This window comes from Molossus molossus, unplaced genomic scaffold, assembly GCF_014108415.1.
Source record: "Molossus molossus isolate mMolMol1 unplaced genomic scaffold, mMolMol1.p scaffold_m16_p_9, whole genome shotgun sequence".
Classification (NCBI taxonomy): Eukaryota; Metazoa; Chordata; class Mammalia; order Chiroptera; family Molossidae; genus Molossus; species Molossus molossus.
Window position 1 is genome coordinate 56,178,100 of NW_023425403.1, and position 1,153,433 is coordinate 57,331,532.

General features: G+C 37.3%; 4 protein-coding genes across 5 annotated transcripts; 2 read left to right on the forward strand and 2 right to left on the reverse strand.

The window, feature by feature from the left end:
- Positions 1-268,898: 268,898 nt before the first annotated feature.
- On the reverse strand, positions 268,899-832,699 carry FAM155A (family with sequence similarity 155 member A). The gene is made up of 3 exons (XM_036250237.1): positions 831,571-832,699; positions 305,126-305,297; positions 268,899-270,439 (listed from the first exon to the last, which is right to left on the reverse strand). The coding sequence occupies exons 1-3, from the start codon at positions 832,492-832,494 to the stop codon at positions 270,150-270,152; spliced, it is 1,386 nt and encodes a 461-aa protein (XP_036106130.1). The 5' UTR covers positions 832,495-832,699; the 3' UTR covers positions 268,899-270,149.
- A 223,353-nt stretch (positions 832,700-1,056,052) lies between these two features.
- On the reverse strand, positions 1,056,053-1,063,666 carry LIG4 (DNA ligase 4). The gene is made up of 4 exons (XM_036250095.1): positions 1,063,561-1,063,666; positions 1,062,748-1,062,923; positions 1,061,251-1,061,403; positions 1,056,053-1,059,879 (listed from the first exon to the last, which is right to left on the reverse strand). The coding sequence occupies exon 4, from the start codon at positions 1,059,848-1,059,850 to the stop codon at positions 1,057,148-1,057,150; it is 2,703 nt and encodes a 900-aa protein (XP_036105988.1). The 5' UTR covers positions 1,059,851-1,059,879; positions 1,061,251-1,061,403; positions 1,062,748-1,062,923; positions 1,063,561-1,063,666; the 3' UTR covers positions 1,056,053-1,057,147.
- Positions 1,063,667-1,065,916: 2,250 nt separating this feature from the next.
- ABHD13 (abhydrolase domain containing 13) lies at positions 1,065,917-1,081,074 on the forward strand. Its single transcript, XM_036250369.1, has 2 exons — positions 1,065,917-1,066,171; positions 1,079,379-1,081,074. Exons 1-2 carry the CDS (start codon positions 1,066,156-1,066,158, stop codon positions 1,080,410-1,080,412), a joined length of 1,050 nt encoding a protein of 349 aa, XP_036106262.1. The 5' UTR covers positions 1,065,917-1,066,155; the 3' UTR covers positions 1,080,413-1,081,074.
- A 27,346-nt stretch (positions 1,081,075-1,108,420) lies between these two features.
- On the forward strand, positions 1,108,421-1,143,111 carry TNFSF13B (TNF superfamily member 13b). 2 transcript variants are annotated; one of them, XM_036250278.1, is made up of 7 exons: positions 1,108,421-1,108,433; positions 1,110,500-1,110,849; positions 1,110,952-1,111,039; positions 1,125,416-1,125,472; positions 1,139,004-1,139,116; positions 1,139,203-1,139,353; positions 1,142,564-1,142,758. In XM_036250278.1, exons 2-7 carry the CDS (start codon positions 1,110,508-1,110,510, stop codon positions 1,142,674-1,142,676), a joined length of 864 nt encoding a protein of 287 aa, XP_036106171.1. In that variant the 5' UTR covers positions 1,108,421-1,108,433; positions 1,110,500-1,110,507; the 3' UTR covers positions 1,142,677-1,142,758. The 2 variants fall into 2 exon arrangements, with proteins under 2 accessions (XP_036106171.1, XP_036106172.1); XM_036250279.1 differs by lacking the exons at positions 1,108,421-1,108,433; positions 1,125,416-1,125,472 and having other exon boundaries at positions 1,110,338-1,110,849; positions 1,142,564-1,143,111.
- Positions 1,143,112-1,153,433: the final 10,322 nt, after the last annotated feature.

Below are 1,153,433 nucleotides of genomic sequence, written 5' to 3' on the forward strand. Positions count from 1 at the left end.
TATTGAAAACAGCAGGGATCTGCAAACTCAGAGGGGGGGGGGGGGGAGAAGAGTCAGTAAAATGTAACGTTAGAAACACAAAACAATATGCAATTAATACCTGTCTCAGAGGCCGATTTGGAATAGGTGGAAACGATAAAAGAAAAAAAGGATAAAAAAAGATGCTGAAATCCTCAAACTCATTAGTCACCCGCAAACAGCGATTATGTTACAGTGAAATGCTCTATCTTCTGATATATTTTGGCTCTTTGGGGAAAACGGTTTCCCAGTGGGTGTGAATTTACTTGAACTTTGTGTGTCCGAGTTTATGGGCCAAACACAGCTTTTTAGATACGACTTGAATAAATCACTGTCTTACATCATGCAGCTTTCCAGTCCAGGAAGGCGTGGTTACTGGGTCAAGACCAAGACCTGGACGAGGAGTCAGGAAGCAGAGGTTCTGGGCTGTCTGGACAATTTGAAACAGGTCGATTTAATGCTACACGTCCTAGTGCCCTCACTGACAAAAATCCAACTCTCAGTTCTTCACCTGTTTCACATTATTGAGAAGGTATCAAATGTAATTATAAATATGCACACTCTCACATGTACTCAGCAGTGCATGTGCACACACAAAAGCACTTCAGAATCCTTTTCCTTTTACTACTCCAATCAACAAAGGAAAACTTTATGGGGGTCCCAAGGCCATGGGGCTTGGGCAGGTGACCACCCTTCAGAGGAAGGAGTAGGTAAGGGGACAGCACATTGTAGTTGATCAAAATAAAAGGAAACATAATAAATTCTAAAACTTAATAAACTTAATACGTCAAGTACTATTATTGTCTTATTATTCAAATGACTTCACTGATGTCATCATGTTCAATGATGTAACTTTCCTTCAGGCAAGCAGAAAGAAAGGAGTGGATCCTAGATGTTGGGATTCCAAATCACAGGTGAAATTCCAAAACATGGGCAAAGGAGTGGAGATGGTGTCCACAGTGTAAGGTGTGATGATCTCTTTAACTCCTGAGCATGTATATAACATAATTTTTCTTAGAATGTAATTCCTGGGAGACACTTGGTAATGAGCAATGCCAAGATTGGTCTACTGTGCACACTGATTGTTCTGATTATTTAAAATCATAATCAATATGCATGCTGTGTACTTGAGTTCTTGTCTTGAATAAAAACTAGTCATGGTGAAAATGAAGCTTAAGTTTTAGGTGCAGTAATTTGGGGACAATTTATATATATATATATATATATTTTTTAAATTATTTATTTATTTTTTTGTTACAGATATTTTACCTTTTTTACCCCATTGGTACCCCCCTCCCCACCCCACCCCCACCCCTTCCCCGGCTTAGTTGTCCATGTCCATTGGTCATGCATACATGCATATAAGTTCTGTGGCTTATCTCTTCCCACCCCCCAACCCCCCCTTCTGAGGGATGTCAGTCTGTGCCCTATTTCCATGTTTCTGGGTCTACTGTATTCCTCAGACTGTTATGTTCATTATATTCCGTATATAAGTGAGATCACGTGGTATTTGTCTTTTTCTGCTTGGCTTATTTCACTTAGGATAATACTTTCCAGGTCCCTCCATGTAGTCTCAAAGGATAAGAGATCTTTCTTTCTTACCGCTGCATAGTACTCCATTGTGTATATGTACCACTGCTTTTTTATCCATTCGTCTACTGATGGACACTTGGGCTGTTTCCAGATCTTAGCTATTGTAAATAGTGCTGCTATGAACATGGGGGTACATATATTCTTCCTGATTGGTGTTTCAGGCTTCTTAGGGTATATTCCCAGCAGTGGGATCACTGGGTCAAATGGAAGTTCAATTTTTAATTTTTTGAGGTAACACCATAGTGTTTTCCATAGTGGCTGCACCAGTCTGCATTCCCACCAGCAGTGTATTAGAGTCCCCTTTTCTCCACACCCTCGCCAACACTTGTTGTTTGATGATTTGTTGATGGCGGCCATTCTGACAGGTGTGAGGTGATACCTCATTGTTGTTTTAATTTGCATCTCTCTGATGATTGATTAGTGATGTTGATTCATAGCCGTAGATCTGAAAAATAGGTATCACTGGTTATAAAAGGAATGTAAGGAAAGTTGGAACAGCACACCTTTTTCCGTACAGATCTAAAAAAGGGTTTCGCAGTCCTGGAACTATTAACATTTGGGGCAAGATGGTTCTTTGTGATGGGCTGTCCATTGCATTGTAGGGTGCTTAGCATATCCCTGGTCTCTTCCTACTAATGCTGTAATAAACAGCTTTCTCCCCTGAGTTGTGACAAGCAAGAAATGTCTTCAGACACTGCTGCATGTCCCCTGGGGTACAAAATTTCTCTCATTTGAAAACCATTGCTCTAGAAACTGCTCACAAAATTAATCATGGATTTCTAATAACTTAGGGTATATTTTGGCAGAACCCATATCTCATGTGCAGATTCGATATTCATAGACGGTTACTAGCATATGAAACTCTTTTTAAAGCAGTTTTCAAATTTGTATATGCTTCAAATAATAGTGTTTTTGCAATTGATAAGACTGTTGCTTCTTTTTAATAGACTATTTTGTTTTAGTCAATAAGCAGGGACATTCACTAATTCTGTTACTCTCTTTTGAATTCTACCTGCTTTATTCCAAATAAGGTTTTGAAAATAGTGTAATCAAAAAATAAAATAATACTATATAACATCAAACACATTAAAATGTAATAGCTGAAGTTTTTTTCTTCAAACTTCATGTGTTTAAGATTTTTTTAAATTACCATGCTAGCAAGATTTAAAAAATATATTTTTTTGGTCTCCACACACCTTTCACACCAAGAATATATCTAATGCATGTATAAGTGTGATGGTGAATTTATATGTCAACTTGACTAGGCCAAGGGAGGTCCAGAGAGCTGGTTAAACATTTCTGGGTGTATCTGTGGGGGTGTTTCCAGAAAAGATTAGCATTTGAATAGGCAGACTAAGTCAAGCAGAATGCCTTCTCCAGTGTGGGTAGCTACCATCCAACCCCTGAGGGACACAATAGAACAAAAAAGTGGGAGAAGATTGGATTCATTCTCCACCAACTGGTTAGTCAGGCCATTTCCGTCCTCCCCATTCCTGGTTCTCAGACCTTCAGACCCAGCCTGGAATCATACCATCTCCGGGCTTAGAATGACGACATTGGCTTTCCTCGGTCTCCAGCTTGCAGACAGCAGATGGTGGGACTTCTCAACAACCTTAATTGCACAAGCCAATATCATGTAAGACACCTCTTCATATGTCAAGTTTATGAATATACATATGATATATATGAATATATGTCATCTCTCTCTTTTCCATATCTATGTCTGTTTCTATCTTATTGGTTCTGTTTCTGGGAGAATACAATATGACTAATACAGTTGAATGTTACCTTCTAAAAATTTATGTCCACTTTGGACTTCAGAATATGACCCTCTTTGAAAATAAGATCTTTATAGATGTAAATATATTAAGAATCTGAAAATGAGATCATCCTGGATTGAGGGTGGATCCTAAATCTACTGACTGGTGTCCTTAAAAGAAAAAGAGGACACAGACATGGGGAGACAGTCATGCGAAGATGGAGACAAAGACTGGAGTGATGTCTCTGTGAGCCAAGGATTGCCGGCAACCACTAGAAGCTGGAGAGACACTGGGCTAAGTTCTCTCTCAGAGCCTCCCAAAGGAACCAGCCCTGTGAACACCCTGATTTCGGACTTCCGGCTTTCTGAACTGTGAAGGAATACATTTCTGTTCTTTTCAGCCACCCACTTTGTGATAATTTGTTACAGCAGCTCTAGGAAACTAATCTAGCAGGTACACAATGGTGCGGGTCATGGCCTAAGGGCTGCAGCAACAGGACAGACGAGGTGGCTTATAAACAGCACAGATTTATTTCCCATGTTCGGGAGTCTTGTGTATTTGAAGACATGCATTTGAAGCCCTATCATTGTGGGACAGATGGGAGACTGGCCAAACGAAAGTAGCCAGTGTCTAATAAAGGACACCTGGAAATAAAGAAGGAAGGACTGTAAACAGGACTCGGGGCACTTGGACTTAGTAAAGAGACAGCAGGGTCTAGCACAAAGCTCAGGGTATGTGGGGTCAGCAGAGCTTCATTCAGATCCTCCTTCTGCATCTTCTTGGCTCTGGGCAGGTGAAGTGAGATTATTAAGCCCCGGGTTTTACATCTGTTAGTGAGCATACTTGCCCTGGCCGGTTTGCTCAGTGGTTAGAGCATTGGCCTGCGGTCCGGAGAGACCCGGGTTCGGTTCCCGCTAAGGGCACGTACCTCAGTTGCAGTTTGTCCCCGGCCCTGGTTGGGTCGTGAGGGTGGCAGACACTCGATGTTTGCCTTTCACGTCAATGTTTCTCTCTCTCTCTCTCCCTGTTTTTCCCTCCCACTCTATCTGAACAAAAAATGGAAAAATGTCCTTGGGTGAAGATAAAAAAAAAAAAAAAGCATACCCTGTGGGTTTCTGGTTGGATGTGGCACATGATGGGCACTCCCATTGGGAGGGGCAAGGTGGTTTGGGAGGGCTCCTGCTGGATTATCTCTCTATTTTGTAAGTGAGAAAAATAAATCAGGAAAAACAATTGTCATGAAATTTGGTGGCAATCTGTTCAACCACCAGCTTTAAATCGATTGTTTAAAAGGCCCAGATGTGCGAGGTGCGATAAATTTCCCTCAAGTAATGCCAAGCTGATTTTGCATCAGAAAGAATGTTTATGAAAAACCCAGCTTGCTGCCTCTCTTATGAGGGAATCAGTTTTGGTTAAGATAATTAAAGGGAAAAGTCACAAATTTTTAATTATAAAGTGGTGGTTTCCTTTTTAAAGTATTTGTGATCTTTAGAAAATTTAATGTTTATGTGTTTATTCTTTTGACAACTGGCAGTAAACACTAGTTAAAAAGTAAACTTTGAAATTATAATGTATGGCTGTACTCTGATGTCCAGAAATTGAAAGAAAATTCCAAAAAAATAAATAAAAAGTAAAAAAAAAGAAAAGTAAAATAAATAAAAGGTCTTTTATTGCTCTGTTCTCTACTGATATTGAAGAGACCTCAGCTGCAAAGCAGAATCAACTTAACTTTTTGAGGTGTGTATGTATGTATTTATTTATTTTTAAAATCCTCACCCGAGGATATTTTTTCATTTATCTTCAGATAGAGTGGTAGGGGAAGAGAGAGAGAGAGAGAGAGAGAGAGAGAGAGAGAGAGAAACATCGATGTGAGAGAGACACATCGATTGGTTTCCTCCCGGAAGACCCTAACCAGGGCCAGGAATTGAACTGCAACCTAGGTGCGTGCCCTTGACTGGAATTGAACCAGAGACTTTTTGGTCTGTGGGCCGATGCTCTAACCACCGTGCCAAACCAGCCAGGGCTGTATTTATTTTTAAAGTCCAAACTTCAGTGGATCTACAGAAAACCCAATAACATTTAATAACATGACAAGTATAGTGCAGATATCAAAATAGATTGGGTTAAATTAGATAAATTGTATTGCCTAACTCTTTTGTCAATGAAAATAAATTCCAAAATCGGTGTTATCTAGTATAAAATAAAATCAAGCAATTTTAATGTTGTAGAGATGAAAATATTTTCAAGTAAGAGGCTTTGTGTATCTTTGAAAAAAGATACAAAAAACCCAAATTGCTTGGTTTTGATGCAGAAAGTTGTCTTGAATACCAAAGGAAAGTCTGTCACCGAAGCAGAAATGTTACTGAACTTCACAAGGGGAACAAGCTCTAAGCTCGGTTTTTTCCTTTCTCCCTATTTAAAAAAAAAATAACATGTTCTTAATTAGTTTATTTTTGGCACACAAAGAACACTCTTTCTTTTCTCTTTCTTTTCATCCTGTTAGCTAGTTGACAGGACCTCCAGGTAAAAGAAATGATTTTAATAAAATATATTCCCTCACACAGCGCGGAGTGGAAGGTAGCTGAGCAGGAATAAAGATGTTAGTGCTGGCTCCTCTGAGACGTATAAGATGTTCACGTTCATCTATTTGATCGTCCTGAATTGCTGAATGCGGCTCTTTTCTCTCCAAGGCACAAAGGGGAAGCTTAATATATTTATATATACATACATATACATACGCAGAATATACAGCCTGTATTCGCTCTTTTTTTTTACCCCTCTCTGTTTCTGTCTTTCTTCTCACTGTGAGCTGAAAAATGGAGGCAATTTGCTGGAGACATTCCTAAAGTTCGCCTACCCAGCATCCTGAGTTTTATAATTGCTGTGATATTTCACGCATGCCAACTGAGATGAGTGAAAACTGTTAGTGGGCTAGAGTAGGGGTTGCCAATATGCTGATATGTCATGGGTAGCAGCCTATAAATCCCTGGGTCTCATTTCTCCTCTCACACAGAGGAGCTTCTCCTGCGGCCATGCAGGGGTTCCTGGGTTGGGTTACGTGATTCCCTGTTTCCTCTGAGACGTGAGACATTAGTGTCATTGTTGCAATTGCTCTTGAGACAAAGTGAGCATCTTGGGTAATAACACTTTATACCATCTACTGCTCTGCACAGAAATCTGCGCCCTATGTAAACATACTGGCCCTTGTTATAAAAATTAAGAGTCCAAATAAACCATCATTTTTAGAACAACAGGTTGATCTGTGGTTTTTAAAAATGTTGTAGTAAAAGCCCCATCTTTCTTTGAGCAATATCTGAATCAGTGGTTAGATCCAAATTTTGTAGTTTTTCTTATGCTTGTCTAGACCCATGGCCATTCAACAGCCTCCCCCTACATACTTTTGCCCAAGACAGATTTACCTTCTAACTTCCAGATGAAAGATTCCCTCCACTGTTTAGTTACTGTACTGACAATTTCCCCCAACTGCATTTTACTTTATAGATCAATCATTGTCCCATGGCTACTCCATTACATATAAATATATTTAACACAAAATGACTGACTTATCTCTCCATCATTTATAGTGTCGATCACATAAATGCTGGAGTCAAAGGCAACAGAGCAAGGTGACGTGCGTTTATCAGCCCTCAACCTCAATCATTCCCCATATCTCCCTTTTCTGGCTCCTGGCATTTGTTACACGTTGTGTCCCTACGCCTCAGACACCTTTGGGATGTGTTCATCCATGATTGTGTGTTGCATAGTCTTTGTTCAGATAATGATGAACTGACAGTGACTATAAAACATGAAACCCCTGGTTCACCTGCACTTTCAAGTAATTTGCACTAGTTCCATGTCAGTTTCATTCACTGGTCTTGTCTATGACAGGCACCTTCATGAGATAAAAAAAATAAGGCAGAGATGAATAAGATATGGCTCCTGCTTCAGGGAGCTCAGAATCTGAGAGAAGACAAGTAACTACAGCCTCTGTGCTTTTTGTTTGTGGGATAGCAAGTTCCTCCACTCTGCTAGTTGCTCCTCAGGTGCTGCTGGCTGGAGGGAACACGGTGTGTTCCCATTCTGTGTGTGTTCTCCCAGCCTTGTCCCTCCCTGGTCTCTGATCTGCAGGCTGCATACTCAGGGCTCAGGTGTACGTGGAAGTCCTAACAGAACAGACCTTCATGAAATGAGGATATTTCTTTCTGCTTCTATATGGGGGCCTCCATCTGGGGCATGAGGTATGGTCATCCATACAACAACCCAAAAGGCCAAGAGGACAGCTTACACAGGCAAGTGCCCCGCAGGAAAAACCTATGCATTATTGCACTTCAAATTCTGCTCAAATGTGTAAAAATTTATAATAATACAAGATTTAACTGTCAGTTCTTTGATGTTTTAATAATCTGATTGGGATTAAAGTATATTATTTTAAAGAAATGTTTTATTGTTTTATGTGTTTCTTTTATAATTTATGTAATATAGATATTAAAGAAGTATAATGTGTATCATACATTATTTCATTTGCTAAAGTTTTCTCTAAATGGATTTAAACTAGGTTTTATTCACATCGAGTTTTTACAATAATATTTGCTATGTATTTGTTTTTCATTTAGTTTTATAGGCGAAATCTAGCTTTAGGATGAACTTTTATACGTACTCTTTTATTTCTCAGTTTCCAGTTAATAAAGGAGAGAGCATTTCTAAAATGAAGCTCAGTGATTCCATGGCTTATGTAATAAAGTGGGACACATTTATAAATGTAGATCATGTTGATAGATTTCAGTATATAATCAAATGTGCCTGGGCCTTAAAATAAAGTGAATCTGATTCCAAGATTGCTTTGTATACTTTCTGGTTGTGTGGTCTGAGTTTCTTTACTAACCCTCTGATTTTCATTTTTGTTATTCCTGTGAAAGTATAAAAGTACTTCATAGATTTATTGGAAGGATTAAATTAGATATATGCAAAACACGTGCAGAAGGACATGGCATGTGTAGTAAATGGCATGTGTTCTTTGAAGATCAAATCAGTAGAGAGACAGAGCAAACATGATTGATTTTAATCCTCACCTGATGATATTCTTCCATTTATTTCAGATAGAGTGGGAGGGAAATAGGGATGGAGAGAGAGAGAGAGAGAGAGAGAGAGAGAGAGAGAGACAGACATCGATTCTAGAGAGACACATCGATTGGCTGCCTCCTACAGGACCCTGGCCAGGGCCGGAGATCAAACCACAACTGAGGTACGTGCCCTTGACCAGAATGAAACCAGCAACTCTTTGGTCCGAGGACTGATGCCCTAACTGCTGAGCCAAAACAGTCAGGGTGCAAACAAGATTTTGAAAGCTTTTGGCAGGAGCTATCTGAAACATTAGATTTTTCTAGGACTACATCCTAGCAGAGTACTGAGAACACATTGCACAGGTAGCAACATTTCTTCTGATCAGAAAGTTCCCAACTTATTTACAATTGCTGTAATACTCCTTTATTTAGGGGAAAGGGTCTACTTAGGAAATAAGGGAGAAGAAAGAAACAAAGAAGGGACATGGGAAGATAAAGACAATGATTGATACCATAAGATAAATAACAAAAATATGAAGGTAAAAATCAGAAGTTTAAAGAAGAGAAAGAAAATACGTTAATTCTATGGATTCATTGAGTGCAATTTTTGACTGGAAGCCTACTATAGCCACAGAAACAAGAACAATGAAGTGTTGCACAGCTTGCCATATCAGAAGAAAAGAAACCTTACAGAATGATATTATAAGACCAGGACTATACACACACCACCTGAGGGAGCTCAGCTTCTGTGCTGGCTCATGCTGTCCTCCAGGGGAGTATAAACACTAATCATTCTCAAGATTCAGCTCAAAACCCATATTAGGTCAGGTCTTCTGTTCACTCAATTTCTCCTCCCTGACGTCCTATCATGTTCTTCTAAACCACATTTGCTCACACTTGCATGTACCCTGGCCTGTCCACCATCACTTGATTTGTGGTAAATTCTCCTTTCTTCACCTGCATTGAACTAGGAGCTCCATGAGACCTTGATGATTTCAGGTCATGAGTCTGAAACTGATTGATCTGATGTTGAATATTGGCTCTGCCAAAAAACTATCTGTGAGATTTGGGGAACTTTTATTCACTCATTTATAAATTGGTGCTTGGGATGTCTACGTAGCAGTGCTGTCGTGAGGAATAGAAATAATATGTAGGTGAAGACTAATCCATCTGCCACATAGTAGAAGTTAATTATTGAAAGATGGAATGAAGTAATAAATGTATGAATTAAAACAAAAATAGCAGCAGATAAAATCAAGGACTTAATAAATGGCAACTATTATTATTGTTGATTTCCTGAGACTTTCTACTCTTTGACCCAGGATGAAGAACAGATGATACAGGAAGGATCATCACTCCCAGAAAGTGGACCACACTTCTGAATTTTTCTTAGATCTAACTATCGAACATATTTGACCTGGACACACACATTTCTATGATGAGTAACATGTTTATTCATCATATGGCATTCTTTGCAAATGTACAGCTAATTCTATACCACAACATATAGGAAGATAGTTTCACTATGATGACTGACCCTTCAGGATCAGCATGGCAGAGTTCTAAGAAAGGAAGAAAGACAATGGAGAAGAGATGAATCTGATTCAAATGGAATCTATACTGGGTGATAAGCTGAAAGAGGAATTAGAAATGGACAGTGTTATAATGACGAGGTTCTTTGGCAAATACCACACTAATGTAGTTTTAATTTTTAGTTCAATGTTTTCCTTTTAGCAACATCTATATTAAGAGGAAACTACCACCAACTTCTTTGCTTTGACTCAAAGTTAGAATAAAAAAAGTCTATAAATAAAATATTTCGAGAGGGAATGGTGATTCATTCAAAAGAGAAACATATTCAATGGCACTACTTTGATACAGATCTACTGACTAATATTTCTTTAGATAATGCTGTATTTTTTTTTAAAGGTATATATTTTCTTTCAGAATTGAAGTATTTAATTGTTCTTGTTGAGTTTGTAAGTAATATATTCTCATTAAATAACTATAGACAATACAGAAGACTATGTAACAGTAAGGAAAAAGATCATCTCCTAGTTATATGCGTTGCTAAACTTTGAGTTGTATTTTTCCTGCCTTTTCCAGGAAATAAAAGGCAGGGATAAAACTGTATCATATATATCACTACAGACACAAACAGGTAGTTTCACTTACTGCACGGCATTCACGTAGGGATGCCTTATTCTTTCTACTGGTTTCACAGTGTTTATAGATTTATTTAATTATCCAACCAGTCCTCATTGGTGGATATTTAGGTAGTTTATTTTAGTACTGTGATAGTTTCCCAGGGATGTCATAACAAGATACCACACTGAGGGACTTAAAACAACAAAAACTTATTCCATATAGTTCTGGAGGTCAGAAGTCCAAAATCACGATGCTGACCGGGCTGTGCTCTCTCTGAAGGCTCCAAGGAAGGCTCTGTTCTTGCCTCCTCCTACCTTCTGGTGGCCGCTGCAATTCTTGGTGTCCCTTGGCTTGTAGACACACCACTTCAGTCTCTGTCTCCATCTTCCCATGACCTTTTCTCCTTGTGTGTCTTCTCTGTATATCTCCTTTTCTTAGAACGACCCTGACCTTATAGGACTCAGGCCCACTCTACCGTAGTGTGACTTCATCTTCACTAATTGCATCTGCAATGATGTCCTGTTTCCAAATAAGGTCGCATTCTGAGATACTGGAAAAGACATACATTTTTGGGGGCTGTGGGAGTGGGGGAACACTATTTAATTCAGTACAAGTATTACAGATAAAGCACCAAAGACTAGATAGTACACAAACTTATCTGATTAATTAAAAATATAACTGATAATTTGAACTGTATAACATTTTCAAGGCTATAATTCCTATTTCCATATTTTTCTTCTGGAAGAGTAATGTGCCTGGTTTCTCTATGTGTGTCGACACCGGGTTGTGTTATGCTAACTAAACTACTATGTTTTTAAAAAAAATATATTTTATTGTTTTATTTTGAATTCTCTTGATTATTAGTAAGTTGAGCATTAACACAAAACAGATTTACTGGTCATTTGAATTCTTCTATAATTTATCATTTTGGTTCTTCAACATGATTTAATTGTGGTATTATTTGTTTCTTAATATTTTTTAAAACACTTTTTATATATTAAAAGTAGTAAGCCTTTATCTGTTTTCTATGTTGAAAATATGTCTTATTTGTTATTTTTGTTGTTTGTATTGATCGTTTTTAACAATTTTATTTTTGTCTCACAAAAGTTTTCATTTTTTGTAAAATCAAGTATGTCAATCTTTTCTTCCTGGCTCCCGTTCTTTAAAATTATAAAACCTCCCACACCAAAAAGATTTTTTAGGAGATTTTCTGGGTTGGCAAAAATATCCAGCCTTTTGGGCCCTGCTTTTTCTGCCTTGATTTAACTCCTGAGATGTTCCATACTGATTGAAGCTCTTTCTTTTTATTTTATTTTATTTTATTTTATTTTATTTTTTCTTTATTGAGTTTAAAGAGAGAGGGAGGGAGAGGAAGAGAGAGATAGAAACATTGATGAGAGAGAGCATCGATTGGCCACCTCCTGCATGCCCCCATACAGGAAATTTAACCCACAACCTGGGCATGCGCCCTGACTAGGAATCGAACTGGTGACCTCTTGGTGCAAGGGTCAACGCACAACCACTGAGCCACACTGGCCGAGTGAGCTTCTTTCTTTTTAATCGCAGATGCCTGTATCTCTCAGAAATTCTTCAAAACCTCTGGCCTGTTGATGGATCTATACTCTGCTTTCAGGGTATTGCAGTTTTTGTTTTGTTTTGTTTTGTTTTTCTTTCTTTTTTTTCTCTGTCTTCATCATTGTCATGGAATTTAGGGAAAGATTTGAACCTTATCATAGGTTCATTTTGCCATTTGATTAACAAAGGCCAGTCCTCTTTGAATAATAGATCTTAAGATAATGCTTACTGACAAGAAAAACAGACACATATAAGACTTTATATTTTATGTGTTCCAAAATAATTAAATAAATTCATTTCTTTCCATTTGTAGTTTCAGAATGGCTTAATGAGTCCTTCAAAGCTAGACTCCTCTTTAAAAATAAATTACGGTCTCGCCCTGGCCGGTTTGGCTCAGCGGTTAGAGCGTCGGCCTGTGGTCGGCCAGAGAGACCCGGGTTCGGTTCCCGCTAAGGGCGCGTACCTCGGTTGCAGTTTGTCCCTGGCTCTGGTTGGGTTGTGTGGGTGGCAACCACTCGATGTTTCCCTTTCACAACAATGTTTCTCTCTCTCTCTCTCCCTCCCACTCTATCTGAACAAAAAATGGAGAAAATGTCCTTGGTGAGGATAAAAAAAATAAATAAATACATAAAAATAAAACACAATCTCAATAAACAAACAGAAGATGAGGACAATAATATAGGTTTTCAGCTCTCATTTCGTACTTAAAATAATAGTTGGTTTTTCATAAAAAATGCTAGTTCCCAGTCCTGTTTTAGCCTCTAATAAAAGTAGGTAACTACCTACCAAAATGCTACTGTCATGTGCTTTCACCATTAACTGGCTTAACCACTCTGCAGCTCAACGTCAGAGGGTTTATAGACTAAGCTAAACAATTTTTGCTTCCACTTTCATTGCAAATATGATTATGTCATACCCTGTTTCACCCTTCAGTGGCCTCCTATTGCTCTTACACTAAAGTACAAATACCCAGATTTGGCCTCCGAGAGCCCTTATGAGGTGGTTCCAACTCACTTCTTCCAGGTTTCAAAGCCCCCAACCCACTGGACTTCTTTCAGTTCCCCTGACTCCTTCTGCCTCAGAATCTTTAAGCTCATGGTTCCCTACGCTTGGGTTGTTTTTCTCCTCTGTGTTCTACTTCATCCAGACAACTCCTATGCTTCCTTACTTCTTAAGGACTTTTGTCAAGGAGCTTCTTTAGGGAAGCCTTGCCCAATGCTCCCAGGCTATATTAGATAGTTCATCACTCATCATCATGCACTTTGCATTTTTTCTCCACAGCATTTATGAAAGACGTGAAGAAAGAATAACTTGAATACCAACATACAAGATCTATGACAGCAGAAAACATTTAATGCAGTAGTCTCCCCCTTATCTGCCATTTGGCTTTCTGTGAAAACTAACCAAAATCCAAAAATAATAAGTGAAAAATTACAGAAATGAACCATTCATATGTTTTAAATCACATGCTGTTCTGAGTAACACAAAATCTCTCGGGGTCCGGCCCATCCTGCCCAGGATGTGAATTATCCCTCAGTTCAGCATATCTACCCTGTAGATGAGCCCCTCTCATTAGTCATTTAGCAGCAGTCTAGGTTATCAAATCAACTGTTGTGTTCAAGTAACCCTTATTTTACCTAATAATGCCCCCCAAACTGGCAATTTAGATATGTCAAAGAGAAGCCAAAAGTGTTTCCTTTAAGTAAAAAGGTATGTATGTATAGGAAAAACATTGTATACATAGTTTCAGACCCTTACTGAAGGTCTTGGAACATATCATATCCCCTATAAGTAAGGAGCTACTGCTGTACAGTATTTTCAGTCGCTCAAAAAATGCCTAGCATCACATGGAAAGTTATTAAATATCATTGAATGAATAAGAGTAATCTAAGTAGTTGAGAGGATATCTGTAAGTCCCTTGTTGTATGTATTGAATTTAAAGTCGAGAAAATGAGTATGGTGATAGTCAAATGTGTCCTTTGCCCACAAAATCTTACCTGGTCAACCAGGCTTCTGTCTGGTTTAGTAGTCACCAAGAAATCCTCTTTTCTCCATACTTAAAGCACTCTCCTCTCCAGGAAGACTTGCATTGGAATAGTCCATGTGTCTCAACACTTAATGATAAAATGGAACAATAAGAAGTTGGTATTTCCCCCTATATCTATACTGCTGTTGTCTCCATGGAGACATCTTCACTTCAACCCTGGCGTATCAGGACGACGTTCTAATCAACTGAACTACCAGACCAGGGTCTATAATTTATAACTTCTTTAGAAAACCTTCAAACCAACAGATGGCATGTCTGGGTCCTCCTGCTTGGATTCCTTCACTTCGTGTCTGATGGCATTTCTTTTTGTCTAAATATGAACAGTTCATGAAGTAAGCAAGAAAATGATAAAGTTTCAAATCATTTTGAGTGACTTAGTCCTCTAATAAGAATGGACTGGTAAATGTGGATCAACCCCACAAAAATGAGCTCTCTTTACGTATTATATTGTTTATGTTTTAAAAAGTATTAAATGCATCAATATAAGGGATGTTATAAAATTTCCCCACCTAGTTTTTATTCTCTTCCTCCTTTTAAAATAGGATGCCATGGCTATTGTAATGATAATTCAGTGGTATGTTAGAGTCTGCTCAGACCTGCTCAAGAGTTAATCATTACAGTTTTAGAAATTTTGAGAGGTTGTTGACATCATGTTGGTGGCTCAGCATCCACCTTGGTGGGAACAGTTCGCCATGACAAAAGACAGATGCTGCAAATCAAGGCTTTGTGGAACTCTCTGGAGAGCTAGATACTAAATTTTATCAGCTCAACATTGAATGATATAAGAAAAATCTCCCCTCTTCAGAGGTTTATATGCTCTTCATGCTATGTTCTAAAAGGACCACATCAGTACATGCATAGTTTGTTTGCCCCAAATTGCGCTATTCTAGGTAAGTTTGCATTTCAACTCTGTCTTCCAATTTCTGGTGACCTGGGTACCTAAATTATTTCTTGAAAATGTATCTTTAATACCCCAAAATGATTATAAGTAACCTGATTCTTCTTAAAAGTGAGTAAAGAAATCTGGGGGAAGCTTCAGAAGATCCTTGGAGCTACAGGATCAGGAGTCTAATCCTGGTCCTGACATTACCCAGGTGTGTGGAGTAAGTTACCTAAGCACTTTGTGCCTCAGTTTCCCTTTCAGTAAAATGACGATAACGTTCTGTGTCTTCTTGGACTTTGTAAGGATGAAATGCAATTAAAGCAGTCAACTAGCTCTGGCAGATTTCACCAAGAGGGAGTATGGGGTTAAATACAAAGTGAAGGAGGGCAGAGGACCTCTCCTGTGTGTGGAGAAGTGGTTTTTCTTTGGCCTGAGCACATTCATTCCTAAAGGTCTAGGTATCAGCATGTCAAGTGGTTGATTGGAAATGGGGTCAGATGTCGGTGCCTAGAAATCCTAGTTGAGCTGCACTGTACTTAGGAAGAGCCAAGGGAAGATTGCTTTGCTGTTCACAGGTGTCAGTGAGAGATGCTCCAGTTGAATCAGATGTCAGCATCTGGGGTGGAAGGAGAGTAGTGATAACTTTCTTCTTGGGGAGTGTGTTTGGTATATTGCCTTCACATGAGTTGACGAGTTGGCTTTTCTTGGATGTATAAACCTACTTGTTAAGTAAACTCTTTAATTCCTTGGTCAAAAATAACCGAAATATAGTCACACCATAAAATCTTTGGTGTGCATTTCATACAATCTATGTGTGATTACTTACATAAGACAGTGATGTGAACATTTGAGGCAATAGAGTGTGTAACATATTTTTGAGGAGAAAAAATATTATCTGTGTGTCCATTTTTGTTTATAATTTCTTTTCAACATAATCCAAATCCATTAGGCTCCACTTGAACTTTCTAGTTCCCTTGAAATAAAACCAAGATGTTGTCAACTCAGTTGGTGGTCCCCAAATTTCCTATTCCAAAGGTTTGATGATTTTCATTCCCTCCCCTTGTAATTAGATAAGTAAAACCACTCTTATTTAAAGGTGGTGGACAGATTTATACATATTAGCGTCTGGACACCACTGTAACTAAGGCACCATTTGCATGTCTGTGCAATTCGTACACAGAAAACCTGAAAATATCAGTTTTTCTTTTAACAAAAAGAATGGGTTAGACACATTAACACCCAAAACGAAACATCAATGTATAGCCCGAGCCATCAATAAATAAAAATAAAAAATAGAAAACCGCCTCACTCTGGCTGGAGTGGCCTGGTGCTAAAGGGTAGTCCTGTGTACTGAAGGGCCACAGGTTTGGTTCCCGGTTGGGCACGCAGCCAGGTTATGGTTTCTCAGGTTGCATGCATGAGGCAACTGATAGATGTTTCTCTCACACATCAATGTTTCTCTCTCTCTCTTTCTCTCTCCCTCTCTCTCTCTCCCTCTCTTTTCCTCTCTCTCTAGAATCAGTGATAAACATATCCTCAGGTGAGGATTAAAAGAACAACAACATCTATATACAAAACAAACAAAATGTTTTGGTTAAATGTGAGCCATGCTAGCTTCATTCAATTTGAACTCATTGTACTTTTCCAAGGGACAGAAAGGGGCCTATAAATGTTGGAATAATTTCAACTTCAAGATTTGTAAGAAGTGTTTAGCAGAAACACAGAAATACCAGGAGAAAAGCGTCCACATCTTATCAGTCTTCTAGTCCAGGATCTCAAGCCAATACTAAAATGGAAGGTTGGCTATATTTTATAGCAGCAAAGCTTTCAGTACAGAAGGAACTGAAGAAATAATCTTCATTCTCTTTATTACAGATACACACAGACACGCACGTACACACATGTATAAATTGCACGTGAATTTTGGCACAGAGAAGACCAGAGTGGGACTTGAACAGGTAAAACAAGAATTCCCTAGCCTCAGCTACATTCTTATGTACAAGATTTCCTGCCAAATTCTTCAGCTTTGGAAGGGTTAGAATGCCTGGAGAAGAATCCCAGAAACATGCAAACTTGACATCTTTTATTTGTTCTCTACCTCCAAACTTCCCATCCCTTACTGGTCCCCCTCCATCGCTAATCAGAACAAGGCCTCCTTGTGGTCCCACAATCTTTCTATTATGAGCTCACCAATTAAAAGTAGAAAATTGTGCTTCAACTGTGAAAAGGTTCCAGCTTCTAAAGAAGATAAACTGCAGTGAAAGGCTTCCTGTGTTCATTTTTCTTTTCTGTAAGAAAGCTACCTTTAAGGTCACAAGAATACAGTATGCAGTCATTCGGAAAGGCTATGGTTTGGTATTTTTAATTCATTTAAATCTTCCTTGTATTATGAAAGCTAAACTGCTTTTTAAGGCTTTCAGACAACCAGCTTAATTTTTATATTGATTCATTCCGGGACAAAACAAAACTTTGTGTAAACTGAATGGAAAAATGACTCTTTTTGTGGTGAAGAATCTGTGCTTGCATTTAATTATAATACATGGAATGTTCCTTCCTAGTTAAACATTTAAATGAGGAGAAAGTATAAATAGAAAATTTTAAAAAGCAAGTGAGCGAGACATGGTCTATCCATCTCAAGATGATGGTCCTCATCAGTTCTTATTTGTCAGCGTGTCCAAGGCTGATGTGACTGTTCGTGGTTTCCAAAATGTGTGTGAACATTTCAGGGGAAAATTTCTCAGTGCATATGATGATTACTAAATTAGTAATATTCTTCATTTACACACACTTATCAAGGAGGTGCCTCAAAGTGCTTTATTATCTAATTAAGCCTCACAACATGCTGCAATTTTATTAATACATAAAGTGAGATCCAGTGCAGTTGAGTCTCTGCCTGTATTGTATAAAGCAGAAGAAGGGATGAGGGTAGAATTCTAAGTTTGGAAAGAGAGCACATTTCAGCCCCTGGATCATCCAGACAGCTACAAGTTCGGGGAACACACATTTCTGTTTATCAGAAAATATTGGCAAAACGTTGACGTCAGTTTACATAGAGATACTCGGTCTCCACATTTATAAAATAAAAAACTAACTTCCTTATCTCATGGAGTCATTTTGTAGGTTATGTACTATGAGACATGTTTCCCTGTCTTTTTCTTCTCCTTTTATTTTTATCTCGAACCATATCTTTATGAGCCGGAGATGGTGCTCCTCTGCTTCTGGTTACCAGAGTGATTTTTGTGTTGCTTTAGAAGAGAATGTAAGAGCTAAAAAATGCTCTTTAGTACAAAGGTCTTCAGTGCGTGCAGCACTATGAGAAGTTAGCCATCCCAGGATCCAATTTCACACGCATCCTCTGACCTGCTGTAGAACTTAATACAGAGCCATCCATGCCATAAGTGTTGCATAGGTATTTACTGAAAGAAACAAAAGCCCTCCCCCAAAGTATTTAGGTGATGTGGAAGAATATGTGACATACCAGACATAACTTCTATTCACCTCACCTCACACCGGACAGGGCTGAGAATTTGGCAGAAAATCCCCAGTCAAATGGTAATATGGAAATGCACGCCAAGAACCTATAGAACGCAGTCAGGACCAGAAACAATTGTATGCATGTAGGTATGAACATTTAGTGTATGTATCAGTTATCCACTGTTGTTTAACAAAAATCTCAGTAGTTGAAAATAACAATCATTTGTAATTATTCATGGATCCACAAGCCAGCTAGGCAGTTCTTTCGGGCCGAGCCAGGCTCTCTTGCTGGCTGTAGACTGATTCACAATGACCTGGGCTGGGGAATGTGGGCTCTTCTGCACCTGCCTTTCAGCCTCTAACAGGTTCATCCAGGAGCGTTGAGACAGAGCAGAAGCATGCATGGCCTCTCAAGACTGGAGCATCACTTCGCCAAAGCAGCAAGGCAGGCCCAGATGAGAGATGGAGAAGGAATTCAGCTCTTGATGGGAGGTGAAGGACCTGGATTCAGAGGGACCATTAGTTAGTTAATCAATGCCACCACTCTGCCACAGCAAATGACTGTCCAATTGGCATTTCAACTTAGTGCAGAGAGAGCTGTATATCCAATAAGGAACATGACTAAACATCAGACCTAAATAAACAAAAACATAAGGCTAACTGAAAAAAGAGAATATTCTCTGTCTTGATATATACTTATATATACATATATATGTGTGTGTGTATACACACTCACACACACACACACACATATATTGTTAATCCTCACCTGAGGATATTTTTTTCATTTTTTTTCCTTAGAGAGAGTGGAAGGGAAGTGGGAGAGAGAGAGAGATACGTTGATGTGAGAGAGACACATGAGACACATAGATTGGTTGCCTCCCAAACATGCCCCAACTGGGACTGGGGATCAAACCTGCAACCCAACTATGTGCCCCTAACTGAGAATCAAACCCGAGACCCTTTGGTCTGTGGGCCAGTGATGTGATCACTGAGCCACACCAGCCACAAAGGCAAGAATATTGTCTTTATAAACTCAAGATGAAGAAGATTTTAAGAAAGATACAATTCTTAGAATTTGTGCTGAAAGATAAATAGAGTTGTTACATGGAAAGTTAAAGCTTCTATAAAAAATGTATGACAGCATAAAAAAAGTTATATAATAAATTTTAAACTTTGTAAAAGCATGCACATTGTATTCACAAATTAATATATTTTATATTTAAAGAATTCCTACAAATCAATTTCTTTGAAAGCCTACAATACTACAGAAAAAAAATTTAAAGGATATGCAGAGGCCAACATGTTGAGGAATAAACAAATTACCAATATACACATGAAAAGAAAAATGATCATTAAAACAACAAAGAGACTCAAAATTTATAACCATTGCATTTATTAAAACTTTAATATTGCCAAAGTTTGCAGCATAGTTATTCATGCACTACTGGTGGAAGTGTATACTGAAACAGATTTTTCATCTATAAATCACATAGGTACAGAAATATTACTTTATTAATTACTGAAATATTAGTTTATTAAATCGTATTCTTGCATTAACCTTTTGCTACTTTGCTTAACCACTACATTTGTTCTAAGTGCTACTTTGCAGATACTAAAGTAAAAGTAGATGCAGCTTTTTCCAAAATGGTGACTGTAAGTTATGCATTTAAGTTATATGCCAGTTCTAGGAGACTTCTATTGACTTGTAAAAGGTACTTGAACTTTTTAGCCTCACTATTTTTATCTGTAAATTTAAAATTAAAAATCTTACCATTGTTCCCTTTTAAAGTTGAAGGTGAGCTAATTTGCCCAAACTGATGAATTTTGATTATCTTCTGGGCCAGATTGTTGTTTATTAATGGTGGATGGCCAGGTAGTGATCTAAAAGTAAATGGGAAAAAAATCAATACATCCTTCTAATAATGGCATTTTTTTTAAAGAAATATATTTCAGACAGTATCTGATAATTAGCAAATACTCAAAAACTTTCAATTGATTGATTTCCTCATTTAATTTTCACTAGAGTTAGGTTTCATAAACCCAGCATTTTATAGGAGAGAACTAAAACTCAAGCTAAACACCTTGCCCACTATTACAAGAAAATCAGCACCAGGACCCTCCTTCCCGACTGTTGGTGCTTGTGGCCATGTTCAAACTGAATTCAAACACTGAGTTCCTGCCTAGCTTTCACCTGAAGCTTGTGATATACACAAGAACTCAGAACTATCTTTTGAAATAAAAACCTTATTTTTTTTTATCCTTACCCAAAGACATTTTTGCATTTATCTTCAGATAGAGCAGAAGGGAGAGAGGAAGAGAGAGAGAGAGAGAGAGAGAGAGAGAGAGAGAGAGAGAAACATCGATGGAAGAAGGACATAAACATCGATGGAAGAAGGACATATCGACTGGTTGCCATCCACACGATCCACAGTTTGCCGGGGACAAACTGCAACCGAGGTACGTGCCCTTAGCGGAACCTGAACCCAGGACTCTCTGGTCTGCGGGCCGACGCTCTAACCGCTGAGCCAAATCTTATTTTTAATAAAATTAAATGCAATAAAATGTATACACTATCCTTTAAAAATCCAATGATGATGCTGAATTTAGAAAACCACAAAAAAGTCTTGGGGACATTTTCAAATTGTAAAATGAAAGAAATCGTAGTATGAGAGTCAAGTAACTCTTTGCTTAGGCTTGCTTAGAGCAATCTATTAAAACAAAGAAGCAGAAGCAAAATTACTTTTCCCAACATTCAAATATATTTAAATGATTATTTGAAAAGGCATTAAACAACTTGATCCTTAAATGATAATACATCTACTTTTGACACGTTATCAAATTAGAAACCATATTTCTTGCATGGTGGAGAGTAAGTCCAAAGTCATTACAGTTGTTGCTTCTTTGCTGGTTTTCTAGTTCATCTAAGGATGGTTCTCCATAGGTCTGCTTTCTCTCTATGTTCCATCATGGTCCCTACCAATCCGAGGTCAGAAAACTTTAACAATAAGAGGTATCTCAACCCTTTCTCTAAGCAGATATTATTATAGGACTTGCTTCCGAATGACAGAGAGGACAGAAAGTTGCATGAACCATTTTTTTTTTCTTTTCTTTGTTTTTGAGATGTTCTTGCTTCCTCTACTGTGGAGCTATATTTGGAAGAAACACTGGGGACTTTTAAGTTTTAAATCCACTGAGGAGTATTAGGTTCACTTAATGATTTTTAAAATACCGGATTACACTTTGCTTCTTTGTTTAAGTGGAAATGTGATTACCCTGAAGGCTCAGTTCTGCTACAGTCACAAATAACATAGCTATTTATTTTCCAAAGCTCAGTGTAGTAGGATATCAAAGTAGTTTTATAATTATCCAAACAAATATTCTTTTGGAGACTTCCAGGCTAGGAGGGCTGACATGTTTTCATTAGGAGGAAGAGATTCATTCATTCCTAAATCTGTTTCTAGGTAGAAAAAAAATATGATCATTTGCATAAGTAACCAATAAAAAATATGAATGACAAAGGAGGATTTCATTATCATAAACCTCTTCCACTACCTGAAGGGCTTGGCGTGAAGGCAGATCTGGTTTCAAGTATCTTCTTACACTTACAAGACAATTATCTGAGGCATTTCTGGAGAGAGAAAGAATCCTACCCCGTTTCTTGGCAACAGTCCTCATATATTAACTACCTGGATCCTCAAAATAAAATGCAATTGAAAGGCTCCTCTTGACTACTTGTATATTAAATCTCTATCTGCAAAATCCTCCTGTGTTTCATCGTGCGTATGGGAATTAGGTTGTGCTGAGAACATTTCCTGAATTACTCCTGCACAACCAATGATTACAACAGGACCAGACTCATCAGAAAGCTCTCTCTGCAGCATAGTACATTTTGCAAATCACTAGCACACTGATTTTAATTTGCTCACATCATGAAAAAGGAAACTGTGTGTATTTAAAAGGGAGAATGTCAGATCCATGTTGGCAGCTCTGACTGATGCAGAACTTCCCCCAGAAGGTTGAAAAGGAGAATGCATTCCCTTTCAGCTCTGTGTATACAAGCTCAAGGTGTTTAGCAAACACAGAATTTGCAAAGGGTAAGATTGTGCAGCTGATTAGCATTCTAGGATTTCATCCTTGGGCTCTGCCACAAGGCCTGCTCAGGTTTCAAGGTTTGGGGGTCTGGGCTTCAGTGGACCTGCTCCAGGAGATTAGTTCACATTAGTTCATTTTAGACAGGACCCTGGAAATTCTCAACCCAATAGCATGTGTGTGTGTGCACATGAGGATGTGAGGACTGTACATATGTTCTTGTATTTACCTCCAGAATCAAACTTCTCTCTCCTATAAATTTCCAAGAATTCTGTGTCCCTCCTCATCCCCCCCACACACCACCCGGATCCTTCTGCTTCTTTATGGTTTTCCTCGGTTTGCTCAATTCCTGCAATAGTTTCCTGAAGCTAGGTTGCCGATTTGACTGCCTTTTCATTCCATCTACTTCCCTGTCTCCTCCCTTCACTTCAATCTAAACAACAGCACCCATAACATCTAGGAAAAAATAAATAAAGAAGACATGTCCATTCTGGCTACAGAAGAGTGTATTATCCACTGTTAGAAAATAAGTGAAAAAATAAATTGAAATGCTCAAAAGGGCAGGTGTCTTTAAACCAGTGTGGGAAACGAAGAAACTTTCCTCTTCCTTCTTAGGTTCTTTTTTATTTATTTATTTTCTTTTTTCTTTTGTTTTAGAGAGAGAGGATGGGAGAAGGAGAGAGAGAGATAGAAACATTGATGAGAGAGAACATCCACTTGCCGCCTCCTGCATGCCCCACACTGGGGATTTGGCCCACAACCCGAGCATGTGCCCTGACCGGAAATCGAACCAGCGACCTCCTAGTGCATGGGTCGATGCTCAACCACTGAGCCACACTGGCCGGGCCCTTCTTAGGTTCTTTCAGCTGGTCTGGTAATTAAATCAACATAAGGAAGATTGACAAGAACAAATAAGCAAATTTAATGCATACGTATGCGTGGGAACCCCATATACATGAGAGAGTCAGAGATCTCACACACACAAGAGATTCAGAGACAGAAGGGGAAGTGAAGTGTGTATGACATACTTAACTAAGGGTGAGGTAAGGCGCTTTGGAGCTTCAGAGGGAAGCAAGGCCATTGCAGGATGATAAGAGCAGATGTTCAGTAATTAGTAGTTTGCCCTGCTATATGGATAGGTTAAAAAGTTATATCTGGTGATAACTCTTATTATAGGCAAGGCCCCTAATTTAAATTCTTTAAAGGAGAGGTAAATATGTCTCCAGAGCTTGCAAGATCTTGATTGCTTTAGCTCAGAATAATTCACATAACAAAGTGATACATTTTGGGGAGGCCAGTTCTAAACCCCTATACCATAAAACTGCTCAGCTCTGTTTTTTTGGCAAAATTCTAATTTAATCACATTGCTTCTTGTATTTCAAAAATGTTGATCTTGTTTTTCCACTGTGTGAGATGACTAATGTCAGTCTTACAGTTTTAAATAGAACATTTGGTACATTAATATGAGAAAAGATGTTAAGGTAGATGGTATTTAATGTTCTATTCCCCAAATCTCTCCAAAATAAGTAGTGATATTTAATACAGTTATTGAGAATTATAAAATTCTGACAACACTTATTATTTATTTCACTCATAATAATAACAAAATAATAGATGACATTTCTTGGGTCTAAATACATGACATTGTGCTAAGCTTTTTACATGTATTATCTCAATTAATTCCTCAATCAACTCTATGATGTAAGTTTGGTTATTGTCCATATTTTACTAAGAAAAAGAAAAAAAGAAAAGGCCTAAAGAGTTTTAACAATTTCCCCAAAGTCTCATAGCTAGTAAGAGGTGGAGATGATTTGGTCTGTTTGATGCCTATCCATCATTTGATGATAACGTATTGCCTAGTAGTGGCGAAAGTAAAATAATAGTAGAAGCAAAAACTGTATACCTAGCGTGTGGTCTGGGTATCTCTAACTCTTAAAAAATGGTGTGGGGTAACTTGGAAGGAGGTAGTTTGATGCTACACAGAGGTATAAAAATGGTTAGAGGAGATCATGTTATTAGCAAACGTTTCTAAAAAGCAATGCACCAGGCAGCATATATAAGTCAGTGTATTTCCTCTCTGATTCTCCCCTGTAGTAATCTGAGGTCTTACTGGGGAGAGAGACACTAATGATGAGCATGCTGCTATGTTGTTAGTGCTCTGATGCAGCTGAAGACAATGTGCTTTGGCATTGATTCAGCGACATACTTGGACACAAGTGAAGGCTGGGTTAAGCCCTTCTAATTTCTTCCTTCAGCATCCAGGCCACCATCTTTTACTCTCTTGAGACAAAGTGGCCTAAGTCAACCTGAGCAGGTCAGGTTTCTAGGGTGTCTCCTTAATTAGTTATAAAATTTATCTGCACCCTAAGTTCACCTGCATCTACTGCCCTTACTTTTCTTTCAAGACATATGGACTGAGCAATTTGGTCTAGTAAAATAAGCAAGACTCGAGTTATGCATATGTGAGGCTGAACCCTGATTCAAGCCCTTGATGGTTGTGTGGTCATGAACAAATCATTCTCATCTCTTGGAACCATCAACTAGTAAGTGTGGTTAAACTATTAAGAGACCTCATTTGATAATGTATGCAAATTATGAAGACTCAAATTATTTCATCCCTTTGAGCCTTCATTTCCTCGACTAACATGTGGGGTTAAGCTACTGTAAGTGAGAACTCGAAGAGATAAGACGTGTAAATGGTCTTATACGATGCCTGGCACATAGATGGTGCTCGATAAACACTATCCATTACCCCGTCACATACCCTGCTCCATATCATTAGGAAATAGGATTACTGGGTACCCTTTTAGTTGAGTACTGGTTGTGTAGTGCAGTGGAACTGTTCAGTAGAACTGTGTATGATCATGAAAACGCTTCTCATCTTCCCTGCCCCATATGGTAGCCACATGTGGCTAGCGGCTAAGGTATTGAACAGTGTAGGCTAGCCAACTCTCTGGGAACAGATTTTATAGGAGTTTGTGCCTTTTTAATAATTATTTAGGGGAGGTTTAAGTTGTAGAAAACTAATATTGAGCAAATAATTATTGTTTATAGCAAAGCAAATAAATTTTGTCCAGTACATATTACTAGTTTCTACATTACATTAAAGATAACCCCTGCCCTGGCTGGTTTGGCTCAGTGGTTTCAGGGTTGACCTGCGGTCCAGAGAGACCCGGGTTCAGTTCCCGCTAAGGGCATGTACCTCGGTTGCAGTTTGTCCCTGGCCCTGGTTGGGTCATGCAGGTGGCAACCACTCAATGTGTCACTTTCACATTGATGTTTCTCTCTCTTTCTCTCTTCCTCTCTCTCCCTCACACTCTATCTGAACAAGAAATAGAAAAATGTCCTCAGATAAGGATTAAAAAAAAAAAAAGATAACCCCAAACACTGTATTTTATTGAATATTAATCACTTTGGCATCAATTTGTGAATTCATTTTAGAATTGCCTATATCTATGTCTAATCTTTAAATTCTTTTTGAACTCATTCTAACCACTTACTAGTTCCCTCTTTTATTAATGAGTTAAATAAAATCTTTATATAAGTTCACTTTATTTTTACATGAAAGCGATAACTTTACCTTGAAAAATTAAGCATCGTCACTCACTTATTTCCTCATAATGCTTGTACTTTAGAGCAGTTAAGTGGGAAAATGAGAATTTTTTTCAATGTAACTTGTGTTTGTGGTTGCTTATAACACTGTATTTTTGACTTGGGGATTACTTAATGTGGATAATGAAAGGTTGAGGGACAGTACTGGGGGAAAATAACAAAAATAATAAATTCTGAGCTTGGTGTATGATTTAGCCATTTCTACCTCCCTCTAGAAACCTGCCTTCATGGATTAGAGAGTGTAGGGCTTTAACTACAATGTCACTGCTCATTTTGTTGGTTTATATTTCCTTGCTGTAAGAATGGAACAAGTTGTTCGTGATATCAGCAGAAACTCGAGAACATTGTTGGGTAGCATGGCACGGCACCTGGAGGCACAGGAAATAGCAGTCCCCGATGAGAGGAGGAGATAAAATGCTTATCACAGGGCTCCGTGTATTCTTCTTTGCCTTCTGTTTCTAGGCAACTTGTACAAATAAATATAAGTACAGTTGCACTTAAGTAAAAAAATTACTTGAGAATTAGAAACAGAAACATTTCTATAGATCAAGAGAAAACAAGAGTTGAATTACGCCATGAGAGTTCGGAAAGCAAAGAGAAAGTCTGAGGAATGGTAAAGACTTTAAAAAATAACTGACATAACATACACAGCCCGAGTTTTATATGTCAGACAAGGACTACGGAACTGTAACCCTTATCAGCCTCGGCCTGGAGTAGTTTTGTGGGTGAAAACTAGTAACTTCCAGGCTCTCAAATAATGATTAAGATGGAGAAAGTCTGTCTTTATGTTTACCACATACCACTGATACTCCTTAACAGGTCACAAAAAGCTTGTTCATAGAAATAGGAGAATTTCATTCAATGTTAGTTAAAATCAGATGTAACACAACTACATGAAAGTTACTCTAGAATTTTCTACCACCTGTTTCTATAACAATGTGATACTCGGCTGTAGTGGAGTTAATTAAAACAGAGATTCTTGAGTACGCAAAAAACAAAGGAGGCAAGACAAAATAAGAGGCATACTGACACAACAGAATGCCACCTAATTATTAAAACAATCACTGCAATAACATGAAGGGAAAGGGGAACATTTTTCACAGAATGTCGAGTGAAAAAATAGAACTCGGCTTTATTGATATTTAACAGATACTGGGGCCACTAAAGGTATAAAACTGATATATTTCTACGGATTAAAAATCAGAAGGAAACATAAAAGGGTTATTTCTTTCAACTTACATTTTTTCCCCCTTGATTATCCTTTAAACTTGATTGAACAATGCATTATTTATGTTTGAAAACAAAGTGAAAAATGTGAACAAAGGAGGGGAGGAAAGATGAAAAGAAGATACTTGAAGAATAACGGAGCCCAAGTGAAAAGATGAAAGCTTAAATTAGAAACAAAAGTCTGAGAATCAAGCAGAAAGGAGGCAGAGCAACCGCCCTTTGAAGGCTGCAGCACTCAGGCACTTTGTTGTGACCAGGGATGTCCCCTCCTGCTTCCCTGCACCGCACTTACACCGCCTGCTCGCTTGACCAAGATCTGATGCGGTCTGCTAGACTTTCTGTTGTTTGTTTTCCTGTTTTTCCCCTCCTGGCTGCAGCAGCGACACGGAACCCTTTGCTTCATGAAGGGAAAGGAGTTAGCGTTCCTTAGTAACCTTTGTCTTAGTAAATTAAATTGTCTAAGCAGACACGTGAAGCAGTGTGCCCTGCTGGCCTGGTCATCAAAGGCACTGGAAAAAGTGGAGGGAGCTGCCAAGGCAAGGACTTACATTCTTTTCCAGTGAAGAAGTTTCGGGAACATGGCAAAGCTCTCTCTGCAGTTGGATGGCAAAAATCTGCCTTATGAAGTTTTCAAACACAATCAGGAGAAAGAGTGTTAGATAAATTTAAGTCAAAAGGGAGACGCTTATTGCATTTTTACTTTAGGAGGCAGCAGCCAGAGATAAACACACCCTGAAGAGTTTAGATGACAGGAGAATGCTAGTGATCTACTCCAAGCAGAGAGAACCATGTATGTGGAGGCAACAGTATTTAAGCTCCTTCCAACACACTTGGAAAGAATGACAAATGACTTATACAACAGTTGATAATGTAGTATTTATGGTTCTTAAATACAACTCTCATACTACCAATGCAGATTCATCTTGGCAGAGCTAATTCTTAACTTTCTTATGCTTCTTTTTTAAAAATTGATCTTTATTGTTGAAAGTATTACAGATGCCCACCCCCATCCCCCCATTGACCCCCTGCTCCCTGCTATGCACCCCCATCACCTTCACCACACTATTGTCTGTGTCTACTGGTTATGCATATATGAATATAAGTTCTTTGGTTTATCTCTTCCCATCCTCCTCCCCCCTACCCTCTGAGATTCCTCAGTCTGTTCTCTGCTTCCATGTTTCTGGATCTATTTTGTTCATCAGTTTATTTTGTTCATTAGATTCCACAAGTGAGTTCATGTGATACTTGACTTTCTCTGACTGGCTTATTTTGCTTAGCTAAATACTCTCCAGGTCTCTTCATGCTGTCTCAAAAGGTAAGAGAACTTTCTTTTTTACAGCAGCATAGTATTCCATTATGTAAACGCACCATAGCTTGTTTTTGTCTACTCATCTACTAACGGACACCTGGGCTGTTTCCAGATCTTAGATATTGTAAACAGACCTGCTATAAACATAAGGATGGATATGTTCTTTCAGGATTTTTAGGATATATTCCTAGCAGTGGGACACTGGGTCAAATGGCAGTTCCATTCTTAATTGTTTGAGAAAACTCCATGCTGTTTTCCATAGTGGCAGCACCTACCAGCTGTGTACTAGGGTTCTCTTTTTCTCCACATCCTCGCCAGCACCTGTTGTTTGTTGATTTGTTGATGGTAGCCATTCTGGCAAGTGTGAGGTGATACCTCACTGTCATTTTAATTTGCATCTCTCTAATGATTAGTGACATTGAGTATTTCATATGTCTCTTGGTCATTTGTATGTCCTATTTGAAAAAGTGTCTATACAGGTCCTCTGCATATATACATATATGTGTGTGTGTGTGTGTGTATATATATATATACACACACACATATTTAATCCTCACCTAAGGTTATTTTTCCATTGAATTTTAGATAGAGTGGGAGAGAGGGAAGAAGTGGGGGAGAGAGAGAGAGAGAGAGAGAGAGAGAGAAAGATATGAAAGAGACACATCAATTAGTTGCCTCCCACATGACCCCAACCAGGGTCAGGATTTGAATCTGCAACTGAGGTATGTACCCTTGACTGGGAATCGAATCTGGAACTTTTTTGTCTATGGGCCAAAGCTCTAACCACTGAACCAAACTGACCAGGGCCTCTTCCCATCTTTTAATTGGATTGTTTGTCTTCCTTTTTTTGAATTGTAAGAGTACTTTATATATTTTGGACATTAACCCCTTATCCAATGTATCATGGGCAAATATGCTCTCCCATTCAGTGGGTTCCCTTTTCTTTTGATTCTGGTTTCTTTTGTTGTGCAGAAGCTTTTTAGTTTGATATAGTCCCACTTGTTGTGCTTCTTTAGGGCAGTAGTTAAAACTCTAATCTCTCTAACCCTTGCAGTTTGCGTGAAAGTGTTTTGCAAGTTGCAGATGCTCAATTGGGAAACCATGTAACAAAAAATGTCTTTAAAGTCAGAAAAATTTTAGCTTCAAGCTCAGCTTCTCACCAGTTCATGACCTTGAGTGAGTAACCCTTTCTAACACTCAATTTCTTCACTTGTAAACAGGACATTTAGTGAGGATTCAGTGAGATGATGCACAAACAGGATGTCCTGCAAATAGCAGACATGTAATAAGTTGGGAGTTATCTTGTGGGGACATTTTAACAGTGGTGTGTTCGAGTGGGAATCTCCTTTCACATTTTGTAGACCAGATTTTAATGGTTATGTATCAGACACAGGTATCTATAATCTGGTATCAATGAGTAGAATGGAATAGAATATAATTAGACTCTATTAGAAGAAACATAAATTCTCAAAAAAATATAGAAAAAAGAAAATGTTTAACAAGGATATTGAGAGCCCAGACTTAAAGAATCTAGGGCTAAGAAATTAACATGAGTTGTCTCATTTATTCCTCAAATCAGCTCCAGGAGAAAAAGTGCTACTATTTTCTCAGTTTGCCAAAAAGGAAACGGAGTTAATGAGATAAATTGCCAAAAGTGAGACACCACTAAGAAAATGGAGAGATGCTGGAATTAGGACTTCAAATGTCTGAGTGTAGATTCCAAGATTTCACAAATAATAGACTTTCTGGAATTGTGCTGGGAAGAGAGATCACATATGTACATTAATCATACACAGCTCAACGCTTGGGCATAAAAAAATAATGTTCTGTGAGAATTAAGTCATGCAGTATGCTAAGGCTGGATTAGGGTGTGTAAGAATAGCACTCTTCAAGAAGAACAAAAGGGCTTGGCAAGCAGTGGGAGAGAGGATTAGTTAATGTTAGAAGAAGAAAGGGGAGTGACCAGGAGACTAACTTCGACAGAGTCTAGCAATGCACCAGGATAGCAGGTTGCACAGTTTAATAAAGGGGCTATATGCAAAGTTGTAGGAAGAGCACAGGAAAACCATAGAGGTGGTACAGACCCTCAAGAAGGAGAGAAGTGCTCCTGCCCCTAGGCCTGAAGGGCCACCAGATTGTGGAGACAGCGCTCTGTGGAGAGGGCACCCTGACAAGAGTAGTGGTCTTTGTTGAGGAAGGTGAGGTGTGAATGCAGGGAGGGAGCCAAGGCAGGTGATCTGACACCACTCTCTTCCCTTTCTTTAATCTGCCTGTACTCCATATAGGCAGAACCCAGCTAGAAACAAGGAGTCCACTGAAATAATGCGCACAGATAGTTTCCAGATGGGACAAAGGGAAGATATCCAGGGACAGGTCATGGAAAATTTCATACAAGATGACAAGGAGTTGGGATCTTATTCTATTGGTGATTGGTTCATTACCACTGTATCTTTATGGTCAAATCCAGCCAGTATCTTTTGTGACCATCCAACTAGCTTCTCTTGCTCTGAATCAACGCACTGTGATTTTGAAGAAGATGGAATTAAGGGGGACAAAGTTGGAAGTGGATGGGCAGTGAGGATGCTAATGCAGTGTTTAGCAGGCTGAGAGTCTGAACTAGAGTAGTGTTGATAGGGATATAGAAGATGACCCTGAAAAATATTTGGGAGGTAAGATATGGAGATTGAAGGAGAGACATCAAGGATCAGTCTAGGTTTAATGCTTGAGAGTATGAGTAGTTGTAACACAAAATGAGATAGAGATTATAGGCTTGCAAAGAAATTTAGTGATGAATATAATCAATTTAATAAATATAAATTTGTTAAATATGATTGTAAGCGTCTTATACAAATTTAAAGTCAAGTTCATTTATAATCTGGTTTTCATCTTTCTCACTAGTATGGCATCTAAAAATACAGACTTTGAGGCATATTGAAACTATCATAAATATTTTTGGTCTCATGTGTTTTTTTGTTTTATTTTGTTTTTCCTAATCAACTCATATTTCATTTTGTTTTAATGGTTGAGGAATAGCTCACATTTGATTACAAAGGCTTGGCTGTAGGTAATCTTAATTAAATCACAAAATAATATACATTTAAAAATTGATTATAAATATTATCCAAATAAATTTAAAAAATTAATAGTCTAGTACTCCTGGATTTTTCTTCTATCTGGAACTGTTATTATGAGTGGCCTGAGGCAAGCTACTTCTTACTCAGTTTCAATAATACACAACCACTTGCAGTGTTATAAACGAGTGTTCACAAAACACTCCCTTCCTATAGGCAAAATAGAAATAATAATACTTTGCAAAATTGAGGTCATAGGTATTAATTATTTTATGTTCTAAGCAGGGATGCAGTAGACATTTTGTTTCTGGACAGGATGTTAGTTTGTTGCGATGCTTTGTTCTCCTGTGTAATTATAGATCACTTAAAAAGTATATTTAAAATATGACTTTATGTTTAAATCTTCCAAATAACATGTTCAAAGGATAACAATTTAATTATGGAAACATAATTTTTCTTATTATATTCTCTAGTATAAATACTGGATTGTAAGTGCCTTAAATTAGTGCATGAGTGTGACTATTCACATTTATTCCTGCTTTGCTCTACTTACTACTTGTGACTTTGTCAGTTATTATAATGAGATTTTATTTGCAAGGCATACCCTCTAGAAAGTGTTTATTTATTTTGGGGCACGACGTTGATAATTTCAGTAGTCGCCACATTGGTTGTATCTATTAAAATAACCCAGTACTTTCAGTTAAACTAACTTACTGACCATAAATAGTTTAGAACATTTATTAGCTGATTCATCTAATGTTACTTTAAAAAAAATAATTAAAAACTTCACTAACTAGTACCATTTTTATATAATCGGTTTCTTAACAGATGAATGATTTACTACGTAAAAGTAAATGCTTAAAATAAAAATATACCTTGATAAGTGTACGCGGCAGCTTGCTCGAAACTCAGCCATATTTGTCAGGCTTTGGGGCCTGGCGCGTGCTTTGCCTTCCGAGGGGCACTGCCCGCCTTCCCCCGGGACTGCCTTCATACAGGTCCTGCTTTGGCACTTCGGAAAATGTTCTGAAATGTGTTGACTCCTTCACTTCTAGCAAAAAATCCTTTAATTGGATGTTTACCTCAATTACCCCAAATAGAACTTATCATATTCTTGCTAGTTTTAGGGGTTTTAAGCCCTTTTACGGCCTGGCAAAATCCTTCTAAAAGCTCTTCCTTCCTGTCCTGTCTTATCTTGTCACTCAGTAACACAGTAGGGGGAGACAACATGGAGTCACAGCATACCATGAACTTACAAAACAGAAGTTTCCCCTCAATCAGCAGGATTTCACATAGTTACTCTGCTAATATCCCATCCTTTCATTTTTCTGCAGGTAGTTAAGGAGTAAGATTTTACCAAATTGCTTTCGAGTATGGTCCTCAGAAAGGAAAGGCAATAACATCTTGAATGGTTCACATGCAATCCAGATATGTTTCTGGCAAACAGTGTTGTACATAAGTAAAGAAGATAATAATTTCCTTATCACCATGATTCAGAGGGTGCAGCCTAGTCATCAGAGGCCTATTCCTGGCCAGTCTATTTGTCTGACAGTTTATAGCGATTTCCTCTGGCTAGGCTACAGTTTGTGATTACAAATGAGGTGGAACTTGAGGAGTTCTAACTTCTAGACAATTCTGCCTCTCGTGTGGGGGAGTGATCTGCAAAGATATAGTTAAAACTACGTTTAAAGAACTAGATTAAGAAAAGAAACCAAAAGCCAAAAAATGATGGAAAGACGCACAGCTTTAAACGCATTGTCTACAGGGTTTAGCAGGAAACAGGGGTGTGAGGCTCATTTACTAAAAGAGCCCTCATGCGGTCTTGGCTTCATGGAAATGAATCAACTTAACCACGTATTTCTACTAATAGCTAATTTGAAAGGGATTTCAGTAGAGTGATTATGATTTCTGAGATGAACAGAATGTCTGTGCCACCACCATCACCCCCCCCACCCCAGATTCATATGCTGAGGCCCTAACACCAAATATGATGTTATTTATAAGCAAGTTTTGAGAAGTAATAAGATTTAGATGAGGTCATGAGGTTGGAGCTTCCATGATGGGATTTGTACTCTTATAAGAGGAGGAGAGACACCAGAGCGTGAGAGCGCTCGGGCTCTCTCTCTCTCCCTCCCCACTTCCCCCCATACCATATGAGCACACTGCCATGTGCCAACCAGGAGGAGCATCCTCACCAAGAACCGCATTTACTGCACCTCACTCTGGGCCTCCAGCTCCAGAACTGTGGGAGAGATTTGTCTGTTGTTTATGTTGCCCAGTCTATCATTTGTTACAGCAGCCTGAGCTGACTAAAACAAGGTCTTCTGTTTATTTACTCAAAAAAAGATGTAAGAAATCCAAAACTCCATGGTTATTAAGCTAGACCTGATGAATACAGTTGAGATCGGGCCTCCATTTTCTTCTTCTGTTGTGATTTAGTGTATTCAACCCTGGATATGCACAAGCAGCTACAGTAACTGAAAATCAAGCAGCCGTCCATTTATGAAAATTTCAGGCAGTTGAGCAGCAATGGGAAACTGTTTGGGATGGGAGTTCCGCTGATGGCTTTGGCCATGACTTTGTCGCTGTTTGGTTCGGAAAACAGTGACAAAGTAGAGAAAAGGTGAAATTTGATATGCACAGCTTTCCGATTACTCAGGTCAATTGAGTTTTGCAGAAGTACTCTGTATTTCCTTGCATTTTTATTTTATTGTCAAGTAATTAATCTGAGAAGGAAATGAAAGATCAAAAGCAGCAAAGACAAGAGGCTTTGAATTAAGGGAACAGTGATGAACCATGCAGACACTCGAATAGATTCTCCTTGCCCAAGGGAAAGAAACCCTGAACTGCTGCCTCGGAACCCTTTCCTCCCCAGTCACCGTACTGCGAGCCCCAGAAAGACAGAGCTAAGTGGCTGAACCTTCCACATCCGCCCAGGGACTCCCTTACCTCCCTCTGGGCTCCCTCTCGTCACCCCGCCAGCTCCAAATAAGAACAAGCCAGTCTGAAGTCTTTCCATTCAAGAGATGCCAAAATTCCTTATCAAAGCTTAGTCTGCACTTTTTTTTTTTTTTTAAGTCCTGCAATATTAAGCCTAATTTGTTGGTGACTCTCTTGAAAGGACCAAGAACTGTGAAAGAACAGAATGGACTTGGAAAAACAGTTCTTGAACCTAGTGGTTTAAGGGCTTCTTGGGACCAGGAGACTCCTCTTGGTGGAGGAATCGGGTGAGGAAGGACGGTTGCTCGGCCCTATTTACAGGATCATCTCTTTACTGTCTTTAAAAGCCAATTTAAAACAACCAGGGGAGGCTTCCAATCACCCTACTTTAATTTCAGGCTGTTTTTAATTTCAGGAGAATGGAAATTCTTTATTTGGCAATTTCCTTTCTTGCTCAAGGTTTGTACTTTGACAAGGTTTTCCCTCTTATCAGCTTGGCCACTGTTGCTGCTATTGTAACTCAAATGTTGACAAAGGGTAAAAAAAAAAAAAAAATCCCAAACCCCTCCAAAACAAAACCACAAAAACAAATATAAAAAGATTTTTTTTTGGCATGATGCCTTCAGAAGGGTGCAGTTCTGGTAACAAAGAGTGCACGAAGTCTCAGGATTATAAATGGAGACTCAAATGGAAGGAGCTGACTTTTATCTTTTTGGACACTAAATAATTTGAAGATAACCCAACATGTTTTCAAAGGAACTACTAGACCTTAGAGTTCTTATATCCTGGAAGACTGAGTTATTTTCTCACAACTCTTTAAACCCTTCGCTTCAAGTATTTTAAAATGTATTTCTTAGCCATCTACCATAATTGCATGAAGTGACATTAGCAAGTGTGTCTGTGGACTTACATTTCAGCATAGGTACAATGTCTATAATCATATCTTATAACCTCCGTTATAGATCACGGTGTAGTGTATAGAATCTGAAATAAGTTCAAGAAAAAGCTTAGTCAGATATCCAGATTTCTTTTTCTAGGAAACACGATTGATTTTGGAGACTCATTACCCTTGCCTAATGACCATTTAGTATTTTACCATGGGTCAGAAATTATGCCGGGCTTTGACGATATAAAAATGAATAGGACAAAGCTTCTGCCTTTAGACTCTATAGAGGAGAGACAGGTAAAGAAGATGACCCTGGACACCTAGGCTGAAAGATAGGGACCACAGGTGAATAGTGTATCTGAACATAGAGGAATCACACACTCTGCTGACACATGGAAGAGTAGCCTTGGTCCTGTCTGTCAAGTTGCTCAAAGAAGAGAATATAAAACATATGGAGGGAAAGGGTGTTTTCCCTGAAATAACTAATGGCAGTGAGGAGCAAATGCACACTCCCAAGCTTTTCAATCACCACCCACAGCAACCTTTTGCAAGCTCGAAAGAGTATGTGAATTCTCATACTTCAACTTGCAAATTAATGGAAAATTTGTTTTGTAGTTTTTTTCATAATATTCGATTGGGCCATGCAAAGTTGCTAGTTTTGTAGGTCAAAGGCATTTAAATAATGGTAACTTCATAGAGTGCAGCCATCTGGAAAGCGTGCCCTGCATGATCGGCCCTCCGTACTTGTCCCTCTGTCCCCTCAGAAAAATTCTGAGATATTAAGAGTCATTGTTTATCTTTACTGAGTGCTCGTTGTACGCCAGGTGCTCACGTACACATCCTCCTTGGGTTGTTTCACTAAATGCACATGAGACGTTTCTGTAATGCTCATTTCCCAAATGAGGACACTGAGGTGCTGCAGTCCTGGGGAATGGGGTGTGTGACAGCACTGAAGGGCCCACCAGTAGTCAGGAGATGGAATTGGTTGGAATGGCTGAAGTGAGTTTCCTAGTTGGGGAGCTGGACCACCCATCTGGTGGGCAGGTAAGCATGGGGCAGAGTGCCCAGGGTGGATCTCTCCTGAGCTGTTATTCTAACAGTGAGTGTGAAGAGACACTGGAGGCCTGGGAGCAGGGCTAGAACCCGTTTATGTCCCATAAGCTCATCTAGTGGACAGCTGAGCAGTAGCTGGGAAATAAAAGGTGATAGAAGGTAAGAGACAGTATAAAGAGGGGAGATATTTGAGAGGTGTTTTTTTTTAAAGGTAAAAAACAACAAAACTTGGTAAATAATTAGAAATGGGAACCAAGTTGGAGAAAAATTTTGAGATATTAAGAGTCATTGTTTATCTTTACTAAGTGCTCGTTGTATGCCAGGTGCTCACCTACACCTCCTCCTTGGGTTGTTTCACTAAATGCACATGAGACGTTTCTGTAATGCTCATTTCCCAAATGAGGACACTGAGGCTTTCAAAGAGATAATGTTGCCTGTCCAAGGTCACTGAATTTATAAGTTGTTGGTCCAAGAGTTGGATCTAAGTTTATGCTAAAATCTCTGGGCAAATCCTGGTGCCATAAATTGAAACAGAGGAGAATAATCATCACAATAAGAGAATATGATATTTATTGAGAGCTCGTTTTGTGTCAGGCAGTATTCAGAAATTGACTGGCTTAATCCACAAATAACTCCCTGACAGTTGTTATTTCTCCCATTTTACAGATGGAAAAACTAAGGCACAGAGAGGCTAGGTAATTTGACCAAGGTTATACAGGTTGCAAAGTAGAAGTGTCAGGATTTTGAACCGGGCAATCTGACTCTAGAACCCATGCTTTTAAAAACGTCATTATGCTGGAAGTTTGCAAATGTGATTAAAGCAACTGCCCATATTCAAAGAAAAATGTCCTCAAGAGATTTAGATTTATTGGTTGGAACTCAGAATAGCAATCTAGTCTGGGGATATTGATTTGGGACTCACTGCCTTATACCTGAAATTTGAAATCTTAGAAGTATATGAGATCACCTACACACCACCATAAACTGCACATATTATAGTGATAGAATGATCATATCCATGATTATAGGGCTCCTTAATCTCCTCTGGCTGGTAGAGCACTCTCTAAATACTTGTTTCTCAGCATGAAGCACTGCCAACCACTCCTTGCTCTTAGAGAAGCTGTCATTGTATTTATTTTTCTATTTTCTCTGCGTTCCAGTTTTCCGGTGGATGGAAAAGTCATAGTAGTTAGCTCTCTGAAGCTGTGGTGTTTCTCTGTGTTTCAATCAGAGTGAAAGGAAGAACAGAGGCAATTGACTGCATAATTAAGAGAAAACTATCATTTGAGATAGAGCCACAGTGGAGGAAAGAGGAATTGTTGCTAGTATTGAATTATTTACCAAGTTGTCTCAATTCTCCAGGCTGAGTGACTGTGGCTGCAGGAGCAATGGAAGGATCGTGAACACAATTGAACCACTTGCTGACATGTGCAAGCTACGGTGGAAATGGCATCCATGTACATTCTTTCCAAAAGTCAGGTTTTTTTTTTTCCTCAGAAGGGGGAAATTCAAGAATATGTTGAAAATAACAAAAATACTGTCAGAGGATGTTTCTGAAGTTTAAAGGTAAACATTTGCTATTCTTTCGTTCCTCCATGAGTGTGTCTAGACAATGTCAAAATAATTAGTTAGGAAGTTATGCATCCAGTGAACTAGTTATTTAGTTTGTGGGAAATTGCATCTGGTAAGTCAACTGAATCCCATTCTTTTTTCTTCTTTTTTCTCGTGTGGAATCATTTAAATTGTGTTTAGTATATAGAAACATTCTAAATGATAGTGAGAATCTCCAAATTTGATGTAGGTTCCCATGATATACTAAAAGGGCCCCTTGGATCTGCATTGTACTTGTTTTAGCTCATGTAATGTTTGTAGCCACTGGGCGGGATAGATACTCTCCTCACAATGAAGAAGAGACACCAGGTTTCTGAATGGTGAGGTGATTTTCTTAAGGTCAGGCTGCCCTCAGGGGCACAGACAAGTTTTTAAGCAAAATCTTCCACGAGAAATCCAACTTTCTTTACTGTATTGGATACTTCTTGGTTTGGGGTTTTTATTTACAAGTTTGATGATATTTTTGTGACCAGAAATAGGCCAAGCTTAAATCTTGTTGATACAATTATCTTATGATAAAATTTGTTTCCATATGCATTGTTTCGCTTAAAAGTATGGTTTCCAAGAACCTATTGACAATGCTCAGTGAGGGCTTAACTGTACTCAGGTTTTGGTGGGAAGTCTGTAACAGAAAAGAAGAGATCGTTTTTATTTTATTTTTTGGTCTGTCCTTTAATCAGAAAACTCAGCAGCCCCCTTCTGAAGAAGACTACTGCTACCTAAAGAGAAGATGTAGATTCCAGATACAGATTCTTAGGATGGTAACACCTCAAGAGACATGCCGCATCTGTGACAGAGCAAGAACCAGCCTTCAGGATTTCTGAGGTCTGAGTTCATGGTGATGTTGTATTCAGAGGACCTAGTTCTTCCTCTTTGTCGTCGTCTTCGTCTTCTTCTTCTTCTTCTTCTTCTTCTTCTTCTTCTTCTTCTTCTTCTTCTTCTTCTTCGCTTTTATTGATTTTTAGAGAGAGGGAGAAAGGGAGAGGGAGAGAAAACATCAATCAGCTGCATCCTGCATGCCCCGTCCCCTAGATTAATCCTGAAACCCTGGGAATCTGTTTCTACCCGGAAACAAACCAGCAACCATTGCATATAGGATGACGCCCAACTAGTGAGCCACAGCAGCCAGGGGGAGGACCTAGTTCTTTCAAGTCTGTTTAAGTATCCTCTGCAACAGGGTCCGCAGGTTTAAACCTCTGTTGATACATCCTCTTGCTTTTGTTTTATTCCTCCCACTGAAAGAGTATTAAAGATATTGCATTGAAACAAATTCTGCTGCTTAGATTCAGCAAGTCACAACAGTTAAAAATAAAGATATCAGAAAGTTTTCGGATGGTATTTATGTTTCTGAAAAAGGAACAGTCAATAGACTGGCAAATAAGATCTAAGTTGTCCAGTTACAGAAACAGCAAGATACCAGATGATTCTTCAGACTTATTTGCAATATTTTAAAAATGCAATAAAAAGTGTGTAATGATAAATAAAAAGAAAGCCTATTAAAGAAACAAAAAAAGATGTATCTCAATATCCTGAAATGTCTTCACCAAGAATAGCAGGGTTGGTAACATACACAGAAACCTTTCTATCAATGAGTTCATGGTTAAGTATGCAGAAATAAACTTAGGGCATAGTATGATGATTACTGTATACCATTTCCTCTGCACTCTGTCACGTGTTGAAAAATCAAGGAAGGAAAAACATAAACATGTCTGGCAATAATAGCCATGTTATTGTTGAAAACTTTGTTCTGATTGAGAAAAACAGACTGTCTTCCAAATTCAATTACCTATTTGAAAATTGTTATATTTTCTGCTTAACAAAGTCCTCAGTGCCTGAACTGTGATTCCTTTTTATTCTTATTTTTGAGTTCTTTTCATCATGGGTTCATGTCTCTAGGATAGCTTAGTCGGCTATCCTCTCACAGATTTGTGCACATACGGTCACAATTGTACAGGGACAGACATTTGTTAATGTCTAATCTTTAGTGGGAAAATGTATAATGAGTCAGCATTCAAGACATTTTTTTAAAAGCCTGATCTTCCTGATTTTGTGATAATGACTTTTATGCATAGCAGATTTGGAATAGACAATGCAGATTTTAGTGCAGACTGGATCAGGGAAACAAAGGCAAACAGAAGCCAAGTCTTCTCCTAGACTCTGTAAACCAAAATTAATTTTAGACTGTAATAGAGAATAAGAAAACATCTATCGGAGCAAAAGGATTTGCAGCCTGGGAGACAGAGGTTCAGGTGATGACTTAAATTGCGTTCCACTGAGACAAAGGTTGAGGGGGGTGCTTTTTATAGTGAGACAAAGGGGAGGAGCTTTTTATAGTGAAAGTTCTCGATTTTATGCAAGTGAGGTTTCCAAATTGTGCAGTTCTGATTGGTTGGTATAGATGCAAGGGAGGACATAATTTGTGTAGTTCTGCTTGAACAGGACAGGTCTCAACCCTTGGTAGAAAAATACAACCAGGGTTTTTCTGCGGTGGTTGACTCAGATGATGTAGGGCACACAAGCAGAGCTCAGTCTGAGGTTGTTCCCCATATACAGAATACACGAGGAGCCCCTGCCAACAAATGGCCACTGGACTTATTATTTGTAAAATGTGGGTCCTCGGTTAGTCATAGGGATTCCATCTCAGCAGATAAATTCCTTCTCCGGTTCACATCAAGCAAATCTTCCTTCTTGGGATCCACAACTCTCATGCCCTGACTTGTCTGAAGTGCCAGGAGCTCTAGGTTTTCATAATATAAAATAAAATGTGGATGGAAATAAAACCAAAGTTTCACTAAACCTGGGCCACTGAATCCACATTTGCTTGAATGTGTGCAGACCGATCATTTCACACATCCTCTGTTGTTTTTCCTGCTTAAACTGTGTTATAAAATATGCCAGAAACAATCTCATTGTTATGTTGGTACTCAAATCAAAACTATTTAGGCTTTGCCATATCTCAAGTTTGTTGAGAGTATTTTAAGGTCATATAAATAATCCCAAGGTTTCCAAGAATAAGTACTGGAAACTCCTCAGCAAACCCAGCTATTTCAGTTCTCATCCATCCACACCTTTTCTATTTCTATTTCCAAAATGATGTTCTTTTCCCTCCTTTCTTACTAAAGATGGCTAGCATTACTCTCTAGTGTGTTCACAGATAAAATGCTATGCCTTTTGTTTTTAAAAGTTTATTACTTTGGAAATGAAGAAAATAGTGTGATGGTTGCTAGCATATACCTATTTTGGCTATATTGAAGTTGAAGCTAAAACCTTGGCCCAAATCCTGAAGACCATTAGCAAACACAAACAAGTGGTGGCTTATGTGTATTTGTATTCAATCCAATGCTAGCTGACTGTTTACAAAATATACTTGGTTCCTTAAGACACTTCCTAGAGCCTTTGCGTTGGTGTTGGGTTTCTTAGCCAGCACATACAATGCCCTGGAATTTAAAAGTCCTGGATTATCCAGTCAGCCAAGCAAAAGGCTAGGAATTAAAACAAAGTAGATAGAAAAAAGGATCCTTTTCAACAAAGGTCCTTTGGTTGTCCGTGCCTAGAACTTCCCTGAAGGACTGCTAGATGGACCTCATTATTTGGAGAGGCCAAAGGTCACATTCTTAGTTTTTAAGGCAATACAAATAACAGTTGGTTATTGAAGACATGTCCTTCCCTCTGGTTTCAAAGCTGAATTCTTTTTTTCTTTTTTCCAACTGGTTTGCAGTAAACTGGGCTGTGCCCACAGGACAGGGCTGAGCTAAGATCTTACCTGATGTCTTCAATGGCTTCACTCAGATTTTCTCACCAGCTCAAAATTCATTGATAAAGCTGAAATTTGATGATCCAAGACAGCAATGGGGTCATATTATTTAGTGATAGGAAGACGACCAGGAGAAAAATTAAGGACACAAAATGTGTAACAGTGGTTGTCTCTGGGAAGCAGAGACATATCATCTATATCTATATCATCTATATCTATATCTATATATCTACCTACATCTATATATCTATATATCTATACACACACATTTTAATAAACCTTTAAGTACCTACTTTTTGTTTGTTTTTATTATTATAGACATTCTATATATATTGTTTTAATTTAAAAAACCCATTTTAAGTTAAACAATTTGGTTGGTTTCTAAAAAATTTTTCATGTGACTCATTCCATTTTAAAATGTAATATAATTTTACCCATAATTTAAATGTTCAGATCACAGTATTTTCCCCATTAATAAATGTTGAGCATCTGGGCCCCAGAGCGGGGAAAGGAAAGGTCAAAAGTACTTTGTGATAATAGCAAAACAATAGTTGGATGAAGGAGAAAAGAGAGTCTGTGATAAGAAACAAGGAAAAACACTGATCTTTTCAAGTTTGATTTTTTAAAAATTTACTACGATACAAAGAATTCAGAACACAGCTTAATAGAGTTATTAGAATATGTTCCCCCCTTATTTTTATTGTCTCTTTTGAGCACTGTAACATTCTTTGGCTGCACCCACGTTACATCATAAGCCTGGTTAAGAGGACGCACTTGGAAGACGGACAGATGTGGGCTCGCACACTGTCTCCCACTTGACTGTCTGAGCTCACCCCCCTGCTGCATAAGGTGCACCCCGCAGCAGCACCTACCTTAACTACCTTACAGTGTTGTTATAAGAATTAAATCGATGATATTTAAAGGGCTTAGCACACAGTAAACATGCAATATACATTTTATTACTGAAAAAAAGCAAATAATTCAATAATGCTGTTGCACAAGACAAGAAAAAGTATAGAAAGTACATGTGCATTATTATAACGTGAATCAGATCCATTTTTATATATTGCCCAGTGTCAAGGAGCATAACATTTCATCACTGCTGAATGGACACAGCACTCACAAATTCCAAGCCCATATCAATAACTGAAACCTACTAAAGCAAAATGGTTTAGTGATGGATGTTAGTTTCTATCCAAGTAACATCATCAAAGAGTTTTCTCCTGCTTTCTAGCTTCCAGGGATGATTTTATTTTCTCAGAAAACTGGGCATTCATTCTTGGTTCTAGTCCAAATAAGTGCCTAGTAAATCGTTTAGAAATTATGTCCCTAAGGACAAGAAAGTCCAAAAATTAGCACTCAAGGGAAGATCATTTTCTCTCTCACTTACTTTTCTTTAATCCAGTTTCACAGGAAATAGCCCCACGTTCCCCGTGGCCACAGAGAAAGCAGGGGGAAGGAGAACCATTTCTCTTGGCTCCTCTCTTTGAACTGGTTCAAGACTTAGCTCTTTCCGCCTCAGGCACGGCAACGTGCACTTTCAACTGTGCTCTCTGACAGGCTGCGGAGAAGGAGGCTCGGGACGGGGAGGGTTGACAACTGCAGAAACTCTCTCTGTGTCACACACACATACACACACACCACGGACACACAAACTTCTAACAATAAAGTAATTGGTACTCAACATTGAAATGAGAAGTCTAATTCTGGCATTTTCTGACTTTGCCTTTAGGCTTTTTCATAGTAGACATTTTATGTATTTATTTATTAGAGGAAAAACAAAAGCAAATAGAAAAATCAGAGGAAAAAAACAGTGGGTTGTCGTTGGAGGACATAGAGACCAGCCACACATTTCTTATCATCTTCAAGTATGGAAACATTTATTCCTAATAAGCCTGGGGTGGAAATTCAATTTGCATCTTTACCTTACTTATTCATGGTGCTTTAAGAATCTGAGTACCAGTAATGAAGAAAATAGCTCTCACACCTGCCAACAGAAATATTATCATTGTTTCCCCAAACCTAATCTTCCACCAGGACAGGTTCAGGCAGATTCCTGCAGCCCTGGCTCCCTGGGTCCTCTTCCTGCTGCCTTTCCTGTCAGCATCCTTTGCATGGTGCCCGCTCCCCAGACGGTAGCTCTCCTAGCTCCACTGCCCAGACCTCACACCCGGGTCACCGTCATTATTCACACCTTATGTGGGGTGGGGAGGGAGCACAGAGGGAATACATCAAGCTTTAATTTCACTCTTCACAGTTCCAGCTGCATCACTCGTGGGGGCCCGATGTAAAATGAAAATCTGGGGTCCCGGCGGCAGTGGAGAAGTCAATCTCCCGTCCCTCCAGAATTCTGAGGGTCCCGGAGAATGACTTAGTACTCCTCGGATGTCTTTCCCCAGCTGCTCTTCTCGAAGTCTCTGCAGCTTCCCTCTGCCAGCCACAATTGCTTCTCCACATTTAAAAAAATCCTCACCCAAGGACAGGCTTATTAATTTTAAAGACAAGGGTGGAGAGAGAGAGAGAGAGAGAGAGAGAGAGAGAGAAGAATACTGATGTGAGTGAGTAACATGGATCAGTTGCCTTCCACAGGTGCCCCAACCCGGGATGGAGCCCACCACTTACATATGTGCCCTGGGGGGGAATCAAACCCACAGCCTTTTGGTATATGGGGCAATGTTCCAATCAACTGAGCCACACCGGCCAGGGTGCTTCTCCACACGTTGTGTAAACCTCTTAGAACAGTTTGTCCCACTTAAGTGTGCAAAGAGCAGAGACCCTGTTCTTTCTTCCAACGCTAACACAAGCAATCGTGCGTGATAGACTTAAATGAAAATTTTGAAATAATAGCAGAGAATCAAAACATAAAACAGTTAACTCCTCAAGTCCACTCTCACTGTCCTTGACATATGTAGGTCACATGCAAGTGCAGGGACTCTCATATATGCCAAATTTTCCTGGTCATAGACTATTAATTTATTTCTCAAGACACATTTTCTTCTGACGGTGTCCTTTATTTCTAAATCCCTTAATTAAGATCCCATATAATTTATCAAGTGTTAGACTTGAATCACATGGTGCCTTGTTATGTAAAGAAGATTCCTCTTTAGTCCTGGGGAGACAAGTTTTGATGACATTAGGTTTGGCTGTGGGAGGGAAGTCACAGACAGAGGAAGGCAGGACACCTGCCCCTTCTGGGATCAGGAATTTGTGGGAAAAAGAAGAATCAAAGAGAGGAGTGAAGCCATCAAAACTGTGTCTCAAAGCTTTTCTCTTTCAAGATGTCAGCTCAGAGAGAGGGACCTGGGTTAGCTGGGTAAGGGGAGCTCAGAAGAAAAGAGCCTTCTGCTCCCCTCCTGTCTGGGACTCAGAAATCACTTGTACATTCATCTTCTTGGCACCGATGTGGAGGGCATCCACATCAAAATAAACTGACATTGCAGAAGGAGACTGCAGAGATTCCCAGGGCTGCTGTACGAGCACCACAGACTGGGTGGTCTGAAACAATAGGCATTTTTTGTCTCACAGTTCTGGAGTCTAGAAGTCTGAAAGCAAGGTCTTTGCGGTGCCATGTGTTATCTGAAACTTGTAGGAGTTCATCTCTCCTTGCTCCTCTAAACTCTGGTGCTTGCCAACAATCTTCAGCACTCCTTGGCCCATAGATATGTCACTCCAGTCTCAGCCTCCACAGTCCCTTGGCCTTCTGTGTGCCTTCAACCTTTTTGTTTTATCGAGACACCAGTCACATTTGATTAAGGGCCCATTGTATGACCTCTTTTTAGTTGAACAACCCTGTTTCCAAATAAGGTCCCATTCTGAGGTACTGGGGATTAGAATTTTAACATATCTTTTTTGAAAGTGGGGAGACAATTCCACCCATGGCAGAGATCTTGAAATTTAGATTTTCTGTGTGGTGTAAAAGAAGTCCCCACATTCCCTCATCGGGAACTTAGAAGGTAACTGAACTCTGCCAAGGGCCACCTGTGCTCAGAGACGAGGTCACTCTCCAGCAAAAACGGCATGAGAACTTCTGGACACGACATGGTCCAGAAAAAGGCGTTGGCAACAACAGGGAGAACCGTGGTAAGATTCTGTAATTCAGGGAAGACACAGACCCTGGGGGTGAGAAAGACCAGATCTCATGCTAACCCACTGCAGCCTTGGATGTCAGATAGACGAGACATCACTCTGGAGACCAGAGGAGGCCAGTCCCAAGGACCCTACTATCAATTCTTTGCCAAAATGTCATAAATTCTACAGCCTTCTCTTTTTTTAAAAGAAAAAAAAATGTCTTCATTGATTTTAGAAAGAGGAAGGGAGTGGGAGAGAGAGAGAGAAACATTGATGAGAGAGAACACTGTTTGGTAGCCTCCAGCATGCCCCCCACAACCTGGGCATGTGCCCTGACCAGGAATCAAACCGGTGACCTCTTGGTGCATGGGTCGGTGAGCCACACCAGCCGGGATACAGCCTTCTCTTTTGATTTACCCTTAGCTACTAAGAGAATGAGGGGCTTTGAAGTTTGTAAGGGACTGTTTCAATGATTGCTTGACACTGGAGTCAAGATGACCTCAGATAGGTGTTCAAGTTGCCTACTGTAAAATGACACATGTACATAGGTACCCATCACATGGCCAACCTGTACTTGGCTGCAAGAGAGTGAAGGCCACGTGTGTCTGGTTGCAGCATCTTCCACACCTCCTGGGAGTGTGCTCATGCTCTTTTCCTTCAGAAATGCTTGAGCTGAAAGGCTGAGAGCAGTCATGGTGCCTCCCCAGTGTCCTTCTCTCGAAACCAAGACTGGTGAGAAAGGCATCTAGAGCCCTGGCACAGCCAGGATTTGTGTTATCAGAAGAATTTCTTCTGGATATTCAGACTTAAGGGGACAGAACTGGAACAGAACCAAGAGGCAAGGGAAAGGATGGAGCCAGAGAAGACTGATCAGTATGGAACTGAAGGAGTGAGAGAGACTGTGGTGAAATGCTAACCAGGCAGCAGGCATGGTGCTCAGTGATGTTGAGAAAGGGACCAGCAAACGTATCCTTCACACATATTTATATGTGGTTAGATGTTTTTATTACATAGACTCTCTGCTTGGGGAGGGTTGGTTCCTTAGAGGAACTGGACTGGACCACACTTCATAATAATACATCTCTGTGTACTGAGAACCAAGAAATTAAAATCTCCCATGGGAGTTATGATTGATGAGCTAATGACTGCTGTTGGCTATCAATGAGAAAATCTAATCCAGTTGATTGAATTACAATTCATTAATGTTCTTTAAATTTATTATATTTATTTTATTAGAATTATTTTCAAACTTATTATGAATGTACTGAGACTTACTTATAGTCTGTATTTAAAAGTTTTATTATTTTATTGATTTTAGAGAGAGAGGAAGGGCAAGGGAAAGAGAGATAGAAACATCAATGAGAGAGAACATCAAATGGCTACCTCTTGTATGCCCCACACTGGGAATTTGGTCCACAACCTGGGCATGTGCCCTGACCGGGAATTGAACCGGTGACCTCTTGGTGCATGGGTCGACCCTCAACCACTGAGCCACACCAGTCAAGCTGCATTTAAAAGTTTTAAATCTCCCCACATTCTTAGGCATAATCTCAGAAATTTTATTCTAGATAAAAAACAAAGTGAAAATCTACATGCACCTTTAAATTGAGAATTGAAACAGATAGCATTTTGTACCCTTAAATATAGTATTTTCTGCCATGTGTACCTCCTGGGTAGGGTTAGTCTCTACACACATAGTTATGAAAATATTTCTCTTCCCTCACATCTTATTCTTAGTTATGTTCTTTTAGTTCAAACATTTAAATTTGAGCTAGATTGGGGAAGAAGAGGATTATTTCTAACAAATATTATCTGGAAATAATAATTTATTTTTTTCTCAAGTGTATGTAGGAAGAAAATTTATTTTTTTAAAAGGGGACAAAAGTACACCTAGGCTTAGTGGTATGAATATTTGAATATTTCTAACATCCATTTATAGTTTATTATTTAAATTTACTTATTCCTCTAAATATCCTAGAGAGATTAGGAATATTTCTTTGCACAGAAGAAAATATCCACAGGAATATATATGTATATATATTCACATCTTGATTTTAAAATATTTCTCACAGAATAATCCTAGGGCCCAGGATATTTATTAAAAATTTAGATTCCTGGTCTCCTACACAGATTTACACAATCAGAAACTTCTGGAATAAAACCAGAGAATATACTTAAAAAAAACAAAAACAAAACCGCTCCCCTGTCCCTGCTCCCATGCACGTTCTAAGGCGGGGGTTGGCGATTATTTCCTGAACAGGACTAGATAGTAATTATTTTAGGCTGTGTGGACCACACTTTCTCTGCTGCAAATACTCAATCCTATCATAGTAGATCAAAAACAGTTTATAGACACTGTATAAATCACTGTACATGGCTGCATTCCTATAAAACTTTATTCATGTACATTGAAACTTGAATTCCATAAATATGTCACATCACAAATTATTATTCCTCTTTTGCCTCAAAAAAATTTAAAAATGTAAAAACCATTCTTAGCTCTGGTAGTGGTCCAGGTTTGTTCTCTAAACTGTAATTCGCTAACCCTTAAAGTTAGAAGACATAATAATGGAAAATGATATTATAATGATAGGCATTTTTAAGTATGTGTCCAGAGCACAAGATAGTTATGGTTTCTATTACTTCAAAGAGAAAAGCACACTGTTTCTTTCTATGTAGTCATGCTACATTTTTACCAAAGGTTAATACCTTCTACTAATAATCTTTATATGTTTAATTCTTACAGCTGTTATGAATGAATACAAATATTTCCTCAACCTCTTCATCAAGCAGATTAAAATAAGTGGCTACATTAAACCTTTTTTAAACCAAGAATTAACAGAACGATGCACCATATGATGATAAATTATTTCTGGACTGATGATCTGGACCAATCCATCCTCTGGACAGTCGGAGAAGCAGTAGTGAGGAAGCGTCATTCCATACTATCATTTGTTTTCAAACCCTTTCTGCTACTACAACTTCAGAAGGCTATAGCAAACTATCCTTTTTTAATGGACTCATGTGTAACAGGATGACAATGAAATGTTTATTTGTACTGTTTCCCTGTGTTTTTCCCACCTCCAGTAAAAAACAAAAAACAAACAAAAAAAACACAACCTTCTTGTTGTTTCTATTGTAGAGACTGAGGTAGAAGTCACCTGTGTGCACCCCAATCCTGCTCTAATATTCTAAAACCCCTGTTTTCTGAGAGGATGGTGTTGGTCTGTTCCAGAAGGGGGGGGAAGGAGATCCTGTCCTTTCATGCAGACGAAACTAAAGCAAAGGGAGATGAGAGATTTGCAGGACTGGAAGGGTAAGTTCTCCTGGACCGTCATCTTTTCTTCCTTGTAGGATGCAGGGAAAGGGAAAGACCTGAAAGAGGGTGGATATAGTGGCATCTCAAGAGGATGACTCTACCACCAAGCCTTGACCCAAATCTCAGAAGCCAGACTTGGTCCCCAAACAGCAGTGAAGGAATCCTGTTGCGTTGGCCAAGGAGCTCATCAGTGGTGACCGTATTGGACAGATGACCAGAGAGCTCTCTTAGAATGTTTGAACTCTACAAGGCCTGTATCTTCACACTAATCTGGGAGCAGAGAGGTGATGATAAAGCATCACACCTTGGTGAATGGGATTGGGGTTAGATTGAATAAGATTAAAATAAAATTATGTCTGGCTGGTGTGGTTTGTGGTTGAGCATCGACCCATGCACCAAGAGGTTGCTGGTTCGATTTCTGGTCAGGACACATGCCCAGGTTGTAGGTCAAATCCCCAGTTGGGGGTATGCAGGAGGTGGCCAATTGATGTTCTCTCTCATTGATGTTTCTCTCTCTCTTTCCCTCTCCCTTCTTCTCTCTCTAAAACCGATAAAGAAAAATAATTTTTTTTTAAAAATTGAAATACAATTTGTTTTTACTCAACAAGTATTTCTTTACCAGTTGAGTACAATTTAGATTTTGTTTACCTACTTCCTTTTAACAGTTATTTTGACATAAATTATATTTATACTATTAATTTTACATTAGCAATCACAGAAAGTTAGCAATTAACAATAAATTGCAATTAGAGTGATTTACTTTAATTATTGAAGAGAAATAGCATTTAGGCAATAAGGTTTAGTAATATGAAAAACTCAGAATAAGAAACAGATTCTTATCAGATTATTATATTTCTTTCTTTTTTAAAAAATATGTTTTTGCCCTGGCCAGTTTGGCTCAGCGGTTAGAGCGTCGGCCTGCGGTCCGGAGAGACCTGGGTTTGGTTCCCGCTAAGGGCACGTACCTTGGTTGCAGTTTGTCCTCAGCCCTGGTTGGGTCGTGTGGGTGGCAACCACTCGATGTGTCGCTTTCACGTCGATGTTTCTCTCTCTCTCTCTTTCTCTCTCTCTCTCTCTCTCTCTCTCTCTCTCTCCCACTCACTCTATCTGAACAAAATATCGAAAAATGTCCTCGGGTGAGGATAAAATATATATATATGTTTTCATTGATCTTTTTAGAGAGGAAGGGAGAGAAAGATTAAAAATATCAGTGAGAGAGAAACATCTATAGGCTGCCTCCTGCACGCCCCCTACTGGGGATGGTGTCCGCAACCCAGGCATGTGCCCTGACCAGGAATAGAACCGGACCTTCCAGTCCATGAGACAATGCTCAATCCACGGAGCCACCCTGGCTGGGCAGATTTTTATATTTCAATGACTGTGTGTAGTACTATGAGTCACAACTGATAAATTAACAATAAGTAGTTGACAATTTAGTACAGATGATAATCTCTCTGCATGAAGCTAGTATATATGATTCCTGTACAGTTTAAGCACCGTCGAAGTTGAATGAATGGTAAATTATTTAAAAAGTGATTAGGCCACAGGAATTTTCTTTTATTTTGTTTTATTAAATTGGCAATTGCCTTACCACATTTGCTAATGTTTGACTTTGGGGAAATTAAACTTGACTCATAGGGGTTGGTAAAGGCAGGGTTGAGTTTGTTGATATAATAGATACTGGTGCTGATTGAATTATTCCTGAGTTTTCTCTAAAGAGCATACCTTGGAAATCTTTACAACTCCTGAATTGAAGGGTATAAAAAATTCAGTAATGTTTTCACATGAATTGATATTTTCTTTTTTGCTTTCTTTACTGGTTCTAGAGAGAGAGGAAGGGAGAGGGAGGGAGAGAAAGATAGAGACATCGATTAGAGAGAACATCGATCAACTACCTCCTGCATGCCCCCCACTGGAGGTGGGGCTCACAACCTGGGCATATACCCTGACCAGGAATCGAACCAGTGATCTCTTGGTGCATGGGTTGATGCTCAACCAGTGAGCCACACCGGCCAGATGAATTTATATTTTCTTATTGTAACAACACGTGAATAGGTTTATGGATATATGGGCAAGGCAGGTGATTGTTCTGTCATTAGACAATGGATGAGAGCTGTGGCTGAGAGTCCCTTCAGTAATCCAGGAAAGCCCCCAAAGTCCAGATGTGGCTCCTATCTTACTGTCCACATGATCATTACCACATAAACAAGTCCTTTAATTTCTTGGGTCTTCAAGTTTTTCATCTGTAAATAAAGGCTAAATGTTTTAGCTGAATGAATTGTTTCGAAGTCTGGCTTATTAGGATGGCCCAGGAAGCTTTTTAAAAAACATGAATTCTCTGTCTGACTCCCCCACATTCTTCTTCAGTGTGTATTGAAGAATCCATCTTACCTGAAGAGAGCTCTGGTTATTGTCCTCAGCTGCTGGTAGATGCTCTCTAAGCCACTGAAATGTACTGCCTGACTGGAGTGCATTTATTTCCCTAGGACTCTGGCCACTGGACAGTCTAACATTGTGACGTATGTTACAATGGGGGATATGGTGGGTACACCTTTGGAAAAGCTGGAGATAAAACATATTAGCCCAAACCTCCAAAAAGGGCTGAAGATTAAAGTTTATCCATGTGGGCAGTATGTAATAGGGCCCTATGCAAAAACCTTAGACACCGAATGTCTTAGTGAGCCTCCTTGGTGGGTAGTAATACTCTGTGTACATCATCACACATAGATACAGGCCAGTTAAGCACCCCAATTCCACCTTACTTGTCTCTTCCTCTGGCTGGTTCTAATGTGCATCTTTTACCTATAATAAATGTGACCAGGAGTAAAAGAGCCTTCCATGAATTCTGTGAGTCTTTCTAGTGAATTATTAAACCTAAGAGTGGACATGGAGACCCTCAAATATGTAGTCCCCTGACCTGAATTGAAGGTGGTCCCCGAAATTGTGACTGATATCTGAAATGAGAGCAGTCTTGTGGGGACTGTTTTCTTTGACTTTTCAGTTTGCCTAATTGATTGCATTCAGTATATTTGGAAGGATCTAGGAACTGTTAAAAACAAAATTTGATGGGTACTGCTGGGCTATATTATATCTAAAAGTCCTTTCCAGATCTAAACTTTATTGCATTATATATTTTGTCTATTTGGCTTATGCTTTTGTTTTTTATTTGGACCTCAATTGCAGACAGTTGTGTGATTCATGTTCTTTAATTCATGGAACATTATCATTCTTGGTTTTGGTATAATTCTCTATTCCGTTGATTTATTCTCATGTCTATATTATTTCTTTCTATCTTGCTCCTTTGAGTTTATTCTCTTGCTCTTTTTTCAACTGCTTAAGTGGAATGCCTAGCTCATTTATTTTCCAACTTTATTGTACACCAAATAATTCATCTTAAGCTACATGCTATTTTAGCTACACTGCACATTTCTTGACATGTAGTATTTTATTGTTCAGTTTTAAAATACCATATTTTGTATTTTACTCTTTTGTATCTTAGAATTTACTCTTTAACCTAAAAGTCATTTAGTAATAATCTATTTAGTTTCCAGTTATATGGAATTTTTTGTTCTTCTTTTGTTATTGATCTCAACTTTTGCTAAACGTAAAATTAGAAATCTTGGGTCATTGTTGCCTAAATTGATTATTTCATTAGAAATGGCAAAATGGTGATTTTATAAATCAGTCATTTCTTCTGCATTTATTAGCTGAAATTCTTTCATAAAGAAGAACTATCTCTCAGCAACCATTTTCTTACCCTGATATACAGTTCGTAAAAGAAATTCATAATGAACGTTTGATTTACTTGCTTCTAACAATTTTCAGAATCATAGACTGGTGTCTGAGTTAGCAACCTCCTACAGTGACCAACGTGTGTATTTTAGTGTCAACATCAGTTAGCTAGTTTATACTTCAAGTGTTTCCATTTATTGTGGTCATTATTATTGTTTTATTATGCTCAGGCTTCCCTCTCTAAGGCCAATAAAAGTACCTTTAGGTGATTTCCTGTGTCTTTTTAATAAGATTCTATTAATCTTCGATAAGTTCCGTACTTTCTGGCATAACAAGAATTTTATGCCAGAAAGATTTAATTTATAAACTTTCTACCCCGGACCTGGTATCAGCTATATTGCTATGTGTCCAGGTTCCTTTCAGTGGGAACTATTTTTGGAGACCACAGGTTAGGAGCTACCAGTGTTAATAAGTTCATTGATTCTAGTCTGTAAAATATGTATAGCTTTTAAAGCAAAACACATTCTAAAATTGTCCTGGTATTTCCAATTCAAATTTAATACTAAAAAATATTAATTTATCAATTTTATTTGCTCAAAAAATTTACTTCTCTTCTTCTCCCATAGGCAACGTTATCATTTATCTTTATGGTTTCTTTAATAAAAAATATCATATCGCCCTCCCTATACTTACTGAAGAGTTTAAGTAAATTAACCACTATCTCCAGTATGCTTTTTTCAACAATGTAACCTAGAGATCCACATCATTATATAGAGTTTCTTTTTAGTGTTTTTTATAGCTACCTCTTTGTAGTCCGTCTTATGGATGTATCAAAATTTTTCAACCGGTCCCCTGTTGATGGCCATTTGGATTGTTTCTAATCTTTGTTAGATCTGTTTTTTTTTTTTTTTTTAAGATCAATATTTTATTCTTTGGATTTAAAAAGTTCACATTTGATTTGTATGTTTATGGGGAGTACCCTTAATTTTTTAAAAGACCCGTAATTATTTACATGTTCTTCATTGATTTTTAAGTTTATCAATATCTATATCTTCATCTTTAAATAAAACAAAACAGAACCAATCACAATTAAAAAACAATCAACGACCAAACCCTAACCTGATTTTTCTTCAACTTTACCTACAAACTTTTGTTATTATAAATATGTGCTTAAAAATACCCTGTGCAAATTTAATTTTGTATTTTTGTCAGTGTATCTTTGAGATAGGTTTAAGAAGTAGGGCTGCTGGATCAAAGAATTAATTCATATGGAACTTTTCTGTATATAGCCAAATTCCTCTCCACGAGTGTTGAATGATTTTGTATTCCCACCAGCAATGTATGAGCATACATATTTCCCCATGGTCTCACCAATAGAATATCTTGTCAAATATTTGGATTTTTACAGGGCTTATAAATAATGAACAGTATCTCAATGAAGTTTAATGTACTTTCATTTCCCTATGAGCAACACTAACTTTTCTGAATTATCTCTTTCTTCATGTAATTTTGTTAGTTGTTTCCTTATGTATCATGAGGCAATATTGTTGTCAATAAATGTTTATAATAATAAAATCCTAAGATCTATTGTTATTTTATTTTATAATGTTAGCTATGACATTTTTACCTTTAAAACCATTATCTTGGCTTTCTTTTGGCTTTACAATTGTCTGGTATATCTTTCTTGATCTCTTGACTTAAAACTACATGGATCCCTTGATTTTAATTGTCTCTTATGGACAACATATTGCTCAATCTGTTTCATTTGAAGATACAAGTCTGAGAATGTCTGATCTCTGAGTGTAAACTATTTACATATTTCCATGAGTCTTATAGTCAGTTTTATTATGCCATTATTTTATTTGTTTTTTAAACCATATTTTTAAGTGTTTCTCTTTTTCTATTTTCAAAAACAATAAATTAATATTTTATATTTTTGGTTTACAAATTATGTTTTAAAAGAGGTCTGAAGATGGTGGCGGGCAGGACCAGAGGGAGGATGAGTGTGTGAGAGAGTGAGTGGATGTGAAGGTGGATGACCAAACCTGAGCAGTGCAGAGACACAGAGCAGAAGGTCCCTGTGCTGTGGACTGAGCAGCCGGCTACCGCGGTAAGTGGCCTTTCAGGGCTCTTCTCCCTGAACTGCGGGGAGGTCCCACCATTTTGGAATATTCCGGGTCTTCCCTGGGAGGAGGCAGTGGGACCAGTGGCACCAATGGACCAGTGGACACTCTGTGTCCACACAGACCGGTGCACACTAGTGGAGCTCCCAAGGTGCCAGTCCTGGAAGCAGCGGACAGCCCGGAGCCCAGCACCATCCACCAAAGTAGCAGCCAGATCAGAGTCGAGATATACCCCCAGCAAAAGAGGCTGGGGAGCAGACATCCATCCCCAGGCAACATAAGCACAGACCAGCAGCAGAGACCCATACCCAAAAACTACAGCAAAAGCTGAGCAGGAGTTGAGCCCCATGGGGCAGTAGCACTCCCCAGATGCCAGCGGTGGGATCTGGGGCTCCACAGAGGCCTGTGCACTCAGCAGCCCACAAAAGCTGTGGGAAGTCAGGGCCCGAGAGGGATGGTGCAATCCAGCTGCCTGCCCATGGGACCTGCATGGTGCGGGGGCACCAGAGAGGACTGTGCAACCCAGCAGGGGCTGTGCAACCCAGTTACCTGCGGGACCTGCGGGGTGCTGAAGCACCAGAGAGGCCTCTGTGGCCCAGCAGGTACTGTGCAATCTAGTTACCTGTAGGACCTGCGAGGTGCTGAAGCACCAGAGAGGCCTGTGTGACCCAGCAGGGACTCTGTGATCTAGTTACCTGAGGGAACTGTGGGGTGCACAAGCACCAGAGAGGTCTGTGCAATCCAGCAACCCATAAGATAGGCAAAGAGCCTGGTCCCCAAAGGGACTGTGTAATCCAGTTACCCGTGGGACCTGCAGGGTGCAGGGGCACCAGAGAGGCCTGTGCAACCCAGCTTTGCATGAAATAAGCATAGAGAATGTGAAAATGGAGGTGGAGTGAATGGAAGCTACACAGATGATCTCCCAGGACCAAATGGGAATTACAACTAAAATAAAGGCAAATCCTCAGAATAAAGCAACAGAAAAGCAGTAGGACAGGACCATATAACCAGGGACACTGGTAGGATCTGTGGAGGCGTGAGAGGGTGGTGGGCTGGGAGCCCATGGACAGCAGCAGTCTTAGCTTGAGCAGCACCCTGGGGAATAAAGACCAACCCCGATTTACTGCACAGAGAGTCAGAACAGAGTGCTAAAATAGCCACAACCACTCACCTGGCAGAAGGAGGGCAGACTGGGCTGGAACTCTGTGGGGACACCCAGGATTTGGAGGGCACTCAGAGTTTTTGCTGAGTTGTGGCCACAAAGGACAGTGGTCAGTGTGCTCCTTCCCCCTCAGAGATTCAGCCTTTCCCAGGTGAGGCAAAGAAATTCAAACTGAGGCTCATTAACAACCAGCATCTATCCCACCCTCTGGAAATCCTCTTATGCAGAACACAAGGGCTACATTCCAAGGTACTGAGTAACTAAGACTACTAACCACCAGGAAAAAGCTAGAGGATAACTGAACCTTTCCTGGGCTTGCAAATTTACCCAGGAAAGTAAGACATGACAGTGGTGTTTAACATGGGCCCACCCAGGCTCATCCAAATCTAGTACAGGGAGCCACAAACAGCAGAACACCAACACCCACAGGAAAAATTTGGCAGGCTTCAAAACCCACTGAGATAGCCAAAATGGTGAAACAAAGAAACAAATCCCAAATGAGAAAACAAGAGAACTCTATCAAAGATGAGATGAATGAAATGCAGTTAAGCAAATTATCAGAGGTAGAGTTCAGAGCCATGATCTTGAGGAAGCTCAACAGCATGAGTAAGGATATCAGCATCATGAACAAAGATATAGAAACATTGAAAACCAACCAAGTGGAAATGAAGAATGACATAGCAGAAATAAAGAACACATTGGAAGGACTAACCAGCAGAGTAGCGGAAGCTGAGGACCGGATCAGTAAATTAGAAGACAGGGTAGAAAAATCAACCAATCAGAAAACCAAAAGGAAAAACAATTAAAAAACAGGAAGATAGATTAAAAGAACTGTGGGACAACTGGAAACGTAATAACCTTCACATCATAGGAGTCCCAAAGAGGAAGAAAGTGAGCAAGGGTTAGAGAATGTATTTGAAGAAATAGTGACAGAAAACTTTCCTAACTTGGTGAAGGAAGAAGGTATTCCAGTTCAAGAAGCACAGAGAGCTCCAAGTAAGAAGAACCCAAACAGACCCACACCAAGACACACAGTAATTAAAATGCCAAAAATTAAAAACAAAGAGACAATCCTAAAGGCAGCAAGAGATAAACAACAGGTTACCTACAAAGGAAACCCCATAAGGCTCTCAGGTGACTTCTCAACAGAAAAAGTACAGGCCAGAAGGGAGTGGCATGAAGTAATCAAGGTCATGAAAAACCTTGAATCTGAATCCAAGACTATCCAGCAAATCTATCATTCAAAATAGAAGGTCAAATAAAGAGCTTTCCAGACCAAAAAAAAAAAAAAAAAAAAAAAGGCTAAAGGAATATATTAACACCAAACCAACACTGCAAGATATGCTAAAAGGACTACGGTAATTAGTAGAAGAAGTAGGAAGAAAAATAAAACCACACTAAACAAAAATGGCAATGAGTAAGTACATGTCAATAATCACCTTAAATGTGAATGGTTTGAATGCTCTGATAAAAAGACACAGAGTAGCTGACTGGATAAGAAAGCATGACTCACATATATGTTGTTTACAAGGGACCCACCTCACAACAAAAAACTCACATAGGTTGAAAATGAAAGGATGGAAAATAATTTTTCAAGCAAATGGGAAGAAAAAAAAAGCTGTGGTAGCAATACTCATATCTGATAAAGTAGATGTCAAAAGGAAGGCCATAACTAGAGACAAAGAAGGACACTACATAATATTGAAAGAATCTATCCAACAGAAAGAAATAACCTTGGTAAACATATATGCACCCAATATAGGGGCACCAACATATATGAAAAATCTTCTGGAGGACTTCAAAAGAGAAATTGATAGCAATACAATTGCAGCAGGGGACTTCAACACCTCGCTGACATCACTGGATACATCTTTTAGACAAAAAATTAACAAGAAAACACAGACTCTAAATAAAGTGCTAAATCAAATGGATTTAATAGATATCTACAGAGAATTACACCCCAAAACTGCAGAATTCACATTCCTCTCAAGCGCCATGGGACATTCTCAAAGATAGACAACATGTTAGGGCAAAAACTAAGTCTCTACAAGTTCAAGAAGATTGAAATCATATCAAGCATCTTCTCAGATCATAATAGCATGCAGCTAGAAATCAATTGCAATAACATGCAAAGACATTTGAAAACATGGAGGCTAAATAGCATGTTATTGAACAATGAATGGGTTACCATGGAGATCAAAGAAGAAATGGAAAACTTCCTGGAAACCAATGAAAATGAACACACAACAACACAAAATCTATGGGATGCAGCAAAAGCAGTTCTGAGAGGGAAGTTCATAGCACTACAGGCCTACCTCAAGAAGCAAGAAAAATTCCTAATAGACTATCTAATCTCACAACTTAAATAACTAGAAAGCAAACAAAAAGAAAACCCCAGAGCAAGGAGAAGGAAGGAAATAGTAAAGATCAGAGCAGAAATAAATGACATGGAGATCAAAAAAACAATTCAAAGGATCAATGAAACAAAGAGCTGGTTCTTTGAAAAATAAACAAGATTGATGGACCCTTAACTAGACTCACCAAGAAACAAAGAGAGAGAACCCAAATACACAAAATCAGAAATAAAAGAGAAGAAATAATAACTGACACCACAGAAATACAAAGGATTGTTAACAGATATTATGAACAATTATACGGCAACAATTTGACGGTCTAAGTGAAATGGATAAATTTCTAGAAACACATAGTCTCCCCAAACTGAACTGGAAAGAGATAGAAGACTTGAACAGACCAATAACAACAAAAGAAATGGAAGGTGTCATCAAGACTCTCCCAGCAAACAAAAGCACAGGCCCGGATGGCTTCATGGGGGGAATTTTACCAAACATTCAAAGAAGAACTAATACCCATCCTCCTCAAACTATTTCAAAAAATTCAAGAAGAAGGAAGACTTCCAAACTTGTTCTATGAGGCCAGCATAATTCTAATTCCTAAACCAGAAAAAGACACTATAAAGAAAGAAAACTTCAGACCAATATCCCTGATGAACTTAGATGCCAAAATCCTGAACAAAATACTAGCAAATCGAACCCAGCAATGCATCAAAAAATATTATTCACCATGACCAAGTGGGATTCATCCCAAAGATGCAAGGCTGGTGCACTATTTGCAAATCAATAAATGTGATACACCACATTGACAAAATTAAAGATAAAAATCATATAATCATATCATTAGATGCTGAAAAATCATTCGACAAAATCCAGCACCAATTTCTGATAAAAACACTCAGCAATGTGGGAATAGAGGGATCATATCTTGATATAATAAAGGCCATATATGAAAGACTTACAGCCCACATCATACTCAATGGGCAAAAATTAAAAACATTTTCCTTAAGAACAGGAACGAGACAAGGATGCCCACTTTTGCCACTCTTATTTAACATAGTACTGGAAGTCTTAACCACAACAATCAGACAGGAAGAAAAAATAAAAGGGATCCAAATTGGAAAGGAGGAAGTGAAACTGTCATTATTCACAGATGACATGATAGTATACTTAGAAAACCCTAAAGACTCCATCAAAAATTTACTAGACTTAATAAATGAATTTGGAAAAGTAGCAGGATACAAAATTAACGTCAAGAAATCGATGACATTCTTATATACCAATGATGAACTCACAGAAAGAGAAACTAAGAAAACAATCCCATTTACCATCGCAGCAAAAATATTAAGATACCTATGAATAAACTTAACCAAAGAAATAAAGGACCTATTTTCAGAAAACTACAGGTCATTGAAAAAAAAAATAGAGGACGATATAAAAAAGTAGAGGAACATACCTTGTTCATGGATTGGAAGAATTAACATCATTAAAATGTCCATACTATCCAAAGCAATCTATAGATTCAATGCAATCCCCATCAAAATACCAACAACATACTTCACAGAACTAGAACAAATACTTCAAAAGTTCATATGGAACCAAAAAAGACCTCAAATAGCCACAGCAATCTTGATAAAGAAGAACAAAGTTGGAGGGGTCACATTACCAGATTTCAGGTTATACTACAAAGCCACTGTAATCAAAACAGCCTGCTACTGGCACAAGAACAGGCACATAGATCAATGGAACAGAATAGAGAACCCAGAAATGGACCCAAGACAATACGCTCAATTAATATTTGACAAAGGTGGCAAGAGCATACAGTGGAGAAAAGACAGCCTGTTTAATAAATGGTGTTGGGAAAATTGGACAGCTACATGCAAAAAAATGAAACTAGACCATCAACTTATACCACACACAAGAATAAACTCAAAATGGATAAAAGACTTAAATGTGACCCGTGAATCCATAAAAATCCTAGAAGAAAATGTAGGCAACAAAATGTTGGACATCATACACAGCAGAATTTTCACTGATACATCACCTAAGGCAACAGAAACAAAGGGGAAAATGTACACATGGGACTACATCAAACTCAAAAGCTTCTGCACAGCAAAAGAAACAACCACCAAAATGAAAAGGCAACCCACTATATGCAAGAGCATAATTGTCAATGATATATCAGATAAGGGGTTAATTTCCAACATATATAGAGTGCTCATACAAGTCAACAAAAGGAAGACAAAGAACCCAATTAAGAAATGGGCAGAGGAACTAAATAGACACCTCTCCAAACAGGACATACAAAAGGCTAAGAGACATATGAAGAAATGTTCAACATCACTAATCATCAGAGAGATGCAAATTCAAACAACAATGAGGTATCACCTCACACCTGTCAGAATGGCCGCCTTCAACAAATCATCAAACAACAAGTGTTGACGAGGGTGTGGAGAAAAGGGGACTCTAGTACACTGCTGGTGGGAATGCAGACTGGTGCAGCCACTATGGAAAACAATATTGTCTTACCACAAAAAATTAAAAATTGAACTGCCATTTGACCCAGTGATCCCAGTATATTCTAGGAATATACCCTAAGAAGCCTGAAACACCAATCAGAAAGAATATATGTACCCTCATGTTCATAGCAGCACTATTTACAATAGCTAAGATCTGGAAACAGCCCAAATATCCATCAGTAGACAAATGCATAAAAAATCTGTGGTACATATACACAATGGAGTACTATGCAGCTGTAAGAAAGAAAGATCTCTTATCCTTTGAGACGACATGGAGGGACCTGAAAAGTATTATCCTAAGTGAAACAAGCCAAACTGAGAAAGACAAATATCATATGATCTCACTTATTTGTGGAATATAATGAACATAACAGTCTGAATAATGGGGTAGTCCCAGAAATGTGGAAGTGGGGTACAGACTGACAATCCCCAGAAGAGGGAGTGTGGGGGGAATAAACCACATTACTTATATGCATGTGTGCATGAACAATGAACATGGTAAAAAAAGCTGGGGACAGGGCAGGGAGGAAGGGAGAGGTGAATCAGGGGGGGAAAATGGAGAAACATCTGTAACAAAAATAAATTAATTAATTTAAAATTTTAATTAAAAAATAAATAAAAATTATGTTTTATATTTATGCATATGGTGAGTATCCCTAATTTTTGGCTTAGGGGTTAGAGCTTCAGCTGAGGACCGAAGAGTTGCTGATTTGATTCCAGTCAAGGGCACATACCTTGGTTGCAGTTCAGTCCACAGCCCTGGTTGGAGTCATGTGGGAGGCAATCAATCTAGGTGTCTCTCTCACATCAATGTTTCTCTGTCTCTCCCTTTACTCTGTCTGAAAAATAAATGAAAAAATATCAAGTGAGGATTTATAAATAAAGGCAAACATCTAACCTTTTTCCAACTTTACCCCCAGCAAATTTACCTTTTCCATGAAGTTGGTTTTTGCTTTTTCCTAAAATAGCAAATAATATTAAATTAATCACTCATCTGTAATTACATGAAATATACTTCATAGAACTTAAATTTATTTTTCTCATTTCTAAGCTGTTTCTTTTAAGAGAGCTTACCTACTAAAACTTTTGTGGATGTATATGATTGAGAATATAATTAAGTGAAAAAATTCTAGTTTCAATTTTATTATCAACACTGAAAATACTGACTCCACTGTCTTCTAGCATCTTGCATGGCTGATGAGCAGTCTGATGTCTAACAGATTCTTATTCCATGAGACATGATCTGTTTTTGTTTTTGTTTTCCTTCTGGAAGCTTTTAACTTGATGGGCAGCAAAAATCTGCCTTGAGTTATGACTAAGAAAGAAAATATCCCAAAGAAAAATTTCTCCCTCATCCTATCCCCATTCATGCTCTTGGCTCACTGCAGTTTTGGGCCACCATTTTCCCACATACCCCAAGAGATAATCACATTCTCTCTGCTCAGGACTGTCAAATGGCTCTAATGTCAGTTTCTCATATCCATCAACTTATTCTCACCTTATGGATCTCCAGTGTTGGGTACTGAGGAGAGAGCTGACAGCCCCCATTAGTTTGTCATTGTGACAGGGACTGGAACAGCCCCAGTTTTATTCAAACCTTAGGCAAATAGTCCATTTTTGTGTACATGGCTTTATATAATTACCAAGTTATATGTTGTTGTTTTTAATGCTATTATTTGAGTTATTAAATATTCCAAAACACTCTATTTATTTCTTGGATACATGATAATTATGTATTTTATAACCTAGATGATCAGGTCTTTGTTACTATCAAAATATTTTTCATCATTTTGGCTATTTTCTTTATCATTATGCTAGATAACATGCCACGTTCAATCTATTAAATTTGATTTTGAAAAAATTGTACCTTTGGTCATTTGATCTGGAGATATATTTTTGATGTGTCACCATTAAGCAATGGAAAACCTTTTAGTGGTTTTGGTGAAAGGAGAATTTATTTCCTTTTCATCCAGATCATAATGATTCTCCATGGAGCTATGCATGTACTCCCAAGTATTTCCTCCAGGCAAGCCTATGGCTGGAACATTATGCTTTATAATTTTTTTAAGTGATGACAGAGCTAGATGTTTCATAAACTAAAGGCCTAAAGAGAGAATCTGCTCTGAAATCCAGCATGAAGTAGAGAATGTTTGAAGCCACTGATCTACTGCTCTCTTCTCCATTTGTAGGGACCATACATGTGAGAGAAAAGCAGCAAGTCTATTCATATTCATAAAGTATTGGGGGTAATTGCTAGCTTTTGAAATTTTGATTTAAACACCCCTTATTTTGAACTCTCTTATACTTTCTATCCATCTGGTCAGCTCTAATTGGAAAGATAATTTTGACTAAAGAGAACCTAAGATGAGAGGGAGAAGTGTTGTGACAGATGGGACCATGGAACCTGAGGGAGAAAAGTAGTAAATCTAGTGAGAATACCAAAATCAAACATCAGTTTAAGAACATATGGATAATTTAATCGTAAAGAACAGGGTGTATATGAAGCCGTCAGGCTGAAACGGTGTATTTAAACTTGGTCTCTACAAAAATAAAGCAAAAAAATTTGATCTATTAAATCTTCATACCCTTGTATTTATTTATGTGTGTGTGTGGGTGCATGCACCTAACCAAGACTTTAATATAGTCTTGTTTTTTATTACTAAATCAGGTTGTGTTGATATACCTACTCATAGGAAGACTGAGGGCCTAGGAAACCAATCCAGAAGTATCCCTCACGTCTGCACACACAGTCTTGAGTTAAACACCTGCTGGGACTAATCCACAATGGGAAAATTTTTTTTTTTTTTTTTTTTTTTTTTTTTAATCCTCACCTTAGGACATTTTTCCAGAGAGAGAAACATCGACGTGAAAGGGACACATCGAGTGGCTGCCACCCACACGACCAACCAGGGCTGGGGACAAACTGCAACCGAAGAACGTGCCCTTAGCGGGAAGCGAACCCCGGTCTCTCCGGACCGCAGGCCGACGCTCTAACCGCTGAGCCAAACTGGCCAGGGCTACAATGGGAACAATTTGTATGTGGAACACTAGGAGCCCAGTACAGAATGAATGCTGTTCCCATCTTAAGTGTATGCCCCGAGAAGGAGTGTTCCACTACTTTAATATAAAAATATTACCTGTATTTAACTGACAATCAATAGTCAAAGAAATTTATTTTATTTATAATTTCTGTAGAAATTTAGGGGAAAAAAAATCTCTCTACCCAGAGAAACAGTTTGGATTTGTGGAATTTTTTCCCAATATATTTTCTATATATTTTATAAATCAGATTTGATATATATGAAATTCTCCATCTCGTTTTTATTGGTTATTTATCATTTTCCAAGTTGCACTAATTGCTTTATAACATAATTTTCAATAATTGGATAATATTCTATTTTATGAATGTGTATTATAATTTACTTTTCCTGATGCTTTTTAATTTTGAAACAATATTGTTTGGGGAATTTCAGTTAGGAATGAAATTAGAAGGCGTTATTAATTTAGCCAGTTGTTGATATATCATTTAAAATATTTTGGTTTTTCACATCTTAAAAGGGAGTTAACATATGGCTGAGCTAACTTGGGAGTTACCAAAATATCCAAAGCTATTCAGGAGAAATGGGGAAGATAATTATTAAAACCAGGTGAAATTACTTTAATTATTTTATTCAACTTTAAACTTAATTATAGTTTCATTTATTTACAAATGTTTCAGTATTCTTAAGGCCTTTCAGGAGATAGCCTTAATCTTACATTTTGCTTTGCTCTAGTAGGGTGTGTGTTTATGTGTGTATGTGTTTATGAGTGCTTTTTATGTAATGGATGGAGGAAATAAGACTTTAAGAATGGAAAGTGTTGGTAGCCCTGTTTTATCCACACCCAATGCTCTAGGCTGTTCCCAAAACTTTGCTTTAAGCCAATATATTGAAGCCTTTATTTTTAGGACCCAATGATTTATTTTGTAAAGAATTTTATGTGAAATCCAATTAAAAAGCATTTGAAAACTCAATTATCTTGAGTAGTGATATCTTTCAAAATCAATGACAGATTATGTTACCTACAATGGTAGCAAAATTAAGCAATTGTTTTCCTTAATGTGTTATGGGTGCAAAATAAATATATACATTTTTGAATACATTCTTCTACCCATGAAAGTCCAACAACCTGTATATGTGTTTCCTGAAAAATACAATTTATCAGACAGAGTTCAGCCAGAGAAGCAGAACTGATAGGATGAAGGGAGAGAGAGAGAGTGGGAAAGAGGACAGGCAGGGAGAAATAGAGATAAAGAATAGGTAGGTGTTCCCTTTATTGCAAGAATTGGCTTACACCATTGTGGGAGCTGTCTAAGGAAGCCTGAAGTCCATAGGGTGTAAGTCAGGAGGTGAAGATGATGAGCAGACTGTTATCCCGTGAGTCTGACCTAAATCATGGAGTCTTCAGGCTCAGTGAAGCCCTATGCCCGTTTTTAAAGGGCTCACTCTGTAAGGTAAGGCCTGTCTAGGATAATCTCCCTTTTGATGAACTTAAAACCAACTGATTAGGAATTCTAATCACATCCACAAATTCCCTAAATTTGTGTTTAATTGAATGACTGAGGACTATATTTTAGCCTAACTAAATAGCCACATCAAAAAGTCATCACTTACATTGAGTTTAGTCTAATTTTCAATGCTGATTGAATAAAAGTTTAATAACCTTGGTTTTAAATTTCTAGATAAGTATTTTAGCTGAAGGAGTTAATAAAGATGGGCAGCATGACTACTATCAATTCATTACTAGTCCTAAGTTTGTTGTTGTTGTTTTTGTGGTAAGCATAGTTAGAAAAATGTGATTTTTTTTGTTTTGCTCCATTTGTTATTGACCTCTACAGTTCTTTAAGTTCTTAGCTACCATTTGCATTAATATTAATATTTAATACAATTATGGCTAATATTATCCTCTGAATGCTTTTATATAATAATAGCTCTGCATTTACACAATCCCGCTCTTCCAAAGAGCTCTGAGTGCTTTGTCGACAGTGAGCCAGATTCCTTCCCCTGCATAAGCTGTTCCCTACCTACCCCCTAGAGAAATATTAACACTTTACAACAGGACCTCAATTTGTGCTTGTAGCAGAAATAGAGTGATCAGTGTTCTTATAGCATAAGATACTTCTCCAATAGGTCTTAGGAGGATTATTGTGTTCTAAGCACTTCACAAAAATCTCATATGAAATAAGTTACTTGTTACAGTTATGAAACTGAACACAGAACATTGGACATTGGGAAAGTATTTTTGAATGATGGATAAACTGTAGCTAGAACAATACAGTTTTCAGGCCAATGGGGTTTTCTAATGCTTTTAAGAAAGAAGCAAATGGAGTTTGATTAGGGTAGCAGTCTTTTTATGTACAAGGAGGGAATTTTCATAACCAGGAAAAGAAGTACTCTCAGCTGGAAAGCTGGGAATAACTGAAGTGTTTTCTCTTTGGCTAGAAAAATAAGAACTATCTATTGTGTTCATACTAAGACACTATCAGTGCTATGTCCCAAGGAACAATATCATCCTATTAAGCAATGAGGCAAGCTGGTGATACTGCAGAGAAAACACTCAACTGGGGTGGGGGACGGGGGTCATGAAATCTCTTGCTGGTTTTGTTCTTAAATACCTATGTAGTTTGAGTGAATCACTTAACTTCTCTGTTTCTTCATTTATGTAGTTAGAGAATTGGTCTAATGACATTTCTGTGTCTAAAACTCTAGAAAAGAGCAAACTTGTTGACTCTAGCAAAAATTACCTTGAGAAAGGGAATGAGTATTCCCATTTGATGTTACAAATGCTTCACATTTTTTAAACTTGAAATGCCAAATATTTTCTATACCTTAAAGGGTCAAAGACATAGAACATAAAACAGTTCAAATGGACAAACTTAATATTTATTCTAGAAAGCCTGGGGACTTAAATAGGTCTTACACATTTTAATATTATTTTAAGATTTAGTAAAATTATATTTTTAATTTGCATCTTAAAATTCCAAGTCTAAATCAGTTACTCAATTACATTTTAAAAGTTGTAATCCCAAGCTAATCTTTTGATTTCTCTAGGATGTTAAATTTTTTTTAAACATTATAGGTACTTCAAATATCAAATATACTGATTGTTATTCCCAAACTTAACACAAAAGTCTTCATACTATATAAATTTGATTTATATCATCAATAAACTCAATTCTAAACCTTTCTGGGTTATTTATAGCCACCTATTTACTCTTTATGGAAACAATTTCTATTCCAACTAAATTGGGTTACATCATTAAAAGACCGAGTTTGTGTCTTCAGAGATTTGGGTTGGAGTATGAGAGGAGTGGTCGATATCCAGGATGATTTTTTCTCAAAATGGTGAAAGGCAAACTGAACTTTCTTCTCTAGTCTCTTGGGCTCCAGGTCCAAAACCTACAAGTGGGACGGATGTCACTTTGATTTGAATTTGCAGCTGCCCTGCTTCTCGGCTCTGACTGAAGCCTGAAACCCCGACCCCGGTGATTTTATCCACCGTTTGGAATCAAGTAATGATGAATACTGAACAGCATTTACTATTGAGTAGTCTGAATTTCCCTCACATTTATTTTATAGCTATGTAAACGTTATTTAATGTCTTTCTGCCCAACTCATTCATATCTGGTTATAGCATAGCCACCACCTCTTAATTCTGATGACAGTAGAGATTTTGACTTTCAAATATGTTATCTCACTTGAGCCTTAGTCCTCCATATTATTACCATTTCAGTATTATTATTCCTAACCTATTATGTTGAGTTTAAAGGCTGCCCTAGAAACTACTATAGCAGCTGTTAGGCACATGCTGGGTCTTTTTACACTTTGGTTAAATGAATAACTATTAGCTCTGAACTTTAATACAATACCAACATTGCATAATAAATAGTTAAATTTCTTTGTTTCTATAATTCAAATAATTGTCTCCAGGATCCCTTCACCCTGGTAGACATGTGAATTCCAATTACAATGAAGTGAGCATGGACCTTGAAATGGTGAGTTCTACAGCTCCAGTGACCTACTGGGCAAGCGCCCAAGGCTATCATTCTGCGGGGGTCACATTCCTCAGCTTCTATCCTACAGGTTGGGCCTCTACTTTGCAGCACTGAGGTTTGGGGCCATGAACATTGCTCCGAGACCATTCTAGACAGGCTTGGGAGGTATTGCTTCACTACCTCTCCTTCCAAAGTCTGGGCACTTGGCTTCACAGCCTCCCTCTTCCCATGTGTGCTCCCCAACCTCCAGCTTTCCCAGGAATCTAGGATCTTCCAAATAGCCAGGACTGGAGAGGTATCTGAATTTCTTGAAACTTCTGTTTTGTCCATAAAAAATTACACACACACGCACACACACACTTACACATATACATACAAGGCAAAGAGACACAAAGAGCAGGAGTTAATAAGTCAACAAACTACCTGGAATTATTATTATAAAAATATTTTGAATTCAGTGATATATATTTTACAAAGTGCTTTCAAATAGTATATATCATGTTTAATCTTCCTATACTTTGTAAAGTTAAGTAAGAAATGACTACCCCTATTTTGCAAATGAAAAACCTGAGACTCAAAGAAGTGCTTGTCTTCAAGTCTCACAGATGTGTGTGGGTGTGTGTGTGCCTGGGCATGTTCTCAATGGTGTTGCACATGCCCATGGCCAGGACTCACCTTAGATGAATTAAATCAAAGTCTCTGAAGGTGGCCTAGCATTGTGTTTTTTAGCATTTCCAAGATTATTTTAATATGCAAACAGGGATATCAGACTGAATTTAAAATACATATTTTTCTGATTTCAAATACCATGTTTTCACTGTTACATCACAGTAATTATTTGAATATGGCTGTTGAGAATGTTAATTCTTGGTTTCTCTGTAGGATAGAGGGAACATGGTTTCATCAGGCATTTCTCAGAGCTCTCAGTCATCCAGGGAGAGAATCTGTAAGAAAAAGCCTGGGAGCTGGGGAGTAGGCAGGGGCAGGAAGAATGCCTGGTGCTCCTGGAAGTCCTGCAGGTTGGTTGCATAAAGTACTGTAAGTGTTCCTGTAGTGAGACGTTATTGAATATAGGGAATTTAGAGTCCCTAGGGCATAAACGTTGCTCCTTAAATTTCAGTGTTTGGAATGGGTGCGAGTAAGGGTAGAAAACCTAAGAAGATGACAATTAGAAGCAGTAGCATTTTTTGTGGATGGGATTGGCAAGAATGACCTACAAGAGTGATGAATAATGTTCTTCTGATGACAGTAGGATTTTGACTCTCTCCTTGCTATTAGGCTTCTTTGTCATTATCAGACATTTTGTTCCACTTGCATCTATTTTGTATCTGGAGAGGGACAAGAAGGGGAAACAAAAGCTGTGATTTATTGCTGTGCTCTTGCTGCTTTATTTATGATGCAAATTCTTAGGGAAGACTGAGATCCATTGTTCCCATGATGAACAAGTAACATTAGTAAGAACAGCCTCCTATTTTAGGATTCTCAGCTTTTCATTAGGGTGATACTGATTTCCTTCTATCAGTCGGTTGGAAAAATACATTTAGAAATGTAGTTGATGGGTGAACTGTTTTTATTATTGTTGTTTTGATTTAAATAAATTAAATTAAAAAATAGAAATGCAGTTGAACTCATTTGAAAGGTATCTGCTTTATTGAGTAAAAGATGGGAATCTTTTTTATCCAAAAGATAAGGTCAGATGATTGGGAGAAAACCCATGTAAAATATATGCTTTAAATCCTTTTTAGGTTTGGTTTTAAAAACTTCTGTGTAATATGATATAGTCCTTTTCACTGAGTAAGTAAAAACTTACAGATGATAAGGGAGTTAACAAGAAAAGGTATTGCTTGTAAAACAAAGATTTGATCAGGAAAGAGAAACCAGGGAAAGAGGTGTCTCAAAAAAGAAAAAAAGAAAAACAAACAAACAAACAAAAAAGAGGCAGCAACTACAGAAAATCCCTTGAGGCAGTCAGGTGTGGAGTGGTCTTCTGGACGGAGATAAAAAGCAGAATGGTTTCCTGTTACCTTAATTGCTTCCTGCTTACTTGGGCCCCCAGTAGAGAGAGGAGCCAAAAGATCAGAGAAAAGAGAAACACATTCTGGAATGATAGGACAAGTCCACTGAGAGGCCTACCATTTAATTAGCACGGGTTGCCTCCACTGCTGAATGGGTCTAGGGTAGGTGACATGGAAACCTTGACAGACATAAGAAGCTGTGGTGGCCTGAGATAACAAGTTGGTCTAATGTCCCATGGCTCTGGTTCCTAAAATGCATGTGAGTACTGGCAGGGATATGACTCTAAAGCCAACTTCATACCTAGTTAGGAAAGACGCTTTCCAAGGAGGGATAGGAAAATCCATGATGATTACACGAAGCTGTATGTTAGAGTAAGCAGAGCAAGAAAACCTTTACTTAAATATGTAAAAGAATCTTGGTCTTTAAATGCATTTGATGTAGTGTTCTTTGATTTTGAATCTATTTAATGATTATATTAGGTATAAAAGATTAATGAGCAAATATCTGTACTAGTTTATTTCTTTATCACTCACTAGTTAAATAAAAGCTTGGTGGTCAGGCCCCTCCAATGAAGGCAGCATCTACTATTATCCTCTAGGCAAAGCCTGTTCTTTGATGAGGGGACATTAACTCTTGAGAGGTAAAACCACTACCTTAGCTATCAGTGTGGTCATTACAAATGTCCTTTTACAGGGTTAAAGAGCCATTTAGAGAAGATTCCTTTACTCATTCAACCAGTACTTGAGTGTGCTGTGTGCCACGCACTTGCTGAGAACTGATGGTCAAGAGATACAGGACACCCTGCACTTTGCAACCCCCAGCCTAGAGGTACAATAAGCCATTACCACTGTGGTAGAAAGGGTCACCTCAAGACATCATTTCAGCAAGAAACAGTTTGTGGTCCAGCCTGAGACACAAGATGGAAGTTATGGGGAGAGGCAGGGGCTGCTTTCCTCACCAAAGTACACTTATTTGCAGACTTTCAAATAAATTTTTAGTTTTACAGATTTTCAGGAGAAACATTATCTCAAATACATGTGGTTTAAAGAGGATGGGTTTTCAAGCCACGCTGGGGCTAAGACTGATAGGGGTTTGGCAAGTTGTATAATTCTTCCGAGCCTTAGAGAGAATTCTAGGTGTGTAAGACAGAGATGCCGGGTTTTTATAAAGGGTGAATGTGAGGTTGCAGGTAGAGCAGTCAGCATACAGGAAGTAATGAGTAGTGTGCAGCTCTTCTTATAACATCAGAAGAGAAACCCCAGGCGCATTTCTTACTCCCAGTCTTCCCCAGCCCCACTGGTGAGGCAGTTCACCTTAGTCTTGCTTCTGTTCAGTCTGCCAGCTACACTGCCACCAGAGCGATCCTTCAAAACCCAGAAATCCCTGTGTCACGTCCCTTCGCTGATTCTATCATCTGAAGACAGAGTCCCTCTTCCCTGCCTGACACCACCCAAAGTGGCCCATGACCAACTGGGACCTGCTTTTCCCATCTTATCTCCTACTTCACTCCTGCCTCTGAACTTTCTCCTCCACCAAGACACCAAGACACCAAGACAAAATACCATTCAGGGCCCTGATCACTCCATGACCCTCTTCCTTGTATCTGCCTTTTCTTTTTTTAATTTTTTTAATTGATATTTAGAGAGAGAGGAAGGGAGGGGGAGAGAGAGGTAGAAATATTGATAAGAGAGAACATGGACTAGCCTCCTCCTGCATGCCTCCCACTGGGGATCGGGCCCACAACCTGGGCATGTGCCCTGACCAGGAATTGAACTGGCAACCTCTTGGTGCATGGGTCAATGCTCAACCACTGAGCCACACCAGCTGGGCTGTACCTGCCTTTTCTTCTGTTAAAATGCCTCATCTTTCTGTAAATCTCATTTCAAATACCAAGCATTCATGGCCATAACCCTGACATGATAACATGTGAATACGCTGCATTGAACACACACAATTGTTCATATATTTTAAAATAGTTTGATGTTTTCATGGTCTCTTTCTCTGTTTATACTGCAGACTTGGTGTCTCACATTTGCTTTGTATTCCCAATTCCTAGCCCAGTGCCTGGCATGCATTTGGCCTTCAGTTATGTTTACTGAAAGGAACGTAATGGTAGGCGCTTTCTCTCTCTCTCTCCATATATGTATCATTTATTTTTGCTTATTTGGTTTAATGTATATTTACAAATTCTTGTTTCCCTCAAGGTAAAAAGATAAAGCTCTAACAATCACTACAATTTGTTGTTAGCATTGCTGATAATTATAAATCTTGTTTCAGGCAGTTTATCTCCATTACCGCAGAACTCAGAATTGATTTGCTATGCATCATAATTTGCGTCTCGCTCTTCTCCGTGTCCTTGCATTGTCTGCAGTGACCTATGCGCATCTCGAAAGCAGTGTTGTCATTATTCTCTTTCCCTGGTCCTGTTGAACCCCTCTGTGCCCTTTGACACCTTTGACCATTAGCTTTAATTGCATTCCATCTTCCTTATGATTTGCTCTATATTGCTTTGAGTTCCCCCGTCTCCAATGTCATCTGGTGTCCCTTGATGATATATTCTGGAACCAATTCAGCGTGTCTGGAATATGCATCTATGCGTCACAATAACCTGTGCTCATCCCCTACCCTGTCACACTAATGGCACTTGGGGATATTTATGGGTCTTTGCAAACACCCCGATGGCTCTGCTTCTGATGATTATTTTTCTGGTACCAATGTTTGGATGTTTGCTAATTTTCTTCAGCATTATGCTGATAAAATAGAGCTATTACAGAAAAGTCCTCTCCACAGAAATACCTTTTAGCTTCTTCATCCTGCATGATTTCTAGAGGTTTTTTTTTCTTCTTCAGACTTTCTAATCTTTGCATCACCTTTGACTTTGAGTTTCCTTCTAAGAGGTATTTGTAACAAATCATTGTTTCCCTGATTATCTTTGTATCACTGTCTTACATTTAAATCAGTGATACTATTTGATGAGATTTCAAATGAAAGAAAAACACCACGAATATATGTTATTACCTTTCATACCCACAAATAAAAGGTGGATTGTATACTGACCATTACCTTCGACTTTCCCATTAGTTTTCTGTCATCATTAAAGTAATAATGTACTTTCAGCTTTCAGTTTAATAGGCAGTTCCACATTGCTCCTAAAACCTTGTATTTTGATGTCATCCCTTTCACTTTACTTGGATAATTTGAATCACTGATTTCTTCATTTGACTTTCTATGTTTCTAGCCAAGCCTTTTCTTATGTCCCCTTTCTCCATGATTATTATACTTCATCTTGCATTATCACAAAATCTCATAAATTAACACTTCATACATGTGGAGGTTGTGCCAATTCTTGGCATTGTAGGCGAAAGCATGTTTTTTTTTGTTTTTTTTTCTGTGACTTAAAGACATACCAAGCCCAGAAACCACCCAAATCAATCTGTTGTGACCAAAACCCACTGCACCTCTCTTCCTTGTCTCCAATGGCCATCACTGCAGTGCAGCCCTAGGCTTCTTCTTCTTCCCTTAGTAGTTGCCACTTCCTTTGTACCCAGTTTCCAACTTCTATCTGCCTCTCAAAGCCTTCTTGGTGGTTGTTGTTTCTTAATCCTCACCTGAGGATATTTTTCCATTGATTTTTAGAGAGAGTGGAAGGGAAGGAGGGAGGGAGGGAGAGAGGGAGGGAGAGGGAGGGAGAGAGAGAGAGAGAGAGAGAGAGAGAGGGAGAGGGAGAAAGAGAGAGGGAGAGAGAGACATGGATGTGAGAGAGACACATCAATTGGTTGCCTCCTGCACAACCCTGATCATGGCCGAGAATGGAACTTACAACCCTTCTGTCCATGGGCAGATGCTCTAACTGGCGAGTCTAACCGGCCAGGGCCCAAAGCCTTCTTCAATGCAAATACCTCGTGTCCTCAAATTTCTTCTCCTGTTTTCTTCAGCTTTAGGTATTATTACCTGGTTCTCACCTGAGACCATAATCTCTCCTGCAGTTCACAAGTAGTTGCTGTGTATTTTCCCACTCTTCGAGAACTTCACACACAGAGCCAGGCATTGCTTTCTCCTGGCTCCCATTGCTGCCATCAATCACAGCTTCTCCACTTCTCCATCTGTAAAAACAAAATCGAGCAATGACAACAAACCCTGTTTTGTTTTTGTTTTTGCTTTTTTTTAAGCACAAAACATTGAACCCAAATCACCATCTCTTTTTCCCTATTGCTATTATTTACTTTCTAACTTCAAAAACATCATAGATTTTAAACATGACTTGGAGTCTTTTCTTTTCCCCAAGGCCTAATCAGTGTGGGTAACTTCTGTATGTGTGGGCACTTATCCATCCTTGACGCTCTCAACTCTGTCAACTTTTGCCCTATGTGTCACTCCCAAGGCTCACTGGCAAGCTTGCTATGAAACATAACTGTAAACACCTCCAAAGTCATTATTCAAGCAGTGATCTGGGACCACAGATTTTCTTTATCTTCTGCTAACTTGTTAAATAATTTCCACCATAACATTTTTGTATCTTGCTGAGACTTCTACCCATCAACCTTTCTATTTTTTTCTCCATTAGCCTTCTCCTTCCACTTCTCTGATCACCCAGCTTACATTTAATGATACGTCTTCTTAACAGTTCTCATCAACACCCAAAGCCCTCTTGCTGCTGCTGCTGCTGCTGCTTCTTCTTCTTCTTCTTCTTCTTCTTCTTCTTCTTCTTCTTCTTCTTCTTCTTCTTCTTCTTCTCCTTCTCCTTCTCCTTCTCCTTCTCCTTCTCCTTCTCCTTCTCCTAATTCCAACTGGTCTGACAAAAACAATTCACCTTTGAAAGATCCAATTATTTCTTTCTTCTCCATTTGCACATAAGCTGTTGAGTGCTTCTGGAGAAAGCCACATATCAGGGGAAAGTGGATCCATTTTAAATTAATGATTGGAAACCCGCAATGCTGCTTGGTAATCCTACTAGATTCCTTTAGTCAACCATTATTCCACTCTGCATGAGAATGCTTTCAAAGTCTTTCCAGTTTCCACAAATCTCTAAGCACATTTCTGGTCCTACACTCCTGACCAATGACCTCATTTACTGCTTCACAAAGGAACAGCTAGCAATCAGATGGAGAGGCTATCATCTTCTGGAAAACATACAAACAAATCTACCTTCTATTCTGTTTACCCTATCTCCCTTTCCTCCTGACATAATAAGGCAACCTGTCCATTTACCCTCTGAACTCTACCCTCTGCCATCTTATTATTTTTCTCTGAAGAGTCTCTTTTTTCTCTAGGATCATTTTCACCGACTTTTAAGTATATTCCCATTGTACAGAAATAATCACTCAGTTAAAAATCAATGTAGACATCACCCACTTTAAATAGGCAATAGAACACTGGTTAAGGTCATTAAAATCTAGAGTCATATTGCTGGAACTGATGAGGCCCAGCCTGGCCACACATTAACTTCAGGACTTCGTCAAGTTACTTAAAGTGTTTATGCTTCAGTTCATCTCTAAAATACGAATGATACTCATTTATTTGTAAGGAATAATTAACCCGTGTACACAAAATGGTTAAATACTGCTTGACATATAGTCAGCTTTATCCAAGTATTTGTTATTATTATTAATTTGTGTTCTAATTGGACTACTATTCATTTCCAGAGTTTTTTTTTTTTTTTGGTCCCTTGTCCTGAAGTTTATAATTATATACCTTTCCTTTAATGGTCCAATCTGGACCATTTTCATTCTAGATCTGCTCTACACTTGCCCTGCTGTCATCCTGGGACTTGACTTTACCTTCTTTTGGTTTGGATCCACTGTTTCCTGAATCCCATGATTTATTTAACTTTTTGTGTGTGTTGTTGTCGTTGTTTTACCACATTGGCTTTTGCTGCAAGAATTTTCAGAGAAGGGTCTATGAGAGGTAAAATATATGGATCCCTGAATGTCTGAAAAGGTGTTTTCACATTTGGTTTATAATTTGAGTCCCAAACAACTGCCCATTAGGTTCTAAAGGCATTTCTCCACCGTCTTCTTTCTCACCAGTGTTGCTGGTAAAATACCTGATAGCAGTTCCACTCTTGTTTTTGTGCGCCTTGCAGACATATTTGAGACTTTTCACCTTGTTATTGTGAAAAAGCATGAGTTTATACATCAGAGGGATTTTTTTCCCCATCTATTTTTCTTTATACTCATTGGATTCTTTTGCTCCAAAGGCAGATAACTTTTTGAAAATTGGATAATTATTTTTCTGTTATATCTTTTAATCCCTTCTCTATTGTTTTCTTCTTTCCATTGATGAGATGTATTCTTTAACATTGTGGCACCTGGGTTTGCCCTCTGTGGAAGATATATTCCTTTTTATTTCTGTTATTTTTCCCACATTCTAGAGATTTCCTAGGTTTTCTTTTCTGTCTCTTTCATTGGTGTATATATTTTTTCCAATCTCATCAATGATAAAATCTCTCCTGTCCTCATTGTAATTTTTTTTTCATAGAATTCTGTCTCTACTTTAGAAACGCAATGCTTTCTCACATCTCTCTAATTTTATCAATGAGAGGTTTTTTTTTAAGATCTCTTTATTCTCTGAATTGTGTCTTTCTTTCTGAGTTCAGTTTTTTGTTTGTTTTGTTTTGTTTCTCTGTCTTGCTTTGACGAGGTTCTTCCTTGACAGTTGGCTCCTTTTTAGGACTGAAAGGCTGGGGAGCAGGGTGTGGTCATCTCTGCTGCAATACAAGAAAGTCCATCACCACGTACACACTTGCAGGCTGTCCCTTGCGTGAGGGGGACTAACAGGGATCTCCTTACGTAGGGGACTAGCCTGCTTCCTCTTCAGCATAAATGGGCAGAGAGCCTGCTGCAAGCTTCTGCCACCCAGAAGAAAATGTCAGGACAAGCAGAGCTTTCCTTTGGACTGCCAGCATCCACACTGGTTTTCCTATTGTTGTTTTACTGATAATCAATCCCTGGTGACCCAGGCGTGGAAGATCTTCAGTGAAAGGAAATATTCGCATGGTTCGCCTGTTGTGAGCCATACTGTTTTGCTCATTCTTTTCTGTTCCTGCCAATTTTCTATGGTTTCACAGCCTCTAGGTGCAGATGCACAGAATCCTCCACCTCCCCCAGGGCCCCTTCACAGAGGAGTGTTCTGGGCTGCGTTCCCTTATTTCTGTTTCATTGGCCCAGAGGCTTGGCTTTCTGTTTGCTAGTAACTCATCAATAACATATATCTCATGATGACTTCCTCTCTCTCTCTCTCTCTCTCTCTCTCTCTCTTTCTCTTTTATTTTTTTTCATTTGCCCAGTTTTTTAAAATGATGATTATGTCTAATTTTTTAAAAAATTATTTTCAATTAATAAATTGAATTGATAGTTGATACACAATATTACATTAGTACGCATCTGACACCATATGTCTCTTTTTTCCTTCATAGCTATGGTTTATTTCTTATTATACTTCTGATGACCTCATGAGACATGGGAAGTGATCTATGTGCTTATTTCTGCCCATTTGAACTTGAAACTCTCATAACTAGTTAAAAATTGATGAGTGACAATTTAATTTTTTTATGAATTATTAAGCACAGATTTGAGAGTTTTGTTCTGCATCATCTCATTAACTTACCATAGACACTAAGAATCTCCATTTTACAAATGAGGAGACTGAGACGCAGAGAAGCTTATTAATGGTCTGAGTTTGGACAGCTCATAAATGGAAGAGTCAGTATTTGAACTCAGGCCTATAGTGATTTTAAACTGTGTGTGCTTTTATTTAGTCTCTAGCTGAAAACAAACTAGCCATCCTGGACACTGGGGAAGGTTGGAGACAGTGAAGAAAGATGGAAACTTTGTACATAATCACTCTTACCAGATGCAGTGCCTGGATCTTTTTTTATTTTTAATTAATTAATTTTTTTTTTTTACAAGTGGTGAGCAAACATCAACTCTGAGCCTGTCCCTGGGAATTTGCATAAACAGGGAGTGTAACTTGATAGTAAGAAACAGGAACAGTATTTGTGAGGGCCAAAAATATTTGAAGATAATTAGGATCCTAAATGGTTACAGAAGGCAACACTAGAAAAATCAAATCTAACCACGGTCAAGTTTGATAAGATTAGGATTATCAGATTTTATAAATACAAATATAGAACACCAAGTTTAATCTGAATTTCAGATAAAATATAATTAACGTTTAGTATAAGTATGTCCCTAAGAAATTATTTGTTGTTGATCTGAAATTCAAGTGTAACTGTGCTTCCTGTGTTTTATTTGGCAGCGCTACATAGGGATCAACACATTTGCATGAATGTCAGCCTTAAACCTTAGTTATACAATAGCAGGATGGGGGACTCTGATAGGGGTTTGTGTGAGAAAACTTATTGTTTTGGTTCATTGTAACATTAATATGAGTCTATCCTGTGGTTAAAAAAAAAAAAAAAAAAAAGATCTGAGACCAGATTGAAAAAGAAAATTAATTCCCTAAAGCAATATTTTTCCATATATAGGCTGAGGAATATCTCTTCATAAAACCTGGGCTTTTTTAAAGCTTATTTTTATTTATTTATTTTTTAATGCAGCTTTCTGGACCCCTAGAAACTTGAATATGTCAGAAAGGTTTAGAGGGTTACGAGTGCCCATTTTTAATAAGTTTCCTAGATATGCCTCATACACAGAAAAGTTAAAAAATTACAGATAAAGGAAGATGAGACATCCCATCAGGTGCTGGCCGGGTCATACTCAACAGGTAGTGTTTGTCTAGTGCTACATTTCACAAACTGCATCCTGAGAATGAGGCTGGGTGCTGACGGGCTTTGCTATGATGCTCTGTGCAAAAGGGCAGAGGAGCCAGCATTGCTGGGCCTACAGAATTGTCAAGAAGACAAGACAACTATATACAAATACAAATGCAGAACAATGTTTTGATTTTTTCCACAATGTGTGCTCAGAAGTTAGAATTAGGATCAATGAATAGAATCTATGAGCAAAGGTATGTTGAATTGTCTTACCATTAAACTCTCTAAAAATGAAATGAACCAGCCTGGCCGGTGTGGCTCAGTGGTTGAGCGTCGACCCATGCATCAAGAGGTCGCCAGTTCATTTCCTGGTCAGGGCACATGCCCAGGTTGTGGGCCAAATCCCTAGTGCAGGGCATGCAGGAGGTGGCCAATCGATGTTCTCTCTCTTCGATGTTTCTATTTCTCTCTCCCTCTGAACCTCCCTCCAGATAGTGAGTGTTTCATCACTGGAGTGTTGGGAAAATGAAGAATGAAGGCTTGTCAGGGATCCTGCTGATGGGATTCCTTCAGAGGCTGGCGTTAGGGTCAATTCTCTGAGTCAGGGTCAGACACATCCAAAGGTCCCTGCCCGTAAATAGCAGACCCGACATTGAGAAACAGCATATTTTCACTGAGATGGATGAAAATAATCAAAGTGTTAAAATTTTTTACAAACTGAAATAACTATACCTCTGAATCAGAGAGAAAACGTTGGTAGTAATGTAGTTATTTGCAAAGTCACCTTGGATAGAGTTGAACATAAATTTAGGCTCTTCATTTGGAGAGAGAGAAGAAATATCATTCTCAGTAGAGGATTTTTGTGTGTTTTTTTTTTCATAAGGTAGGGTTTATTTATGAAGTAAACCATAGAATCTCATTTTTCAAAGTAAAATTTTTCTGCTAAGACTGAGTCAAGTTCAACTGAGGTGTGAAGTGTACAGTGGGATGTAGGAACTAACTGTTAAGATTCTGTATTATCCTTGGAAATCATATGATCCTTAATTAGCTTTTTTAAAAATCTTCGCCTAAGGATATTTTTCTATTTACTTTCAGACAGAGTGGGAGGAAGGGGGAGAGAGAGAGAGAGAGAGAGAGAGAGAGAGAGAGAGAGAGAGAGAAACATCTTTGCAAAAGAGACACATTGACTGGTTGCTTCCACAGGACCCCAGCCAGGGCTGGGGACAAACCACAATGGAGGTGTGTGTCCTTGACTCTAACTGCCGAGCCAAATTGGCCAGGGTCTTAATTAGCTTTTTAAAATATTCTTTCCTTTATAATTCAACATCAATAACTCAGATGACAATATGTATTTCTTTAAAAATATGAATTCTTACATTTATTGTTTTCTAATTTAACATATTTGAAAGTACTGGGTATATTCCGTCTTTCACTAGAATTCAATGTGCCATCCAGCAAATTCATGTCCTGAATGTGAAGAGAAAAGTTCTAAATTCTCTTGAGAGAGGAAGGAAGCACCTTTGAGTTAAGCACTTACAGTTCTTGTCGATTTCAAGGAGAGATGCAGCTGCTTAGGAACTAATTTCTTTTTTTTCCCCACAATACAATGAATTTTAAAAAGTGAACCCACTCATTACTCAAATAACCAAGGTCTTACGCATGCAGTTCTGGGAGATATGAACAGCTGGACCGACTTTTAGTTCAGATCCTGTGGAGCATGTGCAGAGTATTCTTTTCTTTTTTTTTTAAATACGACACTTATTTTTTTAATTTCATTTTTTTTGGTACATGCCCCCAGTGGGAACCGAACCCAGGACTCTGGTCCACAGGCCGACGCTCCAACCTCTGAGCCAAACCGGCCAGGGCTGTGCAGAGTATTTCAATAGTTCACCTTTGGCTTTGTTTGCTTTCCTAAGGAAAAAACAAAAAAAAATTAAAAAAAGGTAAACCGTAAGAAATGAGATACATGAATAAGGAAGTGAGCAGCTAGGGGAGTGCTGGGGACAGATCACAGAAGAACCAATGAAAAGTCAGTGCCCAACAGGCCACCGTGATTATTAATCCAACTCCACGGTTTAAGACTGTGAAGGGGGAAAAGGAAGTGGTGGTGGTGGGGATTGTGTGGGGGTGGAGAGAAGTCGAAGGAAGGGTGGGGCTGGTGTGGGAGGGGGACCCAGGAAAATGTGGCCTTGGACACACTGAGGAGGAGAGACAGGAGGGCCAACGCCTGAGCTCCAAATGAAAGCATTCTATTTTTAATTTCAATGACTCTATTAAAAGATGTACAAGACCCAGAGGACCAAACTGGAGATACCACTGGAGGACTGGGGTTTTCCTTGGAATCCTTTCCGACCACTCTGAACAGTCTAGTGATTTCGGGTACGTGGATGGAGCTGTGAAACCTAAGACATGGATAAGGAGGCGGGGGGGGGGGGTAGGTGAGGAAAAATGCACTGGGGGAGGGGGAACAGGTTACACCTTCCTGCAGGGACAGAGATGCGAAGTCAGGCCAACAGCCGTGTGGGGAATGAAGCCGCATCCCTCACGCTGGCCAGCCAGGCCTCTGGCAGCAGGCCCCCTAATGCTTGTTAACATTTATTGAAAGCAGTCTGGGTTCTCTTCAGAACATAGTCGTGGACATTTCTGCTGCTCAGTGGGATCGAATCTAAATTAAACAAAAAGCCGAGATGAAGAAGTCAATTACTCTTTTTGGCCCGCTTAGAGAAGAAGTGGACGTGCCTGAAGGGTAGGCTTCCCGAGGAGGACTGGTACCAAACCCCAGCGGACTGGCCGCGACGCCGAGGACGCCTCTGACTGCATTTTAACAGATATTTTTAGGCTGGAATTTTGTTTCTTTGGTCAGCAGTTGCTTTATGTAAAACTATAATTTTTATTTTTTTTCCTTTTGGTCTGGTAAAACTAATAGGATTGATCTTTCACATAAACAGACTATTTCCACTGTTATATATTGCCCTCTGCTGGCTACTTCAACTGAGGTTTACCAGCCAATGAACTGAACTTTTAAGAATGAGTTTGGATTCGCTTAAACAAATAAATACATTTGACTTTATTTCCCATCCTTCTGGGAAAACCTAAAAGAAAACAAAACAAAAAAAGTGGGTTGTTTACTACATTTAAAATAATAGATTGAGGAATGTAACTTCTTAACCTTTGTATAGCAACCTACAAATCCAGTGGACATTTTATCTTAGAGTAAAAGGAGTTTAACTCTCTGGTATTATATTTCTGTTTTAATGTGCTTAAGACTGTTCTTAAAGAGACTAGAACTTCTTGGATTAATTCTGCTTATTGGAGACTAAATCATACAACTTTCCAAAAATATTAGACCCCATCAGCAACCTTTGATACATTAAAAAACTAACATCTAAGTCCAAAATCAAATTGATGTATCTTTGCAGCCCAAACAAGACTTGCAAGGCACACCAGATATAGTTTCTAAATATTGTGGAATTGCTCACTAACAATGCTCACCAGATCATTTCATGCTTTGCAATAATTTAAAACAAATGTTCATAAACTATGGAGTAGATTCATGCTTAATTGTTAAAGGAACTGCGATGGAGTGAAAGTTAGTTGCAAAGCTTGGGTAAGAATTGTCTCCAAATCCTCAGCTATTGCTTTGTCTACTGAACAACGCTCTAACTTTAAGAGTAATTAGGAGAAGAATTTGGTGTGTCAAACACTTTATTGCAAAACCAAGGTTCAGTGGTGAATTCTAATTAAAGTCATTTTATTATATATATTAAAAAAACAACAACTCCACATTTTAAAACTTTAAGGGAAGCTACTATGGCATGGAAATGGATCACTCACTGTTTATTTATTGGAAGTCTGTTTTAGAGTTAGTTATGTTCTATTTTTTATAATTATTTGGGGGTTTGGAGGAGTCTCACTCTTCCTCCGGTTTTTGAAATGAAATAGCTGAGTAGCACACATCTCCACTGGGTTCTGGTTGAGTAAGCTTCCTCAGTGTATTGGGGTGTCACATCACTTCCTGGATGAACAGTTGGTTGCTGAGAGCAGGTTTATTTAAAGCAAGAAACTCGTTTAAATAAGTCTTTGGTCACGCTGTCGAGGGGGTTATTAATGCACCATGAGCAATGACTATACATGCATGGCGACGTGTATAAAAGAATCTCTGGTTTTCTGATGATGTAGGTCTTAACGAAGCCTTTTTTGTACATCTAAGACTTAATGTTCATTTTATTACACACACTCTTAATTTGAGTCTAAAATAAAGAGCTCCAGGGCAGACATAAAATTAACTTCTCCTTCAGTGTCTTAACCTTTTGGTTTTAATTTATTCACTTGTCAATCTTATGAATGCCTCATGAACTCCAGCCATTGATTTCCGTGGCCAGCGCTATTTTTCCTGTTTATTATAATATATTGTCCCATTGTTGCCGGCCGTTTGCACTCAGTTAAATTTCCCACACAGCGGACAGGAAACTGCTCCATGGCATCAGACTTCCTTGGATTGATTTTCACAGAGGCAGGGAGGGACCAGCCTGCTTCTGGGCTCTTTGTGCGGAGCGGGCTCCAGGCCCTAGTAAACCTCCCTTGTGGACACTTCCTTCCAGGCACCCAACACAGACAGCAGCCGAGGTGACCCTCCCACGGCAGTCCCATGCAGCCCCTGGGAAAAGCTCCCCTTATCAGTGCTGAATCTGAATATTATGTCATTTCTTTTTACTTACCATGTTTATTGTCTTTCCAGCCAGCATTGTGGGAATGTTCGTTTCAAGGGCAACAATGGGGAACCACAGAACAAACCTGGGGAAATCACTTAGCTCCGGAGCTGCAGACCTTCCAGTGGCTTCATAATTAGAAAACAAAACACTCAGCTCCAGCACAAATGATGTTTTTGCACTCTCTGGCTACTGAATTATTTATTTATAAAAAGTCTTATCACCAGTGCATTATCCACCACTCTAAATGTAGGTTATAAAAAGTACTGAGAACTCATTTGGGATGAATCAGAGGACCTGAAGGACTCTTAAAAAAAAAAAAAAAAGTCTACTTTTACGTTACTATTTTAAGTTTCACTAAACACTCTCTTAAGCTCTTCTAAGCGAACGTCAGCATATACCCCAGTGAGTTAGGGTTTAAGAGACACCCTGCCCTACATACACTCAGTTCTCAGTTTGAAATACGTTTAAACTCAACAACTTGTCTTAGAAAACACATCTGGATGTTTTGTGTTTTAGAAAAGTAGGTCGCCGCAATTGCTGATTTGCTTCCATGTGTACCATCAAACTCCAGAAAAGTTTCCTTTTTTTTTTTTTTTTGGTAAATTTACCTTTTCAGTATTGCTTTATTGACAAATATAGCACGCAAGGTGGTGGATAACATTAAAAATCAGGTGCTATCCTTGGAAATGATTATTAATTTACGCTCTGAAATCATGTTCCCCCCAGGGGCTCATTATCAATGGGAAAACGTCCTGCAGTATAAATAGCTGACGGATGAAGCCAGCTCTAAAACCACCCCGTGGAGGCATCTGTGTGCACAAGAAAGACGCTTTCGGGTTTTGGGATATTTTCCTTTTCTTCAGCTTAGAGGATTTCAGAGGTCACAGAGAGAAAGATGTAAATTTATGGAAACTTTACCAAGGGAACTCGTCAGAGTTGTCAAAAGAGATGAATCTATAGGGACGAAACTCAATTTCTATTTCAGAGTTATAATTGTACAGTGTGAATCATTTCCCCCTGGGAAAATTGATGGTCAATTTATAGATCTAATAAGTGAATTAATGATTTTGATCAGTTGAAAACTGAATTCTGTTCATTTGCATCAATAATGGGCAGTACTAATAGGGTTTGAATTTCATTAAATCATTGTTTAAACTTAGTGGAATTAGCCAAATCTCAAATAGGTACTCAGATTGGATAAATTACATACACATTTCTATTTTACTGATTTGGAAACTGAAACTCACAGATATCACGTATGCAATTAAACCCTATTCATATCTCTGGGACAAGTCATCTGGATGTGAGGCAAACCCTTCTTTCTACTATCCTAAATGTTTGTTCAATTATACTGTTCTCTCTCTCTTTGTTTTTCTGGTGGGAGGTGAGGTGGGGGAGAATTTTTTTTTGTAGTGAATATGAAGAATCAAAATTGAGATACCCTCAGGAAGATGAGAGAAAGGAGACCATTGGGCCGAAAAAAATATACCTCAAGGAACACCAATTTTAATGGTGTGGAGAGGAGAGATGGGAAAAAATGATGTATAATCATAAGAGAAGAGTGTCATAGAAATTGTGCCAGTGAATCTTTGTATAATTTTGACTCGGGGAGACATTTTTCATAGAACAATGTGTCCTTACCTGGAAACTTCATCAGTAATTAATAAACTGGCTAGAAGAATATGGGGTTATGAGGCTTGATCCATTATATTCTGCATAGACAATTTATATCTATTGTACAGTAAGAAGGAGCTACGAACAGAGGAGTGTTCTTCACTCTGTATCTATTGGCCTAGCCTTTAGAATTTTTTGCACTCTTGATTCTATATTCTATTATTTAAGATGTAGAGGAAACCCCCTCATGGGGCTTCAGAAGACACAAAAAGATTGTAATATCACTACATCATTGAGAATCACCTCAAAAATGAAAGAGGGAGGCTGGTAGCCTCATGAGGGGAGAGCACTTACTAGGCTATGTTTTGGAGATTGACTATGGATGAATTTCTTTTCTTAGGTAGTTTTTTTCCACCTAAACTATGAATTAGTTCAAGGTCAGCCACATCACCAGCAAAGGGCAAAGAAAACTGTACGCATGTAAATATTTCCATGAACCAAATGGAATTGGCTAAAAAACAAATGAACAAAACTTTTCTGATTGAGATCTCTCCTTGCAACTTTAGAATCCATCCATGACTGCCTTAATTAAAAAACAAAACAAAACAAACTAATGCATGTGGACTTTGGAAAGGAGAAGGGAGTCCCCCTTGATATTTGGCCAAGGAAACTTCTAAAATACTGAGTGATCAGAGAGATCCAGGAAGATAAAGCCTGAGGAGTGTCTAGAAGTTCTAGTGATAAAGACATCTTTGCTACCCTTTGCCAGAGTCATTTCTGTGGAATCCTGGAGGCAGACAGCAGATGGCAGTTGGTGGAAAAATGAATGGGAGGTGAGGATGGGAAGGAAGGGAATGTGTATGTCACTTTTATGATTTTCAAGCAGCTTGGCTGAGAAGAGAAAGAAAGCTAAAAGGGTGGGATCTAGAAAACGATATGGAATCAAAGAGATTTTTGGTTTTTATTTTGGGAAATAAAGGGGGATTAGAGATTGAGGAGAGAGAAAGAGAAAGAGAGAGAGAGAGAGAAATAGATGAGTATTTTTCGCTTCTTACTTCTTGATTTTTTAATCAACACAATCACCAACCCTCGATGACTGTCCTATTTCCAGCCCAGATATCTCATCTGAGTTCTAAATGGCACAACCACAGGGTGTCCCCTCCTGAAGTTATGGATTCTTAGTCCTCATTCACTGTACAAAAGAGATAATTGGGCTTGATGAATTTTAGGGGATTTTTTTTGGATTTGTGTCCTCTTGACTTTTCCATTGCAATTGCTCTCTAATTTCTCACCCTCCTTTCATCCAGTCTACATAAGTCACCAGAGCAATTTTTTTTTTAAACACATTTAATCCTCTTGGTTTAAAATTTTTTAATGGTTCTTCATCAACTACATTTGGATCAACTCCAAAATCCTTAGCTTGGAAGATGAGACAAGGCTTTTCATACAAGTGTCTTTATGAAGCTGGTCATGCCCTTTCTTTATATGTATCTAATTTTTGGTCATGCCAACTTCTGGCTCATTAAATCATTGTATGGACCCTAGAGAGTGTCAACATAGGTCAAATTTCTCACTCAGTGCTTATAAGTCTTGTAGACTTGGACGAGTTACTTTATATTTCTTCAAGTTTTCTTATCTGTAAAGTGAGGTAAATAGGGCTTACCTTTTGGGGTTGTTGGGAGGATTAATTAAGGAAATATTTAAAGTCCTTAGAATAGGTTCTAATTCAGAACAAATGTTCAAGTTTTAGCTATAATCATTATTACACATGCACTCCTTTTTTCTTTTCTTTTCCTGTGTGTGTCTGTTTCCCCACACTTCTCCCAGGGAAACATTCCTCTTTTCCAAGATTCAGTCTAAATACTAACTCTTCTATCAGCTTTCCCAAATGTCTTCAAGCAGTGAGCCTGGTCCACACTTGTTTTCTTTGTTCTACTTTTCTACCTTGTTCTCCTATGAACATATACAGAGCTCCATGACAGCCCTCTGCATCAAGAGAATTATTTTTTTTCATGTCTGTCTTCTCTAGCATATTATAAAATCTTCACAGGGGCAAAGGTCAGGTTGTACTCACCATTGTACTGTATAAAAATGTTATGTTCTCATTATTTTTAATATAATACAAATACTATCCTTCTATGGTTAATGTATCCTTGTTCCAAATAGTATTATACAGACAAATTAGATATTAGACTAAACTAGGAAGCCTTAATTTGGGGGCCTAAAAATGCTGTTAGCAGAATTTTTAGACCATTTGGTAGAACCAAAACAAAACTTAAAACATGGTCAGTCCTAAAGACCAAAAGCTTTGCTGTTAAGAGAAAAAATAATTTGGAATCAGAGAGGTCCAGGTTTGAGTCTTTATCTAATTTATATGCTAAAGTTTCTCATCTGGAAAATGGCACTGTTGTCTGGCATGTGTCAAAAATTTAATAATTAAGGTTATAATTAGGAGTTTCTAACTCTAGATGTTTGACATAGAGAGGTTCAGGTAGGTAGTCACCCCTCATACTAACTTATAATAACTTATAAGACAGTGATTTCATAAATCTGCCATTTTTTTTTAATCCTCATGTAAGGATATGTTTTCATTGATTTTTTTTTTTTTTTTTTTTTAGAGAGAGGAAGAGAGAGAGAAACATCAGTGTGAAAGAGAAACATTGATTGGTTGCCTCCTCTACATGCCCCCACCAGGGACCAAACCCACAACATTTTGGTGTACAGGATGATGCTACAACCAGCTGAGCAAGCTGGCCAGGGCCTGCCATCTTTCTAACAGGCTGATTTGACCCTGTCATTTCTACCCAAATATTTAGACATTGCCACCCCTTTCCCTTCACCCCCAGAATTAAGATCTCACAGTCACTATTTGGCGTTTAAGAGAGATATTGAGAGAATAGTTAATAATACACAGCCAACTCAATGGACACCTGGGCAAGTATGTTAGACACAATCAAGCTATTTGCAGCATAAGGGTGTTCTTCATACTAACTAGACTTTGTGAGGTGACCAATAATCAGCATTGTGCTTTAAACTAATACATGGAAGTATGATTGCTCTTATTTGAGAATAATACAATGCTAACAGTAGACCAAATCAAAATTTCAAATAAATGAAAACTTTAAATAAATTTAACTAAAACTTTCAATATAAATTTATCTTTTGTTTGCTGTTAGGGTATTATGCCAAAGAGTTATCTCAGGGTAATAAGATCCCCTTGCAAGAGTGATGTGGACTTCTCCCATTCTTTGCTAAATTTCCTTTCAGTTTTATCAGGACCTGGAGCCTTTCTGTCTCTTTTCATACCATGAGACATGGCTAACCTCTGCTGTAGTCACCAGGGCCACTGTCATCATCTCCTGGCTAGACAGCTCACCGGGATTGGCCAAGTAGATTTGGAGACATTTCTCTTTCTGTGTCCAACTCTGGTCCCTTGAAAATTGTGCAACATCTTAAATCAATGGGTCCTCGTGGGTTTTCTTTAGTGGTTTTTATCACTAGTGGTGTTCTCCTTAATCAATCATTATTATTATTATTACTATCATTATTATTTTATCTAAGGAATATGTTTTGAAAAATGACAGAATTCTAAAGGGACACCCAAAACTTGGGCTTGCTAACCAAATTGTTTTTGTGGTTAACTGGGTTATCTGTCGCACTGTTATCAGCAATATATTAGTAATATTTCCTCTCTTAATTATAATATATTCTTTCTCAAATATAATCCTTTCAAGTACAAGTAGTAGGTAAAACTTGGACATTGAAACAAACAATGCACTAGCTTGAAAAATGTGTCCATAGTGCATGATGTTGGGACCCAGTTCTACCCAAGGGCTGAGGGAAATAGTCACAGTATCATGGTGCACTCATAGCACAAACATGAGGAGGTTGTTGTTAACACTAAAATCCTAAGACAGTGGCTGTTCCACACTGACATGTCACCCGATCTTCCTTTTACCTTAGTTAGATCCAGTTTGTCACTGCTCAAAACTCTTCCTCTGCCATGTCTTCTGTTAGTTGTGTGTAAAGGCCAAATTTCTTTTTTGAGAAGCTATGTAAATATATATTTAGCCTCCAGTTACCATCAAAACTAGTTCCTTCATTCACAGCATATGTTCTATAAATTTGAATTAGAAATTGGACAAGTCACAAATGTAATTGCTTGTTTATTAGTGTTTATGTACCTGTAAATAAGTTAAAATATATGGGTTTCTATAAGTGCATATTTTGCCTAGCAAGATTATATATGTACCCATATTTCCCTCTCTCTATCTCTATTTGTAACCCTTGTTTTGCCAGGCCATAGTCAAAGTAATAAGAAAAAATGTGAGGCTTACAATGACAGGCTCTGGAACCCACCAAGAAAATATTTTGGCCCTTTTCCTTACTTGGGATTTTACTTTCTTATTTTTCTTACAATTGATTTTACTGTGGAGATCATACTTTATTCTGCCACCTGGCATCTCAATGTGATTTGCTTTACTTCAGATATTTCAGACCCAGAAAGGAATCTCTCCACCACATTTTTCCCCTATCTTTTTTTCTCTTTCCTCCTCCCTCTTTTTTAGAACACAGTGATTCAATATCCCAGGAGAGTGTCTAGCCATCTCAAATATCTTCTGGCTAGTGGTCCATGTGGGGGCAGTCCATATGTCCATGTGTCCACCCTTGTCTTGTCTCCTGTAGAGTTTTATGACAATATTTCTTATTCTTCATTTATTAGACTAGAGTTTTAAACTTCCTTGCTTCCAGGATGTGTCAGCTTCAACATGTCTTCTCTGCTTCTCTCAGGAAGCCATACAGATAGGACTCTGGCAACTTTTTCATGGGTAATATTTACCAGGAGCCTTTTCCATTCCAACCCTTTTGCTGGTAACTGAATGACTATATATCTATGTTATGGAGGATTGTAGGATATATTCATATAATTATATATTCCAAGATTCCCTTCAGGGTTAAATGGTAGTTCTTTAAAATAATAGATTGAATCAGTTTCTGCTTACTTTTAATCTTTTTGCATCATTTAGAATCTGATGAAAAATGTTTGTAGCAAATGTATGTGAATAGCGGATTTACTTTCTATTTTAGGGGCTTCGGAGATTCTGAAGTCATCTCTGGGTCCAGGTCCCTTCTGCTTTAGAGATGTTGTTTATGTAAACACTTTGTCTCCTATTAATGAAAAGTTGAAAATTTTTTTTCTTCTTTCTCTCTTCTGAATTTTCAGAATTCTTCACAGTGAGCTTTAGCTTTGTGAGCAAGGAAATTAGTTGCATTCATATATTGCCTCTCATCTGTGATAAGGAGAGAGATATTTATCTGAAATGAACAAATATTAAATCATTTCTTTTTTTTCCTTTTATAAGAATATTGGTAAGGTGAAATAATGAAAATAAATCATTATAATCAGAAAAAAGAATAAGAAAAGATAGCATTAGTATGACATAATTCAGGTAGAAAGCAAAGGAATAATTTAGTAGCACTATAAAAAAAAAAGTAAACTTATACTTTAGAAGGGGGATAACAGGTTTGAGGAACAGAGTAGCATGAAGTAAAGTGTTTTTTCTCCATGGTCATGGCTGCTCCAAATTTCTAACATATAGTCATATAGTTACCTCTTCAAAATGGGCCATCATATTAGAAAAGGAATCATGGAAGGGTGTCATATTAGAAAACCGAGAGGAATACACTGTAAGAAAGCATGCCCTGTATGGTTACAACTATAATTAAAACTATGAAAACATCGAGGAAGAAAAACAATGGAATAGAAAAGGTCAATGAGGTAGTAGGGACTCATTTCTAGCAAAATAAGGAAGCTCAGTCAATTTTACATTTATGATGAAGCTAATTTGCCTCGTGAGACGGTACTTTGTTCTGTTTTAATTCAGAAAAATACTACCCAGCTTTAGTCTAGAAGCTTCATTTTCCCCCAGAAGGGTTAGTCTTCTCATTTAGAAAAATAAGTTTCTTCTTCACAGTTCATAAAAGCCTCTCCTGTGTGCTAGGAGGTGAAGGTGAAAGCGGGACTATCTCGTGGACACTCCGTCATGCTGCACAGCCAGGAAAGGTTGGAAAGGGAAGCCCTCTCAAGATGCTACTCTTCACTTCCATCACAAGATCATTTATTGTCCATCACACACAGTGAGACACAGCCCTGCACTTAACTATTTAACCAGCCAAGGCTAAAGTGATTAGGCTCATCTTTTTTTGATGTCCTAGAAGAGATGGTTGGATGAATGTCAGCTGCCCTGTGGTGATGGAAATGGAGTTCCAGCTGACTGCAGATGTTTTCACAGTTGTCCCTTCTTAGTCTGAAACTCTCCAAACAAATAGAGATCAGCCTTGCAGCTTTTATTTTTAATTTATCCTCAAACTAGAAAACATGTTAGTTGGTTCTGTTTAATGCACTCCACTGATTAGTCCATTTCCTTAATTGATTTAAGCACTTTAAAACAACATTACAATGCAATACCTATTTCTAAAGATTTCTTCTTTTTCATTACTTTCTAAGTCTTTAAATTTGCTTTTAAATCTCCTTACTATTTAACTGATTAGTTTCCTTAAAGAATACTCTCCTTTTTACCATAATTTCCTTTTTTTTTCTCCCTGGAAGTGACTGAAGGAGTAAAGAGTACTTGAGATAATATGAAAATATTAGCTACATAAAATAAGAAAATGGGAGCTGAGCTATGAATTTAGAAAAGAATTTGTGATACATGGACATATGCTAAAAAGAGACCATCAGAGGAAGTCAGGTAATTAAAATGCTAAATTACATTTCCCCCTTTGCTATTGGTTTAAGAGAACTTTCCCTCTCATAAAGGGAAATTGCTACCAATAGCTATGTATTAGCTGAAAAGTGATTTCTTTCCTGTGTAAGGTCAAAGACTGAGTCAACTATTTACTAAAAAATATGAGTAAGTGGGGTCAGGAAAAGAAAGAGAGAGAGACTATTGCATTGATTTGATCACTAGCAGCACGGATCTATTGAAGTTTACAAAAATTATTTCTGTACGATTTTATATTATTTTTTGCCAGTAAAAATACTGGCATTCACCTTTTGGTGCAGTGAAGAGAAACTCTTTTTCCTCCAGTTGAACACTTCAGAGATAAATGAAGATAAAGACAATGTAGCTATTAATCCCAGACCCTCGATGAAAGAAGCCACAGAATAAATGCAAAGGTAATTATGACTAACCTTGACTGGACAAATCAAATGATGGAGGGAAACCTTGCAAACATTTTTCTGTAACTATGTGCTGCTCTACTTAGCAGTATTGGGGCCAAATCTATCAGAAGGCACATTATCATTTATGGTCATTTGTTTCTTCAATTTTTTACTCAGGGATCATTTGATATTGGTTCCACAATTATCATGGGGTATGGGGTCAGATGTCATGAGTTTTGAGGATTTATTTGATTTTTGTGAATTTAGCAAAAAAATATTCTGAATCTCAATAATTTACATGTAATGCCATGTAAAGGAGGCAAGCTGAAACAGAAGACATCAAAGGCAGGACAATCAAGACAGTTTATAGACCCTAATTCTTTTTTGAATTAAAATTTTGAGATTTTGATAGCAAATTCTTGTCATTTTTCCCAATACATAGATATATTCATTCACATTCACATTTTTAGCACCACTTTCCAGAACAAACAAGGAGGAGAGACCAAGAACAATTCAGCTATAAACTCATGTTTTATATATTTTTAAAAGGTCTCTATTTTTATTTTAATTTTTCAGAAACTTTTCCTCCTCATCAAGGAATCTTGAAAATGATTATGTTGAATAAGAAAGATCATTTCCCCTTAGATTCTCAAGTAAAAACTGGCAGAATGCCCTTTCTCATCAGTTCGAAGAGATGTTATTTAAGTAATTGAGTCCATGTCATTCTTCATCGGTCTAAGAGTTATCTATATCCACACGGGCTCTTTCTTCTTAGGCCATTGTGAAGTGGCCTTCACTTTCATCGTTCCTGCTAATTGGCTATCCCATAGCCTTGAATCAAGGAAAAGTAAAATCTTTCCCCGAGTTTAAAAAGAAAATAAATAACGCAAGTTAAGAACATTGGACTATTGATTTTTTCGAAGGTTGAATATTGTCCTAATCACGTTGATAAGCACCTCATGACTGGGGCCACAGGAAGCACCCTCATTTAACTTCTTATTTTAAGTAACATCCTGTTTTCAAAAGACTCTTTCACCTCCCACATGTGCTACTTGAAGACATTTCATCCTAATAAAGTCTCTAAATTGGGTGTAGGAAACTTCCCCACATAAACAATTACTTTCCCAATTTTTTTTTTTTTTTTTTGAAATATTTCCAGATTGTTCCCTTGGTTCTGTGAAATGTAGGCATTTGGTTCACCTTTCAGTCACCTTGATTCCAGGACGTCCTTAGGGTATAGAAGTTACACACCTAAGACCTGAACATTCCTCCTCTTTGTCAGAACTTGAGTTCGTATGGGTCAGTCAACCTGAAGTAGAGAAAGGAGAATGGTTCAAGGTTAGTGTTAATGGGAGAGTCTAACTGCCTCCAAGGGCAGGGTCGGAAAGCTTTAGTTATACAGACATCTGACAGGAGGTATTTGTTGATGTGGAAAGTGAGAGGGGATAAAGTTGAAAATTAAACGTAAAAATAAAGGAATGTATGATCAAATTTTTATATTCTGCGAAGCTCTAAATATAGCCTAAAGAGTGTTTGAAAGCCACACGGGCCATGCCACTAGATGACCAGGTACTGGAACAAGGCCTAGCTGGTTATCACAGTTGAACCCTTCCCATGGAAATTTTCATGACCTGTTAAGATAACAAAAATATTTTATTTTGCACAGACATAAGATCGAGACTATGTGTGTTCTGAAAAACTCAACAAAAGTATATTCTCTACATGCTGTGGAAAGTTAATCTAGCGATAGTACATTTCTACAGCATCTACAGAGATTCAGGTAGGGAGAAAGTTTACTTTTATCTCAGTGTTTAAGCTAACTTAAACCTTAAAATAATATTATGCTTTATTGATTTGGTTTAGCATATTTATCATGCTTCATGTATCCATGGACTTCTAGCCTAGCCCACAGGACACAACTTCTACATAGACACATTCCACCCTCTTCTCTAATGGCTAATTTTATGTGTCAACTTGGCTGACCACTATGCCCAGCTGTGTGGTCGAACATCATTCTGAATGTTTCTGTGAGGGAGCTTTGAATGAGATCAGTGTTTAAACCAATGGAGATTACTCTCCATAATGTGGGTAGACCGCATCCAATTAGTTGAAGGACTAAAAAGATTGACCGCTCTCAAACCAGAGGCAAATGACTCAGCCTAGTGGATTTCGGACTTGGACTGTAACGTAAGGTTTTCTTTAAGTCTCCAGCCTGCTGGCACATCCTATAGATTTTGAACATGCCAGTCTTCCTAATCACATGAGCCAGTTCCTTAAAATAGGTCATTTTTTTTTATGCTTATATATATATATCTGATTAGTTCTGTATTTTTCTGGAGAAAGCTAACACACTCCTTTTTCTCCTTCTCCCAATTCATATTGCACCTATAAAATACTTTATAACTGACCATGGGTTATGATGAAATGAGAATCTGTCAGGTCAAACATTACCTGGCCCTAAAATGAAGAATGAAAACCTAGAACCAAACACAAAAATGGGAGGTGTCCCTCACTGACACTGAAATAAATTATTCCTGTTGAGATAGTTATGACACTTATATGCCAATTGTTATCAATTTCCAAAATAGATTTAAATAGAATAGACTATGTGCTTCATTTTGTTTTATCTTGTTTTAATAAAAGGTCATTCTCTGAAAAATATGTCACCAAGGAGATAATAGAATAAAAAAAAAAAAAATCAAGGTCAACTTTCAGGGCTATATGACCAGGGGAAAGTATAGCAAAGCCTTGCTATACCTCTGGTACGTTAGGAATGGGAATGGTGTTACCACCTGACAGCTCCCTTCTCTAACAGTATCCCATCTAATGTGACTCTCATAATACTTTCTTATCTAAAAGTCCTTCGTGGCAGACTTCTAGTCAAAATGGTGGCGTAGGTAAATGTGGTATCGCCTCCTCCCATAACCACATGAAAATTACAACTAAACTACAGAAAAAACATAATTCAGAACCACCTGAAATTCAGTTGAGTGGAAGTCCTACAACTATGAAATTAAAGAAGAAGCCACATCGAAACTGGTAGGAGGGGCAGAGGTGCGATGGGCTGGTCCCACACCCATGTGTGGTGGATAAAAATCAGGAGGACACCTCGGCTGGGAAGGTCCTCCCTGAGGAGTGAGGGGTCCCTGTCCCACACCAGGCCACCAGCTCAGGGTTCCAGTGCCAGGAAGAGAAGTCTCCATCTCTTCTGGATGTAAAAACCAGTGGTGATTGAAGCTGAGGGAGGCTGAGGCTGCTGGAGCCCCAGGCAGCTCCTCTTAAAGGCCCACACATGGACTTACTCTGACCTGCTCCTTCTGAGCTCCAGCACAGAGGGGAGGCAGCTTGAAGAGCACTAGAGACATATGGGGAAGAACTGAACTGTTTGGCATCCGGGCAAGGACTGTAGAGGCGGCTTTCTCCTGGATAAACCTGCTGGTGGAGGCCTTTGGGCCTTTGGTGAGCCCTTTCCTCACAGGGCGGCAGACAGCCGCCATATCTGGGACTCCAGCAACCTGGCTCACACTGTTTGCCCCGCCCTGGTGATTTCCTGAGCCCCTGCCCCACCCAGCTTTCAGGCCCACCCAAGCTGTTTTCAGCGGCTTTACCATAGGATTGGCCTGTTTTGGCTCTTGTTTCAGATTTTCCTAAATTCTCTCAAACAAGCAGCATCTGGTCTCAGCAGGCCCCATATCTCTCACTAAGTGGTACCAGACCAGGCACCAGAAGCACGCAGCCTTGGTTCACAGCTTGGCTTTACCTGGGCACCTCCAAGTCCAGCACAAGAAGCAGCCATCAGCAGATCGCTTTGTAGCTTATGCCTGGTGGCCCTGGGTAGAACACAGTTAGTGGCTGACCTTGCCCCAGAGCCAGTACACCCAGTGGACAGCTTCAGACCACACCGAAACACCACCACCCAATTACCTCCACAAGTAACATACTCAAGGAATGGACTCAGTCAGTACTAGAGCACTGCTGAAGTCTTGCTCTGTGTGGTGGGTCCCCTGCACAGCTGATCATTTAAGGTAGTCAGAGGTCAGTGGTCAGTGGGCACAGCCAGTCCTTGCAGCTGATCAGCCTGAGTAAAACCCTCCCATTGATGTGCCAGCAATCAAGACTCAATTACAATAGAAGGGTGTAAAGTCCATATGAGGGGTACACCCCAAGGGCCCAGCTGGGGGTCAGGGAGGCTCTGCCACTGGATCCTATAATTATAGGCCACCCTAGGAAGCCTAGGAGACATAGCAACTCTACTAATACATAGAAACAAACACAAGGAGGCAACCAAAATGAGGAGACAAAGTAACATGTCTCAAATGAAAGAACAGAACAAAACTCTAGGAAAAGAATTAAATGAAATGGAGATGGGCAATCTAACAGGTGCAGAGTTCAAAATAGTGCTTATAAGGATGCTCAATGAACTTAGGGTCTCAAGAGCACAATAAAGGACCAGTCAGAAATGAAGGATGCACTAACTGAAATAGAGAATAATTTACAGGGAATCAACAGTAGAGTAGGTGAAGCCAAGAAGCAAACCACTGAATTGGAAAATAAGGAAACAAAAAACACCCAATCAGAACAGCAAAATAAAAAATAATCCAAAAGAATGAGGATAGTTCTCATAGATACAGAGAACTTCTTGTTGGTTGCCAGATAGGAGGAGAGTTAGGTGAAAAAGACGAAGGGATTAGGAAGTACAAATTGGTTGTTAGACTGATGAACCTCAAAGGGAAGGTGGGAGGTGGGCTGGGAAAAGAAATACCAAAGAACTAATAAGCATATATACATAACCAATAGACACAGACAATAGAGTGGGAAATGCAGGAGAGGGCTGGGAATGGGGGGGGAGGAGGTCAAGGGGGGAAAAAAGAAGAACATCTGTAATACATTCAACAATAAAGGTAAGTTTAAAAAAAATGAAAATAAAATAAAATAATAGTCTTTCATAGGCTCCCTTTTGTCCAGGGTACTTAACTGACCCTCCAAAGCTTCTCATCATCCGAATAAGAGGCCAGTTTCTGTCTACCTCTTCCTCTCCAATCCCGCCCTAGTTCAGTCACCACCAGGTCACTGAAACTCTCTGAGAGGTCATGTTAGTTCATACCGCTGCCTGTGCATTTACTTTTTCATCTGCCTGGATGCCCTTTTCATGCTCACTTACCTGAAAAATCTTAGCACAGACATTCCATCTGACTGTAGATTTTGCCTAAAACTATATTCAAATTTTCTCAAATTCCATATTTTTATCAAAATATTTTTGTCAAGGGTGCATTTATTTACATACATGTCTATCTCTCTACTAGATTCTGAACGCTTTCAAGGAAGTGACCATTCCTCATAGATCGGTGCACACAGCAAGGCCTGACAATAAATAAGTGCTCTATAAAAAGAAACTCATGCACAGCTCTGGCAAGATTAGCCTGAAAACAGTATTAAGAAGTAGTCTTTTAGGGGAATGGGGGTTAGTGAAGGGTAGAGGGTCAAGTGTATGGTGATGGAAGAACATTTGACTTTGGATGGTGGACAATGCAATATACAGATGATGTATCAGAGAATTGTGCACTTGAAACCGATACAATTTTATTAACCAATGCCACCCCAATAGATTTAATAAACAATAAAAAAGTCACCCCTTTAGTGCCTTCAAATATTTTCTGCTCACATGAGAATAGTTGAAGTCTTTTCAGCAAACATACTCTCCCACTCCTCCTCCCCAAACAAGTACAGAGAAATAACAGAGTTCCTTATTAATGTGCAGAACATTTTAAAGCCTTTATACTCATTATCTTTTTATTTATTATTTATTTTATTGTTACAGATGTTTCTCCTTTTTTACCCCATTGGCACCCCCCGCCCCACCCCACACCCGCCCCGTCCCCGGCTTAGTTGTCCATGTCTATTGGTTATGCATACTTGCATATAAGTTCTGTGGTTTATCTCTCCCCCTCCCCACCCCCTCTTCTGATGGATGTCAGTCTGTGCTCTACTTCCATGTTTCTGGGTCTACCGTATTCCTCAGACTGTTATGTTCATTATATTCCGTATATAAGTGAGATCATGTGGTATTTGTCTTTTTCTGCTTGGCTTATTTCACTTAGGATAATACTTTCCAGGTCTCTCCATGTCGTCTCAAAGGATGAGAGATCTTTCTTTCTTACCGCTGCATAGTACTCCATTGTGTATATGTACCACAGCTTTTTTATCCATTCCTCTACTGATGGACACTTGGGCTGTTTCCAGATCTTAGCTATTGTAAATAGTGCTGCTATGAACATGGGGGTACATATATTCTTCCTGATTGGTGTTTCAGGTTTCTTAGGGTGTATTCCTAGAAGCGGGATCACTGGGTCAAATGGAAGTTCAAAAGTAGCTTTAGAAGAGAGATAAAGACATTAGAGCCAAAAGTATCACTAGGAACAGAGAGGCACAGAGCTCTACTCTTATATTTTACTTCAAAAAAAAGGAAAGCAGGAAGGAACAAGAGGCCGTGAGGTCCCAGAAAGGACCTCATCGTGACCAAAGAAGGCGAAGAGAATTTCAAGGAGGCTGAAAATCTTTAGTGAAACTCTTAAAATCTCTCTTACCGACAAGGTTTGGCATAATAAGTTCAAGTTCACGTCAGCGTTTGAACTTGTAGTTCTCTCACTTGCAGGTAGTTCTCTTACTTCCAGGTAGTATCCATGGGCATCCTCAGCTTCACCCACGTTGAGGCCCCATTCGTATTAGCTTTACATGATTATATTGAATAAAGTAATTTGGTTGTGTTCTGAAAAATGTTTTTAGTCATGGTTGTTAACATAAAGACTACTTGATGTAGAATAAAATTTAAAATTAGTTAAGGTGGAAAGCGGCCTTTTTAATTAGTGTAACAGTAAACACTTTCTGCATTCTGAGGTGCAAGTAGGAACTTCTTTGGGCTACTCACCCTTTATTCTGTGAGGAGACACTTAGTGAGCTTTGCAGTGTGGCAGATATGAAACATGGACCTACTCAGAGGTACTGAGGAAACTTGCTTTAGAGCAACACTCTAAGTGTTCTCTTTCTTCAAATAAAAATTGTCTGCCAGTCCAGTATTTAGAGGAATGTTATTTTTCTTGCAAATGGAGATGGGACTGTCTTTGAAAAATTGTTGTTTGTCCCAGGGATGTGTGTGTGTGTGTGTGTGCACTCGTGCAGTTGTACATGTCATTTCTGTCTAGCACACAATTACAGGAGATGAGGAGAGTCACTGAACAACAGCAGAAAAGAATGAAGAGGTAATTCTTTACCTCTGGCCACAAAGGAGACAAATACTAAAGGCTCTCTTGCCTTCCTGCTGAAGACCTACATGGCCTCTCTGCTGTTCCACCAAACCTTCAGGAAGCCTCAGACCTCAGGGCCTTTGCATGTGCTATACTTTCTTCTTGAAACACTCATCTCCTGATTAGCTTTATGTAAACTCCCTTACATCTCAGAGATCTTTGCTCAATTATATGTTCTTGTGTTCTTCCATTTAAAACTGTAAAAATTCTTGTTTTTTCTTGCTTTATGTTAGTTATTTGCTCAATATTTTACTTATATATTGTTAATACACTATGCTCCAAAAAGTATAAATTCTATAAGGGCACAAAATTTTAATCTTTATATATTTTTTTACTATGTCCTAATGTCTAGCTTTTTGCCTAGCATTATTACTTATCGTGTAAATAATTTTGGGCCAAAATAATGTTTCCACATTTTTGTTGTTAAGAGTTGTATATAGGTAGAGAAAACTTTAAGTCAGAATAATAAAAGAAATAAAATTTCTCTCCATTACAGCATGTGTGTTGTAAAAGAGATTTATAGGGATGTTCTGTACATTCTTGACAAAGAACAGACTATCATAAGGCAATTGAAACTCTGTAGACTGGAATGTTCCACCCTAGATAAGGTCTGGAGAATTTCTCTTGGTGAATATGGATATTTGGGGAGGCTAAAGCTTACTGGTCTGCATATGCCAATGGTTCAATTCCCTGCATTCTTAGACTCAGGGCTAAGCATACCTTGTTTTGGTGATGGTATAGAAACACTTAGGAAAGTTTGGGTTCACCATTTAATGGCAAAAAACCCCCAGAAAATAGATCAACCAAGACTCCTAAGCAAGCAAAACAATCCATAGAAATGTCATTTCATACTATGTATAGTTTATATCAAAGTAAAAAAATTTTGATTCACTTTTTATAAAAACGTGATAAAGACCCTTGTACTCTCATGCAATAACCAATATTAGAAATATATAACATATTCAGTAATGTGAGGGAGGAAAGGATGTGGACAAAGAAGAAAACAAATGGGGAGAAAGAATGAAACCAAGCAAAAGAATCTCTAGGGGAGCCCATCCACCCCTGCCCATTACTATTTCTGAATGTGTCTCTTAACTACTTCCTCTAGCTTACTATTGGAGATAGCATATTTATGACCCACCAGCAACCTAAATTCCAGGTCCTTATGGTGACATTTAATCGCATTAGAAGAGCATTTTGTGCTTTTAAATAAGTCACAAAAAATCCAGCAGGTTCAAAGCAGGTCTCACCATCTTCTCCACTTAAAAGAGCTATGTTTCTCCTTTCTTAATGTCACCTCCATTGAGACATACAATCTCAGGGTGATGTTTTACACTTCCCTCTACATTAATTTAATTGTCAGATCTTGTTGAATTTGCTATTAAACAGTATTTTTTTTTTAACTTTCAATTTTATACTCTCTCTGCTACTAGGACTTGATAATTTCATTAGGTCTACTGCAACTGATCTCTTGCTTCCAGTCTCTTTTCTACCCTGGGTTCTGCTATTAGAGTTATTTTTTATGTCCAAAGTTCTAAATCTTTCATGTGCTGTGACTGTTACATACACAACACACACATGCACATTGCTAGATATTCACCCTCCCTCCTCACAATTGTATGCAGAAATAAAAATGCAGTACTGCTGCTTTTGGGAGTATGATAATCATTAAAATATTTTAAATCCATGAAAGTAATGAAATCAGCCATTTCAAGATTTGAAAAATATCACTTAACTGGAAAAATAAATAAATTAGCAATTTTGATTTTAAACATTTTTTATTTTTATATGAAATAATTCAAACATACCAAAAATCAATGAAAATAACATAACAGAAATCCATGCATGGACCACCCGGATTTAACAGCTGTTAACATTTTGCTACGCTAGCTTCAGAATTCTCTTCTTTGTTTTAAAGCAAAAAAAAAAATACAACGAAAACTGGGCGTCCATCCATACCCTTTCTCTGCCTTTCTAGACGCTGAAGTTTTGTGTATCATTGTGCATATGTTTGTATCCTATGTATGTTTATACTGATAAGCAATTTATTTTGTTGTTGTTTAAAATGTTATTTAAATTGTATCACACTATATTTACCCTTTTGCACCTGATTTTTTATTGTCAACATATGTGCTGATACATGTTGACATAGTTCATTTAATAAATCTTCTTTTGGAATTCCAGTATCTGAATAAACTCATTTATTTATATATTCCCCTACAGAGGGACACTGATTTTGTCCCAGTTTGATCATTTTTTCACTGTTATAAACACTACTGTAACAAAAATCCTTGTGAATATCCTTGTGTACATATGGCAGACTTTATAGTCTCGAGCACAGAGACACTGCTTCGTAGAAGTGGAGCCCCTACATTTCAGTAATACGCATCTTTTGTTTGTTTGTTTGTTTTTGTTTTATCCTCACCCGAGGATATTTTTCCATTTTTTGTACAGATAGAGTGGGAGGGAGAGAGAGGAAGGGAGAGAGAGAGAGAGAGAAACATCGATGTGAAGAGACACATCGAGTGGCTGCCACCCGCACGACCAACCAGGGCCGGGGACAAACTGCAACCGAAGTACGTGCCCTTAGCGGGAACCGAACCCGTGTCTCTCCGGACCGCAGGCCAACGCTCTAACCGCTGAGCCAAACCGGCCAGGGCAGTAATACGCATCTTTAGCTTTGCTAGGACTTCCTGAGTTGCTCACCCAGTGGCATTATATGACAGCTCTCTCCCTCCTCATTGTCACACACAGACTAGGTTTTTCCAATCTTGAAATTGAAATGGAGTTTTATCATTGGTTAATTTGCAGTTCCCTGCTTCTTAGTGATGTTGCAGGAACACATTCATATTTATTGGCTATTCTCATTTTCTTTTCTATAAATGGCAAAATATACACAACTTTTCCCATGCTTTCATTGACTAGTTTTTTATTTTCTTCATTAACTTGTAACACAATTCTATATCCCAATCTTGTATAGGTATATGGAATATATAGATTACAAATATTTTCTTCCAGTTTATAGTTTTCCCTCTATGTTGTTTGTTGACAGTATTTTGTTTCAATTTTTAATTTTAATTACACCAAATTTATCAATCTTCAGTATTTCATTTTTTGTGTGTGTATAAGCTTTACTTAAGAAACACTGCTCAACAATAAAATATATTTTATTCTAAATGTTTAAAGTTTATTTTGTATTAAAAATTATAATACAAATGAAAGTATATGTGTATGTGTGTGTACATATGGTTGAGATAAAGATTTAATTTCATCATTAATATTTGCATGATCTATGATCTTAGTATATATTTTGAGTAATCCATCATATTTCTTCACATTTATCATGCCAAATGTATCACCCTTTCCAAGTACTATGTGTGTGGACCTGTGTTTTATATTTTAACAAATTAATTTTATGTAAAAATAATTCTAAAATATTTAGTTATGCTTTATGTGCTTATAGTATATTTTATAATAAAATATTTAAAACATAATCTTGAGCTTTTTTCAAATCTTATTAACATGTACTATATAAAATTTTTAAATGCAAGTATATACTGTTAAACAATAATTACACAAATATTTATGTTAAAAAGATACATACTTGAATTTATATAATTTTACTATATTATTTTTAATATAGACACAGTATTGCCAATTTTACATACATGACTTTACCTTTGATTTTGTTGGAGTGATTAATATATTTATAGAATTAGTCTAACCCAAGTACAATGTGGAAGGGAATGCCCTTTATTGGACAATTGAAACTTCTATTTGTCTTCCTAAATTATCTACAATTTAAAATTGGAAGATACTATTAGATAAGATAATATAACAGGTTCCAGGAAATAGAACATGATATCCTTGAGGGAATGGTCACATTTTTTAGCCTACCATAGTAACTTTATAATGAAAATGATTGGTGAACACTGGAGATTCATTGGAAGTTTCTTTTCTGTTTTTTCTTTTTCTGACTTCACATAAAGTTTGAGAAACTTGATTATTATGGGAATAATATTGATTGCACTTTAATTTATACGGCAACTAAATCATTTACAAAAGTTGGTACTTGCGACATTCTGCCATAAAAATGGTGGCATACATCAGAGTTGTTGTCAGTGTCTTGGATATAAGCAACTGTTTTAAAAGAAAGAACTAATCATGTTATTCCTTCTTAGCTGTCCCTTAATGCTTCTTACCACTTCTCTCTTATCTACCTTTCTAGTTTCAAGTTTTTAGTCCACTTCTGTATTTTCTTCTCCTTCCCTTACCTCCCCACCCATGCTGACACTAGGGAGCGATATGCAGGTAAAAAGAGTGAGGACTAGTTGTCTAAAATCTAGTCCATCAAGGCTCACCAAACCCATCCAGTCATGAGGGGAGGGGTGGGGATCAAGAGAAGGTGATCAAAGTAAGTAAAGGTTTTACATGTGGAGATGGGGTCAGGGGTGATATAGTTAATCAACATGAGTGTGATTGGCACCTTCATCCTGTCAAGCAAGGTTGAAGCACACCAGTTATTAAGTGTGAATGATGTACAACTGATAGCTAACCAGGTAATGGTTCTAGAGGAGGAGTTGAATTCATGTATGAACAGCTCATTGGCATCTCAAGGATGGTTCTATGGCTAGGATAAGAGCTGACATATAATTCGGATTTATCTGTGTAATTGGTATACTTTGGTAAAATAAGGGATTATATTTATATTTCTTTTGTATTTTAAGTCATAAAGATAAAAATGTTTTGTATACAGTCGGAGATCATTAAATACATTGATTGTGAATACTTTTGTTTGGGTCAGAGATTGTTTCACACTTCAAAGGCTTTTCACCAGAAGTTTGAAATTTTCCTAGAAAGAGAAACTTCTAACACAAAAGATTAAATCTGCAAACCGACTAATTATAGGATCCAGAGAACAAGCTGAGATTTTTTTTTTTAGACAGGAAATTATGAGTTTTTCTTTGGCTAAGTTTAAAGACAGCTATTGTAACAACTTTAGAGATGTTTCTAGGTCAGTCGTGTGGGTGTCATACTGCACATGAAATTATCCTTAAAATTCTCCCATATGAAGTGTTATTTTATTCTCAGTGATGAATTGGAATAAAATATAGTCTAATACTAGAAATATGTTTTAGTGGGAAAAAATGTTGCCCAGGAATTGACTTCAAATTATTTGATTCTCGAGTTTAACTCTTCCTTTTGATTTGAATCTAAGGATCATTGAAAGCAAAAGATCACTCACTATGTCTTCTTTATAAGGTTTATGATAACTGTCCAGCATGTGGTTAAAGTGGGCAACCAAGTGGGAAATAGTAAAGATATGGAGTTATACTATTGATAGAGTAGGCTTGTGCATTGGCTTCCTAGAGTTGCAGTAACAAAGTACCGCACACTGGATGGGTTAAAACAACAGAAATCTATTTATTTTCTAAGAGTTCTAGAGCCTACTTCCAAATCAAAATCTTAGCAGCTTTGGTTCCTTCTATGGGTTCTGAAGAGAATCTTTCCTTGCCTCTTCTCTGCTTCTGTTGGTGGCCATCAGTCCTCGGTATTCCTTGGCTTATAGATGCATCATCTAATCTCTGCTCTGTCCCACATGGTGTTCTCCCTGGATCTTTGTGTCCTGATGTGGCCAGTTTATTTTCTGTGTCCTCCTCTTGTTATAAGAACACCAGTCATATTGTATTAGGGACCCACCCTACTGCAATAGGACCTCGTCTTAAGCTAACAATAACTGCAATGACCTTAATTCCAAATCAGGTCATTTTCTGAGGTACTGGGGCATAGAACTTCAACATGTCTTTCAGGGAGAAACAGTTGAACCCTAACAGGTTCTAATGGAGAATTCCTTTCTGGAAACAACTAACTCTGTTGACATTAGAGCAGCCCTTTGCACAAGTAATTTTTGATATGTGCAGCTCCCGAAAAGGGAGGGAGATTGACTCATGGATTACAGGAAGCAAAATCACAGACCCTTAGAGAGAAAGGTATTTTAGAGTATTTAAGTCTGGTGATTTCCTTTTATTTAAAATGATGAAAATAACACATGTGTACAGTAAAAAGATAAATTTAATTTTGTTGAATAATAAACTTTCTTTCTCATACACTATTCTGGGTCTTCAGAGGAAATCAATTTTAAATTTTATATGTGTTCTTCCTGAAATATTCTATACATTTATTTAAGAATATGTATGTGTACATGTGCATATATATGTACACATCCATATGTGTTTGTATATATATTTATATATATATACATATAAATGAAGCTATACTAAATATACTCCTGTAAAATTTCCCTTTTTATTTTATAGTAAAGCTGTAGCCCAAATGTATAGCACACCAGTTTTCAAAATGAGCTCTGTACAACCCTGGGGTACACACAAGTCTTTCTGTGATAATGAAAATGAAACATTTATTTTTGCCAAACAATTAAAATGTTTACTACATAAAGGTTCCATTTTATCACTTACATCTATTTTTTTTTTATACTCGAGGGTTACTTAGTAAGATTTCATTTAAAAATAAGAACTATTGGAAAAATGGGATGTACAGAAAGATAGAAAGACTATATTTAAAAGGACTCATGTATTTTTAATTCCCACATAATCTTTATGAGAAAAAAAGGCTCAGAAAAGGACATGGAGCCCTGGCCGGTTTGGCTCAGCAGTTAAAGCATTGGCCTGCGGACCGGAGAGACCCGGGTTCGGTTCCCTCTAAGGGCATGTACCTCGGTTGCAGTTTGTCCCCAACCCTGGAAGGTCGTGCCGGTGGCAGCCACTCGATGTTTCCCTTTCACGTTGATGTTTCTCTCTCTCTCTACCTCTCTCTCCCTCCCACTCTACCTGAAGAAAAAATGGAAAAATGTCCTCGGATGAGGATAAAAAAAAAAGAAAAGAACATGGAAGAGCTGTTGAGAAGCAGTGTATGTGTCCTGCTTTGCCCAGCATTCTATATACAACAGAAGTCTAGTACATCCTTGGTGTGCATCTGATATCATACTGGTGGGACTTTCTTAAAATTCTTACTTTTGTTTCTCAAAGCATGGATTACTTGGGTCTATGTTCTTAGCTTTAGGATTCTGGACGAACTAAAATTTGGATTTTGTTGGAGAGGTGTGTGTGTAGAAGTGGAGGATTAAGAAAACTAAGGTTTCTGGCTCTGGCCGGTTTGGCTCAGCAGTTGGAGTGTCGGCCTGTGGTTCGGAGAGACCTGGGTTCAGTTTCCGCTAAGGGCATGTACATCCGTTTGAGTTTGTCCCTGGCTCTGGTTTGGGTTGTGCAGGTGGCAGCCACTTGATGTGTCCCTTTCATTTCGATGTTTCTCTCTCTCTCTCTCTCTCTCTCTCTCTCTCTCTCTCTCTCTCTCTCTCCCTCTCTTTCCCCCTCTTACTCTATCGGAACAAAAACAAAAAACAAAAAAACTAAGGCTTCTGGTGAGAAGGTAGTTCAAGTGATCATACACAGAGACTAAACCAGGTGGAGAAGAAGATGAAGGTGAGAGGATCCAATAAATGACAAGAAGATGGTGGAATGCAGAGCATGAAGGCTCAGGAGAAGGTAAAGTAGGTACAAGGGAGTGAAAACTGATAGACCAGGAGGCTGTTGGTCAGAGACTGAAACACCAGAGTTGAGAATATTATGGAAAGAAGTTCTGGGTGATTAGATGCTGCCAACTCTGGTTGTGAGTGATGATAAAGGAATCTGAAAAGAAATGAAAGTCATAGTAAGTGACCACGTTGGAAACTCCATGTGGCTATCAAAGAACTTCATGATGCTGGTGGAGGATGAGGTAGAGAGTAACACTGTCACCCTTACAACAAAACCTTCAGTGACTGAATAGGCAACCAGGAGCTTTGGAGATGGCTTTAACGTGGAGAGGTGTCATGATATTTGAGTGAACAGAAATATTACTTGAGAAATGAAGGAGGAAGAGTATGGAGGCAATATTAGGAAAACTACCTTATTTCTTGACTCCTTCATGGGCTATGAGGGACTTCTTTTCTGGAGATGACCAGGAAGAAGGTGATGCAGGGAAATGTTCCAGAGGAGGAAATAAAAACTCTGGGGAAGGAGGACATCTGTGAGAGGATAGCAGCAAAGAGAAAGCACAGAGAACTGATGAATAGCAGTTTGAGTGACTGTCCTCAGGAGAGAACTAGTGAGTAGTGACAGTTATATTTTGGTAAGTAGGAAAGGATGATTAGGGCATGGGACATGGAGTAGTTAGTTGTCCTTCAAGTTCTGATGAAATTCCTTTATAGAGGTTGACCACACACAGGCAACTTCATCTGATGTGTCCAGGCCCAGAAACTAAGGATGCTGTGCTCAAAGAGAGAGAAGGCACATGCTCTCATCAGAATCTGTGAGTGTTAGTTACTGTGAGGACGAAGATAAGGGACATTGCTCTAGCCCAGCGATTTTCGACCTCTTTCATCCCATAGCACACATAAGCTAATTACTAAAATTCTGTCTTACACCAAACAATATACTATATATTTTGCTAATCTGACAAAAAATAATCTGACAATTTTGATTGGTTTACAATCATCACCATCATCATCATCATAATAGTAATAGTAATTACCTATCCTTTTTGATTCAAAATGATTTTTAAAAAAATCAGATGCCTGTACTTGTATATAAGAATTTCTGGTAGCAAGAATTAACCAATCAGATTCAACCTTGCTATGCAATGTGACCAATAAAATGCAACTTTATTATATGACATATTTATGGTTCTATCAAGACAGGGCATTCACAGAAGACAGCTATTATTGTTGTCTTGGTTATGTCTTTTTGTTTTGATTGTCTAAGGGAAAAAACGTTAGTACTCCTGACTAAATAATCAGGTATGGCCCTGGCCAGTTTGGCTCAGCGGTAGAGCTTCAGCCGTGGACCAAATGAGTCAAGGGTTCGATAGCAGCCAAGGGCACGTACCTCAGTTGTGGTTTGTCCCCAGCCCTAGTCTGGGTCATGCGGGAGGCAACCAGGCAACCAGGCGATGTGTCCCTCTCGCGTCAATGTTTCTCTCTTCCTTTCTCTCCCTCTCTCTCCCTCCCACTCTATCTGAAGATAAATAGAAAAATATTCTTGGGTGAGGATTAAAAAACAAAATCAGGTATTGCATGTTTTAAAAATTCTTGAGTACATGGGTTGAAAATTGCTGCTCTAGCCTGTGAAGGAGGTGAGTTTGTTGTGGGGTCATGGAGGTAAACAAGAAGTAAATAACTTTGTAGAACGTTGTAAGCACAATATTATAGGAGTGTGTAGAAGGGATTTTGACTCGACCCAGCCCTGACCAGAAGACATGAGGCTGGTGAGCCTTGATGGATGGGTAGGATGCCATTGGTGAAGGTGGATAATGGTGCTAGAGCCAAAAGCTTTCCAGGAGGTTGGGCGCAGCAGTTTTTAGGAATCTGGGTGAACTGGAGGGAGACACCTGAATGCTATGACAACACAAGGCAAGGTCCTTGAATACTGCGCTGTAGGTTTTGAGTAAGTCTTCTGATCTTGAGTCTGTGAGAGGGAACCAAGTGGTACCCTCTGAAGCAGTTAGACATGAGTCAGGTATGGATGCAGTCCTGGCTCCCCCATTAGTATAGTGTTCTGTTCTTCAGATAGCTGGGCATACATGATTGTTCTGTGGACAGTCACTGAAAAACTCAAGACTGATCCTAACGGAGGAAAGGGACCCACCTCAACATAATCTGTAAAACGGTGTTAAAAACGAGATCTTACTGACAAATGCCTGGCCATCCATGTGGTTCATTTAAATTGGCGTGTGTATATTTCGATTAGCAACACCAATATAATTTTCATGTTAACTCACTATTGTTAATGTGTCCTCTTTTCATCCTCTGATAGTGTCAAAGGACGGAGTGTTATGAAAATGGTAGAAGGAAAAGATGAGGTGAACTTTTGTCCATCCGGCTATTAACCTTTGGGTGTTTTTTTAAATATAGTTCTTTCATTATCTCTAGCATGTGGAAAACCTTTCATTATGTATTATTGTAAAGAGACGTGTAGAAGATGTGGATTTTGATGAAAGGTGCCCCCTTGATAGATAAAAGAGGGTGTCAATCAGGCCTAAACCTAGAGAAATAAGGTGTGAAGAATCACTCCGGTTTCTCTGTCAGACCATTTTAACTGTGTTCTGTGATGGAGTGATAGGAATATAGATAAGGGGAAATAAATAGGCAATCTGTGTGGATTTAAGGCTTTTGATCACAGATAGCACCTAGCAACTGATTCCGCACTGACCTGAGAAGTAAACAATGCCAGGACCAGAACTGCTTGATAGTTTAATAAATAATCTATTAAATTGAGGAATTTGAAAAGCATTATTAGTATGACCATTAACACTGAAACAGATGTGCTTGTTTTAAGTATTCTGGGAGAGAAGAGGACACTTTTAAAAGGACCCTGAAGATTTAGAAAGGTTGTATCACAAAACAAAGATGTTTAAAGAGATCATTTTATGTCCATAGATTTATTAATCTTATATTTCTTACATTTGAACCATATTCAGAGCTTTGAATCTTTCTATGAGTCCTATATCAATTTTTCTCAAACTATTTGTGGTGAGAAGCCAGGTTTTTAAATTTCCAACTCATGGCTAAATCATATATTTGTAAAATACAAAAGAAGTGAAGTACTGGAAATGTAGAGAGGGGGGAAAAAAAGGTATATAAGATACAAGCCTTACTTTTTTATTGCTGGATTCAATAGCGTAAAATCATTTTATCAAAGAGTGGTTACTCTCGATTTCAGTGCCTGTCTAGTCAGACGGGGAGCAGTTTTGGACAAACACTTTAGCATGGAGAAGCACGGCTTATATATATAAACTCTGTGAGAGGGGAGGTCTTTGGTCCAACCCTGTCATGTTCCCTGAGCATCTGCCAGGAAGGAACAACACACTGTCACCTGGTGAGGCCATGAAAGACACACTTCTCACCCATAAGGGCTCCCAGTCTGATGCTGAACATCTGCTGAATCAGGTGCTAGCTAACTTCAACCCCCAGTAATTTTGTTGGAAGCCTTTTTTGTTAAATAATTATTTTTTAATGTAAATAACAAATCTGGTCACTTAAAATGCTTTTAACCATATCTGTTTCTATACTGATTATTTTGTTGAATAAAATTATCCATACGTATTCCAGTTCAAATCCTAGATTTAAAAATAAAATTTTGTTTATACTTGGAAATTCCACCATAGTCCTTTCTTTGTAGATTTTTTGATGTTCAACAAGCAAAAAATATCCCTGTATATTTTCCTCTGCTGTTAAACTTGACTGTGTTTATTATTTCAGTGTTATTTTGAATTCTAATGCTATTGCTAAAAGTGATAATTATATCTCTATTGTTGGTTTATTTAATAAGTATTTTATCTATGTGGTAAAGTTGAAAATATTAAATCATACCAGATTCTAAGTGAACCGCTTACAAAATCACACTTTATTAAGTTATAAAATTGAAATGTAATTATTCATTGATTAATATTTCATTGAAACACCACTATTATGTCTGTGCCCATGTACCTTTATTATGACCTCCGGTCCTAGTTCATATTGACTCAGATGATATGGAAATATTATAGAGACAATAAACTTTATTAAGGAAGAAATATGATGCCATTTCTGCCCTCTAATTTACCAGGCCATCATCGTAGAAAGGAATTATAAAACTTTGACAACATTTCGCTTCACGACGGTCTGTGAATTATTATCTAGCACTATGTGCTCTCCTCGGTGCTTGCAAATTGATTTTTGGATGATTTGTTCTGGTTTTTCCAGGTAAGAAAAATAAGCTGATGCCTGTAGTTCCAGAATCATTGTTCATTCCATTTTTAAATATAGACACTATGTTTGTCCTTTTGAAGTCCTCTAGCTTCACCTATGTTTTCCATGAGTTCTTAAAATAACAACTGGTCATCTGATGAATATTTCAGGCAAGTCTCTGACATGCCAATCTCCTAGTTCCATGCATTTTAACAAATCTATTCTTCTAAAATCTTTTTTAAGGACAAGGAAGCAAGAAGATAACTAACAGGACAAAGATAGAAAAACATTTAATTACAGGGGCCTATTTGGTTCTCATAAAATATAAGAGAACACCAGTCAAGTTTTCACAGGGATGTTCCAAATGCAATTTCTATATTTTTTTTATATAAACACTACTTCTACAAACGCAGTTGGATTCAAATAGTGGCATCTCAATTTTGTGCCTACTCCCGTGATGAAGGCAAAAAATGAACAGTACTTGTCACTCCTACCAAAATTTCAACCAGAATTTCAAATACCCATGGCCCATAGAGAAGACCAGGCCCTTGTCAAGAATTGGCCCAACCCATTCGAACTAGAACTGACATGCAGCTACAGAGCGCTGGAGGTCAGCTGTGCTGGGGTTGGGCCAGGTGATACTGTGGCCTTGTCTTGCCCTCTGGGAGGTGTAGCGTCTTTACAACTTTTATGAAGATGCTCTCAGATGTTCCACCTTGAAGTCAACTCTGTGGTCGTACTCACTGTGGGGATGAAATTTAGTGCAGAACCTCTTCGAATCAACCTAATGCAGGGCTTGGACCTTCAGTAAGACCTGTGTATTTCCATGGAATCTCAAGGTGGTTTGCAACCACTTCATAGATAAGAACCAGAAGTGCAGGGCCTTCAGATTCAGATTTATATATCTGTGTTTCCTGGCACTATTCCTGAAAAATAGATGCTGAACTAGTCATCTGGCAAGCTCAGTTTATAGGTTAATTTGCTTATAAAATATTTAAGAAAAAATGTCTGTTTCCTGAAGCCTATAGACATTTACATACATAAATCTGGCTACTTGGAGCAGATCACGCTGTGAGATTCCTCCTAATTCTATATTTCTTGGAGAAATAGAATGCACGTTTTCTAGGCATTCCAAACCATCTGGAGATGAGGGGGTGAGGAAACATTAACTGAGTGCAGTTCCAAGTCCTTCTGCTGAAGCCTTTTCCCACCCCATTTTCACAGCAAAAGTGATCGGTAGACTAGAACTAACACTAAGTCTCCAAGTTTAAATACCAAACACCCCTTCTCTTATGCTTCTGCTGCCCAAGTGAACACATTATTGATCATCTATTTCTACACTATGAAAGAGGGGCATTTATCACATGAGGTCGCATCAATTATACCCAAGTTCCTAATGATCAATGAGAAGACAGTCATATACTTAGCACTTGACCACGGGTCTGTATGACTTCGTAGTTTGAGACAGTTAAGGTAACTATGGTTAATATGCTTTTGTCATCATATGTCCACAGGCATAAAACTCCTAGCAGAGGAAATGAGAAAGTACATTTGGAGACATCAAGTATTTTAAATTTCCGTATTGGCCTTACATGAAAAACAAATGATTGATTGATTGATTGATTTATTTATTTATTTATTTATTTATTTATTTATTTATTTATTTATTTATTTATGTCAGTATTGATGGCCATTCCTGTGTTTAATTTGGGGGCAATACTGATTAAAATATTATATAGGCATTTTTGGTTAAACCTATTAGGTATAGAAAGCTTGCAATTACAACTCTGCAGCATTTTTATTAAGAGTTTAGCTGTAGGTTTTGGGGAGTCTACAGGCACTAGTTTTGTGTCATCAAGGGAATTTAAATCTTCAACTAAAGAAAAAAAAGAAACGGAAGGGTAGAGATAAAGGTAAAAACAGAGAGAGAGAGAGAGAGAGAGAGAGAGAGAGAGAGAGAGAGAGAGATGCTTCTTTGGTCTTTTACCTAATTGCATTGAAAAGAAATGGGCCATTGGCACGCCTTGAACTGAAGGTGACCTGGCAGAGCCATTAGTAAGCAGCATTCTGTTATATAATTGAATGACCCTCACATACTCCTATCAAGGTGTCTGAGGCAGTTTTCCTCTTTCATACAAATCGCATGGTGACCTTTGCTCCCCAGTGGTTTAAATCACATTCTTAAGGGATTAAACTGTTATGACAAAAGAGGAATGTTTAGATACTATGCTTTGCAGCTCAAACTTTGTCAGATTAGAAACTGTGTATTTTATAATCTTCAGATCAAAGCAGCTCTCCATCAAAGCTTCATGTCTACTACAATATTTTCCCAACCTTTGTTGAACTTGAATTGTTTTGGATTATCTCACATCAGGTTCACTGAGTATGCCTAGACTAATGTGGAGGGAAAAGCTTTCTTCCAAATATTTTAAAGATTTCACGTGCGCAGGGCTTGAGCGCTAAGCACCAGGCTTTCGTTTACAGAGGGGTGCAGCCTGCCTTGACAGTCGTTTTAACTCTAGTTTTATATGAGATGCTTTTTGAGATTAGTATGACAGATAAAACCCTATAGGGCAACCGTTTATCTTCCATTAAGAACCCTGCTCACTTTCTTTAACCGGCTGACCAGAGTGCTCTGTAAAGAGGCCTTTTTATAGAGTTTTTACATCTCGATGGATTAGGTATCATTACCCCGTTGGAAAAAGAACAGTTCAATTTTCTCAGAAGAATGGTTTGTCAGAGCAGAGCAGTTTGTCTTTATCCATCTCTAAATCCAGCAATCATGTTTCCCAAACAGGCACAAAGCAATGATCATTCAAAGTTCAAATTGCCAATTAATTTCGAATCTGTTCCCTGAATTCCTTTATTGTACTACCATAAATCTAGTACAATAAGAATTAGCTCAACATGATGGTATCTATTACACATATTTTTGTATGTTAAAGGAGAAAAATCAATGGAAAATATTTTAAAAATCATATGTATTGATGGATAAAATGTTTTCAAAGAAAATCCAAACTAAGATTCAGTGCTTTAAAAATCACTTTTTTGATATAGTGAAAAGGAAAGTGCAAGGATGTAGCATGTGACAATATAATTTAATTGCATTAATTTCTGCACATAAGACGTCTTTCGTTCATATATCATAAACTGTCCTGTACATTGTCAAAGAGACGAATGACATCACTATATACCAGAAAAGCAGAAGACTATTTAGGTACATGGATGCAGTTCTTCCTTTAGATCATTGCGTTTATTGTAACACAATAAAGGTATATTTCTCAAATGAATTAATGAGGTCCAGTTTTAAAATAATGTCATCCTTTAATTCATTATGTTTAGACTCATAGAATTACCTTCACCACATGAAAGCCACAGCAGAAATTTCTCTCTGGTTTTAGTATTTGGAAGACTTGGGAGTTTTTTTTAGCACCTCCTTTGTTTATAACTTGAGAACACTGTAGCTTCTATGTCTGACCATTTCTTCCTTTCTTTCTGACACTTCAATCTAGGTTTGTGATCTAGCTCCAGCAAGGTTCAGAGGAACTTGGGGTCTCATTTTGAAATCAACTTCACTCTAGATTCTATATTACTTTTTAACCTACATGTTACCTTTAGATTATTTTTATTATCTATATTAACTTTCTTTTGCTATATTGCATGCATTAATCTGCTCTTGGGAACAAGGAAAGGGTAAATATAAAAATAGAGCTTATTGTGTGTGTGTGTGTGTGTGTGTGTGTGTGTGTGTGTGTGTGTGAATAATTATGTGAAGGAAAAGGCAAAAATTGGAAATGTCTAGACACATTGACATGAGTTGAGTGTGCAGTTGTATTGGTCTAGAGTGGAGTCCAAGAGTCCCTTATTTTAGTGGGAGCTGTATATTAATGTTTGTCTGGCCAAACTCTCCCAACAGGTTTGGGGGCTTTGTCTTGACTCCAAATCAGTCAGTTGGGCAGTAATAAATCTTCTCATACATAAATTTGTACTATGACTATAAGAAGTTTCATGGTGTCAGAAAATATACTCACTGCTTTTGAGGATCTAGTACTTTGATGGGAGAAAGGCTAATATATAATAAAACATTTCTATCAATACAACTATCATTTATGGCAATATATACATAGCTATTTGTACTTTTACAGAGGTATCTTTATACCTACATGAAAATGAGCTATTGGGGTGGTGGAGAAAAAAGGAACTGGGGAATTTTAGATGAAACTCTTGGAATCTTAATTGAGGGGTCAAGGGGAATGTGGGAAGCACTCAGTAGAATACTTGCCATGCCTGGAGGACATAGCTAGATTTAGTATGCTGGCTTTTCTCCAAGTTAGGATCATTACAAGTTTAAACTGATTCCGTTTGAGAAATTAAAAAAAAAAAAATGGAAGAGATGTTTAAAATTACAGAATGCAGGAAATAACTACTTACTAATTTGATACTTAATGTCTCTAATAACTACTATTCACTGAGTAGTATTTTGTCTTTGCTTTCCATTTTATAGTCACTATTACATATAATTTTATGACTATCCTGAGATGTAACTATCCACATTTTCAACATACAGATGAAACATACACATAGACACACTTGTGTATGGTCATTTAGCAAACAATGACAAAACAAGACTTGAACCCAGGTCTATCTGATTGCAAAGACCGTCTTCTTAACCACTCAGTAATATATTCATGGGCTGTTTTACGTTGACTCCTATAAATAAATACCACTTTCATGCTTTGTTAAAAGCTTTATTGAAATTTGCCTATTCTGGATATTTCACATAAATTAATCATATAATGTGTTGTTTTTTGTGACGGGCTTCTTTCGTTTAACATAGGGGTTATACTGTAACATAAAAAATAAATGTAAGGTATTATTATCATTACTATTTTTAATGATACCTTTATGCATATTGCATCTACTTCTGCCCCATTTCCAACCACTCCTGTGATACAGAATACAAAAAGAAAGCATTTTGGTATTTCAGCACTCAAGGTGTGTTCTGTGAACCAGCAGCATTGCCAATAACTGCTGGGAACTTGAAAAATGCAGAATCTCAATCCAGACCCCAGGTTGAACACATTGTGACAGGATCTCCAGGTGATTCTCATGCTTGAGAAGCAAGGTTTTGATAGTACAGTTACTAATAATACCTAATATTCCTCTGAATGGCTTGTCATCATCTACGCTAGGACCCAGATGCCTTTCTCTGGTTTATTCCTCCCCTTTTCCTACACACATCCAATGAGAAAGGTCAGTGCTCAGACTCTTTCTATCCTTGCTTTAATCTAAATTTTCATCCCCAAATTCTTACTGTAGAGCTCATCTTACTGGCTACCTTCTCCTCCACTGCACACTGTGCCTTTCTTACTTGGTACCCTGGGCACGAAGTTTCTTGTGGCACTTACCGCCTGTATTCTAGGTATATGTTTATGATCCTTAATAGGCTGCAAGATCCAAAACAGTTTTCTTTTTCTGTGCAATTCTTACCATACCTGGGACATTTGCCTTCCCAGAGTGGCAGCTTGAAAGCAGGTTTAGTGAATTGAAAGGAACCAGAGTTTTCAGGAATGTAAATCCGGTGTAGGAATGCTTAGGCACCATCTTCTGGGCTCAGATGTCCTCCTCAACCAAACATTGCTTTTCCTTTTGGACATACGTCTCTTTCTTGATACACCGGAATACACTTTAAGAAAGGAGCCGGGTCCAACTGAACATTTTTCCTTCCAGTTTCTTAGAAAAGCTGGGATAGGATGATTTTACATCTTAATTTCATAGCATTTCATGCTACATTTTACAACTTGAGATTCAATTTTCTGCTCAGTCTTCAGAGTCAAACTATTTTCTCTTCAACAAAAATAAAATGACTGACCATCCAAATGTACTTAGCTACGTAACATAGAAGAATTTAGTTGTGAGCATTTTTAATCAAACTATCACTGTAGTCTGTGAACACTAACTGCAAAAACAGGGCTACAAGAACACCTATAGGAAACCTATATCATCAAAGAAATGCATTTTGTGCTTTTCAGTTCAATTTAGCAAGAAATAGCAATTTACACCATCTGAACATTTCAACTGTAGAACTTCTTAAACACAAATCAAACATTAGAATTAATATGAAATATTTTATTTTTTATGACTTGCTGTTTTTATATTAGTTTTATGTGTGCAGTAGAAGCATTTTTAGGTCTAACAAATTTTTGCAAATACTGAAGCACTTATTTAATAAAATAAATCAAGTTCTGTTGCTTTAATGTCACCTACAAAAGCATATCATGACTTTTTGGGCCATAAAAACTACGAATGAATTGATCTGTCATATAGATGAAATCTTTTGGACACAAAAAACTAGTTGTAAGAAAAAATTTGTGACTCAAATCTTCTAGAATACTTTCTCCTCCTTTGCTTTAGAATATATTCAGAATCAAGAGAATTTGGGGAACTTTCCTTAAGGTTAGCTGAAATAATATTTCAAAACAATGTTGGGCTCTTCATGCTTGATTAGCACAATGATAATTATTTGTCACAACTGTTTCTGCCTTGGGGAATGATAGAATTAGGGAGCTGTATTTTCAAACAGATATAGTTTATTACTTTCCATGTTATTTTATGCTAAAGTCAGTGTATAACTAAAGAAAAGTGTCTTATTTCCTTCCTTCCTTCCTTCCTTCCTTCCTTCCTTCCTTCCTTCCTTCCTTCCTTCCTTCCTTCCTTCCTTCCTTCCTTCCTTCCTTCCTTCCTTCCTGTCTTCCTTCCTGTCTTCCTTTCTGTCTTTCTTTTGTCTTTCTTTTTCCTTTCTTTCAGAGTGAAGTTAACAGGTTTATGTACAGTAGCCACGATTCTATGTTTAAAATTTAAAAAAAAATTTTTTTTTTCAAATTTCACAATAAGATTAAGCCAAACTTCTTTTAATGCAAATGCATTAGCACCTGGTTAGCTTATTTGAGTCCTTGGTAACTGACTGTCATCTTCTCAGTCATCTGTCCTACTAACCGTATTTTATTATGTATTTACATTCTTAAAAGCACCGGGCCAGAGAAGATGTGCACAATTTTCTTTTTTATCCTCACCCGAGGATAATTTTCTATATTTTGTTCAGATAGAGTGGGAGAGAGAGAGAGAGAGAGAGAGAGAGAGAGAGAGAGAGAGAAACATCGATCTGAAAGGGACACATCGAGTGGTTGCCACCCATACGACTCTACCAGGGCTGGGCACAAACTGCAAAAAAAGTACATGCCCTTAGCGGGAACCGAACCCAGGTCTCTCTGGACCGCAGGCTGACGCTCTAACCGCTGAGCCAAACCAGCCAGGGCTGCACAATTTTTATTAGGTTTGGCCTGGAGAAATTTACAAATTGTGGGAGAACTGATCATTTTCTAAATCATGTACGTACCCACTTGTCAAGATTAAATAGCATACCCTTCGGGTTTTAGTTCAAGAATTTGTATTAGCTATTGAGTCAATTGTAATGGGTAACATTTGTCATATTAAGTTTTAGGAGAAGTTTTCATTGTGTGTGAATTTCTCATCCTTCAGTGTGTTTGTCATTAGGATCTTGTAAGTAAGCTTCTCTGACATCATAGTACTCATCCATTTTCTTAAGGCTTTCTGTGTTGGCAGCCAATGTGTTTACTGAATAGCTCTATACGGTCACTGTGTATACTTAGGGTAGGGAACTACAACTTCATCTAGATGATTATAATCTTATTTAAATGTTGACAGATGTGGTACTTATATACATATAGTTATACATATATGTTATATATATAGTTATACACATTTGCATTTGTCTTTATAACACCTCTTTAAAATTATAAATATTTAATTATACAGTTAATCAAATCTTTTTTAATAGGATATGTTATATTGGAAAGGGTGACAGTTATATTGTATATCAACTACTTATTTTATCCATTTAGAATCTAAGAGAGAAAACTCAAAAAGAAATAAATGACCAAGATTAACAGCATCAAAGCTAATTTACATTCATTAGTTTATTTATAAAAACAAATAAAACATGTGCTTATTTGATCAAAAGCCTTAAACCAAGATAAATCTGTACTAAATAAGATATTTTAAAAAAAACCATTGATCAGCCCTAGCCAGTTTTGCTCAGTGGTTAGAACTTCAACCCACAGACCAAAGAGTCTCAGGTTTGATTCCTGGTTAAGAGCATGTACCTCTGTTGGGGTCATGTGGGAGGCAACCAGTTGAAGTGTCTCTCTCACATTGATGTTTCTCTCTCTCTCTCCCTCCCTTCCTCCCACTCTATCTAAAATCAATTGAAAAATATCCTGGAGTGAGGATTAAAAAGAAAAAATTATTGATGACAGCTAGATGATCGTTTTTTGTTATCAGGTAATATAATCCTAATTTAATTTCATTAGAATTCATGAAATATATATGTTGAGTCCATGAATATCTATTTCCTGTTAATGTAATTAAGATAATATTGTATCCAACTAAACTCTCCCAAAGTAAAATGTTCTTAAACATTGGACCATAGCTCATAGATCATTCAACACTTTAGAAATACTCTGTTATAACATCTTTTGGTTTATATTTTGGATCCAGACTTCTGTGTGAAAAGCAAAACATTATATCTAGCATTTCACCAGCAGCTTCAAATTGTTTATTACCTGATATTCCTTAGGAACCATTACCAAGCATTGTTTAGATATGCTGGCTCTACTATCTGCAAAACCAACCTTACAATGGAGCTGCTTTGATTACATAGCTTTAGGTTGTAGTCAATAAATATCTTGGTACTAAGGAAACTATCTCAGCCAGCCCTTCAGTGAAGGGCTATATACAATAAGATGTCAAATCCTTACTTTCTCTTTGCTTCTCCTCCTCCCCATATACATATCCTCATTATTTAATTAAGAGAGGACTCAAGTTCTCTAAATCTATAATAAACAAAAACAAACAAAACAAACCAAAACCACCACAGTCAAAACCCATGTTCTTGAGTTTATAAGTATTCTCTGGTTGATTTTAGATGTTAATGCAAGTAATAACAGTCCCCTACACAGTGGATTTCAAACTTGAACCTGCATCAGAATTGGAGGATGGGGCAGGCATTACTGAAACACAGATTGCTGGCCCCACCCCCAGGATTTCTGATGCAGGGTGTCTGGTAACCTGAGAGAAAGCATTTCTAATAGCGTGTGGGCAACACTGAAGCTGCCGACCCCAGACCACAGTGAGACCACTGCTCTAGAAAACCACTGCTTCTAAGCACAGTTTAGAAACAGTTTTACATTATGTTTTAAAAACAGTAGTGTTGTCTGAAAGAAAGGTTTTTCCTTCCTTTTTAACCGTGGCAACTGCTATTCTGGAAAGGAATCACACAAATGCTGTTCGTGTACTTTGTTTGTTTTTGTGATGCTGTTCTGGGTTGCCAAAACACCCTGTTAAATTTGAGTTTAAGACAAACAGTGAATAGCTTTTCAGTATAAATGTATCACTTGGGTAAATTTGCCAAATTTGGAAACCCTACATTGAGTCATGAAAAGTTAGTTCACAGATTATTTGTTGTGCTTCACATTGTAATCTTTCCCATGAAGCAAATTACTAGTTTAATGGGAAAAAATATGTAGTGTCTATGACTACATTACAGTTTCTAAGATTTCTGAAGGTGTAAATAAAATGTGAGGTAATTTTGTATTTTAAATAATAATGCTCCAAATTTGCGATGATCACTTTAAGTTACTTTTGTGGTCAATTTTATCCATCAAATACCTTTTAAAAGTGCCCCCCCCCCTCCAATTAAGGTGAGTGCTACCATGTTAAATGAAAAAACTGATTAAGCTTCCCTTAAAGGGGTTTAGAATTTGATGCTGCTTTTTAGAACAAGAAAAACAGTGGCAACTTGCAGAGACTGGGAGATGCGTTCAGTTGCAATCCCTAGTCACTGCAGGACTTTGAGCACGCCAACGGTCTCCACTTTCTAACTTGTAAAGAGGATTGCAAGGGATCAAGGCTGCACATTTGGTAAATATTAGACTTCAGAAACTCAATGTTGACTTGAGGCTCCTTGATCACAGTCGAGCTGATGGATGACAATCCAAGTTACAAAAGTGTTGCCCATGTGGATTTCAAATGATGATTGAATAGAGGACCCTGTTTCATATATTGATGCATAACTTCTAATAACATTGGTTGGCGTGTCAGGAGTTAACCAGCATCAGAGCTATGATTTCTTAAATGTATCAAAATTCTACTGCAAAGCTCATGTTTTCATCTTCCTTCTCATGCAAAAGAACCTTTCTAGCAGTCAGAAATTGATTGCAGTGCACGTTGGCATTCTCCCATGTGCTTCTTATTCAATGAAAAGGGAATGAGTTATTATCAGAAACCCAGTCGTGACCATCACTAGTGAGATTTTATTAATATATTGAATGCAGTGTGATCCCTTTAATTGTACAACAGAGCAATGATGAGTCCTCTCGTACGCTCACCTTTCCAGGCACAGAGCCCAGAGTACCTTATATTCCTTTTAGCACGAAAGCTAGTAATTGTGCCTAATATCTACTACTTTAAAAATATGTTTTCTAACTTTTCCGTCTGTAGTGCTTGAGGTTTATGTAGCTTTTATTTTTCCAGAGTGCCACTATGAGTTGCTCCAAGGTTGAGAAATATTTTCCATGAAGGGCCATGGAAACTAATAAAATAAATAAATAATGTTGACATTGGTATTTTGGTACTTATATGCAAAAAAAAAAGCTTTTAGGGGGTTATTGCTTAAAAAAAAAAAAAAAAAAAAAGAGAGAGAGAGAAAGAAAAGCCCGCTTCCCAGTATTTCTTAGTAATCACACTCTAGACTACAATTTTCAAGAAGAAAGAAAAAGGCCTCCAGCGTTTGGATTGAAAGCTAATGCAAGGGTCGTTCTGGAACAGCCTCATTGAAGGAACTTTGCCACTACTTTTGCTGTAAATGAGACAGTGTTTGCCAAGCTGCTCAAGTAACACCTCAGCAAAATAAGTGTCCCTGTGTCTTTCAAAATTTTTTGCAAAAAAATAACCCATTTATTTCTAAGGTTAAAAAGAAGAAAAAAAGGAGTTCTTGTTGCCAACCCACTCAATAAAAAAAGGTTTGGAGGAAAACACCTGGTACTTAAGAAGCCAATGTACTTCTTCCCTTTCCCTCTGAGTTCACTGCAGTTTGGGTTCCTATCACCACCATCCACCTCAAAGGCATCGTTGACTTCCATGTTGCAAATCCAGTGACCATTTCAGACTCATTGTGTTACTTTTCCGTCCATAGCATTTGATAGAAATGATGCTCTGCCTCAAAACATTTTATTTTCTTGGTTTTCAAGATGCCATATTATCTGGGTTTCTTACAAACTTCCTAGGAGGTGCTCCCCAGGCTCCTCTGAAGATTTCTTCTTCTCTCTGACCAGTACAAGGCTCAGACCTCATACTCTCCTTCTTGTCCATGCCCTGGGTGATCTTACCCAGACTCATGACTTGAACTATCACTGGAGATTGCTTCCCAGACTTACAGCTCTGATCCAGGCTTCTCCCTCCAGACTTGAGTGTCCAACTAGCTTCTTGACATTCCTACTTGATTTTCATACTAAAAATAGGTAATAAGTTCAAAACCTCCTGATGTTCTGTGACATTTGATCCTACAGCCAACACAACTTCTTTTAAGTAATGGACTCTCCTCTTTCAGTTGCTCAGGCCAAATGCCATAGTGTCATCTTTGACTACCCTTTTTCTCTTTTACTCTTTAGGCCATCCTATCTGAAATGTCCTCTCAATTCTCATCTTGGTATTTCATATTCATTTTTACTTCTTAGCATTTAGGAATGTCTAAATATTATTCAATTACTTTTCATCTTACTGGCTGTCTCTCTCCAGTCAAATAAAGTTCTATCAGAGCAGAGATTGTCTATTTTGTTCACTACTATCTCCCTAAACCAGGGTCAGTGCCTGATACAGAGTGGTTGCCAAATAAATATTTGTTTAAAAAAAAATAAGTGAATGAACATAAATTATATTAAAGATAGCCTTTATTAAATTTAGGTGGAATCCACATAGTTAAATACATAAACAAATTCCGATAAAGTAGCAAAATTCTCTCTTTTAACTCCAGATACTTCAGTGAAAGAAAGGGGTTGTTAAAGTTGGAGGGATGCAGAAACAATCATAACAATCATAGTATGAAAGATTTCAATTAGGGAATCTTTCCAGTTAAAACTACACCCAGGAATTATTCTATCTTTGCTCAAACCAAAAAATTCTATAAAATTTCTCACCCAAGGCTGTACTTTTTATTGTTTTTAGAGAGGGAAGAAGGGAGAGAGAGAGAGAAACAGTGATGTAAGAGAGAAACATCCATCAGCCACCTCCTATACATGCCCTGACCAGGGATCAAACTTGCAATCTGGGTATGTGCCCCAATGGGGAATTAAACCCACAACGTTTCAGGTGCACAGGACAACACTCTAAACAGCTGAGCCACATGGGCCAGGGCTCTGTCACATATATTTCATCATCTTTTTACAACAGATATATTTTTTTTTTCCAGAGGGCATTCATATTAGAGAAGCTTGGTTTTTCTGGCACTTAAAGGATATGTGGAATAGCAATTAGGAGGAGAAAGTGCTGAAATAACAAAAATTCAGTAGATGAAAATAATTTGGAGACAATTTTGAGCTGGAAAACAGACAGAGTTGTCTACAATTAACATATCCACCCTTGCTAAGGAATTTGGCCAAGTCACAGACTACTGAGAACTAATAATGGAACCAAAACAATAAGAAAGACTTTCTTAAACCTGAGGATTTCATTAGTGGCTGCTCATTTCTTACAGCTTGCTTCACATATATTTATCCTTCAGTAATACTGCTTAATATACTTCATCATAGCATTCCAGTAATCTCAGCTTTCTTGTCATATATGATACTCAGTTCAAAGAGCACTCAAGGTATTATTAAAAAGAGGCTCTTGAACTGAGAGATGCTTGCAATGAGTTTGGCAAATAGTGATTAGTTTTAGTAAGCCTTAGAATTTATTTTTCAAAGTAAGCAAATTAAGTTCAGAAGGAGGGCATGTGCAACATGGTAAAAAGCATTGTTGGCAACTCATATTTCCCTTCTGCTCTGGAGATTATTTGGATGTCTCTTTTACTTATATTTTTAAGTTTTTCTACATTATAAAGTTTATTTCCATGACCACTATTCTTGAGTAAGAACATGGTAAGTTGATTCTGGGTTGGCAGTAGAGAAAGGTAAGTTACCAAAACATATCTTAAGGGAGGGAGCATTGTGGCTGTAAAGGCAGGAGATTAACTGATGATCTATAATAACTTCAAATTCTTCAATGTCATCAGAATAATACAGTCGGGTCCAATGACCTGTATACATTTGACCATTGTATGAGAAACAGTATCTTAAACCAAGTAACTCAGTTTGTGAAAATCTTTCTTTTGGAATATCCATGACTCTTTTCCTGTCACCAAAGGAACAAGACAGGCCTATTTCTTCCAATGTTTTCATAAATTTACTGGCCATGAGGCATAACAGGTATAACTCATTCCTACCCATCATTCTACCTTCTTTCCTCCTCTTCATCTAACCCTATCTAATCTGAAAGACTTAATGGAAGTTCCTCTCTGCTCTCATGTCCCTCTCCCAAAAGTTTTACTTCAGTCAACAGGTTCTTTGAGCATTGAAAGCATTTAACTCTCTGAAATTATCAGTAGTAGACTGTTCCTTAAAATAGATTTTTCTGTTCCTTCTGTCTTCTGCCTCCCACCACCATCCCTAATGTTCATATTGTCTTCTACAGAACTCTGCACACATATGTAGTTAACATATGTGCTCTGTTGAGTATTTGTGAGATATGTTGTTGCTACCATTGCTGCCAATAGAGGGGGGGGGGGAATAAAGGGTGTTTTGTAGCAATGTGGTGGCATCACAAATTTTACAGATAAATTTTCCTGTTGAAATATTTTTAAATTAATGTGTGACACTTCACTGGGTATCATTTTGAACACAGCTATAACTTCTGAAGAAAATAAATCACGGAATCAGACAGTGTTTATTAGCCAATGTGCTGTTATTTCCTAACGCACTTCTGATAAAATTGGCAGCCAGAGAAGAGAAAGAGAACATTTGACCATGTTTTATCCATGTCTCCTAGATGAATTGCAAAAATATAGTGTGTATTACATGAGAAACTCTGCTCCTTAATTTCACCTCGATATTTTAGAAAAATTCTATTTAAAAATAGGAATTACCTTTCCTATTACATTTCACAGTTGTGATATAAACAGAGAAATCAGCATTCATTCATTTACTCTCCTTTTTCCTTTCAACAACTAGCTCCTGATGTTGGCAAATTATATATTTGTTTCTTATCTGTTTTTCATTTTAGGTTCTGTAATGATTATGTCACTGGTAACACTGCCTTTTCCCCGGCCAGGGGCAGCATATCTAAGTTTAGTTTTAGCTTCTTGTTGCACCGAGGGAAAGATAAAAGGTCCTGTCAAATCTCAAGAAACCGGGAGCTAATGAATTACAATATACTACTGGAATCCCATATGATTCTCTAGTAATGGCAGATCTCCCCACTGCGTCTTCTGTTCTTTCAGGTAAACATGCTCAAGACTCAAGGATTCCTGGTTTTTGCCATGTTGGTTGAGTTTGGGAGATTAAATGGTATATATCTCAGAAAGCAATTATAGGGAGGGAGCAAAAGAGGGATTTCCTTGGTGGCTAGGCACAGGTGCTATGTCCATGAATTCCCCTGTGTTTACTCCTTCACCCTTGCTCAGAAACCAAGGTGTCAATCCATCTACCAGCCTCGGCAGCACCTCAGACCGGTCCCTGAGAGTCTTGAAGACATTCCATTTTCCAGCCAATTTTACCCCCACCCCGACTCCGTCCCGCTCCGCTCATAGAACTGCCGGGATCTGCAGGGCAGAAGGACAAGTGCTCCGTGAGGAATGATTTGGGGCAGGAGAAGGTAAAGGTCTCTGGTAAGTTTCTGGGTAGAGCGGGGAGGGGTCCTACAGCAGACCATTTTCTCTTCCCGTGCACGAAGTTAGCTAACAAATCACCCTTCAAAAGAAAAATGTGAATTTAAAACATTAAAAACAAAAAAAACAAAACTACAGATAAAATGTATTCATCTTCATCGAAAAAAAATAAAATGTTACCTCACATTATTAAAAGGCGATGTGACCGCTGCACTGTGTCGGAGAACAGGCTGAGGACTTCCCACAGCCTGGGTCCCGTCTCCTTTCCCCTGCACCCCGGCCTTCCAGCTAGGGTACACTCCCCTAACACCAGGGTACACTCCCCAACACCCACAGTCTTCCCAAATGGGCAGAGCCTTTTCTGGATTTCTTTACATTCTGAGTTGTTTTCTTTTTTTTTTTTTTTACTATTACTGTAAATGTTACGTGGTGCATTTTTTCTCTTTTTGCCAGAAATAACCTACTGAGTAAAGTGATCTCTTCGTGTTGGGTCTTCTGAACGTCTACGAATGAGATGAATTTCCTGGCCGCCTGTCCACGTGGGCCGAGGGCTGAGCCGGGGCTGGGGGTGCGGGGCCAGCGCTGTGAATGTCCCACGCGTCCCCCGGCACCGGACTCGGGTTTCTCCTTTCGTGTGTTCCTCACGGTTGCTGCAGTGAGTGCTTCCGCCGCCTCTTAACCTTATTCAAACGGCAGGCACCTGATGGACACGATGACTTAATGGGGACCCTGGGTGAAGCCCGCTGCTGCTGTTGTTTACCTTGAGCTGAAAGGGCTTAGAAGGGAAATTGGTAAACAACAACATTTCTCTACTTTCTCTCATAACAGCTGGGAGGCATCAGCTCATTCCACAAGCCCGGGCTGCTGCTGGCCAGCTGGCAGCAGACGCGGGGAGCACAGCGCCAGATACGCAGCAGCTGTATTCCTGCGCATCCATCTGTGCCACACACCAGACGCCAAACGCCCAAGTCGGTGGGAGGGAATCTCTTTAAACAGAGACTTTCAAAGCCATAGAGAAAAGGCATTTTCTCCTTTAGTGTACCTGCTTTGATCTCCTAGTCTCATGCTTCTTTACCCCGTCCTCACCCACTCTGGATGCACCACCTCCTTCAGAGGTAACGCGAAGTCGAGGGAGCAGTGTGCTTGGTCAGCTCCAGGAAGTCATTTTTCTGGTAACTCGGAAAGAAACCTAATACCTGTGTGCCTTTTGCAAAAGAATCATGTAATCACGTAATTTGGAAACGTCTCTCATTGATGTTTAAAAATCATTATTTATGTCTTAACATTTCATCATAGTGCCACATATTGAACTTTGAAAAGGACAGAATAAGTACCTTTAGGAAAGATTCCAAGATTTTCTTTACCTTAGTAAGTTTAGCAGTTCATAATCAACAGTGACGGAACACCTTATCCCAATAAGACATTCTAATCCTGTTCTTTTTTTTTCCCCAAGGTCAGGGAAGATCATGAGAATTGAACTTGTGTGACAGTCTCTAACCAGCTAATCCATTTTATAAAAGGAGATGCCTGGTTAAGTAAATGTGAGTTCCTGAATGAGGACGCTTTAGAGTAGTCACTTACAGAAATTATTTCCTGCTGGAAATGAGAAAAAAAAAAGTTTCCCACTCTTTTGTGAACATCTCAAAATACAGATGGCAAGCAGCCAGGGGACATGAGAATGTGAACGGGTTCCCAGTGGTCACTCGGGGATGGCAGAGCCACCCTGATTCCTGACTCAGCTGCGCCGGGAGCTGCTGGTGAGCCTTTTGTGAACACACTGCCTCTCTGTTCACTCTTCTCAGGGCAGCTCTCGTTGCTGTCCTGGCGGAGGCAGTAGGAGGAACAAAATCTTCATATTTGTTCCCCTGTCATCTATTTTTTTTCTGAGTTTTTTTCCCCCATTACTAAGAGCAACACTTCATATTTATATACTGTTTTACTGTTTAAAAAGTGCCTATTCATAAAGTATTTTGTTTAAAGAGAAGTTGAGTGAGGAAGCTGTGATGTCCTTTGAAAAATGACACATGCTAGATGGGACTGACCAGCCCTGCTTGCTGACATCTTTTATATTTTCCTAAATGGAAGGCGGCGCCACACAGCCTGGTCTTTGCACCCAGTGGCGTTCAAAGCAGGAGTTTGGCTGCCAAGCAGCAAATAAAAAGTAATTCTAATTTTTACCTTCATTTCCAAATAACACTGAAGGGAATCCGTTTTCTAACTTTCAGTGACACTTTTCAAAAACTCTCCCTTTCTTCACTTTCCAATTGTTTACTCTTTCTCCAGATTCTGAATCATAAAGAATCTAGTTTGGCAGTATTGTTTGTTGGTATCTTAGGATTACAGATACAATGTGTTTGCATGTGTGTGTATCTATCTATCTATCTATCTATATATCTATCTATCTATCTATCTATCTATCATCTATCTATCTATCATCTATCTATCTAGATATACACATGCATATATAAGGTCACTTGGAGTGTATACATACATATACATTCACTAGATATACTAATATATAATAGCGGTGAATATATATTCATAATACATGCAAGTACACACACATATAAACATTAGAATATACGTACTTCAGTTTAAGCAGAGGTACAGATATAAAAAAAGACTAGAAGTAATTTTATTTATTTATTTATTTTTGTTACAAATGTTTCTCCCTTTTCCCCCATTGACACCCCCATGCCCAGCTTTACTGTCCATGTCCACTGGTCATGTATACATGCATAGAAGTTCTGTGATTTATCTCTCCTCCCCCCTCTTCTGGGGATTGTCAGTCTGTACCCCACTTCCGTGTCTCTGGGACTACCCTGTTCTTCAGACTGTTATGTTCATTATATTCTACAAATAAATGAGATCATATGATACTTGTCTTTCTCTGTTTGGCTTGTTTTGCTTAGGGTAATACTTTCCAGGTCCCTCCATGTCGTCTCAAAGGAAAAGAGATCTTTCTTCTTACAGCTGCATAGTACTCCATTGTGTATATGTACCACAGCTTTTTTATCTATTTGTCTACTGATGGACATTTGGGCTGTTTCCAGATCTTAGCTATTGTAAATAGTGCTGCTATGAACATGGGGGTACATATATTCTTTCTAATTGGTGTTTCAGGCTTCTTAGGGTATATTCATAGAAATGAGATCACTAGGTCAAATGGCAATTCAATTTTTAATTTTTGAGGTAACACCATATTGTTTTCCATAGTGGCTGCACCAGTCTACATTCCCACCAGCACTGTGCTAGAGCCCCCGTTTCTCCACACCCTCCACACTTGTTGTTTGATGTAGAAGTAATTTTAGCAACACATATTTGTTATTTACCGTAGAATGGTGGACTTATAATTTAATTTCTATTACCATTTATCCTCCAAAAAGTCTACAATGGAGTTGCTAAAAATATGCCCCAAATAGCATTATTGCATATGGCAGAGGCAGTTTTTGCCCTAGTCATGAGCTGCTAGGGAATCCAGAGGAATCTATCAATATGGTTCCAGATACAAGAGGTGTCCACAACTGCATCTCTAGAAGAGGTTTATGGCATGTACACTGTGTAGCTTAGAAAACTGAAATTGGTTTTCTCAAATTCTGGGAGACTGAAAGTATGAGATCTGAGGTGTACCAGCACAGGCAGGGTGCTGTGAGCGCTCCTCTTGACTTGTAGACAGCTGCCTTACTGCCATGTCCTCAAAATGGGAGTGAAAGAGTAGGGGAGAGGGAGAGAGAGAGAGAGGGAGAGAGAGAGAGAGAGAGAGAGAGAGAGAGAGAGAGAGAGAGAGAAAGGAAGCGCTCTTGTGTCTCTTCTCATAAAGGCACTAGTCCCATCATGAGGGCTCTACCCTCTGACCTCACCCAACCTTAATTTTCTCCCTAGGATCCCATCTCCAAATTCATTGCAGGTTAGGGCCTCATCATATAAATTTTGGGGGCACACAGTCCATAACAGAGGCCATCTATAGTTCAATTTCAGTAAGTATTCAGACTTACAAAATAGTTTGGTGGGAGATTTTTAGGGACACCCAGCTTTGTATCCATCTGTCCTCTGCAGGAAGGTGGCTGCATTGCCACGGCCAGTGACCTATGCCCAGGTAGCACAAATGCCCTTTTGGAGTTTCCTGAGGAGAAGGATAATATTATTCTAGAAACAGCAAAAAACCCTTCAGCCCAACAAGCTATTTTCAATTCAGTGCAGATGATAGGAAAAAGAGGCATACATAGAAATTAAAAGAAAAACAAATTCAAAACAGATGTCAGGAAATACTTTGCTCCCCAGAGGAGGAAAAAAATAGATGAGAAGAATATTTAAACAAGGCAGTTTACTGAGCTAAGAAACTGGGATCATCATTTAAAAATAGAGACTGGGTGCTGGGCTGTGAGTGAGGTAGGTAGATGCTAAATTTAGACAGAGAAACGTGACCTTCCAGGCTTGAAAATGAGCCCAGTGTGAGTTAGTCCTGCCGGTTGCCACACCGCCCCATTGCCTTTGTCTCTCCTTGGGTGTTGGGAAAGGTGTACTCGAGTTGTGTTTATGGGACAGGAAATACATGTTTTAGCAGGAAATAAATCTGTCCCTACAGACACAGATGGCTGTGTATTTCATTACGTTGGGAGCCCCTTTTGCATCTTTGTTCCCACTTTTGATTCCATCACAGTGACAGTTTTCCAGACGAAGGTCTCGTAGCTGGTTTTCTAAATGACTCCAGGTCAGGTTTACAGACCAAAATTTCCTGAGTGATTATTGGTGGGTAAATTCCTCATTCAGCCTAGTGTGTAACACGCTCTCTTGTTTCAAGGCTGAGAACAGTAAGGGCTGAGAAGTGGAGGGGAAGTTTTGGACCCCGAGATTTTCAGTTTATTTTAGAAATGTGAACCCAAGAAGACCAAAACATGTGAAGCTCCTCAGACACATCACTGTGAGTTCCTTCATCTCTGCAACAAGTCACTCCTCAAAATGGCTAAGAACTTAGGCTGCTTAAAAAATAATGTGTACATAGAGTAAAACTTTAGATATGGAAGGTTTTCATAAACTCTGCGTGAGACTTAAGGCAAAAACACAACCAAATGCAGTGCCTGTTGTCAGAATGTGCACAGTGTAGTGGAAAGTCAATGACACTTGTACTGGAGAATGTCCCGACAACATGTCCCGCAAAATGCTGTTTTCTTCAGTGCCATGCTCCAAGTGCCTAGCAGGAGACATGGCACCTAGTAAGTGCTCCGTGCCTCACGCTGAAGGAATGAATATTTCACACTTTTATTTTATTTATTTATTTAAATCCTCGGCATTGATCAGCTGCCTCCCATATGCATCCGACTGGGTTTCAAACCCCAAACCTAGATATATGACCTGACCAGGAATCTAACCTGCGGCCTTTTGGTGTATGGGACGACGCTCCAATCCACTGAGCATACCGGCTAGTCTTTTTCACACTTTTAGTCTTTGTTCAGGTGGCTTCTGCTTCTCTTTGTTTTTCATGTAGCACACTATTATTTGATACATCGAACACCAGAACAAACACCTCTTCTGGAAGTTGTTCAGAACAGGATTCTTTTCCACTGCCCCCACCCCACAAAGAATTTGTTATTCCCTTCTCTGAGCTCCCATAAATCTGGGTATGTTATTTTTAGAGTAACTATAACATTCTATTGTAATAATATGTTATTTGTCTCTCTTGCTCAAAACATTTTTAAAAAGCTATTACTCTGCTGGGCTGGTGTTTCTCAGTGGTTGAGCGTCGACCCATGCACCAAGAGGCTGCCAGTTTGATTCCTGGTCAGGGCACATGCCCAGGTTGTGGGCTCAATCCCCAGTGGGGAGCATGCAGAATGCGACCAATTGATGTTCTCTCTCATTAATGTTTTTATCTTTCTTTCTTTTTTTTTTTTTAGTTTTTTTATCTTCACCTGAGGACATTTTTCCATTTTTTGTTCAGGTAGAGTGGGAGGGAGAGAGAGGAACAGAGAGAGAGAGAAACATCGACGCGAAAGGAACACATCAAGTGGCTGCCACCCGCACAACCGACCAGGGCCGGGGACAAACTGCAACCAAGGTATGCGCCCTTAGCGGGAACCGAACGCGGGTCTCTCAGGACCGCAGGCCGACGCTCTAACCGCCGAGCCAAACCAGCCAGGGCTGTTTTTATCTTTCTCCCTCTCCCTTCCTCTCTCTCTAAAATCAATTAAAAAAAAAATAAAGTTATTACTCCTTGAGGTTAGGAGAATGTGTAATTGTGTAGCTTACCTTTAAACGCTAGCACATTTCTTAGCATGTAATTATTAATCAATAACTTAAAAATGGTCTTAGTTTGGGTTCACCTAAAAAGAGAATCTGAAAAAAGTCCTTGGATACAGGAGGTCTATTTGGAAAATGATTCCAGGACTAGGGGCTTGAGGGAGTGAGACAGGGAAGGAAAACCACCAAGAAAAGTGCATGATTGAACTCATTCATGAGCAACTGGGTTCAAATCCCCTGGAGACCCTTTGAGAAGCTAGACTGCATGTAGCTCAGAACTCTCCTGTGAAGGAAGAAAGGCTGTGGCATTTATCTACCCATCTCTCTACCCACTGGTAAGGCTTATCCTGGTAATAGTGCTGCACCAGCTGGGCAAGCTTCCAGGCTTTTGAGAAAGCCCAGAGACAAATAAGCTGAGTCACACAGGGTCGACTGGGGTGGGAAACTGTCAGCAAGCAGTGATCTGTTCCTCTAGACGCAGTTGAAGCCAGAGTTGAGCAGAGATGGTATAGCGTGCGGTATGATGGTGTCTGATTAATCCTCAGCAAGTACTTGTTGAATGGACTGAAGACTCACTGAGGAATGAATGACAGCTTTGGACAACGTTGTGAGTGGATGGATGAATCATGTTTAGTTAACATCCTGTGCTGTACGTAGAGGGATACATTTCCTGAATCTCTTCCTCCCACCTAGGCAGATAGTAACCTTTTTAGAGTGTCATAGCTTAAAAAATGCAGACCTAAGCAGATTTACAAGTGCTTATGCATGCATTCTAGAGATAGGTGAGAACAATAAGAATTTAAAAAAAGGCATGCTTGCATGTTATTTTATATTTCCACAGGCTTTTATTAGCTTCTGCATTCATAACCATTAGATTTCTACAGCTTCATGGTAAGCTGTGAAAGCAATATAATTGTGTCACTATTTGTCTAGCATCTTTGAAAACTCTTAAATATGTACTTACTGATCCTAATCATGTACTCTCTTGGGCCAGAGAGCTCACTTTACAGGTAGGAAACCTCTGAGACAGAATTGAAAGGATTCACAGTTAATGATGAAGACAGAAACAAATATCCTGATGTTCAACTTCAACACTATCTACCAAATTCAGCAAAAGTACAGAGTCAAGTAAGAAATCGTTTCGTATTGGTCTTTCTCAGGAACCTCCTGAGAAAGACCAATAAAAATTATCACAATAATGGGACCATCTAGAAAACGCATGACCCCTTTGTGGCAGACTTATCTCAGATAATTTTATTTGTAGAATGTTTTTGCCACCATATTGTCTGTGACTCTGGAGTAAGAGGAACCTTGATATTTTATGTAGTAGAGAATTAACCTGTTTTAGAATTTAAAGGCTAGAATTATACAAAAAAACATGGGTGATATTTAAGCAAAAGGGAATTCCAAAAATTTGGGAGGTTGTGTGTTTTCTGAGAGAAATATTGAGTTATGCGTGTTATCTGTCTCCAGATAGAATCAGAAACACATAAAAGGTTACATTTTTAACATCATATCCTGAAATAATATCATACAGCAGGGACCCACTAACTCTATGGCATTGAGCCACTTTGAGATCACAAGTGAATTAAACCTAATACTTGACATATAAATGAATAAGAAGACCTTGTTTATGTATAACTTGACTCTAGAAAAAAGGAATGCAAATGCTAAGAGATAATTCTGGAATTTCTCACTAAGGGCGTTTTCACAAGTCACCTGAATTAGAACAACTTTATTGATGGGAAACTTCAATTCTGTCCAATCACACCTATCCATGATGACCTTCTCATGGACAAACCCCAGTTGTACAAATAATGATGTACTAGTAACAGAGATTAAAGCTATTTAGAAAAGGTAAATTCCATGATATTAAAGCAGAATAGTTAATAATTTATTTGGTTAGAAACACATTCTTCATGTCTGTAGAAACCAAGTTGTGCAAACCAAGGGGTTTGATAGTCATCCTGTTTTTAAGAGAATGAATCATGAGCAGAAGTTTGTAAAGGAATAGTGAGTTATTTACATGCATATGAACCCTAAATACAAAGTGTATTTATGGTTTATTCTCTACTGGAGGCTACGAAGACCCATCCCCCTCATCTTTTACATCCTGGTCTTAAAAGGGCAAGAGAGAGAGAGAGAGAGAGAAAAATGTGTATTATTAGTTCAAGGAATCACAGCCCTCACAGTTAGAAGGAGTATCAATATTCAAGTTTAATTGCTCATATGAAATTTAAGTTTTTTCTATAATATCCTTAATCAATGGTCTTTAGGGTGTATGATTGAGTGTCAGCATTACTGAAACATCTCAAACCTCTGGAGGCAGTTTATTCTATATAGAGATAAATGATTTCTCTGATAGTTTACAAGTCCTTGAGCATTTTCCAGTACATACCTAGATATTCTTAAAATGTAGTCTCAGGATATTCCAGACATGATCTTAAAGTACTGACAATTAAATCTATCATTTAATAAATTATGCAACTCTTAATGCAGCTGAAGACCAAATTGGCTTTGGTTTGGCAGTCAGTCACGTAACACTGTTGATTTATAAAAGGCTTAATCTACCTATGACCTCACAAGGCTCTTTTGTGTTTAGTAGCATTGGGACATGTATTCTCAATTGCTTCCTTGTAGAAGTTTTGAAAATAGGAGGCTGTCAAGTAATTTTGAATCTGGTGAGTAATTTTTCAGATCCTGGGTAGAATCTATGGCTTGCGCATACTGCTTCCTGACCTCACTGTCCTGGCACACTGAGGTTATATAAAATGTGATGTGGGCCTGCATTCTTTCTTTGCTATGGCTGCCTTTATGACAAGCTACTGTGCCTGGTTCTCAACTGGGGGTGATTTTGACCCCCAGGCGACACTGGGCAATGTTCTAAGATCTTTTAGTTGCTAAAACTGGGGGAGGGTGTAACTGTTAGCTACAGGATAGAGGTCAAGGATGCTGTCAACATTCTACAGTGCATAGGAAAGCCCCCCACAACAAAGAACTATCCAGCCCAAAATGTCAATAGTGTCAAGTTTAAAACCCCTGATGTTAACTACTATTATTATCAACAATATCAATTAAGTGCACTCCTGTGTACGTTGCTGTACATAAGGGTTGGATTCAGTTCTTGTCCTCTAGTACTGATGGTCTGAAACAAACTGTCCTGATCAGTGGAGTTTAGAATGTGTGGAGGAAAAAAAAATAGTAAATACAAACATATTTATCCCTGTATTTCACAATGACACATTTACAAAGAGCTGAGAGACTGTCAGAAGTTCTTTAAGTTAGATTCAAAGTTAAACCCACACAAGTAAAAAATGGGAAGCCAGATGTGAATCTCAAGTGCTGGTTTCTACAATGTGAACTACAGGTACTATATAACTCATATTATTCAAGTTGATACAAGCTGTAAGCTTTCAGTTAGGTAACATTGATTGCACTTTCAGAGAGAGAAAGCTTTGTGCAAAGCTCTACTGCATCTTTTAAAAAAAATAAATAAATTTACCAATGCATTCTCAAATTTCAGATTGTATGATTTTTATTTTGGCCTCATTGTGACTTATGCTTTAGGTAGTCCCTATAATAAGGTATGCTTTCTATGGAAATATTAATTTTTCAACACAATAATTGATTTGGAAAGTAACATGATGTACTTCATCTTTTCCAGGTAAAACCCATTTTTATTGCAATGTTTTTCTCTCAAATTTAAAATTTTGATACATTTACCAATATCTGACCTGAACTTTTCTTGAAGCTCTCCCTCCCACAGATGTCCATAACAATCCACATCACTCTTTTTACCCTTAGCATTCCCTTTTCACATTAGAGTGAGGAGGTGTAATATGTCAAGGTCTTGGACACTGTGCTGCTCATCCTCCACCCTTCAACTTGTCTTGTTTCCCACTTTTCATAGAACAGTCTACATGATTCAGTATTAGTTCAGTTAAAAATACAAATACTCAATATTTATAGTTTTTGCCCATATGGGGAATATTGAGTAAAATTGAGTTCCAGAGCAAGAAGTTCCTTTAGTCAGAACAATTACTTGCTTATTCATTAAATTGCAATCACTAAGATTTATTAAGCATGTACTACGTGCTAGGTGCTATGCCAAGGAAGTAGGTACCATCATTACCCCCATTTTAGAGTTCAGGGTCATAATAAATGACTTGCCCATCTAATAGGGGATAGGCACTGAAGTCAGCACTAAGACTGCAAATTAAACAGTGCAATCTTTGGTCTTGTCCTTAAGGCGTTTACAGCCTACAAATAACCAAATAGGTAATATAGCACACTATGGTAATAAGCATCAATAGAGGTTGTAAAAGATGCTATAAAGAGGCACAACCAACTTAGAGTTCTTAGAACTTAGAGTTCTAAGAGCATTGAAAAGTCATTGTAAGGGTTTGTTTGTTTGTTTGTCTTTTCTTCTTAAGCAGAAGAATGACATGATCAGATTTGCAGTGCAAAAGGATGACATTGCAATATGGAGAATGCATTAGAAGGAAGAAATACTAGGACTAGGGAGAACAATTAGAAACAGTTGCAGGAATACTGGTAGTAGGCAATAATGAATATTAGGGCAGTAATGGTGGACACAAGGAGCAAAGACAAGTTCAAAAAAAATATTTAGGGGGTATAATTGATGGTGTTTTGATTAGACAGGAATCTCACTTGAACATCTTGGTAGATGGTGGTGCCTGTCACCAAAAATTTGGGATCAAGAGAAAGCAGTTTTGATGGAAAGGAGATGTGCTTATTTAGAGACATTGGAGTTAGACTTACTTGCAGATATTAAAATGACAAGCTCTATTAGTTAGAAGAAATTTAAAACTGAAATCATAAGGAGATTCAGTGAGGGGAGAATGGTTTTAATGGTGTAAAAGGCAATTATGGTGAACCATTGACGGGAAAGAGTTGGTAGAGTTGGAGATTCTGAACAATCAATAAAGGTGCCAGAAAAGAAAGGGAGGAATGGAATCCAGATCACAGATGGAGTCCTGGTTCAGAGGCTGTCTTAACTTCTAGTGTAACACAATGAAAACTGAAAAATAGGTTAAGGGTAATAAGTTTATGGCTTTGTCCTTGGATGTTGAAAGTGTCCATTTCTTCCTTAACAGCATAATTTTCTGTCTGGGAGATTGTAAAGGTATCTGTTGAGAGTTCAAAACTAATTATAGTGAGAAAGATATTTGAGCAATGGAGAAGAATGTAAGGATAGCATCTGGCCTTGAAAAACCTTCCATTTCTATTCAAATTTAAGAAAAAGCCAAAAGAACATTTGGTAAAGTAATACAAAGACAATATTTTAAAGAATCAGTCAACATGATAATCAAAACCTAGACTAGTGTAAGGTGATGAGGATTCAGAGATGTGATTGAATTCAAGAGAATCCATAGTACGCACTTGATGATTAGAAAGGGCAGAGTGGAGGCAGGATTTTTGCTGGGTCTGGTTTGAACAAATGCATCAATGGAGGTGCCATTCACTAGGGTTTGAGGAGGGGATTAGGAATTCAGATTTGGCACATCAAGCTTGAGAAACATGTGTAACATTGTTGTAATTATATAGTTGGGTCTAGAGCTCAGAAGAGAGGTCTGGGTGGGAAGTAGGTCAATGAGTTTGTGTAAGAAGTCATGGGAGCCCTGGCTGGTTTGGTTTAGCAGTCAGGGCATCAGTCCATGGACCAGAGAGTCTAGGTTAGGTTTCTGGTAAGGGCACGTACCTCAGTTGCAGTTTGTCCCTGGCCCTGATTGGGGTCGTGTGGGTAGCAACCACTTGATGTGTCTCTCTCACATCAATGTTTCTCTCTCTCTCTTCCTCCCTCTCTCCCTCTTGCTCTATCTGAAGATCAATGCAAAAATGTCCTCAGGTAAGGATTAAAAAATAAAAAAAGAAGTCATGGAATTAAACCAGAAGATGCCCTTAAAATGCACAAATTGAAGAAATTATGCCAGCAAAAGAGAAGACAGAAATAGGTGGAAGGCCAGGAGGGTGGAGAAACATAGCAATAAAGAAAACAGGCAGCCTCCAGAGGAAAGTCATCAACCACGTTGTATGTGATGGAGTCATCAACCAGACAGTATACTGCCACTTGTCCACGGGGAAGGCTTGCATGCATATATGCAATGGCAGTTAGGAATAGAAAAACAAATTCAACAGTAGTTACTGAGCTTGGAGCACTGCAAAGAGAAACTAAGCTATGTGCAGTGAGTATATAGCATCAAAGCCAGCAGTTAACCAGTCTTCTCTGTCGTTGTGAGATGTGTGAGTGGACAATGGATCAGATTGCTGAGACTGAAGGAAAACAGATCCCAGCCATGCCAGCTACATTTTCTTGCCATGATCTATGTCAGAGGTGTGCAAGTCACTGTGTAGCTAATGGTCACGTTTCAGGTTGTGTAGCTTGCATGAGACCCCATTGGAGGCCCTGCAAGGGCCCAGCAATGTGATAATCATCATTTTGTATTTTTTTGATTAAAGAAGGTATACAAAATTGGTAAGCTTCAGGCTCTACAAAACTTGATTCAGCCCCTGATCTTACCATTACTTGTGTGAAAATAAATTGATGGATATATTTGTTTATATTTAAAGAGACTGTTGAGTATACTTTTGTTATATGTAATATAGTGTAAATTTAGTTTTATTCAACAGGCTATTTTAAAATGTTCAAAAAAATCAAAATAAAAAAAGCAACATATGTTTTAGATATAAAGAGCTACCAGATAAATACAAGTATTATGTAACATTACTCTCATGGTGTCAAGATTGTGTAAGTAAGGTAATAACTTTCATCCAGTTTTTCGGAATAAGGATACATCTATTTTCTGCTATTACTCTTATTTAGCCTAACATAAGCAATGTTTTTGGATTGCAACTACTGGAGTTTAAAACACAAATTTCTAAAACGAAACCTGCCCAGCTTGGCAGCAAAACATTGGAGGAGAAAGATGTGGAATACTTTATTAAGAATGCACTTGGAAGTTAATACTGAGTTACACACTCACAGATTAGAATTTATGGAGAAAATAAAGACTGAATGTCAAGTTTCGTTTGGTAGAAACGATTAATACACATTCCAAGCAGCAATGCAGATGTAAAGAATGCTCATTTTATGGTTTATTTCAGGAGACCACTCTAAAGATTGGTAAACTAACCACCTCTTGTTTGACATTTGCAGGAAGAATGTTGGATAAAATAGCTTTCTTTGGCCTTTTTGCTTTGCTTATGAGGCTTTATTTGGGCATACTTTTCTGTGCTGTATGAGCAGATGCACCAGCGAGAGTAAACAAAACTCACTCCTCCAGTGCTGGTAGGGATACTCTGATGTCAGAATGCAGCCGTTGTAAACTCCACACATAGCACAGCAAGCACTGGGCACAGCGGAGTGGGCTTTCAGATAGATGTGTAGGGGTAGGCCAAGAAGAGTATCCTAGTCAATTCAGGCTGTTGTAACAAAATAACATAGCCTGGGAGGGGCTTAAACAGCAGACAACTTTTTCTCATAACCGTGGAAGCCAGAAGTCTGAGATCATGACACCAGCATGGGTGGGTTCTGCTTAGGGTCCTCTTTCAGGTTTGTAAATAGCTACCTCTTCACTGTGTGTTTACATGGTAGAGAGAAAGATTTGTTTCTATTCCTCTTCTTATAAGGGCACTACTTCCATTACAGAGGCCCCACCTTCATAGCCTCCACTAAACCTAATCACCTCTCACAGGCCCCGCCTCCTAATAGCATCACTTTGGGGGTTAGGTCCTCAGTAAATGGATTGTGGTGGGGAAAGTAAGATGAAAAGCAAGAAAGAAAGCACCTCTTAACTTGGAACTATCTGTTCACCCATGGCATCACTCCATTTCGATTTAGAAACAATTCTATTGGTTTGATTTCCATTTTTTTCTCTCTAGTTTTATTTCTTTGTTTCCTCCTCCTGTCCTCTCTCCCTATCTCCCTCCCTCTTCCTTTATTCCCTCCCTTTTCTTTCTTTCTTTCCTTCCTTCCTTCCTTTCTTCCTTCCTTCCTTCCTTCCTTCCTTCCTTCCTTCCTTCCTTCCTTCCTTCCTTCTTTCCTTCTTTCTGAAACACCTTTTTAAACTTAAGCTGCTGCTAGCACCAACAATTTGCAATTAATGGACTAAAAGCTGTTTTGTTTTTGTTTTTCCTGAGGTCAAACCCATTAATGACAAATGGACTTTATAGGTAGCCCTTTATCCAACCAAACCTTAATTTGTAATTTTCTATTTTTTATTTAGAAAAGCCCTATATGCAGGATGGTGAATATGAATTAAACAATAATTTCCTATTAAAATATTAAAGTTTAAGAAATAAAAAAATTCAGCATGTTAAATTAAAAGAGAAGGTATATTATAATTTAAATAAATGTTGTTTCAGATGTTTAATAGAACAAACCTGAGGGCACATGAGACATAGGTGATAATAGTTACTGCAACACTAATAATTCAACTCCAAAATGAACGTTTTAGTTGCATTCTTAAAAAATTTGACCATCAAATGTTGTAAAGCTTTCTTCTAGAACCACACATGCACATTTCTTTACAAAAGTTCAACATTGGTTAAAAGTTAGGCCATTAATTAAATGTTTGACCACTTATGAAACTGAAAAAAAAAAAAGGCATTTAAAATCATTTAGTGTAGATCAGCACAGGAAGTATGATATGATGTCTAACCATTTAGATTCCTATGTACTTGGCAAATTTCTTCACTTATTCTCAGTTGTTGGTGTTAATGAGACAACTCTTTATTATAATATGGTATACTATGAAATCTTCTGGCCACCCATCCTAAAGTATGCTGCCATAGTTTGAAATATTGGAATCAGAATTGATGCGTAAGAAACTCTTGGGTGTGAATGGAGAAGAATGGATAGTTTATTTTCTCATCTGAAGTCCTTTTCTCCTTCTTCAGTTTCAGATAACTTTGGATACATAGGAGTTTAAAGAAGCATTTTGTCTATTTCAACATCTTACTAGACCCTCTGGGAACTCCTCTTATTGCTTTGGCATCATGGAATTCCCTTAGACTGCTTTGCCTAAATAGATTATCTTTATGTATATATAACCCATCTCTGTTGCCCAACTATTTTAATCATTTCTATGCCATGTTAAAAGGAAAACAGCCAATGTAAAACACAGTAGTTAACACTAACAACTTTGAGATCTTTAAAGAAGTAAAGTTCTTAACTATCAGTATACAAACCAGTCTTATTTTGTAGGTTTGTATGACTTTATCCCAGTATAAAAGCATAATTATTAAGCAGAATTAATAAGTAATTCTGAAATAAGGAATGACTAAATTAAATCAACTAGGCACTAAAACAGCTCTATTTCTGACCACGCCCTCACCCCATTTACGATCGGCTCCTTCCACAGCCCTGCCATTACAATGAATGACAATTCCTTCTTTACAATTGCTTCGGTCAAACACCCCGGAGTCACCTTTATGTCTCTATTTGTCTCACAACTCATCAGCAGATCCTGCCAACTTTACCTTCAGAGCGTCCAGGACCAGCCACTCTCCATCCCCTCCATTCATACCACACTGGTCCCAGCCACCAGGATCACTTGCTGGACCTTCTGATAGCCTCCTGGTTCTTGTCTTGGCTTTCACCCTTGCCCCCTAGAATGCACACTCAGTAGATGAGGCAGATGATTATTATTATTTTTATTATCCAGACAGATCGCATCTCCTCTGCTGAATCCTCTAAGACTTCCCATATCAATTCTAGTGAAAGCCAGAGCCCAGAGCGGTCTGCCTCTGCCAGCTCTGCCTCCACTGCCTCCACACTTCTGAGCGCTTCCCTCTCGCTGGCTCTCGCTCACTCTTCTCCAGCTGTGCGGGCCCCTTACTGTTCTCCCAATACTCCAGGCATGTTCCCAGCCCAGGGTCTTCGCACTTGCTGTTCCTTTCACCTAGAATATTCTTTTCTCATCTATCCTTAGGACTTGCCACCTCACTTCTTGCTGATCGGTTGTTATTCAAATATCACTCCAGGGAGGCCATCCCTGGCATTCTATTTAAAATGTTCAACCCTCATGTAACATACTATATATGTATATATAGAAATATTTTGTATTTATTTTGTTGCCTATCTCCTCCCCACCCCCCGCCCGACCACCACCGCAGAATGTAAATCCAAAGGCAAGGATGTGTGTGTGTTTTATGTAGGGCTGTACTGTCAGTTCAGAGAACAATGCCTGGCAGGTATTTTGAACCCCCGAATATTAGCAAAATGAATGATTTATAAAAAATAGTTCTAAATTCTATTCTCAAAAACTTTTGTAATTTTATTTTTTATTCACCACAGTATGGCTCCCTTTATATGACTTAAGGTCTCCGGCACCTCGAATCCCCTGTCACCCATCTTTGACTGTCCCACCCAGGGGAGCTGCTTGCTTGCTTCCTTCCCATCAAGCTTCCTAGATGACACCTGCAGGGGCTCCTTTCCCTCTTCCTGAGACTCACCGATACCATGCTGTACCTTGTTTCTTGCCTATTTATGTGTGAACTTACACACATATTAAAATCCCCACAAGCAAGGATATATCTTTCCCAGCCCTTGGTGCATATTGTTATTACTACTTGCTCAATAAATATTTGTTGACTGACTAAACAAACACATAAATAAAGGACAAACTAAAAGAATGAAAAAATGCTGTGCTCTTTAGCAAATAGGAAGAACGTAGAAAATCTGGAAAGAATTTACATATGGGTGTATTAGAAATATCCCGAATACACATTGATGGATTAGGCTGCTGATACTTTTTAATCATACACATCTTGGATTCTTTTTCATCTGATTGAACTTCTTTTGGGAAAGATTATTTATTGAAAACTTATAATATCAAAGCTAAGAGTCACATTTTAAAGATGAAACTTCCTCTTTCCCCTGCCATGACAATGATTCTTTTTGCCTATTGGAAGTTAACATTTTTATTACTTTTTATTTTATTGTCTTTAATTTAAGTACATTAAACTTGAAGAAGCTTTCTAAACAAAGCTAAAACCATTGTCACATAGTTTTCTGAAAGAAAATAGTTTTTTATATACTAATGCAGGTGCTTGTTACAAATTTTAGTTTTGACATAATTTGATAAAAGAAACTTATATAACCCATAATTAGACTACAAAAAATGGAATAATATGTAAGCTATTACAACAGCAAAGTTTGTGTTAGTAAAGATTACTATGTAAATTATATCTGGGCAAACTCTCGTAGATTTTTTTTAAGTTATACATATTTGAGTTTGTGTAAATTTATTATGCATTTATTATGTGAGTGTGTGTATCTTTGTGTGTTTACAGATAAAATATTTGTTTAAATGATATAGCTATATGGAATCAGTCCATGTTAAAAGAAGAAGAAGAAGAAGAAGAAGAAGAAGAAGAAGAAGAAGAAGAAGAAGCAGCAGCAGCAGCAGCAGCAGCAGCAGCAGCAGCTTGGTGTACTAGAATAAGTTCTCACCTAGAAATCAAGACATTAGTTCTTACATAACATTTATGTAATTGCAACTATTTATTGAATGTCTACTTTATACTAAGTGCTTTACATATATACCTCATTAATCCTCCCAACACATGTGTAAAACAAATACTACTATCCCATTTTGAAGATTAGAAAGCCAAGGCACAAAGAAAATAAACGATGATAATACTAATAAACATCAGCACCAAGGCCACTCACCTGGTAAAAATGCCCATGTTCTGAAACTTTGCCAAAAAGATCCAGCTGTCATTCACCATCTCTGTCTGAAGAAGGTCATATGACGACTACAATAGGAATGGTGCCCTCTGGAACTACGCAATACAGCTGCCATGCTTCTGTGGTTCCTCAGAACCTTTACCTGTAAACTGGGGACAGTGACAGCTGCTCCGTCATCTCACAGGTGGTTTTTAGAACTGTAGAATTTTCACACAATTCAATGAATGACACCAGTGCAAAAGACAGCCAATATGGTTGTATTTGAAAGACACGAGTAGAGTATTAAAGACATATGCCAGTATTCCAATTTGAATTATTACTATTATTTAATATAATTATTCATTACTAGTAGCACAGATATTATCCTCAACTCCTCAAACAACACTATTCTGAATATTAGTTCCTATTTGTTATATTACTTACGTACACTAATTTCTTCCAACCCAGATTGTTTGCTTTTATGAGGGAATGAACTATCTACTTTTTACCATTCCAAGTCTTCCTGGGATGCAACCGTGACATTTATTTCCAGGCATGGAATAGGTTGTGCTCAAATTTTTCACTGATTTATCTTTTCAGAACGTAATTCTTTTCATTTTCATGTTGACCAACAATAAAGAAATGTTACGAGTGACCTTATTTCTGATCTGCATTGTGGCCCAGGTACTTCAGATTCTTTCAGATTTCTTGGCTAAGTGCATACAGGTTAATGAATAAATCATTAAGCCATATACTGTTACTGTACCTGCTTTTACAAAACATAATTTAAAATTGTTATTTAAAATATAAGATTTAATTCTACATTTCAACCGACAGAGATAGTAAGATTTCACTTTCATAAATCAATACTTTTTAACTATTTAAAATGTATTCCCAATATATGGAAGTTTTTTTTTATTTTTAACTTTTGGAAGCAGCGCTACATACCACTGCTTTGAAGAATTCCTGTTGAAAAATAGATACCTTAGATCTACGTAGGATGGTATCTGTTATGCAGCCACCTGGTTGGAAGGAAGAGTTCAACTTCTGAAATTTGTTTCCAGCTTTCCTCTCCATCTCACCCACTAGGTAGGGTAGGAGGCTCCAGAGTGCTGTGTGGGCTCAGCTCGAGGTGGTGGGAAGCCAGGTGCTTTCCCAGCTGTGACACAGCTGCACGTGTTCTGAGCCCCAGCTAATGAGGGAGCTTAAGCCATCTTGAAGTAATCATAATTTTACCTTCTTGGAAGAACCTCTGCAGATGAATTTACACTTGACCTTGGACCAAGTCCTTCTTAAAGGCTCTCATGCATGGACAGAGATGGGGTATGCTAAAATAAAATTGCGGTGATGATGCTAATCCTCCTCTGTTACACACGATGTGAGAGGATGTGCCTTGTCAAGGTCTATATAAAACCAAGAATGGAAAACAGAAACCAGTCTGACATTTTATTCTCTCTTTCTTCATATTTTGTTTAGAATTGCCGACTGACCCTTAGATATTTCAACTCACGAATTGTATAACTATTTACTGGATTTTTTTTTTAAATTTTGAGAAACCATAGCATCTTTGTTTTGGGTAGCATCCACCCCTCAGTACCATTCAGCAAGTCCCCATCATGTACCTAACACGAGTGTGACAATTCTGGGTCTTGTGCAGGATAAAAGTGATGTAACACCTGTTTCCTACTTCACAGCCTGTTTGGTCTATATTAGCTTAATTGGAGAGTAGTTAATAAGTTATGAGAAGGAATTTACAAATGTATAGTTTTAATGGTCTTTTTATCATATTCTCACAAACTACAAAGCAATAAAACATAATAAAGTCATTCTAATCTTTAAAAAATAATTTTAGATATGATGGAATTCTCTGGTCAAGTATATCTGAAAACTTTTGGCCAAGAACAAAATGAAGTGTCTTTATCTTGACTTCTTTCAATTCATTTTTTTAAAGCTCACCTCTTTCGTGAAAGTATATTGAAATGTAACTTGCTTAAGGAATTCCTTTACCATTAGAACACTGACTTCAGGGGATGTCCCTATAAATCAACTGCAGCGAAGACATACTTTGCATTCTGAATCATGGAATGCTATGTACAGAAGTAACTCTATCAGAACACTAATTCCTGTGGCCAACATAAATTTATGTCCTTTCCACAGAAGACCAAAAAGTAGATATTAACAAGGTCAAACAAATATAGCCATCCCGGGTAGTTAGCTTAAGGCCAGAATGTAAAGTCAGTTCTATGTGCTTGATGCATGTACATTGGCAAAAATATGTGCTGCATCATAGCAAAAAGCTAGGAAAATAGATTTCTCAATTCAAACGATAGTACCAAGTAGAATTCTATAATTAGCAACACATGAAGTCAGAGAGAGAAAGAATCAAACCAGGCATAACAATTCAAAAGAAGTATTTTGGCTTTAGATTTGAAGAAAGATACTAAATAGAATATACATATTTTTAAAAGTATATGCTTTTACCAAATGACACACATACACACAAATATATACACATGTGCACACATACACACGTGCACACTCATAAACACACAGTATACATTTATATACCAATATATGTATTAAGTTAACTCTTGGTCAATAATAAATTGCAAACTATATTTGTTTCTCCTGAATAGCTGGTATTTTTTTGTTTCATGGGACCAAGCATATGCTCAATGCATATTAGGGACTCTCAATCAATGTTTGTTAACTTAGTTAAATTGGATGAATTCAAGACTATGTAGAGCCTCCTTGATTTATGGAAAGCCATTTTAATTGGCAGTAGTGGATTGAACTCAGTCAAAAAGGTTCAGAGTCAAATTATTTCACTGTCTCCCATGGTATGGTCCACACTTACACAGACACCGGTACAGTGCGCAGAATATTCGAAAGTTGTAAAATTGTGCCAACTGCTGGCTCCTAAAGTCACATCTTAAAAAAAAAAAAAAAAAAAGCAAATGACTATTTTTGAATTCCTGTGTTTGTTCATATTTTCAGCTTTTCTGACACAGTAGCAGTTTTTCGAATAAGTTTCCAATTCACAAAGGAAACGATGCCGAGACTTCTGGAAGGGGGCAGAATACTTAACCATCCTCACAACTAAAGGGAGTGCATCACTTTGCCCAACCTGGGGAAACGTTAGGAAAAAAGGACAAGCTCAAATGATTCTTAGGATTTTGTTGTATGAATTTCCAAATTTGGCCTACATTTTCACATAAGCCGCTTTGTGGACCCTATGTTTCTCTTTCAAAGCGTTCTTTTTATTGTTCTCATTAAGGAAAAAACCACCTATTAAGAGAGCTTCTACTTTTTGCTCTTGGGGTTGAACTTGCAGGAGCCAAGGGCCTCTCCTTCCTGAAGAGCAGCACTGCGCTCCGGGAGACCAGCACGGTGGGCCCGGGGCATCGGAAGTGATCTTGTCCAGGCAGCAAGTGGACGCAGGATGTCCCCTTAAGCAAGACCTTCCAAAGTGCCTAATCTAAGGTAAATAATGTTTCAATATCCTCAGATAGAAAACCCACATTCCTGAGAGCTTTCTTGAGCAAGGTAAAGGTCAGCAAAAAATAAGCAAAATAAAACAGCAAACCAGATAAGATTATCACACAACAGACATCAGAACTACTTGGTGGTGACGATCGATCTCTGTGAAAATGTTTGGTCAACATGTGAGCCATAAAAGGAATCAGGGGACACATAGTTTGTTGGTATCATGGCAACGAAATATTGATCAGACAGGTAATTCCACTTGATAATCTTGAAACACTGGTCAAATCACTGCTGACTGATTTAAAGAATACAACAGGTAATTTTTAAATAATTGCTGCGCTGTGAAATACCTATCACTATTTCAGAATATAGAGTCCTGAAGTATATGAAGAATTAGGAATTGGTAATTCAAAATTATTTTGTGGTAGATAGATAATTCTCTTTTAAGCTAGAAATCTTTATCAGAAATATATTCAGTGGTAGGTCTTTTTTTTTGCCTTATGAAACTGTAAAAAATAAAAAAAACAACAACAACAGAAACAAATGGACGAGAAGAGCAAATGTTCAGCTGGTTACACATGTGCAAGGGCCACAAACAGATATATCACTGCAGATTCACAGGCTCTTTCCTGAATTTTGTATATACCATAAAAGGATAAGGAATCTTACATTTTAACCAGAGAGTAGATTGAACTCTATCTAGATTTCAGGTAATGTGTATTTTCTTCCAAATGAGACACTTTCTGAAAAGGGCGTCTTTTTGAAGTCTAGGGGAAAAGAAGAGACCGGGTGAATGTCTTTTCTCCAGGGACTGATCTCACAGTCTGGCACAGTGGATAATAGGGACAAGGAAATGCATTTTCATAAAAACTAATATCATTATGATTTTCACTTTGCTCTTTGGAATAAAGAAAATGAAGTGTTACTTTCCGTCAGACAAAGACTGTCACTTTTCCCACCATTATATTATTTGTCTGATTTCAGAGCCTCTTCGGTATGTACCAGACACCAAATACCTTAAGAAAGTCTCCTTCACTCTGTGTGTCTCTATGCCACTGGCAGTTTATTTTACATTCATAATTTCTGCAGAGCTGCCAATTCGATGATTAAAAAAAAAAAAAAGGAAAAAGTGAAAAGAGTTTGTTTTGCTCCTTTGGTTTAAATTAACATCTGCCATCTTCCTGACCTGAATTCTGACAACACAATTGCTATGAAATATTGGTTTAAACTTAAAACCAGAAATCCTGAGTGTAGCTTTCTGCCAAATAGGTGCTAGTTAGAACCAGCTGCCTGAAGCGGAAGTGCTGAATGCTTCAAGGTTGCCTATGATCTGAGCTGGTCCCAGGCAGAGCCTTTTCAAAGGAGAAACTGCCAGTTCAGATATTTCTCCAGGATGGATTAAGATTTATCTATACCCCAATCAATGTGTTATTTCTCTTCTTGTTTAATGTAGCACTGTGTAAATCCAAAACTTAAGAAAAATAATAAATAATAGCTATATTTAGTAACTTAAAGCAATTATCTTCGGAGTTAGGGGTGGTGGGAAGGTGTGTGTGTATGAAGGGTGTGAAAGGAAAGAGATGGAATATCAATAAGTCTGCAAAGTATAGTCACAGAACACATGGTTTGGAAAGAGGCCTTAATTGTGGGGGTATAATGGAAATTACAAGTGAAAACAGGCCCAGATCACACCTCTACATACCTTTTTTTTTGTGTGCAACAGGTGACCCTGGATTATCAAAAACAATCAAAGTTTTACAAATAGAAAATATTCTCTGTGGGTAGAATTGGCCATGGTCATCTCATTAAGCACACAGTTCTGTTTTCAACATAATTAGTCATCTAATTACTCATCCAAAATTAGTTAGTGCATTCATATGCCTAATTAATTATAACTTCATTCAAAGTACCCTGTCGGTAATGCTTTTGTTCTCTGTTCTGACAAATCAAATTACTAAGGGGCAGCTTTGATTTGGAAATTGGTTTAGGTTGAGTCTCATCATAAACATATTAAAATATTAATGAATAAAACAGTGAGAGTATGAATTTCCATAATAAAGACAACCCTGCAAATGTTAAGTATTTCCAAGGAATACTAGTTTTAAACATTAAAGCCATAAATCCCCTAGAGTTTCAGAGTGAGTACTGAGATTAAAAGGGCAAGATCTGAGTTTAAATACCTCCATTATTAGTGATGAAGTCCTATGCACATAAGACTAAAAATTAGCATGTTGTACATTGGGTGTGTGGAAGACTGTCTGGTTTCTTATGATCAATACAAACTGCTCACTATTGTTTGCCCATTGTGCATGGCTAACCAGGTAAAATTATTCTAAGACTGGATGACAGCCAATCTACACTTTTAGTATTATCCCAGGGGAAAAATAATAAACAGCTGTTTCGGGGGACTGAGTATGCACTAGTCACCACTCTAAGGGTTTGGGATTTTGACTCATTTAATCCTGACAACCAGCCTTTGGAGAAGGCAATCTTGTTAGCCTCATTTTACAGAAGAGAAAACTGAGGCACAGGAAAGTAGATCCCTTGCCTGAAGCCACCAGAGGAAAGTAATAAACATTTTCCTTAGAAAGTCAACCTTAAAGCAATGTGTCATGAGTTTTGTCTGGGAAGTGTCATAGAAATAAAACACCTCTGAATATAAAGATTGCTTATAAAAACTATTATTAATGCCCTGGCTGGTTTTGCTCAGTGGTTAGAGCGTTGGCCTGTGGCCTAGAGAGACCTGGGTTCGGTTCCCACTAAGGGCACGTACCTCGGTTGCAGTTTGTCCCCGGCCCTGGTTGGGTCATGGGGTGGCAACCACTAAATGTGTCCCTTTCACATCGATGTTTCTCTCTCTCTCCCTCCCACTCTATCTGAACAAAAAATGGAAAAATGTCCTCGGGTGAGGATAAAAAACAAAAACAAAACTATTGCTAAAGATTTATTCTTTTTATTTTTTTGGTCATATTTGTATTTTCATTCACATTCAGGTATGGCAATAAAAAAGGAGTTAGACAAATGCCCACTGCCCTCTTCAAAGTCTAGTGTACTCCTGGGACACTGTATGAGAACATAATCTTATCTTTTCAAAAATATAAAGAGTAAGTCTTGAGCCCTCCTGTATTAATAAATCTGAATTCTAATAGAGAATAAGATGATTAAATGAAGAAGCAAGTACCAGTTGTATTTAGCAATTGCTTGGAGAGAGACCGGTGTGCTGGGACCTACTTGGAGATTTCTTACTTAGTGTCTGTTACTAATTGCTGCCCTGACAATTTTCATAATTCCTGAAATATTAGGGGTGCTTTAGTATGGCCTACAGTTGATCTTGAATTACCATCTCTACCTTACCTTTATAGTCTTATGATATCTCTGGTATTAGCCAAGGCTATCCAAAAGAGTTTGTATACAAGAATTCTCTGCTTCCTGACCTAGTTGAAAAGAAGGCAAATGTAAAATATTCCTATTTCCATGCTGGTGGATCGTTGTGGAGCTAAAACAAGGTAACCTGACCTAGTAGTCAGAGAATTCTAGGAGGCCTGAGTTCTACTTTCAAGTTTGCTAATAATGAGCAATGTAACTCAAGTGAGGTAGTTCATTTCTCTGCACCCCCATTTCTCTTCTGCAAGCTGAAGGAATTGATCTTTTCAGGTCTAAAAAATGTATAACATGAATGACTCAGCAAAAAAGATTTAACTTGAATTGCTTTACACACTTAATAATAAATAATAATAGAAATATTAAATAGCATAATACTAATAACAAATAATAATAATGAAGAGCATGAATTGCTGTAGGACAATAAGTGAAGTGACTGTGTGGATAATATAAAATGACCTGATGAGTATTATGTTGCTGTGTAATGTGTTAGAGCACAGTTAGGTTTTTCTCCCCATCTTTGAAAAGCAGCAGTTAAATGCGTTCCCTGGATGCTACCGCACAAGAGAAGAGTCTGGCACGAACTGGAGCCATTTCATTTCTAACTATACTGTAAACTATGTTTTTAAACCTCTACTTCTTCAAAAACTAGGCCACTGACTCATCTTTGTATTATAGTTATAAAAGGAAAAATTTAAACTCCTCAAGGGAAAGAGACAAAGCAAGAGAACCCAATTACCCAGCTGAAACTGTACAAATATCAGTTCACACACCCAGCCTCGGAACAATAGGTATTGTAATGAATTACTTTTTTTTCCCTCATGAAAGCCCTCTGTTTCTATCCCCTGGTTTGCTATTTTCTCCTCAAGTTGTCGTCCCATCTGAGCTATAAAGACATGATGCATGGGTTTCCTTTCCTCACTTCCACCTCTTGAATTCGGCAGAAAAATTAAACCATTCATTTTCATCTTTCTCAAGAGTTTCCTGGCCTTACTGAATGTTTTTATGAGGAGAAAAGAATGAAGTTGAAATATACAAGAGATTAGAGAAAATGTTAAAAGGGGATGAAAATGTGGAAGAATAAAGGTGAGGGGAGAGAGGAACAGCAAAGAGAAGGAGAAAATGAAAAGCGAGAGAAAGGGGCCAAGCAAGATGCTGGGTGGTATGCTCATCTTTCTTCGTTTGGTAGTTTCCACATCCGTCTTTTCTCCCCTTTCATCTCCCATTCCTCCTGTATCTGATTGTGCCCTTCAACTCAACTGTGCTAGAAAGGATTGTCTTTCTTTCCAGATCCTCTTTGAATGATGAAATAATATGAGGTTTATGCATAATTTCTCTGTGCTGTTCAAAAAGCATTCTCTTGAAGAGAGCTCTATACTTTATTCATTTTGCTTATTAATGTGTATATTAAATGCTTTCACTCTTAATTATTTTGTCACCATTTTGTTAAGTGTCGGGGATCTACATTTGAACTAAGACACTTTAATTATCAAATTAACACAATTTCATGGTTGATATGTTCAATGTCTCACCACTGGACTATTATTTATTTTTTTTATTAACTGTCTCATTTCTGCTCCTTTCCCCTAATCACTCAAAGAAGCGAACAATGCCCTTGCTGCACACTCATGAATACTTTCCATAAATACCCAGAAATTAAGGGCCGCTAAAGAGCGCCTATTCTCACAACAAAGCCTTTCCTTGTGGTTTTTCTCTATTGATTTCTAACCTATCAATGACATGTATTTATTCACAGGTTAAGAGCTTCAGTTCAGTTGGAAATATAAATTTTTTCATAGCTTTTTCTACAATTAATTGCTTGAACTTGGTAGTTTCATGACAAAAAAGAAAGGAACTTTGAGTTAATGAAAAGGGGCATCTACAATTCTGGCTGACATTAAACCATAAAAAGAAGAAAGATAAGGGGTTATTTTTTTCAAAGTTGTCAAACAGAAATGATAGAAGTGAGGGGGTAATGGCTGGATAAAAGAAAGTAATTATAAGATTCAGAATAATTGATTTCTTAAAATCCCTGCAGAGCTTATTCATTGTAAAGTACTTTGCACAGTTTCTATCATGTATTAGGGGCCCGAACACATTTGTTCCTATACACTAGAATTGCAATTTGCCTCCTGTGAAATTCAGTACTGCCTCTGATCAGAATCCGAAGCAAAGTAACTATAATTCCCAAGCTCAGAAATTCATCTTAACAATGCCAAACTGACTGCATTGAACTCTCTGCACAGTTTTGTTGACAAGCATCATTTTTAAAAGAGCTTTATTGAGATATAATTTACATATAATACAATTCACCCTTTTAATTGTAGAATTCGATGAATTCTGGTTGATTTACAGAGTTCTGCAAACATAACCATAACCCAGATTTAGAACATTTCATCATTCCAAGAAAATCCTCTGCACCTTTTTTTTTACAGTCAAGCTCTTTTTCACCCCCTGGACCCTGGCATCACTGATCTGTTTTTATATTTTTCTTTCTTCATATGTATACCTGCATTTAGAGACACTTTATGTAAATGGAATTATACAATATGTAGTCTTTTGTATCTGACATCCCTCAATTAACATACTGTTTCTGAGGCTCATCTACACTGTAGGAAGCATCATTTTATTAGCCTCAGTTTTATTGTGGCGACAGTTCTTCCAACAGATTTTGGCACAAATTTTGGTTCCTCCTATAATCCCTTTTGCTGAAGTCTGTTATATTGTGATGTATTTTCCCTGGTTAGAAAGATAAACAAATTCCAAATTATGTTAAGATGGAAAGACTATTTTCTAAGTGATCCAAAGAATGTTCCCAAGAGTGAGATGTGAGAACCAGACAGGAATGGGTTGCATGCACACATAAAATATTTAGAAAGAAGAAACAACAGCATTTAGTGACAAAATACTGGCTAAATAAAGCAACTCTGTAAAGGGGCATAAAAGCAATGCCTGTGAAAAATACTTAGGTTGAAACACTTGCATATTTCAATGTGAAAAAATTAGAAATGAGAACATGGCATTTGGAGAGTGAAGAGGTAAAATTCAGGCAAGATTATTTACAAGGAAACAAAGTGAATGCAAAGCATTTATTGAATATCCATCATATCAGATATTAGGTAAATGTACAAAGTTATTTTTTCCCAGAAGTATTCACAAAATATACAAGTTTCTATATGAAGAAAATGTGGGAAAAAGTGCCCTCTCACTAAGTATGATTCTTTAGAATCGAGAGTAAATTCAATAAAAGTAGTTTGCAGGAGGGAGAAGGAAACCTACAAAGATAAGTAACACTGTGTCATTGATATTTTTTTTAAAGCAGTTTGCTTTCAATAAAGTATAGTTATTTTTAAGTTTTAAAATAAAATTTCCAGTCTGGCCAGTGTGGCTCAGTGATTGAATGTCGACCCATGCACCAAGAGGTCGCCAGTTCAATTCCGGGTCAGGGCACATGCCCAGGTTGTGGGCCTGGTCTCCAGTGGAGGACATGATGGAGGCGGACAATTGATGTTCTCTCTCATTGATGTTTCTATCTCTCTCTTCCTCTCTCTCTAAAACCAATAAAGGAAAAAAATTATTTTTAATTATTAAGGACCTCAAAAACATTAAAAAATAAAAAATAAAATAAAATTTCCAGCAGTGTTTTTTTTTTAAGTATCATTTTATGGTTACTAAATTTGAAATTGTTTCTTCTTCATAAATGATGATGATGATTTTTAAAAATAAAATATCCATTTATTGAGGTTGTTTGGCCACTCAAAATAATAGAATGCTGTCATATTTTTACAGATTTAGGATTCTTTCTGGGGAAAAGCCTAACACAAATTTAGTAGAACGACATCTACAATCATGAACTGAATATACAGACCATGGGGACCTTCCCAAAGAGTTGGGGATTGAACCAGTCACAGCTGAGTCATGTTGGAGATGAAGGCAAAGGGGAAAATATGTGCCTTTGTATATACACTGTATACTATACAGGTTCTTATTTTATATTTTTAAATCAACTTTATTTTTTAAAACAGTTTTAGAATAATATAAATATAAAAGAAAGTTCCTATGTATCTCCTCACCCAGTTTCCCCTGTTATAAATATATTCATTAATATGGTATATTTGTTCCAATTAATGAATGAATATTGATATGTTATTATTAACTGAAGTCCATAGCTTATTTACATTGCCTTAGTTTTGCCTACTATTCTTTTATTCCAGGTTTCTGTCCAGGAGGCCACATTACACTTAACCTTCATGTGTCTTGTGGCTAGTTTCTTGGACCTGTTTTTTTAAGCCATTGGCAGTTTTGAGAAGAAAAGATCAGATATTTTGTAGGAAGCCCTATAGGACATTAATCAATTTTATATTTAACTGACCAGTATCTCAGTCTAATATTCCGCTTTTTAAAATGCATTTCCTGAGGCTATATCTCTCCTCTAATATTCTTGGATCCAGTTTTACCATCCTCCTGGTTCCCTCACTAATTAAAGACTTCAGTAAAATCCTTGAACACCTCATTCTATATGAGGACACAGACCATATTTTTAACTTTCTGAAAGCGATACCTTGACCCTTGGAAATGTTGAGACCTCTGGCACAGAGGGCTGTGTGGAAGCTCCTACACCTCATCAGGGAGACCGCCAAGCAAGGACAGGATGAAACCTGAGCTTGTTCAGGAAGGATGCTGGCTGTTCCTCAGAAGCCAGTGGAAGGACACGCTGGCTCTGTAGAAGTAACTCCTGGGCGCTCTGACATCTTAGTCCACGTGTTCCCGTCATGCCACACACGCAGCTGCAAGGGCTGGCAGACCCTCGGGAGGGAAGTTTTCAGGAATGAATCCAATATCGAACCCTTCTTTTCATATCCAGAGCACATCTACACGCAGAAGCACATACGTCTTGGAAAACATCTGAAGATCCTTTGTTTTGATATTTTCTAAATAGTAACTTTTAACCAGACTTTATAATGTCTGGTGGTCAGGCAGCGCTGTAAGGAAGTACTTTTAGGGTATTTTAATCTGAAAGAAAGAGAAACCTTCCCCTTTACCTTTCCCCGCTTTCATGAACTTCAGGCTTCAGTTGGAAACATCGACATGAACTTGACCTTCATGGTTTGGCAATAGGATCCGCACACCTAAAATAAACTATGTGATGATGGAAACAGATATTAATTAAGTCATAAATTATTTTCATGAGAAATAAGCCAGCAATTGAGGTCATAACACATTCAGTTAGGAAGAGACTTGAGGCAGGCAGGAATGATGGTCAGGACATTTCACGGCTGAAGAGAAGGGAAGGGTGCAATCTGGGATTTTTAGAATTTAAATTTTAATAACTTTTCAAAAGCAACTTTATACATTTTAATACTTTAAAAATTCAAACATTTTTGTTTTTATGCAACAGAAACAAGTGACTGTTAAAAAACAGGAAAAAACCCTTTACTTTAAAATATCTCTCCCCACCAAAACAACCCTCTAGCCTTGCAGTAGGGCATCTTAAAGTATATTTAAATTTAAAAATACTTTCAATGCAGTTTTGCAGAAACATGTCTACATCAAATAAATGTATAAGTCTTAAATATCAGAGAGTAACTTATCTCATGTAAAATTATAAATTTGTATCTTTCAATGTGTTAGTTTTATGACATCATTTTTTTTCCAGGTTATATTTAGTGTAGTTCTCTATTTTTTTTAATTTTAGGTTTTAAAAAAAAACTGTAATTTTTTTTTTTTTTTTTTTTTTTTTTTACCAGTTAGAAGGATTAACTGCAATAGATTGCTCTGAATACTCTTTAGTTGTTAGGACATAACTGAGCCTTTTCTCAGTGCAATGCCCCCCAGGCCTGTTAATTACAACATTTGTTCTATTCTACACAAGAAGGAGAAATTACCTCCTTACCAATGCTGCCTCCACCTGCCCAGCAGGGGTTGTAAGTAAAGTGAACTGGAGGAGAAGGCATTTCAAGTTTCCCTTAATTAATTCCCTAATCTACTGCTATTTGTGTTGAGAAAAATCACTCATGAACTAGCTACCGAAAAGAAAAATAGTTCAGTGTGAAACTGCAGTGAGTTTAAGGGCTGAGCTAATTATTGCTGCAAGGACCCAAGACCATCTCTATTCAAGAATAGTTCAGTGTGAAACTGCAGTGAGTTTAAGGGCTGAGCTAATTATTGCTGCAAGGACCCAAGACCATCTCTATTCAAGAATTATAGACTTCTTTAGAGTCTTGTAATCTGCCTATCTCAGCTATCTTGCTGGTATATAGTTGAAAGTTATAGAGGCAAATCATTTTTACTTAAATTTTACAGGTAATTATTTACATGCAAACATAATGCACAATACAAATTTCCAAAGTATATTGTGTTTTTATATAAGCAGGATAATGCTCTGAATTCTATCCGTTGATAAATCAGTCAATATATATATATACATATGAATTTATATATGTAAAAATATATTTCAAGAGAGATGAACAGTGGGGAACATTGTACAGTCTACTCCAGCATTTCCAATAAAGCTAAGAAAAAAATGGTCTTTGACCTTTAAAAAGTTCTAATTGATAAGGAAGAAAATCTCAAGATATTATTTTTTCCCATGATTTAAAGCATAGGTCAGAATGAGTGAGAACTAAGACACTATTTCTCCTCACCTTTAGGGAAGAAATGATAATGGAGCTTGTCTTATAGATAGGTAAAGTATTCAAGAGAGGAGAAAAGAAAATTCTTTTCTGTTTAGGGGTCAAGGGAAGAGATTTAAGTCCAAGCAAATGAATAAAAAGCCCCAGTATAGAGGGTTAAGGAGTTCATGCTCACTGCCGGAGGTGAGAGGAAAAAATAAAAAATCTCATGTGAGGATGTGGCTTAGGTGAACCTGTCTGGCAGGCGTGTACAGATGCACTGACGTATGGAAATGCTTGTTTTAACTACTACTGCTCTGGAGGGCTTGAACTATGTGATGGCAGTGAGAAGTAATGGAGGAAAACAATGAGAGAGATGTGGCTTGAGGAGTCTGAAAGTCTGGGTTGTTGGCCACTGTGTATCTCAACGCTGGTGCAGGGCTTGACACACTGTAGAAAGTAAGTAGGTGTGGGGTGAATGAATGGAGGATGAAACTGAAAGTTAACACGAATGTTTTGACCTTAGGCAACTCGAAAGGATCATTCTGTCATCCAGAGGAAAAGAGACTAGGGGACATAAAGCTGGTTTGGGGGTAATCGAAGAATTTAAACATGCTGAGTTGAAAGTGAGGGCATTCTATCCAAGAGAAAGTATTCAGCAAGCAATGCAAGTGAGGGGAGAATTTAGGGCTATTGAGAAGGGATTTGCTCATCAATAGATGAAGAGAGAATAGAAAGAACAAATTCAGATTTGAATCTAATGCAAGTAGCATTTAAGTTCATACTGCATCCCAGATTTTACATGTTCTCATGTAATCATCATTATACTCTTGTAAGAAAGGCTTTAAAACCTCACACCCAGAGGAGGAGGAGCCTGGAGATGAGAAAGTAGTGTGGCCTGTTGAAGATCACAGGGTTTGGGAACAGTACAACCAAGCACAGCTTTCTGTCCCTCTGGGCACAGCAGTCTCAGAGTGGAGGCCCCGGTGGTAGACATCAGAAATGGAAACTGAACACAAAGTGGATGATTCTCATTGAGAATCTCAATGTCGTTTGGCAGGTTTTGACTACAAAAGCAAGTAAAAATCAGACCGTGCTTTATACCTGTTCTTATTCCCCGTTCTTTTCTTTGCTAAATGTTCCTGTTCTGGTAGAAACTTTCTGTGTATTTTTAGTCACCATTTTAGATAGTTCACATTTCAGTTCAAACATGAGTCATTAAAATGACTTACAAGATAAATCTTTCCTCAACAAGAGGTCTATTTATATATATTTTTGTGAAAATAATTAAGGGCTATTCATGCTTTGGAATTTCTTTCTTCCAATGTGCATTTTTATATCACTGTTAGCAAATCGTATCAGATACAAAAACATATGCGTACTGAATTATACTTAAAATTACCTACACATTGACTTTCTTAAATCTTTTACTGATTACTATTATCTAACAATAAAGAAGTGAGATAAGTCCTAGTCCAAGTATATACTGTACGTGCACTAAGATTAGTGGAATGGATTGAACAAGAGATGGCATTCTCACATGCATAGAGCATCACTGACAAGAATCTCCAGTGGTCCCTCTAAAGAGATGCACGCCCAAAACCAGGATGGAGAGAATGGTTTGGAGGCAGCCTTGACCAGTTCAGGAAGGGGAATAATTTAAGTTCAAATCCACTTTCTGCCCAATAGTGCAACTACTGGGCCTAGAGATTTATTTTTCTATCAAATAGAATTTAAGTATTACTACAACATTTTTTATAATAGTTTATTGAACTGAGATATCAGTTCAACTCAGATGGGGAATCTGAGACCTAGCGAATAGGTTGATTTTTTAAAAAAATAATTACTTCGTAATTGTTCTCACATCTCTCTCCTTCCCTGATTATGCACATATTTGTGGCAGAAACCTGTATTTCATCTTTGAATCTCCAGTTGCCTAGCATAGAACCTGACAGATAATAAAGTGTTACAAAATATTTGTTGAATGGATGCATGAATAAGTCAAAATCATGAAGTTCAAAGAATGTTAAGCTAGGTGATACTAAAGTCTCATTTACCTTTTATACTTCTTCATTTGTACCTTTTATTTACTTATTTTATCTTCATTAATTTTAGAGAAGAAAGGAGAGGGAGAGAGAGAGATAGAAATATTGATGAGAGAGAACATTGATTAGCTTCCTCCCGCATGCCCCCCCACCCACTGGGGATTTGGCCCACAACCTGAGCATGATCCCTGACTGGGAATCAAACCAGTGACCTCTTGGTGCACGGGTCAACACTCAACCACTGAGCCACATGGGCCGGGCCGTACCTTTTCTCCTAAAACAAAGCTCACATGGTCTGTGGTTCTTCTATTCTCTCCATTACTCTTCCTAACACACACACAAAACAAAACAAAAAAAGAAGTTGACAAAATCAAACTTAATCGTAGATAAAACAGGTCTCAAATTTGACTGACTTAATCAGCTAGGTTAAATAAATTAGGGGAAATAAAAACATATAATGGTGTAAAAACAAAGTTTACTCTGCAGACTATAATTTTACTTCTACCATGTTGTAGCAGTGGGTGGTTATCAAAACAGTGTTTTTCAAACTATGATTGCGACCCATGAATGCTTAAAAAAATTAATTTATGGGTTGAAGTGGACTTTTAAAAAATTAATAGACAAGAAGAACAGGGAAGTAAAGAAGTGAAGGGAGAAAATTAATGAAACTTTGGATACACTTATATATGCATTGTGACTATGTCATGATCACCTGGGTACTTGTTTAAAAGATTTAAAACACTGATGTAGAAAAATGCTAAAATAAATTATACTTTTAGAGTTAGGAGATTCAAATTTTTTTTTCTAGAGCTTAGAGAAAAGGCACAAGAGTTTCCTGCCTAATCATCTTTGGCAAATCACATCTAAGCTCTGACAAGTTATTAGCAACTAATTTCATCAAATCATTGATGTACTGTGACTACAGGCATAACCTCTCTATAGCAAAAGCCCTGAGTTTTATGTGGTGTCTTTAAAAAAAAACCACACAAGTGTAAAACATCACTAGTTGCAGGGAAGGTCAGACTAATTCAGTTCTGTAACAGAAAAGCCTGTTCAAGAACACATTAAAAGAAAAGCATTTTCATTACTTTCTCACCCTTTGGCTCTCAGCTGACAGGAAAGGCTTAAGGCATCTGTTAAGTGCTTCACAGAATAATTTAGAAGCAAGTGTGAGGAGTACACGTATTGTTTGAATGCAAATCATGGCTAGAATGTCTTAACAAGAATTTAATGACCTTCAATGCAAAAAAATTACCCTTCATTTTCTTAGAAGACTCAGTTTTACATAGTTTGTTATTAAATATGCTGTGCCTATGTTTCATTTATGATTTTGTGATTTGTGCTAATAATATTTAGTTAGCTCCTTTATGTATTCCTTCCTTCCTTCCTTCCTTCCTTCCTTCCTTCCTTCCTTCCTTCCTTCCTTCCTTCCTTCCTTCCTTCCTTCACTGTCATTGAATTTTGACAATGTTCCAGGTTATGCAATAAATGCCAGGGAATATAAGAAGACATGATTTTGACCTTTAGAAAGACTGCAGTTTGGTAGGGGAGAAAGGCAAGTAGATGAACCTGTGTGATGAATTTCTTGATAGGATGCTCTGGAAATATTGAGGGGGAACATTTAAATCAGACCAGGTGTAAGGAGAGCTACCCTGAAAAGGTAATACTTCAGTTGAAAATTGGAGGATAAAGAGTTTCTAGCCATGTGAAGAGAGGATAATTGCTGGGGTCTAAGGTAGTGGAATGGCCGAGGAAAGACCAAAGGGTCAGATCATTTGAAACATACTTCCCCCAATAAGGACCCCCATACTACACTAGGGCAATAGGCTGCCAGATGGTTTCCATGACTCCAATCTCTCCCTTATGGTTTATCCTGGACTCTACAATCAATTTAAGATTTTGAAGCTTTCATTCTAATCTTGTCAGTGTCCTCAATGAGGAAAAATAAATGGTATTCTAACAGCTAAGATGCTTTCTGATTGGCCCCATGTCTCTTTCTAACCTTGTCTTCTATTTTCACATGAACTATATTTTTCACATTGTCTGTCCCTACTTCTATTCTTTCTTTATATCCAATTATTTATATTAAAACCTGCACAAAGAAAGTAGAGATTATTTGATTATTTAACATATATCTATACCCAATCCATGGTTCCATCCCTCTTATTTCAGGGGAAACAATATTTTCTTCTTTCTCTTCCTGACCTTTACTATATGTGTTCCTTGTGAATTTTTCACCTCTCTCCCTCCCTCCCTCTCTGCATTTTACCAGGTGATTTCATCCATGTAAGGAATCGGAGGCGCCACCGAATAAAACAGAGAAGAGACTGGAGAGCCAATCTGCTGAATAAACAGGGATCAGGCTTTATTGGGTACACTGCGGGCGGGTTCACAGACTCCGGGGGAGTCCTAGAAGCCGCACTCAATGTAGGGGCTTGTGTCTTTTATATCTGCCTGTTGCAGCTGGAATTTGTCCCTTAGGGTTTGGCCCTGCGGGGGCTATGCATGGAGCCTCTGGAATGTGAATCGATAAGAGCAAGATGGGAGTTAATCTACAAGCTCGAGGCAGGCCGTTCAGGGTGGGAGACAAGGCTGAGCAAGCGAGACAATGGTCGAGCACTTTGCCTGGTGCCAGTCCCAGGCCATCGGACAATCCATATGTGTAGCTCCAATTACTACAAAATGGCTGATGACTCTAAAAGCAATGTCTAAGTTTCATCCCCAAAGATCGCACACTGCATTTCCAGCTGCCCACCAGATACACCACCGAATTCTAGGAAACATGATTGAGACTGGAATTCGTCCTTCTTTCAGCTTGATGAAAAAAGTTTTAATTAATAAAAATAGATTCATCAACTGTTATTCATGCAATAATCAGTGGTCATCAATGTCAGCTGAGTCCTGAGATCCAGGATCTGTGCCGAACACCTTCTTTTATTTCATATATTCCTCATGACAACTCCATGTGATAGGTATGTTTGTTATCCTAATTTTATAGGTCAATAATTAGTTTTGAAGAGGCTAAGTTATGGTTTCCTCAAGTCTACATTCTTCATATTTAGCAGAATCCAGTCACAAACACAGTTCTAATTACCTTCCAAAATTTTTATTTTGAAACATCTCACTATACTGCTCTCAAATATAAATACCTTTTAAATGATCTGTGTTCATCTCATTAAAACTCCTACAGGTAAACATGTTTATCCTTCCATTTTGCCAGCTAGAAACTAGAACACAAGGAACATGGGGAGAGGCTGTCAAACCAAGTGTTCACAGAGTGAATGGGGACCGGGAACTAAATACAGATTGAGTAACACACCTTATAGAGCACGATGTCATAGCACGGGCTACGAAAGTGAAAATTTAAAAATTGGAGTCCCACTTCTAATATAGTTTGAATTTTAATAAAATTTGAAGACTGTCTAGAATATTGATATAAAATATTTATGTGACAATATAATTTTTCTAAACTCATACAGATGCAAGAAGTAGTAATCAATTATTAAGAGAGTTGGCCATTCTCTTTTCAGTATTATTTTTAAATAAGCATCCTTAAGAATTATTCTCTTTGAGTACATTATGAAGGTACAACTGTTTTATGATCTGTTATCTGTGATGACAAAATAAAATATTACTGCACAATTTCTTTCTTTTTCCTTAAAATGAGAGTGAACTGCTAAATCAGCTCCTACAAATAGGCAGATAACATGGGCTGCCAATGACAGAGCAAAGCCAAGACGTCAAATGCCTGACAAATTTAAGCAAAAAAAGATAATTTTGTTCCTGAATAATCATAAGGTCATGGAAAGAAATAATATTAAATTGGTTGCTTACAGTCAATCTAGAGAATGAGGTTTGCATTCTTGTGGCTACATATATATATCTTGAGCCTATGAACTTTCTCACGGGGTCACAGAGAAAAAAAAGCCTTATCCCATGTTGTTGACAATAACAACAATAAAGTCCCTAAAGAAGTAATGTTAAATGACAAAATAAACAGGAAGGAGAGAAAATGATAAATGTTAAAGTTGAGTAAGGTCTTCTAGTGATGGATGTAAAAGTCAGTTATGGAAAAGTTTGTAGTTATTTTCAAAGACCAAAGAAAAGTGATATAGTTTATCACAATTTTTCCCCCTGAAGTGACAGAATTAAGACATATATGTAGTAGTTAAATATAAGCTTTTATCAGTATTTTATTTTTGTTCCTAAAGGAAATACTATTAATATTCCCTAGATTGTACCCTCACTGATGCATTGTTTCTAGAGCACTTCAGACAAATCCTGGCTGATCCTCTTATGCTTGTTTTTGTTTTTCTAATCCTCACCTGAGGATTTTTTTAAAAACTGATTTGAGAGAGAGAGAGAGAAACATCAATGTGACAGAGAAACATCAATTGGTTGCCTGCCATATGTGCCCTGACCAGGGATGGAACCTGCAACCCAGGTATGTGCTCTGACCAGAATTGAACCCACAACCTTCTGGGTGCAGGGACAACACTTCAACAAATTGAGCCACCCAACTGGGGCTCCTATGCTTGTTTCTTGATTTCAGCAAACATCTTGTCACTGGTGCTGCAGTCAACATTTGGGTTTGGACTGAGAATCTCTCGTGACTTCTCCTCTTGTTTGATTATTCAGACTGCCACAGGCTGTGTGCCAAGAGCTCGTGACAAACAGCTTCTGCTGCTTTAGCTCTGACACCTGGCACAGAGCTAGACATCCACTAGGCTCTCACTAATAATTTTCAATACAGCTTAGAAGGTAACTCTCTGGCTACGCCCACACTGTGTAACCAGATTCTCCTTAGATAAGAGGTTTTGTGCTTTCTGGCTCTCTTTCTCATTTTAGAGTCATGTCTGCCTATCTTGATTCTGTGTTTTGAAATTGGTTTAAATTTTGTAAATTACAGTTTACAGTCAGTATCATTTTGTATTAGTTTCAGGTGTGCTGTATAGTGGTTAGACCATCTAAAATGCATTCAAATGGATAACATGGTATCATATACAGCACAAAATGAAATGTGTTTTAAGAAGTGACAAATTATTCCTTGAAAGCTGTTCTTGAGTCCATCCTTGAAAATAATGAATTTAGATACTGATTAATAAAAGAAAAAGTTCAATTGTCCTGTCTGACGTAGTTTGGGACCTAGAACTGAAAAAAACGTAAAAGTTGTTACCGCATGAACTTAGTGAGATTACACTGCATTTCTAAAGCCATCAGAACATCAAGTTAAATATAAAATGTAAGCACTCAAATTCTTTATTTTATATTTTACCCTCACCCAAGAACATTTTCCCATTTTTTGTTCAGATAGAGTGGGAGGGAGAGGGAGAAAGAGAAACATTGACAAGAAAGGGCCACATCGAGTGGTCGTCACCCGCATGACCCAACTAGGGACGGGGACAAACTGCAACTGAGGTATGTGCCCTTAGTGGGAACCGAACCCGGGTCTCTCTGGATCGCAGGCTGACGCTTTAACCACTGAGCAAACTGACCAAGGCTTAAAATGTAAGCACTCAAATTCTTTAAAAAAAGGTTCAATTTTTCTTTAAAAAATACCATTAGCCCTGGCCAGTGTGGTTAAATTGGTTGGAGCATTTTACAATACACCCAAAAGGGGGGGGCCCTATTCTGATCTTACACCTGGGTTGTAGGTTCAATCCCCCAAGTGGGGAAGACAACTGATGGGTGTTTCTCCCTCTAATTGATATTTCTCTCTCTGTCTCTCTCTCTACCTCTATCTCCCCTTCTCTCTTCCTTTCTCTCTCTTTAAAATCAATGGAAACATATTTTTGGGTGAGGATTAAAATAAATGAATGAATAAAAATATTTTTAATAACTTATTATGACTTCATATCCAAAATGTCAATCATAATGTTGATATGCTATTGCAACCCCTAATGTTTATGTTTAGAAAACAAATACCTACTCAGTAGGTCTGTGGAAAAAATGTGAGCCCTCACATATAAAACATTATCTTCAATGCACATTAAGGTTAGCAATTATTACTTTAAAAAAATCTGATCCATTTGGGAATCAGCTTAATGGTGATGAACCTATCCTTAGAAAGATTCTCCTTTGCGTTCTTACACTGTTAGTTTTTAAGTCAAGTTCCATGGGCAAATCAGCAGTTCAACCCATTCTCTTTCAATTTCCTGGTCAAGCAGTTGTGGTTCTGCTAACCAGCCATTGTCCTTACTAGCTGTGGGGAGCTAGCTGTCTGCTGAGCAGTCTCCTTTCACTGCCTCAGAGAAAGGAAACTGACTCAATTCTAGAGGTATCTCTTGAAACCTGCATGACAACATTGTAGGAAAAGGTCATCCTAATGTATGGAGTATATAGTCAATTTCTAGCCACGAAAGATGAATTAATTTGGGGAGTTCAAACTAGTTATGCCATTAGCTACTGGCACTGTTGATAGCTGGGTTTATTTATATTTAGTTCACCAAAGAAAAATGACAACTACTAGTTATCAAGAACTACCTATGTTATAGGTGCTTTTTACATATTATCTAGAATTTCCAACACATTCAATCTAAGCAGTTGGTATTATACCTATTTCATGGGTGAGGAGACAGACCCTGAAATATTTAAGTAACTTGCTCAAAGTCACAGTCACTGTACTATTATAGAGGCCAAATTCATAAACACTCTTGATCACCTGAAAATATTTGAGAAGTGGCTAGATAGTTATATTAGGTAGGGTTTTCCAGAGAAGCAGAACCAAAAGATAGAGAGTGTATATATCAGGGTGGGCAAAAGTATATTTACCATTGATCATATGGATAAAAACATGCAGGTTATGATTATTACAATCACTTTATTAACTCAAAAAAAGTCACAATGCAACTAGAAACCTATTTTTGCTCACCCCTGTATATATGCTCTATCTATACAGTCTCTCTATATATAACTATACATATACATACAGATCTATAGAGATAGAGATGTAGATATAGATATACAGATATAGATCTATGTAGAAGCATATATGTATACATGTATATATGTATATATATGGAGAGAGGAGAGAGAGATTTTAAGGAATTGACTTAGGAAATTAAGGGGCTGGCAAAACCAAAATCTATGGAGTAGGCAGGCAGGCTGGAGACCCAGGAAAGAGCTGATGTTGCAGTTCAAGTCTGAAGACAATCTGGAGGTAGAATTCCTTCTTCCTCAGGGAATCTCAGTCTTTTCTCCTAAGACCTTCAACTGATTACATTATAGAAAGTAATCTGCTTTACTCAAAGTCCACTGATTTAAATGTTAATCTTGTCTAAAAATATACCTTCATGGGAACCAAAAACTTAGTACCATAGCCTAGCCAACTGACATGTAAATTAACCAGCACAATGTTCATTAGACAGGAATACAGTTACATTTCAAGAATATGATGAGTGATTGACAGTTTTGGGTCTTCATGTGGTTCCTTGATTTTACTATTCTACATATGAGGCAAAAATGCTGCTTTTATGGATGATTACAACAGAGCTGGGAGATATGTCCTCAAGGAGTTCACTGTCAGATAGGAGAATCACCAAGAAAACAAAGCAGTCTCATAAAGATGAAGTTCATTAAGTGGCTTTCTTGATTTCTTATAAATAGATTATGAATGCTTGCCAATTATTTTTGATCTTGACCTCTTTCCTGAACCATAGTGACTGGCCAGTTTTCAAGATAAGGAAGCAGAGATCAGAAAGGTCAATACCATAAGTCAACATGACTGAGGCTAAACTGAGATGTATTATCTAACTCCCAGTTTCTTTCCTGCTGTCTTGGTTTCTGCTTCTGCTTTATCAGTCCAATGCAGTTGGGTTAACTGAGTGATTCTGGGCATGGAATCAAAATTTGTGTATAACTCTTCCTTGGATTTAGTCTAGTGGAGTTGCAGAGCTACTTAAATATTCTTGACTAAATTGTTCTGGTCTGTGTGTGTTCATTGCAAGCTCAGTTCCAGGAGAGCACAGGCAGGGGGTAGTGAGGCAGGAAGACCTTGTGCTGCAAGAGGCAACTGCACTGACTCTGGTGTGACGGATGTTGCACTCCGATAATCGTTAAGTCCATGATCTAAACTTGACCTGTGATGATCCTACTGGAGAGGTTTTTTTTTTGCTTGTTTTCTGGGACTCATTGATAAAACCTAAATCTGGAGTAACACTGCACACAGTTCAAGTGCAGAGTCAGTTTATAGGAAATTTTATCCCTGTCTGCTCCAGAATTATTCTTCCACGAACTTATAATGGCTGGAAAATAAACAATCCTCCTTTATTTCTAATAAAATTTATTGTGCCACCTGGTTTACAGTCTCTTCATCTTGCTAAAGGTCCCAAATCATGATCTGAAGAACAGCAACCAATTTTTATTAGCAAGGCTTTCTATAAACAATTTTAATTTACTTTTAAAATAAATGAGCCATTAAAAATCAAGCCTGTCTTCTGAATAATAAATTAGCTCCTGGCACAATAGAGTCTCTAATGTAAAGATAAGATTCTGAAAACAAGTTACTGCCCAGCCGGTGTGGCTCAGTGGTTGAGCGTCTTAGTGTGCACCAAGAGGTCTCTGGTTTGATTCCCGGTCAGGGCACATGCCCAGGTTGTGGGCCCAATCCCCAGTTGGGGGCATGTAGGAGGCAGCCAATTGATATTCTCTCATTGATTTTTCTATCTCTCTCTTCCTCTCCCTTTCTCCCCCTCTAAAAACAACAAAAACCAACTTACTTAAAAATCTGAACAGAAACTTCACACCTGAAGATCATCTTAGAAATGTGCAAAATGCAGACACATTTTTAACAAATATAGAAATAACATCGTCCACACATTGGAAATAGAAACTGAGAAGCATGAAATCTTACAAACTTGCAATAAACTTTTGAGATGGAAAAATTAAATGGCCCCCCAAAAAAACAGAATGGTGACTTTTAATCATTTTAATGCTAAAATGGCAAGACATTTACTACTTTTTTCTGACACATTAACTTTTATACGAAGACATTTCAAAAATCACTTGACTGAAAATATTAAATTTAAAACATTAAAGATGTTTCTTAGAAGGAGGCCTTGCTTTTGTAAAACTTCAATGATGAGATTTAATTACATTAAATTCATCTCAATACCTCAGCTCACATTTACTCACCTTCAACTTTTGAAGAGGAGTTTTCCCTCATGGCAGTTATAAGTGTCAGGTACTTTATAGTAGTAAGAAAGAAATAATTAGAAAGCAATATACGGTCAAATATTAAGTTGGTCAACACGTTAATATGTTGAAGTGTTTGAATGTAGCAGATGTCTAGGTGAAGAAAGGACAGTATGCACAGCCGGGGGATATCACAGTAGATTAAAATTTTTCATAAAAAGAATGAAGTGTGCACTGGATTCAATTGGCATATATAGACAGAGCAACAAACTTCATTTTTCTTAGGTAAATAACAAGTGAAAAAAATGCTTTTTCAATTTTTCAAAATTATTATCTGTATTCTATGGTTTGCTAACGTTAACCTAAGAATGGACACTATATCGCCCGGCTGGTGTGGCTCTGTGGTTGAGCATCAACCCATGCACCAAGAGATCACTGGTTCAATTCCTGGTCAGGGCACATACCCAGGTTGTGGGCCAAATCCCCAGTGGGGAGTGTGCAGGAGGCAGCCAGTCAATGTTCTCTCTCATCGCTGTTTCTCTCTCTCTCTTCCTTTTTCTTCCTCTCTCTCTAAAACCAATAAATAAAAACAATTCTAAGAATGGATGCTATAATCACTCATAAAATTTAAGGAAAAACTATAAGTAATTTTCAGTACTTCTCTCATTAGCCACAACTTGAAAAATCCATGCAGTCAGCAAGTCCAATTCTTTTTTATTACCCAAATCTCTTTTATCGTGTTTCCACTTTTCAGTCCCATTTTTTGTTCATTCAAAGGTAGGTCAACTGCACAACACTAGGGGTCAGTGTTCGTATGTGCTCCAGGGAATGATTGGCCCCCTTGAAGTCCCTTGAGGGGAGCCCTGGGAGCATTGTAGGGGCACTAATTCTCATCCTTATTATTCCTTCCTGGGGCTCTTGTTACTTTTTATCTGGTCACCTCCTTTCTGGATTTTTCCATCTAAATCTACTTTCTAAACTGACACAATAATTATCTTTCCAAAATGCAAATCTGACTCTGCTAAGTCCTTCTATTACTCATTGCTTCCTTCATGTATTTATTTATCAAAAAACTCCCAAACTTCCATGTACTCATAATAAAATCAAAACTTCATGTCATAGCCTTTTTACTTAATTTCTACAAATCTTGATCATTATATGTAGAAACTTTGGCAGATTCAGGAATACCCCACAGACTTCTTGACAGGACCCATCGCCATCTTTGCAGACTCCCAACTGCCCCCCACCTTGTACATTATGTCCAGAATTTTAGAAGAATCAGCAGCTATTTTCTGTAACCTACGAGGCCGTTCTCTGACTCAGCTTTAGCATGTGCCATTGCTTCTGCCTGAAGTTTCTTCCTGTCTTTTCATCCTTCAAGACTCCCAGGAATGTCTACAATGTCAAACTGCAAGAGGCCAGGGGTTTCTGTCGTCTGCTCCCTGAGGTATTTCAAGCTCCTAGAATGATGCCCTGCACATAGGAAGCGCTCAATAAATGTGTGTTGAATAAATGAATGAACAAGCGAATGAAGGCCCAGTTCATATCGCTTCTTCTGTGAAACACTGAAAGCTTCTTAAACGCTCTACCAGCTAAAAGATGATGTTGGGGAAATATATGAGGGGAAAAGAAGAAGGCAGGGGTAAGCACCAGGAGATGGGGTTCTGGAGAGTTGTGTGTGTTGGTCTTCAGGATGTGCCAATCGAGTAACAATTCGCTTCTATTGTGCTCACTTGATTTACTCATCAGACTGAAGGTCTGATGCGTCACACGAACACGCCCCTCCTCTGGAAGTGGGGTGTGCACATGCACAGTGGAATGGAAACGAGAGCAGCAAACGGTCTGCGAGAACAATGTCAGGAAGGCTCAACCCTCTGACAAATGAAGTGCATGAAAAATGCTAGACCAAAAAATAGAGCTTTTTTTGTTTGAAGCTCCATGAACAAAAAAGGCATAGGCTTTGGGGAAATATGATGTAATGCTGACCAAAGGCAAAACTGCAATTTTCATTTGATTTTAGTGCCTTCAAACTGAGAATGGTCCCAAACTGTAAAGGGTAGGAATATTTAAAACAAAACCTACTAGTTCAAATAAAATAAAATCTGTGTGTATGTTAAGTAAATTGTGTAATCTCAGAGAAACTTTCTAATTTTTAAAAATATGTCGATGATATAAAGAGGTTTCTATTTGACCAGTGAATGACACACATTACAGATCTTCTGGAATTTTCAGAAACTATAGACTATTGGCCAAAATATACAATTCATTCTTTTTAGTGGATGGTCTGTGAGTATTTAGAAAAGAATCTGGTGATCATGGGTTTACAAAAAACATGTCATGCCAGACAGGAGCAACTGAAACTTTTTTGTTAGATACATGTTACATCTATGCCCGATGTACGTGATGGTTCTCGCATCCATTTGCCTGTGGTATTGAAATCCTGAAGGAACAGAAGGTAATGGGACTATCATAGAGTCACAAGGTTGGTGTTCCCTCTACTGTCTAAGTATCTGAGGGCACTATGGAGTTCCAAAGTTCAACATGCTCTTGTCCTTAGATCTGTGTTTCTCACATGCTTATTGATAAATAAGTGAAGGCATAAACAGGCAAATCTATTTTATGTTGACAAATATATTTGAAGAATATTTAATATACTGTACTGTACACACTGTGATGGTTATAACTCATTTGAATCATCTGGGACACTGAATAAAGGCATGTTTGGGTGATAATGTCCAATGAACCCTGCTAGGTGACATGTAATATTTAAAACTGCTGAACATTTAGAATTCTTCCATTATTATATAGCTACTTAGGTGTTTATAAGATGTTTTCTTATATTATGACACTTCATGGACTAGATTAAGATTTGCAGGTGAGAGACCATCTCTGTGCCTTTTCAGCCATGACTAGCGTCACAACCTTGTGAACACCTCTCCTTCTGGGGGAAGCTCTTCTGGATGCTGTGTACACGAGTCCGCCCTGTCCTGGTGTCCAGGTCTGTATCATGTGCCACACCGAAGCTTTGGTAGGAATATCATGCAGAGGAAGCTGACGACTTAGAAACACTATTGAAATATAAGAATTAGAAAATCTTTTTTTTTTTGGGGGGGGGTTTACTGTCTATTAGTGGAAACCATGCTGTAGGACTCAGAAAGGAGACATGACAGGGGTTGTAGGTTTAGGAGAAATGAACCAGAGAATAGTCATCAAGAATAAAAGGAAAAATAATTGACTCTACCTCTCAGAAAGACAAGAATGTGATTTTGAAGTAAACTACCAGCAGAATGGAAAGCACGTGTCCTGGGATGGACCTGATTCTGGAATCACCTCCCAGGTGATGGTTAACCGAGAGCATTATGCAATTTCATCATAATAAAAATAGTAACAGAATTGATAAAGCGTTTTGTGGTTTAGAAAGTGCCTCTGACATACATTACCGACTTAATCCTCACAATAACCATCTGAAGGATTATTATAAATCCATTTGACAGATGAAATAGTGAATGCAGGGGAGTTTGAGGACCTTGTCGTGAACTATGACCAAGCCACTCCATGTAGTGGCTGAGGCCTCAGAGTGGCAAGTGGATCAGCCACACCCTCCAGTCCCTACTTGATCACCAGCAAACCGGGTTCTTGGCAAAGCATGTGACCTCTAAAAGCACCAAGCTTCTTCTTTCTGCAAAGACAGGCTGTAGGAGCTTAAGTAGTGACTCAATAATTTTGTATCAAAAATTATGTTTGTTTATCAAATTAGTTCTGTTTATTTCTTTATTCCTGTAAATACTGAGTCCAGACAGATAATGTATCAGCTAAACCTGTTTTTAAAAATTATGTTTATTTAAAAGGTTTAACATATTCATCTTGATACTAAATGTTAGTAATTCTGAAATATCATAGTATCATAGAAGATATAAAATATCTACTGACTTATGTGTCCATTTTTCCTATTCAAACCCAATTTAAGGACTCTTTTCTAAGAAGGTTTTAAGAAGAATCCCTGGCAGCTGGTTGACTTTTCTGCTCATTTCTACATGACCTTCCACTTCAAAATTCTGACTCACATCTTAATTTCCAACTCAAAAATGTGGTTGCTTCAATAGATGTCCATTCAAAAATGTCCTCTACGTTCTTTTTCTCTTTAAAAATCTTCTAGTATGGTTGTAGGATAAAAACGTGTAGGCTGTTCACTATTATCACAAGCAGCAAATCCATTCCCCAGGAAGTTCAAATAGAGGCTAGTATCTACAGATACATCTCCAAAATAAACTTCAGAACAAACTATTTCATCTTCCCATTCTCAGTATATCATACTTTTATTTTAGCAAAGAGAAGGGCTACGGAACTTTTGAAGGCGATCAGAAGTTACATTCCATACTCTAGCTTGATTTGCCCCCACTGGAGGGCATTTTCAGCACAGTGCGAACAGTTGTCAGCACACACATTCTTAGAGATGTTTCAGCTCTCTGGTTTCAATGTATGGTGAGTAGACACATATGTTAATGAAGTATGTTTACTCAAGCTATGCTGAAATGAAACTACTGGCTACCCTCTCATGTTCATTTCTACATGGTACAGCCAAATTAATTTTCCTTTTTAGCTTTTATACAAACAGTCTTTTTCTCTCACCCTCTCTTATTCTACCCTAAGGAGACAATTCACTCTGACCTTGCATTGCATGCTCAGCCCTACTCTATGGTCTGGAATGTACCCCATGCTCCCAATCACACCTAATGCTGTAGAAAAATTTCCTTTTTATGACCCATTCCCTCAGTTCCTAATTTCCAAATTTCCAATTTTGTTAGCTGATACTCTAAGAACAATTGAAAATATTATTTTGCATATAATGATTTAGTCAGGGCTCTGAAAGAGACAGGTGGCTCACTCCAAGGGTTTCATTGAGGTGAGTTTAATAAAGGAACTCTGTGTGGAGCTGGAGGCAGAGTTGTGACCCCGTGAAGGAGGGCAGAACCACAAGGAGCTGACTATCGTGGGAAGGAGTTACCACTCTGGTAAAGGTATGGGACCTCATTTCTGTAGACTCGATAGAAACAGTGACAAATAATTCAGCCACTATGAGGACTAAAACTATGGAGGAGACTTCAGTTAGATCCAACCCACAAGAAGCCAGCGGACCAGTGAGCTTACGGGGTTTAGAGGTCAGTTTTCTGAGACACAGAGTAGGGCAGGAAGAAGTCAAGAATGATTTGGGGATAGTGGAACAGTAGAGAATAAACAGCACCTACCAAAAAGAAGGAATACCGGAGACTGAATTCTTTAACTCAAAGAATCTCCCCCCCTCCCCCCGAAAATGGAGTTTCAGTCATGGAAAGGACTCCTCATGCTACAACAATACTCCTAGGATCAGGCTGAACTGTTCCCGAAGTTTGCACAATGCCCTATAACATGTAAAAATCTAAACGTAGTAGATGGTTTCTTGAATTGTTCAAAACGTACAGTCATCTTAATTCCCACTGGAAATCCTAAAAAGATAAAGTGATTCAAGCTGATACTGAGATTTGACTATAGTGAATTTTAAGAAGTATCAACTTATTCCTGATAACAGATAAGGGGGATCACAAGACATACCTTTCAGGAGCAATACACTCTTTAAAAATCACGAAATTGTGCCCTGGCCTGTTTGGCTCAGCGGTTGGAGCATCGGCCTGTGGACCAGAGAGTCCCTGGTTCGGTTCCCACTAGGGGCACGTACAATAAATAAATAAATAAAAATAAAATAAAAACCACAAAATTGCAAGCTATGAAGTGTTTGGGTTTCCTCGCCCTATTCCCAAATCCAGATTGTCAGGTTTTGAGTTAAGCTGAAAGAGAAAACACCATACAATGAAGTTTCTCTTCTATGATTTTTCTCTAATTTTTATATTTGAAACAATCTTTTCTTTGAGAAAGTTGCAAATACAGTGCACAGAAACATTTTCTCCCCTAAACTGTTTGAGACTATATTGCCAATAATATGCCCTATCGCTCCCTATCACTTTAGCGAGTGTTTCCTATAAACAAAGATACTTTTCTATATATTCACAATGCGGACATAAAAATGAGGAAAACAGTATTCATGCTGCACTACTATCCAATCCTCAGACCTCATTCAAGGTCCTTCCAATTGTTCCAAAAATGTTCTTGTGGACCAAAATGTTTCACTTCAGAATCACACATGCATTTAGTTGTTATGAACCTTCAGCTCATTGACTCTGGAAGTGTTCCCCAGTCCTTCTCTGACTTTCAAGATCTTGAAAGTTTTGAAGGTTACAGATCATTTGGTTTGTAGAACATTCCTCAGTTTGGATTTGTCTGAAGTTTCCTCATGACCGAATTCAGGGTGTATATATTTGGCAAGAATAGGTCAGAAGCCATGTTTTGTTCTATGAAACTTCTCTAGTCTAAAAAATCATTTTCCCTTGATAATTGATAGTTATTGTGGATGGGAGGGTGGTGGTGGTGAGATTTTATGAAAATCTTATTCCTTCTCAAACTGTCAATGTATTCATACAAAATATTAGTATGAATGCATAGATTTCTTTTATCTAATGGGTAACTTACAATTGGTTATTATCATTATAATTTTAATGCTCATATTGTCCCAAATATGGCCAGTGGGAGTCTCTTTAAAGATGACTTCTATGTCATTCTGACACGTTGTCATCATTTTCTAGAGCATTTCTCTACTTTCTGGACAAGATGTGTGAGGCTCTCATTGTGCACTCTCCTTGCCCTGGTTTGGAATCCGCCGTTTCTGCCGGAAGCCCTGGATTCTTGGACACAGGGATAGCTATGGAAGCCAAGACCTAGGTACAAGCACTGGCCGTTTCTGTGGTTGTCACTCACCGTAGGTTCCTCTTCATGGACAGAAGTAAGTAAGCAAACTAAAGAAGATACAAGATAATGTTCTCACTACTGGGAAAAGAGCAATATAAATGTGTATATTCATCTGCATCTAAATTCTTTTATATCATGTTCTTTACATTGAACATGGTGCTCTCCCTGATATCTCATTTCTAATGCAAGTGCGCAAGATTCTTTCCAATTTTCCTTTTTTCATGTTTGTAACTCTTCTCTCCCAGCAGTGAGGAGCCTACCTCATGAAATGTTTACATTATCTATGTATATAATAAACTCCTCTTTTTGTCCAATCTTCTATTGCTGTCACTGTGCCTTCCCGACTGGGGCTGTGCCATCTCCGCTGGGCCAAGCAACTCAAGGAAGCCCTGGGCGCATTGCCTGCGCTTCAGCATGCACCGCGGACTTCACGATCTCTGTCCCGACTCCACGTGGCCTCAGGCTCTCTGCACCAGGCTGCTCTCCTATCAGGTACACGCTCGCCTTGTTTGAATCCCAGCTTCCTGTGCGGGGCTGGCACCTCCACCTCACTATGTAGGTTATTCCTCCTCACGATCAAATATCAGAGCGGCAAAGGGGTGACACTCTGGACCATTGCATGCAAACTGTTCTAGAGTTGTTGCTTTATTCCAGGTGATAATCATAGTAAAAATAATTTCAGCCCTGGCCGGTCTGGTTCAGGGGTTGGAGCACAGACCAATGAGGCACGGGTTCGGTTCTGGCCAAGGGCACGAACCTCAGTTACAGTTTGCCCCTGGCCCCGGTTGGGGGCCTTGGGGGAGGCAACCAGTTCCTGTCTCTCTCTCATGTCAATGTTTCTCTTTCCCTTTCTCGCCCTGTCTCTCCCTCCCACTCTATCTTAAGATAAATAGAAAAATATCCTCGAGTGAGGATTTTAAAAAAAATAATAATTTCATATTACTTTGAACCAAAAAGATCAATCACAAAAATCTCCAATTTAGTAATGGTGTTAGAAGCTGTTTTTTATATCTTGCAGAATTTCATTGTAAAGTAAAATTTTATCTTCTGGTTTCTACATGTTTATGATAGGAACATTGTTACATAGCAGAGGTACTATCTCACAGTCATGGGGCTATTTCCACTATCTTACACACAAAAATCAACCGTTGTGAAATTCAAATATTTTAAAGGGAATGTTACACCCAAAGAAAAATTTTTGAGGTATAATTTTAATTTCATTTTTTTTTTCCTGTTTTTAAATACTTTCCACCCATCATCAGATTTCATGCATCCCTTTCCACCCACTTTGGTAATTTGTATTGAATGCTGCATCTAATAACTCATCCTCAAACCTCTGGATTTTGGAAATGCCTTCACCCAAAATTTCCACTTGCTGCCTCAGCACTCTTTGCTTCTGGTCTCAGTCAAATGCCACTAAAATAATATTGCCAGAAATTTCAAAAAGTATTATTTTTTAATTTGTTTCTCCACTCATTATTCTAAATTTTCTTGCTTCTAAGAATGATATTGTAGGGAAAATCCTTTGGCCCCAGAGGACACATTTTTCAGCATTACCTATTTTGAAGGAAGGGGAGAAGCTCCCAGCCCACTCGTCATTTTGATTTCCACCTGTACCTCTGAGGTCAGTTCGGTAGGAAGACTGACTAGATCACATTTAGCAATATTTCCATTGTGATCGTAACCTTTGCAGGGTAATGGTTTGTTTTTTTAAACAGAAAATTAAACTAGATTGATTACAAGCATGGTTATAGTGTTCTTAAAATATGGAACACATTTTATTGTTCATTCTTATATTTTATGGCCAATACATCTGTCTAAAAATCCACCCCCAGCCAGTATTTTCCATCAGATGGAAATGGAGAGAGAGGATTCTTTAGAACCTTAGAAGCACACCTGAACTTTCAGCTTCATTGTTCAGGCAGGAAATCACCTAATTTCCCTGCATTTTATATTTTCTCTCTTTGAAACTATATATTTTAAGTGTACTTTTATAAATGGGTACCACACAAACTGACAAAGGCCTAGGGGGAAGTTAATGTTTTGCTATTATTAACTTATCAAGCAACCCAAATCCCAAGGCATTCTTTCAGGCAATAAACCATATTCCTTTTGTTGTTGGCTCACCCTTTATTTTTATGGCCCATTAACCAGTGCTGAATTAAAATCAAATTTGTATAAATGATATAATGCTCATATAAATAGTCTTGCAATCTAGTTAGTCATCTGAATATTCAGTACATTGCAATGCCGAGATAGGTTTATGAATCAAATACAAGCAGAGATTTTAAATCACTGATGGTCAAGATATTCTTATTTTAAAACTGTTAGCCAAAAATGGGAGTAAAAACATGTTGAAAAGTGCCAAAAAAGATAAATTTGGCACAAACGTTAGATAATGTTTCATTAACATAGCAGAGGAGGGATTTGTGGCAGAATGAAACTTATGCTCTATGTTGGCAAAGGTCCAGTTTACGACTTTGTGCTTTGTTTTCATATAATCGTGTCACTTCATACTGACATTTGGAGGATTGAAGGTTTCTGGATGAATTTTTCTCCACACTAATACCATCAAAATGAAAATATACTAAAGCTTTTTTGTGTGGATCCACTCACTGTCCTAAAAAAAAAGGACTAAACAGATTTTTTAAATGGAAAAATTTCTGCGATTCTAATGAGATGTTTGGAGTTCACTGAAACACTAATTATAATAATTTGATTCTCATTCTCTTCCTCAAATAATAAGCAGTTCTTATTTTTGAGAAAAGAATTTAACTCCTTTATTTCCTCCTAAATAAAGAAGGTGAGCCTCCTATATGACTTTCCACAGAGATCCCCCTCTGGCCTGGCCCAGCTACGGCCACATGACTAAACGAGGGGTGGGAAAATGTCACTTGAGGTTCATGTAGCCAATGAACAAAGTCATCCCTAAGTGGAGGGGTTTCAGAGTCAATTGCTATAGGACTGCGATGCATCTGCTCCCAGATACTCCTCTCACAGTGCGTGAAGCATGTCCCTTCCCCGTATGCTGCTGCAGTGGCTTCACCAAGCAGACACTCATTTGCATTGAGACGCTCTGCCATGACAAGAGAGGGTTGTGTGATAGAAAGACAGGGGCTCTGAGTCTGAGGAATCTGGCCCCAATCCTGACTTCGCTACACAATATATAGCCTCACTGAACTCCTTTGTAAAAGGGAGGAGATGTTACCTACTACTGGGTTCATGGTAGGGATTAAATGAGATAATACATGAGATGCAGTTTGATGCCTGGACACCACAGAGGTTCAAGACTGAGATTACTATTAATAAAATAAAAGCAAATGTGAACAACCTCAAGTATTTGCCTGGAATCAATCTTCATTGGAATTGATGTAATCTTTTGCTCTTCTTTGAGCCTCTAGCATAATTAACCCAGCTGGGGACATAGAAATGTGAGGAGCAGTGGCTGTCAGTGCTTTCAGACCAACTGCTGCCAGTTAGAACCATAAATAGGCCCTGGCCAGTGTGCTCAGTGGTTAGAACACCGCCCTTTCACGAAAAGGTAGCAGGTTTGATTCTTGGTCAAGGGCATGAACCTAGATTGCAGGTTAGATCTCCACCCTAATCGGGGACCTGTTGTACAGGAGGTAATCAATCAATATGATATTTCTCTGTCTCCCATTCTTTCTCTCCCTTTCTATCTCTCCTTCCCACCCTCCTTCCCGTCCACTCTCTAAAAATCAATGGAAAAAATATCCTCGGGTGAAGATTAACAGAACAAAAACAAACAACAAAAAACAACCATAACTAGTTTTGCAATGACCCATTTATTATCTTGAAATGAAATCATAGATCACATAACCTAAAATTAGATACTTAAATGTTTGCAATGCCCTTATTGTAATATGAACAGAGACAGAAGTAATTTAAAATAAAGTAATACACATTTCAGAGAGTAAAGGCTGACTGAGGAACACGAGTCTAAAAAATAAAATGCTCAGACCTTCTCCCATGTGAGTAGACTCTCCACGAATACAGTAGCTACAAATGCAGACTAACTGAGATGTGTCATGATGGCAATGTCAATACTATGAACAACATCATGGGATTTTCTAAAATTGTGACTCGTTTTTGGAAACTACAGGGGGAAAATAAGATCTTTCCCTCAATTTATATGCAATTGTATTGTTGGAAAAGACTATATTAAAATTGTACAAAAAATAATCTTCATTCACAGTTAAACAATGTGTTTTTGGAAACAATTATCAACTAGGCTTTCTTCTCCACATGAGGGATCTGGGAAGACATGAGGGAGTTGGGATTATTTTTCCTTGTGCAGGACTTTGCAAGAGGTAGCCTTCCAGGTTCCTATTTGCTAAATTCTAGTAGAGAAGTCAATTACTTGTGACCAAAATGACAGGTGCACTAATTTTGAAAATCTCTCCTTATGTCAGTTCTCTTGAGAGGAAGACATTAGAATAGCAGTCCCTGTAGGCAAGAGCAGCCTAGGGGAAGCTATTAGGGGGAGGCCAGCAGGTAGTCCCCAGACACCTGTGGGCAGGGAAAAGCACTGAGGGAATGTTCTGACAAGATGAAAGACGTAACAGGAAGCTATCTGCGCATGAAGAAATGAAGAACTGGCCCAGGAGCAGAGGCTGCTCCAGAAGGGGGCGTGACAACTAGACATAGATGCCTAAACATGCATGGGCTAAAGAACACGGAGTTGTCTCAAATACTTAAGGGACTACTCTTTTGTGGCGAAGTTGTTGTTTCTACATTGAGTAAAGTTAAGACTAAGAGAGTAAACTTAAAGTAACTGAGAAGGAGATTATTTGATGGTTAAATATTGACAAAGATGGAAGAGGTGATGAGTTACTTGTCCCTGGCATGGTCAAAGATGCCCTTGGTTTACACTTGGTAGGGTGTGTGGAGGAAGCTCATACATCACGGCAGATTGGTATTTTAAATACTTGGCCTTTAGTGTCCCTCCAAAACCTGGGAACTTTCTGCCTGGCTGGTGTGGTTTAGTGGACTGAGCATCCTCCCATGGAGTGTGAGGTCCTGGTTTGATTCCCTGTTAGGGCACATGCCCGGGTTAGGGGTTCGATCCCCGATAGGGGATGTGTAGGAGGCAGCCAATCGATGTGTCTCTCTTGCATAGATGTTTCTATCTCTCTTCCCTTCTTCTCTCTCTAAAATATCAATAAAATTATTACAGAAAAAAAAACTGGTAACTTCTGATTTTGTAGGACAAAGTACCAAGAATGATTAAGCTATAAAGCTAATTGTGGTACTGGCTCTAAGAAGCAAATTTAAATAAAGGTTAGAGGGCTTTTAAGGTAACTCTGGGCTGAATAAGGGAGAGGAATATTTGTGGAGGACTTGGGAGGATATTCAGAGTTGGGAGAATGTTCTGAGAAAATCTGCAGAGGAGGAAAAGAACTCGTCAAACACTCGGAGATCAATCTGACTAAAGCTAAGCTTCATGTAGAATTGTAATAAAAACTGGGTTCAGTGAATTACAGTGTGATACAATTGATGGGAGAAGAGATTTTTGTCAACTGAGAAATACTATACAAGTATCAAGTATTATTTTATTTTCACCAAGAGACTTAAATCAGCAAGTGAAATATAAGGAAGTCTTGCAGGATATAATGCCCAAGTCCAAGGTCAGCTAAGCGTGTCCCAGGAGAAGCAGAGAGCTAGGAAACCTATTTAAGCTTCTGGGAAATAGACAGCTATGCATGTAGTTGGCATCAAGGAAAGGATTCTGGCCACCCAGAGAGACTACTAAGAGCAAGGGAACATCTAAGTCCCAAAGAAATGATATATCTTCAGCAGGTAACCTAGATATAAACTCAGATCTGGCACCACAAACAATGGATCCCAAGAAACAAGTCAAAAGCAAAGTGCACGGAACTAAAACGTAAGGTCAGAGTGGCACCAATAAAGATACAATAAAGAGGCTCACTTGTTTTTGAACCTCTGAAGTACTAGCCCCAGGTTCCTTAAACTTTTATCTTTACTGGAAAGGGTGGCCTCAGAGCTTGGATTAGAGGAGAACTAGAGTGGAAGTTAAATGTTTCTATCCATGACACTGGAAGGTTATGGTCAACAAAGGTGCGCTCCTGATAGTGACTTAGGTTAAGTGAACAGGTTTGCAGAGAAGATAGGTTCATCAGGATAACTACTATTGTTTAACATCTGTGTTTGTGGTTCTCAGTTTTCTCTCTGGTGTGAGAAATGGGATTCTGTGCCCTCATGTTAAATTTTCTGTGCAATGAATTGTAAAAGCAATTGCCAATAAGAATTATTTCATGTACACATAATCCCCGGTGCAGCATGCTGCAAATTTATTCATGATCTTCTCCAGCTAATATGAAGAAACTCAGCTGCAGTGCTAAAAATGACAGGATGATTTATATATAAAACTGAAATTCACATTAAAATTCTTGTACTTGATCTCCTGCTTTGGAATTTGAAGAAATATTTTAAGAATAACCCTTCCAAAGGTAAGATGTGCAGGTAGGAGATTAGCGTCTTTGCTCATATATGGTAGAATGCATATGCTGCATGTAAATATATGGCATAAAGAAACTGAAGAAATTACACAGAAATCAATGTGTAAACTAAGTAAAAATTACATAAATTTAATCTCAAAATTTAAAAATATATATCCTACTGCAAACCCATCTTACAGATGGAGAAAATGAGACCTGGAGAACTGTAGAAACTCACCAGTGTCCTTAACAATTAGAGGCAGAAACATGATGATTCAGATCTGCCACGTGCAAAGCCTTTGTGCTTTCCTCCCTATCATGATGGATTTTGAGTTTTTTCTTAAAGTAGCATAATTATCTCCAGTTTATGAGGTTAAAAATCTTTATTTTTAAAAACCATACTCATTCCCTGTGTCCCCCTCCTTGCCACCTTACTGTTTGGTGTCAATATCTGCCGTCCTTCTGCTAACCTAACTTTTGCATTTGCCTCTTCCTTTCGTTTTTATTTACTCTTGGATTTCTCACATGGAGCGCTGTAAGAGCATCTTCATTAGCTCGGTGGTTTTTATGTTTTCCCTTCTTTGTCATATCCCATAAACAACCATCTGCTTTAGGTTTATACAACATGTTTTATATCATCTTTCCCAGGATCAGAGGCTTCTATGACGTTCATTTCCTACTAATTCAGGACAACATCTCTATAGCTTCATATGAAAGGATGAGATTCTACAACTTAGCCCCAATTCCTGACCCACTTCCAGAGAAAAATCACTCCTTTTAGGCCCTGTATCATATGTTATGTATAGATAAATATAAATATATATGCCTAAGTGATATCTTATATAAAGTTCATACATTTTGCATATGTATACATACAAATACATGTCATCTTATAAACTTGTACATATATATTAAATTTCAATTCACTGAAGTCCCCGGAGGATTGGAGCTCACAGAACTTCTCACCTGCTTCTTCTGCGCTTGCTCATTGACTGCTTCATCAGAGTGCCCAGGCACTTCGTGAGTAACTGAGAACCCCCTCCCAATGTATATGTCATGCCAATTCCCGATACAAGCATTTCCATTCCACTGAATTAGTCTAGTTTCTGCACCAAGAATATGTGCTGGGGTGGCCCCGTCTGCTTACTCCTTCCCACCAGTCTCCTTTTCCTCCCTTACAGCCATCCAGACTGGATTCTTTTCTGCCATTGCAACTCTTATCTATTCTACTTGAATGCTATTTTTTTTTTTATTTATGAGCTTTTCTTGATTATCCCATTGAAAGGTTTTTTTTTTTCTCTTCTGACATCCTATCACTTAAGAATTGCAATCCAAGGCACTTAATAAGTGCCCCAAATGTCTTGTATTGTAATTACTTGTTTGCATGTTTTATATCTTTGTGGATAACAGGGGTTGTCTTACTACTTGCGTTTCCTAGAGCAGTCAGTGCCAAAGAAGAGAGCAAGAATGAAATGCTACTTCAGGATGGAGCACCGACACATTCCTTATCATTAATAATAACAAAAATGAAACTGACGGTGAAAGGAAAGGGATTGTTAGCAAACCAAAACCTTGAGAGATTTCCGAAAAGTAGAACCACTCACATACAGACATAGACTTGTGGGCGTTCCAGAACTCCACAGAGAGAGAGATTCCAATCTGTCTTTCCTAGAAAGCAACCCATGTTAAACAAACACTAGACCTCACATTAGCAAAATCTAATGTTTGATGTCCCTGGAGCAACAGTGACATGAGGGAAATCACATTAGCAGTTAAAAAAAAATAATAAATCTAATAAAAAATTCAAAAGGAAGTCTGAGGAAGAAGAGGATGTGCGTTTCTAGAAAGGCGGAGCTAGCTGGTGACTGGGAAGAAGAGGGCAACCTCAGCGCGACTCCTTTCTGCTCGCAAGGAATAGTCTTTCCCAGTCAAAACATGAAGTCCGAGGGCTACATGAAATGGTCTTTATGAAGAAAATAGACAGTGTCATACAAAGTGAGGGGTTCTTTTCTCTGCCAAGAGAAAAAAAAAAAGAAAAAAAAGGCCATTACAAAGTGTGGTTAAAAAAACAAGATGAAAATAAACCATTGGTCCCCAAATGAAATATTGACATGTTTTTAGCAACAGATGAAGTTTGAAGAGCAGTACCTTTTCAAATAACAAAGTCGAGCAAACGTTATTGGAGTAGTTCATAGGAAAAGGGGAGGCTGACTGATACACTCAATTCAGAGATAATCACTATGGATTTATGATAGCCACAAGCCATAATTACTTTACCATGCTTTTCTTTTCTAGGGAGTGATTTATCACTTTTTATATAAAAACCAACTTTCTAAAGTTTTGGAAAAAATTAAACTCCATAGAAATCTAATAATTATACATATCATTGAGAGAAAATGTTAAGTTTGACAAGTTCTTTAGTTTCTTTCCTGATAAATTGGAGTAAAACTAAATATAATATTCTTTTAAGTGGATTAAGTTCCTTTTTTTATTATTTTTCTTTTTATTTAAAAATCTTTTTCAATTACAGCCGACATTCAATACTGTTTTCTATTAGTTTCAGGTGTACAGCATAGTGGTTAAACAGTTATATCATTTACAAAGTGATCCCCTTGCCCGGCTGGTGTGGCTCAGTGGATTGAGTATCATCCCATGGACTGAGAGGTCCTGGTTTGATTTCTGGTCAGGACACATGCCCGGGTTGTGGGCTCCATCCCCAGTAGGAGGGACGCAAAAGGCAGCCAATCAACGTATCTTTCTCACATTGATGTTTCCATCTCTCTCTTTAAAAAAAATCAATAAAAACATGACCAATGAACATAGACAACAAAACTGGGGATAGGGCAAGGGGGGAAGGGGAGGAGGGTGTCAATAGGGGAAAAAGGACAAACATCTATAATAAAAACAAACAAACAAACAAATAAATAAAAGAAAATTAAAAAACAACAGAAAAAAATTCAAAGTGATCCCCCTGATGCGTCTAGTACCCACCTGGTACCATATACAGTTATTACAATGTTATTGACTAAATTCCCTACGCTGTACTTCACATACCCATGATTGTTTTGTCACTGCCAATTTGTACTTCTTACTTCTTTCACCTTTTTCACCCATTTTCCCCAACCTCCTCCCATCTGGCAACCATTGACTTGTACTCTGCATCTATAAATCTGTTTCTGTTTTGTATTTTTTTAAATTTATTTTGTTGTTTAGATTCCACATGTAAGTGAAATCGTATGGCATTTGTCTCTCTTTGTCCGAATTATTTCATTTAATACTGTCTACATCCAGCCATGTTGTTGCAAATGGTAAGATTTTATTCTTTTATACGGTCAAGTAATAGTCCATTGTATATATGTACCACATCATCTTTACCCAATTGTCTATGGATGGGCACTTGGCTTGCTTTAATATCTTGGCTATTCTAAATGATGTTGCATTTAACATAGGAGAGCATGTATCTTTTTTAATTAGTGTTTTGGATTTCTTCAAGTAAATACCCAGAAATGGAATTGCTAGTCATAAGGTACTAAATAGAATAATTAAAATATTAACAGTTATTTTCTCATAATTATTCTTTTCTCAAATTTTCCAAATGTTATAGTATAAGCATGTACTCTTTTTAAAATAAAAATGTAGTGTATCATTTAAAGCAAATACATGTCTTAAAAGTACCAAATAAATATCTTGAGTGCTTTCATTTAGAGTATTGTAACCTGATTCTAGAAAGTGCTCAAACTTAAAGAGGTAGGAAGTGGTATTTCAGTCTATTGTGCATTTTATTCTTTCACTTTTTTAATTAAAAAACCAAATACTATATTTACTTTGAATTTAGGGTTTTATTACTTCTGAGTAAATTTAATTAATATTAATGTTTAATCCAAAATTATTTTTATTTGAATAAAAATAAACCTCAAAGTTTTTAATAAAACTTATCAAGATTCACTAAGAAAAAGAAGTATTGCACCAAAGGTAAGGGAACAGTCAATGCATTTATTAGGCTCATTTTATTTTATTGATCAAACATAAAGCATTTATCATAGACCAACCTACAGGAAAACAATCTTACAATCATGAAAAAGAAAATCCAAGATGTAGACAGGGCAAAAGAGCCTGGATTGGTCAGTGATGAGTGGGAAGAGAAGATGGTATACGGAAGTGGTCCTCTTATAACTCACCTGGTGATGGGATGGGATCCCGCAGTGCAGTCCAGTGGGAAAGAGGGGACCGATGAAACTGGCTGGAGGTGGGCGGAGAGAGGGCTGCAGAACTGGCCTCTCTACAGCAAAGTTAGATCCAAATTTGAGGGAAGCGAGCTTTAGGCCAATGTTAGTGGCCAAACTGAACAAATGCAGGCTTTGGAGTCAGGGAGTCCTGCGATAAAACCTAGCCCTGCAATTACACAACCAAATTATTTGACCTCTTCAAGTGTTACTTTTCTTGCTTCAAAATGGTGATAATAATTCTTTCTTTAATTCTTACCTCATATTTACTATGAGGCTGGTCAAATCTGAGCAGGTGACATTACTGTGATCCCAGAGCATCCCTATGTACAACAAAGGAATTTGAAGACAGGTGGGATGCAGAAATGAGCTTTGGTCCTGGACAGAACTGGGTGCTGACAGAATATTCATGTAGAAACAACGTGTACGAGATGAATGTGTGCAGGAAGTGCTGCAAAAAGGCTGAACCTGTTGAGTGCCAGGGTTCCTGGTTCACTCCAGGCACTCGGCTACTGAAGGCCTGACAAAGCCCACCTGTTTCAGCCCTCAGTCAGCTTGGGGTGGGTCTGGGTCCCTTAGTACCCCCAGGCTGTTAGGTTAGGCTCAAAATTCATTTGAACTGAATTTACAAATAACTGCCCCTCAACTTTACCTTTGAATAATAGATTACATTTTAAATATGTATTTATATCAGAGTGCTACTGGCTACAATATTTATTTAATTAGCCTAATCTGTAACCAGGATTAAGAACCACTGATTGAAATTCATTATGCCCACAAATTAATGAAGTTGAAATTGAGGATTGCAAATTGACTCCTCAGATATAAAAACAATCTACCACCTACTTGCTCTATACTCTGGTTCTAGAAATGATTATTGTCTTGGGTTCCTTATCAAGTTCTAATTTAATTTAGGTACTATGAATGCATTCAACAGTTTACAGGTTCTTTAAGATAGCTCTTTAAGTTAGGTAACTTGCTATATAATAAGCCCACTTGAGTAAACCTTGGAGTAACACAGAACTCCTGTACAAGGCTGCTGAGAAAGTCTAATGATATATGAACATAGCATTAATTTAAGATCAGTCTTACTTAACAAGTAAAGTGCACTTTATATATATTTAGACCAAAATGTTCTCCCTTAATGATTTTCTTGTCTACGTGAAGTTTCCAAAAAACAGAGTGAGGCAGTGTTGGAGCCTTGTTCAGAGACATTTTTACCTTAATTTTTAAACTAACCAACAAACGTTTTCCTACTGATGTTACTCCTGGGGCTAATATCTGTGACATGAGCAAATCTCTCTGTGTAGATTTACTATTGCTCTATCTTCATAAATATGTATTGAGGAATTAATTACTCGACTGGTTAATGGGCTTATTTACTTATTTATTTCATTCAGGTTTCCAGTAAAGATTTAAGACAAAAATGACTTCCAATACATGCCTTGCCCCCCTTCCCTCACCTTCCTGAGCAGAACATATTCCAAGGCTGCAGTGGCTAGTACGTGGCCTGCTGGGTTGCCTGTTTAAACACCCAGAATCTGGGTGATACGGCTGCAGTCTGTTTGTTTCCTCACCAGTCCATATGGCCCATGGACAGCAGATAGCAGCTTTGCTCATCATTACAATTGGGGGGTTGACAGAAGACAGATGTCAGTAAGTGATGGCTCTCTCACCCACGGCCAACCAATCAACAGTCTCTCCCCAAAGGTGGGGACAAGATTCCAGCCAATAGATGGCTGGCCTGTCTTGATTATGTGGTAATTCATCAAGGTTTCCCTTAAGAGGTTATCGCTCTCCATCCCATATGCCCTGACTTTGTCCATTACCCAACATTGTTTCATGCTGTCACTCACGCACTTGACAGAGTTCACACAAGTACATTTCCAGAGATTCTGGGCAAACAAAATCCAGAAAATTGGAAGATGACATCAAAAATGTTCAATCCACCACAAAGAAACAAATTATGGATCACTGCTTTGCGAATGTTTTAGGAAAAGACTCATTGCTTCCCTTAAAAAAAGGATGTTCTAAAAGGCACACATGCTTTCTTATAGCTTCTCCCTCTTCTTGCTACTGCGTATGTTTCAAGAAGATTGTTCTCTCCTCAACTGGGATTCTCCATCGGGTTATTTGTGTAAGAAAGTCCCATTTTGGCTACAGTCGTGCTATGTCAGACGGGGTTCTATAGTCTCACTGCAGAATGGCCTGTAATTGGAAAGAACAACTCCATTGATTGGGAAGGAAGCAGCTGTATCCAGAGAGGTACTCCTCATCTGATCCCTTCATCCAGACTCTGGATTCTCTGCTCCGTGTGTTTCTTCATTCTTACACTAAATTCTTATTCTGAGAGATTCCTCTGTTGCACAAATATAAAAAGTACTTTAAAATCCAATATATGTACCTAATGGAGAAATACAATACATAATTAAAAAGGCTATAAAATATTTTGACATAAAAATGTGACAAATACTACTAAAGGGTAAAGTCCTATTTATTTTGTTCTTGTCTACTACTAAGGAAATAACTTCCCCCAAGATAAATGGTATTTTTTGAAAATCATGTTGAACAGAGGTTTTCCAAAGAGAAAGAAAAATATCTTTTCAAAATCTGAACATCTTTGTCTCAGTGAGTGCTCTAGAGAAAAAAGAATATTTAAAATAAACTCATATTCATGATTTATTGAAGGAAATACCTACTACATATTAAATTATGATTACCAACATGCTTGCTTTCATCTAACCCTGTGTCTTACAGAACTTTAATTCAATTTCAGTACTTTTTTCTTGAAAATAAATTAAATGCACAAGACCATGGTACGTGGGAACACACCTCTGGAATTGGACTGTATATCTGCTGCTTCTTCACGTGACTACCACCAGCTGGTCATGCTCCTCACATCTGCAGTGACCCAACAGTTCACTGATCACTGACATGATGGCACATCATAGCTGCCACAAGTCTTTACCATGTGTGGCAAAGTGTGTATATGGAGGTCACCATCCATGGATCAGGGACAGGATGACGAGACATGCACCTTCCCAAATCTGCATCGTATGAACCCAGCTCTCAGGGTCTGTTAGTTGTGCATCATTGGTACAGCTGCCTATCACATTTCCTTCAGAGTTGCCCTCATTCATAATATTGAGGTTTACTCAAGAGTTCTCACCTTTAGGCTGGTGTTAGAAGCCTTCGGGGCTGTATGCAGCTTGCTTTAGTAGTGGTCTAACTAATCTATGTATTTGTAATCCACACACATAGAAATTACTGAAAATAATGTGTAATAACTTATGCTCTTAATTTTATCTTCAACTGTTTTTTTTTTTTTTTTAACAAAATCCTCACTTGTAAGAGTCCATAGAATTAGTTTGCCAAACTAAAGTTACATGTAAATAATTAATTTTAGAAGCTGATTTTTTTTAATGGAAATTATTATAATTCCAATCTGTAGCTGTTGGCTATTGTGAAGTAATGAAGCCAGAACAAGTAGGTCAAATCTAGGCTTGGTGATCTTTTAGTTTTAGTCTTATTGAGGAGATGACCTTCTAAGTTTGGGTTTTCTCAGGAGCAGTGCCTGAGACAAGCATCTGAATGTAAACAATTCATTAGAAAGTTCTCCAAGGAGCTTATAAAGTAGTGCAGAGATGGAGGCAAAGCCAGGACGAGTGCTGGGATTTTCTACTTCCACAGTCATTGGTCTTGAGATGCTGCTATTGGTGGTGGTGGTGGTGGTCAAGGGGATTTCTGGTTCTCTTTACCCATTGGGCAGTGAACCAGGTGGCCAAACCAATCTCTGAAGGTGGCTGATGTGAGCCATTAGCCAGCACTTCACAGAAGCTTGGAGAAGAACACACAGAACTGGTGAAGGACAGATGCTCTGTTACCTGTGGAGGGTTTGGGTGAGCACAAACTCTGCCTACAGGTGAAATAACACCCCCGGAAGACCAGATTCCTTATCTGTAAGAAAACAATGTGTATGTGTAGGTGAGGTTTCATAAAAAGGTAATGCTATTGCCAGAATTAAATGACACAATACTCTGTGAAAGTGCCTGCCACAGTATCTCAAATACACTACCCAGTTAACAAGCCTTGCTTTCCCTTCATGCTTCTTAAACTACTTTTCTACATCATTCCCAGCTTAGAAATATTCAGTGTTCCTTGTTTCCCTCAGCAAGCATCTTTTTTTTATTTTTATTTGAGGTTATTTACAAAAGTGAATTCAACATTTTTACCAGCTACTCCATAGACCAAAACTGTTTAGCCTGAAATTGTTGGACCCAGAAAGTCCATGAATCCCCCCCTGAAATTGTGTGGAAAATATAGAATGCGTATTTTTCTAGAAAAAGGGCACATTACTTGGAGAGAGAGGATGGTGTTGAGCCCAAGTTCTAGGTCACCCATTCTTACTGAGTGACCTTTAAATCATCTGCACATCAGTTTTGTCATCAGGTAAAGGGAGATTCTGACCATGAGACCTCATGGGGTTGTGAGGATTAAGTTAGTTAGTAAAAAGCAGATACAAAAAACAATGCACAGCACATTGACATTATGTGTGTGTTACTGTTTATATTACTACTGATATTGTTGTCAGGGTTACTATTATCACCATGATATCATTGTAGGTTCCTTAGTGCCTGTGGTCAAAAAAGTGAGAAGCACTGCTTCTGAGTAGCAACAATGTTGGGTTGCCATGCCGTTCTCCGAAAGCCACTGTACCTATTCCTTCATCTGCGCCTTTGCTCTTGCGGTAACTTCCACTGAAGCCCATTCAAGGGCCAAATCCTCCACCAACCTGCTCTGTCTTTGGCCCCAGCAATCTAGCTCTCCCGCCTTTGAATTCCCATCTCCCTGACCATTTGCTTGGCCAACTGTAATCTAACACTCCTGAAGCTACATTGAAGTTCCCAATGGTGTATGTCTTGTCTCTCGTAAAAAATGTAAGCACTGTAGAAGGCCAGTCCTTGCTTATATGACTCGATATTTTACTCATCAGCCATCTTATAGAACCAGTAAACCCTAAGCAGACAGAGTAGACACTCAAATACTATGTGTTCATTACATCATTTTAATGTAGCTCATTCCTGTTGCCAAAGTAAATGACAAATAAAAAGTGAGTGAGTCCCTTAACAAGGGACATGGATGTTACAGGTGCCTCACAGTATACCTAACACATAGCAGCTGCTCAATAATTACTGAGTGGATAAAATAATCAGTAGTTAGGTTTTGCTTAAGTTACTGTGTTTTGAGTGTGTATCAACACTGATTAATTTTGTGGTAGCTTTACTTATTAAAATTTATTATGTAAGGAAGGAAAAATACTATTTCCATCACAGTCATGAAGAATTCAAAGTGTTAAAACAGAGCCAGAAGTAAGAGGAAGAATTTTCGACACATGGCCATTTTTGAAGGAGCAAAGTATCACCAACTACAGCAAGCTACTGCATGGCACTAAAATTACTGTTGCTGTGGGGCTGCTTAATGATACCTCCTTAGTGAAAGGAGATAATGAAATGATAAGGGCAAGATTCATTGACCTTTCAAAGGCTTTTGATTTACTAAATGACACTGTTGGATAAGCTAATTAAATTTGGCTTTTCTCCTGCAGTGAAGGCTAGGTTCTGATCTCATTTGATTAGTAAGAAAAATCAGGCACTGTTTTAAGGCTACCAGTCTGATTTATTACTATTCCTATCTGATGGTGCCTTAGGGCTCAATAAGTAATTGACTTTATTTATTTTAAAATTATCTTTCGGATGCTAGAGATAAGCCAAGAATTCGCTCATAGAGCAATGATAATACCACTTCAAATAATGTTTCCTTAGTGTCCCAGAACTTAATATGTTTTTCCATCTGAGTCACTACATTTCCAACAAGGAAGATTCTGAACAATAAACTTACTGGTGGTGAAAACATTGCTTGGTGACAAACTCCCCTGATACAGATGAAAGCAAACAAATCTGAACCTAAGAAAAGCAGAAGGCGAAGAGTTTGGTACAATTTAGTCAGCATGTCTACCTAATTGTCAGTTTCCAGGTAATTTGCTGCATGTCCATGCAACTCTATTTCAATGATAAGAGCTTGGTGTTTTTCTCAGTAAATACAGGCTTGCCCTGCGAAACCAAGGCCTGAACTGAACTACAGACGATTCTATAATGGGGAAAAATAACTGTATTTATTTTTTAGACTCAGGCATATATTTAAAATTTTTGACACCTACAAAAAGCTTAGAATTCTATTCTTTATTGAATTTGCATCCTATTCTTCATTGACTATAGTTAAATGTAAATACTGTAAAACAATTCTGTTTTCAACTAAAATGAGTTTATTTTTTAGAACTTGAAAGTTCAGATTTATTTCTCTTAGACTTTCAAAGACACATCTGTAAACAGTCATTCAAAAGTTGAGCTGAGCTCTAAGGATGAAATAAATCACATTTCATAGCTAGAATTTAATGGACAATGATAAATTGGTCTTCTGACCTCTCTATTGTATAATTGAGAACAGCACAGCGTTACAAGCCTATTAGCAACATACACTTACCAAATGACCTCATAGCCATTCTTCTCCTAGGCATTTAAAAAAGAAAAAGAAAAGCATATTTCCATATGCAAATATCCATAGGAAATTTATTTGTAATAGCCCAAAACTGGAAGCTACTCCAATGTCCATGAATGGATAAAAAACATTACATCATATATATACATACTATGCTATGTAACTCAGCAATAAAAGATCAATTATGTATACATATTGATCAATTATGTATACATATTGATCAATCTCAAATGAATTATAATAATGTAAGAAGTCAAACAATAAAAAAGTACATAGTAATGTATCATTTGTATAAAGTTCCTAAATCTGAACTAATGCATAGTGACAGAAAGCAGATCAGTGTTTACCTGGGGTTTGGGCTGGGCCGGTGGGGGTTGGGATGTATAGTAGCCATAGTTTTCTAGAGAAACTGAACCAACAGGATGTGTAGAGATAGAGAGATAGATTTCTTTTAAGAAATTGTTTCACACGACTGTAGAGGTGCAAGTCTAAAATCCAGAGGGAAGAGCCATCTGCTAGCAGAATTTTTCTCGCTTGGAGGATCTTAGACTTTTCTCTTAAGGCCTCAACCGACCGCACGAGGCCCATCCACATTATAGTGGGCAATCTGCTCTACTCAAGGTCTGCCAATTTAAATATCATTTTCACAGAAATATTCAGAATAATGTTTGACCAAATATCTGGGCACCAGGGCCCAGACAAGTTGATACATAAAATTAGCCATCACAAGAAGTGGCGGGACTAAGGATTATAAAAGGGAAGTTTGGAAGTTATGAATATGCTGATACCTTAATTGTAGTGATGCTTTTATGACTAAACACGTAAGATAAAGTTTATTAATCTTTACACTTCACATATGCACAGTTGATAGTATGTCAATTATATTTCAATAAAGTTGTGTTTTAAAAACAAAACCAGACCCAGTCTTAAAAGATAACAGCTGAGATGGCTGGTGAGAGCTAGGGCAGGAGAGACCTCCAAGGCCTCACCCATGTACCTTAAATGACTTTTAAAAATCAGCAGAGAGCCCTGGCTGGTTTGTCTCAGCGGTTAGAGCATCGACCTGTGGACCAGAGAGTCCCGGGTTTGGTTCCCGCTAAGAGCACGTACCTCAGTGGCAGCCAGTCAATGCGTCTCTCTCACATCGATGTTTCTCTTTCTCTCTTCCTCCCTCTTTCCCTCCTGCTCTCTCTGAAGACAAATGCAAAAATGTCCCTGGGTGAGGATAAAACAAATTTTAAAAAATCAGCAGAGAAATAAAATTTTTCATATAAAAATAAACTATGCACAATAATCGTTGTCTATAGGTGCTCCTTTTACAAATATTACATACAAAAAAAATTGGGTATGAGGTAAACAGTACTTTTGACACTCATCTGGGAAAATTGAAGACTTCAGACACCTAATATAACTATTTTCTTTAGATAAAGTAGTTTTTAAAAAGAGCCCATTCTTTGGCATATGGTTTTCTGGTGCTGGGAAATGGAGGAGGGCATGTCATTCTCTGGTATACAAATTTATGTTGACAGGGGCATTGCATGCCACTGGATGGCAACTTCTGGCAAGGTAATTAACTCCTAAATGAAATGTATCATTTGTCTCTTCCTTTCTCCAACCAGCCCCCTCCCCACGCCCCCAGTAATTGGTGGATAATTATTTTAGTAGCAAAACAAACCTTTAAATTATATACTCTTTCTTGTGGAAAAAAAAATGAATTAAATTTATTTCATGGTTGTAAATGCTAATGAGGATCTAAGAGATGTGTTAAATGGAAGTCCAATGGTCAGTTAATCCTATTTAAGCCCAGTAGGCTCAAGGCCTTCAACAAGAGTGATGAGTCATTCTTGATAGTAAAAGGAAGTTTTCAAATAATAACTAAGTTGAACTTTTAACAAACTTTAAGAGTTTTCTAGTCTTATACTTCAGCATTTAAAGTTAATATAACTCCCTATCTATAGGATCGATGAAATGCTTCTTATGGTTGGTTCTTTCATTGATCTTCAGCTTTTATAATTGATTCACTGCATTGACTCAGGTGAAAGTATCCCTCCAAATTTGCCTGGCTGAGCAGAATAAAATGGGGAACCTTTCAAAAGTCATGCAGACTCAGAATCCTCCTCAACACAGTGTCCCAAGAAGCACTGACAATGAATTATAAGGTTACAAGGGAATTGAAACAAATCTGTTATCATCAGTGCAAATGGCTACTACAAATGTAGAAAGATCAACTCTGAAGACAAAGTATAATCATAGATATAAAATATAGTCATATCCAAATGCTTCTTCATTATGCATCTCTCAATCACACTCCTTTTTTTGCTTACATGAATAGATAGAATTAACTCTACCCATGTCTAGAAAGTTGAGGTTGTGGGTGAGAGGACTTCCATTCAAGATGTTCAATTCCAGGAGACACTGCACTAGGCTATGATTCCTCATTAGTATTTTCCCTAGGATGGTAGAGTCACTCTCATTAATAACCCAAAGGGGATAGTCACTTGTGAATCTTAAATACCTTTGTAGTTGCTGAATAATTTATATTTTTTTCATAACACTCCTGTAAAAGATCAAGGAGTGGTCAACATTATTACTCCCATTTTATGTGCAAGGGAGCAGAGCCAGAAGAAAGTTAAATGACTTGGTGACGTTCAAACTAGTTTAGGCAGAGGGAGAGCAATGCATTTTCTTTTATTGTTGCAAATGAGTTTATTTCTCCTAGGAAGTCTAATTCCCTTTTACTCACTCATCCACCACATTCTAGTTTCTTGTTGAGTAAGAAAACCAATTCTTTTCCCATAAAAAGTTGTCTTCTCTCCTATAATATTGTAACTAAGACTGAGAGAAATGAAATCCAGGCACTTACTTTTTTTCTTGAGCAAACCATTTATTGGCCACTATTTCTCCAGCAACACTAATAACCCCAGTAGGGCTTGGACTGTCTTTTAAATACAGGCATAAATATTCTATGAATTCCGAGGGAGGATAAAATAATTGGGTGGGGGGCATTTGCTTTATGTTCACTTATCTTTGTGTCACTATTGGGGCAAAGGGATATTTTCTAAAATGCTTGTCTGATTTTCCCAAATTAAAACCTGTGTTTTTGAGCAAGCTTTTCCACTTTCACCCTGTATGTGTCTCTTGTGATCACTTCATATTCAGACAGGAGAAAACAACTTCAGTAATTGCCGACTTAATTGGCAAGCATGGATCTCCAGGTTGCACTTACGTGTCATGTCATGTCAGGTTGCTAGACAATTCTCGGCGGCTCCAGAATCACGTTATTCCCAAGATAGGCACTTGTGCATGCCTTTCATTTTCCAATCACTGTGTTAAACTCTAGACTTCACTCCTGCTGGTTTTAACCACCTAGCCTGGGAGGCAGGGGTAGACACACACCTGCAGCCACTTAGCCACGACACAAGGAGGCTGCTTTGTATGTGTGTGTTTGTTTGCAAACCCTATTCATGAAATTTACCCACTGGTGGGTCTGAGCTAGCAAAGGGTGAGGTGTCCCTCAGGGGGCTGTCCTCACAGTATCCAGGCCCCATGGTGTTATGGCAGGGGAACGAAGGCTTAGAATTTTTCAGCAGGCTAAGGATGAAATTGCTTATTGAAACTGGAAATGAAAATAATGAAACCACAAGATCACAGAAATCCAAGGATTTCAGAGTTGAAAGGGACCGTAGAGAACATTTAACTTAATCCTCTCTTCTGGGATAAAATGTGAGTCTGAGTCCCAGTGAGGTTAAAAGATTTTAAGGAGGATAATTTTGTGTTTCTCTTTGCTTTCTTCCTCAAGGGCTTTCAATATTTTTTGTTTGTTTTTGTCTGTATGATGTCTTCTTTGAGAATCAACTCTTAATTGCACTTGATATTGGGGTGAGAAAGGTTGCTAAAAGGAAGATAATTTACATTTTTACTTTTGAATTTGACACATAAATGTATGATGTCTGAGAAATTCACAGTGTTATAGAATGAAGTTACAGCCCTAAGACCTTCCAGAATGTAAACTGATTGGAGGTGGTCCAAATGTTGTATTTGATCACTGTCCACATTTAAGTCCAACCTTCTTTCTTTCTATTCCCCTGTACCTCAACATAACATAAACAATGAAGGATCAAAGCTGATTGTCTCATGATTGGCCAAACCCTCTGAAATAACCATGTATGTGCTCACTTAAAAATTAGAAAATTGTATATTATCACCTAATGCAGGCTTAATCTATCAATATAGAAGGTGAAAATATCAATAGAAATTTCTAAAATCTTAGTGTTCCTTTGCTTCTGTTCTTGGTTCAGCATCTATTTCTGGAATACTCACCCTATTTTTTGGAGTCATAGATCCTTTTGGGAATCTGATAAAGCTATGATCCCTCAACTAGAAAAATAACATATCCACTTGTACAGAAGTCTGTTTACAACTTCTAGGAAATATAAAGAGTTAGAATCAAGAACCACTATTAGAAATGTAGTCCATATTTTAGAGTTAGTTGATGAAGCTGAACCAACGGTAAGTCAACTGATGTTAGGAAGAGACATGGTAGGATTTTTCATGAGGAACCAGGACTGAACCCAGTGGAAAAGCCATTAACCAGACCAATGATATTTGTAATAACTGAAACTTCTTGCAAATGGGCATAGTGGAGACTTATCAATGAATAATTTTGATAAATTTAAGGATAATTACTTTAATGGTAAATATATATAAAAATACAAATGAGATGAAAAGCTAATGAAATGTTTTAATAAACGTTATTATTTCCATGGAACCAAAAGTATGGGGCGCAGATGTGGTTAACATAAAAAGAGTTTTCTAAAACAACTTTTCATCAAAGGTGAGCCAAAGGTCAAAATAATGTAATTCATGTAGAATGTATATATTTCAAGAAGAGCAGAATTATGTGATGAAGTTGCAATGCACACAGAGTTAAAGAAAATAAACGTAGGGCACTGGACCTTGAACATTCTTAAGTTTACTCTTCATTGAAATTCCAGAAGCAGTTTAGAGGTAAGATCTTGAAGAGGAGAATCTATCAGAAAGATGGATTGTAGAAATTCCATTTAGGAATTGTAGAAAATGGAGAGAAGTCACATTTTATTGAAAGACACAAATCCTTTAGTGATTGTACAACACAAGGACAAACCAAAAGTGATCAATTTAGAGAGCCACGATTTAATGAAATTATTTATTAAATATTTACTATTTTCTGGGGTTGCATGGGGTAAGACAAGATAGGCAGGGAGTGCAGTGACCCCAGTTAAATCTAAATGATGAGTTCTACAATCAAGAATAGTATTAAGAAAAATAGAATACATAAAACTGTTAACCCAAGGCAGCATTTGAATACTGGCACAAGAAGCTATGTTTAAAATAGAACAAGAAATATGAAGGAAGAAAGAGATCGCTAAAGATGTATTTGGGAGAAATTGTTCTGGAGGAGCTGGGAATTAGGTGGACTTGGAGTTTGGAGAGAATTTGGAAAGGGCAGTGAGTCAGGAAGAAGGGCCTGTTTTCTAGTTTGACCTCGTGTTGTAGGGAAATCATTTCCTGGGCTTTAACTTGAAGATGGGAGAAGATATTCTAATCAGTTAACAGTCACTGAGCAGCAGCACTAAAGAACTGAGGGACATCACAGACCTTCTAAGGTAATAACTTTAATTTTTTTTTATTTTATTTTATCCTCACTCGAGGACATTTTTCTATTTTTTGTTCAGATAGAGTGGGAGGGAGAGAGAGGAAGAGAGTGAGAGAGAGAAACATCGACATGAAAGGGACACATCGAGTGGCTGCCAACCACATGACCAACCAGGGCCGGGGACAAACTGCAACCGAGGTACGTGCCCTTAGTGGAAACCGAACCCGGGTCTCTCTGGACCGCAGGCCGATGCTCTAACCGCTGAGCCAAACCCGTCAGGGCTAAGGTAGTAACTTTAAATGGAGACCCATTCGCCACCCCCACATCCCTCTTCAAGGCCTCAAGAGGTGGTGCCTTGCAAAACCAGGGCACGCCTGACATTTTGTAACAGGTGTGACCAATTAAGTCAGAGAAAATATTAGCCAACAGGACTGTTGGGTGTCATGTAGACAAAACAACAGAGTGGAGTGGCCAAATCTGTCCTTTTTATCAAGCTATTATTTTGAAGACATGTAATTACAGTTCTCACTTCTTACTGCAGGCTTTGAGGATATCTATTTTAATGAGAGTAGGGAGTGAGGTGTTCTGGGGTGGGAGGGAGAGATAATGTTTTCCTCAAGGGGAAAAGATTGCCTTCTCCAGCGGAAATTCTTACACGGTAATTTCCAAGGAAGGAGACGTGAAGAAAGGAAAGGTTTATTACTTATTTCTAGAGGAAAGATTTATAAAGTGAGTGGTTTGTAAGATGTATCCCAGAGTACACTCTGGATCTATCCAAATAATGTCAAACAGATAAATGCCCTTGGTTAGTGAGTTGACTTACCTCAAGTCTTTCAAGTGTGAAAGGCTTTGTTATTTATATGATTTGGACTGTGTACCATTGGTTCGGATTCTCCAGGGGCATTAGGTCCCTGCCACCAGAGATGCCAGGGCAGAGTTGTATGCTTGCTTCTTTTTGTTTTTCACTTTTTAAAAACCTACCGTTTAGTAACTGTAGTAAATTCTTCTTTAATGCCATTTAAAATTCATATGTTTATAAATGCAACCAAGGAAACCAATTATAATATTGAGTATACCTTTCTCACCACTCATCACTGGAGATTTCACAATGCCCTATTGGTCAACTGGCCCCTCCATAGCCTAATTTGCCAGTATCTGAAAAGTTGGGGAGATTTTAATGGCTACAGCCTTGGGGATATATTTTTATTCTCTATTTTTTGTGCCACCTCTTTTAGCAACACACTTTCAGGTATGTCTTCTTAAGTTACAAATACCACTTAGATATGGTATCCAAACAAATAAAAAGAAAGTAACATAGACACTTATATACTCAAAAAATAAATAGCTAACTGAAACCATATCTATTTTTGCTTTTTTCCCCTCTCAAGAATTGGTTATAGAAGTCTTTGCATGGGAGTCTAAGCTCTGTCACTAATGTGAATTCAGACACATCTATGTAAGCATAAAGGGCCAGAATCTATCCATGAGCTTAGTTGCCTTAGGGGAAGCTACTTGCTGAAGTGGGGAGGGGATTGATGAGAAGGGCCTAAGGGCTATGAGTTAAGGTTAGAATGAAGGAAAGATGGAGAGAGGTGATTTTGAGGAACTATATGTCATCAAGTTGATTTCCCACCTTGGACCTTTGGACCCACGCCAGGGTCCTAGTGTGAGAAAGGCATTTTTGAGAGAGAGTAAAGAGAAAAGATGTGCACATGTAAAATCTCCGAAAGATACCACTACACAGAGAAGCACTGTCCTGTGCCCTATGGACAAAATGAACCAAAATGGAAAGGCGGCATCTCCACCGCCACAGTCCCACCACTTGCAGAGTCTGCTGCACACAGGAGCACAGGATGGAGCATGGAGTCAGGGTAGTCAGCACCAGTGGCAGAAGGATGAACCCCCAGCCTATTTCTGGAGCTCAGTTCAGAAAGGAGGCAACCACCAAAGACCCATGTGACTTTCATGGGAAGGAGAACCCCCCCCCCATGGTGGCTGGGGGTCACCTCATGTGACAACACAGTAACTCCAAATCTCTGTCCAGTTCAGGAGAGTCTTAGGGAATCTGACAATCTCTCAATTCTATGCTGGGGATTTGAGCCAGAGATCCTATCATTGTTACCACAGGAAAACCTGGGACACTCACATTCTCAATGCGGGTCCGGATTCTTGGGGGGGGGAAATATTTTTCATGTCTCTAATTTCCACTGAATAATAACCCATTTGGGGTTTGTTCAGATCTGCTTGGCATAAGACCCCCTGCCCCCCAAGGTTTGCATTCCCTGGCCATCTGGTTTTGGTCAGGTTATTTAAGCTTTCTGAATCTCAGAATTTTTCATCCGTAGAGCATGGATAAGGTCACAATCTCATCAGATGGCTTGTGGATTATGAGATGTGTGTAAGGTGCTTTAGTAAGGAAGTGGGCAGAGTTGGAGGCTCCTTTTCTACATGTTGTACTGATTGTCAAATTGGACCCCTTAATTTGAACAGCATGTCTGTATTAATGACTCCCTTGTTGACATCTCCAGGCTCAAATTCAATCCTGGGTTCTAGGCTTATATACCCAGCTGGCTACAGTCATCCAAGAAGGGGCAGCATCAGAGAAGGGTTAGAATTGCCTGAGTTCTTCCCTAGCCAATGCCATTTGCTACTGCAGAAGCTACTCTCTGTGCCTCAGCTCCCTACTTGTTGATTGAGATTATAATAATACCTATCTCTGATGTGTTAAGAAGATTAAATGAGTTAATATATGTAAAATGCTGAAAACATGCTTGGTCCATAGTAAGCACAGTAATTCCTCACATAACATTGTCGATAGGTACTGTGAGTTTAAGTGAAATGAGATATTATAGCAAAACCAATGTTACCATAGGTTAATTGATATAAACAAGAGTTAGATTCCTAGGGCATCTCATCCACTTTACGGTGAAATGATATTGAATAAAACGATGCTATCCAAGGACCTGTTTTACTCAGTACACTTTATTATCGTACCATCTCCATTGAATTTCTAATAGGCATCTCATCTTTAAAACATTGAAACGGAACTCTGGAAACACTGCCATGTCCATCGTCATTCGTTAGATCAGTCATTCAAGGAATGTTTATAGAGCACTGCCCTATGCCAGCCTGGGAATGTGGTTTTCTGACCTCACAAAGCTGGTATTCTGGAGCAGAGGCACACAGCAAACAAGGGAATAGGTAATGAAATCTCAATCTTCCTCATTTGCATCCACAGCCCCACCAGCTGGATGTGCAACGTGGCTGATTCTGCCACCTCGTTCCACACAGCCCCTTCCCCTCACAGTGCAGCCACACTGTTCTTTGTAAAGAGCATGCAGAGAATAACAGAATCATAACGTGGTGGAGAAGTACAAGGAAAATCCAGGGACATGTACAAACTTCTGATTTTAATTTTTAGGGTCATTGAGAATGGTCTCTTTATGGTCCTTGTCTTTTTTGTTCTCGAATGGTTTTGTTTTCTCTGGGCTTCCTTTCCTGGGTATCTTTATAACACTCTCACCCTCTCCCTAGTACTTAATAAACTGAATAGTTTCCTTTCAATTAAGAGAAAATAGTCTTTAAACTGCTTGTGAGGGAATAAATGGCTAAAAAATATTTTTTTTTTGCTTGAATATTTTGCCATGAGTTATGATAACTAAAACTGCTTGTACATATGAATCTAGAACTTCCAAAGGAGATAAGCCAAGATGTGAAGGGAATTTACACATAACGATAGATATTTATCAGTGTTGTTTCATTAGCAGAAATCTGAAAAGCAACTAACTATATAACAATAAGATTAAATAATTTAATGTGCATGTACAATGTGTGAAGGAAGTTTACATAATGACATAAAAGATATGGTATTAGGCAAAAGAAAAGGTTTTTAGACTGAGTGTGTTGTATGAGTCCATTAAAAATATTTATCTACCCCTAGATGCAGGCTGGCAAGATACACATCACAATGTAAAACATATGGGTTAGCCTGTGAAGTTAGGATATTTTTCTTATTTACATATTCTAAAATAATAACAGTGCATCAAATTTTTAATGAGAGAACAATGAAGTAAAATCATAAAATGAAATGAATAAAAGGAGAAAATGGAGATGATGGAGTGGCTTAGAGGACACAATAGAGAGGAGCTAGGTCACTTGACTAAAATTCTATTTTAGGTGTAGGAAAGAATGCTTCCATTGCATTCTGTATTTAAACTCATCACAGGACTTTTATCTGTCCATTGCATCTTTCTCAGTTTGTTTTTTCCAGGGTGCTCTCAGTTCCCTCAGTGCGGAGGTATTTTCTTGTTTATAGTGCCTAGGACAAAGAACAAAATAAACAGATGTTTGTTGGAAAAACGAGTAAAGAGAGGTTACTCTAGGAGAAGAGAAGCGGTACTTTCTTTCTAGACCAGAGGAAAAGACAAAAAGTTTCATTCTGAGTAACTTTTTTATTCTAATAGGAGGAATGGAAACTGAGGGCAGATTCCAGATGGGACTCAACACTCCTGTGAGTGCAAGGAAAGGCCACCTGCTGAGACTGAAGAGACCCTGTGGGCTGGAGAACACAATGATGGTCACACACATGTCAGGCAATCGCTGTGGGTTGGGGTCTAAGATGTCAGTGATTAACATATAGTAGACATCAAATATTTGCAGAGTAGATTTAAACCTGAGCTTCTGCTGATTAACATTTAGGTTAAATGCTGGTATCCATTCGCCTGTTACCCAACCAACACCTAGTATGTATTGAACATTGGGCTAATAATGTAGGTCTTCAAGCATTAGGCAGGTTAATGATTGCCTCATGTACTTTCTGTGAACTGCTTTTTAGTATTTGTGTGTAATCTTCACGTGGATAACCTCTGAGATGTCCAGGGGCCTAATTATCTGCCTACTGCTGCATAAAAAGTGACCACAAGTTTCGCACTGAAAACAACACACGTATTTTCTATAGTATGGAGAAGGTTATTTTGGTCTCCATCTCTAGTTCTCATCAGAACCATGAGAATCAGAAGCTCCAAGCTCTAAGGCTCCAAGTCCTTGTCCATGTTCACAGTTGGCAGAAGTTGGTTCTCTGTGGTTGTAGGACTGTGGTCCTCAGCTCCTAGAGGCCACCTGCCATTCTCTGCCACATGGCCCTCAGCACACCATGGCAGTTTCCTTCTTCAAGGCCAGTAGGAGACTGCTGGCCACTGCTTTGAGTCTCTGACTTCTTCAGACCTCTAAATTCCCTTTTGATGTGCTTACGCAATTAGGTCAGATACATTCACAATAACCTCTCCTTTGATTATTTATAGTCAATATTTAGGGACCTTGATGACATCTGCAAATCTCTTCTCTTTTACAATAAAGTGTAAGCTAATAACATTAGAGTTGTATTTTACTATATTCATAGGTCTAGCCCATGCTCAAAGGAATCAGAATACGTATGTTGTGTACATGAGGGGCCAGGAATCTCGGAGTCATCTTAGAAGACAGATGACATCCTATGTGCCATTTAAGAAGTAAAACTATTGTACTCAACTATGAAATGAACATTATAATACCTTAACTCATGTGAGTGTTTTGAGGATTAGGTGAATTAAAGCAAGCACTTATTAAAGCACCTAGCAACGTGGTCATGTTCAGTATGACAGTTAAAAAAAACAACTGTCCTTGGCAGGTGTGCTCAGTGGTTAGAGCATCGGCCCATGCACCAAAGGGTCTCGGGTTTGATTTCCAGTCAAGGGTACATACCTGAGTTGCAGGTTCAATCTCCAGCCCCGCTTGGCGCCTGTGCAGGAAGCAACCAACCGATGTGTCTCACATCAATACTTCTCTCTCTGCCCCTCCTTCCCCCCCTTCCCTCCACTGTCTCTAAACATCAGTGGAAAAAATATCCTCCAGTGAGGATTAACACAAACAAACAAACAAAACACTGAACCTGCTGAGGGACTTAGTATTGCTTCATATACCTGCTGCACCGAAACCTATTATAGTTCTAGGCCACAATGGTACCCTTGCCTTTAATTCTCCCTCTCAGGACTGCCAGGTAGATGGATTCCTACATAGGGATGAGAAGGTGCCAGGGCATCTCTGCAGCTCACAGATAGCATTCCAGTCTGTATTGTTGTGGGTTAAATTTAAGCGTTTAAGTTCTGGGCTTGGAGTAGGGCACCCAGAAGTCACACATCAAATATTTACAACCAGTAAGGCACAAGACACTTCTAGTAAAAGCACAGGCCAGTTTGATATCTAGAGCTAGACCCAAAGATTCTTTGTGGGGCCAGACATTACCTCTTCAGTTACTGGATAGTGATGAGTTTCCATGATCTATGGGTAGTGCCAAGGGCTTAGGAGCAGTTGCTATTTACCAACAAGTATGGAGATGTTGGGATGTTTTATCAATTGGTATGTAACAAGCACATCCTAGCTGTAGACTGGTCCAGTTTGTGGTTTAAGAATATGTTACCTCTCAAGAGAATTCCCAGGAGAGAGAGTCTGTTAAGTCATTGTCAGTGAATGCTACAGATTCAACTCTCACATCTTGGCGAAAGGGTTTTTTTGTGCAAATGAATTGATATGGTCCAGGTCTTTATGATGGGGAAAGGAGAAGAAACTTTCAGAGAATAAAAGGTTTGTTCCGGAGTCCAGTCAGCTCTCCTCCCGAGTCTTGCTCCTTTTCTAGGAATACCTGTAACATCTGCTTCGTGCGTCAGTTACATTGCGCTGGTACTGCTGTTGCAGACAAGAAACCATGGGAAACTGGCTTTATTAATTAGAGTGCTTGCCTAGTGGAACCATTTGCTTCCATTCATAATTCATCGACATCTTTGCTAAATAAATATTGGGGCATTCACTCATTCCTAGCAATTATCTAAAAGAAGTTACATCCATCACAAGAGTTCATAAACTGGGAGACTCGAGTATAAAAATTTCTAATTAAAGGAAGCCTACTTTTAACAGCATATGTGCCCATTCTCATTCATATGCAATAAATACTTACCAGTACTGGAAATGAGATGCCAGCTGAGATGATGCATTAGCATATAGCCACTCTCTTGGAGTACGGGTATTGTAGCAAAACATTCATAAAGCCTTCTCCACCCGTTTGGCAGTGAACACTGCAAGTTCTGAGTGTCCACACTGAGGCATCTTCAGGATCCCGGTACAACCAGCCCCGCATCGTGGGAGCAGTGCCTGTGTTTGTTACTCAGCCCTCTTGTTTCCATATTACAGATGAATTCAAGGAGGCTGTGACCTGCTCACACCACGTGGACACACAGCAGCCGCACTGGCCTGAGTTCAACATTCAGGGAAAGCCAGGCAGTGTTGAAAATCAGGACCCACACGTGTTCCAGGATATCGGAGATCAGAGGGTCTCCACAGGAGATTGCCTCATTCCAGCTTTCAAAGCCTTGAAGGAAGCCTTAGCACCAGCACGTCCCTCTTCCAGTTCTCTGTTTCTGAATGGAAAATGTTTAGGGCTTCCTCAGGTCCGTGTCAGCCCGTGAGTTACATAAATTATGCATGGAAACAAGCAGTTTCTCGCTGCCCTTACCCTCTCACGTAATTACAGCAGCCAGCTCCTGTGAAGTTGGTGCGTTTTCCGGTGTTGTAACAAAATCCTCCTGTTGACTTTGATGTAGAGACTTGGGCAACTATTCAAATGAGTTCTTTCTTTGGCCCAATCTCTTTCCCAGCTTTTACCCCCATAGGAAATGGCCTTCTTCTGCTCAAAAATATTATTGATACCGGTCCTGAGTTATACATAACTATTTATGCCACAGTCAGTGCTGGACATTGTTTTTAAAAACATAGCTTCTCACATAAATGGTTCACCACTCGTTTGCTGATTGAGACAACATGTAATGAAGGCCCGATGTCCTAGAGGGCCCCTTGTGACTACCTGGTGCCTCACATTCTACCCAACATGAACAGAAATGGGAAGAAGAAGAAATTAAATATTCCATTTTCTTAAAAGTAGAATGAAATATCAGTGTGGAATTTTATTTTTAAGATTTCACAGGATCATAAAACAATAAGTAAGTCAGCTTCTGTTTCTTTTTCTGAGTCCAAAGTCTTTTTGAGCATTTGAGGGCCAAATCTTTGGGTGGCATGATGATGAGTACTTCAGAAGTTTGTAAAAATAAATATTGATAATAATGATTTTAAAAGGCAGACGTGTTCTAATTAAATTGTGTAAAGGGTTTTCAAAATAGCAGTTGATATGTAAGCAGCAGGCGACATCATTACTTATCTATTATTGGCTCCATATTTGAAGGTCTTTGTCTTTTTGTTTTTCCATCTTGAACAGTGAAACAAGATTATCTGTCTGCCACCTGGTTATAACGATTAGTGAAAGAACATTTGCTTGGCATTTGGAATTTTTTACAAAAGGTTCATTCTAACTATTGAGCAGTCTTGTGTATTTTATTTATTTAAAAGAATGTAGAATTGAAAGTATCACTTCTTGGAACTTTTTCAATAATCACACCCTACAGTCTACTGTCAGTCACAATGAATATTATTTAAGAAATGATTAGTAAATCTTTTCTGATGCATTGCACTGTGTAGGACAGCAACATTGCACGTCTAAATGATACAACAGCAATTCTCTGTTGTAAACATGAAGTATTAGATAATTATTCCTTATTCTGAGAGCAGTTATACCCTCAGAAGATTTTTTTCTATAAAAAATAGCAAATTAAGCCTGTGTGAGGTCTCCGTTAGTTATCAAAACTTCAAAGGGCAGTCTCCAAAGAAATGTAATATTCATATTATGATTTTTTTCCCCAGAGATGTATATTTTTGAGAAAACATGTTTAGATTTCAAAAGGTGGCTATTGCATTGTGATGAGTCATTACCAAGTGTCAGTTGCCTACATAGCATGATTCAAAGTAATGTAAGTGGAATAAAATCATTATAATGAGAACATCTTGAACTTCTGTAATATTTATTCTGCAGAATACATATTGAGCCATATAACCTCATTTAGTTGTAAAACCTCTGAAGGTTAGTGGGATATTGTGTTCTAAAAGGCAACAAGACAAAGAAATACTACGTAATTCGTAAGTTGACAACAAGTTGAAGGTAGTAGATTCACACTTACTATCTCCTATAAAATTATTTTCCATCAATAATTCTTTACAACATATTGGGTTGGAAAAATTTGATAGGGTACTATGAAACTGCCTTCTTTCTCCTCCTTCTTCCCTTCATTTGTCTCCTGCCTTCCACGAACATTCACAGCAGCCATTTATTCGTTTACTCATGAAGCTTCCATTACATGTTGTATATTACACTAGGTGCTGAGGATATGACTGTAAATCAAAGAGAACACATTTCTACATCATCGAGCTGGTATTATAGTGGATAAAGATAGAGAATGAGCTTTCTCCTCTTTTTGTATACATATATGTATATTTTGAGTATATTAGATGCTATTAACTATTGAAAAAACATTAAGAAGAAGGGTAGGAAGGGCCAAAAGTTGTATTAGTAATGTGATCATTTTAAAATAGAGGCCAGACAATAACACGACGACAACTGCTGGGATAGACAGTATCACGACAGGCAGCTGCTATCCCAGAAGCAGCCTCCCAGCTGGGCACTATCCCGCGAGGCAGCCGGAATCGTGAGAGGTGGACACTGCAGCAAGAGGCAGCCACTATCACGAGAGAGAGGCATTATTACAAGAGGCAGCCACTGTCTCGACAGGCAGCTACTGGGGCCAGACCGTCACCTCAGGCATCTACATGGCCATTTCCGTGATATGTAATAATAATAAGGGGGAAATACAATATGGACTCGATCAAAAAAAAATAAAATAAAATGGGGTATTGGTGGAGGGACTCCCTGAGACAATGTAGCCAGGCACTGAGCGGGCACAGGGACAGAGATGAAAGGTTACACAGCTCTTTGTTGCAGAGAGAGGCTGGGGCCAATGTGGAAGAATTGTAAGAGAGACTGGTTTGTGTACTAGAAGATGCATGTATCAGACTGACTTTGCTTTCCAAAAACCATTTCAATTCTTTTCCTTTTTCTCTCCTCTCCTTAAATGTCTGGGAAGGTAACATCCTTACTATTTAAGTCTTCCTTGCAGCCTGGGGTAGTCCTGTGGCCCAGTTCTGGCCAGCACGAGGCAAACAGAAGTCCCTGGAGAAGGCATCCCTCTCCAAAGAAGAGGGCAAATCTTGTAGAACAGCGTCCACTACCTTCTCCCTCCTGCTTCCTGGGATGTTTATGTGACATCTGGAAGTTCCGGGGCCTTCTTGTGAAATCTGAGGCACTGGAAGAAGGAGGAGAAAAGATGCTATGTCCCAACCACATCTGTACAGCTGCCCGCCCTGGACCACAGATCCTGTACCTCTTTTATGGAACAAGAGCAAAGTTTTTATTAGTAAAGAAGAATTTTAATTTCAAGTCCAGCAAGTTTTATTAACAATGGCCTAAACCAATAGAGGTTTGTTCTATTGGAGCAGAAGCCTCGAGAAGGATCTGAATACTTAGGTTGGGGAAATCAGGAGAAGGGAGTCTTTCCAGAGTGGATGACCGGGTGGCTGGGCCTTGAAAACGGCGAGAGAGGTTTTCTAGGTGGCAAACTAGGGCGTGTGACGAGACTGGTGTCATCAATGGTATTGCTCTGGCAGGGGCGCACTTCTAGGAAGAAGGTGACATTTACCGGGGAGCCCAAAGAACTTTTGGTTATGTGGATTATAACTACGGCTATTTGTAAGATTAGACTTTAGAAGGAGAAAATTGGTAGTATATTCACTTGCTAATTTTTTAAAAAGTAACAATAATGAAATCATTATATCTCAAGATAAACAACATATATGGATGAAAACAACCATAAAGAAATTTTGAAATCTCTTTAATGTCTGGCTTAATGAAAGACAGCGGGTTCTCATATCTGCTTTTTACTCACACTAGTGTGATCTAGTAAGTGGGGGGCGGAGATCTGGCCTCACACATATAGGAGGTTTAAGAAGAGAAGAGTTTTATAATTGCCTTTCCAGATAATTCTCGATGTTCTTCTTTAGCACTGCAGCAAAATTCAACAAACGTTGTTTCCGAAAGTTCAGGTGAAACATGGTACCTGAGGTCACACTGTGGAACTCTCCATGTGCTATTACCTTAAAAGTCATTGGTCTACGGTGCACTTTGCTTGGATCTTTTACTGGTGCATAGTTTGATAAATTATGCAGCTAACACATATTCATATGTAATATTTTAAAGTCACGTTTGTTACGAGCAGCACTGATCTAATCAGAAACCACTTTAATTACTGGGAAACTGCTAAGCTCATGGTGGCAAATACCAAGTGTCCAAAGTTCTATTTTTTGCTCTACTCAACATTTGGTAACAAATCCTCTCAATTGTGTGTGTGTGTGTGTGTGTGTGTGTGTGACGAACTCACTTTATTCATTTTGAAGAAAATATCTGCCAGATTCCTAAGTCTAAATAGCTGTAGTTTGTCTGGCAGCGGTTCTTTCGAGTAAAAATAATGTTTCATGAAAAAGAAGCTATTAGTTCAGATTGCAACTCAGTATCATTAGTACTTTTCCTTCAGACAATCATCCTATTTTGATTTGCAGCAAAAGTATTTCGTGCATAGTTCTCATTTCATCGCCCAGAATAATGAAAAGTACCTACTTAAGGGTCAAGTTTTAATAAAAAAGTTTTAATGTATAATCAAGAACATATTTAAGTTAGCATTTAAAAAAAAATAGCATTCTTGTGCTGGCAAAAAATGTATTTGTGGTAGGCAGTTAGACATGGGTGGAGCAAGTAGGATGGACCAGGTATAGAAGTGCACCAGGGCAGAAAGCCCTGAGTGCCCAGCAAATAACCGTGGAAGGGTGGAACCTTGCCCCTAGGGTGACCTTTTCTCCCCTAGCACATCTGGGGTCCTGTGGTTTGGACCATCCTCCCTAGAGATTACATCTAGGCCTCAGTTGTATTTCAGCTCCATGCCTAGAAAAGCAGCAAAACCAGGCAGGTGACATCAAGGCAGACCCCAGGACCAGCTGCATTGAATAAGGACCGCCCGCCCAGGCACTGACCAATCAATCAGTGGAGACCCCAACCCTGAAAGGACAAGCCTGGAAAGCTGCTGAATATTCTATTCAGATCTTCCCCTGGGACCTCCCCAAGATCTCCTCCCTTAACACCCTTCGGGCGGAGGACCCTGCGTCCTCTTCCTTCCAGAACAGGCCCTCGTCTTTCCCCCCCTCCTTCCCCTTCCCTCCCCTCAAGTGTGTCACCGTCACCTTTTTCACCTTTAAGCTCCAAGGGCTTTTCCTTTGCTTTTATAACGTGTTTCCTAAGCCTATTTCTTCTACAAATTACTTGTTCCACCTCTGTGAGTTTATAAATAAATGTTCTCTTATAGTTTGAGTCTTGGCGCTGAATTCTCTCCCAGCTAGAACTCAAGTACCCAGGTTGCTGAACTCAGCTCAGGTCTGATCCCACCGGTCTAACACCTGGATGCTGTCCCTGCTGCTGTCGAAATATTGACGACTAATATGGCCTGATGCCACTGCCTTGATCAGCAGCATCATTCATCCTTACTTTTCTATCAAGAGGGCAGATGTTAATGCAACATAAAAGGCAAGTAACGCCTTAGTATTATTTTAAGAGTAGTTGACCTTGTAGCCTAAAAAGGTCTCAAGGATCCCCAGGGGCCTACAGCCATCCTTGGTGAAAGGCTGCCGCAGAACTGTGGTCCTCAAAGATTAGTTTGCCTCAGAATCACCTGCAGGGCTTATTAAAATGCAGATTGTTGGGCCCCCACAAGAGTGTCTAACAAATTCCCAGGAGCTGCTGCTGCTGCTGCTGATCTGGAGACCACAATTGGAGAACCACTGCCTTGAAGAAAGTAAATTCAGTACTTTAACACAGAAGCTATCTTTTATTTGGAAGGTAAGATCCATATATATGCAGTTACATACATGTTCTACATCCTTGTACCATCTAGCACTGTATTTTGCACAGAACCGACATTATGTCAATAATCTGGCAATCAAAATAATTTGAGTAGTGTTATTGCTATTGGAATATCTTTTCAGAATAGAAACTCGGATGAAGACAGGATATTACAGATACACCGTGGACATGTCACCAGGGTACCCAATCAAAGTTCTCATGAGGTAGGATCATATATATTATTTCAAGAACAACGTAGCTTTTGTGGCCTGTTTTCTGACATGTTTCTGGAACCAGCAATTAGGCAACTGCTCGGTTCTATCTATATGACCCATAAAAGAACTTTGCCTTTGAGGACAAGCTGCTTTTGTGCAAAGCTCAGATCTCTCTCAATGTCCTCAGTTTCCAGTGAAAATGAATGAGCCTGAGATCTTATTTCACCTGTCAAGGAAATCTCACTGAAATAAAGAAGGGCTGCTTATCAGAGTTTCAGAACTGGCCTTCAAGGTTACTCTGTCTAAGTAACTTTAAGGTCACTTCAAGTTAAAAAAATAAGTTTGATGGATGAGGAATGGTATGGTAGACAAGCTCTCATTTCAAATATCAAAATAACTCAGAATGTCCACATTTTAATTACTTTTGTCAAACTCTATATTTTAGATTCATTGACTTCAGGAAAGCATGGTTAAATGACATGAAAAATTGAACATGAAAAATTGAACACGTATTTTTCTTTCTGCAATGATGAAGTAATATTGCATTTCTCAGTACTCTGCTGTTAGCTGGTTTTTAAAAATTTATTGGCACGATATCGCAGTCAGCCTCAACATCACTCAAATTTCTTAAATTTTTGTTTTCTGCTAAGGAAAAACAGCGAGAACGTGAGATACAGTAATAATCAAGTTCATGAGTGAATATCAAAAGAAGCAATTTTTAAGTGTCTAGTATCAAATGTGTCACTTTTATTTCACTTATAAACAATATTTCTGTATATTTAACATACTTTTTGTAGGTATAATTTATATTAGAATAGCATAAATACATTTTTTTTACGCATTTTGGTTAGGCTTTAAGACATTCATTACACACTTTAGAATTACAGTAAGATTTAAGTGTAAAATTTGTATGCCATCACGGAAAAGGGAGATGAAATCCTGGTAAGAAAAGATGTTAAATCACACAATTTGCTGTAAGGGTCAATAATTCTTAGGAAAGAATAAAGTCCAAATTCTTAGAATCAATGAGGGTTTTATTTATCTAAAAGTATAACCACCAGCATTGACTTTCAGAAAGTCACAGAACTGGAATAGGTCATTGTAGCTACTCTAACCTGTTTTCAAACCAAAGGACTAAGACACTTTAAGTAAGTGTATCATTTATTCCACTGTCACATTCAATGCAACATGCACTAGTTGGTGACATTGACACAATTCATTCACCTTCAATAGATTTATTGTTGGTGTGTCTTTCAAATAAAGGTTTGTACTAAATATCAGCACTCCTTCAATTTTTCTCAATAGCATAACTGAGGTTTTGCAAGTAGGTAAAATTCTGGTTTTCCTCAACATGGGCCATGTCTGTGGGGAGGGTAATCAGAGTGTGTTGGACCTCTCTCAGCAGCATTTTGCTATAGCTTCACCATACAGACCCAGCCCGCTGCATTGAGGATGCCTACTCAGTGTGTGTTCACCTGACAGGCAGCTCATTTAGGGATGCATGGGAAATTTTTAACAAAGTTGAAAAAAACGTTGAAGTAGCCCTCCAAACAGCTGCTTAATGACAGCAGCTGTGAAGCAGAAAGAATGGAAGTAGGGGCACCTCTTTGCCAATCCCCCCGCCCACCCCGCCTCATCCCACCACATCTCTAACTGCTGTTTCTCTCTCTGAGATGACTTTTGGCAGGATGCTGAATGCTGAGGGCCCTGGGTAATTGCTTGGTGGTGGTTTTTCTGGATTGGCTTTGCACTTTCGATCTTTTAGAATAGTGATTTTCAACCGCCACTAGAAATTTTAAAACACGCAATACCTGACAATCTAGTCAGGGGCACTGACCTCTTTTCCCTTAGATTTTCACATTTTAAAAATGACAAAAAGTATTATCCTAAGTGAAACAAGCCAAACAGAAAAAGACAAGTATTATATGATCTCCCTTATTTGTGGAATATAATGAACATAACAATCTGAGGAATGGGGTAGTCCCAGAGATGTGGAAGTGGGGTACAGACTGACAATCCCCTGAAGAGGGGGTGGTGGAGAGATAAACCACAGAACTTATATGCATGTATGCATGAACAGTGGACATGGACAACAAAGCTGGGGACAGGGCAGGGAGGGGGGGAATCAGTGGGGGGGAAAGGAGAAACATCTATAACAAAATAAATAAATTGATTAATAAAATTTTTTTTTTTTTTTAATCCTCACCCGAGGACATTTTTTTGTTTTTTGTTCAGGTAGAGTGGGAGGGAGAGAGAGGAACAGAGAGAGAGAGAAACATCGATGTGAAAGGGACACATCGAGTGGCTGCCACCCGCACGACCGACCAGGGCCGGGGACAAACTGCAACCGAGGTACATGTCCTTAGCGGGAACCGAACCCGGGTCTCTCAGGACCGCAGGCCGACGCTCTAACCGCTGAGCCAAACCGGCCAGGGCAATAAAAAAAATTTTTTAAAGTAATAAAACTAAACAAAGTGACAATTTAACTTAAATAGAAAGAAAAAATAAATCAAAGGGAAGCAGAAAGGTGGGGTTACAATTAAAGCAAAAAAAAAAAATGATAGCTTAGAAAAAGCAATACTCAAGGAATAAATGAAAGAGTGTCTTTGAAAAGAATAATAAAAAATGGTAACAATAGTTGTGAAGAATGAAAATTGCACACGTACAACATTGGGAATGAAAAGTGGGACAGAACATGTGAAAAGGATTTTTTTTATAATAAATTAGTATGCATCACCAAAAATAATAAATAAATAAAGAGTAAAAATGACAAAAAGCCCTGGCCAGTTTGAATCAGCGGTTAAAGCATCGGCCTGCAGACCAGAGTGCGGGTTTAATTCCCACTAAGGGCACATACCTTGGTTGCAGTTTGTTCCTGGCCCCGGTTGGGGTTGTGTGGGTGGCAACCACTCGATGTGTCTCTCTCATGTCGATGTTTCTCTCTCTTCCTCCCTCTCTCCCTCCTGCTCTATCTGAAGATAAATGCAAAAATGTCCTTGGGTGAGAATAAAAAAAAAAAAAAGAAAAGATACTCTACAACTATCAATGGCTGATCCCCAACTTCTCAGAAGTTTACACTCCATGCTGATCACTAAGCCTAAGGGGAAGCATGCTCAATAATTCAACAGATCAATTTCATAAAGAAAATTTTTAAATAGTTATTTAATGTGCAAGCAACAGAGATTAAATCTTGATCAATAGTGTATGTCTATGTGATTTAGAAAATTTAGTCAAGCTAGTTAATTTTATGAGAAAAAATGATAAGACTCAACATTTAGTATTTGGTTTACCAAAAATAGGTTGCCTTCAGCGTTCACTTTGTATTTGAATGTGTTGGCAATGGTCTATGAAGTTGCCTAGAGCTTAGTACTGAGTGAGGTGTCACACAGAGCACAAATCAGCAGAAATAACGGTCTTATCTGATTTGAATTCAATGAATATTGATTTATAGCAATAAGACACTAGAAATTACAAATAAATTAAATCCTTATTAAATAATTTGGTAAAAAATAACTTACAGTGAGCAATAGCAGACAACATGTTTCAGTGAAAATCAGAAAAGCAGAGGATAAAAATCTAATGCTATAATGATTTTGGTTGTTGTTGTGTGTGTGTATGTGCTATAATCAGGGTATTGACCATATGAAAAGGTGTCAGTATCAACCAAAGAGGCTAAACTTGTAGAGATTCACAAACACAGAAGTCAGAAAACAGAATTGCAGCATGCATTCCAGGAGAGAAATCCAGTCACTAGAGCAGTGTACTCGGTTTCAAAACCTGGAGAGCTTACTAGGTTTTTATATTATCTGGGGAAATTATTTATTAACATTATTGAACTCTTGCTCTGGTTCCTACCTATCCTTGGGTTTCCTGAAAACTGCATAGTAAAACTGTAAATTCTGCATAATACATACCAGTATTTTGATACCTGTAAAACATGCTTCTCCCCTTTAACTTGGAACTTGAAATGTTGGTTTATACATTGATCTAGTGTAAATTGTCAGTGTAAATTAATCCTCCAAACCTCTACACTTCTACGTATATGACCAAAATCAAGCTCTTAGATATGTAATCTGAGAGTCTAACCCTTTCACTTGGCAATTCCACTAAATCATTTACAACCAGTGAAGTCTTAACTTAATAGACAGCCAATACCTGTCCCTTTTGTCCTATATGTCAGTCCTTATAGTTTTGTTCTGAAGCCATTATTATCAACACCTAATTACATATCTGCACCATGTAATTCTGGAACCTAGGATTTGCAATAAAGCTGCATGTGCACAGCTACCTGGGATTTGAATGTCATCTGTGCACCCATGCTCCCTGGAGTAGGACTGGTGGTTTTGCCACATTTGCTAGAAACCTATGTCATTACAAAAATAGGTACGTCTTTTCTGTAGTCCCATTCCAGGGACAGCTGAAGAAATCGTGTTCCTGGGAAGCTAATCTCAGGAAGTGTGAGACATGGCTGGTTCTCCAATCTTTGCACAAGTCTCCCAAAGTTGTCTTTGGTATCACAGCCACCGTAAGGCGCTCTGCTGGTATCTGTCTTGTGCAGGTCATATAACCCCTATAGACGTTGTTGCCGCTACAGTGGCAGGAATAATGGTTTTGTTCTATTCCAGGAAGTCACTGTTTATAACCTATAAACTGGGTGCTCCTTTAAATGGATAGTTTAAAAGGAATTTAGTGAAGGAAGAAAGGTGTTTTAGGAAAGCATTTTATTTCCTTTTTCGTTCATTCAAAAAATATTTATTGACCAACCAACATGCGCCAGACACTGGGAACAGGAGAGCAGAGGTGTGGTGTTCCTGCACGTGCAGAGCCTACAGACTGAGGGGCAGGCCACTGAACAAGCAATTGCAATGGAGCAGTGGTTCTTAAGAGCTAGCAGGATCCAATTTACCCGGAGGGCTTGACTGTCCAAGTAGCTGGGTCCCATTCCCAAAGCTGTTGATTCAGTACACCTGGAGTGGAGCCAGAGAATTTGCATTCTGATAATTCTGAGGTGGCTTTAGTGCCCAAGGAACCACACGTTGAGAATGATGGCAACAGAGTGTGCTAGGACGAGGCCAGGACCAGTTTCAATGGGGACTCACCTGTAAGCCACCATTCAGGACATGTGCCGTTAAGCCAGATGAGTGAGGGCAGGGGGATCTTGAGGCCAAGGGAGGATGGTTTCAGGCACAGGTCTAAAAGTGAGAACCAACAAAGCACATAAAAAGTTAAATTTTTGAACAGAAAGCTATTACTAAAGCCTGTGACATTGTGTCAGTGTTTCAGCTCAGCATAGGTAGAGTTGTATTTGGTAGCTATGTAAACAAATAGAGGCATATTAGGAGGAAACCTTTGTTATAATACTGATCACACTGAATTTATTTGCATGTCTTTCCAAGTGGACTGAGCATGGAGGCTACGTCAGGCTTGTTATTCTGTGCCAGCCTCCAGGCCAATGCCTGGCACAATTATCCTCTTACCTGGACAACACTAGAGACGTATTGATCACATTTTTTTTTTAAATGTACAGGTTGTTTTCTAGTCTTTATATTCAATCTTTTTATTTTCAGGTTGCAACTATGAAAATACTAGTCATGATTGCCACAAAATCTGTTAATACATATTCTCATTATTTCCACTTTCCATTGTTGTGGGAATCTTGTCCATGGGGTTTTTATAAACCAAAAAGAATGCCAAAAAAGAAAAAATGATGTATTGATCTAAATCTTAGGTATATTTACTTTTAAACATGGAGTCCTCAGAATAGACTTCAGTGGTCATCTTGTCCAATATCTTCCATATGATAGCTGACCAACAGCCTAATAATGTTTGATGATTTAACTCAGAGCACACAACCAGATATGAGAAGACTTGGAGTATAAATCCAGGCCATCTTAAGCCCAATGAAGAGTTCTTATCTCTCTTTGTCAATTAGGTCATATTAGGCAATAAAATTGTGTATTAGTTGATAAGACATGTTCACTGTTCCTGGCAACTAACCCCTGAAAAAATTCTGTAGTTTCTGAACAGGGTTGGATCTGTTCTAAAAGGAGTTATCCTCAGTCCACCTCTGTTAAGGCTCCTGGCATATGCACTAAGATATGCCCATGTAGGCAAGAAAAAAGTCTCACTGCCCTTGGAGAAGACAAATCACAGGCTCCATTCTCTGAAAGGTTTGCTTCCTGGGGAACAGAAAGGATGTTCTAAGGATGGTAGAATTTACTGTTTTGTTCCCACCTTAGACACACAATCTTCATCAACCTTGTTCTGGTGCAAGTACAGAGCATCTGAAAGCCCCTTGAGTTGTTCTTCATTCCAAGTGCTGTATAACTGCTTTGCAATTCTCCAAAAGGTTAATTTTGTAATATTTTGGTTGTGAAAGCGTTCTTTTAAATGAGTGCAGTTAAGAGCATCTCAAACTGTCAAGATAATACTAGCACTTTGCATTTATCAAGAGTTTTTCTTCACCAGGGATCCTGGTGTTTTCTAACTCACCTACCAGAACCCGCAGAACCACCTAACTAATCTAGAATTTCAGCTTATGTGCCTGAAAGGGACTCCTTTACCCAGGATCAGACCACATTTTGCTTCTTTACCTTCTTAGTTTAAAAGTGAAGCATTTCTGTTAAATCTATCATGGTATTTTTTTCACGTGAATACTGAACTCTGGTATTTTGAAAATTGGGCAGGGTGCTTTGTAACATCCAATCACGTGATCTGCTTTTGAAATTCAATCACTGAAACTTCTCCTTGTATCCCTGATTATCTTATCCTCCCAAGCATTATGTGAACTTCTTAAAATGCACTTACTCTAGATGAATCCTATAAAAAAATGTTCCATCCATGTATTGTAAAACAATGTGGTTTCCAACAGTGCAAAAGGCATTGGGAGAACAAAGTCCTTTTCCAGCTCTTCGCTTCATTAAACAGTCTGAAGGGGCTATCTAAGGGGCAAAGCCTTGAATGGTTAGGTTATCACAACGAAACCTCAGCCCTGAGGGACCTGCTGCAGCAAAGAGACCCCTTGGTGCCTGTGTGTAGATGATAAAAAAAAAAAAAAAAAAAAGAACAAAAGCTCCAGCCCATTTGTGAAAGCAGAGTTTAGAATACGCTTAGAGCACAACAGAACTGAGGATAAATTGTACTCCCGTGTTAGTGCAGACTTAGGGAAAAACATCTCTTCCAATTGAAGAGACTGATTTTGAGGGTAGAAGCATCAAGGCAATCAGCCTGCGCATATCACGATCATGAAGGAGCTCTTGAAGACAGGTACGAATACAGATGTAGATAAGGGATAACGGTGAGGTCTTTGAGTAAGCAGCTCGCGTTTCCTTCTTTAGTTATACCTACGTTATTAATAAAATAAATTATAAGGTGACCCAAGACGGAATAATATTCACTAATAATAAATCCTGCACAGAAAATACATTGTGATAAGTGTTACAACTTTTAGAATTCTACTGTTCCAAGCATGTGGTCGGCGAGATAAGAAATCTTTATTACCCACCCTTGCAGGGGGACATTTGACTAGTTCTTTGATAAGTTAACATAAATCATAAAACTGTTTGATCTTCTCTGAGTAAGATAGAAAGAAAATGGATTACAAATATTTATGTAGAGTCTAATGTCCCAGGCAGAATGCTTGTAAAATATGGAGACCCTCACAATAAATAGCAAACTGCTGGGAATGTTTTAAATACAAAGGCTTGATACACGTCTCAGCATTGTCCAGTTCCTGTAAGAAACAAAACTGATGCTGGAAAAGTGGTTTAAATACATAAATATAATTCTGTTTTTTTACTTGTAGGGAAGTTACCCTGTCCTTTATATTTAATATCAATTTAATTAATACTTAAAAGTTTTAAATAATTCTTTAAGAACTTTCTTTTTGTTTCATTAATGATCAGAGTTGCATTATGAACAGATCCTTCCAATTAGTGTTTATTATGGGAGGGTAGGCAGGAACCAGCCCATTGCTAGACTCTAAGTCTTTTCTCAATGATAGTTGTCTGAATACAAAATAATTAACTGCATTTGAGGAAAAATCATGTTTTTAAGTCTGGCTCCCACATATAAATCTTCAAAAAAAATAAAAATAAAAACTAAAAACTTTGTATTTTACTTTTGTGGTGGGGAAAAATGTTGAGAAAATAAATGATACACAGATTAAAACAGAAAAAAAAAATAAGCAAGTGATGATACTGGTTTTATTTTGCTATTAAAAAAAAAAAAAACATTTACACAGCAAAGCATTCTACTCAGTGCTAAATACTTCAGTGCACCCACCTGAACACACCCAATTCTCCTTTTATTCTTCAAGTTCTCCCGATGTCTTTATGTTGTTCTCACTTCAGATTCTCTATATAGCTGAGAGTAAATTGAACTGAAATGGAATTCTTAGTAGGCATAATTTTCTCCACCTTTATAAAGAAGCATTCTGGGCCGGAATCTGATGAGCTGATCTCATTGCTTCTGCAACAGTTAGATAAGCTGGGAACCGATTCACTCGATGCTAGAAGAAACTCAGAGCTGGAGAAAATCGAGCCTTAGCCTCCGTCAGATGTACTTATCCTATTTACATATATTTCTGTTTTCTGTAAGTCAAAATCTGATTTATAGAAAACGTCATTTTCAACCTCATATTGTACTAACCTTTAGGAAGTTCTGGCTGTAATCCTCATTTAAAGTCCTGTTATTGACCCAAAGGTCTGTCACGTTGTCTTTGTCTGTTTGTTTGCTTTCGTTTTGGCTCACATTCCTGGAACTTCACCTAATCTTTATTGATAAATGTAAAATACTTGTCAGATAAAATACTTATCGAATCCTCTGTAAACTCAGAAATCTGGCTGGGTTGGGGTTCTTCCAGGTCATATCTGCTTCTCCTAAGGACTACCATATTGGTCACCTCCCTAATGTCAGTAATTCTGTATAGAATGGGTTGGGGCAAAGGAAGAGATGATGTTGAAAGCCTGAACAAATATAGAATGAGGCCATTTACCAGCACAATGCCTGGAACAGAGTTGCTTGTTGATCAAAACTGGCTGGGTGCACTGCCATTCTGGAGCATCACTTGGCTCACAACTGTATACATCTCATAAGGCAGGGCTCTATTATTTGACCCCTTTTCTTCTACTGTGTGCTGTCATGAAACCAGTCAACCAAAATACTAGCTTTGTTTCACCATACTCAGTAACATTAAAAAAATCTACCTATCTATCATCTATATCTATCTATCTATCTATCTATCTATCTATCTATCTATCTATCTATCATCTATCTATCTATCATCTATCTATCTATCTATCTATCTATCATCATCTATCATCTTGTCTCTAAGAATTTCCCATAGACTTATCTCAACATAGAGTCATAGGAAAACTAAATTTGATGTGAAAAAAGGTATAAAACATCCATTAGATTATTTTTATAGCCCCCCCCCCCTTTGGGCTCAGCACCTGATTACTATTAATTCCATCCAGTTTTCTTTAAGGCCAAAGGCATGTGGAATACTACTTATTTCACAGCTTCATTGCAATACATTCAATTCATTCACAAAATGGCAGTAAAATTGACACCAAATTTATGGAGCCAGGCTGAGACTGTGTCTGAGATGTTTATAGTTTTGTGTAAGCCAAATGAAATATGATGTTTGACAAAATCTCTTTGTGATGTATGACACTTAGATTTGCTACCACACACTTCATCCTCACTAAAATAAGATTTATACTGTATTCTTCATCATTGAGATGAAACCCTGAAACAACCCCCTTCACTATAGATATAGATCCTTCACCTTATTAATGATCTTTTATAGCTGAGAAGAGTAACTGCTAATAACCACTCTATACAGATTATAGTACAGTAATAAATAATTATCTCCTAAAGTTATGTACAGGGTTATTTCCTCCACATTTAAAATTATATGAGAATAAATATAAGAAAACACAGAGATAGGATTTCCAGTACTTACAAGTAGATAATGGAATAATTCTATCAGATGAAACATGCTATTTAAATGACACAAAAGCACCTTGGCAGGTTTGGGTCAGCAATTAGAGCATTGGCCTATGGACCAACGTGTCTCGGATTCCATTCCCAGTCAAGGGCACATACCTTGGTTTCAGCTTTGATCAATAGCTCCGGTCAGGATCATGCAGGAGGCAACCAGGTGATGTGTCTCTCACATCAATGTTTCTCTCTCTCTCTCTCTCTTCCCTTCTTTCTTCCCCTCTCTCCCTTCCACTCTGTCTAAAAATTAATGGAAAGATATCCTCGAGTGAGGATTAACAACAACAAAATAATAACTAAATAACACAAAGTCTGACAAAACTGCAGAGCCTTTTACTACCGACTTGACTGTCTTGGAGTGTCATACAACTGATAGTCATGGGGCCATACTCAGGCTGTTGTCAAAATGTCTTTACTCAGCCATATTACTTGCTATTTCCAAAACAGTCATGCCTTTATCCTTGCTGCCCCAGTACCTGAGAGAGGGTCCTTAAGTTCTTCATTGCTTGATGAACTCCAATGAAAATTTTCCTCTTCTTAGAAGCCTGCAAACAAAACTGAGCACTCCTTGTAAACTTCTTTAATAATGTATGTATTTTAGCACATTCAGTCATGTTTGTTTACATGTTCTATTCCTCAAAGGCAGACATTTCTCAAGGGAATCTTTGTGATCATAGCACCTAGCAGATTGTCTCACATTAGGCACTCAACAGGCAGTTTGATGAATGAATAAATGAATGAATGAAGTAGAATGTACTTATTGCAAAATACTTTAAAGGAAGAAGCTGGTAGTATTTGCATTAATTTCTAAGATGTTGCTGGGTTTTAACTTCTTTAAATGTGCCAGCTATTTGGTTGCCGTTGGCCACCTAATACAGCTATAATTGTCAATCATGGATAGTGCTCATATTTGATTCTTTGCTCCTTTCCTCTCTTCCCCATATAAGGGAACTTCTTGAAGTTAGAGTCTTTGAGTTGGGTTTCTTTGTATTTCCAGCCTACACTGTACCTGGCAAGGAATATTTGTTGAATAAATGAACACCCAGTCTTGATTCACTGCTGATTCAATGTGTACTTTAAAAACACCCTATACCCATCTAAGTTTTCCAAACATTTCAGTAATGATGGCAGAACAGGTATTTTCCTGATTATGGCAACCTGTTGGCTTAGTCTTTTAGGGTAGCCTATGGTCATCCTGGTGGTCCTTCTCTGGCAGGGCACAACACAAGGCCAATATATTCAATAGATAAACATATCAAGTTAGCACATACATAAAATGTGAATGAATTAACTTTTTTAGCAACTGCTAACACTTCCATTAGAGTTGCAGGTACTTAGGGTACAAGAGAACCAAAACCATAATCTTTGCTGGCAACACTTTCAGGTAATGACCTTTATATAGTCTCTTAAAAATATGGATTGCTTTAGTAAATTATAGTATCAAAGTCATGAAATTTAGAAAACAAATTGGAACTACTCAGAAAATGGTATTACTCTGATGCTCAATCTAAAAATTTTAATTTGTGAACTATTTTGTCACACATAAACAAATAGAAAGATTTCACTTTAAATCTCCAGAATATTTGCCCAGTTGGTGTGGCTCAGTGGTTGAGCATCGACCTGTGTACCAAGAGGTCACCAGTTTGATTCCTGGTCACGGCCGGCCAATCAATGTTCTCTCTCATTAATGTTTCCATCTCTCTCCCCCTCTCCCTTCTTCTCTCTCTAAAATCAATAAAGAAAAAAAATCTCCAGGATATTTGATACACTTGATTATATATTTGAGTATCATATAGACATGGCCAAATTCTAATTTTAAGTTTACAAACTTCAGATAAAGTTTAATCCCCCCCCCTTTTTTTTTTACATCCGAGATGTTAATACTGAGGATGTTTATTCAGTAAAGTGAATATACTAAAAATAAAATAATTATTTTTACTTTGTTGGCAGATATAATCAACTTCTTTTGTAACATTCATGGTAATTTAATTTTGGGGTGGAGAAAATGTGAAAGTTTCAGAAATGAAGCTAATTTTTAAAAAAATACATGCTAAATTGACTGTTTGAGAAACACCATATGATGTTTGTCCTTTAAAAGGCTGTCAGTTCATCTAGTCAAGTGCCCCCAGCTACAGATGCTCCTCAGTCTGCAGGTCCATTCCTCAGTGGTGGGGTCTAAAGTGAGCCTCTGCTCGGGACTGCCCTTCCTGGAGCCTGTGCAGAGCCCCTGAACACTCCCTGCTCATCACGTTGTAATCTCACTGTCTTCTCCAGTGTGTTTGTTTAGTCTGGGGCTGAGTGTTTGTCTTGGTTTCCTGTCTTGTACCATTATTCCCTTCTGAGAATTAAATTCAGCCCTAGATTCCAGCTGACTTGGGTTTAGCTGGACAACCCCTTCTCCTCAGGGACTGGATTGCTGCCCATCTCCTCAGCCATTCACTGCTTCAAACCACATCGTTGTGTCTGGAGAAAAGATCTTGGAGAAGAGTGATTGTGTCTTTTTCATTGTTGTCTTCCCCATGCCTAGCATTTCGTCTAATACAGCATATATGACAATTATCAGATCAATAAGTGAAAGAATGCATTAAGTCTCTCCAACCCCCCAAATAAGGACCCTACTTCCATTGAATACTTCTCTTTACAGTCAACTCTCTAGAAGAGTCATCCTCAGTAACTTTCCTGTTTCCCATTGCAAAGGTACTAAGTCTTCTAGAAGTCTATGGTTAAGATCCCCCTATGGTGCCCATCTGCCAGATCAGTCTTCTCATCTGTAGGAAGAAACACAGACTAAACTTTATTTTGTGCCATAACTTGAGAAATAGTTATTTAGATTGCTGGTCATCCACCTTGGGCTTCAGTTCTATTGACCCCCGACCTTGTTTGGTTTATTCATACTTTCTAACCATCACAGCCTTTCACTTTAGGGCCCACACACAAGTCTATAAAATGCATTTATTTCATTACAAGTTATGTTAAATATGAGATCCAAAAAATAAAAATAAAAATACCTTAAATTTTTGTGTGTTGGGTGAAATGATATTAGAGCAATTGAAGTACTTTTTACCGTTAATTTTCCAAGACTAAAATTTTAATTTAAGTGATACACAGGAAAAAAATTCACAACTGTCTTCTGTTCCTATTGAATTGATGATATGGAGAATCCATTTCTTTATCTATTATTAATTTTGAAATAAAAGTAATTTTTCTTCATACACTAGTAATACAATTACTTAACATTTTAAAATGTTCCTGCTTTCTTCCTCTTTAGCATAGAAACACCTAAAATGAGAAGAAGAAAAAAAACAACATTGCATTGAATCACAACTGGTTGAGCAGACATATAAGTAAACTCTAGTTCTTGCTGGTATATTCCCTTACATGAGGAAATGGACCATTTCATGGTTTCAACTTGACCTTTTAATTTGTCACGTGGACAAGAACTTGTGGTTGACTTAGGCCAGGATATAACAAAGTGTTTACCATCATAATTCATGAAACTAAAATCTGCATACCAAGAGGCATGGGAGGGGAGGGGAGAGGAAGATGAATGTTCGCGAGCTAATGTGTGCCAGGTACTGCACCACAAGTGCATAAAACAGTCTCATGTCTGTGTTTATCCCAATCCTGAAGATGGATATTAATTTCCTCACTTTACAAATGACAAAATTGAATTTCAAAGAGATTAAATAGCTATAACAAGATTACCTAAGTAGCCAGGAAGTATCAGATTAGAGCTTGAACTCAGGTCTGTCTGTTGTAACATCCAACCTTATGTCTGTCTACAGTATGTGCTGCTACCATTTTTTCTCCATCTACTCATTTCTTAATCGCACAATAGGATCCTGAAATTTCTGCTCACACTTTTTCACTGAAGTGGCCTTCTCCAAGGACAACAATGCCCCTCAAACTCTGAACCAACTGGTCTATCAGTTTTTGTTTCTGTGATAGCTGAGCAACATGGATCCTATTGATGTGACTGCTTCTTCTTCCAACTTCTCTGCTTTTAGCAACTAAGAAAACATTTTTCTCCTTTATTATCTTCTTGTTCCTTGGGTCACTCTTATTGTTACTTTTACATTCTTCTGTTTCTTAACATGGACTCTTCCAGGACTTAGCACACTGAAATTTTTTCTTTTTCCCTTTAGTTTCTCTCCTGACTATTCAACCTCATAGAATCAGTTATAAAATGTGCATAGATAACTCCACATCATCAACTTGTAATATAGTCACTTCAGAATATCTCCACTTAGATGCCCTCTTCTCGAGTCTACTGTTTGTTCTAATTTGCTTATTGAAAAATTTTTTAATGTTTTGAATTTGTCTCATTACACATAACATACACTCTTCCTTTTGCTGTGGATTCCACCACTCTATTATTTATATTAACTCACTTGTGTTAACTGGTAGACACGGAATGCAGTTAAGTTTGTGATCTCTCAAAAATCAGCTTTGCAAATGTCAACTCATCTTGAAGTCAGCAAAATCCTGTCCATGGGCCTAATCTGGCATGCTGCTTGCTTTTATAAATAAAGTTTTAATGGAACTCAGCCATCACTATCGGTTTCCATATTGTTTATAGCTACTTTTGTGCTATAACAGCTGAATTAAGTAGTTCCAACAGAGACAATATGGCCATAAAAATATTTATTATCTGACCTTTTACCGAAAAAGTTTGCCAACCCCAGATCTTACTCTCATTCCAAATTTCTTTATTTTATGTGAGGACACCAATGTTCTTGCTCTAACTCAGTTAAAAACTTTATGTCATCATGATTCCTTTACCTCTTCTATTTCTAATCATAAGAACATTCTGTAAAGTTCTTTTTAAAGTCTCTAACATTCTATTCTTCTGTTTTTTTTCATACTCATTTCACTAGTCCACATTATAATTATAAAGCTCCTTCAACTAATTTTTCTACTTCTACATGTTTGCCCTCTTGCTCATCATATGATGTACTTATTATTAATTTTCCTAACTCCACAGTTCCTTCAGAATGTTTAAAGTCACAAATTCACCTTATTACATAATGTTTCATTACAAAAAGCTTCACTGATCACCAGTCCACACATGGCTTGACAACTAACACATCTATTAAATAAGGTCATTGAAGGATAAATAACATGTCTAAATTATATACCCTGGTCACAGTAGAGTTGAAATTATAATCGAAGTCTCTTGGCTGTTAATACAAACTTTTTCTTTTTTTTAAATCCTCACCTGAGAAAAATTTTGCATTTATCTTCAAATGGAGTGGGGGAGAGAGAGAGAGAGCAGAGAAGAGAGAGAGAGAAACATCGATGTGAGAGAGACACATTGAGTAGCTGCCACCCACACAACCCCAACCAGGGCTGGAGACAAACTGCAACCAAGGTACATGCCCTTAAGAGGAACTGAACCTGGGACTGTCTGGTTCACAGGCCAACACTAACTGCTGAGCCAAATCAACTAGGGCACAAAGCTTTCCTTTATTTTATTTTATTTTAATTTTTACCATTTACCCTCTCATACACAGCTGTCTGACCTCTGTGAAGTCTCTAAAGACCTCCTATTATTGTCTTAAATGAACCTATACTTCTGGAAAAGATTTCTACTCCCCATCTTTGCATTTTAATTTTAGTCTTTGTTCCTGAATACTATCTCCTCTCTCTACTTTGTATTCTTTAATAGGCTACCTCAAAACCTTTTCCTCTATGAATCTGTTATAAATTTTTGTAGTGTCTCATATTCTCTACTCCCTTCTTGTGAGATTTATTGTTTGTAGCAATATTATAAATATAACTGACTCACTGTTATTTATATTTAAGAATTTTTTTTTTTCTTTATTGATTTTTAGAGAGAGAGGAAGGGAGCGGGAGAGAGATAGAAACATCAATGAAAGAGAAATCCATTGGTCACCTCCTGCATGCCCCACACTGGGGATCGGGACCATAACCTGGGCATGTGTCCTGACCAGGAATCGAATCGGGGACTTCTTGGTGCATGGGTTGACGCTCAATCACTGAGCCACACTGGCCGGGTGATATTTATATGTTGCCAAATATATTATATATCTTTCTAACTATGTTATAACCCTAACATCCTCTCTGGGTAAGACCTCCATTGTTAGGATTGAGGTGAAATGGTTTGTGGGGCATGCCAGAACCTAGAAACACAAAGCCGTGATGGAACAGAGAGAAAGAAGAAAGCCCTAAAGGGACTGAGGATGGAGAAGAGCAAACCTAACCACGAGAGCATGCCCTTGAGGAGGGTGACCAGAAGTCCACTCCCGTTTCCTTCTGATAAGTGTTTATACACACATAGTTTCCATTTTGTTTGAGAGCACACCCACGCATACTGTGTGTACAGAATATCCAAATTCAGGTGGGACATAGGAGGGCTCAGTACCTTGCTTCAGAATGCAGTTCAAGTTCAAGAATAGAAAGTGGAGCTGATGAGATATAGGTATGATGGCAGGTCACGAGCTCTTGGGGTCATGTAAGACTTTTTCCCAACAAGGAAAAAAAAAAATACTGGACTGAAAACAAAGCCAGAAATCTATTACAAAAACAAGTCCAATGTGGCAGGGATGTGGAGAGTCCAGTGATTTTGTGAGCACACAGGTTTCTGATCCTCATGGAAATGCAAGGCCCACATGGGCTGGTGGGCCTGAGAAGATTGACACACAAGTTGCCTTGGTTAGTTTTGGCCTGTGGGGCTAAACCTTTTTGTTGAAGCTGAGAAAGCTTACTGATAAGAGGGTGTAGGGAAGATAGGGACTAATGTTCTTCTATTATGCCTCTTTTGATCCTGAGCACTTATCACTGTATTTGACTTATATCAGCCTCTCAACACATGTGTTGCTGCTACCGAAGGGAATCACAAGTCATCTTGTGTTTACTCAACTCACTTACAAGAGAGCAATGGCATGGAGGGCAGGGAGGTAGAGGGGAAAGGGAGACGAAGGGACCGATAAAGATGGGCGTGACATGTCAGGGCCTCATAACCGCTTACATTAGGGTGAGTGGTGTATGGCAGAGATGCAGCTCTTCATTACTCTTCACTACAAGGCAGGTTCTCAACCGTGGGAGTGAAAGCAAAGAAGAGAGTAAGGGGCATGGGAAGAAGACAGTAAAAGATCATCCAAGGTCAGGAACTACCTCCAGAACAGACCTGGCCCATCCATGGTGGATCCCTGGGAATATGATCATTGACTGATGGAAAGGGAAAACAGGTTTTTGTTTGTTTGTTTGTTGTAAGGGGGAGAAGGTATGTTCAGAGGGAAGTGGTGGCATGGAGAGTGACCGCTGTTTGAGGAAATATGCTGAAGAAATATTTGCTCAACGTGTAGGAAAATGTACTGGTCTTCAAGGCAAGTGACATCACTGGGAAAGGCTGGATGACCTGACTATGGCCACCCACCAGGTCCTAGGTGGATCCAAGAACACGTTCATCTTATTTGGAATCCTGGTCACCTATGACTTATCAGCCTTTCTTACAAGAGAAGTAAATAAGACATATGATCAGACAAAAATTTAGTATCTTTCAGTTAAAGAAAAAGGCAACTTTTATGGTGGCTTCTGCTTCTCTAAGTAATAGGTTAACACTTGAGGTGACAAAGAAATAGTCCAGCGGGGCTTAGAATCCTATTCTAAGATCATTTTAAGGTCTGTTAATGTTGAAATTCCACTGGCACTTTTTGAACAAAATGGAGCCTGTCTTCTGTCCCATGGACTCTCCTGCTAGCCCTCTTACTCTGAAAGCCTATACCAAATAAAATTCACGGAGTGTTTATTTAAATGATATTCTTTTATAACAAACTGGGATTTATTCTTAGAGCCTCTGATTGAACACTTTAATTTACAAACGGGTTTCCCAAAGCTTTGTAAAGCCACCAGATGCAAAGAAGAGTGGGCACATCCCCGGGCTCAGCCTGTTTAATGCAGACAGTATTGTAAACAGCACTCTGGGGGAAGGTTTCAGAAGTGCGTTTAATTGCATTTTCCACTTCTCGTAACAGCAAGGGATTAAGCCGAGATGGAATGTAATGGAACCTGCTCCATCCCGTCACCTTAAAGGGGAGAGGAAGAGGCATGCACAATGGTGAGCTTGTCCGGAAGAAATGCCATCATCTCTATTTAAATAAGTCCACGAAGGATCAAGAGCAAATATGTAGATTTATATTTTAAGTTTTCTGGTGGTCAGTTTGCAGAGACAACCAGCCCAATGTAACTCCTACTTATTAAAAATGACTTTTGTCTCTCACAATGCAATCTTGATTTCAGAAATAAATCCTAGTACGTATTTTATGTGCGGCACCATTTAAGTTCTGTATATCCTATTGATCCATGTAGTAGATCATGAAGGATATATGGACTGGAGAAGCAGCTGAGTCCTATGTGCTGAGCTTTGTTTATCTGGGCAGCTGAAATGCCAGAGGCATACAGAGGAATGCTGCTAGGTAAACAAAGGTGAGTTAGGCATTAGTTTGCAGCATTCCTCTGAGGTCAAATTCTTGTAGCACTGTACTTACTACATCATTTTTACAGATTCTGCTTGGTCCGTTATTGGGCATGTTGAATGGAGTTACTTCATATTCGCATATTTAGTCTCATAAAGTCTGCAATAGATTAGAGATGAGTTAGCTTTTCTCAAAATGGGGTTCACCTTCAACCATCTGGGTCAGAAGCAATTGGATGATTGTTAGAAGGAGAAAATATCAATCTTCAAACCTTGTGAATTAAAATCTGAAATTTTCCCAGGTGATTATTCTACACACTAAATTTGAAGCTGGGGTTCTAGAGAACACTCAAGGTCCTAGGTGGTCTATTCACAGGTTTTTATTGGGCCAGTTAGAAATTGTTTCAACAAGAATTGGCAAGTAGTCCCAGAATGGCATAAACGAACATTTGCCACTTAAATCGGAAGAATATCAGAACTTTCATGATTTCGCCCCATAGTTTGTCACCAGTGTCCGTTCATGCCAAACAGCGAACACCTCGGTCATGTTTGAAACACATACTGCCCAAAACCAAAACCACAGCCAGTGTGCTTAGGGTAGCTTGTTGCAACAACAGTCTCCGGCCATCAGTGGTTTAGCACAGTGCATGATGATTTGTTCCTGCTGCCATTGGTCAGAGACCGGGGGCTTCTTCCATATGATGGCTCCACTGTGCCCTGTGGCTTAGAGTTGACCATGGAGGTGCTCTGCTTCCAACTGGCAGACGAGGGAGGAGAGAAAGAGCAGACAAAAAGTATAAGGGTCAGGCCCTGAAGGGCTAAGTATCAGTTAAACTCATATTTCACTGACCAAAAATCCGTTCCCACTCTGACCACTGCTCCTGAGGCTGATTGTTTCCCTATACTTCTGGATGGAATGAGAATAGCTGCCTGGAAATTTTAATTTAATCATTAAATGAGCTAATTAATATATGCAAAGTACCCAGAATGATGGATGACAAACAACAGGTATTTAATGTAAGTGAAACCCTTCCTCTTTGCCTCTTATAACACTTAGTAAGTAATAGTATTTTGAAACTAATTTCATTGATTTTTTTTTTTTTTGGTTTATATGTAATCTTCTAACTTTCTCTACAGCAGGAAATTAATTTTTACATTACTAGTGCACAAGCAAAATGCTTAGTAAAACTTCAGAGGTGAAGGCACTGGGCTGAAAATCTCACATCTGCTATTTACCAGCTGTTTTATATCTTTGTCTGCATCTTCACACCACTCCGCTGGGGGTAATAACAGTCTTTATTCACAGGCTCTATGAAAATTAGCAAACACAAATACTTAACCGAGTGGCTGGCCAATAATAGACAATACGTGTTAGTTACCATAACTTTTAACTCTACTACACAGTGGGTGGGAGTTTGACAAAGGTGGGAATGGTGGGGGAGTTTCCAAAATGTACGTAATGAGTTAGTTTTAGACAAAAAAACACCCTATATGTTCGCTGGGAAACTGTAGTTTCTTCAGTTGAAGCTAAAGTCTAAATGCTGGTTAATAATTGCATTTGAAAGATCAGAAAAAATATATAGCATGGTTGTCAAAAAATTAATGCACCTTAATATTAGTAATTATTAAGACTTCAAAGTATATATGAATTTGCTTAAGCCTGGTTAATGAGAAAACCTTCTTTCTTTTTGCTCTTTACAAAATTAAGCATTAACCAGGCAATTCTAGTAACAATATGTTGTTGTGACCATGCTATGGATTTCATTCCAGCACAGACATTCTTTCAAACCTATACACTCACAACCCCAGATACCAGAAAAATCAATTCACTCTATGATACGGTGAAATACTTTGGGGGGTTGGGCTTAAGTAACAATTACCTACTTACTTCGCCACTGCCAACTTTGACCTCTAATTCTCAAGGAGAAAAAAAACCTCACGCTAATAGTTAAACAATTACTTAACTAATTGTAGATTTTAAAAAGATCTTAGATAGCCGGTCTTTGAAAATGTCAGGTTGACCATCCTTCCCCTAAGAGAATCAACATGCTCCTTCATCCCTGCTGTGAAATAGATAAGGAGTCCCCAGAGACACACAGTACAATGAAATGAAAAAAGACATGCCAAGGATCTCTTGTTATACCTGTTAAGAATATAAAAATTGGTCAAATCTTAAATTCCCTGTCAGGTCAGAAGACAGGGCTTCTAGTCAGTCTACCCAAATTGCATTAGGAAGGATTTGAGAGAGAGAGCTAATAAAGTTTCCTCTAGGCCCAGGAGAATATAATGGGGTAACTACTGTAATAAAGAGAAGGTCTGGTCTAAAACATAGAACTACATGAGCAGTCATAGAGCTACAAGGACAAAATGACCATCTTGCCTTTGCCTGATCAGACAATGCCTTATGAAGCTACTGAATTTCCACACTGCTTCATTTGGAGCCCTAGACGTCCATCTCTCTCTCTCTCTCTCCCTTTCTCTGAATTTCAAACTTGTTACTTCTCCTTGAAGTATTCCTCGTGTTCAACACTAACACAATGAAGTTCTAGCTTGGTTTTGTCTACTTCCTACACTGCCTACTGTATGCACTTCCAGCAAGATCTTGATGTTTGCTCAGATACATTGCTGATCGAACTATGCCTCAGACCAGCTGGTTGGTTGCTTGGTCTGAATGTTGACAAGGTGCTGGATGGTTGCCTTCATGTTAAAATGTTAGTATAAATACATGCACATTGCATATTTTCAGAATAATTCATGCCACCTATCATTTAAATCATAAACCAATTGTGTAAGGGAATTGTATTTATTTTAAAACAGCCTGCATAGGATCAAATATAATGTGACTAAATTCTGAAGAATGTGGTCATTAGTATCAGACACACCTTGTTTTGAAAGTTAGTGTTGTTACTTAACAGAGCTTATAAGTTTACCTTGGAAAACTGACATAGCTCCTTGAGACCTGATTTTCTCATTTGTAATAGTTGCTACAGTGAGTGATAACAAGGTAGACCTGAATGCATTGGTAGAAATATTGTATGCCAAATGTTTATTTTTTTTTACATTACAGAGATGATATAATAATGGTAATTAATAATTATTTGCCACTTACTGTATTCCAAGGGCTTTTTGAAGCATTTTATAAGCACTTTCCCACTTAATCTTCATAATAATTCTATCAGATTAGTATTATAATTTTCTTCATTTTCATAAGAGGCAACAAAGGTAAAGGGAAGTTGTGTACTTACTTCAGGTCTATTTGAACCATTTGATGTTATAGCCCACACTCTCTATCATTATACCACTTCCTGCTCAAGACCTATTTCTGGAGTACAGTGGAACCTCAGTTCTCAGACTTAATCCATTTCAGAAGGCTGTTCAAGAAGCAATTTGTTCAGAAACCGAATCATTTTTTTCCCATTAGAAATCATGTAAATTGAATTAATTTGTTCCAGACCCCCAAATGATTTTGTTTTAACCTTTCTTAAATACAGTGCATGTCTAATGTACTGTTTACTGCATAAACAAACATGTCTTTTCTTAAACTTATCAAACCACCCCTACTAGCCTTAGATGGGTCACTTCCAGCCCTCGTTCCAGGGATGTCTTTCAGGTCAACATGTAGCATCATCGCTTTTTCACATATCACTGCCTCCAAAATGCTGTCACTGGCTAACTGTTTTTCATTCATCCAAATCAACAACAGTTTTTCTACCTGTTCAGTTACTTGTGATTACTGTTTTTTTCACACCTTTAGTAATATTAGCACACTCGATGGCCTCTTTGTGTTTTAAAATTGAGCTGATTGTCCATTTCACCAGCAACAGAGGCAAAAATCAGGCAAAAATATTCCTGCGATGTTGACAACTTGAGATTTAGCAGTAAATTGCCACATACTCCCACACTTTCTCCTTTATCACCTGAGAGACACTGTTTGTCATTTCTGAGGTATCAGCATCAAAGAGTTGTCAGGTCAAGAATCAAAGTTTTGCTCCACAACCCAGACATTATTTCAATAAATAACTTGGTGAGAATGAAACTTTTCGAGACGGGAGATATTCAAGAACTGAGGTTTGACTATCTATATGCTGTTCTCGGCACTGTTTTAACATCCAAAGACACAAGCATGAACAAGAGAGACACAGATGCCTGTCCTTAGGAATGACATTTTGGTGATAACGTAAATCATAAAAATAACTAACATCGCGTAGGTCAGTGTTTCTCAGTGGTTAGAGCATCAGCCCATCCACCAAAGAGTCTCAATTCCCAGTCAAGGGTACATACCTGGGTTGCAGGATCCCTAGCCTGGTCAAGGCATGTGTGGGAGGCAATCAACTGATGTGTCACTCTCACATTGATGTTTCTCTCTCTTCTCCCTCCCTCCCTTCCACTCTCTGTAAAAAATCAATGAAAAAATATCCTCCGGTGAGGATTAACAAAAAAACTTACATTTATTTGCTATTAGAACATTTGCTATGTGCTAATGCTATGATAATCTTATGTAATTTAGAAACTATTCCTATAATGTAAGTAATATTTTTATTTCATTTCATAAATAAGGAAAGGGTTATTTCTCAGCTGCAAGCATTTTATACAGCTATACAGAACAACAATAGTAAGAGTAGTAATAGAAAAACATTGGTCTTTGCAATGTGGGTATGGATCAAGTTTGGGTTCTGATGACTTTTCAGGTTTTCTTCACCAGTTTTAGTAAATTAAGCCAATTTACTAGCTGATTTACTAGCCACTAAACATTTTGACTGATAAACAGAATATTTGCTTTCTATTTGTTCAACCCAATTGGTGTGGGATGCGGAAGGCTTTGTTCCAGGCCAAGTTTATTGGTTAGACGTCCTCATGTTTATCACTAATGAATTCTCATACTTAATTTCAGAGGGTTGTTGTGACTGTTAGATAAAATAATTTACTTAAAGCTTTGTTTACCGGGAGACCAGGTACATTTCAAGAGCTGAGTATGTGGTGGCTGCCAAATATCCACCAGGAGGATGTCTAAATGGCCATTTGACAGTGCTTTAGGGGATCTGGCCTGCACCCCAAAGTGATAGACACGGGGACTGAAATAAAACTGCTGAAGACCCTCAAAGACAGTGGGATCTCAATACAGGAAACCCAATAGGGCCTCATGAACAAAGAGAAGTAACTTTAGGAAACAAACCTTGAGTGGGGGATCAATTGGGGCAGAGAGACGAGATGCCCCAAACAAGAGGCAGTTGAAATAGACAAAAGTCTGGCATTTCTTGCTCACATTGAGGAGCTTGTATGTCAAGAGAATATAGATGTGCACATTTTGGGGAAAGAGGAACTACAGAGGAGAACTCTAGGATATTTGCAAATGTGCTTGACATTTAGATGGGATGCAGCACAGGAAGGCTTTAATTTGCTGTTTAGGCCTCTTTATTCAACTTCTGAGGACACTGACTTACCTGAAGTCACCTGAGGAAATGAGACAGAGTAACGTTTCCTTTAGTATAGCTTGAACTTATCTGTGAAACTGAGAAACTACCAGTGTTCAGAACTACGGGCTCATTAAAGTTCGAAAAGAATGGGGAAAGCCCACTGGTTATGTCTTCAAACATTGGCTCTAGAATGGCACTGAAGAGAATCTTCACTAGGCACTAGGGGTCCACAGAGACAGCAACCTATACGTGATGTTGCTCAAAAGTGTCAACTCTATATCTTTCTTGTTTTGCAAATTCATTTTGATGACCACTCGATCCAACTTCATTATTACTTCAGCCTTTAATCACAAATTGTCTATGCCTTGTTTGAAGCTTCTGAGAATATCATTTCTCATGGAAATAATTTATTTCATTCAGTGGTTCTAATTGTTATAAAGCCCATATCTGAGGTAACTTGAAATCTACTTGAATTTGCCTTGAATTAAGGGGTGTTGGTGGCCAAATGAATCAGAGTGCCCCGAACTCATTGTCTACAAGAGAATTTTGCTCTGGGCTCTATTGCTCCTGGGGTCAGAAAGACTGTTATTCTGTCCACCTCAAGGCTCCTCCTCTTTGTACATCTGGTGTTGAAATCAACTGCCCTTGTTTCCATGACGCTGAGAGGCACGATTCAGACGCACACACACTCACATTCACCGACACAGCTGGTAAAAACCTATACCAGATCCACTATTTTTAGTTTTCTTAGATACATAAAACTATAAAAAAGTATCTGGTTTACGAAAGAAAAGCAAAATCCACCAAAATGTGTTGTTTTGTTGAGTTTTATTTCATTTAAGTAAATGTAAGTGTCTTTGGTGAGAAATTCAGAAGGTATAAAACACAAGTAATTTAATTTGAAGTGGTTTAAATTGTGGGGATACAAAATCAGATATTTGAATTAAACTAAAATGCATAGAATTTAATCCCTGGAGGGTATTGGTAGCTACTCTGTCTCTCCTATGATATCTCATTAATTTAAAGATGAAGAGTAAAATGAAGAAGAAACAAGCACCTTCAGAGCATACAATACTAATTTTACATGTAATTAGAACTAACAATTTCTTTTCATTTATAGAACATACTCCAATGACCTTTGAGGCTGGTGGCGCGATAGGACATTAGCTTATAATTATGCTTTGATTTGCAATGAAAAATTGAAATGACTATTTCTGTCAAACCTAATAGCAGAATATTAAAATATGAAGCATTACTGCCCTCCTCTGGTACATTTTGATATAGCATTTCAACATGATACCAAGTTTAAAAATCGTTTTACACACTAGAAATGAGCATTTTTCTTTATGAATTTATATTTAATCTATTTTAAAATAATTATTTCAAGTGATTTCTAAAAAGTTAAAAGTGGCTTATAAATCTTTTGAAATCCAGATATAAATTAATGAGCCAGAAAATGTAGGAAAAATAATGATGGCTGTTAATATCATGCATTCACAAAACATTTTCAAAGACTACTTACTACATGCTTTTGCATTTAGTCTCACATTATCCCTAGGAGGAAGCAAATCATTATATTTTATTTGTTCAACTTCTTATGTCTGTTATTGTAGCTTATAATTGATTTTTCAAATGTAAGTTGTAGACATCCAATTTGCATGCTTTCGTGATTCAGTTATGTTTTTTAATCCTACAATATCAGCAAAAGACAGTGCCTAAATATGTGTAAATAAATGATAAAGTCTCTAGGAATGATACTGATCCCCATCCAGAACTGAAGGGACAACTACACATTTTCCACTGAAACCTAATCCAGTGAGGGATTTCCACCATTTCAACTTGTCTTTAAAATGAAAAACTTAGATCAAAAGGTTAGATAATGCAACGTTTATATTTAATTATAATTTATGATCCATTTAAGCATTGACTAGGCTCCCCCTCACCCCCACCCACCAGAATTTACTTCTTATTTTTGTATCCAGAAGAGAAAAAAGCATTTATCCTTTGCCTAAGGACTTGAGGGATTACAGAAGGATGGCTATGCTCTGGTTTCTATCTGTGGTTGCACAAAGAAAAATACAGATGGGGACTATTTGCTTTATATTTGTGTAAGAGATTTCCAGGGACTTGTTTATGGTTTGTTGGTGGTTGTTGTTTTTTTTTTTTTTTTTTTTTTTTTAAACTTTATATTTTTAGGGTCTGCAACTATGTTTGCAGAAGGATATTCCTGCCTATACATTTGGGCCATTTCATTAATAGGGTTCAGCTGGGTAGTGCAGCGACCAGATCTTAAAGCCTCATCCTAATTGTATCGCTAAATAAAAACCAATTGCTTTTTATGTGTCTTAGTTTATAAAGCCCCAGAGTGTTCTCATGTTAAAGTGTTTCATGGCAAGTTTATTTTAGTACTTAATAACCGAAGTCTAGGGTGAAAATCAAAGAGGACTGTCCTTTACCTCATTGTAGCCTACAACAACTAACATTCTGTTGCTCACATACGGTGAGCTCCCAGAGGAGGTTTCCATCCACTGATTCAGTAAACCCAGAAACACGTAGTAAAATCCTATGGTGAACCAGTCACTCTGTTGGCAGAGTATATACTGGAGTGAGCCCAATAGACGTGGCTTTACCTTCAAAGACCCCAGTCATGGAAATAGTTATATAGCAGATGAAGAGACAAATTTATGGCTGGAATAAGCACCTGGAGGAGCAAAGAGGATTCTTGTTGAGAGAGAAAAACAGGGGATTATTGAGAGATCAGTGAAGTCCTCTGTGAGTCTGCGGTACCGGATTTTATCACATCTCAGATGCACTGATTATAAGATACGTTGATATTCTATGTTCCACTAAAAAATATGTGGCTAATTAAACTTTAACCCAAAGCTCTTCTTTAATTAGAATCTCTGTTTATACTTATCCGAAGATATTATTCTAGACACACTTCAACACAGGTTTTTAAAAAATCATATGTCACCTTTGGGTGAACATAGAAAGGAAAATATGAGCAAAAGAAGTTGATTAAGGTAATTCTAAAACATTCACATGTTCAGAGTTCAGTTGAGTAAAAAGTTCAACGTTTTGGAGTAAGTGGAACAAAAAGCAGCAGGAAGACCTGGCACAGAAAATGTGAAGATGCCTGGTCGTGAGAAGAGCAGAGAAATAAGGCCATAGTTGTACGCAGACATGTAGCTAAGAGATGTGTCGGGACAAATATCAGGAATGTTGATGAGGATAATAATCCACAGAGTGCAGAGTGGAAAGAGGCAGGAGGGACGAATCCTTAAGAAGGTACAAGGGCATGTGACCCTGGACTGGTGTGTGTACTGCTCTCGGATAAGAGAAGGCTCGCTCCTTTCTTTGAAAAGGCAGGAAGTGGTGGGTGCTGATTCAGGTAGGGTTTTGGACTTGGGATAAGAAGATCACAAAGTTTCAGTCTGGAGTTTCCTAGTCTCTCGATTGAAAACAAAGCAAAGTCATCAGAGGACATAGGTAGGAGGTTACTAGAGATTTGAGGATTGAAAAGAGTTATCAAATAATTTTTGCAAAAGGGCAAAAATGTATCTGACAAGAAAACTTGTTTTATTGGACAGTGTTATAGGACCACTGGAGACTACTTGCCTCCTGGAGAGATCTAGCAACTGTTTCCTCTATGGGACAGGCCTGAGATGAGTATTTTTGCATTTTTTTCTGTGTTAGGGTTTGTCCAACAAAGATCTTAGGAGAAACATCAAGGAAATCAGATTAATTGCAAGGAAATAATTGAAATCATTGGCACTTTCAAATCACCTACTATGGGATAAGCTTTGTTTTAAACACTTTCCATGAATTCACCCACTCAGCACTTACAATGATAGTGTGAGGTAGGATTATTATTACTGGCATCTCCATTTTATAGATGAGGAAACTAAGACACAAGGAAGTTAAATCATGTGTCTAAGGTCACAACCAGTGAGTGGGACAGCTTGGGATAAAATGTGGCAGGCAGAGTCCGGAGGTTGTGTTGGAAACCCCTGTGTGACAGTTCTACATGTAATGCTTAAACCAGTGGTTTCAATGAAATACAATCATGCATAGGAAGAAGAGGAGACTGATGGATGGGAAAACACGGTCCAGTCAATGAATGAAAGGATTTGATAAGATCCTTGGCAGCCATGTTGGGTTTAGAGTTTCACCAAGGGTGACCAAAAAATATAAAAATGATATTATACAAAAAGGAAAGATAATCAGATTACTGGCTTTTTAAAATGTCACGAGGGCACTGTGGATAAGGACTGAGGATAAACAAGACTGGAGCACAGAGCTCCTTTAGAAGGCTGTTCCAACAGTTTACTGGAAAAGTTGGTGTCATACGAAGAGATTACAGGAATGAAAAACAATGAGCACATAGGACACCCACTTAAGAGGTAGAATCAGTGGGATTTTAGGTTTGACTGAAGGCACAAAGGAGTCAGTAAAGTCTCATCTTTTTGAATAATTTAACTGGAGGTAGGAACCATCTATCATCATAGAAACAGAAGCCTGAGGACGATACGTGAGAATATGTTTTCCATTTTGGACATTTTAAGTTGGAGATGCCAAAAGGACATCTGGATGAAGAGCTTGAACTGGGATTTTGGTTACACGAATATGAGACACAACGGAGTAATTCAGGTCGGATTTAAATAAGACTAAAAGTGACCAGCTTGTTGTTGGTAATTGAAGTCATGGAGAGGATATGCTCCCCAAGGGGCACAGTGACCGAGGGGAGAAGTTAGGACAGAAATCTGAGAAGAGCTGAGGAGATGGAGGGAGCAGGGAAGGAGGAGGAGGGCTGGTTGAGAAAGGCAGGAACAGTTAGAAGGGTTTGAAGTCAGGGAAGCAATGAGAGGAAGCAGTTCAAGAAACAGGAGTGACCAAGAGGTCAAGAAAGATAAAGCTAAAAGTGTCCACTGAATTTATTGACAAGGAAATCATTGCTGACCTCAGTGAGAGGCCTTACACTGAAGCAAACGGGTAGATGGTAAATTTTAGGGGCTAAAGAGGGGCAGGAAGGTGAAGAGTCAGAGATAGCAAGTATAAACAAGTCTTTGACAAAGTTAAAGTGGAGGAAAGAGAGCTAGCAATAGCTCGTGGGGTCAAGTGTTTATTTTAAGATGGGGGATAAAGAATGTTTAAGTAGTGCTTAAAAGAATCCAACAGAGACCAAAAAAGAAAGTTAAGGATACAAGGAACAATTTATTAGAAGAGAAAAGTCCCTGAAGATGTCAAGAGGAGACAGTAACCTCAGTGCAGACAGAGAGATCACTCTTGGCAAGGACAGATTCACCTTCCATGGCAAGCAGGAGAGAGTTCAATGTGTCCAACAGATGTGTTAGGGTACAAGTGAATAGTCATAATAAGTGACAGAAAATGACAATGGCCTTCTGTGATGCTTGTCTTTTCTCCGAGGAGTGGAAGGTGAGGTCATTTGCTGAAATTCAGTGGATAATAAGAAAGTCAATGATCTGAGAAGGGAAAAGACTATTTGAGATAATCACTGCACAGAACAGGAGACAGAAGGTGTATTTAGCACCCTAGGAGTGTTTGTTGTCAGGGTTAGACATTCTGTAGTTGTAAGGCACCAAACAGCATTGTTGTGTATATTTTCTTCTGGTGCTCTCAGCATCCTGGGTAAAAATGTAGGGAAGCGTTGATCAAGGATGGGATTTTGACTGGGAAGTGTAATGGAGAGAATGTGCAGGAAGAGTGTAGACAACACGTCGTCGTAGAATTCAAACTGGGTGAGGAAGGAGATACAACCAAACCTGGGTTCTCTAACGTCTCCCATCTTGAACAATTCGGTTCTCCACCAAGTTGTTCATGGAAATGATTTCCCAGTTGTTGAACAAAAACTTAGGTTCTTGACCGGACAACCCTTTCATGCTGATACATCAGCACGACAAAAAGCAACTCTCAGGCCACAGGCAAAGGAGAGTGAGTGGGAGTCAATTTACTGCTAAACCTGGCTTGTTAACATCTCAGGAAATTGTGCTGTGCATATTTTTGTCTGTTTTTTTCTTTTGTTGCTGTCAAAGTGGATGATTAGCACAATTTTAAAGCTTAAAGTAGAGTGCTAGTGCTAGGGTGTGAAAAAAAAATGATCACAGGCAATTAAAGAGGTAGAAAAATTCTGGTTGATTTGGATGAATGAAAAGCAGTTCGCCAGTAACAGCATTTCAGAGGCAGTGATATGTGAAAAAGCAAAGATGCTGAACTCCTGAAAGACACCCCTGGAATGAGTGCTGGAAGTGACCCATTTAAGGCCAGTAGGGTGGTTCGATAAATTTAAGAAAAGACGTGTTTGTTTATGGGTTAAACGGTACATTAGACATGTACTTATGTAAGAAGGGTTAGCCTGGCTGATGTGGCTCAGAGGCTGAGCATCAACCCATGCACCAAGAGGTCACCAGTTCGATTCCTGGTCAGGGCACATGCCCAGGTTGTGAGCCCAATCCCCAGTGGGGGGCATGCAGGAGGTGGGCAATCAATGTTCTCTCTCATCAGTGTTTCTATCTCTCTTTCCCTTCCCCTCTCTCTAAAATCAATAAAGAAAAAAATTTTTTAAAGAAAGCTTAAAACAGGAAATCATTTGGGGAGCTGGAGTTAATTAATTACATTTGCATTATTTCTCACAAGAAAAAAATGGCTGTTTTGAAGAAATTGCTTCTCATACAGCCTCCAGAACAAATTAAGTCCAAGAACCGAGGTTCCACTATAAGTTCAAGGTTCATCTGACAGGGATGTGCCTGGAGTGGGGGCCCCGCCCTGATGGCAGGTCCCACTGAAGTAAAAAACATGTGTGTAACTGGTCTAAAAAAAAAAAAAAAATACTTGTTCTGGTTGGTTTGGCTCAAAGGTTGTAGCGTCGGCTGCGGACCATAGAGTCCCGATTTCAATTCCCTTTAGGGGCACGTACCAAAAAAAAAAAAAGAGAGGGGAAAAAAGTACTTAACTTGAACATTTTGATCACAAATTTACCTTCCTTTCTGCTTCCCCCACCTCTGTAAATGTTATAACGTAGAGTGTAATATTTTCCTGCCCCTGGGTGAAAACCCTGGCATGCCCCTGCTTTTTAGGCTCACTTGTAGGTGATAGAGACTCCAATAGCCACCTCATATTCTAAACGCAGTACTGAAGTGTGTTTAAAACATGCATTCTCTGTTAGTAATCACTGTTCTAAATTCAAAGGGTGTCCTCCACCAGCTCCAGCCTGCTCCTGGGTGAAAGGCTCCAGAGGACTGAAGGGTCTTCTCTCCTTTCCTCCAGCTCATCTCCCCCCACATCTCAGAGCGTGTCTTCCTCACTCCATGAGCAGCCATCACTCGTACTCACCATTGATTTTATCTACTGAACTCAAATGCATATCATTTTGCTGATTGTACACTTGTCTACGTATCCGCATTTTTTCTCTATTAATGTCTATGTAGATTTAGAAGGTGTGGCAGAATAATCGGTTTAAGTGGTGGAAGAGTTCATCTCTTATACTTTCCCTTTTCTTCCATTTCAGGCTGATGACCCCAGCTTTGAGATATACTTCCCGAGAAAAACGAATCTCTCGAATTCAACAGATGTTCTGTCTTCTGTAGGAAACCTTAGCCCTTTGTAGGGGTTCGCCTACTGTACCTGGAGGGGAAGGCAGAGGAAGAATGATTTTGAACATGAAGACAGAGTGAAGGCAGAAGAGAGGACACTGGACCAAGCTCACGGCCGCAGGCTCAGAGGCACTGGGGAACCAGGATCCAGATGCCTGTGTTCCCAGCCTGCATCAGCCTCCTGCCCGCTCTAACAAAAGGCTGAGGAGGAAGATTTATAATATGTGACATTTATCGTGGCTCTGCTAGAGGACATTTCACTATCCAAGATCAACTTGGAGTGATGACATGCATTCCCCTTGCAGGGATTCGTATCAGGTTTTGAGAGATTTGGGAGTTAAATAAGTTAATTAATACTTTAGTACACTGCTCATTTATTTAATTCCTAGGCTTGGTATGACCCATTAACAGACCTCTCCTGATGGCTTCGGAGCAAAGCACAGTGATCAACGCTACACTCCTGCTTCCCATTTCCATAATTTCACCCCTTGTCTCTAGCATTTAAGCACTTCCATATGGCCTCTGTCTCTCAGAGCTCATCATTTTTACTAAAATCAGGATGCCCATTTCAAAGCATGCAACTTCCCCTTCTTCCAGCAATGGATCAGCGGCACCAATGTTACCCAAGAGTTTTCCAAGGATGCTAATGTTTCTCTCACCTGTGCAAACCTAACATCTTAGCAGATGAGTGTCTTCTGACAGAGTGAAGGAGTAGGTGAACTTATTTGTATGTAATAATCATATATACAAATTATTATTTGCATATAATAATCTACCCCAACCTTACCATTCCCCTACGCCTCTCAATTCCCGTCTCTATATCATGTCAGTTCTGGAATTTCAGCCACATTAACTTTAGTCCGTCATTCAGTCCTTGGTTCAGTCACCAAGCAGTCGTCCATGTTCAGCTGCTTGAACTAACAGTAGGTTTAATTCTCAGGAAAGTGTACCCCAAACAGAAAATTTGGTCTGATCCAACATTATATTGGCTTGGCCTAACAATCTTACATTCCATTCCCATACATATATGCTACTTTTCTGCCAATATAAAACTTGGCATGATCTAGCAATGATTTGTGTGTACAAGCTGTGTCTTCCAAAATAAAAGGTTACAATAACTCCATTCAAAATATACTGGAAGACGACTGTATTTATGAGTCCAGGGGAAGAAGTATTAGTGGAAACCCCATGTATTAGAACTGTCTCATGAAATTTCACATGGGCTCTGAGTAAGGAGACCCTTGGCTCAGATGGGGCACATCGGCTGGCAAGAGGGGACTCAGTAGGATTTGGCATTCAAGATTCTCATTTTCTTCTTAGTCCGAATCCCTGGGTCCTACTCCTTTCTAATCCTTTCCCTAGCCTCACTTAAGAAACTGGGCGATGGTGAGAATCCTGCTTGCTTCATAAACATACAACCTGGATAATTTTATATTTGTTTGGAGTGTTTAGCTGACCTACACTGTGGCTATCAGAAATCAGACATTTTTAAAGCAACTAGTTCTTGGACTATACATTGAGTTGTGAGTTTAAAGCCCTGTCCTACCCTTTTCTTTCTTTAAGATCTTTGCAGTCAGAAATAGAAATTCCAGCCCACAGTACTTGTGCTCATCATATACTCATACATACTGTGATATGCAGATGCAACACGGACTTCTATATACACATACCTTTCTTTACACCAATACATTATCCCGAACAACCATAGGTGACAATGTGTCTTGGCATGTTAATACATGCAAAATTACCTTTAATAAATACATTTTAGACCTTCTAACTTTCAAAGTTAAGCAGATTTCTTTACTACAAAAGATCTCAAAAATTTCGTATGTTGAAGTATGATGTATACAAAGAATCTTTTCCCCCCGACAATCTCACTGAAGTAGTGTTCCTCAGGGCAAACTCAGAAAATGCTACGCTCAGTCGTGGTGTCTTATCTAGCCCCTTTCAATGTACCTGGATTACCTGGATTAAATTCTTGCGATTTCTTCCTGTATTATTTTCTGTTGCTGTGTGACAGTGTGTCATAAACTTAGCTTCTTTAAAAAACTCACATAGATTTTCTGTTTCTGTGGGTCAGGAATCCAGAATGGTTTGGCTAGGTTTGCTCTTAGGTTCTCATAAGATCTCATTTGAATGCCTCTCAGGCCCACCGCATTATCTGTGGCTCAACCAGAGAAAGATTGACTTTGCAGAACTTAGTCCCTTAGGATTGTAAGACTGAGGGTCTTCTGTTGTTGTTGATGTTTTTGCTTTTTTTTGCTAACTGCTAGTCAAAGGCTGTCTCAGCTCCTAGAGACCATCTGCAGGTCCTCACCATGTGGGCTGCACAGCATAGGCAACCCTCAGTGTGGAGCTTGTGTCTTCAAAACCAGCTTGGGAGAAAGAACTCAGATGGTCACTGCTGTCTCACATAACACAATTATGTAATTACATATGCATAAACACATATATTCATCACCTTTTCTCTATTCTGTAGTTAGAGGCGAGTTACAAACCGCACCCTGTCCCCACACACAGTCAAGGGAGATTATCCAAAACCGTAAAGCAAGAGACAGGGGTCATTTGTGGCTACCTTAAGAGTATTTCCGCTACACTTTCCTTTTTTTGAATGGTCTTTTGTTTCTCACTAAGAGAAAAATGTTTAGGTTGATTTCTTTGTTCCATAGGCCAGATTTCCAGGTTTCCATTTTCTGTTATGTGGTCCCTTTAAAGAAGACTACTTCTAAATATTACCCCCTCACCTCATAGTCAACTCAACAGGCTAGGTTTTCTTAGCTTTCTTTTTTCCTATGTTTATTATATCTCTCTACTTTCAAGAAAGTTCTTGCTTCAGCTCTAGATGCATAAAGATCTTAGGGAAGGGTGAAAATCGGGACATGAATTAAGAATTAGGACATGGAGATGTTATGGGAAAATTTAGGCCACGTGAAATTTTGTGGCACTTGGCAAGAGGAATTCTCCAATGGAATTGAGAAGACTTTCCTTGATGGCCAAGCTGGTGTCCTTTTCATGTGATAAATATTGGCAGTTATTACTATTTTACTTTTTAAAATATATTTCCTAGGATTATCTGCTTTGATGTAATATTGCAGAACATTTTAAAAACTCCGGGAATAGCTTCTCTCAGGCTCTTTTTATGTGACTTCTTCCTGCCACCATTTATAAGCTCCCAGGAAACACCATTTTTAATAATAAGCAAATGAAACTCTAAAGATGAATCATGTGCCAACACTCCATGGGGTGCATACCAAAGCCAACCAAAACCACTTGGGGTTATCCATGCTTTTGTAACATCTCTACTTCTTTTTTCCTCATTAACATGGATGATTAACAGTTGATTGTAATTTCAAAGCAGCATTGCTATAAAAAAAAATAGCTGCCCAACTCATAATATTCAACAGTGATTATGGTGTTCTCTATTTTGAAAATATCCTCTTAACTAATTTGCTTTATTATCTTTCCAAGACGTGTCCCTTCCAATTTGAGAAACCTGGAACGAAGTGGTCCATTTGGCTCAATCTAGTGTTTCTTTTGGCTCATAGTCTCATTACATAGCCGTACAATTGACTTTACATTTAGAGTAGAAAAATGGCTGTGCCAACATTTGCTAATAACACTATCTCTCAACGCCACTGAGCAGCTAATTATTCTCTAGGTAGAACAAGAAACATAAAGAGATGCACATTATCTTTTGGAAACTTGTTTTTTAACTAGAACATTTTTTAAATAAAGAAAACCTTAAATTATCGGAAAGAGAATTGGTTATGATCCAAAAGTTGATATTAAAGTTGTTTAATATGTAATGCATTTTCCCACAGTTGAAACGATACAAATTATAGTTCTAACATAATAATAACAACCATCATTTATTGACAGCTTACTATTTGTTAAATACCTCTTATATGTTGTCCCCTGCCCACCTCATCTGTTTTTCATTGTTCCACTTTCCCCCTGAACCTCTGTGTTTTATCTATTCTGGAGGTCAGCAAATGTTTTCCATAGAAGTGCAGAGAGTACATATTTTAGGCTTTGCAGACCACCAGTCTCTGCTGCAAACACTCAAAGCTGCCATTGTTATGTGGAAGCAGTCACAGACAATATATAAACAAGTGTGGCTGTGTGAAAAAAAACTTTATTTGTGGAAACTGATTTGAATTTTACATAGAAAAATGTTTTTTTAATAATATGTTTTTATTGATTTCAGAGAGAGGAAGGAAGAGGGAGAGAGAGAGAAACATCAATGCGAGAAGCATTGATCGGCTGCCTCCTGCACTCTCCCTACTGGGGATCCAGTCCGCAAGCGAGGCATGTGTCCTGACCTGGAGTCGAACTGGCAACCTTCTGGTCATGGGATGACACCTAACCAACTGAGCCACACCAGCTGGACAAAAAATGTTTGTTTTTATGAAGAATCAAAAATTGAGTTTCTAGCATTTGTCATCCTGCAGGCAAATACTATTATTTTAGGTTAGGTGAAATATTTTTCATATCATAGAGACAATTCTCTTAGTAGCTTGAGTGAATTGATCACTTTTCAGTTCATAATTTGCTGGCCTGGATCAGACTCACAATAAGTCTTGATGATTTCATAATATTTTTATAATTTTTAAATTTTATTTTGTTTCCCTGAAATTATTTAACTTGTAAATTGCTGTGGTAATGCTTTGATTTTGGTATTATTTCTGTTTGTTATTTGGGACTACTAGTAACAGTGCCAATTTGTATTTATTAAAACTACAATGTCATTTATAAAAAATAATGCTTTGTTACTAACTTAACTAGTTGTATAGCTCAAAAAACATGCGTTTCAAATGTAGACAAATATTTATAACAAATATTGGTGGACATAAGTATGAGATTTAGGGTACAGTACTTAATAATGGACCATAATATTATATAAGATTCTCTTAAGTTTTGGCTGATAAGATAATCATATTTATTTAAAAATCACTGTATAAAGCAGTCACCTCAGGACTCAGATGGTATTAATTTATTTTGCTAATAAATATGGGCACCAGTTCTGTTGCATGGCCCACTTATAGTGTTTGATATTGAATATTTGAATAATTAACTGATAAAGTCAGTATTAAATTACATTGCTAATGAGAGCTACTGTGTAGCTATTGTTCCTATATATAAAAAAGTGATCTTTGTTAAATTCAACAAAGCTATACTTTTGGTTTATAGATTCTCAGAGACCAATGAGACAATGTACACATTTATATAGGAGAATGAGAGAGGAAATAGTACAAATCCAAAATCTTTTACTAGAAAATTATACAAAGTGTTTGACTCACTTATTAATAGTAATCAGTATTGATCCTGCAGGCAAATACTATTATTTCTTATGGGTTGAACTATGTCTCCCAAAAACATATGTTGAAATTCTAGCCCCCAGAACCTACAAATATGACTTTGTTTGGCAACTGGGGCTTTGTAGATATACTCAAGTTCAGAAGAGATTATTAGGATGGGTCCTAATCCAAAATGACTAGTGCCTTATAAGTAGAGGAGAGACACGGGGAGGAGGACACCATGTGAAGACACAAAGACCCAAGGGAGGCAGATGAGCATGTGAAGACAGAGGAAGCCATGGGAGTTATGCTGCCTCAGGCCAAGGAACCCCTGAGCTACCAGAAGTGGAAGAGGTAAGGAAGAATCCTCCCCTAGAGGTTTCAGAGGGATCATGGCCCTGCCACACCTTGATTTTGGACTTCAAACCTCTCGAGCTATGAAAGAATACATTTCTGTTGTTTTAAACCATCCCATGTGTGCTACTATGTTAGGGCAGCCCTAGGAAACTAATACAGATTTGTTTATTCATGTGAGAAATTTCCCCTCTTGAAAAATAATAATCAAAATTGTGGAATTAAATAGTTCAGTTATTTTCTCCTGTTTGAAGTTTGAGCTAAGCACAATATTTGGGGATCACACAGCACCATCTTCTGGGCATCTGTCTTAATTGCTCAATTTCCTGAACAGACATTTTCCTTGCTTGCAATTAAAAAAGAAAAAACATATTGAGCACTTATTATTATTGAAGTATTGTGTTAGCTTTCCTGGGAAGATGTCTATACATCCAAATAACTATAATACAAAACAAAAAACTTACAAGCACCACAATCTAGGGTAAAAATGGGAGGAGCAATTAGAATGCTTTTAAAAAAATTAAAAGTTAATCTAATGCATATTATTTTACTTTGAAAGTATTGAAACAAATTAAAATGTCAAGCTTCTTGTTCAAGTCAACAAAGTACTTACTTTAGTCATCAAAAAATGGCGGCGGAGTGAACGGAGCTACACAGACCATCTCCCAGAACCAAACTGGAATTACAACTATAACACAGACAAATCGACGGGAAAAACCAACAGAAAAGCAGCTTGCAAGGACCATATAACCAGAGACACCGACTCGATCCCGGTAGGCTTGCGAAGGCGCGAGACGGGGGCCGGGAGCCGACAGTTGGTCGGCAGCTCGGCAGCGGCCTTAGCTGGGAGCAGCGCCCTCGGGTCACACTCCCAGGCGGCTCCACAGCGCAGCCGGGACAGAGGCTGAAACAGCCACAGCCACTCACCTTGGGCTCCGGCAGAGGGAGGGCAGACTGGACTGGAGCTGTGTCTGGACACTCGGGATTTGTAGGGCACCCAGAGCGTTTGCAGAGTGCCAGCCACCCAGGACAGTGGCCACATTGCTCCTTCCCAGGGCTCTGAGGAGAGGCAGCAGCCCCTCCCTCGGAGATCCAACCCCACCCTGTGGGCCATTGAAGTGCTAATTGAGGCTCATTAACAACCAGCATCTGCCCCACCCTCGTGAAAGCCCCTTGTGCTGAGCACCTGAGGGAGTTTTTCAATCAACTGACAACCCAAAACTCTTCAAGTAACCTGGACTGCTAGCCTCAGGCAAAAAGCTAGAGGATAACAGTACCTTTCCTGGGCTGGCAACTTTAACCAGGAAAGTAAGACTTCACAGTGGTGTTCAACGTGGGTCCTTCCTCGCTCATCTAAACATAGGAGAGGGAGCCACAAACAGCAGAACACCAACACCCACAGGGAAAACTTGACAGGCTCCAAAGCCCACAGTGATAGCCAAAATGGTGAAACACAGAAACAGAAGTCAAATGAAAGAGCAAGAGACCTCCACTGAAGATGAGATCAATGTGGAGCAATTAGGCATGTTAACAGAGCTAGAATTCAGAGCCATGATCTTGAGAAAGCTGAACAGCATGAGTAAGGACATAGAGACGTTGAAAATAAGCCAACTGGAAATTAAAAACCATCAAGAAGAGATAAAAAATGACATATCAGAAATGAAAAACACATTGGAAGGTTTAAAAAGCAGAGTAGAGGAAGCTGAGGACCGGATCAGTGAATTAGAAGACAGGGTAGAAAAAATCAACCAATCAGAAAAACAAAAGGAAAAAACTATTAAAAAACAGGAAGACAGCTTAAGAGAACTGTGGGACAACTGGAAACGTAATAATATTCGCATCATAGGAGTCCCCAAAGAAGAAGAAAATGAGCAAGAGATAGAGAATATATTCAAAAAAATAGTGACAGAAAACTTCCCTAATTTGGTGAAGGAAGAAGGCATTCAAGTTCAAGAAGCACAGAGAGTCCCAAGTAAGACGAACCCAAACAGGCCCACACCAAGACACATAGTAATTAAAATGCCACAAATTAAAGACAGAGAGAATCCTAAAAGCAGCAAGAGATAAGCAACAGGTTACCTACAAAGAAAACCCCATAAGGCTCTCAGCTGACTTCTCACAAGAAACACTACAGGCCAGAAGGGAATGGCATGAAGTAATCAAAGTCATGAAAAACAAAAATCTGAATCCAAGACTACTCTACCCAGCTAGGCTATCATTCAAAATAGAAGGTCAAATAAAGAGCTTCCCAGACAAAAAAAGGCTAAGGGACTACATTAGCACCAAACCAGCACTGCAAGAAATGTTAAAAGGACTGCTGTAATTAGCAGGAGAAATGGGAAGAAAAGTGGAACTACACTAAACAAAAATGGCAATAAATAAGTACATATCAATAATCACCTTAAATGTAAATGGATTGAATGCTCCCATAAAAAGACACAGAGTAGCTGATTGGATAAGAAAGCATGACTCATCTATATGTTGTTTACAAGAGACCCACCTCACAACAAAAGACTCACATAGGTTGAAAGTGAAGGAATGGAAGAAAATTTTCCAAGCAAATGAAAAGGAAAAAAAAGCTGGGGTAGCAATTCTCATATCTGATAAAATAGATTTCAAAACGAAGATCATAACTAGAGACAAAGAAGGCCACTACATAATATTGAAAGGATCTATCCAACAGGAAGATATAACCTTGATAAACATATATGCACCCAATATAGGAGCACCAAAATATATTAAAAATCTTCTGGAGGACTTCCAAGGAGAAATCGACAACAATACAATCATAGCAGGAGACTTCAACACCCCGTTGACAGCACTGGATAGATCCTCTAGGCAAAAAATTAGCAAGGAAACAGAGACTCTAAATGAAGCATTAGACCAAATGGATTTAATAGATATCTACAAAGAGTTACACCCCAAAACTACAGAATGCACATTCTTCTCAAGTGTACATGGGACATTCTCAAAGATAGACCACATGATAGGACACAAAATAAATCTCTACAAGTTCAAGAAGATTGAAATCATATCAAGCATCTTCTCAGATCACAATGGCATGGAACTAGAAATCAATTGCAACAAGAACATGCAAAGACATTACAACACATGGAGGCTAAATAGCATGTTATTAAACAATGAATGGGTCACCGAGGAGATCAAGGGAGAAATTAAAAACTTCCTGGAAACCAATGAAAATGAACACACAACTATACAAAATTTATGGGATGCAGCGAAAGCAGTTCTGAGAGGGAAGTTCATAGCACTACAGGTCTACCTCAAAAAACAAGAAAAATTTCTAATTGACTGTCTAACCTCACAACTTAAGGAATTAGAAAGCAAACAAAAAGAAAACCCCAGAGCAAGTAGAAGGAAGGAAATAGTAAAGATCAGAGCAGAAATAAATGACATAGAGACCAAAAAAACAATTCAAAGGATCAATGAAACAAAGAGCTGGTTTTTTGAAAAAATAAACAAGATTGATGGACCCTTAGCTAGACTCACCAAGAAACAAAGAGAGAGAACCCAAATACACAAAATCAGAAATGAAAGAGGAGAAGTAACAACCAACACCACGGAAATACAAAAGATCGTTAACAACTACTACGAACAACTATATGGCAACAAATTCGACAATCTAAGCGAAATGGAAAAATTTCTAGAAACACACAGACTCCCAAAACTGGACCTGGAAGAGATAGAAAACTTGAACAGACCAATAACAACTAAGGAAATTGAAGAGGTAATCAAGACTCTCCCAGCAAATAAAAGCCCAGGCCCAGATGGCTTCACGGGGGAATTTTACCGAACATTCAAAAAAGAACTAACACCCATTCTCCTCAAACTATTTTAAAAAATTCAAGAAGAAGGAAGACTTCCAAACACGTTCTATGAGGCCAGCATAATTCTAATTCCTAAACCAGTAAAAGACACTACAAAGAAAGAAAACTACAGGCCAATATCCCTGATGAACATAGACGCCAAAATCCTGAACAAAATATTAGCAAATCGGATCCAGAAATACATCAAAAAAATATTCACCATGACCAAGTGGGATTCATTCCAGGGATGCAAGGCTGGTACAATATTCGCAAATCAATAAACGTGATACACCACATAAACAAAATGAAGAATAAAAACCACATGATCATATCAATAGATGCTGAAAAAGCATTCGACAAAATCCAGCATCCATTTCTGATAAAAACGCTCAACAATGTGGGAATAGAGGGATCATATCTCGACATAATAAAGGCCATATATGAAAGACCTACAGCCAACATCATACTCAATGGACAGAAACTAAAAAAATTTCCATTAAGAACAGGAACAAGACAGGGATGTCCACTTTCGCCACTCTTATTTAACATTGTACTGGAAGTCTTAGCCACAGCAATCAGACATGAAGAAAAAATAAAAGGGATCCAAATTGGAAAGGAGAAAGTGAAACTGTCATTATTTGCAGATGACATGATATTGTACATAGAAAATCCTAAAGACTCCATCAAAAATCTACTAGACTTAATAAACGAATTTGGCAATGTAGCAGGATACAAAATTAATGTCAAGAAATCGACGGCATTCTTGTACACCAATGATGAACTCACAGAAAGAGAAACTGAAAAAACAATCCCATTTACCATCGCACCAAAAAAATTAAGATACCTAGGAATAAACTTAACCGAAGAAGTAAAGGACCTATTTGCAGAAAACTACAGGTCATTGAAAAAAGAAATAGAGGAAGATATAAAAAAGTGGAAGCACATACCCTGTTCATGGATTGGAAGAATTAACATCATTAAAATGTCCATACTACCCAAAGCAATCTATAGATTCAATGCAATCTCCATCAAAATACGAACGACATATTTCATAGAACTAGAACAAATACTTCAAAAGATCATATGGAACCAAAAAAGACCCCGAATAGCCACAGCAATCTTGAAAAAGAAGAACAAAGTAGGTGGGATCACAATACCAGATATCAGGTTATACTACAAAGCGACTGTAACCAAAACAGCCTGGTGCTGGCACAAGAACAGGTATATAGACCAGTGAGACAGAACTGAAAACCCAGAAATGGATCCAAGGCAATACGCTCAATTAATATTTGACAAAGGTGGCAGGAGCATACAGTGGAGTAAAGACAGCCTCTTTAATAAATGGTGTTGGGAAAATTGGACAGCTACATGCAAAAAAATGAAACCAGACCATCAACTTACACCATACACAAAAATAAACTCAAAATGGATAAAAGACTTAAATGTGACCCGTGAACCCATAAAAATTCTAGAAGAAAATGTAGGCAACAAAATTTCGGACATCATATGGAGCAGAATTTTTAGTGATACATCACCTAAGGCAACAGAAACAAAGGAAAAAATGAACACATGGGACTACATCAAACTAAAAAGCTTCTGCACAGCAAAAGAAACGATCATCAAAATGGAAAGGCAACCCACTGTATGGGAGAACATCATTGCCAATGATGTATCAGATAAAGGGATAATTTCCAATATATATAGAGTGCTCATACAACTCCACAAAAGGAAGACAAAGAACCCAATTAAAAAATGGGCAGAGGAGCTGAATAGACACCTCTCCAAACAGGACATACAAATGGCCAAGAGACATATGAAGAAATGCTCAACATCACTAATCATCAGAGAGATGCCAATTAAAACAACAATGAGGTATCACCTCACACCTGTCAGAATGGCTGCAATCAACAAATCATCAAACATGTGTTGGCGAGGGTGTGGAGAAAAGGGGACTCTAATACACTGCTGGTGGGAATGCAGACTGGTGCAGCCGCTGTGGAAAACAATATGGTGTTACCTCAAAAAATTAAAAATTGAACTTCCATTTGACCCAGTGATCCCACTTCTAGGAATATACCCTAAGAAGCCTGAAGCACCAATAAGGAAGAATATATGTACCCCCATGTTCATAGCAGCACTATTTACAATAGCTAAAATCTGGAAACATCCCAAGTGTCCATCAGTAGATGAATGGATAAAAAAGCAGTGGTACATATACACAATGGAGTACTATGCAGCGGTAAGAAAGAAAGATCTCTTATCCTTTGAGACGACATGGAGGGACCTGGAAAGTATTATCCTAAGTGAAATAAGCCAAGCAGAAAAAGACAAATACCACATGATCTCACTTATATACGGAATATAATGAACATAACAGTCTGAGGAATACAGTAGACCCAGAAACATGGAAGTAGGGCACAGACTGACATCCCTCAGAAGAGGGGTTAGGGCAGTGGGAAGAGATAAACCACAGAACTTATATGCATGTATGCATGATCAATGGACTTGGACAACTAAGCCGGGGACGGGTCGGGGTGGGGGTGGGGTGCCAATGGGGTAAAAAAGGTAAAATATCTGTAACAAAAAATAAATAAAAAATTAAAAATTAAAAAAAAAAGTATTTACTTTAAATAATTTCAGATTAATTACCATTTCTAAGGAATTCTGTTTAAAAATGTATAGATAGATACATTTCTGTATACATATTTATGATATATATGATATGCAATTATAATATATACAACGTCCAGATATTTGCCAGAAAAAACCATGAATCAGTGTTTACAGCTAAAATTCTACCTTATAACTTATGAAATTGTATAGAAATGAAAAGCAGTATACATAAATATTTAAATGCTCTTTATACAGTTTGAATGTAATCAGGCTACTTTATTCATTCAACTTAAATTATACATGTATATTCACATGTATATACACATAAATTAATGGTTATTCTTTTTATTGGGTATTTTTTTGAGAGATCTGTATAAGGAAATATTATTAATCAATATTGACCTATCCAGCCATTATTCATCTAGTTTGAAAAAAGAATTTTGGTATAATTGCCCTTTATTTTTTATGTCTTTGGAGCCTTTTGTGTTTTGTTTGTTTTTATTGTTGACTCTATTACAGATATTTCCCAATTTCCCTTCTTTGCCTCCCTCTACTCTACTCCCTGCCCCCAAAGGCCTTCACATAAGTGAATACGGCATTTATTAATACGTTGAAAATTCCTTATAATTTTTATTTTTTTTCTGCTATCTCAACACACACACACAAAAAATCCCATGGGAATGTAAATAAATATATAAATTATACCTTGTATTGACTATGTCAACAGAACTTCAGATGTTGAGGAAAAATTTCAAAAAATAAAAGAGATTAAACTCCCTGGAATTTGTCAGCATCTACTTGTTAGACTTGATGGAGGAAAGGAGCTGGAAATTGTATGTTGAGCTACTACAACATGTTTAATATTTTGGCTGTCAGGGCCCAAAGATTTTTAGCCATGTTCATGAAGGATATAATTTTTGTAGCTTTATTTTTTCTTATAAAATAAAATGGTTTTATAGGAGGGTAATACTGGCCTCATAGAATGAGTTGGACAATATTTCCTCCTATTACGTTTTCTGAAAGAGTTTGTATAGGATTTTTTTTTTTTTTCTTAAACCTTTGAAAGACTCACTAATGAAACCATCTTGTAGTGGAGCTTCCTTTTTGGGGGGAAAGTTTGACTATGAATTCAATTTCACTAACAGATACAGAGATATTTGAGTGACCTATTTCTTCTTGAATAATCTTGTGTAGTTTGTGAGATCTTTCAGGGAATTTAAAAATTTCATCTAACGGCCTGGCCAGTTTGGCTCAGTGGTTGGAGCGTCGGCCTGCAGACGGGTGAGTTGAGTCATGGGTTTGAGTTGGTCAAGAGCACATACCTTGGTTTATAGTTCAACCCTGGCCCTGGTCGGGTCATGTGGGAGGCAACCAGTCAGTGTGTCTCTCTCACATCGATGTTTCTCTTTGTCCCTCTCTCTCACCCTCCCTTCCACTCTATCTGATGATAAATAGAAAAATATCCTAGGGTGAGGATTTAAAATTTTTTTCATCTACCTTGTTGAAATTATTGACAAAAAGTTGTTTGCTATATTACCATAGTATCCTTTTAATGTCTGTAGCATCTGTAGTAATAATCTGTTATTTCTTATATTAATGATATGTATCCTCTCTCCAGATGAGTCTAACAGAGTGTTGTTAATGTTGTTGATTATTTCAAAAAGCAAGTTTTCGGCCTTGCTATTTTTCTCTATTTTTATTTTATAATGTTGATTTCTGTCTGTGTCGGTTTGGGTCGCTGTAACAAACTATTATAGAATGAGCGGCTTCAACAACAAACATTTATTTCTCACAGTTCTCGAGGCTGGGAAGTCCAAGGCTAAGGTGCCCACAGATTCAGAGTCTATTCAGGGCCCTCCCTCTGGTTAGCAGGTGGCTACCCTCATGGCAGGGAGAGAGAGGGCCTCTGTCTCCTCGTAAAAGGGCACTAACTCCATCGTGAAGGTTCGACTTTCATGACCTAATTACCTTTAAAAGGCTCCATCTCCAAACACCATCACATTGGGAATTAGTGTTTCAACATATGAATTTTGGGGGGAGTACAAACATTCAGTCTATAGCCACATCTGCTCTTATTTCTTTTATCTAACTAAAATCGAGCACAATGCGTATTGCTTCTCTCATCAATCGGAAAAACCCAAAGCTGCTTACTATATATTATTTTGAAATGTAGAGGCAATCTTTTAAGATTTCATAGCCTAAAAAGACCAAATTTAAAGCAATAAAATTCAAAATACTTGTTTAAAAAATTACATATTTTGCTATATTTGGTTGCAAAAACCTATTAAAGAACAGAGTAAAGGGTCACAGGAAATTTAAATTTTTTTGAAAGTAGATTTTTTATGAAATGGTAGAAATTTTTCTGAGCATCCCAACCACACAATAATTGAGCACAAAGATAATTTCATTACTTGATAACAACAGACCAAGATTATAAAGCCTCCAGAAATGATGATTGTTGATTCTGAACTGTATGTAATGTTGGGTTTATAATGAGACATTTCTTAAGCTTATATGTCCTTTGTAATATTATTTATGTTCTCTCTTTTAATATATTTCCCTGAAAAACAGTAATTTTTCTATCAGTTTTGAGAGAGTGAATCCCAACTACACAATAATTGGGCAGAAAGATAATTTTATTACTTGATAGCAACAGATATCTTCATTACTATAAGATAATTCTCTTTAAGGCAAATGACTATAGCTTCCTCTGAGTATAAACTTCTTAAAATAGAAGATATCTATTTTTTGTCTTGACCATCACCCTGAACACCATGGTAGTGTATTTCAATTCATGTCAACTGATTTTCTTGGGAATTCCATAGTCGTGTGATATGATCATACATATTCAGTACTGAACCTCAACTTTTATTATAAGAGGCTTGGTAACTATAAATCTGTGGATAGAACACTTTATAACATGACTAACCTTGAGGATCAAAAACACAAGAATGGAAAAATGGGAATGCTTTCACCAAACAATTTTACTCCATTTCTCCTATGCTTTTGACAATTAAAAATACATGTTCTGCCCTGGCCAGCTTGGCTCAGCAGTTAGTGTCCGCCGCAAACCAAAGTGTCTCAGGTTCCATTCCTGCCAAGGGCACGTACCTCGGTTGCAGTTCAGTCTCCGGCCCTGATCAGGGTCATGCAGGAGGCAACCAGTCTGCTGAGGTCCTATTGATTATTAAGATGTCACTTTATCTGTGGAACTTTAACACTTACCAATCAGAGTTGGTCACACTGTCTCTGAGACCTGAACCTCCTCCAGAAATGTAGGATTACAATGTCTTTTATGCAGGGTGTTGTAAGAACCAGAAATGAATTATGAAAAGTGTCTGACCCTGACAGATGCTCAAAGTAAAGGGATGTTCTTCTTTAACCCTCTTTGTTCTAACCAACACAGACCTGGCTTCACTCATTTCTCACCAGAGGTCTTATTTTCCAAAGCTTTAATCATTGTCATGTTTAGAACGTTGATGTACCTTCCCCATACTCTTCCCTTCCTCTGCACAGACACAGATGAGCCCTAGGGTGTGGCAGAAGGACAAGACAAAAAGCCCGGGCTTTTGAATTCAACATAGGAGAGGCATCCGCAGGACGATGGAGCAACAAGGAAACATCTGTTGTGCCAAGCTGTTGACATCTTGCTGTCTACTTTTTAGAGCACCCGGTGTTGTCCTGAGTAAAAGAATAGATCATGCTGCCTGGAGGTAGTTCCCTGGGAGCCTGCTCATATTTCAAAATGTGCACAGGTCATCCACGGCCCCAACTCCGTTCTTCCTGGATTCTTGATTTGATGAATGGCCACACTGGAAAACTGATTCCCTTTTTTTTTTCTTTTCTTTTCTTTCCTCATCTTTCTCCCTTGTATTCAGAAAAATTCAAGCCCCATTAATTTTACATCATAACATTACCCAAATTTACCCCATTTCTCTGTCTCATTTGCTGCTGCGTTTGTTCAGATTCTCATTATGTCTCACCAATACTGCAGCCGTTTTACTACCTTGCTTCCTTCAGTCTGTGTTCTATATACTGCTGCCAAGGGAAACATTTAAATACATAAACTTTATTATGCAGCATTATTTTAAAACATGTCTCTAATGGCTTTCTCTAACTTTGAGGGTCAAATCCAAACTTCTAGGCTGAGTTAGGGAACCAGCCTCTTCTGTCTCCAACCAGGAGGCAGGCTCTGCCATTCTCTGTGCAGGGCGTCAAGATGCCGTCAACCTCTGTGTTGCATGTGGCCACCATGACTGTCTTTTGCGTATTGAACTCCTATGTGATTATTAAGATGTCACTTTATCTGTGAAACTTGAACTTCTGCTAATTAGAGCTCAATGACTCTAGGTTTGCCATGCTCCCGACTGATCCCTCTGCACTGTAGCAGCAGGCCCACGTGGTCTGACAAGTCCCCAAAGACCAACAACACTTGCCTATGTTTCTCCATCGCCTCGCTTCTTTCCATTGACATGGAGGCTTCTCGGTAAATGTTTTCCAAAAATGAATAAAACTCATAAATGTAGGCACTTAATGCATCCATTTTGTGTAAACCAGTAACGGAAATGTGAGACATACACACCCCTCTCAAATGAAAAGCATTAGGTATTGATTTTAATCTCCAGGGGTTTTTTTTTTGTTTTTTTGTTTTGTTTTGTTTTTTTCTCTCTGGAAACTTCAATGAAATAATGCAGGAGAAAAGAAATCTATATAATGATACACTTAAGTGTCATAAGACATATTTTTATTACCCAGAAATGGTATTGGTGTTCATCACGTGATTTAAAAGAGAAATGCGCTCTGTGCCCCACCTCTTGCTCTGGGAGGAGGAGCTTGATTGCAACTTCGGGGGCCTCTGCAGGAGAAGATCTTCTGTAATCAGGGTGCCCGCGCCCAGGAGCTGAAGGGCCGGGGATCGAGGGCTGCCTTCCCACATGATGAGGGCTGGGGATCGAGGGCTGCCTTCCCACATGATGAATGCTGAGCGGACCAGGACGGTGTGACAGGGATACAAATAATACCGTGCCCAAGCTTCATCGTTTTTCCTCTACTGTCATAGGAAAACAAACTTTCACTTTATACTCACCTCTAAGAAAGGCCTAGGGATAAATCGATTAATCGATTGGCCAACTTCACAGGACGAGAAGGAAGAAAACCGATGTTTGTTTGTTCCTGTGAGTGAAATCCCATGCTGATTTGACACAGTACATAAATATTTTGCAGGATTTAGCTCATCGTAATTGCACTGGTATATAAAATTCGAGATAGATTATTCTTAAAAGAGCGTATTTTCTTTAGCCTTACATCTTTCAAAGTATGTCTGCACATTTAAAACAGCAGTGTTATAATTGTATAGTTTTTGAAGTACTCAGATAAACACAAAATCAGTGGTGTATGGTGTCGTAGGTATTGATAAAGAGAGGTAAGGTCTTATTGAGATACTATTTCTCCATTAAAATATAAAAATAAAAACAAGAATTCTTTGTAAACATATGTGCAATAAAACTGGATTTCTGTGGAGTTAAATTTTCATTTCAGTGGAAATGTATGACTTTTTTTAATATAAAATTTTGAAGGTAAACTTTCTATAATTTATTACAATTTGTGAAAATCCAAACTTCTAACTCTAGAAAAGCCAGTCATAATTTGTGTCTTTAAACTTATTCTTAAGAAAGTACTATATTAGTACTTTTCACAATCTGACAATTTTCCTACATCGTTTAGAAAAGAATATTTCTTTGTGACTCATTGTAATAGATTAGTCAGGTGTGTTGTAAGAACCAGAAATGAATTTTGAAAAGTGTCTGACCCTGACAGATGCTAAAATAAAGGGTCTGAAACATTAAAGGGTCTTGGCTGCCCAACTAAACTTATTCTAATAATGCGGCATTTAATATATTTTACCACTGTTGATATTATTTTTTCTGATATAATCATTTAATTCTCTTTCATTTCTGGGTATCATGGAAAAATCTACATGGTTAGACAACAACGTTGACCCTAGTATAGCTCATGTCAAATGATCGTGAAGTTGAGATTTAGAAGCTATGAAAAGACAGCTTTTATAAAACCACATGAATGAAGTAAGAAGTTATGTTGTGATAAGAGGAAAGAAAAGCTGCCATAACAAGAAAACCACCAAATTTTACACTCTAATTTTGATTAAAATACTTGGAAACATTTTACATATATTTTATGTATTTATTCATCATGCCGGGTGTTTTGCATATTCAAAAACTTATTTCACTGTATCATATGTCAGAAAAAGAAAATTGCATTAAATCAAAAATGCTTCGGCTCAACATGATATTTGTGTAGAGCTGTGGCAAATGTCTCAGCAAGATTTTCATCAAAACTCAATCACTATTTAAAGGCGTAGAAATTTATGTTATTTCTATTAGATTTCACTTACTGATAATTTTTGCATGCCCTTTAGATTAAGAAGAAGAAAAAAATAGATAGAAATATGATTTCTGGTGTGTGTGTGTGTGTGTGTGTGTGTGTGTGTGTTTCATGCATGGCTAGTGAGGGAGTAAATTGGTACATCATTTTGGATCTCATCTAGGCTCATGATTTTAAGTATGATATATATGCCCATGGTAGATGAATTATTGTCTCTTGGTATCCACAGCCTTTGCTGTGGAGCTTTGCCCTTTCTCCCACAGAAGGTATGATGACACTTCTCACTTTCTGACTCTGAGGATGGCCTTGTCTTTTGGTTTAGCCCATGGAATGATATTAGACATGTGCTTAAATAGTGGACTTACTTTCTTTTGCCTCTGCTATCATCATAATCAGGTAGCTGCTGCCCTTTGGTGTTTCTAAATAGTGAAATTTTTGGTGAATGCCTAAGCAATAGCCATGATTATATCCCCAACTCATCACATGGTTTATCGAGACTACGTGAAGGTAGTCTTCATGAAGCATCATGAAGGTAAATGTTGGGCTTGTGAGTCAAGATGTCAGTAGGACCAATCAAAGGGATTAAACCTGCCTTAAATTCAGCCTTGGCCGGTTTGGATCAGCGGTTAGAGCATTGGCCTGTGGTCCAGAGAGACCCCCATTTGGTTTCCGCTAAGGACATGTACCTCGGTTACAGTTTGTCCCCAGCCCTGGTTGGGTTGTGAGGGAGGCAGCCACTCGATTTGTCCCTTTCACATTGATGTTTCTCTCTCTGTGTCTCACTCCCACTCTATCTGAACAAAAAATGGAAAAATGTCCTTGGATAAGGATTAAAAAAATTTTTTAAATTCATAGCAGTGGTTCACTGGTCTTCTTGACAGATTAATATAGTCAGCAGAAATTATCATCTCAACTGTGCTGCTCCATTTTTTAATAATCATATATACATATAACAAATATATATATTTGCATAAAGAAGTTTGTCAGTTGGGTCAGAAACATCATGATAGTGAGAAAAAAACAAATTAACCTAAAATGAGTAATCTAGCCATCCGAAGAAACAAGGCATAAATAAACCTTAGCAGTGGCTTCTATAGCTTTTTAATGTTTTAGGTATTTAATATTTTAATAATTTTAGAATTTATAATTTAGGAAAGAAAGCATTTCTCTAGCTATCAGCATACTACATAATGGTTAATGAAACTTGCTTGTTCTCACATCATTCTTAGTCTCATAATTGCATGATATCAGTACTTCTGTTCCATGGTTCTATTCCATTAAAATTTAGATTTGAATGAACCCAGAAAACAAATATAAAAATGACATGTTGCTCTGCCAGTGTGGCTTAGTGGTTGAGCATTGAACCATGCACCAAGAGGTTATCAGTTTGATTCCTGGTCAGGGCACATGTCCAGGTTTTGGACCAAATCCCCAGTGGGGGGCATGCAGGAGGCAGCCAATCGATGTTCTCTCTCTTCGATGTTTCTATCCCTCTCCCTTTCTTTCTCCCTAAAACCAATAAAGAAAAAAAAATTTTTAATTAAAATTAAAATGATATGTTTATATACTTGTTCCTATTTTTAATATATCACAACACATTCTCTACAAAGCTAAAAAAAACAAACAAACATAGAAATATGGTTTATTAAGTTCCAGTGCAAACTTTAAGATACTTACCATGATATGGAAATAAGTCATGGAGTAAAAGGAAGAAAAAGAAAGAAAGTAAAAGGGGAATAATCTTTAATTCAGACTTTTTCTAATGTGTACATAGAACTTGAACTTTTGTCTTACTTTTTACCTCCTATTATGTTATCTATAATGCAGTGAAACAGTCTATGAGAAATTAACATAAGTTGATGTTTTCTTTTTGTAACACATAACCGCCCTGGCCGGTTTGGCTCAGCGGTTAGAGCCTGGGCCTGCGGTCCGGAGAGACCCGGGTTCGGTTCCCGCTAAGGGCACGTACTTCGGTTACAGTTTGTCCCCGGCCCTGGTTGGTCGTGCGGGTGGCAGCCACTCGATGTGTCCCTTTCACATCGATGTTTCTCTCTCTCTCCTTCCTCTCTCTCCCTCCCACTCTATCTGTACAAAAAATGGAAAAATATCCTCGAGTGAGGATAAAAAAAACAAAAAACAAAAACAAAACACATGACCTTCTGGTTAGCTATCACTCAGACAACTGGAATCTGGAAGCAGCCAGGGTTGCACTGACCTGGAAGTTTTAGGAGATCAGTGTAGGCTATATATAGATCAACAGCCTATATAGATCAATAGCCTATATTCATGGATCAATGTCTGCCAGCTGACTTTCAATGAAAGTTGTAAAGATGACAGCATCTAAAGATATTAGTTATAGTAAGAAATATAGAGTGGGCAAAATATATGCAAATACATTAAAATTTCTGTTAGGTGAGTGAGAGGTAGATGGAACAGGGAGATAAGAATGAGTGAAATGAGGAAGGTTAATCAAGATCTTTGCTTAATCCATTTATTTATACCTTATCAAAACTTCCAGGTTTCTCCTAATTGTTTTCACTGTGATTTTATTCCATGAAATTATAGTATTTATTTAAGACAAAAGAGAAGTCAGTTCATTTTAGACATATATTCTGCTGAATAAGGTCCAATTTAATGTAGGTAATTGTTGTTGTTGTTGTTTTGTTTTTGCTTACGGAATCCAGAGACATCAAAGATTTACATTTTTTTTTTTCCTTCTAAAATCCATAAGTACTTAAAAAACCCTTGGAGGTTGCATCCTTATTTTTATTACTACTTCAGATCAGTTTATATTTGTGTGTGATACTACCTCTCAATTGTTATAGACCTCTTTGACTTTTGCTTTTTGTCAACAGGTTTTTTATTTTTTTAGGGGGTATGGAAAGATATGAAGAAACAAATCTTGTTAATATGAAGCATCATCAGAGCTCATTAAATTCTGTTATGCAAACTGTTTCAAATTGCATTGAAAATTCATTGATGATCAGTTTGCTAAACTAAAAATAGGAAGTGTTTCTTTTTAAAAAAATATGTTTTAATCAATTTTTTTAGAGAAAGAGAGAAACACACTTCAACGTGAGAAACATCAGTTAGTGGCCTCCTTCAGGCCCCCCACTTCCCCCCTCCCACCCCCCAGTGATTGAGTCCGCAGCCCGGGAATGTGCCCTGACCAGGAATCAGACCAGGACCTCTCAGTCCATGGAACTGATGCCCAGTCCACTGAGCCACACCTGCTGGGTGAAAAATGGAAAGTGTTTCTAAAGGAAGTAATTAAGAGATAAATCAGTGTAATTCAGCAACTCCGAAAGACTTCCAGGGGTAGTCCCTATAAACAAGCAGATACAGGATACAGTCACTTCATAAATAAGTATCATTATAATAATCTATTGCTGAGGACCCATTACATTTAGACACAATTATATTATTTATTCCACTTAAACCTCAAATCATCCCATGAGTTATTTTTACTTTATGAGGTGAAATGTATCATCTACTTCCCTGGGTCACATAGTAAGAGGTGCCAACGCCAGTACTCAAATCATGGCTTTTCCCCTAAGATCCCATGCTTCTTATCTATGGTAAACAAACAAACAAACAAACAAACAAACAAACAAACAAACCCTAATACCAACCACTTCTTAGTTAGCTGCTTCATCAAGGTGTTCCCATCGACCCCCTTCTCCTTCACTTCCAAAATATTCAATAGTGGAACAAAATAAAATGTGTGCAAAGGTGTCTGTCCTAAGATGTTAGATGGCTTCTTTTATCATTTTACATTAAAACTTAGTGATGTTACAAGTGTCTGAGAGTTTGGAGAAAATAAATTCTACTCCCAAAGTATGTTTGAGAGCTAAAGATTTCACTGTGATTCAGAGCCAGATTCTGATATTTGCAATTGGATGTGTTTTGAGTTCCACCTTTGCATTACTTACCTGTGTGGCCTTTGAAAAAAAGAGTGAGGAGATCTGTTATTTTTAACTTTAATCTGAATGTTTTGTGTCATGTGAACACGGCTCTGAAGTGTCTTAAGACCAAACAGCATATTTCATATTTTGATTCATGCCTTTATTTTGAGGTAGAGAATATTTTGAGTATTTCCAGAATTTGAAGCCATGTGGTCATTCCTGTAAATGTCATGGAGATACCACTGTAAGTGTCTCTCAGTTTTTTTCCTTCCTCTCACTCAAAACCTTGTGATTCACCACCACCCACTGTCTCAGGCCATATTTCATTTTTTCCTGTGCATCATCAATTCTTGGAAGATGGACAAGATTCTGGTTATTTCAAAATTATGAATTCTTCTTAATAGAGACAGTTTGAGAGTCTGTTTACCAAACTAAAGATAGAGTTTTTAATTGAACATGCTGTTCAAACTTTAACAAGAAATAGAATTCATCGTGATGTTATGTGTATATTGTGATGGACTGAATAATGTTGTGGTTAAAGTTTTATAACCAATGTATCCACACCTACATCTCTATCTAGCCATATGAATCTGAGATGTGAAATCCACAGATAGTAAGGACCTATGTTAACTGACATTTGGTTTTGGAGTATCATTATATTCCACATCCTGGAATTTCTCTTTATTGTAGAGAAAAAGGCAATAATAAACTGGGAAAATCTGTTCCATACATTTGTGGAAAAATTATTTTCTTAGTTTTCAACTTGCTTTAAAAATAATTGTTTTAATACCATAACTCATTACCCAGTATGCGATGATTATCCACTACCAGAAAAATGGAACACGATGGTGGTTACAGAGATGCAGGGTCTGAATTTTTCTGTCAGGATTAGTACATGCACAACATCAAGCACGTTGTCAAGTAGAAAAATGCCTACAAGGATCAATGGGTGTAGTGAGATTTGCATCTTCAATGACTGCTTCTTGACTTTGTAAAGGAGTCCTTGCCTATTTAGGTCCTTTCTCTGACCCCAGGAAAAGCTGCTTTGGTTCAGTGTGTCGGTGGAAACATCGGGGAGTGGTTATACACTCTTGATAATAGTACTAGGCACTGAGATCATTCTCACCTAAGAAGAATAAATGTGTATAGCAAGAAAAAAACTCCTACAAATTACAGACTATTCCAACGCTGTCTGACTTGCTAGAAAAAACTCAGTTCCTTCTCTCCCTACGTGTCCCTTCCTCACCTAAATTATAGTTTATTTACAACTAATGTTCCATTGTTTCTCCCAGCTCTTGAAATTGTCTTTTGGAGAGCTCACCTCTTGTGGAAAGTAGTGGTGGTTTTTGTTTACCCTTTTTCGACTGCCATCCTCCCCAAACTAAAGCTAACATGTGCTCAGTGAAACCTTCCAATCCTCTTATCTTGGAAAAAAAACTATAACCAGTTGCAAAAAGTATTGCAAGAAAACAAAACAATATTTGTTAAGAAATAGTTTTTCATTGTTTTGCCCAGTGTCTTCTCATGAGTGGGTGGGACTTGTATCTGTGTTGATGTGTCATTTTTCTGAAAGATTGGACATGCCTCTGGCACAAGCAGAAGCATAAGGGGCATGGGAAAATAAACTGTGGCCTGGCCGGTGTGGCTCAGTGGATTGAGCGTCGTCCGATGGACTGAGAGGTCCCAGTTTGACTCAGTCAGGGCACATGCCCAGGTTGCTGGCTCCATCCCCAGTAGGGGGCGTGTAGGAGTCAGCCGATCCATGTTTCTGTCTCTGTTTCCCTTCCTCTCTCTAAAAAAGTCAATGAAAACATATTAATAAAAACAACTCTGGTGTGGCCTTTGTATGGCACAGGTAGAAAAAGGTCATAACAATTTTTTTTCTGGATCATAAGACTTAAAGCCCTCAAGAGGTCAGTTGAATAAGAGCTTACCTACTAAATCCTTCCTCATGAGTCCTCACCCACCTCCTCCCGCTCCGTTCATTGCCCTCCTAATTTTCCTCATCCCTCAACTGCACTGAGATCTACATTCCACCAATAGTTATACTTTTACAAATTCTCCTTTCTGCAAGTGTTGAAAATTTGCAGCCCTTCAAAGCCCACCCCCAGCCCCTTCCCACCCATTTGTGTCCCCAGAAATAGCACCGGATTTCTGTAAATCAAAACTACTGTGTATAAGAAATCATTTTTAAGAAAGGAACAAAAACTAGAGAATTTTGCATTTTTGGTGTTTTTTTTTTTTTTTTTTTTTGTATTTGCGCAGACCATTTTAGGATTTTCAGTCTCAACAAAACACTATTAAAACAAAGAATCTAGTAAAATATTTGTGCATGTACTGCTAAACAATTCTAGCAATTTTATTAAGCAATACCTTTATTATTTTTGAATATTCTTAACAGACTGGAACAAAACATTTTTTATTCAAAACAAAATATGCATACTGTACGCATGTCGCAGGGATAAGTATGATGCAGAGATTAAAGTTTGTTTGAACAAAAACAAATGCCTGGGGGAATTTCTTAGCTATAAAGTTAATAACTAAATTTTGTTCGCTAAGAGGACCTTTTCTATGGTTTTCCTTCGTCTCCCAGCTACACAGCAAACATATCTGAAGTGCACTTCCCAAGTGTAGTTAGAGAATAGGAAGGAATGTAAAGTATATTTTTTTAATTATTTGTTTTGTTTTGTTTGTTTTTTTAAAAACAGCCCTTATTAACTCTTCCTTCCACTGATTCTACTGTAAACTCATAAAAGCCTTTTTTTTTTTATAAAGCAAATTCATAGACACTCAGCAGGTGAAATGTTCCCACAAAAAGAAAAAAATACAAACAGAGCAATCAGATTTCTCCTTTTCTTCAACTATCTAGAGCATGTTAGAGTGATACAGTTTTTGCACTTGAATGAAAATGGCTAACCTATTTTTTTTTAAAAAAGTTCTTTTTTTGTGATTATTCAGAATTGCATACTCTTTATACCTGGAATATTTTCAAACCATATATTGGGGAAATACTGGAGTAAAAGTGTGTATATTCCGTGTACTGCGGGGATTTGAGCATCTCTACTGCCTCCTCCATGGCAATACGGAGGAAAAAGAGGTTTGTTTTCTCAGCCTCTTTGTTCCCACTGCAAAGGCCAGAATGGGCTCCTGGAGTCACAGGGAAATCCGCCTTCCAGGGGGGACTTTCTGCCTGTTCTCACCTGATTCTCCATGACGGCCACTTGGGGAGCCACCTGACCACTGAGAAAGGACTGGGGGCCTTGGGGAATGGGAGCTGGAGCAACTTAGTTCATGGTAATTTGTTTTGCTTTGATTTTGTTTTCAACATAACAATGTGTGAAACTGTCTGATTCCACCTATTATGGGGAACACTTGCTTGTTCACCCAGAAAGGAACCCCCTGGTCTGCTCCGGTGCGGTTTGTGCCACAGCAGCTCGGAGACCACCAGAGCCGGTCACTGTGGCCACACAGACAAAAGCAAGCGATGTCGTCTGCTTAGGGGAGGGTTCAGGGCCCGGGGAGGGGAGGCCGGAGGGAAGCCGGTTCCCAAGGCAGGAGGGAGAGTTAGGGAATTTTTTTTTTTTTTAATTTTTTGTTGTTTTCTTTTTTTTGTCTTTTTTCTTTTTTATATATTTTTTTGTTTGTTTTTTGCTATACCACGAGGTCATAGCAATCATTCCTCTAATAGAACTGACAGGACATAGAGACAGAACTATCTGATGAACACACACAATGACTAGAGAGAGAGAGAGAGAGACAGTGAAAAGACTTAGTTTACCTCTGAGAAAGCATCCCCCAAAATAAATCCTGTATTAACAAGTGCAAAAAATAAACAAACAAATCAACCCCAACCCAAACCAAAGCAAAGAAAGCCTCCAAACATTAAAACACAGTGTATAAAATGGTGTGAGAAACTGAAGTCACTTGACAGCCTTTCCGTCAATAAAAAGCTGTGTTTGTGTCCTTGTTAGGATCCGGGCCCATCTTTTCCAATGTTATCCTAAAGGCCTTGCCGGGAGTGACTGGAGGGTCAAAGCACCCCGGCTCTGTTCCATGGGACAGCAGTTCGCTTTGAGGGGGGCCCGGCTGCTGCGGCGACGCTGGGGCTGCTGCGGTCACTCCTCGGTCACTCCTCGTTGGTGGAGCCCTCCTCCAGCGCCGGGAGGCCGCCGAGGCCCAGCGCCGTGCCGTTCTGCGCGGCCGAGGCCGTGAGGACTGTGTGCAGGAGAATCAGTACCAGCACACACAGTTTGAGTCTGCTGCTGCACAGCCTCGGCGCCGAGGACACTGTGAGCGACGTCCGGTGACAGGAGCCACAGTTCTCCAGCGCCCCTTTGGATGGGTTGTTTGATTGCTCCTCTCTCCTGATGTCACAGCATTCTGGTTCATCGTGGGTTAGGAAGGTCTCGTAGAGCCCTGCGGGGGAAGACAGTGGACGGTTAGGAGGAGAGGAAGGCGTGGGAGGGGCTCCCGGTAGACAGCAGCCGTTTCGGAATCTCACTCGCAAGGCCACATTTCGTAAAAGAAAGGAAAGTCAAGGCAGTCTGGATACACGGTCAATCATTCTCTCAAACCAGGACTTTCAAGTTCCTCGCTGTGTTCTTTGATATTTCTGGTGGTCATACCATGAAAGGTCTCGGTTGTGATGAATACAGAGTAGAAGATGTCATTAGGTCAAAATCAGAACCTGAGGTTCTGGATCAACTTGGTGACCAAGGACATGCAACCATCCTTTTTCTTTAACGGGCACATGATTAATTAATGTAACTCATAAAGGAACATCAACTAGTTACGCTAAGTGAAATAACCAACCAATTAAAATATCATAGCTATAGGAACCATGTTTCCTGATCACTTCCTTTCCTGATCCTCACTGTGTCTTGTACACCCCGGTATTGGGGGCATATAGAATGGGCACAACCATTTATACATCCAAGAGGTGACCATGTCCTTTTGGTTTATTTTCTGAGTATTTCTTTTTTTTTTCTGTCCACTTGCTATTCTATTGATGACTGCCTAATGGGACAATTTAAGACTTAAATGAGATAAATAATGTAAACGTGCCTAGTATTGTTTGCCTTGACCACTACAGAAGTCTCTGTTCTTGCTTTTCTTCCCTTCCAACCTGTTCCCCCCCCCCCCCAGCACTGCCCTTCAGTGAATACCTGTCTACCCCCCACCACTCTCTCACTCTTACTGTCTCTCTCTCTTATTCTCTCCTGGAGAACCTCTTTTCTTTCCCCCTTCTTTTTCTTCCTTCCTCTAAAATTACACATTGTTCTTATTTTAAAATTGATAGATGGATGGTTCCGAAACTTTCAAAGTGGTGAAAAGAATAAGACAACTGGTGCCCTGGCCGGGTGGCTCGGTTGGTTGGAGTGTCATCCTGTATCCCGGAAAAGGGTTGTGGGTTCAATTCTTGGTCAGGGCACACCTAGGTTAGGGGTTCCATCTGTGGTCTTTCTCTCTTTCTTCTTCGCTCTCTAAAGTCAGTAAAATATATCCTCAAGTGAGGATTAAAAACATAAAAGAAAGAACAAAACAACCAGTTATCCATTATCTTTCAACCTTGCTTCCTGTTATAGTATACATATATCGTGTTTTTATGTAGTTGCCTAAGCCACTTTGTATCCCCCCTTTTTTTTATTTGACTGAAACATTTTCTCACAAGTGTTAGAATGAAGTTTCTACACAAATTTTATTATACTACACTCAAGCTTGAAAAACTGAAAAATAAGGATAGAGTAAATGGAAGGATTAAATAAGATTTTGTATGTCAAGTGCTTGGCTCAGTGCCTAGCATAGAAATATAACTTAAAATTTTGGCTACTGTTAATAATAATAGCTATTAATAGTGTCTCATGACTCCACATAAATAACAAAATCTAAAATGCCCTTTCCGCTCTCTCCAGACTCATTGCTCACTGCGCCAGCTATCCTGAACTCCTGACTCTTCCCAGAACAAGTGGTACTTTCACCCACGTCCATATCACTGTCTAAGCTGCGTTTGCTTCCTGGAATATTCTCCATCAACCTGCTTTCATTTATCCTTCAAGTTCAGCTCACAGGAAATCCCCGGTGCGAACGCTGCACTCACATGCCTGGGCTGTGCGTGCATTCTGTGTAACTTCAATAGGGCAATTATTGTTATTTCTTTTACTCACAATTGCTCATTTTTATGTCAATTTCCTTATTCATCTGACAACTTACAAGCAAGAACTAGGTATTTTCAGCTTTGTGTTCCCAATGTGTTGCAGAATACCTGAACAAGACAGATACTTAACGAGCATTTATTACATGAATAAACTCAATATATATTTACTTAATAAAAAAGAATCTATTAAATGATATATTATACACTGCAATCTTCAGTTTCTTTGAAAGAAATGAACAAGATATCCTTATAATGATGCTTACAATATTCATTTCTTCTTAGGCATTCAAAGGTAAACTTCACCTTCGCCTAGGTAGAATATGAAAAAAAAAAAAAAAAAACTGAATTAATGAGGTCTGTCTGCAGCTGTGACATTTTTATTGTATGATATTTTCTTTCATTATATAAAATAAGTCATAGGTACACTAATCATCTACTGAAGTGTAAGTTTTCCAAAATCACGTTCCAGAAATAAGAGCGTTTACAGTTGCTATGATAAGAATAGAAAACTAAAGGTCAGTTAGATCAATATTTTAGAATGTTAATAGTCAGAAAATGTTTAACAATGTCACCAAAATAAGAAGCTCTTCCAAGTTTACTCAATAGCCAGATTGCTGATTTATAACTAAACTCATTTTGGAAAGAATAAGGTAGTTCATTCAGAGCAATTTATATATTCTTCTTTTTCACTGACAAAATGAATAATCTTTCTATTTCCTCTGTCCCTCTTTTCAATAACAGTTTTTGTTCAGAGTTGTACATGCATGTATTTTAACCAGCAAATAATTCTTCAAGATATTTTACAAAGTAATTTTTAAAAATTCCTTCACCTCCCCCATTCTGAATTCTTTCTTCTCAAAGGCAAAAGTTTGTAATACTTTTAGCTGTTTTTATTTTTAGCTCCATTATTGTAAATAACCTGCTTTGTGCTTTTCTTGAGTTTTCATTTTGTGTGTGAGGATAAAACATTTATTCTCCTGCTTCTTCCAGCTTATATGATCCCCTCCATCCTCCCCGCCCCACATTTCGCCCTGGTAGTCAGTTCAATATATTCAGTGTTTGCTTTATCAGGATGTTGTAAAAACAATTCTTAACTCAGTCAAGTAGTAAACTTAAGTCTCCCATTCCTAAACCACTTGGTTTTTCCTAGAGCTAATAGGCTACAGTTCTCTGTTACTCACTAATTCAATCTCAAATACTTTACCAGCTTTTTCAATTGAGTCAGGTGCTCTATCAGTTTAATCTTCCTGAAGAAATAACTCCTGGAGCCCTTTGCCATCTGGACTGGTTGCTTTTATGCCTGGTGAACAGCCACCAGCCTGAAAACCCTCATGAACCATCCTCTTGGGAATGCTTGCTGCCTCTGTGCTGTGGGCCTCCCATCCCCCGTGTCTCATGCCTCCTTCTTATTTTGGTGGACCACGACTTCTATATTTACATTAGGGAAAGCTCATGGGAATACATTTCCAAGATGCTGTATTCTTAAATGCGTATTTATTTTGCTGCATATTTAATTAATTATTTGGCTGAGTATGAAATCCTAGTTTAGAAAATTGTATCCTTCAAATGTATTTGAGCATGACTCTCCTATTTAGTTGTTGGACCTCTGGGTCCTGTCCTTTAATTATCTCATCTCTCCTATTTTGTATCATTTCATCCCTCATTCTGCTTTCTAGAGGATTTTGTGAGTTTTATTGTGCAACCATTTTATTGAATTTTTCTTTTTTTTTTTCTACCACATTTTAATTTTCAAGAGAACTTTTCATGTACTCTCAATGTTAGGGTTCTTTTTTTTTTGAGCGTTCTCATTTCATAGTTGCAATATACTCTTTTATTGCTCTCAGGTATTTACAGCTCTTTTATTTGTTGTATTTTATTTCCTCTCTGCATGGGCTCTGTTTTCTCCAAATCACTTTTTCCTGCATTGGTGTCTCATTTATATACATGGGAAGTCTGCATGTTCTTGATTATGTCCCTACATTAAGAAGTATTGAAATCTTGGCTTCTAAGAAGTGTTATGAATTGGGAGTTATACTGTAGTGTGACCTACCTCCCCTGTTTTGATAGAGAATTTTTAAAAAATTATTTCTTTAGGTTGTTTGGATCAACAAATATCCAATATCTGTTCAGGAGTGTGAAAGCCCAGCAGCCAGGCTCCTGAGAAGATGGGAGAACATGAGGATGCAGGGAGGCTGGCTGCATTCACTTGATCCCCATTCTGGTCTCCCTACCTTAACTCCTCTCCCTCACCTAGGACAACAGCTTTCTGCCATTGTTTTTAAAAATATAGTTCCCATCCCACAAACAAATATTCCAAGTCTTTTCTCTAGGATGAGGAAGGGGAAATTGCTAGGTTGGAGAAGGAAGCATAGGCTATGGAGATCTAACAGCTTCTTAAACAGATTTCCACCAAGACGCCTTTATTTGGTCGCCTCCTCCAAACATCATACACTGTCTATTCCTGTGCCTGGAAAGAGTCTTGGAATTTTCAGATCTATAGTCTATAAATCTGGTTGACTCTTGATTCCCCTCTGCTGCTTCAAGCCTTCAACAAATCATTTAGCATACATCAATTTCTAGTTTCTGAGAGGTATTTGGTTGCTGTCTCCCTATCCACTCTTCTATTCTTTTGGAATTATGCCTCAAAACAATTTCTTTTCTGTTGGGTCTGCCTAGAAAATGTTGCTGCTCTTTTCTCTGCATCATTCTGCACTGTCTTGAACTCTGACAGATGTGTTTCTCTGTTAGATATACTCATGTACAAACAAGGACATACAGTCTGCTAAGTTCAGTGTTTCTTGCGTTAGGTGATAGACAGTGGGGTGCATCACCCAGAGGTCTCCCAGGACATGGCCACTTGCCCTTCCATATGAGAATGCTGCCGGCAGGTAGATCCTGCCTCAGCGTCTCTCCGGAAACCACGCTTGGATGAGGAGGCAGCCTTACCTACAGTTTCTCAGCCCCGGGGCAGCTGCCTCCAAGAATCAAGGCATCTGTGAAGGGCCATCCCAACTTCAGACCTTTTTCCGCTTCCGCATCCTCCTTCCCTGACTCCCTCACAAGTGTATTTCCCAATGTCCTCCCCTGGGCCAGCCTCGCTGCAGTGGCTAGCTCTTCCTCCTCACTCAAAGGAACCAGAAGAACACATTTCCAAATGAGAATAAATAATGTCTTAAACATTAACCTCATTGCACAAATACATAAGTGATTAGGGTTAAAAAAGAAAAGGAGCACATTTTCAGTTAATGACATGTTGTTCTGATATATTTTACTTACAAAATGTTTCATGTGCAATATATAATGAATCATTACCTGCTGTTTGACAGTGAATAATAACAATTATAGCAATTATCACTCAATCTTATAATACCACCCTCATGGAGTTTTGTTTTTAGGATTAAATAATACACGTAAACTATTTAGAATAGCTTTGGCAGATAGTAAAGTTTCACATAATAGTAATTATTCTTATTATAAATTAAAAAGGGATTTGAAAAACACCTAATTAAAATTTTTTTTTCCTGTTTTCAATTAGTCTAAGCCACTCACAGAAACATCTTATTTTTCACCGCTCAAGACAATTATTCTATTCTAGTACGGTCATTATAAATGTTAGTTAAGTACAGGAAAGTCAAATATTCTCAGGAAATCCCTGGAATAAACACATGATATTATTTAAACATAATCTTTTATTATCTCAGTAAATTACCTTTTACCTTCTTTAAGTTCAAGGATATACGAGACTAAATGTTCAAATATCTGAATTAGTAAAATACTTTAATATATTTTTCAATGCAAATTTTAGAAAACAGTGAAGTAAAAAAAGAAGAGCATCACCGCAAATCTGAATTTGTTAGTATGAAGAAAAACAGTTAGAATTTGTTTTCCCCACGTTTCTATTAGTACAGACATACATATACACATGCTATGTGCACATAATACATAGATTTAAAATATAAAATTATATTTAGATGAGGTTGTACTTTACAGTGTTATTCTTTGTTTGATTTGATATATATATTAACAGCATTTCAGAAATGCTAGAACAGTTTATATGGCTAGGAATTTATAAAACTTCCTGGATATAATTTCTTTAATTTTTATAATTTTACAGTTTTTCTCAGGGCTATTCATCTGTCAAATGTTTGTCAATTTCAAGAATTTATATTTCTCTAAAAAAACGTTTTATTGAGAGTTTTTCTTTTATTAATGTAGAGTTACACATCACATTGTCTCATTTTTAAAATTAAATTTTATATATCTCCTTCCTCATTGTTAATATTTTAATTTTTTATTAATTTTATTGGGATGACATTGGTTAATAGGGTCATTTAGGTTTCAAGTGTACATTTCTATAATACATGATCTGTGTAATGCATTGTGTGCCCACCACCCAAAGTCCAACTATCTTCCATCACCATATATTTGGCCCTCTTAAACTCCCACCACCAACTGACCCCCTTCCCTTTGGTAACTACCCTACGATTGTTTGTGTCTATGAGTTTCAGATTTATATCCCACATATGAGTAAAATCATACTATTCTTAGCTTTTTCTGATTGACTTATTTTGTTTAGCACAATATTCTCAAGGTCCATCCATGTTGTCACAAATGCAGTATTTTATCCTTTTTATGGCTGAGTAGTATTCCACTATATATATGGACCACTTCTTCTTTATCCAATCACCTAGTGAAAGACTTTTAAGTTATCTCCATGTCTTGGCCACCTTGAATAATGATGTAATAAACATAAGGGTGCATATATCTTAGTGAATATGTGTTTGAGAGTTTTTCAGGTAGATACCTAGAAAGGGGATTGCTGGGTCATATGATAACTCAATTCTTAATTTTTTTTTTTTTGAGGAACCACCATGCTGTTTTCCATAGTGACTGTACCTGTTTACATTCCCCCCAGCAGGGAATGATGGTTCCGTTTTCTCCCCAACCTCTTCAACACTTGTAATATATTGCCTGTCTTGTTGATAATAACCATTCTAACAGATGTGAGGTGGTGTCTCATTGGAGTTTTGATAATAGTATGTTGTTTAATCTCCACATATTTGTGGGTTTCTTTATTTCTTTTTTGCAGTTGATTTCTAATTTCAAAGCATTGTGTTCAGAGAATATACTTGGTATAATTTTAATCTTCTTGAATTTGTTGAAGCTAGTTTTGTGACCCAACATATGGTCTATCCTTGAGAATGTTCCATGTGCACTGGAGAAGAATGTAAAATCTGATGCTCTGGGATGAAAAGCTCTGTAAATGTCATTTATATCCACTTGGTCTAATGTGTCATTAAGGCTCCTATTTCTTTATTGATTTTCTGTTAGGATGATTTATCCAGAGGTGTCAATGAATTATTAAGGTCCCCAACTATGATTGTGTGTTTTTCAGTTTCTTCCTTTAATTCATTAAGTAGTTGCTTTATACATTTTGGTGATCTCTGATCATGTGCATATATATAAAGAAGTGTTATGTCTTCTTGATGTAGTCTGCCCTTTATCATTATAAAATGACCATCGTTGTCTTTTGTTACCTTTATTATCTTGAATCTATTTTATCAGCTGTAAGTATGGCTACATCTGCTTTTCTGTGGATCTTATTTGCTTGGAGAATCATTTTTCACCTTTTCACTTTGAAGCTAACTTTGTCTTTGCAGCTTAGATGTGCCTCCTTAAAGCAGCATATGGTTGTGTTTTGTTTTTGATCCAACCTGCTACCCTGTGCCTCTTTATTGGCGAATTCATTCCATTTACATGTAGGGTAATTATTGATGTTTAAGGATATCCTACAGCCATTTTATCTTTGGTTTTCTAGTAGCTCTGTGCCTCCATTGGTTCTTTTCTTTGGGATTTTTTGCTTGTTATTTTTGTTTTTCCTCTTTTTAAAGCTATGTGTCTCAGTTTTATGTGTGTGTGAGAGAGAGTATGTGTTGTTACCATTATGTTTATGAAAAAATATCATATATACAGTAGTAGTTTTCTTTTGAATGCATCTGATATCCATCTTCCTTTGCAAATTCAGACCTTTAACCACCCTCCCTTTTATGTTTTTGTTGTCACAAATTATCCCTGTTTATGCTGTCAGTATGTTGGTAATCTTACTGGTAGTTTTGTGATCTTTTTTTGTTTGTTTGTTTGTTTGTTTGTTTCAAGTAGAATAGCACCATTCAGTATTTCCGGCAATGGAGGTCTTCTGGTAATAAATTCTCTCACCCTCTGCATGTCTGGAAAAGTCTTTATTTCTTCTTCATATTTAAAGAATAAGTTTGTTGGATATATTATTCTGGTAATTTCTCTCTTTCAGATGTTTGAATATTTGGTTCCACTCTCTTCTGTTTTGTAGAGTTTCTGCTGAGAAGTCTGATGATAATCTAATGGGCTTTCCTTTAGCTCTTTCCATAGTTTGGGAAGTTCTCATCAACTATTTGTTTGAATAGACTCTCCCTTCCTGTCTGATGGAATCAGATAGCTTTTATATAGTTGTTTCATTTTTTAAAACATTTCCAACTTTATGCCAAATTAGATAATAGTTACATATATATTATAAAATTAATAAATCAAGCATATTTATGAATAAAGTCATGTATAATTCTGCATAATTTATTGATTCTTTGTACTAAGAAAGGGCATTTCCACTGTCCCTCTCATTCTTAAGACTAACAACAGATTTTTTGTAACCCTCAACTTCTTTAGTACCAGAAAACTTCTCTTGATTTACTTCCAGGTTTTTCTCTGCAGTTTTAATTTGGAGAAGTGTTTCTTTCTTTCTTTTTTTTTCTTTTAAATGCTCAAATCTCTCTCTTCTTCCCTCTGCACCATTTCTAGATTTCTATTTTTGATATCACTAATTCATTCCACTCAAATTCTTATGCTAGCTAGTTTATTCTTGATCTCTTTACTGAATTCTTCATCTCCAGAATTTCTGTTTGGCTCTTTTTATTTAAATTTTTTTTTTTTTAAATCCTCACTTGAGGACATTTTTTCATTTATCTTCAGATAGAGTGGAAGGGAGGGGGGTGAGAGAGAGAGAGAGAAACATCAATGTGAGGGAGACAGACACATCTACTGGTTGCCTCCCACATGACCCCAACCAGGGTCGAGGATGAACCACAACTGAGGTATGTGCCCTTGACTGGAATCAAACCTGCTACTCTTTGGTCCACCGGCCGACGCTCTAACCACTGAGCTCTAACCAAAATTTCTGTTTGGTTCTTTTTTAGAGTTTCAATCTTATTGATAAAGTATTCTTTTGTTTGTTAATTTGCTTTCTGAGTGCAATAAATTGCCTGTCTAAATTTTCTCACATCTCATTGAATATTTTCAGAACTGCAATCTTGAATTCTCTGTCGTTTATATTACATGTTTCCACGTGCGTAAGTTTGCTTTCTCAACATTTAAATTTTCTTTTTGAGCTGCCTCACTACCTTGGTTATTTATGGCATTTGATGGAGTCCACCTCTGTCTAGGCATCTATGAATGAGTGACACTTTTTTCTCTAGCACACTAATACAAAGAGGTCTTTCTATTATTTACCAGTAGGTGGTGCTAAATCACAAGTTTCTTACTTCTGTGAAATCCCAGTACTGACCCCTGCAGCATCTCCGGCTGCCATCAATGTAGCTGAGATGTACGGGACTAGGATGGGCTGGGGAAACTCTGCTACCTTCTTTGTTTTGCTTTTCTGGTAATGGTGAACTTGAACATCCATGGGGTCCCCACTTTGACCCATCCTGGGACTTGCCACAGAGTACACTATGGGAGTACACTATTTTGCTATGGGGGAACAGTGATTCCATAGTGCTGTCTCTCAAGTTTGCAGGTAATGTGCCCTGCAACTTAACACCAAGGGCAAAGGGCGGTGAGGTCTGGGAGGCTAGAGGCTAAGGCGTAGCAGGGCTTTATGGCTTTGTTTCTGAGTCTAGAATCCCAACTGCCCAAGAGCTGCAGAAGCACTATTGTGCTGATCCTTGCCCGGTCTCTGGGCTTAGCTGCAGCTCATGCTGCTCACTCTTGCAGGATTTACCACCTGAATTTTTCTGCTCCTCCTAGTTAAAGCTGGTGCCAGCCACAACAGGATTCCTCCCTCTGCACGCTGAGCTCCGCTGTGAGCTCCCAGATGCGGGGCTGTGTAACTCATCTCAGTCCTCTTGCCTTCTTGCCTCTCCCATGAGCTCCCGCTTGCTTACCTTCCCATGCTTCAGTGCACGGATCTCTCAAGCATATCTGTATATGGAGCAGAGAATCCTTTGTTGAGTTACAGCTGTTCAGATTGTTGAAACCTCAAGAGGAGAAACCAATGGGAACTCTCACACTGTCTCTATTCAATCTTTTTTTTTTTAGGATAAGACTTGCAAGATTTTTTTTCACTTTTATTTGCATTACTAAAGATATGGCTCTTGAATATATCAATACTTATACTGTTTGCTAATGCATTGATTTTTTAAATTTATGTTAATTTTTTCATCTTTTGTTTAATTTTCTCTTATTCGCTTTCCAACTATATTGAATGAATGGTACTTTACTCTTCATCCTTTGCTCTCTTGGTCAGGATTGCTGGGTGCCAAAGACACACTCTGGGGAAGCAAATCTACTTGGCTTGTTTTTCTTGTCCAACCAGCTACAGGAGAGAGAGATTCCCATGTAACAAAAAAAGCTGCAACTGTTTCTTTTTTAAAGGAAAATGTGACCTCAGTGTTTTTCTTCCTCAAATGTGATTATTTTCCCCTTTGGAGCTTGTAGGATATTTCTCCATTTTGAAAAATCAATAATGTTCTCAATTAGATATAATTTCCTTAATTTTGCCAGAATGAGGAGAATCACTTTGTTGTTTTTCTTTATCCTCACCCAAGGACATTTATCTTCAGATAGAACAGGAGGGAAAGAGGAAGGAAGAAAGAGAGAGAGAAACATCAATGCCAGAGAGACACATTGAGTGTCGCCACCCACAGGACCCCAACCGGGGCCAAGGACAAACCACACCGAGGTACGTGCCCTTATCGGGAACCTAACCTGAGACTCTCTGGTCCGCAGGCCGATGCTCTAACCACTGAGCAAAACCGGCCAAGGCAGGAGAGCCACTTTTATTTGCCAATAAGAGTGTCCTTAAACTCAGTAAAGATAGTTCCTATAATAACTGTGATTGTTCTTTTCTTCAGTTTCACGTTTTGTATGTTTTCAGCGTTATCACATCCCCTGTCATTTTTATATTCTTAGTCTCCACCTTGAACTTTGCCTTCAAGATCCTCCACTTTGCTATTTCCAACTTCTCTATGTTTGATGCTGTACTGTATACAGATTTGCAATTTTCTGTTGCCCTGAAATATTTTACTTTTCAAATCCAAATCCATTGTTTTGTTTTCCTACTTCCCTGCCAAATTCCCATTCACTCTTCTCTCCTTGTTTCAAAAGGTCTATATGTCTTGAGTTTTACCAAGAGTAGATGCTGATAAAGTTATCCTTATAGTAGTAACTTTTTCAAATATATGCTATCTTACCTCTTAAACTCTGTCTTCCTTCTTATATGTATAGTATATTTTATTAGGTTTTATATTTAATTTTATGTGTGTTAAAGGTTGAATCAAGTCCCCCAAAATGTTTGTTAAGGACCTAAATACCTCAGAAGGTGACTCTATTTGGAAATAGAGTCTTAAGAGACTTAAGTGGAAGTCATTATGGAGGCCATAATCCAATATGACCTTTTAATGTTTTTTGTTTTGTTTGTTTTTATATTGGGAGTAATTACCTTCATAATCCTAAACAATATATTTATTAATCTATTTCTTATTATAGTAAGATTTTAGATCACACCTAATTCTTCTCAACTGAGAAAGCTGAACAAATTCATATTACGATAATTCTCTCTTATGCTATTAATCCCCAAATTTGGCCAGTCATTATTTTTCTTCTAAAACTACAGTTATATTTTCCTATTTTTCTTTGTTGTTGTTGTTGTTTTTCTATATGTTAGTTTTAAAAACTGAAAATAAAGAAAAATCCTTAGAATTAATTTAATCCCATTTAATTACAATAATATTATTCAAAGTATTTTAAATACGGTATTAGGCAAAACACATTATCACTTTCTATACTTTATTAATTCATAAAATTTATGAAACTTTTAGATAGCTTTATATTTGAATGGTGATTCTCTTGCATATATTTGGAGGTTCTAGTTATATTTTATTATTCATGTAATCAGAAAAAATATTATAACCTTCATCCTTATATCACCAACTCATTCAGTTTCATAACCATGCCAATTTCAATGTTGTACTATGAACAGATTACTTTTTTTACTAGTTAATATTTTATTTAAAACTTTAAAAATTTTTTATTGTTGAAAGTATTACAGATGTCCTCCCCCTTTTCCCTCCATGAATAGATTACTTTTGTTGTACAGATATTATCTTATGATTTATTATTACTGTATCATCAACATTGAGATTCTATATTATCCTCTTTCTTTAATTGCATTTTTGTTCTACTACAGTAAAACTTTAATTTTTTACATAGGATATATGGAACGTAAACTTTCAAGTGTATATATATTTAATTTTAACAAACTTTATTCTGTTTGAAAGATATTTTTGCCTGGGTATAGCATCCTACATTCATAACATTTTCTTCTTCTAATTTTGGCAACAGTATTTCATTGTGTCTTAGTGTCCAGTATTGTGTGTGAAATTCTGATTATATTTGTTTCTTATTGATGTTGTAACAAATTACTACAAAATTTGCCGTTTAAAACAACACTGAAGTATTTTACTCACAGTTCTGTAGGTCAGAAGTTAGAAGGGTTGACCGGTTTCTCTGTTCTGTGCTCATAAATCCAAAATGAAGATGTTGGCAGGGTTGAGTTCCCTTTAGAGCTTATACAGAAGGATTCACTTCAAAGCTCATTCAGTCTGTCAGCAAAGTTCAGTTGTCTGTGCAGCAGGACTGAGGTCCCACTCTCCCTGCATGCTGTTGGCCAGGGTTGTCCTCAGCTTCTAGAGCTCGTCTGTCCCCACTCCTTGGATATCTGCCCCTTTCTCCATCTTCAAAGCCAGAAGTGGCACATGGAATCTTTCTCATTCCTCCCGTGTCTCCAATCTCACCTTCCATCATATCTTTCCTGTCTTTTATAAGGTGTCTCACTGACTGACTCTTCTGCCTTCTGTGTGTTTCAGGGCCTGTGCATTTACACTGGGCCAACTGAGATAATCCAGAATAATCTCCCCATCCCAAGGTCTATAATCTTAGTCATATCTACAAAGTCCCTTTTGCTATGTAACATATTCACCAGTTCTGGGGATTAAGTCATGGCCATCTTTTGAAGGGGGCATTATGTAGTAGACCATACTATCATACTCCAATCTCGGGCTCTCAAAGATTCACATCCATGCTGCATGCAAAACACGTTCACCCTCTCCAGTGTCCCCGAAGTCTCCACCCATGCAACATCAACTCAAAGTGCAGAAATCTCCCCCAAATCTCATCACTTTTAAATCTCCAAATCTCACTATCTAAATCATCTAAATTAAGCATGGATGTAACTCTGGGCATAATCTATCCAGGGATAAAATTTCTTTCCATCTGTAACACTAGAAAGCAAGTTATCTGTTCCCAGCATACAATGGCGAGACAGGTGTAGTCTAAGTGTTACAGACATTCTGCTGCAGAAAGGAAGAAATGAAAGAAAAGAGACTCCATATCAATTTTGAAATCTAGCTGCCCCAACTCCATTAGGTTTCCAAGCCTGGGAAAGATCCTCTGTGGTTCTCAGCTCCACCCTCTGAGCTCCAAGCTTTTCCCTCTGATTTATCCTTCCTTTTTTTAATGGACGGTAATATATGTGTGCAGTCAAGTAGTTTTATTTGCATGTTTCTTGCCAGAGAATTTGGGGGGACTGGGGATGAGGTGGGGGGTCCAACAGCCTTCCTTCATTCCATCCTGTCTCTGTCCCTTTCAGTCCAGACTGGCAGTATTTTTGCTGGTATAAAATTCTCAATAACTTTGTGAGATTCTTGTCTCTGTCACGGGGATTCACTCCATTAGATAAGAAGCTCCTTCACAGATCTTTCCTAGATCATCGCTTCTCTATTTTTGGCTACTGCTCAGAGGCTGAGGGGATCTTTAATCTCCTCGGAAGCCTTGTGTGGAATTGAACACTCTGCTCTTTCAAACTTTCTGAGGTATTAGAATAGTCATACAACCACACCTTCAGGTGTTCAGTTTTGCTTTCTGTGGACCATGCCTTCCTGAAAACAATCTTTCAAATCTCTCGCCATTTTGATAGACTGAAATTTTCCCAAATCATCAAATCATGGATACTTTGTTTCACAGTTCTCTCAATTTATCTTTCTCTTTTTGAATTTTACTATAAATAGCAAGAAAACACCAGGTCACACCGTAACCATTTTTCTGAGAAATCTCTTCTCAGCTTACAGAGTCAACGTCATTACTCACCATCTCTGTTTTCCACATAACTGCAGGACACAGTTCTGCTAAGCTCTCTCATACTATATATCATGTGTCCCATTTTCATGAACACAGTTCTCATGTCTTTCTGAGCCCTCGCCCACAGCTTTCACTGTCCCTATTTCTACTAGCTTCCTGTTCAAGGCAATCTGGGCTTTTTCTATCACGCTTCTCAAAATTCTCGTCTTCAGCTCCTGTCTGGTTCCACAGCATGTCCACATTTCTAGGTATTTGTTACAGCAGCACTAAACTTCCAGTACACACATTTGTATCCCTTTTCCATAGCTGCTGTAAAAAATGGTCACAGACACAGTGGCTTAAAATGGCCCCTGCTCTGTAGGTCCGAAGCCTGGGTTCGTTAGACTGGTTTCTCTCCTCTGGGTTTCCTGAGGCTGAAACGAAGGTGTTGGCCATGATTATCAAGGCTGATAATGAATAGCAGAATTCAGTTTCATGTGGTTGTGGAAGTGAGATCCTGTTTTCCTGCTGGCTGTTGATGGGAGATTCTCAGCTTCTAGAAGCTACCTTCATTCCCTGGCTGATGGCCCCTTTCTCCACCTCAAAGTCTAGCAACAGTGAGTTGAGTTCTTCTCATGCCTTCTTCTCTGATTTCCTTTCTGCTTTATCTTTCTGGCTAATCCTTCTGTGTTCTGTGATTATATTGGGTCCAACTGGATAATCTAAGATAATCTCCCTACTTTAAGGTCAGTTGATTAGCAAAGTCCCTTTTGCCGTGCAATGTAGCATAGTCATAGGCATAATATCAAGAGAGAGCGTGGGGGCCAGAATCCTGCCTACCACACTAATGTTCATGTGGTTTCTTTATCGTTTCTTTTGCTGGACCCTTTCAATCTGAAACCATATTTTTCTTTCATGCTGGACAAATTCCTTCAAGCATTGCCTTGATAATAATTTCCTCCACCTTCACCTTTGTTTTCTGTTTTTGTCTTAGTTAGTTGTTCCATAAGGCTTATATTAGGTGGATCCTGGTCCGTCCACATAACATTTTAATCTCTTGTCACCTTTAATTTCAAGTTTGTCCAAAAGGCAGAATCCTTTTTTAGGGTGAATGAATGGAGATCAAGTAGGCAAATCGCGGTCCTTTCCTATGACTACCGAAAGTCATCAGTAAGAAGGCTTCCTAACATCTGTCTCATTAGCTCATTCAATGTCTTCAGAAAGCAGATCATGGTTTTTGTGGGCAAACACCACCATTGCATATGGAGGAATGGGGATGACCAGTTGGCTCAGATATCTGTGGATAATCTTTAATCCATCAGGGAATTTCCAGTGTTTTTGTTCTTCTGCCCTCTGTATTTCCCCATAAACAAAACAAGACCATCAAAGGATCCTTGGGAAGAACAGTTCCCACCTCTGCTCTGGTCTTTTTCAAAGCCTGCTTTGAGGGCACTCCCGATTCAGCCGTCTTCTAAATGGTGTATCTTCTAAACATTTTTTAACTCTCCATTTCAATCATGTCCTATTTTCTAGGTTTCATTACCTCTATGAATGTACCTCATTTTGTAGTTTTTACTTCAATTTCAATAAGGTTAGAGACAGATGGGAAGTAAAATTTTGGTTTCAGCTTGCCAATTTGAACCAGAAGTCACACTCATACTCAAATGCAATAGTTCACTCATTATCAAGATACACTCTTTTTTTTTTTTTTTTTGCCATCATGTAAATTATGTGTTACAGAAAATAGCTTTTGAAATTAGTGTTCCAACTTTAATATCTCTTCAATTTATATTTGCTACAATAATGATTTCACATGACTATAACTAGGATTTACTTAGAAATAACTTGCAGAAATACAAAGTCAGCACTGGCATCTAAATTGTGTGCCCCTAGTGGGAACTGAACCTGGGACTCTCTGGTCCACAGGCCGACACTCCAACTGCTAAGCCAAACTGGCCAGGGCCTGTCCACCTTTTTCTTAAAGGTAAAGGTAATAAAATGAGTGACCTCTAGAAAATGTGCTAATTTTCTAGGGTTATTTTATAATTGGGCCGGTAAAACAATATAGAATTAAAGGTTAAGTAAAAAATATCTAGAAAAAAAATTAAATCACAGTGACCATCTTCAAAAATAGACTTATGAATGTTTAATATTTATAGAATATTTTTATAAGCAAGGGCACAATTTAAGTAACTAAGGTATACATTTAAAAAGGATTAGTTTTTTTAGGGGTGTAGAGGCAGGTATATCAGAGATGTATGAAGAATAAAGTCAAGCATTACTTTTACAAATAACTAATATGAATAGCATTATATTACTTTTCTTCTAGTTGATATTGTTGAGAGTATGGATCACTCATTCACTCCATCCTGATACTCTAGATGCCTAACCAAAGAACATAAGTAGTCATTTAATGAAAGGAAGGAAGCAAGGAATAATGAATGCATGCACTAGTACCTTGAGTTATAGGAGACTGCTTCAGTTGCATATATTAGATAACAAAGCAAATCAATGTAACCTAAAAATATAAGTAACACGTTTCAGAAAGAAAGGTGGCGTCGACTCCCAAGAACAGGCCATACAAATACTTGGCTGCATAAAGGCCAGTCAGAACTGAAAGCTAACTATACATTAGATAAGATATAGATTACTCTAAAAATGGAAAATGATACTAATTGAAATAAAAGTTAAAGACCCACATTAAAATGGCAGAGACATTCTACAGAGAATTCACTCATTCTTTAAACCCATAAGCTAAGTTGATTAATACATCAGGCATTTAAAGTACCTTGAAACTAAGCAGAGAATTTCTTCAACAATGGGTCCTAAAGTTTTCCAGGATTTTACTAGAACAAAGACTGTCTGCAGTCAGAGAAAATACAGTTTAAACAGAAACTTAACAAGTACTGTTAAATATCATATTTCACATTGTTATTTTTTCCCCAAATGCTTACAGAGATTTTTTTTAATTATGAAAAATTTATTGTAAGAAACTAGAAAAGAAAACAATGAATGGACAAAGAAAATACACACTCACCAAATATATCATTTAATTTTCCACCCTGTCCCTAATGAATCCTGTGATGGCTGCCTTCATGAAGATTTTATAAGGTGATATGATCAGAGCTCTCAAGTACAGCTACATGCATCAAAACAGTGCAGGTTCAAGGCACTGGGTACTGGTAGACAGAAAGACTCATCCTTCTCTCTATTTTGATAAGGTACCAAGTACCAGGGACTCCAGCTGGACCTGGTAAGAGTCAAATGCCAAAGGAATAACAAATCTCAGCTCCTTCTTTTCCATCACTATGAGCAAAGCATTGTTGCAAGATGCTTTCACTGTTCTGGTGGGATTGCTCTCACAAGAAGGAAGAGCGTTTAAAGGAATTTCACCAAGTCCATTCAAGAATTCCTAGATATTCCCTGAAGTGTGTCATATAGATCTACATTACAGGAATATGTGAAAAAGTGGGACTTCTCTCCTGGGGTGTTCCTCTGACTGCCTGTTGGCGACAGCTAGTTCAGCATGGCTGCTCAAGAAGCCACGTGGAGAAAATTGTATGTTCCTTGTTAAGAACAGTACCTATTATGTTCTATTTCTCCTTATTTTTGTTATTTTTCTCTGGAAATGGCTCAGTGGGGCTCACATATTGTAAATCAGTGTCATTGTTTGGTATATATCCCAGTCTTTTTGTCAGTTTGGAAATCCTTAGTAACTATGAGTCTGTAAAGGAAATATCCTTGGAAACAGGAAACTATGTAAATCACTCCGTGGCTGCAGTATCTCAAACCATGAGTTGTGATTGAAGAGACAGATTTGCTAATGCTTTGATCCATCAATGTATTTAGAGTACGAATAACATTTCCTGCTTTTCTTTCTAAAGAGAAAACCAGACTTTCTGTGTAATCACAGAATACATACAACATTAGCCCAACGCCTGTGCATACTCATACATACATAGACACACATTAATGGCTTCAAGGCATGTAAACACCTCATAAATAGACCCTGACTTTAGAAATATGCTCTCTTTTCAATGAGTTAAGAAAAAATCATTTTCTTAATTTGATGCACCAGTTTTTGAAACATTAAATGGGAACAAAAACAGTTGTGATTTTAATCAAAATGTTTTTACCCAAAACAAATGCCAGAACTTAACTTGGCAATACACTGACTCTAATGAAAAGCAAATATTCTAGAACAGTTTGTGTGTGGACCAGATAAGCAAATCAGTCTCAATATTTTAAAGTTGATATTAAATCTAACAAAGAGAATATTAACTAGAATAATTGGCCACTTTTATTTATCAGATTTGAACTGACTTGACTTCCAGTAGTTTCAACATTTGCAGAAGGACATTCAAATGAAAATAAAATAAAATAACAGAAAGAAATTAGAAAACCATTGGAAGCAGTGACATGAGGGGCAGGCAGTTAGGGATCTGGGGACTGCAATGCAGGGCCATTGGAAGAACATATCACTCATTCGAATGCATACTTCCATTAAAAATAAAGTTGTATCTTACAATCACACATATTTTCCACTGATTGAGAATCTGGCACATCAGTTAAAAAAAGGGAATGTCTCAGGCAGCAACAAATTAATTGTTTATTCCCCTAGTTACAAGCCCAGGTAGAGCGGCATAATTAGGGTTCATTTTATCCAATGGCACCTTGTTATTTCTCTGTTTTTCTTCCTGACTGGTGCCCCTGGTGTAATTGGTTTACATCTGCCTTGGAAAAAATAAGACTCAAGTTTTAACACAGTGCCAAGGAGTGTGACAATGGTTGCTAATTTGTCAAAGAATGACTTTAAAGTGATAGAGATACAATACAAAGACATTATTCTCTTTCTTTATGAGGGGGGACAAATACCAGAATTTAACACTCAGTTACAACTCTTATTTGAGAGACCTGGAATATCTGTTCTTTATAATGACAAAAATAGTCATTCTTTCAATAATTTACATATCTGCTGTCTTCAACAGATTACATTTATCTATGTGTGTCCAGCAAGACCTATGAAATGAGAAAATAAGTACGAAGAAGGAGAATGATTTTGAAGTTTATGTTTTCTGGAAGTAATACGATCCATATAAAGAAGTGTGCTGAGTAAGAAGTTGGGCTCCTTGCATCCCCTTCAGTTGACATTTACAGTGTTTGATACGCTAGCCTTTCTACTCCATGTGAATAACACAACACTGTAAAGTTCGGTTTTATACGATGAACAACGGGACAGGAAAAGGAGAGCGTGCATGGGTGACGACAGAGGGAGAAAGAAAGGAAGAAGGAGAGGGTCATGTATTAAATTAAGCATTAGACCATAAGGGGCAATATACAAGAGAAATAAAAAGGACTAATATAAAGAAGTTCAAATACTAGTATTTAAAGAATTAAAAAAAATAATCATGTGTAATATTTTACTTAAAGCATTGAGAACTACTCATTAAAATACCCTGTGTCCACAAAGAAACAAGAAATGAGTGGTGTAATAAACTGTTATGGAGAATCTACGTTGTTATACATTTTCTAGATTTTTGGCATTAAATATCAAAGGCCTAAAGCTTTTATGTGTCCCTTTTGCCTTTCAAGTCCAATTCAATGAGATTCAGGAGGTGAATCAGAAGTGCATAGAAATAAGTATGTAGATAAGATCATAGCAGCATTTTTATATAGAAAAAATATATAAATGAAACAAAGTCCTACAGTTAGTAAGACATATAATTTATATTATATTCATACCACATTATTATGAAAATATTAAATTGTGCTATAGAAGCATATTTAATAATTTATACTCATGGTATAAAATGTTTTCCCCTTGGGAGTAGATTTTGGTTTTTCTTTGTTTATGTGCACATACTAAATGTCTTAAAATGATTAAACATGCCCTGGCTGATTTGGCTCAGCGGTTAGAGCGTCAGCCTGCGGTCCAGAGAGACCTGGGTTCGGTTCCCACTAAGGGCACGTACCTCGGTTGCAGTTTGTCCCCGGCCCTGGTTGGGTTGTGCACGTGGCAACCACTTGATGTGTCTCTTTTACGTCGATGTTTCTCTCTCTCTCTTCCTCTCTCTCCCTCCCACGCTACTTGAACAAAAAACAAAAAAAATGTCCTCGGGTAAGGATAAAAAAAATAATTAAACACATATTTACTAATATAAATATAATAATAAATACTACTGTGCAGAAAGGATGCTGTGGGTTTTTATTATATTTGACCAAAATTGTTAGATTGTCAAAGTGGTGCATCTTTTCCTTAGTGTATCTGGTGGCACAGGAGCAGTAAGCCTGATGTTTGAGATGAGGCTGCAGGGGCCTCTCCCTGGGCATCTGCCTACTGAGCCTGCTGGAACGTCACCTGGTCCTCCTGGGCCTCCTTGGTGACAGGGCATGTAGTTAAGTGGGCAGCTGCTGTTTAGTTTAGGGAACATCTAGTTCCTTCTGGGAACAACACTCAGCTTTTATTTGGGGGAATAATCCCCCCTCCACCTGCCAGATGCAGTATAGTTGAGGCTGATTGAACCCCTCCAAATGCAGAGGGCCCCTGACTAACCTGTCTGACCAGGGCCTGTGATTTAAGTCAAGACTGTGTGGTTTGAGGCAGGACTTCTAGGAAAATTATTAGGAATGAGGAGATCTCCTCCTGTTGCATTTTCTAAACTGAGAGGTTATCCATTTTTAGCTGCTGGTGAAATCAACTAACAAAGAGGGGGAAAAAAGCTCAGGGGTGGGGAGAAAAAGAGCTAAAACTAAAGTTGGAGTTGTAGCTAAAAATAGAAAGATGTATCCATACCTATATCTAATCTCCCCATGTATTTCTATGTCTCAATGTATCTACATGTTAACATTTCTTTATCTATCTCTCTATCTCTGGCTAATGAATAATATACCCTGTTTTTGATCTCTGGACATTTCAATTATATGAACCAATGGATTATCTTTTTGCTTAAGTCAGTTTTAGTTAGGATTCTACCACTTGTAAGAGTCATCACCAACATATATATTCTCCTCACAGAGACACTGTGAAGACTTAATGAGATGGTGTATCTTAAGTGCTTGGCTGAATGTCTTGTGCACACTAAGCATTCACAATTAATAGCCAGCAATAATGCTGGGAGTAGTTATAGTAATAGTGGTCATGACATAAATACACAGTAAGGCAGCTGGGAAGCTCTGAATTAAATCTTCCTCATGGATTTTATCTTTGTTTGAAGATAATCTTCAAGTTTGGAGATGAGACTAATATAATCACATGAGCTATTGCAAAGGGAAGAGGGAGGCGGAGTCCCAGGTAAGACAGCTGTGATGAGTGAACAACGTGTTCCATCATTGCTGACTTTGAACATGGAAGAAGAGAACCCCAAGCCAAGGAATGTGAGTGGCTTCCAGAAGCGGGGGCCTCCTCAGTGGACAGCCAGCAAGGAAATAGGGTCCTACAAAAGCAAGAAACTGGATTCTGCCAACATCTGGATGATCAGGAACCAGATCTTCTCCTAGAGCCTCCAGAAGAAACAGCCTGTGGACACCTTGATTTCAGCCTGGTGAGATCTATGTCCAACCTGTCCTACAGAACTGAGAGATAATGCCTTTGTGTGGTGATTTGTTAAGGCAGCAGTAGAAAACTAATGCAGGGGGCTTCAGCAAATGTTTGTTGCATGAGAGAAAATGCAAGAGAAAGTACTGAGGGGAAAGAACACAGAACATATAATTTTATATATATATCCACCATCTATATTCTTAGACATTTCTCTCTAGTATAGCAGACATTTTATAATAAAAGCAGGAATAACTTACAGCCCTATGGAGCCAAGCTTCAGCGATGAGAAAGTCACAATTAAGAGAAGGTAGGCTACTCAGTTACAAAATACAGTTCTGGCGAAGAGTACCAAAAAGCAATGAACTATGCTGGACAGGAACTCACATGTGTTGGCTTCTACTGCTGGCCTCCATGTGAACTTGGGGAAGCTACTTAATTCTCTAATCATTAATTTTCTCATCTACTACATGTAATTGTTGAGCCATCAGGTTGGACAAGTATGAGTCAAGAAATCCCCTGCCTGCTTCTTCATTCCTACCAGCATTTTTAAGTGGTCACCTGTTTATCCTCAGTGAACAGTCCCAGACACCTCAGTTCCCCTCAGCAGTGCAGGCCCAACAGTCCATGGAGCCGACATGAAGCCCACCCAAGAGAGCAAGATGAAACTTGGGTTCTTTTGGCTCTAAAACTCCATGACTTGACATACGGAGTTTCCCCTCATTATAGGTCACATTTGCTTCTTTTTGTGCAAATTTATGGAACTCATGACATTTCATAAATTTGATAATTTGATGTCTTCACTGATTAAATTTTCTCTATGCTTTTAAAAGTTACCTCTTTGGGGAACAAATAATAGAAATGAACAGAGAAATAAATGATTAATCATTTTCATAATGATTAAAATTTGAAATTTTTAGCTATCCACCAATTTGATAAATCTGTTGTATAAAACTAGTAGGCTGTATTTCCTTCTAATACCACAGGAGTAGGCTAGAAATGATTAGAACAAACATTCTCAAATAAAAGACAATTTATCTGGAGACAGACAGTTTCTTTGGCTTGATTTTTTAAAAACCTCCTCTTTCCCTCCAATAAACTTGATTTTTAGAGCAGTTTTATGTTCACAGCAATATTGAACAGAAAGTACAAGGAGTGGCTAGATTTTCTCAAATAAAAATTCACTAAGTGCAGTTTCCTGGGATGAAGGGTTTTCTGACTCAGGTTTAAAATCTTCTAATTATTGAACCATGAAAATTTGGACACAGCATGCCCAACAGCACTGCAAATCAATTGTGGTTCTAAATGCCTTCAAAAAGAGAGTCATAAAATTTACACAAATAATTTTATTTTACAATTAAAACAGATCTGTATGGGTCGATACTCTTTTTCCTTCCTTATTACTCTCTCTGCATGATCATTATCCTCTGCATCTTCTTGGCTGCTCTCCTGTTGCCCTTATCATTCCTTTTTATTGCTTCCTCTCCTCTCATCCTCTAAACCTGCTGATGTATGGAAAATTTGTCTTCATGGAAGAGTTAAACATTATTCTATTCTTAAACAAACCAATGGAATATATCTGTTTTATTCTAGATTTGCTAGGCATTGCTCAGAGCTGCTGTAACAAAGTACAGACTGGAAGGCTTAAGCAACAGAAATGTATATTGTCATGGCTTTGGAGACTGCGAGTCCAAGGTCAGGGTGTTGGTAAGGTTGGTGTACGGACGGCTATTTTTTTTCACTGTGTCTGTGTTGTCTTCCCTCTGTGTGTGTCTTTGTGCCCAAATGTCCCCTTTTTATAAGCACATTGTTGTGGGCTGAATTGTATTCTCTAAAATAGATATATTTAAGCACTAAATTCTTCAAAGTACCGTAAAACGTGACCATATTTGGAGTTGGGGTCTTTAAAGAAGTAATTCAGTTAAAATGAGGTCTTTAGGGTGAACCCTCATCCAACGTGATTGGTGTCCATACAGAAAGGAAATTTGGACAAACATGTTGATACAAGGGACACACACACATAGGAAAGACCATGTGAAGACACAGCATGGAGGAGGAACAGGAGAGAAGCCTCCAGAGAAACAAACTCTGCCAACACTTTGATCTTGGCCTCTGGCCTAGAACTGTGAGACCATAATTTATGTTGTCTCACCACCCAGTCCGTGGGATCTTGTTATGGCAGCTTAGCAAATCAATACATAGATTGATCAGTACTGAATTAGGGCCCACCCTCATGACCTCATTTCAACTTATTGCCTTCATAAAGACTGAATTTTCAAATAGGTCACAATCTGAGGTACTGGAGGTTAGAACTTCAACATGTGAACTTGGGGGACAGTAGCCACAATTTGACTCATAACACTCAGTTTGGGACACCCATTTAAAATGTAAATTCCACAAAGTGCGAAGTCACATCATTTCTTGGGCTTTGTTAGTAAGTCCTCCTGTTCCCAGTGAGGATACAAAGTGCAGCATGATGGTCTGAACTCGATTTAACACGAGTCAGTGTAATTCCCAGGACAGGAGGATGGGATGTGAGGAAGAAACGGCTTTAACATGAAACACTGATACTCTGATCGACTCCAAAGGGGAGACACGTTGTTCACGTGCATCTCACTGTCCGCCTCCTTCTGGGCGGATCCTCACCATGTCTCTGGCAGGTGGATACAGGCAGGGGGCCCCCAGTGACACACCCCTGTCTTCCCGAGGCTTCTCCTCCACCTTGTAAGGCTTCTTCCAAATTATAACAAGGGCCACCACAGATTCCTTGGGTTGTCGCCCATGAATTAATTCATATTTGTCTATTGAGCACTCACGACGTGTCAGACACTATGGTGGGCACGGGGGATAGAACCATAACCAACCTGAGATCTCACCCTAGCCCAGGTCCCCAGGAGACGGGAGGAGGCAGGCCGGCTCTCACTCAGTACTGTGAGCTGCCAGCACCCGACGCCCTGGGCTGCGCTCCCAACCAGACCTGGGGAGTCCGGGAAGGCACCTAACGTAATGCCAGCTGCTGAGGATGAGCCTGGTGGAGACTTGAGGACAGGGTGTGCCAGGCAGAGGGAACTAACACACTGACTGGCATTTGAAGTGCTGGGTTTGAAAAGGGAGATGGCCAGGCTCCGGGGAATGGCAGGGCAACAAGGGTCAACGCCAGCCCCTGAGGGAGCTTAGGGGCCTTCCTAAGGACAGTAGGACTCGAAGGAGGGACATAATCCCTGCCCAGAATGGGCTGCAGGGCAAATATCTTCCACACACTAAATGCACGGACGCTTTGATCCAGCTGGTCCACTTCCACCTCTGGGTACCGTATTTCTCCTCCAGACAACATCACAAGTGTGGGGAATGATCCTTGCCGAACTGGATTGAATAACTGAAGATTAGAAATCACCGCAATAGCCATCAATTAGGAACTGATTAAACTGTGATAAATCCCCTGCTGATAACTGCCCGCTGGAGAGGGGAAAGAGTTGGCGTAATTTTCACTCTTGTGTTTTTCCAATTTTGTGGCCTGCACATGATTGCCAATTCAAAAATGAGCAAATCCAATTTATTTATGTCAAGTGTATATAATAGCAGTTACTTTAGTTCCAGTGACGTTGGTGTGTCATATGACTTAGCTTCTATTTATGTATAGAGTAGGTAGAAACTCTATTTTCAAACGAAGAGGTAGAACCGCAGTGACGGTGGGGGTGGTTGGGGCACAGGGAACATGAAGACTCAGCAGGGAAAAGGTCAAAGGTCTATCAAACACATTGCAGGCATCACATGCAAAAGAAAAGATGGCTGTTAAGAACTATTTTGGCCTTGTATCCAGTTCCCAAAAACTGGCCTTGAAAATACAATATTGTTGGCAGAGATGTTGATTTATCGACTTCCATGCACATACAACAGACCTCAGAAGAGATCAGAGATAACAGATCAGAAAGTGACTGTATGTTTTTACATGACCTCTATAAGAAAAATCCATCATGCAGTAAGAAACAGATACTATCTCAAAACAATTATTTCCCTTGTGGTTGGAGTTACTTTAATTTCCCTGCAATGTTTGTTCCCAAAGTTGGAAGGAGGAAGTTGGGCTTCCTGGGGTTTTCCAAGCCCGTATACACAAAGAAAGACTGGCTCATGGCAACCCCAACAAATCCGCCCATAAAGACATGTTCGGTGAGGGGGAGAACAACATGAGGGTTACCAGGAACCCCCACTCCCTGGTTGGAACCAGTGCCTATGGCGAAGTCAGTGTTTTCAGATTCTCTTCCTGACTTAGTCATCCTTCTGACAGCATGAATTGGTCACTAAAGGGATAATGTATCCCATTTGAAAGGCAATACCACCCAGGTATTAAAGATAATAAAGACAATACAAGTGTTGTCTGAAAAGAGCATTCTAGAAGTTTCATGTCAACTGGGCTTTGTATTTTCAAGCTTTCATTTGGGGAGGTTACTTATTCGTTCCACCTATGATGCTAACCCTAAATTGGATTCACGCCCCCTTTTTTTTTGAACTGCCTTTAAAGTTAATTTTAAAGCCATGTTTAAAAACTGATCTTTAAATTTTAAACCTAAAATATTTCCTCTTATGACTACCTACATGTGAAATTTAACTCTATTAATTATATATACATAAATTATTATGTGTGAGTTTACAATGAATTAACTATATATAATAAAATATACACGGCTGTATGTCTGTGTGTGCATAAACAGATACGTCAGGATAAAACTCCCAAAGCACAAAGAATGCTGCATAAAAGTGATTCCAAAAAAAGTTTCAAAAATTATTTTGAACAATGACTGCATCACAGGTATAAACATTGTTTCTAAAGTTTTCTAATTTGAGAAAACTGCACACTAAAGGCATGCTAATTTCTTCTTGTAGACATTATGATTATCTGATAAATGAGAAGTTATGACTAATGATAACCATTTCATCTGGTAATTTCAAACCAAACCATCAAAAAAACAGAATTTCAAATTTGTGAGCAATTGGTTCATTTTCCATTTTAAATTTTATCAAAAGTATTATTTCCCCACGAGACACAAGCATACATTTATGGCTGAATGCAAATTAGAAGGGCATTTAAACTCACAATATCATTATTATTATTTTAGTTTTTATTCTTTATTCCTCACCAGAGGACATTTTTCTATTTATCATTAGATAGAGTGGGAGGGAGGGAGAGAGAGAGACAGAGAGAAACATCGATTACCTCCCGCATGACCTGACCAGAGCCAGAGACGAACTGCCACCGATGTACGTGCGCTTGGCCGGAATCGAACCCGCGACTCATTGGTCTGTGGGCCGACGCTCTAACTGCTGAGCCAAACTAGCCAGGGCTAAATTCACAGTATTATTTACACAAACATTTAGAAACTTTGGTGTTTTGTCTTCACCTTTCACACTAATGTGTTTGTAGGGGTGCGATCTAAAGGCCTTACTAACTGATCTGACCGAAAACTTGGTCCATCCAAGCACATTTTCCAGAGAATAGTGAAGCCAGATAACTCTTTCTTTGACCAGAAAGAAAAAAAAAGGTCTAGAATGGGGTAGAAAATACTTGGCATTTTCATTTTTCATGTGACGTCCTGCCCCCAGGACCTGGTGTGGAACTGCTGAAAATGACATTGCACAGGCCATAGGCTGCGGGTCCCTCTGCTCGTTCACTGATGAACTTTCTCCTGCTGGTCTGCAGCCTGGAAACATGTGCTTACAGGCTCATTTCAGGATGGACTGACTGGTCATTTCCTGCTCCACTGGTGATTCAAACGCTGGACTAATAGCCAGGAAATGGAAGTCTATTCTTGTTTCTGCAATAACAGGTTGGGGCTGGGGAGGAGGCTGTTGAATCCCATGTAAAAGCCACATCTGACTAGATGACTCCTGTACTTTGGGCTTGTTCTGAAATTGACTGTATCTGTCACCATGTGAGGTCACTGCCATGTCCAAAGCAGTTCAAAACAACTACATGGTGGGGATGAATGCTTCACAGAGAAGTTTAATTGAAGAAAAAGTAGGTAAATATATTAATTAAGATTTCACCTGTTCTGGGAAATCCCTCTTTGCCTAAGTTATCCTTCTTAAATAGGAATTCAGACTTAGAGCTCTTCCTTTGGCTTGTTATTTTAACTGCTGCTATGTCCCTTATAAATACTTCTGAGTCTTATCAGTCAGGTAGAGTTCTGGGGAACCTACCTAAGGACATAATGTGTTTCATCCCTGTCCTTTCTCTAGAGATCTCTAAATGTCTCAATTCAATTTCCACCTAAGCATAGACTAACTCATGGTCCAGAGCCCTACACGCTCTTCTGTTAGGGTGCATTCACGAATTCTGGCTTGAAAAGGTGGCTGTCCATCCTACATAGTTCACTGTACATACGCGTCACACAGAGTGTCGTTTTGATCACAGTGAGCCCTGAGCTTGCTATGAGTGTCACTTCTGCTGCAGGTTAACAGGCAATTGTGGGTCCATGTTACCAGGATCCTCCCTCGATGGCATCAAAGAAGATGCTTCCTTCTCAATATACTCTCCATGCTCACGTTCCTGGTAATAGGCCAGGAGACGGCCCCAGGCTTAGCCCTTCATGACCCCACAGCAAGCTCAGGGCTCACTGCAATCAAAACTGGACATGTTCTGAAGCTGACCCCACTCCAGGCCACGCGAGTGTCCCCAGGCAGGTTTTCCCACTCTCCCTGGTCTAATCCCTGTCATCTCCCCTCTCCAATGGGTATAGAGATGAAAGGAAGAAGGACAACTTGAAATAGGTTAGGATTTCCCCAACGTTTGTCTAGGTGAACAGGCTTGGGAGGGTATGGTCCACATTATCAGCAATTCTGTAGGTCGATAGGTTTATCCACAGATTCTTCCTGGCTCTGCAGCACAGATCGTTCAGAATGAATGACTTAAAGCCAGATGGCTTCTTACCACCATGTCGGCAGGTACGGCATCTGCATTCTCTGGAGCTGTGGCACTCTGTCCTTCCACACGTACCATCATGCTGGACCAGAGAAGGTCACAGCTCACTGAGCATTCTGCTGTCAACCACGGAGTGGACTGAATTGCAGAAGCTCAGCACTGTTAGCCACTAGTAGAGGCAAGAAGATGAAAACCTTCTACTGGGTGTAACTTTTCTAAAATTCATAGCTCCTGGTAGAATCTAGACAACCTAATTTCTACCCTAGAGCTCTTTCCCTACATTCTGTTCCCTTGTCCAAGGCAAACTTGAGCTGTTGGGAATGCATCTGGAGATGGAATCAGGGAAGACAATCCTGAGTATGAATGGGCTGAAATCAGGTCTAAATATATGAAATTGAATAAACCTCAAAAAGTACAGTGTTTTAGTGGGTGAAGATGTCCTACACACTTGAAGTTACTACATTCTGCTTGGTTTTTTTAATAACCTATTTTCATATTTATCTTATTCTGATCATCTTCCTTCACATTTCTCTTTTTGCCTAAATTTTTAATTTACTTATTAAAAGATTTTGTATAACATCAGATTGTGCTATAACTGAAGTGTCATTTCATTCTTTTTCAGAATCACCCTCACTTGAGAAAGTGATTCAACATATTCACACACTGGGACAATATAGAAATTAAAAATAGCATAGATGTACAAATTTAAATCTATAGGTAGTTCCCGGCCAGTGTGGCTCAGTAGTTGAGTGTTGACTCATGCACCAAGAGGTCACCAGTTTAATTCCTGGTCAGGGCACATGCCCAGGTTGTGGGTCCGATCCCCAGTCGAGGGCATGAGGAGGCGGCCAATCGATGTTCTCTCTCATCGATGTTTCTATCTCTCTCTCTCCCTTCGTCTCTCTCTAAAACCAATAAAGGAAGAACAATATTTTAAAAAATAAAAATAAATAAAGTTTACATTTCTTTAAAAAAATCTATGGGTAGCAATTTTTTTTCTACTAAAATACTCTTTTAATGAGAAAAATATTTTATGTTATCTTTTAAAATTTTTATCAACTCCCTAGTCATATCTGGAAATGATCTTTCATAGTTGTGAACCCTCTCATGCAAATTATGAGACAGCAAGCATTAAAAAATTCCTTTCTAATTGATCAATATGCATGTCAAAGTATGTCTTCCTTTTTCCCTCACAGGATTACTTCTCTTGCCCATAGGCAATACTCCCCTTAAGGTCCCCTGCACTAGTACACGTTTAGCCACCAGGGGGCGAGCGTCCTCCATCACATCATTATCAGACCTGTCAGGGTAACCAACAACAGCTCACAGTATTTTCCCAAGAGACAGAAACATAACCTTGTTCTTGTCACAGCTAAAAATGAAATGCAGAATTTACATAGAATTATCAAAATGTGTTTTATTTCGATTGTCAGTAAACCCCAGCAGACCAACTTCTGGCTCTTTTTCATTCAATACTTTTTCTATGAAAAATACAGTGGCAAATCATGTTGAATCTATTTTATCTATCAATCAAATGGTAATTTTCATAATGCTTGTTACCATAGCAGCCTCAGCCTGTGATACTCTGCTCCTCCTGTTTTCTTCATGTTGGTGCCCTATTGCAGGTAAGCAATCAAGAATTTCTCTAGGGGATTCTGGAACAAGGAAAAGAGTGTGCAGAAGGGAAACCGTGTAATTACCACCGTGACGGGTTGACAACATGGAATCCGCCGACGACTCCACCCCCTCACTTTAAAGATAAGGAAACCAAGTTTCTAAACTAGCAGTGCATTATGTGAACGGAGTTTGAGAACACAACCCACCCTGAAAAAATTTAGCTCAAGAATGACTGACGTTAAATGACAGGTTTCCCCCCGACAATGCCTCAGAATACCTCCCTAATTAATTCCTAAAACACTCCAGAAATGTGTCAGTTTTATTCTTTAACAAAGAAACCAAGAGAGAACTCAGGCAAAGTGTCTCCTTTTTTCTCTTAAAACAAAAGCAGAGTTAAACATACAAAGAAGGGCTCTTCTTGTCATCTAGGTTTGTGGTTGGAACATTTGGTCATGACCTTCTGTAATAATCTGTCAGAGACATTGTACAGCAAGAGGCATACACTCTCAGATGGTTCAGGTTTTCCCATGAGTTATGGACCGACCAAGGATCATAGACAAACGAAGCAGCAGATGATTAAAACATAAACACTTAAAACATTCGAATTTGGGACGTGGGTAAGTAATGTGAGCATTATAAAAAATGAGGTACTAAATCTTAAATCCAATAACTGTTATCAAAATTATAAATGGAGAAGTTTCGCTTGTTCTGAATCTTTAATTGGTTCACTGATTCCAAGAGCTGATAGGCACTTTGTGTGTGGATGATAAGATTCCTAAGCATCCCTGTATACCTAGCAAAAGCCTTTAAGAGAAGAAGACCCGGGAGTCCTATAATTTCGCATCTCTAAGAGGCTGGAGGCAGAGACCGTTAAGGAAAAGTCGTCACCATGGAGAAGCACCTTGAACAAATTTGATCCTCACACGGACAATCTCTGGCAACAAGCCACAAGTAGTTATGTGCTAACTGAATACTTTTTTTGAGGTTGACCCTTAGAAGGAATCTCTACCCTTCTAGACGCTGTGAATTGGATGTATTTCCAATACAGGGATTGACAAAAGTAGGCTTACAGTTGTGAGCACACAAAACACAGAGTCTATTCTTGGATTATTTATTAATTTTACTGTATTATTTTCCATAGAAACAACTGTAAACCTACTTCAGCCCCACCTTGTGCTGGGGAAGTCGCTGAAATTAAATATGTTGAATTTGAAGAAAACGCTATCTATTCTTTCATCTCCTGATGATCAATAATTATATTTTTCAGCATATAGAATGGAAATAAAACATTTACTAAGTTTTTAAAAAGAGGAATTACTGCAGACACGATTAAGACCAACCTAGGGGGGTGAATTCCTTTTCACTGAATCATGGTTAGTGACTGTCGTCATGCCTTTTTGCAATGGGAAGGAAGTCTGACAGATGTGCTGTTACTTGTGAACATGAAAAGTTGCCATGAGCCAGCCATCTCAGGTGGTTTTTTGAATGTCTGCAGTCAAATGGGAAGCCAGAAAAAATACTCTTATTTCTCTCTCGTATTTGGTCCAATTGTTCCTGAGCACAGAAGACACTTCATTCAAAATGCAGATTCATCTATGACGACTCACGTTCATTCCAAACTTGTCTAAAAGGCGAGTTATCTGGATCTTCATGTCCACCTGTAACAGGTGAACCTCCAAAAATTGTGAGATAATGTTTGGGAACAATATAAAAGCCCTACTAATTTCCCTAAAAATGTGACAAGTCACCTGGCTCCAGAGAGTTTGCTGATAGTTCCTGGGATAATTTCTTCCTGGATAGAGACTATTCTAGGGCCTGTTTGGGGGCCTTCACCAGGAGTGACAAGGCAGCAAGTAATTAGCATCAGTAGAAACCTCTCTCCTAACAGGTCCAGCAGCAACACTCCAGGGACCTCTGAGACTTAAGGTGGGAAGTGATGGCTGCTAGTTATCGAGACAGACAATTCTTCAAGGAGGCCTCGGTCACACTTTAGAAAAGAGGATCAATCTGAAGATTAGTACATTTACTGCTGAAAAATTTCACAGTCCTTCAGGATGAAATACCTTCAGAACATTTTCTGTACATTTTTTAAAAGTTTCGGAATAAAAAGAACATGAGCCCCACTGACTGAATAGGTCCCCACATGTTCAGTGATGGGATTATTCCGGAGAGACTCTCAGGTCAGTGGCATTTTTCTCTGGACTCAATGACAAATCTCTTTTCCTGTTTTTGAAAAGAGGTAGGATGTAGCGATGGCTAAGAAAGGTAATTTTACTCACACTCAAAGACAATTAAAAACATAGATGGACTTCCTGCTCATGTGTAGAAAGAGATGAAATGTCATCTGTAGCTTTCTGACGGCTTTGAAAGCAGACAAGGAAAGGTGTGGACATTCAAAAATATATTTCGGATTCACACAGGCAGATAAAGAATCAGGAAATGGAAAACAGAGAACACCAATGACCTCGCCCTTCCTTTGAGCTCCTAGTCTACTTTGAGAACCTGGTAAAAGCGGCTGACCTTCTCTAGGAGAAAATCTATTTGCATGTGAATAAGCAAACATACAACTTTTACATAAATTTCATGAGTTTCTCCAAAGTCCTAAAATGCCATTGAGTTGAAGACCTTAACATGATGACCCTTTATTGAACATTTTATGTAAAAGTCAAATAGCCTATGTCTGGTGAATTTTGGTTTAAATTCAAAGAAAGAAGATATTAATACCTATCCTCCCTCCCTCCTTTCCTCCCTCCCTCCCTCCCTCCCTTCCTTCCTTTCTTCCTTCAATTTTTGTCCTTTATTTTATTCTTTTATTCTCTCTCGCCCCGTCTCTCTTGCTTTCCCTCTGTCTTCCAGCAGAGACGAGCTACATGAAAAATGACCTCAGCATCAAATCAGTGGAACAACAAAATTTATTGGTAAATCATTTTACATTTCACAAACCACTTTCTTATGTAAAATAGCTATGGACTACTGTTTCTCCCTTACTTGTGATCTTTATAGCAGACATGCGTCAAGGGCGTTACTATGACTGATTTTCTAGTGCGGAGATGGTGGCTCAGAGGGAATGCATAGTAGAAAGAGGACAAAAGTGCATGTCTCCTGCCCTTCAGTCACATGCTTTATCCACAACATTGAGTCAGAAGAAATACTCATCCAGTTTTTAGGCAGGTTCTTACTGGCGAACTTTAGGGAACTATTTCTTGATAGCTTATCACTGAGAACAGTATGGTCAGTAGACAGGTATGTAAGTAGTGATCTAGAAATAATTTGATAAGTTCTCATGTTGAGCATCTCAATATGTCACCATCTTAGAGGGGTTACGTAAAGTCTGATGTGAGAAGTGGGGTTTCATGGTTCTTGATACTTACGATGGTGTTTTATCCCTAAACCTTGAAAACTAAACATGCTACAGCGGAACCATCTGGTTACAAGAACACTGCGCAGCACTTTCTGACCAAGAGAATCGGCAGCAGTTCTGCAGGTCTCACATCGAGCAGTGTCTTCCTCCCACCTGTCCACTCACCACTGACTTCAAAAAATAGCTACTACTCTTTTTTTTTAATTTTTATCCTCACCCAAGGATATTTTTGCATTTATCTTCAGATAGAGTGGGAGGGAGAGAGGGGGGAAGAGACAGAGAGAGAAACATTGATGTGAGAGAAACACATCAACAGGCTGCCACCCACATGACCCCAACCAGGGCCGGGGACAAACTGCAACTGAGGTACGTGCCCTTAGCGGGAACCGAACCCACGACTCTCTGGTCTGCGGGCCAATGCTCTAACCACTGAGCCAAACCAGCCAGGGCACAGCTACTACTCTTATCCTTTACATCTTATTCTTTTTCTAAGTTATGCAATGCTTATAAAATAACCAGAAATCGAATGCCCAGTGCTTTTCCCAGTCTGAAGCATTTGCTGAAAGAAGCAAACTCTGTTCATGGAAAATCAAGATATGATGATACCGGGCCTTCATTGTGCAGCTCTAACATGTACACACGCACGTGAATAACTTAGGTGGACACTTCTCCAGGCTCTTAATACTTATTTAAGGTAACACTTTTCCGAAAAGGGACTTGGGATAATAACTTGTTACCAATTTGAAGATACATGATTTTACTGGCCTTATCACATCATCTGTTCTTAGATAATATAAAAGCAATGTAGGCAGAACCCAACCTACTATAAGTCAAATTGAAGCATATCTAATGATTGCTGGCATTTTTCCTTCAGAATTATCCTTCTACAAAGTTAATGACGAGGTCATTGGTAGAAGCTAAAGCGGCTTTTCCAAAGCAGGTCCCTTCAGGCCTTCTATGAAGGAAAGCATGGAAAACTACCAGCCATGTCTTCAAGGTTACATCAGCGGGAAGAAGCAACAAAGAAAACAAACATCACATAAGAACGAATGCAAAGCCACCACGAGGGGCTGGTGACAAAACCTGGCCGTGCGCTGTACCTGTACAGATGAAACTGGAGAGCCCCCCGTAGATGACTTCATCATTGTCGGGCAATATAAACGGACACCTCGTCTGAACCTCCAAACAGTATTGCTTGCAAGGAATTGTCTTTCTGCAGTTAAACTGTGCGACTTCAAAGTACTGGGAACACAGCCAGGCTTTGTAGACAATCTGAAAAAAAAAGAGAGAGAGAGAGAGAGAGAGAGAAGAATCAAAAATAGGGGGAAATGACAACAGTTCTGACTCAAATACAGAACATGCTGTACTGTGAGAAACACGCTGTGGTTTCAGGTGGATCCTGAGAAAACCCGCCATTCGAACAAACATATCTACACAATGTCAGCTGCAAGTGATAAAAACGTAGCAACACAAGTCTGCACTAGAGCAAAACATTATTTGATTAACCCCTTAAGGGAATACAGGTAACATGGCGTTTGATTTGATGTAGCTCATTCGAAAAACAGCGGAGTTAAGCAGGACCTGAAGTTTTCAAAATCCAATGATTTAGAAACTAAAAGAAATAATGGACCAATACACCGTGGTTATTTACTGCAGGGCGCGTGGTGTCTCTGAGCACGCGTTCCCTCCAGCGATGCTTCCAATGGACACTAGATGGCGCTGAGTCCTCTACAACGATGGCCCAGCAGATCCAGAAGCACAGACGGAACAAGAAGCAGAGGATATTTACGTTTATGATTCACATCAAATGCACTAAATAGCTCATCCTCCGAAAGCCCGGAAACACCCCACCTAGGTCAGCCACAATATGCTGTGATGTGGTTATCACTACAGGAAGGAAACCTCATCAGAACCTCATCACAAATTGGACCTTTGAGGTACTGTGTGATCCACATGAATGAATATTGGTTAAGTATTTATTTAACTTAATAAAATGTGAAACGATTATGACTTCACTTACCCTTTTGTTTTTGAGAGTTATTTAGGAAAATAAATATTGAAGAAAAACACCTTTTTCTGATATAAGGAATTAAACTGAACATAAACTCAAACAAAACAATGGCAAAACTAACCCATCTACAGTATAGATCACGGTGGTTCAGGGATTTCCCATATCTTTGCCACGGGTGGTTTTTGTTTATCTGTTTCTAGGGTTAATACTATTCAGGTAAGAATTCTGTCAGCTATGTCCTCCCAGACAAGTGAATGGTTTACAGACAAATGTCCTCTAAGAGATCATACATATTTGACAATAATAACAAGAATAATAGCTGATATTTATCAACTCCATACTCTGCTCTAAGCAAGTCACATATGTTTTTCTATATGTAATTCTCAGTACACACATGGAAAGTGACTATTAGTCATATTTTGCATACAAATGATTATTACTGGAAATAAGTGAAAGATCTAGAATTCAAACCCACATTCTGTAGGATTCCAAATGCTGCACTCTTCATAACTGTTATGTTTAATTAGAAACTTTTTTTTAAAGAAGAACTTAAGAAATGGAAAGAGAGTTTTCAGATTGGTCTAAAATCAGCACTGAATTGCATGGGCCTTGTCAATGTTCATTTGGTATGAAAATGATATTGAATTTTTTATTTATAACTTTTTATTGATTTGATCAAAATGAAACTTTATTATTTGATCAAAGGCATCTCAGTGGGGATAAAATGGGATACATGTGAAATTCAGATACAATTTTAGATAGCTAAAAGTAATTTTATTTTCTGTCTTCTATGGTTCATAATCACCATGTACTCTGATAGAAAAATATACAAATGATTAGTATTCTTACAGGCCTTTTGAACAGATCTTAACCTAAAAGTGTACATTGGAAATTGCACCCCTAAGATTTCTTCAATTTCAACGGGGAAGTGGCGTGGAGTGTGCAGGTGAGGGACACGTGGGGTCGGTGCTGCCCCTGTGCCTTGACCTCAGAGACAGGCTGAAGGCATCCGTCTCAGAACAGAGGAAAGAAAAAGGCCAGGGTTTTCTAACCATACTTCAGGGAAGCTAATGCTTGTTTGTTTGTTTGTTTGTTTGTTTGTTTGTTTTTAAAATACCACTAGTATTTGTGCAATATGACATATATGTAATATGACATTTATAACACAAACTGAGCTGTAATCCAAGAATAGTGTCTATTTTGTGATTCCTGGTTTAGATTTTCTTCTCAGGTACTAGCAGAAGTTGAGCATGTTTATGCATACAGTTCTAACAATAATAAATTCCATTACAAAGAAAGCTTGTAGTCTGTGCATTTCTGGGATCCTAAAGATTAGTCATCACTTTTCTCTTAGGGAATGTCCCTGTGTAATTGCAGAAAATTACATATACGTGTGTTTTATGGGTCAGACTGCTCTCCATTTCTCTTCCTAGTTTGTTTTTGCACAATTATTCTAATTAAAATTATTCCTAACTATGAAGTCTCCTGTAAACTCTGTCTTAAGAAACACTCTCTTCTCTATCACAGACGATGGGGTATCACATATTGAAGTCTCTTGGGATATATACGCAGCCCCTTTCGATCAGTCTCCGCAGCGTTGCCCAGTTGGAACAGCTCCATTTTTATTCTAGATCTTCAAATGCTATGTCAGCTACATTTTCTTTGCAGATTTCTACTTAAAAGAAACAAGTCATCCAAGCAGTTTTTATACTTGTCAGGTAGTAATTACGAAGAAAGTGCTTATGATTTGCAGAATTCTGGACCCTCCATGGGACCCGAGCAACCTCTCTAGCCAGGTTTCACTGCATCATCGATTATTTTGATCCAAGTCTCAGCCTTATGAAATGCAATAGAATATTCCTCATTGGAGTCTTAAATAGTTTCCAGGGATGCAAGATGTGTGAAAGCAATCAGGGAAAACTTCGTGGGCAGAGAAAGAAAAGCGAGGTGCTTATTATTGGCTGATACCTGAGGGAGTTGTTGCTAAGTGTTGATAGCTTTTCAGATGTGAAATTAGAAGATAAAGATAAGAGACAAAAGGGACAGGTAAATACTGGCATGAAGAAGAGCTTTTTTGGCAGAAGCAAACCACAGGAATAAGATGGGCTGCCGCATGAGGTCTGGAGTTCTCTATACCTGGAAAAATTCCAATAGACTTTAGGGAACTCTTGCCTGTGTGCTGTGAGGAGGATTCTTGTGTCAGAAGGCTGAGAACCAAATGGTTCTGATATAATTTTCAATGCCCTTTGAAAGTTTTTGAGGGAGGGAGGTTGAGAAAGTTAGTTGTTTTGCATTGGCACAAAGCTAAACAAACAAGATAAGTACTTTTTAAAAGTGGTAAAGGATTCTCAAATTAAAATAAAACACATGATGAGAAATGAATATATACTAGTCTTCTTTCATAAGAACTCCATAATAATAAAGAAGGTCAGAAATCCATTTTGTAATGGCTTGGCCTTAACCTGTAGAGAGAAAGCTTAGGTGATTGCTTTTCTAGGTGTCACTGAATGGTGTGAAGGATTATACGGTGCTAAACAATTATTTTGGGAAGGAACAAATATGTGTGTCAGGTCTCGGGTAACAAATTAATGGCTAAGCGACATCCACCCACACCGTCATTAAGGGCTTGTACCATTTTCTACCTGTAGAAGTAGTGATGTTTGCCAGGTAATTATGCTCAGGAAGGATACTTCAAATACACCATTCATCCACACTCTCACCTCTGCGCCGTACCCCTTGGAAATGACCACTGACTCTGCAAACCCGCTCGGGCAGCTGTCCATCACACAGGAATACAGAACATGCTCAAGTTACAGCCTAGAAGAGGGACACATTACTAAAATGGCCTAAATGAGAACCTTATTTTTACTTAAGACTTGGGTAACAATTTTCTCTCGAAACATTTCTCATTTGTTATTTTTCCTCATGAAATCCTTGAGAGAGGTGTGGGAAAAATTTTACAAGTGAAGGAACAGTTACAGAACGATTACAGTAGTAAACACATGGGATTTTCGACAGCTGATGAACACGGGTGATGGAAACTCCAGTAACTGAAACATGTCTGAGAGGATGTAGAAAGTGATGACTGTGCAGCTTTGGCCAGGTAGCTCAGTGGTTTGAACCAACTCTTGTACACCAAAAGGTAGCGGGTTCAATTTCCAGTAAGGGCACATGCCCAGGTTGCAGGTTTGATGCCCAGTAGTGGTGCCTTTGGGAGGCAACCAATGGATATTTCTCTCTCACATCGATGTTTCTCTCTCTCTTTAAAGTCAGTTTTAAAACTTAAAACAAAAGTGGTGACTGTACAAAAGCGTCTGGTTCTCTAGGGTCCCCGAGGCATGACGCTTCGGGGTGGAAAGGTCCCAGAGACGGCCTAGCTGAGTCTCCAGTGTTGATGTGGGAACTGAGAGCTAGAAAGATTGCAGTTGATGGAGCCCAAAGTCGCTGATGTCCAGGCCATTGCTTTAATAATGCACCCCGTTATTTGGAAGGCACCATCTGAGTACTATCCATTCCTAACACATCCCCTTCTTTTGCAGGTCACTTCACTTCAAACTGCACTTCTGAAACTTTCCCTCGCAATTCTGCACAGTGGGCGTAATGCGCCACCACCCAACTTGGCCCTTGAGCCGACTTCTGGGTCTTCTCTGTACTCACACTCCCTCGGGGACCCAGGCCCCCTGAAAGATGTGGGTGAGGACAGCAAAGGGTGAAGAGAGGAGGGAAACCCAAGGGACCTGTGATCTACTGACTTCATTTTCAGAATCTTGATGAAGACCATTTTTTTTGTTTTTGTTTTTCTTTTTCTTTTTAAGATAATTTTCAGTGTTCAGCAACGTTTGGGTTGTAATGGCGCAAACATGGTTGAGTTGAAAATTTGGGAGATAGGCAGAGGGAGGCTTCTTTGTCTGCTCCTGATTATGGGAAGTGATGTTAGGGAATGCTTTCGGTGGATATACATAGGATGAATCTGAAATAATCACCATTTTGTTCATCAGAAGTTATCCCAGTGCCCTGAATGATCATGGCCATTAGAATTACCACTATAAATGACCTTCACTGTGTCCTTGTCAGGTTAGCAGTACCTCTCTAGGTTCTGGACATTCCAAATGACTACGGTTAATTTTGTGGCTATGCCCAAGATCGATATTTTTCTAACAGAGACTTGAATTCTCATTTTTTAAAAATATATTTGCCTCCCTCTTCAGAATCTATATCTATGTTTTAGAGCTAGGTAGAAGATTTATGTTACAAATATACATTAGCCTGCTGAAAAAAATTATGTCAGTTACAATTTTTTATTACTAAGAAAAATGTCAGGTGTGGGAAATGGTTGTCATCATCGTATTAGAAGGTTGATTTCCTTTTTCCCCCAAGTATTGGCAAAGGCTGACTCCTTTTACATTTATAATATGTTGATGCATTTTATGAGATCCTTTTCTGTCAGCTCTAATGTACCAGTGGTCTGAGTTTTGAGTGTGTGGGGGTGAAATAATTGGTTATGTAAGCAACAGTCTGCTATCACAACTGCCTCAGGCAAAGGCTTTTTGATGCTTAACACATGTTACAATTATAAGTGGAGGTGAAAGTCAAAATAAATTTTTGCATTCATATACCTGAATGTCTTCTTTCTTCTATATGTGTCAGTGTCTGGTTAAAGCACACTGCACCGAAAAATTCGAAATATGGATGTATTCTAAGACAAAAATAAGACAATAAAACTCCTGCCAAAGAATGGGTGGAGTCATCTGTGAAGGATATTAAGGGATGAACTGTATACTAAGAACCAGGCTCCTTGATCCTCCAAAGACTTATAATGCCAGCACAAATTCTCCTCCAGGGCTATGTCTTGGCTCCATGTCCTAAATAAAATGCAAGTGTCTTTCCATGTTCTGTTGGTGACCCACTTTTTGGGTCCTGTTATAACACGGGTCTATTCCCTGGACTTCAGACCTTCCCTAGCTTCTTGGAACCACCCTACATTTTCATGTAAGCACAAACCATTCTCAATACCATGGTATAGCCTAGGCTCAATCCATGTAGGAGAAGGGATTGGTCGGTAAAGAGTCAAGGCCAGATCGGGCCCCCCTGCCAGTCAGATGTGGTACCCTGGAGTTCCACACGCACATGATAGCAAAGGTGACAAAAAATAAATCAACTCTACCGAGCTCTCTTGAATAGAGAATGTTCCCATTTGAAGATGATCTGTGCGAGGCTCAGAAAAAGGGGAACTAGAGAAATACGTCAGTGTGTCTCTAGTACGATCCGAGTAATAAAAAGCCAACGTAGTTTCTTCTTCCCTCTTTTCCTCATTACCGTAGGCCTTGTATTGTAGGTGCTGAAAACCTCCCCATCTCATTGTGAGTTGGAGTCAGCCTGGACTGCTTGTTTCACTGAAACTGTTCTTTCTCTGCAACCTGGCCTCTCTAATGATAAACCCAGCTGCTACGATTGGTTGTTTTCTTATCCGGCCTCTTGGGAGCCTTGAGCACTGTTGATGACACCCCTTGAAATGCCAGCACCTCTGATGACGGGATGCCGTTTACCCTGGTTTCCCTTTCATCTCCGCCTTCATCTGTTGTCTTGTTATTGTCATCTGCTTCCTCCGCTAGTACCGACAATCCCTTAGACGTGTGTCCTAAACTTTCTTCTGCACATTCTTTCAGGGCAGCCATCTACCCTCCTGATTCAATGATCGTCTTTGCTATAGTGAAGCTTAAGTCTTTATTTCCGAAGCCTATCTCCATTCTCCTCTCTCTCTCTCTCTCTCTCTCTCTCCTGTTAGCTCTGTAAATTACCTCCCAGAGGTCTCTCTTTAACATCTTTAACATCTCAATTTCTATATAGCCAGAGTGGGATTCAGCATCTTTTCTTCATGAAGAAGCAAGATGTGAGATATCCAGGAATCATCCTTGATACCGCCTTCTGCTCTCTCCCACACTATTTAATCACCAAGTCCTATGAGCCCACTCTGCAGTATCTCTAATATCTGTTCAAATAGCTCTTTTTAAAAAAGAACTTTTTTTTCTTTATTAATTTTAAAGAGAGAGGAAGGGAGAGGGAGAAAGAGATAGAAACACCGATGAGAGAGAACATCAATTGGTCACCTCCTGCATGTTTCTCATTGGGGATCGGGCCCACAACATGGGCATGTGTCCTGATCGGGAATCAAACCAGTGACCACTTGGTGCCTGGGTCGACGCTCAACCACTGAGCCACACCAGCCACCAAATCTCTTGATTTCTGTCAACACAATCATCATTCCAGTCATTGCCATCGGTCATCTAGATGACAGCATGGATGTATCCATGGACCTATCTTGGTGCTCTAGTCATGAACGTCTCCTTCACGCTGTTCTCTACACTGCCAGAGTAATATTTGTAAAATCAACTTGATGTGCTACTACTTCACTTAAATCAGTCAGGGAGGGCCTTTGCACATACTCATGAAAAATTCAAACTCCTTAACCAACTCAGAGCTTTGCAACCTTGCCCTTCTTAGCCCTCCTGCCTCATTCCTCTCCACTCCCATCCTCATACTATGCTCGCTGGCCATGAAGGATGACGTGCAGGGGCACTGGATATGCTGTATCATCCATGACCCTGCACTCATGCTCTTTTTCCCACCTCCTTTACAAATCCCTTAGCCTGGTTGACTGCTACCCATCCAGTGTGACCTCATCTGTAAGCCCTCCATGACATGCACCACCCTCAAGACTCTGCAATGTACTCTTCTTATGGACTTACACTAAGTCAATACTCTTTCTTCGTCTGCCTCCCCTTCTAGGCTTCTATAAGGGGTCTTGTGCACTTTTGTGTTCCTAGGACCCTAGGTGTACCTGGGAGAAATTTACCTTCCATGGAATTGTCATTGCAAATGTGTACCATGGCCTTCTGGTTTCACAGCACCGTCTTATAATTTGGTTACTGCGAGCCAGTCCACCCGGCTCAGAGGTCCTGTACAGAGTAGAGACTCAAACCATGAACCCTGATGAGCTTCCAAGATCTTAAATCCTATGAATTATTTTTGAAATGATCAGCTAACTCTTTTATTGGAGGTCAAATCAATCCTTTGATTTATCTATCAGCTCTTTTATTGGAGACTAAATAAACAGATACTGTGGTTTAGGTCCTGAGACATAATGTAGGGTTTGGCTGCAATCAGGGACCAATTTCTACAGAGAGAAGACAGGTGTGTTTTAAGGCATAGAGCTTATGGAAGGTCCACAGAGCTCCAGGGGACAGACTTTATTCTGAACTTGTTATTTGAAATAGACAAACTTCTTGGGCTAAGATTATGGCAAAAAGTGTCTGGTAGACAGACCACATGAACTCATACCTTTCCAAAGAGTTCTGTACGCCCAGAAATGAATATTAAAAATAACAGTAATAGGTGACTTAAGATCACGGTTAGTCAATAGCCATTTCTTTTGGTGCCAGGAAAGATGGAAAGATGTTTTTTAATGAGCTGCCTTCACTGTATTATCATGTTAAGGACACAGATGGCAGATGCTCTGCTGGAGGACACAGGAAGGAAAGGGAAGTCTTCAGTGGAGACCACTTCTGAGTGTTGGCCATGGCTGGACATTAACTGCTGTTTCTCAATAGCTTTTCCAAAGGAGGAAAAGGACAGGAATAAATGAAAGCTTCTTTTGTAGACTATCGGCCAATCAACACTCTCAAATGCAGCAGTGTTATAAGTCATATGGTCCTCTAAATACACTATGTATTCAATGTGGTCTGTGTTAATTACCATAAAAGTGCCGGGAATCCTATTAGCATTTATATCTTTTTAAAAGGCAGCATGTTCACACTTCAATGTAAAATCAGTTTTGAGCAAGTTGAAAATGTTGAAAGGGATTTAAAAAGTGGGAAATTTGTGAAGAAAGAGAAGTGAGAGTCAGTAGAAAAGAAATCTGAAACTAGTGCTAAGCATATAAAGGGAAAGTATATTCACCAAGGAAAGGCGAAGAGTGAATAAATGAGACTTTCCTTATTTTGTAGTAGACATATAGGAGTCCATGGAGCACTTGATAATTAATAAATGAATGAGTGTTATAATCTAGAATCTAGAATATGTTTAGAAAATTACCAATGCATTTAGAAGAACTATAATAAGTAATCAGTAAATTCACTAAAGACTGAAGATGTATTCTTTTTTTGTAAAACTAAATAGAATGGGACTTACTTCGTAAAGACAAAAAAAGGTTTAAAGAAAGATCATTCATAGCTCTGTCATAGGATCCAAAATCTGAAATAATAAAGTAATATTAGTTACCTAACAATCTGATAATTCTACATAGCCATATACCTTATAGAACTAGAATATAAAATGCTTTAGATATATATCTAAATTGTCTACTTCTTTGCAACATTGTCAGGACATTTCTATACTAATAATGCATAGCTGCAGCCCTCTTTTACCAATATCAGATTCACAAGAGTTTCCAATTAGAACACTAATAACCTATCTTTGCTCAAAGAAGGTATTGCTGCCCCTTGGCTGAGTAGGCTCTTTGCATTCTTTATTTTTCCTATGGAGGAAAGCATTTCTGATTTTGTCATTATGGAGTCATTGCTAAACAACTAGTGGCTGATATCATGCTATCATTACAGTTTTCTGCTTTATTCTAATGTGTCCCGCTTGCAAGGAGCAGGGACAAGATGAGGTGAGCTCCTTTTGTAGACGATGAGCAAACCAGCGCCTTGGAAGGCAGCAGTATTACATGTCACCTGGCTCCAGAAACATGCTATTTATTTAAACTTGGTCTGTACTGACTGTCAGGAAAGTGCCAGTGGTTCTACTAGAAAGTATAGCTTTAAAAAGTCACAGAGGGAACACTTCAAAATTCTAATTAGATTACAGAGTTGCAGCCTGTTATCATAAAACAGGAGAAGCTAATTGATTTCTATGAACATTGGCTTCAAAGGATCATTCAATCTATCTGTTAATACAAAATTATTTATTAAAAGCCAGCCCTGGGCCTGACAGTAGATAAGTACTCTTGGGTGCAGGAATGGAGGGCAGATTAAAAATTTCATTATAAGATATTTTCCCTGGCATCAAACATAGTATCCTCAAATTAAAGGAGACAAGGAGAGAGGTGCTCAGAGGTGTGTTACTATCAGGGCACTTCAGTTTGGAGAAAGCAGAAAGTAGTGGTGACTGAGGGTGTAGGGGGTTTCTGGAGATGAGAAGGGGACAGTCCAAGAAAAAAAGTGACATGGCATATTGAAGAGAGGAATGAAGGAGAGATTAGTGCACCTGTGATACAAGGAAGAAAAGAGGGAGGTCTAAGGGTGGGAGGAAGACAGGAAAGAAGGAAGCAAACAATTCAATTCCTTTACTCAGTTATTCTATTAGGTGTCTTTCATGAGTTATCTATGTGAGGTGAGTGTGATTATTCCAATTTTACAAAGGGAAACACTAAGACTTAGAGAATTTCAACAAGGTCACACACCAGAACATAGCAGAACTATGTTAACCAGGTTATTTAGATTCACCAGGTTAATTCAGGTCATTTTACCCTGCATCCCCACCCCACATCAAAATGTGTTTTATTGTACAGCATAGACAGTCTAGTGTAAACAAATACTAACCCCTGATAGTTTATGTAGAGTTGTTCCTGGGTTACAAGAAACATCTTTTTTTAGGGGTATGCTTTAGGGATTCAAATATTTTTAACACTTCAGTTTGTTTCATATTTCAATACGATATTTCAGTAGCTGCTATGTGTTTTACTCTATAGCAAAATATTTTAAATTCAGCAAAAGATAACAGTGTTTGAGGTCTTATTAACACATGCTTAAAACTCCAAGCATTGGTGACATGAGTGAAACTATTGTTATTGAGAAAAGAGCCAGAATTATTAAGTGAAAAAAAATTACACTAGAACTAACAGCCACTGCCAATTAGAAAGCTCCTGTTTCTAGTCTGGGTCTTCAATCCTCCGCCTTCTCTCTCTCTTTCTCTCTCCTCCTCACCCCTCCCCACCTCCTCTCTTTCTTTCTCTTTCTCCCTCAGTCTGGCTGATTATTTCTCACATAAACATTTATCAACTATTAAATTACACAGAACTGACACTCGGTTGTATATCTTGTAAGCAATACTTATTAAATAATTTTTACTCCATCCATTTAAAATTCTAGCATATTTCCCTGACATAAATACTTATTTATAAAACATGCAGAGGGATTATTGTATCATGTGCACATTATAAAACATAAGTAATTGCAAAGAGCAAGATAAATGATAACTTTTAGCCAGACTTTCAATATTTTCTTGTCATACTCCAATGGATCATTTCACATATGCCCTGGGTGTGCATATGCGGAAGCATATGAGAAGTCTGAAAAGTCAGAAATTGTAAACTTTTTAAGTACTGAAAAAAAAAATGTGTAAATTGTGAATTTAATAAATTTTATCTGACCAACTAGACAAAAAAACAATAATCTTAATGGGGGCAAAAAATCAATTAATAGTCCACCAGTGGGCAGATCTGGCCTTGTAAGGACTCAGTTATTATTTCTTGCATAAATGAATGAGTGCATATATACACAAACTGAAGGTGAATCTAAATGGCCGTAGCCATATTCAAAAAAAAAAAAAAAAAAAAAAAAAAGTTCAAAAATAAATAAATAGATAAATGGTGTAGCCAGTGAAGCAGACCTCTGCAAATCCCTCCTATTCTGTTCATTTGGATTATTTTATTGACCTACCAACTTATAATTTTTTTTTTTTTTAAATCTAGAAACTAAGGGCATCCATTTCTTTTAATGATTTTTTTTAAAAAAGCAAGCAATAGTAGTTGGGCTAATTAAGTATAATTTTGGATAAGCCATAATGGTGCCAACTTTTACTGGCAATGACAGTCTTAAAGGTACTATTTTTTGTTCTGATTGGGATGACTTAGCAGGTAAGACTTAAATACATAATTGCTAATGCTAAATTTATTGGCATCTTGAGAAACTAAAAAAAATTAAATTGTTTGTTGAATTCAATCAAGATATATTGACTTTCTGGTTAAGATGGCAGTGGAGGTAATCAAAGTATTCTAATCCTCTGACAACCACATAAAAATACAACAAAACTACAGATCAACCATAACTCAGAACTGCCTGAAATCTAGCTGACTGGAAGCCCTACAACTAAGGATATAAAGATGGAGCTACACTGAGGTTGGTAGGATGGGCAGAGACACAGAATTGGCTGGTCCCACACCCAGGTGTGGCCGATAAAAATCAGGAAGGATATGTTGGCTGCAGAGGATCCCCCTGAGGAGCAAGGGGTCCCAGCCCCACACCAGACCTCTTAGCCCAGGGTTCCAGTGCCAGGAAGACAAGTCCCCATAACTTCTGGCTGTAAAATACAGCAGGGATTTCCGCTGAGTGAGATGGAAGGATCTGGAGTCACAGGCGGTTCCTCTTAAAAGGCCTGTGCACGGACTTACTCAGACTCGCTCCTCTGAGCTCCAGTCCCGAGACAGCAGGTTGAAAGATACCAGGGACCTATGAGGAGGAACTAAATTGTCTGACATCTGGACAGAAGTTGGGTGCGGCAGCTTTCTGCCAGACAAAAGTGCTGGCAGAGGCCACTGTTCCTTTTCTGAGACCTCCCCTCAGAGCTGACAAGAGGGCACAATGTCTGAGTCTCCATCAGCCTTGCTCACACTCTTTGCCCCACTCTGGTGATTCCTTGAGACCCCATCTCTCCCAGCTTGTAGTCCCATCCAAGCTATTTCCAGTGACTTTTCCATACAACTTGACTCTCTTGCCTCGTGCTTCAGACTGTCCTAAAATTTTTCAAACAAGCAGCATCTGGCCTCTGCATACCCCATCCTCTTGCTAAATGGCCCCAGGTCTGGCACTGGTGGCAGCACATTTTGGTTCACAGCTTGGCCTCTTCTGGGCACCTCCAAGTCCAACAGATCATTCTGTAGCTCGTGTTGGGTGGCCCTAGCAGGGCATGCGGGAGGTGGCTAACTTTACACCTCTTGGGAGGCCCTAGGGCCAGTGCATCCAGTGAATAGCTGCAGACCATGCCAGATTACAACCTCACCACCTTCATGAGTGACAATTCAAGGGGCAAACTCAGTGAGCACCAAAGCCCCACTCAAGCAAGTCCTGCTCTATGGGGTCAACTCCTGCACAACAGTTTCTCCACTGTACTTGTAGCTAGTCCTCACAGCTGATTGGCCTGGGGGTTAATCCTCCCAGTGACACCAACAGCGATCAAGGCTCAACTACAACAGGACTGTGCACACAGCCCACATAAGGGTGCACCTGGAGTACTAGCTCAGGTGACTGGGGAGACTGTGCCACTGGACCCTACAGGAGACCTACTACACAAGGCCACTCTACCATGTCTAGCAGCTTTACCTAATACTTAGAAACAAACATAGGTAAGCAGCCATAATGTGGAGACAAGGAAACAGGTCTCAAATGAGAAAACAGCAGAAATCTCCAGGAACAGAACTAAATGAAATGGAGGCAAGCAAAGTACCAGACACAGAGTTTAAAACAGTGGTTATAAGGATGTTCAAGGAACTTAGTGAGAACTTCAACATCATGAAAAAGGACATAAAAACCATAAAAAGAACCAGTCAGAAGAGAAGGATACATTAACCGAAATGAAGAAAAATTTGCAGGAATCAACAGTAGAGTGGATGACACTGAAAATCAAATCAGTGATTTGGAATATAAGAAAGCAAAAAACATCCAATCAGAATGACAAAAAGAAAAAAAATACTTAAAATATGACCATAGTGTAAGGAGCCTTCGGGAGGACTTCAAGCATACCAACATTCACATCATGGGGGTCTTGGAAGGAGGAGAGAGAGCGCAAAAAATTGAAAACCTATTTGGAAAAAGTAATGACAGAAAACTTCCCAACCTGGTGAAGGAAACAGACATACAAGTCCAAGAAGAGCAAGGAGTCCCAAACAAGATGAACCCAAAGAGACCCAACACCAAGACACATCATCATTAAAATGTAAAAGGTTAAAGACAAAGAAAGAATCTTAAAAGCAGCAAGAGAAAAGCAGTTAGTTATGTATGAATGAGCTCCCATAAGACACATAAAAAATGTGTTTTTAATACACACAAACCAAATTAAGTTTTAGTTTAAAAACCAAACAAGACATTAGTTATTAAAAATTTATCCCTATGCCAATAGAAAAAAACCCATAACTAATAAATTGATATTTTATATGATTTCTCAGTGGAAAACTGCAACAACATAAGGAGTAAATGGGAATAAAATAAAACAAGCAGCAATTTCATATGAAAACGGGAAGATTTAGGTAACATTTAAACTTAAATGTTGACCAACCTATGAGGGGTGGGACAATTAAGTGTTTAAATAGAATAGACTTAACAATATCTTTTTTTTTTTTCTTTATTGATTTTAGAGAGAGAGGAAAGGAGAGAGAGAAATAGAAACATCGATGATAGAGAACATCAATTGGCCGCCTCCTGCATGCCCCCCACTGGGGATCGGGCCCACAACTTGGGCATGTGCCCTGACCAGGAATCAAACTGGTGACCTCTTGGTGCATGGGTTGATGCTCAACCACTGAGCCACACCAGTTGAGCAACAATACATATTCTGAAACCCAAATAACAAAATGAATTTACCATAGAGAGACTCAGACACAAATCAAAGAATGATCATTTTCTCCATAACTCTCACGACACACACACATCACACATTTTCTTTACAGTTGGTCAAATTTCATGATCATATCAAGGAAAAAACACCTTCTGCCTGTTCAGCTTACACTGGAACTGGAACTGAGCTATGCCATATGAGTTAAAAATAAAAACACCTTACTACTTTGTACATTTATGAACATTTCTTACAGTTTTGTTTTTAATGGGTAGAACTGTAACTCTAATAGTCTTTACAGAATTTAGTCCCCTCAATAAAGGTTGTTTTCTTGAAGGTCAGTGAGCTGAAAGAATGTTCGACCATAGCAAGTGCCTGAGTTTAAACACACACCACTGCTGACATAACAGACCACCCAGCGTACAGACTGGAGGAAAGACTGAGTGAGAGAGGTCAGAAAGGGGTACTATTTGTATAATATCAAGTAAGGAAATCAGAAAATCCTGGCAAAAAAATACAGTTTGATTTTATTCTGTAGAATTTAAGATGCTCTCCATTATTGAAAATCCATTTCAGCCACAAATTGCCTTTTGAATTCCCATTACATGGGTAAAATAATTTTAGTTGCATATCACTGGAATGTGTAAACATGCAGATGGAAGTTATTTCTTTTACAAAGAAATAATTATTCAGTAACCAATTTCTTGCGCATAAAACACATGTAAGAGGTTGTTCAAAAAGGTGAACAACAAAAGAAGATCCTGGTGCTTGAATTTCCTAAACCTATGATCTAAGAGATTTTAACATCAGTTTCCTGACTGTTCTTAATCACTATTAATCTGAAGCAATATAATGATGATTATAGCAAATAGGGGATTTCAGACCTTACAAAGGCAGCATGTCGAGTGGAAGCAAAGATGATAACCACTAGCACTTACATAGCACTTACTATGTGCCAGATAGTGTGGGTAAAAGTGTTACCTGTAGCAGCTTATTTTATTCTCCCAACACTCCTCTAAGGTAGATAGTAGCATTTCTTCTTTTCTATGGATGTGAAAAATGAGGCCCAGAAAGTTTAAATCACCAACCGAGTTGACCAAGCTAAGCTGAGGAACCAGACTTTAACACTCAGGCTGTCGGCTTCCAGTCCCACAGACTCAGCCATGTGGCTCTATGGCATCTATGAGGACTGCTTGATATTTTACATTCACAAAAATATGTGGTCCATTTTTTTACTATCTTTGTGGTGTGTAGACACTCTTGAGTTATATCATTCCAGGAGATTTCTTTGGGGCCAAATAGAGTAAAAGTGTTGAGCAACTCAACACACCATCAGAGCAGCATAGAAATTGCGTTGGGGTTGTGCACAATTCATTTCCAACAGCTCTCTTCGTGTTTAACTCAAAGCCCCAATCCTCTCTATGCATCTCCCATTTCAGAAAACATAGCTATTGTATACATCTACACAGACTTCAGCTGTGTGTAAAATTTTCCCAATATTTTTTGTAGAAAAAGAATATGACCATCTTCAGTCAACCTCAGGCAAGCATTACAAATGCCTCTAAATCCTGCAGTTAAGACTAGTTGTGAATCATGTGATATCTGCTTGTTGATTGCCTTAATTTCTCCTTTGAAAGTGGGAGTGTTAAGGAAGTTTATCACCCACTGTATTCTTCATTAGGATAATACTTTGATAGGTCTAGAGAGCCTTCCATGTCTAGCACCGTGCCTTGATGTATGAAGGGTTGTTGAATGGGTTTGATTATCGCAAGCTGCTGTAGATGTTTGAGACTCAAGGTGTGTAAAACTCCTTCTAAGGAAAATGCTTGGTAAACACCATGTGTGTAGAAGGCTTTTAAACATCAAAACAGTGATTAAGAATGAATTCAAACCTTCTGATCAAATATCCTTGGTAAGTACTTTAAGTTAACATTCTAGCAAACTGCTTTCCTGAAACATCTTCTCCATTAAGTAATTCAAGATTGCATAGTACCGGTGATTTTCATGTCTTGATGGATAAGAAAGTAAGTATGGCTAAAGCAGTCACACCCCCCTGGTACATGCTGGTTGTCCATGACGACATTGACAGGAAAGAGGAACAGAGTGGGTAATGGTGAGATAAGAGGCCTTCAAATGAGAAAGATCCCTGAGGGGCCGTTTATTGGTGCTGCTGCGGTATTGGTGCTGCTGCGTCCAAGAAGTGCATTTATTTGCACTTAGCTTTGTATTTGCCTTTCAGTAGAAACGGAAGCTAAAATGACCATTTATATGTAAGAAAAAATAAAATATAATTAAATCTAATAAGACTTTGCTATAGTATGTGTTGACAAAGACCCATATTTCAAAACGTGAGCCCTGTGTGTGCAACACACACTGGTAGAACTAACAAATTACCTTTGTTAACTTATCCATTCCAGCAACATTTACTCAATATCCATTATGTGAAGACCATCCGCCAGATACATTAGTCAAAGAAGTGGTACCATTTGTTGATCCACATGAATTTTTTTGGTTAATTTCAATAAACAGTGATGTCCATGAAGGTTAATCTCCAAGAAGGTTAATAGCAACTACAATATATTGTAGCAGTCACCTTTATCTGCAGTTTCATTTTCTACAGTTTCAGTTAGCTGTGGTCAACCAAGGCCTGGAAATATTATATAGAAAATTTCAGAAATAAACAATGCATAAGTTTTAAATCTCATGCCATCTTGCTCCATCCTGCCCCAGATGTGAACTGTCCCTCTGTCCAGTGTATCCACACTGTCCACACTGTGTACACTTCCTGTCCACTGGCCACTTGGCAGCCGCCTTGGTTTTCAGATAGACTGTCATGACATTGAAGTGCTTGTGTTCAAGTAACTCTTATTTTACTTAATAATGCCACATTCACATAACTTTTATTACTATACAGTATTAATTATTCTATTTTATTATTAATTATTGCTGTTAATTTCTTACTGTGCCTAATTTATAAATTAAACTGTCTCATAGAGATAAATGTACAGAAAAAATCATAGTATATGTAGGGTTTGTTATAATCTGTGGCTTCAAGCCTCCAGGGGGTGTCTGGGAACACACCTCGCAGATAAGTGGGGGACTACTCCATAGCCAGTTTGAGAACTATAGAATTAAAGGTAATGTGCAGTACAGAATTACAAACATGCCTCCTATCATTTTACTGAAATGGTCTCCTTATTGCCCAGATGACCATCTAATTCAGTAAAATCAGGTAATCAAACATGTGTTTTATGATTGTAGAAGATCCTACATCTCAAAGAGGTGGAAGGGTGAAAAATGCAGTGTTAGGAAAGCAGGGACAATAGAGAAAGCAGACAAGAAAGGGCAATCCCGTCACCACAGGGGAAAGAGGCCTAGAAGGTGAATGTATACCTCTCGTCGGGGAGGGTGGTGAAGCTGTGACATAAATCACACACGCTTTGTTCTCACATGTATCTCAAATACATGTCAGAAATACTTCAGTCCTTTTGAGATGTCTATATTGTTTCTTGGAGCAACATAAAACACAGAGCGTAATATACAATCTGAAGGCTTTTGGAAATTCTTGGTTGGTGATGCTCCTGCTTGTCTGCATGAAAAACCCTCCATTTCAATTATTAAGGTCCTCTCCAGAAAGTCATCTGGCAGCTTCATGGATGCTATGTCGTGTGAATGTTTTACAGTCTTTTCTAATATTGTTTTGCCTCTAGCTCCCAGCATAATACTATTTGGAGCAGCGATCACTCAGATAAAATATGAACTGTATTTTAGGCACACGTACTCAGCTATTTTGAAGTAATAGTAAACGTAGGTGAGCAGATTTCATTTAAAAATTTTAATAAGGAAATATATCATAGGAAATACATGCTAATCTAAAAATCAATACCAATCATGATGATGGGGACCACGAGCTGCTGGAGAAAGGCATTCTCTCTTCGGAGACAGGGTGTTTTCATCATGTCAGCCCTGGGATAATAGAGAGAGTGTCAGGATCATTTCTCCTGCTGGGGGGCACGCAGCACCAGCAGCATAATTAGGCACTCAAATCCGTTTGCATCTCCAAAGTGCTTTATATAACTGCTATTATGCAGCGAGGGATGCCTTTGGCTCAGCCACTAACCTTTTCAACGGCACAGTTCAAGAGAGCAGGGCAAGCCGTCCACAGGAGATTCAGAGCGTGCGAGAAATCTGGAGAAGGCTTGTTTACCAAGAGAAAGCAACGCTTCCGCAGGAAAAGCAGGGCACTGGACCCAGGAACATTTATAATTTCATTCTTGGTGTTAAATCAATTCCCTTCTCTACACCCTGACTCTGGGAGCAGAGATCATTAAGAACACATTTAAGTGCTTAATTGGGTTTTGAAGGAGGTTTCTCCATTAACATTAATTAAAGTCTCCCTGGGCTCAAAAAAGCTCATTTGCCAGGTAGGGGTTTTCCAGGTTTACTTATCTTCTTGTTGCTGCCTCAGCAAAACTATTTTTTCTTTTTTTTTGCTTCAGATTTCAGACTATGCTTCAAGGGTAGGCAAGAAGAAAGAGAAGGGATAAAACAAACAGAACCCGATTTCGTTCTGCGACCGGAGATTCGGCACAGAGCAGAGAAGTCCTTCACAGGATTTTGCCCTTGAGAAGGAAGATAATTAGAATTATGGTGAAATAATATGTTAGTTGCTGCTGTCTGCAGTTAACTTGTCGTGGGGACATAGCCTTCATGGATAGAAACACTTTTGAATTAAAATGATTATTTCATGAGTATATTAATTGTATTAGGTTGAGCCATGAGACATTTCTGATCTTCAACTATTTTGATCTACAAAAATGGTTGTGTATGGTTCAAGCTAATAAACTACAAACTCTAGAATTTATATAAGAAAAAAATATACTCACAAAATTGAGGAAGATTTTATTTTTTTCTCTATCTCTCTACGCCCTTGAATTTCCAAAGCACATCTATATCTACGCATGCGGACTAGGAAGAATGTTGGCCACTTTATCTTTGGTTCTCTTTGGGGTGAAAAAGACAACTTAAAGGCCTTTAAGTTTAAGTTTCTTTTAGTTTGAGTTTCTTTTGTGTGAATATATTGCATTATTGCATTTCCTTCCATATGTTCATGCATCTAATATTTGGTAGTTTTTTTCTTTGTCCTTCAATATATAAGAAACAGTGGAATCAAACAGGAAAATTACAAACTTCAAGATAATAAATATTTACTGCTTGCCTAGTAGGTACTGTGAGAAATACAAAGACGACATGATGAGGAAAAGTGGAGGTGAACCACAGAAAGAGCAAGATAAGAAGGAATAAAAGAGAAAAGCAGTCAGCCAGGCTATGCAGTAGAGAAAACAAACCATTGTGGGTACCTTAGATATTGAAAGCCCAGTGATAACAGTGGGTGGTTCTATATTCAAGGATTTGCAGTTCTCCAAATGAAAGCTAAGTAGCGTGTATTTTGAAATGGAAAATTGGCCAATAAAGTTTATATAAAAATATTTGCCCAGGGTAAGGTAAAGAAGAATATGAGAGCTAAGACTGCCCACATGACACAAAAATCTTTATATAAAAACCTTCACATTTTCTCAGTCCTTTGCATATTGTTGTGTCAAATGTCTTCTACAGTATTAACGATTTCGAATATTATGAAGGTAAAATTTATTGGAGAGGAAAGTCTCCCAGATTGTGGCTCTCAAATGATCGGTGTTTTTGTTCTTTTCCCTGCGCTGTGAATAACTGTGCATATTTGAAGTTACGTTAATTTTAGACTAGAAAGATTGCCTTTCCACGGAGAAGATCCATGTAAGAAACCGGTGCCCCGTATTTTTTATCTCTCGCCTCTCAGCATTGCTATCAACCAGCTACATTTTGGTGTTACAGGTAGCTCTTTTTTATGGTCTTATGGTTATAAAATATTAAAAGAGCAGTTTCTGAACTGTGCAAAATGTTATTTTTCCTCAAGAGAGAGTTGTTAACTTTTGGGGATTTTGAGAACCAATCCTGATTTGTGCATTTAAAAGCCTAACCCAGAACCATACGAGATGGCATTGAGGTAAGGGGGAGGGAGAACTGAAAATATTAGATACCTTTCAAAAATCTTTTAAATTTCCTTAACTGAGGACTGCAGACAGCATTCCTTGCAGCAAAAAAATTTTGATGTTTCATTTTCTGTGAAAGTAGTCTAACATTTTAAAGTAATTTTCATCGATTTCTTTTTATTTCCTAATAATAGAGATCAAAATGGGTGGGTGTAAAGAAGTATGTCAAGACAACTCTGAAAGTTAAGGCACTTACATTAAGTAAGCTTGATCAAGCACTTTGATCTAAATTTAAGCATTTGCACATAATGTCTGGGAAGAATGGAGAGAGATGTACGTCAGGCTTACAAGTCATGGCCATTTCCTCCTCTGCAGTCACCACTTACGTAAGCACTTGGAAATAAAGCCAAAGTAATTAGGTGGGTAAGGGCATGCCCTATTATTCCTACCATGGTGCCTGGCTTTGACTTTGGAGGATGAACAAACGGAGAGCTCAAAACAAGGGAAACAATGGAGCTAATCAGTGAGGCTCTCTGATAATGGGAAAAAAGACTGTCTCAGATTGTAATCATCTTGATAGCTAGATATCACCTTCCATGTTATAGAGAGAACCAGGGATCTCAAATAAGGAAGAACAGGGACACCATGACATACTCTTATAAACTCCTTTTATTTCTGAGATTTTGTGCTATTTCACCTAGCACAAGCAACAGACCTAGAAGCCAGGTGAATGCATCATTCTGTTCACGGATAGTCTTACCCAATGCTTGGGAAAGAGTCACAGAGGGACTCTTCCTCACCCACCTATCAATTTGATAAGCTCACATTGCTAGATGTGTACTTACACTTTAGGAAATTGCATTATTTTAATAATGTTTCTCACTTCATCAGAGATTTATGCTGAGATGATAAAAGCCCTTGCTTGGGCTGGATGCAGAGGACTGAGAGAGACAGAGAGCGGAAGCCCCAAGCAAGAAGAATGTGTGCACAGCTCCTAGAACACTAATAACATAGGCAATACAAAGAGCCAACATTTTTTGAGTACTTACTCTTTTTCTAGATATTGTTCTACTTTATATGCTGTGCCTCGCATTATCCTCCAAATAATTCCATGCAGTAGGTGCTATTGTATCCCTATCTTTACAGATAAAGGAACTGAAACTCAGAGAAGTTAAGTAACTTGCCTAGGATCACACAGGTAGTTGGTGTCAGAGGAAGACTTTGAACTGAAACAGACGAGCTTCAGAACCCATGTTCTTCTCTGCTCTGATCTGCTGCTTCTATTTCAGAGAGTGTTTTAAGTTAAAACGGAAGGTTTTTGGTTCTGCGCCATTAAGAATCGACATAAAATAACTAAAATAGTTAAGTTGAAAAGGGATCTGCTTTAATTCTGAATTTTAAACAAGAGCACATGTAAAGACAGATTCCTCTCCATGTTGTACTTTGGAACCTCACATCAGGAAGATTGCATAGACCAGGAAGAAACCGGAATAGGGGCACAGGGGACGGTTAGACACAATTACAAAGGCAGGACAGCGAAAAGACCGCAAGAGGGTTTCACAGTCACCTATCGGTAGTGGCATCATCTTTTTCTAGTGAGAAATGATTACAACTTAAAACAGAAGCATTTGTAGTTTGCCACATCTGAAAACAACTAACCATTTAGAAAAGGTATAAAGGTACAGCATTCACGTTCCACAGTGCAAGCCCACCAATCCTCAATCCATTTCACCTTGATAAAATCTTAAATTAAAGGACCTTTGTGGGTATTGAAATAGATATCCAAGTGGAAAACATCTCCAACAGACAATTGCAGCCAAAAATTTGGGGGCATAAAAAAAGACAAAAATACCCATGAGTGGTTTATTTGCAGAGTTTCGCAGGCGTATTCCTGTCTGGCTCTGCTACGTGTTACATAAGCATATCCTAGGCAGGAAGAGCTGAGCAACAATCAATACCAGTTAAATTGAATTTAGTGCTCGAACAACTACATTTACCACACAAGGCCACATGAAAAGAGACAGAGAAAAGGGGGGAGGAGGGGAGCTTAAAGTAGCACATACACAAAGTACTGTTTTTATCCCAGATATAAATTGTCAAATAATGAGGTGAACAATAATTTTATCCACTTATATTTTTAAAATATTTTATTATTGAAATCTAATTATAGAACCATAGTGTTCATTTCACAATCTATTTTGCGTACAACCATCAACCCAAATGAAAGAATTTCTTCTGCGTCTTTTTCTCTTGAGTCTTTGTCCAAAAATTATTTGTCATTTTAAAATGCATGCTTTCCTAACAACAAGGGAAAATTGACTATATAGGTATTTCAAAATGCAACAATGAGTAAAATCATGATTGGGAAGAGTATAATTCATAAAATATGCATACGACAACTAATAAGCTACTTTGCAAAGTTCTTATTCATTCTCAAATTAAATGAAAAAAAGATACCATGACTAAGAATCTACAGTTTCTTTGTAAAATGACAAAGACTAGGAGTTCTAGATGATATAATACTATTATCTTGTTGTACCACATGAGGTTATTCTATTACTGCATTTCTTTTATTACATTACTTGAATTATTACATTACTATACAAATTACATGACAAATAGAACAGTAATAGAAATAAAGAAGTATATTGCTGAAAAATCTTTAATTTTCCAGTGGTGTAGATGAAGTATAGACTTTAGAATTCAGGGTCTCAAATGAAAAATTGGACACTAGGGCCAATGTTCTATTTTAAATGGATCCAGTACAATTAAGTGGGGATATTTGTATGTTCCATTTTTAAAGAGTGATAAATGGACTTGCTCTTCCAAATGCTCTCTATCTTTCCTCTTTATATTTTAAATTAAGCACATTTGCACCTGGTTGAAATCAAACAGCGAAGGAGACTTTCCCTGGAGCTCTTTCTGGCAGTCCCTGCACCAAGGAAACCTGGTGACAGTGCCTCTATCTTCAGGCACAAGACAGTGCCACCTGCCCAGCAGAGTCTGTCCCGGGGGTGACCTGACGGCCCATTCACACGGGTGATGTCCTTGAGGTGGCAGCATTTTGTGTCCTCTGCTTCAATGAGGATACCAATGTTATAAACATCAAAGACAGGCTGGACGGCCAGCCCTGTGCTCAGAGCACAATGGGTCCTGTGGAAAGGCAGCGGCGCAGGCTCCTGAGAGATCGCCTGTCCCTTCACCAGGGCTGTTTGGCCTTGCTCAGAGCAACTGCACGTGACTTTCCCCATCCTTACTACTGTGTCTAGGCATAAACTCAACAAAAACAACAACAACAAAAAGAAGACATGAAGTTCTACTCCTTTGCTTTAAATTTTAAAATGCCTTCCAACATGGTTATTCTTAAGAACTGGTCTATGACATCTCTATTTTGGGTAATTGCAGTTTGACTGATTGACACCCAGAATCCCTTCCTTAGACTTCAGACAGACTTGACATGATAATCCCAATGCTCTGCTCTCTCGAATGCTAATGAGCCAAAGAGCAGCTCCCACGCCCCTCCTCTACAGGCCTTTCATCCTAATGCCTCCACATCAGATGGATCCCCACTTCGCCTTCCTCGGAATGTGAAATCCTGAAAACCTCCATAACATCCACATGTTATTTTTCACATTCTTTGTCTGTATAATTCTGTCTTCAACAACTTGAATTGACTAATGCACCATGATACCATTAATCATTTTACAGCCTATTAGAAATCTTACTAGAAATCAATTAAACCAGTGATATTATCAAATTGCAATGCCTTCCTATTATTCAAATAACCCCTGAAAGTAGTTAGTTATTATATATTTACTAATAATTCCACCCTTTAACATTTTGTGCTACTTAAACAGTAACATGAAAATGATCCAAGTTTGTGAACACAGAATTAAAATATATATATATATAAAAATATATATATATTGCATCCAATGAAAATAATTTGTATTTGATTCAAAGAAACGCCATTTTTAAGAACATGTTAAATCGAATGTTTTTCAAAGAATTATGACAGAATTATATAAAATAAATGGTAGAGACTGATGTTGTTCTATTCAGTTCAGTTAATACTTATTGTAGGTTTACTCCATGAGAAGCCTTAGTTAATATTATTACCTTCCATGTTTAGAAGACATGTGAAGTTTTCCTTGCTTGTAAATGCTGTCATGACGACTGAGGTCGTTTTACAGAGAAAACACTCCAAAAGAAAAGAACATGCCTCATAAATGAATCCGATTGCTTGTTAATCGCCTGATAGTGCTGGCGAGCAATTTGCAGCAGGTATCGGTGTCTGCTGCCTCCTCTCCTCCTCTGACCTCTGCCCCTGTGCCATCTGCTCGAGATGGCGGGAAAGTGGGAAAGACTGACATCTCCACGGCCTGCTGTTGCTGGGTGCTCTCTGCTTTGTGCTGGAGTTTGCACCAGGTCACAGCATTCCGTCTGCTCTCAGACATGCTGTCTGCAAACAGACACGGAGAAAGGGTATGGTATGGAAACACAGGTTCAGCAGAGTATTGGAATTTCTCAGGCTTACAAAGCAGGCAGCCTCCGTAGAACGTTTAAAATGTTCCAGGGTAGCTGTATTGAGCCAGAGGTCAGTCTCTTCTGATAATGTGCAAGGCTCTTGTCAAGATAAAGGAGAAGAAAAGCATAGTTATTTTCCCTGGAACAGCCCAGAGATAGCAGAGCTATAAACTCCCAGATTAGGAGAGCTCCCAGAACTCATATCTTCATTTAAACTGTGGAACACAGATACAAAGTGCTGTGTTCTTAATGCTCCACATCAAATCAGAGGAACATAAACTGTACATCTCATCTCTCCATTTAGCAGTTAAATTGTATTTGACCAATATAATTATATTCTTGGCACATAGTGTATGTTGTACATAATAATATATTTCCACCTCTTTAATTTTTCTGTCCTTAATTATTTTATGAGACATTATGATAAACACACATATGTATTCAAATTTATCCATTACAAATAATTTAGATTACTAGTTAATTAATTTAAATTTACAGAAATAGAAATACTTATTTACTAGGAAAGGCTGAAGACAGGTATGAAAAATATTAAACACCGTGAATAGTTCTAAAACACATTTAGAATATGAGAATTAGGGCTCTAAGTGTGAAGAAAAATATAAAAATATTTAGAAAGACTCAGTGCCCTAACTTTGTTATTATAATCTCAATTATATCTTCTAAATTATATATATTTACACACACACACACGATTCTAGTGTTGCCGGCAGCACATGGTCTTCTTCCTGTATTTCTGAGTCTGCCATGGTGCTTGCTTGTTCCTGTTACAGACACTGGTCATATTAGATTAAAACCCCACCCTAATTACTTCATCTTATCTTGATTTTATCTATAAAGACCCTATTTCCAAATAAGGTCACATTCACAAGTACTTAAGATATATACATTTATATATTTAGAAATACTTAAAATATTTAGAAACACAGTTGTTCACATGGAAAATAATATAATACTTATTAAATAATAACACAAGAATAAACTCTGTTTCATGTACTCACAACTATGAACCTACTTTTGCCCCACCCTGTGTGTGTGTGTATGTGTATTAAACTAGGTGAAAAGAACTAATAGATAGTTGGATACACTAGTTTAGAGCTCAGAAACAAGACTGGAATTTAAAATGTAAATCTAGGAGCCTTCAACACACACAATGTGTGTGTGTGTGTGTGTATAAATATATGTCTGTGTAAAATCTCCCATAAGAAACACATGAACACAATAAACAAGTTTATTATTTCTAACCCGGAAGATTATAAAAAGTATAAGTAACAGTATAAATTAAGGCTCCTTTTCTAGGTTGGAGCTAAACATGTACAAGAGGGGCCCTCCCTGTTCAATAGTTATAATTTGATGAAAGGGTCATAATCAAAGAACGTAGACCCAGCAAGGTGCAGTGTGATATGTCTAGGATTCGAAATCATGGCCTATCAACCATATGGACTTAAAAAGGGTAATTTAACTCTTAAAAACTCATCTCTCTCTCAGAATTGAATGAAGGGCTCTCAGAACACTAGCCAGTCAGTAAATTCTGTTCGAAAGATGAGAAGGACATGGGTGCTGAGCCTTTTTTCTAAAACGGGCTATTGCCGTGCTGGCCAGTAAGGAAGCTGGTCTGATCGGGGAGCACAGTGTCATGAGCACCGCTGTTCAGAAGGCACCCTGCTGGTTGAGGGTGGCCCCCACCAAAGAGCTCTCGGTCCGCTGGGGAGTAAAACCAGAATAATAGCGATTTCAATATAAAGAGCTGTGGGAGTACACGTGGCTAGGTGTAGGCAAATTCTTCTGAGCTAAGTCTGGGACAGGGAATCAGGAAGAAACGGGATTCCCAGACCATTGGTACAACAGCAACACTGAGTAGTGAAACAATGTTTTTGTGTAGGCAGAATATCAAGCAATTTTTTTGTCCTGGTAAATTTCAGGGCAGGCAGTGGGTTCCATTAACACCAACAATCAGTCAAAAACACTTGGACGTTATCATGTATTTGAAGATAGGCCACAGAATAGCACGGGGTTTTAAGAAAGGCAGAGCCTTATGCAGAATTGTTTTAGTTCACTTTAACAGTTGTGCGAAGGACGGCTTGAAATAGAGCAAGATTGTAGAAAGAGAAAAATAACATAATATTCAGAGAGAAAAATAACGAAGGCCTGAACTAGGGTAATGGCATAAGAGTGGAAAGTAGGAGATGGTTTAGGGAATTTGCAGAACAACGCACAAGACAAACGTGGACAAAAGTGATCGACTGAATGTGGAAAACACAAGAAGAAAGGGATTTTAGATTAGTATTGTATTCATTTCTTTTCTTTTTTTTTTTTATCCTCACCCAAGGACATTTTTCCATTTTTTGTTCAGGTAGAGTGGGGGGGGAGAGAGAGGAACAGAGAGAGAGAAACGTCGATGTGAAAGGAACACACCAAGTGGCTGCCACTCGTACGACCGACCAGGACCGGGGCAAACTGCAACCAAGGTACGTGCCCTTAGCGGGAAGCGAACCCGGGTCTCTCAGTACCGCAGGCCGATGCTCTAACCGCTGAGCCAAACAGGCCAGGGCTGTATTCATTTTTTAAGGCTGTTGTAACAAAGATCCACAAACTGGGCTTTTTAAAAACAATAGGAGTTTATTCTTTCACACTCTGAAGACTAAAGTCCAAAATCAAGGTGTTGGAGAGGCCAGCTATCTTGAAGGCTCTAGGGCCCTATAAGGTCCTCGAAATCAGTACCAGCTCACATCACACGCCTCCCCAAAGAGGAGCAGTTCCAGCCATCACATTAGGGGTGAGTTAATTAAATGGTTTTTTTTTATTACTATTATTATTATTTTCTTTATTGATTTGAGAGAGAGAGGAAAGGAGAAGGAGAGAGAGAGAGAAACATCGATGAGAGAGAACATCAATTGGTTGCCTCCTGCATGCCCCTCACTGGGGATTTGGCCCACAACCTGGGCATGTGCCCTGACCAGGAACTGAACCGATGGCCTGGGTCTATGTTCAGCCACTGAGCCACACCGCCTGGACTAATTAAATATTTGACCAAATATAGCAGGTCAGTTTTTAAGTTAAGAATTTTGTGTGGCCTGCAAATGATGTTATAAACATCCAATGGCCCTTGGCAGAAAAAAGGTCCCCCCCCCCCCCGCTCTAGGGGACACTGTCCCATGCCTCTCTCCTAGCTTCTAGTGTCTCCTAGCTTCTAGCACTTCGCTCATGGCCTTCTCCCTGTACCTCTGTCCTCACGTAGCACTTGCTGTTCTTAAAAGGATGTGGGGCATACTGAATTAGGGTACACTCTACTGACTTCATCTTAATTTGATTTTATCTACAAAGACCCTATTTCCAAATACGGTCATATTCATAAGTACTTAGGACTTCAACATATGTTTTTGGAGAACACACATCAACCCATAACAAGTATCAAATTTCTAGCTTAGATAAGTTAGTGCCATTTATTGTAAGACAGTATTGAAACAATTTTGGAAGGAAGCAGATGAGTTTATTAGGTCATATTGGGTGAAGAAAGCTAATGGACAGCTGCACACACTGGTGTAGAGCTCAGGAGAGAGACTGGGATCTAAATATGAATCGGGGAGCCGTCAACACACACAATTACATGCGTGTCCCCAGTGGCCCTAGAGGGAAAGAACAGCAGTACAGGCCTTTGGGAAACAAGGGCTTAGGAAGCAAGAAGAAAAGCACCTGCTGGAGAATGGTCCTGAGAAGACACCACGTGGAAGACTTCGGGGAAGCCAAAGCAGTCAGATTTCTAAGGTTCTGAATTTGAGAGCTCTACTGAGACAAATCTGATACGAAAGTTAGTTTCTGCTTCTAGAGAATATAACTTAGAAGTCACTCTAGGTCAAAATGAAGGGTTACTGTAACAATGCTTTAGGGATTGAATTGTATCACCCCTAAATATATATTTGGGCTAAAACCCTAACCCCTAGCACCTCAGAATGGGACTGTATTTGGAAATACAGCCTTTAAAGCTGTGATTAAGTTAAAAGGAGGTCAATAGGGTGGGCCCTAATCTATCATGACTGGTTTCCTTATAAGACTAGAAAATTAGTACACAGACAGGGACAGACGGAAGACCGTGTGAGGACATAGGCTAAAGATGGCCAACTATAAACGAAGAAGAGAGGCCTCAGAAGAAACTAAGCCTGCCAACACCTTAACCTTGGACTTCCATTCTCTAGAATTGTGAGAAAATAAGTTTCTGTTGTGTAAGCCACCCAGTCTGTGGTCCTTTGTTATGGCAGCTCTGCTGAACCAATAAAATGGTTTCTACAAAAATAAAAATAAAGACAATGCCTGTGGTTGGTGGAAATTAAATAATAAATTCAAATAACAATTTCAAGCTCTGGCCAATTTGGCTCAGCGGTTAGAGCGTCAGCTCGTGGACTACGGAGAGTCTCGGGTTCGGTTCCCGCTAAGGGCATGTACCTCGGTTGCAGTTGTCCCTGGCAGTGGTTGGGGTCGTGTGGGTGGCAACCAGTCAATGTGTCTGTCTCACGTCGATGTTTATCTCTCTCACTTTCCCCCTCTCTCCCTCCCGCTCTATCTGAAGATAAATGCAAAAAAAAAAAATGTTCTTAGGTGAGGATAACGAAACACAAACAATTTCAAGATAATAAAACTTCCATTCATTCATGCAATAATTGCTTCTTGAGTTCCCACCATGTGCTACATACTAGGGGGTATACATTCATGAAGTTAACAGTATAACAGGAAAATAGGCATCGAGCAAGTGTCATAATTATTTCCACCATTGGGATAAACAATTATAGAACCCTGGTAATGTGTCCAGGCACGTTTCTGGGTGTTTTCCATGCATTGTTTTATTCCATCCTCCAAAAACAAAGAGGCTGTGTGGTATATCATGCTTAAGAGGGCCAGACCTGAGTTCCAGACCAGCTGTTCTGCCCACTGTGTCTGTGACCAATAGGTTACTTTCTTTCTTTCTTTCTTTTTTGTTTTTTATCCTCACCAGAGGACATTTTTCCATTTTTTGTTCAGAAAGAGTGGGAGGGAGAGAGAGGAAGAGAGAGAGAGAGAAACATCGACATGAAAGGGACACATCGAGTGGCTGCCTCTCACAAGACCCAACCAGGGCCGAGAGAAACTGCAAGCAAGGTACGTGCCCTTAGCGGGAACTGAACCCAGGTGTCTCTGGACCACAGGCCGATGCTCAAACCACTGAGCCAAACAGGCCAGGGCAATAGGTTACTTTCTTTATCTGAAACCCAATGTCCTAAGCTATAAAACAAGGATAACAGTATAATTGTGGGATTGTTACATTTACAGGAGTTCGTGCCTTTAGAGAATGTATTTAGTAAGTGCCTATCTATTACCATCTGATTACAAAGAAGAAATATATAAAAAGATATGGGCACTTCATTCAGACTACACAGCATCTCTTCCTTCTCTGACTCCAGCTTAAATATTGGGCATTTCTTGCTCCAAATAAGGTCAAAGCCTTCGTTGCGTCACCTTGAGCATCACTTTACTTGTGTGGGAAACAAAAGAATGTTCTTAATATTGCTCTCCCTGGCATCTCCTTTCTTAAAAATTGGGATGTGCAGGGGTGGGCAAAAGTAGGTTTCAGTTGTTTGTATAGAAAATAATACAATAATTAATAATACAAGAAGAAACTGTGTTCCAAGTATGCACAACTGTAAACCTACTTGTCCTTCCCCCTCCTCCCCTGGATATTGAACACTTCCAGTACATTTTGTTTTCCATATTTGTTGACATATTCTTGTTAGAATTTTGACAGACAGATTCCATCTCTGTGGTGTGAAATAATTTTATTGATATCCCATCTAACCCTGGTGATTTAATTTTTCCTAATACTTTCAGGGTAGCTCACTTCACTTACTAGAATTACAGGTTCCTCCACACAGGGATCTTGTTCACAGGGCTCTGCCAACCCTTTGTCTCATTCGTATAGATGTTCCGTGTAACTGTTTCCAGCCTCCCTTTATTTTTCCCCAGTGAAATCATGTACGTTTTGTTTGTTCAGGATTGCTAGTCCAGGTTGAATTTCCCTTTTACATTTTGAATCTTCTGGGTGTCGTGTTGGTCCTGTCGTTGCTCTCCTTACACTGACTATGTATTATCTCCATGTGACAGTCGTGAAGAACTGCACTCAGGGTTCTAACCCTGCTCTTTTACCTCTTACTTTTGCCTCTTGCCCACCTTTAACAATTTTTAACGTTTCTTCTGTCATTCATCTGATTTTTCTTTCCTTTGCTTACTTCCGGCATTGTCTTTTCCCTTTCTTCCCTAAAAATATGTCTAGTTTTAACCTACAGTTCTTTTGGTTTGTGGTTAATTAAGTTTAACGACGCAAATCTGTTTTTTATGTGGACCTTAAATTCACCAGCAGTGTTATTTACATTATATTTTGGCACTCCGATCCTTTGGTCTCTTCTTCAGCTTTACTGTCATGTTTGATATGAATAGTTTGTGGTCAACATCACAATGTGCTCCTGGTCTTGTTTTGGCAGAGAGAACACAGCTTCTCCATCTCCTGGTCCCAATCACATAGTCGATTTGATTTCTGTATTGGCTCTCGGCTGACATCCATGTGTACAGTTGTCCATTGGTTGTTTGAAGCATGTGTTTGTGATGGACAAGCTGTTGTTTTCACAAACATCCATGAGCCAATCTGCTTCACCCCTGACCCAGAGTCCACATTTTCCCAGGACATTTGGCTCTGCTTTGTTTCCCACTTTTGCATTCCAATCACCTATAATTGTCAGCGTGTCTTGTTTTGTTGTGTGATCAATTTCTTCTTGAATACTTGTGTAAAAGCTTTAAACTTCTTCTTTTTCAGCCTCTGAGCATAGATCTGCTACATCTTGCCTCAGTATTATTGAAACCACTCTCTTTTTTTTAAAATAATTTCTTTTTTCTTTATTGATTTTAGAGAGAAAGGAAAGGAGAGGGGGAGGAATAGAAACATCGATGAGAGAGAGCATCGAATGGCTGCCTCCTGCATGCCCCGGACTGGGGATTTGGCCCACAACCTGGGCATGTGCCCTGACTGGGAAAAGAACCAGCAACCTCTTGGTGCACGGGTCGACCCTCAACCACTGAGCCACACTGGCCGGGCAAAGCCACTCTTGTTTTCTGAGTTTGTCATTTCCAGAGTAGAACACTTTGTAGCTGCCTGACTGGAAATGTCCCACTTCAGTCCATTTCAGATCACTAACACCAAGCACTGCAATGTTTAGATGTCTCGTTTCTTGCTTGACAATTTCCAGTTCACCTCGATCCCTGCTTCCTGTGCTCTGTGTTCCGACTGCATGTGTGGTGCAGCGTCATCCTTCCCTTCCACCTGTATGTCCTTCTGGCTTTGGTCTAGTTGCATCACAGGCAACCATGCTGTTCAGACTTGTCGCTGCTCTTCTAGAGTAAGTCTTTGAGTGCTTTCTGACCTGGGAGTCTCATCTTGCAGCACTCTCTCCTAGTTCATTTTGGATGTTTCATCAGAGGGTTTTCAAAGTAAAATAAAAAGGGAAAAAAAAATAAAAGAATGAGAAGAAAAATGCAGCAGTGGCCACCATTGTTTTCTGCTGCAGTATGTAGGTTCCAACCACCTGCTCTTGGGTCTGTGGAGTCACACACACCAAAACCTTACACCACAGAAGAGCCCCAGAGAGATATTCTCTAGTTGATTGAAACATGCCGTCAGCAGAGCTAAAATATAGTTATTGTAAACTACAAGAATTCTCAGTGTTTTTCATATCAAAAGTGAAGAGGACCAGCTGCACTGGAAAGTGCCATTGGTGTCCTGGCTGATCACCACCCAGTTACAATAGCTTCAACAGCTTGCGATAAAATCATAAAGGGATCTGGAATACTTGATATTGGTTCAAAACACATGCCTGCAATTTTAATAAATGTAGTGAAGCCTCCTTGATAGGTACACGAATCCTCTTCAGCTACTCATTAACTCTAATCGTGAGCACATGAGCTCCTCTGTGCCTCAGTTCATTCCTATGTGTAAAAATAGGCTGTTAATGATACTCAGCTCCGTGGTTGTTGTGAGGATGTAATGATTAACAGAAAAAATGTCTTTAAAAGTTCCTGGCATGCAATAGGCATCTATCTATTTTAATGTTGTTTGAAAAGCTTGAACACATCCATGCTCTGTTACTGTACGTGTGATCCTATAAGTCATTCAGTTATTCTAACACTTAGTTTTTCTGCGGAATGGGAATATATTTCATGGGTTTTATCGTAAATGGTAATATGAAAATGATAAATGTAAAAGTGCAATCGAATAGTGATTAGCAGAGAGTTGACAAAAAGCAGTTCCCTTCTTTTTCCCAGAAGACCCATCACATGCCACTATCCCCAAGGCCTTGACAGAAGCGGTAAAACACATCCAGAAAGTACTTTGGCGGGTACATGTGGGAGGGCCTGCTGACTCGGCGAGATCTTGGAAAATCTTATTTTCCAATTAGCACTGCTCTTGCGGTTGAAAAACCTCCAACTTCTTAAACTCTTGGATGAACAGAACACTTAGTCACTCACCCCTACTTTTTAAATTGGTTTAAATTATCCTTTAGAGGCCATTTCTTAGCTTATATTCCCAGCTCAGAAAAGTATATTAACATATCTTCAAAGAGGGTCTGGTATGACCAGGGAATGATCCTTGCTTGATCGAAGGCTTTCTGGCTCTGAGCATGGAATTGGCCTTTCTGCCTCTCCCTTCTCCACACGTTCCTGCAGGCAGCCTGATGTCCTTACAGTGATGGTGATGGCAGCTGTGTAGGGCAAATAGGACCCCTGCTGGGAAGGTCCTCTGCCTTCCTCTTTCCTGCCCTGCTCCCAGCGAGCGCCCGCAGGAACTGCCAGTCTGCCACAACAAGAAGGAAAGAAAGGGAAATACGGAAGAACAGCTTGACACATTTGCTGCAAGGGGTTTTCTTTCAGTTATTTTACAGAATAAAGTAATGTTATTTTTTTTTTTTTTGCCAGCGGGAATTACTTTTCTTTCCTAATTCTGAGCTTGTTGTGGATAATATGTTTTTAATTAATTAACATTTATTTTAATTAATTAACCAACATTAATGAACACAGAATTCATAAATAACTAGTTATTTATGTCTCTCTGTTTATGTAAAGATTGGTTTTGCAGTATGGTGTTATGGAAACAATACGACAGAAAGAAGAAATGGTTTATAGATCTGTTACTTTTTAGATGCGAGACTGATGTAGGTTATATAAACTCCCTGGGTCTTTTCCTAAATAAATTAAATTTGGCCTTGGCCAGTGTGGCTTGGTTGGTTGAGCATCACCCTATGCACTGAAAGGTTGCCAGTTTGATTCCAGTCAGGGCACATACCCCAGGTTGAGGGTTCGATCCCCAGTCAAGGTGCCTATGAGAGGCAATCAATCAGTCTCTCTCTCTCCCCCCACTTCTTCTCTAAAATCAATAAAAACATATTAAAAAATAAAATAAATTAAATGTGTTGGACAGATTATCTCTCAAATATCTTTCAATTTCTGTTCTATTAGCAAAAGGCTAATATTCGTACCTGTCATCATCATACCTCCAAAGAATACCTCTAAATTGTTCCTGCTCTCCAAGCCACCCTCCGTCTTAGCCACCCAGTTACATTCTGTCTCCAGCACAATCCATCTTCACACAACAGGCAGAGTGTGGCCCGGTTCATCACTCTTTGATTCCAAACCTTTGCTGCCCTCTAACTGCAGTGGGAAGTAAGTACACCTGTTGTCCCATGTCTAAGACCTCACATGATCTGACCACTGCCTAGCTCTCTGCCATTTTCTTGGGTCTCTGTTTTTTAAGCCTGCCACTTTTTAGCTATTTTGTATCTTCAAACAGATTAAGCTCTCTCTGCATCTTATACATTTTATACTGGAATGCCACCTGCCATGTCCCTCACCTCTTTCTCCTCGTCCTCTTCCTCCTCCTCCTCCTTCTTTTTTTCTGATTTCAGTAAATGCCAACTCCTTAGAGAGAACGCCCACCATTCAGTTGATTTTAACTTGGCCTCAGCCCTCAATCCCATTGTTTTCTGTCCTGGTGGTTTCCTCTATGGAAATTAACACATGTGTGTAGGTTAGGTCTTCATATTCTTGATTACCATGTGTCCCCATCTAATCCTGAGCCTTCTAGGATCATGTCCATCTTCATTTGTTGCCCAGCATTGAACAGAATACTTGGAATGTGGTAGAAACTCACTAAGTACTTTTATTTATTTATTTATTTATTTATTGTTTATCCTCATCCGAGGACACTTTTGTATTTAATTTCAGATAGAGTGGGAGGCAGAGAGAGAGAGAAACATTGATGTAAGAGAGACACATCAACTGGTTGCCACCCACATGACCCCAACGGGGGCCAGGGACAAACTGCAACCAAGGTACGTGCCCTTAGTGGGAATTGAACCCGGGTCTCTCTGGTCGGCGGGCCCTCGCTCTAACCGCTGAGCCAAACCGGCCAGGGCTCACTAAGTACTTTTAAAGAAATGAATGGATAAATAAATGATCTGTGCATCTGTGCATAGAAAGAGCTAGAGAAGTGCCGTCAGATATTTAATGCTAACCTCCCCTTCCAGTCTCTGTATTTGTTTTAGAGCTTTGTTTTTATTTCTTTTACCTACAGTATTTGATGAACAGTGTGCATGTAAACAGGGCTGACAGTCAAGCATCAGTAAACTGAAGGACACTTTCTGTGTGGCTCCAGGAGACAGCCGGAAATGAGAGAAAAAGATGTGATATCCCCATTTGATTCCCTTGCTGTGAGTTCTGTGAAGCATTCACTCTTGTAAAAGAAATGCTGTGTAGTTGAGAGGTATTCCCCATTTGACCCCTTTCTTCCTTTCTTACCCAACCACGGAGGGAAAATACTGGATAAAGCTATACCAAAGCTTCTGAAGCCATAAATATCAGGTTAGCCTTGTGGACTATAAGAAAGTTGACTTTTGTACTGAACTCATCAATTAAAAGGCAAATCAAGGACTTTGAAACAATCTGTGCCTTCGTTATGTGTCAAAATTTCCTACAATTTTCCCTCAACAGGAGTCATTTTAAATCCTGCAATAAATTATTTCACTGTTCATACTGACTCTGCAATGACACTGCAAAAAAGAAAAAAACAAAAAACCCTAAGCCATAACAATGTTAGGATGTTGATAAAATAACTATTAATTGCTATGGCGACTTTGCTTGGGAAAAGACAGTTCTTGTAATTTCTGATCATCAAAGAAGTACACCATCAATATAGTACGTACTGTCACTATAGTTGTGTATTCAGACCACTATTTATTTATTATTTAAATGCTATCTGCACTTTATCATAGTTACCTAGCATCTTTCAAGCTTAAATTCCTTTTCCCTCTGAAAAAAAAAAAGAAAAGAAAAAGTGAATATGAATGTTAGTTTTAAGAAGACTGATTTATTTTCCTTCATGGGTAGATGTATTTATTCCTCTGACATGGATTCTTCAGATCAATCGTCAAATACTTGCAGTGTTTTGGGACCTTCCATGACCTGGTTCTTATAAATTTTTTTTAGCTTAATCTCTCATTTCTCCCTTCCTTTGTTCTGAGCAGTCATATTTCCATGTGACCCAAACAATGTTCTTATGGAGAAAAATAATATCTTTCTTCCTACCTCATAGTGTTGTGATGAAAATACTGGAAGTATATGGGTAATATACGAGAGACCAATTAATAAATTGTAAAACTATTTCCAAATGTTAGCTATTGTTAAAAAGTCAAAGGAAAGATTTGTTCAATTTTTGCTTACCATTTTTGTTTAGTTTCAGTAACAGCTAAGAGTTATCATCTGATACTAATTGAAAACCAGCACATAGCAAAGAAATAAATATATCTTTCCTATTACTTATTTAACTAGGAGCCTCACCAAGGGCCATCTGCACCTTATAGTGTGTTAGCTGAACAAAAATATAATTATTTTGCAATTTAACACTAACTTTAATTTATAAAGCAGCTATTATAATAACTAGACTTAGCTATTTAATTTTTAGATACTAGAGTCAAAGAGATATGTTGAAGATGGCAGCATGAGATAATTTTGTTCTTTGTACAGCATTGTGACATTAAAAGTCTATTTCTAACATTGGAAACATATAAACAAGCATCTGTTAAATGAAAAATAGCTATTTTTTTTCATCCAAGTTTCTTATATAAAGAAAACATGGTTTTCATGTTGATTAGTAGCAAGTCATAAATTTGTTAAAATTTTAAAATTTCCTTTTCATTATGTTTCTAGTATAGGGTGAAATCAGTTAAGTCTTATTTTATTAAGTTTTTTAAAGGTTATACACAAGAAATTCTTGTGCCCTAAATCATAACTGTCATCTGCATTTACAACCCTGTAACTAGTATAACTTGTTCAGAGACACATCTTACCAAAAATAACTGATTTCTAAGTCAATGCATTTTATCATAGTTTTGTCTTATCTTTACTGTGAAATAAATCATAAGAAAATAATTTAACCATTATATGTCTTGATGACTTGTGTCTTTTTCCCCCCAATTTTCGCCTTTGTATATTTTTACCTAGAAACGTTTGCCGTAAGAGAGAAGCTGAAATCACATCAAGTGGGGAAAAAAAGAAGTAAGATTTTCAATATTTCTTCCAAACTAATTGTCTCTCAAAAAATTTAAAATAAAGGAATTCTTTCTGGACATTCAGCCCAAAATAAGTTTCTGCCCCCCTTTAGAGATTTGTTTCAGTGTGGATGACCCCAAATCCGTACATCTATGCGGAATAGGACCATTCTTGTGAGGTCTAGCCCCACCTTTTGAATGGGGCACAGACATTTTCTTAGGGAGGAGGAAGTATCACCTCAAACTTGAATACAGCACATATAAAGCAGAATTCACCACCTTCCTCAAGCTAGCATTTCCTTCTCCAATGCTGCCGATGTTGCTGGTACCTGGAGTGTCCTTCTCTCGCTCCGGTCACGTGCCGCTGTGTCATTCTGCACAAACAGCAATATCCTGCTTCTCCGAAACCCAGCTCATTCTGCACGATCTTCATCTGTGCATTTTTTAAAAAGTCATTTGAAGACATGCTTCAAGCGGCATGTTTCACTTGTAGGTATAAGTATTCATTACAATAGCAAAGATAAACATCGTTTCCTTCACCTTTCAAGGCCCAGCTCCCTCCCAGCTTATCTCCAGTCCATAGCTTAGAACTATTTTTTTTTTTACCTTATATATTAAGTTGTGATTTTGTTATATTTAACAATCTTGTTGTTGTTTTTTTAAGAGAACAAAGCAGGCAGAGTTAGAGTCCTGGTTGAATATCAAATACTGAAGATTGAAATCATGTTAGAAAATGTGGGATATTTTTTATTCTTTCATCTTTGTTTTCTCTTTCAAAGATCAAATTGTTGTTTGCTTTTTTAGATACTTGTTTTATTTTTCAGAGCATGGTGAGAAGTCACAGAGAATTCTCATGGGGTAAAATGTATGACTTTCAGGAAAGGTTGTTCGGTTGTATTTATTTCGATCCCTCATGAGTATCTGCTGAATCTGATTTAAAAAAAAAAAAAAAAAAAAAAAAAAATTCCCTGTTTAGGATGGTTTTGCCAGAGTCTTTTGCCACAGAAAATATGAAGACCAAACAAGGCTATTTAAAAATCAGAAAAGTGGTTTATATTTGCTCTGGAAAACAAAAATGCTACTTTGGAGATTATCCTTCATGATAAGTTACCAAACATCCTACATCATACGTGTGCTTGGATGTAGGAAAGAAGAAAGAAGAAAGTTTTGCCTTCCAGTGGTATTTCCCAAAATTACATAAACAATGAATTAAATGGTAACTTTCTAGATTATAAAAAAAGACATTTCTATGTCAGTTGCTGCACACATTTATGAGTGTTTCCACAAGAGTACTTTCATTTAAGAATTTTAGTGTTTCCATTACAAAACTTATTTGCAAGGATTTATTTTTGATCTGTAAAAATTTAGTCAGTTGCAAATGAATGTTTTCTCGCCAGGGAATAAGTTCTTCTTACCCAATTTAATTTTTAATTTGTTTGGCTTTTTAATCTCATTGGATTAACATGAAGGAGGAAATGGAAACAGTTGGAAATGTTTCAATGAGTCTAGATTAATGCTACCAATAATCCATTGGTTGAAACGCATAATAAAATATTATATGGCACTCCTAGATTTCTTTTTCTTTAATATTGACAGGGGCAAATGTTAAGAATCAAGAATGATTATTTTATTTATTTTCAAATTTTATCTAGTGTCCTCCACTGAAATAAAATTCCTGGCAAGATGGTAACAAACAAAATCTATTTTCTAGCATCATCTTGATGGACAAAGATAACCAATGCTCTTCATGATATTCCTCCAAATGAATTTGGTTTGAATAAGTAGTCAAAGAAAATGAGAAAAAAGAGAACACAATTTGCTTACTTTTAAATAAATTCTGATAAAAAGCAACTTTTAAGAATCCTTTGTGGAAAGATGTTTACTGGGAAATAGATGAAAGAGCTACCTCAAAGTTTAGGAATGAAAGCATATTATGCACTAAGATGGCATGTGAAATGTATGGTAGAATTACATATACATGAAAAAACTCTCTACTGCTCAAGGGAGACCTGGGAATATCTGCATTTTGATTGAAATGAAATATATTTGTTGAATTAAACAAAAACTAACAACGATGGAATCAGATTAGAATCGATGGAAGGAAAGCATGAATCTTAAAAAGTGACTGGGATTTTGAATTCACAGACGCGGCAACAAATAACAACAAAATCTCTCCATTGGTTCAATCTGCCTGCTTCTTTAATAGGAACATGCTTAATATGAATCAGTATGTCATTATACAATGGCTTGAACAGGTCACACCTGGGCATTTTGCTCCAGTCTAGCACATCACAATAGCTGAGGGAAGAGGTGTCCAGGAATAGAAAAAATCACTGACAATTATCACGCATCTTGGGGAAGATTCACATCGACAGGAGAGTTTTAAGCATCTCAAATGAAAAGATGCCCTCCCAAATATATTAATATTATTAATATGATCACAATTTTGCTGTAACAACCATGAGTGGGTGAGGAAAATTATTTGGAGGTAAAGATAAAAAGAGGGCATGAACACAGAAGAACGTGGGCTCTTCACAAGGGAATAGGAGAGTGGACTGTCACAAAACAAAAGAACATGGGTTAAAGGGAAGAAAGACTTAAGTATTCAGCAAAATCTGGAAAGACATTTTATGCAATAAGTACCCAGGTGCTCTCTGCAGCAAGAATACCACACTCAGCGTTCAGGCTACAACCTATCATTTCCTGCTGAGGTCTTGCTACTTTACTTATCCAGCTGATTATGGCTTACTCTTAGGTATTGTAGACAACCATTGAAAGTAATTTCTTTATGAACTTAAATTCTTACAAAAATTTAGCAAGTCAAGACTTTCGAAATCTCCTCGAATCAAAGGAAAACTTAACAGTATACCTGAAGTTAACAAAATCTGTCTAACCTTTCTCATTTTCCTTTTCTGGAGTGTACTTTTCACTGGCCATATGTGGCTTTTAAAATTTACATTAATTAAAATTAAATAAAATTTAAAATCCAGTTTTTCAGTTGCACTAGCCATAAGTGCTTGATAACTTATGGGTCAGCATGCATACAGAACATTTCCATCCTTGATAACTGCATGTGTCCATAGGGGACAGCATGCATACAGAACATTTCCATTCTTAAAAACTGCATGTGTCCATAGGGGACAGCATGCATACAGAACATTTCCATTCTTAAAAACTGCATGTGTCCATAGGGGACAGCATGCATACAGAACATGTTCATCCTGGCAGAAAGTTCTAATGGGCAAGTATTGTTCCAGAGTTTATTAGAACATTTTAATGATATGGAAACTTTGAGTGTACTGAGTAATGAAATAGTATTTTATCCTCACAGTATATAGATGGCAGGAATAGGCAGTTTCTAAGTGAATAATATTTACATTGATGGATATGAATAAAGATATCTCAATAAATACAAAAGCTTTTAAAACTCCTACTGGATGGCTGATTTAAGAAGACAAATACATAACACAGAAATGTGACTTCTTTATATGAACATGCAAACATACATTTTCAAAGAAAACATGTATTTTTAAAACAAAAAAGACATGTTTGAAATTGAAACATGTTGAAAAACAGAATTTGCATCCTTCCACTTAGTCTTCAATCTATTCAGAGTATGAGTTCTACTATATTTAATACAAAAATATTTAATATTTGTACAAAATGCCAGAAAACTACTCAGATACTAGCAAAGCAAATTCATCTTTTGAGAATTTAATGCCAAAGATATAATAGGAAGATAGCTTTATATTCAGTCACAGATTTACAGTGAGGTATTGTGATGATTTACAGCAAGGAAATCTGTATTAAATGAAGGTAATTGAGAATCTTGGTTTCTCATTGCGGAATTAATCAGAAGGCACACACACACAAACATCATTTTAAAAACATCACATCCCAAATGGACTGCAAAATCCATACAAATAAAATCGCAGAAGAGAATGCTAGGAAGTTGAGCCAATTCCAATTAATGCTCTTATTTTAAAGAAAATACCAACTTTAGGGAGCCATTAGATATTGTAGATTAGGTAGTTTTGTATAAAATGTAGTCAGATACTTAAGATACAACCTAAAGTGTAGTAAAATTCCTTCTTAAATAGCTATTCATATATAAATGCCCTGTTTTTACTTTTAGATTTAAAAGAGGGAAACTATATTAGTTTTTAATATAGATGTAGAGACATAGCCAAAACCATAATTTTAATATGCCTTAGATAAATGAGACTTTTATTTTGTATTTTAATCACTTTTCTTCTTTCCCTTTCTTTTCTTTTTTAATTTTTTTTTTCTTCCTCACCGGAGGACATTTTTCTATTTTTTGTTCAGGTAGAGTGGGAGGGTGAGAGAGGAAGAGAGAGGAGAAACATCGATGTGAAGGGGACATATCGAGTGGCAGCCACCCGCACGACCAACCAGGGCCGGGGACAGACTGCAACCGAGGTACATGCCCTTAGCGGGAACCGAACCCGGGTCTCTCTGGACCGCAGGCCGACACTAACCACTGAGTGAAACCGGCCAGGGCTATTTCCCTTCCTTTTCTTATTTTCCTCCTTCCCTCTCTACTCTCCCTTTTCCTTCCTTTCTTCCTTCCTTCTTTCCTTCCAGCATTTACCTTTAAAAAATATATTAACAAATCATGTTGTTTTCCTTTATTTTTGTCTAAAAGTTTTTGTTTTATTAAAGTTTTGCTTTTGGAGTTACTTTTAACTTAACCATAACATTTGACTAACTAAATGCAGATCAATTATTTATTTCATAAACATGCACCTGGTTTTCAGGGCCATTCGTTCAGTTAAAAATCACTGGTTCTCAACCTTGGGTGCTCATTAGCATCCTTTGGGGGAGTTTTAACATAGAATATGCTTTTTCTTCTCATCAGAACAGTTACATCAGATCTAATGAGGATTAGCTAGGGCACTGATTTTTTTTTTTTTTTTTCAAGCTTCCTAGTTAACATGACTGTGCAACCAGGGTTGAAGACTATAGATGTGATACATTCTTCACTGTTACTGGGTCCCTAAATTAGAATTAGATATAATTCTGGTTATACATCAGAAAAAAGTAAGCTATTTATTTAAGAGACATTATCATATAGAGAAAAATTACATTTACATAATTGAAATTAGCTAAACTCTATCTTCTGTTATTAACCAAAAAAGGTATTTAGTGCATTCACATCAGAAAAAAAAAAAATTTAAAATTTGAGCCTCAGCAATAGCAACAAGAATTTTAAACTACTTAAAAAAATCCTATAGGGCTATACAAGAGAATGTGAAAGAAAAAGGATGACTATATCTTACCTCACATGTTATTTTAATGGCATTTTGGACAGTCGTAACACTAGACTTGATAGGTGTGATAGAAATATTACCTATTTTTATATTCACTAACATCTTGTGGTATAATTTTCAGAGAGGATAGGAAAATGCAAAATATCATTTTTCATTAGTTTGGGCACATTGTGTAGCTGAATTTGTTTTCCAACGAATGCCTGAATTTCAACCTCATGTTACTGTCATAACAAGCTAGTTAATATTAATATCAGGAAGAGAGCAAAGGGGAGGCCAGACATTACAAGCATGGTCATCTGGGCAGCTTCCGTAGACAGCTGCAACTTTACTCTCACCAGGAAACCACTGCCCCGTTCCCTGCAGATCAGTGGGGAAATGGGTCCAACAAAGGTGAAGATGGGCACATATGTGGAGACAGGGAGGTGCTTGCCTGTCAGTCTAGCCTGGGGAACAAAGATAATTGGCTAGGGGAGTGGAGCCACTGCAAGGGCATGAGATCTTGAAGGATTCATTGGTTAAGCTCCTAGTTATAAGCCTGAGACAAAGGAGTTCTTGCTCTCTTGCTTACTTGCTCTCACACTCCTGTTTCTTGCTTGCTCCCCTGTGTGCCTTCCATAACCATGTGGCCTTAAGGAGCTGCATGGCCCAGGGCCATGTGGCCCCCACATGCAATGAACTGCAGCTGGGAACAAAAGCTAAGCTAGCCTCCTGCTGGACTGGACTGTGCTTTAACATGGAGCGGAAAGTCTGGGCAATAGTTTTAATCCTAGTCCTATTGAAGACACGGCTGGACTTTTTCCATGGGGAGAGGGCGGGAGATGGGACGTTGGAGGGGAACTCCCTTAATGGTACATCATCAATAAAGTTTTCCAGGATACTTCACCCCCTCCCCCCCCCCCCCGTGGGTGCCTCAGGAAATTCTTGTTTCCACGGCAGCCCCAGAGCTCCACTTCCACAAGTCACAGGTGGGGATGCAGAGGGCACCCTGCTGATGCCAATTAGAGTACATTCAGAAAGCAGCAAATCCAGAAAGTCCAAGAAAGTTGTATCTCTGGGTGATCAGAGAAAGTCTTGGAATTAGAAAGAGAAAACAAGATACTGTTCTCCATTTTGTCTCAGTTTAAAAAGACATTTTGTAAAAGAGGAACAGAAAATGTTGCTTCTGCCGACTTGCAGGACTTGCAGCCTTCCCCAAATCTGCTAAGGACTCCCATTAGAGATAAGCTCAGGCAGCCGACCAGAAGGGGCCTCAGGACCCACTCTGGAATAAGAGATGATTACACATTTTGATGTGATTTGCAAAAAAACAAAAACAAAACTGCAGATAGGAAAGCAATGGGATTTAATTATGAAAAAGCCGAAGATGGGGTAATGGATGCAATATAAGATAAAACATGTTGTGAGGATAAATCAATTTATTTGTATTCTGCTACTAAGAGGGACTTTTTCTACTCACATATGTTTGGGAGCTACAGTTGGATTTTGAGAGAACAAAGATTGAGTATGTCTATTAAAGAATGGTGTCTAGAATGTGTTGGTTTTGGTTTCCTATACATCTTAATTGCATTATTGTATGATTTTCTAAAACCAGTACATATAATTTTGAAAGGCTGATTTGAATGACTTCGTATCTGCTAAGACCTTTGATATAGTGAGTCTTTTATTCTCTTTTTGTATCAAACCTTTTCCCCCTTGTTTGATTTTTTAAAAAATTTTCTTATGTACTTTCAGAATTCTTTATTTCCATTTGTCAAGTAATAACTTTGTTTTGGGAGCCCTAAAGCATGTGTTTAGCAACAAGTTAGACACCCAGCTGGTTGTTTCTAAATCCATTTGCTTATAAATCAAAAGAGACACTAAGTGACTGATGGCTGGTGCTCCTCCATGGCAGGCAAAACTGGGACTGTTTTCAGATGCTCGCATCTCCTCAGGATGCCATGCACACCAGCTGAGAGCCACCTCACATCCTTCAGTATGTTCCTGAATGCCACATGAAACTGGCAGGAAGTCCCTTCATCCTCCCCCTTTCCAACTGAGTTTGTGTTCTCAGCATCTCTGATGCATGTTTATATTACATGATCAGATCAGATCATTCTAAAATACTAATTCAACATCATGGCTTATAAACTGACCTAGGAAACACTAACTCCTCAGCACAGCTTCCGCCTATTCCTGTAACCTAATCTCCTGTCGCTATGTTAATCATTTCTCTTCGGTCACACAGGTCCTCTGGCATCTCTCTGAACATACTATGCAAAGTGCTGACTCAGCACCGTTGTGCATCAACTCCCTTCACCTCATCATTCCCTCGCCACGATCTTCACGTCATGTCATTGTCTGCTTAAATGACACCTCCTCAGTGGATCCTTCCCTCCCAGTGCTCCACGCTGTCTCCATATTCTTCATGGCTTATATACCTGCCATCGTATTATATATTCTTGTGTTTACTTGTTTATTGTGTGTCTCTCCCACTAAAATATAGGCTTTGTGATGGTAAAGATGTTGTTCTGTTCACCACTGTAATCCCAGTGACCCAAATAGTATCTGCGTATCATTGATATTTAATCAGTAAGTATTAAATGTGTTTATTTAAACTGTAAGCACATAGGAGCTTGATAAGAATAAGAAGACTTAATAATCACTGAATGCCATATGTGCACAGGTGAAGTTTGGGACACTTTATGTGTTCCAACTATTTAATCCCCACAGTGGTTTTCTGAGGCAGAGGTTGCTCTCGTCCTCATTTTACGGGGCAGAGATGGAAATGCATTAGCCTGTCAGGGGAACACAGCTAGAGATGAACGGAGTCAGAATTTGAACTCAGGTCATTCCACTGAAAGCTCACACTTTTTGTCTTACACTATACTTAAGAGCGTTACATGAGAAATAAGATTTATGCTGAATGTTGAATGTTAAGTAGAAATTAGACCGTGGAGCTGGAGGAGAGTTGTGCCTATTACAAGGCAGGGTTGGGATAAATGGAAGGCAGAAAAGACAGAGAAAAGACTTACCCAGAGTTTTCAATGCCATAGTCTATAAATTATGATCACACTGGGGAACTGATTTATCTGTAGCAACTATTACATTTGTAAAAGACTAGTCCTAAAGTAAACAAGCCACCTAAGGTGATATGACATGACCTGTATAATGAGACATTTTCTTTCAGATCATAGTCATTAGTAGCAAAACATTTTTTTTTGTCATTACTGATTTTAACCTCCCTAATGTATCTAGAATTTTGAGAAAATTATATTTGTCTTGTATAATTTAATCAAGTAAACACTATAATTCTAGTTATTGTTATTAGCATATCGGTTTATAACCTTCAAATATCCGGTTTAATTATATTAACTCAAGGAAAACACACACACTAGTAGTTAATAAATATAATTGGCCTATGGAAGTCCATATTTATTTAATCTTTTCTTTTCAAAATTGGTTTGTTTCTTAAAAAATGTAAGATTGCTAAACTCAGGACATAATCTTGTTTATCTTAATTTTCTCATCACAAACACCCTCTACAGCTGTCTACTCCCCATGAGAGAACAGGTAATGCTTGGGAAATACCTGCCTATTTCATTTGCAGACTGGCAATTCCTATTTTGAAGCAGGAAAAATAGACAAACATTTCCAGGGTCCCTGTGTGACATGCTGGCAAAAAACAGTGAACTCGTGCATCCTTTTCTACACCTTGGCTATTTTATTGGTAAAATGTTTTTGCTGTTCTTCATTCTCACCAAAAAAAAGACCTTTCATTTTTCTGTTCTTCCCTTTATGTTTTAGTATTTTCTAGTAGTGAAATAACTTTTAAGTAAGAGTGTGTGTGGGGGTTAGTATTCAACTTCTCTGCCACCGTAACTACACAAAACAAGACTCAAATCCATGGATGGGCTCCTCACTCTCTGAGTAACAGAGTAATCCTTATGGCCTTATTGAATCACTGGTTGACATCCTGGGGAAGGCAGGAATTATTAACTCTATTTTATATATACACAAATTCAACTGCTATTTAAAGATATCAGACGACTAATCCAAAATTTACAGTAACATTTAAGTTCTTAATATATGCCAAGCATAATTATTATATACAGTGTCTAATGCTTATTACCATACCTTGTAATGCTATTGCTATTATCATCATTTTATAACTTGAAGTAACATGGGTCATTTCTTTCTTTCTGCACTCTTAGTAAGAAACAGACCCAAGATTTAAAGTCAAGTCTGTCTGCCTCTGAAGCCATCCCTTTAATCACTCTTTTTAATTGTTCAGATAAAGAAGTAGAATCTTATCAGTTGGTCAATACCTTTATTGGCCACCTAATATAGGAAGGTTTTATCAGTATCTTCAGAAATTTGAGAAATCAGATATTGGCACAGATAATAATGATCAACATTATTTGACATTGCATGCATACTGCCAAAACATGCCTATTGGACAGGAAGTATATTCAGTGGTCTATAGACCTAGTTTGTGCTGGCCTGGGAAAGCCCAATGTTAAACTTTTAGGAATTTTGTAAACTAGTTGTCAAAACAGACACTATTAGAAATTAAATTATATAAATTTACAATTACATAAACTTTATTAGTAACAAAGAAAATAAACACTAAAATGCATCACTACTTAATTATTCCACTCCATTTTACTATGATCTGTGTCCTTGAGGCTATTTCCATTGAGTGTATTTGGATGTTAAAAACGTGCTAATGGAGCTAGTGCTACTGTGCATCTCTGCTCAAGTCCACTTTCAGTGATGTCACATCGGGGGCTTGAGATAGGCCACAGCGTGTTTACACCACAGAAATCGGTAAACAATGTAAATTACTGCTGGCTTGGTTTACTGTTTAGGTGACTGCTTAGTCTTAAGAAAGTGATGAAGAAAATGTCAATAAATAAAAAAAAAAAAAAACTTAAAAGTGCTTCATGCACAATTGTCACGTTGTGAGTGGCACAAAAGTCCAGAAATATTCTTCCAGGTTTCAAAAGCTACCATTCAGTCTAGAAAATAAGTTGCTCTCACATCACTGCATTGACAAATGAGTGAAGTTTTAATTTGTGTCATCACTGTATCATTTTCTTACTAGTTAGTGTAACTGAACATATCAACCGACATTCATGTTGGATTATAATCCTTTGTCAGTTGCAATCATAGTTTGGCTACACATACAAGAGTTGGCAAATATCAGCAAAAGTATTAGGTAAGCATCATGTGACTGAATAGAATCAATAACAAGGAGTAGTATGTACTTTAATTTTTGTAAATTGTGTGCTACAAGTCCACTATGTCAGTAAAATATACAATAAACCTAGGCACATATTCTTATCATGCGCCTTTGAGTCTGCTGTTGAACATTTACCAGTATGGCAGTAAATAAGTCAGTCAAGATCTCGACTCTCACCGAACACAGAATTATTCAATTTGTGATAGAAAATTTAAAATACTTGATGCATCTGACATAAAAAATCAGTGTGTAAAAAAGCTATCATGAATACTTATGAGACTTGAAAATCATTCTTTCCACATTTTTTTCTTGATTTAGATTTATTTTCATATAGGCTCTAGCAGATATCGCTGGGATAGTTATAAAGAACCCAGAGTATCACTGAAATGGGTTTTTCTCTTTGATCTTGAGAAATTGCCACAGGGAACTCTCCATCTGTGAAGAGGTCAGTGACCTATTTCCCACCACTTGATGCCCTGAGGTGGCCAGAGCCAGGGGCAGACATCTGGGCAGGTGGAGACACATGACCTGCAGAAAGACTGGCTTTGGAGGGTTGCAGGGCTGGGAAGGATGGGGGAGGGGTAATATTATACTGTGAGGAGCTTCTGAGCCTTCCCTATGGCCTCTGCAAGTCTTTCTCCTAACAGGACTGAAATAAATAGAAGGGAGAACTTGGTTCCAAATAACCCACGCTTTGCTGGAAGCATTTAGCAAGTTACAGAGCTCCTTTTCAAAGGTAAATATACTTCTGTTGCAATCAATAAATAGTGAAGAAGCATGGTATATATATGTGTGTATATATATATGTATGTGTATATATATATTTATAGTAAATATGTAAATGAGTCTAGTGTAGTTCACACTGAGCTGGAGTAGTTTTTGAGTAAGATGATTTTTCCATAAGGATATACTGTTGTGAAAGAACCTGGCATATCATTTGGCAATAGCAAAAACTGCAAAGAAAGTTTGGTTCTTATCTTAAGTAAAATGCATAGAAATTAAATTATAATTTAATGACTTCTAATAAATTAAATTTGAGCATTATTTTTTACTTTAGGCTTTTATTTTTATTATTTTCATTTTAGGTTGCTTACTCAGTACTTAAGCATGATGAACATGATTTCTGCTTGATTTAGTTTTCACAGTCCAGACTCCCATCCCCATTGCCTCTCCAAACATTTTTAATCTAAATAAAACAAAATGTTTTTTATTGCTATGTTTCATTCCTTTAGTAATAGAGAGAGCCAACGTATAGCCTAGAGTCAAAAAATCATAATTAGCTTAATAGATTGATCAAATCTACAGTGGTGAAATTTAATTAGGAGAAATACAAAAAGTCCTTACCCAAGTCTAAAACCTAACTATATAAATGCTTGAGGTGTGATTTATCCACAGTGAATTCTGTAAGCTTGATATGACCCGTCAGGATGATATGGACAGCAGTATGCCAGTATGATCTTGCAGTTCTTGGAGAAAGATACATTACCAGGACAATATAACAGCATAGATTTATTTTGCAGACAGTGTGTTATGTTCAATTTTTATCCTATATTGACAAAGTAAAAACTTCCAAAAGCAAGGGGACCAGAATCACAAATGGTCTATAAAAAGAGATGCACATATTTATGAATAGCTTAAAGAATGAAGAATGTTTTGATGGCACAGACACATAAAGAAATCTGAGCTGCTTTTCAATGTTTGAAGGATATTCATTGTGAATCAGGATGTGTGGCTCCAGAATACAAATTTAAAATGACCAGGTGCTACTTTCACAAAGTTATGTTTCAGCTTGAAGGTGAAAGGGCAACTCTTGGGAAGGCTCTCTGAAGCAAAAAGCCTCACTATGCTTGGCTCTGAGCTCTCTGCCTTTGAAAGGATTTAGGTAGAAACTAGACAATCATTTTGTAGAGGGAACTTAGAACCTCAAGACTTGAAGTGGAAAACATTTAGTACCTTTTCAAATATCAAGTCTGGAATTTTATGAAATCTTCCTCACATGTTAAGACCCAGAGAGTATCAGAGCAAGGAAACTGGGTTCTAACTTAAGTTGTGCAAAAGTTGAGGCAAGGAAACCACACAAAGGAGTTTGCAAAACAATTAACAACAAAAACAAAAAGTGGAAGAAGAAATCAAAAGCAATGTAACATACCTGGTCAGATATTATAAATCACTGTTGAGAACCAGAGCTAAGAGGCCCAGGGGAATAGGAAGAGGGAATCCAGAATTAAGGGAAAGCAACAAGATGTCCCTGAGCCAACAGGTATGGAGGTAGCAGCTCAGGAAATGATAGAGAATCCAGAGACCAGTGCATGAGCTCAGAGACTGAACAACCTCTGGAGTCCTAGTCGCTAGAGCAAAGATAGCGCTTCTTATTTAACAACAAGGTAGTAAATACATCAGAGGAAAATATCTTGACTATTGCAGTTTTAAATTGGAAATTTCAAGGCATCAGGGATTTCCTTTTTTTTTTTTTTTTTTAATTTTCATTTCAACAAAATATCAAGGCATGGAAGTCTATCTGGGCCACATGCATCTTTCCAAACCAGTTCTGGGACCATATGTTTACAGCTAGATCGTTAACTTCTGAAACCTGATTAATGTTCCTGAGAGTTCACGGTTATATCTCACTTAACTCATTTTACACTCACTGTGTCAGATCTGACTTTGCTTTTTTTTTTTATCCTCACCCGAGAACTTTTATCCATTTCTTGTTCAGATAGAGTGGGAGGGAGAGAGAGAGAGAGAAACATCATCGTGAAAGGGACACATCGAGTGGTTGCCACCCTCACGACCCATCCAGGGCCGGGGACAAACTGCAACCCAGGTACGTACGTGCCTTCAGCGGGAACAGAACCCGGGTCTCTCTGGACCACAGGCCGACACTAACTGCTGAGCCAACCCGGCCAGGGCTGACCTTGCATTTTATAAATGAGTATTCAAATAAAAAAGCAATATTTGATTATTTCAGTGCATTAGTAATGTGACTAAACAAATCACATATATAATTTGTTATTTCCTTATTAGGACGCACATTAAGAAATACATAAATAAAAGTGAGCAAGCTTCTATCTATTATTATAACAATAAAGCTATTATGAGAAACATATGAAAGACACATTCTTTCTTTTAGATAAGGCTTGTACTATACATCAAACTAAACCAGCAGTCCCTTCCATGGGATGTCCCCCACCCCAAAGGATGCAAATACTTCCAAAAGGTATTTGATATAGGCACAGAAAACAATTGTCTTCCTCAGCAAACCAGATTTTTTTCACTTGCTGAAATTTTACTTTACAATATATTATTTCACTTAGACTACCTGACTGGATGAGTGCTCCTGACCCTCAAATATTTATAATATTATCAGGGGAAAAGTAGACCAAGGGACTCTACTCATTTGCATAACCCTGGGCTCAGCCTCTCACGCAGATCACATCCTTATACATGGGTGACCTCAATGTATTGTGAAAATCAAAATGGCAAGTTACTTGACAATATCTGCCATAATTGTACTGTCTGCAGGTGGTGCCCAATGTATGAGTATTTGGACAAAATAAACAGAATTAAAGACTTGACGCTCATATGGGGAAGATGCAGACGCTTCCATCACATGTTTAATAGCAGGAGCAATGACCTTCAATGGGTAGCAAAGGCCAGGAAAGACCAGGGAGGGCTAGGCTGACTAACTAGCCTAGTCTGCCAGGGACTTTAGGAGAATCCCACACCTCAGAAACTGTCTGGGAAGACCAGGATGGCTGGTTTCCCTTGGAGAACTCTTCTTAATCTAGAAGCTAAACTCTATATTCTATGTATAGATGTAGGCACTCAACAACATATACACACATATACATATATATCCATATATGCAAGTGTGTGTGTGTGCCTGCGCGCACTCACATATACAGTTGACACTTGAACAATGAAGGGTTTAAGGGCAATAACCTCTGTGCAGTCAAAAATCCATGTATAATTTTGATTCTCCCAAACTTAACTCCTCTTGGGGGATTGGTTTCAGCACTCCCCGCAGATACCAAAGTCCACAGTTACTGAAGTCCCTTCTAGAAAATGGTACAGAACAATGCATACGGTCAGCCCTCAGATTCCCATCATAGATCAAATCTGATCTGTGGTCTGTTGAATCTGTAGATGGGAAACACTTGGTTATGGAGGGCTGACTTTATTTATTGAAAAAAAAAATCTGGGAATAAGCGAACCCAAGTAGTTAAAATCTGTGTTATTCAAGGGTCAACTGTATACTTATAAATACATACATTCTCATATACATCAATGGACTCACAGCAAATGTGTCTATGACTCTTCGCTTGATTATTACAAAACTATCTTGATTTCATTGTCGTTTCTGAGCGTGCAGACTACCAAATCTTTTTATGGCTGCTATATTACATTTATTTGTGAATGGTCCATAAAATCTATCTTATTGTAGCTCTCTACTTTGAAGATTATTCTAGGCCTTTTTTTGGATTGGAACCAAGTAGTCAGGGCTGAGAACTTTTTACACCAACTAGTAGTCGAGCCACCTCACAGAGATAGCTGGTGCAAATCCTTTGGTTGAGTTAGGGATATGGCTGACCATTCCTCAAAAAATGGTGTCCAGATTGTCATTTGATTAATGCAAAGAGTACTTTTGACATATTCAGATACAAAATTGATTTAAGAATCAATAAAATGTGCATTTAATTTTTTCTTCATGATATTCAAATCCCGAAATGTGAGAAACATGCTATTGATTCTATATTATAATCTTTATTTTCTATAATGCACAATGGACATCTTTTCAGTTGTGGTAAATTAAGATCAATTTTTTAATCAACTGTTGCCAAAAATTGATTTATTATCACTAGTTTATATTCACAAGTGATTTGTATCTCATCTCATTTTAAAGATTGAATTCATTTAACTGGTTTCTATTAGAATCCCATTGGGAAAAGCATATGGTTCTTTGACTAAATTAAAATAATTCTCAACATTTGTTTATAAACGAGTTAGACAATTTAGATACATTTTAGGGGCTTATCTTGCACAAGGGAGGCAATTTATTAGGTTCAGATATGGAAATACTTGGTTGTTTTGCTCTTGATCATCACTACTGCTATTGGAAACTTTATACCCTTAATCACCCATTGGACCAAAGCAGCTTTATTTGTTAATTACAAAAAAAATAGTACAGGATGCCACCTTCATTAAAAAAAAAATATATATATATATATATATATACATATATATGAAAGTACATATGATTTTTAAAAAGAACAAAAATGTCCTTTGCAGCGACCTCTACCCCAATCTAATATCAATTCCCATGTCCTGCCATAAAAGAAACAACTGTGGCTAGTTTGATGGTTTATTTTTCCCAATGTTTTTCTACACACTTATATTTGTATGCATCTGTGTTGGCTATGAAAATATTTTGCAATTATCATTTTAAATATATAAATAAAATAACATTGTATGTTAGTATTCTATGGTTCAATTTGATTTTTTGATTAATGCTGCCTTAGATATTAATGCGATTATATGATGTTAATTTTGATGGCTGTATGTATGCTTGGCAATTTAGTTAACCATATCCCGATCTCTGAGTGTTTGGGTACTGACTAATCTTACACTCTTTCAAACACTATTACACTAAATAGGCTTGCACATACATTTTATGCAATTCAAGAGGCATTTCTTCAGGAACAATTTCTTAAAGATTACCTGGCAGGTGAGAAGGCATTTTAGCTTTTGAGAAATGCTGTCAAACACACCTTGAAGGAAGAGCTAGATGGCATCCATTTTTTTATTTTGCCAATTTCTTGATTTTTTTTAAAGTGTTTGGTTCTGGCTATATTTTTAAGATCTTATATTTTTGACCAATCATTTTTTCCCATGAACTGCCTATACTTTTCCCAACTTTCTATTGAGTTGCTTGTTTTATTCTCATTGATTTGTTGAATTTTTTTCTATATTATTCCCAATCTAACCACAGTACTTAATTTAGTTATTGTTAATATTAACATATGACTTGATTCTCTTTAGTTCACTGTGTTTTTGAGAACATTAATTAAACTGCTTAAATGTCAAAAACTTTTTGAACATTAATTTTAAGGAACGTCACAGAAGTTACATTTTCTAAAATGAAACGTTAGAGAAATTGTCACAGTTACTTTGGTTTATGACTATGTGATTATTTTTTTCATGTAATTAATATCATGGAAATCTTGTTATTTTTTTCATAAGAAAATAATACTCGCATAGACTAATGTAACCATTTCTGAAGTATATCTTAATAAAGAAATCAGCAGTGTAGCTTCAGTGTAGGAAACTATAACAATATAGAACGAATAGTGTTTGGGTTTTCTCTAAGGTGCTGAAGATCATTATTTCAGGTTCTTTCCCATTTATCTTCTCCCTGGACATGATGTCAAGTGTTATAATCTATTTCCCAACACCAGCAAGTAAGACAAAGAAAGGTTAAATGTTCTTGCAAAACAATCCAGCAAAAATAAAGTTTCAGCGACTTAGGCAAGGTAACTGGCAAATTCTATAAGCAAGCTGAATTGCAGTATAAATTTTCTTGTTTCCACTCAGAGTACTCTTTCCTATCACACTGATAGATTTTTAGCCACCTGGTTAGCCCCAGGGTGACTTTGTATAGGTATAAAATACTCAGGCATGTTCTGTGTGTGTGTTTTTAATTTAAGTGAAAAACTGCCCCTATTACTTTATTCTCTTAAAATTGAATAAATTATCCTTTTATTGCACAAAAGGATACAAGATTGTTCATCACAACTTAACAGTGCCCTGCGTACACCGACTCTGGCAAATAGATGGCTACTTCCATTGCTGACTAACAAGATTTCCCACTGTGGTACAAACATCTTGTTGTTTGTTGGCATTGATTTCTTCTGACTCAGCTTATTACTCCCATTGCTCTAAGTTTCCCGCCCTCTTGTGTTTGCCCTTCATCTGTGGAAAAATTCGATACCTGTGACTTTATATACTATTTTTAAACTATGAATACAGAAGTATAGTGTCATGGGGAAAACACACAACAGAATTTGACCAAAGTCACAGCATATCAGAGCGCAATTTCTGACTGTTCTTTAAAAAAATAAAAAGACCACGATGATTATGCTCCAAATTAGCTATGTGAGTTATTAACAAAATTCCCTTCTTTCTCGCAATGGCAGCACTTTGTTTTTTCTCTATCAGGTTAGATTCTAGCTCCACAGTGAAACCGCGCGTCGTGAACTTGAGACATGCATGAGGGCAGCACTGGGCTCTGTTCCTGACGTGGTGCGTGTGGTGCCACCAGCTGGTAGTGACCCAGAACCTAACCAGTTCAAGTTTCTGAGCCACGACGTTTACCTAACAGTGCCGCTTCAAGGCCTGTGCTACCGCTCTCTACCCAAGGCTTCGCCGAGGTCCATGAGTCAAGTATCTCACTGTGGGGCCAGTCCTAGAATCAAGATGTCCCCCAAATCACTTGTTTTCGGGCCAAGGCTCCCTCCACCAGGTTTTATTTTGTTTTCCCTTAGAATCCATCAGTCAGTCTATAAATGTGATAGAAGCTGAAAATATAGAGGTCAACATAGAGCTTACAGTCTAGCTGGGACTGTAGATTAAATATCAAATAAAAGTGAACAATGAGGGTACAGCCATGCAAAGTGATGGCAGGAGCACAAACTGATAAAGGAGGGGAGAAAACGGAAAACTGCCGGACAGGTGAGTGGTTTGCTAGGGAGGAAAGAGGGAAGAGGAGGGAGGAGCAGGGAGGTGGGAAAGGCTGTAAAAAAGGTCATATGAGGGATTCTTGCAATGACCAAATTGTATTTTGTTTATAGTGGTGTACACACAGACTCACAAATATCAAAGTATATACAAGTAAACACAGACATGCTCACACAAATGAGTACAAGTAAACCTGGAGAAACATAAATACGATTGATGGATTGATTGTGACATCATTAATGCCCTGGTTGTGTTATCAGACTACGGTGTTATAAGATAATATCATTATGGGACACTGGGTGAAAGGGACATGGGATCTCTCTTCATTACTTTTACAGCTGCATGTGAATCTACATTTATCTCAATAAAAAGTTCAATGAAAATGAGGAGAGGGGTTTACTAATATAGACTGGTGAATCAGATAATCTTCTTAAAGAACTCATAGTTAAACTAAGACCCAAAAGATGAGTTAGGTGGATGAGGAGAGGTGGGGGTCAAGAGGATGGTATTCCAGAAAAAGTAGTACATTCAAAGGCCGTGAGGTAGGAAGCCTGTCCGGTCGATGACGCTAGGACAAGGCCCGTCTGGCGAAAGCAGAGCGTAAGAAGCGATGTTTCAACCTAAGTCTCAAGAGTAAGCAAGAAGCCAGATTTTGGGGAACATTGAAGTCATAATAAGTTTTCCTTTTGTTTTGTTTTATGCTTTTTTTCCCGAGGGTAATCTGTTTTAAGAAGAGTGATATGGTTAGATGAGTGTTTTTCTATTGTCACTCTGGCTGTAGAGTGCAGATGGGGTTAGAAATGGGGGAAGTGGTATGGGAAAGAGTACTTGACAAGCAACGATGAAGACTGCAAGTGCCAACACATTGGTGGCATGGAGAACATAGATGGACTCAGGATGCATTTAGGAAGTAAAGAAATGGACTTGGGAATTGATTGGATAAATCTAGGTCTCACTGAATGGATAGTAATGTTATTTTACTAAAGCCAGAAACACCTGAATAAAGACCTGGGACAGGCTCAGATAATAAGATCGATTTTTGGAAAGGCTTTGAAATGAGGATGCCTATGGTATTTTCAAATAGGTCAGTGTGTAAAAGTTTGAGTTTAGTTTTATTTCTGTAAGTCAACTTCTGTGTAGCAAATCATTTCATAATTCTTAGTCATGTTCTGACATATAACTGAGTGTCCTTTTCTCTTTTTTATATGAAGTTCTCTAAGGAGGTAATAACACATCACTCAAAGATGCAATACAAATATGTGAACATAATAATTCAATATTTGTACACACATATATATACAACACACATGTACCAAAAGGTACACACATAAAATTAACATGTTTGCTGACCAATAAACATACCCAGGAATTCCCAAGAAAAATAAATTCATTGTCAATATTTTGGGTGGATATCTGTTCAGTCACATTTAAAGATTCCCTATACAATACTGCATACATTTTTACAACTGTAAGGAAGTTAGTTTAATAATTCTTGTCTTGTATAAGATAGCTCATGAAATGATGTTGAAGGCTCATCAGGAAGCTATAAATTAATATCAAAGTAAAATTTTAGTCCTTCAAGAGTTTTATCCACTTAATAGACTATTAAAAACCTTTAAAAGCCTTTGAGAAAACTTTCAAGCAAAAAAAAAAAAAAAGCTATAAATCATAGGTTGCTTTGAAATGTCAACATATTTGTAGTACTGTTAAAACTAAGAAAAGCTGATGTTTACACTAAGGACATTCTGTTATCGCCACTAAAGAAAAATTATTATCATTTCAGAGATGAAAATTTATACTGACATAAAATAACTAAGTAATACACACTGACTGTATTAGCTACAATATAGAAATAAGAACAAGGGAGGCATATATATATGTGTGTGTGTGTGTGTGTGTGTATATGCTTGTATCAGTGAGAAAGTGTATAGCACGAGCATGCTTTTACACTGCATGCTAAGTTCATGACAACCTGTCATGTCTTCTCAAAAGCTTTGAATTATTTCCACATATCACTGGCTGTTATAGCCATTTTATTAATATTATTCTCAAAATTAACTGCCTTTAAATGATGGCCAAGGATTATCAGAAACCACGCCAAGAATCCAACCATCACAAGAACCTACCCCAGAAGAGGTTCTTAGAATGTGTTTTTCTTGTTGCTCTGCATGACTGAGTGACCATTTTTAATAGAATCATTTATATCTGTGGTAGATGGATGAGAGAAACACTGTATACTAGACACTAAACAGAACATAGAAGGAGCTGCCTTTATATCCTGAGAAGAAATGTTGTGTGTGCAGAAAAAGTGGGCTGAAAATATATAAGTACAATGAGAGACAGTTAGAGAAATACTGCATCTCTGCATTTTAAAGAACAAATTGGCATGCAGTAATCAGAAATGGAATACTGTTTGGAGAAGGACACTGAACATCCCACAAGACAAATGTGGCAAAATGAAAGTAGTAGCAATCTCTGCCAACAGTACTTACATCCACAATCAGAAAACAGTAATAAGCTTTTACAACACAACACAGCACAACAACACAATAACACAGTTATTCTGGGCTATTACAATTCCCACAGAGGGCAGTGTGCCTTCAGAGAGCTAATTTTGCAAACACACAAAAGTGCCACTTGAAACAACTACCCAGATGGTCTGAACTATTTGAAAATAATTGAGCTAAAAAGACAGGCTTGACTTAGTAAGGTTGTGACTTTTTAGAGGCATTTTTCATTTCTTCTTTTCACTGCATACTTGATTTGGTAGATTACAAAATGAGATATAGGCAGGAAAACTAAAATGTCCTCATGGGAATAGGGTATGCCTTCTCTGCCTTTACCTTTTCCAACCACTTTGCAGGTGGATATAACAGTTGGACCTACTAGAGCCTTCTTGGAACATGTGAATCATGGAAAGTACACGTGGGGTCACCATCATGTAGGGGGAGCTGGATCTCCGGTACCATAAAGTCCTAATTGTTATGCACACTTTATCTAACTGAGAGTAATGGATTCCTCTTTTGCTCAAGGCACTGTGGTATAGGTCTTTATAACTTACAGCCAAACAACATTTTAATTAATGAACATCAGGACCAGCTAACATGGATGAACTGAAAACATGAACTGAGTGGAAATAACTTTGTAAATAAATGTAATATTCTTATTTTCAATAGATTTAAAATGTCTTTTTATCTATGTGGCTCTAGTTATTAGATTTACTGTGAAATTTCCACCACTAGATCAATAAATCATTCTTACAGCACCACACAAAATTAGAATTAGATTGAGCACTGTTCTTTGTCTTCATATTTTTACTCACCAGACAAGACAAAAGATGCCACTGACACATTTATCTGCCCATCTAAGGCAGAAAAATCCAGGCAAATAAATCTAGGAAAATTTTATTTCCACATTTCACAAATATAAAGTTTTGAAAACAACATATAAAAATTTAACTGAAGTTAACATGAAATCTCATTAGGATAGATATTTCATTTAGTTACAGAGAAGAGCTGCAATATTGAGTTGGGACACCATATTTTCTGTCTTTTGGGTGGAGATTGACAGAAGAAAGAAAAGTATTATAAAGAACCAAGAATTATAGAAGAGAATGGCCAACAGATTTCCCAGGGGAAATAACTTCATTTTAGCTAGGATACACAGTACAGTACGGGGTTGGCCTCCCTGCGGGAGAACAGGACACTTCCCAAAGCTGAAATGCTGAGCAGGCATCCTGTTACCTCCCAGGACCAGAGAGGTGGACTGAAGAATTAAGAATACCCTTACCTGCAAATATGTATGGGTATGGACGCCTGAATTTGCTGGGGAAAGGAATTATCAAGCTAATAGTTTCTCAAGTAGTCTATGATAGCAAAAAAGTTATAAAGAACCTGAATCTTCAGAGGACCAGTGTCCTGGTTTTTTTTCCCCTACTTTCATGCAAAACTTTGTACTGAAGAATTTGCGTTTTTAAATAGATGCCCACAAAGCCTGCATCTGCCCTTGTTTCTGCACATGGTGATTATCCAAATGAGTAATGATATGCTACATTTCACACACTTAGGTAACAACAGAACCATGTTCTTCCTTGGAGCACCTAGCAACCAGGCTATTGGGAATGATTTGGTAATACTGATACAGTGTGGCAAAACAGAACTAATAAAGAGACTTAAGAGACATTTTCAGGGCACTGCTTCTAGTTCAAAACATGTTCCACCCATTCTCTTGGTTACAGAAAGCAAATCAAGCTTTCAGAGTGTGGAAGTAGCATGATAATTGGAATATTTCTGAGAAATGGATGCTTGGCGTGTGGAATTGCTCTGGGCATGAAAGAGAACTTTGGCAGAGAGGTCAATGGGAAGACTTGGTAGTGGGACAGGTAGCATTGATCGAGGCCTTATCTGGTTGGAAGAAAAAAAAATGAGAGCAGAGGAAAAGGGTTTGAGAAATGTTGCAAATAATGACATAACAGTACTCCGTGATGATTACAAAGGGAGAGAAAGGAGGCGATTCAAAAATGTTGCTTCCCTGATGCCCCTGCGTTTTGATGGATCAGCGTGAAGTGTCTTACATATAGTCCGAAATCTTCAACTTCAAGGAATCATAAGTATGAACTATGCACAATTTCAAAAGCTGTATGAAACTTTGTTGCCTTTGGGATGGCTAGTGCCAACCAGTCCTCTCCAGGCATTACTCTACTAATCTCTGATTACCCCTGAGATGGATTTTTTTTAAATTAAAATTTCAAAGGTATGTAATAGGGTTATGAAAGTGGTATCTCAGAAGCTGTGTTTCAGTCAAGTGTTTAAATGTAAATTATATATCTCTCTCATCTCCAAAGTAATAAATCATGGTCTATCTTAAAGAGATAGGCAAATTAAAAGCTACGTAGTGTATTGCTACATCACAACTTACCCCGTTGGAGGTCCAGTTAGCAATCGCCATACAAATTTAAGAATTAGATAATCGGTATTCTTCTTTTTTTGTGTTTTTTATCCTCACCCAAGAACATTTTTGAATTTATCTTCAGATAGAGTGGGAGGGAGAGAGGGAGAGAGAGAGAGAGAGAGAGAGAGAGAGAGAGAGAGAGAGAGAGAGACATTGATGTGAGAGAGACACATCGACTGGCTGCCACCCACATGACCCCAACCGGGGCAGGGGACAAACTGCAACCAAGGAATGTGCCCTTAGCGGGAACCAATCCCGGGTCTCTCTGGTCTGAGGTCTGATGCTCCAACTGCTGAGCCAGACTGGCCAGGGCAATAGGTATTATTCTTAACTTTGCTTAATTTATTTTTATTTCAGGAAAGGAATAATAACATATTCATTTCTACTTTAGGTAATTTCCTCTAAAAACGCAACTACCCAGAAGAAAAACTGTCTATTCCTCCTCTCTGCCAAAATGTAGCTGTTGTAAAGTTATCTACAGGCCAAGAAGAGCCATTATCAAGTATCTAAATTTGGGTCTTGGCTGTCAGGTTCTCATTAGCATTGCAACTGGAAAAGGGCGACTTAAAGTCACTCATTCTACTAATAAAGTTGACTTTTAAAGCCAGTCACTGCAAGATGTAAATGTGTTTCCTATTTCTAACTTTCTCCTTCCTCCATGTCCTCAGCTTCTACCTTGCCCACCCCCTCCCAATCAATCAATTCCTAGCATTTCTTCTACTCACCTGTTATTTCACAAAGCATCAGGAAAAGTTTATGAAATTGATTCATATCTGTAACATTGAACCAAAATAGCTTTAAACAAGGTAGTGAGAATTTATCAAATGAAATTGGGGAGATGGGCACTGTGAGTGTTTTCCATATTCTGCCCCAAGTGGTCTTCATGGAACCCTCCCACGAATCCTTCCTTAGATGTTGTTTGTCCCAGGTACAGTCTGTAAAACTTTTACTATATATTATTATTCTCTCTACGCCTTTGACATTGATGGTTTAATCACCGAAGGGAAAAGTGGCCAAAAACATCCAATGTGTTTCCATTTTACACCATGATTTATGGATAAGAACATAGTTTCTCCAAGATATTTAATAATCATAGGTCACATTAATGATCAGCTCCTCATTCAAGCACATTTGATGTTTTGAGGATATTTAGTAGAGGAAAGAGTTGGTTACTAGCTAGATGGTTGCATGTATTTAAATGCCAATCATTTTCAAAATCAATCTAGACTCAATTTTGATCTTTGTCTGCCAAAGCAGGTTTTTTTCTCTTCATTGATTTTAGAGAGAGAGGAAGGGAGAGGGAGAGAGAGATAGAAACATCAATGAGAGAGAATATCCATCGGCCTCCTCCTGCATGCCCCCACCAGGGATCAGGCCCACAACCTGGGCATGTGCCCTGATCGGGAATTGAACCGGCGACCTCCGTGTGCATGGTTCAATGCTCAACCATTGAGCCACACCAGCTGGGCCAAAGCAGATTTTTTAAAAATTTAAGAATCACTGCTAATAATTCCATATTATTTAATATTTATTCATGCAGAATAGATGATAGATGGATATAGGTAGGTAGGTAGGTAGGTAGGTAGGTAGGTAGATAGATGATAGATAGATAGATAGACAGATAGATAGATAGTTGGATAGATAGATAGATAAAAGAAGACATCAGACAATGAACTTCCTGGTCCTGGCCAGTTTGGCTCAGTGGTTGGAGTGTCAGTCCTGCAAGAGGCAGCCAGTCCGTATGTCTCTCTTATAGATGTTTCTCCCCTCCAATCCCTCATCTGAAGATAAATGGACAAATATCCTCTAGTGAGGATTATAAATAAATTAATAAACTTCCTGGAATTAGGGATTATGGGTTTTTTTTCCTCCTCTTTCTTTCTGACACATCTATAATATTTAACACTTAATACCACCAGTATGATGAATAAGTGAATGAATGAAAAATGAATGAGTGAATGAGTGAGTGGATGAGTCTATCATGTTTCCCATAATCTTAGATGCTAGAGCAAAAAAGAATGCCATATAAGCCTGGCTGGAGTGGCTCAGTGGATTGAGCATTGTCTCCTGGACTGAGAGGTCCCAGTTCAATTCCCAGTCAGGGTGCATGCCCGGGTTGTGGGCTTGATCCTCAGTAGGGGCCATGCAGGAGGCAGCTGATCAATGTTTCTCTCTCATATTGATGTTTCTATCTCTCTCTCTAATAATAATAATAATAATGATGATGATGATAAAAATAATAATGCTAAATGTGGATGCCAATAATTATTTACATAAAATGAAACCACATACCAGCTAATTAGTTGGTCTTGAGTTGTTGGTTTTCTTATTTTTGTTTTTTTGAATCTTGGTAATAATAGTATTTTTACCTAATCCTATTTAGCTAAATAACCGACTGTGAAGCAGAATTACTAAAAAAAATAAATAAAAAGACCATTAGTCTTTGAACATTTTGAATAATATTTTCAGAGTACACTGAAATTTGTTATGTGCTTTAAATATTCTGCTAAACTTCCCGTGTTATACAGACTTCCCTTTCCACATTGCAGCAAGGTTACTAGAGAAAGTCAGGTAATAACACTGATTAAATTCAAGGTAAATGAATGTCATTTGTTCTCAACTGCCCATCTGCCTCTTTGTTATTTTCAAGACTTTTTTCTTTTTTTTAACAAATCATCTGCCCTCTCTCAACTCCCACAATTTCTATAATGGCCTCTAACTGGAGTGAGATGAAGGCCATCATATTTTGAACTCTCTCAATTTTCCTCCTCTTTTTACTCAAAACACTCATCTACTCTTTACTTCCCTCAGACACTGAGGAAGAAATAGCTGCCCTATTCTTCAGTCTTTTTTAATGTAACATCATCCAGAGATGCTCTTGAAATCTCTTCTTCCCAGACCTTGCACCATCAATTATCCCATTATCACTTTGTCTTTAATCTCTCCATCTCTACCCACTCAACTCTGCCTACAAAATGCTTTCTTGTTCTAAAAATCCTACCTTCAACCTTGCATCTTTGCAACATGCAGTCTTATCTCTTTCTCCCTTTTTATCATCAGTCCCTACAATCTCCACTTGCTACCTTCATTTCCTCTCTACCTGCTCAAAAATGACTTGCAATCTATTCCCATAACTTAATGGAAAGTACTGCTTTCCAAGGCCAGCAGTTACTTTCTAAATGCCAATTAAGATGGCATTTTCTCAATTCGTACATTTCTGTCTTCTGCGGTACCTAGTCTAGTTTGTCCACCTATAAATTTTGCATTCTCCAGAAGGACTGCACTATTATGTGATCAATGCTGTACTTTTTGCCTCCAAACCTTGGTATTCTCCCACTGACAATCTCCCAATTGTTCAATTTCTCTTTTTTCCATGTAAAACTCAAATGCTTTCATTTGTTGAAAATGATTTCTCACTACTCTGACATGTCAAGTCTCTCAGTTTTACTCTTCAAAAGAACTTCAATTATGTTATTAGTTACTTGTATAAATGCTACATCTCACTTACTTATATAGTGAACTGCATGAGGGCTAGTAAGCTTTATATATCTTTTTTATCTTTGCATCAACATTGTGATAATTGAGGACCCATCAAACACCCAGGAGTGCCCCATATTTAACCACAAAGAAGTTTCTGATTGACTGAATGATAAATTTAAACATTTGTTAACTTCCAAAATCTAATCACATGATGTACAACTAGAAGGTAACCTACAGTTTAAATGCCTTTATTGCTTGATGGCAAACTACTCTTAAGATAAAATTTGTTCAAACTAACTTGTATCTTTATATTGATGCAAACTGAAGAATCCTAAGAGATTGTATTCCCTAAATTGTCACCTTTAGGCATATTTTGGCTACTCAGCTCAAGCTAAAGGACATATATTCATTTTTTAAAAAGTAGTTTGTAGTCTGTCTTTTGTATCACTTGTCTATGGAAACTATGAGGATATGGATTTGTGTCCCAAACTGGAATGTCTCACAACTAGAAACCATGTCTCTAGTTTTTCTAATCCAGAATGCACATGACCAAATGGAGCCCTGTACATTAACAGTTGACTATAACAGAGCTTTACATTTGCTTAATTAATTTAATATTTTCTACAAAATGGTCTATGATGCATGCTCATCCTTTTCTTTCCCTATAGAGTATAAATATAAAGAGCTTGTCCTCTTACAAATATTCATTGGTTAATATTTTAGTTTATTCCAAAAGTATCTATTGAGTACCTGTTGCATGCAAAATTATGCAAGTGCTTTGAAAATATAAAAATAAATTGGACAAAAATCCTGCTGTTAAGGGACTCCCAATATAATAGAGAACATAAGAAATATGCACAAATAACTCTGATACAAGTTTTAGAATGTATGTCCCACGAGAGCCTTACGGATGAAATGCCATGAGATTTCTTGAAATAATGAGGTTCTTCTCACAGCAGAAAGGAACAAGAAAGGCATCACAGAAATGTAGAACTTGAGTTGATCCTTTAACAATTGGTACAATTTGGACCTGCAGGGAAAATATTTCAATTAAAGGAAGCAAAACGAGAAGAGGCAAAGAGGTCATTTCAAAGTGTCTGTTCCTGCTTATGATAGAAACAGAACAGAGAGACAGAGCGGATCGCCAAAAGTGATGGCAATTAAACACTTTTGTGAGTGGTAATGAGGAATCTCTCCTGGCTCATGAAGGCCATGTGCCCGCAGTCCTGGCTTCCTTGAACCTGACCCTGGAGACTTTCACTCTGCACTGACTGTGGGGTTCACTGAGCTGGTGCACTTCCATGAAAGAAGAGGGAAGAATCAGGAAATGCAGACCCTCTCGAGGCTGTAACTTTGATTGGTGTAATATAAACCTGATACTGCTTATTTGAGCAACCCTGTCTCAATTCCAGTATGCCATCATTAAAACTAATATTTCATCGCAGACAAGCCTTTGAGCTCAGGCTTAAATCATATGGCAAACAACGAAGTGAATAATCACCAATGCCAACAGCTTCTGTGCCCGGTACTTTAAGTAAAAAACATAATGCTTTCACTAAACTGAGGCCTGGATTAGGCTTATCCCAGAGAGAATGGACGGAGAGGATAAGGGAGAGGTGGAACTGGTGAACTTGTTCACTCTTCAAATTGGTCGTGTGGAAGCCAGCGCCAAGTTTGCCCCTAGTGATTCTGGCCTCTTGGTGGGATCAGTGCCCTTATAAGAAGAGAAATGAAAGAGGATTATCTCTTTTTCTCTCCATGGATATATTATATCTTTTTCTCTCCATGGAAAAAAAAAAAGAACAGGTCATGCTAGCCCTCAGAGAGAGAGAGTGCCACCTACAAGCCAAGAGAATTTTTTTGGCACCTTGATTTTAGATTTGCAGCCTCAAAAACTGCCAACCAGAAATAAATGTCTATTGTTTAAGCTGCTCAGTAGTAGTATTTTGTTATCACACCTCAGTTAACTAATATAGTAATACAATAGATATTTTGGAGCTTAAGAACATAATATCTGAAATAAAGAAAATATTGGGTAGATTCAACTGTAGATTAGCACAGAGAGAAGAAATAGTCAGCAAATTTGAAGATTAAACAATTTCAAGTATCCAACATGAAGAATGGAAAGAAAAAAGTGAAGAAAAGTGAACAAATTCTTTAAAATGTATGAAAAATGATCAAATTAATTAATGTATAAATTATGGGAGTCTCAGAAGGGGAGAAGAGAGAAAAAAAAAGGAAGAAAAACTTCCTGAATTTGTTGACGATCAATAAATGCATCCAAGAAGCTCTAGGAATTCCAAGTAGGACAAACACAACGAGATCCACATTGAGACACTTCATAATCAAGGTGGTGAAAGCCAAATTATAAATAGAAATTCTTATACAATACTGACAGGAATATAAAATGGTTCTGTTGCTATGGAAAACAGTTTGGACAATTTGGCAGTTCCTCTGAAAATTAAACATAGAATTACCAAATGACACCACAATAAAAGAATGAAAAACAGGTACTCAAATACATGATACATGTACTACATTCATAGCAGTATTGTTGACATAGCCAAAAAGTGAAGAGCGCAAATGTCAATGAATTGATGAATGCATAAATAATTGTGATATATATATATATATCTCACAATTTTTGAATTTTGTTTACAGTGGAATATTACTCAGTCATAAAAGAATGAAGTACTATTACATGTTACAACATGAATGGACTTTGAAAATATTATGTTAAGGGAAAGAAGTCAGAGACAGAAGATCACATATTGTATGATCCCATTTATACAAAATATCCACAATAGATAACTCTATAGAGACAGAACTTAGATTGATGGTTGCCAAGGGATAAGGGAGAGGGAATAAGGAAAAATTGATTAATGTAAGGGGGGTTACTTTGGAGTGATGAAAATATTTTAGAAATACATAAAGGTGGTGGTTGTACAACATTGTAAATATACTAAATGCCAATAAAGTAATTGTTGACTTTAAATTGGTTAATTTTATGTTATGTGAATTCACTTCAATGAATTATTTTAAAAATAGACATAGACTCATGAGCCATATTCCAAGGAAGGAATGCAATGATTACTTTGCTACAGAATTAATAAGAGCTGTTAGTGACTGAAAATATATGGTAAGTACAGTCGTCACTCCATCTCTACCACCCTCAACATACACTGTTTGGAAAACTGTTCTGATACCAATAGATTCAATCTTTGTCATTAAACCTTTACAGCAAATACAACACCACATAGTAATCAGTCTGGCCCCTCTATTTATGAGTATGTTTTAGAAAGTTCAGACTTTTCTCATTCTGCAGTGATACCTAATGTAAGCTAGTGTGTTACTCTAATTCTTGATTGCAGTCTTAGAGTTTGAAGTTTGGATTTTTCTTTTTCTTTTCTTTATTGATTTGAGAGAGAGAGGAAAGAGAGGGAGAGAGGGATAGAAATGTCGATGAGAGAGAACATTGATTGGCTGCCTTCTACGTGCCCCCCATGTCTCAAGGCACATTGTACTTTTTACTCCCTTTGCTTCAAATATTTTCTTCATTCTGTCTTTTTACTGAGGCTCAAATGTTCCTGACAACCCTAGCTGAAGTAATACCCCCTCAGTTCCCATCACTCTCTAAACAACAAATCCTGCTTTTTCCTTGAAATTCTTATCACTGACACTATATTCTATACTTATGTGATTATTGCTTACGTATCCACTAAAATGCATGCACCACGTAATATCAAAGTTAGTCCTGTTCCCTGCTGAATCTTCACTTAGAATAGTACCTGGCACAAAATAAATGCTCAATAAATATTCCTTGAAAGAGTTGATAAATGACTTCTCTTAAATATTCTATTTTTTGTTCTTTTTGTTTTATAATGTAGCTAATACATTATAGAGGCATACTATGTATACTATGGTATACCTTTATTATATATATTTATATGTTATGATATGGCATATTATATGTCTGTATGCACACACTAACACACAAGTGCACACACATACACACCTATTGGGGAGATATCTTCAAAACTGTTTACTGATGGTTTAGAGACCACTGATCTAGTAGGTAATCTGATCTAAATGTGCTGATCCTTCCAGGGAGTGGAGACATCTGAGTGTACACATGCAAATCCATCAGTCTCCATCTGCAGTCATCCAGCTGAGAGCCATTTGTGGCTAAAACAAGCTATTTCCTGTATGAATTCATCACCAACACCCTACCAGAATAGCTTGGAATGTAGATGTTTCAATGACTAAAAGAACATTAAACAATATGGTCATTTCTATGAGTCAAAAAATGAAAATGAATAGGTATTGAAGAATAAATTGGACCAGCAGTCACAGTAATAAGCTTGTCGAAATGTGGGCAAGTGTTGAATATGAGCTTGTCCAGGAATGTTCAGGAAAACAAGGGTAGTAGTTAACAGGACATTGACATTTCCATCTTCTGATAGGATAATGGCAGAATTGCCCTATATTCAGAGTACACTTTGACTTCACTGGTAGGATTCCTTTGTCAAGCTTGTGAAATTCTAAGTATCCCCTATCTCAAAAACTCCTGCACCATCCTTAGCAAGAGGAAACTAAAATAATTTTTGCTACAAATTATGGTGAATGATTTTATACCAGGAAACTTTGATGTAAATAACCAGTGTAATTCCCTCCTCCCTTAAAAAATAAGAGTAAAAGAAAAAAATGTATTTCTTGTATCAGTATTTTATTTCAAAATGAAATTACTTCAACTTATGGCAATTGATTGATATTGAGGTATGCCTTTATGTGATATATAGATATATAAATGTATATTACACACACACACATATACATATACATGTATACATATATATCATATGTAGTACATATTATCTATAATTTTTATAGGCTGAACTAAATTTCTGAATTTATTGTCTAATTTGCAAGTCATTGAATAACAGGAAATATAGTGCCACTCTTAACAGACACATTTGGACACTGTTATCAATCGAAGGTGTAGTGTGTCCTATCGTCCTCGCTTGTGATTGTGAAGAAAATTCTAGGAAACCAAGGCTTTTCCTTGCTTCTAGTTAAAGCTTATTCTTCATTAACTACATTGCACTTTTATCACTGTCTGTCCTTAGGCACTCTAATGTGGCATATTTTATAGTTTGATTATCCTTAATAATTCATTCAAATATACAATCGAACATGTAAACCTTCTTCCCTAATGATTATCTTTATTCTGGAAGCTGTTTCATTACCTGTTAGCTATGTTGATGTGAACAACAATGACAAAGTATGCCCTGAGTTAGTTACTTCATGATCTTAATTTCTAAGTGATATTAAGAAATAAAACTCCTCTCTTATTTGGTTATATTGATAAAGGGTAACCTGAAATTACCTCTGGATGAGTACTCAGAAATCATTTTTAATGAAAGGTAACAAAATATTTTTCAAAGAAATGTTTTATCTCAAACTATATATATATATATATATATATATATATATATATTTCTACTTTAACTATTAATACATAAATTGATTTCATTTCCAAACATACACAATCATGAAACTTTTAACTTTTTACATAATTCAATAAGTAAGACTAGAAATATATAAATGAAACCTAACATCTCACCATAGCTATTCTGCATTTATTGGAGTAAGATTCTTTGAAAAGTGTGCATTGGTTTTATTATTTTTTAAGAATTCTCCTCTAAAATAGAAAACGCTATCTATGCTTTAGTCTACCAAAAGCCCCAGGAAACTTTTCTGGGAATTTACAGCTCTCATTTCCTGCTTTTCACTCACTGGAATTTTATTTCCAACCCACAGCTAGCAAAAGGCTTCTGGAAAAAAAACAAAAAACTCAACTTTATGCATACAGTGGTAATTAATACTGAGTCATTCTCATAGAAGGCCCATTTGGTATTCCCTTGGAGCCTTGTGAAAAATGCAAATTCCTTGGCCTGGCCCTCAGAATTACTGGAGAAGAGCCAGCAATATGCATTTGTAAGAAGCACCCAAGTTTATTTAGAGAAACAGATTTCAGCGGAAACAAACCAAAACAAACCCAGAAAATATAAAGCATCTGGATGGAAAGGCAATTTTATTTAAAGACTTGGACAACAAAGCCTTATTACTTTATATTAAAATAGACACAGATACTTTCTGCCTAGGAAGCAAGTTTAGCACACAAACAGAAAACAAGACTTTAAGCTCCTCTGCTACACTTTAGTTACATGACATGCTGCAAGGACTTGCTTAGCTTGCTTTCATGTGAGGTCAACTCTGCAGGGATGTTTGAAAAGCACTCTAGCAGTGTCTGCAGAAGGCTACTCAGATGTGTGGCTGTCTCCCTAACCTGAGAAATGTCTACTGCCAATTTCACCCTGTTTGGGACCGCCCAGTCATGGAACACAGGGAAGAAAAAAGCCCAGGAGAAAAGTCATTCGACCAAGAAAACTAGTTGAATCCCAGGCACTGTTTCTTCCTGTTGACATTTATTATTTTATTTAATCCTTAAAATCTTTGAAGGGTAGTGATGTTTTTCCAATTCATTCTAGTGAAACTGAACCTTACTCTAGATAACTTGTTCACGGTCACATAATTACAAAATTTTCGATCCCACATTCAAACTCACATCTCTACCACATACTAGCTATGGAACTTTGGAGAAGCTACTTAACAATAACAGCAGCGAGAAAGATAATAGCTGACATTTATTGAAAAAATTCATTCACTTCACAAATATTTATTTGGTACCTAATAGGTGCGGGGTACTACTCTTCTGAGCACTTTCCAAGTTCTAACTCATATATTCCTCAACAATGCCAGCAAGGTGGTGCTATTATTCATGTCCCTCTTAAAGATGTGGAAACGGTGGTAACAAGAGAAATCTGTCTAAGGTCAGAAATCTGGGAAGAGACAAAGCTGAGAATTCCATCTGCCATGCTCAAGCTCCTAAGCATCTCTTTCTTTCTTTCTTTCTTTTTTCTTTTGGTATGTGCCCTTAGCGGGAACCGAACCCAGAACTCTCTGGTCCACAGGCAGACGCTCCAACCGCTGAGCCAAACCGGCCAGGGCCTAAGCATTTCTTTATACAGTGTCTCAGTGTACCTAACTTCTTTTAAGTTAAGGGTTTGAGTATAATACCCAACACACACACTACTTGTGAGGATTAAAATGAGACAATGTACCATTTACCGAGAAGAGTACACCAAGACTTTTCCTTGGCTTCTGGTGTGTGAGACCTTGATTGTTGCCATCCCCTGCACTGCATTCTTCCAGTGACATCTCCTTGGGTTCTGCCACCTCTTGGAGGTCAGTGTCTCAGATACCATCCCTGCTCGGTGTTCTTCCTCACAATACAACCCATCATCACTTTCACCCTTAGTAAGAGACAACTAGAGCTTCTCAATGCTGCCATGGCTCTAGGGGTCTCTATTCTTTAAAGCCACTCCCAAATATAATAACAAGGGAGAGGGCAGGGGAAGGGGGAGGGCGAGGGAGAGCAGGGGGAGAAGTAGGAGGAGGAGGACGACGGAGGGGAGGGAGGCAAGAGGAGAGAGGGAGGAGGGAAAGAAGAGGACAGAGAGCAGCAAGAGGACAAGGAGCAGAAAGACTCTTGCTTGGCTTCAAAATAGAATTATTGAGTGACTTTGATTTTGAACTAAACTATTAATTTTTTAAAATAAAATTTTTTTATTTTATTTTAGAACTAAACCCTGTGGGTATAAAATTCACTCTCATCTACCAAAATCTGATTATTTAAAGAAACCCTGTTTTAAAAAGTTTTCAAAAGTACTCACAGAAACTACTGGTTACCTCAGTTCCCTTGCAAGTTGGTGTTTTGAACTGTCCATGTAAATTCTGAAAGAAATTCTGACTGAATTTCTTTAACATGCAAGAGTTTAAAGAACTTTAAAAAATGCTTGGCAAAATCCATTCTGAAAAGTGTTAAGCAAAATACATAGAATATTCAAAACATTAAAAAAATCGCCAATTTGCCTCTACCTCGTTTTATGTACATTTCCTTATCTAATTTAATAAGGCAAATTAATGAAAAATGAGAATTTGCACTGTAACATCAAATTAATTGCAGTGCCCCAAACTGATTTCCTCTGCCAAAAATAATTACTTCCAAATGAATAATTGTATTGCATCCAACTACGTATTTCATTGTAACCCATTATAGTGTTTATTTTTTCATTTCCTTTAAATGTATCAGAAGAATAACTAGAAAATATGCTAACCTAGTGCTATTAAAAATCTGTTAAATTTATTCATAGCTTATTTTTGTGAGCCTGGTTACCTTTTAAAAGAAGATCTAGTGAATATCATCAATGAAACCAGATGCCTGTGAAAGTGTATATACTGCCTGCAGGATGACAAGGAGGGAACAGAATTAAAGATGGAGGTGGCTTGCTTGGCTGATGTGGCTCAGTGGTTGAGCATCAACCCATGCACCAAGAGGTCACCGGTTTGATTCCTGGTCCGGACACATGCCCAGGTTGTGGGCCCAATCCCCAGTGAGGGGCATGCAGGAGGTGGCCAATCGATGTTCTCTCTCATTGATGTTTCTATCTCTCTCTTCCTCTCCCTTCCTCTCTCTTTAAAATCAATAAAGAAAAAAATATGGAGGAGCTATAGCTGCTAACTTGGGAGCTGGCATTGCCACAGAAAAAGTAATTTCATTAAAGCTCTTACTTCACATTGTTAGTTTCAGCTACTGTGAAGAACTTTAAAAATTTTTTTTTCAATTGATTTTAACTTTTATTTTTATTGTATTTTTTGGGGTGACTTTGGTTAATAGAATTATGTTTCAGGTATATAATTTGTACATTGCATTGTGTGTTCCCAACCCCAAGTCAGGTTTCTTTCTATCACCATTTACCCCCCTTGTGCCCTCTTCTACCTGCCCCCAACCCCCCTTCCTTCTTGTAATCACCACACTGTTATCTGTGTCTATGACTTTGCTGGTTTTCACCTTTTCCACCCAGCCCCCCAACCTCCCTCCCCTCTAACAGCTGTCAGTCCCTTCTACACTGAGGACATTTTTAAAAGAAAGCATTTTTGCTTTAAATTGACAAGCAAAGACTATCAGCTGATTCCTAGATTTCATTCTTTTAACAAATATTTTTTAAGGCAATTTTCTAGGTCACAGCAGTTTACCAATGTCGAAATCCTTATGGTATGAAGAAAATCTCCAGGTATGAAGTGAATAAAAATATAGCCTCAGAGAGCCGCAAGAGCTGATCAAAACAAAGCAATGTGATTGAAAGTGTTTGCATAATAGGTTCCAAGGAAAGATGGGGTCCTGAAAGTCACAGCTCTGCTTCACTCAATGTCAAGGTGGAAACACCCACACAAATGGCTGGGGGCAGATGTCATCTTAAATTAACGTTCAGGCAAAAATGTCTGGAAAAGTCACAAAATTAATGCCATATTATTAGTCATTATTCAGACCCACATAGACCACAGTATTTTTTTTTTTTTTTCATTGATTGATAGAAAATACACCTGAACCCTGGCCGATTTGGCTCAGCGGTTGGCGCGTCAGCCTGCGGACGAGTCCCGGTTTGGTTCCCGCTAGGAGCACGTACAAAAAAAAAAAAAGGAAAGAAAATACACCTGAAATTCATATTGAGTATCCCTAACCCTCTTAGTCTGCATAATGGGCTTCTCCCCCAGGATTTTTTTTTTTTTTTTTTTTTATCATCCTCACCGAGGACATTTTTCCATTTTTTTGTTCAGGTAGAGTGGGAGGGAGAGAGAGGAACAGAGAGAGAGAGGGAAACATCGATGTGAAAGGGACACATCGAGTGGTTGCCACCTGCACAACCAACCAGGGCCGGGGACAAACTGCAACCGAGGTACATGCCCTTAGGGGGAACCGAACCTGGGTCTCTCTGGACCGCAGGCCGACGCTCTAACCGCTGAGCCAAACCGGCCAGGGCTCCCCCAGGATTTTATTGTGAATCTCCTTCTGGGCTCTATTTTAACTGTTGATTTTTTACCCTTTCTCTCTAAATGAAACGCTCTGTGGGAAACAACATGTCTTTGCATTGATTTTACCTGCAGAGAACGTAGTAACACAAAAGGAATGTTTGCTAAATGTTTGAATGACTACTTTGATAAGGAAATATGTGTGTGTGTATATATGTATATATACACACACATATATACATATATAATTTTATATATATATATACATATATATATACTTTTATATATATATTTCTCAAATTACCAGTAAAATCATTGAGATCTTATACAATTCATCTACCTGTCTGAGTCTCGCTGTCCTCTCTCTCTAAAATGAGGCGTGTCCATAACATAACTTCTATGTCTAAAACTTATAGATAGGGTACCTGACTTCTGTATATTAAAAGGAACGGACAACTTTATCTTTGCATTTTACTCAAGAAGGCGGTCAGTTATTTCCAAAAGGCTAGATTTTGGAAAATATAACTCAAGAAGAAAGGAAGAAAAGTCAAAGGATCTCAGAACTTCTGGAGAAAGGTAATGACTATCAGAGTAACTGATGAAAAACTTGAAAGCAGGTCTAACCTGGTAGATATAATTCAAACTTGAATTAAACCCATTTATTACATAATTTCCTACTTTAATAATCTGGTGTATTTTTATATTATAATAATGACTTTTGAAGTTATTTAACACATGGCAATGGAACAGACAATGAATTATTGCTGAATAGGTCATAGCCACATGGATGTGAACTGTGCATACATTAGGAGCAAAATAAGAAACAGAACACATTTATAAATATTTCCATGATTCAAACCAAGTCAAAAAATGTTATCCAATTCTCTGAGAAATTCTTGGACTATTAAAGGGAGAACTTATCACTGCAAAAGTCACTGGTTACCACTCAAAATGTGTCTCAAACTGTAGCCAAATATTTTTTTAATTATACTCTGAAGCCTGGGCAAATTTGAAAGATTAGATTAGGTTTTGGTTATAATGAGTTACTAAACACACACACACACACACACACACACACACACACACTCATATTCCTTTTAACAAACTTGTAGAAAAATTACAAAAATAGTACAGAGATTTCCCATACACTATCCATTCAGCTTTTCCTAATGATAACAACTTACATAACTATAGTACACTTCTCAAAACCCAGAGATTAATTCATTTTGGTATAATACTCTTAAATAAATATTAGAGTTTATTAAAATGCTACCAGTTTTTTTTCCATTGTTCTTTCTCTCTGCTCTAGGATCCAATCCAGTATCCGACAATACATTTAATTATTGTCTCTTCTTATTGCCCTTTAATCTGTGACTGTTTTCATTCTTTCCTATCTTCCATGATCTTTCCACTTCTTATGAATATTGATGAGTTATTTTGTAGAATGGATTTGAGTTTGCCTGATATTTTCTCATGCTTAAACTGATGTCTGGAAATGCTACCACAAAAGAACAAATATGCCCAAAGTTTCAGCCTCATCGGGTATTTTGCCTGTCCTATCCCTAAAACCAACCATTTCTCCAATAAAAAATAGAAAAATATTACAGCTTCATCTTGAATTTCAACTGTAAGCTAAACTTTCATGCTATTTGAGTGTTTTAACAGCTGCCATGTCCCTTACTGATGGGCCCTGTAATAAAATTTCAAAGTATTGTATCTAAATCACAAGGAAACACAATATAGTTGATTTAATAAATAGCTTGTTAAAATGCCTAATACGCATGATGGTTTATCTCCCACTGGAAGTTTCAAATTTTTTAGCTAAAATATGGTCTTAACAGAAGGAACAGATTAACTGTTTGGGACCTCATTTATTTTAATAAATGCCCGAAAGCTAGAAGAATACATGTCTGGAGCAGTCAAAATTCAGATGCATCTTAAATATCTTAAGTTCATACTCTGTAACAAATCTTTCCTTCATATTCGTAAATCTATCAGGTTAAACTATTATAAATGGGATGCCGGCATTCAAAGTTTTGGACTTCCCTGTTTTCGTCTCCTTTTTTATATATGTTGTTGCATACATGTGTTGAAAATTATTTTTTCCTTATAAACCTACAGACTACCTATAAATTTAACTGAGGCTGCTAGGTTTAGTTCCCAATCCTAATTCCTAAACTTAATCTTGTGGACATTCTGCTGCTCCACTGTTGTTCCAGCCTGTTCAATACCCACCCAGGCATTTATTCACTAATTCATCATGCAAAACAGAGGACCACTATCATGTGAAGAATTAAAAGGTGAAAAATTAAATTAAAAAAAAGACAATGATTCCAATCTAGTAGGATATATAAAAACACAAGTAAAAATTACTGAACTATAGCATAATCAGTAGCATCAATAATCTCTTCCAAACGCAACCCCAAATAAGCACTATAAAACGCTTCTGCCGTGAAGTTACTGCTGATATTACTTATTACGTGAACATGAAAGGGTCACTTATTTCTCACCTGCATTTTCCTCATCTGAAAATGAGACTACTATATGGGATTATATTTATATGAAATTATTATTTTACACTTATCCTATAGAACTACTTCTTAGAAAGAAGTTATTTCCTACAAGCTATTTTACAGCATTTGTGTTCTCTAGCTCATTCTTACAATAACTTTTTTGGTGACTACTCTTATAGTCTATATTTGACATGAGTTATTCTACTATATTTTGCACAGTAAAAATAAGGAACATATATAATAAAAGGAAAATGTGGGACTTCACATCTTATCAGCCATGGACTAGCTGGTAAGAGATCAACCCTATGAAGAAGAACAACTGAAAAGTTAGGATAAAAATTGATTTGCATTATTAAAGAGTTACCAAGAATGTGAGAAGATGAGAGCCCACAATCTTAGAAAGATGGGTGACGCAGAGATAAACACTTATTTTAAAACAGTTTCTGTCTTATCCATTTTTGCTTTAAAGTATTTGCTGACTTATAAACTATGTTGTATCATGGATAAAGGTTTGCTTGGGGCCAGATTTGGGTGCAGGCTCTTTGGATCTAGAGCCTCAAATAGTTTTCTTTTCCTTTTGTAATGAATTAAATGTACATAACATTCTCCACATCCCTTGCAAGCACTTTTAGGTTGTTGTTATTGTTCATTTTATTATGGCCATCAAGTGATATGAAGTGGGACTTCACTGTAGTTTGGATTCTTGCATTTCCCTAATGACTGCTGATGTTAAGCAATTTTTCCCACTGGCCATTTGTATATTTTCTTTGGAGAAATGTCTAATGAAGTCCTTTGTCCATTTTTGTTTCTCCTTTTGTTGTTGCATATTAGGAGTTCTTTATATATTATAGATATTAAATTCCTATAATAAAATTCAGAAAGATAGCTTTACAAGATTTTAAAAAAACAAAAGAGAAAACATCAAACTACACATCTATGCTTTATGTTCTTTTCTGCAGGTATATTATAATTCAACTAAAAATAAGTAGGTTAATAAATAAAAGCATTCACATATTTATGCCATAAGTGTGGAATTTTCTTGATTTCCCATTTTCTTCATATTTGAGGTTCTTGCTATTATAGATGCAGGATAAAAAATGTCAGAATTGTTTAAATCAATTTTTCAAGTTCCTAAAAGCCTCACTCTTGGACTTGGCATCATTTTCTTTCTTAGTTATTACAAACCTGAAGTAATGTAGTTTCTTTGTCCAAATTTTCCATTTCTGTTGCACAATTACATAACCCATTACTACACTAATAATTTCTTGATGTTCAAAATTCCTGAAGGATTAGCTGTTCTCTTCAATAATTACTTTTCCTCCCAAACAATTGAATTTGGATAAAGGTAACTCCAAAATAGAGCAGATACTATCTTTTAGCACATTGATATTTTTTCCTAGGAGATATTCATTGTCAGAGTCCTTTGAAAAATAAATCAAATCACAACCTCCTCCTCTGGGTTTAGTTTCATTCAAGATTTACAAATAACTAGAGATATATTCACAATTTCTTATGACCACTTTTTGACCATATAATTTTATTCCACATGATTCAAGAGAGATAGAAATGGGTAATTATAAATTTAACATCATGCTTGACAGTGCAGATACATACATAGGGGAGCATCACCCTTTTCAAGTTAGATATGGCATGTTTATATTTAGCCACATTCATTTTCTATAGTACAACCAACTCCTCAACATTGAATTAGAGGTACTGATTAACATTAAAATGTGACATTTAGAAACAAAGAATTAAAATTTAAGTCAAAACCAAAAAAATAGTCTTGAATTTGGGACTCTTCAATAAATACATGAGAGATAGAGTTGTGGAAAGAGATGAATTTGCTGAGACTGTACAGAGAGCACAGTAATGGCAGTGCCTTAGATTTGCATTGTATTTTATTTTATTTATTTATTTTTTATCCTCACCCAAGGACATTTTTGCATTTATCTTCAGACAGAGAGGGATGAAGAAAGAGACAGAAACGTTGATGTGAGAGAGATACATCGACTGGTTGCCATCCACACGACCCCAACCAGGGCTGGGGACAAACTGCAACGGAGGTACGTGCCCTTAGCGGGAACCGAACCCAGGTCTCTCTGGTCCGCGGGCTCATGCCCTAACCGCTGACCAAACCGCTCTGACTGCTGCACTGTATTTTCAAGAATAAGTATTTAGTCTGGCTGGTGTGGCTCAGTGGTTGAGCATCGACTCATGCACCAAGAGGTCACTGGTTTAATTCCCGGTCAGAGCACATGCCCAGGGTGTGGGCTAAATCCCCAATGGGGGGCATGCAGGAGGCAGCCAGTCGATGTTCTCTCTCATCGATGTTTCTCTCTCTCTGTCCCTCTCCCTTCCTCTCTCTCTAAAATCAATAAAGAGAAAGGAAAAAAATAAGTATTTAGAGGGCTGAATCCATTACCTCTATTGATAGTGACCACAGTCCTCAGAATTAACAATGAAAATATAAAAATGCCCATTTTGTAGCTGAAGTCTCTGCAGCTTGAGAGATTTAATGACATCCACTATAAATATTTAAAATGTGGGTCCAAGACTAGAATTCTTAATTTCTCATTCTTTGTCTGCTGCTCCTTAAGAATCTTGAATAATTGCACTTCTGACTAGGAGGAAAATCCAATTTAGGAAGACAGAGTGGAGTAAGGCAGGAGATCCACACCGTGCTGGTGAGCCAGGGAACCCGTGCCAGGGAGATGGTAGTGATAGGAATGTCAATTGCTGCAGAGAGCTTGGGTCTTTCTCAACTTGTGACCCTATACAAATGTTATCTCATATTTATCACTCTTGTTATTATTCCGTGAATGCATGAAAGACCATTAGGTAATTATGAGCACAGGCTAACTCCTGGAAAAAAAATGCAGAAGTCTTCCAAGGTCTTACTGGACCCCTTTTCTGAATACAAAACAGAAAGAAATCAAATGAGCTTCTTCATACACAATGATGATAAGCTATTAAAAGAAATGCAACCAAAATCAACACTCCCATTCAACTCTATGCCCACTCCGAGTCACAGCCTTATGCTTATCAATTAGCTGGTTGTAAGTCAGCAAATCATACTATCTCTCACTGCCAAGTTAAAAACACTTATTGTAGCTCTATACTATGTTCAGGACTTTGCTCTAGAGACCAAAAGAAGCATAAGAATGTTTTTCTTTGATGTCTTTAGGTTACTTGTATTAAAAAATAAAACATAATAAAGCATAGAATTTTATATTTAGCTGTTCCTTATCTGGAAAGTACTTGAGAGTATCAAATATTTTGGTATAAAAATAAAATATTAGCCCCACCAATATGGCTCATGCACCAAGAAGTTGCTGGTTCAATTCTTGGTCAGGGCACATGCCTAGGTTGTGGGCTGGATCCCCAGTGGGGGGCATGCAGGAGTCAGCCAATTAATGTTCTCTCTCATTAATGTCTCTCTCTCCCTCTCCTTTCCTCTCTCTCTCTAAAAATCAATAAAGAAAAATAAAAAAAATTTTAAAGCTGATAAATGGGATTTCTAAAACAAATGGCATAATTATGTCTACATCCTTCATTTACTTATCCAAATATAAACTTTATTTATTTGGGTTAAGTTTAAAATTTTCAAAGGCTTTCAAATTTATCCCTTCACATGCTTTAGATGTGTCACGAGGTGACTAGTTTGTGTTCATGAAAAATTACAACTCTGACATAGTGAGGTTGGCAGAAAGGAACCTTGATCCTTAATCACCAAGTTGCCAAACCAACCATATGTCCCATTGAATACCACACAGCATGAAAAAGAATGGAAAATTGATACTTGGAGAAATATTGAAGAATCTTATAGACTTAATGTTGAGCAAAAGAAGCCAGACACAAATGGATATATACTGTATATTTCCTTATATCTTCAATTCTAGTAAAAGCCAAAATAATCAAATAACCAGAACAGTGGTTGCCTTCAAAGGCTGGGGACTGACTGGGAGGTAATAACGGGAAAGCATTTAGAAAAGAAAATGTTCTATGCTGTGAAAAGGTGTAGATTACACAGGTATATCCATTTGTCAGAATTGTACTGCTAAGATGCATATATTTCAGTGTCTGTAATTTGTACCTGAAAAACTACAAAACGAGTAACAAATCAAGTGTGGGGGTTAAAGAATGGGTGGAGGTATTGATGAAATAAGAATGGCAGAACTATAGAAGTTGGATGATGTGTGTGTGGCAATTCATTAGCTCCTTTCCCTTGTACACGCTTAAAATTTTCCAAAATTATTAATTTAAAAAATTACAAAATAACATTTAAAAAATTAAAATTATTTATACAAATAAAAATTAAATACCATTTAAAAATCATCCCAAAGTAAGTATTCATTCTATCTAAAGAAAGCTTTTCTCTGATTACCGGACCATGGGTGTAGATTGGTACTGGACAGAATCACTCAGGTGTTCTCCACTTCCTGTCTGTAGCAGACATCCACACTTGCAGATCATATAGCAACAGTGGAATCAAAGTCAGAGCCCACTACCCTGTTGCACACTTAGTTTTATGAATGATTTTGGCCAATAATTTTGTTATCATTCAGTGTCAGTGGGGATTAGTGTCAATGATGACATATGGAAGTTCAATGATTTGCAAATACTCAACATTGAGTGGATTATCCTATACACTTTGGGGGCATAAAGGAAGAGGTTCTGATTCTGATCTGTCAACAAAAGTGACCACTACCATCTCTACCACAAGAATGAACATTTTCAATTAAAAAGTGATTGGAAAAATCATCTTACCTAATATTTTTACCATATGAATTAGGAGCAACTTCGATTTAAAAAATATTGCATCTTCACAATGTTAAACATCACCTGAAAGTCCAGACTTGATATTTTTGCCTTAATAAAATAGAAGCTTTTTCATAGTTATGTCTATTTCTTCTTAAACACATGTGACCACTCCCTCATGAAAGCCCTGCTAGTTTTCGGGTCTCAGTCTTTAATTGCACAACTGTGAGGAGGTGGGTGCCTCAGACCAATTGTTCTCGGCCTTTTTCCTCCCTTTAGCATCACCAGGACAGCTCAGGAATCCCAGTGGCCAGCTGAACCTATTAAATCAGAATCTCTGGGGTTTGATAAGCTCCTCAGATTATCAAAATAGGCAGCCTAGTTGGAGAACCAGCAGCTTAGAGCTTCTGCTGTGCACGGAGCCCTCTTCGCCCCTTGCCAATGGCAGCGAATGGCTATGAAAACGTTCTCCTCAAATGCTTTCATTTAGTTTTATTTTTTTTTCAGTGCCTTCTCTTTAAACAATCAACAATAGTAAATTTCATTAATATAGTTTTGTTTTAATATCCCAGAAACAAATATTACTATGACTGTTATATTTATTTGTCTCTAAATCACTTTTGGTGACGTTTTATTGATACTCATACCTAAGTGATGCACGTAGCACACCATCTATGCTCACCCATGGACCACCTCAAGGTGGTCGTTATCATCTCCGCATGATAGATGAGAAGACCCAGAGTCCAAGACTTTGTGCGATTTCCCCAAACTCTAGGAACTGTAAATAGAAGGAACTGAACATGGGTCTGTGGGATTGGTAGGCCTAAAAAACATGTTATGTCTTACTCATTATTGCTGCTCCAGCAGCCTTCTTTGTTCCATTTATCAGAAATCTGTGCAGTGGTTTTTAATAGTCTGTCTCCAACTCTTCTCTCTCTCCTTTTCTTTTTGAAAAATAAAACAAAAGTTAATATTTTTTATTGCCTCCCTTAAATTACAAAGGCAAATGCTGACCTACAACATATAACTTTTCAATATGTAACCAGAGTACTTGCAAATAAATATGCAGCCTGAAACAATATAAAAAACCTCCTCAATTGCTTTTAAATCAAATCTATGTTATCTTTTTCCCTACAAAAAAGTCACAAAAATAAATACATAAGCCCTCACATGGTATTGGTGAAACCAGTACTCTCAGACATTGTGTTGTACATACTCTTTTGGAAAGCAGTTTGCAATACATATTAGGGAATTTTGGGTGCTCGTACCTTTGACCTACTAATTCTACTTTGGAAGTCTCTCCTAAGAAATCCACCTAAAATATGAAAAAAAAAAGTTATTTACTAACAGACTTATAGCAAAATTACTTATATCAGCCAAAAAAGTGGCATGCTGGAACAGGGATGACCCCATAGGTTTGTTTGTTTTTTTCCCCAAGCTAATATCCATTGATGGATATCCATACACTATTTCTTCTCCCAGTACTAACCACCAGCCTCTTCAGATTTAAATTCTGCCTTGTTCATTTTTAATGCCTGTACATTTTTTGAAGTGCTTAATTTATTGGACTTCTAATTCAATTAAAGGCTTGTAGGCTTTAGACCGAATATGTCTTGTCTGCCTGTGTGTCTATCTTTCACAATATCGCCATTCCGATAGCAACGTGTCTATTCATTTAAATCTCCTCTTAACTAACCAGGGAGTCCATTAATGGTGAGGAACTTTTTCACATTTGCTGTAACTTGGTGGTTTCATCAAAATGCTGATGTGTGAATAAACAATACAACGGCAGGAAAATAGCACTTGTTTTTGTTTGATGTAATGCCTTCTCTGTGTGTACAGAAGGTTAGAAACAACAGATGTGAACATAGTGGTTTCCAGAATGATGTCATCCAGCTCTTTTAATTTTCTTCTCATATTCACTGGCATTCAGAGTTCTTGAACACTTGAATTACTCCCAGAAATATTCCTGCTTCTAAATGCCAAAGAGCGTGATCACTATCATTTTATGTTTCTCAAAATTCTAAGAGAAATATCAAAAGTCAAGTAAGACTCAGACATTGACAAGAGAAGGCAGAGTTTATTTGAGTTGGGGAAGCATGAGCTGCCATTTAATAAACTGCCACTGCCCTCATGGTAAGTCAACACACCAGTCCATGGCAAGGTGCAAAAAGGTCAACCTGGAGAACAGAATTCAACGCTGCCTAAACTTAATGTGGCGGTTGGTGCTTGGTAGAAAGAATCAGCCTATTTTTGAGTGATCATTCCCAATTCTGCATCTCAGTTAATACTTTGCTCACAAGGCACTGACTGTAATATAGTTAGAACATATAGCCAATTCCTCCTAAAAGCACATTGCTTATTTAGTGGATTGGGTTATCATATGGTGCAAATTTCAGCCTCGTATTTATTGTGGTAGAGAAATCTTCTTTTACATTTTCATTCTCTGAGTTTTACAGTAGAGAAGACTCCTCTTAAGTAAAGGCTTACAGCCTTTGTATTTCTTCATTTTAAGAGCAGAGTAACCTGACAGGTTATTTTAAATATTCCAGAGGTCAGCTCCACATGGTGTTTTGATTCATGAGCTACCAGCAAGTTGGGATGCAAAAGCAGGGCTAAGATTTTTGTGGGGTTTTTATTTTGGTATGTGTTTGTGTTTATTTGCCTTTAATGTCTTGATACTTCAGTTATCAAAATGTGATTTCCACTAAAATATTAAAAAAAGAAATTTTTTCTTTGATTCTCACCAGTGATGTTTCTCTATATGAAAGTCTCACCATGAATTTTATTTCATCAAATATAAAAGAGAAAGGTAGCTCTCCTGACATGAAAAGAAAATTGAAATAAGGACAACATAATCCCTGATTTTCTTTTTATATTGAGTTATGTAAATATATCAACCAGCTCATCAGAAAACACAATGTAATCATCTGTGATTATTAAAGATTATATATGGGTGAAAAGACTAGTGTGAAATTAGAAAACATGGCCCAAAGGGATATAAAAATAAGGTATCAATTTGATAAGAAACAACTCAGAGCCAGCCAAATGTCCTGAATGACATTATAACACATTTTTCCTGCTACAGACTAACACAGTTCTTCAGCTGGTTCCATCTCTGCTATCAGTACTGATTATATTATTTTTTTCTTGAAAATACTTCATCTATAGTCTCAGTGAAACAAGGAGCTGCAGAAAAGGTCTAGTTAAGAAAGATAGTTTCTGTTACCTCTCAGCAAGCTTCTTTTAAAGATAAACATGTTTACCATCCCAGTTTAAACTGTAATTAAAAGTGTATGTCAATTTCAAAAGAATCATCATTAAAGTAAAACAGTTGATGTTACTTCTTTAATCTGAAAACCATCAGATTCTATAACATCTATCTAATAATGTACAAACGTTTAAATTAATAAACCATTCATTTGGTATTTATTAGGTTTCTTGGCTTATAAGTGAACTTTGGAGCACATCAGTAAAAAAAATCTTAAGAATGAATTATATTTAATTGCTCTTTAAATTATATAATAATCTCAAAGTAAATTCACCCAAATTCAGTTTCCCAAAAGGAGTTCAATAAAAACCTAAACAGAATTAAATGGCAGACTTCTGGTTTTAAAATGACAAAATTCAGACATTTCTAAGGCTATTTTCTGCGTTAAAAGTCATAAAAATAAAATTAAGAAGAATCAGAGCAGAAAGAATCTTTTATGAGACTCAGAGACATCTAAAACTCAGAATTGCAATCTATTTTTTAAAAAATGAAAGCAAATGGAGAAGTGGTTATCACAGAGAACTTTGCAGTAATTTCAAAATTCCTACCACCAAGAAGAGATTAACCACTCAGCTTTAAGTGTCTCACTTAATCTTACATACATAAAAATTAACAAACTATTTGTGAAATTTCTTATTTAAAAAATTTAAACAAAAACAAGCCTAAAAGGAAAACTTGGAAAAACTGTCATAACACACAGAGCAGAAAAAAATGTCAATATTACGAAATTGTTCTTTTCATAGAAATAAAAGAAGAAAAGCTGCATTCATGACATATGGACTAAGTACTATGAAAAGAAACTGAAGAAGAAAAAAGACATCTTGGAAATTGAAAATATTATAGCTGGAATTAAATTTATGTAAAGTTCAAAAGATGAAATAAGAATGTATCTACAAAGTAACAAAGAAAACACAAAAGAAGAGAACTAGAAAAATGACCAAAGGTAGAATCAAGAATAGGCATAAATAAGTAACTAATGAAAACCCCCAAAAATATAGAACATAGATAATTAGGGACAGTAATTAAAAAAAAAAAAAAAAAGCAACATTAGTGTATTTTCCAGGACGTAAGGCAAGCATTTCCAGATTGAAAAGACTACTCATACCCTGGCAGGTTAGCTCTGTTGGTTAGAGTGTTGTTCTGAGATGCCAAGTTTGTGGGTTCAATCCCTGGTCAGGTACATACAAGAATCAAACAATAAATGCATAAATAAATGGATCAACAAATCTACATTTTTCTCTCCCTTTCTTTCTCTAAAATTGATAAAATTTTTAAAAATTAAAAAAGAAAGAAAAAGGCTAATACTAACCACAAACTCAATAAACTTAAACAAAACTTGGACAACAGCAACAACAAAATATACAACCGCAAATTAATTTACTAAGTTTGACCATCTTCTAAATAACTCAAATTCACTCAGTTTCTCTTGAACCCCACCACCATTATCCAATAAGGGCCATAGTCATTCCTGTCCTAGAACACTTTGATTGCCTTCTAATTAGTCTTCTGGCCTCCAGCTGGCTTCCTAGAATTCACTTTCCACCAGATAGTCTAAATAATCCTCTACAAATGCAAAACTTTTCATCTCCTCATTGCCTCAGGATAGTGTACTAATTCCTTAATGAGACTCTGCATGATGTGCCCCGATTTAGCACTGTTTGGCTTTATTTTGCACCACTCTGTAAATTCCTTTTCTCTCCTCCTAGTTGTAGTAGCCAGTTAGGCATGAACAAGGTAGGAACCATAGGCCAGGGGATGTCACCAGGGTGGAAGGCCCTGACAATTTTAAGATGGGACATCAATTCCCAGGGTGACCTTTCCTCCCCTAGCATATCACTGGTCATGCAGTTTAGACCCCCTAACCTCTCATATTTCTGGTCATGTGGTTCAGACCCTTTCCTGACATTTCCTCCCCTGGCATGTAGCTTGTCTTGCTGTAAACCGCCTTAGAGGAGAAAAAGGGGCTGGATAACAGCCTCATATGACTCCCATATATGCCCTCATATGACCACTCCCTTAAGTATTAAGCCTTCAAGACAATAAGGTTCTGACCCACATCAAATAATCTTAGGAACGAAGCCATGGGTCTGTTCAACATAGATACGTTGTTTTGCTCAAACTAGAGATAATATCTAGGCCTCAGTTGTGTTTCAGCTCCAGGCCCAGAAAAGCAGCAGGGCCAGGATGGGTGATACCATGGCTGATATCAGGACCAGCTTTGACAATTAACACCTGCCCTAGTCCCATCAGTCAGTGGAAACCAGGACCCTAAAAGGACATACCTAGAAAGCTGATAAATATTCTGAGATTCTCCCCTAGAACCTCCCTTAAAACCTCACTCTTAAAAGCCCTTAGAATGGAGAACCCAGCAAACTCTTTCTCTCTCCTGAGCATGACTCTGCCTTCCCCCATCTCCTTCCTTAAGCACGTTTTCTTTGTCTTTCTTTCTCCTAAGTTCCAAGGACTATTCTTCTGCCTCTGTAACTTGTTTTCTGAGCCCACGCAGCCCAGCTGGCTCACTTCTTCTACAGTTCACTTCTATCTATGTGACTTTTTAAATAAACTTTTGCTGGTATTTGAGTCTTAACTTTGAATTCTTTCTTAGCCAGAACTCAAGTACCAAGGTTACTGAACCGAAGTTCAATCACTCATAACATTCTGGTGCTATTTTGCTGCCAACACTAGTTATATCCTCATCTTAATTCTCCAGAAAGACTGAATTTTCATTAGGTCATACATTGAGTAATTTTTTTTAGTTTTCCACTTCTATCCTTTCATACATTATCTTCCTTTGACTAGAAAATATTTTTCACTCTTCCTCTGCATCTGGTGTTTTCCCAATTATCTCAGCTTTAATACCATTTTCTCTTGAAGACCTCCTATCTGCCTAGTCTTGGTTAGGTATACACTTTATTGACCCTGAACTTACTCCTTGGATTTTTATTGTCTTTTACCTGTTTATATTTTCCAATATACTATCCACCCAGAAGAAATCTTATTTACTATTCTGTTAAATCTCCGGTGAATAGCACAATGCAAACTCTTAGTAAACATTTAAAAATATTAGCTGAAATAAGAAACAAACAGTGAAAAAAAGTTCATGAAATTCAAATAATGGAATCAAAGCAAAATAATTGCCAACTGATTGAGTAAGATAACTAGTCTGAAAACACTGTGTTCATTCATTTTTCCATAAATAATGTCAACGCAAATATTTTTGTATTTATCCTGTGGATTGTCACACATTCTTTAACAACTGGACACTTCTTGCCCTCACCTTAAGTCTAACTTGAATAAAACTAAAAATTTAACCTTTTCCTTCGAATTCACTCTTTTCTCAATACACTTTTTGTGTATCAAAAATATGAAAGAAGCCTGGCTGGTGTGGCTCAGTGGTTGAGTATTAACCCATGCACCTAGAGGAGGTTGCTGTTTCGATTCCTGGTCAGGGCACATGTCCAGGTTGTGGGCCAAATCTCCAGTGGGGGGCATGCAAGAGGCAGCTAATCGGTGTTCTCTCTCATGGATATTTCTATCTCTCTCTCTCTCTCCCTCCCCCTCTCTCTAAAAATCAATAAAGAAAAAAAATGTTTTTTAATGTGAAAGAATTCAGAAATTATTTTTATTTGTTTGTATAGACATTCAGTAATACGTTCTTCATGTTTTCTTAAAGATATCTCTCGAAAACACACAGCTTCATGAACATCCCTCCAAGCCAGACTCTGCAGTGTTCATTAGCTTCGTGACTCCTTCACATAACCATGGTGAATGATGCTGACAAATTCACACTGAGAATTTTTTGTACTTGTGAGTTAATGTATTCCTGTTACATGGAAGCTTCCTCTGTCTGACTTGAAAAGCCTTTTGTAATCTGACCTTGACCTCCTTCTCTTGGTTACCTACTTTGTCATATAATGTAAAATAAAGCATTACAGGAAATTTCATACTGGCATTGAGCAAATGCAATTTTCAATGTACTTTGTTTCTTTTCTTTTCAGATTTACTTTTGAGTAAGTGTTTTCTATCTTCAAAATTCAATTCTAGAAGGTCTTCCAAATGTATAAAAAGATAACTATTAAAACTGGAGCTTTTTTTCATATATAGCTTGAGTCTCTGTTTTTGTTTATTGGTCTTTTATTTATTTATTAATTTTTATTTCTTCTTTACTGATTTTAGAGAGAGAGGAAGGAAGAAAGAGAGAGATAAAGACTTGGATGTGAGAAAACATCCACTGGCTGCCTCCTGCATGCCCCCCACTGGGGATCGGGCCCACAACCCAGGCATGTGCCCTGACTGGGAATCAAACTGGCGACCTATTGGTCATTGGTCATTGCTCAATCACTGAGCCACACCAGCTGGGCTTTTAAAAAGTCAACAGCATATTCCTTTGCTTAAAATTTTTGCTATAGGCTTCCTCTTCCCAAAGCAGTAAAAATGAGCCTACTCTTTTCTCAATAAAAACGATAAATGAAGTTGAAGCTTAAAAATCTTAACACTTAAATCTTTCATCAAGTCATCGTTGTAACTATGACAACACAGGATAAGTGGAAAGTGCTGAAACATTTACAAAAGTAAACATCTTAGTTTTAATTTACTTTCAGTAGTGTAAAAGAAAAGTTATTTTCTAGAAAGAAAAACAGGTTGCTCCTTTGTAGATATGAAACTTCTCTGACCTTATAAGAGAAACATTAGTAGCCAAGCCTGTAACTCTGATGTTGCAATCAGAATAATACTGTTTTACATTTAAAATTTTTTTTATCAACTATGACAAAACTTATTCAGTAAAATAAAAGATTATTTGAAAGTACAGTGTGATTATTTGCAGGTAAACTAATAGGATAATAACTATTTTCTTGATTTATCCAGTCCATGAATACTATTCTTCATTGAGACAAGAACACTTGCCTATTTAAATATAGCAGGTCCTCAAATAAAGTCATTTCATTCAACATCATTTATTATAAGAGGGGTACTGCTTGTGTGGCGTTCTCACATTCTCCACAGTCTGCGTGGGTTTCCTCTACATATTTCAGTTTCCTTCCACATCCCACAGATGTGCAGGTTAGGTGAACTGATGTGTCTAAGTTGCTCCAGTCTGAGTCAGTGTGGGGATGGGTGAGTGTGCTCTGGAGGAGAAGAGCATCCTGCCCAGAGGGGTTCCCACCGTGCACCCTAAGCTGCCTGGATAGGCTCTGGCCACCCTGGACTTTGAAAACTGGAATAAGTGAATTAGAAAATAATCCTCCATTTTTATTGATCTGTCTAAATTTATTTCAATATTTAACATTCTAAATGTTTTAGGTCTTTATTTAGAAGTTTGGTGATGTTTTTGTGACCAGAAATATGTTACAGTAATATAATTCTGGTTTATATCAATTAGCCTGTGGTAAGACACACATATATATGCATTTATTCCTACATAGATTTACATCTATCTAGGAGAAAGAGATTAAGCAACACAGTAAAGGAAACTCAGCTTGCTAAACCATCCTTATCCTAGGAGCTTAACAAGATGCTAGAGGACAGACACAAGGTTTTGATGAATATTGATTGAAGGAAGCAGGTGCCACAAGATAAAGCTGGACACACTGGCAGGCACACTATAAATGGGCTCATCCGGGAAAAAAAAAAAAAGTGGGATTTAGATGTTAAAACGATGAGTTACAGAGGAATACTGAAGTGACAAATATTGAACAGAATGCTATGATTAGATGTATATATTGGAAGATCTCTGCCAGAAACACACAGAATGGTTTCAAGGTAAGAACAAAGGGGGAAGATTTTAGGGAGAGATGTCAAGGGCATGACTGCATCAGCAGCCAGGACAGACACGATGGGACCGGCGAAGAGGAAATTCAAGGAGCATACTTGTTAACAAGTGTGATTAGTTAGATTTGAGGAAAAAGTTCTTATGATAAGTCATGCCTTGTTCTTAGAGGTGTATAAATATAAAATAACAAATATTAATTCATTACTCATAACATCTATAAAAGGTAGCTTCTAACAATACCACCTTTATCATATAGATGAGTAAACAGCAGTAGCATTAGACTTATATGACTAGTCCAACATCAGGTTATGCAAATCAGCAAATGATGGTCCCAGAATTACCAACCAAGATAGTTGAACACCCTCATGTATAAAATTAACCACCACACTCTTCCCCTCACGCTACTCTGAGGACTCTGAACTAAGAGATTACAACATGCTACATGGGTGGAAAGAGCTACTACTAATCTGATATTGGAAATGCAGGAGATGCTTGATTGAAAGGTGAGACCCAGACACAAACTTAGAGTTTAAATCTGAAATATACATGATACATCCTGTTGAGACATTTAGCAGGAGGGTAGAGAAAAGGACTCCAGACACCAATTTCAACCCTTATTGGCAAGGCTACAGTATATGAAGATACAAGCATTGAAGTGGTTTCCTAAAAAAGGGGGATCCCATGACTTTTGGTTTGTCCGGTGTAATCTTATGCATTTACTTCTCTAGGATGTCTTTTAAATATGTGTATATAAAACAAACTGCCCTGGCCAGTTTGGCTTAGCAGTTAGAGCATCAGCCTGCAGACCAGAGAGTCCCAGGTTTGGTTCCTGCTAAGGGCACGTACCTCGGTTGCAGTTTGTCGCCGGCCCCGGTTTGGGTCGTGTGGGTGGCAACCAGTCCATGTGTCTCTCACATCGATGTTTCTGTCTCTCTCTTCCTCCCTCTCTCTCTCTCGTTCTGTCTGAAGATAAATGCAAAAATATTTTCAGGTGAGGATTAAAAAATAATAATAAGATAAAATAAAATAAACAGACATGGACTGACAGTAGAAAAACATGGCCATGTTTGTCCTTTAAAAGACATCTGAAAACTATATAGTGGAGGAGGAAAACACCCCATTTATAGCCTTCTTTTGGTATTTTTTTCCCTGAGGTCTTCTCACCCCACAAAGACAAAACCAAGGAAACAAACACAGTCACTTTTTCCTGATCTACCCTGCTGGTCAATAAAACCTATCTTCCAAACCTGGAAGGCATTTTCCTACTTCCCAGGATCAATTCCTTAGTTACAGAGAATGAAGTCAAAGGACCTAAACAGAGTTCAGTTGATAACCATGCAGGGTCTGGAAAGGATAATAACATATTAGAACTGGGGAAAGGAATCTCGAGACAATCAAGAATTATATCTATAAGCTTTCCATTGTTAATACACAACTGTTTAGTATTGCAAGAATCAAAGTTTCTTTGAGTGAGGACCCGAGGCTTGATGAACATTTACTCAGTTCTATATCCTGGGCAAATGATAGGTGACATGACAAGCCTACTCATGTCGCATCTGTTGAAGGCAAGTCTTCACCTTATACTGAAAGGAAATGTTGTATGATCTCTGATGTTCCTTCTGGGTTCATAGTGAATCATTAATGATGACATTGTCTTAACAAGAGCTATTGTATCTTTAAAAATTGTATGTCCTATCAATATCCATAAAAACATTTTATGTGACTTTGTAGGTTAAGGATGTTTAAAACATGGAGAAATTTACAATATTATTGCATGCTGTATTTTAAGATAAACAGCAAAACTTACAATAGATGAAGCAAATCTAGAAGACACTTATTCAAATGGATGACAAGTATTTTTATTTTTGTTGGTAATATATTCATTTTACTTTTCCCATCAATATTAAACATTCTAATTATGGGCCTTGAAATTTGAAAAGTATAGTTTCAGAGATAAATTAATGAGTGGAAGGGAACAGACTGGCTAAAAGAACAGAACAAGCAATTTTATTTTTCTGAATATTGAGACTAAAATATGAGAACATTGCAAGTGATTGATAATGAGTATTAATCATTTTCCCTGTACTTGGTGCAATTTTCACTGCTAGAAGAACATCTAGAACCCCACTGGAAATATTAAATTTGCTTTGTGAACTGAAGAAAAAGCTATACTTAGCAAGTTTGTTCCAAGTGTTTAAATCCTGATTTGAGAAATAATCCATGAGATGACTTTCTGGGGATGGGACGTTTGCCAATTTTTCTGTCCGGAAAAGCAGCCCATTTCATTTTTAGGCAAGTCTGAGTGGTAAAAAGTTGTACTCATCTGGAAATAAACCCTGGTTTTCAGTCATTTCTGTGGGTTGTTCCTGGTCCTGTATCTAGAAGTACATGGACTTTGTGATTTCTTTAACACACACCTTTTCAAGTGTTTCTATAGACGTTCTAAGTGTTAACACTTTCTGGTTATACTTTTGACAATATCCCTGTTTAAAATGAGACTTCTAAAGCCTAAACATATATATATTTCTTTTTTTTTTTTTTATCCTCACCCGAGGACATTTTTCTTTTTTTTTTTTTTTTTTGTTCAGGTAGAGTGGGAGGGAGAGAGAGGAACAGAGAGAGAGCGAGAAACATCGATGTGAAAGGAACACATTGAGTGGCTGCCACCCACACAACCGACCAGGGCCGGGGACAAACTGCAACCGAGGTACATGCCCTTAGCGGGAACCGAACCCGGGTCTCTCAGGACTGCAGGCCGACGCTCTAACCGCTGAACCAAACCGGCAAGGCCTATATATTTCTGACATAATCAATTCAGGTGAAGTGAGATTTGTATCTCCTTTTATGTATTAATGAAACCTAATGCCTTATCATTATCAGTATTATTATTATTATTATTATTATTATTTAGTAGCTATATCATCCACCCTATCGGCTTATACTGAATAGAGAGTTTTTGTTAAGTCACACATACTTACTTGTATTTGTGAATATTCTGTTCTATTTGAATATTCTATTTGTGAATATTCTATTTGATCTCCATATTTACCTGTAAGATGATCGTTATTTCAATGGGATGGTCATGCTGATCCAACCCTCCCTTGTTTAAGCCCAGTAGTAATTTTCTCCTTTCAGATTGGTATTTTTCTCTTAACATGCTCCAGAAACAACTCCAAAGAGCTATCACTCACCTACCCACACTATGAATAAACCTATTTATCTGTATTTTATCTAAAGGGCTGTCATAAAATATTTTGTTAAATGCCTCGTTGCAAACAATAAAGAACCCCTAGAAAATAAATAATTTTTGACATCGGATTAGATTTAACTGATTTTTGGATTCTTCTGATGACTTGTTTTTTTTTTTTTTTTTATCCTCACCCAAGGACACTTTTCCATTTTTTTGTTCAGGTAGAGTGGGAGGGAGGGAGAGAGAGAAACATCAACGTGAAAGGGACACATTGAGTGGTTGCCACCTGCACTACCCAACCAGGGCTGAGGACGAACTGCAACCAAGGTACGTGCCCTTAGAGGGAACCAAACCTGGGTCTCTCTGGACCGCAGGCCGATGCTCTAACCGCTAAACCAAACCATCCAGGGCAATGATGATGACTTGTTTTTTAAGCAAACACAAACCAAGGAGAGGAGAAAGCAACTATGAATCTACTATGCTACCTGTTACCTAATCTCTTTCTGTCTTCCTTTGAAGTTTAGAAAAAATATTCTCTGTAATTTTCTGGTGCCTCCAACCTAATCCCTGTCTTCTGCATGAATGTCAAGACTTTATCACCATTGATTTCACTTGCTCTTTTCACCTAAAATTGAAATGAGCTGTTTCCCTGTTTTTTCAGGGCACCGTGTTTTCATGAAGAAAGTTTTGTTAATGCAACAGACAAATACTGACAAGCAAAGACATAACGTCCCTGCTCTTCGATCCCTCCCTGTCCACACCTTTCAGAAGCAGAATTCAAGTCTATCTCTGACAAAATTGCAAATGCCTTCATGCTACACAACTTCTGATGAGTTTTAAAAGGGTTCAATTAAAGAAGAGTATACTTATAAATTCCCAGGATCTACTGAGCAGCTTTATTTTATTGATTGATGACTGATTTTACAGAGAGAGAGAGAGAGAGAGAGAGAGAGAGGAAGATAGAGGGAGAGAGAGATGGAAACATCGGTGAGTGAGAACTATTGGTCACCTCCTGCATGTCCCCCACTGGGGATTTGGCCCTCAAGCTGGGCATGTGTCCTCACCAGGAATGGAATGGCAACATCTTGGTGCATGGGTCGACGCTCAACCACTGAGCCACACTGGCCAGGCATACTGAGCAGCTTTAAAAGCTTCCTTCTGATTTTAGGACACATAACAATCTTGTTTCCTTTGAGGTTTTAATCTTCAGATCACCACTTTAAAATTGTTGAGAAAACCCATTCCTATTGTTGCCCTATTCCAGCACTATGTCCCCATTACTCTTCCGGGGGGCACGGGGGAGGCGGAGCAGCAAAGGGCTGTTTTATTAGCCTCTGAGTTAGTTTCTGAGTTTGCCCCTTCCAATTATTTCTCCAGTTTGTCTCTGAAGAAATCATTTAAAAATGCAAATTTAATCATTGCTCCTCTATTTAAAATGCCGGTGGCTCCTAAATACCATTTTCAACCACAGCAGATTATAAGCGATGACGATCTGATTGTTTCCTAGCCCCAGAGCTTACTACAGTGCTTGCACCATTCTGCAATCAACATTTGTGGGATAAAGTAAATGCACAATAACTGAATTATGAAAATATACCATTACATCTTCCCTTGGCCAATAATTTATCCTGACATTTCCTCTAATTTTTCTTTTCTGAAACATCAAGTTTATTACAAGTTGAAAGAACCAAACACTTTAATAAGAACACCTACACACATGGGGCCCTGGCAAAAACTGTCCCGTCTAAATAAAGCCACACCCTTCCCATGGCCCACAGCTCTGCCCTTCCTCTGTGGCCACATCTCTGGCTGTTCTCACTCCAGCTCACCACCCTTTGGTCATCTTGAGAAATGCCAAGCTCTTCTCTACTTGAGCTCAGTCCTTACCTCTGCGGTCCCCTCTGCTGGAGCACTCTCCCACCAGTACTTTAAAAGTCTGACTTATACAGAGGGAAAGCCCACCTGAAAATGACAGGTGGTCATGACCGGGTTCCTGCTGACATCATAAGGCAGACTGTCAGCTGCAGGCGAATGGAGCCCTCTCCCTGCCTCACCCACTGCTGTGCCCTGGTGTCTGCAACCATCCTTCTCCCTGCAGAAAGGCGTTCGTTCCTGTTGAGAGATCTTGTCATATAGACCACGTACTGCATCACTACACACTTCTCACACTGGAGAATGCACAGCCCCAGCTCTGTGCAGGGAGGATGAGAAACAGAGGATCTAATATATCTTTCTGGAGCATTGCGTTTATTACCAAACTTGGAAGAATCAAATACTTTAATAAGAACCTCACGAATGTGGGAGAAATAAAAGCAGAAGAGGGGAGAAGGGCCCCTGAAGTTTTATTAAGATGGGGGACGAGGGGTGGACCCACAGCTAGGGCTGCCTCTCTTCTTGATCCACAGGGGCCTTGAGGTCTTCCTCCATGCTCAGCAGGTATTTCAGATAAGATGCTTCTTATAAGATGCTTCTGAAGGCTGTGGAGATGCCGGATACCCTCCTGGTGTGAATCCTGTGCATTTGCACACCTCCATGGTCCACTGGACCAAGTCCTCTCACCTAGGGGTCCTTGCACACACTGTCTTAGCTGTAGCTATTTCGGTCCAGCCTCCGGCTGATCTCCTGCACCATGTGGGCAGCCTCCCTGGCTGCACCTTCAAGTTGGTCATTTAAAATGCATGGAGTGCAGCTTGACCTCTCCAGAGTCTCTGACTGTGGCCCTGCCTTGGTCATCACATAATAATTTAAAAATTATATTGGCTTGACTCTTGTCCTTTTGAGATGCTGCTTGTTAGTGGGTGGCCTGTAGCACTTGGGTCTCAATGGGAAACTGAAGACCCTCTTAGCCATCTCCTGCTGGCCATGGAGGGTGTTTTTGTTGTTGGTTCTCTCTGGGGCTCCACCATGGCTGACGCTGCTGCTGCTGCTGCTGCTGCTGCTGTTGTGGATGAAGGAAGACCTTAGGGCCATGCTGGAGAGCCAGGCTGGGTGGGAGAATGGTCACCCAGACTCCAGGCTAGGTGGAGAACTGGCAGGCCCTTTGGTCTTCTGCCATGATGGCTTGAACCTCAGGGGTTGGGGAAGGACAATTATGGGGATCAGGGCTGGGACAGGGCCTTACCCTGATGGTGCAACCCTTCACCTTTATTTTCCTGGCAGTGAAGATCAGGTACATGCCCAACACTTCGTGGTATTTTCTTGCAGTTACTGACTGCTGGATCTCATCCTTCTCAAATCTCAGAGTTTTCATTATTTCTGTTTCCTGGGGTCTATATCACCACAGGGCAGCTTGCTGTACAGCCTGAGTTTCTCCTCCTGGCCCATGTTGAGCCACTAGTCCTTCATTATAGGTTCTCTTTTTCTTCTTTTGCTGGGGTCGAGTGTCATTAATTTTTTAAGGTTTTGACTGTCTATAGACATAAAGTATGGTACATGGAAATGCTCACTGAGTGTCTGGTGTTTAGATTCCAAAAGTCCTCATCCACAAACAGCAAGATCCCTGTCACCATCTGGTAAAGAACTTCCCCTGGGCCACATACATCAACCACAGTGCTGCCAGGTTGGGTGCAGGAAGAGCCCCAGGTGGCATTACGGAGGGTGCCACAGAATGTGCTCCGCTTATGGCCAACAGATTAGTTACTGAGGCCAAAGTCTGCAAGTTTTACATTCAGCTCAAAATCCACATGTCCTCTGGCATCGGGTCCTGTGGACGGTGCCCCTCTGGGGGCAGTGCTGGACTGCAGATACCAGATGCCGGACCTGGCTCGAGCCTCCTTCCCTGTCATGTGGCCTTTGTCCCCCAGCTAATCAAACCAGTCCCCCTCTGCTCACATGCTCCATAAAGAAGAATACTATTTCCAGGGTGTCACCTCAAATAACTTTATGATATTTGGTGAGTCAAGCCCTTCAAACAATGGACTTCTCAAAAAAGTCTAGAAGACCCCTGCCAGTTTATGATTTTGACAGCCACCGCTGTCCCGGTCAGAACCTTTGCCGGGACACTTCACCTTGGCCAAGGTTCCATGGCCAGTGGGGTTCAGGAGCACCTGATGGCCAGTACGAGGCTCCTCTTCAGCAGAGATGGCCGCAAGGTTGTCATTAGACATGGTGAATTGCTAACTACGTTAATTGACAGTATCAACCATCAATACTTACTATGCTAACAAACCATAGTAAATGTACTATGATAACTAATACTAAATGCTAATTATGCCAACTGTATCCATACTACCTATACTAACAATGCTAACTAGACCAATGCTAGCAATACTAACTAAAAAATTCTAAAGGTGAAGGGATTAAGCAAGAAAGAAAAAAGAAAAATGAAAAATTCAAAGATGCAGACAACAGTACGTTGATTACCAGAGGGAAAGGGGTGGGTGGGTGGACGAAGGTAGAGAGAGAATAAATGGTGACAGAAGGAGACTTGGGATAGTGAACACACAATGCACTATACAGATGATAAATTACAGACCTGTATACCTGAAACCTATATAATTTTATTAACCAATAAAGTCAATAAATTTTAAAATTCTAAAACAATGAGACAGAAAAACAAATACAAAAATTAAAAGAGAACAAATAAAAGAATAATTGAGAAAAATAAAATTAAAACGTGAGAAAATGCCTGGCCAGTGTGGCGCATTTGGTTGGTCATCATCTCATGAACTGAAAGGTTACCTGTTTGATTCCTGATCAGGGCACATGCCGGGCTGTGGGCTTGATCCTTGGTAGGGGCAGTGCAGGAGGCAGCTGATGGATGTTCCACGCTCACATTGATGTTTTTCTCTCTCTCTCCATCTCCCTTCCTCTCTCTCTGAAAATCAACTTCAAAAATCTTTTTAAAAAGTAAGAAAAAATATGAGAAAGGTAACAATAAGAAAAAGGAAAAAAAGGGTAAAGAAATTTTTTTAAATGGAAAAAAAAAAAAAGAGAGAGAGAGAGAGAAAACAAACTAACTAGTCCAAGTGCAACAGGTCACCACAAATCATCTTTCTGGACTAAAAGCCTTAGCCCCGCCGGGGCCTTAGATAGGAGCTGTTGGTAATTCCATCACAATGGCACCTTATGGGGTCAGAGCAAGACATGGACCAATCATGGCTGGGGATAGACCACAGTAGTTTTCTCCCCTTTTGATCTCAGGACTCTTTTACTCTGAAACAAACAAATATGTTGGATATTTACTTTATCAGCAACACAAATCTGTAAAATATAATAAATAAATAAAAGTGAAGCAAAGCCTGACTTATTCTCATGCTCCAGGTCTCAGCTCAAACATCGCCTGCTTAGAGAGGGCTTCCCCGATTCACCCATCCCTACCCAGCTCACCGGCTCATCACGTTTCTCATCTTCATAGCGCTGACCACAGTGTACCTGATTCTTGTTCACTGTCTGTCTTTCCCATAAAGGAAGGAACATGGCTGTCGTGTTCCTTGTGTCCAGCACAGTGAATGGCAACAAAATAAACATTTAATAAATATTTGTGACTGGATTAAAATAAGAGTTTTGAGAACAAAAGAAGATATGGCCAACTACTTATTTAATAAAAATGAGTCATAAAAAATCTTTTAAAAACAGTCATGTTCTAACAAGGATGGACCTTGAGAATATTATGCTCAGCAAAATCAGTCAAATCAGAAAAAGCTAAGAACTATATGATTTCACTCATGTGGGATATAAAACCGAAGCTCATAGTCACAGACAACAGTATGGTGATTACCAGAGGGAGGGGTGTGGGAGCACAGTACAAGGTAAAGGGGGCAAATATTATGGTGACAGAAGATGACTTGACTTTGGGTGGTAGGCACATAATGCAATACACAGATCATGTATCATAGAAATGTACATTTGAAACAATGTCACCCCAATAAATTTAATTTTTTTAAAAAGTCATGTTCTGTCCTCATTCAGCTTTTGCATATAAGATAGGAGAGAGGAAGCTGAAGTCTCGGTTTCCAGGTAGGTAAGCACTTGGTGAGGCTGGGGAAATGCCAACTGTTGGGAGCCTTGCTGTAAAGATCAAAGAAGGCTGTTCGTTCCTCCAGTGGTTCTTGCCAAAGGATGCAATGAGTTGGGATCTGCAATGAGGCTGCAAGGTATTTGTACACTTTGAATATCCATTTCCATCTTACAAAATAAACAGGTGAAGTTGAGCAGGCCACTTAGGTAGATTTCTGTGTTACTTAAATGGAACGTCTCTAATAGGGAGAAGTAATGATGAGGGTTATTAATTTACATTTGTAAAAATACTTTGAAATCTCTGGATGAAAGAATTTCTATAGAGGTACAAAGGGTGAGGTAATGAGTTGGGTCAAATTCTGCTCTTTTATGGAGGCAGAGAGGGAGCAGGCAGACTCAAGGGCCCTTGGGGGGAGTCTCTGGCACATTACATCTAATTTTTTGTTTTAAATTTAACTTATACAGAAAGACCATTAGGGTGTATATGTCCTTTATATATTGTATAGGTGTTTTCATCAGTAAGAGAGAGAAAACCAGCTTTAGAGAAGGTTCATTTTAATTCTTGTCCCAACATTTTGACAAACATTTCCCAAGACTGCCTATTATTTTTCTAATTCATAGTATCTTATATATTAATCAAAGGTTTATCTCAAAATCACCACATTTTAAAACATTCTTCTTTTTATCTATGAAGTGTCTTAAAACTCATTTTAAGCTTTTTTTCTCCTTTAGGTTTAATGTATTTACCTAAATTCACTGGAGACAATTTCATATTTGCATTCCTGGGTCTCTTATTTTTAAAATACAAAGAGGCAGCCCTGGCCAGTTTTTCTCAGTGGTTAGAGCATACAGAGAGACCTGGGTTTGGTTCCCGCTAAGGGTACGTACCTTTGTTGCAGTTTGTCCCTGGCCCCAGTGGGGTCGTGTGGGTGGCAACCAGTCGATGTGTCTCTCTCACATGCTTCCCTCTCTCTCTTCCTCCCTCTCTCCCTCTAACTCTATGAATGCAAAAAGTGTCCTCAGGTGAGGATAAATAAATAAAGAAATGAAATAAAATAAAATAAAATACAAAGAGGCAAATAAACAAAATGTTTTAAACAGTATTCAGGGCATCTGTGCATATTTAGAAGCAAATTTCTATAATTCCTCAATTCCAAGAAAGTATCTTATGTAGATGATAAGATTTCATAATGGTGTAACTGTCAGTTAATCAAAGTATTCTACTTCTTCACCATATTTATACATTAACACATGGTATATTGTATATGAGTTTGGGGTATGTGTGTGTTTGTGTGTGTGTGAGTATATAATAGCTGTACATGTGATCTCATGAAACAGAGGTGAAGTTAAGTGTTTTGATACAGAACAACTGTGCAAAAATATCTACTGTCAAATAACATATATTATTAAATACCACATAGACCGTTTTTCAGCTATGATGTTAACTAAACCTGGAAGAACCAATTTGCTCACTCTAACATCTTAAATCATTTACATTTATTGCCGCAAAATGGATTTGCTGAAGCAATTGAATCAATTCTAAAGATGACTATTGCAATCACTCCATCCTGCCGAAGATAGCCCCTTCAATCAACCACTATCTTTAAATTGTCAATGACTTCTTTACAGATATAGAAATACTCTGTTAACAATATGATTTATTTTCCACATCCTAATATTTTTCATGGTACTTAACAAGCACTATATAATTTGAAAAGCATATGTGTATATTATTAAATAAAATGGTACAATATAGTACACTATAAATAAAAGTAAACTGAGTCAAATGAAGTAATACAATGGCCTAAAAGTAGAATGCATAATATAAGATACCTTTTCAAGTCTGTGTTTGTAATAATTTCCTTTACTTTTATTTCTTAATCCTCTGGACAATACTGTGAGACATATTTTATAGTGCTGATTTGATCGATGAAAAAAATCCATGGAAAATAATAACTTGTTCAAACTCGGTCAATTTCAACGCGAAGAGCACAAAACAACTTTGAGGTAAATTTCTATCCTTTGACTTCTAACATTTTATTTGATAGTAACTGCAAGTTATTAAGAAAATAATCAATTTTGTCATCAATAATTTCACTAGCATAAAGTTATCAGAAAATAAAAATATGCACATTTCAAACAATATTTTTTAATTTGTGGGAATAGAAATGATTTTGAAGGCTGAAAGGCCTGGGCTGCTGATTTGCAAGAGGGGAGGTGTTGGATCCAGCCTTCTGTTCAACTCAAAGCTCTGCTGAACTGCACTCATTTCAAGCGAAATCATTTTATGAAACAAATGCAATATGAATGAGATCACTGTGTCCGAACTATTCTATAATGGGTAATATTCTAATAGGTTGTCATTCATACACCTTAATACGTTATTTCCTATTATCAGGCTTTGGTATAATTACCACTTAATCAAATGTCACCAAGTGTCCTAGGTATGGTAATATATCAAGTTTGTGAATAATTTCAGGTTGTTGAAACATGATGAGAGCAATATATTTTTTTAAACTTTCACTGACTTGAACCACCAGACTTCAAATGTACCTCACTGTGGGTGACCATTTCACTTTCTCTAATCTTTAGGGATTGGGGATTTCAATACCAGCATGCAAATGGCTAATAATTCCTTCTTGGTAATTAGCTTCAATAACTATGAAATATTAACAGCGTGAGGTTAATTTTATGTGACTGGTGACGGTACAGGTCGTTAGGTACACACCTTTGCCCCATCATTCCCTCGTCACAGTGTGGCATCCTTCCACCCAATTCCCGGCTATCTTAGCCTAATGGAATTTTATTTCTTAATAACCTTTCCCCTTTCAACTCCCCATCCCCTCCAACACACACACACACACACACACACACTTTTTACTGTTAGTCTCTCAAAGCAAGTTGTAATTTCCCTCCCTAGACTTGTCACACTCTGCTCCCAGGGCTTGGCATGTTGTAAGAGTTTAAAACAAAATTTCTTGAAGTTTATACAAACTGGTATTTTATAAATTATCTCATTTATCTCAACTTAAACTCAGGAATCCAGCCCGATAAGAAGCCCTCACGCAGAGCATTCTCCTTTGTCAATCAGGTATTATAGGGCACTTTAAAGGAATAGCTTTTACACAGCCTTCAGTTTCTCTGTGTTCCTCTTCGACTCCCATGAATACACAAGTGTTTGGAGGCACAAAATGGATTTCTAAATGAACAGCATAATGCCTCCTAAATCATTTTATCCATGTTCTGCAAAAACAATTTTCTCATTTCATTTTTTTAAAGGAAGGAGTAGAAGGATAAACTTGCAATGCACAGCCTAAGCCTCTACATTCACAGTAAGAAATAAATGAGCAGCACTGGTGCTGACCGGGCTCATCCCACAGTGGTTGTCTTAACCATCAGAATTTATCTCTTTTGCAGAATCTCAAGCAAATGCAATTCCAGTGCAAATCAGAAAGCATGTCAGGGGTAAACAGTTTAAGCCAATATATCTACAATATATCTAGGTTTTAAATCAGAGATGCAACATTATAAAATTTTCACTAGTATGACATTTAAAGTATTAACTTTCATAAATAAGGTGGAGTTTCCTAATAAGGTTTGATTATCAGGATCATGACATATGTAATATCCAAGACCAAAAGTGTACCATAAATACTAAGTATCCCTAAAATATTGTCTTAACCATCATGTTTTCTTAGGAACTGTAGACTTTAGAAAAGCACAATTTAAGAACAAAATCTTAGTAGACATTAAAATTGGCTTTTACAAAAGAGACTGAATTTTCAATGCAAGGAAGTTTGGAACATTTTTCTGGAAATCCATTTAGCGATTTAATAACCAAATGATGTGGAATGGAGCATTTCACCTTAGTAAATGCAATCTGTTGTCAAGTAGCCAGGAAACATTATGTCCTGACCTAGGTGCATGTTTTCCAACAAATGTAATTTTCAAGTATCTAATAGCTACTTTCCTAAGAAAATCTGGCTTGGCTCTTTAATTTACTTTTCGAGAAAAAGAAATTGTCCTTATAGATTTTATTGCTTAACTTCACCTTTTAAAATTTTAGATGATTTCTTTCCTCCTCTCCCTTTTATTTCAGGTCTATTATGTTTGTATTCCCTCCTCCAGCATTAGTATGTTGAAGCCCTGGCCTGTAAAATGAAAGTATTAGGAGGTGGGGCCTTGGGAAGTGATTAGAGAAGGTCATCTGGGGTGGGGTCCTCATGATGGGATTAGTGCCCTTTTACCAAGAGACACCAGAGAGCTTTCTCTGCCTCTCCCCCTGCCATGAGAGGATAAAGCAAGTAGGCGTTTGTAACCAGGAAAAGAGCCCTCACCATTAACTCAACCATGTAGGTAGGCACCCTGATCTCAGACTTCCAACCTCCAGAACTGTAAAAATAAGTGTCTGTTGTTTAAGCCACCCAGTCTGTTGTATTTTATTATGGCAGTCTGAACTGATTAAGACAAGGTCCTACGACTTGGAAAAGTGAAGTTTTGAAATGGGACATTTGCTTTTGCTTGAGAGGCATCTTCTTGTCTGAAGATCTCAAAGACAGGAGGGGTGTCCAGGTGCTTTTGCCCAGCACGGGCTCTAGCCTCAGGTTTCCTGAGGGAGGGGAGAGAGGAGCTTGAGGTTGGTGACATTGATTAGCTACATTGACCACAATCCTAGGCAGGCATTTCAAGGCAGTAGTCCTTGTCAAAGCTGTAGTATATTTGACTGAAATATGCATCATGGTACAAACCCAGTAGATTTCCAGCCTCAGAATTAAGAGGAGAAGGATCTGGTTATTTTTGCTCTCATGATGAAGAATGTGAGACTTTGTCTATTTGATGGCAAAAGGAAAAAATGTTGACAAATTCATATGGCATGTTGTCTCCGTGCTGCCTGATATTCAGTGTCTATTAATACAAACATAATATTCCAATTTTTATCTATATCTTTGTTGTTATGATGAAATAGATGAAATTTAAGGGAGTAACACCCTGAATCAAAGTAATTCTCCTTTGATTCCTGTTGGGTTGAAAAATGCATGCAGGTTACTATGATAGAAGTAGTTTATATTTACAATGACATCAAAAAGAGTGCTGTGTATTCTAGGGTTTAAGTATATTGTGCCTTCACCCTCTTCTCTCAACTGATCTCTGAAATTCATAATTACAGCATGAGGCCTTTTCATAGATGCAGGTTCTGTGCAATTTTTCAAGCCGTGGGGCTGTGTCACCATGGTTACACAGGGATACTGGATAAATGTGCTTCCAGCAATAATTGTTTCATATTTGTGTACAAACAGCTGAACTGTATCCTTCAATTTCAAATGTGATCAATCTAATTTCAAACTCTGTCATGAAGAACACCATAGAGTGCTCCAAAGAAGAATAAAATTGAAGACTTACGCTAACAAAATTCTTTCAAATACATAAAAATAATTCTATCAGTTTATCCCCTTGTGCTATGTCCTTTTCTACGTCTACATCTGTCCATTTTCTACTTACATAATGAATATTTTTAATGCCTGACAGTGACCTGTATCATGAAATAGAGAAATAAATGTAAGGTGGCCCTGAACTTACATAAAATATATAATAATTACAATGATATAGAATAAGATGGTTAGAGAGCTATAGAAGAAAATAAGATAGTAACAGTTTTAAATGTTCACTTTTTCTAAAGTGTTTCAAATTAAGTTTGCATAAAAATGGTATTGCTAATCTGGAAACTTAGTTTTGTAATATTGAACAAAAATGTCTGTATATTAAATATATTTTTGTTAGCATTTAGAGGAATTTCAAGCCTAACTTTTTTCTTGAACCCTTTCTCAGTAAAGTAATATTCTGAATATACAGAACAATTGTTCAATTTTTAGTGAAAATTGAAAAACAAGTTCATAACTAATAAAAATGACAAAAGATATAAAGACAAAATTCTTGTAGCATTATGAATGTTTACCATGTGCATATGATCATACTTTTCCCCAGATGACGTGAACCAGAGAGGGAACCCAGTCTTAAACCCCATTTCACTACAGGGAACTGAGGCCCAGAAAAATCAAGTAATTTAAAGAAGTTTATATAGTGAATTAGCAGCAGAGTCAGTACCTGCATCTTGTTCTCCTGATGGATATTCTAGGTTCTTCCTCTACTTTGTTATAATATTACAATAATTTTTAGATAACTATTCATTAGAACATGGTGCAAATTTTACATAATAGGTACAATTTTCTTTAGACTAATAGAGGCAATTATTGTGCATACTTTAAATACTCAGAAAGGGTCAGGCATTTAGATAAGAAAATCAAAACGTGTATAAAGTTTTTCATAAGAGATTCAATATTTTATATCCTTGAATATTGACTCTCAAGGATTAAAACACATGTTTCAAAGAATATCAAAATAGCCAATGATAGAACAAGGCCAAAATTCATTAAGCATTCTATTTCTATTTTTCATTTCAAAAAATGATTTTAAAATATTTCTTTTCCAAAGAAGATTGCCAGTAAATTTAAATTGCAGTAAAAGAGTAATTTCTAGATATGGATATTAATCCTTAATTCCTGGAATTGGTCCTTTGCAAATAACCACATTCTGTATAAAAAACAATTTGCTTTTGACCACATAGATAATGTTAAAGTAATAACAAACAGCCTATTTTGAAAAAATATTTATTTATTAGTTCCATAAAGCCTTTGGAATGACCCTTTCCACCTTATACGAATTACGCACTTTGCAGAAAGAACAAAAACATTTAACCACAGTGCCACCTGGCATGCAGATAGAGAATTTAGACATGGAAGGGAATGAAATCAAAACTGTTTCAACAGTGTAGAAAAGATTCTGCAGAGGAGCAGCTGGAGTAGAAGCACACAATCAGAGGGCATGCTGGCATTTCTCAGAGCGACACAGAGGAGCAAGCCCCTTTCAGCGCCGAAGGAGCGAGGCCAGCTTACCAGAATACAAACACTCATTTTTCCACTCGTGTTCAAACTGAAGAACCACTAAATGAGCCTATTTCTATGAAAACCCACTGCTGCAACTGAATTCCTATCAGTATTCAAAAGTGATTTTAAAATAATAAAAGATTAATGCACGTCTACACATGATAACATTTTAAAATAAATTGTGAAATATTACAGATTTGTCACTGATGGCAGTTGTGTTCTATTAAGATGCCACAGACACTGAATTAGTGAATATTGAGCCAGCGCTCCTAGAGGGAACACAGGGTTGGGTTCCTGTGAGCTTCTGGGCAGAACATTTTCATCAAAAAGTTAATACATAAATTTGTATTAGGTGTGTTTCTCTGTTGCCATTTTTCCTTCTAATTCCTTCTCTATTACCACTTCTCCAAAGACTACTCAATCCACTGGCATCAACAATCCACTCCACTCCTTCCACGATATAATGTCATGGTCAGTTCTTACAATCACCAGCTAAACACAACTTGTCCCTTCTAGTATCACAGTTTCATTTAACATATATTTTTGATTCAATAACATTGAACTCATTGAACTCATGACCAATAGCACTGTCATTTGTGGCTGAACAAAGCTTCTCTAAGGGATAAATTTGTCCAATGAGGCACAGCACAGTCTTCTGATGCACCGAGGGACACTGGACAGCACTTTAGCACCATGCTCAGGAGCCATTTTAGACAGCAACATGACCAACAAAAAGCATTAAGGATGCAAACAACATAATACTAAATAGACGACAAAGAGAACTGAAACAAGAAGGCGGAGCATTGCCTTCTGTGATCTCAGCTGGGAATGTGCTCCCTGGGCAACTCAGATTTTTTACTGCTTCAAGTATGCCCCTGAACGACCATGAATGTACCCCAAATATTGATTGGGGGGATTACAAACACATTTAAAAGAGTGAGTTTGCCAATATAGTATCAATGAAGAATTAAGATTGGCAGAACTTGAAAAAGGAGGTCGAATATTAAAAATACTTGAGATCTTCTAAAGAGGTTGCTCCACAAACAGTGTGCTAACACGCAGAGCAAGTGGACTTCAACAAGGTGTAATCAGCTGCCCCTCCCTTCTTTTCTCAGGACAGTGAGTGTTTCCAATCTGTAGAAGGGATTGCTTCTGTTGGTGGATTTGGGTTGCATTCTCCTTGCTATTTAAAAACTTATTGTGATTTGCAAGTTTCAGAATTCCTCATTGATGAATAATTGAGAGAAAAGGGTGTATCTTTATTTCTGTATATTTGTTTCCTTCTGAGTTTTCCTTAAAGCAGCGGTTCTCAACCTGTGCGTCGCGACCCCTTTGGGGGTTGAATGACCCTTTCACAGGGGATGCCTAAGACATAACAGTAGCAAAATTACAGTTATGAAGTAGCAACAAAAATAATATTATGGTTGGGGATCACCACAACACGAGGAACTGTATTAAAGGGTCGCAACATTAGGAAGGTTGAGAACTACTTTAAGGCTTAAACAAAGGGAATGAATTCTGTTTATTCATGTCAGTGTTTCATTCATGAAGTTATTTTAGAAGTTAAGAAATGCCTTAGCAAATTCATTTTTTTTTTCTTTGTTGATTTTAGAGAGAGAGGGAGGGAGAGTGAGAGAGAGCTAGAAATATTGATGAGAGAGAACATCGATTGGCCACCTCCTGCATGCCCCCCACTGGGGATTGGGCTCACAACATGGGCATGTGCTGTGACTGGGAACCGAACCGGTGACCTCTTGAGCATCAACCACTGAGCCACACCAACTGGGCTGCCTCAGCAAATTTAAAAATCCACCTTGTAAAGGAAACTGAACATTAATTAAATATTCTTTTTATATTTTAATCCATATGATGGCAGATCAAATTCAAGGAAATCAATATTCAACAAATCTTTGTTTAACATAGTACTGATATTTTAAGATTTGCATAGATAGCTATCATTATTACCTGGGGAGATTTTCCCCAAATAGAAACCCTAGAATATGTACATTTTGAAAAACATTTCATTGATTAATCTGATCATCTGACTTGATCTTTCAGTTGAGAACATGTGGCCCATCAGCCCAACAACCCAGCTTCAACTCCTCAGCTGGAGCCCCACTTTTGTATTGGAGACTTTCCCAATGTCTCCTTCACAGGTACCTTGCCTGATTCTGCAGAATGTTTCTATACATCTCCCTTGACTTACACATTCTTCCAGAAGTCTCTGTTACCTCCTTAGAAAAAGACTTCAGGAATTCACCAGAGGCAAGATGTTTTTTAACTTGAAAAAGTGAAAGCAGAGAAAAAAACTGTATTTAAAATTTGCAATTCATACTAGAAATAGAACTTTTCTTTATATTTAGGGCTGTGTGTTTTGTTTTGTTTTTAACTTCTTAAATAGCTCTTTACACAAATTGAAAGCAATTACCATCCTATTTTGGGAAAATAATGAAGTATCTAAATACAGGGATGAGGAACAATATGCCAGGTTTGTTTTCCAAGGTGTTGTTGAGCCTATCGGATTTGTGATGTTGTTTTGCTGGGTGAAACAAAAGCAATATTTCTAGGCTCAGGCAGAATTTATGATGGAAACTTATATTACTGCTTATTATCGGTGGTGGTGTTTTTGTTGTTTTGGTTTTGAGATTTTGCGAGTTGCTGTCAAAGAAAGGGGAAAGATGGGAACATTGAAAGAGCTCACTTTTCCTGAGTCTTTGCAAATCTCCTCAGTGGCTCAGTCATGCTGAGGTTTAGAGGCATGGATTTGGAGAGAACATTGTTCCCACCCCGTCTGCCTCAAAGCCAGCACAAATGTGCTTTTTAAAAAAAGCCAGAAAGACTATCTTCTGCTAAAGAGAAAAAAAAAAGATGGAACTAAGTAATTTCCATCTTAAATCTCCTGGAAATTAAAGTTAGTTCCTTTGACTATATGAGAACATTAGGTTCCTCAGGACTTGGTATTAAATGACACCTGACAACTTCCATTGGGCACTGTTGCCAAAACAACAGCTCGTGAATACCCCATGTTATCGGTACCACAAATAACAGCATCCAGCATTTTGAAGCTATAAGCAGTCTTCACGGGTCTTCAGAAAGTACGAGAGGAAGCACGTTTAAAACCTCCCATTAAATCTCACAGAGCGATGACCTTTTCCTTTCTTTCATCTACAATTAAACATCTCCTTTTAATTTTCTGCCACTTTAAAAGTCATTTTAAAATTGCAACCACAAGGCATGTTTGCGACTTCATGGCTATCTTAAAATCGCTAGCTACTGAGAAATAGAATTGATGGTGTTTCTTTTAACCTCAAGCAAGTCATACTTATTTTTTTATCCCTCCAACCAACTACAATATATTTTTTTACTTAATTAATAAACATATAAATTCCAAATTTCAACTAGTTCTTTTTTTTTCAGTTTTATTAGTTGCATATTTTAGTTTTAAAAATCAATTTTTAATTAAACCAGTAAGTTAGTGTGCCAGAGAACGGCAGAATAGTTTGGGGAGTAGTGATGGATTTTGTTTTATTAGCCTTCCTTTTTTCATGTGTGCAAAATTAGTGTCTTATTAGTGTTTAAAATCTACTAATAAACTAACGAGTGAGAAAATTATATTCTAGAAAAAATATATTTAATTTGTCAGTTGCTACTAATGCAATTGCCACTGAGGTTGTAAATTCATTCGCTGAAGTCATATAGAAGAAAACACAGTCTCTGTTTTCTAACGTACTGTCAGGAAGACAAATCGCAACAACTCATCACACACTATCAACCTACAAGGCCTCATTTTTTTTCTTCTATATTAATGTCCATGAACAGCAAATTCCATGTAGCCGGAACTGTGAGTGAAGCCCATTATCTGTAGCAACAGTAGTTTTTTCTTTTCTTATTATGAAACAACCCTGAAAATAATCTATTGCTGAACAGGTTATTTCTTCCCCATAGTCTAATTCAAGCGAGACTCTTCTGAATGGAAAACAATAAATTTAGGTTTATAGTTGAGCTTGATTTGAAGTGTCTCCAAGTCATTTTGTTTCCGCTTATTCTATTTTACAGGGACAACAGGATCCAGACAGAAAATTAAGAACACCTTTGGAATGGCTGGTTCAAATCAATATTAATACATTCATGCATAATGATCAATTAAAGGAAAAAAGGCCACTGTTATTCTTCTTTTATCTCAGACAGTAGGTTGTCCTGAGAAGGAAACCATTTCCTTTTGTTAGGTATAAAAATATGTTAGAAGGAAAGGGCCTATTCTGGCATAACACCTATCATGGGCTGGGCTGTACCTCAGAAAATGCAAGTATCTGGGTGGTCAGACAGAAAGCCTAAGACTCATCCTTTAAAATGCCAGGTATTTTTGTGCCTATCTTGGACATTGGGGAAATATGAAAATCATAGTTCTTTTATTTCTTTAAATTTAATGATAAGGTGATTACAGCAGAGAAAATTTTACTGGGTAAATATTTACAGACAAAAACCCAGTGCTATATCTGCATGACTTTCAAATACAACCTCTTTCTTCTTAAGTTATTGTGCATTTGAATTCTTAAGAGTTGAGACATATTTTGGGACAACTCACTTAAATGCGACAGCTCGTTGATGTGTAATGTCTTTTCAGAGTGAAATTAATACTGGGAAAGAAGAGGAGAGAAACGCTTTGTCTTTGCATCACGCCCGCTATACTACTCCATCCCTCAATGTTACATCCTTTCTCTCCTTTGATTCTGATTGGTTTCCTCACAAACTCAATTTCTACAGAGTATGTTATTTTAAACAAACAAGCTCAGCCTCATCGCAGACTGCAATGGGGCAGCTCCTGAACCTTCACACCTGTGTGGCTTGGACAAGTCACTGGTCACAGTCCTAACGCCCAGAGAAAGAACCTTGGTGGCAGGTTTTGCTCTGCAGGACTCCAGTAGATTTATAGAATAAAAGTTAGTTAGAAAGATCGAGAAAAAGTTTGATAACTGCCCAGTTCTCCTCTCTCCTAACGTTTCCTTTCCTGGAACACCCACACATACCCTTGCTGCCAACATGCTGGGAAATGGCAGTGGTTTCTGACCCTTGATAAGGCTAAGGACACCAAGGCCTAAACTGTATCAATGATGAAAACAGAAAATGTCTTTGGACCTGATAAGACACTTCCCAAGAGCCTACCTTTGTATAAACACTAAGATATTTGGAGCAGGGATCTTATATAAAAGAGTGCTTTTCTTTTTTGGAGTACTTGAAAACCTATGATACAATGGAGTGGTATGAGAAACAGTTAGCTTCTGCAAACTGACCTAAATACACAGATATACAATATGTGTCTGTGTGTATATGTATATGCATGTGTATGTCTGTGTGCGTGTGTGTGTGTGTGTGTATATAGAGAGAGAGACAGAGAGAAACAAGAAACGAGTCACCACTTTAAGTGTATATAATATATGTTAGCTCTATAATTCTCAGTATAATCCATGGTTACTATCATTTCACACATTTTTCAAATATATTTTGGCTTCTGCCCTGTTGAAAGGATACATTTCTGTTGTTTTAAGCCCCCGTTGCAGTCCTTTGTGTAGCAGCCCTAGGAAACTGACACCTGTGAGGCAGGTGTTATTATGTCCCTTCTACAGAGGACACTGGGGCACTGAGAGGTAGACAACCTGCCCAAGGTCCCATGGGTGGGGAGTGGAGCCGGAATGCAGATGCTTCTGAGTCCATGCTTTTTTTTGACAACTCTGCTTTGCTGTCTACATGACTAATACATAGCGAAGTATTTTTCACTTACGATTGGGAATTTAGTCATTTTTCAAGTAAAGTTTTGTTTTCTTAAGATCTGGCTGAGGGCCATCTTCAGACATTGCTACAGACAGATACTTGTAAGTCCCTTTCTTCACAGTTCAACATTTTTGCTGAGAATGCACCATCCAGAAGAATAGTCCCCCTTGGAGCAGGCCGGGCTGACAAGGCATGACTCTAAGCAAGAAGAGTATGTTCACAGAAGGTCATTGCTCACTTTGAAAGATGGCCTTCCCTGGCTACTGCTCTTGATGTCTCACTTTTATGGAAGATATAATATCCCAATTTCTATGAAGCCTTTCTTTGGGATATACCATTTTATTCTTTTCAAATTCTTGTTCATTGTTTAACTATAAAGTATTAACTTAGATTTTTCTCATGTGGCTAGGTAATAGATCTATCTCTTTGCCTGTTAGTTACCACATATATGAGGGCTGTATTTTGTTGTGGTTAAAAAAACACGTAATAATTTCTTCTTTTTTATCCTCACCCGAAGACATTTTTTTTTCCGATATTTTGTTCAGATAGAGTGGGAGGGAGAGAGAGAGAGCGAAACATCGACGTGAAAGGGACACATAGAGTGGTTGCCACCCACACGACCCAACCAGGACCAGGGACAAACTGCAACCGAGGTACGTGCCCTTAGCAGGAACCAAACCCTGGTCTCTCAGAAAGGCAGACCGATGCTCTAACCATGGAGCCAAACCTGCCAGGGTGACAATTTCTTTTTTATAAGGGCAGCAGCCATGTTGGACTTAGGGCCCACACTCCTGCATGATTAATCCTAACTTGATTATATCTGCAAACACGTCATTTCCAAATAAGGTCACTTTCACAAATTCCAGGGGTTAAGACTTCAAAATATCTTTTCAGGGAGATGCAATTCAGCCCATGGTGAATAGTTGTAAAGACATTTATAAACGGCTTAGGCAAAGATGTTACCATATAAGCATACTGTGTACTGCTAAGTAGAATAAAGTGTAAATGAATGGTATGCCATAGACATGTACTTATGCTTGTACAACTGAAATGGAAATGCAAAGTGCGATTCTTATTTTTGCAATAATCTTTAAATGCTTGGGAAAAAACAAACCATGCTGAGAGGAAGTTGTCAAAATTTTGATATATTAGGGCATAGTTACATGTCTGATGTTTTTGGTTTTTCTCTGAAATTGTTAGTCTTGAGAAATATTTTCCAATGTTTGCATTGTCACAGATTTAGAGCTGTTATAAAATTTGAGAAGCAATACATCTAACTCCATTTTCAGGACCATGTGCTTTGGGAGAACTGTTTATTTTACTTCTTAGAATTTGGGGAAGGAAAATCACAATTTTACCAGTGGGGTCCTTCAAACTATACTTATGTTCAGGAGTTCAGGATTAGGTTCATTGTTTTTCTTAAATCCTTTTCAATTAGGGGCACACAATTTAAAAAACACACACAGGAAAAAAAAAAAAAAAAAAAGGTGAATTTAATCCAGCCTGGATTGCTTTAATCTTTACACTAATGCTGTGATAATGTATGGATTTTCATATTTGTTTATGAAGAAAGAAGCCCACAAAAGCCATAATGTAGACCAGGAGATGGACACCTTTCTTTAGTTGTATCACACTTGTCTCCAAGGAGCCTCCCCTGCTGGGCTGTGGCCCTGCTCTAGGACTGCTTGGCTTCTGAGAAAGCCTGTCCCACCTGCTGTGGACTCACCCCCATCACTTTACGCGGGACTTCAGGGCTTCCTGCTCGCCTAGGGGACCACCAACCAACTGATGTCCTTTCCTTTCTATACCTCGTTCTACCTGATACACCAAGAATCCTTTGGCACCTGAAATGTCAAGGGGACACAAAGTTTAAACTTTGGCTCCCCAGAAGAGCAAACACACATTTTGAGTTATGAAATAAAGTAAACCAAATAGTCTATGTAATTATTACGAGCCCGTGACAAGCCCTACTTATGCAGCTACAACACAGTCTACTTTAAAATTCCATCATCTTCTCTTTCACGGGCAGACTACTGAAGCCAAGTCAAATAATGATGAGCAGAAAATGCCTGACACTGAATCGAGGAGCCTGTTCTTATTTCTGGGCTGTTGGTTAATAATGCAGAGTGCAAATAGGAAGTTTGTGTGTGAGTCAAATGAAAAGAAGACAACTTTCTAATTATTAGTCATATCTCGATAAATGACTGCAAATATTATACTTACGCTAATAACAATGTATAAAACTTACATTTTAATGACTGCTGAGCATGTTACAATGATGGGAGTGAATTGTTGGTTGTCCATGAAGCGTTCTAAGCTTTTAAGATGCTTGGTTGTTATGACGCAAATGCTACAGAGAACACACTCCCCACCCCAGCAGTGACTCTACATGGGGCAGGATTTGGTCTTGTTTGTTTATACCTCACAGCAGGAGGAGGAAAAGCTTCACCTTCAGATTCTGAAAAGTGTCAACACCACTGAAATTCTTCCTGTGATCCCCATTTTATTACAGTTATTCTATTGGTTAAACTTAATTATCTAGAACATTTCTCAATTGTTTTTACTGTCTAGAACTAGCTTTAAATGTTGTTTATTTTGTTTCACTTCAGTAGAAAACATAAAAGAGCTTCTCAATATTTGATTGGATGATTGATTTGTCAAGGGCATTTTCAGGAGAAAATTAATAACTTGCAATTTATAGGTCAAATAAGTTAATTTAATATATATAAATTATGAATTAGACTTTTTAAAGAAGCATTTCATTCACATTAAAACACTAAATTTACTCTGGAGCAACTCTAACTCTTCAATAGATATCAAGAAATGTGTCAAATCCAGTGGGGAAATTTTAAATGCTTATAATGAACATTCTTCTCTTTATCATTAATGAGGAGTGTTCACTTATTTCATTTGGTGACGAGTCATATATATTTTAGAGGAAGCAGACATTTATTATTTTAATGATGGCTTTTAAAAAATACATGTGGGATGATTTTTTTTAGGTCATTTAAACATAGATGAATAAAAACCAATGAAATCTGCTACAATACACCTTTCATGGATTTCATTTTCATGAAGATGTGCAAAACAATGTTGTCTACAAATTTACAAAAACAATTTAAGAAATTAAGTATTTTAATATTGTAGGACATCTGTTTCTTAAGCAAGGTATATTAGTACATTTAATCATTAAGGTTTCTGACACTTAAGAAATTCAGTGAAAATCTAGCATTCGTGGCTACATACCCTCTATCTAACTAAAGGCCCTTTTACTGTGACAAATTATTTTCTGTCTGATAACCTGTGATGTGGGGTCCTAGGTACCCTCTCCTTTCAACAACACACAAGCAGCTGCAGTGCTCCGAACACAGGTGCAGTTAGAACAGTTTATTTTATTTACTGCTTAATTTTTTTACTTTGCACTGTGCAAATTTTTTTAATAGGAAAAGCTCTATATACATAACTATATTTTAGTACTAGTTCATGTTTGTAATTTAGTTCTCAAAGATAATCTGCATTAGATATTTTAGGCAGGGAGAGATTTAATGAAAACATAAACTCTACTATACCACGGGGATGCTCAGTTAATTAAGTTTTCAAAATGTCAAGGGTCTACAACAAAATAGGAATTTAGGTCTCTAGTGAGCTTAGTTCCAAAGTGATTTCCTAACTTAGATTCTTATAAATTATTATATTTCTACCAGGGAACCTTACAGTGCTTGGAAAGCAAATTACAATTTGGGTTGTCCTTATTACTTCAAAATTAACACAATTTATCCTATTTTTCTAGTGTGCATTGTTCTGTAGTCTGCCAACAACTTGTCTCATTCCCTAGCCTCTTTATTGCTTAGAACTCAGGATCAGAAAAGATGATATAAATAATGAGATTATGTGATTCATTCCAGTGGGACAAAGCTTTAGAAATTAAATGTTTTCCAGTAATAATTGGCATCTGTATTTTCTAAAAGTTCATGACCAAACAAACAAAAGTAAATAAAACTCTCGTTAAAAAAATTTATCGTTGGCAATGCTGGATAGAAACATATTCTGTGGTCAAATCAATAAGGGCCAACAAATTTCATTGTCAAGCTTACCATGAGAAATTTTAGTTTAATCTTTAAAAAACAGTTTGAACAGCAAATGCTAGTCCTGGCTGGGTAGATCCGTTGGTTAGAGTGTTGACCAGATATACCAAAGTTGCTGGTTTCATCTCTGGTCAGGGCACATACAAGAAGCAACCGATGGATGCATAAATAAGTGGAACAACAAACCGATGTCTCTCTCTCTCTCTCTCTCTCTCTCTCTCTCTCTCTCAAATCAATATATGAAAATTAAAAAGTGATCAAAAAATACCAACCAAGCAGAATTCACTGATTCTGCTTTACTTGAATCTTTTCTATGTTACAATTCCATTGTTTAAACAAATATTTGGTGAATCATAGTGCCCTACTCATCAATATACAGTGAGAGACAGGAAGATGAATCAAACATAAAGTGGATTTATCTAATAGAGAAAATAAGAGATGTACAAGAGTAACTGTAATACAATGTAGAAAGTAGAGAGATATTTTTTTAAATGTCATGGCATGCCTCTGGAGTGGGAGAGAGTTTCTGCTTGAAAGATCAAGGAAAACATCACAAAATAAGTAGGTCTAAAGAATTTGCACAGATGAATGAAGAAGAAGGGCATTTCAAGGGGAGGATCCCTATTATTTCCCCCACGGTACTTCATCCACTCCACAAAACATAAATGTTACCACCAAGATGCTGAGACATAATCTGAAAATAACAATGGCAAATAATTCCATATTTTTCTTGCAGAGCAATGTAGTAACATATGAGCATAAATTAGAGAACTCAGTTTAATGAATTATTTCTTAAGGAGCTTTCAAATGAACAATACAGCACAGCTCACTGATATATTAGAGGTTGCTGTCAGGCTCTCTGTTATTTGCATGGACAGTATCCTTTGGTTTAATTAGATATAGTTTTCAGCAGACCATTTGGGCTGTACACAAAAACATGCATTTGTAACAAGAAAGAAAGAAAAATAAGTTTAACTTTAAATATAATAAAAATAAACCCACAGTGAAAATAGACAAATGAATTATATATATATATACAATGTATGAGTACACATACAAATATGTTTCTGTATACATGTATACATATACACATGTGTGTTTTTAGCTACCTATTTTATATACTGAATGTTATAGTATCAAATTCATTAATAATGCAAATTAATTAAGTATATATGCATGTGCATATATGCTATAGTTATTGCATCATTATAATTATATATTATATATAAAATAGAATATTGTAGTTATATTATATAATATATATAAAATAAAATATATATATATATATATATATATATATATATATATATATGCCATAGTTGTTATGAGTGCAGGCTCTGGAATAGATAACTAGGATTTAATTCCTGGCTTCATCATTTGCTTGTTAGTTTACCTTTAGAAAATTATCTAACTTTTGTGAGTCTTAAGTTTCTCCAACTGCCAAAAAAGAGAATAATGGTAATGGTCACACAAACTATTTGAGCTTCAGTAAGAAAGATGAGAAGCATTTTGCAGTGCAGGACATTTAGTATAGGCTAGGAAACAGGAACCCCTCCCCCCAAATATTAACCCCAGTTATTGCCTATGTAATCAACTCAACATTGTATAAGAGGTATACAAAGCTCTTCAAACTTGAACACTAGGCCTCCTTGTTCAAGGATTCCTAAAGAAGAAACTCTCGGAATGTCTTTTTAAATTATCCAAAGAACCACAGTGTCAGAAATTAAGAATACAATATCTTCTGCCATCACCAGGAAAATAAACCATGTGTGTAGCCCTTGCATCGCTAAACACAATATATTATGCAAGAAATTTTAGTCAACATCCCCCAAGTGAGATCTATGCTGATGTAAAAGCTGGAAAAGCATAACATACATAATTGAAATGTTGATTTTGAGGAATAACATGTATTTTTTCTATTTACACGCAGTATTTTGGGGGGAACCTCGTGCAAAACAAAGTAGCACGTTGCAGCTACATTTTTTCAGCATTTCAACCACACGAGCATACAGTTCTTAAAACTAATTTTGTGTTGATTCCTAATTTTAAAAGCTGCCTAAAGTCCTTTTGGAGATCCTGAGCAATTTTGCAAAATCTCACTCTAATTTTACCTTCTCTGTTTTAGTCAAGCTAATAATTTCTTGAAATGTGCTCTGAACATTCCCTTCCCTGAAATTATGTTCACAGTTTTCTCACTGTTAAAATTCATCTCTCTTCTCCCAGATCAAATGATTCCCATTTTTCCTGCTCAGTCCCCTCTCTCTTGCAGTGATATTTCTCCCTGGATACTCTAACCCACAGTGAATATTCTCATTTTAATATAATTATACTGTTCCATGGATTTGCTGTGTGTTGCTAATTGATGTTTTCTGTGATTGTCCTATCTTTTCTACTTGACTCCAAGGATCTGAATTAGTGTAGACTTTGCCTTCCCACACTTCAATGTTTAAAATGGAAGAATGTGTGATCTAGTTAGACTTATAACTAACTAGATATGCTACAAGTAACAAAAAAAGAGATGTCAAATAACCGCTGTGATGTCACTTTATAAAAGACAGAAACAAAATATCCCTTTATAAGTGGCCAATTTAATTAATATTAAAGAAGCATTGAATGCCATGTTGATAAAAATTACAAACTTCTACTTCTCTAAAAGCTCCTTCCTTCTTCCTTCCTTCTTTCCTTCCTTCCTTCCTTCCTTCCTTCCTTCCTTCCTTCCTTCCTTCCTTCCTTCCTTCCTTCCTTCCTTCCCTCCTTCCCTCCCTCCCTCCTCCTATTTTTCCTCAATGGCAATATCTCTCCACTTTAAGACCCAAATAAAAAATGTTGCTGCCTCTAGAGTGTGGCATTTAAAACACACTTTAGTGAAGTCGAAATCAAAGTGCTCTTAAGGGATCCAGTTGTTAGTCTCCTGTCTGAATGGAGCATGTATTCCCAGACAACACTGGCAGAAGGAAACTATGCAACCACCTTTGATTATAATTTGTTCATTTGCACTTTAATGAATAAATTAGTATGCCACATCAGTTCTGCTCCACTGTCATGACAAAACTTGCATTTGTATAACCTGTAATCATTTTCACTATGGGCACAAGGGAGAAATTGGTTTTTAAAGTTGACAACCACACATGTGGTTATGCTATTGCATAGATGTGAGAATTTGCAAGTGACTTGTAGCAACATGCAAGAGACGAGTTAAAATTAAACGTACGGCAATAAAAATAATTACTCTGATGATGGCTGGCTGCTATGCCACTAATAGACAGTAAAAGTAGGCACTTGTATGCATTCACAAGTCAACAAATTGCACTGGAAATAAAATTAATCAGAGCTGAAAGAAACTTATGTAAAGTTACTAGTTAGTTTTGACTTGATAGTGTATTAGAACCCAAACTTGATTTGAATTGTAACACAATCAATTGTAACAAAGCAAAGTAAGTATTAAGTTCCCCATTTGTAAGTGAGAAAATGAAGCTAAGCAATTAGCAAATGTGGGAGACCAGACTGGTGTTTAACTCTCTCTGCTTTTGGACACTCTTTCTCATCTCCTAGATATTAGACCAGGCCTAATGACTTGCTTCGGGGCAATGAAATGTGAGTGAGTTGTGATGTCACTCTGGCTGGAAGCATTTAAAACCCAGTGCAAGATTTTCCGCACCCTCTTCTCTTATCTAACATCCTAAGTCCTTGTTTTGCGATGTCACTGTCATAAATTGGGTTCCCGAGAAACAGTGACGCACAGAAGTCCCAGTACTGCTTTGCATTCCACTGATAGAGGAGACAATTAAACCCTTATTTTCTTAAGCCACTGAAAATTCGAAGTCGCTTGTTACTAGATCATAACTTATCCTTTATTGAGTGACACAACAATGACAAGACTACTTGCTGGTAGGGAAAACTGGGTCAGAATATGGCCTTGATTATGACATTCATGTAGGAGGAAAGAATAATAGTGAGTTTCTAACACTGTCCTAAGAAAGCACCACCATCCGGGTGGCTTTACACAACAGAAATGCCTTGTCTTACAGTTCTGGAGACTAAGAGTCTGAGATCAAGATGCTGTCAGGGCTGTGGGCCCTCGGGACCCTGGCCAGCAATCTTTCAGGTCCCCAGCTTGCAGCTGAATCAATGCGCTCCCTGTCTCTGCCCTCACACGGGGGTGCCCTGTGTGTGCCTGTCTTCACACGGCGTTTTCTTCTTGTAAGGACGCTAGTGCATTCGATTAGGATCCAGTCTAATGACTTCCTCTTCATTTGATTACATCTGCAAAGACTCTATTTCCAAAAAAATGTAACTTCCACAGGTTCTGCGGGTTAGGACTTCAAAATATCTTGTTTGGGGAACATAATTCAACCCCAAATAACAGCTTATGGAGACATAGGGAGCTCCTATGCCCCTGCAAAGCTCCATGTGTTCTGGTAGGAATTCCTCATGAATATTCCCATGCGTGTCCACATCAACACACACAGAGTAACCACTTGGAATGTGAGTCTTTGGAATATCCACAGTAGGTGGAGTGTTTTTGTTATCTGTACATGTTTTATGCTCAGGATACAGGCAGAAAATCGACCTTACATCCTCTTTCATACAATCATGGTGTTCCAAAAATTCAAAGGCTTATCATATATCAATTGATATCATAAAATGATCATATAAATCTTATACAGAAAACAATAAAACACATGTACAACACCTAAACCTCTGCTAGAATAGTTAAATCTTTTAATACTGTGCATGTTCAAAAGCCTTAAGTCAAGTATTTTTTTGTAAATATGTTTTTATTGATTTTTAAATAGAGAGGAAGGAAGAGAGAGAAATGGGCTGTCTCCTGCATGCCCCTTACTGCGGACTGAGCCCCAAACCTGGGCATGTGCCCTGACTGGGAACCAAACCAGTGACCTCTTGGTATAGGGGATGATGCTCAACCCAGTGAGCCACAATGACTGGGAAAATCTAATATTTTTATTTAGTTTGTCCATTCCTATTGAAACTATCAGATAGTCATATATTTCTCCAAAAATTGTAGTATTCCCGTCAAGTGCTAATCTTAGCAGTTTACAAATCATCAAAAAGGATTGCCTACAATCTTATTCAGAACACTGTTTATCCTGGGTGAAGTTAATAAATATGGTTTTTTTCAATTTGTTCAGAATAATATATAATTTTATGTTTGGCTTACTTATGTTTAAGATCTGCAATAAATGAGAGAAATTTTGGTTTGTTCTAGAATTGGTTTCAGTATTATAAATAAATTGGGTCTAAATATTTCTTGGATTAGAAGTTCCTCAATGGTGTTATAAATAAACTTGTAAACTTTTTTATTTTATTTCAAAGAGAGGATGCAGTGAAACTTATTCAGGTTGTGTTTTTAGCTTTCTCAAGGTTGACAGTAGGTAACTTGGGGATCCAACTGACAGGACGTTTTTACACTGACAATGTGTACTTGAGTAAGTGTAGAAATAGCCATAAATGAACACTAGGTAGGCTACTTTTCATCGATTGTACTTTCTAAACATTCTGACGAGTCTCTAAGTAATAACTTGTGTTTTGAATATCACCCCTAACATCATATTTGAAATATTTCTCTTTTCACTGAGAAATAAAAGCTACTTGGTACTATTTAAAAGTATCTTGGTTTATTTAACAATTTAAATAGCTTACAGTGCTTAAAAGCTTGTATGGTGTGTTTTGGAACATTCAATGTAATCTTGACAAAGAGAGGTCAAATTGCCTTTGATAAAAGCTTCTGTTGCTAATCTCGGATAGGAAGTGCCAACTACTTTATTTTTCAGAATCTTCTAAAAGCACAGAGGATGGACAGCCATAGTTTTGTGGATGTGAAATTTAAGGTATGATGATATACATTGAATAGAAACCTTGCTATATGCTTAACACATATACAAACGGCGAGGACGGTAATAACATAATTAACATTGTTAAAACACCAATGGCAAACATGTGGACAGGAGACTCTCATCTGTCCACCTTCACTTTGATGGGAAGGTTGGGTTCTGCTATTTCCTTGAGGGCAGAAATGTCAGGGTACTCTGTTCTCTGTACCCAAGACAGTGACTCCCATATAGATCTATTATATATATAGTTGAACAAAAGAACAAGTGATCAGGCAGTAAAATGAGGTTTCAAAAACAGTCAGCATCATCTATCTTTTTCCTCTTAAAGACAGTCAGGATCTTAACACGAATATAGAAACATGGATGGACACAGCTGCAGTCACAAGTTCATTAACCCCCTTGCCCAATAGCCTGACAGCCTGGCCGGGACCATGTGGTATTGACGCTGAGACAAAAAGATGGTATTATTCATCCTTCAGGTCTGGGTACTTTCTGTGTGTGAAAGTTTACTTTTTTCATCCTATTTTTGCCTCAAAAAGGGACTAGTAGAATGTCTACTTGAAAACGCTCACCATAGGTTATGATGGACATGATTTTAGCGTGGAAGTGATCAGGCCCAAATTTAAAGGCACAGAAAAATCATAACTGCAGAAACAAAACAACAAAACAAAACAAAACAAACAAACAAACAAAAACCCTTCACTGCAAGCTACGAGTACTTTACCAGGTGCCAGGGCAAACGTAAAGTGACAGTTTGCTGCTTTCCTCTTGCCAAGGAATCATAATTATTTTCCAAAGTTCAAAATAATTCTCGCAAAGCTCTCGTTGCTCTAGCATTTTCCTCCGCACGTGTGCAAAGGCACCTCCCACCACAGAGGCACCGCCCTCAGTTCAGTCTCCTTCCTCCACCTCACAGCTCTCTCTCCCCAGTTTTGACAGGAGGAAATGCGGCAAAAAGTGGAGAAGCAGAAAAGAACAGTAGATGGGTGGATGCCATATTTATGGCCCTTTCTAGTTCTGATGGTGCTCCTGCCTGCCGGGCCTGCAAGGGTCGCTGCAAAGGTGGCCGCCCTCCTGCAGAGGCCTTCCAATTAACAAGGAGAATGAAATCTCCTAGCCTCATTGGTGGCCTGAGTCAGACAGTAAATGGGCTGTTTAAATCCAAACAAAGAGATCCTCCTCTGCAAACATCACTAATTTAATAGCTCTCCTGAGCTACAGCCTTTTTGGATTACCAAATTACCCCTCAAACTATGCACTTACATATTTTTCTCTACTCTAGTTTCATTATTCAGCATTACCAGTCCCCACCCCCTCCCGACGATGTCTGAGCTCCCTTCATATCAAGCGCCTTGCGATTTGGCAACAATATGATAAAATTGGACGTTCAATTAGCAAGCAACAATGGGATTATAAAGCCTACTATATTTCTGCTCTACATTTCCCTGTCTGCTGAATGCAATAAAATAAGTTACATAACACATCTAGATATCATTCAAATGCACATGGAGACACATGGAATGATAATCATTCACAATGTACTTTGATAGAATAACAAAGTCATTCTTATGTGCAGAGGCTCAATCTAAAGAGAGAGTTGGTGTAACAGCTTCATTCATAAAGAACTTCTCTGGGACTGATGGCTTCTATAAAATCTAGATTCTCATATACAGAAGTGTAAGCAGAAATTGTGTGATGATTTAATATCCCCCCCCCAAAAGGTAGGTAATGCACAGAGATTGATCTTTCCTTAAGATGAAAAATGATTCAACTATCTAAACTTGAAAAAGAAATTATAATTATTTGACTTTCTGATCTATTCTTCTTTTCCCTGTTAGTCTCTGTCCATTACCGAGTTCCCTAATGCAAACAAAGCCTGCTCAAAGAAAGGTCTGCACATGTGGAATGAGTAAGTTTACAGCGAATATACAAAGGTCTCAGGCCAACTTATTTTTGAGGCAAGAGATTCTTACGAAAGCCTTTATTTTCACTTTATTTTATTTATCCAATGACACATGGTCAATACAGATAATGTGGACCACACTTTTAACTTTGTCAAATGACTTCTGTTTTGGAAGAGAGGTTAAGCTGTGGTTTATAAAATCCAAAATAACAGTGGCTTAAGCAATGCAGAAGTTTATACCTCTGTCAATGAATCACACAGTACTTTCTCTCTCCCCTGTTGATCTGTTGCCCTCAATATACAGTTTCCACATCAAAGTATCTCATCCATACTGAAGCTTCCAGAAGGGAAGAAATGACAGAAATTTGGGCCTCCCTTTAAGATACTTCCTGGATGTTCTATAAATCTTTTTTATTTATAGCTCACTGGCTAGATCTTTGTTCCACAAGAAACGAGGTCTTTATTCCGAGTGTCTGAGGACATGGTTAATCTCTGGGGGAAGAGAGGAAGGAATGTTGGAGACAACTAGTCTCATACTCAAGAATAAAAGTAAAAAGGCAAGAGAGAGAAACTAAAAGTTAAGAGGGACAAGGTAAAGGGGACCAAATATATGGGTGGTGAGCACACAATGCAAGAACTGTACACTTGAAATTTGTATATAATGTATTAACCAATGTCATCCCAATACATTTAATTTAATAATAATAATAAAAAGAAAGCTTACACAAGGAAAGAAACACTACAACTAAGCTGTATACTTTTACATTTAGAAATTAATTCAAACGAATACTTTGAGAATCATTCTTCTTACCACACATTCCAACTTCATCATAAAAATGTAATTTGGGAATGAAGGATGATAGTAAAAGGCTGGGTTGTGAAGTCAACCTCTTCCGAGCGCCACAGATCACTCTCTGCCACACCCCAGGCTTGGGCCCCATCGCCTGATGCTTATTAAGTGTACACAGGTTGCTCAGTCCTGAATTAGACTGACCTGAATGTTGTTCCAGAATTCACACTGTCCTGAAGTCTTATTTCAGGCTGAGAAGCTGGAGGACAATATCTTGTCCTCATTTCTGATTTGTATATATTATCATGAGTTTCCTATCTGATTAGCATCGCTCCTGGCTGGTGGAAGAAACCCGAACTTGGAGAGGAATTCATTAGGATGGTAGTCTGAATCTCGCTCCCCCTAAAGGAGGACACACACACAGCTAGTGGCTTCATTGGGAGCCTCATCAGCCCCCAGGACAGCCACCTAGCACATTTCCCTAACATCACATCGTTGTCATGGTCCAGAGTACACCTAGAGCGACACACATCTCACAAGCAGACTCACATCTCCTTGTGCAAAACACGGAAATACTATAGAATTTTGTTTTTTTATTCAAAACTATCATGAGAGGCAAAGAGGGAAAATAGCATTATCCAGTGACAAACTACCCAGCGAACATTAGAATAGGCTATGAAAATTACTCAGTTCAGGACTGGGCTTAAGGAACTCAAGTAGACTACTTCATTGTTCAAAAAATATGCATTTATATAAATAATCTTTGTTTTAAGAGGGATGTCTTTTAAAGATACTGTCTGGGATTTCATGAGCACTGTTGTTCCCTATGCAAGTGCTAAATTATTGAGCCTTTAATCCCATGTATATAAAATATGGGGTTCTGTGTACTTGAGGCATATTCAGAAACAGACATAAATTGGCTTTTTATGCTTCATTGTAGTTCTTAGAAAGACTCATGAGTCCTTGCCTCCCATCCCTAAGGGACATTTTCCTGTACTCGGAGTTGTGACACATACAGTGGCCTTACTCCCAGAGTCCACATAAAGCTCTTCCTTATGTGACATATAGCGCCCTTTGTGTTAGTTTCCTGCAGCTGCTGTGACAAATTACCACAGAATTGTACACTCGCTCTGTCCTGGAGGCAAGAAGTCTGAAACCGGGGTGTCCGTAGGGCCATGCTCCCCGCAGAGGTTCTGGGAGGGATTCTATTATTTGCCTCTTCTCTTTGTGGATGAAGGTCATCTTCACCCCATTTTCTCATGGCCTTTTCCGCTGTGTCTTCTCTGGAATGATCTCAAGTTCCTTGGTTATATTTACAAAGGTCTTTTTAACAAATAAGGTCACATTAACAGGTTCCGGAGATCAGGGTGTGAATATATCTTTGTGGGGGGCACTGTTCGTCCCACAACACTCTTCACGGTGTTTCTCCCTGGGGAAATTTTCACTTCATTTCCTGCATGGCCCTCTATTGGCTCGTCCCTACCAAATAGTGTCAATTGTTCACACAACTTTGTGCATTTGCACTTCCTATTTCTTCTGCACGAAATGTAGTTCTTTCTTGTCCAGCTTGTGATCTACTAGTTATCTGCCCCAAATTCCCAATTGCTGCCCCCACGTGCTTTCTTCAAAGGGCCTTCAATGCCTGTCCTCCCAACTTCCCTGGCACCTAATGCACAACCATATTCACGGTTTGTTCTGGTCGTTTTCACAAATTCCCTCGTCTGACTGTGGCTCCTCCACCACAGAATGCCAAGATGCACCTTTGTATGTATGTTTCCACATCTGAAATAGGGTAGTTTCCTAGGTGCCCCTAATATTTTTCAAAAACTTTGTTTTATTATAAAAACATTTAGAATATTTAAATGCACATGAAAGAAAAAAAAATAGAACTGCCTGTAACTCTACCCTTAATAGATAAAAACAAGAAACATTAAATTGGTGTCTATCTTTCCAATATTTACATATTTTTTATTTCAAATCATTTTGCACAAGTTTTGTCTAGATGAAACATAGCATATACTTGATGACTGTTTGTTAAATGAATTAGTGAACTGATGAATTAATTAAAAACTATCACCTAAAGAGAACTAACATAGTCACAGAATAAAACGTTTGGAGAAGTCATTAATTTGGCCTGAACATGGGCCTCTGCTTGAGTTCCTCAAGAGTTATTTTTAAGATTTTATCAAAAGGAATTTAATTACTATCTAAGTTGTACACGGTGTTGAGAAATTGAAGTAGAAGAAATTCTTCTGTGTAGTAAATATTATTCATGAAAGTATCTCTTTTTTATGATGTTCTAAACTGTAATGAAAGATAGTTGGTATATTTTCTCTACATTCATAATTGTGGTGCCCTTCCAAAGATGGTTTGGGGATAAACGTAAGAAGATAATTCAGGTCTTATTAGAAATGACTATTCCATTTATTTACTAAACCAAAGGCAGAAGAGCAAATAAGCTATCACAAATTTTTATTTTTTATTCATTCAAATGAACATGAATTGCCCTGCAGGACAAAAAGTGATCATGGAAAGCTTCTAGATAGAATGCCATTCTTCTGAAACATAAAAATTTAGCTGGGGGCACAGAAAGTGAAAGTCTGTGAACTTGACAAAGAATAAAAATAAAACTCCAGTTTTATGTTTTGCCTTCCAAAACGTAGTTTGGGAGAAGTTTAGCTTTCCTGCAGATATTTGTCTCAGCAATCACTGAAGAATCCATCCCCTCTCCCCCCCGTATAGCACATGCAAGGAGGTGAATCAGGACTGGAAGACATATACCCTCCTCCCCAAAATAATCTGCTCCTGGCTTCACTCTGGAAGAAACTTGAGATTCTTGAGTTCCTAAGGAGAATTCTAACACATTCTCGCAAAGGTCTCTCTATTACCTTCTGTTCTCAAAATGAGTCATCTTTAAGACTTACAAAGGCCAAATTAGTAGATGGTGAAACACTGGTGAGCAAAAGTCCATCCTGGGTAGTCTTAATGAAGTCAGATCAACACAGACTTCAATCCAATAGACTCAAGTAGATCTAAAGGTGATTTTATGTAAAGAAAAAAAAAAAGGAAGTTTCATAGTTTTCACTTGTTGTCTATTAAACGACCTCCTCCTCGGCCATGCAGAGTGTATTGGGAAACAAAACCACAGACTTGGAGTTGAGAGACTCATCCGGATTTTAGTAAGTCCTTATTCTCTGTGGCTGAGTTTCCTCCACGACAAACCAAGGGGAAAGGTAGGAAACAAGACTTCGGGGACACCATCACAGAAAAAACCCCACAATGTAAGGCACAGAGAGGAGGGTACTTTATTAGAATAAGCATACGCCGTGAGACTGAGTGTCCCCAAATCACGAATTATGAGAAAGCCGATTCAGCCAGAGCAAAGACGTCTGTTTGAAATTAGCAGTCATGATTGAGGGTTGTGATTTTATATGGGTCTTACTGTTCAGTGTATGTTCTTGCGATTGTAATGACCCTGCAAAATGGTGATTAAAAACAAAACAAAACAGTAATTAACCTTTCAATCCAGGATATTTTTAGTCAGGTAGAAGCAGCAGAAGTTAAAACTCGCAGTACTAGTCAAAAGATAAGTGGCATTTGGTGTGTTAAATTTTTTATTAAGTTTTAGAAATAGTTACACATATCTGGTGAAACAGAAATGTAACCAAACTTTCCCTGTCCGTTTCCTACAGAGTTTGAAAATAACCTGTCAAGGCAACCTCTAAGAGCTCTTCCAGCCCCAAAACTCGGTGAGTGTGCACTTGTCCTCTGCTCAGAAGGGGGCTGTTTCCTTACTCCTGCTTTGACTGCAAAGCTCAGGGAAGTCGCAGCTGTGTAGGTGAGATGTTGGAAAAATAAATGACTACAGAAGAACTCCAGTCTCTCTTTTTTTCATCTTTCAGACTCATATAATCCCTTCTAATGCTGAGGTTTTAACAATGTGCATGTGATTTCAAGGCCTCGAAATCTCCTTTCCATCACATCCTTCTCTGACAGTACCACGATGCCCGCAACTTCTATTTTTGACACCTTTCGGGGTAAGATATGTGATGCCTCTGTTGAAACAATAATAACTTGACAGGGACAGATGACATGCCAGCCATGAACACCTCAGGCAAACTTAAATGTAACTCGTAATTTGCATAACCACATCATTTTATTCTCCTATGCCACAAGTATTTACTGAGTGCCTATTCATTGAAAGTTATATTACTTATCTCTAGGTTAATTTCTGCCATCTAAGAATCCGAAATGTAGCAGAGAAGAGATACTTAATGAAATGACAACACTAAGATAAATCATATGATATGTGTTATTAAAGGCAACCATAGAAAGAAACATGGACTAAAACAGAAGTTCTGACAGACGCGGTAATTAATCAGGGAAGATCTTCAGTGAGATGAGATACTGGAAAACAACCTGTGGGCATACATCACTGCCTTCAATGTGCCCTTCAGAGCACTAATCTGTGATCAGATATGCTGGGGAAGTGTGACAATGCATCACTGTGGCGTTTAGATAGCCAAGGCCACAAGGAACTGAAGAAAATCTGCTTAACTTTGCTACCCTCAGCATTTCTCAAACTGAAATCACTTGCTAATATAACTCGCTCACTCTCTATCATATCTATTACTTAAGTATCAGATACATCTGGAATGGATCCTAATTCCTCCACTGCTAGCCTCTGCTAACTCAATGAAGTCATTTCATTTCTCTGAGCCTCAGCTTATTTACCTGTAAACTGGGGATAATAACACATGCTCTGATTTCTTAGGGATTCATTCCTATAGTTTCTGAGTTACATACTCATCACATGAATAATAACACTGTGTTCACACCAAGCATACAGGGCATCTAGTGGAGGACAAGGAGCTTGCTCAGAGCTCAATACATATGAGTTCCCCTTTCTTCTGCCTCTCATTCTTTATTAAAGAGGAATAAGACCTGCCAGGAAGGTAGTGTTTTAAGGACCCCACATGGAAAGCAGACCTGAGACAGCGCCCAGCATTGCTGACAGCTGGATCTGGGTTCATGGGGAAAAGAACAGAGCTGATTTACTTTGGATAACGGATGATGGGACCTTGGCAGGGAAGCAGATCTGAGGAGAAGGAAGTCCCAAAATGGAATAGAGCTATGTCAATGCATTGAAATCCCAATTTTTAAGCATCACTATTTAAGAGACTGTTGAGTGACTCAATCAAGATTACAGTGTGACCTGGGACTTTTTTTTTTTTTTTTTGGTACATACCCCTAGCGGGAACTGAATCCTGAATTCTCTGGTCCGCAGGCCGACATTCCAACTGCTGAGCCAAACCGGCCAGGGCGTGACCTAGGATCTTAATCCCAATCCTTCACTCTGGATTACACTGCAGCCCCCATAGCCACTGGAACATGGGTCCTCAAACTCATCCTACTCACTGGTCCAGTAGCTTTCCTAAACCAGACGAAATTAAAAGGGTGTCCAAACTTCCAGAGATAACTCATCTGACCGTAAAAGACACTCCTCATACCAGGCCTTTGAAAGCATCAGGCCTTTTAAATCTGATCTTTGAAACAGCCACAAGAGGGCAACACTATCATCTTAAAATTTTTTCGAACACAAGATCCAGTCTGATCGCACTATACAGAACTCATACTTTCAATTTGCTATCAGTCAAAGCAATCTATTTTATTGATATACATCTTTCATTCATTTAAAAATATTTATGAAAAAGAGATTGTAGATGATGATCAATAGTTTTAACATCATACTTATTATTTCTTTTTTTGTTAAAAATTTTTTTTTTCTTTATTGATTTTAGACAAAGAGGAAGGGAGAGGGAGAGAGAGATAGAAACATTGATGAGGGAGAACATCAACTGGCTGCCTCCTGCAACTCCCACTGGGAAGTTGGCCCAAAACCTGGGCATGTGCCCTGATCGGGAATCAAACCAGCAACCTCTTGGTGAATGTGTTGATGCTCAACCACTACGCCACACCAGGTGGGCCATACTTAATATTTCTTAAAATAAAACATCGTTCTTCGTCTCACCACCTTAAAAAGACGTGTAGGATGTTTCCTTCTCAGTGAAAATTATCAAGTAATAGTAATAATATTAAAATATTGACCTTTCCTATGTTTCTTTGATTAACATGTTTTTATGTTATTTTATAATTATAACAAATATAAATTACAAAATCTGTCAATATCCTATTTCCTTCTGCTTTCCTATGCAGATTCTTCTGCATTAGTCAAACTAAAACTGTTACCTTCTCATGATCACATCATGCTTCCCCAACATACCTCTATTCAAATTGTCCCTGCATGGCAATGTGCATTCTCTGTAGAAGAATTCGCTGTCAAGAACATAGAACTATTTCAGGGAAGAATTCGTCCACTCTGATTCAGCACATGACTATGTCAGACCATCTTCATTAGGCTAGTTTTCAATCCAATGGAAGACCAAAAAGTATATTGCCTATCAAATTCTGGAATATAATTATTTCTTAATATTTCCAGTTCCATATTACAGGCTAGGCAGTATTTAAAAATGACGACTTAAAATATCAGTAAGCAGTCATCACGGAATTGCTTGAGGAAATACTGAGTAAGACACTAAAACTTACTTGCTCTTCTGGACAGAGAAGCTGGGGCGCTGACCTAATCTCCGAAGGTCAGTGGCAAACAGAGAAAGAGAATTTATTGTTTTAAGTTTTTGGTAATTTTTTCTCCGAGGTCACTTGACTAACAACTCATTTTGATGAGATGAGAAATATTATCTGCTTGTTTTTACGTAGGTCTGTCAAAGACATACACTGTTGTAAGTTCAAATGATGCTCCACTGAAAGGCAGAATTTAAAGAATTCACCCTCATATAACTTCTAATTATATAAATCACTCAATTACTTTTTCTCTGGCTCTAAAGTCTGTGCATAAATGCAATTACATTAATTTTGATAGAATATATGTAGCACATTTAAAATTTCAACTATTATGATACAAGGAATAAAAGTGAGTAAACTATATAAATGGGGTGAGTTGTGATAGCACGTGTGTATACATGTGTGTGTTTAGCTTTCCAGTAGGTGGTTTCGAAAATACATTTTTCCTACCTAATCATAACGATTAAACACGTGACAGTTACACTTGATATTTTTGTTCTACCAAGCCAATGAAGACAAATTGGAAATTTTTTTATCATTTCTTATGTTCTCAGACTAACTCTGGAAAGACTTGGTCACATTCTACAAAAATATCATTACTTATGAAAGTATATTAAAGAAAACACATTCCAGAAAATATCTATCATGTAGATAATTAGAAAATAACTCATCTTTGCATTTTGTCCAACCCCAGTGATTAATAGCTTTATGTTGCAAATTTTCCATCATCAATTGAGGAAAAAAATAAAGAACAATAGTAATATGCAAATTCATTTAAGCTTTAATTTAGAATTTTTAATAATTTAATGTTTTAAGTAATATAAAAACTCTATAAAGAAAAGAAAGAGTAGAACAAAGAATTAGCTCCAAGTTTTAGAAAAGGATCAACACAGATCATTACTCCCTTATCCTGATAAACATTTACAATGAAAACAAAACAAAAAAATTTCTGGAGAAAGTTTTGAAAGGACATACCAACCCAACTAGGTTAGGGAGTGAAACTGGAAAAGTGGGAAATGGGTGTGATAGCTGGATGTCAAGATGACCCCAATGACCCTCATGGGCACCCCACCCCCCAAAAAAGAAAACATACACACAGAGAATAACTTTCATTTTCTTCTCTTAATATTCTCTTTCTTTATGTTAGACTATTAACGTAATCATGCAAGCATCACAAAAGCAGCTACTTTGCCAATTTTGTTTACCTCTGTTCCCGCATGCCTGGAAAAGTACCTGGCACATAATAAGCTTTTATAAATGTTTGTTGAATAAACTCAATGAGTAATCGTTTTCAATTAAAAGTATATGCTGGTCCTGCCCTGGCCGGTTTGGCTCAGCGGTTAGAGCGTCGGCCTGCAGTCCAGAGAGACCCGGGTTCGGTTCCCGCTAAGGGCATGTACCTCGGTTGCAGTTTGTCCCCACAGGGTCGTGTGGGTGGCAGCCACTCGATGTGTCCCTTTCACATAGATGTCTCTCTCTCTCTCTCTCTCTCCCTCCAACTCTATCTGAACAAAATATGGAAAAATGTCCTCAGGTGAGGATAAAAAAAAAAAAGAGAGAATAAGATGGATGGTGAGTTCACGGTCAAGGGGGAGGCAGAGTCACAAACATATGTGTGACACATTCCCTCCCATCCCCTGCCCCTTTCCCTCCCCTCTTCTCCCCTTCTCTCCTGTTCCCTACCTTATCCTCCCCTCCCCTCTGCTTCCCTATCTTAACCCACCCCAAGCCCCTCCCCTCCCCTACCTTACTTCACCCTCACCATAGCCCTAACCCCACTCTATTTAATACTAAAAAAAAAAAAAAAAAAAGTATATGCTGGTCCTACATGAAAATGACCGGAAGACCCTGCAAATGTCATCGACCATGTTCTCTCTTCAGGGAGCTGCTGGATGGACACTGTAATGTACCAGAGTCTGCAAATTATGTCCAGTATTTCAAAAATACCTTAGCTCTGATATCTATAATATGGTAAGCTATGTAAATACATCAAATGTTTCAAAACCCTGAAAGAGAAAGTTCATTACCAAGGATAAAGCTGTAGCACCTACCTACCAGTGGAAAAGGAAGATGAAGATTTACCTGTTTTATCACATACGGTCTAGATGAAGGTGAAGAGAATTGCAGAACCAAGAAGATTGATTGCACTGTAAACTCCTGGTCACTGACCTCAGCCAGGCCCTCCAAATGCCCAGCAATTACTCCGTGTTTCTCATGTCAACTCCCTCCTGTACAGCACAGCGATGGTTATAAAGCTCCTTACTCTCCCAGCCACTGACACCAGCTGATCTCTCCGTCCTCTCTCCCAGTCTAGCAGTTCCTTTCACCTCTTATTCAGCAAAGACCAAAACCAGGAAAGGTGACTCATTCACCCTGTAGTAAGCCCATTTGTTGTCTTACCCTGTTCTGAGAAGAAAGCAGCCCTGCTTGGCAGGGTTCTCCATCCTCTTCCCACTTCCTTAGGAGCCGGGCTGGACCTGTCACCTGTCCTCAGGTGTGTCTTCCGCCTAATGGAAGGCTTAGCCAGGGCTGGGTGGAGACATCATGGATTCAACTATGACCAGGAAATAGCTCTGTGTCTGACACTTGGGATAGACTCAGTCACCAAGCTTTTCCCTGAGTCACAATGTCGCGCAGCCCTGTGTCTGCACCCCAAGAGGGAAGTGGTGGAGAAATTGAAGGAATGCATTTCACTTCCTCCCTTCAGGGGGGTGTCATCAGTGGGTCACAGAAATAAAAGGAATTCCAGAAGCTCACAAAGAAGAGAATAGAGACAGAAGGAGACTGGGAAAAAGCCCAGGTCTTCTCCCTGACTCAAGGCCCTGGACCCCGCCCTTATTCTACTTTTTCTTAACATTGGACTACACAGCATAAAATGATGTGACAGATAGGCAACAATTTATTTTCAAAATAACCTAGTAGATAAGACAAAACTCTTAATAATACATCACTTCTGACCCTAAACTTAAGTGAGAACTGAATGCATCTACTGGACACAATTCTTATAGCTTACTATCCCTTTCTCCAAAGAGCCTTTTCTTCTCTCTGTCTTCTGTCTGTTCCAGCTTTAATCAGATCTGATTTCCTTGCTAGGAAGCCATCTCTCACTCTTTCTGCTTCTCTTACCTTAGATTTTAAACAGAGTTGCCATTTAAAATGTAACAGACAGTAACTTCTGGGTGCCCAGGAGTTGTCTGAAAGTTCAAAGTTATAACAGTTTCTATTTTATATTCTCTATAACGCTTGGGGGGCGGGGGGTGGGGAGGTGGGACAAAAAACAATAAAAACATTTTTTCTCCCTAAATAAGAGGTTCTTACAAATTTGAATAATGCCAAGAAGTACCGGATTTGTATACTTGACATATATATGAGCAGTGAATAGTGATTATTACTTGCAACGGTTTCTTCCCAGGTTAATAATTCAGAGCTCTATAAATACATATAGATATATATTTTAATATGGTGAATTTTTATTGGTAGCTACATGGTCAGATTAAATACACAAAGACAGACTTCACCAAGTGCTTTTGAACCTTGTGAAATAAAAATCTATTTCTAAACTTAGTCAGAGAATAAATTTTCTCTGAAAATTGTTTCACCTTTTGTCTAGCTATAAACACTGTGAGAAATTAGCACAGGTTCTGGTTCAAACCTGGAATTTCATTTGACTTATTGACAGTGCTCACATTGAAAAATACAGGTGCCTGACCGGTGTGGCTCAGTGGATTAAGCACAATCCCATAGACTGAGAGCTCCCAGTTCCATTCCCTGTTGGGGCACGTTGCCTGGGTTTCGGGCTGGGTCCCCAGTGGCGGGCATGCAGGAAGCAGCTGATCTATGTATCTCTATCAAATAGATGTTTCTGTCTCTCTCTCCCTTCTTTTTTCTCTAAAAAAAAAAAAAAAATTAGAAACACATTTCAAAAAAATATATGTATAGCTAAGAAAACAATAGAAAATATACAATTAACCCTGCAAGAAATCTTAGATAATACAACAGATTTAAAAAAAAAATTAGTATTATTGTTGAAACACAAGATAGATTATACAGGCATTTACTCTCTTTTTAAAATACCTGTTGTTTGACAGAAAGTCAAATGGTATGTAGATTATCTTGAAACACGGGAAAATCAGGGTTTGTTATTTTTATGAAAAATAAAATTAAGGTTTTATTAATTTAGGATGTTTTTATTTTTTGTAGCATTTTGACCAAAGTAATGGATCACCACGTGGGTTGATAAGTCACTGCTAACACAAGTCCTATTGTATCAAAAAAGAATAATTATTGTGGCAGGTAATTTATAGGGCCTCTTCTGAAAAAAGATTTTATCTTTATAAACTACTTTGCATGTTACAAATTATTTTAAATAGGGTTGGGAGGATCCATTTCTTGTGTATCTCAAAAATCACTTTATGTTCTGTTCAGTGATAACCCAGAAATAACCATAGTAGTAGGCTGTTAATTAATTATAGCTTCTCTTATTACCAAGGAAAAGGGGCAAAAACAAATTTCAGTGACTTTACACGTCCTGGTCCCAGCCCAGTCCTGATTTGGTTATTGCTATAGTAACTCTCTGTTAGTTTCTCCAAATGGTCTAAAATTTCTGTGTTTCTGTAAAGCCAAGTATGATGCTTCCCACTCTGAATGTATTTCAGAGTTCAGGGAGGAAGTTCAAGTCTGAGAAGCACTTTGGGGGAAAGCAAAGGGATATAAAGCAGAGGAAGCGGAGCTTCGGCCCCAGCTGGCATCGTCAGGGAACTGTTCCTTCCTAGGGAGTGTGCCCGCCACCAGTGCAGCCGCCATGCGTCATCCTCACCCAGGACTCGCTGTAATCCCACCTAGAAAATTCTCTTCCTCTTCACCACCTTGCATTTAAGAACCTTGTCTAACTGCACCTCAGCCCGAGTCCTTTATTCAACTAATTAAGCTTCAAACAAATGACACACCTTCAGACAACCTGTCACAGAATACACTTCTGTTTAGAGACAAATGATCAACTGAATAAATCACATGAGGTTTCTACTCAAGGCTGAAATGAAAGTCTCTTAAATAATAGGATATGGAGATACCAAAATTCCCAGACAGAGGTGAATAAATGCTCTGTTCTAATGACCCACACTCACCTATAAATTCATTATGAACTCCTTTTAAGTTTCAAGAAAACAAAGTTATACACATGTCACCATGTTTTTTAAATGGCAGATTGGTCTTTTTTCTCTCTCTATGACACTGAGAAAGTAACAGAATCTTTGATATTTATAATATCAGTACATTCATGTATGTCATCATTTGTAGTACGTATTTGTGAGTCATTATTTGAACATACCTACTAAAATAAGAATTTTTAAAAATAATTGGTATTTTTAATGTTTCCAGTTTTGCAATTTAAATCAACATAGCCTAAAACACTCCAAATTTCCAAGCCATTGCCAGATTTTTGCATACTTGTAAGCTATGTAATCTTTATGGTTATATTTTTCTTAAAAAAGCAAATAAAAAAACAAAACAAAACCCTGTTTATTTATTTATGTGACATTTACAAAAACAAAACATAAAGCTAAATAAAGAAATCATCTTAAGTGAAAAATCATATAAGACGGTCTTAACCAAAGAAATGCAGGACTCGGGGGCTTGTTTGTGTGGCAAGGAGACATACAAGTATTAATTTAAGGCAGTTCTGAGACTTCAAATAGAACATGTCATTCTGATCTCCTCCCCTGAAATTTTCCACATGCCTCTTCCAGTACAAGAGACCTAGGTTATTTTGTTGAGGGAGTATTTTCCAAAAACACACAAAGAAAACACAGAATATTCCATTTCTGAGTAAAAAAGAAAGAATTTTGTCAAAAGATAGAGATTAAAAAGTGGATATATATTAGTAGTACTGGTTTGCGTCCTTCCTTTCCTATATATTATTATTTTTTAAAGTTTTATTATAGAAATAACAAAATCTGAAAAGAAAAAAAGACGAAGGAAGAAAAAAGGGAATCTTAGCCCTTTCTGCCTTTCCAAGACCCAGTTCTACGTGGAAGGGCTGGGCGTGATGGATATTGGGAGCCCTGGATAGTTATGGGATATCTAAGAGTAAAAGACTTTCATAGGCTGTTTCCCAACTTTCTGCTGATGATACCTGATGCAGCAGGAACAGGAGAAAGGTCACTATTCTCTTCCAAGGCCTTAGTTCTTTTCGGTGCCTATGCTCCACACTGCATCAATACCCATTAGCCATGCCTGGTAGACAAGCACCCTTAGGGCCCATCCTTGAACTCTTCCCCAGTCTCCAGTGTTACTATTGGAATTGCACTCTCGACTTCTCCTCCACTCCCCACTGCTGGCTATTGTTCCTCCCCTAATATTTTTCCTCTCAGAAAACAGCAACCACCATTCACCCTATTGCACAGGCAAAAACAAAACAAAACAAAACAAAACAAAACAAAAAAACAGGAGTCATCTGTGCTTTCTCTTTTCTTCTCTCTCTCACTTAATCTATTAAATGATTTTGGCTTCTCACAATGGTCCTGCTATCAACCTAATTGTAGCCATAATCATCTCATATTGAGCTTCTATAATAGTCTCCTCACCGAATTCCCTGTGTCTACTCTGATCCATTTAAGAGCATTTTCTTCTCAAAGCAGCCTCAGTTACTTACTCAAAACCCACATTAATCAAATCATGTTACACTTCATCCCAATACCCTCCAGTGTCTTCTATTGCATTCAGACTTAAATGCAACCTCCTCGGTAATAGTTACAAGTCCCTAATCCTCCAGACCAGCAGTTCTCATCGTGTGGATCGCGACCCCTTTGGGGGTCAAACGACCCTTTCACAGGTATTGCCTAAGACATAACAGTAGCAAAATTACAGTTATGAAGTAGCAACGAAAATAATTTTATAGTTGGTGGTCACCGCACCATGAAGAACTGTATTAAAGGGTCGCAGCATTAGGAAGGTTGAGAACCACTATTCTAGACCCTTCCTGATTCTTCAAGGTCATCTCCAATGTAACTCTGCCATCTTCATCCCCCTGTGGCCACATTGGTCTTCTTGTTGGTTCTCAAAAACACCAACTCATTTCTTTCTTCCTCAAGACTGTTGCACTGTCCTTTCTTGCCACCTAAAATTATTTTTATATTTTGTTCTGTATGCAAAGGTCATTTCTTTAAAGAAGATTTCCTGGACAAATGCACTTAAAATGACCTGCCCCTCCTAACGATTAACTTCTCATCCTACTTTACTTGTTTCATAGCCCTTATTACTCCTAAAATTGCATTAGATATTTATTTACTCATTAATTTCTAGCTCTCCTATTGGAATATAAGATCTACAAAGGCAGGGACATTATCTTTTTTCCAAGTGTGTTCTCAGAGCCTAGAAGGGCGCCCAGAACCAAGCAGGAATGTCACAAATAGTTGTTGGGCAAATGAATAAAAATGAAATAATGGTGCCTCTAGGCATGTGAAGAGACCTCTGATTCTGCCCCCACCGGCCCCATGAGAAACATTTTCTACCTGGCCAACTGCTGTTTGTGACAGAAAAATGAATTGAATGACCATACAAATAGCTAATCTTAATTCAGAGTCTAGCTGAATAATTACATAAATTATTCACATGAATTACATAATTGGAATTTTCCAATAATTAAAAAAAATAATTTAATGAATAAAACTGTATCTTAACAATTGTATCTATAATTGCATTTTCTTGGCTAAAAGATTACTGAATTCATAAAAGTTATGAAATAATAATACCCAATACTCCTTCATGCTACTAAAAAAATTCACTTAACAATATTAATATTGTCACTTCCTATAATTTGTAATTAATGATTTATACTCTTGGGTTCTTAAAATCATTAGCTAATGACATAAGTATGAGGTATTCATTAGGTATGCTAGATAAACTCACAATTATCGTTTAACTTGATTGACTCTGTCAGTTCTGTAGGCTCCGTGTTCCCAGGAAAAGGAAGAAGATTATGGACTTGAAATATGGTATTTACTAAAAATGATTTTCAAATTTATAGCATTTAATGTGCACAAGTGTGAAGCCATTGTAAAATGATAAGCCGGTTGGTATCACATGATGGTATATATGAGATATGTTTATGCAATAGGTACATAGTATATGCGTGATACATGTACATAATAATATATGGTGATGTATAAATAATGGCTTAAAGGTAAAAATTATATTTAAATAGTTGTATTAACAACCCAGCACTAAAAGGGATTTGGCCAAATATTCTTCTTGTCCTAGTCCATTTGGGTTGCTTTAACAGATTACCATAAACTAGAAAACTGAAAACAACAAAAATTTATTTCTCAAAGTTCTGGAGGCTGGGAAGTCCAAGATCAAGGCAGGGGCAGATTCGGGGTCGGTTCCTGTGTGCTCACAGGGCAGAGTGGTGAGAAGCTTGCTGCAGTCTCTTTTAGGTAAGTTTTAGTCCCGTTCATCAAAGGTCCACCCTCGTGACCTGTGTACTGTCCAAAGGCTCTACTTCCTTGGGGGTTAAATTTTAACGTATGAATTTCAAGGTGACACATTAAGTCTATAGCACTTATTAATATTCTGGAATCATACAACCCTATCTTCTTTAATGTGTTTTATTTCTTAATTTTTATACTTTTTATTTTGAAATAATTTGAGATTTACAGAAGAGTTGAAAATAAATAGTACAAAGAGTTCCTGTATATGGTTCACCTAGCTTCTCTCTCTCTTTTTTTTATCCTCACCCAAGGATATTTTTTCATTTTTTGTTCAGATAGAGTGGGAGGGAGGGAGAGAGGGAGAGAGAGAGAGAAACATCAACGTGAAAGGGACACATCCAGTGGCTGCCACCCACACATTCCAAGCAGAGCTGGGGACAAACTGCAACCGAGGTACGCATCCTTAGTGGGAACCAAACCCGGGTCTCTCTGGACCGCAGGCCAATGCTCTAACCGCTGAGCCAAACCGGCCAGGGTCACCTAGCTTCTCTTAATGTTAACATCTTATGTAATCACGGTGTAATGATCAGAACTAAGAAATTAACTTTAATACAATGTTATTAACTAAACAACAATCCTCGTTTTCCCCTCAAAAGTCTTTGTTATGTCAGGAATAAATTCAAGATTTCACATGGCTTTAGTTGTCCTGCCTCCTTAGAGTCCTCCAATCTGTGACCATTCCTCTGTCTTTCCTTGTCTTCATGACCTTGACCCTTTTGGACAGTAATGATCAGTTGTTTTGTAGAATGTTCCTCAATTTGACAGTGGGCACTAAGAAGAGTGTCATCTAATATTGAGTTCAATTTTCTTTCCCCCCCTGAACTCTGCTGCTCTTACAGGATTCATCAGCTTTTGGCTAAATGGCTACTGTTAGTTCTGCTTTGGAGAATAAACACGAGTGTGAAACAGGCAGCAGAAAGCTGGGACAGTGTGAAGTGATTACACGATACCCAGAGATCACAGCCCCAGAGTGCTGAGCTGTAGCCACCAGGGAGAAGCAAAACATAACACTAGGACAGATATATAGAAATCTAAGTTCTTCACAGATTTCCTAAAGGTTTAAGTACTACAACTTAGCTGGGTACACTTGGAAAATTTCATGACCTCATTACACTGCAAGCATTTTTTAAAGCACGTCTGCAAGGTGTCTGCAGCTTCAAAGATGAACCTACCTCAGAAATAAGCAACTCTTGCTGGGGGTATTATATGGTTCCTGTTACTTAACACACAAGGTTATTATTAAAATGGCAAAATAATTCTGTGACCTCTCTTCTGAAATAGTCATTGCTTTTATTAACCTGCAATTGTGCTGATCATATTAAACCTATTAATAGTAACTGTTACACGATTTCACCTCATTTGCAAGCAAAAAACTCCATCTGCTAGTGTTCTACTAACCTGGTTAGAATTTGACATGCTCATTAATTTACATAAACATCAGTCTTTGTGTACATATTCACTCTGTGTATTTAACACACAAAGTAATTGATTTTTTATCTTTTTTAAAAAAAATTCTCCTAAAACAATCAAACTTTGAAGCTCTACATATTTAAAAAATTATCTTTTTTTGTGGATAATAATCGATATTTATCCCTTTGTTATGCTTAAAAATATTTTGGGGGCTAATAACCAAAATCTGGGGATAAAATTTCCATCGTCTTGCACTTAAAGGTGCAATTCACTTAACAATATTTGTTGTTTTTTTTTACCTGAGATAGCAACACATCCATGGTATTTAAATGGAATCAAATTTAAGAAATGGACCAAAAAAGCCTTTGGCCAGGCTTGTGTGGCTCCGTGGTTGAGCATAGACCCATGAACCAAGAGTTCACCAGTTTGATTCCCGGTCAGGGCACATGCCCAGGTTGTGGGCCCCATCCCCAGTGAGGGACATGCAGGAGGCAGCCAATCGATGTTCTCTCTCATTGATGTTTCTATCTCTCTCTTTCTCTCCCTTATTCTCTCTCTAAAATCAATAAAGAAAAAAAAAAGTTTTCAAAGCCTTTAAAAAATAAATAACTTGGAAAATTAAAATCAATTCTAAAAAGTGCAAATTATTTACTATTTAAAATATACATTGTTGGTTCATTTTTAAAAAATATATCTTTATTGATTTTTTTAGAGAGAGAGGAAGGGAGAGGGGGACAGAGATAGAAACTTTGATGAGAACATTGACTGGCTACCTCCTACACCCCACCCCCCACTGGGGATCAAGCCTGCAAATCAGTCATGTGCCCTGACCAGGAATCGAACTTGGACCTCTCATTTCATGGGACAATGGTCAATCCACTTAGCCACACCAGCCAGCTGAGTTTTAATGCACTCTCTTAGTATAAGTAGATATTATTTGCTTTATAAATTCAAGTTATATGCAACTTTAAAATTAAAAACAGTATTAAACCAGCACATTTATACTTCAAGTGTCCATGTACCTTTGTAGACAACTAGATTTGGTGTTTCATTTTCCTTTTTAGCAAGTCTGTGAATTTAGTACTAAAGCTATTAATAATTATTACAGTTTTGAGAAAGCAAGTTTTTCTTGCGAATTTTTATTTGAAGTGGGGACAATTTGTTATTTATTTTTTTCTATAATTTATATTTTTATAGTGATTAAAATGAAATAATATTTCTCCCAAATTTTAAGTGACTCGATTATAATTTAGATAAGTGAAACTAAGCAAGGTATTTATTTTTTAAATTGCACAGATAACATATGAATCTTTGTTTGTGAGTATCCTATATTGATTATTTTCAACTGATTTCCTTCTCCCTGAAGATAATTATATTAAAAATAAAACAAGCTGAATCAGGTGGTGAAAGAAAAGGTTAAGCAAGACCTGACTTCATCAATATGATTAAAAATAAATAAGTAAATTGATAAAAATTTCAAATGGAAAATATGTTCATTTGCTTTCTAAGGCCTGATGTAACAAATAGTTTACTTCCCAATGATTGTGCCTTCAGAATTGGGAGTCAGACTGCCTGGGTTTGAATCTCAGCTCTACGTTTTGAGACTTCAGGCAAGTTAATTATTTCTTGTAAATCTTTCTCTATCTGTACAAAGCAGATGAAAATATCCATACCTACCTTACATACTTATAAATATTAAATTATATAATTGAAGCAAAATGGTTTGCATTGTTTTGGCACATATTAAGGGATAATTAAATGTTAACTTTAATTCCTATGTTTATTATTTCAAAAATCTCTAAAGTCAACAAAAAGTTTTATTTTTTTCAAGTTGAGTTGAAAAAATCTCCCCCTCCTCTGTTTTATTTTTCTTTGCTAAATAAGACATTCCTTTATTTAACTCAAAAGCATGTCTATGACGAGGAGAGGTAAAGCCAATGTTCAGTTCTTAGAACTTAATTGCACCTAGAGTATCTTAAAATAACAAGTTTGCATGCCACTTGGAGGACAAGATTTTGTTTTGTTTAATAGTTTGCAATCTGTCTATGCCAATTCTTAGAAAACAGTGTTAAAGGGCAAATCCCTTGTTTTTACATTCTAGTTCCATTTACAGAAAGTGCCATTTCATAGAATGTTTTAAAATTGTGTTCACACAGGTTAATGATATTTAAGTCGAACAGAAAGGACCTTTCTCAGTTCAATCCATGTACAGAATTAGAAAGAAATAATACCTCTTAGAATATGAATCTCCCATTAGCTCGCAACTGCAGAATTAAAACAGTACATTCCAACACAGAGCCCGGAGTTGGGTGAGGATGCCAGAAACTGCAAAATCAACACTTACCGATTTATAGTATTGAAACAGAGAACAACTTTCACCTTTAAATGATATAAAAATCACACGTTTTATAAACACTATTGAACATGAGATTATTTTTTATATGTTCAGTCTTCTCGTTGAGAACTGGCTTGTTAACTGTGGCATTGAGGCCAGCGGATAGATTACAATCAAAGGTAGAGATATTCGTTCAAAATACCTTTGCTTCAAAATTATGTTAATGTCATTCTAGATCACTTACAAAATAAAGTGTCCAAAGACAATGTTTATAGACAGAAGACTCTTGGGTTGGTGCTCTCTAAGTCAAATTGCTATATCTTGATTAATGTTCAGCCACTTCTGTTCCAAGAGTGAAAAAAAGTGTGTGAATAATACTTCATCTTAAGTTTGAGAGCAATTTGCTGTCTCTCCTAACTAGGCTTTTATACAACTGTGTACACTACTTGAAAGTCTCTCCACATTTCCTCTTTGTCTTAGTCCATCTGGGTTTCTGTGAAAATGTTCTATACCCTGGGTGGCTTCTCAACCACAGAAACTTACTTGTCACAGTTCTGGAGGTGCAAGTTTGAGATCAGGGTGGCAGCAGGGTCTGATGCTGGTGAGGGCAGGGCCTTAGCTGCAGACTACTGACTTCTCACTGTAACCTCACATGGCGGCAAGGGCCAGAGAGCTCTCTGAGTTCCCTGTTATAAGGTCACTAGTCCAGCATGAGGGATCCACTCTCCCCATACCCTCACATTGGGTATTTCAACATATGAATTTCGGGGGAGACATAAACTTTCAACATATGAATTTCGGGAGAGACATAAACTTTCAACCCATAACACTCTGCTAACTCTTCATCCCCTATAATGCCACGGAATTTCACCTGATCTGGGAAGATGTTCCTGAATCCCTAAGTCTAAATAGCTCTTAATTTTGAGGTAAGTGCTTTAGTCCTTATGTTATAGTATTTCATGTGTGGTCCTTTAGAATCCCCCTAGTTCTGTGAAATGAGGCAAATGACTTGATGACCTCAAGTTCTGATGACTCTATTGTAAATATGGGCACACATGTTTCATTGGCCACTCCCTCCTGAAGTCATCTGAGATATTCCCTTCAAATGTTCTCACCTGTACCTCAGCGATCACTAAGGTTCTCATGCAGAGCGCTTAGAGGTCAAAGGAAAATAACGTAAGATGATGGATATTCCAGGGAAGGGGTAAAGACAAAGTTCTCTTTTAAGTAAAAGCAACATGTTAATAAGAAACCTGCAAACTGATTTTTCATGTAGTAGTTGGCAACACAGATTAAAAGACTGACACATTTTCTCAATCTAGAAAGACTTCACTTTATGTATTAGATTCTATCCCCCCCAAAAGACATCTTTAGTGACAGCATCGTAGCTGCTTCAGATAAGTTGGGATAATGATAGCCAGGCACATCCCTGGGAGAGAGAAGAAGAACAGTTGATAAAGGGCATTTCAGGCATTTAAACTGTCTTAGAGATCTGGACACATGTGACAGAAATTAAGTTGTTTTCTGTAAGTGATCTTAATGTGTACTTTTAAAACTCAGAGACATCTCAGAAATCTGTATGACTCCTTGTATAAATTGATTTATCGTTTTGTGACCACAGGCGGGATGAGATTTGACAGAGAGTTTCTGTCCCAGGTGAGCAGCAGGTCCCTTCATTACTTCACGAAGCTGAAGTCTGCAGAACAAGACATGACTTATCTTCACACCTTTAATGGGTTGGTGTCAGCCCCGACTGATTGGGGTTCTCTGCTTGCCTGTCTGCTGCTGTCTTTTTCCATTGAAAGCACACTGCTAGATTAAAAGGAAGATTTCTGGATCGCACGCAGGATCTGCTCAGTGTCAGGATAACTGAACTCCCTGAATGGATTACAATTTCAAAGATAAATTCTGACCTGAGAGTTATATAACTCATGTCATAAGAGATTAAGTTTCCTCAAAACTATCAGCTGAAGTGTAGATTAAGAATGTGTGCAGGACAAAAGATGCCAGATTTGCAAGTCTCTAAAGTAGGAAGTATGATTAACACAGAAGTCTTAGCAGCCCTAACTCATGGTAGAGGTGTTGTCCTGGGTCTTCTCATCAAAGTGTGTCTCTCTTTTGTCTTTTTCTTTTGTTCTCTTCATCGGCATTCATCGAGAAAGCACGTGTCACGCATCTATGGTCACCTCTCACCACATATATCCTCTGTCACCTCCCTTCTGATAATGCCTGGAGCCTGTCAGCAGTACCAGCCTCTGTCCTCACCTCGCCCTGCCCCTCTACCCACTGACTCTGAGAAATAAACAGGTGCTATCTTTGGTCTGGTAGTTAAAGAATCAGAGGTATAATATAATGCTCCTGAATTCTCTTGTAGTGCTTAATCATTTACAATATTCATCATTTTAAATCTACAGAAATATACATTTTTTCAACTCTGATCTCATGCTACAGAAAAAAAAGTCACATTAGTTTTATTACCCAGACTACTTTATGTCTATTGGCCAGGCTATTGTACCAAGATACAGAAGCCTATAAGATCCCTGCTTTTCAAAAGCTCTCTGCTAAAGGCCCTGTTCTCAAATACTTGGGAATCAGTGAATCTACAGGGGACTGAACTACTACACTCATGCATACATCTGCGTTACATTCTTATACAGATGTTTGTCTTAACACCGCCTCTGTTCAAATAGTCAAGAAAAGAATGAGAATGTAGTCACCTAAGACCTCGGTGTCACACAAACAAATCAGGTGTAGTCTGCAACCTTGGTGAAGAACTCTTGCCCTGGGTAGAGAAGGTGCGGGTTTTACAGTGAAGTCCCTTTAAATGCAGTGCTCTTCATCGAGTAAAGTGTATAAAGAGGGAATGGGACCTGCTTCTCGCAGCGCACACAGCATCAGAGCCTGTAAACTGCTAGAATCAGGGAAACCACAGAGCAAGGGCAGCAAGATCATTCCCATCCACAAGAGAAGACATCTCGAGAAATGTGCAGCAAGAAATGCAGGTTCCCCTCGCCCACCAACCCTGGCTGGGCTTCTGGCAGCACCTTTAGCTTCTTTGCACTACACCTTCTGTCTCTTCTGCTGCTCTAGTTTGACAGGATTAAAAGCAATCACTGATTTGCTGTCTCCTGTATAAGCCCCATGCTAAACACACATGCATCCCATTTTTTTTTGGGGGGGGGGTCATATTCTGATATTTGACAGAATGGGTATCAGATAGAGACAGTCCCATCGTGTAGCAATTTTTTTTCATTGTTTCTAGAAGTGGCTGGAGGGGCTCTCACTGGTCATATTTTCCAGGGGTAATGGAGACATGTGTTTCTCTGTCTGTGGGTGGTCTACAGTCTCAGTTGAAAAGGTAGGATCTATTGTCTTGGGTCTGGAAAGAATCTGGAATGAAACAGTTCCATTCTAACATCCTGTTATACCAAGATTACATGAAAGATTTCGTCAGAGAGGGCAGATAAACAGTCCACCGAGGAGTCATGGTTCTGGGGATGGGAGTGAGGTAGAAGGCAGTACTGTATGAACAAATAATGGCTCATTTTAGAAACTGAAAGAATGTCATAGTGTGGCTGAGTATAGCAGAGTCTAGAAGAAGAAAAGAACGGAATGAAGAATGGAGAGATGAGGGAAAGGAAGCACATCACAAAATTATGTTCTTTATGTTAACTTAATAATTCATTCCGGAGATTTCAGTTACTCTACTATTTTAGTTGCCATAAAAAGTTAAATGGCAATGAAGAAGATCCCTTAACTTTAATTTATATCTTATCCAGCTTTCAAAAATTCTAGAATTACTTTTCAATGTGAGTCGTTTTGTTAAGAAGAAAGAAGAGGAAGAGACAGAGAAGGAAGGAGAGAAGGAGACACGGGAGGTTAACTTCTCACTATCCCAATCACTGAGTCAGCCATTTAGCTTCATGGCAATTTACCCAGGTTTTAGAACCTTTTTCAAACTCATCAGTACTTGACAGAAGCAGTGCGGCTGCAAAGGTCTTTGCCATGTGGCTGGAACCATTAATTGCTGGGTGACCTAAAGTAAATGTCTACCCCCTGTAGGTGTCCCTTTCCTTCTGGGGAAGGAGATGCTATTTAATTTTCAATAACTTTCGGGCTTAATGGGCCCATGGCTTCCTCTGCCGCTGAGAGAGGAGAACAGAGATAATTAAACAAAATAGCTCAAAAAAACGGGAATGTATTTGTATTGGCCAGAAAAAGTTGGTGATGATTAAATTAAATACAAGAATGTAATCCTCTGGCAGGCATCTTGAAAAGTTCAACATTGGAATTCAGCCCAAATGACTTGGGAGGTTTTCAGTTTTTGTTTTTCTCAGTGTAAAACCTTACCTATACATAACTATGTGAATTCTGTTTTTTTAATTTGATTTAGGCAAATTTATTTGGTAAAATTATTCAGAAATTATTTTCAGAATCATAGGTTTCACTGTTAAAAGAAAACTTTTTTTTAAAATTAAATTGATTAGAGTGACATTGGTTAATAGGATGGTAAGTTTCGGATATGGATTTCTGTTACAAGATCTGTATATTACACTGTGCGCACACCACCCAAAGTCAAATCATCTTCTGTCACCATATATTAGGCCGCCTTCACCTCCACACCCTCTTCCTTCTGACAACCACCACACTGTTGTTTGTGTCCACAAATTTCAGTTTTATATCCCACATATAAGTGAGATCATACAGTCCTTAGCTTTTCTGTCTGACTTATTTCACTTAGCATAATATTCTAAGGTCCATCCATATTGTTGCAAATGGCAGTATTTCATCTTTTCTTATGGCTGAGTAGTATGCCACTGTGTACCACATCTTTATCCAATCCTCTATTGAAGGACACCTTAGTTGTCTGCAGGTCTTGGCCTCTGTGAATAATGCTGCAATGAACACAGGGATGCATATATCTTTGCAAATAAATGTTTCCGAGTCTTTTGGTTATAAACCCAGGAGAGGTATATTAGCAGTCAATTTAATAAGTTACTACTTTAATGAATGTTCACATGAAGGTATTAATTAAAAATAGTAGTTCCCATTTTTACTAGAAGTCACTTGTTCAATAAGTTATTAAAATTTTACTGGGAAATATTTCTACAGATGTCAGACTAACTCTGGCAGTGATCAACAAATCTACTAGAGAAAATTTCAGCAACATAAAATGAATGAGAACTTACACTAATGTTTTTGCTTTATTGGTGCAAAACTGCCCTTGTAAATGTGTAGATTCTCTGTGATGTGACCTATACCACACCATTCAGAATGGGACACTTTTATTTTCTCACAGTTCTGGAGAAAGGAAGTCCAAGATCACAGTGCCAGCTCGTTTGGTGCCCAGTAAGAACTCTTTCCTTAGGTTGTAAACACCGTCTTCCTGTGTCCTCACATGGTACATATAGGGAGTATCTCTTCCTTTTCTTGTACGTTGTCCAGCCCTATCAGTTAGGGCTCTAATTCTTTTGATCTCATATAACGTTCCTCACCTCCTCAGAGGCCTATCTCCACATGTAGTCATATTGAGACTTTAGGACTTCAATACACGAATTCTAGGGCACGCAATTCACTCCATAGCATACTTCACCATGCAAATTTGGGGGCAGGCACGGATTAACATAGTGGTAGTACTCTGTTATCAAAAGAACCCCTCTTCGAATTTGGAGGAGTGCAAGAAGAAACATTCAAACGCTCAGGGAAGCTCCCCAATCTGGGTGCTGCAGTAGGAGCAGCTATGCTACCAAGAATGTGTACAAGGACTTTTTTTCAATCAGGAAACATCTCAATATCCCATTCCAATGCTAAAAGCATTGAAGGGGACCAAGCTGCTAGGACTGACCATCAGGAAAGAGTGACAGAAAATGAACATTATGTCAATAAATAGATTGAAGGTGTCATGCAGACAAGCCTCACAGGTAAGGCCAGGTAAGGCTTGGTAATAATAACAGGGTGCTCATGGAAAATATTCTAACAAATCCCATCACTAGCACTTAATGAGAAAATTGGAATAAAATGTCTAGTACCATCCTTGTTTTAAGTTACGTGGTATCAGAAGAGTTAGTACAGTTCTCTTACACTGTAGTGGAGATGGGTTTCTCAGCAGAGTTATCCTGCTTATACCTTCACTTCAAAAGTTGTGTGAAATGGTTGTGTCTGAGATGGGGGGCGGGGGGGAGACAGAGAGAGAGAGAAATGACTTCTGGGTGAAGGTTATAAAGTAGAATATTATAAATGTTAATTGATTGATTGATATTAAACAGACTTCTTGTGCATTTGAGTGTGTGTCCACATAAATATATAAATAATTATTTAAGATAATGGCAGAGACTAAAGGAAGCAATATGACCCCAGAGGCATATTTCAAGGCTAGAACACTACCCTTCGTGGAAGTTCTAACACCCGGGACTACAGGTCGGGGTTCTGGTTTGCATTGTCACCTACACCACACACATCTGTTGGCTGGCTCTAAACGCTGGCCAGCCATCCCAGTAGGGAAACGACTTTAGAACTGCATGGAGACTGTTCCTGAAGTCCGCTGCTCCAGAGTCCGTCCAGTTTTTTATTTCTATGGCTAACTCCATACAGTGCCCATGGCTGACTACCTTCTTTCTGAGCCTATGTTCCTCCTCTTTTCTCTATCCTGAGAGATGATGAGTAGAGGAAAAATTAACTAGAGATGCTCCAAGACTCTCGCTTTGTTCTGTGTTCCTGATATTAAGGTATGAGGAATGACAAAGAACTTTGATGAGGATTTTGAAACATTTTTCAAATGCATCACACCAACCCTATATATCTAACTTCGACTGATATACCTATTGATTGCATGCCCATGTCAACCAACAAAAATAATTCCCAGGCATTCCTATGTCATTAGAGTCTATTACCCAGGATCCTACTCTCACTGTGTGTAAGCTATCCCCCAGTCTGTGTGAGTTTTAGTCTGCATTTAAATAATACTTGGTATTAACAATTGACTTCCTGCACTTTGACTTCTAGAGCTTCCCAAAAACATAGCCCTGGATTCATCACCTTGCTCCATATTTGTCAAGTAGAATAATCTATTACAGTTTCCAACTTTAGGCCCTAGGAAGCTAATCCCTGGCTCAAGTCTTTTTAATTAGTGGACATGAAAAGGAGGAGAATCAAAAAAGTGACTTTGATGTTTAATATTAATATGTCTTCCTATACATAGAAAATTTCAACGTCCTAAAAATAACCCAGAGATTGGCATGTAAGACTTCTGATATAAATGATGGCCATCTTGAAAAGTGGTTAAAGTTGGAGTGGCTAATACACTGTTACATAATTGATCCTGTTATAGATGAACTTGACTGATATTTATTCATTCTACTTCACCAGCTTGACAAGGTTCTGCAAGTAGAGAAATGATGGGCAATTCACATTTCACCTTGCTTGTCCTCTTCAAAAAAAGAATTTGGTATGTTTTCTCTAAACTCCACAGTAAAGGTTACAATTCTCATCTTTAAAACTCCATTTTGAAGGAAGAAGAATGGAGTGAACATCCTTGTACATGATTGTTTTTTACATATTTTTTTATTATTTCATCTATCCAAAACAATGACCACAAAAGCTTAAAATTGGTAAGATTAAGATTTCTTCTGGTTAGCCAGTGGATTCACAGAAGGGAGATTTGAACCTCAATCCAGAAAAAAAGACATGAATTTTTTTTTTCTTTATTGGTTTTAGAGAGAGAGAGATAGAAACATAGATGAGATAGAACATCAATTGGCCACCTCTTGCATGCCCCCCCACTGGGCATTGGGCCCACAACCAGGGCATGTGCTCTCACCAGGAATTAAACCGGCAACCTCTTGGTGCATGGGTGGATGCTCAACCACTGAGCCACACCAGCCAGGAAAAAGACATGGAATTTTTAATGTTGGCAGTTGTGACTAATTCCTCCCAAAAAAACAGACTAAATGAACATGTGAACCATAATGTTTACAACATGTATGTCATCTCATGGATACTTCTTGAAACTAAGCAGAAACATTTAAAAATGGTGGTTCTTACTGTTATTGTTCTTGTGTGAAATAAATATATATTATAACTGGTTTTGCTTCATTAGAAATTGATCTATTTTTTTCTCTGTTTATTACCATTTATTGTACAAATTATGTCCACATGTTATTGATGATGCACAAATTTGACATGTTAACATAGAGTAAATAACTTGATATCCACAAGTGTCTTGATCACTGATATACCCTTCAGCACATAGTTGAGAACATATAAATGTGTGTGTGCATGCATGTGTATTCAAATGTGCATGTGTGTGTTTGCTTATATTTTTGTGTGTGCATGAATGTGTGTGTCCATATAAATGTGCACTTATTTTGGCATACACAACAGAACACCCATAATATAGTAAAATGTTCAACATTCATAATTATTCAACCTGCACTGTACTTCCCTAAAGCAAATAACTCAAAACAAAACACACACACAGCCCTAGCCAGTTAGGCTCAGTGGTTGAGCATCAGCCTGCGGACAAGAGAGTCCAGGGTTCGGTTCCCACTAGGGGCACATACCACAAAAAACAAACAAACAAACAAACAAAAAAACACAGTCACACATGCTTAAGAGAGAAGAAATCAGTCCAGTTGATGAAATAGAAAGAGTCCCCTACCTGTCTGCTCAGTCCCAATGCTCCTCCAAAAGTCCGTGGTTCTAGCCATGTCACCATCACAGGACATCTTCACTGTGTCTTTCACCTGCAGACCCTGCTTAATCCACAGTCCCTGGCCTCTCACTTCCTGGAAGAACTCAGATCTCCTTCCCACTGCACTCTCAGACTTTAAAGTAATAAGAAAACCTCGAGATGCACTACCAAGAGGAAAAACATAGCAGAATGCCCTAAACCCAACCTGTCATTTTTGTTAAAAGGTTTATGTAACTGCTTTGATTCTTTCTTTGTTAACATATCATTAAAATGACCAAACCAAAACAAATTTGAAAGAAGAAAAATAAGTTATACAATAATTATATCATTTTGTATAGCTATTGTTGCAGAGGTGAATTGTTTATATAAAATGATGTTAACTAAAGTCACTGCACGATGATGCTTCTTTTAAAAATAATATTTCATTTAAAATAATTTTACAGGACCATCATGTATAATAAAAATGACACTAGACTTAAAATTTTGTTAATTGTGCATGATGACATTCACTTGATACCTCCTTTATTTTTTATCTCTACCTCCGTATTGCATACTATGTCTCATGCATGTAATTGTTTAATAAATGATTCACAAATCATCTCATTTTTCAGCTCTTCAAACATAATTAGGCATATTGACATATAAGAGCTTAACGTATTATCAATTATTTATGCAAACTGAGGTATGGATTATTCAATAAAGTATTTTTTAAAAATAGTAAACAATTTACTTAGAGGCTATTTTTTCTATATAATTATACTTATCTTAGGTAAGCTTTAAGAAAAATTCGCATTTATCAACAAGGAGAAGATGGTCTTTACGCTTTTTGGCAGAGGCTCTCAAAATTTATCATGCATCAGACACATCTGGAAGGCTTGTAATAACACTGATTGGTTGACTCCTGACTTAGGAGGTTTGGGTTGGAGCCTGAGAACTATTTTCATAACAAGTTTCTAGTTGGTACTAATGCTGCTGGCCTGGGTCTCTCACTATGAGTACTGCCTTAGGACAAGGTTAAGCTCAGGGTAATTGCTAATGTTAAAATTTCAAGGAATAGATCACCAGCAGTTAACATTGCTAAATGTAGAGAACAACCCCAATATCATCAAATATTTCAAATTAAAAATCAGTTAATTCCAGTAATAGTTTAATTTATGTCAACAGATTCATAAAATCAAAGTAAATCTTTAGAAATTAATTCTGGTAGTAGTGAAACACCTTGTTTTTTTAAATTAAGTTCATCCAGCCCTGGCCGGTTTGGCTCAGCGGTTAGAGCGTCAGCCTGCGGTCCTGAGGGACCCGGGTTCGGTTCCCGCTAAGGGCACGTACCTCGGTTGCAGTTTGTCCCCGGCCCTGGTTGGGTCGTGTGGGTGGCAGCCACTCGATTTGTCCCTTTCACGTCGATGTTTCTCTCTCTCTCTCTCTCCCTCCCACACTCTATCTGAACAAAAAAATAGAAAAATGTCCTCGGGTGAGGATAAAAAAAAAAAAAAAAAAAAAATTAAGTTCATCCATTTTCAAGTTACTTTATGGAAAGCTACCTATAGATCAAATTTTTAACTTTTGAAGGACTACTTTGTAAATTATTCCAAGTATAGTACTGCTATTGAACTGTTTTAAAAATAAAGTCTATAAATTTTGGCTGTTTGTTCAAGATAAGGTGGAAAATTTGAATCAACATATTCAAGAAATAAAGCAGCTCTTTATTTTTTTTCTTGGTACTTTTTAGTATTTTTAGAATTTAAAAACAAAGTGGGTAAAAAATAAATAAATAGAACTATCTCTTTATAAAAGCAAGGAAGGAACAGAACAAATTAACCTGAACAGAATAATGTGATAAGAGTTAATTTTGATATTCTAGTATAGAGCAGGGGGATATCTTCACTCACTGGAATATGATTTTGAAGGACTCCCATTTTAATTGGATAAATGTATACTCTATATCAGAATTGCATGAAATCTGGAAAGCTCAGAGTTTTGCAGAATCGAAAATTGTTAAAATCTTTAAAATAATAATAAATAACAACAAATTGTTAGGTTTTGTCAAAAATAGTTTTCAAACAATGGTAATATGGCTTAAACCAAAAAAATAAAGAGATCCCGGCTGGTGTGGCTCAGTGGTTGAGCGTCAACCCATGCACCAAGAGGTTGCCAGTTCGATTCCTGGTCAGGGCACATGCCCAGGTTGTGGGCCCAAATCCCAATGGGGGCATGCAGGAGGCGGCCAATCGATGTTCTCTCTCATCAATGTTTCTATCTCTCTCTCCCTCTCCCTTCCTCTCTCTCTAAAATCAATAAAGAAAAAAAATTTTTTGTTTAAAAGTGATAATGTTTGTACTCAAATGTTTATCTATTTAAATATAAACAAAGTTAAATTGAGCATAAGCTTCAATGAACCAAATTTGCTCTGAATTTTTCTGATTACTCAGTACCTGTAAAAGATTTTTTCCTCAATTAGAAATGGCATTGAATTGCCCTGCAGGTATGGCTCAGTGACCGAGCGTTTACCCATGCACCAAGAGGTCTTCAGTTCAATTCTCGGTCAGGGCACATGCCCAGGTTGTGGGCCAAATGCCCAGTGGGAGACATGCAAGAAGTGACCGGTTGATGTTCTCTTTCATCAATTTTTCTATCTCTCTTCCTCTCCCTTCCTCTCTCTTTAAAATCAATAAAGAAAAAAAAAATTTTTTTTTAAAGAATATTTTTACAAAATGGTATAGCATTGTCAGTTAACTTAAATGTTGATTTTTTCAAATTTTGTGAACATAAAATAAGAAAATGTAAAATGCATCTTTGATGAAGATCACAGCCAATTTATATATTTATTTATTTATTTATTTATTTATTTATTTATTGTTAATTAAGACCATATTTTATTTTTTATCCTTACCTGAGGACATTTTTTTTTCTTTTTCTTTTTTCTTTTTTGTTCAGATAGAGTGGGAAGGAAAGAGAGGAAGAGAGAGAGAGAAAAACATTGACGTGAAAAGGACACATCAAGTGGTTGCCACTCATCCAACCCAACCGGAGCTGGGTACAAACTGCAACTGAGGTACATGCCCTTAGTGGGAACTGAACTTGGGTCTCTCTGGACCGCAGGCCAATGCTCTAACCGCTGAGACAAACTGTCCAGGGCAAGACCATATTTTAAAAAGCACTCTTCAGGAAAATACCAGGGGCATAGTATTTGGGAGAAATGTATCCAATACGGCAATTAAAAGTACACGAGCCCTGGCCTGTGTGGCTCAGGTGGTTGGGCATCGTCTGTGCACCGAAGGGTTGCCAGCTCATTTCAGGTGGGGGCGAGCAGGAGGCAGCTGACCGGGGTTTCACTCTCACCTCGATGTTTCTCTTTCTCCCTCTCCCTTCTTCTTTCTCTAAAAATCAGTAAAAAATCTTAATAAAAGTATATGAAAATATATCAAGAATGATTATTTTTTGTTTGTGTTAGATGTTAATATTCAAATAATTAATATACTATTTTTGAGGGATTGTTTTGTTTTAATAAACATTGATTATTGTTGTTTTTTATATTTGAAAGAAAGTTCATTAAAAAATTATTTTTGTATTTATTCTTTCATAAGCCACCAAAATAATAAAACAATATGTTAGTTCGTACATACATTTTTAAAAAATTATATATGTTTAACATCCTTTTTTATTCTCAAAATTATCTATAATTGGGCAATAAATTATATGGCAGATCAAATTTCACTCTACCTCTTTATAATTTTTCTAAAATGTGTTTTGCCTTCTTTCTGAATTGTCCTATCTTATAACTCCAGTAAAAAATAATATAAATTCAAATTGTCTCATATGAACTGACCTTAACACAATCTATTTCACTTTTTATCTTAGAAATGTCGTATGGTCTTTTGTAGTGACATTGTTTATAAAACAAACCTTGATGTATCACTGCACTCAAAAGTAAATGACTGGGCCACATTCGACGAGACCCCACATAGACACTCCTTCCCCAGTGAACTTTAGATACCTGATTAACTCAGTCCCACTGAGATGGGCTAGAACTCTGCAGAGTAAATAAACTCTTCATTATATGCATATTCTGATTTGGCCAACATGTAAATTCTTGTTGAACACAAAAAACCTAAGAGAATTTAATTTTCTTGTCCAGTAGTTCACCACAGACTATGCTATGTCCTCTAAAATAATATCTGAAATATCTCTATCACAACAAAAACTGCAGATAAATTAAAGCAAATTATTATTTTGTCAACTGCTTTTTGTGTGACAGGCTTTTCTCTCGAGTTGCTCATTTCCATGTCAAAGGAAAAAAAAATATTGTGCATCTCTGAAATAAACAGAGCATTTTAAAATGATCATCACCCAACTGAAAGAATTGTCACTTTCAAGCAATGCTGAGCTTCTTTTCCTGTTGTAATAATTACCAATCAGCTCCCCTGGCATGTGACTGGAGATGAATGATTGAGCAACATGTTTAGGATAAGGTCAAGTCAGACTCACACTGAACCGCTTCGAGTTAACAGGGGCTTTTTACACAAACAATTTGACTTCTTAATTATTTTTTAATTAATTCATTACTTTAATGACTTGTTTATTTATTTGAGCATTTCTTATAAAAATCATTTTTCTCCCCATACCTGCTGAAGACAGACTCTCAGATGACCCCCAGTGATCCCACCTGGTGTCCATGTCCATGTGTCATCCTCTCCTGAATGTGGGCTGGCCTAGCAAAGCTGAGGGGATGTCCCTTCCAGGCCAAGGTTTCATAAGGCCGTAATTTCACCCTCACTAACATACTGTCTCCTTTGCTGGCTATGATGAAGCGAGCAGCCAGGCTGGAGAGGCCCCTGTCGTCAGGAACTGAACAGGACCTGTGGCCAGTAAGGAACTGAAGTGCTTAGTTCAACAGCCCTCAGAACCTGAATCCTGCCAACAACCACATGAGCTTGGAAATAGATCATTCTTCAAAGTTTCAGATGAGGCCTCCAACCTGCCCAGCACTTTGAAAGCAGTCTTGGAGGTACCCAGAACATGGAAGCCAGCTAAGCAGTGCCGGGGCATCTGATCCATCAAAACTCTGAGAAAATAGGTGAGTGTTGTTTTAAGGCACTAAATTGTCCTGATTGGTTGAACAGCAGTAGATAACGTAGGCTATACTTGACAATATGCTCTAGTTATATTTGGGTTATATAAGTCCTTAATGGCTTGCTCATAAATATTTCAACTAGGTATATCATGTTTCAACTACATTTTCACAGAGAGACACAGAAGAGTACAGACTTTGAGGTCAAACAGAGCTTAATGGGAAATCTGTGTGATAATGCGAAGAATTTAAATTCTCTAGGCCTCAGTTGTATCACCTCTAAAAAGGGTTATATTATTCTTACTTCGGAGGGTTGTAGGAAGTATATGAAGTGACTGTGTGTTCACTTAAGAGGTTATCTGAACTTATCACTTAGAATTCTAAAATAAGTACAATCCAAGAATTTTAAGACATTTTCCTTATTTCTGGACACTGTGCCATTCTGCCATACGGACTCATTACCTTTCAGCACAGTCTGTTTCCCCAAGTGGGAAGCTTCAGCAGCTTCTGTTTATTTGGTCTTTAAAATGCACAATGCAACATTCTAAATGCGCCGTGAAGAAGAAAAAGAATGCCTTTTTCATAATGTACATGGCATGCCAAATGTAATACTTACACAAGTTCCAAAATCGATCCTGCAAAGCAGTAAAAAGGAGTGCTCAATAGTTTTAATAAATGCTAAGCACTGAAGGCAAGTTCTTCCATTAGGAAATTCAATATATTTCTTCCTCCAAAGATCAAAGACAAGCAATGTCTCACCTCCTTTAGTACAATATACAAGGTAGGGTAAAAATGGGTTTATAGTTATGAATACACAAAACACAGAGTGTATTCTTGTATTCTTTTTTTTTTGTTCAGGTAGAGTGGGAGTGAAAGAGAGGAACAGAGAGAGAGAGAGAAACATCGATGTGAAAGGGACACACCGAGTGGTTGCCACCCGCACAACCGACCAGGGCCGGGGACAAACTGCAACCGAGGTACATGCCCTTAGCGGGAACCGAACCCGGGTCTCTCGGGACCGCAGGCCAACGCTCTAACCGCTGAGCCAAACCGGCCAGAGCAGTTCTTCTATTCTTATTTACTAATCAATGTATTATTTTCCATATGAATAACTGTAAACCTATTTTTGCCATATCCAGTATTTATGATTGAAATTATATGCCTTCTAAGTTATGTTTATACCCCTTTTAAATCTGAACTAACAGAATCTTACATTTACTTTATGTTACATGGCCGGTTTGGCTCAGCGGTTAGAGCGTCGGCCTGCGGTCACAGAGACCCGGGATCTGTTCCCGCTAAGGGCACGTACCTCGGTTGCAGTTTGTCCCCGGCCCTGGTTGGTTGTTCGGGTGGCAACCACTCGATGTGTCCCTTTCACGTCAATGTTTCTCTCTCTCTCTCTTCCTCTCTCTCCCTCCCACTCTATCTGAACAAAAAAATGGAAAAATGTCCTCCGGTGAGGATTAAAAAAAAAAAGATATATATAAAAAAATATATAAATAAAAGTATATAATATAACCATACATTATATTATTATAAAAGTGGTCATAAGATGGTTTTGGTCTATAAAAAACTAATAAAATAATTACTATTACACTTTTGAAATGGATAACATAAAAGTAAGGCTACAGATTCGTCAGTGTGAATAGTTGTTTTTATCTGGATTTTATCAGGGTACAAGACATGAAAAAGTTAAAACTATAAAAGTTTATTTACAGATATTTCTATAAGACACAGACATGAAAGTATACCATTGTCATAATAAAAGTAACCTTAAATTCCACCCTAAATTCCACCTTAAATCCACTCTAAGCCCCACCATTTTGAAAGAGATATTGAGTCAAAATAGTCTCCTCATCCTTTACCCTGCCCCAAGGTAGAACGTTTCTCTCCTAACTAAAAGTTCGTTCTTACCTATTATTTCACTGTAATCCTGGTAGTGCACAATGTGCAGCTTGGAGGTAAGAAGAACTCCTGAAACCTGCACTGATTCCAGAACAGGAGCAATTTCAAAGTAAACGCCCTTCCAGTGCCCTCTGCAGCACCTTGATAACATACCTGAATTGATGATGGCTTCCAAGAACTTGCTCACTGAGAGAATATGAAATATTTTTTTTAAGAAAAATAAATATTTCACCAATTACTGTAATGGTCAAGTGGAATACTGAAAATTTTTAAGGTTAAATTAACCCACGAAAGCAAATTCTGAAGACTAAACAATTTGGTTCCTAAGAAGGCTGTTATCGAAAGACCATGCTTCCCTGTCCAGTTTGGCTTAGCAGTTGGAGCATTGGCCTGAGGACCAGAGAATCCTGGGTTTTGTTCCCACTAGGGGCACGTACCTCCCCCCCCCCAAAAAAAAAGAAAGAACATGCAATGCCTGGTTGGTGTAGCTCAGTTGGTGGAGGGTCATGCCCTGTACCGAAGGGTCACAGGATCTATTCTGGATCAAGGCACATACCCACGATGCAGGTTTCATCCCCAGTTGTGGTGCATATGGGAGGTAACTGATCAGTATTTCTCTCTCACATCGATGATTCTCTCTCTCTCTCTCTCTCTCTCTCACACACACACACACACACACACACACACACACACACACTTTCTACTTCTTCCTCTAAGGAAAAAAAAAAAAGGCATAAAACAGAAAAAATAATGAGCATGCAATATGCGCTTGTGAAAACTTTAGGGAACACATTTCAGTACTAAATGATAAATAGGGATGATAGAGATGATATCAGAAAGTCAACAATTATTCCATTACTGTCTGTGTATACTTCAGTAGGAATTATATGTTTACTACAAAATAAATCTGTGGGTCCTATACAGAATGGCAAAACGAAAGAGAGCAGGTTCATCATGAGGAGTTTAAAAAGATGAATCAACAGACAAAACCCAACAAGAATAGACTGTCAGCTTTATGTTAACAGGAATTCTCAGCAACAGAAGGGGTGACTACTGGCTGTGTCCCCAGTGTTAGATGTCAGATTTCATCTCAGTTTAATAGGTTCTTAAAAGGAACATACCACTTAACTACTGCTGCAGTCAAATAATGATAATATTCATTCCACATTCATTCAACAAATATCGATGGAATGTTAGGCTCTGGGCTAGATGTTGGAGACACAGTGATACACAAAACACACTATCCCTAATTGAGCTTATGGTCTTGGAAATAAATTAATCTAATCACCACATAAATAATGTAAAATTGCAAACCATGAAAGTAAAGGGAAGGTAGAGGGAAATAATAAGTGGAGGTTCTGACCTATCTGAGGCAATCAGGGAATATTTTCCTGGATAATTACTGTTTGGGCTCCACTATGAGAGATAAATGGATATTGATTAGTGAGGGACACTGAGGCTCAAAGGAACAGCCCATACCCAGGTCTCAGAGTGAAAGATTGCTTGGGTACATTTAAGAATAAAAAAGGCATCAACAGTGATAAACTGTCTTAGGGAAGTGGACCCCTACTATGAGCTTTGCACATTTTCTCACTGAACAATCATAACAACCAACAAGATTGGTTTTAGTATAGTTCTCATTATATAGATGTGGAAACTGAGGATTATAGAAAGTTTAAGAATTTTCAGTTACCAAGAAAATACATTACAGATCTTGATCTGATAACATCAGTTAGTGGAAATTACATAAAGATTGGGAAATTTCTACCTACATCCTAATCTGTGGAGTACCACTGCCTCTTTTAATGCCTGACTCCTCCGCCCCTACACATGGTTTTGTTCAGAAAAAACCCAATCATAGCAAAAAACCACAATCTTTTCCTATGTATTGATTATGCTAAAGTGTAGTAGAGTTTTAATTTGCATCATCAAATGTTGGGAATGAAACACACTACAACAGGAAATGAGTGGAAGGGATAGAATAGAAGTATGTAAGATAATGAAAGGTATACATTACTTTCTATAAATTTCAAAATACAGGAACTAGAAAGTTTACTATGAGCTTTCAAGAATGCCATTCTATGACAAATACTCTATTGCTATATATTTGTTAAGTAATAATGTTGGATGCATCCCAAGAAGAGGTTAATATTTAAAATATAAATGAGTTCAAAAACATTTTTTAAAATTGGAATGCTGGAGTCATGAACATCGATTGTTGCTCAACTCACTTAAATTCTCTGTGCAGTTGATTCCTATCCATTGACTACCTTTTCACTTGGATTCTAATATGCCATGTTCTGCTGGTTTTCTCTTATTTCCTCTGGATCCTGTGAGTCTTCTTATCTTCCTGTTGGTATGTCCAATATTTCTGGACATGTTGGATTTTTCATCTTTTTTATCCTCACTTGCTCACATTGTGATTTCATGCAGACAATGACTATTGACTGATGATCCTTCAAAATATCTATCTCATCCTCCCTTCCTGAACTCTAGACCTGTATTTCTAGAGGTCCATTGGCTATTTCTATTTGAAGTCTATTGGGAACTTCAAACTGAATGTGTACAAAACTGAACTACTGACTTTCTTCCCCAAACACTTTCTTCCTTTAATCCTCTGTGTCTTCTTGAAGAAGCCTAAACTTCTGATTGCTCAGGGGAAAAATAAAAATAAAAACTCACTTACAACTCCCTTGTTTCTCTCACCAAACATCAAATCCATCAGAAAACCCAAATACCTCCACTGCATCCCCTTTCTTAGAGACATGCATCGTCAATCACCTGAAATTCTACTCCACAGCAGTGCATTTCAGAACGGGGTGGAAAATGTACTTAGTGTGTTGCGGTCACTTCACTAAACAAGAGAAAAGAAAACACTGAAGTAGAATTGGTATATAAAGTGTGTTGTGCTTTATAGAAGATTATTTTATGAAACTATTATTCCTGATATAAACATACGCAATACACACACACACACACACACACACACATATTTATACTGGGCCACAATGTAAAATGGATTTATTACAGTGGTTATTGTTAAAAACATTTGAGTCTGGCTGGTGTGGTTAAGTGGTTGAGCGTTGACCTATGCACCAAGAGGTCACTAGTTGGATTCCTGGTCAGGACACATGCCAGGTTGTGGGCCTGATCCTCGGTGGGAGGCACATAGGAGGCAGCCAATCGATGTTCTCTCTCATCGATGTTTCCATCTCTCGTTCCCTCTTACTTCCTCTCTCTCTAAAATCAATAAAGAATAAAACATTTTTTTTAAACAAAAACATTTGAAAGATGCTACCCTACAATCTATTATCCGCAGAGAGGCCAGGGAAATCCTTCTACAATGCAAGTGTGAGCTTGTCACTCTCTTTTTCAACTTTCCCCGGGCTTCCACCACTATAATCCACACTCCTTTTCCTGGTGCACAAGACACCATGACCAGAGCCCCTGGCCCGCTCTCCAAACTCACCGCTTACATGGCTATTTTACTAAACTCCAGGAACACTGACTGCTTGATGTTCTTGTAACATATCAAGCACTCTCCTGCCTTCAGGTTTTCACAGTTGCTCTTTCCTCCTCCTGGAATGTTCTCTCCATCTGCCCTCATGATTACTCCTCTATTATCAGAGAAGTCTTTCCTGTCCACGCTAATTAAAGTAGCAGCACCTTCCCAACGTTTATCTCTTTGGTCTTTCTTTTTTGATTCATATCCACATTGATGCGTAATATTATGTTTTTTTATTTGCTCAAATGTTTACATTGTACCTCCGCCCATTAGAAGGTCAGCGTGTTGAGAACAGGAGTTTTGTGTGCTTCCTTCACTGCTGTGCCCGTGTCTGGGACAGAGTATATGCCTGGCACATAATGAGTGCTCAGTAAATATTTACTGCTGAATGGTTACATTTCATTTCAGCCCATCTGAATGCAAAACCTGAACACTTAGCTTGTATAGCTTTTCCATGCATTAGGAAAATTAAACACAAATTGAAATTGGTAAAAAAAAAAAAAAAAATGATGAGAAGCAATTTATGATTAAATGTGGAAAGCCGAGTTAGAATTTGAGAGAGAAAGAGATAACATGAAGCTGAAATATTTGATGTTTTCATAGAGAGAAAGGAATTGAAGTAAACCCTAAATGATAGGCCAGCCAGGACAGGCAAAGATTGCACCATTCAGGCAGAGAAGAATGATACAAATTTGATGATTACCATTTCTAACTTACCAGCCAATACAATATTTGAGTCTCATATTTTACTTACTTTCAATATTAACATTGCAAAATATGCAGATGTTCTTGTCGTTTTCTGATTTCTAGCATCATCACTTGCACTTTCTTTCCCCAAAGTGTAAAAGTGAAAATGGAGAAGTAAATCTGAATAAAATCTACTAAAAGAAGCAACTGGCAAATATGACCCAGTGTGAGACTGAAACATAGACAGAGGTCTGTCAAGCCAAGACTACATATGTTCCATTGGGAAGATATTGGCAATGTCCAATAGCTCTGGATGACCATTTATGAGCTTCTGGCCCTTATTAATTGAAATAGTTACTTTTGGAAATGATTGAGAAATAAACACACACACACACACTCATAACAATTAAAGCTGTTAAAACACTGGAAATATTTTCTGGGTACAGACTAGGGAGAAAGACTCTAAATGTCCCAGAAGGAACAGAACAGTAAACCAGACTTTACATGGCACTTAGGTGCAGATGATCTGGACTTTGTGTCATACATTTTCAGAATATTTACTTCAGCTGTGCCTCATATTTTTTATTCAAAATTATGAAAAGGGGGAGGCATAAAAGACAGGAAGCGAGTCGTGGCCATTCTGCATTTTGAAAAATATCTATACAGAGCTACAACTTTCACCTGCACCGAAGACATTTGTTCTGGAAGAGACTTCAAGACACCCCGTTCCGAGGAGCTCCACATCCTTCTGATTTTCAATAACAGTAAGATTTGGAGGTGGCACAGTAAATTGAGAATCAAAAATTAGCAACAGAAATGCTTGGAACTGGGCACGCAATTAGTTTAGGCTGGGTTTTTAGAATGTGCAAGGAATACATTTCTTTTCAAAAGTTACATTTAAACTTTTAGGACCCTGGGGATGGTTTGAGCTAAGTCTCATGAACAGAGATGGCTGGAAAGGAAGGTGAGACTCAAAGACACGTAAAGACCTTTAAGGAAGGTTGTGGATGCTTCTTTGTTGCAGGGCTCATGGCATATTTCTTCTGGGAATGTTTGGTTGCAGTCTTCCCCACAGGCTGAATGTAAAATATAGAATCTGAAATTGACTTGACATTATAAATGTATTCCTCATTTAGACATTCAGGTGTTTGGCTCTTACTGTAAGCCAAGTGCTGTGCTAAGCACTGCAGACGGAGCAATAGAAAGCAGCCATTGACCCATCCTTCACGGTGTTTCTCTGCAGCCAGGAACTGACAACAAGGATGATGAGCATCACTAAGAATAGCAGGAAATATTAGAGGGTCAAATGAAAGAAAGAACAGCTACACTTCCGGAGCACTTACAATGAACTATGTGCACACACCCTTACCTGCCCCCACACATATGACTACCTTAAACACCACACTGCTGCTTTGACATGGGGAGGGCATCAGGGATAACTTAGTAGACGTCATTTTCAAAGGACGAGAACAGCTAGGCAAGTAAATGGGACTGGAATAGAGGGGTAATTTCAGGAAGAGAGGACAGCCTGAAAGAAGGTCCAGGCCAAACATAACAGAAGTTCATTTAGAACACCTCTGCAGACTCACAGGAAGAAGGATTTGGAGAGGGAAGTATGGAGTGCATGTGTGTTGGGGAGGGTAGTCGTGTGGAAAAGGGCATAGCTGAAGTTGAGGTCAGGAGGATTGTCAAAGCTCTACCTCTGTTTTCTGTTTTATCCTAAGAACAATGAGAAGCCACTGACATGACCTGATGTGTACTTTTATAAACCTGACAATCCACAAATTGTTAGGATCTGTTCAACTCACCATTCCCCAGCTAAATGAGCTGTGACTCCAAGTGACAAGGACAGAAACAACATAAGGTCCAGATTTCCACACAATTAAATGACAGTTTCCCAGATGAAACTCAGTTTTCTCTGAAATAACAGCAATAATAACAGTGGCTGACACTTACTAAAGATTTATTTATACCAAACACTTTGCTAAACACGGTCCCAAAATCATCCATTTAATCTTCAGCATAATGCTATGGAACAGCTACTATTATTATTTTAATTTAATGGATAAAAACTTGACTATTAGTGATATTTTAAAAAACTTGCTCAGACTACAAAAAACTAGTAAGTGCTCATCCTGTTTTGGTATGCATTATATCCGATGCCTCTAGGGCAGCCATTTCTTTGATCATTCCATATTATAATATTGACTTGTTGCTACTATTGTAGCATTATTATTGAATTCATAGACTGCCAGATATATGATTTTCACCAGCGCCATGCATTTTCATAAAGGAGAGTAGCAACATATTGCTTGCTAGGTTTGTGTCCCCTGCAGCAAGTCACAATTTCCCAATTGCTGAGTTCATATTGCATTTAATGTGTTTTGCACATCACTGTCACATAATGTTATGTCTGCAACATAGCATAAGACAATTATTTGGTCAGATGCTGTTTTGAGAATACTTGCAAAACTATAATATCAAGAGAATGCATTCACCCATTAACACATTAACCACTGCAGCACAATGTTATGACTCTAGTAATGGCTTTACCACAGAGAGCATCTGGCATAATGAAATCATCTTAAAAAGGAAAGAAATAGATGTTATACTATATGAACTAGCAGAATCTTCATTTTTAATAGGGAAAGAAATATGCTGGTATAAAGGTGTTTTCTAATAAAAACACCCATTTTTGCTCTGTCCGGGTGGCTCAGATAGTGATAGCATTGTCCTGCACACAAAAAAAGTTGCAGGTTTAATTCCCGGTCAAGTCACATGCTTAGGTTGTGGGTTTGATTCCCAGTGGGTGCACAGAAAGGAGGCAACTGTTCAATATTTCTCTCACCTCTCTTTCTCTCTCTTTCTCTCTCTCTCTCTCTCTCTCTCTCTCTCTCTCTCTCTCTCTCTCTCTCTCTTTCTCTCTCTGTCTGTCTCCCTCTCTCTCTCTGTCTTTCTCCCTTCTTCAGTCTCTAAAAATCAATAAACATATCCTCAGGTGAGTATTAAAAACAAGCAAGCAAACAAACAAAAATACCCATTTGTTCTCATTAGGGAGATATTTTGAGAAGAATTTCTCATTGTGTGATTTATGAAAGTCATGTAAATTTTTATAAACTTAACCTGGATTTTTTCAATGTATTAACAGTAGTCTTCTTGGCAAAAGGAGGGACCAGTTAGAAAGAAATGCAATGTAAATAAAGAATAACCCCTTTTCTATCTGCCAAATTGAAAAAAAGAAAAAAAGGCTTGGCTGTTATGGAAAATATATAACACTTATTATTGTACAATTTATATTTATGTATCAATATAATATTTTAGTAATTGGTTCTCAATAAATAAACTTGAAATGAATAATTAACTACCACATAATTCTAAGACCATGTTATTTGCAATGATAAAAAGGTTAACTGCTAACAGTCATAAATTATACTTTGACTACAAGAAACAGAATTTTTGCATTTAAATCTCATCAATTAACAGGGTCTTTGTGCTTATTACAGCCAAATAATAAGTAAAGAGGAAAATGGCAAAAGCAAAGTTATTAATCTTCTTAAATCGTCTCTGTACAATCTTTTTAGATTATATGTTTAAAAATAGGGGAATATAACTAGATTTGGATACTAGTTAATTGAAGTAAAATTATACAATAACTGAAAAATATATTTCATCTGTTTATTTTTCTTTGGTGAATTGACTCTGTGCATTTTATTATTTTTCTACTTTGAGGCTATTTTTTTTTTTACTTTACATTGATCATATATTAAGAACATATATAAAGAATATAAAGACTTTGTCATATGTATTATAAAACCTTATTTCTCAGGTTGTCATTCAATCTTCATTCATTTAAATAGATATTTTGTCATACAGAAATATCTTTAATATTTTGTCTTATTATTTATTTATTTATTTTAAATCCTCACCCAAGGATTTTTTTTGTTTATTTTCAGACAGAGTGGGAGCGACAGAGAGAGAGAGAGAGAAACATCGATGTGAGAGACATACATCAATTGGTTGCCTCCCACACCACCCTGACCAGGGCCAGAGACCAAACTGCAACTGAGGTATGTGCCCTTCACTGGAATCAAACCTATGACTCTTTGGTCCATAGACGGACGATCTAACTACTAAACCATCCTAACCAGGGCTAATATTTTGTTTTAAGTAGTTTATGTAATCATCATTACATATTCAAATAATTTTCTGCAATAATAATATGATTTAAAAGGCCTTTCCTTACTGAATATTATTTTTAAAAGCCTTATATGTGTATTTATTGTACAATTATGCTGTCTCTTGTTAATATTTAAATATTAACATTAATTTCATAAGTATGAAGTATAATCCAGTTTTCTTCCTTCAATCCTTTTTCATTCCTCTTTTCTCCCATTTTCTTTGCATTTTTATTTCAAACGGCTATCCCATCTTACCAACCGTATTTATTAAGTGATCTATATTTCTACCTTTATTTGTAATTCCATTAATAATCTGGTTGTTTTTACAAGCTCTTTAATCTGTTCCTGACCTGCTTGCCTGTTCCTTGTGCCCAAATCGTCCTCACTCTAGACAGCTTGCTACAGACAACACCGCCGAAAGCCAGCTCACTGAAGGGTACTCTACTAACAGTCTAATTCCCTTAACTGACCAATTCACTAAAACTATTTCTAAGAAGGTTCTGTGGACCCAGACCCAGGCACTGGGTCTGTAGAAGGTAGGTCCCCCTCAGCTTCAGCTTTCTTTTCTCAAACTCCTTCCCTCTCCGGTGTTCAACCCTCCCACTTCCTGCTTTAATGTTTCCTTGCTAATTAAGTGTATTCTTTCTCTGCTACCTTTTGGAAAGGTTTTTCTGATTTTGGAGTTTTTGTTTTTAATTATGTTTTTCCAATAAATACCAATTTCCTCCTTCAACCTTTATTCTTCTGATCTTTTTCTAATATGTATCCTTCCATATGCAATTCAGAATTATATTCTGGAGTTGAAAATTAAAAGGGTTTGTAGATTCAGTCAGTTTAAATTTAATATAAGTATTTGATTTAAGATTAATGTTTTTGTAGCACTGAACTTCACATCAAGAAGGTAATGCTATTTGGATTTTTTTTCTTTTGATTACGCCAATAATCTATAGCTTTCCTTTTACAGATTCTGGATATTCCTTGTTAAATTTATACCTATACACTTTATGAGTAATTATTTTTGTTTTTAAATTAAAATTTTAGGCTATTTTTTTCTCAGTAACTAAGATGTGTCAAATTATATATTTCTTTCAATTTAATTTTATAAATTTATTTATTTATTTATTTTTATTTTTTATCCTCACCCGAGGATATTTTTTCATTTTTTGTACAGATAGAGTGGGAAGGAGAGAGAGGAAGGGAGAGAGAGAGAGAAACATCGACGTGAAGGGACACATCGAGTGGCTGCCACCCGCACGACCAACCAGGGCCGGGCACAAACTGCAACCGAAGTACGTGCCCTTAGCGGGAACCGAACCCGGGTCTCTCCGGACCGCAGGCCGACGCTCTAACCGCTGAGCCAAACTGGCCAGGGCTATAAATTTATTTTTATAACATATTGGTAAACTGAGACACATAAAGTGAACTGATTTTACTCCATATTTGGATATAGTATCTATGAAATATATCTATGAAATTCTCTCTACTTAGTACATATCTTATCTTCATAAGTAACTCTTAATTTTTCTTATTACGAGGGTGAAGCACCAGTGAATTAAAAGAGTTAAAGGGTTAATCAAAGAATATATTAAGTCTGAGATAGTAACATTTTATTGGATTTTACATCTATTTCCAAATGCCCAACATCCTAAGAAAAGAAATGAAGAAAGTGATTTTTTTTTTCCTGTGCAAAACAAAGTCTCCTCTGCTTGGAAACAACAGGACACACTGTACTACCTAGATTGAAACAGATTTAGGATTAGTGGTGGGCGAAAGCTGGCAAGTTTTCCTTCATATGAATCTTGCTGACAACATAGCAGATTTCATTATCTTAAAGAAAAAAAAGCCTCGAAACTTTCTAAAGCAATAGAAAAATAATATTTATGACATTTCACCCAAATTAATTATTGTTGCCATAATAGGCAGTTCACTCTGAATATGTGGAAAATTAAATTGCCCCCTGATGTTTTCTTCAGCTACTCTGCACTTGAACTCTTCCATTCAGCCTCCCAAATGTGCCTCTCATGCCAGTGTATGCATATTTACTTACACTGTTTCTTATGCTTGCATTGTCCTGGCTCAACTTGACTTCATTCAAGACATACTTAGAGGAAGCAATCATTCCTCCCTGCCTCTGAGGACCTGCTGTTGAACTGACTCCACCTCTCCAGGACTCTTGGATTCTGGTCACCCTGGAGTACATGGATGCAGGTTGCCCCAACATTCACCTGGCCAACGTGGAAAACTTTCCTCTTACCCCTTATGTCTTCCATAACAGCTACCTTAGTCACTCAGTTTGTTACAATGGTCTGTGATTCAATGCTCTTCCTATTTAACTCCTTTTTTAAGCACCTTCCTTTCTCTCAGCCACCCTCCTTAGTAATGTAGAATTTACCTCCTGGCACTGGCTGGAAGGTATTCTAAGTAAACTGCCCCATGTTAGACTCAAAATCATCCTTCTGCTGGACCCCTAAGTATTGTCTGTGCCTTTGAATATTAATTCTAATTTCTCAGAGTGAGTTATATTCCTTTCTATCAGGTATTAGTCTTGTTTGAGCCCCACATATCAACCTGATCAAACCTCCCAAGAGGTGTCTCAGACCTTCATACAGTAAATATCTATCATCTTCATCTAAGAATCCCAAATTTGTCTAGATGGTATAAGTTGTAGCTTACCATTCTGTTGTACCTGAATGCCTACAATATATATTTTGTGAAATACATTTTAATATGTAATTGAATACTTTTCTATACTAATTTAACTCTTTGTGTTTGTGTCTTCTTGACCTGACTGTAAGATCTCTGAGGGAGTGTGTTGCATTTATTTCTGTCTAATGCAGTAGTAAGGGTGTGGCTATCACAACTCTACCCCAGTTGTGTTGTACTTCCTATCTCCTCTGCAGTCTGTTACCAGGTTATTAAAAAGGCAACACAGTGTTAAAGAATTAAAACGTGGCTCTCTGGCTCCACCTTTTCTCTATTATTTTCAAGAATTCATGGGCTTAAATAAATGAAAAACATTTTTCACTCATAATGGTACCAAGATCTCTCCTAGCTTGGCCCAGTAAAGATAAGCTTTGGTCTTTAGTCATCTGTCTCCTCTATGTTCTTTAAAGAAGATTCCTGAGGATGGTTCTGGCTGATTCTTATCTCTTGACCCTCATGCCCTTATGTAATCTCCTCCCTTCGGTATGGGCAGAGCTTCTTGTCTCATTTTGAATGAAGAAAATGTGGCAGAAGTAATGGGATGTTACTTCCAAAATTAGGGTTGTGGCTTGGTTTTTCTCTCTCATTCCCTTAGAGCAATTGCTTCTGGGGATGCTAGGAGGAAGCCAAATGGAAGGCCCATGTGAGAGCCTGCAGCACCTGTTTCCAATGGAGCCTTGAGATGACTGCAGACCCGGCCACTCAAGTTCATAACTGTAGCCACCAGGGAAACCCTCAGTCAGAACCACCCAACTAGGCTGTTTCCAAATTCCTGACCCATAGAAACCATAACATAATAAAAGTTTTTCTCGGTTATTCAGTTTTGGAATAATTTATACACAGCAAGAGATATCTAGTAGACTCTAGTTCTAATACATATACATGTAATACCACTGAAATAAAAGATACTCTAAAAATGAAAAATAAGTGAGCTAGTATCAAAATTCTTAACTTTTCCCCAAAGAACTGTTTGACAGACACTAAATTTTATCTTCTGTTGCCTAACATGAAGAAGAAAAGTAGATAGCGAAAGTGGCATTTAAATGAAGCTGAGTATATAAAATTGTAATGTTACTCAAGTCCAATAAACAAGTAATATGAAAGCATCAGTAGAATTTTTTGTCTTTCTATGGTAAGGTTAATTGGCCCCATAAGCAAAGCACAGATTAGACTTTTTTTCTTCACAGGAATTTATGGTTGTTCATGGTTCTTTATAATTTTGGTTTGTGTATATATATATATATATATATATATATGGTTTATTTAAAGTAATTCTCAATTAAAATTTGATCAAATAGAAACAGAGTTATATTATTTCCTTAAAAATCTAAAATTCTGATGCTACATTTGAGATTGAAAATATTCTAACATAAATGAGTTATTGGGTATTCACACAAGCCCCTATCTAAAATGAGGCAGTTTTCTGCTTATAGGCCATGAGTACTATTGCTATCAAGCTAATCCTCAAGTGTACAGAAAAAAAAAAGGATATATGTTTTGAATTAGAAACAATGGAGTTAAACACAAATGAAATTGGCTCTTCTAGGAGGTAGTAGGCTTTGTATCCTAGAAGAACTTCAATCATAGATTGGACAACTACTGGGTGAAAACCCTAATTAGGTGCTGGAACTTTGACATCCTTTTAACTTCAAAAACTACAATTCTAATGAAATAATTAAATGATGCAATACTTTACATTTCTTTGTTTAGGCCATCTAAATCAGTGCCTTTAAAAATATTTAATGAACCCTATATATAAAATATTTCCTTAAGACAAAAGACGCAAAATTACAAAATATTATGGCAATGCAATCACATTGCCAAGTGGAATAAGCTATTAAAGAATTCCTCTGATTTTTAGTGTTAGTAAAAATTTATAGCTTTTGTTGTTATCTGCAAATACAAATACATGGCTTTTTAATTAATTCTAAAAGTAATTTAAAAAAAATTGAAGACAGTTTGCTATGGAGTGTTGGAATAACAATTTATTTGTGTTACATGTCTGCTTCTGAGAGGGTCAGCCTCAGTATATTTGCAAAACTGCAAAAAGAAAAAGAAAAGAAAAAAAAAAAAAAAAAAAAAGGAAGTGGGTTTGAGTTTGTACTCTAGAAAGGCACATGGCCTCTTACTTTCTATATCAATTTTCAATTGCTACTAGGACACTATAGTTATAGAATTCAACTTCATTGTTCCCCAGAGAAAAGTAAAAGATAAATACTGTTTTAAGTTGATAGTTTTGAATTATTTGAGTGTTTTTATAATCAGCAAAGGTAATAAAGATTTTTTTCAATTTTGAAAAAAACAACAAGTAAATGCAATTGATGAACTGTTTTAAAGCCATACTTATATTTTTTTATCTTCACCCGAGGATATGTTTTTTTAATTGATTTTAGAAACAGAGGAAGAGAGAGAGAGAAAAAAAAACATTGATGTGAGAGAGAAACATTGATTGGCTGCCTCCCACATATGCCCTGACCAACTGGAGATCAAACCCACAACCTAGGTATGTGCCCTGACCAGGAATTAAACCTTCAGCTTTCTGGTGTACAGACATTGCTCCAACCAACTGAACCACCTGGCTAAGGCTAACGCTATTCTTATTTTATTTAGATGGTTTTTCTAATATAACTTTTTTATACATTGATAACTTGACATTATAAAAAAGTATTCATTCTTTACTTGAGGGAAATTAATTAATAAAATAATAATTATATATAGAAAAAACAAAAAATTAAATGTTTTTTTAAGGCAGCCATTATGTATCCCTAGCTGAGAAAAATTAATTCTGTGGAAGCTCAGGTGTCTTTGATGAGAGTCATAGAGAAACCACAGCTGACAAATAAGAGCACAGTAGCGATCATCTGAAGGTGATAATAGCTAAGTATGTGGCTTTCATTTCAGAGATGATGGTGTCTCCTTGGGGTTTCTAATGGAATCCATGCAATACATTAATCTAGGAAAAGTCAGCCACACATACAGGCATATATGCATATATTTGCATTTCATGAGCCTTATTTATCATTAGCTAGGAAACATTTTATAACTTACTACTTTGTGTGGTTCTGTGAGTGTGTGTGTTCATTTCTGTATATTTCTAGGCATTCTATCAAGTATACCCTGATTGTTGTTTCCTTATTATTTTCATTTTAGGGGCTGCCTTAATTACTTTTCTAAACAACACAAACAAAAGGTCATAAAGGGAGGCTGTAACAGGTTTTTATTTTATCAACATTCAATGCTAAAGTGGCATTAAACATGGAAGGAACCCTGGGCTGGGTAGCTTAGCTGGTTGGAGCATTGTCTCAATACACCAAGGTAGTAGGTTGGATTCCTAGTCAGGGCACATACAAGAGGCAACCAATGAGTGTGTGGATGAGTAGAACAACAAATCGACGTTTCTCTCTCTCTTTCTCTCTCAAGTCAATAAATAAAATAATTTAAAAACATGGAAGGAAATACCACTCTTATCCTGAAATACCCACTTTTCAGTAATGCATACTTAATTCAAGCATGGAAAAAGGAAACAACTATTTCACCTAGCCCCATGACTGGTGGTGTGATCTTACACAGGCCTCTTGGAGCTCCGATGACCTTTAATCTTCCTAATTACAGATCCGTGCTGCATTTTCTTTGGTACTTCCTCTTCATTTACATCCCAAAAGTCATTGAAAAGAAGAATTTTAATTGCCAGTGTATATTACTTTCCCAATAGTCATAGTTTTATATCTTTTTTACTGGGGATATGCTGTGCTATATAGGGACATAAAATAGCTACTTAGTAAAACAGGGCATTGTAATTCTGATTCAGAAAACAGTAAATTATGAATGAGAGAGAAAATAAAGTGTGCCAAGTACATCTTATTTAATTCTATAAACGTAAAAGCCAGAAAGATAGACATGAAGGTATACTCGGTTTTTATAACAATGCTCCCTTGAGCTCCATTAGCCTGGTAGACATCACAAATGCAGCAGGGTGGACTCCATGCTGCACCTCAGCAGACGTGGAGAGAGGCTGAGAAGCTGCGTCAGGAAACATCACGGCAAGCTTGCCATGTTCGTTCAGCAGCATTCTCCCTGTTCTGTAAACATCGAAAGAATGGTGCTGGGTGGTATAAAAGGTCACTGTGTTGCTGGTCTTCAGCCCAATTTTCACCAAAGCCCTGACTAATATACTTTGGAAAAGGCAAACTGACAATATCGAGGATTTAGAAGCAGAGCAACATGAACTGTGTTTTCTAAAGGGGACAGTCGGTAGGCCTGAGATTCTCCTCAGGCATTCTGTTCCTTGGGAGGTAACGGTCCCTTCCATGTCACTTTAGAATCTTATCCTTGGAATGTATTCCAGGTACTTTATAGATCACTTCTTATGGGAAGTAGTACTGTTCTCATGCAACATCATGGTTACAGTTGTTCCTATGAAAACATTCATCAGAGTCCTCTCTATACATTCCTATGCTAGGCATCATACCAAATATGAACCTCATTAAACTCATTACCCTCCCCATTAGGAGTTTACAATTCAATACTGATAAGATTGATGTATATTCTGTATTGTTTTTAAGACTTGGGATCTCAAATGTTGTCATGCGTTTTACCTTAGTACACAAATATGATGAAGAAGAGTTTAATATCAATAAGCCATTCACTGACCATACTTTATTTTAAACAAGCCAGAGAGCTATTTCATGACACCTTGATGTCTCATTAAATAAAGCTTAAAGTCTACTGCATGAATAATAATAATCACATTCAGCACCTTGATGGGCCTTTTTAGGGTAAATTGTTCACATTTTCAAATTCCTGCTTTATACTGTCCTTACTGTATAGTAATGGCAAGTTGAGTGTAATAGGCAGAGAAGCTCCCCCTCCCAAATGTCCACTTCCTAAGCTGTAGAACCTGTGAAAATATATATATATATATATATATATATATATATATATATATGGCAAAGGAGACTTTGTAGATGTTGTAAGCCAGGGATCTTGAGATGGAGAAGTTGTTCTGGACTATCTGGTGAACCCAATGTAATCACAAGAGTCCTTATAAGCCAGAGAGGCAGTTGTGCTAGAGGAAGATGTGACTATAGAAGGTCAGGGTACTATGATTTCTGCCTGAGGACCAGGAGCCGAGGAATGCAGGCAATGTCCAGAAGCTGGAGAGGGAAGGAAAGGAATATTTCCCTAGAACCTCCAGAAAAAGGAATGCAGTCCTGTTGATGTCTAGATTTTAGCCTAGTGAAGGCAATTTTGGTCTTTGGACCTCCAGAACTGCAAGTTGTGTTGTTTTAAGCCACTAAATTGGTGATGATTTGTTACAGTGGTGATAGGAAATGAATATGGTGATAACGTACTGACTCTGAAACACATCAGTAGTGTTCACGTCTGGATATGAACATGTTCACTTCTGCCTTGGGAAAAAGCAAAATACCGATACATTTCTTTTCACTATTAACTTGAAAAGGGAAACCCAATTTGGACCTAGTCATGTAGGTATTTGAGAGTGGATTCTGAATAGAAAGTTCAGGAAAATTAGGACAGTAAAAAGGGACAGATAGTTTGGAGCAAAGTTCCTATGTCTGGGAAGTCCACGAGGCAGTGAGTGGAACAAGGAGTCAGAGCAGGGAAGGGAGCTCTGTGGAGAAGAGCTTGTCAGCTCCTGCTCTGCAATCCCAGCCACTGCACCTGCCGTTCTTTGCAGAATAGTCTATGTTTACTGGTGGGGAAACCAGTGCTCTGAAAGAGAAGCCTTTTTGACAAAGAGCAAATATTATTTCAAAAAGAGGAAAAATAACTTGAAGAAAATGCATTTTCCTTATTTTCTTCTTAAGTGACAGAAAGGAAAAAACATAAGAGAGGGGAAATATGCGAATTAAGCCTGCATTAAGCTTTCCTGGTATACCCCATTGCTGTTACTTTTGACTAACAATTCTGTAATAGTCTCGTATTAAATATTTTCAGCTCACGTGAAAAACAAAATAAATCATGGAGACCTAATAACATTTCTAGCTTTGAAATTGCTTTGGGGAGGCCAGAAGTTATTATTATGAATGTAGTTAAGACATAGGGAAAATCCCCTATAACTACCAAAGCTCTAGAATAATCTCATATGCTGAATATAAATCTTCAAATTATTTATTTGCAGGATGGTTTTACTACAATGTAAGATTCCATTATACGCTCTGGAAAATTTGTTTAACCAGTCCCCCAAACAATTATTTTTACTTTTAGAATGACTCTCAATTTGAGTTTGTCTAATGTTTCATCATGATTAAATTCAGAGTATACCTTTTTTGGGCAACAATACCACAGAATTGGTGCTGTTCCCTGCTCTTCACATCATACCAGGAGACGCAGGATGTTGACATGTCTCATTACTGGTGATGTTCACTTTGATTACTTGGTTAATGTGATGTGTGTCAGGTTTCTCCATTGTACAGTTATCATTTTCTCTTTTGCAATTAATAAATATCTTATGAAACTATGCAAAATTCTGTTTTCTCATTATACTGTAAACTACTTAATTTAGCATCCATTGATGCTAATTGTCTTACTGTGGTGTTTGCTAAATGGTGATTTTCTATTTCAATCATTCCTTCGGTATGTATTAACTATAATTTAACTGTAATGAAGAAGACACCACTATTAGCACCCCTTAAAATCCTTGTATGATGTCATGGGGCAGGGCTGGGGATACTGGCATTTCCAAACGCAGCCGAATATGTACCTCCTTCTGCTGTTACAAATCATGAGAACAGTACATATAAGATGATAGAAAATGACACAGGTGAAGGACAAGAAAGTGAAAGAGAAGAAGAGGGGTAAGAAAGAGCAGAAGCAATGCTTAGAAAATGAACACATTCCAATTTTCTAGTTGAAAATCCTGGCTAACTTCAAACAAACACCGGAGAGATATTCGGGATTTATCACCTGGTACTCAGATACACGCAGCATCACTGGTCCTATTTATCTGCCTTCTCCCAATCTATCCATCTCCTTTCTTTCAGCCTCTTATGAACCTTTCCTAATACTTCAGATACATAATACCAACACAGGTTAAATTCTTTGTCTTTCACTATACACAAACAAACAAACAAAAATCCTTCTTTAAAGGGAAAAACAACTGAAATCACTGTCTTTCCACAGGATTGAGACACCCCCACCCCCAAAAGGCTTATATTGCTGGGTTAATCGTGTCCACCTATTTCCAGTCACACCCAATAAGCAGTAGGCTGCTGGCCTTCTCTCTTGTGTCTAACATGCTTTTCCTTGTAGGTAATAAAAGCTAACATGTACTCGTTGCTCACTATATGCCATGTATTCTTTCTTGGTTCTACGAACAGTATTTCATTTAAATTTCCAAACCAAGTCAGAGGCAGGCACACATCATTCCTACTATAAGGACAAGAATGTCAAAGCAAAAATGATTTCAGAAACCCACGTAAATGTCTCCTTGGTCATGAGAGTCAAAGCAACCTGACTCCATAAAACTCACCTCCATACTCTGTCCATACCACTTCCCCGACAAAAATGCCAACCAGGGGGCAGTAATCCCTGTAGATTTCAAAGTACTGTAATCAATTATTTAAACACTGTTTTTTATATGTATACAGAATGTTAAAAATATCACAAAAAGGCTAAAAAAAAGCCGTCTCACATCTTCTTATCTGCTCCTGAAACTAGTACCTATTTACTGAGCAGTATTCAATAATAGACTCTGTGTGAGCATTGAATACGCACATTTGGCCATTGAAGAGTTACTAAGATTATCTCCACTTTGCAGATAGGCTGTGGCATGAAGCTCTAAGATAGTTTTCCTAAGTGACAGATGTGTTTCAGCCATTAAGCTGGGATTTGATCCCAGACTTACTTATTCTAAAATCTGTTTATACCATTTTGCTATACTGAGTAATAAGCATTTTCTTTAAAGATTTATCAGGATTAATAAAAACAGCATATTAATAAGTTAGAGAGAGAAACACTTGATCTCCACTTTTTCCAGAACCAGAATTGGACTACCTCAGTAACGATTAAGCAAACAAGAAAAATCTTCCAAATTTATCTATGTTTCCAGAAACTCGGTGCAAACTTCTTTTGTTTGACAATTTCCTGAGGCTACCAATCTTAGATGAATAAATATATGTCACGTAATTTAGCAAGTTAGATTTTTCTATCTTTACTGTTGAAAGTATTACAGATGTCCCCCACTTTTCTCCCCGTTGAACTCCCCCAGGTTTTCACCAAACTATTGCCTGTGTCCAAAAGAACACCAAATTATTAACTGAACAGAATCATTTATATCTGTCAGCATTCATCTAGATGTTGAGAAATAGTGTTTCTAATTCTAATAGAATTCTTTAACTGCTTCACAATTCAATTTTTTTGAATGTTTGCTTTTATTATCAGATCTCATCCAGTACTAGTTATGCATCAAATGAACTGGTATAGCTGACTCTTGGAAAAGTCTTGGAAGTGATCGGAGATTCTTTCCTCCATCTGAAAATAAGCTGTCTTCTCATGTACATAATGGGCAGTTCTGACGTACCATGTGTGAGAAGACTGCTTCTGCCTATTGTTAACAGAATAATATGTTAAGTGATTGTTGATGACCCTACAAAAGCCAATTTACCTATCGCATCCCACTTGAACAAAATAATTAGTTTGTGCAAAATAATTAATGTCATTGTCGGGGAGAAACTTGAAAACATTCCAGGTTTTACTTAGAAATGTAACACTGACAATACACCATCTCTCTGTTTAATTTTTATTGATCTCAACTTGTGTAATTTTTGTTAAAAGTCATTTGATTTTCAAAACTTCTTCAAGGAATTATTAAGATTTCCCAAGTAATGAGTTATTGGCAGGTCACTAAAATGTTCATTTATAAGTGTTTTGGTATTCTATGTAAAAAAAAAAGAGAGAGAGAGACTGCTAGGTATACATCTCTCTGTTCTTTAGTATTTCCCTGTAAATAGGACACAAAATTACACATCCTTTCACTTGTCAGTTACCAAGCTGCTCATTCTTTCTGTTCGGTGAGAAAGGGCTACCTGCTCTCAAAAGCTTGCTCTGTTAAACAAACCAAACCTTCTCTAGAAAATAAAAGTTGCTTTTTGCTCCTAATTTCCCCTACTGGCAACAGTAAAAAAGAAAGTGGATTGGAACAAGGTCTAAATTGCCAGCCAAGAGTAAACTTAGAGAAAAGAATGCTTTTTACCAAAGGCAGGGAACTGAAGAAACACTAGTTGAAGCAATATGCCCAGATCAAATGCGGGTGAAGGTTCAGATACATTCTACCTGTTGGTCAGTAAGTTGCCATAAACAAGATCTACTTTAAAAGAGGGAAACCTCATCAGTGAATCAAAAGCATTTGCAAAGCAGTATAGTGAGTACATGAACTTAATATAAGTAGTATGAAGGAAGAAGAAAAGACAATGGCCAAGTTAGGAATAAGTTATTAGGAAAAGTTTGACTTCTGACTAACTCAGATTCTTATTTATTTATTATTTTTTAAAAGAACATATTGATTAGCTCTGTACCAGAAAACATTAGATATTTTCCCACTCAGTCGCTTGCTTAATCCTGTCAACCACTCAGCCTTCTCTTCTTGGAAGAGTCATGCTCTAAGTAAGCTCCAAGAGAACAGGGATTGTTGAATAAATGAATAAATGTGGTGCAATATTTTAGAAACCTACAGACAGACACTTGATCTTATCCTGACCAACATTAGGGTTGATGGGATTTTCACCACTTATGAATGGCCAAGCTCCTCCACCACCTTGGAAATGCCTAAATGTGTTTGGGATGATTTTTCCCCTCACATTTTCACAATGAATCATTGAAAATATATATAAATAAACACACACACACACACACACACACACACACACACACGAGGAACTTGTAAAATGTCCAATCACATGTGCTCTTGAGAGAAATTAAACCTTGGCCATCATCACTGCCTCTGTACAGCAGGTTCTATCTTTAAAGTGGTAATGCAGCTTCAGAATTTCCATTTTTTTCCAACCAAAGAAGCACTATCTTCAAACACACAGATCCATGGTTTTCATCAGATTGTTTCTAGAAACACAGTTTTTCTTTACTCTGCAGAAGCTTGCTTCTTGGACAAGCTTACTCAACATCATGCTACTTTGAGTCATAAAATAATTCAGATTTTAGGATCTTGATATAATTGAATAAAATATATTACGGTTAAGACTAATCATTGTAAAGACTATAAAATTAAGATATCTCTCATGTATGAGAAATAATCACCTAATATATAATCTAAATGGATTACTTTAATTATTATTATATGTTCTAAATTTACATGATATAGAAATTGATAAGCAATTAATAGGTAATTTTTTATAATTAAAAAATAAGGATGTTGACATTTAAAATATATAAATGTACACAAGTGAGGTAGTTGAAATTTTTTATTAAATATTTTATTCCATTTCATATACATAATTACAATATATTCCATTGTTTTACAGAACAACTTTATATATTAAAATACTCATGGTTTTTGTTCACTTTTTAAATATTCTAACTGCATTTCCTCCAAATATTTTTAGCTTGAGAGTGTTACAAGAATAACATTTCATTTTAAATTTTAAACAACAGTCTGACATAATTTTGTAAGGAATTATCATAGTCATTTTTGACTACTTGGGGAATTTTATTTTGCCTAGAGACATACTACCTGAAGTATAAAAATACACATTTTTTTGAATTTCACTTCTTAGAAGATAAACTTCTTAAGAAACAGGATGAATATTCAGGAAGCTAGAGCTGAGTTGTCAGCTTAAGATAATAAGTTTTTAAATAATACTTCAAGTGAGTCAACTTTGAATAGAAAGAAAGAAAAAAAGATGATGGTAGCAAAAAGAGTTAGGAAAAAGGGAGATCTGAAGAAAGTTTTGCGACATCCTTGTTTTCTTCAATTAAAAAAAAAAAAAGCAAAATGCTTGCCCTGTACTTTCTCTTGGGCATGCTCAAAGTAGGAGCAATTAGATGCAGGGACCAGAGTTTCCTTCTCCGATCCAATTATGAGCTTCCTCTTTGGAGTGGCCTCAGAAGAGTTGCTCGTAATCTGGCTGAGAGCTCTGTTCCAGGAATACCATTTCTCCATCTAAATACTATTAAAGATGGTAAAGAAGATAAACCTCTCTCTAAAATTCAGCATCCGGAAGGAAGATATACTTCAAGTCAACAAGCATGTATTTAATTGAAAATATTTGAAATATTCTATTAATCTTATAGGACAAAGAACCTTGCCTAGGAAGAAAGACACCCAGTTATCTGAAGCAGAAAAGTAATTGACAAAACAGAATTACTGGGGAAGAAACAGGTCAACTGAGTTGGAAATATTCCTTAGAAGAGGGGTACATGCGCTGATCTCTGGAGTAGGGCAGAGTAAAGCTGACTCTAGCTAATATATAGTACTTCCTGTGAGATGGGCCCTCTTCTAGGCCTTTCGTATCTATTAACTGAGGCTAATCCCTGTAACAGCCTGATGAGGTCGGTGATAGTATTATCTTATTTTCAGAGATGAGAAAACTGAGGTTCAGATGTTATATCTAATTTGACAGAGATCACACAGCTTCCGTAAATGACCTACCTAACCATAAACTCTGGCAATATGGACGCAGAATCTGGGCTCTTTACCATTATCTCTGCTGCCTGCTGTCCTAGGAATCAGGAAATGTGGGTTACTGACAGCTTCATGTCAAAAGTCATGCCAAAAGTCAGAAGTACTTGCGATTGGATTATTTTTATGCTCTTTTCAGCTCTAAAACTCTGAGAACAAAGCCTTCTAGAGCGGGAAACAGCCCAAGAAAAGGTGCTGAGCAGCAAAACAATAAGAAATGTGAGAACAGAGAGTGACATAGTGGTATGTTGTTAAATTCTGGGTTCTCAAACTTCTAAGCAAATATTTTTTAAAAACATCTTTACTTCTATCTACTCAAAACTTGAATACTTTTGATGAAGTTTTAAGCTATTTCATTGTTAATTGTTCATGGTGCTCTCTTGGTCTCTTATTTTAACAAACTATGTTTCGTTGCAATTTAACATCAATTCTGCTAATAACAATCCTACAACCTTCTCACTATTTAAAGAACCCTCCTTACAAGGGTGTAAGTAAATCATTAGACATTTCAAAATAAATACTTCAGCATGGTTATTGAGTGCTTAATATGGACCAGATGCTCTATTGGGTTTTAATCATATAACTGTGTCTCTGAAATGTTTACAGTCTAGATTATTCAGATCTATAAAACAAAACGATTATAAAGTAGTCAACATGTTTTTCATGTGTGTGTTATGCTTACCTGTTAAATATAAATTGATATAATTTCTAAGTAGAGCACCAATTGCTAAAATAATTGAAGGAGAATGCAGAGGCCACCTAATGCTCCCCAAACACTCTGTTTAGTTAATGCAGTAAAATCAGTGTGGGGTGATAGCACTGTTGGATGGCTGCCAGCTGGAGAACCACACTCACCAACATTCCTAAATTAACTAAGGTCAAAGGAGAAAACAGTCTAGAGTGAAGGGTATTGCATTCTTCCCATCTCCTCTTCTTATGCAATATTGTTATCAAAGACATAAGGCTCCTTACTGATAAGAACCAGGCTCCAAGCTGATAAAAACAATAGATAATAAAGATAGAATCACAATTTAGAGCAACCAAATGTTGGGGAAACATAGAACAAAAATACCTGAGTTAAATTTAACAAGGATAAGTGCAAAAATCCTAAATTCAATCTCTCAAATATACATGTACAGTTTGGAAGGCGTTATTAAAGCAACTTGATATACAAAGACCTGAGGGATTTTATATTATCCCAGATTAATAAGATAAACACATAATAAAGCGGTTAAACAAACACACAGTATTAGACTGCTTACCTTCCCTATATAAGAGTTGAGTGATCACATTTGGATTTAGGTGTTCAGTTCTGAGCCTTAATATTGATACATAAATTTCTGCAGAATGCAGTCACAGCAGGGCAAATTAAACGAAGAGAGATTTTGGAACGTATGTATTCATTCACTTGTCTACACATTCAAATATACTTATTGAAAAGCTACTACCATATGACCCAGCAACCTTTCTTTTGGGTATCTACCCCCCAAAATGAAAACATTTATTTGCCAAGATATATGCACACCTATGTTTATTGCAGCATTATTCACAGAGGCGAAGACATGGAAACAACTGAAGTGTCCTGGGATAGAGGATTGGATAAAGATACTGTGCATACCTACAATGAAATACTACTCAACCATAAGAAAAGTTGAAATACTGTCATTTGCGACAATATGGATGGGTCTTGAGAATATTATGCTAAGCAAAATAAATCAAACAGCAAAAGCGAAGAACCACACGATTTCACTCATACGTGAAATATAAAACTGAAAGCAACAAATGAACAAACAAGAAAAACAAAGACTCATAGACACAGACGACAGTATGGTGAATACTAGAGGCAATGGGATGGAAGTAGTAAAAGAGCTGAGAGGTACAGTGACAGAAGACTTGACTTTGGGTGGTAGGCATACAGTGAAATATACACATGATGTATCATAGAATCGTAGACTTGAAACTTATATAATTTTATTAGCCAATTTCTCCCCAATAAATTTAATTTAAAAATGTTGACCATGTAACAACAACAAAAGATTAAAAAAAAGAAAAGTTATTACATAATATAATATTGGAATATAATATTGATTAAGACAGATTGTTCAAATAAGCAGAATTGGATGCAAAAAGTCCATGGAGCTAATACATGCTGCAGTTCCTAATCAAATACAGTTCTGTTTGACTCCAAAGCACATTCTTTAGTTATTACTTTGCTCTGCATGATGTGGTCCTTTTCGTGTTGGCCATGTGACTATCCCTCGCAGTAATGCTCATTGTCCAACAGTAGGATCAGCTGGCTTCCTGGTGCGCTTGAGGAGGTCCCAGCGGATACCTGAAGTGTCAGTTTAACCATCAGTTGTGCCTCCCAATTACACACATGTGCACAACTGTCCCAGTATTGTCCCTACCACCTGTTCTGTGTAACCGATTTTTTAAACTTAGGTTCAGTTAGAGAATTGAGCCCTAAGGCCTAAAGACAGCCATGTGCATTTAGGATAGCAGTAGTTATATGAATCCTGAAGGAACTAAAAATAAGTAGTTACTAAAATAATTTTGGATGTTCTATAGTTCAGATGAGGAACCTCATTCCAAATTCCTTGGTTGCATGACATTTTCAGCATTCTATTCTCTGTTGTCACAAAGTTCAGTGCTTCTCTATCTTGGCTGTATGCTAGACGTCTCTGAGGGAGCTTAAAAATAATAATGTTCAAGTTATACCCTAAAAAAATCAGGCTTTCTGGAGTGGGGGTGAGGCATTAGCTGGTGTTAAAAGCTGTCCAAGCATATTTCAATACTTAGTCAAGGTTGAGAACTACTTCTGTGAATAAACAAATGTGTGGAGAAGTCAGTTGTCAGAAGTACCCTAACCTTGTACTGCTTGACAGATGGGCATGAATCCAAAATTCCTTGCCTATGCAAATTCAAACCCTCAACAAGGTTCTTCAACTTTCTTGGGGTCTTATGTGCTCATGGTCACCTCTGCCCCCGGGTACTGTCATCTATTTATGCTGTTTTCAGTTCTTCTCTGGGATTAAAATAATTTGCCCATTCAAAGAAGTTCAGGTTATGATTGATTTTAATTATTACTTTTCCCAATGAAGGAGGAATTTATATTTATGGAGGCAAATACCTAACGATCACAAATTAGACATTCATCTCGTAAAATATTCTAAAGTCACCTCATCACAAAGGTACTGCACCTCGTCCCATGGAGTCTTCAAATTTACACCTTCTTACATTCTCCTCACCCCTTCACACACCTCTTAATCTTCTCATTCATTTCCATCTCAAGAAAAATTTATGTTCAATCGTACAGAGAAATCTATTATCTTGCTGTTTTGCAACAAGTAAACAACCATTTCCTAATGTCTGCCTTTACCTTTAAGCAAATTTTGGAGGTATTTTCTCAAAACAACCTGACCCTATAAAGAATTCTGGTACAAGCAACTAATATGATAAAATGCTCGTTTTCCATAATTACTAAATAAATGAATACATTAATTTTATTATCATACAATATAATAACTTGAGGCTGGAAAAACGACCACTTGCTGCTTAATAATATCTAATAATATTCTAAGCTTAGATTAACTACTTCTTCTGCAAATACAATTATCTTAAATTGTCTGATCCACATCTTCTTAACTGGTCACAGACTTGGTTTTGAGGCTAATTTGCCCGTTCTATCCCAAATTAGTCTTCCGCTAGTGTTACAGATTATGGAAAGGAGATTTAAAGAGATAATTAGTTCTCTTTTTTCCTGGAAGAACACTTTTCCCATTTCTTCAGTTTAAAATGGTTCATTTTGTGTCATGATGGAAGCACTATGATCACTGATTATAAACTATCAAAAATTCTTAGATAAGTGAAAGGAAAAGATCTCCCTAGAGATCATTTTCCATTTAATGCATGAGGTTAAATAGACTCCCAGATGCTCTGCTAAAATAGACGCGTCTCAAGAAACACACAAGCAGCCAATTTGCAAGCTGATGTGAGATAAACAGTTGGAAGCTGGCAGGTCTCTATGCATGTGAGGAGGACATGTGCTCTCATAGCCTACAAGCCTTGTCCACTTAAGACTAGAAAATGGAAGCAAATTATTTAGTTATCCACTGAATGAGGTGAGTGTGCTGGAACATCAAGAAAATGTCGAGTACCAGGAGCCTGATATCACTGCCCTACTAAAATACTAAAATCTGATAAAGTAAACTGATCTACTGCGTATCCAGTGTTAGAATTCCAGAACTATGTACGTCATTCTTCTGAAGAAGAGGTCTGGTTTTAATGTCAGATTGAGTTTGAAGATTACTTTGTTAACATTCAAAGATATCTTAGTCAATGAACACCATGGTTTTGATTTGTATATGAAATTAGGAGCTTGATACCAATTTACTGTAGGCCAATTTTCATTACCACTTAAAGTTAATGCTCAGTTCACTCCTTTCGCAGTAGGTAAAGAGAAATGTAAACTTCTCTCCACCTGTTTGTAAAGATCTATCATCATAATGATGATCAAATTCACACTAATCAGATTTGTAAAGAAGTCCATACAATTCATATGAGGCTATTTGGTTTTTCTTTCCGTTCATTATGCCAGCCCAGGCCTCCTGCAACTTTCTGTGAGCTGGTTCTAGAATCCTGAAATTGTTTATACTTTCCCCAAAATAAACAATAATAAAACTCACAGGTATAATGCAAAAATTGTATAACTAACCCTAACTCATGGGAGTAGAGCTACTCAAGGAAGGCAGCATTTAGTGTTTGAGAAAAGGAGCTGGGAGTCAGACAAATCTTACTTTATATTCTAGCTCTGCCACTTCTAGCAATGACCTTGAGGGACTAGAATATCCTCTCTAAGACACCCTTTTCCTGTTTTGCAAGTGCAAAGAATATTACATCTCAAAGAATTCTTATAGGGATTTAACACAATAGCAGAGGGCCCAAAATGTAGAGTGCTCAATAAATGTAGATACTCTCATCAATCTTCATGGTAGATGGGGCTACACAGACACAGAGACAGAAGCAAAACCACACTACACCCCCAGACCCTTTTTCCTCTGACATCAAACTTATCTCTGAGGTGGCCCCAAAATGGTGACAGTCACCAAATAACCAGAGATTTCTGGAGACATTGGGTGTGTGTAAAATATGTTTTCCTTCATAAGATCCTTGCTTCAGTTCCACGGTGGGATTAGCGAGACTTGTGGGGGTAACTTTGGCAACTCATCATTTATAATTCGGCCTCTATAAGAAATATATGGATAAAAACCCAAAGTGTCAAGGTTTCCAGCTGCTTGGGAAAAACAAAATAGGCACATTCCTCTAATCCTGGCCCTGAAACAGATCATCGAGCTGCTTTGTGGGTGTCTAAAAATCTTTCTCAGCTACAGCAGAGCTAAGAAATATTAAAAATATAAGCACCTTAGAGATTGATTAGAAAAAAAAAATCAAGTTAGCTCAAAATGATGTTAGTGGACCCATTTCACATGTTTTCTTTTATTAAATTAATAAAAGCATGCCACAGTTTTACCCACTTTTGTAAGTGACAAATGGCATGATTATATAGGGATACAAAGGTTTATTTCCCGTTCATGAAATGATTACATTTTGTGTTAACTTGCTGACAAATCTAGCAGTTTCAACACACCTATTGACCAGCCATTGTCTACCCAAAGGAAACTGTAAAAGTACTTGAGCTTTTACTCTATTCAAACAAGCTGTTAATAATAGTGTTATTGAAGATGAAAAAGAATGAAGTGAAATGGTTAACCAGCTAATGTCTGCACTACGCGAGAGTCTGTGATAAATATTCACATCTTCACAATGTAACTGAAGGGAATGAGAAGGAAAGAGAACAAAAGCAGGGGAGTGGTGAAGAGAGGAGAGAGAGAATGAAATAAAAAACAGAGAAAGAGAGAGACAGAGATTGAGGTTATGTAACTAGAACAACAATCTGATGAGAGAATGGCCCCTTCCTTTCTGAGAGCTTTGATTATGGAGAGTACAGGGCACAGTGGTTCCCACGAAGACCTACAGCAGCCTCACTAACTGACCTAAAGCAGTTTACTCACTGAGATCCCTACAGGCAGTTAGGGCTCTAGAACTGGACCCAACACCTCAGAACCACTGGACTTTTTGTCACATACCAACAAAACTGGTTCAGGGGTTCACCTCTTTAGAGGACCATCTTCCTAAAATCAAACTAGATCAAAACTATCTTAAAGGGAAAAAAATCAATAATAACAGTAAACAAAACAACTTTAGTCAATGAACATTATGTACTTATTAATATATTTGTCCTTCAATTTAAAGTCTTCCTAATATGTTTATAAATAACTGCTTAAGCATGTTCTCAGAAATAACTTTTGCAGTTACAATTATCTGTACTAATTACAATGAGCTCAGAACATTATCCAAATAGAAAATTTGTTTCGTCGAAAGAAAGTGAGCAAAGAATTAAAGGAGACATGTTGACTTCCGGTCAAGATGGCAATGAAGGTAAACATGGTATCGCCTCCTCCCATAACCACATCAAAATTACAACACAATCATCTTCAGAACCACCTGAAATTGAGCTGAATGGAAGTCCTACAACTACAAAATTAAAGCAACAACCACATCCAGACTGGTAGGAGGGGCAGAGGTGCAGACGGGCTGGTCCCATACCCACGTGTGGTGAATAAAAATCAGGGGGACACCTCGGCTGAGAAGGTTCTCCCTGAGGACTGAGGGGTCCCTGTCCCACACCAGGTGCCCAGCTCAGGGTCCAAGTGCTAGGAAGAAAGTCCCCATAACTTCTGGCTGGAAAACCCAGTGGGAACTGAGGCTGAGGGAGGCTGCAGCTGCGGGAGCCCCAGGCAGTTCCTCTTAAAGGAACTGAGCACAGACTTACTCAGACTTGCTCCTGCTAAGCTTGGAGGGGAGGCAGCTTGAGGGGTGCCAGAGACATGCAGGGAAGAACTGAGCTGTTTAGCCTTGGAACCAGGGCTGGAGGGGCAGCTTTCTTCTGCCCCTCTTCTGGTGGAGGCCATTGTTCCTTTGGTGAGCCCTTCACATGGCAGGCAGCAGATGGCCACCATATCTGGGACTCCAGCAACCTGGCTCACACTGTTGGCCCTGCCCAGGTGATTCCCTGAGGCCCTGCCCCACCCAACTTTCAGGCCCAGCCAAGCTGTTTCCAAAGGCTTTACAATAGGATTGTCCTGTCTTGGATCCTGCTTCAGAGTTTCCTCAAATCTCTCAAACAAGCAACATCTGGTCTCAGCAAGCCCCATACCTCTCATTAAGTGGCCCCAGGCCTGGCACTAGAAGCAACCAGCCTTGGTTCACAACTTAGCTTTGCCTGGGAACCTCCAAGCCCAGCACAAGAATCAGCCATCTGCAGATCACTTTGTAGCTTATGCCTGGTAGCCCCGGATAGAGCACAGGCAGTGGCTGACCTCACCCCAGAGCCAGCACACCCAGTGGACATCTTTGAACACGTTGAAGCAGCACCACCCAACCACTTCCACAAGTGACACACTCAATGAGAGGACTCAGTGTGTACCAGAACCCTGATGAAGTAAGTCTTGCTCTGTGTATAATGGGCTCCTGCACAGCCGATCCTCCAAGGTAGACAAAGGTCAGTGGTCAGTGGGCACAGCCAGTTCTTACAGCTGATCAGCCTGAGTAAATTCCTCCCACTGATGTGCCAACAGCAATCAAGACTCAGTTACAACAGAACAGTGTACTGTCCACACTAGGGGTGCACCTTGAGGGCACAGCTGGGGTGATCAAGGAGGCTGTGCCACTGGACCCTACAGGACAGCTTCAAGAGTAGGCCACCCTACAAAGCCTAGGAGATATAGCAACTCTACCTAATACATAGAAACGAATACAGGGAAGCAGCCAAAATGAGGAGACAAAGAAACATGTCCCAAATGAAAGAAAAAAACAACATTCCAGGAAAATAATAAAAAAAAATGGAGATAAGCAATCAATCAGATGCAGAGTTCAAAACACAGGTTATAAAGTTGCTTAAAGAACTTGGTGAGACATTCAAGGAACTTAGTGAGCCCTTCAAGGAACTTAAGGAGACGTCCAAAGAACTTAGTGAGAACATCAACAACATAAAAAAAAAGACCAGTCATAAACGAAGGATGCACTAACTGAAATAAAGAATAATTTACAGGGAATCAATAGTGGAGTAGGTAAAACCAGAAAGCAAACCATCAATTTGGAATATAAGGAAGCAAAAAATACCCAATCAGAAGAGCAAAAGAAAAAAGTATCCAAAAAAATGAGGATAGTGTAAAGAGCCTCTGGGACAACTTCAAGCATGCCAACATTCACATCATATGGGTGCTAGAAGGAGAAGAGAGAGAATAAGAAATTGAAAACTTATTTGAAACAATAATGGCAGAAAATTTTCCTAACTCGGTGAAGGAAACAGACATACAAGTCTAGGAATCACAGAGTCCTAAACAAGATGAACCCAAAGAGGACCACACCAAGACACATCATCATCAAAAGCGAAAGGTTAAATACAAAGAGATAATCTTAAAAGCAGCAAGAGAAAATCAGTTTGTTACCTAAAAAATAGCTCCCATTAGATTGTCAGCTGATTTCTCAAAAGAAACTTTGTAGGCCAGAAAAGAGTGGCAAGAGATAGTCAAGGTGATGAAAAGCAATGACCTACAACCAAGATGACTCTATCCTGCTAAGCTATCATTTAGAATCGATGGACATATCAAGAGTTTCCCAGACAAGAAAAAGCTAAAGGAGTTCATCACCACCAAACCAGTATTATATGAAATGTTGAAGGGTCTTCTTGAAGGAGAACAAAAATATGAACAATAAAATAGCAATTAATACATATCTATCAACAATTGAATCTACGAACAAAATGAGCAAGCAGAACAGAACCAGACTCATAGATACAGAGAACTTTTTGTTGCTTGCCAGATGGATGGGAGCTGAGGGGATGGGTGATAAAGATGAAGGAATTAAGAAGTATACATTGGTTGTTAGACTGATGAACCTCAAAAGTAAGGGGGGAGAGAGGGCGGGATGAGATAAACCAAAGGACTTCTATGCATATATGCATAACCAATGACACTGACAATAGTGTGGGGAAGGCAGGAGAGGGGTGGGATTGGGGTCAAGAGGGGGTCAATGGGGAAAAAAGAGGGGCAAGCAACATCTGTAATACATTTAACAATAAAGATGAGTTTAAAAAAATAAAAAATAAACAACACATCTCCTCAAATCTACAAATCTTTTTTAAAAGGTAAAATTCACTAATTTATGAGAAGGATAATACATCATGACCAAATGGGAATTATCTCAACATGACTGATATAATATTTGAAAATCAACCCCTGACACTTACTGCATTAGCAAAATAACAGGAAAAATATTTTTGGTCACTTGAATCAATGCAGAAAAAGCATTTAACAAAATTCAATACCCATGCATGATAAAAACTGTCAGCAAACAAAGAATAAAAGGGAACTTCCTCTTTCTCTGATAATGAGCATCTCTGAAAAACTAACATCATAATTAATGGTGAAATGTTGAACATTTTCCCCCTTCAGATTGAGAACAAGGCAAGATTTCACATTCTCAGTACTTTTATTTAACATTGTGCCTATGTTTGTTTTTTTAAGAAAGACTCTTGATAATATTTACCAACCACATAATCTTATACATGCCATGTTCTTTCGTTTTAAATCACATTGTTATGTTCTTAGTATTTATATTTACATTCAAAGATGTCATCTACTATTAATGAGTTGAGGGAAAGAAAATTCATGTAACCCACACAGTGCAAATATATTTTTTAAAAGTTCACAAATATTTGAACTCATATTAGGCATATTTAATGCTTAGCAACCACAGTGCAGGGTGATTGGTGCCCTTATTCTACCATAGGTTTACATGTTAGTGTAGTGTTAAGAGACCGAAGACATAGACCATATTTTCGTCATATTCTGTGATTCTAACTCTGAGCACCTAGCATAGTATCAAGGCCATGTTTCTGACAGGAGAGTTACAGCATCTAAAGAAAAATACCAACTTCTTAGAAGAAAAATAACAAGAGCACTCAGTATCGATAGGGTTAGCACTAACAAACCAACCTCCTTCAGTCTTCCTCTTTACAGCTGGTTTCACAAGACCCAGTTCTTGGCCTTGTTCTCATTCTCCTGCTGCTGGTGTTGACCTGTTGGCCTGGTCTTCACAGTAGAGAATGACACTATTTCCCAAATATCTAAAGAAAATGTCACCAGTCTTTGGGTTGTAGTTTTATAAGGAAAGACAACTTACATGACTGGATAAGTTCTCCCCTCTCAAATGTAATGTTACCCCTTCTTTTCACATTCTTTCCCTCCTGCACTGTCTTCCTCTAATGACCCTATTCTCTATATGCATTCATCTATCAAACTCTCCATCTTGTTAGGGAACGCTGCCTTCAGCTAGATGGAGTTAAATCACAGTTACTCCACTTCCACAGAGTAAGTCATGGTATGGATATTTCTTTGTCCTCTGAATCAACGCTCAATAAGCTACCTTCATAGTGAGACCAAATTTTTGCTGCCAAACTAAATGAGTTTCCCTGAAAATAGCCTCAGATGATTCTGGGCAGGGGAGAGGGGAGGGAGGAAGAAAAAGAGAAAGAAAAACATCGTACTCTTGACTGTATTATCCTTCAACTGTGATTGAAATTGCAAAGCAAATTACAATTTAAGAGAAAAAATATGTGCTTTAACTATATGTATGTTTTAATATGTAAACTTTAAAAGCAAATGCATCCATTTAATATTTCAGAATGTCTGACTTTATCCATCGTCACTGTAGTTTATGCAGAATCAGAGAATCATGGAAGAGACATATACAAGAGGTGTTCTAGCTCAACATCCTTTGAGGCTTTAGAAATATATTTTAGCCCTGGCTGGTTTGCCTCAGCAGTTGGAGCGGCAGCCTGCAGACCAGAGAGTCTGGGGTTCAGTTCCCGCTAAGGGCATGTACCGAAAATAAATAAAAATTACATATATATATTTATATTTTAAAACTCTGAGAGATGTTAACTAATTTCTCTCTATATTATTTTGCATTAGAAATCTACTTTCAGTCAACAAAAGTAAATTATCCTAGCCACCCGAGTTGAGGAAAGGGTTTTATGAAACATAAACATGTGAGGGTGGTGGGGGATGAGAGGAAGATAATAATATATCAAAATAGCAACTCTTTATAGTTGCTTTAATTGGAGTGTATAGACGTGTGATATAGGTGGTACAAAGAGTGTGTCACATTACTCCTTTATGTCAACTAGTGTTTATTTAGCACCTACTAGGTACACTCTTCCAAGTGCTGGAGAAGTAACAGAAAATGTTTTTTGTTTGTTTGTTTGTTTTTTAAGTCAGAAATAGTGTTTGGAATGAGTACAGAGAGAGAGAGAAGGGGATGGTGAGTTCTGTGAACTATGAGTAGTTCTACAGCTGAAGCATAACGTGTGAAGGAGAGAACCACTCGGACACCACACAGGAAATCAAGCGTTTGTTTAGTCTGCAAGTTTCTTGCAATTTATTCTTACTTGTGAGGAAGAAAACATAGACTCTTGCTTGAAATAGAATTTTAGTGAATTAATTAAATCCAATAAATATAAAATTTAAGTATTTAAGCCAGTTATTGTCATCATACTAAACTTGTTTTATAATTTGTGCTGTGTTGTTCAGAAAACTCCTGACATTACCTTATCCCAATCTCAGACAAGCTTTTCAGTCATAATTTTCTTTTGGCTGCTTTTTAATAAAACTAAACAAAGAACTGCTGCTGTTTTCAACCAATGCAACCAAGTGACCAAACTGTAATGTGCCATCTGACCTCAAGTGGATGTTACCTCAAAGGTCCCTGTCCAACTCTCAAATCAATGTTTTTACAAATTATGTAGGAGAGTCTGTTAGGACTCCCTTCAGGTACCTAGTTCTGTATAATTTGCCATTTTTGCCAAATCCCAGGAAACTTGGGCTATTAATAAATATGAGACCCTTGCTCCTTGGGATATTCCTGTCAGGGACAGAACTTTTGATATCTGACAATATTGATGTACTTCACCATTAATCCAATCATCTGGCAGCGAGAGTCAGAGCAGACATAATGTACCTGAAGTAAGTCAGTCAGTAGTTATAAAATGGTTCTTCTCTATAATTAGGTTAGATCTAGAAAGAAATTGAACCTGAGGTAACTTAAGGAAATATATGGATCACTGCCTTCTGTGTTCTAGGTTTGATCTATATTTCTCTGGCTAGAGGAAGCTACAACTGCATCAGGCAATACTAAAAGCTAAAGGATGCAAAACATTGGTAACCAAGTTTTAATATACCCTTCCTTGTCTCTTATGTAAACTGCTTAACAAAAACAATGTCATACAAGAATGAGAAAAGTGCATCTTGACTCAGCAAATGGGGGAAGAGTGTAGGGTTGGGGCTCAATCCTCAGGAAAGATACAAAAGTCCCTCTGAGTCACATTTTCTCACTCTAACAGCCCTGGTTGCAACCTTGTACAAAAACCACAATTCAGCTGCTACAGCACATGGCACATTTAATTTGAAAAGCAGGAAGCAGAAATGAAGAGAGCAGAAATATAGATGTTAAGTAATTTTTCCGCTTCTCTCAGCAGTAAAGAGTCCTCATCCATGATATCCATTCCATCTCCCACTTTTTTGGAGGACTAGAAGAAATCAATTGTCAAATCCTGTTGATACTTTCACCATAGAAACCTTCCCATCCACCCCTCATCTCCTTTCCTCCTCCTGCTGCCCCAACCACTTCTAAACTGATCCTCAACAGCTCTCAAGCAAAAGATCCCTGGGGCTACCTAGTAAGTTTCACTCCAATTTTTTATTTTGAAATTAAGGCATTAAGACATGGTCACCTAAGCAGCAATCTTTCCCAAATCCACCTTAGTTCATGATTCTCAACTGTGGATCAATGCAGAATAATCTTAGACCCACTCAAGCATTGCTTCTCCTCAGTGCAGCTTACTAGCTGTGTGGCAACTCTAAATCTCAGTTTTCTAACTTGTAAAGGAGGGATCAAACCTGGTTCTCAGGTAGTTAAGAGGACTAGATGTTTTTTTTTTGTTTTTTTTTATCCTCACCCGAGGACATTTTTCCATTTTTTGTACAGATAGAGTGGGAGGGAGAAAGAGGAAGGGAGAGAGAGAGAGAAACATCGACGTGAAGGGACACATCGAGTGGCTGCCACCCGCACGACCAACCAGGGCCGGGGACAAACTGCAACCGAGGTACGTGCCCTTAGCGGGAACCGAACCCGGGTCGCTCCGGACCGCAGGCCGACGCTCTAACCGCTGAGCCAAACTGGCCAGGGCGAGGACTAAATGTTTTAATAAATGTTTACAATGCGAGTATTTTACTAAATACCCAATCAACTTTATTTATTATTGTTATCTATATTCTAGGAAAATAGCAAGTAAAAACAAACCGTTTGGTAAGTAGGATGCCAAACAACGTATTTTATTTCACCTTATATGAAAATGTTTTAATGGCTGTCAACTGACAGGTTATATTGCTAAATAGGCCATTTCTTATTCTGTCACTCTTCCATCTAGGGAATAAATGGAGTCCAGAGAAAATCATCCATCCAGTGTCAGAGCCCACAGCTACTAAGTTCTTCTAGCCAAAGAGCCTGCAGCATTGGACCTAACAAGTGCAGCCATTGTTAAGTGCAACAGGCTCCCGGTACTTGACCTTGCCGGGGCTGCACTAAGGAGATATTTGTAAGCTCCTGTTGCAGCCAGGAGCATTTAAAAGGCTTCTTATCTGTCTTTTGGTTCTGGGGAACTGGTAACTGCTGTTTCAAATACAGAACAATGCCCTGGACGGTTTGGCTCAGTGGTAGAGCGTCAACCCGTGGACCAATGAGTCCTGGGTTGATTCCAGCCAAGGGCACGTACCTAGGTTGCGGTTCGTCCCCAGCCCTGATCTGGGTTGTGCAGGAGGCAACCAGTTGATGTGTCCCTCTCACATCGATGTTTCTCTCTTCCATTGTCTCCCTCTCTCCCTGCCTGAAGATAAAAATGAAAAAATATCCTTGGATGAGGAAAAGAAACAAACAAACAAACAATCAAATACAGAGCGATTTTGACCCTCTACCTTCTGCTTACCTCCTGCTAGTCCCCATGGGCTTGAATTTGCTCCCTACCTTTCTCATACAGCATGCATTAGCACAGCTCCTGACCCCCAGTCAGCTTTCCTGCTCTTCCCTAAATTCTACAGTTATTTTGTGTCTTGGCCCTGCCTTACACATAACAAGCTCCAACTTGTCATCGGCCCATGTCTGCTCTGTCAATCAATGTTCATTCATTGTATGACAACAATAGGAACTAAATTGATCAAAATACTCGAAAAAAATCATGCAGATATATTAAAGAGAAACATGAATTTTTAAAAGTGTTCTTCTCTTTCCAGTACTTTAACATAAGGAGAAATCCCAGTAGCAGTAATTTTAGTCACATGACTGGAAAGTAGATGAGTTAATTTTTGACAATTGGCACCTTAGATCATTTTTCTCTACCCCAGTGTAAATTAGGCATTGTCCATGGAAGTGGAGGAATAGAATATGCATATAATATTTACATGGAAGAATAGGAGGGGTAGTGTCCAAGAGGGATCATGGCATAGACTGGTGGTCATATGCATGTGCACAGATTTGTGTTTTCTTTATGTATTTTTGTATGCATAACAGATTCATTCAATCACTCGAGAACCAAACAATGAGCTGTTTTAAGTGACCAGGCATTTAAGACTCTATAATGGACCCAGACTGGTGTATATAAGTAGCCCTGGAATTGTTTTTGAAAATTATGTGCCTGAAAGTGACACAGTAAGCTTCCATGTTGGAGTCCTAAGGAAATGATATCAGCATGTTCTACTTGTGGTCCATGTAGGCATTGTGATAGCTGGTGCAAGCCTCTTCCTGGCTGTCCTCTGAATTTCACCTAACTATCCGCAGAGCAGGACTGTGCCATCAGAACATCACAGGGGCAGGACCCAGAGGATGGGTTGGGTAGCAAGTGAAACTGGAACAAGAATTGGTTGGGAGATCTCCTTATTGTCCAAATTAGGGAAGAAAGCCTGACCTAGATTATTGACAATGAAGTATAAAGAATAAAATGGATGAGAAAAGAAGAGGTAACATTGCCAAGGGTGTATTAAAGGGCAAAAGAGATCAAGGAATCAAAAGTGACTGAGGAGTTTCAAGCAAGAAGACTGGTAGGGTATAATAATGATTTATATTTTTTAAGTCTAGGAAGGTGATGCTCCAGCAGGTTTGCAGAAGTAGAAAAAGACAAATTTGATTTTCAACCTATTGTCAGGTGCTTGGGGACCATGAGGTCAAGACATCAATCAGATCCTGCAGCTTAGAAGAGAGATGAATGCTAGAAATGTAGGTTAACAAGCAAAGCTGTGTTTAGTAATAATAATAATAATAATGGCCAACATTCAAACAGCTCTTACTATGGGTGAGATGCTATTCTTAGTCCTTCAAATATAGTAACTGATTTTATCATCACAACTTATACTATAGATCTCATTATATTCCAAATTTTACATATATGTAAACGGATGCACATAGCGGTGGGATGGCTTGCCCAGAATTCCATCTAGCAAGAAGCAGAGCTGACCACCTCCTTTGGCCACTTTCTCATACTGTATGGTACTTTGGCCATTTTGGCACCAACAGTTTCCTTTCAAGTTCTTCCTGAAGGAGGTCGGGGTTGAGAGATAGTGATGGCAGGGTGACATAAAAAAGCTAAAAGAGCTTAAAAGATGACATAAACATGACATGTTTCTCCCATTTGTCCCCCCTGGACTCCAAGCCCAATTGCTACATCCTAGTTAGCAACATTCCAACAGACCCACGTCTCAGCGTTAATTCTCAGATGGAACGTGATAGAGGGCATCATTAAGAAGAGGTTGTAGCCAGAAAATGAATCTTAAAGAACAACTGCATTTGAAGGGCTGGTGAGAGCAAAGCGAATGAGAAAGACAGGGAAGCAATAGTCAGAAAGGATGTGGAGAAATAAGACAGGGCCAATCACAGAGCCCAGGGACTGAGAGTACCCAGGGGGAAAAGGTGGCTCTGGCCACTGTCTGAGAGAGAAGAAGGGGGTGAGGGGTAGGGGTGCAGACCAGGAAGAAAACTGAATATAGGCACCTGAAAGATTTGATTTGAAGACAGATTTTAATAGAGCCCTTCCTGCAGTGTGATTCGGGGAACTCAACAGCAAGGGGAAGAAGTACAGGAGTAAGATATGATGGAAGCACGGAGTTTACACTGTGCGATCAGGGGTGTGCAATTAACAGGACACACAGTATTTTTAATTCAGGGAGAAGGGAATAGAAATCAAAAAAGCCACCCCGTGTAAGGCGTCTCAGGAATGCCATGGGTAAACAACTCAGACTCTGTGGCCTGGGCTTGTTTCACACAGCAATGAAGTGGGGCTAGGCACTGCAGAGGAACCCCAGTTGTTGCCAATCCCATTAGGCATCACTAATAGTTATAAACAGATAATTTGCAAGAAGACGAAAGAATCCAAATTCATGTTGCCAATACTAAATATTTAACTAATGGAAAATATAGGCTTTGAATTGGCTGTGGAAACCTCAAGCGATGAGCTAAATTTTAAATACTTGGTGCCCTGGAGACGATGTTTCAATTCCTGGCTGTGCCAGATGGGGTGTGAGTCACAGCACAGGAAATAACACTGGATTTCATATTATGTTGCTTACACAAAGGATGTGGACCTTCTGAAACCGGTTGCCCTGTAGATGAAACGAAAACCCGAAGGGAGGCAATTAGGACAACTGTGCTCCACTGAGCAGGCTGCGCACAAGGGCTGCAGGCGGGGCCAGAGCTCGGTGGCAGGACACCAGGGACGGCAGGAGCCTGCCGGCGCCGACAGGTGGGAATGTCTATCTTCTTCTTGTGCCACAGTGCAGAAGCCAGATATAAAGACCCCTGAGTGAGAGTTATATAACCCTGTAGACTCATCAGTCTGGGAGCAGGTCTGGTGCGGCTGTGAGTTAATTAGGTTCTCCTGATTTCCCCTCCTATAGATTGTATTGCGGGTGTCTAAAAGATCTCCTTTTGAAGCACATACACGATATTAGCTGAATTTAAATGTTTATAATAACATACTGTGTCCTGACCACGTAGGGGTTATAATCCTCAGAACCAACAGCATTTATTAAGCCCTGAGTGAAATAGAGAGCGAGCTAATGTGGGCTTAACAGAATGACAGGGCATAGTGTCATTTAAAAAATAGGTATAACAAGGAGCATATTTGAATAAAAGCTCAAGATATTTTAGCCAATTTTCTCTTTTCCTCAGAATTTTTATTCACTGTCCTCCTCGCTGGTTTTGTCATCTTCGCTTTACACTTGAACTGACCTCTCTTACCCAGAAAAATTATTTCTCTTTAGCAACTTAACTTCATCTGTCTGTTTTCCAATCAGTTTCTTTCTTAAACAAGTTGTGCACAACTCCTTCCAGTTTTCCTCTGTCTTTGTATTCAGTCCCCAGCCCCACAGACCCTTTCTCGTGACCGCGGTTGTTTGCCAGGATTTAAATCTTCGTTGTCAGTAGGCAAATGAAAAACACCTATGCATTATTAGTAATATATTAGTTCTGGCTAGTGAAAAACTTTATTAAATCAAATTAAAGTGAAATGGGAGTGTTTTCAGTCACCCGTTTTTTGTTTACTTAGCAATATAACATACTGTCTCCTAGTTATATTAAGTACTTAAATGTTAATGATGATTAAGAATCAGAAATGAGACAGACATCTCAAAAATTCTACAGTTGAACATAACTACCGCCTTATTTTTAAAAAATAGACTTATTTTTAGAAAGAGTTTTAGAGTGGAAAGTAGAGGTTTCCCATGTATCCTCCTCACCCACACATGCATAGCCTCCCCCATTACCAACGTCCCCACCAGAGTGATACGTTCCTTACAGCTGAAGAACCTGCACAGACACACCATAATCATCCACAGTCCTCCTTTGCATCAGGGTTCGCTCTTGGCAGTGTACATTCTTTGGGTTTCTAGATATGTATAGTGGCATCTATCCACCATTACAGCATCACCTAGCAGCCACCGATCCTTTTACTATCTTCACAGTTTTGTCTTTTCCAGAATGTCACAGAGCTGGAATGACACAGTCTTTTCAGACTGACTTCTTTCACCTAGCACTGTCTATTGAAGAGTTCTCCACGTCTTTTCATAGCTTCACAGCTGATTTCTTTTTAGCTCTGAATAACATTCAATTGTCCGGATGTTTATTTATCCACTCACCTACTGAAGGACATCTTGGTTGCTTCTAAGTTTTGGCAATTATGAATAAAGTGTCTATAAACAGTCGTGTGTCGCTTTTTGAGTAGACATAAGTTTTCAGCTCATCTGGGTAAATACCTAAGAGCTGACCACTGGCTTGGATCACCTTGCTTCTTCAGTGTTCTCTTTTTATTTATGTATTTTATAGTATTTTAATCCTCACCTAAGGACATTTTTTTTATATTTTGTTCAGATAGAGTGGGAGGGAAAGAGAGAGAGAGAAACATCGACATGAAAGGGACACACCAAGTGGCTGCCACCCACACAACCCAACCAGGGCCGGGGACAAACTGCAACCGAGGTATGCGCCCTTAGCAGGAACCGAACCCGGGTCTCTCTGGACCACAGGTCAGTGCTCTAACCGCTGAGCCACACCGGCCAGGTCTTCAGTGTTCTCTTTTTGACACAGAGTTGTCAAAAGGCAAGACAGTGGGTTAGGGAACCTGTGGGGCCTTCTTCATTGCAACAGACAGTAAAAAGCAATCCCTGTTAGAGGGTGGAAGGACAGCTTAGAATTGGAATTTGTCAAGAGTTAGGGTTTTCTCTCACCTAACATCACAGTCCCTATTTACTGTATAAACAAACACAAAAGCAATAATTTCCCACTAAAGTGCAACTGATAAAAGTGAAAGCCATGGTGAACATTTAGAACACATTGTTACCCAGATTTATGTCGCCTATGACACTTACCATTACTTTTGCAGAATTTATTTCTTATGTGAATAATCTTCTGTCTAAAAACGTAAGAAGTCATTGCTTGGGACCAGTAGGAATCATCTAAATAAATCATACCACATCTAAATGAAACTCTCTTCCTGGACCAGTCAGTTTTATAAAATATGTAGGCATTCTAAGCAACATTTCCTGGCTCTTCATTGGCCTCCCTCACTTAATGTACAAATAGGAAAATCCTTTCTACCACTTGTGATTTCACAGTAGGAGTTTTTTGTTGTTGTTTTTGTTGTCCACTGATTACAAATAACGTCTTCTGAGATTTGATCTTCTATCACAGTCACAGATTTCTTATTTGTTTTCTTCCAGAAAAAAATGAAACAAAACTTCTCCATGTTCAGGAGTTGTTACCTCTTATATAGATGGCATATGAGAAGTCTCTTCTCATGTTAATATTTTTTTTAAAAAAGATATTTAAAATCACCATAAGTTCTAGTATCATCTCATTAAAGATAGAAGATCTGATAGATGTGAATCTTCTTCCAAAAATGTCATAAAAATGGGATTAGATATGTTGCGTACCCCACTGAGAAGCTGTATAAATTACTGTCTTTATTTAGTTCTGTAGTTTAAATGCTAACATTTACATAGCATCATATGAGAATATAAGGCCACTATCAGTAGGAAGCTGTGTAGAAAAATCAATGATCAATCCTAGAATGAGTGTTTTCATAGGTAATTTTTCTATTAAAGTTGAATAAATCCTGCTTTAATGCTCAAAAAGTTTACATTCCAACAGTTTGATGGTATGATTTAAATGTAAACCTCTCCATGAGGCAATGACACATTTAAGACATCCAAAGATTAGTATTGAAAGGGACATTTTTTCTAAATGCCTCATTTTACTGGTGAAAAGCTAAAATGGTTTAGCCATAGTCCCCCAATAACCAGTGATGGTCCTCTCCAAAACTGGTGTTCTTTCCTGGGCCTGTGAGAAACACCACATGCAGAATTCGAAGACAGTGAGAGAATACCTAGACTTCAGACACTCAGAACTAACATTGTCATTGATCGAAGTCACGAGATAATTTATTAAGTTAATTTGCAAACACTGTGCTGAGCCGAAGAATGGGTGGCAGGCAGGAGAGCAGCAGGAAGGGATTCTATTCTTTAACTTGAAAAATTACTGGAATAAAACTTTATGGTTTAGACTCAGAGAATGCTTTATATTTCACTTGATATCCTGGCAGCAACATCTTTATAGGATAAGATAAAATAAAAGCATATACATGTTTTTGAACACTCTGCAATTTATTTATTGCACAAAGCTAAATGGTCAATTGAAGATAATAAAAAGAGATGTGAACAGAAATCTAAGATAGTCTTGTAAAACAAATTTGTTTGGTTAAGAAAGCCCAACAAATAAACACTTTCAAAGCGTGTTTCTATGGCTTTATTTTTTTATTTATTTTTAGCAACCATGTTCACATTTATTTTCCACTCATGCAACTGCAAATTATGGTACTTTTAAGAGACATGCCCAAAAGCAAACACATATATTGTTGGGACCTTTTCTATTTATTTTTTGTTGTTAATTATTTTTTATGTTGTTCAGATCACATTGTTTAATTGAAAATATTCTGCTAACCTCTCATGTTTTATACCCTTACCTTTTTACCGCTCTCAAAACCCAAAGCAGCAGGAAAAAAATAAGTCAGGGGGAAACATTTAGCATTTAGGCATTTGCTCATTTGTTTTTTGGTTCCAAACACATCTATTTCATCTAGGATTTCATGCTAGACAATATTAGGAAAGCAAAGAAAAAGTATATCCTATGTCAGACAATAAATAAGTGACCAGTCCTCACACATGACATAATGAACATTATAGAGTCACTAGAGTAGAAGAGATAAAGAACACTTTATTGGATAAAGAGAACAGAGAAAATTTTTAGCAGAAGTAATACTTGACTTGGATCTTTGCCTAGCAAGAGTGAACAGAAAGAAGCAATATCTTATTGTGGATCTGATTCGCATTTTCCTAATTTTAGTGATATTGAGCACAACTTCACATATCTGTTGCCATTTACACCTGTTAAGACGACTTTTATTATCAAAAACAAAAAATAATAAATGTTGGTGAGGATGCAGAGAAAAGGTAACCCTTGTTGTTTGTTGCTGGGAATGTAAAATGGTAAAACCATTACGGAAAACAATATGTTGGCTCCTCAAAAAACACCACCACCACCACAACAAAAAAAAATAAAAATAGAATTATTATAAGATCCACCAATCCTCCTTCTGGGTATTGATCCAAAGGGATTGAAATCAGGAACTCAAAGAACTATCTACACTCCCTTGTTCACTGTAGCTTTATTCACAATATCCAAAACATAAAAGCCACCTAAATGTCCACTGACAGGTGAATAAAAAAAAAAAAAAAAAAAGTGGTATACGCATACAATGAAATATTATACAGATGTTAAAAAGAAATAAATCTTTTTTTTAATTGTTGACACTATTACAGATGTCCCCATACCCCTTTCCCCTTTGCTCACCTCCAGCCCGCCCCAGGCCCCGCTCTACCTGGCCTTCACCACACCATTGTCTGTGTTATGAATCATACCTCAATAAAGCGGGGAAAAACTTCCAAAGAAAGAAGGCGAGGGAGGGAGGGAGGAAGAAAGGGAGGGAGGGAGGGAGGGAGGGAGGGAGGGAGGGAGGGAGGGAGGGAGGAAGGAAGAAAAAAGAAGCAATAGGGAAAGGTACTCCAGGCAAAAGGAACAGTGTGTGCAAATGCCGAGACTCATGGGCTGTCTCAAACTTTGGGGTCAGGAGTGTGGAAAGTACACAAAGAATGACATAACATGATGCTAGATAGGAGGCAGGATGCTGCTCCCATGCAGGAAATGCTTTCTGTGGGGGTAAAATTAATTGCAGCTCGTTCTATGTGTTATGTTAGAAAGGACAGAAAGGGAAGGAGGCAAGTGAAGTTAAACACAAAGACATTTAAAGTTTTAAAAACTTCCTTGGGTTGCAACATATTTAGGGGACTAATGAAGGAAATCTGCTTTCATTTACCTATTCTTAAAAGGTTTACATTTACAATTTTGAGATAGTGTAGCAATGGGGCAAAACAATCCTCTGGAGATAGATAACAGAAAGCCCAGGGCTAAGTTTTCATTTTGGCCTATGACAAAAGTGGTATTTCAATGTAAAGAGAGGGGATTCTATAATATTTGTTGCTAGCTCATTTAAAAAAATTAATAACTATTTTAAAAACAATTTAGAGACAACAAGGCATGATCCAGGAAGGGAAAAATTGGTAAGTTTGATTTTATTAATATTAAAAACTCTGTTCTGTGCAGACACTGTTAAGAGGATAAACAGACAAGCCATAGAGTGGGAGGAAATAGTTCCAAAACACATATCTGAAAAAGGTATCCAAAATATGCAAAGAACTCATAAAACTCAACAAAGGAAGCAAGGAACCCAATTTAAAAAATGGGCAAAGATCTGAATAGACACTTCACCAAAGAAGATCTATGATGAAAAATAAGCATACATTATTTTTAAAAAAGACCATTTTACTTCACACCATAGAGCTAATAATTATAAATGGACAAAAAGCTTTTAAAGTGAAAAAAAATCACATAAAAGTAAATATATCAAGAGATATTTTGTTAACATACAATGAGAAAAGCTGTTCTCAGCCTAAATATCAAAGAAAACATAAAGCAACAGATTGATAAACTGTAGTACATAAATGTAAAAACAAAAAACACTTTTCATCAGAGACCTTCTGATATTGTATATTTTATGGTACTTTGCACTTATTTTCCTGACAGAGTGCAAGGAGTAGTCTCACTCACTGCCACCTACGAAAGCCTGCTGACGTGAAAGTAAAAGTCCCTTGTGTGTAAGAATATCCTTTCAAGACTTCACTTTTTTTTTTTTTTTTTTTTACCATTTTTTATGACATCTTTTCTGGGCCTGTGAACTGAAGTCTTGTATTTTGGAACCGCACCAAATATTTAATTAAAAAGTGAAATAAATATTCCTTTCTATCTCACTTCTTTCATCTCAACCCCAAAGAGGCAAGAGTGGGAGGTGACAAGATGATAAATTAAAAAGCCCGGACATCCCCAGGGATTCACAACCTCCACATCTATCCCCAAGAAGCACAGCAGTGCCTCCTCCCCCCTCCCCACTTCCCCCGTCAGATTCTGCACCCCAGAGGGATGTAGATGGGAGAGCAGCAACCAGGGTAATCGCCTCTTTACATAACATCCAATTATTTTTCTAATTTAAACACATCTCGAAATTCGGAAACTTGGCACCTACCCCTACTATTATGAACTAACAACTGACATTCAGATTATTATTCTGTGTGAGGAATAGGTGCGCTCTGTTCCAATGTGCTTAATTTTTTTCTAGGCTTTTTGTTCTGTAAAATATGATCCCGGGCAACAAATTCAATTTATGCAAAAGGTACACAGAAACTTGTGGTTAAGCAAAGAACAGGTCTGTTTTGCATCTCACAAATCTCATGATAGATTTTGATATGATGCTGTTTTGCAAGGTGGAACATACCATAGGTCTAAAACTTTAAAGATATTATAGTTATATTTGGTATTCTATATAACGGACTGTGCATAATAATATAAAATTACTACAGGTTTTCTTAATATGATTTTCTTTTTGTCCCAAATCATAGTTCTCTAAGGCAAAATTATTCTACGGATTATTTTTCTTCTAAAAGTTCTTTACAGACTAGATCAAATTTAGCCTTTAAATATAAGAACAACTTTGACTAATGGCAGCATAATCTAATCATGGGTATTAGAAGGTTGCCTTCAACATAATCCTTTTTTTTTTTTTTTTTTTAATCCTCACCTGAGGACATTTTTTGTTCAGGTAGAGTGGTGGGAGGGAGAGAGAGGAAGAGCGAGCGAGAGAGAAACATCGATGTGAAAGGGACACGTCGAGTGGCTGCCACCCACACGAACGACCAGGGCCGGGGACAAACTGCAACCAAGGTACATGCCCTTAGCGGGAACCGAACCCCGGTCTCTCGGACCGCAGGCTGATGCTCTAACCGCTGAGCCAAACCGGCCAGGGCAATAATCCTATTTTTTAAAGAGGAATCAGTTGGTACATGAGAATACCCCTTTTAATACTTAATATGGGACTTAAAACCACCTAATAAAACTATGGAGTATAAAATCAGAGCATACTGCCTTGATTTGAACTGACTACCTAAAATATTACAATTTAGAAGACCGCTTTTGTCTGGCTGGTGTGGCTCAGTGGTTGAGTGTCAACCCAGGCAGCAGGAGGTCTCTGGTTCGATTCCCGGTCAGGACACATGCCCAGGTTGTGGGTCCAATCCCCAGTCTGGGGAATGCAGGAGACGGCCAATGGATGTTCTCTCTCCTCGATGTTTCTATCTCGCTCTCCTTCTCACTTTCCCTCTCTCTCTCTGAAATCAATAAAGAAAAAAAAATTTAAAAAAAAAGGAAGACCGTTTTTGTTGAAAGGGCCCATGGCACAAAAACAGGAAGGCTAAAAACAAAGTCCAAAGCTATGGATTGGGTCCCAAAGTCTAAGATTTACCAACATTTTAAAAAGTAAGAATAATTTATATTCTATTTTTAAAAATTAGATCTAATAAAATTGTTTTTTTGAGAAAGTCTCATTGAATACAAAAAAAGTAAGCAGTAATTGCAAATACACTTGTATTAATGAAAATTATCATTAACATGAAATAATTAAAATTGGGTGAAATCATGCTATGATTTGTTTAAAGATTTTCATGTAATGTAATTTATGAACTAAATAAATGTAAAGAATATTAGATTCATTGTCCAGTTGAAAATAAGATGTACGAAATGCTTTAGAAACACTTCTTTATCTCTATATTAAACTTCCTGTGTTCTACATAAAAACACTAGACATCTCCATTCCACCGTGAGGTAGAAAGAATAAAAAATGATTCTTATTTTTGCATGTGTATTTTGTCTCTAGCTAAGTCAGAGACATTTTTAAAATATATGTCTGCTTTTTTTTTTTTTCTATTTATTTACCCATTTCAGCATTCACTACGTATATCCTACAAGTTTTCAAAACACGGCTTTTGAATGATGCTTTCAAGATCCAATAAAATACCAAATTGAACTGAGTGAAGCAGCATGGACTTTTTTCCTTCTTCCTTTAGCTCTTTCCAATCCTCTCAAAGACTGAGTTAAAAATTTAAAAAAGGTTATCCCTGACCGGTGTGGATCAGTTGTCTGGAGTGTCACCCAGTACACCAAAAGGTTGGAAGCTCAAACCCTGGTCAGGGTACATGTCCGGGTTGCAGTTTCAATCCTGATGTGGGAAATTACTGTGTAAAAAAAATCATTCTAGTCATTGGTCATTATAAGAAAAGAGCTATGAACCATTTGCTACCAACTCTGTAGAAAGGGACTAATAATTAAGCTTAGAAAAATAAGGCAGTCTTTCTAGGTTTCAACCCATGTTCACATTCAGAAGTGTGGCTTAGATTTCCAGCTCTACAATTTACTAAGTATGTTATCTTGAACAAGTTACCAAAGTCCTATAAGTATCTACTATCTATAAAATATACTCTAATTTACCAATTTACATTAAAAAAAAATGGACATGTTAAAGTAACTGAGACACAACAATAAATAAATGACATTTGGCTATTACTATTATTACACATAAAAATGAATGAAATTTAAGTGAAAATTTTGACAATGGCATACATTGTTGGAAGGAAGGAGTCAAAGTGACATTGAAGTGACAAAACTAGGAGACTATAAACACATCGTGCTGTGATTTCCGAATTCTTATGAAACTCACTTTGAATTTTTATGTCTTGAGAAATCAGGCCATGGTTTACTTAAATCAATGCAATATGAAATTTTCAAATGAGTAAAACAATACAAGAATTATCTGATCTTCTCTCTTATGTAGTTATTATAAGGAGGATTTTAATTTTATTGTTTACAGAGGGTTACCTTATAGGTCACACTTTGACTTTTTATTTTAAAATATTTCTTCTTTATTGATTTTAGAGACAGAGAAAGGGAGAGGGAGAGAGAGATGGAAACATCAATGAGAAAGAACATCGATTGGCCACCTCTTGCCTGGCCCCCACTGGGGATCGAGCCCACAACCTGGGCATGTGCCCTGACCAGGAACAGAACCGGTGCCCTCTTGCTGCATTGGGTTGATGCTCAACCACTGAGCCACACTGGCTGGGCACACTTTGACTTTTTAAATGAAACTTACATATTGATGTACTACCTTTACCTTGAATTTTTACACTTTTCTTTATAGCATAAAATCACAAGCCAAATTTATTATTTTTTAAAAAATGCATAGCTTCTATCATTAAAATAATCTGGGACCTTGGTAAGATCACAGAAGTCTCCAATTTAGATATTGTTTAATATAAAAGAAAATGACATATGGCATCTTGGTTTTTTAAATATTTCTTGATTTCCTTGTTTTATTAATATTTCCATGTTCATATGTATCAATAATCAAATGGTATAGTTATTGAAATGTATTTCCATTTACTATCTTTTAACACTATTTGTGAACTTCAAGGTTTTCCAACTTTTCCTTTGAATCTTCCTGAACCCCTCCAATTCAAGCTCTTGTTACACAAATCTGACACAGGTCCCGTCCTCCTTGGCATCTGTCTGCGGGGACCTTGAGCACAGGACTGTGGTGAACAGACTGGGAGAAGAGCCGTCAGTTCACCACTTGCCCTGGCACATTGACTGCACTCCTGTTCCCTCTGTAACCAGCTTCACCAACCAAAACCCACAGTGTGATATTATCCACACCTAGAGTAGTGCCATGGCTGTTGACTGGATGGAGCATGAGAAGTGTAATGAGCAACAAAATAAGTACAAGAATGGCCGAGGAGAGGAGCAGGGTGGAAGGAGATGGAGGATTCTGGGGGGACCACTGCCAAGAGTCTCAGAATTGGGGTCTAGAGTAAATGAGGCAAAAGATGTCTTGCTTCCAGGTAGCCCAACAATTGCCTCCACCCTGTGGCCTAGAGCATCTGGATAGCTTTTAAAGCTTTCAGATTTTGATTCCTCCCAAACTCTCTGAGGTCTTATTTTTATAAGTATACCCAGGTTGCTTTATTAATGCGATTTTAAAAATCTATTCTATTTTTAAAAATCACAGAGATGAAAAATGTCTTCTAAGTTCCTCCTCTTCCACAAGATATTTTGCGTTATAGTGCATTTATTATTTTCCAATCTGAGCTAAACATAAAGACTTTGAATATATCATTTGAGCTAAGCCACACTTAACTATGCTGATAAAGCCAACCATTCTGCTTGGAGATGCTCAAAGAGAAATCCATGGGCATCTAGGCACACTATTTGAAATTGGTATCATCCAGAAAAGTGGAGCAAAAGATCTCATCAGAGAATCAGATGAGGTACTAGATTTTGAGAGAGGGAACTAGAAGACCTGAAACTGAAAGGCAAACAAGGTAAGAGGTTATAATTCATTGAAACTTACATTCAAATTCAGCTAGCACTCATTGAATACATGGCGAAGCTACTCCTCTGTAGGGTTTCACATATAGCATTTGTTTTCATATAGAAGGTCTTAATCACCATAAAATTATCAAATGCTTGATGTTCTTGACAATGAGTTTATTGGAGATTTTAGGATCATAATTTAATCTTCAGTGTTTTAAAGATGCCCTAAAGAGACAAGTAATAAACTAATGAAAATAAGTATAATTATAACCTAATTTTATTTTAGAAGCTGCTAAAGAAATTCTCAGAGAAATTATTGTCTCTTTTAGTTCGTGAAATGGACACAATTAAATCAGTAAGTAATGGAGCTTGAGGGAGAAATTATTCTCTCACAGAGCTCTTTATTGAGAGTTGTTCAATCAGCAATATGTAGGAACTCACATGCAGAGAAATATATACCCACAGCCTCCTCCCAGCAAAAAATACAGTATTTCCCATAAATCGCTGGAACAGGATGCCTCTAGAGACATGCTTATTGAGAAGAGAAGATTCTAGGTCTACAGACAACCACATTCTTTTGGGAAATGAATCAATATTCAGTCCTCACATTGAGGTTGTGAAAGAAATAGGTATTTCAAAAATAAAAGCTTCTAGGATTAATATAATTACTTTTGGGAGTGGCACTGAGTTACGAAGGAAGTTCTGTCTTTACAGGCCACTTTTTGTCTAATTTGACATATTATGGGTACAGATTAACTGTCTTGAGAGCTGAACTTTGAAATATAAGCCACTTATCAAAGAGAATGATTATAAAATGAAATATTCTGAACTTGCATGCTATATGGTATAGAGTAAAGAGCTATGATACACGGGTTTAGAAATTCTGATTTCCCTCACCAACTATCTGACCATTTCAGAATATTTTTTCTCATGTATAACATGTGAGTTAAGTTAAATTACATTTAAAAAAATGTGTTTTTTTTTATTGATTTTTAGAGAGAGAGGAAGGGAGAGGGAGAGAGAGATAGAAACATCGATGAGAGAGAACATCGACTGGCTGCCTCCTGCATGCCTCCCACTGGGGATCAGACCCACAACCTGGGCATGTGCCCTGACCAGGAATTGAACTGGTGACCTCTTGGTGCATGGGTCGACGCTCAATCACTGAGCCACACTGGCCGGACAATTAAATTTTGATTGCAAAAGTAAATAATCCTGCCTTTGAAATTTATTAAATTAATCTAATTTTAACATATTGTAAGCAAATGTGATGATCATTCTAAGAGTTAGAACTCTAAAGTATTCCTCTGGTATTTAGAAAGTATCAAGCCATCCAAAACATTTAATTTTTCATATAGCAGTGAATAAAGTATAGCTAACTTTTGGTCATTTTATTAATTCTGTTTATAAGTATACCTCCATTTAGACAAGTAGAGTTGGGAGTTTTGTATTTAATCTCATCAGGTTATGATGATAGGTTTATGTTGGAATTCTTAAATGGATTCACCTGGTAGAAATTCTGTGGTAGCGGAAACAACCACAGAGACCCTCTGCTGGGTCAATTAATACAAGTGTTTCTGTAATGAGCCAAGAGATATTTAGAAATTCGAATATCAATTAATTTATAAGTCAACAAACAATTTAGGAGAGTAAATCTTTTAAATGGACAGTAGCAAGTCTTTTAAAAATATAAATCATGTTAATGTTAACTTAAAAGGATTTTCACTAATGACATTTGTAGTCAAGGAAACTGAGTCAAGAAACAAATCCAAGTGAAATGAAAGCCATATTTGTCTTCTCTCTCTCTCTCTATATATATATATATATATATATATATATATATATATGCAGTTGAATATTCAGTTAACTACTGATAACTGACCTAAGGCATCAGATAATTTAATTATCAGGACCAAGATTAAGGGCTTTATTATTTGGCTCCAGGAAAATTTTGTTTAAGAAAGGCCATAAACAAGTAAATGACTTAATTGTTTGCTTCAGGAACTTTCTCCCAACCAACAGACTGATGAAGCAATCTAATCAAACAATTGTTTATTTATAAATGTCTGCTTCAAGACCCTCATGCCTTTCTGGGTCCACCAATCTTAAACCACAGTATCATGAATTTGGCCCAATTCCAATCAGATCCCTACAGTGAAAGACTCAACTTACTTGAGTCAAGACCTCAAAAGCCCATAAATATCCATTGGTGGACCCCCCTTTTGAAATACTTTGTCATGTGCTCTTCTTTAGTGGAGGTCATGAACTGAGCTTTGCTTGGTTAGGAGTTACTCTGGTGCTTGACCAAGACAGCTTCAATGTTCTTTCCATGAGACAAAACTTCAGACAGGCTTCTTCTTGATTCTAGACCTCTAAAGCCTCCCTTCTCTCATATCGTTTTGCTTTAGAACACTTGTAATTGTAAGTAACTTTATCTGCCCCTTTGGGGTGTAAATCTTTGTAAATGCCTCTTGCCACTTCTAAACCCAGGAATATCTTCCTCAAGGATCTGGGACCCATCCTTTTTAAATGTAATCAGCAAAGGAGATAACACCCCCACTCCAGAGTCCATGGGAGGGGAGAGGCCTAACTCTGCCACAATCATTTCTTTATGGTCATGCACAAGGGTTCCCATTCAACTCTCTGTCTCTTCCTTTCTTGCTCTCTAAATTTCAACTTTATGAAAAACATTGCAACATTAAGTATGAGACTGAAGTTTAGGAACATGAGCCATTTAAAGAATTTCTGGCTTGATGTAGAAAAAGGAAAAAATATGTTTCAAAGGGTTTGATTTTCACAAAGAACCAAATATATAACCAGTGGAGAGGAATTATTTTACTCATAATATGTAGACAAAACTTCAAAGCTAAATTGAGTTCTTGAAAGGTAGCTTCTTTTAGCAGGATTTCTGCTCACATTTTCCCACTTTACCGTGGAGGACAGTGAGGCTCAGTGAGGCCAAGTAGATGGGCCCGGAACACATCCTGGTAGGGGAGCTGAAGTTGAAAGCAGGCATGCTGATTTCACAACCCTCTTTTAATAACAACACTAATTTTGCCTCTGTGGAGGTTAAACTTACTTACTCATTAGCTAAATCATTCACTTGCTAAGTCATTCATTTGCTAAATCATTGATTAGATAAGTCATTGTAGCATATCTGCCTTAGGTATTTTGATTCAAATGTAAAATTCCAAACTGCTACATCATGTTTTTTGGGGTCCTTATAGACTAGCTAAATCTCTTTATACCAAAGGCCTACTGTGTTTTATAGTCTGGTCCAAAATGAAGTATTTCAGAACTTGAATAGAGATTATACAAGATAAAGTACATTCTTGAGCTCTAAGTATCCACCAAAAATAAGATTGTTATTAAATCTCTAATTTTAAACCAAATATACTGATGAAGGCATTCTCATATCCTTTGGTTAATATATCTACTAATTCTACTATGTTATTTAAAAACATTCCAAAGTAAAACAAAAAAGGAGGAATAAAGCTTTGATCATTGAATACTGAAGAACCCTTAATGTTACTGAAGATCAATATCTGAATATGTTAGTTCTTTTGACCATCAAAAGAAGTTCCTAGGCAGCATCTGGTTCTTTGAGGCTGAAGTTTCTTTTACTAATTAATTTTAAACTGATCTGACAAACATACAGCCACTGGATTGATTGTTAAGAGTTTGATTAACATGTCAAAGAGTAATTGCATTATAATGTCATTGAGACTAAGAGAAAGCTATTGAAGGAAAGTTCATGAAATGAATATTCCATACATAGTGAATGGATTTCATATCATGAAATTTCTCTCCAAGAATGAAATTTGGCCATATCTAAAATTCCTAACAAATGAAATACTAACCTGAAATGGTTTGCTACAAATACATCTTTGTCACAGTGATATGTGGCACTCTCCAAAATGATTTAATAGTCTAAAAGCCTTTCCTACTGTCCTTTCAAATTCTAACAGATTTTTTTAAACCTAGTGTTATTTTCTTCTCTATTAAAAATAGGTTATGCCCTGGCCGGTTTGGCTCAGCGGCTGGAGCATCAGCCTGTGGACCAGAGAGTCCTGGGTTCGGTTCCCGCTAGGCGCATGTACCAAGATAAAATAAAATAAAATCTTAAAAATAAAATAAAATAAAAATAAAAACAAAAATAGGTTATTATCATTTAAAAGCAATCGTACTGAATTAACCATTGTTTATGTTATTCTTCTCTAAATCATGTAAACAGATATACTAAATTTAACTTTTTAGTTGATTTTGATTTTAGTTGATTTTAATTCAATTAAAAATTATCTATTAAGCATCTGTTAGGCGAAAGGCAGCACTCTAGGAGGACAAGGGATGAAAAACACACTGCCTTCAGTCTAAGTTTCTGGCGAAGCAGGATGAGTGAAAATCCAAGGGGAAGAATGTGTCAAGTGCTATGGAGCAGTTAAAGGAAAAACTGGATGGGTCTAATTAACAGCATCAGCAACACTTCTTGAAAAAGGTGATATTTGATAGGGGCATTGGAGGATCAGGAGATTGAAAGAAGCCTTGTACTCCGTAACACTGTGATTTTAAGTGGTCCTACCTGACCGAGTCATTGAAATGCCATGAGCTTTAGTGGAAGTAGAGAAAGTTGACTTAAGCCATGCTGAAAGTGTTCAATTATCCTTATTTCTGCCATCTGCATGAAATTGATGATCTCTTTGAATTCTATGTGTCAGCTTGGGCAGGCTATAGTGCCCAGATATTTTGTCAAACACCATTCTAGATGCTGCTCTGAAGGTATTTGTTACATGATACATGACAGTAACCCTTGAATCAGTAGCCTTGGGCAAAGAAAACGATGCTCCGTAATGTTAGCGGGCTTAATCAAGTGAGTTGAATGACTTAAAAGAAAAAGGCAGAGGTACCCCAGGGAAAAGGGAATTCTGCTGGCTGACTGCCCTTGGACTCAAGGTTGCAGCATCAACACTTTTAGGGTTTCCAGTCTGCCAGGCTGTCCAGCAGATTTTGGACTTGCCAGCCCCCCACAACCTCATGAGCCAATTTCTTAAATAAATCTCTCCCTCTGTCCGTTTATCTGTCTATCTATCTATCTATCTATCTATCTATCTATCTATCTATCTATCTATCTATCTACACATACACACACACACTCTATTAATTTCTTTCTCTAGAGAACCTGCCTACTACACTTAGAGACCCTAATAAAAAATATATTTTTCAACAAAAAAAGTTTTATGATGTCCTTCTGTGATTGTAGTGGGGAAGTTAAATATAGGACAGAGAGCACTGGAGTAAGAAAAAGAGAATGGATAAGGATAGAGAAACTGCATTGAGTTTTTTAAGTGAAGTGGGCACCACATTTTGCAGAGCATATGAGAAATAAACAAGTCTTCTAAGCAAGATAATTAATAAAAAATATATGTTAAATGAATTTTCAGCAAGACCTTAGGAAGTGATCTAGAATAATTGTACTGGGAAAACGGAGACAATTGGTCAAGATCAACATGGGGAATGAATAGTAATCCTATATAGAAGATTAACTCTGGGACTTCAATAAGCAAGGAGAAGAATATGAGCAAAATCAGTCCCAAAGCACTTGCCTAGCCACAGTGCCAAAGTTCATTATGGATAGTAATTTGCAAATGTAAATTATCTACTTCTTCCTCTTCCCAATTAATATTTTGTCATCTTCCTGGCCTCGGTGCCACATAAGTTTCTTAGAGAGGTTTTCCTGGTTCATGCTGAGGGTAACTCTTACAAGATGCCCTCCCATACTAAATAGGCCTGCAGTGTCAGGGATTGACACTTATTGGTGGAATTATCGATTAGTGCCTACCTACTAATGAGCTCCCCTGTAGAACATAGCACTCACTGTGTGTGTTTTCATTCACCTGGCCTCATGACTGTGCATAGCAAGCATACTCAATACCTATCAAGTAATGAATGAATGAATATTGTGTAATCAATATAATGAATGCTTTAGCTAACTTAGATAAAAATGCATATAAATCTCATTTGACGTCCCAAATTGCTTTGATTCTAAGACAGCTTTAGCCATCGTGTGATAACGTTTATGAAATCTAGTCATGTAATGAAATCAGTGACCTGTCATATTTAAATTATCTTTGCTTTTTTCTCTTACTCATATAATTGATAACATATTAGATTTGAAGAAATGAAAAGTACATTTGGTCTTCATTTAATCAGATTTTCACCTGTAACATATAGAAATCTTACTCAGAGTATTTCATACCTTTTAATATTCTCTACAAACATAAATATAAGACTTCAAAGGACCCACTAAAAAAAAAATAGATCAGATTATTTTAGAACGGTAACAATTTTTTAAACCATGCCATTTTTCTTGAAAGAACTTTGAACAAAGTATTATTATATTATATCAGAATAAAATTACACAGAAAAGAATTGGAGCTTCAACTTGGAAACTAGGTTTTTAACTCTCACACTTGTAACATTACACACTATAATCATACATACAGGACAGCAATAGTATCAATATGAATATTTTACATAAATATAATACCTAGAAAACTTTAGAGCTGAAAAAGTTTTTAGAAGAATATAAATATATACATATTCATACTCATATGTATATATGAAATCTTGTGAGGTTCTCACAAAAAATTCTAAGGAATAGGTACTACTTCTGTATTATTATTATTATTAAGTATTATTCCATCTTTTTTCAAGTTTGGAGGTTAAATGTTTTATACCCAGTCTCATAGCAAGTAAGAGGAAGAAACATTAAATGCAAATTTCCAAACACTTGAAGCTCATTCTTCTCCCCCAAACCTCTACAGCACAATGTAGAGGACCAAAAAGAAATGAAAAATTTAGCCCTGGCCTGTTTGGCTAAGTTGTTTGAGCGTTGGCCCACAGACCAGGGAGTCTCGGGTTTGATTCCAGTCAAGGGTATATACCTTGATTTTAATTTAGTCCCCGGCCCAGGTCAAGGTCGTGCAGGAGGCAACCAATCGATGTGTCTCTCTCACATCAGTGTTTCTCTCTCTCTCTCTCATACTCTGTCTGAAAAAAATAAAAATTATCCTCAGGTGAGGATAAAAAAATAAAAAATAAAAAAATGTCTTTCTTTAAAAAAAAGAAATGAGAAATTTATTATTCATTATAGCTCACAGAGAGTAGACAAATAATTGAAAAACTGTATGTACAATATGCTTATATATTACAGTATTTCTAGAAAAAATAAATTATCTACTTTTTCTTACATATTTTATATTCAATAATGAATTGAACTCGTTTTGTGTCCATTTGTGACTCTTGCTTTATAAACATTTTCTGGAAAATTACTTTAGGGAATAGTCATATTTTCAATCATGAGAACATATTAGATGTCTGAAACTTAAATTATTCTTTAGTATTTCGAAATCCCCATAAGACCTCAGCAAGGAGAAATTGGGTTGGCAGGAGGAGAGCATATGCTTTGGACTAAGAAGAACTTTCTTCTTCTTTCTTTTCCTTCATCAAGGTTAAGTGAAGAACAAACCAAGCTCTGCAAGGGCTTCATGCTACCCATTAAGGATTTCCCATGCCAGACAATAAATATTTGTGGAATGAATGCCCCTTTGAATAAATATTTCTAATCCACTCCTAGCTCTCATTAACATTCTGCATGCAATATGTCATCACGCGTTAGTAGCAGGCAGGAAACAATGAGGGGAGCAATAGACAAGAATGTCTTCTGACATTCATCTGAAGGTGTTTGTACAAAGTTCTTAAAGGTAGAAAAAGACCGAGATGAAACCTAAGAGCAGCTTTCTTGAGAACAGCAGAAGACAATAATTATATTTTGATTAAGAACTCCATGGACATATAAGCTGACAAAGTCTTCAGAGAAACTGGAGTTCACAACCATAATAATCCATCTTTAGTTCAACAGCGTCTCAGAAGCAGAGTATTTGTCTTTAGGGTGTTTCCAATGATCAAAGCACTTGACCAGTGGAACATGATGGAATATCAAATTCTGCTTCTGTTTACACCCTCACAGGACTTGCCAGCTTTATAAACACTCACATAGGCCTTTAAAAAATGTATTTTTCAGTAAATCTCCTAAATGTGCAGCTATGGTGTAAGTTATCAAGTAGGGTTTCATGGGTAATTGCCACCCTCCCCGTAATGAAGGCTTTGCCAGTTATACTGCGTGTCTGTGTTTCTTTTGGAGATGAAAACAGTGCATTTCACTGCTGCCTCGCTCAGTGATTGCCAATTAGTAAAAATTAGTGAGACACTTGACTCGCCCTTCTGCGGGAGCTTCAGCAAGCTCACTACTTTGATCCCATTTTACATTTCCCAACATTCTAAAGCTCCAATCCTCTTGTTTTGTAAATCCTGACCCACCAGTGCAAAGAAACTTATTGCAGAACAAACAACTAAATAGCTATAACTGCCTTTTAAACAGGGATCTACTTTTCTCCATCTTACCCACAGTATATTTTTTGCATCTCATCTACAGTTGGATATTGAAAGATGAAATTGGTAAAAAAGGGGACAGGATTAAGAAGTACAGATTGGTAGTGAAAAAATAGTTATGGGGATGTAGTACAGCAAAGGAAATATAGTCAATAATATTGCAACAACTATGTATGGTGACAAGTGACAAGTGGTGCTTGACATATTGGGGTATCATTGTGTAACATATATAATTGTCTAACCACTATGCATACACCTGACACTAATACAAAATAATATTAAATGTAAACATTGATTGAAAAAAATTTAAAATAAGACACAATTGGAAGTACTTTGGAACTTAAATACCTGAGATAGAAAAGAGGATCAGTCTCAAACACTTCTATATTCCTAGTTCCCAGTAGACAAGTTTGCAGAGGATGTTCAGTAACTATTCACTGAATGCCCGAATGAACAGTTGCTCTAATAGAAATACAGATCCACCTGTGCATGACTGCTGTAAACCACTCCATATGATGTTTACCTAAAACTTAACTGAAGTAAAAATTTTAACATACATTCAGGGTCTTTAGGTATGGGGCCTTTTTTAGTTCCCAGAATACCATGCTCTCTTGCAAAGTATAGAGGGAGGTTTGCATAGCAAATCATCTCACCCTGTCTCCCCATTACCTCTTAGAGTTAACTACAAGATAATTACATACTTAAGGGAATATGCCCAAATCTGTAGACCATGACAGAATTCCCTGTTATCTGCTCTCATAGCATTTAAAACAGTTATAATGTCCCATAAATTTATGAAGTCATTGCCTGTCCTACGTATGTCTCTTCCTCTCCATCCCACCCTGCCAAATCCTGCAGCTCCTATGTTTTTAATCCCAGTTTATCTATACCCCAACATGTTTGTGGTAGCTCAAGAAAATGGCTTAATTTTAAATGCACAGACTTTCAAATCTGCATGAACAATACTGATAACAAAAAATTTATCTGGGGAAAACTAAGAGTGGACAAACCACTGGTAATTTTCACAGACAGTAACATAGACTTGGAAAGTAAGTTTCCAGGTATCTGGGTCTGTCTGGACAGTGAACATATTGCAAATAAATAAGAGGCCCTGTGAAAAATAAGGGATTTATGACCAACAATATGAAAACTTTGCCTACGCAAAGAACAATTTCATTTGCTCAGCACACATTTATGCTATGTGGTGGAAGCATGGTGTTAGAAATGTATATCCACTTGATGATAAACTCTGTGTAACATTTTTTACAATTTATCTTTATTGTTGAAAGTATTATACATGTCCTCTCTTTTTTCTCCATTGACTCCCTGCAGCCTGCACCCACTCACTCCCCCACAAGGCCTTCACTGCACTATTTCCCCCCAAAAAAATCTCATTTAAAAAAAGATATCATTATCTGTACAAGCATCATCCACTTGGGGTTTTCTCTTCAAGTTTATTAGTAGAAACACATTGCAGCATTACAAAATTATAAATAATAATATAATGTACTTGAGAAACTAGTAAAAATAATTAATTCAACTAAATTTCTAATTATTCTGCAAACAAACCTTATAGTGTTGTCAGGACAATGCAGTGTCCAGAAACAAAGACACCCACATCCCCACAAACTTACTCCCTATCTCGGCAAAATTAAACCAACTATCTTACACACTCAACTTAAAAAGGCAACACAGCTTTCTGCCTCAAAGTCATATAGAATGACAAATGCCTGAGTCTAAAGAGCCAGTGGATTACAGCTGAAGACGTTTGGTTTAAGAAGAAAGAAAGACCGAAACTGGGGCAGAGAAAATGTCCTGAGAGGATTCATAGCACAGTGGAGCACACCACTGAGAAGGAGCCAACGGGAAGAACACTTTGCAGAGTGGAGGCGGCAACCGGGGAGTTGTGGTTCAGAACATTTATACAGGCTTGGAGAGGTTCTGGCTTCCCCTGGAGGGCCACATACAAATGACTTTGTCAGATATAAGTGACAGACATTGCAAGAAATCCCTCTAGGTGATTGACTTGAGGTCTGAGAACCAAAAGGGAAAAAGCAAATGATGTCTGTAGAGAAGGCCCGATTTCCAGAAGAGGACAGAACGCTGTATTTATAGTTACTCTTACAGTTTCAGAGGGTCCAGGTCCCTGTCAAGACAGCAGGAGGGAAATGAGAGCCAGCCACCTGGGCTGAGTCCACTGAAAAAAGGTCCTCGATCCAGGTACCAAACGGTGCCACGTGAATGAGGTTGGCCCTGTCCCCGACCCCTGCAAAGGGGAAGGATGGGACTGTAGAAGACAAAAATAATAACTGGAACTCGAAAGACACCAAAGTAACACCAGAAACCATTGCTAATACATCTTACATGTCTCCACTTTACCCCATATTTAACATTCCCACTTACCCCCACCCCCTAGACACATGTACTGTTTCTTTTTAGAGCACTCAGTAAGTTTTTAGTAAACACGAAACAGCATAAAAATTGTAGTGCACATTTCATTCATTCTTATAAAGATTACTGTAGAAAGAAAAAAAGAGTAAAAGCTGAAGATGAAGGTAAAATGTGCTAAAGAAATGATAGGATCAATGATTTTAACTGGTAACAACAATTATAGTAATTATTATTGCCATTCTTTTTTATCAATGAATGATGTCTGAGAACCTGGACTCTTAAAGGCACTCTGGCAGGCTGCACATGTATTTTTGCCTTATTTTCACAGGCCTGTATTAAACTTACTCTGACAACAATGATTGATGGCACCAGAAACTACCAGATTGATGGTTTAAAAAGTCAATTACCTAGTCCTCCCTCCACACGTTTTCTTGTGCTTCTCTCACATCGCCTCCTTAAATTTTTCCTTCTATAAAACTTCACTTTATGGGTCACCTCCTCAAAGAAGCCTTCACTGCCTTCCCCAGTGGCTTGTTATATCTTCTCTACAATTCTAGAACTGCAGTTCCACAGTATTTTTATAACTGGCTGTTTATTCCTCTCTCTTCTACTTTTCTATCAGTTCCTTACTGTCTCCAAGTAGGGTCTCTTAGATACCAAAATAATAAAGTAGGTTGAAAAGATGAACTTGTAAGATTCGGCGAATGCATGCACTTCACAAATAAGCAACAACAGCTATTTCTGCAGTTGTTTAGATCCAAAATTGGTTCAATCAAAACTCCAGGTGGAAAAGGTACACAATTTTATTTTCTTGGAGGGTAAAACATCTGTAACCCAAAAGAGAAAGCTGTTGGAATGACTTCACAATGATATTAATGTGTGGAATAATTATGAAAAATGGAGCAATCTGCTATCCAAAACTGATGAATTAACATTTATCACTGGGCCCGGCTGGTGTGGCTCAGTGGCTTGAGCATCGCCCCATGGACTGAGAGGTCCCAGGTTTGAGTCCTGATCCAGGCATATGCTCAGGTTGCTGGTCGACTCCCAGCGTGGGGCGAGCAGGAGGCAGCTGATTGATGTTTTACATCAATGTATCTATCTCTCTCTCTCCCTTTCTTTCTTTCTAAATTCAATAAAGAAAAATGTTGTTGATTTTTTAAATAAAATTTGTCACTGGAATTTTATGTACTAGAGGATCATCCACCATTTCATAATCTTTAAAATTGTCCAACATGTTTTCATAACCAGTATTTTACCTTTATGATTTCTATCTTCTCATGACATGCAAGAGAAACATTATCATTTGTATTTTCTGTATGAGGAAAATTAAAATCAGTGCTAAAGAGGTTTTCCTGAGCCAAGGCTCAGTGCTATTAGATAAACAAACAAACAAAAAAACAGTGTAAATGGCCAGAGAATGTACTCCCTGGGAAAATCTGCACATAGAAAATAACCTTGGAAAGAAATGTTGCAAAATAAAATTTATTTTGAATCTTTTACTAACATCATTTAGATTCTTAGAAACAGACAAACCAGGCTCTCTCAGTTGTGTTGCTATGTTAGAGTATTCGGTTTGGATGGAGTCTTAATGGGTGAAAGTGCATCACTTCGTTTTTACAGAAGGAACTGGTACAAATATTGACTGCTGCAAATTCTCAGTAAGGAATGTCTGGAAATATAAGTGTTTTGAGGGTTTGGGGACAAGAGCACATAAAAATAAAACAGAAATATTAGAGGAAACTGTGAATGATGCAGACAATTTATTGGTCATTTCCATCAGTATTTAACTACTTTGCTTATCTACAAATAGGTCTCATGGCTGTGGTTCTAAAAAGTGCTATGATTTGAGATTTAATTTTTAGAAAGACTGACAAAAAGAGGTGAATGTGATGCATAATCAAAAAGGTATTGAAACAGAAGCAGCATCTCATCCTTGCCATGGTTGAACTAATGGGAGAAAGTGACCCAAGAACCTGGGTAGGAAAAATAATCTGTTTTTGACAGTAGATTCCATGACTAGGGTTGCTAGCATCCACAGGTAGGTAGAGAGAGAGTCAGTGGTGCTATTACTCTCTTCATATAAAGAGAAGCCTGGTGGCTTTCTTTATAAAGGGGAATAAAAACAGAATGAAAGGACACACCCAAATTTTAGCTACGCACAGAGACCTAACCTATGCCTAGCCACCAGCCTCTATTTGCACCGTGCTCACTTTCTCTTTATCTATTAGCTTTTTGTTCCTTTTTTTCAATTCCTCTAAAACAGTATACTGTTTTTCACTTCAGGGCCTTTATACTTGTGGTTCCTGTGGCCTAAATCTGGTCTAAATAACGCCTTTCTGCAGATATCAGCTCAGTGGTCTTCTTCTCAAAAATAAGCCTTCCTTTTATCACATTCTCACAAAACCATGTCCATCTCCCCTGCAATCCTCATTTGCACTGGAATGCTTAATGTTCTATGTGTTGTCTTGGAAAAATATTTGCTTCCCCTTAGTAGACTGTAAGCTTTATGAGGAGAAGAACCGAATCTTAACCTTGGACTTTATTTTCACTAGCCATCGCTGACTAGTACAGAAGCTGAAATTTGCTTTAATCTTCTAGTAGACTTGACTTTAAAAACTTCATTCCTATTCCTAAGGCCAGCTGCTCTTTGCTGGAGAGTCAACACTCCTTTCTTTATGTTAAAATTTCCTTCTAAAGAAAAATGAACAAAGCCAGAAAGCATTAAGGACACTTAGAAGAAAAAAAAAAAAAAATCAGGCAACATTTTGAGATGGGGAGATTTGTCTACCATATTCCCATATTCTCCTTCTAGAGGTATGGATGATTTGCTCAATCCAGCCCATAAGCCAGGCGATCAAAGAGTTCCTGTAATCTCATACTTCACTCTCCAGCAAACTCATTCATAATAAGAGCAAACAACTAGTAATCTTCATACTTTTAAAAATCTTTTTGTAGTGTTTGCATTTTAGCAGAGAACAAAGACTTAAACTAAAACAATAAATATTTATTTATGGGACTTCAAACGGTTAGTCTACCTTTTCACCCCCAAATAATCAAAATGTACAAATTATTAGGTTGACCAAGCCAAGCATCCTGCTCTACCTGGGGAGTCCCATATCCCAGGAAATACCTCTGGGATGCAATGCTCAATAAGTCAGTTATTAAAATATTTTTTCTTTATTGATTTTAAAGAGACAGAAAGGGTGAGGGAGAGAGAGATAAAAACATCAACAGGCCACCTCCTGCATGCCCCTCACTGGGGATCGGGCCCACAACCTGGGCATGTGTCCTGACTGGGAATTGAACTGGTGACCTCTTGGTGCATGGGTGAACACTCAACCAGTGAGCCACACCAGCCGGGCTCAAAAAGTCAGTTTTTGACAGAGTAGTGATAGCTGGGAAAGTGTGGAACTCTGTCAGCCCCCAAATTAGGGGCTGAAAGCAGTGCTGTTTTCAATTTTCTTCCATGGTCCCCATTGTTGGTTTGTTTGTTTTTTTCCCAACGACTGATGTTGGCAACTACAACTGCGGTTCCAGTGTTGACTTAATCCACTGTGGCACTCCCAGTGATACAACTGAAGTACATACAAGGTAATCATGAGTCTCAACAGTCTGTCTATTTTGCATATGGGCTAACCATTGTGCCTTGTAACAACACAGGGCTAGTTTACTTGTAACATGATTAATATTGTGACCATGTTTTCTAACAGTTCACGTAGTGAAAACAAGAATTATTACACACAAGGCAACATGACCCAGACATCACTGAAAAAGAAAGCTAATGACAGTGCTATTTTAATGACAGATGGAAGAACACATAAAACTGGATTACAGAGGAAAATAACCAAAGGAGAGCATATTTCATGAGAGAATTTGCTCTGGGCATGGAGAGAGGATGTGCCAACACATAGGAGACTGAATCTCCCAAGCCAGTGTAAGACAGACATGTATTTCTAAGTCAACCAAAGGATTTTTGTTCCCCCAACGATACACGAAACATTAGCAGCTACTGAATTGGTTTCTGTGTAGTGCACAAATGAACACACATTATCACAGAGCAACATTATCACAGAGTAACATTTCCTGAATCAGAGGCTGCAACTGACATGTTCCATGGGTGAACAAAGGGAGAATTTTGACAACACATTTTGATCCATACAGCATAAAACTGATCTTGTCAGATCTTACTAACCGTCATGCTTTCTGTAATGCATCGAATGATGTGTCCAATTACAACAAACATGTCAGAAATGGTCTCTCTCGCTCTTATTTTGCTCTAAAAATTGATTTTTAAATTATCATCTTGACTTCTATGAAAATTTTAATGCAATCACAGAAAACACAAATAAAAATTGTTGGTTGTTGATACCTTATCTAAATGAAAACTAGACTTTGCTCATCTCTCTGCATAGGTGCCTGAAAGCACAAATACAAGTTTTGGTAAATTCCGTTCAGACTATAACTCTGCACTCCCACCACAATCCTACCCCAATAAATTAGCTTCCAAGAAATGCCCTGTTGCCTTGCACACAATGCTGCTGAATGGGTGTGACATGCATCCCGGTGACACTGACGCTTTCATCCTAAAAGTTTTGTTCAGCCTTCAGCTGCCTCAAACATACAAAAGTACTTAATGAGATTTTTTTAAATCCAGAGCTATGGAAGGAGATAGTACCCATAGACAAGATGGTTATTATTGTTGTCAGCCATAGAAAAGATGTTAAAATGTTGACCTGCTCTAAGATTATACTTTCAGAGCATGGGGAAAAAGAACATTCTGCATTAATTTGGAAGAACATTGAGGATGAGAATGGAGTAAAGGATTACAATAAACCAAAAATATATATGCTACTCCTCCAAAACTGAAGATCTTTGAAGAGGTCAGAAGGTGCCTAGAAAGGGATAAATTGACTACACCTGAGTTGTTCACATTATGAGTAAGCTGTAACAAAAACTCAACAGCAAAGAAACAAACAACAAGAAACACTTTATTTTTTGAAACTGAACTGCTTAAAAAAAATGTTTTTAAATGTTACCAGAAAAGACACACAAATTTAACAGTTCTTTCTCAATTTAATTACTAAAATTGTAATTTATTTGGAAAACTACTTTGATTTCACAAGTACAAATTATCTTTTGTTTAAAAGCACTGAGAAAGAGCTGTTGTGTTGTGTGTGTATGTGTGTTTTAATGATGACATTCAATATGCTTTATAGTGTTTAAAAATGTTAGACATTTTAGGCACAGGTAGCTGGTATGATAAATTTATAGATTTAATTGAAAAACAGTTGGACTCCCAACACTAGGTACAAAGTGGATGGGCATTTTTAGAAAGCTGGAAATTGATCCTACAAGTCTAAAACTTGCTGTTGCTAGTAAGTAAAATGCTAAGGACCCCGCGCTCTAGTGCCTTTGTGGATAGTATATTTGGCTTGATGTCATCACACACGGCTGACACAAGGAATCAGTGTTATGCAGGTCTGATCAGAACAGAACTGCAAGTCAAAATAAAATGTATGTTTGCCTATATTCAATTTTACCCCACAAAAAAGAAAAGAAGTATATATCCTAAGGCTGTAGGAAGTCCAGAAAAGTATTGGAGAAGGAAACAAGGAGTGAAAATACCCTACTACACTGAGGAATAGAAAGGAACAAGTTAACATCATTTTTATTAAATATCAATAATTGATTTTGACTGAAACAATTATGCATGTCAATAATGCACATTAATATAGCCTACAACTTTTAAACATTCACTAGTTTAAAAAAAAGTTAAAATAAACTGCTGTATGTAAGAACAGAAAGAAATGTTATAAAAATATTGTTATAATAGTATCATATGTATTTGATTGATTAGCCCTACTACTTAATTACTACTAATTGACACTGTTAATTAGTCTTATTGTTTTTTAATAATGGCATTTATATAATAGAAAAGTAAATAATACAAAATGATACATCATTTCAAGTAAACACCAATGTTTTGTAATTTTGTTGAAGCAATGATATATGTGTAGAATCAACAATGATACACAATGCTGTCTTGTTTCTATCTTATCTGGTATAGTTGTATCTTTGGTGGTCTCCCTACAGAAGTGGTCATTCTGATCACCAAGGTCATCTGCTGTTCTCAGGACAAGTCACTCCCTCAACATGATGTACACTTTCCTTCTAGGTGATTTAAGATTCATATCCAATTCTAGTCTACCAATACAGGCTTTTGGAATTAAAGTAATTAAAATTAATAACTCTCAGTTTTTCCACAGCACTTGCATATAGCTTATTATGACTGATTGGTATATAGACACTTGTGTGCATACAAATGTTCCTCATCAAATATAAACAGTCCAGAGTCAGATGCTTGGCCTCAAGTATCTTCACATGTTTACAGTACCTCTCCTACGTCCAGTCCTTTACTTAATGATGATTAAATGTGTCTTTGTTGCATCTGACAATTAAACAGAAAGAAACAACTAAATCAAAAATCAGTAGATCTACCACATGCATGCAGATAGTCAACAATTATACACTTTATCTTTCTCCTGATCACCAGCATCTTTGCCTTTGTAAAAATAGAATACTATATTATGAAGTACAACCATCTTCTTTGATTGACTTCCAAGTTCTGACTGTTATCTAAAAATAATTAAGATAAAGCAAATCAGATTTGGTATTTTATTTCATTAGTTTTATGTTAGATAGATGGGATATTGATTCCCTAAGTAACAAGATATCACATAAAAGGATCTTGGACAGAGAATCTAAGTTTAAACAACAAAGAAGAATGAAGAAAGTTGTATCTGATGATGAATTTATTCCTACATCAAATAAGAGGCTGAGAAAATATTAATGACATGGTAATGAAGTCAAGCAGATAAAATGTGCCAGACTGTAGAAAGCTCAAAAAAACTTCCTATTGTTGGATGCATGACAGGATAACTACAGGAAAAGGTTTGATGGTCTTAGGATGGTGGGAGAATAGAAACAATTCATGATGGAGAAAATAAGAAAGCCTTGGAGATGTCTGTTTCCTAATCATTGTTAAATATGGCTTCAGGTTTCTGAAAGTCAATTGCATTTGGGCAGTGATTTCAGAGGATAAGCAAGTTTTGTGCAGAAGGAGATATGGGAAGATCATGACTAATGATCAAAGGGAAAGATTTATTGCTGCAATGTTAAGAAGAGCAAATGGTGGAAAGAAGACATTAGAACAGGGTGGAATTAAGAAGTAATTTCAGACCTAGGAGATGCCATGGAAATAAGACTATCTCGATTATAAAGGGAAATAAAATGAATGGGTGCACACAGATTATGAAAAAAATTAAACAGAAGTTTATTTTTGGTTCTTGTTGCTTTTATCATTTTAATAATGAGTTCAAGTTTCTTAGGCCAGAGAAATAAGAACAGCAGTCCTGATGACTGTCACATAGTAAGAGGCTAGAAGAGATTCTTTCAGGTTACTTACAAATATATATATATTTGGGAGAACAGTTAGAGAAGATTTTATTCAGAGCAGCTGAGTGAGGATAGGTATATGTATAAAGAGTAATGATAATGAAATTTTAAAATGTTATTAAGGTTTCATCATACATGTGTGCATATACGTACATATCTATCATACACACATGCTCACACATCCACCTGTAATGCAGCCCTAATGACAATTATACTTCAGCAAGAAAAAAAGATCAACACACTTGTAAATAAAACAGATTATGCCTGATTTTTAATTATCTTAATTATTTTAGTCAATAAATTAATGCCAGAAGGAAAGAAAAACAGCCATATTTGGTCGCTTAATACAATTTATTAATATAGACTACATAAAGAGCAATTCTTCAAATACTGAAAGCATTTCTCCCAAACACTTTGAAAATTACAGATCTACAGAGTTTACAACAAAATATTAGAATTTAATCACTGTCTTGTATCCAAAGGTTATACACAATAAAGTATTTTTAAGTCACTTTATCTCAGAAGCAATGGAAATTCTACTTTTCAGTTGGAAATTCTAGGTTACATGTCTCATGCATGATCTTAATTAAGTCGCTATTTTACACTATTTTAATAATGTGTGATTTTTACAGTATAATTCCGAAAATTGAGAACTGCAAAAAAGACTGAGATTTAGAGACCAAAGAAAAAAACTAATAAAAAAATTGCCTTTGGTTTGTCTTTCCTGCTATTCTTAATTTGACCTATTCTTTTCTCATTATTTTACATTTCTTTTCTATGCAATATTTTTCTTTTACTTGAGCTAAAAGTGACTTCAGGACTTTTATTTACTTTATAGCTACATTATCTGGTATAATTTTTGTTATTTTTGAATAATAGGATGTTAGATAACTAACTCTTTTGTTTCTCTGAGGCAACTCATTACATTTAAAACTCATCTTGAGATTCCATTGAAAAGGCCAGATATAAAAATAGAATAAAAATTATGTATACTATCAAAACAGATCGTACACAGTTTATAGGTCACCTGTATCAATTATTATGTATGAGGTTAGAAGTATTGATAGAGCTTGTCAGCAAGAGTATGGGAAAGCTTGACATTCTAACATATATTAATTAGGAACACAAAAAATACCCCACCATTTTGGTTTTGTGGTTGTAAAAAATGTCTTAAAATATCATTTTATGCTTAACATCATTTTGCTGCAACTCTTACTTTTCCATTGTATCAAGTAATTTTTTTTTTGTCATTTCACACCGTCATTTCCTATCTCAGCCTGAAGGTGTCTGCTAAGACTAAGCCTATTAAAACGGCAAATATTTTGCACAGTGACTCAATAAACCAAAGTATTTAAAGAAAAGCTTCATTTTCAGAATGTCCAACATATCAGGTAGATGTGATTTCATGCATTTACCAAGTCAATTTCCTCACACAATTTTTTAAAATCCTTACTGGAGGATATGTTTATTGATTTGAGAGAGAGAGAGAGAAAGGGGTGAGAGGTAATGAGCAAGAGGATAGAGAGAAATATTGATTGATTGCCTTCCAGGGATCGAACCCACAACTGAGGTACGTGCCCTGATCAGGAATTAAACCCACAATCTTTTGGTATATAGGACAACACTCCAACCACCCGAGTCACCCATCTAGGGCAGATTTTCTCATACAGTTTTAAGCATAGATGTGTGAATTGTTTAAGCTGCCACTGATGGGAACAGTACTCTTTCTGTTGAATGTGGCAGTTTAAAGAGGATAAATGAAATAGTGATTTACTAAAAAATAGGAGAGAAGCAATACTTTTTTGCATCTTCTCATCTTAGCAAACATATAATTTCAAGCATTCTTTTTAATGTGAAAAAGACTTTTTGGTGTATAATAGGAACAACTAACAATTTATCCAACTGAAAAGATGGAACTTCTGAAAGCCATTTAATTGCTTTTCACATGAACTAATGCTTTCTTTTGGAGGAGGCAGTTAGAATCCCCACGAATTAAAAAGGACTGAGTAAATCTCTTGTCATTTGCAGACTATATTTGACCTAGAACAAGTCAGATTATTTCTGGTAGCAGAGAAATCTGTTTCTACTACTGAGTACCTGCTTCATAAGGTCAAATATGCAAAGAATGCATAATCTTAAATGATAAATAAGGCCTCCCTCATCTATAATATTTTGGAGATTCTTGTGAAAATATAAATGTGAGAAAATCCGTATGAGGATGCTTCATATTGATACCATGAAAATAAGAAAAATACAGCTAATATCAATTTTTGTTTTCCGAAAGACCTTTAAGAGATGTTTGAGCTTTCCAGCCTCCTTTCCTCCTTCCAGCACCCCATTCTTGAGCAAACACAGCCTAAATCCTCCTTCTGTTTTCTGAGTTAAATCCCCTGGGAGATTTTTATTTAAAGACAGACACAGTGTACAGTTCAGTTGTTATTAATTTAGAATAGCAAGCTACATACAAAGTATTCATCGAAGATCATAAAACAAATGAGAAATTCAATGGCCTTGATGAGAACCCATCTTAACAGGAACCCACCTGTTCCCACCTGATCCCATCACAGCTAGTTGCCTCCCATGGGCCCAGAGCTCCTTATCCCGCACCCTGGGACTTTGGATGTACTCCTCCTTTTCAAAATCTATCTGTTGGGTACCATGCTTCTTACATTTAAAAAATAAATTCTAGACTGTCAGAAATGTTTCCTGACAGTGAGATAAAAGTGAAAGCAGATACATAGTTAAGTCTAGCTCTCCCCCTTTATATTTGTGTTTTGTGAAATTTGACTTCCTAAACACTCAGAAAATGTAGCTAAATTAATATGGTATTGTTATTTAATGAATATTTTTTATTTTTAAAAAAGATTTGCAAAATTTAAGACACAGCTTGTTCATTTCTTATTTGTGAAAAGAACCATTTCAGGGTCAACTGAACACAGCCCTGTGCTCTGAAGGTGCACCCAGCCCCAGGGGTGGCCCGCGGGTTAGCTGATCTCAGGGTGGAGAGTATGCTGCAGGCTCCGAGCCCTCAGGCTGAATCTTACCAGAACACTGGTATAGTTTGACTTCAAGTTCAAAAATATAAAATTGAGCCCTGGCCAGTTTGGCTCAGCGGTTGGAGCGTCAGCCTGCAGTACAGAGAGACCCGGGTTCGGTTCCCGCTAAGGGCACGTACCTCGGTAGCAGTTTGTCCCCGGCCCTGGTTGGTCGTGCGGGTGGCAGCCACAAAAAATGGAAAAATGTCCTCGGGTGACAAATACATAGTGAATGTTCCATATGCTAGGATTCTGCTTTCAGCCCTGGAAACAGTGTGTTGAACAAAGCAGACAAAGGTCCCTGCTGCAGAGAGTTTATGCTCTAGGCAGGGGAACAGACAATGCACAGCCAGACCTGTATGCATTTGATGTACCTGTAGGAAACTCTGAGGACTATGGAGAAGAATTCTAAGGGCATAGAATGACAGGAACTCAGAAAGAGTTCTGCACAGGTGACAGTGGGGGAGCAGAGGAAAGCTTGGGGTGAGGGCAATGCCACTTGAATATGTAGAAGAATGTCCCAAGCAGACAGTACAGCAAGACCAAAAACAATGCAGGGAACATAAAGCACATGTGGGAAATGTTGAGGGCACTGGGGAGACTCGAGCACAATGAGTAAGAGGAGGCGGCCTTCAAGGACGATAGCAAGGAAGCATGGGTTTTATTCCAAGCGTGGGGAGAAGCTGAGGAGAGTTGAGCAAGGAATGGCACAGTCTGATCCATTATTGAAACCAGGCGTCATGGTTCTAGGTATCTGAAACTGTCTTAGCCTCTTGCTATTGGGATTCCTTCAAACCATATGTGCTATATTTTCAAAATACTAGTGAATCACCAGCACTTACTATTAAATAGATATTTGAGAACCAAATAAAAAGTCTAAGTTAAAAGAAGAAAAAAATTGCTAACTTTGTTAACCAGTAGACCAAAAAAGTGCTCAATTGGCTGGGTGCTCCCAGAACGGGATGGTTGGGCTGCCATGTCTCAGCCTTCTCTCACCCCTGTTCGTGCGGGCCCATTCTCCTCTGAAATTCAGCCTTCTGCATAAAAATGGATAAGGCTCAATAATTAGAAAAAATAGTAATCAAGTATACCGTACTACTTTTTTAAAAACATATTTCTGTCATGACTTCTGACAACTGGAAATATTTGTAGAAATATTTGGCTCTTAATATGAGGATGAAGAGAAGTATTAATTATTGTTGCTTAACAATGTTCAAGGTGGTAAGTATTTGTGGAAATACTGCTTGATTCATAAAATATTTAAAACATTGATTCAGCTCTTTATCTTACCTTCTACAGTACAAATATTTAGATTTCTGAGACTAGTCATAAGTGTTTTCATCAAATAAGTAACTTAAGAAGCTTACTAATATATATTATACTAACATATTTATATATAGGTATATTAATTGTATTACTATAACATGGTACTATATTATAGAATTACTAATACTAACTACATATTATATATATTGGGTTAATATATGGTCATTATAATCTCCGGTAGCTAATACTAGTTGAAAATAAGGAAATTTGATAGCAAAATGAGAACAAAACTGCCCGCTTGGTAGAAGCTGTATAACTAAACAGGTGTGACTCTTAAGCAAGTTATTTAATCTCTTAAACATTGCATTTTCATCTGTAACACAAAGAGGGATAAATTAACTTTCAAATGTTGACACTAAAATGCAGTTCTAGGTAATCTGACTTTACCATCATCTTTCAGACTCATTCTGATATTTCCTTGAGCAGGTGGTTGAAAGCAATGACAAAAATAAATATCTGGAGGAAAAGTCTAGATGTGTATTATCACAAGTTTCAGTGACACATAGACAACACTCATACCATAACTGATGCAAAATCCGAAAGAAATAGGCAACCGAATCAGCCTCATAAGTGGAGAGCAGAGCTAAACAAGTATTTTACCAGTTAAAAAGCAAACAAATAAGCAAGCAAGAAAATATAACACAGTGCATGCTTCCTAGGTTTAAAATATGGATTTGAAATTTTTTTGTCTTTTGCTAGAGTACATTAACTTGAAAGTAAGTCCAACATCAAATAAATTATTACTTACAAATTATATGTTAAAGCTCCAATAGTTAATAAATACAAAAATTTTGAGATATATAAATGCATTTATGTTAAAAATAAAATTTATATAATTTTTATCAGCTTCTGTTTCCAACTGAAATTGGTTGAAAATATACAAATTTAGCCTACTGTTGCAGAACTGACTTATCATATTATATCTTTAGTGTGTATATGTATATTTAGTAGCATTGTATGTACAATGTACAAAGTGTCTTATAATATTATATACATACACACACATATCCACACGCAAACATACCAGACACTTTGCAGGATCTTAGTCCACATTTATTTGATTGAACTGACTGTTCTACTGTTGACTATTGTAGTGCTTTAACTCCAGGAAATCTAAATAATAATTAAGGAACAAGTTAATAATTAGGGAACTGTTGACTAAGTTTACTGTAACCAAACTCTCACAGCAAAGATTTCAGTAGAAAAAAATTTTGAGAAACAAATTTTAATATTGCTATATGGGGATCAGAACACTGGTGCACCGTGATTTGGGAAAATTCATGCTTCAAAGATACCATTCTTGAAAGCTGTCCTTGAAACCTATGAACTTAACACAATGCCATTTTCAAATTGTTACTTCCAAATTTTTTTTTTTAATTTACATTTCTTGTTAGATGCACATTTACATTGTTACTTCCAATTTTTAAAAAAATCTCACATGTGTTGTTAGATGCACACTAATCCCATCATTGCAACTTATCGGAAAGTAATACATTCAGAAGTAAATTGGCAATAACCATTAACCACTTCAAAAGTTTTCCCTATCACTATTAAGCAAAAATGGCTTTAAATGGCCTCTTCTTTGAAACTAAAAAAAAAAAAATTGTTTAACTAGAATTTAAGCTTGCTATTGTTTTCTCTTAATAAAATTTACATCCTAATCAAAGTTCAACTCTGTTTGTGATTATGATAGTGTTATTTAAGTGAAGACATTTAGGTTCAGTGATGTTTTCACACCTAATTCCCATGCCCTCCTCTTATTAACTCGAAGAGAATCTGCAATTAAACTCAGTTTACACCATGATTCTCAAAGGCAACTGCCCAATAAAGGTTGTGAGCAGAATAGAATAAGAATGTTCTCCCATTTGAGCCTACAACAGAGAGTTTTATTTCATTGCTTTATAATGAAAAATCAATAAAAATCAAAGATAGAATCACAACAGAAGTTGATTATGCCTGTGTCCTGGAGATTTCCAAAATGACATCGAATAAAACTAAACTTCCTTAAGTAATTAATGTTTTTCAGACATTATGAAAAACTTTATAAACCTATTCAAGCCCTGCTGGTGTGGCTCAGTGGTTGAGCTTTGACCCATGCACCGAGAGGTCACTGGTTCAATCCTGGTCAGGGCACATGCCCAGGTTGTGGGCCAGATCCCTAGCGGAAGGCATGCAGGAGGAGCCAATCGATGTTCTCTCTCATCGATGTTCCTATCTCTTTCTCCCTCTCCCTTCCTCTCTCTCTAACATCAATAAAGGGAAGAAAGAAAGAAAAAAAAACCCTATTTAATTAATCCTTAGTATAATCCTGTAACATCAATATTATCATGACCAATTTATAGATGAGAAAACAGTTGAGAAAAACAGAAGTGGCCTCTGGCATCCTAGAATTTGCCCATCACTCACAGCCAGGCCTTGGCATTCTGCTGGCAAACACAAAACAATTTGACAGAACATCGACATGAGACAAGGCCACTCTGTGGCCATGGCAGATCAAGAGCACTCTGCAATCCTGTCTGAACACAGACAAAATATGAACACTGTGCAAACCACTATCCTCATATGAGTGACTGCCACTTTCTTACAAGTTACAGTCTCTCTGATTTTCCCTCCTCCTAGGTAAGGTTTATTAAGATCTCCAAAACAAAATAGAAACAGATTCAAAGATACAAGAGAACGGATTGATGGTTGCTAGAGGGAAGGGGAATTGGGGGACTGGGCAAAAAGAGTGAAGGGATTAAGAGGTACTAATTGGTAGTTATAAAATAGCCACAAGGATGTCAAGTAGAGCACAGGGAATAGAGTTAATTCTATTATAATACTATGGGTGGGTGCTTGGAATATTGGGTTATCACTGTGTAAAGTATATGATTATCTAACCACTATGCTGTACACCTGAAACAAATACAAAATAATATTGAATGTAAACTGTAAGTGAAATATATAATTTAAAAATATTTATCATAGAATCTCCCATCCCCATATTGCATCCTGCTTCTTGACAGCATTCAGAACAAAACACCACTTTTAAGCCTTTCCTGAATCACCTAACACAGACCTGAAGGCTATACATACATGTCCTAACACCCACCTGCTGAGATGCGCATGATTCCCCATGGAGCGTTCTCCCATTCGCAGCAAGGAGTAATACTGCTATGTTTCTGGTAATATTCAATGCCTGCAATGGTGGGCATTGACATAGTAAAACTCAGGAAGTTTGCTTTTTCAATTTATTAAAGTACTATTGGTTAATAACATTATATGATTTTCAGGTGTACAACATTATATTTCGATATCTGTGTGCTCACCACCAAGAGTCTAGTTTCCTTCCCTTACCATGTATATAACTCCCTTTACACACCTTGACCTCCTCCCACTCCCTTCCCCTCTGGTAACAACCATTCTGTTGTCTATACCTATGAGTTTGTTTTGGTTTTGCCTTGCTAGCTCATTTGATACTTTTTTTGTTTTATATTCCACATATGAATGAAATCATTTTAAGTGACTCCATCAGATGATAAATATTTTAATGAACAGAAGCAGGTGTTAAATTTTTGTCCTCTATTCTCTGCACTTTGTTGTGACTACATCATTGCGGCCCAAGATTATTTTCTGTAATATGTGGCATGTGATTGGAGTCATGTGAATCTTAAATATAGATTTATAGGCAATTAGAGGACAAAAATAAAATCACACAGAGCAGGTGGGAGGAGCTGGCAAACAAAATCCATCCAACAATGTGCAGAGGTGAGAATAAGTAAGAAATGTTATAATGCCAAAAATGCCCAAATTCTGACCAACTCTAACAAAAAGATGAGTGAACAAGTCTATGACAGTGAGCACAATTTTAAGTGCCTTACATGGATTAACATGTTTCTCATAACACTGCCATGAGTCAAATAATTACTGTATTCAAATTTTACAAATGGAGAAATTAAGGCACCAAGAAGTTAAATATCTTGGCAAATGTTTTATGCAGCTGGTAAATGACCATGCCAGGATGCAAATTGTAGGACAATAGACAAAATAATTGCACATCTACTTATAAGATTTAAATTGTTAATTTTGTTCCATAAATTGGAAAATGGATTAAACGGTACAGTCATTTTAATAGTATTGCAGAAACAGTCATTCATCTCTTTACCTGTATCTTGCGCCTTCATGTTAAATAGTTTTCTGAGTATCTAAAAGTGATTACCCAAAGCGCATCACCTTCACATTCCAGATATCAGGGAGGCAGTAGTCCTCTTGATAACTTTCTTGAGAGTCAAATGCCAAACCACACAAACATCTGTATAATGTTACCGCTTGTTGTTCTCATTTCTCCCTGGAGTTATATATCGGAACCACTGCTTTCCAAGAACAATCTTTAGAAAAAGCTTGATTACTTCAATATCTAAAGGCTTACCACTGTAGGAATATGCTCCCAAGGAGTAAATATTAGACCTGTATTAAATTTCTCTGATTTGTAAATATCATTTGGTAACCTATTATTATAGGCATCAAAACAGCATCGCTTGAGTTTATTTCAAGCCAATATGTCTTTCCATAACAGTACTTTCAAAATAACTATTTAAAAGTATACATTATACTATGAAGGATTTCATAAGGACTCAAATATAAGACAACACCAACATTTTTTGAGGTGTGATTTTTAGGAGAAATAAAGCTTTCCTTGATATTTGGGCATACAAGGTAGTGCTGATTTCTATATATTTACCATATATCACTTCTCTAGGTGCTTTGTGGCAAACTAATTTATTAAACTATTAACTTGGTTAAGACAAAAACTAAGACTTTATTTTGTACTACTTTATTTGAAAAAAATTCAAAACAATATGTTGTGGGCTTTTCTTAGGCTATGAATCTTTCTCATTCTCCCATTCCAAGCCCTTTGACAAATGTATGTATTTCTCTGCCTTAGAGGATGTTTGTAATGTGGGGAAAGAAGAAGCAGTTGTTAGAGACCAGAGCATCCTGGCTTTTTCCTTCTGGTATCTGGGCTAATTAAAAGGTTATTGCTACTGAAATAAAGGAGAGAAGCGCCTTTGAAGGATAAGGGTAGAATTAATTATAGCAAGCAAAGGTATTGCCTCAAGCCTAGGTAAATGGTGGAGATGCATGAGTATAGAAGATCCCAGGGTCTTCCCTTCCTCACATTGCCCCTGTGCCTGCCTGGATGGAGGTGGCAGATTATCTGGGGAATGGCTGACTGTCCATCAGAAATGCTAACCCAGAAGGATAATTGGGCCCAAGGCAGTTGGAAGACCCAGGTCATCAGATTTTATGAAACACACTTCAATGGACAATGCCTGTTTTAGTGACTATTGAACCTATGGTTTGAGGAGCTGCTTCTATTTTAGTTCAGCATAAAAACCTTGAGTTCTTTGAATGACTTCAGGGTGGGGGAACCTCTGGGCAGCTGTAAAGTTGAATTCCAAATTTATGGCTCAGATTTGATTTAAATACATGTAAGCTACCTTTTCTTGCACACATGAATTGCTTAAGAAAGATTTGCACCTTCCACGGGCAGCGTGGAATAAAGTAGTATACGTTGTTTTCATTCACTGAATCTTGTCCTTCTTTGCTCAGAGAGCTTTAAGGGATTTGCTCAAGGTCACAGAGCAAGTGAATGGTTAAACCAGTATTCAAGCACTGGGTCTGTCTGATCTAAAGCCCCACATTTCCTCACTGAGCTGTTCACTCCAGTTTGGCTAAATCATCAGACAGACAACACAATATAAAAGTAGAGAAGTAACCCTAGCTGATTTGGCTCAGCCGTTAGAGTGGCGGCCCTCGGATTGAAGGGTCGCAGCTTTGATTCTTGTCAAGGGCACATACTGGGATTGCAGGTTTAACCCCCAGGCCCAGTCGGGGGTCGTGCGGGAGGCAACCAATCGATGTGTCTCTCCAGAGTGATGTTTCTCTCTCTCTCCCCGCCTTCTCTTCCTCCTTTCCACCCCCTCTAAAAGTCAACGGAAAAACATCCTCGGCTGAGGATTAACAACAACAATAAAAATAAAAAAAGAAGGGAAGTAGCCAGGCTAAGGAACTATAGTTTATTTGTAGGCATGGACAATGTGGTCAGATAGGACCTTTATTTATGTAACAGTTACCACATAATTCATATGATAAGTGGGAACAGACCCTGTGCTCAGAGAGCTCCCGGAGGATTATGTTGGTTATGGGAGCGGCCAGCTCTGTGGCCGTAGCAGGCACGTCCCTCTTGAGCCACAGGTGCTCGCTTAGAGAATATGAGACAGTGGTGCTCCCTCTGAATGCAAGTTTTGAGGATAAAAGGCACTGCGTTTGTAAAGTGCACTGTAATTATTATAGAAACTACTCCAAAATGAGACAGTATGATCTGTACAAGCATTCTAATGGTACCGGGTACCTAAACCTTTGTGTTGACATTAAGAATGAAAAGGTTAGGGTGAGAGATGGTTTGGGAGAAAGGGAGAAAATCTAAACACCAGACTTTTTCTTAAAAATTCAGGCTCATAGTATACTGAATATTAAATATCGGTATACTGAGTGTTTACCATGTGTCAAACGTCACGCGAAGCCCTTTACATCAGTTAAAGCTTTGCAACTTTTCCATGGTTGGTATCACCATCATCCTCATGAAACAGGAAAGGAGATGTTCTTAGTAAATCCCAGAACCTCACATCAGACCTTTCATCATAAATTCTGGCTCTGAAACCAGTTCCGTCCAGACCAGGAATAAAGCCCATGTGCATACCCATTACTATTACTAACAACAACCAGGTACTGGACACAAACTGGTATGCTGTAACACAACCCTTTAAAGTGCGAGTTTGAGCCCTGGCCAGTTTGGCTCAGCGGTTGGAGCGTTGGCCTGCGGTCCGGAGAGACCCGGGTTCGGTTCCCGCTAAGGGCACGTACTTGGGTTGCAGTGTGTCCCCAGCCCTGGTTGGTCGTGAGGGTGGCAGCCACTCGATGTGTCCCTTCACGTCGATGTTTCTTTCTCTCTCTCTCCCTTCCTCTCTTTCCCTCCCACTCTATCTGTACAAAAAATGGAAAAATGTCCTCGGGTGAGGATAAAAAATAAATAAATAAATAAAGTGCGAGTTTGAGATGTTTATTCCACATTCTCCTCTTCATCGTCCTCACAGCCCGGGACTGCATGCTGCCCGCCTCCCCGGCCCGGGGAGAGCTCTTCTCTCAAACTCATTTCTGGAGGTGAACTGCAGAGGAAAAGACCCTATTTTACCCTCTGTGCTAAGGCCAATTTAAGGGAGAAGGAAGAATTTCCAGTCTCAGTGGATGGGAGAATAGGGAGCTCCATTGAGTTAGGAGGAAACTATCTCAGGCACTGACCCGGGCATCAAAGGCATGAGAAGCCCTCAGAAAGTGGAGGATGAATGGACTCCTCCGGGCTAAGCGGGCGAGGGAAGAGCAGCACGTTCCCAGCACCGCCTAGCTCAATGCTCTGAAACAGTCCCTCTGTGAGAGGAGATGTCTGGGCACGACCTTTATGGTGTTAAGGAGAAAAAGGCAGACACTCAATCCACAAGCAATACAAAGTTCCCATCCAGCTTTCTCAAATGACAGAAGGCAAAGATGACAATGAGAAGAGCCTGTGTTTGAGGACTCATAAGTGGAGAGAAAAAACCCCGCAGATTCCAGAACAGACAATGAGCTAATCCAGCAAAGTGGCAGCAAGCAGTGAGTGAAAGAAGAGTGCATGCTATTTTCTTGCTGTTCCATCCTCATGAAACACATCATTTAAAAAAGTAGCGATCATTATGATAAGTGTGGAGAAACTGTCTTTAAACACAAGCACATGTTATGACATGGACTAAAGAATTTCATTTAATTTGATCACAGCATATTGTGTGTAAAATAATGAAAGAAATAATTTAAGCAACCTTGTAGTGGTCAGCAATCTCATTTGGAAAAAAAAAAAAAGACTTGTTCGTGGTGGTGGTTACTTTTTTATGGTCTCCATTAATAATAATAATGATAATAATAATAAATTTACCATGAAGGAATGATCAGCACAGTCTCATTCCCACTTTTGAATTGCACATGAAACTTTTCTGAAGCACTATGAAATCCACTATGATTTCAGATGAGCTAATAAGAGTTTTACTAAATATTAGGATAGTCACTGATATTTTCCAAAACACACATTTAAGTTTGTATTTGTCAATTTACAAAAATGGACATGGGTCTTGGATAAACATCAGATTCCAAAGCTTCTAAATTTTAATTTTTTGAATAATCTTAGATTAGATTAATAAAGGTATTATCATGCTGATATTAATGAGTGAAGATAAAGGATGGTGACTAGTTATCACTTAAAAACATTTCATCTATTTGTATGACTTAGAATGATATTTCTCACTACGTCTCTGTTCCTTCCTTCCTTGTTATATCAATTTTAAGTAAAATTTTTGCTTGTGTGTATTTGTATGTATGTGTCTGTGTATACATGTCTGTATATGTGTGTATGTGTATATGTGTTTATGTATATGTATAGTGTGTATATCTGTATGTGTATGTATTTGTATGTGTGTATTTGTGTGTGTGCATGTGCATGTATCTTGGATTCTATTCCCACTGCTCTTTATAATGTTTAGAAAAAATACTCTGTTCTATTTAGCAGAAATTTTAAACATGTTGAAAGCAGAACTAAAAAGTTCAGACTTTTTATAAAATTATATATATATACATATATATACACACACACACACACACATACACATTTGAAACTACAGGAGAAAAATAGAAGCGAAATATTGGTGATATTGGGCAATGTCATCCAGAATTTTATTTTTCTTCCTAAATATTAGTGGAAATGTTTTTAAGTAGAAGAGAGAGAGAGAGAAAGCATTAAAACAATGTAAGCTTGCCCTGGCCGGTTTGGCTCAGCGGTTAGAGCGTCGGCCTGCGGTCCCTAGATACCCAGGTTCTGTTCCCGCTAAGGGCATGTACCTCAGTTGCAGTTTGTCCCCGGTCCTGGTTGGGTCATGTGAGTGGCAGCCACTCAGTGTGTCCCTTTCATATCGATGTTTCTCTCTCTCTCTTCCTCTCCTTCCCTTCCACTCTATCTGAACAAAAAAATGGGAAAATGTCCTCGAGTGAGGATTCAAAAAAAACCCCAAAACTTAAACTAAGCTCAAAAGAGTAGTTGGGAATAAGGCAGAACATAATACAGATAGAAGTTACCTCCAAATCCTGCATTCGATGTAGAATGAAAGAGACAAAAGTTGAGATGATGCGTTGGAATAAAACAGACAATGTTAGGAAGAATTGAGAAATAAAATGATTTTATCAAATATGAGAAAAATCATTTTTTAATTTTCTCCTGTATAAATGTTATTTTTAACCATTTATTATTAAGTCAAAGAATTAAATGTTGGCATAGAAGAAAGAAGAGGACTAGAATAGATAAGATCAAAATTGTCCCCAAATGATTAAATGTAAAACAGATTATTTTTATGAGGGATACATCTACACATGGCTTTCATTTAAGTGTTCATATATTCTCTATGAAACAAGCTCAAGAGTTAGAATTTGGGACTGTCTAGGAGTTTGAGGGATGAAAACAGTTTGGTGAAATTTGAGGTGCTTACATATGCACATGGGAAGATAGGAGCTCTCTAAATTACCAGGAAATGGCCTAGGTTTGTAGTTCTACAGAGAGTATGACAATAACAGGAGGACAATGACACCTAAGCAAAGTGAATGGGGAATTAGAAATATACATCATGCATTTCTGCAATTTGTAGATGTAACAATGATGGGACACTACTATAAAAACTGAATAGTAATGTTTCCCATTAGAGAAAATATTAGGCTATGCATGTAATTTTCTCAAATTTAAGTTTCTTTCTCATGTACAAATATATTGTTCACTCATACATTCATTCATTCATTCCACAAATATTTACTGGTTGCTTTGGGTGCCTGTCACTTTCCTAGGCACTTGGGATATTTCAAGTTACAAAGCAAAGTTACCCGTTCTCCTGGAGTATGTATCTTCATAGAGAAAGACAAAAGATCAGTGAATTATGACAAGTGAGTAAATGTGTGGTACAATAGAAAATTATAACTACTTTAAGAGAAAAATTGAAAATAGAGTCCGGTGAGAAGCTCACAAGTGCTGGGGCAGGATGGCCAAGTACACGGTTCTGTAAGCAGATCACAGATGGGATTGGCTCCTGCTATCGTTCAATGTTAAAGGTGAATAAAACAGGATATGTGAGTGAGCCTGAAGTTGTACATTCACTTCTTACAGTAACAGGCATGATGATTTTCAGATGGAATATTTTAAACAAATGTGAGAACATGTCAGCCTCATGGTGATTTACTGGGAAAGTAAATTTGAAGTGGAACCATACAAGATAACAAGGACAGACTGATTCATGAGAGAAATGAAAGTAGAATTTAAACACCAAGTGAAAACGAAGGCCACAGTAACCCTGTGGGAAAGCAAACTGGGACAAGGTTGAAATAAAACAATGAAACACACAGCACTCAGATGATGTGCAATCTAAGCATAACTTCTGGTAGAAATTTGCATTTGCAGAATTTACAAATAGTTTTGGCCAGTAAGAAACATTAGGCAATGGCTTGTAGTGTTTGATTATAACCAATCACAAGTTACAAAGTATAATTATTATTCATATTGGCCTCCAATAAGATTCTTAAAAAGAGATAAAAACTTCTTTGGGCACTTAATTCCAATTTCTTGTGATTTACATAAGAACTTGGACAGAGAGACTGATTCTCCTTTCTAATTCTCTTTTCACATCACTTGTCTTCCACTTCATAGGCACAGAAAAAGGGCATCTCTCTCATGCACCCTGAACCTTACTATGTGCCTTTCTCCAGGGATATAATCTTCCAGGGAACAAAAGAAAAAAGACAATTAGAAATATTTGTACTAGTGAGAAGAATGCAAATCCTCTTGGAGTGCATCACAAATCCTTTTTTTGAATTCAAGGAGAAAATAATAGATTTGTCAGCTGACAACATATCATCCTCATTTTAGACTATCTCTGAAAGTCAGTTTCTCTTCATTCTAGCCTAGTTCTCGTATCTTCTCTATTTCTATTCTTTAAAAGGTTTACCTATTCTTAAGGTTTCAGAGATAACTGTTCATCTTTTTTTTTTTATCTTTTACAGTTTTTATTTACAGCATTTTATCTGGGGTTCTTTATAAAGCACCAACTAGGTTTGTTTTAGGTAAACTTTCACTTTAAGTTCACATCTTTCTGTTAAGAGAACATGGATTGATGTTCATTTCACTAGGAGATTTTCAAAATCCAAATTCTTTCAAAAGAAGTTCTGGAAAGTTGACACGTTGAAGAAATTTAGGAATATGGTCATAAGCTTAGCATGTCAAAAACTGAATGCATCATCTGTTTCCCCATCTCAAATTGTGGTTTGGTAACAATGATCACAGAGAAGTGCATACATTGGATGAAGGTTGGGGGGATGGGGAAGGTGGATGTTAGGAAAAAAAGGAGAAAAACCAGTGACATAATTTTTAAAATTATTGAGGGAAAGGAACTGAGTAGTAATAATAAAGAAGGGATGAAATTCAGAGCTATGATTCTCAACATTTGTCATTGCTGTGGATTATTCACAGATGGCGAAACACTGCTGTCTGTCAGTAATAGCCTTCAACACACAGAATGATTTTCAAATGGCACAGGTGAGTGGCTCACAGTATTTCTGAATCCTAATTGCCAAAGTGCCCTTGTACATGACTCCGCAGTGGAGATTTTATATACAGATCCTTCCTCCACCTCTCTCAAGAGCCACTGTTGTAGAGTCAGTTGCAGGTGTCAAGACTTGTCAATGGTGTGAAAGCTAGACCAAAAGAAATTGCATTCTTAGGATAACTACTTTTAGTTTTCAAGCCTCAGTGTCAGAAAGATTGGTGGTTTCTATCAATGGAAAGAAATACATGTCAAATGATGAGTAAGTATATTCAAGATAATAGTTAAATTATTTTTTAAATTGTATCTCTAAAATGAAAAGAGACTTTTGCTGATTATAAAAAATATCTAATTGAGCCAAAAAAATCAATATTAAAAAGAAGCATTATGTTATGTTATAACCACATAGTTTCATTTATTAATATAATGTGGGTGTATTTTATATCAATAGATGTAAACCTGCAATGGCTATACAAAATGAATTACATGAAATTATCTTATGTAGATAATTCTCAACTGATGCATATTGAAGTTTATCAATGTCTTTGCTTTGAATGATGATGAGCCTTCATTAAACATATCCATACACATGTTTTTTATTCCAAAAGTGTTAGTTCCAGGTGAAAGAGCATGCTACAGAAATGTTGAATCCCTTCTGACAACTTGCATTACAAAACTTATTCTAGTTTTAATTTTCATCAATAGTGCAAGAGAATTTCCATTCCAACTTCAGCAATAGTGGGAGTTTTTGAAAATATTTTTATTGATTTTTAAAGAGAGAGGAAGGGAAAGGGGGGGAGAGAGAGAGAGAGAGAGAGAGAGAGAGAGAGAGAGAGAGAGAGAGATATTAATGTGAGACTAAAACATCAACATTACTTGGCTGCCTCCTGCATGCCCCCTATGAGGGATCACAGCCTGAGCATGTGTCCTGACCTGACTGGGAATCGAACCAGCATCTTTTCTGTGCATGGGCCAATGCCCAACCAACTGAGCTGCACAGGCCAAGGTAGGATTTTTAAAAATATGCAAAATTTAAGGCGTTGTTGGAAAAGTCAAGTAGAGAAGCTGCAATTGACTGGAAATGGATATCTGGAGTTTAGTAAAGAGACCAGAGAAGAAAATACAAGTTTGCAAGCTATTTGCATGATGATTTGTTAGAAGTCAAGATAATTAATGTAATTTTTCAAAGATAAAAGTGTGTGAGGGAAGAGGATGAATCTAAATTCCCTTATTAAGAAAGTGTCAGCACTTGAAGGGTGAGAAAAGGGAGATCTATAAAAAATATTACAATGGAATGATGAGCAAAGTATCAGGAAAATAAGAAGAGGGCAGCATAACAGAAGGCAAAATAGAGAGTTTTTGTTTCGTTTTTAATGAATACAACATAATAATGAATAGTACTCCGATCATTCTGTATCCCAAAGCCTCAAAGCACTGTGCAGTCTAATAATTGGAATTTTAAAATACCCTTTGTAGAGAGAGAGTCATTCAACAGGCAAACTTGGATAAAATAAAATAAGATGGAAGGCTTAAGAGTTTACTCAACCTTGGCAATTTCAGGAACTCCAAACTTTGGTTAAGATAGGAAATGTTGACTCTCTTCTAAAGTACTGTATATATAATATTTACACATTCTAGTTTCAGATAACTTCCAGAGTCATAGTTCAGCAGCTGCAGTTTAAAAGCTGCGAATTTAAATCTTTCAGTATAACAGCCGAGGATCTTGTTCTCAGAAAACAAACGCCCAGAGACACAGAGAGCTGCCAAGCATTGAAAGTTCAACCCACCGTTTCCGACTTTGTTTTCCACACAGGGCTTTGGAGAGCTTAACTTATAGATGAGTCAGTGAATCTTGAACATTTCAAGAGACTATGTGAACTGCCTTTTGAAAGGAGTTTTACATTTTAAATTGATATACAGTCAAATAGGTTTCCTTGTGTGTACAGTTCTATGAATTTTAACACGCACGGATTCCTGTAACAACCTCCACAATCAGATTACAGAATAGTTCTATCAACCCCCAAACTTCCCTTGTACTATTTCCTTAAAGTCACACAAAACCCGCACTCCTAGCCTCCAGCAGGCACTAATCTGCTGTGTAACTCTGCAGACTGTTTTCTTTTCCAGAATGTAACATCAACAAAATCATATAGTATGCAACCTCTTGAAACCATTATGAATAGAGTCTCAATGCATATTTATGTACAAACTTGTTTGACTATAAGTTTATATATTTGCCTGCATAAATACCCAAGATTATTTCAAAAGAAAGAAGTGGGACTTGAGATTCATATAGTAAGTATAGATTTAATTTTATTGGAAATTGCAAAAGTGTTTTCCAGAGTGTCTCGACTAGTTTGAACATTTTTACATAATTTTGTTTCAACAGTGTACAGGAGCTCCAGAGGCTCTGTATCCTCACTGGCACCTGTTGAGATTGTTTCTCTCTATATATATACTATATATTTATATATTTAAAGATTATATAGGTTGTGGTATCCTATAGTGTTTAGTTTGCATTTCAGTGATGGCTGATGATGTTTTACATCTTGTCATGTGTTTCATTACTATCCATATATCCTCTTTGGCAACACCTCTTTACATGTTTTCTTCCCATCTTTTTTTTAACATTTCTTTTTCTTTATTGATTTTTAGAGAGAGAGGGAGAGAGAGGTAGAAAGATTGATGAGAGAGAACATCGACTGGCTGCTTCCTGCATGTCCCCACTGGGGATCAGGCCCACAACCTGGGCATGTGTCCTGACCAGGAATCGAACCAGTGACCTCTTGATGCATGGGTCGACGCTCAACCACTGAGCCACACTGGCCGGATTCTTCTCATTTTTTAATTGAGTTGTTTGCTTTTTATATTTTGGGTTTTAAGTGCTCTTTGTATACTCTCTATGCAAGTTCTGCATGGCAAATATTACCCTCCACCCAGTTCGCAGTTTCTTTTCTCTCTTCAACTTTTATTCACAAAGCAAAAACTTTAAATTTCATTTTGTATCATGTCATTTTTTATTTAGGTTTCTTTCTAAAGGTACTTTTTCTTTGTCTTCATGTTTTTCCCTAAGCATCTATGTGTTTAGATAAACTGAAGTATGTTATTATGATAATTTGACCTTTAAACTATACCCAAAAGAGTGACTCTGAGCTCATCCCTTCTGTGAATATTCATCTACTAAAAGCTTTTCCTGGCAGCAACTAACACTCATTTACTGATGCCCTTATCTCTTAACTCTGTTTCAATTGATTGTTTTATGTTATCTGCTTATCCCCTAGCAGAGAAAACAGGGAGTCCTTGTACAGGGTGGTTATTTGTGTGAATAATTTAATATTCACTATTCATCTCATGCATTATTTTCCAAGGAAGTATGGAAAGTCTGACAAATTTTGAGCACTGAGTTGCATTCTAACTACAAATAAGTTTTTTGAAGTATGATAAACAGTAAAAATTTATTGTTTAGCAAGGGGAGTCTAAGAATGTGATAAGAATTGCTATGTTGTCAATATAATTGATATGATGTAAAGGTCAAAACAAAAGATAATCTGAAATTATAGGCCTAGGAGTAACCCTATGAAGAAATGTAGCTTATGCTTCTGTGGTTTGAAAGCACTGAACTCAAGACACTCAAATCAACAGAAATCTATCTGACTTTAAGAAACAACTTCTGCTGCTCAGAAAAAAATGTGAGTCAAAGAAACACTTCCATACATAAGACAGCTTGGAAAGTGTTTATCAATTAAGTGACAAGATGAAATTAAGTAGAGAACAAGTTTAGTCTAACCTAGTTATGACCCAATTGATCTACAGGAGATCCACTGAGACTCTTGAATAACAGCCCTAAACAATTAGGACAGGCAGAATCTGTCTAAGCCACAATACTTGCAACGTGTCTTCTGGAGTTTTCTAATTAAGCCCAGTGAAATTTCAAGCACCTATTTTTCTATTGCCTTAAGTAGTAAGAATAAAAAGCAGTGTCTGGCAGGACTATGATGTGCGGATCTTTACTTGGGGAATTGCAGCTGCTGACCCACTGTCATGGGGAATCACTCAGAAGTGTAGAAAGACGGGCAGATTTGTACTGATACACCATGCTCAACTTGGCTCCTTTGTGATAAACTGTTAACATTTGCAAAAGGTTCAGAGGGCACCTGTGAGAACAGAAACAGAGAAACTACAGAATTTTTTCTCCCAATTTGAAAAACTCAGGGCAATTTAAGCTTGTCTTGATTTTTCTTCTTTAAAAAATAAGATTTATTATATTTCAAAAGTATTTAGTTTACCACAGATTAATATAAACACATTTGATCCTTTAACATGAATGCAATCATTGCTAATATAATTGAAGACACATCAACTAATTAAAATGCAAGTGTATATAAATAAAATATTCTTAAACGGCATATTATGTGAGGAAGATATCTTAGAAATATTCTCTGTACTTAATCTAGACAATAATACAAAATTTGCACATTTGTAATAGCAATTAAAAAACCGTGAACATGTTTTACTGATTAGAATAGTTTTCACAATGGGGCCAATTTGCTCATCTACGTATGAAGTCAATAGAAACTTTAGATTTATGTCATATTGAAAATAAGTTAAAACCATACACTCTGATGAAGAAAAACTATATGTAGTCTAAAATTTGACATATCAGTTATTTATAATCTTTAATGAAATCATATGCTTGTCTAATTTTAAAATATATAATTAAGCAGGGATTCGTTACCTGAGTTCCTGGAACTGTTTCAGTATTATCCTATGTGATTAATGGACTCAGATGAGTAACTGAGTCTCCAAAATCTGGTCTCCACAAGCCTCCAGGATAAGAGCCCAGTTTAAAGGTGTCAGATTCTGGAGGTTTCTGAGGTCAAGGTCTTGTTCTCCAGGTATGTGACCAGAATTGAGGATGTGTTTGGGTCAAAATGGAGAACACACTAGAAATTACCCCATCTGATAAGGACAACAAATGACATGCATTTCTAACCAAAGCTGATGTCAGCAGTCACTGACTTACCTGGAAAAGTCATTTATAACACAGTTATGATTCATGAGAATGTACAGTGAAGAAACAAGGGTTGATCATTTGCAATCAAACTTCCATTGCTGTGTTGTTAAAAATTTGAAAATACAACTTAATAGTTGAAGAAGCCAAAGCACAGCTAAATATTTTCGTGAATAAAATTGGCACCACACCTTGAATCATGAGCCTCTGTATGCAGGTTGGGTGTGACCCTTGCCCATGAGTGCTCTTCCTCCTCCTACCTCACCTCTACTCATTTTTCAGTGAAGATTCTACAAGTCCTTCCACAGGGTAGCTCAGCCCCCCTTTGTCCTTCTGCAGCATCCTACCCATTCACTGACATTCATTTGGTCAACAAGGTCATCCCATGGATATTGAGCAGCCTAATGTTATGGGCTTTACCTTAATCAGGTTTGTTTTCTCAATGTTTGCATATGCCTAGCACACACTCCACATTTGAAGGATCAAGTGAATAATTATTAAATAGCAGAAAAATGAAAATATAGTCTGGCATTAGCAAGTTGTGTGGTTTTGGTAAGTCACTTAACCTCTCAGCCTTAAAATTAAAAAGATAATTATAAGTTGAGTAGTCAGGAAAAAAAGATAATTCCAGATAGGGCAACAAGATTTTGGAAAGAGGGAGACATAGTTAGCAAGATACACTCATGGAATATCAAAAGGTTCAGCAACTTGCGATGACCTTCAAACTTTACTTCTGACTTTCAGACAACCCCACATTTTCACACTGCATATAATGAGAGCCTAATTGAGACTTTCAGATAAAAGGTGAGGAATGCTGGCTTCCAGCTCTTCAAGAATGGCCTTAGGTAGCAGCAGCCAAATGTTTGCCACCTTCCCAAAGTGCAGTGACTGGAAAGATTCATTTTTGCAGATCTGGATGGAATCGATCTCTGGTTGCCACGTGAGGAATGAATAAGTATCACCATGAAGGAGAGGAAAACAGCATCAATGCCAGAAATATATCTGGCTCTGTGCATAAAATACTCCTAATTTTTAGTGAAGAAATTTTAGTTGTGTAAAATCTCCTGAAAAGAAAGAACTCTGGTCTTGGCCAGGTAGTTTAGTTGGTTAAAGCATCGTCCCAATACAACAAGGTTGTAGGTTTGATCTCCAGTCAGGGCACATACAAGAATCAACCAATGAATGCATAAGTAGGTGGAACAACAACTGATATTTCTCTCTCTAAAATCAGTTAAAAAAATAAATAAAGATAGAACTCTGTCCTCTGCACTCACATAAATAAATAAGCCTCAGATGAATATTCTTATTAACAAGGATTTGTCTTGCATCTGAAATATTATACTAAGGTACATTTCTGTAAAAGGAATTACTGAATCAAAAAATGTATGTTTATAAATAATTTTTTTTCAATATGGTCCTCTGGAAAGCCTTTTTTAAAAAATTTACATTAAACATTTCTATTTTCGTCTTTTATAATTTGTCTGTTCATAAGGATATTTTCTATTTTTCTATAGGCATGCTCATCTTGGTCTGAATTTGACATATATGTTCTCATTTACACTGTAATTTTATGGTGCTTTCAGACATGCCAAAGTTTTGCATTTTATAAAGACTTGATATTCTCCTTTGATCTATTTTATTACATTTATGCTTACAAAGTTCTCCGTTATTTTCCAATTTGATACGAATGCATTTGTTTTCTAGGGGAGTAAGGCATATTTTTTTCATAATTAAGTCTTTGATACAGCTGATTTAGTATACTGATCAAATTTAATTTCTTCTCTCTCAACTAGTTATCCAAGAATCATTTGTTGAAAAATGCTTTATTTACTAACTAATTTACAAGCTATTTATCATACATTAAATCCTTTAAAATACTTAGGTCTAAATAAAAAAAAAAATCTTATAATCAACCTAGAACAAAATGAAAGCAAAATAGGAGAGATAAACAGAAGTAAAATCTGAAAACTTACAGATTTTTAAGAACACATTTTAAATTTAAAACTGCATCAGGTCTTTTGAAATAATGTAAATTCCCCCAATATGAAATACACTCCTATTCAAGTATGTCTTGACAAATCCATTAGAAATTTTCAATGATTTTTATTTTCTATGAAAAAGCTGTCATCATGAACTATTTTGCTACTCACTTTCTTGATGAGTAAAAACCATTGTTCCAATGTCACCCCAATAAATTCAATAATAAATACAACAACAACAAATAAACCAAACCATTGTCAATATTTTCTTTTTGTTACAATGTTTTCTTAGTAAGTGTTTATTCTAGTGGTAGGTACATTTTTATCAATAAACACATTTTATTTTATTAAATATTGAGAGTTCAGGATATGTAAAACATCAGATTTTTGTTATGATATAGTTCAAACTCACACTTCATAAACTACTGAAAAATTAATCCAAATGCATTATATGAAGTTTTTATATACCCATATCTTTTAAAGTGTTATAAAAAATGTTTGATTATCTCTCATATCATTGCAACATTGATTTTTCTGTCTCATATGCCTAGTCCATTTATATGACTAACTTTAAACATTAATAAAATTCTCAAGAACTTCAATTTAGAGAAACAATAAATCTTTAAAAAGATAGTAATTTAGAAATATAACCGTTTTGTGTGCTAGTTTCTAAAATGAATTTGCAATTACTTTGACCAATGATAAAATGTTGGCCCCTAGTTAGACTTCAAAAATTACATTAGTTTTAGTGGCAGAACTACTAGAAAAACTGCATAAAAACAATAGCTACAAAATATTGAAAATTAAATGAAAAAATATTAACTATATATACTAAACTGAAACTTAACATTTTAGAAACTGATTGCTTTGGTGAAATCCAATTATTGTCTATCCTTTGAATTAAAACTTTTCATCATTTTACCCAGACATATATATTCCCACTAAAATATACATTAGTAACCAGCTTTACCAATCTCTTTTCTTTCTATATTTTGATTGTTTGTAAAGTGACACAAATCTTTATAGACATTTACACATTTGAAATGTATATGATAAATTTATTATTATAGTAGAATTCCTTTAATGTGTTTTCATATATCTTTTGAATTAGAATTAGGCAGAGGACTAGAAAGGCCTTCCTTTGAAAAAGAAAACAAAATAAATTCACCAAATAAAACGAACACCCCAAATCCCTCCTGTGTTGCATGCAGCTCTGTGGTCCCTGGAAGGGCACAGTTGGAGATCATGACTTCAGTTAAGGACTTAAAAAAAGCTTTATACCTCCAAGGAAATGTCTTCATAAGTTACTGGATAACAAGAAGTAAAATCGATGCTTCAGATTGTCTGATGACCTAATGAGTGGATTTTACTAGACAATGGGGAGGAGAAGGATAAAGAGATCTATTGTTGGCTGGGGAGAATTAAAGAACTAAAGAAGGAATTCTTTGCACAATGGAAAGAGAATTAAAGGGTTGGAGGATAGGATGTGAGAGGGAAATCTCAAGTAATGGTTCCAAAAGTGTGGCCCTTGGACTAGCAACAACATCTCAAGCTTGGAAACTTATGAGAAATACATGTGTTTGGGCCCTGCCCAGGCCTACTAAGTCAGAAACTGTGGCAGGGCCTGGACATCTGCGTTTTCACAAGCCCTCCAGATGGTTCTGATATACACTGAAATTTGAGAACCACAAATGTGTTTCCTTCAGAATCTCTGCCTCATCTTCTGACTATTTACCTCAGGGCCTTGAGACATCCAAATGAGCTTTCTATACAAGTGCTTTGCATGTAATTAGTTAACCCAATTTGGAAACTATCTTGAACATGTATTCCCCTTACACGTGTGATCTGTGTCATAACTGAGACATGGCATTTGATTATTCTTTGGCTTCATTATTATAACTTGTTTACTTGGAGACTGGGACACGTTTTTCATCATTCCACTTGAGCATTTTAATGAAACTAGCATTCAGTTAACATCTGGCTTCTACAATACCAGGGGATTATTTACCACTCTGTCATCTCAACAGTGTTTTGTACATTCATATTTAAGAGGGTTTATTATTGGTGTCCTACATCAGAATGACCAGCTCGAAAGCCCCCAGAGGCCAGCCAGCCAATGTGAATGAGTGTGAGGGTTACAAATATGTTTCAGGACCACAACTGACTCACAATCTATCTATTTTCTACATCTGACTGATTTATCTTCCAATTAAGCCATTTAATAACTGCATCCCTTACTTTCTCTTTATAATTTATTTCTTCTACTTGGCCCTTTGACGTGTTCCAAATCACATGACATATATGTTCCTAACTGTAGTTGTCATGATTTTGTGACTACATCATAAAGGGTAAAGCTGAGAAGCTGAGACTCAAATCTAGTTCTTTCTGACTCTAAAGTAGATATTCCTAACTACCATGATACATTGGCCTTGCTTTATATTACTGAGATGTATAAATTTACAAAGTTTGGGTTTTTTAAGTTCCTAATGACAACATACTTTTAAACTAGTCCTAGCAGTTAATGAATAGTTTCTTAAAATACCTTTAAAAACAAAAACAAAAAAAGAAGACAAAAACATATACAAAATATTTATGGTATATACACTATATACCATAAATATTTTGAAAGCCACCAGCTTTTGTTAGCCCAATGAGAATTAAAGAGTTCTTAAGTTATGTAATAATAGTCATCTGCAAGGCAATTTCTAAAAGCATTATGATTTTGTAGGCAACTCCCAGTAGAATAACACTGCTAAGTCATTCTTTTTCACGATTGAGGGATACTCTTTAATCCCTATATAGATGTGAATGGCATTCTCCTTAAATATAACAGAGAGTGGATTTTACATGGACTCTTGGTCCTCAAGTAAGGCACTAACCCACTAAAAAGGAATATAACTTCAAATCCTTCAGCTTCTGTTAAAACTGAAAATAAACATATAAAAGTATTATTAAATTCGATAGATCTAAAAAGATTGCCTCTGAATTCTGATTTAACTGCTTTTCAGTTTGCTACAAAAATAACATTTATCATGATCAAAAAATAAAATCATGTGTCTTAAAGTTGCATTCTTACTGTCCTAAAATGAATATTTCATATTTGTATATATATGTTGACTGAGCGTATAAAATGCCTTTTGGAGCAGTGAACAAGTTGCTTTTGTAAAGCAGGATTAATTAAAAGCTTGGGTGTCAATTTTCACAGTAACTACTGGTCATTAAATTTTCAGATGCTGCATTCACTGGGGGTAAAAATCACTTAATCTTCCTTATACTTACAACAATTTATATAAACTAAAGTTGTCCTATTTCAAAACTTCTGACAACATAGTAACCACTAGTGTCAGGAGATGTACCTATTCAGTGACATATGCAACATATACCAAAAATATTTTGAGATATACTTAAACAATAAAAACCCTTGACTACATGAACTAATTTAGATACTAGAAGATTCTGATTAAGAATCAATGAAAGCGTGTGGCATTTTTTTTTATACCTGACTTCAAATTATACTACAGAGCTATGATAATCAAAACAGCATGGTATTGGGGAAAAAAAAAAAAAAGCACACAGATCAATGGAAGAGAAATGAGAGCTCAGAAATAAAACCACATGTATATGGGCAAGTAATTTTTGACAAAGAAGACAAAAACACACAATAAAGAAAGAAAACCTCTTCAATAAATGGTGCTGAGAAAATCAGAAAGCCACATGCAAAAGAATAAAACTAGATTACAGTTTGTCCTCATGTAAAGAAATTAATTCAAAATGGATCAAAGACCTAAATATAAGATCTGAAACAATAAATTACATAGAAAAAAAATATAGGTACTAAACTTATGGACTTTAGTCATACAAATTTGAACCCAAAAACAAGGGACGTGAAGGCAAAACTAAATAAATGGGCCTATATCAAACTAAAAAGCTTCTGCACAGCAAAAGAAACTGCCAACAAAAAAGCAACAACCAAATGGGAGATGATATTTACAAATAACAGCTCCAACAAGGGATTAATATGCAAAATATATAAAGAACTCATGGAACCCAACACCAAAAAATCTAATTAAGAAAAAAGGAGAGGACCTGAACAGACACTTCTCTCAAGAAGACATACAAATGACCAACAGATATATGCAAAAATGCTCAACTTTACTAGCTGTTAGAAAAATGAAATAAAAACTACGAAATACCACCACACATTTGTTAGAATGGCTATTATCAACACAAGTAATAACAACTGTGGGAGAGGTTGTGGCAATAAGGGAGTCCACATTCACTGCTGGTGGGAATATAAACTGGTACAACCCCAATGAAAAACAGTATGGCGATTCCTATGTTCATTGCAACATTATTCACGGTGGCCAAGGCATGAAGACAACTAAAGTGTCCTTCAGTAGAGGACTGGGTAAAAAAGATGTGGTGCATATATACTATGGAATACTACTCAGCCATAGGAAAGGATGAAATACTGCCATTTGTGACAACATGGATGGACCTTGAGGATAGTATAAGTAAATCAGAAAAAGCTAAGAACCATATTATTTCACTCCTATATGAGATATAAGACAGAAACTCATAGACATAAACAACTGTATGACAGTTACCAGAGGGAAAGGGGTGGAGGGTAGTAAAGGGTAAAGGAATATATGATGATGGATGATGATTTAACTTTGGGTGGTAGGTACACAGGCAGTATACACAGGTCATGTATCAGAGAAATGTACACGTGAAACCTATATAATCTTGTTAATAACTAAGTCACTTCAATAAATTTAATTTTAAAAAGACAATTTCAATAACACTCCATTAGGATTTCCCCCTGTTAAATTAACTTCACAGACTTCTAATGAATTTCTTAATTAGATTTGTTATTGAGAATATTAAATGAATTAAAAATAACCCTGACAACCACCTGCAATAAACAAAAATGAAAAACAAAATTTATGCTTCTTACTTTTCTCCACCCAATCCAAAGCTTTTAATAATCTTACAAATGTATTACAATTACTTATTCAACTGTTATAGAATAAAAAGCTAGGATCATTATATGCATGTTTGAAGAAGGGGTTCTTGTCATTTTTGTGATGAGGCTACTTATTAGAGCACTGTTCTAACCTTGCTCATGAAGAGACTGCCAAAGCTCAGATGGTATTTGTGATATTACTCTCTTATGGCTTCAGGATATTAATTTAGAATGTGTGCATCTGTAGAAGTACCCTTTCTCCTCTCTCATTATCCACATCAAAAGGAACACTTAAGCAGAAGAAACGAATAGCTTTTTTTTTATTCTCACTAGAGGACATTTTTCCACTTTTTGTTCAGATAGAGTGGGAGGGAAAGAGAGGAAAAGAGAGAGAGAGAGAAACATTGACGTGAAAGGGACACATCGAGTGGTTGCCACCCGCACGACACAACCAGAGTCAGGGACAAACAGCAACCGAGGTACATGACCTTAGTGGGAACTGAACCCGGGTCTCTCTGGACCGCACGCCGATACTCTAACTGCTGAGCCAAACTGGCCAGGGCAGAAATGAATAGCTTTAATTCTAAACTCAAGATATCTGAATGACCAGTCTTTTGGCATTTACAGAGACAGAACAAGATTTATATCCCCTGTGGACCACACTAAATCCCTGCACTTAAATTATACATAGCTTAAGCCTCTACTATGCACTTTTTTTTCAGATGTGTGTATGTATAATTTGAAGCAATAGATGTGAATGTTACAAATAGAAGACTAGGTAGAACAAAGATCATCTTATTAAATTAATGGCTTGAGAGTAAAGAGTTCTTCAGATAGGTTATATCTCTAAATTTCACCCAACATCCTTTAATAGTAGTAACATGACAGCCTTCCTATATAAATATGAAGCAAAAGATGAGCAAAAGATAAAGAAAGGGAAAATGTTAAATGTTTGCCCAGGATGAAGAAATTACTCATTCGCCAAACTTCTATCCCTGGATGACTGGTTTGCCTCAGTGACATTTGAAGGCAGTGCAGCTCAAAGAATCAACTAAATGTGTTGCCACTCTGCAGTGTTGCTTATAGTCTAGCAAGGAATCAGAAGGATCCCTTCATAAGTAAAAATAGAGACATTCCAGAAAAGTGAGTATAAAATAATTTCTATATACCAAGTCCTTTTTATACTTAACCCATATATATTTTTGAATGAAGCAGAAAAAAAAATTTGAATTAATGTGAAGCCATAGTTCAGAGATGGCCTTATGTCATCAAGCCTTTTGGACCTAAGCAGCATAAACCAGCATGAACTCAGTTTATCTGCCCATAAGAACAAAAAGGAAATCTTACCTATAACATTTATGGCTGCAATGAATGGAGTTTTGCCAACATGGAGATGAATTAGAAACCATACTGTATTAGTAGCTGGCATATTACTCAAAACCCTAAGAGCCTGACATTTGAGGAAATACTTCATGTTATTTTATTAATTCTATGTAGCTAAAATGCAAATATTTGCTTGAGTGCAATTCCAGATATTAGTGGATACACAGCTAAAACATGACTAAGGTATATAGAGTCCAGACAAGTCCATTCATTCAACAAACATGCACTATGGGATGTGCTCCAGGCACAAGGAGTTTATTACTCTCTGTACTGTCTGTTCCCTCAAAACTCACAGTTTATTATAAGAGGCAAAACAAGAGTTAAATTACAGTGCAGTAAATGCTATGGTTTAGGAAAATGTAGATGTTTCCTTCACATTCTTATGGGCACATGATCTGCTTTCAGAAGGGTCAGCCTCCAGAGGAGATTACAGCTGATCAGTGTTTGGAAGTGAGGGGTTCAGGGAATTCTTCAGTCTTGGGGAGAAACATAATCAGCACCTACTCTGTAACAAGGGTTAGGGATGCCATGGAGAGAAGAGGCATGGTGTGGACCTTTCTGTGTCTATCCTTGTGTGTCTCTGGTGTTGATGTTTCATTATGCAAATTACTTATAACAAATGAATACTGTAAAATGAGCAAAATGAACCAGTAGATAGTAAGAGCTTGAGCTCTGGAATCTGATATCAGGGCTTGAATCCTGGGTTATCCACTGTGAGTTCCTGGGCAAATTACTTAGCCTCACAGTCATATAAGGGGTGAATAAGAAGGTGCACACAGAATAGTTAGAGATACATCTGACATATAGTGTTGAATAAATGTTGTCCTGCAAAGACACGCACACCCTTCCATGGGAGCACATGACGGGGCTAACCACCCCCGTTTGGAAAAATCAGGGGAAGTGATATATGACTGATGCCTGAGAGATGTGAACAGAAGTGTATATGTGGAGGCTGTGAAAGAAAGGAGGGAGCAAGTAGGTGATACAAGATGAAAGAGAGTGTTCTTTGCTTTCTTTGATAGAAAAATCTTGCTACTGAGATTTGAAGTTACGAGCAAGTTAAAATCACCAAGGTTAAAAATAAGATGAATGAACCCAATTAATAAATGTGCAAATGATCTGAATAAACATTTCTCCAAGGAATATATACAAATGGCCAATAAGTACATAAAAAGATGGTTGGCATTATTAGTCATCAGGGAAATGCAAATCAAACCCCAAATGAGACACCACCTCACACGCCCTAGTAGTGACTAGAATTTAAAAGTCAGAAAATAACTATTTGTGAAGATGCAGATTAATCAGAATATGAACAGTTGGTTGGAAATGTAAAATGACAAAGCCAGTTTGGAAAATAGTTTGGCAGTTCCTCAACTGTTCAAACACAGAGTTACCATAAGAGCTAGCAATTCTTCTCCTGGGTATGTATGCCAAAGAACTTAAAACGTGTGCAAACAAAAACTTGTACGCAAACGCTCAGAGCAACCCTATTTACAGTACCAGAACAGTAAAAACAACCCCAAAGCCATCAAAAGGTGAATGAAAAACAAAGTGTCCTTTATCCATATCATAAAATATTACTCAACAATGAAAAGGAATAAAGTACAGACACATACACTAACACGGGTGAACCTTGCAAGAGTTCTCATTAAAAGAAGCCAGTCACAAAATAGCACATCCTTTATGATTCAGCTTTTATAAAATGTCTAGAATAGACAAATCTATAGACACAGAAAGTAACTTAGTGAGTACTTAGGGCTGGTGGGGCTGGTTTGAAATGGCGGCACAAAGGGATAATAGCTAAAGGGTAGAGATTTTTCCTTGTGTTGATAAAAATGTTTTCAACTTAACTGTGGTGATGCCTGCATGTGTCTATGAATATGCTAGAAAACATTAAACAGTACACTTTAAATGGGTGAACTATACAGTATGTGAATTATATCTCTATAAATCTGGTTTATTTAATAAGTAGTTGAATTATACGTGGCCCAATGGTGTTCACTTTTGAAAAGGAAAAAAAAAAAACTTTACTATCAATATTCCAACTCTATGAAATCTATTTATCTTACATGTAGTGTAGTATAAAATCCAAGGCCAGAGATTTTCAATATACTACAATTGAAAACAAAAGTAAAGCAACATATGTTATTCTATATATTGTTGTTAGAGTATACATTGAATATTCCACAGGGCTTTTAAAAAAATAAAATAGAAGTCAAATTATTTACTTCAAATTTTTCTTAGAAATTATGCTAAAATATTATAGATTTAGACTATAGATAATGCTATCATTTATCATTTTAATTCATGTTTTGAAAACATTAGAAGCTATGGTATTCAGATAGTTCATATACACTCTTAATCCCATCATCTGCTTCACCCCCTTATCCTCACAGTTTGTAGTAATCACTGGTCTACCCATCAACTTGGTAAACATTTTTGTTAAGTTTTTTATCTCCATTTTCCAAAGAATCATAACTCACCCAGTTATAGAGATCAGCTGAAATCACCCAACATGTAATTCTGATTAAAAAAATATTTAACAGACTTGTTTAATATTAAAGTAAAAGTGAAATTATTATTTTTTGAAAACGTGAATTGCACACTAGAATTATATTTAATTATTGTAAAGCTACAAAATTCACATTAGCAGGGCTATTATTAAGCTTATATACTTTGAAACACATAATAAACACTGTTGTTTCTCAGGACAAATTATGTTCTTAAATTAAAAATGCATAGTTCCTATATCAGACACCAAATTGAATAAATATAACTCAAAGTATATTTAGCATTAAAACCTGAAACTAGTGCTTCATGATATGTTATGATTTGATTCCAGCTTACTTTATTTAAGTACCAACAACCGCAAAACAAAAATCACAATATATCATCAATTCAAGTCTAATAACTAAGGTGCTATGCAGACCTACTCATGGGGTAATGACCCAAGTATGATCAGGACTTTTAATATGAAAAAGCAGGTATAATTCAGTCAATCATCAGAGATCTTCATTTACAAGGCATCTTCATAAAGAAAGATTTTTATGGCAGATTTTAGAGTTCTCAACCTGAATAGCACTTCAGAAATGCAAAGAAAGCGAGAAGAAAATGGCGGAAAATTTAAATGATAAACTATTTATGAATGATAAAACATATTTATTGTCAATATATATGGCCAAGAATGTTTTTTTAAAAACTAACAGTGGGGCCTGGCCAGTGTGGCTCAGTGACTGAGCGTTGTCCCATGAACTGAGAGGTTCCAGTTCAATTCCCAGTCAGGGCACATGCCCAGATTGTGGGTTTGATCCCCAGTACAGGATGTGCAGAAGGCAGCCGATCAATTTTCCTCTCTCACATAAATGTTTCTCTCTCTCTCTCTCTTCTTCTCTCTCTCTAAAAATATCAATAAAAACACATTTTAAATGAATAAATAAATAAATACATAAATAAATAAATACACAAATAAATACATACATACATAAATAAAAATCTAACAGTGAGAGGTGCTTCCAGTCAAGGAAAAAAAATCAGAAAGTCAAAATGAAAACAAAGTATCTTGAAACTCAAATGTATCAGAATACACCCTTCTGTTAGACTTAGTCAGATAATCGAAGTATGAAAATATGATAATAGCAAGCTAATGTAGAACAAGCTAAATTATGAAAAATCATTCTAAGCAATCTAATAACAATTTGCTACCATAAAGGAGGTGGGCTGACACATGGTTTTAGATAAATAACCTCTGTGACATCCAAAGAGAATATTTGACTACCAAACCCATAAAAAGTTTTGTCATTCATGATATTATCTTAATATATATGCTCTATATTCCCAGTTCAGAGACTTCTTACTTTAAATGAGTCTAGCTATAAATGAAGAAAAACAACAATTTTTTTCCATTACAATAAACAAAAATGTCTCAGAGGCAAAATAGAAGCATGAATAATTTCCAAAGTCAGAATTCCAGTTTCATCTAATCCATTTTGCTGCTAAATTTAGACAATCTGAGAGTCTAACAATATGTATTTTGGTCAAACAGGTCACAATGCCAAAATGTGCACTCACCAGCAATGACCACTACATAACCTCTGCTTCTATAATCACCTCTATATAGAAGCTTTTGGGTTTTTCCCCCTCAGATCCAAGGAGGAGCCTATTATTGACATTTATCTTTGGGACAAAGAAATGAGAAACATTTTGCACAAGAGGTGAGGAGTAGAAAAGAGATTCATTCAACTATGTGCCAACCATTGCATAAAGAGCTTGGTAAAGCTAGAGGTGAACAAATTCAGATCATAGTCCACTGTAGGAGACAGACTTGAAGCAACTAATAATCATACAATACATGTACAATGGTAGATTGTACTGGATGCTCTATATGAAAAATACTGGTTGCTATATGCTATGGATTAAAATGTGCACTGTTCAAAAGATATGTTGAAGTCCTATCCTCCCAGTACCTTAAGCATAACCTTATTTAGAAATAGGATCTTGACACATATAGTCAAGATGAAGTCATGAAGGTAGACCATAATCCAATACGATTGGCCTCCTGGTGAGAACAGAATAGCTGCAGAAGCCAATTTTCATTGAGGGAAGAAGATATGAAGAGACATAGGAAAACACTTAGGTGAGGACAGATAAAGAGATAGAAAGGATTCGTCTACAATCAAAGAACACCAAGAATGGCAGCAACACTGGAAGCAAAGAGAGAGGCAAGGAACAGATTTTTCTTTGGAGCCTTCAGAGAAAATATGGCCCTGGTGACACCATGATTTCCAACTTCTACCCTCCAGAACTGAGAGAATAAATTCCTGTTGTCTTAAATAATCCAGTTTGTGGTACTTTGTTACAGCAGCACCAGGAAACTAATACACTATGAAAGAGTGTAGTAGGGATGCCTGTAGGGGGAGGGGATCAGGAAAGAGTTCCCTGAAGAAGTAAATTTGGAGTTTGAGATCTGAAAGATAAGTAGAGTCAACTAATGGAGTGAAGGATGTGTCTCCAGGCAGGGACCAGTGTGGTGTGAAGGCCTGAGGAAGCAAGATTTCTAATGCATTCCAACTGGAAAGAGGTGGTGAAGATGATGCCTGGAGACAATAGAGTCAACATGGGTAATGAGGTAGGAAGGGCAGGATCATAAAGGCCTCATAGCCTGGGAAAGAAACCTATCAGCACACATCTAAGCAGAAGACAGATTGAACACACAATTTTCTTCTCCTTCGATTTCTAACACCCTGTAAGAGGTCATTGGGACATACCAATATCCCTAATAATTAGTTTGCCTCTAATAGTATGGCTTCTTCCCAATAGCAAACATCTTTCTAGAAAAAAAAAAATGATATTACATTTTTGCAGGCAAATAAAAACAGACGCTTTCTTGACATTGAGGTAGGGTTCATGATCTCCAGATCAAGCACCTGAGAGTATCTTTTCACTTTCCCCAAAGTCCCCCACAGGAAGTCTGAAGCTGCTGGGCCTTCCTTCTTCCTGAGGAGTTATAGCCAACAACCCCATAATACTGGTAATCTCCCAGTTGGCCTCCAATGTCCTGGGGCCACTGTACACTGAAGGCCATTGTGATTTATCCATTCTGCTGCTCTGCAGGCAGGCCTATGTAAAGAGGGAAAGTGCCATTTGCACTTAGTGCTCTTAATAGATACCTACTGTGTTTGTTCACAAGGCAAAAAGAATCAAATAGGAAGCACAAACATACCGTGCTCTGGTTTTTCAGTCTTAACTGTCACAGGTTTGCTCAGGAAATCTCTTACATGTTTCTTCTTAATTGACCTCACGGGTAATAAGTGTCCAGCGTATAATGGCCTGAATTATTTCATTTTCAACTGAGATCAGCTCTCCTAAATATTGCATTCATTTGTAGATTCATGTCCTATATTGACCTTTTTATTTGCCCTTCCATGGGGCAAAAGAGCTGTAGCTGCAACCTCAAGCACCGCAAACACAAGCCAATACTACTTCACTGTGCGCAGGTTTCATTATCTTGCTGTTGTCTCTCTTTTCCTTTCTGTTCGCTAGCTTTCTACAAGCTAGCCATCTAGTTTTGCTATGCTTATGTAAAACTCTGATGACCAATATTAAATTAAAATAATAGATAAAATCCCACTAATACAGCATATACATAAAAATCTTTTGTAGTAAAGAGTAAAAATGTTGTCAAATATAAGAAAAATATAGAAATGTGATAGAAGATATCCAAGATAAATATATAATATTTATGTATATAAAAATGGCATGTATAAGTATGTACATATTTATTTATAGCTATAACTATACCTTTCTATGTTGCTTCATATATCCAAGTGGCATTTCTGCAGCACTCAGTGTTAGTGGGTACCTAATATAATAATGGCCATGCTATCGTATAGGGAGAAAATATGTTTAGAATAATTTGTTGTATAGGAAGGAAATATGGTAAAAGGATTTGCATGAAAACACTGGCAGGTTGGATTTTCTAATTCCAACTCCAAATCACCTGTGTGACAGTTACTATTTTTCTTATCACCTTAGGTTCCTTATTTGCAAGTGTGGATAATAATACCTGCCTCATAGTTTTGTTAAGAAAATTAAATGATAAAGTATTTATAGAGCTCTCTGCTCATTGCCTGACACTTGGAGACTGTCCAATAAATGGTGGTTATTAATAATAATCATAATTTCAAACAGAATTACATAGTAAATCGTATTTTGATGGCATCAGGAAAGTAACTCATGTGTATAATATATGGTTTTTAATATTTATGTGCCTTGGAGGGGAAAGGCGATGAAGGGCTTGTGTTTTCCCTAAAGAGAAATGCTCGGGTGAAACTGAAATCCAGAAAGCTGAGTTCTGATATGGAATCCAGATCCTTCCATTTTACAATATTTGCTAGAACAACATGCACTTCTATTATTTTAGAATTTAAGACAGCCTGTTGTAAATACCATCCATGAGTTACTAAATTAATTTGTCAACAGCTTGTTGAATAACATCACAGTTAATAACTATGGTGTGTTTACCATTGACCAGGTAGTATGCAAAGTACTTTACGTAGACTCACTTAATTCAACTTCACTGTAGCTCTCTACGGTGGCAGCTTTCATTACACCCAGTCTACAGATGACGTCACTGAGACATGACTTGCCGGTGTGACACAGGTAGCAAATGGCAGAGCCAGGTTTAAAGTGAGGCCAGTGGCTCCAGAGCCTGTTTCTGACCTACACACTCGGTCCCCACCTATTGATCACCCTAACTGTTCAACACTGGGGCCCACAGAACAATTTCATCTAGGGTTAACATAGACTTTAACAGACTGATAAATACACACTTGTATTATGTTGAAATGTATTGATCTGGTCTAAAAATCCATGAGACCATTAATAAAACAAAACAATATTTAAAAAATTCTAGTTAGAAGAGCTGTGTCTGCAAGACCACCTACAGCAGGACAGTAGGACAGTGATTATGGAATAGAAACAGTTCTATTGGGAAAGAAGAAATAGTAGATGGCCCATCTGGACCACTGTTAGCACTGTCTAGAAATCCCTTCCTCACCTTGGTGGCTGACATAATGCTTCCTCCTCCTCTACCATCCACACTTCCTTAGTGGTTTCTTCTAACACCTTCCTGATTCCTCTGTACCCTGTCCCTGTTCCTCTTATTGTTTCATAACATACTAGCCGTGCACTAAGTGTGCTGTGAGACTACTGATGCTTGTGAGACTCAAAACACGTCTAATTATTTAAATTAATGCATGGGGAAAATTAGTCAATAACAAATCAATTTATATCATGAAAACATACAGATAATTTGATAGAATATCTTTCTTTGCAGGGACAATTTAGTGATTTTAAAACCTGTTACAAGAATCAGGAAGCTACTGACATGAACTGGGCTCATTTGGGCATATTCCTGTCTCATAAACTGAGGATGTGGGGGAAAAGTATCACAGAAACACTCCCAAATTCAGCCTTTCTAAATGTCAGCCCTTCTCTGCTGCAGCACATTCAAGGAACTATATAATATGTGTATCTGTGTTGATCCTGGCTGTCCTTCAAAAGGAAAGAACATATGAAAGAGATGGGTAATTATGTTATAGTTTTGCATTAAGCAGTTCAAGTTTTGAGACTGCACTTTTATGTTAGGGTATTTAGAATGTTTATAGAGTTACATCACATTTTTAGGAGTTTAAAGACGCATGCTGTGTCAGTGATTTACTTACATTATATAATATCAAAATATGGTGCACACTAATATCAAATAGAGCTTAAAAGGGTATAACCCATTAAATCAAAAACCTTGAACTGTTCTCTAGTAGATCAATGAATTAAAACTAAATATTCAGTGACCCTTGTTTAATTGTAAAATGATGAGAGTCTCAGTTCTTATAAATAAGAAAAGATGGATCTTCAATAACATCAGTATTTAGTAAAAAGAAAGCGGCACAGAGTAAAAGGACAGAAATAGTTCTAAGAGAAAAATCTACCCAATATTAAAACCTAAGATGGGTTTTCTGGTCTATAAAAGCTAAGAACTCATGATCAAATCTTTGTATAAAACTGTTTTATAACTTGTAAGAAACCCCATTGTAATTAATGTACTTCACTTTTCAAAAAAATAACATTTTGGTTATTGTGCCTTGGACAATTATGAATAATCATATCCTGTGTCATTACCACAGCACCGTAAACCTAACCTACTATTTTTGATGATAGACGTGTTAGGAGTTGCTTTATACTTAGAATATAACTAAATTTTTAAGCTAATATTTATACAGTATTTATTATGTTCCAGGAATTATGAGACCCTTTACATGCATGATCTAATCCTTATAAAAACTATACAATTGCTCCCGAAATGGTTTACTATAGATTACTATTTGAAACGAATCTCCAAGTTTGATAATTTTCCATTCTTAAGGTCCAAGCTGAATTGTCGAATCAATAAAACCTCAGTGATCAAAATGTTCACTGATTTATTTGCCATTTTAATTAACATGAATAAATTATTTGTTTCATTTATTTATACGTAGCTTATTGATATAATTAGAGCAAATAATGATTAACTCACCAAAATTATGCTAAATAGAGGGTTTTTTGACTCTGCTTTAAACATAAGAAAGCATGACTGAGGATCTCACAGCCTTGATGAGTCAACAGGCTTCCTGCATCCCTGTTCCGTCACTGAAGTTCCTGCAGTGTGCAGGTGGCTGGGTGATGTGGAGAGCAGGAGGGGTCTCCTGATGCATGGCAGAGCGTCTGAGCCAAATTCAGAGCCTGAGCCCAGCGGGCGGGGTCAGCAAGTGCAGCTAGCGGACTCCAGGCTTCTCTTTGCAGGGAGCTTGGTGTTCTGCTTTCTGTAGATTAATTCAGAGGACAGAACTGTGTCTGTTCTGTCTAGTTCCATGGTCTTGGTTAGAGGTCCTGGGAAAGAGGCTATAAAAAAAAGCTAAAAATACCCTTTTGGGGATGGATTTTATGAGTCCTGACTTAGAGGGTTTGCTGCTTCAAAGAGGGGGTGAAGAAGGCCACCCCCAGCTGAGCACTCCTGCACCAATGCCGAGTGGAGGGCTGCGTGAAGGCGGTGCAATTAGTCATCAGAGCCTTTGCAGGTTGGGGACCCAGAGAGGCCTGCCTCTTGGCAGAATTGTCACTCCCAAGGAGCAGAAGGTGAGATGTGAGAGCCTGTAGGGATTTGTCAAAGTAGGCCACGGTCCTGTCAAATTGGACATATTATTTACACATGTGTGACTTCAGAGTTTGAGGTGCACTGTTCCTTTGTAACGGCCTCTGGTAGTGGCTCACCATTCACAGTCACTGCCCTCAGGTTTGTGTTGTGTCTGTGTGATTCTCCTTCTCCAGCTGCCACCAAGGCCTGGTGATAAATATTGCCATTCCTTCAGTGGGGGGAGGTCTTCCCCTCTGCAAAATGCACCATCAGGCCGCTGGCGGGGAGGGGATGCCAGCATGCTCAGGGAGGACTGTGGGAATGCCTCAGTAGGGAGGAGCTGACATGGAGGTGGGAGAAATGCCAAGGAGCCCTAACTCTGCAGGGAGCCCTGCAAATCCTGGGACCCCACAGCAACGCAGAAAAAGCTGTGAGCCCAGCTAGTCCAGGGAGGCTGCCGCTGAGAGATGTCGGCTCTCCTGAATAATTCAGGTAAAAAAGACCAGGTTGCACTGTAAAACAATCACTCTCATTTGAGCAATTATTGCAACTCTCTAATTATTCCAGTTGGCAGCAACGGAAATAATCCAATTGATCATTTAGCAGGCTGTTTAATTATATTGTGATTCACAACCCCTAGCCTTTGGAATAGGCTCTGGAACAGGATAATACACATTTCTTCATGCAAATTATCACTCCAAGGTTTTTTTGTTTTGTTTTGTTTGTGTGTGTGTGTGTGTGTGTGAGAGAGGAGAAAAGTGTTCAACTGTAGCAAAACAAATTTGGGAAGCTCTCTAGAAACCCAAATTCACTTTGGATAACAATCATTAGTTTTCTCTGCTCATTGCCATATATATATATTTTTATTTTAGTGTATCATTCATCAGGTAGTCTCCCTAAGAATAATGAAATAATAAGTGTAAGTAATTGGGGGAAGATTGTTTAAACCAGGAAAGAGTAGGCTTTATAAAATAATTTTAGAAGACATTCAATTCTACTATTCACAGCTTATAAGGTTATATAAAAATTAGTTGTTAGAAAAATATATTATCACGTACAAGTGATATAGATCTCTTTCTTTTGTTTGTTTTATTGTGCAAAAACCATATAACATGAGATCTACCTTCCTAACTAATTTAAGTGTACACAGCAGTATTGTTAGCTATGGGCATAATGCTGTGCAGCTTATCTCTAGAACTTAAGCATCCTGCATAACAGAATCGTATACCCATTGAACAGCTACGCCCCAGGTTCTCTCCCCGCAAAGCCTGGCAACCACCATTCTATTTTCTGCTCCAATGAGTCTGACCACTTTAGATGCCTCATAGAAGTGGTGAGATCATGCAGTATTTGTCTTCCTGTGATTGGCTTATTTCCCTTCAGATAATGTCCTCAACGTACATCCACATTGTAATATGTGGCAAGATTTCCTTCTTTTTAAAGGGTGAATGTATTCCATGCTATGTATGTACCAGTTTTCTTATCCATTCATCTGTCATTGGACACTAAGGCGGTTTACATATGTTGGCTATCTTGAACCATATGGTAGTTCTAGTTTGAATTTTTTGAGGAATGTCTATATTGTTTTCCATAGTGGCTACACTGTTTTACATGCCCATCAATCATTACTCGGGTCTATTTTTTTAAATATGTTTTATTATTTTTTTTAGAGAGAAGGGAAGGAAAAGAGAGATAGAAACATCGATGTGAGAGAGATACACCGATAGGCTGTCTCCCTCACACCACTGACTGGAGACTGAGCCCACGACCCAGGCATGTGCCCTGACCAGGAATAAACCAGGACCTCTCAGTTCGTGGGATGACACTCAATCTACTGATCCATACCGGCCCGGCTACTCAGGTCTATTTAATGACTAAGTAAAAATTATACATATTGAGAATATTGTTGAAATCAAAACAAGTGCCTTAATGTTACTTAAAATAATTTAGTTTGGGAATATTTAAAAATAACCTTTTTATACAAACTATTGATGAATATTCTTAAACTCTAAATCAATAAACTTTTTTTTTAAGATTAGTCTAGTAGTATGTTATATCTTCAAAAAAAGTAGGATACATTTTTCTCTTGAAAGTTATTCTGGTTTTATATTTAAGCAAAACTTGTTTTAGCTGAAGAGAATTCAGCCAGATTCTTAGTATGTGGGATACATATCAATTCATTAATAAAAAGGAGGAGCAAGAGAAATAGGGGTAGAGAGAGGGAGGAGAAAAAATTATATTGGCCACAGATGTGGGACTGGTTACAGTAATGTTTGCTTATCTTAAAAATGTACCAATAAATGTTTTTTGCATATATGTGAAGAAACCTTAGAAGTATTTGTATGAAAACATTTTCCTCATTTTTTAATTTTAACATTAGAAGTCAATAGGTCTTATAGTACCATACTTAATTCATCTGTTTTACTGTTCAACAGGTCTTTCAGATTAGGTTCAGTTTATCTGTCAATATCTGATAGACAGTAAAGGAGATGGAGGAGGATGGAGAGGAGCAGGATGACGAGGAGAGATAAGGAATCCTCCGATAGCACAGAGAGGAGAAGCACATACAGTCAATACTACACTATTCGCGTGATGCTGATTTCCAGCCTCTGACATGCCATCTGTGTTGGGTTATGGTTTATGGTCCAGCAGTTTACCTTCCCAAAACAGGAAAATGGATCATTAGGTTTTTAAACATTGCCAATAAAGTAATATCTGTTCTTTAATCTTTTTTATGGCCAGAGGTTTACTTCTTAACAAAAATATTGTTTTGTTCTTTAAAGAACATTCATTCATTCATTTATTCATTCTTTCACGGAAATCAAGTGCTGCCCATATACACAATGGAGTACTACGCAGCGGTAAGAAAGAAAGATCTCTTATCCTTTGAGACTACATGGAGGGACCTGGAAAGTATCATCCTAAGTGAAACAAGCCAAACAGAGAAAGACAAATTTCATATGATCTCACTGATTTGTGGAATATAATGAACATAACAGTTTGAGGACAATCCCCTAAGGAGTGGGGAGGTGAGAGAGGGATGAACCACAGAACTTATATGCATGAACAGTGGACATGGACAACAATCTGGGGAAGGGGCAGGGAGGGAAGGGGGAGGGGGGAATCAGTGGGGGAAAAAAGGAGAATCATTTGTAACAAAAATTAATCAATAAAAAAAAAAAAATTCCGGTGAGGTGAAAACTTTGGGAAGACTGTGAGAAGAGGGGTGTTAAACCTTTCCATGGCGCCGAAAGAAGGAGCACCTGCTCTTGGTCAGTTTGTCTCATCCTCACAACCCCACTATGGGTGCACAATAAACAATCATCCAACTAACAACTCTCCACTTCAAGCTTAACCAGGAATATTTTCTTCTCCTTTAACCCCGAGACCTTTTAATGTTCTGAATTCTGACAAAGGACCTTGATAGGTTGTTAGTGTTTATTTCACTTCCATTTTTATTTGACACCTTTCTTTGATTACCTTTAATTATACATCATTGTTTGCTCATTTTACCAGTTTATTAAAACAAGCTAGTATTTTTTCAATAGTAAGGAGAACTTATTGCAATTGGGCTAGTTGTCCAGATACTTTTTGTACCAAAATGTGACCATGCCCTTCCTCCCAGTGGGTGAAGCCACAAAGATGATGCCGGTTTGCTGTGACTGAGCTACTACTGTCCTTGTTCAAATGGTGCCTTCGACCTGAACCTCAACCACTGGTAGAGAATAACCACTTCACAAATAAATTCAATAGAACTAGAAAAGTTAGAGATTCGCAAAGGGGCATGCTCACCACTGAACTGAGGCTAATTCCAGGAGACATAGAGGTTATCATTACCATTAACACATATAAATCTTGCTTTCCTTCTGGATGTGAAGGAAATTTACTTGGAGTTGGGGTTATTGCAAATATAATTGATAGAACTTGAGACACTTCAAACAAACTCAATAATATATGGGCTTTGAGACTAACTGATTCTCTTCACTCATCATCATCATCATCATCATGCACTAAATTGCAGGCCATGTCTTTCTACTTGGCTCATTTTCCTCTTAATTTGAATTCCCAATAATGCATATAAAGGCTTAACACAGCTCCTATAGTGAATTCTCAATAAAGTTATTTTTATTAGCAACGTAAAATTAGTATTATTACCTATAGACCCTGGGATTCGCTGCAGCTTCAAACATTAAAAGTTCAATCATCCTTGATCTACTTTTCTTATGAATCCTTTCTATAGATTGTGGACCAGATAACTACATTAGGCAGAACTCCAACTTTCAAAGCAGCAGAAATGGGTTTTGGCTTGATTATAGCAGAAAATAAGTGTTTTGAAAATTGTCTAAAAACTGTGAGAAACAGAACTAGGGAATGGGAAGCAATATGGCCCAAATCACTTCTAAACATGTGCAAACACTCCTGACAACATGAGGGACTCTAGACACTTTACGCTGCCTACCGCCAATGTGGGGCCTTCCTGGCTCTAAGGCCCTGGAAAATAGATGATGGTTATAGTCTTCCATTAATTCTTTTGATTTCTCAGAAACATGGCCTGTTTTTTGAGATGGAAGAAAACTCATTTTGTAGAACAGAACACTTGGGCACAGAAAATTTAGGTGTTTTTTTATAGAGACAAAATCTTTGGTCCCCAAATTTCACTTATGTTTTCTACCATATCACACTTTGTAAGAAAATGAAAATAAAAAACAAACAACTGAAACACCTTCATTTGATGGCTGGAACTTGAAAGAAAACACTAATGTGACCACATAAAGAAAATACTAAGAACACTATGGTTATTTGTGCTTATTTTCACAATAAGACTATAAGTAATCATTCCCTACTCTTGCCATTTGTTTAAGGTATGGCTTGAACTGGAATTTGGGTTTGAAAGGTGGAGGTGGTGGAAGATATCCCATGTGAAAGAGACATCCCAAACTGCAGAAGCAAATACAGAGAAGCAGATAGGATAAATTGCATCCAAGTAATAGCCTGCGATGTTGAAGAAAGGGTGGTACAAAAGGCTTTGGTGAGTGAGCCCCTGAAAAATGCATAGTAAGAATGGGACTGGACAGAGAGAACAGTTTAGATAAAGAATAATTCTGTGATTGCTTAAGGATTTGGTCTCTTAAAAACAAAATTTTTGAAGGCACCTGAGAAAGATACAAAGAGTACAATAAAATGTAAGAATACTTGAAAAAACAGAGGGAACAAATTATGAACAAGAGAAGTCAGATGAAATCAAGAGAAAAGTAAACTTCCAGCAATATGTTATTTGTTTTTATCTGAGCTTCCTAGAACCAAAACTAAGGTGAACCCTTATCAGACTTGGGAATCACCGTGTCCACAGAGGTGATATACAGTGTGTGTGCATTGTTCAGTTGTTCAGGGGAGGGATAGCTACTCATGAAGATGGACTCTCTTCATAGGGAATATAAAGATTATGCAAAGAACCACATATCCAGCATTAGATCTATGCCAGAAGGAAAAAAATCTATATGCCTGCTAGCTGTATCATTTGTCGATGTTCACTAGTGGTAAAATTTTAAATTAAAAACTAAAATTAACATAAAGGTTTTTATACAAGGGGAAAGGGTAATGATAGTTTGAAATAAATCAATATTGGTGACAGAGAATGAGAGGAAAAGGAGAGACACTGCAGAGGTAGAATCAGTGGCGATGGATGTGGAATTAGCTAAGGAAGGCTTGAAGTCAGATCATTCCAAAATGTCCCTCTGTAGCAGTGAACAATGTGAACCCACTAAGCAACACCAGGGAAATGGTCACATTACTTGGGATTGTGGTAAGTAGAGAATGGAGAAAACAAGTTGGTTTGGACATGCTGAGTTTTGAAAAACCAATAGAATCTTCAAACAGACTTAATCAAATCTGCATACTTCTGGAACATGCTTTTGAAATTGGCAAAGAAATGTGCTGAAAAAGATAGTCCAAAAAGAACCCCAGACAGGAAAGAGAGAGAGAAGGGGTCTATTGCAGGTAGACAGGGTGGGGTTGGAGGGGTATTAGGGGGAAGTTTGGGGATCTAGCAAAGAAAGAGAAACCTCTGAAGAGAACTGATACTCACAGATTTGTCTGATGATTTTCTTTCAAGAACACTGCAAATAAAAAAGCAAATAGATACTGACATGACATTCTGTATTACTTGGAAAGGCCTCATGCCAAAATTAAATATATTTTATATTTTCTTTCAGTATTTTTTACTGTTTAGTCTTTAAATGTATTTTATTTTATTTTTTTATCCTCACCCGAGGACATTTTTCCATATTTTGTTCACATAGAGTGGGAGGGAGGGAAGGAGGGAGAGAGAGAGAGAGACAGAGACAGAGAGAGACAGAGAGACAGAGACAGAGAGAAACATCGACATGAAAGGGATACATCGAGTGGTTGCCACCTGCACAACCCAACCTGGGCCGGGACAAACTGCAACTGAGGTATGCGCCCTTAGCGGGAACCGAACCCAGGTCTCTCTGGACCACAGGCTGATGCTCTAACTGCTGAGCCAAACCGGCCAGGGCTTTAAATGTATTTTAAAATATGGTATAAAGTAGGTTTAAATTTATGTTATTTTAAATGAAGAGGAATTTTTTCCCAAAACTATGTGACTATTAGTGCATTCTTTCTGTTCATATCTTCATAATATAGTGAATTCACACACATACACACAAACACACACACACACAGATGCCTACACCCTATGCTCTCCATAATTTATTGTTGCTCAGCTAACACCAGTCATTTTTAAATGTTGATATCTTTATATTTGCTAAAGCACAAAAACAATTTCTTAAAAATAGAGTTTGAAAGTCTTCCCTGCAAACATTATGTATACAGGATAAACTCCCCATTACGGATGAAAGAACGTAGTTAATTACTTGTTCTCAACATACCTTTTTTGAGCCTTATTTCTTAACACCACCCACCACTAAACCCACGTTTTTGACAACAGCATTTTATTTTTTAAAAGACTTTCTGAAAGTCCATTATTTTGTGTCATTACATATGTGCTCTAAGTGTTGAATGGCCTTGCCAGTTGTTTTTCCCTGAACTATTTGAGAGAACAGCATATATATGTGTGTGTGTTATCTCTCTCTATATATATATATCTATATCTATAGATAGATAGATAGATAGATAGATAGATAGATATCCCTTTAACCTTTTAATACCTATTTATGTTTTTTCTCTAAGAACAAAGATCTTCCTTATATATCAACAACACAGCCGTTGAAGTTATTTACTAAAATATCAGCACCATGGTTTCGCCTCATATACATTCCATACTGCAATTCTGACAAGCCCAATTGTGTCCTTTACAACAGCTCCCTGTTCTGATACAGAATTCGGTCTAGGATCACATACTATATTTAGTTGGCATGTTCTGTAGGTCTTAGAATATGTAACAGCTACTTTACTTAGTTTTTCATGATACTGACATTTTAAGACCAAAGGCAATTTATGTTATAGAATGTCTGTCTGATGTATCACCACCAGAGTAATACAGAACTGTGATTCTCCGGATATCAAATTTGAAGGCACTCTGTGTCTGTCTGCTGTCACGGCTGATGTTAACCTTAAAAATGAGTCCAGAGGTTGTCTACTATTTCCACTAGGATGAGCACTTTTCTTTTTAACTAGTAAGAGACCTGTAGAAAGAAACTTTGAGAACATATCAATGCTCTGCTCCTTGTCAGATTTTTAGTTTGTGAATTCCTATTATTTTTTAAGATTACAATCTTTTTTGCATAAAATGTCACCCGTCCCAGAACACAGCTCGTCACTCTGTCTTCTGCGCTTCCAGCGGGGCCTGCTCACACCCGGCTTCCGTGCCCATTGCCAGCACGGCTTCGCGGTGCTCGCCTCCCTCCACGACTTTCCACAGCACAGACAGCTTATCACCAGCACTTCGTTCTCATCTCGGGACTTGGTTCCACTGTTATTAAGAAACTTCCTTTTTACTGAAAGAAATCCTCCAAAGTTTCCCATTTTACATTAATAAGCAGGATGCAAAATAGAGCCCATTTTGTAAATCCTTGACTTCAAGCATATTTAATAGAATCTAGCAATAACTGCCTGATAGACTATCAGATGATAAAAAAAGAGATTTTGCCATTTTGACTCTGCATTGGAATTGTGGAGATAAAGAATGTAGCCTCTACTCCAGGGCCCACCACTGCACTGTATGGCTTAAATACATGGATACAGTTTCTCAGAATGGAATGAAACCTATGAAACTAGTATATTTTGGCATACATTTATCTTTCATTGTCATTCTGCCACATGTGCTATTTGGAATGAGTCTTATGCTAGCATCTGTGCAGTTTCTTTCTAAGAGAAATGACAGTCGGAGGCATGTGTACAGTTTGTGTGTTCCATCCCTCCTGCCACTCGGTTTCTGGCTGCAGACTGTGCAGGAAGCTGGGAGACTGTAAACTTGGAGTTGTTGTATTGCACAGATGCCCCACCCGCCTCACCCCCACCCGTGCCTCTTCTGCTTTGCATGTGACCCGCAGCAGCTGCAGCATGGGTTTTGTGAAGATATGGGATAAATACAAAACTTTCCATTTTATTATGCTCTGAAAAAATGGGCTAAGTGTTAAGCATCTAGTGCAGAAGTTCTCAACCTGTGGGTCGTGACCCCACTGGGGTCGAACAACCCTTTCACAGGGGTCACCTAAGACATAACAGTAGCAAAATTACAGTTATGAAGTAGCAACAAAAATAATTTTATGGTTGGGGCTCACCACAACATGAGGAACTGTATTAAAGGTCGCAGCATTAGGAAGGTTGAGAACCGCTGATCTACTGGATCTTTAAAATCATAATCTCCTTTGCAGGGTCTCCGGGTATCAGCCTACAAATGTGAGGCTCATAATCTTAATACCATTTGTTTTCAAGATCCTATGAACTCATAAAAAGACGTTTTTGACCATCCACCTCGCTCCAGGCTGAAGGAGGCTACAAGGACAAACTAAATCAGTCCCTTCCCTGAAGGAAGACTGCAATAACCTGATGGAACAGGAGTGGGCGCTATGAGTTCTCTCTCTCATTTTAAAGAAAGTTTTACCTCCCAACCAACTAAAGCCCCCAGTTCTCACATCTAGGTTCCTTTCTGTTGTACCTCGGAACTGCCAAGGCCAACTGCTAAATTTTTGTGGCTAGCTTTGTTAAGAACTCAGATGGGCCCGCATTCTGAACTCTGAGTTTGGAAGTCTTCTTCAAAGAAATATGTTAATGTGAGTGAACATGTGTTTAATGAGTTTTTACAAGGGTTTATCGAAATACGATTTTAAAAAAAAACTGAGTAAGAGGTTAGTTTAAGGCACATTACTTGGGATTTGAGAAGTAAAAACACTGAATACAACACAGTCCTTGCGTGAAGGAGGCAAGTGGACTGAGGAAGATGAAAACCATATGTGAACTTCGGCTGCTGATTCTAATCACCAGCCTCCAGCTTAAAATCAGCGCTCCCAGATCTGCGACAGGCCGGGCCAGACAGCACCCATCACATCAGACACCATCAGGGGTGTGGACTGATCCTCCTGAAAGCGCAGGTCAAGGGCCACCAAAGTGACCACAGAGCTGGTTAGAAAAGGAGCCTCTCAGGACCAACCCAGAACTGGGAACCAGAGCCTGCATTTTAACACGTTTCTTGGGTGATTTGGATACACACTGATGTTTGAGAAGCACGCAGCAGCAGTGCTGTTCTTCAATTTCCCTTTACAATGGTGACATTAATGCACAAAGTTGATTTCACAGAAGGAGAAGGCACTTTATACTACAACATATTATTTATTTATTTTTCCTATAAAGCCCTCTGGTGCCTTAGCTCTGCCCCTTTGCGGAAAGTCTTTGAAGACAGTGCAGCTAAATAACCCTGTGCAGTTGCAAGGGAATCAAAGGAAAACATTACCATTCCGGTCACTGGCAGCAGCACCAGCTGTTATGTAATTTTGTTATAAAGCTATTTCCTGCTACTGGAGGGTTTGAAATAACATTTACTTGTATAATTTTAATTCTATTTAGTTTATCCATCCGGGGCCAAATAAAAAGCATAAATTAATCCACTATGAATATGTCAGTAAGATAACCATTTTAAAATACAAGAGAATTAAATGTTATTTACAAATACTTGATAATCCCATCAAATACCTTTCTTTTTTTAAATTAATTAATTTATTTTTGTTACAGATGTTTCTCCTTTTCCCCCCACAGATTCCTACCTCTCCCCCTCCCCGCCCTGTTTCCAGCTTTGTTGTCCATGCCCATTGTTCATGCATACATGCATATAAGTTCTGTGGTTTATCTCTCCCTCACCACCCCCTCTTCTGGGAATTGTCAGTCTGTACCCCACTTCCACGTCTCTGGGACTACCCCATTCCTCAGACTGTTATGTTCATTATATTCCACAAATAAGTGAGATCCTATGATACTTGTCTTTCTCTGTTTGGCTTGTTTCCCTTAGGATAATATTTTCCAGGTCCCTCCATATCATCATAAATGATAAGAGATCTTTCTTTCTTACAGCTGCATAGTACTCCATTGTGTATATGTACCACAGCTTTTTTATCTATTTGTCTACTGATGGACATCAAATACCTTTCTAAAGATCTCTAAACATTTATTAAATGTCTTACTTGTGACCCATTATTGTTCATCAATACAGTATTTCCCAAATTTTCCCAGTCCTTAGCATGCTTTGGAATATATAGGATATACTGAGAAAGAAGGTCAGGAAAAAAGGAGCTATGGAGAGAATGGAGATAATGCCCCACCCTAAAGATGCTGGGGTGATAAGCCCTCCTCTATTTCTGCACCTCAAAGACTCTTCTCTCAATTTTAAATATGCAACTAATTGATTGTAAGGCTTTGTTGTTTCTAACATCCAATAATTCTATATTTATCTTTATTTCAAAGGTTTTAAAAATACGTTATAACATAAAGCACTTGTGAAAAGTATAAATATGTATGGGAGTGAGAGAGGAGGAAGAAGAGAGAGAGACGGACAGATTCATCAAAATGTCTTACTTCCTCAAATTGTGAATCTTCATAAGAGAGGAGCAGTTGTCAGTTACCCTTTAAGGTCCCTCTCTTGCCTTCTGACCAACAGTGTCCTGGAGTAAACATTAAACATGTTCTTTCAACACTGAGGTTAATCGACATGGCTGGACCTTTCTGAATTCATCCTGGTTGCTCCTTCTCAGCCCCAGAAGAGCACAAACTAACCCTAGGGTGCTAGGCAACTAGTTCTGGGATCTTTGTTCCTGGAGGCTGGACCCTGCTTCTGTTCAGAGTAGCTCAGATAATCACCCCACACCTGAAGCCACTTGAACATTGCATACGGCCACCGCGAGAGCCTCTATCATCTTCCCTCCCTCTGTGCCAGAAGGGACCCCTGGCTCTGAATCAGCCCAAAGCCTGTTCTGCTCTAGGACTGGAGGGGTCTTAGGGGAAGGAGAAAAGGTTTCTCCTTTGGTCAGTTTTCTTATTCCACAGTCCAGCTAGGGATAGCAGAGTCTTTTTATCTTTTGCATCTAAATCAGAGTTGTTAGCATTCTCAGCCCAAAACCTCCACACAGGTAAGGACATGACAAACCTTGGAAGCAAAGAGTTGACACTGCTTCTATTGAAATCATACATATCAACTCTCCACATGAATTCCCACATGTTCCCAAATTTCAAGGAACATTACAGTCGTATGTTGGGAGCAGGATTATATATACAGAAGGATAAATGTGATTTTAACTTTTACCTTGGCCAGTGCAATTATAAATGAATGCAAATGCCTATTAAAAAGGCATTTTCCTTGGTTTTCATTTTACATGGAGTCATGTCTAAATCAGGGAAGAACTAGCAGGTGAACTGGTTATATGGAGAGAGAAATATGTTATAGAGAAGTGTATCATTTAGTGAAGTAGGAGAACAAATGGAAGAGGCAGAAACAGAAGAAATGAGGTAAAATAAAATAAAAAGGATACAAGAGAATCATGGTAACTTGAAATATGGCAAGAGCGAGATGAAGGCAGGAACAAAGGATGGTGGACAAATGTAGAAACACAGGAAAAGGGGAGAATAGCTGAGGAAAAGTTAGCATACCTCAGAGGGAGATGAAAATAAGCAAAATCAAAGGCAAGAAATCAATATAAAGTGAAAACAAGTAGTGTTACACAACAAGAGGAAACAGAAATTCAGAGATTACCAGAAAACAGAATAATGGTCAATTGTAAGAAATTATTGAAACAAAGGGATGCCATATAACAGGAACTTGAGGAATGTCATAAAATGTGCCAAGAAGTAATGTTCCAAGAAAAACAAAATAAACAAAACAAAACAGAATCCTTGGTTAGACTAGAGTAGGGGCACAAGGATATTTTGAAAAGAAAGCATTCCTGGAAGTTGGAAAATCGCCTTTCGGGGCCTAAATTTGCCATAGATTCATTCTGTGACCCAAGCAAATAATTATTCTCCATAGGCTTTGATTTCCTTACCTGTGAAACAAAATAGTTATCATGATGCTGAACAATGTGCCTGTGTGTGCATGCATGTGTATGTACATGTATGCATGTGTGTATGTATTGTATGCATATATGTGCATCAGGATTGGGATATGGCCTCTTTCCCTTGCTGAGGTGTGAAATCTTCCATTTATTATTATTTTTCAATTTTTCAGTTACAGTTGACATACAATATTTTATTAGTTTCAGGTGTACAACATAGTAATGAGACATATAACTTACAAAATAATCACCCCAATAAATATAATATCCATTCTTTTTTCTCTCTCTCTCTCTCTTTAAAATTTATAACCTCTTGAGGCTTCTATGTCTTCCAATACTAGAACTGTTGGACTTTTCTCCTGAATCTGAGTGTTCTTGAAATTGATGGGTCTAAAGTACTTTGCCCAGGCAACATTTTGAATTTCCCTACAATACTTTGCAATTGATTTCACTAGTAACCTCTAGTGGTAACTTCTTACAGGAGCATTTTTCAAACATTTAAATTTCTAAGACAGAAACAACATTTCTCAACCTCAAAGGTAACCTAATATATGACTAAGTCCTACCTTTTCAATAAAAGATAATTATATTTTTCTAGATAGAGGAAAATAATATATTTAAATTGAAGCATACATTATTATAATTTAGTTTGATGTAGACTTTCTTATTGAGAGGCAATTGTTATAGGGAGAACTTCTAAGTGAAAGGATATTTTTTTTTTCAGCAACCATTAAACTGAGAAGATACTCTTTTCTCACCTAAAGTCAAGAATTGCTATAAAAACATTTATCCTATTCACAGCAATAGGAAGGATTTTATGAGAGAAATTTCATAAAAGATATTCACAAGTTTACAGGCAAGAAAAGATTCTGCAAAAGGCCGGAGCAGAGCATGTTCTATTGGAAATGAGGTGCAGCATTTCATACACTCTGCAGATTTGTGCAATAACAAATATGAATATAAATATGTTCTATCCCAGAAACAGAGGTGAAGAAGTCTCTGTGGTCACACCCAAATCTTTCTAAACTTTGATGATCATTCTGAGAGCAATTGTTGAGGTGCAAAGACTCTAGAGCTTGAGCTGAGACAGACGAAGGCCCCCAGTGTTGTTGGGGTGTATTCTTATCTGGCCAAGTTGCAGGGTAGGAAAGGTAAGTGACCTGGATGATCAGAACATCTACAGTACTTAGCACACACTTGGCATCTGAAGCAGGAACTTTCTGTCCCAAATATACCCCTCCTCTTTCTGTCAATGTCCTCAGCAAAAAGACTGCTGTTCCCAGTTCCTCTGGCATCCAGGTGTGGAAATGTAACTAAATTCTGTTTACACCTCGTGTAAACACTTGAAGGTAAAGTATAGAAAAGCTACTCAGTGAGCATTTAGCTAGACTGTAATGCTTCATATTGTCTGAAATGTGGACATGATGACTTGAGTTTCTGTATCCATTAGATGATGTTGAGGATGGAAGTTACTTGTTAGGATGGTAGAACATAAAGATAAAAGACCATAAACACAGAAGTCACGTAGGTCCTTGACATAACAGCTCTGAAGTGTCTGCCTCTGGACTCCTACTGCATTAGAGAGAAACAAATGTTGGTCCTATTTAGGGCAGTGCTGTTTTGGAGTTTTCATTTTATGTATCAATACATGATTCTAAATGATACAGTGCTCAGAGATATTGATCAATTAGACCAATATAACTGGCAAACTGAATTCCTTCCGCAGCCCCATCATTCTCTGTTCTCTCAGCGTATACCACTTTTCTTCTATCATTTATCATCTCCCAACATGGTGTCTTTATCATTTATTGTTTCTTTGTTGTCTCTTTCTTCTCTCCTCACCATAACTAGAATACAAACTCCATGAGAACAGAGGATTGGTCTATTCTTAGCACCTATGAGAACAAGCACTCAGTAAATATTTGTTGAATATGTGAGTAAATTCAAAAATTTAATGAATCACTTTTTTTTTTTTGCAATTAATCTTGTGTTTTGACTTTTATGTGACACTAAGACCATTAAAATCACTTACTGGAGATCATGCTTTGCTGCTTCATGAGTATTTAGACTCATAGATAAAACTTAGTAACTTGTGCCCTGGCCGGTTTGACTCAGTAGTTGGAGCATTGGCCTGCAGACCAGAGAGTCCCGGGTTTGGTTACCGCTATGGGCACATAGCAAAAAAAAATTTTTTAAAAACTTAGTGACTTGTTGGTAGCAGATCAAAGTCTCATAATGTAAAAGGCTCAATGTCCTATTATTTTGCAGGCCTTTACTTGATTCCACAGCTTGAAACTCCTATAGGGTACACTGATTCTCAATCTGCATATCAATGAACAGCTCTTCTTTAGCTAAAATGTTACTTTGAATTACAAATAGAAAGTGGCACTCCAAGCAGAAGAAAAGGCTGGGGGGAAGAAGCCAGTATGAATAAGTACAAAAGTTCTTGACAACTCAGATAGTAGAGTGACCAAAATTTACTCTTACACTTGAAGAATTTTGCATATATACCTTATGAATACTATTCTCAGCTAACAAAACTCATGGATGCATACCATAAAGTTTTTCTTGGGGCTGAAAAAGGGAATCTAACTCTTTTTGCTGTATTAAGAGTAAGGAAAATCTTGAGACCTAAGTGGACAAGTCCCACTGTGAAATTTCACTTTCCACTAGCAATAGAAAATTTTTTGGAAATAGATATAAAATGATTTGTCATAGAATGAACCGTAAGGCTTTGCTGATTTTTTCAGAGTAACAAAATTTAGTAGAGTCCAGGAAATAAAAGAACAAAATCTTAGATTCAAAGGGACATTGAGGTCATCTGGTGGAATACATGAATTTATTTTGCATTTGAGAAGTTGGAGGAGCAAAGAGATGGAGGGAGGAGTTCAAGGTCAATCAGGTCAGTTAAGAACCAGGACCAGTACTGAGTCCAAGACAACCTGCCTTTTCCCTGGCACAGTCTCAGGAGCTCATTCTACTATGTAAGTTCAGCATGGATTCCCTAAGGCTCCACTTGATTCTCCCAAATATCCAGGAGAGCAAAATCACCTCAAAATACTAAGGTCAACAGCACAGTGAGAGTCCATGGCATAGCTGATATACTCAGAGATGACAAGATGTGGTTTATATTTCTTGATATAAATGATTTGCTGCTGTCATCCACATTATGCCATTTCTCTCATGGCTATAGACTATTTCCTCCATCCCCTTTTGAGTGTCTCTGGGTCACTTTTCTCTCTTTCTTTCCTTTGATTAAGGATGAACACTTGTCAGTCACTTTCAGCCATCTGCCTGTGGTGGGGCAATATTTGTGAAAATATCAGATGATCAGTGTTACCAAAATCATAGCATTTAAGATGATTTTATTTTCCTTTTGTAACACAAGCTTTGAACTCTGAACTCCAGTTCAAGATTGACATGGAGCATAGTTTGGGTATAAAACAAAGTATATGAATGTATATTTGGGAAGGGGTATCTGTGTGTGCAGGTTTAACACATTTAATGCTTGACTCCTGATCAAGAGCAAGGGCATGAATAAAACAGTGACAGGATCAGACCTGACTAATTTCTCTGTCCTACTCAAATCAGGAAATGAGAGTGCAATCTACTGTCCTCTTCAACTTTTAATTTAATGATGAAAGGGAATCTCTCTGACAGGCCTTATTGCAGATAATGACTCAGCTCCTATTAGACCAGATTTAAATGCACTAAAAAGTTCATTTCAGAGAATAAATGTAGAATTAGTAATTTATACATATTCATTAACATTCTTCCCTTCCGGGTCTAAAATTCCCAAGAGTGAAACAATTATTACCTCAAAAGGGAGAAAATGTTTCTTTGTCTACTCTCCTGAGAATGACTTGCTGGAATTAAGTTTGAAGAATTCTATGTGTTAGAAACTCAAACAGGTGGGGGTAGGATAACAAAGACAAATAAATCATGCTACCTACTCAACAAGGACTTCATAGTTTAGTGAAAGAGACTAATGTAAAAAGATGATTAACACATAATGTGACGTGCTATATACTAAGACTTTGTACACATTCTTACATATGAGTCACCTATATCTAGATTAAAGAAGAGAATAGTTAATTTTCTGATTAATTCAGGGAAGGTTTCATGATCTGGATCTTACAGAATTGGGGGGAGTCACAAGACAAAGAATGGGAAAGACCATTCTAGGAAGAGAAGACAATCTACAGAGTGGCAGGGAGGTGTGAAATGTTATGCTAGGTATTAAAAAATGACAAATGACAAGAAATTTAGGACAGAAGTATAAAAAAGATTTTCGAGTCTCATTTGGAGATTGACTTAGCAATTGTTGATACTCTGCTGAAATCTTCTGTGGATAAGTGTTCTCATGAGAATGAGCATATAGCAGCCAACCCTACATGGACAGAAGTTACATGAACTCTGAACCATATCCCTAATATAAATTAGAGAAGAGGTAAAACTTTCATAAGAAAAAAGTGCCTACTCTTCTATTGACTAAATAATATAATAGTTTGTTTCTCTTTTATGCAAGAAACTGTGAGTGGGCAAACCAAAAACTGTTCTAAAGTTTGATTTTTTTCCTTTCCCCCATCTTCCACATCTAATGTATTATAAAGCCCTGATACTTCTATTGTACTCCTTCTTAACTCCTATCAATGTGGTCAACGTCATTTGCATATCTTGTCTGAATGACTCCCATAACCTACTATTTAGTAATTAATCTTCCATGCTGAGACACATTTATATTTGAATATTTATTTTCCTAATCAATATCCATTCAGTATTTACCTTTCTTTTAGAATACCATGTTCCAATATGTCTTCCCTTTTGCTCCTTAACGCTTTGGCCAAAAGATTTTGTCATCTGTTTCTCTCACTGTTTGGAATGCTCTGCCTCCATTTGGTGTATAGTTGGGTCCTTTCAATCATGCCTGTCTTAATCCCAATGGTACCCCTCTGAGAGGTCTGCCCTGGCTGATCGTTCCAAAGTGGCACTACCCTACATGCTCTTCATTACATGACTTTTCATTTTCTTCACAGTCTTTTTCATTTTCTCAAATTATATTATTGTTTATTTGTTCAATTTTCATGTGTCTTCCTTTAAGAATATATTCGGTGACAGAAATAACTTTGTCTTGTGGGTTATTCTATTTATTTGGTCTGTAACTGTGCCTAACACATAGAAGGCAATCAATCAATGTTCCCCTAATACATAAAACTATAAGCGTATATTCTTTCTGAGTTTGGAAGAAGAAGCTGAAAACTCGGGGGAACCATGTTCAATGCACAGATTTTTACCTCTTTCTGAATTACAGGGAAATGTTTAACAACAGAGGGAAAGGTGCCAGTTTTTGACCAGTGAGGACAGACGTTTGGTGGTGTTTCAGAAGTCAAAGAAAGACCAGCTGAAGACCAAAAGGAAAGAGAGAGTTGTTGTAACAATAGAAGAAACACTGCTCCTCACTGTGCCCACCTGAACAGGAGTTAAGAGGCATTAGATGAGACAGAGACCAGAGAAAAATGGTCAAAACACAGAAACCCAGATAAGAGCTAAGTAAAAGGCTCTGGCAGTAAAACCTAAGACTTGGAAATGATTAAAAAAAATAAAACAGAGTTACTTCTGTTTTGTTTGCATTGTTTGTTCTGTGGAGGCATCTCGATTAGGCTACGGCAAGCTAACCACTGATTCAGGACAGCATTTGTCAAAGGCTGGGTAATTGCTGGGTTATTATTTCTTCTTGGTATTACTTGAATTGGAACATGTGCTATTTTTTTTTTTTTTTTAATATAAAAGGTAACCCCGTTTTGGGCCAGAAGGAAACAGAATAAACAGAGCATAGCTCCATAACTTGGTGTACTCTAATTTATTTCTGATTTCAACCTTTTGGGTTTCCTACTCAGCATCGATCTTAATTAGTATATATGTTTTAAAGTTTAACATAATGCTTATTTAGTCCATCTAGAGTGAAGCAACCAGAAAATAGCAATGCACTTCTAAAATCAATGGTCTTGCTAATTTAATAAAAAGTAACACATAAAACCTTGTGTAGTACAAGAAAATCGTATAATGAGAGAGGTAACCGAATTACGAACAAAAGTAAACAGTTCTAGTTCTAATTGGAGCAATGTTTTAAATTTAAAAATTTAAAAATTTAATAATTTAAAAATGAGCCCTGGCTGATTTGGCTCAGCGGTTAGAGCATCGGCCTGTGATCCAGAGAGGCCTAGGTTTGGTTCCCGCTAATGACACGTACCTCAGTTGCAGTTTGTCCCCGGTCCTGGTTGGGTCGTGTTGGTGGCAACCACTCGATGAGTCCCTTTCACGTCGATGTTTTTCTCTCTCTCTCTCCCTCCCACTCTATCTGAACAAAATATTTTTTTAAAAAAAAGAAAATGAAAGTATATTCCAGTAAATATATAGATAACAGATGTAACCTTGCAAGTATGTGCTTGAGCCCTGTTGACTCTTCCTTCATAAGCAAATTGCATTTTACTACTCCCACACCAATTCAGACACTCAGCAATTCACATTAGTCTCCTACATTCTGTGGCTCTATTCTGCCCATCGTCATATATAAACACATAATAATGATAACTGTTTGTGCTTCTAACAATTCCATCTCATGATGATTATACCTTCATCAGGTCTCATTGGGAACTTACTCCTTACATAATTTGTTTGCTGTACAATTATAGGTTTTCTTCCAGCAATTTTTATATTTTATTCAACATTGCCACTGATGTCTCCTGTGCCACAGGGTGCTTTGCACACAGCTCTGGACATGGTATAAATCATCTGCATTACATACAAAATAGTAAACAAACAACGGGAAGGGTAAATTCTGTTGACTGAATTGCGTCTTACAATTAATATAATGACATGAACACCAAAGACATTGATTATCTCATTTTTCAGAAGTCATTTTTCTAAGAGTCATAATGTATATGTATTTTTGCAAGAATCACTTTAGTAATTTACTTCTCAATCTTAAGATCTGTGTATATGTTTTATGAAATAAATAAATATTTGAAAATAATTTTATTGGCATGCTTTATATCATCGAATAAATAAATGTTTTTCCTAAAATATTTTACTTCATTTTAATTATAAATTATGAAGTTTAATTTGATAAAACTTACACGATCTTAGTTTTCATATAATAAATACTTTCTATCGGTGTGTGGCCCAAGATAATAAAATATGGCAAGATTGATCCAGTAAAATTATCATTTTTAAATGGCCACTATAATTTTAAGTCTAGTTTTAAAGCATTCATCTTTATAATAAAAAAAATTGTGCAAACCCTCAGTTTAATATAGTGAAAATACACTAGGTTAGCATGTATGACTATTGACATTCTCTTACCTAAAGAGATTTGGGATTCTTAATCTGACATTAATGATGAACATTTAGGAAGTACTCACATTTCCAGAAATTGCACACTGAATTCTGTGTGTATGTACATTTTACAGGGGTGCAAATACCTGGCTTTCATCATATGTTCAAATCAGCTTGTCGCTACAGGTTACTATCCACCGAAATGTACTGCAACCTTTGCCTCCACCTGCTAGTTAATCTGGCATTGTTCCTGCCTCTGGTCATCCCTCTCCTCCCTTCATTATCTCCTCCTTTATCTCTCAGTGAAGGAGAAAGGTCTACCCAAATCCTAACAACAAAAACGTTTCCCTTAATTTTCCATTTTCTATCATAAGAGAGTGCACAGCAATAAAGCTGAAGGAACCATACAGGACATAGGTGACATTCTAAAAGGTACTTGGTACCTGAACCTATAGAACCTAGTTTTACTTTGCAGAAAATTATTTAAAGTTATGAAATAACCTATAGGCTCTCCCATAAACAACTCTTCCTTTCTTGTTTCTAACGGAATGCATGTATTTTCTTGAACGAATAGCACATAAGGCAAGGGAGTCCGTCAAATGAACACAAGATTAATATGCATCACATACAGAAGAAAATGAGACATATACCAGAGTTATTTAAGAATTTTAATAAGAACTATAATTTGAAATGTCAGGTATTCTAAAGGTACTACTTATAAGCAGGGCACTTACAAAGAAGGACCATTGACAATATTTTAACGCATGGCTGTTTAAGGAAATTCGCTATTTTCTTCTAAATCTTAGATGTGAAGAACTTACTGTTTTCTTCATTCATTTATCAGTTCACATCTGCAGCTTAACATCATAAATTCAACCTCAAAGAAGCAGTAATCAATATGTCAAGAACCACAGAAGAGGCTTTTAAATTATTGCTTTTTGAGGGAATGTCAAGTATCACAATGATTCTCATTTTTATCACTGAAGTAAATAATATTAAACAAAACAGAACTATTAACTGAACTGACACGTCCTTTTAGTTGATGTTTACCTTTCCTTTATGATAAATGGAGAAGTTCATTTCTGATAGCAGGTAGGTCTCACTGTCATTTTCGTAACTGCTCAGATGGAAGTCTCTAGGTGAGGCATCGCACCATTTGAAGCCCACAGGCTGGGTGGTTCTCACATTCCTCCTGCTTTGATGCTTCTTTCTTCCAGTACACTGTGTTTTCAATATTATTATAAATATTAAGTACTGGTAGTACAGTTATCACTAATATTTGATTATCAGGCTACTGTTTCTTAAGTGCCTAATAGCTACTATGTAATGTTGGCTTGCTCCAATAATTTAACAAAATTTATCCTCACAGTAGCCTTGGAAGAGATTTTTTTCCAGAAGATTAATAAAAGCTAAAGATAAAGTTATCGACTATAAACACAAATTGCAATTCAGACTTATTCAGATTCCACAGGCTTAACTTTACTATTATATTAAGTACCAGTCTCTTGTCAATATAGATTTTTAATAATCAAGTGTTTAAACAAATCAAGTAAAGAATCTCTTGTTCATTCACCTGAAAATCCATGCAAGTAAATTTGCAAAATTACTATACCAACATTTTAACCAATGGGACCAACTAATCATGGTTGGCCTGACAAAGGTAAGCAGACTAGGTATTTGGTAAACCCAACTGCTTACAGAAGAAAAAAAAAAAAATCCAACTATTATTGCAAGAAACATGAGGTTTCACCTCTTAGATAAGGCCAATAATTTTATTTCAGGAGCAAACAAATTATTGTCAGTTTTCTGAAGAAGATTACAGGAGGCAAAGACAAGATTTCTGAATTTTCTTTTCTTACAGAAAAAAAATTAAGTATTGGGTAAGATTTCATAGATGATGTTTTAGCCCAGCGTCTATTTATTTCAGCAGAGCCTTCTGTACAGTTGCTCCACTATAGGAAATTACCAATCATTTATCATCACCTACTTCCTGCTGGCTGGGGCCTCACAATCCAGCTGACAGCCTGTGCCATCTGTTCGTGGGTCAGAGTCGGAACAATCAATACCCAGAAAAACAAAGCAATGCTCTTTGTGTTTATTTTTCCCGCATTACCACACACCAACCTCCTAAACACACTGTATGGTATTCCATTAATTTAATGGCTTGTTTCACAAAATTCTATCTATTGGGGAAAATATCAATTCTCTTAAATTTCACACAAAGTCTGTATTTAATTACTTTTGACCATATGTTTAGCAATGGAACATTTACATATGATAGAGATAGGATTACAAGTTAGTACCCTAAAACAGTGATTTTCAACCTTTTTAATCTCATAGCACACATAAACTAATTCCTTAAATTCTGCAGGACCCCAAAAATATATGTTTTTCTCATCTGATATAAAAATGTTTTGTATAATTTTGATTCATTCATACCAAGTGGCTATTATTGTGTTAGCCGTTGTTTTTTGTTGTTTGTTTGTTTTTGTTTTTGTTTTGTTTGACAATCTAAGGGAAAAGAGATCAGTGCCCCTCACTAAATAGTCAGGTATCACATGTTTTTAAAATTCTTGTGGGACACTGGTTGAAATCGCTACTCTAAGGCATCTACTGTGAAAACTTAAGCTCTGGAACAATGCTTGTCACCTCAGCAGGTGATAAAATGTAGTCAAGCAATAAAATTCATTTCACACTTACTGAGTATAGATGGCTGTGTGTGAAGGAAAGAAAGAAGGGACAAGAAAGGAGTAGTCAAGGGGATGTAAAGTACAGAATAGGGAATATAGTCAATAACAGACTAATAACTATGTATGGTGTCAGATGGATGTGAGATTTACTGGGATGATCACTTATTAAATTATGTAGTGTCTAATCATTGGGGTGTATGCTTGAAACTAATATAAAAATGTATGTCAACTATAATTGAAAATTTAAAAATGATCCAAAAAAGAAAGGAAATTCAAGGCACCCAGTGACATTGTGGTGTTCTGAGAAAGTGATGTAGGGAAGAAAGAGTTGGTTCCAATTTGCAGCTCCATGGAGTTTTAACTTCAGTTTCTTCATTTATACAGTAGGGTCCATAACCACCCTACCAACTATACAGAGTGATTATGCAGAGAGTAAAGCACAAAAGATATAGTCTTAGTATCCTTTACAAATGAGAATCACAGCCCTGGCCAGTTTGGCTCAGCGGTTAGAGCGTCAGCCTGTGGTCTGGAGAATCGCAGTGGTCCATGTGTCTTAAAGATGTATGCATCTAAACTTTGAATGTCATAAGGACCTTCATTTTCCTGTGGCTTCAACCGCTGAAAGCAATCACTCTAACGTGGTCCTAGAATACCAGTGTATTATGGGTCCATTTCAAGTTATTTGGGTGGTTATTTAAATAAAAAATTGAATTTATCTATCCATGGAAAGTGAGTTATTTAACTTGTCTTTTAAAAATATACTTTCAGAAAGCGACCACTCAGAGATCATGCCTTTATTCAAAGTTCTCCTAAGCTGAATTTTGCTAGGAATAAGTGTATAAAATGCATTAGAGCAAACAACATTTCAAAAGTAAGGAACATTACCAAAATGCTACCACTTTTGCATTCTATTCTCAACATTCTGCCCTGGTTACTTTTGGATCATAAAAGGTATGCACAAGAAAAAAACATGGATAATAATTAAACAGAAAGAACTAAGGTGCCATGGTAAAAGGAGAAACATTAAGCTTCTAACATTTGCCAAGAATCATCTATTATCCTAAGATACTTCTGTGAAGCCATGAATTAGCGTTGGAATGGACAAATCTCATGAAACTCTTCACCTGAAACAGAAGTCTTAAACATGTCATTCATTTTAGGGCCTGTGCACGAGTATCTGCTTTTTGCTCCTAGGTCAGAACAACAGAACCGCTGAGAACTACACCCAAAGTATTATATAGTGTCTGGATAACTGAAGCTACTGAAAGTTAACATGTTTCCCCCATCATTTTGAGGTTCAGGAGAGTAAGAGAAGTGTGATAAACACGAGGACATTCAACAAGAATGATAAACGTTTTTACCCATGAATTGCAGGGATTATCAGCTATGAATGGATGTTTTAGAAGAAAAGGTCTCAAACACTACATGTAAGAGGCAGGACTCATTCTCATGGGAAGATAAGTTTACCAACTTACAAAACATACATACTTCTATATCTTTCAGGGAAGTTTCTTCCTATTTCAATTGTGTTGTTTTTTAAATCCTTATTTCTCTGTAGAGATAATAATATTTCAAACATCACTGTCACTTTTGAGATGGTATTTGTTGCCAAAATCTCAATTCAATTGTTGCATCTGGGCAGAAGAGGGTGTGAGAAAAAATAAGAGTGGAATGGATCAAACCATTTTATAAGTGGATTTGAAAGTGATGCTTTTCCATCTGAATTTTGGATGGCCGAGGTGATAAAAAGTGAATAAAATGACAATCTGAGATTCGGATTTTGTCACAGCTTTGGCTAGGAATGAATGGAGGTATGTGTGGAGCTTCTAGTCAATACCTAAGTAATAACTTTATCATTATTGCCATTAACACTATTGTGCCTATTTTTACTTTTAACTGGGCTGGGGGTGAGTCAAATAGACATCAGATGTAGATTTCTGTCACCTGAAAGACTATCCCTGCTAGATCATAAGCCACATAAGGATACAAGGTCTACATTCCTCTCTTCTGTATCTTCAGGGCCTGCATAATAAGATGTGGCAAATAAATGAATAAATGGACGAAAACACGATTGAATGGCTTATAAAGGTTTTCTTGCTTTAACAAGAGTCTTTATTCCTAGAGACTTTTAGTCAACCCATCAAGGGCTATTTTCTCAATGCCCACATGAAATGGGTACTTCATAAACAGCCTCCTTTATTTTCATAGTGATATCACCCAAGAGCTTTCAAAGGCAGAGTGTCAGTGGTAGGCCACTACTGACGTACACATATTTTGGCTGAGAATTAAGGTCCAAAGAGCCTTAACAGAAATTAGTTTATCAAATAAGTTAATGGCCCATATCACTTTAGGCAATTATGAGTCTCTGACTAAATGCAATTTGACAGAGGATAGTAACAGGATCTGGAAAGAGTGATTTGAGAAATGTGGTCATGACAACCTTAGATGTCTGGAGGCCGTAAGAAAGCCCTAGATAACTGAACCAATTAAGCCCATCTGACAAAGCAAGACAGACCCCAATTGGGCATAAAAAAGAAACCCACGATGGGATAATTTGGGCACAAGTAGAAAAGAGAGTACAGTCATTACAGAACCACCTTGCTCATTACATTGTTTTGATGAAGACTGGTATGGTATTTATAAATCTGTTATTTGTGAATGGGAAAAGAAACACAACATAAGTAAATTTCCCTTGAACAATTTCTGGCATGTAGTCTTGGGATTTTTCATTTTTACATCTGCATAATTTCGTCCCTTTATGTATTGTTTTCCGAACGGGGGATACTTGGCACCATGTGGATGGCATTCTGCATGTGTAGAAAACTGAATCAATGCTATTTTCCAGAGTAATGAAAAACAGAGAGAGAGCCAAATCTTTAAATGCATGCAGAGCACGTGAACTTCCACAAATGGCAATATCATAACGTGATGTCATTTTAAGAAATTGCTTAAACACTTAAAAATGCTACAATTACCAACTTAATCAAAGGCCAGGGTAAATTTCTGCCCCAAATAATTTAATTACAATCCATTTTAATTGAAAATTTGTCTAAAATAGAACAGAAAAGTAAACCGGTTACTACCACGATATTTTGGACCGTTATTTTTGTTCATGGTTTTCTAATATTTTTGTGGTAGTATATAATGTGATAGCATATAATGAATGCATAAAAAGTCAAGAATCAAATGTTAATTTGTGAATTATCCAAATTGTTGTATATCTTATATGTTTCCTTTTTCCTACCTTTTATCAGTTTTTATAAATACTGGCTCATTTGCAGTGGTTATAGAAAAATCAAGATGAAGACAAATTTACATGTACTATTTTCATCAGCATTCAACTTTTGGTGACTTTTCCAGGTTAAAGGAGAAGCCGAAAGCAAATTCCAACTGTCTGAATTTTAGCTGCTTTTTACTAAATATCAATTAAAACACTTGATACTATAACAAATTCATTTAAGGAAATAATTCCTGAAACATTGTGTCATTTTAAATGTACATTAAATGAATGGCATATTTAGTTAGGTTTTTGGAAGTATTAAAATTTTGCTATATAAATTTGCTTTAATAGTCAAACAATTATCAGAGGTTTGAAGGCAAATGACCTCTCTAACATTTTCTTTTTCCTGTGAGGTAGAGAATAACTTGTATTTACCCCTAAACATTAAAATGGCATTATTAGAATACATCTGCTATCACTTAGTTTTCTAACAGTTAATATAAATTTCTCTGAATTCTGTGTAATTAGACTGCAATTGTGAAATGAAACATTAAAGTACAATATTTCCAAAACAACAATTCATGTGTAATTAGATACTGATTAAGGAAGAAGATTATCTAGTAAACTAGTTTCTTCTTTGATTGCTTGATTTTTGAAAATTCCCCTGAGGCAGTGATTATGAGCTGTGATTGGGCTTTCAATATTTGCTAAAACTTGTAACATCAGTCAGGATGGCCAAACAGATTGCATGTCTAGACTAGCTGGATCATTGACATCTCAGCTGAAAGCAGGTAGTGGGAAGCAATTAGTCACTTCCACTTGTACAGTTAACGGGCTAATCTTTAGTTTTTACTGGAATGGAATTAAATGTTCTTTCTATTTTTGTTTGCTGTCTGCATAAAAGACACTAGAGATACATCAAGATTGTAATTATAATAGCTGTTAAGCACTGTTTTGACAAGTATTCTTGCTTATCATAAAAAATACTAACCATTATATAGATAGAAAATGTCTGATATTTATTTGTCATGTAAAGATAAATGAAAATATTAAAAAATTTTAAATGGTGACAATTCCACAAAAATTGAAACAGTCAACATCTGGCCTGGCCAAGTGGCTCAGTGGATTAAGCATCGTCCCACGGACTGTGAGTTCCTGGTTCAATTCCTAGTCAGGTCACATGCCCAAGTTGTGGGCTCGATCCCCAGTAGGGGCATGCAAGAGGCAGCCAATAGATATTCTCTCTCACATAAATGTTTCTCTCTCTCTCTCTAAAACAAAACAAAACAAAACAAGAAATACTCAACATCTGGCTTTTAAGGTGAGAACTCTATTCATAAGATTTTTTCCTTTAAGGGACAGAAATGAATTAATTAACCTCTTGATTTCCAAAATGTCTTAGAGTTATTTAGGAAAAACAGTGTCATGTATGACATTCAAGATAAATATTGTACTGTGTGGCCTTTTATTGCCTTAAATATTATGTACTAAACAGTTTGTTCATTGGTAGAAAGGAAATAAAGTGGCTTGAATTATAAACTATTAATTCTAAAGTAAATAATCCATCCTTATTCATATTAATCTAAGAACAAAAAGCACTTTTCTGGTTTACAACAACACACAACACAACTAAATATTTTGTATATTTGGTGAGATCAAAGAAAATTTTGAACAAAGAAAAAAATGTTATTTAAAATAGATGGAGTCCTTCTCAGAAGTTAGGAACAAGCCTCAACCATCCCTAACACCTTTCTTTTACAATTTATATACCTACCAGTTGTGAATTTCTGTGTCTTTTGGTAGTATTACATGGGTAAGATTTTGGATCGTCATATGAATACAATTTAGGCCATGACTGTCTTGTCACATTTAGAATGTAAATGAACCCAGTACTTTCTTCATGTGCGACTATGTAACTCCTGCTCCATCCCAGTCCTGACCAAACTTCACTGCCACCTTCTCAAATGTGTCTCTACCTCACAGACACCTGGAAACCCCTGTACATAGCTAGAGTTGACTGATAAACTATGACATCATAGGGTTTGTGTGAATATTTTCTAGCCATACAATTATCAAACTGTAGAGTTTATAAAGACTATGATAAAACTACTGACAAAAATAATGTGTAAAGTGAGAGTCAGCTAAGAGGAAACAGACCAACAAGTGGGCCAAATGCCAATGAAACTAATAAGAAGGAGAATAATAAAAGATCCCATCAGGGTAATTCAATATTTCAGTGGTTCCCAAGCATATTCTATATAACAAAAATATGTTGACACAGACATCTTAATAAAGTTATTCTTCACAGTGAATATAGAAAGAAACTGAATAAGGTAGAACTAAGTGTGAGGAAGGGTATGGATGGAAATATTACAGAAACCTCTTCCCACAGCTTGAGTAAATGACATGAGTAACAATTTTCAGTTGAGTGACCAAGTTTAAAGTTTGTGGCTTTGATTAAACCAATTTCTCATCCTCTCTTTCCCCTGCTTCCAGTCTCTTTTTACTTTTTGCATGTTTTTGTGTTTTCTCCTAAATTAATCAGTTTGGCACATTATAAGAGAATCTTACATTTATTGCCATTTTTTTTTTTATCCTCACCCGAGGTTATTTTTCCATTTTTTGTTCGGATAGAGTGGGAGGGAGAGAGAGAGAGAAACATTGTCGTGAAGGACACATCAAGTGGCTGCCACCCGCATGACCAACCAGGGCCGGGTAGCATTACAAACTGCAACCGAGGTACATGCCCTTAGCAGGAACCAAACCCGGGTCTCTCTGGACCACAGGCCGATCCTCCAACCACTGAGCCAAACTGGCCAGGGCTACATTTATTGCCATTAAAAGAACTCTAAAAAAGAGGGCTATTACAGTTTAATCTTATAAGAGTAGAAATGAAAATCATAGCCAAAATAATTGTATATATTCATATGTTTACATTTAAAGCACAAAAATAATAATATTTGAATTACTCAAAACTTAAGTAGAACAATTATCTCTATAACTTGGAAAATAAAAGTAAAATTAATATTGTTGTTTTCTCTTTTAAAAAACATGTTGGACTGGTGTTTTCCTAAAAATAGCTCTGTCAAAAGTTAGAAAATCTTGGGAAAAATAAAAAATAGATATTGAATTTTTTGGATGCTTTCAGGGCAATAGCTTATCATCTTCTAAAATTATATCATTTCAAATGCTAGATTTTCCAAAAACTAATTAATGTGTTATCACTTTAAATCTTACACACACACACACACACACACACACACACACACAGCGTTAGAAAACATTCCAGGCACAAGAGCCACCAAGATGATCACTCATGACCCTAAAGTGTTCTAGTGTCATAGTACAAAGAACAGAAATTCTTCAGCCTTTTCGAATCAAACTGTAACCTAGTCATTTTTAAATGATCACATTGCTAATAACCAGGGCAAAATGTTTCCTTTTAATTGGAGTACATCGAATCTAGGACATAATGGGAACACAATGTGGCCCTAAGAAAAATTATTCTTGCACAAAACATTCTAAACAATAAAAGCGAATTCAGGGCATGTCTCCTCTCTTGTTCACATACTTCAGTACATTAAACATTTTAGAAGTAGGCTCTCATGTTTTTCATTGAATGCATCAGAAAGAGCCATAGTAGAGAGTGCTGAGGAATGTGCTTCTGCTACTGCCTGGATAGTTCTGCTTTCCACAGCCCACCATCTTCACTGACTCTATGTCATGACAACCCAAACTAGTTGGTAGTAATTAAGTGCAGTCTAATAGCCTATTTTATTTTTATATAAGAAAAAACAGACATTTCTAATGCATGCTTTCTAATTTCCACATCTACCACTTAAGAAGACGAATGCAGAACTCAGGAACGCGTGCAGTCTGAGACGGCCATCGCATGCTTCAGCTCTGCCCACGAGTGTTGTGCGAGAAAATGCGGAACAATGCCAAAAAACGGAAAAATTAAGCCTCGAAGAACTTGACATATTTTAACACAAAGAGTAGGAAAGCCTAAGTCTACAGATGGTCAGATGACCTGCCTGCCATCATTTTCTGAAATTCTCTCCTTGTTATTAAAATAGTGCACCATCTGGTTATTCTGCTTATTTTATTTTATTTTTTTTTACATTTTTGTGACTTCAGTTTAGATATTTGGCCATTAGCCACTGAGATAATAAATAAAAAGAATAATGTTAAAGACTTTAGGGTGGAAACTGCTAAAACCTAGCCTGCGTGCATGTGTATGTGTTGTGTGTACGTGTGTGTGTGTGTGTGTGTGTGAGATCAGGCTCTGAAGGCAATGAAAGAAAAATCCTCATGGAGGAGGAGGACTAATCTAAGAGGAAAAGCATCGAGAAAATATAAGGTCACAGATGTCTTGTAATATTAAGGTCTATGTCAAGCTCACATCTGGAGAATAACCATGCTATGCCAAATCCTCTAAAGCAGTTCAAGTGCTTCCTCATGGGAAAAGGCAATTTTCTTTATGCTCCATATTATACTTATGTTAGGGAAAGACATCGTGCCTGTCCTTTTAAGAAGCTGAACTTTTTGGAAGTTATCTCCCATTCCTTAAAGTCACAGGGATGATTTGTTCTTCTAGATATGTGATTCTAATGCCCTGTTTCAATCTGGCATTTGCTTGAGATATTTTTATCTATATTTACATTGAGATCAACCTTAAATGGTATTTTGCATATTTTCAGGGGACTATTTTTCATATTTGCTCTCTGAGATGGTCCAAAGTGCTCTTCTAGATACAGTGAACAGATTCTTCAAGACACTCCTTGAAAATTTCTACCTGTTATGAGAGATACTAACAAAAAGCAGCATGTAATTGCCTTCATGCCTTGTGGCTTGTGTAACAATGCAGACACACACACACACACACACTCACACATTCACAAATACACAGGGCACTGATACACATGTAGACAAGATGAATTAAGACAAATATGGTTTAAATTATGCTTTTGGTACAAGATTTAAGAAACTTCTACAGTAAGTTCTCCTATGTAACATCCCATCTTGCACACCATTCATTACAAAGCTTTCTTTCATATAATAAAGACAGTGAAAATGCTTGAAGTTTAGTTGGTACATTTAAGGTCCAACTGAGATGATCAACCTCATACCCATGAAAATGCTTTCTTTCCGAGGCTTTTGTTCTTGTAAATAATAGAGGTAACATCAAGGGTATTGAATCATGCCGATGGCTTGCTTCTAGTGTTTTCTACTGTTTAAACTCACACGCACATGACAAAGCCCTCAAACGAGCATTTTGTAATCCTTGCTACACTTATGACAATGGCCTAGTGTTCACAATGACCAAATGAAGCCGTAGGTGTGGCTGGAAACAAATACAAGTAAGACCTGTTCATTTATTAACATAAATCTTGTTTTTCGAGTTGAATAGTTGGTTGGTTGGTTCCATATTTTCTTAGTTCAGATCTTTCTCTGAGACCCTAGTGATTTAGATTCTTTTAAAATAAATTTTATCTGTTCTACAAAGTGAAAAAAATTTAGTGGGTTTGATTTGATTTGATTTGATTTGATTTGATTTGATTTGATTTGATTTCATAGCAATTACACTTGGCTCAGTTAACAAGCGCACTCTCTGAACTTTGCTCTGTCTCAGTCCATTTGTCACTAAAGGTAGTTCCCTCTCTGTTACTTTGAAGGCTAATAACCCTTATATTTTGTCTACAGTTACTGGGTCATTTCTAGAAAATACTCATTGTCTTCGGTTATAATCCCGTTGCCATTTTAAAGTTCCACGGTCCCTTGAAATTTTCTAGTGCCCAGTTTGTGAAGGCCTAGCCTGTAAAGTGGGTACAAAGGACTGTGTGAGTATGAAGTAAATGAATCTCAAGTGCCTGTCACACAGTAGCTGCTCAGTAAAGGAAGCCACTTTTGCATGTAATTTCTCTGCTGCTGATGAAGATAACTTGCGTGACATGCAAGTTAATTCCTGAATCAAAAATTATATAAACTGTTTGGAAAATAAATATTTATTTTTAAAACAAAAGTTCTAAAATTCTAAAACACATGCACGCTTAGGTTTTAAGTGGGCACCTGCTTTTAAGGAACTGATTTCATTAACGTACCTGACGAATTGCCTACTCTTTGTGAGAAATCTCCCAGTCACAGTGATGTCATCCCACTTCATAATAATCCAAGAGCAATTTGCCAGGTGTAGTTCAAGTGCTAAGCCTTTTGATGTCATATATGTAACAACCAGACTTTTTTTTTAAATCTCTCTTTCAAAGCCACCAATCTCCTCTCTTTTTGATGGAAAATGTTAAAACTAAGAAGAAAGTACAAATCTTATTTTGAAACAGAGTTCAGGAGAGCTTTCTAAAATCCTACCTGTTACAACACTGAGCTCAGATAACCAGATGCTCATTCTTTATTCCTTTAGTCCAAAGCAAATGTCAGTAGCTGCTATTTCATCCCTCGTTTGTAGAACAAATGCCAGACAGGCTGACATGAGAAGACATGCAGTGCTCTGGGTCATCAGGAGTAGTACGAGAAGAAAAGGACAAACCGGTGTTTTGCTGCCAGGAACTCCCCACTACAGCAGATTGAGCATGGCCAACAAAAACAATGCCAAAAGCACTTTGCTCTGCTCGCCCCTTCCTGGACCGCAATAAAGCTGGATTTGCAGTCAGATGCCCTCCATGGATTGAAATACAGAAATAAAACATCAAGATATGGAAAAGTGAAAAACTCTTCTAGAGCCATTATTGTGTTTACAGGTGTAGCATCCAATTTAAACATTCTTAAGAATCATTTTAATATAGCCATGCCACAACCCCTATATACAAAATATGATTTCTCCAGTGCATATAAATAAGTGCACATTGAGAGGTAAATTCACGACAGATACATTCCATTTGTTGTGGGATTAATAATGCAAATAAAAATATTAGGCATTTTATATTTTAAATCTTGCTTCATTAAGTTTGAACCTATTTATGTCCTTCTAAATTTAACAATGAAACTTTTCAAAGACCTGGCTTTCATTTGAGGAAGCAATCCAGGTATACTCTATGATATGGAGTTGTTTTGAAATCCAAGTGAAAGGAATCATTCCATTTGTAATCCATTGATTACATTGAACTGGTTTTACCAGAGAACCATTAGTTACAATCATTCTGTGAAAGGATTCCATCGTTTCTCATCACTAAGGAAGAACCGTCCTGGCTGTTTTGGCTCAGCAGTTAGAGCATTGACCTTCGGACCCATGAGTCACAGGCTCGATTCAGGTCAAGGGCACCTATCTAGGTTGTAGTTCGTCTCTGGCCCTGGTCGGGTCATGTGGGGGGCAGCCAGTCAATACGTCCATCTCACATAGATGTTTCTCTCTCTCCCTTTCTCTCCTTTCCTCCCATTCTATCTGATGATAAATAGAAACATATCCTCAGGTGAGGATTAAAAAAAAAAAGAACATAATGCTTTCCATAACAAGTTGTTTGAATATCAATTTATCAGAAGCTGAATAAACATTTTGAGAGACCTGTTTGAGAGACAAGGGGAAAAAAAACAATTGTCAAGAACTAACAGTAGTCTGACTATCACCACAGTGTGGGGTAAATGACAAGGGGGGGCATCAAACACTTTCAATAAGATGCATTAAAATAAGAAGATCTAGCCCTGGCTGGTTTGGCTCAGCAGTTAGAGCATAGGCCTGTGGATCAGAGTCCCAGGTTCAGTTCTCACTAAGGGCATGTACCTCGGTTGCAGTTAGTCCCCAGCCTCGGTTGGGGTCATGTGGGTGGTAACCACTCGATGTGTCTCTCTCACATCAATGTTTCGCTCTCTCTCTTCCTGCCTCTCTCCCTCCCGTTCTATCTGAAGATAGATGCAACAAAAATATAAAGAAGTTCCAATAAAGATGAGCCACAAAGAAAGAACCTGGGACCTCCCTGGGTTAGAGAAGGCAAAACATAAGGAAAGTGCCAAAAATTGATTAAAAACACGAGGCAAGGCAGGAAAACCTAGTAGATAAAGCAGCACAAGAATGACAAAGGGAAAGAAGTTCACTGAAAAAGCAAAACCATGTGGATGGGACAGGTACTTGTTTAAGGTGTCCTGATAGTGTTTTCATTTTTCTTTCAGCATCCCCACAGTATTCTGGTCCCTGTGTTTTCACGCTGCCTCATTGCCTGTAGCTCGCCCCTGTGAATAACAATGCTCCAGGATTTTTGTGATCATCTTCCCTTGTCAACATTTTGCTGTATCTCATTCTTAGAAGTGCTTGGTATAGGAAAGTAAACTAAACTGATAAATGTGTTTTGTTCAGTAATTTATTCATTCATTCAACACATATTTATTAGAATGTTCCACAATAAATACGCCAAGCACAATCCTTGTTCTTATCAAGCAAACAATAAAAAAAGAACACAAATACATTATAAGCCACGTATAGTGGTGAACAGTGCTACAGAGCACATAAACAGGCTGTTGAAATAGAAAATACAGGAGAGTCTAAACAATTAAGAGAAGGCTCTTTGAAGAAAGATTTCAGCTGAGACTGGAGGAAGCCAAAAGAAACCAGACATTCAGAGTGTGGGCCAAACTGTCAGAGAAGGCAAAGGAGCTCAGGAGCTGGAGTGCTGGGGGCCATCTGGTCACAGGGCCACTGGGTCATGTTTTGTCATAAGTGTTTTTGTCATAAGAGTCTTTCCTCTGATAGACACTTGATTTTAAATGAAAGTGTGACATATTCTCACTTGTACATTAAAAAGATCGTTTGGTCATTGTGTGGAAAATGAATTGGAGTCCAGACAAGAGAGCCTCAGAATGTGAAATTTTTTGCACACTGCACTTTTCTTTATGAGATCACGACCAAATATACATTTTACTAAAGTCAAACTTGTAAAGATAAAAAAAATATATATTCATCTAATGAATTCCAGTTTTATAGAAAATCACAGACTATTTGACCTGGAAGACACGCAGGGATCATCAGGTCCTGCCATCTGACTCCTGAATGAGCGACTTGCTAAGTGGCTCGCCTCAAGGTAAACAACTAGCTACCTGCATAACTGGGGCAAGAATGCAGCTCATTTAGACCTCTAAGGCAACTGTGATAAGGTTTAACTGAAATAACAGTAGCCAAAGATATTTTTTTCCGAAGGAGGTTAATATCAACATTTCAGAGTCTCTGATGCCCGGGCATTCTGTTTTCCTGCCTGTTTCCCTTATCATAAATAGAGGGGTGGAAAGAAACAGGTATCCTTCTTTCTGTGTGTTCATGATTAAGTAATCTGGCACACATCAGCTGAACATTTTTTTCCCCTGGCATTTTCCAATTGGCTTTTTAGGGCCTTTAAAAGTGAATAATCCCAAATTGTGATGTTTGAAATCTGTTCCAAAAAACCCTCCAGAACAGGGGGGAAAAAAAACAACCCACCAATCTTTAGCCAAGAAGCTTATCATTGAAGTCCAAAGTACACATTGGAACCACAATTTGATGCTGAGCCAGAAAAGGGATTTCAAAAGCATGGTGATGATTTGATCAACTGGGAAATAACCTTGGTTTTCAAAGCTATCAATAGGAGCCACAGAGAGCCATCAGACACCAATAGAGATCGTCTATGTGGGGGGAAATGTGCTATTGTTTGAATGAGACAGGATAATCTCTAATTGTATGGTATGTGCATCTAGAAACTAAGAGGAGCAGAAAAGGCTCCATCCAGCCTTGCAATTGTATACTGAATGTTCACAAATCTTTAACAGGATTCTTCTTCAGCTGGATCATTTATCTGCCACATTTCTCACCTTTATCAACCATAGGCTGTCTTCCCATCTGTGGATTCCCTGGTAGATGGGCAGAGGTTTCTGATACTATTACACAAAAGACTGTCACAGCAGTAAGAACCTGGTACCAGTGCTTTCTTTTCCATGTCTGCTCTTTGGCCAGTTAAGGGTATAAAATGGCAATTGATGTATATATTTAGTACACAACCACACACATCCAACAAATCTTACCAAATATGTAGGTTTCTAAATATTAAGTGTAATTCCAACTCAACCATATTGTTCCTTTAATATTCCATTCCCATTGGACCACAAGGTAGAGAAATATGGAACTTTCTGTACAGGGAAGGCATGATAGACACCTGCCTATCCTAACTCAAAGCTTCCCTTCAACAATTAGTCACAATTTGTTGTGTTTCAAAGTTTTCCAAAATGTCTTTGGTTTATTTGAGGAGAAAATTTAGTCCCCAGTACTGGAAGCAATCCTTTCTTTCTCATGTTCATTCTCTCTCTTCTATCTATCATCTATCTATCTATCTATCTATCTATCTATCTATCTATCTATCTATCTATCTATCTCTCATCTATCTATCTCTCATCTACTATCTATCTATCTATCTATCATCTATCTATCTATCATCTATCTATCTATCTATCTATCTATCTATCTATCTATCATCTATCTATCTATCTATCATCTATCTATCATCTATCTATCTATCTATCTATCTATCTATCTATCTATCTATCTATCATCTATCTATCTATCTATCATCATCTATTTCAACCTATCTCTCCCCGCCCTCTCTCTCCTACTTCAGTAGGAAGGGCTCACACCATTCACCCCTTTATAGCTTTTATGGCACCTAGATTACTGGTAGCTTAAATACAGTGTACATACACCTTACTGATAGTCTCATGAGCATCAATCTGCCACGTAGAACATGTGATTAAGATCAGAACAATTCATGATCTTGAAGATTTTGCTTAAGACCCATCCCATCATGGGAGGTAGGTGGTGTTCAGGTTGATCTTCAAGTTAATAATTACATCTGACTGTCTTAACTCTCTGCAATTTTATCAAATTATTCTTGTCCTAAATTACAGTATTAACACAGCAGTCCACTGTGAGGTAATTTGCATATTTCAAGGTCAGTAAGAATATTTCCTTATTGTATTTCTTAATTTGACAAATATTTTCTAGTATTATTAAGACTCTTAAGGTTAAAAATTATAGAAACATAAGGATATATATCTTTTATGAGTACAATGCTGAACTTTCTCACCTCTATCAAGAAGCTGTGAACCATGAGAAATAAGACAGCAAAAAATCCTATTTAGTGAACTTTTAAGCTAAATTAGGTACATAAAATTATAGAGAGAGGATTGTCGAGTCATCACAAGCACTGTCCTAGCAAAGAATAATTGTGTTTTCAATGCCTGCTGTCCCCATTGTGTGCCACTGCTAGGGACTTTCACTTTTGAATGACTGCATTGTTTTGTGCTTTCTTATAGTTGTCAGGATATTACCTTTTACTAGGTATTCCTGTTCCACAGGGACAATATACATTTAAAACCCAGGCATGCTTGTATGTGATGCATGGCAATCTGACCTGTCACCCCTACTCAACACCAAACACTCAAAATCCAAGAGAAAAATGCAAGCACATTACCCCACTGAGGCTATCTACAATGAAGGCTCAGACCAGGCTCTGACTTTCTAAGCAGAAATCACGCTGGAGTCCAAGTATTATCCTGAAGAACCAAGTAACCTAAACCTCTGTCTCCCTCTTTGCTCCTAGAGTCAGTTCCCTCATGTGTAACTGGGAATAAAATTGTCCTCTACTTAGAAGATGATGCTGTGATCATGGAATGACATCTGAAATGTGCCTATGAAAGAATTTTTCCAAGAATGATCGCTCTATTCCACTGGTCTTCTGTGTCTGATGAATTTCTTCTGCTTACCTCAGAGGTAAGTTACAGAAAATGGAAAAATATACTCTGTAAAACCCTGAGGTTGCCTTCACTCCAGGGATTCACAAATCAGCCACCTGGGTAAAATACCAATGATTAGACAATGAACACATCACTATTTACCAGCAAAAATCATTCCACTTCTGACCCAACTCAGGTTAAGTCATTACTTTTTATTTTTGTCTCCTTTAGACAGTGTACTCTATATGAAATGGTTTTCAGAAACTAGTCTTAGCAGTGAAATTGAGAGTGATTGATACCATCTCCAGTAGTTTTCTCTCAAAATGAGAAAAACACATTGATATGAGGCTCTGTATATCTGAAAAGCAGACTCATTCACTGTACCATGCAAAATTGTAGAGATATCAAATAAACCTGATTTGAACAGCAAAATGTACAGTATGCCAGTACACCAAAGACAAAAACTGTATAATATTACTTGTACGTGGAAGCAAAAAAGCCAAACTCATAGAAACAGTAAGTAGAATGGTGGTTTCCAGGGTGAGAGAAATGGAGAGATGTTGTCAAAGGGTACAAACTCCTAGTTATAAAAGGGACATGTTCTGAGGATCTAATGTACAGCATGGTGATTATAGTTATTGATATTGTATTATATACTTGAAAGTTGCTAGGATAATAGATCTTAAACGCTCTCACCGCAAAAAAGAAATGGTAATTATAATGGAGATGTTAGCTAACACTATGGTGGCAATCATTTTGCGATAGTTAAGTATACCAAATCAACACATTATATACCTTAAATTTACACAATGTTATGTCAATTGTATCTCAAAAGAGATGAAAAAATTTTAATAAATTATTTTTTAAGTAGAAATTAAAAAAAGAACTTCTGTAGTAGGTTGCCCCTGGACAGGCTCTTAGGAATGCAGTGAGTTCTGCTCCAAGCTTGATCAGGCGACAGGGTCATCTGGGCCTACAGCTTCCTCATGAGAACGCACAGATGGAGTAAATTAAACACACGCACAGTAAACTCTATGTTATCTAAGATGCGTCTTTCTTCAGGTTCCTATTAATATAATTAAGTGGGAGAGTTTATAAATCTTTGACTGTTTTAATGCCTCTTATCATGACCTCTTCTTTAGTCTGTATTCATGACAGGAAGCAAGCTGCCATTTTAGAAAAACAAGCACTCAGGACATAACAGAACCTTCCTGCTTCTGTAAGCTGCTTACTGCTTTCACCAAAGAATGACGCCCTGCCCAGCCCACTATAAAGTATGGCGCGCCCTGCAACTCGGGCCCAGAATTTGGAGACTACCTCCTCTGGGTCCACATGCGTGAATAAAGGAACCACTTCACTTCCTCTGGTGTTCGGTCTGAGTCTTTTCCATTACATTCAAAGAAACACATATATAATAATTTTTCTCAATTTGCAGGAAAATACTGTTTTTCGTGCATAATCAGGTATTGAGGTTGAAACTCTATATTAATCAGAAAAAAAACATTTCCGAGCTTTAGAACAGAGTAAAAAATCAGAAAATAATTTAATTCCCCTTGAGCCATATCTCTAAAGTTACTCTTGGAAATGTTCTGAATGCTTAAGAATTTTAAATGCAAAAAATGTTCCAAAGTCTTAAATTAAATATAAGTAAATGTAGTATCTGCACCCTTGTTTCTTGCTGTTGTATGCAAGAAGAGTCAACTGCACAAACCATCTGTAGGATGTGGAGTATGGATTAAAAAGAATGCTTGCCACAGAGTAAAAAAAATTAGGTGGGGCTATTCTAAAACAGGAAATGGTCACAAATAGCTATTCATTAATTAAGCAAATGAAATGATTACATATAAAAGACAATATTAATTAGGAAAGACATTTTGGACTTGATAATGTTTAATCAGGAAACAGAAGGAAGGAAATTGGTTTGAGCCAAAAGATGAGAAAGTATTTTCTAGACAGAGAGAAAATGACATGCAAAAGCATTTTAAAGCAAGACAACGAATGAAAATGTATATAGGATGTGACCTCTATGTCAACATATAGACTTGGTTGATTGAAACATAACTACCATCCAGTTGTATAACAAAACCAAATATCATCGATTTCTATTTGCATAGTACTTTAACATTTGTAAAATGTTTTTAAATATTATAGGATCAACTCCTTGATGAAAAATAACTCAGTGATAAAGAGATAATCATCCTCTTTGTACAAACAAAGAAATAAAGGTTCAGAAACGTTAGTAAGTTCTCTAAAGGTACTTACATGAAAGTGGGAGAGATAGTATGCAAATTTTGTTTTATTTACTTTCTAATGTTCTTCTACTAAGTCTTTGTGCGGTTTATACAAATGTAAATACATATTATATGTGACAGTTGGCAAACAAGGACTGGGAAATATGTAGAAGACAATTATTAAAGCTTTAAAAATACAAATTATTTACTATAACTCTTGCCTTCCACAGTATACTGAAGTCTTTTAGTAAAAATTCTTAAGATATCAGACACTCCTTAATCTGTAGTTCTGAGACATAAACACAGGATGTCATCTGTGTAATACTTTCTACAGGCATGCTATTATTTGTTTTAATATATGTTTTTAAAGATGGCATAAATCTCCTCTTTTTTAAAGTGAATTTATTATTTTGAATAGTAATTTATTTATAATCACTTAGAAAGCAAAATGTCTCAATAAATTATAGAATAAAAAGTCTAGCTCTTATTCTAATATCTGTTGTCTCCAATCTTCATACCCAGTGCTCACCTCATAGTGCGTATTCCTCCCGACTGTTTCATATACACAAACATGCACACGCATGCTTTCATTTCTCTTTTTACTACATAAAAGATAGCAGACTAGACACATTACTCTGCACGGTTTGAAAATTTAACCCATCCTGAGATATTTTATAATCAATACAATGTCCTTTTTTTTTTCTTTTTCTTTTTTATAACCAAAACAATCAGTGACTTTTTAAAAAATATCTGCAGGGTATTTCAATGTGTGGATATTTATGAAAAGGTGCTTAGGTTCTTTCTAATTTTTGTTGTAAAACTTTGAACAGTGGATTGTACAACAGACAAAGTTGGATTGTAGAGTTGAGTTACCCATATCTAAGGCTTTTGACCTTTAGCTCCCTACTCTCCCTCAGTTCCTCATTTGATCATTATGCTCTTCGCTGGCTCACCATCACCACTATTCCCCTTGATCGCTCAGTGAAGGAGGAGGGGAGAGGGAGACAGGATGAGAAAAGAATGCTCAAGTTCCACATTTTCAAGGTAAATGTTAGGTTATATTTCCAGGCCACAGTTAAAATAAGACATTCAGATGCACTAAACCACAGACGTTTACAAATCTCTATTTTTAACATGTAGATTTCTTCTGCATAACCCCTGGCTTTCCCCAGCATGCATTAATCATATATGCATATGATTTCATGTGCCTATTAGGATCCAGAGTCATTTATGCTGAAGAATTACCAACAATTGTGGTGCAGACACAGAATCCCCACACTGTGTATCATTTTTTCTTGCCTTTAAAGATAAATTTCCACTAGGATCTGATCATTTGTTTCTAACCTATCTCTACTTGCAGCTTTATGTAGATACAGAATTAGATTCATCTTCACCCAGAGGCAATGTAACTTGGAAAAAAAAAATGTGGTTCAATGTTTTTGATAAAAAGGGCTAAAAGGAGAGCATCCTAATGATTCAGAAAAGATGTCGACATTTTTGCATTTAGCAGGAAACTGCACACAGATAAGAATCACCCACTCCAAGTAATTAGCTACATCTTCAGTGATTTAACAATGTATTTAATGTAAAAGTTATTATGTAAGGTGTTGTTAAACTGTGTCGCAGGGATATGCACAACCCCATTAATCTCCCAACCTTCTCTTCTACGTGTTAGTGCTGCACTGATCGGAGGCACTGCTTGTCTGTACACACGTTCCCAAGAACTCAAAGTTTATAAATGACACACTGAAAAACACAGACTAGGTCTCTCTTGCTCCATTTAATCCCAGTGTTCATTTCTGCTTCATCATTCCCTAATATGGTCCTTTCATCTGTCATCCAGGCCAGGGGAATGTTTCAGTTTCCCAGAAAGGATAATATTTCTGGAGTGAATGTGCTTTCTAGTCTGAGCTATGACACCAACAAAAACCTGTTGAAAAGAGAAAATTCATTCCTGCCTGACACCAAATAACTGTTTTGACTGATTATTTTCTCTGAACTGACAGGTTGTTTTGGCAACGTAGACACCAACTTAGTCGCTTTAGTGCATGAATGATAAATGAGGGGTTCCATATTCAAAGGGAAAAAATTGTACAGTGGTTCCCTCAACACTTTGCCTTTGTTTGGTTCAATAACAGCGATTTTAAACATATTCATTATGTAGATTGTAAAGGGCTTTTAAAAAACGTGTTAATCTTATGTACTACATGGAGTTGGAAAAAAATAGCTATGAAGTTTAATAGATTTCAGTAATAACTGATGAGATGAAGGATATGTCCAAAAAAATATATACTGAGCTCCCCCTTTTATAAAATCTGTCAAATCACAGACACTATAAAGGAGTTATATGCAACAGGCTCCTTGAATTATTATTTATAACTGAAACGTGGACACTAAAAATCTCTACAATAAGAACGTGGTTCAAGAAGCAAAGGCACATTTGTTTCTCATTCTTCTCTGGCCCACCCTGCGAGGATGGGTTCCAAACCTCGAGTCCCCTTCAGAGTGCAGCACAGTTTCTCACGCTCCCCCACAAGGTCCTCCAAGGAGCAGTGGGGTCCTGCTCAAGACACACCAAAATCATGGAACCAGAACCTAGAGAAGGCGACTTTTGTCCCCTGCGGAAATATTTTTAATCCAACAAACTTTGTTATTGTTTTCTGTACCAGTGAACGTGAGAAAGTTTTAATTATCTAAAAAAATAAGTTATTGCCCTGGCCAGTTTGCTCCGCGGTTAGAGCAATAGCCCACGATCCAATGAGTCTCGGGTTCGGTTCCGGTCAAGGGCATGTACCTCGATTCCTGTTCATCCTGGCCCTGGTCAGGGTCATGTGGGAGGCAACCATTTGATGTGGCTCTATCACATCAATGTTTCTCTCTGTCTCTCCCTTTCACTCTGTCTGATGATAAATGGAAAAATATCCTCAGGTGAGAAATAAAAAATAAATAAATAAAAATATGTTATTCTTTGCCCTGGGAAATGGGAATTAGAGAGTGGCTTTCAAAAACTTGTGACAGAAAATGAGTACCTTTTGAAGCTAAGCATCGCACCATCTTGCGTCCTTCATATTACTTTATCAGACCTTGTATTCTGAAAATAAACAGATTTCTTGAGGTTTTTGCCCCCCTTACAATTATTATTGGAAAAGCCTACAATGGAGAACAAGATTTAATGGAAAATCATTTTCATTTTGGTGCTGTTTACCACAGGCGAGGGGGAAGTTGTTTTTCAACAGGTGCCGAGGAGACTTGAATGAAGTCGTCTTTTTTGTACTTACATTTTCCCTACATAAGAGCCGTCTGACTGTCAGCAACCAGGACACATTTGTCCCTTTAGGCCTGGGAGTGCAACTGCCTAACTTATATTTTAAAGCCCACACATAAGTCTTAAAGAAAAATGCCACTTAGAAATCAGCTTAGAACAGAGAATCAAATAAAATGCCACGATCCAGAAAGAACTGTAACTATGGACTTGTACGGGGTTCAGAACAAGTCTCCCCAGAATGAGTCACTTTGGAGTATTTGGACTGAAGAAAACTGAGAACAAAAAGATTCAGGAAGAGCTTTTATTTTCCCCTAAACTGCCTGAAAGGATTTAGCTAGCAAGCCTGGCCCAGGAAGAGAATTCTCACCAGACACAACTAGAAAGAGTAAGAGCCAGGTGGAGTAGACTGGGAAAAATTTAGCAAAGTCTTTTTTGTTTACAGTCCTTTCTGTAAGTCATTGTCTCTGCAAGGCATGACAAACGTTTGTTTTTCCATGTTCCTATACATGGGTTTCCTCCCCTTTGACGCCCCAGATCCCCAGGCCCTTCTCCTTAGCTCAGAAGAGCATGTAAGCCTTGGTCACCTGACTGCCTGCAGGCTTCAAGTTCTTATGGAGCCCATGTACGTATGAAATTAAATTTGATTTTCTCCTGTAAATCTGTCTCACATCAATTTTATTCTTAGAAGAACCTAGGAAAGTAGAAGAGAAAAATGTCCTCCTTAACAGACTCTATGTTTTCTTCTCATCTTTTTATTATTATTGATTCTCAGCTTAGTTCTTTAACATCCTACTTTCCAGAGGAAATGTACAAATTTGTATGCCCTCAATATAAATGCTTTCCATAGGGTGGCTTAATTTTCCTTAAACTCATGAGTAGTTATTATTTTGCATTTGTTATGAAACCAAGCTCATTTGGATAATAGGAATGTAATTTTAAAGTTTTTTTTTATCTGCCTTGAAAGTAGAAAAGTAAAAAATATATATATATATATACACATACATATATATGTAAAAATATTTATATATATATCTCCAATGAATGTAATTCTACTTTCATTTGTCAGTAATGTCCGTAAAGAACACATAATGTTATGAGGATAAAATTATCCACTCATATTTTTTCTTTTTTTATACTTTATTGATTGTAGAGAGAGAGGAGATGAGAGGGAGAGAGAGATGGAAACATGAATGAGAGAGAACATCAATTGGCAGCCTCCTGCATGCCCTCTAGTGGGGATCAGGCCAACAACCTGGTCATGTGCCCTGATCAGGAATCAAACCAGCAACCTCTTGGTGCATGGGTCAACGCTCAACCACTGAGCCACACCCGCTGGACATTCACTCAAATTTCTGAAAATGTGCAAGTTATCACACAAATCAGATTTATTTATGTTGCTTCAGTGGCATGAACACCTTCCTCACCCCTGAAAATGTGCAAGTTATCACACAAATCAGATTTATTTATGTTGCTTCAGTGGCATGAACACCTTCCTCACCCCTATGATTGATCCTTTATGCTTGTTTGTGTTTTTAATAAACCATCATGAAGGGCTACTACCCTTGTAATAGATACTTGACATCTTCCCAAAACAAGGCATTCCATTTAAAAAGACAGCCAAGATTCATGCTCTGATCATTTGGTGTCATAAATCAACAGGCCGTTCTGACTGCTTCACTTTGCATTTTTGCAGCACATTGCAGCTGACTTAAGGCAAAACCCAAAGCCCTTTCTATGTAATGGACACTATACATCCCCAAGCCCCACTTTCCTTTCACTAGGTACCCCTTTATGTCATTGCTTCTTTCAAACAGAAAGTCAAGTGAGTATGCTGATTGATCGTTTGTAGTTTTGTGGGCTATAATTAAAAATGGAGGCGACTGGCAAAAGTGTTAGAATTAACACATTTCATTCAAGGTAGCATACCCTTTACTTCTTCTTTGTTGCACAAGTGTCCGAGAAGTGCTTTACCATTTTAGCATTTCATAAAATATGTTCCACACGACTTTTTTCTTATTGATTTTTTTTTCTTTATTGATTTTAGAAAGAGAGAAAGGGACAGGGAGAGAGAGACAGAAACATCATTGAGAGAGAACATCGACTGGCCACCTCTTGCATGCCCTTCACTGACTGGGGTTTGGCCCACAACCTGCGCATGTACCTTGACCAGGAATCAAACCAGTGACCTCTTGGTGCATGGGTCAACGCTCAACCACTGAGCCACAATGGCCGGGCTGTTTTGCATTATTAAAAGGTATATTGATTCAATGTGCTCAAAACTGTATAGCAAATGGAATAGATAATTAGGTAAAATAAGTTTGCTCAAGTATTTTGTATATCAAAAGGTAACCTGGGTTTTCAGTTGTTTGAGGTAATTCTCAATGCTCTTTTAAAATAAGAGACTATCAGAGTTTTAGTACGTAATATCTTGAACATTTTTTCAGTCACAATTTTTTTCCTTATTCAAGAAAGGAGCCATTGTCTAAAAGTGATACTGCCCATTTGCAAAAATATTACTTAAAAAATAAATTAAACAAACAACAAACCCTGATTAGTTTTTATGTGGAATGCCAACTGGCATACACATTTTAAAATTATTATTGATATTTTTACTACAAAATAATTTATTAAACAGTTGGGCAATTTTCAATAATTAGGGTGCTGAGACATCAAAGGACGTCTATGACAAACATATCTAACGTTGGGTTAAGAAGTGAGGTTACTGTGCTCTTTGTGAACTTTTTCCAATTAAATTTCATATGTCTTAAGACATTCCTTTTACTTGTACCTGTTATAAATAATAGTTGTGTTTATAGTCTGCTCTCTACTTCATAAGAATTTACTTAAGAGACTTGATATTTTCTACTTTCTTTTCTCTCTCTCGAGAACCCTTCATGGAACTGAATTTAATTCCTTACGACTAATGTGCACTAAAAAATAAAAGTTTTTAGGCATATAATCAAAAGCTTGTCAACTTTATGAAATTCTTGTGTTTTCATTAATAATCATACTTGACTTATTTGCTTGATCATTGACTCTAGGATGTTATTTTTGAAAACAATAATAATATAATTGCAATCATTAATATATCATTTTACTCTTACCCATTACACATAAATTTATTCAGGTCAACATAAGGAAATATTTATATTTTTGCAATTATCTGAAAGGGATTTATAATATTATGCTCTAGGGCAGGAAATGATTTCACTGAAAACTGTGGTTGAAGTTTTTGGCAATTATGTAACCCAATTAAAATACTGTTTTGATTCACATCAGGTTTCAACTCTGATTTTTCTCGAGCTTCAGATCCATATTTTTTTATTGTGTACTGGATATCATCTCTTGGTTAATGGATATATTTTGTCAAAATCAGTCCAAAAGTCAGTATTTTCCCTCATTCTCCCAGTTGCTCTGTATCTCCATCGTGATAGATAACAGCATCATTCATCATGTTACTAAGCTACAAACATTGAAGTCATTCTCAACAACATTTTTTCTACTGTATTCATTTTCAACTGATTACCAACTCCTTAACTTCTACTTCAGAAATGGAGATAGATACATAGATGATAGACCGATAATAGAAGATAGATGATTAGATAGATAGATGATAGATAGATAGATAGATAGATAGATAGATAGATAGATAGATAGATTTTAGAAAAGGTATCTTGACCGTTAGGCATGAGAAGATCTTGGAAACAAAGATACTAGTTAGGAAGCTGTTAAACTAATCCAGAAAGTGATGATGTGATTTTCACTGAAACATATATGAGAATATATACCCCCCCCACACACACACACACACAGGGTCATGCACTGAAGTAGATTATCTATGTACATAGGTATCTATCTATGTAGCTATCTATCTACATATGAGTTCCCTTCCCTAACTGGGTTATATACATTCTCTCACATGAGAGGTGCTTTAAAGTTTGCTTTGCTGTCGTCCACTCTTGCCTCTTTCCACCCCACGCCTCTCAGCCGACTGCCCAGCCCCAGGCAGTCCTACGGGTTCATTCATCACCCCTCAAGATCATGAATTCTCTGACTTTAGGGCCCTTTCTTTAGTTCCTTGTTCTTCTTAAATTCTTTCAACATCCAGATATAAATGGGGGGGGGGACCTCAATTATCACTCTGTCTCAAAAATAACATTAAAATACGGGCCTTTCTCAGAGTACTGAAAAGCCATCACTGTCCAAAATTAATGTATCATTCTCATCCACCAGAGCCACTAAAAGCAGGGATACTGTTTCTATCATCTTTCAACCTGCTGTCCCTGCCAGAGTAAGCTCTGAATATGTATCTGTAGAACGAATAACTGGGACAAAATTTATTTTTTGTTCTACTTATTAGTAGCTGGTTTATATTTTATTTTGCATATATAGGTATTACCTAAGTCTGACATAGGGAAATGTTTCGAGACAAAAAAGATTTCTCAGATATGGTTTATAAAATATGTATGGTTAGTTGTGTTATGACATATTTTTAAAAAATTAATAGATCAGTTATCAAACAGAAAAGATGAGGATTCATGCTCATCCAATAGGAAGCTGAGGCAATTTCGTCGGTAACTCAACACTCCCAGCTTTGAATCTATACACCTGAATGTTTAAATATAACACTATTCTGGAAATCTGGAAATATGACTTACATTGGCAAAATGGCTTTCTTTCTTTTTTTTTTTTAAGCTTTACTTTCAGGTATTCCTTAAGAACCTTGTCATAACAGAACCTGCAGTGTGTGGGGCCTGCTCTGTGTGTGCTGGGGCTTATGCACGCCCCTCCCACCCCTCCCGCCCCTCCCATGAAGGTGTGGCTTCATTATTGTGCAAATGTGAGCCAGGACCTGAACCTATACCATTTCCATAATGGAAATAACATGGCTGAAGGGAGAAAAATACTATCTTTTGAGACAGCAGCTGAATAATCATCTTAGTGTTGATTTTTAGTTCATTAAATATGAGAACATTCTTTTCGAAATTTGGCAAACCTAACAGAAACAATGCCACTGAGGTACTGACACCTAACATTTAGACCAGAGGCCACCTTCAGAGTTCTCGTCTCAGAGGCAGGCCCTGGACCAGCAGAACGCACAGCAGGACTCGTGCCTGGGAGCCACTGGGCTGGAGGGTGGCTGACTTCAGTCGTGCACAGACTTGCCAGGACCTTACATAGCAAATTACTTGGTTTCCTTATGATAGGCCCCCACATATCCTTGCTGAAATCAAATTGAGAGACAAATCATCTTATATGATGCAGGTTATATAGAGACAAAAATATTAAAAATATTTCACGAGTTCCTTTTATTTTTTAAAGGCAACCCAAGAAAACATCATTTCAGCCACATAACATCCTCATTGTTCTCTCTCACTTTTTTCCTCTTCGATTTTTCAATTTAAAGGCTTAGAAAAGATGATACTCCTATATCAGAAATGAGAATAACCCCTGTCTTAGTTCTCCACGTTTCATATTATGGGTACAAAATTTAAAATTTATATATTAATATATTAATAACTGTAAGAGTATAGCTATCATTTGCATAACATGTGTGGTCATCAAGACCGCTTTGCATGTGCTATTTGATTTAAACTGAGTCTAATGTACCACACTGAGGTATTATAAATGTCAGATGTATGTTCAGTGCTCTGGCGATTAATGCTATATCTATCTTTGTATCTTTCTTGTATCTTTGCATCTTTCTCTATGTACCTATGTATTTATCTTTCTCCATGTACCTATGTATTTACCTGTCTCCATCTACCCATTCATGCGTACACACACACACACACACACACACACACACACAGTTGATTAGTTTGTCTCTGTCTTTACTTCCTTGGGATATTGACACCTGGGTATGGCCCTTCTAGATTTTGGTCCTTGAGGAGGAAGTACAAATGAGGGTGGGCTGGCCCTGGCCGGTTTGGCTCAGCAGTTAAAATGTCTGACCGTGGACCAGAGAGTCCCGGGTTCGATTCCTACTAAGGGCATGTACCTCGGTTGCAGTTCCTCTCTGGCCCCTGTTGGGGTCATGTGGATGGCAACCAGTCAATGTGTCTCTCTCACATCAATGTTTCTCTTTCTCTCTTCCTCCATCTCTCCCTCTGGCTCTATCTGAAGATAAATGCAAAAATGTTCTCAAGTGAGGATTGAAAAAAAAAAAAAATGAGGGTGGCTAGAAAGGCCTAGCCTTGGCTGACATCTGCAGAAGATCCCTTTCTGTGTTTTCTTCACTGTCCTCTGTCCTCTGCGCTCTTCCCTTCCCTGTGAACCCACCTTCCTACTGACACTTAAACTTCTGTAGTTTTCCACACATGGGCATACTCCATGATCACTGATCCTCTCCTACTTTTTCTTTGTCTTACATCTTTTTTTTTTTTATCCTCATCCAAGGACATGTTTTTCATCAATTTTTAGAGAGAGAGGAAGGAAGAAGGGAAGAGAGAGAAACATCAGTCAGTTGTCTCCAACAAGGGATTGAATCCGAAATCTGGGTTCAATGTGCCCTGAAAGGGAATTGAACCTGAAATCTGGGTTCAATGTGCCCTGAAAGGGAATTGAACCCATGATCCCTCGGTGCACAAAAATGATGTTCTAACCAACTGGGCCACTGGCCGGGGCTTTGTCTTTCATCCTTTAATGATGCCTTCCTCACCACGTCTTCCTGTCTCTCCAGGCTGAAGTCATTTTGCCCCTAACTCCCTCACTAAACCCAAAAATAGAGGGTGAAAAAATTTTCACTCTTAGTTTCTTCCATTCAGAAGTTTTAAAGGCTAAATTTCACAGCAGTTTATATTTACTTTAAGACCAATTCAGCATAATCATTTTATTCAAAATAAAAAAGGAAATAAATGGAATGTGAATTGTATCATGTGCTCTCTAGAGAAAGAAAGCTCAGAAAAGTAAAAATAAAAGCAGTAACTTTTATAACAAGCTTCATGAAAAAACATGAAAGTATAGGTGTGTAGACATTGACAGATTTCAATTAGTGCAGCTCTTTATAAAATTAGCACCTGTCTTTAGTGAGAAGTGGCATGCAAAATAAGGCATGCATGTATGTTTAGACAGAGAGATCTTGTGATTCTAAAATCATACCTTATTTTTTTAAATTGGGGGAGGGGCAAACAAACTTAACTTATAAGTAAAACAATATTTGAATAGCATATTCAGATGTACAGACATGTATAGTTAACATAAAGGCAATTTCCTAAGTTAGTGAAATTTCAAAAAATAAATGTTTAAAGCCTTCCATGTATATAAAACAAATATATAAAATACAGATGTTAGAACTTATAAAAATAATAGGGTTAAATGTAAAGAAAGTTAGATCAGGACACTTAAGAACTCATGAGATCTATGCTGACACTCAGCAAATCATATAACCTTTTACTCTTCAGTAATTATTTCTAGAATATGAAAGGTGGAAATAGGTAATTTCTGAGGTCACTTCAAGTTCCTTTATTCTATTATAATGTATCATTTTATAACTCATCCTTGTGAAATGATCATTCTATATTGTTAATGTTGAAACATTAGCCTTGTCACTAACATTACTTTCATCCAATTCATTCATGCCCTCCTGTGAAACTAAAGACAGGAAATCTCACTTAAAATGGGGTCAACAAGCCCTGAAGGGGGAGCTCTCACACTCTTTTTCAATCTACATAAGCACCAGGAAGAAGGAAGGTAAGAATTATTTTGACAAGGAAAGACCTTTTTTCCCCCATAGGAGTTTTATCTCCTACTTTGAATAAAAAGGAGAATCCCTCTCTTTCTTAGCAACAATGCACTATCCACCAATTACAGCCAAAGAGAAACCACCACAACCTGAAACTTCTCCTCCAATAAATGTGTTCAAAATATCCCTCCCCAATTTCCTCCTAAAGCCTAATGAAAGCTAATCTTCCCTTTGACTCTTAGGACTTGCTTATGCCTCACCATAGGTTGCTTGTCCCTAGTTGCATTTCTCTGCTATTCACAAATGACTCACTTTGCTAGTAAAATAGCTGGCTGTTGTTTTTGAGGTCAACACTCCCTTATCTTTGTGATACGTTATAACCTGGACCTCATAAATGTCACATTTCCACCTTGTTGAACCTCTTTTCTTGTTTCTTTCTTCCTTATTAAGACAATGAATAATAGTATAAAAACAAATCCAGAAAACTTTCTTGTAAGCCTATCATATAAACATTTGCCCAAAGTTTTATTTTTATTTTATTATTGTTTTTCTAGATTCTATAATGCTCAGAGGACTATATGGGTTTTAATAATATATTTTTTTAGTTACGATGTATTTGGTACTCTCTCTTTGTTCCTATATGAAATTGTGTAGAATTATAAAACTGACTCCAAGAAGGGGACTATAACTTGTTAATTAACAAACATTTACTATCTATCCAAGGTATTTTTAGTAAATAACCACTGGGAAGATAGGTAAGGATGGTGGGGAGACAATGTGTAACTAAAATGCTGACTTACTTTTCCTTCTCCTATATACGTGTCTAGCTCACCTGGAAAAATGTCATTAATATATGTAAACAAATCAGAGAATAAATATGTCTCTAAAACATGTGGTTTTGCATTAGAAGGTTAGAGAAAGAAGAAAACTCTAGAGCCTGGAGTGATGTAAAAAATTTATTTTGGGAGGTGGGACTTCAGCTAAATTGTGAAAGATTTAGATAAGCAAAGAAGAGAAGGAAAAACACAGAGGTGGGAAATGATATGAAAAGAGACCCAGAGGCAGTATTTCCTTTTCTTTTTTGTTCCTCCCGCCATCTCTCTCTCTCTCTCCCTCTCTCCCTCCCTCCCTCCCTCCCTCCCTCCCTCCCTTCCTCCCTCCTCCCCCCCCTCCCTTCCTTCCTAGGGAGAGAAGGATGATAGAGATCATGGGATAAATCAAAGTGAAAAATGTTGAGAGAGTTTTTAAAAAGTCAATGATTCTCATCAAGTCAGAAGAGAGACCAGAGGGATACTATTCAGTGTCTTACAGTGTCCATCAAATGCTACTGCAGCATTGAAGAGAAAAATGTTAATAATGGACATGAGATAGAGCAAGAGACTTACAGTTAACTAGAAAGAGCACTGTTTCAGAAAAGTGCTGGGAACAAGCCCTGTAGGCAGTGTAAGGTTATGGCTATCAAACAAAGAAGAGTGTTATCTCTGTAAATTAACTTTTATTTTCTAGTTTATATTTATACAAATTACTAATACATACCAGTAATAATTAAAATGTTTTGACCAAATATGAATGTATGAGTATCTTAGAGTCTCATCTACAAACTGTGGGGTTGTTGACTTTCACACACTTGCAGACTCAAATTCCTTCTTGTCTTGATTACCATTCGAGGCTAACGCAGGATTCTTCAAGTGTCCTCTGTCTTCAGTCCACTACTTACTGGATGCTTATCCTTGGACAATTCAATTAGTCATTTTGAATTTTAATTTCCCATCCATAAAATGAAAATGATAATAACTTTAATAAACGGGTATATTTGTTTCAAAAATTGAATGTAAAAGTGCTTAGAGAACACTTAACCCTGTGAATGTCACATGGCTATTATCTAATATGAATTGTAATTATTAGTAGCAGCCCAAATCAAAACAAAACTTTTAATTTATTACACAGCTAAAGGACTGGCTTGAATAGGAGACAGAAGTTTATTCTGCACAAAATGTGATTTGTTATCCCTCTCTAGCTTACTCAGTTATTAAACCTGTAAACCTCAATCTGATTGGGAGATGTTCAGGAAGAAAAACCACACAAACAAGATGTAAATGGAGATTTTTTTGAAGGTATGGAAGGGAAGGGAAGTGGGAGACTACCAATTCAAAGAATAATTAGTACAGCTTGAATCTACACCAAAGGAAGCATAAAGCAAGTCATTTGGGTTCCTCCTACATGGCTGAGAAGCACAAACTGTCCCTACATCAAACCGTTGAATTATTTAATCCACTAACCAGCATAAGTTGATCCAAATATCAGAGTTAACAAATAAGAAATAAACTGAAATAAAATATGGATGAATCTGTTCATGCACCCACCCATCGCTCAAAAGCTTTAAAACAAACCTAATTGGTTGAAGTTGCCTGGTGCCAATTCTATAGAACTTTCAAGATGAACCAAAACATTGCTTAATTAAATGATATTTAAAAGTTTGAATTGAGGTTGTTCAATATAGAGGTTTATTAAAAGGACTGACCATATATTTAAATTTTTACTTTCAGGAAAAAATAGTAAAGGGTAAAGGGTAAAATGCCTCTTTATTTCTAACTCTAATAGAATGATAAGCCTTCATATCTGAGTGACAATGTAGTATGTGTGTATTTCTTAATGTGTTTTTATTGACTTTTGAGAGAGAGAGAAAGGAAGAGAGAAATAGAAACATCAATGTGAGAAACATTGCTGCCTCCTGCCTGTCCCCCACTGGGGATCAAGCCCACAACCTGGGTATGTGCTCTGACCAGGAATCAAACCGGGACCTCTCAGTCCATGCAACGAAGCTCAATCCCCTGAGCCACACTGGCCAGGCAGGTATATGTGTATTTTTTTTATGCATCATTTTGTTTTGCTTTCTGAAATAATGGTGGCTTCTTTTTTTATTACTCTTAAACAATTTTGTATGGTAAAGAAAGTATGCTTTAAAATATAATAGTAGTCTTTAAATTAGTCATAATTTTATAATTTACTTAATTAGTAGCCTCTGTGTGTCTTTTGTTCAATATTCCATTTATTTTCATTTTTTCTTAATACTTTCTGGTATTCATACATCTCACTTTTTCTCATAAATACAAAATCTAGGAATTAAAGTTGATTCATTGCTTTTGTTGTATTTTCATGAGAATTTTCTCATTCTCATTCATTCAACACATGTTTAATGGATGCTTACTATGTACAAGACCCTGTTTAAAGTGCTAGAGAAACAGCCGGCCCATCAACCCATGCACCAAGAGGTCACTTGTTCGATTCTCAGTCAGGGCACGTGCCCAGGTTATAGGCCCAATACCCAGTGAGGGGCATGCAGGAGGCGGCCAGTCGATGTTCTCTCTCATCAGTGTTTCTGTATCTCTCTCTCTCTCCCTTCCTCTCTCTAAAATCAATAAAGAAAAAAAATTTTTTTTAAATAAAATGAAAATGAAGTGCTGGAGATACAGCAGTGAGTGAGTCAGCAGTGGTCCCTGCTTTGACAAGTCTACCACCGGGGATAGGGCTGAGGGAGAAGGGGGTGCTAGGTAATAACAAAATGAAATCATCACTGAATAAAATAATTTCAGAGAATGAAATAAGATTCAAAGGAGAGAAGAGAAGGTAATAAAATAAGGGGGTAGCTGATATAGTGTCTGTGGCATAGTCAGGGAACCGGTCTGATGAACTAGAACCTAAATAAGTCAGAAGACAGTCATTTGCACATTTTGGAGAAAAGCCCTCCAGACAAAGGGAATGTGCAAGGACCCTGGGGCATGGTGGAGACTGATTTGATGGAAGCACTACAGAAGGCTGGCGAGACTGCAGAAGCATGAGCTACAGGAGAAGAGAGCAGTGATGAATTCACAAATTTAAGAGAGGTCAGACCCTATAGTGATTAGGGACAGCCATGTGGCTAACAGCTGGCTTCTATATACACATATGACATGTGAAATGCTTTTCATTACCAGGAGCTCAGTGAACAGTTGCTGATTGATTATTATTAGAATAGCTGATTGATTACAGTGCATATCCAGTAAAAGCAAATTGTTCTCCTGAGAGAAATAATGAAAAAGATAACTGTCCCATGGAAGAAATAATTTACCTAATATAAGCTATTTATTTTACTGAAGGCCAAATGGATTACTTCTAATCCATCATGGCAGCCAGACTGACTAACAAGGCAAAGTCTAATGCCATCCCACTCTGCTCTTCCATAAGATACAGCCTGGCCCTGGTTGGTTTGGCTCAGCGGTTAGAGCATCGGACCGTGGACCAAAGGGTCTCAGGTTCAATTCTGGTCAAGGGCACACACCTGGATTTCAAGTTCACTCCCCAGGCCTGGTTGGGGTCATGTAGGAGGCAACCAATTGATGTTTCTCTCTAGAGTTTTTTCTCTCTCCCTCCTTCCCTTCCACTTTCTCTAAAAAATCAATGTAAAAATATTCTTGGGTGAGGATTAACAACAATAACAATAAAAAAGAATACAGCCTGACTGTCTTGACCTGGAACACAAGACCTTGCATAATCTGACCCTTGTCTACTTCTTGAAATATATTTATTAACAAAGTAACCTTCCTTTTTCTTCTAAGGGTGCAGACAAATAAATGTATAGTTCTGCAGACACTATATGTCATCTCTGCATTGGCTTATAGTATTTCCTCTACTCAGAGTATCCTTAACCTGTGCCTCCAACTCATGCTTTTAAAAAAATCAGCTTAGGTAAAAATTTATCTCAAAAAACTGCCCTAACTATCCAGCCTGTACCAATTTCCCACCCCCCATATCTTCATTGTAGCCTGTGCATATTTTTTAACACTATTGTTTGTTAAAAATGTAGGTTCCCCTCACCTGATTACAGGCTTCCTCAAGACACAGATTTTGAGCATATACATCTTTATATCCCTAGCATCTAGGAACAAATTCTGCCATAGAATAGGTATTCATTAAATAGTTAAAAGTAAATGAATTTTCTTGACTCAGATGAAAGGTTATCTGCTCTTTGACATCATGCATTACTCCTAGAGGAAATAAACATGTTCATCTTCATGCCCTCATTGTACTCACAGTATTCTTTTCTTTTCATACATGTAGCAATCTACAAAGATGAGTAGGACAATGTTCTACTTCTGTTGGTATTCCCAATACCTGAGAAAGGTAGTTGGCACTTAATAAATGTTTGTTGAATATATAAATACTGAAGAAATATCAACCAAATTATTTTATACCTGTTTTGAACCAATCTTTACAATCAAACATCATCTAAGCAGATACATGATAAGGTAATGGAAAATCTTATACTCAAAAGGATTAGAATCATTTAATACTTTGAATATTCATAGTTTACCTTGCATTCTTAGTTGTATAGCATTGCTTTGGTGAGTGAAGAAGAAATCACTTAAAATTATAATTAGAGAATTCTTCTGCCGAAGGAGGAGAAAACAGGTTTACACAATGTTGAAGGTTATAAACAAAGTCTATGTCTAACCACTAAGCACCACAGCATTAGAAAGAGGAACAAAATAAAAATTATTACCTGCCCTAGATGACATACCCTACAGTCAAACTGATGAAAACATGGCTTGTTTATACAGTAGTGGTAATAAACTTAGGGTTTAAAAATCAAGGCATGGAATTTCAGAGAATAATTTAAAATAAAATATTCCTGGATAGATAAGCTTATTTGGTTTTATTCATTTTAATATAATACTTTTATGATAAAGTAGGAATGCATTCAAACTATTTTAGCCAGCTTTCCTGACAGTATTTTCATTATCTTTAATTTCAAGTCAGTTTTCTTCATAAGATTTGGGATTTATAAATATAAAACTAAAACAATAATCTTTAGATCAGGTATTGTTCAGAGTTCACTTTTATCTATCACTTCATGGAACTATTTATCAGCAAGAAAAGAGTATTTGTGAAAATGCTTCTACAAGATATTTTTTCTTCCCTGAAGACTTCATTTGCATAAATATTTTTCTAAGAAGAATACTTTATTGAAAGAAATACATTTAACATATGTGCTAGACCATTCTGGGTGAGACCTAATAGCAATAATAATGAAAGATCCCCAAAATGCTAACTAGTTAACAACATTCATTATGCTACCCCTGGACCTTAAGATCAGTATGAGACCCTTGTGATAAGATGTGAAAGATTAAAAGGCACAAAAACCTATCTTTTAAGGGTCAGTGCTATAGTTGGGGGAAAGAATTATAGACTAGAGGATAAAATAGTAGTGATAGTGTTGTCAGTAATAATGACTTAAAAGGATTATGTGCCTCTATAGCTAAGGTGCTATTTCAAGCCCTTGATTTAGAAGCATTTAATCTTGTCAACATCCATGAGGGTGAGCACTTTCATTATCTCTGTTTTGTATATACAGAAATGGATGCCCAGAGTTACTCCACAGAAAGTGGCCGAGCCATAATTTGAATATAGACGATGCAGATGACCAAACTTTAAAGCCTGAACGACTGTCCATTACATTGGCACCTGTAAAAGGTGCACAAGTAAAAGAAACCGTATTGGAAGCTCCTCAAAAGTAGGAATCATTGATATATAGTATTTTTGCCTCTGCAAATGATATACCATAGTGCTAAGAATATATTAAGTGCATAATTATTTGAAGACTAGTTTATAGCAACAAACCTTATGTATAAATTTTAACTTTCCAGGTATCCCCAGCTACTTTGTCATGAACATACTTCTTCAGAGAAATCTGGTAATGCAATTTCCCCTTCTAGTATGAGAATGAAGAGGACCAAATGAAGTAGAATATGGGTTTATACCCTCTTCCTTTGTTCTTCACATAACTTTTACCTGCATTTGCCGTCTTCAGAGAGGCTCCAGAAAAAGCTGAGAGTCCACTCTAGTGGTCAGATAAAAATGGTCAGATGTCATCAGGAAAGATGTCCCTTTTCTTCACATCTTTCCTCCTACATATATTCACTCTCCAATTTTTTCAGCAAAGATGCTATTTTGGCAGTATGTGTCTATGTAAGCATATGTACTCATTTATAATTTACTAATCAGTGGGACTTTCAAAATCTGTTGCTTAAATTGATCAGTTATCATCATAGTCAATAATCATATGATAGCAGCTAGCTAATCTCCAAAGGGGAGTTTCTTTCAAAGATGCAGAAATAGTTCATGGAAGCTAAAGGCAGTAAATGTAGCTGAATCTCAAAAGACAGGAACCAAAACCCAGGGCCCCAAGATTTCCTCAATTCTGACTGAGTCCGGCTTCATTTTTCAATCTCTGTGCAGGTGGATGCTTCTATTTCTCAAATGTCGGAAAATAGCCATAGCTCAGATAGACTTTGCTCGCTATTCTGCGTTAGGTAATAACCAGAGTCACACAGTCCCAATTTTACAAGTTCATGGATGACAGTACTTCATCAGACATCACATCCTGGTCTTGGCTGGGATAAAACTTAGCAGGGCTGAGAGGAATAAACAATCTAGGACAGGTTTACAACTGGTTCTCTCCACCACACACAGTCTGTATGTTACAACCACCTGGGGGCCGTCAGAAACCTCGATACCCAGTGCTCACTGCACCCTGGTGGAATCCAGACACCTCGGGGGTGGGATTTGGCATCAGTGTGCAGCCAAGTATGACAAACACGGTGCTGAGACCAAGTGGGGTTCTGGGACCAGCGGCACCAACATTGCCTGGCAGCTTGTTAGAAATGCAAAAATCCCCCAGAACTATTGGATCAGAATCTTCACAAAGTGCCCCGCCTGCGATGTTTATGCACAGTGAAAGCTGAGAAGCACTACTTTAAACACATATCGGGCTGGTAGGAATTGAAAGCCATAACTCACGGAGTTTTTTTTTTTTACTAAAAGTAAATATTTCACTTGTTTATTTCCCTGTGACTCAGTTAACCAAGCTAAAACATCAGCTTTGTCTGCACAATAAAAAATATCTGCTTTGAAGTCAACATTTGTGCATTTATGAACACATTTATCAAGTCAATACCATGTGACTGGCACTGTATCAGGCATGGCAGATTTTCAGTTTCTAATATATAAAATATACACTTTAGATGCCCAGGATACAATATCATGACCATAATGCACACTGCATGATGTTGAACTAAAATTCATCTATTTTGTTCTTTCACAACATAATATTTGTATATGAATATCAGCATACATCTCCTGAAAATATGAATGAGATTTGTCCTAGATAAACCCTTATTTATTTATATCTGAAATGTGTACTCTTTCTGTGGAAGGACATACCAGCACATTAAGTAGGGATTTATGGATAAACACATCACAAAGACCAAATTAGAAGATGCTGCTGCAAATGGGAAATGAGAGAGTTGAAGATACAGGAGTCACTGCCTAACATGTAACATAGCCATACCATATCATTTATCATTAACGGATACCCTATTTCCTCATTCTTTCTCTATTTTACTTATTTAACTCCGAAGTCCTTTTAACTGTACTTAAATATAGCTATGTGCTCTGCTCCTGAATTATGGGCATTTCAGGAAAAGGAGCTTATGTGGGGACCTCATGTTGGAGTTTCTGTCTTGTCATAATGTCACATTTATGAAAGTCATAGAATATAGAAGCAGACAGGGTATCTCAAAGCATAAGTCAGAAGGTGGCAAATAGCACAGCAGACTGGTGGTCAAGAACACTATTGTGTCACTAGGTTTTGCAGTTTATTCTTTGCTTAGTGCATGTGTGTAACCTTGAGCCCTGGCATGGTTGTGGTCTGCCAAAAGGAATGGGTTACTTATTTCAATTCCCATGAAGATGTTTTATGGGTTGGTGATAATCTTCCTCAAAAACATAGTCCCGTTAAATGTAATATACAAAACATGAATAAAATATGTTTAATTCAGATGGTATTTCCAGGGGTGTGGCAGCCAACTGAATGGTTATAAAGATGAAAGGTTTATCTGGTTGTATTTGTATTAATTAATGAATTGGCATAACTAAAAAAAGAAAAGTAGACTTCCGGTCAAGATGGTGGGTAGGTAAATGTGGTATCCTGTCCTCCCACAACCACATCAAAGTTATAACTAAACTATGGAACAACCATCATTCAAAACCACCTGAAATCAAGCTGAATGAAAGTCCTACAACTACGGAATTAAAGCAGCAGCCGCATGGAGACTGGTAGGAGGGGCGGAGGCGCAACGGGGCTGGTCCCACACCCACGTGTGGCAGATAAAAATCAGGAGGACACCTCAGCTGGGAAGGTCCTCCCTGCGGACTGAGGGGTCCCCGTCCCATACCAGACACCCTGCTCAGGGTTCCAGTGCCAGGAAGAGATGTCCCCATAACTTCTGGCTGTAAAAACCAGCAGGAACTGAGGCTGAGGGAGGCTGAGGCAGGTGGAGCCTCAGGCAGCTCCTCTTAAAGGGCCCGTGCACAAACTTATTGGACTCACGCCCTATAAGCTTGGAGGGGAGGCAGCTCGAGGGGTGCCAGAGACATACAGGGAAGAACTGAGCTGTTTGGCATTGAAGCAAGGGCTGGAGAGGGGGCTTTCTCCGGGACAAACATGCTGTCAGAAGCCTTTGTTCCTTTGGTGAGCCCTTCCCTGGGGCAGCAGACAGTCACCATATCTGGGACTCCAGCAACCTGGCTCACACTGGTTGCCCCGCCCTGGTGACTCCCTGAGGCACCACCCCATCCAACTTTCAGGCCCACCCAAGCTGTTGCCAGTTGTTTTACCATAGGATTGACCTGTCTTGGATCCTGCTTCAGGTTTTCCTAAATTCTTTCAAACAAGCAGCATCTGGTCTCAGCGAGCCCCATACCTCTCATTAAGTAATACATAGAAACAAACACAGGGAGGCAGCCATAATGAGGAGACAAAGAAACAGGTCCCAAATGAAAGAACAGAAAAAATCCCCAGGAAAAGACTAAGCGAAATAGAGATAAGCAACCTAACAGATGCTGAGTTCAAAACACTGCTTATAAGGATACTCAGTGAACTTAGTGAGAACCTCAGCAAACTTAGTGAGGGCCTCAAGATCATAAAAAGGAACCAGTCAGAAATGAAGGATGCACAGTCAAAACTGAAGGAGGCACTAACTGAAATAAAGAATAATTTACACAGATTCAATAGTAGAGTAAGTAAAGCCAAGAAGCAAACCATCGATTTGGAATCTAAGGGAGCAAAAACCACCCAATCAGAACAGCAAAACCAAAAAAGAATCCAAAAAAATGAGAATAGTGTAAGGACCCTCTGGGACAACTTCAAGCATGCCAACATTCGCATCTTGGGGGTACCAGAAGGAGAAGAGAGAGAACAAGAAATCAAAAATCTATTTGAAACAATAATGGCAGAAAACTTCCCTAACTTGGTGAAGGAGACAGACATACAAGTCCAGGAAGCACAGAGAGTCCCAAACAAGATGAACCCTAAGAGGCCCACACCAAGACACATCATCATCAAAATGCAAAAGGTTCAAGACAAAGAGAGAATCTTAAAAGCAGCAAAAGAAAAGCAGTTAGTTACCTACAAGAGCGTTCCCATAAGACTGTCAGCTGATTTCTCAAAAGAAACTTTGCAGGACAGAAGGGAGTAGCAAGAAATATTCAGAGTGATGAAAAGCAAGAATCTACAACCAAGATTATTCTATCCTGCAAAGCTGTCATTTAGAATTGATGGCCATATAAAGAGTTTCCCAGACAAGAAAAAGCTAAAGGAGTTCATCACCACCAAACCGTTATTATATTAAATGTTGAAGGGTCTTTTTGAAGAAAAAGATAAAATATATGAACAAACAAAATGGCAATGAATACATATCTATCGAAAATGGAATCTACAAACAAAATGAACAGGCAGAACAGAAACATTCTCATAGATACAGAGAACATTTTGTTGGTTGCCAGATGGGAGGGGGATTGGGGGAATGAGTGAAAAAGGTAAAGGGATTAAGAAGAGCAAATTGTTTGCTTGACTGACAAACCTCAAAGAGAAAGGGGTTGGGGGGTGGGAAGAAATAAACCAAAGAACTTATATGCATAATCAATGGACAGAGACAACAGTGTGGGAAAAGGCAGGAGGGGGGTGGGAGTGGGGAGGATGGGGTCAATGGGGAAAAAATGAGGAACATCTGTAATAAATTCAATAAAAATAAAAAAATAAAAATAAATAAAAAATATGTAAAATTAATTTAAAAAAAGAAAAGTAGTATTAGCATAACTAAAAAGAGTCAGCAAGAAAAGTTAATCAACCAACAGGTTATGGTTTAATAAACTATTCCCATTCAAAAATAAATATGAAAGTCATTTATAGTTATGTTTTCAAAGAATATGTAAGTTATAAGAAAGGCTTCCAACAGAATGAGATAAGAAAAACTTGGGATGTATAAATTTCCATACATAGTGTGGGGGGGGGGGAGCAGGGGAGAATGGAAGGGTAAGAACAGAATTTAAAATGTGGTGACTCTAGGCAGTAATAATGTTTTGGATACTGAAATGTGCTAAGAGAGTAGATCTTAAGTGTTCTCACCACACCTGCAAGAGCTAACTATGTGAGGTGATGAATATGTTAATTAGCTTGATTGTAGTAATCATCTCACATATCTCATATGTTTATCAAACCATCAGGTTGGACAGCTCAAATACATACAATCTATGTGTCAATTATTCCTCAATAAATCAGGAAAAAATAGAAAATGGTTATTTGAAGAAATAACCGATCAATAAAAGGGGACAGAAAAATGAGTAATTTTATTTTCTTCTCTATGATTTTCTTTATTTCCAAATCTCAAATTTTAATATATTATATTTTATGATGGGAAAAAATACATTTTCACTTCTAAAAGGCAAGAGCGTTTTTTGAACCACAGAGCAAATAGCATAGTGCCTGATGCCACCAAACATTTGAATTATAACTAAATCCCATTGTTGCCTTCCTGCTCACTCAGCAACCTTGGGCCCTCTGATAATTCACTTCCTGTGTAGCCTGGGGTGAGTGAGAACCCCAGCTTCAGAGGCAGGGACCGCTGGCTTGCCTGGCAGCTGGATTTTGCATAGAGATAGAGAAGTTCCATAGTCAGGAGATGTAAATTCCTCCTGCCACTGAATTTCAGATGAATTTTTAATGACAGGTTTCCACAACTGTGTAATAGCTTCTGTTAATCCATAGAGCACAGCTATATACTCAGGACTGTGCTTCTATGATTTCCAATTTTCCTAATAGCTCATCAGGTTGGGTATTATTTCCCTCTGTTTATATATGTAGACACTGAAATAAAAAATTTTGTCAAATGCTAATGGCCAATAAATGCCAGACACTGGACTTAAAACCATGTCTAACTAACTTTAAAGCATGTGCCTCTTCCTTGCAACCACCCCACCCTGAGCTTACTGAAGGAATCCCTCTAGCTGACTTCAGCACCATAGGCCACAAAAAATAAATAAAATAAGAGTGTATAAAAATATATTTAGAGTACCTATATGCTTTCACTTAAGTTGCCCTGGGTAGCTTAAATAGCAAATAACTCAACATGCAATTGGGCTAATTTCTTTATGTCTCTCTTCCTTTTGGGTTCCTCATTCCTGGGTCTCATGCCAAAATCCAGTGCCAAGTTTCAACTCCCGAGTTCCGAGAGGCTGCAGAAAGCGCCTTGCTTTCTTTGTCTCTCATTGGCTGCTCTCAACCAGAGTTCCTGGTGGCTTGCCCTGCATCCGCAACCAGCAGATGACCCCAACCAGAAACCAGAATGCATTGGCCCCTCTAGCTGTGACTGTTTCAGCAGCTGTCTGGTACTTTTTTTTACAAATATTATCTGACTTTTCTACTTGTTCTCAGTAGGAACATTGGTCAAGGACATGCTAGTCCGTCACAACTGGGAGAGAATTTTATTTTATAAAGGGAAAACTTGAACATTCCCTCCCCGATCTCTCTCACACATACTCCTTGGATCACTGTCAACCACTTGGGATAAAACAAAGTAACAGAAAAGATGGAGATGGGTAAGAACCTTTCCACAGTCTAAAATAACAGTAAGAGTATTTTCCAAATGATGTGGGAAAATAATGGCACCAAATGGCACTGTCATCTTTCCCAGCTGAGAAGCTACTCCCTTAAAATAAATGATGAAGGTGATCTTTCTCTCTTTCCGACTGCTTTTCATCTTGTACTACATTATCCAACTTTAAATGCTCAATGATTTGTTGATCAGATGACCTAGATAATTTCCTTACACTTAATTACTGAACAATTTTTGCTTTTTATGTGAATTATTTCTCTATTAATATATATTTTATTTCCAATAAAAATTAAGTAATACTATATATAAATCAACTTGATGAGATCCCTACATTTAGCTTTATTTAACCATGCTATAATATAAATCTTTTTACATTAGCAGCTATCTTTAAGCCCTTCTCAGTAAAATTTATGACGTTCATTCATGAATTAATTACCTTAAATCTGAATGGCGTTAGTGCTTAACAATAAAATTGTATAGTAACTTTTTTATTCTTCTAAAAACAATGATGGGTATTTACATAATTTCTTAAAAGAACTGACAACATTATTTTCCATTTTTATTGTTTACATAGATATTCAGATTCTCAAATAGGGACTTTGATTTCTTGTATCTGGATATTAATCATCAAGAAACATGAATATATAGTGCTGTGTTCTGTTTACACCAAAAACATTCTTAAAGATTACTCTTTGGTGTCACATGTTATACAATAAAATGTACATAAATAATTTTCTTCTCAAGTTATATTTCTGTTTAAAATTATTAAATTAGGTGTTTCTTTTGCCAAGCATTTACATTTGAATCCTAGGTTATAATGTTATTTCATATACATTACTTTCCCATGAGGCTTATTTACTGAGCAGTGTATATATTTACCTTTATCCAATTCTCTTTAAGTGCAAGTAAAACTTTTCACATAAGTTGATCAGTCATAGGGAAAAAAACATTTTGGAGAATTATTGAAAATAAAATGTCATGCTATGCTATATAGTAATTAAAAGGAAAGCTATAATATAACTGAGATAGCTCAGGAGATTCAATTTTTTATAAAACAGACATTTTAGAAAACTTTTTATTTTGTGGTGTGCTGTCTTAGAGTCCAAACTAAAAAGATGATCCTGAGCACAATGATATAAGCACAGGTCAGGCCCTAGCTCCTAAAAGTCATCTATCTTGTCATTTAAAAATGTTATTCTACCTTGTGCATTACTTTGGTCATTAAATTATGAAATTTGAAAGGAGGAGAACCATAGATTAAAAAGCATTCTTGGTAATGTACTCTAAATTTTAAAGATATTAAATTTGTTCTGCTGATCTATTTTTAAAATGAATACTTTAAAAGGAGGGACCTGGAGAATATTATGCTAAGTAAAATAAGCCAGTCAGAGAAAGCCAAGTACCACATGATCTCACTTATTTATGGAACATAATGAACAAAATAAGCTGTTGGCCAAAAGAGATATAGTCATGGAAGCAGGAAACAGACTAACAAACTTCAGAGGGATGGGGGTGGGACAGGTGGGAAGAGATAAACCAAAGAACTTATATGCATATATGAACAACCAATGAACACAGACAATAGGTTGGGGAGAGAGGAGTGGATGGGGAGGGGGGAGGGGGTCATTGGGGGAAAAGGGGAGAGAGCTGTAATACTTTAAACAATAAAAAGTAAAAATAAAAATAATAAATAAATAAAGAATAAAAGGTGGTCCGTAAGTCTATATTGGAGGAGTCTGTGTCACTTGGGACATTCCTGCATGATTATTAATACACTCTTTATCTGGTAAGCTGAAGCAGGCACAGATGCCTCCCAGGTTAATAATAGCAGGTGTAAAGGAAGGTCATTTTAGTTTCAATGAAGTCAGCAATTCTCCCATTTGAAAGGACCAACTGTCCAGCAGCCTAGAACTGGCCCAGCAGGAGAGTGCAATGAGGTTATGCCACCTGGTGGTAGTAGTTTAGAGTCTCCTCTAACAAAATCAAATGATTCTTGGCAAATACTGCATTTGAGTAGCAATATCTGCTTATAGAAATAATTTAAATCCATTACCTTATTTGATCCTAGAAACTCATGAGAAAAGATAAAAATGAGTTATTATCCCTATTGTATATGTGGCGACAGAGTAAGGGACTTGCCCAGGGTCACATAATACACTACCTATGGCATCAGACATTTGGTCCAGACCTCCTTTCATTCTCATTTTTTATTTGCGTGAAGAAATAATTGGAAAGCATGGCGACAGATCATGTCAGGGATGCTTTTAAACATTTCACTATTATAACTCTTCAATGCCAAAACGATGAGTCATCCATCTCAATTTTTGTATTATCTCATTTGAATGAATATTTCAGGTTTTCATAAGTATTTTGATATCTTAGAGCAATGATTTTCAACCACAATAATTTTAAAAACATGCAAGACCTGACTATATAGTCAGGGGCACTGAACTCTTTTCTCTCAAATTGTCAAATAAGAAAATGACAACAGTCAACCCAACAATAGCCGTCCAGTGCAAATCAATCAAAATTATTCCTATTTTTGGTCAGATTGACAAAAATATATATTTTTTGGTATGCCCCAGAATTTTAGTAATTAGCTTATGTGTGCCATGGATGAAAAAAATTGAAAATCTTTGTATAGAGACTTGATTTGCTTCTGGGTGTGTGTTGGCAGGGTGAGGGGTATACTAAAACAAACAAAATCTCCATATTCAAATATTGAAATTGTACCTGTAATAACAATAATGAAAAATTTGATGCACACAGCATTGAACAGAAATTTTAGAGCCAGCCTGCTCTTTGGAGCAGCATATTAATTACTTTTGAAATGGAGAAGACATTTTGGCTGGCTCAGGGCAGGAAACGTAAGTTCTACCCACACCTTCAACTTCTACCACTTTCAACTGTCTCTGATCACTGCAGAAGCCTCAACTTACTACAGAGGTTCCTGAAGAACTGTTTCACAAGGCTGTATCTCCATACTATACACTTGAAGATTAATAATTCTCAAGAACTAATATTTATTTTATTATTTATTTATTTATTTATTTTTTAATTAATTAATTAATTTTTTTGTACGTGCCCCTAGTGGGAACTGAACCCGGGACTCTCTGGTCCACTGGCCGACGCTCCAACCGCTGAGCCAAACCGGCCAGGGCTAATATCTATTTTAACTGAAACAAGATTCAGGGTAGAAAGAAGGACAGAAAGGGAAAAGGATGCAACTTTCCATCCTGAGGTGCAGATGTTCAAACAGCACTATGGGAATTGCCCTCTGTGAAGACATCAAATCTAATGTTAAATATGGAAGTTTTCCATTTTAGTGAGAGTGAGATTATAAACAAGAAAGGGTTTATAACATGTGATTTAAATATATATATTTATAGATATAGGTATAATCACATCTATAAATAACTATTATGCTTTACAGGGGAAAAAAAACTAAGTATACAGAATACTAGAATACTGTATTATTTTTTTATTTACTTATCTTTAGTCCCAGGAATCTACTAGTCAAATCAAGCTGTTACTTGAGTTTAAAGCATTTTACAACCTGATGCTATTGAACATGTAAGACTGACATATATTTAAAAAGTTAAGAAACATGGTATCAAATAGAAAAAATAATGGTTGCATTTTTCATATAATTAAATTGGTAAATGCATTTGAGATTTTTAAACTCTCCTCGGGAAGCATGAGTGTGTGCAGGGAACATAATGCTCACAAAGACTTCTTTTTCCTTTTTTATCCTTTTTTTAAGTGTTGAAACTTTGAGACCATATCCCTTGGAACATTTCAGGAGTGTTATTCTGCCTGTCCCTATCTGGATAAATTTATCATCCTCGCATTGTTATTAAAGGACCTTATCCTTGGAATCACTTATTGAGTATCCCCTTTTCACAATATGGAAAACACCAATGATTAGAAGCACTGTGCCATTCAGTGCCTCGGACCATCACCCTCAGTTTACCCACAGCTTGCTCTATGTCCACTGGGTTCACTTGTTTTATTTCTTCATGACTTCTGCCGACTACGTGTTAACAGAGATAAATATGGGCTAAAGGAAACTTGATTCTCTAAAGATCTCAGGTAGGGAATAACAATGGCATACCCCTCCACACTTGTCAGGAAATAAAAGTCCAGTACAAAAGCATGTTTTTGATGATGTAAACCTTGCTTTTAGTAACGTTTCCAGCTTTGAGAATTAAAGTCACCTCTGCGGTGGGGCCCCAAGAGACTATTCAATAGAGTCCTTGTATTGCATCTCTTTGTGTTGTTGTAGAAGCTCAAAAAGAAACAATTGGGATGTATAAAGAATCCTTAAGCCATGCTTATTTGTCTACGTTCCTGTGTGACTCAGATATCACTGCTATTGTAGAAAAATTAAATGAAAATGAAGAGAAAATGTTTTAACTAAGACCATCTCACAGTGGAAAAAGAAGTAAAATATAGCAGTCAAGCTTGGTAACCCTCTACTTTATTCTAGAAAACCTAACAAAAATTATATATTGATTAAAAACCACCTTAAGTCTTCTCAGGAACTACCTAAAACTCAGTTTCTTATGAGGGTGGAAAGTCCTCCATAACTTTTTCTTCATACTTAGAGATTCTTGTACTGTGACTTTTCTATATTGTTATCATTATTTGGTATAATTTCTAGGAGCAGATATGCTAGATGACATTCAATCTCTTGAAAACAAAGGTCTTTCCTTTTAAAAAATGACATCAGAAAATTTGATTTATCCTTAATAATAATAATAAGAGGCACTCTGTTATTTGGGAGAAAATCGATTACTATACAACACTCTGGAACTACGTACATGAGCGGTAAGTGTGGCCTTCACCAACTTCCACTTCATCATCACCATCTCATCACCTAATGCTCTCAGTGAACACGATAATTTTCATCAGCCAACCAATCACATGAATTATAAGAGGTTAGAAGAAATCAGAATAATTTACCATTTTTTAAAACTTTTATCAGTTTCATTTTGTAATTTTCTTTCCTGAAGCTAATGTAAGACATGATAAAATGTGTTTATGCTCCTGACATAGCTGGATAGGAAAAACTTAGTACTTCTTTGAGTTTAATACTAGCACCATATAATTTTGGTAACTTTTGTCTGCCTAATTTTCAGTTACTATCTCTTTGAAAATCAGACTGCTGGATGAAATAAGTACTTTTTTTTAATGCCTGAAAATCTTTGCATATATTTCAAAGCACTGTTGGCATAGGCTTGGTGTTCATTTATTCTGTGTTATTTGTGTATATGTGTGTGGGAGTCTGATGTGTGGTAGGGATCAAAGTAGCAAGAGAATGGTACAGGATATAAAAAATAAATTCAATATTTATCCCTGTAAATACTTCAACAAAGATTCAGTAGTCAAATCACTGCAAAGCAGTCTCTAACCTCAAATGCTATAAAAAAAATAAGCTACCAAAGGGAATAAGATAGATGTAATAAAATGAAAACAAGAACAAAAAAGATTGGTAAAAATCAAATAAATAACTTCTAGTATAAGTAAAGGGTCACTGTTTGGTCAAGGCTAATGTCCTTAATCTTGTAAATGAAAACTCAGGTGTTTACTATGATTCAAACATAATATACAGAAATCATAGCACTAAGTTAAGTATAAAAATATATTTAATAATGTAAAAAAAAGCCCTAAAACAGTAACTAAAATATATTCTTATTGCACTTACTGCATTCCTCCATCAAAATGTCTTACTGTTAATTGTTAATTTTTTGAAACATAATAATTTGAAAAATCCAAGGAATTTTGCATGAGCCTTTTAAATAAATGAAACTTACTGAAATATACTGTGCAATTTGAGTATCTACTCAGAGTACTGATGTTGTTCCAAAACAGCATTTCATTTGCACAGTATCTTAGATTACACCATTAAAATTTATTTAGATTGCAAAATCATTGCATATATATAGCAACCTTATGGCTTTCTATTTTCATTTTCATTTTTACCACAAACATGAGAAGGATGCTAGTGGCAATGTAATATTTGGAGACACAGAGATGTTAGAGTTAGTAAATTCATTTTAAAAGAAATAAGTATTGCTATAAATAAATAATAATATTGATGATTATTTTATGATGACAATTTGTCCTATAAAATATGTGTGTGCTGTGCTATAAAGCAAATATTTAAATTTGAATAGGTATCAGTAAATACACTTTAGCTAACAGAAACTGAGAACCTCAAATCTCTTCCTTTTTGGATTTTATAATATACCCACCACTTGCATTGTGAAACTTATACCTTTTCCATACACTGTCAAATTCAAGACAGGGGTGCATACACATATTCCCTCAGCATGGAGCAAAGAAGACACTCAACAGCACCAGCATTTCCTCTACCATGGAACATATTGTTCTTCATGTTACTGCTTATTTATGATTTGTTTTGCCCATAGACTTAGCATCTCTGGGGGGAAAACTAGATCTACTCACTTACTATTGTATCCCCAACTCCTAGAACATCAACTGCACACAGCCAAGCCCCATCAGTATTTGTTGAAAGGAAGTATGAATAGATCAAATAAATCAGATATATGAGGGAAAGATAAATTAGGGATTTTGCATTATAGAAAATGAGTTTTTGATCTGCAACAAACAATGTGTCATAAGTTTAAGTAGCAAAAGTTCTTTGTGAGATTAAAATAGAGTATTACTAAGAACATGGCATTCCAAGAAAAACAATTTATTCTGTTTTATTTCACCACATTTAAATTAAATGTATAAATTTGGTTTATTGAATTGTTAGCCTGTTAGCTATCTCATATAGCATCTTTTTCCATATATTTTTTGTAAAGGGAGAAGCCAATTGGGAAATACCCAATTGGAAAGCCAATTCACTAAAAGTTTCCTGCCTACTGAAAGAGAAAATTAAGAGAAGTAGGTGATGGGAGAAATTATCTACCAATTACCTATTTATTTTTACATTAAGACATCATATATTTTAGTTCCTAGTCATCTAACACTGATAAATATAATCATTCATTGTTCAACACAGAGTAATTTTCTGGAAGTTTTGTATGTGTGTGTGTGTGTTGTTGCAAATTAAGATGTAGAAATGTTGGAAGCTGTCAACTAAGTCATGAGCTCCATTTGTTATTTCTAATGCATTTTGAGTTTTTCATATAGATAGACCATCCCTAAATAAAATATATTCTCTCTACTCTACCCACAGTGCACACAGTAACAGGAATTCACTGAAGACAGCCTCCAAAATCTAGATTCCTGGAGATCAGCACAACTGCTCAACTGGAAACAATCATCGAAGGATTTTCAAGGTCAAACCTTCTTGCCTCTTACTACCCACCCCTCACAGGCAGGCACACACACATTGGGGTGAGAAATTGTCAATAAAAATAAAGAACTCAAGCAAGTTAAAATAAAGTGCCCATTTTGATGTGAGCCCAACTCCTCTCTGCTGTTACCTCTGAAAGTGAGAAAATCTGAAAGTGAGTCTCCTTCCCCTCGAGGTACTGGATACTAGTTTAGTGCCCAGTCTGTGGCAGGCAGGAAGGGCAGTCTCAGGAAAGGCAGCAGGGAAAAGAAAGTAATTCCACCTACCTGAAGCTCTGAGGGTCACATCTGACAGGTATCCTGTGCCTTGACCTAGACCTTATCCATATATATTTCAGAGTGTGAAAAGATATTGAAGATCATGGGCTGACAACTACCAGGGGCTAACAGTGACCAATAAGTAGGTACGTTGGGATCCCAAATAAATGAGAGAAATTCCTATGTGGCAAAAGTGAGAAAGAAAGAAGACATCAACAAGGTCCTCAAAAATTTCTTCATTCATAACTCAGAAAACAACATTATTATCCCTCCTCAACTCAAAATAAAAAAATGAATATACATTAGTCTGAAAATTAAATAGCATCTCTCCCTCCCCCTTCCTCTCTCTCTCTCTCTCTCTAACTGTTCACTTTGTTTTGCGGTTTTATTGAGGTGCTTCTAGATGTGAATATCTTTTCACTTATCATTGTTGGAGTTTGATGAGCCTTCTGAATATGAGGATTGGTGGGTTTCACTGATTCTGCAAAATTTTTATCTGTCTTTGAATTTTGTCTCTTGCCAATGATCTCTCTCCTCTCTTGAGCAACTTTCACTATCTTATGTAAGGGCCTATCTCTCCACCATCCATGCCTCTTGATCTCTTTTACACATTCATCACCTCTTTGTCTTCTTTTCAATCTTTGTGGCCCTCTATCACCTTCTTTAATAGTATCTCCTATTTTTAGGTTATTTCATATCATGTATCAAAACTCTGCTCCCCAAACTGTACTTCATGCTGAATACTGAATTTATACCTTAATCTCTAAACAAAATGGATTGGTCCCTTTACTTTAATCACTAGGACTTTTCAAAACCCTACTACCATTTCCGAATTCTGTTTGTCATCACTTGAGATTGTTCTATTTCTGAACAATCAAATTCCAAATTCTCACCCTGCCCACAGCCTTGTATTGTCGTAGACTCAGATCTCTTTACTCCAACTATAACGGCCCTTCAACCTCACGGAAACTTCCTTACCCTTACCCACATTTACCATTTCTTACCACTTATTAAAACAGTCTCCCTGATCTAAATCCTCCCTTGCTTCTGGTTCCTCTCCCTTACTACCACCAGAATTATAATTATGTAACAAAACAAAACAAAAAAATGTGACTGTCATTCCCTCCTCAAATAGTTTGTTCGGTAAACAATTACTTCATCATGAAATGCAAGGAGGCCCTAAGTCTAAAGCAGGACTACAACTGGAGCTCTTCTTGCCCGTGTACTCCGTGACGCTCTATGTGGAAACGGAACTGTGTAAGTTACCAGTGCGCACCGCTCTTTTTCCATTTGTCTCTATCTTATCATGTCCAGCCAGTGTGGCTCAATGGATTGAGTGTGGTCCCGTGGACTGAGAGGTCCAGGTTTGATTCCCAGTCAGGGCACATGCCCAGGTTGTAGGCTTGATTTCTAGTAGGGGGCGTGCAGGAGGCAGCTATCAGTGTTTCTCTTTCACATGGATGTTTATATCTCTCTCCCTTCTTCTCTCTAAACAATTAATAAAAACATATTTGGGGGGGAAGCATTTTCTTATATCCTGTCATGTTAAGTATTCTATTTGGGATACCTTCCTCAACTAGTCACCACTCACCATGCACATGCATGTGTGGACACACACACACACACACACACACACACTTTTCCTCCTAATTAACTCCTAGTCAACATTTAAGAATCCACTAAATTGTTACTTCCCCTGGGAAGCCAACCACACCTCCTAGAATGAACAGAGTCCTTTCTCTGTGCTGCAGACCATCCCATTTACACAGATAGCCTATAATTTGTGCATAATCTATTGTATTTCTCCCCCATACCCCCAGGCTGCTGATGCCTTATCAGCAGAGAGTGTCTTTTATCTTCCTGTCTTTGGTACCCTGTGGAGTGTCTTTTGGCATTAAAAATAAAGTCAAATGAATGAATATCTTAAAGATCATCCTTCTTACCCTTCAAACTATCAACATTTAATTTATCCCTAGAAACTCTCTCTGCCTCCTCTCTGCTATAGCATTTACTCTTCAATTTAATCTATAAAGTATACACTTTTGTTAGCTTGGGAAAGCAGTTTTATAGTTTGTTTTTATTTTTTCATCTGCTATTCATGACATATTTAAGGAATGATGCCCATATGGTGCCCAACAACCAAACTGCAGTCATGTCTTTTGCAAGAAACCTGTTAAACTAGGAATACAGATAACTAAATATAAAATGCACGATGGAGAAGCTTTCTAACAAATAAAAGCACTAGACATATAATAGCTTAAATAAGACATGCCACATAACGCAAGGGTTAATTCAATTAGCATTACATAAATGTTCTGTGAAAACTGAATTACCTGCCATCTCACAGTTTGAGATAACATCCTGTCATCCATCATCTCTGGGAAAATCATGGGTTCCCCAGCCCAATTCACATTGAGGTAATTATGCCTAGCTAATAAGAAATGCCAAGAATAAATATATTCTATAACACTAATTTTATGCATGTCTAAAGCCTTACCCATAAGGAAAAAATAAAAAATTGTTTTCTTAATTCTTCAACCTAATCCATTTTATGATTCTGGATAGTTCTGTGGCTGTAATCTTTTGAAAAATCGTATGAAGAAATGATTAGCATTTATTCTTGTTTCAAGAAGGGCCAAATTCGAGAATCCTTATTAGGTAGAATAGAGATCATGGTGGGGCTATAGAACAAAGCCTGTATCATTCCACTAAAATCGAATCCTTTCTCCTGATATTTTTGGCCATGGAAGTCTTCTGACTCATGTTTTCTCTCCTCTCCCCTCTCCCACATTGACAACCACCCTTTTATTTGCTTTGTGTCCCATGGTCTGGTCATGATAGCCTGGCCAGGGCTGGTGACGAACGTGCTGAAGGTAACCATGGTTGCAAGTTATATCAGAAAACATACATATGGTATCCTGGGCACTAAATTTGACCAGTTGGCAGTGAAAATACTTCCAGAATATGTCTCTGTGACAGGCTAGAACAGCATATAAAGTATATCATTTATTAAACCTTAATAGTGTTTTTTTAACTGTTTTTATTGTTTACACTATTACACATGTCTCCATGTTCCCTTCTCTGCCCACCTCCACCCAGCCTTCACCCTACTCCCCTGCCACCACACTGCTGTCTGTGTCTAGAGGTTATGCACATATGTTCTTTGGCTAATCACTTCACCTTCTTTCACCCAGGCCCTCCTTCCCTCTTCCCTCTGACAGCTGTCAGTCTGTTCCATGTATCCATGCCTCTGTTTCTATTTTGTTGTCAGTTTATTTTGTTCACTAGCTTCCATATGTAAGTGAGATCCTATTGTATGTGTCTTTCTCTTACTGGCTTATTTCACTTAGCAGAATAATCTCCACATCCATCTATGCTGTTGCAAAAGGTAAGAGTTCTTTTTTACGACCACATACTATTCCATTGTATAAATGTACCACACCTTTTTTATTCACTCATCTACTACTGACCAGACACTTGGGCTATTTCCAGATCTTGGCTATTGTAAATAATGCTGCCATGAACATAGCAATACATACATTCCTTTGAATTGGTGTTTCAGGATTCTTAGGATATATTCCCAGAAGTGGAATTGCTGGGTCAAAAGGCAGTTACATTTTTAATTTTTTTGAGAAAATTCCATACTGTTTTCCACAGTGGCTGCACCAGTCTGCATTCCCACCAATAGTGCACGAGGGTTCCCTTTTCCCACATTTCTGCCAGCTCTATTGCTGGTCGATTTATTGACGCTAGCCATTCTGGCAGGTACGAGGTGATATTTCATTTTTGTTTTAATTTCCATTTCTGTGATGATTAGTGACATTGAGCATTTTTTCATATGTCTATTGGCCATCTATATGTCCTCTTTGGAGAAATATCTATTCAGGTCTTTGCCTATTTTTAAGTTGGATTGTTTGTGCTCCTGGTATTGAGTTGTATAAGTTCTTTATATATTTTAGAAATTAATCCCTTATCAGATATCTCATTTGCAAATATATTCTCTCCTACCGTGGGTCTCTTTTTCATTTGTTGATGATTCTTTTTGCTGTGTAGAAGATTTTTAGTTTGATATAGTCCCATTTGTTGATTTTTTTGCTTTGTTTCCTTTGCTCTAGAAGATACGTCGGCAACCTCCATATTTTATTTAGCAGACTTTTAAAATTATTGAGAGCATAAATCGTATTTTAATATAAAAAATTAACTCAACACTTTTAAAATACCATAGGAAATATATGAGAATAATCTTTTTTTTAAATTGGACTTGTTTTTAGCCACCATTTCTTACAGATGTGTTTCGTGTAGTTCTTAAGCACTGTGTCCATTAAAAATAATTTGAAAATAGAATTCATGTCACAATTTTTTTTCATTAAAATCTTTGATTTTAAAGATTCTAAAAGTTTTCTAATCTTTATTGTTGGAAGTGTAATAGATATTCCCCCTTTTTCCCCCCATTTTTAAAAGTTTAAATTAGTAAATAAACAAGAAATTGTTATGTAAGATGTTCTTAAGCAAGATTTTGTTTTTAAGAAATAAACGAAAAGGGAATCTGAATTTATGAACATATTCTAATTAAATTAAAATGAATATTATTATTAGTGGTAAAAAGGTAATCTCATTTTTCAGGGGCTTAATGACCACATATAAAATTGAAAGCAGATTTAGCTCAAACAAACTAAGACTGCATTTTTAGGGTAAGTATATTTTAAAGATTTTAGAAATTAAAATAAATTAGTCATGTATGATTAATTCAGAATTCAATTGCATTTTTAAATTGTTGGATATTTGTACATTTTTCACTTTAATACGTCTAAATATGGAAGCTTAAATAATTAATTCACCTAAATTAACAAAATATATATTCCTCTCCCACTTAACTGTGACACTAAGTACTCAGTTTGAATGAGTTTGAATGAATCCTTGTCACTGAAAAACGAATTATGCTGGTGTAATGCAGGTATCAGCTCAGTCTCAGAGTAATGAGCACTTAGACTGAAATGTATTGTGGCATTTCATACTCGAACAAGAGTGTTCAACTGTGTTTAGAGGTGATACATTTAGTGATTATCTTCATACTTTAGCACATAAAATTCATTTATCGGTTCCTTAAGAAACAAATTTTCCTTTCTCTGTACATACATAAGAGCCTGAATGGAAAACTGATGAAGTGAAATTGTTTTATCCTAAAGCCAAAAATGACCTTCAAAAGGTGTGTAGTGCAGCCACTACTGCAGAATAAAACACAATTAAGCTTATCTTCGTCAAATGAGAACCGAGTTAATTTTAATGATCTTCAAAGAAGAAAAGTCTTTAAAAAAACCCTAACTATCAAGATATTACTCTTCTTTTTTAGTGGAACTTGATACCTTGTACCACAGTTAAACTATAGTCACACGTTTAATTTCCAGTATCACTAGCTTAGGAAATACATTATAGTTTGTTTCAAATATTTAGAAAAATCTAAAAGATTTTTTTAAACTATATAACATTCTGTAAGACATTTCAGTCAGCCTTTGCAGGCATCTTTTTATAAAAACTATTCTTGACAATAGTATTCATAACCTCATCGTTATCAAATTTATTTAGTTTTGATTTTTGTCCTCACCTGAGGACATTTTTTTGCATTTATCTTCAGGTAGAGTGGGAGGTAGAGAGGGAAGAAGAGAAAGAGACAAACATTGATGTGAGAGAAACACCCACACAACCCCAACTAGGGCCGGGGACAAACTGCAACTGAGGTATGTGCCCTTAGCAGGAACGGAACCAGGGACTCTCTGGTCCACGGGCTGACATTCTAACCCCTGAGCCAAACCAGCCAAGGTCATTACCAAATTTAATAATACATTCTCAATTATCTTACGAGGAGCTTTCAGCATTTGCACAGAGTGTTCTTTAACCAGGTCCTTCCTTTGGCCTCTTGGACATCCCACTGTCCAGCACTCACACTCTTCTTCATTTCTGGTTTCTCCTCAACTCCCAGGCTTTTTCATGTGGTTGTGGCCCAGGGTGCTATCCTTGACCTCTTCTTTCTCTATACTCATTCTTTTGTGACCCCACCCAATATCATCACTTTAAATGTCATCCATGTGCATCCATGTGACTCCCAAATTCATATCTCTAGCTCAAAGCTCTGCTGCAGTCTAAACCTATACATTAGCTTTCTACTTCATGTCTAATATACATCTCAGAAAGCCACATTCATGACTGAGTCCTGACACACAGAGTTTCTGCATTGAAGTTAGAAGGGATTCTATTCCAGTTTTCAAACTTTCATTCTTCTCCTTTCTCTTAAACATATCTCGTCTGTGCACAAATCTGTACTGCTGGTTTCCACATTCCATTATACCCACAGCCCAACCACTTCTCACCCTTTCTCCATCTTGTCCAAGCCCTTCTCCTGTCTCACTTGGGTAATCACATTAGCCTTCTAACTGCACACTTGCCAACCTCCCCAAAGTCTGCTGCCATCCTAGTAGCCAATACAGTCAGATCACAGCCTCCTTCTGAGAAAATCCTCAGCTGTTTCTCACTGCATTCTGGGAAAAAGCCAACACAATAATGATCATCTGCAAGGCCATATCTGATCTGCATCCCCACCACACTCCAACCTCAAATCTATAAACTTCTTTTTTCTTCTTCTTCTTCCCTGAAAGAACTTCTCTCCTACTCTACTCATCTTTAATTCATGGCTGATTTTATATACTTTACTACAAATACAAACATAAGAAAACGGTTCCCCTGGATATATTAGATGGAGTTCTGGCACCCACAGTTCTTAATTTTTATACTGTTCCTTTTTTCTTCTTCTTCTATTACAGTTGCTATTCAATATTCTTTTATATTAGTTTCAGGCATACAACATAGGAGTTAGATGATTATGTAATTTACAAAGTGATCTCCCTCAATAATTCAAACACCTACCTGGTACCATACATAAGGGATTTGTACTATAATATTTTAGACCAATGTAATATTCTGTATTCATCCTTATTTAACTTGACCCTAGCATCTTTTTCTATAGGCACGGTTGCAGTTTCCCAAGGGCACCTTGAATTTGAAGTCTACCTGCCCAGGTGATTCTGTTCCCTTTCTTTACACCACACAATGGCACTTTGGTTTCACCATGTGACCACATAGACAACTCAAACAAAGTGGAACAACAGTGGGAAAGAGAAACAGAAAGTGAAAAGGGACTTCTGTGCTTCAAGTTACCCCACCCCCCATACTTAACAGTCATTTTCTACACACAGGAAAAGAGAATGATCACAAAAAATAACCAGTGGGATCTATCATTGTGTTTACTCCAAAACTATAAAAGGTATTTCTAAAGACAGATGGCTGAAGATATATGCTGTTACTATCAGGATAATTCTATTTCTTGAACAAAAGTTTTGTTTTTCACTGTATGGGCACAATAAATATTGTAACTGACATGTTTCTGAATCAGCTTTGGCTGAAGTGAAACTTAAAGACAAATTTGTGGATTATTTCTAGCAAGTATAAAGTAATTCATGGCTTCTAATTCTTCAGAAGACATATTTTCCCCTCCCTGCCCCAACTCTAAGAACTAAATATAACAAACAGTGGAATACCTTACTGTTAGTGGTGGAAATATTTTTCTCTTTTACATTATTGCTTATACTTACTTGTATTTATTTCATCTTGTCATGTTGTTCATGTATTTTTTAAATTCCCTTAAATGTTTTACTTTTTAATATGGAGAATAAATTTTTAAAAAATATGGGTGGGGATGAAGAGGAGATTGGGCTATTGTCAGATGGGGCCCCAACTTTCCTAAAAGCTACTTAGTTCAGTGTATCTGAAACCTAAATAATTAAATCAACCTTTGTTGGTTTGTTTCTGCGGTTGCAACATTCAGGAGGAATGATTACCTTTAGTGGGGGTTCCTGAGCCAATGACAGCAAGTATTGCTCTGTTCCCCACCCTAGGACTTACACAACTGAGGACACTGGAATCAGAGCAACTCTGTCTGTGATGTCTGAGATGTGTTCATGAAGGGTCCAGGCCTCTCTGCCCTTTGAGACTCCATGCATGAAATACTTTATTATAAATCTAGCAGCTTTTCATTTATAATTCAGCCATGGCTCATCATCTACCTCAGAGGAATAGTATGAAATTTAATGAGATTGAGTCTAGAGGATACTATGAGCTTCTTGGAAGACAGACAGCCCATAAATAGTGCACTAAATACTAGAACGATCTCCTGAGTTTCCACTTTCAGATAACACTTTTTTAAAAGCTCTGATAGCTTCAAAATCAGAAATACTAAATCATACTCTAAAATCTTTGCTTTTATATTTCTTTTTTCATATTAAAAATGTTTTTTTATTTATTGATTTTAGAGAGAGAGGAAGGGAGAGAGAGAGAGAGATAGAAACATCAATGAGAGAGAACATCGATTGGCCACCTCCTGCATGCCCCCCACTGGGTATCGGGCCCACAATCTGGGCATGTGCCCTGACCGGGAATTGAACTGGTGACCTCTTGGTGCATGGGTTGATGCTCAACCACTGAGCCACACCGGTTGGACTTCTTTTTCATATTTATAAACCAAAATACTTTTGTAAACTGAATTATTTGGCATTCATGTTAAGCGTGTATTTTTTCTATATTTGTAAATGCATATTCATTTACACAATCAATAAACACTCTGTGAGACTCTATTACTGTCTGAGGCCTGAGATCCAGAAGAAACAAAGGAGAATGATCTGACTCTAGTTTTCAGATGCTGAGTATAACTGGGAAATGTAAGTGGTACCTTTTCTTATGCATAGTTTTTTGCACTTTAATTTGTATTTATTAACTAATTTTTTGAGTACCAACCAGTAATATTAATCACTGTTGAAAAGATTGTGCAGAAAAGGTTGTAATGCAGAAAATGCTTAAACATTAAAAAGTGTTGAATTTTGGATGCTTTTTACCTGAGCCCAAACTCATCCAAATACATACAAATGGAGGCATGTGATGGGAGCACAGGGCATTAATGGAGCAAACAAATTCAATACCAGGTGCACGAGCCACAGAGGCTGCTGAAAGTATCTGATTCCCTGAAGGAGCACAGAGCTGCCGCATGAACAATCGCACATCTGCTATTCACAACAGGGTTACAAGCGGAGCTCCCGTGAGCTCATCACAAAGGTTCACCAACACAGTCAGGTTCTTTAGAGAAGACCTGCACAGCAGCATATTTGTGTCTCTTGTTTCAACAGCATTTTCTGCTCATGTTTGTGTACTCGATGTAGGATCCAAAAGCTACAACAGCAGTTATTGGTTCTTTTTTGAGAACCCTGGTGAGGAAAAAGCAAAAGTGCTCTGGGATATGAGACAAGTGTGAACCAATGTCAGGACGGTCCAGGAATCCCGTTTCAGCATCCATCCTCCCTCTTGCGGGCAACAGTTTTACTCTTCTCTCTAGATCATGAAATTGTGCAGATAATGAGGCTGCAAATTCCCAGTGATGAAACCTTGACTCAACTTAAATGCTGTTTGGAATTATTTGGTCTCATTCTATGATTTTGAATGATTTGGAGAAAATACTTGCTTTTAAATCCTTCAAGTACTGAATCCTTTGGCCTTCACAAGATGTTGGTGCACAGTGAAAGTTTATTCTAGTAAGTTTATTTTAATAAGTAACCAGGTTAGAGTTACTTATTAAAATTGCTCATATAGTTTAGCAAATCTAAGACCATCTGGAGAATATAGCTGCCTTGCATAAAGGTGAATCCATTATATAGAAGGATGAACAGAAACAGATGAAAACAATATGAATTTAAATAAAATTTTAAACTGTACCTAAGGAAAACATGGTCTTAGTGACTAGTAAAGTAGTCATACTGCTAAAAATATTTGCCTACACACACCCCCACACACACTCATAAGAACACAGGAAGGATCAGAATCTTTCATTTATTCTGTCATTTTCAAGATACTGTAATTGAACATAAGGTAAGGACTCCAGTAAGGTCGCTAAGAAAAATGGGGCTACAACTAAACCTATTTGAGGAGTAGATTTCTTTCTTGTGGGGTATTTATATATTAAATGATAATGTACATAAAGTGCTCAATATTGCTTCTGCTACAAAGTAAGAGTTTCTAATGGTGACTAGGTATATAACCTTGCTGTTTATTTTTGTTTTGAGGGATATGACTATTTTACTAGTCAGAATTTTATTCAAATCTACCATGTTGATGCCTGTCTCAGTTCATCATTGTAGATAATAAATTCATTCTTGTATAAACCAGCTAATCATCTTCAGATGGTCTTAGATTAAGAAAAATCCACAAAAATTAAACAACCAGTGACCAATGATTACATGAGAAACGTGCCCAAACTCTTCAATAATCGGGGAATAGAAGTTAATATGATGCAATGGTTCCTGTCCAAGAGATAGTCATAAGCCTAGAAAGATATGCACCAAAATATTAATAGTATCTATTACTGTGTGATGGGAAATGTTTTGTGTTTCTTCTTATATTTTCTGAACTTTAATTTAAAAAAAATAGGTAAAACTATCTTAAAGATACGGAGCTCATAGGTTTATAAGAATTCAAATCAAATCAAGCCTGTGAAACCCCAAACATGGCACCTGGCAGAGTAGACATGCAGACAATGAGATGCTTTCCCCTCTTCCTTAGAGCGCCAGTCTCCACTGACCATGTGTTCATCAATGAACATTCTTGAATCTGCTAACCAGCTGTGAATCGACATTAAATATATCATCTAGTTCTTTCTCCAATATGTCCACTGGGGTATCAAGACACTTTCCCAAATAGCTTGTGAAAATTGAGAAAGATTCATTAATATAGTTATGATACTTTCAACCTAATAACACCTTTTACATATTTGTCCAGCCTTTTACCTTTTAGAGAATGACATGACATGACTTATCCTGGTAGGTAGGACTCTGTGCTTCAGGGCTTACATTCAGCATCCAGTAGAGGGACTGGCATGAACTAGGTCCTTAGTAGAGGACAAGACTGTTCTAAATACCCCTTTGTAGAACACAGATAACCAGAGGGAGGACAAGAAGAGAACCAAGGCTGCCCTCCTGGGACACTTGCTTATATGTGATATAACTCCTAAGTGGATTGGAAATTGTTGCCTTTTTTAAGTCCATAGTTCTTTTATATTAGCTTCTGTCTCAATACTTTAAAAGTCTCTACTTTTTTTTTTCTTATATCCACTGCCAGTGATATCAGAACAGTAGTTTCATCAATACTTGTACTCTTTCTTCACAGAGTCACTAACTAAACTCTGGTGAGCTAAGGCTGATTTAAAATTCTCCACTGAAAACTTCATTCAAGATCATCACTGACCTGCTCGTGGTAGAGTGTTATCCTCCCAGTGCTTGCTGACCAAGCTGATCTCTCTCAACACCTCATCATCCCCTTTCCTCTCCCTGCCCTGCATCCCCCACTTCTTCACTGGGTCTTCTTGTGTGCTTTCCCATGGAGATACATTCATTTCACATAATCAAGATCGTCACTTCTAACCCAATAATGCTAATTCCAGCTGTCCATCCATACCTATTTCCAACATGACCGCGGAGTCTGCCCCAGAAAGTCACATACGCTTCCTTCTCCTTTTCCTATCAGTGCTGCTGCCTGTTCGGGTTTTTTCTCGCATCTGCTAGATAGTTCAACAGCCTCATCATTAGGCTTCCTTTTCCCTCTTCTCCTTCTCCTCTCTTTCTTCTCCCTCTTCTCTGTTGTTAAAGTACTTTAGTTCTTAGGGAAACTTTTAAACAAAATTAATAAGAAAAGTATATTCAAATACCCGATTTCAACCTCGCCCCTCTCATAGCCTGAGGTGGATTTGTCCCCTGGAACCCATCCTAGTCCATCCTCTAGAAGCGGGAGGGGTCGTGGATAAACCACAGAACTGTGGTGACTCTGCTGATCCTGTTCTCTCAGAATCAAGATTTAGAATCCTTCTGCCAAGTTGGGGAAAAGGGATCTGTGAGCCCAAGACCCCAGTGTTGATCAACTAAAACAAACAAAAACATTGAAGGAGGAAATCAGGCGGTGGCCACAGCAGAAGTCATTCAGATGTTACTATTGGCACTGATCCATGTGGGGCGGTAGGAAGTGTGGGACATGTGCTCTCCCCACCTAGGGGGCCAGTACTATAAAATGGGCAGCAGCTATTAAATGTCATCCAAAGTGTATCTGCAGGGCCGAGAGGCAACACCAATCCATCATTTAATTTTCACTTTTAGTTTCAGCATGGAACTCAGTGTCTAATCTGGTTTCTTGGCATTTCATGCTCCTCAGTCCTGGTGTGACCTATAGAAAGATTCAAAAACAGGGAACAAGAGCCAAAAATCCTGCACAGAGCACTTGCCTCCACCCTCAGCTATCTATCTCGTCGCCCTGCACTGCGATCTGAACACAGCCCACGGGCGGGACAGGGCGTGCTCTGCCCTTTTCCAAAGTCTGCATTATGGCAAATTCTCTTCTTAGTAGCACAAGCATGTTACCCACCATCTTCATCGATGCAAACATCCCCGCTGCGTTTTCCATTTCACCCTAGAGCACCTACTATTATTTATATTGTCCTTTCATAACCAGAAGCTTCTGTTCACACTGTTCCCTCTGAATTCTATCCTTCATTTCCAATTTATTTCTGTTGGAATAATCAGCACATATTCATGCATTCCTATTTTTTTCCAAATAGCATTTATTTGGTCCAGTCTACACATTATGTAATTTGGTGGGCCTGGTGCTAACACCCTCAAGGGGCTAAAACTCAAGACTGGAGAGAGACTGATAAAGAAAGCAATTACAATTCCATCGGACGTCTTACAATGCATGTATAAACAAACAATGCAGAGGCCTGAAGGGAAAATGAAAAACTTTGCTTTAAATATAATAATAAGACCCTAACACAAAATGTTCAGAAGTATAGGAGACTGAAGGGCTTTCCTGATGTAGGGACCAGGGAAAAACTCGGGGTGGCTGGAATAGAGGGCCAGGTGGTGAGAGATAATACTATCCAGGTAGTAGTTTATCTTGCTACCTTCCCTCCCTCCCCAGCTACTCAAATATAATATGCTAATGGAAGCTTGGAGCTCAGCTCTGAGGACTATGTTTAAGCAGTCTGACAAGAAGATGGACAAGAAGGACCCGGCTGCATGATGAAGTTGGCGTCAAAGTGCTGAGGTGGGCCCTGAGAGAGGCCAGGTAGAGGCCCTCTGCAGTGTGTGGGCAAGACAGACACAGACCAGCCTCAGCACTGGGGAAACTGGGACTGGACAGACATTTCAGCACTTTAATAAAAGATTCAATTCAAATATCACCTTTCAAGTCAAAGCACCCCTTCCAGAAGGAAACTGGCATTCTGTGCACCATCTCCAGGGCAATGTGCTTCTCCTGGCCTATGTTGGTCCCTGCCCATTATAAGCTGATTGTCATGAGCTCTCCCCACTGGAGTACAGGCTTCTGCGTCCCCATATCCTCCATAGCACCTGTTCATAGACAGTGTCATCACCCAACAGACACCGTTGGATAAAAATTATCAGAGTTGTTTTCATGGCTTTTCGATGGGGAAAAGATATTATTTTTAGTTATCTGTAAAAAATGCTAAAATCATCTTGCATTACAACTCTTTCATCCTTTGTTTCTCTCTCAGATATCTTTAGAAATGTCAAAGTGCATCATTAATTATATCAAAGTCTTAATTGACCTCAGCATTCTTCCCAAGTCAAGAAATACTTTCAAAGTTAAAATAATACTAAGGGGGGAATTCTCAGACTGAGAAAAAGATTCCAACAATTTTAGAAATCACATTATATATGTATATGCTGAATTCTTACCTTCATCTTTCCTCAGAAGCTACCCCTAGACAACAAGTGATCTAACCAAATAATCGGTTCACCCCATGTGTGATATGTTTAAGGACAGGGTCTCTGTCCTGAACTCATGGTTCGTGCACAGGCTGGAGACAGCACATGTCACTGTGAGATCCATGCACCCTGCTAGTGGCCTGCAAGGAAGTTCCATCATCAGTCATGTAACCCAGAGACCTCTGAAAAGACAAGTCCCTGGCAGCAAGGCCTGTGACCTGGGAAATGGCACTAACAACTTCTCAGAGGGAAGCCAGACATCCTTAGGTCTCCATTTCTGGAAGCAAACATGGGAAAACACAGGGGCAGAGCATGTCTCACTGAGTCAGGCCTCTTCTCTGTGTGTTATTTTACATCCATAAATCTACTTTCATAAGAATTTCAGTTAGCTGTTTGTCTAGTATCAGAGTTCTTATCAGTGAAAATACAATCACTCTCTATACAGTATACAGAAAGAGCTATGTTTATCTACGTCTGGTCATTGGTGCCAATCTGTCTAGGAAAAACAAAATAAGTAAATAAATAAAATGTAGGTTTGAAAATAGATAACATAATGTTTGGTATCACATTAGGAAATGTTTGTAAAAGGAATCACATGTACACAATGAAATGCCCTTGCTGACTTTAGAATCATCAGTTGGTTAGAAAAACAAAACACATCAATTGTTATTATTTGGGCATGTAATGTTTAATTAAACTCTTGTCTGGCATTGTCTGAACAATACAAACATTTCTTAATATTTTTGTCTCATTACATGGTTTATTTGATATCACACGAGCATTAGATAGAATGAGTCTACTGTGTCTAAAAAAAATATGTTTTTATAGCCCTTGTTTTATCACCAGCCTTTTAAATGTTGGTATTTTCCCAGGATTCCAGTTTCTATTTCCATTTTGTGACTTTCTTTCCACACCCCTGGATCATCACACCTGCTTCCATGGCTTCATAAGTCATCTGTACTCTGGTTTCTCCTAATTACCTGCATCCAGGCTTTTCCTCTCGGAGTCCCTTCTCATCTCTCACCCTTTCCTTCACCCCCTCGCTCTGCTTGCACGCCATCATCCCCAAAGGGAGAGATTTGCACAGTTCCAGGTTTTCACCCTGAAATGAGCATCTTCCTCTCCACCACGAATAACTCCTATTGATTAAACAAAATAATACTGTACATCTTTTGAGCCCTTGTTTTGGTGGCAAATACAACCATGCTCTTATTTAATCCTCACCAATACAAACAAGAAGGTTCCAGTCCGGTCTTACAAAGAAAACGAGATTTGGAAATGTAAGTGGTTTCCCCAGGTTACAGATTACAGAATGGAGGAGGCAGGACGGTAACCCCGGCTGAGCGTCTGCCCTGTCGTGGCTGGTGACCACCTTCTGAATCCAGCACAGTGTTCTCCGGGGGCGGCCCTCCCTGGCCCCACTAGGAATGGCAGGGTCCCTTCTGTGACGTCACTTCAAACTGTGTCATATGTTTCTGTCTGCCACCCCCTCCTCACGCAATCTCATACAAATGGAACATGAGGCCCTTGACCTTTATAGTCAAGATTCAGCTAACTGTGCTGAACATATTCGGAAAGTATATTTGTTGCTGTACATTTAATATCAAAATAGTTCAATCAGATGAATATACCAAGCAATTTGTTTATAACAAACACAGGACTTAGTTCATTTAAACTGTTGCCAACACGGCCCGGAAGATAGACGCGGTACCCTGCCCCTGCACTGTTTCGCGTCAGTTACTGTGACCGGTAGGAGCAAAGGCCCGTTACGGAGCCGGCTCCAGGTGAAGCCAGGAACGTCCTTCGCGTACAAGCGTTGGAAAGCGATTGCCTTCCTTCTCCTTCTCCCTCTCCTTGCCACTAATGGCAGGCGTCTGATGTAGTGGAAATCCAGGACTTGCCTTTTCAAAATGGGGAACCACTCGACATCAGGTTTCTAGAAGGTCTGATTAGAAACTTGCAGCCACAGGTAGAATTTCTGAGCTGCAAGGGCACCAGCCCATCCTGGGACCCTTTCTTCGCCAAAGTCACCAAAGCCTTCATGGAATCTCACCTCCTCACACAGGCGCCCTGGAAGGACCCTCAGGCTGCTCAGAGGAGCCTGTGTAATGTCCTTCCCTTGAAAGTGTGTAATCAAATCAAATCAATTCACACTAACGTCGAACGACCATTTCAGACCTTCCCACCTTCCCAGTATATGTGCATATCAAATACTACTTTTCAATCAACAGAGGCATCGAGAAGGAGCAGGATCCAGTGTCGGGAGGTGGAGATGGGCATTCAGCTTTCTGGGAATTCTTGCTTGGAGAATCAACCTTTGGACAGTCTTAGATATTTAACTGCAGAGGAGTGGAAAGGAAAAATCCATGGTGTGCTCACTTTGGACATAGTAGACAAGATAAAAATATGTGGGATATTTGAAAAATGTACACCAATCTGTCAAGACCGACTAGGGGGACTGTGCTTTCCTAGAACTGCTGCGATGCCACGTTAAAGACCCTGCCTCTGTGTGTCCTCAAGGTGTAGTTACAACAGCATTTTTAAGTGAGGGGAGGTATATAATTATCTCTAAGAAATACAATTTCAGCGACAGTTTAGAGGAGCTTAAAGGGAAAAGGTTTCTATAGCAATATATACAAAAATATATATAAATAGTATATATAAATAATATACTAATTTAGATGTCAAATGTATATGTATATACACATATATAGGTATATATATATATCACATTCAAATGTACACATATATACATATAATTATTTTAAAGTATAAAGTTGTGCCTTTGTTTGTTTTTTGTTATAAGACTATAAAATTATTAGACTTTTAAAATCATATAAATTACCTTATTAAAGCAAAAATGAGGGGAAGGGAATAAAAAACATTATTAGACATTTAAAATCATATAAATTACCTTATTAAAGCAAAATTGAGGGGAAGGGAATAAAAAATACCAGAATGATTTAAATTTCCTATAGAATATTAAATATCTAGTTAAAACACCTTATACATAATAAGACGCTGGATGATTTGCTGGGTCAGAAACATGTATGACTAAATAGAATGGGTATCTGAGGCCAAGGATGAGTAAATTAGTCTAAACATAATGGAGGAAAATACAACAATTTTTATCAAGATTATTTAAAGGGCTAAACATTGCTTTTGTAACTCCTCTCCTAAAACCATGACAGGAAATAATCAGAGCAGAGTACAAAGATGCATAATCAATCATGTTAACAACAGTATTACTTATTTAAAAATAAAAACTGAATTCAATGTTCAACAACAGGAGAACAGTAAAATACTTCATAGCAAATTCATATAAAGGAACGTTATATAGATGAAACTATTTGTTAAAGAATATGTAATATATAACAAATTGTTAAGTGCAAAATGCAAGTCAAAAACAACATAAAGTATGATCAAGATATTGCTTTAAAGGATTTTTAATCAATTTATTCACATACTGATTCTAATCACATTATTCAATCCACACATCCAACTCTGTGATTATACATTAAATAATTAAAATGTAAAATATAAGATAAGCAAAAACGATCTAGCAAAGAAAACAATAGTAGAGACCTTTGATTCGGATACCTTAAAGAGGTCTGACATGAATTTTCTAGAACATTTTATATAGTATGTCTGGAGAGACTGCTTCTCATTTTTTAAACCTCGTAGGTGTGCTTCTGCCACAGGAAATTGTGAAAATATCTATATACAGCAACAGCCTGAGTCAGGAATTTTGGGATTTTTTTTATAACCAGGACATAAACAATTACAGAAATCACAGTCCATTTTGTGTGTGTGTGTGTGTGTGTGTGTGATGAAATAAAAAGTGTTCCTGGCTAGACTGTTTTTGAAGCCGGTGACCTTCTTTGAAGCACTTACAGAGCCGTAGGGTTTACACATTCAGTTTACACTTTAAACAGCTTTCTCTTTCCTACCAAGGAACTTGATACACTAGAGGACATTCTTAATGCCAGGGATCAATGGTGTGCCTAGCATTCAGCTGCTGGGAGAGGGGGAGGTATGGTGAGTACAGGGGATCAGGAGGGGATGTAGGGAGAAAATCTCGATTTCCACTTCAAAAATATTCTAGTCCGTCCAATGTGGCTCAGTGGTTGAGCGGAGACCCCAAGAGGTCTCTGCTTCAATTCCCGGTCAGGGCACCTGCCCAGGTTGTGGGCCCAATCCCCAGTGGGGGGCATGCAGGAGGCAGCCAATCGATGTTCTCTCTCATCGATGTTTCTATATCTCTCTCCCTCTCACCTCCTCTCTCTAAAATCAATAAAGAAAAAAAAAATTCTAGAATGACCCATTCACTTGAGATAAATGTTTCTACTGCTCCTGAGAAGTGGCCAGGGAGGTTTCCTAAAATAGCGCAGTGTTCTAGACTGTCCTGACAAAGCCAAATCTCTGTGACTTCAAGCAAGTCACCAACCTCTTTGTACATCGGTTTCATCTGTTGTACCTCAAGAGGCAAATTATAAAGGATTGCAAATAATTGTGCTCAATACAGGATTGTTCCTTTTTCTAGGAATATCTTTAAGACAACATAAATGATGATTGTGAGCTCACCATTTATCTGGACCCGCATATTTTACATGTTCTATGATAGTCTCAACTTCCTATAGTTTTAAAAAATGTTCAATAATAATTTATTGGATCAATAATTGGTCTTTTCACATAAATGAATTTATAGTAGAAAATAGACTTTGTCAAACCATTTTCTTAATTTTTATTTGAAATTATAGTTTTATTTGAAATGATCCTAGGATAGAACACTAGAATTTTTTATTTTTCTATGTTAATTTCCCCTTAGGTATACCTAGTTCTTAGCATATACTAACTGCTCACTAAACATTTGTTGAAGGAATAAATGCCTGTGCTCTGCTGAGGGACAGAATCTGGGACTGGGTGGAAGGAGGGGTGGTTACAGCGCCAGAACTCATTGTGCAGGTGACTGTCACCCTTAAAGTATTATGAAGGTGAAAGTTGATTAGAATTATGACAAAGATTACGAAAAGCAACTTTTGAAAGTCAATGACCCCACCAAGTGAGCGGGAGAGAAGGCCTTGAAGGGACATCCGTACCCTGATAGAATGCATATACCACCCCTTCAGAGACTCTCACAGGTCCTTCCTTGCTCATGTCAGAACACTGTCACCCCGGTAGTCCACGGCCCCCAGTAACCACATGGTTCTGTACCCTCAAGTGTGCTGGTTTCATCTGGCTTCTGTGAATATCTATAGCTCTGAAAAACCTCTAAGTGGAAAAAAAAATAGATCATAATGAAGCAACACCCAACTGACTGTCAGTGGAATTTGCAGGGTACCTCAGTTTAACTAAGAATTTGATTTCTTAAGCAAAAAGCCTAAACACTGCACTGGGGATATCTGAAGCTAGTGACTATATTCAGTCCCATCTCTGAGCAGCGAGAACACACTGTTCACTGCTCTGCGTTTGCTCCCTTACTTTGAGGAGGAAGCATAATTCGCTCACTCGGGGGGGAGAGGGGGCGGGGGATGCAGTACATCTGAATGTGTCTCCCCAGCAGTCATCAGGCTGTATGTAGGTATGTATGTATGAGTTATAATACTGTCCATACTGACTTCAAATGAAATCTGTCATAAAGTCTAATATATGAATGAGATCAAAGGGATGCTGATTTGGCTGAGCCTGGGATTGGGAACAAGCTGCCATACCTAACCCCTATCTCTCCAAAAGGCCCTGGGTTACCATCAGAAACCCTATGTTTCCAGGGAGAAAGGTTTGGAAAAATGAATCACAACTTTACACTAGCTCTATGCCCATTTATTCTCTTAAACCGATGATCAAGTACCATCCTGAAGACATGATGGAGAGCCAGGATGGCCCCTGGGGTGAGCAGGTAGCCTGAGCCAAAGGAAATGCAGGAACAAATTGTCCGTAACCCCACAGGCTGGTGCTTTCTTGTGACACTCAGTGTTGCCATCTGGATCCTGCACTACCCTGCGGTGCCTATGGGAGGCCATGCCCACTAAGGAGCCCAAAGCGCTGCAAGTCTGCTGCTTCTCCTGTTCTCAGCCCTGAACCTGCTTGTCCCAGAAACCCTGACTATTTACAGATACAGGTGCCTGGGAAGCAGCCAGAGAGGAGTGGAAATGATGCAGTGGCCCGGGTCACGCCTCCTCTCCAGGACCACGGAGAGAGCTCCCCTTCCGTCACTGCCCGGCCTGGAGAATGTGCTTCCTGGACTATTGCTAAAGCCCTGCCATCACGAACACCCCCAAGACCGCCTGGGCATTCCACCCACAGACGTGGCTAAACAATGCATCTGAAAGTGATGAGGCAAGACAGTTTCAGAATATGTTATAGGATTTGTCAATGTTCACCCCAAACTTTCAAAAACTCCATATAAACTGAGATTCAACTAGCATCTAATAAGCCTGTCACATTTTAGCCTCGCATACAACTTTCTACAAATGTGCATTTATTCCTTAACCCCCTAGCAATGCTTTTAAGGAGATAGTATGTTATTGTCTCCATTTTGAAGATAAAGGATAAGACACGTAGTAAAATGTAATTAAGAAACGAAATGAGCCCTGGCCAGTTTGGCTCAGCAGTTGAGCGTCAGCCTGTGGACCAGAGAATCACGGGTTTGGTTCCCACTAGAGAAGGAGGAGGAGGAGGAGGAGGAGGAGGAGGAGGAGGAGGAGGAGGAGGAGGAGGAGGGGGAGGAGGAGGAGAAGAAGAAGAAGAAGAAGAAGAAGAAGAAGAAGAAGAAGAAGAAGAAGAAGAAGAAGAAGGAGAGGAGAAATGACAGCTAGCAAGCGTTATGTCGTCTACAGGGTGGACTCTCCCACCTGCCTCCCTGGTCCATCTGGAGACCCAGGGCCTTGCTCTCCCTGCCCTCATCCTGCTGCCCTTCTTCCAGTTCCTCAGGCAGGCCATGCTCTTCCCCTCCTGCTGCAGCACCTCGCACACGCTCTTCCTTCTGTGGGGACCGAGCCTCTGCTTAGGCCCGTCAGTGCTCAAATACTTCAGCCCAGGGAGGCCCAGGACCTCCGACCAGAGCCAAGCTTCACTCTCATCCCTCTAGCAGCTCTTTCTCAGAGGGTTTTTCGAAGCATGTGGTCCTTTGCATAAAGAAGAGATCATTTCTTTTAATATCTGCTACTCATGCTGGACTGGGAGCTCTGTGAGGGCCACACCGTTTACCTTGCCCCTTCTGCGCATCTACTTAGTGAGCACGAGCTGTATCCGCGCAGGGGTACGAGGACCGGGATGCATGTGGAAGATCGGCTTCCTCCAAGTCCAGCGTGCTCTCCAATTCACCCCAGCTGCAGGGATGGCTCCACTCTATTGCCAAAGTATATTTTTTTCCCAAGTTGTAAGTTTCAAGTTAAATTACATCTAGGGTTAACAACAACTATTCTTTTTTATTTCATTTTTGGAAATCAATACCATGTGTAAACAGTAAATGGAATAAACATAACCAGTGATGCAAGAAAGCTCAATTTTATTTGGCCTTTCTACCATCCCTTTAAAACAGACGTGGTGATGTAACCTCCCCTTGCTCCTGGTACACCTCTGTGTCATTTCTGCTCAGGCACAGTCAGGAGACAGGCCTAGGGTCATTTTATAGGCAAAATAACCTTAATTCTGAGATTAGACTCTATACTTACAGGTGCTACTCCAAAGTCCGAAAGCAACGTAGCACTCAGCCGTCCCTTGGCCCTGGCTCAGCCAGGCGGCCCGCAGGGAGGAGAAAGTGCTTGGGCTGGCAAGGCGCTCAGTCTGGTCCTGTGGCCGCTGGTGGAGTGGAATGCTGCGTTCTCAGAAAGGCCAGACAGTCGCTGAAAGTGCCCTTCTTTACTGGGGACGCTGGCAAGGCCTCTTCAGAGCTTTTCTACTGGACCCTCTCTCCGTGGCTCTCTTGTCCTGCACAGGTGCATTTTTGTTCTGGGTACTCACTGTGATTCTCCATCAGCCTCTGGGCTCCCAAGGGATGGCATCCGGTGAGGATCTTTGAACACCTGGGTGACGGGACCACATCAACCCCACACTGGTCCTTGTCTCGATGGCCATATCGATTCCATGGAAAGCACTTAGGTATTTTTGCTCCAAAGGCTTTGGCAACTGTTCAATCCTGATGCCACCCCCACCGCATCCTCTCAGTCATTTGCTCCCCATCGGGGCTGCCTCAGGGCACTTGGAACGCAGGCCCCAGCCCCCTCGGCCTTCCTGGGGAGGGAAAGCCACCACTTCTCCGATCCTCCAAAGCGCAGGGAACACACCTCACAGCTCAGTTACCAAACCCTCCCCCGCCCATTATGTTTATGGGACAGCAGTAATCCCCTCATGACTTCACTTCATAGGAGAGGGCAGAACCTTTCGGAATCTTTTTTCTTATCCTTGACCTTGCTGAGGGTCGGAGTTTCAGAACCATTTCTCCAGGGCATTTCCTGTGTAAATGTGCAGAAGGGAGGACAGGCTTCTACCACCCACACTTTGGTGTTTGGTGTCTATATATCCGAGGGTGAAGACTCCCATTCCAACATTGTGTTCCCATCTTTTGAAAACACTACCATTCAGTCCTCAACAATCCTGGATACAGAGTGTTTATCAGGGAAGGGATGAGTCCAAGTTGTATCACAGGGTTCATTCAGGGAGAGGGAAGTCAGAAGACTTCTGGGGACACGTGGGGCCAGAAAGTGGACTTCTCTCTGCCCTGCGTTCCTCCCACCCCAACTTTAACTTTGAGACACAACAGGTTTTTAAGATGGATTACTGTCAATAGCTTCTCAGACTGGCGTAATGCTTTTAATTGTCAAGGAGTGAAAACACATGTAATTTCACTTCAGTTGTCCCTGGTGAATTATTCAGCAACAAATGAGGAGAGATTTCAAGAGGCTCAAGACTTCCTAACGAGCAGAGATGTGGGCAACTATCTTCAATTTGTTGCAGTTTTAATAACATAGCATCTACCTCTATTTGCGCCAGCATGCGTGAATGGACCACTCCTGCAGGTCCGCAGAGGCCCACGCCTTGTTGCCCTTTTCAATTCTCCCTGTCGTCAGGCCTTCATCCCCAGGCTCCTGGACGTCCAGGGAACATGCTGTCTGCTGCAGTCATTTGTGTGCACACTGTATCTTCCTGCCCGGTCAATAAAACTCCTCAAAGACACAAACTCACTGTAGCAATTTTCTTTTCCAAAAATTACTAAAGGTGGAAAAGCGGATGATGTTATCTTGTTGAATAGGAAATTATCTTTCAAAATTGATCAAAGTTATAACAGTCTGAGGAATGGGGTAGTCCCAGAGACGTGGAAGTGGGGTACAGACTGACAATCCCCAGGAGAGGGGGTGAGGGGAGAGGTAAACCACAGAACTTATATGCATGTGTGCATGAACAATGGACATGGACAACAAAGCTGGGGACAGGGCGGGGAGGGAGGGGTAGGGGGGAATCAGTGGGGGGAAAAGGAGAAACATCTGTAACAAAAATAAAGTAATTAATAAAAAATAAATTAAATATGAAATGTACAAAAAATTGATCAGGGTTGATTATATAGAAAAACAAATGTTAGAATTCAAGCACAGAATAATAGTAGCTTAAAATAAAGAATGTCCTTTTAAAAAATACCTTTTTATGTTGACTTGGATTCTTGAATATGTTTAGGTGCAAAGTATGTCAGGGGAAAAAGACATAACACTATATTATTTTCCAAAGGCATATTGCTATTGTAAGTGAGGATTAATAAAATAATTAAACATTTATTTAACTATGTTTCTGTCCTTTTATGACATGGGAATAGATTCATTTTTAATGGGAATTTCTTTATTTTAAATGAAACTAAACTTGGTTTAACAACATCCCTCTAAATCTTTAACAGGTTGGTGAATTTCTCTATACATACCAGATTCCAAATCAAGGACAACAGCATAGAGGGAAAAGGGGATACAAGAAAGCAAGGTTCAGAAATACACATGGTTAAATCATCTTGTTGATTTACTGAACCAGTACACTTGGAGCATCTAGTCTCTGTCACTTATAGCTTTAGCTACATGCTATAACTTCTCTGAGCTATTGATATTTAATACTGAATGAATTAGGGGTTCTCTCTCATATGCTTACATTCTAGCTGGGGGAGAAGATATAAAAACAAATGAACCACAAATATCATGAATGACTGTACCATAAAGAATATGCAACAGGCTGGTGCATGGGAAAATAAGTGGGAATGGGTGAAGAAACTGGGGCACGATGAGGCGGAGTGGTGGAGAAAGGCTGTTTTGAAGGGATGATGTTTGACCTGAGAACTGGAAATGTCTGGGGTAGAACATTCCAGAACAGTCTGTCCTAAAGTTGCATGGTAAAATCGAGTGTGGTGTGGGTGGGACAGCAAAAGAGCCAGTGGGAATGGGCCCGAGTGGGAGAGAAGAGGGTGGTAGCAGATGGCGTTGGAGGGTAGATGAAGGTCATCTCTGAGGTCAGGTAAGAATTTTATTATAACCACAATGGGGCCAAATGAGCGAGGTCTAAGCAGGGATGTGATTACAAAGTTTGCTCTATTTTGTGTGAAATACACTCTCCGATTGTAATGACTGAAGCACCACAAACACAGTGGCCCTGTAGGAGCCCATGTAGGATCGGGCACGGCTGGCGTGGAGGCAGAAAGAGGACAGAACGTGTTGAGAGGACGGCTGCTTGACCCAGAGCGACGACACAGAAATGTGAGGTGCGGACGTGCGCACTAGGATCGCTGTTGACTGTCATAGACACATCTTAGGTCTGTATACGGTTTGAATGTTTATAAAATGCGTGTACTCCTTTGACCTTCATGATTATTTTATCAGGTGAGTATTATTTTTTCCTTTCACTGCCGTCCCTTCCAGTTACTTGTTCCACGATCATGCAAACTTCCCTTGTGCGAAAGGTAGTTTTAATAATTTACAGGAAAATTCATTTTAACCAATTTTGTGTTCTGGGAACATACCAGACCTCAATTAATTATGAATTTGATAATGATCATTGTGAACACTCAATGACTTTTTCTAAAGATTGAGAAATTACAAAAGATATTCCACAGAGAAGAGTGATTAAAAAAATATACAATCACTTCCTCCCTTTACTTCTATTTCAAATCACTACTGCTGTCTCTGAGAACAAATGATTTTTGTATCTCAAATTCCTTATGCTTGGGGCGTACATATGTGGATAAATAAGAAACTAACATTACTTGATGTAAAGTTGTCACCCCTGCCTGTTCGTTCTCCACCCCAAGGCCCACATCTTCCTACCACTCTTGCACCCACATTACCCCATATGCTATTTGAGGTCCACTCTACTTGACTCAAAGACAGCAACTAACTTCTTGAAGTTCCCTGCTAATTCATTTATTTGGTTTCTCCTTTATAACAAATTATAAAGAGTTAAGGTTCAACTTAACATTGTTTAAAGACCCCAAATTTTCGCATAATATCATCAAGAAACTATGCATTTTGATTTTAGATAATGGGTCACAAAATGTAGTGGGAAAATTAATTAATGATATACCTTATATGTTCTTGGTAGATGAGTATGGTAATTTTATCTACTTAAAAAAATGAATGCATAGAGCCACAATGCTCAATACTGTAAGCACTAGTGACGTGTAGTTATTTTATATTCCCAGATAAAACACTTAGTATAAATATGTCACATGAAATATTGGGGAAATAGTTATATGGAAATGTACTTGCTGTTTGCCTAAAGTTAAAATTAAACTGGATGTTCTGTATTTATTTGTTAAAGCTGGCCATTCTAGGCTGTTAAAATTAAAATGATTTGAATTCAATATAATTAGAAATTCCAGTTGTCAACCGCACTGGCCATATTTCAAGGGTTGGATAACCGCACGTAGCACGTGGTTCTGTAGACCTAGGACAGCTCCAAGACTGCAGAGCCGTCTACTGGACAGCCCTGGGAAGAACCCCTGCAATCCCCAACCAACTATCCAGCAAGAAAGAGATACAACCTTAAAAATAACAACCTTCTGCTGAGACCCTTGGTGTAGCATTGTAACATTTTTTAAATAAAACAGAATACATTAATACGACGACTCCAGACACTACTACGAAGGAAAACGACGACAATAAGAACGGCCGATGTCTATGTGGCAGCTGCTCTGCTAAACGTCTTAACCATATCGTTCTGATGACAATCTAACGATACAGGCACTGCTACAGCGACAGTACATCTCAGGGCTGTGACACCGGCTGCAGCAGTCCACTCACTTCCCCAGGGCTATTCGGATACAAAGCCGGCACCAGGCTCCTGTTGCACAGCACTGTTGAAGGTTACCTTTCACGCAGGCATGAGGCAGGCTTCACCCCAAGCACTAACCCGCTTGACACTAGTACATTTAAAGCGTATGCCATTTCTGTTCCTTTAGACGAGTGGTAAATAATCCCAGGTTTACCAGCTTTAGAAAAAAATATAACTATGTTTTGAATAGTATAAAATGTTTTTAGTTTAAAAGAAAAAAGTTCAGGAAGATGACTCTTCTAAGGGGCTATTCAAATAACATAAAATCGAAGTTCTGTTTTGATTTTATCTGCGCCTAAGATTTCACAGGAAACACCCAGCGGCATTTCTCTGTCGCTCACGATACAGCTGCTGCCCAGGCAACCCCAGCTGCGAAGGCTGTGGACCTGCTCCCCGAGAGCTGGGAGGGATCTGCTCAGAGAATTCAGAGGTCAGAGGCCGAGGCTGGCAGAATGTGGCTCCTGGGTCTGGTGACATAACTACAGTACCTAATGCAAATGTCACCAAAGTAAGGCAGACAAGAATCTCTAAACGGAGGCCATAGGTAAGGACGATGGTAATGAGGAGAAGCAGGAAGCAACTTTTAAATGAACGAGAAGGACAAAATGACACAGAACAAAAACACCCAGCCGGAAAAGCCTAGACTTTTGTTCTGTCATTGGATTGGGCAGGAAGGTTGATCAGACAGCTTGCTTCCCTGGGGATACTTTCTCTGTGGTCCCCTTGAAAACATCCAGAGGTCACCCTGCCAGGATGCACAGTAATGCAGGACATCTGCCTGGGCTCTCGGGATCAGATTTTCAATTCACCCCGCCCCCCGCCCCCCAGTGCCGCCTCACCTCTTCCCTCCTATCTCTTATCCTGGTCTGCCCTCCCTCTCCCACCATCTTGCCTTGTCCCTTCTCCTTTCTCTTCCCTCTGCTATCATACTCAGTCCTACTACATTTTTTAAAACGTATCTTTATTGTTGAAACTATTACAGATGTCACCCCATTTTCCCCCAATGACCCCCTCCACCCATCTCCCACACCCCCACCCCAGGCCTTCACCAAACTACTACTTCTTTATGAATACCTTTTTTTCATAAATAACAAAACAATTCACATTCTTGACTACTCTTTGTTTTAAGATCCCAGTAAGAGTTACACTGCAGTTGAAGTTTGCAGCAATTTGCTACTAAGTGAAATTGAAACTACCTTGGTGCTGTGTTGGCGATTAACAAGAATGTACCTTGGTTTTTCAGACTTCTGCCAAAACAGAATTTTAAGAGATGGTAATTTGAGCCTAAACAGGAACTCTGAAAATAATATTGAAAGATCTAATTTAATAAAAAGTCAGACATCAAAGAGTCATAGCAGATATTTTCTAAATTAATTGGGGTGTGGAAGATTTAGAATTTCCCCTGCAAATCTGGGAATGCAAGAGTGGTAGACAGAAAAATATCATTTTTTCTAGAAAAAGTTTTCAAATTTTTTGTATTGTTAAGTGAATAAGTTACGGCAACTCTGCAAACATTCTAGGTCTGCCTTTTAACTTAATATTACTTATTTAGCTCCATTCCTTTTGCAAATTGAAGACACCTCCAAAGGTCACATCTAGAATGGTATACATTTATCATTTAAGTAATCAAACACTTAGCTCCCTGTAGCTATAACTAAATCTTAACTTGCACCCTTTTTAAAGCAATTATGAGTTGAATTTAGCATTTGAATAAGTAAAAGTGAAAAATATGCAAAGGAAAGCTTAAGAAAGGAACTAACACTATAAGTAGTCTTTTGCCTTTGTGTTACTAATTTAGTACTCACAGCAAGACTTAAAAGTAAGTCTTACTGTCCCAAGTTTACAGGTGAAGAACATAGCATAGGGGAGCTTAAGAAATTGTTTCAGAGGTAAAAACAAAGAAAAAAATGTAACTGAGATTCAAGTTCAGTTTTGCTGTGGTCCCAAGTCCATGCTTGGCCCGTTCTATAATGCTTTAAGGGTTAATGCAATCAAATATTCAAATGAGAATACGCACACTGCAAGAAAAGACAGAGGGTGCCTCACCAAGAGGGAAGGGATGTCAATTAGGGAACGTCATATTCTTAATATGCAGTTCACAGGTTCAACAACATTTAAAAGCTTCCAGGACTTGATTTCCCCAGGGAGAATTCAATGTAGGACTTTTGCAACGATAGCTTTTAAGTGTGTTTTTCTGAGAAGCTAAAGTGGTTTTTGCATTGTCTCCTGGGGAATTAGTGAGTGATTTAATCTAAAGAAAACATTCAAAATTCAAGATATTTTGATTAAGTGGAACAGATAAACTGTTTACACTGAGAGTGCTCATCTTCCAACCTCACAGCAGAGTAGACAAGTAGTGGGCGAAGACACTGTTCTGCACCAGTCCAGCACGTATGGTCAGAACAAACACTTTGAGGGAGGATGGCTGGTTGATGAAACACAGAATAGCCTCTTAACTGAAGAATCAAATTCTAGGTTTGAAAGGATGAAGAAAGAGTGAAAGGTACAAATTAATTATTCATGCTGTAAAATTGGTGAAGTGTCTCTAGCAGTCATGAAGAAGGCACATAAACAGGATGACAGTAAGAATATAGGTCACCCGTGCATTCTTTCAGAGATCTGAAAGATCCATTCTGTTTTACGGGAATCTCGAGCCAATAATTCATTCTCTGTTAGGAGTTGAATTGTGTTTCTTCAAAATTCATGTGTTGCAGTCCTAACCCCGAGTACCTCAGCATGTACCCTTTTGTGAAAACAGGATCATTGCAAATGCAATTAATTAGTCAAGTGAAGATGAGATCATTAGGGTGGGTCCTTAACCTAATATGACTGATGTCTTTACAGAAAGGGGATTTGGACACAGATGCACACACAGGAAGAATGCCATGGAAAGATAAAGGCAGAGATTGGGGTGATGCAGCAGAAGCCAGGGAATACCAGACTGTCAGCAACCACTGAGGCTGAGGAAGAGGCCTGGAAAGACTCTCCCTCACGGCCTCCAGAAGGAACACACCTGCCAACACCTTAAAGGACGCTAAGCTTCAGAATTATGAGATGGCTTCTGTTGTTTAAGCTTCCCAGTGTGTGGCATTTGGTTTATTGCTGCTCTAGCAGACTAATAAAGCATCCCAGGAATCATTTCTCATCCTTTTTTTCCCCCTATAAAGTGCATCAGATCATAAAGGCGTGACCTACACACACTTTGCATTTGAGGTCAGAATCAAAGTAACACGAAGAGCTCACCTCTGTCTCTCATGAATCCGAGTTCCATTTTTCTAAATAGCATACTTTTCAAAGGCAAACAATGCAGCAACAAATTAACAATGGAATACTGAAAGAGACAAGTAATCTGAAATCCATTTACACTCTACAATATATTCTCAAATATTGCATATGAATGTTATGCTTTGTTGGATGGTTTGTGATATATATTCCACAAATGTGAAAATAACAAAAACACTACATGTAGGAAACAAACATAGTCAAAGAGAGTCTGAGCAAGATTTGATAAAAATCAATTTCTCTTAAAAAAATGTAAACCACAATACCCTAACCCTTCCATTATTTTTTGGATAAATTGAGGACAGAACAATGGCATTTCTATTTCTTTTATCTTCACCTACAAGCATAGTTTTTAGCACACTGTATGTACATAATAAATGTTTCTTAAGTCTGTAAACAAATGAAACAAAATAAAACCTTATGAACAGTTGAGCACGCCAGCATTAGCCATAATTATTTATACAAAATGAAACAAGTAGAGATGTTGAGGTTTATAGGTAGTTCAAATTATTTAAATCATTCTACTGGTGCTTTTGACCTATAAAAAGTTTAAAAAATAGATAGAAGGTTTAATTCATCTCTCTTTAAATTAGCTTCTAATAGGAAAGGTTTGCAGTCAATGCCAATTTTCTGCTACCTTCCTTTGATCAACATCCATCTAGGATCCCTGAATTTATTACATATAAAATGTAATAATAATTTTTCCAAATATTGGTAAAAACATGAATTTGGTTAAGGGATATAATGAATACTACATTTTGGTAATATATCCAATGTAGACAAACATAAATAGTTTTTCACCTGAAATATCAATTTTCTTGACAACTCAAATTTAAATTGATTTTATATTATGCAAATATAACCTTGTTTGAGGTAATCCAGAAATTACTTTAATTCTCTCTATTTATTCATTGAAGTGTCATGTTTGCCATAGAAACTCAGACTACATAATTCTTAAGTTTCTTCTGAGATCTCAATCAAAATCAAATAAAAATATGGTAAGACTAAAGCCAAACTAACTATTTTAAATAGAAAATTTCTCACAAACCTTGACAAAATTCTGTGTAGCTAGCATATTTGGAAATAACCTTTTTAATTTGACTTATATTTATGGCAAACTAATGATGTCTACTTAACGTAGTATATCTAGAAATCTACACACCTAAATATTAAAAAGAGAACAGTAGCAGTCCTTAAATGAACTTTAATAAAATATATCAATTGACATAGTAAAGAACAGTACATTTCTAGAATAAGCAAAACAGAAAAAACTTTTTTTTTTTCCTAATAAGAGTTGCATGGGAATTGCCATTATTTTATATATGAGGCAAAGTTCTTTTAGAGAGTCACTTTTCTTATAATTCTTTGTATTGGGGGTAAAGGGAGAATTAATCACACCAAGTTAATCAGTTGAATAATTATGTTTACTGAGTACTTTCTGCCATATTGCCATTCTATTTGTCACTTTGACCACATGAAGGTAATAAGTTCCCCAGGGGAAAAAAATGTTATAAATGTATATATCAAATACCAGACAACTCAATTTTAGATGCTAAAATTTGATTCTCAGATTGAAGAGCCATAGCCTTTTCGAAGTATTGGACCAGTCGCACACACTTACCTCATTCATGTATCCGTGTAAAAACCCAGTAGGTAAAAATTATCACCTGCGTTACAGATGAGAGAACTGAAGGGGAAAAAATGATTAAATCACACATATAGAGTAACAGAAGTAATGGTGACGTCTTTGTACTTCACCATTTAGAGACAGAAATAGAGAAAGAATTTTTGCTGTGGGTAGAATTACTGTTACCTGCAGCAGGGAGCAGCACTTGTTAAAGACAAGGTCAGGGGGTGTTTCAAACACATGTTGATGCTGGAAAGAATTAAGAGATGCCTCAAATCCTATGAGCTCAGGAGATGAAATTCTCACCCTCAATCCTCTTTTATTTTTATTAAAAATTTTTTTTCTTTATTTATTTTAGAGAGAGGGGAAGAAAAAGAGAGAGATATATATAGAAACATCAATGAGAGAGAACATTGATTGGCCACCTCCTGCATGCCCCCCACTGGGAATCAGGCCCACAACCTGGGCATGTGCCCTGACTGGGAATTGAACCCGTGACCTCTTGGTGCATGGGTTGACGCTCAACCACTGAGCCACACCGGCCGGGCTCAATACTCTTTTAAAAGTCAATTGCCAAGTTGCCTTTCATTTGTTGCTTCCTCCACATGCAGAGAAGGGGTTGGGGATTAAAAGACCTGCATATAACAGAGACTGAGACCCCACAACAAACTACTTCGGTAGCACCAAATTTCTAACAGATTATACCTGTTTGTGACAGTCATTTTGTTAATTTTTGCAATTTTCTAGCTCAGTGTCAGACTCTATTTTAATTACATCAAAATATTCTTAATTTCTTCAACAACAACTACAATCTATATAATCAAACCTTATTTAGAAAGTAGAGTTATTTTTCCTCCTCTGCAAATTCTGTACTTTTATGATATTATTTTTGGAGTTGGTTATAGATCCCAGCTCCTGATCTTACTTGAATTTAAGGAAGTTCCTTACTCTAAGCCTCAGTTTTCTAATAACCACCTTTAAGATGTCTTAAAGTCCAGAAAAATTAGGGTATCTCCACAGTTGGCATGAGAAAGCCACCATAAATTTGGATGTCTAGGTAAGGTTAGGATATCGTTAAGACAACGTTAGCTTTGTAGAAGACAAGGGCATTAAAACAAACCTATCAGGTAAGGGTCAACTTGGCACAAGAGAATTCTCTTACATATCTTCTCAACAAGTTAAAATATCATTTAAGTGGCAGATTCATAGTTCTATACCCAATTAATTTTGCTTATTGCTTCAACTAACACTCCTGTCTAATTTAATTTGTGCTTACTCCAAACCCAGAATAAGTTCTTATTTTAAGTACCGAGATTTTTTTCTAATCTACTTCATTTTATAAATGAAAGAACTAAGATTCTTGGAGACTAAAAATAATACAGATAGACAGTAATGAGCACATAATATAGTTCTCTTAGTTTCTAGTTGAGTACTCTTTCTATTACAACGTGTAGCTTTGGTTTGTTATTCCAGTGCCCTCCTGATATACAGTTTCATTTAAGAAGCCTACAAAATCAAGCTCTCCTTGATTAAAAGCAAAAAACAAGACGCACTTTTCAACACACTTCCTGGTTCAATAAGCTTCTGTTGAATAAATTAGTGTCCTTTTATGGTGGAAAATATGTACGTTTGCTCATCTTTAAATTACTCTTAGTACAAACCTTTATAAATCATCGTGGAGTCTGCAAAACTTTACATAGTAGGAAGCAAAAGAGTGGAGCTGGTAAAAGTCACGCTGTGTATACCTGCATTTCAAAATTTCCAACACCTTGCAAATGTTAATCACGGTGGACATCCATTTGATACTGGGTGATTCAAAATCTGATCTCCATTTTGCCACCGAGAACTTCACACACGTGGAAAGCAGAATGAATGTAGAGAAGAGGGTAGTATAATGGACTTGGGAGTCAGACACACTCAATTTAAATACCAGCTCTACTCCCTATTTAGTAGAAACTGTATGTGGGCAAAGCACTTCACATCTCCAGGACTTCAAGTGTGTGTGTGTGTGTGTACATAAAATTTGTGGGTATGTATATACATAGATACTAGTTTTATTTCTGTTATATATACCCTTAGGCATATGCAACCAAGATATCAGAATTAATTAATAATATCCCATAGAAATGTTTGGAAATTTAAGTTAGATGATTACATAAAATACCCATAGTGTTCGTTATACCAAATGCTCAATAAAGAGCATCTATTTAATTTTTCTAATTTACATGGTATTTATATTGGGAATTATTTCTATATTTTGCATAGTTTTTATTTTCCAAATTAACCTCATTTTTATATTTTACATGGTGTGTCTCTGCCTGTACCCTACCTCTACTTGCTTTCTACCTTTTCATGTATATTCTTCTATCATATAGTTCCCTCCACATTAACTTTTTAATTTTCATTCTTTTTATGAGCATGCAGTTGATATGTGTGATGATCAATAATAAGGGATGGGGAAAGGATAAAAAATTTGGTATATCAAAGGATTTGGGGTGAGTTTTAAGGCTATGGAAACTAAACTTGAAACTATAAACTAATTGATTCAGTATCTAACACTTCAATAGAATGCCTATTTCTAGGACAAATGTTTATAAAAAGCCTTCTGGTATGTTTAATCTCAGGTTACTCAATAATTCTACACAGCATTGGATTTATTAAGAATACTTTATGTGATGATAGTAATTTACCAAATATCTCCTTTAAATGAAAAAATGAAACAAAGCAATTCTTTAACTGGAAATATTAATTTTCAATCTCGTATTCAGAGATTAAGACAAATAATTTCACTTTGAACTTTATACCTTAATATAGTGACAGTTTATTCGTATTGCTCACAGTTGGGCATGTTTTTCACCTATTATTACTTTCTTATCTTGAGCATATTTGTTTTTCAGGTATTAAATAAATATTCTTTTTTTTTATCTTCCTCACCCGAGGACATTTTTGCACCCATCTTCAGACAGAGGGAGGGAGAGAAGGAGGAAGAGGGAGAGAGAGAAACATTGATGTGAGAGAGACACATCCAGTAGCCGCCACGAACATGACCCCAACCAGTACCGGGGACAAACCCCAACTGAGGTACGTGCCCTTAGCAGGAACAGAACCCCGGATTCTCCGGTCCGCGGGCCAATGCTCCAACTGCCGAGCCAAACGAGCCAGGGCTAGATAAATATTCTTTTTTTTTTTTTTTTACCCTCACCAGAGGACATTTTTCCATTTTTTGTTCAGATAGAGTGGGAGGGAGAGAGAGAGAAACATTGATGTGAAAGGGACACATCAAGTGGCTGCCACCTGCAGGACCCACCAGGGTCAGGGACAAACTGCAACCGAGATATGTGCTCTTATCGGGAACTGAACCCGGGTCTTTCTGGACCACAGGCTGATGCTCTAACTGCTGAGCCAAACCATCCAGGGCTAGATAAATATTCTTAATTAAACATCAGTTGCTACTGCCCTGTCCTAAACATTTTATTGGGTTTAAATGCCTTTTCACATCGAGTAAGCTCTCACCAAATTTCTGTTAAGAAGGAAGGAGGGGTTTGAATTTTTTCCTGGTGTCTGTACACAAATGTAAAAGTTAAAAGAATCATTAGCAACAAATTATTACAAACTAAAGTAGCATTTGAATTAGAATTCTGTTTTATTCTTTCACACTTTGTGACTTACACTGTTTCAACCTTCTCTTAGTTTACTCTTCTGTAAACTACCTTTCACATAGCAGCACATTCAAAATCTTAAAATATAAAACTTGTGGGAAAGAATCCTCTCCATTCTGAACCAATCCACCCATTTTCCTAGTTTCCAGTGTATAATACATATGTAAAACCAATTGTATATATAAAATCTCCAGCTTTTTTTTATATATATATAGAGTGAAAGGGAAATAGAAGAAGAGAGAAAGAAACATAGATGTGAAAGGGACACATTGAGTGGCTGCCACCCACACAACCCAACCAGGGCCGGGGACAAACTGCAACCGAGGTACGTGCCCTTAGCAGGAACCGAACCCGGGTCTCTCTGGACTGCAGGCCGACGCTTTAACTGCTGAGCCAAACCCGCCAGGGCTAAAATTTCCATCTTTTTGATACAAACAGTATCAACAGCATACAGACTATTCTGCATTATGTTTATTTTTGGGATTTCTTTGTTTTTGTTTTTACTGTGACTATATTCATATTTATATTGCTGTTAGTGTGGGCTATGAATTGTGTGGAGAGGAAATTTTTTAACTGTATTTTTACTGTTGACACTGATACTAATACCCTCATTTTTCCCTACTTTGCCCACCCCCCTTTCCTTCTGGCCACCACCCCACTGTTGTCTATGTCTATGGGTTATGCATATATGTTCTTTGGCTAATCCCTTCACCTTCTTTCACCCGGTCTCCCCCCCGGCCCCATCTTTGACAGCTGTCAGTCTGTTCCATGTATCCATGGTTATGTTTCTATTTTGTTAGTCTTCCTTAATAATTTCATTTGGAAATCTCTACAAGTCAATTCATAAAGACCATCTTCATTCCTTTTTTCCATAGCAATTACTTACTATTCCATTAGGTAAGTGTAACAATAATTTATTTAACGAGTCTCCTGATGATGGGAATTTAGATTGTTTCCTAATTACAAAAAAAAGTGATGTAATGAATATCCTGACATATATAATTTCTCAAATGTGTTAGTATGTCCAAATTGTTGGTCAAGGTACATATAGTATATAAATTCAGAAGATACACCAAATTACCCACAAAAGGGGTTGTGCCAATTTGCATATCCCACAGCAATTCTAACCTACTCTTCATTCCTGTACTTCCTGTCTTATCCTCCCTGGTTCAGCCGGTGACAATTCTCCAGCTGCTCACTGTAGTACTAACTAGGGTACTTTCTGTTTGTCAGAGCCTGTTTCCTTGGCCCACAGCTCTCTCCTACCTAATCCCATACAAACCATTATAATAACCCAAATATATATATTTAAACCAGGATACACTCCCTATTAAATGTTTACTTATTGGCTTTATGATTAAAATCTTTCCCAAAACATTAAAATTTGTAAAATATCATTCTCTCCTTTCAAGACTACAAGCTGCCTGCCTTCCTTCACAGGGATTAAAATTTTTAGTGAGACAAAGGAGTCTGCAGAATAAGGACTCTGTTTTCCAGCCCTCTTGGTAGCTTCGGTGTGGCCCTGGGTCTAATGAGAGATGAGCCAACTGAAGCCAACTTCTGAGTCTCAGCCGCAAAGGGAGGGTGTGCCTGTCCTTTTCCTTCCTGCTACCTGCAAGGTTAACACGGTGGTGGTGACCATCTAGGACCATGAGGATTTGGGATGGCAGAGCAACCAGACAGAATGAGCCCAGGATCCAGATGACGTCATAGAGCAGTGCTGCCTTCATAGTTTGGAATCTGACAAGAGAGATAAAAATTAATTCTATCTTGTTTAAGGCATCTGTCATTTCAATTCTCTGCAATTCATAACTGAACCTATATTATAGTGAATATTCCTTCCTAAGCATATGCAGAGTCAATCAATTTTTTATGCAATTAGGAAGTCAAGAATTATGATAAATATTTTATGGTAGTAATGTTGATGTGACCTTTCTGGTTTGGGGTATTACTGAGTCGGTAATCATCGAAACCCCCTTGAATGAATCTGTCACTACAGTGAAGGCAAAAAAAAAGAAGCTACTTGGAGAACATGCATTACTGAGAATTAGATTGTTTTGATGGAGGGGAGAAAAATCATTACAGGGTCCTGAATCTTGATTAGGAGATGGATGTTCCATAGTATGAAACAATTATTCTGCATTACATTGGATATTTTCTGTTCAACCCCTTTTTAAACAGGCCGGTCATGGGCCTCTCTGGCCACATTCACACTAAGCAAGAAGACTCCTGAGCCATGGAAGTATCTTGCCCTGGTGTGAGAACAGGAACAACAGGATGAGAGCACATTTGGAAAAAAAAATCATTCTTTTCTTATGCCAGATTAAAACAGTTGTTAAAGTATGCTCATTACAGTGGGTTCCTGTTGGCTGGGAAGGGAGGGTTCCTCAAACTGTGCAGCTACCTGGAGCAAACAGATAAGGAAATTGTAACTGGCTATGAACTATAATTAAAGGCACACACTGACCCACTCAACTGGTCAAATGTTTGTTTAAAAGCAAAGCACACTGCATTATTTACTAAATCAGGAAAAGATTTAAGTGTATCCCATACATACATGGAATTGTTGATGACACTGTGTTCGTGTTGAGAATATGGAGTTTTGGAGTCAGGCAGATTTGATTTAAATGATGGTACTTTCACTTACTATTTGAATGACATTAGCAAATTACTCAATTTTCTTGACTTTTAGTTTCATTTTGTAAAAGTAGTAATGTGAGTAGCAGCTACTATAATTAATACAGACAACTGAAAGTTTAAAATGTCAATTTCTATTACAAATTTTATTAGGACAAGTGTCCCCTATCCGTGCTTTCTGACTCATCAGGCTTGCTTCTCAGAAGCAACAACTATCTCCCATTTTAGTGGTTTCTTTTAGGGTTTAGTCATATTTCTATAAAATATCTATTTCTTGATTTATACATTTAAAATTTTTTCTACTCATTTTTCATTATTGTGGATGGTTATTCTGCCGTCTTAGGCAATATCTTACTTAAATTATTAATTCGCTTATATGACTATTATATGACATTATATGACTATTTAAATAGTGTCCCCTGCTGGAAAGACACATTATAATATGTAGTTTTCTTTGTACAAATTTTGCTCTTCTTAGAGTTAACAAATGGTTTATATCTCTTCATTTGCTTATTGTTTGTACATATCTGTTATGAAAATTTCCCAGACACACGTAAAAGCCGGATCAATCTAATCCATTTATTTTCCAATGTACCAGATTAACCTATCAATTCTCCTTCCTTCATACCTTCCTTCCATTTTTGTTTTCTGGAGTCCTTCACCCTGAACCTTTTCTAGTCCTGTCCCACAGGAAACATCTCTTCCCTCTCTTCTCTATTAAATCTCCGGTTTCCTCTGTCTTAGGCTTCTTCTTCCCATGATTCACTCCATCGTTTGGATGGAGCAGAGCTTTTCTCGCTTCGTGATAAATATCAAGAGGAAGGTAAAAAAAATTTTTTGAGAATTTTCCATGTCCAAAAATGTCTTTATTTTTCTCTTTTATTGATAGTTTGGTTGGCTATTTAATTCCACTAAAAGAATATTTTTCTTTCAGAAATTGAGAGGCATTGATTGTTCTGTCTTCTAGTTTCCAGTGTGGCTCTTAAGATATTTAATTAAATTTGAGGCATTTGCATGAGACTTTTTTCTTCTTTAGACATTATTGGTGCTTTATATTATGTGTGCAGCCTAAAATTGTATGATTGTGTACCTTAGCTAGAGTTTTCCCCCATCCATTATTCTGCTTACAAATTTGAAAATTTGTGTTTTCTATTTCTGGGATATATTAAAGAAATACTTCTTTCTTTAATAATATTTCATTTCTTTTCCTTTGTTGTTCCTTTCTGAGATTCAAAATAGTTAGATATAAAAATTCCTGAATTATTTAATCTCACTTGCTGACTTTTTTATACTGTCGTCTATCTCTTCTCTTTTCATTGCACTTTTTGGGGAAATACCCTCACTTTCAGACTATAATTCTGTTAATTCTTTTCAGTGCATATATTTCTAATTTCTGAGGTCGCTCCTTCAGTTCTCTGACAACTGATTTTAATTCTATTCTATCCTTATCTCAGAATGCAGCATCGTTTATCCTGAGCCACTTGTATTTGTTGTGGGCTCTCAGATTCTAGTGTCTTTTGCTTGAGATTACTGGATTTATCCAAAGGCAAATTGTATTAGCTCCAGCTTTGGGAAATACTCGCATAGCTACGGGCATTCTCAGGTGAAATGTTAAGAAGACAGGAACCACACCATTCGGTGTAGGATGTGATAACTCGCTGTGTTTTTATTTCTAAACTGGACTCTAGAATTGAGACGACCTTAACCTTACCTTCTGACTCACTTACTGCAGAGAATAAAAGGAGAAGGAAGGGGAGAAGAGGAGAGAGTGCTCCCTGGCTGTTTAGGTTCCTGTCTGCGGGTCTAATTAACCTGCAGACTTTCAACCAGCCTTCCTATCATCAGTGTTAGGCCTGGCCTGTATAGCTCACCGAGATGGTTTCTCCCACGTTCTGATCTCCTTGTCTAGGCTATGTGCCCAGCTTTAAAAGACATTCTCTCATTTAAAGTTTATGTCCACTATGGAAGAAGTGCACATATCACTCCCTTTTGTAGACAAGGAACAGAAAGTGTTCCCAAGGTATTCCCAGCATCGTCCAATGAGGAAGTGTATGCTCTTAACTGCTATGTGGTACTACCTCCCTCACAAGGGTGTATAACACATATACCTTGCCATAATGGGCTCCTTATGTATGTGTGCTCATTGCTGCTTTTCTTTTAAGAAACCTGAATTTGAGTAAATCCAAAGCCCTGCAGTAAGCTCAGGAAAGTGCTGGTGAGATGGGCATGCAACACGGGAGGATGCACTCACGTTCACAACACTGGCAGATTACGGCAGCGAGCTGCAGAAAGTTCACCTCCTAAGTCTACAAGACAACAGTAGTATGCACGTATGTGCTCACATATATACATATATCCTTGTGTACATATACATATCTATTTACATTTGTAATCAGAGTTGGATCATGTTGCATAAGTATAAAACCACACAGAATTTGGCATTGATCAAATAGAACAGTAATGAACAGAAGCAAAACACTGACTTAGAAATAAAACAAAGTGAGAAAGTAATATAACTGTCCTTATAATTTATTCCAAAGCCAAGGCTCTACCATTAAAGAAAAAAAAAAAAAGGTCGAATTAGCTACCAACCTCTGCTGAGGACAAGTGGAAAACAATGCCTTTCAGCAAAAGAAAACAAATAGACGCTTTAGTGAAAATGTTTGTACAGAATTGCGAGGTATTTTTTGTTGTTGTTATTTCCACCGAGGGCTTTTATTTGGTCACAGACTTGCAGTGGTGAGACAGGAGGTGGCGAGTTACTGTTCCAGCTGATACATACTGCGGGTATGCAAGGGAGAGGGAAGGGGGGAGGCTGCTTAGTGCTGCAGTGGCTGAAACACTGAAGGAGCTGTCACAAGCTTCACTCAACAGGGAGTCCGAGTTTTAACTCCAGTGACACCGATGACTACAACATAGACGTCTGGATAAATGACAAGTTATTCAGTTTAAGGACACATTCTTAACATCCTGCTAAACTGCAGAGCAGGAGAAAGCTGGATGTCTGCAGTATTCTGAGACAACAGGATTCAATCTTTAGTGGCAAATAAATGCCTGAAAAAAAAAAATGCTTTCTCCCTACTCTCAACGCAGGAGGGAATGTCAAATTATTAGTCAGAAATGCAGCCAGAACCCTGGTCCCTTTCAGACATTATACAGTTCTTCTTTCATCCTATATTTCTTTTTCCAGAAATAGATAATGTGTAGAGTGCAAGGACAAGCAGTTCTGCAAGACAGATTGTGTTGGCAGTTACTTCATTAAGCCCAATAAGGGTTCCTATTATACTTAGATTTCTCACATGCGTTCTTTGAAGCAGATGAGTTTTATCTTGAAAGGATTCTGCTGTCATATTTATTTCTTTACGTGCACTGCTCCCCCAAGAGCTTTTCTTAATGCAAATTTATATTTAGTATATAATGCAGTCTATTTTCTTTGGCAACTTGAAAGCAGGATTAGTCCTGAGTAAAACAGTGTCATTTAGAAGAACAAAAGAACGAATTTTTAAAATGAAGAGACTGTACCCCAGCCCCACTCTCAGGCAGCGGGGTGCACTAGTATGAATGCTTGTCCTCAGGCTGGTTCAACTAACGGTCTTCAATTCTTTGACCTTAACTCTCCTATCTTCCAACAAGAAAATGTTTCTCTCTTAATATTTTTAATTCCATTAGTAGTTGAAGGCAATTGCTTAACTGTTTAGCATCCACAGGCAGAGAATTTTGTCTTGCAGTTTTTAAATTAAGTGTGTGCATATGAATACCCTGTCCCTTGGCCATTCAGGTAGGCTGAAGTAAGTCTAATAATCTGGCGGAATTTCATTTCCTTGCTTTCTTGAGTCAAAAAATGATGCATCTGATATCAGTGATAAAGAGATATAACTAGATTTTGGGTATAATAGGGCTTTTTCATCATTTGAGGTTGCTTCATTTCAAAATCCCCTTTCAACATTTGAGACCTCCTCTCCCTCTTCAGCCAGAGCTCATTCTTACCACCAAACTGAAAATTCCAGACACTCACTTTCTCCTCCGGCCCACAGCTAGGGCACAGGCACAGGACTTCGGCTCTGCCAACCACAAACACGCACTCCCTTCTCTGAACAGGAAGCTAATGACGCAAGGCCAGAAGAAATGCACAGAACCAGTCCTGGTGAGGGTTTGCAGCAGCACAGTGTTCACTGTCCCGCGGATGGTTATGGCGGCATCTTTATCTGGCTAGATATTTGGGGGATGGATTGCAGTGTCCATAGCTGTACAGCCTTCCAGCTGGGTTACCAGGCTTTTTGAGAGTTTCCCTTAGCTACCAAAGAGCCTTAAACGCAGTTTACTTTTATGTTTAAATTAGACACATAATTGGCTGCTGTCTGTTGCTTGCAAGGAAGAACCCTGACTGATACTCTGTGTTTTCCATTTGCTCTAATTTTTCTGCTTGGGAACTTCTAGATCAAGAAAGTACATGACCTCTCATTTTGGAAATGCATGTTATTCTAATACAAATAATTATAACCTCCCCCAAATTGTCTGCATGGATAAGTATGTTTTTTGGATGGCAGCAAAGAAAAGATGAATCGAGTCCATTTGCTGCCATCTGGAAAATGCTTATGTACATTTTTATATCAAGATAATGATGAGGACCTTTAAAAGTCATAATAAAATTTGCTTCTAGGGAATAGTCTTCCCTTTGGTAAAAATATATTGCTTTCATTTTTCTCCATCACATCCAGAAGCAAGGTCTTCTTGCTGGAGGAAAAGAGCGATTCTTATTTGAGACTACAACTACCTCTTAAAGTCACTTTCTTTCTTTTGGTTGAAAGTCTATTTTATAGATACTCCCTCAGCTACTTCAATATCTGATCTCCTGAAATAATCTCTATCACTAACATATGTACAGTCAAGAACACTGCTATAGCAGACACCATATAAACTGTTGAAAGGAAGGAAAGACAACTAAGTCACAGTCTTTGTCTTCAAGAAATTTATAGTATAATTTTCAGAGTAGGCTTAGTATTAAATAACATTAATATAAGACATGCTTTAATTATCTCAAAAGAAACAAATGCCAAGTGTCCTTCTGGCTAAGAGGTGAGGTGTGCTCTTGCAGGGAGAAGGAGATGATTTATGATGTTCTCTGTCAGGTCTCTGAATCAAATGAGTCTGAGAGCCTTCAACTCTGAAGGCAAGCAAACCAAGCAGTTAGCAGACCATAAATGTGCTTCTTGTGTGTAACTTATAGTGGAAAAGAGGCATTCTAGATTGCAAATGTATCTCTGTAGTCTCTGAGAAAATGTCTCCTCTAGAGTAAAATTCTTTTGAAAATTCTGGTGTATTCATCAGTCTCCTGTGAAATTGGTTTCCATTAGTCAGCAGCTAGAAATGGATCAATAGTTTTAACATGCATATGGATTTTAGAAACTCTTCTGAGCTATGTTACCTTTTAAGAAGCTCAGAAGAAACATTCAAAAACTCTTTCCCTACACCTCTTAAAAGAGTTAAAACATATGACAATCCCAATCAGGTATAGGTGGTACACAATGACACATTTCAGCACATTCGAGGTCTGTTCCATAGTGTTCAGTCCCAAATATAGAACATTTCTAATATGAGTTTTGACAAGATGTCAAATATGATTGAAAAAGAGTCACTGTAAGCAAAAGAACCTGTATTCTCATCACAGACATACCAAATCTCTAGACATCCATTCCCTGTTTGAAGAGTCGGCAGCAATTGTTCATTAGACGATTAACACAAATTCAAATCCCCTAGAATGGCTCATTCTTGGTAAACATTCTTATTTGATTATCATCACTATAAATCCCATCATCATTATCTTTTGATCATTATCATCATCATCATCCCCACCACCACCATCATTATAGTTTAGCATTTTCATTTAACCAAAGATAGGGATTTTCAAAGCCCCAAAGGAATCCCCAGGAGACCAAAAGTTCTAGATTAGGGTTATTTTAATTAATTACTCAAAAACATTTTTTAATCTCCTAAGCAATGAAAAGGTATGCCTCTGCCCTCCAGGAAACTTAAGTATAGTGCTAGCCAATAGAACTCTGTGCAATGAAGGAAATATTCTGTATCTGAACTGCTCAGTATGGAAGCCACTATCCACATGTAGTTTCTGAGAGCTGAAATGTGGCTAGCAGAACTGAGAAAATGAATTTTTATTTTATTTTATTCTAATTAATTTGAATTTAATTTTAAATAGCAAAACATGGATACTGGCTATTATATTGGGCAAGGCAGGTTTAGTGGACTATTGCCGAGAATTTAATTTTACAGAGGGTCACAAAATATTTTTTATTATGTTACTTTCTACTCTTTCAACATTTGTAATTTAGGACAAAATAATATGGCTATTTTATAAATTTTCTTTTCATGAAAAAACAATTCAAATGTTATCAGAAATGAAAAGAAAGTGAGTTTTTTCTTATTAATTATTTCCATTTGGTTATATATATAAAATTATAGATGGCACAATTATAAATGTACAGACAGTCTTCATCATTAATGTGATGCCTGATTTTGTGATAGTAGCTTCACTGGGATTCAGTGACTTCATCCAATTTGACTGACATAGGCATCCAATGGCAAATGGGTAAGATGTGTTATCCCAAGATGTTTTGCAGATAACCCACATCTGGTTTTTTAAAATATAACTTTAAGCTTTATGGCATCAAAGTGGTTCTATAAAACTCATATCAGATACTTCCTCTAATATCTATCTTATGTGGAATAGCAATACATGTAAAGCTTGTATTAGTTGTTATATCTCAGCGGGTCTTACCTGCTTGGGAATAATTAAATCTATGTGTTCGTAAATATTTTATAAAAGACCACCTCAAATAATACTTACTTTTCTATATATTTTTTTCCCTCCAAATAATGTGATTTCTCCTTCTTCTGAAATGCTCAGTAACGTACCACTCACAGACATATCTTATTAGCAGCTATATATGTACCTCATTTCCAGACACATAAAAAGCAACTTGAGAGAAGAGGCTGTGTGTTGCTCAGCATTGTGTTACTTGCGTGAACTAAAAGAGGGCCCTTCTCTCAGTATAGATTCCAGGAATGTTTACAGAATCGAATTAGGTATAATATTGTTACACTATACCAAACTTACAACTCTTCCTTTACAGTGTTCCTTTTAACCTAGCATGAGTATATGTAATCATGAAGGGAAAAAGCAGTCAGTTGTATAAGTACCCAGGAAAATGTCCATGAATATATTAGCAAAGCTCTTCTTTAAATCTTGGGGATATCTGTGTTCCATGAGGGTTTCTATGGTGGCTTTCGTACAATGAAGAAATATCTTATTAATCTACGACAAACTCCAGGATGTTCAGCAAGAATTTCAAACAGTACTTCTAAAGACTACTACCTATAGAAACAAACAGAAAGACAGGCTAGAAAAGCATATTTTTGCTATAAGTATCGATCATTTTCTATTCCCAGTTAAAAATGTGCTTGGTGGCCCTGGCCGGTTTGGCTCAGCGGTTAGAGCGTCGGCCTGCGGTCCCGAGAGACCCGGGTTCGGTTCCCACTAAGGGCATGTATCTCGGTTGCAGTTTGTCCCTGGCCCTGGTTGGTCGTGTGGGTGGCAGCCACTCAATGTGTCCCATTCACGTCTATGTTTCTCTCTCTCTCTCTCTCTTCCTCTCTCTCCCTCCCACTCTACCTGAACAAAAAAATAGAAAAATGTCCTCGGGTGAGGATAAAAAAAAAAAAATGTGCTTGGTGAATATTTCTAATGAAATAATTCTTTAAGTCTGCTGCTTGAAATTAAAAAAAAAATGTTTTTTTAGTTTTTAAAATTTATTTTTAATTATAGTTAACATGCAATATTATATTAGTTTCAGGGGCGCCAAATAATTAGTCAACATTTACATACCTTACAAAGTGATCACCACAGTAAGTCTAGTAACCATCTGTCACTGTACATTGCTATTACAATACAGGGGTTGGCAAAAGAAGGTTTATAGTTATAACACAAATAAAAAACACAATAATTAATAAATAATGATCCAAGAATAAACTGTTTCACATCCTCACAATTGCTAACCTACTTTTGCTTATCCCTGTATCATTTCCCATATGGTTGTTACATCTCCATTCCTCATTTTATAACTGGAAGTTTGTACTTCTTAATCCCCTTCCCCTTTTAAACCCATCCCCCACAACCAGATCCCCTCTGATCTACTTGATTAGATTCAGATGCAGTTTTTTGGAAGCCTTCTTCAGTAGTACCTTCATCAGGGGGCATGCAGTGTCTGCTTGTCTTTCTTTTTTAAATATTTGCAACCATTGATGATCATTGCCTAGATCCGTTCATTCATTCAAAGTTGTAAAATGACCATATTCTAATTCTACCATTTCTTCTTTTAATAGTTGAAATACTATAAGGAAGCCCACCCTCATCAGTTATTTGGTTATCCTGAAGTGTAGTTGGTATAGAAAGAACAAGATCAATGCTCATTTTCTTTCATTTATGAGTTTTCAAAATAATGGGTAGATTCTCTAGTATCCTCCAATGGTGTCCAAAGAATGTTGTTATTTTATTTTATTTTTTTTTATCCTCACCCGAGGATATTTTTCCATTTTTTGTACAGATAGAGTGGGAGGGAGAGAGAGAGAGAAACATCGACGTGAACGGACACATCGAGTGGCTGCCACCCGCACGACCAACCAGGGCCTGGGACAAACTGCAACCGAGGTACATGCCCTTAGCGGGAACCGAACCCGGGTCTCTCCGGACTGCAGGCCGACGCTCTAACCGCTGAGCCAAACTGGCCAGGGCAAGAATGTTGTTATTTTGATCTTAGTTCTTCACAATGTGATTATGCTGACAAATGGATACACAGTTAACTTTTTTTTTTTAATTTTCCTTTCAGTATTAGATATTGCTTTTCTGTCTTTTAATTTTATTTTTTATAATTATTTAAATAATAGATGGCTCCTTCAATCTACAAAACAAAGTATACTCAAAGAAGTCTAGCTTTTATTTCTGTTCTTTCCAACCAGTTTCTTCCCCTCTGTACAGCATGAGATTCAATAAAATTGTATTGATATGAGACAATTTTAGATTATTTTTACAGCAAGAAAAACAGATTTTTATATGGACTACCTAAAGTCACACAAAAGTCCCCAGCCAGAGTACACAAATAAGAGCCTAATTTATATCAATCCTTTCTATGTCAAAAAACAAAAAAGTCCTTTGAACTTTTTCTTAATTAAATTATCTTAATCCATACATACTTTATCTTTTAATTCTACAATACACACATGCTACAAATTGTGCTTCAATTTGACAATAAGGATCTAACTAATCTATCTAAATTGGTGACTCCATTAAACTCAGATATTATATTTGCATTTGGAGAATTTTCGATATCTACAATTCTTTCTTTTATCGCTCACGCTTAGAAGAGATATTTAGCAGTGACATTCCCAAAAAGGATTAACGAAATAAAAACAGAAGGAATAAACCCTACACAAACAAGCAGATGGAAATAACAGTAATAAAACAAAGGCTGAGGCAATACACAGACTGAGAATGTGTTAAATGTGAGCCATAAACACAAACCAACTTTGGAGATCCTGGACTAAACTGAGATCTGGGATAATGCACTGAAGCCCTCAGACCCACAGAAATTAATTTCAAAGGTTCTTTCTCAAGATTTGATTAACAAGTAGACAAGATAACACAGAGTGATACAGATGTAGAAAAGCAGAAATGTAAACTACAAAGCATCATCCACGGCCCCGGCTTTGTTTCAGGGAGAATGAATCTTGCCAGATGGTGGACTGCTACACTTGTAATTTTACTGTGGCATGTCCTAGAAGGATGAAAAAAATTTTTTTTAAAAATGAAAGCACTGAAAATGTCACGCAGTGTGAAAGGCTTGTATGAAAAGGTACAGAGCTGTCTTTCAGCACACAGACTACAAAAGCTTTTCAAATTGTTGCCTCATAACAGCTGCAGTGGTTTGATTCCTTAAATTCAAAAGACTTTCTCTTGTATGCTATCAAAGATGGAAGCTGACTTGCTAACCCACTAACCAAACAGAGTCCTGAGGTCCACCCAGGCTTCACTTGCATCTGGAGGTGGACCTCGTTCAGAATGTTATCCTGCCACTGAGGTGTGAGCCCTTGTCTTCTGCTCCCAAGCAGGTCCTTAAGAGCTACAGTGTCCCTGCAGGTGCAACAAGGCCTTCCTGACTCAAATCTGCTGGTCAGACTGTGATACATAAGGGACAGCCACTTAAAACGGGATATAATGTTCCCAAGAATTATACTCTTAAATGTATTTTTTTAATTAAATTACTTTCTCCTAATCTCTGTTTCTTCAGAAAGTACAGCATTTCAAATATTGATTGTCCTTTGAGGGAAATGAATGCAAATAAATGGGATTTTCTCTCTCAGAGCACAATAATATAACTGGTCATTCATTGTTCCTTTCTTAATTCATTACATATTTTCCTTCTCTATTCTTTTTTAAGGACTCTGATATTTTTCTACCGACTATAAGAATATAAGCTAATATAATGACAAAGGTGATGTTTATTGCTTGTGTACCGCATGTCAGGCATGTGCCAAGTGTATTAATAAATGTACACATATAGGACTCAAATGGGATTGTAGAAGCTTTTATCTACATCCTATAGACAAAGCAACAGAGGACTAGAGATTAAATAGGTCATCTGAAATCACAGCACTAGATTTAAAAGCAGGTTGTGTAAACTGGTGTTCCAATCAACACACTATCATAACCTCACCTCAGTTTGTCAGCACAGCTTCTGATCACTTAGTAAACAACATAGTATGGAAACAAGAGCGTGATAAAGGGGAGAGTTTTCACTGACCAGCATATACTGTATGTGTATTCTATTTTTATCAGTAATTTTTCTGCATCATCATTTTTAAAGAAAGGGTCAAATGACACCATGACCCTATACCTATACCACTGACTTTAAAAAAGCAATAATTGCATAATGGGCAGTATACTATAGACAAAAAGGGAAGAGTATTTTTAAGTAATTAAATGAAGAGAATAAAAGCCAAAATGGAGAGATAGAACAGGATACAGAAAAAGATCTCATACTTGAATTCAGAAGCCCTAGACAAGGGCCCTACTTAAGCATTAACTACCAGTGGGGCCTGGCACAAGTTATTTCAATTCTATAGATGTAAGTTGACTTCATTTAAGGAATAGATTATCACTAAAGCCTCTTGCAGTTTTTAATATGGTGATTACAAATTTTAATGTGAAGAATCCATTTCATGGTCAACGTTCCATTTGTCATAGATCAAGAGATATAACGATTAGAACATCCATGAAAAGTTTAGAATCAACAAGTTCCAAAGCTTCCTTAGAACCTTCTCATAGTTTCTTCCCATGATGGCAGCAGTCGCCCAGAATTGCCCTCAATTATTTTTTCCTCACAATTTGGGAAACTTTTAAATCTCAACAGAACATCTCTCTGTTTTGAGTATTTATTTTCTGCTTTGATATTCTGAGTTTACCTCCTATGAATTAGATGTAGATATATCTGTATCAAATTACTTCCTACTTTAAATTCCAAGAATCCAGGGATGGTGTCCATGGCAACATTCTATGACTATGGTATTCGTGCCTGAAGAGTTTCATATTATGAAATGTCTCAAAAATTAACCAGGTTTTTCTATAAAGTGCAGAGCTACTTCATGCATGGCCACAGACAATTACTTATGGTCCACAGTGAGGTAAGTATAGAAATTGAGAAGGTTTAGAAACTTTTTTATAACAATGATTAAGGGAGTCACATTGTTGAACAAGGTAGGTACCATACTTGGGTGTTTTGAGACTCAGTAATGAGCTATCTATGACATGATCTTTGCATGGTCACATACAGGAGACCACCATGGGTTATGGTGCAAAAGGAAAAAGTGAGTACTTCAGCAGAGATAGTTTGCACAGCACCACTCTATATAGCATGCATTTCTGCCATGGGGGCCTCTAGTGTCTTCTGCTCACCACTGAGGTTGGCCACAGCTTGCTGAATTAACAGTGAGTGAGTGAGTGAGTGACATTTTTAAATGAAAACAAAAACTCAAAAGATTAAGATGCAGGGCTTCCTGAAAGGGAACAGGATTTTTTCCTGCAATTATAAGAATCAGTTCAAAGAAAAATGAATGGATGTGTAAAGAATATGGCATGTTGGTTTTTTGTGTGTGTCTTCCCCATCCCCCCCACCCCCCGACTTTGTTTTATCCAAGTTTGCCAAATTCAATGCATGAAACACAGTTAACTTTGGGAAGCTACAAGGCTGATGATACCAGTAAAACTTAGGGTGTCCATCTCTCAGGGAGTAATTCAAACCCATTTATGTCAAACCCTTCAAGGCAACGTTAATATCCAAGCTCGCCCTATCAATGCTTCCATCAAGACCATTCAGATGTTCTCAAAGGCGTCAGACACATTTACACTTCTTAGCCAGAGTTATTACCAAGGATAAGAGTGTGCTGAAAGGTTCAAAATTCATCCACCGGAGGCTTGCATTTGGAAAAGAAAACTTTCAATCACTTCAGAACAGTGCTTCCTGATTTCAGCCAGGTGTAAAATTCACCCAGGGGAAAGAGTCACAGCACATTATATTTCACTGCACTGTCTTTTCTTCCTTCGTCCTCACTGCAAAGGCTTTATCAATGTTCAGTGCTGAGTGCAGGAGAGAGAACAGCCTGATTACTTTTTCTCAGTACATCCAGGTCACGGCTTGAGACGGGAGAGAAACTCAGCACTAAAGTTACAGGCAAGCTATTTGGACAATCTGCTTTCTCTTCACTTCCTGTATAGTCAGGGAAGACACTCTGAAATCATTACAGGACATTAGGGTGGAAATGCCTCCTTCCCCAAAGTGGATATGCCCGGTGGCTTGCATTTGAACACACATTTGTTTTCAGATGAAATTTCTTGAATGGCTAAGAAGACCTCATCGGAAAGTAGGGTGAACGTTAAGTTTTGTAGGAAGAGAGTTCAGATATCAACTTTCTTACTGATCGTGATGCGTTGAAGAGTGGAATTGTGAACAGAAACTTATTTTTACACAAATTTTGGTTGCTTGTTTCATGGGAAGATGGGTTTTGGAAAGGAAAGAGGGCCCAGGCTTCCTCCAAATAGAAACACTGAACTTAGGAGGATCAAAATCAGTGAATCTCAGAGTCAGAAGGAAGCTTAAAGATCATCTGCTCCAACTGCTTATCTGTGCTGGAAACCGCTCCACCGCCCTGAGCAGCTGTCCTTGAAGCTCCCGCACGTTGCCCACATACACCATGTTGGTGCTCCCTTTTGGTCCAGCTCATTCTTTCTGTGTGGCCAGCAAGATCTTCCTGTACCCACCGCTCATTAATTCTAGTTGTATCCACTGAAACTAAACATCAACAGGTCTCTCTTCTAACTCATAACCATATAGATATTTGAATCAGTCCATCATGCTCGCAAGAGTCAACTCAACATATTCTTAATCTGCAAAACCGCGCAGTACAGCATGTTCACCAGCAATAGAAGCATCACCTTGGAACTTACTAGAAATGAACATCTCAGCTCTCACCACACACCTCCTGAGTCAGAAACTCTGAGGTGGAATCCAGCGAGTGCTATTTAACAAACTCTGGGTGATTATGATGCACATTGAGGTTTGAGGACCAAGCTAGAAAATCCTTAAAAGGAAGGAGAAGAGAAGCTACGAAACCCTCAAGGTTTGAAATCAGGAAGAAAGAGACTATGCTCATCAAAGCAGCTTGGGGATGTTGTCCAGTGCCCAGAGCACTGCAGTTATAACCAAGAAGTGACAAGGGAGGTTAAACCAAACCAGACAAGACTGATTCTCAACAAAAACAAGAAAACAAGATTTTATCTTCTGCCTTTATCAATTTTCAAATTGCAGCAACAAGTGGGGAGTGAAGTGATACCCTCCATGTCCTCATCTCCTTCCTTTACTCCAAATCTGCAATCATGACTCTTTGTGTTTGAATTAAATGAAATAAATTACATATGATGCTGTAACATGATCACATTTCAGGTTACCGATTTTCCTTCTGCACTGCAACAAAAACATTTTGAGAGGGCTATTATTTCTATTTCTTCATACCTACTCTTTGTAACTACTTGAGATCTGGTGACGATCTACAGATGTCACCAAATTATCAGAGTTCCTTGAATTTTCTAATATTTAATTTGGTTGAGTCTTTTAATCTCTGTGAAATATTCTCTTAGCAGCTTTGTCCTGTTTGCCTGCTGCTTCTAGATTTTCCTTCTATTGTCAGAGGTCTCTTATCTCCATCTCCCATAAATATAAATATTCGCCATTTTTTCCTCTCTAATTCCCTCTTTTTCAGTGATATGAGCATGCTTACCACTTGGACCATTCGTTGCTTTTTTAAAATATTTCCCAAATCTGTTTATCCTGATCATTTTATCAGCTCCAAACCCACACTTCCACCTGCCTGCTGGACATAGGTACTATGTATTCCAGCAAGTAACCGTAAACGAATAGCTAAAACCTAGCTCTTCATCTCCTCTCACCTCCACTTAAATTCCCCTCTTCTGAATGAACCTTTCAATGCTGGTAATAGAATGTGTTCTTGGGATTCAGGCTGGAGAGGCCATAGTTATATTTTACTCTTTTTTTTTTCTCCTTCTCCCAACATTCACTATGTGCTTCTGCCCCACTCAGCCCTTTATTCCCTCCAATCCAGACTAATAAAACGGCTCTCTTTGGTGTGTTCTGGGGCTCCCCTCCCCCAGATTCATTGCAAATATGGCCGAACGACTGAGTTCCCTGAATACAGATGAATGTCGCTCTCCTGTCCCCCAGTGATCCATCTACTCCCTTTGTCCACATCTTTTGGTTTGGAATGCCCTTCCCACTTCCACCGACTGTGCCCCCACCCCACACTCATCCCACCTTTGTGGCCGCTCTCATCTGTCACCATCTCCATGGAGCCCCTTCTGCTCACTTCCCGCTAGAGGGACCTTTTATCCCGTAGCACCCTGGTGCCCGGCACCCTGTGAACTTGCCACTGGTTAGGCCTGCACATGGCTTATCTGCATCATTCAGCCTCCTTGAGACAATCGTGTGCTCTGCTCAATTTTGTAGCAGCTACAACTCCAAGCTTCATACTTACGAGTATTAAAAGTCCAGTAATGCCTGTTGAATTGAATTTTTAAGTTCTGTATTTGACCACCTAAAAGATTGCAGGAGCAAACTGGCCAAATCAGATGATGGAAAAAATTTGGCTGGGGAACCAGAGAGTTTGTTATTTTCCCAAGCATTACCCATCTGTCTGCGCTGCAGTTCTAATCCATGTCCTTTGAATGACTGATCACTCCAGAGCAAAATCATGCTGGGCGGCGTAGTGATTCCTCCCCCCTTCTGGGTAAACACAGGTTGAAACACATTTGTTTACACCAAAGGTTACACATATACTTTTTATTTTCCATACAGGGAGACTACCCCAGCGCCATTTGTGTACAAGCAATTTTGAACTGAACTCTGAGATGACAAGACATTATTTTCAAAATGGATTTTTATTTATATAAAGGACAGTGCTCCTTGTGGGCATTTCGTCATGTGTATAATATTCATGTTAACCTTGCATTAGTTTAAAACTGGTTTGTCATTGAATTTCAACATATATGTAAGACGATATAACACAATCATCATAACTTCCATTTCTGGAATAGATATCAAGGACAGGGTTGTAAATGCTCTGGACATCACACACCAAATTGTATGCAATAAAGTTAACACGTGAAAATGATGTAGCTTCTTAGAGGACACAGTAAACAACGAAGGTAACTTTGCTGGCACCTCTATTTCTGCCTCCCCTGTGGACAAGTGACTTGGGCCCTCATCCTCTTCCACCAGCATGCACGACCAAAGGAAAATACAGTCCGCCACGGTCCAACCCAGATGCCCTGAGAGTCAGCAGTGCAGGGAAAACAAACTGTTGCACATTTAGAGAAGTAAGCAGCGCAGGCATCTGAGTCCATACTTACAGACTTGGTCATTTTCAATACTAAGTGGCATTTCGAATAGATTAGGTTTAACATTTCAAGTTCTCTGTGTTCCTGGAAAAAAAAAAAAAATGCAGACTACAGTTCTTTCCCGCGAGGTGAAAATGGATCTTTCTCAGGAGAAGCCACGGCCCGGTTCCTGCCTGCGTGGCCCCGTGCTGCAGGAAATTGCAGCAGGCTCAGCTACCCGCCCCTTCTAGGTTCTGCCCACAATGTCCAAGGACTGTTTCTCTAGCAGAATCCAAACCCCTAACTCCCTGGGAGTGAAGGACTCCAGGGATAATGACAATCTGCATTTTTGCTTCTCATTATACTGATCTTACTGCCTAGTGTAGTGGCAAACGGAATGTATAATATCCTCCCTGGTCTCTCCCGTGAGAGAGGGAGACCTCCGCGGGACAGGTGTTCTGGAGACTGCGGCTCTCTCACATACATCTTACCATCATTTCACGAATATTTTTAACTTTCTCTAGCTACATACGCCTTCATTAGGCTCTGGCTGTTCTGTTTATCCACACACTCTGGCTCATGATAAATCACAGAAGTCATCAGGGGGTGTTTTTTATTTCAGCCTTTGAGTTGAAGGCCATTATAAAGTCAAAAGCAAACATTCAGCAGATTAAGAAGTAAAGGCATTCTGGTGAAATTATATGTACACTGTGACCTACAGAGAGAACGAGAGACCGACAGACCGACAGACAGAGAAAGAAAGAGAGGAAGTGGGGGGTGGAAGGAGGAAGAGAGGGAGACATTGAAGATTAAAGAATTCATTGCATGGTCTTATTGTAACCCAAGTGTGGTGCCCATACCCTTTCTGTATTCAGAGAGCCCAGATTGACAGAAATAAAGAAACAGGCTCTGAAACTGGATGATCGGATGGCTCACGTAACAGGAATAGAGGAGTAAGCGCTGCCACGTTCTTTCTTGCCTGGCTGCCTCACCTGAATTCCAGAGCCACAGAGGCAGAAGTGGCACCATTCGACTCAGGAGGGATTTCCTGGGGTGCTTTTGGGCAGTTTCTCCTACAACACTCTTCCCTTCTTCAAACGTCTGCTAATAACTCTAGCAGCAGAGTATGGGAGAAAGGCATCGCATCCGGACTGCCTTAGAGCAAACCCAGGTATATCCGACCATACCCACAGAGCAGGTCACGAAACCTCCCTAATCCACATTTTCTTCTTAAAATGCAAGTAATAAAATGCCATTTCCAGGGTTGCTGTAACAATCTCAAATACTGCATTTAAAGCCTCAGTCCAGTAGGGTCAGATTGTTACAACCTGAGATGGATTTCAAGCTGTACTTTCAGTCTTGGAAAAGCCCCATGGTTGGTCAGAGCACACTTCTAGGGCAAACCCTAAAGGGTGGCTATGATAATAATCACACAAGTTGGGGTTTTCTATGTGTTTATCTGTTACAGATTTTCAATATTTTAAATATCCTTACAAGCCATCTAGTTAGAAGTCACACCTATAACTGGAATCCCTTGTGCAGTAACCCTGATTAATTATTGCATTCATTCATAAAATTGACCTCATTTGTTGGGTTATTCCTTTGTGAACGTCCCAGGCCAGGAGGCGTGGCTGCTTTGGCGGTCTCTGAGTTTTCTACACATCTTTTGTCCTGCAATTCCCATGCTAGCATCTAGGTTTACTGAAAACTCATAGTCTAGTGTACTGGTTCAAACATTCATTTTTCATAATATAAAAAATAAATATTCAATTTTTTAGACGTGACCTCAAAGCTGGAACGAATGCCACTGAAAAACTCTGAAAGACACAAACACAAAGCTTAATAGATCCCGTGTGCCTCTGATGTGCAGGGTGTTTCACTGCAGCTGAGGGAGCACAGGTGCAGGAACCTCCTCCCTGCTCTATGAAATGAGTATACAGTGACCTGCTCTGAAGCCTTTCTGAGAGTGGATCATGTATAAACCAAAACAAGTGCTATCCCAAGGGCAGGATAAAAGATATGACCAACTTAAACTTCAAAAGAAACCTAATTTGTTTTTCTTTTCTTTTCTTTCTTTCTTTTTCTCTTTCTTTCTTTCTTTCTTTCTTTCTTTCTTTTTCTCTCTTTCTTTCTTTTTCTCTTTTTCTCTCTTTCTTTCCTTCTTTCTTTCTTTCTTTCTTTCTTTCTCTCTCTCTCTCTCTCTTTCTCTTTCTTTCTTTCTTTCTTTCTTTCTTTCTTTCTTTCTTTCTTTCTTTCTTTCTTTCTTTCTTCTTTCTTTCTTCTTTCTTTCTTGTTAAGCCGCACCCAAGGATATTTTTTCCATTAATTTTTTTAAGAGAGAGTGAAAGGGAGAGAGGGAGAAATAGAAAGAGAGAGAAACATAGATGTGAGTGAGAGAGACGCATCTATTGGTTGCCTCCTGTATGCAGCGGGGATTTAACTTGGCAACCCAGGTATGTACCTTTTACCAGGAATCGAACCTGTGACTCTTCAGTGCATGGGCCGATGCTCTAACCATGAGCCACACTGACCAGTGGCGATGGAGCAAGTTTTGAATTGTGAAGTACTGTTTCTTCTTTGTCTTTTACATGACAGCAAGATAACTTAAACACTTTCAAAATACCTCAAATGACGTCTTTAAAAATAAAACTCCTCCCAATTCTTCCAGTATCATATCCTTTATTTACCATAGCCACATTCAACTACTTCTTTTTTTTTTTTTTTTTTTAATCCTCACCGGAGGACATCCCTCCATTTTTTGTTCAGGTAGAGTGGGAGGGAGAGAGAGGAACAGAGAGAGAGAGAGAAACATCGATGTGAAAGGAACACATCGAGTGGCTGCCACCCTCACGACCAACCAGGCCGGGGACAAACCGCAACCGAGGTACGTGCCCTTAGCGGGAACTGAACCCGGGTCTCTCAGGACCGCAGGCCGACGCTCTAACCGCTGAGCCAAATTGGCCAAGGCTCAACTACTTCTTATGTATCATATGCTGTACCTTTGACACTGGTATTATCTCTTAATGAGTTTCTGTTCTTTATTGTCCTCTTGAGTCCCCACATTCAGTCTGGTAATCTCTTATACTTGGTTTAAAACACTCTTTAAATGGCATGTGGTTTCATTCATTCAGTAAATAGTTATTGAATGCCTAGTATGTGACAGGTAGAAGACACAGTCTCTGTACTCATTGAACTGTGTGTGTGTGTGTCTATGCATATACACACACATAAATTTTACGACAAGAATAAAGGGTTACACAAGAATATTATAACATCATAAGTTAGATTGGGTTGGTCAACCTTTGAGCAATCCAGGTCTTAACTGCACAATAAAAGACAGACCAAACATGTAAACATATGAGATAAGAAATGCATTTCCTTGAGTTACTGAATAAACAATAGACATAAAAAGCATAATTTTGATATGGAAAATGGAAAACTCTGACATTTTCTCTAGGGATTATATATGTCAGTCAGCATTATAGATTGGATGCAAATTGAAAGTGAAATATCACTAATGGGAAGCATAGAAGAAAATCACACGCAAAAGCAAAATATTCATATTTGCTATTCATTCAGTATGGCACATTTTGAATACTGCAAAATATCTCAACTCGCTTCCAAAAAAGGAAGAGATTTTTAGCTATCAAACCTGAGATCTCACCTGTGAAGAATATTTCTAAATTCAAGTAGGTATCTTTAATCATTTTGATGGGACCTGTCATGAAATGCCTCACCAATTGTCTCTTTCCTGAAGCTTTTGGACATATCAGAAATAGCTGATTAATTGACTAATTAATCAAAAGTTAATAAAAATCATCTGTTTTGGAATTAAATTTTTGCTATTCAGGATCATCTTTCTTATTCCAATTGTCTTTATCAAAGTGTTCTCTCCCTAAATTTTTGTAGTGGATATTTCTACTTTGTAAAGAATTGGGTAATCTATAGCTACCCAAAACACTGGAAAGTTACAGAATTACTTTCTATATTTAGGTTAGAGCTAGGGTTAGTCACTTGCAGAAGGCATAGGCTTACATAATATGATTACAAAGACAGTGTAAAATCGCAAGTAGTATATACAACCCAAAGCAATAGAATATCTAGCCTGTATTATTCTTCTGATATGTAATCTTAAGGCTCTGAAATGAAGACTTTAAAACTCTTAGCTCCAGTCCAGCTGATGTGGCTCAGTGGTTAAGTGTCAACGCATGCACGAAGAGATCACTGGTTCGATTCCCAGTCAGGGCACGTGCCCAGGTTGTGGGCCAGATCTCCAGTGGGGGGCATACAGGAGGCAGCTAATCGATGTTCTCATCAATGTCTCTATCTCTCTCCCTCTCCCTTCCTTTCTCTCTAAAATCAGTAAAAAAATTATTTAAAAAAAAATTCTTAGCTCCATAGCACTGACTCATTAAATACAAAACCAAAAAAACTCTCAATTAATCAGTGTTCCAGTTGAGTGATAATGTTCATTAAACATAAAAGATATATGCAATGATGCTGAAGTTACATTGTTTCTCTCTTCCCACTACATTTATGCCTACATCCCAAAATTAATTTTAGACTGTGTAATGTCAATATATTTCTAATATAATGCATGTCTTGGTCATTAGAGAAAGAAGCAACTAATTAAAGATTTTATCAATATATTAAAATCTCACGTTGTACATTCAAAGCAGAGAAAAATCTCTCTTATAATGCAGGTTAGACCATTATGTACATAATCCAACTGCAGGTAACACACACTTAATATGTTGATTCAATTCCCATAGTTATATGCTAAAAGCATTTTGTGAATTTGGGGTTTGAGGTCGGGGAGGGGAGCTTGATCTTCCTTTATTTTTATTAAACAGGCCTTGATATGGTGTTGTGAAATTGTATAAAACAGAAGGATACATATAAGGTTTTATATATTTTTAAACTAAAACCATGGGGGGAAATTATATCTAACTTGCATTTGTAAAAAATTAAACTCTTTCATAAAATAAACTCATATTTAAAAAGTTTCTTTGTTTTGGAGGAATTATGAAGTTATCAGTTCATTGAAGTCTTACTTTTTAAAGACTGATCTGCACTGCTTTTGATGTCCCTTATCTCTGACTGTGAGGACGTGTCTCTGAGATGGAGTCAATAGCCATATCTGACAATCACCTGTTAGAGAATGTGGCCGGTCTATCTTCCAGAAATTACACCGTCTTGGTACTATCTGTTTAATTTCTGTTGAAGTTGAGTTCTCTATTGGAATAGAATTGCCCTAGTGTTAACCCTTTTCAGCCAACTCTTGGAAAACAACAACCAATTAATGCTCAAAAAAGAGGTATGGATGAATCAGTGGGCAAGCAAGAACAGGATGATACCAAAGATACATAATGTCTACTTTATAAGATTTTCTTCAGTAAATCTAGGGAAGTTTACAAATCTAGGGATGAATTGCAAATTAAATTTTGCACTTATCAACTCTAAAGTCTGCAGAGATAAACTGGACCACTGGAGATCAATGCATAACTTTTTAAAATTTAAAATTTTTAAAATTTAAATTAAATAATTAGTACTTTTCCTTTTAAGCTTTAAATTTTTTTTTTCTTTATTGATTTTAGAGAGAGAGGAAGGCAAGAGAGAGATAGAAACATCAATGAGAGAGAACATCGATTGGCCTCCTCCGCATGCCCCTCACTGGGGATTTGGCCCACAACCTGGGCATGTGCCCTGACTGGGAATCAAACCGAAGACCTCTTGGTGCATGGGTCGATGCTCAGCCAGTGAGGCACACTGGCCAGGAATAATTAGTACTTATTTAAGTAAGTTAATACTAATTTAAATTACTATATGTTTAAAATAATTTGTATGCTATATACTATATATTGCATAGCTGTAGTTTATATACACTAAATAATATACTTTACAAATGCATATTATATTATATGTAAACGTATACTATATAATACCATATTTGTATTTATTATATAAAAAACCTATAATATACTAATATTTCTTGATAATTTCTTATGCATTGTCCAAAAGTTGAGATTTTTTACTATCTCCCATAAATTCACGTTTTAATTCTACACTACCCACAAATGCAGGGAAGATAAATACATTTAAATTTAAAAATCAATAGGGCCCAATGAAAATATTGTTAAATGGACCCTTGAGGCTCATGCGCAAACAAGTAGACTTGAGAGAAGGAAGACAAATTGTCCAGCATAGCTAAGACGGTTGTTAAGCTAGCAGACTGAAACCGACAAGAATGTCAGTTGTGTAATTTCAGGGGGAAAATTCTACCTAAAGCAATTAAGCATTACAAGGGATAAGTTTAGTGACTGATTTATTGAATTATTTATAAAACAACTCCAACTATCCAACCGAGCTTCACAGAAGGTTCTTTTTTTTTTTTTATCCTCACCAGAGGGCTTTCTTTTTTTTGAGATATGCTTATATAGTAATTTTATTTTATTTTTTTCATTGGAAAGTTAAGTTTTTCTTTTCTTTTTGTAAATTAATTTGGTTTTATTACAGATGTTTCTCCTTTTTCCCTCATTGACATCCTTCTCCCCATCCCCCTCAGCCCCATCCCCAGCTTTGTTATCTACATCCATTCGTTATGCATACATGCATATAAGTTCTGTGGTTTATCAGCCCCCAAACCCCCCTCCTCTGAGGATTGTCAATCTGTACCCCACCTCTATGTCTCTGGGTCAATTTTGTTCATCAGTTTGTTTAGTTCATTATATTCCACAAATAAGTGAGATCATGTGATATTTGTCTTTCTCTGCTTGGTTTATTTTGCTTAGCATAATGCTCTCCTGGCCCTTCCATGCCATCTCAAAGGATAAGAGAACTTTCTTTCTTACAGCTGCATAGTATTCCATTGTGCACATGTACCACAACTTTTTTTTATCACTCATCTACTGTTGGACACTTGGGTTGTTTCCAGATCTTAGCTAGTGTAAATAGTGCTGCTATCAACATAGGGGTACATATATTCTTTCTGATTGGTGTTTCAGGTTTCTTAGGGTATATTCCTAGAAGTGGGATCACTGGGTCAAATGGAAGTTCAATTTTTAATTTATTGAGGTAACACCGTATTGTTTTCCATAGTGGCTGCACCAGTCTGCATTCCCACCAGCAGTGTACTAGAGTCCCCTTTTCCCCACACCCTTGCCAATACTTGTTGTTTGATGATTTGTTGATGGCGGCCATTCTGACAGGTGTCAGTGATACCTCATTGTTGTTTTAATTTGCATCTCTCTGATGATTAGTGACATTGAGCATTTCTTCATATGTCTCTTGGCCATTTTTATGTCCTGTTTGGAAAGGTGCTTATTTAGGTCCTCTGCCCATTTTTTAATTGCATTATTTTTCTTCCTTTTGTTGAGTTGTATGAGCACTCTATATATTTTGAAAATTAACCCTTTATCTGATGCATCATTAGCGATTATGGTCTCCCACATAGTGGGATCCCTTTCCATTTTGATGGTTGTTTCTTTTGCTGTGCAGAAGCTTTTTAGTTTGATGTAGTCCCATGTGTTCATTTTTTCCTCTGTTTCTCTTGCCTTAGGTGTTGTAATGGTGAAAATTCTGCCGTGTATGATGTCTGAAATTTTGTTGCCTGCATTTAGTTCTGGAATTTTTATGGACTCACGAGTTACATTTAAGTCTTTTATCCATTTTGAGTTTATTCTTATGTATGGTGCAAGTTGGTGGTCTAGCTTCTTTTTTTTTGCAAGTAGCTGTCTCATTTTCCCAACACCATTTATTGAAGAGACTGTCTTGACTCCACTGTATGCTCTTGCCACCTTCATCAAATATTAATTGAGCATGTTGTCTTGGGTCCATTTCTGGGTTCTCTATTCTGTTCCATTGATCTCTCTGCCTGTTCTTGTGCCAGTACTAGGCTGTTTTGATTACAGTGGCTTTGTAGTATAACCTGAAATCTGGTAATGTGATCCCTCCAACGTTGTTCTTTTTCAAGATTGCTGTGGCTATTCGGGGTCTTTATTTGGTTCCATATAAACTTTTAGAGTGTTTGTTCTAGTTCTGTGAAACATGTCATTGGTATTTTAACAGGAATTGCATTGAATCTATAGATAGTTTTGGGTAGTATGGACATTTTAATGATGTTAATTCTTTCAATCCATAAATAAGGTATATGCTTCCACTTTTTTATATCTTTTTCTATTTCTTTTTTTCAATGACCTGTAGTTTTCTGTGAAGAGGTCCTTTACTTCTTTGGTTAAGTTAATTCCTAGGTATCTTAATTTTTTGCTGCAATAGTAAATGGAATTGCTTTTTTAGTTTCTCTTTCTGTGATTTGATCATTGGTGTATAAGAATTTCTTGATGTTAATTTTGTATCCTGCTACTTTGCCAAATTCATTTATTAAGTCTAGTAGATTTTTTGATGAGGTCTTTAGGGTTTTATATGTACAATATCATGGCATCTGCAAATAATGACAGTTTCTCTTCCTCCTTTCCAATTTGGATCCCTTTTATTTTTTCTTCATGTCTAATTGCTGTGGCTAAGACTTCCAGTACTATATTAAATAAGAGTGGCAAAAGTGGGCATCCCTGTCTTTTTCCCTTTCTTAAGGGAAATGCTTTTAGTTTTTGCCCATTGAGTATGATGTTGGCTGTAGGTTTTTCATATATGGCTTTTATTATGTTGAGATATGATCCCTCTATTCCCACCTTGCTCAGCGTTTTTATCAGAAATGGGTGCTGGATTTTGTTGAATGCTTTTTCAGCATCTATTGATATGATCATATGGTTTATATCTTTCCTTTTATTTATGTGGTGTATCACATTTATTGATTTGCGAATATTGTACAAGCCTTGCATGCCTGGGATGAAACCCAGTTGGTCATGATGAATAATTTTTTTGATGTATTGTTGGATCCAATTTGCTAATATTTTGTTAAATATTTTGGTATCTGTGTTCATCAGGAATATTGGCCTGTAGTTTTCTTTCTTTGTAGTATCTTTATCCAATTTTGGAATTAGAATTATGCAGGCCTCATAAAATGAGTTTGGAAATGTTCAGTCTTCTTGGATTTTTTGGAATAGTTTGAGAAGAATCGGTATTAGATCTTCTTTGAATGTTCGGTAAAACTCCCTGTGAAGCCATCTGGGTCTGGGCTTTTGTTTGCTGGGAGTTTCTTTATTACATCTTCAATATCCTTTGTTATTATTGGTCTGTTCAAGTTTTCTATCTCTTTCTGGTTCAGTTTTGGGAGGCTGTGTGTTTGTAGAAATTTCTCCATTTCTTCTAGATTGTCCAATTTGTTGATGTATAATTGTTCATAGTATGCTTCTATGATCCTTTGTATTTCTGTGGTGTCAGTTGTTACTTCTCTGCTTTCATTTCTGATTTTGTTATTTGGTTTCTCTCTTTTTGTTTCTTGGTGAATCTGGCTAAAGGTCCATTAATCTTGTTTATCTTTTCAAAGAACCAGCTTTTTGTTTTATTAATCTTTTGAATTGTTTTTTGAGTCTTTATGTCATTTATTTCTGCTCTGACCTTTACTATTTCCTTCCTCCAACTAGCTTTGGGTTTTTCTTTTTGTTTACCTTCTAGTTCTTTAAGCTGTAGGGTTAGAAAGTCAATTAGAAATTTTTCTTGTTTCTTGAGGTAGGCCTGTAGTGTCATGAACTTCCCTCTCAGGACTGCTTTCACTGTGTCCCATAGATTTTGTGTTGTTGTGTGTCTGTTTTCATTGGTTCCCAGGAAGTTTTTAATTTCTTCCTTGATCTCGTTAATAACCCATTTGTTGTTTATTAATATGCTATTTAGCTTCCAAGTGTTTAAATGTTATTGTGTGTTTTTATTGTAATTGAGTTCTAGTTTCATGCCACTGTGGTCTGAGAAGATGCTTGATATGATTTCAATTTTCTTGAATTTGTAGAGACTTGCTTTATGTCCTAACGTGGTCTATCTTTGAGAATGACCTATGTGCACTTGAGAAGAATGTGTATTCTGCAGCTTTGGGGTGAAATGCTCTGTAAATATCAATGAAGTCCAACTGATCTAGTTTATCTTGTAAGGATGCTATCTATGTCCTTGTTAATTTTTTGTCTAGAAGATCTATCCAATGGTGTCAGTGGCGAGTTAAAGTCACCCACTACGATCATGTTGCTATTGATCTCTCCTTGAAGTCATCCAGAACTTTTTAAATATATTTTGGTGCTCCCGTATTTGGTGTGTATACGTTTACCAGGGTTATATCTTCTCGTTGGATTGATCCTTTTAATATTATGTAGTGAGCTTCTCTGTCTCTTATTATAGCCCTTGTTTTGAAGTCTATCTTGTCAGATATGAGTATTGCTACACCAGATTTTTTTCCATTTCCATTTGCTTGGAAATTTTTTTCCATCCTTTCACTTTCATCCTGTGTGAGTCTTTTGTTGTGAGATGGGTCTCTTGTAGACAGTATATATATGGGTCATGTTTTCTTATCCAATCAGCTACCCTATGTCTTTTGATTGGAGTATTTAAGCCATTTACATTTAAGGTAATTATTGGTAGATAGTTATTAGTTGCCATTTTAATTTTATGCCTGTGTCCCCCCTCCCCCGCCCCCGTCTCTCTCCCTCTTTCTTCTTCTTGTTCTTGTTCTTGTTCTTCTTCTTCTTCTTCGTCTTCTTCTTCAGCATTTCTTGCAGTGCTGGTTTGGTGGTGGTAAATTCCTTTAGATTTTTATTTTATTTTTTTATCCATGAAGCTGTTTATTTCTCCTTCGATTTTGAATGATAGCCTTGCTGGATAGAGTAGTCTTGGATTCAGACCCTTGCCTTGCATTACTTTGTACACTTCATGCCACTCCCTTCTGGTCTGAATTGTTTCTATTTAGAAATCAGCTGACAGTCTAATGGGAGCTCCCTTGTAGGTAACTTTTTGTCTCTCTCTTGTTTCGTTTAAGATTCTTTCTTTGTCTTTAATGTTTACCATTTTTATTATGATGTCTCTAGCTGTGGGTCGTCTGGAGTTCACTTGGGACTCTGTGTTTCTTGAACCTGTGTGACTTTTTACTTCACCGGTTTAGGGAAATTTTCTGTCATTATTTCTTCAAACAGGTTCTCTATTCCTTTCTCTGATTCTTCTCCTTCTGGTATCTCTATAAGGCAAATGTTGTTTCATTTTGTATTGTCCCACAGCTCCCTTAAACTTTCCTTCTGCTTTTTAAATTTTTTTTCCATTTGCTGATCTATTTGGGTGTTTTTCTCTGCTTTGTCTTCTAAGTCACTGATTCGGTCTTCAGCTTCCTCTAATCTACTATTGAACTCTTCTAGGGTATTTTTCATAACCACTATGTCATTCTTTATTTCTTCTTGATTTTTATGCATAGCTTCTACCTCTTTTTTTAAGCTAAAGTAGTTCCCAGTGAGCTCTTCATAATTCTTAAGTTGCTTGTAGTTCTCACCAAATTGTTTGAGCACCCTTAAAATCATTGCTTTGAATACTTTATCTGACAAGTTGCTGTCTTGTAGTTTCCTATAGTTCCTTTTCTCATGATTTCTCTTTTTCTTTCCTTTAGGTGTTGTTTCTTTGTCTCCTCATTTTAGCTGTCTGGTAGCTTTAGACCCAGTGAGGGATGTTTGGATGTGTAGGCAGCTCCCTGTATATCAAATAAAATAAGGCTACTGTGCCTTCCAGACTGTTTTTTTGCATGTCGCCTCTTGCTTGTTGTGGATCCTGGAGGATTGACTACTGGGGGCTGGTATTGGTGTGTCCTGGTAAGTGTTGCTGCTAGATCATGTGGGCCCCTCTGGCACTGTGTACCTAGTTGGTCCCTGGTGACACCTGCAGCTGTATAGCTCAGGCCCTACTGGAGTTGGGCTCCCTGCCTGTACCATGGGCAGCTGTGTTGCACAGGCCTCACTGGAGCCCTGGCTCCCTGCTGATCTTGTGGGCAGCTGGGTTGTACAGACCCCATTGGAGCCCCCACTTCCTGCTGATATCTTGGGGAGCTGGATCACACAGTGCCTTCTGGAGACCCAGCTCCAAGCCTATTTTGTGGGTAGCTGGGTTGCACAGACCTCTCTGGTGCCTCAGCTCCCTGCAGGTCCCATAGGCGCTAGACTGCACAGTTCCTTTGGAGACCTGACTGTACACCTATCTTGTGGGCAACTGGGTTGCACAGGCTTCTGTGGTGCCCCAGCACCTTGCATGTTCCATGGGCAGCTGGATCATAAAGTCCCTTTGGAGACCTGTCTCCACATCCATCTTGTAGGCAACTGGGTCACACAGGTCTCTCTGGTGCCCCAGCACCTCACAGGTCCCGTGGGCAGCTGGAATCCACCAGTCCCTCTTGGGATCCAGATTCCCACCACTCTTGTGGGCCACTGGGTTGTACATGCCTCTGTGGAGCCCCAGGTCCCACCGCTGGTGGCTGGGGAGTACTGCTGCCCCGTGGGGCTCAACTCCTGCTCAGCCTTTGCTGTAGTTTTTGGGGATGGGTCTCAGCTGCTGGTCTGTGCCTCTGTTGCCTGGGGATGGATGTCCACTCACAGAGCCTCTGTTGCTGGGGGCATATCTCAACTCTGATCAGGCTGCTACTGTGGAGGAGGGTGCTGGGCTCCTGCTGTTTGCAGTTTCCACAACCGGCAACTTGACAGCTCCACTACTGTGCACTGCTCTGTGTTGACAGTGTCCACTGGTCCGATGGTGCCAGGTGCGCTGGTGGGCTCAGGTTGCTGGGCCCTAGCGCTCCAACTGCCTCCTCCCAGGGAAAACCCGGGATCTTCCAAAATGGTGGGACCTCCCTGTGGCGCAGGGAGAAGCGCCCTGAAGGGCTGTTTACCGCGGTAGCCAGCTGCTCCCGTCCACAGCACAGGAACCGTCTGCTCCGGGTCTCTGCACTGCATGAGTTTGGTCGTCCACCTTCGCGTCCACTCACACTCTCTCACACACTCACCCTCCCTTCCGGTCCTGCCCACCGCTATCTTTTTTCCCCCCAGAGGACATTTTTGCACTTATCTTTTCAGTTAGAGTGGGAGGGAGAGAGAGTAGAAGAAAGAGAGAAACATCAATGTGAGAGAGACACATCGACTGGTTGTCACCCACACTACCCCAACCAGGGCCGGGGACAAGCTGCAACCGAGGTACATGCCCTTAGCGGGAACCGAACCCGGGTCTCTCCGGACCGCAGGCCGACGCTCTAACCGCTGAGCCAAACCAGCCAGGGCGGAAACAGTTTTTAAAATGTCATATGGAAGTCATTTTCAATGTGTTTTTCAATAAAAATGTCTTATTTCTTTAATCTTTTGGGGCACCAGATAATATTGCCCATTAATCAAGTAACCATGTCAAAATGACTTGCCACCACTTATTGACCTTTTATCATTTAGTCAGCAATTGGACAATATGGTTTACAGTGGGTGCCAGTGATACTGCAGGAACCAAGCCACATTGCTCTCTGTCGGCTAACGTGAACGGAAATGCTTAGTGTCAGAGTCTGTGAACAATCAGGGACACCACAGCGTGTAAACACTGCGAATTACCTGTGGGTTTTCAGCCTCAGGCCAGTGATGAAGTGCCTAGCGCCCCACACCACCTGTATGCCAATGGATACCCGCTGCGAGCATGGCCTGTGTGCCGAAAACGTCAGGAGAGCGTGAGAGCTGTTCCTCCAGTGTACATGACAGAAACGAGTATCATTTTTGCTGAGGTTTTTCTTAAAAAGTTTGAATGCTGACTAGTATTCCAGAAAATAAACTAGGGAATGAATCTTTGCACAAAGATGTAGAAGGCATTTTGTATCTTTGCAGGAGATTATTTGAATTATAGCCCTGTGTACTGCAAGAAAATTGTATCCCTAAATTAATACAAAAATAGCATGATTCACTCTCAACAATAGCCTTTGTAGCATATGTGAATTCTCAATAAAATGTTACACCTCAAAGTTAATATGGGAAAAATGTACTTGAGGACCCACATATAAATATATGCTATAGTAAATTTAAAAAGTCCTTAAAATCATTGGCTCTTACTTCATTTGTCCTATATGATTTTCCATAGAGTTATTGGTACTGTAGACAAACTTATGATAAAGAAAACTTAGCAAAGGAACATAGGAATGAGGAATTTACTGCCGTCTAAACCTCCTCACAGGTTAACTTCTCACACATTATCCTCATCATTTCTAGTAATTCTTGACTCTTTCTTAGCTACCTGGGGAGTCATTTCATTTATCCTCCTTTATGAATCTTTTCTGGATTGTTTTAACTTGATTTTGCACACTGTACTACATAAACGGTATATATACTATAAATATGAATATATAAAAATGTGGGGCAAAGTAGGTTTACAGCTGTGAGTATATAAAACACAGAGTTTATTATTTGTTAATCATTATATTCTTTTCCATATGAACAACTGTGAATCTACTTTTGCTACTTTTGCTATACTAGTATAGTATACTAGTATACACATGGCATATATGTATAGTATTATGTACATCATATGTATACATACACACAGATGGTTTGTACTGATTTCAACTCTATTTGATTTTGTCTGTACTGTGTGCTGTACACAGAGTGAGTTTCTCACTTGCTGGCAAAGCTTTGAACACTGTGGGCACCTGAAATGATGTAACTACCTGCAAGTCCAATGCCCAGAGGCTCGGCCAGCCTCACGGGAAGTCGTATTGAACTGGGCTTAGCGCTGGTGTCCCTGGCCCCTTCTCCTCTGTGTGAGAGCAAGTGTGGTGCTCCAGTTGCTACGAACTGCCGCTGAATAAGGCTACTCTCCCCTCATTTCCTTGGCAGATTTCCACATGATTCTTCATCCATATATCTAGGACATATCTTCAATAAAGTGCAAGCAGCTCCTCTTAAGTATTACACAGGACTGGAAAAGGAGGAGAATCTTTGCCTCCTGGCATTCATTCTTTCTAACCTACTTTTCTCAATAGTGAGAGTTGTGGTTTTCCCTCCAGAAAACACGTAAACACCTGGAGTAACACATGCAATAGGTCTTAACCACTGACTCTTCCCTTCGTCTTTCCTCCTTCCTCCAAAAAGTTACGTGTAGGCAAATTTGTCTATGGCTCACCCACATCAGTAGAAATATGGTTTTCTACAAGTTGTTTTTAGAGTTCAGATGAAGGCGAGGAGTGAGGACACATTACTTGAAGATGCACTGTGTTAATTTAATGGAATAATATGGACATTCATTAAGTAAGGCAGCACCCGGAGAACAGGAGGGACTCCTGGATCAAAAGCACCTGAACTCAAATCCTCTACAAACATTGGGCATTTCTGTGGGCTAATAAACTATTCTATTAGAATAAAAAATGCCTGGACTACAAATCCATTAGTCATTCATGCCTTATGCGGCTTTTAAAAATTAAACCAATCCCTTCGTCCCCACCAGCCTCAGTGACTCAAGGAGTGTTGCAGAAGCTGCAGAAACAAATTGCAAATCACTTTGCCAGCACCCGCCTCTCAGAACACACCTGTTTCACTGCAGATGCTCCTGTGGTACCATATTCAGGACAGTACATTTATACTGTAACAACTCTGAAGGCTTCAGTTTATTCAGAGTGGCTTAAATCTTATTTTGTTTTCTTGTTGAATTTCCACAGGTAGGACAGAAATTTGGTCACATGAAAGATTTCCACAGCTTACACTGATCTTGTTTATCTATATGTGTCTTTAGAAAGCAAAACTACATAGACAGTGATGCATCTTAGATCTACTACTTTATTTAAAAAAAAAAAAAAGCAAAAGTGTATGTTAGTATCAACCTAAAACAGGGATATATTTGTATTAACTTCAAACCTAGAAAAGCAGTTTTACTAATTCCTAATCCATAATGAAAATAAGTCAATGACAAAAAGGAATAAAATATTATGACATTAAAAGCCACCAGGGTAATTAGTAAAGCTTCATTTACATACATAACTACTTTTGGATACCATGTGACATCTGAAGTTGTTCCTAGGACATATCTACCTCCCAGAAGAGGAAGGCAAAGGAATAGAGAAGTTTAGTCTTGACACACATCACTTAATTCTGCTAGTACATATAGTAGTATCAGCCAATGATGACTTGTACAATATAATTTTGGAAAAGGTCATAGCTAGAGAACATCTATGATGTTGCATTGTGAGGCAAGAGGAAACATCTACAATGTTTCACTGTGAGGCAAGAGAAAACTCAAGGATCTTTCCTGTGCTTTACAAAGCATCACAATGGACTTAAGGAGCCAAGAGCTAGATATAGGGTAATGAAAAATATATTTACTTTTCTGTTTTAAAACCAGTGGTCTTATAAAATTCTTATACTTTTTTAAAGCTGTGTTATATAGTAAAATGTGTGACCTAGTGGAAACAAGCTTTGGAGCTAGAAAAAGGCAGTTTTAGGTCTTCCTGCCAAAACATTGGTGGCTTGAATAAGATGCTGAGCCTCGGTTTTTTCATACCTATAATGGATGACAATGCTTACCTCATAAGAATATTAGTAGAACGAAATAAAGTAAAATATGTAATGAGTTCACGTTGCTAACGATGATGATGAGAACTAAAATTCACAGTACTCTCATAAATTATATTGCATTAGATCCTCTTAAATTAGCTTCCTTCTGCCCTCCTTCTCCCACTACACTCCAGGAACCATTAGAGGCCGAGGTTTAGTAGACATTGCTCTGTTTGTTTGTTTGTTTGTTTTTATCCTCACCCGAGGACATTTTTCCATTTTTTGTTCAGGTAGAGTAGGAGGGGGAGAGAGGAACAGAGAGAGAGAGAAACATCGACGTGAAGGGACACATCGAGTGGCTGCCACCCGCACGACTGACCAGAGCCGGGGACAAACTGCAACCGAGGTATGTACCCTTAGCAGGAACCGAACCCGGGTCTCTCTGGACCGCGGGCCGACACTCTAACCGCTGAGCCAAACCGGCCAGGGCAGTAGACATTGCTCTGAATCGTGCTGTACAGGGGAAGTGAAACGGTAGCTGACTAGTGACCTAAAATCCATCTGGATATCTATGGGATCAAAGGCTATCAGTGCTGGGAGCAAAAATGACAGGTGCAGGTGGGCGAGACTGCCTGCCCATCATGAAACCAAACCTTTTACCAGGAAACCTGGTGGGTTGACAGCTCAGAAACACTGGTAAAGGTCTGCTCTGCTGCATGGAAAATAGTAACCAAGGCACATGTTCTCACCAGACTCCTCGAGAAAGAAGATTATAACACATTTTGGTTTTATTAAATTTTAGCTCCACATATGACAGCTAAACCTAGGCAATAAAGGTGTACCAAAGCCAATGGGCTTTTGTGGCAGACTAAGTAATGGGCATTTCTAGATAACAAGTAATCAGGAATATGACATGCTTGGATGAATAAAATAATTTGCAGAGAATGGCCAAATGTTTTCAGCTAATATAAGTGTTGGCAACTTGCCTTTTCTCCTGACTTTAAAATGCTGACTAGCCCACTTTAAATTTTGTTCTTTTATTGATTTTAGAGAGAGGAAGGGAGAGGGAGAGAAATAGAGACACTAACAAGAGAAAGGGAGAGGGAAAGAGATAGAAACATCGATGAGAGACAACATTAACTGTCCACCTCCTGCATGCCCCCCCCCCACTGGGGATCTGGCCCACAACCTGGGCATGTGCCCTGACTGGGAAACGAACCGGTGACCTCTTGGTGCATGGGTCGATGCTCAACCACTGAGCCACGCTAGCCGGGCTGACTAGGCCACTTTAGCCAGGAAGATACTATGAAATCAGAAAGCTCGCCTCTCTAAATTCCCCATCTGAAGACATGATTAATTTTTCTATACTCTTAGATTAAGCTGGGAGAGGGGAAGTGGCAAAGGAGGAAAGAAAAAATAGATTATCTGCACTGCCTCAAGAAGACCCTTTGGAAGCTGTGACCATAAATCATTTTTTAGACTAAAATATCTGCCCAGCTGGTGTGGCTCAGTGGATTCAGTATCGTCCCATGGACTGAGAAGTCCTGGTTCAATTCCGAGACAGGGCACATGCCTGGGTTGCAGGCTTGATTCCCAGAAGGGGCGTGCAGGAAGCAGCTGATTGATGTTTCTCTCTCTCTCCCTTTCTCTCTCTCTCAAATAATAAATAAAAACATATTTTTTAAGTTTAAACTAAAACATCTAATCACATTAGTAAAAACAGTAGATATTGTACAAAGTGCAGCCATCAGGATTTGAATTCACATAATTAACAGACTACTGTCAAAAGAAGACAGGTTTCTCTCCCAGCATCCCCTTTAACCACAACACGAGTGTGGTATGAGGATAATGTAGAAACACAACAAGACCTGGAATCTGAAAACTGCATCATTGTAGCAAATAGATAAGGCATTTAACATAGTCTTGCCTAAGAATGACAATTGCGTATTCTTGAACTCCTAGCTCTTTTTAATGATTTTTGTCTAATTTATTTTATCTTGTATTAAAGTTATTTTTATGTTAATCATATTTTCCTTACCAGAATATAAAGACCCAGAGGTCAGAGACAGTCACAGCATATTGACAACACCTTATGTTGTCTGGTTATATGATGCAACTTGTAGCCCAATGGAACGTGAAAGAGAAAACATGATCTTTTATGGCTTCTCTGACAATTGCACCGAGACACACACACACACACACACACACACACACACACACACACACACATCTAATAAGCTATATCTAACCAGTTGCGCTCTGTTTGTGAGAAATCCGGACACCTTCATTATAGGGTAGCAGCAGCTGTGGCAGCAGCGTTTATTAGGTTGTGTAATGTTTCCTTGTCGGAGTTCACTTGTTGGATTGTTCCTGCAGGTTGATTACACCCCTGCTACTGCTGCTGTCAGAAGGTTTCCCTGAAAATAAGCCACTGCAATTCACAGGCAGAAATAAATCTGCACAAATAAACAGCAAACCTACTCACTTCTTTCTGTTTAGTTATGAATCTCTTTAAAATGTACCAACTGTCGAGTTCTCTAAAGAGCTCCCAAGTATAGAGCACCGCCCCAAGTTCAACTAGGAGGTTAGATCACCATTCGAATGTTAGGGGTTTTAAATGGTCCCTTTTTTCCAGAACAAACCTGCTGCCTATAAATCTTAGTCATTTAATTTACTGTTTTTCCTTAAAGAGTTATGAAATAAACCAGAATGATCAAAGACCAGTAGCTAATTTCAAGTGTGAAGACCCTGATAGATGAGAAGAATAGAGACTGAGGAAGAAGTGCCAGTGTAGAGGCCAACAACACCCTTCTCCAAAATCTAAAACAAAACAAAAGCCACTGCTCCATGTTAATATCTCCCTAGACTAACTTGGCGGGAGATTCCCGGGCAGTGAAGAATACGAATGGCCTGCCAACCACAGAGTGCTCTGCATTTCTAATCACACATATTTCCATAAATTACAACATGTTCTATCTGTCTGTTCAACCAGTTTGGAAGCCAGCTGAGAATCACATCAGCTTTTCTACTATCTTCCTTTATTCTAAACATTAAAACACTATTATTAAATATTTAGAAACAACATTGTTAATAGCTGCATAATAGTATATCATACAGAAGCACAAGTAACCTCTTCATTAGCCATTATGTAATTTCCAGTTCTCGTGATTATTACAGTATTAATGATTTTATGAAACCATTTTTCAGCAGTTTGTTGTTGCTTCTGTTGTATAGCCAACAATAAATGAGATTCCTAGGTCAAAAGTGATGACTATTTATAAGCTTACTGGGCCAAATTATTTTTAAAGTAGGTTTTATCAACATCCCAGTGCAATGCAGAATTCCTATTCACAGAGTACTGAATATCATCAGATATTTTCATTTTAAAACTAATTTATTTTTTAAACGATTGATGGAGAAAAATGGAAGAGCACTATTTTCAAAATCTATACAACTTTGAAAAATGATAGGTAATCCTTTTCCATGTTTACTGCCATTTACATTTTCTGTCTTATAATCATAATTTTTTCTTAACCCTAAAAATAATTGCTGGTTTCTAGAAGAAGGAGTCAAAATAAAATACTAATGTTATTTAGTTTCACTGCATATTACTGCACACATGATTTCCAGGACAGCTGAAGGATCTAGAGTAGAAACAAATTTCCTACTTATTTGTAAAATTTTTTTTCATTTTGTATGAGGATATCAGTTGTCTATAAAAGTGTTGCAAAAGATCCATTGTACTGTAGAATACATTGTTTTGGGGAGTCTATATGCCTAATGGAAACAATTCCCTTCTTTCAATGTTGAGGTCAGAATATTCATTCTGAATAATACAAAGTGCATCCATGTATGCTTTAAGTGAAGGGATACTATAATATGTGAAGTCATTTGGAAATACAAAATTTCTGCACAGTCATAAATACAAGCAAACAAGAAGCAGTAAAAATGGTTCTAGTGCAGTCAGTTTGGTACTAAAGCACAACATTAAAAAATGTGAAAATACTGTTCCCTGCACTTAGCGCTGATTTACTATGGAATGGCAATGGACCGGTAACAGAAGCCATCATCCTCTACTTATCGCCTTGCTAACTGAAGTTTTGGTTCCTAGGATAAACTGGGGATATTCTTTAAAACTGTCATTAAAAAGGTTAACAGCATTTTCATTGTTATTTATGTTCAGCCACACACACACACACACACACACAAAAGGATAGTGTAACACTTTCTAGAATGGTTCCCAATTGATATATACAGGAGAAGATTGCTCTGGATCAGAGGTTATCATTTTCCGTTCTCATTGGTTTTTGTATGTTCTATAGACTCAAGACTTTGATGGGTAGTGTCCATTTGATCAACTGCACAGTAACTATGTGTCTTACATGATTTCTAATCATAGGCACACACTCTGCCCAATCTTCCTACTGCTACACATTTCCTTGCTCCCAAACTCTTTTTCATCCTTCTAATAATCGAGTCAAATAATTAGTAACTTGAGAACACGCAAGGAAACAATAATACCATTTTACTCAATAACTATAGATGATTAAGAGCTTTCCCCTACAACTTTAGAATGGATACATTTAAAAAGCAGTTAGAAATAAATTCAAAACATTTTCAAAAGAATTGTGTATATTTGCAAAGAGAAAACTGAAGTTAAATTACGCAGTCAAAGAGCAAGTTTCCCCAAAAATCTGACTGCAGGGATTTTCTGATCATACATTGGACAAATTCTCACCTGCTGATACTGACCCCACTGAATCACTAGGAACATATGGTGGCAAATATATATCTAGTGTATTATTGGGCAAATGCCATACTGATTGTACAAGGTAAACTCTGTTATTCTTTAGGACCTAGAGGAACTGAACTCTAACATACATTCAAATCAATATGATTTAATATATGCTTTGAACAATTTATATCCCAGAAATAGTGTTTTCATAAAACCCAGGTAAAAAATAATATCTATGAATATAGAAAACTGCACTTTCTCATTGGAAATAAAAGATGCAGAATGTGAATATCATGTTAAAAAATAAAAATAAAGCCATAGAATAGAATCAGGATAGATACAATCCATGCTGTATCTGTTGATAATATTATATCTGTTCTCTTTATTCTTGAGGATTAGAGGATGGAAATTTCAAATTATTATTTTTGGTACGGGGGACTTAGTATAGTTGACCCTTGAATAACATGGGTTTAAACTGTGCAAGTTCACGTATATAGATTTTTTTTTCAATAAATGCCTGAACTGTTTTCAATCTGCAGTTGGAGTCTCAGGATGTGGAAGGCAGACTGTATGCATTGATCTGCAGCATTTTATACAGGAGACATGAATATTTGCAAATTTCAGTATCAGATTGGGGTCCTAGAACCAATCCCCCACAGATACCTAGGGACAATTTATTTTGGGGGGAGTCAAAAGTTATACGCATATCTTTGTCTGCATAGGGGGTCGGCACTCCTAAATCCCAGCATTGTTCAAGGGTCAACTGTACATTGTTCATAGTATCCATAACTCTTAACATGGTGCCATTCATTCATTTGCTTATACATTTACAACTGTCTATCTGGTGTCTGTTAGATGCCAGGTTCTGTGCTAAGGATTGTGGATATGTCCATGAATAAGATTGGTGTCAGTGCTGCTCACACAGAATTTCTCACACATGAGAAAGAATCAGTAAACAAGGAAGGAAATAAACAGAGAGGTAACATCTGTGCACATTGCTTAAGGGACACCTGCAAGCAAAATTGTGTTTGCTCCCAGCTAAGTTAAAGAAGTAAAAACTACACCAAGAGCAATTTTGTAAAATAAAATCCAGGTCATACCACTTTAGGATTGAGAAATGTGATGTGATATATATATATTTATATATTTTTTCTAGGTTATTTACTTAAAGCACTATTTCAATTATTATACAATGTTTTAGGTACATAAATTTAATAAAAATGACTCTCAAAAAAACTGTATAAAAAGAGTTAAGCCCTGGCAGGTGGTTCAGTGGTTAGAGCACCTGCCCTAGCACAAAGGGTCACTGGTTTGATTACCGGGTCAAGGGCACATGCCTAGGTTGCAGGTTTGATTCCCAGCCCCTGTCGGGGTGCATGCAGGAGAAAACCAATTGATGTGTCTTTCTCACATGAATGCTTTTCTCTCTATCTCTTTCCTCCTCCCTCCCTCCCTTCCACCATCTCTAAAAATCAATAGAAAAAAATATCCTCGGGTGAAGATTGACAAAAAACAGTTAAATAGGTGCTCAATAGCTGTTTCTCATTAATAATGAAAAGGCATTTATCTTTTTTGTCTTTATTTTATCAATAAAACTATACTTAATAATAAACTGATTATTTCCTTGATCAATTTATGCTTTTGCAAATATTTTTTCTAGGAGAAGTTAAATTATTTCTCAATGTATAATTAGTTTTTATTAAGGTTTTCCTATGAAATTGGTTGAAAATATTCATCATATTTGTTATTTGGAAAATCAACACTCAGAGAAAGTCATAGTAGTGGAGTTCCAGAATCCAATGTAAATACAATAATAGATCTTGGAACTGTATGTCAAGTATACCATTGATATATCCATATATATTGTCACAAATAAATTATCTTAATATCAGTTTGATTTTGTTGTATTATAACTAACAAAACACTACTCATATCAGACAGGAGAATCAATGTTGTGCTTGGCATATAGCAGAAATAGATTAAACGTATTGAATAAATGAATGAATGAATGAATGAATGAACATCATGGTCACTGCCACTCTAGTTCTTGAACTTAATGATAATTAAAGATGTTCTCAATTACTTTCAACTCCATCCATACACCCTCCCCTTTAAGCCACAGAAATGGTTTATTTCCTCTTGTCTCGATTGCGAAGCATACTCTTTATCCCTCACCCTGTAGAGTCCAATGTGATTTTTCTTTTCTGATCCCCAAGAAAACTGGCAGGAATTGGTAAAATATTCTACCCATGTGGCAATCAGTGATGCATGCAAATGTTGGCTATTTACAAAATGATTACAGAGATGAAGTGAGCACATTCACTAATATCTGGGAGTTCCCCAAGTTTCTAACAATGTGGTTTATGGAAAAATAGATGAAATTGACATGCAAACAATTTTTGCTTTATAATTACATGTATTGACTTTATTATATTTTGCACATGAATATGAAAAATTAATAGTGAATAATAAACCAATGATGGATGCTATGTAATTTTGAAAACTCAGTATAAATTACATTTAATTGATTTCTAAGTGCAGTTGACCATTAAACAACATGGGGGCTAGGGGCACTGATGACCCTACCCAGCCAAAAATCATATATAACTTTTAGTCATATATAACTTCTAAGTTGTCCCTGAGTATCTGCAGGGGAATGGTTCCAGGACCTCCCTGGAATACCAAAATCTGTGGATATTCAAATTCCACATACTATATGAAATGGCACAGATCAATGCATACAATTGTCCCTCTGCATCCACAGACTTCCAGCTTCAGATCTAAAACAGAACAAGAATTTATTGAAAAAAAAAGAAAAAAGAAAAAGAATCCACATATAAGTGAACCCATGCAGTTCAAACCCCTGTTATTCAAGGGTCACTGTACTGATAAATCCACAAGGGTTTGCCCTGGAGGCGCAGGATGGACACAGTCAGTCTCACCCAAAGCCACTTTCCTCAGCAGACACATTTCCCACGCACACCATGTCTGCTTTCTCGGGCTGCTTGACTGGCTCGATCTGAGCTGGCCAGGCGGGGAGAACTGGAGAATTAACCTCATCTGAGCATGATCATCAACCAGTACTAAAGGGAATTTAGTAAATAAAATACCCCAGCTTCTTCCTCCCCAAGAGGGACACACAACAAGGTTTTACCAATTCCCAGGGAACTGAACCTCAGTATCTCAGAACGTTAACCTGCTCATTAACACACACCCTTCCCTTCCTGTCTCACTCTTCCAGCTCTCCTATAAGTGCTTCCTAAGACCAAAAAAATTACTTGCACTCAAATCCTTGTTTCAGTCTCAACTTCTGGGACAAGAAACATGTATTCTGGTATAGTATTAAAAGTGGTAGGGGCCGTAATCTAAGTGCAGATCAAGTGCTTTGGAAGCTCATGGGAGGTACTAAGAAGAATCAGTAGAGATGGGATTTAAAACAGAAAAGAACCATAGATATATATCAAGGGCATGTTATAGGTTAAAGCTCATTTGAGAGTGATGTTTAGGTTATTGACATGAAGAAATTGAGGATATTTCTAACAGTAAAAGGAATGAGAAGCATATGCAGGCTATGTAGCAGGATTTATATGGAGATGACAGTGTGTGTGTTTCTGTTTGGCAGGACCACAAGCTGCAGGAAGGGGGTTGGTTAGGAGGATGGACATGGAGTGTACTGTATGGCTGACCAAGAATTGTGATTATTTTGTAGAGAGAATGAGGAGCCTTAATGATTTTTTTAAAAGGTAAGTGACATGATCAGAATGTGCATTAGGAAAATTGATCTTTTAATTGTGTAAACTAGATTAGAATTAAGAAATGAAGTTGTGAAATCCTTGTAGAAGGCTATTCCAATGGCCTAGGTAGCCAATAATGATGCCCAGAATTAAGGTTACAATACAAGAAATGGGAAAGAAAAGACAGAGGTATATATTAGATGCAGCCTCGTTGACTGTAAGGAAAGAGAACGTGACTAAAAAAATTAAGCACAGAAACACAGCAGACAGAGACGGCTTTGAGTCAGACAGACTTGGGTTTAATCCGTGTGATATCTTGCAGGTTCTTTCAGCCTTCTGAGACGTGAACATTTTCATTTGCAAGAATGGGAAGAAGGCATAGCCTACATGCTTGTGAGGTTTGAGACAGGTTTAGAGTCCAGTAGAGAGCCTGTAGAATATTAAACATACAATTATTTTATGGTAGTTACTGTTGCTGTTGTTAAAGCATAAATAAGCAAGCAAACTCTTTTAAAAATGATGTCCTTAAAGCCAAAATTTAGCCAAATATAGTCACATATCAAAATAAATAATTTACCAATCAGGAGAGGGATGCAATTCATCAGCCTAGAATAAATTATTAAAGAAAAGGGGGGGAAAAAAGATGGTCCTATAGCAGAGTTCAGCGTATTAGTCTGTAAATCATGCAATTTATGCTTCTTCCTCTGCCTCCATGATCTCAAAACAACCTTGAGATTATAATTTGATTTCATTTGTAAGTTTGACTACAATAATACAAAATGCTGGTCATGCCAACTTGAGAAGTCTGCTGTCTGTGACAGTATTATTTTTATTAAAGTTTAATAAATTCTCATATGAAGTGTATAGTCTCTTATAACATGGTTTAACTTGCTTATGCTCTCATTATTAAGACAAATTCAGGTTCTGGTCAAGAGAGAAGAGAAGGTATATGCAGTACTTAAATCCTCCCACAACCACATTAAAATTACAACCAAACGGCAGAAAAACCATCATTCAGAACCACCTGGTATCTAGCTGAACAAAAGCCCTATAACTAAGAACATACAGAAGCAGCCACATTGAGACTGGTAGAAGGAGCAGAGAGGTAGAGCATGCTGGTCCCACACCCATGTGTGGCAGAGAAAAATCAGGTGAGATATCTTAGCTTCAGAGGTTCCCCCTAAAAAGCCAGGAGTCCCAGCCCCACACCAGGCTCCAAAGCCTACATTTCCAAAGCCAGGAAAAGAAGTTCCCATAACTTCAGGCTATAAAAACCAAAGGGCATTGTGGCTGAGTAAGAAAGGGCGGCTGGAGACACAGGATTCCTTTTAGTAGGCCGTTCACAGCCTTACTCAGACTCACTGGCTTTGAGTTCCATTGCTGGGGCAGCAGCTTGAAAGAGACCAGGGGCATACGGGGAAGAACTGAATTGTCTGGCATCAGGGTGAGAGCTGGAGGGGCAGCTTTCTCCCACACAGAAGTGCAGGCAGAGGCCACTGTTCCTTTTCTGAGCCCTCCCTGACAGAGCCTGAAGGCAGGTACCACATCTGAGTCTCCCTCAACCTAGCTAATGCTTTGAGCCCCACCCTGGTGATTCCCCGAGACCCTGGTCTACACAACTTTGGGGATGACACAAGCTGTTTCCAGTGTGTTTTTTTTATTATTTATTTTTTTATTTTCCGTACAAAAAGCCTATATTGGCTCATGCTTCAGACTTCTCTAAAATCTCTCAAACAATTAGCCCAGGCCCAGAACTAGCTTATGTGGGCCTTGGTGTGCAGCTAGGCCTTTCCTGGGCACCTCCAAATTCAGCACAAATAGCAGGCATCTGCAGATCACTTTGTAGCTTATGACAGGTGGCTCCAGGCAGAGCATAGGTGGCTGCTGACCTTGGCCTACACCTCCCGAGAGGTCCTAAAGGTAACACACTGAGTGGACAGCTTCAGACCACATCTGGCACCACCCAAACACCTGCACCGGTGACACACTCAGGGGCAGACTCAGCAGGCACCAGAGGACCACTGAAGTCAGTTCTGCTCTGTGGGATGGGCCCTTGCACAGTTGATCCTCCAAGATGGTTGCAGCCAGTCCTTGCAGCTCATCGGCCTGGGGCTAAATACCTCCCATTGAGGTGCAATAACAATCAAGGCTTAACTACAACAGGATGGTGTACACAGTCCGTGGAAGGGAGAGATGCAAACCTGAAGTGCCCAGTTCAGGTGAATGGGGAGGCTGTGCCACTGAATGCTATTGGACGCCAACTACATAAGGCCACTCGACCAAGCTTAGGGGATGTAGAAGCTCTACCTAATACATAGAAACAAACACAGAGAGGCTGCCAAAATTAGGGGCAAAAAAACATGTCACAAATGAAAGAACACAACAAAACTCAGAAAAAAAGAACTAAACAAAATGTAGACAAGCAATCTAACAGATGCAGATTTAAAACTGGTTATAAGGATGCTCAATGAACCTAGGGTAAGAGTAGTTGAACTTAATGAGAACTTCAACAAAGAGATGGGAAACATAAAAATGGAGATGGAAAACATAAAAAAAAGTCAGAAATGAAAAATATGTTAACTGAACTGAAGGATACATTACAGGTAAACAACAGTAGATTAGATAAAGCAGAAGATCAAATCAGAGATTTGAAAAAGAACGAACCAGAGAACACTCAATCAGAATAGCAAACACAAAAAAGAATTCAAAAAAATTAGGAAAGTATAAGGAGTCTTTGGGACAACTTCAAGGGTACCAACAATATGTATCATGGAAGTGCCAGGGGGAGAAGAGACAGAGCAAAAACTTGAAGAACCTATGTGAAAAAAATAATGATGAAATACTTCCCTTACCTGATGAAGTTGAAATAGACCTACAAGTTCAGGAAACACAGAGAGTCCCAAACAAGGTGAACCCAAAGAGTTCCACATCAAGACACATCATAAGTAAAATGCCACAAGTTAAAGACAAAGAGTATCTTTAAAGCGACAAAAAAAAAAAAAAAAAAGCAGTTAGTTATCTACAAGGGGGCTCCCATAAGATTGTCAACTGATTTCTCAGCAGAAACTTTGAAGACTAAAGGGATTAAAGAAATATTAAAAGTGATGAAAAGCAAGGACTTTTAACCAAGCTTACTCTACCCAAAAAAAGCTATCTTTTAGAATCAAAGGACAGATAAAGAGCTTCCCAGACAAGAAAAAGATAAAAGAGTATTTAAAAAAGCCAAACCCATATTATACTGTTTCTTAAATTTCAAAGGGTCTTCTTTAAGAAGAATAAAAAAACTAAAATATAAGAATAATAAAATGGCAATAGATACACATCTGTCAACAATTACTTTAAATGCTGAAACCTGCAACAACATGGATGGACCTAGAGGGTAATGTCCTGAGTAAAAAAAATATGTTTTTTAAAAGAACTGTAACCTATTTAATATACCTACATGCACACACACAAGAACAAATGCAAGTTTCTAAGAGTACAAACCTTAAGATTTAATTCTAGGTTGAGAATAATTTAGCACAAAGTATCTGTTTATTTGTACATTTCTTTCCTCCCACAGTGCCTGGCACATAGTGGCCCTCTACACTCCTGAATAAATGATTCTACTGTACAGTCTTTTTTATTCTATTTCATTTATATTAATAAGCTGTCACAAGTAAATTAGATCCATTATCAACTTCAATAAAAGTCTCTTAACAAACACGACAATAACAACATTCCAATCCATGACGGGACAGGTCTTTAGCATTAGGTACCAAGAGTTAAAGGGATACCAACACTGACTTTTCATTGCAACTAAAACTCAAACAAAATAGAAACAAGATAACTTGTGATTTTGTTAACTTTTAAAATAACTTCTGAAGCAAGATTTCCTTCCCACGGATAGGAAGTTACACAGAACAAGATTAAAAGTAAGGTTTTTCTGACTGAGAGTGAAGAAACCAGAGAAATCTGCTTTCACTCCTGTCTTATACTAGCTGTCATTGGTCAAACTATTGACGCTCATCAACATTCAGTTTCAATGAACGTTCAATAAAATGTTGGATTAGACTATGAAATTTTCTTAAAGTTCTAAAATCCCCCTAAACTGCTATTACTCCTCAGCCAACATAGATCCAGTTCTTTTTCTCAATTCCTTTTTATTTTGTAATGGATTTCACATAGATAACTAATAAATAATAATAAAGTATCATGACCTATGTCTATTTATTCTGATTAAAAACATCCTCACATCAGGGAATTCCTGTTCTTAAACACAGCACCAATATTTATTATTTATTTTAGCCAGCAAGGCAGAACAATAACTCAGATCCTCAGCTCACCTCACAGTGCCTAATAAATATTGATGCTTCAATGTGTGTCTAAAGGAAATAGATCATCTGTCAGGGGGAAAAAAAAAATCTCGTTTCCTTTCAAGACGTTATGGGAAACATTTTGTTATAGATCTTGATGTTTCACTGTTTAGCACATTGTTTGAGCACAGACTTTTTGAGACCAAGTGTTCTTTAGTTCATCCACAACTGCAAATTAACAGTCATTCTCCATTTACCTATAAATTTTACTATTAAAAACTGCCTTTGCTGCAGATGCACTAAAATTTTGAAGCTTCTCGGGGTTAACTGGAAAGAAACACTTGGTGTAATAACTCTTTAAACAGGCCTTTCAAGCATTCATACGTACTCCACTAATCAGATTGAAGGTTAAATGTTCCATTCTTTGGGCGGGCATTTGCTCTCATCCTGAGATGGAGCCCATTTCCACTGTAACAAATGTAGCTAAAAGAATACCATGGCGCCTTTCTAGCAAAACATTTATGAACATATATTCCAAGATCCAAATGCACAATTTTTGGCCTGCAAAGAAAATCAACAGTGGAATTAAAATTACCTAGGAACAAAACAGACCCAAAGGCTTGAAAGCAGGGAACAGACTGATTAATCTCAGAGAGAAGGGCGGAGCAGGGAGAGATTAACCAAAGAATTTATATGCATAACCAGTGGATGCAGACAATAGTTCCCTGAATGCATGGGAGGCGGGGGAGCCTGGTGGAGAGAGTCACTGGGGGAAACAAAAGGGAGCATCTGTAATACTTTCAAAAATAAATATATTTTTTAATTACTTAAGAATATACAATACCAGGTTGTGTTTAATAATGTACAAAGCATACAAACCCCATTGCTGTTACTCTGTTCCAGCATCTGCAAGAATATCTCCAACCACAGAATAAAGCTCAGGCTAACAACCTGTGGCATGCCAAAGATGGTAAGAGGGGGGGCTGCTGAGATGCCCATGCCAGTACCCCTCAAAGTACCACTACCTAGGATTTGTAAAGATATTTCTGAAACTGCAAGGGACAAAACCAGGGCCAAAAATATGCCTTAGCCAGTGTCTGAGATTCATCGCTGTTACCCAATACACTCAATGCAAAACACAGGAGATTTTGCTTTTTTTTAACCCTCACCCGAGGACATTTTTCCATTTTTGTTCAGATAGAGTGGGAGGGAGAGAAAGGAAGAGGGAAGGAGAGAGAGAGAGAGAGAGAGAGAGAGAGAAAAACATCAACGTGAAAGGAACACACTGAGTGGCTGCCTCCTGCATGACCCCGACCAGGGTCCAGGACAAACCAAAACTGAGGAACGTGCCCTTGGTCAGAATCAAACCCGAGCCTCACTGGTCCGCAGGCCCACACTCTAACCGCTGAACCAAATTGGCCATGGATTGTTTTTTTTTCATCCTCGCTTTCCCAACCCCTCTCTCCTTCCAGTTACTGGGCTCCCTTTTGCCCTTTATCTTAAACATTCTTTTCCATCTCCTACCCCTATTCTGGATCTCGATCCAGACAACTAGAGAAGTGTCACCTTGCTCTGAAAGACTGTGTCCTTCTCCACTGCTCCTGTACTACACAAAACTACTATTTTCAAAAATAGCAAATTCTTAGATCATCTTACTGTGTTCCAGATACTTTGCCAAGTACTTTCCATATATTGATTTATTGTATACTCACAATGACACTAAAAAATCAGTATTATTATCTCTATTTATAGTTGAGGAAACCAAGGTAGAAAAAAATTGATACCTGTTCCCAAAGTCTTTAGGAAATGAAGAACTCAGGATTTGAGATCAGGCAGTGAGGCTGAAGAGCTCATACTCTTAACCAGTAACCCTACTGCCTCACTGTATCATTGTGTGATATGAATTTTTGAAAATTTATTAAAATTTGTTGAGACTTGCTTGATGTATAGCTTTGTAGATAATTTTTAAAAATTAATGAACATAATTTTTTAAAGTATATGTATTTTCTCTGGTTTTCTCTACAAGTTTTAATAAATCAGATTTTTTGTTTAGGTTGTTCCAATCTTCTTTATCTTTGCTTATTTTTTACTTCCTTGACTTAATAATTCAGAAAGGTGTGTTGAAATCTCTCATTATGATAGTACAGTTCTCTAGTTCTATCAATTTTGCATTGTTACCACTTGAGTCTTTTTTGTTAATTGCATACAATTCTAGAATTATTAAATCTTTCTGGTGAATTACAGTGAACTCACATGGGAAGAAGAAAGACGGTTAAACATAGCCGTCCTTAAGTGTAAAGGAATACCCACTTAACCCTTCCAAGGCCATTTACATTTTGAATCAAATGATTCAATAAATAAGTACACTTTTCTATTTAGTAATCTAAATAATCTGTATACTTGGGAGTGGTTTTAAAAAGAGGATAAAATATTGTTGTGCAAAGTCGTTTCCTGAACTACCTGAATCTCACGAGATGGCCAAACTCTGGTGTAAAGCTAATATTTGAAAAGCAGTCTTGGGAACTAGTGGAGAGTCTTATATGCTCATATTCTGTAATCCAGTTATTATGTCGTTCACTTTTGTTAGACACAAATAACTAAAATTCTGCCATGTAATAGTCCCCTCTTCTGGAAAATAACTCTTCAGGATACAATTATGTCTCTTCAAGAAAATGTAGGACTTTAGTTTTTCATCTAAAAAAATCACTGTTAAAATGTGTATGTGACTTTGTACTGAGGCTGTAAAAAGTTTAAAAATTTTTTAAAGCCTTAAGGTAAAATATTTAATTATAAATGTAATGATTATTGGTTTATTTCTTGCATACAATCAATGGTACATTTCATAGCATGATGTTATTTCTCACCAAATACTTTCCCTGTTCTGATTACTAATGAGGAACATCTTAAGTGAACCAGTTATCAATTGAAAGAGCCATGTTATTTCTGTAAGTATTTGTTTCAATTTTAACAAAATGACAAAGTTGAGTCCCAGTGACCATGATCTAACTGCTCTTCCTTGGCATGGTGAAAACACTCACAGTTTCCTTCTTCTTTTGGGGGATTAAAGGTGATATTAAATGTTAAATCACACTGAAAACAGGGAAAGACATGACAAAATGAAAAGCAAGATTCTATCATGTAATGTTCCATCTGCTTTTTTAGTAGATAATTTTATAATAATGTAAAGCATACAAAATATTTTGCCATAGAATCTTGTTTTTGTAAAGAATATAAAAGATTCCATGTAAGCTATCTGGTTTAACATAAGAAACAAAAAGAAAATTTCACAAAATAGTAAGTGAACAAGTCTTGATATTATACTGACATTGGTTATTTTTGCTAAATATATGGCATTTGTTTACTAATACAATTATTCTTTGTGAGTTCAGATTATTCCATGTCATGCATGTGTATTACTGCAAAGTTCCAATGTCAATAGCACAGTTCCTTGCACAGGGAAGCTATCAATAAATATTTGTGAACTGATCTGAAAATTAAACTCTTTGGTCATGAATAATTGTTTTATCAATAGTATTGAATGCTTTCTGATATATAATTTCATGTCTTAAATATTTAATTGAAGCTAGTGACAAAATTAGAAATATTTAGCATATGAAAATATATGTGCTGAACACTGGGGAAGGGATTTCACACTCAGTTTCATTTACATATGTTATTTTACCTACAAAGAATGAGTCTGAGGGTGAGGGAAAGAATGAGCGGAGCTACGAGAGGAACCTAAAGTTATACAGCTGGAAAAGCTCATTTATCCGTATGGGAAAGTGTCAAATAATATTAAATATATGTGTAATATGCATGTAAAATGTTATGTGACCCACTGCAATTTGTGACATTACAATAAAAGATGAGCAAAATAATGATCATCTGGCCCATAGCATGCTATTCTTGAGAGATGCTTCTTACAAGTCAATTTAAGAAATGCTTTGGGGTATAATGGTTAATATATATATATATATATATATATATATATATATATATGTATATAGCACATAATGGCATATTAAACCTTAAAAATTCTTCTTAACATTGTCAACATATTTTTGGAAATCTGTTTTAAGATGATTTTCTTTTGACAAATTTAAAACAAAAGACTCTATAATGATGAAGAAAATGTTACATTTTGTGGGAACTTACTGCCCAGTTCACCTCTATGTAGAGAACTATCACTCTCTCCATTTGAACTGCCACAGCTGCTCTGTATAATAGAAATATAATGTAGCCCGGCCGGTGTGGCTCAGTGGTTGAGGATCGAGCCATGCACTAAGAGGTCACCAGTTCGGTTCCTGGTCAGGGCACACACCAGGGTTGCAGGCTCAATCCCTAGTGGGAGGCGTGCAGGAGGCAGCTAATCGATGTCCTCTCTCATTGATGTTTCTCTCTCACACTCCCTCTCCCTTCCTCTCTCTCTGGAATCAATAAAGAAAAAAATTTTTTTTAAAAAAAGGAATATAATGTAAAGCACAAGGTAATTTTAACCATTTTGGTGGCCACGTTAAAAAAATACAGAATAAGTATGTGAAATTAATTTTAATAATACATTTTTATTTATATAATATATCTAAAGTCTTATGTCAGCATGTAATCAAAATAAAAGTTATTCCTGAAATATTCTACTTCCTTTTTCCATTTGATGTCTTCTAAATCTTGTATTTTATATATGCAGCATATCTTAGCTGCTAAAATTTCAAAGGTCAAATACAGTTCTAGCAAAACAAAGATATACTTAATGTAAACTTATTTTACACTGCATCAGTTTTTAAAGTTAAATCAATTAGAATTAAGTAAACTTGTAAAAAAACATTCCTTCAATCTCACTGACCCCATTTTAAATGCTCAGTATCAATATGTGGCCAATGACTGGCACATGGGAGAGCATAGGCCTACAGGCTCAGCACATCATCTACCCCAAAATAGAGCCAGCTCATGACAATGACATCATCCATCAAGACTAGAAAATGCAATAAGACCTTCAAGCTTTCCAACAGGAGGATCTATCTAGGTCTTTCATAAAGTAACCACGAGAATCTAATTTCTCAAGGAAGAGAAAATTATTTAGCCAGTATTTAACTCATACGAAATTGAGCCACATCAAATTTTTAAGTCTCATCATAAATTTAGTCCATTTAAAATTTTATATCTGAATGTGTTTTAGAATGAAACTAGATAACATAAATCTCTACCTTTATGCCTTGGACAGTTTGGCTCAGCGGTTAGAGCGTCGGCCTACGGTTCAGAGAGACCGGGTTTCGGTTCCCGCTAAGGGCATGTACCTCGGTTTCAGTTTGTCCCCTGCCCTGGTTGGGTTGTGCAGGTGGCAGCCACTCAATGTGTCCCTTTCACATTGATGTTTCTCGCTTTCTCTCTCCCTCCCACTCTATCTGAACAAAAAATGGAAAAATGTCCTCAGGTGAGGATAAAAAAAAAATCTCTACCTTTATGGAAAGAAAAAGAAAAAAAAAAGAATAAAAATTATTCTTGTGGGTAAATACCTGGCCACGAAAATATTATTTTGGATTTCCTTAACATGAAGAAAGAAAAGATAACAAAGATGAGCAATAAACAAAACAACCCCTCAAATAGTGATGTTATAGTAACAGGTAAAAATATTTTTAAGTAGATATTAGCTTTTTGCTAAAATAATAATTATATTGTACTGACTTTTTGGCAATTCTAGTAGAGAATCACAGATATTAAATGATATTTTCTCAAATGTTACATGGAAGTCCACTACACTAAAATGTCAGATAATATTAAAAATTTAAAAATAAACTTCTTTAAATAACTTTTAAAAAAGTATTATTTTTTTAAATTTAGAAAGCTAAACAATGTTAAATTTTAAATAACTGATTTACTTTAGATCTTTCCATAGTACAGGACAGTGAAAAAGCAACATAGAAAATCCTAGGGTGCTTAGGTGAAAGTCTGACAGGTGGCAAACTTAATTTGATAGCTCTTGAGTGATAAAACAGAGCAGAAATGGATTTATCTCTGGGAGCTATAATGCTGAGGAGAATGTGCTATTAAGCATTCTAAAGAAGCAACTTCATTTCCTCCAGGGCAAAGCATACTTAGAAAGGAAAGCTGCTTTACCATAAATTAATCTATTTTGTAGACTTAGGAGGTTTCAGCTGGGTGACATGTCTTAACCTTTCTGGAGTGTGTAAATTATTGTAAGGCTCATAGCAAAACAGCAGAGTATATTCCAATAATATTTCACATTGCTTTGCCCAACATGGAGGGAACAGAAGTTTATTTGCATGGTTATGGAGGCCTTCTTTCAGATTAAATATAATGGGAAACTGACCTTGAAGAATATCTCTGTTTTGTAAAATGTTGAAGAAAATTACTTAAAAAATAGTAATAATAACAGTGAGCACAGCCAGTCGTTCCAGCTGATAAGCCTGAGTAATACCCTCCCAATGATGTGCCAACAGCAATCAATTACAACAGAAGAGTGTACAGGCCACATGAGGGGTACAGCTGGAGGACACAGCTGGGGTGATCAGAAAGGCTGTGCCACTGGATCCTACAGGACACCTACTGTAATAGGTCACCCTACGAAGCCTAGGAGCCATAGAAACTATACCTAATACATAGAAACAAACAGGAAGGCAACCAAAAATGAGGATTCAAAGAAACATGCTCCAAATGAAAGAACAGAAGAAATCTCCAGGAAAGGAACTAAATGAAACGGAGATAAGCAATCTAACAGATGCAGAGTTCAAAACACTGGTTAAAAGGATGTTCCATGAACTTGTGAGGACCTCAAAAGCATAAAAAAAGGACGAGTCCGAAATAAAGGATGCACTAACTGAAATAAAAAATAATTTACAGGGAATCAATAGTAGAGTGGGTGAAGCTGAGTAGCAAACCATCAATTTGGAATATAAGAAAGCAAAAAACATCCAATCAGAACAGAAAAAAGAAAAAAAGAATCCAAAAAATGAGTATAGTGTAAGGAGCCTCTGGGACAACTTCAAGAATACCAACATTCACATCATGGGGGAGCCAGAAGGAGAAGGGACAGAGCAAGAAATTGAAAACCTATTTGAAAAAATAATGAGAGAAAACTTCCCTAACTTGGTAAAGGAAATAGACATATAAGTCCAGGAAGCACAGTGAGTCCCAAACAAGATGAACCCAAGAAGGCCCACACCAAGACACATCATCATCAAAATGCAAAAGGTTAAAGACAAGGAGAGAATCTTAAAAGCAGCAAGACAACAGCAGTTAGTTACCTACAAGGGAGCTCGCTTAAGACTGTCAGTCAATTTCTCAAAAGAAACTTTGCAGGCCAGAAGGGAGTGGCAAGAAATATTTAAAATAATGAAAAGCAAAGATCTACAACCAAGATTACTCTCTCCTGCAAAGCTATCATTTAGAATCTATGGACATATAAAGAATTTCCCAGACAAGAAAAAGCTAAAGGAGTTCATCACTGCCAAACCAGTATCATATCAAATGTTGAAGGGTCTTTTTGAAGAAGATAAAAATTATAAATAATAAAATAGATATCCATCAACAATTAAATCTACAAACAAAATGAACAAGAAACACACTTATAAATACAGAGAACTTTCTGTTGGTTTCCAGATGGGAGGAGGGTTGAGGGGATAGGCAAAAAAGGTGAAGGAATTAAGAAGTACAAATTGGTTGTTAGACTGAGGAACTTCAAAGGGAAGGGGGAAGGTGGGTGGAAGAGATAAACCAAAGAACTTCCATGTGTGTACATAACCAATGGACACAGACAAAAGTGTTGGGAAGGCAGGAGGGAGGTGGAAGCAGGTATAGTGCATGGGGGTGAAAAACAGTGATATCTGTAGTACTTTTTGTTTTTCTTTTAATTTTCACATCATAAAGTTTTAATGTTTTTTATTTGTTTTTGACTATTTAAAAATGGTAAAACCTTTCTTAGAGTTCAGACCCAACATAAAGAACAGATTTGGCCTGTGTGGGCCATCATGGTTTCAGATGTTTCTCCTTTTTCCCCCGTTGACACCCTCCTCCCATTCTTGCCCCTCCCCCAGCTTGTTGTTTATGTCCATTTGGTTATGCTATAGTAATTTCAATAATAGAGATTATTTTTTTTAAAAATTGGACTCTTATCTAATTCCAAATACAAAAATCAACTCCAAATGGATTAAAATTTTAAATGTAAAACCTGAAACAATAGAACTATTAGAGAAAAAAAAAACAAGGAAAAAAATCTTCTTTACATCAGTCTGGACAATGACTTTTTAGATGTGACTTCAAAAGCATAGGCAACAAAATGAAAATAGACAAATGTTATTGCATCAAACCAAAAAACTTCTGCACAGCCAAAAATAAAAATAAAAATAAATCAATAGATGATGAGACATTTGCAAGCCATACATCTGATGAGTTAATGTCCAAAATTTATAAACAACTCAATAACAAGAAAACAAATAACCAAGTTAAAATGGGCAAAGGACATTTCTCAAAAGACATACTAGTGGCCGTCAGATATATGGAAAGATACTCAAAATTAATGATTATCAAGGAAATGCAAATCACAGCCACAATGAGATACAACCTCATATCTGTTAGAATGGCTATTTTGAAAAAGACATAAGATAACAAATGTTGGAGGAGATGTAAACAAAGGAAACCCTTATGCACTATTGGTGAAAATGTAACTACACCATTGTGGAAAACACTACAGAGATTCCTCAAAAAATTAAAAATAAAACCATCATATGATCCAGCAATCCCACTTCTGTACATACAGCTGAAGGAAACAAAATCAGTATCTCAAAGAAATCTCTATATGCCCATTTTCACCACAGTACTACTCTTAATAGCCAAGATGTGAAAACAACCTAAAGATATGCCCATCAACAGATGAATGAATAAAGAAGATATACACACACAATGGAATATTATTCATCCGTGACACAAGGAAATCCTGCTATTTGAGACAACATGAATGTTTGCTAAATTAAATAAGACAGAAAAAGACAAATACTCTATGATCTCATTTATATGTAAATTTTTAAAAATGCAAACTCAGAGCAAAAAGTGAAATAGTGGTTGTGATGGAGTAGGGCAAGCAGGAGAACAGGGAGCTATTGGTCAAAGGATACAAATTTGCACTTATGTAGGATGAACGTCTAGGTATCTCAAGTACAGGCATGATAACTGTACTTAATAATACTGTACTAAACACTGGAAATATGCTAAGATAATAGATTTCAGGTATACTCATCACACACCAAAAAATGGTTACTGTGAGATAAGTTAATTAATTTGACTAGTAGTCATTTCACTGTAAGTATATAAAATCATCATGTTGTATATCTTAAACATATACAATTTCTATTTGAAAATTCATTATTAAAAATGTTAAGGAGATGATGAAATACAAAGCTGTGTTTTACAAAACTTCAACCTGGCAGAATCTTTTTAAAGCACATAAAACTGATTCAGTGTTTATTTATGTCAAGGCAAAAGAAATATGACACACTATTGACACACAGGTTACATTCTGTGAGCAGTTTTATATTATTTTCCTGCTCATTTTTTTTGACAGCCTGAAGACACTGAAAATAAACTTTATAGAGATACATCATCATTATTTTTTAAAGTTCTGAACAGAATGCAATACTGGGCCCAAACCAACAAGGTATATAATTGAACAAATGAATACAAAGTGTTGCCTTTAGATTCAAAAGTTCAATGCACACAGATGTGGAGTAACAGGTCTGAGACAGTACTTACAGTCCAACATAAGCAAACAATGTTAACACTAACAAAAATATCAACTGTGCTGACACATAGAAGATCTCAAACAGGACTAGACTACATCTGAGACTACTGTGTTCAATTCTGACATGATATTTTAAAAACATATATTGACAAAATAGAGATCACATAGAACAATGCTTTGAAAATGTTGGTCTGCTGACCTTAAATAGATGTTCTCTAATCCTTATTTTAAAAAAAGTGAGAAAAATAGAGACTATATTGTGCGTGTATTGCTATGTATGATAAAATTAAATTGTTGTCAGATAGGGGTTATTTAATTCTGTGATTATTTTTCTTCCTATATTTTAAGTAAAATTTATATTTTTATTTATGCAATAAGATACATGATAGTGATATTTTTAATGTAATTATTGATAAACTTTTGATGTGATTTGAGTTTACTGGTCCTTTAGAATGAAAAGCCTTGGAACTAGTCTAAAGAAGGGATACCAGGGTACTTCAGAAATTTTATACACACACAGAGATACATACAGAAGTGTGTGTGTGTGTGTGTGTGTGTGTGTGTAATGTTACATATGGAACATCTGAAAAATCTAAGTGTTTAACTTAGAAAAGTACCAAAGGTCTTTTACTAAGGAAAGAAAGTGTTCCCAATTTCTTAATTTGAGATCAAGGATAGACAAACGAGTAGAATATTGAACAGTTTTCCTCTGATTTCCAATAAACTAAAGAAAAAAAGAGCTTACCAAAAGCTACCTTGAAAATTTCAATGAAGACACCTGCTAATAAGTGAATTTTAAAAAATCACAATGAAAAGCAGAAATGAGAGATTTCTGTCCTTTATATAAAAGTTGGAGATGTGTCTCAATGATATTTTCATTCTGAGACCACATGATTTTTAATTAATTATTTTCAGAAGTGTCTTTTCAGATCTGTCATCAAAATTCCCCTGAATATTTTCATCTACCAAAATTAACACGAACAATGCACTTATATCGCTCAGCTACGAGAAAGGTGACAAGATACACACCTATTGTGGGGTAGTGGCAGGTAGAGTTCTCTTTCTCCCATTTTTGGTAGTACTTTTGAACTTTTTTCATTTTTCTTATGGGATTTCTTTCAATTTCTCTCCATGCCTCATCACTTTTTATTTTCTTGGTTTTGTTCATACTGTTGCTTCCAGTTAAAATGCTCTTTCCTTGTTCTACATGTTGGCGTATCTTTCAACATTCAATTAAATACCAGTTCACCAATAATGCTTTCTGATGACCCCATCCAAAAGTAATCAGGAGCTCTTTTGTGGCATTTCATACTGAAGTGATTTCTGTTCAGTTTATTTTGTGTACTAGGTTATAAATGCCCAGATGGCAGAATTATTCTCTGCTTATCTCCGTAACTGCCACAGCTCCAATAATGAACTTAAGTTGACAGACAAAACTCTTAGAGCTGCTTAAAATTAATTATAAATATGATTGAGTGCGTGTGTGTGCACACATGTGTCTGTACAGGTAAGGGACAGTTACAGTCTGATTCAGACTCAGAGTGCACCCACAGTTTTACTGGTGGTACTGGTTTCAGAACATAAAATCTTGAGCTGTACAACCAGGAGCTCTGTTGCTTAAGGAGCAACCGACATCAGATCCAATAAATTCATCTGGCCAAAATTTTAATTTATACACAATTATATGACAATCCTAAAGACTTCTACATGACATATAGATATAACAACTAAGAGCAAATGGGTCACTAATGAGAAAGAACCTATTTTGGTGATATTTGGGGCCCTTATACACAAAATGTCTAATAAAATCTTGTTTTTTAAGTTACTAACAACATTATGTTAATGTTTCCCTGTAATATTTCATTTGTGTGGCTCTCAAATAAAATCTCCACCTTCCAGGTAGGAACTAGAGGAGAAGACTTTCTTATGAGAAATATTAAATTATTTTTTCTAGGGGCCCTAACTTTTCAAAAATAATGGCAAAATTTTGAAACAAAATATTAATTCCCATCTACACAGAGTGGACATTACACCAATGTGAAGAACAGCACTCAAACTCAATGTGCATAGAAAACATCAGGATGGAGGTTCTTGCTAAAATTCTTTTGACTTGGTCATTTAGGGGGCACCTGAACTCTGCATTTTTTACATGCCCATAAGGTTATCCAATGGTGCTGGTCAATGGACTGCACTTTAAGGAGCAAAGATGTAGAATAAAGACTTGTATCTGAATCAATCATAGCTAAATATTAAATTTGTTTAATATCAATGTATATAAAGCATGAATACAAAGTCATGATGGAGGCTCTGCATTGTAATATAAAATAAATTTTAGCCTAAGCAAGTCTGACATAGCTTTTGTATCCTCATAACTGCCATTATATATTTTTCTTCCTTTACTCAACATGCATGCTTAACTATATTGAACACCTCCAGGGATTTGTCACCATTTAAATTATTCCTTGTGGCTCATAAACCGTGAATATCAATTTTCACAAGTAAGTCATGGGTCAGAGGCAATCCTAAAGGGGTGCAGAGAAAGGGGTGTGAGCAGTGAAAGCAACAATTAATCACAGAAAGAAGATGTACGTTTCCTCCTTCACACAATATATAAGGACCGAAGACTCACTGCATTGTGTGACCATCTCTTCACATACAAAGGTTTAAGGATCTGATTTTGTCATAATGACATTAGATATACTTGTTACACAAATCTTCACAATTAGTCTCTTAAAGTATTTGATGCATTATTGTCATGAATTTTAGTAAGTTCATATGTAAGGCTATAAATTGAGATGTACATCTTCAAGGCCAGTTGTCTCTCATTAAAAACATTCACTCAAAGATACTTTGTAAAGAAAAAAACTATGTGCAGAGGCGACTCTGGACTGAAGACACATTAACACAAAAGCATTGCCCTAGCCAAGCTTTGAGGCAATGCAAGCATGGTCCATGACTTTAAACAGGCAAGGCTGTCCTGGGGCACTGTGTGCTGCTGTGGGGAATGAGAGGTAAACACAGGAAGGTATGAAACCTACAAGATCCGGTTGATAAGGTGAGACCACCTCTATATTAGCAGTAAGGAAGTCATTCCATGTTAGAAAGAAGGCTGGGGGATCTATGGGGAGGATGCACATAACTAACAAAGCTTCATTTGGGAGAAAGAGCGATTTGGGGGAAATGGAGAAGATAAGGACAGCTTCACATTCCAGTTTACATTAGCCTTGGTTATCGTTCGTTCAGCATTTACTATTGAAAGTCTGCCTGAACAAGAAGGAGCTAGAGACCTGTAAGAACGTTGACCTCACCTCTGAAAAACTTTGAATTTTGTCTAACAGACAGTAAGGAGTCATTGTAGATGTAAGCAGTTGTGTGTATCGTTACTCCCAAAGGATCTCTTTCAATGTTTTGAAAAAGTTAGGTGAATGTATGTTTATGTGTACACACACACATGCACGCGCGCGCGCGCGCGCGCACACACACACACACACTAATTGCCCTTATGTAATTGATTAAATCTTGGTTTTGTCACTGAAGGATAGACAAGTTCTAAGACCTAAAGATAAATTTTAGGAGTGTTATTTATTGATCAGTAAAATAAAGCATCTGTAAATAAATCACTTGACTATTCTGAAGTTTTTTCAAACTAGATGCTTAAATGATTTAAACAATGAAAAATTCTGTAAAATCAGCTTAAGGATATCATTCTTAATAATAATAGCTCATGAATAAGCTCTTATTTTGAACATTATGAATAGCATTATTTTCTACTATTATCTGTTTAAGGACTGATAAGGTAGATATATTATTTATCTCTGTATTTAGCTCTCTCTATATATATTTCTATATATGTGTGTGTGTATATATATGTATGAATATGTGTGTGTGTGTGTATATCTATGTATTCAATTGATAGTGGCATTCCCCATCATCAATCTAGAAACAATGCAGAAGGAAGAAACATCAAAATGCAGGCCCTCTTTTGTGTTGTTGAGGAAATGCAAGCAAAACATCTGACTGAGAAATGGTTTAAAAAGATCAAAAGAACTCCAATAGGAGTTTGATTTCAAGTGGACCTTCTTATCTGTGTCATTACTTCCTACATTACTATTAATAAATTGGTGTGGGTTTTATACTGACAAAAGTATTAATTTTCAAAATAAATTTCCCCTGATGTATGGACATCATCTTATTCATAAATCTCAAACTATCAAATCTATCAAACAATTCCGTTACTTTAATTTTCATACAATAGCACATTTGTTTTCTTATTGCAACTCATTTGCTGAGTCAATACAACAGAGCAGGTTATCCTTGCCATAATTTTGGCTTTTCCCAAATGCATGCTTAAAATAATTTCTTATGCATAATTTTAAAACTGTTTAGGTATAGAGTTGTTTTATTCAAGATCTCAATACAGATTTCCAAAGAACCACAAAACCCCAAACTCAGTATCCTAATTGTAAGACCATATCTATAAAGTCACATGAAATTATCTAGTCTGAGAAAAGATGCGGATGATCTATATAAATAATAGGTTCCCAGTTGCCTAATGGGGAACCACGGAGGTCTCAAAGCAGTGGTATGAAAGGTGGGTTTTGTAATAGACTGCTTGTCTTCTCATAGAGGAGTCAATGGCTTAAGAAGAAATGGTAAACTGCAAGATCAGGAAAATTGCCTACAATAGACTGAAAAATACCCCTTTGTCCTGGTAAAAATGGGTAATGAGGAGTCCATTGAGATACCACTGTGCTATTTATTTTATATAAAACCAGAGCAGTTTCCAATAATTTCTTTATCATATTCAACATATTGGAGTTAGAAATATCTCTCTCATAAGAATCTATTTTTACCAGGACAAAGTAAATGAGTGCATGTGTGTCACTGATTTCTTGCATGTGAATCTGGTTCTCATGAGTCCACTAGTCCAAGTTAACTGCTGCCTGCCAGATTAGGTGTTAATCACAGCCCTTCCACTTCCACAGAATCCATTAGCCTGCGTTCTACCTGTGATTTTCTGCCCTACCTGCTCACATCTCTATTTATCCTCTCTGTTTGAAAGCTCCCTTAGCTACCTTCAAATGGTGTTGCTTTGGGGGAGGGGTGCTCCTCTCTTTGGGACTTAATTGCTTGGAACTGCTGATCTCTTGCCTGAGGATCTGTCATTCTTACCAGAATATTACTCCTCAATCCAATTGGCCCATTCCTCCAGCTGTGTTTTGCTGGGAATGAGGAGTCCATCGAGATACCACTGTGCTATTTATTTTATGTAAAACCAAAGCAGGTTACAATAATAATATCTTTATCATATTCAACATACTGGAGTTAGAAGTCTCTCTCTCATAATAATTTATAATTCTACTAAAATGCCAAATTATTCCCCATTCAAATCAACAACCATTCATAAGATATAAATATAATATGAATACAGTCAACATAAAATTATCAATAAAATACCAATATAATTGTTGTAAACTTAAAAAGTGAAGTAATTTTCATATCTTTTCAACATAACAAGTGGAGAAAATAATTTAAGCAAAACATTCATTTTGTAGTAATTCTGTTAATAATTCCTATCTATAAAATTAAATTCCATCACCATCTTCCTTTCAATGAAAAGACAGGGTCACTATGACGCTGTATCTTCAGCTGACACAATTAATTATTTTATATATTTTTGCTTTCTAAAGCAAAATAACACAAAGATAGATTGATACAGATTGTTCAACATCGGCAAATCCTTTTATAATTTAATTGGGTTTGACTGTTGTTACTATCTGTTATGGGTTAAACTGTCATGCCCTCCTCCCCAAATTGTGTTTAGTTTCTAATTCTGAGTACCTAAAAATGTGAACTTATTTGGAAATAGGGGCATTGCAAATGTAACGTCAAGATGAGCTCAGATTGGAGTACAGTGAATCCCTAATCCAATAATGACCATCAGTGATGGCCATGGAAAGACATAGACCCACAGGGAGAAAGCCATGTGAAGGCAGAGGATTGGAGAGATGTATCTATCTGCAAAGCAAGGACCCCATAGCACTACCAGAAGCTGAGAAAGAGACTGAACAGATTATCCTGCAGAGCCCTCAGAAAGAATCTACTCTCCATACAACTTGATTTTGGACTTCTGGCCTTCAAAACTGTGAAAGAATATCTTTCTGTTGTTTTAAGCTACCCATGTTGTGATACTTTGTTACAGCAGCATTAGTAATATATGATTTAACACAGTTAATAAAGGGAGGTTGCACAGAGCAACGGATAGTTCAGTTACAGAAGCAAACCATATCAAAGATGCCAGGCTTTCGGCCTTTGTCCCAAATACACATATAAATGTTCCTCTACCTATATGTATATATTGCCATTACCTAAAGGTAACAGTCTCATTTTTTTAAATTAAATTGATTTTCACAAATATAAGTATGCATAGCAAATTGAATTATGAAAGCCCTGAGGAGGAGGGAAAACTCATCCTCTAGAGATCAAGAAAGAGGAATATTTTAAGTCAGTGTGATGCTTTTTGGGCAAGAGAGCAGAAAAGGTGAACAAGTGAAGGAAGAGTATGAACAGAAGGAAGGGCATCGTACCTCTTTGTAGCCCTGGACAGTCCCAGTTCATGCCTGTTGTACTAATTTGTAAAATTTCCCCTTCCTCTCTCAAAAATGTTCTGGTTTCATAATGAGCTATATTTTTTACAAAACAAATAATCTAAAAGTACAATTTCTAGTCATTCTTTATACGCTAACTATTCTTATCTTCAGCTAGTGACTTTGTGAAATGTGGAATGTGATATTCTGTCCTTTCTCTCAAGGGTAGCTAGGAAATACAAAAGACATGAGAAATGTAAACATGCTTTCAAAGGTATAAGTATGTTTCAAGCGCCAGACATTTTTATCACAATTGCAGCACACTATTAGCACTCCAGTTACAGGATACTGTTTTCTTTTTAAATCTGTGCTATTCATTTGCAGCTTATACCAATTGTAACTCGTATTCTTAGTGGCCACTGAAATATGCTCCTGATTAATTCTTTTGCACTAGTAGTTGCCTCTAACTTGCTCTAATTGAGGAAGAAGAGAGAGAAGGAGCGAATATTTATTGAAAGCCTATATCATTATAAGCACTAAGCAAGGTATTTGACACATATTTTGATAGTAAACTGTCATTTATTGGATTTTCACTACACACCAGGCACTGTGTTAAGAAACTTACATAGATTAGAACATTTAATGCCTATCATCTGTATTGGAAATGGTTATAATAACCCTTATTATAACTAAGCAAATGGGGCCCACACACATCAAGCAATGTATTTCTGTACAAGACTTTAGTTTCAGAATGCCTGATTCCAGGGACAGTTTTATTCTTTTGAGCTGTGTGACCTTGGACAAATCACTTAACATTTCTGTCCTATTTATTCATCTGTACAATAGGCATAATACTAATTCTACTACTGCACAGATTAGATTGAGATAATATAAACAAGGGCTGAAAATCTCTAGTACATAATAAGTGTTATGTAAATGTCAGTGATGGCAGCTAGCTACAACTGTTGTAATTATTATTATTGTCAAATGATTATCATTATGTATCCAAGGGCACACAACCAGTAAGTGGAAAAATAATATTCAAATTTAGGTATTTTAGCACTACCCCATTCATTCAGTCAACAAATATTTATTTAGTATGTACTGTGGTGCCATCTATGGGGTCAAGCTCCATAACATACATAAAATCTGTAAATATATCTATATCTATATCTATATATCTATATCCATGTCTATTTCTATCTATCTATCTATCTATCTATCTATCTATCTATCTATCTATCATCTATCTATCTATCATCTATCTATCTATCTATCTATCTATCTATCTATATCATCTATCTATCTATATCTATTTACCTATCTATCTATCATAGAGAGAGAAAGACCTAGAGACTGACATCATGTCTGGTAAAATATTCTAATGAAGGAAATTTGTCTCATCTAGGTGACAATATGTAAGAAAAATAAAGAAAGGGAAAATCAAGTACATTTGACTTCTTAAAACCAGCTCCTAAAAATTATTGTCATTATGCCAAAATGGCCATTCTATGTTGTCAAGCCCTTTGGAGATCTATGTTTGACTAGTAGTTGTCCACCCTTGGACTGAAAGAACGAATACAGATTATAAAGTGATTTATCCTACAACTTGAAAACAGATGTGCAGCCCTGGCCGGTTTGGCTCAGCGGTTGGAGCATTGGCCTGCAAACCAGAGAGTCCTGGGTTCGGTTCCCACTAGGGGCACATACCAAAACAAAAAAGAAAGAAAGAAAGAAACAATATGTACACGGAGGACATTTCGTCCCTGCTTTTCAAGACCAGATAGTCTTATTTATGTAGTTAGTGATTTTAGTTTTAAAGGGCTCACATTCTAGCAAGAAAAATGTTAAGCTAATTATTGTGATAGTTGGAAATATTGGGCAGGGCAAAAGTGGGTTTATAAATGTGAGTATGCAAAATACAGAGTTAATTCTTATGTTATTAATTATTGTGTTATTTTCCATACAAACAACTGTAAACCCACTTTTGTCCCATCCTGTAGAAGGCACATTCAAGAGCATGTCATAGATGTACATCTCCTACTCTTGGAGACTTGTAAGGCTATATCTAAACGTTGAGTTAGAAGTCAATCATATAAGGGGTGGGGAACAAGTGTCCCAACCCACGGAAAGAACGTGGAAAAAAGTCCCAAGATGACAATATGAATGGGAGATGGAAAGATTCTTTGCACCTGTAGAGCAGGTTTTGAGATAGGTTAGCGAAATCTTGAATAGCATCGGCAGAAGCCAGATCAAGAAAGTCTTACAGAATGATAGTTGTCAATGGCTGGGGGCAGTGGGAGAGAAGGAGTTGTCTAATGGATACAGAATTTCAATTTGCAAGGAATTCTTGAAAAAGTTCTGTAGATCTATTGTACAACAATGTGAAAATACTTGACACTGCTGAATTGCACACTTAAAAATGGCTAAGTAAATTTTACTACATTTAAAAATAAAATGATTAGTTCTAAAAAAAATCTTTTAACTTTTCTTAAAGGTACACTCTGAGAGTCAATAAGAAACTATAACAAGGTTTTTAATTAAATTTATTGGAGTGATGTTGGTTAATAAAATTATATAGGTTTCTGGTGTACAATTCTATAATATATCATTTGCATATGTATTGTGTGTTCACACCCTGAGTCAAGTCTCCGTCCATCACAAGGTTTTTTAGAAAGGAAATTGGGGCAAGAAAAATAATTACAGATTTTCCAACCACTGGGTATCCACCTTTGCAGATACTGCAAAAAATAACAAAGAGCACACATTTTGATACTTTTTTTCTGGCATCCAATAAATCACTTGAAATCATTATCATATATTTTGTTAAATCTTCTAAAAATAATACAACAGAAATGAAAAACTGTGAAAATCAATATCTACACAAATAAGAGCTATCCAGTTAAATGTCTCTTAAACCTCTTCCTCCTCCCCCCAAGAATCAGTCACCAATCAAACCTCAATGGATAAAAATAGCAATTCCAATAAACTGAGTATCACTAGATGCCATCCTCCATATAATGTCCACTTACAGCCTTACATTATTATTTAGTTGTCTTGTTATTATTTTCTCCACACTAAATCATTGGTTCTAACATAATGTAGTTTCAGACCATCTGGAATCTATACTGAAGTTTTCCATACTGAAATTAAAAAAAAAAACTAGTAGGCCTTCCCAGTTCACTGAGAAGAAAAATAGTAGATAATTGCTTCCATTTTAAGTTTCCTTCAAAAATATTTCTTAAAGCTCTGGGGTCTATTTCTACTTGTCTGAAACAAACATTTATAAAGGAGCATAAAACAGATTATTACTAGAAAATAAATTTTTTTACAAAAATTTAGAAACTGATTTTTGTCTTTGACATGTGTACTTGTGGTTATAGTGATATATGACCTGGAATACCATACACACATTCTACTAGTAAAATATTTACTAGTTTGTATCATTGAACTAATATATCAATATTATGCAAACTTACATAAAGACAGGACTAGGAGGTACCTAGCCATCTGAATGGTTTTCTCAGCACAGGTCCAGAGGTTTACTCCCTTGATCATCAACTGCCCCCCACCCCCGGTATCCTTTCCTAAGTGTGTTACTTACCATTTTCTTCCTCCTGTTCGGCACTGCATATTGAAATTGATATAATAATCTTGGCAATGTCATGTCAGTTTGGTCTTCAAACCTTTCTGTTTTATGAGCTCTGGGAAAGCATGTTGGGAAGCTTACATTGAGGTACCATAACGTCGAGAACATGTCCCCATTGGGGTGTCACTTTTGTTTCATTTTCCACTTCCTTCAGCCAACGTGGAAATGTTACAGAACCTGGGCAAGCTAGGAGAGGGAATAGATGGCAAAAGTACTACGACATTGTAAGATTAAACTTTATTATATATGTGTTATTGTACATATCTATAAATATGTTTATATCTATGCATCTATATATCTGTATTCATCTATCATCTATCTACTATGAGAGAGAGAGAGAGAGAGAGAGAGAGAGAGAGAGAGAGAGAGAGAGAAGAGAAGAGAGGAGAGAGAAATAGAAAGACCTAGAGACCTTGACATCAATGTCTGGTAAAATATTCTAATGAAGGGACTTTGTCTCATCTAGATGACAATAATGTAAGAAAAAGAAAGAAAGGAAAAATCAAGTACAATTGACTTCTTAAAACCAGCACCTAAAAATTATTGTGACTATGTCAAAATGGCTATTCTGTGCTGTCAAATGTAAAGCTTAATAGCTAATACTGAGAAATCCCTTCTATCTGAAGACTATTTAGATGACCAAGATCAGTAAAATCCATGGAAGCAGTGCAAAATTCTCAATATTGGATTAGGACATACTTTAGCAAAGTTTACAATTTCTCCAGCAAAATATTCTCTGTATTAAGATCAACTATATGTTCTCAAGTCAGGCCCTCTGGAGAGCTAAGTTTGATTAATAATTATCCAGCCATTGTACTGAAAGAACTAACACTGATTATAAAGTGACTTATCTTACCACTTGGGAGTAGTTTATGCATGGAGGACATCTAGTCCCTGCTTTAAGTCAGGACAAATTGCTGCATCCTTAATAAGTACTCTCTAGAACAAGAGCTGCTTTTCACCCACTGAAAGAGATACCCAGCAGATATATTTGCCACTTCTCTGAATGAGAGTTACGACTGAATGGAAATAAAATATGTTGCTAGGATTAGAATACCACAGAAATTCCCATCACCACATGCACAAGCGGATCAGCAGAAGAGATACTGAAATCTCACAACTTCATTTTTCAGCTTTGTTGTGTTAATTGCAATTTACAGATTTTCCTTGCTCCACAAATGTTCAACAAGCCATAAATACCCATTTCCAAAGAGCTGGGTATCACCAGAATCTGTTCTGAATGAATCCAATCCAATGAGGTTTCCAAATTTCTCCTTAAAATATTTCTCTAACAACAAAATCCCAAGACTCAGTATTAGGTTAATGTGGATGAGACAGTACAGTTTTGGTAATAGCACACTAAAGTGCCAACTTATCTTGATTAGCTATTAGAGCTTAGCACAGAAATGTGCAAACCCATTTACATAATATTTAGTTGCAACTATATGGGTATGTATATAAATGTACATGTCTCTGTGTGTATATACACATATACAGTTACACCAAGGATAGATTTTAAAAATAAAAATAGGTTTAAAAAATGAGGACAGATTTAAAACTTAAATTGAATGATCTCTCATGAGACCATTTAGTAAACAGAATTCCTGCCCACTCACTCATTATATTCATAAAAAACAAAAATAGATGCCTTGATTATATCATTTATAAAACCTGGTCTCACTGAATAGTCCTGAGATATCATCTTAGTCTTTTTAAGCCTACTAAATTAATAAATATTTAAAATAAACATTGCCTAGATTTGGGGGGGCTTTAAAAAGAATACTTAGAGAATACCTTTATTAAACCTTTATAAATATTTGAGAAACACATTATGTCTATGACAAATCATATCCTTTAGGGGTCTAACAACTAGCTGATTTAAATTTCTCTTTATCTAGGTCACATTACTATTCTTTAAAAACCAAATAGCCATATTTTAGCCCTGGCTGGGTAGCTCAGTTGGTTAGACTGTCATCCTGATATGCCAAGGTGGGTTTGATCTCTGGTTAGGGGCACATACAAGAAGCAACCAATGGCTAGGGTTTTTCCTTTTTGATAAGAATCACCTTTCAAAAATTTGCATTTTATTTATTTATTTATTTATCTTTTTGTTATTAAATACTTAATTTTTTTCTTTATAAAATGGGAATGTATACTTTTATAAAGTGTATTCATAAAAGTCAATCTAATTGCTTGGCCGGTGTGGCTCAGTGGTTGAGCATCGACCCATGCACCAAGAGGTCGCAAGTTTGATTCTCGGTCAGGGCACAGGCCCAGGTTGTGGGCCAAATCCCGGGTGGGGGGCAGGCAGGAGGCGGCCAATCGGTGTTCTTTCTCATTGATGTTTCCATCTCTCCCTACTACTCCCTTCCTTTCTCTGAAATCAATGAAGAAAAAAAAATTATTTTTAAAAGTCAATCTAAGGAGAAAAAAAAAAAAAGAAGCAAACAACGGATGCTAAAATAAGTGGAACAAATCAATGATTCTCCTTCTCCCCCACCTTCTTTCTCTCTCTTTCTCCCTCCTTCCTTTCTTCTCACCCTTCTCTCACTCTAAAATCAATCAAAAAATAAAAATTTTAAATTTATGTTTTAAATTTTAAATTTTAAATTCCTATATTTTAGTTGTTTTTTCCTTTGCTCATTATAAAAATAAAGAAGAGAAAGAAGCCCTGGCCAGTTTGGCTCACCGGTTAGAGCAGCAGCCCTCAGACTGAAGGGTCTTGGGTTTGAGTCCAGTCGAGGGCATGTACCTGAGTTGCAGGTTGGGGTCATGCAGGAGGCAACCAATCAATGTGTCTCTTTCACATTGATGTTTCTCTCTCCCTCTCCCACCCTCCCTTCCACTCTACCTAAAAATATCCTCCAGTGAGGATTAATAAAATAAATACATAAATTAATTACATTTAAAAAAAAAACAGAAAGAGAACGATCATCCGTAATATCCCCATCAGAGGCTACCTCTGTGTACATTTGGTGATTATCCTTCATGCCGAGTTAAGAGGTGGGTGTAATTGGAGACATGATAAAGGTGCAGCTATAATGAGCCTTTCTGTAGGCTTGTTCCCTTTCTACTGAGAGGGGACTGTGGCTAATGGCCACCTGAGAACCTAGTAAATTTTATTGAGGGCAGTGTTAGGAAGATGAATCTGTATCATCCCTAGTGATCATGTGAATGAAAGAGACATCCTTCGCAATAAAACAAACAATGACTTAGCAGATGTGTTAGAAATGCTGCTTTGCAAATAAGTCTTCGGTAACAATGTGCTCACAAGGCATTTCCTTCTGAAATCAGGTAAAAATCAGACAGAAAAGTCATGCTTAGGTCACTAAAAATTAATTTTCTTTTAAGTGAATTTTAGTACAAAACAGAAAAAAATGCAGACCTATTAGCATCAATAATGTTAGGAGTACTATGCATTGAAATCTGTAGTTAATCTGCTCAGTTATTGTCTGGATTAATATGTCTAATCAATGCGTAGTTAAGCAGATGGGTTGAGTGTCAAAGAGTGTATTTCATCATAGTCGTCAACCTATGAAAGGATATACATCTGTATATGTAAAACAAAAGAAAAATTGCCTCTCACATTATAAAGATATTGATACCTTTGGGTTTTTCTTTATTTTTAAAAATATGTTCTTATTGATTTTTTAAAGAGAGAAGAAGGAAGCGGTAGAGAGAGAGAAACATGGATGAGAGAGAAACATAAATTGGCTGCTTCTTGCATGCCCCCTACTTGGACTCAAGCCAGGATCCAGGCATGTGCCCCGAGCAGAAATTAAACTGGCGACCTTTTGGTGCACAAGACTCCAACCACCCAACTGAACCATACCAGTCAGGGATTTATTTTTTATTTTAATTTTTTAAAATCCTCACCCGAGGATATGTTTATTTATTTTTAGTGAGAGGAAGAGAAAGAGAGGGAAAGAGGTTGAGAGAAACATCTATGTGAGAAACATTGATTAGTTCCCTCCCTTACACATCCCGACTCAGGATCAAACCCACAACCCAGGTATGTGCCATGACCGCGAACTGAGCTGGCAACCTTTTGGTGTTTGGGATGATGCTCCAACCAACTGACCTACCAGCAAGGAAATAGCTTTGTGTTTAAGCAACATTCAAAAAGTGCTGATTCAATTTAAAATCTAAGATTAATTTTCCCAAAATAAATTGAATGTAACAAATTAAATAGCAAATTATCATATATTTATTTCATGTAATCACTTGGAAACAGTTCATGGAAAGGCAGAGAGTGGACTTATGCCCCATTCTTTGTTTTAATAGCATCTGGTCCATAAAAATAATCAACTAAAAGCAACAGAAATATAAGCGAATTAATTTTTATTTTGATATTACAGGAAAGGCCAAGAAGTGACTCAGCGTTATTTATTTTATTTCATAGTATGGCTAAAGGAAGCAGGCAACTGACAACAGAAAGAATTAGAAATGTGGAGGGGAAGGGACAAAGGGGTAAGAGAGTCAGATGGAAAATGCAACAGAAAAGGAGAAAAATGTGAGATTCACATGAAGAAAATGATGCAGAAATCACCCAGGATATATTTCTCTTAGAAACAAAATGAATACCACATGTGCAGAATCCAATACAAAAGTGAACAAGATGGAAATCTACACCATGCAATCTTCTTTGGTAGTTTTTGTAAAGGTAAAGTCACATTGTGACTGGATGAATAAATATGGCTTGCCACTTCCTATTAATTAATTACCTCCATGGCCAGAACAAATGAAGTCAAGGGCCCAGAATTCCCCCTTCCTGCCAAACATCCAAGTGTATTGGGCAGCAGAGGCAGAGTCTAGCCCTGCACTGGTGTTTTGTAGCAATGCCTATTCCAGTGTCCTAAAATGGTCTATAATGTCTTACAAGATTTAATTTTATGTTCTACATACATCAGAATATTCCAGAAGGTCACATGTCTATATATAAATTAAGGGACAAGTACATTACTTCTGCGAACTATCCCAGAACTGCATCAGTATCTTCAAGTTAGGGAGAATACCAAATGTATTATGTGCTTTCATGTAATAGTGTAAGAGTCATATGGGTGCTGCTAAAGGTTATTTTACGTAAATCAGATAAATACAAACATGCACATATATGTGTATGTATATATTTGTGTGCATGTATGTAAAGCCTGATAACGCCATTTACAATAGAAGTTTTCTGTTTACATATGATAGCACACCCTGCTTTAGGATATTCTTTAGCATTGCTAAATCTTTACAGCATGAAAATGTTTTTCTTATTTTCATGCTTCGATATAAGGAGATAATGTTCCATGAGTGGGGAGACATGCACAAGGAGAGAGACTGAGAAAGCAAGGAGCCCATGAGTCATCCCTGGGCAGTCATTTGGGCAAATATTCTGAGGGACTTAATCCACAGAGACAGCAAAAACAGGCAGGGGGAGAGGCAGACTGGTCAGAATGTCAGTCTCAGCTCTGTCATTTAAGAAGCTCATGTCGCTGAACAAGTTATTTCACTCATTTGAACCTTAGTTTCTATAACTGGCAGTGGGGTCAATGAAACATACCTCATAGGATACATTTGAGTAAACAATTAGATAATGCATCTACAATTCTTTTAACAGTAGCTAGCCTATGGTAAGCACTCAATATTGGATAATAGTTTATATATAAAATTATGTCTCTCCGGCTAAATACTGTATAATTCTGGCAAATCATTTTATTACTGTGTTGCTTCACTTTTTTTCTACAAAATAAGAATAAACGTATCTACCTGTAACTGGGACTACTTTTCAGAATTAAGGCTAATCTAACGTGAAGAGGCACAATAAATTAATTTTGCACAGTAGTTTCAAAACACTTAGTATGTAATCAAAATTATTGACACTTTTTTTTTTTTTTTTACTAATTGAGATCACCAAAAAGCATATATTAAGAACAGGGATGGACAATTTGAATAATCCTCTAAATAATATTTCCCTTCATCACTAACACCTCATTTATAAAGTAGAAGATCAGGAGGAGGGTGTCTGGAGGGATAAAGGAGAAACTTCTATAACAAAAATAAATTAATTAAAAAGAAAATAAAATATTTTTGGGAAGTAGGAACACAAATTCTTAAAATCCATATTACCAATAATTTTTTTTTAAGTAACAGGTTGGCAGATATAGTAAATTCTTCTGAGTTTAGAAATAAATGTAGTGTTTCATTAACTTGAATTAAACCATCCAGTCCCCCATTAGATCAATGGCTACATCAGCTGGGCACAGCTCCTGCTCCTGACCCTAAACTGTAGTGGACTGTAACTGTTACTTGGAAAATTTCATCAGTGTAGATCCTCCAAATATCTCAAACTTCAACATCAATTTCTGTTATATATATGATTGTGCAAATCTCCAGCAATAACCAGAGTTATCTAAGATGTTCTTTTGATTATTTCTACCGCTTGGTGCTCCTAAAATTCAGGGTGGTTATTTTGTTCTCATAAGTCATTTCATGTTGCATAACAAGTGTTGATTAAGTATAAAGGTCAGCTTTATACATGATACAGCTTTTGCCTGCCTTAAGGTTTAAACATGAAAGAGTTTTTTAATATTTATGCATAGTAAATTGTCCATGGACTCATAAAATCGTAACTAGTTCATTATTCAAGAAGAGCTCTGTATCTTAAGTAAATATATTTTTCATAAGTATCTGTGACTGGGCTTTAACTTTTGATATAAGCTTCAAAGCACCATTGTTTCACAAGTAAATAATACAGACTCTCTTACCCAATGGTACATCCAACTCTTTCAATACATTATCCAATTTGTTTCTTAAAAATGCAGGGGTTACCAGCAGCCTGCCTCAGAGTTGCCTTGTATGATTAGGAAGATATGTTAATGGCCTGGGTGAAATCTCAATGGGAACATTGTAAAACTTCTTTTGATGGCTCTGTTCTCTCTGACTTTGACTGGTCAATTAAATCTTTAATGACCTAAATGTTCATTTTTCTCTTCCCTTTTTAAAGAACTCACTGATTTCCTTTTCACTGTGTCTACTTTGCTTCTGGCAATTCTTTTGTTGCATTCTTGGTTTTGGTCTAAATTTATCTGACTTTTAGCAGCCTTGTAGTCATTTGTCTTCTTCCCTCAGAGGTCTAAGGGAGTTTGGGTTAGCACCTTAATACAAATCACTTGTGTACGCTTTCTTTGCAAAGGGACATGAAACAATTTCATTTGGCAATGTCTTATAATACATATTATATATATATATATATATATATATATATATATATATATATTTTTATCCTCACCCCAGAACATTTTTCGATATTTTGTTTAGATAGAGTGGGAGGGAGAGAGAGAGAAACATCAACGTGAAAGGGACACATCGAGTGGTTGCCACCCACACGATCCAACCAGGGCCAGGGACAAACTGCAACCGAGGTACGAGCCCTTAGCGGGAACCAAACCAAGGTCTCTCCAGAAAACAGGTCGATGCTCTAACCACTGAGCAAAACCAGCCAGGGCAAATACATACAATATTTTATCTTGGCGTTTAGATTTGCATTGCGTTAGTGATTAAAGTTCAAAAAATCTCACCAAAATATAAAATGAACAATATTTCATTTCACATTCTACATGTTTCCAAATTCCAAATTTCTATATTGGTTAGAGATAATATTTTCATATAAATTTGTTTTAGTATGTGATAAATACTTGGATTTCAGAAGATCTATAATTATGATTGCAAATGGAGGCCATTACACACACACACACACACACACACACAAATGGCAGGCCCAAAATGGAATCTTGTCATAAGCCCACCAAGACTTGATACCTGACCTAATTACAGTTGCAGCCATCCCCAAGAACGCAGTTTTAACTGGTTAGTCTGCAACTTTTCGGTCAGCACCAGTGAGGTGATCTACCATCTACCACACAGGCCTTTGCATCACACAAAGGATAAGGAGGTAATCCCCCTAAATGATTCTTTTCTCCCTCAAAGGAGGTGAATTTGACTGAAATGATCCTTTTTGTTTGTTTGTTTGTTTGTTTGTTTGTTTATGACTTCCTTTTCCTACCTTTAAAAGCTTTTCCCTCACTGTAGCCCTTTGGAGCTCCTCTCCACGTGCTGGATGGGATGGTACTCAACTCATGAATTGATCAATAAAGTCAATTAGGTCTTTGAAACATGCTTAGCTGAACTTTTGTTATTTATATATATTCCTATATATCAGCAATAACTGTGAAAGAATATTGTGGTAGGTGGGCCATTTGACTGATGCAGTTATGCATTCTGGAGAGTCTCCATAGTTGATGTGGAAAGATAGTCTGTCCTGGCACAGTCACGACGTCCCCATTGTTGTAGATCAATGCAACCTGAAACATAAGTTAAGCAAGGCCTTGGAGGTGTTACATGAAATGTTATGTGAAAAAAAATTCCTTCATAACAATGTAGGAAATACATCAGCAAAGGACAAATTAATCTGAAATTTATAATATCTTTTACAGAAGCCTCTTCTAAAATATATTTAATGACAAAAGAAATTCTGTGGTGAAATAATGATGAGAAACACGGTAATTATACCTATTCTTGGGCCATGGCTTTGAATATTGTCCTATTGTAATAAAATCTCTGATAGCTTGGACCCTGTATGAGAGAAACACTGATAGCAACCTCTGAAAGCAGTGTTCTATGAAACACTCTTTAAAAAATGTGATATTTAAAATGAAGATACAAAATCTCCATCATTTGTGATTGTTTCCAGTTAAAAAAATCAATGTTTAAATTTTACAGAATGAAAAATTTCAGGATAGATCTTTATTATCTATGTCATTAAAAAAAGGTTTCTTACTTCTTATATTTCCTTTATTTAATGAACATTAAATAAGTATCTAGAATGTACATTGTGAATAGGCCCAAGAAATTTAGAATGAATAAGTTACACTTCCTACTTTTAAAGATCTCAATTTCATCCAAGGATAAAACAAAAGTACTAGTTCGTAATTAAGGTTAACAGTATGTTGGCCATGTGTCTGCAAAAGCTATTAGACTTGTGATATATATTATATTCACATCTTTGACATATTCTAGCTTGTTCATATTCCTGATGGATTATTTTCAATTTTCTCATCAGAAACATGAGCTGGAACAAAGATAGCACTAGAAAATATGAAACTATCTTGATATGCATCATAAATCATAGTTCGGCATTATAAATCATTTTCATACAATAAATTAGCTTAGCAGTGATGTTGAATATAGACTAATATCTTTGTTTAAAGCTACTATATGGCTATATCTCGAAGTTATTAACAAAATAACCAAGCTATTACTTTGCCATGCTGTGAACAAACTTAAGAATTTTATTTTAAAATCTCAGGGCCTTGATTTTTTCTGAACAGATATTTTTCCTTGATTTTTTTTTATTCTTGTCCTAACAGTACTCTCCATTTCTCAATAAATTTTCAGAAATGAAACAAAATAAAAATTAACCTACAAAAAAGATATCTTGTATTTAATAAAAACATGTTTGTGCTTTAAGCTCTGATTTTCTTTTCCTTATCAATTAAAAATAATAAATGTCACTATTTTGTACTAGTTTAAAATAAACTAGGTTCTAAAGATCATTTTAGGTTTTTACTCTAGCTAAATACTTTTTTGTTAAGTGATCAATTTCAAGTTTTAACAGTTCATTATTAAATTAATTACTTAATTAAGTCATCCAGTTATGTTTGTATTCATCAACCATTAATTGAGTGTCTACTATGCTACAGACAGTAAGCTAGAATAGTTTCCCCTTAATGAATGCAAAAAGAGCAAGCACTTCAATCATTTATTTCTCTAGACATTTCCAATGTATTTAAGACGGCTCATAATTGTAGCAGTAATTATGCCTCAATTTAAATGTATGTATGTATGTTTATGTGCATACATGTGTTACAAAGCTCCAATTTTGCATGTCATGCCATTCATTTTGCTGAATGGTTTGCAAATATCAGTGGAAGCTCTTATCCTTGTTGGGACTCTCAACAGATTCTATATAATTTTTAATTAGGAAAATAAAGTCCACATGTAACCAGCACTGGATTCCAAAAGAAACTTGAACACTTCATTTTATTCCCCTAAGAAACTACTATCACCAATTTTACAGCCAGATAATCTATGTTGTTGTTGTTTTTTATATCCTGACTACATGAACTATTTTGGCCAAATTACAACCTTTCTGAGCCTAAATTTTTCATCAGTGAAATAAAGTTAAAAACACTTCTGACCTAACACACAGTATGTCACTTTGTTTTTTATATTCTCTGTTGTTTACTAATTCATCCAACTGATATTTGCTGAGTTTCTCTTGTATGTAAGCCTTTTTGCTAAGCAGTTAGGCTGGAGTTTTAGCAAAACAGTTCTGGCCTTTGCCCAGTAATGATAGTAATACAGTCATTAACACATGAAGAGCAGAGCATGGATGCATACTAGCATTATGTCATAATGACCACCATCACTAAACAATAGTCACATTTGACTCATGAGCTCTTAGTCTGCATTATATCTTAATTTATTAATCCACTTACTACATTATTTTCATAAGCATTTATAGAGTACCTACTGTGTTCCAGAAACCATGACAGAGTTTCTGAATGCAAGCTTGAGTTGAAAACAGTTTTCTTAAGGACATGACAAACATTAGAACAACCAAAAATGTAAACACATACTTGAAATATGCTTGAAATGTACTTTGATGCTAGTACTAAAATATGGAAAATTTCCAAATTAAGTGATAGCCTAGTAAAAATAGCTAATATTTACTAATGCCTTTCTATATCTGGCAACTTGTCTGAAACTCCACATACAGTATTTTACATGATTGTCGCGGCATCCTTATGTGGAGGACATTACTAGTGTCCCCATTTTACAGGTAAGGAAACTAAGGTTAAGAGGAAATGTTATGCTTGCCTAAGACATGTGACTGGTAACTGAAGCAGTCACAAGTCTGCCTATGATCTCTTGCTCTCTCGGAAGAGCTGCTGTGGAAAAAAGTCACACCCTCCAGTGCTTATCCAGAACAGAAATCTAATTTCATGCAAGTCATAGGAAAGGAAACACAAGAGAGAGATTTTAAAATTTGGAGAAAATAAACCTCAAAGGCTCTTAACATATTATATAGATTTTATGTAACGTATATGGTACTAAATTTGGTAAACGTTTTTTATAAAATATTCCCAGAAATGTTCTCCCTATGACTCTGCAACACGATATTGTGTTTACTTTTTGTCTTGATCAAATTCTCTGACTTATTTGCTAATGAATTATAATCTAGTAGGACAGTGTTAAATGGCACATTTTAAGGCTTCAAGAGTTGACTCCAAATTCCAAGAAGAAGGAGACCCGAACAAATGAAAGAACTTGTTAAAAACACCCAGGACGTTTTTAGGGTGACTGCATATCTAACAGGAGTGAACAGGGAGACTTGGCTGCAAAAATACCCTGCAAACATGGGCTACGTGAACAGAAACACGGGATTCAGAACAAAGGAAACATCTGTCTCCTTTATTTCTTTGGTGTGTGGAACATATTTAGAGCATCATGTTTAAATCTGGGTGCCACATTTTAAGAAGGAACTTAATTAGAATGTGCTCAGAAGAGAAAAATCAGGAGAGTGGAAAGTTAGTGATACCACGTGAGGACCCATGAAAGGAACTGGGAACACTGTCCCGGTTGGACTGAACATCTAAAGAGGGTGCCACTGCTGAATTCACATGTTAAAGATATGAATGTAGACGAGGAATAAAAACTCATGTGACTTTTGATCCCTGAGAAAGAAAAAGATTAAATGTTTGGGGACGGCAGATTTCAAGCCAAAGTTAATACAGGAATGTGATATGTTAGTGGAGGAGCGAGTTACCTCTTTCTAAAAGGGCCTAAGCATACATTTTCTGTACTAACAGGAGATGGAAGCGGAAGACCCTGAAATCCCTCCCAACTTGCTTAATCCTCTTCCTTCTCTTCCCTCTCATTCTCCAGGATCAGCAAGAGCTCTACCCTGCAGCCTGTTTTTCAAGAATGAATTTATTTATTTATTTATTTAGATATCTTTTATTGCATTTATTGGGGTGACATTGGTTAATAAAATTATATAGGTTTCAGGTGTACAATTCTACAATACAGCATCTGTATAATGTATTGTGTCCGCCACCAAACCATCATCATTTATCTCCCTTTTACCCTCTTCTACCTCTCCCCACCCCTTTCCCTCTGGTAATCACCATGCTGTTGTCCGTGTCTAAAAGGCTTCTTTTGTTTGTTTTTGCTTAATCCCTTCACTTATTTCAGCCAGCCCCTCAAGCCTCCACCTTCTCACACCTGTCAGTCTGCTCTCTGTCCATGAGTCTTTTTCTATTCTGTTTGTTAGTGATTTTATTAAACAGCCAGTGGCTCTCAGCAGCTTCAGTTCTCACTACCCACATAGCGCCTCCTAAATATACATATATATCTTTTAGTCACAAACTCTACTTTTCCAGTAGTAATTATTTTTTACTTAAAAGAGTATTACTATTTAACTGTTCCTAATCTTACGTTCTCTATAGCCAATACGTCATCAAATTCTGCTTCTTCTTTCTCTTACTTAGGGCAATAAGATTTTTAAGAACTTTGCTATTTAGTATTTTAAATATTTTGGCTGAATTATTGCAATATTTCCACAGCTCTGGCCTTCTTTCATTTTTCTGCTGTGAATCCCATCATCTTATCATATTCCTTCAAATACCTGAGTTTGTGTTTCCTCTTAGGCTATTTCAACCTTGCCAGTGTTTGCTCAGAAACAGAAAAGTCTATCTCTAATATCACCTTCATTGGTACATTTACTGTATTTTAAGTAATTTTTCTTTCCATATTTCATCGAGAGAAGATACAGTAACAGAATCAGGTACTTCATGACCTCTGATTCACACATATGATGATATAATTTCCAACTCAGATCTATTGACTTTCAACGAGTGAAAATTTTTCTATGTGTCTTTCTGCTTATAATGAGTAGGGAGAAGGTATCTAGTCCCAAGTCTTTCACTGAAATTCTCTTTCCTTCTCATATCCCCTCTTAGCCAAACATCCATCGCTGGCAAAAATACATTGATTCCCAGCATCCCATGAACTAGTTATTTCCTATTCTGTTTATTGTACTCGGTTTTACATTGACATTTTCATATAGTAAGCTGATATTTCTCCACACATTTAATTAATCTTTATAAGCTGCCTTTTAAATCCTTCTCGTACTCCTCTTTCCACCTGGTTCTAAAGCCTCGGGTAACTTCCTTTTTTACTTATGAAGCAGATATTAGCAATTCTTTTCCATTTTGTATTGGGATGTTCAAGTTGAACACCCTCTGTTATAAAATGTAAAGCATAATTCATGGCATTAAGCCCTTGGGAAAGCAAAGTTGTACCTATAAAAGCCAATATAGAATTATTTTTATTTTCATATAAAATAAGCTATTATTACCGTTCTCTATATCCAAAGCATACTTTCCCTCCCAAATTTATAATTGTTTTTTGTTTTTGTTGTTGCAATTATTAGAGCAACATTCTGTTCTAGATGATCCTCTACACAAATTTTTGTTCCTAAATTTAAAAATTCCTGGCAGTTAGTTAATCTCAATCTTTGCTTACTATTTATATTTATAATCTGTTAACAATTTGTATTTTGCTTCCTTTCTTAGTTTTTTCTCTTAATTTTCATTTAAATATTTTTTTCAAGTTTTATTCAAGTAAACTTACTTTACTCAAACAAAGTAAACTTTTATTCAAGTTTCTTATTCAAAGTTTTTGCTTACATCCAACATCTACCACAATTTTTCCCTGCCTTAGAAAAGTTCTGATTCCATTCGATTTCAACTTCTTAAAGGCAATCTATAGGATGAGAGAACTTGTTTTCAAACCATGTATCTGATAAGGGGTTAATACCCCAAATACATAAGAAACTCATACAGCTCAAGAGCAATAGATAAATAAAAAAACAATTTTAAAATGAGCAAAGGCCCTGAATAGACATTTCTCAAAAGAAGACATAGACATGGCCAACAAGTATGTGAAAAGGTACTCAACATCATTAATCATCAAGAAAATGCAAACCAAAACCATGGTGAGATATACCTATTAGGATGACTATTATCAAAAAGATAAGAGAGAACAAATGCTGGTGAAAATGCAGAATAAATGGAAACTTTGGGTACCGTTGCTGAGTATATAAGTTGGTATAGCCATTATGGAAAACAGTATCCAGTAATTCCACTTCTCTGCATTTATCTAAAAGTAATTAAGCGCTATCTCATGGAGATATATACACCCCATGTTCATTGCAGTATTATTCAGAACAGTCAAGGTGTAGAAATAACCTGTGCTCTTTGACAGATAAATGGATAAAGAAAATGTGGTATGTATGCACAATGCAATATTAGTCATATATAAGAAAAAAGGAAATCCTACCATGAACCTTGAGGATATTGTGCTAAGTGAAATGTGTCAGACAAAAGAGGACAAATACTGTATGACCTCATTTATATCTAGAATCTAAAAAGCCAAACTCATAGAAACAGAATTTCCAGAAGCTACGGGATAGGAGGAAAAAGAAGATGTTGGTCAACGGACACAAATTTCCAGTAATAAAATGAGTAAATTCTAGAGATCTAATGTACAGCATGGTGACTATCATTAACAGTATTTTGTTGGTGACTATCATTAGCAATATTTTGTTGTATATTTTAAAATTGCTGAGAGTTGACCTTAAGTTTTCTCACCATAACAATAAAAAATGGCAATTATATGAAGTTAAGGATGTTAATGAAACATATTGTGGTAATTATGTTTGCAATATATACCTGTATAAAATCATCATATTGTACACCTTAAAGTTACACAAAGTTATATGTCAATTATGTCTCAACAAAGCTGAATAAAAACCTTTTACAATGCCTTGAACAACAGAATGTTAGCTCTTGGAGAATGGAGACTAAGGTTTTAGTCATTTTTATATTTCTAACATTTAGTATACTGTCCCTAACAATTTAGATGCTTTTTTATTGAATTAGGTAATAAATACCCACTAAATACTTTATCAGTTGCATAAATTAGAACATAGCAGAAATGTCAAGTATTTATCAGATTTATGATAGATTTGCAGTTCAATTTTTACTTATACAAGGGAAAAATAACAAATATTTTCTATATTAATAGCATTATACAAAAGCTCTAATTTTATGTGTATATTTTGGAACCTGAGATATCTTTACAAAAAAACAAAGTTCATTTTTATTCAGTGAACTTTCCCCACATTATTTGTTCTAAGACAAAACAAGATGCTAAATGAAAACAGTGTATCTACTTGGAACAGAGGCTGTATTACACAAGCCTGAAAGAGATTTGAAAATCAATATCCAAAGGAAAAAAGGGCTTGAATAATTTGTTGACTTTTTAAAAATCTGGCCTACACATTGGATCTGTACAAAACTTTAATTCAGCTCACACTCAACCCCTCACATGTAAACTCTGTTCTTTTTCTAGCTCCATGTACTACTTGAATCTATTCACATCTGTTCCTTCCTCACTAATAATATTACATGTTTTTTGAAATTCTTTTAAGAGTGTTATGTTTTCAATCTGATCACTTAAAATCCACCAGCACCTCATTTTAATTGATAGAGGCACAAAATTCCAGATGATCAGACCATGTCAAAACCAGAACCCATCCTTCAGCTCTTCTTTACAGCACTTCATCTGGGTCTACTTTTGAGTTAGTTGCCTCTCTTTCATGTCTCTAAAAGCTCTCTTCTCTTAATTATTTGTTTAATTGAATGTTGCCTGCATTCATTATAACCATTATTGGACAGCAAGTATGTATGTTTTAATCATTATAATATCCTCACTGCCTACCTCAGTAACATTTGTTGAATGAATAGGTGGACCAAACAATTGACTATTCTATAGTCATATTTTATGATCACTGTTTTGCAGAAAACTGACTTATTATGATATAAACACTGGGTGTTTGTTTGTTTGTTTTTTAATTTGTTTTTTTACTCCCTAGTAGATGATAAAAATAGTAAAGAAGGCCAAATTACATTTCTATGGACCAATTTTATAAGAAAATCTTATGAAAACCCTTTCACGGTTAGAGGTGAACTCACTCCCACTTCTACGCAGCACACCAACAGAGCTGAGCTCCTGGAAGGCCAGCAGCTCCTGTCCGGGTTACAGAAAACAAACCCCATGCTACTGCCCCCTTCCTTCAATCAGGGTGAGCAACTGCGAGAACGCTCTTCGCAGGAGTGGTATACAGGGGACTGCACGTACAGGTGTTTGAGATGACGAGCCACATGCCATATCAGGGAAACTTACATACATTAGGGACTAGTGATATTTGTATGTTTTAGAAACATAGATTACCATGAAGACATGGCCTAAATAGCTTTCCCTAAATGACGAATCTCAGGTGGAAAGGGACTGTGAGCCATCAGAACAGGAGGTGGAGCTAGGAAAGCTGCATGCTGCCAGTAACCACTGAAACAGCAGGTGCGGCCGTGCAAAGGTGTGCCCGCACCAGGACAGCTGTTCCTGTTGTCACTGCCTCTTCACTTTTCCTTTGCAGTGAATAGAAAACTTCTCCAGTTGTCGGTCCCAGATGAACTAGTTTAAGGCAGCTTTGATCAATATTTAAAATGAGGTTGACAAGAGGTGCCACACCACTGAGATACGCAGAAGCACCTATAATCCTGGACAGACTTGTGAATGCTTTTCCTCTGATGACAGTAGTTTTCAAAACACACAGCCACAAAGAACGCTTTTCCTGGATGTAATTTTAGAAATTACTGTATTGCAGGATCTGACACTCAAATTGAAGTAATGTGAGGAAGCTCTATTTACAAAAGGACAAATGTGGGCAAGATGTAAAAATACTATAAGAGGTGGTGTAAAAGCCAGAGACTGGCTAGCTTTTTTCCACAACCAACATACAAAAAGACAAGGGGAGAGAGAGAAAAAGAAGACAAAGTTTTAGAGGGATCTTCTTTGGAAGATCAAGACTTCTTGAGGACCCAGCCAGGACAGTCAACATCATAGGAAGGGAACCAAGGAATAAATGCCATAACCACAAGCTCCTCTCTCCCTCTCATCTTTTCCTGAGGGAACCACTTACCTTACTCATATGGTCAAGAGTCTCAATGACTGACATAAAGCTTAGAGGAGGTATCATGGGTCCCCCTCCCACAGCAGGGTGAACAATGGCAGAGAGTGGATCTGGTGGGACAAACAGATGTCTGGTGTATTGACCATCTTAATTTTAGAGATAAGAAAGAACACAGGACTCCAGAGAGGTTAACAAGACTACTTAGTAGACAGATATCCTGGAACCTTAATATAATAATTTCATGCAATTATTCTGTCTATTATTGACCTACACTTAAAATCTACTGGGCCTTAAACAATTATATACATATAAGAGTATTTCTTTATTATTATATTACACTGTTGTCACTATTTATTACTGAGGATTTTAAAAATTATTTTAAGCAATTCTGTTATGTAGCCATAACAGAAAATATTTTTATGCTGATGAGAAATTCATTCATATGCATGCAACCAATTATTTTGACCATTCTAAAACTCCAACCTGAAATTTCCGATAGTGGCTGCATATGGCAGAAAATATTATCATCACCGTTTTATGGATGGAATGTCTATATCTGTGGGCTTATTCACAGAAATAAATTTTATTAAAGGCTCAAAGGCATTGCAAATTCACATGAATAAGTCCTTATTATGCTTTTTGTTTTATTTATGATTCACAGTTTACATCTTTAATTTTACAAAAAATAAATTATACCAAACATATGTTATGTAGCTCATGTTAAAAGAATTAAAAGCTATTGCCAATGTCTGTATCTTCTTGAGTTTTAGGAAACAGGATTCAGAATATAGTTTAGGAAACAGAATATAGCTTACTCTGGCTATATTCATATAACTAGTGTATCATTTATTCTAGTAAGTTAGTAAGTAAAATACATAAAGTATTTCCAAAGTTATTTCTTTAGAAATAAATTACTGTCAGTCTGAACCCTTTTGCAAACTAATATATACACCTCATGAATTAAGTAATAAAATCACTCTTTTTCTGAACACTCTATTGATGGTGCTTAAGTTATTGATCTGTGTCTGCTAATCAAATCTTTCTACATGATATCATTCATTATTTTAGACGCTGATGGCTTCATCCATTGCTCTGACTCATGAAACTTGAACTCATATTGATATCCTTATCTCTAGATTAGATATACATCTACCAACCAGCTGTGCTCTCTAATTATCCCATGGACTTTTTTTTTTTTTTTTTTTTTAAGAATTTTTATTTATTTTTTTGTTACAGATATTTTACCTTTTTACCCCATTGGCACCCCCCACCCCACCCCCCCTCCACCCTGTCCCCGGCTTAGTTGTCCATGTCCATTGGTCATGCATACATGCATATAAGTTCTGTGGTTTATCTCTTCCCACCCCCCCCACCCCCCATCCCCTCTTCTGAGGGATGTCAGTCTGTGCTACTTCCATGTGTCTGGGTCTTCTGTATTCCTCAGACTGTTATGTTCATTATATTCCGTATATAAGTGAGATCATGTGGTATTTGTCTTTTTCTGCTTGGCTTCTTTCACTTAGGATAATATTTTCCAGGTCCCTCCATGTCGTCTCAGAGGATAAGAGATCTTTCTTTCTTACCGCTGCATAGTACTCCCATGGACTTCTTGAAGTCAGTATGTTCATAAGTCTACTTCTCTACTTGTTTAGTTTTCCCAGTGCAAACACTATTTAGATAGTTGGGTAAATCTGAACTTTGACTGCCATTCTTAGCATTTAAATATCCGCCTTCCACATATGTGTCCTGTCAATTCTACTTCATTTTTCTGTTTTCCTCCATCCCATCACCACTATCTTAGCTGACCTACATTGTTTCTCAACTGAATCACTGCAATAGTCTCCTAATTATGATCTCAGCTAATTTTGGCCTTATCAATTTATTGTCCATATTTGGGCCTGAAGGCCAGTGTTTAGTTGCCAACTTAATCATGATGTTTTCTATTTTTAATCCCTTTACTTGGACCATTCATGGCCTCATCACTCTCTGTTCTTCCTCCACTGGTGACTACAGGGTGAGTCCTATAGAAAAAATGCACTTCTCTGAATGTGTCATATTTGTCGTTCTTCCTGAAGTATTCTCTCTCTCTTTCTACATATGGCATTTCCACATTTACTCTAGTCCTCTCCTCTTCCACTGAGCCTTCTGTGACTGCCCAGGCTGTATCCACTGTCCCTTCCATGTGATTCCACAGTTCCTCACGGTAACAGTTACTACTCAGTTCTGGCCCACTTGTCAATATCAACCACTACAAGGCAAGCTCCGCACAACAGGGCTTATCAGCTTATCTTGGCGACCCCAGCTACTAATTTTGTGATTGAGACCATATCTGCAATCAATGAATGCAGTTTCATTACATGCTTACATGCCTTTTTTTTTTTTTTTTTGTTCTTCCAAAGTGAACATTTTGTCAAGTTTATGAAGGAGAAGGGTAGTTGGAATTTTCTGTGAATAAAAATGCAGAAATATATGATTACTTATTAAAAATGCTGGTCTGGGAGCTGATTGTAACAAAAAGCAAGCATGTGTAGCCTAGTTAGGTTAATGGAACATTATTAGATTCAAGAGAAACCTGAGTGTCTGCTACTAACGATATTCTGACTGGAGAGGGGAAGCTGTCACCAGTGACAGAGGGAGTTCACGGCCCAACTTAACTGCTCCCTCGAGTTGTCAATAAGGTAGATCAAAGTCTCATCTGAACTGAACCAAAGATTAGAAATAAGAGTTAGAAACCAGTGAAATAAAAGGAAGAACTTGTGTGTGTGTGTGTGTGTGTGTGTGTGTGTGTATTGTACAATGTCAGTGGAAATTTCTGTCAACACTAAAACTGATTATGATGTAAGAATCGTTGTAATATATGAGTTAAAATGTGAATTTAAGCTTAGTCAATGCCATCTCAACATATCTATCAAATAAAATATCTCTACCCAATATCATGCAGTGCTACCCTGAATGTTTTACTTAATCTATTTCTATAATTTTTCCAAACTACATTAACTGACACATAGCAAGTAATACACAGTTCTGCTTTTATTAAAAAGTAGGTTTATGTCAAATTTTTATTATTAGTATTTTTAAATCTCATCTTCAAAGTTGCTGTCATTAATGAGTCATAGGTTTGAATCAGACTTAGTTATTCTGAATCAATTTCTACTGCAATTTTAGGTTATAAATCTCTCCCACCTGCATAGCCTATAATGAATTCTGGTATCCAGACACAAATAAACCCACTTCAGCTTAACTACTTTCTTTAGTCTTTAAATTGACAATGAATCATTACAGATAGTTTCCTTAATTTAAGTCTTTAAAAGTTGCTGGAAACCATCTGAAAAAAGATAAGCTTGAATATGAAATTTATTAACTCATCCTTATTCACCCTTAATTCTAAGCAAGGCAACTAATATTTAAATCAGTCCAAACAGGTGAAAGAATCTTCACTGCTTTCAAATATATCCAGAAAATAGTTAAATACCTTCTTTAAGTAAATTATTCCCCAAAATTTCATATTTAACTAACAGCCAATTTATCTTTACCCTAAATTGGTTGTATGGCCACATGCCCCTTATTTCTTGTTCTATGCCCTGGGAAATAAAGAACAAGCCCAAACCCTCTCGTTCAATCTGAAAGCTTTTCGTTGTCACCCTTTTGGCTTCCCCGCCCCCGATCTAAACCATGGTTGCTTTCCTATGAGCTTCTGACCCATCCCTTACTGAATAATTTCTGTGTCCATCTTTTCCCAGTTCTATTTTATTTTATTTTTTTGTTTGTTTTTATCCTCACCCGAGAACGTTTTTGCATTTGTCTTCAGATAGAGCAGGAAGGAGAAAGGGAGGAAGAGAGAGAGAAAGAAAACATCCACGTGAGAGACACATGGAGGGGCTGCCACCCACACGACCCCACCGGGGGTGGAGATAAACTGTAACCAAGGTAAGTATCCCTTGCAGGAACTGAACCCAGGACTCTTTGATCAGGGTAACCACTGAGTCAAACTGGCCAGGACCCCAGTTCTATTTTAAATGCTAGGCTCCTGAATTGGACAGAGATGCACAGGATCTGATAATGCTGATTCTACTGAGAAAGGCCTTTGTTCTCTCTTTAGAGTACATGTAGGTTTTTTTTCCCATTTGTTTGTTTATTTGCTATATGTTAAATGCTTAAAACAAAATATGTCAGTATATTATAAAAACATTTTATCACAATTATTTTGTCAAACAACAAAAATATTCAAAATCTGGCATGTGTTGCCAGTTCCCAAGCATCCTTTCAATCTACATAGTTGGGAGGGAAAAAAAGTCACTATCTCTATTTTCCACTTGTGGGACATTAGGAATAATGGGGACTTCATTACAGAATAATTATAAGAATTTAAAATACAATAAGGCAAATTTCTGTTGCAAAGTAAGCCCTGAGTAATTTTATTTATGCTCTGTGAGTTATATTTTGAGCATTTGGACAATATATTCATGCCTAAAGCTATGTCTAATTTCAAACAAATAATTGCTTTAAGTCCCTAAACAATAAGGGAAGAAACATCTGTCCAAACAAGTTCTTATAGCACTGAAGAGACAAAAAAAAAATCTTTGGATTAATTTATTTCCAATAGCCTTATTGACTGAGAGTGTAACAATGAGAACAAAAAGAAAAACAAAAACAAAGTAAAAGAGACAAAGTGACTATGCAGATTAATTTCACAAGGTGATCATTTGCATAAATAAATAATTGTGAAAAAAGAACACACATCAGGCAAATATTAAGTAGCATAATGTTAAAGTTCATCATTTACACCTTGGCTGGTGTGGATCAGTAGCTAGAGCATTGGTCCACACACCAAAGGGTGTCAGGTTTGATTTCTGGTCAAGGGCATGTACCTGGGTTGCAGGTTTGATCCCAGGCCCAGTCGGGGTGTGTGTGTAAGGCAACCAATCGATGTGTGTCTGTCACATCAATATGTCTCTTTCACATCAATGTTTCTCTCTCTCTCTCTCTCTCTCTCTGTCTCTCTCCCCCCCCTTCCTTCCTCCAACCCTCCCTCCCTTCCACTCTCCATAAGAATCAATGGAAAAAATATCCTCAGGTGAAGATTAACAAAATAATTAATTAATTAAAAATATATATATATATATACATATATAAAATTTAGCATTTGCAATTTTTATTCAGAACTTGGGGGTAATCACAAAACATTCCTGTGTTTCTGGATAAAATAAACTACAATCAAGTAATATTTAGGTCAATCTAATTTGCTCATTCTTAGGCAAAAAGTAAAATAAAAATCAGGACATTTTGTAAAAGAGGGGAAAAAAACCCACTGATCTAGAGAAACAAAAAGTTTTAACAAGGCTCCTCATAGCTAGTCAGGCATCCTTTTGTAGAAGCCATGGATCAACTAATTAAGTCTCACTAATAGGACTGGTCCAGCCCTCTCCAGTCTAAGGCTTTTCTCTGGTGCCACATTTCTCTACCTTTCAACAATCTGAAGCTCAAAATGCTGGAAGAAAGGGGCTTTATGTTTTCTGTATGATGCCATTCACACTCCATGTTCATAAGGTAGAAGGCTCTGTTATTTTATGATTTCAACATATCACTTTATCTTAGCATAACACTGTGCACATAATAATTATCATGACTATTATTCATAATAATACTATGGTTCATATAGCACTTACAATTAGCAAACCCAAATAATTATAAGTTAATGAGTGAGAATTCAGCATACATTTTTAATATTCCATTGAGTGTAGCATTCTCTAATATAAAAGACATTTTTCTTTTCTAAATTTCATCCCAGTACTCTTGCACTGTGTTCATACAAATGAGAAAAATTTTCCAAATAAAATTATCCTATATTGCAGATTTTTTTCTTTCTTTTCTCCTCTTCCCCTCCACCTCCTCTTTTTTCTTCCTCCTCCTCTTCCTCTGTAAAAAGAGCACCTTGTCTCTTACCTGTTAAATGTCATACAAAATTGGTTACTGCTAGACTTAAAAGGATATTAATGTCAGTATTGATGAGTGTCTTATTGCATTCTTATGCCATTTTTTTTAAAACATCAAGTATTGATAGTTAATTTGTATTCTTAAATAAAAACATGTTTTAATGCTAATGTAAGATATCTTTTTGTGTAGTAATATATAGACTAATAATTCCCACTAAATATATTTCCCCCTTAAAGTTTAAAGTCATGATACTGGATTTCCTTTTATTTATCTCACATACTTTATTTCTTTTAACCTTTTGAGTCCTGTAATAAATTCAGTATAGTTTTTAGTCACACCAAATAGCATCCAATTTGTAGACACTCATCTTGTCCTGTTCTGGGATTACACAGTTATATTTCTTAAATTGAATGTTTTTCAAGCCTAATAAAAACATTTCAGTGGTTTGCTTGTATTAAATTTAAGAAATTCTCTTTACTATTTCCCAAATATTATCTTTTTATTTGATATAAACAAATCCTTAAGATGTGTTTAATCTCAATTTTCACTGGCCAAGATATGTTGCTATTCTAACTCCATCTAAACTTTCTATAGAATCTATATTTCATCTAATAATTTCTAATAATCTCTGAATGTACTGATCTCATTATTTTTTACTGATCTTTGTTGTTCTTTGACCTCTCTTGGGGCTGGTCTTACTTTTCTATTCATTTACTGTGGTCCCCCCACCCTCAACAATGATAAAATACCCTCTTGACGTATGTTTGATGGTCCCAGCCCCAACTTATTCTCCAAGATGCTATCAAAGTTAGTGTTCTAAACACCATTTTGATTTACTTACTTGAATGTAACTTGTCAGTGATACCTCTCTAATTATAGAATAAAGAAAAATTTCTGGGCAGGGCAGATAAACCTTGGCACATGCATTCTCTTCCATCATAATCATTTACCATACTTCCTATGTTCTTTTTCTATTGTGTACATAAAAAGTATTTCAACAGACCAAATGAAATGCATTTTAATAAAAATGGCCCAAAATGGCTATTTTTTTTTTCTATATTTAATGAGTTTGAAAGTAATTTGCAGCCACTTAGATAACATACCCATTTTTCCTTAGCTTGGGTTAGTGCAGATTCTGTGGAAGGCATATCACTATGCTTTCAAACACAATACTCTGGACCACAGAGACATGAGGATGTTTAAGAAAGGATATTCAGTTTTCCCCATGATTTATGCTTTCTGCTTTTACCCTTATGCTTATGGGATGCAATGGCATCTGTCCATTCACTAACAATTAGTGAAGATCATCAATTGCTAATGGCAATCAATTTCAGCTTTCTGTGTTTTCTTGTCCTTTGGATGCAAAATTATATTCAGAGAACACAATTAATAAAATAAAACCCACATTAAATATATGTTTTGGCCCTGACCAAGTAGCTCAGTTGGTTAGAGCATAGTCTCTATAAACCAAGGTTGCGGGTTTGATCCCCTGTCAGAAAACATGCAAGAAGCAACCAATAAGTGCAAAAATAAGTGGAACAACAAATCTCTCTCTCTCTCCTCCTTCTTCTTTCTCTAAAAATTAATAAATCAAATTTAAAATATACGTACATGTTGCAAGTTAAATATGTTAATTTCTTTTCTTTAGATATTAAGATATTTTCATTCAGAATTGACACTATTGTTATTTAAATTAATAACACAATTTCCCTAATAGATAAAAGAAAATCTCTGAAACTATAATTGCAAAATTCTATAAAACCTTTGGAGAGAATGTCAGTATTATCAGTTTCTTCCTTTCTTCTCTTATCATATTTTTTTTCTTCTTTCCTTCATTTCTTTCATTTTGAACTTCCTGTCTTTTCTTTTGAATTTTGAAATATACTCAAAATGTAGATAAGCAAGTGATAGCACTTTTTAAATTATTAGAAACAGTATATCTAGAGTGGATGTCCTTTTACTTTAGCATGGTTTTATGGTTCCATTGTAAATATTTCTCACATTGCCAATGTGAGATAAAATGATATTTCTTTTCCAAACTAAGTCTTCCTAGCTAGTCTGACTTTGAATACAGCCCATAGTCCATAAAGTCCTGGCAATAAAGATAAACATTCTGCCCCAAAATGTTATGGAACAAAATACAACATTTCCCAAATAAGTAAAAATAGTAAAAACATAAGTTACAACCTTTTGAGCATTACCTATGTCAGGAACTTTGTTTTCTCTTTTAAGCTCACAACAACTGTCCCATAACTAGCTCATTTTACAGAAAAAGCCAACCTCGGAGAGCCATATGTAAAGCCCCACAACCAAAAAACGGCAAACTTCGCCCCATTCTTCTTTATCCCTAAGTCTGTGTTCCTTGCTGTGGTATCCACAACTTCCACTTTGTGCATAATCCTGGCGCACTACATGAGGAAAAACACTGTAAACATGGCCATGGCCTTGACATTTACTGAAATTATTAAAACACCTTCTGTGGGGATATGAAAGAATGCACTGCAAAGCCATTGACAAATCAGAGTAAGCCGTCACTAGCCTATTCTCATTATGCCCTATTTACAGCCACTTTCATGGGCTGGCTCAGCGGAGGACCCTATCTGGGGCTGATGTGAACGAACATGCTTTTATCCGAGGTCAGGTATGTGCAATGCTCAGCACAGAGCCAAGGCCATGTTACACACTTTGTAAATGCTGGTTTTCCTGAACCTCCTTTTCATTGTCCTTTCTCTGGTACACACAAACATGGCAATGATGAAAACAATATAAAGAGTTTTATATTAGCTGTTCTACAACCCAACCACTAGCACGGTTAAAGGCTAGAGGTTTGGACTCATTATTTACTGACAATTCATGGGGCTTGTTTTGCTTGTAGTAATAAATCTTAGGGTAGAAGAATCTATAGATTGATCTTTAGGTGCTTTTAAAATGAGAGTCAACACACTTTAACATGCAATAGAGCATCAGAAGAATGCTGAAAATCTGAAAACTAGATTATGATTAGGTCAGCAGCGAAAAGCAAAACAGCAAAGCTAAAGGTTCGAATGTTGCTCGGATTCCCTTTGCTTTATTGAACAAGGAGAAACAACAACAGGTAAACAACTTCTAGTTCCTTAGTTACATCTTCTTTGACTAATTATTAGAGAAAGGAGAAACCTAGGTAAATTGAAAAAAGTCAGAAAAATTAAAATATAAGAAGAGAGGAAAAGAAAGGGAGAAAGGAAGAAAAGAAAGAGAAGGATACAGAAAAAAAACCAACAACACAAAACCTAACAATTGTTTTGAAGAAGCAAACTATACTTAACACTTCTTTTGAAATCCCCACACTTGAAGAAAGATTTTTTTAAAGGCAGTAAAGTACAGTCTGAATTTTCTCTTAGTTGTCACTCAGAGTTATACATTGCCTAAATTTTGTGTGCAAGAAGATTCATGCTCCAGTGAAGTAGAAAGTTCCAGATACTTGACTTTCAAATTTGATAATTTGTAAAAAATCCTTTTGAATTAGTTTACTGTATTTTTTTTTTCAGAAGCTCTCTCATGGCTTGTAGGTATTCAATTAAATAAGAAGTAGTCAAAGTAATTTCTAAATTACAAATGGATTAACATTCAACTCTTCCTTTCAGCATCACTTGGACTGAGTTAGAATACTATGTTTCTTTCCTAAAATAATAAACTATATATTTGAAGTAAAACCTTGATGGTTGCTCTAGAATGATCTTTCATACAACAGAAGAACATCAATGATATCAACAAACTATAGTATACTAACTCCAGTTCCTCAATCACATTTCAAGGAAATCGGTTTGCATAATTTATCTTGTTACAAATTCTATAAATTTGTTTAAATGTCCTTCAATAATAATGCTCTCATTTGCTTTGACTAGTCCCACAGTCTTTTCTACACATTAACATAAAAATTAAAGGTGCACGACGTAGCGTAAGATTAAAGTATTTGTTTAAAGAGCATTTAGACTATAAGTGTCATTTTCTGTTACATAACTCTAGTGATTCTAGATGACTAAATGTAATTATTTCATTAAACCATTCCCCACTGCCTCCATAACTCATTTTCTTTCCTAGGTACCTTGAACACAAACATAGCAATCAGCTCCCAGACATTTCAGAGGAAGAAATTAACTGGTGTCTTAGGCTGGTATCAATTTGTTTTAAAATATTTGCAAGGAAGGTTTTATATAGGTGAACAGTTACTAAGGGGGGAGGGATTAAAATGCTCTGGTTCGTAGGTAATGCTCTGGTACTAGTCTTCACCTACGTATAAAAAAATCCAGTAAAAGACAGATGGTTTGGGCAGGACCTGGGCGGCTGTCAATAGAAAATATAGATCAGTACATTCCATTCCTTACCAGGTTTTCTAGAAAATGACTGCAGAAAAATTAAAATCCTGTCAGGGGCCAACAAACTATGTGCCTTATATTACTGACATAACATTTAGTGAATGGGAACAGATTTTAATTTCATATCCTAATTAACACTGATAGAGAGCAACTTCAAAAGTGTTTTACAAGGATGAACCAAGTCTACACAGTCGGCTCTCAGATCAGCTGAGAATCTCTGCATACACTCAGCCCTCCTCCCTGCCTGCTCTCTCTTCTTCCTCCCACACCCTTCACTGTGCTTCTGGAATGAAACGATTGTGAATTACTACTCTTTGCCTTCCGCACATTTCATTGGCTGAAGTCTGTATCAGTGGTTTGGGGAACCATCTTGTTTCCCATGCTTTTAGGTGGGAATGTGACTTTAAAATTCTTTTAAATGGAAATGTGCATGAAATTTGTCTCATGCAAACACCTCAATAGGAAAAATTCTTCACTGGAAATATCTTCAGCTATTATCAAGAAATTAGTTCCCGGATGTCTCCTCTCACAGACAAAGAAAAGATTTGTATAAAAAAGATTGATTCCTTGCCTAATAGAGCAAAAGTAAAAAATCTTAGTGGAGCCCTTACTGGTTTGGCTCAGCAGTTAGAGCGTCGGCCCGTGAACCAAAGAGTCTTGGATTAAATTCTGGTAAAGGGCACGTACCTGGGTTGCAGTTTGATTCCCAGCCCTGGTTGGGGTCGTGCAGAAGACAACCAATCAATATGTCTCTCTCACATCCATGTTTCTCTTTTTCTCTCTCTCTCTCCCTCCCTCCTTCCCACATTATTTGAAAATCAATAGAAAAATATCCTCAGGTGAGGATTAAAAAAAAAATCTTAGTGGAAAGTTGGATTCAAATACACAGTTAATTCAATAACCAATAAACTCAATTGCACCACATATTTAAGCCTCCACCAACACCCCTCTTGTGGAACTGGACAGATCTCTCACACAGAGTAAGAGAAAAATCTGCTTGGAAAATAACCAATTTGGTGTCATTCACTGATGCATACAGTTCTTCAAAAATATTTACTAAACCCTTGCTAAGTGCTAGCAGGGTGCTGTACTAAGGGATGATCCCCGCAGGCATAACCCGCCTTGCCCTCAGATTAGAAGGGGACAAGGATCAAGCCTATTACTTAAAATAAGCAAACGAATAGCCCAGAAAACCAGAGGAGACTGCATTTGATTTGCAAATTATGTTGACATGAATTCAAGGGAAAATGACAATAACTTGGTGACATCAAAAACTTAAATTTAACATTTTTAAAATTGACATGTTTAGTCAATATTTCTCTCAGAATCCTAGTTGTTTCCAGGAAATAACAATAAGAACTTTTTCAAAAGTAAGTTAACAACTTTATGAAGTCAAATTACTATTTTATGGCTTAATCTGAATTAAGACCTTTAAAAATAGTTCTGTTGTGCCCTGGCCGGTTTGGCTCAGCGGTTAGAGCGTCGGCCTGCGGTACAGAGAGACCCAGGTCCGGTTCCCGCTAAGGGCATGTACCTCAGTTGCAGTTTGTCCCCGGCCCTGGTCGGTCGTGCGGGTGGCAACCACTCGATGTGTTCCTTCACATCGATGTTTCTCTCTCTCTCTCTTCCTCTCTCTCCCTCCCACTCTGTCTGAACAAAAAATGTGAAAATGTCCTCTGGTGAGGATAGATAAAAAAAAAAAAAATAGTTCTGTTGTATTCAGCATAAAAACCATTAATAAATAATTGATGAAAAGTTTGCATTATCTCACCATTTATTTTCAAAGTTCGACCTTTGAACTTTGCTGTCCTTCTGCAGCACATATTTTAAAAATGATTTCCAGCCCAGAGAAATACATTCTCCCAGACAAGTGGGGAGATCTTTATGCTAAAAGTTTCCTTAGAAAAATTATCTCAGAAATATGAGAGTTTTGCCCAGTGGCTCACTAGTTGAGCATCGACCCATGCACCAAGAGGTCACTGGTTCAATTCCCACTCAGGGCACATGCCCAGGTTGTGGTTCCAGTCCCCAGTGGGGGGCATGCAGGAGGCGGCCAATTGAAGTTCTCTTATTATCTCTCTCTCCCTCTCCCTTCTTCTCTCTCTAAAATCAATAAAGAAAAATAATTAATTAAAAAAAAAGAGCCCTGGCCAGTTTGGTTCAGCAGTTAGAGCATCGGCCCGCAGACCAGAGAGGCCTGGGTTCAGTTCCCGCTAAGGGCACGTACCTCGGTTGCAGTTTATCCCCGGCCCTGGTTGGGGCTGTGTGGGTGGCAACCGCTCAATGTGTCTCTCTCACATTGATGTTTCCCTCCCTCTCTGTCTGAAGATAGATGCAAAAAGAATCCTTGAGTGAGGATAAAAAAAAAAAAAAAGAAATATGGGAGTTTTGTTTGTGGTTACGGTTTTGACTTACTAAACTAACCATAAATAAAACTACCTCAAAACAACAAATTTAGCAAGCCTTTAATGAACATCATTATATACAAGACACTTCCATCTGCATTAAGTAATTTAACCCTCAGAACGGTACCTGATGGCTGGGAGAGGGCAGCACCTCGCCCAGTACCTGCAGGTGAAAATGGCAAAGACGGATCACACACTTGCCCTGTGCTCAGCCAGGGCTCTTTCCACGCGCCATGGTGCTGATTCTGTAAGTCAGGTCAACTAAGAGCCTGGGGGACATACAGAAACTGCACAAATCTAAAGCACAAAGTGTCAACCCAAAGTCAGTGTGCTCTGAGTACTCACTTTGTCCACGTGGAGTTCTTTCCAAAAGTTTATGATTTGGGTCCTAATAGCTGAGGTTTTCTAATGACTGGTTGAGTGAGGGGGTGTCAGTATTGTATATTCTCTTAAGCAACAAAGAGTGTTGGTAATAATACAGGCATGGAATTGATCACTTTAGATGTGCGTGGTATGTGGTGCAACAAGTATTAGAACTAAAGTGAGGCAATTTGAAAAACCGAGGGAGGCGATTTGCCTGAATTGGCCGGGGAAAAGGAGAAAAGGAGCTTGAAGTTTCCAGCTTTGTTGTCTCAGAGGACAATGGTGAAGGATGGTGCTAGGCTGTTTCAACTGAATGTAAAAAAAATTCCCCAGAGAGACACATTTAAAATACATCCTGGTTATACCTCAAACTCAGAATGTGCCTAAAGGTGTTTATTTTTGATTCTTGTGGAGAAGGAGTGAGATCCAGGGAGACTAGGCAGAGGTACCTGGAATATGATTGTCTGTGCAAATAATTTACTCTAAGGAGGAGTTTTTCTGAGTATGGCTGTTTGCTTAGTTTTTCCCTCACAATCCTAAATGTTCCCTTACCTCTGTCATTCATCCTATGAGTCCTGCTAGAGAACAGCTTTTCTTTGCTTCTCCTCATGAATGCCATCACTGCACATTCCTCGAATGCACTTTCTTTCTGTTTTATGAATGAGAATGAAGACACTGGTATGTAGGTGGAAGCATCTGGGCAGGGGATTAATTGCTTTCCTTTAAGGAGTTCACCTACCCATCTATTTCACTCTGTTGGACACTATGCACCAGAGCCTAATAATAAATAATGGTCTTTCTTGGTTTTGATGGCTCATTTTAGAAGTGGTTTCGCTTTTTTAGACCAAGAATGGCACTAAGGTTTCCTGAATTGATTGGGTTGTGTCACCCAGGTGGTAGTCTTTTGATCCTTAGAGAAGTTAATCTGGGTGGGCTGCTAAGACTATAGACCTCAAAGTGAAATTTCAGGAGCCACTCACCTGAGCAAAGGCAGATGGGCAAGTCGCCTATACCCATTAAAGGATCTGCTTTGGTTTTTCCACACTTGCTTTTCTGCAAAATAGACTTTGCACACCTCCCATCCCTCCCCCATGGTGAACATGTTCCTTTTGAAAATCTTGATTCAGATATAGTGTAAAATCCAATATTTTCCTCTTCTCCCAATATTTTCAAAGTGAGCTGGGTTGTTTTCTTTGGCTCCAATCTCAGTGAATTGCCTAAGACAGAAAACTGGCATTTTCGTTGACTTTTCCCTCATCAGGACACAAGCATCACAAAGAATCTGCAAGTCCCGCCTCTTCTCCCACCCCATATGTCACAGCCATGTCCTGCCCTCTACTTTCCCAGGAGTGTCTTTCCTACACAGAAATGCAATCACACAACCCCCCCTATAAGCCCCCGCTCCAATGCTACATGCAGTATGGACTAAAACACAGTCCCTGCCTACCTGTCCCCCAACTCATGGCTCTTCTGCCAACTTCCCATCTCGGTGCCTGTAAGGACCCCTCCGGGAAAGCTCAGAGCGCCCTCCAGCTTCAAGACCTCATGCGCGCCCATCTCCTGTCCCACACGTCCTTAGTCATTCATTTAAAAAGAAAGAAAGAAAAGAAAAGGAAGGAACACAAAGCCCGCCATGCTGAGGGTACCCAATACATATGTGTTGAACTTCAGATTCTTTTCTCACCACAGAAGAAAATTGCTACAGGTGTTCAGTTAGTTGTCTAAAAAGTATGTGCCAATAGGATTTACTGTCTTGAATAAAAAAAGAAATTATATCTACCTGTCAATATAAACAAATTAATGATTGTGTGCCTCATATAGTTAATTATAATTCTTTTGCTTCAAATTACATTTTAAGAAATTAAGTACAGTAATATGCAAGAGCAACTATTATATTATTTATGTTCCATAAACACAGCATCATTGAAATCACTGAATATACCACTGACCTGCTGGGTGACCCCAGACAACTGGTATCAAATCACCCTTCCTTTGAGCAGCTGAAAACAGTAATTGAAATATGTTTACAGAAGTGTAATATTTTTGGTTTATGTTTTTATTTGTTAAACTGTTTAACATTTGAGACAGCATTAACTACATCAGACTGTAAGTAAATTCCATCAGTCATTGAGCCATGTTAAAAACGTGTCTAAGAGCACACTCTCACTATGACATGCAGTCCTCTCACATGTGCGTGTATCACCATCAATTTCCCCCCTCACGTGAGTCACACCCATCAGTGCCATGAGCACTGGCATTTCCAACATGTTTCTCTTTGCAGTGTTTCACTTGCATGTTCTCAGTCAGAGGTATAGATAATAGTTTAGGATGTGCAACATACTTCTGCTCCTAGATGGTTATAAAATGAACTTGTTTATTCTTCACCCTCATAGGAGTTTTTTTATTCTTACACAGAGTGGGACATAGTGGACTCTCTGATAGACTGCCAAGTCCATTTACTTTTTCACTCGTTCTTTATTTCCATGCAGAGAACAAATGTTCATGGTTGTAAAGCTAATAAATTATACTCCATGAGTGGAAAAATGGTATACTTTATTTAATCTTCTGTGCAATTAATCCTTAAGATGAGAGATCACAAGAGTATATTTGTATACAAATAAAACATTTTTATAGTCTTTGGAAGCCTTGGATAAGCCTTTTGCAAGTATATTTTTAATGGATCGGTAACAATTCTGACTTCTGCTACTGTTGGACTTTCAATTTAACTAATGCCTGTGGCTTCTTCTGGCCCAGATCCTGGAGTAGACAAGGCTTCTGATCATCAAATCATAGGAAAAGTTTCATGCATCAGATTAAAGGACCAGTCCAAACACCTACAAGATTTTAAGAAACAAAGTGAAAACTTATTGGTTGCTTTTACACTGATAAGCAATGTTATAAATAGATTTTGTAGAATTATATAGCAAAACAACATGGAGAAACACTCAGAAACCTGGCCCATTTTGTAACAGTCTCAGACTACAAGTATTCTGAATTAAGCATATAAAACTCAAAGTGACCTCGAGAGAAAAGGAAAGTGCAAGCATCTGTACAGGGATGACCTAGTTTCCAATACTAAATATTCCACTGTGCTCTAGGTTCTGTTACCGACAGCTTTAAAATTCCCTATGCCTTTAGGGGTTTCCTTAATGCAGTCACTGATGATGTAGCTTCATACTGATCTTTTTATTTGGTGGAAGAAGAAATAGAATATATTGTGTTTTATCACTTGCAAACATGTTAAAACACTGAATTGTTAAAACTTTCTAAATCAAATTAAATTATCTCAGAAAAGAACTACAAAAAGCAATGAACTTTGAGGCACACAAGTTATTTTTAAAGTCAGTTTTATATTGTGTCTCTCTTTTAATATTATTTCATAAAATTTTAAATGGTAACAATATATTATTTTATGAGTTTTATAAAGCCATGAAATGTTAATGTAGCCCTGGCCAGTTTGGCTCAGCAGTTAGCGTGTCGGCCTGCGGTCCAGAGAGACCCGGGTTCAGTTCCCGCTAAGGGCATGTGCCTCGGTTGCAGTTTGTCCCCGACCCTGGTCCAACCAGGGTCTTGCGGGTGGCAGCCACTTGATGTGTCTCTTTCACATTGATGTTTCTATCTCTCTCTTCCTCTCTTTCCCTCCTGCTCTATCTGAACAAAAAATGAAAATATATCCTCGGGTGAGGATTAAAAAAAACAAAATAAAAAAAAAAAAGAAATGTTAATGTATCATTAAATATGGTGTTAAAAGGTGACATCTTGTCAGAAAAGCAAAAATGTCAGTACACCAAGTAGATGAGAAAATCAAATTAACTTTGAGAATGTACCTTACAAAAGTCACTTTTTAATCTTTGATCTACCATTTTAGTAGTTTCCAACAAAACTGAAATATCTGCATTTTATCTTGGGTATGTCTCCAAACAACGACAATTAATTAAAAACAGAGACTTTTAATAGTCCCCCTTTTCCAATCCCAAACGTATAATTGCGAGAAATCAATAACACATACTTAAAAACTTCTGACTCATAAGTACTATGTTTTATTTCTTTTCTTTCACAATCATTCTTACAAATTATATTACTTTGTGAGTAGATATTCTATAATTCCCTTTCAAAGTTAAAACAATTTTGGTAGTTCCTCTTATTTCCTATTTTATTGAATTCAAATATGTGTTTAAAACTCTTATTATCAAGTCAGTAGAATACCTAATACTGACATGTACTTGCAGAACATAGCAAAGTATTTAGTTTTTTTATTATTAATCCCTTCACAACATCTTCTTTGTAAATCGAGTGATAAAATATTCAACATGTAAGTATGATAACATTAATATGAAGGTCTGCTTGCTTATTCAGCTCCATGAAACACTTTTTATTATCCTCAACATCTAATGTGTACCATGTGCATTAGGAATACAAACTATCACAATTCAATACATTCTGATAAATTACTGAATAATATTACTGTACCTGGCTAATTCTACAAAGGCTGATAAAATCAAATAAGTAAAAACAAAAAGTTTAACACTTCAAATAAGTGTTCTACAAACATCTAAAATGCCACACAAAGAAATGAAAATGTTTAAAATTGATCACTATTATTTTTCTCCAAAACAAAAAATCATTCAGAGCTCAGTACATTGTTCCCACTAAAGCAGTACTTGCAGATTTTATATTACTATTTCCACACTGCATTACCTACATATTTTGAAAAGACAGTAAGTGTATCAATGATAACTGAACTCACAAGATTTCAATGTGGTTCCTTCTACAAACTATAATTTATTGCAGGAAGCAAAATGTTTCTAGTAAGTTCTTGACCTCCCTCATTAACAGGCTGTCAGATTTAGAAGCGTTATTTTTTTCCTCTCTCGGTCTCATTTAGTTTATTTATCAAAGGGGACCAAAATAATCATCTAATTTGCAAGAGTATTATGGGACCCAAGTGCTTTTACAGCCTAGATATATACCCCACAGGGAATATCTTAGAAGGACTACCATATAAATGACTGTACCAAACAATATTTACAATGAAATGTTTATGATATTTATTTAGATGTTTCCATATTAAAGAAACCTCTCCACATCCATTACTTTTTTTTTTCCTGGAAAATAGAAATTTTATTTAGTTTTTGGAAATGTCTTCCAAGATTGTTCTTACCTTTGGCTTAAGTCTGTCTTTCTCTTTCCCCTGACTTTCAGTAAAACAGCATTGTTTTAGCTTTAACAGATCCCCTTGCTATTAACAGCAGCCATGAACAAAGACTCAGCAGATAGAGGGAGTGGTCTTCCCTATTTCCATTTTCACTTCTAGTTATGACAGAATTCCCATTATATGATAAATAATACTACTTGGATAGATTAGTGAGAACAATGTGGAAAACTATGTAGTAAAAGAAAAGACATTTGGAATGTAATTTCCTGAAACCCCTCAAAGTGTATTTCTTAGATACTGCTCACAATATAAAACATAACTGGGAATAAGGTTAAGAAATCTCATAAGGCAAATCCAAATCAAAGTACTTTGGGGCCAGATTGCCCAAATCAGGACTGGCTCCCAGAGCTAGAAATAGGTGACTAATAGGTCAGTGAACCCGTAAGCCTGTTTTTATCAATTAATATCAAGAACAGGGTTAAGAAACTTTCTTTTTCAAAATCATAGATCATGCAAAATTTGCTGTAAAAATCAGACCAATGAGAAACCATCTACTGGGGGAATCTCCTCCATGACAACAAAGCAGCCTTGATGTCAAAATAAGATGCAGAACCTAAAATTGGGAGTTTTTGGAGTCAACATTCCACAATTCTTTCAATCATATAGTTTGCAAAGAAACGGAACTCCGATCCCAAAACCGCTTCTCAATACTGCTGTTAATTAGACCATGATTTTCCTAACAAAACATAAAATGATGTTTTTATCTAGACATGGTCAAGGCCATACAAATAATTTTTCTTCCCAAGCCACACATGCCGTCTTCTTGAAAGTATTCACTGCTTTCCTTCCGAAGTTATCTCTACCCCTCTCAACTCCTCCACCTCCGGCACAATTACTGAGATCAACGATTGACTCTGCTCCATGACTGTGCTATTTGACGCAACTCCCTGCTTTACTGACAACATTCTTACAGTTCTTCAGGAAACCATCAAACCCTAAAAAAGCCCTTCTCCACTGCCCCTCATTGAGTCACCCCAAGTTCATATGCGGTATATTCTTTCTGCAGCAAAAGAAAAGAGCTAACTAACTCTGTCCTTGGTGGTCTTTGGCTGGTGGGCTTTACCATTTTCAAGAAAATCCAGATGTGCCCTCAATTTCTGAAAGACTTGCTTATGCTGTAGTCATGTGTCTCACACTGGATCTGAACAGCGCCCCTACCGATATCTTCACATTCAGTTTCCTAAGCAGGACTTTCACTTGCCAAATGTGAAAACTCCACATTTGTACCACTGGCTCTCAGCCTGTGTCCTCCTCTATTCTCTAGGAAACAGAATTCATATCATTGTAAATGTCCTCCATATTTCTCAGCTACACCTTAGTTTTTTCCTTTATCTTCGTTTATCCTCTTCCTTTTGTCTTAAGGAAGAAATCCTTCTATTCCTTTTCAGGTAAATCGCTTCATCGTACTTTTGATCTTCTCCTGTCCATCATTTTCTCTCATATCTTACTGCTCCTTCCCCTCATTAAACACGCCCAGGTTTCCTCATCTCCTGGGTCCACATCATGATCTTACTCCATCTAAGTCTCTTCCCTGGTAAGGTTTCTAGAAAGTAATTCACACTTACCACCTCCACTTTGTTACCATTTTCTCTGCCCTAAAGATGCTCAAACTGGTTTCTTTTCCATTTCTCCATTTCCGCAGAAATTGCTTTCTCCTAGTTCACCACCCGCCTCCCAAAGGCAAAACTACAGTCTGCACGCCACTCGATATGCTCATAACACTCGACACTTGGATCAATCACGGAATCATGTCCTTCTGGCCTTTTATGATGATTCAGCACTGCTTTTCCTTCTTTGTCACTGATCATTCATCTCAGAGTCTCTTTGTTCCTCACTCTATGCTCAGCCACACTAAAGATAATCTCTCCTAGATTACTAACATCATTTATAAGTGCTTTATATATTCATTCCCATAACTGAATTTAATCACCTCTGTATAGATAAGCCCCAACACTATATCTTGGTCCTGATCTCTACTAAACTGTATATTAATTTTTCAGTAGCTTCTTGTACATTTATGAATGGGTGAACTGATACTATCTCAAGCTGCAGAGAGAGTAAACAAATGTATAATTTTTCAAAAATGACTTCTACCATCATTATCCAGCTCATTGCCATGATCATTCTTTTCATAATTTGAGTTAAACCCTTATGATCGTCTCAGATTTCTTTCTCTCCTACATTCATTGCATTCACTCAGTCACCAATTCCTGTCAATTCTGCTTAAAATCTCTCCCATCCTCTTTTTCCTTGTGTATCTGAATGCTGTTCCATGATCTGTATCCTCAGTGTTTCTCCATGGTTTGCAAATTAGCACTTTAACCCATCTTTCTCAGTCTCCTGCCTCTATTCTATCTGCTCTCAACCAGATTAATTTCTGTACAGTTCTCCATAGATATCATTTTTGTGTGATCATATATTATCCACATATAAATCATATGTAATCTAACATATAAATCGATAAGCAAATAAATATATCCTGTGATGCATCATGACACATCATGACACCTTTATTTACCTATAAAGTAGAACCCAAAATCCTCCTTATGAAATTCAGACCTTCTATTAGATGAGCTTTCCAAACTGTTCATTTTCTTAAACCCACACCCATTGCCCTAGTTAGTGAACATGATCTAAGCTCCGGGCCTACAAGAAAAGTAATTGCTACCGAAACACATGCAGTTTATACTTGCTTTTACTCATTCCGTATCCTCAGGAGGAATGTTATTTCCCTTTTGCCCACTTAAACAATTCTGCTGACCCATCTAACCCCAATATAAATGCCACAGCCTATAACTGTCCTTGATTCCTGTATCAGTAATAATTGTTCCTTTCACTTTGATTACATACCTTTCATTCTCTATGTTACAATTTTATATTTTATGTTGATTGACATCTACACATAGGGTGTGTATATATATATACTTTTTTTTTTTGTATTAAATTAGTTGACAGAGAACAGAAAATGCATCTTATTAAACTTGTTGGCCTCCTAAGGTCTAAAATATGCTTTTTCACTTAGGCAAAACTGAAATTCCTTACAGTTTTGTATATTTGCAACATACGTTGTATTCACTGATGTCTAGAAAAATTAATCATATGTTGAAAATTTTCTCTATTCAACATTTTCATAAGGCATGAGAAATAGAATTTAAGAAAGAAAAAATAGTTTAATTTTGAATACTATACAGTGATTAATATTTAAACATAATTATTAATAGCCAGATTTTAAAACTGATGAAATCTTAAATCTCAGAAAAGAATAAAATTTCACTCATTTCAGCTAGATGTATATTAATATAGAAACTGTATGTAGAGTAGATTCTATAATGCCTACTACAAATGATGCTTTATTTTCATTAATATTAAGAAAATATACAAATTAAATTTTGTATAAATACTGTTGACCTGCTTTAATGAATTAAGTGTTTCTATTATAATAGTGTTTGTTGACTTTCGAGTGAACACCACTAAGATGTTTGGAGATGGTTTGTTCACTTAGATCAGTAAAGAAGACCACCAGAAATGTGTTCAGCTGATTAAGGCAGAGCAAATATGCAACACTGACATATCTTATACTGGGTCTAATGAACAATGTGATTTTTAATTATGTCAACAAAAAAACATTTCTGATTCATAGCTACAAAGTTTGTGTTATAATATTAATATTCAAACATCTACTTATTGATGTTTACTTATCAACTATAGATCTATCTAGAATTTTATGCAACCTATTTAATATTTGACATGTAGAAATTCTCATGATTGTATGTAATTAGTATATACTTTTTTTTTTAATCCTCACCCGAGGACATTTTTCCATTTTTTGTTCAGATAGAGTGGGAGGGAGAGAGAGGAAGAGAGAGAGAGAAACATCGACGTGAAAGGGACACTTTGAGTGGCTGCCACCCGCACAACCAACCAGGGCCGGGGACAAACTGCAACCGAGGTACATGCCCTTAGTGGAAACCGAACCCAGGTCTCTCTGGACCGCAAGCCGATGCTCCAACTGCTGAGCCAAACTGGCCAGGGCAATTAGTATATACTTTTAATTTCTCTAAGCCAATTTTTCTAGTTTTCAAGGAATATAATATTACCTAAGTTTCTAAATAATGCTACATGATTTCTATCCACAATATTATGAGATTTTAGAAAACTTGGCCTTATTGGGATAATTTTAGCAATTTCTTATAAATAATCATTATGGCACAGGCATGGTCAACTTTTCATAAACTGTGAATTGTGAGCTTTGAATAAATGTTTATTTGCATGTGTCATTTGCCTAGAGAAAATTAGCAAAATGAACAAAGAAACAAAAGTTATAATTAAGTTAATAAAAAATGATTATTATATTTTGCAACAGCAGTATAAGTCACAAAGTTGGCTGATGTAGAAACAAGTTTACAACCTAAATAAACAAAACATGACACATAGGAACCTACCTGGGGAAAACCAAATTATTTAATCCTGCCTATAATAATTCCATTTTGGAATGCTTATAATATAAATTTTAGGAAACTCAAATTTGTTTTAATGTTTGTTTACTTGTATAATTTTACTGTTTCTCATAAAGTTGGCTATATATTAGGTGCTTTTTATTATACATTATTATCACATATAATACATATTATATTTTTAAGATAATAAAGATATCTTATATCATTTTTAGAAATTGTTTTCTTTACTGATTTCTTTAGAGAGAGAGGAAAGGAGAGAGAGACAGACAGACAGACAGAAACATGGATGAGAGAGAACATTGACTGGCCACCTCCTTCATGCCTCCCACTGGGGATTTGGCCCACAACCTGGGCATGTGTCCTGACCAGGAATAAAACTGGCAACCTCCTGGTGCATGGGTCGACACTCAACCACTGTGCTACACTGGCCAAGCTTATTTATATCTTTAATTGTTGTTGTGTAAACAACATAAATGCCCATCAATGGATGGATAAGAAATGTGTGGCACATCTATACCATGGAACATTATTAACAATAAAAATAAATGTAGTACTGATACAAACTACAACATGATGGACCTTGAAAACATACGCTAAGTGAAGCACTACAGTCACAAAAGGCCACATATTGCATGATTTCATTTATATACAAATTTCAAAATAGGCAAGTCTATAGGGACAGTGCAGATTAGTAAATTGCCTGGGGCTGGAGGTGCTAAGGAGAAATAGGGAGTGCTGGTTAATACACACAGCGTTTCTTCTGGGAGCAAGGACTAAGTTCCAAAATTACCATAGTGATGATTACACAACTTTGTAAATATACTATTCACCACTGGAATGCACACTTTAAAACGGTGAACTAGATGCTATGTGAAAGTTTCACTGACAACCCAGCATATTTGATTGTCTATATAAGAAGGCTCGTTGACCGATTTAGTGTTAAATAAAAATAGTTTAAATTCCATAAACAAAAGAATTATGTTGAATTATATTTTTATGCAGGGTATGTCCACCTGATTCATAAAATTAATTTTTTATCTACCTAGTATAGAAGCAACCAGAGCCATTTTAAAGCAAAAATATGGGTCAGCAAATATAATAATGAGTGGCATTTCCAATCTCATTTTATTATATCACATTTGCTTTCTTCTGTACATATGCACTTCTCTTTCGGGAATTTAATACCAATGTTTTTGTAATTTTGTAATTTATTCAGGACTTAACTCTTCTTAGTTTAGAGGGAGAGAAAGAGAAAGAACAGATAGCTTTATATGAATACCAGTATCAATAAATGAAAATGTACGTTTAAAATGTATGTAAATAGGTACGTACATATTAAGATGCTTGTACAAGTTCATTTAAAATACATCTCAGAACTAAAATAAAAAACCTTATCATTTAATACATTGTTGTGGAATGCATTGTGATCTGTGTATGACACGTTAGAGATATGAAAACAGTGTGGAATCTTTGTAAATGTTATTTAGAATGATGTTTCTAAAACTATTTGTAGACTTAAACAAAATCTGTGATATTAGAAGTACAAATAATTTAATGACACCCAACCATAATTATGTAAAAAAAAACACAAAACATACTATCATATCTTCAGAGATGTCATCTTTAAAACATTCACCATGGGGATTATAGGAAGTTTTAGCCCTATAAATCTCTTCTATTTACTCTCCCAATTCTTTCTTATTTAAAAACCCTGTCTTTATACAGTAATTCGTCTGTCTGTGCCATTACTCCTTGAATTCTGCCTATGATTGGCATTGTGATAGTGTTGTTTTATTATAAAGCTTTCTTCTCTGGTATATGATGGTTTCTGAGAAACATCAAGAAGCATTCCCTAGCCAGAGTGAGGGGTACATTAATTTCCTGGGGACATCCTGGGAAGAGATAAGCTTGCTTTTGTTCAAATGAACACAAGAAGGGATAGTGATACAGAAGGACTCAGGCCATGTGTTGCTCTCCCTTTTAAGGGGTGAGGTCATGAAAGTGGAGAGAAAAAGCAAAGCACTTTGAGCTTGTGTGTCAAGGAAGCTTAGCTACGGGTTATCTGTTCACAGGGGTTGCTGAAAATAGCAGGTGCTCAGTATATTTTGGCTGTGTGAATGAGAGCTCTGGCAACATTGGAGTAAGCGGGGTGCAGGGCATGGATCTTCTTGCTGGAAGGGGGTGTGTGGAAGATAGATTCCAGTTCCAGGGAGCCCCTCATCAGGCAATATAGATTGCTTAGTGTTGAACTGGAGACTGCAGGGTTAGAGTTGCCATGTCTTCCACTTAAAATCAGGATTGGTCCTAGAAATTCAGCTGAGCAAGTTTAAGCCTTCAGCACAGGTGTAAAAATTACCCAGCTATGTTCTTGCAGGAAGAAAAGGCTAAGGAATTATAAAGAATGGTAGCTTGCCTCCTGAAAGTCACAATCACTTCTTTTCCTTCTGTTTTCTTTAGACTGGGCACACTCTCATTGATGCATACTCCCACTTCACTGTTACTTTTGTAACTCGGATCATGATTTCACCGTTTCCTGCTTCTAGCTCCTGAGCACAGGTCGTAGGTTCTCAATAAATATCTGTTGAATAAATGGATTAATGATTTGCAATCACTTGATTGACTGAGTCTCTTTTTCCTACTAGAATATGAGGTAAGGGAACATATTTACCTTGTTCACTCTGAATTGACAATGTTAGCCCAGTGAATGTCACCAGTACAATAGGTTGGCATTCAGTAAATACCTTTAAACATGAATGAGTCTATAAATAGTTACCATTTGTAAAATACTATCTCAACAGTGTTTCTTGCACTTGTGTGCTCTTTTACCCAATCTTAGGACATCGTCATCGTTTGCACATACAACTTTAGTATACCCACTGCTCTACATACTTCAGATCTATTCTATAAACTATGGCCAACTCAATCTTCCTAAAGTATAAGTCCATTTATGATCCTTTACCACTTACAAATATTAATCATTTCCCAATGACCACGAGTAAAGTTTAGAATTAAATTTTTGGGGATATTACTTGTTATCTGACACTACATTCCCCTAAAATGTATACTCAGTCTTCATCTGGAACTTCTCTCTGTGTGTCTCTCTTTTCCCTCCCCTCCCCTCCCCTCCCCTCCCCTCTTCTCCTCTTCTCTTTTCTCTCTCTCTCCCTCCATTCCTCTCTCTCCTTCTCTCTTCCTCTCTCCTTCACCCTACTTCTCTCAAACATATTCCATAATCTGTACCTTCCTGTGGACTTTGCCACTTTCTATTTTGTAGGATTTATAATTTGCAATATTTTCATACACAGCTGTCTAAACTGGTTCTAGCTTATTTTCCGTTTCTTTAGCAACAGCAGATTCATTCACAGGAAATCTAGAACTCTTCTAAATCCTTGAAATGAGTATTATAGTTGGCCCTCATTTATCGCAGTTAATCAGTTCCAGACTCTATCGCAATAAATGAATCTCTGTGAAGTAGGATTCTTTATTTGTAAATCAAATATTTTCCCAGTTAGAGCATAGAAAACCTGTTTACGACCTTCTAAATTCATTTTTTAACATTATTAGAGCCCTCTAGACATGAAATAACACCATTTAGTCACCATTACACTCGTATTACCCAATATATTAGAGAAAATAAGACATATTAGATGTTACAAATATCATATTATTATTATTGTACATTTAATTATACACACACACAGTCCTTACACAATCACTAACCTATGAAAATAGTGTAACTTGTTGGATGATGAAGCGATGAAGATGAAGAGATGTACTGCACAGCAAAGAAGAGCAAGGTTACTGCTCCTCTGGAGGCACAACCTCAGTAGGAGAGTCTTCAGGTGGTGCAGTATCTTCAGCAGGTGCGTCGTCCTCTTCTTCCACTGAAGGAGCACTAGGAGTGGGCAGTGGGTGTCTGGGTGCGTGGCTGAAGAACACTGTGATAGGCAATTGCTGGCGCTCTCTTTTCATATGATAAGGAGGCTTTTGTAGGGTTCTATTGCTCCATCAAGTGCATTTCGGAGCCGCAATGCACACATCATTTGTGGGTCCCATTCACCAGTCATGTCCTGTACCACCTTATTAGTTCTCACGACTTGTGAGAGACGCTCAAGTGTAAGGCCAACTTCCTTCTCCCGACCCCCAGGAACCTCTGGCTCCGCTTCCTCCTCCTCACTCACAGAGTTAGTCATCTCCACCAGATCCTCGTCAGTTAAGAGATCCGAATATGTCTCCAGCAGCTCATCCACGTCATCGTGGGTCATATCTGCAAAACCTTCTCCTCCCAGCATCCGGGCTCGCCTAACTGCCTTACCCACTGCCCATTGCTTATATCCTCTGGGGTGTTGTTCACGTGGTCCTCTGCTGCAGATTGGTCAGCAGAGGCAGCTTCTCCGGGGAGAACGACACTCTTTAGATGATACCTCTTCTGGAACTTCTCGAACCAACCCTTGCTTACCGTGAAACCCATGAATGTTGCAGAAGAGGGTTCTGGTTGAGGTTTGTCCGCCATAAAGCACTGATAGAGCTGCCTCGCCTTTTCCCGGATGACCAGCGAATCCAATGCAATGTTTTTCTTGCGGCTGTCGCTGATCCAAACTGCTAGGGCAGACTCTGTTTTCACTATGAACTTATTATGACTTGTCACGATGTGCTTTGCTTCCTTGTTGAAAAAGACAGTAGCCATTGCATGGATGTTCTTTTCATCTTTATGGATGGAGTGAATGGTAGACTCATTCAAGTCGTAATGGTGGGCAACCTACCTCTACAATTTTCTTGCCATGTTTGAACATACCACCTTCTTCTGGATGGTAAGCATCTTCTTCAGGTGCTTAGTTTCATCGTCAGAAGGCTTAGAAGAAGCGGCACATTTAGGAGCCATCGTGGGGCTTAGATAAACGTTCTCAGAAATCGCAAACACTTACAAGAGCAAAGATGCTTCTGATGGGTAGCAATATAGAGGTGTGTATGAGAAAAATGAACTTGCATGAGGCTGACCAATTAGTGGCCAGGACAGGAAGAAGATAGGGTAGCCAATCAGTGAACAGCATGCTCTGATTGGCTTGGTTTCATCACACTCAATTTTTTGGAAAAAAGTTATTGCCCACACACAAGGAGTGGTCGAGCGGTTGTACCTGGCGTTGAAGAATTTGCAGGGGTGCTCGAATACATATACTTACAGTAATTTTCATTTTAATTGTAATACAGGGATGTATAATTGACTAGGAAAAATGAGTGTGCACTGTATCATTTTCACTGTCTCGATCAACTTTTTATTTTTATTTTTTTTATCCTCACCCAAGGACATTTTTCCATCTTTTGTTCAGGTAGAGTGGGAGGGAGAGAGAGGAACAGAGAGAGACAGAAACATCGATGTGAAAGGAACACATCGAGTGGCTGCCACCCACACAACCGACCAGGGCGGGGGACAAACTGCAACCGAGGCACATGCCCTTAGCGGGAACCAAACCGGGTCTCTCAGGACTGCAGGCCGACGCTCTAACCGCTGAGCCAAACCGGCCAGGGCTCGATCAACTTTTTTAATGAATATATTTTAAAAAGCCATGATAGAGTGAAGTGGCGCAAGTCAAAGCATGACGTGTCAAGGGACGGCTGTACAGAACTCCTGCTCAGATTTTAAAGCCAATGCTTTCTATTTCATTACCTAGGCCTGTTTCATTAAACCCAGCTTGGTAGAACCCTATGCCTCCTGGATTTGGTCTGAACCGACATTCTGACATCTATACTCTTACTCATACGCTTCTTGGGAGCAGATTCTTTTTTTTTTTTTATCCTCATCCAAGGACATTTTTGCATTTATCTTCACGTAGAGAGGGAGGGAGAAAGGAGAGAGAGAGAAACATTGGCTTGAGAGAGACACATGGACTGGTTGTCACCCACATGACCCCAACCAGGGCCAGGGACAAAGTGCAACTGAGGTATGTGCCATTAGCGGGAACTGAACCTGGGTCTCTCTGGTTCGCAGGCCGATGCTCTAACTGCTGAGCCAAACCGCCCAGGGCTTGGGAGCAGATTCTTTATCTCACGTATCATTTGCATCAACTATGGTGCCACACAGTGTTTTGAACAAGATTAGAGCTCAATAAACAGATGTTTCATAGATGCTGAATTGAGTAATGTTTTGTGAATGCAAGAATTTTCTATTCCACCAAAGAAATTTTATAATCAACTGGACTCATTCTAACCATATATTTTCATGAGTATAACTGACTCTGGCCTGAATCACACTCATGTTTTAAAATTGAATGCACATACAGATCTGACATTTACTCTGAATGGATTATTCCAGACTCTTCAGAAGGAATCACACAAGCTGGCTAAAACTGCCCCCAGCTTTTTCACCTGCAGCTCCTTATCTCACTTGTCAAGGTGCTGACACATAAACATATTCTCTCAAAACCTGCCAGGCAGAAGCGTACGGTATTTAGGGAGTCCAAAAGCCTAAATGACAATTTCCAAATGAATATTGGGAGAGTTCATCTATTTTCTCTTATCTACTATATAAATCTTTCTCTTTGTGCTCAAGGGCTTCACATTTTAATAGAAAATACATGTTTCCCAGCACTAACGACATTGATATTTCTGTCACAGTGCCTGCTGCTTACAGAGATTTTCCAGTTCTAGTCTGTAGCTTAATAACCGCAGAAGACACTGATTTGGCAAAATAGGACAGTATTTCATGATGTAGTTCATAATCAATGTTAGAAACCTGGCAGCCAAGCACCCTTGTCATATATTTACCCCAGGTATGGCTTCAGATTACTTTGTGTTACGGGCACTTTCACATGCTTGGATAAGATGCATACTATTTATTGTGTATCCTCCCTCCCCTTAGCATTTCATCAAAAGCTAGGAACATGGAATACAAACTACAACCGTTACATGTGCCTGTGCACCGCTGCCTATGTTCTGTAATGTATACTATGTCTCTGGGACTGAACACAAATGTTTAAGGACGAAAAATATTTCTGTGCCTAAGTATGATTCTTTTACTTGTTCATTGTTGACATAATTTGACAATTGATTATAGCAATATTTATAAGAAAATAATTTTCTTCCTAATTTGCTGATGAATTGCACCCTATTATTCAACTACTGATTGATTTAAACACTTATTTACTTTTTAATAACACTGATATGAGTTTATTTGAATTTCATGAATTACCCAATTTGTGTCCTTTTTCTGTTCCAAGATTAAAGGTAATTTAACCTACTACATTGCACTGAGTTCTCAGGTCTCCCTAGTCTCCTCTGGTCTTGTGACAGTTTCTCAATATTTCTTTATGTTTTATAACCTTGACAGTCTGAAGAGTACTGGCCAGGTATCCTATAGAATGTCCCCAAGCTAGATTTGTTCATATTTTTTCAAGATTAGACTGGAGTTGTAAGCTTTTGGGAAAAATACCACGGAAAATAAGTGCCCTCATCATATCCTATCAGAGGTTGCATGATATCAACATGACATCACAGCAACATCTACATTTAGATTTAAGCCTGTGTTATATAACTGCAGGGATAATTACTGATGCTCAGTGGTAATAAATGCGCACTAGTGAACAACTGAGCCAAGTTAAGTCTTCAGAGAAGCCCTCCATGGCCTTCCAGAGACCTTCTGTGTTCTTTCTTCGATGCAACTCAACATATGTTTGTGTAATAAGTATACAGATTTCGGAGCAATAAAACCTGAATTTAAATGTTGGTTATGTTCCTTACTAGCTGCATGATACTGGACAATTTATTTAAACTTCCTGTTCTCAGTTCTCTCATCTACAAACTAGAAATAATTATAAGCTTATTTCATAAGGCTATTGTGAGGAATCGGTGAGTTAATACATGTTTCATGTGTGGCTGGCATTTAGAAAATGCTCACTATTACTAACTAGTGCGATTACTGATCTTATTATTATTCCCCCATCAGACTATACACTCCTGAAAAGCAAGAATGACTTTTATTTTCTCGCCTTGAGTAACACGTTAATGGTACATAGCTGGTTTTCAGTAAATGTTTGCTGAATAAACAAACAGCTAGTTCTATTATTATATTTAGTTCATATTAACATAATTTTTAAAAATTCTGTTTTTCCACTACATCGTTTGACTGATAATAGTAGAGACCATATCAAGGGCATCTGCTTCGACTTCAGTACCTAACAGTGTCGGACATATAGTAAATATTTACTGAATGAGTGACCAAATTAGGAAATCAATGAAAATAAAGTATGAATAGATTAATTGCTTTATAGCCATTACCCTCCCCCCTCCATAATTTCCTTAACTACTTGCCTTTGGGTGACTCCAAGGTATTGGAAAGGCTGCAATGGAATTCATTCTCCATCAATACAAAGCCTGGGGAAAGAGTCCTCAGATTTGAGAACACAAGTAAGATAAAGGGAAAACCAGGAGGAGCCCATGGGTCTGATATTCTACACAGGAATTCTGACCTAAACTAGTCCAGATTAAAGGATTAAAATAACTGATTCAAATACAGAGTTGTTGGTCTGTCCACTCCATTCTGCATGTGTCAATTCCTCCATTCTTCATACACAGGTGGAGGGAAATCAGTGTTCAAGGAAAAGCAGTTGCAGCCACAACGGCAGTTCACTTCTGATGAGAATCCTGGTAACTGCGAGAGCTCACGTTTTCCAGCACGTGTACGTGGGGCCTCTCAGCGTTCTGCAGTCATGAATCATGCTGGCTTTGCACCACTGCCCTTATGAATGTTAGTTTGCCACTTCAGTGGCTCGTGTCAGAAATGTGAACGTAAAAGATAAAGTAATACATTGCTTTCCACCTCTCCTGAATGCTGACATAATCCCAAACAACAAATGGAGCAGTTACAGTACTGTTATTTATTTTCTTGTTTGTTTAAATTCTAATAATAGATCTGTATTTGGACTGTATGTCGTATAACCTATTAAAGAGTAAAAAGATCCAGCTATTAGTCCTTTCAAAACAGCTACTTTTCTGGAGCCTGGAGTAGAACATTTTAGATTTGGAAAATGAGAAAGAAAGAAATAGAGAAAGTGAGCAAGTGAGCTGTGGCCTTGGCCTTTCTGAACGAGTCCATTCTAATGCAGGTGCCAGATTTCTCCTGTGTGCATGTGTGTGTGCATGCACATGTGTGTGTGCGTGCATATGTAGCCATTACCATAGTTCAAAGTCACTCAACCAACAACACAACCTGAGAGGGTATGCCTCGGGGAATGCCAGCAGGTGAAAAGCTGTCAAAAGCTTCATGAGGACAATGCACAATAGAGAAAGCAGGAATAATATTTGCATGCTTAAAACAGAACAGCATGCCCTAGAAAGAGCAGAAAAAAGCATCATCTATAACGGTCCGCGTGTGAACAAAAAGATGCCAAGGGGACTCCAGGCTGAAAGTGTAAAACAGAAAAAAAAATATCTTTCATAAAAAAAGCAGGCAGCTTATAAACACTTTTCAGCAAGGGTGGGAAAGTCCTTTTAGCATTACAACTGGTAAAGAGACTAGTGGAGAGAACCACAGTCAGCTCACTGAGAAGAGGACCTTTTTCTCTAGACAGGAAATAGGCTTTGAATTCAGAAACATTTCAATTAAAAGTCTGCTCTATGGTATTATTGGTGTGACCTTGGGAAAACACTCTCCTCTCTCAACCTCAGTTGCAGGCACCCAGGAATGATATTTGTCAGAGTCAGAGAATTTACTGCAGAATCGTTGAGAACATTCCTATTCCTAAGAAATAAACCCAATGTCTTCCCTCAAAGATCCATGATCACAGGGAAGCATTAGAAGGCCAGGGTCAAACCCCACTCTCACAGGCCAGCAAATGTTATGCCACCTCCTGGCCAATTTAGTCCAATTACTTTTAATTAACTACTGTCAATTTTTGAGTGTGTGTTTATGCTTATTTGCTGATATAATCTTTGCCCGTGTTGTAGTCCATTTAGGCTGCTATACAAACTACCATAGGCTGAGTGTCTTATAAAAGAACAGAAATTCAATTCTCACAGTTCTAGAGGTTGGTTAGTCCAGGATCAAGGTGCTCTCAGATCTGGTGTCTGGTGTGAGCTTGCTTTGTGGTTCACATGGCAGAAGGATCAGGAGAGCTTTTTGGGGACTCATTTATAAGGGCATTAATACCATTCATGAGGGCTCTGCCCTCATGACCCAATAACTTCTCAAAGGTCCCACCTCCCAATATAATCAATCACCTTTAGGGGTTAGGTTTCAACATACAAATTTTGGAGAAACACAAACATTCAGTCTACGACACTCTGCAAATCAATAGTCTGATTTTGTCCAACAAGAAAATATTCTATTTATAAACACTCTGCTTTATTTTCCACACACACACATAAAAATGAAATAAATCAAATGTTTCTTTCCTTGTCTAAATAGTAGTTAATGAAAAATACTATAATTAATGATTACAGTTTGTTTTTATCAGTTTTTTCTTTATTGACTTTTAGAGAGAAAGGAAGGGAGGAGGAGAGAGAGACAGAAACATCAATGAGAGAGAACATTCACTGGCCGTCTCCTGCATGCCCCCCACTGGGGATCAGGCCCACAACCTGGGAATGTGCCCGGATCGGGGATCCAACTGGCAATCTCAACCACTGAGCCACACCAGCCAGGCATGATTACAGTTTTTTACAAAATTAAACAAGAAAGAAGAACAAAGTTAGAGGTGCACACAACCTGATTTCAAACCACACTACAAAGCTATATAGTAACCAAAACCAGTTGGTACTGGCACCAAAACAGATGCATAGATCAACAGAACAGAATAGAGAAGCCGGGAATAAACCCATGGTTATTGGTCAATTAATCTATGACAAAGGAGGAAAGAATATACAATCAATGAGTTAAAGATAGACTTTTCAATAAATGGTGTTGAGAAAACTGGACAGACACATGCACAAAAAATATGAAACTACCCAACTTTCTTACACCATATAAAAAAATAAACTCAAAATGTATGAAAGACTTAAATATAAAACCTGAAACCATAAAACTCCTAGAACAAAACAGATGCAATAAACTCTTTAAAGTAAATCTTAGCAATATTTTTCTGGATGTGACTCCGAGGGCAAAGAAAACAAAAGTAAAGAAAATGAGGCGACGTTAAATTAAAAAGGCCAGCGAAGGAAACATCAACGAAAGAAGAAGGCCACCTACAACTTACTGACTGGTAGAAAATATTTTTAAGTGATATAATCAATAAGGGATTAATATCCAAAATACAACTCAAGATAAAAAAAAATAAATAATCTTATTTTAAAATGTGCAGAGGACTTGAATAGACATTTCTCCAAAGAGGACATAGAGAAAGCAAACAAACACATGAAGACAGAGGCTCAATATCAGTACTCATCAGAGAAACGCAGATCAAAACTCTATGAGATAACGCCCCACACAGGTCAGAATGGCTATTATAAAAAAAGACAATAAAGAATATGTGTTGATGAGTGTGTGGAGAAAAAGGAACCCTTGTGCACCACTGGGATTGTAAACCAGTGCAGTCACTACTGAAAACAGTATGGTGATTCCTCAACAAATTAAAAATAGAATTACCATATTTCTCAGCAATCCCACTTCTGGGTATTTGAAAAAATTGAAAACACTAATTAGAAAAGATAGGTGTACCACCATGTTTACTGCAGCATTATTTACAAGCCAAGATATGGAAGCAGTCTAAATGTCCATACATACAGATAAAGGAGATGTGAGATTATATATATATATATATGCAATAGAAGATTACTCAGCTATAAAATTAATGAAATCTTACCATTTGCAACAACATGGATAGACGTAGAGGGTATTATGCTAAGAGAAATAAATCAGACAGAGAATGAGAAATAACATATTATTTCTCCTGAATGTGGATTCTAAAAACAAAGTAAGGAACAAAACAGAAACAACCTCCTAGATACAGAGAACACAGGAAGGTTGCCAGAGGAGAAGAGGCAAGGGATGGGTGAAAGAGATTAAGGGACTAAAAGGTACAACCTTTCTGTTACAAAGTTAGTCATGGGAATGTAAATAAAGCACAGCATAGGGAATATGGTCAATACTACCTAATAAGTATTTATGTTGCCAGATGGGTACTAGATATCATGGTAATCACTTTGCATGGTACATAAATGTCTAATCACTATGCTGTACACCTGGAACTAATATAATATTGTATGTCGACTACAATTTGAAAGTTGCTCAGTGGTTAGAGCGTCGGCCTGCGGACCAGAGAGTCCCAGGTTCGGTTCTTTCTAAGGGCACGTACCTCAGTTGCAGTTTGTCCCCGGCCCCGGTTTGGGTCACGCGGGTGGCAACCACTCAATGTGTCTCTCTCGCATCGATGTTTCTCTCTCTCTTCCTCCCTCTCGCCCTCCCGCTCTATCTGAAGATAAATGCAAAAAATGTCCTTGGGTGAGAATTTAAAAGAATAAAAATAAAAAATTTTAAAAAATGGAACTTGGGTAAATTTTGGGAAAGGCCATTAAAAATATTTATTTTAGCACAGGAAAGAAAAATTTTTCTAGGAATATCCATGTAGATATATATAGTATTTGAACAAAACTGCAGCTGACAACAAGAGGAAATGTTTTGTCCCTCAGTGAGAATCTTCTTAATGCCATTTTGCTTGCCACGCCAATGTGTATTCATAGTGCTGGGCAGTAAGCAGATGGTGGGTATTTTACAGTGTCCGAGCAAACCGAAGGGATCTGTGAATTAGATTTTACATGATTTCTCATTTGGGTGATTTTCAGTTTAGTCTTAACATGCTGATGGCACTTTTATTAAACTACACAATTTTATCTTCGTTTTTAAAAATGTTTTTATAAGTAATTAAATTTAAGGTCCCCCTTAAGAACAGTTTGCATTTCAAATTTTGTGATGAATACATGGCTCATATTCATGTCTTGTGTGTGGTTCTAACCCCCAGTCCCTGCAGCGAGCACAGAAGTAAAAAGGCCTCGGGCCGGGTTCCGGGATGCAAGCGCCTGCACACGTCCGTGCGGGCCAACCCGTCTTCTGTAACCCATCTGGTTTAATTTAATGAAATCAAATTATTAAAAAATAAAGTGTTTTTTGAGAGTTGACTCACAGAGGTCTTTTATTTCCCAAAGAGAAAAATACTATAAGGAAATTCAGAATATGCAGTGATTCACATTAAATTCAATCAGAATGTAGACATAACGCATGCATGAGCACATAAAGTCTCCCATAACAACAAACATGATTTCCATTTCTGGTGCATTCCCATCCAATATCTCTTTTCAAAGAAGATTTATTTCTGCTTAGAGAAGCAGAGAAAAGAATAATGGCTTAACAATTGGTCATCTATTCAAAACCTGTCTAAGACAGATGTAAATTCATATTTCACTTCATAACTAGCAACTCAATCTCCATGACTAGAAATGTGATTTTATGTCAGCTTGGGTGGACTAGACCAATTTCACCTTTTTGGTTATGCGTGTATCATTACCTGGACAAAGACATTTCTCTAAGCAGTTAGATTATGTGCACTGTTTTTTGCTTTTTTCTGGCCCAAAATTCAGTACAATCTGTACCCACTGTCTCAACTTAGCAGAGTTTCCAAAGACAGCTGGAGTATGAAGATGCCCACTCTATTTCTGTAGGTAAGACGAGCTGACCAAATAAACAGAAGTGTCTCAGGCAAATCTGATAATGTAAGGTATGTGTGTGTGTGTGTGTGTGTGTGTGTGTGTATTATAGAGATTTTCTATTACTATTTATGCCATTATTATTTATTCAAAGCAAAGAGAAGATCTTTGGGGGATCTCAGAATGACATGAAAATGAACTAAAAATACCTGTCCATACATCCAGCTTTTATATTTGCTCCACACTCTAGCTAGGAAATAATCTGCTTCGAAAACCATTGGTTAGTCCAAGCCTGTGGCTCTGATAAAGTATATCACATTTACCACAAAAATCACATTCATATTTCAGAAATTTGTTGGACTAAAAATACAGTAGTGAACCTGACATTTTAATGTTGATGTAATATGTGCCCACAATAGAAAGGAAATAACTTTTAGAATTCAAGTCATTTGTTTTCTTGCAACTGTTGAATAAAACCAGGCCTTCAGACACTTTCAGACAAAAGCATTGATATTTAGGGGGTCATGTTATCAACAGAACCTCCTTTTAGAATTTTGACATTATAATAATTATAATACAATTTAAGATAACTGTAATTTTAGTGTCACTGGGTTGAGAAGGACAAGAAGTCATAGCAAGGCTTAGCAAGAAAGAGTGTGACTATGTATGCCAATGCTAATGCATGGAAGACTTTATTTATACGATCGCAAGAATGCCATCACCACCCCCAGGAACCTTCATCTAATTAGTAAGAAAACTACACTGACACCACTTTGATCCACCTGTCCATGGATGGCCCATTCCCCTTTCTACTTCCTCTTGTATGCTCAAAGCAGTCTGGTTCAGTGCGAGGTCTAAAAATTGATAAGATGAATAGCTTAGAGTGTGCAAACCAAAATATGTCTTCCCAAACAAAAACTCCACACATTAAATAAAAAGACTCCAATCCATCTTCCTTCCAGCTGCCAGCAGCCACCACTTTCTGTCTCTATGAATTTGACATTTTTAGCCTAAGGGAAACAGATATATTTTTAATATAAATATTAATGTATATATATAATTTTATATTAGGTTAAAAATAAGCTCTTCTCTGTACACTGTGCATTAGTTGAATGAATAGTTACCACCTCTTCCTTTAATTCACCTATTGAATTTTTTTGGTTAAAATTATTCTTGCTCATTCTCTTACTATACTGGTTATTTCTACATGTTAAAACTAATCTATATTCCAACTTCCTAATCATGATGAACTATCAAATGTATTTAATTTTGTGTGTGTGTCATATTTAACTTTATTTTTTCCTCATGTTTGATAGTCACAATTCACAATTATCTCACATAAAAAAGATGTTAAAAATAAGATACTCTACCCAGTGATCCCACTTCTGGGACTATATCCTAAGAATCCCAAAACACCAACCAGAAAGAATATATTCACCCCTTTGTTCATAGCAATGTTATTTACTTACACTAAGATCTGGAAACAGCCCAAGTGTCTTTGGGCAGACGAATGAATACAAAATCTGTGTTACATTTACACAATGGAATACTTTGCAGCTATAAAAAAAAAAAGGATTTCTTACCCTTTGAGACAGAATAAATGGACATGGAGACCATTATGCTAAGCAAAATAAGCCAGTTAGAGAAAGATAGGTATCACGTAATCTCATGTATAAGTGGAATCTAAAGAACAAAATAAGCCCTGGCCGGATTGGCTCAGCGGTTGGAGCGTTGGCCTGCAGACCAGAGAGTCCTGGGTTTGCTTCCCGCTAGGAGCACATACCAAAAAAAAAAAAAAAAAATTAAAAAAACAAATAAATAAAATAAAGAACAAAATAAACTGATGAACAAAACAGGTTCAGAGGTATGGATGCATAAAACAGAATAACAGATCTCAGTGGGGGAGAGAGACAGGAAAAGATGAACCAAAGAGCATGTATGCATAACCCATGGACACAGACAATAGTATGGGGAAGTCCTGGGGTGGGTGGGAGTAGGGTGGAGGGGGACAAAAAGGGAGAAAAAGGGGCACATCTGCAAGATTCCCCTTGATAAAGTATCTAAAATAATCAAACTCATACAAACAGAGTAAAATGGTAACTACTAGGGGTTGGGGGAGGAGAAAATGGATAGTGGCTTTTTAACAGATATAAAGTTTCAGTTACACAAGGTGAATCAATTCTGGAGATATGCTGCACAACACAGTGCTGTAGTCAACCATACTGTACTGTGCACTTAACATTTTAAGAGCATAGACATCATGTTGTGTTCTTACCACAATTAGAAACAAAAAGATTTCTGACCCCCTCATTATCTCATGCCATCACAATACTTCCCATGAAAAGACATGGTTTCATGACACCATTTCACTTTCTCCTCATAATATTTAAATTTTCAGTATTTCACATAGTTAAGATAATCTTTAATTTTTAATAATGTTATTCATTAACACATTTATTAACTCTGGCAACTTTGAGGAAGAAATTTCAAACATAATATTAAATTAAGCCATTTTTGTTTTATGTATGAGTCAGAGAACATGAGACTGATGTTTTTACATTTTTAAAATAACAGTAAAGCATTGATGTCAAGAGAGTAGGGGGAAATGCAATGAATCATTCCCTACTTATCAGCCAAGCTGTGAGATGGTAGTCATCAGGGTACTGGCCCATCCAGGGTGGCAATTAATGATGCACTAACTGGGTAAACAATGAACGGGCATAATTAAAGAGATTCTGAATCTTATGTCTAAATGGTACTCCAGACAGCTGGATCATTTGCCTGGAGAAAAGCTTACTCTCCAACTTTTGTTAAGAAAAACTGAATCATTTCTCATTCTTGTATCCCCATTTGGATGATAAAGACTTTCAGAAACATATACATTATGATATTTCTACTCTGCTAAGGTATGGTATGCAATTTAATTTTGAAATTCTGTCAAAACATTATTCATCTGTAACATTACTTCCCTTATTGTGGGATGATAATTTTCTGCATAACAAAATCACTCAGAAAGGTTTCTGAAAAAAATGAGACAAGAATGCCAAACTAATTCCAGGTTTAGTATGACAGCAAATGGCACCACGGCAGAAAGGGAAGAGAATTTCTGGGACATGTGCTATAAATGATAGCCTTTAAGGGTTTTGAGGCAACACCACAGTGACACGTTAGTTAGCGCTTTCCTTTCTCCGCTGTTTCTTTCTTTCATGAAAACATATGATCATATATTATCCATGTCTGGTATTGGGTCAATTATGAGTTAATTACTTATTTTTCTCCTTTGATGTAGCATGGAATTACAAGATGGTTGTTCAGATATAATGTCAAATTTAAAATGATGGTCACGGAAACACACAAGCGTAAAAGTTCACATCTAAAATGGCACATAGAAATAGTTCTGTATTCTTAGACACACACAAAACATTAAAATTCTTAAAATTTTTATACACGTTTCATCAGTCTCTTTCCCCATCAAAGGTAGAAAGACAGGTTGACCTCACTTTTCTCCCCCTAACTTTTGTAATGTGAAAGTTTTACAAATGAGCATTTTTTACCTTAAAGAAAAGGGCCATTTTATCTACCCATTTCCTCCCCCGCCAAACAGGAGGAATAAACCCTGACTTTGAAACTGGCCCTTCCATCAGCTGAATCTGCCCTGAGAATGAAGGAATCAGACTTGTGTCCCTGAGTCTTCTGAGACATTGATTTTGAAGCAAAGGAAAGCACAAAACTACAGAGTTAGTCCACTTGAACAATCTTAAAAGCAGCAACAAGTTCAATAGGCCAACCAGTTTCTGAGGACTTAGCTTGTTATTAATGACATTTTAGAATTATACAAATGATACATGGTGTAAAATATGTAAAATGACAATATTGATTAAAAGAGCTAGCATTCACCCATGCTTACTCTATCAGGCTCTGTGCTTCACTACTTTAATCATCACAACAAAAATTCAAGCACAGTGACACAGAGAGCCAGCCTGACTTTAAGCGCAATACAGAAGCAATTTTATGCTAATTTTAGAAAACATTTTGCTTGCAAAACTGTCCTGAATTATTTGTGTTTGACATAAGAAGCACTTAGCAGAGTATAATATACCATGAAATTAAGGTAGTTGAACATTAACATCTGCATAGTGTTATTATCTTGTTAACTATACCAATAAGAACACCATCAAGAATGAGAAATTTTGGAGAAACATATTAGCCCATTGGCTCATGAGATGGAATGTTTTTTTAAAATTTCGGAATATAATCTTTTTAATTAGAAAAATAGCAGCAACATATCTTAACATAAAAATAAGAAAACCAGGATTCCATAATATTCTGTGCTAAATATTACATGATATTTGAAGGGTATTTAACTACACTTTTCTAGCAATGAAAAGTCCTGACCTCCCCTCAGAACTCCTTTAAATCTGCACTAGACAAGTGACCTCAGGTGAGTTGCCCTACTTTTGTTGTTGAGACAATTTATGTGAAAAGCTTTGTAAATGGTAAGCGCCCTGTCAATGTTACCAACATTGGGAGATGTTATTCACAACCTTTTTTATAAACACGTCGATCTCAAAGAGCATCTGGCACGGAGAAACACAGGGGGCTGCGGCTGAGAGAGGGCGACAGGAAGAGAGCACACACTCTCCACGCTACCAGTTCTGGTGTGCTGAACGAAGCTCATTGGTGCAGTGATCGGGTCTGTAGCAATACAGGGCCTTTCCCTCCCACTGTTAAATGCAGCTCCACAAGTTTGTTCAGGCATCTGCCTTTCTGAAGGGTTTGGGGTGAGTTCTGTAAGCACAGAGGATTTTACACAGAATGAATGGGCCCTGAAATTAGTGGGAAGATGCTGAGAACACAGAGCGATATCAAAGCTTGAGTGACACGGATGACCTGAGACAGGCTGGGGAGGATTCCAGGCCCTGAATGCCTCACCAGCTGCACAGACTCTCCCAGGAGTCAGCATGATATATGCCTTCACTTACTAGATGTAGCGCCATCCCTGTTTCAGAAAAGACATTTAATGGAATGATACCGGTTCTTTCTGCAAACAAAGGTAGCCTGAAACCCCCAAAGATCATCTCAATTAGGTTCCTCTGTGAAAAACCAGTCATAAGTAACTAACAAGGATGCCTCCATCATTAGATTATCCAGATTTTTAAAAAAACATAGGTCCAAAAACTAATGTTAGACACATGATTCAGAAATATGCTAGGGCTTGGTATGCATATTAGGTGCTCAGAATGTGAGTGGGCGTGGCTGCAACTCCCTTTTAGATTTAACTTCCAAATGCTGAATGCAAGAACCACACCTGAAAGGGTGGGGTTCTGAAGCGCTTGCCTTTGCTCGTTTTTTCACATCTGCTAAAGAGTCATGCCATCAAGCCACAGATCCTTGCTACTCTGAATGCATCCAAAAATCCAGCATCCATCAGCATCATCTGGGAGCTTGTTACAAATGCACTCTCACGACCCTACCCCATGAACAAGTAAATCTGCATTTTAACAGGAGCTCCAGGAGATTCACATATAAGATACAATGTGAGAAGCACCATCACAAAGTACTTTTTCCTAAAGCAGTAAAGTAACATGTCAATGAATGTTTTTATTTTTTCTTTTCAGCTCCAGTATTTTTTTTTTAATTGCTTACACCTTACATAGCATCCTACATTTGGAAATCATTTTATTTTTCCCATTGAAAAGGGACTTGAGGACACACTTCTTAAAGACATTTCAAATTGTGTTGCACATAAAAGCTAATTGATGGGAAGCATGTTTGCATGAATATGCATCTAGGCTACACCACAGATTAAAGGGATTTTAGCAGAAGTAATGAAGACAGCAAAGTGTAAAAAGTGTTTTAGAGATCTTTTTTATTTAGGCTATGCTTTAAATTCCTGCCAAATACACCTCCACTCTAGTCTCTCCCCCATCCTTGTGATCTCACTTGGCTTAAAAAATATATACATGCTGTTAGAGGTTCTACTTTTTCCTTAGCAGGTGAGAGGGTAAAGTGGAGCTCTTCAATGACTCATCTGCAAGGAGTTTGGGGCTGTTTTGTGGCATATGAAAGTCATGATATGGAAGCCATATATGAAAAAATATTATCTTCTATCTCACTGTATTGGTGAATAATTATTATGTTCTAGCAAGTGAAGAATTAACCTTAGAGAAAGAGCACAACGATGCTTCTCCGACATGAATCTGCAGGTGCCTTGTCTTTGGCTGCAGAACTCAGATTTTGGCTGTGTTTGATTCTGGGTCTTGCCCTTCCAAAGAGCAAGGACTCATAATTACCTTCTCCACCATCCCAATATAAGTTAATAGTTGTCATCCTCATGGGAGAAAAATACCTGAGTTGTAATAAGACTGTGAGTAAAATGTTGATATTTAGTTGCCCAATCGAGTTTAGTGCTTTGAACCATATTTATGCCATGAAGACGGAAGCAATCCTACTGTTCTTATTCTAGTCACCTTGTTTAACAGCTTAACTGTTATTTAAGTGGTGATCTAACATATCGACTTTATCTTTGTTTCCATCCATTTCCAGACTCCAATCTCTTTAACTGACTCAAAATCTCACTTTCCTCATCTAACGTGTTTCCACTTCCAATTTTAACTTTTTGCTATTTTATAAATAGATACTCTACAAATGCACATATACTATGAATATCCTATGTTCTTGCATAGATAAAAGAGATCTACAAGTTGATTCTATAAATATTCTAAAGTCTAAATATAAAGAAACTGAAACAAATGAGCACAGATGATACAGCTCTTTAGCAATGTCACTACTTTTTCAATCACTTAGTCACACATGCTACACGTAACAGTAAAATCCCAAATACTGATGGTTTTAAGCTGGTAGTTTATTCTCACTTTGAAAAGGAGAAAGTTGAGCACTAGGTAGTCCACCTCGGTTCAGTGCTCCAAAGACTCATCAGGTGCCCTGGCTAAACTGCCCTTTCCACATCAAGTTCGGGGTGCCTGCTGGAGCTGGAGGACACCACACTTGCATTCTGGGTACCAAAATGCAGAGATACAAGCGAAGGACGATCTTTTCGCTTTCGCGTGACCACAGAGAAGCATAACACTGAACTTCTGTGTACGTTTTGTTGCCTAGTACTTGGTCACGTGGCCCCATATAACTGTGATGGAGTTCAAGAAATCAGGGTACTATTAGAAAAAAGTCAAGAAAGAATGACTGTGTGTCTGTAATTCAAGATCCTACTCAACGTTACAGTTCAATTTGAAAAACATTTCCTAAGTAAACTCTTCCCTAATCCCTTCTTGTTGAACTTGACCTTTTCTTAGTGATTCACAGCATCCTGGCTTGGAATACAAATAGTTTTAAGCAATTATGTTTCTCTCATTAAATTATATGCTATTTGGAGGCAGGGGTCACACACAGTGCATTAATTCATCCATGGATTCAACAAACAAGAATGGAATGTCTTCCCCTCATATTATTCATATAGCAAATGTTCAGCAAATATATTTTAAATTTGCAACTACACTTAAGCATATTTCAAATAATAAAATGTTAACAGCACTTAAAGCTTTACACTTCAGTGAGGGGTGGAGGCAATCTAGGCATGTCCATGCCTCCATGTGTCCTGCCGAAACTGTTGTCCTAGGAACCTGCCACGGAGCAGAAGCCCTCTCGATCGGTTGTAGGTACCGTTTCAAATGGGAAAAGGTGGTCAAAGACCATCATTTAACACAGCTGATGTCATTAGGACACATCTGTTCAGGAATGTTTCCTTATAAATCGAAACGATAATGAAATGCTTGAGGGGAAAATAGGACACACTCAGCATTCAAACGATCTATAAAAGTATTACAGGTCATAGATGTTGTTCGCTCCTATTCTAGTTCTTGCTTCTTCTCTGTGAAAATAACACAGGGCTGTTATTGCCCATGCAAAAAAGAAATGCAAAATAAAAGGTGTAATCTCTTGCCCTGGCCAGTTTGGCTCAGCGGTTAGAGCAGCGGCCTGCGGTCCAGAGAGACCCGGGTTTGGTTCCTGCTAAGGGCATGCACCTCGGTTGCAGTTTGTCCCTGGCCCTGGTTGGGTTGTGCTGGTGGCAACCACTCAATGTGTCCTTTCACGTCGATGTTTCTCTCTCTCTCTTCCTCTCTCTCCCTCCCACTCTATCTGAACAAAAAATGGAAAAATGTCCTCTGGTGAGGATAAAAAAATAAATAAATAAATAAAGTTGTAATCTCTGCTAAAATTTTTTCAAAAGCTCAAACTAGAAAAAATACAAATGTTTTTATTTTTTTTGTTTATCTTTGCTTTGTTCTTATATACCACATTTCACAAAGACCGTTCTTACACTGCCATGGGGAAAGCCTATTGTCTGAACAACTTCTGGGGAGAAAGTCGACCCCATGCTTCTTTTACTTGTTATATTTTATGCTAAAATCTCAGATATTCAGGCAAAAGAATGCTTTTCACAAAATATATGTAAAAATGTGCATCTATACTTAAATTTTCATCATTTAAAACACAACATGTAGATAAAATATTGTATGCATAAGGAATGCAAATACATTTCTTTCTACTTATATTTATAAGATCTTTCTTATCTATAACTTGGTGAAATATATTATTCTCATATACACATAATAATTTTGAAATGTTTTTATCTTATTTTGAAACATAGCCAATTAGTATACAGTAAGGTAAGACAAAGAATAAATGTTTTCCTTTAAAATACTCAGTATATCATTAAACATGATCCATAATTCATTTACTTGTAGATATCCAAATTGTGAAAAAAAATTATCTAGTTCATTATTTACTTATGTGCAAATGAGGTAGGTAAGTCTAGTTTAAGATAAAAAAATTAAAACCAAGAAAGATCAAATTGCTTGTGCAGGATCACAAAGAAATTGTGTGTCTACTATATATTTGGTATACTGCCTTTTTGAAATTCACTAAGTGGTGACAATTATTATAATGCAAAAATTATAATCTTTTTCCAAATCAAATATATAGATTAAAAATACATTATATAAAAAGATTAAAGGTAGATATTTGTACATTTACCAACAAATAATAGTATTTATTTAAATTCTCTTTAGTGTTGTTTAAAGTATTTTATAGGGTCTCAAATTTTACTGGACATAAGTCCCGCACAATGTCTCTTAAAAAAGAGTTTCATGATTAAACAAGTTAAGAGATTCACAAAGCACAGTGACATATGAAAAAAACTGTGTATACCTGCCATAAAAAATATAATTAACATTTTTTAAAACTAGCAATTCTTAGACATGCTTGAGCACAAAATCCTTTATCTTTCAATATCTCTTAACCTCCTATGTGATTAGTCATTCCCCAGAACACACTTTGGAAAATCTTGACAGAGATTTAATATAATATTGGCCACTCTCTGGGAAAAAGACATCTGCCAGTGTGATATTTATTACCAGCTTTTAATTTAGGTATCACTAGGACACAACCCCACACCCCAATGAGCTTTTGTGTGTTCTCTTCAATAAAAGCATCATTCATATATTCTTGGATAGCAAGCCATGTGCACTTCATCCAGGCTATTACCTAGGTAGTAGAAATACAGTTAACATTTAACTAATGATGTTTAGCAGACCATCAATGGTTATTGATGGCTGGTTGTTTTGTGTCACATATCAAGTATATTTTATCTATCTAACAAATACTTCTATGGCACTAACAATGTGTAATGTGCCTAACACTATTCTAAGTGCTTTATTAATCTAGATTTATTTAATCTTTATAACAACCCCAGGAATTAAGTGCTATAATTACACCTTATTATAGCTAAAGAAACTGAGTCAGAGAAGTTGAGCAAATGGCCAAAGGTTACAGCATTTTAAAATTGCAGACACATGATATCAAACTATACTACAGGGCCATAGTAATCAGAACACTATGGGTACTGGCATAAAAATTTACATATAAATCAACAGAACAGAGAGGAGAGTTCAGAGGTAAGCCCATGCCTATATGGTCATTTAGTATTTGAAGGGGAGGGAAGAACATATGTAGGGTAAAGACAGTCTGTTCAATGAATGTTGAGAAAATTGGATGATACATGCAAAGAAGTGAGGCTATATATCATATACAAGAATAAACTCAAAACAGATTAAAGACTTAAATGTAAGACTCAAAACCATAAAACTACTAGAAGAAAACAATGGTAATAAAATCTCTAATATTTCTCTTAGCAATATTTTTTTTCTGGTATACTTTTCAGGAAAAGGAAACAAAAGAAAAAATTAACAAATGAGACTACATCAAACTAGAAAGTTTTTGCACAAGAAAAGAAATCATCAACAAAGTGAAAAGACAACCTACTGAATAAGAGAGGATATTCACCAATAATACATCTGATAAGGAGTTAATATCCAAAATTTAAGTACAACTCAACACCAAAAAAATAAACAATCCAATTTAAAAGTGGGCAGAGGACCTGAATAGACAGTTCTCCAAAGAGGATAGACAGATGGCCAACAGACATCTAAAAATATGCTCAACATCACTAATCATCAGAGAAATGCAAATTAAAACCACAATGAGAGAGCACTTCACACCTGTCAGAATGATGATCATCAGTAAATTCACAATGAGTGTTGGTGAGGATGTGGAGAAAAGGAAACTCACACTGTTGGTGGGAATACAGATTGGTGAAGCCACTATGGAAAACAGTCCGGGGGGTTCCTCAAAAAATTAAAAATAAACTGCCTTATGACTCAGCAATTCTACTTCTGAGCATATATCTGAAGAAATACAAAACACTAATTCTAAAAAATAAATGAACCTCTATGTTTATTACAGCATTATTTACAATAGCCAAGATATGGAAGCAACCCAAGTGCCCAACAAAAGATGAGTGGATAAAAAAAAAGTGGTGGTACATATATGCAATGGAATATTACTCAGCCATAAAAAACAATGACATCATACCATCCATGACAGCATGGATGGGTATTATGCTAAGTAAAATAAGTCACCCAGAGAAAGACAAATACCATATGATTTCATTTATATGTGGAACCTAAAGAACATAATAAATAAAACTATACTGAAACAGACTCACAGACACAGGCTGATGATTGTCAGAGGGGCTGGAGGTTGGGGAACCTGGTGAAAAAGGTAAAGAAATTAAAAGTACAAATTGGTAACTACAAAATGGTCATAGGCATGTAGGTACAGCATAGAGAAAACCTATTTGAAATAATAATGACAGAAAACTTCCCTACCTTGGTGAAGAAAACAGACATACAAGTCCAGGAAGCACAGAGAGTCCCAAACAAGATGAACCCTAAGAGGCCCACACCAAGACACATCATCATCAAAATGCAAAAAATTCAAGACAAAGAGAGAATCTTAAAAGCAGCAAGAGAAAAGCAGTTAGTTACCCACAAGGGAGCCCCCATAAGACTGTCAGCTGATTTCTCAAAAGAAACTTTGCAGGCCAGAAGGGAGTGGCAAGAAATATTCAGATGATGAAAACCAAGAACCTACAACCAGGATTACTCTATACTCCAAATCTGTCATTTAGAATCGATGGCCATATAAAGAGTTTCCCAGACAAGAAAAAGCTAAAGGAGTTCATCACCACCAAACCATTATTATATGAAATGTTGAAGGGTCTTCTTGAAGAAAAAGATAAAAAATATGAACAAACAAAATGGCAATGAATACATATCTATCGACAACTGAATCTACAAACAAAATGAACAAACAGAACAGAAACGTTCTCATAGATACAGAGAACATTTTGTTGGTTGACAGATGGGAGGGGGATTGAGGGAATGGGTGAAAAAGGTGAAGAGATTAAGAAGTACAAATTCATTGCTAGACTGACAAACCTCAAAGGTAAGGGGGTTTGGGGGGTGAGAAGAAATAAACCAAAGAACTTATATGCATCTATGCATAACCATTGGACACAGACAACAGTGTGGGGAAAGACAGGAGTGGGGCAAGAGTGAGGAGGAGGGGGTCAATGGGGGGAAAATGAGGAACATCTGTAATATATTCAACAGTAAAGATAAGTTTTAAAAAATAAAAAAAATAATTTAAATTCTGAAACTTGGTTAAAATGAAAGCTTTGATATTTTTTCAAATTCTACTTGATTTTTTTAAATGCCTGAATAACTGACTACAAACATAAAGTTTTCTAATTCCTGTTGTTCTGAGCCTCGTTTGATGGGTTTCACTCTCCTTTTCTCTTATTATATCTTTAAATTGTATTAGAAATCTTGATACATACAATTAAAACTATACTAGCAGTAAGCTGTTGGCCAGGCCTGTTCATGGAAAGTTTGGAGTGGATAGAAATAGAAATCTCCTAGGCCAAAACACAGGGTAGGCAAGGCATGCGGCTATATTTCTTGTACAAGTCACACTTTAAGTCCCATATTAACCTACATATATAGACGCATAGGGAGTATAAATTATTTCTGTGCTGAAGTGCCTAACGGTAGAAAAGGTAACAAGCACACAAGTGAGTGGATGTGTCTCCATATACTATGGAAATCAACTATCTCGACAACCTATTAATATTTTCACATTGCTTGTCTTCTAATACTAGGAGTGAAAGTTACCTTGATCCAAGTACAAGTCAAAAGGTCTCACTAGGCATCATGGTCTGGACCAATAACTTATCAGACCCATGATTTATTATCTGTCAGATTTCTACATTGGAAATTAAGTACATTATATTCAATGAGCTTAAAATACTCCAAACCATTGTAGGAAGCCCTAAGTTAAAAATGGAAAAATATCAGGTACATGATGGTCTTCTAAATTATTGTACATGACAAATGAACACTCTATCAGTCTAAATCTGACTACTGGGGAGATTCTTCACTTATAATGTGGACTTTAATCCAAACAACTCAATAGAGCCTGACAAGTTTTATAAATGGTAAATAATTATTTGATCCAATGAGGCTTCTAACATAGAGATATTTCAAACCTATGATAATAATTAACATTTCAAATAATGGAGAGAAAAAGTCATATCTCTAAGTAAGATATACTTCTTAAATAACATCATGAAAAAAAAAAAAAGAAATGGTTTACTGTCCCATAGGCTAAATGTGTAGAATATTTTTTAAATGAATTAATCAAAAACAAAATGCCCAGGAAGAGGCTAAAATTGAGAAGTAAAGCTCAGTAACTTTTTTTTTAATCCTCACCCAAGGATTTTTTTTACATTTATCTTCAGAAAGAGTGGGAGGGAGGGAGAGAGAGAGAAACATCGATGTAAGAGACACACATGGCCTGGCTGCCACCTGCACGGCCCTGGGGCCGGAGATGAACCGCAACCAAGGTCCGTGCCCCTGGCCGGAATCAAACCCAGGACTCTTTGATCTGCGAGCCAATGCTCTAACCGCTGAGCCACACCAACCAGGTACTTGCCCAGACAGTATAGCTCAGTGGCTGAGCGTCAACCCATGCACCAGGAGGTCACCAGTTCGATTCCCGGTCAGTACACATGCCCAGGTTGTGGGTCCAATCCTCAGTGAGGGGCATGCAGGAGGCAGCCAATCGATGTCAATGTCATCAATGTTTCTATCTCTCTCTCCCTCTCCCTTCCTCTCTCTCTAAAACCAAGAAAGAAAGAAAAAATTCAAAGGTACTTGATGAATTTGTGAGATGTAAACTGGTTTTATGAAGAGTAACTTTTCACCAAAAGTAAACTGGATGAATTTATGAAAGATGTAGTATATATAACTTCAATCATTGTAGTAGACAACTAATAAGCATGACCGAATTTAAGAAGACATAAATATGGCCAAATTTAGGAGGACTATTTCTGTTTTGTGCTTTTACGTGCTCTTTTTTTTATTTTATTTTATTTTTTTATTGTCGTGATATCCTAGTCTCTTGTTTGACAGCAAATATTAACTAGGAAACATCTGTTAGATGCTAATATTTATGACTGGAAATAAATACAAGGTTGAGTAGCAAGTTTTAACTTGCCACAAATGAAACATAGATTTAAAGAAAACCCCCAAAAAACTCAAGAGCTATAAGAGAGAAACTTATGAAATGACTAGAAGAAAACTGGAAATAAGAAGCATGAATTTAAAATGAAAACCAAGTCATTATACGGTTTTTTGTTGTTGTTTTTTTTAAATCAGGAAGTTAGTAAGAATTTGCAAATCCACTATTATGTAGGTCATTCTTAAAATATACTACAACGGGGTTTTAAGGAACAAAATGTTTTGCCTCTGGATTCATTCTTATTAAAAGAAAATTCAACAATAACTATAACTGAATTCAATATTCAGCAGTTCCCACTGCAGACTATTTCTTCATACTTCTTCTCATTAATCACAAACCATTAAAATATCTTCAGACCTTTAATAAAACTAATCATAATACAGTAATTATATGAATCATGCTTTGCTTTGAAAAAATCCAACAACTACTGATAGTTTGACAATGGAATGAATATAGTTTGAAGTGAAGAGATGAGATTGTTTAACTTATTTTTCCCTAATTCAGATAACATTTTCACATTGTTATCCAGCATGACTTCATCTAAAAACATGCAGAAAAAGACAATAGCTGAATTGTGCCTGATTTCCTCAAGAGTATAGTGTAAAAAGTTAACTGTTTCTGGGAGTCATAGCAGATTTGGCTACCCAACTTAATACAATTTTTTATGTTTATGGAATTAAAACTAGATCTTCTTCCAATGAATACTATCTATTCAACAAATATTTAGTGAACAATTATGTTCTACGTATAGGGCAAGGATAAATAATGAGTCTTGGAGTTAATTTTACATAGTACATAAATTCTGAGCCACTAATTAAGCACAGGAAAAAATAAAAACATGCACCTAGCTTAGAATTCAACTCAGAATGTCCAGGAAGATGATTCCACTTATAGCAAAAAGAAAAATCTAGAAACATTTTATTTATTTATATTATACCCACTTTGGCATGACCCGATTCCAGATGAAAGACTGCTGATTCTTTGATGCTATCAAGTAAAATATGCTTGCAATCATTTTCAAATAGCCAATGATGTATTTGCAGTGATCCATTTCTACTTCTTTAAACAACTGGGAGTCCTGTCTGTGCTATGAAATAGAATTACCTTATGACAAAGAAAAGGTGGACATTGAGGTGGGCAGACCTTAGTCTTACCCTGTTTGCCCAACACACCAATGAATTTACTACGTCTCCATACAAAACCATGTCAGTTCCTCCACGAGTATGAATCCATAAATTAGAACCTTGTCTCCAAACTAGGTTTCCCATTTTCAATACTCAGCAAGTACTTTAATAAAGATTGAGGACTAGAGACAAAAGATGCAGCTCCTGAAGAATGTTTGGCATTCTGGAATTGGTGACAAAAAATTCTTCTAGTAGGGTCAAAATAGTTGAAGAGAGAGAATCTCCAGGTTTCTATTTATAAAGGCAGTTGCCCTAAAGTGTCTTCATGTTTATTTCAAATCCCATTGCTGAAACCTTTCATCTGAATTTAGCATTATGGGCAGCATTACAGACAAATGAGATTATATATAGATGACTAAATATGCATATGTGATTAATGCATTGGTCTTAATAAGTCAATCTTATTATAATAATTGTAAGTCACAGCCTGGCTAGTCAGTGGATTGAGCACTGTCCCATGGACTGAGAGGTACCAGTTTGATTACAGGTCAGGGCACATGCTTGGGTGAAAGGTTTGACCCCCAGTGGGAGTATGCAGGAGGCAGCCAACTGTGCTTCGGTCTCACATCGATGTTTCTATCTCCCTCTTCCTTTCTCTCTCTCTAAAAAAAAAATCAATAAAAACTGATTTCTGTAAACTGCACATTCTAAAGATTTGATAATTTACCCTAAAACACATGTTAGAAAACAGACTGTATTTGTCTAAAACAATTATGTGATATTTATTATTCCATAATTAGAGTAAATTTTTTAATTAAAAAAATATTTCAAGGTAAACTCTAGAATTTAATTTCGTACAGAAACAATTTTGGAAGAAATAAGAAGGCTCTAAAATAACCATTTTCAATTTCTTTTATTAAAATTCTATTTTCCCCATGCAGAATCATGCCTACCAAATTTTTCCATAACTAAATTCCCACAGTAAAACACATTTGTATTTAATAATTCTGATGTCCTTCTATATTTATAGTTAAATATATTCAAATATTTCTTGTTTTAGCGACATCATAGAACAAAAATAAACATGTATCTTGTTTCAGATAATTATAAATATGTGTAATTGTCTCTGATTAACTAAAGAATAATGTCTTTGAGGGACCTTTCAGAGCAATGGGTGTGTAAATAATCTCTAAGGTTATTGATTCCCCTTCCTGGTTTTTATGTCCTTGTATAGTGTCTTCCTCTTGAGGGTAGTCAGGACTTGCTTCCAAATGATTAGAACAGATGTTGTGAGATAATAAACCTACATTGTTTTAAATCTTTAATTTTTTGATAATATGTTACTAGGCAAGATAACTAACACAATAGAATTTCTACGTGCTTTTCTTTGCAAAGCAAGAAAAGTAAGCTCAAGCTGCTTCACTTTGACCTAAACTTCAAAAACAAGTCAAATGTAATATTATCCCAAAGTCTAGAAAATCACTCAGAAAACTGGTTGGCACTTTCTTTCATGATGATCGGTCATGTCTTTGTATTCTACCCAGCGGTTAGATAATGCTGCTTGCTCCTGACTACACCATTACCAGTTTCTTTTGTGATATCTGTAAACATTAGTTTTTAATTCTTCTCAAAATATTTCAGATAAATGGAATGTGAGAATTTGTGCAAGTGATATTTACAGTATTCCATGATATGGCTACATTATCAAAGAACTGATGTTATTAATATATGTGTAAAAATGTATCTACTTTCTCCTAAAGAGCAGTAGAACTGGGTAGCTAAGAGAGAACAGTATGATAATCGCCCACTTGAAAATGCTTGTTATAAATGCAAAGTAAAAGATTTCATTTCAAGAGGACTAGTTCACTGTGGTTTCTTAATTTAAAACAAAATTCAAAATACGAGGATTTCAAATGAATATCCCAGCTAATGTAGGCTTAAAATTATTTTTGCTTTAAAAATTTCAGCATATAGATGATAGATAGATAGATAGATAGATAGATAGATGATAGATAGATAGATAGATAGATAGATAGATAGATAGATAGATAGATAGAGATAGAGATATTTTAATTATTTGACCAGTTATGTTAATTCCAATCTAATTTGTCACAAGTGGGCACACAGTATAACGTATTAGTATAATCCAATGAAAGGAGTAAGAAACGTATCTCCCCTAAATTCCCACAGCAGTGTGCTATATCTCTCCATGGCACTGTTTATATGCAACCTCAAACTGTACCTTTTCAGTTATATTGTATACAATCTGCTTATAGACATTGTATCTTGTCATACATCTCATAATTCCTCAGATGATGAATCGTGCACAAGAGCCAACAATAAATACATGAATATAAGCGCTACATGAATTAAATGAACTGGCAGGAGAAAATGTGATAAAACTGGCTTCAAGAAACTACTTACCAATATTAGTAACCAGAGAGGGAAATAATTCAATAAAACATATGAGGCCACATAGGCTTCCTGTATTTTAATTTTCATTAGTTTTATTCAATGGAACCTCCCACATAAGAAAGAAACATTCTACAAACTGTTACTGAACCTTATCCTAGTTAGCTATTGCTACATAATAAACCACCCCCAAATAGTTTAAAACAACCACCATTTTATTATAGTCTAGAAATCTGTGGATTGGTTAAGTCAGACATTCCAGGGCAGGGGGTGGGGGGGAGTTCTTCCCTCTAAAGTTTCTAGTGCCTTGAGAAGATTTGAAGGGTTCAGGGTTACTTAAATGGGTAGGTGTCGGACTCACCTGGAGGCTTCAATCACATGTCTGGCACCTGTCCTGGGTCAGGTCAAAGGCTGGGCTGGACTGAGACTGCCTGGAAGAAAGTCTGCCAATGGCCTCTTTATGTAGTTTGGGCTTCCTTACAGTGTGTTGATCCTGGGTTAACTGAGCCTTTTCCATGACAGCTCAAGATCCAATAATACATATTCCAGCAAACTGCATGGCCTTTTATCACCTATCTTAGAAGTCATAAAGCATCACACATACTCTAATCTTTTGAATGAAGCAGTCACAAGCATGTCCAGATTCGAAAGGCAGGCATGCTTGCGCTTCTCAGTAGGAGTGTCAAAGAATCTGCTTCTGTGTTTTATAACCATCACAGCTCATTTTCTTTATTTTCTATCTTTTCTTCTTGCTAAGTATTAGACAAAAATAAATATGATAGATCTCCTAGTTTTAAGAGTATTACCAAAACCCAGTAGAAGAAACAAATGGACAAGTATATAAACAGAGTAGAGCAAAAGTAGGTTTATAGTTGTTCCTATGGAAAATAATACAGGAATTAATAAACAGTAATATAAGAATAAACTGTGTTTTGTACACTCACAACTATAAGCCTACTTTTGCTTTGCCCTGTACATACAAATTTCCTTTTATAGATTTATGATGTAAATTGGCTACATGTTCCTAGACAATGTTTTCAATATTTTCAGTGGTTTCTTATTTTCTTTCTTTTTCAAAAACTAATCTCTGACAATCAGAACTACTTCTAGACCATAGCAATGTGACAGAAAACAAATATTAAATAGCTGTCAAAAGCTTTAGTTACAGGACCTATGCCCTAGGTGTTATCTACAAATGGGGATAATTATCAGACGTATTTCATAGAATTAAATTATTGGTCTGGTACCAATAGTAGGTTCTAATTGTTAACTATCATTATCTTAACAGAGAAGAAAACTGCCCACCCACTTTGGGCATAACTTCGCTGGATATCCATGAAGCAAATTAAAATTCAGAAATAAAATTTATTTAAATCACCTAGATTTATAAAGACAGAGGTATAAATTTATGTCATTTATTTTTTCTGTACTTGGATTGTTGACTGAGGTCAAACTTTCTTCAAATGACCAAAGAGTCACAGTAATGATTTATATTAATTTCTATGAGGAATAAATTTTCCACAAAAGGGATTCAGTTTCTTCCTTGTTTCATCACTAACGCTCTAGTTCATTCCAAAATGTAATATAATACAGGACTGTTTAAAAAGCGATATTTTAAAACATTTGCCTGTGAGTTATTTGAACTTTAGAAACTATTTGACTTGTCCAAGTTAATTTCTCAGATGATATAGTAATTTTGCTACGCTAGACATCCTAGCTAGTTATTGGAACAGGATCTTGTAGTAAAGAAGAAAACAGAACTATACTTTTTATTCCAATGGTTAGATTAATCAAAAAAAGTTGCTATTATGCTATCAAATAGTTTCTCTTGTTTTTTTTTTTTTTTTTTGTAAAGTAGAAACTTGTCTCAATCTCTTCTAGATATTGGTCCACAACATAGCAGAGTTATGGTAACTTTTCAGTTTCTTCAAATTCATAATCAAGCAGAACCTAACAGTGATATATTTATCTAAAGACTTGTAAATTTGGGGAATGATATTGGCTTAAAGAAATGCTTATCTGGAAAGGTTTAATGAGGAATAGTTATTTTTTCTTTAAGTCGCCAGATTAAGAAAACACATCCCCACTGCAAGCTATGATATAATTACACTGCTGCTTGTTACTTTTCATACCCATAATTACCCATAAAAAAGCATGTACAAATAAAATACTGTTTATATTCCCATATAAAAAGCTCTGATGTTCAACAACAAAGACACCAAATACCATATTTTATAAAATTGGTATTTTGTAATTATCTTATTCAGAGCCTACTGTATTTTAAGAAAGAAACAATGAACTTTTCATGGACAAGGCAGAGGGAACAACTTCTGGTTGAAACTGCAACAATGTCCTGATTCCAAGGCTCCAAGTAAAATTAGATTTTTACTTACAAGTTGAAAGCAGGATCATTTGAAAAGGAAATTTTTTTTTACTGAGATTTTTTTTTTATATATATATCAAGAACAGATTATGAGCACAAGAGTTTTTGGATTAAGAGATTCACATGACTTTAATCTTATTCTCATTGACATGCACCTTGAAAAAGAAAAAAATATATATATTGTCCTGGGCTTTCCCTCATATTCTTTCTTTCCCTGGCTTTAATAATTATCCTGTTCATATACAACTTTTAAAAAATTTTTTATGACTCACACATGGTGAAATATTTATTCTTTTTTAACTAGGTGCTCTGTGGGATATCTTATACCTCAGTGACTAAATCACTATTGTCACATAATAATAATGATAAAATTATTCAAAAACAGTTTCCAATTAAGGCTCTTTTTTTAAAAAGTAATATTCATTTGTCCCTATACCATGCTTTTATCTTACATAGCACACAAAAAATATATATATTAAAAAAATACATTCTCCGAGGAAATTAATACAAATTCAGTTATTCAAATGTTCCTTATGGCCGCATCCTTTAATGCATCTAGACTACAATTATCACATCCTTTGCAATCACTGTGACCATTCTGAGAAAATGCACAGATTCTCTTCATGCTCATACTTCTTTGGTCCCTCTGGTTCAAGGCAAACAGTGGCAGCCCTGGAGGATGGCCCTTCACCATTACTGGGAGTTGAACTTAGTTGAATAGCCACATAGGAAATGATCTTTAATAATTTCCACATTAAATGCATCATCTGTTGTCATGGTATGGAAAAAAAACAACAGTAAAATAAAAATAGACTCAGGGCAATAAAATAGCCCACAATGGACACTGCATTACATAAAAAGGAGTAAATTGTGATAATCAGTCAAGGGTAGGTAATGGGAACTCTCAAATATCACTGTGTTTTCCATGCTCTGCTTGAAGCACCAATTCAACTACTTCATCTTTTCCCAGGTATTTCTACTATTGGGCTGTTAAAATAAATTAATATATTTGGATGAAAATATGATGTTTCCCCAAAACCATATCTATCATGAGTTAACTTTTCTACAATTCATCAATTCTAGTCTTGACTTGGAAAAACAATGAAATTGTTGAGTGCTGCATAATACCTTTCACTACATTATTTTAGCATTATTATATAATCAGGTTGTTAAAAAATGCAAATTTTCACTGCTTAGCTTTTACATTTATCTGTTTATAGTGAATAACATGAGAACACTAAACATCCATCCATTTAAAGTGATATTGGCCTATGTAGTATTCCATCGTGTGAATGTACCATAACTTTTTTATCCACTCATCTACTACTGATGGGCACTTGGGTTGTTTCCAGTTCTTGGCTATTGCAAATAATGCTCTATGAGCATAGTGATGCACATATTCTTTCTAACTGGTATTCCAAAATTCTTAGGATGTATTTCCAGAAGTGGGATTTAATGAACAAACTGAACTACCACAGAAAATAAAGACAGACTTATAGATAGAGAACTGTCTGACCACTGGGGGGTGTGGGGGGGTGGGAGGCGATTGAACATAAAAGAAAAAGAGAGAGAACTCACAACAGTGTGGTGATTGCAGCAGGAGTGGAGGTGGAAGAAAACATAGAGGGGAAAAATGGTGATGGAATAAACAACTGAATTACATTAAAAAATAGCACATGTTCATTTTAGTCTGAAATAACAGAGAAATGATTTAAGCTTTAAGAAAAAAGTATTTTCACTCCAGCTGAACTTTTGTTTTCCATTTTACTCTAGCGTTGTTCAATGATTCAGAGAAGTAGATGAATGTGATAAAGCAGAGAATTTTACCATGCAAATGCAAAGTCTGCTTACAACCTTCTTATAAATGAGTGTTGTTTACCAAAGAATTTATGAGATCTCAAGTGAAGAGTATATTAATTTTACTGATGCTTCCCGTGGCTTTCCCCCCATGGGTTGTAATGAATTGCTATCATTTATTGGGCATCATCAAGCCATAGCTTAGGTACTTAATATGCGTGGGAGTCTCAATATCTCCCCCATAACCATCCTGTGAAAGAAAGGGATACCAGAGTCCCTATATTCAGTAACTTGGACAATTTTCATATAACTAATAAATGGTGATGGATGCTGGGAGTTAAACTCAATCTATCCTCAACTGTTCTGTTAACTATACTTCATTATAAGGGTTAAAATTAATTTCTACTTTTAAAACTTTTTATCAAATATAAAAGCATTTTAAAGATGACCTATAAAGAAATAGCCATATTTAATTCAGTGAGTTCTATAAATATGCCATTGAACCCCAGAGCAGCACGTTCCTAAAGCAAATGTGATGAGTACTACGTAATTGTTGATAATTTCATATTTAAAACCAGTAATTATTTATATTATTTGAAAATGAGTTTTCTACTTCATTTAAATATATTCAAGTTGGCAATTGTTTTTATTTTCTGAAATCCTGAAATTAACGCATTGATCTTGTTTAAATAAAAACAATGAAAAAAAGGCACTTTAATCTCCAGCAGAATGTACAGCTAGCTACAGCTTCTCCTCCTCTCCAGAGCTAGTAATAGACAGAAAAGCCCATCACCGTTTCCTTGGGATATGGAGCCATCATTAATTTTCTCTGAGTCCAATCATTTCAATCTCATACTCTCATCAGGGTCCTAGATCAAAAGCTACAAATATTCTAAAGTTTATTTCCTTATAAAATATTTATTTCTTTAAATACACATCTTTCCACCTATTCCACTATATTTTTCTTTTCACTGCATAACTTAATAAAGAGTAATTTGGACTAGTTGTTACTTCTTCAACTCCAACTCATTCCTTAATTCATCACAATTTGACATTTCTTTCTACCATTCTATTGAAACTACTCTTGTAAGATCAACAAATACAATTGCCAAATTCAGTGGCCTATTTCTAGGTTTCATTCTATGTGTTCTTTCTACAAGAGACAACGCTCCTGACTGAATCTGACTTTGGTTAAAATCCTTCCCAGTGCCTTTCAAATCATCACATTCTCATGATTCTCTCCTTTGCCTTTGCTTCTGTCTATGCCTCTCCCTCTCTCACCTCTCTCTCTTTAGGTCTCTCTCTCTCTCCAGCTCTCTCTATCCCTTATTCTCATTCTTACTCTCATTCCTTGTTTCTTCTCAGTATCTTTCCTTGGTACCTTTTCTACCCAAACCCTTAAGTTGTTCTTTCTTGTATTCATTTTTTTGTATTCTCTCCATATAACCTGTTTTTGTGAAATCATCTTCTCTCTGTCCAATGCTTCCTGAATCAAATCAACATGTAGAAAGAGAACTTCACACCCAAACTCCTTTCCCATGTGACATCTTCTACTATCTACTGGACATCTCCTGATACCATTTGCTCCAAAAATGAACTCCTTGTTTTTTTCACCAACCTCCATCCCAACTTGCTTTTCCTCCTAACTGCCTATCTCTTTAAATGGTATCAACATTCACAGTCTCACCTTTTATAAGATTGAATCACACCCCTCCTCTACATAGCAATTTGTAAATGTGAACTCAAAAACTCCCCTGAATCTGCTTGTCTTTCTCTCCACTTTCACAGCCCCTGGGGTCATTTAGAGTTTTTCTGTCCAATAGGGTAGCCCACTAGCCACTTGAGGTTATTGAAACATAAACTAATTAAAATTAACTCTAATTTAAAATTCAGTTTTTAACTCAACCGAAACACATTTCAAGCGCTTGATGGCCACACATTGCTAGTGGCTACTCTATTGGAAAGGGCGAAACGTGAAACATTGCCATCACATAGACAGTTCTGTTGGAGAGTGCTGATGCAGTCATCCTGCTACTCCTGAGAAAGACGCCGATTCTGAATCAGACTCCCTGGCGTAAATTCGCCTTATTCCAACCTATTATCACATTGCTGCCAGAGCTAATTTTTGAGTAACACAAATTATCCCAGGTGATTCCTTGATTAAAATTCCTCTCTGATATTTTATCACACAGGGAATGAAATTCAAAGGCCTTAGAATGGGATACATGATCCTTCACAACTGAGCACTAACATCTTCCCAGATGGTTTCCTACAGCTCCTGACACATACCTTACTCAGTGTTATGGATGGAATTATATCCCCCCCAAATTCATATGTTGAAGCCCTGACCCTTTATGTGCTGTATCTGGAGACAGGGACTGTAAGGAGCTAATAAAATATAGATAAAAATTAAGATTTCTAAGTATTAGAGATGTTAGGCAATATAAAGACAATTTTCAACTAATAAGCTCAAACACCTTTAAATACAAGGTAAAAATGAGACATTGATTAAAAATTATAAAAAGTGAATGCATCTTATTTACCTTATAAGTTCAACATAAGAACTATCATAGATATCCTAAGTTTACTTCCCTCCCACTAAACTTTTACACACATCATTTTATCTGCTCAACTCTAAACCTAAGTGTTCTGGTGATTTATTCCTTTTCATATCTCCTCCCTAAACCTTTGAAATGATGAACTAGGAATTTTGAAATGAAGGATTAACCATCCATCCCAATTGAAAGGGACTCCTAAATTTCTGTCTTGTTTTATCCCTGTAAAATGTTTTTAATGATAAAGATAAAATAACAAGTAAATATGGTAACATTTTTACCAGTTATTAAATCTATGTGACAGGTGTATGTAGGCTTATGATATTCATTTCTTCACTCTTTGGTATGTTTGTAATATTCACAATGAAAGAGAAAAGGAAAATACATTCAAATGATCAAGTATACTCTATCTTTAAAACTACCCAGCAGTTTGACCTTGGAATAGTTAAATTTATATCTTCACTTTACTCATCTATAAAATCTGTGATAATACTTCATAGAGACAACATAAAGAAAAAATGAATTACATTACTTTCTAACTTCTAACAATCTCTAAAGCTTGTTAGCTTATTATAGAAGCTTGTTCTAATACTTAAAATTCTGAGTGATTCAAATAATTTTCTGCAAGAGCTAATACATTATCATGATCATCCATTTACATCTTAGTTCAATTTTCTTTCAAATAAACTAAGTCAGAAATAGTTCAGTAAGAAAGAGACTGATCATTTTTTTTATGGGAGTGGAGATACTGAGAAAAAAAGACTTCTGAACTTTGGGTTTCTCATGGGATATGGCCCCTGAAAATACAACTTCCACATGCCAGGAGAGGATAGCAAGAAATTGTACAGAAGAAGGAGGGTAAAGAGTCACAGTTTTGACCACAGACCATTTTCTTTGTTGTGCATGGTTGACAAGCTGACAAACAAAAATCCCCATACATTTCCACACCCGTGGTTGTTGTGTTCACTTATCACACACATGTGGCTATCCTACTGCTACTGCTAAGTCTACAACAGTATTGAAATAGACAATAAACTCCTATTTCTATAGAATTTTCCTTGCCATCTGTGGTATATTCCACATGTTGTTTACAAATGACTGACTGCAGAAACAGATTGCAGAAATGGTGGTTGGGAAGCAACTATCACCTTTTAACACTGTACACACCCAAGAATTAAATATTTTCATGCATTCTAGTACAATATATAGTATAAATCATCAACCACTCATTAGCAAAGAAAGAATCAGAGTAAATTAGAATATTTCATGAGGAAATTTCATTATTTGGATTATAATAATATTTAATTTATTATTAGATAAAAGTTAGATTTAGTGTTTTATAGCATCTTGTAATCTAAAATGTTAAAAATAGCCTGGCCGGTGTGGCTCAGTAGTTGAGTGTCAACCTATGTACCAAGTGGTTGCAGGTTCAATTCCTGGTCAGGGCACATGCCCAGGTTGTGGGTCTGATTCCCAGTGGGGGGCGTGCAGGAGGCAGCCAATAAATGTTTTCTCTCATTGATGTTCCTCTCTCTCCTTCTCCCTTCCTCTCTCTCTAAAATCAACAAAGAAAAAAATGAAAAATAAAAGGTTAAGAATAAAATATCAGCCCTGGCCAGTTTTGCTCAGTGGTTAGAGCTTCGGCCTGCGGTGCCAAGAGACCCGAGTTCAGTTCCCGCTGAGGGCATGCACCTCGATTGCAGTTTGTCCCCCGTCCTGCTTGCATCGTGCGGGTGGCAGCCACTCGATGTGTCCCTTTCACATCAATGTTTCTCTCGCTCTTCCCCTCTCTCCCACCCACTCTATCTGAACAAAAAAATGGAAATATGTCCTCAGGTGAGGATAAAAAAATAAAAAAATAAAAAATAAAGAATAAAATATTACTGATACTACAATCACTTCAAAACAGAGCAATAAGATAATTTTAAAGCTAATTCCTAAATTAAGTTTAGTAGTAATCTGTGATTACTTAGCAGTTTATATCTTTAAAGAACTACATAAATGTTATACTAGTTATTCTAGCATTACAGAAATAAGCAAAATAAGAAAACATGGCTTATCATCATAATAAAAAAAAAAGTGAAAAAGAATTAGTAATTTCCTAGGTTTACTAAAGTGAAGAGAAGAAAAAAGAATAGACCTGATTCACACAAAATACTATGAAAACCCAACAGTTTGTTGTGTTTTTTTTCTTTAAATCAGCCATACACTTTTGAAAAAGTTTCAGCAGTTTATATAGGCTAATATTTGAGATAGAAATAATAAGGCTGGGTTCCTCTAATCAAACAATTAATCATTTTTACAGACAATCACTCAATTTCTTCATTCATGTGCCCAGCCCATTACTGAACACCAGCGTAATGACTCAGTTTTGGCTAAAAGACAGAGTATTGACAGCCAATAGGCCCTTCTTTACATATTTCAAACTCTGGTCCTTTGTGCATCCACTTCCTTCTCTCCACGTTCTCTTCTGGAACATTTCTTAACCATTTCACCCAGTTAATTCACTTCTCATCTATTTCCTCAAGCCCAATCACAACACATTTGCTTCCCTGACCTCTAGCTATGTCCTATTGCCTTTACCACTTTAAAAAAGATTTGTCTGCATTTCGTTCTCATCAGCTAATAAATAAGATTATTATGTACTATTGAGGCATAGGAGCTAAAAGGTGTTACCACATTAGTTGTTACTGTCAACTAGAAGAGTCGTTCTCAACCTTGGCCACACATCATCAGGGAAGGCGGGAGATCCCAAACTCATTACACAATTTACATGAATAAAATCAGTCTCTTAGGGCCAGGGTATTTTCAAAGTTTCCCCAGGATATTCCAATGTGACTCCAAGGATCACTGATCTGGAGTAAATATTTATTGATAATAAAGAAACATCTGTGCAGTATAAATCATTATAAAGCATACAACAAAATGTTTGTGCCTAGTCAATGTGAGGTTGACATAGAAGATAAAGATTAAAATGGAAATTGGAGGTTAAAATTAAAGCAATAGGTCAAATAATTCAAATTAAAATATTATTTTATTTGAAATAGTTATCTGTGTACTTGTCCTTATATATCCAATCTAGTATGAAAAATTATCTTAATGGATTATAATTTGTATGTGGGGAACCATGAGACTGAGAGCATTATGGATTTCCTTTCCTTCATATTTTAATTCACCTTGCACATACAAACACTGACCTCATACAATTGAAGTGATTAAAACTAATATATAATAGGAATTATTAAAATTTTGTGGTTATGTTACTAATTTGACCCAGTTACATGTCCAAAGTAAAAACATTCATTCTTTAGTCTATAAAATAATAGGCATCTAATATTAAGATAAAGTTTGGGGTGGTTCCTTATAAAAATAAAATACAGATCATAAAATAGTGATCATGTATAAAACAAAGATATGAAAAACAAAAATCTGGATTATAAAATGGTTATGATAGTGGTTTTGACCTTATAAATGGCCTTAATAATGGTTAAAATGACTATTTGCATGGTTTGACTCTTCGACTTTGCAGAGAGGCAATTCAACTATAAAGATATAATTTGAAAATAATAAAAACTGGTAGAATATAAAAATGATCTACTTGCATATGTATTCCACATTCCTGGAGAGTGTCACACTATGTAGAATAGCACTTAATTAACAGCAAAATAATATTTTATATTCAATATTTAAATGGGAAGAATTGTTAGATATTTGATTTTATTTTAAATATATTTTTTTCAAGAATATAGAGTGCATGACACCAAAATGAAATAAGACTTAAGAAATGTTCAAATTGCACTTTATGCAACCCAAATTCTATGTTCTCAAACTGGTTAATGTTTGAGTGGTTTCTATAAACAATACAGAAAGCCTCAGGTATCACAATTATTATACATGCTTAACATTAGCAGAGCATCCTTTGGGCCAGTATCTGTTAAATAAGAATAAGCAATAGAATCTGCTTTAACATGAGATTATAAAAATAAAAATGTGGAAATACATACATTCTTGAGAGTATAACGATTAGTATTTATTCTGAGAGAACTAAAATACAGATGATGCAATATTTATGTTAGAATCTAATCTCAAATTTGCTTTCATGTGATTATCTGGCTTAATTTAAGGTATAGTAAGTACATAAAGCTATCAATAACAAAAGTTTACCAGTAATGAAGAAATTTATATTCCTTAAATATTTCAATTTTATAATATATATTTTCAAGTATGCTTAGGAGCTAAAGAAGGACATATTGAAGAGAAAGTCCTTATTTACGTAAAAATAAATCAAGCATGTTAATAATATACCTATGTAATTTTGTAGTTTCAAATATTGCATTTTTAAATATTACCAATCAACTGGAAGATTATTACAGATTTGTTACATTTATTATATATTTAAAAATATTATTTTGAAAAACATTGAAAACTACAGAGAATTACTGTCATTGCTTTTGATACTTGATTTATGTAATATAGCAGCTTGAATGTTCTTTATATGTCTATAAATTACTTCCCAGATAAATGTGTATATATACTTTTAAAAAATTAAGCCAGTTATTTCTCAGAATATTAAAAAATATTATTGGGTGCAAATTATTTCTATTATGTGTCACAATACAAACGTTTACTAAAATAAATCCAAACTATATTTGATCTCCAATTACTTTGGATTCAAGGCACTATGACTGTACTAGATCAATATTAAAGTTTGGTTTTTCTCAGCATAGTAAGTCCAAAAGCCATTCAAATCAAGTTAAATAAAATTTAATTTAATCAATTATACACACACACACACACACACACACACACACACACACATATAATGTGGCTTTTTTTCAATGTAGGAGAATATAAAACTAAAAGGTAATAATGTGTCCTAACTTTTAAAAATTAGAAATTAATGCATTAATCATTTAATTATATATGAACATAATGAAGTTATTACTTTTCTCCTAAAATATAAATTTTAATAATTTGTATATGTAATAGGACTAAATATATTTTATCTATATTTTTACAAATATATTTATAAACTATTAAATTGCATTTTTTGTGTGAATATATTACCAATTCAAGAAATAGCATGTATTTTCTTTTAACATAGCCTAAGACTTTATGGCTAGCTTAAAGTATGAAAAACTTTGCATAGAATGTATATCTTGAAGAAAGTCTCTGACTATTATTGCAGTGTCATAATTATAGGCGGGTTTGAAATAAGTAAAAGTGTTTAGAAAGAAACGCAAACACGTTCTTCAAAGACTACAAGTAGCATTTTAAACCATGCACTATTGTGTGGCTTTTGCAGAATCATAAAGAAACTTTGTATTAAATTAAGAAACTACCCAATTGATTTGTAAGTTATCCACTGGGAACAATTGCACTTTAAATTTGAAACTCTAATTACTAAAAACAGTTATTATTTTTTTAAAAAATGTTTCAAATTGACAAACAAACAAAAATCACGCAACCAGAAAAATAGCTACAAGACATCACAGGTAATAAATTTTGTTCCATGGTGATGAGAAACTCAAATGGCTATGCTTACTTTTCAATGTGAAGAAGAAATGTTAAAATTTTTATAATGTGTGTTTGTGTATACAGTTAACAACTACCACTTTATATAAAAACACAATCCAGAAGTAATTCATAAAATTACAAATTAGTTTCCCCTACATTATACCTTACAATTATGATAACAGATATAAAGTTAAGAATTATTTTAGGTCAAAGGAGAAATAAACTTATATTTAAAATTCGAATATTTGAACAAAGGTATATTTGGCATGCTTATTTAAAAATGTGCTACAATTTATTGACGATGCAGACTATTACTTAAATACTGAACCTATGCAAGTTGGAATTAATAAAAATTTCTATGAGAATTACATTCAGAAAAGCAAGCAAATTCATATCATTACAAGGTACCACTTTTAAACATAAATAATATAGTGAAATGCTTGTAACCTTTTTAGGAGCAGCAAAATTAGCAGATACACCACATTCCTTAGTTTTAGGATTCCGATGTAATATATCTGGTTACAATAAATAACTATGCAATAAGGTATTAATTTCCACCATTAAGAGTAAATTTAATCCCCAGGCATTAGTTATAATGGTATGGTTAAGAAAACTATGTTGGAAAGTTTAAAATCCAGTTATCTTATGAAGTAGCATTCTAAATTAATGTTGTAAACACAGTATTACTCTTTTCAAAGAAGATATGTTTCTAGTCTTAAAGAATGTTGAAAAGCAGGTTTAGTTTGAGTTTAGCTTAATTTTCAAAAGCACAACTAATCAACCCAAAGTAAAATAAAGCCCTTGAACTATGTTCATTTTAAATAGGTATCCCTTAGACAAGTTCTATTGTCAAAACATCACAATGTCCTTTTTATCCATACTGCCCTTGATTACACTTTCCCAGTACAAAACAAGTGAAGCAAAAGAGGGACAGTTTTTCTGTTCCTGTGTGGTGTTGGGGGAGTAGTGAAGAGAAAAGAGAGAATGTAGTATATTATTCCTTTTTAAAAGCAATACCATTTTATTGTGCTGTTTAAGAAATTACCCTTGGAACAAAATATTACGACTTACTGAGATTTTGTCATCATTTCTTTCCTACTAAAATGTCATTCATTGCAGTATCTTCATCTTCAAGAGCTCTTGGACAAATCTCGTTTCAGCACCATGGACAGTGACACTTCTACTAGGACATGCGCCCAGTGTTGCACTGGCCATTTCTTATGAAACTTGCATAAGCTTTTTGTCAATCAGCAAGGGTTACATCCATTATTATATTAAACAGAAAAAGACTGGACATGATGCACAGTATTAAAGAGTTCAGTAATTTTCATCCATAGCATCATGCATTTACCATTTAGTATTTCCGGAGAACACGCTGAAAATTCAAGCTAATTATATAAGATGTCTGATAAACATTGATCACCAGACAATTAAAATTTTCCCTTCATATTGAGTTTGAGATCAATAATTATTCAAATGTCTAAGAGAAAACAGAAACTATGAGTAACTATGCTTAGGTAGGCCTCCAGACTTTCTAAACAGCCAGAACTATACTTGTAAAACAGGTAAAATGTGTTTTTGTTCTCCCTGCATAAACAACTACAAATACTTCTCTTTTCCCTGTAGTCAACCAACTTAATGATGTCACTATCTGAGAATTCATGTGTGCAGGTCCATAAGTCAAACCACACATGCCTGTCTCTGACTCTTCTGATTTTAGCTGGGATCATCATCACTATGCAATCCAATCACTGTCTTCCTAACAAGCCGCATTCAAATTCCATTTTTTTTAAAAAAACGGTAACAGAGTTTGAACCAATTAAATATCTGTAAGAGGTAATTTAAGCCCTAGCTTCATGAGCCCGGAAGACCAGGATTCCCAGAAGAAGGCACCAGTCCACCAGTAATCCACGAGGTATCCCCAACTCAAGCACCAAGTCAAGCCCTTATAACAACAATAAGGCCAATTAGAGTAACAAAACCAGATCCACAAAACAATTTGAAAACTCTAAAAGACACCCCAACCAAACAAAACAGATAGAAAAGCTCAAGAAAGGGGGGTGGCGGGGAACCCCTGTTCCTACCTTACAATCCTCAGGACAGGATTTCACCGAGTACTCCTGCGATTGTAAATATTTATGGAGCACACTTTCAAACTCTTCGTATTTCTCCTGAGCGTGGTGATCATAGTCTTGGTAAGCCTCGACGCATTGCCTGCAAGTGGTCATCTCGCCGCCCTCCTTGAGCACCACATCCAGACTGCAGTTCAAAGTGTTGGGACTTGACAACCCCGAGAACAACTCCCAAAGTGTGTAGGAATTACAAAACGAAAGGTAAAAATCCGACAAGTTCCAGAGTGGAGTTGGATGCGTCCCCCTCACCTGCTGTTCCTCCCCCCTGACTGCCACCCCCCGACTCCAGTTCCTGGCGCACACCGCGTCCGCACTCTCCACTGTAAAACACTGGCCCGAGGAGGCGCCCTGGGGGTAACAAGTCTCCAGGCGCCAAACTGGTTTGGCAGAGTTTCCTAGAAAAAGAGCCTTGCTCAGGTTGTTTTTGCCTCCGTTGCCCTTGCCACCGCCGCCGTCTCCTGGGGAGGGGGGCAGGGTGGGGGATGAGGAGGCGGAGAGGAGTCTGTGTGCCTGGGCGGCGGGCGAGGACTCCCCCATGCTCGTCAGGAGCGCGGGCCAGGAGGGCTCCTGCTGCCGCTGTCGCTGCTGTTGCTGCTGCTGCTGCCGCTGCCGCTGCTGCTGATGCCGCTGCTGCTGCTGTTGTTGCTGCTGCTGCTGCTGCTGCTCCTTGTCCCGAGTCCGGGTCAGTTTGGCTTCGGCGCAGAACCACAAGTGATCAGAGAGCAGGACTGTGAAAAACAAGAGAGATGCCAGAGACAGTCGCCATTTCTGAGCCCTCTCTGAATCGATGAACGGTTTCTCGTTCTCCCGGGGTGCTGCCAACCAGATTTTTAAGCCGTCGTCATACTGCCGACACATCCAAGCACCCCTGGTCATATTTTGGGAACGCACAGCCCGGGCCGACTCCACCGTGAGGGCTCCTGTGCCGGTGTCACCACAATATGCATTGACTTAAAGGGTTTAATTTCCTTATCCCCTCCTCCCGTTTCTTCTCTCTCTCTCTCTCTCTCTCTCTCTCTCTCTCTCTCTCTCTCTCTCCTCTCCCTCTTTTTCTTTCTCTTTCTTTTTGCCTACATAAATATCACCAGGCTTTGAAAAAAAATCTGACTTGCTTCCGACCTAATCATCAGCCGACCCCATCCTCTGTAGAGTAGGAAACAATAGTGAGAGAGAGAGAGAGAGAGAAAGAGAGAGAGAGAGAGAGAGAGAGAGAGAGAGAGAGAGAGAGTATCAGAGTCGGTGGCTGGTGGCCGGTGGTGAGCTGAGTGCAGGAGGTGATGGTGGAGGTGGCTGGTGGCTGGCGCTGCTCCTCTCACCCAGGCATTGTCAGAGCGCGGGTCCCCATGGCCCTGCTGAGGACAGCCCTCTCTTCCCTGCCAGGGGCATGCCTCGTCTCCGCTGCCCACTGACAGCGACCAGTGCGCCTCCCCAGTTCCTCTCCTCCTCCTTCTCCTCAGCTTCTCCTCCTCTTTCTCCTCCTTCCTTTCCTTCTCCTTTCTGTCCTCCTCCTCCTGCTCCTACTTCTCGCTGTCTCTCCCGGAGTCCGGAGCCTGGGCAGCCGCCGCCGGCAGGGCTCTCCCTCCCCCCCACCCCCCACCCCGCGCTCTAACTGTCGCCGCCGCCGCCGCTGTCGCAGGTCTGCCCGCGGGCGCCTCCGCCGCCGGGCTCCGACTGCTGACGCCGCCTCCCCCGGACCTCGGGGCCAAATCGCCTGGGTTGGGCCTCTCGAGAGCCACAGTCATCTTCAGTCCCCAGCTAAGTTGCCGCCATCTTCGTCCTGGAGAAACACTTTTTTGGGGGGAGCGCTGGCTTTTGCGTCATCTCCTCCCGCGCCGAGATCTCTCCATCCTGGCGCATTGGCACCCGGCTCTGCCCGGGCGGAGGAGGAGGGCGAGGACGCACCGGGGGTTGGGGAGGGGAGTGGTGCGGCCGTGCCCGACCGCCCCGCCTGGGCTTCTGGGCTCCAGCGTTTGCTCCTTGCCTTGCGTCCCCTGTCCTCACCTTTGGCTTTGTCTTTCTGTTAGCACTGACAAAAGTCAGAATGCGGATGCATGAATGAGGATGCTAGCTAATTTCTCAGCATCTCCCACTACTTCTCTGTCTCTGGAAAAACTCCGAGTTGCCAGCGGTCGGTTCCAGGTTTCTAATGGGGAGATGGTCTGGGTGGTGACCTCCTAACTAAGTAATGATCGACTTCAAATGAAAGGTTGAGGCGGGGGACGGGAGGGTAGGGAAGTAAACATGAATGGCTAGAGGAGAGAGGAGGTGACATCTGGTCTCTTTGCATGGACATCGAGATCCCTAAAAAACTGGAGATCAACAACTACCAGTGCGTTAAATTATTTTGTCAAGTGAATGCTTTATATGGAAAGGATGCTGTGTAATCTACAGCTATATATGCCGACGTATTTCATATTCGAAAGTACAAGGAGATTAGAAATGGCCTCATGTAGTCAGGAAAATACAGTAACACCTCGGATAACAGGGGTCACCAACTAGCCTTCTGCTCAGAGTTCAACGTCTTGACCTCGGAGGATCCCTCCCGGGATCTGGAACATCGAAAGCTTCCTTGACCCCAGTCCCCGCTGAGTTAGGCTTTGCTGTCTCCCAAGACTTCCGCAGCAGCGGGCCACCGGGTTGCCTGGGTGGCAGCCGCTGCAGTCCAAGCCTCTGGTGCCCCTTAGCGTTGGTTCTCAAGAGTTCTGAGAAAGCGACAGACGCTCTGGAAAACGGGGTCCCCAAGCTCCAGGCTCGCGCTGATTAATGCTGTGAGCAAACATCAGCCAGGCTTTATCTGAGGACCCTGCCCATTCTGGCTCACTCCCACCGGCGCTGTGAGAGTAAGAGACTGCGCCGGTGCCAAGGGCCTCCTGTGCGCGACCCGCAGCGCAGCCTCGTCCCGAGCTCTCTCTGGGGTGGTCTAGGAGAGCGGTTTGCTCCACCTGCCAACCACTGTGCTCCTTCCCTGCTTTCTAATGACCCTAATATTCTGTCAGATGCACATTTACATAGGCAGTATTAGGGTGCCAATGTTCTAAGTATTTTGAGAAACCAAAGGGATGGATCATCGTATTCATTTTCTGGAGATGCTGTGGGTGCTGGGATACAGAAGAAGTGGACATTTTAAAAATAAGTTGCAAAACATGATGGTCAGGATTCAACCAACTAGTTCTGTCCGCAGCATAATAAGGTGTATCCTAAATTTTACCCATGTAAATTCTAAGTTCCTAAAAATTATATAAAGTGACTATCAAAGCTTGGTGCAGTTGATATCTAATTGATCCGTTAAATGCCATGCAATGTATTAAAAGACCATTTGTGTTAGTATATAATTCTGGCTCTCTGGATTTCAGGGTGCTGAATTTTTTTAACTACCCAAAAGGTCTAGAAATTTACCAATATGCTTTCCATGGCATGTTCACCCTTACCTTAAAGCATTTTTAAATAAGCAAAGATTGAGGTTTTGCTGAAAATACTTTAAAATTTTTTTCCTTATTATTTTAGAGAGAGAGGAAGGGGGGAGAGAGAGAGAGAGAGAGAGAGAGAGAGAGAGAGAGAGAAACATCTGTTGGCTGCCTCCTGCATGGCCCCCACTGGAAATTTGGCCCACTACGTAGGCAAGTGCCCTGACCGGTAATCGAACCAGTGACCTCTTGGTGCATGGGTTGATGCTCAACCACTGAGCCATGCTGGCTGGAAAAAGGAAAAATTCATGAGAACCCTTCTCCGAGGGAGAAAGGTGAGCAAAGTGACCAAATACCAAAGTAAGTGTGTAGCACTCCACCACCACCACGCAGCCTGGCTTCTTTTGCATGCTCTCTGCCTCCAAACCAGGCAACATGGACTTGCAGCTCAAGTTAAACCTGTTCCTATTCACTGGTGACTAATAACACCCCAGTTGACTATAAAAACCTTAAGTTTCTCTTCCATGAAACAAGTGGCAGACGTTATGCTGAAATGAACTATCATATTTGTTCTTAAAATATATATTCTTTCTTCTCCCAAGTCCAATTTTTAATTAGCACCATTCCCCAATCCCATCACTCCATGTTTATATTCTTTCTCACATTCCATATCCACCAGTCTCAAGTTGTGTTCTCTGTTCGGTGCTCTTGCTATTGACGAGTAGACTCATTATAACTCCCATTGGGTAGTTGAAAGCTAAAAACCAACAGAGCTACTGATACCAAGTTATTTACAATTTCTCTAGACAGTGTTTCTCAGCATTGCCCCATTCACCTTTGAGGTCAGATAATTCTTTGTTGTGGGAGGGTCAGCAGCCTCCCTAGCCTCTATTCACAAGACACCAGTAACACAATGCCCTCTCCCCAGTTTTGACAACTAAAAATGTCGCCAAGCATTGCCAAATACCCTCTGGAAGCAAACTTGTTCCCAGGTAATTACCACAATTCTAGAAACATCTCAAGGTAGTTCTAGCATCAGAAATAAAGCTATAACTATTTCTCTAATCCAGGGAGTATATAATCTAAGAAATCTTCACTGAGAATCACCACCTCATTATATATCTCGTTATAGAATATTTTAAAAGACTACAAAATATTTAAACTCCCTTAACCTCTCTGGAAAATACAAAGTCAAAAGGCTAACTGACAATTATCATTTAAATCTGATCAATGTCAGAATTTTTCCCCATAATTCAGACTAAAATAGTATTTATGTGAGAGTGAAACATGGATCAGCTGTCTCCTGCACGCCCCCTACTGGGGATGGAGCCAGAAACCTTTTGGTGCACTGGACAAAGCCCAACCTACTGTGCCACACCAGCCAGGGCTTCTTGTACTTTTTATGTGACCCTTAAACACAATATACCATAAACTAAACTAAATGTGTGCATGTGTTTATATATATATATATATATATATATATATATATATATATACACACACACATACACATACATGTATATATATGTGTGTGTGTGTGTGTATAGCTGGTTATTACACAAGTATTGTAACATACATTGTAGAAATTTTTTTTAAAAAAGCTATTTAAAACGTCATAAATAATCCCAACATGCAGATATAATCACTATTTCCCTTTTGTAGTATCTCTCTAACATTTACTTTATATTATAAATCTCCTTGTTTTGTAATGTTTACTAAGTCAGATATTTTTAAGAATCGATGTAGAAAGTATGATAGCATATACATTCATGTTTATTAGATAATGCAAGTTTCCCTTTGCTATTGCATTATTAATTTTAATCACACACAAATTCTAATGGTGTCTCAGAACATTAGCATCTCTCTCTTTTGTCAAGCATGTGATTAAATCAAAAAGAGGACTAGGAATGGAGAAAATAAAAGAAATGAACAATATATAAAATTAAAGGCCCATTCCTCTCAAACAAGGTAAAGAAACAAAACTAAGCTCTGTTATTTTTATCTTATTATGATTCATATGTAGTCAAATTATGTCTTACAAAATATTTCAGTGATGTTCAGCAAAAGTCTGATATACTGCATTAAAATAAGTGTTTAATCTGATATTTTAATAATTAGGATAATAATGGTCTCTACAATAAACTATAGTTAATTATTTTTTTAAAGTAATCTGGACCTTGCGTTCCTCTCATAGTTCCTATGAATTAGAATGTGTGTGTGTTTTTTATTTTTTAATCCTCACCGGAGGATATTTTTCCATTTATCTTCAGGTAGAGTAGGAGGGAAGGGGAGACAGAGAAACATTGATGTGTCTCACATTGACAGTTTGCCTCCCTCACGACCCAGACCAGGGCCGGGAGGAAATGCAATGGAGGTACTTGGCCTTGACCAGAATGGAACCCACAACTCTTTGGTCTGCAGGCTGACGCTCTAACCTCTGAACCAAACCGGCCAGGGCTGAATAAGAATGTTTTCAAATGAAACAGCTTTGCCCTCGCCTTGGCTTAGCGGTTGGAACACCAGCCTGTGGACCAGAGAGTCCCAGTTCGGTTCCCGCTAAGGGCACGTACCTTGGTTGCAGTTTGTCCCCCGATATGGTTGAGGTCATGTGGGTGGCAACCACTCAATGTGTCTCTCTCACAACAGTGTTTCTCTCTCTCTCTCTCTCTCTCTCTCTCTCTCTCTCTCTCTCTCTCTCTCTTCCTCCCTTATCTGAAGATAAATGCAAAAAAAAAAGTCCTTGGGTGAGGATAAAGAAACAATTCCAGTCTGCTTGCTCCATGCTGATTCCAGAGTGAGAGAGAGTGAACATCCTGGGAAGATTTAGATGAAAGACCATGTCTGAGCTTTTGAAGCTTAGTTAAGGGGAAGAAATAACTAGTCCAGCAACATAACTAGTCCCACAACCACAATACAATGGCTCAAGGATTAGCAATTTGGGAAACTTCAGATGAGGAGGGGTGAACTCCAATCCAATTCGGAGAAGGACCACATAGTAAGGTATCAAGCGATGAGCAAATTATTGAAGAAGACGCCCAATTTTCAAGGACTCTGGCACTTGCAGGAGCCCAGGGCACTGGAGGGTCTATGGAGGAGTGAGCTGTGCTGGAGTGGGGGGTGAGGCAGGGAAAGCTGCTGAAAGAAAACAGAGAGGAAAGCTGGGGCCCCACGTGAAGGACATTACATAGTGAGTGAAGGCAGTCCGCTCTGCAGGGAAGGTGGGTGGGATTCGCTGAAGAAATTTAGATAGCGGTTAAAAGTTCATTTTCATTAACATCACTGTTCACTAAAATCTAAATGAGAAATATGTTTTAAGAGGATGTGAACCAGGTTAGTAAATGTTGATTCTTGTTAGCCTATCCGTTCAAATGTAGCACAGTGGAAAAGAAGAGCAAACAGTTTGGCTGGAATGTAGGTTTCATTTATCAGAAAGAGCCGGTTGTGGCGTCTAGAAACTCCTACATAGGCATCACCTAAGAGTTGACTAATGGCACAGAGAAGTTGAATAGCACAGGCACAGTTGCAGATACATTGGACACGGCAGTGGGATGTGCTTTTCACAAGAGAACGTTGCAGAAATGGCCTACGTGTTTATCACGGTTCTGTGTTTATGTTTAGGGTGTCATTTGTGCTTAAATACTTCCAAGAATTCAAAGTTCATAAGTTATTTCATTATACTTATTTTAATGGGAATCTGTACTTTTATTGCTATTTAAATGGCCAAAAGTTTTTATGCATTAGAAGGTAGATTTTTTATTCTGCTTTTATATCATATAAACAATACAATTTTTTGTGTTTTTAAATATTTACTCTTATCCCCTAGAGTTAAAATCTGCCAAATAATTTTATTATAAAAAAGTCAAGTCGAGAAGGAATATCTTTTTTTTTTTTGCTAGCTAAACAACTACTTGAATACATCCACTCCCTAAATCAAATACATATAATTCTGAGATTGTTTTTTTTTTTTTCACTTTGGATGTCTTCTGGATGCAAAAAGAATAGGCACATCCTCATTGTTGTTATTATACACTCTTTATTTGCCACATATAAGTGAAACTAGAATATGTTCTTATATGCCTATTGATTTAGAAAACAAATTTTGTGTTTTTAAAATTCACAGATCATATATAAATTCTTGGCCATAATCCCTATATTTTGAAAACAAATTAAGCATGCAAAGCTAAGAAAGAATAGCCTGTTTATTTATAACGAAAATAAGATTAAACGTTCAGCTCTTTAAGTGCTCTATAGTGTGCTAACAGAAACTTTCCTTAAAGAGAAAAACAGATTCTAGCACTGTCAGGTAACTGAGGGCTCTGATTAAATGCCTACAATGGTAAATGTACTGATGTCTCTCTGTAACCTCCATTGACCTTGACTTGACGGTTGATTGGGCAGAACTAGAACTTCCTTTCTTATCTGCGTACCGGCAATGTACACTAGCTCAGTGGTTTTGATTTATATTTTATTTTTTTGTTAATCCTCACGGCGGATATTTTTCCATTGATTTTTTAGATAGAGTGAAAAGGAGGGAGGGAGAGAGAGAGAGAGAGATGTGAGAGAGACACATTGATCCACTGCCTCCTGCATGACCCCAACCAGGACCAGGGATTGAACCTGCAACCCAGGTACATGACCTTGACTGGGAATCAAACCCACGACCTTTGGTCTGAGGGCCAACACTCTTAACCGCTGAGCCAAACTGGCCAGGGCTAGCTTAGTGGTTTTTAAACATTGGTGGGCAGAGAAACAAGTGGGAGGTTAGCAAACTTTGGGCCCCTGCTCAGAGACCTGCTTCAGTGGGTCTAGGATGAGGTCTGAGGAAACCGCAGTCATAATAAGTTCCTCTTGGTAGCATTGTATAAGCAATAAATCCTCTACCAACCATGATGGCCCTGCCGGATAGAGTCCAGTGATAGTCTAATGAGACTCTGGTCCTAAATTCTAAACCAATATCAAGATTCCTCTGTAGTAGAATGTAGTCTTAAATATTATTATTTGTGATTGCAAGTTAGCACATATACAGTTAGTTCATGTACACTTTCCACAGAATGCAAAGATAGTACACCACTCATAACATTAAAAATCTATATCATCATCATCATCATTATAGAAATTATTTATTATTTGCCAAATAGTGCTCTGAGTATGTGTGTTAACACACACAATTTTGTAAGTAAGAAAGTGACAGAGGGAAAACATTTCCTTCCAGCTACACAGCAAGTTCCCTGAGGAGAAATTAACAGAAGTTATTGAGAAATACAAGAACTTGAACAGGAGGAAAAACCTTCCTGTATCTAAATAGAAGTATGATAGTTATAAAGATAGAAATTCAACTGAAATTAAGCTAAATATGATTGAAAACAAAGTGAGATTATTTTTCCTGAAAGAAATGATCCCTCATAAAATAGGGATCCACTTTATGTTCAATTCTTACAAAAATCTCTCATATTATGAGGGCCTCTGTCTTTTATTTCAAACTTCCTCTGGGGAATTTTGAAATAAAATAATAATAGCCACTAAAATAATAACCACCAATATTAGTTCTAGATAATTACAGAGTTTACCTAATGAAGCTGTTACTGTAACAAAATTAATTTTTTTAAGGAGGTAAATTTAGTAATTATTTCTGGGCTAATGATTCCACAGTAGCAAGTATTAGATGTCATTTTAAATAAAGATTTTGCTAATATAAACCCTTATTTTAAAGATAAAAACAGATTCTAGCACTATCAGGTACCTGAGGGCTCTGATTAAATCCTACAATGGTAAATGTACCAGAGTCTCTCTGTAACCTCAATTGACCTTGACTTGACTGTTGATTGGGCAGAACCATGACTTGCTAAATATCAAGATTCCACAATGGCAAGTGTTAGATTTCATTTTAAATAAGGATCACAGTGGAAAACAATATAATAAATGTTCATGTAGCAGTGGTTAAAATATATTTTTGAAAATTTCAGGAGTTCTTTTGTTTTGTTTTGTTTGTTTTTTAAAGAGAAAAGAACATTATACAAACAGATTATCTGGTTTGGTACAAAGTTCCCAGTTACATCACCACAGAACTACCCAAGTGCTGCAGAGATAATGAAGTTGATGGTGGCAGTTCTTGGCTCTGCTGATAAGAAAGGTTCTGATATCAAAATATGCACTTTGAAGAGTTTGAATAGTACTGTTTCTGGGCATGTGAGAGTATGAAAAAGGTGTTTCAAAAGTAATATATTACTTTATATGCTACTTTCAATAAGTGTGTATTTAAATGAATACACAGAGTGTTATAAGTAGATATTTGCTGTTTAATTTCATTTTCATCCTTAAATTTGGTAAGTACAGACTGAAAGAAGCATTCCTGGGGTAAGTTTCTGATGCATTAAAAGAGATGGTCTGAAAGGGGGGACATTTGTAACACTTTCAACAATAAAGATTAATAAGATACCTAGGAATAAACTTAACCAAAGAAATAAAGGACCTATTCGCAGAGAACTACAGGTCATTGAAAAAAGAAATAGAGGAAGATATAAAAAAGTGGAAGCACATACCCTGTTCATGGATTGGAAGAATTAACATCATTAAAATGTCCATATTACCCAAAGCAATCTATAGATTCAATGCAATCCCATCAAAATACCAACGGCATACTTCACAGAATTAGAACAAGTACTTCAAAAGTTCATATGGAACCAAAAAAGACCTCGAATAGCCACAGCAATCTTGAAAAGGAAGAACAAAGTTGGAGGGATCACATTACCTGATTTCAGGTTATACTACAAAGCCACCATAATCAAAACAGCCTGGTACTTGCACAAGAACAGGCATATAGACCAGTGGAACAGAACAGAGAACCCAGAAATGGACCCAAGGGAATATGCTCAATTAATATTTGACAAAGGTGGCAAGAGCATACAGTGGAGTAAGGACAGCCTCTTTAATAAATGGTGCTGGGAAAATTGGACAGCTACATGCAGAAAAATGAAACTAGACCATCAACTTACACCCTACACAAGAATAAACTCAAAATGGATAAAAGACTTAAATGTGACTCATGAATCCATAAAAATCCTAGAAGAAACTGTAGGCAACAAAATTTCAGACATCATATGCAACAGAATTTTCACTGATACATCACCTAAGGCAATAGAAACAAAGGCGAAAATGAACACATGGGCCTACATCAAACTCAAAAGCTTCTGCACAGCGAAAGATACTATCATCAAAACGGAAAGGCTAGCCACTGTATGGGAGAACATCATTGCCAATGATATATCAGATAAGGGGTTAATTTCCAATATATATAGAGTGCTCATACAACTCCACAAAAGGAAGACAAAGAATCCAATTAAAAAATGGGCAGAGGAACTAAATAGACACCTCTCCAAACAGGACATACAAATGGCTAAGAGACATATGAAGAAATGCTCATCATCACTAATCATCAGAGAGATGCAAATTAAAACAACAATGAGGGATCACCTCACACCTGTCAGAATGGCCGCCATCAACAAATCATCAAACAACAAGTGTTGGCGAGGGTGTGGAGAAAAGGGGACTCTAGTACACTGCTGGTGGGAATGCAGACTGGTGCAGCCACTATGGAAAACAATATGGTGTTACCTCAAAAAATTAAAAATTGAACTTCCATTTGACCCAGTGATCCCACTTCTAGGAATATACCCTGAGAAGCCTGAAACACCAAACAGAAAGAATATATGTACCCCCATGTTTGTAGCAGCACTATTTACAATAGCTACGATCTGGAAACAGCCCAAGTGTCCACCAGTAGACGAATGGATAAAAAAGCTGTGGTACATATACACAATGGAGTACTACGCAGCTGTAAGAAAGAAAGATCTCTTGTCTTTTGAGACTACATGGAGGGACCTGGAGAGTATCATCCTGAGTGAGGCAAGCCAAACAGAGAAGGACAAGTATCATATGATCTCACTTATTTGTGGAATATAATGAACATAACAGTCTGAGGAATGGGGTAGTCCCAGAGACATGGAGGTGGGGTACAGACTGACAATCCCCAGAAGAGGGGATGGTGGGGGAGAAATAAACCACAGAACTTATATGCATGTATGCATAAACAGTGGACATGGACAACAAACTGGGGACAGGGCGGGGAGGGAGAGGGAGGGGGTAATCAGTGGGGGGAAAAGGAGAAACATCTGTAACAAAAATTAATTAATAAAAAAAATTAAAAAATAAAAAAAAATAAAGATTAAAAAAAAAAAAAAGGATGGTTTTTATCTCCTCAGGCAAGGGAAACAAAAGAAAAAATAAACAAAAAGGACTACATCGAACTAAAAAGTTTTTGTATGGCAAAAGAAACCATTAACAAAATGAGAAGACAACCTACTAACTGGGAGAACACATTCGCCAATGATAAATCTGATAAGGGCTTAATATCCAAACTTTATAAAGAACTTATAAAACTCAACACCAAAATAACAAAACAGACAAACAATCCAATTTAAAAATGGATAAAAGACCTGAATAGACACTTTTCTAAAGGGGACATACAGATGGCAAGATGCTCACAGGACCAATCATCAGAGAAACGCAAATTGAAACCACAATAAGATATCACCTCATACTTGTCAGAATGGCTATCATCAATAAATCAATAAACAACAAGTGTTGGCAAGGATGTGGAGAAAAGGAAACTCAACCCTCCAGCAATGTTGGTGGGAATGAAGATTTGGTGCTGCCACAGTGGAAAGAAGTATGGAGGGTCCTCAAAAAATTAAAAATGAAACTGCCTTGCCCTGACCGGTTAGGCTCAGAGGTTGGAGCGTCGGCCTGCGGACCAGTGGGTCCGGGGTTCTGTTCCCACTAGGGGCACGTACCTACCAAAAAAAATGAAACTGTCTTATGAGTCAGTGATTCCTCTTCTGGGAATTTATCTGAAGAAACCACCAGGCTGGTGTGGCTCAGCGGTTGAGCATCGACCCATCCACCAAGAGGTCACTGGTTGGATTCCTAATCAGGGCACATGCCCAGGTTGTGGGCCCAATCCCCCATGGAGAATGTGCAGGAAGTGGCCAACCAATATTCTCTCTCATCGATGTTTCTATCTCTCTCCCTCTCTTTTCTTCTCTCTCTAAAATCAATAAAGAAAAATTATTTTAAAAAAGAAGCCTGAAACACTAGTCAAAAGAACATGTGTACCCCTATGTTCATTGCACCATTATTTACAATAGCTACAATATGGTAGCAGCCCAAGTGTCTATCATCTCATGAAATGGAAGGACCAAAGGGAATATATTCCAAACCATAAAACTCAAAGATAAAAAATAAGCCTATTAACATTTTGACAAATAATGTAAGCACACCAGAAACATATAGGTACAAAGTGGGTGGAACTGCGGTCTATTTTATATTGATCTAAAAGAATTAAGAAAAAAATTAAAACTTTGATATAGCCAATTAAAGGTATAAAAGTTCAGAAATTTTAGTATGGTTAAACCAAACCTATAATACATTACTGAATTATTTTATCAGCAAATTTTCAAAAAATCAGTCTTATTTTGTTCAAAAGTGGTTGGAAATATTTTAATTCAAGTAGTCAGTGAATAAAAATGCTAAGAAACTTAGCTTTTGAATAACTCGGAGGACAGCAATTATTGATAATAGACCTTGCAAGCAAAAAGACATTGAAAATTATCTTGACAAAAGCAAGGAAGAAGTGAACAGATCAAATAGTGAGAGCTCAGAGGGTGTACAGAATTTAATTTTGAACTTCTATAAGTATGATTTGGAATATCTAAGATTGTGAGGAGAATTTTTTATGAAATTCTTATTTTAATTGGATATATTTATGTTCTGACCGGTACAAAATGAAACAGAGAAGGCCTATGATTTTCCCAGCATATAAATTTGGTGAAACATTCAAAAGAATCATAAATAGAATTGACTAAGTTAAAGTAATTTAAAAATTTTTTTTTCAGAGAAAGATGATTTGAATTAGGACAAAAAAGATAGTGCCTGGAAAATATCTTGGTAAATAATTACATATTTAATATTTTTTAAAGAGACAAAAAAATCTGCCACTAAGCAGAATTAGCTGAGCTTACTAGGTCACTAAAAACCTAAAGGAATACTTTCTCAATATTTTGGTTTCCAGAGAAAAGTCAGTCAAAAATCTCAACAATGAAAATAATTTGTGATTTCAGTAAATTTTGTAACAAATTATATATCATAAGATCATATTGAAATCAAAAACTTTATTTTTGAAAAATACCAGTGATAGAAGAAAACAAACAGATGTAGGTAAGAAATGATTTTGTGAATATTACCCAGATCAATTATACTGCTTTCACTATCTTTTAATGCTGAGAGTGAAAAAGGATTTTAAAGATTTTTTGTGTGTGTGTATAATGATGCTAGAGACTTAAGGTCTGTGTCCCCCTAAAATTCATATGTTGAAACTTAATCCCCAAGGTAATGATGTTTGGAAGTTGAGCCTTTGGGAAGTTATGAGATCATGAGGGAGGAGTCCACATGATATGATTAATGCCCTTATAAAAATGACCCCAGAGAGCTCCCTCACCCATTCTGGACACAGTTAGAAAACAGTGATAGATGGACCAGGGACCTGGCTCTCACCAGACTCTAAATCTGCTGGTGCCCTGATGTTAGACTTCCCAGATTCCAGAACTAAGAGAAATAAATGTCTGTTGTTTATAAGCCAGCCAGTCTATGGTATCTTGTTATAGCAAGTGGAATAGACTAAGTCAATGTATCCATTGTATAAATATGTTATTTTATTTTTCAGAAATAGTTTTATTTTTAAAAATCATATTAAATAGGCCCTAGCCAGGTGGCTCAGTTGTTTGGAACATTGTCCTGTGCACCAAAGGCATTGTGGGTTTGGTTCCTAGTCAGGGTACATACCTAGGTTGTGGGTTCGATCCCTGATCAATGTTTCTCTCATACATCAATGTTTCTCTCTCTACCTCCCATTCTCTCTCTGTAGTATCAATAATACATATCCTCGTGTGAGGATTTAAAAAAATCATATTGAACAAGAATTTCTACAGATTCACTGATAGAATAAAATTAACTTATACATGAATAAATAAATATTTCTAAAATACACATAATTTTATTCTTTGGTGCCTTCTTTTACTCTCATAGCTTCCCCAGTTTGGAAAATAAGTTATATGGTCACCTTAGTTATGAAGCTCTGGTAAGTAATGCAGTGTTTTATTGGATGACGGACATCCATCAAACCCAATGGACGGAGTGGAAGGAGCGAGAGCAGGCACAGACCCTTCTTAAGTGGATGCTTGGTTTGAGAGAGAGAACTATGCAAAGCAGTGGAAAATTTTCAACAAAAATTTTATAAAATATAAAATATATGGTTATTAGGTAATTGTATTAACATGTGGTTAAAAGTGAAGGTCAACTTTAACCTTACAAAAAATCTGCAGTGAGTTCATTAAAATAAGCTGTAAAGAGAAAATTATAAAACAAAGAACATAAGGAAATAACTTCTTTTCTTAAAGATAGGAAATAAGTGCTTAAGTAGAACACAAGAAACACTACCCATAACTTACGTAATTTAGGCATCAATAAATTGGTATTATAATATATCAAAACTACTTAAACCTGGAGAGAGAAAGAACACATAGACGAGAAAGACATAAAACCCAACATGAATGCGCAAAAAAATAAAAAAAAATACTCAGCCCCTCCAAAAAATTCACATGGTTAATAAGCATGTCATAAGTTACTTAATTTCACTTATCAGAGAAATACCAAGGATAACAACATTTTGAAATAATTATATAACAACAAACTGACAAATTTTTTAAATGTGACCATATCAAATAGAGTGAAAGCAACAGGAATTCTCAGACACTGTTGGTAGGAATGTACACTGGTACAAATATTTTGAATAACAGTTAGGCCTTATCTTCTAAATGGAAAAGCATGCATATCCTGTGACCCAGAAACTTTGTTACAGGTATATTAGAGAAATGTGTGCTCTTCATATAGGATATATATATGTGATCACCACATTTTGTTTTGTTTTCTTAGGCTAGAAATGACACACAATGTCCCATCCACACTATAGTGGGTAGACAAATCATAGTCTCTTCATAAACTGGAATATAATACATCAATGGTAATGAATGTACTACTACTGCAATCAATGCTTTGCATGAATCACACAAGTTAATATTGAGCTAAAGAAGCCAGTTAAAACATTGCTGTTTGATACCATTTATGTAAATTTCAAAAATAGAGCCACAATACATTGTTCAGGAATGCATATAAGTGGTAAAACTACGAGAAATATAGCAACTAGACAGTGTTTCTCTCCAGTAGGAAAGGAGAAAGGGCGTCACTCATTCCTCATTCCCATTCCAACATAAACTCTCTTGTATCCTCCAGAGATGAACTTCACATCCAGACCTTCTCACTCAATCTGATTAAAGGGAGTTATTTGTTTAAAATATAGGCCTGAACTCCAAAGAACCAGTGAAGTTCAATCTTAGATTTTTGAGAACTTCTGGGAAGAGAGAACATGATTTAAGCATGGATCTGCTGGTAGCCACATTGCCACAGCAAGAAGAATGACTGAGTGATAGGAGACCCAAGGAAAGGAGAGGGAAACTAAAAGTAAAAAATGTTGGACTGTGTGTTCAGGAGTTCACTGCAATTTTTTAATCTGAACTGGAAAATAAAACCCATATCTGGAACTGTTAGTTGAGCTAGTAAGTTGACTACTTAGAAGAGTTTGAATTGATTTTTCTGTCCCTTGTATCTGACATCCCATACGTCATCAAAAGGTGACACTCCACAATTTTCCAGTATACATACCTGACTACCTCTCACACTTGTATGTGGTACACAATTAATTAAAATGCAAATAGTTTATATTTGAAATGCAGGAAACAAAGTGGGCCTTGACCCCAACTGTTTTCTCTTAAGTATCACCTAACCCTTTAACACTGCTCTCAAGTTTGTTATCACCCACGCTAGCTAGCCTCATCAGACCCTACCACAATCTTCCCTTACCCTAAAGCATAACACACACAAGACGCATATACTTGGTAAAGTTTTTGAAGTTACACTTAAATTTAAATCTATCTTCTCAGGTCACCGTGTTTGTGACTGCAAGTTAATTAACTCGTGTCACTTGAAAGACAATGTCCTCATCTATAAAACTGGTGTTAATAATAGTATTTGCTCATAAAGTTGTTGTGCAGACTAAATAAAATATATACAGAAGCTTGCAGTGAAATGCTTAAAAGTCCCTATCTGGGCCAGTCAGTGTATGTTCAGACCCTGGCTGTGTCTCTACCAGCCATGAGACATTAATCAGATTGGTGCTTCAATGTTTTCATCTGTAAAATTTGGAAAGCGTAACAACATTTCCACAGAATCGCTGTAAGATTTAGATAAAAAGAGTGCTTAGAACAATGCTTACTACTTAATAATTGCCCAATAATTATTTACTTTTATTATTAGAGAGTAATACTTTGAAAGTGCCTGGCACATAATACTGTTAACTATTAATTAAACAACATTGCTAATATCAAGACTGGATATCACTACCAATTCTACAGTCATTAGAGAATAACATGAAATATTATGAATAATGTCATCACAATAAATCTGACAATGTAGATAAAATTGACAAGTTCCTTGGAACATAAAACTTACCCAAATTAACACAATAAGATATAGAAAGTCTGAATAGCCTCATGTATGTTAAAGACATTTCATTCATAATCAGGCAATTTTCTACAAAGAAAAGTCTGTTCCCAAAATGTTTCACTATTGAATTCTAACAAATATTTAATAAAAGAATAATAACAATATTTCAAAAAAAAATTTTCAGAGTATAACGGGAGGAACTAGATGCCCTCATTTTATTTGTCTAACATAATTGTTTTCAAAACCTGACAATAATAGTGCAAGGAAAACAAAACAGAGATGCAGACCAAGACCGCTCATTAACATAACATTAGAAAATCGAGTCAAGCAATATATCCCAAGTATAATCTATGATGACCAAGTAGGCTTATCCCTGAGATATAACAACTGAAATCATTTAACAACTGAAAATCAATAAATGTAATTAAACATATTAACAGAATGAAGGATAAAAGCACAGAAATACTTCAGTAAGTTCAGAAAAAGCATTTGACAAAATTCAACCTCCATTTGTGATAAAGATTCTCAGCAAATTATTATATAAAGGAATCTCTTCAACCTGATTCAGGGTATGTAGTAGATTGAAAGGTTGTCCCCCCAAAAATATTTGCATTTTTTGGTCCCCATAAACTGTAAATTTTACCTTATCCAAAAAAATGAGGTTTTTGCAGATATAATTAAATTAATATAAGATCATCCTGGATAAAATTCATTATCTCACAGTTGTGATAATGCCAGAGTGGGCCCACATTTCCCAGGAGAAGTGTCATTATGAGAGTCAGAAAGAAGGGAAACACATGACACTGGAGATGGAGGTAATATAAACATGTTGACAGGGATCGGATGATGCAGCCACAAGCCCATGCCTGCCTGGAGCCACCAGAAGCAGGAAGGACAGAACCTACCCTCCAGTCTCCAGAGGGAGCAAGGCACTGCCTACACCTTGATTTCAGACTTCTGGCATCCTAATTATAAGGTAATTTTCTGTTGTTTAAGCCACCCATTTTGTGGAAACATGGTAAGGCAGCCATGGGAAACTAACACTGAGCATTTATGAAGATCCTACAGCTAGCATCATACTTAATAGAGAACTGTTAGATACTTTACCCCTAAGATAAAAAACAATGAAAAGTGATCTGAAATCACTGTTGCTATTCAGCATTTTAACTGGAGGTTGTAGCCAGTGCAATAATATAACAAAATAAATGGCAAGAATAATTAGAACTATTTTTACTTGCATACAACATAATTATGTAGAAACCTCCATAATACATTAAAATTTGTTTGGAAATAAAGAGAAAATTTAGCAAGCTTACAGGATACAAGGTCATTATAAACTACTCAACTAGTTCTATATACTAACAGCAAATAATTGGAAAATAAAATTCAAAAATTCCATTTACAGTATCATAAACATATCAACTATTCAGACATAAATATAACAAAAGGTATAAAACTTTTGTTCACTGAAAAAAATTTATGAAACATTGTTGAGATTAAAGAAGATATATGTATATATATATATATAATAAATGGAAATACGTTACATGTTCATGGATGGGAAAAATCAAAATTGTTAGGATGTCAAATGCCTTCAAATGTATTTATAGATTCATTGCAATCCCAGTGAAAATCTCATGTGTTTTTAAAAGATATTGACCATTTAATTATAAATAAAAAAGGAAGTGAAAAGCATCTAAAATAGCCAAAAATAGACTGTAAATCTATTTGATGGATTTACATACCTGATTTTTAATTGTACTATAAAACTAAAGTAATTAAACAGAGTGTGGTATTAGAAAAAAGAAACAGCAGCAGATCGAGAAAACAGAGATTTCACAGTGGAAAAGAAAATATTTTCAACAAATAGCACTGAAACCACAGAGAATGGAGAGATAGCAGGATGAATAAACGAGTTATATCATAGTCTTTCAACAAAATACTTCTTACCAATAAGATGAAACTACTAATATATGTGTCAACATGGATGAATCTAAAAAACATTGTACTGGTTCATACACAAAGAGTGCACACTAAATTATTCCATTTATATAAAGTTCAACAACAACACCCAACTAATCTGTTGTTATAGAAATAAGAACGGTGGTTATCTATGGAGGGTAAAGATTTACTAAATGGGAAAAAATGAAAATTCTTGATGTGATGCCAATGATTTATGTCATGAATGAAGACAGAAAACTGTATTATATGTCAAAATTTATTAAATTTTGCAATTTTTAAAAAGCCACATGAAAAGAATGAAATGGGGAAAATATGAAATAAAACTTAAATATATTTTTTGAAAGACAAATACTCAAGTGGAACAGAAGAAAAATGCATCCACATATTAATATGACCCAGAAGTTTGGCTTCCTGCAATATTGTAGTAGATTGTTTTAGAAGAGTCCTCCTATTGGATATAGCTCAAAATATACTTATTTTTACAAAGGAAAAATGCAGAAAAGTGAGCTTGATATTTTGGTGTCATTTTTTTTTTTCATCAGAATATTGCTAATTTAAAATCTGCAGCTGACAGACTTAGTTAAGTCAAAAATGACAACTGACAGACTACAAAGTTGAGCAGAGCTTAGGTAATTGCACAGGGTTTAAGAGACAAAATTCAGATACAGTAAGGGGAAAGGATCTTCTTCATAAGACCCCCTAGGTTAGTTCTTTATTATTTATAGGATTCATCCCACTGTTACCGAAGACTTTTACGAGTCAGATGGTACATGCAAATGGGTTCAAGCCTGCCTTTAGGTACTAGAACCCCTACACCTGAAACAAATCATTGATCTGCCAGTCTGGAGCAGAGCAAGCAGCCACCAAGAGCCTGCCATTACCTCCAGGATTTCCCCTGGGGCCGAGTGACATCTGTCTGCACCCCAACTTCTGGATCCCAAGCTGATCACTGTTGAATCCTGCTTCCTACCATTCAGTGCTGCCTTCCAGTCTTGTTTCTCCTGAATGAGCTTCAATAATTATAATAACTTAGGGGTATCCTTTACCCTCCCATGGAACTCCATTGCGGGGGTGGGGGGGTGGTATTAAAATGCTTTATTCAATAGAAAGAGCGTTTGTTTCCACAACAGTTTTATCTGACCAGGGCTATTGTCTCAACTCCACATTACAGCAAAGGTATTATCTGCAGTTTTTGCTATGGAAGAAAATAGATTTCAAAACTCTAGAAACTTTCCATGTCACTCACCTACTTTAAGTGTACTGTGCATCCGTTTAGAAACAGAAGAATTTGAGGGTAGGCGAGCAGATGTAATCCTGCCAGGCCCTGAAAACTTTTTATTTGTATCAGTCATTTCTCCTGTCTGAGGTCTGTCATTTTTCTGAAATTTCAGTGACATATTGCAACACCAACTCAAAATTTTCCTCTCCTGTTTCTGGCACTGCATACCCTACAAATGTTTCTAGGTTCTGGTAACATCAGGAGTTCAGAACTGTGCTGGAGAGACAATCCCAAAACAGCGAGCCAGCTGTGAGGGTCTCCTGAGCAAGGGAAGGGGCGTCCATCACGCTACATGCAGCTTCCACAGACGTCCTTTTCCACGGTCAAGCAACTCCACTTTCTCGATAACAGTTTTCACTCGAAGTTTGGCTACACTCCAGTGTCCACGTTTTCCTATCACCATATAACTTCTTGGCCTTTCTCCTGTAAACTCATACAGGGCTCCAGGGTCTGGCTCTCCACCCGAAACACCAAGTGCTAAAATGTACAATTCACAAGGGTTCCAATTAAAATCTCAGAGAAGTTTTCATAACATCATTGACTTTGTGGTATATCAAGGATCATCTCAGGTCCTGCCTGATCTCTCTCAATTTCTAATTGCCTCACATCTAGGGAGTTAATAGGCAAGGTGACAGTCCACTCTTGATTCAGTTCTAAGGAGTGGTTAAATCTAAAACATATCTAGGTTTTTCATCTTAGTATAGAAATCCTATGTGAAAAAGTGCATATCACTGAAGGCTGTTAGATACTTCAAGATTGAAAAATTTAGCTCTAAATACTCTTTCATACTTTTAAAATACAAGTGGTCTCTAGAGTGTCTCTGAACACCTTCATCTTTTTTATTTTATTGTTAGTGGTAAAAACAAAAACAAAAACCTCAATTTTATTTTTTATCTGCTCTGTTTCTATGTCTGTGCCATTGTTGCATTTCTGTTCAACCTACACAGGTCTCAATCAATGTGCCCTTCCACAACCATATGCTAGATATTGTAAGTTCCTGAGTAAGTTGAAGCTTCCAGGGAGGGGTTCAGTGAAGCAGCTCACAGCCTCCCACCGTCTCCCTGGCTCTTTCCTCCACTCCTAACAGCTTCCATCTGCACTGTATTCTGGGTTAAAACCCCAAGAAGTGAGGGTGTTAGTTTGCTTTGCTCTCTCTCAGGTACCTGCCTCACCTTGTTGGTTACCTTTCTAAACTTTTTTTGAAGAAAATATTGTTCACTGACACCTGTTAAGCACTGAATATGTAAGAAGTTTTGCTTGGTGAGCATTATGTAGGATTCACTAAGGGATTTTCATTCGAGTAAGGAGAGTGTGCTCAATTCGTTATCTTCCACTTATTTTCCCAGTCCAACTGTTGCATTATGGACTGCACTATTGACTATCTTTGATGTTCTTATCAATTATTTCAATGGTATATTCTCCAGTATCCTAGTTCCAAAATTCCCCCTACTAAGCTTTTTCAGTGAGCTCAGAACACAGTGACCAACTCAAGACCTCACATTCTTGCCCCAACTGCAATTCATTTTTCCTTTGCTGTTTGCAGTTTATAGGGGAGAAAATAGAATTATGGTGGCTTGTTCATACATTTGTAATTTTTGTAGCAACATGTATGAAATTTGTAGCAACATGTATGAACCAATGAATTAGAAACATATTCTACCTAGTCTTCACACATACCCTGGTCCCAGTTCTTTGCAATGTGTATAACTATATGGCTATGTCTCAATGTGAAAGAATAAATTTTTAAGGATGCTCTCTCTAAACAGAATAAAAGCTTTGAATTAAATATTAAGTTTAATAATAGAAGAAAAGTATGTCTTTTGCACAACTGAAATTACAAGCTGAAGTTTTTATCTTTCCTACACGTTCAATAACTTATTAAGACACAGGTGTATCCTGACTCACTGCTAAGAAAAGCTGTTCTAGTAGGAAATGACAGAAGTGAACACCTGATGCTCTCTTAGTAAAACATCTGCTTCAATTGCTATGTTCTGCCATTCTCAGTGGAATTTTCCAATCAAAATATCTCATGGTTGACTTTTAATGACAAAAATATAAATAAATTAGGGCCATGTCTATACACATATATACAGATTTAAAAGGGTTTTTCTTTTTAATTAGGTTCAATAAGCTGAGACATATTTTATTGTCAGAACTCTGAACAGATGCCTTGATCAAACTCAGTTTTAACGTGCTCTTATATCATGTCTACATTATGAGTAAGATCAATTACCAAGTCAGAAAGAACAAGTGATGCACTAGAAAATGGTGAAGCATTAATAAATGATAGGCAAATCTTTTATAGTCACTGAGTAATCCAGATGACTGGATAAGTGGAATGTAAAGCAAAGTTATAATGATGGGGTTCATTAAAAAGCATGTTGATGACTGCAACTATTGAAATAGAAGGTAGAATAGAATAGATGGGAACCTATTTTAATTATTGTAGTATTTATATAATAGGACATTGGGGTATATATTATTTAATTCATTATTAAAATAATTAAGGAATATAGCATTCTGTGTCAATTTTATTCAGTCAGTCAATCAATATTTAAATGTCTATTTTAGGCAAGGAACTGTAATTTTCCTGGATAGAAAAAGGTTAATATGATTTCATACTCAATGTCAAGAAGCTTCCACCCAAGTAATTAATGCAAACACATAAGTAACTAAAAATAAATATGTTTATATATCCACAATATTTAAAGAGTTCTTCAAAATCAATAGGGAATAAAAAAGGGATGCAATGGCAAAGAATATGGATAAATATAAATGGTCTTAAAAGAAGAAATTTATTAGTTACTAGTAAAGATAAAAATCATTAGTAAACAAAAAAATATATTAAAAGAGATAAGTAGAAAAAGAAATGTGCCGTTATTAATTTGGCAGAACTTTAAAAGAATGAGATACAGTGGGGAAGATGGTAGGGCTTGGGCAAGTAGCATTCACAGAATCTTGAAGCATTTTTTTTATAGATTTTATTTTAATTTTGTTTATTTTTATTGATTTTTAGAGAGAGAGGAAGGGAGAAGGAGAGAAAGAAACATCGATGAGCGAGAACATCAATTGGCTGCCTCCTGCATGCCTCACACTGGGGATCAGGCCCACATCCTGGGCATGTGCCCTGACCGGGATGGGTCGAACTGGCGACCTCTAGGTGCATGGGTCAATGCTCAACCACTGAGCCACACTGGCCAGGCAGCATTTCTTGATAATACTTATTTGTAAATATGATCTGGCAATAGTAAAATTAGTGTTCAGTAAAATTAGTGTTCCTTTTGGGTTAACACAATGGAAACACAAAGTTAATGAATGGCATCTTTTTTTTTTTTTTTAATTTTATTTTTGTTACAGATGTTTCTCCTTTTTTCCCCCATTGACACCCTCCTCCCCATCCCCTCCACCCCGTCCCCAGCTTTGTTGTCCATGTCCATTTGTTATGCACACATGCATATAAGTTCTGTGGTTTATCTTTTCCCTCTCCTCACATTCCCTCTTCTGGGGGTTGTCAGTCTGTACCCTATTTCCATGTTTCTGGGTCTACCCTATTCCTCAAACTGTTATGTTCATTATATTCCACAAATAAGTGAGATCATGTGGTATTTGTCTTTTTCTGATTGGCTTGTTTCACTTAGGATAATACTTTCCAAGTCCCTCCATGTCGTCTCAAAGGATAAGAGATCTTTCTTTCTTACAGCTGCATAGTACTCCATTGTGTATATGTGCCACAGCTTTTTTATCCATTCGTCCACTGATGACACTTGAGCTGTTTCCAGATCTTAGCAATTGTAAATAGTGCTGCTATGAACATGGGGGTACATATATTCTTTCTGATGGGTGTTTCAGGCTTCTTAGGGTGTATTCATAGAAGTGGGATCACTGGGTCAAATGGCAGCCATCAACAAATCATCAAACAACAAGTGTTGGTGAGGGTGTGGAGAAAAGGGGACTCTAGTACACTGCTGGTGGGAATACAGACTGGTGCAGCCACTATGAAAAACAATATGATGTTACCTCAAAAAATTAAAAATTGAACTGCCATTCGACCCACAGAATGACATCTTTAAAGTGGTGAAACTAAAAGTTACGCAAACTTCTATTCTCAGCAAAACAGCTTTAAAAGATGAATATTAAATATAAACGTTTTCAGGGAGATCTGAATTTTTGTCTGGTAATATTTCCTTTAAGTCTGACAAACTTTCTTTAGCATTTCTTATGGTAGGGTCAGGTGTAAACAAATTTTCTCTGTATGTATATATCTGAAAAACTCTTTATTTTACCTCCATCATTTAAAGTTAAGTTTATACATTATACTTTACAGAATATGAACAAATTTTAAGTATATAATCAGATGAATACACCCACATAGTTCAAGGTATAGAATATTTCTATCATTCCATAAAATTCTTTGCACCTCTTGGAATTCAATCCCAGCCTAATTCTTACCCAAAAATCTATTTGATTTATATCATAATATATTAATTTCACTGTTCTGGAACTTCATATAAACAAATCATAGAGTATGTACTCTTTTGTTTCCAGCTTCTTTCATGTTGCATGACATTTCTGAGTTTCATAAATGTTTTGTAAATCAGCATTTCATTACATTTATAGATAAGCAGTATTTCATTTTATAAACGTACCATAAATCATGTATTCATTCACTTGTGGAAGGATATTTGGATTATTCCATTTGGAGCTATTATTAATAAAATGGCATATGTGCATAACTCTTTTGGGGCATACATTTTTATTTCCTTTATAAAAATGCCTAGGAATGAAATTTCTCGGTACTCTGATTAGCTTTAAAGAAAATGCAATACAATTTACCAAAGTACCATTTTATTCTACTGTATGAAAGAGTATGTCATTATGGTTTTAATTTACATTTATCTAATCACTAATTCATTGGAGCACCTGTTCTCGTGCTTACTGGCCAATAATATGTCTTCTTTGTATAGTGTCCAAACAACACAGGACTCATAACTGGAAACATAACCAATTCTTACACCTTGAAATAAGAATATGAAACCTCTACAAAAACAATGGGCAAAAGACAGAGGTCTAAAAAGAAACCATGCTATCTCACAAATTATGTAAAACACACGTGCGCGCGCGCACACACACACACACACACACACACACACAAAAGGCATCAAATGGATTATCTGAAATGGTGAGGGAATTTCACTGAAATAATACACCCTTTTTGTGTGTTGTATTGCCAAGTAACAATATCAAAATTAAATGTTTGTCTAGTGCTTAACAGTTTTAAAAATTATATTATTTACTGTTAAAATAGTTAGATAATAACAAAGATTATTAATTTCCCTGTTTTTATTTTCTTTTTTCCTATTTGCTGGTGAAGACATTGAGCTCCTATAATTTTGTGAATTTCCTTGAGTCAAACAGGACGTAATAAGTTCTGGTGGACTGACTGAAACCTACCTAGTTCCTCTGTCCCCATAAAAATTTATCTTCTCAATATAATCAAATTTTAAGCCCATTCTTGAAATAAAGTACAATTTATAACTTTAGATGTATTCAAAACCAAATTTGCAAAGAGGAGAAAATAGGCAACCCTTTCCCCAGTCTTCATGCACCATTACATGCTTCTCTGCCTGTCTGAGTGGAAGTGATAACTCTTGCTTTGAAACTTGACTGCATTAAAGGGTGATGGCTGTTAGTTTATTTCATATTACTATTCATTTTATAGATTGTCCTCCCTGACTAGAAATATTGCTTCAACTCTACTCACCATGGCAACAAGACAGCTGAAGATTCTTACAGCTTGCCTAGTAAAGAAAAATACCTGAAAATATCCTTTGATGCTAAAATTGGTTTTGTTCCCACAGTATCACATGAAGCAACTGAGGATGAAAGATATCACTATACATTTAGATGGATTCACCCAGCAGGAGCACTGAGGTCTACAAGAAAGAAAGGAAGGAGGGGAGGGAGGAAGGGCTATCCCATGTTATATACCTGAACACACATTTATACACACATGTGCTCCCACAATCCATCCTTCACTTATATCATTACACCTACTTTGTTGTAGGGGTATTTCCTGTTAATTTGGCTGTCTCCTCTAATTAAACTATAATTGCTTGAGGGCAGAGACCACTACTTATTTATCCTTGAATCTCTATCATTCTTTTAAAGTATGTGCTGAATAAAAGAATAAATTAAGGTTTTTATAAAAGAATAAAAATTATAGAAAATAAAGAATGGTTAACTTCAAACAACTTCAGAAATCTTGCCATAAAAAAAATTGCAAGAATACTCTTTTTCTTGAATGTATTATTTGTGCAAAACAGGTTAATCAGGGTGTTTTCCTGTTTCTCTCGCGATAGGTGACAAAGCCCTTTTCAAAGGATATTTGCTCAAGGGGTTAATACCTGATTGAGTTCAACTAAATACATTTGGAACAGTAAATGCCTCACCAAATAAGTTAGGTAATGGCTTACAAAGCCACACTGAAATGATTATACTTATTTATTTTTTCTAATGGTTCTTGTTTATGTATATAACTGAGACCTTATTGCATCTACTGAAATATGGCTAAGTTGCAGTTCTGTGTTAAAACAGTTTGCTTTGTTTCCTGTGCAGGAGAAATTTTTCTGAGAGCTTAGTTTTCAGAATCTGGTGGCCACATGGGTAGTTCTCTGTCCTTGCCTTCTAGTCATCAACCAACAATGGTCTCCATTTTGAGAGAGGTTATCAGTGGTGTGTTGTCAAATGTTTAACAACAGCAATCCAGGAGAAAAATAAAGCCCATATTTGCAGTGTTCGCCAGTTTCTAGGATGTTAATACTCCTATCATGATCAACTTCAAGCTGAAAACACAATGTCACTGAACACAGAACTAAGAAAAAATGTGCAGTAGTACACCATGGCGTAGTAGTTTTATATAATAGATATAAATAATCTCGACAGCAACGATAGTAGTAAAATAATGTGATGAAACTTAAGTTTATTATTTTGTTTTAGTAGCATTTAATTATGAGTTTATATCATTTAATTGGTAATAAAGACTGTGTTAAAACCTGAACAATCATCTGTCATCAATGGATATTGGCTCTGTATTTCTGCCTCCGATTATAATGAGCCAGGAGTATGGCACCTCTTGGCCTGCGTAAGTAGGTATGCAGTCTTCCCCTCCTTATAGAACCAAGACACAGACACACAGCATCAGGTGTTACTGAGAAAAAGTAGAGGTAGAAAAGTAGTGCAATGTTTTCATATCCTCTCGCCATTCTGTTGAGGCAGCTTGTGTTGGGCGTAGCTGACCATACCAACAAAGTGCACCAGTAAAAGAATCAAATTCTCAGCATCAATGTGCATATTAAAGAAAGAAGAGAGCAGGGAACATGCATTCTATTATATACTGATTGGAGCTTCCTACTGAATAAATAACCTTGTTTAAAAATAAGTGTTTGTCTGCATATATGTATAACCAATAGACACAGACAATAGTTTGGGGAAAGCAGGAGGGGGTGGAAATAGAGGCGAGGGGGTCAGTGGGGGGAAAGGGAGGACATCTGTAATACTTTCAACAATAGAGAGTTAAACATTTAAAAATAAAATAAAAATAAGGCTTTCCAGACCTGTTTTTTTTTTATTATTATTATTAAAGCAACAGGTACATGCTGAGTCAGATTCTGGAAGACTCCTAAAGGGAGGAGGGAATGAACCTCTAGAGCATTTTGAATGTGCTTTTCCTCACCCCACACTAATTTAGGAGATTCCCCAAATTAAGTAGATTTGGATGTCATTGTTTCTTTTCTCAGGCTGGATTTTAGCTTTTCCAAGTCATCCAATTTTCCTGAATGGTACAGACAGATCCCAGAAGTTCTCAGATCTCCTTATGAGGTAGGTGGTAGGGGTAAGATCTGCTTGTGGGGTCTGAACCACTGAAGGACAGGATGACTTCCCAGTTAATTCTGTGCCATTAATACCCTGGCCAGAAGATGAACAGTGAAAGTGGAGGCTGCGGAGAGAGGGTCGAAGGAATCAGCAACCACCCAGGTGTGTAATGTCAGCACCGGAAGGTGACCAGACTTTCATTAAGCTAAAAGGAAATGGGTTGCACATTTTACCAGCTACTGTCTTTATCAGAAATTCCAGCAGAGATCAGTAAGAAACCACAGCACCCAACTGTAAATGGAAGACTCCTATTCTTTTGCTGCCATGTGATATAACGAGACTCCTCATACACCTGGGCATCATTTTGGGCAGAAGAATGAGGATGGAATAATATTAGAACTGAATATATTTCCCTAAGAGCACTGAGGAAGTCCTCAAAGCACTATTTGAATTATCCTATAGGACTGAGTTTAATACATAAGGGTTAAATTCCTCACTGGAGAACACAAAGCTGCAGGTGACTGACAACATGAGAATGAATAAAAGTCACCCTAGAACTTCTTGAAGTTTAAGAATTTCTGGTATGTCCAGTTTGGTATATTAGGCTTTAGAAATCTTACCAGTAGTCAAATCTGAATCCATGCCAGAGAGTGTCTCACCTGGGCCAGGTGTGCTTCATCAATCATGAGATATCCCTTGCAGTCCATCACTTTGGGGCAACAGTGCCCTCAGACCTAAACAAGTCCTCATCCATCACTTTCAGACTCAGATTGTATAATCTGGCCTAAGTCAATTCATGAATTTAGTGTCTGAGAGCCAAGACAAGGGGCAATTTTCCTGACAGCTACAAGAGTAGTGTTTAAAATGCCTTTGACCATCTGCAGTCTTCCTTGACCTTGTGGATGGGCATATGGTCACTTGATCCAAAAGAATTTTCTGTTTTTAAGATGCAGAATTCATTATATCAAATAGATCTTTTTATTCATCGAAGTATCTAGGTCCACATACTGTGTCATGCTTTGTTAAGGTTTTCCACTTGCTATTAAAATACAATTCTTATTCCATGTAATTAATTAATTTAATGATTTTATAGTAATCTATTAAATAGACCTAATGTATTTAAATGGTCCACCATTGCTGGACATTTAGACTGAGTCCTACTCTTCTACATTATGAATGATTGGTCTACAACTTTTCAAATTGAACATTTTTCTAGTACAATGTTGAGCATGAACTCAATATACAAGTATATATTTATAAATTACATACAATTTCAAATATTTATTTTCGTTTTATGAAGGTAATTTTGATTATTTTTTCTTAAACTGTGTAAAGAACTAAATGGAAAATTTTTTCAAACCCACTTACTATGAAAAATTCTGTGTTTCCTTTGCAGTCAATGCTTTGCTAGTATGATTATGACGTAGCCTTCACTTCCAAAAAAGTTCTGCTCTTCTATAAGGCATGACTCTTACAGAAGAGTCAATCACTGAGATATCCTATGCAAAAATAGCCTGGAGTTCTGCCTAATGACTCAATGAACTATTGACAATTCTCTGATTGGTCTGGCCATAATTTGATTTTTACCTTGTATGAGTTTGGGAAGTGTTCAGCTTAACATCTCTGGGTCATTTTTTTACCTAGCCTTTTTAATGTTCACCCTTTACATGCATGGCTTAGTATTTAGCATCACCCCAAGATATTCCTGTACCAATCTCTAGCACTCTTTCACTTGGAATGCCCTTTTGGAGTTCTGTCCCACAACTATCAGCCCCCTTACTCTCTAACTTCCAATCTTCTCTTCAATCCAGAGAGAATGCTGGGCTTTGTCTCCATGCCCCCTCTTATGCTCTTGATCCAAAAACTGCCTCCGGCAAAAAGCTGGATAATAATCATAAAACTCACCTCATTTGTTTATTTTCTCTCAAAGATCACAGTCTGAAGCTACTTGCTATCCAGTGTCTTTAAACAGTGGTCTAATATATTTTCCCATTTTTCAAATAAGTTATGACACTAGGTAAAGTCCAGTCCTTGTCACTCCAACACAGCTAGGAGCAAATTTCTATCCATTTAAATTTAGCTAAGAACATAAAATTCACCAGATACTTTTTTTGCTTGCACATGTTATGTTTTTATCTTTCGATCTTGATTTGATGCCATTTCCTCTTGTTTAGAGAACTTACTAGGTTAATTTCTTCAAAATTATACCCTGGATTGGATGGTGCACCCACTAAGCACTTGTACATCTGATTATATCCTTCTTTTGCCCTCACACATGACTGCTGTTTCGGTGTGTAATCTTGGATGGCAGTTCTGTAACTGAATAACCTGTAAACAGTGTTGCAATGAGCTTCCTATAAATATTCTTCCAATGCCTGCCAGCTTCTAAGATTGCACATAAAAATTCTGATGATATGATTCATGGTCAATATGTTGAAACACAGTTAATATTAAATAGCTTGGCACTACTGCAGGATAGGTGGCTGGCATGAATAGAGCTTTCAGGCAAACTGGTCTAGATCCTGACACTTCCCCTGAGTAGCTGAGTGACTGTAGGTAAGTTACATATTTTCCTTACCTATAAAATAAGGATACATAGTAGTGCCTACCAGAGGGCTAATGTGAAGATTAAATGGATGTTTTATACATAAAAAACTTAGAATATTGCCCGGCACACATTAACTACTCAATTACTGTTAAGTAATAATATTATGGGAAATATCACTGCAGAGTCTCTTCCCAATAACCCAGACTAATTCATTCTTTTTTTTTTTTTTTTTTAATCCTCACCCGAGGACATTTTTCCATTTTTTGCACAGATAGAGTGGGAGGGAGAGAGAGGAAGAGAGAGAGAGAGAAACATCGACGTGAAAGGGACACATCGAGTGGCTGCACCCGCACGACAAACCAGGGCCGGGGACAAACTGCAACCGAGGTACATGCCCTCAGCGGGAACCGAACCCGGTTCTCTCCAGACCTCAGGCCATTGCTCTAACTGCTGAGCCAAACCGGCCAGGGCTCATTCTTTAGCAACAGATTTCCTTTATCCACTAACCACTCTGAGAATAAGCAGCAACCGCATACTCTGCTTCCCTTTGCAAGCTGAGGCCAACATGAAGAAGCTAGATCTTTCCTGTTTTCTATTATTTAAAAAATTGTTACTTTGGTAGCTTAGCACATCCATTGAAATGTTTGTTTTTGGAATGAATATAATTATATGAAGTATTGCTTGTAATAGTTAATGGAAGCAATCATAAGGTCTAAATACTGAGAAGGAGTTTATATAGTCTCTCAACAGAATTATTATGAAGCCACCATAAAACATTTTTTCTAAAACAGATACTAATATGGTTTTTCTGGTAATATGATGTTAAATCATCAAGGTAGAATTTTACATATAATGCATATGCTATTATGTTTTGAACCGATACGTGTATTCAGGGAAAATAGACACATGGCAATATTACTCAAAGACTATCTTGAGTCTTTGAGTAATAGTTGCATTTTTTTATAGTTCATTTTTTATACTTTTATAGATGTTCTCCATCCCCACTCCTCCTTTGCCCATCTTCACCCAGCCCCTGCCCCTCCTCCCTTGGCTTCCACCACACTGTTGTCTGTGTACATGGGCTATGCATATACGTTATTTGGCTAATCGCGTCACCTTTTGTTTTAGTTTTTAAATGTAAACATATATCACTTTTAAATTCAGATAAGTTTAATGGGCCAAGTAATTCTAAAGTTATTTATTATCCTTCTAAGCCTTTAGCACTACTAGTCCTATTGATCCTCTGTCTTAGGTATGGACTCAAACAAATATTTTGCAATATTCTTACACAACCATATACATACACATGCACACAACATGTATGTATGTAAGCAAGTATGTATAAGTATGGATATACTTGGCAGTGTAAAACTATTGCAAAAATGTTGAATATATACATATACCATCATTTTTTATATAGTACATATAAAATAATATGCTATTATGTTACGAATTTCTATGTAAGTATATATTTACATATATAATATATACACATTATTTTTCATTATCTTATATAATTCTACCATGTGGTTTTGAAGTTACTTTGCTCTTTTGACTGTTTTCTTCTCTCTCCTTTTGTAAACCTTTGGGACCATCTCAAGGAAGAGGTTTAGAAGATAATTTGTTTTTTATTGTGTGAAAATGATGACAAATGAAATAAGACAGCTTAAAAACAATCTCTCTCTTGCAATAGTTTAAACTTGGTATACTTCATAACTAAAGACCATTTTTCTTTGCAAAGGAAAGATAGAATTCCCCTGGTAATGACTCCTTGAGTTCTAATTAACCACTTGATGCATGGCAAAATATCATCAGAATGTTTCCTGTTGTCAGAATCACAAATTCCCCCACTATTTTCAAAATTTAGTTAAAGCCCTACGTTTTGCATCAATTCAGCCCATCAAACCCCATATACAGATTTTTTTGGTCACAAATTTTCCATGATAAAGAAATGACAAGGTTAAATTCATGGGATATTAAAAGTTAATTGATCATTTATTAAATTATCATGATTTCTCTATTCTACGAACAATTCTCAGTGAAAAATAAGTTTCAGGATGATTCGCCGCAATTTGACAACTACCATTTATTTTAATGAATCATTTCCTGTTGGGAGTACAATCATGGATACAGACTATTTAAGTGTTCTTTTTTTCCTGTTTATCCTCACCACTAACACTCTATGGCACATCTTTTTACTCTTGGAATACTATAATAGACGGAACCCTAGATTGTTGATTAATAGAACATAAAAACTATTAATTATTGGTAATATACATTCAGATATTTGACAAACCTTATCTTATTGTTTGCTTAGATTAACTTTTGTGAAGTAGATATTCATTCAGCTTCTCTTTGTAGACATTGAAAATTAAGAATGATTCTAGGTAAGAAATGTGGCTGAAGTCACATAATTTACAAATCAGGGAGTCATCTTGTAGTTCTATGTTCATTCTAATGCTAATTCTACTTTTCCTCACAGTTTAGTTCACCTTTTATCTTTAAATACTTAAATTCACCCTAAATCTTCATCCTAGATAATGTTTCCAAAGCATAGTTCTAAGAATACTACCCCCTGGTTCAAATTCACCATATTGTCCCATATTGTCTTCAAAGCTTCCTGAAATATGACACCAAACCAGCCTTGCAGACTTACCTTCCATGGTCTTAAAACATATGACACGTTTTCCAATCAAATCAAACTATTATCACTAGACATATTCTGCTCTTTCTTGACTTCATATTTTTCTAATGCACTGGCTCTAGAAAGTAAAGCTCTCCTACTCTTCATAACTCTCAAAATGTTTTCACTCCTTAATATTCATCACAGATATATCAGTGTAGTTTATCTGACCACCTCTCATGTTGCACTGAACTCTTATGACATTTTCAGTTCCAAAGTACATTATGAACATTTGCTTACTCACTTTGTTTTTAAATTTATTCCCCACCTGTACCAAAAAAGTTAAGATTTCCTTCACAGATGCCCATCATAACAATGTTAAAATATAAAATAAAATACCCACCAAGTATGGCCCAGTGGTTGAGCAATGACCCATGAACCAAGAGGTCGAAGGTTCAATTCCCAGCCAGGGCATAAGCCCAGGTTGTGGGCCAAATCCCCAGTGAGGGGCATGCAGGAGGCGGCCAGTCAATGTTCTCTCTCACTGATGTTTCTATCTCTCTCCTTCTCCTTCTCTCTCTCTCTCTCTCTCTCAAAAATCAACAAAGAAAAATAAAATATATATATATATATATATAATAATTAAGAGTGAACTTAACTATTGACTCATCCACATCTGAATCCATAGTTTAGCTATTCTCTGTCTTACTTCATGTCCTCACGTTCTTAAACAGTACCTTATTAAAAGTATGGATTCAGAAAATGCCTGTTAACTTCATTTCATTTTTTATTTTATTTTATTTTTATTTTTTGGTATGTGCACCTAGCGGGAACCAATGGGTCTCTCTGGTCCACAATCCCATGCTCCAACTGCTGAGCAAAACCAGCCAGGGCCATTTCATTTTTTTAAAGCTTTCACTGTAATATAAAGATAGGCTAAACACACAATTAACTGTATTTTTAATATCCCATGCTTCTCTCTTTCTATTTTTTGTTGTTGTTAGTACCCAATGTCATCTACAGAAGTCCTGCCTATTTTCAAAATAGGAAAGAATTAGATATTTAAGTTATTCACTTAAATCATTTTTACTTGAGTATGAAATGTCCTCTTTAATGATTGTATCTAATCTTTAATTGTATAATGAAAGAAAAAGTGTCACTGCATGAAGATGATGAAGATGGACATGACTGTTTGGGGAGGAATAAGAGTCCCTTCATCTCTGAGGTCATACTAGTAAACATGTTTGTAAATCATTTTGCGATGGGGTCAGGATGGGCATCATGAAGCTTGGCTATCCTCTCCCTCTTTCCTCTTTTCCTCCATGTACATAACCCAGAGGGTTTCACACTTCCACACACATTTACGGGGTGTTCTCTCACTAAACCTTTGAATCCATCTTGCTGTGGTTGCCCCCTTTCCCTCTTGCAGCAACCTCACAGACCATAGTTTCAACCCTATGCTCACTATCTCACTGGAAGGAGGAAAAGAAAAGGGATATCAGCTTTGGCTGGTTTGGGTCAGTGGTTAGAGTGTTGGCCTGCAGACCGAAGGGTCTCGGGTTCAATTCCTGGTCAAGGGCACATACCTGGACAACAGATGGATGTCTCTCTCACGTCAATGCCTCTCTCTCTTTCTCTCTCTCTCTCTCCTTCCCTTCTTCCCTTCTACTCTATCTAAAATTCAATGGAAAAATATCCTCAGGTGAGGATTAACAAACAAAAAAAGAAGAAAGAAAAGGGATATTAGCCACTGGTCAAACATGCCCAAATTAGTGGGCTGCATCCAGGAGATAACAGCCCATTAGCTACAGCTGCCAAACACTATGCCCCAGGCCACACTCCTTCCTCATAGTTTGGTATCCAAAGACAGGTTGATAAGAGATTATAAAGGCCTGTCCATTTGGTTCAATTCAAGACAGTTTTGAAGGGTCGTTCTGTTTCCAGAGCCTAAATTCCTGTGTATTGCAGTTTGGGTTTCCTAAGAAGCATAATCTGTGAGAGAGTTTAACATGAAGGGTGTTTATTAACACATGCCTTTGGGACCAAAACCTGTGGAAGAAAAGGGAAGGATAGGCAGAATAAAAAGACAATAAACACCTTAAGCATTTATCCCTGGGTGTGTATGTCTGCATATGCCTGGTGATGAAATAGTTTCTGCTCAAAGTTCTAACAGAAAAAAGTAAAGGTTAAACACAACACACACACACACACACACACACACACAGAGAGAGAAAACAAGACTTGTTATGCTAAAGTGATAATATTTCCACTTCTCCATGACATTCTGGGGATGCTGAATGCTGGGTCTATCTTGTAGTCTTCATAATGTAGGGGATAGAGGTCACATCCCAAGGCATCATTCATATAATTGTGATTGAGGATGCCTATTGTACACTCGCTTGCTATCTGCCTCTGCCCTTAGGACATTAGCTGTATAAAGTCAGGGACATTTTCTGATGCATCTAAAAGAGTTTGTGTTACATAAAGTTGTTAACAATTAATTGTTAACAATTGTTTAATGAATTACCAAATTGGTCTTTATATGACGGTGAGAATATGAGATATATATATATATATATATATATATATATATATGTAATCTCTATTATTTGGTGCTCATTTTTCATGGCTGTCTGCTTACAGTTTAAACAAATTAGGCAGCACATTGCCTGAGACATTTTTGTTGCACTATTATTGCCAGAATGGTGAATACTTATAATTTAGGTTCATGTCTGCAGGAGAAACTGTTAAGTTGAATGTCAAAAATGTCAAAATCCAGTCTCTTGATACTGGAGCACAGGCAAAAAAAAAAAAAAAAATAGATCAAACATTGGGCAATGCTTACCATGTACAGTAGTACCCCTTATCAATGGGGACATGTTTCAAGACTCCCAGTGAATGCCTGAAACTGTGGGTAGTACTTCGCCCTACATACATTATGTTTTTCCTAATAACATAACAGAACAAACAATATACTGTAAAAAAGTTCTGTGAATGACATTATTAAGTAAAATAAGGGTTATTTGCACACAAGCACTGCAATGCCATGACAGTTGACCTGATAACCTAGATGCCTAAGTGACCTGCAGGAGAGCAGCACATACAGTGTGGATACCCTGGACAATAGGATGATTCACATCCAGGGCGGGGCGGAGCAGGAAGGTGTGAGATTTCATCATGTTACTCAAAATGGCATACCACTTAACATTTATGAATTGTGTATTTCTGGAACTTTCCATTTAAGATTTTCAGACTGTGGTTGACCACGGTTAATTGAAACCAAGGAAAACAAAACCAGAAAAAAGAGGGAGCTGCTATACCAGAAAGGGCCTAGTGCCATGTTCTGCTAACCACATTGCCCTTCCACAGTGGTACATCCCCCCTCTGTCTTTTCCTTTATGCAAATTAGCATCCACATGATCAAAATAGTTCATTTTGAACATTAGGTCTCATAAGAGGTAGAATATTAAATTCAGCAGAAATCATGGCAGGCTTTTTCCGACAGCTTTGTAGGAAAGCAGAAAGAACGATTTTAGGCTAGTTTAGGTTCTCCCTGTTATTATTTTTCAATAACAAATGTAATAACTGCTCATTGTAGAAAATGCATAAAAGTATGAAGAAGATAATTGTTTCCTTTATTTCTACTAATAAAAGAGAAGTATTTTGGTATTTTTATAGTCTTTTATATGTGTGTAATCACACATGTACACACAAATATTATAGGTCTGGGTTCCTCAGTAACATTTAAAGAATAAAAAGTGACCCTCTTAAAATTTATATAATCAAGCCAACTGTGCCTTCAGAGCTCTCCTCAGTGCTGGAGAGAAGCACAGCTTTCTGGCTGTATCAAGTCCTTTAACAGCGGCACCTCAGTCCAAAAAGCCAGGGAAACTGCTGGCCTCTGGTCATTGTAACGGTCTCCTCATCACTAGGACTCTGACCTACGTGTGTGAAATCTGCTTGAGGGCACACATCTTGTCTAGAAATGCAACGTCCTTTGAGCCAAGCTCGTTCACCTGACAACTTCATCTCAGTTCTAGGATCTCTTTAATTTGTTCCCATACTCATTCTTAATTACATTTTATATTTGCCCCTGGTTTTCAAGGAAATTCACAATTCCTAAAAGAACAAATTTTGAACTATTTAGCTGAGCTTTCCCAACAATGTTATCTTTCTCTTCTTCAAAAATACACTTTTACGAATCTCCTATTGAGGCTATCTCATTGGTTACTCTTAGAAATACAAATCTTCCTTTTCCAAGCGCAAGCCTGTGGCTGCCTACTGACCTCTGGCCAAATCCTCTTAGGACTCTCAATGGGTGGCACAACCTTGTGCAGCGTTCCTAGATGATTTTCCTATTTTGGGAGGGTTTTATCTAGTGCCACTTTGCTGTTCCAGATGGAGTCATCTCCTGTCTCAGTTGTCTGAGTGTCTAACATGCTGAATGAACGGCACACATACATCTTATTACTACTGTCCTAAGATAAAAACAGTTACTGGAACCTAACTTCCACTGACCAACCTAACTTCCCCTTTTCTTCCAGGCACTGAGAGGGAATGTCAAAGACACAAAGCAAGTAGGCTGGATTTTTCTGAGAATGGTGAAGCAGCAGGGATCCCGCACCCATGCCAAGAGCCAGAGGGACACTGATGGATTTGCCATCGAACAAAAGCCCGTAAAAAAGAAGTGTGTAAGGCCACAGAAACTGCTGGCTTGGTAGTTTGTGGAGGACAGTGCAGGGCAGAATTAAGGACGGCTAGGATCGGGGCGGGGCACAGAGTGAAGGAGAGAGTTGTTGGTGTCCTCTTTCCTTTCAGCAGCGTTGCCGTGTGAAGGCCACCGGCTGCCTCATCGCAGGGTGGCACGCAGCGTGGAGGGAAGTCATCAAACGGTACAAATTAACTGGCAGACATTTCTGCATTAACTCCATCCTAAATCTCTCTCCACATCTCAAAGGCAAGATGATCACAACTGAGGAAGATCACCGTTGAAAAAACAGTGCAAGGACAGAGGGGCAATATAGTACCAAAGAATGACTGTCTTGAGACATGCCCCTCACCCCTAAATTCATCACAAGGTGCATGATAGTCCAAGCGCTGCAAAACCCTGTGTGGCACACCGCCGGCAGGCTCACCGGGCAAAACAGGCACCGTGAGAGCACAGCTGTACACAGTGAGTCCACGCTGCTTTGTGCGTCCTCACTCAGCCCCCTTCCCCCCCCCCCCCCCCCGTCCTCCTCTGTGGTCTCCATCCGGCCCCCACCCCTCCGCGAGGACTCACGCGTGGGCAGGCCTCAGTCTGGTCAGCTCTGGGAGATTGTCTTCACCGAGGCCTCGAGCATTGCTGCCCTGAAGGTTCACCGACGGGAAGGACGGAGGCCGAGGGACCTCAGGCCAGGTCTCCAGCCTCAGAGAGGTCACCTTGTGGACCCAGAAAAGCACTGGACGCTATTGCAGGTATGGAGGTGGTGGTCAGCCCTTTTCTGCCCATTTCCTTTGGCTACAGTAGGCGTGGCCTTGGGCAAAGTGGGAGGGCACCGCTTCCTGCTCATCCCCTCTTCGGGAAGGACAGACGCCCCAGTTTCCCGCCACTTCCTTCGGAGCCAGTGCTGTGTTGCACTGTGGGAGCCCTGGGAACCTAGGGGCCCCGGGACTGGGAAGGGAATGGCTGAAAACCCTACTTCTCACAGAGCTCGCCCTTCCTCTCCGACGGCTGGAACGCTGCGGGATGAGTCGTGTTCCAGGAAAGAGCCAGGCGCACAGGCCTTCAAGACAAGCCCCCCGGCGGCTGGAGGCCGCCCTGCAGGGAGGACAGCGGTCGTGCAGGCTGCAGAAACCTCCGTGTGGGGTGTGCCGGGAAGTCGGGGAGGGTGGGGCGGGGTGAGGTAGACACTGCGGGTGTCTGGAGGACTCCTGAAGCTAGGACGCGTGCAGCGGGGCCTCTCTTTTTGACGTTATTGGTGATCTTGAAACCATTGTGAAACTGTTTGTTGACACAGTGGTGATGTTTATATGACAACGGGGATTATTATGTCCAAGAGGCCTGTGACTCAGGACGTGGGCTCTGAGACTGCCACTGCTTCACCTCAGTCCCATGGGGTTGCCACAGAGAAAATTCCCACAGTGAAACAGATGTTGGGTTTTAAACATGTTTCCCCACAAGCAGGCCCAGAGTAGGCTTGAAATGGGAAATTTAAGAGCTGGAATTAGCCCCGGTGGTGTGGTTCTGTGGTTGAGTACAGACCTATGCCAGGTCAAGGCACATGCCCAGGTTGTGGGCCCGATTCCCAGTAGGGTGCGTGCAGGAGGTGGCCAATGGATATTCTCTCTCATCGATGTTTCTAGTTCTGGCTACCTTTCCCTTCCTCGCTCTAAAATCAATGAAAGGGAAAAAAAATGTGTTTTTTTTTTTTTAAAAAGAGCTGGAAATAGCCTCAGGACCTGCTCTGGGAAGACATGATGTTGATGCCGAAGGTTTAAGATAAACCCAGGCAAATCCCACTTGAGGAGATCTTCTAGATGCAGCTCTGTGTGGCAGACCACAGCATTCCCAAGATCTAGCTGCAGAAACCTGGTGTAAACTCAGAGGCAGTCAGGGATCCCTATTACTTTTTCCACCAATTATGTGAATGACGTGAGGTCAGGTGTTGCTCTAAAGGCTGTTTTCTTAACCTCAGACTGTGTTCCAAGAAAGGCCTGTGGTGGCCCATGTCCTTCTGGCCCCAGTCTTTACAGGTCTTCCTAAGGATCTCGAGGTGGTGGAAGGAAGTGTTGAATGTGTAAAAATCAAGGTCAAGAAGAGTTTCAATTTCTCCTAGCTTGTGAAAACATTTTTGTGGTTTTCATTATTTATTTTTGGTAAACAGACATACTATTTTAAGTGTTGTTTTTCTCACATGTATTATACCACCATCAATATGGAGAACACTCCGTCACCTGAAAAGAACACCTTTAACCAGTGATTTGTTTTAGGTCTTTTACCTTTCCAGAGTGTCATATAAATGGAACAGTATGTTGCCTTATGAGTCTTGTTTGTAAACCTTGTCACATTTGTAAAAATGGATAATTTAAAAACCTTGCAGTGTTCTTATGAGTTTAAACATTTTGACCTTGGTGGACTTCTGGTCAAGATGGTGTTGTAGGTAAATGGGGTACTTGCCTCTTTCCACAGCCACATCAAAATTACTACTAAACTACAGAACAACCAACATTCAGAACCACTGAAATCAAGCTAAATGGAAGTCCTTCCACTATGAAATTAAAGAAGAGGCCACATCAAGACTGGTAGGAAGGGCAGAGGTGCAGAAGGTTTGGTCCCACATCCATGTGTTGTGGATAAAAATCAGGAGGACACCTCTTCTGGGAAGTTCCTCCCTGAGGAGCAAGGGGCCCCCATCCCACACCAGGCATCCCAGCTCAGGGTTCCAGTGCCAGGAAGAGAAGTCCCCATAACTTCTGGCTGTAAAATCCAGTGGGAAATGAGGCTGAGGAAGGCTGAGGCTTCTGGAGTCCCAGGCAGATTCTCTTAAAGAGCCCATGCAGGAACTTACTGGGACTTGCTCCTTCTGTGCCCCAAAGCGGGGGAGGCAGCTTGAAAAGCACCAGAGACATATGGGGAAGAACTGAGTTCTTTGGCAGCAGGGCAAGAGCTGGAGAGACAGCTTTCTCTCAGACAGATGTGCTGGTGGAGGCCGTTGTTCCTTTGTGGAGCCCTTCTCCCACAGGGCCAGAAGACAGCTGCCATATCTGGAATTTCAAAAACCCAACTCATACTTTTTGCCCCACCCTGATGATTCCCTGAAGCCCTTTCCCACCCAACTTTCAGGCCCACTCACGCTGTTTCCAGTGGCTTTATCATAGGAATGGCTGTCTTGGCTCATGCTTCGGACTTTCCTATCTCTCAAACAAGCAGCATTTGGCCTCAGTGAACCCTATACCTCTCATTAAGTGGCCAAAGGCCTGGCACTATAAGCAGCCATCTTCAGGTCGCTTTGTAGCTTATGCTTGGTGGCTCCTGGTAGAACACAGGCAGTGACTAACCAAGTCTTGTACCTCTTGGGAGTCCCCAGAGCCAGCACACCAGTGGACAGCTTCAGACCACGTTGAAGCACCACAACCCAACCACCTCCACAAGTGACATACTCAAGGGGTGGACTCGGCAGGTACCAGAGCTCTGCTGAAGTAAGTCTTGCTCTGTGTAGTGGGCCCCTGCAGAGATGATCCTTCAAGGTGAGAGGTTAGTGGTCAATGACCACAGTCAGTCCTTGCAGCTAATTAGCCTGAATAAATCCCTCCCATTGACATGCCAACAACAATCAGGACTCGAATACAACAGAAGAGTATATAGTCTCCACAGGGCTGCATTTCAAGTGCCCAGCTGGATGATCAGGGAAGCTGTGCCACTGGACACTACAGGATACCTACTACAATAGGCCACCCTACCAAGCCTAAGAGATGTAGCAACTCTACCTACTACATAAAAACAAACACAAGGAGGCAGCCAAAATAAGGAGACAAAGAAACATGTCCCAAATCAAAGAACAGAACAGAGCTCCAGAAAAGAAATAAACAAAATGGAGATAATCTAACAGGTGCAGAGTTCAAAACACTGGTTAAAGGATGCTCAAGGAACTTCGTGAGGACCTTAAGAACATAATAAAGAACCAGTCAGAAATGAAGGAGGCATTAACTGAAATAAAGAATAATTTACAGGATATCAGCAGTAGAGTAGGTGAAGCCAAGTATCAGTCCATCAATTTGGAACATAAGGAAACAAAAATACACATTCAGAACAGCAAAAAAAAGAATAAAAAAATGAGGATAGTGTAAGGAGCCTCTGGGACAACTTCAAGCGTGCCAAGATTCATATCATGGGGGTGCCAGAAGAAGGGAGAGAACAAGAAATTGAAAACCTATTTAAAAAATAATAACAGAAAACTCCCCTAACTTGGTGAAGAAAACAGACATACAAGTCCAGGAAGCACAAAGAGTCCCAAACAAGATGAGCCCAAAGAAACCCACACTAAGACAAATCATAATTAAAATGCAAAAGGTTAAAAACCAAGAGAGAATCTGAAAAGCAGTTAGTTACCTACAAGGGAGCTCCTATAAGGCTGTCAGTCGATTTCACAAAAGAAACTGCAGGCCAGAAGGGAGTGGAAAGGAATATTCTAAGTGATGAAAAGCAAGGACCTATGACCAAGATTACACTATCCTTCAAAGCTATCATTTGGAATTACTGGACATATACAAAGTATTCCAGACAAGAAAAATTTAAAGGAGTTTATCACCACCAAACCATTATTATATAAAATACTGACAAGTCTTCTTGAAGAAGAAGATAAAAAATATGAACAATAAAATGGCAATAAAGTCATATCTATCAATAATTGAATCTACAAACCAAATGAGCAAGCAGAACAGAACAGACTCATAGATACAGAGAACTTTTCATGGTTGCCAAATGGAGGGGGGTTGGGAGGATGGGCAAGAAAGGTGAAGGGATTAAGAAGTGCAGGAACCTCAGAAGGATGGGGGGTGGGTGAGGATAAACCAAATAACTTATATGCATATATGCATAGCCAATGGATACAGACAATAGTTCAGGGAAGACAAGAAGAGGGTGGGAGTGGGGAGGAGGTGGTCAATAGGGATAAAAGGGAGGATATCTGTAATACTTTCAACAATAAAGATACATTTTTTAAAATATATTATTCAGCCAAACAAAAGAATGAAATCTTGCCATTTGGGACAACATGGGGGGACCTAGAGGCTATTATGCTCAGTGACATAAGTCAAACAGAGAAAGAAAAATACCATATGATTTCACTTATATGTGGAATCTAAAGAACAAAATAAACAAACAAACAAAACAGCAATAAACTCATAGGTACAGAGAACACTGACGATTGCCAGATGGGAGGGAGGCTGGGAGAATGGGTGAAAAATGGAGAAGGGAGACAGATATACAAATTGCCAGTTATAACAATAGTCACAAGGATACAAAGTATAGCATAGCACTTGCAATAATATTGTAAGAACTGTGTATGGTGTTAGATGGGTACTAGACTTAACTGAGGTAATAGCTTTGTAAGTTATATAAAAGTCTAATCACCATGTTGTACACCTGACACTAATATAATATTGTAGGGCATCTGTAATTTAAAAGTTGTAAAAATTAATGAAAAAAATAGACATTGCCAAATAAAGAAAGACACTTTATGCCTTCAAAACAGAGATTCCACTATTATGTGTTATGTGAATTTGAGTAAGACTTGTCCTTGACTTTCTTAATTTTCATAACAGGAGGAATAATGGGAGCAGAGGAATCAAATGAGATACTAATAGTTACAAAATCGCAAAATATCTATACCACTGAGAAAACATAAATTGACACTGAAAACAATGGGAAAAAAAGAACTCAGCTATATAAAAGGTAAACAGAATCACTTATACTAGGCAAAGTAAAATTAATAGGATACACAATTGAAGAATTTAAGTTAGTCTTATTAAGAATTCTCAAAGAGATAAAGAAATATAAAGTTACAAGGAGAACCACGGGTCAGTATTGCATTAATTTGTTTTTATTATCAAGTAATATTTAATTATTATGGAGAAATAGCTAAACAGATTGGGGAAGTAAATTTATCCAAAGACAAATCAATGAACATAAAGTTGAGATTGTGATACATTTCTGAAAAGTGTCAGGAAGAGATAAATAAGTAGGTAATGCAATAGGTAAAACAGAAAAGTATAGGAACATTGAGAACAGAAAAAAAATGCAACAACATCGACATAAAAGGAGTGTTCAGGGATAGAAAAAATATTTGTAAAGGAATATTATTTTAGAATTTCCAAGAATATGAGAAAAATACTAGCAGATTGAAAAGCTTCAAAGTATTCAAAGGATCACATCTAAAAACACTTTTGTGAAATTTAAGCAAATGAAAGACAAAAACATGTTTTATAGCCTCTAGAGAGGAAAGAAATCTCTACAGAAAAACCAATCCACCAGATCTACCTCAAATTTAAACAGCAATTTTGATGTAAGAAAACAATAAGTAGTATTTTCAAGTGTTTAAGTAATTTTAAAACTGTAGTTTTATATTCAACTCATTTATCACTGGATTAATAATTGAATAAAAATTTTTCAGCCCTGGCCGGTTTGGCTCAGCGGTTAAAGCGTTGGCTTGCGGTCCTGAGAGACCCAGGTTCGGTTCCCGCTAAGGGCATGTACCTCGGTTGCAGTTTGTCCCCAGCTCTGGTCAGTCGTGCAGGTGGCAGCCACTCAATGTGTTCCTTTCACATCGATGTTTCTCTCTCTCTCTTTCTCTGGTCCTCTCTCTCCCTCCCACTCTACCTGAACAAAAAATGGAAAAATTTCCTCGGGTGAGGATTTAAAAAAAAATTTTCAGCCTTTCAAGGGAACGGATGATTTACCATACCGAGGTCTATTTACATACACTCTTGGGGAAAGTGCTGGAGTAAGAAGAAAGCAGCATGGAGGATGGCAGGAGCTGATGGAAGTAATTGTTTTACATAACTTAGCAAAATTAATGTTTTCTCACAAAAGAAAATGGGAGTAACAAAAGTATATTCTTAATTTAGATATAAAATTCTAGATGTTTTATTAATCATTGGCTGAGGGGGATGAGGTGGAGCATGCAAGAATGACGAAAGAGCATGAGTATGAGATCGGGCAAGCATACTCATTTTGTCGGGGTGATGATATAGACAATAATAAACTAAAACTGGCAAGTAAATTATGTTATCTATTAAGGAGAGGGAAAAAAAGGAGTTCTGAGACTAAAAGTTTCAAGAATTACTACTTTTGCACAATACAAATGATTGAGCTAGGGCTACATAAATCATTCTGGATGAATCTAAGAACAATGAGAGATAAATGTATGGTTAGAGAAAAATACAATACTAACCCATTTCTATAAAGCTGACAAACAAGCAAATTTAAAATATGTATTACTCAGCAATATCTATTATTATGCTAAATCTACAAAGAAATAGGAAGAAATGGTTATTACCAAATTAAGAAGATTGATGCTGTTGTGAGAGAGAAATTGGGAACAAGATTGGGGAGTGGGCCACATGACATTCCAAAGTACTAACATATTTAACTTAATAAGCATTGGCTTGTGGGGTTCATTTTATTATTATTTAATTTTACATCTGTCACATACGTGTTTTAATGCACAATATGTTTCCCAACCAATTTTTGAAACCAAATATTTATTATAATTGCTGAATTTTCTCTGCTTAATAGACATCAGCATACACATTTTCATAACTAACAAACCACATGCTAGAGAAAAATTTTCATCATTGCCGATAACCAAAAAATTACATGAGTGGAGTTGCATTCTTTTCATTCTGAGACATGTTGCAATTATTTAATCTATGATAGGTTTGACAATTTGCATCATGCTTTTTGATGTTTCAAATGCACTAACAAAAAATTATGTAAAGTTGTCCAAGGGGCAGTAATGTGATAGTGCTTGTAAGCTGAGGCACGCACTTATTTTGGAAACCAAAGTATACACCATAAAATATTGTGAGTGGCCCTGGCTGGTTTGCTCAGTGGTTAGAGCATCAGCCCTCAGACTAGAGAAGCCTGGGTTTGATTCCGGTTAAGGGCACGTACCTCGGTTGCAGTTTGTCCCCGGGCCTGGTTGGGGTCGTGTGGGTGGCAACTAGTTGATGTGTCTTTCTCACGTCAATGTTTCTCTCTCTCTTCCTCCCTCTCTTTCTTCTGCTCTCTCTGAGGATAAATGCAGAAATATCCTGGGTGAGGATATATATATATATATATATATAGTGAGTGGTGGGAAATAGTAAAAACATTTTTTTTGTTTGGTTTCTCTTTGAATCGTGAAAGAGACCTGTGCGATCTAATGTGTTCTTAGCTAAAAAGATTGTTTCATGTTAGAAAGCTGTTCTTTTATTTTAGAATAATTTTGTTTTTAGTTAATGCTATTGATATTCATTTATTCAACAAATGTATATCAAATCCCCCACAATATTCCATGCATTGTGCTAAGTACTTCACATATGTCACTTTTAATACAATATTAAAAACAAAGATATAGCATAGGCATGATAGCATAAAATTCAGATAAAATTCCTGCTTCACTACAGGCTGTTTTCGATAATTATTGACTAAATGATTTGCGGTTGAAAATGAATAAATAAATTAGAAATTGACCAAAATTCATCCAATCAATAACCATCAAAACAGGAATTTCCACCTCTGTTCTATATCTGAAGACTTTATGGCTGTGCTATTTTCATTTAGCACATATATGAATTGTATCTTAATCTCCAGTTTGGGCTATTATTTTAGAAAATTGTACCTTAATCTCCAGTTTGGACTATGAGTTTTAGAACATACTACTGCTATTTGTTTCTTCAGTTTGCATTCAGACTGCTATATACCTTAGTGGTTCTCAATCTGTGGGTCGTGACCCCTTTGGGGGTCGAACAACACTTTTACAGGGGTTGCCTAAGACATAATAGTAGCAAAATTACAGTTATGAAGTAGCAATGAAAATAATTTTATGGTTGGGGGTCACTACAACATGAGGAACTGTATTAAAGGGTCATAGCATTAGGAAGGTTGAGAACCACTGCTAGATGATTAGTTAAATGAATCAAGATATTATTAATCTACTGTAAGATTCCAAGTGATATCATTCTTTATGGTTAGAGACGTCACTGAGTCAGAAAAAAAATTTTTATCAACAAACACGTGGAATGTTTGGGAGTAGTGGATGGGTGTCTGAGGAAGAGATGCATGACAATCTTATAACGGCATTATACAAATTACATTTGAGATGTAGATTTCACTAACAGCATAGGTTTTTAGCTGATATATAAAAATTGTTTCAATAATATTCTGGCTTTTTCTACACACCACATTAGTGAATCTCTGGGGATATATTTTCACAAGTATTGAGGGAATATGAAGGCAAACTGCCCTTTTCCATATATGCCAAAGATGCGGAATGTTAAAAGTGCAAATAGATACACTCCTTGCTCTGCATGCTTAACGCTATGCAAATACAAACCTGGGAAAAGGCCCAATATGATATGCAACATGAAAGTATATAAGCAAGCAGACTTTCTTGACCTATTTTGAGATTCAGTAACACAAGACTTTCTATTTACAAAGGGATTTCAGAGTGCTGGTTTTCTTTCTTTTTTTTATTATTATTTTTTAAATCTTTATTGTTGGACATAAAATGTATTACAGATGTTCCACATTTTTCCCCCATTGACCCCCTCCTCCCCACTCCCGCCCCCCTCCCACCTTTTCCCACACTATTGTCTGTGTCCATTGGTTATGCATATAAGTTCTTTGGTTTATTTCTTCCCACCCCCCAACCCCTTTCCCTTTGAGGTTTGTCAGTCTAGCAATGAATTTGTACTTCTTAATCCCTTCACCTTTTTCACCCATTCCCCCAACCCCCCTTCCAACTGGCAACCAACAAAATGTTCTCTGTATCTATGAGAATGTTTCTGTTCTACCTGTTCATTTTGTTTGTAGATTCCATTGGTGATAGATATGTATTCATTGCCATTTTCTTTGTTCATATATTTTATCTTTTTCTTCAAAAAGACCCTTCATCATTTCATAATAACGGTTTGGTGATGATGAACTCCTTTAACTTTTCCTTGTCTGGGAAAGTTTTTATATGTCCATCGATTCTAAATGACAGCTTTGCAGGATAGAGTAATCTTGGTTGTAGGTTCTTGCTTTTCATCACTCTGAATATTTCTCGCCACTCCCTTCTGGCCTGCAAAGTTTCTTTTGAGAAATCAGCTGATAGCCTTATGGGAACTCCCTTGTAGGTAACTAGCTGCCTTTCTCTTGCTAGTCTTGAACCTTTTGCATTTGATGATGATGTGTCTTGGTGTGGGCCTCTTGGGGTTCATCTTGTTTGAGACTCTCTGTGCTCCCTGGATTTGTATGCCTGTTTTCTTCACCAAGTTAGGAAAGTTTTCTGCCATATTGTTTCAAACAGGTTTTCAATTTCTTGTGTTTGCTCTTCTCCTTCTGGCATCCCCAAGATGCGAATGTTGGCACGCTTGAAGTTGTCCCAGAGGCTCCTTACACTATCCTCATTTTTTTGGATTCTTTTTTCTTTTTGCTGTTCTGATTGGGCATTCCTTGTTTCCTTATATTCCAAATCGATGGTTTGCTCCTTGGATTTATGTACTCTATTATTGAAGCTGTGTAAATTATTCTTTATTTCAGTTAATGCCTCCTTTGATTCTAACTGTGCATCCATGATTTCTGACTGGTCCTTTTTTATGCTCTTGAGGCCCTCACTAAGTTCATTGAAGTTCTCACTAAGTTCATTGAGCATCCTTATAAGCAGTATTTTGAACTCAGCATCTGTTAGGTTGCTTATCTCCCTTTCGCTTAGTTCTTTTATTGGGGTTTTGTTCTGTTCTTTCATTTGGGACCTGTTTCTCTGTCTCCTCATTTTGGCTGCCTCCCTGTGTTTGTTTCAGTGTATTACTTAATGAGAGGTATGGGGTTTGCTGAAACCAGATGCTGCTCGTTTGAAAGAATTTAGGAAAAACCTGAAGCAGGATCCAAGACAGGCCAATCCTATGGTTAAGCAAGTGGCAACAGCTTGGGTGGGCTTGAAAGTTGGGTGGAGCGGGGCGGGGCCTCAGGGAGTCAGCAGGGCGGGGCTACCAGTGTGAGCCAGGTTGCTGGAGTCCCAGATATGGCGATTGTCTGCCACCCCAGGGAAGGGCTCACCAAAGGAACAAAGGCCTCTGACAGCACGTTTGTCCCCGAGGAATCCCTCTCTCCAGCCCTCGCTCCTGTGCCAAACAGCTCAGTTCTTCCCTGTATGTCTCTGGTGCCCCTCGAGCTGCCTCCCCTCCGAGCTTAGAGGGAGTGAGGCCGATAAGTCCATGCGCGGGCCCTTTAAGGAGCTGCCTGGGGCTCCAGCCGCGTCAGCTTCCCTGAGCCTCAGTTCCCGCTGGTTTTTCCAGCCAGAAGTTATGGGGACTTCTCTTCCTGGCACTGTATCCCTGAGTGGGACACCTGGTGTGGGACGGGGACCCCCTCAGTCCTCAGGAAAGACCTTCCCAGCCGCGGGAGCCTCCTGATTTTTATCCGCCACACATGGGTGTCGGAACAGCCCCACGGCCTCCGCCCCTCCTACCAGTCTGGATGTGGCTGCTGCTTTAATTCCGTAGTTGTAGGACTTCCATTCAGCTTGATTTCAGGCGGTTTTGAACGGTGGTTGTTCTGTAGTTGAGTTGTAACTTAGATGTGGTTGTGGGAGGACAGATACCGCGTTTACCTACCCGCCATCTTGACCGGAAGTCCAAAGTGCTGGTTTTCATGTTTATACTCTGCTACAAGATATCTGTGTTGGAAATTTGTTTGTTTGTTTTTTTCCCATGGTTTGTTTTATGTAAAACTCACTTAAGATATTGGATCTAAAATGAATGTAAAGCCCTGGCTGGTTTGGCTCAGCGGTTAGAGCATCGGCCTGCAGACCAGAGAGTCCTGGGTTTGGTTCCCACTAAGGGCATGTACCTCGGTTGCAGTTTGTCCCTGCCCGGCTGGAGTCGTGTGGGTGGCTACCACTCAATGTGTCTTTCTCACATTGATGTTTTTCTCTCTTCCTTTCACTCTCCCTCCCGCTCTATCTGAAGATAAATGCAAAAATGTCCTCAGGTGGGGATAATAAATAAATAAATATAAATATTTGTGAGAGCATGTGTGAATATGATCTTTCATTATAGAAAGAGCAGCAGCCAGCAGAGCAGGCTGTGTTTAATATGTACTAAAGGAAGAAAAACTAATCAAGAAATTAAATTTAATAAGTAATATATGGTATTAGCACATGTACAGTTATAATGAATATTCACTGTTATTCTGGTTGATTTTACCATTTTTTAAACCATATTATTTCAGAAAGCTATTGCTTTGGCTGTTAAAAATCTCTTCTTTAGAATATGTAATGCTTATATAAAAAGTGTGTATACCAAAATAGTACAGTTTTTATTATGTATGCATAAAAACATGGGTGTGTACAGAAAATAATGTTCTAGAGACAGACATTCAATTCAGAAGCAAGGCATTAGCATTTTTCTAAAATTCAGCATCTCATAAAAAACAGTATTATATAATATTATACATCATATATATTTCATATATAATTTGTATTTCATAATTGAATCATATTTGAATAGTTGGCCTGATTATGGCCCAATATTTTTCTGGCATGTACCGAGGCCTCTGAAAAATATTAAAAGTATTAGAAAAATGCTTCCAGAGAAGAAAAAACTATTTGCGGCACATTATTTGGCAGGGGACAGAGTGCCTCATTCACACCCCTCTTGTGTGTCTTCCAGATAGTTCTCAGAGTTCTTTTTCTAACATGAAAATGCAGTTATGTTACTGTCTTTTACATTTTTTCCCAATGCTTCTTCATTTTCTACAGGATAAAACAAACTTTGCTTTTATAATATATCATGGGCTGATTATGCCCACACATACTTATTTTCTACTCCCTCAGCAGTGGCTATTTGTTTAGTTTTGGTTTTCTCTTGTTATGTTATCTTTTTGTTTTCTACTTATAATCTGTTTTGGAGGTTGTCCCCTCTACATGATTTTACAGTAATCGTATAGTGGCAGCCTCTACCCTCGGCCCTGCCCCAGAGATGGGCATATGAGATCAAACTCAGTAAGTCAGAATAACCATACATTTAGAAAATGAAATTGGTTTAGAAAAGAGATGATCCAAAATGAGCCAATTTACCTCCTACCCAGAACTTTTACTGTAACATTAGGAAAACAGCAACGGCAACAACAGTAAAGAATTCTCACCCTCTAGGTGAGTTAAAGTGATAAATAGGAATCATCAGCTTTGGCTGCTGTCTTTGTCAGCTCACTGAGAACGAAGCCAACACAGAGAAAAGAAAAACTAGAGATAGAAACAAAAGGAGAGGCCATATAATCTGATTTGAATACCTGGATATTGCTATTCCAGAAACCATTCTTTTTTAGTTATATGAGTACAAATAGTCTTTTACTTCCCCCAAAATTCAGTTGAGGCAAGTTTCCACTTTTGTAACTGATGGTCCTTACCAATTCATCCTCACATCTGCAACTCAAACAACAATATCCTGCAATACTGGACTCTCATGCATTCCGAAATAATTCATGTCATGTTTACCTTTCCATGGCTGAGCCCAAGTCCCATCATCTGAAACTCTCTCCCATGGATTGTCAGTCTAGTTAACCAATTCTCACCATTCCACTCCTTAATGAAATATTTTCTCTACTGTCAAGATTTCTCTGACTCCATCAAAAACTTAGTTCATTCTTTTCCTTTTGTCCTGCACATATGACATAATTTGTGTCCAATAAAAATGTTTTTTTTCTTGCCTTGGCTGGTGTTCAGTGGTTAGAGCATCGGCTCACAGACTGGAGAGTCCCAGGTTTGGTTCCTGTTTAGGGCATGTGCCTTGGTTGCAGTTTGTCTCCGGCCCCAGTGGGGCTGTGTGGGTGGTGGCCCATCGATGTGTCTCTCTGACTTTGACCTTTCTCTCTCTTCCCCCCTCTCTCCTTCACGTTCTATCTGAAGATAAATGCAAAAATGTCCTCAGGTGAGGATAAAGAAAAAAAATGTTTTTTTTTCTTGGATGTTTTCATTGTAATTCCTACAGAAGTTGAGAACAAAAATTATGAATGTTAAAGCAAATTATGATTGTGTGTGGTACTTTGCAGGTTTTATATACATACTGGATAAATAAGAAAATGTATTGTCTCAATTTGGAGGCCAGGAATCTGAAATCAAGTTGCCATCAGTGTTATGCTTCCTCTGAAAACTTAGGTGAGAATCCTTTATTTCCCTCTTTCTAACTTCTGGTGGTTTTCTGGCCATCTAGGTAGCTGTAGCACTTCAATCTCTAACTTGGTTGTCATGGCATTTTCTCTGTGTGCCTATGTCTTCATATGGCCATCTTTCTCTCTTATAAGGACAGCAGACGTACTAGATAAGGGCTCACCCTACGGAACTCATCTTAACTTGATTACATCTGTAAAAATGCCATTTACAAATAAAGTCACATTACAGGTATCTTCAGGAGGAAACACAATTCATCCAAATAACAATGATGTGATTGGATGCCTACAATAATAGCTATAAATCTGTGTTAATAGGAGTCTAATGTATGAAGGTTGGCTATTTACTGGCAAGTGAACTCAGAGGACCAGATGGCCAAAGCCATACGAGATCATTAGACAGTTCCTGTTAAGATTTTGGATAACAATTAACAGAAGCCCAGCAGGAGTTTCCCACTGCTGACCCCTAAAGGGTGGCTAATCAGCAGCATATGTGTTTATTTATACCAGCAGGCCCTTTTAATTAACAGCTCTAAGGTGTGTACTTTTTGGAATTTAGTAGAGTATATTAGGAAACAGTTCCTGACAAGACCCAGTTATAAAGTATAATTCATATTAAAATTGAAGGCAAAAGACAACAAAATGTTGTCTAGTCATGGTACAGATGGACCATATATTTACAGGTTCCCCCCAGAACAAGTCCTTTAGTGCCAAGGATTGGTCTTATTTTCACTCTCCTACCTCAGTCTAGACAAGTTTACATCATCTATGATCATAGCTCTGTTCTAATACTTGGAATGTTTCTGCAGATACTGAAACCATAATATTCTTCTCCCTGCATCTTGCAAGTAGACCCTTTATCAACATTGATGCAGGTATTATTGCTTGTATGTAGTGGGCCTCATGCTGTATGGACAATGTGCTATAGGCCGTGGAGCATTGAGGATATGACAGCCATAGTACTTCTTTTTATTTTATTATTTTATTTTAGTTATTTTTTATTAAATTAATTGGGGTGACATTGGTTAATAAAATCATATAAATTTCTGCCCAGCCTGGTTTGGCTGAGTAGTTAGAGCATTGGACCTCAGACCAAAGGATTGTGGATCCGATTCCCGGTCAAGGGCACGTGCCTGGATTGTAGGTTTGATCCCTAGCTCCGGTCAGGGTCATTCAGGAGGCATTTGATTAATGTATCTCTCTCACATCAATGTTTCTCTCTCTCCTCCTTCCTCCCTCCCTTCCAGTCTATCCTCTGAGGAGGATTAACAACAACAAAAAATCATGTAGGTTTCAAGTGTACATTTCTATGATACATGATCTGTATATTGCACTGTGTGCCCACCACCCAAAGTCAAATAATTTTTCATCCAAAAGATGGACTTGGGCCCTGGCTGGTTTGGCTCAGCGGTTAGAAAGTCGGCCTGCGGTCCGAGAGACCTGGGTTCGGTTCCCGCTAAGGCCATGTACCTCGGTTGCAGTTTGTCCCGGCCCTGGTTGGGTCGTGTGGGTGGCAACCACTCGATGTGTCCCTTTCACATCGATGTTTCTCTTTATCTGTCTCCCTCCCACTCTATCTGAACAAAATATCAAAAAAAGTCCCCAGGTGAGGATAATAAATAAATAAATAAATAAAATGTTAAAAAAAAAAAAGATGGACTTGGTATAATTAATGTCCTTTTCATTATACATACTTGATTAGGAAAATTATATATACAAGCATACTTTAGAGATATTGCAGGCTCCAGACCACCTAAATAAAACAAGTATCACAATAAAGTGAGTCATGATATTTTTACTGGTGCAGGATTTTATCTTCAACTTGTTAAAAAAAAATGCAGCAACACGCCCAGCTGGTGTGATTCAGTAGATTGAGCGTCACTCCATAGGCTGAGAGGTTCTGGTTTGATTCCCAGTCAGGGCACATGCCTGTGTTGCGAGTATGCATGAGGCAGCTGATCAATGTTTCTCTCTCACATTGATGTTTCTATCTCTCTCTCCCTTACTCTTTCTCTAAAAAATTAATAAGAACATATTAAAAATAATAATAATAATTATATATTTTAAAAGGCACACATCTGTGAAGCACAATAGAGCAGAGCATAATTAAACTATGTATATATACATTGTTTATGTAATTTTTATATAATTTTTTCTTCTGGTTCTTTGCCTAATATTTAGCACATGAAATGTAATGGTTGAAGACAGATACATGAAGAACTAGAACACCATCATCAATATCAACTTTACTCCTATGTGAGTCATTGAATTATAATTGTGTCATAAACAATGTGACCCTGTGGCAAAAAAACCCATAAATCTTGATCTTAGGAGTTTTTGTAAAGCATTGAATTACTGTCAAGGTCCCTAGAGGTATAAATAACCAGTAATATTAATGAGACAATTGCAGTAATACAAGCCTGTGCACTAATTATTCACTTTACTTTGGAATGTTTAATTTTATCCTCAATAAGTAATTTTCATTTTGAAAGTATTTCTGTAAATACTAATGGTATCTAATCCTTACATATCTTTGAACTTGCATATTTTTCAAATTGATTGTATATCTAATATTTCTTTGTATTTTGGCAGTAACTGTGGGAGATGGTCAAAGCAGATGTTATTATACTTATTTTATAGGTAAAGAAGAGAGAGTAAGTCCTACAAACCACACAGTATATTTAAGGATTCCAACCTGGGATTCCAGTTCTATGGGGAATGTTTTCCTTCTAGGAAAAGATGTTGTCCCCTGAAAACCTTTCATTCTCCAAGCCTCTTTAAGAAACTGCAGTGTACCTAGCTTCCAGGATAAGTACAGATTTTCTTGAAGTACTAATTATTTCCACATTCTTAAACATGAAGTGATGCACAATAGTTATTTTTTATATGTTTTATATTATGATGCAAAGCCATTCTACAGGTATATTGAAGAGATAAGAAGTTTTGCAAGTTCCAGCTGAAATATTAAGTGGAACATACTGCCATGTTGTAGCTCAAATGTGAATTTTCAAATTGACTAAGAACCTTGCGCTAGCCGGTGGCTCAGTTGGTTGGAGCATCCTCCCATACACCAAAAAGGTTTGATTCCCAGTTGGGGCATGCACCTAGGTTGTGGGTTCATTCCCAGGTCTGGTAGAGTGTGGGAGGCAACCAATGGATGTTCCTCTCTCATATAAATGTTTTTCTCTCTCTCTCTCGCTCTCTCTTCATTCCTCTCTCTAAAAGAATCAGTAAACTTATCCTCGGGTGAGGACTTAAAAAAAAAAAAGAACACCTTATGTTGCTGGTTTTGCTTGAGATCAAATAACAGTTAATGAATTCAAGAAACAGAGCAATAGGTGACTATTTATTTAATAATGGGAGCCCAGTGCTTCTGCACAATAATAGCAAATTTCACTAAGGAAAGATAATGTTTTAATTAACCATTAAGATAAAACTAAGCAGTGTTGCTCCATTTGAATATTAAAGGACATAATTTTTGGTAAATTTATTTAAAAATCATACTTAATTTTCTTAAAAATAAGTTTAGTTCTTCTTCTTTTGAGTAACCTCACCAAATCACTAAACATACTGTAATTATGTGAATTATATAAAATGTTTCATTGAGAAAGAGTATACGCAATAGGAGAAGAGCAGTCATACACCATAATAGTGTGATACAAGAAAAATACATTGTTATCTGGGGTGTTCATGTAAATGATTAGATCTAGATTTAAATTGCATTTGAGAAAGTCCCTATTTTCACTTAAAATGAACACTAAGAGAATGCCATGACTTTCTGAACAGATATGCCCTGTTAACACACCTGCTATAGGTACCTTATATTCTGTGGAGACTAAACTGTACATATTATTGTATTTTGAAGGAATAGAAATAAAGAATGACATTATAATATATACATGGCAACCATGTCTCACATCACAGCAGAGGGCTCTAAACTCTTATGATACTCATTAAAATGATACTTGTCTTAAAGAATGATGATAAAACTTTATCTTGTAATCTGTGATTACATTTTAAAATTCATTGCCTTATATATAATCTTTTTATAGATTGATTAATAATGTTTTGCTTGGATAATGGAGCAGTAAGTTCTAGTCAAACAGTAAACTAATAAAAGTGAGAATGCTATTTTATATATTACAGTAAACCAGTTTATATCCTCGAAGAAGGCTTTAAATAATGTTAGGAATTTTAGCAATAATCTAATTAACATTGCTGAGGCATCAGGTTCTTCATTTTAATTTAAATTGGAATCCAGGTTTTATGACCTGTTCAATACATTTTCAGCCCCTATACAGTATGTCCTAAATATTGGGCGATTGTTTGGGACCTAGGAATTAGGTGAGTCAAATAGTGTCATTTTATATGGTAAACTTTGTGGAAAAATAATCCCTATGGAATACCTAAATTAATCTCATATAGAAAATATATAGCCAACACTCTCAAAACATGAAGATGTGAACCCTAAGAAAGAAGACACCTACTAAGAAGGACTTCTGGTGGCTAATCGGGCTCAAATTTTTTTCAAAAAAACAAACAAACAAAACAAAAGAGCCTCCCAGCCATTTCTACACAGAGGCCTCTGATGCAAACTGCACTTCAGGAAGAAGCTTGCACTGAACTACTTGTCCCTGCACTGAACTGCCTGCCGCCGCTGTTCTGCCATCGGCGCCAGCCCTTCGAAAGGAGTTCCTGGAGTCCTATTTCAACAAGTAGGACTGAGGCTTTCCCTATCCAAGCCGACCAACCAGAGTGGCTCTATTCTGACCAATCAAGACAGTGCCTTTTGGAACAAACTGTGAGGATCTGGAGTCTTTATTTGCATGATGACAGACCAATCAAGGAACAAGCACAGGGACTTCTGTCCATATAAGTCAGCTCCTTTCCACTGAAGACGGAGGACTGTGCCTCACTGGCTGAGCTGACACACAGAAGATGTCTCAGCAGAGTGGAGCAGACCAGTGCAGGCCGGAGGGGGCCGGAGCGGGCCGGCCCGGAACGGAGCAGACCAGCACAGCACAGAGCAGAGCAGAGCAGCCCATGAAGGAGCAGAACAGAGCTGTCTAGCTAGAGAGGGACCTGGCCCCAGAGCTGCCTTACAACCTTGTTGTATCACAACTGAGCTGTTTTGCACTGGATAAATTTTCCTTCTTCATCACACCTCAAATTGGGGATTCCTGTTAGTGTTAAATTGGGGCCAACAACCATCAGTTGATGAAGACAAAGTATATTTTTCAAAAACAAAATATTTTGATGAAGTATAATTTTAAGTAGAAGAAAACTTTGCCAAATTGATTCTGAACATATTTTCCTTACAAATAAAATTGCATTCATAGTTAAATCTGTTTATTTAGAAATGGGCATGTTCTCTGTAGAATGTAACATTTTTAATAATTTGTATTTTTTGCCATCCTGTGTGTTACAACTTTTAAAGACAAACACTGTAGTGGCAAAGATAAATGTGAACATGAAAATTAGGAAAATATTTTCAGGCAGGCTTCTTGGAATTCACTTTCTCCATATTCAAAAGGAATTTGCTGTACCAATGTCAGTGGTAAGGGGGAGATGATGTTACTTTTAAAATGGTACCAACAGTTATTCATTTTAAAGATTAGAGTCACACTGAAGTGACTTCAGTCGATGGAGTTTATTTTAAGACCACATCAACAATAAGTAGTTCTTAGAAAACCGCAATATAGAGATACAGACAATCCTCAAACAGAATTACTCCTTGCTAACATTAGAGCAACCGAGTGTTACCTATCATCATCATCTTCAGCATAATTAAAATTTGATGAAGATTATTACTAAAGGCCTTTTCGATTCAAATTCTGAAGAACTTTAAGGCATGATAACATACCACAAGTAAAAACACCCTTTACACAAAATTTATCTACTGAATTGAAGTACTGTTTGGGAAATTGATGGTAACTCCTCCTGATTCATGCTTAACTTTGGGGCTGGATTACACTTTCCCTTCTGTTTTCTTACTAATGAATGTACTAACACAAAGATGTACCCAGGTCTAAGAAAGAAGTTATCAAGGGTTACACCTGCTTCCATTGTTACAGTAAGTTTCTGTAGTCTGAAATTACAACTGACACATTTTTCCTACATGAAGCCAGCAGAATTGCACAGGTACTATACCATACAGGCCAGTCTGACTCGCATTTCTTTAGTTTTGTGTTAGTCACAGAATGAATGGCATTATCATCAGCTTTCTGCTAATTGTTGCGTATCTAGGCTTCAGTGATTGCTAAGATGGATATTAATCACAGAATCATTCCAGCTAATATGATACAACTATTTTGCTGATCACAGTTCTTAGCATGTTATCCTTAACAGTATTGCTAAAATGAAGAAAGCGTTGCGAAAGCATATCGTTTTCTAATAGAATTTTATTGGACAAAAATATGCTATAATTATGTGCAAAATGGAAAATAGAAAACTGAAGTAATTCTTTATATAATAAAGACAAAGCAATATAATACTACATCCAAATGATTGAAATGCCACTCAAATAGATTTAAAACTATCCAAACCATCCATTTTTATTTTATTAACATCCTATGAAATATTGTATGGTTTCCTTTATTATATGATGCCTGAATGTTTCCCAAACCAAATCTGTTAGTGACATCAGCAAATTTGGATTTGTTTTATAAGAGACTTTACTCATAAAGAATTAAAAACAATATGTAATCATTAAAAATGTACACTAAGTTATTCTAATTTGTAAAAATGTATGTTACATGTGTTAAAACTTAGTAAAGTTCAGCTATGTTTTAAAGTCTGGAATAAATAAGATGACAATTTCCTACAATTATGATCAAGTTAGAGGTTTTAATTAATATTTTTAAATCTTCAATTTGGAACATAAGTCATTCTTATTGCTGAAAGTAGGAAGTATTGTAAAAATATTATGTATAGATTAATATAAATAAAATAACTAAAGAATAAGTCAGTTATAGGTTATATTGTGCCCCCTCCCAAAAATAACACACAGATATGTTGAAGTCCCAACCTCCATTACTTCAGAATGTGACCTTATTTGAAAATAGGGTCCTCCTGATATAATCATATTAAGATGAAGTTATACTGTTGGCCGGTGTGGCTCAGTGGTTGGGCGTTGACCCATGCACCAAGAGGTCGCTGGTTCAATTCCCAGTCAGGGTACATGTACAGGTTGTGGGCCAAATCCCCAGTGGGGGGCATGCAGGAGGTGGTCAATCGATGTTTCCATCTCTCTCTCCCTTTCCCTTCCTCTCGCTCTAAAATCCAATATAAAAAAATTTGTTTTTAAAATATGAATTTATACTGGAGCACAATAGGTCCCTAATCCAATATCACCATGTCCTTACAAGAAGCCAGCCATGTGATGATGGAGGATTGGAGTGATGCATCTACAAGCCAAGGAATGTCAAAGATTGCCCACAAACCACCAGAGGCTAAAAAGAGACAAGGAAGGACCCTCCTCTCCTGGTTTCAGAGAAAGCCTGGCCTGGATGACACCTTGAATTTGGACTCCTAGACCATGGAATTGTTAGACAATACATTTCTGTTGTGCTAAGCCATTCGGTTTGTGGTACTCTGGTACAGCACCCCTAGTAAACTAATACAAGGTTCTTCATAAATAATTAGTAAACACCTACCAAGTTGAAAATATCTGAATATTTCTCTCAGTCTCAGTATCATATTACTGATGATTTATCACTACTTATTAAGACCCTGTTATATATCATAAAGTCATATTTATAACTTAGCATAAAAGGCCTTTGGGTTCACATTGAGTGGCCAAATTATAAGCCCTTCTCTAACAGGTCTTCTGAAAGGCAAGTTTTCTTGCACCTTGTTTAGGTTTTTAGTGAGGCTCATTATTTAGGATAGAATCCAGTCTTGAAAATAAGCACTTTGTTATTGATGGTGAAAAGAGCTAAAATAAAAACAAAGGTAAGAGTGCAGCGACCTGAGTTGGAAAGGCAGGATAACTTACTGAAGAAGATGACTGAGCCAGGTTTGAAGAATGAATGCAATTATTCCACGAACAAGGGCATTCCCAGGGGTGGGGGTGGGGGCATGAGAAAAGAAAATGTGGAGGCTTCAGTATTCATCCCGTTGATTTATGCTTCAGTCCCACTCTCGTCATTACTCAAAGTTTCAGTCTAGTTTTCAATTTATTTTCAGATTTCACCCTTTGTAACATTGAACAAGTTGTAAGTGAATATAAAAGTGATCTATTAATTAAATCTGTGTTTCTCAAACACAAGTTTCTGCAAAAAAAATGAAAAGGAATTGCAGACATTAGGGCACTTCGTTGGTTGGTAGCAGTAGAACAGATTCTTCGTTAATATTAGCAAATACATAACACACAGCTTCCCTTAACTCCCCTTCCCTGTGTCGCCAAAATCATCATTCTAGCATTCCTGCCCCAACGCTGAGACACGGAGATGCAATCACAACTCACATTCTTGCTGACAAAGGTGCAGCTACGAGTCCTCATCTCAGCACTGAGACATCTTCTACCAGCTAATCAGGGCTGATGTGTGTGTGTTGGTAAAGGGATGCGGAAGTCTACAACTAGATTTCTTCAGAAGGGGTGAAAGATGGAGTGGGTAAGCGTTTCATAGTTGAGAAAAAGAAAAAGAGCATTGTTTCACATGAAGCTGAGAGAAAATAAATTTTTACTTCCTAGAAAATATAAACTCTTCTGAATATGTTTTATTCATTTACAAAGAGCTTTTGATAGCCTTTGTGTAATTCAACAGCAGCTAAATCATCATTAGCAGATGACACCAGCTTGCTTTCACAAGTCTAGCTCATATAGTATAATTTATGGATTTTTAGTTTCAAAATAAGAACCATTTATCCTCTCTGGCACCTCTTCTTCCTCTCCTCTGTCACTAACCGTTGGCTGTGAGTGGAGCAGCTCCATCCCTGAGACCTCTGGACAGCTGTCCTTCCTTCCTGCCCAGGAAAGTCACTGAGTGTGTCCCGCCTGTGAGCTCGCTGGCCAAGTAGGTGCAGTACTGGGTGGATCCCACAGTCTGACCTTTTCTAAGTCTTTTAATAAGAAACTGGTTAGTATATTGTAATGTCTGCAAAGAATTAAGTAAATTGAATGAAACAATGATTCTGAGTTAGAAGGTTGCATGAATTTTTTCTGTTATTTGAGTACTACCACAGAGAGGCATGCATTTTTATCTCTGTCTAACTCTAAGTATACAGAGAGGAACCATTTCACTTATAAGGACTAATACAGAACAGTGACACCTTTCTTCAGATACTGTTTGCTTTGCACAGTACTGGCTACCTAATTTGCTGGGCACAGTGTAAAGTAAAAAGGTGGTGTCCCTAGCTAAAAAATTATTATGAATATCAAGATGGCAACAACAGAGCATCAAACCAAGAGTGGGCCCTTTTGAACATGGGCCTGTGTAACTGGTCCTGTAGCCAAGAAGGCAGCTCTCTTTTCATGGTTTGATTTGCCATGTTCTGTGTGCATTTCATCACTATTGAATCTAGTATTTTCATTTACCAATGATCTTTTCTCATTTTTACCTTATGATGGATGAACTCTTTTCCCTTTATCCATAGTTTTACTTGGAAGTGAGGGGAAAAAAGGTTAAATACAGTTTTTAATTTATTTACTATTGGCAAATTATCAGGTTCTTCCTAGGAAGAATGATAACTAAAATAAATTTTTAATTCCATGAGTTAAAAGAAAAAGAAGACATAAATGGTTTGAAAGTTAATTATGATAATTTTAGGTATATTTAATATAATAATAATATATTGAATAGTAGTTCAAAAAAACCTTAGATGATGTAATTTTTCATGTTTTTTTTTTCATGGATTTACTATTCTGATATCAGCATTGCTGAATAGAGAAACAATCTCCTCAGTTATTAAAAATGTTAAAAACAAAAGATGTGAAATTTTACAAATGAAATGTGTTTTAGTGTATCAGCTTTGTGCTGATTGATATGCAAATATGGGCTTCTTTATTATTTATGCTAAAATCTTAATCACACAATAATTTGTTGCATGCACAACAAATTTAGTTTGATTTCTTTACTGAGAGGGAATGATTACAGACATCGACCACATAAAGACATTTTGGTCAACGACAGGTGCATATACAATGCTGAAAAATTCCGTAGCCATGGATTGCAACATCATAGCATGTGTTTGTGGTAATACTGGTGTAAACAAACCTACCGTACCACCAATTGTATAAAAGTATAGGATATATAATTATGTATAATACTTGAAAACGATAATAAATTACTGTTATTGGTAACAGTTACTACACTAAACTATTACTACACTATAGTTTTTATCATGGTCTTAGAGCGTACTCTTTCTACTCATAAAGAAAGCTTGCTGTAAAGCACTACTCTTGTTATGCTGGCAGTAGCCGCAAACATCTCGTGTTCACCCCTTCTCTTGATTGCATCATTTTCTCTTGTGTTTGATTTAATCTCGTGTAGTTTTGTTCATCACAGCCCCTAAGTGTACACAATCCGCTGCTAATGTTGTCAGTAAGAGTCCACATCGGGTGATTGACCCGGAAATGAAAGTGAAAAGTGAGTCAGAATGAGGAAGGTGGAAAATCAGTGATGGTAGTGCTCTCCAGTCAGGCATGCCCCATTCTACCATAGCTATAATCTTGAAAAATGGGAACACAGTAATGGAAGCTGTTAAAGGATCTGCTTCATTGAAGGCAGTGAGAATAACGAAATTCAGACAGCCTATATCACACGTGGAGAAACTTCCAATGACCTGGGTTATAGGCAGACACAGAAGTGTATCTCTGTCAGCACCATGACAATCATGGCCAAAGCAAAAAGGTTGTTTGCGATATTGAAAGAAAAGGCTGGACCCACTATGATGTTGAATTTTCTGTTAGCTCTGGATGATTTAAGTAATGATTCAAGAATCATTATCCATTACATAATGTGAAAGTAAGTGTCGCGTGTGCCAGTGCTGATGTGAAGGCAGCTGGAGAATTTTGGAAACTCTAGATAAGCTGATTGTAGAGGAAAACTACTTGCCAGAGAAGATATTCAATCTGGATGAAACCTCCCTGTTCTGGAAATGGGTGCCTGAAAGGACTTCCACCCACAAGGAGGCCAAGTTAATACCAGGTTTCAAGGCTTTTAAGGACAGCATAACAGTCTTGCTTGGGGGTGGTATTGGAACCTACAAATTGAAACCCTTTGTGATCTGGCACAGTGATAACCCCAGGGCGTTCAAACATCAATAAGTACGCACCGCATGTACTATAGGAACAGTAAGAAGTCACGGATGACTCAGCTAGCTCCTCTTCCAAAATGCCATATGAAACTCTGTGCCAGCAAAATGGAGATGCACTGTTTGAAGAAAAATGTACCTTTTGAGATTTTGCTTATTGTGGGTAATGCTCCCAGATGTCCCCCTTTTTTGGTGATCTTCATCTCAATATCAAAGTGTGTTTCTTCCTCCAAACACCACTTCTCTGATCGAACCAATGAATAATAGAGTTATAACAGCTTTTAAGACCTTCTGCCTGAGGAAGTCTTATGCCCAGGCTAGAGCTGCAACTGAGGAGACACCAAGAAGACACTGATACAATTCTAGAAGTAGTACATCTATGACTGCATCAAAAATGTTGCTTAATTGGCTTATATTACTTTGCATGATACTCTCTAGGTCCCTCCATACTGCCTCAAAGAGTAAGAGATTATTCTTCTTCTTTTTTTACAGCTGCATACTATTTCATTGTGTAAACATACTAAAGCTTTTTTATCCACTCATCTACTGATGGACACTTGAGCTGTTTCCAGATCGTAGCTATTGTAAATAGCACTGCTATGAACTTAAGGGTGCATATATTCTTTCTGATTGGTGTTTCAGGATCCTTAGGATATATTCCTAGCAGTGGGGTCACAAGGTCAAATGGCAGTTCCATTTTTTATTTTGTGAGGAAACTTGATACTGTTTTTCATAGTGACTGCATCAGTCTGCATTCCCACCAGCAGTGTACTAGAGTCCCCTTTTCTCCATACCCTCGCCAACACTTGTTGTTTGATGATTTGTTGATGGTGGCCATTCTGACAGGTGTGAGGTGATACCTCATTGTTGTTTTAATTTGCATCTCTCTGATGATTAGTGATGTTGAGCATTTTTTCATATGTCTCTTGGCCATTTGTATGTCCTCTTTGGAGAACTGTCTATTCAGGCCCTCTGCCCATTTTTAAATTGGATTGTTTGTCTTTCTTTTGTTGAGTGGTATGGGTACTTTATATATTTTTGAAATTAACCCCTTATATGATGTATGATATTGGCAAATATGCTTATGATCTAACTTATATGTGGAATCTAATGAACAAAATATATCCAGAGACTTGGAAGCAGGAAACAGACTGACAAACCCCAGAGGGAAAAGATAAACCAAAGAACTTCTATGCATATATGCATAACTAAAGGGCACAGACAATAGTGTGGTGACAATAGTGGTGTGGGAATGGCTAGGAGGGGGTCAATAGGGGGAAAGGGGAGACATCTGTAATACTTTCAATAATAAAGATAATTTTTTTTAAATGTTGCTTGAGCTTGAGGTGATTCAAATATATCCTATATAACCTCTACACACCTCCCCATAACATTTCCTATCAATGGGGTACATTTTCTACATTTGATGCACCTATATTGACACATCAGGGTTCACTCTTGGTGTTGTATATTCTATGGGTTTGGGTAAATATATAATGACATATGTTCATCGTTACAACACCATACAGACTGTTTTCAATTTCCTGAATATCCTCTGTGCTCTGCTTATTTATCCCTCCCTTCCTCATAACCCCTCTGGCAACCACTAATGCTTTTCTGACTCCATAGTTTTGCCTTTTCTGGAAGGCTTCTTCACTTAGTAATATAACTGGAATCATACAATATGTGGCCTTTTCAGACTGGCTTCTTTCACCTATTAACATGCCTTTAAGGTTCCTTCATGTCTTTTCATGGCTTGATAGTAATGAATAATATTTCATAGTCTGGATGTACCTCAGGTTATTTAGCCCCTCACCCATTGAAGGACATCTTGGTTGCTTCCAAATTTTGACAACTATGAATAAAGTTGCTATAAATATCTATGTGCAGGCTTTTGTGTGCACATAAATTTTCAAATAATTGGGTAAATACCAAGGAGTGTGATTGCTGGATCATAGGATCATATGGTAAGAATATGTTTAGCTTTGTAAGAAACCACCAAGCTGTCTTTGAGAGTGGCTCTACCGTTTTGCATTCCAACAAGCAATGAATGAGAGTCCTGTTGCTTCACATCCTTTACAGCATTTGGTGTAGTCGATGTTCTGGATTTTGGCCATTCTAATAGGTATATATTAGTGGTAATTTTTGAAATGAAAATTCTAAATTTTGAATTTTGATGAGGTCCAAGTAATCATTTTTTATGGACTGTGTTTTTAGTGTTATACCTAAGAAATATTTGCCTAACCCAAAGTTGCAACAATTTTCTCCTAGTTTTTTCAACATGTTTAATTGTTTTAGTTATATAATTTATGTCTAAGATCCATTTTGAGTTAACTTTGTGGACGGTATGAAGTATAGGTCTAAGTTTATCTTTTTGTATATAGATATTCAATTGTTCCAATGCCATTTGTTGAACAGACTGTCTTTTCCATCAGTGAGTATTCTTGGCACCTTTGTTAAAAAAAAAATAAACTGACTCTAAATATAATTATTTCTTTCTGGATTCTCAATTTTGTTTCATTGGTCCATATGGCTATCTTTACTATCTTGATAACTGGAGCTATATATTAAATTCTGAAATTGATTAGTGAAAATCCTCCAGCTCTTTTGAAGTTGTTTTGGCTATTCTATGTGTTTTGCAAGTTCGTGTAAATTTTTGAACCAGCATTTTAATTTCTGCAATAAAAAAGTACTGTAATTTTGATGATGATTAAATTGAAACTACAAATCAGGGACTATTGCCCTCTTAATATTGTTGAGTCTTTCAATCCATAAGTATGAAATGTATCTTTATTTGTTTATATTTTTTTAAATTTCTCTCAACAAAGTTTTGTGATTTTTAGTTTATGTCTTCACTTATCTTTATTAAATTTATTCATAAGTATTATTTTTAATGCTATAGGGAATGGACCTTTATTCTTTTTTTTTTTTTTTTTTTTTAATGAATGGACCTTTATTCTTAATTTTATTTCTGGATTTCTCATTGCTTATAAGCACATGTTACTTTTGTATTAAACGTGAGACAAAGGGGAACATAAGATCCTAGCTACATCTAGGGAAGAGAGGAGGAAACACTCAGAAAATAATCGCATTTCATATCCAAATGAACTCATGTGACATACATATATGTTTTAAAAATTAAAATGTCTGTATTTCTCTCTTCTTTTGGGGGGAAATACTCATTGTAGAAAATACGGTTATAATACAAGAGTCACTAGAAGTTGCAGTATCAAGGAGTCATGTCACACCTGTGTGAACTTCAGTTCTCTGGTCCCATCTCCTTCTATATCTATGCAGCCAAGACTGTGGCATTCACTTGTTTCCAGATTTCTTTCTTGCCATCTTGTCTACTAAGTATTTTCTTAACAAGCTAAAGAGCTTAGTGGTGAAGCACACAGGTTTTGGAATCAATCCTAGTTCAACACACACCAATAGTGAGACCCTGAGCGGGGCTTCAGTTCTCCCGACTGTTAAAGGTTGTTTTAGTCTCTAAGCTCCACCAGTCCAATCACCTACAGATATATGAAATGTGTGTGCTTGTACTAATTTCATACAAACCTAAGCTGAAAATGTTGTCTCTATTTTGAAAAAATATATGTATATTCATTTCTGTTATTTAGTCCAAGTTGAATTCTGTAACCATGGATAAAGATAATTTTATCACAGTAGTTTGTGATCTTTATATAGTCAAAAAAAGTGAACTCAAAAGCTACACTGATGTGAACATTTTAAATAGCATAGAGAATATCTGTTGCAGAATAAAAGAAGACCTACGTAATACTTTAGAACATTGATCTTTGATTTTGAATTTGGAGAGAGGATTTAGTGGGTTTATATCCCTATTTCTCTATGGTTTTCAATAGAAGAGTAATTGCTAGTTATTTCCTATATGCAGTTTTATATGTTTAGTGACTTAGTATTATTTTAAAACCCACATGACAATAACTCATCAAGGACAAAATGTCTTCACAGCACTTAAAGTAAAAATGAGGGCTTAGTTCATTCGGAGGGTGCAAAATTGTTAAACGAACGGGTTCAAAGGAAGTATTATTCACTGACATAAATCTTCACTTTCAGCCCCCAGGGGCTGAATGGTGAACATTTATGTCACAGTTCGGCATAATAAACAGAAAGCAAAACTTAGTTAATAAAATAAAAACGTACTTACTGGCAATAAACCACCATACTCCTTGTAAAGTGCCTGTCAGGACAAGCCAGTTTTGCTGAAACAAAGTCTAATTTTGCCATTTTTGAAGTGGCTTTCATTCTGTAGCTCATGAGTTAAGAGTTTTAATTAAGCTTGCCCTTAATGCCTCACACCTGCCCTCTTACATTTACTGGCTTGAACTGTTTATGTGCATAGCAATAATTCAAAGAAGACAGAATTGGTGTTGTTATACTACTTAGCTCTTAAGAACAGCTATGTGGTCATTTTTAAAGAAATCTGTTGTATAAAAACCGAGGTCTATATGCTGTGAAAATAAGTCAGTGATCAATAATATACACAACACAAGTGAAGAAGAGAATATAAGTATCTTCGAAGTCAATGCAGCATCAAGAACAGAGTAGCTATTGAACAGTCTTCCCCACGTTCAAGCAGTTCGATCTGCAATCTGCTGCAACCTGAGAATGAGAATGTACCTGGCAACCAAAATTAGATGTTTTAGGGGCAGAAGGGAAGAAAAAGCTGTAAAAAACTTGCTTCTCGTAGCCTTATAAACATAGTCAGGGGGCTGTCAAGTACAGCATAGGGATTATAGTCAATAGTATTGTAATAACTATGTACAGTGTCAAATGGGTACTAGACTTAATGGGGTGATCGTTTTGTAAGTTATGTAAATGTCTAATTACTATGTTGTACACCTGAATCTAATATAATGGTGTATGTCAACTGTAATTGAAAAATAAATTTAAAAAGACAAGAAACTTGGGTCTAGGAGCTTAGGACAGCTGTAAACAAACCCCGACCCCTATGTCCCACTCCAGCTAAGGTAGCAAAGCAAGATTTTTAGAAAATATGACCTAGGATAACTTCCTTATTTCAAGTTTCTATGAAATCGAGTTATAATTTCCAAGGCCTTTCTCTCTCCTCGTTCTGTGGTTTTATGGAAGAAATGAGTAGGGTCACCAGAGCTGGCTTCATGGGTGTGTGACCTGGCCAATCACATGGCCCTGCACTCAGAAAAAACCCTGTTTAGTGTAATGCCCTGCTGCTGTCATCGTGAAGTTTCTCATGGTTTTTGAACAAAGGGCCTCACATTTTTATTTTGCACTGGATCCTACAAATATGTAACCAGTCCTGGATTTGGAGAAATAACATTAACTTGTCTTATAAATAAAATTAGATGAGAGTGAAACTAAGACAACCTGGTGTTTTACTTTTTTTACCCTCACCGGAGGGTATTTTTTCATTTATCTTTAGACAGATTAGGAGGGAGGGAGAGACAGACAGAGGGGAGAGAGGGAGACAGAGAGACAGAGAAACATTGATATGTCTGTGTCTCTCACGTCAACCTGCTGCCTCCTGCAGACCCCGACCAGGGCCAGGGAAGAACCACAACAGAGGTACATGCCCTTGGCCAGAATCAAACCCTGGTCTCATTGGTCTCATAGGGCCAATGCTCTAACCACTGAGCCAAACCAGCCAGGGCGGCAACCAAGTGTTTTAATGAAGCAAGACTTAAATGAGGTGGACAGCTCTATCCCAGATTATGTAAGAGAATGAAAGCTGCTAATTTATGGGAGGAAAAATAACAATAAACTAATAGAAATAAAAAAAATTGTCCAAAAAGATATTTTCAAACCAATCCCTTTATATATTGTAAATAAACATCCTCAATGTTAGCATAATAGAAATCAGCAACACCTTAAATTAATAATAAAACGTGACTAAATTGGAGTGAATTCAAGAATACAAGATTTTTTTAAATTGAGAAATGTATTAATATAATTCATCATATTCATGAATCAAAAGTGAAAAATAAAAAGTCTCCATTAACATTGGGATAATATTTTAAGATTCAACATCTGTGACATGATACTATACATAGAAAATGCCAAAGACTCCATCAGAAATCTACTAGACTTAATAAATGAATTTGGCAAAGTAGCAGCATACAAAATTGACGTCAAGAAATTGATGGCATTCTTATACACCAATGATGAACTCACAGAAAGAGACTAAAAAAACAATCCCATTTACTATCGCGGCAAAAAATTTAAGATACCTAGGAATAAACTTAACCAAAGAAATAAAGCACCTATTCGCAGAAAACTACAGGTCATTGAAAAAAAGAAATAGAGGAAGATATAAAAAAGTGAAAGCACATACCTTGTTCATGGATTGGAAGAATTAACATCATTAAAATGTCCATATTACCCAAAGCAATCTATAGATTCAATGCAATCCCCATCAAAATACCAATGACATACTTCACAAAACTAGAACAAATACTTCAAAAGTTTATATGGAACCAAAAAAGACCCCAAATAGCCATAGCAATCTTGAAAAAGAAGAACAAAGTTGGAGGGATCACATTATCAGAATTCAGGTTATACTACCAAGTCATTTTAATCAAAACAGCCTGGTACTGGCACAAGAACAGGCAGGTAGATCAATGGAACAGAATAGAGAATCCAGAAATGGACCCAAGACAATATGCTTAATTAATATTTGACAAAGGGGGCAAGAGCCTACAGTGGAGTAAAAACAGCCTATTTAATAAATGGTGCTGGGAAAATTGAACAGCTGCATGCAAAAAAATGAAACTAGACCATCAATTTACACCCTACGCAAGAATAAACTCAAAATGGATAAAAGACTTAAATGTGACTCATGAATTCATAAAAATCCTAGAAGAAACTGTAGGCAACAAAATTTCGGACATCATATGCAGGAGAATTTTCACTGATACATCACCTAAGGCAATAGAAACAAAGGAGAAAATGAACACATGGGACTACATCAAACTCAAAAGCTTCTGCACAGCAAAAGATATAATCATCAAAATGGAAAGGCTACCCACTGTATGGGAGAGCATAATTACCAATGATATATCAGATAAGGGGTTAATTCCCAATATTTATAGAGTGCTCATACACCTCAACAAAAGACAAAGAACCCAATTAAAAAAATGGGCAAAGTAACTAAATAGACACTTCTCCAAACAGGACATACAAATGGCTAAGAGACATATGAAGAAATGCTCATCATCACTAATCATCAGAGAGATGCAAATCAAAACAACAATGAGGTATCACCTCACACCTGTCAGAATGGCTGCCATCAACAAATCATCAAACAACAAGTGTTGACGAGGGTGTGGAGAAAAGGGGACTCTAGTACACTGCTGGTGGGAATGCAGACTGGTGCAGCCACTATGGAAAATAATATGGTGTTACCTCAAAAAATTAAAAATTAAACTGCCATTTGACCCAGTGATCCCACTTCTAGGAATATACTACCCTAAGAAGCCTGAAACACCAATCAAAAAGAATATAAGTACCCCCATGTTTGTAGCAGCACTATTTACAATAGCTAAGATCTCGAAATAGCCCAAATGTCCATCAGTGGATGAATGGATAAGAAAGCAGTGGTACATATACACAATAGAGTACTATGCAGCTGTAATAAAGAAAGATATCTTATCTTTTGAGATGACATTGAGGGACCCGGAAAGTATTATCCTAAGCTAAACAAGCCAAACAGAGAAAGACAAATATCATATGATCTCACTTATTTGTGGAATATAATGAACATAACAGTCTGAGGAATGGGGTAGTCCCAGTGACGTGGAAGTGGGGTACAGAGTGATTATCCCCAGAAGAGGGGGTGGTGGGGGAGAGATAAACCACAGAACTTATATGCATGTATGCATGAACAATGGACATGGACAACAAAGCTGGGGACAGGGCGGGGAGGGAGGAGGAGGGGGGAATCAGTGGAGGGAAAAGGAGAAACATCTGTAACAAAATTAAATTAATTAATTTATAAAAGAAAGATTCAACATCTGTTCTTGGTAAAAATGTGTAATAATAAAATTGAAATAGACTGATATGTTTTCAATGTAATAAAAACAAAAGCAACAGTGTAAAATTCAACTAGGAATGCTAGACACATCAGGAAAAGGCTAAATGTGTACTATTTAACATTGGCACAGTACTATTTAAGATCATTTGGTCACTATCGTTGCAATCTGATGCTTTGCATTTTTCTAAAACATTGAAAGTTTCAACTATTTTATAAAATTTGGGCTGCTTATATTTCCTGTCATTCCTGGAATCATTTTAGAAAATTATATTTTTCAATTAAGTATTTATTTCACCCATATTAAAACATATTATGGTAACAGATTAAGAAATGGTTCTATTAGGATTCTTTTAAATTCTTTTTTGCCATTCATTTTACTTCATTTTTTTTCAAAATTTGAGCTTTTCAATTTTTTCTCAGATAGAAATTTATGCTGTGTGTATTAACTTTTCAAAAACCTAACCTTTAGATTAATTTATTACTTCCCTAAATCTCTATTTTCTAACTCATTAAGTTTTGCCTTTTTTGCATTCTTGTGTTCTGATCTCCTTTACTTTATTTTATTGCTTTTTCTCTAACCAATATAGATCCTTTAACCCTGCCTTTGATATGGAAAATACTCTTATCTTTCTACTACTTTGCAAGGACCTGTGGAAGTGGCCTTAGCTATTTTGTCAAAATGTTCACTATAGAACATCTCACTGTTCTACTTCAGTGAGGATGTAATGTTAATTGAACTTGATGAGAAGGGACTAATGAAAACTAAAATGCCTTATTAGTAACATGAATGCCAGCGTGTGCAATAAACCCCCTGAAAATTCAGAAGCCCACCAGCTCATGGAAGCTTATCAGTGTTCAGGGATCAAGAGATTGTTATCTACCCCTCCAAGGGAGAAGACAAGATGCTGCACATTGCAACACTAAAATGTGGTACATTACCTATATGGGTCTTTTTTATTTTCGTAGTCAATGTAGTATATCATATTTAGGGTGCTACATAACAGCTATGAATCCCAGTATGTTGTTATTTTAAATGAGGCACAGAACAAGAAAAGCTCTACATCAGGCTTAGCCTGGTCAATCTTCTCTGATATTTGGGCCTTAAAACCCATAATATCACCCTAGCTAGTTTGCTCAGTGGTTAGAGCGACGGCCCGCAGACCAAAGAGTCGCGGGTTCTCCGGTCAAGGGCACGTACTAGGGTTGCAATTCAATCCCTGGCCCTTGGTGTGTTTCTCTCACGTCGATGTTTTTCTCTCTCCTCTCTCTCTTTCCCTCCCTCCTACTCTGTCTGAAAATGGAAAAATATCCTTGGTTGAGGATTTTTTTAAAAAAACCTAGAATATCCAATGATAAATGAAGTGTTTATGGCAAATGAACTTGTCTCTGGCAAGATCCAACAGGTTTGTACTAACACAGACCCCTAAATGTTTGGAAAAAAATTATCTCCTATTGCACATACACCTAATGCTCCTTCAAGAGAACTGTTCCTGGCTTACTCCTGAGATCTAGTACAAATGGAATGCATGTCTCATGCAGACCTTGAATGCTAGTAATTGCCCATCTTGAACTGATGATATCTGACCCTGACACCATAAGGCAGGGTGTGCTCAACAGCAATCCATAACCATGCAGAAATAGTATTTAAGAGAGCAGACATGAGCAGGTTGGAAAGGTCCAAAAATATTTGCGTGAACTGGTGCCTTGAATGCAGACCAATGTCTCATGAGGAATTAATTCCACAATAACTGTTGACTGAGAAAAATGTGGGCCTTTACAGAATTGTGAAAACCCAATGGGAAGGGGATTGATACATGGTTACAGCCTTTTCAGGAATGTACCTGAAAGAAAGTAGTAAAAGCAAACCTTCCTAGGAAGCAGAATTTCTAGCTTAATATACAATTGTTCTTTTTGTATGATTTGAGAGATGCACTGTGAAATATCTGATGTGAGGTCCTGTAGAAGAGGAAAAGAAAATGATAAAAAGTCAGAAATTAAGAATAAAATTCATTTTATGGTAAAAGAATAGCAATTTAATACCTAGTGAATCACAGACTCAAGTGTTTGTCCCACTTATATGCTAATCTGAGAAGAACTATCACTAAATTCTGTAAATGAACAGAATCTAATTTTTAAATTTTCATTTTGGCAAGGGCTGTACGTCTAACTTTTGAATTTTATTTCAAGCATGTAGAGAACAGATTGCTATAGATGTGTGGTAGAAATATTTATGAGTTCAATTTAGACTTAGATTTCTTCTAAGGTCTGAATTTAGGAGCCAATGTAAGTCAAATGCTCAAAAGACCCAATGTCCATCTAAATAAAATCCCTTTCACAGTATCAATAAAAACAAAGCTTAATTACTGCAAAGTGGACACTGTTTTATTACAGCCTTTAGGAGAAATATTGTGGAAGTAGGGCCAATATTTGGCATGCAGAGCCCACCCCCGATTCAGCTGTTCAGTATGTTCCATAAAATCCATTGCACCAGACAGGAAGTGAACCCTGCAAGACTTTTTATCACTGTACTGTCAAGCCTGGCTTTCTTCATGTACAAAAAAAAGTTAAGGAAATGGGAGTATTAGAAACAAAAATGTTAGTTGACTATTTACCTTTACATTATCTTTCCCATTTTAGAAATTTGGAAAAAGTGTCTCACAACGGTTAATAAGCGCCCAAAGATCACATACCTAGAACGTGTGAGTTGAGTTTCAAACTCAGATTTGTAATAATGCAAAGCCTATAATCTGATATTTTCAATTTATTTTTAAAGTGTCATAAAATGTACATATATTTATTAAATTATATAATCATATATGCCATATATATGACATGTATATAACATATACGCACAGAGTTAAAATATTAAATAATATATTTGAGCTTACTACTCCAAGAAGAAATTAAAAATTAGCAGTATTATTGAAGCTTCCTGATTTTTTCTCTGAAATTACATCACTCTTCCTTCACTCAGACAGAACCAAAAATCTGTTTCATTTTAGTCATTTCTTTGTCTTTTTTTTAATATTTTATTGAATATTTAATCCCTAAAGTGAATATTGTTCACGTTGATCTGTTTGTAAGTAATGGAAGTACTGTATCTATTTTCATTGCCATATTGTACTCCATTGTCTGAAGATACACAGGCTTATCTCAGAGATATTGTGGGTTCTGTTCAAAAGTAATACAATAAAGCAAGTATCACAGTAAAGCAAGCCACAAAATTTTTTTGGTTTCCGACTGTATGTAAAAGTTATGTTTACACTATCCTGTAGTCTAATAAGTGTGTACAATAGCGTATGTCTTTTAAAAAGAAAAAAAAATGTACATAACTTAATTAAGAATATTTTATTGCTAAAAAAATGTTAATCATCATCTAAGCCTGCTGGAAAAATGGCAGAAAGACTTCTTATAATTTACTAATTTGATGCATGTGAAATTATGTATTTTCTCTTTTGCATATTTTATATTATTGAAACGAAATATCAAATTATTTTTCATGTGATTTTTACTCTCAAGAATGACCAAAAAAATTATTTATATTTTTTCACATTTTTCTATTCGACAGTTTATTTTTTTCTTAATGATTGCGGTAATTCTTTATGTCATAGATATTAAACTTGTACATTATCATGTGAAGCAGATTAATTTTCTCATGTGTGGATAGTGTTTTGTTTGTTTTCTGAATTAAGTTTAAATATGAACTCATAGATTTGGTAAGAAATAATACAGGAAGACCCCATGTATTCTTCACTTAATTTACCCCAATGTTAATATCTTGCAAAACTATACTACAATATCACAACCAAGTATTGGCATTAATGTGGTAAAGATACAAAACATTTTTTCTTTCTTTCTTTCTTTACTAATTAGGGAGAGAGAGGAAGGGAGGAGAGATAGAAACAACACCGATTGCCATTTCCTGCATGCCTCCCACTGGGGATTTGGCCCACACCCTGGGCATGTGCTCTGACCAAGAATCAAACCGGGTGGCTGCATGGGTTGATGCTCAATCCCTGAGCCACACCGGCCAGGTAAGATACAGAACATTTCCATCAACACATTTTTTCTTCATGGTGCTCTTTTATAACCACACCCAATTCCCACTTGCATCCACTCCCTCATTAAGTTATGACAACCACTATTCTCTGTTTAATTCTATAGTTTTTTCATTTTAAGAATGTTACACATGCAGTGATGCAGTATGTTGACTTTCTGAAATGTAATCCACCATAATGCCAGAGGAAATTTTTTTCTTCCAATCATAAAAGTTAAATTATGATTGTGGATGCTAAGTCTTCTGTGTTTAGTGCCCCCACCCCCAGATCAAAAATCTCGATTGGATGAAATGATATGAAGTCTGCAATTTGCTCCAAAATTATCTGGGAAGAGGAAGAAGCGGTAGAGTGAAGATGAAAGCAGAGTGGCTATGAATTTATCATTGTTGATGATAAAGGGGTTCAGAACAGGCCTCCCGAAGATGTGCTACTTTGGTGTATTATTTTGAGCTAAAGGCTATAAAGACCCTTTGGGCTCAAGAAACACTTTTATCTCTCCTTTTAAAAATTGAGATTTGAGGCCTTGCCCACAATGAGAATTATCACCAGAAATGACTTTTTTTTTTTTATCCTCACCCGAGGATATTTTTCCATTTTTTGTACAGATAGAGCGGGAGGGAGAGAGAGGAAGGGAGAGAGAGAGAGAAACATCGACGTGAAGGGACACATCGAGTGGCTGCCACCCGCACGACCAACCAGGACCCGGGACAAACTGCAACCGAGGTACGTGCCCTTAGCGGGAACCGAACCCGGGTCTCTCCAGACCGCAGGCCGACGCTCTAACCGCTGAGCCAAACCGACCAGGGCCAGAAATGACTTTTTATATCTTATCTATAGGGAAGGGCAAACTTCTAATTACTTAATATTGGCTCATCCATTGTCCTGCAAATAACCCTCCTCTCCTCTGAAGCCTCAGGGCATTTCACCTCATTCCTTAGCTCAGGATGTCACAGGCCCCTCATATTACCTTGCCACTCTGAAACCTTCCTGTGTGTATGGGTTCCCATTTGTTCATATGTAATGAAATTTGGGGGATTTTTTGTTGTTGTTCATTTGTCTCATGTCAATTCAATAACTCAACCAGCAAAAATATCCTAGAAGGGTAAAGTAAAATTTCCTCCTTCCCCCAACAATGAGTATTTGGGATTTCCTCATGTTATTCTTTCTTCTTTTAGAAATAAATTTGAAAATTTTCAAAATAATTGGTCACAAACAAAATAATACTTCTCAAATTTTACAAGTTCAAGTATAGGAATATGTAAAATTTAATTCCTTTGGATTTTAGTATAGAATAAATTGCCTTAAGGCTATTCATTAACTAACATAGTACTGTTACAGGAGAAATCAGGAGGCTAGATTTTCCCACCATCTGTGGGAGTGGGGCTGTTGCAATATCTTCAGAAAAGGCATTTTCTAAGACTTGCACAGGAGAATGAATTATTTTCATTTGCGTGAATTATATCCCTTGGGTTGTAAAGTCCCGTGTCCTTTAGTCCAGCCCTAGAAAGGGGACAGGTGTGGATTCAACAAAGCTAGAAGCAGGGCCACTGTCCAGAGTCTACTTTCCATGTTGCAGTCAGGCCCAGCACCTCATTAGTCCATAGTCCATTGTATGGAGTCCACATGGCTATGGGCCATGGAGATGAATGCAGGGGAACCCTCCTCCTGCAACTGGAACAGGACCTCAGGCAGCAAGAAAGGGAATGAAGAGAGCAAACTTCCTTTGTTCAGAAGTTTAAATATTTAGGTTTTGCACCCTTGCAGTGGCCTTGCCTTTTCTGGACACTGGCTTGTTCCCAAGAGTGATTGACAGGTAAGCACCTTTCTGCATCACTCAGACCTTATTGGGCATGTGTCTAAACTGCCTTTGTCCAGTCCCTTCTCCCACCAATTTGCGGGGAATAGATTTGCAGAGTGCTAATCTGAAACTTTCTGGCAAAGCTGTATAAATGGCATGCCTGTATTATCTGATCTTCCCTTTACTCGTTTCCTGTTAATAACAACCAGGTTATTGTCATGGTATCAGTATCTGGCAGAGTACTTAGTAAATGTTTATTGATAAAGGACATTCCTAAGAGCTTAAAACACTGAACAAAAATGAATTTTTATATACAAATTAGAAAAGTTCTTGAGTATAGCCCTGGTCAGTTTGACTCAGCAGTTAGAGTATCGGCCTATAGACCAGAGAATCCTGAGTTCGGTTCCCACTAAGGGCACTTACTTCGGTTGCAGTTTGTCCCGGGTCCTGGTTGGGTTGTGTGGGTGGCAACCAATCTATGTGTCTCTCTGACATCGATGTTTCTCTCTCTCTCTTCCCACCCTCTCCCTTCCGCTCTATCTGAAGATACATGCAATAATGTCTTTGGGTGAGGATTAAAAAATAAATAAAAAGTCCTAGAGTATAAAATATATATAGTAAAATAAAGTGAATTGTAATGATCTGAGATTAATGCCTGAAAAATAGAACTGGATTGCGGTTCTTAATTTTTTTTATCATTTGGTTTCATACTGAAAGAATTACAAGACAATAACGTCATTAACAATTAGATATATTTTTAAAATGGCAATGCCATTTTCAAAACTTAGAAAAAAGACTAAAATTCATTTTTTCTCAAGGGCACCAAGTGTCCTTAAATTCAGTAGCAGAGGGGAAGGAGCACCACGTTACCCACTGTATACTGAATGTTGTACAGAGGAAGTTCTGCTCTATCCGGGCAATGGGTGAGCTCTCCAGACATAGGTTGAACTGCTAAGTGACAGAATGAGTGTATTTTAATAAAGCCCTGTTCCATATTGCATTATTTCCTAGCTATATTTTGACCGGCAACAGAATTCTATAGAAACTACCACACTTGATTTTTCATAATTATATTTTCATATCGTGCAATTTAATCCTAAGTGGAATTTTTGTTGTTGTTTTTAAACTTGCAGAAGAGGGCATTTTGCCCTAAAAAACAAACAAACTTTTTATTTTTTGCAGCTTCTATGTTTCCTTCAGCACAGTTCAAATATCCACATGTTGATTATTGTTTTGTTAAATCATTCATTTCTTTATTTGTTGAAGTCAAAAGTTAACTCTCATTATAAAATGGATAGGCAGAAAAACCAAATTAAATTTTTATTTAAGTAATCTGGCCTGTCTTCTGAGTTGGCCTAAATTTCATTAAATTCCACATCTGGTCTAAAGCACATTCTAATCTGACATTTAGGCAGTCATCTTTCTCTGTGGAATGAACATCCTTAGGCCTCTGATTGTCTCCCCTAAGATACGTCTGGTTGTGAGAAAGAAAGTGGTGGCTGATTTGACGTGTGGCCTTGGATTTTATGACAGTTTGCTTCATGTAACATTTTTGTTCTTTTGATATGCTTTGGTCAGTGAACAAAGCCTTCAACCCCCCACTTCCTGTCTCTCACTGTGGCTTTCTCAAAGTCACTGGTGACTGACATCTACTCTTGGTACAGCTCACCCATCAGCTCCTGTCACTTTTGAGAATTCTCCAGGGGCTACTCCCTAGTACCCCAACCTGTACTTCACCTCTGAGACCTGCTGTGATCCCCACCCTCTTACTGCCCAGGCAGCACAGGCTTCGTCCCTGCCCATGGTCCCCTTGCTCTCTGGACAGCACCCCCTCAGTTCTCTAGGCCTGACCCCAATACGTATCACCAGGAACCAGGAGAGTATGCAAAGATATACCCCAAACCTCCTGCTGCTTGTCCATGTTGCAGGGATTCATGTTCCCTGAGACATTGTTCCCCAGGTTGGTAAGTGGTGGCCCAGAGGAAGCTGCTGTACAGAATCCTAAAAGAGGCACCCCAATGTTGCCCTCAATTATTGAACATAGCCCACCCATCTCCGGGCATCAGGACATTAGGCTGCTCCATCTCCTCCCTCTCTGGTTTCATTCCAAAGCTCCTCAACTTTTCTTTCATTCCATCCATGTCATACCTCCTACTTCTGAACTGCCATAGCCACAAGAATGTATCCTTTCTGCCCTGGGGGAGAATTCTAAGGGCATGTAGCACTAGGCTTGCTGTTGATATTTAAAGCTTATAAAAAAGGAAAGAAAAATGGCAGTCTTTCACTACATAATGAGTGGATTTGCACAGTAAATTGTTTTGCTGCAAAATTCTATTTTTCCCAGCAGAAACTTTTTATTTGTATTCCTCTTATAACATTACTGATTTTCTCCAAAGGCCAATAAACTAACTAGGGCAACTAGGCCTCAGGTCATGCATTAGTAAAGACATTTCACGGACGCATTAATACTTCTCAATTTCTTTTCTATGTCGAATAACTTCTATTGAAAGTTTGCTGTGGGTCAGTGTTAGGTTCGGAAAGTTCATTCAAGGTGAAGAGAAATTAACAGTGGGATAAAAACAATAAATCCAGAGTGGGATACATACTAAAACCCTGGAGAAATGTCTTGTATATATGGTGCATTCAAATGCCTACAAGCCAAAAATAGAGGCAAGACTTTACAAAAACAGGGTTTATCAAAACCTGTCTTTATTTCCTCTGAATCATGAGGTGAGCACCTTTTAAAAATCAGAACATGGGCACTCATCTTCCAATTGGAAATTCTAAATCAATGAATTTGGATTGGTGCAAAATTCTGCATTTTAACCCATTTCCCATTTAGAAAAAAGAAAAAAAAAAAAAGTGTAGCTCGCTGCCGGCGTTCATTTAATTTAACACAAACACATTGTTTGAGGCTGAAGCAAATCTGACTAGTTTTCAATGTGAAAATAAAATATAAAAAATGTTCTTGGAGGCATTTGTAAATAGAACCTGGCTCTAATCCCAATATAACAGAAATGTATATGGCAAACTCTGGGGGTAAGTTTAGGACTGTAATCCTTGGGTTATCTCAGGGTAAATGGGAAATGGAGTAAGAAAGGAAAAGTTGTTCAGAGGACTGTAATGAATTGCTTAGTTAAAGGAAAAGTTCACCGTCTACAAGAAGCACATTTTCCCATTGTATCGCTACTTCTAAAATTATCATCCGTGACAGAGAAGCTCAACTTCTTCAGGCAGGAAGGAAAAAGTGTCCTTATGGGTCCTTATAAAAAAATAGTTTCACAGCATGACTATTGTTAACATTGCTTGTAAGGTATGTTCGAAAGCAAAAAGTGTGGATCCCAAGAGTTCTCAAGGAAACACACATTTTTTTGTATCTATACAAGATGATGGATGATAACCTGGCTCAGTGTAGTGATTATTTCACAATATCTATAGGTCAAATTTTTATGTTCCACACCTTAAACTTACACTGTGCTGTGTGTCAATTATATCGTTTTTGTTGTTGTTGTTCAGTAAGAGTGGGGAGGGAGAGAGAGAGAGAGAAACATCGACGTGAAAGGGACATATCGAGTGGTTGCCACCCGCACGACCCAACCAGGGCCGGAGACAAACTGCAACCGAGGTACATGCCCTTAGCGGGAACCGAACCCGGGTCTCTCTGGACCACAGGCCGATGTTCTACCGCTGAGCCAAACTGGCCAGGGCTCAATTATATCTTAATAACACTGGGGGAGGGGAAGATGCATTTGTGAAGAAACCACGTGGGCAACATTTTTACTCTGGAGATGCTGTGTATGACTTATAATAACGTAACGTGCAGTGAGAGAGAAAAGACTAGATAGTCCTAAGATACTCTATTTCATGAGCAAAATTTTTACTACCACAGCTTTTAAAAATCAGTCCCCTCCTTTTTTCCAGTTATCCAGTTTTACTCTGTCCAATCCAGTAGCAACTGAGCACTAGAACGTGGCTAAGCCAACTGAGAAGCCTGAAAGTGTGAAGTCGGCATATGGGGCTTCATCTGAAAAAGTGATGAAGGTTATTTCAGTAATTTTTACATTAACTACTTGTTGACATGATAATGTTTGGGACATTTGGAGTTAAATTGAACATATTACTAAAATTAATTTTAGCTATTTCCTTTTACGTTTTTAATGTGATCATCAGAAAATTTTAAGTTTTATACGTGGCTCTCATTTACAACTTGCCTTATATTGCTATTGGGCAATACTGCTCTAGTACCTTAGTCCTTCTAATTACGGTTGCTTAAATAAAATTATGCTTTTCCTGGGATGTGTTAGATACATCTTCATGTAAACTTCTTTATGACACCTAAATAAAGCCATTAAGCAATATACTGCAAGAAAAATCTTATTTTGTTTCTCTGAAAAAGAAGAAATGTGCATTAAAATTCAGTCTAGGTAATTTAAATTTTTCTTGAATTTAGAAAGCATGAATTTTCTTTTAAATTATTTTAATGTCTTTACCCATATATAGGCATATACATTTTATGTGGTTACATGAATAACCAAATCCAATATCTTTTTAAGTGGTTTTATGTTTAACTGTCCCTTTTCCCAAATCAGATTCTCTATCCTCACCTCCACAGCATTTAACAAAGTGAACAATCTAATAAGTAATTTTCATATTTCTTCATGCTCAGATGATCATATATACATACACATATTGACATGCATATGCATGCACATATTTGTGTGTATGTGTATAAACATATGTATTTGTCATTTTTGCCTTGCAAATAATGGATTCATCTCATACATATTTGACTAAATCTTTTATTTTTTACTAATAGCCTTTTGTGGGCATCACTCCAAGTCAACTTGTAATTTTTTTTTTCTTTATTGATTTTAGAGAAAGAAGAAGGGAGAGGGAGAGAGAGATAAAAACACTAATGAGAAACAACATCAATTGGCCACCTCCTGCATGCCCCCAACTGGGGATCGGGCCCAAACCTAGGCATGTGCCCTGACTGGGAATTGAACTGGTGACCTCGTGGTGCATGGGTCGAAGCTCAACCACTGAGCCACACCGGCCGGGCCAACTCGTAATATTTTAACTCATGATTTTTAATGGCTACAAGAGTAGTCTAAGATATGAATGCAATGTAATATATTTAGTTATTTGTTTTTAAGGGTTTGGTTTTTTGTTTGATTTAGGGGAGGGGAAAGAAGAGTGGCATTATAAGCAAGACTTTAAAAACACTCTCATACATGTCGTTTTTAGTTGGACTTTTATTTCCAAGGGACAGACTGCCAGGAATGATGCTCTGTCACAAGATTTATACATAACACGTACAGGCATATTTATGTTATAAAATAATATGATTTTTCTTCTTAAAATGATATACTCATTTATAGTTCTATGATAATGGTAAGAATAAATTGATCCCAGGCAGAGAGAATACCTTTGTTCTTTTCAAGTTTTGCCAGTGTGGTGAGTGTAAAGTAATGCCCTGTGTTGTCTTCATCACTGTTGTCCACAGTTCTAACGAGTTTGGGCTGTCTGTTTGTTCCTTTGCTAGTTGGCCATTTGCATTTGCTCTCTGTAAACTGACAACTTAAAATAGTGCTCCTCAGTAGGATTTTCAGAGACAGTAGACATAGTCTCTTGAAATGTAATAACATGACTGAGAAACTGAATTTTAATATTGTTTAATTTTAATTTTAATTAATTGAAATTGAAATGGCTACACATGTCCACTGGTTATTATAGTGGACCTTGCAGACTTAAGAGTCCTATCCAATTTTCTATTTTTTAAATTTAATTTGTAATTATTAAGGAGCATTTCTCAAAATATAGAAATTATCACTTTATCATAAACATTACATTTCTTTATATTTAGTTTTTGGTTATTTATTATATTTTCTTTTGAAATAGGTTAAAGTGATATTGAAAAATTGTATGCCTTTTTTAATTTTCTCAGTAAACTTTGATATGCAATCATGCTTTTATAAGTTTAAAAAATAGGGTGAGAGAAAAAGAGAGACTATCTTGACTAGTGATTTACTATATTTCTGTAACCATATAAAGTATAGTATAAAACACTCTGTGTGTGTTTTTTATTTCAATGCTTATTATTCAATAAATGCCATAGTTTTCAAATGACTTCTTTCTTTCTCCTTTTATTATTTTAAAAAATGGACTTTATCTCAATTTAATAGTTTTCAACTATGTCTATTTACTAAAGCTACTAATAACCCTTTAGGGTGTTAAATGAACAATATAACTATGACATGGATATTCAGTGTTTATTGATTTCCTCTAATGTCTTCTTAGCAATTACTCATTTATTAGAATATATTGGATATCAAAAACAGCCTATGGTTTTATTGTTCTACCAATTAAACCACCATATAAACTAGAAACACATGTGTACCAGTTTGCTGAGGACTAAATTGAAAGCATATGGTTAAAAAAATCTTTCTAAATTACACAGTCTTCAGAGCTCTTAAAGCTTAGACTCATGTCTGGTATTAGTTAAATATGTTTTTATCTAACTTTTTTCCTTAGAAAACAATGTTATCGATCAAAAAGTATATTGCAAAGTATAAATCTTCTCTGATACAAGCTATATAGTGTCAAGTTGCTAATTTATAGTGTTCTCTGGATTATACTTCGTTTGTTTCCCCTGCAACTCATCCTTTTTCCCCTTCAGTACTCTACTGATCAATAACAGAGCAAATGTCTCAAGCATCTGACTTCATGGTCCCTTTGCACATATTTGAATTTAGAAGATTTAATGCACCATAGTTTTTAGATAATAATAACAGATCCAAGTAGAAAGGAAAGAGTTTTAGCAAAGGAAATGGAAAGTTCATACTGAAAGAAAGTAATGCATTGGTTAAAATACTAAGTTGATATAGGTATATATATATATATATATAGGCTTCATAGAATTGTTTCCTACCTCTTTAGTTGCAGGTGATGAGATGAAATGAACACCTTTCTGCAATAAGCATTTGGTCTTCTGAGGCTGCTTTCTCATCCACAAACGCACTCACACACGGTGGTGGAAAACTTCCTGAGGAATGAGTAGACTGGAATGCCTTACACAGCTTTGTTCTTCTCTAGATGCAATTTTAAGAACCTTGCAGGGCATTTTAGTGAATTCACATATATTATCCTCCAGTTCTTCTGGAAACCAGATGAAATACCATTTGATTTTCTTCCTTGTGAAAGAGCAACATCTTCTAACCACATTTCTGCATTTCCTGATTTTATCGTTAGTACCATCCCTATTCTTTAGTGCAGTATTGATGACTTAATTAATCCTGATTCCTCGGACATTTCTTATTACATCTGTCTTGTCAGATTACAAATCTGTACATACAGTTACTTTTAGAAGAGAAAGACAGTAAGATATCTATGAATAACATCAATTTACTGTTGCCATAACCTTGAGGACTTGCAATAGAACTTATTAGCCAAATAATATGTGCAGAAATCATTCTTGAAGGTAGTTTGGTATGGTAGGGAAAATCTACATTGTAAAATATTAAATCCATGCTGTGCTATATACTTCACTCTGAGCAAGTTACTTAACTTCCATGATCTTAATTTCTCACGTATGAAATGGGAATGATAATTTCAGCCTCCTTTGCCCACTTTATCTTCATTCCTTCCTTGGGATCACATAGGAAGTTACAACATTGTCTCCAGCATCATCTCCTTAGATCTACTGGTCTATATTCAGGTGCTATGACTTTGAATTATAATGGACCACTTCTCAAATCACTGTCTCCTATAGATACATCTTCTTCCCCATGGAACTTGTAGTCTTCTCCAACTCACATGGATTCTCCTCTATGACTGTCCAGAATATTTGGGAAGACATATTTTGGTAACCTTGTTAAGTGCTTGGCACTTATTAAATTATCGATAAAAATAACAACTAATAGTATTATTATGCTATCAATATTTGTTAGTCTTTCAGTAGATATTTCTTCATTTTAGTTGGGTTAAACTCTCATATTATGCCCAAATTTGAGGAGTAATAAAGGGCATTATAGTTTTAAGATTCTATGGAAATCACAAATTGTCTTTCCCATCAAGAAATTATTGTACTCTGGCCAGATATGGGATGGTGCTTTCTCGTGAGCCACTGGGAGGCATTGAGGAGAGCCCCTTTATCCTCACCTTCCTCCCACTATATTTTAGCATCTATGGAAAACAATTATACTGAAAAAAGGCAAAAATAATTCCAATATGTCACCAATGGCCTGCTGTTAAGATAACTATTCACTGTCAATGTTAGCTACTCTAAGATAAAGAAAAGTATCGATGCTTAAAAATTGCATAATAGCCCTGGCCAGTTTGGCTCAGCGGTTGAGTGTCAGCCTGCGGACCATAGAGTCCTGGGTTTGGTTCCCACTAGGGGCACGTATCACAAAAAAATAAAATAAAAAAGAAAAGGAAAAAAATTGCATAATAAATGTAAATACCTTACATATTTAATGTTTAAATATTTTTTCTCAAGAGAAATTTTAAGCAAAAGAAACAAAGTAGATGACAAAGCCAGTTATTACATTAAAATGAATTATTGATTAAATATAACAAAAGATCTCCTATGAAAGTTTATTTACCTATTTTTTGATGATCATATGTGCCTAGATGTTATAAACAAGTCCCAGTTTTGTATTCATGTTTCATTAATTGATTAATTAATTACAGGCATCTATGCTATGTGACACACAGTGCCTATCAGTTTATTTGATTATGTATCCCATCTGAGGGATCAGAAAATTCAATTTTTCTATCTATATTGCACCTACATAGATTTACTAAACTTTGTATTTGATTCTTTCCTCTATGCAATGATTCCCATATGCCCTCAATCATTTTTTTCTCCCTAGTCCTGAGTTTGTTCTCATGAATGAATAAGTGATATTAACCTAGTTTGTCAGTTTTAACCATTTTTCTACAAAATTATGAAAGATATTTAAAAATGAATGTGAAATAAAAGTTGATTTATAGCAGTTATGAATGACCATTTTATGCATTTGTTCATTTATCTAATGAAGAGATAAACAAGACACTGTAATGTTTAAGAGTTTGGACTTTGAAGTTAGATGGGGTTAAAATCCTGGTGTTTTTATTAACAATTTGACCGAGGGTAAGTTAACACTCTAAATTAAGTTACCTCATCTGAAAAAGTACACAGGGTGTGGGTGGCATTGTATAAAAAGATGTTTATGATTCTGCACAGTTAGAGCTTTCTAAGTAAATTTCTTCTTTTTTTAATTGATTTTAGAGAGACAAGGAGAGAACATCAATTGGCCACCTCCTACATGCCCCCCACTGGGGATTTTGCCCACAACCTGGGCAGGCGTCCTGACCAGGAATCGACCCGGCGACTTCTTGGTGCATGGGTCGATGCTCAACCACTGAACAACACCGCCAGCCAGGCTTTCTAAGTAAATTTTACTGAAACTTGGATCAGAGCTAAAAACAAACCCCAGTAACTGATTTTGTACTAGATAGACTGAGTACTTCAGTGACCTACTAACTCTGGAGTCACACACACACACACACACACACACACACACACACACACACATCCTGGGAGAGTGAGGGCAGAGGGACCACCCAGGATCATGATGACATCTTTGCATCCTCAAATTGAAGACTTATCACTTCCTTGGGACTTATTTACATTTGAAGAGTTGGAGTAAGATGTTCTAAGGCAGACTTAGTATGAAGAGGAGAAGGAGACAATAATTTCTTTTCCTCATTCTAATCAGATCACATTTATTTCCCTCTGTTCCCTGCCTACAACACAGACTTTGAATGTGTAGGACATTTGCCCAGGGACAAGGACAAAGAGTCACAGGGGAACCACATTGTGGGTTGCTATGAGATAATAAGAAATCTCTCTCTAATCTAAAATTCTTGTGGGTGCATGTAGGCCAAAATTAATAAAGATAAATATTAAAAACATAATTATTTATTAAAAATATTAAATATTTTGATACATGAAAATACTTTTTATAAGACCTAGAACATACTAAGTCCTCAGTTATTTTTAGTTACAATTTTAACCTGCTTCTTTTTAGCTCCTATGAGTAAAAAAGCAATCTGTTAGGTTCTTCTTCATGGTATCTCCTATAGAAAACAGAGAAAATAACAGCGTTATTAAGAGTTGGTTGCATGAGTTTTATAGTCCCAGAATAAAGCATACATGAGCAATTATAGTAAAAAAAAAAGCCTGAATTTTCTTGATGTAGAGAGTTGTCTCTGTACATTTATTTACACAAGTCAAGGGTGTAGCATGGAGTTTAATTTGATTGTTAATTTTAATATTTACACATATGGGAACCTTGATTCCAAATGAAACATTTCAAATCTTCATGTTACAAGTGTTTCTATCAATGATGTACTCCAGCAATAGAAGTTCTGCCATTTTTCTTAAGATGTAGCTCAAACCATTAAAACACAAAAGGAAAACATGGGACACCAGTGCACAGCTGCTGTTCAAACAGAACAAGAAATCACATTAGCAATCAGGACATTCTAAGGTCTAAAAATGCTTCCAAGATAAATTCAAACACTTCTCTAATTACTCCATGCCTTTGAAAGTTATAAAGGTAATTTAAACAAATAAATAATTTAAAGAACGTGGGGTCTGCATACAGGCAATCAAAGGGACTCATAAAAAAAAATCCTTAATTTTCATTTGTAAATAAAATATTCAATACAGTTATAACTTAAGCATATAAAGTGAAATAAAACTCAGTCCATAGTCCTACAAATGAAATTCTAAATGTAATTTTGGTCATTGGGAATTAACATTTTTTACTCCAAAAGATTGGTAGGGTGGTACCCTATTAGAGCACTAGATATATATTGATGTGATAAGGCCAGTTTGCATCTGTTGATCTATCCATTGGCCTCTTTTAGTCTTTGGTCATTTATCATTCAGGTTTATATGTAGAGTCTTATAAGACCTCTGACCTTTTCTGAGTCACAGAGGAAACTCAGAGCAGAAGGGAATGATTTAATATTTTCATGCATACTGCAACCCAGAAATTCTATCAACCTCCCTATGATTAACTTACTCAGTTCTATTTTAGAACCATGAAAATTATTGTGTTTCTCTATGCCCTGGGATGGGGAGGAATGTTGTAAGATTGCTTCAGGTTTATACTTCTCCCAGTTTCTGCATGGCTGATCTCTCATCACTCTGTCTTAATTCAAGTCATTTCTTGAAGAGGTTAGATAAGAGTTGTTCGATAGAAATGTCTGAGATGATGGAATGTGCTGTATTTTCATTGTCCGATACAATAACCCTACACTCATGTGGCCATTAAGCTCTTGAAATGTGGCTAGTACAACAGAGAAACTGATTTTAAAATTTTTGTTTTATGTTAGCTGTTGCAAATGCAAGTAGCCATATGCAGTTAGTGGATAATGTAGGGGTGGATAACAAAAACAATTTAGACCAAGAGACTGTAATGTCTCAGACATTAGACTATAAAGTAGTGGTTCTCAACCTTCCTAATGCCGCGACCCTTTAATACAGTTTCTCATGTTGTGGTGACCCCAAACCATAAAATTATTTTTGTTGCTACTTCATAACTGTAATTTTGCTACTGTTATGAATCGTAATGTAAATATCTGATGTGCAGGATGTATTTTTATTATTACAAATTGAATAGAATTAAAGCATAGTGATTAATCACAAAAACAATGTGTAATCATATATTGTGAAATATTTATTTCTAATGACAAATAAATAAAATTTTGTCCTGAAGCATGGTGTAGCATGGGTAACAGTCTTAATATAACAACAGTAAACTACATTGCTACATTTTACGACAGTATTTGTAAAAAGCCAATGTCAGTGCCAAGCCAAGGTTGAGATTGCTTCTTTCTCACCAGATCAGTAATTCTCGGGGCAGTCTTTGCAAGAGCACAACGAAGATCATCTTCCACAACAAGTCTACTTCTATATTTAGACTTAATAACCAACAAGCTGGAAAACACTATTTCACAAAGATATGTTGTTGGAAATGAAAGAAGGAACAACACAGTCTCAGACGGAACAGGATATGACTGCAAACACTTGATCCAGAATTTTGTAACTGGCATTGTAGAGAAATCAGTTCTCGCTGCATCACTGTTAATAAGTTCAATGAACTCCTTTTGTGCTGTCTCAGGAACATCAACTTTGACTGTGAATGGGCTTCTGGCAAGTGCAAATGGGGTGTCAGGTAGATTTGGAAAGTATGATGAAATTCCGTCTGCAAGCATGTGTAAGTGTTCTTTCACAGAAGCTATCATTGTAATCCTTTTGTCTGGTTCAATGTCATGTTCCTGAAAGAAAGCAGATAAGGTAGGCAACATGTAAATTTTATTTTCATCCAGTTTTTTTTGCCAAAGCTGAAGTTTCATTTGGAATGATCGAATCTTTTCAGACAAATCAAGGCATGTTGCATTTGGTCCTTGCAGTGATAAATTTAACTCATTCAAGATGTCAAACAAGTAAGCTATTTTCTGCAATTCACTTTTATCGCTGAAAAGTGCTTCAAACTGGGGTCTTGCTTTCTCATTAAAAAACGGTTTGAGTTCATCTCAAAGCTCAAAAACATCTTTTAAAACTTTTTCTGTTGAGAACCATCTCACTTCAGTGTGAAATAGCAAAGCATTGTTCGGCGCATGCAACTCGTTGCACAGTTTCTAAAACAGTCGACTATTTAAAGTGCTCGCCTTTACAAAATTGACAGAACTTATGGCGCTTTTCATTATTTCTTGTAACTCTGGTGGCAGCGTCTTCGTTGCTAATATTTGCCGATGAATCATACAGTGAGTTCTGATAACTTTTGGCGACTCATTCAGTACCAAACGTTGAAATCCAGATTGACATCCTAGCATACCTGGAACACTATCTGTGCAAACACCACAAACTTTTTCCCAAGAGATTTTATGTTTTTTCAGAAATGAACCAACCAGAGAGTCCTGGGTTTGGTTTCCGCTAGGGGCACATACCAAAAAAAAAAAAGAATATCAGCAGACATGTCATCTATTCTTCTGCGAAGTGTCGTTAGATAAGGAAATTGCACTCAATTTCGTAACAAATTCGTCTTCAATCATAATTCGAACAATGTCTTTGGCTGCTGACAACAGTAAATCCTCAGCAATGGTGCGAGGTTTTATAGCTCTGGCGATTCTGAGTGCCACCAAATATGAAGCTTCAATGGTTCTATGTTTTATCTGTGGTACTTGCCACCAGTGTCAAGCCTGGCTTTCTTGAGTCCATCAGCTTTGCTTTTAAATAGTTGGTATCCTTGCCAGCAAAGCTCGGATGCTTGCTATCAAAATGGCATTTTAGTTTGTTCGGCTTCATAGATTCAGCTGATAGAACTTCACAATAAATAACACATTGCGGTTTCTCAATTCCTGCTGTAATTATTGAGGTAAAACCATACTGTAAAAAGTTCTCACTCTATTTTCTTTTCTTAACGTTATTCTCTACATGACCCATTGTCATGGGATGGTTTGCTAATGAAAATAATATATAACAATAGCTTTAATAATACAAAAGATGATACATGGCATAGTTTAGTCAATACAGTTCATTAAAGTTTCCCATGATTTACCGTTCTGTGTTGGGTTTTTTTTTACATACCTGTTACTATCACATGGGTGCAGTATTCACATCAACCACAGCTGAATATAAAAAGACCGATGAGCATCCAGATTAAGTTTTCATGGTACAGATTTTTTTTTTTTTTTTGCAGTAGTTGATGATTTTAGAGTACAAGATTTTACATTTATCCAGTAATTATAATTCATGAAGTGTTGTTTTACCTCCAATACTGCTGCTTTCAACACAGTAGCTGCTTTTAACAGAGTAGTTGCTTCCTACACACATGTGTGACTGGTCTGCATAAGTACATTATGGCGTCAACCCTGTCACATATACCTGTATTTGTACAGGGTGTATGTGATGGGGTTGGTGCAATGATGTCATCACGCTGGGTACTCGTATGTGGCATATCTGTATGTGGGTGTATTTGCATGTGGGCGAACCCGCCTGGAGATGGATAGAGGAGTGGAGTGGTTTCTCAGTTCCTAAGACCATCAAAAATGTGTTTTCCAATGGTCTAAGGTGACCCCTGGAAAGGGTCATTCGACCTCCAAAGGGGTTGCGACCCACAGGTTGAGAACCACTGCTATAAAGTGAATAGTTAATTCATGAAGGTCAGAGTAGAGGAATAGAGATAAATAATTAAAAAAACAAGCAAACACGGACTGCCTGCCAGTGTGGCTGAGTGGTTGAGCGTTGACCCATACACCAAGAGGATGGCGGTTGGATTTCTGATCAGGGCATATGCCCAAGTTGTGGGCCTGATCCCCAGCGGGGGGCATGCAGGAGGCAGCCAATCGATGTTCTCGCTAATAGATGTTTCTATCTCTCTCTCTCTCTCTCCCTTCCTCTCTTTTCTTTCAATAAAGAAAAAAAAAATTGAATAAATAAAAATTAAAAAAAAAAGAACTGGGTCACCTGAAATACACAGCTGCATACATATAAAGGATAAAATCAGTAAGATTACTTTCACTGATTGAATAAAGTGTGTGTGTGGGGGGGGGGGGCAAGCCTTAAGCCAAGCTCTAAAATTAGAGAAGTCCTCCTGGTTCCTGGGAATTTAATGAGTTCAATTTCTCAAACACATGTTCATATATATATAATCTATTTGGTTATGTGTGTGTGTTTTTTAAGCTCCTTTGATTGATTGCCTTAAAAAAATGTTTAGTCTCAAAATAACTTAAATAAATTCTTTGCACTCTTTTGTTTGTTTTGACATTCTCGTTTTACAGTTGTTGAGTGTTGAATTGTCTCAACCAGCTGAGGGTGTCTAAACTGCGTGTTATATACAACATTACTTAACTAGATTTTGTTAACTGTTCTGCTAAAACATTAAATATACATGAGGTAATAATTAATGCAAATGCAAAAGAGAATCTACTTATAAGTATGACAGAAAAAAATCCTGGTTTTCAGAATTAGCCTTTGTTTTAAATATTTTTATTTCCCCACAAAGAACATACAAATGTCAGATCAGATATTTTAAATCTTGATTCTTGGTTTGAAAATATAGACCATTTATTCATCGGTATTGTATGTATGTATATTAATTTAACCTATTAGAAAAATATATGATTTAAAATTTATTTTATCCCAGTCATTTACATATAAAAGTAGAATATGAAAACTTAAATTACCAAAATTCAGAAATTTCACAGAAACATATTTTAGGCAAGCTTTTCATAAATCTAAAAGCCTTGATAAAAGTAGGAAAATTCAATTTTCTTCTCATTTGAGAAATTGTGTATGGTGACAGAAGATGATTTGACTTTGGGTGGTGGGCACACAGTGCAATGTACAGATCATGTATCATAGAAATATACACCTGAAACCTACATGATCCTATTAAACAATGTCACCCCAATACATTTAATAAAAAGAAAAAAAAAAGAAATTGAGACATTAAGTAGATGTTGCCTAAACTGTGTTTTTTAAAAAAAGTGGTGCCACATTCCTTTATTCCCAGTCTACCACCTGGCAGCCTACCAGGCACCAGAGACCCTATTACATATTAGTATACTGCAAAGGACACAACAGTATGCATTTACTCCCAAAGAAATCACTTTTGTATTATTTTAAAAAGAAAACTGGAATTGAGCAGAGGATTTATGCTACTTACAAACTACCTACAAAGCCTATTTGCAAACTACAGCTGGTGAAACCTTTGCTAGTTTGCATTAGCACAACAGCAATCTAGAGAATACATCACTATATACCTTAGCTAACAGTGCAGACAAGAACTCAATTACAAATCCTTCTTGAAATGTTCCCTGACGTTATCTTTGAAACTTCTGATACTCCATCAAAATCACAAGTCTTGTTTCATTTTCTCAGTTCAAACACAAACATTTTCAGATTTTCAAGATTTCAGTTTCTACCATTCTAAATAAACTTGCTTTTATCTCCCAAGAAGTTTACTCTCTTATCTTTGTTTCAGTAGAAGGCATGTCTGCTAATCAAGAGTTTCTAGCTTTGGAAGGGGCAGGTAGTGACCAGTTTGTCTGAAATGAAATGAGGAAAAAGAAAAAAGAAAAAAGAACTAATATAGTTAGAACATAAAAGTTCAGGCCCTGGACGGTTTGGCTCAGCTGTTAGAGCGTCAGCCTGCGGACCAGAGAGTCCCGGGTTCGGTTCCCGCTAGGGGCATGTACCTTGGTTGCAGTTTGCCCCCGATCCTGGTTGGGGTTATGTGGGTGGCAACCAGTCGATGTGTCTCTCTCACAGCGATGTTTCTCTCTCTCTTCCCCTCTCTCTCCCTCCCTCTCTATCTGAAGATAAATGCAAAACAAATGTCCTCTGGTGAGGGTAAAAAAAAAAAGTTCAAAAAATAGCAATCAAATATGACCTTTCCAAAAACTAATGTTATACACATTTTTGAAAATGTATTATGTAGGAAAAAATAACCAAGTACTAATAAAAATGCCAGCTGTTCTTTTTTTATTTACATACATTGCCATATGAATTATGCATATTCACTATGCTGGTTGAATGCCAGGTAACATAATGACTTATTTTTCTTTGCAAATTAAAAGTTATTACCTGAAACTTTATGCTGAATAGCTAAAATACACACATCTTTTATTTTCCAACTAATTCTATGATTAACCAGAAATCTCCCTAATATTGAGATATTCACACCCAAATTAAGCTATAAAATTATTGGCAAAGAAGAAAGCTGTAATTTTTGTTGCTACATAAGGGGGCTGACATTCCTAACTCACTAGTAGGCACCAAAGAAGCAGAAAATATTTCTATATCCATTCTAATTTCCTGATAATGATATAAAACCAGAATTAAATGTTTTGCCTCTGCATTAGGAATATATACTAATCGTCTATGGAAGGAAAAAAAACAATCTTTATTTTTTTTTCTTTATTGATTTTAGAGAGAGAGGAAGGAAGAGGGAGAGAGAGAGATAGAAACATCAATGAGAGAGAACATCAATTGGCCACCTCCTGCATGCCCCCCACTGGGGACCAGGCCCACAACCTGGGCGTGTGCTCTGACTGGGAATCGAATCAGCGACCTCATGGTACATGGGTTGATGCTCAACCACTGAGCCACACTGGCTGGGCAAAACAATCTTTCTTTTTATAAATTTGGAAAAATAACAAAAAGAATAAAGGAGAATTTAATATCACCAACTTCACTATCCAGATAAAACAACTTTTAACATTTTTGCTACCTCCCTATGTTATGTGTGAGGGATGGGGTATGGGTGGAGGAATATGCATTTATCTTTGTAATTTATTTTCACAACACTAAAAGCAAAGGGCATATATAGTTGAAAATATTAATTTTTAGTAACATTCTGAATTTTTAAGTTCTTAAATATTTCAAAAATATGATTATTTAATGTCTTTATAACTTTCTATAGCATAACTTTTATTACTTAATTAATCTTAATTTTTGACATATAGGTTACTCATGAAGTTTTATTATGAGCAATACTGTCTTAAATATCTATAATTAAAAATTCCTATAAACGAGCTTATTAGGTAAACAATGTGACCTTAAAAATAATTCCCTTGGTTAAATTAATACTAATACATTACTTTGTACAATACATGTTAAATGCACAGAAAGCAAAATTAAAATACTCAAAATTATCTATAATCCTATTCTTTTCTTAGTTTTTAAATTCACATAGACTATACATTTTTTAAAAATTGGGATCCAGCTTTACCTAAGATAGGAAGTCTTATTTTTGTTCCAGATTCTTAGTGTCAAACTGCTTTCTAGAAAAATTGCACTTGTATACATTCTTTACAACTATTGTTATATTCTGAGCTAAAAATAGATCTGTTTTATTACAAAATTAAAACATGTTCATTTTAGAAACATTTGTTTTTATTTATTTATTTTTTTTATCCTCACCCAAGGACATTTTTCCATTTTTTGTTCAGGTAGAGTGGGGGGAGAGAGAGGAACAGAGAGAGAGAGAGAAACATCGATGCGAAAGGGACACATCGAGTGGCTGCCACCTGCACAACCGACCAGGGTCGGGGACAAACTGCAACCGAGGTACATGCCCCTAGTGGGAACCAAACCCAGGTCTCTCAGGACCGCAGGCTGACGCTCTAACCGCTGAGCCAAACCGGCCAGGGCCATTTTAGAAACATTTAAAAATGCACAAACTGAAATATAGAAAAATATTTTAAAACATTCCATTGTAATGAAATGGTCATTGTTAATATCCTGGTATATCTTTTTTTAGGCAGGGGAGAAATACTTGCTGAGAGAGAGAATATTGGAATCAACTTACTGGGGTGCGAATTCTGGATCCATTTGTAACAGCCATGATACCTACTTCTTTGTGCCTTTGTTTCCTTGTTGGTAAAAAGGGGATACTATTTCTAACTCATTCAGCTGTTTTGAAGGAAGAATACTTAATATATGTGACATGCTTAAAACACTTCAAGGTGTGAAGTAGTGCCAAGCAACATGTTCAGAGAAAGATGGTGAGCGCTGGGAGCTTGCTAGCCTGGGTCAAGAGCAGCCCTTACTTAGAAAGGCTAAATACCCTGGTGCTCAGTGAAGTTTATTCACTCTGGCTCCAGGGCTCTGGGAATTGTCCAGCTACAGCTGAATGATAGTAACTGTTCCTCTCTCATGCTCATGAAGTTTTTGTTCCTCCTCTTCCTCCTCCTCCTTTTTCTTTTTAATAAATGATGGTGGTGGTGATATCAATTGTCAAGGCAGAGCCATAATGCCCTTTCTTGTTTCATTTTATTATTATTTTTATTCCCATCTCCCCACCCTTCCCCTTGGCAACCCTCAGCTTGTTCTCTACATCTATGGGTCTATTTCTGTTATTTTGTTTATTTGTTTTGTTTTATAGATTCTACATATAAGAAGAGATTTTACAGTACCTGTCTTTCTCGCTGACTTACCCTCTGGGTTTATTCATGTTGTCACAAATGGTAAAATTTTATTTATTTTTATTGTTGCATAAAATTTCATTGTATATATACCACATGTTATTTATTCATTGATTTTTTGACAGACATCTCGGTTGCTTCTACATCTTGGCTATTACCAGAAATGCTCCAATGAACATAGGGGTATACATATCTTTTCACTTATTTTTTTGTTTGTTTTCTTTGCATAAAGAACAAGAAGTAAAATTGCTAGATAGTATGGAAACTCTATTTTCAATTTTTGAGGAATCTCCATGCTGTTTGTCGTACTGGCTGCACTGATTTACAAGCCATCCAATAATGCACAATGGTTCCCTTTTCTCCACATCCGTGCCAGCACTTGTTATTTGTTAATTTATTGATGATAGCCATTTTGACAAGTGTGAGATGATATCTCATTGTGATTTTAATTTGCATTTCTCTGATGAATTGTAATGTTGGGCATCTTTTCATATGTCTGTATATGCTCTTGGTAGAAATGTTTATTCGGGTTATTTGACCATTTTTAAATTGGATTGTTTGGGGTTTTCTTTGTGTTACACCATTTTTTTTTATCCTCACCCGAGGACATTTTTCTATTTTTTGTTCCAGTGGGAGGGAAAGGTGGGGCGGGGGGAGAGAAACATCGACAGGTACACATCGAGTGGTTGCCCTAACTGGGCCGGGGACAAACTGCAACCGAGGTACATGTCCTTAGCGAGAACCAAATCCGGGCCTCTCTGGTTCGTGGGCCGATACTCTAACCGCTGAGCAAACTGGACAGGGCTGGTGTTACACCTTTTATCAGATGTATCATTTGTGAGTTAGTCTTTTCATTATGTTGATTTTTTTCACTGAACAAAAACATTTTAGTTTGATTTAGTCCCATTTGTTTATTATTTTCTTTTGTTTCTCTTGCTCAAGGAGATATATCTAAAGAAATTATTGCTAAGAACAATATCAGAGAATTGACTGCCTATCTTTTCTTCTAGGGTTTTTATGGTTTCAGATCAAACATTTAAGTCTTTAATCCATTTTGAGTTTCAACAGCACAGGCACATAGGATTCAAAGACTGAAGCTGGTTCTATTTCCCAGGCATTTTCTTCACTGCCGGAACCAGCATCACCTTTCAAAAGTAGCCCCAGTCTAGAGGCACCTTCTACTCCTTAGATGTCTGAGTTTTTTCTGTGAGCAGTCCACTAGCACCATTTCCCTAGATGTCTGGTCCCCAGCTTAGCAAAACCTTCCCCAAACTCGTCAAGTGCCTGCACCAGCTGGGCAATCTCCCTGCTCTGATGTCCAGGTCCCAGTTCACAGGGCTCCCTCACCAAGGGTCCAGGTTCTGTTAACCCCCACCCTCTGCCTCCTTTACCGTCAGCTCTTGGACTGTGCCTCATTGTGGCATCGCACTGGTTCCTTTTTATATGCTAGTCCTCCAATACTTATTTAACCAATATCCGGAATTAAATTTTTTCTGGTTAAGAAAATGGAGGTTTCTGTTTTCTCGACTTGATCCTGTCTGATACAGATGTCAAGCCTCCTATGACACTCCCTATTCCTTGGGCAATTATTTTAGTAGATATTATAAGGATTAGAAAATTGGCCTTTTTTTTTTTTCAGATTGTGGACAACAGATGAATAATTAACTTTTTCTTACACCAAAAAAAATTCTCACTATAGTATAATCCTGATATCATCTATTTGGTTTTTAAAAAGAAAAATGCAGTGAGATGTTACCTAAAATCACTACCTCCAGGACTTTACCTTTACCTCAAGGAACAGTGACAGCTAGAACTCTGAACCCAGGGTAGTAGAACAGGATCCTAAGATAATGCATGTTTATTTAACTAGAATAAATTAGTATATTTTATGTTAATAACTCATGGAAATGACTCTATGTTACCCCAGTGGGCAGTCCATGCTTCCAAATATCTTTCTTTTCTTTTTTTTTATCCTCCCCTGAGGACATTTTTGCATTTATCTTCAGAGAGAGCGAGAGGGAGAGAAGGGGGAAGAGAGAGAAACATCGATGTGAGAGAGACACATCAACTAGTTGCTACCCACACGACCCCAACTGGGGCCGGGGACAAACTGCAACCGAGGTACGTGCCCTTAGAGGGAACCAAACCCAGGACTCTCTGATCTATGGGCCAACGCTCTAACCACTGAGCAAACTGGCCAAGGCTATCTTTCTTTTATAAGCAGGATATTTTGATAGCTTTATGTTGATGAATATTATGTCTATAGCATCATTATCTTCTACAGTTTAAGCTCATTTCCGACTCTAGTTTCAGTTGTTCCTGGACCCTGCTCCACAGGATTGGAGTACAGTCCAATGTCTCATGTCATGCCAAGACAGGACAATCACTGATCCACAGATGAGAAAAAGCTATGCAGAGGGTCTGGAGGTGTAATCAGTCACGCTCTCTATGGTGCCCGGAGGCCACAGAAACCTCTGGCAAGGCAACGTAGGAGGCTCCATGGACACACCAAACAGACATTTATCCACGGTGCCCTTCTTCCTCTCCATGGCTCTGCGAGGATCGGGAAACAGGTCCCTCTGCTCACAGGGCACGTAGATGCCTCTCCTGCCTCCTCCTAGTCTGGGAGAATGCCTTTATTTTTCATGTGGATGGTCCTCAAAGTTTTATTTTAGTTTTTGTGAATATTCCCCAAAATTTATCTACTCTCTATATCTTAGATTATTAGTTATAAGAACCAGTATAATTATTTATCTCTACCATTCACCGTAATCTTCGATTGTATATAACACAAACATTGAAAAAAAGAAATATCTGATGTGAGAACATTGTGACACCTTTTAGGTGACTGTTTCTGTCACTGGCTGGATTCCCTGAACACCATCAGTCTTTTATGAAAATTTATTTTTACTTTCATTCAAATGATCATTAAAAAATGTTTATCTGGATTTCTAATGTGTTTCTGAGAGCCCCAAAATATTTCAAAGCCGGATTTTGACTATTTTTTTGTTATAGTATTTGTCATCATTGCTTTATTTTAATTTTAACAAGCACAAGTTTGCTATTAATGTTATTTAATTTTGAAGCATATATAATGGAGAAAAGTTTATAAAGGGAAAGAAAATTTCTTGCTTGTTCCTAATATTGAAATGAATAAAAAATAATCTTAGTTTAAAATGTCTTAATCATGCACATTTTTTTTTAATTAATTTTTATTGTTGAATGTATTACGGATGTCCCTCCTTTTCCCCCTATTGACACCCCACCCCCACCCCGGCTCCTGCCTTCCCCACACTATTGTCTGTGTCTACTGGTTATGCATATATGCATATAAATTCTTTGGTTTATCTCTTCCCTTTGAGGTTTGTCAGTCAAACAATTTGTACTTCTTAATCCCTTCACCTTTTTTGACCATTTCCTCAACTCCCCTCCCATCTGGCAACTAACATAAAGATCTCTATCTATGAGTCTCTTTCTTTTCTGCTTGTTCATTTTTTTCATAGATTCAATTGTCAATAGATAATTGCCATTTTATTGTTCATTTTTTTTATCTTCTTTTTCTTCAAGAAGATCCTTCAACAATTCATATAATACTTGTTTGATGGTGATGAACTCCTTTAGCTTTTTCTTGTCTGGGAAACTCTTTATATGGCCATCGATTCTAAATGATAGCCATGTAGGATAGAGTAATCTTGGTTGAAGGTTCTTGCTTTTCATCACTTTGAGTATTTCTTGCCATTCCCTTCTGTCTTGCAAAGTTTCTTTTAACAAATCAGCTGATAGACTTATGGGAGCTCCCTTGTAGGTAACTAACTGCTTTTCTCTTGTTGCTTTTAAGAACCTCTCTTTGTCTAACCTTTTGTATTTTGATTATGATGTGTCTTGGGTGGGCCTCTTGGGGTTCATCTTGTTTGGGACTCTGTGCTTTCTGGACTTGTATGTTTGTTTCCTTCACCAAGTTAGGGAAGTTTTCTGACATTATTTTTTCAAATAGGTTTTCAATTTCTTGCTCTCTTGCTTCTCCTTCTGGCACCCATGATGCAAATGTTGGCACGCTTGAAGTTGTCCCAGAGGCTCCTTACACTGTCCTCATTTTTATGGATTCTTTTTTCTTTTTGCTGTTCTGATTGAGTGTTTTTTGCTTCCTTATATTCCAAATCAATGGTTTGTTTCTTGGCTTCACCTACTCTTCTATTTAGTTCCTATAAACTATTCTTTATTTCAGTTAGTGCCTCCTTCATTTCTGACTGTGCATCCTTCATTTCTTACTGGTCCTTTTTTATGCTCTTGGGGCCCTCACTAAGTTCATTGAGCATTCTTATAAGCAGTGTTTTGAGCTCTGCATCTGTTAGATTGCTTATTTTCATTTCATTTAGTTCTTTTCCTGAAATTTTGTTCTATTCTTTCATTTGGAACATGTTTCTTTGTGTCCTCATTTTGGCTGCTTCCCTGCATTTGTTTCTGTGTGTTAGGTAGAGCTGTTATGTCTCCTAGGCTTCCTAAGATGACCTATTATAGTAGGTGTCTTGTAGGGTTCAGTGGCACAGCCTCCCTGATTACCCCAGCTGGGCCCTCAAGGTGGACCACATGTGTTGGCTTTACACCCTTCTGTTGTAATTGAATTTTGATTCCTGTTGGCATGGGAGGGATTTACTCAGGCTGATCAGCTGCAAGGACTGGCTGTGCCCTCTGACTACCTTGGATGATCAGCTATGCAGGGGCCCACCACACAGAGCAAGACTTACTTCAGCAGAGCTCTGGTACCCACTAAGTCCACTCCTTGAGTGTGGCACTTGTGTAGGTGGTTGGGTGGTGGTGCTTTGACATGGTCAGAAACTGACCACTGGGTGTGCTGGCTCTGGGGCAAGGTCAGCCACTGCCTGTGTTCTGAATGGGGCCACCTGACATAAACTACGAAGTGATCTGCTGATGGCTGCTTTTTGTGCTGGGCATGGAGGTGCCCAGGCAAAGCCAAGTTGTAAACCAAGGTTGGCTGCTCCTAGTGCTGGTCCTGGGGCCACTTAGTGACAGGTATGGGGCTTGCTGAGGCCAGATGCTGCTTTTTTTTAGGGAATTTAGGAAAATCTGAAACAAGAACCTAATGGTAAGCCACTGGGAACAGCTTGGATGGGTCTGAAAGTTGGGTAGGGCGGGGCCTCAGGGAATCATCACGGTGGGGCAAACAGTGTAAGCCAGGTTGCTGGAGTTCCAGATGTGGTGCCCCTCTGCCTGCCCCATGGGGAAAGGGCTCCCCAAAGGAACTACCGTCTCTGCCAGCACGTCTGTCTGGGAGAAAGCTGCTTTATAGCTCTCATCCCAATGCCAAACAACTCAGTTCTTCCCCATATGTCTCTGGTGCCTTTCAAGCTACTTCTGCCACACTGGAGCCTGGAGGGAGCTAGTCTGAGTAAGTACAAGCACTGAGTAAGAGGAACTACCTGGGACTCCAGAAACCTCAGCCTCCCTCAGCCTTAGTTCCCGGTGGTTTTTACAGCCAGAAGTTATCGGACTTCTCTTTCTGGCACTGAAACCCTGAGCTGGGGGGCTTGGTGTGGGACAGGGACCCCTCACTCCTCAGGGACGACCTTCCCAGCCGAGGTGTCCTCCTGATTTTTATCTGCCACACGTGGGTGCGGGATCAACCCGTACACACCTCCACCCCTCCTACCAGTCTCAGTGTGGCTTCTTCTTTAATTTCGTAGTTATAGGACTTTTATTCAGCTTGATGTCAGGCAGTTCTGAATGATGGTTGTTCTGTAGTTTAGTTATAATTTTGATGTGGTTGTGGGAGGAGGTGATACCACATTTACCTGCGCCACCATCTTGACTGGAAGTCTCAACAATGCACGTTTTAACCAAATAATCTTCATTCCTTGTCAGCTGAAACAGCTTTTACAGTGCTTATCGTCACAAAGTATTGACATTCTTGAAAACCCACAAACCAATTTCCATCACGCATCTTCAGAGGCTTGATTTTTAAATCATGAGTCATGTAAGAAGTTATGATTACAAAAACAACGACCGAGAAACCCACAAGAGAGTCACAAGATTCTAAAAGCTATAGTCAACAACAGCATTAAGGAAAGATCATCTCTAATTCCTCTGGGACTTCGGTTGACAGGGCTATTAGCAAGAAGAAGTAAAACCAACGATTCAGTGAGATCCATTCTCTACATTTGGAACAATTTCTGCCTCAGATCTTGTGTTAGTTGTCTAAAGCAAAGCTCTATCTCCTGAGCAGAGTGAGATTGAGCACAGGGGATGTCAGCTCACAGTCAAGTCTGGTAGTTTATCTCAGCAGCTGTCCAGAGCGGAACAGCCAGCCCGGTGAGGCGGGGATAACTATCAGACCCTCCACAAGGGTAGTGATTTGGTACTCAGGGTGGCCCGTGGGCAAAGACTGGCTCATGGGTTCTGGGATAATAGGTAAAAACATTCTTTTGGCAAAAAAAATTACCTTAGCCCTGGCCGGTTTGGCTCAGCAGTTAGAGCATCCGCCTGCGGTCCGGAGAGACCCGGGTTCGGTTCCCACTAAGGGCATGTACCTTGGTTGCAGTTTGTCCCCGGCCCTGGTTGGTTGTGCGGGTGGCAGCCACTTGATGTGTCCCTTTCACATCGATGTTTCCCTCTCTCTCTTTTCCTCTCTCTCCCTCCCACTTTGTCTGTACAAAGGATGAAAACATGTCCTCGGGTGAGGGAAAAAAAAAAAAATTACCTTAATAAAAGGAATAAATAACCTGTGTTTTCACAGTGGATTAAGTTATTTTTCTTCCATGTTCATACATCTCTAATTCCACTTCCAGACTCTAGCAATCTAATTTTCTTCAGCACATATATGTGCAGGTTTACATGAACTTTGGTTAGTTCCTGAAGCTGGTTTTGTGCATTTTGTTCTTAATTCTTGTACCAGAGGGCTTTTTAGATCACCTGTTCCAATACGAGCAACTTATCAATATTCTCTTACCTTTATTAACATTTTAATTATTTTATTTTCTCCCAGCAATGTACTTAAATTTTCTCCTGTACTCTCTTATTATGCTCTGTATCAATGCATTGTAATTTTCTGATCTGTAAAATAGAAGTAGTTGGATTAAATACAATGGATTTTATGCCTTAGTCAATAACAGAAAATATTCTGTAAAAATGTGTTATATAATTAGCTTTAAGATATCAGATTTATACTTAACAGAAATATACCTTAGGAAAATATTTTTATATTTCCTTACACAAAACGTCCTACAACTTAAGAGTCATCATAATCATGTCCTTTAGTCTGCTAATAATGTAATGTTTGCCTTAGAAAAATAGTATTGATTTTACCTCTCAAAATTACAACTGTGGATAGACTTTCATTGGTGTCTCAGTATATGACCATGTACCTTTTAGGATGGGTTACTTCAAAAAGGTGGAAAATTAGGAGTCATTTATTTAGGTGAGGTGAAAAAGTAAGCAAGTTCATAGAACATATATTTACCAAATTAGAAACTGCTTTCAGATTTTCAGATTATCTTATTTATTCTCTTTCTTCCAAAGGCAATCTTTTAGAATTCCGCCTTTACCATGACAATAAGTGTATCCTTGTAAAAGCACAAGATTATCTGAAGTCATTGCTTAAATAGGTGGTTAGACATGGTGCTGTGGGCAGCTCGTTTTATTTCATACGTTTCTTGCACTCCCCATGGGTCCCGGCTGCCACTGTTGCCTGCCATGCGTCTCCCTGACTGCCCGTGTAGGAGCAGATGGTGGGCAGTTGGATTGCCCTGATGTCCCTTCCCTGTTTTCTAGAAATGACAGTGTTTGAAGTTGTTTACTTTTTTTCTCTTAAAGCTCTTTTCACAGCTGTAGACAAACACTTCACTTCATTCCACATCACCCCCGCTAGAATCTGTCATGAAAATTTAGAGAACAGATAGAATCTCAATGCTGTGAAGCCACAGTGCAGGGCTGCCCCTCCCCCCTGCAGAGCGCTCCTGCCCGGTGATTTAACAGACCTGTCCCGACGGTGTGAACCCAGAAAGAGAAGGCTATTGCTGTCTGAAAAGCTGTTGATTTTCTCCTAACACCTCTTTCCTTAGAACCCATTGTGTTTCTTACTGTGCTATACATTTATATTCAAACACAAAGTTACTGTACTGCCCCAGTGTTTAAAAAGTGGTGCGAGTGTTACTAAAAGGCACCTGTCGGTGTATTTGGATAAAGGATGAAGCTCAATCTTACAGTGTATACATACATTTTGAACTAATTCAAAAATGTAATCAAAACATAGAAGGGGCTTCTTAATATCAACAAGTTTGTGAGCTAATAGCTTAATTTTGTATATAATCTGAGCTAAACCATTTCCATTTTAAATGCTACATAATACAACACATTCTAATCGTCATTCTATAACTACCTTGTGTTATGTCAGGGAATCAGTGCTATTTCTATGCATGTTACTAAACCAATCCCAACATTACATAGAGTGAGACACAAAAACCAGAACCTTAATTATGCAAAATAAAATGACTATTTTAAAATACATAAAATACTAGGGCATGTCACAAACAATATTTCTGAATATTTTATGTTAATACGATGCCTTCTTATATCGTACTAAATATCACATCATAATTTTAAATATTTAATTTTATATCAGACAAGTGAAATATTTCTTCATGACATATTATGTAGAAATAAAGTATACAATAAAAGTGCTAGCTTCTCCTTTCATTTTCTTTCATAAATCTAAAATAATTATTTTTCTGAAATGATCAAACTAACTTCAAAGTCATTTTTATAGGTTTCAATAATAATAGTAATTATCCTCCTAAAGCATACATTATATTGTCTGTATAGAAAATGCTCAAATGAAATGTTTCCTGATATGTTTTTATTTGAGTGGACATCCAATAAAATGAAAACAATCATGGCTTTAATATGAGGTTTTCTGAATTTCAAAGACATTTCTTCCAAAAAAAATGCTGATGAAAATAGCATTGGTGTTCTTAATAACAATAGAATGTTTAACAAATATCTTTGCAACTGAGTCTTGGTACAGTTTTTCTCCCATCTCTTCCAAATACATACATCAAATTGCAAACATCAATCAAAAGAAAATTGAAGCTTTTCAACTTTGTATTCAATTTTTCCGTAAAAGTCTCCCGAGGAAGGAGGAGTGTGGCACGGGCTTGCTGCTGGGAAATATTTAAATCTTCTCCTCTTACTGCAGCCCAGCTCACCATCTTTCCAGAGACGACAGCTCCTCCTGACCCTCTTCTATCCACATTCATCTCGCAAACCTCAAAAACTCTTCTCCTTTTAAAAATCACTACCTAAACCTCAGGTTAGCTATTTTATGTTCTTTTTAGATCTGTCTCTAGACTCCTACCTTGTTCTTTCACTTCTGTTAGGAGCTCTTACCCCTTATAAGCTTGAGATGTGGGAGGGATATGAGAATTTTTGAATCTCACTTGTATATTTTCTATAACATGAACATATTCATAATTTCGACCGCATGTCATGCAAACATATATTACTTCCTTTTCCCCAAAAAAACTCACCCACTCCTCAGACTCCCAGGTATACATGCACATGTAACAACCACTCCTTGATTTAGGAAACAACACTTCCAAATTAAACTGAAAGATATTTTACCACAGAAATTTCAACTGGGGATGGTATTGACCTTGAAGGGCATTTGGAAACCTTTGTGTCCGTTTGTTTGTTTGTGTCGTTTAGTTTCACTGGTAACAATGACTCTGGAACACAGTTTTCACCTAGGGGCTTCACAGATATAAGTAAACATTGCACCAAAATGCCAATCACAACCCTTAAGAGACAATGCATGAGGACACCAAACATTTCATCCTTTGTAACATTCTACAGCAGGACTGGAGAAGGCCTTTGGTTCTTTACTTTGCATCTAAATAAGAATAAAAACAACCTTACAAAATCAGAAAGCCCAGGAGAGAAAATATTAGGATGATTGGAATTTCAGAAATCTCTTTAAGAATGGAGAGAAGGAATATCTGAGAAGACAGAGAAAAAGGGTACTAACTGGCTACCATGTGGGCTGGGGAGTTTTTCAGGAAGTAAAGTAAAAGGATTTATACCTCACCCCAAACCTGGTTCAACCAATGCTGGTTATCCTGGAAGGGGCTCTTCTGCAGCTACTTCTCTCTCTCATTCGTTTCTATAAAGTCTGAAAATAGTCTCTCAAGGATGTATATTGACTCCCAGGTTCATTGCGACGTAATTCACATTTTCACAATATCTAAGATAAAGAACCGATTTAACTATCTGTCCACTGATAGATAAAGAAGACATGGTGTGTATATGTAAAATGGAATGTTATTCAGACAAAAAAGAAGGAAATCCAGCCATTTGGAACAACATGGATAAGTACATTGCTAAGAGAAAAATACTGAATGATCTCACTTATATGTGGAATCTAAAAAAAATAAAAGTAAAATGTTGAATTCATAGAACAGAGAGTGGAAGGTTGCCAGGGCCTGGAGGTGGGGCAGATAGGGAGATGCTGGTCAAAGGCAATAGCCTTCAGTCATCAGATGAATAAGCTCTGGGCATCTAATGGAAGGCCTGCTGACTACAGTGGTCACTGAAACTAGAAATGCGCTGAGAGTAGATCGTAAGCATTCTCACAACAATAAATAAAAAGGTAATTATGTGAGCCCTGGTCAGTTTTGCTCAGCAGTTAGAGCTTTTGCCAATGGATCAACAGGTCATGGGTTCGATTCCAGTCAAGGGCACATACCTGGGTTTCGGGTTCCATACCTGGCCCTGGTTGGGGTTGTACAAGAGGCAACCAATTGATGTGTCTCTCTCACATCGATGTGTCTCTCTCTCTCTCTCTCTCTTGCCCACCCTTCCACTCTCTCTAAAAATTAATGGAAAATTATCCTCAGGTGAGGATTAAAAAAAAGGTAATTATGTGAGGTGAATTTACCTGATTAATGTGATTGTGGTAATCATTTCACAAATTATAAGTATATCAAATTGTTACATTATGCATTTCACATATATACAATTTTATTTGTCAATTGTACCTCAATAAAGCAGGGGAAAAGAGAACAAAAATAAATCTGAACTTTGTTCTGATTCTCTGATCTGATGATATGCATTTTATCAAATACCACTGAACAACTCTACTTCCTTTTTCCAGAGAAAAGGACAAAGAAAAGATTACACTTATGAAATTACTCTATTGCCCAGTAGAAAACTGTGTTTCTGAAACAAATAACATGGTAGGCTGGGTCCTTGAATCAACCCTTGTCCCGAAGGGAAAGTGGAATTTGTCAGTTCAAACAAATTATGTGAACATGGGAAAAAGTAAATCAAGCACAGAAATGGATTTTACCCTGAAAACATTTGCCAAGTATGTATGTGTGTGTGTGTTGGGGGGGGGGGGAGTGATTCACGGGTGCTGGAGTCGAATTAACCCCAGGAGACATTAGATGAGGCATATAATAGGACTGTCTTCTCCCATAAATCGGGACCCCCAAAGGGCTACTTCCTCAGAGTAAACAGAATAGAAATTGCCATTCCTCACACCACCGTCTCAAGCCCAGGACTGCAAGGGAAATCACCTGTCGGAAACTCTGCAGAGGTGAAAAGTGGCCTCTCCGAATGTAGAAAGACAGGTGTTTTCCTGTGAGTGGGCGTTCCAGGGCCAGCCCCAGCGGAGTGCTGACAGGGCAGGCCTGGCCTGCCGGCCCCTCGGTTCCCAGCAGACGCAGACTCTCCCTGAAAAATACACTCTCATTCATGGCCCCCAAATAGTCCTGCCAACACATGTCCAGAAGAGTATGCAACCCGGACACATAAATAACTAAACACAAGGCAGAGAGACCCACCTATAAGCAAAGTCTTGTGATTTAATAAAGAGAAAATCAAATAAACAAGGTGTTTGATTTTTCAAATGTGGTCTGTAAAATAGCTATGTTTTTGGAGGGTGGGAGTGGGGCAGAAGGGCTCAATGGGGAGAATTGGGGATCATTTCTAATACTTTCAACAATATTTAAAAAAATAAAATAAAATAGTTATGCTTTATATGTTTAATGAACTAAAAAATAGCTTGAAAATATATAGACAAAGAAACTATAAAGAATTAACAAATAGATTGTTAAAATATTAACAGAACTTCCTGTTGAAATTACAAATACAGTAACTGAAGTTTCAAACATGAGGGACAGAGTTAGTGGCAAGTTGGATACGATAAGAATCGGGCTCTGCCACCTGTCCCGTCATCCTTGCTCTCTGTGTGCATCAGCCACCCAGCCGACCCTTCCTCTACCACACAGGTGGACAGAAACCCCCGTGAAGAGAGGAGAAGGCAGGAAGCTGGCTGTGAAGACGACCAGGAGCAGGAAATGGGGTGAGAAAGGAGAGGAGGAAGAGAGAGTGAGAAGGAAACATGAGATGACACTGGTAATGACCAAGAAAGGAAGGGGAGGGGGAGGGGAGGGGAGGGGAGGGGAGGGGAGGGGAGGGGAGGGGAGGAGAGGACTAACGAAAATGAGTAGGCCACCAGAAGGAAAAACTGAGTTACATAAAAAAAGTGAAAGAAAATACTATTTCTCTTTGTTCCTTTCTAATAATTCTTAACCTGGTCATCTTTGAATAGAAACTTCTGCCCACCAAGGAAACACCACTCCTGAAGATTATATAACACGCAAAATCAACCACACTTAAAACACCACACAGAGAATTTTCAATGTGGGGAGGGAAAGAATCTAAATTTCTAAATGTATTAGTACTCTAGGGATGCCATCACAAAGTACCAACGGGGTGACTTAAAACAACAGGGATTTATAATTTCACATTCTGGAGAATGAAAAATACAGAAGTAACTGCAAAGCATGGCAAAGAAATATGATGCTTTGATTTGACTTGCCTCAGGCTCATCTTGATGTATTTGAAATTAAAATGTTATATTAAAATTATACAGCAATTTTTAAGTTAGCATCATCAAGCTCTGACTATCAGAGGTCAGACAGATATTTCACACATTCCTAAGGAATCTTCTTTGCATGACTTTTACTAGCATTCGTAGTTACTGGTAAATTCCAATATATATACATATATGAAATTAAAACCTCCCAGGATTCAAGCCATCTGTTCTAACATGCCAGCCATACATAATTTTAATTTCCTGTTTATCTGTTGTGCAAACCATTTCCCCATTATTTCAGGGATTATCTTCTGTATAAATTCTCCTACAGGCCCTGGCCGGTTTGGCTCAGCGGTTAGAGCATTGGCCTGCGGTCCAGAGAGACCGGAGTTCAGTTCCTGCTAAAGGTACGTACCTCGGTTGCAGTTTGTTCCCGGCCCTTGTTGGGTCATGCAGGTGGCAGCCACTCAATGTGTCCCTTTTATGTCGATGTTTCTCTCTCTCTCTCTCTCTCTCTCTCTCTCTCTCTCTCTCCCTCCCTCCCTCCTACTCTATCTGAACAAAAAATGGAAAAATGTCCTCAGGTGAGGATAAAAAAATTTTTTTTAATTCTCCTACAGTGTACCTCATTTCTATCCTGCTATGATTGCAAAAGCATAAAAACTGTGTAATTCATTCTTTCTAACATTATTATATCATTTTTATGTCTAAAAGTATCTTGTTGAATTAGCCTTTTTATACACCTCTAATGACATAGTGTATTCTATTTTTACAAAGCATACTATGTATTTATATTTCCAAACATGCAAATGCATAATTCAAATAGGGAGGAGGACAAGAAAATAAGAGGCTGAGATGTTATGGGGATAATCTATATGAATATTGAAAATATCAAAATTAATACAGGAGAGAATAACAATGAGTGAGAAGTGAGGAGTAAACCAGAAGTTGGTAGGTGACTCTTATTAACCCCGTTTTCCACCAGAAGGAATTAAAGCACAGAGACATTAGTAACTTATCTTAAAAGAAGCAGAAGATGGACTGAAACCCAGTAGTTCAATTTCAGAGGCCACACGCTTAACCCTCATCCCCAAGTATGAGAGGATGAGGTCTTATATACCCCAGCCATCCCTTTCTTTCAAGGGTAGCTTTTATCAAACAAGAAAAAGCATCATCATGACCAACAACTCTATGAGATGCTTTTTACACCTGATTCCACGCAGACTGAATTTCTTTGAGTCCATTTTTTTCTGATGCTCTGGCACTATTTTCATATTCTAAAATATCAAATAACATGCAGACAATGTTAGTTAACAGACTGTCCTATCAACCATATAATTTGATTGTGTTATAGAGGGTGCAATATAAATAATTGCTCACCCATTTTACATAAATGGCTAAATTTACATTTGTGTGTTTATACACAGCAAAACTTATGTATGCATATATACGCAATGAAAAAAGTCGGGTCTGTCTATGTAATCTCTATCAGGGCCAACGAGAGGGCAGGTAGCCCTAGCTGGGGACCTGAACATACACATGATGGCTTAGAGTACAGGCAGTAAATCCCATACTGTTTTCCATCCATTATATGATTCTCTTTCTTTTTAATCTCAAGCCTGACTCTTCCTATATTTGTTTGCTTCATAGACACGTAAACATAAGCATATAAAGATGATAAAGTAAAACATGACTTCATGTTTTATTGCATGCATTCATAATTTTTTTTTATGTATCTTTATATAAAGTTCTATGAGCATCTATAATTGTGTCTAATACAAATAAACAAAAACCCCTTCCTTATATTAAACTTTGAAAGTCGTACCATATCTCTAATGCACATTTCTGAGAACAAAAAGTGTATGTTTGTGAATAACGTTAAGAAGTCTGTCAAAGATAGACTCAATCACAGAAATCCACTTACCTGACAGAGTATTGTGTTTTTCTGCAGAAAACCTTAATGAAAATATCAAGTCTTTTTGCATGTTTTCTAATGTTGAAACAAAAGATTATAAGACATTATACTTGCACCCAATTTTAGAGGCTATCAGGTCAAGTGGACTTGACTTTACATGAGACTCCCAAACTTACACTGATTTTTTATATTTATCTTCTTTTCTAATACAACTAAAAAGCAAGACACAGATAACAGGATGGTGATTACCAAGGGGAGAGGTATGAGGATCAAGTAGGATAAATGGTGATGGAAGGAGACTTGACTTGGGGTAGTGAACACACAATACAATGTATGGATTATATATTCTAGAATTGTACAACTGAAATCTATATAATTTTATTAAACAATGTCACCCTAATAAATTTAATGAACAAAGAAAAAAAAACTCTCTGGCTTTCTTCACAGTAATCAGAACATGAAATATTATCTCGTGTTCCAGCTGTAACCCATGGAGTTCATAGCACGTCTCTACAAGGCTCTTGGGAATTCTACACAAATGTTGGAAAACATACATACTCACAAAATCATTACAGAGAAGTAAACAGAGAGTTCTTTGGCTTGAATTTGTGGAGGACAAGTTCAATTAAATAAAAATTCCAATAGGATTTTTAACTAAGAAATAACTGTCCAGACATTTTCTACTTTAGAAAAAGTAATTCTGGCTTTTATTTTACTTCCCCCAATCTCTCCCTCTGGTGAGAATATTTGGCATGTTTTGTCCTGTGTTCAATTATATGTTTTGTCCTGTGTTCATACTTAACAGTGATGAGCTTTGTGAGTGTATGTTAGAAATTAGAGTTGCAATGACTTGCTATATCAAAAAGTGACTATAAAATCAGAATAACAATGGGAAAAAGCTACTTTACACACATGAAGTATAACAGAGAATCATCCTGAAAATCTAACTAGCCCCTATAGACCAGGAGTCTGAAACTGCCACACCTGTAATGGGCTGATTAGAAAAGTACAGGAGACTATCCCTATTGCATGCAAGGGAAGTTCTCTGCAAGTCTTTTAGCAGCACACACACAAAAGGTCAAAAAAGCCTTTTCAATTATTTGTAGTAATTACAGTGGGAGTTTTGTGCTTCATGTTTCCATTTTCTAAAGAACAGGGAGGATTTGCAACAGCTGGTAAGTGAAAAGCACATTGATTTTATATAGTAACTCAAGACCGCTAAACGTGAAGCCCGTTTCCAGAGTTTCCAGAGATTGATTTCGTCTTTTGTACTTACTTTTTGAAATGGAAACATACAATCATGAATTCTAGCTTCAATATATCAAAATAAAAGTTACATTGGAAGATTTTGCTGAAATGGTTAAGCCACAAATACCATTTTTAACAAAAAAAAAATGTTTTATTGAAGTATAGTTGACATACAATATTGTATTAGTTTCAGGTGTACAACATATTGATTCGACATTTATATACCTTATGATGTGATTACCCCAGTAAGTCTAGTAACCATCTGCCACTGTGCAAAGTTATTACAGGTTTATTGACTATATTCCCTGTGCTGTACACTACATTCTGTGGCTTATTGATTTTATAACTGGAAGTTGTACTTCTTAATCCCTTCCACTTTTCACCCATCCTTCTCCTTGACCCCCAACAACCATCAATTTGTTCTCTGTATCTAAAAGTCTTTTTCTGTTTTATTTTGTTTGTTCCTTTGTTTTGTTTTTTAGATCCCACAAATAAATAAAATCATACAGTTTTTGTTTTTTCTGTTCGACTTATCTCACTTAGCATAACCTCTAGGTCCATTCATAATATTTTCTTTATCCATTCATCTATTAATAATGATTGCTCCCAAACACCTTTTATTTATTTTTCTCCAGCTTTCATTAATTTATTTTTTCGTTACAGATGTTTCTCCTTTTCCCTCCCTACACCCCCTCCTCCCCATCCCACCCAAACACCTTTTAAACATTATCAGGCCTACCAGAATTCTAGGTAAATTTGCCAAGAATTACTTAATGGGCCTACTCACAATTCCCTCACACTGTTCCTTGCACACAAGGAGTAGGATAATAGAAAGAATCTACATTGCACAGAAACAGGGCAAAAAAGGAGTCTGTATTTTCTTCATAAGGTAGTCCATAATTGAACTTTATACATTTCTAGTAATGTTTCTATAACTCAAAGCTGCTCCAAAATCAGTTTTAGACTTCTGACAATAAAATAAGCTATAATAACCCATTTTCATTTGTGTGCAAAATGTCGTGGACTTCAGCTGATCATCATTGCATCATATATCTCTCAATATTTGCAATGCATCCCAGTTTTCAAAATGCTCTCAATTATACTGTGATAGAGAAGGACATTTCTTGGAATAGCTTATATCTGAGCCATTAAATTAAACTATTATTAAAAATTCTGTAAAACTAACATTGTCAGAGACACAGCTAGAAATATAGTAATAAAAACCAATGTGATAGGGCAATTACTGAAGGCAGTACTTGGATTTAAGTGTAATTTTAAAGTCCAAGTTGATTAATCATTTCTTTTCTTTTGAGCAATTAAAATGCATCCTTTGATGCACTTGAAGTGCAAATCCCATCTCAGTTGGCTTATCCTGTGCCCCATCAAATTAATTGGGAAATACCTACAGCATGGGCCTTCCAAAAAGTTCCCATTATTTAAGATTCACTTTATAAGGTTATTCTGAAAATGGTCTTTCGGGAGTTTTAAAAAACATCTTGATTGAACAATTTTCTAGTTTAAAATGTCCTTTTATGTTATTTGAAAACATTTGATGATTTTCCTTCAAAAACGTACATACTTTGCAGTAGTTTACAAAGGCAAACTTTGCTTGGGTTCTTTGGCACAAGAGAAAAATGATGCTAAAGCACATTTACATTTTCATGAAAATAAAATTGACATCTTCTACGCTGACTGCTATTGTTTACTCAAAAAGCCAAGATTTCCTGGCATAGACTGTAATTTTTAAAAGGTCCCTCAGGTAAAACAAAAGTTTTGATGGCAGCAGGAAGTTACAAACTTCCCTTGGTGTCTTATATATTTGCAATGATTTTATCTCATATTGTAAATTTCTTATTGTTATAACTATTATATGTTCTTAATTAAAATATAACTTAAAATTATTACATTTCAGATATGAAAGTACAAATACTTCTAAAATTACATCCACCTATAAAAGCAAAGCTGAAGGATTTTGGTGTCTTTGTTGTCCGTTGAAGTAGTCATGTTGAGCTGATTTGTGGAAAACAAAACTAAGAAATCCTAAGTATAAGGAAAAATTGTTGGAGATGATCACATTAAAACAAATGGGACCCTAGTTGGGTAGCTCAACTGGTTAGAGAGGTCATCCCCAAGATGCCAAGGTTGCGGGTTCCATCTCTGTCAGAGAACATACAAGAATTAACCAATGAATGCATAAATAAGTGAAACATAAATTGATGTTTCTCCCTTTCTCCAAAATCAATAGATAAATAAAAATAAAATGAATAAACCATATTTCTAGTTTTCAAAACATTTGTTCAAATAGTGAAAGTTTTTACGTTTTGACATTCTTTCATTAGGTACATACACATCAAGCACTGTTGTATTCTTGGAGAGTAGACTTTTATCATTATGTAATGTTCCTGTATTTATCCCTGACAATTTTTTAAAAATTATTTTTATTAATTTATTTTTGTTACAGATGTTTCTTGTTTTTCCCCCATTGACACACTTCCCCCCCATCCGCCCTGTCCTCAGCTTTGTTGTCTATGTTCATTGGTTATGCATACATGCATATAAGTTCTGTGGTTTATCTCTCCCCCCACATCACCCCCTCTACTGAGGTTTGTCAATCTGTACCCTTCTTCTATGACTCTGGGTCTATTTTGATCATCAGTTTATTTAGTTCATTATATTCCACAAATAAGTGAGATCGTGTGATATGTGTCTTTCTCTGTTTGGCTTGTTTCGCTTTGCATAATACTCTCCAGGTCCCTCCATGTCGTCTCAAAGAATAAGAGGTCTTTCTTCCTTAGAGCTGCATAGTATTCCATTGTGTATATGTACAACAGCTTTTTTATCCACTCATCTACTGATGGACACTTGGGCTGTTTACAGATCTTAGTTATTGTAAATAGTGCTGCTACGAACATGGGGGTACATATATTCTTTCTGATTGGTGTTTCAGACTTCTTAGGGTATATTCCTAGAAGTAGAATAACTGGGTCAAATGGTAGTTTGATCTTTAATTTTTTGAGGTAACACCGCAGTGTTTTCCATAGTGGCTGCACCAGTCTGCATTCCCACCGGCAGTGTGCTAGAGTCCCCTTTTCTCCATGCTTTCGCCAGCACTCGTTGTCTGATGATTTGTTGATGGCAGCCATTCTGATAGGTGTAAGGTGATACCTCATTGTTGTTTTAATTTGCATCTCTATGATGATTAGTGATGTTGAGCATTTCTTCATATGTCTCTTGGCCATTTACATGTCCTGTTTGGAGAAGTGTCTCTTTAGTTCCTTTGCCCATTTTTTAATTGGGTTCTTTGTCTTCCTTTTGTTGAGTTGTATGAGTACTCTATATATTTTGAAGATTAACCCCTTATCTGATGTATCATTGGCAATTATGGTCTCCCATATAGTGGGTTCCCTTTCTGTTTTGATGGTTGTTTCTTTTGCTGTGCAGAAGCTTTTTAGTTTGATGTAGTCTCATGTGTTCATTTTTTCCTTTGTTTCTCTTACCTTAGGTGTTGTATCAGTGAAGATTCTGCTGTGTATGATGTCTGAAATTTTGTTGCTTACATTTTCTTCTAGGATTTTATCCTTGACAATTTTCTTTATTCAAAAGTATGTATGCAATTAATATAGCTACTCTAGCCTTCTTTTGATTACTGTTAGCATGGTGTCTTTCTTCATTCCTTTCCTTATAACTCATTAAATGTTAAGTAGGTTTCTTATAGACACCACAAACATATCATTGGGTCATTTTTTAAGCTCATTCTCACAATCTCTGCCTTTAATTGGTATATTTAGACTGTTCGTGCTTAAAGCTTTTATTTATACTTTTATTTATAGCTACCCTGTATATGCTATATTATTTATATACTTTTATTTATAGCTACCCTGTATATGCTATATTATATCATTTGGTGGGATTTTGGGACATAATGAGCAGACAGAGGCAAGTTGGGCAGTGAGGGATGGAACCATGGGAAAGGAAGGCAGAGACACAGGAGAAGTTTGAGATGACTTGAGGCTCACCACACAGTACACAGCATAGTGGAGGTTTATTCAGACTCTACAGATCTCAAAACAAAACTAAAATTAATATGGTAGATTGTGCCTCCAAGGCCAGAAACTCCCAGTGCCCTTTTATAGAAATGCAAATTAAAAGCTTCTGGAAGGATCACAGGTCAATTACATAACAACAACAACAACAACAACAACAACAACAAAACAGAAACGCTGATTTCAGGCATGAAAGGAACAGTGATTGATTGTATAGTTCCTTTTTATGAATTTGCAAAAAAATTTTATTTCCTATTAAAAATATAGTGCCGGTGATTCTGACCTATTACAATTAATATATCTACTGGTTTCTGGGAACAAGGCAACAAGATTGCTGAATGAGTTCTTCAGAGAAGCTAGAGTGTGTTCCTACTGCAGGAAGCCAGGTCACCTTAAACAAGATTATATTAAATCAAGATTGAATTTGGGGGAGAATCCAAAAGCAAGCATAGGGGTTCTTCAAGGGTGTTTTCCCTCCTCCTCATTGGTAGTCTGGGAGAAGTTGAAATTATAAAAAGGGAAGCCAATAAGGCCCTATAGATGACTTAGGGCTGAACCCAGTGAGGTGGGAAACACAACCTTTAAAATATATGGATGTTATTAAGGCAGAATTTCTTGAAAGGAGCAATCAGAGACTATCAAAGTATACATCTACCCCTAGACAACAGAGCCCCATGAGCAACCTACTTGGGTCTCCTCCCCACTGCAGGAAGTATGTCTATCTTTCATATAAACTTTCTTTTCATTTTATTCTGTGAACTCATTCTTCAATTTTGAGAGACAATGAACCCAAACACTGCCACTTAGTTTCAATAAGACCCATGCAACTGTAGGTGGTCCCCCAAGATTATAAAGCCCAGGTGTCTCCACCATTCATGCTAGTCTACTCTTTACCTCTAGTATTTGGTTGGTTATCATTTAACTGTTCTTACCATTTTATGGCTCCAACAGGCTCTGCTCCAGCTAAGCTGAACTCAGCTCTAATTCTCTTTTTTTGCTCATTTATCTAGATTTTGAAGTAGTCATTCTCACTATGACCTCAGTTCTCTAATGGGCCCAAGAAAAGTCATTGTTTTTCTTTTTTACCTTTTTTATTGTAAGAAAAGGACTTCCAAGATCTTTACATGAAGAACTGAAACAAGAAATATCACAACATGCTTTAATATTTAAATATTTATGTAACTCACCACATTAAGAGAACAATGAAAATAGTTACCCAGAAATGCAGAAAAAAGCATTGGACCAAAGTAAACAACCTTTCCTAATAAAGCATTTTAAAAAATACCTTCAGCAAACTACAAATTAAATTAAATTGAATTTCCTAAATATCATAAAAGGCATTTACAAAAAACTACAACTAAAGTGCAAGATGAAATATTAAACATATTTTCCATAAGGTCAAGAATAAGGTAAGAATGTCTAACTACTTCCATTCAACATGCTATTTTGGGTTAAATATTTTTAAAAGAATTATTTCTGAAGTGAATTTTCTCTGTTTTTAAATATTTAAATATTAATTACACTTGAATTGAGTTTCTACTGCTTTTAGGTTTTTTTCATGCTCAATCCTTCTAAGGTGAAAATATTCTTAATAATGTTCACTATGTCTCCTAGGAGAGATCTTCTATCACTAGGATATATCATCATATTTCCTCTTTCTTCCATCATATAAATTGACATTTGGCCAACTGAACTCTCCATGTAGAATTTTTCTAAGCTTCTCTCTCTCTCTCTTTTTTTTTACTTTCACTTTAGTATTCCATTACAGACAAGAATAAAATCTGAATAAAGGGCCATATCTTTAAAGTAAACTATCTAGCTGGGGAAACATGTGCCTTTTAAAATCTATATTGCAATGACAAAGACTGAAGCAATCATATGAATCTTAGACTTAATTTAAAGAATACCTAATTTTTAATTAATTAAGACACTTTTTTCTTTTTGCATTTATCTTCAGATAGAGTGGGAAGAAGAGAGGGAGGGAGAGAGAGGAGAAACATCAATGTGAGAGACACATCAAGTGGTTGCCACCCCACGACACCAACTGGGATGGGGACAAACTGCAACCAAGGTACATGCCCTTAGCGGGAACTGAACCCGGGCCTCTCTGGACGCTCTAACCGCTGAGACAAACCGACCATGGCTAAGACACATATTTTTAAAACATTGTGTTTTCCTTGAGACATCTCTGTTTCAATTTACACTTACTCAATGTCAAGAACTGAAAACATTTCCTGATATATATATATATATATATATATATATATATATATATATATATAATGTTTATGGATTTTTAATTAAAGACTGTTGATATACCCTTAGACAAAAATAATATAATGAGCAAATGACTAAACATGTTTAAATTAATTTAAATATTTTATATTTTTCTGAATTCAAAATAAAAATTTATTGTTTTATGAGTCGACATGAAAATCTCACCACTTAAAAATTAGAAAATATAAAACTGAGAACTTATTAAATAGAGAGTTGACAAAAGGAATGCATATTACATTTATTCTAAGACTATAAAATTTAGATGCTGTAGAAAAGATCACTATTGGAGAAAGGAGATTAATTCCATACATAGATTTTTTAAATGATTATACATGAAAGAGTTATATATAACTCTGGTAAAAAGGAAAAACAACTATGAAGAAAACTAGAAATTTAAATATACAGGAAGACTATCTAAATTGATAAGAAGTGCTAATATAACATCAGAGATTAATTTGTAAAATTCATGAGTATATGACTTACATAAATAGAAAAACAGTAAACACTCATTTTCATTAAAAACAGATGTAGATTATAACTGAATTGAAGTAAACTTTTGACATATTGACAAGGCATTTTAAAAAGATTAAATGCTTAACGTCTACAGAATGGTTGTGACTTTGGTTGCCTCAGACTTCGACAAAAAATGGATAAATTCATACTGATAATTTAAAAAGCTAGGACTATACTCATTAAGAGACATCATTTTCATGCTGTTTAGTAACCCCATATACTGTAATCAATTCAAAAACATTAAATATGAAAAATGCATAAATGCAGAAGGATTTTATAGTATTTTTAACAATTAAAAATCAGGAATAAAATGGTTGTTTAATATGAAAATTATTTCTTTTCAGTAAGATATCATTTAAAATGATAATTGGGAAGTTAAGATGGTTAAGAAAATGTAATCGTGATATAACAATGGCACAATGTTTACATGACTCCACATCAATAAAAACGTGCCCTATAATTAAAAAAGTGTTAGCAGCCCTGGCCGGTTTTACTCAGTGGTTAGAGTTTCGGCCCTCAGACCAAAGGACCACAGGTTGGATTCCAGGCCAGGAGCACATACCTAGGTTGCAGATTTGGTCCCTGGCCCTAGTACAGGTCATGTGAGGGCAACCAATTGATTCATTTCTCTCACATAGATGTTTCTCTTTCTCTCTCCCCCATCCCTCCCTTCCACTCTATCAACAAATATTTTCAAGTGAGTAAAAAATAAAAATAAAAAATAAACATGTTAGCAATGTTTGTATAAGAATGATCAAATTGCCCACCCGTGTGGCTCAGTGATTGAGCATCAACCCATGCACCAAGAGGTCACCAGTTCGATTCCCAGTCAGGGCACATGCCCAGGTTGTGGGCCCAATCCCCAGTGGGGGGCATGCAGGAGGCAGCCAATCAGTGTTCTCACTCATTGATGTTTCTATCTCTCTCTCCCTCTTTCTTCTTCTCTCTATAGTCAGTTAAAAAAAAAAAAAAAAAAAAAAGAATGATAAAGTTATGAGTATCTTTTTTCCCAATTTTCTTTCATATCAAAATTATAATAAAATTATATATAAAAGCAAAACAAAATCAGCTATTATTAATACATATATAAGTCAAAACAGATAAGAGTCATACTTAAGTTAGCACAAATTATCACTATTTAATAATACTTTAAATAAAACTATTCAGCAATAAAACTAAATAAAATAAGAAAGACAATTTATTACCAAGACCTTTAGAGAGAGAGGGAGAAAAAAAGAACCTTTTTTCCCTTCCTGTAAACTTGTGAATTTTATTCCTAATGTTTCCATGTGAACTTATTTTTGTAAATGTGCTAAATAAATTCAGAGTTAAAGTAAACCATCTAAGTCTTGGCTTTGAATATAAATAGAATTTCACATCACTGATCTCTCTAGTAGAACATTCATTCTACTAATGTCTACTCAATGAACCCAGTACACAGAGAGAGAAAAAAAGAAGGGAGGGACAGAAGGAAGGAATATTGATTAGTTTAGTCTGTTACATTTTTCAAATATCTTTAGTGGAGTGTCTCTGTAGTATGTATGTGTATATATTTAAAATAGATATATAAACTGTGGCTATATTTCATTTTATAGTCATCCATGAGTATTTATGCCATCCAAGACTAGAAAATGTTTCACTATTTCCTAGCTTCATTAAAATTTTATTGTTTGAATAATTTATGGAATTTAATAAAACTTGTATTTTATGGTGTGTGTGTGTGTGTGTGTTCTTTAGGATGTAAACTCCTAAAAAATAAGCATTTTCTTTTCTTTTTGCAAACTTTTTATTGTGACTTCTTAAAATAGTCCTATATGTAAAATTCCACTGGATGCAGAAAAACACATGAATAAAAAAAAATAAAATAAAACCAACAGCAATTCCAGCTGTGCTCAGGATTGTACAGAAGAGCCACAAGAAGCTCACTTCCTTTGTTAAAAGAGCTAAGCAAGAATACATTCTTACCTGCAAACTGATCCCAGGGAAGCTCTGGAGCATGACAGGCTCCTCAGGGTTATCCTACAAGCTGTCTAGCCTTCAGAATCCCTCCTTCTGTCTTTCAGTTGTTGAGCAGCTAGCTGGTTGCCTGAGAAAGGGCTTGAGGGCATAACCCTCTGGGCAAGGTGACTCTCCTTATACTGCGTAGTGTTGTACCTGGCAATCTGTAGACTCTGAATAAAGATTTTTAAATGTTATTAACTATCTGCCTAAGTGTTCCAGTTTTACTCATGTTCAACATAGTCTGAACCGAATTCATTTTTCTTTTCAAAGCCTGTTTCTACACCCACTTATCCTATCTTAATCTTATTATTATCTTCTCAGACACTGGAGCAAGAGATTTCTAAGTCAAATTTATTTCTTACTTGCCTTTATTCACTCATAAATAATTCATTAATTCTACAAATATTGCTGCTAGGAACTAAAATAAGCACTGGTGACACAGAGTCAAATAAAACACAGCCTCTGCTTTCAAAGATAATTGTATCTAGTGGGAAAGAGAGACAAGTAAATCATGATTTAAAGAACAATGTGCAAAGTGTAATGGCAGGACAAAGAAGGAACATTAAGTGAGAGGCCAAGAGAGGTAGGCAAGTCCTCATGAAGAAGATCCTTAATCAGAATTTGGAAGAATGAATGGGAGGGCGCTCTGCAAAATGGGGTGAAAGATAGAGGAAATGGTATATGCAAAGGCAGAGAGAAGGTTCACTGGTGACAGCAAGCAGTACAGAATGACCACAGTGGGAACCAAAGGTTAGGGTTGTGATGCAAGCTACAGAGGCAGAGAAGGCCAGCCTTGTCTTCCAAATGCCAGATACCCTGTGAGGCCCAGAGAGCATGAACCAAACAGATATTGTTTTGCATAAAGGGTATTTTGTCTTAATCCTTGAAAGTTCTAGAGAGTGGTTGAGGAATTTCATGCAGGGTTTAACATTCTGAGTGTGTGTATGCATGCATGCTATTATATCAATTTTTTATATGGTTTACATATATTATGTTCACAGCAATTCTTTTTTTTTTTTTTTTTTATCCTTACCCGAGAATATTTTTGCATTTATCTTCAGATAGAGCAGGAGGGAGAAAAGGAGGAAGAGAGAGAGAGAGAAACATTGATGTGAGAAAGACATATCAAGTGGTTACCACCCACATGACTCCAGCAGGTGCCAGAGACAAACTGCAACTGAGGTACATGCCCTTAGCAGGAACCGAACCTGGGCCTTTCTTGTCCATGGGCCGATGCTCTAACCACTGAGTAAAACCGGCCAGGACTACAGCAATTCTTTTATTTCTGAACTACTTCAAAATGGAAATACCGTATTATCAAATTTGTTCTAGGCACTGAGGACCCAGAAGCAAATAGGAACTAGTCCCTACACTGGTGAACTCACAATCCATAAGTAATAAAACCATGTACATTATAATGTGGTAAATATTAGCATAACGATGTGAACTAGCTGCTAGAAGAGTTCAGAAAAAGGCTAACTGCCTAAAACTTAACTTTCCACTGGGCCATGTTGGCTCCTGGTGACCAGGCTTCCTTATCTAAATAACCACAAACAGCATTTTGATAACTTATTCAAGAACCCTCAGCAGACCTGAGGACACGTTTATTTGTCTATGGATAGTGAATTCTCTTCTGATTTCAAAGTTTATTTTAAAACTTGTGTTATTTTTTTTAAACATTCTAAACTTAACAAAAATGTTTGCAGGTGTCAGTGATGCAAGTTGTATTTTTACTGCTTGATAATTGAAAAGGCATGTAATGAAAAAACAGTACTACTAAATATTTTAAATAAGTAGTTATTACTATAATTACAATAGCATCTATATCTATTAGAAAAATATGGGGGTGTACTTATGGGCTTGTGTTTGTATGTGATATGGGTGTGCATGAAAGATATATTTGCAAGAATTATTTAAAAACAATGTTAGTAAGTCTGTCTCTGTGATTGGGGATGGGAGGAAAGTTGACAATGACTTCTAAATATAAAGGAGAAATTTAATTCAGTGAGGGATAAAGAGGCCTGGCAACTTTTGCTTTTTCTCTCTTGGAACCCAGATGCCATGTTATAAGAGAGTCTGGGCTATCCTGCTGGAACAAGAAACCACATATGGAGGACAGAGGACATGAAGAATGAGACACCACATAGAGAGAGGGAACACAGGGTAATGAACTGAGTCATCCAACTGATAGCACATACACACACACACACACAAACAGTAAAATGGATAAGCACATTCAAATTTCCCCCAATAATTTTGAATGATATATGCTCTTATAAGTACTGCTAAGTAAATGCCAGACATTGGGAAGAGAGATTTTCTTATTCATTATCTCATTTTATTAATAGGTAAAAAGGCAGAAAAAATAATACAAGAGAAACAAGCACTCCCAGGAGATGGTGGGAGAGTGAATAGAAGCTACACAGACAGTCAGTCTCCCGGGACCAAACTGGAATTACAACTGAAATAAATACAAAACATCAGGAAAAACCAACTGAAGAGCAGCTGGAAAGGAGCTAGTACAACCAGGGTCAGAGAGAGGATGCCAAGTTGAGTCTAGTAGGAACTGTGAAGGAACGTGGGGGCAGGCTGGGATCCCACAGATAGCAACAAGGGCCGTATTAGCAGTGCTCACTGCTCACTGCTCACTGAAAAAGCGGGTTTTTTTTTTAAAGCACCAAATCAGCTACAGCCACTTACCTTGGGCTCTGGCAGAGGTAGGGTGGACTAGACTGGAACTATGTGGAGAGAGTCTGGGGCTCCTGGCTCAGGAGAAAGTGGGACAGGAGGGCATCTGGAGTCTTGTACTGAATCAATCCCTAACAGGATAATAGCCATTTTACTCAAAGAGTTCCTTCCCACAGCCCCAGGGAGAAGCAGTGGCCCCTCCCACAGGAATTCAACACTACCAGACCAGGCCAAAAAAAGGCAAATTGAGTCTCATTAACGTCTAAAGTATGATAGCTAGCAAGTGTCCTACCTGCTGGAAATCCTCTTACAGCTGAGGGATTTTTAATTCAGCTGCCAGCTGCAAATCCAGGCTCATCAAGTAACTGAGTCTAATAGCATTCAGGAAAAAAGCTAGAGGATAACTGAACTTTTTCTGGCTTGCAAATCTACCCGGGAAAGTAAGGCTTTACAGTGATGTTTAATGTGGGTCCTCCCACACTCATCAAAACCCAGTAGAGGGAGCCACAACCAGCAGAACATCAACACCCACAGAGAAAATTTGGCAGGCTCCAAAACCCACTGAGATAGCCAAAGTGGTGAAACAAAGAAACAAATCCCAAATGAAAGAACAAAATAATTCTGCAGGAAAAAAATAAATGACATAGAATTAAACAAGATATCAGAGGGAGACTTCAGAGTAATAATCATGAGGAAGCTCAACAGCATGAGTAAAGATATAAAAACATTGAAAACCAACCAACTGGAAATTAAGAATGACATAACAGGAATAAAGAACACATTGGAGGAAATAACCAGCAGAGTAGAGGAAGCCAAGGACAGGATCAGTGAATTAGAAGACAGGGTAGAAAAAAAATCACCCATCAGAAAACCAAAAAGAAAAAACAATTAAAAAACAGGAAGACAGCCTAAGAGAATTGTGGGACAATATGAAATGTAACAACATCCACATCATAGGAATGCCTATGAGCAAGGCAAGAAGAAAATGAGCAAGGGTTAGAGAATATATTTGAAAAAATAGTTACAGAAAACTTCCCTAGCATGGTGAAGGAAAAAGGCATACAAGTCCAAAAAACACAGAGAGCTCCAAGTAAAAAGAACTCAAAGAGGCCCACACCAAGACCAATAATAATTAATGTGCCAAAAATTAAAGCCAAAGAGAGAATTCTAATGGTAATAAGAGATAAGCAACAAGTTACCTACAAAGGAACCCCCATAAGGCTATCAGCTGACTTCTCAACAGAAACACTACAGGCCAGAAGGGAATGACATGAAATAATCAAGGTAATGAAAAACAAGGATCTGAACCCAAGAATACTCTATCCAGCAAGGCTATCATTCAAAATAGATGGTGAAATAAAGCACTTCTCAGACACACACAAAAAAAGGCTAAGGGAATATATTAGCAATATTAGCACTAAACCAGCACTGCAAGAAATGTTAAAAGGGCTGCTGTAATAAGCATAAAAAATAAGAAGAGAAACATAACCATAATGAACAAAAAAATGGCAATAAATAAGTACATATTAATAATAACCTTAAATGTAAATGGATTAAGCACTCTGATAAAAAACACAGAGTAGCTGAATGTGTAAGAAAGCATGACTTATATATATGTTATTTAAAAGAGACCCACCTCACAACAAAAGACTCACATAGGTTGAAAGTGAAGGGATAGAAAAAATTTTTCAAAGCAAATGAAAAGTAAAAAAAAAAGCTGTGGTAGCAATACTCATATCCAATAAAATAGACTTTAAAATGAAGGCTATAATTCAAGACAAAGAAGGCCACTACGTTATAATAAAATGATCTATCCAACAGGAGGATATAACCTTGGTAAACATATATGCACCTAACATAGGAGCACCGAAATACATAAAAAAAACTTCTGGAGGACTACAAAGGAGAAATCAACAGCAATACAAGCATAGCAGGGAATTTCAACACCCATTTACATCACTGGATAGATCCTCTAGACAAAAAAAATTAACAAGGAAACAGAGACTCTAAATGATGCACTAGATCAAATGGATTTTATAGATATCTACAGAGAATTACACCCCAAAGGTGCAGAATTCACATTCTTCTCAAGTGCACATGGGACATTATCAAATATAGATCACATGATAGGACACAAACTAAGTCTCTACAAGTACAAGGATTTTGAAATCATATCAAGCATCTTTCCAGATCACAATGGCATAAAACTATAAATCAATTACAATAAAAACACAAAAAAGCACTCAAACACATGGAGGCTAAATAGCATGTTATTAAACAATGAGTGGGTTACCAAGGAGATCAAGGAAGAAATTAAAAACTTCCTGGAAACCAATGAAAATGAACACATAACAACACAAAATCTATGAGACGTAGCAACAGGAACCCTGAGAAGGAAGTTCATAGCACTACAGACCTATCTCAAGAAACAAGAAAAATTTCCAATATACTTTCTAACTCTACAACTTAAAGATCTAGAAAGTAAACAAAAAGAAAAACCTTAAACAAGTAGAAGGAAAGAAATAGAAAAGGTTAGAGCAGAAATAAATGACATAGAATCTAAAAAAAAAAAAAATTCAAAAGATCAATGAAACAAAGAGCTGGTTCTTTGAAAAGATAGACAAGATTGATGGGCCTTTGCCAGGTTCACCAAGAAAGAAAAAGAGAGGACCCAAATAAAATCAGAACTGGAAGTAGAGATGTAACAACTGACATCACAGAAATACTAAGTTTCATTAAAAAATAATATGAACAAATTTGACAAGCTAGGCAAAATGGACAAATTTCTAGAAACACACAGTGTCCTAAAACTGAACTGAGAAGAGATAGAAAATGCAAACAGCCCAATAACAACTAAAGAAATTGAAGATGTAATCAAGAAACTCCCAGCAAACACAAGCCCAGGGCTGGATGGCTTCACGGGGGAGTTTTACCTAACATTCAAAGAAGAACTAATACCCATTCTCCTCAAATTATTCTAAAAAAATCCAGGAAGAAGGAAGACTTCCAAACTAATTTTATGAGCCCAGCATAATTTAAATTTTGAAACCATATAAAGACAGTACAAAGAAAGAAAACTACAGGCCAATATCCCTGATGAACCTAGATGCCAAAATCCTTAACAAAATATTAGAAAATCGAATCCAGCAATACATCAAAAAAATTATTCACCATGACCAAGTGGGATTCATCCCAGGGATGCAAGGCTGATACAATATTTGCAAATCAATAAATTTGACACACCACATGAACAAAATTAAAGATAAAAACCATATGATCATATCAACAGATGCTGAAAAAGCATTCAACAGAACCTAGCACACATTCCTGATGAAAATGCTTAGCAATGTGGGAATAGAAGGCTCATATCTTGACATAATAAAGGTCATATATGAAAAACATACAGCCAACATCATACTCAACAGGCAAAAACTAAAAGTGTTTCCCTTAAGAACAGGAACAAGACAGGGATGCCCACTTTTGCCACTCTTATTTAACGTAGTACTGGAAGTCTTACCCACAGCAATTAGATGTGAAAAATAAAATAAAATAAATGAAAGGGACCAAAATTAGGAAGGAGAAAGTGAAACTGTCATTATTTGCAGATGACATAATATTGTACATAGAAAACCCTAAAGACTCCTTCAAAAACTACTGGAGCTAATAAATAAATTTGGCAAAGTAGCAGAATACAAAATTAACATCAAGTAATCAACGGCATTTTTATGCACCAATAATGAACTCACAGAAAGAGAAACTAAAAAAAATCCTATTTACCATTGCAGCAAAAAAATTAAGATACGTAGGAATAAACTTAACCAAACAAGTAAAGGACTTATTTGCAGAAAAGTACAGGACATTGAAAAAAGAAATAAAAGAAGATATAAAAAAGTGGAAGCATATACCTTGTTCATAGATTGGAAGAATTAACATCATTAAAATTCTGTAGTACCAGAAGCAATCCCTATTAAATAGATTCAATGCAATCCCTATCAAAATACCAAAGACATATTTCATGGAACTAGACCAACTACTCCAAAAGTTTATATGGGACCAAAAAAGACCCCAAATAGCCACAGCAATCTTGAAAAAGAACAAAGTAGGAGGGATCACAATACCAGATATCACATTGTACCGCAAAGAGATGATAATCAAAACAGCCTGGTACTGGCACAAGGAGAAGGATATAGACCAATGAAACAAAACTGAGAACTCAGAAATGGACCCAAGACATTATGCTCAATTAATATTTGACAAAGGTGGCAAGAGCATACAATGGAGTAAGGACAGCCTATTTAATAAGTCATGCTGGGAAAACTGAACAGATACATGCAAAAAAAATGAAGCTAGACCACCAACTTACACTGTACACAATAAACTCAAAGTTGATAAAAGACTGAAATGTAACTTGTGAATCCATAAAAATCCTAGAAGAAAATATAGGCAACAAAATTTCAGACATCATACGCAGCAGAATTTTCACTGATACAGCGCCTAAGGCAAGAGAAAAAAAGGAAAAAAATGAATAAATGGGACTACATCAAACTAAAAATCTTCTCATAGCAAAAGAAATAAACATCAAAATGAAAAGGGAACCCACTACATGGGAGAGTGTAATTGCCAATGATACATCAGATAAGGGGCTAATTTCCAAAATATATAGCATACGCATACAACTCAACAAAAGAAAGACAAAGAATCCAATTAAAAATGGGCAGGGGACCTAAACAGACGCCCCTCCAAACAGGACATACAGATGACCAAGAGACAGATGAAAAAATGCTCAATGTCACTAATCATCAGAGAGATGCAAATTAAAATGACTATGAGGTATGACCTCATACCTGCCAGAATGGCTGCCATCAACAAATCATCAAACAACAAATGTTGGCAAGGGTGTGGAGAAAAGGGGACTTTAGTACACTGCTGGTAGGAATGCAGACTGGTGCAGCCACCATAGAAAACAATATGGTGTTTTCTCAGAAAATTAAAAATTGAACTGCCATTTGACCCAATGAACCCACTTCTAGGAATATACCCTAAGAAACCTGAAACTCAATCAGAAAAAAATATATGTACCCCTGTGTTCATAGTAGCACTATTTACAATAGCTAAGATCTGGAAATGGTCCAAGTGTCCATCAGTAGATGAGTGGATAAAAAAGCAGTGGTACATATACATAATGGAATACTATGCAGATGTAAAAAAAAAAAAAAAAAAAAAAAGATCTCTTATCTTTTGGGACATGGAGGGTCCTGGAGAGTATTATGTTACGTGAAATAAGTCAATCAGAGGAAGTCAAATATCACATGATCTCACTTATTTGTGGAATATAATGAACAATACAAGCTGAAGAACAAAACATAAAAGTAGCGTACAGACTGACAAACCTCAGAAGAGGGGGATGGGGGGAGGTGGGAGGGAGAAGAGATAAACCACAGAACATATATGCACAACCAATTGACATAGACAACAATGCTGGGAGGAGGGCAGGATCAGGAGGAGAGTGTCAATGGGAGGGGGAATGGAGAAACGTATGTAACAAAAATGTATTAATAAAAATTGCAGAAAAAAAAAACCCCAAAACCAAAAAAACAACAATAAGCACTACTTTCCAAAATGTAAAAGATTTATCACATGGTTAAATGAGTGAGCTAGTAGTGGGGATTATAGGGAGCCAGATTTTGGTTTCAAAAAAGTTATTTAACTACATGACAGACAAAATAATAAAGGCATGCCAAACAAGTGACAAAATATCTGTAAGTATGTAACCAAAACACAGGTTTGACTGCCTGTCACCATGAAAATCCAAACTCCTGAGACAGATGCCGGTGAAAAAGAAAAGAGGTTTATTCAAGTGCTGGTAATCTAGACAGATGGGGGACTCTTGTCACAAAGTCCCTTCCAACATCTCAATGCAGGCAGAGATGTTTATGAGGAGGAAGAGGGAAAGCAGAAAAAAGAAAATCAAGTGAAGAGGATTGAAAATTTCTCTATATGCCAGCCAGCACAGTCCATTTCAATAAGAATCTCAAAACTGGTCAAGTGATGCTGTGGTATGCATCATCCTGGTCTTCATCATCCTGGTTTTATGTCATTCTAGTTCTATGGTTGAAGGACAGAAAATCTCCCAGAACTGGATTACTAAATGTCAGAGTCTGCATCTTCTGAAATTAGTTCCTAGGATTCTTATACAAACATCTGTTTATCTACAAGCTACATTATTGGTCAGAGTCAGTATTTACAGAAACAATGTCAAAAGAATGGTGGGGTGGATTATAATTTCCCAATGTTACAAGCATAATTATTACAACTATTTTTTTAAAAAGCTGTAAATTTTACATATGATTTTAAAAACATATAAACATACATTTTATTGAGGAAATATCTTGATATATGAAATACAGTTATGAGATATTTATAATATACAAGTTATATTATATACTATTATGTTTTACATATATAATATAAAGATATTATACATAGTATATAAAATATAACAAGAATATCATTTGAAAAGTTTCAGTAAGTCTGGAGCAGGGCCAACCATTGTTATTTTTATAAAAATCAATGGGTGCCCAGGCCAGTTTGGCTCAGCACTTAGAGCATCAACCAGCAGACCAAAGTGTCGATTCCCATTCAAGGGTTCATACGTGGGTTGCAGGTTTGAGCCCTGACCCCAGTTGGGGTCATGCAGGAGGCAGCCAATCAATGTGTTTCTCTCTTCTTCTCTTTCTTTTGTTCTCTCTCACTCTCTCTTTCTCTCCCTCTGCCCCTCCCTCCCTTCCACTCTATCTTTTAAAAAAATCAATGGAAAAATATTCTTGGCCAGCTTCTCCAGGAAGCTACAACTTTGTACTACCCAGAGGTCCAGCAAAGGGGTCCAGCCTGCCCAGTAAAGTTGGGGTAACATCGAAAAGGTACTTGCCTGTCTATTACACCTGGGAATAAGCCATTGGCCAGAATAGACATGGCCACTGCAAAGGCATAAAATTTGGGATATTTAATCCCCTAAACAAAGAAGTTTGCTCTCTTGGTTTCTCTTGTGCTCTTGGTTTCTCTTGGCATGTTGCACTTGACTCCTGGTTTGCAGGGCTCTCTCCCCACTGCTTCCTGGTACTTGTCCACATGGCTGTTCCACCCACAATGGACTTATGGGCTGTAATTAGCCTGATGCTGAACTAGACCTGAATAGAACATAGAACAGAAACTTTGGACACTGGCTTTGCTTTTAGTTCTATTGAAACCCCAATTATACTTCTTCCAGGACTGCATCAAGGGAAATGGGACTTTGGAAACCCAGGGATGTAATTTCATGAAAATAAAAATAATTCATCCTCCCAAGTGTGTCTCAGAAAATTCTGTTTCTGAAGATATCATAAGGACTTCACCCCCAACACTCAATGGGGAAAGGAATACCTCATTTTTTCTGATAATAGAAGGAAAAATCCAGGCCCCCTCTAAGAAACTTCAAGCTACTTTTAGGTGTAACAGATATCCAGAAAATTGCATTATAGTTTTTCTGTATTTAAGATTCAATTTGGGGATGAAAAAATAAAAATAAACGTTAGAGGAAATTTAGACATTTGATTAAGACAGGACCATGGGTGCCTATGAGGCAACACCCAGTCAACTATTTAATCAAAGTGACAATGAAATATTTAAAAATTAATCCAGCCATTTCATCAAGAACAAGACAATACCTCAGAGGTGTACGGAATGGGAAAATTGATGCTATTCACATGCTACTAGAAAAAAGCAGGAAAAACTGAAAATTAATCACTTTTTTGAGCCCATCATAGAAGAGAGGCAGAACCTAAACATTTGCTTAAGGGCAAACACATTTGGCTTCAGCATAATCTTTTAGGAATTTTAACTAGAAAATCAAAAGCTGCATGTGGGCTACTATGAGAATGTAGAGCTCCCAGTGGTGGTGGGGGTGGGGCACTTACCTAGAAGTGCTCACATGCCTGTGGGCCTTTGCTCTAGGACACCCACCAGGCTCACTCTAGGAAAATCAGAATCTTCTCCTTCTCTCCTACCCTACTGAGAAAATCTACCCAGACCCTTCCCCTCTTTCTCCATGAGAAAAAGCAGACTGAATCTGCAGGGGGACACCCTGGTGACATTCCACTGCAATGGAGGAGGGAACAGAAGCCAGCACAGAGGCTCAGCACAGACTTACTCCTCTTATCTTCCCTAAATAAGAAAAGGCCAATCAGCTGAAGAGAAGGGCCACACCATAGCCTGAGGACACTGCAGCTGGTGGAGGAGAAGGAGCATGGGGGAATTGCTACAACCGTAGGAGGGGCAGGGAATCTCATGAGGGCCACATACCAAAGATTCACGTTCCCAGGACTTCTTCAAGTCTGCAATTTAATCAGAACACATTAATGAAACCACCCCCCTTCCCTAACATGCTTTCTGCTAAAAATTAGGAGAAACAGCTGGAGGGCTACAAAAGGAAAGCTCTCTCAAGGGAGAAACACAAACTGAAGACACAGCACCAAGGGAGATAAAAACAAGATAACACTAGAGAAATGGAAAGTCTGTGGTGCCCATAACAACGAATTTCAACCCCAGTAACTAGAGCAACAACAAACTTTACATCCAGCCCAAATCCTGACAAGATGAAAACAAACCATACTAAAGGCATGGCAGAAGAAACAGATAAGTACTGGCCTATCATATACCGTGCCTATCATATACAATATGTCCAGCTTTTAACACAAAATTATGAGGCATACCTCAAGGCAAGAAAAATACAGTCTAAAGAATTGAACTAATCATTTTAACCAAAACAGTGATGAAATAGATATTGAAGCTATTAGATGGAAAATATAAACATAATTCTGATGAATATGTTAAAAGCTATGACGGGAAAGTAGGTAACGTGCAAGATCAGGAGGTAATTTCAGCACAGAGAGATACAATCTCTAACAGTCTAATGAAAACAATAGAACTATTAGGAATAAAAAACCATCACAGAAACTGTACAGGTCTTATCAGTAGACTTGACACAAAAGGAACGTGATAAAAAGTCAGAAGCTTGGATCTAAACAAAGAAATAAAAGAATGTTGGAAATGAAACAAATGAAGGGGAAACTGTCTTGTCACATTTTAATGGCTTTAGAAGAAAAATAATTGTTAAAGGACTCAGTATTAACAATGTATTGTGTGTTTATAGCATCCGTAAAAGTAAAATGTATGACAAAATCGGCACAGGGATGGGAGGGAGAAATCAGGAATAAACTGCTGTGAATTGCTCACATGACACCTGATGTAGTATATATTGTATTTATAGGTGGCCTTAGATTATTTAAAATTGTATTTTGTAAACCCTGGGACACAATCTTCTCCTTAGAGTGACATAGTGCCCATGCTTTTCTCTATCCTCTTTACTAGTATTTATTTACATATGATTTTTCTCACAATAAAATTATTATCGTGAAAGAGAGGATATTCTCAATTCACAAACAGCCCGAGCTCCATCTATCTAAATTGTATTTTTGCTTCATCAGATTAACCAAAGTTCATAGTCAATTTCATTCTGACCTAGTCTGTGCTGCTGTAACAAAATATCACAGATTGAGTGGTTTATAAACAATATAAATTTGTTTCTTACTGTTCTGGAAGCTGTAAGTCCAAGATCAATGTGTTGGCAGATTCAGAGTCTGTTGGGGGCCGCTTCCTAGTTCACAGATGGCCACCTTCTTTGTATATTTCCACATGGCAGAAAAAGTGAGGGACTGGAGTTTCTTTTATTAGGGCACTATTCCCATTTATACAGGCTTCACCCTAATGATCTTATCACCTCCCAAAGGCCCCATCTCTAAATACCATCACATTAGAGTTAGGTTCAACATCTGAATTTTGGGGGGACACAGACATTCATTTTATAGCAGACTCTTTTGCAAAATGTGAACAGTCTACAATTTCTTCCTCCTAATCCAGTGGTTCTCAACCTTCCTAATGCCATGACCCTTTAATACAGTTCCTCATGTTGTGGTGACCCCCAACCATAAAATTATTTTTGTTGCTACTTCATAACTGTAATTTTGCTACTCTTATGAATTGCCATCGAAAATATGTGTTTTCCGTTGGTCTTAGGTGACCCCTGTGAAAGGGTCCTTTGACCCCCCAAAGGGGTTGTGACCCACAGGTTGAGAACCGCTGTCCTAATCTGTTTCTTTACATTGTTTTATTGTCCAGTATACTTTTCCTTAAATGCACTGACTTAATAGATTTTGAAATTACTAATTAATGTTAATCTTTTTTTTTTTTTCTGAAAATCCAACCCTACTCAATGTTACCTTAAAATATTAGCTATCCATTACTGAGTCTACTTGCTAGACGTGGCCAGAGATGCTTGCCCCGAGATCTCCCACAAGACAGCCTGCTGTGGGAGTGTCATTCCCAGCCATCGACCCTCTGAATCTGCACCAGGTGTGTGCTGAGGCCATGCTTTGTCTGGGTTGCTACCAGTTAATGAATGAACATGACAGAGGTAATAGAGCTGGCCCATTCTTAACTGATATCAGACCCTCCACTGACCAGTGAGGCTGTGATTTGACAGTTTCCCTACCCTATCCATTCTCTCTCACTTTCCATGTGATCTGACATGACTCATAATCCAAAGACTTTCCTGCTGTATGCTTGTTTCTGACACCACTTCTTTTGTTTGTCCCAACATTCTCCTTAATCGTTTTTGTTTTTTTTTTACACACCTGGTCTCTTCATGGCATCGATTCCTTAGGGAACAAAAATGACAGACCATTCATATGTTAAGCATTCAGCATCTATTAAGACTAATCTTTACAAGTAAATATTACTATCACCATTTTACAATGAAAAATTACTTCTGCGTAATTTGAATTTGTTTCTGCTTGACTCCAAGTTTCATACTCTTTCTACTGTACAATGCAGTAGTGAAAAGCAAGGCCTCTTGCAAATGGCTCAAATGATGCTTGAAGACTTAATCATATTTTTAATCTAATAGATGTCATATATATTTGTGTATCTTCTAACTGAAGTTCTATACCAAATCTGATTTGATTGATCATGTATGTATGATCTGTCTCAAGTTTGATTAATTATATCATCAGTTTGATGAAAGCTTTTAGAAGCACAAAAAGATGAATAATTTCAAAAAGTATAAGTATAATCTATACACATTTATAAAATATATTTAAATGTCTGCTCTACCACCTCTTAGATATTTTCCATTTTATCTAATGCAAACACATATCAAAAACACTAAGACATTTTGGTACCTAAGCCAAATGGAGATACTTGTGATAATAACTTAAAAGCCTGAATTAAATCCTGAATCAAAAGGCCCCTATAATCTAAAAAGTTGAGATTTCAGAGTTAGAGAGCAAAAAAAATCTATAAATGTAAGTTATGATTTAAAAGTGACATTTTTATACCTGGATTCACTGTGCAAGAACAGAGCAGACTTTTCCATCCTGTAAAGTCTGTCAAATTTCTTATAAGATGAACAGCAGTGCTCTTCCCTCCAACTATAACTGTGGGTGGGCGTGAAAAATGCCAAACCCTCCTCCACTCGCTACTCTTTTTTATTTTTAATTTGTTTATTCTTTATTGACTTTAGAGAGAGAGCTAGAAACATCAATGAGCGAGAACATCAACTGGCCACCTCCTACCTGCCCTTCACTGGGGATTGGGCCCATAACCTGGGCATGTGCCTGACCAGGATTCAAACTGACAACCTCTTGGTGCATGGGTCAATGCTCAACCCCTGAGCCACGCTGGCCGGGCACCATTCACTACTCTTAACAAATTAGCAGACCAAACTTTCTCAAGCATCAGGCATAGAATATGTGTTTAACTGGTTCTTTTATACATGACATACTGCTCTCTATTTGAAATAAAACAATTAAGCCTGATTAATATATTAAAAATGCTAATAACGTCTACAAAAAAAGTCTTGAGCTTCTGTCCAAAGACTAGCACAATTAAAAATTCATATTGCTCAATGTTCAATTTCCAATCAGGGCACAAAGCTAGGTTGCAAGTTTGATCCCTGGTCAAGGCGAACAGCGGGCAATCGATCCATGTTTCTCTCTCACATCATGTTTCCCTCTCTCCTCTCTCTCAAATCAATAAATATATCCTTGGGTGAGGACAAAAAAAAAATTTATATTTTAGCATCATACTCAGGAAAAGAAAATGTACCACTGTATTAACATAGTTACATAAGATTTATATTAAGGCAAAAATTTTAAACTCTGACAAAAATGGAAAAGAGGAATCGAAGTGGGATTAAAAATATGATAGCTCAGGAAGAATAGTAATTGAAGGTTTGGATGACCCAAACCATAGAAACAATTGACATTTAATTTGCTTATAGAGCAAACGTCATTATTTCAATATAACAAAAAATAATAAGGCTCCTCTCTTCAAAAAAAATATTGACTTGCTATTAATTAGTACTATTTTTTACTGCTAAAATTTTCATTATCTTGGTGACCAAGTAAAAGTCATGCTACTGTGCCTTGCACCACTACTCTTTCATTACCATCACCATCATAACCATGACCATCTTAGTCCTGAACCTATGAGATATGATGTAATTTGTCTAATTGAGAGTCACCACCATTTTAGTTCTCCCAATAGTCAATTTTTCTGCCTCTGAACATAATATTCTTTCTTCTACCAAAAGTAACCAAATAGGACAAATTATGAGAGGTGATCTATTAGTAGAAAATATGCCAGAAGGATTTAAAAGTAAAAGGTGTATTATGTCTACAACGTACTCTGAAATTGTTGAGAAAAATAAAACAGATGTAATAATGTTAATATTAGGGGATTTGGGGTGAAAGATACCCAGCAATTCTTTGTTCTATTATTATAAATTTTTTCAAAAATATATACACAGTTTATAAATATTGGAACAGATTACCACTTTTATTAAGTCTGTAGCCAATAATGATAAATTTTCTCTGATAATTAAGAAGGTGCCTTTAATTCTGCAGGATCTTCCCTCTGCAATAATAATACTGTTTATCACTGTATAAAATGAAAGTAGTAAGAAATATGCAAGAATGAAGAAATACTGTGTTTATTAAAGATTTCTGAATTATAGTAATTTTGGTTATTGCAATCTTTGTTTTAATTAATAACAGTATTTATAATAAGAAAGATATTACTTTACTATGCATTAATATGCCAACAATTGTAAGTACACAGAGAAAAGAACCATTGTGTGTTAGATATCTGCTAGGCTTTGTGCTAGATATTTCAGATAATTTTATATGTAATCCTTCCAAGAATTCCTCTAATACATTTGTTACTAAACTTATTTTTCAGAGGAGAACACTGAGTGCTAGAGAAGTCAGTAACTTTCTCAAAGTAACAGGCATCAAAAAATGAACGAGGTTTCAAGCATGGTTGCATTTTCCCTCCAGTTCTGAGCATTAGATAGTATTAATATTACAATATGTTTGGAAAAAGAGTGGATACTGTACCCTACAAGATACAATTAAAGGAACTAGAAATATTAATCCCTGAGTACAGAAGATGTTATGGCTATGATCTTTGTCATGGGCCAATCTCTGGAAAGATTGTCAGGGTTTGGATAAAAAACAGTTTTATTTTTGCAAACTATTGTTCAAAGATCCCTGAAATATTTACTGGTTAAAAAACAATGTTGATAATGAGATCCATCTTTCTTACTGTCAGAGAAAGAAGTTTCAACTAAGCCAGGAGGGAAAGGCGAGAATGAACACTGGTTTTGGATTAGAATCAGAGACATCAGTGTGAACACATGTCTAGTTTATATGTAAATAAAAATAGATATGCAGAAATAATTATAGAGATTTGTGCATGTAGAAGTTATTTTGCATACACAGTTTCCTAGTTGTGTCAGCTGAGAGACCCTAGAAGCAGGGACGTCCCTGTACCATGAGCGCCCGCAGCATCTTATTCTTGAATAAATACCATTATCCACTAAGAAGAAATAGGCACCTTGGAGAAATGGGTGGGGTGGAGAAAATACAAGATGATTCTATACTTACATTTCCATAATGGAAGAAAAGGCTCAAAACCAAAGAAACACACAAAATAATGAGGATATGTCAAAAGGACACAGGAGCCAATCTGGAAGAGCTTCCTATGGATAAATCTGTAACATTTTAACCAACAAAATAAAGTTGAATTGGTTTATATCTCCAAGTATAAAAACATATGCATGAATTTATATTAATGTAAGTAAACAGGTAAGGAGCGTTTTCTTACAGAAGAATTCCAAAGATGGAACTTAATTCTCCTACCATAAAGAGTTTATCTACAAACACCGAAAAAAATGAAACCAGTAAAATTATTTGCTATTGTCGTTTTCTATAATTGCCACCAAAACATTGTTTGAATTTTAATGCCAATTTCCACTCATCATTCAACAGCATTGCACAGAAGACCCTCGAACTGTGGACTGCACAGTTCTCTATTAGATCGAAATGTATATTCACCATCTAAATTGAATTCCTAAGCTACCTAGAGAATTTTCAAGGAAACCCAGATACTGAGAGGAAAGGGAAAGACCAAAAGGAATATGGTAGTATTAGCTCCAAGAAACTTGTTTAAAAGCAGAATACAAGTACTCTTTTTCCGAGTGGGTGTGAACATAAGCAAGTAAATCACACCAGAGAAGAAATTCAATGACAAGCAGTTTGAAAGTGGATTGAAGTGTTGTTAATTTATAGTGTTAATTTATGCTTGGCAGGACTACTTTTGATTAATCATTACTTGAATTTATAAAAATCCCAAAACGAGTCGCCAAATTAACATTGCATATATTGCATTTTTCAAGACTTAAGGCATTTTCATAGGGCTGGTTAGTAGATTTAAAGACAAGATTCAATAAAAGAGGCTTTTTAATTGGTCTATTAATGTCCTCAATAAAAATTAATTCAAAATAGTTGGAATTTTGGAAATGCCAAAGATGCAAGAGAAAGCAAAAGTTGATATCCAGATTACATAAATAAATTGGCATGCTAAGTCAAAGGTGTTTAAAAAAGCTAGTTATATAGCATGGCTTCCTTTGTCATTGGGAATGATAAGGCTGGTTCTTAAAAACTAAAGGGAATATGATAATTTAGCACCTCAATTAGTGTTGTTATTTTCATTCACCTTTTAGTGAACCTGGAAATAAGGTCACAATCATGCACTGATGCATATTTCTACTTGATAATTTGAGCAATAGTGTCATTTGCACAAAATAATAGTATGTTGCTTTAATCCTAGCCATTTTTTTCCTGTATTGTCAATGACTGTTCAAGTATTTTAAAACTAATACTTTTATAATTTGCCATGTATAAATTACCTGTGCCTGAGGTGATGATGATACACACACACACACACACACACACACACAGTGGGATAAAAGTAGGTTTCTAGTTGTTTATATGAAAAACAATACAATAATTAATAAATAATGCAAGAATAAAGTGTTTCACATACACACAACTATAAACCTACTTTTGTCCCACCTTATATATATATATGTGTGTGTGTGTGTAATTGGTGTAAAAAAGATACATAATATAACCTTTCCCTGTGAACAAGTCCAAGGTGATGTTTTGGATTCTTATATTTCTACATTTATCCTTTGTGTCTAATCTTATATATCTAACACTATGAAAATAAGTTGAAATAAATCAAAGTATCAATAACAGGTTTGATGTGCTTTTTCCCATCATTTTGAACTGGGAAGACTCATTAAAAATCCTTTAAATGATTATCAAAGGACTTTTACTCATCATATAAATGCAGTGAAGCCAAGGAGCATTCACAGTAGGGACTATAAGACCCTATGAGTGAGGAGCTATACATCCTTAATACTCAGAATCTCTGAGTTGATACTGAGCATCCCTTACAATGGAGTCAAGGGAATTTGCAAGCCCAGATTTATATGAAACTCTCACAATATCAAAATGTTGTCCAGAGTCTCTTTAAACAATGGGTAGGATATATGTGCAATACATGATGATGGTCTGCCTTTGAATGCATGTCTTCAAGCAGACTTCTTGTGAGCACAGGTGATCTATTGTTCATATTTGTATGATGTAGCTAATGCAATGCCTTGTGCAAAGTGACCATTTATGTTTGTAGACTTGAGTTTGGCAAAGACAAAAAGAAACATCCAAAAAATATGCCATTTTGCAACTTTTTTCTTACTCTAAAATCTCTAATCATAACAGAGTCTTAATGAAGCCCAAGGACTCACAGATTCATCATAAATATCACCCAAAGCTAATGAGCTACAAATTCTGCCCAATAATGGTCCTGGGTAGGAGGAACAAGAGGAATAGTAACTAGGAACAATGATGGCAAAGGGCATAGTGACTGACAAATGTTGCAAACCTATGGTGGAATAAGCGAGAGGAAATTGCTGCCTGTGGCTCATCAGCCAGGGTTCATCAATGGGCGTGGGTTCATTCAGTTTCCTGACATCTAGTTCTCTCAAGAGGTTATTTTTGACATCAGATGGCTTTGTTCTACCCTTTATCAGATCTCTAACAAGGTTGTGTCATCATCCATTATTTAATGTTTCTAAACTGAGAAAACACTTAACGACTCCTGAAGTGAAAAATAAGCTTAGAGTCTCATTGTCTTATATTTTGATTATTATAGTCATTTCTTTGAAGATATTTTCACCTTTAAAATGTGTTGAAAACACAAAATTCCATTTTTCTGCCCTTATATTCATTGTATTCCTTTTTTAAAAAACATCTTTCCATTAGTTTGAAACTGAGGAAAGTTGTTATTTTCTGCTTACATAGCATTCCTGCAATTCATTATAATTTTATAAAACAATTCTCCTTCTTGTTAATGTTATTAATTACACCTTTATAGATTCTTGCATACAGGGAGCTAACGAGCCATGTGCATGCTTTCTAGTAATGATATGTATGGATGGCCTTCTACGAGTGGGAGGGATCATATAGATTTCTCTATTTAGTATATTCATTAATCAGGATCATAAAATATTAGTCCATTTCTTTTAATGACCCAGAAATTTCACATCCGGGAATGTATCCAAAGAAACCCAAAACACTAATTTGAAAGAGTATATGCACCTCTATGTCTATTGCAGCATTATTTATAATAGCCAAGATATGGAAGCAACCCAAGTGCCCATCAGTAAACAAGTGGATAAAAAAAGTTGTGGTACATATACACAATGGAATATTACTCAGCCATAAAAAATAATGGAATCTAAGGAACAAAATAAGCAAACAAAATTAATAACTACAAAATAGTCACAGGGATATAAAGTACAGCATAGGGAATATAGCCAATAATAGTGTAATAACTATTTATGGTGCCAGGTGGGTACTGGAAATATCATGAGGATGACTTTGTAAAGCATAGAATTATCTACCCACTGTGCTGTACACCTGAAACTAATATAAAATAATATTGAATGTCAACTGCAATTGAAAAAATATATTTTTTAAAAAACTCAAAAAACAAAACTCAAGACACTTGATATACAGAATTAGATATAAAATATAGGATAGGGTTGATGTTCACATCATAACCAGACAATAGGAGTAAGTAGAAATCTATCATCCAAACCTATAACAAACTAGTTTAAGAAGAGACAGGTGCACACAGCTTAAGAGGTAAAAGTGAATACCAGGCTATGGAGTTATTGTGGTTAGCTGTTCTTATTTTCTAAGTTAGGACTTCTTTCATTTCAGGTGACATAAGCTGAAGACAGATTAGCTTCCCCAGAGTAGAAGAAAGTCACCGGCATGCAGTCAGGCAGTCCTGGAGCTCGCTGTGTCCAGAAGCTAGAACAAGCTCATTCTCTGGCAGGCTGCCTTCCTGCCACAGCCAAGATGGAGATGAGAAGTTCCTGCTTACACCCTCCTCCTGGCCAACAGGCCCAGGGAAATCAAAATTATGTCACTCTCGACTGTTCCAGCAGACGACCTTGGGGGATTCGGATGAGCCCCTCTTAGGTCAAATGCTAATCTCTTTGATTAGCTGCACATCAGATGGATACAGGACTTTTCTGAACAGTTTCCAGTTATGCCCAACTTTGGCTCAAGACAAGAGGAGGAGTCAGAGCTGTTTAATCCACACGAGTGAGTCCTACACAGGAAGGTAGCCTGAAAGGGTACAGTGTTGGCTGAAGATGGACCCCATGGTCTCCCTGATCTGTAGCCACAACCGGCCACTACAGCCGCAGCTCTGAGGGGCCTGCTGGAGCACACAGCCTTTACCAGAGACCCTGGAAGAGGAATAGTGACTATCAAGAGTGGGAAAATATGTTGAATGCTCAAGCCCTTTATGTTAGCTTCTTCATCCTAATCTCCTTTTCTCAATGTATACGGGCTGTTTCTTTTTATCGGTCTCTGTCATTCTGATGCCAGCCTCACAATCTAATCTTAACTGTCTCTGTTGCAGGGCCTCAGCAAGCATGGCCAGAGGTCCTTGCAAGCACATGTTTGGACAACTTATTCCGTTGTTTATTGCTTCTAATATTTTCATCTGTTAATATTGCCATCTGAGACAAGTACACTGCGGAACATTAGCTAGACTCCCTGGAGCATACAGAACCAGTTAGGTGTTCTTGTCTGTAAAACATGACAGCTTTGAACTGAAGTAGTGAGTGCTTCCTAGTCAGTCCCCCTAACAGAAAAAGTTGACTCATTATTCAAAGGTCCAGATTTCTTCTCCGGATTCCGGCTGTTTAGTGTTTGTATACCAAAGCCTTCCTGCTGAATGATTTGAATCTTCCCTACAGCATTTCATATCCCCCTTGGTTTGGCGAGAGCGATAGCCTCTGAGTTTGTTCTTCCTGGATGCTAGCTCTGGGCCTGGGCTGGCACTCCGGAGGAAGGGTTTCGGGTATGAGCTTTTATAGCCTGGCAACAGAACACTCAAGAATTCCTCTTAAAGGCATTTCTGCTTTCCTTGGAAGAACAAGGTAACAGTGGCAGGTTTTATAGTTTTTCTGACTCCCAGTGGTATCCTAACGCACCGGTAATGTTTCCCAGAGTAACACTCCAGTGAAATCTTCTCCATCCAGTTCAGAGGCAGTGTGGTACAATGAGCAGCTAGTGCAGCAGCATGTCTGGTGCTTACTCAGTGTGCTGGGCTGGAGGTAGATCATCTTTAAGGTACTCTTTGGAAATAAAATTCTATTCTGTAGGAAACATATAGTGAGCCAAAATATATTTTTTCTAAACTAGCAATAAAGTTTTAAGTTCAGTAATGTGTATGTGCTAGCATGAGCAAAGAAAGGCCTCAATTGTTTTTATAAATAGGCGCATACTTCTTTTTTAAAACCCCTGGATACTTTAAGGCCCTTTAAAGGGTAACCAAAATAGAGGGAACATGTAACAAAATTGTCTTCAGAAGAGAATACACTCTAGAAAGAACATCGACTCAATTACTACCTCAAAATATAGCCCTACTGCCCCTGAATCAACTCGCAGAACATAAGTGCTGTCCCCAAGTCGTCATTCCCAATGTATGGGTTGCATGGCAAACTAATTAAGAGCATTTTGAGTTCTATAAAAAAAGATTATAAAATGATTTTGCTGGCACAAACAAAGAATAATTTTCTTGGAGCTGAAGGAGTTAGCTCCTTTAGGGGAGAATTAATTGTCAGAAGAGAAATTTGATGATTTCTATAGTGACCTGCATTAAGGAAAAACACACCGTCTTCACTATATCAGCAGATTTACAAACATTAAATTCACCTAAACTGGTTTTAAATTGGAGATGTACAATGTCATGACAACTATGAAAATACTTTAACAATCTATGATTGTTTCAACTCAAGAAAATATTCATTATATTTAAGGTTGACGTCATCTGCTGAGAAATGGGGGAGAGAGAAGGTGTCGCTTTCTTTTTTTATCTTTACTCAAGGACATTTTTGCATTTATCTTCAGTTAGAGTGGGAGGGAGAGAGGGAGGAAGAGAGAGAGAAACATCGACGTGAGAGACACACATCGACTGGTTGCCACCCCCACAACCCCAACTGGGGCTGGGGACAAACTGCAACTGAGGTACAGGCCCTTAGCAGGAACCAAACCTGGGACTTTCTGGTCCACGGGCCGACACTCTAACCACTGAGTCAAACTGGCCAGGGCGAGAAGGTGTCATTTTGATGACACACACAAACCTCCAGACTTCATTCACCCAAATTCCTTATAGCAGAAAGAGATCACACTGGCTAGAAAGAATCTGACTTCAGCTTCTTTCTAAACTCCATATCATCTTATTCTCCCATAGTGTTCTCTGAAGGAAACTGAATCTTGGAAGTTGTATTTAACATAACATCTCCAGCAAATGCAACAATGTCTTAAACTTTTTAAGAAAGCCCTGTGAAATTAATTTAGTCAATGCAAACTTAAAAGTGATTGATCAAATCAAGAGTCAAAATTGCAAAATTTCAAAATATGTTGATTGAAAGTGTGGTTTTAGCAAAAAGAACCTTTTTATACCTAGAAGTGTGCAATATATAGCAGAGGATGTTATTTATGCATGTAACTTTTACTTTATTCTTCTTATAGGCAAATGAAAAATGACAACTATTTTCCAGTACTAACGGAGTCATACTGTGTATCCAGCAATCAGCAATCAACTATTATTAGGGTGAGTATTGTCAAAAGGCTAGACTAATTCACAGTATTTTTACCAAATTTAATAAAAGTCCAATCATTTCTCTCACATATGAAGTTGTGGGATTTATTTTTTTAGTTTCAATTTTCTCTTAGCTTACATATACTACATTTTCATCAATTGTAATACTTTTTTTTTTCATATTTTAACATCTTGATAACCGGATGCATCTTCTCATTAATGTATATCCGCGTTCAGCTGGCAGTGCATGGTCTATTCTCGTATAACTTTTCATTGATGGTATCTTAGTTACCTTGAAATGAGGAAAGTGCTCCCTTAATTCACATAATTAAGAGGGAAGCAGAAAAATATGGTTAATGGAATATTACAGGGGCACATGTTATAGTTTTAATTCCTGTCATCGTTGCTTGATTTCTCTACAATTTTTGTAGCTAAAACTTGTCTAAATCTTGGTTTATCATAATATAGATGGTGAGGATGACATTTAAATGAGACAAACAAACGTATTTAAATTGTAGCAGGTATTCAAGATATAGTAGCTCCCTTTTTTCCATGATTTCAGGGAAAAAAAATACACTTCTTAGAAAATCAGTTTTAATGCCAATACAACAATATAGTAAAATAAGAATAATGCTAATTATTGTAATAGGTGTTGATAATTTCCCTCTGCCTTGTTTTCCCGGTGGAATTATTTCCCCTAAGACTTCTATGTCTCTTGTTCTGCTGCCTCTCCTTCTTCAAGGAGGTTGAGTGAGTTATTTGATTGGTGGGAGACAGAAATTGTTCTTTGTTTAAGTGGTGATGACTCCCTAAAAGACAACCACAGCCCTACCTTAGCTTTGGGGCCTCCCATCGATCACTGGGGAAGGGACATCAATGGCAGAATAACAGTCATGCCACTGAAATAGTTCTGCCAGAATGGTTGCTTCTAACAACTATGGTTTATCTGTGTGAGGCAGCATAGTCCAGCTCCTCAGCATCCTTGAACAAAATTCACTTTAGAAGGACCTTTTCTCATAGTTCTGCTCACTTCAGGTTTGATTCTCAGCATTACAAAGAAAAAGAGCATTTTGACTTCAAGTGAGTCCATTTTCAGGAAATGAGCTTTTACTCAAGCTTTCTGGGATCAGATATTAAATATTGCTATACGCTTTCTGTGTTCTTCCTCTCTTAATCCCCTACCCAATCTTAGTTGCTTTTAGCAGGTCTTTAACATGTTTGGGAATCTGTGGTCTTGAGAGAAATGAAAGTCCTTTTTGTTTTTGTTGTTGGTGGTGGTGGTTTGCTTTTTGTTTTGTATTGTTTTCAGGAGAAAGGGCAAAATCTGATCTGTGTAGCCACATTTCTTCTGAAAGTCACCTTTTCCTGTACATCAATTTAAATTTCCATGTTCATAGTGAATCTTCTGTGGCCCTTCCCTGAGAGATTTTCTGATTATTAAAAAACCTGTTCTCAGTCTCTATTAGTCAGTGTTCTCAGAGAAACAGAACCAGTTGGATATATATAGAAGATTCATTATGAGGAATTGGCTCACATGATTATGGAGGCTGAGAAGTCCCACGATCTGCCGTCTGCAAGCTGGAGACCCAGGCAAGCTGGTGGTGTAACTCAGTCAGAGCCTGAAGGCCTGAAAACCAGGGAGCCCATGTTATAAATCCTAGTCTGAGGGCTGGAGAAGATAAAAGATGTTTCAAGTCAAGCAGGCAGGAAACAAAAGGGGTGAATTCCTCCTTTCTCCATCTTGTTCTGTTCAGGTCCTGAATACACCGGATGATGCTCCTAGACATTGAAAAGGGCAATTTACTTGACTGAGACTGTTGATTCAAATCCTAATCTAATCTGGAAATGTCTTCACAGGCTCACTCAGAAATAATGTTTAATCTGGGCACTTTGTGGCCAGAAAAGTTGACATACAAAATTAACCATCACACACTCCTCAAAAATTTTTACTCGAAATAAGAATGTATATGAAGCAATGTCATAGCTATTATGTACTAAACTGTAATACTAATGACAGTGCAAAAAATTCAGTAAAAGAAGAGGCTAATTTAGGCTAGAAAAGTCAGGGAGTACTTTATGGAGGATGCTGACATTAAAATTTTCTTGACAAAAAAAGGGACAAGACAAAAATGAATTAATAGGAAGATGACAGTATTTTGACTTGTTTTGTTTTGTTTTGTGTGTGTTAACCCTCACTCGAGGATATTTTTCTACTTATTTCTAGACAGAGTGGAAGGGAGAGAGAGAGAAACATCACTGTGAGAGAGCAAATTCACTGGTTGCTTCCCACATGACCCCAACCATGGCTAGGGATCAAACCTGCAACCCAGGTACGTGCCCTTGACCAGGAATCGAACCCTCAACCTCTTGGTCTGCAGGTGAATGCTCTAGAACTGCTGAGCATATCAGACAGGGCAGATGACAGTACTTTAAATGTACTTGAAATGAGCCCTGGCCAGTTTGGCTCTGAGGTTAGAGTGTTGGCCCCTGGACCAGACAGTCCCAGGTTTGGTTCCCGCTAAGGGCACATACCTCGGTTGCAGTTTGTCCCCACCCTGGGTGGGGTCGTGGGGTTGTGTGGGTGGCAAACAGTTGATGTGTCTCTATACATTGATGTTTCTCTCTCTCTCTTCCGTCCTCTCTACCTTCCACTCTATCTGAGGATAAATGCAAAAATGTCCTTGGGTGACGATAAAAAAAGAAATACTTGAAGTGAAACTAAAGAAGCAAGTGGCTTTTCTTCATTGGAATTATAGAAATAATAATTTGCATTATATAATGCTTTAGAGATTTCAAAGGACTTCCCCATACAATATTTAAGCAGCCCAATTAGATTCCCACTGGGACTATATATACAAAATTGGGATGTTTATTTTTATGAAGAACATGTTAGTAAATATTCCCCCAAACTCTTTTGCATTTAAAAGCAAAATCAGTGTGCCTAACAAAATGTTTTGATTTCGTTTTGAGGAAATTGACTGAAGACAATGGATGGAAAAGATTGGTTATATATGGACAGTTGCTGTAATTTCTTTTCACAGCTGATACCTACTTCAGTGATTAAACATATTTTTCTTAAATATAGCAGCCTATAGAGTTGTCAATCTATTACAAGGCAATCAACTGCCCAAATAAAGATCCAGTTCCTTTCCAAAGAAGCGAAGTTGGGCTGTGCGTGAAAAGTGAGATTTTATAGCTACTTAGCCTGGCAATGTAACTCAGTAGCTTCCTGTTCCATCTCTTTGTTCCTAACTGAACCTTACTGCAAACTTGGCTTGTATATGTGGGTCTTAGTAAATCATGTTCCTGGCTCCACTTTGTACATCTGGTCAACTCTACCAGTATGCAACTTTTCCAATGCTGAGACTTCAGCTCTGTTTCTTGGCAGGTAGCTGCATTTCTCATTTTGGCCTGGCATCCCATCCATAAATTGGTCACATAAAGACAACATTTAGGGATTCCCAGGACCACACAAAGATACTCCTTACTGGAAGCCTTTATGCACAATGAAGTTTTCAGTGTTTTAAACATGAAGAATCTGAAAACCTCTAATCCAGTTTTCACAGGTCATAAAGATGTGAACATTTAGAAAGTAAAATCAACCTGGCCATTGTGGCTCAGTGGGCTGAGCGTTCTCCCATGGACTGAGAGGACTCTTTCCATTCCCGGTCAGGGCACGTGCCCCAGTTGTGAGCTCCATCCCCAGTAGGGGGCGAGCGGGAGGCAACTGATAGATGTTTATCATTGATGTTTCTATTTCTCCCTTAAAAATCAATAAAAACATATTTAAAGAAAGAAAGTAAAATCAGAAAGTTTATTTTTTGTATTTTTATGTCCTATTTTCTGCTTTTTATATAAACCTCTGTACATTTTATATTTTCAGTTAGTAATTCAGAGATCCTTCACAGTGGTAATTCCTATTTTGTATTCACTGACTTAGATCCATGATCCTCAAAAGAACTGCTTCTGAATAGCTTCAGTATAAATCGTCATTATCTCATTGTCTCTTTTTATTGCCTTACACAAGATCGAGCCACTTACAAAAATATTTAAAGAAGTAAATATTATTACATTTTAATGCCCAGCTGTATTTTTTAAATTAAAATGATTTAATTTATGACATGATTGGATTTTCAAGTGCCAAAGATCTTTGACTAACTTAGGAAGTTTAATAGATCACTGTTTTTCTGTAAATTGCAGGAATCACTAATGATAAATCAATCTGTTCTTTATTCTCAGACATTCATTTTGACACAAAGAAAAATTACCCAAGTCAAATATTTTTAATAAATTACAATTTTATACAAAGTTAATTTATCATATAATCAAAGTTCAAACACATTGCTTTACTTTAATCTTGGGTAAAATGCCAGGAATAGGCCTTGTTTTTACTGGCTTATGTCAGACTTTGTTTTAGTCCGACAGATCCTTGTAACAGACTCATTTTGATTTACTGCCTTGCAATGAGAAGATACAAGAAAAATTAAGACTATAGTTATTTCCTCATTAACTATAATGATGATATTTGTTTTCAGAGTTTTGTTATATGTGGTGCATCCTTAAACTTTAATAATTCTGTCATCAGAAGAAAATCAAGAATATTTAAAAAGTGGAAGAAGAGTTCAATGTAGAGTAGGTTCTATTGTGCCATTTTTATTTATGGCATTTCCCAATCATTAATACATTTTCAGTATGCCTGATTCTCATGCTGTCATTGCTTGCTTATTTATTTATTTATTTATTTATTTATTTATTTATTTATTTATGTTTCTATAGCCTAAACAAATAGATTATCTACTTGTAGCTCTTATTAATTGATTTAATAGATGTTTACTGAGGGCATGTATGGTCTGGGAATTGTGACTCAGAAATGAGTTCTAGAGCTGGTTAGAATAAATGAGTCAGTCATTATGGGTTACACTATTCTCAAAAGATAAGCTTTTCGGTTTTCATATGCCACATGTATTTATGTTATGTGGATTTGATGCAAGAATAATATTGCCACCAATATACTGGAATATTTAAATTAAGATAACATGTTGCATGTTCCTTGAATGAATACCCTGAAGGGAGCATAGTGATTGCCAGGTTGGACAAAAAGTGAGAAATGGATCAACATTTAGATACTAAAATACAAATCATTAAATCCCTGGCCAGTTTGGCTCAGCGGTTGGAGCTTTGGTCACCAACTGGAGGGCCGTGGATTTGAGTCCCACTCAAGGGCACGTTCCTAAGTTGCAGGTTTGATCCCCAGCCCTGGTAAGGGTGTGTGCAGGAGGCAACCAATCAATGTGTCTCTCTCACATCAATGCCTCTTTCTCTATTTCCCTCTCTTTCACTCAGTCTAAAAATCAATGGAAAATATCCTCAGGTGAGGATTTAAAAAAAAAAAAAAGAAAATACAAATTATTAAGAAAAAGTTAAATATCTCTGTAAGACAATGTGAATAGAATTTGCCTAGAATAAAAGAGAAATTTTTATGGAAATTCTTACTTGAGAGGACAACTGTTGTCTTAAAACAGACATTGTAAGGTTAAGTTCATAGGTGGTAAATGTTTTAAATATTATCTTAAAAATTTCTGCATGTTAATGCATCCTGGGAAATATTTTATTTATTATAATTTGTTGTGACAAATTGATGAATTAATAGAACTAGAATGTATCTTTTAAGGAAAATATATCCTGGTTAATACAATTTTAAGACATATGGAAATAAAACAAACATGATAAAGAGGTAATGACTGTACAGTTTTGACACTCTTGCACCCCTCAGGGAGAAGGAGAACTGTTTGGAGAGATGGGAGCCCTGTGGATGGGGGTAGGGATTGCCTGTTGTTGGCTTTGGGTAGGCCTCCACAGGAAACCAATTGATGCTGCATCATCACAGGGAGACTTTTCATGTCTTTAGTTCACCAGGGAGAAAAAACTAGAAATAACAATGTACTCCATAAATTTCACTTACTTTGCTCCAACACTTTCCAGGTATGCTTCTCAAATTCATTTCCTAATGTTCATAAACTTGAACTCAAACAACAACAACATACACACTGCTGTCTCTCTTCTGGGGGTTGTGAATAATAGAGACTGAGATTTCAGAGTGGTTTGCTCAGAACAGTGCCACACAGAAAACCAATGCTTTGTTGCTGTTGTTATTGTGAATATAATTATTGATATTATGGATAATGGGGCAAATGAGAGAAATTCATACTTGAAAATTAAACGTAATGACCCACTTTTGTATCAAGGGATGCATTCATTATTCGATGATACATTATGTTGCTAGAGACCAGCCTATTTTATGGAGGCTATATTTAGAAATTTAATACATTTAAAGAGAAACAGTCTATATATCCATGATTTCAAATATGTCAATAAAGTATGCTTTTTAATTACACTTTTATTTTGTGTGGAATTATATGTGTAATATAACATTTTTATAAAATAGAAATACTTCGGGTTAAATTTTCTCCCTTTGAGAATGAAGTAGAAATCACTGGAATAGCCCTGGCCAGGTAGCTCAGTTGGTTAGGTTATTGTCCCAATATTGCAGGTTTGATCCCTGGTCAGGACACATAGAAGAAGCAACCAATGAATGACTAGATAAGTGGAACAACAAATTGATCTCTCTCTCTCTCTCTCTCTCTCTCTCCTCCTTTCTCTCTCTCTCAAATCAATCAATCAATTTTTTAACTGTTAGAATAAATATGGCATTGTCATGTAAATCAAGCATAACATTAAGAATGGTGGTATAGTAGAGCCGTTTAGAGAATGAGAATTTGTTTCAAAACAACTTAGTTCGAGCCTATTTCCACCAGCTGGTAAATGATGAGTCTGAGCATGTTAGTTAACATCCTTAAGACTCCATTTTCTCTTATGTCAAATAGAGATGATGACAATAGCACTACTTACCTTGTAAGGTCCTTATGAATGTTACTTAAACTTCTTGGCACAGTGCAAGGAGCACTCTTAGAGTTTTGATAAGTGACTTATAATGTGCTATTATAGCTTTTCTTTCTTTTCCCATTCTAGCAAACTGGGGCCTGATTACTTTTCCTCTTGGGGAAATTGTTCATTAAAGGAAATACCAAGGAGCTTGGATGGAGTCTGAAGCCTGAGTGTGTAGACAGGGGTGTCGGTCTTCTTTGAGAGCTCTCGGGTGATTCTACTGTGAAGCCGAGAATATTGTGGCAAGACAAGCTGGTATCCATCTGCTAGGAAAAAATAAAGATAGTCCAGGAATTTCAAAGTTCAGGAAGCATCCTGCCTGAGCAGGTCTTGGCTTGTTGGCTCTAAGTTCATGCCCTTTCCTTCCCCAGGGTCTGGGTCTTCAAACCAAGGTGCCCAGGCCCCTGCCAGCTGGCTTCTCACTAGCTTCTAATAACCGAGACCCTGACGGGAGGTTGGCAAGTAGGAGAAAAGGGAAATTGAGATAATTCTTTCTCCTCTCTGATCAGACAGCATCCTTGGCTGACACTATCTCTTCTATGGTTACAGCACCACCACGGTTCTGGCAACACCAATACTACCTCATCCCCTTATTTCTCCAGCCCTCATTGAAATAGCTGCTTCTTACAATTGTTAGTCAATGGGCTGCCTCATCTCTTCCCACACTTCTGTCACTAGTTTTCTGTGATTGATGTTTCAACTACTGAACTACCTCACACGGACTCTGTTTCATTGACAAGACCCTGATACTTTTGTTGGTATATGTCATCTATCGATAGCCTACGCATTCTGAGAAATACCACAGAAACAGAGCAGATATCTCAGGAAGAAAGAGTGGGAGAATCCATTTAACAGTGATTTTGCAGTACATTGTTAAACACTAATGGATGATGATAATGAAAATGGAAGTTGAAAAAATTATTATGTAAAGCTTCTTAAAATAAAGAGGTGTATAATAAGAATGAGTTTAATAACATTCTGGAAATAAATAATTTTAGATCCTTTTGGAGAAAGAAAGAGATGAGAAAATTCCAAGTATTCTTAAGATTTTGTCTTGGAACTGGGAGATGATGGCAAGTCAATGTTGGGGGGAGCTTGCAAAATTATTTAACATTGATATGCTTCTATAATAGGAAGAAGGTTTGAAAAGCATACTGGAATTTCCAGCTTCATAGGAAAAAAAGAAAAAGAAAAAGGAAAAATGATCCAAGCTATGAAAATAAAGAAAACACAAAAGATGAGAAAGTAAAAGTGTAACATAATTATTAAGTATAAGTGCAACTTACAGATTTAGAGTAACTTTATCACTTATGATACAAATGGGTTAAAATATCTTCTCACATACAATAAATGTCAGACTCTATTATAAACAATGGCTCTCTGTTATTTACAAAACAAGGTGACAGAAAAAGGTTTAAAGTTAAGTGAATGTCAAGGGCACACAGAGCAAATGAAAATGAAAAGAAAGCCTCAGATATAATAAAACCGTCAAATCATACACAACTCAGGCTGAAAGCATTAAATAAGGCAAAAAGAGATAGTATATGTGATTTTTAAATGTGTAGTCTTCAAAAAATAAACCTTTATGCGTCAACCACCGTAGCATGTATACACACACACACATACACACACACACACGCACACAGACATGCACACAAAGGAGGCAGTAAAACATATTTTATAATATTGTTGAAGGCCTAATTCTTTGCCAAAGCTGCTGATGGGGAAACAGAACAGCATCCAACAGCATCATGAGGCTTGTAGAATCAGGCAGCTGCTGTACAAATAAAGGACATGGCTTTCTGGGCGGAGGGGTGAAAGTGATAAAGGCAATTTCTATTTGTCTCTTGTCTCTGTAAACTTATTAAGTGAACATCAAATTTGCATCAATGTTACAAGGCTCCCGAGAGTCACAGCCTGGACTTGGGTACTAAGCAGTGCTTCGTGTTCATATTTGGGAGCAGATATTCAAGGAGTTACTCTCACCTGCAGCAGTGGCCTGAGAGTTGACCCAAGATCCCTTCTAGTGCTATGATTCTAATATTTTGAAATTTTCTACCAAGTGATTACTATTCATAAAGCATGTAACAGTATATTCTCAGACTTTTATAATGTATAGTCTCCTTTTATTGGGAATAAAAATTTTCTGGTAGTTTAATTATATAGTGACTTAAATCTGTACAACTTAGAATAAATTTTTTACTCTTTTTTTTTTTTTAATCCTCACCCAAGGACATTTTTCGATATTTTGTTCAGATAGAGTGGGAGGGAGGGAGGAAGAGAGAGAGAGAGAGAGAGAGAGAGAGAGAGATCGATGTGAAAGGGACACATCGAGTGGTTGCCACCCACACAACCCAACCAGGGCTGGGACAAACTGCAACCGAGGCACATGCCCTTAGCGGGAACCGAACCCTGGTCTCTCCAGACAGCAGGTCAGCGCTCTAACCACTGTGCACATAGGCCAGGGCAAATTCTTTACTCTTAATTGTCCTATGCACCTATCAAATCAAAAGAAAGTTTAAAATAAATGAAAACAAAACTAGAAAAGTAAATTTATTCCAAATCAGTAGTATTTATCAACTAGATTATTTTGTTGAAATTAAATCGCAAATGATGACTTTAATAATAAAGAATATTTATTTAATAATAAAAAAGATTTTTCTCAATCTAATTCTATTTTAATATTTATTCTCATGTTGACTTAAATATACTATTATAGAAAATGTCTATTTGCCTTGATATGTTTTATAAAATATTCATAAATTTAAGACTTGACTAGTTGAGCTAATCAGGCTTTTCACTTTAATGAAGCAGCCATAACACATTCTTATGCTGATTTTAATTAGAATTCACTAGTCAATTCTGTACTGTTATCTACATGAATATAAAGTTTGCATGGCTGCATTAACAAATTCTGCACTTTGTGGGTATGTATTGTAATCACCACCACTATCAGGAGCCTAAAGATGTCTTCATTGACAATGAACTGTTGACAAACATATCTGTTCACAATATGAAGGTGGCCATGTGTGATGGCAGAGGTTGTTTTCAACTTACCCAGCCTCTGCCTGTAGGAGATGTGTTATGGTCCAATTTCTGCCCCACTGTTTTCAAAGAATTACAAACCTTTCATTCCTACACTGAACCACAAATGTTTATATATGGTCTTTGTCTACATTCAAGCTAAGCACAAATATAATTATTGTAGTTGAAATAAAAACTTACGAATCCATTACAGGCAGTAATGCATCATCCAGAATATACTTATATTAAATGTGTAATTAAAGGTAAAGTCACTGGCCAGTGTGGCTCAGTGGATTGAGCATCGTCCCATGGACTGAGAGGTCCTGGTTTGATTCCTGATCAGGGCACATGCCTGGGTTATGGGCTCCGTCCCCAGTGGGAGGCGTGCAGGAGGCAGCCGATCCATGTTTCTCTCTCACATCAATGTTTCTATCTCTGTCTCCCTTCATCTCTGTCTAAAAAACAAAACAAAACAATAAAAACGTATTTTTAAAAAAGGTAAAATCTAAACACAATGTGAAAAATATGGAAAACCTGAAGACCTCTAAGAATGCTTCCTGGGCTAGAAGGACATTTTGGATCATAATTTACAAGATATGGATTTTCTCTAGGCTCGAGTGGCTCAGTTGGTTGTGCACCGAAAGGTTGCAGGTTCAATCCCCAGTCAGGGCACATATGGAAGGCAACCTAACGATGTTTCTCTCTCTCTGTCCTTGGGTGAGGATTCAAATATATATATATATATATATATATATATATAACAAATAATTTGCATATTTAATAACTAATAATAAAAATATAAAAATCCTTTTAATTAACTACCTACAATGCATGTTTTTAACTGAGAAAGTTAAAGCTAGGAAACCAATGACAGAGGCTAAATATTTTATCAAGGTTCTAAATAATCCTATTATTTGTTGCTACACTCTGATTTTCTTAAGGCTAAATTTTCAACTAGTGGTTTCCAAAATTGATCTAGATGAAAAATAGTATAAGTATGTAGAAACATCAGATATTCTCTCAGATCCTTGTTTTACTTGGCTTATTTATCTACTCAGCTGCTTTGAAGCAGGCAGGAGAAAATAACCTCTTTCATTTCCGCCTTTCCTCAGAGTGCAATGGTGATGTTAATGAGCACAAGAATTTCAAAGAGAAAAGAACAAGAAGGAGACAGAGAAACACCAGGGCACAGAAGGTGAACTAACTGGATAAGTTGCTCCCCTGCAAAGAGATATGGCTGTCCCTCTAATATAATAGGTAGAGTATTTTTTTTTTTTAAAGTTATACATTTCTGTTATTTTGGAAAAAGGTCTATCAGCATGACACTTGTACAATTTGAAAGAAAAAATTTAGGTGTACCATCCTTTCAATTAAAAATAGGTAAAAATGTTGATGGACAAATGATCAGGGTTCAACGTGAGGGTATTCTGGTTAGAACAGTCACAGTTCTCCATGTGACAACTAAAAAGATTTATTTGATACCTAGGAGCTTTCAGATCAGTTAACTGTACTTTTTAAAATTAAATTTATTGGGGTGACATTGGTTAATAAGGTTATATAGATTTTAAGTGTATATTTCTATGATATGTGATCTGTATATTGCTTTGTGTGCCCACCACCCAAAGTCAAATCATCTTTCATACACTGGAAACACCCCTTCCAGTAGTTTTAATTTAGTTACTTAATGTTTGTTTATTAAGACAAAATTCTATAATTTCCCCTGGAATCAAATGGTCGATTATCAAAACAGGAAAGAACATTATACACAGGATAATCTTATCTCTTCATTTCATAGCTGAGCCTGACTCAGGGAACATGCGTTAGGTGTGAGGAGATGGGAATTTTCATTAAATGGAATTTGGGTTAAGGTGTTAGTCCTATGATTAATTTTAGCATTTCCAGAATTAAAGGTATTCACCTTCCTAAACTTCATTATCCTTATCCATAAAATATGAATGATAGTATCTATCATATGAGGTTGCCAGGAAAATTGGGCCATATATGAGAATAAAATACACTGCATATGAAAAGTTCCTAATAAATGTCACCTAATAAATGGCTTGAAATCAGATGATTAATTATTACTCTATAATGGCATATGCCATGAAAAACATATGTTCTTCAGGTTATTACTCCCTATATAACACTAACCAGCACAAACTATTGAAGAAAGAACACTGAATTAACAAAATGCCTGTGCTCTTGTTTTGACTTTGATATCAATTCTACACATTGATTTGAGGTACATCACTATAACCTCTCTGAACCTTGTTTTTCATAATTAAAACATTAGGCAAGGCTTTGTGCCCTCTAAGTGCCTTTCTAGAGATAAAATTATATCATTATCCACTTTTGTATGAGTTCCTAGTCTCTGAACTATATGTTGACTGCTCACAGCTTTTAGACAAGGTCAGTAAAGAGAATGCTCTTGAGTTGACACAATGCTATAGCCACTAATGGAAAAATGACTGAATCTTGCCTTTGCCATTCTCTACACATTTTCTGCTTCCCTGTAGCAAAACCAATCGATAACAAAAGTTTACTGTGTGACAATCATGATGAAGTAAGGTGAAGGATCCTTTGGATGACCCAAATTTGAAAAGGTAAACATACACTTAAGAAGAAAGCTAAATTTACTCAACCCTAAGCATAGTTTATGGCAAATATTTGGTGCTAAATTCATGCAAGTATATAAATGAAAGAAAAAGATTGAACATTAACTATTCTTTTCTTTTTTTATTCTCACCCAAGAATATGTTTATTGATTTGAGAGAGAAACTGAGAAAGAGAGAGATTGGTTGCCTCCCGTACGCACTCATATACACCGCAAATGGGGATCAAATCCACAACCTTTTGGTGTACAGAAGGATGCTCCAACCAACTGAACCACCAGGCCAGGGCTAAATATTAACTGCTTTTATGATGGAAAAGATTCATATAATAAAGAGACATCCAATGACAAGTAAGTACTTCCTATCTTTCTGTCTTGTACTATAATTCATTTACAGACACATTATTGTTTCATTTTAAAGTCTCATTGTTAAGTGTTTATGCATTCTATTACTCCAGTAGATATAGAAAATATATGCATACATACTAAGTCAAATATACCCAAGAAGAAAAGAATGAAAACACAAACGGTAGAAAATCACTCTTTTCTAAAACCTTTGTGAATCTTTAAACTTGTGTTTGCATTTTAAGTTAGTTCATGAGTTTAGGCAATTTCTCCACCTGAAAAACTAGTCCCCCTCATCTCTGATTATACATGCAAGAAGGAAAAACTGAATATATCACAATCAGGTTTGGGGGAAGATTCAGGGTTCTACTACATATCAGCCTGTCACAAACCTGTTAGAATATTACATCATTTCTACAATTTCATATTTGACCTCTCACCAATTCCCTGGGTTCAACGAGACTGTCCTTCTTAATCACTACCCTATAATACACCATCTTTTGGCCATAAAAATGTCTTCCTTTATCTCTGAACACATATATTCTTTCAAGCAACAGGAATTTTATGTATGTGCCCCATTTGTCAGAAATGCTCCATTGCTTTCCTGAACTTGGAAAATGTCTACCCACTTTTAAAAACCTATCACATTGTTCTGTTCTTTCTCCTGCTCCCTCATAGATTTGCTGAGACCATCCAGTAGAGCCCTTACCAGTTTATATTGTAAAGCATTGTCTTACATTGCCTTTCTAACCTAACTAGGCATGAGTCTTCAAAGGCTCAATGTATCATTCGTTTTGTATAAATAGTAATTTGGGTTGAATCAAATGGATTGAAAGATTCAGACTTTCTTTAAATTCCAAGAGCAAGTGTAGGTGTATTCCAACAGCAGGGGGCTTTCAAAGGAAAAATGACTCAAAAATGATGGTAGGTTCTCATAATGAAATATGTTGACAAAAGACCTTACTAAGAAAAAAAATCATTACCTATATGAAGAAGCATATGTAGTTGTATAAGCTATTCCCTAACAAATTAAGATGTCAATGGGTGTGTGTACAAAACTAGGGGCAGAGAAAAAAATGGAAACTCAGAAGTAAGGTGGTTCACTCTAGGACACTGAACTCTCCATGGAGCTTTATTCCTCCATGGGAAAGCAAAATAGGAGGAAAAGTTGCAATGTCCAACAGATCACAAATGATGTGTCCTGAGACAGTGTCACTATCGAAGGAGGTTTTGAAATGACGAGATCTATCAATCAGGCAGGTAAAAACTTCCTAGCTTCATGTACTCCCCATGGTGTTAATTAGGTCCTTGTCTGAAATATAGGTCACATGGAGAAAGAGATTAGCTGAGGATAAACAGGTTATTAGAGCTACGACAAGAGGAGTTAGTGGTTTCTTTTTTAAAAAATGTTATTGTCATCTCTAGTAAGGTACAAGAATACAAATCAGGATCTGGGGAGGTCACTTATTGGGCTGAGAAATTATAGTGCAGGATATTAAAGCTATTGGGTGTTTACAGATATTGGGGAGTGGAAAACAGAGGACAAAGAACAAGAGATATCAACCTTAAGCAGCGAGATTAAGTCTCTTCTCACTGACGAAAGTGGTGATTCTAATTATTGGCTGTTTTAGCTAAGTCCTCTAGCAGAGTGAGGTCAGGGAAGATAAAACCAGAATACAGGGCCAAAGATGCAAGATGGCTACTGTGGGCTATTTAATTCTAATCTTTATTAATAAGAGTAAATTAATCAAAATGTATTATTTAGTAAAACATGTAATTAATACTCTATGTTTGCACTTGCAGTCGCACACCAAGAACAGCATGCTATGTTCTCAGCATACATGTTAGGATGGAAAAAGACACATGAATATACCGAATAAATTAATAGCCAGAAATCAAGATAACCTCAAACTATGCTATATAAATGCAAGGTTATTTTTAGCCAGTAAGGAGAAAAGTATGAATCATTATAGCACTACTTAAATGTAGAAGCAGGCTAAATCTAGAATTTCTGAAGTTGGAACTAGTACCAATAATTCGAAGTTGAATTCTAAATACAAAGACCTTTTCCCCCAAGCAGAAAAAGACAAATACCACATGATCTCGCTTATATACAGAATATAATGAACATAACAGTCTGAGGAATAGGTAGACCCAGAAACATGGAAGTAGGGCACAGACTGACATCCCTCAGAAGAGGGGGTGGGGGGGTGGGAAGAGATAAACCACAGAATTTATATGCATGTATGCATGACCAATGGACATGGACAACTAAGCCGGGGACGGGGTGGGGGTGGGGTGGGGAGGGGGGTGCCAATGGGGTAAAAAGGTGAAATATCTGTAACAAAAAAATAAATAAAAAATTTTAAAAATAAATAAATAAATAAAATTTAAAAAATGACCTTTTCCCTTTTCTTCAGGAGTAAAGCTGCCCAAACAAAAATGAAATGATCTGCAAAATGTATACTTTATGAAACATGCTTATCAATGAAATATTTGTTCGATATAGGTAAGAAAGAGTTTGTAGTTATCAACTCAGTGATGTCTCTGACTTTTAAAATAAATTGTTATTAAAAACACAATTAATTTTTTCCCTAGGTGTACTCCTAGACCTTAGGATTTCTTACCTTTTTTGTCTTTTTTACTACTATAAATATTACTCTTTTAAACTTATAGAGTCAAAGAGCTGTCACTGGTGAGTGGGAACAAAACTGATTTTCACATATTGACCTATTAGCTAGCCACCTTGATGACAATCTTATAAATTCTAAAATTGTGACTATAAATTATCTTGGTTTTCTTCCCATATACAAAATAATGTAGTTTTGAAATAATGATAGTTTTATGTCTTCTTTTTTAATTCTCATAAATTTTCTTTTTATTGCCTTATTCCACTCTTTGTTGTGAATGAAGTAATAAGCACAGACAAGTTTATCCCCTTTCTTATTTTAAAGAGAATGCTTCTAACTTTTCTTTATTAAAACACTGTGTCAGGCCCTGGTCAGTTTGGCTCAGCAGTTAGTGTCGGCCCCCGGACCAGAGAGTCCGGGGTTCGGTTCCCACTAGGGGCACATACCTCAGTTGCAGTTTGTCCCCGGCCACGGTTGGGGTTGTGTGGATGGCAACCAGTCGATGTGTCTCTCTCACATAGAAGTTTCTCTCTCTCTTCCTCCCTCTCTCTCTCTCGCTCTATCTGAAGATAAATGCAAAAATGTCCTCGGGTGAGGATAAAAATAAATAAATAAAAAACTGTGTCAGTAGGACTGATTTAGTAACAGGAAAGAAAACCACTCCAAGCACTGACTGGTGTGGTTCAGTTGGTTGAGCATCTTCCCATGAATGGGAGGAATGCTGGTACAATCCCCAGTCAAGGTGTATGTGGGAGGCAAACAATTGATGCTTCTCTCTCTCTCCTTCTCCTTTCTTCTCTCTCTCTCTAAAATCAATAAATTAATTTTTTTAAAGAAACCACTCCAAATATTTTAAGCACAAATTAGTTAATATAGAGTGATCAATACTAATAAAATATTTGAAGATGCTGAAGTAGCGAACTTTTGACTGTTCATTGAAGAATATATCTCTTGACTTGGCTTTCCAAAGCAGCCAAGAATAGCTTCCACTTAACTTCCACCTTCCAGATCTCATATATGTGTATTTAATTGGAAGAACTTAATTTACTTTCAGAACCGTATCCATGAAAGAGTCAGGATAATACAGCTTTTAGCTTTCAGGTCATTGCAAAGACTCACTAGAAGGTGTATGAGGGCCAGTCTTCTGTCTCTTCCACATTTATATATGCTCACCTATGGACATATTCACTTTCAAACAGTGTCACCCTTGTTCACACTCCCCCACTCCCTTGATAGGGAAATTCACAGTCCATCAATTATTATTCACCTCTCTGGAGGATGTCTTTTCCTTTTCCAGGTCAGTCCGAATCCCACCTTACGATCCTATAACCTAAGGACTTAATTAAATGGCTTACTCTCATTAACAGTCTTTTAATTTATGTTGCAAAAAAGGGGACAGGAAATTATTTAATTTTTACAATTATATGCTTAAGGAAGCAAAGATAAAAAGAGGACTAATTACTAGAATCTTAGTTTCTGTAATTTATCAAGAAATCATAATTGACATTTAAAATGTATTCTCCCTCCATTCATTTTATGTTTCCATTGCCTCATTCAGCATCCTAACCAGATGGGTTCTTTATCTGGGGAGAGGTCTGTGCTGAGAGAACATCTTTATTTTACAGGGTCTGAGCCCCTACAGACTTGCTGAAGTTTTACATGAGATTTTACACTAGACATAGCATTACAATGAAGTACCCCAAATGAGTCTCTAGGATTCTCACACACTCATCCTGTCCCATGTTGCCAGCAGCAGACCATCCTAGTCAGGATGCACAAGCCCAGCTGACATAGGATATCTGGTGCCTACTGGATGAATGGCACGGGGAACACAAAATGCCCGGTGGCAGTCTCAGTGGAAACATTGTTATTCCTAGGATGAATCATTTATTCCTTATACCCTCCCCTTCTGACAGAACAAAGCTCAAATTCATGGGGATAAAAATCAGGTATTCTGCATATGGGCCCTTTGGTGTAACAGTGACTGCTGCTGTTGCTTTTTTCACCTGTGTTCCTGATCCAATGTTCTGGCCACAGAGGAGACAGCATTATTTCTTCATTTATCTTTCAGTACAGATAGTACCCCGTCTAAGACACCATTCCACACTCACAAGGCATTTTATCCCAAATGATGATCTAACTGAATTATCAGTGAGCCAGCTGCATCTAACTATGGGTTAAATAACACAAGTGAATGCTTTAGTATGAGTCTATTGTTTCATTTATTCCATTTTTTAAAAGGGGGAGAGAGAGAGACTGATGTAAACAGAAATAATGTTATATGGAATAGTACTATGAAGGAGAACAAGGCATTCAATAAGTTTATAGTGGTAGTCCTGGAAGGGATATAGCAGGCATGGAAGTCAAAGCCATTTTCAAAGTATGTGTGTTCCACTGTAATGAAAATGAGCCAATGGAGTCAACCTGCCACCAGGTAGCTGGCGTCCCCTAAAGGAATCCTGCCATATCAGGGGCTTGGAGTCACTCTCCGCCTTGGTAGGGTGGGTCTTCAGCAGTGTTGTGGCAAGTAAGTCCATACTATTGAGGCGATACGTTTATAAACTTATGAGGGCTTCCTTTGGATATCTTTTATTTATTTCTAATAAAATTGTATTGGGGTCAGAGAATGTATACTATCAGTTATGTTATGTGAAATTTGTAAATACTTATAGTATGACTCACCCACAGTTTTTATAAATGCTTTATGATATGCTTAAGTGGTTTGTTTCATGTATATGTGTGTGTGTATATGTGTGTGTGTGTATGCGTATCATATATATATGTATATATGTGTACATGATATGTATTCATATATGTATGTGTGTGTGTATGTATTCAAACCAGGTTAGATATGCATGCTAGTTTTAAAAAGTAAATATACTATGAACATTTGCCTAGAAAACTCCAAGATATTACTAAAAATAAACCTTTTAAGCTTTAACATAGACCTTGTCCACAAAAGTTTTCTTAAGTCCTAGAATATTCTTTAAGACATGCTGCTTAGGGACTCAGGAATATCAGACCCTGAAAGGAGTCTGCGTGTAGACTTACAAATGTGTAAATTTCAGGAGCCTTTGTAACTGTGCTGATATATCTGTTTGTTAGTTTTCTCTGCCTCTTTCTTCACTGAGGTGGGCATTAAAATCTTTACAAATAAGAGCACACTGTGCTTCTCTTCTCGGGCATCAAGAAGAATTGACACCTGGCCTGGAGAAGATTCAACAACAGCAAAGAAGAAATAAAAGGTGCTGGTTTTTAAAGGGGGCAAAGGGGCCGAGTTTCCCTGAATTGGTGGGAGAAAGAAAGGAAGGATGTGGGGAAACCATTGCAGAATTCTTTTCAGGCTCTATCTTCTCTTCTTGGAGTCTAGGAGAGGGAGAAATACATTCCAGCACCACCCTGCACAACTTAACAACTTGACTAACACCCTTACTGGGAACCAAGTCACTGAATCCTGCAACACTTCACCCAGATTGCATAAAAAATAAGCCCATGGGCTTCTGCGGAATGCCTGAGGGACAATGCCCTTAAATTTCCTTGAAGTCCAATGTCTGATTTGGAGGAATATGAAGCACTCTCCTCGTTGCCTTAGAAGGCCCTTGGTTTGAGGGAAGGTTGATCTCTCCAAGGTTTAATTAAGTGTTTCACAGTGACATTCTCATTTTCATCTTTGCAGCAGGCTTTCCTGACAGTGCTCTGGATTAGGTATTTGCTCAGAAGCCATTTTTTAATTTTAGCGTTGTTTGGCATCTGGAGAGCTGGGAGCCTTCCAAACTAGCAAGTCATGATTCACTTTGTTGAAAGTCCTTCCTTTACGTATTCCTGTCCTCTCACATTTTAATAATAGTCAGCGGGAGCAACCAGGTAACACTTGCAACACTCTGGCCGGATATCTCCTCAGCTAAATTACCGAGTAAATTGGGTGTATTTTCTACCTTCCACATCCCCTCGAGTAACAGTGTTGCCCCCTGTAGTTCTAATATAACAAGCCCACGTGCAGCCATTTCAAAGCTTAGCTTCCTTCATTGCATACAGGAGAGTTTTTAGTTTCTAAGACACCACATTAGATTTTCAGTATTATCTCATCAGCCAGATCTCCAGTCTCAATTAACAGTGCCATTTTCCGTCAGTGGCAATACAGGAAGAGGAAATATGGACAGGAAAGAGAGGAGATGGTGGGAAGGAGGAGGCTGGGGAGCAGCAGACCAGGTAGATGGACAATAAATGAAGAAAAAAGATCATTAAGAGAAAAAAAAAAAACTATGCTTAGCGTAATGTTTACTAGGGCCAGTGCAGAATCTAGAATAAATACACGATTTTAATCATTAAGATCCTGTTTATGTCTCAGCTCCAGGTTGGACATTATAACTGTTCAACTTTAAGAACATCAGTTTACCTCTCTGAGTCCCCAGTTTCTCTTCTGAGGAATGAGGATCTACAGTGTCCCTTTGGATCTAAAATCCTGAATTGACTGCCTTTGGGATACTTGTGCAAATAAAAGAGTATGCGTCCCTCCTTCCCCTCATGTCTGAGGATGATTGCTTGACAGAGAACTGCTGCACATTCTTGGGTCCCCTCCTAGCCCGAGGATTAAATCACAAATGTGTTTTCTACGTTCATCTTCAAGGAGACACAACGTACTGATGCTGTCACTGTTTTCCCTGTTGGTTCAGCTTTTCCATCATTGCAGTTGTTCATCTTGAGCTGTATCAACTTTGTTCTCTGTCCCCCGTTACCAAGTAGATTTGAAGGTCTAATCAATTTTATTAAGCGATTTATGAATTGGGCAGCATACCATTTGGCATCGAGAAGGTGAGCTCCGAGGGGCTGTACAAAATAGAAGGGTTCTGCCCTGACAGTTTGGCTCAGCAGTTGGAGCGTTGGCCTGACGACCAAAGATTCCAGGATTCGGTTCCCGCTTGGGGCACGTACCGAAAAAAAACAAAAAAGAAGAAAACAAAATAGAAGGGTTCTACAGGAAGAAGGGGGGAGCAAAGGGAGCTATTGACAAAAGAAAAAAAGATTATATTCATACCAGGACATCTTTTTTTGTGGGGGAAGGGAACTCAGGAACAGCAGAGTCTTTTATCATGCAGATTGCCTCTTCTTTCTGTGGGGGAACCGAAAGGGTCCTCATGGCAGATAATCCTATTATGTTGACCGGAACATTCTAGACTGGATGATTAAAATCATATTTCTGGGAGAGGTTGAAAAATAATTAGGTCAGGTATTAAATCTAGGTTTGGTATCATGGACTTGAGCACAGTGTTGCCATTTTGGGCCTATGGTTTTCTCTTTAACAGACCAGAATCTCATCTGTCTCCTTATTGCCCCCTGCTAGCTGATGGTTCCCTGCTTAGTACTGAACATATTATCAAGCACTTGGAAGATAAAAGGGAGCTCTGTCTCACACCTGGGTCACGTGTCCTGCTGGGGTCTAATATCACTGAATACGTTTTTGAAGACGTAAAAGAAGAAAATGGATGTATTTAAAGCCATATTATCAATACCATTTTTATCCATGCAAAGAAAGAAACATTGAAAATGCCTAAATCAATGAAAACCATCCTGGAGAACCATAAAGGAAAGTCCATATGGCAAATTGCAGTATTTCAGAGATGGAAAGAAAAAAATAGATACTGAAGAGGATTACCTTTATAGTAACCTATTAAGTATCAAGTAAGCATACGAGGGATTCGCTCTGAACTCCTAAGAGCACTTCTCAATCAATTGGCATTTATGCTAAATTTATTTATATCATTAGCTTTATTCTGAAGTATCATATTTATCCAAGTACATTTTAAATTTCTTAAGGAAGTTTATTTTATGTACTTGATCCAGATGTGTCCCTTCAATGACTTTTAATTATTATAGTTCATGAATTAATACTATATAATATGTAGTATAAAAGTTAAAAATAAATTTCTGGGTTTCTAATTTCAAGAAGCTTAGATCCAATTGAAAGAGAATGTCATGTCAGTATATGAAGTTATGAGTCACATTAGTTCCTCCACTGAACATAGGTCCTGGGTGATCATTGGCTTCTTGCTCAGTGGTTTCTTCATCTATAAAAAGGGCCTTACAATACCCATCTCAAAGCTATAAATTGACATAAAGGGAATACATGTGATGCATCTAAAACATGCTTGACAGTCAACAATCATGGGATTCCAACTGGTCTTCCCCAAAAACCTGAGAATTGCTTGTATAACAGGCATTTATATAACATTCTCAATGCCAGTCAATGTTATGAAGATTCAAAGATATCAACTCAATTCTCACAACTACCCTCTGAAGAAAGTGCTAATTCTACCCCATTTTTCCAAAGAGGATATCTAGGCCCAGTGACATTTACAAGTTGCAGAGCTGGGAATTAACCCCAGTGAACCTGAGTTCAGATTCTGTTCTTAACTGCCAAGTCATGCTGCCTGGTTCATGTGCGGAGCCAGGCATTTGTGAGGATAGTCGGGCAACACAGTCTGACTCCTACTTTGTAAGTGCACATTGAACATTGATGTTTTCATTTTTAACTTATGACCAGACTGAACATTTTTCATTTACTTTTTATTGCCCTTCTTCTGAAAATTGCTAAATTTCCTTTTTCTAGTCATTTAATAATTGATTTTTAATTTGCTGTAAATATTCTCCACTTATTAAAAGTAATAAATTTTCGCCCTGGCCAGTTTGGCTCAGCGGTTAGAGCGTTGGCCTGCGGTCCGGAGAGGCCCGGGTTCGGTTCCCGCTAAGGGCACGTACTTCGGTTGCAGTTTGTCCCCGGCCCTGGTTGGTCGTGCGGGTGGCAGCCACTCGATGTGTCCCTTCACATCGATGTTTCTCTCTCTCTCTCCCTTCCTCTCTCCCTCCCACTCTATCTGTACAAAAAATGGAAAAATATCCTCAGGTGAGGATAAAAAAAAAAAAAAAAAAAAAAGTAATAAATTTTGGCTGTCAGAACTTGCAAATATGTATTTTCATACATTTTATACTTATACTTATTCTCATACAGTGATACCTCGGTTCTCGAACGCCTCAGTTTTCGACCAAATCGGTATTCGACCAGGAGATTCGAGAAACTTTTGTCTTGGAATCCGAACAAATATTTGGAACTCGAACTTCCGAGATGAGCCGAGTTGAGCCGAATGGCGTTCATTCGGCCCAGCGCGCCTTGCTTGCGTCATCAGTGTGAGTGCAGAGAGAGTCATGCTTTGTGGAGAGAGTCACGCTTTACACTGAATTTAACCCTTAGACATACTGTACACTTTTATTTCTTGTTGAGACTTATGTTTTTCTACATATTATATACAAATTAGGCCAGTAAATAGGCATTTTCTGGGGCTTGGAATGAATTAATCCAGTTTCCATTATTTCCTATTGGGTTTCATTGCTTCAGTTCTTGAACAATTTGGTTCTCGACCGTCCTCCTGGAACGAATTATGTTCGAGAACCGAGGTATCACTGTATTTATATTTATTTTATAAATTGATGTATTAACCTCTGAGCAGTTAAGATTTTTCTTTCGGTGATTCTATTCATGTGAGTTCAAAACTGACACTTTTTTTTTTTTATCCTCACTCGAGGACATTTTTCCATTTTTTGTTCAGACAGAGTGGGAGGGAGGGAGAGGAAGAGAGAGAGAGAACCATCGACGTGAAAGGGATACATCGAGTAGCTGCCTTTCCCATGACCCAACAAGGGCCGGGGACAAACTCAACCGAGGTTTGTGCCCATAGCACGAACTGAACCCAGGTCTCTCTGGACCGCAGGCCGATGCTCTAACTGCTGAGCCAAACTGGCCAGGGCTGACACATCCTTTAATAATCCTTTATAATTATAATTGTTTATGTGAAGAGAACTTGAGTGATAGAGGCATAACTTCGTGGAGATCAACACCTGAAGTCATTAAACAGAGTATTAAAACGTGTCATTAGCTGTGAGAACAATAAGACAGACAATATCAATGTCACCGCATGGATACCTCCCACCTGTTCTAATGAGCACTGGGAAAGAATGAACATGCAAATACTTCACCAGCTACCTCTATGTCAAGGTCATAAACTCTCACTGGATTTGATTTATTTCTTTACCACTTTTGACAGTAAAACTAACAATATCACTTGAGCCTCTCACAAGGTTAGGGTGTTAGATTTTGTTCTTAATTCCATTATGACCATTTTCAAAAAAGGCTCAGTGATATGTAAAAAGTCATAAGTGATGAAACTCGGACTCTACTTTTGATCCCCCCCTCCCCACACTACATCACAAGGCTCGAGTGTGGGCACCTGTACATCCAAGAATACACAGGCACCATGATTTAATAGGAATGAAGTAATCAATACAGTCAGCAAAGCTTTGGAATTCAGTAACCCCAGAGGTTAATGCACTAAAAATATGATCAACTTATCTCAGATAATGAGGCAGGAATTGTACTAATTCCTATTCCTTTCATTCTTTTTTTTTTCTCGGTGCATGCCCCTAGCAGGAACCGAACCTGGAACTCTCTGTTCCTCAGGTCAAGGCTCCAACCGCTGAGCCAAACTGTCCAGGCCTCCCTTCAATCTTTCTATACCCTTCTATCTTCAATTTCTTAATCTATAAACTGATTTGCTTGTAGTACAGTTATAGCCCATAAGATTGTTTGTAACAGAGTGAGAAACTTGAATTTTCTAAATTTCTGCAGAATATATCTGAAAGAAAACTATGATGATAATTTAGAAGAACCATAAGTTATAATGCATACAACTTGGTTAATAACTTTTATCAGCTTTAAAATAAGATTTAAGTGACCAGTTTTATTTTTTATTAACTCTATTGGGGTGGCATGGGTTAATAAGTGTACATTTTTATGATACATGATCTGTATATTGCATTGTGTGCCCACTGCCCAAAGTCAAATCATCTTCTGTCAGCATATATTTAACCCACTTTATCCTTTACTGCCCCTCCACCCCCCTTCCTTCTGGTAACCACCATACTGTTGTCTGTGTCTGTGAGTTTTGTTTGTTTTTTCTTGTTTGTTCATTTGTTGCTTTCAGCTTTCTATCCCACATGTGAGTGAAATCATGTAGTTCTTAACTTTTTTTGGTCTGACTTATTTCACTTAGCATGATATTCTGAAGGTCCATCCACATTGTCACAAATGGCAGCATTTCATCTTTTCTATGGCTAAGTGGTATTTCATTGTATATATATCACATCATCTTTACCCAATCATCTATCAAAAAACACTGGTTGTTTCCATGTCTTTGTCACCACAAATAATGCTGCGATGAACACAGGGATGCATATATCTTTGCAAATAAATATTTTCCAATTCTGGGGTAGATAACCAGAAGAAGGGTTGCTGGGTTATATGGTAACTCTATTCTTACTCTTTTGAGAGACCTCCATACTGTTTCCATAGTGGCTCGACCAGTATACATTCCCACTAGCAGTGAAAGATGGTTCATTTTTCTCCACAACCTCTCCAGCACTTGTTGTTACTTGTCTTGTTGGTAAAAGCCATTCTAACAGGTGTGAGGAGGTATCTCATTATAGTTTTGATTTGCAGTTCCCTGATAGCTAGAGAAGTTCAGCATCTTTTCATATGTCTTTTGATTGAAAATGACCAACTTTCAAGGCACAAGCTGATGAATTTTCCAAATGCATATAGTCATTTAATTACCATCATAATCATGATATTAAACATTTCCATCTCATCCTAAAGTTCCTTCAGTCCCCTTTGAATCCAATTCTGGCCACTTTCTGTCAGTAGAGTTTTTTCCTTTTCTAGAATGACATATAAATGGAATCATAGAGCAGGTAGTCTTTTGTGTCTGATCAACCAATGACATGTGAATGTTTATTAAATTTAGAGCCCAGAAAAATGCACATTCCTGGGGGCTTATTTAATAGAATGGATAATCTCATTGCACCAAAAAGCAAAATTTAACCAGCAATTATATTTTCTTTGTGAATATTTTCAATGTGCTATGTGAAATACAACCTGACTTTACACAGTCATTTTCTTGAATCTCTGGATTTTCATGAGGTAAAGGAAATCTAACAGTGACTAGAGCACATTGTTGGTTTTCACAAAATCTCATTTAAGCCTTTAAAGATCATACAAATATATTCATTATATATGTTAATGCAAAAGAAACCAACAATATTTATTAATATAATTATAAAACTATTTTGCTCTTGTTTGAGAAATCGTAGGAAAATTATAATACATAAATATCTAAAGGGCTGTTCCAATTCTCTTACACACTGAAATTTTATCAATTATTGTTTAAATTTTTTCCACCCATGCCTCAAAAATCTTTGCTATACCAAGCATCTGGTTTTATTTGCTGTCCTCTCTTTTACTAGTATTCTTTGTTCTCTATTTATAGTGGAACTAACATCTATTTTATGACATGCTGTCTTGGGCTGTGAACATAACCATTAAGAAGGTCTTTCTAACAGAGGCCAGTGAAACCAGAAGAGGTCATCTGAGAAAAGGGATTAAGAGGGAACTGATTCAAATAAAGGGTGGGTTTTGTTTTTTTGTTTTTTGTTTTTTTTTAAATCTGAACCCTTCCCTTCCACAACTAAGGACAAACCAAAGTCTCTCTATTCACCGCCGCCCAACATAAGATCTGAATGTGAGCCCAAACTTAGCTTCCCCTCCCCTCAGACATGGGAAAAGGAGGCTGAGGGGATTAAGTCAGAACCTCGGGATTTGTCCATTTAATCAGCAGACAGTCCAGAGTTAATGAAATAAAACCATTTCACCGTGGCTCTGAATTTAAGGCCTCTTTCAAGTTTAAGACCTTGACTTTCTCACCTTTATGATTATCACTTATTTTTTAAGCTTTTAATTTATTTAAGTATAAATTTAATTTATTTATACTAACTACTGGGAAGTAAAAATAACTACAAAACAGTATTCCTACTCTAAAAATCCTTACAGAAAGAAAAAACACATTGTTAACTAGTGTTACATAATAAGAACTACAGTCGAGACATGTATATACCTATGAATAAGAAGAATGGGCTCCTCATGTTCTCTGGGTGGACCAAAGGATGCTCCATACTAGATGCGATATTTGAACTGAAACTTGGAGGACAGACATGTGGCAGGCAGGAGGCCCAAACTGCATGAGAAATATGAAAGTTTATCATCTGTCTAGGAAAAATAATGAGTAATTACTTCACCATTATGACATTCCTCAAACATTAAGAAGTTACATGTTCATTATATTCCCATGCTAAAATATATGAGATGGTTAAACATATTCAGCTTATGCATCTGGAAATAAAAACAAATTCTTAAATTAATATTATTATAAATCTCTTAATTATCCCTAGTTATAGTTTCTTTAATTTACATTGACTTCCATTTTATGAAACCAGAAACATACTAAATTAATCATCACATTTGGGAAGGCAGCTGAAATATAGACACTTTCTTCATTCTGTTAGCTCTCGTCCTGCTGAGGAAATCGCTTGTGCCCTTTTTCTCAACATTCCCTCCAGCTTCATTTTCCTGAGCTTTCTCATCCTGCATCCCACAGTTCGCTACTGACATCATTTCCTCTTGCTTTTATTCTCTAATGAAGTCGAGGTCTGTGTTTGCTTTGTCTATTCCATCTACCTAATGTTAACATCCTACAGAGGTAGAGTTCTCATTAGGGACCATTCATGATTTGCCTAAAAAATTTCTTCTTGTTTTTTTTTTCCCCCCTTAACTACTTTTTTAAATACACAGTGTCATTAAAATACAGCTGAGCTATATCCCACTCTCCTCCAGAACAGACTGGAAGATAAGCTCATATATGTCCCCAGATATTCTTAATTTCAAGGACAAGTTCTTAAAATAATCCAAAACTGGATCTAGGATGAACAGGAAAACAATTATAGCAACTAAAATGATAAATAAGGCAAAATGAGATTCTTGTTGACATATCATCATCACCATATCCATAGATTTTTGGAATATTAGCATCTTTACATTGCAAAAATGATATGGATATAAAACAAGACTCTTAGATTTGAGAAAGTTACAAACAAGGCTAGTAACTACGTTAGTAAAATATGAGCCCTAATCATGAAATATGTAAACAGTTGATATTAATAGTATAGGTGTGATTAGGTACTTAATGAACTTTAAGAATAAAAATTGTTACAATCTTCTATAAAAGGAAAAAAAATCACATTCGGCTGACATGTAATGCACTAAATTGCTACACCTTTCCCTAAAACCTAGACTATCAAATGCACAGCTTGCTTGTGCCTTGAAGTCACCATCATTTCAGTTTGCTATCTAATTAGTGTTCTTTTCTCCAAAAATGGTTATATAGGGAGTAAAGGGAAACTAACACTGATTGAAAGGATTCTTCAAGTCTGGCACTGTGTTCATAGTAACCAGATATATTTTGAAATTCAAGTTAAATTGACTTAAAACCCATCTCAAGTTCCTAAGGAATTCTATCTGCCCTCCTACTAGAAAATAGGGGTGGGATGGGTTGAAAGGAGTGATTTAAAGTGTTTATAAACACCGTGATTCCTTACAATGGACTTGGGAACTGGCCACATGTGTGTGTTCACTCCCATCAGATGAGTCTGGTTTAGAAAATGTATTTCTTTTTTTAATTTCCTGTATTCTGGTGTCTCTTCTTTATGTTATAAATCTGGAATAGCAGTCTGATGATTTGCATTCTGTAGCAATGCTGGTGAGTTGCTTCAATATCTAGCAGACTTTTCCTGATCAAGAAATCAACTTCTTGCCCAGCCTGTGTGGCTCAGTGGATTGAGCATTGTCCCATGGACTGAGATGTCCCAGTTCGATTCCCAGTCAGGGTACATGCCTGGATTGTGGGCTCAATCCTCAGTAGGGGGCATTCAGGAGGTGGCCAAGTGATATAGCTCTCTCACATAGATGTTTCTGTCTATCTCTCCCTTCTGCTTTCTCTAAAAAATCAGTAAATATATATATATATATATATATATATATATATATATATATATATATGAAATAAACTTCTTGAATGTTAAATAACCAAAAATTAATAAGTCATTACCATAACAATACCTAGTTAAAGTCAATGAATACACACATAAACTAATCCTCAACTTTCTAGCCTCATCTATAACCCTTCATATATATCAAACAATTAGGGGTTTGCATCCATACTCATTCTATATCCATCTTGCTCATGTGGCATTGTCTCACAAAAGTTTTTCAAACTTTAATCTGCTAAAATACAGATAAGGTACCGCTCAGCCAGTAATGACTTCCTGAACCCTAGAATAGATTGAGTGCCTTTCCATATCATCTGAGCAGGTAACCAACTAAGAAAAAAATCTATAAAATATTAGAATTATCTGTTATCTGTCTCATCCATTAAGTTATGAACTCTACATATCGTCTCAGATTTTTGCAATATGTGATTATATATTTCAAGGGGTAATCTTTGGGTTATTATATATCTTGCTATATTTTTTAAATGTAACATTTTGTCTTTAGGTTTTAATTTGTGTCCTCAAAGCTCCTTGCATAGTTCCAATGGAAAATGGGTGCTTAATATATATTAGTAGACCTGACTTGAATAATGAGCTATGTTATAATAGGGTTGTATTATATCAATAATTCAAGTTTTAGTCAAATCCTGTGACAAAGAACAAGACTTAATTCACCCTAGAAAGGGCACAAAGCCCTTGATAATGACAAGATTAAAGGCCTATGAATATTTTAGGAAAAGTATGATCATTAACATTTATCTATTATGCCTACTATTTTTAATGCTATGTCACTTTAGGACTTAATATGTTATCTATATGAAATTCAATTTTCCACTTATTTGATGTTTATTGTTGGATGCCTATTCAATAGAAATAACAGCAAATTTGGAGCTTTGGGAACACATGATTCCTTTTCTAAAATAGTATAATCCTATGGAGAAGTTAACAATGTTAAACTACAAACCATCTATACATTAAATAAAATGTGTACGTACTTGAGGGGAATAAACTTAAGTAATTATAGAACTGAAAATTCATTTGTAGAGTATCTGTTATGGTGAGAATATACTTTTATCAAGAATAGAGTGATAATTACATTATTAATCAGGAATAAGATTGTTTTCACTGTTAGTATCTCTCACTCTATAATTCTACTCACTTTGCTCTTAAAGGACCCATATTTCCTCAAAGCAGCCAATTTTGTAGTTTCCTCAAACTACAAAACAACAACAACAACAAAAACCACTTCAAATTAGATCTCACATAAGCTAGTTGAGGAAAATACCATCCAAAGGAAAAATACATTGAGCATTTAAGTTTATTAAAATCCTTCATATGCTTAATTTCCCTTCTACAAATTCATTTATTAAATCGCAAAGCCAAAAATATGTGGCATTTGGGTAAAGATTTATTCATAGGTTGGACTCAGAAATAATTTTACCTTTTACTTTACGCTTTCGGTGCAATCTTTACATAATACAGAGCATTCTTGGACAGTAGCATGCAAAGTTCATTGCACAACTGGTATTTGTAATTTCTAGCTCACGAAAGCAATCTTTCTCAGACATCTACAACACTTCATCAAGGTGGGTCCAGGTTTTGACACTTGCATATATTATGGTAGGTTGGTTTGAAATATTACCATAACCAAGAAAAAGAAGTAGTGCCCAGCATGCTGGCTATAAATTGCTAATTTGGCAAAAGCTGTCATCATTCGCTCTCAAAGACGTCTCTGTGTGTGGCCCTGAGCTAGGTGCTCTGTATCTGTCTTCCCAGACAAATTTCTTTATATGGTTTCAGTAATGGCCCCACAGTTAGGTCCCCAAAAGGTTAAAGAGAAGAAGAGCAAGATAGCCAAATTAGGCATGTCAGAATAGACTACATTGTAGAAGGTATACACATTATATATGTCCAGTGAGATAAATGATAAAACTAAAATATGGGAGTAGTATTTAAATTATATAAATCTTTTAGGTGCATTTATGCTAAGTAACCTAACATTTCAATAAAGCAAGTACCTTAAATATAACTACCTAATGATGTTTTGTTGACCAGATTTCTCATAACATCACTCCATTTTCTATTTAGTTAGCTTATTATTGAACTATTATGCTAATTCAAAAAGAATACCTCTTGGTTTCCTAGAATTTATAAAGTTCTATTACTTAAATAAAATGGTTGCAATAGAGTTATTAAGAGAACACGATTTGGAATCAGATAACCTGGATGAGCATATATCCTCTGTCGCTGTGTGAATCCTGGAATATATATTCACTTTCTTTGAGACTCTCTTTCTTCATCTGTTAAATTGACCTAATAATAATAATATTTATAGTGTTGTTGAAAAGATTTGATGAATTTATACATGTAGAACTTCTCAGAACAGAAATGGCTATTATTACTAAAGACAATTTAAAAAATCCAACTGTATGAGGCTTTGAGTGCTTTAGTCTAATTACTGGGTAAGAAAAGAGAATGATGATTACAGAAGTGTGTGTGTGGGGGGGGAGATAAACCAAATAAATGATATGCATATATGCATAACCCATGGACACAGATAGTAGTGCTGTGAAGGCTGGGGGTGGGGATTGGTACAGGGTGGAGGGGGGCCAATGGGGGATCTAAGGGGGACATTTATAATACTTTAAATAATAAAGGTAAAAAAATAAAGATAACACCAAAAATAATAAAAAGATGAATTTATAAATATTAATAAATTTGAGTATATAAAGAAAAAAAAATCTTTCCCAGCCAGTGTGACTCTGTGGATTGAGCATCATCTCATGAACTGATGCTCAGGGCACATGCCCAGGTTCAGGCTCAATCCCCATTAGGGGACGTGCAGGAGGCAGCCTATCGATGTTTCTTCCTCACTTCGGTGTTTTTATCTCTCTCTCCCTTACCCACTCTCTAAAAAATCAATTAAAAAAAACATATTAAATTAAAAAAATGAAAAGAAAAAAATGTGTAAGGGCAGTGACTACTCTACTCCCACCCTGGTGCCCCTGGCTTCCCTTCCAGGGGATAGGTAGTCTCTCTGCCCCTTCTCCTCCTCCACCCAGTTTTGTCCAACGATACTGCATCACTTTTCCTCAGCCACTTAGCTGGACCTTTCTCTGTTACTGTCCTTATAATTAACTTTCTGATCCTATTATATTAAGACTTCCAGATACAATCTTGAAACAGGCAAAAGTGGATAAGTAGAGAGAAAGAATCAAAATGAATAGTCAACAAAAAAGAAATAATAAACAAGAAATTTAAGTATTATAAAAAAATCAGAATTGATGAGAAGAAAATCATTGCGGGTTTTATACATGCTTATTATAGGATGATAAGAGTATATTCATACCAAGAGCATATATATGATACACATATATAAAATTCCCTTATACCTCAGAAATGTATTAATCTACCCAAAGATATCAATAGGCAATTAAATCAAGTTTCTTTATGATGTAGCCAGAAAGAACTAAATAGTATTCAAATTGTCATCCTGACAATTTTTGCAGAATAGAGCATAGTATGGGAAAATTAGACTAGTTATTAAAATGTAAATTGGAGCTAATAACATTTCTCTTAAGAACTAATTGCTACTCAAGAAAGGACTACAGTTCCTTTGTTTTTGTTTGGAATAACCTCACCTTGTATATATTTTTCTAAATGTCTTTTTATTCTGAAGATAATATAATTTAATCTGATAAAATTTACGTTAATGCCTAGAGTTATTTAAGAAATTTAAGATAACTATCACAGATTCCATCTTGAATCGTGTACAGAAGTTGCTGGCCAGATTGTATCTGACTTTTTCCAATGGTATGGAAAGAAGAGTGGAAAAAAATAAAATTCAGTTAAGAACATAAAGCCTGGCCTTTTTAGTGAAAACCTAAAAATAAATTTGATAGGGCTTAAATTAGTGATTACAGTGACAATCATTTAGTTTATCTAAAAATATATATTACGAAGAGGAGGAGAGATATAGGAATGAATGGCCCCAGTATGACTTGGCCCACAGAGAAGGACTGATGTGGTTTGCATATAGCCCCTTCCAGGCCCTGGGAGAGGCCCTAAGTAATGTGTTCAGAAAGGGAAAAGCTTAGAATAATTTGAACCACCTCCCATAAAAAAGCCTTGGATCCTCATTTCACATTTCACCAAAACAGATTCCAGGCAAATTCCAAACTCAATTAAAACAAAAACTAAGCTATTGATTGAATCATAGGATAATCTGAAGAAATTATGAGTCTTTAATAAATCAGTTGGGGAGGATCCAATGAACTTCAAAGTAATTCAAAAAGAAATCCAAAAAGAAAGGGATCTATTTGGTGAAATTGGTTGAATTTTGGTTTGGATGTTTCCGAAAGAGCATACCAAGTCAACCACAAAGGTAGTTTCCAATGAGATTTGCAGAGAACATCCATGATTAGCTTCCTAGACAGTTACCTATCCTCTGGCAAACATTGTGCCCATGTGCTTGTGGCAGGACTGAGCCAACCTCAGCTGATGGAGTCAGGGGAAGAGGGACTGGTTGCCTTAAACCAGGCAATGAAGCCTATTCCCTGGTCACAGCGGTTGGTTCAAGGAAGATCCGGTAGTCAAGGAAAACAATAAGACATGAGATGATATTTGCTAAAGTCTTCCAGAAAATAGAAGTTTCCTATCTTTCCACAGAAGGTGTTTTGAGAGATACTCTGTCCTCTTCTGAACTATATGATGTGAGAATTGAGGTCTGGAACTCTTGAAGCCATTTTGCTGTTTCATGATGAGTGACTAGAAGGGATTCTGGTGGATGGTTGTGCAAACCCCATCAAGAGAGAATAAAATTAACATTAAGCGAGGCAGAGGGAAGAGTTTTGATGAATCATGGTCCTGGGTTAAGTTATTACATAAATGCTCTCCTCATGCCAGATTTTTATTTTCAAGCCCAGTAAATTAACTTTGTTGTTTAAAACAGTTCCAGTTGGGTTTTTTATACTTGCAAAACAAAACATTCCAAATGATGCATTTTTAAATTGATGTTTTCCCAAGGCAATTTTGGATTTCAAGGAAGGTTTTCAAGTCATCCACAGACAGCCCCCGAGATATAAAAATTCCCAGTAACACATCAGGAAGTAATTCCTCACTTTATAAATAATTCATGATGGGACTCTGCTGAATATATCCATCCTAGTGCACTTAAAATGGAAACTGACTTATAAACAATTTATGTTCTTCTAACGTGAAAGGAATAGCCTTCATCTTTTAGGATTTCACAGTTTGTAAAGCTGTTTTATGTATATTATCTCATTCAGTATAGGAAACCAAAAGAAGCTTATGTTGGCCAAGATCCCAGGAATATGCTTTTAGAAAGAGTTAACGTCTATCTTAATCCATCTGACATTGATATGGATTCACTTTGCAGTTCTCCATAATTGTACACGTGCCATAATCCAGAATTACTCTAACACACCATCCACATATCACCCCATATGTCACAAAGCAAACCCACAACATTTTCTGGTTGATGGTCACTGGTTCAGTAATCCTACTGCTGACTGAGAAGTTCGTGGGCTTGTTGAGAGACAGACTGGGTTTGAAACTGCCCACATTTACTAAGTATAGAACATTTGGAAAAGTTACTTAAACACTTTGGGCCTCCAATTTATCATGTGAAGGTGGGAGTACTAAACACCCACATCACAGAGTTTCGAACACTAAGCAAAATAATGCCTTTTATGTTCTTGTATTCTTTCTTTGACTTGTCTTAACCCTCTTCAATTCTTTTACAAAATATGCAAATTTCCATATTTTTAAAATTTTATGTGTTTGATAATTTTATTGCTGTGCTTAAACTCTTCCAGTGATTACACAGTGAAGCCTAAACTTTATGACAAGATTGCCCATGATGGAGCCCTGCACCACCTTCTCACTTCCTGTCACTGATCACCCCTGACAGCCTTGTGCTCCTGGATGTAGGTCCTCCCTAAAGGTCCAGAATGGTCCCCTTAGCAAGACTAAACTTTAGTCACCTCTGTTTCTACTCTTGGCCTGACCTCTCTTTCCTTAGAGCATTTATTTCAGACAACTTGTAAATTCTTACTCAGCCTGTTTGTGATGTATGCAAATCTTTTTAAAGCTTTTTGCAAATTTTACAACTCAAATCTCTTTCTTAAGGACCTTGGAGCCATTTCTTTGAAGTGTAAACATCCAGGGAGATAGAGCCCCCATCTCCCAATGTCTGTTGAAGGGTAGGAGTCTGACTTCGATGAGTAATTATTCCAAGTTGTAAAACTGTCTCCTGTGATAAAGCTGCAGGAAAGTTTACTTTTCCTTTGGGAGAAGCCAATTAGTAAACTCAGATGACCTATAACCTTCACATCATCCTTAAAAACCCTCCCACCCTGTGCTTCAGCAGAGTTAAGTTCAGACAAAGCCTTGGCCCCTTTCCCCTACTGTGATAGCCTTAGATAAAGTCTTTCTTGCTTATCTACCTTTATTTGATGTAGTTTTTGTTTTGACATCCTCAAATGCAGCATGTGGTTATGCTCACGCCTATCTTAGCCCACCTTCTCTTAACATGGAACAACGTTCTCCCTCTTACCACAGCTCTTTATGTCAAACAATTTACCATGTGATTAATTGTGTTTGTTTCATCCTTCTACCCAGTAGGACTAGGATCCTCTTGAAGATAAAAACTGTTTTATTTAAATTTTTGGACTTACAGATTATCCCAGTATTAGGTCTTTAGTGTACCCTCAACAGATTCTTGGTAGCTATCGAACAGAACAGAAAACCTCCCACTGCATCAAACTTTTAGTCTCATTGTATTTGGCCTAAACAAGTGAATTAGAGCCCAAAATGAAGTTAGAGGTCAGAAAAAAAGTCTCATAAATAAACCTTGAATACAAGGCTTGTATCAGTGCTCAGTAAAAATGGTAAGAAAACTAAAACTATACTCTCTTTTCTTCCAGAAATAAACCACCCTCTGCAAGAGCAGCAGTGGCAAAAACAAAGGCAGTTTCTTCCAAATAAAATAGAAATATCTCTTTGATACTTCCATATAGGTTAAAACTGCAACAGTGTTCCTTGGTATTTTTTTTAAACATTAATAAAGCAGATGTTGAAACATAATAATTATAAAATAATAGGAAGGAAAAAAGAAGAAAGAATGCTAGACATATGGGCACTTATAATTTTCTAGGAATTTTTCTTAGCAACAGGATCATGACCCGGAGGAAATAAGGACAGAGAGGCTTGGAAACCTGTCCAGACCCTGCGAGTGAGCAGCACAGCCCAGGTTCAAACCTAGACACTCTTCTGAGTTTGTGACCATGCCCACCACGTTATATTGGGGCAATATGTTCACTTATGGATAAGCTTAGAAATTGTAATTTTAATGATATTGTTAGTGTTTAACACTGCTCGGATAAACACTTACAAATTGTAATGAGTTTATAGAAAATCATCAGCGGCGTTGCTCACCTACGACCCATGGTTTGGGGAAAAGAACTGTGGAAAACTCAGTCCCGTCTTAGACTGCCCATCACACCTCTCCTGGGGAACATCGACTCTCAAGTGAAAACCCAACGGAGTAGGCGTGCGCCGAGTCGAAGTCATCGCACGTCACTTCATGAGCCCTAAAATTTCTCAAAACTGAGTAAATATGGATGAACTTTATGTTTCTATACAAACCACCTATAATTTTTAGCTAAAAGTGTTTTCAGATCAGCCAAAACAGAATATGATTGCTCCAATTGAATGTAAGTACATAGAATACTAACAGCAAAAAAAAAGTCATATTTTTTTCAAGAAAAGAGCAATGTTTCAGTTTGAGAGTGATAAAATTCTCTGAGGGAATAATTTTATTCCTGTAGGGTACTCTAGCATCTCAAATTGCTTGGCACCTTGATATTAAATTACTTGGAGTTCCCACTGATCACTGGTTGTTAATGCGCATTGAGCCAGCAAGGACAATTAGCAATTAAAAAATAGTTTCCAAGAAAAAAAAAATCAAAAATACTTATTTGGAGTTTTAATAAGAAATCCCAGAAAAGTTTAATAAGAAAATAGTTAAATTAACTTCTATTTTACTATTTTTATTATTTCAAAGGTAGGAAAGCAGCTTAGATGGAAAATAAATTGATTTTATACTACTTTAAAGATTTCACATGGATATTAGCCATGACCTTTAGAAGGAACATTGCTTTTATCTATTTTAGAATGAGAGTAACTAAGAAGTTAAAAGCTAAAAGTAAGATAAGCTGAACTACATCCAACCACTTAAAAAATTAAACTGGAAGCATGTACTAGTGAGTCTAAGATCACATAACTAGACTCTTTTGTATTGCCTGAGTAGTTAGCCTTTCCCAGTAGAGAGAAGTAACTTTTATTTTCAGTAAATTGTCCCCTAGATAATATACTTCTGAATAAATATATAGAACTGTTACCATGGCTATATGTTTTAAAATAATGTTACTTTGGCAAGGACCTGGTGCATCCCAATTTATTGTATTATGCATTTGCTAAACTGAATAGTTAATATTTTGTCCTATATTATCCGACTGCTCTCTGGAATTTAGCACAACCTAATGTTCTCCTTAAAAATGCTATTTTCGCCCTGGCCGGTTTGGCTCAGCGGTTAGAGTGTCGGCCTGCGGTCCTGAGAGACCCGGGTTCGGTTCCCGCTAAGGGCATGTACCTCGGTTGCAGTTTGTCCCCGGCTCTGGTCAGTCTTGAGGGTGGCAGCCACTCGATGTGTTCCTTCACATCGATGTTTCTCTCTCTCTCTCTGTTCCTCTCTCTCCCTCCTACTCTACCTGAACAAAAAATGGAAAAATGTCCTCGGGTGAGGATAAAAAAAAAAAAAAAAATGCTATTTTCCACCCTGGAAAGTCTGGTTCAGCAGTTAGAGTGTTGGCCCATGGACGGAAGAAGAGTTTTGGGTTCTGGCCCCAGTCAGGGTCATGTGGGAGGCAACCAATGTGTCTCTCTCACATCGATGTTTCTCTCTCTTTCTCCCTTCCTTCCTTCTTCACTCCCTCCCACTCTATCTAAAAAAAAAAAAAAAAAAATTAGTAGAAAAATATACTCAGGTAAGGATTTTTTTTTAAAAAGGCTATTATATATATATATACACACACACTTAAATGCCCACTAAACAAACCTAAATGCCTGTTCCTCAATCATCTCAACCTTCTGTGTGAACTTTCTTCTCTTGCTCTTATTTCTTTCCACTGTGAGTGTGTAACTGCTGTCCGGGACCTGTGTCACTGTCCGTCCTCCATCTCTTTTCTCTCCTGTATTTGTGTTTTCTCCAAGTCCAGCAGGTTTTGATTTGTGCCTCTAACAACTGTTCTCCCTTCTTCATCCCCATTGCCAAAGGCTGCTTTGGTTCAGGCTCTCACTGTGTGTTCTTTAAATGTCTCGCTGACACTACTCCTTACCATCATCCATCCATCAACAATATTACTACCTGGATAAACCTAAAATATGTTTTCCCGTAGTAATTCATGTAAAAGTCTTCTGTAGATGAGAAAGAAAATCTTCTGTAGCTTTCAATAACTTACATCATAAAATCTCAGTTAGTAATACCTGTGAAGATGCAGTAGTGCCCAATTGTTCATCTACTTTCTCTCTTCCCCACCTGCAAATTATGCAATAGCAATTCTGAGCTACTTGTCATTTTGCACATACACTGCTAGGAACAGAATATTTGTGTACCCTTAAAATCCATATGTTGAAGGCCCTATCTTCCAAGTGATGATATTTGGAAGTGGGGTCCTTGGAAAATAAATAGGTTTTGATGAGGCCAGAGGAGTGGAGCCCCCATGCTGGGATCAGTGCCCTTGTCAAGAAGAGAAAGAAAATCAGAATTTTCTCTCTCTCCATGTACATGCACCAAGGACAGGCCACAAGAGCACATGGAGAGAAGCCAGCTGTCTAAGCCAGGAAGAGGATCCTCACCTTGGCTATCAGTTTTTGTTTTTTGTTTTTAATATTAAATATTCAAATAGGTGGTAGTGAGATCTCATTATTTTTCATTAAGTATGATATTAGCTATGGAGTTTTTGTAAATGTTCTGTATCAACCTGAAGACAGTTCTCTCTATTTTTAATTTTCTGAGAGTTTTTTTTTTTTAATGAATTAGTCTGGAAATTTTTTAAATGCTTTCTTCTGCCTCAATTAATAAAACCAGAGGATTTTTCTTCCTTAGCCTGTTGATGTGGTGGATTATATTACTTGATTAAACTATAGTTTTCACTAATGAGATCATTGCATAGCTAAAAAAATCCAAGACTCGACTAGAATTAATAAGAACTTGAAAAGGTGGATATATACAATATAACAACGAAAATCAATCACTTTTGTCTGTTTCATTAGTAAGTACCTAGAAATAGACACAACAGGAATAATATCATTGACAATGTTGGCAAAATTATAAAAGAAAGGTGTAAGATCTATATAAGAGATACACTAAACTATTTTTGAAAAACAAAGAGTACAATGTGTTTTAGGCCTTCTGGGTTTTTTCTTTTACAAAAGAATTTTAGGATCAGCTTGTCGATTTCTGAAAAAAGGCAGCTGAGATTTAGATAGGGATTAGATAAAATCTAATTTATGTCAGTTTAGGGCACATTGCCATCTTAAAATATTAAGTCTTCAATTCATGATTTGCTTGGGTTTAAATATACTGTACCACTGTTGTTTTTTGTTTTCTTTATTTATTTTTAGAGAGAGAGGAAGGGAGAAGAAGAGATGGAAACATCAATGTGAGAGAACATCCATTGGGCACCGCCTGCATACCCCCACCGGGTATTTGGCCCACACACTGGGCATGTGCCCTCACCAGGAATCGAACTAGCAACCTCTTGGTGCATGGGTCCATGCTCAACCACTGAGCCACACCGGCTGGGCTGTACCACTGTTTTTTATATTTATCCTACCTGTCCTATGTTATTTTTGCCTTTTTTTAGGGGGTAGAGTACTAATTAAACATTTTTAGCATTTCATATTTCTCTTCCTTTATTTTATTAGTTATACCTTCTATTGACCTTTCTTAGTGATCATTCTAGAAATTACAACATATACACTTGAGTTCGTAAATGTAGTAAAATTGAGTACTTTTACTAATTCCCAGAAGTTAGAACACTTCAGCTCCATGTATTCCCTCTTTTTGCCAGATCAAAGGCTGTGTTACATACGGACAGATCTCTCACGCTTGGGGGTGCTTTGATTTTTCTTCCAGTCTGTGAACCAAAGGGTGTACCTCCTGGTCCTGACAGAGCCTGCAGAGTGTTCCTGGGCATATTCTCATTTCGTAAACTGGCCTATACCACCTGGCTATTTCCCTCGTGGCCATATTTTGTAGCTGTTTATTCTCTCCCTCAAATTAGGAGAAGGATTTCTGCTTGATTTCAGCTCGGCCAGCTAAGCTGTTGCCCATGCCTGCTAAGAAACCCGGGTAAGTGCTGCCTGGGTCCAGCCGAAGTAAAGCAGGTGGAAGGGGAGCCGGACTTTGCTGCGCTTCGCCCTCTGCAACCAGTCGCTGAATTCCTACTGGGCGCCAAGTACTGCGTGCAGTATTAGTAGATAAGGTTGGGAGGGACTCAAATAACATGTGCCTCACATCTCGGAAGAATGTACAGTGTAGGTGGAGAAAAAAATATTACAAAAATGCCAAGAGAAGGCTTTCTGCCACTTTGCTTTTGAAACGCAGGCTGCTATTCATTCCAGCCTCTCTGCCACTCTGCCCACCCCCCATTTCTCTTAGTTCTACATTCTGTCTCTTCTTTGGTCAATATTGACATTACTCCAATAATCATTACTGAAAGGAGCCCTGGAAGGAGGGGCTTTCTGCAGGTTTTAGAAAACAAGATAATCAAATATACAGAAGGACGAAAGTGAGGGATGTATTCAGAGAAGAGCCCATGCTCCGGGGTGAGGGAGAGCTTTCAGGGAGAGAGGACATTAGAAGGTATGTGACTGAATAACTAAGTAAAATCAGTACACAGAAGGCTGCCTGTAAATCTGCTTATTCTTTCTAAAGTTCACACCAAGAAAAACGTGTGGGTACAAAACAAATATTCTGCAAGCTTTGTTCAACTCCCCTAGCGTAAGGTTATGTAATCTAGTTACAGCGCAGATCCAACTAGGCTGAAAAAATCATCTTGAAATTGGATGGAGTTGGGGAGGCACAGAGACACAATAAAGATTGATTCCCTCAATAATGCTCCAGATCCAGCTCCTTATCCTCAGCCCCTCGTTCTCCTTTGAGATTCTGTGCGCCCACATGAGTTTCTCTTATTCTCCTGCCCTCACATGCCATCTTTCTTTGCCTTACATTAGGCTGCTCTGATTTGCACCATTTAACTCTGGGATGCCTAGAAGTCTCAGTTTTTCTCCTCTTTGAGTAGCATACTTTTATTCATTAATGTCTTTATTTGTTACCGGATAACTCCTTAATGATCCAGTAATTTTTCCATTGTTTAACAATTATATTTCACTTTGAAGTCTCTTTTCTGAAAACTCATCCTATTTTTCCTAATGCTTGTCATTTTATTACATTTACAATTAAGCAACATGATATTGTGGTTAAAAGACGGCATTGCAGCCAGATTACCTGGTTTAAAATCCTACCTCCTCCATTTAGCAGCTGTAAAAATTCAGTTCCTGCTTCACTTTTGTTTTTGGTAAAATGGACACAGTAATACCAACAGAAAGATTGTTGTGAGTATTAAGTGAGTGATACACATTGACAGCTTACAAGAGTAAAAAGCAGAGATTTAACTTTCAATAAATTTTGCTGTTATTATTATTAACCTTAGTATGATATGTTACCTCCATAATGAAAAGTTATTTTAATTGTCAACATATACATAAGTGTTACTTTTCAATTAAAAAGGGGTAGGGAACCCAGTCACATTATTTTGTCTTTTTATTGAATTTATTGGGGTGACGCTGGTTAACAAAATTATACAGGTTTCAGATGCACAAGTCCACAACACATCATCTGTACACTGTATTGTGTGTTCACCACCGAGTTAAGTCTCCTTCCATCACCATTTATCCCCCTTTTCCCCTCCATCCACCCCCCAGCAATCTCCACACTGTTGTCTGTGTTCATGAGTTTCTCTCTTTTTTTCCCTCTTTGCTCAATCCTTTCACAAACCAGATAAAGAACTACAAAGAAAGAAAATTATAGGCCAGTCACATTAAATAGAGAGAGAGCCTGCACATTAGTGCTTAGTTTGTGTGTGTGTGTGTGTGTTTTTAGAAGCTCTTCTGAGCTTTTGAGATATTATATGCTGCCACCTTCTGGATATCTCAGGAATTGTCCCCATCTCATGAGGATAAATCTTGGCACATTGTTTGATATAATTTTACATTTACACAAAATAAAGTGAAATATATTTCTCAAAGCATGCATTCAACTAATATTCATCTGAGCAATTTCTCTCACTAGGTGGCTTTATGAATAACTAAATGTGATCTTAAAACGCTCTGACAGGCTGTGAGGTCTGCAAAAAGACGTCAATGTCATTATGAGCATCTCATATTTATGATAATGACTATGAAGTCTCTCGGTCATGAAATGCACACTTCAGGGAATATTGTAATGAAAAGTAGAATGTGAGATGTGACATCTAAAAGATTGTATTTTAAATGAAAAGGAATTTAAATTATTGATATTATAAAACAATTTTCCTTTTGTTATTTAGAAATATTTAAGTATAAAGTGAAGAAAATGATTAAATAAATAGGAGACACAGATAAAAAATCAATCATCTCTATTGAGAACATTAAGGAAAAGATAAAATATATTTTTATAATATTTCTGTTAATTTCCACTAGTTAGCAGACTATTGTTTCACAGAGTCAAGGGTTCTGTAATGGGAGCCATGCCTTTGTTATATGCTATGGCTAGGTTTTGAGCCAAAGTGAGACATAAGTCCATATGGAAGCCTAGGAAGTAATATGGGGGCATTTCATAAGTAACCCTTAGAAAACATAACTGCACATTACTTAAAAGTTCTTAACCCCAAAGAGAGCTTAGAACATGTGAGCTCTCTCATATTATGAGTAAAGACAATAAAGTACCTATCCCCAGAAAGTTAAAAATCCCAAGTAGCAGAGCATTGGAACACATTTCTAAATGTTAGTTATACTAGTAAATTAGCACATATCCTTTAATAACTAGTAGATCACTAAATACTGGATTCTCTGTCTAGAAGAAGCACGTGTTAAGGCTAAGGAAACCAGGTAAGGAAATGTGACAGCTCTCTTCCTAGCTTCTTGCTGACCAGATCTGTGCATCTGAGTACACTTCTCCCCCACTCAGAACCCTATATCCTGTAGGTATTGTACCTCATCGTGGTTAATATGTTGGGTGTCAAGAGCACAAGTGAAAGTCATGTGAAAACTATAAAACTCTTCTCAGGTCTGGCTGGTGTAGCTCAGTGGTTGAGCATCAACCCATGCACCAAGAGGTAGGTTTGATTCCCGGTCAGGGCTCATGTCCAGGTTGTGAGCCTGATCCCCAGTGGGGGGCATGCAGGAGGCGGTCAATCCATGTTCTCTCTCATCAATGTTTCTATCTCTCTCTCCCTCTCACTTCTTATCTCTCTAAAATCAATAAAGAAAAAATAAAATAAAGCTTTTCTCAGAAAAATTCTCATATATATTACACACACACACACACACATTTGCTAGATCCCTGAATTTCTTTCTTGGACCCTTAAGTTTAAAAAATTCATGACCATATCATATGTATGGGACTTTATAATGCTAAAGTCCCAGTAACTGTGGGACATCATGATGGCTAATTTTATTTGGTAACGTGACTAACTACAGCGTGTCCAAATATCTGGTCACACCTGATTGTGGGTGTTTCTGCATGAAATTAACATTTGAATCAATAGACCCAGGAAAGCAGATTGTCCTCTCTAATGTGCATGGATCTCTTTCAATCCATTTGAGGTCTAAATAGAACAAAAAGATTGAAAAACAGGGAACTTTGATCTGCCTGAGTGTTTTTAAGCTGGGACACTGGTCTTCACGTTCCTTTGGATTTGGACTTGGACTTGGACGTGGATTGGAACTTACACCATCAGCTCTCCTGAGTCTCTAGCTTGCTAACTGCAGAATTTAGGACTTCTAGCCTCCATGGTATGTACATAATCTTTACAATAAAGCTCTTCTTTATATATCTGAAAGAACCCTGTAGTCAGATATATAAGAGGAGGAGAATTCACAATTCTCTGGAGTTGGGAGGCTGGAAGAATGCCGTAATGTAAAAATGTTTGTGTGTTTTCACCCTTTCTTTGCTCTGCAGATGCAGGTTTGCAACGGTAGGCGCCCACACTGAAAGACCTTGCTTCATGCCATCGGGAAGACTAAGAACTTCCTCCCACGGCATGGCAGAGGGCACCTGTGTCCATGCATGGCTGTGGTGATTGAAGGATAGAGGACACATGTTCCTCAGAAGTAGGTCTGTCCTATTCAGGGTTCTGATTTTTTTCTGAGTCATCAAGTGATGGTTTGTCCTTCTTATCCTTCAGGAAGTGGCCATGATTTATTCCTAATTCCCTGTTAGTGAATCCACAATGCACCCATGTGTTTATGATCCGTTTTGGACTATTTCTAGGTCACCAAATGAGAACCTGGTTCCAAAATTCTACCATATAAGAGCATTTTGCCTTCCTTGCATTTTCCATTCAAGTTCAAGACCATGCTCAATCTTGGGTGACGTGGCTCATCACGAGGCAGCATGAACGGAGAGTCAAGGAATGCTAGGACAGGCAGGGGCTGCTCTTCTCAGTGGACATTTATTCTGAGCATACAGGAGGGACAGCTGACAAATGATCGCAAAATGTGGCCAAACTTATTTTAATAATTGGATCACCTTCAATGTATCAGACACTTATGTAAGACATGTGTATATAGATTTGCATACATTTTAATTTTAAATTTGACAACAACCCACAAAGATAGTATTATAGATGAGAGAACAGGTGCTCAGAGAGTTTAATATCCTATTCAAAGTCAGGTCGGTCAACTAGGTATGTCTGGTACCAACAGTGCCCCATATTATATCCACTGTCATAGCCGCATGGCTGGAACTCATGAGAACAGGAAAATGTTCTTCTCTTTCTATCCTTTAATGTTTCAGCCTCACTGAGGAATAGATCTACTATTGTTAGCCAACTAATTAGAATTCATCAGAAGGTACATATCCATAAACACTAAACAGGGTGAGTTCTTCCAATAAATTTGACTGATTTGTTCTTCTGTCAGAGACTGGATCCTTGAGCTTGCTTCCATGTTGTAGTACAGATTTTCGGAAAAGCATCTGCTAAAATACTAAATAACTTAATTTCTTTTTCTAACTCATTTGTGCTAATCATCAATGTTCTTAGCAACTATAATCTCAGTAATTTTCAGGTTCATAATTTCTGAATAATTTATGTTTTCCGCGACTTTATTGGTACAGTCTTCTGAGAGTAAAGACTCATTTCCTTGTGGTTTTCCTCTCTATGTTCATTACCTCCCCACCCCTGAGACCAAAGGGCCCACAAAGGGTCACAGTGGCCAGTCTTCTCTCTTTTGCCATGATGGCCATAACTCCAAACAGAATCATAACTTCACACATTTATCTTTTCCGCCTCAAGAGGTACAATCCATGCAGTAGCACAACTTTAAAATTCAAATTAATAAAGAATATTGTGAGATGTCCAATATTGTGAGAGGTACAATCCATGCAGTAGCACAACTTTAAAACTCAAATTAATAAAGAATATTGTGAGATGTCCAATGTCTGCACACTTGACATTGATTGTTCTGAGGCCCCCTTGCTCTTAAAGTTTTTATTTTAAATAACAAGTTTTTGTTAACAGAACCTTGCCTTGAATTGGTTACATGACCATTAATAGCATCACTTTTCCAAGACAGAATAAGACAAGAAGCAGAATAATTGATGGTTTTCTAGATCAGTCCTATCTTAGGGGTATGACAGAAATGTATACAATCTCTCAGGAGGTTGGGCAAGCTTTACACTCCTTTTCTGAACCATTCCCTAATACCATCGAGAACTCGCTCCTCCTGTTTGGAGACTCACAGTCCTTGGCAATGATAGCTTCACAATGTCACTTTATTTCCTACTTAGAAAAAAGCAATCCCTTTGCAAGCAAAGTATCTAGACAAGAAATGTTATTTAAGATTTAAAAAACAACAACAAACCCTATAGCACTTACTGAAAGTGAGAACCTGCCTCAGATGAATATGTGGATTAGGAGAGTCCATCTTTCTTATCCCCATTTTTACTTCCCCTTCCAAGTAGTGTCACTCACCCGAGGTGCTTTCATTTCTCTCCAATTCATTCTCTACATCGTAATAACGAAAGACTAAACTGTGACAACAAATAGTCCCCCAAAGGATAATAGCTCCACACAAGAGAAGCTTGTTTATTTCTCAGTAAAAAACAAAAACAAAAAACAGTCTAAGATAGGCATTCCCGGTCATCATTCATCTTTTCTCCTTGTGTTCACTCAGGATTCAGACTCTTTCCATCAGTGGCTCCTCTTGAAAGCGGGAGGGGAGAGGAAGACTTGGTTCTGCAATGCTACACATCCCTCGCGCTTACTCTCTGTCGGAGACCCAGTGCCACGGCCACAGGTTCATGCTGAGGGGCTGGGGATTGCAGCTGCTGGGCAGGCAGGCACCTCCCAGCTACAGCTGTGAATTACGAACGAAGAGCGTGAACTGGGTACTGCCAGCCATCCCTGCCTCACTGGGCACCCTTGTCATTAAGGAAAACTTAACCTTAGAGGTTCCATTTCCAGGGAGCTACAAACAACTCCTAGAAACCACTGCTTTTCCAACCTAGCGGTGGTCTTGTTTTTACCCAAAAATTGAACATAAATTTCCAAATGGAATTAGATTTACTACCAAGCGGGTAGAAACGGGTGGTGATGAGAATGTCAGAAAACCTCCTGAAATTCTGCAAGATAAGCAGCTGACTTCCAGTTGTCACCTTGGTTGAAATATTAGATTCTTGGGTCTGTGTACGAAGCTTCCCAAACAGATCTTCACGCTGCACAGTTGGAGCATGAGAGTGAACATGCTACTAAAACCTCACATCGTCCCCATATAAATAACTCCCTAGAATAGAACTGCTTTGTTCCTACATGAACCACTAGCCTACCCACATTATAATATTAAAGTTTAGAATATTCAGAGACACTTCAAATACCAAAGAAAATACCTCTTTTATTATAATTGTGGCCCAGTTCTAGCAAGCATGTAATTCTCTGTGATGTAAGTGGGAGGTGAGTAGCCTTGGGTCCTGAATGGGGAATGGGACCCTCAGGGAACAATATCACCCCAGCCCATGAGGGAACGTCGCAGTGCAGAGAATCAAAGCATGTTGGCCTGTATTATACAGATGGCAACCGAATAATGGTCTCATATTAAAACATTCACTTTTGAAGCTAACAACAAACAGGAACACATGCCATTTGCTTTTGTGAATTTTTCCCTGACTTTCACCTGTTGAAAAACCTCAGATGTGATGATTTAATAGAAATGAAAAAATGTAAAACACTGAGTGTCCACAATTTGAATTTAGTATCTGCACATTATGAATCTCCATGATTAAATACTTTTAAAAAGTCAGGCAGACTGTGAAATTAAATGGGTATAAAAGTTTTTCCTGATTTTTGTATTAAGAACTACAAGTTCTAAGACCCAGTAAACAGTCTAAAGACAGATATTACATAAAAGCACTTATGTGACACACTTTTCTGAAGAAATTTTAGGATGCTCTTAAACACTTGCAGAATATCCATACCATCATATTTAAATGGCACTTTTATTTTATTTTTTTATTTAAATTTTTTTCTTTATTGATTTTAGAAAGAGATAGAAGGAGAGGGAGAGATAGAAACATTGATGAGCGAGGACATCGATCGGCCGCCTCCTGCATGCCCCCCACTGGGGATCGGGCCCACAACCTGGGCATGTGCCCTGATCCAGAATTGAAACTGCAACCTCTTGGTGCACGGGTCGACGCTCAACCACTGAGCCACACCAGCTGGGATTAAATGGCACTTTTAAACATTCAGAAATAAAATGAGACCTAATCATATGACATTTTCCTCTAAATATTCTGTGAGAAGGACAATGTATTGGTACACAAACAATAACATGGAAACGAAAGCAGACATTGGAGTTTTCCCTTTCCCTATATCAGGGTTAAATTGCGGCCGTGGGCCTGGCCAGTGACACTCAGTGGTTAGATGTCAGCCCAAGGACTGAAGGGTCTTGGGTTCAAAGAGAACAGAAGGGTGGTTGCCAGGGGTGGGGACCAAAAAGTACAAACTTTCAGTTATAAAAGAAATAAGTCACGAGGATGTAGTGTACACCATGGTGACTATAGTTTATAACACCGTGTTTTGTATTATATATTTGAATGTCATTGATGGTGCCATCACTGTCCTACCTTTTATCTTGACTCTACTATTTTTTTTTTTTTTATCCTCACCCGAGGACATTTTTGCATTCATCTTCAGATAGAGCGGAAGGGAGAGAGGAGGGAAAAGAGAGAGAAACATTGATGTGAGAGAGACACATCGAGTAGTTGCCACCCACACGACTCCAACCCCGGGCCGGAGCAGGAACCAAACCCAGGACTCTCTGGTCCACAGGCCGATGCTCCAACCTCTGAGCCAAACTGGCCAGGACTTGACTGTACTATTAGTCCAAGATCTGGTAAGGCCATGCCTCTTGTTATTCAGTCAGTCTCCGGATATTTATTGATCCCTATGGTAGTCACCAGGCTGGCTGCTAGGGAAATAGCACAAGGAGAGCAAGCCTGCTGCCCGTCCCCACAGAACAGCGCATGTAGTTCTCACAGCGTGTGGAGAGCTTTGCAGGTCTGCTATTGGTCCCACTCAACGTGGTCTAATTATTCTTTTCTGTACAGTCCCTTCTCACAAAGAGTTTTGAATGGCCAGAGACTGGACAACCTCCCAGTGGGCCTACCAGAAGCATCTCCCCATGGATGAAAAACAACCTATATGCCAGTGTCCATCCAGTTCTCTCCACCCTCCCTCAGGGTGAGCTTACTGCCTATCAGGACACTGTGTGAGACTCTGGGCTTTTATCTTCTAGTCTGTTCATGAGATTTAACTTTGGGGGCAGCTGTATCACCTTTTCTTATTGAAGACATCAATTATTCACACAAAAGGAGATGCACGGGTTTCGGCACCAAAAAAAAGAAGATGCAGAAGTTCCTTGCTAATGTATATGTCGGTGCCTAGAAATGAAGATGAAGCAATTATTCTAGCACCTGAGTGACTAGGACTTCAAACCCCTTGTCAGTACCAAAAGATGGACACGTGACCTCCACAGAGAAAACTAACTTAAGGCAGGGCTTCTAATAATTCTCCACCTGTCAGTTCTGACCTCACCCCCTGAGTCTGAAATTGAATAAGCAAAAACTCTCAAAGTTGCAATAAACTTGTTTCCAAATGAAAGAAACAACATTTGGCCAATTGTAATATTAATTCATACTCTAATTACCTTCTGGTATTTGGGGAGAAAAATCAAGAAAACAAAGAACATTTGTTCCTTATGACTAGTAGTTCACCCAGGAACATATAATAACCCAATAAAGTACAAGGTGGGGTCTAGGTAATAAAGATAAATGAGTGTTTTAAATGGGCTAACAAGCACTAGATAAATTGTGGTCTACACTACACAAGGAAATTGGTGAACTACATACAGTGTGATAAGAGAATATAAAATACTAAAGAGATTGGAAGCAATATACAGAATGCACAAGTTAGGAGTTGGAATAAAGAATGATGAAGCTGTTTCTGAACTAGAAGGTCTATAACAGGCAATGTGTAGATAAAATGTGCTCACACATTCCTTCATGGTGTGGGAAAACTATAAAACTAGTGGGTATGCTTTTAAACTGCTGATATGTTATGCCCTGAGCCCAGGAAGAATACTGTTGAACAAGGCTAACATGTGACATTTTCTGGTCTACTAACCAGACACATTTCTAAGCCCTTTAATGTGAGTATTCCTTACTCCTATTCTGTGGATGATGAAGTTGAGTCAGAGAGTGACTAAGCATTTCCCCCAAAGTAACAAGTAGGACTTCCATCCCAGGTGTTCTGACTCCAGGACCCCCAATTTAAACCATTTCTTTGTAGTTCTTCTTGAAAATTCTTCTCTGGTCTCTAAGACTGGATTAGATATTCCTCCCATGTAATTTGTTTCATCCTGTGTCTCTCCATATCCCTTTGTTGGCATGGCCTGGTTTTATCTTTCTATTCAACAAATTTATAAACTCTTTGAGGCATGCACAGTGTCTTATTGTTGTATCACTAGGACCTATCACTTAACAGGCCCTTAATTTATACTTGCAGAATTATTGAAATACAAACATACAAATCAACGAGTATTAAAACAGCAAGACCAAGAGAAGAAAATGTATTCTTGACCAGTAGGTGGCAGCAGTGAAAAACTGGCAAAAGAATGACTCCTGGGACCAGGGCAGGAAGACTTTGGTCAGGAGCATACAGTTGGGCTACCAGTTTGCCAGAGGAAGTCACTTTATTAGATTAATAAATTGAGTTACTCTTCTCTAAATGACTTCTAAATTTGCTGCACCATTTTCCAGCACCAGCAACTAGAACTGGTTTAATTATTCCACTTGTAATATTTCTGTAGAATCTATTTTCCCACTAGCCTAATTTGTAAAATATTTATTTTCAAGGAACTGATAAAAGGGTTTATACATTTTACTTATCTAATTAAGCTATAATTTAAATACATACAAGATACATGCTCCAATTTGAAAGTATACTTTCCTATTCTTGAATATTTGTGGTTTGAAGAAATTCTGCCTATAACCACAACCGGATATTGGAGGAAAAGAAAATTATCTAAAACTAGAAACCATTATTATTGAACAAAGAAGAGGAAAATGAACGTGAACAATTTACCCCTTAGATTTAACTATAGTCCAAATATTCTAGAAGAAGGCGCACTCTGCAATAAAATTAAGAAAGAATATTCTTCCCACACTTATTCATATAAACTCGCATTCCTTCTAATAAAACTATTTAGACTAGTGCTTCTCACTGTTTATAGTGCATATAAAACACCCAGGGATCTTATTAAAATGCAGCTTCTGACGCAGGAGATTTGGGGTGTGGCCAGAGATCCTGCATTTCTAACAAGCTCCCAGGTAAGGTTCATGGTGCTGGACCATGGTGGACCACAATTTCAGCTGCGAGGACCCAGAGTACAACTACATCCAGTACTTTAAGGACTAGAATAACCTGCACCTGTGTGTGTTAATACGTATCTGATGGCCACCAGTTGAATCTTACAGGTATGAGTATTTCTTAATTATGTTTTGACTTATCTTAATACTTAGCGATGTTATTATGTTGATTATTTTTTGTAAAAACAGTCATTTCCTGAAATTAATGTTATATCTTTTCCTAGATTAATACAAAATATAATATTCTTGTTACCCATCATTGCATAACAAACCATCCTAAAACTTCGGTGGCTTCAAACAACAGTAATTTCATTCTATCTCACAATTCTGTGGACCAGAAATTGAGGCAGGCATTGTCTGAGGTCACCAGTGGTTGTCAATTGACAGGTAGGATCCCAAGTGTCTTGATTGATATGACTGGTGATTGGAGAATGGGAGAACATTAGATGACTTCTGAACCTCTCTAGATGTCCTTTTCAGTGAGTCAGCTGGGCATCTTACCTGGTGGTTCTGGCTTCAACATCCAGTGTAAGCTACCACCCTCCTAAAAGACAGGTATGGGACCGTCATGGCAGCACTTCCAGCATGCTCATTAGGCAGAGCAATGACTGGTCAGCTAAGGTTCCAGGGAGGGAGAAATAGACCCTTCCTCTGAACAGGAGTGTCAGTGTAGCCATCTTGAATCTCCCACAGTTAGCTAATATCAGAGAACAAATCAATGTTATGGAATTGGTGCATGTCTGTGTATTTGTTTGGAGGGGTAGAAATAATTGCATATTTCTATTGTGTGTTTTTTTCCTCAATAAAATGAGTCATGCATTTAAACTGAATCTATTTGCATCTCTTTGCTTCATTTGACTATTGTACTCATACGATGGAATGTATTTAGGTTTGCAACATATTTTTTAGTACTGAGAAATGTGTAAATTCTCTCTAAGTCTCAGTTTTCTTGTTAAATTGAGAACAAGAATTTACCTGATTGCTAAGCCTCGTTAGAACTCCATGGTTCTCAGATATTTAATCTGTCATCTCATGTGTAATATACTTACAGTTGTTTTTTTAATATTTAATGTCTCAAAAGTATATCAATCTAAACACAAATGTATGTATTTGTACATATATAATTACCTATTTATATCCACTCTGCCTCATCTTTATTTCCGCAAGTTCTTCAAGAGCTTCTGCGTGATTTAAGTACTGTTTATTTAAAGACTTACCACTTTAATTATAGACATCCTCCTTCTTTGAAAATTCTTTAGATGTTTAGGGAAATCTTACAGCTTGTTCAAGCCCTTATAATTTGTTTATATAACATAATATTAAAGCTTAATAAAGTATTCCTCAGTCAATTATTATTATTTTAAATCTTTTTTACTTTTTCATATTTTCTGTAAAACATCCTTTTGTAGCTATAATTTCCAAAAAGTTAGAACATAAAAAATTAACCCATATACTACTTCAAGCCCACTCTAACAATGGGTGATAGAGAATATTTGCATTGGCATTCAGACCTATAATAGAAAGGAAAAGGTTTACATCATCATAAAAATATAAAATTTCTAGCCCTTTCTTTAAGTACATATTGACTTTTGAAGGGAGTAGGAAAAATTATTTGTAACTCAGGCCTCAAAAAGAAGAGGGCTGGGATTAGGAGAAAGGAACATCTTCAGATGCACCAGAAGCTGGCAAGGAGTGAGGTATCAGACTACAATAAAATATAAAGAGAAGGAAAGAAGAAAATATGAAACATGAAGATTTGGGGCTGAGCCGCCAAGGCCAGCCAGAGGCTGCAGGAACCTCACTGGAAATGCAAATGCTCATGAGAAGCAGGGACTGGAGCTCCAAGGAGGATTTTCACACAGTGCAGTGCAGAAAGCAGCCTGTGCTTTTTAGCTGTAAAACTAACACATATGTAAACTAATTCTTAACTAGACACGGTTCTATCCCCAAATTTGGAAAGTGCCTATTATGGGATAAATTGTGCCCCCAATCCCAAAAGCATATGTTGAAGCCCTAACACTTTGTACCTTAGAATGTGTCTGTATTTGAGACAGGGCTAAAAAAGAGTTGATTTTGAGAAATTAAAGGATTGTTTGAGGGTTGAAGAGGAGGCGATGGGATTATTGATGAATAGAGAGCTATTTTTTTACAACCTGAAAATGATACTCCGTGGTTAATCCCAAGGCATTATTTTTTTCCTAATGTTCTTTTCTGATTTTTATCTGTTGTCTTTAAAAAGGACTGTCTGTGAGCTAGATTTTTTATTTATGTAGCAATGCTAAACTGGGCCCAGTCATTAAGCTTATTCTAAAGATTCCTGAGAGAGTACTGAAGAAACCAAGAATCGTAAGATTCAGTTACAATGCATTTGATACACATTGCTACCTTCATAATTTATAGTTTCTGTCATTTATACAAAAGACACCTGGGGAAATTTTATTTCTTATCTTACTTTATTGTGATGTATTGTATTACAAAATCAGTTCTTTGTTTAAAGGAAGTAGGGTAAAAAAGGTGTATGTAAAGTTCATCGTCATGTTTTATTCAGTATTCCGGGCCTGGCCATCACTTTCACATTAGACTTCACAACAGGACTAGAGTCCAGGTCTATGATACTCCCGTCTTTATTTGGTGTCAGCAACACCATCGGTAAATTCAAACTAGAATATACCTAACAATTTACGATTAGAATAAAGCATAACTCCTGTTTTCTCATTAGTAAAAATGTGTGAAATAAATGAAGGAATCATTAGAAAGCCAGTTTGGCTCAGCGGTTAGAGTGTCGGCCTACAGTCCAGAGAGACCTGGGTTCGGTTTCCGCTAAGGGCACGTACCTCGGTTGCAGTTTGTCCCCAGCCCTGGTTGGGTTGTACGTGCAGGAGGCAGCCACTACATGTATCCCTTTCACATCAATGTTTCTCTCTCTCTCTCTCTCTCCCCCTCCCTCCCTCCCTCCCTCCCTCCCACTCTATCTGAACAGAAAATGGAAAAATGTCCTCAGGTGAGGATAAAAAAGAAAAGAAAATAGACATCTAAAAAATTAAATTAGCCAAGGGGAGGGGGATGCACATATCTTATGAGTTCCACTAGGAGAAATAAAGAAAGATTTCTGATTTTAGTGTTCAGTGTCTTATTTTTAAGTTCATACTAACTTAATTTTACTGGAACTTTTCCCTCACTATGAAAGGACTAAAAATTTCAGGAAAACACAACAAATAGAAGGCACTCATAATTGCTGCACCTACATGTAATTGGAGTTCATATTTTGATATATGTTTTATAGGTCATATTTTTTCTATGCATTTAAAATATACTTTTGGGGGGGTGGTACGTGCCCCTTGTGAAAACTGAACCCGGGACTCTCTCATCTGCAGGCCGACACTCCAACCGCTGAGCCAAACCGGCCAGGGCAATGAAAATATAATTTTTAAAGATTACATACTGTATATATCATTTTGCATACATTACATGTCATTAAATCTTCTTCCTCAATAATTTAATGACTCTATCATACGATTATATGAAATAATCTATTGCACTTAACCATTTAGATTTTCTCCAATTTTTTTTTCTATTTCAAACAATATTGTGATGAGCATCCTTGCACATATGTTTTCCATAAACATGGAGTGCCATTTTACAGAGTGATGCTAAGCAAAAACTAGATCATGAGAAATATAACTTCTCACTATGTTCGAATAAATGAGTATCATTAAAATTATGCATATCATCTCCACCTCTCCCATCAGGTATTTGATGGTAACTGATAATTAGCAACTGCTCCTACAGTGATCTCACTTACACTAATTAACAAAATCAAATAAGGTTGAAATTTATTGTCCTGTTCAGTGAATCATGAGTCTCACAGCTGCTACTACCAAGGCCAGTATTTGTGCCTGGTTGTTAACAGATTGTCTGAAAAAGTACTTCGCTGACTATTTTCTAAGAACTTATTCTAAGGGACAATATTATAAAAATTACAACACCAAATTTCTCTATTGAAAAAAGTTTAAACTGATACATCTCCATGAGGAAGGGAAACAAAAGAAAAAATAAACTAATGGAACTACATCAAACTAAAGATTTTTTGCACAGCAAAGGGAACCATCAACAAAATGAAAAGACAAACCACTGAATGGGAGAACATATTTGCCAATGACACATCTGATAAGTGGTTAATGTCCAAAATTTATAAAGAACTTACAATAACACCCAAAACAAACAAACAATCCAACTTAAAAATGGGCAAAAGACCTAAATAGACACTTCTCCAAAGAGGACATACAGATGGCCAATAGGCATATGAAAGGATGCTCAGTGTCACTAATCATCAGAGAGATGCAAATTAAAACCACAATGAGATATCATCTCACACCTGTCAGAATGGCCGCCATCAATAAATCCACAGACAACAAGTGTTGGCAAGGATGTGGAGAAAAGGGGACCTTCATATATTGTTGGTGGGAATGCAGTCACTGTGGAAATGAGTATGGAGTTACCTCAAAAAAATTAAAAATAGAACTGCCTATGACCCAGTGATTCCTCTTTGGAGAATTTATCCGAAGAAACCCGAAACACTAATTTGAAAAAATATATGTACCCCTGGGTTCATTGCAGCATTATTGACAATAGCCAAAATTTGGAAGCAGTCCAAGTGTTCACCAGTAGGTGAGTGGATGAAAAAAGCTGTGGTACAGCCCTGGCCGGTTTGGCTCAGCGTCGGCCTGCGGTCCAGAGAGAGCCGGGTTCGTTCTGCTAAGGGCACATACCTCGGTTGCAGTTTGTCCCCGGCCCTGGTTGGGTCGTGCGGGAGGCAACTACTTGATTTGTCCCTTTCACGTCGATGTTTCTCTCTCTCTCTCTTCCTCTCTCTCCCTCCCACTCTATCTGAACAACAAACGGAAAAAAAAAGGTCCTCAGGTGAGGATAAAAAAAAAAAAAGCTGTGGTACAGCCCTAGCCAGTGTTTCTCAGTGGTTAGAGCATCGACCAGTACACCGAAGTGCCACTGGTTTGATTCCCGGCTAAGGGCACAGATATGGGTTGTGGGTTTGATTCCCAGCCCCAGTTGGGGAGCATGTGGGAGGCAATCTATCGATGTGTCTTTCTCATATTGATGTCTATCTCTCTCTCACTTTCCCTTCCTCTCTCTCTCCTTTCCACAGTCTCTAAGAATTAATGGAGAAAGATGTCCTCGGGTAGAGATTATCAGAAAAAGTAAAAAAGCTATGGTACATATACACAATGGAATACTACTCTTCTGTAAAAAGGAAGAAAATTTTACCCTTTGCAACAGCATGGATAGCCCTGGAGAACATTATGCTAAGTGAAATCAGTCAGTCAGAGAAAGACAAGTACCATGGGTGGAGGTGGAAGAGGACATAGAGGGATAAAAATTAAATTTAATTAAATAATAAAGCTTATAAGAATGAAATATAATGATGGAATTGAAAACTCAAAAATTTTACATTAGAAAAAAACCTGGTTCCTCTGGAAAACAGCCATTTTGAGAGATATTACTGAAGAGGAAACTCTATCTTCTCCAACTTATTCCATTGCTGATTTTGGCCAGAAGAAGAAAACGTTGCTGAGTGGAGACGAAATCTACTTGGCAATCACTGTGCTCTTTAGTTTTCCATCGCATCATTAGTCTAGAGTATCCATTTTGGAAAAGCCAGATGTTCTCTTTTTGTCTATGTTTACCATTATAGGACCAAATATGTTCAGTGTCAGTGCGATAGTGATAAGGAAAGAAAGCTGTGTCTCTGTTGTGATCAGGCAAGAGTCTTAGAATTAATACTTACTCTTAAAAAAACAAACACAAAACATAGTTTGAATTCAGCTTGTCCCTCGTGCCAAACATGAATACCACGTAAATTTAATCATTATAAAAATTGTCAAGAAAATAGTCAAGGCTTCTTAATCTAGGCTGCTTGAAATAAATGGCACCTTTAACGCCAACACAAACTCTATGTGTTTAAAGTGGCATTGTTCATTAGAATTTTTTTCACTAAACTAAAACATTTTTTATTTTAAAATATTTTATTACTATGTACTGGATAATTAAATATATCATTTTCAATACCAAAATCAAAACAAAAATGTTTTTGTTTTTTTTTTCCTACCAGAAAGATAGCCACTGCACAGTCACTAGGCAAGGCAATGATATTTCCGACATCCCTGAATGGTGTCACGGCATTAACATTGGAAAACACTAAGGACTATGGTAATCATAGTTATTAGTGTGAACAAGTATTTCATTTCTTGGTTCTTTCTTTTTTTTTTAATCCTCACCCGAGGATATTTTTCTATTTTTTGTACAGATAGAGTGGGAGGGAGAGAGAGGAAGGGAGAGAGAGAGAGAAACATCGACGTGAAGGGACACATCGAGTGGCTGCCACCCGCACGACCAACTCGCACGACCAACCAGGGCCGGGGACAAACTGCAACCGAGGTACGTGCCCTTAGCGGGAACCAAACCCGGGTCTCTCCGGACCGCAGGCCGACGCTCTAACCGCTGAGCCAAACTGGCCAGGGCTCTTGGTTCTTTCTTGTTTTCAATAGATAATACATAAACGTAGTATGAAATCTAGATGGTACGAATGAGTGTAAAGAAAAAAAAGCTTTTTCTCACCCCTGTCTATAGATCCTCACTTGTCTTTTCCAGAACAGACCCTCTGACAGCTCCTAAGCAGTCCTGAAGAGATGTGATAGCACATGTCAGCATTGCAGCACATTTCTCCTTAAAAACACTAATGGTAAAGGCCTCTACACAGTGTCTTGCAGTTTCCTTTTTAAAAAAAAAAAACATGAAAATGCCTGTTCGTTCATAATAATTTCATTCTATTATGGGCTGATATGCTGCCATTTATTTACTCAAAGTTTTGTTAACATTTAAGTTATTTATTTTCATTCAACATAGTGTAATTTTACAGTAACTACCCTTGGAAATATATCCTTTGGCATATGTGTAACAGCCTCTGTATGATAAATCCCTGGAAATTAAATAACTTGGCCAGAGAACAAATGCACTTAAAATTTGAATAGGTATTGCCATTTACCCCCATAGAGAATCAATATATACACGATACAAAATACTTCATCAAGAAAGCATGAGAATATATCTATTTTCTCCAATTCATATTAATACATATATCATTAAAGTGTTGGTTTGTAAATTTGATAGCAAAACGAGAAATGCAACTTTAATTTGTCTTTGTCATGGATGAGAATATCTTTTTATGTTTAATAGCCATTTTTTCTCTTTGACACACATTTTTATGTTTTTGAACATTTTGTATAGTTCTATTTGTTATTTATTATCTAGTTGATAGCTTTCCTTAGAAGAGCTCTTCAATGTCATTTTTCTCCACTTCTTTAAAAATATTTTTCCTATTGTGTCACTTCCTTTGACTTATTTATGATGTTTACTACAGAGTAGTTTCATACATTTTATAAATTAAACATAGCAATATTTTATTCTTTGGCTTCTATTTTTGTTTTCATATTTAAAACACCATTTTTTAAAAATTTGTATTATGTATATGGCTTAGTTTTCTTACTTTTCAATGCGTGTTTTATCTGAAATATATTTGGTTTAAGCAGTCAAACAGAGCTCAAAATTCTTTGTTTTCTAGATGATTCTGCAGTTGACTCCAAACTATATTTTAAATAATCCATGTTTCTCCCATTGACATGAAACATCACCTTTATTAAACACTGAAGTTCACATATGTGTTCCATCAGAACTGGACAAAGCCAAATCCCATAGCTAGAACTCAGGCCCCAACAAGGAGAGCCAACCCAGATTCACTCCAGTATGTCACCAACATTTTTTTCCAGATTAATGCTGTGTTAAAGATAGCACTGTCATATAAATCTAAAGGTTAGACTCTCTGCCCTAAGAGGAAAATGTCGCATTATGTAGGATCAATAGCTACATTGAAATGTAAGGAGAGCCTGGCTGGTGTGGCTCAGTGTTTGAGTGTTGACCCATGCACCAAGAGGTCGCAGGTTCAATTCCTGGTTAGGGCACATGCCCAGGTTGTGGCCAAATCTCCAACAGGGGGCATGCAGGAGGTGGCCAATCGATGTTCTCTCTCATCATCGATAATTCTATCTCTTTCTCCCTCTCTCTCTAAAGTCAATAAAGAAGAAAAAGAAGAAAATTAAATGTAAAGACATTTATACGGTCAAAGAATAAATTCTATTTATGGGGAATGATTTACACTTCATACTTAGAGGAAAAACACATATTGTCCTCTATCCAGTTTCTGGTTTCTTTAGGTTTGTGCAAATCATTTTATTATCTTCATTTTATCAGACACAGTTCAAATTACACAGGAACTCGTGGTCCAGAGAAAAGCAGTTTATAAATATAAATTATAGAAGTTTTCCTATCAGTTATCTTTGTTTCTTCAAAATAATTAAAGTTGCATTATGGATTCTACCACCCTTCCTTGCTATATATAGGGTATAGCAATAGTAGGTTTATAGTTTTGAGTATACAATATAGTTTATTCTTGTTATATTATTTATTAATTATTGTATTTTTTCTATAAAAAAATTGTGAATCTATTTTTGCCCCACTCTGTATAGTGTTACAAAATTGGAATAAATTTACTCTAACTTAGAAAACTCATCCCAAAGCAAACCTTAGAATTTTCTTGATCTTAATGAGCCAATTTATATACAATCATATCCCTGCTATCTAAAATTGGCTTAGGTCCCCGATGCCTATCTTTCTCATTATAAAAGTTGCAACTTATCAAAAATAATTCAGTATCACTTAGGTCTTTGAGACTTGGCTGTGCTAGTGAACAAGTGTGGTCACTGCGCAGGCCTTCCAGGGGTAATTAATAATAAATAGCATTTACATAGGACTTTGTATCTTCAAACGACTTTGCAAACACTAATTAACCTACATACTAACCCTTTTAAAGGAAGTAAGCAGGGATTAACATTCATTTTATGAATGGAGAGCTGTATAATAAAGCTATGATTATGCATGGTCTGAAGGAGTTACTCACAAATAATATAACAACTTGTCTCATTACATTTCAGATGATTCTGGAATAAGTTTTCCCAATCTCAGCACTATTAATATTTTGGTTTGAATAATTAGTTGTGGATGTCTTTTCTGCTCATTGTGGGATACTTAACAGCATTCATGGCCTCTATCCACTAAATGCATGTCACACCACCTCAATCTTGACAATCAAAAAGTTTCCAGGTGTTGCCAAACTCCTGGGAGGCATAAATCATCCCCAGCTGTGAACCACTGTCTAGAAGGAAAGGCAAAAAAAGATTAATAATGCCTGGTACAAGGTTTTCCCTTAAAAATGCAGTTCTATTCTCCAATTCTGTTTCTGTTATTACTATGTATCACAGAACCTTGGCAGCTATTATTTTTTCTTCCCACATTATGTACAAAAATGATAACTAATATGATGCAGTCTTCTAAGCATTGTTCTAATACATACCCACAGATGCGTGCACACACACACACAAACACACACACATATACACAAACACATACACATTTAGTCCTCAAAACACCCCTATAAAATGGGTACCACTTTATTCCATTTTATACAAGAGGAGATTAAGGCACAGAAAAGTTGCATAACTCTCCCAACTAGAGAAGTCTGGAGTCAAACTCAGGCACTTTGGTTTCACAGTACATGCTCTTTTTTTTCCTTTTTATTGAATTTATTGGGGTGACATTGGTTAATACCATTATATAGGTTTTAGGTGTGCAACTCTAAAATACGTCATTTATATATTGTATTGTGTATTCACCAACCCAAGCCAAGTCTCCTTCTATCACTATTTATCCCCCCTTTAACCTCTTCTACCTCCCTCCACCTCCCTTTCCCTCTGGTAATCACCATAGTGTTACCTGTGTCCATGAGTTTTTTGGGTTTTTTTTTTCTTAATCCCTTCACCTTTTCACCCAGCCCCACAATCCTCCTTCCCTCTGACAGCTGTCAGTCTGTTCTCTATCTATGAGTCTATTTCTATTTTGTTAGTTTAGTTTGTTCAGTAGACTCTACATATAAGTGAGGTCATATGGTATTTGTCTTTCTCTTACTGGCTTATTTCACTTAGCATAATGATCTCCAGGTCCATCAGTGCTGTTGCAAAGAGCAAGATTTCATTATTTATTTTTTTTTTACAGCTGAGTACTATTCCATTGTGTAAATGTACCACAGCGTTTGTATCCACTCATCGACCAATGAACACTTGGGTTGCTTCTAAATCCTGACTATTGTAAACAGCACCGTTTTGAGTATAGGGTTGCATATATTATTTCAAATTTGTGTTTTGTACCCTTAACCACTGAGTTATACATGTAAGTATCCATATTTCTTTTTTCAGCAGGAAGTTTTTTTAGCAGTGGACACTGTTAATTTAATATGTCAGTATAAAGTCTCTGCAATGCAGCAGTGATAATATGCGTAAGGAATGGATAAAATCTCCTTTTCTCCTCAGAAGCAGAAAAGAAGTGAGGCAACTCTGGTGTGCAGTTGTAATCCAAATAAATTTATGAGTCACTCAACAAAATAAGACACCCCAAAGCATCAAAGACTCACATAGCATTATTCATATCCTCAAAGAACTAACCCAAAAGATAATATCAGATAAATAAATTATGAGGCAGAAAATTATAAAAAACACAGAATTTCTAAATTCCTGGATGGTAGGGAGAAAGAGATTCATCAGGACCAAGGAACTGGGGCACATCACATAATAAAATGATGTATGAAGTATAACTTTAAAGATGATTAGGATTTTAAATTTGAGGATTGTTCTAGCAGGTGCTCAGAGAGAGCATTTCAGATAGACAAAACAGGATATTCATGGAAGTGGAAAGGATGAAGTAAGTTAGTTTGGCTGGAACTAACTAAGCAGAGAAAGATAAGATGAAAAATTAGTTTGAGGTCAGATTATAAGTGTATTACAATCAATTTGTACTTTTTCCAGTAGGCCTTACAGAGAAAATGAAGTATTTCTTTAGTGCCTTGTATGCACTAAACACTGCTGAGCACTTTGATATACATTACCTTATTTCATCACTGAAAGGTTGCATAGAGAAGAGAGCATGATGAGATGTGTATTAGTTATCAATTGCTATGTTTTCACCTGTAGGGTCATTTGGGAAAGCATCTGCTTCCCTGCCCTCATGGTGGTGGGCAGGATTCATTTTCTTGTAGTTATAGGGTCCATGACAGCTTACTTGCATAAAAATTAGTAAGGATGGGATGAGGGGGAAAAGGAGAGAAAATGAGGGAGAGAGAGATGAAGAGAGAGAGGGAGGTGAAGACACACTGGGGCAAGTCAGCTAATAAGATGGAGACTTACACAGTGTAATCAGGGGAGTGCCATTAATCACCACTGTCATATCCTAGTAATAAGAAGCAAATCACAGGTCCTGCCCACATTGAAATGGAGGGGGTTCTACAAGGATGTGAACACCAGGAGGCAGGGATCATGGGGACTCTCTTACAATCTGTCCACCAGAGCTCATCAATCCTCAATGATACACCTCCTTCCCATATGCAAACTACATTTGCCCCTTCCCAAGGTTCCCAAGAGTCTCAATTCATTATATCAGCAAAGTACAAAACTCATCATCTAGATCAGGTTCAGGTGCAGATGAGGTTCCTGGTATAAACTGTTAGGTCCAATTCTTCATCTATGGACCTACAAAACTGAAGACATAGATCGGCACATAACACACCCAACAGTAGGAGAGATATAAAATAATATTTGTAGATGTTCCCCTTAAAAAGGGAGGGAAAATGTAAGGTAGAAAGGGTTTTAGATCATTGCAGTTCTGAAATCCAGCCAAGCACACATTGAGGATTCCTGGACTAGTTTTCAAGGCTTGGAAATAATTCGCTGTGGCTCTTGGCTCCAATCTCTGAACTCTGGTTCTACCCTCTGAGTCATCCTTTTTTCATAGAAGAAGGCATATGTTTGCAGCTCAGTAGTCTTCTGAGACTGCCTCCTGCCAATAGAATTTTGGTGGTTTTCCCTCAGTCTTTTTTCATTGTATACTCAAATCGAAGCTGGCAGTGTTTCTGCTGAAATAATTTTCTTAAGAATCTTATGGGTCTCCTGAGGGTCTTTCCAATAGACTGAAATCACACAACAGCTCTGTGCAAGATAAGACCTTCTCTACTTTGGCTTCCTGCTGAGATGGCTCAGAGACAAGCAACATACCTAATAACCTTTTTACAGGCCTTGTAGTTTGATTGAAAAGACCCTTTGTGACGTTCAATAATGTGGTGTTTACGTATTTCTGAGCTTAGACCAAAAGTTTGCACAATCACATCTATTTCGACATGCCACACTTTTGAAGCAATTTCTTAATTTCAGTAGCTTTACCATTTGGAGAGGCTGAGACTTTTCAAAATCATCAAGTTGTAGTTTCTTTTTAACAGACAAAAACAGATTTTGTTTAAATCCTTTTGCATTTTACTATAAGTAGCAAGAAACCACGTGGGGTCATTAATATTTTGCTTGACAATATCCTTAGCCATAAAACCAAGTTCATCGCCTACAAATTCTTCTTTTTACATAATTGCAGGGGACAATTTCATTAAGCTTCTTCCACTACATAACAATGATACCCCTTCCTTCAATTTCCAATAATATGTCCCTCACTTCCTTTTGAGACCTCATTGACAGCATCCTTGAGATCAGATTTCTATTAACAGTCGGCCTGGTAATTTCAGTTTTTTCTACTGTGCTCTTCAAATTGCTTCCAGATTATGCAGACAATCCAACCCAAAGCTACTTTTTAGGCATTTGTTTAGCAGCACTCCACTTCTGGAACCAAACCCTGTGTTAGTTTTTTACTGCTACTCTCTCATGTGAAGGATAAACTGGGGAACCCTCACTTTCCCCCATCTCATGGTTGTTAGAGGTATTCAGTTCCTTGAGGTTGTGGATCTATGGCCACTTATTTCTTCAAAGCCATCAATGAGAGAGAGACTTTCAGCTGAGTCTCCAGACATAGTGGAATCAAGACAAGACACTCTTGTTGTGTTCAGTCTGAACGCCTGAGCAGAGTTAAAATGGTTGTTTTATACCACTAAGCTTTGGATTGACTTGCTCTGTAGCTATAGTAAAACTGGAGCAATATTCCTAAGTTCAATTTTTGTTTTTTAATAAATAAATTCATTTTAATTTTATTTAAATGAATTATGAAAATAAACCATGATTTGTTGGCTAAAATTTTAAAATAGCATACCATATCTCATTTGGAAACATCTTATATATCAAAATATATGACAAAAATAAACTATTTCAGCATCAGGAATGTATAAAAAGACTTTCATTTCATGATTATTATTATTTTTTAATTATACTTCAAAAAATCAAGTGGATTATTATTTTAAATGGTTGAGCCTTTTTTTTTTTTTTTGGTCTAAGTGGTTAGAAAAAGAGAATATCTGAAGTTATTATTTGTAAGCATTACTTGACATAGAAATACATTGTGGTTATGAATAGTCCTCTATTACCAATACATAAACAGAAAATTAGAAATAATTGTCAGTATAGGTTATCTTTTGTTCAACATTGTTTGGGCATGGCTAGACCTTTGGAACTCAATGTGATATACAGTAATTTTAATCAGATGAATACAACTCATTTATCTGGTGATAATCATATTGATATATGAATGTGTAATGAATTTGTATGTTCTTTATTAATTTATGTTATTTTAGTTAATGTGCCTTATTTCTTCTCTTTTAATTAAAGATATGCTATGAGAAAAATGAAATTATATGTGACTAAGAATAAAAACCATTCAAAACTTAATAAAGGCCCTAACGTCCACATCAGCAAGGGTAGTTCAGCTTAAATTGTTGCTCAATTTTCACTTTACTTCTTTTAGAAGGCTTTCAAATTACTTCATTTCAAAAGAAACATTAATTATCGTATTTATCAATTCATTTAAAAAATCAAAGATCATAAAACAATTGTTAACTTAAGCATATTTGTAAATCCTTGGGGTCTCCAAACTACCAGTTGAAAATGATGATCCACCCTAAATCCAAACACACTACAGCTTGTCAGCTGTCACTTAAGACTACATCACATAACTCATAGCACCCTCTTGTAGCTATGGACAGTAGTACCTAATTTCTGGCAAAAAGGAGAATGAAGTGGAGGAAAACATTAGTACAATTACTCATACTTTTCTTTTGGGACAGTAACCCATTCCCTCATCCCCAAAAATCTCTTGCTCCAATTATTGTAAAACCTATTATTATAATCATAAGGAAAAGGATGGGGGGATTCCAAAATGGCGGCAGAATGAACAGAAGCTACACAGACGGTCTCCCAGAAACAAACTGGAATTACAACTATAACACAGACAAATCGACGGGAAAAACCAACAGAAAAGCAGCTTGCGAGGACCTTAAACCAGGGACACTGACTCGATCCTGGTAGGCTTGCGAAGGCACCAGACAGGGGCTGGGAGCCCACGGTCAGCAGCTGGGCAGCAGCCTTAGCTGGGAGTAGCGCCCTCAGGTTCCACTCCCGAGAGGTTCCACAGCGCAGAGCCAGGACAGAGGCTAGAAAAGCCACAGCCACTCACCTTGGGCCCCGGCAGAGGGAGGGCAGACTGGGATTTGGAAGGCACTCAGAGCTTTTGCTGAGTTGCTGCCACACAGGACAGTGGTTATATTGCTCCTTCCCAGGGATCTGGGGAGAAGCAGCAGACCCTCCCTTGGAGATCCAACCCCACCTTATGGGCGATTGAAGTGCTAATTGAAGCTCATTAACAACCAGCATCTGCCCCACCCTCGTGAAATCCCTTAAACTGAGCACCTGAGGGAATTTCTCAATCAACTGACAACCCAAAACTCATCAAGTAACCTAGACTGCTAGCCTCCAGGCAAAAAGCTAGAGGATAACAGTACCTTTCCTGGGCTAGCAACTTTAACCAGGAAAGTAAGACTTGACAGTGGTGTTTAAAGTGGGTCCTCCCTTGCTCATCTAAACACAGGAGAGGGAGCCACAAACAGCAGAACACCAACACCCACAGGGAAAACTTGACAGGCTCCAAAGCCCACTGTGATAGCCAAAATGGTAAAACACAGAAACAGAAGCCAAATGAAAGAGCAAGAGACCTCCACCGAAGATGAGATCAATGTGGAGCAGTTAGGCATGTTAACAGAGCTAGAATTCAGAGCCATGATCTTGAGGAAGCTCAACAGCATGAGTAAGTACATAGAGATGCTAAAAATAAGCCAACTAGAAATTTAAAACTATCAAGAAGAGATAAAAAATGACATATCCGAAATGAAAAACACATTGGAAGGTTTAAAAAGCAGAATAGGGGAAGCTGAGGACCGGTTCAGTGAATTAGAAGACAGGATACAAAAAATTAACCAATCAAAAAAACAAAAGGAAAAAACGATTAAAAAACAGGAAGACAGCTTAAAAGAACTGTGGGACAACTGGAATCATAATAATATTTGCATCTAAGAGTCCCCAAAGAAGAAAAAATGAGCAAGGAATAGAAAACATATTCAAAAAAATAGTGACAGAAAACTTCCCTAATTTGGTGAAGGAAGAAGGCATTCAAGTTCAAGAAGCACAGAGAGTCCCAAGTAAGAAGAACCCAAACAGGCCCACACCAAGACACATAGTAATTAAAATGCCACAAATTAAAGACAAAGAGAGAATCCTAAAAGCAGCAAGAGATAAGCAACAGGTTACCTACAAAGGAAACCCCATAAGGCTCTCAGTTGACTTCTCACAAGAAACACTACAGGCCAGAAGGGAATGGCATGAAGTAATCAAAGTCATGAAAAACAAAAATCTGAATCCAAGACTACTCTACCCAGCAAGGCTATCATTCAAAATAGAAGGTCAAATAAAGAGCTTCCCAGACAAAAAAAAAAAAAGGCTAAGGGAATACATTAGCACCAAACCAGCACTGCAAGAAATGTTAAAAGGACTTCTGTAATTATTAGGAGAAATGGGAATAGAATTAGAACCACACTAAACAAAACAAAAATGGCAATAAATAAGTACATATCAATAATCACCTTAAATGTAAATGGATTGAATGCTCCCATAAAAAGACACAGAGTAGCTGATTGGATAAGAAAGCATGACTTATCTATATGTTGTTTACAAGAAACCCACCTCACAACAAGACTCACATAGGTTGAAAGTGAAGGGATGGAAAAAAATTTTCCAAGCAAATGGAAAGCAAAAAAAAAGCTGGGGTATCAATACTCATATCTGAGAAAATAGATTTCAAAATGAAGGCCATAACTAGAGAAAAAGAAGGCCACTACTCTGCCTAATATTGAAAGGATCTATCCAACAGGAAGATATAACCTTGATAAACATATATGCACCCAATATAGGGGCACCAAAATATATTAAAAATCTTCTGGAGGACTTCAAAGGAGAAATCGACAACAATACAATCATAGCAGGGAACTTCAGCACCCCGTTGACACCACTGGATAGATCCTATAGACAAAAAATTAGCAAGGAAACAGAGACTCTAAATGAAGCACTAGACCAAATGGATTTAATAGATATCTACAGAGAATTATATCCCAAAACTACAGAATACACATTCTTTTCAAGTGCACATGGGACATTCTCAAAGATAGACCACATGATAGGACACAAACTAAATCTCTACAAGTTCAAGAAGATTGAAACCATATCAAGCATCTTCTCAGATCACAATGGCATGAAACTAAAAATCAATTGCAACAAGAACATGCAAAGACATTTCAACACATGGAGGCTAAATAGCATGTTATTATACAATGAATGGGTCACCGAGGAGATCAAGGAAGAAATTAAAAACTTCCTGGAAACCAATGAAAATGAACACACAACAACACAAAATCTATGGGATGCAGCGAAAGCAGTTCTGAGAGGGAAGTTCATAGCACTACAGGCCTACCTCAAGAAACAAGACAAATTTCTAATTGACTGTCTAACCTCATAACTTAAAGAAAACCCCAGAGCAAGTACAAGGAAGAAAATAATAAAGAGCAGAAATAAATGACATAAAGACCAAAAAAACAATTCAAAGGATCAATGAAACAAAAAGCTGGTTTGTCGAAAAAAATAAACAAGATTGATGGACCCTTAGCTAGACTCACCAAGAAACAAAGGGAGAGAACATAAATACACAAATTCAGAAATGAAAGAGGAGAAGTAACAACTGACACCACAGAAATACAAAAGATTGTTAACAGCTACTATGAACAACTATATGGCAACAAATTCTACAATCTAAATGAAATGGACAAATCTCCAGAAATACACAGTCTCCCAAAACTGGACCAGGAAGAGATAGAAAACTTGAACAGACCAATAACAACTAAGGAAATTGAAGAGGCAATCAAGACTCTCCCAGCAAACAAAAGCCCAGGCCCAGATGGCTTCCCGGGGGAGTTTTACCGAACATTCAAAAAAGAACTAACACCCATTCTCCACAAACTATTTCAAAAAATTCAAGAAGAAGGAAGACTTCCAAACACGTTCTATGAGGCCAGCATAATTCTAATTCCAAAACCAGAAAAAGACACCACAAAGAAAGAAAACTACAGGCCAATATCCCTGATGAACATAGATGCCAAAATCCTGAACAAAATACTAGCAAATCGGATCCAGCAATACAACAAAAAAAATTATTCACTATGACCAAGTGGGATTCATTCCAGGGATGCAAGGCTGGTACAATATTTGCAAATCAATAAATGTGATGCACCATATAAACCAAATGAAGAATAAAAACCACATGATCATATCAATAGATGCTGAAAAAGCATTCGACAAAATGCAGCATCCATTTCTGATAAAAACGCTCAGCAGTGTGGGAATAGAGGGATTATATCTTGACATAATAAAGGCCATATATGAAAGACCTACAGCCAACATCATACTCAATGGGCAGAAACTAAAAACATTTCCGTTAAGAACAGGAATTGACAGCATTCTTGTACACCAATGATGAACTCACAGAAAGAGAAACTGAAAAAACAATCCCATTTACCATTGCAGCAAAAAAATTAAGATGCCTAGTAATAAACTTAACCAAAGAAGTAAAGGACCTATTTGCAGAAAACGACAGGACATTGAAAAAAGAAATAGAGGAAGATATAAAAAAAGTGGAAGCATATACCTTGTTCATTGATTGGAAGAATTAACATCATTAAAATGTCCATACTACCTAAAACAATCTATAGATTCAATGCAATCCCCATCAAGTTACCAACGACATATTTCACAGAACTAGAACAAATACTTCAAAAGTTCATATGGAACCAAAAAAGTCCCTGAATAGCCACAGCAATTTTGAAAAAGAAGGACAAAGTAGGTGGGATCACAATATCAAATACCAGGTTATACTACAAAGTGACTGTAATCAAAACAGCCTGGTACTGGCACAAGAACAGGCATATAGACCAGTGGAACAGAACTGAAAACCCAGAAATGGACCCAAAGCAATACGCTCAATTAATATTTGACAAAGGTGGCAAGAGCATACAGTGGAGTAAAGACAGCCTCTTTAATAAATGGTGCTGTGCCCTGGCCGGTTTGGCTCAGCGGTTAGAGCATTGGCCTGCGGTCCGGAGAGACCCGGGTTCGGTTCCCGCTAAGGGCATGTACCTGGGTTGCAGTTTGTCCCCGGCTCTGATCAGTCATGCGGGTGGCAGCCACTCGATGTGTTTCTTTCACATCGATGTTTCTCTCTCTCTCTCTCTGTTCTTCTCTCTCCCTTCTGCTCTACATGAACAAAAAATGGAAAAATCTCCTCGGGTGAGGATAAAAAAAAATAAAAATAAAAATAAATAAAATAAATGGTGTTGGGAAAATTGGACAGCTACATGCAAAAAAATAAAACTAGACCATCAACTTACATCATACACAAAAATAAAATCAAAATGGATAAAAGACTTAAATGTGACCCGTGAATCCATAAAAATTCTAGTAGAAAATGTAGGCAACAAAATTTCGGACATCATATGGAGCAGAATTTTCACTGATACATCACCTAAGGCAACAGAAACAAAGGAAAAAATGAACACATGAGACTACATCAAACTAAAAAGCTTCTGCACAGCAAAAGAAACAATCATCAAAATGGAAAGGTAACCCACTGTATGGGAGAACATCATTGCCAATGATATATCAGATAAGGGGTTAATTTCCAATATATATAGAGTGCTCATACAACTCCACAAAAGGAAGACAAAGAACCCAATTACAAAATGGGCAGAGGAACTAAATAGACACCTCTCCCAACAGAACATACGAATGGCCAAGAGACATATGAAGAAATGCTCAACATCACTAATCATCAGACAGATGCAAATTAAAACAACTATGAGGTATCACCTCACACCTGTCAGAATGGCCACCATCAACAAATCATCAAACAACAAGTGTTGGCGAGGGTATGGAGAAAAGGGGACTCTAGTACACTGCTGGTGGGAATGCAGACTGGTGCAGCTACTATGGAAAACAATACGGTGTTACCTCAAAAAATTAAAAATTGAACTTCCATTTGACCCAGTGATCCCACTTCTAGGAATATGCCCTAATAAGCCTGAAACACCAATCAGGAAGAATATATGTACCCCCATGTTCATAGCAGCACTATTTACAATAGCTAAGATCTGGAAACAGCCCAACTGTCCATCAGTAGACGAATGGATAAAAAAGCAGTGGTACATATACACAATGGAGTACTATGCAGCGGTAAGAAAGAAAGATCTCTTATTCTTTGAGACGACATGGAGGGACCTGGAAAGTATTATCCTAAGTGAAATAAGCCATGCAGAAAAAGACAAATACCACATGATCTCACTTATATACGGAATATAATGAACATAACAGTCTGAGGAATTCGGTAGACCCAGAAACATGGAAGTAGGGCACAGACTGACATCCCTCTGAAGAGGGGGTGGGGGTGGGGAATAGCTAAACTACAGAACTTATATGCATGTATGCATGACTAATGGATATGGACAACAAAGCCGGGGATGGGGCAGGGGTGGAGTGGGAAGGGGGGTGCCAATGGGGTAAAAAAGGAGAAACATCTGTAACAAAAAATTAAAATTAAAATTAAAAAAAAAGGAAAAGGATGTAACTTACTTAAATTATGAAAAGCATGACATATAGAAAATTCATAGTGCTGAATTGTATTTTTATCCTTAAATAATGTGATGCACATTTTGTAAGAATTTGAAGTCCTGTATTATTTGCTGAATTCAATTTACTTTTTTGTTTCCTGAAAGTATACTGAAAATCTAGCCAGCAGTAGCTGCCAGATTCCTTTGGCATTTAGAAAATTCTAAGAAATAGTAGTGCTATTCATTATGACTATCAGGAGCTTTGGCAATTTTACAATCATTAATCTAAATCAGATAACAAATTTTCAGCTGACTGAGATTCTCAAGAATTCATGAGTTTTGATTCATGTATTTGTTTTAGTTCATAACAAAAAATACACTAATGCTGTTATAAAAACAATACCTACTATTATTTGAGCAACAATCTTGTGTTGCGATTATATTAAGGTTTGTCTTTTATCACTATGCTGTGCTAACATAGACAGATGTTGGCAGAATTGCAGTGGCTGCTTCTGAATTTCTACACAGAAATTTCTCTGTAAGAGGGACTTAGAAAGGGCAATTTGATAGGAAGGAAATATGTTTGTATTGTTGGAGGAATGGTGAGATGATTTCTCTTGAAGTGCATTTGTTTAGCTTGTAGTTGGTTCATACTTATATTGATGTTAGAGATTAATAAAAAGGTCAAATCTATGAAAGATAATTTTATTTACGTAAGATGGAGAAATCTCATGTCCAAATCAAAAAAGATTGATGGAGATGAGGAGTGTTTCTTGGAAAAGCCTCTGCAAGATCAAATGTAATTTTTCTCCTCTGGATCTCCCCACCAGCTGTCCACCAATCTCATCTGCCAACCAAATCCTCATACTAGCTCAACTTCTCATCACAAGTAAAGGCACACCAATAGTTGAACTCTAGGTTCTTGGACATAAATGTTATTATCTCCAGAGTAAACAATGTGCAGGAGGTTATGTGGCCCTTTAAAGGGTGAGATCTGGGATGAGAATGCAGATTTTATTGCCAAAACCAACAGAGTCCACTCTACCATGCTGCTTCTTTTTTTCTCTCTCTCTCTCTTCACTTTTTACACTTTTATTCCGTTTTTCTTCTCTTTGTTTTGTTTCTCTTTATCAACCAATCACCTGTTGCATGTATCCTTTCTTTTTTCTGCCCCTCAGGTCTCCTCTCTCCACATTGTACTCATTGGATACTGGGGGATTTAATTGGTTCTATATAGCTCCCTGGAACCTCATTGACATTAAGATTAGACTCAGGAATAGCAGATAGAAAGTTACTATAGTATTCCAGGTTATTAGCATCTGAATTAGGATAGTCGCAATGACAGTCACAATGGTGGAGATAAAAGTAAAAATACACACTTCATTAAATAAGATCAGCTAACACTTTTACAGGGCCTAACATGTGCCAGGCTTTATTCTAAATGTTTTATGTATTTTAACTCATTTAGTCCTTCTAACAACTGTCTGGGGAAAGTGGCCCCAGTTCACAAGTGTAAGAATGGAAGTCTTCATTTGCCTAGAGCAGAGTCTGGAACCCAAGCAGTCTTGCTCCAGACATCTTGCTATCAAACAACATGGTATAAGTAGAATCTTCAGGGATGATCTGGATCATCTAGTCTGTGAGTTTCATATTAAGAATTTGTGGTATTTCTATACATGAAGCTGTAAGAGCAGATGAATCACTCAGGATAGAGAGGATAGCAAGAAAAAGAAGACTGAAAATAGAATACAGAATGATCTTCTTAAAAAGTTTAAAAAGAACAAGAGTAAAAGAACAGCCCTGGCCAGTTTGGCTCAGCGGTTAGAGCGTCCGCCTGCGGTCCGGAGAGACCCGGGTTCGGTTCCCACTAAGGGCACGTACTTCAGTTGCAGTTTGTCCCCGGCCCTGGTTGGTCATGCGGGTGGCAGCCACTCGATGTGTCCCTTCACGTCGATGTTTCTCTCTCTCTCTCCCTTCCCCTCTCTCCCTCCCACTCTATCTGTACAAAAAATGGAAAAATATCCTCGGGTGAGGATAAAAAAATAAATAAATAAATAAAAAGTTTAAAAAGAACAAGAGTAAAAGAACAGACCTGGCCAGTTGCTCAGCGGTTAGAGCATCAGCCTGCAGACTGAACGGTTTCAGGTTCGATTCCTGGTCAAGGGTATGCACCTGGGTTGCAGGTTCAATCCCTGGCCCTGGTTGGGGTTGTGTGGGAAGCAACCAATCAATGTGTCTCTCTCACATCGACCTCACTCTCTGTCTTATTCTTCCCCTCCCTCCTTTCCATTCTATCTAAAAAAAAAAAAAAAAAAATTCATGGAAAAAGATCCTCTGGTGAGGATTAACAAAACAACAACAACAAAAGAGTAAAGGAAGAAAAACCCAAGACAAAGATAATAAAGATATAAGAGGAAGTGAGGGTGGCAACATTCCTTTTAGATTGATTATGGTATCTCTTGCTGTGAAGTCTAATTTTTTATGTGGTTAAATATATCAATGACTTCCATTAGTTGAGGATTACAGTCACATAGGGTTTTGTTCCTTTCTTTCATATCTAATTCCTGAGTTCTGTTACCTTATTTCTGAAATTCTGATATGTTGTTCTTTCATACCTTATATCATTTCTCAGAATGTATTCTAGCTTTTTTGAAATAGATTATAGTTTTGATCTGTTTCATGGCCATTTCTTTCTTGCATGCTTGTATTTTATTCTCTATGAAAATGTTATTCTTCCCATTATTCTCTTTTATTCACATCACACCTTTGTATATTTAGCCTCAATACGTTTTTGGCTGCTTATTTTAGGTGAGATTAACTTCCCTGAACATTCAGGAGGGAAAATGTGGTTCATGGAACGTTTCTAATTTCACAGAACTTTTTCTTATCAATTACTTTTCCAAAATATGGTGGTTTGCTTTCCCAAAATTGTGGCTGTTGCCCTCCCCATCTTTATCTGGACCTTCTATTTCTTTTCTCTCTCTTGTCCCCATGTTGCTCACTGTTTCTTTCATACCCAGTAACTTTATCTTCAGGCCTGGAAAGGATCAATGGTGGCTCAGTTTTGAGAATTCATAGGGCCTAGACTATGCCAGGCCCTTCAGATTTAGCTAGGGCTCCTTTCCTCCACCTGCTATTGGATTGGGCAAAACGCCTCCAGTTTTCAGTGGATGTTCTCTCTGGCTCACTGTGCTTTCCAATAAATACCTACTGACTACTTATGTAGTTTCTGGTTTTCTCAGGTCCCTCAGAGGCCCATACAATCCCTCTGCTTAAATGTAAAAAAAAAAAATTAGCAAGGAAACTAGTTTGTTTAAATGTTGAGGAAGACAGTGTCTGAGGGAGAATCAGGAAACCAGAGAGAGGAGGAATTATTGACTATTCCCCTCTCCCTTCTACCCAGTAAAAGGTAAACTGAAGGCAGGAATGTTTGCCCATTTTGTTTATTGTTGTTTGCCAAGCACTGGAATAGTGCCTACAGTTTATAAAACACTCATATGTTTGAACTATTAAGTTGTTCAAAGGCAAGGGGGTGCTATGGGCTGAGTGTTTGTGTCTTGCTGGAATACATGTTGAAGCCTTAATCCTCGATGTGATGATATTTGAAGTTGGAGTCTTTTCGAGGCAATTACATTAAGATGGGTTAATGAAGCTGTGGAGCCCCCATGATGGGAGCAGTGCCCTTATAAAATGAAGAGACCAGAGCTCTCTCCCCACCATACAAAGATACAGCAAGAAGGCAGCCATCTGTAAACCAGGAAGAGGACACACAGCGGAAACCCACTTTGCTGACATCCTGATCGTGGACTTCTACCTTCTAGAACTATGAGAAATAAATGTTTATTGTGTAAGCTACCCAGTCAGCGGTATTTTTGTTATATCACTTTGAACAAAGACAGGGGGAATCAAGAAATTGGCCTTCAAAGGAGCCTCAAAATATCTTGCTTAAAATTCTTCTGTACACATTACTGGAGCTCCAGATACTGCCCATATTTTACAGCATAGCACTTAAGATCTTTTAAAATCTGTCCCACTCTATTTACCTCTATCTCCCTCTCACACCTAGATCTGAATCTTTTACATATATCCTCCCACACTTTCATACTCTCCATGTTTTTACTGACCGTCTATCTTCTCTTCACCAAGAAAAACCCTCCATAGCACTATGACTGATGAAATTCCACTTGTCTTTCCAGAATGCACTCACTTATTAACCCCACGGGAGAGGCCTAGGTAAGAGCAGCAGGTAAGAGCTAGAGAGCCCTGGTTGCTTTCATTCTGGGTGACATGGGTATTGTTTCCATTTGAAAGTTTAGAAACTAAAGGTCAAAGAGGTTGTGATTTTCTCAAAATAACACTGATACTTAGAAGTGGGAGTGAGGCCCAAGATGACTTGATTCTAAAGCTTGTACTCTTTTTCTATACTGTATGGCTTTTGGGGCAATCCATTTTTCCTTTAACTAGGGTAACACTTACCTGTTGTATCCAATTATCTTTAACTTTTATTACACTGTGAGTTCTTGAGGGTAGAACCTGCCTTATTTATCTTTTTACCGAAATGATTATCAAAGAGTGTAAGAACTTAATATACATTGGGCGAGAGTATACGGTGGCAGTTATTTATAGAATAGCTCTAGTGCTGAATTTCATATTAGATTTTTTAATGCTAAACTCAACATATTTCACTAAAAATGAGGACTTCAAGGGTCCAAGCAGCCTTGTTAACTCCTATCGCAGGCGAGTATGTGAGTATGAAGCATCTAGTCCAGCCACCTGACTTTCCAAGAAGGTACCATTAGTCTGAAGACATGAATGAACTCTTTCAGAACGTCGAAGTCATTAGGGATGCAGAAGAGAGTGGAGGAGTGTTTGGACTGCAAATAGTTTGTCCTGCTTTGCAGCAAGGAACTATGGCTTCAGAGAATAAAAAGCAAAGGTTTTCAGTCTGTTCCAAAGAAATTAATCTGTAAATAATACAACAGTGAACAACACAAACAAATGTCCTCATTTACAGAATTTATATTCTAGTGGTAGGAAATAATTTTTTAATAAAGTGGGGATATGGTTGAAGGTAAAAATGAGATGTGAACAATGTTCAAGGGAAAAGCAAACAAACCAGTGTGACTGTAGTGTGGTAAGCAAGGGGTGTGGGGTAATTGGTAGGAAATGAAGTCACAGCTAACACCTGATTGGGGCCATGTCTAACAGACTGTGTTAAAGACTTTGAAAGTCATGAGTGGTGAGGATTCAGTGGTATGGACCAGGGGATTAGCATGATCTGACTTGCATCTTTAAACATATTTTGTTCTGGAGAACAGAAAGCAGTGGAGTAAGAGCACAAGGAGGAAGGTCCACTATGAGGGTACCAAAATAGTCCAGGGAGTAACAGGGGTGGAAATGATGGTTATCAGTAAGAGTTGTGAGAGGTCATGGTCTGAATGTATTTGGAAGCTCTACTTAAGTTTTGCTATGTACTGGAGATATGGGAACAGATGGAGTCAAGGACCCTGGTTTGTGGCTTGAGCAGCTGGGTGAATAGAATTCACTGTTCAGTGAGGAGCAGAACACTGGGAATGATAAGTTTGTTTGAAAAATCAAGAGTTCTATAGAGAATATTTGTAGATGCAATTATGTGACTACAATTACTTCAAAATAATCCAGAGGTCTGTAAATATTTTTTAAAAGTTGATCATTGATCATGGTTGAGTCAGGGTGACATGCACGTGCAGGTTTATTATTATATTCTTTTGTCTGCATTTAAAATTGTTATATAATAATATTTATTAATATTTTAATAATAAACTTTTAAAAGAATATTTATGGAAGACTTCCGGTCAAGATGGCGGAGTAGGTAAACGCGGTATCACGTCCTCCCACAACCACATCAAAGTTACAACTAAACTACAGAACAACCATCATTCAAAACTGCCTGAAATCAAGCTGAATGGAAGTCCTACAACTGCGGAATTAAAGCAGCAGCCACATCAAGACTGGTAGGAGGGGCGATGGCGCGAGGGGCGGGGCAGCAGCGGAGGCGAGATGGGCTGGTCCCACACCCACGTGTGGCGGATAAAAATCAGGAGGCTACCTCGGCTGAGAACGTCCTCCCTGAGTACTGAGGGGTCCCCATCCCACACCAGGTGTCCCGCTCAGGGTTCCAGTGCCAGGAAGAGAAGTCCCCATAACTTCTGGCTGGAAAAACCAGCGGGAACTGAGGCTCAGGAAAACTGAAGCAGCTGAAGCCCCAGGCAGCTCCTTAATGGGCCCACTCACGGACTTGTCAGCCTCACTCCCTCTAAGCTTGGAGGGGAGGCAGATCGAGGGGCACCAGAGACACACAGGGAAGAACTGAGCTGTTTGGCACAGGAGCGAGGGCTGGAGAGGGGGCTTTCTCCGGGACAAACATGTTGTAAGAGGCCTTTGTTCCTTTGGTGAGCCCTTCCCGGGGGTGGCAGACAGTTGCCATATCTGGGACTTCAGCAACCTGGCTCACACTGGTTGCCCCGCCCTGGTAATTCCCTGAGGCCCCGCCCCACCCAACTTTCAGGCCAACCCAAGCTGTTGCCACTTGCTTAACTGTAGGACTGATCTGTCTTGGATCCTGCTTCAGGTTTTTCCTAAATTCTTTCAAACGAGCAGCATCTGCTCTCAGCTCGCCCCATACTGCTCCTTAAGTAATACACAGAAACAAACACAGGGAGGCAGCCAAAATGAGGAGACAAAGAAACAGGTCCCAAATGAAAGAACAGAACAAAACCCCAAGAAAAGAACTAAGCGAAATGGAGATAAGCAACCTAACAGATACTGAGTTCAAAATACTGCTTATAAGGATGCTCAATGAACTTAGTGAGAACCTCAGTGAACTTAGTGAGGGCCTCAAGAGCATAAAAAAAAGACCAGTCAGAAATGATGGATGCACAGTCAGAAATGGAGGCATTAACTGAAATAAAGAATAATTTACACAGATTCAATAGTGGAGTACGTAAATCCAAGAAGCAAACCACCGATTTGGAAATATAAGGGAGCAAAAAACGCCCAATCAGAACAGCAAAAAGAAAAAATCCCCCCAAAATAAGGATAGTGTAAGGAGCCTCTGGGACAACTTCAAGCGTGCTAACAATCGCATCTTGGGGGTGCCAGGAGAAGAGCGAGAACAAGAAATTAAAAACCTGTTTGAAACAATAATGGCAGAAAACTTTCCTAAGTTGGTGAAGGAAACACATACAAGTCCAGGAAGCACAGAGAGTCCCAAATAAAATGAACCCCAAGAGGCCCACACCAAGACACATCATCATCAAAATACAAAAGGTTCAAGACAAAGAGAGAATCTTAAAAGCAGCATGAGAAAGGCAGCTAGTTACCTACAAGGGAGTTCCCATAAGGCTGTCAGCTGATTTCTCAAAAGAAACTTTGCAGGCCAGAAGGGAGTGGCAAGAAATATTCAGTGATGAAAAGCAAGAACCTACAACCAAGATTACTCTATCCTGCAAAGCTGTCATTTAGAATCAATGGCCATATAAAGAGTTTCCCAGACACGAAAAAGTTAAAGAAGTTCATCACCACCAAACCATTATTATATGAAATGATGAAGGGTCTTTTTGAAGAAAAAGATAAAATATATGAACAAACAAAATGGCAATGAATACATATCTATCAACAATGGAATCCATAAACAAAATGAACAGGTAGAACAGAAACATTGTCATAGATACAGAGAACATTTTGTTGATTGCCAGATGGGAGGGGGTTGGGGGAATGGATGAAAAAGGTGAAGGGATTAAGAAGTACAAATTAATTGCTAGACTAACAAACCTCAAAGGGAAAGGGTTTGGGGGGTGGGAAGAAATAAACCAAAGAACTTATATGCATAACCAATGGACACAGACAATAGTGTGGGAAAAGGCGGGAGGGGGGCAGGAGTGGGGAGGGGGGGTCAATGGGGGAAAAATGAGGAACATCTGTAATACATTCTACATTCAACAATAAAGATTTAAAAAATAAAATAAAAGAATATTTATGGTTAGACACATTAAGTTTGAGAAGTCCATCAGACTTCTTGTGGAGATGTTAGTTAGATGTATACAAAGCACTGGAGCTCAGTAAAGAAATCAGGGCTAAAAATTGTGGGAGTCACCAGCATATTTAAAGCCATGGGACAGGATGTGAATACTTATGGAATGAATAAATATAAAGAATAGGTTCAACACTAAGAAACTGAACTCTCCAACATTTAGATATGAGAAAAATCTTGCAAGAAATTTTTCACAGGATTTTGCAAAGCATATTAAGTCACGGATAATTACGTAAATTTGAATCAGTAATTCTATTTGTAGGAAGGTATCAGAAATGAATAGAACTAGTGTACACAGACTACGTAAAAGATTTATTACAAATGGTCAGTAGGAAAGGAGAAGGGAGGGAAGTGGCCTGGTGAAATAACCTGAAAGTCAAACAATGGGTTAGCTTGATACATTACAGTACATTCACCAGAATACTGGGCAGTGATTAAGAATGGTGTAGGTATATTCTCAAAATTTATTGAGGAAAACTGATCAAAGAGAGTGTTCTAGTTTGTTTTATACTTATTCACACTACAAGGTAAATGTTTTACACTAAACTTACCATCAATAACCTAAAATAGTAAACATTATTATATTTGGTAGTTAAATTATGTAGTTTTTCCCTACTTCATTTATCTGTATTTTGCAATTTTTCTCAATAGCTACTATAAAAATATACAAGGTTAATTTTTTTAATAAAGCACATTAAGGAATATGAAATACAAACGGCCTTAAATAGGAACCTGATTTGAATTCATAAAAAATTATATTGATACTATAACATATGACTAAAATAACTATTATTTTAAAATAAATATACCATAAGAAGTTATTTCAACAGTATATAAACATTTTATTTAAATTAAGAAATGTAACAAAATTACATACATTTGTTCCACTGTTTGGGTAACATTTCTAATTACTTATAAATAACCAACACACAGTTTCTCAGGTACCAAATTCCAAGTATTTCAATGATGTCATGAAAGTATATTTTTCAAAATGTATAGGCTATATTCCACAATTTGGTACATAAATCCAGACACAATATATACTATATATACTGACTTTAAATAATCTAAGGATAAATGAGTTATATTAAAAGTCAAAGCAATTTATTTCTCTGTAATGAAAGTTACAACACACATGCCATTTTGAGATGAAGTATATCTAGAAAATCACTCTGTGAATATCATTTATACTGGAGTACAAATTCACATAAAAATACTTGCTTTAAAACATGTTCTATTTTAGAAAAAAGTTAAATGTGGGGCAAGCACTTTTAAAATTTCTAGTTTTTTAAAAATCAGTTGATCTAATTAAAAGTTGTTTTAGACCACCCCATCATTCTACTTCCCCTAATTTTGCTAATGACATCATTAAAAGGTCTTATTCGTGAGTTTGACCTTAAAAAATATACTTTACATTTCACATTTAAAAGAAGAATTCAGTCTTCAGTTTTAAAAGAACTATTTTTACAAGTCCAATCGTAACAATTCTTTTTTCTTACAATGCTTTTATTAGATTAAAAACTATTGATTTCAGAAAACCTTGTTAGGTCAATGCTCTGACTCTAAAAGTTTCTACATGCATTTTATTAATATCTGAGTCAAACTTCTAGATTTCTATAGGGATATTATATAAACATCTTTTCTTTAAATTTACTTCATCTTGATTACAAAAATCATCAAATACTACATTACTAAAATAATTTTTTCTATCTTGGCTTTGGGCCATTCAGTGTCTTTTCTACCTCAAAAGTGAAAATTATTGTTTTTCTATATGTAATAATATGTTCAAACAGATTTTTAAGAGACTAAAATAATATTTAGTTTAACATTTTATCATTACCTGTTAGGAGTCGGTCAAATCAAATGCTTTCCTCACTAAGAAAAACAAGCTTTAAAACAAATATTGATTTTCCTCCTGTAACTTACATGTGTATTGAATCAGTTACCCAAGCTTCCTGCAGAATTTTAAACTTTCTCCTGAACGTTCTTCGAAAGGCTTTGAAATCTGCAACACGACTGTGATCCTCCCCAATGATTACATGAGACACTCCCTCAGCTAAACAAGAAACTACTTTTGCTCCACGAAATCGAAGCTCTAAGGCTGTAATAGCTAATATTGTTCCCTCAATTTTGGTACTCAAGTCATTGATAACACTGTACAAGTCCACATAAATGGTGTGGTGTCGAAACATACTGAGGGGAGAGCAGTCCCAGGAATATCGATATTCTAAATCAGCAATCACAGAAGCCATTTCTTCAAGAGTCTGTTCACCAGAATTTTTAATTCCGGAGAACACTTCCTTCAGTTGGTTCAAATCTGTATCAACAAAATAACTATCACCATAACAATCATATTCACGAGCAAAATGTTGTTTTGTTGATGGGCACATATGAATCATATGGCGAGGCTGCCATGGCACACAGCTTTTGGCCTTAAAACATTCTAACAGCCACTCAGGCTTGACAACATCATGTTTATCTGAAGAAATTATGTTTTTCACTCTTATGTTCTCAGATCCTGCAATAACACAGTATGTATCTGGGCCTGGGTTTTGTACTATATAACCACCAAATTCTGCAATTCTGTTCTCCAGCTCAGACTTTGGATGGCTGTTTATTCCACTCATAACACAAAACTCCACATCCTCAAATATATTGGAAACTTTGTTTACCTTAGAAAGGTTAGGTGCTTTTAAATGCTCGATAATCTGAATACCTTTCTTAATCTTTGGGGCAGCTTTCCGCTTTTTTACTTGTGGTTCATCATTACCACCGACATAAAGGTGTTTAGACGCGAGCTTCCCTGATGCTTTCCCCCGAAGTTGTTCTAAGTCATCCAGAGTCATGCACTCATGCCACTCCTTGTCTTCTCTTATCTTTTCAATTCGTGGAAAACGCAAAGTACAGCCGGTTTTATACATGTCACTGGGAACAATCTCTGTTGCTTTAATCTGAACAATGACAGAATTACAAGGCTCAATGTACACTTCTGGCTTCTCTGTTCCGCATAAAATGCTACTTGGTGGAGCTTTTTTATGAAAAGGCTTCCAGTGTTTTGCCAGTTTCAAACCTAGATCATACAATTCTTTCATGGTGTAACCTGAGCCAACACGAGAGAGAGTATGAAACACGGATGGTTTTTCGGCAGAAGGGGGCTTCTCTGCTACAGCACACAAAAAATGAGACATCATTCCACCCCGTGAACCTTTACCCCAATAGCCCCCGACAATTACGACATCCAGTTCATCCATCAGTCCATTTACATACTCTGGTTTAATTTTTAACCACCCTTCACCTCTTTTGTCAGGCTTATAAATGGATTGAGGGTGTTTTACCATGATTCCCTCTTCTCTTTTATCTATTGCTTCATTCAGAGCATCAATTACTTCTTTATTAGTATGAGCTTGTGTATTTTGCACTATTTCTATTCTACCTGGTATTGGTGTAAAAACACTACTAAGAATTTCGTACCTCTTTCTCAGGGTTTCATGTCCTAGCTTTTTATTATTGACCATCAATACATCAAAAACACAGTAACAAGTTTGCAGATCAGAATCTTCTACCATTCTTTTAATATCAAACTTATTCCCCTTTTGCATAAAAGTCTGTGTACTAGGATTGTAGGCCATCATCTCACCATCAAGAATACAAATTTGTATATCTGTTTTGAATGCATTATGAATGAATGGTGTAAGAGAACCTTCCTGTGGAGAAGCACCAAACTGTTCAGTATATTTATATCCATTTCGAGAGAAGTATGCATATTTATCCCCATCTTTGTGCATTTGCATACGCTCCCCATCTAGCTTGGTTTCAATGTAGAAACTCTGGTTTTTCATATCCTTCTCAATTCGCTCAATATCTGCTATTGCAGCTAGCATTGGTTTAAAAGGAGAGAATAAAGTGATAGAAATATCACTGAGTCCTACTGAAGGATCATGCAGTTGCCTACAGACTTTTTCCAGATCTGTGGTAACATTATGCAACTCAGCAGCATCATTATGAAAAATAGAAAATACAGTTTGCTGACTAAAACCTAGCTTTAAGTCCTTCACAATCATCCGTATAAGCCATTTCTGTTCAAGTGCTGAACTCTGAGTTATAAGCTGAAGAAGATTCTTCTTTATTAAGTGCTTTTTTTGGGCAGAATTATTGCTGGCAATTGAGTCTAAAATGTCATTTACTTGCTGTATAGTTAAACTTCCTTTCTGTAAACATCTTGGTTTCAACACAAAGTACGCAATCATTGCAAAGTCTCCAGCATCTCCACGAGTTCCAGTTGGTGTTCTGTAATTTAAAAGTTTAAGAGCATCTTTTCCTTCTTTAGGTAAATTGAGCAATTCAATATAAAGCTTAGCAAGCATAGTTTCTTTGATTCCATAGGCCATTCTCTCTCTTTCTAGCTGAGGAAGAATAAGTCTCATTGCTGGATAAAAAGAGTCTGTGGTATCTTTCTGGTTCTTATGAAGAGCATCATGAAATCTTCTCCAAGAATCTAAAAATTCCGTGAAGTGTCTGATTTTATCTGGACGTCCTTTACTTCTCTGTATTCGTTCTAAAGTTGAACATAAATCTGCAAAAGGAACGTAAGATGCAACAGTCTGTGAAGTTTGTGAGGCAGCCATAGAAGCGATGGGTGAATCCTCTGGTTCAACTAGTAAAACAGAAAGAGAGTAACTTTAAGTAGAAGATAAAATTCAACTGAATATTAATGTAAAGACCTTATAGAGAATACCTGGTTCATAATGTTTGCTAAATGAAATAGATCAATGCCATAAATGCTACAAATAATGTCTCTCTTCAATCTCTACATTTAATATTAATCAACTATTTTACCTTAAATCTATTTATTATCAAAAGTATCAGTAGTCCCATTTCCTGTATTTACAATACTAAAATTAATTATTTTAATTCTTCTTAAATTGCAACTTCTATTGAAATTAACTATTCCATTCCTTATTTAGCACATAATGCAAAAGATGATTGCTAATAATGATAACAAATAAGGCTCAATTCACTATATTTATGAACTTCTTAAATTTCTCCTGTCAGACACAGTATCAGAAGCAAACTTCTTACAACAGATGTTTTCAAATCATTTGCTCACTGAATTGCACTTTGGCTTTGTAGAAAGTTTGAACTCCTACATAGACAGGACCCTTCATACACATACAAACAGAAACTAATACCTATTTTCTTCTTTCAGAGAAACAAAGCTTACATCTATGTTTACTCCCACTTCTTCACTGGTAGCTATGCAAATAACTCTGGAATTCAAAACCCAACTCAAAATACCCTCCCCAATGAAATCCTCACTTGACCTGTCTCTTTAACCCTATATTTTAACATGGTTACTTACAGTTTATCAATTTTAATTCATTAGTACACTTCTTTTGGTTTATATTCCCTGCCAGTTACCCCCACCCAACCATTCACTGACTACACATGAACCAGGCACTATGCTATGGGCAAATATAGTATAGAACTGCTTTAAGAGAGTATACACCCTATAAAGAAAAAGGGACATTATGGAAACTAGTTATAAAATGCTAAGTGCTTTAACAAAAATAAAAAACAGCAAAATGTCATGACACAGAGATTTTCACTGAAGTATCTTCTAAAGTCAAAGGAAATAACAGGTACCTTGCTATGCTAAGGTCTAGAATATTTCCTAAAGCTGTCATCACAACTGTGACATTTCTTTGACATTCAATTTTTAAAAATATGTTTTTATTGCCTTTTTAGGGAGAGAGAGATAGAAACATCAATGTGAGAGAGAAACATCGATCAGCTGCCTCCTGCACACCCCCTACTGGGAATGGAGTCCATACCCTAGCATGTGCCCTGACAGGGAATCGAACCTGGACCTCTCAGTCCATGGGACAATGCTCAATCCACTGAGCCACACCAGCTGGGCCTTTGACATTTTAAATATCCATGCACATTCTATTAGAATCTATAAGGTATTAACGCTATTTTAATATGGTTTAAACTCTATAAGACTAACTTTTCAAAGAGATTTCACCTAAAAATGTTTGCTCCAGGAATACAGACTTTTGTTTTTATCTAGTGGCTTCAGATACCTCCTGGCACATTCCATGTAGCACAGGGAGCCCAGAGCAGTGTCACAGGAATGGGAATATCTGGTATAGTGCAGAGACTACATGATTCCCCAACCCTGCAAACAAAAACAATCACATACACTATCAGTACAAGGCTACATTATCTAGCACAAGAAATCCAATGGCTAACTACTGTACCATATTGACTAAACTGTCAGTCTCAAGAAGTCAGAAATCATGTTGCAATTTGTGGCCCTTGTGATTGGCAAAACATAGGTTCCTTGAATGCATTATTGAATTCCTATAGTTAAGTTCCTGGGAAACCACACTAGGGAATGCCAGGAGACAGAAAGACAGATACACAAACACACAGCTGGTGGGATTCAGGTTGGTTAAAAATGTTCGGTAGCTATGAATGCACTGGAAAAGATTCACAATAGCCATTTATAGGCCTATAGGGAATAAAGCCACATTTTTCAGTCTAATTCCAGACAAAGAAAATCCCACTTCTACTGAGACAGACTAAGAGATAAACCCATGAGATAAATTCTTAAGACTTTTATCTTTGAACACAGTAACTGCTTCCCCTCAGTGTGTCTCATTTGCATAACTGAATGCACCACCTGGTTGTGCATGATAACTCTTACCTCTCAAAACATGCTCCTTCAAGCTAGTATATTTTGGCATATAATGTTATTTTTATAATTTATATAATGTATGTTTAAATTATGTAAATAAATACTTCTTTAAGTGTTCAAGTATTGGTATACAGTTTCCAGTTTATCTGTAAATTATATGTGGTCTCAAAGTCAGTTTCCCTCAACAAGTCTCAGGTAAACAGTCAAATTATTTTATACTAATGTTGAAATCTAGTTATGGGTGTAGATACACATGCATGTAAAGCTGCTATGTAGACAAGGATTTCAAAATTAGCATAAAATGAATAGAAAATATTTTTACTTATCTAAATTGTATTTTGATACAGTATTCCTATTTCCACTGCTTTTTACATACTCTCTAATTTTATTTTCTGGATTCTGAGGTTATTTTAGCTTAAGTTTTCAATTTGTGAAAAAATAAAATAAGGTTTATGTATAGGGCTCAGGCTCTGAAATCCAATAAATAGAGTTCAGCTGTGGACTCTAACAGTTAATGACTGTGTGATATGGGACAACTGCTTAATTTCTCTAAGATTCCGTTTCCTTAAGTGTAAAATGGGGCTAATAACTGCAGAGATTAAGATGAGAATGACACCAGATAATTTACTTAAGGTGCTTAACACAGTACCTAGCTTTTAGTAAGTCCCTGATTAATTTTAGTACTATAATGCATGCTGATCCAAGCAATATTAAAATATAAATATTACAAAACACTAAGCAGATAAGAAGGGGGACTCTCCACTTTTTGATAATAATAAGCAGAGATTTCAAGAAAAAGAATATAAAGATTCATTGCCTTACCATCCACTCAGCTGCTGCCTACATTGTCTGTGAGTATGGGAGATGAGTCAATTCTATTTTATCAGAGAGAAAGTGACCGGCACAACTGAAGTTCCTTCCTGGAATCCTGGCCATGACGATGTGTTTCCCTCTGAGACGAAGGGTTTACACAGCACTTTGTGACACTTGGGGAGAATCTCAGCAGAAAGAAGTTAGTGGTAAGAAAAAGCCAGACGCCTGTAGGAGCCAGTAAGTTAATGAAAGATAAACAAGGTAATTCTCTCTAAGCCTACAGTCTCTCCTTCCATCTCCAGGGATACACCCGCATAAAATCCCAGCAGCGGGCTACACCACTCCTCCTCCCCCCAACAAAACCTCCAATGGGTCGCGGATGAATTCCTGGCCCTGGACAAATCCCATTCCTCTCCGAGGCCGAGGATCCCCACTTGGAAGAGGGGAGTCCTCGGAATCAGAAGGCGTGCAAGTCAGGCCGCCTGCTGAGACAAACGCGGGGGAAATTCTAGTCCTCTTGCCCGCGTCCCAGGGGTCGGGGTCTTGTTCAAGAGCTTGACCAAAGACCCGGATTCTAACCAACGCCTTCACCACAGTGGTCCGTACTTCTCACGTATGGACCCAGGGGCGGCTGAACTGAAAGAATTTTGTCCAGAAATAAGAAAAGGGAACGTTTAAGCCTCTGCTGGACTGAGAGGACGCGAGATGCCCCGCCTGCTTTGCTCACTCTTGCCTAGCTCCTGCCTGCCCAGTCTTCACCTCTGGCTCGCTCCGTGGACTCCACGGCCGCTCCCTGGCCCGCCAGCCCCACAGGCCTCCTACCTTTCGCCAAGCCTCAGGGGCCGCCACCAAACCTGACGCCGGAACCCAAGAGCCGGTCTGTCAGCTGTTTCAGGCGCAAGCTCAGGCGCCACTTGCAGCCAAGGCCCTGACGTTAGGAAAATGATGTGCGCAGGCGCAGGCGCAACTGCAGGCTGGGAAAGCTATAACGTCATAGGCATGATGAGCGCAGCAGGCACTTTGGGGGAGAGTGCTTCAGCTTGGCCTGCTTATTAGCGAGTGACAGCCTCTCAGTTCTGGTCCCTGTTTGTAAACATTGGCACCAGTACTCATTTGGCTGGTTGGTTATGAAAGCGTGAGTTGAAGCGGCATCTTCCATCCCCAAACATCTGCTATTTCAGTGGAAAAATTTTGTCCAGAAATGTTCCCTTTTCTTATTTCTGGACAAAAATTTTGCAATGTTGCCTAAGGCTATTCACTCCTATTTGTTTTTCATGGTGGCACAACTTTGATGTGAGTTCTTGAGATAGGCTAGTAAGCCAGGACAAGTGGAATAGGGAAACTGAGGCAGGCAGTTAAACAAGCATTATGTACCCATCCAGTAAATCTAGATGCCAAGCAGTAGCAGCCATCTAGAAATTCTTATCTTCCCTATACCAAGGGCACTTAAGAGTAAATGGTATGCACTTCTCTCAACCGGAGGGTTAAGAGGTAACAAACATCCAATTAGTGCCATTTGCCACTCAAGGGCAGATGAAGATAAGTGAATAAATCTCATTTGTGCACATCAACATAAAACTAATGAATATTCCATTGAGGTCCTACCCCTAAGACCTCCTCTAAACTCCCAGTCTTTGAAACTCCTCAAAAGAATGTCCTAGCATGGACTCTCCCTCCTTCCACTCTTCCTCCTGGGGACATACCTGAGCCTTTCTTTTTTTTTATCCTCACCCGAGGACATTTTTCCATTCTTTTCCATTCTTTGTTCAGGTAGAGTGGGAGGGAGAGAGAGGAACAGAGAGAGAGAGAGAGAAACATCGATGTGAAAGGAACACATCGAGTGGCTGCCACCCGCACAACCGACCAGGGCCGGGGACAAACTGCAACCGAGGTACGCGCCCTTAGTGGGACCCGAACCCAGGTCTCTCAGAACCGCAGGCCGACGCTCTAACCGCTGAGCCAAACCGGCCAGGGCTATTTTTTTTTTTTTTTTTTTTTTTTTTTGAGCCTTTCTTATCCTCTCCTCCCCTTCTTCCCCCACAGGCAAGCATCTCCAAAACTCTCAAGGGACCCCAGGAGGCTTGCAATCAGGGCAGCTATGGGCAGTGGCAGTCCATCCCAGGTAAACCCCCTGAACCTGTCTGCAAGGTCCCCTTTTCTCTGACTTCTTAGTGAGCCAAAGCAGCCCAACCTAGGCTCATTTCCCCATCTAGTTCCTCTCTTGTTATCCTAGGCTCTTCCTTGTTTCACTGTCCCCAGCTTTAATAAATGTCCTATAAAATTCACCTGGACTTGTACTGTGAAATTTTTCTTGCACAAAGTCAAGAACCCACACGCTACTGACCAGCCCTAGGCAGACCCACTAAGGGCCAGGTCCCCTTTCCGGTAACATTCTTGTCTCTTAATACATAAATAACACATAATACATAATTCATAATACAGACATAAACAATTTCATGCCCTGAAATCAATTATGGACTCTTCTAGTATTTGTTCAAGGATTCAGCAGAAATCAACAAATTCTGTATATATAAAACAAGAGTACACAGCATAAGGAATAACCAAGTAATAGGGGACAGTCATGTGTAAATAAATAATCTGGTACAATTAAGTACCAGGGGTGTTGACAGTGAAGCTAATAAAGTTCCAGCTTCAGGGACACAATTGTGTGGCCACTTCCAAGGCCCTGAGAGCGGCCCTAGCAACGCTGCCTTGGTCTTGTACTTCAGTAATTTGCAAAAATAAGATAATTTTGCATTCTTTTTCTTTAAAAGAGTCCCCTACTTCTTGCAAGGTTCAGGCCTCACAATCTGAATCTGCCCAATGGCCTACTCTTAACAGAGGTTGGAGAGGATTGGGTTGAGAGAAAACAAAGAAAAAAATAGTTACAGACGCGTTTTAAACCACTCCTATACTCCTAACAACCCTATAAAATAGACACTTTCTTCTGCAAAACTGCGTCCAGCAAAGAGAGCTAGTGGGCTCTGAGCTTCAGATGCGGGGTGGGGGTGGGGGAGGGCTCCCATGGCCCCTGAAGGCTGGGAGGCTGTGAGATAGCCCACTGGAATCACGCGAATGCCTGCGTCCAGGAGCCGATGTATTTTGTCCATCTGAGCCACCGTCTCGGGGACTCCCCTCCTTCATTTCTGCGCATGCGCAGGAGGGGGGACCGGGTTCCCAGTATTAGGAAAGAGGCGGAGTGCAGGTGATGTGGGAGCCGCCGGGGGTATTTGCCGGCGACACCGAGTGTGGGCCGGAAGTAGAAGGGTCGAGAGCGGCGCCGCAGGACCTCTGGGCTAGACTGAGGCAACGGCGGCGGCCCCTCGGCTGGAAGAGGACGATGAGTAGCGACGGAAGCGGCACGGGGGGACGTTGCTACGCGGCGCCGGGTTGCGTGTCCGCGGCCGACTACGCAGCATGCGAGCAGGTCTAAGTAAGTGCGGTACGGAGCCGCCGAGCCGCCGGGTCGGCTCATTCCAGGGGGGTCGTAGGGGTGGCCGGCGGGTCCTCGCTGGCGCCCTGGTCCGGAACCGCCTCCTCGGGGCGTGGGGCTGCGCGCCCGGGGCCGTGCGGGACCTGTTCCCCCCCTGCCGGAGGAGCCGGGTCCGCAGCCTGGCGAGCGGCGGGTGGAAACCCAAACGAACGCCCCTTGTGGAAACTCAAGGCGCGCGGATCACCAAGGCCCGCCGGTGCCCTGCTGGGACCGTGTCGGACGATCGCAGAATCATGTATCAGTGGTATTTCTAGTAACGTGTACACACTAGTACATGGAAACCACCCCTTCCCCGCACCTTCACACACAGATGAAAAGTGAAACAAAAATCCCACTTACTGGGTCTGAGGCAGGCAGTAGCCCTGATCCGTTCACGTCACTAACAGGTTTACACCTTGGAATGTCATGGCAGCAAGTGCTGGGTGCTTAAGAACCAGCACGACACCACCCCCGTGCAGCTGAAGTCAATTTCGCTGTTGATTTTTGTGAACATTTATTTTCTGCAAATTGTATTGCTAGTGTCATTACTCAAGGTCTCATAACCTAGAACAAGTCTTTTCATTCAATAGCTTTTGCTTATGTTTACCGTGTAATAGCAACTGAATAGAAATACACAAGAGGACAAGGGCTTAAGTTTTGATGTTTGATTTCCATTGATCCTCTCCTGGTGTCTCTTGGCATGGATTAATACTTATTTGTGTGCATGCTTAGATTAATCACCTATCTTTTACTAAAAGGTTAAATTTTATTCCGCTAAATTAGAATTCGTGGTTGTCCGTCAAGTGTTATGTCATAATTATCCTTAGACTGCACAATTTAGTAATTGTTACAGAGACTTACTGTATGCCAGACACTGCTACCTACTGAAAATACAGAGTTCAGTTAAGTTGAAGTCACTCTCATCAAGGAACTCAGAGCCTATGGAAAGCAAATGAGTTACCCTGTAATAGTAAGTGCCACCACATTAATTTGTACAAACTACAGAATGTGGAATCATTGGCAATAGGGAGTAGAGGTCCAGGGAAGGCTTTCTGAAGCAGCTGCTTCCTGAGCTGGATTTTGACAGAAAAATAAGGCATTGCCCTAATTATTCTGTGTGTAAATACTCAGATACTCCCCAGTGAGTTTTATCTATTAGTTAATCCAAGTCTAACAGAACTTCTAATTGTACTTTCACTTACCCTGCACTGACAGTACCTTAAACTTTGCCTCATAGAAGTAACTACATTTATTGATACTATGTATTACATTTGATCTTAGCAGTTTTGTAATTACCTGTTTCACCCCGTTTTACATGTTTACAGGAAACATATTTACAGAAGTTGAGTTGGCAAAAGCCACCTAGCTATTAACAGACCAAGCAGGAAAACACTGTCCACTGCACCATACTGCCTCCCATTGATAATTAATTTGAAATGATGAAAGCAAGCCAGTCTATGAATATATGTACATACAGATCTTGGCACACCACCTGCCTTCTCAGGCATACCTCAGGCCCCTTTTGAAAATTTACTGAACAAATCGGCATGGGTTAACAATATGATTTAGTGGCCAGTACAGGAAACTGTTTAACCTAACATTTTTCTGTGATCTCCCCTATCGTCGCCTATCTCAGGGGAATCTATTTCTATTTCTCTGTTTTTTATTTATTTAGAACTCAGTTATTACTCAGATTCTAAAGTTTTTCTAATTCTTCTTTAGTCACCTCAGGAATGCCTGAGGCCCTTATATATCCATTTTAGAATACACCTAAAGAAGGTTCTAGTTCTAACTATTCTAATTAAGGTTTTTCTCTGAAATGATAGACTTCTAATACATGACTACATGTTATGTTACTGCTTCACATAGATGTTAACTCCTTTAGCAGTACATTCTACTGGGATTGTAAAGGTATAGTATTTCCAGAACATGAACTGGAATTTCATGCATTTATGAGCTGGCTTGAGAGTCTTACTACTTTGTAATATTGATTTCATAAGAAAATAAATTCTAAGTTTCATTCATGCAGTTTTTATTTAGAACGTTACCTTTTTTGTAAATTGGAAACTTCCTGAATTTCATTCACTCTTAATTGGAACATGTTTTTCATTTTTAGCCTTGTAGATTTTTTTTAAACCGTTTCCTTTCTTATAGATATTTATAATTTTTGAATAAATTGTAAATGACAATAATCTGTTGTCTTTTCTGTCAGAGTTGACTACATTTACCAAGTCAACTTCCATGCTCGAAGTTAAGGAGAAAGCACAAAAGTGTATGTTGCTGCCTAGTATAATGTTTGACAAATCTGCTCAAGTAGATTTAAGTCTCAGTTTAAAAGGCTCTCTGAACTATTCAATTACTATCCAACATTTCCATAGCAGTTATTGTTCATTTGTCCCTTAGGACTATTAATACACACTTTTTCATTATTGATGGCATGTGGGTAACCATCAGGGAAATAGATCATTTATTTTGTGGTGTCTCCAACACACTGACTGAGAGCAGCTATTTGTGTTTCCATTTCAGCTGTGCAGCTGGCATAGTTTCTTAACTTCCCAGTGCTTAGCAGAAGAGATGTATTCAGTCAGGAAGGCTGAATCTGAGTTCTGTATTACTTGAAATCTGATGGGAAGCTGTGAATTCTTCTAGGGTACTTAAGGAGCACCGTGAGATACTAATTCTTCCCCTGTGATGTAGATATTAGCAGTGACACATGAATTTGCTTTTTACAGCTTTCTCTTGAACCCACACATTGTTCTATTCTGTAGGTATGTTTTTAAATCTATCAGCACTTTTTAACAAGCTGTTTCTAAAATTATCAATTTGAGATGGACTCTAAGGGCCTTTAAAAGTAATAGTTCACTTATGACTTAGGACATTTTTATTTTATTTATAGTTGGTTAACCTTGAGTCATATTGTCTTTGGAAAATTCATATTTAATTCACATATAGGTAAAGTATTTTGTAGTTTTCAGAGACTTTTTACTATTGGAAAAATCAGTAAATCAATATACACTGCAATACAATGTAAACTTTTGCAATTAAAAATAATTAAAATAATTATCATTTACGTTTTTTTGTTTGTTTTTGGTGAGATAGTTTTTACCGTCATTAAAACATTTTTATCTGTAATTGAAAGAACAACATATTTGTCTGATTTATTCTAGTAATTATTTGGACAATAATAGTTAAAATGTACCATTACTCTAATTTGAGTTTTAGTTCTTGATATATTTAAGTTGTTATTCTTTATTTTTATGTTTAGTGTAAAATATTGCTGGGTAAAGTGATCCGAATAGCTTACCAATGTCAGGGAGAGAGCAATAGAAATCTTTGGCGAGGAGGAAGTTATGGGTGATTGTTACTCTAGACAAGGAGTTAATCTTTAATGTACTGTTTGCCATCATTTGCTTTTTATTGGAGAGAATAACCTAAGTTTCATTAACAAACCTAAATTTCATTAACAAAGCACAGAACAAGCACTGCCAAGTTCTTGGAAACTCATGTCAGTTCCTTGTATGCTTATTTCCTGGTTTTTCTTTCTCCCCTCTCATTAATAACACACTCCTAAAACATACTGTGTCTGTTGTTCAGTGTAAAGATTATTTAGCCAAAATTATATCTCACAACTTTAACTGTATGCTCTTTAAAAATATGTTACTTTGATAATAGTGGTCTGGGAAGAAGAATGAAAATGGATGATAAATAAAATATTTTACAAACCTCTCCCTGGCCGGTTTGGCTCAGCGGTGGAGTGTCACAATGAGTCACGGGTTTGATTCTGGCCAAGGGCACATGCATCGGTTGTGGTTCATCCCCGGCCCTGGTCAGGGTCGTGTGGGAGGCAACCAGTCAATGTGTCTCTCTCACATAGATGTTTCTCTCTCTTCCTCCCACTCTGTCTGAAGATAAATAGAAAAATATCCTTGGGTGAGGATTAAAAAAAAGATTAAAAAATGATATATATATATTTTTCAAACCTCAGTTGAAATATAAAATCACTACATCTTTGCACATCAGAGATTTCTAGAGACCTGTTTTTAACATTGGCTGCAGCCCTGGCCAGGTTGGCTCAGCAATTAGAGCGTCGGCCCTCGGACCAAAGAGTCCTGGGTTTGGTTCCCACTAAGGGCACGTACCTCAGTTGCAGTTTGTCCTCACCCCAATATTGGGGTCGTGTGGGTGATGACTGCTCAATGTGTCTCTCTCACATCGATGTTTTTTTCTCTTTCTTCCTTTCTCCCTCCTGCTCTATCTGAAGGTAAATGCAAAAATGTCCTTGGGTAAGGATTAAAAATAAATAAATAAATAAAAATAACCTTGGCTGCATACTTAATGTCTCTCAGTAACTTTGCAGTTACTGGTAAAAGTCACATAACCAGGGCTACCACCTTCTATGGTACTTGCTATTTAGTAAAGACACTATTATTTATAATCTAATGCCTATTTTCCATCTCTACCTTTTATTTTTCTATCACCTGTAAAATAGAATTTGTGAGACAGGGGTTATTCAGGTAACCTGTTCCTTCTACAAATGTAGACATTTAAATCCAAAGTAAAAAACCAAGAGTGATATATATATACAAAGAAACCACTTCAAAATGGGTCACCACATTGAAATGTGGATTTAGGTAGTGATCTGAGAATGTAAGATGCAGCATTCTCTGGATAAAAGCCTCACTTGGGGCCTAGACCAAGCTAAAAGATACTCTCTCCAGTTTCTTATCTGTCTTATGTTTATGATCTTTGGGAAGCTGAAGAATGTTAGGTGTTTTTATTAAAGATATTTATCTTCCAGCATCTAGCAAGCTTTAGTAACCTGTATATATTAAATGAACAAAAGATTTAACATAGTACATTATTTTAAGTTTGAATAAGACAGGTCTCTGGGGGAAAAATGGCGATAAGGTTATATCGGTAGGATGTATAGAAAAGTAGTTACCAAACTTTTTGTTTGCGGAATCTCTTTACATTTTCTGCTCCTCTTTACATTTTTAAAAATTATGGACTATTCCAGAATTTTTGTATATGTGGACTAAATATAGAGATATTTATTGTATTAGAAGTTAAAACTGGGAGTTTATAAAATTAAACTTTGTCATTTCAAAATAATAGTAAAAATCCATTACATATTAACATAATAGCATTTTTGTGTGCAAAACAACTGTTTTTAGAAAACAGCAAGGAATATGACAGTGTACATTTTTATAAATATTTTTAATGTCTACTTAATAGAAGACAGGCAGATTTTTTGTTTTATTCTTATACAGTAGGTGGTTTTTGATTAAAATACATGGGGGGGGGATGAAGCCCACACAAATTTGTAGTTGTAAAAGGAGGTTTTATAGTCTTTTCAGATAATTATGGATATTCTCTGATACCACAATTTTTAACAGGTGGTAGTTTCTAAAATGTCAGTTACATTGTAAAATCTAAAACCATATCAAAGAACTTGTTGTCTCTGTTACATTAAAATCCATTGGGTTTTTGTTGTTGTTTTTAACCTATGCTTGATTTTGTAACACCATCCATTGGTCATTTGGAAAACATTAGTTTGTCATGTTGAGCAGATTCTTGCAAATGTTGACATGTTTAACAGGGCTTCAAAATTTTACTTGTTAGTATCTCCATGACAATTTAATCAGAAAAGTCTCTATGTCATGGGAAGCTATTGGCAACTTCATTCATTTTCCAGAAAATGTCTGCCCAACACCTATGATTGAACAACTGGTTGTTAATTGTCTTTTTAAGTCAAAATGTTGCCACCTAAATAAAGCAGCTAGCTTAGCTCACAACTCATATTTCATTACACAGCACCTAGTGCTTTGTGTGTCTTCACGTTTTGTCAAACATTTGTCACACAAAATGTTTAAAAGGGTGTTCGTTGGTCGAAGTATAATTAAATTAACAATTTTAACTTCTTCTTCAATGACATTCTTAAGTAAAACTGATTTCACCGTCCCTTTCCTGGAGTTCATGGTGATAAAAAATACAATCACCTCTGCCTTTTGGTGCCCCTACCATTCTCGCTATGGCAGAATGAATTGGAATCTCAGGAGGCTTGGAAGCCAGCCTTGGGACCACTAAAGTGGTCCAGGATGGGTTTGAGAACTCTCTTGGGGACTTGCCATTGTATTGTGAGAACTCATGCCATTGTAGTTGGGCATAACTTTGATATTGATCTCTTTTATTTTTACATCATCAGCTTATAAAATAAGTTATTTAAATAATTTTCCTTAGAAATGAAACCATTTGCGATCCTCTGAATACAAATATGAGGTGATTAAGATAGGTGAGTGTGCCTATCAGTTGATTTACCACTCAGCTAGTACTGGTTAACATGGTGTTCTGAGAGCCTCACAGCTTTAAATTTTTTGTATTTTTAGTGTTATATTTGCTATTATATAGTCCTAATGGGCTAATACTTAAAGACAGGAAGCATATGGAGCACTAAACATGAATAAAATTAATGTGGACCATAAAATTCTCAAGATGATTGTCACTAGATCTTTAAGTTGCATTCGTATGATCAGTGTGCTTATATGGTACATCAGTATGTTTCTTTTTTCTTTTTTTTTTTTTTTTATCCTCACCTGAGGATATTTTTCCATTTTTTGTACAGATAGAGTGGGAGGGAGAGAGAGGAAGGAGAGAGAGAGAAACATCGACATGAAGGGACACATCGAGTGGCTGCCACCCGCACGACCAACCAGGGCCGGGGACAAACTGCAACCGAAGTACGTGCCCTTAGCGGGAACCGAACCCAGGTCTCTCCGGACCGCAGGCTGACGCTTTAACCGCTGAGCCAAACTGGCCAGGGCCATCAGTATGTTTCTTATACTTCAAAACCATTCCTGTAAAAGGAAGACAATTGCAATTATATCTACTTGTCTGTACATTATAATAAAAATTAATCATACTTTTATTAAAACAATTTTTTTCTTTATTGATTTTAGAGAGAGAGATAGTAGAAACATTGATGAGAGAAAACATCGATTGGCCATCTCCTGCATGCCCCCCACTGGGGATCGGGCCCACAACCTGGGCATGTGTCCTGACTGGGAATCCACCTCTTGGTGCATGGGTCGATGCTCAACCACTGAGCCACACCAGCTGGGCTAATCATACTTTTAGTAGACTATTTCTTAACTTACTAAACTCAATTTGGCATCTCTAACCACTTCATCTAAAAAAAAAAAAAAAAACACAAAAATTATTTTTAAGACTGACTTTTTAAATTCAAATACAAGACCTGTGCATGTTAAAATAATGTGCCTATTTTGGATACTGTAACATAATTTTAGTTTATGTTATTATATATCGAGACTCCCAATCAAACTTATGTTTTTAAAAAATATGTTTACACCTGCTTTTTTTTTCCTAATTAACATAAAGCATGCAAATTGTTAGGTGAGGAAGAGAAAGTGTTTAGTTTTGGGTAAGTTTGAGGTGTTGATGAAACATCAGGCATTCAAGGAACATATAAGGTGAAGTTGTAGGTGGAGTAAACATAGAGAATGGAAATAATTCATACGCAAGTATGATAGTTGGAACCATGAGAAAGAATGAAATCACTGAGGGAAAGAAGTTAAGAGGATAGGACCTTGGAAAATGCCTAAATTGGAGTGGGCCAGAAAAGAAAACAGGAATTTAAGTGTACAAGAAGCTGAGGAAGAATTAATGTCTGGTGCCACTTAGGGGTGTGGCGTTAGTGTGGATTAAGAAAAATCTATTAAGTTTATTAGCAAGTCAGGTTTGCTTTTTATGAGTGATCTTTATAAGAGCTAATACATCAGATTCTTAAGAGAGTAAGGAGTTAAGGAGGGTGGTTAAAGCTACGTACAACAGATTTTTGAGACATTTGACATGTGAGAGCTGGTGTGGTAACATGGCAAAGGCACAAGTAAATGGTAATTAGGTATTTATTTGAGATGGAGGCATAAGGTTAAACACCTAATAGTAATGTAGAAGAAGTGTGGGAAATGAGAGGATATGTTGACTGGATTCTATGTTCTACAGATCTAATGTTCTTTGCCTATAAGCTACCCTTCTGAGTAGTATTAAACTTTGATTCAACTTTGAGTATATGAAACTCACCATTCCTCTTGATTGTTTATGGTGCTAAGATGTTATCAGCAAATGCATTTCAGCGTGAAAAAGAACCTGGCAAATAATCCATATCTCCTGTCAACGCATTTTATAAATATTTTGCCCCATAGGACATACTTTAATGGGTAACTAATCATCTTGCTTATTCTGCATGACCAGCAGCGGTGGTCTTGGGTTCAGCTGGACATTCCCACTCACAAGATCCAGTAGACCATACCTGGCACCAGTCTCTCCCTGCTTTGTTGAAAGAAACGAGAGAGAAAACCCAAGAAATCAGCATCAGGCATATTGTTCCCAAGTGATAGTTCAGACTAGTGAAAAGGTGACACATGGATAGGCGCCTCCTGACTTAACTGTTTTGTGCTCCACAAGAAACAATATCTTTTGTAACAGTGCATGGGCATAGTTATGTCCAGGATTCAGCAGCGGAACAGGTCAATTGCAGATTATGTACCACTCAGAAAAGCTACTCTTGATACTTCTCACTTGGCATGTGGAGCCCTGCTCACTGTCTGCTCAATCCAGATTTAGCTCACCAATAGGGGTCATGTTTACCACATAAAATGTTGCTTAGAAACCTATCTGATATCCCACCTTTATGAGGTTTCCAGGGAAACCATGCTAGAAGTTAGCCAGAGGTAATTTTTTTTCATGGAGAGAAAGGTTTTTGTTAACCCTTTACTCAATTTATTGACCAAATAAATGGAAAGCTTGCATACTGCTCGCTGCAGTGGACTGTATCAGAGACACTATTCATTTACATTGACTATCTGGGTATATGTGAAATTGTTTATAAATCTCAGCAGATGGCTCTTGTACTTTGCTGATTATTTCAGCAAATTTAGTAAATAAAAAAATTCTTCCCAAGTTAAGTTTGCTTGTTCTAGTTCCCTGATGATAAAGACTAGGGAGCAGAAATTATTTGCAGAGTGGGTTATGTGAAAATAAGGCAGTCCATAAGTAGAGGTCTCTTTCTAGACCACCGATGTGCCATGAATGTATTAAAGAGAAGACATAGACACTACAGAGCAGTTTTTACTAACCTTTCCTTAAAATTTACTTCCATTTAATATTCTTCAAAATAAATTGGCTTTTATTCTGACTTTCACAGTTTAACAATCCATTGTAAGATGATGTTTATTTATCACAAAATCATTTAGTTAAGGTGATTTTCAAGAATGATTTGTGGAAAACTGCAAGTTGAATAACGATTTTTAAAACCAATAATGGACTGAAATATGCAACTTTTCTTATGTCCACTCTTAAAAATATGTGCCTAGTGCTCAGAATACAGTTATATTTTCTTAGAAGTCTAATAATTCAGATATATTACTGGGTTGTTTATTTAAAAATCATTTTAGTCTTGAGTATCTGTAAAGTGTTATACTACCCAGTAGGTAATACAGTAGTGAAAAAGAGAAACATATAGTTCCTGGTCTAATAGATTTAAATTCAATATTGTACGTAGAAATTAGAAATTAAAGAGGCTACTTAAAAATTTATTTTTCAGTTTGAATAATTAAAATTTTTAACTATGTAGATTTTATCTGTGTGTGTGCATGTGTGGTTTGAATTTCAAAATATGCCTTGACTAGCTGTTAGGAGCTTTATATTTTATCTAGTGTTTGGTTTTTTGTTTGTTTGTTTTTTAATATAAAAACTTAGATTTGAAAACTGAGTCAAACTCCTAATTATCTGGGTTATTGAAGTGCGTTAGCATGCTCTTATGAAATTTCAGGATTTTTTTTCTTATAGTTGTGTGTCTGATTTGATGTTAATTTGACCAGAACAAGGTTAAGAATCTAGTAGTAAAACCAGAAATACTTAGTCACAAAGCAAATAAAGTTAATATATCCATAGCTTTTTAAAATTTTATTTGATAATGCTGACCAGTCTTATATGTAGGCATTTTTAAATTCTCATTCTACTGAAAAAAAAAAAAAAAAAAATTCAGACTGGAAATAAGTGATAAACCCAAGATTATTCTGAAAACATATAATAGCACAGACTTTAAGACTGATGGAATTTTAGTGGCTTGTTTTCCTATTATGTTGCCATATAAATGATATTCTATCACCTTTCACAAATGATTGGCCTGACTATAGAAAAAAGAAAAGGAAACAGTAAAAATTTTTATTAAAGAAATATCCTAAATGACTTATTTTTGAAATAGTATTGTGTTCTAGTATACTTGTGTTTTATATCCTAAACTTTGTTAATCCTAATCATTATACAAAAATTTTTAATATGATATATAAAGTTAATGCCAGTGTGTGTTCATAGTTCCCCAATGTACCTTCGGTGTATTACATACAAAAATCACTCAAGATATTGCTTATATTTAAGAAAATAAAATAAAATTAGTTAAATATTAGATGAAAAGTTTAAGTGACCAGATGTGTTGTTGAGAATTATCCACAACAACAAAGGAATGTAGAGTAGCCCTGTCTATTTTAAGCTATTGATAAATAGCAGTCATAGATTGTGAAAGGGCCTTTATTATTGACCTCGAACAATTATTTCGTATTTATTGTAATTGGCTTCGTTGGCTGCTATAGTGCAGCCTCTTTCAATCTGATTTTTAACCAGTTCTGACACCTAGTGCTTAGGTATTGCTTCTGTAGTTTTGAAGCTTAGGTTTTTGTTTACCTGACACACCTGCTTTTCTCTAGCTTAATATAGTACTCATTGTAATAAAACTTGCTACAACTGGGTGGCACTGTTGATTTCAGAGAAAGTTCAGAAAAATGCTATGCTGTTAGTTTATGTTCAGAGTAATTTGAGCAAGAGTTCAAATTTGAAAATCTGTGTTTAACGAAGTAGTAAATATGTTTGGTGAAATCATAGTGAAAAATTGAATCTGTTAAATCATCTAACTCGTCTTTATAGCCAATCTAATTTAACTTGATGTTGTTTTTTCAACATTTAAACCTAATATGATGTACCAAAATGTCACATTTATTAGTTTATGGCATACAGTACATTTAAAAAAATCAGTCATTAACAATTATTTATCAAATGTAAGAGTAAGTTCTTTATGATAGTTTTGTTAGTAAAAGAGAATATAATGTCTTTTAAAACTTAGTAAATATATAAGTAGACGACTACTGTATAAAAAAAATTGTATAACATATCTTACCTCTTGCCATTTTAAGACAACATCCATACATTTTTTATTTGATTAAAAATTTTACTTTTGATGGTTTTTTTCTGTATTTTATTTTTATCATTTTTATTTTTCAGCAGTATTTTAAGTTCCTTTCTTCATTTTTTTCTGGTTCTCAAACAGAATTTCTGCTTCTTTTACATCCTTCAGTTGTTTTTGGCCTTATCAATATGTCATAGCAATTAATCTTGACTCACTAGTATGAAATTGCATTAAGGACTGTATAAAAGATTTTACATATTTTGTTATGTTAGCAATCTGAATTTTTTTTTAATCATGTGAAAGACAGAATATTAAACTTTTCTTGAAAATAATACAATATTAGAAACTAGTGGTTAATTTAAATACTTTTTTTATGTTTAGCTGTGAAAACCTCCAGGTAGAGAGGAATATATTTTTTTCTTTCTTGTCCTGGTTTGTTTAATTATAATTTTTTATATAATGTGAAAAAGAAAATTGACAATTTTTTGGCAGAAAGAAATTGAAGACACAAATAAATGAAAAGCTATTCCATGCTCATGGATGGGAAGAATTAATATTCTTAAAATGTTCATACTACAAAGTAATCTACAGATTTAATGCATTCATATCAAAATTCCAATGCATTTTTCACAGAAATAGAACAAATAATCCTAAAATTTCTATGGAACCACAAAAGACCCAAAATAGCTAAAGCAGTCTTGAGAGGAAAACAGTGGGAGGCATCAGTCATGCTCGCTGACTTCATACTATATTACAAAACTGTAGTAACCAAAACAGTATCGCATTGGCACATAAATCAGATGTGCAGAATAGGAGCCCAGAAATAAACTCACACATATATAATCAATTAATTTATAACCACCAAGCCAAGAATATAATGGGAAAGGACAATCTCCTCAATAAATAGTGTTGGGAAAACTGGATCACTAACTTACCATGCACAAAAATTAACTCAAAAGGGCTTAAAGACTTTAATGTAAGATTTGAACCCACCAAACTCTTAGAAAGAAAACAGCGAAACAGCAGTAAGCTCCTTAATACAAGACTTGGCAATGATTTTTTGCCTCTGACACTAAAAGCAAAAATAAACAAGAGGGACTACATCAAATTATAATGCTTCTGAACATCAAAGGAAGCCATCAACAAAATGAAAAGGTAACCTTTGGGAGAAATATTTGCAAGTCATATATCTGATAAGGGTTTATTATTCAAAAATATATAAAGAACTCACAACTCAATAGCTTAAAATCCAATTAAAAAAGGGGAGTAGGACTGAACAGACATTTTTCCAAAGAAGACCTATGGATGGCCAATAAGTACATGAAAACACTAATCATCAGGAAAATGCAAATCAAAACAGATATCACCTCACACCTGTTAAAAAGGCTAGTATCAAAAAGACAAGAAATAATAAATGTTGGCAAGGATGTAGAGAAAGGGAACCATTGGGAACGTAAATTGGTAACAGCCATCATGAGGAACAGTGTGGAGGTTCTTCAAAAAATTAAAAATAGAACTACAATATAATCCAGGAATTCCACTGCTGGGTATTTATCTGAAGAAAATGAAAACAGCTGATCTACTTACATGTATATAAAAATGTTGGGAACATAGCATCAACTTATTTTTCTCTCAGATCAAGGAAAATATGTGAATGAAAGTACGTGGCTGTAAATAAGCACACATTTTAAAAAAGTGAATATAATTTAATGACTACTATAGCACTGGAGGGAGAAAGGAGACTGTTGACAACAAGGTAGAAGGGAAATTAGAGCAACCACTTTTGTGGATGGATTGATGTAGGGTTCCAAGGATTCATCTAGTCCCATGATTTTATATATCATGGACCTAACTTTAGAATAAGAGATATATGTTGAATTACTGATAATGTGTCTCTCTTTTTTTCTTTAGGACACTTACAGAGAGCTACAATGGAAAAGTCCTGGATGCTGTGGAACTTTGTTGAAAGATGGCTAATAGCCTTGGCCTCGTGGTCTTGGGCTCTCTGCCGTATTTCTCTTTTACCTTTAATAGTGACTTTTCATCTGTATGGAGGCATTATCTTACTTTTGTTAATATTCATATCAATAGCAGGTATTCTGTATAAATTCCAGGATGTATTGCTTTATTTTCCAGAACAGCCATCTTCCTCACGACTTTATGTTCCCATGCCCACTGGTATTCCACATGAAAACATTTTTATCAGAACCAAAGATGGAGTGCGTCTGAATCTTATTTTGATAAGATATACTGGAGACAATTCACCCTATTCTCCAACCATAATTTATTTTCATGGGAATGCAGGCAACATAGGTCACAGGTTACCAAATGCGTTGCTTATGTTGGTTAACCTCAAAGTTAATCTTTTGCTTGTTGATTATCGAGGATATGGAAAAAGTGAAGGAGAAGCAAGTGAAGAAGGACTCTACTTAGATTCTGAAGCTGTGCTAGACTATGTGATGACTAGACCTGACCTTGACAAAACAAAAATTTTTCTTTTTGGTCGTTCCTTGGGAGGAGCAGTGGCTATACATTTGGCTTCTGAAAATTCACATAGGATTTCAGCCATTATGGTGGAGAACACGTTTTTAAGCATACCACATATGGCCAGCACTTTATTTTCATTCTTTCCAATGCGGTACCTTCCTTTATGGTGCTACAAAAACAAATTTTTGTCCTACAGAAAAATTTCTCAATGCAGAATGCCTTCTCTTTTCATCTCTGGACTGTCTGACCAATTAATTCCACCAGTAATGATGAAGCAACTTTATGAACTCTCCCCATCTCGGACTAAGAGATTAGCCATTTTTCCTGATGGAACTCATAATGATACATGGCAATGCCAAGGTTACTTCACTGGCCTTGAACAGTTCATCAAAGAAGTAATAAAGAGTCATTCTCCTGAGGAAATGGCAAAAACTTCATCTAATGTGACAATTATATAATTTTTTTTTGATTAATGCACTACATTTTAATTCGTTCAGAATGATAAAGAATGTTCCTTTCTAGAAGTGTGTTATATATGTACTTGTCTGAAGAGTGACATTAAACTTTGAAAGGACTTCAGTGCTCCTTTAAGATGATCCAAATAGTTTTTTACATTTGAAAAACTGTAAATGTTGGGATTGTTTCATACATTTTCATCAAACCTTTCAGTGTGGTTATGTGTCCATATCTTTAGTTTAATATGCCAGTAGAATATATTCAGAAGTTTCTTGTTGCTAAAATGGTATATTCTATGTGATACTTAAGATTAATGGCTGGGTGTGGAAGACGAGATGTAAACGAGAAACCTTTGGATATTATTCCTTTAGTAAATATTGGGACAATCATGGTATACAAACTTAGTTCTATAACTGCATTTTTCACCTTAAAATAATATGCATGCTATTTCTTGAATTATGCAATGCAATGTTTTTAATGTAAATAGCACTGGTCATATACCAATGTATATGGTAACCTGGGTATATCTATTTTTATGTAAACTATTTGGGTTTTGGCAAGAAGTGAAATTGAGGCCTGTGTGCAGGTTGCTATTGAATTTTGCTCTGGTGAATGCTGTGATTCAGCTTTTTATTACAAATAAATGGGACCCCACTTTCCAATATAAATGTACTGTGTTTTGTTAGGTACAGTCTGGATCATGGCATGTAAAAATAGAAATTTAGAGTTTTATTGCAGCTTTCATGTGCATATTTGAACTTTTTAATGTTTGTAATTTTGGTGGCAAAGAGGATTTTAGCTTTGTCAGTTTCATAAGTCTTCAGGTAAACCACTAATGGCAGTCATAATGAAGATTATAACTTGTTTGAGAATTAAATTAGGAAGCCTTATTACATAATTGTACATACTGTTTTACAGAAATCCCCACAATTCATTTTTAAGTTCCAGTATCTAGGTATATCTAACCCACTAAAGCCAAGATATCATTTATTTGACTTTCTGAAAATAAAAGTTACAGAAACAAAAGCAAAAAAAACCCCAAAGAAACCCCCCCAAAAGAACTACATTCTTTGGTTTAATGTTTTATTATAAAATAGAACTGCAACAATAGACAATTTTAGGAAGTCTTAATTTATTTTCTACATTTAGGAATGTAGGGATGAAGGAACTTTAGAGCTTTTAACTATGGAACCTAGTACACATTTAACTATTAAATGGCTATCAGTGGGAAGTAGTATTTAGACATATAGAAAAGTAAGAAAAATCGTACTTTAAAAAAAGCTTAAATTTACAGGATTTACATATATATGTGTGTATATATATACATATATACACACATATATATATACATGTGCTATGAGGCTTAATTGTGCTAAGTTATTTCAAGCAGTCCTCAAAAATTAGATGTAATTGAGCTCTGTACATTGTTATGTCAGCTTTGAGATATAATAATTTGAATATTTTGGCTATATTTATTGGCTTTGTGCCAGCAGCTAGAACAGAGAAATAGTGGGTCAATAATTTTGACTCTTAATTTAAAACTCTTTCCATGGAGATAGGGCTAGAAATACTTTTGCCAAATAACATTCTTCTCATTCATTTTATGTCAGTATTTAGAAAACAGTAAATTATAGCAAATATGATTAATGTTTTTCTATAAATTATTGTAAAAAAAAGATCATGCTTTAAAAAACAAATTTGGTAATGCCTATCATGGAAGGTGTGTATTTTGTATGTATAATTTCACTACAATTAAAGGCTACTTTTCATCTTGTCAATCATTGCTATGTAGAATGACTGTCCTAAATAGTAATGTATTAAAAGGAAAAAAAGTTAATACGTCAAAATATAGTGTATTTAGACGTGAGCTTACATGGCATACCTTAGATTTGTATCATTCTTTAAAGTTTAACAAGTTCCTTTTTATGTCTTCATGTGATCATTTAGTCTACTATACTATAGAGGAATTTATCAGATTATAAGTATTATGCTGATGAAGTATAAAAGTTTTTTCTTCATCAGTGTTTTGTTTTATGCTGCTTTAAAAAAATATATACTCCAAGTTTATAAACAATCATTTTTCTTTTTTCTCTTTAAGCCAGGACTTCAAAAGTTGTAAAGCACTTGTGTTCCATCCCTACCTTCATTCTCTTTGGGTTAAGAAGCTTTTCTTCCTGCAGCAAAGGGAATAGGCTGTTTCTAGGGTTGTAGTATATACTTTCTGTACTTGAGAATATTTCCTTAGATAGGATGAAACAGAGAAGAAATTCTTATTACCAGGGGTCTCTGAAGTCCATGCCATAAGTTTTTCAAAATGTGTCTAATTTTGGCCAAAATCTTTGGTGTTAATAAAATGTGAATTCTGAATGAGTCACTTCATTTTGGACTCATAGTTTAGTGGCAATAAAAGTGTGTTCGTCTTTGTGTATTAATTTCTGGGTCATGCAAAAGCAGCTATAGGAGTTTCAGAATGAATTTTAAGTTATTAAGCTGCTGTAAATTTGCAAATACTAGAATGATTTTAAATATGGCAAGATACAACATATTTAGATCAGAATCTATTTTAAGGAGGATTATTGGGGGGAAATGGCAAAGAAGATCCTAAAAAGGATTTTGCAAAATGTGGGGAGAATAACTTCTAACAGATAAAAAAAATACTAATGAAATAGAAAGCGAAAGGTGGGTGATGTATAGATCTAGTAAATAATTGATGAGATTGGTGAAAAGGAAACAACAGTGCAAAAATATTTTAAAATGAGGCATTTCTAACAAACTGACTAGTGCACCGGACACTGCAACTACCCTGTATTTTTGCAAGTACTTTGTAACATAGATATTTTCATTAAAATTCTTAATTCTGTTACAGGTCAGCTTAAATTTATTTTTTTTTATGATGAGCTGTAGACACATGATAATTAACAAATTTCCAGCTTTGGTAATGTGTCACTGTATCAATTATGTTGTAATATTTATTACTGAGAATTCATACCACCTGATGCTTTCATATTCATTTCTTAAGTTTGAAAGATTTGGTTCGAGGTAGGAATAGATTTATTTGGTGGAATTAGAGAGTGAAGGCCATATTTGATTTTATATGTTATTTTGAAAGCTCAGTTTAAGTGTAGAAGTGTAGTTTTTTGAGCCCTTTATTTTCTTGAGGTGAGGAGTGAATAAACTTTTTAAGGATGTCACAGAAGTCACTTTTTAAATTAGGTCATGATTGAGATATACTGAAATCCTTCACTGACCTCTCCCCTCTCTGCTTGTCTTATTATTTTTGACAATTAAGGAGAAAAAAAAAAAAACTGTGAAAAAAATTAGTTATATGCTTTTGGATTATCCACTTAAATTTATATATTTTCATATCACTCAGGTAAAGTTGGAAATGACAGAGCACAGGCATCTATTTTTTAAATAATAGGATAGAAAAAGCGCTTCTGTTTATTTATATTACCATATATATACATCATCTTAACTAATTAGAAATATATTCACTTGTGTGGCAAAATAAATGCATTCATCCTAATAGTAGTCAAGTTTTTGCCAAATGGCACAAATATACCTCCATTTATATTTTGTATCTTAAAAATGTAGTTTAAAGGTAAGACAATAAGACACTTTTTTACAAAAAGTGCCATATATACATGTGAAACAGGGATGCGTGTGTGTTGTTTAACTTAATTTATAACAGTTTCTGTCAGTACAGCATATACTTCAAATTCAAGTTGTTTTGAACCTGTTCATATACATTCAGCATACAGTAAGTTAATCCAGTTTCATAATGTAAATCATATTTTTGTTGCCATGTTTTATTTGAAGCAGTAATAAAATTTTGTAGCTCAAATTTGAATGTTATGGTACATTATTTCCTAACCATGGCAAGCACACATTTACATTTGTTTTTTTATAGTAAGTTTCTCTTAAAATATACTTTTTATTTTTCTGTACTGGCATGCAATAAATTGATACATGACAAGTTTGATTAATGTCTTAAGATAGTTTGTACTCAGTTTTTAAAATAATATTTTCTATTAACCTAAATTATATGGTAGGGCATTAAAGTTTCCTTATGGTCAAATAAAATTCCTGAATTGTATTGAAATTAATGAATTTTTATTGTAGTGATGTAGTTTATGTTCCCTTTTCTCTCTTCTCTCACATACATTTAATTTAGGCTTATACTGAGTATTTTCTCTGTATGAATCACTGATGAATGAATAGGCCCCAGAGCATTTGCTTAATTAAATTAATCTAGGAATTAAATTAACCATAGTTATGCTGCCTTCAGATTTTATAAAGTGCCTTTTCATGAAATCCTTAGGTGTTTTTGCCCTGCATTAGTATTGAGTTAAAGGCTTGGGAAGGTTTTCAGAAGGCCTGATGTACATTCAACCTTTCAGGCTCTGTACCTTGCTTTCTGTGTGTGTGTGTGTGTTTCTTTTGCATAATCTCTTCATTGTGTTCACCCAGCCCCACAACCACCCTCCCTCCTGACAGCTTTCAGTCTGTTCTCTATAGAGTCTGTACCTTGCTTTCTTCACAAGAAACATATCTGAATAGTGTCAGAACCAGTGGGATAATAGGAAGTGTATGACAAACTTTACCCCCCTACAAGTTGAGATGAAGAATTCACTTACTGGAGACCATCTTTCCATGGGTAGATCTACTGGGAAGTAGGATTTCATATACTTCTTGAAAGATCACTAAACTAAATCCCAAGATGAAGCAGTTTTTAGAACTATTTCTTATTTTCAAAAGATAATTTTACATTCCGATTTTACTCTCCAACTGCTGCTTTACAATCCATTACATCCTGAAGTTCACAAACAGTTGGATCTGGTGAGAGAATATAACTCCTATCTTATGAAGGGGAAGGCAGGAGAAAGACTTTTTTTTTTAGTACCTACAGGTGTAAGGGCAAAGTGTAGAATATGTTAATGTTATTGAATCCACACAACAAACCTTTGAGAAATTTGCATTCCCATATTATAATGAACAGGCTCAGAATGGTTCAGTAACATGCTCAAGATACCCAGAATGGAGCCATGATTTGAATCTGTCTCCAGTTCTAAATGTAGGACTATACATTGCCTCATTTTCTCAAACAATTTGACAACTTTTATTTATATCAAAACAGACTTAAGATATTGAAATGGAATTAAAGTAGACCAGTTCTTTGGGAATATTCCCACAGAATTGGTCATGAATAAAAAAATTTGGAATGTTATACAATCAACTACTTCTTTTCAGAACAGTTAAGTATGTGTTCCTGTAGGAAAATCTGTCAGTTAATAGCACTTCTCATCCTCTTTCCTTAGCCTTTTATAGACAATCAAGGCTCAAAATATCTAGGAGTTATCTTCCTCCTAAAATGAAACTCAGACTTTTGAAACTGGACTTGCTATTATTTTTCCAGTAAGATTTATTTTCCCAACCTTTCTAGTACTACCATGCCAGTCCCTGAAATTATTTTATAATAGCTAACATTTTTATTGAATGCTTGTAATGTGCCAAGTATTGTTCTGACTTCTTTTATTCTTGATAAACTGAATAGTCTGAACTGGCTTCTAACTTCACTGATCCCACTCCTTGATCTTTGTCCTGTTCTAACTTGCCAGAGAAACTTCATGACTTTTCCTACTGAAAGGCATTTAGTAACTGCATTTCTCAGTATATTAAAGTCAGACTTCTTGGTCCATAGGATTCTTCACAAATTAACCTTGTTGTAAAAGGTATCTACTCTTTCTCTTTCATGGAGCAAACTCATTTCCTCATCTATGTGTTTACTCATGCCCAGTGCTTTAACCTCTAGATTAAATGTTGTCTCACCCCACTAGGCTCCTGTGCTGTGACCCAAAGTCATGGTAGCTCCAGCAAGTTTCTTCCCTTTCTCAACACCCATTGCCCTCACTGCATTTTTTATTTGGATCTTTAACTATATTCTATTCAGTTCTTTATTACACACTGTCTTACTTCCCTTTTGTGTGTGTTGCTACTACAGTTAAACCGAGATCTGGCAGACTATCATACAATTCTTTTCTTCCATCGCACCTGGCATGGTGCTAAGCACCTTATTTTCTGTGTAGAATGTGCTCACCAATGATAAAGTTTTGTTCAAAGTTTTTCTTCTTTAAGAAGGAAAAAGATGCACAGCAATTACTGTATTATTTTGTATTTCTTAAAGATTGAGACAGAATAGCAACACACTTGGAAGTTAAACACATACACAAAACCAATGATTAAAGTAGAAAGATAAAAAATCACCCATGTGATTAAATTACTTTTCAGTATAAAGGGGGGATCAATAATTGTGCAGGACATATGCTTCTTGGGGTAATCTTGCTTAAATTTAGCAAATCTTGTCCTGGCCAGTTTGGTTCAGCAGTTAGAGCATTGGCCCACAGATCAAAAGAGTCACAGGTTCGATTCCAGACAAGGGCACATATCTCGGTTGCGGTTTGATCCTGGCCCAGGTTGGGGTCATTTGGGGGCAACCAATAAATGTTTCTCACATCCATGTTTCTCTCCCCTTCTCACCCCACACCCCCTCTATCTAAAGATAAATGGGAAAATATCCTTAGTGAGGATTAAAAAAAATAACAATTTAGCATATCTCTGTAGAGGAGCCTTGAACTCATACCTAAAAGTGTATGTCCTTGGAATAAAGGTAATGAAAATGCCAATAAGTCACATTTATTTGAGTGCCTATGACATTTCATTGGTTTAGAAATAACAAGCATAGCACTGGACAGTTTTTTTTTGTTTGTTTGTTTTGTTTTTTACCACAATTTTAAAAAAACTAGGGCCAGAAGAGGCACTGAAGGCAAAGGACGGTCTTGGGAATCCAGTGCCTTTCTCTGCTCTGATTAGAGTGGAGGAGACCTTAAAGAGAAGTTAATATCTTTCTACAGATGAGTTAGATAAGACCTGAGTGTGAAGTGACCAAACATCATCACAAAACTAATTAGAACCCAGATTTTCTGAGTGTTATCCAGGCAGGCTTTGTTCCACACCCTCTGCTGCCTTCTGAAGCTAAGACAATTTGCACATCCTCTGTGCTGCAAAATATATGACATGCAGAAGTTTCCTAAAATGAAGTAAGTTCCCTTGCCTGGGATAGGGTGAGAATTATAAATTCAAAAGTCAGCTATAGTAAAGAGAAATTGAAGAGTAACTTTAAAAACGTAGGTAAAGTGGAAAATTTTATGTGATGTATATTTTAACCCAATTTTTAAAATTTAATTTATTTTTGTTACAGATGTTTCTCCTTTTTTCCCCACTGATACCCCCTCCCCCCACCCTGTCCCCAGCTTTGTTGTCCATGTCCATTGTTCATGCATACATGCTTATAAGTTCTGTGGTTTATCACTCCCCCACAACCCCCTCTTCAGGGGATTGTCAGTCTGTAACCCACTTCCACATCTCTGGAAATACCCCATTTCTCAGACTGTTATGTTCATTATATTCCACAAATAAGTGAGATCACATGATACTTGTATTTCTCTGTTTGGCTTGTTTAGCTTAGGATAATACTTTCCAGGTCCCTTCATGTCATCTCAAAGGATAAGAGATCTTTCTTTCTTACAGCTGCATAGTACTCCATTGTGTATATGTACCACTGCTTTTTTATCCATTTGTCTACTGATGGACATTTGGGCTGTTTCCAGATCTTAGCTATTGTAAATAGTGCTGCTATGAACATGGGGGTACATATATTCTTCCTGATTGGTGTTTCAGGCTTCTTAGGAATATTCCTAGAAATGGGATCACTGGGTCAAATGGAAGTTCAATTTTTAATTTTTTGAGGTAACACCATATTGTTTTCCATAGTGGCTGCACCAGTCTGCATACCCACCAGCAGCGTTCTAGAATCCCCTTTTCTCCACACCCTCGCCAACACTTGTAGTTTGATGATTTGTTGATGGCGGCCATTCTGACAGGTGATACCTCATTGTTGTTTTAATTTGCATCTGTCTGATGATTAGTGATGTTGAGCATTTCTTCATATGTCTCTTGGCCATTTGTATGTCCTGTTTGGAGAGGTGTCTATTTAGTTCCTCTGCTCATTTTTTAATTGGGTTCTTTGTCATCCTTTTGTTGAGCTGTATGAGCACTTTATATATATTGGAAATTAACCCCTTATCTGATGTATCATTGGCAGTTATGCTCTCCCATACAGTGGGTTGCCTTTCCATTTTGGTGGTGGTTTCTTTTGCTGTGCAGAAGCTTTTCATTTTAATGTAGTCCCATGTGTTCATTTTCTCCTTTCTTTCTGTTGCCTTAGGTGATGTATCAGTGAAGATTCTGCTGCGTATGATGTCTAAAATTTTGTTGCCTATATTTTCTTCTAGGATTTTTATGAATTCATGAGTCACATTTAAGTCTTTTATCCATTTTGAGTTTATTCTTTTGTATGGTATAAGTTGGTGGTCTAGTTTCATTTTTTTTGCATGTAGCTGTCCAATTTTCCCAACACCATTTATTAAAGAGGCTGTCTTTACTTCACTGTATGCTCTTTCCCCCTTTGTCAAATATTAATTGAGCATATTGTCTTGGGTCCATTTCTGGGCTCTCTATTCTGTTCCATTGATCTATCTGCCTATTCTTGTGCCAGTACCAGGCTGTTTTGATTACAATGGTTTTGTAGTATAACCTGAAATCTGGTAATGTGATCCTTCCAACTTTGTCTTCTTTTTCAAGATTGCTCTGGCTATTTGGGGTCTTTTTTGGTTCCATATGAACTTTTGAAGTATTTGTTCTAGTTCTGTGAGTCGTCAGTATTTTGATGGGGGATTGCATTGAATCTATAGATTGCTTTGGGTAGTATGGACATTTTAATGATGTGAATTCTTTCAATCCATGAACAAGGTATGTCTTCCACTTTTTTATATCTTCCTCTATTTTTTTTTTCAATGACCTGCAGTTTTCTGTGAAAAGGTCATTTATTAACTCAATTTTTTTAAAGTTAAAAAAAGTGTAAATATTTAGTACAGTATTTTAAAATGGTGTGGATTTTAATAGTCTCTAGCAGAGTATATATTATACTTCGTTTATTTGATTTGACTTTTTTTAAATTATTGACACTATTACAGATGTCACCCGTTTTACCCCATTTACCTTCATCAGCCCCTCCCCCCAGTCTTCACTACATTGTTGTCTATGTCCATGGGCTATACATATATGTATATATGTTCTCTGGCTAATCACTTCCAGCCCCCCACTCCCACCCCCTCCTCTCTGAGATCTGTCCGTCTGTTCCAGTATCCATGCCTCTGGTCCTGTTTTGTTCGTCAGTTTATTTTCTTCATTAGATTCCACATATAAATGAGATCATATAATATTTATCTTTCTCTGGCTGCTTTATTTCACTTAGCATAATAATCTCCAGGTCTATCCATGCTGGCACAAAGGGTAAGAGTTCTTTCCTTTTTATAACTGCATAGTATTCTATTGTGTAAAATGCCACATCTTTTTTATTCACTCATGTACTGATAGACACTTGGGTTGTTTCTAGATCTTAACTTTTGTAAATAATGCTGCTGTGAATATAGAGGTGCATATATTCTTTCTGATTGGTGTTTTGGGATTTATAGGATATATTCCCAGAAGTGGGACTGCTGGATCAGAAGGCAGTTCCATTTTTATTTTTATTTTTTTAAAATAATGTTTATTTATTTATTTTTGTTACTGATGTTTTTCCTTTTTTCCCCCATTGACACCATGCTCCCAATCCTGACCCCTCCCCCCCAGCATTATTGTTTATGTCCTTGTTTATGCATACATGTTTATAAGTTCTATGGTTTATCTCTTCCTTCCCCTGGCCCAGCCTCCTCTTCGGAGGTTTGGCAGTCTGCACCCCACTTCCATGTCTCCAAGTCTGTTTTGTTCCTCAGCTTGATTTGTTCATTATATTCAACAAATAAGTGAGATTGTGTGGTGTTTGTCTTTCTCTGATTGGCTTGTTTTGCTTAGGATAATTCTTTCCAGGTCCCTTCATGTCATCTCAAAGGATAAGAGATTTTTCTTACAGCTGCATAGTGTTTCATTGTGTAAATGTACCACAGCTTTTTTATCCAATCATCTGTTGATGGACACTTGGGCTGTTTCCAAATCTTACCATTGTAAATAGTGCTGCTATGAACATAGGGGTACATGTATTCTTTCTGATTGGTGTTTCAGACTTCTTAGGGTATATTCCTAGAAGTGGGATCACTGGGTCAAATGGAAGTTCAATTTTTAATTTTTTGAGGTAACACCGTATTGTTTTACATAGTGGCTGCAGCAGTCTGCATTCTCACCAGCAGCGTTCTAGAATCCCCTTTTCTCCACACCCTCGCCAACACTTGTAGTTTGATGATTTGTTGATGGCAGCCGTTCTGACAGGTGTGAGGTGATCCCTCGTTGTTTTAATTTGCATCTGTCTGATGATTAGTGATGTTGAGCATTTCTTCATATGTCTCTTAGCCATTTGTATGTCCTGTTTGGAGAGGTGTCTATTTAGTTCCTCTGCCCATTTTTTAATTGGGTGGTCTTCCTTTTGTTGAGTTGTATGAGCACTCTATATATAGTAGAAATTACCCTCTTATCTGATGTATCATTGGCAATTATGCTCTCCCATATAGTAGGTTGCCTTTCCATTTTGATAATTGTATCTTTTGCTGTGCAGAAGCTTTTTATTTTGATGTAGTCCCATGTGTTCATTTTCTCCTTTGTTTCTGTTGCCTTAGTCACCTTCAATTTTAAATGATAGCCTTGCTGCGTAGAATAATCTTGGTTTCAGGTCCTTGCTTTTCATTACTTTCAAACTTCATGCCAATCCTTTCTGTTCTGAAATATTTCTGTTGAGAAATCAGCTGACAACGTTATGGGAACTACCTTGTAGATAACTGTTTTTCTCTTTCTGCCGTTAAGATTCTCTTTTTGTCTTTAACCTTTGCCAATTTAATTATATGTGTCTTGGTGTAGGTCTCTTTGAGTTTATCTTGATTGGTACTTTTTGTGCTTACTGAACTTGTTTGACTTTTTCCTTCACCAGGTTCAGGAAGTTTTCTATCATTACTTCTTCAAACAGATTCTCTAGCCTTTGCTTCCTTTCTTCTCCTTCTGGTACCCCTATGGTACAGATGTTGTTACATTTAATATTGTTCCAAATTTTCCTTAAATGTTCCTCATGCTTTTTAATGCATTTTTATTTTTGCCACTCTGATTAATTTTTCCCTACATTGCTGTTCATCCGCAGTCCTGTGTTTCATCCAACCTACTGTTTATTCTTTCCAGTGTATTTTTTTATTTTAGATATGTTATTCATTTCCAACTGGTTATTTTTCACCACTTTTATGGCCCTTTTTATGCTGTCGAGCATCCTTATAACTATTACTTTGAACTCTGTTTCTGATCATTTGCTTGTTGCCATTTTGTTTAGTTCTTTTTTCTGGAGCTTCCTCCTGTTCTTTCATATTTGGCCTGTTTCTTTGTGTCCCCATTTTGACTGTCTCTTTGTGTTTGTTTCTGTGTATTAAATAGGAGTGCTATGACTCTACTATTGGTGGGAAGGCCTTCTGTAGTATGTGTCCTGAGGGACCCAGTAGTGCAGTCTTCTTGATATCCTGAGCTAGGTGCTCAAGGATTATCCCTTGTGTGGGTTATGTGGGCCCTCCTATTGCAGTTAGGTCTTGGTTGCTATTATCTCATTCATTGATAGACTCGACCCTCAGGTTTGCTGACTATGAGGCTCAGTCCCTACCACATGGGACAAGCAGCTGTACAGGCACTGACAGAACAAAACAAAACAAAACCAAAAACAGCACACACACACACAAATAAACCATCAACAACAAGAAAAATACACCAAAAAAGGAGAATAAGAAGAGACCAAAACAAATAAAATACAGAATAATAAAAGACAAGAGACTAAAATAATTAGATAAGAAAAAAAATGTAAAAGAAAATATGAAAGGAAAGAATTAGAGAAAAAGAAAGTAAAAATAAGAAAGAATGTGTGTGTGTTTGTGTGTGTCTATATATATATATCTATATATATATATCTATATTATATATGAATAATAAAAAAGAAGAGAAAAACAAAATAGAGAATAAAAATAAAGAAAAGATTTAAAAAGAAAAAAGTAGGGTTTGGCTCAGCAGTTTTTTTGTGCCTTCTGCGATCACCCTTTGTCTATGCTGTTTTGAAGCCTGTTGGATCCTCCTCTGAAACCTGAAGCTGACCACTTGGTGTGCCAGTCCCAGGCCTCCCAGGAGATTCTTTCGTGTAAGCCAGTGTCTTATACTGCCCCTGACTGGCTCTCGGCGACCTGTCCAAAGCTCAACATGGCAGATTTCCTAGTAGTCTCGCCAGTGGGGCCTTTGGAGCCCAGAGGTTTGGTCTACCGGAAGCATGGAGGGTGTTTCTGTTGGCTCACCCTGAGTGGAAAGTGTCAGTCAGGTTCCCAGCAAAGTGGGAAGAATGGACCAGCTCTAAAGCCAGTCAGTGATACACACTGAGTCTACCTAGCCTGTATGCCCTGGCCTATGCCACTGTCTCCTCAGCAGGGCCTAAAATGCAGGTGGGGTGAGCAGGATTCCAGAGGGTGAGGTAGTTGCTTTTGTCCACACTGGTGGCCCTGGGAGGGGCCTGCTCCTCAAGAAAAATGGCTGCTATGGTATCAGAGGATGACCCTGAATAGGGACCCCATTGGCTGCTCTCTAACATCTCTCCCCAAATCCACTCACTCCAGACTCTTCAGGTGACTCCAGTTCATACCACCCTCCCTCCGCCAGAGCCCAGGGTGAGTGGCTGCAAACGAAAACCACGAACAAAAATCTTGTGCATTAACCCTTTAAAAAGTAGCTTTGTCGCCCTGGCCAGTTTGGCTCAGCGGTTAGAGCGTCGGCCTGTGGTCCGGAGAGACCCGGGTTCGGTTCCCGCTAAGGGCACGTACTTCGGTTGCAGTTTGTCCCCGGCCCTGGTTGGTTGTGCGGGTGGCAGCCACTCGATGTGTCCCTTCACGTCAATGTTTCTCTCTCTCTCCCTCCCACTCTATCTGTACAAAAAATGGAAATATATCCTCGAGTGAGGATAAAAAAAAAAAAAAAAGTAGCTTTGTCTCCAGCAGTCCCTGCCTCTCCTTGGCAGGCAGAAACCCTGCTACCTTCCACAACTGGATAGTATGTTGACACCTGTTCCTGGCTCTGAAGTTCTGGGCTGGAGAGCCTGGTCTGGAATCTAGGCTTCATTCTTCTTGGGGAACCTCCTGTAGCTGAGATATTCCTCCATAACAGTGGCCTGTCTCCTTGTTCTGTCTCCCATGGGAATGAGGCCAGCCCCTTTCCTGTCTCTACCCTTCCTGCCAATCTCAAGGTAGCCCCCTTTGCTAGTCCTTAGTTAAAAGTCTCTTCTTCAGATAATCTTCAGGGTGATTATTCCCAAGTTTAGTTTTATTTCCAGTTTGGTTCAGGGAGGAGGTTCATACCACCTCCTCTGCCACCATCTTACACCTCTCCTATTTGACTTCTTATCCTTGGTTAATTGCTACAAGTACAGGTGATTGATAAACAATAATGAAAATTTCACATGAATTTTGCACTGCATCATGATTGCTTTTGCTGAGTGTGGAAACACCAACATGGGTCTGTACTGTATTTAATTTTTGAAACTATTAGAAACTCAGTATTTTCTTTAAAATATGTGAACAGCTGTAGCTGTGAGATAACAGATTATGCTTTTGCTTAAAACTCTAGGTATTATCTTCTCTCTCTTTTTAACATCAGCAGTAGAACAAAGAGGCTTATATTTGAGAGAGGAATAAACAAAACTTAGCAAGTTCATTTTAAATGTAGTAAATTCAGAAGTAATGAACAGTACAATTGATGAATTCTTACTAACATATGAGATGTTTTATGACTGTCCTCAATGATCTAATACAGTTTTTACAAATTTTTGCATAAAATTATATTTCTGTTAGGCAATAGACTTGGTAATAAAATAATTTGCAAACAAGAGAGGCTTTAGATTTATATTTTGAGAAGCATGGAAAACACAAAAAGAGTAGTCACTGGTTCCCAGTGGAGGACTAAACGTAATGGAATTTAATCTTATGTGAGATTTTATGTTCTTTTCTACTGTTTCTCCCACATGGATAGACTCTTAAGCACTAAGATTGTATGTATTTTCAGTGTTACTGGGTATTGCCAGATTGCTTTTAAAAACAACTTTATTATTTTTTTTATTTTTATTTATTTATTTTTTTATCCTCACCCGAGGACATTTTTGCATTTATCTTAAGATAGAACAGGAGGGAGAGAGAAACATCGATGCGAGACAGACACATCGAGTGGTTACCACCCACATGACCCCGGTTCCCAAGCGGGGCCAGGGACAAACTGCAACCAAGTTATGTGCCCTTAGCGGGAACCGAACCCGGGACTCTCTGGTCCGCGGGCCAATGCTCTAACCGCTGAGCCAAACAAGCCAGGGCAAAACAACTTTATTATTTTGCAATTTTGAAAATATGTCCTTTACTCACATACTAACAATTCAAAATTAACTATTAATCATCACTGCTTATTATCTTCATCAGTTTTCATCTTCTTATTTTATTCCTTTTCTAATTTTTTCAGATGAGCATTTGATTCTTTATTTATTTATTTATTTTTAATTAGCAATATTTTTTTTTCTTTTTTTAAAATTTTTTATTTATTTTTTTGTTACAGATATTTTACCTTTTTTACCCCATTGGCACCCCCCTCCCCACCCCACCCCCGCCCCATCCCCAGCTTAGTTGTCCATGTCCATTGATCATGCATACATGCATATAAGTTCTGTGGTTTATCTCTTCCCACCCCCCCCACCCCCTCTTCCGAGGGATGTCAGTCTGTGCCCTACTTCCATGTTTCTGGGTCTACTGTATTCCTCAGACTGTTATGTTCATTATATTCCGTATATAAGTGAGATCATGTAGTATTTGTCTTTTTCTGCTTGGCTTCTTTCACTTAGGATAATACTTTCCAGGTCCCTCCATGTCGTCTCAAAGGATAAGAGATCTTTCTTTCTTACCACTGCATAGTACTCCATTGTGTATATGTACCACAACTTTTTTATCCATTCATCTACTGATGGACACTTGGGCTGTTTCCAGATCTTAGCTATTGTAAATAGTGCTGCTATGAAAATGGAGGTACATATAATCTTCCTGATTGGTGTTTCAGGCTTCTTAGGGTATATTCCTAGAAGTGTGATCACTGGGTCAAATGGAAGTTCAATTTTTAATTTTTTGAGATAACACTATATTGTTTTCCTCAGCGGCTGCACCAGTCTGCATTCCCACCAGCAGTGTATTAGAGTCCCCTTTTCTCCATACCCTCGCCAACACTTGTTGTTTGATGATTTGTTGATGGCGGCCATTCTGACAGGTGTGAGGTGATACCTCATTGTTGTTTTAATTTGCATCTGTCTGATGATTAGTGATGTTGAGCATTTCTTCATATGTCTCTTGGCCATTTGTATGTCCTGTTTGGAGAGGTGTCTATTCAGCTCCTCTGCCCATTTTTTAATTGGGTTCTTTGTCTTCCTTTTGTGGAGTTGTATGAGCACTCTATATATATTGGAAATTAACCCCTTATCTGATACATCATTGGCAATGATGTTCTCCCATACAGTGGGTTGCCTTTCTATTTTGATGATTGTTTCTTTTGCTGTACAGAAGTTTTTTAGTTTGATGTAGTCCCATGTGTTCACTTTTTTCCTTTGTTTCTGTTGCCTTAGGTGATGTATCAGTGAAAATTCTGCTGCATATGATGTCCGAAATTTTGTTGCCTACATTTTCTTCTAGAATTTTTATGGATTCACGGGTCACATTTAAGTCTTTTATCCATTTTGAGTTTATTTTTGTGTATGGTGTAAGTTGATGGTCTAGATTCATTTTTTTGCATGTAGCTGTCCAATTTTCCCAACACCATTTATTAAAGAGGCTGTCTTTACTCCACTGAATGCTCTTGCCACCTTTGTCAAATATTAATTGAGCGTATTGCTTTGGGTCCATTTCTGGGTTTTCCGTTCTGTTCCACTGGTCTATATGCCTGTTCTTGTGGCAGTACCAGGCTGTTTTGGTTACAGTCGCTTTGTAGTATAACCTGATATCTGGTATTGTGATCCCACCTACTTTGTTCTTCTTTTTCAAGATTGCTGTGGCTATTCGGGGTCTTTTTTGGTTCCATATGAACTTTTGAAGTATTTGTTCTTGTTCTATGAAATATGTCGTTGGAATTTTGATGGGGATTGCATTGAATCTATAGATTGCTTTGGGTAGTATGGACATTTTAATTATGTTAATTCTTCCAATCCTTGAACACGGTATGTGCTTCCACTTTTTTATATCTTCCTCTATTTCTTTTTTCAATGACCTGTAGTTTTCTGCAAATAGGTCCTTTACTTCTTTGGTTAAGTTTATTCCTAGGTATCTTAATTTTTTTGGCGCGAATGTAAATGGGATTGTTTTTTCAGTTTCTCTTTCTATGAGTTCATCATTGGTGTACAAGAATGCCGTCGATTTCTTGACGTTAATTTTGTATCCTGCTACTTTGCCAAATTTGATTATTAAGTCTAGTAGATTTTTGATGGAGTCTTTAGGGTTTTCTATGTATAATATCATGTCATCTGCAAATAATGACAGTTTCACTTCCTCCTTTCCAATTTGGATCTCTTTTAATTTTTCTTCATATCTGATTGCTGTTGCTAAGACTTCCAGTACAATGTTAAATAAGAGTGGCGAAAGTGGACATCCCTGTCTTGTTCCTGTTCTTAATGGAAATGTTTTTAGTTTCTGACCATTGAGTATGATGTTGGATGTAGGTCTTTCATATATGGCCTTTATTATGTCAAGATATGATCCCTCTATTCCCACATTGCTGAGCGTTTTTATCAGAAATGGATGCTGGATTTTGTCAAATGCTTTTTCAGCATCTATTGATATGATCATGTGGTTTTTATTCTTCATTTGGTTTATGTGGTGTATCACATTTATTGATTTGCGAATATTGTACCAGCCTTGCATCCCTGGAATGAATCCCATTTGGTCATAGTGAATAATTTTTTTTGGTGTATTGCTGGATCCGATTTGCTAGTATTTTGTTCAGGATTTTGGCATCTATGTTCATCAGGGATATTGGCCTGTAGTTTTCTTTCTTTGTGGTGTCTTTTTTTGGTTTTGGAATTAGAATTATGCTGGCCTCATAGAACGTGTTTGGAAGTCTTCCTTCTTCTTGAATTTTTTGAAATAGTTTGTGGAGAATGGGTGTTAGTTCTTTTTTGAATGTTCGGTAAAACTCCCCCGGGAAGCCATCTGGGCCTGGGCTTTTGTTTGCTGGGAGAGTCTTGATTACCTCTTCCATTTCCTTAGTTGTTATTGGTCTGTTCAAGTTTTCTATCTCTTCCTGGTCCAGTTTTGGGAGACTGTGTGTTTCTGGAAATTTGTCCATTTCGCTTAGATTGTAGAATTTGTTGCCATATAGTTGTTCATAGTAGTTGTTAATGATCTTTTGTATTTCCGTGGTGTTGGTTGTAACTTCTCCTCTTTCATTTCTGATTTTGTGTATTTGGGTTCTCTCTCTTTGTTTCTTGGTGAGTCTAGCTAAGGGTCCATTAATCTTGTTTATTTTTTCAAAAAACCAGCTCTTTGTTTAATTGATCCTTTGAATTGTTTTTTAGGTCTCTATGTCATTTATTTCTGCTCTGATCTTTACTATTTCCTTCCTTCTACTTGCTCTGGGGTTTTCTTTTTGTTTGCTTTCCAATTCTTTAAGTTGTGAGGTTATACAGTCAATTAGAAATTTTTCTTGTTTTTTGAGGTAGGCCTGTAGTGCTATGAACTTCCCTCTCAGAACTGCTTTCACTGCATCCCATAGATTTTGTGTTGTTGTGTGTTCATTTTCATTGGTTTCCAGGAAGTTTTTAATTTCTTCCTTGATCTCCTCAGTGACCCATTCATTGTTTAATAACATGCTATTTAGCCTCCATGTGTTGAAATGTCTTTGCATGTTCTTGTTGCAATTGATTTCTAGTTTCATGCCATTGTGATCTGAGAAGATGCTTGATATGATTTCAATCTTCTTGAACTTGTAGAGTTTTAGTTTGTGTCCTATCATGTGGTCTATCTTTGAGAATGTCCCATGTGCACTTGAGAAGAATGTGTATTCTGTAGTTTTGGGGTCTAATTCTCTGTAGATATCTATTAAATCCATTTGGTTTAGTGCTTCATTTAGAGTCTCTGTTTCCTTGCTAATTTTTTGCTTAGAGGATCTATCCAGTGCTGTCAACAGGGTGTTGAAGTCCCCTGCTATGATTGTATTGTTGTCGATTTCTCCTTGGAAGTCCTCCAGAAGATTTTTAATATATTTTGGTGCACCTATATTGGGTGCATATATGTTTATCAAGGTTATATCTTCCTGTTGGACAGATTCTTTCAAAATTATGTAGTGGCCTTCTTTGTCTCTAATTATGGTCTTCGTTTTGAAATCTATTTTATCAGATATGAGAATTGCTACCCCAGCTTTTTTTTCCTTTCCATTTGCTTGGAAAATTTTTTTCCATCCCTTCACTTTCAACCTATGTGAGTCTTTTGTTGTGAGGTGGTTCTCTTTTAAACAACATATAGATAAGTCATGCTTTCTTATCCAATCAGCTACTCTGTGTCTTTTTATGGGAGCATTCAATCCATTTACATTTAAGGTGATTATTGATATGTACTTATTTATTGCCATTTTTGTTTAGTGTGGTTCCATTTTTCTTCCCATTTCTACTGCTAATTACAGCAGTCCTTTTAACATTTCTTGCAGTGCTGATTTGGTGCTAATGTATTCCCTTAGCCTTTTTTGGTCTGGGAAGCTCTTTATTTGACCTTCTATTTTGAATGATAGCCTAGCTGGGTAGAGTAGTCTTGGATTCAGATTTTTGTTTTTCATGACTTTGATTACTTCATGCCATTCCCTTCTGGCCTGTAGTGTTTCTTGTGAGTAGTCAGCTGAGAGCCTTATGGGGTTTCCTTTGTAGGTAACCTGTTGCTTATCTCTTGCTGCTTTTAGGATTCTCTCTTTGTCTTTAATTTTTGCCATTTTAATTACTATGTGTCTTGGTGTGGGCCTGTTTGGGTTATTCTCTCTTTGCTTCTTGAACTTGAATGCCTTCTTCCTTCACCAAATTAGGGAGTTTTCTGTCACTATTTTTTTGAATATATTCTCTATCCCTTGCTCATTTTCTTCTTCTTCGGGGACTCCTATGATGCGAATATTATTACATTTTCAGTTGTCCCACAGCTCTCTTAAGCTGTCTTCCTGTTTTTTAATAGTTTTTTCCTTTTGTTTTTCTGATTGGTTGAATTTTTTCTACCCTGTCTTCTAATTCACCGATCCGGTCCTCAGCTTCCTCTACTCTGCTTTTTAAACCTTCCAATGTGTTTTTCATTTCTGATATGTCATTTTTTATCTCTTCTTGATGGTTTTTAATTTACAATTGGCTTATTTTCAGTTTCTCTATGTCCTTACTCATGCTGTTCAGCTTCCTCAAGATCATGGCTCTGAATTCTAGCTCTGTTAAGATGCCTAATTGCTTCACATTGATCTCATCTTCAGTGGAGGTCTTTTGTTCTTTCTTTGGCTTCTGTTTCTGTGTTTTACCATTTTGGCTCTCACAGTGGGCTTTGGAGCCTGTCAAGTTTTCCCTGTGGGTGTTGGTGTTCTGCTGTTTGTGGCTCCCTCTCCTATGTTTAGATGAGCGAGGGAAGACCCACATTAAACACCACTGTCAAGTCTTACTTTCCTGGTTAAAGTTGCCAGCCCAGGAAAGGTACTGTTATCCTCTAGCTTTTTGCCTGAGGCTAGCAGTCCAGGTTACTTGAAGAGTTTTGGGTTGTCAGTTGATTGAAAAACTTCCTCAGGTGCTCAGCACAAGGGGCTTTCACGAGGGTGGGGTAGATGCTGGTTGTTAATGAGCCTCAATTAGCACTTCAATGGCCCACAGCGTGGGGTTGGATCTCCGAGGGAGGGGTTTGCTGCCTCTCCTCAGAGCCCTGGGAAGGAGCAATGTGGCCACAGTCCTGGGTGGCTGGCACTGCGCAACCGCTCTGGGTGCCCTACAAATCCCGAGTGTCCCGACACAGCTCCAGTCCAGTCTGCCCTCCCTCTGCCGGAGCCCAAGGTGAGTGGCTGTGGCTGTTTCAGCCTCTGTCCAGGCTGTGCTGTGGAGCCGCCTGGGAGTGTGACCCGAGGGCACCACTCCCAGCTAAGGCCGCTGCCAAGCTGCGGACTGTGGGCTCCCAGCCCCGTCTCGCGCCTTCGCAAGCCTACCGGGATGGAGTCAGTGTCCCTCGTTGTATGGTCCTCGCAAGCTGCTTTTCTGTTGGTTTTTCCCGTCAATTTGTCTGTGTTATAGTTGTAATTCCAGTTTGGTTCTGGGAGACGGTCTGTGTAGCTCCGTTCACTCCGCCGCCATTTTTCGATCTCCTAAAAACGGGCAGTTGCTGGTGGCCGGAATCCCAGCACAGCTTTGAGACCTGGAGCGAGGGGGTGAAGTGTGCGTGCGCGGGAACGCGAGCAGACAGCGTGGCTTCTCGCCGCTGCCTTCCTCGCCCAACCCCGTGAGGGGAAGTTGGCCGCGGAGCCGAGAGCTTGCATTTGATTCTTTTAAATATCATTGTATTTTGACTATGGTTTTGTTTCCAATACTACAATCTTATTAATGAATATTACCTTTGCTGTCTTAGTATGAATTATTTTCCTTCTCATCACTTTCTAATTTCAGTTTTGCATACCTCCTCAATTTAAACTTTATCTGTGACTCTATTTTTACATTTTCAAGTAAACTACTCTTTTATCAAGTTTATAAATATTTCTATTTTTATTAAATTATAACGAGTGAATGGGATATTTCAGTTCTCTGTTGCTAAATAACAAACTACCCTAATTTTGTGTCTTTTCTGAGTGGTTCCTCTACAAGTGCCAACTCAATTCACTTGTGTGGCTGCATTCAGCAGCCCTGCAGGGCTGGAAGGTTCAACATGGCTCACTCATATGTCTGGCAGTAGATGCTGGCTTTTTGCTGGGACACTTTGCTGCCTCTCCATGTCTCTTCTCATCTCCCAGTAAGCTACACAGATTTTCTTATATGGTAGTCTCAGGGAAGCAGTCCAAGAGAGTGAAAGCTGAAACTGAGTCACAGCTGCCATATTTTATTGGTCAAAGCAACTCACAAAGTCAACTCAGATTCAGCGGACAAGGAAATAGAGAAACCTTTTGACAGGAAGAGCTACAAAGTCATAAACCCCCACCAGGGGGTTTGTTCTCAAAATCTTCACAAACTGTCCATCACGAAAGCTTGTAAAATCTATATTTTTGAGTTGTTAATGTTCATTAAATTTTATAGAGTTTCTTATATATTTTTAAAAAATCCCTTTTTGATAAGCATGAGTCATTATCTTCCTGTCTTTTTTTAAAATATCTTTGTACTAAATAATGCAATGTTAAATAATATTGCATCAAAAATCTTAAAGCTAAACATAAGAGAAACTGGAAATACACAGAAAAAATTAATTGTAGGAGACTTTAATCTATTTCCACTTGTCTGTGACAGATCAGATAAACAACAACAAAAAAATAAGGATATTGCAGATTTAAATAGTATAATTAGTAAAGATGTACCTTCTTTTCAAGTACCTCTGCAACATTCATACAGTGGCAATATTATGAATCCACAAAATACTTGAATTAAATTGTATCAGTAGAAATACTAAGAGAAAATTATGTGCAATACAATAAACTAGAAATTAGTAAAAAGAAATGGGAAAAATGCCTGGGAATTAAAGCAAATAAACAAGTAGCTCTTAAAATGAGTTTTGAGTCAAAGTAGATATCCAAACCTAATTGTCAGATTTTCTTGAAAATATTAGTAAATATTTTCTTGAAAATATTACATCAAATATGATTGAATTTCACTAACCAATGCTCATAGAAAATTTAATAGCCTATATTTATATTATACAAGAAATGAATGCTTAAACATTCAACTGCAGAAGTTAAAGAACAAAACAAACAAGTTTGTTTAAGTACAAACTTGCTGGAGTGGCTCAGTTGGTTGAACCTTATCCAGTACACCAAATAGAACTTTGCTGGTTCTATTTCCGGTCAGAGCACATACCTGGGTGTGGGTTCAATCCCTAGTCGGGGTATGTACAGAAGGCAGCCAATCAATGTTTTTCTCTTACATTGATGTTTCTCCCTCAGATCTCTCTTTTCTTTCTCCCTTTCTCTAAGCATATCCTTGAGTGAAGGTTAAAAAAAATGAAAATAATAAATTGATAAAAAAAATACAGTGATGCAAATCATAAAGATAAAACCAACTGCTAATAAGTTAGACAATAACAAATAAGTTTTAGTTATCCATTTATGAAATAGAGTGAGAACTCACATGTACACAAAAGAAAAAGCCATAGCTGCAAAGAAAAAAATTGAAAATGAGATAAGAAACTATTCTGCATAAGTTTATAAAATAAGATTTGAAATTGCTTGAAATGAATGATGTTACACAATAGAATTTAAACTTCAATAGCAGGAGTTTTTAGTTTTTCTTTTGGTATCTTTAGCACCTAGAACATTATTGAGGGAGTGAATAGTAAATGTCCTTCATCTAGCAATTGCTTTTCCTGCTTTATTATTTTTTGTGTACATACAAAAATATTTATGTAAACTTCCACTCCCCTTGTTATTACTGCAAAAATTTGTTCATAATACCCTAATACTATCTTTTTAATATCTGTAATGGCTCTAAAATGTCCCATTTTTATTTGTTTGTGCAAATTTATACTGTATTTTTTTTGTCTTTCTTAAAATTACTCATTTTATTTATTATTTCAATAACCAAATTTCTTCATCCTCCCTATTGTATATTTGCTTCCTATCTAATTATTAATTTCTTCTTTTTGTATTTCTTTTTTCTTTAAGCTTCATTTGTTTATACTTCTTTAATTTTTTAGGACTTTTTGAACTATATGCTTAGCTCTTTGTTTTCCATTATTCTTTTCTGAGATATGCAATTGAAGGTGTCATATTCCTCATCAAAAGAGCTTTAAATGAATTTCACAAGTTTTTATATTTTTTACATATCCCACAAATTTTGCTCTGTTCAGGAATTTTATCAGAACTTTCTTAGGTCTATTGTTATGAATTTCCACTTGGTGAAGCACTTGGTGCAGTTTCAATTCTTTCATAAATGAAAAAGGATTTGGTATTTCTTTTTCCTACAAGTTTTTAAATCATTGTCTCTTTAATTTATCCTCCTCCTACCCCCACCCTTACATCTCCTATTTTTTACATGTTAGGTCTATCCTCTGTGTTTTGAGGTTTTACTTCCACTTGAGCCTTCAGGCCAGTAATTCAGAGCTCAAAAATGACCATCCTTTCCTTCAATTCACTGTTAAACTGTTTAATTGGAAAATTATGGGAATTCTTTTTAATTCCAACCCCAACATTTCCAGCAACTGAATCATTTATTTTTAAAATTCTAGTCGACTCTGCAACCTCTGTTTTGTGTTTGTGTACAGGAAGTTCTGCATTCTCTTTCTGTGACTGCTTACCTCTCCTAAATATCTCAATAGTTTTCTTTACCCACTGAGCTGGATTTTCTTCCAGCTGGTGGGACATCAAGTTGACTGTAACCCAATAAACTTAGAATCCGCAGGGAAACTTCCTGTCTACTGATGAGGCATTCAGGGAGACTTTCCTTTCCTCTTGTCCCCTTATATTTTCCCAGGCTGAAGGACAGGAGGACGAACTCCACCATCTAGTTTCTTTGTGCGCTCACAGAGGTCAAGAAAACTTGGCAAACTCATATGGGGCTCATGGTAACTACCACTGGAGCCCACAGATTTCTGCTTACCCATTTATTCCAAGATCCACTGAGACTCCAGTCTCAGATAGAATATTTTAAATTCTTACTTTGGGGGAAAAGTCTCACATCATTTTGCTCTCTCTGGGGCCAACTGGAATGCAGCATTTCACTGATCTAACTGACGTCTAGGTTCTGAGAGCCCTGCTGTTTAGCTCAGGAAAGATAGGTAACTTAAACAGTGGGTAGGGAGGAGAAGAAACATGCATTTATGTTGCATTTTTCTCAGAATACCATGGACTTCCCTTGGTTTTTCTTTTGTTTGAGGTGATTCCCTCCTTACAAGGAGACCCACAACTCTGATTTCATAGTTTCAGTTTTGAAAGAGGGGATTGAATTTATCTGGGTCCACATAGAAAAGGCAGGTCCATTAAATACATCTCCACATAATAGCACTTTTTTTTTTAACAAGTTTTTTTTTTTCTTTATTAATTTTAGAGAGAGAAGAAGGGAGAGAGAGAGACAGAGATAGAAACATTGATGAGAGAGAACATCGATTGGCCGCCTCCTGTGTGCCCCCCACTGGAGATCGGGCCCACAACCTGGGCATGTGCCCTGACCGGGAATCAAACCGGCGACCTCTGAGCCACACCAGCTGCACCAAATAATTGCACTTTTAAAAATTTTGTTTTCTTAAATTTCCTAACACTACTAAATAATTGAAGTTATCAAAAAATAACTCTATGGAACTGAAAATAAGACTTTCTCTGGACCACAGGCCGACGCTCTAACCGCTGAGCCAAACTGGCCAGGGTGAAAATAAGACTTTCTTAATGAATGAATTTGTTTTTCTAGCCCTGGATGGTGACCTTTTCTTTTTACATTGTGGTTTTTTAAATGTGGACATTTGGAAAAATTCTGAAAGAACGTTTAAAACTGTTGTGTACAAAATTCTTTAGTTGTAGGAATATAAATATTCTCGAGCTAGCAGAATTAGAGTGTCTTTGGGTGCATTAACATCTAATGATGTATCAATTGATTTAAAGAATACGGAAAAAGTATTACTCAGTATAAGAAGTAACCAGCCATGGCCATATGGCTCAGTTGATTGGCATGTCATCCCATTCACCAAAAGGTTGTGGGTTTGATTCTTAGTCAGGGCACAAACCAAGGCTGCAGGTTCGATTTCCCAGTCATGGCATGTGTGGGAGGATTAAAAAAGAAACAGAAAAGAAGTCGTCCCCAAATAAGGGAACATGAAGAGTTGAAAAGTCAACAGCACCGTAGTGATAGTAATGTTTTTTCTATGATCTTGCTCTCCTGCCCTCAGGCAGCTGGGCTTCACAGCAGTTGGTGGACAGACAGCACAATTCCAGATTGCTTTATGTAGACATGAGACAGAGCAAGAAGAAGAGTTTCTTTTTCTTCTTTAAAGATGATGAACTCTTTTTAATGAGCCCCCATTTTACAATGACATGTTTAATTTATCTGCCTTTTCTATGTGGACCCAGAATAAATTCAGTCACTTCTTTCAAAAAGGAAAAACAACAATATCTGGTTGTTTAAAACCTCGCGTTTATTTACTCTCTGCTGTAAGTGGCCATGTCGAGGGACCACCAGGACTGCATTGCAGTGAATAGGATTAAAGCATGCATTGGCCAGCTTCACACAAAGATAGATATTGAAACAAAATGAGTTTCTAGATTTGGGGCAGAAAATAATCTGTGAAGATGTTGACACAAATTGGGTATACAGAAATGTACGACTTCAGAGTCCACACTCCTAACCCCCATCATTTTACTACTCACATTCAATAAACAAAATTTCAAAGAAATCATTAAAAACACACAATACAATAAACAGATGATGTATTATAGAATTGTGTCTCTGAAACCTGTATAATGTTATTAACCAGTGTCACCCCAGTAAATTCAATTTTAAAAAAAGAAATGCCAAAAAAAGCTTTATTAATTTTTAAAGGTAAAGGAAATTTTATAAGTATTATTTCCTGCATGGGTAGAATTACTTTGTAATTTCTCCTCTTTTTGAGGTGGTTGAATCTGACCAGGTATTATTTGCATGTCCTTGTGTGTCAATGTGTATTCTATATGTATGTTTATGTAAATTAGAAAAATGTGATCATATATATGAAATAGGTAGATGATCGCATTGACTGACACATATCCTTCTTAATACTAGTGAAAATATTCTTATATAAATATTATGAAGATAAGGAATGACACACTACATTGCACTCTAATTGAAAATTTCTTTAAAATATTCTTAAATAAACACTAATATTCAAGAGCATTAAATTTGAAAGCAGTTACACAACAAATTGAGGACATATTCATGAATGAAAGTACAGTTCTTACCAAAGTATATTTTTTCCCCAACAGTGACAAAAGTTAAGCTTCAGTAAATGCATGCACACTTCTCTTTTTAATAAAACTATTAAGAAATCAGCCATGTCAGTCACTGACATTATTTTTTGTATAAGAAATGATCAGAGTCCTGGCCGGTTTGACTCAGTGGTTGGATTGGCCTGCGCACCAGAGAGTCCTAGGTTCAGTTCCCGCTAGTGGCATGTACCAAAAAAAAAAAAAAAAAAGAAAGAAATGACCAGAGTTGTATAATTTAAAAACATGATTACAGTTAAGTTATACAGGGTGCTTAGCATTTAGCTGTCCAAATTAAATTTCACTATAACTATAATAATCACTGATTTCATATCTATTTCTAACAGAAAACAGCATATCTTTTTCTGAAATGTAATAATTATTTATAAGAAACTATTTTCCATATTCTTAGAGTACTTTAGAAACCATTTTTACCCAGACCTATTTTTAGGTATATCTGCTTATCTAGAAAATTTTGTCCATGCTTGAGTGACCCAGATCCTTATGAAAGGTACTGTTTTCCTCAAAGAAAGGGGTACGGGAGAGATTCCCCAAAACTTCTTATTCTTCATAATACTATTAAGCCAGAAGTTCATTATTAAATTTCTTGAATATTGGTGAAGTTGTCGATATAAGAAGCAAGCATTCAAAGAGTGGATGTTTGTTTTATGCTATGGTTTTATTATTTAGTCCCTTGGATAACTTAAAGTCTTTTCAAATGTACCCTTACACACATGGGACAAGGATGCAAATGATATCTCAGTTTGTTAATTAAATTCTGTATAGGTATGTTACAGGAGAATGTTTTACATTCCAGTTGAGAAAAATAAGTGGGTACGAAGTAGCAAAATACTGACAGAGAACTCTGTGGCTCAGGTATGGTAGTTTTTCCTCCCTGAATAAACTTGTGGGTTGGTGCATTATTCAGTGAATATAAACATGCTATTTGTCTAACAGAATTTCAGTTGAATAACTGTCAAATCATTTCCTCTACAGGAAACAGATCCTTAATTTATGGAATAATAACTTCCTTTTGTTCCTCTCGTAAGAAATCCCAAAGCAGATGAACGCCACTAAGTTTTCTACCTGTCTTCAGAGAAATCCAGTTGTGTGATCATTGTGGAGAACGTGCGGATGGCAGAGACGGCTTGCCCTACGTCTGGGCCGGGGGAGGCCTTCTTGCTGCCTTCTGTGGCAGAGACACTAGCTCTCTCTCTATTCAGGGTTGCCCACTGCTGGATGCAAGATGGGCTACATGTTTTAAAATGGCCTGCACATTGGCTGGTCAGTGGCTCTCTCTTGAGATAGTTGGCGGTGAAGTTCTCTGCCCAACAGAGCAACAAAGGCAGAGGGAGTTCTCTAAGACAATGAATTATCCCCTCTCTCTTCAGAACAGACTATAGTCTTTTACAACAAGTGGCAACACGAGTGGAGGAAGGTTGAGTCCCAGAGAGCAGTGGCTATGGGTGTCCCGAGTGAAAGCGAGTAACTGATTCTAGCTCTGCCTTGGATCCTTTTATTTCTACGTTTTTAGGTAAGACTAAACCTGAGTGAGTTTCAGTTACTTTCAGTCAGAGAGGCTTAATGTAATTCCCAAACTAATGCTTTTTAAAAGTTGGAACATTATCTGGTACATGTCACCCTGATTGACATGGAAACAAGGACTGTGACAAAAGACGTGATGTCTGACACAAGCGAGTTTGTAGTTGCTCGTAGAAGATTTGAGAGATTAGAGAACGGCTAATTTAAAGGACCAAGGTAATGATTAAAATAATTTTTTAAGTCTTTATTTTTTAAGTTTTTAAAAGTCATTTTAAAAAGTCTTGGAACTTGTGGACACAAAAGAAAAAATAACAATCCTCGTAGGTAAAAATGAGTAAGTCTGATGAAATCACACTCAGTGAGACGGTGAGGAAACAGGACCTCGTGGGTGGGTAACTCAGTGACACCTGCAAAGATGAAGCTGTGCTTACTCTTCAGTGGTGTTTGCTTGGGACACTCTTGCAGATGTTACAAGGAGACATGCACAAAGATGTCTGTTGTGGGACTTGGTCATGAAAAATATTTCGTGGAATGAATGAATGAAACATAAAAATGAATGCAAAATGAAAGCATCTTAAATGTAGGTTGGTCTATATTTCTGTAAACGTCACTAAAAATCTCAGGGGCAGCGCTGGCCGGTTTGGCTCAGTGGTTGGAGCGTCGGCCTGCAGTCCAGAGAGACCCGGGTTTGGTTCCCGATAAGGGCACGTACCTCGGTTGCAGTTTGTCCCCGGCCCTGGTTGGGATCATGTGGATGGCAACCACTCGATGTGTCCCTTTCACGTCGATGTTTCTCTCTCTCTCCCTCCCACTCTATCTGAACAAAATGTCCTCGGGTGAGGATTAAAAAAAAAACAAACCTCAGGGACAGTTATCATCCCATTTAACAGATGAGGAAACTGAATCACAGAGAGGTTACACATTTTGCCCAAGGAGAGTAAAGGATGGAGCCTGGATTTGCATCCCGCTGTGGGGCCCTTACTTACCTATACTTAAATTACTTTTGCAGCTGTCTTTCTGAAGATGACACAGATGTGCGGTGAGCTAGAGCTATGCCTCACTCTCTGAGCACCAGGGGAGTCGGGCCTCACCAGGCCTCGGCAAGGGCTCGGTAACTCAGTCACTGACGGGAGCTCCTCACAGGATATATAGGTGCTGGGGGGGGCAAAGCAGCCAGAAACCAAAGCATGCCCAGGAGGTGGCTATGAAGACAACTCAAGATAGGTGTCCTTGGAACAACACCAAGTCCAACAATAGAAACTTGAAACTAAAGCGACCCTGGATTGAATCAAGTCGTTTTGTGCACGTGTTACATTGGGGCAGAGTCAACCTAATGTTGACTAGTATATACGGTGCTTTAGGGGAAGAGGAATTAATGGTGGGACTGGAGGATCTGGAGCTGGACGTAAGACCAGTTCTCCTTCAAACAGTGTCAGACTGAGGGGTGCCTGAAGCTCCAGAAGTGGGAACAGCAGGGCACCTCCTCAGGACGAGTTGTCCTGGGGCACGGCTCCCTAGCAGTGAGTCCCAGGAGGAACAAGATGACGCAGGTTTTCCTTTAAAATGTGTCCCCTGCGTGTCAAGAACCCTCTTCATATCTAATCTAAATAGGTTTGCAAATTTTAGTCACATTCTTTTTATTACTTTGCTGCAACAATGATAATAAAGAGACTACTCCCAGCAGACTTCCATGCCTCCTTGGAGGATACTTTATTTTATTTTCTCCTGGAGGGCTGTTAATAAATCACTTTCCAGCTGAGTAGAGTTCAATGCTAGGGCACTTAGCTTATCTGACCTTCACATTAATTACTTTTATTACACTAGCAGGAACTTTAATGTGCGTTTCCCCTTCCCTGCACAGCACGTGGCCCGAGCAGACCCGGTTCTCTCAGAGTGCCAAAGGGGGAGCTCCTTAAACACCGCGCTGCTTACAAGTTTTCTCAGGTGTGCTGATCCACACCCAAAGTCCTATCAGATCAATAGATGTGAGGGACTCGCTTGTGTATGAATGTTTGGATATGCCATTAAAATTCTTACAAAAACTGAAAGTGAAATGAGGAAGATGATTGAGCAATCAACTGGAAGTGCAGTGCCAGAAGACCTATCTACGTAGGGGCAGAGATGCAGCAGTGCAGGGAGAAGAATATTCAGGAGAATTCTCCTGAGGGCAAGAGCCAAGCTGGCTGATGTGGTCAATGTAGGACATCAACAAACACAGATAACAGGAAATGATCCATTCCCTGTGGTCACTCATTCTAAAGACCCGAACCTTCAAAATTCAGGGAGTGAAATGAATGACTCCACAGAAGGGAAGCAGTCACGCCTTTCTCCTTGTCCTAAGAAAAGAGAAGAAATGAAACTGAAGGAGTGTGTCTCCATCCTCCCCCAGAAGGAAAGCCCCTCTGTCCGGTTCTCCACGCTGCTGGCCTTGACCTTGCTGCTGGCCCTGGTGTCCTGCTGCCTCACGGTGGTGTCCTTCAGCAGAGTGGCTGCCCTGCAAGCGGAGCTGAAGAGCCTCCGGGAGGAACTGCAGGAGCACCAAGCTGAGCAGCTGCCAGGCCCTCCCCAGGCGGGAGCAGCAGCCCCCAGGGCAGCTGTGCAGGAAGCTCCAGCTGACACCTCTGCCCTGAAAGTAAGTTTGCAGTAGCTGAAGCCCTAGGCACAGTTCCTCCCACAGTGCTGCCTCTCCTTCCTCAGATGCCTTTGCCATAACTTGGGGTTTTTCTCCTCTTAGGGGATCTTTGCACTACCAGCTTCAGGAGAAAGCAACTTCAGTCAAAGCATCAGGAATAAGCGTGCCACTCAGGGTCCAGAAGAAACAGGTACGTTGGGGCACAGAAGCCTTTAGGAATCAGAGATCCCAGTCTTCACGGGCGTGGAGGATAGCATCAGTTTAGGGGAGCCAGAGAAGACTATGACTCAGAAACTGTGACATTTACCCTCTAAACAAGATGCCACTTTACAGCAAGCCTGAGCACTGGCAGGTTTAATAGGCTGCACAGCACGTTTTGTCCTCCAATGAGCAGACTTTGTGCATAGAAGTAATTGTGCTATACTTGAAATATAGGGGAGGAAAAAGGGGCACATATTTCTCATCAAATAGATCGTTTACTCCTATGTCAGAAGCATTGTCCATCACTCCAGAAAAAAACCACTACGAGTTAGTGTAGAATGAATGGTTTTTATCTACCTGGATCATAGCAATTCAGCTAAAGACAAACATTTCCTAAAGGTGCACTGTATGCTGTGAAATCAAAGCAGGTGTGTGCTTCCGCTTTATTTAGTTTGTTTGTTTTTTGCTTTAAAAAAAGTTTATTTTATACACACACATTGATTTTAAAGCTTTTCTTTAATATATACACGTCCAGGAGATCCACATACTTGTGGTTTATACTTTTCTCCATGTTCCACAGAATTTGAAAGATTCCTGAAACCTCAAATTTGGTGGGCCCTCCTAAAATACTCAATATTAGTTCCTTCATTTTACAGATGAAGAACATTGGCATTTCATTTACTAATATCACAATTTAACAGATCCTTAGCATTATTCCACTTTATATTGGAAAACATTTTTTGAGCACCCAGAATATGCCAGGCAGGAATGTACCAGGGTAAGTATTGACACACCTCCTGTTTCCTTTAATCTGCACAGTGGCTGTGAGGTAAACAGAACGTGTGTAATCATTGATATATATTTGTGCTTCTATAGAAAATTGTGTGAGAGACATAGAGACGAGGTGTTCTGCTATCAGATACACACACACACAACAGATGCTCTGACTGTAAACTGATTTTTCACTAAATGCCTTAGTCATAAAAAATATTTTTATTTTGTAAAACCATATTTTTTATCTGGTTATCATAACTTTGTGCCAATTATCAGAAACAGTTGGCTTTAAATATTTTAAAACTAGGAAACACTCATATTTATACTATACTTTGACACATCAATTATTTTTATATTTTGCATTTTGTCATTTATATTTTCTACCTAATTGAAAAAAACAGCATTTATGCTATGGTATGTTTTTATTGTTCACTTATCTTTATATATTAAGCATTGTCCTTATTGCTGAATGATTCTCACACATCTATATTATCTTATTCATCATACAGTTATTTAACATAACCATTCCCATTTTTTCCCACTGTAATGGAATACGCCAACAATTTTTTTGCAGATCTCTTTTGTTTATGGGAAACTATATGCTCAGTATAAATTCCATACAAGTAATGTCTGAGCTAGAGAGGATGAACATCTGTATCACCCTTGTTACCTTTTGCCATACTGCTTTCAAAATGAGTTATAAATGCAGTTAACATGTAATGTACAAGTTCTCCACAGTCTTACAGTATCTTATTTTTTAAAATTTATTTTGGCTAGTTTAGTATCTATAAAACAGTATCTCAAATTTAATTTGTTGCCTGTTCACAAGTAAGAATTAACTTCTTTCCGCATAGTTAGATAACTTCTAATTTTATCTTTTGCTGATTTTTATTTATAACTCTCTCATTTTTCTCTCCTATTTTTATAATTTTGAACAAACTCTATTAGACATATTCATTATGTATCAACATTTTGATGTAAATATTTTCACAATATTTTGATGCTTTTAAAAACTTGTACAGAGATTTTGCATCTGTATATTTTAATGTGATAAACTCTCTTTCGATTTTCTCTCATACATCAAAGATAAAAGTATATTTGTTCATTATCTCTTAGTATAATCTATTCTCTGATGTTTTGACTTTTTTATAATTCAGTGTTTTAGTTTGCTACTTAACTCATGAACCCTTCTCGCATTTACTTGGATAGATCGTCATACCCGCTTTAACTTCCCCTTTCTTCTATTTTTTCCTTCCAAACTGCTGCTAATTACCGCAACCAAATTTATTAGATGATACTTTTTAACTTGTTTGCGATGGAAAGCTTACTGTATTAAGTTCCTCATACATAGTTGAATGTATTCGGAGACTCTTTTTTATTGTTTTAATATTCTGTTTATCTGAATTAAAATAAATATTGTAAGTAATTTTGTAATGTCATGAGTTTCAGTGTCTAGTAGGATCAGGATGCCTCAATCATCTTCAACCTTCTGTGCTAGTATTCCCATCTCCACATATTCATTTTAAAAATGAACCTGAACTTCACCATTGCAAAGGGGATATGGGCTCAGCAGGTTTAAGAAAAGAATAGAGTAATAAATGAGTAACTCCTTGAGTTTTACTTCCCCAAAATATCCTCTATTAGCATTTTAAAACTCCTCCCATGTGTGTGTTTTTATATAGTTGTGTTTTTACGGCACCAAAATTATATACTGATAACATTTCCCCAAATAATTTGTAGTTTTTACAAACCTTAGAGAATAACAAAAAATTCTAACCAAATGAATAAAAATTTACCCAGTTTTCACAGTCCAGATGTAATCACTGTTGTCATCATGTTTTGCCTCCAGTTTTTATAAACCTTTAATATAGTATACAGGGGTGGGCAAAAGCAGGGTTGCAGTTGTTCATATAGAAAATAATACAATAAATAATAATACAAGGATAAACTCTGTGTTTCGTGTACTCACAACTATAAACCAACTTTCGTCCACCCCTGTACATAGTGTATAAGTATAGTATATAGTATATATGTAGATAGATATATAGTATATCATATGTATATATTGTACATAGTATGTATATATCTCTATATACTCTGTATTCTCTATATACTCATCACATTCATAGATCCGAGATGGAAAGTTTGAAGATGAGAGCCTTAGTGACAGGTAATACATGCTATTCATTGTCAATTAAATCAATTGGAATGTTGTTATAGACACTGTCCTTTTGTGCAAGGAAAATTTATTTTGTTTAGTACTACTCCAAAATTAATGTATATACCCAAGAATGTTGTTTGAAATTCTCTGATTTTGTTGTTATTTGGTAGGGTCCTTCTTCTGGAAGTGAGAAAATTCTCTGCAGGTTGAATCTATAGAGCTTTCCTCATTTTTTTTGTTTCCATTCTAGTTGTTCTGATTTGTTTCCAGGGGGACTCAAAAACCTTTGGTTTTCCCTTTTATTTACAAAGTGTTTACTTATGTTCTTATTTATTAATTTTTTATATACATTTTGGGACCATTAATATTTTTGTTGGAATTTAAAACTGAAGAAGGAAATGAATTGTAACACTGTTTAATTTATATATTTAAGAATGTTTAATATCTCTATTAAATATTGTATTTAATTTCCCAATAAGTCATGGTTTTTTATTATATAGGTTTCACTGTTCTTTGAAAGTAAATTTTCTAAGGTTTTGTTGCTGTTTTGGAGTCTTAGCATTTTCAAATAGCTTGTTAAATTGTTTTTAAAATGTACAGAATTATTAATAAATGATACAGCAACATACTTATGAATGTATTTCATTCATTCTTATTTTTAAGCCACAGCAACATACTTATGAATGTATACTTAAAAGAATTTTACTATTATTTTAAAATTTTATCTAGAACTGTGCTTTCTACATATGCTCTTCAATGACAGTGTACCCTTATTTTATAACTGTGTCAAAAAGGTTCATAGCTAAATATTGCCCATAACAGACCACAATGTTACCTATTCTTATTTTTCTATAAATCCAACACAAATCTCACCAGCCACTTTAATTTTATTGTGTGTATGTACAATTTATAAGTAATTAGTGTGCCCGACCTCCCCAGCACACAGAACGCCTATTACTGCATAGGATTTGGTACTTATTACATATCATCTAGGAAAAGTATTGTCTATTCATTTGTGTATGTTTTGTCTGTACAATTAAAGAGTAGAGACTTATGTGGTCTGGCTCCTTTGTCTCCTCCTGTGTATTCATCGTGACACTTATACACAGTAGGTATTCTATTAATACATGTTGATGGATTTGGGGCTCAATTTGAAGCAAGATAGCATGATTTGGGAATGATTTGGCATTGTTTTGTTGGGGGGTATTTTTCCATGTTTCACTTAGAGACCAAGTTACACATTTTTCAACTTGACATTTAAAGCAACTAATTAACCAAAGAATGGAGCCTGATCACAAAGCTAGAGACATGGGAGAGTTAGGGATCCCCTTGCCACAGACCTTCTTGGTGTACGAGGTGGACACAGTTTGAACTGAAAAGTCATAGAGAAGCTCCCATATTCAGTAGCCTCCTTAACTAAAATTTCATGGATTTCTGGTTTTATTTAATTTTTGTTTTCATTTTAATTGAAGTATTGTTTACATATGGTAAAGGGTACATATCTTAAGGATACAGCCTGGTGAATATTCATAAACTCACAGCAATGATGAAGGGACCACCATCAGCCCGCGCGCCTGCTTGCTACTAGTTCTAGTCCTCCCAGGGGTAAATGCTGCTTTTACTTCATTTTAACATTTGCTACTTTGGCTCGAGTTTTGTTTTTCTTAATTATGTTATATTTCAAATGAAAGTCTTATTATGTTTCATTTGTTTCATAAGATAATTTCTAATTGTAGTATAACAAACAGAAATGTGGGGAAATCCAGGATCAAAGAATTGCCAAATGGCTCGCATTAACCAAAAATTCACTTTTAAGACCATAAAGTGTATTTGGAAATATTCCTAATTTAAAAAAAATAACTAAAGTGATATGGCTCTGAAAAACATTACCCGTTAAAATTTCTTCACGAATGGAGTCATGATGACCCGTATTTTGAACCTTTAGCTAACTTTATCATTAATTATATTTATTAATTATAAATTTAGATTTATATAAATCTATTCATTTTTTTTATTGATTAATTTTTGTTACAAATGATTCTCCTTTTTTCCCCCACTGATTCCCCCCTCCCCCTTCCCTCCCTGCCCCTTCCCCAGATTGTTGTCCATGTCCACTGTTCATGCATACATGCATATAAGTTCTGTGGTTCATCCCTCTCTCACCTCCCCACTCCTTAGGGGATTGTCCTCAAAATCTATTCATTTTTAAAAACCTAAAGATAAGCATCTTTAGAGTTCAGCAAAAAATGAATTTTTTTAAGTGGACTCCTGCTGAACCCATTATTGTATTAGTTTATAAATAAAATCAGGTGGCGTTCATATTTTCTCCCTTGTTATTCAATAGGGTATTTAAAGGTTATTAGAAATAATATGTTTTAAATCATAAAAGACAAAAATTATTTTTTATTATGTTTATTATACTTGTCTGAACTGCAATATTAAATGGTGGTAAAAACATGAACAATTAAAAGAAATATAAAAACAAGAGTGCCCATATCTCATCTTCTAAAAATTGTAAGATTTTGACCAAACTACTTTAAGTCATTTTTCTTCATTTTTATTTATTTTTAAATCCTCACCTGAGGATATACTTATTGATTTTTTGAAAGAGAAATATCGATGCTAGAGAGAACATTGATTGGTTGCCTTCTGTATGTGCCTAGACCAGGGATTGAACCCGCAATACGACACGCCAATCAACTGACCCACACCGGCCAGGGCTTCTTCGTTTTTACATAAACTTTTTAGTTTGGACTTTTTAAGAATTATAGAAAAGTTGCAAAGATAGCAGGAAATTACCATATATCCCTCACCCAGTTTCCCCTAATGTTAATATCTTACATTACCATAGTACCTTTGTCACAACTAAGAAACCAACATTGGGACTTAATTAATAATGAAACTCCAGACTTTATTTGAATTTCACCAGTTCTTCCACTAATGTCCTTTTTATGTCCCAGGAAACTTCCAGGACATAACATTGTATTCAACATTTTAAAAGCAGAATTTTGAATATAGAGCACATCAATTAACACCTAATATTGTAACTTAACTGCTTCTCTGTGGTAAACAGTTTTAATTGTAAAAAGGAAAAATAGCAGTATGATTTTTGAGTCTTCTTTCTTGAAATTTATAGTCCATCTCCTCTGTAAAGAAGGATGGGATGTCTGAGAGGTCTATAATGTCGAGTCTTTGTTTCATTGACATTTCTGGCTCAGATGTAACTGAACAAGGCTGTAAAATGCATGTTGAAAGCACAAAATGTAGAACTCAACCACCAAGTTTGTATCAAAATTAGGCTAACTGGAGCCTCTCACACAGTAAGGGCGTGTTCCTTCCTAGAACATAAACAGCTGGCTGCTGTCATGGTGATCTTTGACCAGATTCTTCCCTGACTGTTATTTTTTCCCCCTGCTTCAATAATGAGAGACTCTTTTTTCAGTGTTGCAAGAGCAGGCTTCTGTTCAGTTTCCAGAAAAGTGTTTAAAATTGAAATAGTGACCTGACAACCAAATCTCTGAACCCTGTTCTTGTCAAGTTTAAAGTTTTGGGAAACAGAAGAGCCAGGAAACAAGTCAATCAATGCAGCCAAGAGTGATATTGCATCTCTTCCACATATTCTGCAAGCCTGTTAGGTTCCAAGAAGTATTCTGGTCATTGGACGTTGATTGGAAAGCAAAACAGATAAACGTTTTTTGCCTCTCAGACGTAACATTACAGCAAGGTAGAAAGACACAGAAAATAATCAATAAACATAATTAATGATGGCAAATTCATTGAATAAGTGAAAATTTTAGGGCAGCATTTAGAGCAAGAAGAGGGAAGGAGGATATGTTTCTATTTCAAATAGGGAGGCCAGGGTAAGTTTTTCTGTCTTCTCTTGAAAAATAAATAATTCTTAATAATTCAATTAAAAAAATTCAGACATGGGTAGGTATTTTACACATAAATTCCCTAATATTGAGGGATGTGTTTTCACTATTAATTCTGTAAGAATGGATAATACTAGTTTTCATGTTTAAGTGTGCTTTTTATAGGTCAAGTCCTACTTAAAAGAACTACATTGGGCAGCTGCCCCTTTGTTGTGGTGGGATATTCTTTTAAAGAACATACTCATTTCTGAGAAGTTAGAGAAGAAACATATTTTCCTCAAAATATAGTAAACAGCCACTATGCAAAGCTCTGAGGCAGGCACTCTAAAATATACAGAAAAGAGAAGAGTGAAATTAAGGTATCGGGTGTATTGCATGTATAAGCTCTGGGCTATGCCCTGTTGATCTATGCTATCTTTCACCATCTCAATAATCCAATTAGGTTGTCATTATTGTCTTTATTTTAGATGGTAGAACTGAGACCCAGACAGAAATAATTCCTCCTCTCAACAGGCTAAATATTTAGTTAGAGAAATTAAACAAAATTAATATACATTTTAAGATAATAAACTCTTGAGCTTTTATAAAGCACGTGTAAATTATGACTGCAGTTGATTTTTACTCTATGGACTGGATATTATTTTCATTATACAGATAAGCAAACATTTTAAAATTATGTCAGTCTCATGATTAAACAGCTAATTGGTTTGAAAAGTGAATTTATTATCTATTGACTGTAAGTTCTAAGTTTTTAAAATTATGTAAGCTGTATGTGTTACTGTTCAAGTAAGACACCAGATTTGAGAAAAACTACTAAGTCCTTTGAGACCCAGACTTTTATTAATATTATTACCAGTGAGAGGGACATCTGGTTATGGAATCATAGAATGTTAATTATGATAATTATAGACTAAAAGATTATCTACTCCTTGGTAGAGAAGAGTTATGCTGGATTTGGAAGATTGAGTAGATTTGTGTAAGACAATGCTGTATCCTAGAGTATGGGAATAGTAATAAAAGAGGAAATAGAAAAATATTAAGAGGCCTATTTTTGTAGGTGGAAGACACATAACACATGTGAACTCCTTGACATTATCCCTTTACTCTTCTAAATTTTTAAGATTTTTGCAATTGCTGATTAATTGAAGTGTTTTTACAAGTTTGGGATTGTCTCTCCTCCTTCTCTTCCTCCTGTGGCTAGACTGAGATAGGGGAAATTGAAAATAACTGCCTTGTGATAGCTTCTGGCATTCGTTTGGAAGTCACACATCAGCTCATACATTTTCTCCTCTAACTGCTGCTGTAGAGCTTGTCAGGGGGATAAAGAGTAAGAATTTAATGAGAATAGTACACAACCATTTACTTAAAAAATATGATAGCATGCTACAGTTCTGTGGATGAAGGTTAAAACTTTATTATTGAGGATTATTTGTTATGGAAAATGTTTGCAATATAACCACAGGCCCAAAGATTTATTGTTCGAGGGTCCAGATACTATAGAAATAGTTTTTTTGTTTTGTTTTGTTTTGTTTTTAAATTTATGGTACCTATTTTTCCTAAAATATTAATTTAAATTTATTTCATGTCTTATAAAGTTGGATGTAAGGATGGGTTTTTAAAGCATTATTCTGAAAGGTTTGATGTGCCCTGGCCAGTGTGGCTCAGCGGTTAGAGCGTTGGCCTGCGGTCCGGAGAGACCCAGGTTCGGTTCCCGCTAAGGGCACGTACTTTGGTTGCAGTTTGTCCCCAGCCCTGGTTGGTCGTGCGGGTGGCAGCCACTCGATGTGTCCCTTCACGTCGATGTTTCTCTCTCTCTCTCTCCCTTCCTCTCTCTCCCTCCCACTCTATCTGTACAAAAAATGGAAAAATATCCTCGGGTGAGGATAAAAAAAAAAAAAAAAAAAAATGAAAGGTTTGATGTTATAATGTTTTATTTTCTTTTATAAATTGTTCCACAGATTTTATTCTGCTCTAAACCAGACACTGAAAATTTGTAAATGATGATCCTTAATAGCAAGTGACTCATGGTCTAAGGAGAGAGTGAAATGTATGTCAATAGATGTATGTACAAAGTTTTGTGGGATCAAATATTTAGCTAGAAGGACCAGGGGAAGAGTTGATATTTGACCTGAGCCCTGAGGATGAATGGGCTTTCACCAGATGAAAAGAAGACTATTTATGCAGAGGGAATGGCAGATACACAGTCATGGATGCATGAAGATGACCTCCTTTTCTCTCTCATACAGTTGCAAGTTTAATTCTGTTTTTATCATATTGATTCATGCCTGTTCTTCCTACCAGATTGTAAGCTTAATGGGGGTAGGAAGTGTGTCTCTCTTTTTTTTTGCTATCTCTAGCACAAGACATGACAAATGTAGTACTCAGTAAAATTGTTGAATGAGATGAATGAGATATAGAATCTAAATTGAACAAAAGTGAAAAATTCAAACCAGTAGAATTTGCTTATTAGTTGAATTTCAAGATTAAGGAGAAAGGAACCAGGCATGTACATAAAGTTTCTAGCATGGGCAACTCAGGGGACAGTTTTATATCCATTAAAGAGAAAAAAAGAGAAGTAAGAGGTGAGTGTATGGGGAAGATAAAGAAATAGATTTGGGTCATGTTGAACTTGAGTAATCACTATGGCATCCAGATAGAAATCTCCGAGAAGTTGAAGGTGTAACAGCCATTTGTGCAATTTATTATTACCTTTCAAGAGACATTCAGGTGTATTTCTATTTTTGTTTTTAACTTCCTTGACTTTCAGACATATTTGCATTTTTTTTCACTGATAAGTTACTGATAACCAGTAACTTCTGAGTATACATTATTAATAGAGAAATATTCTAAAATAATACAAAAAAAGTCATGGAAAAAGAAAAAACATATCCTGTGGCAATGATGGCAACTATACAATTAGTAATTTTAAATTAAAATGTTTGATCAATTATAAAACAAAACAACATTAGATGAAGATTTTGTTGTTGTTGTTGTTGTTGTTTTGGCGGGTTTTTTTTTTTTTTTTTTTTTTTCTCTTAGTGCTTATGAAGCTATGTAAAGGGCTACCATTTTACATATTCTACATTGCTTTAGGTAAAGAACATAATTATATTATGAGTAGTATGTGACAATGCCCAATTAATGCTTAAAACTCTCTACACATATACACATAAAATATCTTTAACTGAAATATTTTCTTTACTCCTTTCAGCTATAGTTATTTCTATTTTATTTTATCAGTTCCTTTCCAGCCCTGAAAAAATAAGTTCTCCTTTCTTACTTCCCCAGGGCCATTATAGTACTACCATCTTTCAAAATTCCCCAGAATTGAAAACTTTTTATTATTAGTTTTTAATTCTCCTTCAAACGTATATAGTCATTAGTCACAAACTTAAAAAAAATTTTCACAGTTTATCTTGGATGCTTCATGTGTATAATTGCATTTTAGACCAAATTATTCTCAAAATATGTTTATTGCCAGTCAACGGCTGAAACTTGTCTTGCTGTTATCTCCCTTTATGGCAACTCATTCTACGCATAGACACACGTGTGATCAACATGTGTCAGGCTGGCTCCTCTCAAGATTAAGAATTCCTAATTTTTTTTTTCTGGTTTATAGTAGGTTAAGTACATACTTCTCAATCTAGTTCTCCAGAAATTCTTTTAAAACTCTTTCAACTCTTACTGTTTTTGTAAGTAGTCATCTAAGCAAAGTGTTTATCATTGATCAAATAAAACTTCATAATCCAGTTTTCCACACCTAAATTCTTGTATTTCCGTTCCAATAGAAATGTTTATCCCAACGCTATTTTTTCCTTCAATTTCTTAATAAATCTGTCCAGGATTAGGTCAATATTTGGATCTTTAAGGGATTTCTTCTCATAAACTTTTCAGCCAAATGAGTGAGAAGAACAATGAAGAATTAGTAGGTGTAGGACATATGGATTGGGCAAATGTGTGATGTTTTTCATGGGGGTCACACATAACCTGCAATAATTGTATTTGTATGGTAGTTTTATGTAAAAATTTGCTTGTTGAAATAATATATAGTAAGCAAGATTCCACATTGAATGGATTTCGTTCCAATACAGGAAGCAGTACAACCAATATTAACAATCTCATAAACTTTCAAGTCCCTTTTCCTAACTAAAAGGTATTTGAACATTATACTTAAGAAGGTAGCTTTCAAACTCATAATGTTTTCGTATAGAAAATATTTCAATGCTATTTTAATTGTGAAGTTGGTTAGATTTTATTTTATCAAATGTTGACTAATAGCAAATTACTTTGTTGTGAAAGTTTTTATTTTAGGGGTTCTTTCTTGTAATCTTTTTTGTCATTAATATAATATTTTGTTTTTAGAAATATTTCACACAAAGTTTACTATTATGAGTAAATTTTCCTATACTGTCAAAATGTACTTAACAAGAATATACATGTTTCACACATTATATGTATATAATAAATATATATATTTAGAAATATGGCTCCCCATCAGACACAAAAGGTTTTGATGTATGCGATTGCCTTGCTTAGTTTAAAAGATAAACTGTTCTCAAACTTCTTTATAATTCCCTTCAATTATAGAGGAAATGATGTATAAAAGACTTATGAAAACCAAGTATAATCAATTAAATATTACAATTGTTATCAATATACATTCAAAATTATTGTGGTTGGACATCTCTACTATTAGGAGATATCAGAAAATATTATGCTCTTTTTATTACCCACTTTTTGTGAGCAGTAATCTGTAGTTAAGATCAGATCTGTCTTGCCCTGGCCGGTTTGGCTCAATGGTTAGAGCGTCGGCCTGCGGTCTGGAGAGACCCGGGTTCAGTTCCCGCTAAGGGCATGTACCTCGGTTGCAGTTTGTCCCCGGCCCTGGTTGGTCGTGCGGGTGGCAGCCACTCGATGTGTCCCTTCACGTCGATGTTTCTCTCTCTCTGTTCCTCTCTCTCCCTCCCACTCTACCTGAACAAAAAATGGAAAAATGTCCTCGGGTGAGGATAAAAAAAAAAAAAAAAGATCAGATCTGTCTTGAATTGGAGAGAGTCCTAAATGGCTGAACTGGAGATAAGATGAGAGTAGCTATCAAATGTCCTAAGAGGGAAAAGCTGAAACATGAAGAGATAAATAACACCGATAGGGGTGATGGGACCTCAGCAACATCTAATAAGGAAAGTCCTATTCTTATTTTTCAACAAAATTCCTTAAAAAAACCCAGTTACTTTCTGTGGGATAAGAAAAATTTACGAACAGCACTAGCTTCAGTGAGTATGGTTCAAACACTATTATTGAACTGTGATTTTGATATCCCATTTTCTTTTCTGAAGAGTATTTCTCGAAATAAACTTTTCTCTTCATAGTATGTTTTTCTAAAAGGTAGATTTTTGCTACTACATGACAAAATAGATCATTGTATTTCTGCATGTAGGTTGTAGCCAAGTTTTAGTTAGACTGCGGAGATTACAATTCAGATATTTTCATATCAGTGTGGTAGTGTGGAGACATCATTCCTTACATAAAACTATCCTACAGGAGTTTTGGGGAAACAGTCAGAGAAAAGGTTAATTGAAATAGGAAAGACTGTACTGTGGTATTTCTTTCTTTCTTTTTTTTTTTAATCAGCTTCACTTGGTCCTTACGCCCTCATAATGTCTTTTATGTTCCCAGTTTATTTGGTGCCATGTTGTTCAAGGATCAATAATGCTAGCAGTACTACTACTGCCTAGAGCCAAGAGTGATTTTGCAATTATTATGTACTAGGTATAGTAGTATATGTTTCATATGCAATATCCCATTTAATCTTTATATCATAGCATTATCCCATTTAATCTTTATAACATATCTTTATGAGCTTTACACCCAACGACAAAAAAAAGATGGAAATTTGACTTTTACTTTTGTCAACATCCTCTTCATTTTTCTCTGTGGAGAAAAGATTGGCATTTTAGGTGCTCTGATTGACCCTTGCCTCCTTCACAGAAGTAATTATGGTGCCTTGTGAGTAGTAATTTCTTAAGAAGTATTTGTTAGAAAAATAGAATCACGTTTGAAATAGGTTTAATGTGGCTACTCTCTATATTGTACCCTTCAGACTTTAGCTGCTTTGGATGTTTTGTTATTTCTTTTTTCAAAGCCCCCTTTTTCACAACTGTTCTGCTTGTTACGGTGCTTTTACATATTTTCATGGCAGAGGGTTTGCCACAGTAACTGCACTAATGAGTCACATTTTCCCTGTGGCACACACATGGGTACCCTTGTTTTACAAATCAGTAAAATAATCACAATGTAGACCAAACAGTGCCGCTCCTATGAATTGATCAGATTAACATAAAAATGTGTTTTCATATATATATATATATTTATTGATTTTAGAGGGAAAAGAGAGGGGGAGAAACATCAATGTGAGAGAGGAAAATCGATTGATTGCCTCTTACAGCACCCTGACCAGGGATTGAACCCATAACCTGGGTATGTGCCCTGACCAAGAATTCAACAGTGACTTTTTGGTGCACAGGACAACACTCAACCAACTGAGCGTCACACTAGCCAGGGCACCAAGGGAAATTTCCTAACAGATTTTCTTATGTGATCACTTCCTTTAATAGAATTCTTTTTGGGCCAATGCATTTGCACAGACTCAGAATATCATAATGATTACATCTAGTATTGCATGTTTTAAATATCAGAAATTTTTCAGTTAATCAACTGAAGCATAAATTCTCAACTATGTCAAGCTCTTAAAATCTATACATTAAGAAGCATGTTTTAAAGTATTACTTCAATTCTGAATAAAATGCTTTGCTAGATAATAACAAATCTAAACAAGTAGTTTCTTCATTTAAAATAGGCACACTTAGGTTTATGTTTTGTATTTTTCAAAGATATTTACTGTTTTGATTTCTTTTCCTATAGTCTACTTATTTTGCTTTTACCTGATGACGTTTGTCATTATTTAACAGAATAGTTATTTATTCCCTTTAATATTCTCTGTAATATTCTACTATACATGTAATATGTGATATGAATTGATGCTTCCCATCAATTTACTTTACTGATTAGAGTAGTGGCCGGCAAAACCTTCCATTTTATTTTAAAAGATGTTCTGTCGCTTCTCTTTTTGGTCCAAATATTTTAACAAAAGCCCGGTTTTGGCCCCAGAGTGAAACATGTGGTTTCCTCCTCAGGTCCCGAACAAGTTGTTTAAACTTTCCAAGACTTCGCTTTCAGCACATAATTTTAAGAAATTTTGTGAGGTTGGATTTGTATCTGCTCAATAAATGGTAGCAAAGATGATATACTTACTGTATTTCAACAGCATATAGAGTTTTTCTAAAACATGAATTTCAAGTACAAATTATATTTCAAGACAAGTTATAGTAAAAATGGTGGACAAATTTTCATAAATTTTAGAAACAATATACAAGCTATGTAGAAAGTATAATAGATTTGGTGTTACTGGAGAATGAGTTCGTAGCTTTGTGTTCTAGCCATCATAGTTCCCTTACTATTTATATTCAATTAACTAAAATGATACATTTTTGCTTTTCAGTCACTCAAGACTGCTTACAACTGATTGCAGACAGTGACAACCCTACTATACGAAAAGGTAATAAAATAGTCTCAGTAATTTTTTCATTTAGATTTCAGTATAGGCCAATCACTTGTAAGTTTCAGGTCCAAAGACTACATTCAAACTTCAGCTCAAATCAGCTTTCTACCTCAAAACTTCTTATAATCAGATATAAAGTAGTAACAAAATTATACAAGATAATTAGGGAATAAATATATAAACTAATATTTTTAAACAGAATTATTTTAGAGACACTAATACTTAGAAATTATAAATAATTAGCATGTGATAAAACAAAATCAATACTAAAGCAAATTCGATTTTTTATTATTTAGAAATAATTTTGGCTTGTATAATGCATCACGATCTCATCTTCACAAAATTAATTATCCTATTATAAGGTTGTAGGATGAAGATAAAACTGAACATGTCATAAATATCTTATACTAATTAATTTATTAATAAATGTGTAATATGTACAAATAAGTATATATAACATTTTTTATGATACATCTTCAATATGACAATATTGCTTTGTATTTTGCATATAATGGTTAAGAATACATAATTATGCTAAGCGAAATAAGCCAGTCAGAGAAAGACAAGTATCACAAGATCTCACTTGTGGAATGTAATGAACAAAATAAGCTAATGAACAAAATAAACTGATGAACAAAATAGAGCCAGAGACATGGAAGTAGGGAACAGACTGACAAACTTCAGAAGGAAGGGGTTGAGGGGACAGGAAGAGATAAACCAAGGAACTGATAGGCATATGTGTATAACCAATGGACACAGACAAAAACGTGGTGAAGATGCGGGGGTAGGAACAGGGAGAAAGGTGTCAGTGGGGGAAAAAAGGAGGGAAGGGACATTGGTAAGACTTTCAACAATAAAGATAAAATTTTTAAAAAAGAATATACAATGTTACAATTACTGTGTGGGTACTGTGACTTACAGGGACTGAAATATATGGTTCCTTACTTTCATGAAATGTACCTTGTGATGAGGGAAAAACAAAAAAAGAAATGAACAAGTAAAATGTAAATGCTATTCATAAAATTAAATGCTACTGAGAAAAAGCAGGCAGGGGGCAAGGGAATGTTGGGTTATGAACCATATGAGGGAGTTCAAAAGTGTCAGTAGATTAAGCAGGAGCCAGGAATGAAGAAACAAGAACAAGCCCAGAAAACAAATTTGGATTGGCCTTGTATGATTCCTGGGAGTGCTATCTTGCATCTGTATTTCTCTCTGTGACTTTAATTATTTTAAATGTAACACAAGTATTAAACTATTTGACATCCTCCTATTATTTATTACGCTACATTTTCCAAAGTCATAGGTTTGCAGCTTTTAATAGGCAGCAAACTGTTTCCTGAGAATTAAAATTAATCCAGAAAAAGACCCAAAGGACCAAAGATAAAAATTTTAAAAATATAACTTGGAAAAGATTTGTTTTACACATTTGGCCAAAACCAAAAATGAGATAAACTCCACAAAAAGATACAGCTGCTCCTCCTTTGTGAGTGTGAATTGCACGGTGTTGTGATCTTCTTGGTGTGGTGGCTGCTCTCCACCAAACCAGGGTGCTTATGTGGGTGCTTTGCTCTTTGGACCCATGCGTTGGCCTTGTGATGCCAGCAAGCCTTGGACCGTATGTAAATGTAAGTGTGTATGTACATTTCAGCAGTACTGCCCCATAAGTGTTGATATGTTGTGTTTTCATTTTTATTTGTCACGAGATATTTCTTCATTTACCTTTTGATTTGTTTTTTGACCCACTGGTTGTTCAGGAGGGTGTTGTTTAACATCCATGCATTTGTGAATTTTGCAGTTTTCCTCCTGTTATTGATTTCTAGTTTCATGCTGTTGTGGTTGGAAAAGGTACTTGATATGATTTCAGTCTTTTTAAATTTGTTGAGACTTAGTTTGCAACCAAACATTTCATCTCTCCTGGAGAAGTGTCCTTGTCTACTTAAGAAGATTGTATATTTTGGTACTGTAGAATGGAATATGCTCTATATCTGTTAAGTTCGCTTAGTCTATAGTGTTGTTCAAGTATTCTGTTTTCGTATTGACTTTCTTTCAGATGATCTATTCATTTTTTGAAATAGGGTATTGAATTCTACTGTTACTGTATTTTTGTCTATTTCTTCTTTAAGAGCTCTTAACATTTTCTCTATATATTTAAAATCTCCAATGTTGAGTGCATATATATTTATATTTGTTATGTTATTAATGATCATCATATAATGACTTTGTCTCGTGTGACAGTTTTTGACTATCTATTTTGTCAGGCATAAGAATAGCCACTTCTCTCTTTTGTTTACTGGTTACATACTGTATTGTTTTCTAACCCTTCAGTTTAAGCCTCTCGGTGTCCTGAAAGTTAAAGTGAGTCTCTTGTAGGCAGCACAAGGTTGAATTTTTTAATCCATTCAGCCACTCTGCACTTTTACTTCTCCCTCCCCCACACTTTATGTTATTGATGTGATGGTTTACATCTTTGTATATTGTGTACCTATTAATTACTGCAGTTGTAGTTCTTTTTAATACTTTTGTCTTTTAACTTTACACTAGAGCAAAAGTGATTTACAACTCATCTCAGCTATTTATTTTGGGTTGTTTACTGGAGATTTGTTTCCTTTCTTTGTGTTGTGTTTTCTGGATTCTTCATACTACTTGTAGATTTGCTTTGCTATCTGTACATTTGAAGGAGCAGCTATCTCTTCCAGTCTTCCTGGACTGATTGTCATTGGGAGGTATGTTTGTTGACCAGTAGTGCTTGATATTGGCCATTCTAAGGACTAATATCACCCTTTGCTTCCTTTCTTCCCTCCTGGAGGACAAGTATCAGTTCCTTGCTTTTCCTCAAACATGCAAAAAAAGGTTGGCTGTAACGAGAGGCTCTTCCCTTTTCTTTATTTCTAACTGTACCAGGGACCAAGCTCTTTTATTTTTTCATTGCTTGGTATGAGGCAAGATAGAAACCAACTCTCAGAAGGCACTCTCACCATCGCTCCATGGGAGAATCGTGGGCTGAGACAGTCTTCTTGGTGCTGAGCTAAACCTGTTTAGGGAAGGGACTGATGTGAGGAACACTGAAATTGCTCTTCTTACCCATGTAAACATGGCTGCTTCTCACTCTGCGCTCCTGTGGGATGCTTCTGCTTCTTAGCTGGAAGCTGAATTTCTCTTCGAGGTGTTTTGGTTCCAATATTGTTAAATCAGTATTTCTGTGGAGGGGTAATATATAAGGCTTTCTACTTTGCCATCTTACTGACATAATATCTCATTTGGAATATTTTGCCTACATGGTCTCAATAAGAAATCAGCTGATATTATTGAGCATTTCTTGTACTTCAGGGGTTGCTTCTCTCTTGCTGCTTTCAAGACTCCATCTGTCTTAGTCTTTCAACTGATTAATTTCATTGTGTCTTGATATGGATCTTTTTGAGTTTATCCTTCTTGGAAGCCATTTAGTCTCTTGGATGTATAGATTTATTCTTTCTTCAAAGGTGGGAAGAGTTTGGCAATTATTTCTTCAAATATTCTTTGTGTCCCTTTCTCTTCTTCTGGAACTCTCGTAGTTCATATATTAGTGTGACTGATGGCGTCCTACAGGTCTCTTACACTCTCTTTACTTCCTTTCATTGCTTTTTCTTTCTACTCCTCAGACTGGCTAATTTCAATTATTCTATCTTCAGTTTTGCTGATTCTGCCTTCCGTCTACTAAATGTGCTGTATAACCTCTCCACTGAATTCACTTTTTAAAATTTCAGCTATTTTACTTTTTAGCTCCACAAGTTTTATTTGGTTCCCTTTTTTAAAATAATTTTTATCTCTTTACTGATAGTGTCTGTTTAGTCAAACAAAATTCTCCTGTTTTTCTTAAGTTCTTTTCCCATGGTTTCCTGTAGCTCTTTGAGCATATTTAAAACATGTCAAGTCTTCTTCTATTAAGTTTAATGTCTGGTCTTTCTCAGGAATGGTTTCTGCCAATTTCTTTTTTGCTGTGAATGATCCATAATTTTCTGTTTGTTTATAGGCTTTGTATTATTCTTTGAAATTGAACAATTTAAATATTACAGTGTGGCAAGTGTGAAAATTATATTTTTTTCCCCATCCCTTGGATTTGCTGTTGATTGTTGTGGGCTGCAGTTGTCCATTTGTTTCTTGATTTTTTCCAAAAATATTTTTGCAAAGACTGTATTTCATGTTCTATGTGGTTACTGAAGTCATTTTTTGTTATCTCTGCAGTCAGCTTAATTTTTTTTATAGAATATTATTTATTAGTCAAGACTAATTAGGGCATATATCAACATATAGTTTATTTTAATGTGGAGTGAAAAGCACATTATAAAATGATAGGTTTGATATGTTCATTTTTTTTTTTTAATCCTCACCCGAGGACATTTTTTTGTTTTTTGTTCAGATAGAGTGGGAGGGAGAGAGAGGAAGAGAGAGAGAGAAACATCCACGTGAAAGGGACACATCGAGTGGTTACCACCCACACGACGCAACCAGGGCCAGGGACAAACTGCAACCGATGTACATGCCCTTAGCAGGAACCGAACCCGGGTCTCTCTGGACTGCAGGCCAACGCTCCAACCGCTGAGCCAAACCATCCAGGGCGATATGTACATTTAAAAAAAGTGAAATAGCCAGACCGGTGTGGCTCAATGGTTGAACGTCGACCCATGCACCAAGAGGTTGCCAGTTCGATTCCCAATCAGGACACATGCCCAGGTTATGGGCCAAATCCCCAGTGGGGGGCATGCAGGAGGCAGCCAATCAATGTTCTCTCTCATCGATGTTTCTATCTCTCTCTGTTCCTCTCCCTTCCTCTCTCTCAAAAAAATCAATAAAGAAAAAAAATTTAAAAAGTGAAACAATATATTTATTTTAGATATTTATATAAAAATACGTAAGTTAAAAAACATAAAATTGATTTGATTTTTTAAACTTAAATTCATAATTTTTTTATTTTTCAATTATAGTTTATATTCAATATTATTCTGTATTTCTTTCAGGGGTACAGCATGGTGGTTATACAATCATGTACTTTACAGAGTGGTCCCCCAATATTTAAGTACCCACTTGGTACCTTGCATAGTCAGCACAATATTATTGACTATATTCCCTATGCTGTAATTTATATCTCTGCGACTATTTTGTAACTACCTATTTCTACCTTTTAATCTTTTCGCCTTTGTCACCCAGCCCTTCAACCACCCTCCCCCTTTCAACCATCAGTCTGTTCTCTGTATCTATGAGTCTGGTTCTAAATTATTTGTTAGATTCCACATATAAGTGAAATCATATGGTATTTTTCTTTATCTGTCTGACTTATTTACTTAGATTAATACCCTCTAGGTCCATCAAGTGCTGTTGCAAAAGGTAAAATTTCATTCTTCTTTACAGCCAAGTAGTATTCCATTATGTATATGTACCACAGCCTTTTTATCCACTCATCTGTTGATGGACACTTGGGTTGCTTTCATATCTTGGCTATTATAAATTATGCTGCAATGAACATGGAGATGTATATTCTTTCAAATTAGTGTTTTGGGTTTCTTCAGATATAGTCCCAGAAGTGGAATTAGTAGATCACAAGGCCATTTCATTTTTATTTTTAATTGATTTTTTAGAGAGAGAGGAAGGGAGAGAGAGATAGAAACATCGATGTGAGAGAGATACATCAATTGGCTGCCTCCTGCATGCCCCATACTAAGGATTAAGCCCGAAACCCAGGCATTTGGCCTGACCTGGAATTGAACTGGGACCTCTCAGTCCTTGGGACTATGTTCAATCCACTGATCCACACCGGCCAGGCAGGCTATTCCATTTTTAATTTTTTGAGAAACACTGTTTTCCATAGTGGTTGCACCAGTCTACATTCCCACCAACAGTGCACGAGGGTTTCTTTTTCTCCACATTCTCATGAACACCTGTTTGTAGATTTATTGATGACAATTATTCTGACAGGTGCAAAGTGGTATCTCATTGTGGTTTTGATTTATATTTCTCTGATGATTAGTGATGATGAGCAACTTTTCATATGTCTTTTTGCCATCTATATGTATTCCTTGGAAAAGTGTCTGTTCAGATCTCTCCAGATTTTAATTGGGTTTTTTTTTTTTTCTGGTATTGAGTTGTCTGAGCTCTGTATAAATTTTAGATATTAACCCCTTATCTTATATATCATTAGCAAATATCTTTTCCCATTCAGTATGTTGTGTTCATTTTGTTGATGGTTCTCCTTGCTATGCAAAACATTTTAGTTTGATGTAGTCCCATTTGTTTTATTTGTTTGTTTGTTTCCCTTACCCAAGAACATATGTCAGAGATTTTTTAAAAATCTGTAATTGTAATCCTGACAGAGATTTAATTAAATATCAGGAACAATGACAACAACAAAAATACTCCCCTTTTCTTCACAGATTGGCTCTGAGCTGGGGCACTCCTTCTACATTTAGCCTGCTGCCATCAGCTCTGCCTTAGACATCCCCTTCCACTTGTGTAGAGACTGAAGATCAACCAGAGGTGGTTAAGGATTTTTTTCAGGTCTTTTCTGAGCATGCATCCAGCTCTGGAGGCATGTTGCATTACAGATTCTTTGGTGTATGTGGTAGTGCATGAAAGCCCTTGTTCCTTTAAGCGTCTTCCTCCTTAGCCTTCTCCTTCTCAGGTTTTTTCAGTCTAGTGCCTGCCCCCTCGGCTGTTCCTTGTTCCAAGTGGTACACGTAGGATATGTTTTCAAAGCTTTTGATTGAAAACAGCCTGGGGAGCTGCATCCATCTGAAGGGAGCCTCTGGACAGGTCAAAGTGCATACCCTCAATGTTTTGAGAATAAAGTGAGTATTTTACTCCCTGGCACCATCAAGGTGCCACCTGGGACTCAGGCTAGTTCCGTGTCTGCTGCCAAGCTGGAGAATGGAAGATAGTAAATGAATAGACAAAAAATACCAAACTTCTGACTGAAATTTAACTGCCTTTTTTTCCTTTTCATTAAGTGCTCCCTTGGTACTATTTAGTTTTTTACATACATACAGATTTCATAGATGCAAAATGTTGATGCTATGAGTTTTTGGCAGCTTAATTACTATTTCAATGAAGGGATTTATTTTTTTAGCTTTCTATTCTGCCATTTTTCATGACATCTATAATTATATCTTTAGACAATATCTATTGATTATTTACTCTGGTCTATGATAAAATTAATATGATTCCTCTTTATTCTCTCTATCCTCCTGTTCACCATATATTTTTTAATGAGTTGTATTTTATTTATTTATATTTAAATTAATTACTTATATTTAATTAATTAATTTATTTTTGTTACAGATGTTTCTCCTTTTCCCCCCACTGTCACCATACATTTTTGATAGCAGTATTATGTTTCTTAATTTTTATCTATCTACTATTAAAATGTTTATATTTTTATTACTTGATCTGCCAACTTTTATTTATTCTTTGAACCCCAGCTATTAAAAATGAGACAGTTGATAATTTTACTACCAATATTTTTTCTTTTCTAATTCTTTATATTTGTTAATTACATGATTTCTACATTGTCATTACATAAAACTATTTTATTTTATTCTGTCAAACATGTCTCTTCATGTGTTTTTGTCTTGGTTTAACAGATATATATTCAGTACTTATTGCAAGTCCTTTTACTGTGGTTTCCTCATTTATGTCTTAGTTTGCTGAATTTAATTCTCTAGTAGTTTACTCAAAATGAGCTCCGGAGAAAAGTGGTCACTAACTATTTGCGTTGATAAAGCCATTTCTTTTTAGTTTTTACACTTTAAGAACAGATGGCTAGATATAAAATTCTCGATGTATCCTTTCTTTACTTGGGCATCTTGTTAGAAATGTCTGCATTGCTTTTTGACACTATATGCACTTTGAAGAAAATTAAAGTAAGAAAATTTTTCTGTTTCTAAGTGGCTTGACTTTCTTGTCTGGCTACACAAAGGATTATTTACTTACCTTAAAAATGTAATACTCGTTTCATTATAAATCTCAGAATTGCCAATTATAGTAGGTACAATAAATGTCCATATCCTAATCCCCTAAATTTGTGAGTATATTACCTTACAGGTCAAAAGGGACTTTGCAAATATGATTAAGATAAGGAATTTGGAGAGATTACTCTGGCTTATTTAGGTGGGCCCAGTGTAATCACAAAGGTCCCTATGAGAGGGATTTAGCAGGGTCAGGGTCCAAGAAGGCAAAGCGGTGATTAAGCAGATTTCAGAATGATGCACTTGCTGCTTGGGAAGATGGAAGAGGCCACGAGCCAAAGAATGCAGGCGAACTGCAGAGCTGGGAAGGCAGGGCATGTGTTTTTCAGATTCCAGGAAAAAAACACACACACTTGCCAATACCTTGATTTTTGCCCAGTGAGACTGCTGATGTTTAGAATTGTGAGATAATAAATGTGTTTTTTGTAAGCCAGTATGTTTGTGATAATTTGTTTCAGCAATAAGAAACTAATAAAACTAGTTTGAAGCAACTTTTCCTGATGCATGCTATTCCCTTTCAGGCTGTAGTAGCTCTAGATGGTTGTCCTGCTTGACATTTTGTTGTTGGTTTTGTCTTCCAGGGTTCCAATTATGTACATGCTAACAATTCTTTACCTATCTTCTGTATTCTATTGTGCATTTTTCTCAAATTCTTAACTTTTTCTTTATTTCCATCTTATTTTGTTTGTACAAAACCTTTTTTTTCTTTCAGGAACTTTTATTTGCATCTAAATGACTTTTATCCCCCTCCTAATTTCCCAAGTGTTTTAACTGACATTGAAATTTCCTGGATTGTCTGTTTGTGAGATATTTCCATATGCAAATGAGGGGTTCTTCACCTTCGGTGTTGATTTTCCTTGGTTCTCTGTGAGGTTTGCCACTACTAGGCCCTCTCACCATTTTTTTTTTTTTCTTTTTCTCTTTACTTTTATACACTCATTCAGCCTCAGTGTGATCTCATTTACTTTTGGCATCCCTTGCAGTTATTTTAGAGAACATAGATCTGCATCTTTCATATAATTTACAGGAAGTAAAGAAGGAGAGCTATATTTCCATAATCATGTTGCTGGTGGAAGTCCCTTGTTTATTTGATTCCAACATAATATTTCATAAGGGCAGTAATGAAATTTACTTTTTCTTTTTCCTTTCAGAAGAGTGGGAGAAATACATGATGTAGGCAAGAGAGAGCAGAACTGTGATGAAAGAGATCTCAAGGGAGCAGGTGGACATCTTTTTTAGAAGAAACATCACATCTACCTGAGTAACTGCAAGAAAGAAGGTAGAAAGAGTAGGTATAGGAGGAAATAGATGTATATAAAGATAAGGGAACTTTCTTTAAATTGCTTCTAATATCTCAGGGAAAAAAATGAGGTAAGGTCAAGAGCTGAGGAGAGAAGAGAAAAAAATAAAGTAGGTGTCTGAATTGAGAAGCAAAGGTACTGGCAATGTGGAAGTCAAGTTCATAGGAAGTGTCAAGTGCCCATGCAGGTCATGAGTTTATTGTGGGGCTAGTTAGGAGTATTAAATGTTGTTGTTGTTGTTTTCATCAAACCTCAATTGCTGGAATATGACTAGAGTTTAGTGTAATTAGGTTTGGAGATTTCACTGGAAAGTAGAAAGGGGGAGAGAAATTAAAGAGTTTGCATGGGAGTGACTTTCTGGGAATGGAGGATAGTGAGGACATGAGCGTGATGAGCTCGTGAAAAAGTCATCCGTGAGTGGGGAGCAATCAGGAGGTTGAGAGGTGATTTTTAAGGAAATGGAAGTGAATGAATTGTACTCTAATGAGATTCGCTACAAGCGAGCTGCAATTTAAAAGATGGAAAGGCAAATGGAAGATTTGAAGGTCACACTGGGAACTAGGAGGACGCCAAGAAGTGAACAAGATTTCAGTTAGAGAAAGAAGGGGAAGGAACCAGTCAGAGGAGGTAAAGACAGACTGGGTGTTCCATACAGCCCAGAAAAGGAGAAGGTGGAGAAGGATGGAAAGGATGAACTTTGGATGATGGGAGCCAGACTGGCAGGAGATGGATGGATGAAAGACAGGGGTGAGATTTACTTTAAATCTCTCAATAGAATTTGGTACTTGATGACTCCCTTTTTTCTTGAAACACGTGCTTCTCTTGGTTTGTTTCTCTAACCATGTTCCAACCTTTTTGACCACACCTTTTTAAACACTTTTGCAAATTACTCTTAAATGTATCTCTTCAATATTGATGTTTTTTAGACCTCTGACAGAGTCCCGGTTTCTTTTTATTTTTCTCATTCCTTTGGCATTCTTAAATGCTTCTGTGTTGTCATTTAACATCTATGTGTTGATGGCTTAAAAGTAGATCTGTAGCTCAACTCACTGTCTGGAGTTCAGGTCTAGCTATACCGCTGTCTATTTAACCTCTTTCAGAACACCTTGGTTGCATCCCCGCCTGAACTCTGGAAACTTTCCCCCAGTGGATTCCTCTTCCAGTTCTCTGTTTCCATAAGTGTGATGACTATGTCTTCAGTTTTTTAATCCAGAATTCTGGGTATCATTCTTGACTGTTTCTTCTAACTCGATACATTAATCTCAAAACCCTATCATTTACTTCTCATAAATATAATTTAAATTCATCTATTTCTCTTCATTCCCATCTCATCATTCTAGTACAAATCACCATCATCTCTCTCCTGGCTGGTTTTCTTGCCTCTAGTTTGGCACCTTTTCTTACATGGTAGCCATAGAGTGATATTTCTACACACAGAGTCATTTTCTTCACTGCTCACAGGCCCCCAGGGACCTCCCATTGCAGTTCACACAACTCAGCCTACATAGCCCTGCCTGGCTGGCTTTTGCCTTCTGTTGACTTTCCTAGTCCTACTTCATCTACATAGTGAAGCATATGTACTACTGTAGAAATCAGTGCCAAACTATTATTTATTTTATAACAACAACAAAAAAGTCACTATTTCTTGAATTGGTTTACTTAACCTACTTTAAAAAGGTATTATCAATATATTCTCCCTTAAAACTATTTCCGGTATCTAAAAGATAATAAACTAGAAAATCAAGAGAAGTAACCAAATGTAATAGCTATGACATGTGATACGTGTAGTAGCTGCACTTTGTAGCTTTTTTTTTTCAGTTATTGAGGGAGGTAATCTTGGAGTATTAATATTTGGGAGGAAATTTCTATTCATAAAATAGAATAAAAGCAAATGTTAATGAAATATATCTTTAATAAAGTTTGAAAGTTTCACGTAGTTGTGTCACCCTAAAATTTATTTATTACACTTTCATATATCTCAGAAGAGGAAAGATCTGTTTTTTTAAGAGCAGACAATTTTAGATGTACAGGTAAATTATTTTCACTTATTAATACTGACATTATTTTTATTTAATTTTACATATTAATGTACATGTTAATATTGTTAAGTTTTCAATAACATTTAAATACACCAAGTGTTTAAAGCTGAGTGGAGAGGGGCAGTTCAAGCTTTGTATATTAAGGTACATCTGTACTCTAGCTACTAACTAACAAAAATAAGCATTGATAACTCTTGAAATTTACTTCCAAATTTTTAAATATGTACTATGAGGAGTGATGCATACTAGCTTAGAAAAGCATTCCACATAATGGGCACTTAATGCATATTTTCTTGTTAGCATTTATCAGTAGTCTAACTAGCATGCTAAAAATCTAAGTAAGTTAGAAGAGGTAGAAACGTTATAATATTTATGCTTAAGTTTTTTATTATCAGACTTTTAATTTACTGCTTTGTTTGTTTTCTTTAAGGATTTAACATTTACTCACCAGCACATATTTATTGAGTGCATACTATATGCTAGGCTTTATTCTTAGCATTTGGGTTACAGCCATGACTAGCAGAGTCATAGCCTCGGCCTCATGGAGTAGAATTCCATGTGTGTACGTGAGCGTGAATGTGGGTGTACGTGCATGTGTGTGCAGTGGGGGAAATGCAGACCATACATAATAACAAGTAAACGTGTACTCTCTTTAATGAGAATGTTTCCAGCAAATGCAATAAGCATTGCTAAGTGAGTCACTTCCGATGGAACAGGGAGGCCACTGAGGAGCTGGGGTGTGTGCACATCTGTTGTCTCAGTTCTTGGAACTGTTGTTAGGTGGCTGATCTGTTGCTAAATTCAACTCAAAGCCAAAGAACATGGACTCGTGAGGACTTTACTTGCTCCTCATCATGATGGCCAGACCATCTGCGTTCTTCACCTTGACGGGAACCAATCCATTTCAATAGCCTGCATCCTCCATTTACATAATGTGTCTAAATGATCCCAACTGGTGTACCACAGCTCTTTTATCCACTCATCGACCAATGGACACCTGGGCTGTTTCCAGACTTTGGCTATTGTAAACAACACTGCTATGAACATTGGGATATTACCATTTCTTTAATCTGTATTTATTTTATACCATTTTGTTTATGCCCCCTCCTCAATTTCCCACTCTAGCTTTGTGGTTCACCATTTACTCCAATATATACCTAAAGGTAAGTATTTACACTGGTGGACTTCATACTGTGAATTCACAGGAAGGGAGTGTTTATGTTCTCTTAATGGGTGTTGATGTCCAGAAACACCATGTTGTGGCTCAGTGATCCGGTCCCCTCCTGCCAACGCACTTCTGTAGCTCTGTGTTCTCTGCTCCTTTATCCACCCGTGAGCAGTGTCTTCCCTGTCCCTCCCCAAGTCAGGCGGGAGGGGTAATGGAGGAGAATTATGGTACCGAACAGAAACCACTTCAGCTTGAATATTCCAGACCGTTATCACAGGGTCTCTTGGCCATTTCCCATCAGAGACTGTCTTCCTACCTTCCTCACGCTCCTTAAACTGATCTTCGAAAGAGCTCTTGTTCGCCCCTCCTACAGCACTCCCAGGAGCTCCTCTGCCACGTCTCGGGGAGTGGGTGCCCCGCATGTGGGCCAGGCCTGAGCACCCCTACTTGCTGCTCCCATAGGAGTTCTCTGAGAAAGATTTTCCTGAAATGAAAACCCTGGATAATGATAGCCCATGAATCACAGATCTCCCCAATTATCAACAGCAGAGGCAAACTCACCATCACCTCTTTGTATACAACATTATTTCAGTGAAAAGAGGGGCCTGCTTTCTCCTGATAACCTTTGCTAAGCTCTCCGCAATCTCACTGTGTCCTCTCTGGGAACCGAAGAAAGACCGAAAAGTCTCTCTCAGTGTGTTATTCAGAGACATCTTGTACATTCTATGCCTCAGGCTCTCCCATCCAGACCAACCTTTATTAGGAAAATTGCTGAAATACAGAAGAATGAAAGAAGAAGCATTTCACATGATGTGTTTGCTCTCAAGTTCCTGTCTCTGAGAGTTGCCTGGGTGAATATGCAAATGACAGTAGAGAAACCAGCGGAGGACCGTGATTTGTCTTCTTTGGCTCTCTCCTTTGTAAAGATAAAATTCTCTAGGTCTCAGACTTAGTTGAGCAATTAAGTGGAGGTGAAAAATGGTCTTTCTCCATGTCCTGTCTCACAGATTGTTCTCTTCATTGCAGGGGCTTACACGTTTGTTCCATGGCTTCTCAGCTTCAAAAGAGGAAGAGCCCTAGAAGAAAAAGAAAATAAAATATTGGTCAAAGAAACCGGTTACTTTTTTATATACGGTCAGGTAGGTTCCACCTTGTCCTTCTCTCACTGTGCAGTGCCTCCCATTTTGTGCTCACCTCTGACAACATTTTTCGGTGTGTTTCTCAGGTTTTATACACCGATAGCACCTTCGCCATGGGACACCTAATACAGAGGAAAAAAGTCCATGTCTTCGGGGACGAACTGAGTCTGGTGACTTTGTTCCGATGTATTCAAAATATGCCTGAAACGCTACCCAACAATTCCTGTTATTCTGCTGGTAAATACTAGTTCTCTGTAAATAGAAAGACATCCCTCAATATGCGGTGTGGATTTTATCATCTTGAATGATAAGCTAGTCTGTTTTAATTGAGGCAAATGAGATCATCACTAATAGGTTTATCGTTTTTATATAATTTTAGAAAGGGCAGGAACTTCATGGTAATCAACCTGCGAACAATTCTAAGCTGTGTTTTCTTCAACCTGTAATAGCAAGAGCGATAAAAGCAGAAGAGTAAGAGAGTGGTGAGCATGTGCCAGGCACCCTTGTCTGCGCTTGATGCTGGTTCCTTCCATCCTCCCGTTTCAGGGTGGGGGCATCTGGGACAGCTTCTTAGCGTACATTGTCTTACATTGCACAGCTGCTAAGTTCCAGAACTTGGTTTAAACCAGCCAATTTGATTCCTGAGTGTGAGCTGCCAGAAACTCTTCTTTACTTGCCATGGAAGAAATTCCCTGGGCTGATGTGAGGGTCAGGTCAAGTTGCCCGGTGGCTTCTGTGGTGGCTCCTCTCTCACTTCCACACAGATGACATCTGCGTAGTGGCTACCCGACAGGTGACGTGGGGATGTGAAAGGGTGGCAGCAAGCCTGCATTTCAACTCAGGGGCAGTAAGATATGGCCTTGCTGGGTCTCTTCAACATCCATGTCCTTCAGACCTCTGACATAGTCCCATAGTCGACTGAAGAGATCATTTCAGGTCTGTTTTGGCTGCATTGCCAGTATAGCCTTTATTTTGTTTTGGGGGGTGATTCCAAATTAATCAAGGCTGGTATGAGAAAAAAAGAGTGTTTGCCTCAATACATTTATTCCTCTCTGGTGATTTTGGCAAATCTGTTTTGAACCCTGCGGACTGTCTTCAGTCCCGGTTACCATGACTGACAGGGTAGAACACAGGGCTGGAGATCCGCTGCTCCACTTGGAGTGCCTGGTTCCAAGATGTTTACTAACACATGCGCCATACATCAGGTGGCAAGAAAGGGAAGTAGCACACAATAATAGGGGTGATTGTCATTCTGGATCTGCAGCCATAAACAGCTTTAACAGGGTGATGAGGAAGTTTGTTACATTGGAATCCCCTAATTTTTATTAAAAAAAAAAAAAAGAGGCTTCCTTGCACCCCGTGATCACTAGTGTTTTGGTGTTGCGAAATTTTATAAATGGTGAGGCTATGGTGATCAGCTACTTATTTGTATGCATTAGTACTTACAGCTTTATAACCAACTTTCAGACGTTCTAATAATCTGCTCCTCACATTTACATCCTTGACCAGCTTTCCTAGGTGCCTTGTTATTTAAGAGTAAATAACTTGACCTTAAAGATATTTCTCAATGCTAACAGCTTAGTATTAAATATGAGAACCGTTCTGTAGGAAAATTCAGGTTTGCAATATTTATCTGGTCTAGGGCAAATTTGTTTAAAACCATTAAAAACTACACATAACTTTGTAAGTGTCTAAAATGCTTCCATAGCAACCTGCAAAAAATAAAATAAACATAATACCAAAGAACCTAAGAACATAATAACAAATACCTAAGAAGCACAATCTTATTATTTTATTTCCAAATTAAATATGTTTGTTGTAGAAAAGGTTAGATTGCTATAAACTCAAAGAATTGAAATAGCCAAATAATTCAGTGTTGGTTTCTTGTGGTTAAGTTATATAGATACATATATAGAAACATTCAAATGATATGATGTCTGGAATTTGCTTCCAGTTGTAGATGAACCAAGATTGGCAATGGGTTAATATTGTTGAAACTGAGTAATGAGTACATGGAGTTTATATTATTCTCTGCTGTAGAAAACTTTTGACACTTTCCTAAAGAAGAATAAAATGCAAAACATGTTTTGGTCGGGGAGTCACTCGTACTTTTTTTGGAGAATCAATATTACTTAATGCTCTGTGATCTATAGCCTCTGTCAAAATATTAAATTATCTTACTTCTCTATGATAATGACTAATCTGTTCAACAAAGAATTCCAATCTTGTTTTTTTAACTATTTAGTCATTAAATGCTTTGTCAATCCCAGAAAATGTACACATTACCCTTAACAATACCTAAAACTATGTTTTGTTTGTTTGTTTATTTGTTGTCTGTCTTGGTCCATTATGAAAAAAGAAGATCCTTGGAGACAAAAAAATAAAATTTAAAAAAATTGTCACACACACTGTTCTATATGTGTCTAGAAAGGTGTCTGGTACATCATAAGTGTTTAGTACATAAACACCAATTAACTGTTGCCCAAGGAAATCACATGCTTTGGGCTCCATGATAGATTAGAAGTTAATATAGATGTGTTCATGTGAGTGCATTTTCACTGTATGTTAGTGACACAATGCAACTACTTTTTAAAATGTTAGTTGAAAGCATTGACAATTCTGATAGTATTTTGTTTGTTAGTTGTTTCTTCTCTTTCTCTTGCTTCTCCTCTTTCTTTTCTTTCATATAGATTTTTTTAATGGAGTCAGAAATTATCTGATATAGAGTGTAGTTCCTGAACTGTGTTTTGTATTCCGGAATCACAAAATATGTCATTGTAATTAGGCATATACAGATTTGTTGGTTAGTTTTAAGAAGATAGTTATTTTGTTGCTTTTGGTTATAAAGACAAATATGGTCATTAAAGAAAACATGAAATATAGAAGGCTATAAAAAGTAATCCAAATACTCCTAATCCCATAATCTTGCCTCTAGAGAAAAACTGTGTAATAGATATGTTTTATTAATAAATGGTGTTTTGTTTTTTTACTTTTAATGATCTACATAGTTTATTTGCACATTTAAAAGTATATATGTGTATATGTTTTTATTTAACATTATTATAATAAGTTTCTCTTGTCAATAAACTGAAGCAAAACCATTTTTTTTTTTTTTTTACTATATAATATTCCATCAAGGGATGTGCCATGAGTTACTTAAAATTTTTTTCTTAAAATTAAATATTTGGTTCCTCTCCATTTTATAAGCAGTAGGTGTTAAATACATTTACATCTGCTGGAACTCCTTCTGTTCATTTCTTTTAACTTATTTTTTTTTTTTTTAGGCTAGTAAAAGAATAACTGTTTTAGAAGTCCACTGATGTAATTTGAAGTGAGAATGCCTACATTAACAGTTTTTCCAAAACAAAATTGTTTTATTTGATATTCTTTTTATTTTCTTTCACATTATACAACCACTTAAAGTTCTTGTAAACCATTCTTTTCCAGGCATTGCGAAGCTGGAAGAAGGAGATGAACTTCAACTTGCAATACCCCGTGAAGATGCTAAAATATCACAGGATGGGGACGGCACTTTTTTTGGTGCATTGAAACTTCTGTGACCTACTTACACCTTGTTTGTGGCTAATTTGCTCCCTTTCTATGTATCTTTAAGGAGAAAACACTTAACTGGAAATACCAAAAGGAAAAAGAGTAGTTACTATAGCCTTTTCTGTGAGCTATTTGTTTTGGTTTGCTGAAACCAGACCAAACAGGAAACGTAACAGACAACCACAGCCAAAGGGTGTCATGTGAATTACAAGAAATCGAGCTCATTCAAAGAAAGATAGAGTTAGAAAGATTTTTTTCGTTATAATGCCATGTTGAACAACTTAGTCATAGCTTCTTGTCTTAGAGGAAGCTCAGGTTTCAAAGGAGCCATAATCATTTGTTCAAAATGGTATTCTATTATTTACTATGAAATAAGTGCCCATATCTACAGGATAATAAGACATATTGGGGAAATTTCAGGATTCATCCTCTATATTTATGTGAAATACACTCCTCTCCTTTTTCAGTTAAGCTAGAAAGTAAAAAAAAAAAAATATGTAGAGAAATTTTGCACTCACTACATGAAAAAGTAATTAAAAGCCTAAATTTAAACATCATATTAAACAATTAGACTCAAAATAAGATGCAGTATTGTTTAAGTCTTTTTTGGTTTATTATAAGTTTGCAATTTTTATCTCTAATATTATATGTTACTCGATGGAGCACTCCCAGACAGTTTTCATGGGAGGGAAACAATTCTCTCATGTGTCTGCCCTTATGTATATTTTTTGTAGCTAATTTCAGTTACTTCAGAAACTTAATGTAGGGCAATTTCAATTTGTGCATATAAGCATTAATTGAAAAAATAACTATAATTGTTCTTATATAAAAATAAAAATCTTCAGTAGAAGTTAATGACTACATTTGTAATAATGTAATATAATTTCCCATTCTGTTTTAAATTGCTACTATTGTAGTTCACATATCCCAGCCTTTAAAAAATCGTCGTGTTATTAACTTTACAGAACGTGAGGTTTAATTAAACTTCTTGACATCCTGATCTATGCTATATGTCATATGCTGTTTATAAAGATTACCATATGCCGGAAGACATCTTCCTAATTTTCATTTTATCAAGAATTGTATTTGAGAATGTTATAATACTTACCTTTATTACATCAGTTTCCCTTTTGTTTTGCTTGTCTTTTTAAAAATGTCCCTTTGAAAGAGTTTTCACTTCATTCAACAGTTTATTTCATTCGTTTAAGCAGTAGTTGGAAAAATAGACCTTGGTCACCATTGGTTTTCCCCAGTTTATATTAAAATATTTTTAAAGATTTATTTTTCAAAACAAAAGGAATTTGTACTTTTGTATATAAACTTAACTTTTTTTTAACTGCAATTTTGGCTTCTTGGTTAAAATAAAATCTATTTTGCAAGTTACTTCATTTTACAATGTTATAATTAAAAAGAAATGATAGGTAGGGTAGGAGTTTTAATACCAGAAGGAGGTTAGTCATTTTTTTAGTCTTGTTGCTAACTTGCATTGCCAAATAAAAAGTTCAAGTCTTTTGCTTCATTTTTTTATTGAGTTTGTCTAACACCACTCTTCTTTTAGTTTCTTTCCAAATAACTACTAAGTGTCATTTTAAAAATCAGGTGCAAAACTGTAAAACATTATAAAATAATATGTGTTAGGGTATGACAGTAATATATCTGAAATCATGAATATTTTACATATTTCAAAAAGTATTTGTACACATCAATACTACAGAAAGGGTATAAATGAAATATTCCTTAGAGAATAAGCTTAAAAAGATAATACTGCATTATCACAGGCTTGCACACTAAGCTATTAAATCTGCAGGTTGCACCATTATTTGCACCATTATTCTTTATAAATGGCCTAGAATATTTTGTCAGCAGACATAGAATTCAGCCCCATAAAATATTCTTACATCTTATTTTAGTTTTGGTTTAAACCAGTGTTAAAATGTGAACCCTATCTCCCTCATATGTGAAATTGTGAGGAATATTAGACTTCGGCTGAGTGAAAGTTGAGTGAGGTATCAGGAAATGGAATTACGATTGGGAATGTATGACGATCTCCACTGCAGCTCAACTGCCCAACTTCCCACTTCTCTACCCCTCCCCTAATTTATTTTAGGGGGAAAAAGGTGTTATACTGGGGTTACTTACAACAGAACATCCCTAAGGCTTAGGTGTATGGGTCCAGTCCAGACACTCGTATGTCTCAAATCTGAAATCAGGAGTGGTGACTATGAATAACTACTTGAGGGTATTCAGTTGTTCCCTTGTGTGGGAACTAAACCAGTTACCACAACACCCAGAGTGAAATAAGGCGCAGCCCTGAGCGGCACCTTGTGAAATCAGCTCTACTCTCTAAGTCATTGTGCAAGAGAAGGTCCCCTGGTGTGGTTTGTGATGGATGCAGGGATTTATTGATAGAATCGAATAAATCCTTTTGTAATTTGAATTATAAATTAGAAAATATTGCCTGTTATCTGTCTGGCCCTGTGCTAGGATCCTGGGAACTATAAAACACTGCTTGCTCCTGATTATCTGTGGGCACATTCGCTTTTTAAAATTAAGCTGGCAAATTTGTATAAATTTGATCAATTTGGACGAATTAATCATGATTGAAGAGGGAGTCCAAGATCGCTAGCCTGGCTTATGTCAGAGCAGCTTCTCCAGGTCCTCTCCTGTGGGCCAGGCATCGGAGTGAAGGGCTGGTGTGAGCAGTCAGCAACTCCAAACACCATTGTCCCTGCTAAGCCATGTCCAGGCCACCAAGAAGGGAAAGCAATTTTCTTTTAAGCTCCATTTGAGGTTGTCTTTGATTGCCTCATCTTCCCTATCGGCATTATCCAAGTTAAGCTTTTGTTATTTAAAAAAATAATGAAATGACATTATTTAAGATCACGCTAAAAATAAAGATAATAAAATAAAATTATAGAAGTATATTAACAATACAGCACGAGTACAGATTTGTTGCTTATTTAGATTTATTTTACAACCTTCTGCTTCTATGACCCTTACTAGTGCTTAGAATGATATGTTTAGAATATACGATACTTTTTCTGCACAATATCATACATGTAAAAATATGTTAGGTATTGGTTTTTGTTTTATCTTGTTTTCTGTTAGGTCTTGCTGCAGTCACACACTGTATTTAAAACTAACCACGAAGACCGGACTAAGGTGCTGAGACTGAGCAAGTTTCTCTGTGTGATGAAGAAATGTTGCAGGTGGTGGCATGACACTGAGCTGTGAATTTGGGTCACCCAGTGGCTGATTAATTTTTCATGTTTGAGGCATAAACAAACGAGATCAACAGTACAAAAATAGTGGTATACTTGGTATGCAGCTGTACACGCTGAGTAATTTCTGTGTCTCACATTTTCCATCTACATAAAAGTAGCATTTTTTTTTTCACAAGTAAATGGATACAATCATGCAATCCATTTTAGACTATTTTGAGGACAACACTGGTGGTATCATTAACTTTAAGCTTGTATTTGTAGTGGGAGATATGTTTTATGAGAACTTTTTATAAAATTTATTCTATTGTGCGGTGTGTGTGTGTGTGTTTTAACTTTGGTAAAAACTAATAGCAGGCCAAACATTCTTTTTGGAAGCTAATTAGGAGGTGGTAACATTCCATGATGACAAGGTTCTGCAATGACCATGATGTGGTCTCTGAATGCAAACTCATGGTCAGCAATCTGTCACATCTAGGTCCTGACCCCACTCTGGCTATCAGGGACCAAAAACAAGAATTTGGTGTGTTAACTGTCATCATCCAAGAGTAGATGATGGTAATAAATGGACAAAGCAGGAAGAAATAGGTACGCGGGAAGCGAGGGAGTGCTTCACCGTTGAGGTCACATATTCACCCTGCTTTAAATGTTTTGCAACTTCAGACTTCATTCTGAACTAATTTCAGGCTTATAAAAATACAGATAAAAGGAGTACAAGGACATCTCTTATACGCTTCACTTTTATTCCCCAAATGTTAACGTTCTACAGAACTAGAATCAAAATCAGGACAGTAACTTTGAGACAACATGGTTTTAAATGTGAATAATAATTGCCTAATTGCCCCTCTTCTCGATATGCACTATAGCAGACACACACACGCACGCACGCACGCACGCACGCACGCACCACTACAATTAGAAAGGAGTATTTGAAGACTGAACTGGCCTCTTGGACATGCCACCTAAGGTCACAGAGGGCTTCACACTCTGGAAGGCCCTGTTTTTAGGTTAATCCCCTGCTGTTGCTGTCTTGAAATTCATAAAAATTTTTCAACAGGGGGCTCTGCATTCGTATTTTGCAGTGGGCCCCGCAGATCAAGTGGTCCTGCTTGAGGAAATTAGAAGACGTAGAGCATGGTAGTTAAGACCACATCTCCAGGGCCACATCCTGGAATTCAAATTCCAGTTCAGTTGTTTACCAGCTTTATAATTTGGGGTATTGTCAGTGTAAGAAATATTCGAACTGTGAAGAATTCTTGTGAGTTTATTTGAGCCAAAACTGTCAATAACTGCCTAGACACAAGATTCCAGCTTGAAATAATGCTCCAGAGATTGGCAGTTTTCCACCTTGTTTTATACTTTACAATCAACAGAGGAGATGTAAATGGGTTACATGAAATCCATTGGTGATAGATTAGGGAGGTGGGAGAAAGCAAAGCAGGGGAAACCTCTGGGATTGGATGAAAAGTCAAATGATAGACACATACATCTTTTACATAGGTGGGTAGAGGCTAGTTAACAGTCAACAGCTCAGTAACAGTGAGAGGATTTGTGGTCTCTGCAGAGCGGTGCCTGTGCTTTGAAGGGTCCAGAAAAAGGTAATTACTCTGACATTCCAGATTAGTTATCGTGCATGTAAAAAGACAGTAGACAGGCTCAGTTAAAGGAAAGATTAACCTTTGTCAGGGAAGATGCTGGCCTAGAAGATGACTACCTGCCATAAACTGCTTTTAGTTTAAAAGTTTTAATTTCAGACCATCCTCTGTGGTTACTTTAGGTCTCTGAGTTTGCAAGGCCCCCACGCAGGCTCCCGGTGCTTGTTGGTGAGCATGTGGCCCCCTTTTGGCCACATTATGAAGGTAATACAGTACTGATAAACTCGTAGAGTTGCTATGAGAGATAAATGAACTGATATAGTGTGTGGCACATTAGTGTGGCACATTATAAGTGTTAAATGCTTGTGCTTAAAAGGTGTGCATACCCATGTCCTCAGACATATACATAAGAAGAGGGACTGGAATTGAAATTCAAAAGAAAGAAAGAGACATGCACTGTATTTTTGTTGTTGTTTTTTTATAAATTATTTTTATTACTTTGTTTTTCTTACAAATGTTTCTCTTTTTTACCTCATTGACACCCTCCTTCCCATCCCCCCCTGCCCCTACCCCTGCTTTGTTGTCTATGTCCACTGGTTATGCACACTTACATACATATAAGTTCTGTGGTTTATCTCTTCTCCCCCAAACCCCCGTCTTCTGGGGTTTGTCAGTCGGTACTCTACCTCTATGTCTGGGTCAATTTTGTTTATCAGTTTGTTTAGTTCATTATATTCCACAAATAAGTGAGATCATGTGATATTTGTCTTGCTCTGCTTGGCTTGTTTTGTTTAGCATAATACTCTCCAGGTCCCACCAAGTCATCTCAAATGATAAGAAATCTTTCTTTCTTACAGCTGCATAGTATTCCATTGTGTACATGCACAACAGCTTTTTTATCCACCCATCTGCTGATGGACACTTTGGTTGTTTCCAGATCTTAGCTATTGTAAATAGTGCTGCTATAAACATAGGGGTATATATATTCTTTGGTGTTTCAGGCTTCTTAGGGTATATTTCTAGAAGTAGGATCACTGGGTCAGATGGCGGTTTAATTTTTAATTTTTTGAGGTAACACCATATTGTTTTCCATAGTGGCTGCACCAGTCTGCATTCCCACCAGCAGTGTATTAGAGTCCCCTTTTCTCCACACCCTTGCCAACACTTGTTGTTTGATGATTTGTTGATGGCGGCCATTCTGACAGGTGTGAGGTGATACCTCATTGTTGTTTTAATTTGCATCTGTCTGATGATTAGTGATGTTGAGCATTTCTTCATATGTCTCTTAGCCATTTGTATGTCCTGTTTGGAGAGGTGTCTATTTAGTTCCTCTGCCCATTATTTACTTGGGTTCTTTGTCTTCCTTTTGTTGAGTTGTATGAACACTCTATATATTTTGGAAATTAACCCCTTCTCTGATGTATCATTGGCAATTATTCTCTCACATAGAGTGGGTTGCCTTTCCATTTTGGCGGTTGTTTCTTTTGCTGTGCAGAAGCTTTTGAGTTTGATGTAGTCCCATGTGTTCATTTTCTCCTTTGTTTCTGTTGCCTTAGGTATCAGTGAAAATTCTGTGTATGATGTTTGAAATTTTGTTGCCTACATTTTCTTCTAGAATTTTTATTGATTTATGAGTTACATTTAAGTTTTTTATCCATTTGAGTTTATTCTTGTGTATGGTGTAAGTTGGTGGTCTAGCTTCACTTTTTTGCATGTAGCTGTCCAATTTTCCCAACACCATTTATTGAAGAGGCTGTCTTTACTCCACTGTATGCTCTTGCCACCTTTGTCAAATATTAATTGAGCATATTGTCTTGGGTCAATTTCTGGATTCTCTATTCTGTTCCACTGATCTATCTGCCTGTTCTTGTGCCAGTACCAGGCTGTTTTGATTACAGTGGCTTTGTACTATAAACTAATATCTGGTAATGTGATTCCTCCTACTTTGTTCTTTTTTTTCAAGATTGCTATGGCTATTCGGGGTCTTTTTTTGGTTCCATATAAACTTTTGGAGTGTTTGTTCTAGTTCTGTGAAGTATGTCATTGTTATTTTCATGGGAATTGCATTGAATCCATAGACTGTCATTATTTGCAGATGGCATGATATTGTACATAGAAAACCCTAAAGACTCCATAAAAAATCTACTAGACTTAATAAATAAATTTGGCAAAGTAGCAGGATACAAAATTAATGTCAAGAAATCGACAGCATTCTTGTACACCAATGATGAACTCACAGAAAGAGAAACTAAAAAAACAATCCCATTTATCATCGCGGCAAAAAAAATTAAGATACCTAGAGTAAACTTAACCAAAAAAGCAAAGGACCTCCTCACAGAAAACTACAGGTCATTGAAAAAAGAAATAGAAGAAGATATAAAAAAGTGGAAACACATACCTTGTTCACGGACTGGAAGAATTAACATCATTAAAATGTTCATACTACCCAATGCACTGTTTGGCTTTATTTTTGCAAAAGATATAAAATCTAAATTGGCAGGAAGTTGAGTAATACCTAGTTTGGTTGTTTAATTTTAAGATATCTTGAATAGACCAGAAAAAAAAAAGGAAGGAAGGAAAGAAAGAGGAGAGAAAAGGAGAATGAAGCCCTTTAGGTGTAGGAACACCACTCTGGCCCTTCAGGCCCTCCCCTCTCCCCCGCGATACAAATGAAAAAGAAACAAACAGCTCTTCCTACATCCTGCCCTGGAAGCTAAGTATTTGTAAGACTTAGGAAAACAGGTGGAGCAAGAACTTCAATGTGGGAGCAGAAGGTCATCCTAAATTTAACCTGATGGGAGTAGAAGGGAATCAGATTCAGGAAATCAGCTGCAGTGGCGAGAAAACAGAGGGAATTTGATGAGAAAGAAAATGTCCACAGGGAAAACTATTTCCTGGGCCAAGGGCTCTCCATAGGAGACCAGCCTGCAGTGGGGAGCAGGGGACAAGGAGGCCAGAAGGGGTGGGGGTAGCTTTGCCCAGGCTCCCTCTCAATGCTGAGAAACAACTGATCCTCCTAAGGGGTCTTGACATGGAGAGAGCATACAGTTGGGGTCTCTGATCACCCACTGCAATAGGGGCCACACTCAGTGTGAACAGGACTGTGTGGGTCGAGTCATGTGGGAACAAAAACACAGCCACGTTTTTATTTGCGTTTCAGAAGTCTATTGCATAATACATGGCAGTTTGGCTCCCTTGGATGTTAAGAAAACTTGTCTAATTTTTTTCCTGAAGTGTAAACCTCAGAGTTGACAGGGCTGCCAGATTGGAGTCCAGAAACCACAGTAAATGAACTCGACATTTCTAAACAGCAGTGTGCCTGCTGAGAAATCCCCTCTACCACCTTGAAAGGTTGTGATCCAGCCTGGGAGCAAAGCCCTCCAGAGAAGAAAGCCTGCCATTGCCTGCAGGGAATGAGGGTGTGGTCTGTGCATGGACCATCCGTCTTACACATGCCAAGAGAGGGAGTTTAGCACTTAGCACTTACCATAAATTCCTTTTAACCCACATTATCTGAGTAGATACATCACAAGGAGGTCATGTCCAGCCACTGGAAAGAGCTGGGGAAGCTCATTTTCATTTATGAAACTCATAAGTAATTGGAGTTCTAGCTGTTGCCTGAGTGTTAACTTGGAAATGAGGATCCACTTCTGTCTCAAGAAAGGCTGGTCTCGGAGAGCTCTCCTCTGGGGAACGCTGGGCTCCTTTCCCTCCTCTTCCCCTAGGAGTGTTGCCTTGTTTCTCTCTCCTGGACTCCGAAGGCCCTTCCTTTGCTTCTGTAACTTGTTTCCCGAGCCTGTGCAGACCAGCTGGCTCACTTATACCTCTGTAATGACTGTCTAAATAAACTTTATCTGATAATTTTAAAAGAAAAAAAAAAGGGACAGAGAAAGGTTGTTCGCCTGCCTTTACAGATGTGGGGAAAGAGACTTGGAGTTTCCCGATACAGTACCTGAGAGCGAGAAATGTGGAAACTGTCAAGTAATGAAGTGTAAAGAAACTAGAAGTTTCTATACAAGAGGAATAAATTGAAAAGAAAAATCCCCTCCCGCAAAGAAATTTTAAAAATTGAGAGGAAGAGGAAGAAGACAGTAAGAAGGGAGGGAGTGAGAGAGAGCAAGGGAAGAAGGAACGTTTTCAATGTTTAAAGAGCTATAACGTGCTGGAGGATAAAGTTAGAAACAATGGATAGGACCTACAGATTTTGTTCTTCTTTTTTTTTTTTTAATAACCTTAAAGTACAAATTACATACTATAAAACTTTCTCATGTAAAGTGCAAAATTGAATTAAAAAAATAAATAAATTTGAAGAGTTGTGCAGAAAGTTACAGAATTTAATTTAAAACATCAGAAATTTGACATTATAGTCCCAGGAAGGCTTAGAGGAAGCTTAAAAAGAAGAAAACAACAACAACATTGTTTTGAAAAAATATTTAAGGGCTATTTTTATTTTAGAATAGACTTAGATTTTATAGTAGGTTACAAAGATCATACAAAGAGTTCTGGGGACCCCTCACCCCACATCCTCTATTAACATTCTACATTACTTACATTACGTTGTCACAACCCCAAAAAGAAAACTGGTATGTTACTACTAGCTGAACACTACACTTTATTAGGATTTTGTAGGTTTTCCACTACTGTCCTTTTTCTTCCCAGGATCCAATTCAGGCTAACTCATTGCATCTGGTTGTCTCTTCCCCTCTGTTCTATGACAGTGTCTCAGACATTTCTTGTTTTTATGGCCCTGGAAGTTCTGAGGAATATTGAGCAGGTGTTTTGTAGGATGCTCCTCGGTCTGGGTTCGCCTGAAACTTTTCTCATGGTTAGAGTGGAGTTACTATGCCTCTGGGGAAGAACACCAACGAGATGGGGTGAACTTCTCATCACATCAAATCAGAGACCCATGATCATCTGAACAGATGGTGTTTTCCAAGTTCCCAAGAAATCACTTTTAAATCCTATATTTTTCTAGTAATTATATTATTTAACTGTATATGCTACATAAATTTGGAAACAAACCCACAGTGCGTTCAGCATGAGCAGTGTAGCAATGTCTTGCCTTTGCCTAGTTGAGATGTTGTGCATACGCACAACCACTAGAGGGAAGCACCGGAACAATGAAAGTGAATGGCCTACATTCTTCTTGCATGCAATTAAATGGGTAGAGAAATACTAAAAAGGATAAAACCAGGAACTGGAAGAATGTTAAAAGACCAACCAGAACTTTTTAGTGTTTCCTCAAAACATATCCAACTCCTAATGAAAGTTTGTAATATCACAATTTCTAATCTGTTCCGATGTCATGGAAGTTGATGTCTGTTGAGTTGTATTAAATGGTTGTAAACTGGAAACTTTGGCAAGTTTATATTCCCCAAAAGTTGGGGACAAAGGGAAGAAATGATGACAGGGAGCGACTAGAGAAGAGGAGGTTAGAAGACAGGCTCCATCTTAATTTAGTCCAGGCTTTGTAGAAATCTCTTCCCATCTCTGACTTTTCCCAGCAAATGGTTAGTGATATATACTGAAATCTATACATAGAGCATATTGTATAATTCTGTTTAATTTTTAACTATCTAGATATCACTGTGCTGAATTGATTTTGCATGTATCATCTAATTATTAGTTTAAAAAAAACAGACTATTTTTAAAGCAGTTTTAAGTTTACAGAAAAATTAAACAGAAAGTAAATACCCAATCATTGCAACGTCAGTTCCCCTATTATTAACATATTCTATTAGTGTGGTAAATTTACTATAATTAATAAGCTGATCCTAAAATGTGATTATTAACTAAAGTCCAGAGTTATCTTTAGGGTTCATTCTTGGTGTTGTATATTCTATGTATTGACAACTGCATAATGTCATGGACCCACCAGTCTCATACAGAATAATTTCACTGCTATAAAAACCCTCTATGCTTCACTTATTCATTCCTCTCCACCACAAATCT

Excerpts from the sequence above, each read along its gene's own strand:
- LIG4 (XM_036250095.1), bottom strand. The coding sequence starts at position 1,059,850 with ATGGCTGCCTCACAAACTTCACAGACTGTTGCATCTTACGTTCCTTTT.
- TNFSF13B (XM_036250278.1), top strand. The coding sequence starts at position 1,110,508 with ATGAATGACTCCACAGAAGGGAAGCAGTCACGCCTTTCTCCTTGTCCT. Across the intron at positions 1,111,040-1,125,415 it reads TCAGGGTCCAGAAGAAACAG|TCACTCAAGACTGCTTACAA; the intron begins GTACGTTGGGGC and ends TTTGCTTTTCAG. Across the intron at positions 1,125,473-1,139,003 it reads CAACCCTACTATACGAAAAG|GGGCTTACACGTTTGTTCCA; the intron begins GTAATAAAATAG and ends TCTTCATTGCAG.
- FAM155A (XM_036250237.1), bottom strand. The coding sequence starts at position 832,494 with ATGACCAGGGGTGCTTGGATGTGTCGGCAGTATGACGACGGCTTAAAA. Across the intron at positions 305,298-831,570 it reads CCTGTCCTGAGGATTGTAAG|ATTGTCTACAAAGCCTGGCT; the intron begins GTAGGAACAGGG and ends TTTTTTTTTCAG. Across the intron at positions 270,440-305,125 it reads CTCCAGTTTCATCTGTACAG|GGCTCTACGAGACCTTCCTA; the intron begins GTACAGCGCACG and ends CTTCCCCCGCAG.